General features: G+C 49.1%; 1 protein-coding gene across 1 annotated transcript; it reads left to right on the top strand.

Moving 5' to 3' along the window:
* Positions 1 to 254,248: 254,248 nt before the first annotated feature.
* CAND1 (cullin associated and neddylation dissociated 1) lies at positions 254,249 to 1,023,399 on the top strand. The gene is made up of 15 exons (XM_069629730.1): positions 254,249 to 254,732; positions 330,189 to 330,332; positions 431,570 to 431,724; positions 491,021 to 491,144; positions 557,446 to 557,702; positions 557,857 to 557,962; positions 629,461 to 629,606; positions 710,089 to 710,381; positions 745,886 to 746,027; positions 826,500 to 827,993; positions 879,116 to 879,211; positions 942,973 to 943,142; positions 943,249 to 943,413; positions 943,743 to 943,850; positions 1,022,621 to 1,023,399. Exons 1-15 carry the CDS (start codon positions 254,665 to 254,667, stop codon positions 1,022,843 to 1,022,845), a joined length of 3,693 nt encoding a protein of 1,230 aa, XP_069485831.1. The 5' UTR covers positions 254,249 to 254,664; the 3' UTR covers positions 1,022,846 to 1,023,399.
* Positions 1,023,400 to 1,153,433: the final 130,034 nt, after the last annotated feature.

Here is a 1,153,433-nt window from a genome sequence, read left to right as displayed (position 1 = left end):
ATTCAAGAGGTGAAAAAGAAACAGGAAGAACTCTGTCACTTAGAGCATGGCCAGATCTTCTGAAACTAAAATTTTACGAAAAAGGTGACAAAGCTGACGCACTACTAGCAGCTAGACTCAGAATGCAACGAGCAGAGTGCAGGGTGATAGAGATAACAGATGACAAGCCCGATCAGGGGTCAAGCAAACCCTCCATCCCCAAAGTGTTTGCTAAATTCTATGAATCATTATACACCCCAGAGAAAGACCAAGACTCAAGGGAGATAGATAATTACCTCGCTGGCATCAACCTTCCCAAAGTGGTGGCTATGGACTCAGCCCACCTGGAGTCCCCCCTAATAGAAGAGGAAATACAGAACGCTATTAAAAGATTGTCAGTGGGCAAATCTCCAGGAGAAGACAGATACACAGCCGGCTTCTATAAAACTTTCAGTACCCACCTCACTCCATTCCTGGTCGAACTATTCAATGAATTCCTCGAATCAGGTACAGCTCCTGATTCTTTTGTTCGAGCGCTCATAACGGTCATTCCCAAGGAAGGAAGAAATCCCAAACAATGTGGGTTGTATCACCCTAAATCTCTACTTAATGTGGACGCCAAAATATACACAAGGGTATTAGCAGCTAGACTAGAGACCCACATGCCCCACCTCATCCACTCTAACCAAGTCGGATTCATAATCGGGGGACAAGGGGCAGATACCATGCAGAAGACCCTCCATTTGGTTGCAGCCTCCCAAGCTATGAATAACGACGCTGCCCTACTCTCTGTTGACGCTGAAAAAGCTTTTGACAGAGTGGAATGGGACTTCCTGGCAGCAGTCCTCCGCATAGTAGGAATAGGACCGAAACTCAGAAGGGGAATAAGAGCAGTTTATACAGCACACAAGGCCTCAGTATCTGTTAACGGGGAATACTCAAGATGGTTTGAACTAAAACGCGGCACCCAGCAGGGATGCCCCCTCTCATCCATCCTCTTTGCTCTTTCAGTAGAGCCTCTGGGCCAAAAAATGAGAGAAGACACCCAGGTAGAGGGAATGCGACTAGGGCAGGTGGAATATAAGGTGGCATTGTACGCCGATGACATGCTCCTCCACGTGACAAATCCAAATACATCCCTCCCTAGGGCACTATACCTCCTGGAAGAGTACGGCCACATATCAGGGTTTAAAATTAATAAATCTAAGTCAATACTCTTCCCCCTACAGGGATTTGCAGAAATAAACAATGATATATACTCCCCCCTAGGTCTCACGATAGAACATAGTAAGTTAAAGTACCTAGGTATACAAGTTACAGGAAAATTTGAAGATCTCTGCGAAGCCAATTTCCCAGCACTCCTCCAAAATGTCCATGCGGACCTTGCTCGGTGGGACAAATTGACCATATCCTGGTTAGGACGCCTCAACGCAATAAAAATGACATGTCTCCCGAGGTTTCTATACCCCTTTCAAATGTTCCCCATTAAGATGCCACGACAATTATTTGTAGAAGTCAAGAATGCGATTATAAAGTTCCTATGGAAGGGCAAAAAAGCTAGAATTGCATATAACAACCTGACGCTACCCAAAGATAGAGACGGGGTGGGCCTCCCAGATATTCAAAAATACTATGAAGCGGCCCAATTACGAGTTCTCATTCCTCACCTCCGCAATCAAAAAGAGCCCCAGTGGATCTCGATGGACAACCCCTACATGTCCCCAGCAACGGTCTCTGAGTGGCTATGGGCCCCTAGGAAGAGAGTATTGAGGAGGTCAAAAACACATCCGATGTTTGAAACCATATGGGAAATATGGCGAAATGGCACGGAAATGAAGAACATCACCACATGGCCATCACCACTGAGTCACCTGTGGGCTCCCGGCATTAATGACCAGATTCCCAACGTAGATAGATTTCAATCCTGGTATGAAGCAGGCTTAGAAAGGTTAGGACAGCTCCTGAAAAAAGACTCATTTATCACGCTCCCGGAATTAGAGGGAGCATTGGGAATAGGCGTACTGTCCGCATTCCACTTCCTACAGATCAAAGGGGTCCTGACGAAACCTGAATTGAAAGATAAACTGAGACAGAAACAAAGGGACTGATATCGGTTCTATATAAAACACTGACAGAAGCAGGAAAGGGTACAACAGAGCCCCTCAGACTAAAATGGGAGAGAGACATAGGGGAAAATATCGATCCAAGGACATGGGAAAAGATGTGTCGAGCAGCACCTAGAGCCTCAAACTCATGCCAAAACAAACTACACGCAATCAAACTATTAAACAGATGGCAATATGACCCGCACAGACTCTCCAAAATGTACCAATCATCCAGTCGACTGTTTTGGCGAGGATGTGGATTCTCGGCAGACTACTGGCACATGTGGTGGGGATGCCCTCGAACTGAGGTATATTGGGATGAAGTACTGGGGTGGATCAGGGACCTAGATGGGATTCAGAGGACAGCAGACCCCTATCTCGTATTGTTTGTATTCGAGAAAGTTGAGGACGAGTGGAGGAGGGTTAAAGATCTGGCTGCGCCACTGCTATTAGCCGCAAGGGCTCTGTTAGCTACAAAATGGAAATCCACCATAGTCCCAACAGAGAAAGAATGGGTCAATGTGGTATCCAACATATGTACCATGGAAAAAATATCATCCCTACACTGGAAATCCACACAATGCGACACTCTGTGGGTGGAGTTCCTTAATAAATACATGCCTGGGACAATACACTAACACGTGATGACTAGCCAACTCCATAATCCCACGCTGTAAAAAAGGACCCCCTAATAGGTCACGCAACTCAAGAAGGAGATGTAATATGATAAGCTCCCCAACAAGGTGGTTCTCAAACATGCTATGCAGCCCACCAAACGACATGCAACACAACCCTCATCAGAAGTAAATGGAATCCAGGGGGGAGGGGGGAGGGAGGGAAGGAAGGAGGGAGGGAGGGATGGAGGGAAGGAGGGAGGGAGGGAGGGACAGAGGGAGGGAGGGAGGGAGGGAAAGGGGTAGAAGAATTACAAATGTATATGGTCACTGCAAATGTGTATAAACTAAGGATGGAGAACGTATGTGATTTATGTCAAAATGCAAATCTGGATTGTAATTGTTTGGAATATGTTTGACAAAGATATATGTCTAATTTTCGGTTGATTTCCTGAAAAGTGCTGTGACCTGGTTTGAAACAAAATCTAATAAAAACAAATAAAAAAAAGGTATTTTGAATACCAAACGAAATGAAAGCCAGTTCAAGCATACTTAAAGGCATTTTGAATTCCGAACGAAATGAAAGCAAGGCATTGTGACTACTGAACGAAATGAAAGCAGGATAAAGCATATTTAAGGGCATTTTGAATACCTACTGAAATGAAAGCAATTTGGGGACACTCTTGTAGCTTGAGAGGAGTGAAAGAAAGATTGTGAATCTTACTGAAAGAAGGTTTTTGAACTGCATTGAAACAATGAATTGCATTAACGGAAAACAAGTGCTAGCATAATCAAGAGAGCACCAAGAGTTGTAGGTATGATCTGAGCCAAGTAAGTGCAAAGAACCGTTTATTGGAAGTAAACAAGCATTGGCAATAGCCAAGTGAACATAAGAAGGTGTAACAAGTGTTGGCTAAGCAAGCCACAATACAGTGTCATGAGAGTGTGACACCTGTGACTGAGACTAACCTCAATGTTGAGGAGAAGCAGTGGGCTGAGGTTAAAGGAAAAGCAGTCAAGGAATGGTACCGTTTGCGTGACCTATAACGGGTGGAGTGTGTGGTCCAACAACTGCACCTAAACTAGGTGTCCCTGAATGAAAAAAGCCACTGAAAAGACCTATAAAGAAGCTTGTGTTGTGCAACGACCTTGTTGTGATACTGAAGTCAAGTGTGGTTTATTTTGAAAGCTAGAAGATTTTAACTCTTGGGGAAAGAAACCCCTGTGTTGTTTTTGTTTGAAAGCTGGAAGATTGGAAGTCTTGGGGAAGGGAACCCCTGTACTTGATGAACTACTTTGAACGTGGGGAAGGGGAGCCGATCCCAAGCCAAAGAGCTATAAGAACCTCTCACCTTAGCATAGGACAAGCTAGGCATTATTCCACCCTGTCTTTTAAGTTATAACTTTGTTGAAAAACTTGAACCTGTTGTCTGGATCTAACTCATGATCCCTTTGCAACTCCCTGTTTGTAACATATTTGGAGGATGCGTGAGTCCTGGGTCAGATGTCCCCCCAAACGGTGTAACCTTTGGCATGCCCCATCAGCTTCCCAGCTAATGATACATGAAAGGCTTTGATAGCAACAGGTATAACACCAGCAACATTTATAGACAAGAGATGCTGCCCCGACGGTGCTTTCAAGTATACTATGCTCAATCCCCACCTGGTCTATCACAGCCCTAACTTCACCAAGGGGATTCTAGCTGTGAGGGGTCAGTAATGTGAGACCAACGACTGTGTTTAGTTTTCTCAAGGTCTGACATTTTATTTCAAACAAAATTATAAAAATAAACCCTAACTAAACCTACTCTACCAGGGAATTCCCTACCTAGTCTAGGTCAAAGGGAAAACCTCCTAGCATTCACAAAACTAACCCTCGCACTAAACAACATAAACATTCAAAGCAACATAAAACAACAGAAATAAAAGATTACCAAACAACCAGTGTCTTGGATGACTTCTACTGATCCTGGCCAGATCTTGGTCCCCCAAGAATGTCCCACAGTCAATCTCCTCCTAGGAAAACAAAATTCTTAAAATGTTCCAAAGAAACAAAAGTTCCCACAAATAGAAATGCACTGGTAATAGTTCCTTCTTTGCCTGATGAAAAGATTCCCTTTCCAGGTCCCACAAACAAAACAACAGCACCAATGGGTTTCCTGGACAAACTCCTTTCAGGAACAGATGGACAAAGTTGAAGACAAAGGTACCACTTCTCTTAAACAACAACTCTTCTGCTTAAAACGTCTTCTGCGTATTTTACATACAGTTTGTCGGGATGCTTCTGCTTTGGGTTTGCTCTCTCTCCAGCAACTCCCTTCTGTTAATCATACTGTGCGAGCAGGCTCCCTTGCCCCACACTTGACTTCTGCTTCTGCTACATTTAACTGCTACAGTTCTGAATAGAATGTTGAAAACCACAGTTCTACTTCAACTACTGCAACTTCAAACTTTAGGCAACTTCAACAAGACTTCGACCTCAACAGGCTGGCAAGGCACTCTTCGCTCTGGTATGATAAGAAAGGGTAGCCTCTTTGCCTTTCCTTCTGTCTTGCAGCTACCACAAAATCTGGCTTTAGCTTCCAGACTATTTCTTCTCCACTGGAATAGTCTCAGCTCTACAAAATTTAAATATGGACTTTCAAACAAGTACCCAACTCCCTTCCCCAGCTATATATATATATATATATATGTATATATATATATATATATATATATCCTTTCTCCGGTAGTTACTTCAAAGCTGTAGTGACACTCTTTCATCTTTCAGTCTTGGATAACCTTGTCACCGTATACTAAAGGACTCTGGGTTACCAACATCTACAGCAACTCTACAATGATGGTATGTTGTTCTTACATGAGCTAGATTCACTTTAACAGGGTGTGGTCTGTTGGCTTGGGTAACACTTGTTCTTTGTTCTGCTTCAGCCACTTCTACTTTATTGTTCAGGATGTTGCAAGATGCAAGTCTCTTAATGGAAATGAAATTAGGCACACACAATTTTGTTTTAACCTTGAACTGCCACTTCAAAGGATGCACGTTTGCACCTTTCGGTCAGTGTTACGCTGCCAAGTTATTAGGGTAACACTATTTTGTGTGCGACCTCCTTGAACATCAAATTGTGCTTGTAACATTTTGGGAAAGTCAATTCTGCTTTAATAAGTTTACTGGCAGAGTTCTCCTCCTTAATAGGAGCCAAACGACCACTCTGTAACCAGTTACTTCTAACAATGGGGAAAAGAGATGCTTTTACTATGCGCGAGCACTTCAGTTTGTTAGCATAAGCGCGTGTTACATTTCCCTTGTTAGGAAGACTTCCCACTTCTTCAAACAACATTTACTTGCTTTGATGTATACGCGAGTGTGAATAAAGCTGGCTATAATTACCGGCAAGGTGTTCCTGTTGATTTGGAGTACGGAGCTTCCCTTTACCAACTCCACAATCACAACAACTGAAGGCTGGTTCTGTTTCCCCGCTTGGTTTATTCTACTGCTATTGCTATGGGGACTCTTGAGATCCATACCCCTTTGCTGCACGGGTGTCTCTGATCCGGCCTCATCAAAGGAGAATCTTCCACTCTCCAGCTTCCCTTGGCTTGCTACTGCACACGGGCCCTGGGTGGATGCACAACTTCAGCTTTACATTCACAGCAATGAGGCGCACTGGAAAGACTGCCTGTTCCTAACAGCCTCTTCCAATGCTTCCCCAGCCAAACAGGGGTGTGAGCACAGGACCAACTCAGAGCCTACAGGTAAAATCTTCCCTTCCTCTGCTCCGGTGTCCCTTCTGTGGTCACACTTCCTTGTGAACTGCCAGCCTTGTGCGCTGCTTCTTCTGCTCCTTTTACTACTGCTGTCCTTCCAGCTCATGCTTCTGCTTCTTTCTACTGCTCCTCCCTGCTGCAGCCTTTTATACCCCCCAGATGGGTTAATTGGTTTCAGGTACAGGCCCTTAGAACTAATTGCGTGGCCACAGGCTATTAGGCTTGCCTGCCTGACCTTGGCTCCTGCATACCTCTTCAGCCCTCTTCTTCTTCACAGTCACTGAGGGATTCTGGACATAAAATCCACTTTAGGCAAATTCAATTTCTCTACTTCTTTAAAAGGTTTAAGGGTGGATTTTCCCCCTTGATATTAGTAGAAGAGGAATTATAGGTTTGAACCTTTTGAAAGATAGATGGGGCAGGAAATGCACATGTTCACTGTTCCTGTTGGCATACCCTTGGCATTGTGGAGGATATGGGGATTACGGGTATAATAGGTTAATTCTTTGGGTTCAACACTAGACTGAGTTACTCCTTTAGAATTCTACCTTTTCATCCTTAGTAGGAGGGTGAGATATGTCAAAATGGCAATAAGCCAATTCCTCCTCTTAGTCTGTGGTAACAGTATTCCTCTTCAAGGAAAAATACTGTGTCTCATCCTGTGAAATCTCCCCACCTCCTTTGGCCTGCTCTCACCCCGGTGATCCTGCTGCAGTACACCACCCCCAGGATTGGGATCAGGAAGATGCTGCCCTCTCCTGGCCACATGGGAGGAGACTTTAGGCAGGGTTTTAGTGGTGATCACCAGGATTCTCCAGATAGCCCAATGCCGAAGCTGAGCATTTCTTAACCGTTCAGTCTCGCTCAAAGAAAATGTAGCCTTATAGTCTGTGGAAAAAAAGGGTCGAACCCTCCTGGTACAGCTGGGAAAGACACTGAAGGTCCCTCCAGATCCAGCATGAAAAGCCACCACCAGTGACACTAGGAGAAAACTCTGGATTACTGAAAACCAGGGAGCAGGGGACCACCCCCAGCCTCCCAAGAGCTTTCTGCCAATAGCATAGCAAAACCTGCAACGAAGATAAAGGGGTAACTGCACGAGAGAGTGTAGTGTGATCTATGAAGTGCATGAAGGCCAGCTTGCAGGGGGAGAAGGCCTGCTCTAAGGAAACCCATTAACATGGGACAGCAGGGTATTTCCATGACCAAATGCGAGAAACCTGAGTAGCCAGGGAATAACTGAAAAGGTTCGGGCCCCCATGCCCCCTCTTGATATCGCTGAGTACCAGAGATCTGGGGACCTATGTCTTTTACCTGCCCAGATAAAATACTTAACCATACACTGCATAGACACCAAAGCACGGCTGGGAATTTTAATTGGAAGCGACTGACAAAAATAGAGGTTCATTTTAACAGCAGTGAACCGCACCATCAGAGATATTTCCTGCTTACTCCAACGACAAACCTTGTCAGCAAATTCCCGAGAATACATAGGGAAATTCGCCTGATAAATTCACTGAGAAGAGGTCGGGATGCGTACCCACAATACTCGATAGAAACGGACTCCCATACCACAGAACAGACAGCTTTCGTTGCAGCTACAACCATGCCCGGTACATAAATACCCAATGCAACTGATTTATGGTAATTGATGTAGAATCCTTAGACCTTCTCTTGTAAAAGCAAAAGGAAATATCAAGGCTGAGTACCCCAAAAGGAAATACACCAAACACTGGTTTATAAAGATTCACAGATCTCTATTCTATTACTACGCAGTTACAAAGAAACAAAAACAGATCTGATACAGATAGCTATCTGTCCCTCAGTACATCACAGCGAATACCAGCCCTTTCGGTGTGAGAAGTGAGAGGTACTGGACGTCTAAACAGTTGTGCTTTTCATACATTTTCGATAATAATGTCCAACCCCTCTGCAAGTTAATAATCCATGGTCTAGAGTTCGTGCCGAGTTCACTTATGGCTTGTCCGACAATATGCACATGGATCATCCTCGGTTTACATGCAAACAGGTTACAATGGCAACAGTGTATTCTTGGATTTAACAATAAGCCTTAGCACATGTCCTTTACAATGCAGTTCAATCAGTGTCCACGTTAGATATTTGCTCAACATTGTGGTCGATGTATGTCCGCGAATCAGACTTATTGGTGCAGACAATCCTTAGTCTACAAGTCAGGCATGGGACAAGGTCTCTTTACTCAACCCAAACATTTGGCCAACGGACAGTCTAAACATTAACTTCAGTACAACGTTCAGGAAGGGTCAGTTACAAGCGAGAAACACTGTCCACCATTTTAGAACACAGAGTTACATTGGAATGGAAATCAAAATGGCGGATAGACCTAAAATGGCGGCGAAGTCGATCTAAAATCGGAACTTTGCAACGCGGTTTTCTTCGCAGAGCGACTGGGCTTAGGCCGCTACATACAGGAAAGGAGGCACAATGTAATATCCCGTTTAACAAACCCTCCTTTTGGCCCAAGCCAAGCGCTAAACTACTTCTAGTCACTTTACGAGTAACTCCACGTCCCAATGTTCATACATCCTGAATCACTATCGGAGATATCGATAGTCATAAAATCAGATACTGAGATTGCTTTCAACACAAATTCGTTGGTCGTTTTCTCAGGGGCGCATACCTTGTGTCCTAATGTACCCATGACTTGTGCACAACATCCTCCTAACATCGAACACATGCCAGGAAGACATTGTATACAACAACAGAAAAACAACACAATACCCAAAATGATCAGTAAGATCGAGAGTAGCTTCCATCCCCAAGATCGCAAGAAGTCCCAGAACCAAGCGCTAAGATCCCAGTTTCCCTCGGGAACATGCACTTCTGAACTAAGGACGTGCAGATTTTGTATTGCCCTAAAGATAGTTGGGGAGGAATCTGGCACAAAAACGCAACAAGCGGACCCCACTAATTTGCATACCCCACCACGCTCAGCCAGGATGACGTCTAATGCCATCCGGTTCTGAAGTGCCACTAACCTTATCGCTTTTTGTTCTAAAGTCATGTTATAGAGTATGTCAGTGGTCCGGTTGATGGTCCTCTCCAGTACTCTCACTAGTCTTCTGATATCCTCAGAGTTCAATATTTGCACCCAAAATGGTACAAAGGATTTTGCTACGTCACCCAGAACTTGTGCTGAAGTATCGCCATTCTCATCCCGCCTTGGACGAGACTTTGAGATTTCTACAGTGCTTGCAATGAATACCCCGGGTAGCAGAATCTCTAAATAACAGGTTCCCTGCCAATCCCTAGGTAACCATGGGAAAGCTACATTACCGCAAACAAAGTAGACAGGTTCGCCTACATACAAAGGTCTGTCCTCACTGGTCAAATTCGCAACGTTGTTTGTTTGTTTGTCTATTCACTTTTTATGCGCACCAGACCCGTGAGTAACAGGGCGCACCGATGAGAAGAATGCAAAGCTTACAAGGTTACATAATAAGACAAATATACAAGATCCAGTATACACATACAACTCTGACATAGATACAAAATACACAATAAGAGTACAGTTTAGCAGATATTATGCTAGATATATACAGTACATTAGTATAACCTAGATTAGGAGACACAGGTCATCTAAGCAGTTACACCAGGGCAAGTGTGGGTGGGGAGCGTCAGGTGGTGAGCAACTAAGGGTCAGTGGAGATGATATGCTTGGTTACACTTTTTCTGAAGTGCAGGTAGAGTTGATCAACTCTCAGGTCTTGTGGCAGTAGGTTCCAAATTTTAGCAGCCTTTACTGGGAAGCTGTTTCCACCGATCGTGGTAAGCCTGTATAACCAGGCAGTTAGCGTTGCCAGCTCTGGGTGGTCTGGGAGAGATTTTCCTGTGAAGTTTGTTTGTGAGGTAACTAGGACCAGCATTGTTTAGAGCTTTGTGGGTCAGAGATAGCATCTTTAGCTGTATTTTGTTATCAGTAGATAGCCATTTATGTTGGCGTCTGATGGAGGAGATATGGGTTCTTTTGTTTATGCTGAGTGCTGCTCTCAAGGCGTTGTTTTGTAATATGTGTAGCCTCCGGATAGTAGTTTTATTAGCACCACTGTATAGGGCATTACAGTAGTCGATTCTAGAGAGTATTAAGGCTCTAGCCAGGATCAAGCAACTATCATTGGAGAGGAATGGTTTACCAGCTCTTATCAGCTTGCAGGTGTAGGCCGTTGTAGAGGCCAAGGATTTTACCTGTTTATCAAACGACAAAGTGGAATCAAGGTAGAAACCAAGGGTTTTTACTTCCTTGGAGACTTGGATAATATTCCCGTCGATATTAAATGAGGAAAATGATTGCTCTTGTTTTTTAATGTTAGTATTAGTGCCCAGGATTATAAGCTTATGGCCGTCCATGCCTGGATGATAAGATAAACTCTGTTCACCAGTTCCGTGTCCTTGCTCTGATCCCCAGAAAGCGGGAGGAGGATCTGTGTATCATCTGCATAGTTAGTATTGGCGCAACCCTCAATATTACCCATTGACTGAGTACCATTCCTCTGTATGCAGAAAGAAACTGAATCAGGGCTGCGGTTAACAGTATAAGAAGGTGGCGTGGCATCCCTATTGCCTATAGGGGCCATCTTGAAAGAGATCAAAGATTGAAAAGGACGAGACAGTCTATCAGAAGGCCTAATATAAGCAACATTAGGCTTGCTCCTATTCGTAAAGATTGAGCATCCCAGGGGCGTTAGAACACGTTTCTCAAATTCCTTCAGATTAGTCCCATCGAAGTTCCCCAAGACGCTATCGTTCCATTGGCCAAAGAATAGTGCCCTTAAAGAAGCATAGCATGCAGTAGTCAAAGGTAAAGGATGAATATAGCAGCCCAGCCCCTTATCTACGTGTTGCGGTAAATGCGAGCAGACCAAAAATTAGATTTGTTAAAAATGGCATGTGTGGCATTCATAATAAGTAATAGAGTATTGTTATGGTAACTCTGTCTGTGCTGAGAGTCTCTAGGAGATGGAGTGTGCAGATGCATAAAGGGTGTAGAAGCAGTAGGTACATTTTCAGTGGGTAACAGAATTTCAAGCGGATGTACTTCTTCCAAATACCAAAACCCTAAGGCAATTACTATTGTGAAACCAGTTAACATAATCACAAGGCAACAATACGTGTTCGGGGCCCATGCATTCGATTGTTCATTATTACGGTTGGTCACACAGTCTCTTATCTGTTCCATACAAGTGGGAGCGGTTGCAGGCATTGTTTCTTCAAACGAATACGCCAAAGTCAGTTTGCTGGCGACCTCCAGATCGAGCGTTTTCTTAGTCCTTTCCCAAACCCTAGCCAACAGAATTCCCTTACATGTAAAAGAACGGGCCAAAAAGACAAGCCCTCCAATGATTTTTTCGCTTGATGGCACAGCCGAACCGTGCAGTAAGTCTAATTCCTCGTACGCAGATCGTACCTTGTGACTCCTGGTACTGTGCGATCTGCAAACAATGTGTCGTTACTTCCTGAAGGAAGTGGCAAATTCGAAACAGGATTTAAAATAAGAATCAAAACAGGATTTGACGATGGTGCAAAAGGACCTGTTGGAGAGTGTGGAGATAAAGCGGCTGTTTCCCCAGGCCCCACGGGCTCAGGGAGAGTCTCCGATGCACTCTCGATGTTGTTTGATGCTTTGTGATCGTTGGTTGCAGCACAGGTACGGGAATCTGTGTCTTCTGTATTGTGTGGCAAAGGGAAGGGAATCCTCTTGATGTGGGACGCGTGGATTCAATGTTTCCGCCCCGCCACTCGCACTGCAGTCTGTGTGACCAAGAGAACTTGGTGTGGGCCCCGCCAACGAGGTGCGAGACAGGATGATCTTTCAAATGCCTTGACTAAGACCCAACTGCCTTGCCGTATGCTGTGGCCTGGGCGCTCGTACTTAGTAGGGAGAGCTTCTCGCACCTGTTGGTAAATCAAATACAGATTTTTTGTTAACTGGCCACAGTAATCGGAAAGAAGTACATGCTCAATGTCACGCAATGATCGGGGTTTAGGGAGATTCCAAATGTTAGCTGGCCTACCCATGACCACCTCAAATGGAGAGAGCCCAGTCTTAGTTTGAGCGGTTGTTCTCATAGACAATAACACGATCGGTAAGGTGTCCAGCCATTTCAGTTTGGTGCTGGCGCACGTCTTAGCGAGCTTGTTCTTGATGATGCCGTTGTGTCTTTCTACCAAACTAGCACTCTGAGCGTGTCTAGCCGAATGGAACCGTTTATCGATCTGTAATCCCGCGCATATCTGCAGAATTACAGCAGCGATAAAATGTGGAGCATTGTCCGACCAGATGACTCTTGGCAAACCAAACCTAGGAAAATATTCCTTCAGCATGGTCTTCGCCGTTGTCATGGCTGTGGAATCTTTAACAGGAAAGGCTTCAACCCATTTACTGAAAGCGCAGACAACCACTAGTACTTATTTGTAGTTGTTACAACGCTCCATTTCAATAAAGTCAAAATGTATCACCTCGAAGGGGACGGAAGGTGGACCAAAACTACCCCTAGGAGTCGATGTGCCCTTTCCCACATTATGCTGCAAACCGATCATACAACTCTGGACGAAGCGTTCAGCTACTTTGGAGATTTTGTCATTCACCCAGACATTTTGGTAACTTTTCGTGCACAGATATGGGTGGGACCATGAGCCCTAGCGACCATCATCATAATGTACGCATCTGGCAACAACCATTTCCCTTCTACCTTAGTCATCATCCAATTTTGCCAAACCCTCATCCCATTGCTTAGATTCCGCTAAAGTGGCATCAGCTTGAATATTTTTCATGGATTCGATACCCTCATCCAAAGTACAGACATTTGTGGCTTCCCTTCAATTTCTGCAGAGAGATCAGTGGCAGTCTGTTTGGCTATATGGTCAGCGAAAGCGTTCCCTTTTCCCACATTATCTTTGATCTTCTGATGTGCTGCACATTTCATAATTGCTAACTGAGTGGAGAGTGCGAGCGCTGAGACTAACCGTACTATCAAGGAGCCATACTGGATTTTAGTGCCATGTGAGGTCAAGAAACCTCTTTCTGGCCAAAGTCTGCCGAAGTTGTGAACCACCCCAAAAGCATACTGACTATCAGTATATATATTTACGGTAAGCCCTTCGGAAAGTTCACAAGCTCGAGTCAGTGCTATAATCTCTGCGGCCTGCACAGAGTTTTGCGTGATTCTTTTGGTCTCCACAACCATGCTCAATGTGGTGATTGCATAAGCAGCTGTGGATGTACCATTCGGAAGTTTGAAGCAGGAGCCATCACAAAATAGCTCCCCTTGTGGATTGTTCAAAGGAATGTCTTTCAAATCGATTCTGCCTTTTGTCTCTTGCTCTGTAGTGTAGAGACAGTCATGTGACTCCTCGTCACTGCAAGCAGTACCTTGCGGGAAAGGTAAATGTTCAGCCGGATTGAGAACACAACATCTCTGAATTTTAACGTGCGCTGCAAACAAGATCAATTCGTATCTCGTTAATTGTGCGGAGGTGAGATGTTGCGTTTGTGTTCTGTTTAATAGAACATCTACAGAGTGAGGTACCATCAGGGTTCAAGCATGGCCTAGGACCATTCCCTCACTCTGTTTTACAGACGCAGCAGCAGCAGCGACAGCTCTCAAACATCTTGGCAAATCGCATGCAACAGGATCAAGGGCGGAAGAAAAGTAGCCGCATGGCCTATTCTTCCCTCCATGTTCCTGCATTAATACAGCCAAAGCACATTCATCACGTTCATGCACATACAACACAAAGGCCTTTTCATAATTTGGTGTGCCCAAAACTGGTGCTGAACACAGTGCAGTCTTGAGCAGATCAAACGCTTGCTGGTGTTCCAAGTTCCACGGCAATGGCGAAGAAATGCCCTTCTTCGTCAAAGCCAACATTGGTTTAACCCTTTAAGTGCCAAGGACGAGGTATCTCGTCCTTGGAAGTGCACACGCAGTGCCAAGGACGAGATAGCTCGTCCTTTTTGGCACCTTGTTTTGAGCGATCCCTGCAAAGCAGGGATCGCTCAAAACTGTAATCCAACCCCCGGGCTATGCGAGGGGGAGGTCCCCCCTCACTGCCCGGGGGTTGGATTTCCTTCAGTTTCACGCCGACGTGCGTTACGCACGTCGGCGTGAAACGGAAAGTATTTCCAACGCAGCAGCCATTTTCGGCTGCTGCGTTGGAGAGAGAAGGTGAGTGCCCTTCTTGTTCCGCCTCGATCTCCGGCTGTATTTCAAGCCGGAGATCGAGGCGGGTACCGTTGGAAAGGGGAGATTCTCCCCTTTCCAACGGTACCCATTGTGTGACTTTGCTGCCCGCGGATCGGGCGCAGGGCGCCTCGATCCGCGGGCAGCAACGTCACGGATCAAACGAAGATCCTTTTGTGACGCGTGGGGGAGGGGGGGCTGCTTACTAGGTAAGCGGCCCCCTTCCCCCGTGGCCCCAAAGCATGGGGCCACAGCGCCAGGGACCACTGGGGGCAGATGATCACTGCCCCCGGGGGTGGGGGGAAAAAAAAAAAAAAAAAAAAAAAATCGAGGGAAGGAGGGAGGTGGGAGGGGGTTTTGGGCCCTGGGGCCCACTGGGCCACCAGCGATTGACCTAAAAGTGGTGTCCCTGGAAAGGGGACTTTCTCCCCTTTCCAGGGACACCACTCATATGCCGCATTGCTGGTCACGGATCAGCGCAGAGCGCTGATCCGTGACCAGCAACCCACTGAACCACCATGGATCTGTTTGCGAGTTGGGGGGGAGGGGGGCTGCTTCAGGTAAGCAGCCCTCTCCCCCCCCCCCCGGCCCCCAAAGCATGGGGACACATGAAAATGTACCCTGGGGGCAGATGGCTGGCCATCTGCCCCCAGGGAAATATATATAAAAAAAATAATAATAATCTGAGGGATGGGGGGAGGTGGGAGGGGGTTTGGGGTCCTGGGGCCCACTAGGCCACCAGGGATTGAACAGAAAGTGGTGTCCCTGGAAAGGGGACTTTCTCCCCTTTCCAAGGACACCACATATGAGGCATTGCTGGTCACGGATCGGCGCAGAGCGCTCGATCCGTGACCAGCAACCCACTAGACCACCATGGATCTCTTTGTGAGGTGGGGGGTGGGAAGGGGGCTGCTTCAAGTAAGCAGCCCTCTCCCCCCTCCCGACCCCAAAGCATGGGGGCACGTGTATGTGAACCCTGGGGCAGATGGCTGACCATCTGCCCCAAGGGAATGTAAAATAAAAAACAAAAATGAAATGATGGGAAACAGGGTTGGGGGAAGGGGTGGGGGCCACTAGCCACCATGGATTATTTACTGAATGAAAGGGAGGGGGTGTCCCCCCATAGGGGCGGGTGCCCCCCCAACCAAAGTAGAAAGGGGGCACCCCTTGTAACCCTCCCTGGGGGCAGATATCTGTTCCTAGGGAGGGCCATCTGACCCCAGGGAGGGATGCATGAGGTGGGGCCCCCCCTATCTGCCCCCAGGGAGGGTTGCATGAGGTGGGGCCCTCCATTTGGGGTGGGGGGGGTTGAGGGCCACCCCCCGTTGCGGTACATCATGCGCTGCCAATTTAGGGTGGCCCTCAGCCCCCCCTAAAAAGCAGCCTGTGGTTTTGTAATTTTTTTTTTGTTTACCCAACTTTGCTTGGTGCAGATGGCCACATTAGTGTGGCTATCTGCCCCCAGGGTGCCCAAACCCTACTGCCCCATCTATTGGGGGTCCAGCCCCACCTTTTGGGGTGGCCCTCTCCCCCCTCACCCCAAATGGAGGTGGGGTGTACCTCACGCAGCCGTTTGGAGGAGGCCCAGGGAGGCCTGCATGAGGTGTGTCCCCCAGCCATTGGGGGTGGGGTGGGGGGGGCACCCCAAAAGCTGGGGCAGGACCCCCAATAGATGAGACAGTAAGGTTTGGGCACCCTGGGGGCAGATAGCCACACTAATGGGCCCATCTGCACCAAGCCAAGTTGGGTAAACAAAAAAAAATATACAAAAAAACAGGCTGCTTTTTAGGGGGGGCTGAGGGCCACCCTAAATTGGCAGCGCATGATGTACCGCAACGGGGGGTGGCCCTCAACCCCCCCCCACCCCAAATGGAGGGCCCCACCTCATGCAACCCTCCCTGGGCGCAGATAGGGGGGGCCTCACCTCATGCATCCCTCCCTGGGGTCAGATGCCCCTTCCTAGGAGCAGATATCTGCCCCCAGGGAGGGTTGCATGAGGTGGGGCCCTCCATTTGGGGTGGGGGGGGGTTGAGGGCCACCCCCCGTTGCGGTACATCATGCGCTGCCAATTTAGGGTGGCCCTCAGCCCCCCCTAAAAAGCAGCCTGTGGTTTTGTAATTTTTTTTTTGTTTACCCAACTTTGCTTGGTGCAGATGGCCACATTAGTGTGGCTATCTGCCCCCAGGGTGCCCAAACCCTACTGCCCCATCTATTGGGGGTCCAGCCCCACCTTTTGGGGTGGCCCTCTCCCCCCTCACCCCAAATGGAGGTGGGGTGTACCTCACGCAGCCGTTTGGAGGAGGCCCAGGGAGGCCTGCATGAGGTGTGTCCCCCAGCCATTGGGGGTGGGGTGGGGGGGGGGCACCCCAAAAGGTGGGGCAGGACCCCCAATAGATGGGGCAGTAGGGTTTGGGCACCCTGGGGGCAGATAGCCACACTAATGGGCCCATCTGCACCAAGCCAAGTTGGGTAAACAAAAAAAAATATACAAAATCACAGGCTGCTTTTTAGGGGGGGCTGAGGGCCACCCTGAATTGGCAGCGCATGATGTACCGCAACGGGGGGTGGCCCTCAACCCCCCCCACCCCAAATGGAGGGCCCCACCTCATGCAACCCTCCCTGGGCGCAGATAGGGGGGGCCTCACCTCATGCATCCCTCCCTGGGGTCAGATGCCCCTTCCTAGGAGCAGATATCTGCCCCCAGGGAGGGTTGCATGAGGTGGGGCCCTCCATTTGGGGTGGGGGGGGGTTGAGGGCCACCCCCCGTTGCGGTACATCATGCGCTGCCAATTTAGGGTGGCCCTCAGCCCCCCCTAAAAAGCAGCCTGTGGTTTTGTATATTTTTTTTTGTTTACCCAACTTTGCTTGGTGCAGATGGCCACATTAGTGTGGCTATCTGCCCCCAGGGTGCCCAAACCCTACTGCCCCATCTATTGGGGGTCCTGCCCCACCTTTTGGGGTGGCCCTCTCCCCCCTCACCCCAAATGGAGGTGGGGTGTACCTCACGCAGCCGTTTGGAGGAGGCCCAGGGAGGCCTGCATGAGGTGTGTCCCCCAGCCATTGGGGGTGGGGTGGGGGGGGGCACCCCAAAAGGTGGGGCAGGACCCCCAATAGATGGGGCAGTAGGGTTTGGGCACCCTGGGGGCAGATAGCCACACTAATGGGCCCATCTGCACCAAGCCAAGTTGGGTAAACAAAAAAAAATATACAAAATCACAGGCTGCTTTTTAGGGGGGGCTGAGGGCCACCCTGAATTGGCAGCGCATGATGTACCGCAACGGGGGGTGGCCCTCAACCCCCCCCCACCCCAAATGGAGGGCCCCACCTCATGCAACCCTCCCTGGGCGCAGATAGGGGGGGCCTCACCTCATGCATCCCTCCCTGGGGTCAGATGCCCCTTCCTAGGAGCAGATATCTGCCCCCAGGGAGGGTTGCATGAGGTGGGGCCCTCCATTTGGGGTGGGGGGGGGTTGAGGGCCACCCCCCGTTGCGGTACATCATGCGCTGCCAATTTAGGGTGGCCCTCAGCCCCCCCTAAAAAGCAGCCTGTGGTTTTGTATATTTTTTTTTGTTTACCCAACTTTGCTTGGTGCAGATGGCCACATTAGTGTGGCTATCTGCCCCCAGGGTGCCCAAACCCTACTGCCCCATCTATTGGGGGTCCTGCCCCACCTTTTGGGGTGGCCCTCTCCCCCCTCACCCCAAATGGAGGTGGGGTGTACCTCACGCAGCCGTTTGGAGGAGGCCCAGGGAGGCCTGCATGAGGTGTGTCCCCCAGCCATTTGGGGTGAGGGGGGAGAGGGCCCCCAAAAATGGTGGGTCAGGCCCCCCCAGTGGGTGGGGCAGTAAGGTTTGGGCACCCCGGCGCCAGATTGGCACACCAATGTGACCCTCTGCACCAAGGGGAGTTGGGTTACCAAAGGAAAAAAATGAAAATGGTGGTACGCTTTTTAGGGGGGGCGGTGGGGCACCCCAATGGGTCAGGGAATTTTCTAATGGGATGGGGCGTTGACCCCCCCCCCCACCCGCAATGGAGTGGGTGCCAAGTCATGCAGCCCTTCCTGGGACCAGATATCTGCTCCTAGGAACGGACGCCTCAGCCCAGGGAGGAGTGCAGGACAACCCCCCCCCCTATCTGCCCCCGGGGAGGGCTACATTTTGCTGGTGTGACCATAGGTAACACATGTTCTTTGTTTTGTTTACAGCTTTTTCTACCCGAGCAGCTGCAACGTTATGTGAGTACTGTTTTTTATTATTCTATGGTTAGGGCCCACTGTCAGTGGGGTGGGTGAGACTGGGGCTGGATTGTTGGTGGTGTGGGTGGGAATGGCCCGTCTGGGCAGATCACCTCCAACTGTCCTGGAGTTGCGGCTTGGCTGCATTACAGCTTTTCCCTTCGGGGAGGTATTGGCACACTGCCGAGACTCCTTGGTGGGGAGAAGCTGTAACGCAGGGCAGCCAGGGCTCCAGCAAAGTCGGCGGTAATATCCCTGGCCTTGGGCACCCTTCTCCCATGTGGGTCTTTGCTGGTGGTTCTGGGTATTACATTCTGGGCCGATTTGCGTAAGTCAGACCTCTGTGGATTCCCACGGGTGTCCTCTTTTGGGAAATGCATGGGGTTCCCTGTTTCCCTTGCTGGCTGCGACACCCTAGGCCCAAATCTGTAGGTTGCCCACATGAACAAAATGGGCAGTGGCGAATGGCTTGGGGTTCCCAGTTGGTTACCCTTTTCCTTTTGCGCCCCCGGTAGGTGCACCCACACATGTGAGGTACCGTTTTCATCGGGACACATGTGGGAACGCGGGACGGTAGGCCATGTGTTGTGGGGGGCGCGTTTCGATGGGTGCGGCGAGCGAAATGTGCGGAAAAAGCGTTTTTTTCCCCACATTTCCGAATTTGCAGGGCTGTCTGGGTAAAAAAATCTGGGGCGATGGGCGCAAATCACACCTCTGCGGATTCCCACGGGTGTCCTCTTTTCGAAAATGCATGGGGTTCCCTGTTTTCCTCGGTGGCTTGGACACCCGAGGCCCATATCTGTAAGTTGCGCCGGTCGGCAGAATGGACAACAGACTTGGGGTTACTTGTGTTTTAGGCTTTCCCCTTGGCGGCCAGGTAGGTGCACCCACACATGTGAGGTACCGTTTTCATCGGGACACCTGTGGGAACGCGGGACGGTAGGCCATGTGTTGTGGGGGGCGTGTTTCGATGGGTGCGGCGAGTGAAATGTGCGGAAAAAGCGTTTTTTCCCCCACATTTCCGACTTTGCAGGGCTGTCTGGGTAAAAAAATCTGGGGCGATGGGCGCAAATCACACCTCTGCGGATTCCCACGGGTGTCCTCTTTTCGAAAATGCATGGGGTTCCCTGTTTTCCTCGGTGGCTTGGACACCCGAGGCCCATATCTGTAAGTTGCGCCGGTCGGCAGAATGTCGGAGATTTCCCTCTGACAACAGACTTGGGGTTACTTGTGTTTTAGGCTTTACCCTTGGCGGCCAGGTAGGTGCACCCACACATGTGAGGTACCGTTTTCATCGGGACACCTGTGGGAACGCGGGACGGTAGGCCATGTGTTGTGGGGGGCGCGTTTCGATGGGTGCGGCGAGCGAAATGTGCGGAAAAAGCGTTTTTTTCCCCACATTTCCGACTTTGCAGGGCTGTCTGGGTAAAAAAATCTGGGGCGATGGGCGCAAATCACACCTCTGCGGATTCCCACGGGTGTCCTCTTTTCGAAAATGCATGGGGTTCCCTGTTTTCCTCGGTGGCTTGGACACCCGAGGCCCATATCTGTAAGTTGCGCCGGTCGGCAGAATGGACAACAGACTTGGGGTTACTTGTGTTTTAGGCTTTCCCCTTGGCGGCCAGGTAGGTGCACCCACACATGTGAGGTACCGTTTTCATCGGGACACCTGTGGGAACGCGGGACGGTAGGCCATGTGTTGTGGGGGGCGTGTTTCGATGGGTGCGGCGAGTGAAATGTGCGGAAAAAGCGTTTTTTCCCCCACATTTCCGACTTTGCAGGGCTGTCTGGGTAAAAAAATCTGGGGCGATGGGCGCAAATCACACCTCTGCGGATTCCCACGGGTGTCCTCTTTTCGAAAATGCATCGGGTTCCCTGTTTTCCTCGGTGGCTTGGACACCCGAGGCCCATATCTGTAAGTTGCGCCGGTCGGCAGAATGTCGGAGATTTCCCTCTGACAACAGACTTGGGGTTACTTGTGTTTTAGGCTTTCCCCTTGGCGGCCAGGTAGGTGCACCCACACATGTGAGGTACCGTTTTCATCGGGACACCTGTGGGAACGCGGGACGGTAGGCCATGTGTTGTGGGGGGCGCGTTTCGATGGGTGCGGCGAGCGAAATGTGCGGAAAAAGCGTTTTTTCCCCCACATTTCCGACTTTGCAGGGCTGTCTGGGTAAAAAAATCTGGGGCGATGGGCGCAAATCACACCTCTGCGGATTCCCACGGGTGTCCTCTTTTCGAAAATGCATGGGGTTCCCTGTTTTCCTCGGTGGCTTGGACACCCGAGGCCCATATCTGTAAGTTGCGCCGGTCGGCAGAATGGACAACAGACTTGGGGTTACTTGTGTTTTAGGCTTTCCCCTTGGCGGCCAGGTAGGTGCACCCACACATGTGAGGTACCGTTTTCATCGGGACACCTGTGGGAACGCGGGACGGTAGGCCATGTGTTGTGGGGGGCGTGTTTCGATGGGTGCGGCGAGCGAAATGTGCGGAAAAAGCGTTTTTTTCCCCACATTTCCGACTTTGCAGGGCTGTCTGGGTAAAAAAATCTGGGGCGATGGGCGCAAATCACACCTCTGCGGATTCCCACGGGTGTCCTCTTTTCGAAAATGCATGGGGTTCCCTGTTTTCCTCGCTGGCTTGGACACCCGAGGCCCATATCTGTAAGTTGCGCCGGTCGGCAGAATGTCGGAGATTTCCCTCTGACAACAGACTTGGGGTTACTTGTGTTTTAGGCTTTCCCCTTGGCGGCCAGGTAGGTGCACCCACACATGTGAGGTACCGTTTTCATCGGGACACCTGTGGGAACGCGGGACGGTAGGCCATGTGTTGTGGGGGGCGTGTTTCGATGGGTGCGGCGAGCGAAATGTGCGGAAAAAGCGTCTTTTTCCCCACATTTCCGACTTTGCAGGGCTGTCTGGGTAAAAAAATCTGGGGCGATGGGCGCAAATCACAGCTCTGCGGATTCCCACGGGTGTCCTCTTTTCGAAAATGCATGGGGTTCCCTGTTTTCCTCGGTGGCTTGGACACCCGAGGCCCATATCTGTAAGTTGCGCCGGTCGGCAGAATGGACAACAGACTTGGGGTTACTTGTGTTTTAGGCTTTCCCCTTGGCGGCCAGGTAGGTGCACCCACACATGTGAGGTACCGTTTTCATCGGGACACCTGTGGGAACGCGGGACGGTAGGCCATGTGTTGTGGGGGGCGTGTTTCGATGGGTGCGGCGAGTGAAATGTGCGGAAAAAGCGTTTTTTCCCCCACATTTCCGACTTTGCAGGGCTGTCTGGGTAAAAAAATCTGGGGCGATGGGCGCAAATCACACCTCTGCGGATTCCCACGGGTGTCCTCTTTTCGAAAATGCATGGGGTTCCCTGTTTTCCTCGGTGGCTTGGACACCCGAGGCCCATATCTGTAAGTTGCGCCGGTCGGCAGAATGTCGGAGATTTCCCTCTGACAACAGACTTGGGGTTACTTGTGTTTTAGGCTTTCCCCTTGGCGGCCAGGTAGGTGCACCCACACATGTGAGGTACCGTTTTCATCGGGACACCTGTGGGAACGCGGGACGGTAGGCCATGTGTTGTGGGGGGCGCGTTTAGATGGGTGCGGCGAGCGAAATGTGCGGAAAAAGCGTTTTTTTCCCCACATTTCCGACTTTGCAGGGCTGTCTGGGTAAAAAAATCTGGGGCGATGGGCGCAAATCACACCTCTGCGGATTCCCACGGGTGTCCTCTTTTCGAAAATGCATGGGGTTCCCTGTTTTCCTCGGTGGCTTGGACACCCGAGGCCCATATCTGTAAGTTGCGCCGGTCGGCAGAATGGACAACAGACTTGGGGTTACTTGTGTTTTAGGCTTTCCCCTTGGCGGCCAGGTAGGTGCACCCACACATGTGAGGTACCGTTTTCATCGGGACACCTGTGGGAACGCGGGACGGTAGGCCATGTGTTGTGGGGGGCGTGTTTCGATGGGTGCGGCGAGCGAAATGTGCGGAAAAAGCGTTTTTTTCCCCACATTTCCGACTTTGCAGGGCTGTCTGGGTAAAAAAATCTGGGGCGATGGGCGCAAATCACACCTCTACGGATTCCCACGGGTGTCCTCTTTTCGAAAATGCATGGGGTTCCCTGTTTTCCTCGGTGGCTTGGACACCCGAGGCCCATATCTGTAAGTTGCGCCGGTCGGCAGAATGTCGGAGATTTCCTTCTGACAACAGACTTGGGGTTACTTGTGTTTTAGGCTTTCCCCTTGGCGGCCAGGTAGGTGCACCCACACATGTGAGGTACCGTTTTCATCGGGACACCTGTGGGAACGCGGGACGGTAGGCCATGTGTTGTGGGGGGCGTGTTTCGATGGGTGCGGCGAGCGAAATGTGCGGAAAAAGCGGTTTTTTCCCCACATTTCCGACTTTGCAGGGCTGTCTGGGTAAAAAAATCTGGGGCGATGGGCGCAAATCACACCTCTGCGGATTCCCACGGGTGTCCTCTTTTCGAAAATGCATGGGGTTCCCTGTTTTCCTCGCTGGCTTGGACACCCGAGGCCCATATCTGTAAGTTGCGCCGGTCGGCAAAATGTCGGAGATTTCCCTCTGACAACAGACTTGGGGTTACTTGTGTTTTAGGCTTTCCCCTTGGCGGCCAGGTAGGTGCACCCACACATGTGAGGTACCGTTTTCATCGGGACACCTGTGGGAACGCGGGACAGTAGGCCATGTGTTGTGGGGGGCGTGTTTCGATGGGTGCGGCGAGCGAAATGTGCGGAAAAAGCGTTTTTTTCCCCACATTTCCGACTTTGCAGGGCTGTCTGGGTAAAAAAATCTGGGGCGATGGGCGCAAATCACACCTCTGCGGATTCCCACGGGTGTCCTCTTTTCGAAAATGCATGGGGTTCCCTGTTTTCCTCGGTGGCTTGGACACCCGAGGCCCATATCTGTAAGTTGCGCCGGTCGGCAGAATGGACAACAGACTTGGGGTTACTTGTGTTTTAGGCTTTCCCCTTGGCGGCCAGGTAGGTGCACCCACACATGTGAGGTACCGTTTTCATCGGTACACCTGTGGGAACGCGGGACGGTAGGCCATGTGTTGTGGGGGGCGTGTTTCGATGGGTGCGGCGAGTGAAATGTGCGGAAAAAGCGTTTTTTCCCCCACATTTCCGACTTTGCAGGGCTGTCTGGGTAAAAAAATCTGGGGCGATGGGCGCAAATCACACCTCTGCGGATTCCCACGGGTGTCCTCTTTTCGAAAATGCATGGGGTTCCCTGTTTTCCTCGGTGGCTTGGACACCCGAGGCCCATATCTGTAAGTTGCGCCGGTCGGCAGAATGTCGGAGATTTCCCTCTGACAACAGACTTGGGGTTACTTGTGTTTTAGGCTTTCCCCTTGGCGGCCAGGTAGGTGCACCCACACATGTGAGGTACCGTTTTCATCGGGACACCTGTGGGAACGCGGGACGGTAGGCCATGTGTTGTGGGGGGCGCGTTTCGATGGGTGCGGCGAGCGAAATGTGCGGGAAAAGCGTTTTTTCCCCCACATTTCCGACTTTGCAGGGCTGTCTGGGTAAAAAAATCTGGGGCGATGGGCGCAAATCACACCTCTGCGGATTCCCACGGGTGTCCTCTTTTCGAAAATGCATGGGGTTCCCTGTTTCCCTCGGTGGCTTGGACACCCGAGGCCCATATCTGTAAGTTGCGCCGGTCAGCAGAATGTCGGAGATTTCCCTCTGACAACAGACCTGGGGTTACTTGTGTTTTAGGCTTTCCCCTTGGCGGCCAGGTAGGTGCACCCACACATGTGAGGTACCGTTTTCATCGGGACACCTGTGGGAACGCGGGACGGTAGGCCATGTGTTGTGGGGGGCGCGTTTCGATGGGTGCGGCGAGCGAAATGTGCGGAAAAAGCGTTTTTTTCCCCACATTTCCGACTTTGCAGGGCTGTCTGGGTAAAAAAATCTGGGGCGATGGGCGCAAATCACACCTCTGCGGATTCCCACGGGTGTCCTCTTTTCGAAAATGCATGGGGTTCCCTGTTTTCCTCGGTGGCTTGGACACCCGAGGCCCATATCTGTAAGTTGCGCCGGTCGGCAGAATGGACAACAGACTTGGGGTTACTTGTGTTTTAGGCTTTCCCCTTGGCGGCCAGGTAGGTGCACCCACACATGTGAGGTACCGTTTTCATCGGGACACCTGTGGGAACGCGGGACGGTAGGCCATGTGTTGTGGGGGGCGTGTTTCGATGGGTGCGGCGAGTGAAATGTGCGGAAAAAGCGTTTTTTCCCCCACATTTCCGACTTTGCAGGGCTGTCTGGGTAAAAAAATCTGGGGCGATGGGCGCAAATCACACCTCTGCGGATTCCCACGGGTGTCCTCTTTTCGAAAATGCATGGGGTTCCCTGTTTTCCTCGGTGGCTTGGACACCCGAGGCCCATATCTGTAAGTTGCGCCGGTCGGCAGAATGTCGGAGATTTCCCTCTGACAACAGACTTGGGGTTACTTGTGTTTTAGGCTTTCCCCTTGGCGGCCAGGTAGGTGCACCCACACATGTGGGGTACCGTTTTCATCGGGACACCTGTGGGAACGCGGGACGGTAGGCCATGTGTTGTGGGGGGCGCGTTTGGATGGGTGCGGCGAGCGAAATGTGCGGAAAAAGCGTTTTTTCCCCCACATTTCCGACTTTGCAGGGCTGTCTGGGTAAAAAAATCTGGGGCGATGGGCGCAAATCACACCTCTGCGGATTCCCACGGGTGTCCTCTTTTCGAAAATGCATGGGGTTCCCTGTTTTCCTCGGTGGCTTGGACACCCGAGGCCCATATCTGTAAGTTGCGCCGGTCGGCAGAATGGACAACAGACTTGGGGTTACTTGTGTTTTAGGCTTTCCCCTTGGCGGCCAGGTAGGTGCACCCACACATGTGAGGTACCGTTTTCATCGCGACACCTGTGGGAACGCGGGACGGTAGGCCATGTGTTGTGGGGGGCGTGTTTCGATGGGTGCGGCGAGCGAAATGTGCGGAAAAAGCGTTTTTTTCCCCACATTTCCGACTTTGCAGGGCTGTCTGGGTAAAAAAATCTGGGGCGATGGGCGCAAATCACACCTCTGCGGATTCCCACGGGTGTCCTCTTTTTGAAAATGCATGGGGTTCCCTGTTTTCCTCGCTGGCTTGGACACCCGAGGCCCATATCTGTAAGTTGCGCCGGTCGGCAGAATGTCGGAGATTTCCCTCTGACAACAGACATGGGGTTACTTGTGTTTTAGGCTTTCCCCTTGGCGGCCAGGTAGGTGCACCCACACATGTGAGGTACCGTTTTCATCGGGACACCTGTGGGAACGCGGGACGGTAGGCCATGTGTTGTGGGGGGTGCGTTTCGATGGGTGCGGCGAGCGAAATGTGCGGAAAAAGCGTTTTTTTCCCCACATTTCCGACTTTGCAGGGCTGTCTGGGTAAAAAAATCTGGGGCGATGGGCGCAAATCACACCTCTGCGGATTCCCACGGGTGTCCTCTTTTCGAAAATGCATGGGGTTCCCTGTTTTCCTCGGTGGCTTGGACACCCGAGGCCCATATCTGTAAGTTGCGCCGGTCGGCAGAATGGACAACAGACTTGGGGTTACTTGTGTTTTAGGCTTTCCCCTTGGCGGCCAGGTAGGTGCACCCACACATGTGAGGTACCGTTTTCATCGCGACACCTGTGGGAACGCGGGACGGTAGGCCATGTGTTGTGGGGGGCGTGTTTCGATGGGTGCGGCGAGCGAAATGTGCGGAAAAAGCGTTTTTTTCCCCACATTTCCGACTTTGCAGGGCTGTCTGGGTAAAAAAATCTGGGGCGATGGGCGCAAATCACACCTCTGCGGATTCCCACGGGTGTCCTCTTTTCGAAAATGCATGGGGTTCCCTGTTTTCCTCGGTGGCTTGGACACCCGAGGCCCATATCTGTAAGTTGCGCCGGTCGGCAGAATGTCGGAGATTTCCTTCTGACAACAGACTTGGGGTTACTTGTGTTTTAGGCTTTCCCCTTGGCGGCCAGGTAGGTGCACCCACACATGTGAGGTACCGTTTTCATCGGGACACCTGTGGGAACGCGGGACGGTAGGCCATGTGTTGTGGGGGGCGTGTTTCGATGGGTGCGGCGAGCGAAATGTGCGGAAAAAGCGGTTTTTTCCCCACATTTCCGACTTTGCAGGGCTGTCTGGGTAAAAAAATCTGGGGCGATGGGCGCAAATCACACCTCTGCGGATTCCCACGGGTGTCCTCTTTTCGAAAATGCATGGGGTTCCCTGTTTTCCTCGCTGGCTTGGACACCCGAGGCCCATATCTGTAAGTTGCGCCGGTCGGCAAAATGCCGGAGATTTCCCTCTGACAACAGACTTGGGGTTACTTGTGTTTTAGGCTTTCCCCTTGGCGGCCAGGTAGGTGCACCCACACATGTGAGGTACCGTTTTCATCGGGACACCTGTGGGAACGCGGGACAGTAGGCCATGTGTTGTGGGGGGCGTGTTTCGATGGGTGCGGCGAGCGAAATGTGCGGAAAAAGCGTTTTTTTCCCCACATTTCCGACTTTGCAGGGCTGTCTGGGTAAAAAAATCTGGGGCGATGGGCGCAAATCACACCTCTGCGGATTCCCACGGGTGTCCTCTTTTCGAAAATGCATGGGGTTCCCTGTTTTCCTCGGTGGCTTGGACACCCGAGGCCCATATCTGTAAGTTGCGCCGGTCGGCAGAATGGACAACAGACTTGGGGTTACTTGTGTTTTAGGCTTTCCCCTTGGCGGCCAGGTAGGTGCACCCACACATGTGAGGTACCGTTTTCATCGGTACACCTGTGGGAACGCGGGACGGTAGGCCATGTGTTGTGGGGGGCGTGTTTCGATGGGTGCGGCGAGTGAAATGTGCGGAAAAAGCGTTTTTTCCCCCACATTTCCGACTTTGCAGGGCTGTCTGGGTAAAAAAATCTGGGGCGATGGGCGCAAATCACACCTCTGCGGATTCCCACGGGTGTCCTCTTTTCGAAAATGCATGGGGTTCCCTGTTTTCCTCGGTGGCTTGGACACCCGAGGCCCATATCTGTAAGTTGCGCCGGTCGGCAGAATGTCGGAGATTTCCCTCTGACAACAGACTTAGGGTTACTTGTGTTTTAGGCTTTCCCCTTGGCGGCCAGGTAGGTGCACCCACACATGTGAGGTACCGTTTTCATCGGGACACCTGTGGGAACGCGGGACGGTAGGCCATGTGTTGTGGGGGGCGCGTTTCGATGGGTGCGGCGAGCGAAATGTGCGGGAAAAGCGTTTTTTCCCCCACATTTCCGACTTTGCAGGGCTGTCTGGGTAAAAAAATCTGGGGCGATGGGCGCAAATCACACCTCTGCGGATTCCCACGGGTGTCCTCTTTTCGAAAATGCATGGGGTTCCCTGTTTCCCTCGGTGGCTTGGACACCCGAGGCCCATATCTGTAAGTTGCGCCGGTCGGCAGAATGTCGGAGATTTCCCTCTGACAACAGACTTGGGGTTACTTGTGTTTTAGGCTTTCCCCTTGGCGGCCAGGTAGGTGCACCCACACATGTGAGGTACCGTTTTCATCGGGACACCTGTGGGAACGCGGGACGGTAGGCCATGTGTTGTGGGGGGCGCGTTTCGATGGGTGCGGCGAGCGAAATGTGTGGAAAAAGCGTTTTTTTCCCCACATTTCCGACTTTGCAGGGCTGTCTGGGTAAAAAAATCTGGGGCGATGGGCGCAAATCACACCTCTGCGGATTCCCACGGGTGTCCTCTTTTCGAAAATGCATGGGGTTCCCTGTTTTCCTCGGTGGCTTGGACACCCGAGGCCCATATCTGTAAGTTGCGCCGGTCGGCAGAATGGACAACAGACTTGGGGTTACTTGTGTTTTAGGCTTTCCCCTTGGCGGCCAGGTAGGTGCACCCACACATGTGAGGTACCGTTTTCATCGGGACACCTGTGGGAACGCGGGACGGTAGGCCATGTGTTGTGGGGGGCGTGTTTCGATGGGTGCGGCGAGCGAAATGTGCGGAAAAAGCGTTTTTTTCCCCACATTTCCGACTTTGCAGGGCTGTCTGGGTAAAAAAATCTGGGGCGATGGGCGCAAATCACACCTCTGCGGATTCCCACGGGTGTCCTCTTTTCGAAAATGCATGGGGTTCCCTGTTTTCCTCGGTGGCTTGGACACCCGAGGCCCATATCTGTAAGTTGCGCCGGTCGGCAGAATGTCGGAGATTTCCCTCTGACAACAGACTTGGGGTTACTTGTGTTTTAGGCTTTCCCCTTGGCGGCCAGGTAGGTGCACCCACACATGTGAGGTACCGTTTTCATCGGGACACCTGTGGGAACGCGGGACGGTAGGCCATGTGTTGTGGGGGGCGTGTTTCGATGGGTGCGGCGAGTGAAATGTGCGGAAAAAGCGTTTTTTCCCCCACATTTCCGACTTTGCAGGGCTGTCTGGGTAAAAAAATCTGGGGCGATGGGCGCAAATCACACCTCTGCGGATTCCCACGGGTGTCCTCTTTTCGAAAATGCATGGGGTTCCCTGTTTTCCTCGGTGGCTTGGACACCCGAGGCCCATATCTGTAAGTTGCGCCGGTCGGCAGAATGTCGGAGATTTCCCTCTGACAACAGACTTGGGGTTACTTGTGTTTTAGGCTTTCCCCTTGGCGGCCAGGTAGGTGCACCCACACATGTGAGGTACCGTTTTCATCGGGACACCTGTGGGAACGCGGGACGGTAGGCCATGTGTTGTGGGGGGCGCGTTTCGATGGGTGCGGCGAGCGAAATGTGCGGGAAAAGCGTTTTTTCCCCCACATTTCCGACTTTGCAGGGCTGTCTGGGTAAAAAAATCTGGGGCGATGGGCGCAAATCACACCTCTGCGGATTCCCACGGGTGTCCTCTTTTCGAAAATGCATGGGGTTCCCTGTTTCCCTCGGTGGCTTGGACACCCGAGGCCCATATCTGTAAGTTGCGCCGGTCGGCAGAATGGACAACAGACTTGGGGTTACTTGTGTTTTAGGCTTTCCCCTTGGCGGCCAGGTAGGTGCACCCACACATGTGAGGTACCGTTTTCATCGCGACACCTGTGGGAACGCGGGACGGTAGGCCATGTGTTGTGGGGGGCGTGTTTCGATGGGTGCGGCGAGCGAAATGTGCGGAAAAAGCGGTTTTTTCCCCACATTTCCGACTTTGCAGGGCTGTCTGGGTAAAAAAATCTGGGGCGATGGGCGCAAATCACACCTCTGCGGATTCCCACGGGTGTCCTCTTTTCGAAAATGCATGGGGTTCCCTGTTTTCCTCGCTGGCTTGGACACCCGAGGCCCATATCTGTAAGTTGCGCCGGTCGGCAGAATGTCGGAGATTTCCCTCTGACAACAGACTTGGGGTTACTTGTGTTTTAGGCTTTCCCCTTGGCGGCCAGGTAGGTGCACCCACACATGTGAGGTACCGTTTTCATCGGGACACCTGTGGGAACGCGGGACGGTAGGCCATGTGTTGTGGGGGGCGTGTTTCGATGGGTGCGGCGAGCGAAATGTGCGGAAAAAGCGTCTTTTTCCCCACATTTCCGACTTTGCAGGGCTGTCTGGGTAAAAAAATCTGGGGCGATGGGCGCAAATCACACCTCTGCGGATTCCCACGGGTGTCCTCTTTTCGAAAATGCATGGGGTTCCCTGTTTTCCTCGGTGGCTTGGACACCCGAGGCCCATATCTGTAAGTTGCGCCGGTCGGCAGAATGGACAACAGACTTGGGGTTACTTGTGTTTTAGGCTTTCCCCTTGGCGGCCAGGTAGGTGCACCCACACATGTGAGGTACCGTTTTCATCGGGACACCTGTGGGAACGCGGGACGGTAGGCCATGTGTTGTGGGGGGCGTGTTTCGATGGGTGCGGCGAGTGAAATGTGCGGAAAAAGCGTTTTTTCCCCCACATTTCCGACTTTGCAGAGCTGTCTGGGTAAAAAAATCTGGGGCGATGGGCGCAAATCACACCTCTGCGGATTCCCACGGGTGTCCTCTTTTCGAAAATGCATGGGGTTCCCTGTTTTCCTCGGTGGCTTGGACACCCGAGGCCCATATCTGTAAGTTGCGCCGGTCGGCAGAATGTCGGAGATTTCCCTCTGACAACAGACTTGGGGTTACTTGTGTTTTAGGCTTTCCCCTTGGCGGCCAGGTAGGTGCACCCACACATGTGAGGTACCGTTTTCATCGGGACACCTGTGGGAACGCGGGACGGTAGGCCATGTGTTGTGGGGGGCGCGTTTAGATGGGTGCGGCGAGCGAAATGTGCGGAAAAAACGTTTTTTTCCCCACATTTCCGACTTTGCAGGGCTGTCTGGGTAAAAAAATCTGGGGCGATGGGCGCAAATCACACCTCTGCGGATTCCCACGGGTGTCCTCCTTTCGAAAATGCATGGGGTTCCCTGTTTTCCTCGGTGGCTTGGACACCCGAGGCCCATATCTGTAAGTTGCGCCGGTCGGCAGAATGGACAACAGACTTGGGGTTACTTGTGTTTTAGGCTTTCCCCTTGGCGGCCAGGTAGGTGCACCCACACATGTGAGGTACCGTTTTCATCGGGACACCTGTGGGAACGCGGGACGGTAGGCCATGTGTTGTGGGGGGCGTGTTTCGATGGGTGCGGCGAGCGAAATGTGCGGAAAAAGCGTTTTTTTCCCCACATTTCCGACTTTGCAGGGCTGTCTGGGTAAAAAAATCTGGGGCGATGGGCGCAAATCACACCTCTGCGGATTCCCACGGGTGTCCTCTTTTCGAAAATGCATGGGGTTCCCTGTTTTCCTCGGTGGCTTGGACACCCGAGGCCCATATCTGTAAGTTGCGCCGGTCGGCAGAATGTCGGAGATTTCCTTCTGACAACAGACTTGGGGTTACTTGTGTTTTAGGCTTTCCCCTTGGCGGCCAGGTAGGTGCACCCACACATGTGAGGTACCGTTTTCATCGGGACACCTGTGGGAACGCGGGACGGTAGGCCATGTGTTGTGGGGGGCGTGTTTCGATGGGTGCGGCGAGCGAAATGTGCGGAAAAAGCGGTTTTTTCCCCACATTTCCGACTTTGCAGGGCTGTCTGGGTAAAAAAATCTGGGGCGATGGGCGCAAATCACACCTCTGCGGATTCCCACGGGTGTCCTCTTTTCGAAAATGCATGGGGTTCCCTGTTTTCCTCGCTGGCTTGGACACCCGAGGCCCATATCTGTAAGTTGCGCCGGTCGGCAGAATGTCTGAGATTTCCCTCTGACAACAGACTTGGGGTTACTTGTGTTTTAGGCTTTCCCCTTGGCGGCCAGGTAGGTGCACCCACACATATGAGGTACCGTTTTCATCGGGACACCTGTGGGAACGCGGGACGGTAGGCCATGTGTTGTGGGGGGCGTGTTTCGATGGGTGCGGCGAGCGAAATGTGCGGAAAAAGCGTTTTTTTCCCCACATTTCCGACTTTGCAGGGCTGTCTGGGTAAAAAAATCTGGGGCGATGGGCGCAAATCACACCTCTGCGGATTCCCACGGGTGTCCTCTTTTCAAAAATGCATGGGGTTCCCTGTTTTCCTCGGTGGCTTGGACACCCGAGGCCCATATCTGTAAGTTGCGCCGGTCGGCAGAATGTCGGAGATTTCCCTCTGACAACAGACTTGGGGTTACTTGTGTTTTAGGCTTTCCCCTTGGCGGCCAGGTAGGTGCACCCACACATGTGAGGTACCGTTTTCATCGGGACACCTGTGGGAACGCGGGACGGTAGGCCATGTGTTGTGGGGGGCGCGTTTCGATGGGTGCGGCGAGCGAAATGTGCGGAAAAATTTTTTTTTTCCCCACATTTCCGACTTTGCAGGGCTGTCTGGGTAAAAAAATCTGGGGCGATGGGCGCAAATCACACCTCTGCGGATTCCCACGGGTGTCCTCTTTTCGAAAATGCATGGGGTTCCCTGTTTTCCTCGGTGGCTTGGACACCCGAGGCCCATATCTGTAAGTTGCGCCGGTCGGCAGAATGGACAACAGACTTGGGGTTACTTGTGTTTTAGGCTTTCCCCTTGGCGGCCAGGTAGGTGCACCCACACATGTGAGGTACCGTTTTCATCGGGACACCTGTGGGAACTCGGGACGGTAGGCCATGTGTTGTGGGGGGCGTGTTTCGATGGGTGCGGCGAGCGAAATGTGCAGAAAAAGCGTTTTTTTCCCCACATTTCCGACTTTGCAGGGCTGTCTGGGTAAAAAAATCTGGGGCGATGGGCGCAAATCACACCTCTGCGGATTCCCACGGGTGTCCTCTTTTCGAAAATGCATGGGGTTCCCTGTTTTCCTCGGTGGCTTGGACACCCGAGGCCCATATCTGTAAGTTGCGCCGGTCGGCAGAATGTCGGAGATTTCCCTCTGACAACAGACTTGGGGTTACTTATGTTTTAGGCTTTCCCCTTGGCGGCCAGGTAGGTGCACCCACACATGTGAGGTACCGTTTTCATCGGGACACCTGTGGGAACGCGGGACGGTAGGCCATGTGTTGTGGGGGGCGCGTTTCGATGGGTGCGGCGAGCGAAATGTGCGGAAAAAGCGTTTTTTTCCCCACATTTCCGACTTTGCAGGGCTGTCTGGGTAAAAAAATCTGGGGCGATGGGCGCAAATCACACCTCTGCGGATTCCCACGGGTGTCCTCTTTTCGAAAATGCATGGGGTTCCCTGTTTTCCTCGGTGGCTTGGACACCCGAGGCCCATATCTGTAAGTTGCGCCGGTCGGCAGAATGGACAACAGACTTGGGGTTACTTGTGTTTTAGGCTTTCCCCTTGGCGGCCAGGTAGGTGCACCCACACATGTGAGGCACCGTTTTCATCGGGACACCTGTGGGAACGCGGGACGGTAGGCCATGTGTTGTGGGGGGCGTGTTTCGATGGGTGCGGCGAGCGAAATGTGCGGAAAAAGCGTTATTTTCCCCACATTTCCGACTTTGCAGGGCTGTCTGGGTAAAAAAATCTGGGGCGATGGGTGCAAATCACACCTCTGCGGATTCCCACGGGGGTCCTCTTTTCGAAAATGCATGGGGTTCCCTGTTTTCCTCGGTGGCTTGGACACCCGAGGCCCATATCTGTAAGTTGCGCCGGTCGGCAGAATGTCGGAGATTTCCCTCTGACAACAGACTTGGGGTTACTTGTGTTTTAGGCTTTCCCCTTGGCGGCCAGGTAGGTGCACCCACACATGTGAGGTACCGTTTTCATCGGGACACCTGTGGGAACGCGGGACGGTAGGCCATGTGTTGTGGGGGGCGTGTTTCGATGGGTGCGGCGAGCGAAATGTGCGGAAAAAGCGTTTTTTTCCCCACATTTCCGACTTTGCAGGGCTGTCTGGGTAAAAAAATCTGGGGCGATGGGCGCAAATCACACCTCTGCGGATTCCCACGGGTGTCCTCTTTTCGAAAATGCATGGGGTTCCCTGTTTTCCTCGGTGGCTTGGACACCCGAGGCCCATATCTGTAAGTTGCGCCGGTCGGCAGAATGTCGGAGATTTCCCTCTGACAACAGACTTGGGGTTACTTGTGTTTTAGGCTTTCCCCTTGGCGGCCAGGTAGGTGCACCCACACATGTGAGGTACCGTTTTCATCGGGACACCTGTGGGAACGCGGGACGGTAGGCCATGTGTTGTGGGGGGCGCGTTTCGATGGGTGCGGCGAGCGAAATGTGCGGAAAAAGCGTTTTTTCCCCCACATTTCCGACTTTGCAGGGCTGTCTGGGTAAAAAAATCTGGGGCGATGGGCGCAAATCACACCTCTGCGGATTCCCACGGGTGTCCTCTTTTCGAAAATGCATGGGGTTCCCTGTTTTCCTCGGTGGCTTGGACACCCGAGGCCCATATCTGTAAGTTGCGCCGGTCGGCAGAATGGACAACAGACTTGGGGTTACTTGTGTTTTAGGCTTTCCCCTTGGCGGCCAGTTAGGTGCACCCACACATGTGAGGTACCGTTTTCATCGGGACACCTGTGGGAACGCGGGACGGTAGGCCATGTGTTGTGGGGGGCGTGTTTCGATGGGTGCGGCGAGCGAAATGTGCGGGAAAAGCGTTTTTTTCCCCACATTTCCGACTTTGCAGGGCTGTCTGGGTAAAAAAATCTGGGGCGATGGGCGCAAATCACACCTCTGCGGATTCCCACGGGTGTCCTCTTTTCGAAAATGCATGGGGTTCCCTGTTTTCCTCGGTGGCTTGGACACCCGAGGCCCATATCTGTAAGTTGCGCCGGTCGGCAGAATGTCTGAGATTTCCCTCTGACAACAGACTTGGGGTTACTTGTGTTTTAGGCTTTCCCCTTGGCGGCCAGGTAGGTGCACCCACACATGTGAGGTACCATTTTCATCGGGACACCTGTGGGAACGCGGGACGGTAGGCCATGTGTTGTGGGGGGCGCGTTTCGATGGGTGCGGCGAGCGAAATGTGCGGAAAAAGCGTTTTTTTCCCCACATTTCCGACTTTGCAGGGCTGTCTGGGTAAAAAAATCTGGGGCGATGGGCGCAAATCACACCTCTGCGGATTCCCACGGGTGTCCTCTTTTCGAAAATGCATGGGGTTCCCTGTTTTCCTCGCTGGCTTGGACACCCGAGGCCCATATCTGTAAGTTGCGCCGGTCGGCAGAATGTCTGAGATTTCCCTCTGACAACAGACTTGGGGTTACTTGTGTTTTAGGCTTTCCCCTTGGCGGCCAGGTAGGTGCACCCACACATGTGAGGTACCGTTTTCATCGGGACACCTGTGGGAACGCGGGACGGTAGGCCATGTGTTGTGGGGGGCGTGTTTCGATGGGTGCGGCGAGCGAAATGTGCGGAAAAAGCGTTTTTTTCCCCACATTTCCGACTTTGCAGGGCTGTCTGGGTAAAATAATCTGGGGCGATGGGCGCAAATCACACCTCTGCGGATTCCCACGGGTGTCCTCTTTTCGAAAATGCATGGGGTTCCCTGTTTTCCTCGGTGGCTTGGACACCCGAGGCCCATATCTGTAAGTTGCGCCGGTCGGCAGAATGTCGGAGATTTCCCTCTGACAACAGACTTGGGGTTACTTGTGTTTTAGGCTTTCCCCTTGGCGGCCAGGTAGGTGCACCCACACATGTGAGGTACCGTTTTCATCGGGACACCTGTGGGAACGCGGGACGGTAGGCCATGTGTTGTGGGGGGCGCGTTTCGATGGGTGCGGCGAGCGAAATGTGCGGAAAAAGCGTTTTTTTCCCCACATTTCCGACTTTGCAGGGCTGTCTGGGTAAAAAAATCTGGGGCGATGGGCGCAAATCACACCTCTGCGGATTCCCACGGGTGTCCTCTTTTCGAAAATGCATGGGGTTCCCTGTTTTCCTCGGTGGCTTGGACACCCGAGGCCCATATCTGTAAGTTGCGCCAGTCGGCAGAATGGACAACAGACTTGGGGTTACTTGTGTTTTAGGCTTTCCCCTTGGCGGCCAGGTAGGTGCACCCACACATGTGAGGTACCGTTTTCATCGGGACACCTGTGGGAACTCGGGACGGTAGGCCATGTGTTGTGGGGGGCGTGTTTCGATGGGTGCGGCGAGCGAAATGTGCGGAAAAAGCGTTTTTTTCCCCACATTTCCGACTTTGCAGGGCTGTCTGGGTAAAAAAATCTGGGGCGATGGGCGCAAATCACACCTCTGCGGATTCCCACGGGTGTCCTCTTTTCGAAAATGCATGGGGTTCCCTGTTTTCCTCGGTGGCTTGGACACCCGAGGCCCATATCTGTAAGTTGCGCCGGTCGGCAGAATGTCGGAGATTTCCCTCTGACAACAGACTTGGGGTTACTTGTGTTTTAGGCTTTCCCCTTGGCGGCCAGGTAGGTGCACCCACACATGTGAGGTACCGTTTTCATCGGGACACCTGTGGGAACGCGGGACGGTAGGCCATGTGTTGTGGGGGGCGCGTTTCGATGGGTGCGGCGAGCGAAATGTGCGGAAAAAGCGTTTTTTTCCCCACATTTCCGACTTTGCAGGGCTGTCTGGGTAAAAAAATCTGGGGCGATGGGCGCAAATCACACCTCTGCGGATTCCCACGGGTGTCCTCTTTTCGAAAATGCATGGGGTTCCCTGTTTTCCTCGGTGGCTTGGACACCCGAGGCCCATATCTGTAAGTTGCGCCGGTCGGCAGAATGGACAACAGACTTGGGGTTACTTGTGTTTTAGGCTTTCCCCTTGGCGGCCAGGTAGGTGCACCCACACATGTGAGGTACCGTTTTCATCGGGACACCTGTGGGAACGCGGGACGGTAGGCCATGTGTTGTGGGGGGCGTGTTTCGATGGGTGCGGCGAGCGAAATGTGCGGAAAAAGCGTTTTTTTCCCCACATTTCCGACTTTGCAGGGCTGTCTGGGTAAAAAAATCTGGGGCGATGGGCGCAAATCACACCTCTGCGGATTCCCACGGGTGTCCTCTTTTCGAAAATGCATGGGGTTCCCTGTTTTCCTCGGTGGCTTGGACACCCGAGGCCCATATCTGTAAGTTGCGCCGGTCAGCAGAATGTCTGAGATTTCCCTCTGACAACAGACTTGGGGTTACTTGTGTTTTAGGCTTTCCCCTTGGCGGCCAGGTAGGTGCACCCACACATGTGAGGTACCGTTTTCATCGGGACACCTGTGGGAACGCGGGACGGTAGGCCATGTGTTGTGGGGGGCGCGTTTCGATGGGTGCGGCGAGCGAAATGTGCGGGAAAAGCGTTTTTTCCCCCACATTTCCGACTTTGCAGGGCTGTCTGGGTAAAAAAATCTGGGGCGATGGGCGCAAATCACACCTCTGCGGATTCCCACGGGTGTCCTCTTTTCGAAAATGCATGGGGTTCCCTGTTTCCCTCGGTGGCTTGGACACCCGAGGCCCATATCTGTAAGTTGCGCCGGTCGGCAGAATGTCTGAGATTTCCCTCTGACAACAGACTTGGGGTTACTTGTGTTTTAGGCTTTCCCCTTGGCGGCCAGGTAGGTGCACCCACACATGTGAGGTACCGTTTTCATCGCGACACCTGTGGGAACGCGGGACGGTAGGCCATGTGTTGTGGGGGGCGTGTTTCGATGGGTGCGGCGAGCGAAATGTGCGGAAAAAGCGTTTTTTTCCCCACATTTCCGACTTTGCAGGGCTGTCTGGGTAAAAAAATCTGGGGCGATGGGCGCAAATCACACCTCTGCGGATTCCCACGGGTGTCCTCTTTTCGAAAATGCATGGGGTTCCCTGTTTTCCTCGGTGGCTTGGACACCCGAGGCCCATATCTGTAAGTTGCGCCGGTCGGCAGAATGGACAACAGACTTGGGGTTACTTGTGTTTTAGGCTTTCCCCTTGGCGGCCAGGTAGGTGCACCCACACATGTGAGGTACCGTTTTCATCGGGACACCTGTGGGAACGCGGGACGGTAGGCCATGTGTTGTGGGGGGCGCGTTTCGATGGGTGCGGCGAGCGAAATGTGCGGAAAAAGCGTTTTTTTCCCCACATTTCCGACTTTGCAGGGCTGTCTGGGTAAAAAAATCTGGGGCGATGGGCGCAAATCACACCTCTGCGGATTCCCACGGGTGTCCTCTTTTCGAAAATGCATGGGGTTCCCTGTTTTCCTCGGTGGCTTGGACACCCGAGGCCCATATCTGTAAGTTGCGCCGGTCGGCAGAATGGACAACAGACTTGGGGTTACTTGTGTTTTAGGCTTTCCCCTTGGCGGCCAGGTAGGTGCACCCACACATGTGAGGTACCGTTTTCATCGGGACACCTGTGGGAACTCGGGACGGTAGGCCATGTGTTGTGGGGGGCGTGTTTCGATGGGTGCGGCGAGCGAAATGTGCGGAAAAAGCGTTTTTTTCCCCACATTTCCGACTTTGCAGGGCTGTCTGGGTAAAAAAATCTGGGGCGATGGGCGCAAATCACACCTCTGCGGATTCCCACGGGTGTCCTCTTTTCGAAAATGCATGGGGTTCCCTGTTTTCCTCGGAGGCTTGGACACCCGAGGCCCATATCTGTAAGTTGCGCCGGTCGGCAGAATGTCGGAGATTTCCCTCTGACAACAGACTTGGGGTTACTTGTGTTTTAGGCTTTCCCCTTGGCGGCCAGGTAGGTGCACCCACACATGTGAGGTACCGTTTTCATCGGGACACCTGTGGGAACGCGGGACGGTAGGCCATGTGTTGTGGGGGGCGCGTTTCGATGGGTGCGGCGAGCGAAATGTGCGGAAAAAGCGTTTTTTTCCCCACATTTCCGACTTTGCAGGGCTGTCTGGGTAAAAAAATCTGGGGCGATGGGCGCAAATCACACCTCTGCGGATTCCCACGGGTGTCCTCTTTTCGAAAATGCATGGGGTTCCCTGTTTTCCTCGGTGGCTTGGACACCCGAGGCCCATATCTGTAAGTTGCGCCGGTCGGCAGAATGGACAACAGACTTGGGGTTACTTGTGTTTTAGGCTTTCCCCTTGGCGGCCAGGTAGGTGCACCCACACATGTGAGGTACCGTTTTCATCGGGACACCTGTGGGAACGCGGGACGGTAGGCCATGTGTTGTGGGGGGCGTGTTTCGATGGGTGCGGCGAGCGAAATGTGCGGAAAAAGCGTTATTTTCCCCACATTTCCGACTTTGCAGGGCTGTCTGGGTAAAAAAATCTGGGGCGATGGGTGCAAATCACACCTCTGCGGATTCCCACGGGGGTCCTCTTTTCGAAAATGCATAGGGTTCCCTGTTTTCCTCGGTGGCTTGGACACCCGAGGCCCATATCTGTAAGTTGCGCCGGTCGGCAGAATGTCAGAGATTTCCCTCTGACAACAGACTTGGGGTTACTTGTGTTTTAGGCTTTCCCCTTGGCGGCCAGGTAGGTGCACCCACACATGTGAGGTACCGTTTTCATCGGGACACCTGTGGGAACGCGGGACGGTAGGCCATGTGTTGTGGGGGGCGCGTTTCGATGGGTGCGGCGAGCGAAATGTGCGGAAAAAGCGTTATTTTCCCCACATTTCCGACTTTGCAGGGCTGTCTGGGTAAAAAAATCTGGGGCGATGGGTGCAAATCACACCTCTGCGGATTCCCACGGGGGTCCTCTTTTCGAAAATGCATGGGGTTCCCTGTTTTCCTCGGTGGCTTGGACACCCGAGGCCCATATCTGTAAGTTGCGCCGGTCGGCAGAATGTCGGAGATTTCCTTCTGACAACAGACTTGGGGTTACTTGTGTTTTAGGCTTTCCCCTTGGCGGCCAGGTAGGTGCACCCACACATGTGAGGTACCGTTTTCATCGGGACACCTGTGGGAACGCGGGACGGTAGGCCATGTGTTGTGGGGGGCGTGTTTCGATGGGTGCGGCGAGCGAAATGTGCGGAAAAAGCGTCTTTTTCCCCACATTTCCGACTTTGCAGGGCTGTCTGGGTAAAAAAATCTGGGGCGATGGGCGCAAATCACACCTCTGCGGATTCCCACGGGTGTCCTCTTTTCGAAAATGCATGGGGTTCCCTGTTTTCCTCGGTGGCTTGGACACCCGAGGCCCATATCTGTAAGTTGCGCCGGTCGGCAGAATGGACACAGACTTGGGGTTACTTGTGTTTTAGGCTTTCCCCTTGGCGGCCAGGTAGGTGCACCCACACATGTGAGGTACCGTTTTCATCGGGACACCTGTGGGAACGCGGGACGGTAGGCCATGTGTTGTGGGGGGCGTGTTTCGATGGGTGCGGCGAGTGAAATGTGCGGAAAAAGCGTTTTTTCCCCCACATTTCCGACTTTGCAGGGCTGTCTGGGTAAAAAAATCTGGGGCGATGGGCGCAAATCACACCTCTGCGGATTCCCACGGGTGTCCTCTTTTCGAAAATGCATGGGGTTCCCTGTTTTCCTCGGTGGCTTGGACACCCGAGGCCCATATCTGTAAGTTGCGCCGGTCGGCAGAATGTCGGAGATTTCCCTCTGACAACAGACTTGGGGTTACTTGTGTTTTAGGCTTTCCCCTTGGCGGCCAGGTAGGTGCACCCACACATGTGAGGTACCGTTTTCATCGGGACACCTGTGGGAACGCGGGACGGTAGGCCATGTGTTGTGGGGGGCGCGTTTAGATGGGTGCGGCGAGCGAAATGTGCGGAAAAAGCGTTTTTTTCCCCACATTTCCGACTTTGCAGGGCTGTCTGGGTAAAAAAATCTGGGGCGATGGGCGCAAATCACACCTCTGCGGATTCCCACGGGTGTCCTCTTTTCGAAAATGCATGGGGTTCCCTGTTTTCCTCGGTGGCTTGGACACCCGAGGCCCATATCTGTAAGTTGCGCCGGTCGGCAGAATGGACAACAGACTTGGGGTTACTTGTGTTTTAGGCTTTCCCCTTGGCGGCCAGGTAGGTGCACCCACACATGTGAGGTACCGTTTTCATCGGGACACCTGTGGGAACGCGGGACGGTAGGCCATGTGTTGTGGGGGGCGTGTTTCGATGGGTGCGGCGAGCGAAATGTGCGGAAAAAGCGTTTTTTTCCCCACATTTCCGACTTTGCAGGGCTGTCTGGGTAAAAAAATCTGGGGCGATGGGCGCAAATCACACCTCTGCGGATTCCCACGGGTGTCCTCTTTTCGAAAATGCATGGGGTTCCCTGTTTTCCTCGGTGGCTTGGACACCCGAGGCCCATATCTGTAAGTTGCGCCGGTCGGCAGAATGTCGGAGATTTCCTTCTGACAACAGACTTGGGGTTACTTGTGTTTTAGGCTTTCCCCTTGGCGGCCAGGTAGGTGCACCCACACATGTGAGGTACCGTTTTCATCGGGACACCTGTGGGAACGCGGGACGGTAGGCCATGTGTTGTGGGGGGCGTGTTTCGATGGGTGCGGCGAGCGAAATGTGCGGAAAAAGCGTTTTTTTCCCCACATTTCCGACTTTGCAGGGCTGTCTGGGTAAAAAAATCTGGGGCGATGGGCGCAAATCACACCTCTGCGGATTCCCACGGGTGTCCTCTTTTCGAAAATGCATGGGGTTCCCTGTTTTCCTCGCTGGCTTGGACACCCGAGGCCCATATCTGTAAGTTGCGCCGGTCGGCAGAATGTCTGAGATTTCCCTCTGACAACAGACTTGGGGTTACTTGTGTTTTAGGCTTTCCCCTTGGCGGCCAGGTAGGTGCACCCACACATATGAGGTACCGTTTTCATCGGGACACCTGTGGGAACGCGGGACGGTAGGCCATGTGTTGTGGGGGGCGTGTTTCGATGGGTGCGGCGAGCGAAATGTGCGGAAAAAGCGTTTTTTTCCCCACATTTCCGACTTTGCAGGGCTGTCTGGGTAAAAAAATCTGGGGCGATGGGTGCAAATCACACCTCTGCGGATTCCCACGGGGGTCCTCTTTTCGAAAATGCATGGGGTTCCCTGTTTTCCTCGGTGGCTTGGACACCCGAGGCCCATATCTGTAAGTTGCGCCGGTCGGCAGAATGTCGGAGATTTCCCTCTGACAACAGACTTGGGGTTACTTGTGTTTTAGGCTTTCCCCTTGGCGGCCAGGTAGGTGCACCCACACATGTGAGGTACCGTTTTCATCGGGACACCTGTGGGAACGCGGGACGGTAGGCCATGTGTTGTGGGGGCGTGTTTCGATGGGTGCGGCGAGCGAAATGTGCGGAAAAAGCGTTTTTTTCCCCACATTTCCGACTTTGCAGGGCTGTCTGGGTAAAAAAATCTGGGGCGATGGGCGCAAATCACACCTCTGCGGATTCCCACGGGTGTCCTCTTTTCGAAAATGCATGGGGTTCCCTGTTTTCCTCGGTGGCTTGGACACCCGAGGCCCATATCTGTAAGTTGCGCCGGTCGGCAGAATGTCGGAGATTTCCCTCTGACAACAGACTTGGGGTTACTTGTGTTTTAGGCTTTCCCCTTGGCGGCCAGGTAGGTGCACCCACACATGTGAGGTACCGTTTTCATCGGGACACCTGTGGGAACGCGGGACGGTAGGCCATGTGTTGTGGGGGGCGCGTTTCGATGGGTGCGGCGAGCGAAATGTGCGGAAAAAGCGTTTTTTCCCCCACATTTCCGACTTTGCAGGGCTGTCTGGGTAAAAAAATCTGGGGCGATGGGCGCAAATCATACCTCTGCGGATTCCCACGGGTGTCCTCTTTTCGAAAATGCATGGGGTTCCCTGTTTTCCTCGGTGGCTTGGACACCCGAGGCCCATATCTGTAAGTTGCGCCGGTCGGCAGAATGGACAACAGACTTGGGGTTACTTGTGTTTTAGGCTTTCCCCTTGGCGGCCAGTTAGGTGCACCCACACATGTGAGGTACCGTTTTCATCGGGACACCTGTGGGAACGCGGGACGGTAGGCCATGTGTTGTGGGGGGCGTGTTTCGATGGGTGCGGCGAGCGAAATGTGCGGGAAAAGCGTTTTTTTCCCCACATTTCCGACTTTGCAGGGCTGTCTGGGTAAAAAAATCTGGGGCGATGGGCGCAAATCACACCTCTGCGGATTCCCACGGGTGTCCTCTTTTCGAAAATGCATGGGGTTCCCTGTTTTCCTCGGTGGCTTGGACACCCGAGGCCCATATCTGTAAGTTGCGCCGGTCGGCAGAATGTCTGAGATTTCCCTCTGACAACAGACTTGGGGTTACTTGTGTTTTAGGCTTTCCCCTTGGCGGCCAGGTAGGTGCACCCACACATGTGAGGTACCATTTTCATCGGGACACCTGTGGGAACGCGGGACGGTAGGCCATGTGTTGTGGGGGGCGCGTTTCGATGGGTGCGGCGAGCGAAATGTGCGGAAAAAGCGTTTTTTTCCCCACATTTCCGACTTTGCAGGGCTGTCTGGGTAAAAAAATCTGGGGCGATGGGCGCAAATCACACCTCTGCGGATTCCCACGGGTGTCCTCTTTTCGAAAATGCATGGGGTTCCCTGTTTTCCTCGCTGGCTTGGACACCCGAGGCCCATATCTGTAAGTTGCGCCGGTCGGCAGAATGTCTGAGATTTCCCTCTGACAACAGACTTGGGGTTACTTGTGTTTTAGGCTTTCCCCTTGGCGGCCAGGTAGGTGCACCCACACATGTGAGGTACCGTTTTCATCGGGACACCTGTGGGAACGCGGGACGGTAGGCCATGTGTTGTGGGGGGCGTGTTTCGATGGGTGCGGCGAGCGAAATGTGCGGAAAAAGCGTTTTTTTCCCCACATTTCCGACTTTGCAGGGCTGTCTGGGTAAAATAATCTGGGGCGATGGGCGCAAATCACACCTCTGCGGATTCCCACGGGTGTCCTCTTTTCGAAAATGCATGGGGTTCCCTGTTTTCCTCGGTGGCTTGGACACCCGAGGCCCATATCTGTAAGTTGCGCCGGTCGGCAGAATGTCGGAGATTTCCCTCTGACAACAGACTTGGGGTTACTTGTGTTTTAGGCTTTCCCCTTGGCGGCCAGGTAGGTGCACCCACACATGTGAGGTACCGTTTTCATCGGGACACCTGTGGGAACGCGGGACGGTAGGCCATGTGTTGTGGGGGGCGCGTTTCGATGGGTGCGGCGAGCGAAATGTGCGGAAAAAGCGTTTTTTTCCCCACATTTCCGACTTTGCAGGGCTGTCTGGGTAAAAAAATCTGGGGCGATGGGCGCAAATCACACCTCTGCGGATTCCCACGGGTGTCCTCTTTTCGAAAATGCATGGGGTTCCCTGTTTTCCTCGGTGGCTTGGACACCCGAGGCCCATATCTGTAAGTTGCGCCGGTCGGCAGAATGGACAACAGACTTGGGGTTACTTGTGTTTTAGGCTTTCCCCTTGGCGGCCAGGTAGGTGCACCCACACATGTGAGGTACCGTTTTCATCGGGACACCTGTGGGAACTCGGGACGGTAGGCCATGTGTTGTGGGGGGCGTGTTTCGATGGGTGCGGCGAGCGAAATGTGCGGAAAAAGCGTTTTTTTCCCCACATTTCCGACTTTGCAGGGCTGTCTGGGTAAAAAAATCTGGGGCGATGGGCGCAAATCACACCTCTGCGGATTCCCACGGGTGTCCTCTTTTCGAAAATGCATGGGGTTCCCTGTTTTCCTCGGTGGCTTGGACACCCGAGGCCCATATCTGTAAGTTGCGCCGGTCGGCAGAATGTCGGAGATTTCCCTCTGACAACAGACTTGGGGTTACTTGTGTTTTAGGCTTTCCCCTTGGCGGCCAGGTAGGTGCACCCACACATGTGAGGTACCGTTTTCATCGGGACACCTGTGGGAACGCGGGACGGTAGGCCATGTGTTGTGGGGGGCGCGTTTCGATGGGTGCGGCGAGCGAAATGTGCGGAAAAAGCGTTTTTTTCCCCACATTTCCGACTTTGCAGGGCTGTCTGGGTAAAAAAATCTGGGGCGATGGGCGCAAATCACACCTCTGCGGATTCCCACGGGTGTCCTCTTTTCGAAAATGCATGGGGTTCCCTGTTTTCCTCGGTGGCTTGGACACCCGAGGCCCATATCTGTAAGTTGCGCCGGTCGGCAGAATGGACAACAGACTTGGGGTTACTTGTGTTTTAGGCTTTCCCCTTGGCGGCCAGGTAGGTGCACCCACACATGTGAGGTACCGTTTTCATCGGGACACCTGTGGGAACGCGGGACGGTAGGCCATGTGTTGTGGGGGGCGTGTTTCGATGGGTGCGGCGAGCGAAATGTGCGGAAAAAGCGTTTTTTTCCCCACATTTCCGACTTTGCAGGGCTGTCTGGGTAAAAAAATCTGGGGCGATGGGCGCAAATCACACCTCTGCGGATTCCCACGGGTGTCCTCTTTTCGAAAATGCATGGGGTTCCCTGTTTTCCTCGGTGGCTTGGACACCCGAGGCCCATATCTGTAAGTTGCGCCGGTCGGCAGAATGTCTGAGATTTCCCTCTGACAACAGACTTGGGGTTACTTGTGTTTTAGGCTTTCCCCTTGGCGGCCAGGTAGGTGCACCCACACATGTGAGGTACCGTTTTCATCGGGACACCTGTGGGAACGCGGGACGGTAGGCCATGTGTTGTGGGGGGCGCGTTTCGATGGGTGCGGCGAGCGAAATGTGCGGGAAAAGCGTTTTTTCCCCCACATTTCCGACTTTGCAGGGCTGTCTGGGTAAAAAAATCTGGGGCGATGGGCGCAAATCACACCTCTGCGGATTCCCACGGGTGTCCTCTTTTCGAAAATGCATGGGGTTCCCTGTTTCCCTCGGTGGCTTGGACACCCGAGGCCCATATCTGTAAGTTGCGCCGGTCGGCAGAATGTCTGAGATTTCCCTCTGACAACAGACTTGGGGTTACTTGTGTTTTAGGCTTTCCCCTTGGCGGCCAGGTAGGTGCACCCACACATGTGAGGTACCGTTTTCATCGCGACACCTGTGGGAACGCGGGACGGTAGGCCATGTGTTGTGGGGGGCGTGTTTCGATGGGTGCGGCGAGCGAAATGTGCGGAAAAAGCGTTTTTTTCCCCACATTTCCGACTTTGCAGGGCTGTCTGGGTAAAAAAATCTGGGGCGATGGGCGCAAATCACACCTCTGCGGATTCCCACGGGTGTCCTCTTTTCGAAAATGCATGGGGTTCCCTGTTTTCCTCGCTGGCTTGGACACCCGAGGCCCATATCTGTAAGTTGCGCCGGTCGGCAGAATGGACAACAGACTTGGGGTTACTTGTGTTTTAGGCTTTCCCCTTGGCGGCCAGGTAGGTGCACCCACACATGTGAGGTACCGTTTTCATCGGGACACCTGTGGGAACGCGGGACGGTAGGCCATGTGTTGTGGGGGGCGCGTTTCGATGGGTGCGGCGAGCGAAATGTGCGGAAAAAGCGTTTTTTTCCCCACATTTCCGACTTTGCAGGGCTGTCTGGGTAAAAAAATCTGGGGCGATGGGCGCAAATCACACCTCTGCGGATTCCCACGGGTGTCCTCTTTTCGAAAATGCATGGGGTTCCCTGTTTTCCTCGGTGGCTTGGACACCCGAGGCCCATATCTGTAAGTTGCGCCGGTCGGCAGAATGGACAACAGACTTGGGGTTACTTGTGTTTTAGGCTTTCCCCTTGGCGGCCAGGTAGGTGCACCCACACATGTGAGGTACCGTTTTCATCGGGACACCTGTGGGAACTCGGGACGGTAGGCCATGTGTTGTGGGGGGCGTGTTTCGATGGGTGCGGCGAGCGAAATGTGCGGAAAAAGCGTTTTTTTCCCCACATTTCCGACTTTGCAGGGCTGTCTGGGTAAAAAAATCTGGGGCGATGGGCGCAAATCACACCTCTGCGGATTCCCACGGGTGTCCTCTTTTCGAAAATGCATGGGGTTCCCTGTTTTCCTCGGAGGCTTGGACACCCGAGGCCCATATCTGTAAGTTGCGCCGGTCGGCAGAATGTCGGAGATTTCCCTCTGACAACAGACTTGGGGTTACTTGTGTTTTAGGCTTTCCCCTTGGCGGCCAGGTAGGTGCACCCACACATGTGAGGTACCGTTTTCATCGGGACACCTGTGGGAACGCGGGACGGTAGGCCATGTGTTGTGGGGGGCGCGTTTCGATGGGTGCGGCGAGCGAAATGTGCGGAAAAAGCGTTTTTTTCCCCACATTTCCGACTTTGCAGGGCTGTCTGGGTAAAAAAATCTGGGGCGATGGGCGCAAATCACACCTCTGCGGATTCCCACGGGTGTCCTCTTTTCGAAAATGCATGGGGTTCCCTGTTTTCCTCGGTGGCTTGGACACCCGAGGCCCATATCTGTAAGTTGCGCCGGTCGGCAGAATGGACAACAGACTTGGGGTTACTTGTGTTTTAGGCTTTCCCCTTGGCGGCCAGGTAGGTGCACCCACACATGTGAGGTACCGTTTTCATCGGGACACCTGTGGGAACGCGGGACGGTAGGCCATGTGTTGTGGGGGGCGTGTTTCGATGGGTGCGGCGAGCGAAATGTGCGGAAAAAGCGTTATTTTCCCCACATTTCCGACTTTGCAGGGCTGTCTGGGTAAAAAAATCTGGGGCGATGGGTGCAAATCACACCTCTGCGGATTCCCACGGGGGTCCTCTTTTCGAAAATGCATGGGGTTCCCTGTTTTCCTCGGTGGCTTGGACACCCGAGGCCCATATCTGTAAGTTGCGCCGGTCGGCAGAATGTCAGAGATTTCCCTCTGACAACAGACTTGGGGTTACTTGTGTTTTAGGCTTTCCCCTTGGCGGCCAGGTAGGTGCACCCACACATGTGAGGTACCGTTTTCATCGGGACACCTGTGGGAACGCGGGACGGTAGGCCATGTTTCGATGGGTGCGGCGAGCGAAATGTGCGGAAAAAGCGTTTTTTTCCCCACATTTCCGACTTTGCAGGGCTGTCTGGGTAAAAAAATCTGGGGCGATGGGCGCAAATCACACCTCTGCGGATTCCCACGGGTGTCCTCTTTTCGAAAATGCATGGGGTTCCCTGTTTTCCTCGGTGGCTTGGACACCCGAGGCCCATATCTGTAAGTTGCGCCGGTCGGCAGAATGTCGGAGATTTCCCTCTGACAACAGACTTGGGGTTACTTGTGTTTTAGGCTTTCCCCTTGGCGGCCAGGTAGGTGCACCCACACATGTGAGGTACCGTTTTCATCGGGACACCTGTGGGAACGCGGGACGGTAGGCCATGTGTTGTGGGGGGCGCGTTTCGATGGGTGCGGCGAGCGAAATGTGCGGAAAAAGCGTTTTTTCCCCCACATTTCCGACTTTGCAGGGCTGTCTGGGTAAAAAAATCTGGGGCGATGGGCGCAAATCACACCTCTGCGGATTCCCACGGGTGTCCTCTTTTCGAAAATGCATGGGGTTCCCTGTTTTCCTCGGTGGCTTGGACACCCGAGGCCCATATCTGTAAGTTGCGCCGGTCGGCAGAATGGACAACAGACTTGGGGTTACTTGTGTTTTAGGCTTTCCCCTTGGCGGCCAGGTAGGTGCACCCACACATGTGAGGTACCGTTTTCATCGGGACACCTGTGGGAACGCGGGACGGTAGGCCATGTGTTGTGGGGGGCGTGTTTCGATGGGTGCGGCGAGCGAAATGTGCGGGAAAAGCGTTTTTTTCCCCACATTTCCGACTTTGCAGGGCTGTCTGGGTAAAAAAATCTGGGGCGATGGGCGCAAATCACACCTCTGCGGATTCCCACGGGTGTCCTCTTTTCGAAAATGCATGGGGTTCCCTGTTTTCCTCGGTGGCTTGGACACCCGAGGCCCATATCTGTAAGTTGCGCCGGTCGGCAGAATGTCTGAGATTTCCCTCTGACAACAGACTTGGGGTTACTTGTGTTTTAGGCTTTCCCCTTGGCGGCCAGGTAGGTGCACCCACACATGTGAGGTACCGTTTTCATCGGGACACCTGTGGGAACGCGGGACGGTAGGCCATGTGTTGTGGGGGGCGCGTTTCGATGGGTGCGGCGAGCGAAATGTGCGGAAAAAGCGTTTTTTTCCCCACATTTCCGACTTTGCAGGGCTGTCTGGGTAAAAAAATCTGGGGCGATGGGCGCAAATCACACCTCTGCGGATTCCCACGGGTGTCCTCTTTTCGAAAATGCATGGGGTTCCCTGTTTTCCTCGCTGGCTTGGACACCCGAGGCCCATATCTGTAAGTTGCGCCGGTCGGCAGAATGTCTGAGATTTCCCTCTGACAACAGACTTGGGGTTACTTGTGTTTTAGGCTTTCCCCTTGGCGGCCAGGTAGGTGCACCCACACATGTGAGGTACCGTTTTCATCGGGACACCTGTGGGAACGCGGGACGGTAGGCCATGTGTTGTGGGGGGCGTGTTTCGATGGGTGCGGCGAGCGAAATGTGCGGAAAAAGCGTTTTTTTCCCCACATTTCCGACTTTGCAGGGCTGTCTGGGTAAAATAATCTGGGGCGATGGGCGCAAATCACACCTCTGCGGATTCCCACGGGTGTCCTCTTTTTTCGAAAATGCATGGGGTTCCCTGTTTTCCTCGGTGGCTTGGACACCCGAGGCCCATATCTGTAAGTTGCGCCGGTCGGCAGAATGTCGGAGATTTCCCTCTGACAACAGACTTGGGGTTACTTGTGTTTTAGGCTTTCCCCTTGGCGGCCAGGTAGGTGCACCCACACATGTGAGGTACCGTTTTCATCGGGACACCTGTGGGAACGCGGGACGGTAGGCCATGTGTTGTGGGGGGCGCGTTTCGATGGGTGCGGCGAGCGAAATGTGCGGAAAAAGCGTTTTTTTCCCCACATTTCCGACTTTGCAGGGCTGTCTGGGTAAAAAAATCTGGGGCGATGGGCGCAAATCACACCTCTGCGGATTCCCACGGGTGTCCTCTTTTCGAAAATGCATGGGGTTCCCTGTTTTCCTCGGTGGCTTGGACACCCGAGGCCCATATCTGTAAGTTGCGCCGGTCGGCAGAATGGACAACAGACTTGGGGTTACTTGTGTTTTAGGCTTTCCCCTTGGCGGCCAGGTAGGTGCACCCACACATGTGAGGTACCGTTTTCATCGGGACACCTGTGGGAACTCGGGACGGTAGGCCATGTGTTGTGGGGGGCGTGTTTCGATGGGTGCGGCGAGCGAAATGTGCGGAAAAAGCGTTTTTTTCCCCACATTTCCGACTTTGCAGGGCTGTCTGGGTAAAAAAATCTGGGGCGATGGGCGCAAATCACACCTCTGTGGATTCCCACGGGTGTCCTCTTTTCGAAAATGCATGGGGTTCCCTGTTTTCCTCGGTGGCTTGGACACCCGAGGCCCATATCTGTAAGTTGCGCCGGTCGGCAGAATGTCGGAGATTTCCCTCTGACAACAGACTTGGGGTTACTTGTGTTTTAGGCTTTCCCCTTGGCGGCCAGGTAGGTGCACCCACACATGTGAGGTACCGTTTTCATCGGGACACCTGTGGGAACGCGGGACGGTAGGCCATGTGTTGTGGGGGGCGCGTTTCGATGGGTGCGGCGAGCGAAATGTGCGGAAAAAGCGTTTTTTTCCCCACATTTCCGACTTTGCAGGGCTGTCTGGGTAAAAAAATCTGGGGCGATGGGCGCAAATCACACCTCTGCGGATTCCCACGGGTGTCCTCTTTTCGAAAATGCATGGGGTTCCCTGTTTTCCTCGGTGGCTTGGACACCCGAGGCCCATATCTGTAAGTTGCGCCGGTCGGCAGAATGGACAACAGACTTGGGGTTACTTGTGTTTTAGGCTTTCCCCTTGGCGGCCAGGTAGGTGCACCCACACATGTGAGGTACCGTTTTCATCGGGACACCTGTGGGAACGCGGGACGGTAGGCCATGTGTTGTGGGGGGCGTGTTTCGATGGGTGCGGCGAGCGAAATGTGCGGAAAAAGCGTTTTTTTCCCCACATTTCCGACTTTGCAGGGCTGTCTGGGTAAAAAAATCTGGGGCGATGGGCGCAAATCACACCTCTGCGGATTCCCACGGGTGTCTCTTTTCGAAAATGCATGGGGTTCCCTGTTTTCCTCGGTGGCTTGGACACCCGAGGCCCATATCTGTAAGTTGCGCCGGTCGGCAGAATGTCGGAGATTTCCCTCTGACAACAGACTTGGGGTTACTTGTGTTTTAGGCTTTCCCCTTGGCGGCCAGGTAGGTGCACCCACACATGTGAGGTACCGTTTTCATCGGGACACCTGTGGGAACGCGGGACGGTAGGCCATGTGTTGTGGGGGGCGCGTTTCGATGGGTGCGGCGAGCGAAATGTGCGGAAAAAGCGTTTTTTTCCCCACATTTCCGACTTTGCAGGGCTGTCTGGGTAAAAAAATCTGGGGCGATGGGCGCAAATCACACCTCTGCGGATTCCCACGGGTGTCCTCTTTTCGAAAATGCATGGGGTTCCCTGTTTTCCTCGGTGGCTTGGACACCCGAGGCCCATATCTGTAAGTTGCGCCGGTCGGCAGAATGGACAACAGACTTGGGGTTACTTGTGTTTTAGGCTTTCCCCTTGGCGGCCAGGTAGGTGCACCCACACATGTGAGGTACCGTTTTCATCGGGACACCTGTGGGAACGCGGGACGGTAGGCCATGTGTTGTGGGGGGCGTGTTTCGATGGGTGCGGCGAGCGAAATGTGCGGAAAAAGCGTTTTTTTCCCCACATTTCCGACTTTGCAGGGCTGTCTGGGTAAAAAAATCTGGGGCGATGGGCGCAAATCACACCTCTGCGGATTCCCACGGGTGTCCTCTTTTCGAAAATGCATGGGGTTCCCTGTTTTCCTCGGTGGCTTGGACACCCGAGGCCCATATCTGTAAGTTGCGCCGGTCGGCAGAATGTCTGAGATTTCCCTCTGACAACAGACTTGGGGTTACTTGTGTTTTAGGCTTTCCCCTTGGCGGCCAGGTAGGTGCACCCACACATATGAGGTACCGTTTTCATCGGGACACCTGTGGGAACGCGGGACGGTAGGCCATGTGTTGTGGGGGGCGTGTTTCGATGGGTGCGGCGAGCAAAATGTGCGGAAAAAGCGTTTTTTTCCCCACATTTCCGACTTTGCAGGGCTGTCTGGGTAAAAAAATCTGGGGCGATGGGCGCAAATCACACCTCTGCGGATTCCCACGGGTGTCCTCTTTTCGAAAATGCATGGGGTTCCCTGTTTTCCTCGGTGGCTTGGACACCCGAGGCCCATATCTGTAAGTTGCGCCGGTCGGCAGAATGTCGGAGAGTTCCCTCTGACAACAGACTTGGGGTTACTTGTGTTTTAGGCTTTCCCCTTGGCGGCCAGGTAGGTGCACCCACACATGTGAGGTACCGTTTTCATCGGGACACCTGTGGGAACACGGGACGGTAGGCCATGTGTTGTGGGGGGCGCGTTTCGATGGGTGCGGCGAGCGAAATGTGCGGAAAAAGCGTTTTTTTCCCCACATTTCCGACTTTGCAGGGCTGTCTGGGTAAAAAAATCTGGGGCGATGGGCGCAAATCACACCTCTGCGGATTCCCACGGGTGTCCTCTTTTCGAAAATGCATGGGGTTCCCTGTTTTCCTCGGTGGCTTGGACACCCGAGGCCCATATCTGTAAGTTGCGCCGGTCGGCAGAATGGACAACAGACTTGGGGTTACTTGTGTTTTAGGCTTTCCCCTTGGCGGCCAGGTAGGTGCACCCACACATGTGAGGTACCGTTTTCATCGGGACACCTGTGGGAACGCGGGACGGTAGGCCATGTGTTGTGGGGGGCGTGTTTCGATGGGTGCGGCGAGCGAAATGTGCGGAAAAAGCGTTTTTTTCCCCACATTTCCGACTTTGCAGGGCTGTCTGGGTAAAAAATTCTGGGGCGATGGGCGCAAATCACACCTCTGCGGATTCCCACGGGTGTCCTCTTTTCGAAAATGCATGGGGTTCCCTGTTTTCCTCGGTGGCTTGGACACCCGAGGCCCATATCTGTAAGTTGCGCCGGTCGGCAGAATGTCGGAGATTTCCCTCTGACAACAGACTTGGGGTTACTTGTGTTTTAGGCTTTCCCCTTGGCGGCCAGGTAGGTGCACCCACACATGTGAGGTACCGTTTTCATCGGGACACCTGTGGGAACGCGGGACGGTAGGCCATGTGTTGTGGGGGGCGTGTTTCGATGGGTGCGGCGAGCGAAATGTGCGGAAAAAGCGTTTTTTTCCCCACATTTCCGACTTTGCAGGGCTGTCTGGGTAAAAAAATCTGGGGCGATGGGCGCAAATCACACCTCTGCGGATTCCCACGGGTGTCCTCTTTTCGAAAATGCATGGGGTTCCCTGTTTTCCTCGGTGGCTTGGACACCCGAGGCCCATATCTGTAAGTTGCGCCGGTCGGCAGAATGGACAACAGACTTGGGGTTACTTGTGTTTTAGGCTTTCCCCTTGGCGGCCAGGTAGGTGCACCCACACATGTGAGGTACCGTTTTCATCGGGACACCTGTGGGAACGCGGGACGGTAGGCCATGTGTTGTGGGGGGCGCGTTTCGATGGGTGCGGCGAGCGAAATGTGCGGAAAAAGCGTTTTTTTCCCCACATTTCCGACTTTGCAGGGCTGTCTGGGTAAAAAAATCTGGGGCGATGGGCGCAAATCACACCTCTGCGGATTCCCACGGGTGTCCTCTTTTCGAAAATGCATGGGGTTCCCTGTTTTCCTCGGTGGCTTGGACACCCGAGGCCCATATCTGTAAGTTGCGCCGGTCGGCAGAATGTCGGAGATTTCCCTCTGACAACAGACTTGGGGTTACTTGTGTTTTAGGCTTTCCCCTTGGCGGCCAGGTAGGTGCACCCACACATGTGAGGTACCGTTTTCATCGGGACACCTGTGGGAACGCGGGACGGTAGGCCATGTGTTGTGGGGGGCGTGTTTCGATGGGTGCGGCGAGCGAAATGTGCGGAAAAAGCGTTTTTTTCCCCACATTTCCGACTTTGCAGGGCTGTCTGGGTAAAAAAATCTGGGGCGATGGGCGCAAATCACACCTCTGCGGATTCCCACGGGTGTCCTCTTTTCGAAAATGCATGGGGTTCCCTGTTTTCCTCGGTGGCTTGGACACCCGAGGCCCATATCTGTAAGTTGCGCCGGTCGGCAGAATGGACAACAGACTTGGGGTTACTTGTGTTTTAGGCTTTCCCCTTGGCGGCCAGGTAGGTGCACCCACACATGTGAGGTACCGTTTTCATCGGGACACCTGTGGGAACGCGGGACGGTAGGCCATGTGTTGTGGGGGGCGTGTTTCGATGGGTGCGGCGAGCGAAATGTGCGGAAAAAGCGTTTTTTTCCCCACATTTCCGACTTTGCAGGGCTGTCTGGGTAAAAAAATCTGGGGCGATGGGCGCAAATCACACCTCTGCGGATTCCCACGGGTGTCCTCTTTTCAAAAATGCATGGGGTTCCCTGTTTTCCTCGGTGGCTTGGACACCCGAGGCCCATATCTGTAAGTTGCGCCGGTCGGCAGAATGTCGGAGATTTCCCTCTGACAACAGACTTGGGGTTACTTGTGTTTTAGGCTTTCCCCTTGGCGGCCAGGTAGGTGCACCCACACATGTGAGGTACCGTTTTCATCGGGACACCTGTGGGAACGCGGAACGGTAGGCCATGTGTTGTGGGGGGCGCGTTTCGATGGGTGCGGCGAGCGAAATGTGCGGAAAAAGCGTTTTTTTCCCCACGTTTCCGACTTTGCAGGGCTGTCTGGGTAAAAAAATCTGGGGCGATGGGCGCAAATCACACCTCTGCGGATTCCCACGGGTGTCCTCTTTTCGAAAATGCATGGGGTTCCCTGTTTTCCTCGGTGGCTTGGACACCCGAGGCCCATATCTGTAAGTTGCGCCGGTCGGCAGAATGGACAACAGACTTGGGGTTACTTGTGTTTTAGGCTTTCCCCTTGGCGGCCAGGTAGGTGCACCCACACATGTGAGGTACCGTTTTCATCGGGACACCTGTGGGAACGCGGGACGGTAGGCCATGTGTTGTGGGGGGCGTGTTTCGATGGGTGCGGCGAGCGAAATGTGCGGAAAAAGCGTTTTTTTCCCCACATTTCCGACTTTGCAGGGCTGTCTGGGTAAAAAAATCTGGGGCGATGGGCGCAAATCACACCTGCGGATTCCCACGGGTGTCCTCTTTTCGAAAATGCATGGGGTTCCCTGTTTTCCTCGGTGGCTTGGACACCCGAGGCCCATATCTGTAAGTTGCGCCGGTCGGCAGAATGTCGGAGATTTCCCTCTGACAACAGACTTGGGGTTACTTGTGTTTTAGGCTTTCCCCTTGGCGGCCAGGTAGGTGCACCCACACATGTGAGGTACCGTTTTCATCGGGACACCTGTGGGAACGCGGGACGGTAGGCCATGTGATGTGGGGGGCGCGTTTCGATGGGTGCGGCGAGCGAAATGTGCGGAAAAAGCATTTTTTTCCCCACATTTCCGACTTTGCAGGGCTGTCTGGGTAAAAAAATCTGGGGCGATGGGCGCAAATCACACCTCTGCGGATTCCCACGGGTGTCCTCTTTTCGAAAATGCATGGGGTTCCCTGTTTTCCTCGGTGGCTTGGACACCCGAGGCCCATATCTGTAAGTTGCGCCGGTCGGCAGAATGTCGGAGTTTTCCCTCTGACAACAGACTTGGGGTTACTTGTGTTTTAGGCTTTCCCCTTGGCGGCCAGGTAGGTGCACCCACACATGTGAGGTACCGTTTTCATCGGGACACCTGTGGGAACGCGGGACGGTAGGCCATGTGTTGTGGGGGGCGCGTTTCTATGGGTGCGGCGAGCGAAATGTGCGGAAAAAGCGTTTTTTTCCCCACATTTCCGACTTTGCAGGGCTGTCTGGGTAAAAAAATCTGGGGCGATGGGCGCAAATCACACCTCTGCGGATTCCCACGGGTGTCCTCTTTTCGAAAATGCATGGGGTTCCCTGTTTTCCTCGGTGGCTTGGACACCCGAGGCCCATATCTGTAAGTTGCGCCGGTCGGCAGAATGGACAACAGACTTGGGGTTACTTGTGTTTTAGGCTTTCCCCTTGGCGGCCAGGTAGGTGCACCCACACATGTGAGGTACCGTTTTCATCGGGACACCTGTGGGAACGCGGGACGGTAGGCCATGTGTTGTGGGGGGCGTGTTTCGATGGGTGCGGCGAGCGAAATGTGCGGAAAAAGCGTTTTTTTCCCCACATTTCCGACTTTGCAGGGCTGTCTGGGTAAAAAAATCTGGGGCGATGGGCGCAAATCACACCTCTGCGGATTCCCACGGGTGTCCTCTTTTCGAAAATGCATGGGGTTCCCTGTTTTCCTCGGTGGCTTGGACACCCGAGGCCCATATCTGTAAGTTGCGCCGGTCGGCAGAATGTCTGAGATTTCCCTCTGACAACAGACTTGGGGTTACTTGTGTTTTAGGCTTTCCCCTTGGCGGCCAGGTAGGTGCACCCACACATGTGAGGTACCGTTTTCATCGGGACACCTGTGGGAACGCGGGACGGTAGGCCATGTGTTGTGGGGGGCGTGTTTCGATGGGTGCGGCGAGCGAAATGTGCGGAAAAAGCGTTTTTTTCCCCACATTTCCGACTTTGCAGGGCTGTCTGGGTAAAAAAATCTGGGGCGATGGGCGCAAATCACACCTCTGCGGATTCCCACGGGTGTCCTCTTTTCAAAAATGCATGGGGTTCCCTGTTTTCCTCGGTGGCTTGGACACCCGAGGCCCATATCTGTAAGTTGCGCCGGTCGGCAGAATGTCGGAGATTTCCCTCTGACAACAGACTTGGGGTTACTTGTGTTTTAGGCTTTCCCCTTGGCGGCCAGGTAGGTGCACCCACACATGTGAGGTACCGTTTTCATCGGGACACCTGTGGGAACGCGGGACGGTAGGCCATGTGTTGTGGGGGGCGCGTTTCGATGGGTGCGGCGAGCGAAATGTGCGGAAAAAGCGTTTTTTCCCCCACATTTCCGACTTTGCAGGGCTGTCTGGGTAAAAAAATCTGGGGCGATGGGCGCAAATCACACCTCTGCGGATTCCCACGGGTGTCCTCTTTTCGAAAATGCATGGGGTTCCCTGTTTTCCTCGGTGGCTTGGACACCCGAGGCCCATATCTGTAAGTTACGCCGGTCGGCAGAATGGACAACAGACTTGGGGTTACTTGTGTTTTAGGCTTTCCCCTTGGCGGCCAGGTAGGTGCACCCACACATGTGAGGTACCGTTTTAATCGGGACACCTGTGGGAACGCGGGACGGTAGGCCATGTGTTGTGGGGGGCGTGTTTCGATGGGTGCGGCGAGCGAAATGTGCGGGAAAAGCGTTTTTTTCCCCACATTTCCGACTTTGCAGGGCTGTCTGGGTAAAAAAATCTGGGGCGATGGGCGCAAATCACACCTCTGCGGATTCCCACGGGTGTCCTCTTTTCGAAAATGCATGGGGTTCCCTGTTTTCCTCGGTGGCTTGGACACCCGAGGCCCATATCTGTAAGTTGCGCCGGTCGGCAGAATGTCGGAGATTTCCCTCTGACAACAGACTTGGGGTTACTTGTGTTTTAGGCTTTCCCCTTGGCGGCCAGGTAGGTGCACCCACACATGTGAGGTACCGTTTTCATCGGGACACCTGTGGGAACGCGGGACGGTAGGCCATGTGTTGTGGGGGGCGCGTTTCGATGGGTGCGGCGAGCGAAATGTGCGGAAAAAGCGTTTTTTCCCCCACATTTCCGACTTTGCAGGGCTGTCTGGGTAAAAAAATCTGGGGCGATGGGCGCAAATCACACCTCTGCGGATTCCCACGGGTGTCCTCTTTTCGAAAATGCATGGGGTTCCCTGTTTTCCTCGGTGGCTTGGACACCCGAGGCCCATATCTGTAAGTTGCGCCGGTCGGCAGAATGGACAACAGACTTGGGGTTACTTGTGTTTTAGGCTTTCCCCTTGGCGGCCAGGTAGGTGCACCCACACATGTGAGGTACCGTTTTCATCGGGACACCTGTGGGAACGCGGGACGGTAGGCCATGTGTTGTGGGGGGCGTGTTTCGATGGGTGCGGCGAGCGAAATGTGCGGGAAAAGCGTTTTTTTCCCCACATTTCCGACTTTGCAGGGCTGTCTGGGTAAAAAAATCTGGGGCGATGGGCGCAAATCACACCTCTGCGGATTCCCACGGGTGTCCTCTTTTCGAAAATGCATGGGGTTCCCTGTTTTCCTCGGTGGCTTGGACACCCGAGGCCCATATCTGTAAGTTGCGCCGGTCGGCAGAATGTCGGAGATTTCCCTCTGACAACAGACTTGGGGTTACTTGTGTTTTAGGCTTTCCCCTTGGCGGCCAGGTAGGTGCACCCACACATGTGAGGTACCGTTTTCATCGGGACACCTGTGGGAACGCGGGACGGTAGGCCATGTGTTGTGGGGGGCGCGTTTCGATGGGTGCGGCGAGCGAAATGTGCGGAAAAAGCGTTTTTTTCCCCACATTTCCGACTTTGCAGGGCTGTCTGGGTAAAAAAATCTGGGGCGATGGGCGCAAATCACACCTCTGCGGATTCCCACGGGTGTCCTCTTTTCGAAAATGCATGGGGTTCCCTGTTTTCCTCGGTGGCTTGGACACCCGAGGCCCATATCTGTAAGTTGCGCCGGTCGGCAGAATGTCTGAGTTTTCCCTCTGAAAACAGACTTGGGGTTACTTGTGTTTTAGGCTTTCCCCTTGGCGGCCAGGTAGGTGCACCCACACATGTGAGGTACCGTTTTCATCGGGACACCTGTGGGAACGCGGGACGGTAGGCCATGTGTTGTTGGGGGCGTGTTTTGATGGGTGAGTCGAGCGAAATGTGAGGAAAATGCGTATTTTTTCCCACATTTCGGACTTTGCGGGGGTGTCTGGGTAATAAATTCTGGGGCGATTTGGGCATATTATACCTCTGCGGATTCCCACGGGTGTCCTCTTTCCGGAAATGCATGGGGTTCCCTGTTTTCCTTGGTGGCTTGGACACCCGAGGCCCATATCTGTATGATGTGAGAGTGTGACATTTCCGGTGTGAAAACAGACTTGGGGTTACTTGTGTTTTAGGCTTTCCCCTTGGCGGCCAGGTAGGTGCACCCACACATGTGAGGTACCGTTTTCATCGGGACACCTGTGGGAACGCGTGACGGTAGGCCATGTGTTGTTGGGGGCGTGTTTCGATGGGTGCGTCGAGCGAAATGTGCGGAAAAAGCGTTTTTTTTCCCCACATTTCAGACTTTGCAGGGGTGTCTGGGTAATAAATTCTGGGGCAATTTGGGCATATCATACCTCTGCGGATTCCCACGGGTGTCCTCTTTTCGGAAATGCATGGGGTTCCCTGTTTTCCTCGGTGGCTTGGACACCCGAGGCCCATATCTGTACATTGTGCCGGTCGGCAGAATGTCTGAGTTTTCCCTCTGAAAACAGACTTGGGGTTACTTGTGTTTTAGGCTTTCCCCTTGGCGGCCAGGTAGGTGCACCCACACATGTGAGGTACCGTTTTCATCGGGACACCTGTGGGAACGCGGGACGGTAGGCCATGTGTTGTTGGGGGCGTGTTTCGATGGGTGAGTCGAGCGAAATGTGAGGAAAATGCGTATTTTTTCCCACATTTCGGACTTTGCGGGGGTGTCTGGGTAATAAATTCTGGGGCGATTTGGGCATATCATACCTCTGCGGATTCCCACGGGTGTCCTCTTTTCGGAAATGCATGGGTTTCCCTGTTTTCCTCGGTGGCTTGGACACCCGAGGCCCATATCTGTACATTGTGCCGGTCGGCAGAATGTCTGAGTTTTCCCTCTGAAAACAGACTTGGGGTTACTTGTGTTTTAGGCTTTCCCCTTGGCGGCCAGGTAGGTGCACCCACACATGTGAGGTACCGTTTTCATCGGGACACCTGTGGGAATGCGGGACGGTAGGCCATGTGTTGTGGGGGGTGTGTTTCGATGGGTGAGTCGAGCGAAATGTGAGGAAAATGCGTATTTTTTCCCACATTTCGGACTTTGCGGGGGTGTCTGGGTAATAAATTCTGGGGCGATTTGGGCATATCATACCTCTGCGGATTCCCACGGGTGTCCTCTTTCCGGAAATGCATGGGGTTCCCTGTTTTCCTTGGTGGCTTGGACACCCGAGGCCCATATCTGTATGATGTGAGAGTGTGACATTTCCGGTGTGAAAACAGACTTGGGGTTACTTGTGTTTTAGGCTTTCCCCTTGGCGGCCAGGTAGGTGCACCCACACATGTGAGGTACCGTTTTCATCGGGACACCTGTGGGAACGCGTGACGGTAGGCCATGTGTTGTTGGGGGCATGTTTCGATGGGTGCGTCGAGCGAAATGTGCGGAAAAAGCGTTTTTTTCCCCACATTTCGGACTTTGCAGGGGTGTCTGGGTAATAAATTCTGGGGCAATTTGGGCATATCATACCTCTGCGGATTCCCACGGGTGTCCTCTTTTCGGAAATGCATGGGGTTCCCTGTTTTCCTCGGTGGCTTGGACACCCGAGGCCCATATCTGTACATTGTGCCGGTCGGCAGAATGTCTGAGTTTTCCCTCTGAAAACAGACTTGGGGTTACTTGTGTTTTAGGCTTTCCCCTTGGCGGCCAGGTAGGTGCACCCAGACATGTGAGGTACCGTTTTCATCGGGACACCTGTGGGAACGCGGGACGGTAGGCCATGTGTTGTTGGAGGCGTGTTTCGATGGGTGAGTCGAGCGAAATGTGAGGACAATGCGTATTTTTTCCCACATTTCGGACTTTGCGGGGGTGTCTGGGTAATAAATTCTGGGGCGATTTGGGCATATCATACCTCTGCGGATTCCCACGGGTGTCCTCTTTCCGGAAATGCATGGGGTTCCCTGTTTTCCTTGGTGGCTTGGACACCCGAGGCCCATATCTGTATGATGTGAGAGTGTGACATTTCCGGTGTGAAAACAGACTTGGGATTACTTGTGTTTTAGGCTTTCCCCTTGGCGGCCAGGTAGGTGCACCCACACATGTGAGGTACCGTTTTCATCGGGACACCTGTGGGAACGCGTGACGGTAGGCCATGTGTTGTTGGGGGCGTGTTTCGATGGGTGCGTCGAGCGAAATGTGCGGAAAAAGCGTTTTTTTCCCCACATTTTGGACTTTGCAGGGGTGTCTGGGTAATAAATTCTGGGGCAATTTGGGCATATCATACCTCTGCCGATTCCCACGGGTGTCCTCTTTTCGGAAATGCATGGGGTTCCCTGTTTTCCTCGGTGGCTTGGACACCCGAGGCCCATATCTGTACATTGTGCCGGTCGGCAGAATGTCTGAGTTTTCCCTCTGAAAACAGACTTGGGGTTACTTGTGTTTTAGGCTTTCCCCTTGGCGGCCAGGTAGGTGCACCCACACATGTGAGGTACCGTTTTCATCGGGACACCTGTGGGAACGCGGGACGGTAGGCCATGTGTTGTTGGGTGCGTGTTTCGATGGGTGAGTCGAGCGAAATGTGAGGAAAATGCGTATTTTTTCCCACATTTCGGACTTTGCGGGGGTGTCTGGGTAATAAATTCTGGGGCGATTTGGGCATATCATACCTCTGCGGATTCCCACGGGTGTCCTCTTTCCGGAAATGCATGGGGTTCCCTGTTTTCCTTGGTGGCTTGGACACCCGAGGCCCATATCTGTATGATGTGAGAGTGTGACATTTCCGGTGTGAAAACAGACTTGGGGTTACTTGTGTTTTAGGCTTTCCCCTTGGCGGCCAGGTAGGTGCACCCACACATGTGAGGTACCGTTTTCATCGGGACACCTGTGGGAACGCGTGACGGTAGGCCATGTGTTGTGGGGGGCGTGTTTCGATGGGTGCGTCGAGCGAAATGTGCGGAAAAAGCGTTTTTTTCCCCACATTTCGGACTTTGCAGGGGTGTCTGGGTAATAAATTCTGGGGCAATTTGGGCATATCATACCTCTGCGGATTCCCACGGGTGTCCTCTTTTCGGAAATGCATGGGGTTCCCTGTTTTCCTCGGTGGCTTGGACACCCGAGGCCCATATCTGTACCTTGTGCCGGTCGGCAGAATGTCTGAGTTTTCCCTCTGAAAACAGACTTGGGGTTACTTGTGTTTTAGGCTTTCCCCTTGGCGGCCAGGTAGGTGCACCCACACATGTGAGGTACCGTTTTCATCGGGACACCTGTGGGAACGCGGGACGGTAGGCCATGTGTTGTTGGGGGCGTGTTTCGATGGGTGAGTCGAGCGAAATGTGAGGAAAATGCGTATTTTTTCCCACATTTCGGACTTTGCGGGGGTGTCTGGGTAATAAATTCTGGGGCGATTTGGGCATATCATACCTCTGCGGATTCCCACGGGTGTCCTCTTTCCGGAAATGCATGGGGTTCCCTGTTTTCCTTGGTGGCTTGGACACCCGAGGCCCATATCTGTATGATGTGAGAGTGTGACATTTCCGGTGTGAAAACAGACTTGGGGTTACTTGTGTTTTAGGCTTTCCCCTTGGCGGCCAGGTAGGTGCACCCACACATGTGAGGTACCGTTTTCATCGGGACACCTGTGGGAACGCGTGACGGTAGGCCATGTGTTGTGGGGGGCGTGTTTCGATGGGTGCGTCGAGCGAATTGTGCGGAAAAAGCGTTTTTTTTCCCCACATTTCGGACTTTGCAGGGGTGTCTGGGTAATAAATTCTGGGGCAATTTGGGCATATCATACCTCTGCGGATTCCCACGGGTGTCCTCTTTTCGGAAATGCATGGGGTTCCCTGTTTTCCTCGGTGGCTTGGACACCCGAGGCCCATATCTGTACCTTGTGCCGGTCGGCAGAATGTCTGAGTTTTCCCTCTGAAAACAGACTTGGGGTTACTTGTGTTTTAGGCTTTCCCCTTGGCGGCCAGGTAGGTGCACCCACACATGTGAGGTACCGTTTTCATCGGGACACCTGTGGGAACGCGGGACGGTAGGCCATGTGTTGTTGGGGGCGTGTTTCGATGGGTGAGTCGAGCGAAATGTGAGGAAAATGCGTATTTTTTCCCACATTTCGGACTTTGCGGGGGTGTCTGGGTAATAAATTCTGGGGCGATTTGGGCATATCATACCTCTGCGGATTCCCACGGGTGTCCTCTTTCCGGAAATGCATGGGGTTCCCTGTTTTCCTTGGTGGCTTGGACACCCGAGGCCCATATCTGTATGATGTGAGAGTGTGACATTTCCGGTGTGAAAACAGACTTGGGGTTACTTGTGTTTTAGGCTTTCCCCTTGGCGGCCAGGTAGGTGCACCCACACATGTGAGGTACCGTTTTCATCGGGACACCTGTGGGAACGCGTGACGGTAGGCCATGTGTTGTGGGGGGCGTGTTTCGATGGGTGCGTCGAGCGAAATGTGCGGAAAAAGCATTTTTTTCCCCACATTTCGGACTTTGCAGGGGTGTCTGGGTAATAAATTTTGGGGCAATTTGGGCATATCATACCTCTGCGGATTCCCACGGGTGTCCTCTTTTCGGAAATGCATGGGGTTCCCTGTTTTCCTCGGTGGCTTGGACACCCGAGGCCCATATCTGTACCTTGTGCCGGTCGGCAGAATGTCTGAGTTTTCCCTCTGAAAACAGACTTGGGGTTACTTGTGTTTTAGGCTTTCCCCTTGGCGGCCAGGTAGGTGCACCCACACATGTGAGGTACCGTTTTCATCGGGACACCTGTGGGAACGCGGGACGGTAGGCCATGTGTTGTTGGGGGCGTGTTTCGATGGGTGAGTCGAGCGAAATGTGAGGAAAATGCGTATTTTTTCCCACATTTCGGACTTTGCGGGGGTGTCTGGGTAATAAATTCTGGGGCGATTTGGGCATATCATACCTCTGCGGATTCCCACGGGTGTCCTCTTTCCGGAAATGCATGGGGTTCCCTGTTTTCCTTGGTGGCTTGGACACCCGAGGCCCATATCTGTATGATGTGAGAGTGTGACATTTCCGGTGTGAAAACAGACTTGGGGTTACTTGTGTTTTAGGCTTTCCCCTTGGCGGCCAGGTAGGTGCACCCACACATGTGAGGTACCGTTTTCATCGGGACACCTGTGGGAACGCGGGACGGTAGGCCATGTGTTGTTGGGGGCGTGTTTCGATGGGTGCGTCGAGCGAAATGTACGGAAAAAGCGTTTTTTTCCCCACATTTCCGACTTTGCAGGGGTGTCTGGGTAATAAATTCTGGGGCAATTTGGGCATATCATACCTCTGCGGATTCCCACGGGTGTCCTCTTTTCGGAAATGCATGGGGTTCCCTGTTTTCCTCGGTGGCTTGGACACCCGAGGCCCATATCTGTATGATGGGAGAGTGTGACATTTCCGGTGTGAAAACAGACTTGGGGTTACTTGTGTTTTGGGCTTTCCCCTTGGCGGCCAGGTAGGTGCACCCACACATGTGAGGTACCGTTTTCATCGGGACACCTGTGGGAACGCGGGACGGTAGGCCATGTGTTGTGTTTGTGTGGTTTTCATAACGTTTTGACCCATTTGCTGGAGCCCTTTGTCTCACAACCCTTTCTTTTCCCAAATGTGACCTACATTTAGTCGCTGCTTTAGCCACCATACACTTTTGTAACCTGCACAAGTCACCTACCCTTGAAAAGGTCTGCCTGTGCTCTTTCAAAAAATGTATGGCTGCCGTTCCTCACCACATTGGTTTTCCCAATTTACACATGCTAAGTGCGTCTGGTCAGACCGTGAGCGTAAAACTCCTGTGTACCATGGCTCAGTGTTTGGCTTGTGGTATTGCTTGTTTTGTACAAACACTACAAAAATGGTATGCTCTCCTAACTGCAAGAGTCGGGGGAATGTAGCGGAGCATTGCTTTTCTCAAAATTCATAGAAGCCATTGCCGTACCAAGCCAACCATGTCCAACACATACCTTTTTTTTCAGTCATTTTCCCGCTTTTCCCCCATTCGATGGCAGTTTCCCCTACCTAGTTGTTGCCTGACCTATACAAATCACCCCTTCCTAAACTTGGAATTTTGTCTACTTTTCAGAAATATATGCCTTTCTGTCCTCCAATTTGGCTTTCCTGCCCTTTTCTTCCATTCCGTCCATGCATGTCCAATTGGCAAAAATGGCAAAAATCGCCTACCTCTCACAAAACGGTTGATATCCCCATCAAAATATTTTTTTTCCATTTCCACTCAACCTGTTCCTGAAAGCCAACACATTGGGGAACTCAGCACAGCAAACCATTTGTTCCTAGCTCTTACAAGGAAAAAACCACTGGCTTCTTTGTGCATCATTTTATTGGCATTTTTTGAAAAAACCCAAAATTTTCGCACATTTTCCTTATTTTCTCTCACCCCCCTACAGCAACCTGGGATTCCTGGGTGGCGTTACGACCGCCTACATGTGGGAAGAAAAGGAGCCAAATTTGGCCGAGATATCTCATGTAACAAAAAAGTTACAAGCCATTGAATGGCCACATACCAAAATCACCAAAAAAGGCTCTGGCACTGGGGAGAAATACCCATGGCACTTAAAGGGTTAATCGTTAACGAAAAGTTGGGGATCCACTGCCTACAGTAAGAAGCCATTGCTATCAAGGCTCTGAATTCCTTCTGTGTATTTGGGACAGACATGCTAGAAATGATTTTTATCCGCTCAGGCGTCAACTTTCTTCCCTCCTTTGACAGGAGATAGCCTAAATAGGCAACCTCCTGTCGACAATACTGAAACTTTTTAAGTGAAGCTTTGTGTCCATGTTTAGCTAGATGAATAAGCAACAACACAGTGCCTTCCTTACAGGCACTCTCTGATGTCAGCAGCTAAAAGTAGATCGTCTACATACTGGAGAAGTGTACAAGTGGTGGGCAGCTCGAGTTTATCAAGCTGCTCTTTCAAAGCCCTACTATAGATGCTGGGACTCTCCGTGTAACCTTGCGGCACATGGGTAAAGGTAAACGAGCGTCCCCCTAAGGTGAACGCAAACAGATATCTACTATCATTGTGTATAGGAATACTAAAGAAAGCATTCTTAAGATTCACAACACTAAAGTGAGTAGCAGAAGCCGGAATCATAGTTAATATTGTCGTCACATCAGGTACAATGGGAAATTGTGGAGCAACAATCTTATTGATGGCACGTAAATCAATAATGAAACAAAAAGGGATTGCATTATCACCTTTTCTGTACACGGGCAAAATCGGACTATTGCACAAACTACCTGCTTTTTCCTCAATTACCCCACGATGCACAAAATCGTAGACTATGCACTTCAAAGCCTGCTCACCATCGACCGAAACCTTATACTGGGGAATACGTGGCAACTTTACTCCATGTTTCAAAATAATCTTAACAGGCTCAATTTGCGAAACACCGACATCGTTATCATCTATTGCCCACAAACACTCCGGAACATCACTAAATTCCGGTGGCAAAGGTCTGGTCAAGAAATGAGAGACAGAAAGTTGCTGTGGTGAAATCGTCAAACGCACTCCATCCAAAGAACAATAAATTACCGCATTTAATTCCTTCAACAGATTCAACCCTAACACATTCTCTCCACAATTCGTAGTCAAAAGGAATGGACAGCGGTCCATAAATGGACCCACTGTAATCGGTGCCGTTGAAGAAACCGGACAGACTACTGGTGTACCAGAAAACCCTACAGAAACATTGGTTTGCCCTGCCATTGGAATGTTTGGAACCTGTGAATGGTCAATGGAACACTTCTGTGCTCCTGTATCTATCAAAAATAGATGTTTCCTATTTCCCACTATCATCTCAACGTAGGGACCTTTCTGATTAACGGGAATAGGCGTTGGTTCCAAACCCTGCTTCGGGCAATCCTAGCGAAACAGAATATCGTCAAAAGGAAGTTCTTGAGAGAGGTAAGCAGCAGAAGGATGATCAAAAATGTTTCTATTATCCACACTCGGTGCCTGATTATCCTGCGAAAAAGGTTGCAAATTTTGTGAAAACTGACTTTTACCAGGACTCCCTGTCGCAGGACGGCCTCTGGATCGTCTACCCATGGCACCAAATGCGTTATTCGACCTGTGCTGGAGGATTGGGCATTGTGCACGCCAATGACCCTCTTGTCTGCAATAAGCACACTGGATTATGTTTACAGGATCCAATGGAGTATTTCCCTGTGGAGCATACTGTCCCCTAGTTTAGTTTAGTTTAGTTTATTTATTTGTACCGCGCACCGAACCCTGGGGTAGCTGGGCGCCGGAGACTTAGAAACAGTTACAGCATGGCAAAAATATACAATACAGACTGTGATAAAACAACAACGGTGTAGCAGACCGGGTTACAGGTGGTCAACAGAGGCATGCAGAGAGGAAGTGCATTAAGCAGCGTTTTTGTTGGAAAGCCATGTTTTTGTTTTGGCTCTAAAAGTCCAAAATGAGGGTTCTGCTCTAAGGTATGGTGGCATAGCGTTCCATAGTTTGGCAGCTAGGACCGGGAAGCTGGCGCCACCTGCTTTTTTTAGGGAGAATTTGGGAACGGAAAGGCAATGTGCGTATGGTGTTCTAGTTGGTCTAGTTGAGGTGTGGTTGTGGAACTTGTCTGCCAGGTATTTGGGTGCGTCATTAGAGCGGCATTTATGGACGATGACGAGGGATCTGAGGGTGATTCTGTCTCGTACTGGGAGCCAGTGAGCATCTTGTCTGAAGCTGGAGATGTGGGCGTTTCGTGGGATACTGAAGGCGGCTCTGATGGCATTATTTTGAAGTACCTGTAGTTTGTTCAGGTTGTGTTCTGATGAGCCAAGAAAGAGGGTATTGCAGTAATCAATTTTTGAGAGCACTAACGCTCTGGCTAGTGTAATGCAGCTGGAAGGTGATAGGAAAGGTTTGCAGGCGTTGATGAGCTTATTGGTGTAAGCTGTTGAAGAGGCAGTTGCGTTCACCTGTCTTTTGAGCGAGAGAGTAGAGTCTAGATAAACCCCAAGGGTTTTAATTTCTTTGGCTACTGTGATTAGGTTACCGTCTATGTTGATGGACGCGTAACGGGGGTCTAGTTTGTTTAGTCGATGTTGGGAGCCGACAATGAGGAGCTCAGTTTTCTCGTCGTTGAGGCATAGGCCGTGCTCTGCCATCCAGGCTTGGATCTCTAAATAAAGGTTGTTGATTCTGGTGGAGTCCTCGTCGTAGCACCCTGATAGGGTGATGAGAACCTGGGTATCGTCAGCATAGTTTGTGTATGTGACACCTAGGTTATCTAGGCGGTCAAACAATAGCTTTGTGAAGATATTGTATAGGGTCGGCGAGACGCACGAGCCTTGAGGAACGCCGCAGGTGATGGGGACAGGGAGTGCTGATGCCCCTGGGGAGAAGACCCGGGTGGTTCGGTTGGTTAGGAAGGACTGGATCCAGGCAGTCGCCTGGTTAGAGAAGGCCGCTGAGGTCATCAGATGTTCTGTGAGGATCTGATGGTCGACGAGGTCGAAGGCAGCTGATAGATCTAGCAGTAGGAGAATGGCTAGATTACCCTTGTCCTTTGCCTCGTCCATCTGGATTTTTAGGTCCAGTAGGGCTGACTCTGTTCCATGCCTTGGCCTGAAGCCGGATTGTCTGAGACCCAGGAGGTTGTTGTCTTCCAGGTGCTTCTGTATTTGCAGGTAGGCCACTCTGTCTAGGATCTTTAGGATGTAGGGAACGGTGGTGATTGGCCTGTAATTAGTTGGGTTATTGGGGTCTAGATTAGGTTTTTTTAGAAGTGGCATGACCCAGGCCTCCTTGAGGCTGCTGGGCACTGAGCTTGATTTGAAGGATGCATTGATGAGGGCTGTTATGAAGGGGGCCAGAGTGTTGGCGCCTTCTTGGATGATGGGAGCTGGGCATGAGTCCCCTTGGCATCTAGAGGGCTTGAGGCCCTTAATGATGCTTTCTACTTCTTTAGTGGAAACTGGTGAGAAGGAGAAGGGGGGGCAAGTAGGTGTTTTTGGGGTGGTGGACGGAGGATGGTTTGTTTTTTTGGAAAGGCTGAGCTTTTTCTGTTCGATTTTGGATTGTAACATGGTGATTTTGTCTGCTAGGGCTTTTTGAATCCTCTCACACCAGTCTGCATCTTTCACGCAGGTTTCAGCCAGAGTGGGGGGGGATTCGAGTTCCCTGAGGATATTGAAAAGCTCTTTTGTTTTGGATTTGGCGCTCTCAATTCTGTTATCATATGTCTCTTTTTTGGCCTTAAGGATAGCAGTTTTGTAGGTGGTGGCTGCTATCGAGAGTTGAGTTTTGTTGGAGAGGTTGGGCGTTTTTCTCCAGGTGGCTTCTGCGGCTCGTTTGGAGTTTCGGAGGATTTTTAGCTCTGGTGTGAACCATTTGTTCATATGGGCTGCCGGTTTGGCTTTGGTGAGTTTGAGTGGGGCGATGGTGTCTACTGCTGATTCTAACGTTTTGTTGTAGAGGTCAGCGAGTTTCTCCGCATCTAGGTTGGCGTAGTTTGTAGGGGTACAGATATTGTCTATAAGTGGGCAGAGGTTTTGTAAGGTAATGTTGCGGTTGTTTCTGGTGAGGGTTTGGGGGATGGTAGGGGTTGGAGAGTTTGGTTGTGATTTCCCTTGGATGGAGAAGGAGATGGCGTGGTGGTCAGACCAAGCAGTTTGCTCGTTTTTTGTGATGGTCGTAGAGCAGTTGAGATCCGCTAGCCAGTCCAAGGTCCTGCCTTTGTTGTGGGTAGGGTCTGTGATTCTGAGCTTGAACCCTAGTTGGGAGATGGTGCTTTCCAGGGAGAGTGCATTGGTATCGTTTGGGTCGCCGAGACCGAGGTTGAGGTCACCAAGAAGGATAATTTGAGATCCTGTTTTGGTGTTGGTGGTCAAGAGGTCAGATATCTCTTCCTCAAATGTGGTGATGGGGCCTGGAGGTCTGTAAAGGAGGTGTAATAGTATGGTTTGTGTGGCAGAGAGTTGGAGCTTTGCTGACAGAAGTTCTGCAGATCGGAAGCTGGGCGGAGGGATTAATCTAAGTCCAAGGGATGTTTTAGCGATGAAGGCTACTCCTCCTCCTTTACCTATGTCCCGGTCTTTCCTTAGTATTGAATAACCTTCTGGGATGGCGAGGGATAAGGCTGGGCCTGCTGCTTGGTGCAGCCAGGTTTCCGTGATAGCCAGGAAGTGTAGATTGTTGATAGAGATGAAGTCTGCGATATCTAGCGCATGGGCGACCAGGGAGCGGGCATTGACGAGGGCGCCCTTGATTAGTGGCTGTTCAGATGTGCTCAAGGGGGCTGATTGGGTGATGTTCAAAGTTTGAGCGGAGTTTGCTTGAATGTGTGTGGGATGAAAGGAGTGTTTTTTGGCAAGTGTCTTGGGGGTTATGAACCGAGAGCCGAGTCTCAGGTTTCTGTCTTTCAATGTGCATGGGTTCCAAGGAGTGGGCGGAGCAGCAAATCGGCGGATCCATTCTATAGGACTGAGGGCGTCAGGCTTGTCAATATGTTGGGTCTCCAAAAAACCCATAGTATGTTGGGTTGGGAGTGATTGCGGACGGGGTTTGTGGTGGGTGGTGTTGTTGTGGTGGAGCAGGGCGAGTGTAGCCGTTAAGGTGAGCGTGGCTAAGTAGAAGTTTGCCATGGGTGGTCAGAGTAAGACCCGGGTGTAGTTGGCCGAGGTTGACTAGGTGGTAGTAATAGAGTAGTTTGAGGTGAGGCGGGAGCCGACTGGGTCGGGATAGGCAGGATGGCAGGTAGTAAAGATCAGAGTGGGTACAATGGGCAGGCACGGTGGTCAATGGACTAGGCACAGAGGCTAGCAGATAGGCACATTCAAGGTGAGGCACAGTGGTCAACCGACTAAGGCACGGTGGCTAGCAAGTAGGCACATTCAAGGTGAGGCACAGTGGTCAACAGACTAAGGCACAGTGGCTGGCGAATAGGCACATTCTAAACTGAGGCGCATAGGAAAAGTACATGCTAAATGCATGCACCAAGGCACCATACAGCGGTCTAGATGGTCTGTAGGCGACCAAAAGGCACAATATAGCAGACTAGATGGTCTGTAGGCGACCAAAAGGCACAATATAGCAGACTAGATGGTCTGTAGGCGACCAAGGCACAATATAGCAGACTAGATGGTCTGTAGGCGACCAAAAGGCACAATATAGCAGACTAGATGGTCTGTGGGCGACCAAAAGGCACAATATAGCAGACTAGATGGTCTGTAGGCGACCAAAAGGCACAATATAGCAGACTAGATGGTCTGTAGGCGACCAAGGCACAATATAGCAGACTAGATGGTCTGTAGGCGACCAAAAGGCACAATATAGCAGACTAGATGGTCTGTGGGCGACCAAAAGGCACAATATAGCAGACTAGATGGTCTGTAGGCGACCAAGGCACAATATAGCAGACTAGATGGTCTGTAGGCGACCAAAAGGCACAATATAGCAGACTAAATGGTCTGTAGACGACCAAAAGGCACAATATAGCAGACTAAATGGTCTGTAGACGACCCATGTTGGAGGCTGGGAGCACATTTCAATGGAGTCGGTTACGGTTATAAACATACAGTGGTGTCTCCGGTGCTGGCATGTACTTACAGTACGTTTTCATTGTCCGGGTGGTAGTCTATCGGTTGGAGAGTAGAAAAATTGTGCAGGGGGGGTGGCCACGCCGCGCTTCCATGCGCGTAACAGGCGCAGGAACAGGCCTTAGTATGGCCTTCGTGTGGCCGCCGGCGTCCGCCTGCCGGCGGATGCAGATTTCAAATTAGGGCGGGTTATCGAGGCTCAGCCTCGTTTTCGTGCCGCGTTGCGCCCGGCATATCAGGGTCAGGCAGGGAAGTGGGACAGGGACAGGCAGGCCCCCTGTATGCTGTGGCTGTGATCCGCGATGTGGATGCCGCTTCTGGGAGGGGGGAAAGGGCTCCTGCCCTCTTCCCTTGGCATGGGCGTCAGAGTGGGCTTGTAGGCGCAGGAACAGGCCTTAGTATGGCCTTCGTGTGGCCGCCGGCGGATGCAGATTTCAAATTAGGGCGGGTTATCGAGGCTCAGCCTCGTTTTCGTGCCGCGTTGCGCCCGGCATATCAGGGTCAGGCAGGGAAGTGGGACAGGGACAGGCAGGCCCCCTGTATGCTGTGGCTGTGATCCGCGATGTGGATGCCGCTTCTGGGAGGGGGGAAAGGGCTCCTGCCCTCTTCCCTTGGCATGGGCGTCAGAGTCTGTGGAGTACCCCCTCTAGGGCCTCTAACAATTTGCTGTAATAGAACTTTTGTTTTCAGGTCTCCCTTTCTTTTTTCAATTCTTTCTTTTTCGTTGTTGACACGATTCTCATAATACTGAGCCATATGCAATAATTCAGACTGAGACTTCGCTTGCCAAGTGCTCTCCGAAGACATAATTTGCGACTGGATGTCAGGCAACAATCCGTGCACAAATTTGTCCACAAATAGTCGTTTCCCAGACTCTGTGCTCAAATCTTGTCCACTGAAATCTTAAAATACTTGTTTGAACCGATTGAAGAATTCGGTAGCACTCTCAGACTTCCCTTGGACACAAGCAGTAAATTTGTCCCAAATAATCCTTCTTTCAGGAATTATAGCTTTCAGTTTCGTAACTATTCTATCAGGCAAAGTTAGTATTACCAGCGGCGGTCTCTCGCCATCTGGCCTTTCTCTATCTAATCTAACCATATTATCCCATGTATCTCCTAACCCTGGTACATCGTCTACAGTCCTAATCTGTTTCCACAAATCAACAGATAGGAGCACGGGAAATAACAAATCGATATCGCTCAAGGTAAATACTGATGACTGCAAGACAGACTCTATCTCTTTGTAGAACCCTGTCACATTCTTCCTAATATCGGGAATTGAATTGTTTAATAGTGTTCACTCCCTGTCTCGAGAACGGGACGTGAACAAACTGCGACACATAGGGCCTCATTACACCGAAGGCGGTAATGGTTAACGGCCACCGTTAATGGTAACGGTGACCGTTAACCATTACCGCCTTACTACGAGGTCCCTTAGCGGGTTGGTGCTTTAACGCCTGCTTTTTGCAGGCGTTAAAAACCAACCCGCTAAGGGACCTCGGAGCTAATTACGGCACCGCAAAATTGCGGTGCCGTAATTAGCGCCTTCCCCATTCCCACAGAGCCCTATCGGGCAGAAACGGGAATTGGGAAGGGCAATGGCGGAAGGGGGATTTACCGCCCCACCAACCTTGGAATGGGGCGGTAAATCCCCTTTCCACCAAGGCGTTGCCGGTATTTTACCAGCATGAGCCATGGCGCTAATAGCGCCATGGCTCACCGCCTTCCGTGTAATGAGGCCCATAGTGTGCAGGAATATCTTGGGTAGGTGTACCTGCTGCGACATTAGCGGGAATCTCAACTTTTGGGACAAATGTCGGCGAAACCTCTCTTATAGGCAACTGAGAAGTAGGCAACTCCGAACGCTTACTGAGCAACAGAGCTAAATCGAGCACTAAAGCAGCTGAAGGAGTGTCAAACGAAAAATCACTCTTCTAGATATTCAATAATTCTGCAGGACAACAAATCTTTCTTTTTATGCATTCATCCTGCAGGTATTCTACCATTACCTGTATCACTTTCCTCTGCATTTCTGGCGTATAATGACTACACGTGTCATATAGTTCTACGGGAGTTATCGATATGTCTGAAATCCACCTAATCACATCTTTTGAGCAGATTCGTGTTTCCTCATTTATCGACTTATGACAAGGACTGTACTAACATAGCGTCCAAACTATCACCATCAATATCTTCATTCCGCAACTTTTCCAACTCCCTTCTATACTCAAAAACCCTCTCGATGTGCTCATGTACTTTCTCCGCAGTATCTCTTGAATATGCTAAAATATTCAGATCCCTCAACCCTTGTGGGAGATCTATATCATCTTATCTATTCCACATTATACGTAAATGAACTCCCAATCCTTCAATGAAAACGTTTTTCTCAAGAAAATTGTCAGTTAGAGAGTGAGGCAAAAACATCAGCTAGTTCACCGTTCTCCATACAGTGTCTAGCCAATGCAGTCAATTCATGCTTTCTCTCTGGAGACACAGTATTACGAGTTACAATCGTTGATCCCGCTCCCCGATCAACTACAATCGGTGCGGAACCACTTGGAAGAGGAAGATTAGGCAAATCCTGTGCATTTGGTAACAGAGGTGCTATTACTGGTGCATTAGGCAAACCCATCAAACCCGCAACAGCAGGCAAAGGTGGAGGAGCAGGTGGAGGAACAAAAATAAGAGAAGGAACAACAGCCGGAAGAAGAGGAACATTAAGAGGAGTGATAGGAGGAGCTACGGGAGGAGGAATAACATTAGGAAGAGGTAAAACAGCAGGAATAGGAACATACGGAGGTGGCGCAGTGGCACCAGGCCTTCGTTCATTTAGAAGTTTGTCAATCAGCTCATCAGATACATGAAAGTCTTTAGATGGATCGATTTTCTGGATACCAAGTGAAAAATCCCTATCCATACTCCTAACTGACTCAAACTGTCTATTTTGATCATACAACAACGCTTTTTCGGCGTTGGTCATATGACGGCGCGCATGTTTTTCCCTACTTTTAAGTTGCTGCATAGCTTCTTTCTTCCAATTCTGTAATACATCGAATGCTTCAGGTCTAGCATTTTTCTTTAATAATATAGATTCTAAGTATTCTATGCGAGGAATTTCAAAACTACCATTGATTGGCCACTGAAGTTCGGAAGCATGTCTAGTTTGTCTCTGCCAAATATCATTAAACACTATACTACCAATGCTGTGCTTACAGTACATAGTACACGCCGGTGACCCCTCCATTAGTGCCGGTCAGCCACATTCCAAAGATTGTCTGTCACTGCAGAATAACGCCCTGAAGCAGGCAGACAATTTCTCAGGCATATCAGATTACTGGTGTTACCTGGTCAATAATTGTACTCGCGAGTGCAATGCACCAAAACAAATGATCAGGATAGTTAAGAATCGGGTCACGACTCACCTGATCAAAGGATAAAGGAGGTCCAATCGGATTTCTAAGAACTCAAAGGACCCACGTAGTTGGTGATTTCAGCAAATCTGCTCACCTCGATATATGGACCCTCATCAAGATGCCGTCTCGGACCGCAGGCTCACCGTCCAGGGATCGGGTTATACAGTACTGTCGAGGTATCGCGTCTCATCCAAGAAAGGGGCCCCCTTTTTTTCACCGTCCGATCCCGGTCCGATAGCCGCGTCAACCTTCAACGAGATGGCATCAATCTTGAGGGTCCCTATTTGGGCGCCATCTGTAAAAGCAAAAGGAAATATCGAGGCTGAGTACCCCAAAAAGAAATACTCCAAACACTGGCTTATAAAGATTCACAGATCTTTATTATATTACTACGCAGTTACAAAGAAACAAAAACAGATCTGATACAGATAGCTATCTGTCCCTCAGTACATCACAGCGAATACCAGCCCTTTCGGTGTGAGAAGTGAGAGGTACTAGATATCTAAACAGTTGTGCTTGTTATAAATTTTCGATAATAATGTCCAGCCCCACTGCAAGTTAATAATCCATGGTCTAGAGTTTGTGCCGAGTTCACTTATGGCTTGTCCGACAATATGCACATGGATCATCCTCGGTTTACATGTAAACAGGTTACAATGGCAACAGTGTATTCTTGGATTTAACAATAAGCCTTAGCGCATGTCCTTTACAATGCAGTTCAATCAGTGTCCATGTTAGATATTTGCTCAACATTGTGGTTGATGTATGTCCGCGGATCAGACTTATTGGTGCAGACAATCCTTAGTCTACAAGTCAGGCATGGGACAAGATCTCTTTACTCAACCCAAACATTCGGCCAACAAACAGTCTAAACATTAACTTCAGTACAAGGTTCAGGAAGGCTCAGTTTCACGCGAGAAACACTGTCCACCATTTTAGAACACAGAGTCACATTGGAATGGAAATCAAAATGGCGGATAGACCTAAAATGGCGGCAAAGTCGATCTAAAATCGGAACTTTGCAACGCGTTTTTTTTCGCAGAGCGACTGGGCTTAGGCCAATATATTCAGGAAAGGAGGCACGATACAATATCCCATTTAATACTCTAACCGCCACAGTTTAGACATGACCGTACTAAGAGAAGTCGGGAGGTCTGTCAAGGTAAGCATGACAGCATAAAGGGAGACATTATGTGGGACCCTGCTGACCTCCACCCCTGTATCTCAGGATTTTCTCTGATTCTTTGGGCAAATATCAAAGGAGGCAGTGGACATTCCTGTCTGGTCCCTTGGGTAATGCGAATGGACTAATATGTGAGGAGCCAGGAATGAGGCAGGGCACAAAGGAGACATTTTTGTGGCTATAAACGTTTATTAAAGAAAATGGTGGTTGGAAAAGGCCTCTCTATCCCTAATCTAGGAGGCATTTTCCCCACCTCAACCAGAACTAATTGGTCCATGCTTTGTCAAGATGTCCAACGAAAAAGGTGCATCCTGTGTCCATAATCCTATTCTGTCCCTCACACTCCAAAAACTAACTATAAGGTGTAAAGTGTACTGTCTCTTGATTTCTCAAAGTGCCCAAATTTTCAAATCCAACGCAAAAGTTTAAATCCAATTAGAAGGTTTCCAATGGACACTGTTCACAGTTCCAGGGAATGGCTCAGTTCCCCAGATTCCTTGTACCAATACAATAAGTTAAAACATAATTCAGTTCCTCAGAACACAAGAGGATCACTCTCTCCCCTTGGTGTATTCACAGTTCTCGGGGAAACAGCTCCCTTCCCCAGGTTTTCACTTCACCTTTAATATTCTGCACTGTTTAAAGTGCGGGTTCCAAATTCACAAGTTATATGGTATCTTCCTTGACAAACTTTTCTCACACATTTATAATAGTAATAGTCACAAGGGCATGAACCCTTCTTTGAGATTCTCTTTACATTACAATTTGCACACACGCTTGTCTTCATCTGGTATACTTTTATGCCAGGACTTTATTGTACAGACATTTAACTTCACCTGGTATACTCTTCTGCCAGGACTTTAGTAAACAAACACTTAACTTCACCTGGTATACTCTCCTGCCAGGACTTTATTAAACAAAACCATTTCCGTTTAAGATTAGCTCATCACTGGTTCATGAATCTTTGTTTCATACTGTTTTCTTCATTACACATTTCCTATTCCTCAAAAGGGTCCATTACCCCTTGTCCAAGCGCCTTCAATTTTAGTTTGTTTTACCCATTTGAGGTTGAGATTCAATAACCTGTTCATAATCTGCTTTAAAATTACTTTCACTTCTTTAATGGCCTCCCTTTTGGTCGCTAGCTGCGTTTTCGTGAAGCGCTACACCCTTGTTTGCTTACCCGGTAACCCACTTGTGTTCTTTGGGCTTAAAGGTTGTTTCAGGCCTCCCCTCCCTTCTGTTCCCTTTTCTCTGTGTTAATCCTATGGAGCAGCATACACTTTTAGGCAACCAGGTAACACATTTGTTTTCCCTGGACTTACTGGTTGCTTCCAGCGTTTCTTTGCTTCCGCCTGCTTCAATTTGTTGGTTCTCCGTATGCCCCATTAAGTGCTACATGCTCTCTGCGTACCCCTTCACAGTGTGCAGTTCTTGCTGCTCTCTTTCCTCATGCAGTGAACCACCTGCATCTGGATTTCTCCTTCCCGTGGTCACGTTTGCCTCCATGCCATCTTCTGCAGTTGTTTCCCCTCAGTGTGGTGCTCGGCATCAGTACGGGTTGCAATGAAGCCGGGCATCTGAAGCTCTCTCCTCTCCTCCTGTTCAGCTGTGTCGACCACGCATTTAAACTTTCCAGCCCGATTGTAAATTTCCCAACAACTAGACTGCTGTGTTGTTCGCCCGGTCTTAGTGATCTTCATTGCTCTGTTGTTTTTTCTCGTCTCAGTGGGGAAGGGGCCATTTCTTCAATGACATTGATGAAGTGGATATTGAACTTCATTGGGAGTGTTCATCACTGCTCCCTTTCTCTTCCTCGTCCCAGTTGTAAATATAATATTCTTAGTGGGATGTTGGGGAGTATCCATAGTAAATCTACCAAGAGGCTGGGGACGAGTGTGACATTATGCCATTAAGACATGTGGAGTAGAGAAAACATCCCTGAAAGGGAAAGATTTTGAGGGGGTGAGAAATCAGAAGGTGGTTTGGATCCAGTTCCTGGGGATGGATCAGTGTGGAAGGATCCCCTTGGTGAGGGGTTTTCGGGGGAGTGAGACACGTTATCCCCTTCCCGGTAACAACTTTGCCCCATCCTACCAGGTAGGATATTTAAGAACTCTAGTCACCCCCCTTTTACAACACAAACATCTTCTCACTGACAGCCTGCTACAAGGGAAAACCCAAGCCGTGTACCTGAAATGTCCTAATACGATGGCGAGGTCAGGCAATTATTGACAATCAATCACACCTGACTTCCATTACACTTCCCCACATGGATAAAAGGTGGAGCAAGAGAGCACACTCTGAGCGAGGCAGAGCACATGAGGAAACAGCAGTTTTGAGATGGCAGCTGAGCAAGAGTGGAAAGACGACAAAACTGAAGGGGATCGCAAGCAGGGAAATTCCCTTGACCTTTTCGCCAAGGAACCATTACTTTCCAGAGACCTCGAGAATAGAAAGCGTAGGACCAGGAATACGGGCTGAAGAATCCTGCATTGTGTGTCAGAGATAGCCGTAGCTCTCCTGCATCAGTAATCAAGGTGGGGAGAATCACAAGCCGCTGTGGTACCATCCTTGGCTCCAAGAACAAAGCAGCATCAGTAAAGTAAACAGAGCCGGTGAGTTGGGGAGACCGATACAAGACCGGTCTGTGTTGAAGCCAAGTTTGCAAGCAGCAACCTTTTATGGCAAGCGCTTGAATGAACATTGTCAAAACGTGTGTGATAAGAGACACGAGTGAAGTTAAACTGCTGATGATTGATTGAACTTTATAGCAAGCTACAATACCTTTGACGGAGTGGTCCAGCACTACGTGGGTGCTCAATCGAAGGTCTGTGTAAGGTATCCAGCTGAGAAGTAATACCAATAGATAAATTTGGTCCGAGCCCGGCGGAGGGAGACCAATTGAAAGAGAATTAATAAATGTGAATCAAAGTGGTCCTGCGATGGGTCAAGCAAAATCCTGCATGCAGTCAAAAGCCTTAGAATTTTGATGAAACAGCGAACGTTTCGAAAAGTATGTGACTTTGGTCCGAACCCGGCAGAGGGAGACTAATTGAAGGTTTTGTGTTAAAGTGGGTCTGGGCCCGGCAGAGGGGGGTTCGGGGTGAACAGTAAATCACCCGAGAATTTGTATAAGTGAAAATTCTAAGATGAAAGGAACTTAACTGTTTTGTTGTGTTGCATCAAACCCTCTGAAATAGAAGATTTTGAATGAAAAAGAGACTTTGGCACAGAAAGTCCTGATGTTGAAGTCTTGAACTGCATCCTCGTGCTAAAGAAACCAGGGAGTGTGCTAAGCCTGAGTGTGACGCCTTGCCCCCTGCTGAAAACGTGGGGAAGAGAAGCCAACGACTTGAATATCCTGACATAATATTTCATTAACACTTTTCTTTTGCATGACATTGTTTCCCACACTATTTGTATTTAGCAGTAAGGATTGGCAATAGGTGTATTAGTATAGGCCCTTTTATTTTGAGAAGACACCACTAGGACTGCGTTATTATTATTTGATGGTCATAGCTTGCTCCCATCTTTAGATTGGGTTCAATAAACAGCCTTGAACTGTGATCACTTGTGTCGACCTTACTGTTTGATACCATGCCTTCCTTACATATGGTGGGATATGATTCAATTGACACAAAATGAGAATCCATGCTGATAATCGTTGTACCACCAGAAGGCGAAAATAGAATTGTTGAACTTTTCGATTCCTATTGTGTATCCACTCTTAAAGAGGTTTTGTTTTCCTAGCTTCACTCTCCAACTGGTCAACAAGATTTATTCTTCAAAACTCAACTGTTATTAGATACCCTTCCACTTTCCCACCATAACATCCAACGGTGGGATCGAATAATCTTAAAAGTATGATGCACTCTGTCAAGGCGAGGTCCGTCCCAACGCAGAAGCAGCATGAACTCCTACCTCCCCTTGGTGGTCTTGGTGCCTGGATTAGGTAAACGCAGGCCACCGCGACCCCCACTGGGAAAGAGGGTTAGGGTCCACGGATTGGATGGGTTTGGGGGAAGTAGGGAAACTGGGTTGAGGTTTAGGAAGGGGTTATGGACAGGTAGGGGGTTAAAAGGAAAGGCATGCTCCTTGACTCCGACCTTAGTGAGTCTGCTCTGGTGGTGGTGGTTGCAGAGGTTCTTCAACGTTCACAGTCACACATCTGCGCATTCATTCATGTCTCAAGCATGCTTTACCCCAGATGAGGCACCGCTCTCACTTTAGTGTCTTGCACTGAGTTATGCCCCCTTACAATGGTGTTTCATGCTTGCGCTACCCCAAATGAGGCTCAGCACTCAGTTTAATCGTTGCGCTGAGTTTCGCCTCCTTTGTACGTTAATATTAACAAACCTCTGTATTGCAACAAGAATTCTAGCTTAGTACATCTACATTAACTGTGGTATGCTTACTTAGGCATCTGACTATTCACTACATAGAATACAAAAAGCACTTAGCTATGGCTTCTATTTGAGTTTGTTCCGCCCGCCGGCTCTGCAGTCTGTGGGCCCGTGGGAAATCTGGGCATAATAGCTGACAGAATACTCCTGACAAGAAAGGAGACAATTAGCGTGTGCTTTTCACATATTTCAGTTAACTCACAAGCACCCGCAACTGGCGAGCGTTATTCAGCATGCAGTTTGTTAGTATAACATTCCGATTATTCTTGTAGTCTCCTCTGTACCTGTTCGGCTCTCACAGCTGTCAAGCAGTCAACTGGAGCCTCTAATGAGCGTTAGTTTGTCAGGTAAGTAATTGCAGCATGCTCCGCAACGATAGTTCAAAACAGATCACTTATCTTAGCTGCCGCAGGGCCTGAGATTGTGTTCCGGCAGCGAGGGCGGCCCCGCGTGAGCCTTGACTGGAGCACTGTGGAATGCGTCCTCTCGGCAGCAGAACTGAGCGCAAACAAGCGCTCACGAGCCGCGCATGCGCACGAGTCCTTTCGTGCATGCGCGTTGCTTTGAGCGTTGGCTTGGGCGTCCCCTGGGTCATTTGCAGGCTCCATGTGCCTGATTTCTTCCGGCAATGAACCCAGGCTGCTGGGGCTGTAATCTTGAGGTGTGAAGCTGCTGGGAAACATAGTTTTTCCTGGTTTTTACCTTTGTAAGTCCTTTCTTTCTACACCAGGCACACCTACAGGAGGGGCAGGGACGGCATCTACTTAATGAGCTTCCCCCCATAGTACCAGCAACTACCTTACCCTTGTGTTTCCCCTGGGGACCTAGTCTCGGGTTTACAACACACACAAACATCTTCATTAGATCTAGTGCTTTAAATCTACCTCTTACTGAACCTTTTCTTTTTAATACCAAATCCACTTTGGTCCCCGGCCCATCAGGTTTAGCAGTCGAACCTATCTAGATCTTCCCCTCTGGCGGAATGAGACTCGGAGGAATCAGACAACTTTGAAACCCTATCAGAAGGAGTTGAGATCTGGTTTGTTTCTGATTCAGAAAAAACGACAGAGGGAACCCTTACCCCGCTGTAAAACATGGCTGACCTAACAGCCATCATAGCCCAACTGGTCACCCATCAGATTCAGGTCGAAGCTTGCATTCAAGAGAATTTAACAAAATGTGTTGAGTTACAGGCCAGACCCTTACAACCTCAAGGAATACTACAACCATATAAGAGGGCGAAAACCTACGGAATTTCTTTTTGAATTTCGAGCGATTAGCTGAGCAATTAGGATGGGATGGAAATATAAATTATTTTAATTTAGGACCTCTGCTGAAAGTTGAGCTACAGGCAGCCTACCAGCTACTTAACATTGCCCAGGGGGCTACCTATATATCCATAAAGGAGGGGCTTCTAAACAGGGTAGGGTAAACCTGTAACTTCTATCAGCAAAAATTAATAGCCATTAGACTCAACTCTGGGTAAAACCCCCTTGAATTAGGAGAAGGGATAAAAAATACAGTTGCCCTCTCTATTAACAACAAAATGATGGATGAATTGGTAGAAATGATTACTCTGGAGCAATTCACTCATTCTTTGGCACCCTTTTTGGAAAAGGCAGTACTGCAACTGAATCGACCCACCCGAATCATGGCTATCGCGACTGGCCAAAACCAATGAGACTCAGTCAAACACTTCCACTCGGTACATCAAAGCAAAGAGCGGCAGGATCACAAGCTCACTCACTGCATCCAACCCCAGGTATTTGATAGGGTGGGAGGATCCTCTAAATATAAAGAATGGATACTGACGGAAATAATGGAATTTAAAAGGACTTACCCAAAGGAAAGAGAGGAAAGTAAATGAGAAGAGCCTAAAGGGATCAAACCCTCTCCTCCTATCTGATTTTCTTGTAGAGAAACTGGCCATCTGGCCAGAAACTGTCCTAGAAATCTCATGGAAGAACCCATGGAAATAGGCTGTCCAAGAGGGGAAGAGTGGGAAGAACCGGAAGAAGACCTAGAAACCTTCAGTTTATGTTTATGTCAATCCTCCACCAACTTTACGTGTGAAAAAGCCATGGTAAATGGAAAACAAGTAAAGGCATTAATCGACTCAGGTAGCAAACAGACCGCTTTAAGAGCCGATTTGGTTACAACAACAGACCTCGAAAATCAAACCGTAGTTAGAGTTACATGTGTACACAGGGATAACAAAATATATCCCAAAATACCTGTGTACATTAACATGAGGGGAGAGTCATATTTGGTATCATCAGCCATCATTCCTGGGCTCTTCAAAGAAATCCTTGTCGGAAGGGACTTCCCTGCATTCTCCACTCTCGTGCAGGAGCTTCCAATTCCCCATAGGAAATGTGTACGCCAAGACCATTGGCACTCCAACTGTTATTCCCAAACCTCCCCCGTATGGGAGTGGACGGAGACAAAACCCCTTGAGCCTACCATTTACCAAAAACCTTCCACAAAATATGGAAAGCACCTTATTCTCGAGTCAACCCCTTGATGCCAGTTTATGGGTGTCACGATTCTTGTGCCCAGACCCCCGGCATATCAGGCTGGAGCCAGGTCACGGCCACCTAGTCGGCCCCTAAGGGTCTCTCCATCTCCCCAGACACCTACTTGGACTCAGACTTGGCGCCTTTGGCACCAAGCTCACACACCGTCCTGAGATCCACTTAGTATTGGACTTGCAATGTATTATGGGGCAATGGATGCCCCCATGTAATTCAGTTCCTTGAACTGGATGAGCGGTCTAGTCTTTCGGGTGTGGCTCAGTCCAGGTATACCTAGGATATCTGCAGACTATTTAAACCATACCCGGCCTGAGAAACATGCTTTGCGTTTCTCTGCACCTGCAGCGTGACACTCACCGTGCTCAGATCTCCTGAAGAGGACCGCTTCTTTCTTCAGCACCAGCACACCTGCAAGAATAAGAACTTTGTTGCCAATACTCACCTCGAAGAGCATCCAACTTCTGTCCAGCTCTTCCCAGTCTTGCCGATTCCTACGGCAGAGTCATCTCCTTCTAGGCACGCCACGCCCTACCAAAGGGGAGAAGAATAGAAGAAAAGACGTTAGTAAGCATTATGCAATACTTAGCTCTCTCGAATTTGCAAATAGAGTTTAATCCTTACCTGAACTCCCGTCGATCTGACAACTTCTGCTCTGGAGCATCCCGCCAATCTAAAAAAGGGGAAAAGACACATCAGGTTAGCGCAAAACATTTAAGAGGCGCCGCACATCGCGCTTTCTCACCGCAGCTCATCTCCTCAGCTCGCTTCCATGCTGGGTTACTGCGGCACCTAAAAGGACACGGAAAAGACGAACATTGGTTAGTGCTAAGGAAGCCAATAAGCATCACGCTCCGCATTCCTACTTACTTCAGCAGCGCATCATCATCCTCAAGAACTTCATCACCTAAGGAAAGAAAGGCACAGTATTAAAGGGACTAGAGCCATCAGAACTTTTGTAAGACTCATTCCAATTACCAGTCGGGCTGAAGCCCCAGCAAGCGCCGTCCGCCGGGCCCGTGCCAGTGAAGCAACTAGGCATCCTCCAGCCTGCATCACCCAACGCACCCCTGCATCGAAGGCAGAACGGAGAGCGCCCCACATCAAAAGCAAGGTGAGGAGAGGTCCGGGGGAAGGTTGCGACCCAGGGAAGAAAAGGGGGGCCAGACAAGCAAGACCAATAGGGAATTGACCTCTGATAATACTGTGTTTCAGGACCAGTGCTTGATTGAGCAAGTCCAGGGAAGGGTTTGAAGTGGTCAGAAGTCCGGACCGGCTGAGTGGCGTCCCTGTGGATATCAGGTGAGCGTTACAATGGGATGCATACAGGAGATAAATTGGAACACCCCAACTCTACCAGAGCAAAAGAAAAGAAACCCATGGATTATGCAAGGGGGGGTTGTGGCATTTTATACAGGATTTAAGGCCTCTTAACCACATTGTACAAGCAGAATATCCCTTAGTTGCAAACCCAATGACAATTTTGTGCAGCATTCTGGCGGAAGCTGCCTGTTTCAATGTCATTGATTTGAAGAATGCGTTCTTTACAAGCAACTTTCAAATATGTTATTTCTACAGAACACTTGAATATAACTACAAAAGGGCCACTAATAATGAACTATAAAGTGAATGCCAAGGCCGGCGATCCCAATGTGTATTAAATCTCAAAGTGAAGGGAACTTTGGGAAATGAACTTTAACAAGGTGAACCCAAATGATCTGCCAATTTCAACTTAAACCTTTTGTAATACACTGACAAGCAACATACAGAGTGCCCCAGTGTGGCACAGAACATTAAAGAAATTGGGAAACACCCTCATATGAATACATCACTGAAATTCAATCTTGGGGAAGGGGTCCCTGAGGCTGAGATTGTTTATTTGTCCTGAGGACAGAGCCTCAGGATATTTTGAGTTTTTAACTGTGTTTTGGAACTTGGGGAAGGGAACCACAAGTATTGCTCAAACCTATATTACTCTGGAACCCAAGGCCATCTTAAGATTCTTTATAAGAACTGCTTTATACTTGGGGAAGGAAGCTGAAAGAAAGCTGCAAGCTGAACCAAGCTCGATAGTATAGGGCAAGATAGGCGTTTTCCATCCTGACATTTAAGTTAATAAAAGTGTTTATTTTAAACTTTGAATCTGTTGTCTGTGTCTGACTCAAAGATACCCTCACAGTACATGTACAAATTGATAAAGGTGAATGATTGATGATGTGAAATGTCATAAAAGAACCTGGGCACATACCAACAACCATTGTAAGCACGTGGCCTAAGCGAGAACAGCCTTGCATAAGAGAGGGAACGAACAAGGATGAATTAAGCAGAAAAGGTTAAGGGCCACGTGAAAGGTCACACACATACCTTGATTGCAGAGACGACATCTTCAAAAGGGAGTATGGAGTCACTGGGTCTGGGGTAGCCATGTGGCCAATGGCCCCAGGCAAAAGACCCCTTGGAATAGTACGTGGTATTCGGCACCTTGTGAGTTCCCATCCACCCACCCCCATTGCAAGCGTATGGCCCAAGTAAGAAATTCTTTTGAAAGGGAAAGGGGGTGGATAAGTGGGAAGCAATCACAATAGACCTGGCATCTTGTCAACAGACACACAGATATCTTGATCAGTAGGGATGGAACGAGCGTCTTCAAAGGGGAGTATGGAAACACTGGGTCTGGGGTGGCCATGTGGCCAATGGTCCCAAGGATAAATACCCCTTTGAGTTGCACACGTTATTCGACACCTTGTGCATTCCCATCCCCATTGCAAACGCATGGCCCAAGTGAGAAATTCCATTGATAAGTGAAGGGTTGGATAAGTAGGAAGCGAGCGCAATAGTCCGGCAAATTGTCAAAGGACACACACATATCTTGATTGCAAGGACAGGACGGGCGTCTTCAAAGGGGAGCATGGAGACACTGGATCTGGGGTGGCCAATGGTGCCCGGGAGAAAGACCCCTTTGGTATTCTCCACCTTGTGTGTTCCCATCCACCCATCGAGTAACTAGCCCTAGTGGGAGCTGGTGTGCCACCTATCTAGGGTTAGGGGATAGACAGAGGAGACTAGCCCTCAACTGTTCTGGACCAAAATCTTCATGAAAGTGCAACAACCCAAACAATGGGGTTATTCAATTAGTCCCTCAGATTTATCAAATGGGGACATGCCGGAACAAGGAGCATAGGTGGGGGAGTTTGGGCTTCTTTAATACCCCTTCATCATCTGTTCACTTGTAACACTGTTAGAAACACCAAAGGAAATTTGTCATGAATATCTGAATACTAGTCAGACATTCCAAAACTTAAATGGTCGACCGGTTTCAGTGGGGTCTCAATTGCTTCTATCTCACTTTCCTCAGGACCCAAACACTTGAAAAACATTCTCGTGCCAAGAGTCACAATCGTGTTGCACGAGACTAGACTTCCATCCCATGTCACCCATGGGAGGCCATCCGGTTGTTGGTACTTGCTCGAAGGCAATACGGAGCTGCGCTGAGTGTCACCACAATAGTGTGGTACAATCCTCTTCAGGTAGGCTACAGGGTGTGGGATGTCTTGATCTCTATAATGCTGGTTTTCGGTGCAGTATCATCTTCCTTCTTTCTTGTTTCAGTATCTGAGACGTACGTGGCACATCATCCATTTACTGGAGCTGCACATTAACCGTTTGCTGGGGCTGTACCCAGTAAATAGATGACGTGCCATGTGCGTCTCAGATACTGAAAGAAGAAAGAAAGAAGACAATTTAGAGTACTTGAAAAAAAGAAGTAACATTTGAAAACAGAATAAGAATATGAAATGCAATCCCCCTTTGAATGCAAGTACTGAGTATTTGTTATTGTGACTTTCAGGTGTGTGCCTTGTTGTCTGTTGTTTGGGAATATATGAGAAAAACTTTAAAGTCATTAGTAAAACTAAACACTTGAGATGAAATACACTAACCTGAAATAATTAGAAACTAAACAATTCCAAGTAATTAGTGACACACCTTTTTTATTGAAATGTACATATTTTAATAAAACCGGCATCATTGTGAAAATATCTTTGATGGTTGCGTGATGAATGGAGGGAATTAATTCCTTCTCCCCAAGGGGGAGCCTCCCCCTGTGAGGCTAAGGAGATAAGCCCGCTCCACAACACCTTCCCTAGGGGAAGAGGCAAGTGGGACCTCTTACCGGCAGAGACTCCCCCTTAGGGGAAAAAGACTTTGCGGAACTCCCTTCACCAGTAAACATTATGTCATATATGGGTCTGTCAAACCCTGTCAATAATCAGGACTGGGTTGAAGAAGAAGATAACCAATGCTATTATTCAGAAGAAAGACAAACTGGGCCTCATTATGACTCCGGCGGTAGCCGTGCCAGTAAAAACGGCAGACTGCCGCCGGAGTCATGTTTTTTTTCCGGTGCCTGGCAATGGGGAATCACTGGGGCATTACAGCCCCGGGGGTCCCTGAAGGCAGGCGGTGGAAAAAGAAATTCCCCATTCCCATTCGAGTCCCATTGGACTCCATGGAAATGGGGAGGACGGATGCACCGGCACTGTGTGCAACAGTGCCGGTGCATCCGTCAAGGTCTGCGAGCGGGTGCCTTTCCGCCCACCAGGTCAGACCTGGCGGGCGGAAAGGCACCCGCTCGCAGAACTCGTAGTATGCCGGTCGGGTAACAACGGTGCCGGTATCTTACCAGCACCGTTATAACCGGACCGGCATACTCATAATGAGGCCCATTGTCTCTTTAAGAAAAAGTGACCAATCCACTGAGACGAGTGTATTGAAGAGGAGCACTCGTCAAGTACTAGGCGAAAAGGGAGATGACAAGCGAGAGAGGAAGGCGTCTCCAAGCAGGGGAGGTACCCTGGTAATGTAAACCTGGGAAGAGGCAGGTTTTCAGGTGCAGCAGGATGCAGAACCTGCAAAATCCAAATCTGCTGGGAAGTAGCAGAGAGAAAGCTGAGAAGCCAGCATAACCGAAAGCCTGAGAAGGGAAAAGCCGAGTGGGGCTTGAGAACTGGTGGTGGCGTGACCGCAAGAGAATCGTGGAGGGCAGCCGGCCCATAAAAGAGAGAAGGAGTGACAAATGTGAGAGACGCCGAGGAAGTCCTCTCAATAGTGCAGTGGAGAAACAAACCCGTCGCCGGACCCGTAAGATCACCAAAGACATTTCCTGGTGAGACTAAAGGTAACAGGGGACAGAAGAGGCACGGGTAGATCACAGACGAGTATTGCACAACACAAATAACTCGTCTCAGTACTAATGGAAAAAACCTGAAGCTAAATCTGTTGAATGTGAACTGTGACAGTCTGAGAAAGAGAACCATATTGATCCCTCATGGAGAGGAAAATGGAAATGTGATGTCCTTGTTAAAACCGAACTATTCAAATACAAGAAAAGGAATGACTATCCCAAAAAGGGAGGTGAAGGAGAGTGAGAAAAGCTGAACGTCAACCTTAATGAACTTAAGTGTTTTGAATAAAAGACAGAAAGGCACAGAGATACCCAAAGGTGAGAATAATAAAGTAAATAACTGTGTCCTGGAAAGAAAGGTAAAACCTGTCTCCCAAGCAGAAGAGTGCGACCTAAGAAAGAGTGTGAAGACCATCTGGACCAAGTAAAACCACATCCAAAGTGAAGAATACATATAGTAATGCGAGTAAAGAATTGAATGAACTGATAACAAGAGTTGAAAAGGTGTGTGGGAGCCCCTCTACTGAGAACGAACATGGGTCAAATACACTGTTCTATGATAAAAAGAGTTACCAAGTACTTCTGAAAAAGCACACATTGAGAAGAGTGCTGGAAGTACAGAGCACGAGTCTTTCTCCTGCCCATTTTATTTTGTTTGGAATAGTGATAGGGCCAGAAAGTGTTATTGTTAGTTTTTGGATGGTGTAATGCTTATGCAAGATTCAAGCTAAAATAACATGGCGCTGGTGTGCAGCCATCTTGGACATTCACCTTCCATCACTGTAATAAAGCCTCTGTTCTTCGGGAGCTCAGCGAGCTCAGCAGAGTAGACATGTATCTCGGCAGGGAAGGCAAAACAAGGGGCCTCATTACGACCCTGGCGTTAAGGGTTTAACGGCGCCGTAAAAGGTGTCGGAGCCGTTAAACCCTTAACGCCTGATTACGAGGTCCCTTTGCGGGACCCGACCTTAACGGCTGGTTTTACTAGCCGTTAAAGTAGGGTGCCGCAAAGGGACCTTGGTGCTAAGTACGGTGCCGCAATTTGCGGCACCGTACTTAGCGCCTTCCCCATTCCCATTGAGCCCTATGGGGCAAAAATGGGAATAGGGAAGGGCCCATGGTGAATGGGGAATTACCGCCCCGCCAACCTTGGAATGGAGCGGTAATTCCGCCATTCACCATGGCGGACCCCGGCATGGACCATGGTGCTAATAGCACCATGGTTTAGCGCCGGGGTCATAATGAGGCCCAAGGTCTCATAAATATTGTTGCCTAATGGACTTACTGTAGAGAATAGTTATGGTATTGTTCCACTGAAGGACGAAGTGAAGAGGGAGTCGGTGCGCTATGCAGGTGCAGTGATAAGGGGTCCTGGGAATGAATACGAGGAGAGGGAAGCTGGGTTTTTCCACTTCTGGCTGGTTTTTTCCACTGTTTGCCCCTTCCACTTGTGATCTGCTCTTCAGCCAAGGGCAGCCATAACTCAAAGAGGTGGGGATATGCCCACATAAAAGAGAAGAGGCTTGTACACCAAAAAGTCAGTCAGAACTTGGATCCCCGGGTGATGTAGTCTCGCTGGTTGGGAGGACGCTCCGGTCGAGATCGCGTTATTGCGCGTGATCTCTTTGCCTACCTGCTCTGGGACTAAGCAGTGTCGTAGTGGCCAAGATGAAGGTGTCTTCTGCGGCCGCATTAAAAGTGATGTTGTTTTCTTTCCATGTTCTTGTATTGTATAACTAACTGTATGTTTATTTGGTGTGCTGTGTTCATATATATATATATATATATATATATATATATATATATATATATATATATATATATATATATATATATACATATACCCCTATGTCGAGTAAATAAATGGCCTATAACGAGCCTTTTATAATTTTTACCATAGCTATTCATTGTTATGTGTCTTATATTGCCTGTCTGAGTCCAACACCTTATTGTGCAAGTGGGGCCTGGGACAAGTAAATCTAAGGTATTCCCCTACATGGCCACGCAAAAGCACAACAGTTGGTAGACATATTCTTTTTGGACATTGGAAAAGACGACAGACGAGCACCTTAGTTATTCCTTTAGGTAGAATACCCCATAGCCATAGGGATAGTTAGGATTATACCTTATTATTTACTAAACCTTGTTCAAAAGTGTCCTTAAAGAGCCTGCATCCTTCTTCTGACCTGTCACAGTATGTGCAAATTACAAATTATACTGATCTGGTAGTGGTACTGTTTGTAAAAATCCAGTGTATTGTCCGGAGGGAATTTGTTCACAGATGGCTCGAACGTCACAGGCAGATATGACACATTGAACGTGGAATTCTATACTCAATAGGCCACACGCCTGCACCATGTGTGTAGGAGATAAATAGTTTTGTTGAATGACTTGTTGAATATTTGAATGTAACTTTTTTGGCATATCTTTGAAAAATTAAGGCACAGATAGGAATAAGGAAACATATTTTGTGAGTAAAGGAGCCACAGTCCAATATTTCAGAAATTATGATGTTATAAAAATGCATATGTGCTTTGGAAATAAATCAAGATAGGAAGATCATTTGGTTGTAGCTTGTAATTGACAAAAATAATTTTGTTGACTGAAAATAGCAGATGTAAGCGTTTAACATGATAAACAAACTATACATTTTTCAATATTTCAAAATATATATCTAGCGAGTAAAACCATGATATCACAATGACCTAGAAGAAGAACATAAAATGCTATAGTGTAAAATAGGCACAGATCAAACTGATAAACACAATCCTTATTCATTAATAGGAACACAAGGGAGAACTCTTGCAATAGGTTTGAGCATCTTGTAAGGACCTCATGGTGGCAACAGTAAAGACAAACACGAGTGATCACCGTTCAAGGGTGTCTATTGAACAATGAATGCCGGGTGGAAAAACCTAACTCTAAGATGGGAGCAAGCGTCAACCATAAAATGAAAAATCAAGCAGTCCTAGTGGCGTTGTGTCAGATAAAAGGGCCTATACTAAGAAAAACCTATTGCCAAGTCCTTGCAACTAATTACAGAAAGTGTGTGGGATAGGGCTTTCAATAAAGAAAGAAGTGTTCTCAAATAATAAGTCAGGGTGTGATTGCCAGGGGTCTCCCTACCCAACGTTTTGAGCATGCGACAAGGAGGATCTCCTGAGCACAGCAGACACTCGAGCTTTCCCAGCACCAGTCGACAGTTCTGCACCAGTTACCAGGTTCTTCGATGGTCAAGTCTCTTTTCACAAAGGTCTCTTGCCTTCGAGGGCCTGATGCTTTCAACAAACAAACATAAAGTTCTGTCCTACCAATACTTTGGGTGATGCTTCACCCTTGGGTCCCCCTCTTCTGGGCGCAGACCCCTCACAAATTGTATTCAACAAATCAAAACAGTTCCTTTGTCAGTGAACTTCGGGTGATAACCTTTCACCCATGGATCTCCCTTGGCCGGGCTCGTACCCCAAATGACAAGGGGGACACTTCACTACTGTCATGATCTCTGCTTCCAAAAGGTCAGGGTTTTCCCAACTCCCTTGGAAGCAGATCCATAACCCAGGTTCCGAGTGCCAACCAGTCCCAATGGGGACCTTTTGGACCCAGTCCTGGCGCCAGTGGCACCAGGCTCATAAATATGCCCAGTCCCAGCGCTGGAAGCGCCGGGCTCATAATGCTTGGGTGGACTTACCTGCAGCAGACCATGCTGCTTACTTGCCTGCCAGTTGAGCCTCTGATCCTCTTCTGTTTGGAACTACTTTTCCTGTTGGGTGGGGCTGGAGCCACTCCCTAGATTCAGAACACTGGAACTCTTCTGGAAGGCAGGAACTCTTTTCTTACCAGGAACTCTTTTCTTACTTAGGCGTGGCTGTGGAAGGAGACACCTAAGCACTACAGGAGGCTATTTAAACCACACCCGGTGGATGAATCTTGCTTTGCGTTATTCTGCATCCTCTGCAGCAGAACGCTCATCGTGTCTTCTGCATCTGATCCTGGGCCTAAGGAAAAAGGCTTACCATCCTGAATCCAGTCTTCAGCAACACCTATAAAGACAAGAAAGAACAGGTTAGCATTCCGGCATCTGAAAGGCAAAGGCTTACCTACTCTTCGTGCGCTCCGGAGGTCTTCACACTGCATTCCGGCATCTGAAAGACAAAAGCTTACCAACTCTTTGCACGCTCCGGAGGCCGTCGGCGCTGCATCCCGCATCTGAAAGACAAAACAAGGTGCGTTTAAAGACATTGGGGAACTTTAATACTCACGTGCCATTACTCCTTTCCACATCTAACCCAGTGGGTATCCCGGCACCCTGCAGCCGCTCCGAACTTGTACCTGCAAAATAAAAAGACAGTTAGAGCGCATTGTGAAGCTGGCAACAAGCGCTTACTTACGTGCTTCCAGGCGCTTCTATTCATCACACGGGCTCCATCTTCAAGGCACTTCAGCCCGTCATCCGCCATCGCCGGAACCCTGCAAAACAAGAGACATCATTATTAAAGACTTTAAAGACATTTGAGTTACTCGAAACTTACCGTTCGTGCAGTAAACGACGGACAGCAGTCCTCTGAAGTCAAGAGGCCTGCGCTACCTATCCGGTGAAGAAACTGGTTACAGCACCCTGCCCCGAGGCAGATGGAGAGCTCGGCATTCACTTACCTAAGACATCTTACTCTGCACGTCAGGCATACAGGGCACAGAGGTCCAGCCCAAAGAGCCAACCGGGTGCTGCACATCACCTTTGAAGATACGGTAGTCGCCCAGTCAAGACCGGCGCCTCTGCGAGAATCAGGTGAGCATTACAGAACGCAAAGCCTACCGCAAAACTCTCGCCCAGGCGCTATGGAAACCTCGGATACTGACCACCTAGCCCGGTTACTTGGGGAACTAAGGGCAGAAGTGCATGCAGCTCGTCAGGAAACGAACGCTCTAAGAAGGGAACTTATTATTTCCAAGGAGAGAACAGATGATCTTGCTAGACAATTGCTACAGTCACAAGCCGGACAGACCCCGCTACCCGCATCAGGGGCAAATCTTCCTTCAACATCCTCTATGAATCCAGTGCAGATCAACCTACCTGGGAATGTACCTCTGGCTCCGCCCGAACGATTTTCTGGTGACCCAAAGAGGTTTGCGGTATTTATCAATCAGTGCCGGTTGCACTTCTTATGCCGGCCAGCAGCCTTTCCAACTGATCAAGCTAAAGTAGCTTTTGTACTTTCGTACCTTAGTGGCAATGCGGCAGACTGGTCGATCCCTCTAGTTAATCAAGATGATCCGGTTCTCCATAATTTTCAAGCCTTTCAGCTTAGTATGGAAAAACTGTTCGCAAGACATGCACAGGGGCAGGCCTTGGACAATGAGCTTCTTTCGTTGCGACAGGGTAATCAAGACCTTTTGGCTTATATTGCATCTTTCAATAGACTAATAGTGGAAACTCAATGGCCTGAGGACAAAAGGATTACGCTGTTTTATAGAGGTCTACGTGGAGAGCTCAAAGACGTTTTAGCCCAAGTAGTGAATCCCCCACAAGACTGTTCGGATTATATAGACTTGGTCGTTCAAATAGATCACAGACTGCAGAACAGGAAGGCCGATCGTTCCAAGTTAGATGCTCGAGTATTTTCCAAACCGCCAACTCCTTCCAAAGGAGTAGACTCCGGGCAACCCATGCAAATAGGGGGTCTGAAAGGTCCTCTAACACAAAGGGAGCGGGAAAGGAGAAAACAGTTGCAATTATGCCTATATTGCGGAAATTCAGGGCACTTTCTTCGAGACTGTCCGGTGAAACCTGCCAAGAAGGCAGTAGGAGCTGCAGTTACCACAGTTACAAACTCTGAGCAGGGAAACGACCTCGCCCGACAAGAATAGAGGTCCTCTTGCCGAGCGTGAAAACCAGTTCCGTGACCTCGCATTTCGTGATACCTATGGTCCTCATTAGCCCTGATAATCCGGATCGATTACATGCAATTGAAGCTTACGTCGACAGCGGTGCCATCGGCAATTATGTGGATCATGAAATGGTTTTGAGGATGAATCTAACTCTTTGTCCCAAGGCTGTAAAGGACGTCATTACTACGGTGGATGGTACGGAGATAGCCTCCGGGCCAGTAACGCATACCACTCAAGAGGTGACGCTAGTAAGTCAAGATGGACACCATGAGAAGATCGTGTTCGATGTGATCAAGGCCCCTCAGTTCCAGATTATTCTAGGAATACCTTGGTTAGAGAAACACAATCCTCTGATCGATTGGCGAGCAAGAACGGTCCAGTTTCCAGAATGTGTCTCTACTTGTCACCCTCCACCTGGTGTTGCACTGGCAGCAATTTCTTCAGAGACTCCCCAGTTACCTCCCGAATACCTAGAATACCAAGATGTTTTCCGGAAGGAGCAGGCTAACTCTCTACCTCCTCATAGGTCTTATGACTGCCAGATAGACCTAATACCTGGATCTACTCCTCCTTGTAGTAGAATTTATGCCCTCACCGAGCCTGAGAACCTTCACCTTCGACAATACCTGGATCAATACCTGGCAAATGGGTTTATTCGTCCTTCCAAGTCCCCTGCCTCTTCAGCTTTGTTCTTCGTTCCAAAAAAGGAAGGAGACCTTAGAACTTGTATCGATTATCGCTCCCTGAACCAGATCACCGTTAAGAATAGATATCCGTTACCTTTGATCCCTGAACTCCTGGACCAAGTCAGAAAAGCATGCATATATACAAAGCTGGATCTTAGAGGAGCTTACCACTTGGTACGAGTAAAAGAGGGCGATGAATGGAAGACGGCCTTCCGCACCAAGTATGGGCTATTTGAATATCAGGTCATGCCCTTCGGACTTTGCAATGCCCCGGCCGCCTTTCAATATTTTATGAACGATGTCCTCAGAGAGCTCATAGATGTGTGTGTTGTTGTTTACATCGACGACATTCTCGTTTATTCTTCATCGGAATCTGAACATCAGAAACATGTGAAAATGGTCCTCGAAAGATTGCGTCAACATAAACTTTTCGCTAAGTTGGAAAAATGTGTTTTCAACGTGACTGAAGTTGAATTCTTGGGATTCATATTATCGCCTGGCGGAGTGCGTATGGATTCAAAGAAGGTCGATGCAGTTCTCAAATGGCCATCACCATCTTCCGTAAAAGGTGTGCAAAGCATGTTAGGCTTCGCTAACTTTTACCGCAGGTTTATCCCCGAGTTCTCTCGAATAGTCCAGCCCATCACTGCCTTGTTAAAGAAAAACAAACGTTTTGAATGGTCTACCGAGGCGGAACAAGCTTTCCAGGATTTGAAGACTAAATTTATCTCGGCACCAATCTTAAAACACCCCCGCCCCGAACTCCCCTACATCGTGGAAACTGATGCTTCAAGCCTTGCCATGGGGGCAGTTCTATCACAAAAGGACCCGGTAACCAATCAGTTGCATCCCGTGGCATTTTGGTCCCGCAAATTCTCTCCTCCTGAAGTCAATTACACGATTACTGACAAGGAACTTCTGGCTATCAAGTCTGCCTTTAAGGCTTGGCGGCATTATCTGCTGGGGGCCCGACACACCGTTACTGTGATTACGGATCACCGAAACCTGCAATATTTGAAAACCGCAAAAGCCCAATCCTCTAGACAACTCCGTTGGGCATTATTCTTTGCCGAGTTTGACTTCATAATTACCTATCGACCTGGTACAAAGAACGGTAAAGCCGATGCCCTTTCTCGGATGGGAGTGGAAGAACACTTGATCAACCCTAAACCTGTACCAATCATTCCCGAACAAAGAATTCTGGGTGTAATCGCCACAGAATCCATAGAGGAAGTTAAGGATAAAGCCAGGCAACTTGTAACTCCAGCAGACATACAGAATTGGCATCTGCAGGGAAAGGACTTTGCAGTAAAGGACAACTTATTGTATTTCCAAGAACGATTATACCTACCCAGCACAGATTTACAGAAAAAAATAATCTCTTGTTATCACGACTCTTTAATGGAAGGTCATCCCGGTATAGCCAAGACCTCAGAAAAGATCAAGCGCTACTTCTGGTGGCCGTCTTGGAAAAAAGATATCAGAGACTTTATAATGTCCTGTGGAGTATGCGCCCAAAACAAGAGTCAAAAGGAAAGACCAGCAGGCCTCTTACGCCCTATTGACATCCCACCTCGCCCTTGGCATACGCTTTCTATGGACTTCATCACCGATCTACCTCCATGCTCCGGATACAATACGATTCTAGTAATCGTGGACTTATTCTCCAAGATGGCGCATTTCATTCCGCTCAAAGGCTTGCCAACAGCAGCAACTCTGGCCCGAGAATTTCTCGAAAACATCGTCCGACTGCACGGTTTTCCTTCGGTTCTAATTTCGGATCGAGGTAGTCAATTTATTTCTCATTTTTGGCGAAGTTGCTGTCGGTCGGCTCAAATTGATGTGAGACTATCGACCAGTCACCACCCTCAGACCGACGGACAAACCGAGAGGACCAATCAAACTCTGGAACAGTATTTACGCTGCATGCTGCAACAAACTGAAAAAACTTGGAAAGATATCCTTTGGATAGCCGAGTATGCCTACAATAACGCTGTCCATTCGGGAACTGGGAAAACCCCGTTTTTTCTTTTGTACGGCAGTCACCCTCGAACCTCGGAGTTGGATCCCCTCCAAGATCTTGAAACACCAGCAGTAGACTACCTGCATTCTACAATCACCCAAGCCTTTAAGGAAGCGGTTTCTCACCTTCAAAGGGCTAAAGAACAATACAAGAAAGGAGCAGATCAACATTGGAAGGAAGCCCCTCACTATCAAGTAGGGGATCAAGTCTGGTTATCCACCAAATATCTATCTCTAAAAGGGCCACGCACATTCAACCCAAGATACCTTGGTCCCTATTCCATCACTACCATAGTAAACCCAGTAGCGGTCAAGTTGGACTTGCCCCCGCACATGAAGATACATCCGGTCTTCCACGTCTCTCTATTAAAACCCGTGCAACCTCAAACCCGACTAACCAAATCTCCAAAACCTATCCTAGTTGATGGAGAACTCGAGTTTGAAGTCAAAAGCATTCTGGACTCCAAGATCTCCAAATCTAAACTATTCTACCTAATTGACTGGAAAGGCTACGGCCCCCAAGAGAGATCCTGGGAACCTGCTGAATATGTCCACGCTCCTCGCCTAATCAAAAGATTTCACCGAACATTTCCTGACAAGCCAAAACCCCCGGAGAAGCCCGGTTTGGGAGGGGCCTTGAGGGGGGGTACTGTCATGATCTCTGCTTCCAAAAGGTCAGGGTTTTCCCAACTCCCTTGGAAGCAGATCCATAACCCAGGTTCCGAGTGCCAACCAGTCCCAATGGGGACCTTTTGGACCCAGTCCTGGCGCCAGTGGCACCAGGCTCATAAATATGCCCAGTCCCAGCGCTGGAAGCGCCGGGCTCATAATGCTTGGGTGGACTTACCTGCAGCAGACCATGCTGCTTACTTGCCTGCCAGTTGAGCCTCTGATCCTCTTCTGTTTGGAACTACTTTTCCTGTTGGGTGGGGCTGGAGCCACTCCCTAGATTCAGAACACTGGAACTCTTCTGGAAGGCAGGAACTCTTTTCTTACCAGGAACTCTTTTCTTACTTAGGCGTGGCTGTGGAAGGAGACACATAAGCACTACAGGAGGCTATTTAAACCACACCCGGTGGATGAATCTTGCTTTGCGTTATTCTGCATCCTCTGCAGCAGAACGCTCATCGTGTCTTCTGCATCTGATCCTGGGCCTAAGGAAAAAGGCTTACCATCCTGAATCCAGTCTTCAGCAACACCTATAAAGACAAGAAAGAACAGGTTAGCATTCCGGCATCTGAAAGGCAAAGGCTTACCTACTCTTCGTGCGCTCCGGAGGTCTTCACACTGCATTCCGGCATCTGAAAGACAAAAGCTTACCAACTCTTCGCACGCTCCGGAGGCCGTCGGCGCTGCATCCCGCATCTGAAAGACAAAACAAGGTGCGTTTAAAGACATTGGGGAACTTTAATACTCACGTGCCATTACTCCTTTCCACATCTAACCCAGTGGGTATCCCGGCACCCTGCAGCTGCTCCGAACTTGTACCTGCAAAATAAAAAGACAGTTAGAGCGCATTGTGAAGCTGGCAACAAGCGCTTACTTACGTGCTTCCAGGCGCTTCTATTCATCACACGGGCTCCATCTTCAAGGCACTTCAGCCCGTCATCCGCCATCGCCGGAACCCTGCAAAACAAGAGACATCATTATTAAAGACTTTAAAGACATTTGAGTTACTCGAAACTTACCGTTCGTGCAGTAAACGACGGACAGCAGTCCTCTGAAGTCAAGAGGCCTGCGCTACCTATCCGGTGAAGAAACTGGTTACAGCACCCTGCCCCGAGGCAGATGGAGAGCTCGGCATTCACTTACCTAAGACATCTTACTCTGCACGTCAGGCATACAGGGCACAGAGGTCCAGCCCAAAGAGCCAACCGGGTGCTGCACATCACCTTTGAAGATACGGTAGTCGCCCAGTCAAGACCGGCGCCTCTGCGAGAATCAGGTGAGCGTTACAACTACCCTCTGTCTTCAATATATTTTTTACATTCATGAATCTTAATGTCTTTTTAAACAGTTTTCTGGGCTTCACCCTCAACAGTCGGCTTCCCTCTGCCGGGTTCACTCTCACCAACCTTTACAAACGGTTCAATGCAGGACTTCAGACGTTGTCCCTTCTGGTTAGCAGCCCTCCGCCGGGTTCACTGTTGCCAACCTCTAACAATGCAGTGAGAATTTCTCTTGACTGTGTTCACTCTTGCCAACCCTTGTAACACACTGTTTCATACGCTCATTTCACAAAGCGGGATTCATTTCCCTTAGTTTCTCAATCATCTGCCGAAGACTTTCGACGATACAGAGGATTTTACAAGACCCCTGTTTGACCACTTTGACCTCTTCTCGCCTTTTCCCTAGGCCTTCTGGTTATGGTAGTGTTTGCCGTCGGGTAATCGCCCAGAGTTTTCTGCGTGAGAACCCACGTGGTGCCGGACTTCTCTGCTGTGGGTTTTCCCAATTCTTTCATCACTAGTATCTTTCAACTTCTCAAAAGTTCAAATTAGCCGTTGGCTATTTATCCTTCAACACAGTTCGGTTTCTTATCAATACTCTCCTCGACTCACAGACTGTGATGAACCGCTTGGCTTTCTTCACCTTGGAGTCAAGGTTGGTACCATAGAGACTTGCGTCTCTCCCCGGCTTGGTTATCAGCGGAGGAGGGTCTTGCTGGCTATTGTTCGCAGACTTTTGTATCCTTCTGTGGAGGTTCCTAGAGCCTTGGTTGGAAAGGGCAAGTCGACTATCTCCTTGTCACCCTCTCGCTCTACGCCATCTTTCTCCTCCTCTTGAACTGCCGTGCTGAGTTAGCTCTCACGTCATGCAGTCTGCCTTGCTCTTCCTGTGCTCGTTTGCTCCATCTTTTTATCCCTTTGGGGAAGGGAAAGGGCCATCAGGTGTGTGTATTATTCTGGTCAATCGCCTGACTTTGCCTGACCCTTGTATTGGGACATGTCAGGTAAACGGCTCTGGTGTTAGTCTGTTGTCGTTTGTGTTGTGCGAAATTATTAGTGCGGGAATATCCTACGTGGTAGGATGGGGAAAAGGTGTCAAAAGAAGGGTGATACTGCATCTCACCCGTCGGTGTCCCACTCCCACTCCCCAAGGACCCCCAATCCAGGTGATCCTCCCTCACTGGTCCACCCTCAGGAATGGGATCCAATAGCGGTGCCGTGTCAGGCCACCTGGATGACAGATCCCTGGGGACTAGACAGGGAGAGACCATCAGGTTTCTCACAATCTGCAACATCAGCATTCTCAACACGGAACTTGTAACACAGGCTGCCCTGAAGTCATGCAGCTGGGTAACGTATAGTGGTGTAGGCTCTTCCTCAGCTATGTAGTCCAAGCAGCCAGCGTTTTCTCTGCAACAATAGCTCCCCACCAAAGTTGTCATTACTTCACATCAATGGCACGTACATCAAGTTGAACATCTCCCATGCGACGAGGAACAGGATCCTGTGAGCGATTGTCACCACTTTTACTCGATTCACCATCTTTTCACTCACATTTTCTCTCATGCATTTCATCTTCGGTATACTCTGGCTCGTAAAGGAACAGTTGAATGGATGTTATAATTGTTAACTTTTAAAGGAGGAGAAAATGGGTGAAAAAATATTCAGTAATTTAAATCAAAGAAGGGATTGATGATTTTAAAATTGCATGTTTAAGAGAAGAGGACACAGACATGTTATACAAACCCATAGTGCAAAGACAAGAGGAATAGGCCAAAAGTTTGAAAGTTATCATTGGCCCAAGAAAAAACAACTGCTGTAAATTTACAATTTAAATCTGGATTAGCAATAGACATTTGTCAATTATGCAATAGTTACTGAAAGTGAAAGTGCTTGAGAGAAAAGTAATTAAAGCTAGTGTAAGCACCCTCTTCTGTTCTATTCGTCATAGTTGTTAGGTATTTGAAAAGAGCAAAATAGAGTCGTGGAGGCTCTGAATTAAATAGACGGACACGAAGGTAGGAGAAACTCCAATGTTGTCTGATCAGAAAGGATTTGTTGATATTGATAGAGCAAAAAGGTGTCTTGGAATGTCCATGGAGACACAACAAAAGATTTCGCACAGAGGACGTTAGAGGCAGATGTACACTGGTGTGGTGACAAGAGGCATAAGCTTAAAGTTAGCATCTGCTGATGTCAGCTTGAGGGGCGTGTGTTATGACTTACTGCTGCTGTAGAACTTCAATTTAGGGCGATTGATCAACGGATAAGATTATCTATAACAAGATGGTGGTTTCCGGTTCGCATGACTAAATATTAAGAAATCGAAGGTAAGAGATATTGGAAAAAATAATATGATCGATCGATATATGCTCAAAAATGCATGCCCTGCCCATTGGGCAAACACAATTCCTGAGAGAACTTCTCCTTTAATTAGAGGTGCCTGCCTCTACAGGGAGAGATGCCACTAGATGCGACTAGAAAGGTAGCCTAACAAGAGGGGTTACAAAATATTTAATGTTATGTTAATCAGTTCCTGTCTCCAAGGGTTGGCCATCCTCGTGTGGTTAGGATCCATGACCAGGAGAAGGAACAAACGCTGCACAGAATTTAGAACAGCACTAACAACGCTGCACATTGTCGGTAGTGCTAAAATGAACCGTTAGGGGGCAGTGAAGCTACATATTTGACTAAATATATTTCTTTTCAGAATAAAAAAAACCCATCCAACAACAAGGGACATTATGAAACAGACATATTCATCAGATCACATTAGCTGCACCTTGAGACAGACAGTAACATCACCACTTTGTGGCATTTAATGATAATGGAGATTCTAATGGTTGTTTTGTTCTTGACCTTTCTTGTGTGTGCTGCCTGGCTAAGACTCAGCCTCTGTTATGAATTCATCTTACAAAATGTCCAGTATCATTTGGCATTGGGCACTATCCGCAGTGGGACATATAGTACCTGCTACTGTAGTGTTTGGTAGGCAGCGCTGAAAAGAACAGTTTTTACTATTACCCAACTAATGTCACTCATTTTATCAGAAGGTTGAAAGGATTTTGCTAGGACCTCACTGGGGACCACCCAAAGCATTGAGCTACCAGCGTGGCCTTTAAATAAATCTACATTTTGGTGATGCGCAGTAAGAAATGCGCAGTGATCACATCGATCCCCAGGATTCCTACAGGAAGGAGGCTGCATGTGCTCGGCGGAAGGTGCAAGAGTTGCTCAATATATGAATAGTGCATGTGGGTGATAGTGCATGTGGGTGACAGTGCAAGTGGGAGACAGTGCATGTGGGTGACAGTGCATGTGTGTGACAGTGCGTGTGGGTGACAGTGCATGTGCGTGATAGTGCATGTGGTGATAGTGCATGTGGGTGATAGTGCATGTGGGTGATAGTGCATGTGGGTGATAGTGCATGTGCGTGATAGTGCATGTGGTGATAGTGCATGTGGGTGATAGTGCATGTGCGTGATAGTACATGTGGGTGATAGTGCATGTGGGTGATAGTGCATGTGCATGATAGTGCATGTGGTGATAGTGCACCCGGGTGATAGTGCATGTGGGTGATAGTGCATGTGGGTGATAGTGCATGTGGGTGACAGTGCATGTGCGTGATAGTGCATGTGCGTGATAGTGCATGTGCGTGATTGTGCATGTGGGTGACAGTGCATGTGTGTGATAGTGCATGCGGGTGATAGTGCATGTGGGTCATAGTGCATGTGCGTGATAGTGCATGTGGTGACAGTGCACCCGGGTGATAGTGCATGTGGGTGATAGTGCATGTGCGTGATAGTGCATGTGGTGATAGTGCACCCGGGTGATAGTGCATGTGGGTGATAGTGCATGTGCGTGATAGTGCATGTGGGTGACAGTGCATGTGCGTGATAGTGCATGTGCGTGATAGTGCATGTGCGTGATAGTGCATGTGGGTGACAGTGCATGTGCGTGATAGTGCATGCGGGTGATAGTGCATGTGCGTGATAGTGCATGTGGGTGACAGTGCATGTGTGTGATAGTGCATGTGCGTGATAGTGCATGTGGTGATAGTGCACCCGGGTGATAGCGCATGTGGGTGATAGTGCATGTGGATGATAGTGCATGTGCGTGATAGTGCATGTGGTGATAGCGCACCCGGGTGATAGTGCATGTGGGTGATAGTGCATGTGCGTGATAGTGAATGTGGTGATAGTGCACCCGGGTGATAGTGCATGTGGGTGATAGTGCATGTGGGTGACAGTGCATGTGCGTGATAGTGCATGCGGGTGATAGTGCATGTGCGTGATAGTGCATGCGGGTGATAGTGCATGTGCCTGATAGTGCATGTGGTGATAGTGCACCCGGGTGATAGTGCATGTGGGTGATAGTGCATGTGCGTGATAGTGCATGTGGTGATAGTGCACCCGGGTGATAGCGCATGTGGGTGATAGTGCACCTGGGTGATAGTGTATGTGGGTGATAGTGCATGTTCGTGATAGTGCATGTGGTGATAGTGCACGCGGGTGATAGTGCATGTTGGTGATAGTGCATGTGGGTGATAGTGCATGTGGGTGACAGTGCATGTGCGTGATAGTGCATGCGGTGATAGTGCATGTGTGTGATTGTGCATGTGGGTGACAGTGCATGTGCGTGATAGTGCATGCGGGTGATAGTGTATGTGGGTCATAGTGCATGTGCGTGATAGTGCATGTGGTGATAGTGCACCCGGGTGATAGTGCATGTGGGTGATAGTACATGTGCGTGATAGTGCATGTGGGTGACAGTGCATGTGTGTGATAGTGCATGTGGGTGATAGTGCATGTGCGTGATAGTGCATGTGGGTGACAGTGCATGTGCGTGATAGTGCATGCGGGTGATAGTGCATGTGCGTGATAGTGCATGTGGGTGATAGTGCATGCGGGTGATAGTGCATGTGGGTGATAGTGCATGTGCGTGATAGTGCATGTGGTGATAGTGCACCCGGGTGATAGTGCATGTGGGTGATAGTGCATGTGCGTGATAGTGCATGTGGTGATAGTGCACCCGGGTGATAGTGCATGTGGGTGATAGTGCATGTGCGTGATAGTGAATGTGGTGATAGTGCACCTGGGTGATAGTGCATGTGGGTGATAGTGCATGTGGGTGACAGTGCATGTGCGTTATAGTGCATGCGGGTGATAGTGCATGTGCGTGATAGTGCATGTGGTGACAGTGCATCCGGGTGATAGTGCATTTGGGTGATAGTGCATGTGCGTGATAGTGCATGTGGTGATAGTGCACCCGGGTGATAGTGCATGTGGGTGATAGTGCATGTGCGTGATAGTGCATGTGGGTGACAGTGCATGTGCGTGATAGTGAATGTGGTGATAGTGCACCTGGGTGATAGTGCATGTGGGTGACAGTGCATGTGCGTTATAGTGCATGCGGGTGATAGTGCATGTGCGTGATAGTGCATGTGGGTGACAGTGCATGTGCGTGATAGTGCATGCGGGTGATAGTGCATGTGGATGATAGTGCATGTGCGTGATAGTGCATGTGGTGATAGTGCACCCGGGTAATAGTGCATGTGCGTGATAGTGGATGTGGTGATAGTGCACCCGGGTGATAGTGCATGTGGGTGATAGTGCATGTGCATGATAGTGCATGTGGTGATAGTGCACCCGGGTGATAGTGCATGTGGGTGATAGTGCATGTGGGTGTGCTCACCAAAACATAGCTGTGTCCAGGCGGATTGCTCGTCTTTTCCGGTACTAAATTCCTATAGAAACCAAACAAGTGATGGATGGAAGGTTTTGAATTAATCTGAACCACTGGCACTACTCTGGGCAACCTTCCACTCCGCCGTTCTTTATCATGTCTGCGCCATTGCAGTCAGGAGATGCAATAAGAAGGTTATAGGGCAGGTCCTCGGAAAATCCTAGCAGAGACTTCATCTAGAGGCACAATGGACTTCCTGTAAGAAGCCCACAGGAATACTATGAAGCAATAGGTAACACCCTACGGCATGCATTCAAAATGTACAGAGGACAAGCATTGGCAAAGGCAATCATTCTGGGCTTTTGTGTAGGTGTCCTGTCCTACACGGCCTCCCTATGGCTAGTGGGTGGGAGTTTGCATCTGTCTATATCATTCACAGGCTGGTTCTGCTCCTGCCTTTATGCAATCTGAATTCCAAAAGTACACCCCACACAGATGCTCGCTTCAGTGTTTTTTCTGGTTCTTCTGATGACAAAGTCTGTGCTGCAACGTTATGAAACTCTTTTCCTTCTGATGTTATGTGCATTGAAAGCAATCTACGTTTTAGGAAACAATTAAAAACCCACCTCTTAACAACCTGCTTACTAATTATGATTGTTTGTGACCTGCACGCTGGGGTGTTACTGTTTTTTCAGTGCCAGGAGGCCATCTGGGTGGTGCCTTATAACCCTCACAACATAATATAACATCCTTGGCATGTGGGTGCAGACACAAAGCACACACCTTTTCGAATGCAGTACGTAGATCTAGGAAAGAGAGCCAGAGACAGAAATATAGAGAGTCGGGTGGGAGAAACAGAGAGAAAGTAAGAGAGAGTTGGGTGGGAAAAACAGAGAGAAAGTAAAAGAGAGTCGGGTGGGAGAAACAGAGAGAAAGTAAGAGAGAGGAGGGGAGAGATACAGAGAGAAAAAGGAAGGAAGGAAGGAAGGAAGGAAGGAAGGAAGGAAGGAAGGAAGGAAGGAAGGAAGGAAGGAAGGAAGGAAGGAAGGAAGGAAGGAAGGAAGGAAGGAAGGAAGGAAGGAAGGAAGGAAGGAAGGAAGGAAGGAAGGAAGGAAGGAAGGAAGGAAGGAAGGAAGGAAGGAAGGAAGGAAGGAAGGAAGGAAGGAAGGAAGGAAGGAAGGAAGGAAGGAAGGAAGGAAGGAAGGAAGGAAGGAAGGAAGGAAGGAAGGAAGGAAGGAAGGAAGGAAGGAAGGAAGGAAGGAAGGAAGGAAGGAGATCACGTTTTCTAACAAAAGTTCCAACATAGTTCTTTGTGACACTAACTTGATAAAAACAATTTCCAACACTTCAGATTTGTTCAATGAAGGTTCTTTTTCTTCCACTTGTAATAGTAAGTCTCAAAACAATCTTCTTCGTATCACAAGAACATTTCCTTAATTCATCAGTATTAACATACATTTTCTTTGTCAGGATGATTCTTCAATAACAATTTTAGTTCTGTAGATATAGAGCCCTTCTGTAGCAGTCTTACACAGTTCTTGATTTCGCAATAAAAGGTTTATCAGGATAATCTGTTAACACCAATTCACAGCACTTCATCAATTTCCACCAGGTTTACTTCCATGCCAGGCCTACTACTTCAAAGTTTGCTGTTCGAGTACAATCCCCTGCCCGAACAGTATTTTGCAAACAAGTGCCTCTGTGGTTAAGATCAGCTTACGGCAACTTCACAGTGCTTCTTACTTTACAACATCAGGCTTTAAACAATTATTCAGGGAAGGCAAGATTCACATTGGTGCTCTTTAGTACACTTTTGTGATTTCCAAAACCTCTTTAAGTTATGCTCCCCTCTTTCTGAATAGCGTTTACCAGAAGGGCAGCCTTCTTGCCACTTTTGTTTCCACACTTTTTTATTAACCAAACACTGACAATGATATGGTTTTATTCTGCTTCTTCCTTGGCTTTGGCAATGTGGTTTTATACCAGCTTTTGTTATGTACTTCTTCAAACATGGGCAATAAACTTTACAAACCTTGGGACTTTCATTTGCCCCCTCCCCACTTTGGCAATGTTTGTTGGTATTAACATGCCTTGCTTTTACTTTCTTTTGGCTTGGGTAATGGTTGTTTGCATTAAGTTCTAGAAGTGTTGCCCCATCTTGTTGCTGGGCTTTAAATGAACTGGATATGAGGTTGGAGTTTAGAGGATGAGAGGACCCCTGTGCTAACTGGTGGTTGATTTGTTGCTGTAATATACCCTGCAGCCTAACATATTACACCAAATCTTCAATGCACAATACAATCTAGGAACACCAAACTCAGATCTAGACTGCCCCGACCACCCTACATTCAGCGCAGCCATACTGCCTCTTCACAGCCCATCCCACCTTCGCTACCTAACCCCCCCTCCACCACACCTAGTTCATCACTCAAGGGAGCCCTCATCAATGCCAGATCACTCACGGCTCACGCCCTTGACATCTCAGACCTAATCACTGTCCAAAACCTTGACTTCCTAGACATTATGGAAACTTGGTTACATGATGCCTCTGGCCCTCTTCTCGCCTTATCCATACCGAAAGGCTACGCCATCATTAGAAATGATCAACAATCCAACTTGTCTAAAGGAGGAGGAGTCGCTTTCATACACAGTGACAAGATCACCATGAGAACTATGGCCAATGCCCAATTCAGCTCTGCAGAATCCCTATCAGTGAAACTATCCCTCTCACCCACTAGCACAGCAACACTCCACCTTATATACAGACCTCCAGGTCCATTTGGGTCATTCACTGATGATGTTACAGCTACATTATCCGCCAACACGAAGCCTAACTCCCAGGTACTGCTATTAGGCAACCTCAACCTTGGCCTCTCCGATCCTAAGGACCACATGGCCACCGAAGTGGTAACCACCCTCGCCAACCCAGGTTTCCAGCCGCACAGTCGCGATCCTACCCACAACAAGGGTAGAACGCTCGACTGGTTAGCAGACTTCAACTGCAACACCACTGTCAGCTCCAACACTGCTTGTGCCTGGTCTGACCATCACGTCATTTCCTTCCTCGTGCCAGCCACTAACCCTCAGCCCATACCTACTATAGCCCCTGCTATACCTACCAGAAATAAAAAGGACATTACCAGGGAGAAATTGCTTCCTCTCATCCTCCCCATCTTAAACACTTGTGCCGCACAGCATAAGGACCCCACCGTCTTAGTAGACACTTTCAACAGCACTCTGCTCAAACCCATTGAGATCATAGCTCCGCAAAAAATGTGCAAAGTCAAACAACATTCTCACCTGAACTATTGGTTCACCCCGCAGCTTAACGCCCTGCGCAAAGAAAAGCGTAAGGCCGAAGCACTTTGGAAAAGTCATCCTAGTACTACTAACAAAGCGTCCCTCCTGATCACCTCACTTAATTACAAGGAAGCCATCCTTCAAGCCAAAAAAGAGTCATATAACCTATGCATAACACAAGCAGAATCTAATACAAAAGAATTATTCAAAATTCTCAAAGAACTAGAATCCCCTTCACCTGCCCGACTCATGCATTAAAGATAGCACCTGGTGCAACAATATACAAAATGCACTTCTCAACAAAATAACCACTCTGCAATCTAAAATTAACGCTAAACAAAACTTCCTGCAGACTCCCCTCTTAAGCAAAACCATGCCACCCAAAACTACCACCTTAGACTCTCCTCTACCTTTCAGCTTCACGCCGCTCACCACCTTTGAGGTTGAAAACATCATCTGTAACTTAAAATCCTCCAACTGCCAAGGGGACTCCTGTCCAGCTCCGATCATTAAGGAATCGGCTCACGACCTTGTTCCTTTCATAACAACCTTCATCATCTCCTCATTTCAATCTGGAGTGGTCCCTAACAATTTGAAGGATGCTTGGGTCATACATCTTCTAAAAAAAACAACCTTAGATCCTGAGGTCCCAACTAACTACAGGCCCATCACCACTGTCCCGTTTCTCCAAAAAATCTTAGACAGAGCAGCATACCTAGAGATACAGAACTATCTGGAAACTAACAATCTTCTAGTCACTAGACAATCCGGATTCAGACCTAAGCATGGTACGGAGACAGCCCTATTAGACCTCAAAACCCAAATTGAGGATCTAAAAGACAAAGGCAAACTAGCCCTGCTACTACTATTAGACTTATCCGCTGCCTTCGACCTGGTTAACCACCAAATCCTATGTCATCATCTGAAAACGGCAGCCCACTTCTCTGACAATGGTACCAATTGGATTAAATCATTCCTGGATAACAGACATATGAGAGTATTCTCCCCAACTTCCTCAGCCGACCCTGCGCCAGTCCCCTGCGGGGACCCTCAAGGATCGTGCGTATCCCCTACCCTCTACAATGTTTTCATTAAACCTCTGTTTGATGTGCTTGACTATCTGGGTGTCACCTACACTAATTATCATGATGACACCCAGATACTCATCCCCATTACGGGTGATTACACGGTAGACTCGAAATCTTTAAATGACATCTATCATGTCATCCAAGCCTGGATGGCACAACACGAGCTCTGTCTCAATGACGACAAGACAGAGCTCCTCATCCTAGGTACACAGAAAAGACTCATCAAGTTGAACCGCATGTTCAGCTTCTTCAATATCGACGGAAACTCCATAAAAGTCTCCAAAGATACTAAAACCCTCGGAATCTACCTGGATTCCACTCTCTCCCCCCACAGACAAACGAATGCAGTCGCAGCCACTTCTGCCTACACATTCAAGTTGATCACAGCATGTCGCCCTTTCCTCTCTACTCAAAACTGCATAACCCTTGCCAGTACGTTGGTCATGTCCAAACTTGACTACTGTAATGCACTGTACCTAGGCACCAACCAATGCAACCTTGACAAACTCCAGATCGTACAAAATAACGCCATCAGAGCAGCCCTCAACATTCCCAGATCAGCTCACATCTCGGAAACTAGAAAGAACCTTCACTGGCTGTCAGTCTCCCAAAGGATTTCACTGAAATCTCTGCCCTGACCTACAAATGTATGAATAACCAGGCACCTATCTATCTTTACGGTTTACTCAATATATCCCACCCCGGTCCTCCCTTAGCCAGAGCCTTCTGATCCCCAGATATAAGCTCCAAACAGCCGGAGGGGTTAGATTCCCAGTCTTGGCAGCCAAACTGTGGAACTCTGTGCCTCTCACCATCAGAAACCTGCCGTGCCTGAACTTATTCAAACACAAAGCCAAACCTTGGCTAGTCACCTCAGACTACCATTTGACTCTCTGAAAACCTTATTACTTGATTTCGCCTAACAGGTATTGTGATCTTACGCCACTGCTTAATGTAAATGTTCTTTGTAATGTCATATTGTTATGTCATATGTTATGTCATATTGTTATGTAACCACTGCTTGAAGATATGCGCCCGGTAGCCTCCGGGCCTGGTTTGCGCTATACAAATAAAATAAATACAAATACAAATACAAAATATGGTTTGCATAGGAACCAAAACCAGAGATTCCCAATGAATGTTTGTAGAAGATGTGAGTTGGCAAACCTTGTTTAGTAGCGGCGCTGGCGGCGCTGGTGGTTGGTTTTGACCATTGAATATGACCATTGATTTCTCACTTTGTGGTTGTTGAAAGAACTGAGCCAGTGAAGATTTGTTGTCAATAAACCAGAAGGTCCGGCAGAATGTACTAGGTACATGTGCCTAGCACATTCTTGCACATTCTGCTGGGCCTTCTGGTTTTTTGACAACAAATCTTCACTGGCTCAATTCTTTCAACAACCACAAAGTGAGAAATCAATGGTCATATTCAATGATCAAAACCAACCACCAGCGCCGCCAGCGGCACTACTAAACAAGGTTTGCCAACCCACATCTTTAAATAAACTGGCATGCTTAAAGTCACAGTCATTTGGTTTAACATAACAATGTTTTCTCTGTTTTCTGCCATTTTGGTGTTCAAAATTGCCTTCTGTCTTACTTTCACACATACGTGACTGCTTTCTAATAGGAAAAAACCTGCATCGAGCACGGAAGCGGTCACGGACCGCTCCGGTGTCACAATCACTTGGTGAACTCACTGGGTAGGGCATGCGCGTCTGTTTCCCTCGCTGCTCGCAGGTCCTTCACTTCAGCGGCTCCTCACAATCCGACAATCTGTGGTTTCAATCTGCAGACACCCACGCCACCTGTACACGGAGCTTCCTTTTGATCCGGAGGCTCTCCAGTGCTCGCCTGCCACCAGAGACAGCCTTGTGGGAAGGAAAGCTTTCAAAACTTTCACTTCCCAAAGCCCAGCCTCTGCAATTAAGGCTTCTCAAGGCAAAGACCCTCTCAGGGCTGGCTGCTACTCGTGACTCGACAATGGTTCCGGCATCTTCTTCCTCCCCCAGTCTCTACTTCTGCTACAACATTGAGAGTTCACAACTCCTCCACCTGCGACTACTGCTCTGCCCCTTCTTCTCACTAATGGCCTGCACCTGAGGGAGCCTTTTCAGCCTCCCAGTCTCCCTCATGTGTGGGTCATTTCCATTAACAAGCTGCACTTTGCAATTTTGTTCCTCTTCCACCCTTTTCTTCGTCCCTGTACTTCAGGAATTATGGGACTTGAAGTCCGGAATGAAAAAATCTGTTTTTCTAGCTGGATTTTTGAGCTTGAACTAATTTCTGTTCCCAATAATATTCTCTACAGGAATATCACAAGAATCAATCACCGGTCAAGTGGCACAGCGAGTAGAGCGCCCGCTTTGACACCCGTGCAGAGCCTGTTAACGCAGGTTCGAATCCCGGCGGGGCCAAACTCAGCCTTTCATCCTTCCGAGGTCGATAAATGAGCACCACACACCGTGGGTAATAATAAGCAGCGCTCAGATACCTGAGGGTTTGTAGCGCTATATAAAAACCTAATTATTATTATTATTATTATTATTAAGACTTGATTTCATAGAGAGATAAAGATTTTTAGAGTTTAAGTTGTTATTATTCACAGACTCCTTGTCACGGTACGTTTGGGCGTTAGGGGAGCTTCTAGCTCTATAAGTCTCCATGGGTTTAGAAGGATTTTCATTTCTCTTAATACCTAAGGGTTTATGAATTTTTCACCCATATTAATCTGTTCAACTTTGGGAGAAAAAAGATTTTTGTGACAACAAGCTACTACATACTTTGCCATTGAGGAAGACAAATACTGCGTCTCATCTAACGGAGTGATCGTGTTCCCCTGGGCCCGTTCTCCTCCCAGGTGATCTCCTGCAGAACAACACCCCCAAGGTCAGGATCAGAAAGGGCCTGCCTTTCCCAGGCCACCTGGGAGGAGACTTTAGGCAGGGTCTTTGTGAGGACATTTACCCATCATGGGCATGGCCACTGACTGACTGACTGAAGATATATTCTCAGAAAGGGATAGTTACAACTCAGCATGACACATAACCCCATTTAGGGCCCAACTCGCCAAACATTTGTTTCTTGCAAGTGACAGGTGTGGCAAAACATGTTTACACACATCTGGTACTTGCAAATAAACATGTGCATGGTATTCAGCAAAATGCACATCTGGAAGATGCATGTGTGTAGAGAAATTGCCCAAAAAGGGCAAAATAGGCAAAGTGGACAGAAAGCATGCATATCTGCCAAATCATGCCTTTGAGTAGAGAGTGTGCGAGACAGGCATGGTATCAAGAGGGACACAGACTCAAGTGTTATAGTTTCAAAACCTTTATTTACTATAATGCTGGGGTTGGTGTAATACCTAACTGGCCCTAACTCTAAATGGATGGTTCCCTCAACTGATGTGTCTACAGGCCGTCGATGTCTGAAAGTGCAAAACCATAATCCACCTGTGTCTAAACCTATGCTTGCCCTCACTCTCTGATAAAATGTGGTAGGAAGTCTCTTTAAAGAGAAAATTGTGATTCAAAAAGGAATATATGCCAAGGCTGGTTTCAGGTGGTCTTCTCACCAGGTGTGGCTTGGTCAGTATCATCAAAGTTCAGCACAATCAAAAAGAGGTTGTTCGTTAGCTCATTTCCACAAAGTTCTTGCACTCTGTGTAAACAATTCCCAATGTCTTTATTGCCTGGGGATTCCCCTCCCCAAGCTTCAATCCTTTCAAGTTTCAAACAAAACAAAAATATAACATTGTTTCTTCCAGGCTTCTCTGGGTTCCCTTCCCCAAGCTTATGCCTCCTTGTTTCACCAAATAAGTATTCACCTTTGTTAGGCTGCTTAGGGATCCCTTCCCCAGGCTCAGGCCCTTCAGTTCTAAACACAATTTCAGTTTCAAACTCAAAATCAAATTTGTCAAGATGTGCCTTTCTCTCATTTACAGTCCGTTTCACACACAAGCTTCTCATGGAGTAATAGCAGAGACTTTCGAAAACTCTAGGCTTTTTGCTCCTCCTAAGCGTGGCCACTCTGATCTTTGGCCCCGCTCTGTGTTTCCTGTACTTGCGTTTCTTCTATCCTTTCCTTCTTCAGGTGCTTCCTGCACCCCTTTGTTATCTTACACTTTGCTGTGCACACTTGCACCTTCTTTGTCGTTCTCTCCTCTAGCCTTGCCGTGTCCCTGGCACCTTCCTTTGGTGAATCCTTTGGGTTCACTTTCTCTTCACTGTGCCTCTTGCACATTCACTTCTTTGCCTCTGTACACCCTTGCACCTGTCACTTTCCTTTTCATGCCTCTTGCACACTTGTTTCACTCTACGGTGCTCACTTGCACCTTTCCTTCACTTTCGGGTCACTCGCACCCTTCTTGGTTTACTTTCAAGCCTTTTTGCTTCTTTTCAGCTCTCTTTTGCTCTTCGGTGCCCAGTGGCACCTTTCCTTTACTTTTGGGTCACTCGCGCCCTTCTTATCTACTTTCAGGTCCTTTTCTTCCTTTCAGCTCTCTCAGCACCTTTCTCTCGCTTTCCAATCACTTTCTGTTATCTTTCTTGCTTTCTGCTTCATGCCACTTGCAAATTCTGTCTTCCTTCGTTACTGCTCCAGCTTGCCGCACGCTCCTGATTTTCTCTCGCTTTTAGACTTAAACTCACTGGGTAGTGTTGCGCTAGTGAGCAGTCTTCTCTGGGCACATTGGATCGAGGTCAGGGTCTCACCACCTACCCCTCAAACCCCTTTGGGACCAGCACACATCCCAAGAGAGCGAGCACTTCTCCACACGCAGCCAGCAGGACACGGGCTGCCTCAATCCGGGCACCTGGAGACATGGCTCCCTAACCACGCTGCAGCCCCTCACAAGCACCGGGCCAGAGTCTCGGCATGCCGCTGTTTTGCTTCAAAAGTGCATGAACAGTGTTTCACAGCCCCAGCACACGATATGAAGAAACCTTATACACTGAAGAACAATTATGCACACACACACTCAGTCAAACTGCAAAAAATGGCTCTTTATGGTCTTTTATTCACAATAAACATACATAAATCAACGTCATAAATAAATGAATAATTACAACACATAGGAAGAATGTAAAAAGCCTAAAAATACTTCACAGATAAAGCAACCGCAAAACAAATCCTCATCTCGACAGGCTTGCATTGAAATGCTCCGAAAACAGATGGGCTGAGAGATTTGCATCAACGGACATGGAAGCAGTGCGTCCACTCTTCCCAGAAGCTTTCTGCCTAACAGTTCCTAGGGCCCCTCCTTTTAAGCTTCCCACAAATGTGTGATGACATTTTGCAGAACTTTCTAGCTTTCAAAGTCTCTACCTGTCGGCAGTTCCAACGGGCCCCCGGCCGGAGTGACACGCGGCAACCCCAAAAGGCAAAAGGCTTCCCTTTCTCATAAAAGCGCAAAAACAGCTGCATATCTTTTCTTCGACTTTATAACAGTATCAGGCACCATCTGGCACCTTTATTCAAAACAATCTTTGAAGCATTGCAAAAGCGAGAAAACATGTTTGCCAGTGAAATGCTGGCTGCAAAGAAATAATACAAACCACGTTACGGGTTCACATCAAAATACAGCTTTCACTGAAGCCTAAAGAAAATGTGCAGATTTCACTGAGGCCTGAAGAAAAATGTCCATTGTGGCTTTGGGAGCGCTCAAAATTCACTGCGTACAGACACCTAGGGCCTCATTACAAGTTCTCCGGTCCGGAATGCGGTGATTCTGTGACGACGGTAATACAGTTTCCGCATCCGCATGGTTGCGGAAAGATCGGCCGATTACGGCCTGTTGGTCGCGCGCACCAGACGGACGTGGAAACGGTGTCACCATCGCCACGTAAACACCCACGGAAATGGACATACCGGCCCCATAAGCAGTGTAAAAACCGTGTCCGCCGCCGTCCTCATGGACACGGAAGCGGAAATACCATGACCGCGAAAACCGTAAAGAGAAAGGCAGCCATTATATAAACCACAATCCACTGCCATCCAGAGTCAGCACAGGCTAAATCTCCACACTGAGAAGCTAAAAAGGACCACCAGCATGTCAGCCAGGTTCCCTGCCCAGAGACAGCGCAAACAGTGCTTCAGTGAGGCGGAGCTCACTGTAGTAGTGGACCACATAGTGCAGCATGCCAAAATGCTGTTTAGCGCTGACCAACGGCGTGCAACACAGCAGCGCAAAACAGATGTGTGGGCCAAAGCTGCTCGCAAGTGCACAGCTGTGGGCGTCACTACAAGGAGCGTCAAGGACAACCACAAGAGGTGGGATGACCTCAGACTGAGGGTGCGAAAACTGATTGCAACACACCGGCAGCGCAGCAATGGCACAGCTGGAGGGCCTCCTTCAACATTGAGGCTGCAAACATGGGAGGAGCGCTGCAGCAGTGTCCCCCACCTGGAGGCAATCCATGGAATTGGGGATGCAAAGGCAGGAGTGAGCCCACCTGCAGATGCTGGTAAGTGCCGCATTTCAATGCCATATGAGTACTTGTTGAGGCCAGGAGTGCCCCAAAGGACCCATTAACAACCCCCCACAGCCAGTGCATGAGTGCCCAAAAGGATCCATTAACAACCCCTCCCAGTCAGTGCATGAGTGCCCCAAAGGACCCATTTACAAACCCCCCCAGCCAGTGCATGAGTGCCCCAAAAGACCCAATCATGACCCAGACGATAAGCAACACCCCTACAATACATGGCCGTCAACATTCATATGCCTGTTAATGCAAATGGTCACTGATCAACCTGTCTGATGCATGTGATGCACCCATCAGGTACCACCACACAAATAATAGCATGCCCTCTTTGTCCCCACAGCCATTTCAAGTGATAAAGACAACGCACAACAGGCAAGTCAATCTGCACCTGTACGTGGGCGACCCAGCACCCCTGCCCAAGAGTAAGATGCTAGCTGCTCAGCAACTCTTCCACCAGCTGCATCTGGTACGGATGTACCAGCCAACACCACCATCTCCTCGCTGCCTGCTGCCACACAGGTGCCACGGCCACTCATCATGCCCACACAACCCAGCCCAGAAAACATCTGCACTGCGGAGGAGGCTGCAGGCAGTAACAACAGTGGCCCAGCACTGCAGTCTGATGTAGGGCCACAGGGGGAGGTGCCCAACCTGGATGACTTGTCATCCTTCCAAGACCTCCAGTTCAGTACACCATCACTACACAGTCCGATGAGGTCGCCAACCCCCTCGATGGCTGAACTGAAAGCCTGCATGCAGCGGATGGAGGACCAGCAGGCCACCCTCACCCAGCTAGTAGAAAGGCAGCTGGAGGAGTCCAGGCTGCACAGGGAGAGTTACAGTGCATTTGTGCGTCGGCTCTCCAGGTCAATTGGACGCTTTGCCACCACCATAGGGACCCTGGCACACCATGTGCGGGAGGGCAACAACAACATGTGCAGCATTGCAGAGTCTATGTTGCTTGCCCAGCAAGCATATCTGAGACGTTTGCCACCTATGCCAGCAACAGTGCCATCCACAAGCACCACCTCATCCAGCTCCACCTCTGCCAGCCCACCGGGGCACTCAAGTCGCCTAACAGGGCCCTCAGGCAAGGATGCCCGTGCGCAGAACCGCACATGCAAATGATGCCATATGTGTTTGGCAGGGCAGGACACATACATGGACAAGAAGGGCGTAAGGGGGTGGGTACGTTTCGGTGGTAGGGGAGGTCCATTAGGGGGTTAGTAAATTGGGGCCTGGTTGGGGTTGGGTATGTTGGGGTGGTGGGGGAGGTCCATTAGGGGGTTAGTAAATTGGGGCCTGGTTGGGGGTGGGTACATTTGGGTGGTGGGTGGGCACGGGTGTACAGCTTCCCTACCCTATGCACCGTCTTCCCTGTTGTTATGTTAAAAATATATTATCATTGAGAAAATCATTCATGAGTGTACATCCATCATTTCATTTGCAGTCCATCAATTTATTAACTGGCATCGTCATATCCATGCAATGCTATCAATGTGCAGTCTCTCAAAAGTAAATGCGAATTAGTGTATCCTGTGCTCGTTGTCCATCTTGTGCAACCCACAGGAGGAGGTGGAGCCATCCCATCCCCATACCCATCCCCATCCCCATCTTCATCCTCTGCGACTTGGGGCAGCGGAATGTTCCTGCCAATGCACAGATTGTGCAGCATGGCACAAACGAGCGTAATTTTACCCGTCTTCTCTGGGCTATAGATCTACGATCGGCCAGATCTGCTCAAGCAGCGGAACCAGGCCTTCAGTAGTCCAAATGTCCTCTCAATAATGCCACGTGTGCAGACGTGTGCCCTGTTGTACGCCTCCTCATGCCTGTTCCTTGGCCTCCGTACAGGCGTCATCAGCCATGGCGTTAGTGCATATCCAGCATCACCTACATGGGATGTAGATGTGGGGGACATGTCAGTGTTTGTTTTTTCATGTCTTCATCAGATACAGTGCAATCTTGTGTCATTGATCATTCATCCATATGTTCCAAGCAGTGGTTGGACCGGTGGGTGATTACCATTCCTGCGTCATTGTAGTCGGCGTTGGCATCTGGACATTGACCAACAAATTGATGTGCATATGTAGCTGCCCCTGCGGGAAATAGTGGTTGGTAAGTATGGCATTGTGCAGTGATGTACACACATAGGGGAGTCAATCAATTGACTGTAATGATGTTGTCGATGCAGGATGTCTCATGTGCAGGCATCATGTGCATTGGGGGGGCAGTGGTGCATATTGTGGGTGGATGTATTGAGTGGCTCCAGGTGTATGGGCCAGTGGTAGTATTGGTTGTGTGTCTCATGTGGCAGGGTGTGTACGGGCACACTGTGGCAACCTGTCATGTGTAGCTTTGTGATGTGTGGGTTGTGCTGACTGTTCACTAAATGGGCAGGGGGGTCATGCATGTGCAGTCGTAGCAACCCACTCACATAGGTTATTTCCCTGGATGCACACCCCCCTTCCACAGGGCCTGTGCATTGGCAGTTGTACTCACCCAATAGCCATGTGCTTTGTCCAGCGTAGTGTTCCATGTACCGTGGCAATGTCGAATTCCGCAGTACCATTGAGTCATGTGTTGAGCCCGGGAAATGTGCGCAGCAATGTGTTATCACTTGTGCGGCATCACATACCATCTGTACATTCAGTGAGTGGTACAATTTCCTATTACGGTACACCATCTCGCTAGCATGTGGTACTGTCACCTCTATGCGGGTGCAGTCTACTGCACCTATGCAATTTGGCATGCCTGCAATGGCATGGAAGGCCAACTTGGTGGCAATGATCTGGGCAAGGGTACGGGGTAGGGCGATGTGTTCAGATGCATGGCGCAACAGTGCATCCAGTACCTGTGCCAATATTTTGGAGAAAAAGGGTTGTGATAGCCCGTGCAGCTCACCAACTGTGTGCTGATAAGTTCCTGTGCCAAGAAAATGCAGTACCGACACCACCTTCAGGGGTGGGGTGGCGGTGGTGATGTCAATGTGCCTGCTGATGTTGTCCTCTATCATGGTGGTGATGTACATGATTGTTGGACGGTCCAGCCGGTATAATGTGTAGATCTGTCCTGGGGTCAGGTTCCAGGGTGAGGCCCTGATGCGTGGTATTGCAGGCTGCCTGCGGGGTCGTGCCGGCGGAACAATAGGGTTTGGCATGGGTACTGGGTTTGCTAAGTTCCACCTGGGCCTCCTCCGCCTCCTCCTCCTCTGCACCATTACTGCCATCATGTGCAGTGCTGCCTGTTGGTTCAATAGCCCCAGTCCCAATGCTACAAGAGCTGCTGCCTGCATAGTTCTGTTAGGAGTTGGCCTGGGTGTGGCCCTTTTTTAGGCTCCCAGTGGCCTGCTGGGTCCAGCTGGGCTCATTTGGTGCACCTGTGGCCTGATTCAGATCACCGGGCACTGTTTAACGTCATGTTCACGGTGGCGGCGATACCGCCACCGTGGTCACGGTTTTTGCGCTATTTTCGTGGCGGTGTTTCCATGTCCATGGTACTCGTAATGCTTTCTGTGTTTCGTGTTGCCGGTAACGGGGGGTTTCTGTGCAGGCGAAGTTTATGGGTGCCTTTACTCCGCTGTGGCGGTTTATAGTGGTGGTATTTCCGGGTCCGTAGGTCATAATTTGGCGATCGCGGAAACGGTGTTGGTATGGTTATACCGGCAGCGTTAAGTCCGGACCGGAGAACTTGTAATGAGGCCCCATGTTTTAATTAAAAGCATTACAGCCTCTCTCCACCGGGTCTTCCAGGCCTCCCTCCAGCTCCGTGCTCCTTGGCTTTTTGGCTTCTTTCCGGATACACAGCTCGCTCATTCGATTGTGCAAAACCACACCTTTATACTTAAAACAAGAGTCAAGTGGAGTCAGGTGTGAGAAGTCAGTGTGAAATGCCTGAACCTGCCTGACCCTATGAATGGGACAACCTAATGGTATAGGTGGCAGTCTTCCTTTTGTTTCTCAATATGGTTCGTGGAGGTAATCCTCACTACTCTCAGTTGCCTCTTCTTCTTCATAGTATTTTTCAGAAATGGAGAGGGGGACATGGAATGGGATTGCAAATATCCCATGAAAGCTGACGAAGTGGTTTCTGATGGGAAAAGGGGAGAAGGGTAATACCATGTTGTAATGACACGCTGGACAGCTCTGGTGCCTGAACAAAAATGTAGTCTTCATTGACTTGAAGAGAAAACAAATAACAAAAACTGAGCGTAGTTTGAAATAAAGTCCCTTGACTTGTCCTTCTAGGATTTTTGCAGTCTAGTGCAGTCTGGGTCTGCTGCCCTTCAAGGAATAGGGATGACCTCTGGTCCTAGTCCTTGTAAGCCCAGTGATGTTCAACAGCACTCTCCTCGCAGTCCGACCTGTTCTGAAACAGAGCAGAGAATCTCTCATTAGTCCCTCTTTAGTTTCGGCCTTATATGGGAGATGGATCGGCTTAACCAATCTGGAGCTTCCATGCTTGGAAGTCCTGATAAACCCCCCCAATCCCTGCCCACTCCTTTACGCAACGAAGATGACTATAATGCCTCATGACCCGGCTGCTGCCTGGATTTGCCGTTTCCCTTGACTTTATGGGACACTGTGGGTATGTCTTTCCAAGATGCAGAACACTCCTGACATGTGGATATATGTGCCAGCACAGCCGCGATTACTGATGGCTCCCCTTCCCATATAACCCTTGCGGTATAATATTTACCCTTTGTGGCGTTACTATTTTCCCCATTTGTTAAGGCGTCCACTCCGCTCTCTGTAGGCGGTTCCGTGCCTGCATGGAGGATGTCGGTCCAGAGAGCACTCCGGCCCCACCATTCTCCTTCTTCATCTGCACCGTTTCCCACACCGTTTGTCGGCCTGCTGTCAAACAGGTCATAATGGTGAGGTCACCAGGTTAATCTTTCATTAACCTGTCACCCGGAGTGCTCTGACCCACGCGGTCACACTGGTGTGGTCGCCGCTCACCTTCGGCTGTTTCCCTAACATCGTCAGCCGGGGTGCTCAGACCCACGCTCTCCGCCCCACTCCTGTAGCCCCTACACATGTCTTGCCCTCGGGTATTCTCTTCCCAATCCCTTGTGAACCTCCATCCAGGTGATTCCCCCCTCGCTTGTCCACCCCCAGGGTCAGGATCCAAAACCGATGGCCCTTCCCTGGCCACCTGAATGGAAGATCCCGGGGAGTAGGTGAGAGAACACCATCAAATTTCTCACAAGTGGCTATTTAAAACTGACTTAAATGTGTGTGAAACACCATATCCATAAAATATGAGCAATTCATTTGTTGAAAGCATGCATGAGCAAGTGGGCCAGAAAAGTGAGCAAGTAAAGTTCTATACAAAATTACTTACACATTTTTCTCCAATCAGGACACAAAAACATGACCTCACACTCTCCACACATGAGTGCTGCGAGCCGAGTGACAGCGTTCTGCCACATCATAGTGAGGTCCGCCGTGCCGGCAACAACGCCGTAACCCTCATCACAGCGTGAGCCACAGTACACCACAAGCCAGGCACATGAGCGGGTGAGCGCTTGACGAGATGTGGAAAAAAAAGAATACACCAGCGGAAACAAGCCTCCGATCGCCACAGCCCCCACCGGCAAGAGCAAGCGGCAGATTACAAATAAAAAAAGAAAATTGACTATATCAATAGAAACTACAGTATCAGGGGGCAGGGGCTGTTGCTAGGGATAACGGCCCACCAGCAAACACGCACAGCAGGCTGCATGCCGGATTTTGCACCCTGGGAGGAAGAGGGTCCCGTGGGCAACAGACAGTGCGCACAGTCCAGTGTACACAGAACAGAGAGACTCCCAGCACAACCGACCAGCATCTGCAGCAGCCAGTCGAGGAAGGGGCGGTGGCACCAACAACAGTGAGTACCCGAGTCGTCCTCCAGTCGGTGCAAGTAGTCCCTCTGGCAGAAATACAGCACATTAGGCCCCACCCCGAGAGAACAACCAGGCCAACATGGCCGATGACCTCCTGGCATCACCAGTGAAGGCAGGCACACAGGGACAATCCCCTGAGGGTGCAATGTGGCTGGATTCCCCCCAAGGGGACATTTATTAAACAATTCAACCCCTATGGGCCAGGGGCAGCACTCAGGTAGGAACTATGGCTGCAACAGTTCAAGCTGCACATCAAGTGATGAACAGTCACAGACCCAGAGGACAAAATAACTTTCCTGATGCTTAACTTGGGGGCAGTGGCACTCAAGTTGTTTAACACACTACCTAACATGGGAACAGAATATGACTACGATACTGCTAAAACTGTTTGACCAACAAATTCAAACCACAACTAAATCCTGATTTCGAACGCTTCCAGATGAGTCCGGCACACCAATGTCCCAACGAGAAAATTGATGATTTTCACGCCTGACTAAGAGATGGCCATAGGATGCGACTTTCCTGATGAAGAATTTGCGGTGCGCCAACAAGTAATCCATGGACTCTAGTCGAAGTTCTGCAGAGCGTATACTAACCATGGGACGCATGTGCTGTTCTAGGTGTCCTCTTCTTTGTCCCAGTAGAATAAAGGCCAACAATATTTGTTATGGTAATTCCATTATGTGCATAGATATGCCCAAAAATGACTACTGCACATTTGGTAGCAGAGGATGGTTCAAGATCCAGACCCTCAGATGCTCAATGTCTTCCAGCATTAGCAGGAAGACCGCTGAGTTTCCTGCGTGGAGCAGCGCTATAACACATGTGACCTGAGACGGTGGGCAGGTTCTTCTTTGAAGAAATTCTTGTCCGGTCCCCCTCGCTAACCCTCTAACCACTCCTCCCTCTTGGACTGACCACTTTCTTCTCTCCTCTCACCTGTCGATCTCTGTCCCCCAGGCAAAGCCAATCCCATCACTGCCACCCAACTTTTCGGCCATTCGGCCTATGAAGCGTGTGCCAGTGAAGGCTTTCGCCGCTACTTTTTCTCCTCCTCCTTCACCTGCAGCTGACTCACAATCTGACACAGCCCTCTCCAACCTGCATCTTTCAGTCTCTAACACTCTTGATGTCCTTGCCACTTTCATGAGGATCCGTCTGAAGCTCACTTCCAAGTGCAATTCTTGGTATGATTCCGACCCTGCCACCCTTAAACGCAAGTTGAGGGTGGCTGAGAGGAAGTGGAGGGCCTCAGGCTCATCCTCTGACAAACTGGCCTGCTGCCTGCTCCAAAGGCAATATAGACTATCTGTCCTGTCCAAGAAGAGAGCTTACATCCAAGCCTGTGTCTCTGTGGCCTCTAAGAACTAAGCCGAACTCTTCAAAATCTGCAAGGAGCTGGCCAATCCTACTGCAGTCTCCACCTCTCCTGTTCCCTCCCAGGCCCTTTGCACGGCACTGGCTTCTCACTTCACCACTAAAACTCAGGACATCCTGTCCACTCTTGCCTCTTCCTCTCCCTCTACCACTCCCGGCCATCTCTCCTCCTCCTATCCCCTCCATCCCCATGTTCACTCCCAACAATGTTTCTAGACAAGTCCGATCTATGAAAGTCTCATCAAAGAAGGTTCTCACCTGCTCCTCCAGAACCATCAAGGACCACATCGACAACCTCGCTTGGCTGATTTCTGCAATCACTCTTTTGCCACTGAAACCTTCCCTTCCCCCCTAAAGCACTCCCTTGTGCACCCTCTCCTCGAGAAGCCCTCTTCGATCCTTCCTCTCCAGCAAACTACTGCCCAATCTCTATCACTCCTTTCCTGGGCAAACTCTTGGAAAAGCTGGCCATCTCCCAGCTTACTCTCCATACTGAATCTGTTGGATGTCTCCACGGCCACCAGTCTGGCTTTAGAGCAGCCAGAAGCACGGAAACTGCTCTCCTGAACACCAGAGAAGACCTACTCTCTAATCTCGACTCTAACCTTCCTTCTGTACTCATTCTCCTTGATCTATCCTCTGCTTTCGATACGGTAAACCATGCCATCCTGATCGATTGTCTGTGTGACAACCTGGGCATCACGGGTCAGGCCCTAACATGGTTGACCTCCTTTCTCTCCGATCGACCCTCCCAGTTCCAATTTGGATCCATCCTCTCTCCCAGCACTCTCCCGGCTCTTCAACCATTACTTGGCTCCTCTGGCCCACCTCATCTCTACCTTCTGCTCTAAATCTCAGTGTTATATGGATGACACTCAGCTCTCCATCAGGGTCCCCTCAGCCTTCTCTGATCTCTCGCTCATTCCTGACTGTCTATCCATGATTCAGGAATGGTTTGCCTCCAACGATCTCTGCCTTAATGCTAGTAAGACTGAGATCCTTCTCATTGGGACCCCTGCTCCCCGCTTTCCCTCTTACACTCTTGCCGCCCACCCTATGCCCTCCACTCACACCTTTCTGTGAGGCAAAGAACCTTGGTGTCATCCTCGATTCCACTCTCTCCTTCTCTCCTCACATCTCAGACATCCCTAAGACGTCACACTACCAGCTGCACCTCCTCAGAGGTATTCTTCCTTTCCTCTCCTTCCCACAGAAGCTCAATGTCTCCAGAGCTCTGGTTCTCTCTAGGCTGGACCACTGCAACAGCCTCCTTCTAAGTCTGCCTGCCTCTACTCTTCGCCATTTTTAGCTAATCCAGAACAGGATTGCAAGACTTGTCCTTGGCCTCAAGCCCTGGGACTGTATCTCTCCAGCCATGAAATGTCTCCACTGGCTCCTGGTGGCTGCAATGATCAAGTTCAAGACCCTCTGCATTGTCCACAAGGCTTTCTGGGGCTGGGCACCACGCTACATCCAACACTCTCTTCCAAAGCATCTTCCTTCTCGAGCTCTCCGCTCATCCACCTCCAACTCTCTGAGGGTCAGACGCTTCTCCAGGCAGAGAGTGGGGAGTAGATCTCTATCCTCAGCTGGAGCGTTCCTCTGGAACAGCCTCCCTTCCTCTCTCAAACTTGAGCAGGACCACCTAAGGTTCAGGAAGCAACTCAAGACCTTCCTTTTTGCTTCTGCTTTCTCTCTCTCTCTCCCCTGCTGATGTCCTGTCTGCTGCGCTAACTGGTTACCTGGCCACCCACTGATCCTCACGGGCACCAGGCTCCTACATGACCAGTAGCCCCTTGCACTACGTCCGGGCATCCCACCCACTTAGGGACCGTATCTGCAACCCTACAGCCCCCTGCCTCTCTGCACTTACTTGGGCCATCACCCTGGCAGCACTTACCACGCCTTACCACTGCACTCTCACCCCCTTACCTCCCCAGGCACTTCACCTCTTCCCTCCACCTCGCACTTGCACAGTTTGAATGACACAAGGCCTAATAAGATTGTTTGTTTTGTCCTCCCTCTGTCTACCCTTCCTTGTCTTGTCGTGCCTAGAAACACTTGTGTACAGGCGCGTTATAAATGAATTATCATATCATATATCATATCAGTGGTGATAGGCTTAAAAAATATAAGAAAGATAACAATAAAATTTGACAAATTATTAGACCCTCGAAAAGAATGCGATTGGCGACAATCAAACTAAGGAGGGGAGTATTTAAAGAAAAGCAGAATTGAATCAAACCTAGAAGAGAAGTATTTGAGAAAAATAGGATAAAATAAAATCCTTAAAATTATCAAAATAATAACAAGATAAAACGAATTGACAAAAATTATAAATGAAGAGATAAAAATGAATATTGTTGTATAGGTTTGGAGAAATCGGATTTGTAATATACGGGGGCCATTGATGGTCCTGGCCCAAACTGATTGTTGAAGTGTGATTAATTAATTGAATAATAAACTAAAACATTCTATTATGTATTGACAGTCAAAAACGACTTGTCATTATAGGGGACACTCCCCTGTTACATCTATGCAGAACATTATCACAATGCATACCTAAAATAAGAAAGCACCACGCAGAGTGGGTGAAGTGCACAACTAATAAAACACTTATACCATGGCCTCAAAAAGGTTCATTATCAAAGACAGTACTGAGACACATGCCAGCATACTTGCATGCTACATGCACGGGGAAGAAGCTATAGAAAAGGTTAGCTGTTTTAGAATTATGGAAGATGTATCAGAATGAGAGAGAAGATCTGCCAGACAAGGAGTTGAGGCTTAATCAGCATAAAGCGGAGGATGTAACGCCCTCAGCTCCTCTTTCTCCTCCTAAAAATGATAGTAGGGCAGAAGACAACCAGGGAATGTATCCTCTAAAGGAATTAAAAGCAGCAGCCGGGCATGTTAATCCAACGTATGTACCTCCCGCTTATAATAGCGAAGAGAGCATTGAAGAAAGTGGGACTAAGGAACGTAAATATGTGTCCATATGCGACGAACATAAAGAACGTGATGAGAGAAAGGACAGACAGATAGAAATAGAAGAGGTAGCCAGAAGACAAAAAAGAGAGAAAGACAGGGCAAGTGCAATGACAATAGTACATAACGAGTGAATGGGAGGACAGATACTATTGAAGTTAACATTGACATTGGCATTGACGATGTTAAAAAAAGAGAAGAGAGAGAGGAAAGAGAAAAGAAGGAAAAGGAATGCGAAAGGACATACAATGAAGAGAAGGAAAAGAAAGGAAACAAAAGGAAGAATGGAGTAGGTATGAAGAACAGAAAGAAGAGAAGTAGAGAATAGAAGAGAAGAAACAAATACAAGCCCAAGCATTGAAAGAACATAGGTTGCAAAGAAGGCTAGAGGAAGAAGAGAATAGAGAGATGATGAGAAGGGAAGAAGAAATGAGAAAAAGTAGGGGACAAAGAGATGACGAAATAGATCATATTGTTAACAGGAGTATGAAATGCATCGAAGCACCAGAGTGATGGAAGGAAGAGAGAGGATCACAATAGCCCCACAGGGAGCGGAAAGGGATACCGAGAATAAAGACATGGGCCGATGAGCATGAGGCAGAAGGTATAGGGAAAAGGATTGGGGATCTATATAGACAGATGAGAGAGGTGGCTATGCAGCTATGGGGAGCATTCCAGGATCTCTTTTGAAGGAAACAGGAAATAGGACAGATAATGCATTGATGGACGAGCATAGAACACTGTCCCTATGCAGACTAGGGGGGGTCATTCCAAGCTTGGTGCTAAGGGAACAACAATGCCGGTAAAGGAATACCGGCATTGATTACTGCTACGGGCTATTCTGACCAGGCCGTCTGCTATTAGCGGCATCGTAAAGTATGATGCCGTTAATAGCGGTCTGAGTGCGGGCACGCAACCCATCATGCCGGCAAAAGCGACATGCCGTAAACTGGAGTAGATCACAAGTGAAGCGGACATGCAAATAACGGCTTCATGAAGGCAGAAAAAGTGGTTACTGGCATGCCGTAAAAACCGGCATCGCCGACCTACCGTAAAATGCCCTGAGCAGTGTTCACAACTGCCACAGGTGCACACAATCAGCACAGGTGGAGGCAATGGAGTCTGGCCCAGTACAAAAGGAGCACACCCACACACCACACCCCCTCCCACACTGTTAAGTGACTTCAATTCAGCACTCCAACTAAGTCAATGCCTAGTCTGGGATGCCCAAGGGAAGCCCTTATTTATATATTTGTATGACAAGTTCATAGATCTGGATGATAAACCCTTGTATAACTCCCCTCTCTTTGAATCCCCCTGACCTCACTGAGCCAAGAAGTAGGTTTGTTTTGCAAATTAAAAGATTTATTTGAAAAATTAAACAATATATATATATGTCACACTTTTATGAATACATTAATATTTGATAGCACACTTATGAATATAATGTTGATCAACAATGGGTAATTTTACAATTGCACACTCTTTTCAATCAGTGAGGAGTTAGTATAGAAAGGATAAGGTAGCAGAGAATACTTTTATGGTTTCAAGGAAAAGCAATGATGGAAAGAATGCAGCACAGAAATAAACTGATATGGTTTCAACAAGAGATAATATGATCACTTTTCCTTGTGACAATTCACTCCCCCCTATGCAATATAAAGAGATGGAAAAGAGAGCACTCAGTTTTCAGGATTACCATCAAATGCAATACAAATTCCAGTTCCCCCCTAGCAATCTTAGAGCAAACGGTATGCTTTTAAACAGTCAAAAATACTTTTAAATGTGATTTGCAATGAAGTGAAAAATATGCTAAAAATGATTTTAATTCCCTATAGGAGATTCAGGGTAGGCGATAGCTACTTAAGATTGGTTCAGGTCAACACTATCAGTGATTCATGAATAATTATCAGGGTGAAAACAGAGTTCAGCAGTTGCAAGCAAAAGGACAGCTATTTTTGAAAGGTGGAGAATTTGAGTCAAATTGTAATTCGCGGCACTTTTTCTGAGTGCGTTGATCGCGATTACGGAAAAACTATAAGGAGTAGAAAGGTGGGCTTGTTGAGAAGCTTAGATTCGTAGCTTTAAAATGCAAGTTAAATCTCGCTTCTAGGACGTGCGGTTCAAAAGATACGGACGATTTAGTGGAGGTAGATTCTCAGAAATAAAGTAAGATTCAAATGACAAATGACACTTTCACAGGTTTGAAATCACAGAATGGACACACGATTTCTATGCAGTTCTAAATAGGTTGAAATGGATGGGATGAGATTATTTTAGACTAAGAGATTGGTTCTGCACAGTTCTGGCTGGATACTCACACTATAAATTTGAAATAGGCCGTCAAGATCTGGTCAACAGGTTTAGACTGGATTTCTAGAGGGTGGTTCTGAAGTCACAGCTATCTGGGTCAACTCTGCTCGTCTGGATCTCTGGTTCTGGCAAAAGTTCTTGGCACTGCACAGTGGTCTGGTCTGGTCAGGTCTGCGGTTCTGGATATAGCTCTGCTTTCTGGGTCTCTGGTTTTCTGAGTTCTGGTCTCTGGATATTGCCTGAATTTGAAGTCGTCCGTCAAAGTGCTTCGCAAGAAAGTGGAAAGAGCAGTCCCACCTAGGTCTCAGTCGCTCTTTTCATGTCTTTTGAAAGTGGGTGGGAAGGCTAACTTTCTGTGCCCAACCCTCTGAGGATCCTGATAGGCTAGAGGATTCTCTGTCGCCTGACTGGGGAACTGAATTGTGAGTCATCCTGTGTCATCAGGCATCATTTTTATGGCATACAGAAAGAACACTCCCCTTGTCACTTTGCACACAAATCTAGTTTTGATTCCAATGCACATTTATCTATGTACAATTTTTCTAATATTATATGTCCGGTTAACATATTTTCTGTAGCGCCAAACCATCCGATCCCTGTCTTTGTAAGATGTTGTGTTCACTTCTAACAGAATTCTGCCCTTTTCATCCAGAACACAATCTCTAAACTTTTCCAGAATTTACACAAATGTGCGCAAGGAATATGGGCATCAGATGATGAAGTGTCAGATTTTTTTTAACATATAGACATTTGGAGTAATACCCTATTTTCCGCTACTACCCCATAGAACATACCACAGAGTTGACCTTAGTCTCAAATTGTGGGTACATTTCTCATATTAAGAATACCCAAATTGTACATTTCTGTCAGCTTAATACAATAATTTATAAGCAATTTAATAAAACATACATTTGCTCTCAAATCAGTACACCCATTTGTTTGCCCCCGCCCCCGGGAACTTGGCTTGACGCAGAGATCATGTGTCTTGCCTTCCCCAGAGCAACTGTTGACAATCACACCTCAAATCAGCATATCCCATTCAGCTGAAGGCATCCTTTGTCTGGTTTTTCCTGCTAGCAGGGCATCAGTCCAGGGTGCCACTCTGCATTTGGTTAACAGAAACCTGTGATTTCCTGCCTTCTTGTGTGGAGTTTTGAGGTGTGACCGCTTCCCATGGACAGAGGCATCTTGAACCTTTAATTAAATCAGACTGCCTTCTAGTATAGGGCCCGGGAACAGTAGGTGTTAAGAATTCTCATTAACCAGCAAGGCTTTGAAGTCCCAGCTGGCTTAGGTTCCTTTTCAGCTCTTGAAATACCGGTCTCCTGTCAGAGTTTAGATTGCTAGCGCCAGTTAGTGTCAAGCGCCGGTATTGCACCCATTTTTTTGGCAGCTGTCTTGAATTAATGCATTTCCAAAAAGGGGATTTTACTTGATGGCATATGATCCTTGCTAACATTGTATTGATGTGAATTTTGCAGTAGAATAATGTAGAACACCCAACCAGACGTTGGATTTTTTGTTTGGTGGTTTTGTGCCCATGATTTTAGCAATTTTTGACATCAATTAAAACGGATTTTGAGCAGCACCATATTCCTTTGTACTGATTTCGCTCATGGCGCTTCTGGCCCATCACGCTCGCACTGGTGGGTGGCAGGTCAGGCGACCATTTTGGTGTGCGCAAAAACTGCACAGTTTTCCTGGATTCTGGTGCAAATGTGGGCTTTTTGGACATCTTGGATTTTCTAAGCCCACAGCACCAAATGTTGCAGTATAATAACTCGAACGGGGTCAATACACCTGACAAGCGCCCCGCCCGACTGCGCTTTGATTTCGAGTGGAGGGGGAGTCGATGCAAAGGATGTTTTGATCCACGCGAAGAGGGTCATCTGCTTCTTCTCCTCGGTGCTGGATCATCTGGTTCTCCCAACCGGTTCTGACTGGAAGTATTGGGCGGTACCCCAGGCCCCTCGGATCTTTGCTCCCGGTCCCTGGGTCGTCCTCCTTGGTCAGTCTCCATGGTTTATCTCTCCTAGGATGACAAAGCAAAGCGGCAGAAACATATTCGTAGACATTTTCCCACCACTATTAATGGTGGGGCGAGCATATACATTTTATACATTTTATACATTAGGAGACATTTGCATTCAAGAATCATAGAATTTTATAGGCTATATATGGAATATTTTAGGGTTGGTATTACTCTGGAGCGTCCCCCTCTGGGATTGCAGAGGACTCCTCCAGTTGCTGCAGAGTGTGCCTGGGATGGCAACACTTTAGCTGATTTATATGGAACCACTTGTCTTCCCCTTCCACCAAACTGCCTTTGGGGATGCGGATTTTGTAGGCGACTGGTGAGATCTTGTCTACAATTTCAAAAGGTCCCTTCCATGTAGGCAGAAATTTCCGCTGTTTGGCCTGGTTCCTTTGGAAATTGTATAGATAGACCCGGTCTCCCACATTGTATTCTTTCCTAGTAGCCTTTAAATCATAATGAGTCTTCATGCTATCGGCTGATCTTTCTAGGTTTCGCTGAGCATAGGCAAAAGCATGTTGGAGGTGTTTCCTTAAATTTTCAACATACTCATGAGTTACGGAGGCATTGATCAATGTTTGCTCTTGGGTCCTGTAGAGCAAATGCTGGGGAAGCACCATCCTGCGTCCAGTCATCAGCTGAAACGGTGACATTTTAGTTGCAGATGAAGGGGTAGATCTGATGGCCATTAGGACCAGAGGTAATCGGATATCCCAAATTGGCCCAGAATCTGCCACAAACTTTTTTAAGATGCTCACAATGGTTCAGTTGTAACGTTCTACTGCCCCAGGAGAAGCTGGTCGGTAAGCAATGTGTAGCTTCCTTTTAACCCCCAGTATCTCCCACATCTTTGTCATTACTTCGCTGGTGAAATGGCTACCTCTGTCTGACTCAATCCTTTGGGGTAGACCAAAACGGGAAAAGATGTGGTTGATCATCAGAGCAGCTGCTGTTTCTGCCTTGCAGTTTGGGGCCGGGAGACATTCCACCCATTTAGTAAATAAGCATGTCACCGTCAACATGTACTTATTTCCCCTAGACGAGTGAATCACGGGCCCTATGTAGTCGACTTGCAAATCTGACCATGGCAGTGTCATCCCCCTCTTTTGGAGAGGCGCACGGTGTGTGAGGGATGTTGGTTGAAATTGTGCACACACAAGACACCCCTTCAAGTATTGGTCGAGGTCCTGCCCCATGTGTGGCCAGTATGCAACCTCTCTTAAGATCTCAAGTGTTGTATGAAACCCCCTATAACCGGCGGTGGCCGCATCGTGGGCGTGACTTAACATCAGGCTTCAGAATGAGGTAGGAACCACCCACTGATCATGGCCAGCTTGGGATTTCCTTACCAACAAACCGTCTTTGATTCGGAACATTTTTGGACATTTCATCAACACTCTAAGGTCCTCTTTCCCAATGTAATCGGTATCTGTCAGGGGAAAGTTCTCAGGGTCCTCAATGTGTTGGTAAAACTTACCAATTATTGGATCCCCTTTTTGAGCCGTAATCAAATCAGCATCTGGGGTCTCCTTACTCCATTGTGCAGTTGAAAGATCATTGGGATCTAGTGATAGCAGTGACCTGGATTTCCCCCAACAGGGACACAATCTCTATTAGATTCCCTTGGATGGCCCCGGTTTTGGCCAGCTAATCAGCTAATCAGCTAAGTCATTTCCAGTTTTGTCTGGTCCCTCTACTTTGGAATGACCCTTGACCTTTTTCCAGTAGATGGTCATCCCGTTCGAGGTGACCAGATCATCAATATTTTGGATTAACTTCCCATGTTTCAAGGGTTTGTTATTAGCACATAACGTGCCTCTGGTTTTCCATTTAACCAGGTGCTCCACTAACCCGTTCCGTACATAATCCGAATCTGTGATTATGACCAGTTTGTGGAGTTGATGTTGGACAGCAGTGAGGCTAGCTTGATGCACAGCCATCAACTCTGCCACCTGACTACTTCGGGGGCCAATTTTGTACCCAGCGGAGGGTTCTGGGGACTCATTCACCCATGCATTCCCTACGCCGGCCACAAGTTCTTTTTCCCCGTTGTTGTCAACATGGTAAGAGCATCCATCCACATAGACAGTGGGCATTCCCTCACACTTGTCTTCTTCAAAGACTTTATGTGGGAGATTTAAGGTATGCCTCCATGTTGTCCTTGATTTTTAGACTTTCGTCCTCGAGACAGTTTTCTCTGGCACAATCCTGCAAGTCAGCCAGACCTTGCGCGAGGGGACTCTTCTTGTTTTGGCCATATCTGACCTCCACAGGAAAGCCTTGCATTGACAGAATCCAGGAAGTAATTCGGGAATTACTCACATTTCCGGCCCGGATTCTGTCACTTTGGAGATATTGCAGAGGCTGGTGTGGAGTCTCCACTATGATGTGTTCCCCCTGGATAAACGGGCGGTAATTCTTCAATGCCCACACCGTTGCCAGGAGTGCCTTCTCACAATCGTTACAATCGTTGAATTTTTCCTCCACAGAGGATAAAGTTTTGCTCGCATAGGAGATTACTTTATTGACCTTGTCATGCTTTTGATATAATACTGCAGTCAAGCATGTATTAGAGAACCCTGTCTCCAAGAAAAACTCCTTCTTTCTGACAGGGTAAGCTAGGCAGGGTGCTTGTGGGAGGCTTCTTTTGAGCTGTTTTACTGCCTCGGATTGTTCTGGACCCCATTCCCACTTGACCCCCCCCTTCAAGAGATGAATCAGGGGTCTGGTGATCTCTGCGTAGTCCTCAATGAACATTCTGCTGTAATTAGTCAGTCCAAGGAGGCTGCTTAGTTCCCGCAGAGTTGTGGGGTCTTTCAGTTTCTGAAGTGCTTCCACTTTCTTTTCCTGGGGACAGAGACCCTGAGGAGTAATCTCATGCCCCAAGAAATTAACACGGGTTCTACACCACTGTGCTTTCTGAAAGGAAAGTTTTGCTCCGGCGGCCCTCAACTGTGTCAGAACATAACGGATCACCGCTATGTGTTCCTCCACACATGAACTTTTGATGAGGACATCATCTACATAAACCAGGTTACCCCTCGCACCCAGGTCGGCCATGGCCTTATGTAGGAAAATGTTGAATAAATAGCCGGAGTTGAGGTATCCGAAGGGAGTCCGGTCCATGTGTACTGCTGGCCCCCAAAGGTAAAAGCCAGCTTGTATGGGTCCTCCCTACTGACAGGCACGGTCCAGTATCCATTGGTCAGGTCTATTGCAGTGAACATCTGTGACCCCTGGATCTGGGCCAGCCCTTGGTTAATGTAGGGAAGAGGCCATCGGGAAGTATGGACCCGTTTGTTGAGCTCCCTAAGGTCGGCGCAGAGTCTCCACTGGCCGTTTGGCTTCAATATTCCGAGCACCGGATTATTGAAGTTGCTGTGGACTGGACGGATTATTCCCCGGGACTCAAGGTTCTTAATTATTTCAGTAAGGGACTCCATGGATGCGAGAGGCAAGCGATATTGCTTCACAAACACTGGAGTCATGCCAGGGTCCGTGGGAATTGTTGTTGTGTGGATGTCGGTGCGACCACAGTCGCATGAGTCCACCGCAAAGAGATCCTGGAAATCCAAGAAAACTTGTTTCAACTTTTGCTTCTGTTCCAGAGTCACACAGGCATCAGCTAGGTTAACTCTCTCTTCCACCATCTGCCTGAAGCCTGGAAAGACTTCTGGTTTTGCTATCTCCAGTTGGGTGGAGAAGTCCCTGGTCAGGGTGCTGATTTGGATGGGGGGCTTCAGGTGGGAAAGGCAGCCCTCATGGACCTGGAAAATCACCTCATCCCTTCTGAAGTCACAAGTCATATCTTCCTTACAATAAGGGCAGGAAGTGTACACCAGGAAGTTCCCCCCATGCCAGGTAAAGATTCTGTCTGGTGTTGTATTGTCATCACTGTCACTGTCAAAACAGTCCTTGGGGATTGGTCCTAACAGTTCATTTCCTAAATCAATGGAAAAATGTTGGTCATCAACCGCCATTCCAATAATGGTGCCAGCGGCTAGAGTAATACTCTTTAAGTCGCTGTTATCCACCTCTATTGGAATGGTGTCATGTTCTATGTTGACTAATGGTGTCCGGTTTACCCCCAACCCTTGCTGTTGGAGAGAAGCATTTAGATGAATATAAGCATCAGGGTTTTTCAATTTTTGTCCTCTTTTAACTTTCACTTCCAGGGAGAATTGTCGGGTCCTTTCTGGGAGGGTGACTTCCTCTTTAATCTGAATTTCAACTGCATAAGGTAGCAATTGAGCTGACCTAAATGCTTTTTCTGGATCATCAAAGCCCATGGAAATATCTGCTAATTGGGACCAAACTTTGAAGTTTATTAGGTCCAAACTAATGGCAAAGCGATTGAGAATGTCACTGCCTAAGTAAAAGGCGGCAGTGATGTCTCGCACGACCCACCAATTATGGACTATGCTCTTGTTGCCAATGGAGATTTTGAGCATACACCTGCTTGGCAGGGGATGTTTGGAATTGGGTATTTCCAGATCCATTTCCCATTTGTCTATCAGTTTGAATGTGGGAATGGCTGGATCTTTTGGGAGTTGGCGGAACATGGCTTCGCTGATGAAGCTCTTACCGTTGTTCACACACATTCGGGCGAGAACAAAGTCCTTCCCATCATCTAACTGAACAGGGATGAACAACTGCTCTCCAATTTGCTGAATATCAGCCAGGCTCTGAGCTGATTTCACCTCTTTCTGGACTATTGGAGTGGGAATGTCTGATTGTGGATTAGTAAAGAATTTCAGAGTGTTTCCTTCCAGTGTGGAATACCACCTTAAACTGGAAGGAAGGTTGATTTTCAGAAATAGAGAGGACCCCCCGTCACCAGTCTGTTGTCCTACTGCTATTACTGTCACGTCTGGAATTTGGTTGTTCTGGAAGTGAAATTCTACTTGGTCAGATTTTTGTTCAACCATGTGGCATGTGCCGTTTAAACTAACATGGTTGACACTCTGTTTTAATTTTATTGGTCGGCTACTCTGGGTCCAGAGGACCTTGTTTACGCAATCTATTAGGGGTGACAACCTTCTCAGGAGGTCATTCCCTAGTAAACAAGGGGTGCCCTCTAGAGTCACTACTATGATCGGGTGTTTCACCTTATGTCGCCCAATTTTAATGTCCAAATCCGCAGTCCCCTCGACGAGAATTTCCTTCCCGTCAAAGTTCTGAAGTTGTCCAGGAAGAGAGGTGAGAGGAATTCGGTAATTTTCCCCCCTTCCTGCATTTAGTTCATCAAAGGCCTTTTTGGACAGAAGGGTAGCTTGGGATCCAGTGTCCACCAGTGCCAAAATTGTACCCTGCCCCTGCACTTGGACCGGGGCATAGTATCTTCCCTCCTTCTCCTCAAGGGGGCACAGATAATGCACATTTTTGGACAACTGGTGGGCCAATTTTTTAGTTTTAGACATTGCAAGATAAGAGATCTGGGCAGAATTCTGTGGAGAGTCATGGGAATCTGCAAGAAAAATTTGGCAACTGGAAATCAGAGCCGTTGTGGGTTCCCCTGGTTCTGGTTCTGGGCCGACCCCCCCCCCCCTTTTTGGAGGCAGTCACGGGAATGGGTTTGAACCAGGGGATTTTCTTGCTGTTGGTTCTGGGATGAGATGATGGGCGGCGCTAGCTCAGTCCCCACATCTACCCAGTCTGGATTTGGATCCCTTGGGACCCATTTTTCTTTGGGAGGAGTTCCCCCATCTCTGAAGGAGAAGATCCTTTTCCCAGGATCCTCTGAGGATCCCTCTCCCTCAAATTGGAAGATCTATACCTCCTCCACAAAATGGGTCTGTTTGGGTCCTTTGTTTCTCCTACCTCCTCTCTGCTCTTTGGGTGGCAGACTTTCAGGGGTAGGAGATTTTGTTTCCTTTTCCTGGGATTCCAGGGGCTGTTTACAAGTGGGGAAGGAAGCTTCCTCCAAGGCTTTACACCCCCCTTCACCTTGTGCCTCCTCCCTGGGAACCGGTGGGTTATCGGGGTTCTGCCCCCGTCATTGTTCTGGAGCACCAGGCCCAGAGTTTGGGGCATTCTGCACCGGCATGCTCATCTGAGGGTTCTGTTGAGCCCTCAGCATGTGACCCAGATCCCGTGCCATATTTTGGACCTGGCGCTCTAACTGTGAAACCCGCTCAGGCTGATACGGGGTTCGGTTTTCTCCCCTGGGCTGATCCCGGGAAGGGTAGCTATCCCTTCTCTGGTAGTACCCCGGGTTGGGAAGATTTGGGTACCCCTCCACGCTTGGCCTCCCCTCTGCCGGATTAAGTGGTCTGGGCTCAGGGAATTGGGGAAAGAAGGATGGATGATTTTGGGGTTGGAAATTGTGGGAAGTTAGGAGGGGAGTTCCCTGGGTTAGGTGCTCGCCTGGATCCCCCCCCCTTGGGATGGAGGAATCCACACATAACCCAGGATGGGTCGGTTTCCCTTGTAACAGGGACTTACATAATCAGGGGAATGAGGGATCCCATTTGTGGGACTACCTCCTTGACTCCCTGTTTGTGACTGGCCCAAGGGCCTTCTGGGCTTAGAGTTATTCTGCGCAGGCAAGTTTTTAGGCGCCCCCATCTCCAAATCTAAAATGGGGGCAACCTTTACCTCTGCCACCTTAGCAGAAGCAGAGGTGCTGGTTGATTTGGGGCTTTTCTGGGCGTTATTTCTATTTTCTATGGGCTTCTGCACCTCATAGATCCGGGTAGCCTTTTCAATGACCCAGTCTAGTGACCTTTTCTCGTGAAAATCTCTCACTAGCTGGGTCATTATGTATTTGGGTAAGGCATGGAAAACCGTATTTACAAACTCTTTACTGTCCGTGCGCACCCTTTTGGTAGTCTGCGCAAAGACACACTTCAATTCCTGAACAAATTCTTGAGGGGCCTGATCCTCCCCACATTGCAAATTGTAGGCTGCCTTGCGAGCCTCTTGGGGATTCCGGTGAACAGAAAAATGTTTCAAGATGGCCGCCCTACATGTGGACCATCTTGAATGGTTTTGGTCCTCCAGCCCCGCAAAGAAACTGGAGTCATCTGGGGAGAATGTCCATTTTACACACTGAATGCAGCTACTGCTGTCTTTCAAATGGAAAGTCTCCATCATTTGCCCGTAAAGCTCCAAATGTTCCCAAACAGAATACTTGGCGTTCTTGTGATAAGGGGTGATGACACTCCTTATTGCCTTAATCTGTTTTAAGGGGTCCTTAAGCAAGGCCCTTTTTGCCTTATTGGCCTTTTTGGTTTGGGTAACCTTGGTCCATTCATCCTCTGACTTAGAAGCACTGCTCCCAGAGGTGCCCGTCTGATCTTCCAGGTTTTCCCAGATTCTGCAAGCCTGGGAATGGCTGGCGGAATGTCAGGATCTGGTCTCCTGTGTCCTGTGACGTTCAGAGGAGTCTTCGATTCCTCCTTGCTGCCAGGATTTGATGGGTACCCCCCCCCACTGACCTAACTGGGCAGAGGTTTTCAGGATGCCCTTAATGGGCCTACTCTACTGGGGTTCCCCACTAAATTGCACTGTACTTAGGTGCCCATACCCGGATGCCCGCCCATCCATTCCTGGGTGGTACTGGCCTATGAGCCCCATACTTTTGGCTGGATAGTAATCAGCCATCCATGTGGCCCTGTGCTCATGTGTGCCAGGGAACATGGGGGTGGCAGAGTCTAGGGACCGGGAGAGATGAAGGCCTCTGGTACTAGAACTCCTGAGGTTATGCTCAGGTGTTTCCCTTTCCCAGCGAACCTCATCTCTATCAGCCCCTGCTCCCTGTTGCCATGCAAGAGCCTGTGCTTTCAGTTCCTCAGTCAAGGCCTTACTAGACTCTATCAGTCTCTCCTGCATGGCTACCTGTTGCTAGAGCCTATCATTGTCCTGGCAGAGAGCCTCATTCTCTCTCTGTGCTTCCTGGTTAGTCTTGGAGTACTGGGCCAGTCTTTGCCGCAGGAGAGTTACCTCCTGAGTCCCATCCCTACTGGCCTGCTCCTTTCTTGCCAGAGCATCTTCCACCCTCATGGTGTGCTCTAACAAGTTTTGATGCTCTTTTTGGAGGTCACCCAGTCCCTGGAGGGCCAGGTGATTTTCTTCCATTTTTCTTTTTAAGTGACAGACTTTCTGGCCTTAGGTGTCCCTTTCCTGACTAAGAGCCAGCTTTCTGGCGCTCTTCCTCAAATTCTGTCTGGGTATCCAGGTCTTTCAGAATCAGTTTGTTGCTCTCTGCCTTCTCCCTATCTAGGTGGCTTTACAGGGTGACTACCTGCTCTGCGCATGTCCTATTGAAGTCCAGTTGTTGCTCCAGCTTTTTCTGGCTCTGCAGTAGGGAGTCTAAACCTTCTTGGTACTCCTTCTGCAAGGCCAGATATCTGGTATCCTGGTCAGAATTTTCCTGTTGCAGGATACCCATATCCTCTTTGATTTTAATGAGATACTGTCTACTCTCATTTTCTGACTCCTGGCTCCTGTGCAGCCTCTGCTCAGAAGAGACCAGGTCAGATTGGGCCTTCTCTAATGCCATCTGTTGCCTATTTGCCAGATCTTGGCCTTCAGCACATTTGTCCAGTATGGCTCCCATATATAAATATAAATATGCCGCTATCCTGACAATCTTGTCATGCTCATCTTTGGCTTTAGGGGCCATGTATAGTTCACTCAGGGCCACATGTAATGGACCCTGATCTCTTCATATGTCTGACCCTGTTGCAGTGATCTGGGGTGCGATTGCCTGCAACCACACCGTCTGGTCCTGTTCCGACCATTCGCCTCTCACAAATAGCTTATGTAAGAGGTTCTCTCTGGCTATTTTGATATCTACCAAGGTCGTCATTCTGGAAATTGATTTCCTTCCTGACTTACAGAAGTTAGTATTTTATTTTGCAAAACAGACCGTCTCCTTAGAGCGTCCTTCTTTTGAGGGGTGCTTTTACAGTGTAACACAGTGTGGTGATCCAACAGGATTTATGTATCCTGTCAGTTAGCACACTGTATTACGCTGCACAAGTGGTAGATCTAATCCAGACATCCCGGCTCGAGCCCCCACTCTGTTAAGTGACTTCAATTCAGCACTCCAACTAAGTCAATGCCTAGTCTGGGATGCCCAATGGAAGCCCTTATTTATATATTTTTATGACAAGTTCATAGATCTGGATGATAAACCCTTGTATAATGCCCCTCTCTTTGAATCCCCCTGACCTCACTGAGCCAAGAAGTAGGTTTGTTTTGCAAATTAAAAGATTTATTTGAAAAATTAAACAATTTACATATATCACACTTGTATGAATAAATTAATATTTGATAGCACACTTATGAATATAATGTTGATCAACAATGGGTAATGTTACAATTGCACCCTCTTTTCAATCAGTGAGGAGTTAGTATAGAAAGGATAAGGTAGCAGAGAATACTTTTATGGTTTCAAGGAAAAGCAATGATGGAAAGAATGCAGCACAGAAATGAACTGATATGGTTTCAACAAGAGATAATATGATCACTTTTCCTTGTGACAATTCACTCCCCCCATGCAATGTAAAGAGATGGAAAAGAGAGCACACAGTTTTCAGGAATACCATCAAATGCAATACAAATTCCAGGTCCCCCCTAGCAAGCTTAGAGCAACCGGTATGCTTTTAAACAGTCAAAAATACTTTTAAATGTGATTTGCAATGAAGTGAAAAATATGCTAAAAATGATTTTAATTCCCTATAGGAGATTCAGGGTAGGTGATAGCTACTTAAGATTGGTTCAGGTCAACACTATCAGTGATTCATGAATGATTATCAGGTTGAAAACGGAGTTCAGCAGTTGCAAGCAAAAGGACAGCTATTTTTGACAGGTGGAGAATTTGAGTCAATTTGTAATTTGCGGCACTTTTTCCGAGTGCGTCGATCGCGATTACGGAACAACTATAAGGAGTAGAAAGGGTTTGGGCTTGTTGTGAAGCCTACGTTCTTAGCGTTAAAATGAAAGTTAAATCTCGCTTCTAGGACGTGCAGTTCAAACGATACGGATGATTTAGTGGAGGTAGATTCTCAGAAATAAAGTAAGATTCAAATGACAAATGACACTTTCACAGGTTTGAAATCACAGGATGGACACATGATTTCTATGCAGTTCTAAATAGGTTGAAATGGATGGCATGAGATTATTTTAGACTAAGAGATTGGTTCTGCACAGTTCTGGCTGGATACTCACACTATAAATTTGAAATAGGCCATCAAGATCTGGTCAACAGGTTTAGACTGGACTTCTTGCGGGTGGTTCTGAAGTCACAGCTATCTGGGTCAGCTCTGCTCTGCTGGTCTGGATCTCTGGTTCTGGCAAAAGTTCTTAGCATTGCACAGCGGTCTGGTCTGGTCTGGTCTGGTCTGGTCTGCGGTTCTGGATACAGCTCTGCTTTCTGGGTCTCTGGTTTTCTAAGTTCTGGTCTCTGGATATTGCCTGAATTTGAAGTCGTCCGTCAAAGTGCTTTGCAAGAAAGTGGAAAGAGCAGTCCCCACCTAGGTCTCAGTTGCTCTTTTTATGTCTTTTGAAAGTGGGTGGGAAGGCTAACTTTCTATGGCCAACCCTCTGAGGATCCTGATAGGCTAGAGGATTCTCTATCGCCTGACTGGGGAACTGAATTGTGAGTCATCCTGTGTGATCAGGCATCATATTTATGGCATACAGAAAGAACGCTCCCCTTGTCACTTTGCACACAAATCTATTTTTGATTCCAATGCATATTTATCTATGTACAATGTTTCTAATATTATGTGGGTCATTACGACCCAGGCGGTAAGTACGCCAACTTTACCACCATGGTGTAAACTATGTTTACACCATGGTGGATGGCGGATTTACCGCCCCATTCCAAGGTGAGTGGGGCGGTAAATCCCCATTTCCCATTTTACCCTTCCCCATTCCCATTTTTGCCCCATAGGGCATAATGGGAGTGGGGAAGGCGCTAATTACGCCACCATAAATTACGGTGGCGTAATTAGCACCAAGGCGGTTTAGCGCCATGGATTTTAACAGCTGTTAAAAGCAGCCGTTAAAATCGGAATCAGGAGTTAAGGGTTAACGACGGCGTTAACCCTTAACGCCTGAGTTGTAATGAGGCCCCATATGTCCGGTTAACATATTTTCTGCAGCGCCAAACCATCCGATCCCTGTCTTTGTAAGATGCTGTGTTCACTTCTGACAGAATTCTGCCCTTTTCATCCAGAACATAATCTCTAAACTTTTCCAGAATTTACACAAATGTGCGCAAGGAATATGGGCATCAGATGATGAAGTGTCAGATTTTTTGAAACATACAGACATTTGGAGTAATACCCTATTTTCCGCTACTACCCCCCAGAACATTCCACAGAGTTGAGCTTAGTCTCAAATTGTGGGGACATTTCTCATATTAAGAATCCCCAAATTGTACATTTCTGTCAGCTTAATACAATATTTTGTAAGCAATTTAATAAAACATACATTTGCTCTCAATTCAGTACACCCATTTGTTTGCCCCCGTCCCCGGGAACTTGGCTTGACTCAGAGATCATGTGTCTTGCCTTTCCCAGAGCAACTGTTGACAATCACACCTCAAATCAGCATATCCCATTCAGCTGAAGGCATCCTTTGTCTGGTTTTTCCTGCTAGCAGGGCATCAGTCCAGGGTGCCACTCTGCATTTGGTTAACAGAAACCTGTGTTTTCCTGCCTTCTTGTGTGGAGTTCTGAGGTGTGACCTCTTCCCATGGACAGAGGCCTCTTGAACCTTTAATTAAATCAGACTTCCTTCTAGTATAGGGCCCGGGAACAGTAGGTGTTAAGAATTCTCATCAACCAGCAAGGCTTTGAAGTCCCAGCTGGCTTAGGTTCCTTTTCAGCTCCTGAAATACAGGTCTCCTGTCAAAGTTTAGATCGCTAGCGCCGGTTAGTGTCAAGCGCCGGTACTGCACCCATTTTTTTGGCAGCTGTCTTGAATTAATGCATTTCCAAAAAGGGGATTTTACTTGATGGCATATGATCCTTGCTAACATTGTATTTATGTGGATTTTGCAGTAGAATAATGTAGAACACCCAACCAGACGTTGGATTTTTTGTTTGGTGGTTTTGTACCCATGATTTTAGAAATGTTTTACATCAATTAAAACGGATTTTGAACAGCACCATATTCCTTTGCACTGATTTCACTCATGGCGCTCTGGCCCATCATGGTCGCACTGGTGGGTGGCAGGTCAGGCCACCATTTTGGTCTGCGCAAAAACAGCACGGTTTTCCTGGATTCTGGCGCAAATGTGGGCTTTTCGGACATCATGGATTTTCTAAGCCCACAGCACCAAATGTTGCAGTATAATAACTCGAACGGGTCAATACACCTGACAACACCAAGATGATTCCAATAGTAGTAGCATTACTGGAGCTGGAGGACATGCTTGCAATGCCACAACATCAACAACAACAACAGCCGCCACCACAGAGGAGACGCAGGAGGAGAAGGAGGGTGAGACAGGCCCAGCATGCCCAACCAGTGCAGCCACCGTTACCACGCCGGCAGCCCACAATCCCTTGCATCAGAGCCAGTCCTTTCAACCTAACTCCTGAGCAGATCCACACCCTGTACCGTCTGGACCGGGACACCATCACCACCGTAGTGGACCTGATACACGACGGCATAGTGAGCCTCATTGAAATACGCACCGCCATCCCCCCTCTACTGAAGGTGGTGTCTGTGCTCCACTTCCTTGCCACAGGCACCTACCAGCACACAGTGGGGCACATGCATGGCATATAACAACCCTTATTTTCCCGGATACTGAACCAAGTGCTGGATGCCCTCCTCAAGCACACAAGGGACTACATATCCCTACCACGGAATCCCCAGGAGATATTTGATACAAAAGTTGCCTTCCATGCACTGGCAGGCATGCCAAATTGTGTCGGTGCCCTTGACTGCACCCACATGGAGTTGGTGGTCTCGCATGCTATGGAGGTGGTGTACCGCTTCGCAAGCAATACCACTCCATCAATGTGCAGATGGTATGCGACGCGAGCAAATCATCACACATTGTTGTGCCCGATATCCCGGATCAATTCATGACTCTATGATCCTGCGGAACTCCACGCTACCACGCTTCATGGAGCGACATGCTGGATGACGTGCCTGGCTGCTTGGAAAGTTGCATGACTGGCACATGGCATTGAAATGGGGGGAGAGATGCACACACCACCATGCTGCCAATGTTGAGTGACTGCACGATGTGCACATCACCGAACACTCTGCCCCAAAGCATCACAAACGGTACATGACACTCAAATCCCATAGGAATGAAGTAAGGTTGACACCTGTCACTACATGACTAACAGGAAACCACCCCACATCCCACAACACGTGCACCACTCATCAGCGGCCCTCACCCTCCGTAACGGCATCCAGCATCATGCAGTGCATATGCACTATGTTGCTGTCTCAAGCATATCACCACACAGGACAAGCATCCCTGTGAGTGCATCAAACTGAACCTACTAGGGAATCCACTGTCTGGCACAAGGCCAGCACACCCACAGGAGTGCTGCATGTCACCATGGGAATGATCAGCGCTGATTGCCCAATATTGCACAGACTACTGCCAATGCTTCCTCTAAGTAAATCTCACAGAACACAACACCTCAATAATTTGACGCTAACACAGCTGTATGCGTACACGATGCATGTGCAACAAGACGTCAGTGCTCACCATGCATCATCTTGAAGATGCAACCCACACCATTAGTCCATGGCACATGACACATTGAGGGACTGAAAAAGGCGTCAATACATCCAGGGACATGTGCATGTGGCCAACGAAAACCTGCAGGCATGTGTGACTAGTACAGCTGTCCATCATGATTCGCCTGACATTTACCTTTAATTGCCTCTCATGCAGGTGATAGTGGCTATCCCTTGAAGCTGTGGCTCCTCACCCCTGTCCGAAACCCACAGAACAGGCACGAGGAGCACTACAATCATTCCCATACCCGTACCCTTGTGGTCATCAAGCAGACCTTTGACCTGTTGAAGGCACGATTTCGCTGCCTCAGCCGGTCGGGTGGGGCACTCCTCTACAGGCGTGAGAAGGTGGCCAAGATCATCATGGCATGTGTCATGCTGCGCAATATGTGCATCCGCTGGGACGTGCCCCTGCCCCCTAACATTGAACTGCTACCACCTGGTGATGATGAAGGGGAAGAAGAAGATGTGGCTGGACATAATCGCGGTGCCGATGCACAGGAAGGACGTGCTGTGCGTCAGTCAGTGATTGCACAATATTACTGACACACATGGCAGCAGAGGGTGACATGATGGTTGGACAGAGGGCACTGGGTGTGGGGGTACATTTACACTATGCACTGTAAATGAATAAATGACACATGCGCAATGATGAATGTCCACTCAGGTCTTGTTTTTCACACAACCGGTGTATTAAATGTAACTATGTAAATGTAAGTGCAAAATCAACTCCCCCACACACCCTCACCCTTCTCCCCCTCCCCCCACACATCCTCACCCCTTCCCTCTCCCCCTACAACTCCCCCACACAAGTCCCATTGAGTCTCCAAAGCCTACATGAGGCTGCCCTGACAATTAATTGGCACTCCCTGGTCCAGGGGGCGGCATGTCTTCGCGGCGCAGGGTATGTGCCGACCTGCGGATCGGGCTTGTCTGTGTAGAACTGGAGGAAGACGGTGTGGCCGCCTGCTGTGATTGTGTAGCGGGATGCCCTGCCTCCATGGCATCCGCTATGCGGCCTAAGACCTGCCGGAGGGCCGAGACCTCCTCGCAGAGGCGGCTGGTGTTGTCAGCGTATGATTTGGCCATGGAGACAGTGTTGTCTGAGATGGACCTGCCTAGAGAGGCTAAGTCCTGATGCCACTCCTGTCTGGCCAGTCTGTTGTCTTCAACAAACTCCCGCACAAGGGCAGTAAGCAGGTCAGACTGCTGCGGCCCTGCGGGTGCACCTGCGGCGGTAGTCGGCCCCTGGCTGTCCTGCACAGCCTGCTCAGCCTCCCTAATCGTGAAAATTGGACTGAAGTGTCCCTCCGTCTGCTCCTGACCAGACTGCTCTGGGGTGGTAGCGTGCTCTGTATTGAGGGACGATACCTGGGTGGATGCCGGTGGAGTTGGGGTACGGACCACTTCCGAAACATCGTCCTCCATGGGCACCCATATGTCGTCCTGTGTGTCTTCCAAAACCAGGGGTGCCGTGGCTGCCACCTCCCCAGCCAAACTCGACTCCTCGGATTGTGGTGCCTCGCATGAATCATCAGGATGGCAATGGGTGGTGGTGGTGGTGGTGCTTCGCCCTCTATGGGCCTTGGTGGCACCAGTGTAATGGGTACCTGGGGTGGCTTGCCTGTTGGTGCACGGCGCCCCCTGGGTTGTCCCCTCGAGGTGGAAGGGCAGTTGCTGTCATCCTGGGACCTCTTCCGGGGTGTGGACTGTGCAGGGGTTGCGTCCTGCCCATCGCTGTCATGGTCAGTGCCTGTGGGGGTTGAAGAGAGCGACGGCATGAGTGATGTTTTGATAGGCATCATACATACATTAGGACAATTGCTCATCCACACAATTGGGGGTAAAAGGCATTTGTGTTTGGATGAGCACGTTATTTGGTACATGGGTGGTTTATGCAGGCATACGTCAGCGTCACTCATGTTGCCCAAGAGAAGTGCTATCTGACATGGATAGTATTTTGGCCATGCACGCTGTGTGACTCATGACATTTACATCTTTGTGTGGTATGTGTCATGTACGATATTGCCTTGCACCAGGCATCTGCATGTGTCTGTAATGCATCCGCCTACATTGCTGGGAGTGTGTGTGTGGGTGGGACCATGGCTTGACTCTTTGAACTGACATATTGGTTGACTTTCATCAGATTTGGCATTGCAATGTTTACTTTGGACACTCACCTCCATCGCCCGATGTTGTGGCACCACACTCCATCTCGCCAACACCTCTGATCCCCTCCATCCCTATCATGCTGGCGCAGATGTCCTCCCATGGGGTGAGCTTGATCAGGGAACTGGGACCTCCTCATGTTCCCATGGCCTGCCTGCGGTTCACTGAGAGGATGTTTCGTACCCAAGTCGCAGGTCGTCCCAGCGCTTGCGACAGTCTTTGATCGTGCGTGGGGTGTTCCCCACAGCACTGACACTCTGAGCAACAAGCGCCCAGATCTCTTTCTTCTTCAATACTGCCTCTCTCTTCATGTTATTTGAGAACACTATGGCAGCATGCTCCTGCAGTGTGTCTACCAGCATCTGCAGCTCATCCTCTTTGAACCTTTCTTTCCGCTGGCAGGCAGCTCCCTTCTTCAGGGCCTTGGGCATAGTGGTGTTATAGGTGGATCTTTTCCAAAAAACAGCAGAGTCCGAGGGGTCCTGTGTGGTGAGGATGGCAAAGGATTGTGTTTTTAAAGATGGCCGCGGTGCTCCTTCCCGTTCCTGTGCGATGAGGCTACTTCCGGCTCCGCTTATTAGCGGTGACTGTAAATAGCGGTGACCGTTATTAGAGGTCATCGCTATTTACGGTCACCGCTAATGCCGCATTGGACAATGTCGGTAGTGTTATCTGCGATATGCTTGATACCGCTAAGGGCATTTTGGGTGCTTTTAACGGCATGGCGCTAATGACCTTACCGACATGGCATAAAGCTTGTGCCCGCAAAGTCGTAATAGTCCTCTATGAGCGGACTGGTGACTGCACGGACACACTATTTGCGCCATGCCAGTAAGGAGCGTTACTTACCTCCAAACTAGGAATGAGGGCCTAGATCTTGATGATAAGGAAAGAGATGACAGCCATACCAGTTGAGGTATAATGATGTCAGATGTAGAAAGGGAGGAGAAAGAGAAAGCGCAAAGAGAAGATGCACTGCAGCTTTTCGATAGACTCAAACATAGAAGAGGGGGGAAATGGTCAGATTTAGAAGCCCCTAAAGAAAAAACGCCAGAGCCAACACCATATTCTGAACGACCACCAGTATGGTTGCGCAGTACAGGGGATATGTCCCCACCTTATGTAAGCAGGTTAAGGTTGCTGGCAGGAAGAAGACCAACAGGCAAAACTAGCCCCACATGGAAGACGTGAAGTGTAGGGGGATACGATTTTGGGCCAGGGTTTACACAATTTCCGTTATTATAGAAAGAGGGAGGACAACCACAATATATTCCATGGCCACAAATGGACAAGGAACATTTAAAATGTAAATTACCTAGTTTGACTGCGGGTGCTGGAAAATGGATTTATGAGTTAGAGAGAATGACAGCAGGAATGACGTTAGCAGTGGTCCACATAAAAGGCCTACTGGCAGCCATCCTAGAGGAGAGAGTTAATGATATTTGGAGACGAGCAGGGTATGCGAGTGTAACAGCACAGAACATGACACATGATGGAGCGCCATTTAATAATTGCCGGGGCAGATATATGGAGAGCGCTTAGAGTACAATATCCCGACACATCAGACATGGATGCGATTATGACTAGGAAAATGGGAGAGGACAAGGATCCTGTTGCCTTTATTCAAGAGATTCAAGAGCGATGGTGCCTCAAGACGAGAGAACCATGGGACAAAACAGTGGTATTATTTTATCATATTTTATGTCAGGGACAGCCCGAGCCAGTGTAACATCAGATGAAAAAACAGGTAGGGATGGAAGTGGAGCCATGGCCAGAAATACAGTTGACGATTATACATCATTGTCGATTGTTACAAGAGAAAAATAAGAAGAAAGCTGAGAATAGAAAGCAGGAGGAAGCAAAATTAGTTCAGAAGAAATTGTCAAAATTTGCCATAGAAGGAGGAGTATTGACGAGTGGTGAAGGTGTGCCCATCCACGAAGCACAGTCAGTACAACAAAGTAATGTAGTGCACCCTATGAATCAGACTGGGTATAACATTTGGCCAAGAGGTACAGGGAATGCACCTAGAGTATGAGGAGGATTTTAAAACCCTCAAGGGGAGGAGGATTTAATGGGAGACAGCCTCAACAATGTTGGAATGGTGGGAGGATGGGACATTTAGCCTGAACATGCAGAGAGGAGGTATTCAACAGAACTGGCAAGTTCCGAGAGACGGCATGGGCTATTCTCCGCAGTACAATACAGAATCACAGGAATAATATTCCCAAGATCACACACAGTATCAGATAAATGCACCCCAAATACAGCGAGCACCCATGCAGACACAACAAGCACGGCAACCTCAGTACACACCAGTGCAACAAGCAAGGGGGCTGCAATGGAAAGCAAACACAGGAGCCCCACAGGCTTCCATATCCAGGATACAGAGTGTGACAGTAGTGGGAGGGAATCCTGTCAGTGGTACAGGGATCAATTGGAAGACCCACAGAGTGACCTGATGTGTTCAGTACTATCTGTGACACCAGACCCACAAGAGGAACCAAACGTCAGGGTGACGATATTATGCAAGACATTTTCGTTCCTTACGGACACGGGAGAGACTCGTTCCTGTGTTCGAGAGGGAAAATACCAAATGTCTGGGATCACCATGAATTCGCAGGGATTCTCTGGGGCCACAAGTTTGGTTCCTTTTACTGACAAATTACCACTTTCTATAGGTGAACATGATGTGTCAATGCCACTACTATACTCTCAGCAGACACCGGTTAACATATTAGGACGTGACTTGATGACAAAACTTAACCTGACGATATCCTTTACTGACAAAGGGATAGTGTGTTCGACTCTAGGAATAAATTACATGAGCGTGAGAGAATTTATACTAGCCTTTACAGGCCAGAAAGCACTACAAGGGGTTCCTTTAGAACCAGAAATATTTTTATATGGAGTGAATATTTTGTTGACATGGCTTCCTGGACTGACAGGGAAAATATTGAGAATACCTGATGAACTTTTGTTTAAATCAGAAATACCTATGGATGATGAGGAAGGACATGTCCTTCCCATAGAGCTAGAGGCAGCAGCAGTAAATCAAGAAAGTGTGTTTGTCCATGGGACATATGATGAGGGAAGGGCATAGAGAACGGTGATAGCCCTTAAGGAAGGATACAGACTGACAGACTTGACAGAGGAAGACTTGTTTCAAGATGAATATTCAGATGATGAATTCATGTTTTTCATAAGTCTCACTTATTGAATGAGAAATGATAATAGAGAAATACCACAGACAATGGCATTACTAAAAAAAGAAACTGTAATTTTTCCCGAAAGATTTAGAGGAGGTGCCAAGCATCTTATGGACCAATGGTCCATATGATGCGGGTCTATTGAATGGAGCAGGAGCAATGAAAATTGAGCTTAAACCAAGAGCAATTCTGCCACACGCAAAAAAGTATCCTATGTCTAGAGAAGCAGATGAAGGTATATTTGAGAACATTTCCACTTTAATAAAGCAGGGAATATTAGTGCCATCAGAGTCTCCATGTAACACGGCTGTGTGCCCAGTGAGGAAATCAAGTGGGGGTCGTGGAGATTTATTCAGGATCTGCGCCCCCTAAACAATATTGTTGACTCTATAAGGAACTCATGGTGGCAACAGTAAAGACAGACAGAAGTGATCACAGTTCAAGGGTGTTTATTAAACTGTAGAAATGGGTGTGAAAAATACCTAATCCAAACCTAAATCTAAGATCAGAGCAAGCTACAACCATCAAATAATGATAAGGTAGTCCTAGTGGCATCTTGTCAAATAAAAAGGGCCTATACAAAAACAAACTACTGCTAATTGTTGCAGCTAAGTTACAAAATAGTGTGGGATAATGTTCACTAGAAAAGAAAAGAAGTGTTCACAAAATGATAAGCCAGGAAGGTATAACTGGGGTCTCCCTTCCCCACGTGTTTAGCAAGGGACAAGGCGGGACTCTCGAGCACAGCACACTCCTGGGCTTCTCCAGCACGATCTTACAGTTCTTTTCCAAAACATCAGGGCCTTCTGTGGCCAAGTCTCTTTTACACAAAGTGTCTTGCCTCAGAGGACCTGATGTGCTATGAACAACAAAACAAAAGTTCCTTTCAGTAATCTTCACATCGGGTGATTTTCCTTCACCCGTGGATGCCCCTCAACTGGGCTCCGATCCTTTTGCAACATTGGCCTCCCTCAGTTGAGTTCACTACGGCCTTTCACTCACAATATTATCACCTGTAGTATTCAAGAGTCTCATTGTCTTTTTAAACAACTGTTCACTGTGGGCATCCCTCAGCCGGGTTCACACTTGCCAGTTTAACACAGTTCACTTAGTTGTAACACCTTGTGGGATTCACTTCCCTTAGCTTTTTTCAGCCCCCAATCAGGCTTTCTCTTAGCCCCAGTCAGGCTTCACACATTTACTGTTCACATGGAGTTTCCCTCAGCTGGGCGCACATGCCTGTTTCACAATGTCAAAACTTTGGTAATGGGTTAAGGACTTTCTATTGTAAAAGGGATTTCGGCTCGACCCTTGTATGACCACCTTAACTCGCTATGCCGGCCTTTCCTACAGCCTCTGTGTACTATGATGTTCACATGAAATGGTCTTTCAGCTGGTCTTTCCCTGGGTTTTAAAAGTTCAGTCGCACACAAGTTCTTTGTTCATATCAGGTTGCCGTTTGCAACCTTCACTCAACATCGTCCGGTTTACTATCGGTTCTCCCTCCGACTCACCGGTTGTGCTGAACTCCTTGTCGTTTCTTGTCTCTAGAGTCAAGGACGGTACCACGGTAGCAAGCGCGTCTCCCTGCCTCGGTTATCAGTGCGGGAGGGTCCCGGTGCACCATTGACATCTGTTATACCACATGTCAGCTGTAGTTCCCAGTCTTATGATTCCTTTCACGGAGGCTTTGCAGGTCTGGGTTGAAAAGGGCACGGGCACTTCCCTCCTTGTTGTCCTTTCCGGTCTCGCCGCCTTTCTTATCCGTTTGAACTGGTGCCCTGGAATAGCCACCTCCTCGTGCATTTGTCCTTGCTCAAAGTGTGCTCTTGTGCTCCGCCTTTTATCCCTGTGGGAAAGGGAAAGGGCGGTCAGGTGTTTGTAGTTATTGTCAATTGCCTGACTCTGCCTGGCCCTTGTGTTGAGACATGTCAGGTAAACGGCTCTGGTGTTAGTTCGTTGTCTTGTACGGTGTGCAAAAGTGTTTGTGTTGGAAAAGGGGGGTAGAGTTTCTAAATATCCTACGTGGTAGGATGGGTAAAAGTTGTCATAAGGAAGGGGGTACTGCGTCTCACCCATCGGTGTCCCACTTCCACTCCCCGAAAACCCCTCGTCCAGGTGATCCTCCCCCACTGGTCCACCCACAGGAACTGGATCCAATAGAGATGGCCGTGTCCTACCCACCTGGATGACAGATCTCCGGGCACTAGTAGGTGAGACACCTTCAGGTTTCTCACAAAGTAGAGTTTCCTTTGGTCCCGAACCCTGCTACAATATTATGTAACATCCCAGCTAAAGCCAAATATTTTACCATCATATATTTAAAGAATGCGTTATTTTCAATTCCTCTTCATGAAGACTTTGCTTTTGTATAGAAACCAGTGTCTGAAACACACAAGACTGCTTCAGGGGTACTGTGAGTCCCCATCAATTTTTAATAGAGTCGTTCAGATGGACTTGGGCAATGTACAACTCGAGAGCATGATAATACAGTATGTGGATGGCATTTTGGTGTGCAGTGAAACGGAGGAAAGGTGTAGTTTGACTAGTGACAATACTAGCTGAAAAAGGATACAATGTAGACAAAGACAAACTACAATATTTTCAGGAAGAGGTCCTGTATATAGGACAGCTCATCCCTCAAGAGGGGAGAAAAGTAACACCCGAGAGAGCAGAGGCCATCATGAAAACTTCAAAACCTGAGACAGTAAGAAAAATGCAAGTTTCTTGGCCTGGGGTTTTGATTACAGTACATACATTGACCACTTTTAAAAGGATTCAAGGAAGTACAGATAGGCAAAAGTAAAATAGTATGGGAAGATGACATGACTGAAGGATTCAAAGAATTAAAAGGTGTGATTTGCATAGCCCCAGTGTTGGGAATAACAGACTATAGTGAAGAGTTTTACTTATTCTTGCATTCAAATGGAGAAGTGATGACAGCAGTACTCACATACAAGGCGTCATTAGAACATGGACACACACCACCAGCTTATTATAGCAGGATTCTAGAACCAGTAATGAAAGGACATTATCCTTGTGAACAAGCTTTAGCAGCTGCTGCTTTCACGATTAAAAAAGCTGCCAGCATTACAATGGGATGCTCAATAACACTATTTGTTGAGCACTCCCTATTTGCCATTTTAGAGAAACCCAAAAGTACCTTGACTACACAAAGAGCGCCTGTGTCAGATCCTCACTCCTCTTGACAGGCGCAGAGGCAGCACAAACTCCTCCCTCCCCATTGGGTCTTGGCACCTGGGAAATGGAAACCGCAGGCCACCGCAACCCTCTGGGGAAAGAGGGTTAGGGTTCGTTGAGTGGATGGGTAGAGGGAGTTCAGGATAACCGGAAAGAGGTTTAGGGAATCACAATGGATGGGCAAGGGGGTTTTAGGGAAACATGCTCCTCGACTCCAGTGCTCTTCTTGCTGTTGGTTGTTGGCAGTGGCTCTGCTCACACACACTCTCTTACAACCATCACTCACTCTGAATTTCTCCTTTGGAGGCCTTTGTATTGGAGCCTCTAACCAATTTACACCTTAGGTTTGGTATTCTTTAGTGCTGCTTTGGTTTTCAAACTGCCTTCTCAAGCATGAACTTCTCCCTCATTTCCTCATGAAGGCAAACCCTCCCAACATCACATCATATCGTGGTAACTCCCCACCAATATGCAGATTACAAGTTCCCCACCTCACCCGTTACAAGAGTAGCAAACAATAACATGCACACAAGGTGCTAAAACACTTAGCTCTGTGTTCTGTGGGAGTTCTAGGTCCTTCGGCCTTTTCGTGTTGATGGGCGTGATATGTCTCACCAATCCGATCAAACAACAAGCTGAAAATAGCAAAACAAAATCAGTGCACGTGCGAGCGAAATTGTCGTTCCTAAGGAACGTTCCCTAAAGGGTTAAAGATTGTTAAAGGTGCGGTTGCTTCACCGCCAAGCTAACTTCAACTCTGGGTTAGTATTCATGCTTTGCATGCAAAATAGTTTAACTCGTCTTTTCGTGCTTCCGAAAATGTCAACACATTAATTCCACAGCGCATAGCGCGTTTCCCTCCGACGGGATAAATCAGCTGTTCTAGGAAAAAGACGTGTACTTAGCTTTTCATGTACGCGGGGCCGGGGGTTGAGCTGGCGGGCGGTGCCCCGTGTAGGCGTGCCTGCAGGAGCTCGAGGTTCACACGTCCTCTCTTGCCGATGGTCAGGATTGCGAGCGGTGCTTTCTGGGCGCGGCTCGCGCATGCGCAGTAGCACGCGTGTGGTCCTTTTCCTCCCAGCAGGCCCGTGAAGCGCACGGCCTGCTGGGCAATGTAGTTTCTGGGCGGTTCTCCTTCCTTGGGCCTTTGTCCTGCAAAATGGAAGGAGAACACGCCTGGACAAGGTGGTTGGACTCCCCAGGGCCCTCTTAACTCCCCCCAGAACCCCCAAAACACTGCCAATTGCCCCAGCCCTGACAGTACTCCCCCTCCCTCCAGCAGGCCCTGGTTTAGTGGGGTGTAACACATGAAATTGGCGGAGAAGCCGAGGACCATGAATATTACATGCGGGCTCCCACGAGCGGTCTTCTGGGCCATACCCCTTCCAGTCCACCAAATACCAAAGAGATCCCTGTCTACGGCGTGAGTCCAGGATATTGTGGACTTCATATTCAGGAATGCCATCTATCAAGACCGGTGGGGGTTTCTTGGATCTTATGGAAGCTGGAGCTGGTTTTAGTAATGAGATGTGAAACACCGGATGTATTTTCATGGATGGGGGTAAGATTAACTTTACTGCCACAGGGCCGACCAGGGCTTTAATGGAAATAGGCCAATGAAACGGGGGATAAATTTGCGGGAGCCCTGTAAATGTAGATTGCGTGTCGAAAGCCACACCCGATCCCCCACCTGGTATTGAGGACTTGGTCTCCTTTTCTTGTCAGCATGGTGTTTGTAAGTTGCTTTAGCGAGATTTAGATTGCGTTGCGCAGCTTGCCAGATGCTCTCCAAATGTTTCTGTCTCTCACTGACTGCAGGAACTTCGGGCATTGGTTCATGTGGTACAGGCTGAAATCGTGGGTGATAGCCGTAGGCACAATAAAATGGGGTGACCTTGGTTGATGCATGTATGGCGTTGTTGTAAGCCAGTTCGGCCAGCCAAATTACTTCTGCCCATTCGTGTTCTTTTCCTTGAGTCAGACAACGCAGATATTGTTCCAAAGTCTGATTTAGTCTCTCGGTTTGACCATCAGTTTCCAGATTGTAACTGGTGGGCAACCGAATTTCGATCCCTGCTGTTTTGCAAAAGGCCTGCCAGAATCGCGAAGTAAATTGAGGTCCTCGATCTGAAACTATCCCATACGGTATACCGTGAAGCCGTACCACGTTTTGTAAAAACAAGTTCGCTAGTGTGCTGGCTGTTGGTGTGCCCTTGCATGGTATGAAATGAGCCATCTTAGTTAAATAGTCCACAACAACCAGAATAGCTGAAAACCCCTGACTTGGTGGTAATTCGACAATTAAGTCCAACGATACCGTGTGCATGGTGCCGGAGGAGTTGGAAGGGGTTGCAACGGACCCGCAGGTTTCCTGTGTTCAGTTTTGTTCCTTAAGCAAGTTTCACATCTTGATATATATTGTTTCACATCTTTTTGTAAACTAGGCCACCAGAAATGGCGCATGATTAGCTCCTTGGTTTTCAGTGTTCCAGGATGACCCACGAAAGGGGAGTCGTGGCACCACCTGATGGCTTGTTGTCGAAGCGGTATAGTAGGTAAGTATAGCGCTGATTTGTAAAATGGCAACCCCTCCTTGATCGTTTGCTCTTGATCCCTGCTAGCCCATTGCACCAGATCTTGCGCTGACATGGCCTTTCGGATTTTTTCAAATATGGCGTCTACCACCACACTTCCAATTATTCGTGCCAGGTCCACAATTGGTTTGGGTTAGTCTATGGTCTTCGATAGAACCGAATTTGCCTCCAGACACCTAGAGAGTATATCTGCCTTTCGATTTTCCACTCCAGGTTGATATGTGACGACAAAGTCGTATTCTGAGAACTGCATGGCCCACCTGAGTTGTCTCGGACTAAGCGCCCTGGCGGATTTCAAGAATTGCAAATTACGATGGTCGGTATAGATGGTGATAGGATGATGGGCTCCCATGAGGTAATGACGCTGTTAAGATTCAGATTACAGAATTTATTGTGGTTACTGAATATAATTAGAACGATACCAAAAAAAAGGATACTCTGATATAAAGGATACAAGTTGAGTTCCTGTAGAGCTTCTCCCGATTGACTATTCTGAGTGTGAATTTGATGATTGAAACCTTCCAACCAATGCCACTCTCAGACTATAATTAACAAACACAGCCTGAAAGAGTAATTAGTGGAAAGGTCCAGATATTGGATGGATACACCAGTCTGTAGGATAAGAATAATAAGTTTTAATCACTATTCAATTTTAACCTAATTAAATGTATGTGTCAGATTCAGGATATGCACTAACCTGTAGTTGTGTGGACTGGAGGATGAAATTGAGTTCCAGGAAGAATATCCAAAAATAAAAACCAACGAAGGAAAAGGGGAGGTTAGTAAGGAGACTAACCCGAACGGAACGAGGGCCGCACTAGGGACGGGTCGGTGCACACCGGATAGCGTCCATAAAGTTCAGTGCACAGTTCTTGAAAGTAGAAATAATTTGAGGATTTGGATGAGGAGGCAATCCTAGAACATGAATGTCCACAATTGACTGAGACTGGCTGGGACCTTTGGAATGAAACAGGAGACCAGAAGAACAACAGCGCGGATCCAGCTAGCAGAAAGGAAAGGCAGTTCAGGAACCACCAGAAATAGCAGCGCGGGTCCGGCTAGCAAAGGGTAAGCAGATTGGAAGCTGCTTAGTAGAACCAGGCTCCGGAACGAAGATCCAAGAAACAACGATCAGAAGCGCCGAATAGCGGGAGACTTCCGTTTAAATAAGAGTCAGCTGACGTAAAATGCGTGAGTAGCGCGTTGACGTCCAGTCATGTGATACTCACGCATACTTATCGAGTGGACTGATAATGTGTGCAGCGTGTTTGACAAAGAAGTTCGCCATGTTTAGCGGAAATGAAGGCGTTTACCAGGAATCTTTCCCCAGAGTCGCCACCGAGTATAAAATGGTCTGGCTGATCTCTGGGCTGTAGATGTAGGGTGCTGAACTCGGACGTGAGAGGGCCTAGCAGGCATGACAGTGCCATCCCCCAAAGGGCGCGCCACACCCCTGGAATCGTGGAACCGGCGCAGCAGAGCGGGTGCATGGATATTAGCGAGAGGTTCCCAAGAGCGGTCCTCCGGGCCGTAGCCCTTCCAATCGATGAGGTAATGTGGAACCCCTGCACGTATTCTCATATCCAATATGGCCTGTACTTCATACTCCTCGGAACCCTTTACAGAGAGAGCCACAGGCCGAACAGGCAGCCGAGTTCCGGCCACGAACGGTTTCACTAAGGATACATGAAACACAGGATGTACTCTCCAATGCGAGGGTAGCTTCAAACGTATAGCCACCGGATTCAACACCTTGTTGATCTCATAAGGTCCAACAAAACGTGGCAGCAGCTTTCTTTTCCCCGCCATTCTCAGGTTCTTGGTGGATAACCACACCGACATACCCACTTTGTAAGGTGGAGACGGACGTCTGTTTTGATCTGCGTATTGTTTGGAACGTGCCAGTGCTTTCTCCACATTCTTTTTAATAGAAGAATGCAAGGATGACAATTCCTTCAATTTATCGTCAGTCCTAGGAACAAGGCCGGAAGACTCTAGGTCCGCTGGAATGGACCTTGGATGCTGTTCGTATAAGGCGTAGAATGGAGAAGTCCCTGTTGAAGAATGTACCGAATTATTGTATGCGAATTCGGCTGCGGGCAGTACTTCCAGCCAGGTAGACTGGTACTGTAAGGTCAAACACCGTAGGAATTGTTCCATTGTACCATTAACCCGTTCCGTCTGTCCGTCTGTCTTAGGGTGGTAGGAACTAGACATGCGTTCATCCATTAGGAGAGCTGTTGATAATGCTTTCCAGAAACGAGACGCAAACTGTGACCCTCTATCGGTGATGACCACTGAGGGTAAACCAAAAAACCGGAACACATGTTTCAAAAACAGATCAGCTAGACAAGCCGCAGAAGGAATACCCTGACAAGGCAAAAACAAGGCCATTTTCGTAAAATAGTCCACCACGACCCATATCGTGTCGAACCCTTGGATAGGAGGCAATTCCACCACGAAATCCATGGATATCATAAACCAGGGTTTATGGGGTACTGGCAAAGGATGTAAGAGCCCCATTGGTTTCTGGAGCGATCCCTTACTTTGGATACAAATAGAGCAAGTATTGACGTAGTCTATCACATTTTTGGACATGTCCGGCCACCAGGCCCACCTCCGGATTAATTCCAGTGTTTTCTTCTGACCAGGATGGGCCGCGACTAATGAATCATGACCCCAGTTTAATGCCTTGGCACGGGTGTTTTCTGTTGGTAGATACAAGAGACCATTATAGTATGGGAGACCACCACGAATATCTAGATTCAGACGTTGTACATCTTGATGATGCTGAGATACCCAATCTATAATTTCTTGTTTCAAAGATGGTTGAACAAGGCAACTGCAAATCACTTTATCAGCCAATAAAGTCGGTTTGCTTGAATCCTCGGTAACAACCGTATGGAGCCGGGATAAAGCATCGGCTTTGGTGTGTTCTCTGGCAGGACGATATGAGATCCGAAAATCAAACTGTGCAAAGAATGAATGCCATCGGGCCTGCCGTGCAGTCAAACACTTCATCGTTTTAATGGCTTGAAGGTTCCTGTGGTCTGAATAAACACAAACCGGATATTTGGCCCCGAGTAGATGATGCCGCCATGTCAGAAAGGCATCTTTGATGGCCAAAAGTTCTTTCTCCGTGACTGTATAGTTTCTTTCATAAGGGGCCAATTTTCGGGAGAAGAAAGCCACAGGATGTTCTGCTCCAGTGGATTTGCAGACCTGGGAAAGAATAGCACCAATTGCCATGTTGGAGGCATCCGCCTCCACTATAAAAGGCAAACCAGGGTCTGGATGCTGTAGAACCGGTGCAGTGGTGAAGGATTCTTTTAGCAGATCGAAAGCCTTTTGAGCCTCTGTCGTCCAGAGAAACTCAACCTTGGAACTTGTTAAGGCAGTGAGAGGTGCTACAGTCTTAGAGAAGTCATGTATAAACCGCCTATAAAAATTCGCAAAACCAAGAAATGACTGTAAGGTTTTGACAGAGGCGGGTACAGGCCAGTCTAGAATGGCCTTGACTTTGGACTGGCTCATTCTAACTCCCTGACTGGTGATATCGTAACCCAGGAACTCGACCTCAGAAGTGTGGAAAATGCATTTTTCAGTTTTTACAAATAGATGGTTTTCTCTCAATCTTTGGAGAACCTTGATGACATGTGTAATGTGATCCTGGATGGAGGGTGAATATATCAGTATGTCGTCAAGATAAATAACTACAAACTGATCGATGTAATCACTGAAAATATCATTCATTAAGTATTGGAAGGTTGCGGGGGCGTTGCACAGGCCAAACGGCATAACGAGGTATTCGAAAAGACCGTACCGGGTCTTAAAGGCGGTCTTCCATTCGTCGCCTTGTCGAATACGCACAAGATTGTATGCTCCCCGCAAATCCAGCTTGGTAAAGATGACAGAAGCACCCAGTTGGTCCAGAAGGACGTTGATTAGAGGCAATGGGTACTGGTTCTTAATAGTTATGGCATTGAGGGCCCTATAATCAATGCAAGGCCTGAGGTCCCCTCCTTTTTTGGGAAGGAAGAACAAAGGAGATGCCGCCGGGGATTGAGAAGGGCGAATAAAACCATTGGCGAGAGCATTGTCAATGTATTCTTTCAGGACTGCATCTTCCTTTGGAGTAAGTGAATAAACACGTCCAGTTGGTATCTTGGCACCCTCCATTAAGTCAATGGGACAGTCGTATTGTCGATGTGGTGGCAATACCTCCGCTTTACCCTTATCAAAAACATCGGAATACGCATTGTATTCAGAAGGCACTAGGACGGTGTTAGAGCGGAGTGCCCCAATACTGGGAGAATTGTCAAGGAAATCCCAACACAGGAGTGAACACCACATTCGACTCCAAAAAACAGTTTTTATTGCAATAGGCCGATGGATATTGAATGTGACCGGTTACCCAATCAAAATGAGGGTTATGCAATCTGAGCCACGATAAACCCAAAATCAATGGGTACTGAGGAGCAGCTATCACGTCGAAGACCAGGTATTCAGTGTGACCATCAGGCAGAGTTACCTTAATAGGAATGGTTTCTTCCGTTACCAAACCAGAGGACAAAGCTGACCCATCAACTGTATTGACAGCTTCGGGTACTGCTTTAGTAACAATAGGAATACCTGATTGTGCAGCGAACGTGTTGTCTATGTACATGTTAGAAGCACCGGAGTCCAACATTGCTTTTGAACAAACGATGGTTCCGTTGAATTCCAAAGAAACTGCTATCTCTATGGAGGAGGCGACATATAAAGCGGAGTCCTGTTTGGTACTCGGCAAAGGAACCCCTGCTATTGCCGAGCTTTGGTGTTTCCCGCTTTTTTGTATGGTTTTTTAGGGCAAGAGGCCAATAGATGCTCAGCGGAACCGCAATACATACATAAGTTGTTCTTACGGCGATTCTCGCGTTCCGCGGATGACAAACGTCCACGTATAACGCCAATCTGCATGGGTTCAGGTTCACTAGGAATAGTTTGAGACACACCAGGGTGACCAGAAGTTGACGTAAAGGATTTTTTCTCCCCTTTTCTTGCAGATCGTCGTGCATCGATCTGGAGGACTAAATCCAAAAACTCTGAATAGCCAGCAGGAACCACAGGAACTGTTGACAAAGCGTCTTTTAGTTCTTCTGTTAGTCCTTTGTAACACACTGCCGTTTTCTTGTCTTCAGGCCATTGGGTCTCTGCCGCAAGTTGATTGAAGCGAGCAAGATAGGTCAAGAGTGTCTGGTTACCCTGTTGTAAATTTAAAAGCTCCAAATCTGTCGCCTGGTTAGCATAGCGCATATCGAACACCTTACTCATGGCAGATAGTAGTGCGTCACAGTCATAAAGTAAAGGACTGTTTGACTCTAATAACGGATTGGCCCAGGCTGCAGCAGAACCGCCTAAATGAGACAGCACAAAAGCCGCTTTAGTAGTCAAATCCGGAAAGGAGCTGGGTCTACAGAGAAAGTGCAGACGACATTGGTTTATGAAGGTACGATAGCATTTAGGATCCCCCATAAACCTCTCGGGCGGAGCCAAGGGAAACTGTGTAGGCATCAAGACCTGTAACTCCCTGGAGGGAGGAGGAAAGCCCGAACCGGAAGCCACTGGTTCTCCACCTGTCGCTCCTTGTGGTGCAGATCGTATGGCGTCCTGCATAACGTCCATACGATGATGGAGGGTATCCTGAGCAGATATCATCTCATGTCTTAGATCAGCTATGAGTTGTGTGAGGACTTGTAAGGGATCGGTACCCTCCATCTTTTAAGGCTTCTGATTCTGTTAAGATTCAGATTACAGAATTTATTGTGGTTACTGAATATAATTAGAACGACACCAAAAAAAAGGATACTCTGATATAAAGGATACAAGTTGAGTTCCTGTAGAGCTTCTCCCGATTGACTATTCTGAGTGTGAATTTGATGATTGAAACCTTCCAACCAATGCCACTCTCAGACTATAATTAACAAACACAGCTTGAAAGAGTAATTAGTGGAAAGGTCCAGATATTGGATGGATACACCAGTCTGTAGGATAAGAATAATAAGTTTTAATCACTATTCAATTTTAACCTAATTAAATGTATGTGTCAGATTCAGGATATGCACTAACCTGTAGTTGTGTGGACTGGAGGATGAAATTGAGTTCCAGGAAGAATATCCAAAAATAAAAACCAACGAAGGAAAAGGGGAGGTTAGTAAGGAGACTAACCCGAACGGAACAAGGGCCGCACTAGGGACGGGTCGGTGCACACCGGATAGCGTCCATAAAGTTCAGTGCACAGTTCTTGAAAGTAGAAATAATTTGAGGATTTGGATGAGGAGGCAATCCTAGAACATGAATGTCCACAATTGACTGAGACTGGCTGGGACCTTTGGAATGAAACAGGAGACCAGAAGAACAACAGCGCAGATCCAGCTAGCAGAAAGGAAAGGCAGTTCAGGAACCACCAGAAATAGCAGCGCGGGTCCGGCTAGCAAAGGGTAAGCAGATTGGAAGCTGCTTAGTAGAACCAGGCTCCGGAACGAAGATCCAAGAAACAACGATCAGAAGCGCCGAATAGCGGGAGACTTCCGTTTAAATAAGAGTCAGCTGACGTAAAATGCGTGAGTAGCGCGTTGACGTCCAGTCATGTGATACTCACGCATACTTATCGAGTGGACTGATAATGTGTGCAGCGTGTTTGACAAAGAAGTTCGCCATGTTTAGCGGAAATGAAGGCGTTTACCAGGAATCTTTCCCCAGAGTCGCCACCGAGTATAAAATGGTCTGGCTGATCTCTGGGCTGTAGATGTAGGGTGCTGAACTCGGACGTGAGAGGGCCTAGCAGGCATGACAGACGCCACTCGTCGAAGGCCACTTTAATAGCCAACAGTTCCTTGTCTGCAATAACATAATTTTGTTCTGCCGGCAGCAATGTTCGTGAGTAGTAAGCGACTGGATGTAATTGCCCATTGTTATCACGCTGCGACAGAATAGCACCCACCGCATAACTAGATGCATTGGTTTCAACGATGTAAGGCTTAGAAGGGTCTGGATGCTGCAGCACTGGTGCTGTCACAAACGCTTCTTTCAAAGTTCGACAACTAGCCTCAGCCTTTCCGGTCCACTGAAAAGGAACTCCTTTTCTTAGTAGTTGTGTAATGGGTTGGACCTTCTTGGCAAAACCGTCAATAAACCGGCGGTAGAAATTGGCAAATCCCAACACTGTTTGAACATCCTTCACTGAACTCGGAGAGGGCCAGTTGGCAATGGCCTGCACTTTCTTTTGATCCATTGTGATGCCTTGAGGTGACAAGATAAATCCTAAGAACTCAACTGTGGTTTGATGAAATTGACACTTCTCAAGTTTGGCATACAACTTATGTTCCCGCAACCTCTGTAAAACAGCCTTCACATGGCCCTGATGTTCTGCAGCATTGCGAGAATAGATTAAGATGTCATCGATGTATACGATGGCAAAGACATCTAGGTAACCACGTAACACCTCATCTAAAAAGTGCTGGAATGCTGCTGGGGCATTACACAGCCCGAAGGGCATGACCTGATATTCGTACAGGCCAAACTTGGTCCGAAAGGCCGTTTTCCATTCGTCGCCCTCTCTGACGCATACCAGATGATACGCGTCTCGCAGATCTAACTTCGTGTATACGGTGGATCCTCGTACTTGGTCCAACAACACAGGGATTAAGGGCAACGGGTAACGGTTTTTGATGGTAATGCGATTGATCGCTCTATAATTGATACACATCCTCAGGTCTCCCGTTTTTTTTGGTATGAAAAACAAAGGGGAGGATACTGGGGATGTAGAATGTCGTATGAAGCCGTTTGCCAAGTTGGTTTCAATGTATTCCTTCAGGTGTTCATTCTCGGCTTCAGTGAGTGCGTATATTCTGCTACAAGGTAGCACAGCGCCCGCTTCTAAGTCTGTGCAACAGTCAAAAGGCCTGTGTTGTGGTAAGGTCTCGGCGGCCACCTTACTCAAGACATCCCGATACTCCTCATACTCTTCAGGTAGAACCACATCTGTACTGCCTCCTATGAAGTGGGGACAACACTTCCCCACGCTACACTTAGCCTGGCAATACATTGAAGAGAACTGTAGCGTACCTGCGGCCCAATCCACGGCTGGGTTGTGGAGTCTTAGCCAAGTTAGGCCCAAAATGAATCCAAATTGTGGTGCAGTAATCACGTCAAACTCGATAATTTCTTGATTTCCCTTCCCACACTCTAGTTGCATGGGCTGCGTATGCTGGGTGATCGGGCCTGAAACCAACAGTGATCCATCCACTGACTTCACTTGTTCTGGCTGTTCTTTAGTCACCAACGAAAGTCCTAGTTTTTTCGCTACTTGATCGTCTACGAAGTTACCAGTGGCCCCGGAGTCGACCATAAGTGACACTGGTATGCGCCTCCCTTGTACTTCCAGATGACCAGCCAGCATAATGTGAGCTGACGGAGTGTGTTGTACATTTGCTAGCATCTTTGGGGTATCTTCAGATCCGCTCGCCCTCACCCCCCTCATGGACGAGCTGGCGCGTTTCCCAACAGGGTTCCTTTGGTGGGTGGTTTATTGGTGCATTCTCGGACGAAGTGGCCCGATTTTCCGCAATAGAGACATAATTTTTCTCTCCTTCTTCTCTCTTTCTCTTCTTTAGTCAAGGGGCCTCGTATGGTTCCAATCTGCATCGGTTCCTCGGTTCCCTTTTCAGATAACTTGGTGTTTTTCTGTTGATCCAGCCGAACCATAGGCTTATTGTCCCATTTACAACGGTCTTGGCGACGTTCACTTTGTCTCTGATCTAATCGTAGTGCCAGATCAATCATGGTAGAACAGTCTTCTGGTTGGGGGTCTACTTGCGCTACTAAATCTTTCAGCTCCTCCCTTAGACCCTGATAGAATAGGGCCATTCTCTTTTCCTGGGGCCAATCGGTTTCTACTGCCAATCGGTTAAAGGCTGTGACAAACAAACCAAGTCTCTGCTTCCTTGCCTCAGCGTCAACAATTCTCGATCTTTAATCAATGTTGCAGCCCTGCGGTTAAATATTTTACCGAATTCATCCAAGAAAGTATCCCAGTTGTACAATAAGGCATCGTCCTTGCGAACCAGTGGTGTAGCCCAAGAAGCTGCATCCCCCGTGAGATAGGATATTACGAATGCTGTGCGAGCTTGTGCTGTCCTGAAAACTCCTGGCTTGGTCAAGAAATGCAACTGACACTGCATGATAAACTGGTTAAAATTCTGTGGGTCCCCATGGTATCTTTCGGGGGCAGCAAGAGGCAAAGATGGTTCAGTGGCTACCTGCACTTGCACTGGCGTTGGCGGGGGTTGTCTGGGCAAGGGCGTTGCTTTGGCCCGAGTCTGGATAGTCAGGGTATGGACTTGACCTGCTAAATTCTGATAATCCTGCCTGGTTGCTGCCAATTCAGCCTTCAGGTCCTGGAGAAGGGCTACAACGTCTGCCATAATTGTGCTGCCTAGGCGCCGAAAGAATACGTGGGCTCGCAATTCTGTCAGATCCTCACTCCTCTTGACAGGCGCAGAGGCAGCACAAACACCTCCCTCCCCATTGGGTCTTGGCACCTGGGAAATGGAAACCGCAGGCCACCGCAACCCTCTGGGGAAAGAGGGTTAGGGTTTGTTGAGTGGATGGGTAGAGGGAGTTCAGGATAACCGGAAAGAGGTTTAGGGAATCACAATGGATGGGCAAGGGGGTTTTAGGGAAACATGCTCCTCGACTCCAGTGCTCTTCTTGCTGTTGGTTGTTGGCAGTGGCTCTGCTCACACACACTCTCTTACAACCATCACTCACTCTGAATTTCTCCTTTGGAGGCCTTTGTATTGGAGCCTCTAACCAATTTACACCTTAGGTTTGGTATTCTTTAGTGCTGCTTTGGTTTTCAAACTGCCTTCTCAAGCATGAACTTCTCCCTCATTTCCTCATGAAGGCAAACCCTCCCAACATCACATCATATCGTGGTAACTCCTCACCAATATGCAGATTACAAGTTCCCCACCTCACCCTGTACAAGAGTAGCAAACAATAACATGCACACGAGGTGCTAAAACACTTAGCTCTGTGTTCTGTGGGAGTTCTAGGTCCTTCGGCCTTTTCGTGTTGATGGGCGTGATATGTCTCACCAATCCGATCAAACAACAAGCTGAAAATAGCAAAACAAAATCAGTGCACGTGCGAGCGAAATTGTCGTTCCTAAGGAACGTTCCCTAAAGGGTTAAAGATTGTTAAAGGTGCGGTTGCTTCACCGCCAAGCTAACTCCAACTCTGGGTTAGTATTCATGCTTTGCATGCAAAATAGTTTAACTCGTCTTTTCGTGCTTCCGAAAATGTCAACACATTAATTCCACAGCGCGTAGCGCTATTCCCTCCGACGGGATAAATCAGCTGTTCTAGGAAAAAGACGTGTACTTAACTTTTCACGTACGCGGGGCCGGGGGTTGAGCTGGCGGGCGGTGCCCCGCGTAGGCGTGCCTGCAGGAGCTCGAGGTTCACACGTCCTCTCTTGCCGATGGTCAGGATTGCGAGCGGTGCTTTCTGGGCGCGGCTCGCGCATGCGCAGTAGCGCGCGTGTGGTCCTTTTCCTCCCAGCAGGCCCGTGAAGCGCACGGCCTGCTGGGCAATGTAGTTTCTGGGCGGTTCTCCTTCCTTGGGCCTTTGTCCTGCAAAATGGAAGGAGAACACGCCTGGACAAGGTGGTTGGACTCCCCAGGGCCCTCTTAACTCCCCCCAGAACCCCCAAAACACTGCCAATTGCCCCAGCCCTGACAGCCTGGATAAGTAGCGATTATTTCGAATCCAGCAGTCACAATTGTTAGATGTTGAATAGTGAATCCTGCAACATTCATAGCACAACCAGTAGGAAAGGAGGACAATGTACATGATTGCACAACATATACTGAGTTTTATGATGATGTTACCCATGTCAGAGTAAATGCTCTCGGAGGGGGAGAGGTTCTCTTTATTGACGGTTCTTCAAAAATGGACTGAACGACTGATGAAAGTCATACTGGAATGGCAGTAGTGAAGTTAAAAAAGAATGGTGAATTTGAAGTAGTGACGAGTGCGAAATTGCCTTCACATTGTTCAGCATAGGGTGCAAAATTAGTGCCGCTCATCACCGTGCTTCAGAGATTTTAAGATGATGACGTGATGGTGTATTCTGACTCCGCCTACATGACGACAACGCAGCGTTTCACATCGGAAAAGGACGGTTATCCTCTGCGCTGACTGCACTACAGTGCAATATGCGTCTCTATTGGGTAAGTACTAAAGCTCCCATTAGCTATCGCTGTGGTGAAATGCTCCACCAATACTAGAGGGGCAGATCTAATTTCTTGCGGAAATGTAGCGCAGACTTAGAGGCAAAAAGAGCAGCTAACTTTCCAAATATTTCTAATTTCAAATTAGAAGATGTTGAGCAAGGATCAGAGCGATGCATGCTGATGCAGGAAGGATTTAATATGTTATCCGTTGTACAGTTAATTGAGCTGCAAGGTCGAGCCGCACAGGAAGAGCAGGACCTATGGAAAAGACAGGGGTGTTTGTTATCGCCCACTCAGGCTTTATGGAGACAGGACAGCACTGAAAAGCCAGTTATGCCTCTAGGATTATTAACGGTGGCACTGGAGCAGCTTCACTACCCTGTGCACAACACCAGAGAAAGTCTTGCTGCAACAATCACAGAAGACTGGATCACACCAAATGTATTAGAACATGCGGCACAGTTTATTGTCAATTGCATTGTGTGCCAGAAATGTACAGCAGGGCACACCTTGCGAAAAGTGACAGGAGGAATCCTTAGGCCCAATGGTGTGTTCCAGCATCTGCATATAGATTATGTGGATATGTTACATGTATGTAACAGATATAGGTACATGCTGTTAGAAGTATGTCCCTTTTCCAAATGAATCAAGGAAGGTCCATGCACGCACCCCGATTCCACATTCGCCAACAAGTTCCTTGTGCGTGAGATCTTTCCTAGATGGGGGTGTGCAAAGTCCCGCAGTCTGACAATGGCCTGCATTTTGTAAATGAGGTGTTTGAGCAGATAGTTCTTCTATTAGGAATAAAACATACATTTTCCTCAGGCTATCACCCACAGGCGAATGGTGTCTGTCAGAGGTGAAATGGGCTACTAAAAGAAAGGATAGCCAAGATGACAATGTCCCTAAAGAAGGGATGGCTACATTGCTTTATTTGCCCTCAGAAATCAACCTGTCCCAGATCACCAGCTAACTCTTCATGAGTTGGTGATTGGACGCCACATGGGAGTACCTCTTGCTCCTCCCACTTGAGTAAAAACTGATGCCCACAGTGTAGCAAAAACATTAGGTGATGAGAAGCATGATTATTTAACAAGTATGAAAGAGAGAGAAGATTCAACCTGGGAATCCTCCCGTCCCCTGCACACTATCAAACGTTGGCAAAAACCAATTACTCAAATGTTTTGGAAACAGTATCTAAATAATGTTAAACAAATGTAAAGAAAAATTACATAACACAGAGATTTTTAGAAAAATATAAATTTCTGTATATTTTTGGATTTGTAGGTACAGAATGTATAGGAAGTATACAGAAAGAAGCAAACAAACAAAATAGTCTGTTTTCTGTGGCAACGCATTTCGAGGAAGTAATCCTCTTCTTCCAAGGCCTGTGCAGAATGTTAAAAGGAATTGAACAGGAAGATACAATTAGCTAGTTGTTGAAACTATATAATAAAGTCTCAATACAGTACAATTATCTAAAGGATTCATTTTAAAGTGCATCTATTGAGGTAATTATAAATGAAAGATAATCCAAGTGGCGCTGTTGATGCTGCTATTCCAGATAACCTTAATTAGAGATAAAGTCCCATGATGACAATTTAAGAGAAGAGTACTCAAAAGTCGAGTACACCAAAAGTACAGATGACGTATTCTGAGGTTAATCTACGTTGGAGAACGCTGTGTCTTCAGTTGTACAGTAAGCAGAACACGATGTCAAAGGCTGCAGAAAGAGAGTCTGTGTGAAGGATAGGTAGTTTTAAGAGGGTCCCTGCAAGGGAAACATAAATGCGGGTCCACCTACCTTCTGTATTGAGCGCGCGAGGACAAATGCCGACTCCGACTGAATAGTGATGTCGTCTGTTACCACGGTAACACCGAACGCCTTTTTGGGTAGTATTTATAGGAGTCATGTAGAGTAAAGAAAAGTGACTAACTTAAGATGGCAACACAGTATCGGCCGTCTTGGAGAGAGTACATACGGTGGCCAATACAATGTGTTGGACACCGGAAAGGTAGAATACAGTTAGGAAAAGAGAATGAACAGGATAAAAGGATCAAGGAGCGCCAGTAAGTTAAATAGGCAGCACGATAATGCGAAAAAATTATTTTAAAAGAGATTTTAAGTTGACATATAAGAAAATTTGCAGAAATAGGAACCATAATCAATGGATGAAAAAAATGTATACGTAACAAGTAACACAAAAGTAAGACGGTCAATAGGGTCAACTGACTAAAAAGAGACATGAGGGATAAAAAGGATGAAAAAATGTAGAAAGCCGGTTCCTATGTAGCAAGAGAAACAGACTTGTTGAGCATGTGAAAGAGTGGATTGTGGCATGGGTTACACCAACATGACTCAGATGAATGGAGTAAATCAATGGATTCATATGCACCAACCAATGGTGTTATTTCATAGACAGAAATAAGTGACAAATTGTATAGCAAAGTACAACATAGTCAAATACATACGTGACCAGAGAGATAAAACAATGTTTACAGTACAATGTAATAATAACCTATACATTTCCTCTTGCAATCAATAGTGAATGTCAAGGAACATCACATATTAGATATCTTAGCACAGTGTCAAATCAGGATGCATCAATGCAATGGATTGCAAGCTCAGCACACGTGTAGAAGACATAGAAGGAATTAAACTTAGAGACTACTCCACCTGCATGACAGCAGGTGTTATTTATATGATCAAGTGCCCTCGTGGGAAAGTGTATGTTGGACAGACCATGAGAGCTTCAACAGTCAGATGGGCCGATCATAAATCAAACATACGCTGCAATAACCAACGCTCACTAGTTGCTAGGCACTTCACTACCTATAAACATACAATTGCAGAGCTGAAATTTCAGATTCTCGAGGTTCTCAAACGTCCCCTTAGAGGTGGAGACTACCAGTCCCTCTTTCTACAGAGAGAACTGTATTGCATTCACATGTTGGACACAGTCCAACCTAGAGGTCTTCACGAAGAGTGTTCTTTAAATTGTTATCTATGAAGTCTTATCTCCCTATTGTTCATCTTGTGTGTTGACTCTTTCCCTGTGTAATTTGGCGTTCCTTCTATGTCTTCTACACGTGTGCTGAGCTTGCAATCCATTGCATTGATGCATCCTGATTTGACACTGTGCTAAGATATCTAATATGTGATGTTCCTTGACATTCACTATTGATTGCAAGAGGAAATGTATAGGTTATTATTACATTGTACTGTAAACATTGTTTTATCTCTCTGGTCACGTATGTATTTGACTATGTTGTACTTTGCTATACAATTTGTCACTTATTTCTGTCTATGAAATAACACCATTGGTTGGTGCATATGAATCCATTGATTTACTCCATTCATGTGAGTCATGTTGGTGTAACCCATGCCACAATCCACTCTTTCACGTGCTCAACAAGTCTGTTTCTCTTGCTACATAGGAACCGGCTTTCTACATTTTTTCATCCTTTTTATCCCTCATGTCTCTTTTTAGTCAGTTGACCCTATTGACCGTCTTACTTTTGTGTTACTTGTTACGTATACATTTTTTTCATCCATTGATTATGGTTCCTATTTCTGCAAATTTTCTTATATGTCAACTTAAAATCTCTTTTAAAATAATTTTTTCGCATTATCGTGCTGTCTATTTAACTTACTGGCGCTCCTTGATCCTTTTATCCTGTTCATTCTCTTTTCCTAACTGTATTCTACCTTTCCGGTGTCCAACACATTGTATTGGCCACCATATTTACTCTCTCCAAGACGGCCGATACTGTGTTGCCGTCTTTAGTTAGTCCCTTTTCTTTAATCTACATGACTCCTATAAATACTTACCCAAAATGGCGTTGTGCGTTACTGTTGTAACGGACGACATCGCTATTCAGTCGGAGTCAGCATTTGCCCTTGCACGCTCAATACAGAAGGTAGGTGGACCCGCATTTATGTTTCCCTTGCAGGGATCCTCTTAAAACTACCTATCCTTAACACAGACTCTCTTTCTGCAGCCTTTGACAGCGTGTTCTGCTTACAGTACAACTGAAGACACAGCGGTCTCCAACGTAGATTAACCTCACAATAAGTCATCTGTAATTTTGGTGCACTCGACTTCTGAGTACTCTTCTATAACCACTATAGGTAGGTGCATTTCTCTATTTTCCATCTGTACTTTCAATTAGCAATTAGTCTACCGCTTAGATTGTACTTATTTTCACCTCCTTCTCTTTACTTGTAGTTGGTTTGAGATTTTCGACACAGCTGCTGCCGCAGGCTTGTGGGCTTTGCAATGTTTTGCCTGAACTGTAAAGCTATTCAGATTCATATCCATGTGACTGCTTCCGACTTGAATATCTATAGGTGAGAATTCTATAGATTCTATTTTTTCCAAACTTATTTATAGTTATTTACCTTGTTATCACCATTATATGGTATTGAGCGAGCACTGTGTTACTCAGAACCATCACACCTCCCATTTATAAGACTCCTGTTTGAGGTTTGACAGTTTTTCTACAGCCTAAGCTTTTTTTACAACCTTCTATTTTTGTGACGTTTTGCAGAAATACCCACACACAAAGTGAGTCCGTTCCCGGAATTTGCTTTGGATTTGTATTCCACGCCCGCTTGGATGCGTGGTCAGATCACTTCAAGAGTATCCGTACTCGTAGCACGGGATCTTTGCCTGATGACTCAGATTCTTCAGTACTTCAATTTATATTAGGTAACTCTCTTTCTATTATCCCCCCTTTCTTTCTTATCTTGGGCAGTGGGTTTATCCAACTTGACGTCTACATGTTGGACTCATCTCTCAACAGTTACGCTAACCTATATGCTCCATCGAACTGTAACTAATGTTAGTTTAACAACTACTTTCGTTTTTTTTCAAGTTTTTTACCTGTACTGTCATCTAGAAACAAGCACATATCTGGTGTTAACCGCAAATTGTATTGTTAACATGTATTCATGATATGTTAAATTGTCATCATAGGACTTTATCGCTAAATAAGGTTATCTGGAATAGCAGCATCAACAGCGCCACTTGGATTATCTTTCATTTATAATTACCTCAATAGATGCACTTTAAAATGAATCCTTTAGATAATTGTACTGTATTGAGACTTTATTAATTGTATCTTTCTGTTCAATTCCTTTTAACAGTCTGCACAGGCCTTGGAAGAAGAGGATTACTTCCTCGAAATGCGTTGCCGCAGAAAACAGACTATTTTGTTTGTTTGCTTCTTTCTGTATACTTCCTATACATTCTGTACCTACAAATCCAAAAATATACAGAAATGTATATTTTTCTAAAAATCTCTGTGTTATGTAATTTTTCTTTACATTTGTTTGACATTATTTAGATACTGTTTACAAAACATTTGAGTAATTGGTTTTTGCCAACATTTGATAGTGTGCAGGAGACGGGAGGATTCCCAGATTGAATCTTCTCTCTCTTCCTGTTTGGTGCAGGAGTCTTGTGCCAGGACCTCAGTTCCTCCCCTGCACCTAAAATTGATTAATTAATTTCCATATTAAAAATCTTACTTATCTTCTAACATCTCATTTTAGAGGTGTGCACCACTGTCTCTGTTTTTTATTTAACAAGTATGTCCAAGACTTTGTCCGCCTCCAATCAGAACTATACAGGAAGGTTTTAACATAAATTGTATTATAAATTGTACTAAACAGGATTTAAAAAAACTCCTTAAGTCTTTTCGGATTGCCATTGAACGTTCCGGTTATCAATGGCATGGGAGGATTTTCAGACTGGCAGGGGTAGCTGCAACCATTTAGCAAAGCGTAGCGTTTTCATTCTTCAAGTGTTGGACTTCCTGGGTGAGATCTTGAAGGGCCGCCAATATCTGTTGTATTTGATCCATAGTGAGGGAGTGCTTTAGGTGTCACTTGCTATTAGGAATCAGTGTGTTAGGACACCTGAACAAGCAGCGATGACTCCTCCACTATTTCGCCCGATATTAGCAGCAATTAGACTAAGCCCACAAAGTCTCCTATGAGCTCTATGGGGACAGGGCAACCAGGGGTGCTCTGTGGGGCATGCCCAAAGGGAAAAACCCTTGTCCACGAGAATGGAGAGATGATGATGCATCTCTTGCTACAATGTGCTTTCGCTTGCGTGTCGCGACAACCCAACAAGCACTTCAAATGGTAATGTCCTTTTCATTTATCCACATAAGCTGGTCTCCCTTTTCACTCAGCGGCCGCCGCTGAAACAATTTATCAAGATCTTCAGTTCAGTCAAGCCTTTTGGCTCAGCGTGGCCAGCCTCCTTTCAAGTCCTCACGCTGCACATAAAGGAGGTACCGCAATGACCTTCTGCAGTGATAAGGAGTTGTCCCTTGGGGTTTCTGCAGTGACTTTCCTCTCGCAGCTGGTAGGACCAGGGCCTTTCATTCGTCTCCTGGTCCTGTCTGCTCTGCTTCCATAGTCATGTCGCTTTTCTTGGGATTTCCTGCCCTTCCGTTCTGCTGGTCTTGCTTGCTTCGGTTGCCCTTCTTGCCTTGCTCTCCGGGTGCTCTCATGCTCTGCCTTTTATCCCAGTGGGGAAAGGTGACAGGATTCAGGTGCAAGTCACTAAGGTTAAATGCCTGACTCTGCCTGACCCTGATGTTGTGACATGTCAAACAGACTGGTTGTGTGTGAGTCTGTCTTTCCCTGTAGTGCTTGGTCTGTGCAGCAGAGTGTGTGTAGGAAAGGGAGTGGGGGGGATAGAATTGCTAGATAGTACATGGAATTAGGGTGTTCTACAGGAAAATGGGAACAGGTATACCACGTCTCTGCCCCAGGTGCCCCACTCCCACTCCCCGGGGACCCGTCATCTAGATGATCCTCCCACACTGTTCCACCCCCGGGGTCTGGATCCAATAGTGATGGCCGTTCCCCCGGACACCTGGATGACATATCCCAAGGGACTAGTCTGCGAAACACCCTTTGGTTTCTCACAGCATCCTTTGTGTGAGGGGTCAGAAATGAAATCCGGACACAAAGTTGTCGTGTTTTGGTCAAAGATATTTTCTAAACAATAATGGGTTGGGAAAATGCCTCTCTGACCCTATTCTAAAGAGGAATTTCCCTGCCTAAAACCAAAAATAAGGATCTGTCTGTGTCATGATGTCAATAACTGAAAGGCCGTCCTTGTGTACAAAACATTCTATCCTGACCCTCACACTACAAACATAACATAAAAATGTGTACGGAAATATCTTCAACTTGATATTGGCAAAAAGTAAGAATAGCTCCAACGAAAATGATCTCCAAGGTGGAAGCCCTTGGATCTAGAGGGTTGAACCCTTCCCTGGGATTCTTAAGTAGAATGGCAATTATCTCTTTTTCTTACAGCTGCTTTGTATCTCTCCTTGGTTCACAAGGTTCCTGTTTACAGAACAATTTCTGTAACAGTCTTTCTTTAACACAAATGTAGCCTTGGTTTGGAAAACAATGGGCCTCATTACAACCTGCCAGTCCGGGACCGTGCAAAATCCGTGACAGCGGTAAAAACGTTTCCTTGTCCGCAAGGTTGCAGAAAAACCGTCCGATTACACGCTGTCGGTCACGCGCACCACACGGACTCGGAAACGTTGTTACCGCCGTCACGGAAAACCCCACAGAAATGGAAATAACGCAGCCACAAGTGGCGCAAAAACCGTGTCCGCCTCCGCCGCCACGGACACGGAACCGGAAATATCATGATCGCCAAAACAGGAAACAGAGAGGCGGCCATCATATAAAAGCACAATCCATTGCCATCCAGAGCCAGCACATGCACAATCCTAACTCTGAGAAGCCAAAAGGGACCACCAGCATGTCTGCCAGGATTCCTGCTCAGAGGCAGCGCAAACAGCGCTTAAGCGAGGCGGAGCTAACCGTCTTGGTGGAGCACATTGTGGACAATGCGGAGATGCTGTTCAGCGCCGACCAACGGCGTGCCACACAGCAGCGGAGGAAGGAGGTGTGGGCCGAAGCTGCACGCAAGTGCACCGCTGTGGGCGTGACAGCGAGGAGCGTGAAGGACTGCCACAAGCGGTGGGACGACCAGAGGCTGAGGGTACGCAACCTCATTTCCACGCACCGCCATTGCAGCAGTGGGACAGGCGGAGGACCCCCTTCCCCACTGAGGCTGCAAGCATGGGAGGAGCGTTGCAGCAGCGTCCTCCACCTAGAGGGAATCCATGGGATCAGGGAGGCTGAGGCAGGAGTGAGCCCACCTGCAGATGCTGGTAAGTGCCCAAACATGAATGCCACATGAAAATATGCAGTTGTGAGTACTGGGCCAAATGACCCATTAACAACCCCCCCCAGGCATTGCATGTGTGGGCCAAAGGACCCATTAACAACCCCCCCCAGGCATTGCATGTGTGGGCCAAAGGACCCATTAACAACCCCCCCCCCCAGGCAGTGCATGTGTGGGCCAAAGGACCCATTAACAACCCCCCCACCCCAGGCAGTGCATGTGTGGGCCAAAGGACCCATTAACAACCCCCCCCAGGCAGTGCATGTGTGGGCCAAAGGACCCATTAACAACCCCCCCCCCAGGCAGTGCATGTGTGGGCCAAAGGACCCATCATGATCCGTATGGCAACCAATATCACAGAATGCATACACCAGCAATCAGATGCATGTGACTAACACTATTCAATGTACAATCTTAATGACGCATGTGATGCACCCATCTGCCACCACAACAACACTAATTGCATGCCCTTTGTGTTCCCACAGCCGTTTCAAGTGACAGTGATACTGAACAACAGGCCAGCCAATCTGCACCGGCAAGTACACAAGCCACCGCCACCACACAGGAGGATGCTGCCGGCAGTTCTGCACCTCTGGCCACATTACCAGACACTACAGATGTGCGGCCCACCACCACCACCGACATCCCCACCGTCTCCACACTGCCTGAGTCTAGACAGGTGCCACAGGAACCTATCATGGCCACCCAACACAACACCGAAGGCAGCAGAACTGCAGAGGGGGCGGCCTGCAGTGATAACAGTGCCCCGCAAGAGCTCTCGGAAACGGGGCCACAGGGGGAGATGCCCACATTGGAAGACCTGGGCTCCTTCCATGAGCTGGAGTTCAGCCCCACATCACTGGGGAGTCCCATGAGGTCGCCCACCCCATCCATAGCCGAACTGAATGCCCGCATGCAGTGGATGGAGGACCAGCAGGCTACCCTCACCCAGCTGGTGGAGAGGCAGCTAGAGGAATCCAGGCTGCAGAGGGAGAGCTACAGCGCCTCAGTGGGTCGCCTGTCGAGGTCCATCGGACGCTTTGCGAGCACTATAGTGACCCTTGCACGCCATGTGCGGGAGGGCAACAACCACACCTCCAGGCTTGTAGAGGCCATGTTGGTTGGCCAACAGGCAAATCTGGCACGGATGCCCTCAATCCCAGATTCTGCGCAATCAAACACAACCACACCATCCAGCTCCACTACTGCCAGTCCAAGGAGGCGCTCGAGTAGGCTAACGGGTCCCTCGGGCAAGGTTGCACAGGCACAGAAGCGCCCTTTGAAGTGATGGCATGTGTGTGGGGCAGTGCAGGACACATGTGGACTACAAGAGTGTGGGTGGGGGTGGGCACGTTTGGGTGGTGGGGTAGGTAGTTTTGGGGGTTTGAACAATGGGGCCTGGGTGGGGGTGGGTATGTTTGGGTGGTGGGGTAGGTAGTTTTGGGGGTTTGAACAATGGGGCCTGGGTGGGGGTGGGCACGTTTGGGTGGTGGGTGGCCCCGGGTGTACAGCTTCCCTAACCAATGCACCTCCTTCCCTGTTGTTATTACATCAATACATCACCATTTCGAATCAAGACATACATGTGTGGACATTGATCATTTATTTTGCAGTGCAACTATTAATTCATTGTCGTCACCATGTTCGTGCATTTCTGTGAATGTGCTGTGACTCAAAAGTAAATGCGAATCAGGGCATCCCGTGCTCTCTGGCCATCATGTGGACCCCCAGGGGGAGGTGGTGCCAACCCATCCCCATCCCCATCCCCATCTCCATCCCCATCCCCATCTTCCTCTTCTGCGTCTGGTGGCATTGGGATGTTCCTGCGCAGGCATATATTGTGCAGCATGGCACATACGAGCGTGATTTTACCCGTCTTCACTGGGCTATACAGCAGTGATCCGCCAGATCTGCTCAGACAGCGAAAACGGGCCTTCAGCAGTCCAAATGTCCTCTCAATCATTCCACGTGTGCAGATATGTGCCCTATTGTATGCCTCTTCATGCCTGTTCCTTGGTCTCCGTACAGGAGTCATCATCCATGGCGTGAGTGCCTATCCCGCATCACCTACATGGGATGTAGATGGGGGAACATGTCAGTGTTTGTGGCATCATGTCCTTATCTGCTGCTGTGCATTCTTGTATCATCATTCATTCATGCATATGTACCATGCAGTGTATGGAGGTATGTTTTGGGCATCACGATGTATGTCGCTAACTGGATATGGGCCTACACATTAACTTGCATGTTTACTGTGCCCTGCGGGTGACATTTGATTGTGTGCATGTCACGGTGCAGTGCTGTCCACACATGGCAGAGTGACTCCACTGTACGGAAGTAGTAAATACACGTCGTCTCATTTACACGCCTCTCGTGCCTTTTGAGGCAGTGTTTCAATTGAGGGTGGGTGTCTGCAGTGGCACAAGGTTCATGGGACAGTGACAGGATTGGCTGTGCCAGCGTGTGCACAGGCACATTGTGATGCCCTGTCATGTCTTCCTTCATGATGTTTGGCATCCGCTGTGTATTTGGTAGATGGAAGGGGGGTGATGCATGTGGAGTCACAGCGGCACACTCACAATGCTCATTGGCCTGGACACACACACACCACTTCGACAGGGTTGTAGCATCGTCAGCTGTACTCACCCAATAGCCATGTGCTTTGTCCGGCATAGCGTTCCATGTACCGTGGCAACGTGGAATTCCGCAGTACCATTGAGTCATGTGATGAGCCTGGGAAACATGCGCAGCAGTGTGTAATCAGTTGCATGGCATCACAAACCATCTGGACATTCAAAGAGTGATACTGTTTCCTATTGCGGAACACCGCCTCAATTGCACGTGGTACTGTCAGCTCAACGTGGGTGCAGTCAACTGCGCCTATGCAATTTGGCATGCCTGCTATGGCATGGAAGGCCAACTTGGTGGCAATGATCTCGGGGAGGGTGCGGGGTAGGGCTATGTGTTCCGACACATGGCGCAACAGGGCATCCAGTACCTGTACCAGGATTTTTGAGAAACAGGGTTGTGATATGCCGTGCAGCTCACCAACCATGTGTTGATAGGTGCCAGTGCCAAGGAAATGCAGTACTGAGACTACCTTCAAGAGGGGGGGGTGGCGGTGGGGGTGTCAATTTGGCTGCTGATGTTGTCCTCAATCATGGCGGTGATGTGCAGGATTGTTGCACGGTCCAGCCGGTATAGTGTGTGGATCTGTCCTGGGGTGAGGTTCCAGGGTGAGGCCCTGATGCGTGGTATTGCTGGCTGGCGGCGGGGTCGGGCTGGCTGGGCAATGGGGTTTGCCATAGCTGCAGGGTTGGCTGGTTGCCGCCTGCGCCTCCTCCGCCTACGCCTCCTCCTCTGCGCCATTACTGCCACCATGTGCAGTGCTGCTTGTTGGTTGAGTAGGCCCAGTCCCAGTGCTACTAGACCTGCTGCCTGCATGGTTCTGTGTTGTGTTGGGCTGGGTGTGGCCCTTTTGTAGGCTCTCAGTGGCCTGCTAGGTCCAGCTGGGCTGATTTGGTGCACCTGTGCCCTGATTCAGTTCAGCAGGCAGTGTATAACGCCATGTTCACGGTGGCGCCGGTTCCGCCACCGTGATCACGGTATTTACGCCATTTTTTTGCCGGTATTTCCGTGTCCGCGCTAGTTGTGATGCTCACGGTGTTTCGTGTTGACGGTCACGGATGGGTTTCCGTGCAGACGGACTTAACGGGACCCCTATTTCCGCGGTGGCGGTTGAGGGTGGTGCTATTACCGGGGCCGCGGGTCATGATTGGGCGGACATGGAAATGGTGCCGGTATGATTTTACCGGCAGTGTTAATTCCGGACCGGAGTACTTGTAATGAGGCCCAATGTCTTTCTTTAGAATTTCTGGAAGCTTTGCAAATGGCCTGGTATACTCCCCTACCAGGACTCTATATGCAATGTCAACTGCCTGGTGTACTCTCCTGCCAGGACTCGTTATGCAATGCCAACTGCCTGGTGCACTCTCCTGCCAGGACTTCTCACGTGTTTCAATTTACCTGGTGCTTTGCTTTGCTAAACCTTTTTGTGCATTCCAATTTGCCTGGTGTCTTGCTTTGCCAGGGCTTCGCATGCATTTCACAGTTTCTCTGTATCACCAATACTGTATGTATTGCTCTTGGCTTGGTATACAGGTTTGCATTAAGGTTGGTTCAAGATTTGCGCCACACTTGCATTTCATGCATCCATAGATCATTGGGGATTGTACTTTGCTTTTTCTGCATTCAAACAATCTTCTTGTAGTTTTAACAATAGTATCACATTCCAATTGCTGATGGTGCGGTCGCAGGAATTCCCCGGGGTCCCCACTGGCTTTGGGTAGAATCACTGGTTTTCTCCAATGTCTCCAGTCCAGTTTGTGCTTCTGTGACGTGTTGCTTTCACCCGCTTTCCACACTGGAGTGTGTAGACGTCCTTCCGGCTTCCTTCACGGCTCCATGGTCACACACCTGCTTCCCTTCAGGTCCCAAAATGGAGAACGGCACCTTCTCAAGCTACCGAGCGCCCAGGACCTCTCTCGATGCTCCCAGCGTCTTCACAGCACTTCTGTCTCCGACACAGCATTTCTTCCTCTGACTTGGTGGCCTTCTCTGCTCCGCCACACTGGTACATCATCTTTGCGTTCGTGAACTTCTGGAAAGGAGCCAACATCTTCTCCGGCACTGCCTCACTCAGAAGTGGGCAGGCCATGTTGAAAGGTCCCACGCACAGGTGATTTGGAAGAACAACTATACTGTATTTGTGCTTCGAGCTCTTGTTACCTGGTTCAAACTCCTTGATACTCCTGGTCTTAGTACTTGGGAGATTCTGGAAGTCGAAGTCCATAGGTGTCATTAGACACATGGGCCCTCATTACGACCCTGGCGGAAAGTGACTGACCGGACCGCCACAGCGTAAATAGCGTTTCCGCCATTGCACGATGGAGCAAAGTGCGGCCCATTCCGACCCATCGGGCACGAGCACCACGGCATGGCGGAAGTGCAAAGTCCGCGATGGCGGAAAATGACCCCAAAACGGCCCACACCGCCGCCGTACGGCGCCCTAGGTGCAATACCGCCACCCATCATAGCGGACACTGCAGTGAGCGCCAACCGGAAAGTACGGTGACCGTAAATATACGGAAACGGAAGTAAAAACATGGGCCCGGAACGGGAAACAACACGCCGTACACCTATAAAACCACAAAATACACACAACCACTAAAAACACCACCCTGAGACACATCCCAACCCGTCATCCACCCTAGTGAAACCAAGAAAAATGGGAAAAGTAGCGAAGAAAGCGTGCGACCGCAAGCGGCAGGTCCACTTCTCCCGTGAGGAACTCACCGTGCTAACAGAGACCCTCCAGGAGAATGCTGCCGCCGTCTTCTCCACGCAAATGACCAGGACGGCACTTGCGAACAAGAAGGCCATATGGGCCCTGGTGGCACAGCGGGTAAGTGCGGTGGGGACCGCACCCCGCAACCCACAGCAATGCAGGAAGCGGTGGGACGACCTGCGGATACGCGTCCGTAGCATACTTTCTGCCAACCGCAACATTGCCACAGCCACCGGGGGAGGATCGGAATCACCCATCAAGTTGACCCCCTGGGAAGAAATCTGTGCCTCCACCATTGGAATGGAGAGCATAGAGGGAGTCGGAGGGATGGAGAAAGGAGTGCAGACATCCGGAGAATCAGGTAGGTGGCCCAAATAAAACCATGCCAAATCCACAATGTCCAATCATGTGATCCACATGTGTCCACATAGCGCAACAGCAACACATGGCCAGGAGAACGTCCACACACATTGGCCTGATAGCGCACTTTAAAACCACAATAAATACATAAATAAGTAAAAACCCCAAAAACACCCACTACACGTGCAGCAGGCACACCCTAACTGCAGGCTGCCAAACAACTGCACCCTCACTCCACACACAAATGAAAGCACCTCCAAGGCCCCGACCCAAATCACCCTCAGGTACCACCCCAATGCATGTGATACATTGCCATTCCAATTCCCACAGACCCATTAATAACGCTCGCCCTCCTTTACTCCACCACAGGGTCCGATCCAAACGACGAGCTCCAGGACACCCCTACCAGCACACCTGCAAAGAGGGCCAAGACCGACGGCCAAAGACCCTCCACCTCAGCTGCACGCATCAAGACACGGCAGCAGCACATATCAAGTGGCAGCACACAGGAGGGAACATCAACAGGCACCCCAGCAGCCAGCATGCCCACAACAGCACCACCACAGGTCCCCCCAATGGATGCCACAGAAGGTACTGCCTCTGGTGGCAGCAGCACCATAGGTGACACCCCATTAATGGCAGCATGCTCCGACACAGAAGACGGGGATGTCGAAGTCAGATCCATCCATGACCTGTCCCAATCCCCCTGTCTGTTCCATCCCGTACACCATGAGGATACCACGCAGGGGCACCCACAAGACGACGACTGGCCATCCCCCACAAGCCCTGTGGCAGGGCAACATGAGGCGAACAGCCCCTCTGTGACACCACCGCAAATGGCCATGGCACAGCACAGGCAACAGTCCCTCGACCAGTTAATCGTGCAACAGCAGCAACTGGCCACGCTCCTCAAGGACCATGCCGATGGATGTGGGGGCACTAAGGCAGACATAGAAACATCAACTGAGACACTTAGGGCACAAATGGAGAGTAGCACCGAGAGCCTGAGAGTCCAAATGGAGAGTAGCACCGAGAGCCTGAGAGTCCAAATGGAGAGAAGCACCGAGAGCCTCAGGGGGGAACTGCATGCGACGTCCAAAGACGTATGTGCCGAACTTGCCGCAGTGCGCCGTGTGCTCACTGAGCTCTCACAAACCCTTAGGGACATGCATGGACGTGAGCAGGCAGAGACATCATCCGTTGCAAGTTCCGTCCAGGGCAGCCCCCAACGTAGATCTGGGAGGAACCTGCGCTCCACAGGCAGGGGTGCCCCTGATACCCGCAGAGGGGGCTTGCAATAGCGACTGCCCACTGACAATGAGCATCTTTGGACACTGGTGTTCGGGGGGGAGGTAGGAGGGTGGAGGGGGTGTGTTGGGCTCACTTGGGTGGCGGGTCGATAGGGTGTTCAACATGATATCACATATGCCATAAACAATGCACGATCAACCAATGAGATGTGTGGACAATGATCTTTGTGTACTAGGCCATCATAGGCGTACAGTCCATATTGTGCATGTACCAGACACACACAGTGCCACGAGTCCCGTGTCCATGTATCAGCCACCAGGCGTGAGTGCTAGAAGCATGCATCTATGAGATGCTGACGAATTTCACGGCCCTCCTGTGCCTCGCAGACTCCTTGAGGTGCTGCCACATCCCCACCCTCATCATGACCATCTTCAGGTGCTTGCAGTTCTGCGTCAGGGGGCATGGGCACATTTCTACGTACGCACATGTTGTGTAGCATGACACATGCCATCACCATCTTTGCAACCTTCTCATGGCGGTACAGGAGTGCCCCGCCAGACCTGCTGAGGCACCGGAAACGGGTCTTCAGTAGGCCGAATGCCTGTTCAATGACTACACGGGTACGTGAGTGGGCATGGTTGTAGTCCTCCTCATGCTGGTCCCGTGGGTTCCGGACTGGTGTGAGGAGCCATCTCTTTAGTGGATATCCGGCATCACCTGTATGTGGACGATAAACGAATTATGTGGAATGCCATTGCTACGTACGCACCCCCCCCCCTTCCTGCCAGGTCATTGCTGCATCACATACCCCACATCATCATGCATGAAATGAGACTCACCGAGTAGCCAGGATCTGTTCCCTGCGTGTCGCTCCATGTAGCGTGGTATTGTTGAGTTCCTCAAGACCATAGAATCATGGGTTGATCCAGGGAATCGGGCACAAAAATGTGTAATGATCCTGTTGGAGTCACACACCATTTGTACATTCAGAGAATGAAATTGTTTTCGGTTGCGGTACTGGGCCTCCATGGCATGTGGGACGACCAATTCCACATGGGTGCAGTCGATGGCACCAATGCAACCCGGTATGCCGCCAAGTGCATGGAATCCCACTTTTGTGTTGGTAATTTCCTGCTCCGAGCGTGGTGGAGAGATGTAGTCGTCTGCGTGCTGCAGGAGGGCATCGAGCACTTGCAATAGTGTCCGTGAGAACAGTGGCTGAGAAATGCCATGCAACTGTCCGACTGTGTGCTGGTAGGTGTAACGCTCACCTGATTCTCGCAGAGGCGCCGGTCTTGACTGGGCGACTACCGTATCTTCAAAGGTGATGTGCAGCACCCGGTTGGCTCTTTGGGCTGGACCTCTGTGCCCTGTATGCCTGACGTGCAGAGTAAGATGTCTGCAGATAGAAAATACGGGGTTAATGAACTGGGGTTATTGGGGTGTCCCTATCTCTTTCCCCTTCTCCTCTCCTGTAGACCCCCACAGGTTAACGCTCTCACCTTAGGTAAGTGAATGCCGAGCTCTCCATCTGCCTCGGGGCAGGGTGCTGTAACCAGTTTCTTCACTGGATAGGTAGCGCAGGCCTCTTGACTTCAGAGGACTGCTGTCCGTCGTTTACTGCACGAACGGTAAGTTTCGAGTAACTCAAATGTCTTTAAAGTCTTTAATAATGATGTCTCTTGTTTTGCAGGGTTCCGGCGATGGCGGATGACGGGCTGAAGTGAGTTGAAGATGGAGCCCGTGTGATGGATAGAAGCGCCTGGAAGCACGTAAGTAAGCGCTTGTTGCCAGCTTCACGATGCGCTCTAACTGTCTTTTTATTTTGCAGGTACAAGCTCGGAGCGGCTGCAGGGTGCCGGGATACCCACTGGGTTAGATGTGGAAAGGAGTAATGGCACGTGAGTATTAAAGTTCCCCAATGTCTTTAAACGCACCTTGTTTTGTCTTTCAGATGCGGGATGCAGCGCCGACGGCCTCCGGAGCGTGCGAAGAGTTGGTAAGCTTTTGTCTTTCAGATGCCGGAATGCAGTGTGAAGACCTCCGGAGCGCACGAAGATTAGGTAAGCCTTTGCCTTTCAGATGCCGGAATGCTAACCTGTTCTTTCTTGTCTTTATAGGTGTTGCTGAAGACTGGATTCAGGATAGTAAGCCTTTTTCCGTAGGCCCAGGACCGGATGCAGAAGACACGATGAGCGTTCTGCTGCAGAGGGTGCAGAATAACGCAAAGCAAGATTCATCCACCGGGTGTGGTTTAAATAGCCTCCTGTAGTGCTTAGGTGTCTCCTTCCACAGCCACGCCTAAGTAAGAAAAGAGTTCCTGGTAAGAAAAGAGTTCCTGCCTTCCAGAAGAGTTCCAGTGTTCTGAATCTAGGGAGTGGCTCCAGCCCCACCCAACAGGAAAAGTAGTTCCAAACAGAAGAGGATCAGAGGCTCAACTGGCAGGCAAGTAAGCAGCATGGTCTGCTGCAGGTAAGTCCACCCAAGCATTATGAGCCAGGCGCTTCCAGCGCTGGGACTGGGCATATTTATGAGCCTGGTGCCACTGGCGCCAGGACTGGGTCCAAAAGGTCCCAATTGGGACTGGTTGGCACTCGGAACCTGGGTTATGGATCTGCTTCCAAGGGAGTTGGGAAAACCCTGACCTTTTGGAAGCAGAGATCATGACAGTACCCCCCCTCAAGGCCCCTCCCAAACCGGGCTTCTCCGGGGGTTTTGGCTTGTCAGGAAATGTTCGGTGAAATCTTTTGATTAGGCGAGGAGCGTGGACATATTCAGCAGGTTCCCAGGATCTCTCTTGGGGGCCATAGCCTTTCCAGTCAATTAGGTAGAATAGTTTAGATTTGGAGATCTTGGAGTCCAGAATGCTTTTGACTTCAAACTCGAGTTCTCCATCAACTAGGATAGGTTTTGGAGATTTGGTTAGTCGGGTTTGAGGTTGCACGGGTTTTAATAGAGAGACGTGGAAGACCGGATGTATCTTCATGTGCGGGGGCAAGTCCAACTTGACCGCTACTGGGTTTACTATGGTAGTGATGGAATAGGGACCAAGGTATCTTGGGTTGAATGTGCGTGGCCCTTTTAGAGATAGATATTTGGTGGATAACCAGACTTGATCCCCTACTTGATAGTGAGGGGCTTCCTTCCGATGTTGATCTGCTCCTTTCTTGTATTGTTCTTTAGCCCTTTGAAGGTGAGAAACAGCTTCCTTAAAGGCTTGGGTGATTGTAGAATGCAGGTAGTCTACTGCTGGTGTTTCAAGATCTTGGAGGGGATCCAACTCCGAGGTTCGAGGGTGACTGCCGTACAAAAGAAAAAACGGGGTTTTCCCAGTTCCCGAATGGACAGAGTTATTGTAGGCATACTCGGCTATCCAAAGGATATCTTTCCAAGTTTTTTCAGTTTGTTGCAGCATGCAGTGTAAATACTGTTCCAGAGTTTGATTGGTCCTCTCGGTTTGTCCGTCGGTCTGAGGGTGGTGACTGGTCGATAGTCTCACATCAATTTGAGCCGACCGACAGCAACTTCGCCAAAAATGAGAAATAAATTGACTACCTCGATCCGAAATTAGAACCGAAGGAAAACCGTGCAGTCGGACGATGTTTTCGAGAAATTCTCGGGCCAGAGTTGCTGCTGTTGGCAAGCCTTTGAGCGGAATGAAATGCGCCATCTTGGAGAATAAGTCCACGATTACTAGAATCGTATTGTATCCGGAGCATGGAGGTAGATCGGTGATGAAGTCCATAGAAAGCGTATGCCAAGGGCGAGGTGGGATGTCAATAGGGCGTAAGAGGCCTGCTGGTCTTTCCTTTTGACTCTTGTTTTGGGCGCATACTCCACAGGACATTATAAAGTCTCTGATATCTTTTTTCCAAGACGGCCACCAGAAGTAGCGCTTGATCTTTTCTGAGGTCTTGGCTATACCGGGATGACCTTCCATTAAAGAGTCGTGATAACAAGAGATTACTTTTTTCTGTAAATCTGTGCTGGGTAGGTATAATCGTTCTTGGAAATACAATAAGTTGTCCTTTACTGCAAAGTCCTTTCCCTGCAGATGCCAATTCTGTATGTCTGCTGGAGTTACAAGTTGCCTGGCTTTATCCTTAACTTCCTCTATGGATTCTGTGGCGATTACACCCAGAATTCTTTGTTCGGGAATGATTGGTACAGGTTTAGGGTTGATCAAGTGTTCTTCCACTCCCATCCGAGAAAGGGCATCGGCTTTACCGTTCTTTGTACCAGGTCGATAGGTAATTATGAAGTCAAACTCGGCAAAGAATAATGCCCAACGGAGTTGTCTAGAGGATTGGGCTTTTGCGGTTTTCAAATATTGCAGGTTTCGGTGATCCGTAATCACAGTAACGGTGTGTTGGGCCCCCAGCAGATAATGCCGCCAAGCCTTAAAGGCAGACTTGATAGCCAGAAGTTCCTTGTCAGTAATCGTGTAATTGAATTCAGGAGGCGAGAATTTGCGGGACCAAAATGCCACGGGATGCAACTGATTGGTTACCGGGTCCTTTTGTGATAGAACTGCCCCCATGGCAAGGCTTGAAGCATCAGTTTCCACGATGTAGGGGAGTTCGGGGCGAGGGTGTTTTAAGATTGGTGCAGAGATAAATTTAGTCTTCAAATCCTGGAAAGCTTGTTCCGCCTCGGTAGACCATTCAAAACGTTTGTTTTTCTTTAACAAGGCAGTGATGGGCTGGACTATTCGAGAGAACTCGGGGATAAACCTGCGGTAAAAGTTAGCGAAGCCTAACATGCTTTGCACACCTTTTACGGAGGATGGTGATGGCCATTTGAGAACTGCATCGACCTTCTTTGAATCCATACGCACTCCGCCAGGTGATAATATGAATCCCAAGAATTCAACTTCAGTCACGTTGAAAACACATTTTTCCAACTTAGCGAAAAGTTTGTGTTGACGCAATCTTTCGAGGACCATTTTCACGTGTTTCCGATGTTCAGATTCTGATGAAGAATAAACAAGAATGTCGTCGATGTAAACAACAACACACACATCTATGAGCTCTCTGAGGACATCGTTCATAAAATATTGAAAGGCGGCCGGGGCATTGCAAAGTCCGAAGGGCATGACCTGATATTCAAATAGCCCATACTTGGTGCGGAAGGCCGTCTTCCATTCATCGCCCTCTTTTACTCGTACCAAGTGGTAAGCTCCTCTAAGATCCAGCTTTGTATATATGCATGCTTTTCTGACTTGGTCCAGGAGTTCAGGGATCAAAGGTAACGGATATCTATTCTTAACGGTGATCTGGTTCAGGGAGCGATAATCGATACAAGTTCTAAGGTCTCCTTCCTTTTTTGGAACGAAGAACAAAGCTGAAGAGGCAGGGGACTTGGAAGGACGAATAAACCCATTTGCCAGGTATTGATCCAGGTATTGTCGAAGGTGAAGGTTCTCAGGCTCGGTGAGGGCATAAATTCTACTACAAGGAGGAGTAGATCCAGGTATCAGGTCTATCTGGCAGTCATAAGACCTATGAGGAGGTAGAGAGTTAGCCTGCTCCTTCCGGAAAACATCTTGGTATTCTAGGTATTCGGGAGGTAACTGGGGAGTCTCTGAAGAAATTGCTGCCAGTGCAACACCAGGTGGAGGGTGACAAGTAGAGACACATTCTGGAAACTGGACCGTTCTTGCTCGCCAATCGATCAGAGGATTGTGTTTCTCTAACCAAGGTATTCCTAGAATAATCTGGAACTGAGGGGCCTTGATCACATCGAACACGATCTTCTCATGGTGTCCATCTTGACTTACTAGCGTCACCTCTTGAGTGGTATGCGTTACTGGCCCAGAGGCTATCTCCGTACCATCCACCGTAGTAATGACGTCCTTTACAGCCTTGGGACAAAGAGTTAGATTCATCCTCAAAACCATTTCATGATCCACATAATTGCCGATGGCACCGCTGTCGACGTAAGCTTCAATTGCATGTAATCGATCCGGATTATCAGGGCTAATGAGGACCATAGGTATCACGAAATGCGAGGTCACGGAACTGGTTTTCACGCTCGGCAAGAGGACCTCTATTCTTGTCGGGCGAGGTCGTTTCCCTGCTCAGAGTTTGTAACTGTGGTAACTGCAGCTCCTACTGCCTTCTTGGCAGGTTTCACCGGACAGTCTCGAAGAAAGTGCCCTGAGTTTCCGCAATATAGGCATAATTGCAACTGTTTTCTCCTTTCTCGCTCCCTTTGTGTTAGAGGACCTTTCAGACCCCCTATTTGCATGGGTTCCCCGGAGTCTACTCCTTTGGAAGGAGTTGGCGGTTTGGAAAATACTCGAGCATCAAACTTGGAACGATCGGCCTTCATGTTCTGCAGTCTGTGATCTATTTGAACGACCAAGTTTATATAATCCAAACAGTCTTGTGGGGGATTCACTACTTGGGCTAAAACGTCTTTGAGCTCTCCACGTAGACCTCTATAAAACAGCGTAATCCTTTTGTCCTCAGGCCATTGAGTTTCCACTATTAGTCTATTGAAAGATGCAATATAAGCCAAAAGGTCTTGATTACCCTGTCGCAACGAAAGAAGCTCATTGTCCAAGGCCTGCCCCTGTGCATGTCTTGCGAACAGTTTTTCCATACTAAGCTGAAAGGCTTGAAAATCATGGAGAACCGGATCATCTTGATTAACTAGAGGGATCGACCAGTCTGCCGCATTGCCACTAAGGTACGAAAGTACAAAAGCTACTTTAGCTTGATCAGTTGGAAAGGCTGCTGGCCGGCATAAGAAGTGCAACCGGCACTGATTGATAAATATCGCAAACCTCTTTGGGTCACCAGAAAATCGTTCGGGCGGAGCCAGAGGTACATCCCCAGGTAGGTTGATCTGCACTGGATTCATAGAGGATGTTGAAGGAAGATTTGCCCCTGATGCGGGTAGCGGGGTCTGTCCGGCTTGTGACTGTAGCAATTGTCTAGCAAGATCATCTGTCCTCTCCTTGGAAATAATTAGTTCCCTTCTTAGAGCGTTCGTTTCCTGACGAGCTGCATGCACTTCTGCCCTTAGTTCCCCAAGTAACCGGGCTAGGTGGTCAGTATCCGAGGTTTCCATAGCGCCTGGGCGAGAGTTTTGCGGTAGGCTTTGCGTTCTGTAACGCTCACCTGATTCTCGCAGAGGCGCCGGTCTTGACTGGGCGACTACCGTATCTTCAAAGGTGATGTGCAGCACCCGGTTGGCTCTTTGGGCTGGACCTCTGTGCCCTGTATGCCTGACGTGCAGAGTAAGATGTCTGCAGATAGAAAATACGGGGTTAATGAACTGGGGTTATTGGGGTGTCCCTATCTCTTTCCCCTTCTCCTCTCCTGTAGACCCCCACAGGTTAACGCTCTCACCTTAGGTAAGTGAATGCCGAGCTCTCCATCTGCCTCGGGGCAGGGTGCTGTAACCAGTTTCTTCACTGGATAGGTAGCGCAGGCCTCTTGACTTCAGAGGACTGCTGTCCGTCGTTTACTGCACGAACGGTAAGTTTCGAGTAACTCAAATGTCTTTAAAGTCTTTAATAATGATGTCTCTTGTTTTGCAGGGTTCCGGCGATGGCGGATGACGGGCTGAAGTGAGTTGAAGATGGAGCCCGTGTGATGGATAGAAGCGCCTGGAAGCACGTAAGTAAGCGCTTGTTGCCAGCTTCACGATGCGCTCTAACTGTCTTTTTATTTTGCAGGTACAAGCTCGGAGCGGCTGCAGGGTGCCGGGATACCCACTGGGTTAGATGTGGAAAGGAGTAATGGCACGTGAGTATTAAAGTTCCCCAATGTCTTTAAACGCACCTTGTTTTGTCTTTCAGATGCGGGATGCAGCGCCGACGGCCTCCGGAGCGTGCGAAGAGTTGGTAAGCTTTTGTCTTTCAGATGCCGGAATGCAGTGTGAAGACCTCCGGAGCGCACGAAGATTAGGTAAGCCTTTGCCTTTCAGATGCCGGAATGCTAACCTGTTCTTTCTTGTCTTTATAGGTGTTGCTGAAGACTGGATTCAGGATAGTAAGCCTTTTTCCTTAGGCCCAGGACCGGATGCAGAAGACACGATGAGCGTTCTGCTGCAGAGGGTGCAGAATAACGCAAAGCAAGATTCATCCACCGGGTGTGGTTTAAATAGCCTCCTGTAGTGCTTAGTGTCTCCTTCCACAGCCACGCCTAAGTAAGAAAAGAGTTCCTGGTAAGAAAAGAGTTCCTGCCTTCCAGAAGAGTTCCAGTGTTCTGAATCTAGGGAGTGGCTCCAGCCCCACCCAACAGGAAAAGTAGTTCCAAACAGAAGAGGATCAGAGGCTCAACTGGCAGGCAAGTAAGCAGCATGGTCTGCTGCAGGTAAGTCCACCCAAGCATTATGAGCCCGGCGCTTCCAGCGCTGGGACTGGGCATATTTATGAGCCTGGTGCCACTGGCGCCAGGACTGGGTCCAAAAGGTCCCAATTGGGACTGGTTGGCACTCGGAACCTGGGTTATGGATCTGCTTCCAAGGGAGTTGGGAAAACCCTGACCTTTTGGAAGCAGAGATCATGACAGTAGGTGCCTGTGGCCAGGAAGTGGAGTACAGACACCACCTTCAGTAGGGGTGGGATGGCGGTTGGGCTATCTATCATGCTGACAAGGTCAGCCTGTGTCATGTCCACAATGGCGGCTATGGTGTCCCGGTCCAAACGGTAGAGGGTGTGGATCTGCTCATCAGTGAGGTTGAACGGATGTGCTCGGAGGCGTGGGATTGCGGGCAGCCTGCGTGGTGGTAGTGGCTGTGCTGGCAGCCCTTGCTGGCCCTGCCTTGCCCTCCTCCTCCTCCTGCGTCTCCTCCGTGCGGCCGGTTGTAGTTGGTGTTCGTCTTCTTCTTGGAGTTGGAGTACTTGCAGTGCTATCAGGTCCCCCAGGGCCAACATCGCGAGTCCTGCCGGTAGCATTTCGGAGTGGGTGTGGTTGTGGGAGGAGACTGGGTGTGCAATTTATGTGTTTCCAGGCTGTATGGCCTCCACCTGTGGTGATTCATTCCACCTGTGCAAGCTGCTCTCCCCTTTGGGCGAGCACGTCCCGCACACAACGCTGCAATTCGAGGAATGGCATCTTGCTATTACAATCATGTATTAGTACCCGATGGCCGTGTGACATTGGTTGATATGTTCATTCGGCTATGGTCCCATTGTTTCACATGCATTCTTTGCAGTCGCGAACAGACTTGTGAAGGGTCAGTGGAACGTAGTACTCGAGTAACGGTGGACCCTCATGCATCACTGTACCGAGGTTCACCGACGGGCGGGGCGTGCCATTTGTGAGTGAAGGCAGTTGCCATTTTCACACACAGCCGCACTAGATGGATTAATTTGTGATTTCAAGCGGCCACAGATGCCTTTTCGACGTGATGTTGCAAATGAGGAATTCGAAGGGCGGCGCTTTCGGTCTTCAGCTAGCGGCGAGGAGATGCCCACAGGTCTGACTGCAAATATAACGTTCTATTGTTCAGTGTCCTTGGGACAGGGGCCATGGCGAGGATGCAATGATTGATATGAATAGTTTGGGATGCGCAATAGCGAAGTGGATGATGAGGCCGGACGTTCCCAAATACATGTTACTTCACAACACTGGAATTACGGGCTGGGGCACAGTGGATTTTGCAGGCTGCATAACGCACAGACTCAATGGAATTCTCACATGTTATGTGAGTATGGAAACAGGCGTTATCATTACGGGATGAGGGTATGATGAATGGATGCATGGACAGATGATTTGATACGGTGTTTGCCATGTACAGGGCTTCTTGGAATCTGTCCGCCTCCCCTGCGCTATGTGATGCAGGGCTGCCATAGTGGGACCATCGTCTATCTGGCCTTGTTGAGCCCTCCCTGTCTCGACGCGCCTTCAGACACTTGTGTCCATGCACGTTACCAATCCCATCTGATGGATTCTGTTTTCACAGACGCATGCACAGGTACACTCGTTTGTGATGGTGTTTTCACCTCGATATGGATAGTTATGAGTCGCAAGTGGTTTTGGGGTGGTGATGATCCTTTGGAGTGGGCTAGCATGCATATGGCTGTGGATTTAGTGTGATCATTGAAGTGAGTTGTTCGAATGTAGTTCTGATGGCCATTCTATTCTTTTTCTTTTCTTTTGGTTGACAGGTATCTCCTCCCCTTTTGCCACTGCCATCTGTATGCCACTCCTGCAGATGGGTTTTACTCGCGACACCTGCTGCTTCGTGTTAATCAGTGGAGCAGCATTACGATCTTATGGGACGATCGCCAATGGGCCACATGCCCTTACGCAGTACTAGTGGCTCGGAGCAACATTTCGGCCTTTCAGCTGGACTAGTGCCTCCCTATTGGGACGGCCCTGCGGTTCTAGGCGCTTCCATGTTGCCTTTTCGTACGGGAATGTAGCCCCTGTGTACCATGAAGGAACAGGGCGTCACACAAGAAGTAGCTGGTCATTTATTGCGGATGCAGCCCACAATGGTGAAATGTGTTTTTGAGTTCATGGCCTAATGGCTGTATGGGCTTGGTGAATTTGTTGTGCATTAAATTTCTATTCTGATATGGGCCGTGTAGCGTTCTTCTTTGCAAGTGATGTGGCATATTCCTATTTGGGGGGCGATGTATTGTGAGGAGATCTGCATTGGGTTCCAGCTTCGGAGTATAGTTGCGTGGTACTGTGCTGGGCGCGTTTGCCTACGAAACCCAGTGAGGTCAGGGGTGAGGGCTGCCAATATGACTGTTTGAATGATGTCATGCTCAGGGTCGGGGGATTAGGTTTTGTGTAACAGATGCCGGTCAGCCAGGTGGATTGGTGGAATGATGTGATTATCGGAATATTGCTGGTCACAGGTGCCTGTGTTTGCGTGCGTTTCTTGGTGGGAGACTGAGGTCATGTCCATTGGTATGGCTTCTGTATTCGTGCCATCTGTGCCCTGCAGCTCCCATTGGCCCCTCTTGTGATTCTTTTGTTCGTTGGCATGCATGGGTGACTTGTACATTTCACTGGTTGCATTGTAACTTCGTTGCACCTACGGGGAGTTGTACTATGTGGCCAGGGAGCGGTGTACAGGCACTCAGTGGGGCCGTTTACGGTTGATTCGCGATGCCGTACTTCTCACCATGGCGGAATGGTACTTTCCGCCGTGCTTGATGGCGTTAAGTACATGTCCGCTAGGGTCGGAATTCGCGTACCCTTGCGCCATGGTGCTAATTACGGTTTGGCATGGCGCGCGCGTGCGTACTTGGTGCAGTTAGCGTTGGCGTTCACTACGGTGTCGCTAATGGCATCGTACTTTACGGTGACGGGTCATAATCGCACCGAGCGCTATTCGATGGCGGTATTGCATTTCCGCCATCGTTTTTCGATTTCCGCCAGGGTCGTAATGAGGCCCATGGTATTTAAATAGTTCTTCTCCTTGATTTTACATAAAGGTATCTGAGAAGCAAAAGGTGATGTGTTGGAGCTGTGTGTGTTTATGTTATGGTGTTTGACCGGGAAAATATGAATAAAAGGTTTCTTTGCTTCTTCTACAAGGGGGAACAAGCAGCTGACAAGAGGCCATTAGGGTTTTGGGTATTAGAGGGTCTTCCATGTGGGAAAGGGGGAGATACCACGTCTCATCCAATGAAGTCATGCCATCTACCCGGCAGTTGTCTCCGCCCATGTGATCCCATGTGATCCTCCTTCATAGAGCTGCCCCTATGGTCAGCATCAGGTAGGATCAGGATCAGGTAGCGGTTGCTGTCCCCTGACCAGATGAGAGGTGGTCATCGCCAGGGAATCCGTGATGACTCCATTGGATCCATCACAATTGGCAGTCCTTGCCACCAGCAGTCTAAACCCAGAGTGCTCCTCCTCCCCCGACCATGTGTGTAGCAGCAGGTGCCCCCCTTTGCTGAGCTACGATACGGCAGGTCTTGCATGCCACCAGCCATCCCACTGCAGCATGCCCAGTGTGGCGCAGACCCAAAGGAACAGGCAAGGAGAGAACTGGAAGGGCGGCGGAAGTCCTTTCCCTGAATGTTGTAGCAGTGCCAGGGCTCTGTGCACTGACACAGAGGGGGATGTGAAGAGACATTCCCGAGAGTCTGCGAGGTGTTAGCACAGCTCAGCTTCTTGGTGACCCTCACAAAATCTCACTTGCAAACAGCTCAGAATGCTGAACTTCACCACGGCCTCATTCATGACAATGTAGGGATATTGTTTCTTCCTTATGCCAGAATGGACCAAATCAGGTGGCATATAAGCAGCCTGTTGGGTCGGCAACAATCCACAGCCATGGAGTGGCTGAAAGCGCAGGGACTGATAGCAGCATCCATTTCTTTTGTGCCTGGGGCGAGATATCATGTGAAGCAAGGGATGAATCACAAACTGAGACAGTGGGTTGCAGCTGAAGCCGGCTGATTATGAGGTCATGATAACCTGGATGGACAAAGTTGGGGATCAGTTCAATGGTGGAAGACTCTCAACACCATAGACAAGGGGATTCCCTGGAATCCACCAGATTCTGTCATAATGACAACAGATGGCAGTAAGTTAAATTGGGGAGCAACTATGGGATCTTGCCAGGGCTCAGGTTGGTGGTCTCCACGAGGAAGCAGCCTGTCTGAATTGCTGAGACCTACCAACAGTTTTTCAGACCATGATGAGCTTTGCTCCTCACCTGCTGGGCGAACTAGTCAGGGTTTGAAAAGACAACATGGTGGCAAAAGCTTACCTTAACAGACAAAGGGAGACAAGAGTCAAGACACTAATGAAGTTGGAGCAGGACCTATTTGAGTGGTGTGAGCAACCAAAGGGTGTCTCACCTACTAGTCCACAGAGATCTCTCTCTCAGGTGGCCAAGGCACGGCTATCGCCTTTGGATCCAGCTCCTGGGAGTGGATCATTGCGGGAGGATCACCTGGGTGAGGGATCTTCAGGGAGTGGGGGTGAGACAACTGATGGTGAGACGCGGTATTCCCCCCTTTCTCGTACCCATGACACATCCTATTTTATAGGATCCTCCAACATCCCAACTTCCTCACCCCCTTTTCTAACACTGCTACACTCACACTGGGCCAGAGGAACTGAGAGTAAAGAGGCTACCCTTACATATCTCATTGGACATGACGGCTAATCGGTCAGGCAAAGTCAGGCACTTGATTTTAATTACATACATCTGATACCCATTAGCTCACCCCACACGGATAAAAGGTAGGACATAGAGACACACTGGGCCTCATTCCGAGTAGGGCGGTAAGGGTTAACTGTCACTGGTAACGAGACCGGTGCTGTTAAACCCTTACCCCCTACTACGAGTTCCCTTTGCGAGTCCTTCCTTAACGCCTGCTTGCAGCAGGCGTTAAGGAAGGACCCGCAAAGGGACTTTAGTGCTAATAACGGTACCGTAATTTACAGTACCGTAATTTACGGTACCGTTATTAGCGCCTTCTCCATTCCCATTGAGCCCTATGGGGACTCAAATGGGAATGGAGAAGGGCCCTGGTAAATGGGGAATTACCGGTCCCTCCAACCTTGGAATGGACTGGTAATTACTCCATTCACCAGGGCGGAATCGGAATGAGTTTGGAGGCAGGCATGCAGCAAATAGCGGCGTGGGGACATCCAAACTCGGAATGAGGCCCACTGTGAGCAAGTTGGAACACGATAGGAAGCAGATCTTCTAGGGTGAAGGTGAACCTACTGGAGCAGAGCGACTGACAGAGGGACGACAGCAAAGGGTAGAGGGCAAAGGGCAGAGAAACCCAGGACATGCCTCCAAAGAGCCGTGAAAGATATGGGAAGAAGGCTAAATCCCAGACAAGAAGACTGCATTGCGTTTCGGTTGACTCTGCAAGCTGCAGACTAGCGAACACCATGACTCAGATGGTCTTTGTGCAAGCTCGCTGAAATGCCTGTCGGTCTTCGATCCCCTTGCTAAATTCTTTCAACGCGTGAATGCCACGTGAACTCGTAGCCCTGCGGCCCCCGACCTCAAAAGGAGCACAAAGATCTCACGCTGAGAGGCTGTAATAAACGGTTTCTGTGCACATCCAGACATCGCCTTCCCCATAAAATGGACACCTAATCTACTACACCGGGCCCTAGCTATCGACTTGACAGTGCCACTGTATTTATTCCTGGGTACACCAGCCGCTCAAGAGTGTGAGACACTCGCCCTACATAAGGACTCCCGTGTTCTGGAGATAATACCACACATTCTCCACATCCGTGTCAGTAGTACAGTGGTCACTAGTTTCACCCGCCCTGAGGAAGGCTTGACATGGATGCCACAACCACCGGCACGCCGAAACGTGCTAACCAGTTCTACACAAGAGCATTGCGGAATAGTCCGGATATTTCAGGTACACCTAGGCAGATACACGGCATGACTATTCATTAATCATGTGTAATAAAACTCTCCAAGGTAGCATTCTAAATACCCTGGAGCAGTCCAACAGGGTTTTTCAGTCTACCTCACAACAGTTCACACTATTGTCAAATTGTTCTTTTGTTTTCTGTTTTTGTTGTTTCTGAATACTGTGTTACTTTGATTACATGTATTGTCCTAGAACATTGGTTTTAGGCTTTTTTATGTGTTGAAAATAAGAAAATAAGGAAGAGACAAAAAGAAGAAATGTATTATTCATTTCTGTATTAAACAATCTCTAATTACACTCTCTGTGACCTCTGTGCACATAATGATCTGCTAAAAATAAGTATGAAAGGTGACAACATATTGCGTTGTTAGGAGTGTGGGCTTTCTCTTTTGTTCAAGATTGGATTTTGCCCCCATTCCACGCTTGCCCATAGGGGCATCCCTATGTTTTGTAATATTGTGTTTCAAGGACGCCAGCGACCCTCCCGGGTGAACGACAGAGTTGGGGAGGCGAGGCCAAGCGTGTGTTATTAACCTTTCACTCGTGAATTAAAACAGAAAAGATAAGAAAGGAATGCACACAGCCGCTGAGTTGGCAAGTGGCATGAAAGGCCAGTGTGTGTTAAGGAAATATTGAAGTTGAAACAGCATATCTCACAATTGAAGGCTGCACGCTTGTGGATGAGACACGAAGAAAGGTAGACCTGTGACGAACTTTAAATTACCAATAACTGTGAAGCAAGTGATACAGAGTAGCGCAGTGGTCCGGTGAAAGGAAGTAGCCCACTTGAAAGTCTCAGTGAAAGGTGAAATGTTTTGTTATAAAGCGACAAAGTGAATGAACTCTAAAATGCGTAATGATAAAGATTGACCCCGGCAGAAAGGGGATGGGAAAAGGTGAATGTTGAACTTTTGTGCTTGTGATACTGAACTACCAAAACACACTGGGGCAAATAACACAAGTGTCTGAGCTGATGGGAAAGTCGAAGAGGTCCTGCAGAGGTCTATAGTAAAAGCCTTGCACATTCGAAAGTCTTCAACATCAGTGAAAGGTCCGAGCCCGACTGAAGGAGACAAAGTGTGATAAATTAGGGGAGGGGAACCCCTAAAAAGAAAGTGAACTCGGACTTTTCACTGATGTTGAAGACTTTCGAATGTGCAAGGCTTTTACTATAGACCTCTGCAGGACCTCTTCGACTTTCCCATCAGCTCAGACACTTGTGTTATTTGCCCCAGTGTGTTTTGGTAGTTCAGTATCACAAGCTTGAGGAAGGGAACCCCTGCAAGCGCTGTGATTGAGAGGTCCAAGACCGGCTCAGGGAGACCTCTGTGAACTGTTAAAGCTTTGAGAGGTCCGGCCCGACAGAGGGAGACCCACGTGAACTTTTTGTTGAACTGTGAAAGAACTTTTTAAGCTGGAATAAATGACTTTAAATTGGAAGGCCAAGTGGGCCTCAAGCCACATTTTGAACTGCTTTTGTTTTGAGAACCTGAGCCAGAGTGTGTCATCCTGTTTATGGAGAACGCCTTACTCCTTGCTGTCCAGTGTGGGAAGGAGAGCTGACTCAGCCACATTGATTCTTTATGTTATAAAGCTGATTTTCCATTGCATACATGTTCCCCTTTACATACTGTTTGTATAAGAGATAGGGCAGGCATTAGGTTTTGTTAGTATAGGCCATCTTTGATTTGACAGAGACTGGGGCTCATTACAATAATGCTGGTCCGGACACAACAGTGCTGGTAAGCTTACCGGCACGTTGTTTCTGGACCGGCATATTACAGGTCTGCCTGCCAGAACCGCCGTGCCCGGCAGGTCTGACCCTCCCGGACACAGCGGCCATGGTAGCCAGACCGTCACGGAAGCACCGGCACTGTGAATAATCGTGCCAGTGCTTCTGTGTCCCCAATTCCCATAGAGACCTATTGGACTCTGTGGGAATGGGGATTTACAATTTACCGGCGCCTGACTTTCCGGACCGCCGGGGTTGTAATCCTCCAGTGTTACTGGGAAGTCAGGCGATGGTAAATCATTATGTGTCTGGTGGCAACCTGCCGGTAGCACCGGCACGGCTACCGCCGGGCCCGTAATGAGGCCCACTGACTAGGACTGTGTTCTCTTTATTATTTGATGGTAGACACTACTCTCATCATATCTATAGGGCAAAGTAGGAGTTTTTCCAAATCCCAAAAATTGAATAAAGGTTTTGAAATTGTATCTCTTTTGTCAGTGCAGTGTTTGGATACCATGCCTCCCTTACAGTGGGTAGAAAGAAACATCCTTTCCTTGACAGTGGTCCATATCCAGGGAGTCCTGAACACAGTTACAGATGGGCTATGCAGGACATTTCCCTGGTTTCCAGAGCTGGCACTATCCACAGAAGCATTCACGTTGATATGTGTCAAATTTGGGGTGCCTCAGATCAACTTATTTGAAAGTAGGGGCAATGCTGTTGTTCCTTTGAACTTTAACCAGTTTCCAGATCGTCCGGCTTGAGGTTTGGTGTCACGATCTGACCCTGGCGGGTATGGGATCGCTAGAGGGCACACTAAAGTCCCATCACTTCTCTCACAGAACGTGAAGCTGCAGTCTAGTCTCCCATCATGGCTGCCGCCATTGCTTATATCATTCATCCAGGGATTCAGGATGGCGCGTTGCAACCCTCTGCTAGGGTAGGTTAACGCTAGTGTGTGTTTAACTGCTAACTGTTATCCCTCCTGTCCTCTCTGTCTTCTATGAACCCTGGGTTCATTCGCGCTCCCTGTCTTTGCTTTCCTGGCTCCTCCGCATCACGCGCTGCACCCTCCTCTTATTTACTGTGCTGTTTCAGGTAACCGGCTCGCTTCGGTTTTTCCTCTTGAATTGCAGACTTCTCTTAGTCTGTTCCGTGTGCATCCCCGGACTCCTGCTGATTTGCCTTACCTTCATTACCTTCAATTCCGTACTTGAGTATCAACATATCTCAAACGCATGCTGTGATCTGTAGTGCTATTTCTGTTTAATGCTACGTTACCTCAGTGCTTCAAAGAATATCAGACCTCCCCACAAGGACTGCCGCACAGCTACAACAACCTTTTTCCTGGTCTGGGGTGGGCTCCCCAGAGTCCCCGCTGCCGGGCAGGTTGCCTATTAGGCAAAGTGGCCTCTGGGTAAGCCTGTCCTTACCTCTACAAGAAGAAAGGAAAGAAAAGAAAGCAGGACGTTGCCAGTGCCTGGAGAGGAAAGAAGAAGGAAAGAAGAAGGACACATCATCCAAAGAACCCTAAGAAGACCTCTCAGAGACCTCATGTGAGGAGTGGACTAGTGATAGGGATATTGATCTTGGTAATCAACCTGCTGATTGTGAGAGATTGCAACGCCTGGAAACCATGGCAAGCTTAGAGCAATACCAGGAACTTGTTAACGCCATCCAAGGCCTCACAGTAGTGGTACAAACCTTGAGAGCAGATAATACAGCATTAAGACAACACGTACACCAGAGGGATGAACACAGAGGAGACCTGCCTCCATTATCCTTACCTTGTGGCAAATATGACGGCAATCCTCGGAAATTAAAAGAGTTTTTGGACGCATGTGTAATATCCTACACCTTTCGTCCTAAGGCATATGAGTCGGGCCGGGCAAAGGTGGGCTTCCTCATTTCCAATCTAGTGGGTAATGCGTTAGCATGGGCAACCCCGCTAGTGACTAATTCAGACCCGTCCCTCAACAATTATGGCACCTTTGTTCATTTTCGGAACAGATTTGAGAGACCAGAAATATTGTATTCCACATATTAGAGCATTCTTGACATCCGACAAGGGACGTCGGATGTGCAAACTGACATATCTTGTTTCCAAAAGGTAGCCACAGAAGCAGGCTGACCCAACACTGCACAACAAATGCTATTTCGGCGGGGCCTACAAGAGGACATAAAGGACGAACTGGCTAGAGTGGCCCGACCTATGTCTTTCCAGGAACTCATATCCTTGTCCGTACAGATAGAGTTCTGACTGATGGAGTGAAGAGCTGAAACAAGGAATCCTATGTCCAGTATGTAACTCACCGATAGCTGAACAGGCCGGGGCGTTGCTCGACCTCGAATCCGCAGATAAGAGGAAGCTGCACCGGAATATAGTTCAACCCAAGCTGTGTGTCTCCAAACAAGGATACACTCAGAACCGGGTCTCCTCAACTTGAGGAGCTCTTTTAGGCAATATACCACTTTGCTGTGGATGTAACAGACAGAGTGATGGATTACTCAAAAGAGCGGAGATACCACACCGCTATAACAGGGCTGTAAGGGAAAAAAGGAACACGTTAATCAACTCGGACACAAGGGTAATGAATTTATCCTGTTCTAGAGATATCTACCTTAAAGCCCAAGGATGGAGTATAAAGATGTTCTTAAGACAGCCACCAACTAAGGAAAGTAGAACAGAGACAGCAATTACCCAAATATCCCTTAATAGATACAAAACAATAATCGGAGCTATCCGTAGAAGCTTACCCTAGGGGGAGTAGGATGGTTTCAGGGTAAGAAAAACAACGACAGGAGAAAACAACAAATAGGGTGGTTAGTACAGGAAACTACCACGGACGGCAATGGCACGCAACTAGAGCCGGGATGGTACACTAACCCGGGTAGCGTCCAAGTGCACCCGGATCCAGTGGAGAGAACAAACACACAGTTCCACACAGTAGAAGTCTCTTAGAAAGGTCAAGGTCCTCTTGAGTCAAGGAGAAAGTTCCAGGAAGTGGGAAGGACACAACACTGTTTTAATCCCCCTCAGACAGGAGCAGGATGTCTAAAAAATATGAAACAGGGACTGGACTAAGCTCACCTGATTATGGTCTTGTATTTCAGGCAGGAACTCCCTGCCTGATGCAACTTCACCCAGCACTAGCGATGTCAAAGTAACGTGCTGTAAATTGCGAGTGCGAGCACACCAGTAGAACTTGCGGCTGAAGAACAGCAGCGGAAGATTTGCAGCGGAAGATGGATCCACAGGAACTGTAACCGAGGGATCCAGGGAATGCTGCAGAGGAAGGGAGAAGTCACAGGTTCCGATTCGCCAAATCCAAGGGAGAGACGGGTAGCAAAGTCGAATGGAATTCCGAGGGTCGATACACAAAGGTAGAGGATTCAGATGAAAAGCAGGTAAGTAAACGCTAATTAGAAGCAGCGTTCATCTCCTGCGAGTAGCGTTATATCTGTGTTGCCGGTGGGCGGACCCTAACGTGCCACGATCAGCTGACCTGACACGTGACACGGTACGAAGCCGCGCATCGTGTCTCCAGCGTCTCCAAGGCAACCTCCAGCGTTGGAAACACGAAAGCGTGTTCCGCCGGCCGCAATCCAAACGGGCACTTCGGATGCCGGACCGGCATGTTACACAGTACACCTTTAACTCCTAGCCTACCCTCACTACCTGAGAAGACACGTTCAGAAGAACCAATGCAAATTGGAACGGCTAGAGGACCACCTACCGCCACAGAACAAAAGAGGCGTAAAGACCTCAGACTTTGTATGTACTGTGGTTCAGATGCACATCTTCCACGAAATGGCCCTGAGGTTCCCCCCAAGAGACAGCGAAATTACAGACCCCGACCCTGATTAGGGACAAGGAAGGGGTAACCACAGCTAGTCCCTGTGATGTTGCACAACCTTACATTCCCGACATCTCCTGCCATCTCATGGTTTTCAAGGTGTCACTAGACTGGGAAGGTGGAACCCCAGTGGACTGTTTGGCGATGCTCGATTGCGGAACAGCGGGAAATTTTGTTGACGACCAGTGGGCCAGAGACCATCAAATAACAGAACGCTTGAATGCCATCCTGGAAAAATGCATAAGATGTTTCTGTAATCAAGAAGAAAATTACTGCTATGGTCTTCTTCCCATGGCAGAGTTTTCATATAATTACACTAAACACTTTGCCATTGGGATGAGTCCTTTTTGTTGTACTTATGGATATGACCCAAGACACATCCCTTTGTCTGATCCTCTTTCCGCTAAGATGCCCACAGTAGATCTACTCTTGGATACACTGAGACAGCTGCACAAGAAAGCACAATACAATCTACAGGTAAGCCTTCTGGGCTATAAGAAATGGGCGGATCAAAGGAGAAGATCAAACCCAGCATGCAACACCAGAATGAAGGTATGGTTATCCATATCCACCAAATTCTTTCCCAGGTGGGTCCATCCCGGGAAATTCTCACCCCGCTATATTGGTCCGTTTAAGATCGAGGCAAAAATCAATCCCATTGCATTTCGACTATCACTTCCTTATTGACTGCGGAGAATCCAACCATACCTCACTACTCAAAGCCTATCTACCGGATCCTCATACCAGGCGAATCAAGAAGATATGAAACACTCCAGAAGACACTTCAAAAGAATATGAGAGGTCCAGCTTACTTGATTCGTGATACAGGAATGGGGTGTTACAGTATTTAGTGCTATCGAAAAGATATCCGATGTCTGAAAGGTCTTGGGAACCTGTTTGAAATGTAATGGCCCCCAGACTCATTCGTCAGTTTCATAGGCTGCATCCTGGTAAGCCAGGATGGGCGCCTTTGAGAAGGGGTCATACTGTCACGATCCGACCCTGGCGGGTATGGGATCACTGGAGGGCACACTAAAGTTCCATCATGTCTGTCACGTAACGTGAAGCAACGGTCTAGTCTCCCATCATGGCCGCTGCCATTGCTTATATCATTCAGCCAGGGATTCAGGCCGGTGCGTTGAAACCCTCTGCTAGGGTTGGTTGACGCTAGTGTGTGTTTAACTGCTAACTGTTATCCCTCCTGTCCTCTCTGCCTTCTACGAACCTCCGGTTCATTCCTGCTCCCTGCTTTTGCTTTCCTGGCTCCTCCGCAGCCCGTGCCACACCCACCTCTTATTTACTTTGCTGTTTTAGGTAACGGGCTCGCTCCGGTTTTTCCTCTTGCATTGCAGACTTCTCGTAGTCTGTTCCGTGTGCTTCCCCGGACTCCTGCTGATTTGCCTTACCTTCATTACCTTCAATTCCGTACTTGTCCCTCATATGGAGTATCAGCATATCTCAAATGCATGCTGGGATCTGTAATGCTATTTCTGTTTAATGCTACGTTACCTCAGTGCTTCAAAGAATATCAGACCTCCCTGCAAGGACTGCCACACAGCTACAACAACCGCAGTAGGCTTCACCAGTGTTTTTTAGCCTAAGCTTTTCCCTGGTCTGGGGCGGGCTCACCGGAGTCCTCGCTGCCGGGCAGGTTGCCTATTAGGCAAAGTGGCCTCCGGGGGAGCCCGCCTTTACCTCTACAAGAAGAGAGGAAGGAAAGGAAAGCAGGACGTTGCCAGTGCCTGGAGAGGAAAGAAGAACGACACATCATCCGAAGAACCCTCTGGGCTAGTGATAAGAATATTGATCTTGGTAATCAACCTGCTGATTGTGAGATTGGGAGGCACTGCAAACCCCCTGATTGATGGGTGTCCTTTATGCTTCCCCCACCTATGTCCTCTTATCCTGAGAGCTCTCCACAAGATACCACAGGAACAAGCAGAGGTGATCATAGTAGTCCCCTCCTTTTGGTTGAGGAGGATAGGTTTTCTCTATTTTGAGGGCTTGCAGTGACTCCCCAGCATCCCATCCCAGGACAGGAGTCATATTGGTTGAAGACCTTTAGGCATGTTGTATTGCTTATGCTGCCTGACATGACAACCCCAATTCCAGGAGTCACTGAAACTAGCGCCTCCTGGAATTATAACTGTCATCTCAGGCGGCATAAGCAATACAGGATTCCTAAAGGCATTCTGCCAATAGAGCATATTTCCATCACTGGGCCTTGATTCAGTAGTGGTGAGGGGGTTACAACCATTGTAGTGTGAGTCCCCTAAAATCCTGTTTTTTTCTTTTGGACGGATTCCATAAAGGTCTTGTTGTGACAGTTCCTAAAGTACAATGGGCTTCCTTGAGGGCTTTCTGCAAACCTTGCAGTGGTTTGTCAGTTCAGGAGGTATTTTACCATAAAATGGTCAAGTGGTTTCTCCCTTTGAATCCTCCTAGTTGGAAGGTTATCTCACCTTGGGACTTGCCCCTTGTTCTTACACCTTGTTAAAGGTCTCTTATGAACCCTTCTAGTGAGCTATGTTTTAGGCATCGTCCTCCAAGACTCTGTTCTAGCTGCCCACTGCATTGATTAGGAGAATTGGGGAATTGGGGCACTGTGTTATTGTGCCCCCTACCTCAAGGTTCTACAAGAAGCCTTTGTTCTCAGACCAGGCCCTACTTTCCTGTATTATTCTTTCCACCTAGACCAGTGAGTTATCCTCCCAGGGTGTTCTTCTCCTCTGGCCAATTGAAGGACCATAGCAGGAGCAAAGGGTGGCTCTCCTGGATGTTAAGAGGTTCTAGTTTATTTTGAGGGGAATCAACCTTCCAGAGAATGTAGAAATCCTATTGTTTCTTTTGATGGGAACAGAAAGGGTACCAAACCAGCTATTCCCACTCTAAGCAGATGGATTTGGCTTGTAATTAGCATAGCCTATGCAGAAACAGGGCTTCCCCCTCAACTTGTGCAAGGCAGATCAACGGGACGTGTGGGTGCTTCTTAGGCAGTGGCTACTGGGTCCTGTTGCATGGCATGCATTGAGCAGCAATGTGGGCCACCCCAGTGCTTCATTTGCAAAACAAATAAGTGGCAGGGCCCAAATATTTGTTTGCATGCCTACTACTCATTGGGGTTGGCCGCTCCCCACCCACTCCACATATGGCTGCTTCCACAGTGTCAACCTTTTTTGGAGTTAAAGCTTCAGCTCCCTCCACCTTATTGAGAGTGATCAATGCACTGACTATGGCAGGTGTACGATTTACAGATTCCAATCAACATAACGTAAAATAACACAACATACTAGTTGGGTCTTGAAATAAGATAAATGTTTAAATGCTTCTTTAACCACATCACCATTACCATTTTGCTCGGATTCTGAAGGTGGCAAGTGGAACATGTAGACCATCTATTCGCAGAAATAAAGAGCATATATGCTTCCCCCTTATGGTACATTGATGGGCAAAAGCAAGCAAAATCCTTACTCAACTGATATATTAAATATTGCAGCATGATCTTCTTGCATATATCGGCACTCATGACAAGTACTACTCTTCAGCAGTATCCTTTCCCTGGCCTTGCCCATATTTTCATACTTTTTACATTTTTTTATTTTATTTGGTTAGTTCAAACTCTTGAACCTTTCAAATTTAAATTGTTAAAACATATATCACATAAAACAACATACACCAAATCAGATGAATCTTTACAAAGGAGAAGACTAAAAGAAATCGATCACTATCATGACAAAACCATATCGAATATATACAATTACAACAACATATGTGCACTACAATTTCGGTCACTTTAAAAAGAAAAAAAAATAATAATTTCTAAATATATCTTAGTTGGGCTGCTTACTTAATCACTTTCAGTTTTGAATAACACGTTGAGAAATTGAATAGTGGCAATTCGTACAGATAAATTGGTATTGGAAAATAGCCATTGCCAAGCTTGAGTCTGATTCATAGAGAGTAGTGAAGCTGTAACTCTACCAACGTGTTTTTTCCGCATATCAGCTAAATTCAGACATTCAGACAATGTTGCAGGGTTTATTTCTTCAAGTGTGTTCTACACCATCTACAGAAGCTCTGGTCCTCTGGTATAAGGTTCCTTCTTGCCAATACTTCCCTAGTATGCCATAGGTTAAATCTGAAGCGTAGATATTGATTACGCATTTGCGGGGAAGGATATTTCTGCAAATAATTGGCCATTGTTCCTAATTTTTTGTGGCCAAATAAAGTAATATCAAAATCTTTCACTCAACAACATTCATCAATTGTGGCGATCAAGTCCATTTGAAATAACCTGATCTTTTCTCTGAGGGGATTGTGTAATAACATATCTAGTGGAACGTTAGAATCTGCAAGATTATTTAATGGATTTTAAATCCATCTGATGGAAAATGTGTCATTTGTTGTAGCTAATTGACGAGCTAGCATTCCTACTACATTTGTTGAAGCAAGATTTAACAAACATTTCCTAAGTAACGCACATCTTTTCCATTGATCTTGTGAGTGCAAGGATGTTAAGCCCAATTCAAACCGAAGCATGGCTTTCGACGTGCACATGGGGAGACACAGAATTTTTTTCCAGAATTTAGATTCAAGTGCATCCCAAAATTTGCGTTGTTTGGGTAATGACGTTTCCACACCATACGTAAGTATGGGAATCACTTTCTGCTTAAAAAATAGAATGTCTGAGTAGGAAAATTTTGCAAATTTGTGCATTAATAACTTCGCCTGGGCAATTAGTGGGTGACGTTTCTGTTGAATTTTGATCTCATTATCGTTATTCCTTAATGAGTTGGTAATTGATACACCAAAATACTTGTACATTTTAACCTTTTCAAGCTTTTCAATTCCTAAATTCCTAAATTGAAAAGGTTGGGCATTTGGCTTTGATTTAGACTTGCAAACCAAGACTTGTGTTTTAGATGTATTAATGACCAAATTATTCTTTGATGCGTAAGCATTTAGCGTATTCAACATATTCTGTAGACCACTAGGTGTTTGAGAAAGAAGAATTAAATCATCTGCATACAGAAGATACTTAATTGGATGAGTACCTAATTTGGGGGCGTCACAGATCGTTTGTAGGAATGCAAGACTAATGTCTAGGATAAACAAGTTGAATATAGTGGAGGCCAAAATGCATCCTTGCATTAAACCTCTTTGAGTTCGAATGTAAGAGTATAGTATTCCATTCAAAGTTAATCTCACTTGCATGTAAGTGTTAGTATGTAACAACCCGAGCAATGCTAAGAGTGTGGGAGGACAGTTATAGTTCTTTAACTTTTGGTAGAGCAGTAGACGATCAATAGAGTCAAAAGCGACTCTAAAGTTGACAAAAACAAGGTAGAGGGGTTGACCAAGTTTAGCATACTTCGCTTTGATTATATTAAGAATCATAATGTTAGGAGTTGTACCCACTCCAGTTACAAAGCCCGCTTGAAGGGGGTCCAACAGACGCATATTCAAGGCCCAACGATTAAGCTTTTTTAAAAGAAGGCGCAAGAAGATTTTACCCGGCGCATCTAATAGCGCTATAGGACGATAGCTATTAGGAGCTTGGCGGTTCTTCTTTTTATATATCGGAACTGTTATGGAGTGTTTCTAAGACTGAGGAATGGATTGTGATTCTTTCACTAAAGAGAAAATATTAAAGAGAATCTGGGCCGATACAATGGGATTCTGTTTGAACATCTGGTTAGACAAACCATCCGGACCACACGCTCTCGACCGACTTATAGATTTTATACATAGTTGAATGTCAAGAAGGTCAAATTCCAAATATATTTTTTTAGGTAAATTGATCGTGTCCAGACTCACATTATTTATTGGATGAGCGTAAAGGTTGGAAATGTGAGCTATCCAATCAGTTTCCATAACACTGTTTGCTTGAATGAGTTCTTGCGGTCCTTGGGCGGTGCTATTAATGATGGCCCACGTTCTTGCTGAATTTTTAGATTGTATTAATCTTAGCATGTTCTGGGCATCTTTATGATATAAACTTGCACGTCTGGCCCTCAACCAATTTTTGTATCGGGTCTTAATCTTAATCAAGATGGGTCCTCTTATTTCAATGGGTAATTTCAAGGCATCTCTTTTCTCTGTTCTAAAAATGGTCTTTCTGATTTTCATTTCGCTATTGTAAGAGTGCAGTGAGGGTTTCGAGTGTAAAGGATCCCTCCAATTATCGGCTAGGAAATATGGTATCATTGCATAGTATGAAACCTCTGAGGGCACACCTTGTTTCATTGAACATAAACAATTCAGTAGGTAGTCATGGAATTTGTGCAAATGTTTATCCGAACATCATAGCCTAGTGCTTCTGTCATTCGTAGTTAGATTCGTTAGAAAGTCTGCCCTGTCAACCTGCCTGATAACTGTATTGGATAACCATTTGGCAGTCAGTTGTTCATGGTCACTGAAACGAGATTGGACAATACAGAAGTCAACAATATACGGAAAGAGAGAAGCACTCACATAAATGTAATCAATCAAAGCCGTGGAGTTACCCAGCCTCCACGTCGGTTGGGCGGGCAAGTCAGAGGAACAAGAGCCATTGAGCATCAGCAGATTATGAAGTTTAACAAATTGGTTCGAAGCTCTCAATCTCGGGGTGCTCTTTAGGGTTATAACACCCATGCAATTCAAATTAAGATCACCTCCCATAAAGATGTGTATTATTGATTTGTCTTGGGAGATCATTAACATTAAGTCATTAAGATCATCAATCAATCGCGTTTCTGCAATGCCCACCGGGTTCCAATACAAATTAATGAGTGCATATGCATACAATGGAGTTGTAACTTTGACCATTTGTATGAACCCATTTGCATTTGGCCACTGTTCCGTGACCATGCCTGGGGTGATTTTGATGGCAATGAGAAGACCTGAAGTTGGACGTCCATTTGCAGATTTGGAGGCGGCATTCATACAAACATCATAACCATCTACAATTGGGGAAACTTGCAACCACGTTTCTTGGAGCATTATTAGATCATACTTCACAAGATCTCTAAAACTGTCAATCAAATGCTTGAAACCTCTCGTATTCCAACTAATTATAGCAAGCGTATTGGATGATGAAATGTGTCCTAGCTGCTTCTGTGGATAAGTACTAGAGCAAAAACAGTTAGTTGTTTTCAACTGTGAGAGTGTTTTGTCTGTAGCAAAAGCTTTAGGGGCTTTAGTACTTGCAGAAGTTTGTTTTGATCTTGGTTGCGGATCTTGAGCATCCTCCGTGGTGATGACAAAACCAAGGTTGTGAAGTGATTCTTTTGCTAACCAGATTGTATTTTGTACCACTCTGGAGTTTATCCAGAGTTTAACGGCTGTAGCAAGGTTGTTTTTAGGGAACTCAACGAGGGCAATGTCAGTAGACATTATACCTCTAATTGAGGAACATCAGAGAAGATAGCTAGGACAGTGGGTCTATTGATTACATATTGCGGCAATGGAGCCGGGCGACAAGATAGGATCAAAGAGTAGGAGGGTGGACACTTCAGGACTGTGGGGAATAATTTTCCTTGAGGATCATTAGGCCTTTTGGTGTCAAAATTCGTTGGTACCTTTAATTCTTGAGGGTTCAAGAGTCCTGCAAGTGCTGTTTGCAACATATGATTCACTTGCGTCAAACTCAACAAGGAAGGTTGAGCATCTTTAGGCTCTTGCTGGCAAGGAGAGTCTGTCACACGAGACTCAGGATCAACTTGATGCTTAGGTAATTTGCACGAGGGCAATTTCAATGAAGGTTCATTCTTTTGGGAGATGGGGTTTGCCGAGGGGAGTCCATTGCTATACTGCTGTTGAACATTAGAGCCAGCAGAATTGCAGCAAGTGTGGGTTTTTAGTGTCTTAGAAGCGTCATGAGGCAGGCCAGTAGAAGAGTTTTTAACAGGCAAGTGGTCAGACATGTAAGCGTCTACCGCTTCCCGAATTTCTCTTCGTTGCTGTGCTTGATAGTCGGGACACTGACACTTAATATTTTCTTGTGAGGCTAAATTTTGTTGTTTGTTGGCAGCATCCACTAGACTATCCAAAGGGGCATAGGGAATGATCACTCTATCCACCACCGGAGTGTGAAGGTTGCCTGCCTTTTTAACCTTATCAAGCTTTTGATGCTTTTTAGAGATGGCTTTAGAAAGTAGAATGGAATTCTTCGCTGTATTCGGCATTGGAAGTGCTTTAAAGAATTGTTCAGATTTCGAACCACTATTTTTCGGGCGAGACTTCTGATTATTTGAATGCTTAGTGATGTTAGATGGATCTGTTGTTACAGCTTTAGTTTTCGTAAAGATAGTGTAGGCAGATGTTTTATTGTTAGCTGGTTTTGTTGAGTCTTGCTGAGAGTTAGATACCACATAGATTGACTCCGAATGGGGATTGTGGGGGCCCCCTGTGTGGGGGTCTACCGGCTCTGTTTGTATATCAATACAATTTGTTTTGAGGCACGCTTCATGAATTGGGCCATGAATAAGGGGGGCCATGCATTGGTTTTGCACATTTAAGGAGAGGTCAGGAGTTGTTTGAGAACACAGGCACACAAACCTTGGACCACAATCTACCATTTTAAAAGAAGAGCAAATTTCTTTTTGTAAAAGAGCAGACGTCTCTGATTGCCACCAAAGAATTTGTTCTATTTGTAAGTGCTGTGTGGTCATTTTACCCTCTAATGATTCGAACAGTTTGGTCATTGTTTGTAAGGCCAAGTTCATGGTAGTAAATGTGACCTCCAGTACTTTGGAGATTGAATCTGACTGATAAGGCTTATATACCTCCCTCACATCATTTACAATTCATGTAGTAGGGGCTCTATAAGAGTCTATTGAACTGATGGAAGAGTGACTAGCATCTAAGAACAAAACGGGAAACTTAGATAAATTGTGTTGTGAATTATCTTCACCATAACTTGAAGTTGGTGCATCTATATCAATAATGACCTGTTCATCCTCAGCCTGAGGCTCCATCGGGGCTGATGCTATGTCAACAGGCAAAACTCAGGGACATTGTTCAGGATCATACTGTCAGTTGGAGAAGGCTGATGAACAGATGATGGAGAATCCACCAGAACAGCTGTGGGGCTGATCATTTCGGGAGTTCTTACTGGCGAGTCCATAGTCGGAGCTGTTTTCTGGAATGATGCTGTGGTCGAATCAAGATTAGCAGTCTCTAGCTCACGATGGGAGTCCGGCGCTGAGTTAAAGTCCTTACAGAATGTACAGATATCCGCATGCACCTCCATTTTCGATATAGACTTTTTTGTTTTGGGAGGCGGGCGGTTTATGGGTGTAGAGCTTGTTACATTTAAAATGCGTTTTTGTCCAATACGAGCTGGAGAACATGAGTTCATAAGGTTGCTCTTCACTTTTATTGCAGAAGGCATACCTGTTTTGAGTGTGGGAAGAGAACGCTGCATTGCTGTAAAGGGCCACTTGCGGGCACCTAATAGCACACAACACCGTCAAAAGGTAATGGATATTTTGGCTACCAACTAAGACTTGCGCACTAGCAGGGGGGCGCCGAAGTGACAAATCACGCTCTCGCGTTCGGTGAAGACGCAAAGAGGCACTCAGCAGGCACTCCGCTTGGTGCACGCAGGTGCCAGTATTTATGTTCTCTTTGAAAAGGGGACGTGGCTTAACAGCGGCACGCTAACACAGCTTGTTTTCACGGCTAACAAAGGAAAAGAAAGTTGTAACATGTATTTATAATAGGTTCATATGTTACCATCCACAAGTAGCGTGTGAGGAATATCTACTGAGCTGTAATAGTCCATTGAAGCACAAAGCAGGAGCAAGTTCAAACGAACACACATGGGCAGCCGGGTAGGCTATGAGACACTCAGCAGGCACTCCGCTTGTGCATGCGCACTGGTGCGCGTGGGTGCCAGTATTTACGTTCTCTTTGAAAAGCGGGCGTGGCTTAACAGCAGCACGCTAACACAGCTTGTTTTCACAGCTAAAAAAGGAAAAGAAAGTTGTAACATGTATTTATAATAGGTTCATATGTTACCATCCACAAGTAGTGTGTGAGGAATATCTACCGAGCTGTAGTAGTCCACTGAAGCACAAAGCAGGAGCAAGTCCAAAGGAACACACACGGGCAGCCGGGGAGGCAAAGAGGCACTCAGCAGGCTCTCCGCTTGGTGCGCGCGCGCTGGTGCGCGCACGTGCCAGTATTTACGTTCTCTTTGGAAAGGGGGCGTGGCTTAACAGTGGCACGCTAACACAGCTTGTTTTCATGGCAAGCTGTAATAGTCCACTCAAGCACAAAGCAGGAGCAAGTCCAAAGTAACACACATGGGCAGCCGGGGAGGCAAAGAGGCACTCAGCAAGCACTCGGCTTGGTGCGTGCGTATATTTCCATACTGCTGTATGATAACTGTCCTGTTGTTGTCCACCCCTCCTGCTCTGGCAGTGCTACTCTTATAACAGAAATGAAACTGCATGAGCACTGTAAGGAAGACATGGCATCAAGGTAAGACAGACACAAGTGATCACAGTTCAAGGGTGTTTATTAAACTGTAAAATGGGTGAGATAAACACCTAATCTAAACCTAAATCTAAGATGGGAGCAAGCTATGACCATCAAATAATAATAATACAGTCCCAGTGGAGTCTAGTCAAATAAAAAGGGCCTATGCAAAAAATAACTATTGCCAATCCTTACCGCTATGCAAAAAAAAAAAAAAAATTGTCAAATTTATAAGTCAGGATGTTATGGCCGGCGTCTGCCATCCCCATGTTTTAGCACGGGACAGGTGGGACTCTCAAGCGCAGCACACTCCTGGGCTATTCCAGCAAATGTTTACAGTTCCTTTTCTCAGTATCAGGGCCTTCTGTGTCCAAATCCCTTCTCATGCAAAGTCTCTTGCTTCAGAGTGCCTGGAATGCTGAAACAACAAAACAAAAGTTCCTTCTGTTAACCTTTATGTCGGGTGATTACCCTTCTCCCTTGGAACCACCTCAGCCGGTCTGCGATCCTTCTCTGAGTCATCAGCCTCCCTCAGTTGGGCTAAGACCAACCAGAGCACTTGCCACTCTAAACAGAGACTTCCAAAGCGTGATTTTGTATCACTGGGTCACTCTGTTAGCCTACGGCAAGCGCAGGCTTCATACCATCACAGTTTGTACGGTGTTCTTCTCAGCCGGGCATAAACACCTGTTTCAGAATATCAAAAGTTCTGCAATGTGTCAAGGACTTTCGATTGTACAAAGGATTTGGCTTGACCCTTGTATGACCACCTTAACACCTTATATTGGCCTTCCCTATGACCATTTGGTAGTTGTAGTTTTCTTTAGATAAGTCACAATGTTCAACACAGTTTCTTTGCGTTTTGACTGAGCTCCCACATGGCGCTGCACCACTCTCTCTCTGGTACCAAGTTTGTTCACAAAAGACATCTGCCTCTTAATCTTCTTGATGTTGCCACTGCAACATGGAGTCTAACACAGTCCGGCCCGCCATCAGGTTCTTCCGGCTCACCGGCTGTGCTGAAGTCGTTGCCGGTTCCTCTGCTGCTGGAGTCAAGGGCTGTACCATGATGGCAACCATGTCTCCCCGCCCTGGCTATCAGTGCGGGAGGTTGCCATGTACAGCTGACATCCCCTGCACCATTTGCCAGCTACGATTCCCGGTCTTATCTTTCTTTCATCTGAGGCGGTGCAGGTGTGCATTGAAAAGGGCAAGGGCAACTCCCTCCTTGACATCCTTTTAGGTCTCACCACCTTTCTCCACCATTTGAACTGCTGTCCTGGAATGGCTGCTTTTCGTGCGTTCGGCCTTTCTCGGAGTGTGCTCCTACTGGGCAGGATGGGGAAAAGGTGTCATAAGGAAGGGGATACCGCGTCTGAACCTTCGGTGTCCCACTTCCACTTCCCAAAGACCCCCCATCCAGGTGATCCTCCCACACTGGTCCACCCCCAGGAACTGGATCCAATAGTGATAGCCGTGTCCTGGCCACCTGGATGACAGATCACCGGGGACTAGCGGATGAGACACCTTTATGTTTCTCACAGCGACCAGCATTGTCACCTTCCAACTAATATATACATGAAAAGGGATAACTAGCACTGCCTATCAGCCTGGTGCATCAGGTTTGTGAATAGCAATGAGCCAGAACAGGTTAGAAACCCAGTGCACACGGTTGTTGCTTGTGGGACTATGACTGACAGTTGAAATAATAAAGTTGCCAAAATGCCATGTCATCATCAAACTGAGTTTGAGACCATAAGTGCCAGGGCTCAGAAATAAGTGCCAGGGATGAGTCCTGACAAACACCCCCACAAATTAAAAGCTGGGCCACCCCAAAAACATTAATTGAGCATGTAAGGTCACGGTGCGGGGGGAACCTATGTGAGATGTTCTGTGTTGAACAGAGTGAATCTGGGTTCTTAAGGTGTATATTAGGTGGTAGGTCAGAGATAGGACCAGTACAACTGGACATTGTTCAAACTTTCTCTGTTTTATTAAAATAAATGAAAAACACTCACATAGCCCTATTGCTATGGTGGAAGTTCCTAGTCTTTATAAATAACAAAAGGGTACTTGTCAGGACGTCGTACACAGCTCAACTTTGTCCTCTTTCCAAATGTATGAAATCTTTCTAACTGCGCCTAACACTAATAGAGGAGAAACAAAACTTAGCCCAGAGAAGTGGTCTTACTACCCCCTTGCGTGGCTTATGCTGGGTGGTGCATGACCTTCTCGCAACCATGGGCCTCATTATGAGGACGGTGGTAACCCGCCGGTGCTACTGGCGGGTTGGTGCCATCCTCGTAACACCGAATCTGTCGCCTAACTTCCTGGTGCCACCGGTACATTACAAGTTCCGGCAGTGCGGGACGTCAGGAGGCGGATTTGGTAAGTCCCCAATTCTGTGGAATCCCCTAGGACTCCAGTTCAGACCTGCCATGCATAACGGTCCCCGCCCGCAGAGTCGGAGTGTGGCGTTCCGGAAAGGGTACCAGTACGTTGCTACCGGCACCCTTATTTCCAGACTGCCACACTCATAATGAGGCCCAATGTCTCTGTATATGTATATGTTTGTCTTGAATTCCTGGCCTTCTCGAAAAGTTCAAAACAACAAGTTACATGGGTTTCAACAAAAACAAAAAGGGCAAACTCTGCTGCCCATCCACCAAGTTTTGGTTATCAGTAAAAGTTCATTGCTTAAATGGACAAACTGGATTTTTAAGTCTTTGGCCTCATTAATAAGTATGCCGGTCTGGAATTAGTGTGCCAGTAATTCCATTTACCAGAGCGTTTCCTGACCAGCAAACTCCAGGTTTGCTGGTGGGGAGCCTGATTTTCCTTCATCCAAGAGTTGGAAGTATGTTAGGCACCCCACCAACAAGAAAGAGCCGGGATTACCGGCACCAATATTACTGCCTAAAGGAGCATACAGTAGAACTAAGACTGTAGATTTCCTCTCACTTAGAAGTCATCCGATTTGACCTGATAAAGGCTGCTCATTATCCCATAATATTGGGTCCTCCTTGGCTCAGGCAACATAATCCCTTCATAAACTGGACGGGTGGCACTTTTTTCTTGGGATCCGAATATTGCCTTTCCCATTGTCTGGGTTAAGGGGCTATTGGTTTTCACACTCATTTGGACACCAAGGAAGAAAAGACCATCTCGTCTCTGCAGCTTTTACACCCGAGTATCATAACTATCAACAGGTGTTTTCTAATGAGGAATTTAAGGAACTGCCTCCTCATAGAGTTGAGGATTATGCCATCGATCTTCTGCCCGATTCTCTTTTACCTTTCAGAATGATGTATAGATTGTCGGAACCTGAAAAGATGTTTTGAAACAATATCTACAGACAAACCTTTACAAAAGATTAATTGCAGAATCTTAATCCTCTGCAGGAGCCTCAATGTTCTTCATTTCTAAGAAGGACACCAAGGAGTTATGACCCTCCATCGACTACCGCAGACTGAACAAGATCACTCTATAGGACAAATATCCACTTCCCTTGATACCTGACATCTTAGAGGCTATTCGGGTTGCTTCTGTCTTTACTAAACTGGACCTAAGCGGTGCATACCACCTGCTCAGGATTCGTAGTGGTAACAAGTGGAAGACTGCCTTTCGTACCCCATTCGGCCACTACGAATACCGCATGATGCCCTTTGGTCTGGTTAATGTCCCCATGGTCTTCCAATAATTCATGGACCACCTTTTTCGGATCTCATTCTGCACTAAGTAGTTGTTCATCTGGACGACATCCTGATCTTCTCCAAGAATCATCAAGAACATCAAGCCCACATTACTGAAGTCCTTTCACTTCTCTTACGGAACTATCTCTATGCCAAATTAGAGAAGGCCCAATTCCATCAGACTTCTGTGAGTGACTTATTGGGGGTTTATTCTCTCCTCGGGGGCTATGGGTCCAAAGAAAGTACAAGCTATAATGGACTGGAAGGAATCACGTTCTGTGAAAGACATTCAAAGATTTCTATGTTTTTCAAATTTTTATCGTAAGTTCATACCTAACTTCTCTAAAAGGATTCTTCCGTTTACCACCTTCCTCAAAAAAGGGGTGCCTTTTCACTGGGGCGATGCTGCCACAGAGGCTTTCCAAGAAATGAAAGAACATTTTATTCAGGCTCCTATTTTGTGACTGCCGGATCAAACCCTACCATTCATCTTAGAAACGGATGCCTCAAATTCTGCAATAGGAGCCGTCCTGAAACAAACATTTGAAGATGATTGTGAACACCCCATTACCTTCATGTAAAAAATCTTGTCCATTTCAGAACAAAACTGTACTGTTCTCGAAAAGGAACTTTTGGCAATCTAACAGGCCTGTATTGAGTGGTGTCACCTTCTCTTGGGAGCAAGATATCAGGTCACAGTCATAACTGAAAACCGTATCTTGAAGGTCCTTCAAAAACAAGAGTGTCAGAATAGCCGACAGTCCCGATGGGCTTACTTCTTTTCATAATACAACCTTCTTTTCATCTTTTTACCAGGTGTGGACATTCAGATGGCAGATGCTTTGTCAAGTATACATCTCGAAAATGAAAGAGGAATTCAGAAGGAGAGATTACTGCCTAAAGCATCGTTTCTGTTCATGATTTCCACATTTCTACAGAGGATCTGTTGAGCAACAGAAAATCTTGAACTCACAGGTCAGGAATTCAAAAGGAGAAACAACCTTTGTGCTGATCAAGGATTGTTGTTTCATGGGCAACAGCTCTATGTACACACCTCTCCTTTGCAATATGAAGTCTTGCTGATGTGCCATGACGCCGGAACTGCCAGTCATCGAGGAGTCTGCGTCACCTTGGAGAATGTCAACCATAATTTCTGGTGGACTGGTGTTCAACAAGATGTCCGAGAGTATGTGGCGGCATGTAACATCTCCGAGTCACGGCACCAGCTAATGATCGTATATCTTGCGTTAAAAGACCCTGCATCATTCATTGACTTTCTAACTAAAAACTTTTTGCACCAAATATAGGAAACGCATGATGCGAAGAACTCATTAGTAAAACCGCACATGCACTTACAATTTATCTTCCACTCTTCGAACCAAAATTGAAGCATCATTCCTTTTGAGGTGTTGGATTTGACTTTTTCTAAAGATGTTAATTGCTTATATCATTTGTTCACAACTTGTTTCACAATGTGTTGTCTAATTTTTGAATGTTAATAACCAGTCAGAATGACTTAATATTTTGTATTGTTTGCATTCACATGTCTTAGCTTGTCACTTTATACAGCAGTAAAGACCTTCTACTTATTGTTTGCAACGCTTTACCTACTTTCAATAATCTATTTGTTTAACATTTTTTTATTATTTCTTTAGTAATTTAGACATAACGTCTTGAATGTGTGGCTATATGTACCTAGCGGCTGATTCATTTAGTGATTGCTAGAATTATGCAACCCATATCCTTTTCTCTTTAAGCAATTTAAGAGAACAGGCCATACAATTGAATTGACCTGTTCCTCCTATATTTTTGTGGTTACCACAAATCAGTAAAGGTACATCTCTTGTTTCATGGCATGTAACATCTGTCAGCAAAGTAAGAATCCCCGGAGGCTTCCAATGGGGAGTTGGTACAGCCAGCCTTACCTGTGGGTCCCTGGCAACATATCAGTACTGACATTATGGTCAATCTACCCTTCACTAGCAAACACACCACTGTAATGGTAACTGCAGACTCTTTCACCAAATTGGCCCATTTTACAGCACTACCTCAAGTCCCCTTGGCTCAACACATGGCTAACGTCTTTCTCCAAATCATTTTTCAGCTGCATGGTTTGCCTACCACCATCTTGTCAGACCAAAGGCCTCAGTACACCTCCAATTTCTGGAAACACCTCTGCAAGTTCCTATGAGTCCAAAGGGCTTTGACCTAAGGATACCACCCACAGTGTAAGGGACAGACCGAAAGGTTGAACCAATCATTGGAACAATATCTGCGCTGTTTCATCTCTGCTGCCCAGGACAATTGGGCTGAATTACTTCCATATGCAGAATTTGCTTAGAACAATTCTGTACATACTGCTATTGGTATCAGCCCTTTCTTATGTTCATATGGATTCCATCCTGTATACATGCCTTCAGTTTCTCCCTCAGGTTCTAAAGTACCATCTGTCGAAGAACATGTTGATAAGATTCAAAAGGCCCAGACACTGGCTTGACAGGCCTTGCAAAAACCGGGGCTGTCAGTAAACATCATGCAGATCGCTGACGTCTGACAGCTCTGGAAATGAAAGTAGGGGATTTGGTCTGGCTCTCCTCTCCGTACTTTCCCGCCATTTGGTGCTATCCAAATTGTTGCCACGTTACTTTGGTCCCTTCAAAATTCTACAGCTGGTGGGTAAGGTAGCTTTCAGGATTTGGCTACCCCCTTCTTGGTCTAGAATACATGTCGTGTTTCACGTGTTGCAATTGAAGCCACATGTCTCAGATCATTTTGGCAGACAGGACGTAAGACCCCCGGCTCCTCTTGACACCATCTCTGAACCCGAGTATGAAGTCAAGGAACTATGTGACTCACAATATCGCAGAGGACAATTGCAATACCTCATTGCCTGGGAGGGGTATGGATCTTCTGATCGTACCTGCAAACAAGCTTCAGTGGTTCACGCCCCTCTTCTCCTGCACCGGTTTCATAGCTTCCACCCTTGGAAACCAGGACATCTACCCCCTCAGAGGGGGCATAGTGTCAGGAATTCCTCCTCATCTTGGTCTGAGGGGGTAGATGTCCTGTCCTGGGGGTGGCACGCAGACACCAACACGGAATATATGCTTCCAAAAGATGCGCTCACTGAACGTTGTGCAGAGAACCGCTAATAGCGCTCTAGTGGTTTCCAAGATGGACGCTCTGTGTGCCGTGCTGACAGGGGTGGAGAACGCCGGCTTGGCTTCATATACTCAGTAGAAAGGTGGGTTCCTTGCATTGCTTCGCTTTCCGTAGCCTTGACGCTCCAAGGTTTGCTTGCTTCTCGCTTGCATCCTGTCTCCTGCCTTGCATCCTAGTCCTGCCTTGCCCCCTCCTTTTTTGTTCCATGCTCTTGCTCCTGGCGCTGCCTGTTCTGGACTTACCTTCCGCTGCATTGCTGCTCCTTCGCTCTGCTCATCCTCACGCTCCAATCATTTGGATCCCTCTTCCTCTTCGCTTCTATTTGCTTACCAGCCAGTCATCATCTATTTCAGTCCATCCTTCACCCGCTGGAGACCATTGCCTGTAGAACTGCCATCTCCCACTGTGGACACAGGGTTTTCCCTCATTAGGGTTTTTCCCTTTAGGTGCACATTACTTGCAGTATTTTACTGGGGTTTTGGACCCCTTTGAAGCATTGACCCACTATCATAAATGTCAGGCTCCCGAGACCCTCAAGCGATCTACTTTGCTCAGCCCAGTCTTGGGTTTCCTACTATCCTCACATAGAAAGTGAAAGGTAACTCCCATTTGATAGTTGGTGTTTCGGAGTTGGTTTGTCCGGGGGTTTCCCATATACTTTACCCCATTGATGGAAAGAGGGTTTGGAGTGGCGGGTTTCTCATCAAGGGAAAAGGAGGTGGAATTACCCTTGTGAGAACCATAGTCGCATGACTGTTGTTCTGACCCTTCTGGTAAAGTATGAGATCTTAAGGGATGTTGGTCCTCACTCTGATGGGGTCCCCAACACGTTTCATTTGGTCTGAATCACACTCCTGACACCAGATGTAAGGAATCCATAGTATCAACAGTAAGATGAAAGACTCAGTGAACACAGTTCAAGGGTGTTTATTTACTTAAAAAGGGTTTGAAAAACACCTATCTACAGATGGGCGCAAGCTGCGTCCATCAAATAATAATAATGCACTCCTAGTGGTGTCCTATCACAATCAAAGGGCCTATACTAATAAACCTATTGCCAATCTTTACCTCTAAATACGAATAGTGTGGGGGATAGTGTTTATGACAAAAGAAAGAAGTGTTCAAAAATGATATGTCAGGATGTGCAGGTTGTTGGCCTCCCTTCCCCACGTTTTCAGTATGGTACAAGGTGGTTCACTCGAGCGTAGCACAGTATCTGGCTTCTTTTAGCACAAGGATGCAGTTAGATCATTAGCATCAGGACCTTCTGAACGCAAGTGTCTTTGCTTTTCAAAGTCTCTTCATTCAGAGGGCCTGATGCAACTAAAAATAAGACCAGTTCTTTTCCTCTTTGTTTGGATTTTCACAAGTATTCACTATTCACTCGGATCCCCTTCAGTCAGGCTCAGATCCCTTTTCCACAATGTTCGCAGGATACTCTTTTCGGGTGACTCACGGTCCACCCCGGATGCCCTCAGCCAGGCTCAGATCCCTTTTTAACACAATTAGTCTCCCTCAGCAGGGCTTGGACCAATTTCAATCGTGCATCAACTATCAAAGACTTTCGAATGTGCACAGGTTTTGGCTTGATCCGTTGCAGGACCACTTCGATTCATATTAAATGCAAGGCCTTTTGGTATTTGAAGTTTTCATAAAGCAAAGTTCACATTCAATGTCGCAAGCACTCCAAACCACAAACCGGACTTTCGCTGCTTCAATTAACTCACTGGCTGGGTTTAGGAGTCTCCCTTTATTGAGTCTGTTTGATGTTGGAGTTAAAGGCTGTTACCTTTTATCGTCTCAGCGCCTCCCCAACTCTGCCGTTCATCCGGGAGGGCCCGCAGGTAACCTTATAGCATTGTTTGCCATCTTTCTCCTTCTCTGCTGGGCTGGCTTGCATAGCACCCTTAGCTACTATGCGGTAGCAGTCTTTCGACAAAGGGCTTTCGATCTCCAGGCTCCTGGATTCAGCCCCCTGGTCTCTCACTCTCCTTCGCCTCCTTTGCCTCTGCCCTGGAAGTACAGCTTTCTCTCGTGCTCTGCCTCGCTCTTGACTCCGCAGTGTCTCCCTAAGTTGGGCTCAGACTCCTCAGGGGTCTCCCTCAGTCTGGCCCAGACTCCTCAGGGGTCTCCCTCAGTCAGACTCAGATTCCTCTTTCACGGTTTTCAAAATAAATATTTTTGGACTTCGAGTCCAATGCACTTCTGCACATTTTGCTCACATTTCCTCAGCTCCCCAAATCGGCAATTGCACAGTTTGGGGGCATTAGGAGCAAAAGGGGGATCTTCTGATTGAGTGTCAGCACCCTATTACCTACCCCTCAAAGGCCTGGATTCTCTGGTTTGGCCCAGGGGAGGAGTTGTGATGTGGATGCCACCAGGTGACCCCAGCTGCCCTGGTTTGGCCTTCTGGAGGCACAGCTTCTATTCCACACTGCAGCCTGCACTTTGCTTCCCAGTCCGGTGTCCAAGCAGTTTTTCCTCCTCCAGGCCTTCTCTTGCAACAATGGTCTCCCTCCGATGTCTCGCCACCCTCCAGCATCCCCAGATTGCTCAAAATGCGGTGTCTGGTTGCTGCTTTTATATTCACAGCTGGAGTTGATTGGAGTCAGGTGTGAGTAGTTGTCTCTCCCTGCCTGACCTCATTTTCGGGACAACATGGAGACTGCCCATAGGAATCCATTGCCCATGGATTCCTATGGGTAATCCTCATGACTCCATCTGCCTCTTCTTCGTCCTAGTCCTTGGGTATTTCAATAGGGGAATGGGATTATGGGAATTGTGGTGGTCGTCAAAAAAGGGATAAAAATGTTGTAGATTTTTGTCAGGAAAAGGGGTTTGAATGTAGGGTTGTTGAAAAGTGGGTTTCGAGGAAAGAGGGGTAAAACTCATGTTGGAATTTAGGGATGGTCTTTGTTTTCCCTGATGGTTTCACCTTTTCCTTACAGAAAGGAGGAGGAAACTCCCAGGCCGGTCGAGAATTGCTAGGAGTTTGCAGACTCAGAACTCATGGAAGGCCTAACTCCTTCCCTTTCCCAAAAGGAACGCAGGCCCAGACAGAGTTCAACTGTGGTTTATTACAGCCAAAACCAACAGGGATCAGTACACGGAAGAGGGTATCCAGGCACATCTCAGTGAGCTCTGGCTCGCAGGTCAGTTTTGTATTGCAGTTGCATCACCGTGACATCAAAACTTGGGCCCATCTCGAGAAAACCTATCTCACCTTGTGATTGGGTGTTGAGTGGCAGTCCACCTATTGCGGACTTTATAGTTGTTAGTTGATTGGCTCTCTCGTGTCAGATGGCCGACCTGGTGTGTCCCCAATTACCTAATATTCTACAATGTTGCAGTGTGAGGGTCTTGTCATTGGTCCTTGCCCATTGCTACCCATCCCACGGGTGCTAAACTGTGATTGGCTAGAGCTGTTGCCCCCAGGCCTACGACCCAAGTCAGTTCTCAGCGTACCTATTCAAGGTAGTAATAACAACTATGGGCCTCATTACAAGTCCAGCAGTAGCACTGGTGGTAAAACCGGCAGGCTACCACCGGACCTGCAAGTTTTTCCAGCACCTGGCTTGCCAGTAACACGTTATAAACAAGGAACCAAAAGAGGTACCTACGCTGGTGACAGTCCTGATTTCTGTCAGTTATTTTAGTTGAATCTCCATATTAGTATAAGGTATATGCTTTCAAAGAAAGTCACAGAAACAAAAACCAAAGAATAAAGTCCTCAGAGTACAAACAATACATTTATTTTACAAAAAACATTTTGTTATTTAAGTTGCTTCTTACATGAATTAAGAAAAAGTATCAAAAGAAGAAAAAGACATAAAACATCACATTCATCATATATACATAAGTAAATTAAGAGTGGTACATTCATCAAATAACAATGTGGGTAGTTTTCAATAACTTAGTTTGATGAAAATATCCTCTCAGGAGACATGTTGTTCCTGTGAACTAGGTATTACCAGGGTGTATAAATAATTACCCTGGTAGGTAGAAACAAAATCATTCAATCAACTTGGTTTATATGGTTGTCTGCCATATGGTTATCTGCCAACGTGTAGGAGAGATCAAAAGCTTGTTCCCGAAGAACTTCCAAACAAGAAGGGAACAAAATACATAGATAACACGTTTCGGCATGCCAAAACAGGCATCAGTAGTTGGGGCCTTCCTCAGGGCAGTAATTATGTAGTATGGTAGTTTCTCCCTAAAGGGGGCAGAGAAGAGCGGGACATGGTTGATACAAACAGTACTCTAAAGGACACATTCAGTGGGATATCAAAGTCTTTAAGCTACCGTCACACAGACACGGATCACTCACCCTGTTTGAGCAGGGGGAATCCGTGAAGCTACTATCTCAATGTATTATTGCCAGTAACAGCAGGGGATTCTAACCCCGCTGGGCCCGGAAGTCAGGCACCGGGAAAATGGTATTCCCCATTGCCATTTGAGTCCCATAGGACTCAATGGGAATGGGGATGATGGAAGCATCGGCAGCGTTAATAACAGTGCTGGTGCTTCCAAAAATGTCAGCGTGCAGGTGCCGTTCAGCCCGCCAAGTCTGACGGGACGGCACCCGCACGCAGACCCGCAGTGTGCCTGTCGGATATCAACGGTGCCAGTAGGCTTAATGGCACTGTTGTTAACGGACCGGCACACTCGTAATGAGGCCCATATGTGTCTACATTGTAACATATGTAAGCCACCAGACACTATGAGCGCACCCATTCTCATCATAGAACACTCTGCTTCTTCTGTAACAACATTTTGCAAGCCATTGTCTGGATTCCTGAGACTTCTCGTCTTTCCCAGCTGCTAGTTTCAGTTTACTATCAGCCTGCCAGATCACGTGTTCAGAGGCTGTGTTTCTGAGCTTTGCATTAGTCTGATTTTATGAAGAATAATTCGTATTCTCTGGGCTGGTGTTACTGCAGGTCAGGGAATGGAATGTCATTCGCAGCAAGGTGGCCTTGGCCGCAGGTCCTGTCCCACATGGTCGCTCTTGTTTTTGCATTAAAGTCAGCTCTGCTCAGCCTTTACTAATATAGCTGTGGCCTGCTGTAATTTTCCTAAAATCGAGGTAAGGCATCTACTTATTTGTGTTACTCTATCATATCCATAGGTTAAGTGTTTATGGCTCTGCCAGGTGCCTCAAGTCCTCCTGCTGCTCTATAGGGCTAGTTGCAGATAAGCATCTGGAAGCTTGCAACGGATGTCTTGCTTCTTTCCGATTTCTGCATTGCTGCGGTCAAGATAATGACAAAATAATAAAGCAAATGGCAGTATGTGCATGTGTCGGTCCTCTAACTTGTAGAACTGACACGTGTTCTTTGTGTTTTTGGGTACGTGTTTTTGTGTCCCAATGTACGGATGGCACGTGTACTTCATGTCTAACACTGCTATGTCATGGTGTCTTTAACAACATGTGAGTACGTCTTCTTGGCGCTTTGGTCGAGACCTTCAATTGAGGTGTCCTTAATGGCATCCAGAGGCTCTTCATTTTCTCCGGGCAAGGGTTGTACTGCTCCTGGGTTCTAGGGTTAACGGAGTGGGTACCTTTCAGCATACTTGTCACTCACGGGGACACTGGGGACTGATGAAGAATGGTGAGTGTGATTGTGGTTCTTGAGATTCTTCTTCCAGTTCATATGTCTGACGGAAGGGGAAAGAGTGGTAGATTATACCCATTCCTCTTAAGTCCCCCCTCTGGTCGACTTGTCTACCACATCAAGAAAGAACCACTTGTCTTCCCTTGGACACCATATCTCCGTTACTCCTCCGAGATGTCCATAATAGTTTACGTGATCATCGAAGGATCAGTACATGTAAGCACATGTTCCTTCGGTGTTGCACCAAACCCACTTCCCTTCATACTTCCTTGTGTCGTGGGGATTGTCCACCTTTGACCCTGCCAGAAACAGGTCACTCATCGTTATTTTCTCCTGGACTCTGTCTCTTTCCTTGATAATATAATCCATTGCTCTTCCTAAATTCACATTCTTCAGGATCTGTATCCCTATTGTTTCTTCCACTGTCTTCTTGCATCTCCCGATGCAGATCTTGATCCCACACAGGGATGTTGCCCCTAGTGCCAGGGCTCCAACGATCACCTTCAGTCTATCTGCCAGCCATGATGACAGCCAGGACCACAGATATGCTAGCCAGCTCTTTTCCTTCCCTGTTCCACGTGCTTCATCCTCCATCTTCGCATGCATTTGTGATAAGTGTGCAACTGCATCTTAGGGAGTCTGTTATCTTTATTGTTAGCGGGTATGAACGTGCAGCAAGAATTCACTATTTTTGTGCAAACTCCTCCTTCCATTGCTGTGAGGAGGTCCGAAACATACCTATTCTAGAGTGGCACCAACGTTATTGCTTGGAGCTCTTCTTTTATGGCGTTGAATCCATTTACTGTTGAATTTATAGTTACCATCGACTCCCAACGGGTTATTTGTAACCATTGGGCATCTGTGTATGTCTGTACTCTGGGTATCAGAGACATCAAGAACATGTGTGTTCTACTGAATAGTCTCACCAACCTCCTCATCGCCATTATGCTGGTAACACAGGGCTGGTGTCTTCAGGGGAATTATTGGCATCGGTCCAGCTTCATTCTCTACCCATGTCACAAACTTTGCACGCCTGTCCCATTCCTTCAGGCACATGTCATTCTCCTCTTGCACTTGCTCACTGATGCTTTGGCTAAGGTTAGTGCCCTGCTTCCCACCACTCCATCTTCCCAGCCATCATTAGTGTACACACATCCATATATCAATATTTGTGGTATTTCCCATCATCCAGGTTCTCCTCCTGTCTCCTTTACTCTTGTCCATGGGCATGGCAATTCCTTCACTGTGATAGTCTTTGTTTCTCCTTTCTCTGGCCACTCGGTTATGCACTGTAGCCCCGCATCAAGCTGCCACTAATTGCTCATCATGGCTAATGTCTTGATGTAATTGTCTTCATAGGAAAGCTTCCTTTGGACATCCATCGCAATGTTGCGATTTTCCCTTGGAATCTTCCTCGTGTTTGGAACATTGCGAGATACATCAGGCATTGTGCTTTTGCTGCAGGTATTTCCATTGCAATGAACATTCTAGTTGCACTCATAGCGTAGGGGATTAAGGAGCAGACATAACAGCTCTCTCCAGTGGTGTCCATACCCACTTTGGGCATGTGCTTGTGCCACATGTTGTTGGATACTCATGTTGTGTCTATGAGATACATGTTCACTCCCTTCATGTTGTATCAACACTGCACTTACCTCTCCTTACCTTGTTAGCAGTGTCTCCTCTTCCATCTGACATGGTAGTTCCTCCTGCTCGGGTTGGGGTAATGTTAGTAGAGGGTACAGTGGTAGTGCTCACCATTACAGACAACTGCCAAATAATAACCCTCATTATACCACTGGTAATCAATCGACACACCAATATGATTATAGTTTTTATTATCTAAGCCATAACCACTTACGCTGCTGGGTCCTGGCAGCTACTGAGATGGTAAAGTTGCCCACCTGAAAGTCACGAGAAAGGTGTTATTGTTTTAGTATTTGTCAGTACCCTTAAACTCTGCAAACTAAATAATCACTAAGGGCGAAAATACAAATCTGCTCTCAGGCCTTTCTTACTGAGGGGTCTCTCAATGCGGGTAGAACAGGGAATGCACTGTTTTCAAGTTGGGGGAAGGCTTGGACTAGGTACTCAATGCAAATGAGGAAGTATACTACAGGAGATCATGCTCTAAAGAGTCTGGGTCTTCTGACAGAGTGTACGAACTGGTTGGAAAATGCTTCAGGCGGTCAATGGGAAGTAGCATTAGGATAACCCTCTAAACAGTTCTCACAACAGTCGCATCAACCTGCATGTGCGAGGAAAGAGAGAACAAAATAGTGTTTCAGCTGTCGGGTGCACAAACATTTTAGTTACTACTTTACAACCTGCATGTGCGTAGGAAAGAGTAAGTTACATAAATGTGTTTCTGCTGTCGAAGCGCACAAGTACTCCAGTTGCTACTTCCGCTGCTTGGGAGCGTCGGGCCATGGGATGGCCAGGCCTCCCTAAATCAGTTGCTTCTGCACGCACTTGTAGTCCATCAAGATCTATTGCGTTGGCCCTGTCGATCTCCGTTGCTGCACTGCTAGGTGAGGCGACCGCTTTGTAGGGCGTGATGTCCCGGAAGTGGTTCCAAATGCCTTTCCCTTCAAGTTGAACAGCTCCCTCAGTAACAACCTCAATCCTGTGAGCCCCATGAACCTAGGCGCATTCCGGTGCCTCGTAAGGTTTTTGAGGAGAACTAAGTCTCCTACTTGCACTGAATGTTTTGTTGCAGTCTCTGAGTCTGTAGCATCAAGGTTCAGTTGTTTGTTGTCTTCAGGCCTGCCCTGTGTCCTCTGTATCTGGTGAGAGATAAAGGATGCCCTAGAAACCAGTGAAGTGACATATTCATTCATCTCTTGACCGAGTACCTCTGCACTACTCTCACAATCCTTCAATGCCCTAGTGGGAGAAGCCAGGGGTAGATGCATGCACCGTCCCGTCACTACCTGGTTGGGCTTTAAATGGTGGTCAGACCCTGGCTTGTTGCGCAATTCAAACAATGCCAGTGGCAAACAGTAAAGCCAGTTATTTTTGGTGCTCTGTTGAGTTTTGGCAATGCACTCCTTCAGGAGGCCATTGAGGCGTTTGCACACCTCATTTGCTTGTGGGTGGTACACACCAGTAAATTTGTGTTTAATTCCTAACATGGTTGTGATATGCTGAAACAATTAATTGGCGAAGTGAGGGCTGTTGTCAGACAGCAGGACCTCACACACGCCCCATCGTGGCAAAACTTCCTGGACCAGGAATTTTGCGGCCCTGGGGCATCAGCATGTAAACAGGGCTCAGCCTCTATCCACCTTGAGAATGGGCAGACAACCACTATTATGTAGCGGTACCCCTGACACACTTGGATCATGTCCACATAATCTACATGGAGATACATGAATGGGCCTTCGGGTCTAGGTATGGCTCCTCTCACAACTCTCAGGGTGTGTCTAGCTGTGAACTGCTGGCAGGTCAGGCAGCTACTAATAAAATTGGCCACATGCTCATTCAAATTTGGGCAAAACCATGTTTCTCCAATACGAGAAGCAATTACCGCTTTCCCTGTATGTGTTGGATAATGCAATTCTGCCAGTGTGGTTTTCAGTAGCATTAAGGGCATGACCACTTTCCCAGAGTTATCATGTCTCCATAAAGCATCTGTTGGAGACATAGAACACCTTCTTTTCACCAAGAGTTCCCTCTATTCCGGCGGTGCAGTTCCCTGTAATTCCATAATCTGAGTTTCTGGTAGGCAGTTGTACCCTTCCCTCATTACCATGTTCCTTAGTCCTCCCAGAATATTGGGTCTTTCCTTCAATTCCCATAGGTCCCCAAAATATGCTGTGTATTTTGCCTCATAGTCTGCTGCTTCATGTCCCCTTGAGATAGCATCTTCTCCCTTTGTGTGTGCCTGGCCCTTCACGAGGGCCGACTCCTCTGGGTATGCAATCACCTTGATCAATTTGCCGAACAGTAGTGCATGCTGTACTGGGGTCCATCTGCTCTCCTGTACCCTCTCCTGAGCCAGCGTGCCAATCCTGAATGTACTGAAGTTGTGATGTGCGTGCTATTAGAGTATATGGTCACTCTTTTGCTCACATTGTGTTCTGGTGCCAATATGTGAGCCACTAGTTCTGCTGCTTGTGCTGAGTAATGAGATGGTAACTGTGCACTCACAACCACCTCACTTGTTCAGTCCTCCTTCAGTCTCACTACAGCGGTCCCTGTCCTTCTGATCCCGTCAGTCAATATACAGCACGTCTCCCCCCTCAAGTGCAACTTCCTCCACCTTGTGTGTCTCACTGAACTGCTCTATGTTCCTTGTGCAGTCGTGTAAATCGTCTCCTCGTTGGTAGACATCTGCCAAAAATAATGCTGGGTTTACAATCTTGCACCTTACTATCCTCAGTCCTACCCTGGATAGTATAACCTTGTACCCTAAGGCTCTCTGGGTAGTCAATTTGCTCTTTGGCTTGTGCGGTATTGAAAACAGGGCGTGCTCCACATAAAGAGTGGTGGTGCACCCCACTGTCACTGCTGATGACCGTTCCACAGCAAAGGCTGCAACTGCCAAGGATTGTTCGCACGGATAATGTGCTCTCATCACTGGGTCAAGCTGTCCACTGTATTAAGCGATTGCCTTATGGCCCAAGCTCATTTTCTGAGTCAGTACTGCCTTCATCACTACACCGTTGGTGTGGGAAAACAGGAAAAATGAATTCATATACTGTGGGGTACCTAACACGGGAGCACTGCATATGGCCAATTCTAGTTCCTTAAAGGCGTCAGGCATCTCTGCAGTCCAGTTTAATGTCTTTGTCCCCCTCTGGGCCTCCTTCAGTGCAGTCAAGCGAGGCCTGGTATATGTACTGTAGTCAAAGACCCACGCCCCACAATAGTTGCACAACCCCAGAAACTGCTGGATTTCCCTCACGGTTGTGGGCTGTTGTATGTCGAATATTGTCTGTGCTTTCTGTGTGGCGATGTGACTACCGTCCTTAGATATTATCTGTCCAATGTACAACACCTCCTTTTGACAGTATTGGAGCTTGGTCTTGTCCACCTTCTACCCTTTGTCTGCTAACACTGTTAACATGTGTACTGAGTCTGCCCTGCCCTGATCTTCGGTCTCACTGCAAATCAGGATGTCATCTACATACTCTAGCACTGTGCTCTCTGTCTCAATGTTGCCTAGATCCCTCTGGATCACTCTGTTAAAAATAGATGGTGACAGTGCAGTAACCTTGTGGCAAACGAGTGTGTTTCCACTTCTGGTTGTTGTACATAAAACGGGTTAAGTCTTGTGAGTCTGGGTGTGGTGGTACTGAAAAGAATGCATTCTTTAGATCAACAACTCTGAAGCAGGTGGCTTCCGATGGGATGCCACACAATATTGTCGCTGGGTTTGCTGCTACTGGATACTCTGCTTCTACAATGTGGTTAAGAGGATGTAAATCCTGAATAAAATTCCATGAACCCCTGTTGGCTTGGCTCATGGGGTACACTCCGGTGTTGCATGGGGATTCTGATGGTACTAGGATGCCTCTCTCAATGAGGGCATTGATTGTCTCATAGATACCCTCATCTGCCTCTTTGGTCAAGGGATACTGCTTTACTCGTGGCAATATTGCTCCTGGTTTTAACTTGATCTTCACCCCTCCAATGCTCTTTATACACCCCACATCATAGGGACTTGTGGTCCATAGGCTGACGGATACTTTAGCCATGTCTTCCTCCCAGAATGAGGGCAGTGCCTCCAGCACCCTTGCCATTCTCTGTGGCACCTCTTTGTAATGGATCTGTAACCAGAAGGTCAAACTAATTTCAAACACCCTTTCCAGTCTCTCCTCCATTAACAGTTCCTCATCTGTTACTGTTGTCAACCTGCACCCTTCTGCTACTGCAATTATTTCTCTCCATGCCATCCCTGTGACATCTGTTGCATGCACTGCAATCCAGTCCTCCCTAGCCAGCACTGCTTGAATCTCAATGGACACTATTGTTCCCTCTGGCTCATCCAATGGTGTCTCTGGCCTGAATAGGCATTCACTGGGCAACCGCCACACTTTGCCTGCTTATGATGTCACGTTGTAATATGTACACATTTGTCTGTCGAGAACAAAGTAAGGGTAGTGACAAGTCTTGATCACCCCGAGCCCCAGAGAATCCTTGAGTGTTCATGGCATCATCTGACAATGCAAATGTCCCTTGCTAAATGCATGTCTTCGTCGCCCCAGTGTCAAGAAAGGAAAAGGTTTTGTCACTTATCACCACCCCTTTGCAAGGTTCCTCCACAGGATTGGGTGTGATTGACAAGATGGGACACACCAAGTTCATCTGTGAGCTGCCCTATTGTGGATACAATGATAATCTGTTCCCTGTGAAATGATTGTTTCCCACCATGGTGACCCCTCTCAGTCTTCTCACTGGCACTGTCGCCACTGTGTCCCAGGGCTCTTTTGTGTCACTGTCCTGTATGTGTGCTGGTTGTTGCATACTCCCACTGATTTGAGATGCTTGTAGGTACTGTGGCACTGGTGCTGCCATTTGTGGTGCTTGTGTGTGCACCTGTGGTGATGGCGGTGCTGGGTTTGTGCTTGTGGCGCCTGCTGATATGAGGCCTGTATATGTCCTTGCTGCTGTTGGCTCTGAGCATAATAATCTCCCTGTTCCCCTGTGTACTGTTGTTGTCCCTCATCCCCCCAATTCTGCTGGACACCGTCAAATCGACATGTTCCTGAAATGTGCCCTAGCTGCCCGCAGGTCCAACACTGTGATGGTTCCCTACCCTGTCCCTAGAAGCCCCCCAAAAGATTCCCTGCATGTTATGGTCCCTGTTGTCCATATTCCCGAAACCCCTCTTGGTTGTGATGCATTTGTGTGTCATGATCACTACCAAAATGCCTGATAATGCACCTCGACGGTGTATTAAGGGGAGCCAGGTCCCCAGTTTAGCAGCTAAATGGTTACTAGCCTGGCGTTCCTGGAGTGTACATAAGTTTGGTCATTTGGCAGCATTTCCTTAATGGGCTTCCCGTGACTTCCTGGTGCCCTAATATGGCCGCCCAGCAGGCTGCCGCATACGCATGGTGTTGTTCTATGCATCAAGCGTGGCTGCCTTTAGAAGCCACGCCCGTGAAATAGCCTGCGCTTCGATTAGTGTCTGCTATTTCCAGTGCAGCGTTTACCGCGGTTCTCCGCCCCTGAATTCAAGTTCCAAGAACATTATTACAGAGTCTTCGTTTTCGTTAAAGAATCATCGGAGGGAATCCCTTTTGAGTTCCGTTGGACATTTGCATTAGTAGAAGATTTTCCCCTCTCAGTTACTTATCCATTTTCCTGCTGGTCCCGTAGAAATCCGGAGCTTCCGAACACTCAAGTTCCCGCTGAAAACTTCTGCAGTGCAGATGCTCATTTTACGTCAACCTACAGGAAAGCAGGAAGAAGGTATGAAGAGTTAGTCTTACGCAAAGTCAAAGAAAGTAAAACAAAAGTTAATGTTGCTACGATCCTTGAGTCAGTTCAAAGACTCATCCTGAACTCTATATTCGGTGCAGCACCACAGTTCTTACTATTCAATTAAGCAGTATAATTCACAGTGCGGCCACGTACCCAAGTTAAGCACATGGGGTTGCTTTTTTCTCTACGCTATTGTTATTTTTGTGCAGTACTAGTATACCCACTCCCGCAAACCTACGCAGTTTGGTTAATCATTCAATTTGACACGCTCCACATGTCCAGACACATTTGGTTCATTCTTTTCTACAACCATACATTACTTACCTAAAGACTGTTGTTTCCCTTCATACTCTTGCTCATGCCAGGAATGTTACTTGTTAGACCTGCAAAGCAATAGAGAGAGAAGCCAACGTTAGGAAATACAAGAACAACAATATCATAACATTTCCGCAAAAGCGCAGTAACCCTTGAACCATTACATGCGGGACCACGTATTAATACCCACTTGACACTCATTGCTGGGGTTGTTCTCCCCATTGAACTTACAACAGTACAGGAACAATCTTCAGGACAGGTGCCCCTGTCAACCTGCAGGATGAAGAGCTCATTTAATCTAAACTACAGGTGAGCCTACTAGCATCTCACATAGATGTTCTAGAGAACAGTATGTATCCATTAAGAGTGAGAGAAGGATATGTGGAATCTGAAGCTGATTAGGAAAAATAACCAGTGTCTCCCTTTTACAGTACCTTATCTGCTTGCATCAGAAAGAAATAACCCTGGGGAACACAAAGTGGAAGAATATGAGGAGCGCTCATGCAGAGATCAGGTAAGTGTTAGATTGTGGTCTGAAGCCGCTCCCCCTTTGCATACCTCCCCTTCTCCTCAGAACCCATGCTGAAACCTGCCCGCCCCATGTATCCTCCTCCCATGGGTGGTGCATATTGCAGTGGTTGTTGATACTGCTGCAGCGGTGCTGGTGCCTGTGGTGTGCGGCTGGTTATTACCGCCCCCTCCATTACATACTTTGATAACATTTTTTGTACTAGTTTAGCCTCATCCTCCCTTCTCTCTTCCTCCTTTTACTTCATATTCTTCTACCAGAGCCTACAATGGAGCACTATTTTGAGATGTATTTCTGTCCATCCCTTTGCTTCCATCCCCACCAACTTCTTCAAACTCTTTTGTACCAGCTCTGGGAGCCCCTGCACTAAGATGGCTATCGTTTTATCCCACGACTCTCGAGTATCAAGGCGCCAAAGCTTGAATCTCTTGAATATATTGAACAGGGTCTTCGTTGTCACGCATTTTGTGTGACATAATTGCCCCAATGTCTGACGTATCTGGGTACTGTGTTTGTAATGCTTGCCATACTGCTGCCCTACAATTTGCAAATGGCGATCCATCATGCGCTGTATTCTGTATGGTCACCCGTGGGAACCCTGCCATCTTCCATATGTCATCAGCTGCGGAATCCAGAATCGACACTAATAATCCCTTTACGTCACCCACTGCCAACCTGTTCATTGCTATCAGCTTTTCCATCTCAGAAATCCACTTCCCCGCTCCCGCCCTCAACGAAGGTAATCTACACTTAACATTTTCCTTGTCTGTGTGTTTCTAGGGCATATACTGAGGCCTTGTCCCTCCCCTCTCTAATAGGGGCATCTGTGAGTACGATGCTCTCTCTTCGGGCGTCCTCCGATACTGTCTGATTTGAATAGGCCCTCTCTCGTCCTCAATGTTAGTGCACATGTCCACCAGTTCTAGTGTGGGTACTAGTTTGTTCTCATTGTGGGCACTGGACAATCGTCCTCTAGAGTGGGCCAGTGCTGTCTCATCTCTCCTGCGTCCCGGGAGGGCCCTGAGCCTATTGAGGTACGCGTTATATGTAGTGCACCTGTCGATTGCTTGCTGTGCTTGTTCTTCTAGATCAACTACTCCTTCTCCCTGTCTGTGCGGCCAACACTCCCATGTTGCTCCCTCCCCTGTCCTGGTGAGGTGGAGCCTGTTCTGTTCCCCGCTCTCGTCACATCTGTGTCTGTTATCATCATCAGGCTGCATGTCCATGTTACTACAAAAGTCATTGGAGAAATTAAGTTTCCTGGACTTCGAGTCAGTGTTAGTGTTTAAAGTAAGGTAAATGTCCACCAGGTATATTTGATGCCTCCTACTTCCTACCGAGCTCTGCCCCTGTATATACGTGCTGTCTGGCTCCGGTTGCCTCTCCTCCTCCCGTCTCATCCTCTCCCATTCCAATTGCTCACTGACTGCACTTATTGATCGCTCATTCTCTTCCTTTCGTGCTCTTTTCCTTGCCAGTTTGTCCAACTGCAACCTCCTCTGTTCTCCTTCTGCTAACTTATGTTTTTCTTGCTCTGCTATCTCCCTCCTCCTTTCTGCCCTTTCTAGTTCCCTTTCCCTTTCCTCCCTCATCTCTCTCTACCATCTTCCTCTCATTCAGTTCCCTCTCTATCCTTTCCTCTCGCTCCCTTTCCATACGTTCCTTCTCCTCCCGTCTCTACTCCCTGTCTTCCCATTCTAGTTTCTCCTCTCTTCTCCTGTCCCTATCTTCGCGCTGCAATCTAATTTCCTGATCCTTTTCCCTTTTCTCCTCCTCCTCTATTTGTTCTGCCCAGTCAAGTGTTCCTTGCTCTCCTTCTAAACTCTTGATCACCCTAGTCACCCCTCTGCTCCCCCGTTGTCTTCCTTTAAGCTTCAAAAGCACCTGTGCTGCTATCCATTCCTCAGTACCTATGTTCTCAAATTCTGCCTTTGCGCCTTTGCAGCTCCTCCTCATTCAATCCCATGCTGCTAACAGGTTGTTCTGTACCCTTCGGTTTGTCCTCTTTAGTATATGGTGGTGACTTGTATGTCGAATTTGAATACCCCTTTGCTGCCCTAAACTCTCTTATTGGGTACATTGACCCCTGTTCATCATCTGTGTCATCTGACACTACGCTTGGAGGAGCGGGGGGGGAGTGCGGAGGGTTTTGCCCCTTCCTCCTTCACCTCATGTTGGTTCAGCAACCACATACGCCTCACCATTTCCCCATCTCCCTCCTGGAACATGCGCCATAATTCAAATATTGCCATGCGTTTGGTCAATTTCTTCCCCTTGTAACTGCCCTGTATGTGTGAGAGTAGCGATTGCTGCACATCCCTGGAGAAAATACCACACAGGCGGCCATGGTTTCATTAACTTCCCTTCCGTATTTTTTGACCACTCTATACTATACTTAACGATTTTCTCCTTGTAAGGAGGCAATGGGCCTCATTACAAGTTTGGCGGTAGCCTTACCGGTAAAACCGGCAGGCTGCCGCCAAACTTGCAATATTTTCCAGCACCCGCGAATGGGCAATTACCTGGTCATTACGGCCCAGCTGGACCCAGTATTTGCCCATTCACGGGCGCCGGAATTAATTCATCCCCATTCCCATTGAGCCCAATAGGGCTCAATGGGAATGGGGATGACGTTAGAACTGGCACTATGCAGAATGATGCTGGTGCTAATGTCAGTGTCTGTGGATGGGTGCTGGTCCACCCGCCAGGTCAGACATGGCGGGCAGGAAGGAACCCGCCTGCAGAACTTGTAGTTTGCCGGTCCGGGGACAACGGTAGCCGCAAGCTTTCCGGAGCGTACGGTACGACAGCCTTGTACCGTAGTTCCCGGACTGGCAAACTTGTAATGACCCCCAATGTCTTACACAAGTGCTTAAGGGGGGGTACACCCCCACTAGTTCCCTGATACATGTTGTGGCAACTTTTTACCTGACCTCAAATTGAGGCTTTCGATAATCCGCTGTTCAGGGGAATAAAAGTCACAATGCAATGATAACACTCAATTTCCGCCGCACAGTCCCTTCTTCACAATCTTTGCCTTCTCCGGCACACCACCACAATCCTACGCATGCACCTCGCGTGCACCGCCACTGGTTCACCTCGTCTCTCAAGCCAAAATTCTCAACACTAGCTCCTCACCGTCACAACCCTCCGCCCTATATACCAACCTGAGGGTGACGTCACCAAACTAAAGTCACAATGGAAATTAATAGACAAATGCGCACACAAAAACAATAACCAGTTGCTCCCAATCCCATACAAAACCCCACAGCTGTCTTCCTGACTTTCCCGGGAAGAGTACACCTCTATTCTCTAGTGATCAAACTGCACCCATTGCGTTGCCTAACAGGTGAAACGCCTATCTCCTGGTGACTTGACCAGTCAACTCACCTTCCGCAATCTAGGATAGCTCCAGCTAACCCTCACGGGAATACCATCATCTATGATCCTAGTTAAAACGCCCAATTCACAGGAATACCTTTATTCATAAACTCTCATCATCCAAGCCCTCTAAGACCGAATGTGACCTAAACATAGACAAGGATACTTCTACCTCCGCTCCATTCCCTACTCGCAACTACCATACCGGACAATACTAGGACATACTGCTAAACAATATTGATACCCACTGCTACAGCCCACAATACTCAGTGCCCTCCCTCATCCCACAATTGCGGTTAGTCTGGACCGATACTTACGTTCCATGCGTCACTGGCGCTGCTCGGCTGCCGGATCCCCTGTTAGGCAAGATTATATGTAGTAACCCTGTGGGAGGCTACATCAGCCTTGTCCTCTTGGCAATAGGTAACCCAACCTTTGGTACAGGTCTGTACTACACAAGTTGGCAGAGTGACTGAGCAGCCAGACTTATCTCAAGAGGGGTCAATGTGAGCTGTAGAGGTGTAACATAGAGATTCACAGTGCCAGGTATTCAAATAACACTTATACTCAAGGTTTATTATTGAAATAATAATTTATTAATTTAACATTCCGTTTTTAAAATAAGCCTTCTTTATAAAGGGCAATATGCAACAAGAAAATGCACTTGAAAAATACACTCTTTCAGTTTCAGTTAAGTAAGCAGATACTGTTTTGGGATGTCACACACACACTTCCTACACCCTGAGGTGACTTCAATAGCTAGGGTGTTGTGGACATTAATATATCACTGTGACACTTAAATGCACTGCTGAGGTTGTGGAAAAAGGAAAAGGTTAGGGAAGGAAAAAAAGGTTAATAAGTTTCTCTGAACAGGTAAGCACTTTCCAATCTCCCAATGAAGTATAGGTTAACCCTCTCCCAGCTATACATGTAACATATGTATGACTTTTTGAGGGACAGATAAACACAAAGGCAGAGGGTCAGAAGAGTCTACAGGGAGCCAGGAGTCAGGACAGCCAATGTCAATTGAGCAAAGTCTAGGTGAGCTGAGGCACTTCTTGAAGATAGCACAAAAGTCTTGCACAATGGTATTGTTACGCTCACCTGATATCCCTGGGGGCGTCTCGAAGGCTCTGAGATCTGGAACCCTGGATGCATAGTTGTCCAGTGCTGAATAATGAATCTTAGTTATTTGTAGGGTGAGCTATCGTCCTGCGTTTCTTGTGCAGGGGCGGTTGACATTTGTTGGCGAGCTGCCCGAGTTGCTTCACTGGTGCAGTTCGCCTTCCTTGGGCCCATGCCTTCTGTGACCCCGAATCTGCTGGTAGGCAGGTAGGTTTGTTAATTTTAAGTCGTTGTTCTGTTTATGGTGGGAATTTGTTAATGTCTTTATCTCCTTCTTTTCAGGTGCGAAGGAACTGATGCTGGCGTGCCGGATGGAGAGGCACATCTTCTAGGTAAGAGAAAGCGTGAAGCGCAGCGCCTTTATTGTCTTTTAAAGCTAACCTGTGTTTTCTTCTTCTTCCACTCACAGGCCGCTGTGGTGCTGCCAGTGGATGAGAGCGCGATGAAAAACGGGCCCCGGGAATCCGTTAAGGTAAGTACAGCACTGTGCGGTTATTTAATATTGAAAGCGAACATGAATATGTCTCTTTTCCTTTGCAGATGTTGCTGTGGTGATCCGGATGGAAGCATGGCGTAGCGCGATGGAATTCAGGTAAGACTGATGGAATTCGATGTTTTGGAAGCACACGTTCTAATATTGTTTTTCCCTTTCTCGTTATTGCAGGTCCCAATGTTCGAACAGCAGCTGGGGTAGCGGTTCGCCGGAAGTCCTTAAGCTAGTACTCACAGGTGAGTGATGTTTCTTCTTCTCTCGGTTTCCACAGATTGCAGCCCAGTTGAGATGCTGAGTGCTGGATGGTGTTTTCTCAGCTAAGACTCAATAATCTTGTTCTTGCAGGATTACAGGAAGATGCTGAAGACGAGGAACTGGACACGGTGAGCGTCACGCTGCGGGTTGCAGAATGAATCGAAGCTTGTTCTGCAGTCAGGGTGTGGATTATATAGCCCAGGTAAAGTAGTACCAGGGAAAGTAGTTCCAGGCCTGTCACACCCAAAACACTAGACCGCATGGCTTGGTTTTTAGAACTAGACTGTGTGGGTGCTTCCATGTCGGAATTAAAGGCCCATGTACATAAATGGGACCTAGTTTGAATAGCCCTTCCTTCCTACATATGAGCCTGGTGCCAAAGGCGCCAGGACTGGCTCCAAGAGCCCTTTTGCAGTGGTTTTAAGGGATGCAGGGTTCTGGTGGGAGCCTGCTTGTGGCACAACTTGTGCCCCCTCACAGTGGTCATAACAGCACTCCCCCTCAAGGCCGCTCTCATGGTATCCTTCCTGTCCGGTCCGGGTTTGGTGGGGTTATCCAGGTGAAACCTCTTAATCAGGCGTGGTGCGTGAATATGTTCACTTGGTTCCCAAATTCTGTCTTGAAGCCCGTACCCTTTCCAGTCCACTAAATAGTATAGCTTAGATCTGGTACGTTTCAAATCAAGGATGTTTTAAACTTCAAATTCAGGTTCTCAATCAACTAGCACAGGTTTTGGTGGTGTTAAGACTCGAGTTCCTGGTTGTACAGGTTTTACAAGTGACACATGGAACACCGGATGAATTTGCATGCTTGGTGGTAAGGCTAACTTGACGGCCACCGGATTTATCACTGATTCGATGGTATAAGGTCCTAGATATCTTGGACGAAAGGTCTGGGTACCTTTTAAGGGCACACCTTTTGATGCCAACCAGACTTCGTCTCCAACTTGGTAATCGGGAGCTTTCTTTCGATGCTGGTCTGAGAATTTTTTGCGTCTGTCTTTGGCTTGCAGTAAATGTTCATTTGCCCTTTTGAAGGCTTGGGTTATGCTTGTGTGTAGAGTCTTTACCGCTGGCATTTCCAAGGTCGTGGGGGAGTCTAGTTCAGAGTTACGTGGATGTCTTCCGAATATAATGTAGAACAGGCTTTGTCCCGTGCTGGTGTGTATGGAGTTATTGTATGCATATTCCGCTATCCATAATAAGTCTTTCCAATTCTCTTCCACTTGATGCAGCATGCAACGTAGATACTGTTCTAATGTCTGGTTTGTTCTTTCTGTTTGTCCATCCGTTTGGGGGTGATGGCTAGTGGATAATTGAACATTGATTTGTGCCATGGTACAACATTTCCTCCAGAAGTTGGATACAAATTGGCTTCAACGATCTGAGATTAGGAGTGAGGGGAACCCATGCAGTTTTATAATCTGTTCAAGAAAGGCTTTTGCCAGACCGGTAGCGTTAGGAAGTCCTTTGAATGGAATGAAATGTGCCATTTTAGCAAACAGGTCTACAACCACCAGAATGGTATTAAAACCTTGACAGGGAGGGAAGTCCGTAATAGAATCAAGAGAAAGAGTATGCCAGGGAGCCGGTGGAATATCCAGTGGTTGTAGGAGGCCAGCTGGTTTCTGTTTTTGTTATTTATTCTGTGCACATATCCCACAGGATAGAACAAATCTAGCAATGTCCTTACGCCAGGTTGGCCACCAATAATTCTGTTTAACCTTGGCTAGAGTCTTAGCAATTCCGGGATGGCCTTCGATCAGGGAATCATGATAACCAAACATGACCAATTCTTGCAGATCTTTACTTGGTACATATAGTCGTTCCCTGAAGTAGGGTAATCCATCCACAACCATGTGATGTTCATTTTGGGAATTCCATTTCTGCAAGATCTCGGGGTTCATTAAGGTTCAAATCTTATCTTGAAGTTCACTCAGAGTCAATGTGGTGGTGAGTCCCTGTAGTTTATCACTTGGGATGATGGCAAAAAGGTCCAGGGTATTGTCCGTTTTCTCTTCAACACCCATTTGATGCAAGGCATCGGCCTTCCCATTCCGAACTCACGGTCGGTATGTTATTACGTAATCGTATTCTGCGAAGAATAAAGCCCACCGCAACTGTCATGACGATTGGGCTTTTGCTGACTTTAGGTATTGAAGGTTTCAGTGATCTGTGATTACTGTGATGGTATGTCTGGCATCTAATAGATACTGCCGCCAGGCTTTGAAGGCTGATTTTATTGCCAACAATTCTTTGTCTGTAATTGCATAGTTAAGATCTGGTGGTGAGAATTTACGTGACCAAAAGGCCACGGGTGTAATTGGCCTGTCCCTTTGAGAGAGAACTGCTTCCATAGCTACGCTGGAAGCATCAGTTTCCACTAAATAGGGGAGATCAGGGCGAGGATGTCCTAAAATTGGCACAGAGGTGAATCTTTTCTTGAGTCCTTGAAAGGCCTGTTCCGCCTCTTCAGTCCATTGGAATTTTTTTGTTGTTTTTTCTCAGTAACGATGTGATTGGGTGGACTATCCGTGAGAAATCTGGAATCAATCGGCGATAAAAATTTGCAAAGCCGAGCATGCTTTGGGTTCCTTTAAGTGAAGAAGGTGACGGCCAATTAAGGATGGCATCTACTTTGTGTAAATCCATCTTGACTCCCTTTGGCAAGAGAACAAAACCGAGGAACTCAACTTTGGTGACATGGAAGGAGCATTTCTCGAGTTTAGCGTACAGTTTGTGCTGGAGTTTTGCAAGGACTGAGCGAACATGTTCCACATGATCTCTTTCAGAGGGGGAATACACCAGGATGTCGTTAATATAGACCAGAGCACAGACATCGAATAATTCCCGTAATACATCATTCATAAAGTATTGGAACGCTGTGGGAGTGTTGCAACCCCGAAAGGCATTATTCGTACAGGCCATATTTGGTGCGAAACGTAGTTTTCCATTCATCCCCTTTTTTTAACTTGTATGAGATGGTATGCTCCTCTGAGGTCTAGTTTGGCCTAGATTCGGACATCCTTTACTTGGTCCAACAGTTCACGGGATAAGGTGCAAAGGGTAAAGTTTTTTTACTGTGATTTGATTAAGTGCGCGGTAATCGATGCAAGTCCTCAACTCTCCTTCCTTCTTGGGTACGAAGAATAGGGGAGAGGCTGCCGGTGACTTTGACGGGTGGATAAACCCATTAGCCAGGTATTGATCCAGATAGGACTTCAAGTGGAGATTTTCGGTTTCCGTAAGTGCATAAATTCGACCACAAAGAACCTGCGCGCCAGGTATCAGGTCGATCTGACAGTCATAGGGCTTATGTGGCAGTAATGTATTAGCCTATTCCTTCTGAAAAACATCTTGATAATCCTGATATTCTTTTGGTAAGGTGTCCATTGGTTCCACGATCCCTGATGCTATTCATTAAACAGATTTCAGGTTTGGCTGTGGTACAGATTTCGGGTAGCAAGCGTGGGCGCATTTGTCGGAAAAGGTCAGTCTCTTTGCATGCCAGTCTATGTGGGGATTGTGAGTTACTAACCATGGAAGCCCTAAGATCAACCGGAACTGAGGAGCTTTGATGAGGTCAAACATGATTGCTTCTTGATGTCCATCTTGACACAGTACAGTTAATTTTGTTGTGCATTGGGTTACTGGTCCAAAGCAATTTCTGTACCGTCAACAGTAGTTACCTTTTCAGTTGTTGGTTTTTTGCATAAGGGAAGTCCCATTTCTGTTGCCAGATCTCGATCTATGTAATTACCAACTGCTCCACTGTCTATATATGCCTCTATGGCATGCATCCGTGAGGGTCGTTGGTGATTGATCAAGGTTACTGGTAGGGCAAAATGTGAGGTCTGTGACTCATCTTTTTCGCTTGACAAGAGGACCTCTACGCTTGCCGGGCCTGGTAGTTTTCCGATTCCTTTCCATCATCTTCTTTCTCTGTAGTGCCTACCACCTTCCTTGGAGGTTTTACTGGGCAGTCTTTGGGGTAGTGACCTGATTTACAGCAGTATAAGCATAACTGTATCTGTCTCCTCAAGTCTCTTTCACCCTTGGTTAAAGGGGGTCGTACTCCTCCAAACTGCATGGGTTCTGTGGTATTTTCTGATGGACGTTGAACATTATCTTTTGAACGTACGTACATGGCACGATTTTCGAGTCTACTTCGGTCTGTTCTTCGATCCTGTAATCTGTGGTCCAACTGAACTACCAGGTTGATAAACTATTCACAATCTTTAGGTGGGTCTACCATTTGAGCAAGGACATCCTTCAGATCTCCTCGTAGGCCCCCGATGAAACAACGTGGTTCTTTTATCTTCTGGCCACCCCATTTCTACAACCAGTCTATTAAAGGTGGCAATATAAGTCAGCAAATCTTGATTCCCTTGGCGGAGGGACAGGAGTTCGTTATCAAGAGCTTGTCCATGCAAGTTTTGAGCAAATACCTTTTCCATCTCCTGTTGAAAACCCCTGAAGTTCTCCAGTAATGGGTCATCCCGGCTCACTAAAGGTACCGACCAGTCTGCGGCACTTCCACTGAAATATGATAACACAAAGGCCACCCTCGCCTGGTCGTTTGGGAAAACCCCAGGACTACAAAGACAATGGAGGCGGCACTGGTTCATGAATGTTGCGTACCTTCTGGGGTCTCCATTAAACCATTCTGGTGGTGCCAGGGGTACTGCTCTCGGCAACATTATCTGTACTGGATTGACTGATGATGGTGTAGCGACGGATGGGGCGAATCCGGGCAATGGAGCCTGCCCCGCCTGTGTTTGTAGTAGCTGTTTGCTTAATTCATCAGTACGGTCTTTTTTGACTATTAACTCTCGTCTTAAGGCATTGGTTTCCTGCCGGGCTGCGTGTACCTCGGCCCATGATTGTCGCAAAAGCTGAGCTAACTGATCAGTTTCAGATGTCTCCATGATACCCAGGTGGATAAGGTTTAAAGGCTTTAAGTTCTGTTACGCTCACCTGATATCCCCGGGGGCGTCTGGAAGGGTCTGAGATCTGGAACCCTGGATGCATAGTTGCCCAGTGCTGAATAGTGAATCTTAGTTATTTGTAGGGTGAGCTATCCGACCTGCGTTTCTTGTGCAGGGGCGCTTGACATTTGTTGGCGAGCTGCCCGAGTTGCTTCACTGGTGCAGTTCACCTTCCTTGGGCCCAGGCCTGATGTGACCCCAAATCTGCTTAATTGTAAGTCTTTGTTTTGTTTATGGTAGGAATTCATTAATGCCTTTATCTCCTACTTTTCAGGTGCGAAGGTCCTGATGGTGGCGTGCCGGATGGAGAGGCACGTTTTCTAGGTAAGAGAAAGCGCGAAGCGCAGCGCCTTTATTGTCTTTTAAAGCTAACCTGTGTTTTCTTCTTCTTCTCCTCACAGTCCGCTGTGGTGTTGCCAGTGGATGAGAGCGCAATGAAAAACAGTCCCCCCGGAATCCGTTAAGGTAAGTACAGCGCTGTGCTGTTGTTTAATATTGAAAGCGAACCTGAATATGTCTCTTTTCCTTTGCAGATGTGGCTGTGGTGCTCCGGATGGAAGCGTGGCGTAGCGATGGAATTCAGGTAAGACTGATGGAATTCGATGTTTTGGAAGCACACGTTCTAATATTGTTTTTCCCTTTCTCGTTATTGCAGGTCGCAATGTTCGAACAGCAGCTGTGGTAGCGGTTCGCCAGAAGTCCTTAAGCTAGTACTCACAGGTGAGTGATGTTTCTTCTTCTCTCAGTTTCCACAGATTGCAGCACAGTTGAGATGCTGAGTGCTGGATGGTGTTTTCTCAGGTAAGACAGAATAAGTTTGTTCTTGTTCTTGCAGGATTACAGGAAGATGCTGAAGACGAGGAGCTGGACATGGTGAGTGTCACGCTACGGGTTGCAGAATAACTCGAAGCGTGTTCTGCAGTCAAGGTGTGGTTTATACAGCCCAGGTAAAGTAGTACCAGGGAAAGTAGTTCTAGGCCTGACACACCCAAAACACTAGACAGCATGGCTTGGTTCTTAGAACTAGAATGTGTGGGTGCTTCCATGTTGGATTTAAAGGCCCATGTACATAAATTGGACCTAGTTTGAACAGCCCTTCCTTTCTACATATGAGCCTGGTGCCAAAGGTGCCAGGACTGGCTCCCGGAGCCCTATTGCAGTGGTTTTAATGCCCTCAGGGTTCTGGTGAGGGCCTGCTTGTGGCACAACTTGTGCCCCCTCACAGTGGTCATGACAATTATAGAGAGGGTTTGTTGAAAAAGAATCACTGTTGGGCCACAAGCTGGGAGGCTCGTGAAAAGCAAAGATGCAAGCAACTCTGCAAAGGGCAGCTATTGCAGGTCTCTAATGAGAGCAAGCAAGCTACACACAACAAGAGGTAAGTACCCATAGTTAGACAATACCTTAGGCCTGAAGAAGGGTCCAGCTGCCTTCTGTTTCTGTTGTAGGCCTGGAGATCCTGTTGTTCCTGGGCCTCAGTTGTGGGGACAAGAGGGAGGACGTCTAGGAACGCCTGCACTATGGTTTGAAGATCGGCAGCAGCAATGGACTTACTCCGGATCAGTGGCACTTCATGGTTTCAGCTACCGGTCAATATCTCCACTGCGGTTCTTGGACACCTTATGGGCTCCCCTTGCTTCTGGGGTCCAGCACTCTGTTGAGCTGGCTCTGGCTTCGGTCATCCTGCTTCAAGGGAGTCCTGTGGATCCTCTTGGAGCTTGGGTCCGGCTTAAAGATGATGCACTCGTTCCTGGTATTCCTGTCCCCTGGCACTCAGTTCCAGCAGCAGCGAAGAAGTATGCAGCCAGCAGGGAGAAGGGTTCCAGTTAAGTTCGTCTTGGGGTCAGTTGGTCGTCCATTCCGGGCTTCTCTAGTCAATTTCGAAATTTGACTTTCCGGTTTCTTTCTTTGGTTCCTTCGTCCAGTGATCGACTCTGCCTTCCTTACAAAAGACCTTGCCTTTTATGCAGGTTTCTCCCATTCAATCGCAGCCTAGCTGTCACTCACACAGCAGGGTGGCTGTCCTCCAAGGACAGCCAGCTGGCCAATCACCTTTGGGTGCATTCCGATAACCAAGGAGACTAAGCACAGGGAGTTTCGGGAACCTGCCTTGCTTCGTGCCCTGCCAGAGACGCTGGAGCCAGAGGCGGTCTTCACCAGTGAATCCCGCCAAAGACAAAACAAACAAAGGGACCAAACCTGGTTTGGCCCGCAGAGTAAAACCCAAGAAAGACCGCACAAGCAAGAAATGGCTAAAAAAGAAAACCAGGGCCATTTTGACAAAATGGGCACCCAGGGGTGCAATACTGCAGGTGTGGATTCAGCCTGCGGTAAACACACACAATGGTAGGAAAAATAACCCACTACCACCAGCCATTAATTGTAGTGAGGGTAACATAAAAATATGACATGAGAAAGTAGACAAAGGGGCTACTAAGTAACCCCCCAGCACTCCATATAAGATGGTGTGTGCTGTGTCTACGAAGAGAAAAAGGTAAGTAAAGTCAATTACACTTTACTACTCTTGGGAGCAGTAGTTTATCCAAGAGAAGGTATGTAAACCTTAAGAGAAATCCAAAGGACTTGTCTGTGACACTGCACTGAGGGTGCTGTGTGTCATGCCTATGGAGTTTGTCAGGCTCCAAAAAACAAATGAAACATAGAGTCCAAATCAGATAGAAATACTTGAGAGAGTGAGACAAACGTCTCACTCATTCCAGGATAAAAATTAATTAAAAGTTCTTAAGTCCAGTAAAAGAGCTTGGGGTCTCTTAGGTAGAGGTGAATTAGCACAGAATTGAGAATTCACCCTAACACCCTCCGTCAAAGCGCTCACCTCCCCGTCGTGTACTGTAGATGCTCGGCGAGAAGCATTGAACATTGAATTGAAACCAAACCAATGGCAACATATATACATGAGAATAGCGAAAGCTTCCAAATCAGCTAGCAACACTCAAACCCTTTTCTTTGTTTAACACAGTGCACTTTGGGCTCCTGAAAAATTACATAAGGCCAACAATAGTGACAATCCACACTGCTGGTGATGCAAAGATACACAGCTGTTGGGTACAATAGAGCATATGCTTTTCTCATGTCCTCATTTATCTATATTTTGGGAAAATATAGCTAAAAATATCTTAAATATTCTTCATATTGGCTATAACCATTCTCTGAAAGACCTGTGCATCAATACTATAGCTACCCACGGTAAAGAAAGAATCTTAAATGCTAAACAATTATCGACTAGATACTCTTCTAGCAGCAGCCATTCAATGTATCACTGCGATCTGGAACAATAAAGACCCGCCAACTCATCGTGCTTGGTGGAATTCTATATGCTTGTCTCACAGATTGGAAAAAGATATATTTGGAGATACCATTGAGACTCTGAAGTTCTCAGAAGTCTGGAATCCTCTGGAGAAGTTCTTATCCATATTCTTCATCAACTCCACTTCTTATAGCAAATTCCTAGAAGTTTGCAAACCTCTGTAATGATATCCTAGTAAAAGTTCTAGCTAGAGACGTCCTGACAGTTCCATTGAGCACAATATTTTCTAGAGCTTGGGCTATCCCTTAACCACTCCTGGCTGCGCTCCCCTCCGTGCCCCCCTGTGCTGATCCAAAAGTGATGACCGTGTCCTGGCCAACTGGACAACAGATCTCCGGGGACTAGCGGGTGAGACACCTTCAGGTTTCCTACACCTGCCATGGATTAGGATATACGTGTGATGATCGAGAGATGCCACCAATGCCTGCACAGTAACAAAGGGTTGAAGACCAGACAGGCACCACTGGTATCCACAGAAGTCCTGGAAGGACTATGGCACAAACTGAGTTTGAACTTTATTGGTGCTCTGGAAGCAATGCCACCGGAACATCGATATGGGGTGGTAATGATTGACTATCTATCGAAGTGGGTGTAAGCCGAATTTGTTACAGACAGCGACTGTGATTTAAGTGCTAACATCCATGTTGCAGGGGGAAGGGTTACTCTAGGAAATTATTACAGACATTGGAGTCCAGTTGGTCACCCAGGAAATGGAGAGCTTTATGAAAAGCAACAACATGAGCCAGATTAAAGCAGCGTTGTATCACCACCAAGCAAATGGACTTGTGGAAAGGACCAACAGGTTTATCAAAGGGGCAATTCAACTGGCCACAGGCTCGGACATGCACCCATTCAGGACAGTTAAGGAGGCCATTACCGCTGAGTGCCTGGGCCTCCCAATGGCATCACCAATGTATCACCATTCCACATGCTAAGGGGAAGAAGAGCAGCGTCCATGTTGGTACCTCAATGGTTGTCATGTGTAAGGGAGGATGATGAGGTAGACATAGAGGATATAGTATGGAGAATAAGGAACAGCAAGAATCAGGTGAAGAAATGGAGTGACCGATGAAGAGCAACCCAAAGCCAAAAAGTCAGGGAAGGAGCAAATGTCAAAATCTGGCTGCCACACAAGGTTCAAGTGATAGGTTCTAAGGTCAGTCGACCGATCAAGGTAGTGCAAAGAGGAGTCAACCACATCTGCACCCAAGATGGTTGCAAATGGACTCACATGGAAAGAATGGCCATGTTCAAGAGAGGGTCAAGCAGAGACACAAGGTTGTCAAGAGAGGAGCCACAGGATAGTGCAAGGCCAGAAACCTGTGCATGGGAAGAGCTCAAGCAGGCTGCCCCAAGTGAAGCTGGCTGGAACTCACATCTTGTGCCCCACTTCGAGAGCGAGATAAATCAAGAGCAGCTCAGCCAAAGCCACAAAGAGGCTAGCATGCTGCCAGACGAGGGAGACATTTAGGCTCCGGAAAGATCGGAGAACAGTGAAGTATAATGACTTTGTAGTGTCATTTCGACATGTTATCGGAGAACAGTGAAGTATAATGACTTTGTAGTGTCATTTCGACATGTTCAGCAAAGGGAGGTATGTACAGTGTACTTGTGAGACTTGGAGTGCCGAGTTCTCGCTTGACGCTCGCAGTGAGAAACACAGGCAAGACAGGTAGGGGAATCTCCTGTGCGGGCACCGAGGAGGAAGGACCTACTGGCGCTCCTATGCTGGCAATGTAAGAGAGAGAACAATCTATCCCCATCATAAGATCTGCTGTTCCCAAAGACAGTATAGACTTGATAGCAGTGAGTGAACTGCTCTGTGTGTATAGTTCAGATTTTCCACACATTTGTTACAGAAAGTCATAATTCTATTAAAGACACAGAGGCGAAGGATTATGCTTAACTCTTCATCTTTACTGTCAGCAGCAAAGAAAACAACATGTACAATAGCATACAAAGCCAAGAAAAAACTACAATAACCATGAGGTTTTTCGGATTTTGTAGTCCATCCCTATAGGCCCTTAAACTGACCACGTGATCCCAACAACCAATAAACAAATAACAGTCCTCTCAAAACCCTTGTCCTTCCTTTATTCTCCCTCTTTCTTTGATCCTGCGAGGGTGTGTTCAGTACATCTTCAACTTTATCCATGTCTTGCATCAAACTCCGGTTTGTTTGTTATCCGTCGCTCCTCCTACAAAATAAATCAGGTAAAAGGTGACTATAGACTAAAATTAAGGGTGGGCAAACGTATGCATCAGAACATTACTACCGTCTCATCAAGCAATATTATCAATCATGAAATATTTTATCATAAACAGTACATATGTAAACACAACATGATGCATATCAATTAAATCTCATACGATTGGTAGGGTGGGATAATCCTTCGCCTCCGTGTCTTTAATAGAATTATGACTTTCTGTAACGAATGTGTGGAAAATCTGAATTCTATGTCAAGACTAGAGGCTCGGATTATGCTTGTTCAAAGCTTACTTACCACCAACGATGACACACTTTCCATGGGTTTAAAATAGAAAGTTTTAAATGTCGACTCATTCGACCAATCTGCAGCTCTCATAATAACTTCTATCCTAGCTCCTATGTTATAAGCTTTAGTCGCCATCGCTCCTCTAGCTGAATGGGCGCCATATCTCTCAACATCTATGCCCGCTTGAACCATCACCCATCTAAGCCATCTAGCGATAGTGGCCGGTACCACTGCTTTATAGGGTTTGCAAATCGCTATCAACAATTGCGACACACCTGGAGGTCTAAAATCCCTCGTCATATCCTCGTAAACTTCTATTCTATACACTTTGACTGGACACAATTTTGGTTGATCCGGAAAAGATTCATAGGAAATAGATCTCAAACCTGTTTTGGTCCTTTTCGTTATAAGAAAAGTCACTCCATTCGGAGATATACTCTTCCTGTCAATCTCCAACACTCTCACATCAGAAGATCTCTTAAATGCCAACAGACATAAAAGCATAGATAATTTGCCGGAAATCGCTTTCCGGGATAAGTCTTGATTATCTGGCCAAGATAAAAACAGTTTCAAAACTTTATCTACATCCCACAACTGGTTATATTTAACACTAGTTGGTCTCAACATCTTTATTCCTCTTAACAATCTACAAATCAACGGGTGTTCTCCAATCGCTCTACCCTCTACTCTAGGGTGTCCCGCAGATATCGCTGACCTGGCTGTATTGATCGTTCTGTAAGCCTTGCCCTGCACAGCCATCTGAGCTAAAAAATTGGTGTCATGTACCACATCTGCTCTATCGGGATGAATATCCCTTTCCATACACCAGCTATACCATTTATCCCATGCTGATCTATAAGCTTTGTGAGTCCCTGGGGCCCATGATTCATTATTGATGTTTTCAGCTTCATTCGATAAACCTGGCATAGCCCAAGATCTCCTGAAATCGCCCAAGCCACTAACTTGAGTCCTCCTGACCTCACCAGTGGATGACTGCCCCCTCTGGGATCTCGAATGATAAATTCTGTGTCTGGTAGAAGTACTGGGTTGTGGTATGCCAGTTCTAACAAACTGGGAAACCACACCTGTCCCTTCCAGTCTGGCGTGATTAGAATTATGGATGCTTTTTGATGTCTCACCTGTGCCAACGTCCTCGCTATCATTGAAAAGGGAGGGAACGCATAATTTCTCTGATGTTCCCAGGGTTGTAGGAAGGCGTCTGTCGCTTCCGCTTCCGGATCCGGCCTCCAGCTGAAGAACCGAGGAAGCTGTCTGTTCAACCTCGAAGCAAACAGATCGATCTGACAAGGACCCCACTGTGTCATAATTTCTTGGAACACCACCTCGTCCAGCTTCCAATCGCTGGCATCTCTGAGGTATCTCGAGTTCCAATCGGCCACCTCGTTCATCTGTCCCGGCAGATACTCCGCCGTCACCGAATCTCTCCTCTCTAGACAGAGTTCCCAAAATTCTTTTGCCAATTCCGCCAATAACTTGGACCTCGTCCCCCCCAGTCTGTTGATGTCCCTGACTGCGGATACATTGTCCATCTTCAGTAGGACGCAACAATGTGCTTTCTCCTGAGTCCAGCATCTCACTGCAAAGGACCCTGCCAACAACTCCAGGCAGTTTATGTGGAGTCGCGTCTCCTGGTCCGACCACCTGCCACCTGTGGACACGTTCCCACATCGGGCTCCCCAGCCCCATCTGCTGGCGTCGGACTCGATAATGAGGTCCGGGGATGAACCAAATATAGCTCTCCCGTTCCATGCATCCATATGAAGGAGCCACCATTCTAGCTCCTCTCTCACATCCTGTGAAATATTCACTCTTGATTCGTAAGAAACGCCCCTCCTGAGGTGAGATATCTTCAACCTCTGGAGTGCCCTGTAATGCAGAGGCCCTGGGAAAATCGCTTGAATTGATGCCGCTAGTCGGCCCACCAATCTCGCTATGTCCCTCAACGACATCTCGCCTCTCGCTAGAGTATGTCTCAGTTGTTACTTGATGTCGTTCACCTTGACAATAGGTAAACTGAGAGTTCCCTGTAACGAATCCACAATGAAACCCAGAAATTCTATTGACTGTACAGGGATTATATTGGACTTTTCCCAATTTATTCGGAAACCCAGATTCTCTAACACCTCTATAGTTATCTGAATCTGTTCTATCAACAATCCCTTCTCTTGACACATCAGGCAAATGTCGTCTAGATAGATAATCAGTCTTATCCCCTGAGCTCTGAGATGAGACACCACGGGTTTCAGCATCTTTGTGAAACACCACGGTGCTGATGCCAGGCCGAAGGGTAGACATCGAAATTCCCAAATCGTTCCTTCCCAGACGAACCTTAGAAATTTGCAGTGCTCTTCTGCGATGGGAATGGTCAGGTAAGCATCTTTCAAATCTATTCTGGCCAACCAATCTCCCTGAATAAGAGTATCTCTCAACAGATGTATCCCTTCCATCTTGAAATGTCTGTATACCACATAACCGTTTAGGCCTCTCAGATTTATGATTGGTCTTGTCTTGTGTCTTCCTTTTACTATGAACATATTGCTTATGTAACCTCCTACCTGAACCGTCGCGGGTCGAATAGCCCGTTTGATTCGTAAAGCCTGTAACTCTTTTTCCAGTAAGGCCTTGTCTTCGCTGTTCATTTCTAAACCTCTTGGCGGTTCCCTCTGATAAGGAGTTTCTATAAAATCTATATAAAAACCTTGAACAGTCTGAATCACCCAGGGATCCCCTGAAATGTCTAACCAATTTTTCAAAAATTGAGCAGTCCTCCCCCCTACCTCTAGGGTCACCGTACTTGTACAAGGCAATCTCACCTGTGTTATTTTGCTGACGCTCCCCTCGCCAGATTCTGCCTCTTCCTCTACTCCTCGATGGGAAAAAAGGTGTTTGTCTGCGCTCTTCTTGATCGCGCCAATTTGTTCTATCTTGAAAGGATCGGTTGAAATGGTACCGCCAGCCGAGCGACCCCTACCTCTGCTGGCCCGTCCAAAAACCTGTCTCCCAAAAACTCTCTTCAACGATGCTTGCGCCTTATCCAAGGCTGCATAGGAGTTCACAAATCTGGTGAGCTCCTTGATGAAGGAGTCTCCAAATAGCTTTCCTTTAGCTGACAAAGCTGAGTCAGAAGATGCTAACTCACTCAATTTTGGGTCGATCTTGACCAACAAAGATCTCCTCCTTTCGGTGGTTATGGCATGATTTGCATTACCCAACATGCATATCGCTCTTTGGGCCCAACCTATGAGGATTGTCGGGTCTATCGGTTCCCCTTTTATTTTCGCGTCCTCACCCATCTGGAGGATCTTAGTGAGGGGTCCTGTCACATCAAGCATCTTATCCTGACAGGATCGCCAGGATCTATCAAGCCCTTTCCTCACATCTTTTGTGAATTTACCCATAAAGGTAATTATTTTTTTGTCAATCACTGGCGTATCAGCTGCCCCTTCAGGGAGGAGTGGTCTTGGGCATTCTGCCCTCATTTTGCTTCTAGCCTCTTTGGCTAGCGGCGGCCTCAGGCGTTTCTTTAAATATGACGCAATTCTTTTGGGGGGTTCCCATTCTGACGATCTGGGATGAATCAGTGCCTCCGGATCGAAATCCTCATCATCCGCACCGCCCCCCTCAGTCTCCTCATTTTTCCTTTTCTTTATCGCCTCATGGCTTTCTTCACCTGAAGAGGATATCGATAGCACTTCCTCCTCTTCAGGGTACTCCTCCTCCCACTCTTTCTCACTCTCATCTGAGGTATGAGATGATTCTCGTCCCCTGCTAGGCACCGCTTTACCTTTTCTTTTCCTCTTTCCACCTTTCTCTGGTGGAGTGCCCGGGGGGGTGTGGGCTTTCTCCGCCCTACGGGCTGCTTTACTGCCCCCTTTGGATTTCATTCGAGCTTTCAAACTCTTGACCTCCTCCCGGCCCTGAGAAAAACAGAGCCAATCCTCCATCAGCGCTCTCTGCTGAGGATCATGTCCCAATGAAGCCCCCAGGGCTTTGTGTAGGACGTCTGTCATGGCCATGTGGCTCCTCTTTTGGCTAACACTAGCCTTCCCTTCATCACTGGAGGAACTCATTAGTCTCAGGCCCCGGGGAAAGCAAATAGTAATAATAATGTTATATTTGTATACCAGGGATTATCACTCTCTCAGTACAGAGAGTAAAAATATGTCCAAAAGAAAATATAAATTTAATTCCCTGGTTCTGAGTATATAATATATATACAGGTATGTTATATCCAATAACAGGTTTTACCTGGGACTGTGCCCGTATGACTGCGGTATTACCGATTGCCTGCAGGGGCGCTGTAGTGTTCCTGACACACAGGCCGCTACGCTACGTTCTCATGAACGGTGCGTAATGATATTGAATCCAATTGTGATTCGAAAAAGAATTGAATGAGCAAATCACCGACACTAACTCCTCTCAATATAACTCGGCACGGAAGAAGTGAGCGCCGGAACTACGCGGTCCCGTCGCGCTCCTTCTTCCGTACCGCAGTGCCCTCTCTGACGGGTTTGCGAAGTTGCGGTCGCTGGTGCCCCAGCCCCGTCGCGCCCGCAACTTCAGTAAACCGTGAATGTAGCGGATATGCTCCGCCTGCAGGCACGATAATTACCAACGTATAGTTTAAATACACTCTCAGTACACACACACGTTTTCATATGTAATAAGAAAAAAGGGTACTTAATTCGGTGGCGAGCAGCAAAGAAAGAGGGAGAATAAAGGAAGGACAAGGGTTTTGAGAGGACTGTTATTTGTTTATTGGTTGTTGGGAACATGTGGTCAGTTTAAGGGCCTATAGGGATGGACTACAAAATCCGAAAAACCTCATGGTTATTGTAGTTTTTTCTTGGCTTTTGTATGCTATTGTACATGTTGTTTTCTTTGCTGCTGACAGTAAAGATGAAGAGTTAAGCATAATCCGAGCCTCCGGTCTTGACATAGAATTGCTGTGCTGTGCAGCCAGTCAATAAAAGCAGCCATCTAACCATGTTTTCCTCCTTATCACATTGAATTAAGGCACTATATAAATAAACACATCATTATCATTACACAACACCGCACTATGTAAAAGAGCCTCTCTCTGTTTAAGTGATTATCATTAATGGGTTCTTTTTTTCTATGCATTTCATACTATATTCGCTCCTCCTGTGTACCTGCAGCCTTCCTTACATACTTTCTTACTTTGACATATAGTCTCCTTCTGTGAGGGCCTTGGCATTAGATATGTAATGTCTACTGGAATCTCAGTTGAAAATACAATCAAACTTTATGAAGTAAAACATCCAAAATAATTTGTAAGACACCCATGCAGCAAAAGGCTAACGCTATTTGAGAAAGGGGCTTTCTGATGTCTGCGGTTTAGTCCTTTTTCTATTTCATCGACTAGCCAATTGGAAACAGCAATTGTATTTGTCCCTTTTCTATGTCCGCGAAAATTGACACGCGAGTAGGGCCTCAACAAACTGAAAGGCTCCGCGACCCAATCAAAATTGAATGTTCTTCTGGCGGTGAGATGGTATAGCCAATTGTAAGCGCCGTCGCTTCCAACAACCGCAGAGGGAGCGTGCGCGCGCACGTTACGTGAACTTTGACCCATTTCGTCGGAGCGTTGTGCGCGAGCCCCTCCCTCTGCTGCTCCTGGGCTCGTTTTTTTTTTCTTGTCTGAACTGTTTGAAGGATCCGGGAACCGACGAAAACTGTGGCGGGGGTGAAAGTACTGTTCTGCCCACTGCGAGCCCCCTTGCCTCCCTCCCCTCCGGGTGAGAGGCAGGGCCAAAGCTACTCTGACAGCACGGGGAGGGCGGGCTGGCCTAGCTGCCAGAAGCCCCCAGGGCCCTGCCTCCAACAGCGGGCCGCTCGCGCACAGGGGGCCCGGGCTGAGACAGTCATTGGAACACGGGATCTGGGCAAGGTGGACAACAATTGGCAGATTTCATTAGACCAAGCAGGACAACATTAAGCCACCGAGGAATCTGCAGCCACCTGTGTGTGTCCCCACCCCCGGCAGCAACATGGCAAGCGCCTCGTACCACATCTCCAACCTCCTGGAGAAGATGACATCCAGCGACAAGGACTTCAGGTGAGGGCATCTCCTATATGGACATGTGGAACACTTCCTGCAGTGTTACCAACCTATCCCACAGTTTCTAGCCCTTTTCCAGGAGCACACTTGACGATGGGCAGGGCGGAGAGCCCACCCACACCTTGCTGTCACACATCAAGAAAGGGACACGCCCCCCTTAAACACACACTGAGCCCACTCCGTCCGTGACAGTCTAGAAATGCTATAGTTTTGCAGTGATCTACTTTGGAAAGTTGTGACAGCCTGATATACACTGTCATCCGCTGTCATTAACGCTCATCCTCCCGACCCCTAACAGCACTGGACAGTGAGTGACATCATTGAATTGTCCCTGTGACAGGGAACCCCCCTCCTCTCCGCCATGCACCTGGGCCTTGAAGGGGCAAAATGTAGGCACACTCACGAACCTATCTGTTCCCCATTATAATTATCCACCTTTCCTCACATTGTATTCGCTAGTGCACTGGACGGGCTGTGTGTGGGATTGTCAGGGCGGGCCCAGGCGAGGGAGTGGCCATGCTTGCTTTGGAAAGTTGCCCTCTGGCAGGTTGTCGTACGGTATCCTCGGCACTTGTACAATATTCACACAGGGCAATTAACGCTAGAAAGCATCTTGCTTGCTTTGCATTATGCCAGTGTTCATTTAGTGTTGACTCAGTAGTGTTGCTATTTTTTATTTCATTTCAGGGGAAAGCAAGTAGAATTCCAAGCCAGTCGCATGGCAGATTCATATACGGTGCACACAGTGCTCGTTTCTCCTACGATAGGCCTTTTTAGAATTTTTAGTTTACTGATTTAAAGCTGCTAAAATGATGCCCCAAACGACCACTGCGCCGTGTATTGATAGTCTTATTGTCGGCGTGTTCTATTCCTTGAAGAAGTGCACTAACTACACGTAGGCAGAGATGTCGCCATACTGGATTACAATTCTTGGCACAAATTATTTGTTGTGGATTGAGTACATTATATCAGACCGACAGGACCTTACCCTTACAGCGCAGTTGCAGTCTACTATGTGCTTGAGAGGTTAGTGCTGTGGAGTATGTTTAGCTCGCAATGGGATGTAGAAGCTGATGAAAGAATTCGAGGAACACATAGACAGCATTTTAATGGAATCGTTCGTTTATAAACTTGTCTACAGTAAAACTTAAAATTTGGCATTTCCATTCTCTCTGCGTAACGCAGAGTGTCCGTTCAGATCGACACATTTTCATAAAATGAAATTGCATGTTCCTTTGTCCAGTTTTGGAATGGTAAACCTTATCATATTTGACGGTATTATACACCTCCCTTCATTCCATTCCGAATCCTCCCTTTCTTCCAAGGACGAAAAACAATCGAACCTTATACTATGTAGGATGCGTGGCTTTACACAGCTCACAAGCAAAATTCAAATGTAGTGACCTTCACTCCCATGGGAGCGAATAGCCCTGCAGACCAACATGGCATTTGAAATATATTTTTGAAAAACAAACTTTGCTGGCATCCACCAATGCCGTGCGAAATTTCTAGTGATTAACTTTTTTTAATGAAAACAGTTTACTTCCGAATGCCTTATTTTTAGAGTCCCTCTGTTGAACTGCTCACTCTCTCAGCGCCCTGCACAGCCAGCCCCCACCACCTGTCAGCTCAGCCAGTCTCCTGTTCTCACGGCAATGCAGCTAATCATTTTTGCGAGTCTCAGACCCTGACAAACTGCTCGTACGTGAATGTCAGAGCAAGCCCTGCTCTAACCTTAGTGCACAATCCGTCTCTGCTCACTGACTCATGCCATCTCCAACCCCCCCTCCTGCCAGGCCGCGTCCCCTGAACCCATGACCCCTGTTCCCTTTGAACGCATCAGGTCCCCAGACCCTACCCCCGCACCATCTCCAATATACCTAATCGGGATCGGTCATATATTTTGGTAACACTGACGCCTGTCCCCACTGCCTTTGAAATCGTAAGATTTTGAAAGCCTCAAATCAGATCGGCCCCTCTGACAAGGCATCCGATAGAAATGACCCCTAACACATGCCCCATAAAATTATATAGGTCAGAATGCACCTATTTCTCACCAACAACCCCCTTTCATGTGTTTTGCTTACAGTCAGTAGTTCTTGCCAAGTTTCTTATCTAGCCTAGGTCTCATTCCTTTGTGGGATGTGTATTTATTCAGCTATTTGGACACGTGCTTGGTAAGGCAACTGCAGAACCCCAAAGTTGCTTTCATGCTGATATCCATCGGACCCTCCCCCGATCAGTGAAGGACCCACAAGAGCTTGATGAAAGCGGGAAGTGTGAAAGCACAGCGGTACACTGTATGGCATCCTGCAAAAGGCACTTCTTGCAAAAAGAATTGACAAAGAGGATACATTTCAAAAGACAATTTGGATGCTTTATTTGGACACTTTATATAAACATTGTTGAACAAATAAATAGCTGCTATCATTTGAACCGGGAAGTGAACTGTTCCACGAGGTCTGCTTTCGGTGGACAGGGCACGTTTGCAATGTTTTGTGTCAATGTATGTGTCCTAAGAACAAAATTGATTCCATGAGTATGTATGTACGAACACAGTCGAAGTGAGACCTTTCACAAAATCGAATTCCATTCCCTGGTACATTGGCTTCACCACCTATTTTTTTGCTTCTTTTTGTAAAGGCCTTTGTGTAACGAAGCATCCGTTTCCTGCAGTCCTCGATTGTTCTCTCCCTGCATTCCCGTTGTGCGCTAATACCGCTAGTAATGTTCGATATTGCATCCCGTCTGTCGAAATGCAATCTCTTGGGCCTATGCGTTAAGCACATAATGTGGAACACCTCCAAATCTCCTGTATCACAGAATTCTTTGAGTCCCTTCAGATTTCTTGATAGAGTTTTATCCAACACGATCTTCTCAAGAGCTTTGTGTGGAGGTGAAGATGGGACCAACCGCTTCTTCTTGCATTCCTGCTCCTCCGATAAAGGTCCATGTGCGCATTGGTGAAAATGTAGGTTTTCTGTCCAAGAGTGAACATTGGAACAGTAGTGCATTAATGAGTGCCATTTTTCTAGTAGAATTTCCACAGACCCACCACAGTTTTGGAGCTCCACCAAAGATGGTTGCTCAAAGACTGGGACCACTGTAAAATATTTTCAGAACCTTTTTTATTTTTTTACCAGCAGCTGTGAATTTTTTGATTGATTTGGCAAAGTGCCTTACATCAAATTGAAGGTGAATGTTTGGAAGCTGCTCTTGCATGGCCTTGGCTATTGAAACATGTCTGTAGGTGGCTATGAGGACTATTTGCACTCCCCTCGATGGGAGATCTTCCAGGGATTTTATAAAACCATGTTTCTCCATGGTAACTGAGGATTTACATTTGGACACCTGCGCGACCCACAAACTCAAAATTTATTTTGTTTCCATGCCCTGAAAGGGGTATGGGCAGTACTTTGCTGAAAATCCAGGGCTGTCGCTCTATCCATCGCCATCTAGCCTGAACCGTTTGTCAGAGAATGTTCTTTCAATTGACATATGTTCAATTTTCCAAGCTTCACTAATAGCAGGGAATAAATATTCTCGTGGATATTTGTAGTACTGCGTTTTAGAAAGGAACCGAGTCCCACAAATTGACAGACACTGGACAATTTACTAAAAGTAGAGCCAATGAAAAGTAAAGCTGCTGCACACAGTAGACTTCCAGCTGTCACTTTGCCCAGCATCGGTTGAGCGGACCATGAAAACGTAGCATGGAGCTGGCCACAGGTGGCTTGGATTTTCAGGTTGGTGCCTTGTGATACACGAGTCACATTCACCAATGTTTGCCAGCATACACCCCCACTGGATGGACACATTTCAGCATCAGTATAATCTCTACCAGGCAGCTGTGGAATACAATGTATTTGTGCTCCTTTATTAGACTATCGTCCTGCATGAATGTGGTTTGTGACTCAACTGTGGTGGACATATTGGCCAAACAGGACACACTGAAGTCGAGATCCTTGGTAAGTTCCTCTTTTATTTCAGCTTGTGTCATGTGAACACAAATTGGAGAAACAATCAATGTCGTTATTGGGTGGCCCTTTTTTTGTGGGTGTAGATTGGGTGAAGTGGTCACTGAGTAATTCAAAAGTATCTTCCTTCTATTCAGTTTCTTATTTATCTTGTTGAGTTCACACATTGTATCAATGGTCTAAAAACACTTTGCTTGCTTCGCCGGTCACATTTAATTCATTTTCTGGCCATTGGGCATAATCATCTCGAGTCTTCCCATTGACTGGACTATGCCGCGCCTCAAATAATAGTTGCTCCATGGTGAAATCTGTTTGGCAAGCGCCATCTTTGGTTTCATTTGTTGTCTGTGTCTTCATACTTCGTTTTCTTCTGGGACTCTAGGATATGGGTTGTAAAAACATGTTCAATGTAAATCCATCATACAGTATATAGTACTTTAGATTTTTAAAAAAGAATGTTATGAAGACAACACCAGCCCAAAGCATTTTTCGTAAACAATTTTGTTAGTTACCCTTGTTTTCTTGATTTTCTGTGAAACCGTGTTCTTCACTGTAACGACCGCACCAGTAAGCTGGTCCGCCACCTCTGATCCATGTGTCTCCTCTTCTAATTCCCAACCTTGTATACATCCCTTGAATAGAATATTCATTAAAAAAGTCAATCGTATTTGAAATCAAATTCTTTCATCGCTCTCATCACTTACATACATACGCTCATAAACCGTGTACGTCATTTAGTCAAAATATACATTTCGAATTTCACCTGATTGATGGCTAGTGTACTCGAACAGAGATCACCGTGCAAAACTACTGAGTGTAATGTTGCACCCAAGCATTTTGCATTGTATTCGGCATTGGGGTAAGAAATTGTAACATTAGAACTGAAATGGTAAAAGTTTGAAAAAATACATGTTTGTAATAATGTCACTGTCTAATATCAGATGTAGGATTTACTTTTTCATTCAAGGAAACTGTCAATACGCGTACCTCATGCTCTGGACCAGCTCCAAGGGATGATGCAATTGTAGTTGAAGTACCAGCATCCCCCTGTAACACAGTGCTTGTTTTAGTATGGATGAACAGAGACAATCGGATGCAGACAATGGTACATATAAATAGAAACCCATAAATGAAACATCTTGTAAACAAGCGACAGGATTAAGGAAGAGAGGACTGTAGGCTTCCCCACCTGTCTGACACTGGCCTGGTTGTGGAACCAGCACACTTTTCTACAGATCACTGCAGGTTGTCTGTACATACGAGAAACACCCAGTGTTTTTCAAATACAATTACACTTTATTTGTGTGGTTTAAAAATAGCATAACGTAGCTATTGACAAAAAAACAACCTTTTTGCTTGCCCGTAATGACCGGGGTTGTTCAGTGTTTTAAGGCATATTAATCAACCTCATACATTGGTTCTTTACAATCACAAATTTAAGGTGAGGGTTAGTAAAGATAGTGACTTAAAATGTGGTCCGGTTGACCTCACATCTGTCTATTCGACACAAAAATGGTGTTTCTGGCACTCAGTTGCTAGTTGGAATACTGGTGCCGTCTTCAGGACGAATCTAGTGGACTTGAGACTGTCACTTGATGTACTGCTGTGTTAGGGCATCTAAAGGCAAGTAAAATTAAAAATAAGAGGCTGGGTGTGTCTCAACAGGGGAAAAGGTCCTGTATCCTGTATTTGGTGTGCTGGACAATCTCCTACCTGGGCCGTAGTTGTTCTGTGTGACAGGTGAGCGCAGAATCTGGTTAGGGTTCTTTGCTTGGAGCGCCTTCTGTGCGCTTGATTTAGTAGAATCCTGAGTATCTAGGATGTAGTATCGGCTCAGTGGCTGTAAAACAAAATACCAAATATTTAGTGAGAAAATCGCGTGGTGGCGCTTATGTCACTTACATCAAAAAGCCTGTGGGGCTGTGATGGTGACTAGTGAAAACTGCATGCCGTTTTTTGGATGGTATAGCATGTGTGTGCTCGGTGCATAATACAGGTACAAATCAAAAAGGGGGGAAAGGTAGATAACCTCTGTTTTTCTGTGCTCACCGTGGGGGACCTGTATAGACTGGGGCAGGTGCTCCCTATATGAGTGAACTGGTTATTATTTAGTGCGAGTGGTAAACCGCTCTCAAAGGCATCGTTTCCTTACCTCCGCGTTCCGTGACTACAGCTTGCTGGGAGGTCGGCGGTGTCTGTAGTCACGCGCAGGCGTGAGGACTATTTAAGTTTGTGTCACTCGCTCATGCGCGCCCGGGGATTGAACGCTTATGCGCGGGTGATAAGCGTGCTGTCTTCTTACTCCACTGGGGGAGTAGTGTATCTATTCAGTGCCCAGCTATTGTGTATGAGCTGGGCTGCTACGCTAATGTGAGTCAGTGCCTGCTAAGGATGCTGGCAAGATATTTGGCATGTCGTGTCCGCGCTGTGTGCGAAGTGAACACTTGCTACGTGCTCCTTCTCATTTGATATAGACACAGACTTCACCTCATAGTGCTGCATGGTATTATTACATTCAATTTCGAAAGCTACCATCCACAAGCTCTCAAAGAAAATCTCACGTTTGGACAGTTCCTGAGGATAAGAAGAAACTGTTCCTCTCTACCCGAATACGACCTGCATGGAAAAGATCTAGAAAACCGCTTAAAAACAAGGGGATACCCTGCGGCCATCATCAGGAAAGCACGAAAAACAGCAAGAAACAGAACAGACTGCTTGACTAAATTTCTGTTCTAGTTTTCTTAGCTCTAAATCTCTGTCACCACCTTTTGCTCCAAACGGACACTTTTGCACCCACAACGCCACGTTTTGCCTTCAAAAGAAGCAAAAACATCGAAGACCCACAGAAAAATCTACACCCAGTGCTCAAACCACTCTCTGGCATCTCCCACCCGTGGTCGGACACTATTGCTGCGGTAAATGCTCTGTATGCCACCTCACACAAGACCAGAAAGAGAGATTCCTGAATGGCACCATATGGAAGCACAAAACCTTCTCCAATTGCCTGACCAAATGGAGCGTGTATTTAATCACATGCCCGTGCAACCTATATTATATGGGTAAAAGCAAGCGTGAAAAATGACAAAGAATTTGTGACCACAGGTCCTGCCTGGAAAAACAAAATAGAGGACAAACCTATGGTGGCCCACTTTGTGAAACACCAACACAAACGCACAGAGCTAAGATGGTGTGTACTCAAAACTATTGAGGCAAAAGCAAGAGGGGGTGACAGATTTAGAGCTAAGAAAACTAGAACAGAAATGGATACACCGTCTAGATACGGTGCAAAATGGGTTAAACGTGTCCATAGAGTGGAACCTGTTTTTCTGAAAGACTTGTGCACGATTTTTTTTTTCTTTTCTAAATGCTTTTGAAATATTGATGGTGCATCATGATGTTCCCATACACATTTGTAAAGTGCCGTATGGTTTAACCAAAAATGATAATACCTGCCAGGCATCACAGATTGACCAAAACTGTAATTATTGGTACAATAACTATATTGCATCTCTGTGGAAATACGTGAACATGTTTATAACATGACAAAAATGTAATAATACCATGCAGCACTATGAGGTGAAGTCTGTGTGTATATCAAATGAGAAGGAGCGCGTAGCAAGTGTTCACTTCGCATACAGCGTGGACACAACATGCCAAATATCTTGCCAGCATCCTTAGCAGGCACTGGCTCACATTAGCGTAGCAGCCCAGCTCATACACAATAGCTGGACACTGAATAGATACACTACTCCCCCAGTGGAGTAAGACAGCACGCTTATCACCCGTGCATGCGCGTTCAATCCCCGGGCGCGCATGAGCGAGTGACGCAAACTTAAATAGTCCTCACGCATGCGCGTGACTACAGACACCGCCGACCTCCCAGCGAGCTGTAGTCACGGAACGCGAAGGTAAGGAAACTAAGCCTTTTGAGAGCGTTTACCGCTCGCACTGAATAATAGCCAGTTCACTCCCATAGGGAGCACCTGCCCCAGTCTATACAGGTCCCCCACGGTGAGCACATAAAAACTGAGGTTATCTACCTTTCCCCCCTTTTTGATTTGTACTCGAATTATGCACCGAGCACACGCATGCTATGCCATCCAAAAAACGGCAAGCAGTTTTCACTAGCCACCATCACAGCCCCACATGCGTTTTGATGTATGTGACATATAACCGCCACCACGCGCTTTTCTCACTAAATATTTGGTATTTTGTTTTACAGCCACTGAGCTGATTACTGCATCCTAGATACTAGCGCATAGAAGGCGCTCCAAGCAAAGAACCCTAACCAGATTCTGCGCTCACCTGTCACACAGAACAGCTACAGCCCAGGTAGGAGATTGTCCAGCACATCAAATACAGGACCTTTTCCCCTGTTGAGACGCACCCAGCCTCTTACTTGCCTTTAGATGCCCTAACACAGCAGTACATCAAGTGACAGTCTCAAGCCCACTAGATTCGTCCTGAAGACGGCACCAGTATTCCAACTAGCAACTGAGTTCCAGAAACACCATTTTTGTGTCGACTAGACAGATGTGAGGTCAACCGGACCACGTTCTAAGTCACCATCTTTACTAACCCTCACCTTAAATTAGTGATTGTAAAGAACCAATGTATGAGGTTGATTAATATGCCTTAAACACTGAACAACCCCGGTCATTACGGGCAAGCAAAAAGGTTTTTTGTTGTTTTTTTGTCAATAGCTATGTTATGCTATTTTTAAACCACACAAATAAGTGTAATTGTATTTCAAAAACACTGGGTGTTTCTCGTATGTACAGACAACCTGCAGTGATCTGTAAAAAAGTGTGCTGGTTCCACAACCAGGCCAGTGTCAGACAGATGGGGAAGCCTACGGTCCTCTCTTCCTTAATTTGTCAAACCCCTCATGATTTAGGCCCCCTAATCAAAAAGAGGGACACATTACCCCCCGATATTACAAACAAGCGACAGGATACGTAAACTATTTCATATTCTCTAAAATTCCATGCACAATAAATTTCTGTAATCGAAAAGTGAAATAAAAATACGTGATGGGCGCTCAAAGTTGTTGTTGACTCCGGGGAAATAAATGGATGCAGAATCTTGCTCCTTCATTTTCAGTGCATTGTCATGAATAGGTCATGGGGAAATTAGATTTGCATTAGATATTTGGGAAGATCCAACTCTCAAGAATATGAACTTCAGCAAGTCTGTATAGCTCACCATTGGTATACTGGATGTGTCGGGGATGTCACTAAAGATAGTCTGTGCTTCAGTCAATATGCTCACCTAAAATAATTGACATGTGAAGCAACCGATTACGAAAAGATAATGCTTATTCCGAAGTGCACTACAGCATAGTTTTCTGTGTTCATAAATAATTTTCTATGATGCTCCTAAAACCAGGGAGAGATGACCAGCAAAATGGGGTATAGTTATAAAGCAATCTGGTAAATATTCAAAGTTTAGTAAGAAACATTTACACCGAAAGCACCAATGTTCAAATCCCAGCCTGGGATAAGTGTTCTGACTACTCAATCTTGTAAAATGACTAACACTGCATCCTAATCCTGCCTGTAACCAACATCACCAACCTTACCTATGCACCTTTGTATATTATGTAACTGTACATTTCTGTAATTATGTAACTTTGCATGTATGTAACCTTTACTCAAGACCAAGCGCCTAGCTACCCCTGGTTTCAGCGCGCAATATAAGCAAATAAACTAAACCAATCCGTCCATGTAGTTACCTGTTCAGTACCCCAAGGCCTACAGCTAATTTGTGAACCGTCGCTCACCCGGGGCAGCGTGTGCAAGAATAGAGTTGGAATTGCATTTGGAAGCAATTTACGAGACGTTTTGAGTCGATGCTTCTTTGTGTACTGCGATTGGTCGTACATATTCAGGGTAAAGTGCAGGCTGCAGAAGTGGAATTGATCGCCCCTTAAGTCCCCCAAGACATCCTGGGCTCTACTTTCAAGCCCGTCCGGCGCAAATCCACCATATCTGACCCATTCTCTTATTAGATCCATGTTCCTTGGGAATATATGCATTATTGTGGCCTTAGGTTTGGTATTGGTCTTAGAACGGCAACTGGTAAACCATACAGGCAGGCATTGTTGAAAAATCTGTAAAGAAAAAGTGCATATCGTAAAAAAATGATTATGCGTGTGAAAGATGGAATTACATCAGGATAACTTTCATACACAATTGATGTGACGCAAATCGTAACATGTTACTCGTCCATTGAATGTACTTTCATGCATCAAAAGGAAACCTGCTTATAGACACGGTTCGCGAAGGATGCAATTCTATCCCAATTGACAGTGATGACAATTGTATATTGCGAACAGAACAAATTAAACACAAGTCAACGGTAATGGCAATGAGATGAATGAACATTACACTACTGGGAACATTCGTTCAAAATAGATAGAAATTTAGAGAACAAGAACACATGATTAGGTGACCTGCCCTTTCCTTGATCAACAAACAGTTAGATTCAGCAAGCAGGGTAGTGTGTAGCAGGAGAACAGGTAGCGCAATCACAAGTTGACTTCCAGTGCTCGGAGATGTTCATAGGTAGCACGATGACGAGCTGACTTTCAGTGGTCACAGATGTTGTCATGATAAATATCAAGGGGTTTATAAAGAATTAGAAAAGTGGGTGTGTATGTGAATGAGTGACGTGTTTATGGCATGGTCTTATGTGGATAGCAGGGGCACGGCCTGCTTCAGGGGATCCATGTGTACAATGTCCGCTGTGCAGAAGAGAAAGGTGATGGCTGGAAGGTTTTGAATTAATCATAACCATGGGCAAAGCTCTGTGCAACCCTCCAGACCATCGTTTTTCAGCCTGCCTAGCCATTACAGAAGGGGGAAAAACCATATGCAACAGGCTTGGTCCTACCCCAAAAGGGTCAGTCCAGCCCAAACTGCTAGGTCACATCCCTTCTGCACGAACCACAAGCATCCCCAGACATGTTTCAGCCTTGTTGGGCGTCATTAGTGAGTAGTAGCTTGGGTCTCTAGGCACGGCAGACTCGGGGACCCACGTCTGTGCAGAAGATACCTTTGAAGTGTACATGGTGTTTGGCACCTTGGCCGTTCCCATCCTGCCAGCCCCCTCGGGAGGGCACGGCCACATGTGAGAACTGCCATTGATAGGGTGGGGGGGTGGACTGCGGGGGGTGGACAGCCAAGAGGCATGCAGGAAAGGGCCGGAACACTGCTGAATGGAGACACTTATGTGGATTGCAGGGTCGCGGTCTGCTTCAGGGGAGCATGCCTGGAGACACTGGGTCGGCCATATAAACAATGGTCCCTGCGCGTGAGATACCTTTGAAGTGTACATGGTGTTTGGCACCTTGGCCGTTCCCTTCCGTGCCAGCTCCCTTGGCAGCGCACATCCACTGGTGTGAACTGCCGTTGATAATGGAGGGGGGGGGAATGTATGGTAATGAGGCGTGCAGACAAGGCCCGGAACACTGCTGAAGGGAGAGACACGCTTATGTGGATTGCAGGGGCACGGTCTGCTTCAGGGGAGCCTGCTTGGAGACACTGGTTCTGTGGAGGCCATGTGAACAATGGCCCCTGCGCGTAAGCTAAATTTGAAGTGTACATGGTGTTTCACACCTAGGCCATTCCCACCCAGTCAGCCCTGCCAGGACAAGTGAGTGTGTCCTTGATTTCACTGAAAAATGGAAACAACCATTCATAAAAGTTCAGTTGTATTTTATTTTGTTGCTGATGTTGATGGCACAAATGTAGTACACATGATATACTTTGGGTTGCAGCACAGTGTTAAAATCCCCTGTACTGACTGCTGTATGTGTCTTTAATGGCACCAACGACACAGGCCTGTATTACTTGTTGAATGCAGTGTCTAAGCCTCCCATGAAGCCTCCCATGAAGCCCCCATGTAAACGCACGATAGGCCACAAGCCTTTACCACCTGTGGAAGAGAAAGATACAAACTGTATTTAAATGAACAAGATAAGTGTATCAAACCAAAGTTGAAAAAGCAGTCTTGTATCCTATGGCATTGTTGCCAGTACAAATGTTACTTCACAGATCAATATACTTGGGCTTTAAAGTGTAGACACATTACAAAAGTGAACAACGATGCATTCCATTTCATTTTGGACCATTTGGGATTGTTTCTTGGTTGTACGTGAAAGACACATAAGATAACCACTATGATTTCCCCAAATCGCTAGTGATGTGTAGAATTGCAAGTCTACATTCATTTGGCAGTGATAGATCAAAGTTACGACAATATAGGAGACAAACATGAAATGTTAGTGGCCTAAGTGACATCACATCTAGAGTACACTTACTCGTTACTTGGATTGCGAGGGCAAACGGTTGCGCCTAGTTCGTGCATAAGCACCATCATAATCCTCAACACGGACCATGTGAGGCAGCCTGCCCTGAAGTCATGCAGCTCGGTAACGCATTGCTACCGTGTCTTGTCTTCCGATATGTAGGACAAGCATCCAGAGTTTTCTCGGCAGCAGCAGTTCTCCTCCTCGGTTTGCATGACCTTGCACCGATTGCAGGTACACCAGGTGGAGACGTCTTCCATGCGACTAGGCTTAGGCTCTTGAACTGGCGATTCGTCCTCCCAACTGTCTGAAGCCCCATTGTTTCCGCATCTTTGTCTTTGGAATAATTCCGCCTCGGAATACTCCGGCTCGTACTGGTAGGGCTGTATTGTTGCCATTACGCGATTTTAAATTAATATAAATTAATATATAGTAATGCTAGTACTAGTATCTGTTTGCACGGGCTACGAGCAACGAAGATGGCTAAACAGAAATGAGCCACAGGATACACAAAAAGACAGTGAAACAATTGGAAAAGCAAATCTGATGTCTGATGAGAAGCTGTCTGTTTACTTATTGAGGAAAGAGGCGTCCTTCCATTTCCACTTCATTAGCTGGAGCGCAGAGAACGTTGACGCGTGCATTGGCGTTGTGAAATGGGCCGTACGCGTCTAGTGATGTGAGCCTCAGGGGCGGGGAATATGATTTAGTGCCGCTAGGACAGTTCACCTTAGGGCGATGCGGCAATGGATAAGATTAGCACAAGATGGCTGCGCCCTGCTGCCTGATTTCGCATGTGTAAAAGTGAGGAACTACGATAAGGTGCATAGGAAATGTTTGTACGATCGATCAGCGTATGCTTAAACACATGCCCGAACGCATGGGGCAATAATATTTTTGAGCGCACTATTCCTTTAACTTGTGAAACAGACCTGACCAGTTGTATTAAGTGCTCTAGATAAGATTTTGAAGTGGGCATATTTTACTACCCATTTTTTTTAAAGTTGGGAATAAAATTATTTTTAGGGATTAAAAAAGTGTCATTCCCAATTGCAGTATTTATAGGTGCATAAAAACAGTTTTAACTGGAAAAAAGTGTTTTTAAAAATTCTTTATTTGCAGCTAGTTATTTGCTCATTAAAAGATACATGGGGTCGTCTTTGTATCCAGGCAATGATAATCGTAGTTTCTTCCTGTGGAATACCTTACACGCAAAGACTTGATCAAGCGACATTCGAACCTGCTAGAGCAGGTGGCTCAAGCTTCCCAGTCAGTCGTGGCAGCGAAGCAATGGAACTCCCTGCCACTCATACCCGGATCAGAAGACTCCTACTGGGCTTTCCGCAAAGCCCTCAAAGCATGGCTCTTCAATGAACCCTCCTTGATCCATGCATGCGACCCCATCCTGACCTATGTAGCCTCATGCGTGTATTCCTATGACTAACTTATTTACTTCTATGACTGTATGTGACACTGTAACTAGGTTTACTACCTATTGTGCCTAAGGGCCTCTTGTGACCGTTGACCCCAGCGGCTTGATGCCTGATGGCTTGTGCGTGCTATACAAATGAAAACATAAATGAACAGTTATTCAAACGTGCATGGAGCGGTGCAGGTGAATGTGAATGCATGGCACAAGGTTCGATGTGTGTGCTTCCTATTTCTTCATGGCAGTATTTTGACTCCCCATTTGTATTTTTTGGTAGTATTTGCTTTTTTTTATGAAGGGTAAAAGGTGTCTCGCACCCATTTCTGTAGGGCGGGTTGTAGCTAACTTCTCCTGGAAAGGGCTGCAATGTTCTCTTCAGTCACACGCTGGTCCAGTGTCTGCTTTGCATGTGAGAGTTGCTAGATTCTGATTAATTGCCGGCCAGAAAGATGTCCAGGTCTCTAATTTGCGGCAAAAACTAAGTGGCAAGTGTTGACAACTGGCCCAAAATACACTTGTAAGTTCTTAACTTTAATTGGCAGACATTTTACTTTTTGAAACCTCAAAATGCAGGAGAATATTAGTGCTTACTTGCTCTGTTGTTCTTTCCCAACTTTTTCAGTTGGTGTTTTAGGTTCAATCTGGTGGTAATCCGGTTTCAGACACTGACGGCAGGCTCGGACTGACCAATAGGGCAATAACGAGAGGTGGGCACATCTGGCAAGTGAACGCTTCTTTTTATTGTTCTATGGGCTTATTTTCCGTCTGTCCCTCCCATCTATAATCTGTCATTTTATATAATTTTAATGAAAGTACATAGCATTGATGGGTTTGGAAACAGACTCTTCACAATTCTTTTAGAAACAGTAAGTGTGCATGTTAACTACCGGCTACTATAACATAAAGCAGGGTTACATATGTCAAGATGCAAGCTATGAGCTAGCCAGAAGTCACTCGCCACCTCGATTCTACACATATACACAGCACACCATGTCTTACTTGCCTAGAGTCAATTATCACTAGCCAATGGCTAATGCTGAGTCCACATTTTGAGCCCTGGGTGAGCTTTGTTGACTGTTATGCAATACAGTGAGAAAATTGGTAGTACAGTTATTGCATGTGTGACATGAGTCTGGTGATGAAGGACTGTGTACACAGAATAGCAAAGTGGGATAGTTTACACTTTGTTTGCCAACACTTAGCTGGTTTCTATGTGCTTTGAACTTAGCTATTTGCCCAGAATGATGATAATTTGGTTAGGTGGGTAAATCTGGGTGGTGTTGATTGCGCACTGTCCATGTTCTTCCCTCTTAAAGGGGCAGCCCCCTATTACGCCACAGCACCCCCCTTACTTATCATAGGAGTTCACATCCTACATTTGTTCAATAAAACATGGGGGTTTGCGGATGACTTTCTGAGGATGACCAGTTGCCCCTTTTGGTTTCTTCCTCAGGTGGTTGCGATGGGGGATCTTCAGGTGGTGTAATTCTGGGTTCTTTTTCTTCCTCAACCTGTTTCTTCCTCCTGGTTTTCTTGAAACATCTTGCGAAAGAAAGATGCATTCAGAGTTATTTCTCAATCATCCCCAATAGCTGTAATCATTGGTCCTTTGTCCGCTGCGACCACCAGTGGTTCTGGTTTGTATCTGGTGTCTGTCTTCCTGCGTTGTTTCTGTTGAACTAGTACATTCTCACCCACTGGTATTTGATGTTCTTCGGCTTTTCTCTTGCGATCAGTCCATTCTTTGACTTTCCTTCTTTTCTCGCCCTCCCTTTTACCTAATCTCCATCAAGAGGGGTGTAGTCTTCCAGTTGAGGTAGCCTAGTTCTGTTTGTATTGTATCATCAGTTCAATGGGGGTATACCCAGTCGCCTCATGTGGGGTATTCCGGTAGCTTCTCAACATTTGGGAAATGGCTTGTGGCATGGACATGACATCTGTGGCTGCCTTCTGGTGTGTTCGCTTTATTGTGGCCATGAAGAGTTCCACCATGCCATTGGCCTGTGGCCATAAAGGTGTAATCTTTTGATGATGGAAACCCAGATGTGCTGCAAATCTCTTAAACTCTTGTCCCTGGAAAGGTGGGCCATTATCGGTTTTAACTACGTTGGAAATACCCTATTCACTGAACAGTTCATCTATCACTGGTAGTATATGATGAAATGCTGTAGACGTGACATGTTTAACCATAGGAAATCGGGAATATTCATCTATCGTTTCTAGCAGGTGACCTCCTTCCTCCAGTGGCCCATACGTCCATAGCCACTCTCTGCCAGGGCCCATCGGGACTATTTGGAGCAGGCATGGGGCTTGTTTGATGCAGTCACCTGACGCGCCACACAGTATTTCAGGGTGTCTTCTACTATCATGTCCATCTGTGGAAACCACACTTGATTCCTCAGGATTTTCTTTGTATTTGTAATTCCTCTATGTCCTTCATGTGCTATCATAACGAGAGCCTTCCTCAGGCTCTTTGGGACCACCAGTTGATTGCCTCTGATTAGTATCAGTTGTGGCCAGTTTTCTGTGTACCCTTGCTAATCTGTCTCTCCTGTCCACTTCCCCGTTTTGAAATTGTTCTTTGGCCAGGTGTCGCCAGTTGGCATTGGTGATTTGAATAGCCGCTTGGATGGTGAAGTCAGCCTTGCTCCTTTCAGCAAATGGTTATCTCGTTCTGGCTGGGGGATGGGCATTAAGAGATTAAGATAAAGGCATTTCTCTGCCTCCAGTTGCATCGCATTTTCAGGTGTCCCATCAGGATGTTGTGAGAGAGAGTCTGCAGGATTCGCCTCTCTTCCCCTCGCCCTCCAGGTTTGTGATTTATGGATTAGTTGTATTCTTGAAGGCAGATACCCCACCACTCTATGCAAGGAGGCATCTTAATTCTGGGGGGTCCCAAATAAAGACAATAGAGCTTAGTGGTAACGAGGACGAATGCTCTTCCAATAACAAAGTGATGAAATATTTCGCATGCCCAGACCGCAGCAAGGCTCTCACGTTCTGCCTGTGAATATGCATGCTCAACAACAGATAGAGCTCGGCTAGCATACGCTACAATGTGCCTTTCAGACTTTCCTCTTGGATCCGTTTGGGCTAGGAGGGCTCCAAGCCCCACTGGACTGGCGTCCACTGTGACTTCAGTGTCCCAGTCGGGGTCTAAGTATGCAAGTTGGCCAGATCACTCTTGAACGCATCAAAGGCTATTTGACAGTTTGTATCCCATGTGAGTCTTTCTTGAGGAGTTGTCTGAGTGGGTTAGTGAGCGTCGCATAGTTTGGCAGTTATCGGGCACAGTAACCTGCCATTCCTAGGAAGGACCGTAGTTCTGACACATCTTGCAGGGCCTTCAAACCTACAATGGCCTTGACTTTTTCAGGATCCACTCTTATCCCTTTATCCGAAAATTTGTGTCCAAACAAACACAAACTACGCTTATTGGTAGTACTCTTCGGGCCATTGAGTGAGACCACTATTTTGCAGGATAGTGCAGACTTGGCCCAGTGCCTCATCATGTTCCTGGGTAATACCAAATATCAAGATGTCATCACTATAATTGAAAGCATTCGTGACTGGTGCGATGAGTCGTCGGATTGTCTCCTGAAATATTTTCGCCGCTGAGGATATGCCGAAGTTAAGACGTTTATAGCAGAAAAGACCCTCATGTGTAGTGAACGTGGTGATGGGTCTGGACATGGGGTCAAACACCAGTTGATATCCTTGGTTTAAATCCAACTTTGAGAATCTGGTTGCTTGATTCAGTCAATTATGTCCTCAATGTCGGGTCCGAGATGCCTTTCCCTTTGAATCGCTGTGTTGGGGATCTGCATAACGACCACCAAAGGAGATGCCCACAGGGTGGGTCCATCCACTCGTTCTATGTCGTCATTTTCGAGTAATAGTTTTAGCTCATGGTACATTCTGGCTTGTAAATGAAACCCTATCCGCTGAGCATGTTGCGGAACAGGGCGTACGTTGGGATCAATCTGTAGTTGTACAAATTTCCCAAACATGATCATAAGGGACTTAACCAAAATGCTTGTCTGGCTTTTCTATGGAACAGTTTTGGAAATGCCTCTTTCAGTTCATCAATGTCTATCTTTCTCTTTGACGGGGCTAGCAGAGCGTGAGTTTGAGGTGGAAGTCCTTGTATTGTTTCAGATTTGTCATAATGAATATCGATCAGTCGCAGGTCAGTGGCAGTTTTGCAGCTAAGGAGGCATCTTCCGGCTGCAGGGCTGTTTGACATGTATCGTGACAGGAGTGCGTTGCCCTCTATGAATTGGGTCACAACAGAATTGTCCTTTAGATTGCAAAGGCCAGGCTGCACCCCACTGGTAGATCTGGGCTTGTGATGTTTGTAGAGGGTACGTGCTGGCTATGGTACCATAGATTTTCTCATTCATTACATTTACAGTGGCTCCTGTATCTGAGAAACTGGGTATGCTGTCCTCCTATAGGCACCGTCACTCTTGGAGCAGCACTGTTATCGGAAGTGTCATAGATGTGTCTGACATACTCTACTGTATCTATCATACTCGTAGTATTGTTCTGTATTTGAGTGTTCATCAAATGGAGGATTTTCATAGGGGTTTTCCATGGGTATCTACCTTCTTTGTCCTTGATCCTCTCCTTGGTATGGTTGTAAATTGGAATCATGTTCTGATAACTCCAGATGTCTCAATTTGCATGTTTTCTACAGCCTTGATGAATCCTGGCTGTGCCTGGTACAGTGTTGTATTCCTAGCAAGGTTGGGTCTCATGATGTTTCTCTCTTGGTATGGTCTCGCATTCAATGGCCTAGGAATATCATATATTTTATTGAGTAACATCTGTTGACTGTGTCTGTATGCCGGTAATGATGGAGCTTTTCTCTGCACCTGATCTGGAAGCAGCTCTCTTGGCCGCATTGCATGCCCATTTGACTAAGATCTGGGAAATTCGAATCCACATCGATAACATTGTCTGTCAGCCGTGTTTCTGCGATTGCCACTCCATGAGTCCTGACGTGCTGGTGTGCTTGAGTATCGCCATTGCCCTTGCATGTTGCGTCCCATTGCAGCTATGGTGTGCACTTTCTTTGGATTTTCAATGTTGGCTGCTTGTGTATCAACTCTCATATATCCTTGCTAGTTCTAGGACTTCCTTCAGAGGGAGGGGTTTCTTTAGGAATACTGATTATATGCACCCTTCAATCACGCTTAGTCTAATTGCTTCATCATCATTGAAGCTTACAAATTCACATTATTTACTTTTCCTCTGTAAACGTAAAACAAATTGAGCAATGGTTTCATGAGGTGCCTGTGTGCATTTGTTAAATATATATCGCTCATAGTTCCAGTTAGGAAGGACTACCAGGTCTTTCATTGATGGCAGTAGTTAAGAGCTGATACGTTTACCGTCTTGAATCGGAATGGCTTTAATGACACTTTTTACCTCTTTCCCCACTAAGTTTGTGAATATGTCCAGCTTGTTTGGGGCATCTTGGTTCCCTATTCCTCTCAATAATTGTTCAAATTCTTCCATCCATTCTTGCCATTGCAGCCCTTGATCATCTTGTGGTTCAAGGGTCAATCGGTTAGGGCGTTGTAGATAATTAACTGGGTTTGTTGAACATGTCCCCGCCGCATTTTGAATTGGCACCGCACCTGCACCATCAAGAGACATGGTTGCCTATGTCTCTGTTGTGATGGGGTTATCCCTCTTTTGGGTTCCTTATAAGCGGGTGTGTTTTGCTGCCAATTTATAGGCGAGGCAAGTTTTATAAATGCAGGCAGGTGCACTTCAGTTTAGAGCTAGTGTACTAGTATTTCCCGTTTATACTCATGTTTGTCTCCCACCTTTGAGGTGTACAGTAATTATAAGTTTATGCACTTTCACATCTGTTTCTCATGCACCCAATTTTACATTTTTCCGTGTCACTTTCTGTTGTAATCATTATTTTTAGTATAACCTAGTCATCGCTTTCTAGTGAGATTGCGTGTTGTTCACGTGTGGGGATATGCGTTGTATGTCCTTGGTGCATTGTTGCAGCTCCCCCCCCCCCCCACCCTGCGCTGTCAAACGGATTAGTGCGAGCGTTGTTGTTGCGCGCAGCTTTGATAACATGGGAGCACGCAGCACTTCTTACCGCGTAACTGAAGCTATCGGGTTTTCACCCTCACGTGGCATACTCGCACTTCCCCCACATGCTACCTTCTTTAACCTGCAGCTCGAAGGGGCCGTCAGCTGTTGATTACCCTGGCAGCTTCTTCTCACTGTTCTTCTCTTGTGCGTCACCCGCAGTCTTCATTACTGTTCTTCACAGTGCTCACCTTGACCTCCTCCACAGGTCACTTTTTTCCAGCGATTCCAACGTCGGTCACTTCTACAGGCCGTTCTTTTCTGACCCTCTATGTGGCCACCTCCTCTGGCTACAATTGCTCCGCTGGCCTAGTCTGTCATCCGGAACACTCGTGTGTTGCTCATGGGCGGGCCTCTTATTTAATTAATTTGTTTGTCTCCTCATCAAGACAGCAGGCATGTGCACTAAACTCGTCGCCAGTTGTGGTGTGTGTGTGTGTGTGTGTGTGTGTGTGTGTTTGTGTGGTTGTGTGTGTAAACTTGCAGAGACGTTCTCTCAAATGTTGCTTCTTTATTTTTCCCCTGGCTAACTGTCGACCGTTTTCCAAACCCCGCCCATTCCGTCTCCCACCCTCCAGTCGCCTTGCGCACTGTCCCGGTTCTTCCCTCTTAAAGGGGCCGCACCCTGTTAAACCACAACACTTGTCTCGTTAGAGGTCCCATTTCAGTTTTCCGATAGCTCTTACTGCCAAGATATGACTGGTTTATCACACATTTTGAGAGATAACGTAGCAGTAAGTCTGCTGCCGTTATGTCCCCTATAGCTTTGCAAAATACACTGATTGAATCTCTCTTGGTCAGCCTTGTCAAAGATAAGAGTTGAATTGGACCACCCCTACAGATATCGTAGTTTCAAGTGGGAAAGACAGTGGCCGGAGTCACTAAGTGTACATTTGACCCAATCAAGACTCCTTTACAAAGGTGCAAAAAATAAGATGTGATGGATTTAACTACTTCTGTGTCTGTTGTAGAATCTAATACCCTAGGAGTATTACAAAAAATAAATTGGTGATCTTTTAACTAATCCTATAGGAAAACATCAGATTGTGTGTTGTGGATGGGAGAATTCCGTAATTCTAGCCAAAATTCATATTCCCAGTGAGACATAAGAACCAAATCTGAGACTGGAGGCTACAGAGGGGGCACTAATAAGAGGAGATGAGATGGTTCTTTTACACCTCAAATAGCAAAAGATATGACCCTAAATTATAGAATGTAGGCGTTCTCGGGAAAGGAAGGATATTCCGCTTCAGTAGGAAGAAGGGGGCGGGGACTGAAAATTTAACAATTTGGGCCCTACAGACAATCAATCATGTAAGTGAGAATTAGGTGACAGGACACTTATTAACCCAGGCTCTCTTGGAAAGCCCCCTCAAAAGCTCTAGGAAAAGCTAGATAAACGTAGATTAGCAAGGATCGCAGAGTCTAGGAGAGTTACTCCGAGATCCAATAAAGAAACTGACTTGGATTAATATCTTACCCTGCAACTGAAGAGGGAAATAATTTACTTTTTATTATTTTCTCAATTGTAAAATATTCATGTTACACCTTCATTTGTTTATATTCTCCATATTTTGACCCTATTAAGGCAGTATATTTTGTTCATGAAGATATTGCTGTTTACCAAATGAGTTCCGCCAAGTCAACCAACATGTGTTTTCGAACCCCACCAGGCTCTTTTTGAAGACTGAATAGAGGGGATATAGTTGCTCTCGTGAGTTTTAATAGACTGCAGAGAGCAGCTTCAATGATCCTAGCATATTCCGGGCACATCCTTGTGGTATCGGAAACTTGTTAATTTACTAATTGTCAAACCTATTGTATTACTCACAAATTGGATGCTACACTTCTAATGTAATGCTTTTATTTACAAAGCGAGGGAGTGTCCTCATCAATAGATGGTAGCATCTTTGGGACTATTCCATCGAGGCATGCCCTGCCTTCAATGGCTCTCCTGGCATTGCTTTAATCCTTTGCAGGTCTAAGGTTTTGCCACTCTCCAGACATAGCTCGATCCCAATTGCTAGTCACTATAGCTGAACACTCACACCTAACTCAAGCATGTTGAATGAAAATTGTGGTGGAATTATCTGCTATGTGCAGATGACTTGTGCTAGGCTTGCTTTTCCAGAATTGCATGTGCTGTGCCAGGGGCGTATGTGAAGCTGGGAAGGAAGGATAAGGTATGGTAAGTACAACCCACATGCATTTGCCTTTGTCTGATTTCCATAGCACATGCCTTACAGGTTGATAATTGCATCATTGTCTGTGTATTTAAGAAGGTCTAGTATCGCTTACATGGTACTCGAATTTGCTGGCAATTATGAGGATGTTTGAAACTTATTTGATAATTACTGCAAGCAACGTTTTGTTTGCAGTAAATGGCCATTAAGTTTTGCAGTGCATGGCTGTCAGAGAGAGTGAAAAGAGTTAACAGGACACCAGCTATCGTAAAGAAATAAATAACACTAGGTTAGGACAGCTACTCTAGACCCTCCCTCTTCCAGACAGTAGAAGCCGGGCGTACATTTTGCACTAGCCTTTGGCTAGTGTTTCATTAGTAAATCCAGAAGGCCTGGAGGTAGTAGGACAAGGGGGCGAGGAACCACAAGCCGATGTAAACAGAAAACCAATGCGGGAACTCCCTGGTGGCACAAGGTCGAAAACTGGGTATAGACGGGGAACAGGAGTGCAACAAAACACTACGTTTCAGGGGGGGGCTAACTGGCGATTGGCAGGGCCACTTCGGAAACTGGGCGAGGCAGACCAAAAGGCTTTGCCCCTTTTGTTCTACCCCCAAGGGTTGTCTGGCGGGGAGCCCATATATGCCACTTCCCCACCCGTCCCTCTCCTACTAACCACACCACTTCCCAACCTCTAGCCCACAGAATCCTCTCCTCCTGCGTCCAGCATTACACATAAGCGCACACATACACACACAAAATGACACATTCACTCATTTAAACATTCCATTGATCATACACTCGCTCATTTACATGCACACCCAGCCTCTATACACACTCATTCACACCTACATTACATACATAACTGGCTAACATGCAACACACTTTAACACGTCTAGTTTCTGAAAAGGCTTCCCTCGCCTCTCTGCTTAACAAAAAGCAAGTGCTCACATTAGCCCCCTCCCCATGGATGTGAAAAGCACGTAACGTTGTTATGTTGGCTTGCATCCGTGGGGAGGGGGGACTAATGTGTGCACTTTATTTTTTTTTTTTAAGGCAGTGCGGCGATGGAAGCTCTTCCCGGATCCAGCAGCTTAATAGTGTTGCTGCGTTTGTGCAAATACATGTTACTGCACGAACACAGTAACACTTTAAAGTCGCCAGTTTTTAAGAAGGGCTCTCTCCCCTACCCGACTAAAAAGCCCCCCCTCCCCAGCTCACATTTGTGGGGGGGGGGGGTGGGTGGAGGTGATACTTAAGCCCGGGCAGCTCAATGGCGTTGCACGCCTGATGGGGAAATATTTCCAAAGTGGCAAAGTCACAGAGAACTACAGAGGTACAGAATCTCGTGTCCAGCTGGTCTGAAAGAGAACACTTTGCACAAGGAGAACATACAAAGATCGTCCATACTGGCAGTGACGGTCTGATGCACAGACGCGCCAGATTAAAGCAGAGGCCATGCAGCAGTAGTCCATTAGGCAGTCAGGGTTTGATACACAGGTAAACGGATATTAAGCCAGAGAGCAGGACAGGGAAACTCGGGTACAGGACTGCAACTTGCTGCAAGCATTGATTGCTCCCAGAGCAGACTCCGTGGTTTTCTGACACCACGTCCTGTATCATGACAAATGCATCCCATTATTACCCCAGTGGAAATGTTTTTTGTTCCTTATTAGATCTTCAAGCAGGGATATTTATCGGAAAATTGTAATGCCCTTTTGAATTAACAGTGTAGCCACGCCACTGACATTCGTGAAAGCTGAGTGCACTCTATCAACGATGTGGCTATGTAACATCCATGTGCGATTAGGCAAACGGTGCTGTGAATACTTACTTCCCATCCATACAGCACACTGACAAGATGTACACTTCACTGCGTTTCTTCATTTATTTGTACTCTGGTTATGGGGGCAGAAATTTGTGCAGGTGAAAAAGAAACGCCATTTCTACTAATTGCCAGTAGTCCTCCCTTATTTTATATTCTACTTTCCAACAAACTTCTTTTTTTTAACCTTATTTTTCTGAGTGTCACGCCACACAAGACAAATGTAAATTGTTTTGTATAGCGCCCTTTTGGCATTTTTGATGGGCGCTCTGCGCATGGTTCTGTATGAAAAAAGGGGCATCGGTGTGATAGTGGGAGATGCAGATGAGAATTCTGCAGTGTTAATAGGTGCAAGTCGAAAGTAATTTGCTCTCGTGTGTTATCTGTTTTCTTTGGCTTTTGCAGAGACATGGGGCTATATTATTCATAGGGGAGAGCCTACGATCTGGCTTGCCCTCTGCTTACCCGTGCCACCTGAACATGGGAACATTTCTCTTTTGGGAAGTTGGGGGTACATTAATAATCGCCTACAGAAGAAAGTAATGTAAACATTTTTGTGTGTGTATGTATGTGTATATATATATATATATATATATATATATATATATATATATATATATATATATATATAATTTTTGGTGGTAATTTGTTTTACTTGTCCGAACGTGTTAAAGCTGCCCAGCTTCAGTAACCGTGGACTGGGGTATGGAGCCTCGGGTTTGGTTTCCTATGTGTTGTGACTGAAAGTGTGAGGTGGAATTTGAGGGATGCTCCCGATTGGCAGTTCAAGCTTGTCGCTGCTGATAGATTGCAGTAAGGTAGGCTGTGAGGTGATGGGTGCACCGTCTTCCTAAACTCTGGTATTGGTTTCCGTGCACAATCTCTTTGTGAATTGCCTAGATTTAGGTGCATTTGCATGTTGTGCACGGGGTACCGTGGTACAGGCTGTGTTCCACCTGAGCCTGAGTACCAGTGCTATGTCTTAGAAAAGTGGCATTTTTTGCAGAGTTATGTAAATTGGTTACGTAATTTGGGTAACCGAGGTTACCTAAAGTTAATGTCCATGACAGCTGGAAGGGACTGCTCAAACCAAGTGGATATAGGTGCAGAAGATAAATGTTCAATTTTACAGGGGGTGAGATGTGCTCAATGTCATTGCTCACGTATGTGTTTATAAGCGTGCAACTTCACAGAGAAGTTTGTTTTAAAGAACTGCTGCACGCATAGGTTTAGGGGCTGAACGTATCCAACTGTAACTTGCGCGGCTCTCGAGTGGAGGGATGTTAGTTACTGCACAGATTGTCTTTGTTTAACATGCAAAGGTTCTAGCCTTACATAGCTATGCCATTTTAATTAGGGATTGGTGTGGGGGCATAAACCATTAGTCTTCCTCCTTTATAATTTCCCAGTCAGATTGATGGAATGAGAAGGGGCTGCTGTGTCCAAGCAAGAGTAATTAAAATGTGGTTTAGCAAATAATACCTTGATGCAGAATCCAATATTATGGTTCAAATCTTCTCTATTCCCCCCCACTATCAGAAAAATTGTTCAAGTTTAATCTCCAATACTATTCCAATCCCACATTGCAACTATTTCGATATCTTAGCAATGTTCATTGAGTATTATTTTTATTGCATTAAAATTGTACAACAATCTTTTAGCAATTTATTACAAAATTAGTGCACAAAAATAATAAAATCATATAAAATACTCATTTAAAATGCGAAATTTAAACAAACAAATCAGTCAAATTCATCTAACCGGGCCTGTCTCTTAAGGGATTTCATCTTACCCTAGCATGGTTGTCTACACTGCCCGTTAAGTTATTTGTATAGGTATTTGTGTTTGTCGCTTGTGTCATGCTTGTCTGTTGATTTGCTACCTGTATGATTTATGTTATGCGCCCTGATGCCTGTGGGCTTTCGGCGCTTTATAAGCATTTAAATAAATCAAGAAATTGAACAAGTGCAATTACATTTTTATTTCGGTATCCCCGTTTTAGAAAATTCCACCAAACTGAGGGATCCGAAATGGTGAAATCTGAGAAAAGAGATCTAAAGTACTTAGTACGAGGCTCTCTTAGGCCCGGGCAATCCGTCACAATGTGAACTAGGGTTTTGATCTTGGTCGTATCACTACAAAACCGACAATGGTTTTCTTTAGACAAACCCCTAGGGGGAAATGATCTTATAAATTGGAAGGCTTCAGGCATATCTTCCAGGAAGAAGTTTGAGAGTCGGGCCTTTGGGGACCTTTGTTTCACCCCTCTCAAGTTAATTTCTTTACAGAAACCTGGCTTGGCTTAATCTGACTCTCAGTGAGGTTTCGGAATGCATGGCCTTAATGGGATCCAAAATTACCATAGGGCAGTTCTTCCTCATTTCTGACCAGAGCAGACTTCTGTTTACCTGGTCTAAAGCCTGGACCAAGACCATGAAGACCATATAGATCTTTAATTTTCCGTCTCTGAGATTTTATTCAAGATTTGCAGCAGAAGGATATTAACAGCAGTGCACAATCTCTTCACAAAACTAGTTTGAAAATGATCATAACTGTCAATGGACCGACACCAGGCATGAAAATGGTCCAAAAGAATCGTGTCATACAGTTTACTGATGACATCGTGGAGAGCGATAGGGTGATAGTTCTTCAGGTCGCTCCGATCACCTTTTTTATGTATCGGCACCACTATCGCACGCCTCCATGAACTGGGCACTTGATGATATATAGAGATTTGCTTGAACAAGATAGCTATAAAAATAGCCCAGTCTTCTGGGTACTCCTTAAGCATCGAGTTCGTTAGTCCATCAGGGCCCGGTGCTCGAGAGGTCTTTAACTTCTTAATTCGATCAGCAATCTCGTTGGTATTGGTGTTCATAACCCATAAGCCAGTGTTCTTAGGATAGTCCTCAACTGCCCCTACACCCATGATAGCAGTATAAAGTCTTTCGTAATGATCCAACCAGATCTCCTCACTTATAGGGTTGGATTTATCCACCCTTTGAAGAAGAATCATCTGTTTTAATCACAGTCCAAAATTCCCGTGGATCTTTGTCGGCTAAGGCTTTCAGCATGGTCTCAGCATCCATCCGACATCGCTGGTATTTTGATGTGTGAAGCCAGTTATTGTAGCAGAGTTTGGCCGTCCTGGCTCTGCTAAGGTCCTTGGGAAGTCTAGATTTCTTGGCAACTCGTAACAGCTTGCGGACCAGTCTTCTCTTGGCCACGAAGACTGGGTTGAAAACATGTTTGCAATTCTTAGCCGAAAAACACTTGCTTTTGGGATGGTTACTAAACTCCTTCAACAATGGGAAGTATACAACCGTAGATTCAATTTTCTCAAAAGTAGAAGTCAAAACTCTGATTTTATTGGATGACAGTCTAAGGCGTAATCCCTTGTTACATGAGTCAACCATTATAGGCGTGTACACCTGAGCCGCGTAACCAGATACTCTCCACTCCAACTGGAGGAGGTGATGATCGCTCTGGAGTGTTTTAATCACACAAAAGCTGTTCACTAAAGAGAAAATTGGCAGACCCATAAATGTAGTCCTGGATAGAAGTAGCACCCATGTTCTCCCATGTCGACTGGGCAGGAAAATCTCCCAAGATATTTCCATTAAGAAGTTGCATGGCTCTGGAGTCCATGAGTCAGTTCCACATGTCACTTCTCACATGCCGTGGGTCGTCATAATTCCATGTTTGCTCCTGTCTGGATTGAACTAGATCAGGAATGTTGAGGTCACCACAGATGATGTTATAGGTCGACTGCCGGGTGATAAATGCGTCCTCCAAATGTGTAGTGACCTGGGCTATGAACGATTCATTTGAAATAAACGCTGGGTACCAATATACATTTATGATTGAAATTATGCTGGATTTTTCACTACCAATCATGGAAGGGTCACAGTCCCATCTGATCACAGCCTCTTGAATAAGAAGGTTCGAGGAAACTGACTTCAGGCTCCCAATTTCACTGCTGTTAGGAGGCCCACCGATGGACGTCCAAGACTTCCTTTCACAGCTGGGACGATGGGCAACTCGAAACCATCCAAAATTGGCAACTTCCTCAACCACGTCTCCTGTAAACTTATCGGATCGTACTCGCTGAGATTGATTTCTCTAGGTCTGGACAATTGAACAAACCCCCTGGTATTCCAGGAGGCTAGTTTCAAGCAGGCGGGTTGAACTGAGGAATAAACTGCGTGGAGTTCCCGTTGTTGATTCAGCATTTCACGGCTGGGTTGCTAAAATGAAGATTGAGGTACCAAGTATTTGCCAACCACGACCAATCTGATGTGGGAAGGTTGGGTCTTTTCGCAGGTCCTTTAGGGGTAACATTGCCCACTTCACGCTTAGAAGATTTTGCCTGAAAGGTCACATTTATTCAGTTTGGGGGCCTGAGGGAACCCTTATAATGGTGAATGCTTAAGTCCAGGAAGCCCTTTATCTCCCCAAGATTGGATTGGGTCATTATAAGTTAAAACTTTAGAGGCTGGGGCACGATGTGATTGTTGTAGAGAAATCGCATCCGCCCCTTTAGGATGTAACAAATCATACCCCAACAATAGCGAACTTTTTTTTATTTTGAATCCAGCAGCATATTTTTAACTACTGGTGACGAGATGTGAAGAAACACTGAGTTGAAACGTTTATCGTCCTTTAATTCAATAAGTTGGAAATCAGATGAGCGTAACTGGCGCAGGTTCGGAATAGAGTGGAATAATTCTAGAACCACTCGCCGGTTTAATCAGATTGTGGCTGTGATCCAATACCCTCTCCAGTTTCAAAGAGCGGGTCAGGTGTTTAACCTGTTTTGATTTTACTAGTGTATAATCTAGGTACTTCCCTTTTGTTGTTCTCATTAACCGGCCTGCTTGGACGTTCATCATATTGGCCGCTTTCAGACTTTTTTTTTATACAGCCTTCCTCTGGTTGAGCAGCTTGTTTTTATGTCCAAATGGGTCCTAAGTATCTTTCTGAAGTCTTTTCAGAGTGCCGTTTCTGCCAAAGAAACTTTAATATCACTAAATCTCTCACAATATGGCGTAATCTACTGATCCTAATGCAGCTCTGAGACCTTTAGCTAGAATTTCATATAGCACAATAATGCAGTCTTGTGGCTCTGTCTAGGTGGATACCATTGATGGTTTCTGTTCTGGTTACTAGCGTACTTGGAGATCTGTTTCTGTTTAGTTATCCAAGATGTACTTTGTCTAATGATGAATTCATTTGCCTGTCTTAAGATTCACCTCTTTGTTTTTGCTTTGTCACCCCGAGTGGGAAGGGTATGCCTAGACGTGGGTCCCGTGCCTGCCGGGCCTAGAGACCCAAGCTACTCCTCACTGATGAGGCCCAACACGGCCGAAACATGTTTGGGGATGCTTGTGGTCTTGTGCAGAACGGATGTGACCTAGCAGTTCGGGCTGGACTGCCCCTTTCGAGGTGGGACCAATCCTGATTTGCATATGGTCTTTCTCCTTCTGTAATGGCTTGGCAGTCGAACGATGGTCTGGAGGGCTGCCCAGAGCAATGCCAGAGGTTAAGAATCATTCTAAACTTTCCAGCCATCACCGCTTTGTTTTTGCTTAAGATTCAGAACATTCTGTTGGATCCCATTTGCCTGGTTGGTAGCTGTGGCAAGACCAATTTGATACTGTGCCTTCACAGTCCTATGATCGCTAGTTTGCCACTTAGCCACTAATGGATAATCACTTTTGTCCTGTTGCACGATAGTTAATTCTGTGATCCAATGATGGCTATTTGTGTATACAAATATTTAATGCAAGGTGGGTACAAAGTTATTAAAAACGACCAGTCAACATGACCATCCCTTGATTGTTCAATAGGTAAAACCATGCCCTCCTTTAATATCGGTTTCAGTCTCAAACTAGCAGTGGGAATGCTGAAGGAGTTATACATTTTCCTTTTGCAGCTAATAAAGTGTCAATACGTATTTTATGAATTTTCTTTTTTTTTATTGGCATTTAGTGAAAAACAGGGAGCTGATTAGCAAACAATGTGGGGCAACATACCCCATCACTTTCCAAGCCTTCAAGAGCTCCTTAGGTAAACAACCCCCTATGCCACCCCCCTTCCCTCTAAACAGGCTGTCACGGGACAGACGGATCAGGAAGCTCGTAACTCTTAACATCGTGGGGCCATAGGCAGGCTCGTTAGTCTCGGGTGGTCTCCGACTTACTCTGGGTACAATTTCAGAGTTTAAATCCAGTATCTGAGGCCGGGTCCGTGTGTCTATCGTTACCTTGTTTGGGGATCCCGTTGTACAAAAGACATTGAGAAATTGGGACCATTCAGATTCCACAGGAGTAGTAGTCCTTGAATTGCGGCCATGATTTTTTCCCTGAGATGTACATCTTTTGCAGATCCTACCCATTCCCTCAGCGTGGGGAGATGCATTCTTTTCCAATGTCTGGCCCGGCATGCCCTCGCCGTTAAGAGAAGGAAGTGTGCCACGGATGGGAGCTTTGTCCATTGTTCCTCCTTCCTCTAGTTCAAAAAGCACTAATATGGGATCCAGAGTGTAGGACCCCCTCCTACCCTCCTGCATCTCTAATTCATCCCAGCACCTCTGTCCAGTACACTTGCACCTTACAGCTTGACCACCTCACATGTCAATAGTTGGCTCTTTGCCCACACCCATGCCAGCAGCTGGGGTCAACCGCCGGGTACATTTTGCCAAGGGACACCGGATCACACTGCCATCTATGTAACTGTTTTACGGCATGCATCTTATATTGGCAGGCGAACGAGCCCAGAGTCGATCATTCATGTCCCTGCCCAGGTCCCTCCCCCATTTTACTTTGAGGCTTCCAGTCGCCACCCCCCCTCGATTTCAAGTAGGGCCCTCTAAAGTTTCTGGGTCTCTCCGAATCAGGGGTTTCAACTTTGCAGACATGAATATCCCCTTTAATCTGAGGTAGAGAAGAGGTGCTGATGTACCGATGCCAAGCGCCTCCTTGAGGTCTTGGATGCCTATGAATTCGTCGCCCCGTATCAGCTGGCCTATCCTGGTGAGCCCTGCCTCAAACCAGGTCTGGTATTGCCCCACCTCGGGGATTGCATCTCTAACTGGTGGTGCCCAGATATGGCTCATCGGTGAGGGCCAGGTGGTAATTCGACCCATTCTACTCCCTCCCGCTAAGGCCTCCCACATGGTCCTCAGGGGGTGTTCTCTAATTTGCCTCGCAAGCTTGTTAATGGGGCCCCAGAGCCATTCACCAACCGCGACTGGGCGCAGGTGGTAATTTTCAAGGTAGACCCATTGCTTATCCTTGTCCTCTCTCAGATGGGCAGTTGGGGCCCGGAGTTGCGCTGCCCTGTGATATGCTTGTAAATCTGGGAGGCCCACTCCACTCTTCACCTTCGGGAGTGAGAGTATTTCGTAACCTATCCTAGGTTTTCTGTCCTGCCATATGAATCTCAGAATGCAACGCTTTGCTTCTTTTAAGTGTTCTTTCGGGGCCCCTGTGGGGAGCATTTGGAAGAGGGAGTACTCTAGGGAGTAAGTTAATTTTTATCGCGTTGAGTCTCCCCATCCACGATATCTGTCCTTTACCCCATTTCTCCATTTCCCTAAACAATCTGTCAAACCGTGGGGGGATAGTTGGCCTGGCCTATGTCTCTATCCGGTCTTACTATGTTTACGCCCAGGTGTTTTATCCCCTCCGTTTGAATGTGAAGTCCCAGGGGTTTCAGTTCTTCCAAGTTCCTGGCTGGATCCGGGTCGAAGGGGAAGATCACTGATTTACCCACGCTCGCCTTAAAGCCTGAGAAGCGACCAAACTTGCCTATTACCTGGAGGGCTGCCGGGACTGACTGGGCCGGATGTTGCAGGTGCAGCATAATATCTGCGTAAAGGCCAAAAGGTTCTCTTCCCCCACCTAAATACCCCTCACCTCCGCCGTCTGAGTTCTTCCGCCAGAATTTCCATGGTCCTGGCAAAGCGGAGCAGAGACAGTGGGCAACCCCATCTTGTCCCCTGATGAAGATGGAAACTACGGGAGAGACGCCCATTAACCGTGACCCTTGCTGTGAAGTTTTGTAGAGGGCGCGGATAGCCTGCCGGATCCCCTCACCCAGGCCAAATTTTCCCAATACCCTATGCAGAAAGCCCCAGTCCACCTGTTCAAAGGCTTTTTATGCGTCTCGGGCCACCAGAACCGGATTACCCCCGCTAGATACTGCCTCATGTATCAGATGTAGTGTCTTTCTCATTGTATCTGCCCCTTGCCTCCCTTTTTATAAACCCAACCTGAACCGAATGGATAAGCCTTGGCATCAGGTCTTCCAGCCTTGTGGCAATTATCCTGGTGAACAGCTTGGCATCAACATTCGGGAGAGAGATGGGTCTATAAGATCGGCAGTCTGACGGGTCCTTTCCTTCCTTGGCGATGGCGGTAATCAATACCTTACCAAATGAGGGGGCTCTCCCTGTCTCCATAATATGGATGAACCGCTCCGCCAGGAAACCTGCCAACAGTCCGGAGAAGGCCTTATAGAAGCCGTAGTAATCTGGGAGTCTAACACGCTTCGCCACCCTTTAGTGCTGGCAGGGTTACCTTTTCCAGGTAGGATTCCATCCCTTCTCCGTCTGGTTCTCCCTCTTCCCCGTACAGGGTTTCATAATAGTCTGCAAATTCTCCTGCTACTGCCTCTGGTTTTGACTACCCCCACCTCCTTCCCATCGACCCACCTCTCAGCACATAGGCCGTGGAGCCTGGCCGCCAGCATTGCATCCGCCTTGTTCCCCTTCTCATAATATCGTTGTCTCAAGTACTGGAGGCCTGAGCCTACCTTCCTCATCTCTATCTCTCTTGGCTCGTGTCGTTTGCTTCTAGCTGTCTGTGTCCCTTTTCCTTTTTTCCTCTCCCTTTTCCTCAGCCCTCTCCAGGTGTCGCATTTCCCCCCCTCAACTTCTGGGCCGTAAAGGTCCTGATTGTTTTCTTTGCCGCCCCTTCCCTTATCGGTGTGCCCCCGCCAGGTTGTTTTAGCTGCATCCCACACCATCCCTCTCTCCACCTCTCCCTGAGGGAGAGGTGAAAAAATGAACTGCACTGAGGGAAAAGTATTCCTTAATGGCCTCTCCCATCTCCTCCTTAAAGACTGCATCTTTCAAAAGCAAGTCGTTGCATCGCCAGAGGGACTCCCTAGATTTAAGCCCTGACATTGTGATGTCTGCCCCTACTAGGTCGTGGTCTGACCAGCTGACTGGGCGAATCTCAGATTTGTGCACTCTCGCGGTCTGGTGATATTCCATGAAGAGGTAATCTATTTTGGTGTTAGAACCATGAGCTGCCGATTGGAATGTGTATCCCTGCGTTGTTGGGTGGGTGTCCCTCCAGATGCCACCAACCCTTGATCCCACATGAGGTCGGCAAAATCCTGGTTTGCCTGCCCCTCTCTAGCGCAGTGGAGATTGGGCTCCCCACTCTGGTCCATTCCCCTGTCGGCCCACATATTGAAGTCCTCCCCCCCCGCCCTCCCCTGCCCAACACAAGGGGCCCTCCACCTTATCCAGGATCTCCCTCAGTGCCTCTTTCAAGAATTGTATCTGGCCTGTGTTGGGACAGTAGAGAGACGCCAGGGTCACTCAGAGAGCCTACGTTTTCTATGCACCAAGATTCTGACTCCGTCCCTGCCCCCCCCTTTTTTTAGCGAGGCCAGATGCCCTGAATGACTGGCCTACGTGGGGGCCCGAATCAGTTTCTCCTCCCCCGCCACCAGCCTGGTTTCCTGGACGAAAAGGATGTCTAGGTTCGCATTTCTCATCTCTTTTCTCAACAGGGAGCGTTTCGTGGGTGAATCGTCGCCCTTCACATTCAGAGTCCCCACCCAAGAATTTCGGCCCGGCCCTCCTTTTCAGGAGTAGTCATCAAGTAGCACCCGATTGCTCCCATCACCTCCTGCCTTAGCATGCCCCTTCATATGCTGCCTTGTTCCTGGTCCTTGAAAAGTCCTGTTCCAGTTTCCCATTCCACCAAGCCCCCCTCCGTAACCCTCCCCCGCCCTTTCGAGACGCCTGCCAAATGGCAGGCCACTGCGGGTCGTGAAGTGGTGGTGATCCTCAGTTGTCCTTGTTGTTCCCACCCCCCCCCCCCCCCGGCAGGGCTCTAGCGTTGCATGTCAAAACTGGGAGAAACTGCATGTTGGCACAACGGTCTCTCTTACTCCGTTCTTCCTTCCCGTGTCTGGGTATTCGGTTTCTTGAACTTCCTCTTCCCCTTTATCTTTTTGATGGCCCAGGGGCCTTCCGGTGCTCTGGAAGAGTCGGGGGGGGGGGGGGGGGGGGAGGAGAGAAGGGGGTCAGGTTGACTCCTTCTCCGTCTTCTGGAGGGGCCCCCTCACCTTTGAGGACCTGGAGCACCTGAAGGGCTTCCTTTCCGCTCGTCACCCTGTAGTCCACTCCATTTCTCGTGAAGGGGTATAACCACCTATACCTGATCTCCTGTCCGGTGAGCCACTGGGTGAGGGGAAGACAGTCCCTGCGACGGGTGAGTGTCCGGGTCGAGAGGTCTTGGTAAACCCTGATTGTGTCCCCCTCAAAGTTAAAGCTCTGCAGTCTCTTCGCCTTCTCTAGCACCTCCATCTTTTCTCTATAACACAGGAAACTCACCACTATGGATCTTGGGCCTCCTCCTGCACCACCCACGCCTCTATGGGCCCTCTCCAGCTGGACCTGGCGGGGGCACACCGATAAGGGAAGGGGCGGCAAAGAAAACGATCTTTGCCCCCCCTCCAAGGTGAACAATTGGTTATACAGCCCTTGGACCTTCCTTCCCACCTCTACTGCTGTTTCCCCTTTCTGCTGTTACCCCAAGGATACGGAGGTTGTTAGGATGTTCTCTATTTTAAAGATCATCCATCTTTAACACCATGTCCTCCTCTCTCATTTCAAGATCAGTCAATCTCGTCTTGTACGTCATATCGAGGAGGTCTGTTTGGAGGTGGTTATTTTCCATTCCTTCCATTTTCTCTTCGAGCGTGTCCACTCTTCCCCTGAGGTCGCAGATTGACGCTTGTATATCAGTCCTGATTGCTTTGATTTCTTGGAGAATATCCTTGAGGTCTTCCCTTGTAAGTGCAGGGGTTGAGGGGCCTTCTCCTGTCGCCATATTAACTGTGCGTGTCTGGTGACTCGGTGTGGCTTCCTGAATTGTTGTAATGTTAGGAGTGCCTGCGTGGGTTTGCGGCGTGCCGAGGGGGCCGTGGGCCGCTGCGCCAGGTTCGCTATGTAAGATTCTCCCTTTGCCCTGAAATCGGTTCCAAGATGTGCTGCCTTCAATCTGGAGTCCACTCTCCCCCTACGTAACGCTTTTCTAGTGCAGGGATATCAGATGGGTCCAGTCAAAGTCTTCGAGGGGGGCCTATCCCCAATGAACCTGGGCACTCCTGGAGTAAATATTTGAGCCCAGTACCCCTGTAGAGTGGTCTCACTGACTCCTGGGTATGGGGGGACTCCCCCTGTCGTTCCCCTGACAGGCCTTCCCTGCTGTCCAGATGTAACTAAGCCTCCAGGGGGGGCACGTGCAGCACCCACACGAGGGGGCGATGTCTTTTGGGGCTGTATTAGGTGAGTACTATAGTCTTTTGGCCATGTGTGAATCCGTGCCCTCCTTTGCCTCCCAGCACGGCGCCCCAGACTCCTCTCGTCAGGTCGGGCCTCCCTCGTTTGGTCCAAACGCCAGTCGGGGAGGCGACAGAGCCCAAGTGCCCCCCTCTCCATACCTGCTCCCGCCGATGGTGGGGCTCCTACGCCTGTGGTTTGGGTCCCACCGGTGTTGGATTCACCGGTCTAGTCTTCTGGGGTGGGCACGCCCAGGCCGAGACAGGTTTTCATGGACTCCGCGGCCGGCCCCATCGGGGTGACTGCTGGTCGAGAGTAGCTTTCCATACTGATTTGGCAACCCTGGTAAGCCACCCATATGCAGCACAATGATACACAAGGTACATTCCGCCCCTGCATGTGTCATGATACCCCTCGCACCCTCCCAAAAGGGATGCAGTTTAACGCAGGACCACAGCATATGTACTAGGTCCGCTGGGGTCTAGTCTGCCTCTCGGGCAATTAGCGGGTTTGGTATTGTCATACTGGTGTATACGTTCAAGAGAGATATATGCCCTATGTAGGGTCTTAATTTGGATTTGCTGCAGCCTAGAGCTGAAAGCACCAGTGTGTATAGTGCCACATATTACCGCCCACTGTTAGTCTGTAAGGGGTACCCCTGAGTTGTCTTCCCATTTACTTTTTACATTTCAGAGGTTCCCGGAGTGAGTCGGTCTAAATAGCTTATATATTGCTGAAACCGCTCCCTTGCACTCGGAGGAACTTCTGATGTATTGTAGCAATGGGGACGTGTGTGGGATCTCCGGGACCACTCTCTGAACGCCGTCTTCATTCTAAAGTATTGCAGTGTGCATTGAAAACTGCTTCCCATTTTATCTGCAAACACTCCCTGAGAGACAAGCTCCCCATTCGGGTACATATCGTCCAACCAGGTGATGCCCGCCCTCCGCCAGCCCTGTATAATGGACTCATCGCAGGTCGGTACCAGGGTTTCTATATTCCATAGTGAAATGCTAGGGTCAAATGGGCGGTCTGCCCCCAACCTTGTCAGCGCTCTCCTCCAGGCATGCACCGTGCAGGCCACTGGGTCAAATCTGCATTTGCCTGCGACTCTGCCGGATATCAGTACTCCCTGGAGGGAGGATGGGTACACAGAGCTCCGTTCTATGAGCACATGCGGAGTAGCCTGCGCTTCCGGGCATCCAAAACTTTGCAAAAGAGAACTGGCCCACCAGGAAGTACACTTCTACATCCGGAGCGCATATCCCTCCCTTCTCCCAAGGCTGGGCTAGTGCTTCCCAACGAATACATGGGTTTTTGGGGTACCAAACTAGCTTAGTCAGTAGGGAACGCACTTCTGTAAAATAGCCCACCCCCGGCCATACCGGAATGTTCTGAAACATTTAGAGGAGTTTGGCAATTACTATCATTTTAGCTACCGCGATTCTGCCCATGAGTGTAAGAGGGAGTCTGCACCATCTAGCTACACTAGCCTTTAAGAAAATACTTATTGTGATTATCCTCAAGTCGGGACTGGGCGTCTCTACTGACCTTCACCCCCAAAATACGTGACTGCGGGCTGCTCCCAGCCGTAACCCTCTGTGTTTGGAGGACATAAATTAGCCTCGTTCAGGGGGAATAGAGAGTGCTTGGCCCTGTTTATTCAGAGTCCGGAGGCATCCCCGAAGTCCGTGACTTCTGTGTTAGTGGGGTGCTTTCAGGGTTCTTAATATAAAAAATTGCGTTGTCCGTGTACAACCAAATTAATTCCCTGGACATCCACTCCCGCCCCCGCACCCTCCTCCGCTCTCCCGCCATCGCCAGGCCTCTGACTGTGATACCTCCGCAGGTGGACTGCCAGCAATTCAATTGCCATGAGAAAAAGTAATAGCGAGGGTGGGCACCCTTGTCTGGTTCCACGCCCTAGTCTGAAGAGGACGACTGCGTACCGCCAAGGCCTATCTGGGCGCACAAGCCGGCATACAGAAGCAGCACTGCATTAAGGAAGTACACCGGGACCCCCTAACTGGGATAATACCTTCACTAAGTAGTTCCATTCCACAGAATCGAGCACTTTTTCAATGTCTGGTAGTGCCACCACTCACTGCCTGTGCTTTAGGATCTATCTGAGCTAATATTGCAAACAGTCGCCGAAGGTTCAGAGAGGTCGACCTCCCTGGGATAAACCCAGATTGGTCCTAATGGATAATATGTGCAACACATGGGAGCAATCGGTCCGCTGGTACTTTGGCAAATATTTTTGTATCTAGTTTCAACAGGGATATTGGGCGATATGAGGAGCATTCCCGGGAGTCTTTCCTATACTTAAGAATTAGCGTTATCACTGCCTCGTGTATCGTGTGGGGGAGTGTGCCACCATCATCCCCCTCCTCCCATACCCCCAACATATGATGAGCTACCTCGGGGCTCTACTCCTTATAAAACTCAGCAGTTATTCCATCCGTGCCCGGCACCTTGGAGGAGGGGAGGGCACATATCGCACGGAGGATCTCGTCGACCGTGACAGGAACTGCTAGGGCTTCTATAGCTTCAATACCAATCTATGGGAGAGCCGCTGCATTAATGTACTCCTCGAGCTCAGTTTTTGGCAGTGTGCCACTCGAGGCATAGTTTCATAATGTTTCCAGAGTACGTCTGCAATCGCACTCTGCCTCGCAGCGACCTCCCCCTCTATTGTTCTCACTGCCGTTATCTTCCTATAGCCCCATTCATGCCTAACAATTGCCGCCAAGTGTCTACCCTCCTCCCCATATCTGCGGCCCATTGCTGATTGGGCAAGATATTTCACGTCCTGCTCAGCTAGCTTGTTGAAGCGTTACAGTTCCTCCCTCAGTTTAGCGAGTGATCCTGTTGTGCTCTCCCGGTCTACCTCCCCCTCCCACCTTTTAATTTCAAGCTTGGTTTCGTTCAGTTGTCTGCGGATCCGTTTTAACACTCCATTTCTGTTGACATACATCCACCCCAAAGCACCACCTTATATGCCTCCCACAATGTTCCCATCCCAGATACCATGCAAAATTCTCATGAAAGTAGTATCTCGCGCTCCTGAACACTGTCTGACATTGACGCCGGTTTGAACCTCCAGTGGGACGGGGTGCTGCCAGGGCCAGGTGGATGGACCACAGCACCAGGGAATGGTCTGAGAGTTCTTGGGAGCAGCACAGTGTCCTCTGTGCGATGCACAAAACTGGGGCATGCCAGGATATAATCTAGCCAGGCTGAAGTGTTGTGAGCTGTGGAGTGGTGTGAAAGCTCTCCACCCCCCCCCCCTTCCAGATTTAACAGCCTCCAGATATCCCCAAGTTTCAGTGCATCCATGGTGCCCAGTACCGCTTCCGCTGCCCTGGAGCATCTCTCCCCCCCCCCCCCCCCCCCTGTTCTGTCTCTTCGCGGGTCTAGTGTTACGTACCAATATTGTGTGGGCGGGAGATCTCAATGTAAGTATTTTTGGCAATGCCCTAGAATGTTGCTGAAGAATTTAGGGTCATCCACGTTTGGCCCATATGTGTTAACCAATGTGAGCATCGTGGTCCCCCCACGCATCCTGAGACAACGTACCTCTCTCTGGGGTCTGGAGTATGTGGTGAAGTATTTGCAATTTCCCCAGCTTCTGGCGACCCCTTCATTCCCCTTCCCCTTGAGGTGGGCTACTTACTAACATAACTATCTTTGCCCCATGGTGCTCACAGTAATGCACCACCTTACGGGCCTTGCACAGTTAAGCCCACGTACATTACAACTGATTACCAGAACTTGGATGTGGACTCAAGACAAAGGCTATTCCACCCTGCCTGCTTGGCCGTCTGGAAATCTAGCTTTTGGCCACTTTCGAGAGATGTGAACCTTTTGAAAGTAACTTAAACATGCCACCAGAGCAACTGTACCCTCAACCCGCTTTCATAACCCAACAACCCCTTCCCCCACACACACTGCCCACCACCAACCTGCAATGACTGGATCCTCCCAACTTAAACCTTGCACCAACCAATGTACCATGGGCTGGACACCGCCTCCCAAGTGACCTCCACCTCCTTGAACCTCAAGGGGGAGGACTTGAACCATATCTTACTGTCTTTTGTAGCCGGGCTGACTCATTACATTTCTAGCACAGGCTTATCAAGACCCATCGGGACATCTACACTTGCAGCTTTTGTTTAATCAACTACCAGTATAAACACATCATAAAGCTTTGTGTGCACCACCCCCTGCCAGTGCTCTGTTACAACTGCATACATTGTGGGGTCTGGTGAGTCATTTCGGCGGGGTTTCAATGAACTCATGTACAGCCTCTGGGACAGTGAAGAAGTAGGATCTCCCATTATGGTGGACCCTCAGTTTGGAGGGGTATTGCATGGAGTATTGTATGGCTCGGACCCGCAGCGCCCTCTTCGCGGCCAAAAAGGACATGCATGCTTTCTGGACAGCCAGGGTGAAGTCTGGGTAAAAGGACACTTCAGCATTCTCATTTGAAGTCTACAAGTTCTCTCGCTCTTCCCAGTATGGCATCTCGTTCCCAGTAATTCCGAACCTTCGCGATCACTGGGCGTGGGTTTTGTCCTGGTCTCGGGGCAACCTGTGATACCCGATGCACCCTCTCCACCAGGACCTGGGAGGACAACGATGGTCCCTGCAGAACGTCTCTTATGAAAGTCTCCATGAATACCTCCATGTTTTGTTGCAGGATTGATTCCGGGATCCCCACCACTCCGATATTATTCCTTCTCAACCGCGCCTCCAAGACTTCATTCTTGTCCCTGATAGTCTTCACCTCCCTATGCAATTCCTGTATCGCCTGTGTTGTTTCATTGCTGGTGTCCTCAATCGCACCAATCCTAGTCTCTACCTCGGAGGTCCTGCTACTTTCGTTGTTGTGTTCTTGCATTCTATCAACCTTTTATGCCTTTCCGTCAAGTTTTGTGTTGATGGCGGCAAAGCCAGAGCACATTTCTGCCAGCACCAGGCTCGGCTCCGATGCCAGGGCATCTCAGTCGCCATAGATGAGGATGCAGTGTCCAGCATTGTGGGTGCTTCTAGAGGGAACGCCAGTTTATCACTTTCCTTACTAAGCCTTTTTTTTTTTGGGTATATGGTAAACGGGACTGCCGCTTATTACCCTTCGCCATATAGCTTCCGGGGGTCTCCTCTCTCTTGTCCCTTAGCACAGTTATGTGCCTCGGGCGGTGTAATTTGGTTGCCGCCAGGTTCATGCTAGCCCCTAATCTGCTAGTGCAGGCTTCTTACTTAGCCGATCTTCGGGGTGGTGTGCGTGGAAAGATGCCGCCCTGGGCTCAGTCTCCCAGTACTAGTCTTGTTGCAGCTCCAGACGGCGTCTGTTGTGTGCATCGGGGAAGCTTGTTCTCCACCTGTTGTGGCTCCCTGCTCTGGTTCACTCCCCTGTTTCCCAGTTGTCACTGCCTTAAACCTCTATAGGTCTGTAATCCGCCGGGGCTACTCAGGGTAGTATACTCTGGGTTCTCCTGGGGCACCCCCAGCCTGTGTCAAGGTTTGGAGCCCCTACTGTGGTTCCTCCACCAGCCTCCTTGGGGTGCCCCGCTTTACCTGGGTCCACAATACCGCCTGTGCTGTCTCGGTCTGGGCGGGTGCTCATATCCTTGCAGTCTACCGGGGTTATGTCGGCAGTGCAGTCCGTAGAGCCTGCCCTCAACCCGTAGGGGCCAGGGACCACCCCACTGTGTGCTACCACAGAGCCAGGAAAGATGTCCTTTACAGTGGGCCGGATTCCTCTGGGTCCTGGCTTTCATGCAATCATTGGTATTGCTGACCCCATTCAGCCCTGTGTAATAGCGGGATGCTATGCCCCTATGTAACTGTCTACAGCTAACAACCGCTTCCCAGAAGGTCGACGAGGGGGGCTGTGGCCACCACAGTGATTCTTCCCAGCAGCTGCATGTTGTATATGCAGATTCCACCAGTTCCAAACCCCCCACCGTTGGGGACCCATGGACGTCCAATGGCAACCCTGGGGAAAGGGACGGCAGGATGGTTGCAGGCGGTTGATACGGCTGGGGAGCAGCGGCGGGGGGGGGACTTGTTCTCTATGGCAGCCCTGTCATGGTGCCGGGGGATGGGTCAGGCGGAGCCGAGCGCGGGCTGCTTGCGGAACCTCCCTCCTGCGTCGGCAACGTTGTCCGGGGCCGGGCCAGCTCTTTCTCCCTCTCTTCCGCCCCAGCTCCGCTTACACCAGCCTGGATGCCCGTCCTCTTCTCCGCAGCAGGAGACAGTGACCGGTCTCGTCGCGCCCTCCAGCGGGAGCCTGGTTCCACCACCACACCTCACTCTGCCAGTACGTTACTCCCACGGTGGGTGGCCCCCCGTCGGACCAGACGCAGGCCACGGGAAGCCGGGGCACGGACTGTACCTTACACCCCGTAGGTGGGGCCCTGCCGCTCTGGATTGGTCCACCACGGCTCCACTATCGGCGGGTGATCCGGACAGCCCACGGATCCCGGATCGCGCACAGGCACTTGTGTGCAAAATGCACTGAGCCACGCGTCCCTGCCTCCCACGGCAGTGACGCCTTATTAAGCAGCCACACTTCTGAGGTGCCTCGGAACACCAAACCCGGTCTGCTGTCTTCCAAGCAGGTCAGATGGACTTTACCAGCTTCTGGGCTCTCGTAGGCACCGATGGGGGGTCATAAATTCTGCCTCCCCTTGTCCGAGGTTCTGATGGAGCTTACAGATACACGGCCATTTTGGCAGTGGGCTCTCCAGCACCCCCAATGCACTCAGTTGTGGCACTATGGACCACATAGCAAACTTAAACTGTCCTGCAATTGGGAAAACATGCAACATTTGTGAAGGAACTGGCCACATTGTGAAAGCATGTAGAAACCAGTATTGCAAACTGAGTACCGTCAGTGAGAGGAAGGAAGTGGCACTAATAGATGATTAACATAGTCTAGATTGGGTGGATAGAGATTTACCACCCAGTGAGAATGTACATAGGAGGTATGTACTCCTGCTCTGGGATCCAGACTAGGATTCCAAAGGGTGGTGCCAGTATAGAGAGGTCCACATGTCAAGCAGACCTTTCTGGGGTGAAGATGCAATTAATGGCTAACTCTGGCACTTTACACCCCCATAATTCCACATGAAACAAACAAAGGCCAACAAACGGGTTGTCAAGAATCTCAGTCCAGTCACTAAAGCGCCCTGTGCATATTCTGGGCATCAGTTGTGAATAATTGCCTGGTTTGCGAAAAACTCCAGTTCAAAGTTGGGGAAATGATGGGAAAGTTGAATGTGGTGGACAAGAGACTAACCAAACCTGAGTTGGAGACATCCAGCAGAATTTGGTATGGAGTTGAAACCTGGAGCTTTTGAGCAAGTACTAGCCATTGACTGTGATATGAAGCAACAGGAATTGGTGGAAGTTTCCCAGGTATTCCCAGGAAAGGTAGGTGCCTTGAAGCCAGGATTTATGCGAGGGGTCGAGAGCGATGAATGGGTCGACCCGGTGTTCGTCATGAAGCCGAACAATTAGATTGGACTATGTGTAGACTTGAGAGGAGTGAATAACATTGCGATTGACATGCAGCCGTTGACAAATATTTCAGAGATTATGGTATTGAGCGCAAACTTCGCTTTGAGAAGCAACAGAGCGCTTTATGGATACATAAGTGAGCGCTTAACGGGAGGCGCTTTTCAGAGATAATAAAACAGATTTCCAGCAGGGGGTGGGATACAGCGGGGCATAGGGGAGGGGTACACTACAGATACATAAGTGAGCGCTTAACGGGAGGCGCTTTTCAGAGATAATAAAACAGATTTCCAGCAGGGGGTGGGATACAGAGGGGCATAGGGGAGGGGTACAGCTGTACTGGGCGCAACTGGTGGCGCGAGGGGTGAGCATGGCCTAGGTGTTAAGGAGGAGAGACTCCTTGAAGAGGTTGGTCCTGAGATGATGGAAGACTTTGGGGAATACTGTTTTCAACCATTGATCTACATAGTGCGTGTCATCCGCTCGAGTTTACTGAGGTAAGCAGGCACTTAACTATTTTTATTGAAACTTGTGGTCTTCTCCAGTTCAATGGGATGCCTTTTGGTTTGGCATCGCCGACCTCTGAATTTCAGAAACTCGTAGGGAGAATGTTCCAAGGTCTACAGAATGTCATGTACTTTGAGGGTGACATTTTGATATACACTAAGGATGAAGATGCAACATAAGTTAACTCGAGTTTGTTTTGGAAACATTGAAAAATTGTGGCTTGACTTTGTTTTGGAAACATTGAAAAATTGTGGCATGACAGTGAAGTTGTCAAAGTGTAAATTGTATCAGGAGAAAGTTGTGTATCTTGGCCACATGTCTAGAGAAGGTATAAGGTCCAAATAATCTTTGGTCAAGAGTATAATTTCTGCTCCAGAACTGGAAGACAAGTTAGAATCGTTGCCTTTTTTTAGGTCTGTGTGAGTATTCTATGAATTTCATGAGGAGTTTTGCCTCGATGGTAGAGAGCGCTTATCAGAGTTAATAAAGAAAGGGGGTACAAGTATGAGTGGACAGAGGCAGCAGGAAGCTTTTGAAAAGGCAAAAGAATGCATAAGGGTACCTGAATTAAATCCATTTGACACAAGGAGGGACACTATAGTTTGGTATTTATTAAGCGACGCCAGACCCGAAGGAATCAGGGTGCAGACAGTCGTGCAGCTTGGTACATAGGTTACATCAGTTTACAAAAGTATCACAAAAGCATCTAATCTAGGAAATATGCATTATATGTACATACAGTAGGTAATGGTAAATAAATGCAGACATTCTATATATAGCAATATATACAATTATTCACAGGTATGGTCAGATTCTACAGGTTTATTTATCCTCATTCTCTAAGAGCTAAATGATTAGATTTTGCCTGAATTTAGTAAAGGTTTGGTTCATTCTGAGTGTGGTAGGTAGCGAGTTCCACTGTTGAGCTGCTTTGACTGGGAAGCTGGTACCCCCAATAGTGCATAGTTTAAAGCGAGGCACCTGAAGGCAGTTGCAATTGACTAATCTCGTGGGTCTAGTAGATGATTTTCTAGAGAATCTTTCTATTAGATATCGTGGTGATTTATTGCTAAGGCATTTATGGATGAGGGATGCTGTTTTTAGTCTGATTTTTCTCATGTGTGGATAGCCACTTGTACTTCCTCCTAGTGTCAGAAATATGTTCTTTCCTAGAGATACTGAGTGCGGCTCTAAGGGCGTTACTTTTGAGTATCTGTATTTTGTTAATGTATTTGTTTGCTCCAATGTATAGGGCGTTGCAATAATCTAGTTTGGAAATAATAAGGGCTTTGGCTAGGATCATACAACTGTTGGATGAGAGTAATTGTTTGCCGGCTCTAATTAATTTGCATGTGTATGCTATAGAGGAGGCTAGAGTGTTCACCTGTTTAGTGAATGTTAGGGTTGAATCGAAGTAAAAACCTAAAGATTTTACTTCCTTGGCAACCTTAATAAGATTCCCATCGATGATGAACGATGAGTATTCCTTGCCGAGTCTAGTGAGAAGAGATGCAGATCCCAGGATGAGAAGTTTTGTTTTGTCATCGTTCAGACAGAGGCCATGCGTGGCCATGTCATGCCTGAACGATGATGTTTATTCTATTCACCAATGCTAAATCCAAGCTATAGTACCCAGTAAGTGGTAGGAGAATCTGGATATCTTCTCAATAATTGGTGTAGGTGATACCCAGATGGTCCAAATCATCAAACAGGGGCTTGGTGAAAATATTATACAAGGTTGGAGAGACACAAGAACCCTGGGGCACCCTGCAGGTGATGGGGATAGGGTCCGCAGCTGCAGATGGCGAGAAAACCTGCATGGTTCGGTCACTGAGGAAAGATTGTATCCACGCTATTGCCTCACTGGAGAAATGGGCAGCTGAGTCCAAGTGGCTACATAAGACGTTAATGATCCACTAAATTAAATCGAAAGCCGCCGACAGGTCAAGGAGGAGTAATGCTAGTTTACCATTGTCTTTTAATTTGTCCATTTGGGCTTTAAGATCAATGAGTGCTGTTTCTGTGCCATGTAATGGCCGGAAACCAGATTGACGGGAGCCTAATAGTTGGATAAGTTCTAGGACGTTCTGGATTTGGATATATGCAGCCTTGCCTAGGACTTTCAATAGGAATGGCACGGTAGTGATGGGCCTGTAGTTTGTCGGAATGGAGGGGTCTAACGTTTGCTTCTTAAGGAGTGGGAGTAGCCAGGATTCCTTAAGGTTGCTAGGTATCGTGCTAGATGTAAAAGAGCACAATAAGCTTGGTAATGAAGGGTGCCAGATCCCTAGCAGCGTCCTTGGTAAGTTGTGCTGGCCCTTGATCGCCCTTATAATTAGATGATTTGAGACCCAGTATAACTTTCTCAACCTCTATAATTGAGACTTTGGACAAGTGAAATTGGGTGGCATGTTTGATTTTAGGCAGTATCGTTTTGGTAGATAGTATCGAAGAAGTTAGCGACACTTTCTTTAGTGATATTTTATTTTGAAGGTTAAATACTTTGTTGGCTAGCGCATGCTGGATATCAGCGCACCATGCCTTGTCTTTGACACCGTTTTCTTGGGATATGATGGGAGTTTCTAATTCTTTTAAAATCGTGAAGAGCTCCTTCATAGTAGAGTTTGCTTGCGTAATTCTGTTGTAAGTTTCTTGTTTAGCCAAGAGGATGTCCTTCTTGTACTGGGGTGAGATATTGATTAGCTTTGATTTGTTTTCTGTGGTAGGGTGAAGTTTCCAGGCAATTTCGCATTTCCTTTTGTCTAGTCTTAAGATTTTTAAGTGAGGAGTAAACCAGTTGTTCAGGTGGCTTTTAGGTTTTCTGTTTCTGAGTTTTTTGAGGGGCGATAGCATCAAGAGTTTTGTTCATGATTTTGTTATATTCGTCCACTAGGAGGTTAGGATCCATGTTGTCAGGTAAAGAGTTGAGGGTAGGCAAAATACAAGGTAGTAGTTTGTCTGTTGTGATGTTTTTCATATTTCTAGTAAGTGTTGGAGGGGCCAAAGATGGCCGTTGGGTCTTTTAGTTACTATTGTAAAAGAGATCAGGTGGTGGTCCGTCCAGATTTGGGGTGGGATGGAGGTAATGGAGACATTACAGTTGTGATCTGCAACCCAATCGAGAGTTCTCCCTTTGTTGTGGGTTGGTTCACTCTCTGGGTGAAATGGAGTTCTGTCAGAATGTTGGAAGCTGCAGTGGCGTGTTGGTCGTTGGTGTTGTTAAAGCCTATGTTGAGGTCTCCTAACATTAAGGTTTGGGATGTGCCCTTTAGGTTTTCCGATAGAATTGTGGAAAGATCTTCAGTGAATGTACTGATAGGGCCAAGGGGTCAGTATATAAGGTGAATATTCAATGTTCTCGAGTTGGGTGTGGGCATTTTAATTGACACAACTTCACATGATTTGATATTAGGCGAGAGTGATATTCTCATAGAAAGATTAGTTTTGGCAATGATAGTCCGCCACCTCGAGCTTTACATCTCTCAGCTCTGAGCTTTACATCTCTCAGCTCTGAGGATGGTTTGGTACGGCTAGGGTTAGTGCGGGGCCTTCTGCCTCATGAAGCCAAGATTCAACTAAACGGTTTACTGTGAACATGTTTAAATGGCAAATGGTAATCAAAAGAAATCAAATTCGAATAGCAAGTGGGTACAATGTGCAGGTTCAACTAAGAACACATCCAAATATCATGTGAGAGCACAGAGCAGGTTCAGCTAACACAGGCCATTGTGAGCACGTTTAAATGTCCGGGAGTGTTATGCAATGTACTGTCTAATGTGACTAATACTGGTACTAAGCAGTGGGATGTGATATTTGTAATGACATGGTAGTTATATGAGACACATTGGAGTGACGGGTTACTTGGTATGACGATATCGTCAAATCAAATAGAATTACAAAAACAGACTTGTTTGCAATTTAGCGAGTTCGGAGTTGTGGCGTACACGTTTAGGTTGTGATGGGTGAGCTACACGTGGCATCCATTATGGGGTTGCATGATGTTGTGACATATTGTTCATGAGTCAATAGAAGAGTGGATCAGGACTGTAGTTGCCGTGCAGGTGAACGATAGTCTCGTTTGATGCTAGCAGTAAGGGTGCAGTAGTGCACAGATGGACCACAAGTGGAGGGAGATAATGGTGAGCTTTGTGTCTAGAACATTGTCACAGGCTGAGAGAAATTACTCTGTAATAGAGAAAGAAGCATTAGCTTGTTCCTGGGGTGATGAACATTTCTGGCAATTTCTTTGTGCTACTTCCTTTTTGTTGACAGATCACACGCTCTTAGTGAAAATAGTTAACAGCGGTGGGAATGAGAAAGCATCTCCCAGGTTGTTGAGGCTGTTATTGAGACTCCAGGTTTTGAGATGGAACACTTTCTGTTGCCAGCCTTACTATACCCATACCCTCAATGCCTACCACATTAACCTTTCAGACCCCGCTACCCCCTTGCTCTTCTCCTGCTGTACTCTAAGCAGCGAACTGCTGGCTGGTGGTCCTGGTCCTTGTTTGCTCCTGTCTTTCTGGTGGTGGGTCCCTTGAACGGTAATCTGCAGAGATGAGCACAAAGTTTTGGATTTTTCTTCTAAAATGTGCTTATGCCCATGCTAGGGTGCACAGACGTTGCGTGAAAGGGGGAATTTCTAAGGGGGCAGAGGGGAGAAGCACGACTAATCTGTTCAAGCCTCAGAAAATCTGTATTCCACCAGCCATCGTATTCTAATGATGTATTGGGCCAAGCTGCATCCATTTGGCTCAAATGGTGGAACAAGCTCCCGGGGGTCGGCTTTGTGTCTTATGGTCATTTTGAAATTCAAAAAAACATTTTTTTGCATTTTTTTTGCCCAGTCTCACACCAAACTGTCGAGCCATTTTTCGACAGATGGATCATAAACGCAGATGTGGCCCGGCCTCAAGTTTGCAAATGTGAAAGGACTTGTCACCAATATATTATTTTGTAGCGAGAACTACTCAAAAAGACTATGGTTTACACTTTATATTTCCAGGAACTAGACACCATCTGCCATGTTTGAGCAGGTTTCCCTACGCCCACTGTCTCCTATTTTCATTATCCATTTCTGCCCACTCCTCCTTGCCCATCGGCTCTGAACTAAGTAATTACTGCTCAGCATATTACCCAACCCCAGAATATTCCCGTTTTGACAGTCCCATTACACTCCCATAAATCCTTTGAGCCAATGGCTACGGTGGACCTCAAGTACGTGTCCTGGAAAGTGTCCTTTCTTGTCGCCGTTACGTCAGCGAGGAGAGTGAGTGAGTGAGCTCCAGGCATTGTCGGTGGAGCATCCTTTCTTGGTCTTTCACAAGGACAAGGTAGTCCTTCGGACAAACCCGGCTTTCCTACCAAAGGTAGTGACCGAATTCCATCTGAATCAGTCGATCTCCCTTTCTGGTCTTTTTTCCGAACCCTGCCTCGGAGGCTGAAAGGGTTCTACACTGTCTTGACGTCCGAAGAGCTCTTAAGTTCTACCTGGACAGGACTTCCGAGCTACAGAGTTCTCAACTATTTGTGACCTTCGGTAACCCTCAGGGCAGGCCGGCGTCTAAGCCATCTATTTCCAAATGGATTGCCACCTGTATCATGGAGTCTTTCACTGTCCAAAAGCTGAAACCTCCTAAAGGCATCCATGCACACCTGGTGCGGGGCAAGGCAGCCGCGGTTGCTTTTCAGAAATGTGTTCCCTTGGAGTCCATCGCTAAAGCAGCTACTTGGGCCTCCCCATCTGCTTTCTGTAAGCATTACTGCCTCGATATGAGCTCTAGAGCTGACACTCGGTTTGGTCAGGCTGTGCTAAAGAACCTGTTTCAGTAAGGGGTATTTCCATCCACCCATAGTTCCTGTAAGGAGTGCTTGGGAATCTCCCACAAGTATGGAGGAAAGGGGACGGGACGTAGGAGTATTACCAGGTTACTCACCGTAGTGACCACCGTACTCCTAGTCCATAGTCCCCTTTCCTCCATACGCCCACCCGTCGTCCCCTCTAATAAGGTTCCTATGTTATTGCTAATGGGTCTTGGACCCTGCGATAGAAAAGGACTGATGGGCGATGTGCGGGGCAGAGTCAAGGTGGGCTGGGTTACGGCCACGTGACGGGCCCCGCGCAGGAAAGAGAGGGACGGACACATTTTTGAAAAAAAAATGTGGATGCTTTTTACAAAGTGCTCTGGTCCCGTCCCACAGGACGGAGAGATGTCCCACAAGTATGGAGGACAGGGGACTATGGACTAGGAGTAAGGTGGTCACTACGGTGAGTAACCTGGTAATTTTAAGTGCTTAATCACGATCAGTCACTCCATGGCCTATACAGGGCGAACTACCAATCCCTGCTGACATGCATCAAGCAACAACTACAAGGGAGGATAGCTCCGTGTCAACGTGCTCGCCTTGGAAGCAAGACGACACGAAGCAACACCGGTTCGATCCCCGGGTCCGTGCTTAGAAACCTCTGGGTATTTAAGCGTGTTATAAATATGCAACTAAGACAACAACAAAAAAAATCTAACAGCGCCTAGATGCCCCCGGGCTGTGTGAGCGCTTTAAAAATGGAAATAAATAAAAAGTGGCGCCCCCTCTGTGTCCTGGCTCGGCCGGATGAATGCTCTTAAGATGATCCTCCCTAGGCTTTTATATGTATTTCAAGCACTGCCAATTACAGTCCAGATATACATACATGGTGGAACGCTTTTTAGGGGGGCTGTGGGGCACCCCAAAGGGTCTGGGAATTTTCTAATGGGATGGGGCGTTGACCCCCCGCCCCCCACCCGCAATGGAGTGGGTGCCATGTCATGTGGCCCTCCCTGGGACCAGATATCTGCTCCTAGGAAAGGACGTCCGAGTCCAGGGAGGAATGCATGACAGCCCCCCGCCCTTATCTGCCCCTGGGGAGGGCTACTGAGATGGGCCGCCCCTCCAATTTGACCATGTGTGGATTCCCATGGGTATCCTCTTTTGGGAAAAGCATGGGGTTCCTGTTGTCCTTGCTGGCTTCGACACCCTAGGCCCAAATCTGTACGTTGACCACATGAACTAAATGGTCAGTGGCGAAAGGCTTGGGGTTACCAGTGGGTTACCCTTTTCCTTTTGCGCCCCCGGTAGGTGCACTCTCACATGTGAGGTACCGTTTTCATCGGGACACATGTGGGGACGCGGGAAGGTAGGCCATGTGGTGTTGGCGGTGTGTTTCGGTGGGTGGCCAGAGCGAAATGTCTGAGAATTGTCTTCATTTCCAGCCAATTTCAGAGACATTTCCCTGTGTCCACTCACCGAAACACGTCGCCAACAACCGATGCCATACCTTCTCGCGTTTCCACAGGTGTCCCGACGAAAAAGGTACCTCACGTGTGGGTGCACCTAGTCTGGGCGCAAAAGGAAAAGGGTAACCCTCTGGTGACCCCAAGCCTTTCGCCACAGCACAATTTGTTCATGTGGGCAACCTATAGATTTGGGCTTAGGGTGTCGAAGCCAGCAAGGAAAACAGGGAACCCCATGCATTTCCCAAAAGAGGACACCTGTGGGAAGCACGGAGGTCTGACTTGCGCAAAGCGGCCCAGAATTTATTACTCAGAACCCCAGAAAAAGTGAACATTGTGTTTTTTCCCCCGCCAAATATCGCACTATGTCGGGGATTGTGGCTAATAAAAACTGGGGCAATTTGCGCAAGGCAGACCTCTGTGGATTCCCACGGGTGTCCTCTTTTGGGAAATGCATGGGGTTCCTTGTTTTCCTTGGTGGCTTGGACACCGGAGGCCCATATCTGTATGTTGCGCTTGTCTGGAGAAAGTGTCAAATTCAGGTGTGGAAACAGACTTGGGGTTGCCTGTGTTTTATGCTTTAGGCTTTCCCCTTGGCGCCCAAGTAGGTGCACCCACACATGTGAGGTACCATTTTCATCGGGACACCTGTGGGAACGCAGGAAGGTATAACATATGTTGTGTTTGTGTGGTTTTCATAACGTTTTGCCCATTTGCTGGTGCCCTTCGTCACACAACCCTTTAATTTCCCAAGGTCTGCCTGTGCTCTTTCAAAAAAGGGGTGCTTGCCGTTCCTCACCACATTGGGTTTTCCCCGATTTACATCATGCTACGTGCGTCTGTTCAGGCCGTGAGCATAAAACTCATGTGTACCATGGCTCAGTGTTTGGCTTGTGGTATTGCTTGTTTTGTAAAACAATAAAAAAAAGTGTGCTCTCGTAACTGCAAGAGTCTGGAATGTAGCGGAGCATTGCTTTTCTCAAAATTCATAGAAGCCATTGCCGTACCAAGCCAACCATGTCCAACACATACCTTTTTTTTTCGGTCATTTTCCCGCTTTTCCCCCAATCTATGGCATTTTCCCCTACCTAGTTGTTGCCTGACCTATGCAAATCACCCCTTCCTAAACTTGGAATTTTGTCTACTTTTCAGAAATATATGCCTTTGTCCTCCAATTCGGCTTTCCTACCCTTTTCTTCCATTCCGTCCATGCATGTCCAATTTGCAAAAATGGCCAAAATCGCCTACCACATCAAAATATTTTTTTTTCGTTTCCACTCAACCTGTTCTTGAAAGCCAGGAAATTGGGGAATTCAGCACCGCAAACCATTTGTTCCTAGCTCTTACAAGGAAAAAAACCACAGGCGGCTTTGTACATCATTTTATTGGCATTTCTCGAAAAAACCCAACATTTTCCCCCTTTTTGGATATTTTCTCTCACCCCCCCCTTCCTGGGTGGCGTTATGACCGCCTACATGTGGGGGGAAAAAAAGGGGACGAGATTTCTCATGTAACAAAGTTACAAGCCAGTGAATGGCCACATACCGAAATCGCCAAAAAAGGCCCTTGCACTGGGGGAAATACCCACGGCACTTAAAGGGTTCACATTGTATTTTCTTTGTGTGGTACAATGTGTATTACTGGTCCAAACATATCCATGAAGATGCAAGGGTGAAAGCAGGGGCGCAACATTCTACATGTGTGTATTTTATTTCCTATTTTTTGTTTGGAGTATTTGTACTCACTATTTTATTTTTTGGGAGCAGTAGCCAATTTCTAGGAAGTAAACCACCTATCTTTCGGGCTGATGATAATGCAGAGAATTCTTTTGAGGTCAGTATGGAATGTTGTGTTGGAATACCTTTATGGCAGCTGAGTGTAGATTTTGGAGGAGACCTATGTGCTGGTAGGGTGTGGATGGGCTTGTGGTTGTTTCACTATATATCTTCTATCAATATCAGTAACTGTTGTAACTATGGACAGTAAAGGTTACCTTTAACGCATTCCTTTTGGATCCCACGTCCACTGTCCTTTGCTGGACCCTGGTTACTTCATCCTTGCGATAAACTGGACTACCAAACACTTATGAGGTGCACCAGTTGTTTTTGAGTACAAACCAGTCTTAAGCCACTTGATGGGAGTATCTTTGATGTGCAGTACATTGCAGAGGGTAAAACTATTGTTATTATGGTATTTATTGAGCGCGGACCTAGCTTCAAGAAGCAACAGAGGAAGACAACAGTATAGATGCATAACGGAGCTCTTTTACTCATATACAGCATGGGTCGGATACAGAGAGGCACCAACTATAGACGCAAACTGTTAATTTAGCCTGATTTAGCCTGAAGTTTGAGGGGTTTAAGGAGAAGGCTACAGCTAAAGAAGTTCACAATTACTGTTTGCTTGACATGGTACGTCCACTTGTAAATAAAGAAGATTGATTGAATGAACGCAAGCAAAGAGGCCAAATGGATCTGCGAGGGTCTCTGGATCATGGAAAGCAGTAGAGGATATTCCAGAACAGACACAATTTTCTTAGTATTAGCTGACACCCAGTGTGGCACTAGGGTAGTTCCTTCACTCGGGTTGAAGAAAACATGTGGACTTTGCACACAATGGTGACCTAGAAAGGATCACAACCAAGTGGACATTAAGGGAAAAGGTGATGGTGGTTGTACATAGATTTAGATAAGTAGAATAGATGGTATATTATAAGAGCCCTGGAGGAGAAAGTGAAGGGGTGCTTTTCAGTGGACATCAAGGGCTCATTTAGAGTGTTCAGGGTGGACACTCTATATGTTTTCATCATTGGTCGCATATCCACGTGGGTTGTGTGGGAGTGCATGAGCACAGTTAACATCAAACGTATCAGCAAAGTCTTTGGTAAGGGTAGTCCTGATGCTGGTTACGGATAACTGGTTGTAGTTGGCTCACTGCAAACACGTTTTTTAATTATCTGGTATTGCCTACCACATGACCGCCTTTAATCATACATCCTCAAATGGCATAGGGGCATGGGCGTAATTTTAGGTTTCAGCAGCGTTACTCCACTGCATAGGGGAATGCCTGCTTTATTATTGCAATGTCCGACTTGCAGTTGAGTAGCCTTGATCGGAGAATGGTACTAAGTGATGGAGTTTGTTTACAGATCCATGTCACATGTAGAAACTGGTCAACTATTCTGTCTCGTCAGAGGGAAGGAACAAAATTCTAAACTTAGACTGGGGTTGATGTGAGAAAGAAGTGTGTCCATCAATATGCAAGTGTTGGAGGGGACCTGGAATGAACTTCCATAGGAATGATGGTACACGTTTCCTACTTAAATGTGGAAGATTTGTTCTGTATAAAGCACCCAAAGTATAGTGCCAAAGAAGCTCCGTGTTTGATCCCTTGTAAGAACATTTCGGTGGCATGGCAAGGAACTGTAGTAATATTTGGAAAATAAATGCTAAGAAGTGGTGAAGAGTGAAGGTCAGTAAGGTGTTAGTTGTTTTTTTTTAAATCTAGCCAGGCCTTCAAGGCCTGGAGTTGGACCACCCTTCTCGCTCCAATTTAGGAAGCAAACCCAGTGAGATATTGGGAAAATCATTTTTCTAGAGCTATGTGTCAGCCACCTGCTGAAGAAAAGATCAGTAAGGTTTAAGGATTTTGCTAATCTCCCAGTAATAACCCTTTCAAAGCTGGATGTTACTAGCAAGGCATAGTCAATCGCCCCTCAATTGTTCACAAATGCACAACACACAATTTCTTACTGGCTAATTATCAGTTGCCATTGGATAGTGGTGAATGCACATTTTGAGCCCCAAATACCCTTGATTTTGTTTTTTTGTTTTGTTTCCCTCACCATTGTCTGTCTTCCCATTTTATGTTACTTTTCAGAGATGTTGTCCTACGTCTATTTGGACCACCACTGGTTCACATTTGTAAATGAGCTGTTTATATTAGCTGTGAGCTATGAGTGTTCCATTTTCCAGGGTTCCAAAAAAAACTTTAGGCTTCACCAGTTGGGTTAGTCTACAGACATGGCGATGAAGCGCCCACACACACCTTTCACTGTCTTATGTAGGCCTCTTTCTTCAATTACAACAGGCCTCCATTTGCACCAGCCTTTGGCGAGTGATCTTTAACCCCATTGTGTGTAAGAAATGGTGTGCTGTGACTGTGTCCAGGTGGTTAATTGAGGGGGTGAACTACTTCTTATGCCTGGCAAGTAGCTTGCAATTTGTAATTTTTACCCCTGATTACAAAATCTTCACTGAGAAGCAAGACCGAAGGGATTCTCCCTTACGGCTGTCTGGATTTTCAGTCAAACCTCTGAATGTGGGATTTGCAGCCGCTTTCTTGGGTTGGTCACCTTTTCAGGATACCAACCTGTGCCTTCATGAAGAAATCCCTATACTCTGCGACTTGGTAGGCTTGTGTTGGGGGTCAGGATAGACATACTATAGACCTCCTTTTGTCTTTAGCAGTTTAATGATTGAGATGGTAATGGTACCAGTCTGGCCTAAATTAGATAAATGTGCTCCCATCTGATAGATGACCTCCCTACAGAGATACCATCGGAGTTCCTTGCTGTGGTATCTGGTGCATTTCTCCTGTTTTGTGGTTATCATGGGGATTTAGCATGCTCTGCTGACTCTCGGAGCACTCGAAGGGCCCAGACCTTGCCATTTTTTGCAGTCCAACTTTTAGGTGAGCTTGAAGCTAGCTCCTGGTTAGCTTGGCTAGCTTGACACAAACAGCTACCAGGAGCTACTTTTGGCTCCCCAACAGATGCCAAACAAACACACCTGTGAATTTAAGTCTATGCATTTGGGATAATCTATAAATAAACATGAGGACACTTTGAATGGGTTGGGTTCAGATGAGTCGCCTTGTAAAAAAAAAGAAAATCAAGAAATCTCGATTGAGAAGTCGTTTAAGTCATTCTTAATCTTCCAGGAAGTCGAAGAAAGACGTCCTAGATCTCCTTCTTATTCAAGTGACTCCTCACACGAGAGAATAACCTGTCCAACTAAATCCAACTCTCCAGCAAAATGGCAAGGGTTTTGGAGGGCGATGATGAAAGTCTTCGAGAGAAGCCCCTAAATATCGGAAGAAAGACCATGTCCCGGTTGCTCTGTATAAAGATGACAAGGGAAAACTAATGCTAAACCCTGTGCACCCTTGAGTCCGGGACGCAAGCTTGACTAACATAGAGAGCCTTCAAAGCCTCAAAAGAGTGAAAAGGTTTTGTCGAAGACATCTTGGACTAAACCTATTGGTTACATCGACACCCTCAATGTCGGAACCTTCAACACCCATATCAAAGCCATCAACGTTTCGAAGTCTTTGGCCTAGAGGCCTATTCCGAAGAATTTATTTGAGCCATTGAAGGCATCACAAGAGAAAAGCCCCTACCACAATCTATCTCTTCAATCTCTGAAGAACATGAACCATCTGATGATGAGCCGACACCGTTGGTCTTCAGTATGGCACTCCAAAAGATGAGTCTAGACTTCAAGATCCTTATGACAAACTACAAACATCCAGTGGATTGGATACATCTCCTGAGATGGAATTTGGAAAACCAGATCATGCTGACAGCTCTATAGACAGTTGATGAGTAAGGTAGTAGAATATTTGGGATGGGGTATACCTGCTCCTCCTGCTCAACAGGATGACTTGACAGACATATTGGGCCACAGAGGGATCCCGTTTTGCCCTTCCATATTGCTTTGCAAAATTGGGTTACAACAAATTGGGAAACCCCAGTTTCTATTTCTGGGTTAGTAACAACTTTCCAAGGTAATATAGACCGTCAATCAGTGTCCCAGATCACTTGACCAAGCACCAGTTTTTGTGGAAGTGGCTGCTTGGATCCCCAATCTGCTTACCCTATCATTCCTACAGACCGGGATGATGAACGGGTGGACTCTTGGGCACGGATAGTTTTTACTGCCGGTAGCACATCCTTGAAATCAGCAAATGCTACTTGTGCCTTATCTATATTTTCGTTCATCCTGTGGGATTGCTCAGCAATGGCGGCTGACCACATCCCCGAAGGGGCTGAGAGGCTGCTTCCCGGCTATCAGGATGGTAAGGAGGCAATGTGTGAGTGCCTCCAGTCAGGTCTGGATACTGCAGATAGTATTAGCAGATCCATGGTGACGAGCACCGTACTACGCATATTTGCGTGGCTGAGAGTCTGGATTTGCACCGGATGTGCAATCTAGATGACTGCATATGCCTTTTGACGGCTCGAGATTGTTTGGTCGCAAGGCTGATGAAAGGCTACAGACCTCCAAATCAGCAGCTAAATCTTAGCGCCGCTATTACACAGCTTCAACATTCCTACTCTGGTACGTCCTCTTGGAGGGGTAAGTCCTTTCTTTTCTACTCCTCAATTGGTAGAGGGAGAGGACAAACCAGTCATAGAGGACAAAGAAGATTCCCTCGTGGTGAATCCTTCATGAAAAGTTAGATTTGCTTTAGGTTTCTTATTAGTCTGGGGTGATCCTATCGGATGTTCCTACCAGACAATGCAATTTGTAACCACCTTTTAAAAAGGCCAAGATGAGCTAGAGTCTGTTGGGGAAACACTTGCCTTCCGAGAGAGAAAGGGTGAACAAGGCTTTGGAAATATGTTATGGAGAACACGACCCACGGTCCTCAAAGGAAGGGGGAATGGTTACCTGGTTACCTTTCCTGTGCAAATATCGGGAAAGAAGAGGTTACTATGTGAGGTTGAGCCTTAGTAGGTGATCTGGGCAGGGGTAAGGTTGAGATAGTTTCACCACTTTCTACTGGTAAAAAGATGGTGGAAACTGGTATGCTGAGGTTGTTCGGTTTGATGTATCTAAGCTGGTTAGACGTGGTGACTGTTAACCTGTTCTGAGACACTTTGTGATGTACTGTACCTGTATCTGGGAGGATGGGGGGTGAGTGTAGAGGGAGGTTATGGCATTGGTACAATATTTAATAATTGTGGGAGTTCATTTGATTTTGTTAAACCACAATTTGAAAAATGATAAAGAACCATTAAAAAAGCCAAGATTCAAGCTGAACATCTGATCAAATCGTGTGTGTGGTGTCCAGCTTTCCAGAAGTCCCCCTACAGTAGCTGAGGAACGAGAGGGTGAGCAGGAGAGGGCAGTATTGAAGTGGCGGCTGCAGCAGAGCCTTATTTACCAGGAAAACCTGTTTTTAATTAATCTGTCGTATTGCCAATCGCTACGATGTTGGCGTCAAAGTACAGCATAGAAGCAGGCTCCGCTCAATCAAATAGTCTGAAATCTGACTGCGACAGTGACTTGGAAAATCAGACACTACTGCCTCAGGTTCTTGAGGTGAGGCCCCCCACCACCTTGCGACTGTTAGATCAAGGAGACTGTAAGTGCTTACAAAGCTTTAAATTATAATAATGATAATGTGTTATTTATATAGCGCCTTAATTCAAAGCGCTTTACAGAGAACATATTTGCATACAATATCACCCAACCGAAATTGGTACCCATTTATCGACCTCGGAAGGATGAAAGGCTGAATTTGCCGTTGCCGGGATTTGAACCTGTGACCTTCAGATCACGCCACTCCATGCCCTCTGTCAGTGTGTGCAATGTGCAGGTTACCACTGAAGGCGAGCGTCCCCTGATAGCACGATCTCCCCGCAATGAGAGACAATAATGGACTCTCCCACGATGGGAATAAGGCTAAGACAAAGTGCGGGTGAGCTTAATGGGAGTTTATCTAAGTCGAAAATAGGGCATGCAAAGGACTCTGCAAACTCAGAGAGTGCTCTCTGACATTAGCAAAGACAGGCGTATATAATTTACAAAATGCGTCACAAGAACCTACACACTATAGGGGGCAGATGTTCGTGGGGATTGGGTGGCGATGACTAGCTATAGGTGCAGCTGTGATGTGTTACGCCGTGGTTGGTGGACGTCACTGGTTGCCAACGTGGGCCGGGCAGGTCAGCTAGGCTCATCCGGGCGGTGCTGTTGTGCCAGGCGTGGCCAGTGTCATTGATGAACGTCTTCCTTGGCTTTCTGCCCTAAGGCCACGCACACCGCATTCATTAAATACTGCAATATTATCTTCCCCTGTAAATCCTACAATAGGTTATTCTACAGGTTAATGCAACACAGGAGGAATGCACCTAGAGGGGGGTCCTTTGGTGATATATCAATACATGGTTACAGTCATCCTGTTGGCCGGGTATCATAGGTCACGAGGTTGGGTCTCAGGGCAAGGGGTGAGCTGTCCAAGTTTTCGTGTCTCGTTGGAAGTCATTATGAATGGGGTCCTACAGTGTTGCTATAATATTGGGTGTCCTAATTTTACAGGTGCCATTAACCTGGGGTGAGTTGGTGGGTCAAGGAGCCTAAGAAAGGGCACCTTTTGGCCTGTGTTTATGGCCGGGGTTTACTGCTGGGTTGTAAATAATTCAGGTGGCTTGTTGCGGCAATGGGAGCTGCGGGGGAACGTGAATGCTTGAAGTGGCTCCAGCCGAATTGGGGGAGGTGAGGCAGAGCAGCCCGGGCCTCTTTCATCTGGCAGGCTTCACTGGGGAGGGAGGGGAAGTGGCCTTGGTTATGCCCACAATGGTATTGTCCTTGTGTGTTTGCAGGTTATACAAAAAGACATAATAATTAATATACTGTACAATACTCATTGAGCTTTTTCTTCACAGCTTACATGTCTACATTGTTAGTGCCTTTAAATGGCCATTTCAAATGTTACCTATACCAATGTTGCTTTTACATGAGCTCCCAATGCGGTTGCACTTGTTTCCCGTCGCGCTCTAGCAGCATTAGTTCAGTTATGGCATAGGGCCTTGGAGTACATTCTTCTGGGAGAAACATATAACATAAAACCCGGGACACTTCTACCATTTGCGCATAGCTACGGGGATATGGGTATTTCAACCAGAATGCCACATGAACACACATTCTGCCATCTTCATGGAGTTTACATATTATATCAAAAAGGTCATGGAGAGAAGAGTTTCATCACAGGCAGTTTGCATATTAGTATTTGGGGTCTCTACTTTTGTCGGGGGACCATTTTACAGTTCTTTTCCACCCCGGCCCTGCTGGCCGGGTCATACTGAGGACAGTGATACACTGCGGAAGGTGAATGTTAGTGTTTGTTTCTAACACTAGCTCATGTCCGTCTGTTCGTGGGAACGGGCTCTCAGCGGATCTGCCAGGGAGCTGCGGCCGCAGGGACAAGTGAGAACTCTCCAAGGGTGGGGGCCGCGCTGCGGCGCACAGGGGCTCATGTCATTCTGGTTTCACAAAATGGTTTCCAGGGCCTAGCTTAATACAGTACGTTTGGTCAATGTTCAGCCAGTGGCCCACCCGCCACCTGGGCCCTGGTGGCAGGGGGGACCCCCGACGAGCCATGGACCCCACAAGGGGGGGGGGAAGCTGCAGGGGAGGGGGGAGGTTTCTTGGACCTATCCTCCCATACACCACACCCGATGGAGTAACAGCGCTGCTAGGGTTTCCGACATTGGCTACGATCATTGGCCTGCATCCTGTGAGTTTGTTGCTAAGCGACATGGTGTAGTACAGGAACTGCAGGAATTAATGAACCACGTTGAGCAGTCATATGCTCAGCTACGGGGTGGGGAGAGGGACACTAGAAAATGGGGGTATTGACCCACCAAGTAACAGGCTACCAGAAAACAAAAAAATTACACCTTGGCGAATCCGACTACAATAGGTAATGGTTTAGTGTGGTTTATGTAAATTAAAAGAAAAATGCATATCTTACCCTATCACTATGGGGGGGGCGGGGAGGTTCCCTGCCTTCTAAAACAAAAACTAAGGGTGCGCTTGTTGAAGGCCAAACCGAGCCCAAATCCTAGTTGACGAACTGGCCCTACTCCTTTTTTTTGAAAATCTAAAAGGGAAAAGGAGGCTTGCACAATGGCCTCGGAATGGGATTCTTGGCCGAACTCTTAGATGACCTGTTCCTGTTATCAAAGTCTCTTTGGAATATATTGACACAGTTTGGTCGTCTTTTAGAGTTGGTTGAAATGACATATCTTCTGTGTTGCTTTCTCTTCCTCCTTTAGAAAATAATCTGTATCCCTTTTCAACTTTTTAATCACAGGGGAAATCCCTCCAGGAACACTTTAAGCTCACTCCTCTGTATCCTCTCCTTTGTGATACTGGGCCTGTCTAAAGTGCTTTGGCAGGGCATTGCAACTCAGGCCAATTAATAAATGTAGGGCTCCTGCCTGCTGGTGTTTCCGGTTCCTGTTACCTAGTTGGCTTACATATCCTAGTTGAGGGTTCATACTAGTTTCCTTTGGTTCCATGTGGTATGTATGTCCGTCTTGATTTTCAGTTCCTCCTATGACTTTTCTGTCCTTCACATAAAACACACATATACCTTTCACTCCCTCTCATCTAGGGCGTGTGCCCATTTGGTTCCCTAGGCCTCGTACTGCTGGCGGTTTACTCAGCCTTGATATATAGTGTTTGTATCTTTCACTCTGGTTTACATGGGTAGTTTGCTTGTTTTCCGTTTTTTCTGACTCTAGTACCTTTGCTGGTTTTGTTAAATTTGGGACCCACTGATTATAGCCCTCAGTGGCTTCCTCACTTTGATAGCTTTCGCTTTCCAGTTGATACTTGTCTTTCTCCAGCATGGGGTCTGGCATGGATTCCCATGCTCATGAATATTCCCCGTCAGGCTGGGAATCCTCGGTAAAGAAAAAATCCTTATCGGTTACGTTTCTGATCTGTCTTTCGTAGTAGTAACCAATCACTGATCTCTGCGTCATACTGACCACAGCCAATGACTGCCCTCTACCTGAGCCCCGCCTCTGGCAGCCTCTTCAGATTTTTACCGCACGTTCAAGTGTTGGGAGTCCTCGTGCTTAGCTCTCGAGCTTTTACTGCGTGTTTCGCATGTTTTCAGGTGAATTTTCACTTTTTTTCGGTTAATCGAGCCTCAAGCTCCACCGTTTCTACTCCCGTTAACGGCTACCCGTTGCGGGATTTTCCTACGCCCCTCAAGGGTGAAGATTTCGTCGAATCAACTTCTTGGAGGATTCCAGAAGATTTGCGGCCTACTTCGAGATGGCCCAGGATGCGGGCTGCAGAATGTGTTTAAGGAAGACGAACATTCGCGATGCCTCTACTGTCTTCATGGGGACAAGACTCATGTAGAGAAGGACTGCCAGTTCTGCAAGAACTTGTCGGAGCGGACCATGAGGGACCGTCGATCCCGTCTCGCCAGCTGGTTGGAGAAGGGCTCAACGGGTGAGAAGAAGAAAGGGTTCGAGCGGGCTTCTAAGTCCTGTGCGGGCGCCCAACACCAGGCCAAGCGCCGCGATTCCGCTGGCTCCGGGAGCGCCGAAAGGTCGGGGTCTTCGGTCACCAGGCAGGGCGCACCGTCAACCACGAGCCAGCGCTCCGGTTCGGGGGAAGAGGAAGTCCGAGACCCCGGGTAAGCTTCGGGAGAAGCCCCGTCCGATCTCGGAAGAGGGGGAGCGAGGCGTCGCCCCTCCCCCGAAGGAGAAGGCCCGGGACGCACCTAAGATGGTGAAGGCCCCTACCCAGCAGGCTAAGGCCTCTATCGAGGCGATCACGGCGACTCTGGCCAAGCCGGCAGAGACCCCGCCAGCGGAGACTGCCTCCGGGACTAGTTTCCCTGCCGCCAAGGAGGGAATCCTCTTTTCAGCCCATCGTCGTGGCCGCCATGATGGAAGAAGCGAGGGGGGGCACGGTAGCCTCCTCGAGCTCGGAGTCAGCCTCGGAGGAGGAACTGACCGAGGCCGTGAGGAACCTCGAAGTCCCATTCGAGAAGGTTTGATCCCGTAAGGAAGATCCTCGGGAGATAACCGAGGAAGACGACGATGGCCAGGAAGAGCAGCCTTCCCTTCCGGCGCGGCCGGAACCTAGGCATCAGGATGGCTCGGTGGCCATTTTGTCTGCGATCCAGTCCTTATGCTCTGAGATAAGGACGAGATTCCCACGGCCCAGGCCGGAGGACCCGCAGCCTGGCCCATCTGGAAGTCCTCAGAACAAACGACGGAGGACCCAACCCTCTCCTCCGCTCGCCCCCGTAAGGCCTACAGTTCCCTCCTCATCCTCCCACGAGTCGGGAGATGACGGTGCGTTGGGCTCGACGACGGGTTCTGAGGGCGACGGAACGGGTCTCCCGTCGCACGGGCCTCGCCGCCCGACGAGATTGGCTCATTCCACGCCATGATCGCCAGGGCGTCCGAATTGTTCCAGCTCTGCCCGGAGGAGCAGAAAAAGGAAGGTTTCCTCTATCAGCGCCGGGAGGCCCAAGAGGAAGACTGTCATCGCGGTGCCTCTAATCGATGACATCTGGGAGGAGGGCCTGTCGGTTCTCAAAAACCCCTCCACGGCACCAGCTAAACAGGACCGGTACGAGAAGAAGTACCGGGTCCCCGAAACCGCTCCCCTGTGCCTCAGGGCCCAGCCAACGCCAGACTCGGTCTTCGCGGCGGCGAAGAAGAAAGCGGCGGGGTCAGGAGCCTCGAAGTCAAATTCCCAGCCGGACAGCGAGGGAAAGAAGTTAGACGCCATGGGGCGGCGGGTCATTTCGTCGGCGGCGACGAAGATCAAAGCGGCCAACGCCCTGGCGATCGTGGCCCGTTACGACAGGGAGCTCTGGTTTAAGCTGACCCCCAAATTGGGCTTCCTGCCGGACGACAAGAGGTCCGAGGCCCTGGAAATACTGCAAGAGGGCGAGGTGGCGTCGGACCACGCCATAACGGTGGCAACCGATATTGCCGATACCGGGTTCTGCCAGCTGGGCAACGGTGTTTGCCTACGACGACGGGGTTGGCTCCGGGCGACCGACTTCCGTCAGGACGTCCAGACCAGGGTGTTGGACATGCCGTTCGACGGCAGCAACTTGTTCGGGAAGGCGGTGGACGAATCCCTCCAAGCCATAAAAACGGACACGGAGACGGCCCGCGCCCCAGGAGCCCTTCAACAGCGACAGCCCTTTCGGAGCTCTGGAGGCACAGGATCCAAAGGATCCAGCGGTGGCTCGTCCTACCGCCAGGCGGCACGCTCCTTGTCTCAGGAGGCCTACAGGGGTCGCGGCAAGCAGGGAGCGCCTCGCCGCCGTCGGCAAGGTGGCCAGGACGGCAAGGCCACCACCTCCAAGCAGGACTGAACCAGCCGTGGTCTCGGGCCCCCACCGAAGCACCCCGGTGGGAGGCCGGCTGACGAATTTCGTCGGCGTGTGGAAGTCCATCTCCACCGACCGTTGGGTGCTGGATACCATGGCAAGAGGACACTCTATCGAATTCCTGTAGAAGTGCCCTCACGTTCCACCTGTGTCCAAGAAGGAAAATCAGGTCCCGCAACTGCTGTTGGAAGTACGGGCGATGCTCAGGAAAGGCGCCATCGAGCTTGTCCCGAAGAGGCTCCGGGGTGTACTCAAGGTACTTCCTCGTCAGGAAGAAGACGGGCGGCTGGCGCCCCATCCTGGACCTTTGTCGTTTGAACAAATACATCAGATCACGAAAGTTCAGGATGGTCACCCTCCAGCACGTACTGGGACAGCTGGAGGAAGGCGACTTTCTATCGTTGTTGGACCTGGAGGATGCATACTTCCACGTTCCCATCCTCAAAAGTCACCGAAGGTTCCTCAGGTTCGTCGTCCAGGGACGCCGCTACCAATTCAGAGCACTACCGTTCGGATTGAAGTCGGCCCCCAGGGTCTTTACCAAGTGCCTATCACCAGTGGCGGCGTGGCTGCGCCTGCAGGGGATTCACGTCTACCCCTACCTGGACGACTGGCTCATCCGCTCAAGGACGAGGGAACTCGCCGTCGAACACACTGCGAGGACCGTCCAGCTACTCACAGACCTGGGATGCGCCATAAACTACCCAAAGTCCCACCTGGTGCCGTCGCAGGTGGCCCTGTTTCTGGGAGCGAAGCTCGATACAGTGAGGCGCCTAGCGGCCCCGTCGGAAGAACGGACGAAGACCATTCTAGGCACATTCTAGGCAAAGTGCAGCGCCTGCTAGCCACGGACGTGGCCAGGGTGAGGTCCATCAAGTCACTCCTGGGGATGATGTCCTCCTGCATCTACCTGGTGCGCCTCTGCAGACTACGGATGCGCCCTCTTCAAGAATTTCTCGACGCCCGTTGGATGCAGGCGACGGGCACCTTCGAAGACAGGGTCCCCCTCAACGAGGTGTTCCGGCGGGCGATTCAGTGGTGGGGGGTTCGAGCGCACCTCACGGCGGGCAAGGACTTTCAGACGCCGGCGTACCAGGAGACGGTGACGACGGACACCTCCCTGGAAGGTTGGGGCGCCCACACCGGAGATCTCCACGCAAGAGGCCTCTGGCTCCCGGAGGAGAGGCTCCTGCACATCAACATCCTGGAACTCCGAGCCGTGTTCTGGGCTCTCAAATCGTTCCTCCCGTCGCTCAAGGGCAAGGTGGTGCGGATCTTCACGGACAACACCACAACAATGTTTTACATAAGGAAGCAGGGAGGCACCAGATCCCCAACCCTATCCAAGGAGGCACAGGATCTGTGGCACTGGGCGATCACCCAGGGGATGTTCCTGGTTCCCTTCCACCTGGCAGGAGAAAGCAACACCATTGCCGACTCGCTCAGCAGGGAGCTGCGCGCGTGTCACGAGTGGGAACTGCGCCAGGATCGGGTGGATCAACTCTTCCGACGATGGGGCAAACCCCAAATCGACCTGTTCGCAACAGCGACGAACTCTAAGTGCAAGAGGTTCGCCAGCAGGTTTCCCCAGCCGAGAAGCATGGGCGATGCGTTCTCGTTCCCCTGGGACAGCCTATACCTGTATGCGTTCCCTCCGTTTCCATTGCTGCTTCGACTCATCAGCCAGCTCAAGAGGTCCCGGTGCAGGATGATCCTCGTCGCACTGGCGTGGCCGAGGCAGATCTGGTTACCGGACCTTCTGGACTTGTCAACGTCCCCTCCCATCAAGCTGTCGGCAGACGCGGATCTTCTCTCCAGAGAAGGAGGCGCCATCTTCCACCACGACCCGGTGTCGCTGAACCTGCAGGCTTGGCTCCTGCAGCGCTAGAGTTTGGAGGCTACGATATACCGGCCGATTGCAGAGAGGTTCTTGCAAAGGCCAGGGCGTCCTCGACTCTCAAATGCTACGGTCATAAGTGGAAGAGGTTCTCTATCTGGTGCCGAGCACAGAAGATCAACCCCCTACGGATTACGGCCCCTCAAGTGCTGCCGTACCTGCTATCGCTGGCAAAGGCTGGGCTAGCCCATGCCTCCATTAAGATTCATCTGGCGGCGATCTCCAGATATACCAGAACCACAGGACGGACGTCCCTATGGTCCCATCGACTGGTAAAAGAGTTCATGAAAGGACTGTTCCGGTCGTTCCCGCCGGTGAAGGCCCCGACCCCGGCGTGGGAACTTAACGTGGTGCTGACCAGGCTCATGGGGGGGCCCCCCATTCGAGCCGATGCACTCCGCACTGATGAAGCTTGTGTCGTGGAAGACTGCATTCCTGGTGGCCATTACCTCTGCACGACGAGTGGGAGAGATCCAGGCCCTATCCTGCAAAGCACCGTACTTGACTTTCCATGCCTCGAGGGTGGTGCTTAGGACACACCCCCTCCTTTATGCCCAAGGTGCCGTCGGACTTCCATCTTAACGAGCCCTTGGTGTTACCTGTTTTCTTCCTGTCTCCTTCGTCGCCGGCCGAGAGGACTTTGAACTCGCTGGATGTGGCTAGAGCGCTGAAGTTCTACGTGGACCGCACGAAGAGTTTCCGGAGGACATTCGTGAACTTTGGACCTGTGAATCAAAGGAAGGCTCTCTCGAAGTCTTCTATTTCCAGATGGCTCTCCGGCTGCATCATGCACTGCCACCGGTTGGCTAGCCCATTCGACCAGAGCGATCGCTGCTACTACGGCGTTCTTATCTGGTGTGCCCCTGCTGGACATCTGCAGGGCTGCTACGTGGAGGTCGACGCACACCTTCACGAGATTCTACTGCGTCGATCGGGATTCCAGGGAGGAGTCCAGGGTCGGCCAAGCAGTGCTGCGCAACCTGTTTGCTTAAGGTGAGCCTGGTGATGTGCCGCGATTCTCTACCCGGGGTGACATCCAGCTCTTTCGGATACATTTCTCCTTCAAGTTGAGTTACAGGAGTCAAGGTCAGGCTTAGTAGATTGTGGTCACTAGCAAACATCGGCTCCACTATCGAATTGTTTACTGCTGACAACCTATTCCTAGAGGTACAAATGTAATCGAGGATTTGTCCTCCCATTCCTTACTTTCCTTGTGATTTTGCGTGGTATATCCCCACAAGTAGTGCCATTTAAGATCATCAACTCTCTTGGGGCTGAGGTCTTCTTCCAAATTAATCGCCTTCTTTTGGCAGGTGTTATTAGGTAATCTATCGGTACATTTTCAATTTTTGTCTAAGCAAATGCAATTTAGGTCGCCACACAAGATGAACCAAGGATCTCTGAATTTAGCTCTGTACTGGTCAATGAAATCTGGCACCTGATCTGGGAAGTTTTGACTGACCATACTTGCTGGATTCCAATAAAGATTCATAAGGACTGATGTTTTCTCGTGCTTGGTAGAGTCTATACTTATCTTTCCCACCAAGGTTTGAATTAGTGGGTTAGGCAATAGTTCTTCCACTAATATAAATTGCAAAGTGTCATTAGACCAGAGATGGGCCTACCTTTCAATCTTTTGATAGCTGGGTTCAGGTAGACTGAGTATCCATCTGTAATAGGTGGTTTCATCAGCCATGTCTCCTGAAGGCATATTATATTGTGGTCCTTGATTTTAGTATCGCCTCTACCAAACAAGTCGGAAAAAACCCTAGTATTCCAACTTGCCACTGTGAGGGGTTTGGCCTGAACAGATTGGTGGCACTATGCCATTAAAACATTTTCTGCTACAAGTCCCATCAACCACTTCCCATTTTCTTCCTTTCCTTTATTCACAAATCTTTGATCATCCTTCCGATAATTGGGTGTGCTTTGTTCATCCCTCGCGATGTTCGAGCGCAGTATACTCCTTGTTGGGGGTCCTCTGTCATTGTAGTTTCCTTTCCTCGTAGTATGGTAGTATTGATTCCCTCTCAATTCAGGTGATGGAATTTTAGAATTTCTTGTTACAGTTCTTTGTTCGATCAAATCGAACCCCAAGGGTCTTGGACGACTCGCTTCCTCTTTAAGAAGTTGAGTGATCAACTGTGTAGATCACTCTATCCGTTTTCTGTTTGTCAAGAAATTCCACTATTTCCAAATCATCTGACGTCAAAAGTCTTAGACTTGGAACATGGTGGAATAATCGGATCACATTAGCTATATTTAAGATCAAACCGTCATCTGTTGATTTATTCTATCTAACAATAACCCATCCTGAGGGTTGATATCTTTTAGAGGACCGTGATCGATTACTTTGCTCCTGGTGCTCTTTTGTATGTCGGTCAGCTTTATCATTCCTTCCCCAACTTGTTGTTCTTCTTGATCGTGGTAATTTCAGCAGAGAGATTAGATAAGTTTCTTCTTTCTCTAAGGAGGATTTTCACTTGATTTTGTACAAGATCAGGGGCGATTCGTCCTTGGTAGGGGTTCTTGAATCCCTTCAGTTATTTTTTTCTATGGATTTCCTTGGATTCGTTTTAGACATATCATCTTACAAGGCCTTACTTGGGTTTCCCAATCTTCTCCTATTTTGATGTACCTCTGGTGTTGCATCTTGTTCACTTTCGGATTCCAATTCTGTTTCAAGAAGTGCTGGGGTTGGCACAGTTTTAGTTCCCCAAAGCGGTTTAATTTGTCCCTTCGGCTGCAGTAGTATCTCATCCTCCTGCCAGCTTACACAAGAATTTTTCAGTTTGGCTGGAGAGTGCTACTTTTCCTGTTTGGTTCTCCCTGTTGCTCATTGCTTTAAGCCTGTTCGAACCTACTGGCATTTTGTCCCATTCAGGCTTTTGATTTAGTTCTGGATGCCCTTCAGAATGGTCTTTATTTGGGTCCTTATTGTACAAGCCAGATGCCGGTTTGGCATTTTTGCCATCTGAATTATGGTCTGAAATTGAATATGTTGATGGGTGCATCAAATCAATAGATGTACTTTCATCATGGTCATCCTCCAGCTCTACAGTCTTGTGCTGTTGGTACGTGACGCTTTTTTGTTTTTGTGACATCAACTTTTTCTGGCTGAAGTTGGTCCTTGCCCACGACTCTGGATGAAATTTCCTTTCTTGGTACAGTCATGTTTTTGATCAATGTACGAGTTGCATTTACTTGCTGTTTTTGGGCGGGTCTCAAGGACTTGGTTTTCTGCAATAAATGGATCTTCTCCACCTGGGACCTTTCTTGTACTTCCCTGTCTTTTTGGTTGCTTTTATCTTTAACAGTTTCTTTGGTCGTAATATTGAACATAATTGTTGTGAACGCTTGACACCATTTTCTTCTACCACCGCTTGCTCATTATCTATTTGGGACTCGCCAGGTTCTAGGATCATGCTTTCGTTTGACGCTTCATTCCCCTTAAGGGGGCCTTGGTCCTTTTTAGGCCCTTTTTTTTGGGCTGTGCCCCTCATTTCTCTGGCTTCTTTTGTCGTGGGTTAGCTGCAGAGGCCACCACAATATTTCCGACACTACTAGTTTGAGTACAGTTCACTTTATCAAAGACCGGATCTGGAGTTCTGACTACCTGTTCAAAGCTGTCCATCGCACTAGGTTGAATTCCCACCAGTAGCAACCTGGTAGGTGCCACAATGCTGGGGGGGGGGGGGGGATGCAGGTCAGGCTGGTCAAAGTCTAGACGCACGCCTATTTTGCTTTTCCTTAATGACTGTCCATGTTATTCTGAATTCCGGTGAGACAACCCTCCACGAACACCATCCTGGAATGTAGCATTGGCAACATAATAGTTGTCTCTTAGCCGGCTCCCCATCTGCTCATACAACTTCATAAACGGGGCCATTATAGATGTTAACGTTGCAATTGTTGAAAAAGCTGTGGCCCCCTGATTGTCCGCCAGAGCTTGGTTCTGGGGTTTGTCCCTTCGTCAAGGTTTGTTTTAGTCGAGGCTGAGTGATTAGTCACTCCGCTTGCCTCTCCAACTGCTAGTTCTTTGTGGGAGTCCGTGCTTCCTCTTTTATAACTTCCCCTTAGATTTCCCCAATTTGATGGTGAGGGTGGATCAATGGACACCCTCACCACCTGGAGCGCTTGACGATTTTACTTATGAATTTGAATAGTTGGGTCTTTTGCTGTAATCCTCCAACAACCCAATGTCGGACTCTGCAATGTTCCTTGTACCTAAGCTTCCCCCCTTTCTCAACCAAGGTGGCAGTTTCTAATAGCAGTTGATCTGAAATTTCATTTAGTCTGTTGCCTTTCTTTGTGTTTTTCTTGCATAGCGTTGTGGCGTCCTGATATGAAAAGCAATTACTCTCAAAATGTTCACTCCTAGTTAGCCCCCTTGGTTGCCAAACAGTCTGTTCTGTTGGTTGTCCAAAGTCTATTGGTTTTGAAGGGATAATGACCCAGTCATGGCCGACCTCTTATGCCCTCCGAGATTCTATGCAGGCTGTCCCGGACCCTATCACCCCCTCTACTGCCACCAACATGCTTCTTTCTGTAGTTCATTTGTCTGTGGGGGCATTGTCACTCGTGCCAATGCGCTATCTGATGCCACTAAAGGGTCATTGGATAATGTCATACCACAGTCTGGAATAACGTTAGATCCAGCTGAGGGCGCTTCCGTGGAAAAATGATCCTCGTTATTCAGCGGACTGGATTCCTTAATCGGTTCAACCAAGAAACCCCTTGGGGAAGGACCTATGGGCTGCAGGGACGGCTACCCCACCCTCTCAGTGCTGTTAGTCATTACACCTTCCCCACTGTGTGCGTTCATGTCAGTTTTTAACAATGTATTCAACTTCTACTGGCAGCATAATCTGGGCGGTAGAATCCTCCGCCTGGATACTATCCATGAAAGCCACAGTACTAGCACCAATCACAACTTTCACAGAAAGCGGGTAGATATCGTTTGTGAGCACCTCCTCTTTCACCTCCACTATTGTCCGCAATGAAATTACTTCAATGCTGTTTTCTTGGTTCGGCGGCAGACAAAAAATGCTGTCGGTTTCAGCGTTGCGACTTGGGTGGTGATGCTGGTGGTTTTCTCTGGATTTCCCCAGTACGTATGCAGATCTCTTCTCACTAAGCTGAACAATGTCCTTAAAATCCTGATTGTCGCGCTACCATGCCCAACAGTCATTTGGCTTAGGACCAATCCATCGAAGTTATTACGCTGAGTTGACACCCAAACACTCAGCCGCGCTCGGTTTGTGGCGAGTTTTAAAGGTTCTGCTCCTCTTCCTCACATAGTTGGCAGGGTAGACAGACTGCTGCTGCAATGCTCTGTCAAGCCAAAGCATAAGAAGCGGGGTTGCTGCACAATAGTAAGCCAAAACACAAACACTTGGCCAAACACTGACATGGTGACTTTTAACTTGACCCTCCCGTTCCCTGCTATCCAGAGAAGTGAGATTGCATAAAGTCATAAGCAGGAATTTTAACAGGGTGAATTGTCTTGACCTGGAGCACTGTCTTGTGGAGTTAATTAACTCCACTTCGGATGATCCACCACAATCTTTAGTAATAGAATATGAAAGGGCCTTGACTAAAGGCCTAGATAAGGTGGCGCCTTTACAAAAGTAAGTTTATTAGAGAGAATGCCAATAATCAGAAATGGTTTTCCTCAGCCTTGTATCACTGGAAAAAGGAAAGCAGAAAACTTGGCAAAAGGACCAGTCACAGGAAAATAAGAGGCATGGAAGACCTTGGTAAAGTAATATAGCGAAATCTCATCAGCCAAAAAGTGCTTCTTTGACTCCCAGATAACACACTAAAAATGACTCTAGGAAGCTTTTTGCAATTCTTTGAGACTTGGAAAAACCAAAAGTCACTCTCCACCAGTTTACTCCTACAGACGAGTACTGCAAAGAGTGCTGAAAGCTTTTGCTGATAAGATCAGTGCAGACCATGTTCAAATTAAGAAAAATCGGAATAATCCTGAGCATGAGCCCCCCAACCCCTTTAAAGGGAGGGAAGGAGGAGACAAAATATGAATGCAATCACACCTTCACATTCCAAGTGATTTCTAAAAAAAAAAAAAAAACCTTTGGTTAGACTTTAAGTAAAATGAAGCCTACGATTTGTGAAGGTGAGATTTTCCCTTCTAAAATCTTGGAAAATTTGGTTCGCTTTACTAATGCAACATTCAGGGAGAATAATATCCCGGATTCCTTAGACTTAGCAGTGACCCCCCCCCCTTCCTTACTAAAAAATGCAGGGCTTGATCACAAGGTCTACACTAATTATAGACCGATTTACGAACGCGTTATTGAGGTCGAAAAAGTGGCTACACTTCAACTACAGGACTACCTAAGAAAAAATCGGAAGTATACCACCCTAGACAGTCTGGGTTCAGCAGTCCGAGTTCAGGTCTCATCATGGCACAGCAAGCTCCCTGCTAGACTTGCAGACTGAGATGTTTAAAATCATGGACAACATTAAGGCTGGGCTGCTGATATTGGATCTTTCAGCAGCCTTTGACCTTGTTGACCACAAAAGGCTCATTGATTGCCTCAAGAATATTGATGGCTGTTCCAGTGAGGCAACCTCTTGGATTACATTCTTTTTTCCGTAACAGAATTTCGAAAACCGTATGGGGTGAAGCCCGCTCCAAATCGAAGAGACTTGGTTATGGTGTGCCACTAGGCGCATACCTCTGCCAGTCTTTTTAATATCTACTGCCGCCCCCTATGTGATCTCCTAGCTAAATTAGGAGTAAGATTTTCTAATTGTTCTGATGATATGCAGCTGATCATAGATATCAGTGGAGACTGAACAAGACTTAAAGATCTCCTCACTGATCTATGGATCAATTCAAAGCTGGATGGCTACTAATGGCATGTGCCTGAACATTGCCAAAACAGTTATTCATTTTTGGTTACTCACAAGCACGCTGCAAACAGGATGAGAAGTATTCTCATAATTCAAAATCTTCATGTTGGCACTGTTACCAATGTTAAGACCTTCAGAGTCGTCTTTGAAACTTCCCTCAACGCAGACGCGCGAGTGCACAATATCGCGAACAAGTCACAATATCATCTGAGATTACTTAGATTGGTGAAGCCGTTTGTCTCATACACTAACTGCACTAATAGTTTGTGCTTGGATTATGCCAATAATAGACTTTGGCAGTGCACTATTGGCTGGTGCACGTGAAGGCAGTATACAAAAACAAAAATTTTTGGAAAATGACACGCTGCGGATCATAAATATCCGTAGGAATATCCTTGGGCAGGAACACCTTTCGATGCACCATAAACGCCTGTACTGGCTTTCGGTGGAGGCGAGGATCTGTTTCAAGGTTTGTACAGTGGTGCATAAATGTCTCTATGGTGATGCATCGAAATACCTGAAGGACTCATCCATGGAATAACTAGATCTGGTAACTTCATACATCTGGTTGGCCTGAAGAGCAAACTGGTGAAAGGCCTTGGTAGGTCTTTTCAATCACAGGCAGCACGATTCTGGAATAGCCTTCCCAAAGAGTTGTGCGCTGATAGAAATCCCTCGACGTTCAGGAAACCACTGAAAACGGCGCTCTTTGAATGACTCCTCGACCTGATTTCCTCCTCCCCACCCGTCCCCCAGCTGAACTGACCTCATCTTCCACTTTAGCAACCTGATGCTCCCATTATAAATAAGCAAATATAAATAAAATAACGGGTACTCTTATTCCCCCCCCACTCATTTCCATTTTTACAGCAGCAGGGATCGAAATTGGGATTTGTTGACCAGGAGCAAAAAGCAGCTCCTGCGTATCTGCCATGGCTAGTTAGGCAGGAGCTACCACTGGGGGTACTAGGAGCTAGTACAGACTTTGCTGCAAATCTAATTTTGCGCAAGACGCAAACTTCTTTTTTTGTCTTGTCCATTTTTATTATGGCTATGCTCTAGATGCCCCTTACTTGTTCTTCATCATCCTTCATATAATCCCCCAACATACATAGTTAATATAATATTGCACATCTAAGTTTGTGTGTCACCAATTGCCCCAGGAGTCGAATGTACTGGTAGCTGTTGGTTTCAAGCTAACCAGGACCCCCTTAGCTAGAAGCATGAGCTAAATGGCTCCCAGCTCCTGCTAATTTCGAACCCTGCTGCAGTTCAGACTCGCCCACCAAAATATCTATTACCTTGTAGTAGCATTATCAATTTGGTTTCTATTGTTAATACCTCTGAAATGTGTAACAATCCCTTACTCTAATCTCCTGTGCTTTTCACAGGGCAATTTGGTATTCTAGGGTTCCTACTTGATGCTGATGTAACACTTTGATCATTTAAAACTCCTTGCCACTGGGCTAACTGTGTACTTGTTCTAGCCCTCGTTATTTCTATGCCCTTCTTGACCCACGCTTTTTTAACCATGGGGCATTCTTGTTTACTCGTGCGTTACTGAGTAAGACAGATTCTTCCTATCGGGGCACCTGGTCCCTGCTTCCCTCCTGCACTCTGGCCTCCTCCTATGGGCTCTCCTCCTCCTCCTTCCTCTGAAGCCAAAAACCTTGGGGCTATCTTTGACTCCTCTCTTTCATCCCTCGTATTCTGGACCTTGGCAAGAAGGCCCATTTTCAACTTCACCTCCTTAGCGGCGTTCTCCCTTTCCACACTTCTCCAGGAAGATAAATGGCTCCAGAGCTCTAGTCCTCTCCAGGCTGGGTCCTCTCTGGTCCTCTCCTCTCCTCGTTTCCTTTCTCCCTCCTGTGCTAACCATCCCCCCGGCGCTGTGATTGGCGGCCTAGTCCCTCAGGAGTCCTATAGGTTCCTGGCTTTCTGCCCATCGGCATCCCTTCCCCCGCACTGGCCTCTGGGCCCACATCTCCCTGTCGGGTGGTTTGCCACAGGCCTGCACTTACTGGTTGGGTGGTGGACCTCCCCTTCGGAGCAAGGAGTTATGATTTGTTGTAAACAAACTGAAGAATAGCGAGAGATCTCTCCTCAGATGGCTCCCTCCTTCTGGAACAGTCTCCCTCTCTTGCTCCACCTTGAACCGAATCTCCTCATGTTCGGCAAGCAACTCAAGGCTTTTCTCCTCTCCTCTCCTCCTCCTACTTTCCTTTCTCCCTCCTGTGCTAACCATCCCCACAGTTGCTGTGATTGGCGGCCTAGTCCCTCAGGAGTACTATAGGGTCCCGCCTTTCTGCCCATCGGCATCCCTTCCCCCGCACTGGCCTCTGGGCCCACACTTCCCTGTCGGGTGGGTTGTCACAGGCATGCGCTTACTGGTTGGGTGGTGAACCTCCCCTCCCCTTCGCTTTGGATGTCACAGCTTTTGCACTTACCTGTTGCCTCGGCCAGGCACTTTTGGCACCGCTTCAACCCCGAGAGAACCCTCCAGCACTTACCCTCTGCCTCTCCCTTTCTCTCTTCTCTGCACTTGCACGTTGCGAATGTCACAAGGCCTAGTAGGACCGCTGTTCATTGTTTTTGTTTATCTTGTTCCCTTGCTCCCTCCCTTTTGCCTTGTAGCACTTTGAAACACTGTCTTATTGTATTAGCGATTTATAAATTACAAATAAAATAAGACTTCCATAATCAGTGATTTTTGAAGATATTGGTTTACCATTATCACTTAGTAAAACGACTTTCATTGTTTGTCTTTTAGGTTCATGGCAACAAATGACTTGATGACCGAGCTCCAGAAAGATTCCATCAAGTTGGATGATGACAGTGAGCGTAAGGTAGTGAAGATGATTTTGAAACTGTTGGAAGACAAGAATGGCGAGGTGCAAAACCTGGCAGTAAAGTGGTAGGTTTAATTTATGGATCAGTATCTGTAAGACTCGAGGAAATTATGAAATGTCGTCTTTTCATATTGTGTGAAGCCTTTGGTTGCATTTATCCCACAAATGTGTTGGAAAAGTGTCAAATCCTGGAATTTGGATGTGGGGGCAGAGAGGGAGTGGCACACTGTGATAATCTTACAGAAGGAAGAGCACCTAATTAGTGTGCAATTGTGGCTCTGACAATGCTAGGCTGATCCGCTAGCTGATGGGTTAATTATTATCTACAAGCTGAATGGAATGATTGACAGTCCTATTGGCCAGTCAGAGGCTGTATTTCAATTCCGGGTGCATTCTTCTAACAATAGTTTTTCTTTTGCCGGCTTGTTGTTGCTATGAGACGGAAGCAGAGGAGTTTCAAAACGACGGTTATGAGTGGGCTTACTACTCCACAGGGAGAGAGGTGGAGAAAAAATACAAAATAAGAAAACAAAGTTGCGCTTACATTGGAGTTACTGTTCGGAGAGAAGCGATCGCTGTAATCGTTGCTTAGTCAATGAAAACTGACATTTCCTTATTCCAAAGAGCCGCATTGCCAGTTTCGCCGGAGGGAGAGACGCGCTCGATACAGCGTCTCCCCGTGAGGAGGTGTGACGATCAGCTGTTTGTGCGAGGAGAAGGAAGACCCGCCCGTCGCTACGTTGCGGAAGCCAAGACAAATGTAAGTCAGGTAGAGAGTGAGAGAGCGGCGCAGTCAAGGAGACGCTGCTATCAGCTGTGTTGTCAAAAGAGTGGTGAAAAAACCATTGACGCCTTGAAGCTCATAAAGAAGGAAAAAAGCAAGTAAGAGAAGGTACGTGGATGTCAGAGGGCAGTCCTATGAGTGCTGACTTAAAGAATTGTGACAAAACAGACAATCTTTATTACAAACTATATAATGACAAATGGGTATCCTGAAGAGTTGAAGGCAGTGAAAATTCATTGGGAACGTTAGTTTCATATGAACTGTAAAAGAGGGCAAGAGGCTGCCTAGTAATATAATAACCAACTGCACTTTAAAGACTGTGTAAACAAGTAATAATAAGTATAAGAAAAGACACGAAGGAAGAGAAAACCAAAACCTGTTGATAGATTGAGGGAATAGACATTTGGAGCATGGAGTTATGATTTGTTGTAAACAAACTGAAGAAAAGCAAGTTACAGTGAAGAACATAGACTTAAACAGGTGGAGAACAAGAGACTAAATTAGCAAATCTGAAATAGTTGGTCTACAGACAGAGGAAACATAAAGGAGAGAATAAATGAACACTGAGAGACGCAGTATAGACTTACCTGAGTTTGAACCAAGTTATTCATGTGAATACAAGTTCCAGACCAAGCAGCTTGAAGAGAAGAAACCGTAACCTTTTTTTCTAAGAGAAAAAGAGAAAGAAAATAGCATAAAAAATGAAAGTTGTTTCTGAAACAATAACACCTACTTTCAGTCTCAGTGTACTTATTCCTTATCGTACAGTTGGTGGTTTGCAAAGTAGCCATACATATTTTATGGTGGCAAAAGAAAGGACAGCTATGGCACTTGGCAAAGACCACTTCATTTGATCTGTGATTGCACGCAGGTTGTAATGGTAGATGCAAATAAGTATTCCTGCATTTGTCCCTTTACCTTGATACTATTTTGATATCATTCCATGAGCCATCTGTGCAGCAAAACAATACAAAAATGGCCAATTCTATGTGTTGAAACTCCTTGTGCAGCTTCCCCTCTTTGAACAACCGCCTGTGTTTTGAGTCCCTTTTGGCTTGATAACTCCTGTACACCTCAGCGCTATCCTTTCTTGCTTTGAAATCCAGGCTCAGCAGACGGAAAGAGCTCATGAAGAGTCCTTCAGATTTCACTTTTTATTTGCCTTCCGTAAAGGGCATGCAAGTACAATCTGTTGGCATTTTTTGTTCTAGAAGGAATTGCCAGTCAACATCTCATTTGCTGTCTCAAGTCTGGGAGGGGCTCTCTGAGCCTAGGGATCTGTCCTCTCACACATTCTGTTGGAAGTTAACCCGAAGACCCATCAAGGCATATTTCTTTTTGATGCGGTGCCCTTGGGGCTTAATTTGGGAGAACATCTGTGGTTCAGAACTTGCACAGATGTCTGTAACCATTTCCTGGCTTTGCTCTTATTGTTTTGATAGAAAGGAACAACCAGAAGGGCCTTGGTGGCAGAGCTAATTGGGCAGGCATCCACAGGAAATCACCCGAATCACAGCTCACTGTCCTTACTTGGCCCTGCAAAGTTTTATTTTTATTTTGTTCCTCATTTATTAACTTTTTTCAGAGTTCCGTGGTGTTAGTACTACATTAGTCCATTTGAATCTTACACATCTATAAAGGATCCCGTTCCCCTTCAATAGTTATTGGCTTTATTGATTGCAGTCAGAGGACCAGATCAGTATTTTTTCTAGCAGAAAATCGTCCCTCAATTTGACTGTCTGATAAGCATTGCACACAAGGATATGTGGGTGCACCCTTCCAGGCGCTGACCCCAGCCCTGCCATTGTAGTGTTTTTCACCACATCGTACTGATCAGAGCCTCCAGCTTTAGCGCACGGTTGCACCTTGGGCTTTTTCTCTCGTTAATTTGTTTCCTCCTGCTCCCCAGCCGCAGAGCACTCTGCTTCTACTGCTTAATACAGGTTTTTCTTTCTTACGTGCACTGCAACGGATAAATCCCAGCCGAAGACCTGCACTTGTTTTGACTCTAGTGTGTAGGGCCTTTCCTCATTTCTTTCACCTCAACATTTGTAAGACGTCATTACAATGAGTTTCCAGGATCTTGGGAAAGTGGAAGGAGAACTTGATGCCAGTGTCCTTTAGTTGGTTGAGTGGGGATACTGTGTACCGTCTACTGTTTCTGAAGTGACGTCCACCATCCTCCTGACAACCGGAAAGGGCACTCCAGGAAGAGCTGCAAGGGAGCATTAGAGGAGGTGCCATCTGAGGAAAAGGGCTTGTTCCAATATTCCTGATATTTCCTGGTTCTCAAGAAGGGTGGGGGGGGGGGCAGGGCTCGTCCCATTCCATACCCCAGGGACGTATAGTTCCTGAGGAAATACAAATTCAGTGTGGTGATGCTGAAGGAGTTTCTGCAGACTCTGCAGTTCCAAGACTGGCTGGTGTCAAAAGCACAGGTGGTTCCTGAGGTTTGCATTGGGGATGCACATTATCAGTTTAAGGTGCTCCCTTATGGCGTTACCTCCGCACCCAGGGTGTCTACCAAACTGCTGGCAGTAGTAGTAGCCCATCTCAGGAGAGTTGGCGTCTGTGTTCCCATACTTGGACAATTGGCTGATCCGGGCTTGGTCGCTGGAAAATGTTTCGAGGTACTTCATAGACACTTGTTCACTGCTGTGCACGCCTTTGGTTTCTCCCTGAACTTAGAGAGAATTCTTAGATCTCGCCAGCGCAGTGTCTCCGGTTTATTGGAGTGGTCTTGGACAACCCAGGAAGGCTTTTCCTCCTGAGGGGAGAGTCGCCAATGTGGCAACAATGGCCCGGCTCTTCCAGAATTCCAGCAGTCTCTTGGCATCGGCTTTCATGCACCTGTTGTGCCTCATGGCATCCTATCTTTTCCTGGTCCTGCAGGCAAGACTCAGGATGAGTTCCTTGCAGTGACTTCTCAGGAGACAGTGGTCACTTTATTTCGGCCGGATGTCCTCTGGGTTTCGAGGTCTGTGGTTAACAGTCTGGTCTGCTGGAGGGGCAGGACAAACATGTTGGCAGGAGAACATTTCAGGGCTGCCTTGGCCGGAGGCACAGGTGGTCACAGTCCCCTTGATGAAGCCTAGAGCTGACGGCGTTTGTGCCTTGTCCTGGTTCTGACGTTTGATTATGCACAACCTCATCAAGCTGGGAGGCATGAAATCACTGCACCTTTGCAGGGAGGCCATGCAGCTATAGTTCTGGATGCTGGAGAACAACCTCTCAGCCTCTGCAGCTCATCTGGCAGGGTTCGACAAGGGTCTGGTGTCGCTCTGAGCAGGTAGAGCTCGGTCTCATGTGGGAGCTATGCCAGAGGTCCTTGCAAAGATCTTCAACCGGTGGGGCATACCGACATTAGACCTGTTTGCGATGAAAGACACAATGAAATGCAAGCAGTTCTGTTTGAGGGAATGTCTCACCTCCCAGAGGGGCATTGGGGGACTAATTTCTGGTGGAGTGGGTCTCTGTGATGCAGTCGCACTGCTACCAGTTATCCTTTGGGATTCTCAGGAAGTTGTGGAGATTCAGGGCTCACCTGATCCTCCTAGCTGGGCTAAGAGGTATGTGGTACTCACATTGGCTGGAACTGGCCGTATGCCCGCCTCATAGGCTTCCTCTGAGGCCGGACATCTTGTCGCAATCGGGAGGTAATGTTTCACCCAGACTCAACGTGCATGCTTGGCTCTTGAGAGGCTGAGGTGCGGGGACTGGGACCTCAACGAGGTGAGGTGTTGGCTGCATGCAGACCGTCCACTAGTTTCCTGTACATGTGCAGGTGGAGAAAGTTTGTTACTGGTGCAAGAAGAAACCGGTGGACCTAATGTCGTGCCCCACCCCTTAAGTGATGGAGGTTTTGTTGGCCATAGCCAAATCAAGCCTACAAGTTGGCACGGTAAAGGGGTATCTGCTGGCCCTTTCCTGGTTTTAAAAGGACGCTAGAACAAGCTTCATTTTTTTACCGTTCCAGTGGTGGCCTCTTTCATTCTTTTCCCTCCTTTGCCTTTCGTGGTCCCCGATTGGGATTTGAACATGGGTCTCACCTTCCTAATAGTGGCTCTCTTTGAGCTTTTGCAATCTGCTTCCATCAGACTCTTCACATTCAAGACTGCTTTTTTGGTGGCAATCCCCGTCTGCAAGATAGATCGGTGTATTGTAGGCCCTCTTGTAAGCCCCATTTACTCAAGTTTTTCAAGTAGAAGGTATCCCAGAAAATGTGCCCTCAATTTTTACCGAAGGTGTTGCACAATTCGACTTGAGCCAGAGAATAGATCTCCCAGTTTTTAAACCTTCGCACGCCTGTTTGAGGATGAGGAGCAGCTCCACAGGTTGGACCCCAAGAGGTCACTGCGTGTTTACCTGGCCAGAACAGACTTTCAGGAAGGATGATCAAGTGTTCATTGCGTTCTCGCAATGCAGGTTGGCGATAACTGTTAGCAAACAGATTACCTCTCGTTGGATAGTGCTGTGCATCTGACTGCTTCCAGAATGCAGGTGAGAAAATACCGGCAGGGCTTGGGGCCCACGGCCTCCTCGGCCTTCCATAGGTCAGTGCCTGCTAGGGACATTTGTCATGTGGCAACGTGGTCCTCTTTGCACACGTTTGCCAAGCATTACAGTTTCGACATTGCCCGAGGAGCCGATGCTTGCTTTGGTAGGGCGGTCCTCCAGAGTTACTTGATGTGAATGCAAACCCTCCACCTGCATGATCATTGCTCTGGGAGGCTGTCAAGATGAAGAACTGTGGGAGAAGGCAATTAATTGGAGGAATAACTTAACAGTAATGTTCTTTCTATGGATTGTTCTCGCATAGATTCCTCCTTGCATACCCAGCCTAAACTGCTTGGAAGTTCATGGGTCTCAATTGCAGTCTCGATAACATGAGGCATGAGGGAGAGATTGCTACATGGGTGCACTGACAAGTGTTTCCCAAGTTGTCCAGATTCTGCTGGTTTGTATTTTTTTTTTTTTAAAGAGGTTAGCAAACCGCAGGTTGTTCACTATTGTATTTTCTTTTGATTTCCCTTCATCTTAATGTATGTTCCCTTTGGCAAGCTGAGCCCGGGCGGGGGAAAAGGTGGGGAACGGAGGTAAGGGGGGCAGAGTGCTTTCTTTTAATACTACAATCGACAGCCTGTCATTTGTCAGCTGAATACGAGTTAGTCGCAGAGGACTGTTCAGCAGCAATATGGCCCCTTTCAAACAATTTTCAGAGCCGCTGACGCTGGGTGAAGATCTGTCAAGATGAGGAATTTGTGGGAGAAAAATCCATAGAAAACATTACTGGTAAGTAATTTCTGTATGCTATCGGTACCATTACCAGCCAACCTGTTTTATTGTATTGGTGCTTGAGCAGAGATTGCCTCCTTCTTGAGTCTGTTTTGAAATATCAGAGAATATAATATTGCTCTTTTTCCATACATGTGTACACATTTGTGTATGTATATGTACATTTTAAAAGTGATGGTGGAAAAAATCTGAGTCGCTGTCACTGCTCTGGGCAACCTTCCACGCCACCGACTTTTAGCCTGTGCGCCATTGCAAAAGGGGTTCTGCCATATGCAAATCAGCCAAGTACTGCCACCAATGTGAGCGGCCCAGCATGAACTGCTAGTCCAGGTCGCCCTCTGCACGGAACCACAAGCATCCCCAGACCTGTTTCAGCCTAGTTGGACATCACCAGTTAGGTGAAGCTTGGTTTCATATGGCCGAAACATGTCTGGGGATGATTGTGTTCTAGTGCAGAAAGGATGTGACCAAGCAGCTGGACTGCCACTTTTGGGGGTGGGCCAAGCTTGAGTTGAATATGGAATTCCCTCTTTTGTAATGGCTTGGCAGGCAAACGATGGTCTGGGGTGTGGCCCAGAGCAATTCCAGAGGTTAAGATTAATTCTAAACCTTCCAGCCATCACCTTTTTTTTGTTTTGTTTTGGCTGTGTACATTTGAACTCTAACTGCCAAATATAAGTTGCCCAAACTTTTCATATAAAAACTGAGGTCGACAAAACCGCTTATTACCACTGTGGTGTTACGCCTACTATACTTCCAGTAACCTTCAATGCTCCAGTTTGATGCTAAGGCCCTTCATTGACTCCAAGTGAGGAGAAGGGAATGTTTGTTTCCCTCACAACCCAGTTCCCTTGTTCAAACTATTCCTGTAGTGCAGGAGCAGACTTTCAAAACACTTATTTTTGTAAGATAGTTTGCCACCTTAACTACACCAAACTGAATACCAAGCCCTCCGCCACACCCAAGCCTCCAGGACCTATACGCTCTATGAACCCTAACCTTACAGCCCGTAACAATAGACTAGGCACTAGGCTCCCCCTTACAACTAGTAGGCCTTCTGCCAAATTCAACACCAAAACCAATAAGAAACACAAGGCACCCAGCAAGCCCAAACTACTCCGATTGAAAGGAGCCTTACTTAATGTCGGATCCCTTGCTGCCCACCCTACAGAAATCGCCGACATAATTCTAACTAATGATCTTGACTTAACTGAAACCTGGTTACATGAAGCCTCAGGACCATACTTATCGCTAACTATTACTGACAAATATTCTATCCTCAGAGCTAACTGACCCAATGCTAGGGGAGAAGGAGTAGCAATCATCTCTAAATCATCATTAGACTTCAGATCAGTCGCCTCCTTATCACTCAAATCCTGCGAGCTACTCAGACAAGCTGCAAACCTCCCCCAAAAGCACAATCTCATTTCACCTTATATATAGACCCCCAAACCCCCCAGGAGTCTTTGAAGAAGACATCACCTCGCTCATTGCTGAAAATTCCAAGCCACTAGCACAAATTATCATCCTCAGACTTCAACCTTGGTTACAACGACCCCAATGACGGCCCAGCTTCATCCTTAGCCAACGCCCTAACTGAGCATGGCTTTGCACAACTCAGTGTTCTACCCACCCACCAGAAGGGCAGAATTATCGACTGGGTAGCGACTCAACTGCAACACCACCTATAAGGACCCCCAACCTCTCGCATGGACAGACCACTCTCTCATCCCTCTTGAAATTAGCATAAATCATGTTGTACCCAAAAAGTGCCCCATGGCACCAGCCTGTCCGACCATAAATAAATGTAACATTACTGCTAAGGCCCTATTACCCCTGGTCCTACCCACCTTCAACGCACTACCTGCCAATGCTGATCTAAACCTACTGATTGACACTTTCAACGACTCCATGGCCAATGCCATTGATACCATTGCCCCACTGAAATTGCGCAAAGGTAAACCAAGAGCTCATCTGAACTCCTGGTACACCCCTGAACTTAAACTACTCAGAAAAAAGAAAGCGAAGGTAGAACTCCTATGGAAAACCAATCCATCAGCTGAAAATAGATTGAATCTTATGAATATATCCTCATTATATAAAAGGGAGATAATTCGCACTAAAAAAGATGCCTACAACGTTAGGATAGATCAGGCAGAGTCCTGCACCAAAGAACTATTTAAAATTCTAAAGGAACTAGAAAATCTCAATCCACCTATAGGCACCTGCACGAAAGACAAACCCTGGTGCACCAGCATCCAGAACGCCCTTATCAACAAAATCACAGGACTCTAAACTAAAATTGAGGACAAACGTCAACAACTCTCCAGCAACAAGTCTACCAGCCCTAGCTCACCAACGCCCATCGAAGCCAAGGCTGGCTTCGCATGTAAGAAGGTAACTACCTTAGAAATTCAAAAAATCATCACCTCCTTAAAACCCTCCAATTGCAAAGGGGACCGCTGTCCCACCCAGATCATAAAAGATGCAGCCAGAGATCTATCACCCTTCATCACCAAACGAATTAACCTGTCCTTCGCTAATAACTCAGTCCCCAGCAACCTAAAACAATCCTGGGTTCTCCCACTCTTAAAAAAACAATCACTAGACCCAGCCATACCCACCAATTACAGACCCATCACCACAGTCCCATTCCTGTTAAAAATCTTGGACAGTGTCGCTTACCTCCAAATTCAGGTGCATCTGGAATACAACCAACTGCTAGGAATACGTCAATCTGGCTTCAGACATGAACATGGATCAGAAACTGCCCTTGTTGACCTCAAAAGTCAGATTGATAAAATCAGAGACAAAGGTAATGCCGCAATCCTACTCCTTTTTAGACCTCTCAGCTGCCTACAATTTGGTCAATCACAAAATCCTCTGCAGCCACCTATCCACCGCAGCTCACTTCTCCTCCTCTGCCATCACATGGATACAATCCTTTTTGGCGAACAGAACTATGAGGCTTTTCTCTACAATAGCTGCAGCAGACGCCATCCCTATCTCATGCGGAGTCCCACAAGGCTCTTGTGTCTCCCCTACTTTGTATAACATATTTACAAAACCACTTACTCTACACGTCCCGTCCCCTTTCCTCCATACTTATGGGACATCTCTCCGTCCTGTGGGACGGGACCGGAGAACTTTGTAAAAAGCATCCAAAAATGTTGCAAAAATGTGTCCTTCCTCTTTCTTGCGCGGGGCCCGGCATGTGGCCATAACCCTGCCCACCTTGGCTCCGCCCCGCACATCGCCTATCAGTCCTTTCCTCCGCTTGTTCGGGACTGGATGCACTTGCATCTGCGGAAGATTTTCTTCCTTTTTTCCTCTCTGGCTCTCGCTAGCGATCATGTCTGTCGTTCAAACTAGACTTTCCAGATTGTTCATCGTGCCACCGACGCTTCGCAGGGGCGGATCCCCATGCTTTGTTTGGAGTGTTTGGGTCCGGATCACCGTTGGGACTCCTGTTTTTACTGTGATTCCCTTTCGATCCGGGCTCTTCAGCGTCGGTTGGAGCGGTGGGAGGAGGTGTTCCAACGAACTCCTCCTTCGCATTTTCAAGCGTTCATCGACGAAAAGAGATGCCCAGTAAGTTATTTACTTTTCAGAGCCCCCCAGCCGGGAGACACCTTTCCGGGTTCCTCCCGGGCTGGGAGGGGTGTTGATCGCTCTGTCACCGGGGTTTGCCCTGAGGTGCCCGTTGGGCCTAATAATTATACCAGAGTTTTCTCCGAGGGTCTCTGTAAGGGGCCTGTGGATACCGGAGTACACTCCGAGGCCCCTCCTGTGGGGCCTGCTTGTAGACCCAGTTCTACTGAGTTGTGTGGTACCGGAGCTTGCTCTAAGGCCCCTCTGTCGGCTTCCCTCAAAAATAAGACCGGGGTTCGCCCCAAGGCCTCGGCAGGGCTTGGTGTTACCGAACAGATGCTCGAGGCCTGTGCTAGTAAGGCTGTTACCGGACCTTGGTCCGAGGTCCCTCGTACAGAGGCTAAAGCACCAACATTTCTGGGAGGGCTGGCAAGGCCTCATCAGGGAAGGTGGTTTCTCACCGTTCCCGCTCTTGTGATGACACTAGATCTGTTGAGGGTGCAAAGAAGGAAAGTTCTACTTTTACCGGCAGTGCCGCGGTCCTTCCTGGGAAGGCTAATTTAGAGATTGGTATGTCGCAGACACATTCCAGGCCACATAGTACCGGCTCAGCCGAGGTTCCTTATGTTAAGGCTAAAGTTAAGACCCCTGATCCATCGACTGGGACCCCTGCCTCACTTCCTCACGTGTCGCAGTTCCCCTAGGTGATAAAATGGTGTCCGTTCCCGCCACGACCACGGCGGCCATTTTGGGTGCTACCCCTACAACTACGCCATGGGTGAACATAGAGTTCCTTGTGCGCATCCTTTTCGGCCAGTTTGACTGGAACGCTCGGATGCCTCTTCCGCACAATGTTTCGTTGCCCGCGGGGTCGGCACCTTTGATTTATGTGGCCACGTCGGTGGATGGACCGGTGTGGCACCCTTCCCCGTTACGTCCCTGGAATTATCCTCCTCATGAGAGGCCTCCTCTGGTTCCAAAACAGTCCTCGGAGGACGCCTTTTTTGGCAAATTTCAGACGCTCATGCGTACCGACCCCATGAGGGAATATTTCGAAGGGCTTTTTAGGGAGATATATCCTCCCGCGCCTCCAGCTCCACCTGTTCCTCCGGTGGTTCCCACGGCGCCTCCCTTGCCTACGGTGCCTTCCCCCGTGGACAAGGCAGCGCCCGACATGGCTCAGCAGGATCCTGACCTGTCGGAGGACGCGCAGGGTGATCAGGACAACGAGGACCTGCCCCGCTCTATTAGAGCTTTTCATGACCGGGTACTGGACATGATGTGCTTCTTGGATATTCTGGTGCCCGAGGCACCCGCTCCGCAGGAGGGCGTGCTTTTTGGGGCATTCACCCTGTCTCCTTTCGAGTGTACTGGCGTGTTCTTGCAGAAGGCCGTTCTGGCCGAGGTCTGCAGGGTCTGGGAAAAGTCACTCTCTGGACTTTTCGTCCATAAGAAAATTGACGCCCGATATAGGCTGCATTCTAAGGAAGAGGTGGCCCTGTCGTCTTGTCTGCCCCCCTCCTCCACAGTGGTGGCTGCGGCTACGTTACAGTCCAGGCCTGCAGAATCCTCTTCCACGACGGCTACTCAGGTTCTGGGAAAGGAGGATAAGCTCCTTGACTTATTTGGAAGGAAGATTTTCGCCAACTCTGCCTTGCAGCTCCAGCAGGCCAATGCTGAACTGGTGTTGGTGGGGGCTAATATGCGGATGTGGAAAGGTCTGTCGGAGTTTGAGGAGTTCATCCCGGTTGAGAAACTGGAAGACTTTAAAGCGGGATTATCCGACGTAAGGGGTCTTGGCCCAGGATCTCCTGGAGGCTGCTGCTCATCACGTAGACACCTCGGCTCGGGGCCTTATGCTGGGGGTTGATGCCTCACGGCAGGCGTGGCTGCATGCCACCAAATTCTCAAAGGAAGTGCAGGACAAGGTGTTGGACATTCCGTTTGATGGTAAGGAGCTCTTTCATTCTACAACAGATGTAGAGCTGACCAAGACGAAGGATAGCACTCAGACAGCTAAGTCCTTGTTGGCCATTGTTAAAACCCCTTTTAAAACCCAGCGACCATTGTCGCAAAGTCGACCCTCCTCTGGCTTTAGGGGATTCCTAGACCGGAAATCTGGCAGTGGATTCCCCTTTGGGGAATAACCGCCAGAGGCAACAACGGACTTGATTTTTCTCCCGCTCCTCAGCCTCCTTCTCATGTTCAGGTGGCAATACCACCGAAAAACCTACAAAATGAGGGTTCTCCACGCTCACACGAGACCCCGGTGGGAGGACGCATTGCGTCTCATTGGGAGGCGTGGCAGACCATCACCGAAGACTGATGGGTCTTGTCAGTTGCTTGGGCGGGCTTCCGCTTACCCCTACCACACCCTTCAACCCTCCTTTTCAGCTGTCGGTCTCGCCCTCTCTCAAAGCCGAGGTTCAGATACTTCTGGACCTCAGAGCTATATAACCCCTTCCCCTAGGGGAGCGAGGGGAGGGCTTCTACTCCCGGCTGTTTATGGTGCCCAAACCCAACCAGGCTGGCCTGCGCACCATCCTAGACCTTTTCCAGTTCAATCTTTTCCTACCCCAAGAGAAATTCAAGATGATCACGCCCAGCCAGATACGGTCCTCCTTGCAGATGGGCGATTGGCTCAGCGTGGTGGATCTTCAGGATGCGTACATGCATATTCTGATTTGGAATCCACACAGGAGATATCTTCGTTTCTCTTTGGGAGAGGAGCACTTCCAGTTTCGAGTGCTTCCTTTTGGCCTCAGCTCTGCGTCGCGTGTCTTCACGACAATGTCGGTGATTGCGGCCTATCTTCGTCTGCAGGGTATCCATGTGTATCCATATTTGGACTGGCTCTTGCGCAGTCCTTGCCCGTTGAAAGCAGCGTGCAATCTTCAGTCTCTCCTTCAACTCCATTTCCATCCTGGGCTGTCGGTGAACTGGCGGAAATCTTCCATGACGGTCTCACAGGACTTGATTTCCTGGGTTTTCGCTGGAACACGATCGACTGCAGAGTGTAACTGACCGGGGACAGAATGGCAGATCTATTAGCCACGTGTCAGATGTTCGCGCAGTCGGAGAGCATGTCAGCCTGGTGGTTTCAGAGGCTTCTGGGCCTCATGGCCTCGTGCGTGTTGGCTCTTCCTCGTCTCAAGATGAGGCGGACTCAGATGGCTCTTTGGAGTTTTTCCCGTCAGGCTGTGGACCCGGATTCCAAGCTGATGATGATTCCGGCTTCCATGAGAGTGGACCTGGAATGGTGGTCATCTCTCAGCAACCTGTCGTTTGGTGCAGGGTTCCAGGACTCTGCTCCTACGGCGACGATCACGACGGAGTCCTCCCTCCTGGGGTGGGGTGCAACATTAGATCCTCTTCAGGTCTCGAATCTCTGGTCGCCTCAGGACAAGCTCCTCCACATAAATCATTTAGAGCTTCTGATGATCTTACTAACGCTCAGGGCATTCAGACCGATCATAGCCAAGAAGGTGGTCTGCATACGCACGGACAATGTGGTGTCGATGTATTACATTAACAAGCAAGGGGGAACCAATTACCCCCCCCCCCCCCCACCCATCCAGATTTGGGAGTGGGCTGTGCTTCATGGTGTTTGGCTGCTTGCAGTGCACATCCCGGGCCAGCTGAATGTCACAGCGGATTCCCTCAGCCGGCGGACAGTGGTCAGCTACGCGTGGGAGTTGAAGGCAGAGGTCCTCTCATGGATTTTCTTGCGTTGGGGCACACCGGAAGTGGACCTCTTTGCTACGGCAGTAAACGAGAAGCTTCCTAAGTATGCATCCAGAGGGGGGCTGGGAGCTTCCTCTCTTGGGGATGCTCTCGAGATTCCATGGCACAACATGAGAGCTTACTCCTTCCCGCCTCTGCCTCTAGTTCACCGAGCAATTTGGAAGCTGGAGAACTCAGTGAATTGTTTGCTTCTACTCATAGCCCCGTGGTGGCCGGCGAGGTTTAGGTTCTCAGAACTTCAATACCTGTCATCCTCCGATCGGGGGTCACTGGTAACCTGATCTTCTTCATCAGGGGGAACAGCAGATGTGGCACCCCTCCCCACAATCGCTCAGCTTGGCGGCATGGTGACTGAGTTCAAGTCTTTAGAACATCTTAACTTGTCGGCGGATAACATGCGTATTATTCAGGCAGCCAGAAAACCCTCAACTAGGTCCCAGTACAGAAGCAAATGGCTCAGGTTCTGTCATTGGTGTTTAAACAAGCAGTTGGACCCAAGGGGGGGGCTACAATTGACACGGTTTTGTCCTTTGTATCCTTCTTAGCAGAGTCGGGTGTCCATGTTCTGTCATGCAGAACTTACCTTTCAGTGGTTTCCGTGTATCTTTCTACGGACCAAAGCTCTTACTCTCTGAGTAACCCAGTGCTTAAGAGACATTTTGCAGGCTTGACACGCCTCTATCGTCCAATTTGTAGTCCGCACCCGTCGTGGGATCTAAATGTAGTCCTGACGGCATTGTCATAAGCCTTTCGAGCCAATGGCCACGGTGGACCTCAAGTACCTGTCCTGGAAAGTGTCCTTTTTGGTCGCCGTTACGTCGGCAAGGCGGGTGAGTGAGCTCCAGGCCTTGTCGGTGGAGCATCCCTTTTTGGTCTTTCACAAGGATAAGGTAGTCCTATGGACAAATCCTGCTTTCTTGCCGAAGGTGGTATCTGAATTCCATCTGAATCAGTCGATCTTCCCGACGGTCTTTTTTCCGAACACTACCTCGGAGGCAGAAAGGGTTCTGCATTGTCTCGATGCCAGAAGGGCTCTTAAGTTCTGTCTGGACAGAACATCCGAGTTTAGGAATTCTTCTCAACTGTTTGTGACCTTTGGTAACCCTCAGGGTAAGCAGACATCTAAGGCGACTATTTCTAGGTGGATAGCCGCCTGCATTACGGAGTCTTTCACCGTCCAAGGGCTGTAGCCTCCTAAGGGTATTCATGCACACCTGGTGCGGGGCAAGCGAGCCGCTGCTGCTTTTCAGAAATATGTCCCCTGGGAGTCCATAGCTAGGGCAGCTACTTGGGCCTCCCAATCTGCTTTTTTGTAAGCATTATTGCCTTGACATGAGCTCAAGAGCTGATGCTCAATTTGGTCAGGCTGTGCTGAAAAACCTGTTTCAGTAAGGAGTATTTCCATCCAACTGTAGTTCCTGTAAGGAGTGCTTGGGAATCTCCCATAAGTATGGAGGAAAGGGGACGGGATGTAGGAGAATAACCAGGTTACTCACCGTAGTGACCACCTTACTCCTAGTCCATAGTCCCCTTTCCTCCATATGCCCGCCTGCTGTCCCCTCTAATAAGGTTCCTCTGTTATTGCTAATAAGTCTTAGACTTGGCGATAGAAAAGGACTGATGGGCGATGTGCGGGGCGGAGCCAAGGTGGGCGGGGTACGGCCGCATGCCGGGCCCCGCGCAAGTAGGAGAGGAAGGACACATTTTTGCAAAAGTTTTGGATGCTTTTTACAAATTGCTCTGGCCCCGTCCCACAGGACGGAGAGATGCCCCATAAGTATGGAGGAAAGGGGACTATGGACTAGGAGTAAGGTGGTCACTATGGTGAGTAACCTGGTTAATTCGACAAACCGGACCGTCTGGGTGTCACCTACACCAACTATGCAGACGACACCCAGATACTCCTCACCATCTCAGGCAACTACAATGCGGACGTCACCCGGATTAATTAAATCTTCTCCACCATTCAGGCATGGATGGCTTACACGGCCTATGCCTGAATGATGAGAAGACGGAGCTTCTTGTCGGCTCCCGCAGTAACTTGTCAAAACGTTGCCCTAAATACAATAACATTATCATCGATGGTCACACCATCCCCATTGATAAAAGTGTGAAAACCCTTGGCTTTTACCTTGATGCCAACACCAACCTCTCCAAACAAACCAACATGACCGCCTCAGCCTCTGCCTACACTGGCAAGCTGATTAGGGCCAGCAGACCCTTCCTATCCTCTAATAGCTGCCTCACACTCGCCAGAGCCTTCATACAGTCCAAATTGGACTATTGCAAAAGCCTGTACCTAGTTGCTAACCAATCTATAATTAACAAACTTAAGGTACTCCAAAATAATGCACTACGTGCAGCACTCAACATCCCCAGGCAAGAGCACATCTCCACTGCTAGGAAATCATGCAAATGGCTCTCCATACAACAAAAAAGTGACTTGAAAACCATCTGTCTCACACACAAGGCCTAAAACCACCTAGCCCCACTGTATCTCACTAATAAATTTACCATGAAACCCACCACCAGAACTACCAGATCCTCCAATACCTTATGCCTGACAGTGCCTAGATTTACCTTAAAAAGAGCGGGAGGTGCCAGCTTCACAGTGCTTGCATCCCAACCCTGGAACACCCTACCACTCAACATTAAAACTATTGAGTCCTTTCAGATTTTCAGGAAAAGTTATTGGTTGGCTACTGAACAAAAAGTAGCACTTACCTCCTTTTTCAAATATCTGTGAACACTGCCATTTGCTTAACTATGCTTGTAAATTGTGCAAATTGTTGTATAATGAAAATGTATATATCACACTATGAAACCGTTTCCTTAATCGCCCTTCTACCTCTGGGTCTGGAGCGCTATATAAATAAAACAAACAAACCCTGAGTAATTATGGACATTTCATGCATAGAAATACCTAGTGATTGCTTCCAATGAATGTGTGAATTCCAGTCACATCTAGCAGTCCTTATTACTTGCAACAAATATTCCTCCCTGATCATGTAATAGTGCATTAAGTGTTGGATAAGACTGTCCTTGAACACTGTCACACTCCTTCATATTTTCGGAAATACTACATTTCTGCATGGTTGCTAGTGGGTCTGTAATCGCAGCTCTTGATACATTTTTTAAAAAAAAATTCTTAACTTATGAAGAATTTCTGCACATGGATGCTTCCTGAACACTTCGATGTAGACGGCATAGAGAGCAAAAAGTGTGCTTTTGTATTTCTTAAGCACATTGGGCCTCATTACGACCCTGGCGGTAAGGGGTTTACGCCAGCGTTAGCTGCGCCGACCCCTTACCGCCAATTACGAGGTCCCCTAGCGCCATGGTGCTTTTAACACCTGCTTTTAGCAGGTGTTAAAATCCATGGCGCTAAGGGACCATGGAGTTAATTACGCCACCGTAATTTACGGTGGCGTAATTAACGCCTTCCCCACTCCCATTATGCCCTATGGGGCAAAAATGAGAATGGGGAAGGGTAAATGGGGATTGGGGACTTACCGCCCCGCCAAGGTCGGAATGGGGCGGTAAGTCCGCCAACCACCATGGCGTAAACGTAGTTTACGCCATGGTGGTAAAGTCACGGCCCAGGCGGTAACTTACCGCCTGGGTCGTAATGAGGCCCATTGAATAATTGTATTTGATTTATTCATTGCAACACCTCTGCCATAAGGTCCTTGGATTCCCCCTCAGCCGGGTTCCTCTTGCACAATTAGTCTGTCAGCCGGGCTCAAACCAATTCCAGTTCAACTCACTTAACAAAGATTTTTGAATGTGCACAGGGTTTAGCTTGACCCATTGCAGGACCAGTTCAATTTCACAATTGCTTAATTGCATCAAGGTTTCTCAGTTGGATACCTAACAGACCTTCGAGTGAGCACCCATGTGGTGCCGGACCACTCTGTATACGGTATCTATCTAGGCTTCAAAATTTCAGTCACTCTTCTGCTGTTCTCCATACAATGTTGCAGCTGGCAACCTTGGTTCTAACACAGACCGGTCTAGTATTGGCCTGCCCGACTCGCTGGCAGTGCTGACTTTACTGGCGCTGCTTTGTTGTAGGAGCCAAGTACGGAACCACAGCGGCAAGGTGGAACATGAGGAGCAGATCTTCTGGGGCAAAGGCGAACCCATTGGAGCAGAACGACTGATCGAGGGACGAAAGCAAAAGGTAGGGAAATCAGTGAGATCCCTGCAGTAGTGTAGTAGGAGGAGGTTGTTGCCTCTGAGCAGCCGTGAAGGATACGCGGAGAAGGCCAAATCCCAGACAAGAAGACTGCATTGTGTTTCAAGGGTGCCAGCAACCCTCCCGGGTGAACGACCGAGTTGTGTAGGTGAGGCCAAGCCTTTGGTATTAACCTTGACTCGTGAATCAAAACCCCAAGGAATGCACACCGCCGGTGAGTTGGTGAAAGTCCTGAAAGACTGGTGTTTTTTAAGGAAACATTGAAGCTGCAGCAGTGCATCTTACAATTTGAAGGTTGCGCACATGCAGATGAGACGCAAGGGAGGGGGAAGCAAACCAGTAGTGACCTTTTAGTTACTGTTAACTTTGAAGCCAGTGATAGAGTAGCAGAGTGGTCCGGCAAAAGGAAGTAGCCCATTCGAAGGTCTCTGTCAAATGTGTGCTATCTTGTCATAAAGCGGCAAAGTGAACAAACTCTGAAATGCGCAATGGTCAAGATTAACCCCGGCAAAAGGGAAGTTAAAAGGTGAATACTTTAAGAGAGATTTCTTAAACTTGTGTGCTTATGGAATGGAACTACCAAGACCAAGAGACATTGGGGCAAATAACTAAAAGTAGAGCTGAAGTGAAAGTCAAAGTGGTCCTGCTGGGGTCTATAGTAAAAGCCCTGCACATGTAAATAAAGCTAGGGGGGGAAAGGAACCCCTACAAGTGCTGTGATTGTGAGGTCCGAGTCTGGCTGTGGGAGACCCCTCTGAACTTTTTGTTGAACTGTGACTTTGGTGAACTGGAATAAGTGACTTTAACGTGGAATGCTAAGCGGGCCTCGCCGCACGTTTTGTACTGCCTTGTTTTGGGAAGCTGAGCCAGTGTGTCCTGTTTACAGGGCCGCCTTACTCTGTGCTGTCCAGGAGAGCTGACTCAGCCATCTTGATCCTTTGTTATAACACTGATTTACCTTTTGAATACATATTTCCCCATTACACAATTGCTGTATAAGAGATAGGGTAGGCATAAGGTGTTAGTATAGGCCATTTTGGTTTAACAAAGACTGACCAGGACTGTTTTCTTTATTATTTGATGGTAGAGACTACTCCCATCCTAGCTCTAGGGCAAAGCAGGAGTTTGTCTAACCCCCGAAAATTGAATAAAGGTTTTGAAACTTGTACCTCTTTTGTCAGTGCCATAGTTCGATAGAATGGCCCCCTTACAGTTGGGAAAGGGAGTTAAAGGACTAGAGTACTCCCTTCGGTTTACCCAAGTGATATTCATCCTTGCAGTCCCTCGTCTCAGTGCATCACTTCAAATGTAACCAGTCACTGTCAATACTGGTTAGCTCTTTACTCTACATGAATGAACTAGTTGGATTGGCCTCGCAATTAAACAGATCAGTCCTATCCGGGCAGATGGGAGGGGAATATAATTCCTGACAAGGGGTTGAAGGACTTTCAATGGGGTTACATCATGTCTTCTGAAGATGATCTTCCATAGTCCCATAAGGGGCTACCCTTCCCAGGTCATCCTGCCACTCTGTACCACCTCAGGGGCATTTTTATACTGTGGATGCACCTCCCTGACCCACTGGGAAAGGACTCTCCCTACAGGAGAAGGGACGACATGCTTAGATTTGTCATAGTAAGGAATGATATGATATGGCATTTGTAACGCGCCTATACACAAGTGTTTCAAGGCGCGACGAGGCAGGGAGGGGGGAACAAGGGGAAGACAGACAACGATCCTACTAGGCCAGGTGTCATTCAGACCGCGCAAGTGCAGGGGTAGGGGGAATGGAAAAAGTGCAAGAGGAAGGGGGGGGGGGAAGTGCAGTACAAATAAGTAGAATAGAAATAAAATAATAAATAGGGCCAGCTGGTGGCATGTGCAAGGTAAGTGCAGACAAGTGCTGGGGGAAGGAATTGACTGAACCATATTCAAGTTGATGCCCACCAATCTGCTCTGCGGTAAAAGGGGCCCCCTTCAGCGAAGAGCTGGGGGGGACACTACCAAGGCCGCCTCAAATGAGGATCTGCGGGCCCAGTGGTAGAGATGAAGGGCTTAAAATTACCTCTTGTGACAGTAGTTAATGGCCTTCCAATTCCAGCTGTCTCTTGCCAACTAGAGCTGAGGAGTGTCAGATCCCCAGTGACCCTGCAATACCAGGACAGCAAACTCTTGGAAGTACTGTGGCACCCCATTTGGCCTTTGTTAGGGTAGCCTCAGGGGAGCGGATCCTTTGTGTTAGCTATTACCAGGAGAACCTTTGCTAAAGGGCCAGTTTTAAGCCCCATTTTATTTTTTTTCCAAGGCTTTTAGAATGCATCTTCAGTCACGCCAGCGAAAAATGTAGCCCCGGATCACATCCTCTGCAAGACATAAATTAGTTTTCAAAAATTGATTAGCAGAGTTTGCTAGTTAAAACCTTCTTGATTAGCAAACAAACTAGTCACCAGAGGTTATATCTACCTAAGACATAAAATGAACAACAATAAATCAGTCTTGTGTACCGCTGAAGTAAGATGATAGTGAGAGGAGTCAGGCCTTGCAAATTCCTTAAAATTTGTCTAGACCTGCAGGTCGAGTAACGTAGTCTACCTTCTCGACCTAATAGACATGCACGCGACCCATGGCAACGGATGACAAAACATTTAAATGAGCTTTCTGTTAAATGGTGCATGTCACCACACACACTGTGTTTGGCACACCGCTGCCACCCAGAGGCCAGCTATGCACAGTGAAACATTTGTGACATTTACTGTAAAGTAAATGTTAAAGGTTTAAAACATCCCCTGCAAATGGTACTCGCCCTTGATCAAATCTACTCGACTATGCACTCCCGAATGAGTGTCTGTAAAATTTAAAAGGTTAGCTGTATGAAGGACACAAAGATATGATAAAAAGGCACTGAAAACAGTTTGTCCAGCTCACTCCTGCAGGTGCTAATGTATAATGTAGTCCTAACTTTAGAAAAAAGTGAGTTCGGAAGGCTAACTACGGTGTATGCAAGTGCAGTAGGTCTGTCTTTTTTTTGTTTTGTTTTTTTTTGTGAAACATTTTTTTTTTTTAACTTGATGGAGCCATTGATTACTACTTTGTATAAACATCTAGTTAGCTTTATGTATTCATTATGTGAGAGGATTGAAAGTAAGCAGTGTGGGTGGCGTAGCAGGCAGAGAACTGGGCAAACTAGTGGGAATATTGTAGTTGGAGCCATCTCACTTTCAGGGTAACTGATCTACAGCAATAGGGTGATGAGAGAGAATGTCAAGGAGTATGAGATCAGCTCATGAGTTGAGCACCAGTTCCACAGATGTGAGCAACTAGGTTTCCCATCAAAAGCATGTGTGATCATGTACATTTTCAAAAGTGTTTACTTGTCAATTTGATGCATCTTCCCCAACAAAATGAAATCTAGTTTGACACTGAGATGAGATACACTAACCTAACCTCACAGCATGGAGATGATGCAGTGTTTATACTGTAATTATGCATTTTTAGGAATGGAATTGCATGACTGTTAAAAAAAAATAAAAATAAAGAAATATAGTGCATACTGGCATTTGCCGGACAGGATATAGTTAGCTTAATGATATGATGCCAATTACTTCTGGTTTGCAATGATATGAAAAAAAATTCTTGCCTAGCACTCCCACACAATCACTTTGGTACTTAAGTGGATGAGATGATTACTGCTGCACGCTCTCTCTCCATTAGCCCCTTTTGATCTTGCAGTGAACAAGAGAAAAGAGGGTGAAGAGAGCCTCGGTGGGCAAGAGGGATTGCAGGGCGAGCTCTGCTTTCGTTGAACAGTGTCACTTAAATAGCTAGCTTTGCTACACAGGTCAATTTGATTAGCAAACCTACAGAATTGCATTGCAAATTGCTATGCGACATTGCCTGTTTTATGCCTTGCTCTAGATTGCCTGAAATTTCATGCAAGATGTCCCGTGTGCTAGGACTACAGGCGCCTCTCCCAGCACAGCCATGCCTGTAAAAAGGCTACCAGTGTGGGTTGCCCTAAAAACAAGTTTGCTCACCTTTGGCTACTTATAGATCGATTCTTGCAAGGGTGAAGGCTCAACTGAACCAGACACCTCTCCAGCGCTGGAGTCTTCTGAGGAGCATCTACCGAGAACTGCATAGCATTTCAAACAGGAACCCTATGTTTGATCCTCCCCAAGGCACGCCAAACACAGTGAGTGTGGTTCAGTAACGGAAGTTATTGGTACAGAAGGAATTAGAGGAAAATCCCTTTTACCCCACCATAGGTGAAGGGGATGTGATGCATAAAAATCTGGCAGCAAAGAATGGAAATAAGGGGGGGGGGAAGGAAAAAAACTTGCTGTGACGCACCCGTGTCCCCTCTTGACGGTGAGAAGAAAACTGAAGGCCTTCAGGAAAAATGACTGACAATTATGTTTCTCCAGCATGGGGTCTGGCATGGATTCACATGCTCATGAATATTCCCCCTCGTCAGGCTGGGAATCCTCGGTAAAGAAAAAAACAGTATCCTTTTCGTTTCTGATCTGTCTTTCGTAGTAATAACCAATCACTGGTCTCTGCGTCACACTGACCACAGCCAATGACTGCCCTCTACCTAAGCCCCGCCTCTGGCAGCCATCTTCAGATTTTTACCGCACGTTCATGTGTTGAGATCCTCGTGCTATTGCTCTGGAGCGTTAGTGCTATTTTTTTCACGTTTTTTCTCAAAAACTTTGTTTTTTTTCGGTCAAAAGAGCCTCCAGCTCCACCGACTCTCCATCCGATCAACGGGGACCCGTGTCGGATTCGTCTGCGCCCCTCAAGGGTGAAGATTTCGTCGACTTACGCTTTTGGAGGACTCCAGAAGTTTTCTTAGGCCCGTCCCGGACATGGCCCAGGAGAAGGGAAGCTCGACGCCCGGAAAGCTGTTCAGGGTCTGCCCTGGATGCCAGCTGCAGAACGTCTTTAAGGAGGACGAACACTCCTTTTGTCTTTACTGCTTACATGAGGACAAGACGCACGTGGAGAAGGACTGTGCGTTTTGCGGCAACATGTCGGAGCGGACCATGAAGGACCGCCATCAACGTCTCGCCAACTGGCTGGAAGGGAAGAGCCCGTCCGGCGAGAAGAAGAGGAAGAAATCCGAGCGGTCTTCTAAGACCTTTGAGGACGCCCCGGCGACGGGGGTCCAACACAAGGCCAAGCACCGCGAGTCCGCTGGCACCAGGAGCGCCGAACGGTCGGGCTCTACGGGCGCCAGGCAGGGCGCACCCTCCCCGGTACGATCAACCACGAGCCAACGCTCTGGGTCGGGTAAGAGGAAGGCCGAGCACCCGGCGAAGCTCCTGGAGAGGCCCCGGTCGAGCTCGAAGGCCCCATCGGAGGGGGAGCGAGGCAGTGTTCCCCCCCCCCCCCTCAAGGATAAGGCGGTGAGCGCACCTAAGGTGGTGAAGGCCTTAATCCATCCGGCCAAGGCCTGTATCGAGACTGTCGCGGCGGCCCTGGCTCAGACTGTGGAGGCTACGCCAGTGGTGGCGACCTCGGGGCTCAGTCTCCCTGCCACCTCGGAGGGAGTCCTCTTTTATGCCCATCGATAGGACCCCGATGAAATCTCCGGCGGAGAAGAAAAAGGGGGGGGCAGGGTGTCGTCGTAGACTCGGCTTCAACCTCGGAGGAAGAGCTGATCGAGGTCTTAAGCCACGGCCTCGGCGTGGAAGAAGACCGGCCCGTCGGGATGGATCCCGACGCGGGTGACGACATCGCCGAGGGCGCCCCTGATCGCCCGTCGGATTCCCCTCTGCCAGCGCCGCAAGACAACTCGGCGGCCATTTTGTTGGCTATACAGTCCTTATGCACGGAGATAAGGACGAGACTACCGTTGCCAGCGGAGGAACCACTCCCGTCGGGGGACCCAGAACCGGAACCTTCTGGCGTTCCTCCTCCCAAGAAGAGAAGGATTCACCCTCCACCTCCTTTTCAGCCGTCGTGCCCCGTCCAGCCCTCCTCCCCGTCCACGACTCGAGGGGATGATACGGGGACTGACACGGCCGCGACGGGTACGGACGACGAGGTCTACGACGAGGATCTTCCGTCCTCACCTCCCACCAGGGCTTCTCCGCCCGACGAGATTGGATCGTTCCACTCCATGATCGCCAGGGCGTCCGATCTTTTCCAACTCTGCCCTGAGGAGAAGAAAAAGGAAGGATTCCTTTATCAACGGCGCGAGGCCAAGAGGAAGACGGTCCTCGCGGTGCCTCTACTGGACGACATTTGGGATGAGGGCCTCGCCCTCCTCAAGAACCCTTCCACGACGCCAGCGAGAAGAGACCGGTACGAAAAGAAGTACCGGGTCCCGGACGCGGCCCCCCTGTGCCTCTGGGCGCAGCCTACCCCGGACTCGTCTCTGCGGCGGCCAGGAAGAAAGCGGGGGGGGGGGTGCAGCCTCCACATCGACTTCCCCGCCGGACGGCAAGGGAAAGAAGTTGGACTCTATGGGACGCAGGGTCATCTCGTCTGCAGCGATGACGATTAAGGCGGCCAACGCCTTGGCTATCGTTGCCCGCTACGACAGGGAGCTATGGTACAAACTGGCTCCTCTGCTGGACTTCCTACCGGACGACAAGAGGGCGGATGCCCTGGAGATCCTACAGGAAGGTGAGGTGGCGTCGGACCACGCCATCACTATTGCGACGGACATCGCCGATACGGGATTTCGCCAGTTGGGCAACGGCGTGTGCCTTAGGCGGCGTGGATGGCTCAAGGCTACAGACTTCCGTCAAGACGTACAGACCAGAGTCCTGGACATGCCGTTCGATGGGAACAACCTGTTCTGGAAAACAGTGGACGACTCCCTTCAGGCCATTAAAGCGGACACGGAGACGGCCCGGGCCCTTGGGGTTCTGCAACAACGACGGCCGCCCTTTCGGAGCAGTGAGGCAAGGGCGCCTCCAAAGGTTCCGGCGGCGGTTTCTCCACCTATCGTCAAGCGGCCCGCTCGTCGTCTCAGGAGGCCTATAGGGGACGAGGCAAGTCGGGCGGACCCCGCCGTCGTCGCCAAGGAGGTCAAGGCGGCAAAGCCTCGTCGAAACAGGATTGAACCGGCCGTGGGGTCGGGCCCCCACCGAAGCACCCCGGTGGGAGGCCGGCTGGCGAGCTTCGTCAGCGTGTGGGAGTCCATCTCCACCGACGGTTGGGTGTTGGACGCCTTAGCCCGGGGTCACGCGCTCGAGTTTCAAAGAAGGTGCCCGCGCGTCCCCCTCGTGGCCAGGAAAGAGCTTCACGTCCCGCAGCTTCTCCTGGAGGTAAAGGCGATGCTCAGGAAGGGCGCCATCGAACTCGTCCCAAAGAGGCTTCGGGGCTCCGGAGTTTACTCGAGATACTTCCTTGTGAAGAAGAAGACGGGAGGATGGCGCCCCATCCTAGACCTGCGACGTCTGAACAAGTTCATCAAGGCTCAGAAGTTCTGGATGGTCACCCTCCAGCACGTCCTGGGTCAGCTGGAGGAAGGAGACTTCCTGTCGTCGTTGGATTTGGAGGATGCCTACTTCCATATTCCCATCCTAAGGGGGCACCGAAAATTTCTCAGGTTTGTGGTCCAAGGGCGTCACTACCAGTTCAAAGCCCTCCCCTTCGGACTACGGTCGGCACCCAGGGTTTTCACCAAGTGCCTTGCACCGGTGGCGGCGCAGCTGCGCCGAGAGGGGATCCACGTCTACCCCTACCTGGACGACTGGCTCATCCGAGCCAAGACGAGGGAGCTCGCCGTGGACCACACGGCAAGGACCGTCCAGCTTCTCACGGACCTGGGATTCTCCGTGAACTACTCCAAATCCCACCTGGTACCCGCGCAAGACGCACTGTTTCTGGGAGCGAGGCTCGACAGTGTCCCTTCTGGCCTCCCCGTCGGAGGAGAGGACCAGGGCCATCCTGGGCAAGGTACAACGGATGTTGGTGGCCGACGCGGCCAAGGTGAGGTCCATCAAGTCCCCCCTCGGAATGATGTCTTCCTGCATCTACCTCATTCCCCTGTGCAGGCTCCGGATGCGCCCATTGCAGGAGTTCCTGGACGCGCGCTGGATCCAAACGAAGGGCAGCTTCGAGGAAAGGATCACACTCGACGAGAGTTTCCGACGAGCGATCCGGTGGTGGGGCACCCGCGCGCATCTGACGGCGGGCATGGACTTCCAGACCCCAGCCCACCAGGAGACAGTGACCACGGATGCCTCCCTGGAAGGGTGGGGAGCGCACACCGAAAATCTGCACGCAAGAGGCCTTTGGCTCCCGACGAAGAAATCACTACATATCAACGTCCTGGAGCTCCGTGCAGTGTTTTGGGCCCTCAGGTCCTTCCTTCCGTCCATCAAGGGCAAGGTGGTGAGGATCTTCACTGACAACACCACCACCATGTTTTACATCAATGCCACAGGTCCAAGGAGGCGCAGGACCTGTGGCATTGGGCCGTCGCCCAAAGGATATTTCTGGTGCCGTTTCATCTGGCAGGGATAAAAAACACCATCGCCGACTCACTCAGAAGGGAGCTGCGCTCGTGCCACGAGTGGGAACTACGGCAGGATCTAGTGGATCGCCTCTTCCGACGGTGGGGCACACCCCAGATCGACCTGTTAGCGACGGCGACGAACTCCAAGTGCCGGAGCTTCGCCAGCAGGTTTCCCCAGGCGAGGAGCATGGGCGATGCTTTCTCGTTCCCCTGGGAGGGCCTGTTCCTTTACGCGTTCCCTCCATTGCCACTGCTGATCCGGCTCATCAACCAGCTCAAGAGGTCACGGTGCAGGATGATCCTCGTCGCACCTGCCTGGCCGAGGCAGATATGGTTCCCGGACCTTCTGGACTTGTCAGCGTCCCCGTCAATCAAGCTGCTGGTGGACGCAGATCTACTCTCCAGGGAAGGAGGCGCCATCCTCCACCACGACCCGAAATCGCTGAACTTGCAGGCCTGGCTCCTGCAGCGCTAGAGTTTGGAGGATACGACATACCGGCCGACTGCAGAGAGGTTCTTGCAAAGGCCAGGGCGTCCTCGACTCTGAAATGCTACGGACACAAATGGAAGAGGTTCTCTGTCTGGTGCCACGCACAGAAGATTAACCCTCTACGGATTACGGCTCCCCAAGTACTGCCGTACCTGCTGACGCTGGCCAAAGCTGGACTGGCACACGCGTCCATCAAGATTCATCTTGCTGCGATCTCCCGATACACCAGAACCACGGGGCGGACGTCCTTGTGGTCTCATCGTCTGGTGAAAGAGTTCATGAAGGGACTGTTCAGATCGTTCCCGCCGGTGAAGGTTCCGGCCCCGGCGTGGGAGCTCAACGTGGTGCTGACCAAGCTCATGGGACCTCCGTTCGAGCCTCTGCACTCGGCCCCATTGAAGTTTCTGTCGTGGAAAACAGCGTTTCTTGTGGCCATCACCTCCGCACGACGAGTGGGAGAGATCCAGGCCCTTTCCTGCAAGGCCCGGTACTTGACTTTTCACGACACGAGGGTAGTGCTCAGGACGCACCCCTCCTTCATGCCCAAGGTGCCGTCGGACTTCCACCTCAAAGAACCCTTGGTGTTGCCTGTGTTCTTCCCGTCGCCTTCGTCGCCGGCTGAGAGGACTTTGCACTCGCTGGATGTGGCTAGAGCGCTAAAGTTCTACGTGGACCGCACGAAGTGTTTTCGGAAGACGTCACAACTCTTTGTGAATTTTGGACCTGTCAATCAGGGGAAGGCACTCTCGAAGGCTTCCATTTCCAGATGGCTCTCCGGCTGTATCATGTACTGTCATCAATTGGCAAACCGACCGCTGCCTGGCCGTCCGAGAGCCCATTCCACCAGAGCGATCGCAGCTACCACGGCGTTCCTTTCTGGTGTGCCCCTGCTCGACATATGCAGAGCTGCTACGTGGAGGTCGACGCACACCTTCACGAAAATTCTACTGCGTCGATCGGGATTCCAGGGAGGAGTCCAGGGTCGGCCAAGCAGTGCTGCGCAACCTGTTCGCCTGAGGTGAGCCTGGTGAGGAGGTAAGATGCTTAATGTTGAGTTTGATGTAATGCTTAATGTTGAGCCTTTGCCACCTCCCGTGGTTGTGCATGTGTGTACTGCTATGTATTCTTTATTCATGAGCATGTGAATCCATGCCAGACCCCATGCTGGAGAAGGAACAAGTTACTTACCTCTAACTGTTGTTCTCCAGCATGGGTCTGGCATGGATTCACATGCGAACCCTCCCGCCTACCCCTCTGCGGCTCTTCACTTGGTCATACTGCCACTTCACGTGCTTCCAAATCTGAAGATGGCTGCCAGAGGCGGGGCTTAGGTAGAGAGCAGTCATTGGCTGTTGTCAGTATGACGCAGAGATCAGTGATTGGTTATTACTACGAAAGACAGATCAGAAACGAAACTGATACTGGTTTTTTCTTTACCGAGGATTCCCAGCCTGACGACGGGGAATATTCATGAGCATGTGAATCCATGCCAGACCCATGCTGGAGAACAACAGTTACAGGTAAGTAACTTGTTCCTTTTGTGCTGCAAAAAAAAGCCCTGGTCTGATTTTTCCCTTAAGTGCATGCCCCAAAAATACGGAGGAAACAGATCTGGAGGTATTTGTATTCATACTCTTCAGACAGTTTAAATTGAGTTGGCCAGTAAGAACAACATTGGCAAGAATAGCCACCCGATGCGGTTAGGAGGAATGTATGTCGATGAGAATCTTCAACATTGAGCAGCAGCAATGATAGGCAGGTGATTAGCAGTAATGATAATCGGTGTAGAGGTGTGGCCAACCTTAGAATTTATGTGGAGGTCAGAGTATGAGCCAAGCCAGCCACCCCCAGGCACAAGACCCATACATTAACCCCAATATTGCAAGATGGGGCAACAACATAATGTGTTCTTTACACCTCGTCTAGCACTTTTTAGCAAAGTGATTCAGCCTTCATGTGAGACCAGTCTATTAGGAATAGACTTGCCAGGCTTTGCACATAAATTGAGGATAATGTGATATGATAGGTAATTTATAACGTGCTTAATACCCAGAGTTTCGAAGCGCAGGCCCACATCCCGCTCAGTAATGAAGGTGTAGGCCACTGATTGGTCGAGATTGCCCACAGAAATGCTGGCTCTGGACTGCATGAGAGTAGTTGGCTAGATGTACAGTAGTGACTGGCAGGGCAACAAAAGAGTTGGAAAAGGGCAGCTAGATCATCCCTCTGTTGTTCCCACTGTGAACCCCCCTCTATCCCCTCCCCATCTGAGACGCTGCAGATAAATAACTGAGCCTGGGGTTTCAGTGGACAATGTTTGGATGGTTTACTCAACCCCTTGCTCAGGGAGTTTTGTAACCCATGTATCCTAAGGGTCTAGCTTGCCTTCCAAAAGATGCTCTTTAAATTGGTAATACTGGCAGAGCAGCCAGTCATCATGAAAGGGAGATGAGGTAAGGCTGGCGTATATTTACAGTTAGGTTTCCACTACACACCAATAGAGTACACGCGGTATACTGAAAATATGTAAACTTAATAAAGGGTTGACCATATAGATCAGTAAGTGCTGGCGCTGTAGAGCAGTATATATCAAAGAACAGTATAGTAGGCCGAACCAGACCCTTCCCACTACTAAGCTAAATATAACTTGTAGCTCGTTATGCTCATTACACTAGTAATTGTGGGTGATGGGGAATATGAAAGGATCCTTAGACTTGAGCAACACACATTACTGAGTCATATTAAAAATCCATTCGTTTTGCACATGGATAGTCACTAATTTTACCCAACCGCTAGTTCATTGTAAGGTCTATTTTACACTTTTAATCCGTAATCCGCAAAGGGTGTAGTGGGAAAGAACGGGTTACAATTCACAACAGGACCCAGAGGGCCAAAAAGATTCAGATTGGGTTCAGGCCTCTGATCAGACCTATTGGTCTCATGGATGTTCAGAATGTTTTCTGATTCATATGATTGTGGGCATACCCATCTTCACTATACAACCATACCTATGGACCCTAATCTGTATCATTTGAAAGACAATACTGGTAACCTCTAGGGTACATCTAATCACTCGCAGTGATTATCAACAACTCCTGGGCCAAAGGAGGCCCCCAAGAAAGGGAATTAATCGGATGACCCATCGAAGGAAAGATGGCGATGAGCCGAGCCTCCGTCTGAAAAAGGAAAGCTCTATTCTGATCCTCGATATTGATAAGCTAACATTGGTCCTCTTTGTGTGGCTGAAGTGGTGTTGGAAAACAAAGTAAGTAGATATATTTTTCAAGAAGAAATGATCCCTGAACCTTAGTCCTTGTGGATATGTCTGTTCCTGGCAGGACAACAGTAAGGAACTTTGTACCTAAAAGATACATTCTAATGGACTCCTTCCTTGACTTCTTCCTCATCTATAATTGCTATGCCAGCGTTGGCTGCCCTTTGGAAACTTCTGCCAGGGGGTGCAGCATGGCTCTGCGTTGTTTCTGCCCAACAACTTTGTTACCCGCGCTGGACAGGACAATGATGTAAGTCTATAGCCCTGTGAACCCCGTTCTTTTTTCCCCAAACACTCTGCTCGCTACTAGGAACACTGCTCTTAGTTTATTCGTTTTGACAGAAATTGTCTAATATGTCTTCTTTGGTGTTCACACCCTGCGTGGATTGCATGTGCCAAATGTCTGTCTGACCCACTCTGCATATGCCTTTACGGTCATGGTGAAGGCGGCAAAGGGCAGGACTCTGCATCATGACAGTCGATACACCCGAAGGCCCTTTGAGGACCTGAAGTGAAACTGTTCACCTTTCTCCACAAGGAGAGCAGGGGGTAAGTGGACATGTTCGAGGTCGCCAGGTGCAGAGTGCAGCACAAAGGAGCAGTCCCCTGCCTGGAAGGACAAAAAGGAAAAAAAGCACTGCTAGAGGTCGCGATTTTTCTGGCGGTTCTTCACAGCATATCATTCTCTTCAAAGAAGAGGAACCACCACTCCAATGCCAGGAGGAAAACGCCCCACAGGTACCTTTTCCAACTTTGTCCTCTTCACCGGAGGAATGGAAGGCTTTCTGATTCAAGATGCTTGACATCTTTGCCAAGGCCCCGGCAGGTCCGACTGCTCTAGATTCAGCCGAGCCAGTGGATCCCACCATGCTTGGAGGAGCCATAAGGGAGACTGCAGTGCAATGCATCAAGATTGAGAGGAAGGGGTGTACCGTTTAGGCGTCGGTACCTTGCATACAGTCCCGGACCAATGATGCCAGAGTTGCTAAATACTTTCTCCTGCTCCCAAGAGGGGCCTATATTTTATTTGGAGGACATTTATGATGAGGGTGAAGATGTGCCTTTCGGACTGGAACCCTTCCACCCGATGGCGAGGAGACTGCCAAGAGGACTTTATGGGAAACATTTAGTACCTAGCAGTGAACTACCAGGCGGGGAGTGACTTGGACACCACGCCAGAGTCCAACATGCCTGCTGTCCCCCCCTTGGAAGCCACAGGCAGCTTTTTAGTACTTGGGCTAACAATGTAATGGACAATGTAGTCTATTCGCAACATGTGAATCCATGAAAGATCCAATGCTGGAGAAGGGATTGGTTTCTTACCTGTAACTCCATTTCTCCAGTGTTGGTATATTTCATGGATTCACATGCGACCTCCGGCCTCCCCCCTTAAGGCAAATATCTACGTGAGGGTTTTTTCCTCCATTTTTTTGGTGAGGTTAATATCTGAAGGGAAACGGCGGGCGCGGGCTATTTATACTAGACGTCCTACTGGTGCAGCCAAATCACTCATAAAGACATCGATGGGTCACTCGGTGTCAGCTGTTTTCCATTGGAAAACAGCTATATATTAAAGTTACTGAGGTTTCCCAGCCTGACAATGGGAAATATTCACAGCTTGTGAATCCATGAAAGATACCAACGCTGAGAAATGGAGTTACAGGTAAACTACTCCCTTCCCTAACTGTCCATTTTGGCAATCTTGGAAACTATTCCCAGCCCTCACTGACTTTCTTTCGGGAGCGCCTTCGCTTACATCTTGGTGCTTGTTCTGGCAGCAAACGCACTCGCTGTGTGTAGCTCGGGTGCGTAGGCTCCTTTCCTTCCTGTGCTCTTGCTTCTCTCCAGTGGTTGCGCTTGTGCTCCAGATAAGATTTTGAGGTGGGAGTATTTTACTCCCTATTTTTAAACTTTGCGAGTAAATGTGATTTCGAGAGTAAACCTGACTTTTCTCCTTGTATGTGAAAGCCAGCCGACGCGTGCATAAACTGTATTGAAAATATTACCATGCGACAGCTTTCTGCATTGACTGAATACTCCTTTTATAATTTCTCTATGGTCTTGCCCTTCGTTCTTTCCAGTATATATTTAATTGTTGAAAACACAAAAACCTAGTCATTTACATAGTGTTTGGATGTTCAGTGAAAGTCCTAATTTCCTGGAACTATTACTACCTAATGGCATGCCAATGTTATGATAAAACAGTGCAGAGAGGCAAGGACTCCATGCTAAATTCTATATCCAATCTCCATGGTCAAATGGTGATTTATATATCGCTTTTGGCAAAGCGCTGTACATAAAACATATTTCGGATGCTTGTTAATCTGCTTAGAATCTCATGCTGTACATATGGTCCGACATCCAGTGGTAACCAAGGAGTATTGCATCTTGTCTTTCGGGGACCGAAAGGGGACGTCGGCATAGGCGTGTCTGTAATATAGACGTGTATCTAGGCGTGTATCCCTATGGTGACGTGTAGTGTACCCAAAATCCCTGACGCGCCGAGCTCCCTCAGATTGTTTTTTTCCTACCAGATAACTGGTCGCCCTTAGCGGAGCTCTTAATGGAGACATTGTTTATCTAAATTTCCCCGTTTCATTTCTTCGCCCAAAGAACATCTTTGACGAAGACTTTGGGGGAATCGCCTGCGGCTGTGGTTTTCGGCGCCTAAGATTAGGCGGCCAGATTTTGAACGTGGTCGGGCCCCCTGGCCGACCTATACAGTAGGGAGAGTGGGGTTGGGGTGGCCATATTGTTAAAGTATGACTTTCCTCCTTTCCCCTCTATTCCCTTCTGGTCTGGTCATCCCTTCTGGTCTGGTCATCCTTCCCTTTAGCTATGGAAAGGACTCCTTTTAGATTCTGCCCTAAGTGTACGGCGTGCAAGCACCTTCAGCCTAAAACCCTTAGGGAGCGCTGTGTAAAGCGGTGGGCTGCATACGGGATGTCATGCATGGAATCCCCTTCCCCCACCACCACACTCGCTGAAAGTGACGGGGGGTACTTCGGATGGCCAAACATCCGTTACGGATGTTATAGACTTTGAGGCGGACGCTTCTAGGTCCGACACACCCGTCCTTGACCCCTTAAGGCTTGGCTCCGGTCTTGCTACAGGGACAACAGCCGGCGACAGGGGCGTACAAGCGCATCACACCAAGCACACAACCCCAACGCTGGTTTCAGCGTCTTCCAAAACTACACGCATCGAAGCGTGGGAGCCCGATGCTTTGACGGCCTCTAAGGCCACGGTAGACCCGAAAACTACAGCTAGGCCTATACCCGGAAAACCTGCTGCTAGGCCCTCTAGTGCTGTAGAAGGTACTACACCTGCCGACAAGTCATCGGAGCCTTTGTCTCACGACGCTACGGCGTCTATCGTAAGTAGCATCGATAGAATCACGGCGGCGGTGGGTCTTACACCGGTTCCGCCTAAAGTGATGGGACAGGCCGCAGAGAAAAATTTCGACGGATCGGGATCCCGATTTGGAGGATGCTTACGAGGAAGGCCGAGGGCCTCTCTCCGACAACCTAAGGGACTCCTTTCAATGCCGCAGACCGGAGAACGTCATTTCTCCTCGTCAAGGCCAGTTTGAGTCCTCTAAATGGACTACAGAAAAATTTGAGGGTTGTATGGATCGGCTGGAGCAGATCAGTTTTTCTGATCATCCTCCCCCGAAAAGGGCTCGGGTAGACCCTAAACTTCAGATTCAGGAAGAGCAGTTTCATGTTTTCCAACAGGAAGATGTGGTCCACATTAACACTTATAGAGACATTTATGATGAAGAAGAAGCTTCCTTTCTTTTTTTTCATAACATTTTATTGATCTTACAGGATATTGTTACATGCAACAATGCAATATATTTCAATTTAAACATTAATTAGTGCCTTTGTAGTCTAATGTGAGTTGGAGGGTGGAGGAAATGGTGGGTGGTTTCTGGATGTGGCGATTCGGTGGAAATGTTCTGGGTACATGTTCCCTCTGTTCCGGTGTGTTCGGGGTTTGGTCGAAGATTAGTAGAGGGCTGCATTGGAGCCATCTACTAAGTGGAGGTCTCCTGGTGAGGGTTGGGTATTTGGCCGCATAGTCCAAGAATGGGTCCCATATATTCATGGTTCTGTTTAGGAAGTCCGAGCGGATTGCTGTGATTTTTTTCTGCTACTGCAATCTCCCAGCATTTGGCCCACCATAGGGCGATCGAGGGGCCATTTTTGTCTTTCCATAATCGAGCCATAGCGATCTTTGTGGCTAATAGCAGGTGGTTGCATAGTCGGGAAATATGACCTGAGATTGGGAATGCTCCATCGCCGGTTTCGCCCAGGAGGACAATTCCTGGGTCCCAAGGGATAGCGAGGCCAGAGATTTCTTTAATGTGTTTCAGCACTTCTTTCCAGTATATTTCTGCCTTTGGGCTGCTCCATACTAGGTGATAATCTGGGGGTTTGGCACCCTCGCCAGCATGTGGCGGGAAAGTCCGGGTTGGCTTTATGGATTTGGGTGGGGGTGATGTAATATCTGTAGCACAGTTTATAGCCTCCTTCCTTGTTTGTGACGCATTGTGAGATTTTATGTAGTCTGGACCAGATTTGCTCCCAGCTTTCTGCTGCTATTTCCTGGCCAATATCCTTTTCCCATTCCGTCATATATTTTTCTTTCTTTGCTGGGTCCGATCTGTCTAGGAGCCGGTATATGATGGATATTTTCGTTTTGTTGGTCGGGGATGTTAACGTGAGCTCCAGGGCTGTTGGTTCTCTCGAGCATTTGTCCCGGGTCCTTCTGTGTGACATCCAGTGTCTAATTTGTGAGTATCGGAATCTTTCCCGTTCCCCCACTCCAAATTTTGATTTGCATCTCTCGAAGGTGATGGGTAAGCCGCCTTCAAGGAAATCGCTAGTTTTTGCCAGACCCCCTGCTATCCAGGCGTGAAAGTCTCGAGGTGGGTTTCCAGGGGTAAATTCCGGGTTGTTCCAGATGGGTGACATGGGTCCCAGGGAGCTGCGAAGTCCCCATTTCCGCGCTGCGGATTTACAGCATTGGGTTGTGATGATCGTGGCAGATAGTGGCCCGGAGTTTGCTTGAGGTTTTAGTAGTGGTAGGTGTGGGAGGTCATGTAGGGGGACCGGGCACTAGGATTGTTCGATTTGAAGCCATAGCGGGGGGTCTACTTCCTGCACCCAAGCGAATGCGTGCGATAGTTGAGCTGCTAGCGAGTATCTGGCTAGGTCAGGGACACCCATTCCTCCTATTGGTTTGCCTTTCATCATGATTCGTTTGTTGATCCTGGGCCTCTTCCCTCCCCAGACAAATTCCATTAGTTTCTTCTGTAGTGCACGTATGGCTGGGGGTGGAATTTGAAGTGGCAGGGATGCGCATTGGTATAACCATCTGGGGATTAGGTTCATTTTCACAGCTGAGATTCGTCCGAACCATGAGATTTCTTGTTTCCATCTTTTGAGATCATTTTGAAGGGTACTGAGTAATTGTGGGATGTTCTTTGAGTATAGTCGCATTGGGTTTCCAGTGATCTGGACTCCGAGGTATTCTATGGCGTCTTTGGCCCAGGGAATTGGTGCGAGGGCGGCCTCGTCCAGGTGGGTTAGATTGATGGGTAGTGCTGAGGATTTGGTTAAGTTGACTTTAAATCCTGACATGGTGCGAAACTCCTCAATCTCTTTCCATAGTGTCCCCGGGGAGGCCGCAAGGTCTGTAATGGTTAACAGCACGTCGTCGGCACAGAGTGCGATTTTATACTCCTTGGATTTCCCGCTTGGATTCCTTTTATGGCTTCATTTCGTCTGATTTTGGCGGCAAAAGGCTCCATGGATAGAGCAAAGATCAGGGGTGAGAGCGGGCAGCCTTGTCTAGTGCCTCTTGTGATACGGATGTGTTCGGACCTTGTGCCATTAACTCGGAGTTGTGTAGTGGGGATTTGATAATTAGCCATGACCCATGATGTGAAGTTGGGGCCGGAGCCGAAGCATTGGAGGACCTTGTGGATGTATCCCCAGTCCACCCGATCAAAGGCTTTGCGGGCGTCTAATGAGATTACCGCCATTTTTGTTTTAGATTTGTGAGCGCCTTCAATTAGGTTTAGTACTCGCCGAATGTTGTCATGTGTCCCTCTGCCAGGGATAAATCCTGTTTGGTCCCGGTCGATTAGGCTTGGAAGAGTTGGGCCCAGTCTTCTGGCTAGTACTTTGGCAAAGATCTTCCCATCATTGTTTAAAAGTGATATGGGCCGGTAGGATTCTGGGAGTTCAGGGTCTTTTTCGGGTTTATGAAGCAGGATTGTGATTGATTCGGCCATGAATTTAGTGACTGCTTTCGTGGATAGGAAGGAGTTGAATAATGCGGATAGTTGTGGGGCCAGAACTCTGGCAAATCTTTTATAGAAGGCTGCGGTTAGGCCATCTGGGCCTGGGGCGGAGGGTTTGAGAGCTTTGATGGCTTCAATAATTTATTCTACTTCAATGGGAGCCTCCAGATGTTCCAGATGTGTGGGGTTGCGGGGCGGAGGTGCGCTCAGGTATTCTGGTAGATCTTCTAGTATTAGCGGGTCACTGGACATTATAGATGTGTGGTATCTCAGGAGTTCGTTTATTTTCTCCGATTGGGAGAAGAGCAGTTTTCCATTGCCTCCTCGTAGTTTAAGTATGTTCCGATTACGGAGTGCCCTCAGATTTTGTACTAATATCCTGTTTGCTTTGTTTCCTTTGGCGTAGTAAAATTGCTTTGTGTACGCCAGGGATTTGGCTGTCCGGTCGGCACAGTGCATTTCCAGAGCTGTTTTCGCCTTTCTCGGGGCCCGCTCGGTTTTCCTTGAGTATTGAGTTTTTAGCTGTGATTCGTGGAGGGATACTTCTTTTTCTAGTTTGGAGGAGGCTATGTTTGAGATCCTTCGCTGTTCAGCTCCGGCCCCTATGAGGCACCCCTAACCACCGCTTTCATTGCGTCCCAGATTGTACTGATGGGGGATGTTTGTGTGGTGTTCTCTTCAAAGTAATTTATCAGTGAGTCCTCCACTTTGGCTCTTATGCTAATATCTAGAAGGAGTGAGTCGTTCAGTTTCCAGTACCTTTGAGGGGGGTATTTCTGGCCTGAGATGGCTACGTTTACGGAAATCGGGGAGTAGTCGGAGATCATGTGTGTGTGGATTTCCGTGCCATTGACACAAGGGTAGAGGATGCCAGGGATTAAGATTAGGTCAATTCTTGAGTATCCCTTATGAACGTTGGAGAAATGTGTGTAGTCTCTTGAGGTGCCATTTTGTATTCTCCATGCATCTACTGTTTGTTTCTCTGAACAACTTGAGTAATGCCAGGGCCTGCGTGTAATCGTTATTCGTGGCGGGAAGAGTTTTGTCTATCAGAGGGTTAGGGATGGCGTTGAAATTTCCGCCAATGAATAGGTGGCCTTCCCGGAATGATAGGATCTTTGGTAAGATGTCGTTTAGGAACTTGCATTGGGAAGTATTGGGACTGTAGATTGAGACAAACGTGATGGGAAGTTCTTCGAAGATGCCTTTGAGTAGCAAATAACGGCCCTCCAGGTCTCCCCTTATTGCGATGTTGCGTAATGGGATTTTGTCGCTGAGAAGGATTGCCACCCCCCTTTTCTTTGAACCAGGGGTGGCGAAGGACGACTGTATCTCTTGAATTTTATGCGGAGTTCATCCTCTGCGAGGAGATGCGTTTCTTGCAATAGGACGATGTCTCCGGCCAGTTGGCCCAGGCGGTGTTCTACCGATTTGCGTTTTCTTGGGGAGTTCATCCCCTGTGTATTCCAGGAGAGGAATCTTAACTCACTTGTATTAGCCATCTCTGGCAGCGTGGCGTTGAGGCTGTCTTGTGGGATTTATCCCTGGATTGATCTGTGGGCTTTGGATAAGGCTTGATGTGTGTGATGAATTGTGGGCTTGTTTTCGTATGTTGCATGTTGTGTTGCAGAGTCCTTGGATGACTCTAGGGACAGTGAATAATCGTGATGAATGGTACAGTCCTGTAAGGTTCATTCTTCTTTCTGTATCTTTACTCCTTTCCCAACGTTGAACTGGTAGAGGGAACGTCTACCTACTGCCACTGGGGAACTTGTGGCACCAATGCGCTCTGTGTGGCCAACTGGGCCGCCGAGACGAACCGTGTGGAAGCTCACCGGAGGACACGCCTCTGTATGGGTGCATGTGAGTTGCTTGTGTTAGCTCCAGAGGGGCCTCATTTGTTCTTGGGTGAACGCTGCATGGGGGGGGGTCCACCGCCTCCTGGACCGGGAATCTGCTGTCGCATGCTCAGCCACTATCGCCGTCTTTTTTCGGGGGGCCCCGGAGTCTGCGTCGTCTGCTGGGCTTGGACCATGACCCTCCAGGGGAATCGTCCCGGCGGGGAGGAACTGGTACTTCGGGTTCGTCGCTGGGGACGGTATTGCTTGTGCCCATGATTTTTTCCGCTTCTCTCAACGACTGTATTTGCCTCTGTGCTCCATCCCATTTAAATTTCACTGAGGTGGGAAAACCCCAGTGGTATGGGATTTTCTTCTCTTGTAGCCAGGTTGTCAAGGGCCGCATGGCTTTCCGTTTCAAGAGTGTTGCGCTCGCTAGATCTTGGTAGAGTGAGATCATGGACCCTCGGAAGGTGATCTGTCTCATTTGCCTTGCTTCTCGCATAATGTCCTCCTTTATCTGAAAAAAGTGTATTCTGGCCAAAACATCTGGGGAAGTGTGGAAGTCTTCTTGAAGTGGTTCTGTGCACTCGGTCCAATTCTAGTGGGGAGTTGTCTGGGAGGGTGATGATAAATCGAAAGAGGCCCGATATGTAAGCTTTCAGGTCTGATTCCGGGATAGTGGTTGGGATCCCTCGGACTCTGATGTTGTTCTTCCTTGATCGGTTTTCCAAATCCTCCTGTTTTGCGTCAAGGATGTTGCATCTAGCTTCGAGGGCGGCTATCCTGTCCTTGCTATGTTCCTCTTCGAATCTTTGGTCACAGACTTCGGATTCAATTTCGGCAGTCCGATGTTCCACTTCCCCCATTCTTTTGTCCAGCGTGTTTATTTTCTTTGTGATTTCCTCAGAGCTTTTTTGGATTTCCCTGGTTAGGGCCGCTAGTAAGTCTTGCAGATCAGCTTTAGTTGCAGCTTGTGGCGGAGTGGAATCTGCTTCTGCAGCTGGTGGGCCACTATTTTTGTTAGTATCCCCGGCGGTTCGGCTTTCTTGGCTCTTTCAACAGCCGCGGATGTCATGAGGGTGCCAATGTCCGATTGTTTGGGTGTCTTCGCGCTTTTAGACATTGTTGTGGAAGATTGGGAAGAGTGGCAGCTCTTCGGTGTGGGTAAGACAGTGGGAGCTGTGTGATTTCCGGGAAGTTCTGGGGCTGGGACTCTGAGTCTAGAGGCGGGAGTCGCCCGAGTCAAGAGGGATCAGTCTAAGGATTTTTGGGGAGGGGTGTCCTGGAAGCGCGAGGAAGCCGAAGTTGGGGCAGTAGCTGCGCCTGTGTCCAGGATAGATCAGGAGGGGTCTGCCGATGTGGGGCTCGAGGGGCTGGGACGGCGAGTCTGTGGGGCCTCTCCCTGCCACACCCCTGGAGCAAGTAGGCCACACTCCCGCTCCCTCCCCCCGACTCATCACCTCCCGACCCCTATGTTGGGGGGTCGCTGTGCAGCTGTAGAGGATCCGGGCACTTCCTGTAACCCGGGGTAGCTTGGATAAGTAGTGGGGGTAGCAACCCCTGCAGGTCTGTGGAGAGGTGGGTCAGGAAGGGGGGAGCCAGAAGATATATGGTGGTAGCAGGCCGATGAGGGGAGGGGGCGAGGAGCACCGGAGTTGGGGTGCAAAATCGGGTCTCAGCTTGATATGATGGGCGTGCTGGCCCGGGCGGCTGGGGGGAGGAGGATCCAGGCGAGCTTTGGTGATGATGTGAAGTGGGCAGGAGGGCCCTGCTGCAGTGGCGTGTGAAAATGGCCGCCGGGCCAAGAGGCGCAAAAACTGTGGGGTCTGCAGTGTGGGTCCTAGGCCCCCGGGTGTCGTTCCGGGACGGGCGGGCTGCGGCGCGTTGAACCAGCTGCCCTTTCGCCCGCACAGTGCCCCGTGTGTAAAGAGGGAGGCCCGCGGGTCGGAGCCTCGGGGGATGCTATGTAGTCTTTTAAGGAAGTTCGGGGAGTGCAGGCTTGATGGACGGCTGGCTTCAGGTGTTGGGGAGCGACCTCTGGCCCCCCGAGGAGGGCCACAAGCAGGCGGCCGTGCTGGGTATGCGGCTTGCAGCGACGCTTGACTCCGGATTTGGGGGGGGGGGGGGGACCAGTTGTTGCGTCCCGGCAGGCGGGTGAGGGGGGGAGAGGCGGCTGCTCCTCTGCCCGATGTGAGGATCCGATGCGGGCGTGGATGGAGAGCACTACCGTCGGGATGCCGCTGGCCTACGCTGGGTCGTTAGCGTTCGCTGGGGCTGCCGGGAGGTTGGAGGATTTATGCTGTGGGACGTATGTAGGCTGTGGCCCGGGAGGGCACCAAGGGCTGAGCAGTGTTGGCAACTTCGCCCCGTGGGGGGTACCGCTGCTTAGGGCAATGCTGGCTGGGGAGGCAGGATGCAGGGTCCGGAGGCAGCGGGTCTCAGCCGCGGGAGGCGAGCAGGAAACACTAGTTCGTCATGTGCGGTTGCCGATCGGAAGGGCTTCTGCGTCCGCACTGCCCCCTCCTGGGCTACATCCGACGCTCGTAGCTGCGGCGGCCATTCCTCCGCCGAGTGGGCCCCGAGGCGGTTGAAAGGATTTCTGCCGTCGTTTCAGGTTGAGGCCGGGACCCACTCGGTCGATGGGTCCTGGGGGGGTTCCCCTCGCCTGTAGATTGAATTATAGGTGAAAACGGAGGGGAAAAACGGACATAATCTGCAAGGGCGCATTGGGCCGGACGGGAGCTCTAAGGGAAGCATTCCTGTCGAGTCGGCTCCAGGCCACGCCCCCAGCTTCCTTGCTACAAAACTGAGGAAGAACAACAAGATAATACAGACAACTGGGAGGAAACCCAGCAGGAAGGTCAGGACCCATGGACACAGCAAGATCAGGACTCTGATGTTTTGTGCCTAAACTCTCCTCCATCCACCCCAGCTTACCAGGCCTCTCCTGTGGATGACCAAATGGCATTCAACATTATGTTGAAAAAAAGCAGCTGAATAATTTAAAATTTCCACTCAAGAGGCGGTACTTGAGCAGGATTTTGTGGAGGATATCATTAAGGAGAAACCTCCAGCAAGTCAATCTATCCCCCTCCTTAACTCTGTTAAAAGGGTAGCCCCCTCTTTGGTGACATCAGCCCAGACACGGGCTGTGAACCCGTGGGTCGAAAAATGTTGTCCTTCCCCCTCCGACCCTCTATACATTAAGGGTCATGCCAACCCAGATTCACTAGTAGTGATGACCACTCGTAAGAGGGCAGGAGTACCCCTTGCCACGGGAGAATCACCGCCGTATGCCCTTGGCAAACGTGTCACGTCAGCGGCTGCATACGCTATACGGGTTGCTAATAATACAACTCTTTTAGCAAGGTATGCTGATGCTCAATGGAACTTGATCCAGGAAGGCCTGCAAGAGGTCCCCGAACCTGCCAAGTCAAAGCTTCTCTCCATTGTGATGGAAGGAAGACAAGTTAATCAGAATGTGGTCAAGAACACCCTGGACACTGCGTAAACTGCAGGCAGGTTGCTTACTCAACGGACCCTTCTGAAAAGACACGCTTGGTTGCGTACATCAGGATTGAAACCTGAGACTCAGGCCTCCCTCATTAATAAACCCATCGAGGAGACCAACCTCTTCGGGAAAGCGGTAGACAAGGCCTTGGAAACAGCCAAGAAGGAGCATGAGATTCTAAAGTCCTTGCAACAAATTACACAGAAACCCTCCTCCCAGAGGGGTAATAATTTTCGGCGGTCCTTTCGAGGGCAAGCCCATCCTGGGCAGAACAACTACGGCACGGGTAACTTCAACACGAATACAACATCTGGAAGCCCCACGTACTAACCTTTAAGGGGTCAGAAACGAGCCAAAGTGTAGAGGCCGAGGCCCCAATCCCAGAGGAACCACAACCTCTGGTCAGAAATGACCACCAAGTCCAGGTCCCCTCTCATGTCACCCTGGTCGGGGGGGGGGGCGTTTAACATCTTTCCTCATGGCATGGGAGGGGATAACTTCTACCAGTGGGTCTTAAAGATGGTCGCCCACGGTTACTGCATGGAATTCGCCCGACCTCCACAGTTCAGACCACCGCGCCTTTCACCGGATCATCTGGAAATCCTGACCCAAGAGGCTGATCATAGAAGCTGTCCCTATTCTTAAGGTAAACAAGGGTATTTATTCAGTGTACTTCCTTGTACCCAAAAAGGATCTCACCATGCACCCTGTTCTAGACCTGCGCCCAGCGAATAAGTTTATAAAACCCCAGAGGTTTTGAATGGTAACACTGCAGGAGGTGATCCCATTGCTGAAACAAGGGGAGAAAGATGCATACTTTCATATTTCAATGTTGCCAGGGCACAGGAAATATCTAAAAGTCATGATCCAGGACAGGCATTACCAATTCAAGGTACTCCCCTTTAGCAGCGCCTCGGCGCCAAGGGTGTTTACCAAAGTCCTAGCAGTGGCAGCAGCACACCTGCGCAGACTATCGGTCCCAGTTAACCCTTACCTCGACGACTGGCTCATCACGGGTGACTCGTTCGACGCTTGTTTTTCGAACACCCAAACATTAGATCTCCTCTTCAGCCTAGGTTTCTCAATCAACGAAAGGAAATCCAGTATAGTCCCCAGCCAAATAAGATAATTTCTGGGAGCTCTAATTCGGACGGAAGACGGTCTCGTCTTCCCCTCCAACGAGAGGGTTCAGAAAATGCTTTCTGAAATCCCTCAATAATAGCCAGTCGGGAGGTGACGGTACGCAAAGCCATGCGTTTGCTAGGGATGATGTCGTCATGCATATACTTGGTTCCCCACGCGCGGCTGCGCATGCATCCCATGCAAGAGTGGCTCAACAGCCAGTGATGTCAGGCCAGTGGACAATGGGAAGATCTGGTAGTTCTCGTTCTCTCTCTCTGCATTGGTGGTCAAGAGAAAACCTCTTGAAGGGGAAGACCTTCACCACCCCTGCAGTGGAAGCCACTCTCACGACAGACGCATCTCTCACAGGGTGAGGAGCTCATCTGCTTCAACGGGCAGCGCACAGTTTGGTCCCCTCAAGTAGCATCCAACCATATAAACTTACTGGAGCTATTAGCGGTGTTCAAAGCATTGAAAGCCTTTCAGATGCAACTGCAAGTGAAAACAGTGCTGATCCTGACAGACAGCACTACAGCAATGTATTACCTGAACAAACAGGGGTGGGGGGGGGCGCTCGCTCTACAGGGCTATCCAAGCTGTCCCAAAACATTTGGATATGGGCTCTCAAACACAAGATGTTTTTGTTGTCCCAACATGTTCCAGGGGAACTCAATCTTCTGGCAGATGTACTCGGCAGGGATTTTCCTCTGCCAGACGAATACGAATGGCGGCGACACAAAGACATTGTATCCAACGTCTTTGCAGAATGGGGCTTCCAAGAGATCGACTTGTTCGCAACTCAGGAGAACGCCCACTGCCAAGACTACACCTCCAGATCCCCTTGGAAAGGATCTGTGGATAACGGTCTCTGGAGAACATGGTCGGGGGAAATTTGTCTAAGCTTCCCCTCCTCCCCCCGCGACTCCCCTTCTCAACAAGATAGTGCACAAGATGCACCAGGAACCAGTTGCCACGATATTGGTGGCCCACATATGGGCCCGCCAACCCTGGTTCGCTCACCTGATGGAAATGTCCCTCTGCCCACCAGTCAAGCTGCCCTGCCCGTACAACATGTTGTCTCAGGACAGGGGGGAGACCCTATACCCATGCCCACAAACCCTGAATTTAGCAGCTTGGCTCCTGAGATCATAGAGTTTGGACATCTGCAACTCCCTCAGAGGTGCATGGACATACTCTGGGAAACGAGAAAACTGAATACACGTTATTGCTATGCCAGCAAATGGAAATGTTTTGTCACCTGGTGCAATTCCAAGGGCGTCAATCCCATTGATTGCTCACCCTCACACATTGTGTTGTATCTAACACATCTGTTGGACACTGGGTTAGTCTTCAATTCAAAGGTTCATCTGCCTGCTCTGTCAGCCTACACCACTTCACAACAAAAGGTGGTGTGGTGGAAAATACCGGTGATTAAAGCCTTTATGGAAGGGGTAAAGAGGATTTATCCTCCCATTTCTCACCTAGCCCCTGGATGGGATCTGAATGTGGTTTTAACCAGGCTCATGGGAGCTCCCTTAGAGCCTATGCATAAAGCAAGTCTGAAAGACCTGACTTATAAAACAGCCTTCCTAGTGGCTATCACTTCTATCAGAAGGGTTAGCGGACTACAGGCTTTTTCTGTTCTAGATCCCTTTGTGACAGTCCACAAAGATAAGGTAGGTCTGTGCACACATCCCAGATTAGCGCCTAAATTCATCTGGAAGTTCCATGTGAACCAATCAATCGAACTACCCACTTTCTTCCAGAACCCTATTAACATGGCCGAAAGAAGCCTACACACACTGGATGTGCACAGGGCAGTCATGTCCTACCTGGAAAGAACTAAACCACTAAGGAAGACTAAACAGTTCTTCGTTTCAGTGGCAGCTGGTAGAGAAGGGGACCCTGTCTCTAAATCGGCTATCTCAAGGTGGATTGTCAAATGCATCACACTGTTTCTCTCTTGCTAAGAGAGAACTGCCCTTCAAGCCTAGAGCACATTCTACTCGCGGCACTGGGGCATCCATAGCATTCATTGCAAATGTTCCCCTCAAGTCCATTTGCAAAGCGGCAACCTGGAGTTCTGTACACACCTTTACAAAACACTATTGCCTAGACACTCATTCTAGGTCTGATTCTCAGGTGGGACAAGCAGTACTAGGAAATCTTTTCACTATTGTTTCTTCTTACAACCCACCGCCAACTCCCGGTACTGCTCGCTAGTCTATGCACAGCATGTGATTCTAAGCAGATTAACAAGCTTCAGAAGACATGCATTACTCAACATAATAGCATTTCTGATGATCGTATCTGCTTAGATTCACATGTGTCCTCCCTACCGCCCCGCTCAGGGTAAAAAGAACATGGACATCTTACTACTTTCTCTTTACGTACTCACTCACAATAGCCTTGGGCTCCCTCATGGCAGAAGAAATGCAATCGGAGGGACCTCGGTGCGTGAGGGATTTTGAGTACACTACACGTCACGATAGGGATAGTGTTATGGACACGCCTATGCTGACGTCCCCTTTCGGTCCCCGAAAGACGAGATGCAATACTCCGCGGTTACCACTGGATGTCGGACCATATGCACAGCATGTGAATCTAAGCAGATACAATCATCAGAAATGCTATTACAGTGAGTAATGCATTACTCTTACGTCCCGTCCCATTTCCTCCATACTTATGGGACATTCCTCCGTCCTGTGGGACGGGACAGGAGCACTTTGTAAAAAACATCCAAAAATTTTGAAAAAATGTCCTTCCTCTCTTTCTTGCGTGGGGCCTGGCACGCGGCCCCAACCCCGCCCATCTCGGCTCCACACCGCCCATCAGTCCTCCTCTCCGCTCTTTCGGGACTGGACGTACTTGCATCCCCGGAAGATTTTCTTCGCTTTTTTCCTCTCTGGCTCTAGCTAGTGATCGTGTACTAGTCTGTCTGTCTTTCAAACTAGACTTTCCAGATTGTTCATCGTGACACCGACGCTTTGCGAGGGCAGATCCCCATCCTCTTTGTCTTGAGTGTTTGGGTCCAGATCACCGTTGGGGACTCCTGTTTTTACTGTGAATCCCTTTCGATCTGGGCACTTCAACATCGGTTGCAGCTGGGGGATGAGGTGTTTCAACTGACTCCTCCTTTGCATTTTCCGGCGTTTATCGACGACAAGAAGAAATGCCCAGTGAGTTCTTTCCTTTTCAGAGCACCCCGGCCGGAAGACACTTTCCCGGGTTCTTCCTGAGCCGGGAGGAGCGTTGATCGCTCTATCACCGGGGGTTGCCCCGAGGTGCCTTCTGGGCCTAATAATTGTACCAGAGTTTTTTTTCCAAAGGTCTCCGTAAGGGGCCTGTGGATACCGGAGTACACTACGAGGCCCCTCCTGTGGGGGCTGCTTGTAGACCCAGTTCTACTGAGTCGTGGGGTACCGGAACTTGCTCTGAGGCCTCTTTATCGGCTTCCCTCAAAAATAAAACCGGGCTACGCCCCGAGGCCTTGGCTGGGCTTGGTGTTACCGAACATATGTTCGAGGACCACGATTGTAAGGCTGTTACCGGACCTGGGTCCGAGGTCCCTCGTACAGAGGCTAAGGTTACCGACAATTCTGAGAGGCCTGGCAAGGCCTTATCAGCGAAAGTAGTTTCTCACCTTTCCCGCACTTGTGGCGACGCCGGAACTGTTGAGGGGTCAAAGAAGGAAAGTTCTTCCTTTACCGGCAGCGCCGAGGTCCTTCCTTGGAAGGCTGATTTGGCTATTGGTATGTCGGAGAAACATTCCATGCCTCATAGTACCGGCTCTGCTGAGGTTCCTTATGTTAAGGCTAAAGTTAAGACTCCTGATCCATCGACGGGGACCCCTACCTCACTTCCTCACGTGCCGCAGTTCCCCTCAGGTGATGACAAAATGGCGGCCGTTCCCACCACGACCAGAGGCCATTTCGGGTGCTAACCCTACAACTACGCCCTCGGCCTAGGGTGTAGGGCTTGGTTCTGTGGGTGAACATAGGATTCCTTGTGCGCATCCTTTTCGCCCAGTTTACTACTGGAACGCTCGGATGCCCCTTCTGCAGAATGTTTCATTGCCTGCGGGGTCGGCACCTTTAATTTTTGTCGATACATCGGGAGATGGGCGTGTGTGTCAAGCCTCCCCGTTGCATCCCTGGAATTGTCTTCCTCATGAGAGGCCTCCTCCGGTACCAAAACGGTCCCCGGAGGATGCCTTCTTCGGCAAATTTCAGACGCTCATGCGTACCGACCCCATGAGGGAATATTTCAAAGGGCTTTTTAGGGCGATATGTCCACTCGTGCCTCTGGCTCCACCCGCTCCTCCGGTGGCTCTGCCGGCGCCGCCCTTGCCTACAGTGCCTTCCCCGACCCTCCCGCCATTGCTCCCATTGTCCCCTGTGGACAAGGCAGTGCTCGAAACGGTTCAGCAGGATCCTGACTTGTCGGATGAGGCGTAGGGAGATCAGGACAACAAGGACCTGCCCCGCTCTATTAGAGCTTATCATGACTGGGTACTGGACATGATGTGCTTTTTAGATGTTCCGGTGCCCGAGGCACCTGCTCCGCAGGAGGGCGTGCTTTCTGGGGCATTGACTATGTCTCCTTTGTAGCATACCGGCCTGTTCTTGCAGAAGTACGTTCCGGCCGGGGTCTTCAGGGTCTGGGAAAAGCCACACTATGGACTTTTTGTCAATAAGAAAATAGATGCGCGATACAGGCTGCATTCTTCGGAAGAGGTGGCCCTGTCTTGTCTGCCCCACTCCTCCACAGTGGTGGCTGCGGCTACTTTACAGTCCAGGCTTGCAGCATCCTCTTCTACGACGGCTACTCAGGTTCTGGGGAAGGAGGACAAGCTCCTTGACTCCCTTGGGAGGAAGATTTTCGCTAACTCGGCCTTGCAGCTCCGGCAGGCCAATGCCAAAGTAGTGTTAGTGGGGGCGAATATGAAGGAAAGGTCTGTCGGAGTTTGAGGAGTTCATTCCAGTCGAGAAGCTGGAAGACTTTAAGGCGGGATTACCCAATGCCAGGGTCTTGGCCGAGGATCTCCTGGAGGCTGCAGCTCACCATGTAGACACTTCGGCCCGGGGGCCTTATGTCGGGTTTGATACCTCCCGACAGGCGTGGCTGCATGCCACCAAATTTTCAAAGGAAGTGCAGGACAAGGTGTTAGACCTTCCTTTTGACGGTAAGGAGCTGTTCCACTCTGCAACGGATGTGGAGCTGACCAAGACGAAGGACAGCACCCAGACGGCTAAGTCCTTGTCGGTCCTGGTTAAAACTCCATTTAAGACCCATAGGCCGTTATCGCACAGTCGGCCCTTCTCTGGTTTCAGGTTCTTCCTAGACCGGAAATCTCGTAGAGTGGATACCCCTTCAGGTAATAACGGCCAGAGGCAGCAACAGACTCGGTTTTCTCCCGCTCCTCAACCTCCTCATGTTCAGGTGGCTATACCACTGAAAAGCCTACAAAATGAGGGTTCTCTGCGCTCGGACTAGACCCTGGTGGGAGGACTCATTGGGAGGCGTGGCAGACAATCACCGAAGACACGTGGGTCTCGTCAGTCACTCGGGTGGGCTTCCGCTTACCTTTACCCCCTACCCCAATCTTCAACCCTCCTTTCCAACAGTCGGGGTGGTCCTCCCTAAAAGCGAGATTCAGAAACTGCTGGATCTCAGAGCTGTGGAACCCGTTCCCCTATGGGAACGAGGGTAGGGCTTCTATTCCCAGCTGTTTACAGTGCCCAAACCCAACCAGGCTGGCCTGTGCACCATTCTAGACCTTTCCCATTTCAATCTTTTCCTACCCCAAGAAAAATTCATGATGATCACGCCTGGCCAGATACGGTTCTCCTTGCAGATGGGCGATTGGCTCAGCGTGGTGGACCTTCAGGATGCGTACATGCATATTCTGATCTGAAATCCACACGGGAGGTATCTCCGTTTCTCTGTGGGAGGGGAGCACTTCTAGCTTCGAGTGCTTCCTTTTGGCCTCAGCTCGGCGCCGCATGTCTTCACGAAGATGTCGGTGATCGCGGCCTATCTTCGTCTGCAGGGTATCCATGTGTATCCGTATTTGGACGACTGGCTTTTGCGCAGCCCTTGCCTGTTGAAAGCAGCGTGCAATCTTCAGTCTCTCCTTCAGCTCCTGTTCCATCTTGAGCTGTCGGTGAACTGGCAGGAATCTTCCATGACGGTCTCGCAGGACTTGATTTTCCTGGTTTTTCGCTGGATCACGATCGACTGCAGAGTGTACCTGACCGGGGACAGAATGGCGGATCTGTTGGCCACGTGTCAGATGTTTGCGCAGTCGGAGAGCATGTCGGCCTGGTGGTTCCAGAGGCGGCTTAGCCTCATGGCCTCGTGTGTTGTGGCTCTTTCTCTTGGTCGTCTCAAGATGAGGTGGACTCGGATGGCTCTTCGGAGTTCTTGGCGTCAAGTTGTGGATCCAGACTGCAAGTTGATTTTGATTCCGGCTTCCATGAAAACAGACCTGGAGTGGTGGTAGTCTCTCAGCAACCTGTCGGTGGGTGCGGGGTTTCAGGACCCAGCTCCTATGGTGCCGGTCACGATGGACTCCTCCATTCTGGAGTGGGGTGCGACGTTGGACCACCTTCAGGTCTCGGATATTTGGTCGCATCAGGACAAGCTCCTCCACATAAATCATCTGGAGTTTCTGGCGTTCTTCCTAGCGCTCAAGGCGTTCAGACCGATCATTGCCAACAAAGTGGTCCGTATTCGCACACGGACAATGTGGTGTTGATGTATTACATCAACAAGCAAGGGGGAACCAAATCTCCCCCCCACTCCTCTGGCCCCCCCTCATGGACCTGTCCATCCAGATTTGGGAGTGGGCTGTTCTTCATGGTACCTTGCTGCTTGCAGTACACATCCCGGGCCAACTGAATGTCACGGCAGATGCCCTCAGCCAGGGGACAATGGTCAGCTACGAGTGGGAAGGCGGAGGTCCTCTCATGGATTTTCCTGCATTGGGGCACAACGGAAGTGGGCCTCTTCGCTACGACGGCAAACAAGAAGCTCCCTCTGTATGCCTCCAGAAGCGGGCTGGGAGCCTCTTTTCTGGGGGATGCTCTCGAGATTCCATGGCACAACATAAGGGTTTATGCTTTCCCGCCTCTGCCTCTAGTTCACCGGACAATTTGCAAATTGAAGGACTCTGTGAACTGTTCTCTTCTACTCATAGCCCCATGGCGGCCGACCATGTTTTGGTTCTCAGAACTTAACACCTTTCGGTGTATCCGCCGATCAGGTTACTGGTGATCCCCCGATCTTCACCAGGGGGAACAGCAGCTGTGGCACCCCTCCCCACAATCGCTCAGCTTGGCAGCATGGTGCCTGAGTGCAAGTCTTTAGAACATCTTAATTTGTCTGCGGATAACATGCGTATTATCCAGGCAGCCAGAAAACCTTTGACTAGGTCCCGGTACAGAAGCAAATGGCTCAGGTTCTGCCATTGGTGTTTAAGTAAGCAGTTGGACCCAAGGGGGGCTACAATTGACTTGGTACTGTCCTTTGTATCCTTCTTCGCAGAATCGGGCAGCCACTTTCTGTCATGCAGAACTTATCTTTCAGCGGTTTCCGCTTACCTTTCTACGGACCAATGCTCTTACTCTGTGTAACCCAGTGGTTAAGAGGCATTTTGAAGGCTTGACGCGCCTTTATCCTCCGATTTGTAGCCCACAACCGACGTGGGATCTAAATGTGGTCCCGACTGCGCTGTGCCATAAACCTTTCGAACCGATGGCCACAGTGGACTTCAAGCACCTGTCATGGAAGGTGTCTTTTTTTGGTTGCCGTTACTTCCGCAAGGCAGGTGAGTGAGCTCCAGGCTTTGTCGGTGGAGCATCCCTTCTTGGTCTTTCACAAGAATAGGTGGTCCTATGGACAAATCCTGCTTTCCTGCCAAAGGTGGTGTCTGAGTTCCATCTGAACCAGTCGATTTCCCTGCCAGTCTTTTTTCCGAACCCTTCCTCAGATGCAGAAAGGGTTCTGCATTGTCTCTGTTAGAAGGGCTCTTAAGTTCTATCTGGACAGAACATCTGAGCTTAGGAGTTCTTCTCAACTGTTTGTGACCTTTGGTAACCCGCAAGGTAAGCAGGCGTCTAAGGCAACTATTTCTTGGTGGATCGCCGCCTGCATTACGGAGTCCAACACCATCCAAGGGCTGAAGCTGCACACCTGGTGCGGGCCAAGGCAGCCGTGGTTGCCTTTCAGAAAATGTCCCCTGGGAGACCATTGCGAAGGCAGCTTCTTGTGCCTCCCCATCTGCTTTTTGTAAGCATTATTGTCTCGACATGAGCTCAAGATCTGATGCTCAGTTTGGTCAGGCTGTGCTGAAGAACCTTTTTCAGTAAGGGGTTTTTCCATCCACCCATAGTTCCTGTAAGGAGTGCTTGGGAATCTCCCATAAGTATGGAGGTAGGTGGACGGGACGTAGGAGTATTACCAGGTTACTCACCATAGTGACCACCTTACTCCTAGTCTATAGTCACCTTTCCTCCATACGCCCGCCCGCTGTCCCCTCTAATAAGGTTCCTCTGTTATTGCTAAGAGGTCTTGGACCAGGTGATAGAAAAGGACTGATGGGCGAAAGAGAGGAAGGACCCATTTTTGCAAAATTTTTGGATGCTTTTTACAAAGTGCGCCGGTCCCGTCCCACAGGACGGAGGAATGCCCCATAAGTATGGAGGAAAGGGGACTATGGACTATGGACTAGGGGTAAGGTGGTCACTACGGTGAGTAACCTGGTTAGTCTTATCACAATGATCACCAAACCGAAGTTGGCACTCCTTTATCGACCTCCAAAAGGATGAAAGGCTGAGTTGGTCTTGTCAGTATTGGAACCTACAGATTACGCACAGATCGGAGCAACGAGCGCTTAACCGGCTGAGCTATCTTATTGGCTAACATACTTCAGAGGTCGGTAAACTTTATCGACTGACGTATAATCGGTGCCTAGATGTCAGAAACATGCATGAAGCGCTTGTGAGGAAAGTGTCTCACCCACTAGTCCCCAGGGATCTGTCATCCAGGTGGCTGGGACACAGCCATTGCTTTTGGATCCAGTTCATGGTTGTTGGGGAGAATTCTCATACTATGGCTAATTTCCCTTACCTATACAGTCCCCCAGGGTTTGTTTCTTTTTACCTGCTAAGAGTGAGACTTTTTCCCACTCTTAGGCGTTTCTGCTATGTGTGTTCTAGGCTATTTGTGTGTTTCTCCAGCATGGGGTCTGGCATGGAGTCACATGCTCATGAATATTCACCGTCGTCAGGCCGGGAATCCTCTGTAAAGAAAAAATCAGTATCAGTATCAGTTTTGTTTCTGGTCTGTCTTTCTTAGTAGTAACCAATCACTGATCTTTGGGTCATACTGCCCCCAGCCAATGACTGCCCTCTCCCTAAGCCCCGCCTCTGGCAGCCATTCTCAGATTTTTACCGCACGCTCAAGTGTTGGGAGTCCTCGTGTTTAGCTCTCGTTTTTTACTGCGTTTTCACGCTTTTTAGGAGAATTTCTCTTTTTTCGGTTTAATCGAGCCTCAAGCTCCACCGTTTCTACTTCCGATAACGGATACCCGTTTCGGAATTCTTCTACGCCCCTCAAGGGTGAAGTTTTCGTCGAGTTTGGAGGATTCGGGAAGATCTGCGGCCACCCTCTACAGACATGGCCCAGGACAAGGGAAGCTCGACGCCCGGATCCAAGCTGTTCAGGAACTGCCCTGGATGTGGATTATCTAACGTTTTCAAGGAGGACGAGCATTCATGAGGAAAAGACGCACATGGAGAAAGACTGTGCGCTCTGCAAGAACCTTTCGGAACGGACCAAGCAAGATCGTCGTTCCCGCCTCGCCGCCTGGCTGGAGAAAGGCACAGCAGGTGAAAAGGCGAAGAAGTTGTCTGAGCGGGCTTCTAAGTCCTGTGAGGGCGCTCCGGCGACGGGGGCCCAACAGAAGGCCAAGCACCGCGAGTCCGCAGGCACCGGGAGCGCCGAAAGGTCGGGTTCTTCGGTTGCCAAGCAGGGCGCTACTTCCCTGGCACGTTCGGCCACGAGCCAGCGCTCTGGTTCGGGGAAGAGGAAGTCCGAGAACCCGCTGGAGCGGACCCGGTCGATCTCGAAGGATGAGCGAGGCGCTGACCCTCCCCACAAGGCGAAGGCCCAGGACGCACCTAAGGTGGTAAGGGCTTTGATTCACCCGGCTAAGGCCTCTACCGAGGTGGTCACTGCGACCCTGGCGGAGCCGGCTGGGACTAGGCCAGTGGAAACGGCCTCTGGGCCCAGAGTATCCCTGCCACCGCGGAGGGAATCCCCTTTCCAGCCCATCGCTAAGACCCCCGTGAAGCTCCCGGCTGAAAAAGACGGGGGCGGTGGCCATTACAGACTCGGAATCAGCCTCTAAGGAGGAACTGGTGGAAACCGATAAGGGCCTCAACGAAAGGTCCATAGGTCTCAACAAGAGGTTCATAAGCCTCAACGAGAGGTTCGAGAAGGTTCGATCCCAAGGGACGGTTCCCGCTGACGTGATAGAAGATAGCGATGATGACGACGACGAACAGGGCCCAGTGGAGCGGCCATCCCGTCCGTCACAGCCATTGCACGAGCCCCAGGATAGCTCGGCGGCCATTTTGTTGGCAATCCAATCCTTATGTACCGAGATAAGGACGAGATTACCATGCACCCCGGAGGAGCCAGAACCAGGCCTGTCGGGAAGCCCTCCGAACAAGCGGAGGAGAGTCCATCCCGCTGCGCCCTTCGTGCCTGCGAGACCGGTGGACCCCTCACCCCCCTCTCCGGAACCTAGAGAGGATACGGCAACGGATACAGCGACGGACGATGACGGCAGCGATGACACGCCGGACATCCCGTCAGCCGACCCCCCCCCCCCCGCGGGTCGTCAGCAGCCGAAGAGGTTGGCTCTTTCCACGCCATAACAGGGCATCCAAGCTTTTCAAGCTCTACCCTGAAGAACAGAAAAAGGAGGGGTTTCTGTACCAATGACGAGAGTCCAAGAGAAAGACGGTCCTCGCGGTGCCTTTACTCGACAACATCTGGGAAGAGGAGTTTGCTGTCCTCCAGAACCTTTCCACGACACCCGCCAAGAGGGACAGGTACGAGAAGAAGTACCGAGTCCCCAATGCTGCCCCCTTGTGCCTCAGGGCCCAGCCCTCGCCGGACTCGGTCGTCTCGGCAGCGGCTAAGAAGGAGGCAGCGGGCTTGGCGGCTTCAACTTCCACTTCCCCGCCGGACAGCGAGGGCAAGAAGTTGGACTCTAAGGGACGACGAGTCATCTCGGCGGCGACAACGATTAAGGCGGACAATGCCATAGTGATCGTAGCCCACTACGACAGGGAGCTCTGGTTGAAGATAGCTCCCCTGCTAGACTTCCTGCCTGATGACAAAAGGGCGGAGGCCCTAGAAATTCTGCAGGAAGGCAAGGTGGCGTTGGATCACGCCATAACGGTGGCAACGGACATGGCCGATACCGGATTTCGCCAACTGGGCAACGGCGTTTGCCTCGGACGACGAGGAGACTTTCGCCAGGACGTCCAGACCAGTGTGTTGGACATGCCGTTCGACAGCAACAACCTTTTTGGTAAAGCGGTGGACGAGTCTCTGCAGGCCATCAAGACCTCCAAAGGATCCAGCGTTGGCTCCTCCACTTACCGCCAGGCGGCCTGCTCCTCTTCCCAGGAGGCCTACAGAGGTCACGGCAAGCAAGGGGGACCCCGCCGCCGTCACCAAGGAGGCCAAGGCGGCAAGGCCGCCTCCAAGCAAGACTGACCCAGCCGGGTTGTCGGGCCCCCACTGAAGCACTCTGGTGGGAGTCCATCTCCATCGATAGTTGGGTGCTGGACATCCTGGCCAACGGGCACTCGCTGGAATTCCAAAAGAAGTGCCCTCGCATTCCTCCCGTGGCCAGGAAAGAGAATCGCATCCCTCAACTGCTGTTGGAGGTAAAGGCGATGCTCAAAGGTGCCATCGAGCTCGTCCCCAGGAGGCTTCGGATTGTACTCGAGGTACTTCCTCCTCCGAAAGAAGACAGGCGGTTAGTGCCCCATCCCGGACCTGCGTCGATTAAACAAATACATCAAGGCGCAGAAATTCAGGATGGTCGCCCTCCCGCACGTGCTGAGACAGCTGGAGGAAGGAGACTTCCTATCTGGAGGATGCCTACTTCAACATCCCCATTCTAAAAAGGCACCGGAAGTTCCTCAGGTTCGTGGTTCAGTGACGCCACTACCAGTTCAGAGCCCTACCGTTCGGATTTAAGTCGGCACCCAGGGTTTTCACCAAGTGCCTGGCACCAGTGGCGGCGCGGCTGCGCCTGCAGGGGATCCACGTCTAACCCTACCTGGACGACTGGCTAATCCGGGCAAGGACAAGGGAACTCGCCGTCCAACATACGGCGAGGACCGTCCGGTTACTCACGGAGCTGGGTTTCGCCATCAAGTACCCCAAATCCCACCTAGTTCCTTCGCAAGTAGCACTGTTTCTGGGAGCGAAGCTCGATACAGTGGGACAATTGGCCTCGCCTTCAGAGGAGAGGACCAAAACCATCCTGGGCAAGATGCGCCACCTGTTAGCCACGGATGTGGCCAGGGTGAGGTCCATCAAGTCCCTTCTCGGGATGATGTCCTCATGCATCTACCTTGTACCCCTTTGCAGACTTCAGATGCGTCCTCTACAGGAGTTCCTCGACGTACGCTGGTTTCAGGCGAGGGGCTGCTTCGAGGACAGGATCCCTCTCGACGACGAGTTCCGTCGGGCGATCCTATGGTGAGGCACCCGGGCTCACCTCACTACAGGCACAGACTTTCAAACCCCGGCGTTTCAGGAGACGGTGATGACGGACCCCTCTCTGGAGGGTGGGGGGGGGGCCCACACCGGAGATCTCCACGCAACAGGTCTGCGGCTCTCAGAGTAGAGGTCTCTCCACATCAACATCCTGGAGCTCTGAGCATTGTTCTGGGCGCTCAAGTCGTTCCTTCCGTCTCTCGGACAAGGTGTTGAGGATCTTCACCGACAACACCACCACAATGTTCTTCATAAGGAAGCAGAGGGGGGGGGGGGGCACCAGATCCCCAGCCCTATCCAAGGAGGCCCAGGATCTGTGCCATTGGCCGTCGCCCAGGGGATGTTTCTGGTTCCCTTCCACTTGGCAGGAATAAAAAACACCATTGCCGACTCACTCAGCAGGGAGCTGCGCTCGTGCCACGAATGGGAACTACGCCAGGATCAGGTGGATCGGCTCTTTCAACGATGGGGCAATCCCCAGATTTACCTTTTCGCGACAGCGACGAACTCCAAGTGCCAGAGGTCCGCCAGCAGGTTCCCACAGCCGAGGAGCATGGGCGATGCTTTCTCGTTCCCTTGGGATGGCCTGTTTCTATACGTGTTCCCTCCGTTGCCGTTGCTGCTCCACCTCATCAACCAGCTCAAGAAGTCCAGGTGCAGGATGATCCTCGTCGCACCGGTGTGGCCGAGGCAGATCTGGTTCCCAGACCTTCTGGACTTGTCAACGTCCCCACCAGTCAAGCTGCCGGCGGACGTGGATCTTCTCTCCAGAGAAGGAGGCGCCATTCTCCATCGCGACCCACAGTCGCTGAACTTGCAGGCCTGGCTCCTGCGGCACTAGAGTTTGGAGGGTACGATATACCGGCTGATTGCAGAGAGGTTCTTGCAAAGACCAGGGCGTCCTCAACTCTCAAGTGTTACGGTCATAAATGGAAGAGGTTCTCTGTCTGGTGCCGTGCACAGAAGATTAACCCTCTGCGGATTACGGCCCCTCAAGTACTGCCGTACCTACTGTCGCTGGCCAAAGCTGGACTGGCTCACGCCTTCATCAAAATACATCTGGCTGCCATCTCCCAATATACCAGGACTACGGGACGGTGTCCTTGTGGTCCCACCGCCTGGTGAAGGACTTTATGAAGGGACTATTCCGATCGTTCACGCCGGTGAAGGCTCCTGCCCCGGTGTGGGAGCTTCATGTGGTGCTGACCAGGCTCATGGGGGCCCCATTCGAGCCTATGCATTCGGCGCCTTTGAATTTCCTGTCATGGAAGACAGCATTCCTCGTGGCCATCACCTCCGCACGACGAGTGGGAGCGATCCAGGCCCTATCTTGCAAGCCTCCATACTTGACTTTTCATGACACGAGGGTGGTGCTGAGGACACATCCATCCTTTATGCCCAAGGTGCCGTTGGACTCCACCTCCAGGACCCCTTGGTGTTACCAGTTTTCTTCCCGTCGCCTTCGACGCCGGCCGAGAGGACTTTGCACTCGCTGGATGTAGCTAGAGCGCTGAAGTTCTACGTGGACCGCACAAAGAGTTTTCGGAAGACGTCACAGCTGTTTGTGAACTTTGGTTCTGTGAATCGAGGGAAGGCTCTCTCGAAGACTTCCATTTCCAGATGGCTCTCCGGCTGCATCATGCACTGTCACCGGTTGGCTAACCGACCGCTGCCCGGCCGTCCGAGAGCCCATTCGACCAGAGCGATCGCTGCTTCCACGGCGTTCCTGTCTGGTGTGCCCTTGCTGGACATCTGCAGGGCTGCTACGTGGAGGTCGACGCACACTTTCACAAGATTCTACTGCGTTGATCGGGACTCCAGGGAGGAGTCCAGGGTCGGCCAAGCAGTGCTGCGCAACCTGTTCGCCTAAGGGCAGCCTGGTTAGGAGGTAAGAATTGCTTAATGTTGAGTTTTGGATTAATGCTTAATGTTAAGCCTTTGCCACCTCCCGTTGTTGTGCATGTGTGTACTGCTATGTACTCTTTTATTCATGAGCATGTAAATCCATGCCAGACCCCATGCTGGAGAAGGAACAAGTTACTTACCTGTAACTGTAGTTCTCCAGCATGGGTCTGGCATGGATTCACATGCGAACCCTCCCGCCTACCCCTTTGCGGCTCTTCACTTGGTCATACTGCCACTTTGCGTGCTACCAAATCTGAGGGTGGCTGCCAGAGGCGGGGCTTAGGGAGAGAGCAGTCATTGGCTGGGGGCAGTATGACCCAGAGATCTGTGATTGGTTACTACTAAGAAAGACAGATCAGAAACAAAATTGGTACTGATGTTTTTCTTTACCGAGGACTCCCGGCCTGACGACAGGGAATATTCATGAGCATGTGAATCCATGCCAGACCAATGCTGGAGAACAACAGTTACAGGTAAGTAACTTGTTCCTTAATGCCTATGGTATTTTCTCTCCCCCATAGGAACCATCTTTATTCACATGTGTTTCACAGCACCCTCAGTGCAGTGACACAGGGGTGTCATAGCGACCCCCAAACATAGAATCCATACCCTGGGACTGACTGTCTCCCAGGGCATGTAAATCCCCATTGACTTTACTAGTCAATTTTTATGAACTTAACCAGTACAACTCATCTTACTATGGAGGTACTGGAAGGGGTTCATAGTGTTTCCCCTATGTTCATTTTCGAGGGGGGTACCTTAAAGTCCCTCTCTCTAAAGTTTCTGGCTGGTGGCAGTGGTTACTACCAAAAATATTCGACCGCAAATATTTCTCTATGGGATTTTCCCATTGTTCGAGGCTACCACTTTTTCTGACAGCCTCTAACATACCGCTGGTGCATTTTAATATTAACTTTGCTCTGGTAGGTTTTATTTGCCAGACCTTTAATATAACTTCTTTCTCGTGTCTTTCTCTACGATCCTAACCCAGGTCGGGGATTCTTTGTTCGTCCGTTTGGCAAGCTTCTGCCCAGAAGCCCTCCTTCCGGCGCCACGGAGTCTGGGGTGGGTCCATTGTGTGGCAGGGGAATAGGACCCCAGGACAGGGTTACCTCAACAACCCATGTCGCACTCTATCCTGATAGGCTGGAGTGTCTCCCTCCAAGATGACCACTCCACTGTGTGAGTGATAGCTAGGCTGTATGAATTGGCATCTTTTTGCATAAAAGCAGGGTCCTGAGGACTGGAAGAGCAGGACGTCGCCACTGGAACTACGGAACCGAAGAGGAGAGAAGCCAAAGACACCTGCAACGACTGCCAGCACCAGTGAAGCCCTGCTGCAGCTTCTCACCACTTTACTCCTTACGAGATCTTCATCTGAAAGAGCCTTCTTCCCTTGATCTGGTAGGGCCAACCAGTTTGCCAATAGCCTTCCCGAACCTGCTGTGGTCGAATCGGCAGTGCCCCGCACTTGGAGACCGGATAGCCAAGCAGCTATCGACCCGGACCGCGATTAAAAGGAGCGTACCTTTTAAACTTAGTTTGGCAGCATCGCGGCTGGTTTCATCAATGGGTAGTGCAGTACCTCGAACCTTCCTCCACAACGAGAGCCTCTCTTCCTCTGCTGGATCACCCGAACTGCAGAAACTACCAGGAGCCACCGCAGGAGCCACTTCTTCATTTTTAAGGTACATTGTTCTGCCAGGCCGCCCTTTCTTCGCGGTAGTGCTAAAGGTGTTTTAAATCCTTTACCTACCTGTTGGGTTGGCCGCCCCTCTCTCTTAACATTGTCTTTCGCTTTCTGCATCCACCTTTTCAACATCGTTAACCAAAGCCTTGACTGCAGCTACAAGAACATTTTGCTCCTTGGCCCTTTCCCTGTCCCACTAACTCTGGCACAGGCCTACTGACTCTGGTCACATTTGTTAGACCTGCTTTCTCGAGATTAATTCTCCATTCAAGCTGTGTGGTGCAACCCTTTCTTATAACTACCCTTTCCTTCCCACTGCATAATCATTGTGAAAAGCCATTTTGCTCAGTTTTCATTTGAAGTATTGCCTATACTGATGCACTGTCATGCTGAACTGGTTCACAACTGATGGGAAGTATTGCTAGGGTGTATAAGAACCTATTTCTAGATAACTTGTGTTTTCCCTCCCTTGTGAGAAATTGTTAGAGGATCCCTTGTGCGTAGTCACTGTGCCTTTTTGCTCAGGTTTCACTGTGTTTCACTTGGTCTTCAATTTATATAGGGAGTGTGTACATTTTTCTATTGACTTAATTTAACTTGCTTGATACTTGATACATGTGTTTTCTTAGAAGTGTATAAAATAAATATATATCTACTTTTTAACTACAAAGCTTTGGTCAGTGTTTCCTTGTGCCATAGTACAGTAGGCCTATTGTGTAAGCCCTGAATACTGCTCATCTCCCTCTTGAGATACGTCTGACTGCTCAGCCACAACTACCAACTAAATCTTTGTGGTACAGGCTGATGCCAAAGAGGATTTATTGCACTCACCTGTTGTCCTAATCTGGTGTAGTGCTCCCTAAGGGAACTGCACTGGATTCTGCCTAACACTGGTGGTGGGCCAGTGCGTAAGAATCACCTGGATGAGGGGGTCTTCTGGGAGTAGCAGTGGGATGCTGGATTGTGAGACGCGGTATCCCCTTCCCTGTTACACCTTTACCCCATCCTACCAGGTAGGAGATTTAGGAACTCGTTCCCCCACACCCCTTTACAACACAAGCACTTTCTCACAGACAGCCTGCTATGAGAGAAAACATAGTAACACCCGAGCCGTATACCTGATTTGTCCCAATACAATGGTCAGGCTATTTCTGGCCATAACACATTGTATGAAACACGTTTGTTAACTAACATGAGTAAAGTTAAACTACAGATGAGTGATTGAACTTTGAAACCAAAATACGATACCATTTGACAGTGGTTCGGCACCACGTGGGTGCTCAATCGAAGGTCTCTGTAAGGTATCCAGCTGAGTTGACAAGAGTGGCGAAGGATTGTGAATCGAAGTGGTCCTGCGACCGGTCAAGCAAAATCCAGCGCACAATCGCAAACATCTTCGATGTTGATACAGTAAAGAAAGAAAAAAGTAGATAAAAGTTGGTCTGAGCCCGAAGGAGGGGGATTCACTGACGAACAAGACCAAATTATTTATCTTATTCATTTGCACCACAGCCCGTAGGCATCGAGGTGCCGTTAGAGAATAGCAGATCGTTTGCAAAATTTTGGGTACGGATTATACAAGTAACATGGGAACAAGAGAGGGGTGGGATAGGATAAGGCGTACACATGGTTTTAGTTCCGGAACATGTAGGGAGAGGGTTCTGCTCTGAGAGAAGTTGGCAGGGAGTTCCAATGTCTGTCTGCAATAAAAAGGAAGCTGGACCCACCCGCTCTGGCTTGTTTTATTTTGGGCAGCACGAGATGATGGGAGTAGGGTGTTCTGGTGGGTCTGGATGAGCTTGCCTTAGTTACCTTGTTGGAGAGATAAGGGGGGGTGGGTCTGTGTTGGCAATGCACTTGTTGTGATGGCTAGTGATGGGTTCTCAGCTGGGGAGCCAGTGGGCTTTACGCCTTGCTGCGCTTATATGGTCCCTTTTGGGAGTGCTGAGGGCATCACAGAGTGCATTATTTTGGATGATTTGTAGTTTTGTTTTTTGAGAAGGTGCCAGCGGAGAGGACATTGCAGTAGTCCAGTTTTGACCCATTGATGGCTCTGGCAATAGTGAGGCAGTTCTCTGTGGACAGGGAGGTTTTTGCTGCATTGAGTAGTTTAGTTGAGTAGGCAGCAGAGGATGCAATGTCGCTAACCTGTTGGGACATTGAGAGGGTGGCGTCTAGGTGGACTCCGAAGATTTTGACTGATGATACAGGAATATATATGTTGTCTATGGTGAATGTGGTGGCCCAACCAGAAGGATTTCTGTTTTCTCCTTCAAGGCATTGCCGGTAGTCAGCCATCTAGGCCTGAATGGTGGAGTAGAGTAGGCTGTATGAGGTTTTTGGTGTCGAAGTCTTAGTTACCGGTCAGGGGGAGTAGTTCTTGTGTCATCGGTATAGTTGATGTAGGCTATGCTGATTTAGTATAGTATGGGTATAGTATGGTCGTTTAGTGACCACTGTGATCCTGTGTTGTGCCTTATGGTCGATTAGTGACCACTGTGATCCTGTGTTGTGCCTTCTTGGTCGATTAGTGACCACTGTGATCCTGTGTTGTGCCTTACGGTCGTTCAGTGACTACTGTGACATAGTGTTGTGACCTATGGTCGCACCTGACCACTCACAAGCCCTCCTAGGACTTTTCTTGCTGTTAGCCTAACCAGTATTTCACTGCTGACCACCATATCTAGCCCAATTAGCGTAAATAAGGCGAGCCAAGCCTCACCTCACCCCACCCCCCTATATCCCTAGCCATGCTAAGTTGGATATTGTGCATCATGTTCCCTTTCTGCCTTGTCCGAGCGGACACCCCGTGCACTGGCTCTCACTTCCTCGCCCTCAGCATTGGGCTCACCAAACTAGCTTGCCCAAGACACCATCCCATCCCCTGTCCTACCCCCTTCCTCTCTACCACACCTCCCTTCCCATCCTCCTCCATTCTCATATCCAGTCTCAAGGACACCCATGAATCCAGCAAGGAACACCACCCTGCATCAACCATCACTGAAGGTCCACATGTACACCACAACCCCTTAAGCAATCACAAAACACACCCTATCCTAGGATATGACAGAACATCCCGTTTAAGAGTTCGCACAAGGCTCCCACACCACAACCCCACTACCAAGACCCAGCCTCCCAGATCACCTAAACCCATGGTACACAAAACTAACGACAAACACCCCCAGCCTAAAGCAACCAGAACTACCCCACTAAGTGGCCCACCAACTATAAATACTCCCACTAAGGAACCCAACCCTCCCATTAGTTTCAAAAATGCACTCATCAATGCCCGCTCCCTCGGAGCCCACGCCATTGATATTCACAACCTCATTATCGAACTTGACCTTGACATGCTAGTAATCACAGAAACCTGGTTACGTCAAGCATCAGGCCCTCTGCTAGCTCTGGCTATTCCGCCAGACTACACCATTCTCAGATCTGATAGAACCACCACTCCAGGAGGCGGTGTAGCCATCATTGCTAAAAACACTATTAAACTTAGATCAAGCTCCATTGAAATAATATCAGGGTACGAATTACTACTCGCCAAACTCTCATTGAATGAAAACACCACAATCAACATAGTGGTCATCTATAGAACCCCTAGCACAAACAGCCACCCAGAAACAGACATCCCTCTATTACTGACGCCCCTCATCAAACCCAAAACGAAATGTATCATCATTGGTGATTTGAATTTAGGTTTCAATGATAACCAAGACCCCAAAGCAACCGCCCTCATCCTGGCACTAAATGACATGAATTTCCACCAACACATCAATGTCCCCACCCACACCAAGGGCAGAACCCTCGATTGGATCCTCACCCTCAACACCAACACCACCTTAGGCCCGATCACCGCACTGAATTGGACAGACCATTACTGCATAGAATTTACTATCACCAACGACGATCCCTGCACTCCCAAGAACGTAGCTATGGACTTCATCGAAAGCAGAAACTCTAAAAAGCTCACAGCTGAGAACCTCGACCCCACCTTGAACAAACTGCTAGACACCCACTCAATCCCCAGCAATGACCCCACAATTATCGCTGAGCACTACCACAAATGCCTCTCCACAGCGATTAACACCATAGCACCTGTAAACTCCAAACTAAGGAGCCTCAACAAAAAATCCAACTTCTGGTTCAACGAGGAATTAATCGTCTTTAGAAGGAAAAAACGCTCTCTCGAGCATGCCTATAATAAACATCCCTCCCCGGACTCAGCTAAAGCATTCAAAGACGCTAATACCCGCTATAAATCAGCTATCATTTCACACAAAGCCAACGCCTACAATGCTCGCATCAACAATGCAGCATCCGACTCCAAAGAGCTTTTCACTATTCTTAGAGAACTTGAAAATCCACTTCCTACCGACACACCCATAAACACAAGCAAAGAATGGTGTACCACCATACAAGATGCTCTTGCCTCCAAAATCTGTTACAAAACAAAATCAACTCCAAAAAATCACTCCTAGCTACAAAAAACCCCTGCCTCCCTAATCACTGTATCCCTTCCAGCGACAACTCCAACCCCCCCTTCCAATTCACACCAGTCGCCCACAATCTCGTGCTCGACACTATCTCCAAACTAAAAGCATCCAACTTAGGTTTCAATGATAACCAAGACCCCAAAGCAACCGCCCTCATCCTGGCACTAAATGACATGAATTTCCACCAACACATCAATGTCCCCACCCACACCAAGGGCAGAACCCTCGATTGGATCCTCACCCTCAACACCAACATCAGCTTAGGCCCGATCACCGCACTGAATTGGACAGACCATTACTGCATAGAAAGGAGATACTGTCCCAGCCAAACTAGTCAAAGCCTGCGCACCTACGCTGACCCCCCTCATTACGAAATTTGTCAATGCCTCATTCAAGTCCAATACAGTTCCGACTTGCATTAAAGAAGCCTGGGTCACACCACTTCTTAAAAAACCAAATCTAGACCCCACCATTCCAACTAATTATCGCCCCATAACTACGGTCCCATTCTTACTCAAAATCATCGACAAACTAGCCTATAACCAAATTCAAACCCATCTAGAATCAAACCAGCTCCTCGGCACCAGACAATCAGGCTTCAGGCCTAACCACAGATCTGAAACAGCTCTCCTGGACCTTAAAATCCAGATGGATGCCATTAGAGACTCAGGGAAACTTTGCATTCTCCTGCTTTTGGACCTCTCAGCCGCGTTCGATTTGGTGGACCACGACAAACTTTGCAACTCACTTGCCCGTGAATTTAACTTCTCTGGGGCAGCTATTGCCTGGGTGAAATCATTCTTAACCGACCGCACCTCCAGAGTGTCCATAGGCAAAGAAGCAGCCAACCCCATCCCAGTCCCCATAGGAGTGCCCCAAGGCTCTTGCCTTTCTCCTACGCTGTATAACGCATACACCAAGCTCCTGTTCTCAGCACTTGACAACATGGGTGTCACATACACAAACTTTGCGGATGACACCCAGATCCTTATTCCCCTTACAGGCAACTATGACCAGGACACCTTAACAATCAACAAAATTTACGCCATCATACAAAACTGGACGGCATTAAACAGCCTATGTCTCAACGATGAGAAGACGGAAGTCCTCATCGTAGGAGCTCCAGCCAAATTAGCTACCCTGCAGCCAGAATATTCAACCATCAACATCGACGGCACCAATATTCCAGTGTCTAAACAAGTAAAAACACTGGGCGTGTACCTCGATGCCAGCCTAACCATGACTAAACAGATCAATGCACTTTCCTCTTCCACGGCCAACACTTCTAAATTAATTGCACTCAGCCGACAATTTCTGACCCCAGCAAACTGCCTCACCCTGGCCAGAGCACTGGTACTATCGAAATTGGACTACTGTAATGTTTTACTACTGGGCACCTCCAACACTAACCTAGCTAAAATGCAACTTTTGCAAAACAAAGTCCTGAGGGCAGCGCTAGGCATAAAAAAATCAGATCACATCTCCAAGACCAGGAAAGATGTACACTGGCTCCCCATCAAAGCCCGCATCATTTTCAAAACACTATGCATCACCTACAAATGCATTACAAAAAAAGGACCTATCTATCTCAATAACACCCTGCACCCTAAAACTAACATAAGACTACTGAGATCCAACGACAAACTCCTCCTGGACGCCCCCCGATTCAAAACCACAAGAGCAGGGGGCAGCAGCTTCACCACCTTAGCCCCCAAACACTGGAACTCCCTTCCTATCATCATCAAAAAAGCATCCTCCTTCACGATCTTTAAAAAACAGCTTAAAACCTGGTTATTCAACCAATATTAGCACCCAAGGATAGGACACCTTCCTCCGGATACTGTTGTAAATACTTAGGCCACTGTTTAGTGTTGTTAATATATTGTAACCTATATCATGCAATGTAACCAATGTAATGTTTGAACATGACTATTTTCTAAGCTGTCTTATAACCTCGCCGTGACCCCTGAGGGTCTGGGCGTGTAACAAATAAATAAAATAAAATAAAATAAAAATAAAATACATGTTGAACAGTGGTCTGGTGAAGATATTGTAAAGTGTGGCCGAAATGCACAAACCCTCTGGGACTCTGCAGTGGATGGTGGCGGGGGTGGCTCAGGCCTGTTCTGAAAAAAGGCTCTCATTGTTCTTCCTTATAGGAATGAGGCAATTCAGGCTGTGGCTTTCGGTCAGAAATGGGCAGAGGCAGTGAGGACATCAGTGTTGTGGTCCACTATGTCGAAGGCAGCTGACAAGTCTAGGAGGAGTAGTAATGGCGGCTTCCCCACGTCCCGGATAGCGTCGTCTTATCTATCTATGGGATTGTGTCCTCCGACGTATTCCTCATCTTAGATATCTCCTTCCAGCTCTGCTGGCCTCGGAAATTTTTTTCTCTAGAGGGCGCTGCGCGTCGACGTCCTCCGAGTCGATGTTCCTCGACAGCCGCCGTATCGACGTCATCCTGCCTATAAAGGCCGCGCGCAGCGTCCGTTGCTCAGTTCCGTTTTTCCGCGCCTACTCAGTGCCTCGGAATACCGTTGCTCAGTTCTTGTCAGATTAATCCTATTTACCTCGAGTTATTCGATCCGTACTCGATGGCTTCCTCGTCGGAACCGACAACTCCTCGATCCGGCTTCAAAAAATGCCGAGATTGTGGGAAAAAGATGTCGCTGACTGACCCTCAGAGTTTGTCTGTGGTGTTTGGGAGCTGAACACCATTGTTCGGAGTGCGAGGACTGTATGTCCATGACAGCTAAGGCCCTGAGGGAGCGTAGGGGGAAGCTGGAGAAAAGTAAGACTTTTAAAGCTTCTTCTTCGTCGACGAAGTCGAGACACCTCCTCGTCACCATTCGCGCTCCAGGTCTCGGAGTGGGTCTCATCACTCCTCGAGATCGAAGCACTCGAAGAGAAGACGTCGAAGATCCCCTTCTCCGTCTTCCTCTTCCTCTGTTTCGCCAAAAAGAATCCCTTGCCCCACGAAACATAGTTCCCGGGCTGAATGGGAGGAATTCCGCAAAAATATGATGAGCGTCTTCGAGAAAGCGGCCTCGACCCCCTCGAAGACTGCCAAGAGCGATGCTCTGGTCGAAAGACCCGGCGAAGGAAACCTCTCGAGCGCGTCTCGAACCCTCGAGTAGGACTATGACCTCCAAACCTTCCTCGAAGGTTCCGTCGACGAGGGTTCCGTCGACGCCAAAGTAGATGTCTTCGACGCCGCTGTCGAAGGGACCTTCGACACACGGGTCTGTCGACTCGACGCCAGCTTCGACACCGGCGTCGACGCCAAGAAAAGTCACGGTTACGACACACCCAGTGACTCTCCCCAGGTCCTCGACGTCGATGGCTTCGAGATTGTCGAGTAGAATTCCAATTCTGTCGAGGTCTTCGAGGCCTCCGCCTTTGTTTTCGACGCCACGCTCGAAGCCTTCGACGACATCGACGTTTTCGAGGCCGATAATGACAAGTTCGGCACCCTCTGCCTTGGAAATGGGATTTACTCCCTTTATGAGTTCAGAACAATTGAGAACTATGTCCTCAATTTTGGAAGAGGGTGAATTGTCTGAACAGGAAGACACATTTGAGTTGCAGGGACCTGTAATCCCAATTAGAGAGGAATTTTCCTCTGAAGAACGCAGGTTAAAGGATCTTCATGATTCCTTACATGAGGCAAGTGGGTTAGACACTTCCCCTGAGGTGGAGTTTGCTAGGCCAGACCCGGGGGAGCATGCTGAAACCCCCTATAGAGCCTTAATGGCCAGAATCACAGAGTTCATGGGGTGGTCTGCACCTTCACAATCTTTCCAACAAGATGACCTCACAGATATTCTTGACAACGGCCCACAGGAGGATCTTGTGCTGCCTTTTCATAAAGCTCTTCAGAGGAATATCAGGACAAACTGGGAAACCCCAGATGTCGTACCAGCAGTAAATAAAAAAAACTGTCTACAAAGTACAGGGTATCTTCTACAGACCCGGAGTTTTTGTCTAAACACCCATCCCCAGAGAGTCTGGTGGTACAGGCAGCATCCTCTACCGATGTCAAGACGGCTTATCCTACCGTCCCACAGGACAGGGACGATAAAAAATATGATGCTGTGGCAAAGAAAGTCTTTTCAGCATGTAGCATGGCGTTAAAATCTGTGAATGCTACTCGCACCCTTGCTAGGTTCAGCCATACACTTTGGGAGTGTGCTTCTACAGCGGCTGACTGCATCCCGGAGGGAGAAGAAAGGGATGCGTTCCTGAATATTATACAGGACGGTAAAGACGCTATGTGCGAATCCCTCCAGACGGGCATTGATTCAGCTGACAGTATCAGCAGAGCAATGGCGGCAAGTACATCAACCAGGAGATTTGCTTGGTTGAGAGTCTGGTTTTGCCCCAGATGTGCAAGCCAGGCTCTTGAACATGCCATTCGATGGCTCTTCTTTGTTTGGGAAAAAGGCGGATGACAGTTTAGAGAAACTTCAAAAGCAGCAGCAAAATCCCTAGGAGCTGCAATCCGTCGGACTCCTTTTCGTCCCACAGGAACCTCTGCGAGGGGCAAGTCCTTTCGCTTCTACTCCGCATTCGGAAGAGGTAGAGGACATCCGGCTCAAAGGGGACAAAGAAGAACTACCCGAGGTGGACGGGGTAGATATTCAAAAGCCGCAGCAAGTGCCTCTTTACCATCGGCATCTGCATCAGCCGCTCCAAAGCCACTCTGAGGACTTCCCTCACAGGACACCTGTAGGAGGCAGGTTGACTCAACATCTGGCGGTATGGCAGGCTATCACGTCAGATGCTTGGGCGTTGGAAACAGTTGCCCAAGGTTACTGCCTGCCTTTCCTACGTATACCTCAGAGTCATCCACCGGGGATCAGCTCTCAGAAAGCTCCAGATCCGCTCCTCTTGCAGGAAATTTTGGACCTGCTAGAGAAAGGTGCCATAGAACCGGTACCTGTAGCGGAGAGGAACAAGGGCTGGTACTCCCCTTACTTTCTCATTCCAAAGAAAGACGGAGGACTGAGACCCATCTTGGACTTGCGAAAATTGAACAAATTCCTCAGAAAAGACAAATTCAAGATGGTCACTCTTTCTCAGATCCTCCAGGCCCTTCAGTTCCAGGACTGGTTGGTATCTCTGGACCTTCAGGACGCTTATTTCCATGTGCCTATCCATCTCAAACACAGGAAATACCTGAGGTTCGCAATTGGCAACTCTCACTATCAATTTCGAGTGCTGCCATTTGGGCTGACCTCCGCCCCGAGGGACTTCACCAAGTTAATGTCGGTAGTGGCTGCAAGTCTAAGGAGGGGAGGGATTCACGTCTACCCCTACCTGGACGATTGGTTGATCAGGGCTGTTTCTTCGGAACAAGCTCAGATCCAGCTAAATCACGTGTGCCACTTCCTTCACAGACTGGGCTTCTCCCTCAATTTAAAGAAGTCACAAATTATACCATCGCAGAGACTCCAGTTCATAGGAGCGATCCTGGACACTTCCCTGGGAAAAGCCTCGCCACCAGAGGGGAGGGCTCAAGATATTCTACAGATGGTTAACAAGTTCCAACATGCCCAACGTCTCCCAGCCTTCGACTTTTTGAGGTTGCTAGGCCTTATGGCATCCTGCATTTTCCTAGTGCCAGAGGCTCGCCTGAGAATGAGATCCCTCCAGTGGGCACTGAGGACTCAGTGGTCACAATTCTCAGGGAGAATGACAGATCTTCTTCAGGTTCCCGGCAGGGTGGCTCGAGACCTTCAGTGGTGGGCCTGTCAAGAGAACATTCTGAAAGGAGAACAGTTTTGGCAACCCTGGCCGGAGATAATTCACTCACGGGGTGGGTAGCCCACGCCAACGACTTGACCATCAGCGGTCGTTGGTCTCCATCGGAGTCCAGACTACATATCAACCTGTTAGAGCTGAGAGCCATCAGACTTGCGCTGAAGGCGTTCCTGCCAGCTGTACAAGGGAAGAAAATCCTGATAATGACGGACAACACGGTGGCCATGCATTACCTCAACAAAAGAGGAGGCGTAGGATCACTACCCCTGTGCAGAGAGGCGATGCAGCTCTGGTTTTGGGCAATCCAAGAAGGAATCTCTCTATCGGCAGTTCACCTAGCCGGAGAGAAGAACTTGAGAGCGGACGCTCTGAGCAGGCAGAACACAGTCTCCCACGAGTGGGAGCTAGCTCAGGAAGTCCTTCAAGAGATCTTCGCCCTTTGGGGAACCCCTCAGGTAGATCTGTTCGCCACCAGCCTAAACAGGAAATGTGACCTTTTCTGCTCAAGGGAGTTTCCCCCGAGAGGAGCTCTGGGAAACGCGTTCATAGTGGACTGGGAGTTTCCGCTTCTGTACGCGTTCCCACCGGTCCCTGTCATTCCTCAAATGATCAGGAGGTTGAGAAGATTCCGGCGAACTATGATCCTAATTGCCCCGGATTGGGCCAGGAGAACGTGGTACCCGGACCTTCTAGACTTGTCCATCTGCCCTCTAATTCGACTTCCACTCAGAGAGAACATACTCTCACAGAAGGGAGGTCAGGTTCTCCATCCAGACATCAAAACCCTCAACCTTCACGCTTGGCTTCTGAAAGGCTGAGGTACAAGGATTGGGACCTCCCTGATGATGTTATGGAGGTGCTGCTTTCGGCAAGGAGGCCAGCAACAAAGTCTTTATACCGCTGCCGTTGGAACAGATTTTGCAGCTGGTGCAGAGAACAGAATATCGACCCTTTTTCATGTGGTACACCAATGGTTTTGTCCTTCCTACTATATTTGGCAAATTCAGGCCTTCAAGTTGGCACCATTAAGGGCTATCTCGCAGCGCTATCCATCTTTAAGCGTACTGCGGAAGAACCATCCTTTTTCAAATTACCCTTGGTAATACAGTTTCTATAGGGGTTAACCAATGTTTATCCCCCAAGACCATTCCAAGTTCCCCTATGGGATTTAAACTTAGTACTAACTTTCCTGATGGGCACACCTTTCAAACCTCTCCATTCTTGTTCGTTAAGATTCCTTACCTTTAAAACTGTTTTATTAATAGCACTTACATCTGCTAGAAGGGTGAGCGAATTACAAGCTCTTTCTTGTAAACCCCCTCACACAATATTTCACAAAGACAAAGTTGTCCTGGAAGTGAAGCCTAATTTCCTCCCAAAGGTGGTTTCTGAATTCCATATCACTCAAAAGATTACCCTACCATCTTTCTATCCTCCTCCTCACCCGGGGAAAGAGGAAGAGGGGTTACACAGGCTAGACCCTAGGAGGGCTTTAAGTTTTTACATCAGTAGACTAGCCAGGATAAGACAGGCAGACCAGCTGTTTGTAGGTTATCTATCTGTGCCGATTCCGCACCATAGCCGGGTCGAAACCTGTATTGTAATCCTTGGATATTAGTTTCAAGGAAGTGTTGCGCCTGTTGATAAACTGCCTTTTCTAGAATTTTTAATAAGAAGGAGACAGTTATGATAGGCCTGTAGTTGTTGGGTGCCGTGGGGTTCATAGAAGGTTTTTAGGGGTGCCCTTGCCCATGCTTCCTTAAGTTGTGAGGGGATGAGTCCTGAGGTAAAAAGCTTTATGAAGGCGGTCGAGCGTTGGAACTTAGGAAGGCTCTCAGTTGAGGGCGACAATCCATTCTACAGTGCGGCCTTTGTGAGTGGGGTTGGCGACACATTCTGAGAATCCAAGGGTTTCTAAGTCCCTGGTAAATTTATTGGTTTGTAGGTCTGCTGGATACCTAGGTTGAAGTCCCCTAGCAGTGTAATTGTTGAGGATATCTTAATGTTGTCCTCAAGGAGGTGGAGGATGTTATCATGGAAACTTGGTGGGACCTGGTGGACGGCAGACTGTGGTGTGATGGTGCGGGATGTGGAGAGCTTGAGTGAAATGATGTTGCTGTTGTTTTGTGCAAGGTATTGAGTTGCCGGACGGGCAGGGACTCTTTGTCTATGAAGGCCACTCCTCCCACTCTAGTATTTGGGCGGTCCTGTTGGTAGATGGTGTAGCGTGGGAGGGCTAGGGATAAAGTGGGTCCAGAGGCTTTGTGGAGCCATGTCTCTGAGATGGCAAGGGCATCTAGGTTGTGGGCTGTAAACAGGTCATGGATATCGAGAGCGTGCACTGGAAGGGAGCAAGCGTTAACAAGGGCACAGTTAAGGTGTGCTAGGGGCTTTGGGGGCGTCTTGGGAGTGAGTGCGGTGGTGCTGTTCACTTGTGTGCCCAGGAGAAGTGGCATGGGTATCAGCGGAGAGCGGTGGGGTGGGCTTGGGCATTTCAGCTGTAGTATGCAGAGTAATAGAGTTTACATTGGTGTGCATTTCTGCTTTGGCATGCAAGATATGCACATTGACATTGGTAAGCATTTCAATATTGTGCAATACATTGCTAAGGGGTCTGAGCTTGGAGTGTATCCAGGGTTCGAGCGAGGGAGACCGAATTGTGAACATTGTGGAAAAAGGGGTCTGAGCCCGAAAGGGGGGGGGATCCATGGTCCAAGCCCGAACAAGGGAGACTAAACTGTGAATATTGTGAGTATTTGTAGATGTGAAATCCCGAGAAAAAAGAAACTTTGATGTTTGTCGTATTATCAGGCCCTCTGAAAAAGTGACTTTGAATGGCAAAGGGACTTTAGCACAGAAGGCCATGATGTTAAAGTTTTGAAACGCACCCTCGTGCTAGAGAAGCCTAGAGGCTGTGCTAAGCTGGAGCGTGCCGCATTGTCACGTGCTGAAAACGTAGGAAAGGGAAGCCAACGGCTTGAATATCCTGATATATCATTTCTTGAACACTTCTTTTGCATAACCTTGTTTCCCACACTATTCCTATTTAGAGGTAAGCATTGGCAATAGGTTTATTAGTATAGGCCCTTTTATTTTGACAAGACACCACTAGTACTGCGTTATTTGATGGTCGTAGCTTGCTCCAATCTTTAGATTTAGGGTTAGATGGGCGTTTTTCAAACCCAATTGAAGTTCAATAAACACCATCGATCTGTGGTCACTTGTCTGTCTTACTGTTGATACCATGCCATCCTTACATGCTACACAATGTTAAATACCTATCTGGATTATCACAGAGACAGGTTTTGCAGAGCTTCTATTTCAATTACAAATGTAACTTTCATTTGTTTGTTTTTGAACAGCGCCGGCACTTCCTGGAGAGTCAGGTTTTGGATGTTTTACTTGTAGTCTTGACATTTTGAGAGGCTAGAACACCTGTGATTGGTGTAAGGACAATCGCTCACCCTTGAGCAAAGACTCTGCTGCCACGGACCATTTATAGTAATGCACTCCATTCATTGCAAGGTTGAATGGATGTAAACTCAACCGTTCTTACTCATTATTTTACACCGTTTTTATAATTGGAGTGTAAATTATACGTGTAAAAATGATCGGCCTCTGTATGATTATGCACACAGCACACAAACTCTGAAAAATACAATTGTGCAATACTGGTTTGCTTTCACTGGAAAAAAAGCATAACTTTTTACAAAAGATTAATTCTCAATTTCAGCTTAGTTTTCCAACTTATTAATTGTACAATCCCAAACTGCTAGGAAAATATGCACAGTGCTTCAGTTTGCTCCATGAGCATCAACACAGCAGAAGCTGAATGGAAAGAAACCATTCTTTTCTCAGTGTTTCTTTTTTGAAAGGTTTCAGAGAAATAAATTCTGTTTCAGGCTTTTCTCCATGGCTTTCAATTACATCCATATAGATTAAAAATCAAAAGAAGCGTTCTGCTTTCTGTCAAATAACCCAACCTTTGTACTGCCCTCTGCTCTAAACCTGTATGTAAATGTACACAGGAAAATAATACAGCTGTCGTATTTACAAGATTTTCATGTGTAAAAATGCCTGGTATGAACCTTATCTGGAGGCCTGCTGAAGTCTTCCCATCTCCGTCCTTCTCCTGACCGTAGCCTCTTGCTCGGTCAGAAAACCTGGCTCTCAGCCTCCAGGTTGTGGGCTTCACTTCCTCTGTCACTGCTGGCGCCATGGCTTGATGTTGCTCTGCCCCTCTAGGACATCAGATCTACAGAGGCTTGCATCTGCGTAGCAGTTACTCCCTCCGTAGGCGTCTCTCCCCATTCGAAGTTTGCTCGGCTCTTATGCACGTGATAATCGACAGAATGAAGTCTGTGTTCTTTGACTAGGGATTTTAGACGATCTTCAGTATTACCTGGAGCCAAGAGTGAAAGAAGATTCTTTGTTGGTTATGCTCATAATGGAAGATGCTAAAGTTTTTCAAACACCCCATATAAGCAGAAAAAGGATGTTAAGGACTAGGGAATTCTTTATCTGAATGGGAGCGCTTGTCCCAAGAGGGGAGTCACTCCCAGTGAGTTCCCACTTGCCCAGACCTCTAGGGACGGTCTTGCTTGGCAGGCTCCCCTCCCTAGCCTCACAGGGAAGGCTCCCCTCTGGGGCGAAGGGACCAATTGTACAGATCGGTCTCATAATATAAAAATAGATAATCTTGTTGCATCTTCAAATTCTCTTCCCAGGATCCCTCACCAGACTAGGGCCTGAAAAATGCTCTCAACACTTGTCATGCTGTGGGGAGCTTGTTGGTTTTTTTTTTTGAATAGTGAAACTGACGCAGTGGCAAACTTGAGGCCCGCTCACAATTTTTTTTTTATGTTTGGCAGGTGGATTTGGCTGCTAGTTGAGTTAGTCAAAGATGGTGAGTCGCAGATGTCTCCTAGACTGTGGGCTACCAGAAGTCCAAATACTAGTTTTGTTGAGCTCTGAGAAAGGATGGCGGCTCAAACATAATTTGAGTGTGGAGGATGAGCAGGTGGGCCTCCTTCTCCTACCACTCGAATCCACACAGAAATCCCACCTGTTGGCCATAGCTGAGCATGTACACTGACCAACAGACCACAGGTACACCGAAGTAGATGAAATAGATGGGCGATGAGTCGATAGGAAGTAGAGGTGAAATTGAATAGGCTGTAGTTAGCCACTTTGGGACCACAAAATCTGGGTTCCAATCCAGTGTTCCCCAATTGACAATTGTTTGATCTTATGAAGATCGCTGTATCAGCACTTTTGTTGTTGGGAGACAAAAATGGGACTGCTCGGAAACAAAATAAATACCAAGCACTTGATGAAAACCATAGAGACTGGTTAAGAGAGAAGGTGTTACGGCAAAGGCCTTAAATGCAGGCTTTTGATCACTGATACGGATGATGGATGTACCTCTTCCTCACTGCCAAAACATGGTGGTCATAATGAAACCAATTGACCAGCATAATGGAAAAGGGCAAAAAAGAGGTAAGGTGCTTATTGGTAAACTTGCTGACTTCAGAACCAAATGAGTGTTCTAATGCTGGCTTCACATTTAAGCAAAACCTATTTGATTTGGAGCAAATTGCTTTATCGGTTTCTTTTTCCTCCATTACATTTCTTTTTATTCTTTAACCATCTGTTTTATATTTTGCACAAACCGCATGAAACATACACGGCATACTTTTAACATTTCGAGCACTAGGTCAAACCCCCCGGGTACCCCGACACCCCCTTTCCGTAATTAGATTGGTTTGGGATCTGGTCCATAGTCTTTCACCACAGTCTGCTGTGTAAGCCGTCGTGGCTTGGTGTACAGTCCCAATCTTTGTTTTTTTAATCCGTCAGTCAACTTCAACCTACACTCTTCCCACCCCCCCCCCCCTCCCCCAACCCTTAACTATTCGGGATTGGACTCTTGGTTGACGGTGAAGCAATCATGATAATGATAATATGTGGGTGTGCTCACAACGTATATGACCTGATGGTTATTGGTTTTGTGCTGTAGGCGTGCAGGATTTACTAGAAGTCTAAGCGAGTCTGGAGCTTTTCGTCATTTGGGCAAAGCTGCTGTAAGTGTGATGTCCGTGTCCCACGTGCGTAGAAGGCACTATGTGAGGGGGTCAAACAGAACCCAGAATTAACGTGTCTGTTCTGCGTTGGCCGGGTACAGTCTTTTAAAGCTCTTCTCTCCGGAGAGAATGTTTTGGCGAGCATCGCAGACCATTGTGGTTCGGTGGGTGGCGCAGCTGCTTTCCAGTTCACAATTAGTAGTTTGTCGGTGGCAAACACAGCTGTATTCATGATTCTGCAGGCCATTGGGTCTGTATGCCAGTCCCTATAGTTGGCCCTGAAGAGCATATCTCCCGGGGCCAGTGTTCCATCTGCCTCTGGGAAGTGAATGATCTGCCTGTGTACCAATTGCCAGTATTGTTTTATTTTTGGACATAACCATAATGTGTCCCATGGTGCCTAGCTCTGCACACCCGCGCCAACAGAGAGGAGAAGGTGTCTATCCCATTTTGTGCATGCTGGTCAGGGTATAATGGAGTCTCTGGATAATCTTATACCGAATCTGTTTTTTATATTCAGTGAGGTCCTTGGAACGGCTGAAAGTATTGGTAGATGACTCCTGTCTCGATCATGGTATAAAGGTTGAGTGACCAAGACGCTGCGAGGGTGCAGTTCCTCCCAACGTTGTTTGGGATAGTCATAAGAGTCGAAAGTGCAGAGGCGTGGGTGAGTTCCTATCTGCCACTGAAGTTCCAATTCATATGAAGCTGCAGGGGGCTTGTCTGGAGGTTTTAGTGGTGTATCGTGTTATCTCGGCACAAACTGATCTGTACTGAAGCCAGTGCCCCGTTTTCAGGTCTAGTATTCTGCGACCTTCCTGAAATGTGAGTAGTTTAGAGCCGTCTCATAGGTCCAGTATTTTAATCTGTGACCAGACGGTGTCTTGTTGTGGGAGGAGTTCAATATTATGGACGAGTGAAAGGAGGGTCCCGACCGGCATCCATGTGGGTGCTGTCCTTGTATCGAGAGTTTGTGCCATTGGGTTATTGCCAAGCCCATGACGGGGTGTGTCTTTAGTTGACATGATAGCTTCACTGGGGGTGGTGGGTGGCGAGGATGTCTAGTGGTGGTAACGCAGCCACCAATGCCAATTCTTTCACCCTCGATCTGGAGCAGACTTCTGGGTTCAGCCAACCTTTTGGCCCAACAGATGTGTAGCGGCGTGGTAGTAGCTCCTCCATGATAGTAGAGCGAGGCCGCCATCCAGTTTGAAGGCCTTGAGGATAGGTGAGCAAATTTTTTACCCTACCAGATACATTTTGAGAAGGCGACATCTAATTCTTTGTACATCCCCGGGCTAAGGCCACACGGTAGCATCATAGCCAGGTAGATCAGTTTGGGCATTGAATTCATTTTGATGGCGTTTATTCTTCCCGTCAGGGATGGAGGTAAGATTTCCCATTTCATGAGGTCAGAGCGCATACGCTCAACCGTATGCGGGTAGTTGAGGACCCGAAGGTCCCCTATGCATGCGCTTATTTTGACCCCCAGATATTTGATATGTTGCGTTTGCAGTCGGAATGGAGCCACGCCCCCTGGGTCCCTGGGATGTCCGGTCTCAGCAGTAGTATCTCTGATTTGGTCCAATTCACCTGGTATCCCGCCATGGGCCCATATTGTTGTAAGAGATGTCTCACTCTAGGGAGGAGGGGTTATTGCCTATGTATAGGAAGAGGTTGTCTGCATATAGGGAGACCCGGTGCTCCACTTCTCTCCAGAGACCTTGGCAAAGCTGGTCAGTCCGCATTTTTACTGCTACCAGTTCGATGGATAGGGTGTAGATGAGGGGCGATAGCGGGCACCCCTGGTGCGTGCCCGAGTGAAGGGCGAATGGTGCCAACGTAAGGCCGTTCATGGTAGCTGTCACTACCGGGTCTGTTTTATAGCAAGTGGAACAGGCTAATCGGAGAAGAGGGGGCGGGGGGCCGTATTCAGCGAGAGCCAGCAACATGAAGTCCCAATGCACTTCATTAAAAGCCTTCTCTGCGTCGATTGTGAGGATCGAATCCTCTTGGATTGCTTACCCAGCAATGATGTGCAGTAGCCAGTGTACATTGTCCCCTGAGTGCCGCTTGCGTAGGAAGCCTGTCTGGTTGTCATGTACCAAGTGTGGCAGGATTAACTCTTGCGCTATACATTTCACGAAGACCTTAGCGTCGGAATTTATAAGTGAAATGGGTTGGAATGAACCACATTCATCTATGGGTCTACCTTTTTATGGAACACCACTATATTGGTGACCATCATGGATTTTGGCAGCCGGCCTCTGCTGGTAGCCTCTGCGAACACCTTGTGGAGTTTGGGGGCGATGTCCTCGGCCATATGCTTGTAAATATCAATCGAGATCCCATCAGGTCCTGACGCCTTGCCTGAGTTTAAGGCATGAATCGCCAGTCCGATGTCAGCAATTGTTATAGGGGCATCAAGCGCCTCATACTGGGCTGGGTTTATTTTGGGTAGTTGGATTCAGTCCAGGAATCCTTGCATCGCCTGTGATGACTCCGTCTCTGGTGTTGTGTATAGGTTGGCATAGTATTCCGCAAATCATGCGTTCATGCAGGCGTACCCTACCACCCGGTTCCCCTCCATGTCCTGGATGGTGGCAATTGTTATGGTCACCTGTCGTTGCTTCAAAGTGAGCACAATGAGCTGCAAGGGCCTGTTCTTTTCAAAGTAATATTTTTGGGACCAGCTCAAGAAGGATTTCTGGACTCTTGTAGTCGTTATGTCTTTGATATCTGCCCTTCTCCAGCATGGGGTCTGGCATGGATTCACATGCTCATGAATATTCCCCGTCGTCAGGCTGGGAATCCTCGGTAAAGAAAAAACCAGTATCAGTTTCGTTTCTGATCTGTCTTTCGTAGTAATAACCAATCACTGGTCTCTGCGTCATACTGACCACAGCCAATGACTGCCCTCTACCTAAGCCCCGCCTCTGGCAGCCATCTTCAGATTTTTACCGCACGTTCATGTGTTGGGATCCTCGTGCTATTGCGCTAGAGCGTTAGTGCTCTTTTTTCACGTTTTTTCTCAAAAACTTTGTTTTTTTTCGGTCAAAAGAGCCTCAAGCTCCACCGACTCTCCATCCGATCAACGGGGACCCGTGTCGGATTCGTCTGCGCCCCTCAAGGGTGAAGATTTCGTCGACTTACGCTTTTGGAGGACTCCAGAAGTTTTCTTAGGCCCGTCCCGGACATGGCCCAGGAGAAGGGAAGCTCGACGCCCGGAAAGCTGTTCAGGGTCTGCCCTGGATGCCAGCTGCAGAACGTCTTTAAGGAGGACGAACACTCCTTTTGTCTTTACTGCTTACATGAGGACAAGACGCACGTGGAGAAGGACTGTGCGTTTTGCGGCAACATGTCGGAGCGGACCATGAAGGACCGCCATCAACGTCTCGCCAACTGGCTGGAAGGGAAGAGCCCGTCCGGCGAGAAGAAGAGGAAGAAATCCGAGCGGTCTTCTAAGATCTTTGAGGACGCCCCGGCGACGGGGGTCCAACACAAGGCCAAGCACCGCGAGTCCGCTGGCACCGGGAGCGCCGAACGGTCGGGCTCTACGGGCGCCAGGCAGGGCGCACCCTCCCCGGTACCATGAACCACGAGCCAACGCTCTGGGTCGGGTAAGAGGAAGGCCGAGCACCCGGCGAAGCTCCTGGAGAGGCCCCGGTCGAGCTCGAAGGCCCCATCGGAGGGGGAGCGAGGCAGTGCCCCCCCCCCCCTCAAGGATAAGGCGGTGCGCGCACCTAGGGTGGTGAAGGCCTTAATCCATCCGGCCAAGGCCTGTATCGAGACTGTCGCGGCGACCCTGGCTCAGACTGTGGAGGCTGCGCCAGTGGTGGTGACCTCGGGGCCCAGAGTCTCCCTGCCACCTCGGAGGGAGTCCTCCTTTATGCCCATCGATAGGACCCCCGTGAAACCTCCGGCGGAGAAGAAAAAGGGGGGGGCAGGATGTTGTCGTAGACTCGGCTTCAACCTCGGAGGAAGAGCTGATCGAAGTCTTAAGCCACGGCCTCGGCGTGGAAGAAGACCGACCCGTCGGGATGGATCCCGACGCAGGTGACGACGACATCGTCGAGGGGGCCGACGGGGCCCCTGATCGCCCGTCGGATTCCCCTCTGCCAGCGCCGCAAGACAACTCGGCGGCCATTTTCACCCTCCACCTCCTTTTCAGCCGTCGCGCCCCGTCCAGCCCTCCTCCCCGTCCACGACTCGAGGGGATGATATGGGGACTGACACGGCCGCGACGGGTACGGACGACGAGGTCTACGACGAGGATCTTCCGTCGTCACCTCCCACCAGGGCTTCTCCGCCCGACGAGATTGGATCGTTCCACTCCATGATCGCCAGGGCATCCGAACTTTTCCAACTCTGCCATGAGGAGAAGAAAAAGGAAGGATTCCTTTATCAACGGCGCGAGGCCAAGAGGAAGACGGTCCTCGCGGTGCCTCTACTGGACGACATTTGGGATGAGGGCCTCACCCTCCTCAAGAACCCTTCCACGACGCCAGCTAGAAGAGACTGGTACGAAAAGAAGTACCGGGTCCCGGACGCGGCCCCCCTGTGCCTCCGGGCGCAGCCTACCCCGGACTCCGTCGTCTCCCCGGCGGCCAGGAAAAAAGCGGGGGGGGGTGCAGCCTCCACATCGACTTCCCCGCCGGACAGCGAGGGAAAGAAATTGGACTCTATGGGACGCAGGGTCATCTCGTCTGCAGCGACGACTATTAAGGCGGCTAACGCCTTGGCTATCGTGGCCCGCTACGACAGGGAGCTATGGTACAAACTGGCTCCCCTGCTGGACTTCCTACCGGACGACAAGAGGGCGGATGCCCTAGAGATCCTACAGGAAGGTGAGGTGGCGTCGGACCACGCCATCACTATTGCGACGGACTTCGCCGATACGGGATTCCGCCAGTTGGGCAACGGCGTGTGCCTTAGGCGGCGTGGATGGCTCAAGGCTACAGACTTCCGTCAAGACGTACAGACCAGAGTCCTGGACATGCCGTTCGATGGGAACAACCTGTTTGGGAAAACAGTGGACGATTCCCTTCAGGCCATTAAAGCGGACACGGAGACGGCCCGGGCCCTTGGGGTTCTGCAACAACGACGGCCGCCCTTTCGGAGAAGCGGAGGCAAGGGCGCCTCCAAAGGTTCCGGCGGCGGGTTCTCCACCTACCGTCAAGCGGCCCGCTCGTCGTCTCAGGAGGCCTATAGGGGACGAGGCAAGTCGGGCGGACCCCGCCGTCGTCGCCAAGGAGGTCAAGGCGGCAAAGCCTCGTCGAAACAGGATTGAACCGGCCGTGGGGTCGGGCCCCCACCGAAGCACCCCGGTGGGAGGCCGGCTGGCGAGCTTCGTCAGCGTGTGGGAGTCCATCTCCACCGACCGTTGGGTGCTGGACGCCTTAGCCCGGGGCCACGCGCTCGAGTTTCAAAGAAGGTGCCCGCGCGTCCCCCCGTGGCCAGGAAAGAGCTTCACGTCCCGCAGCTTCTCCTGGAGGTAAAGGCGATGCTCAGGAAGGGCGCCATTGAACTCGTCCCAAAGAGGCTTCGGGGCTCCGGAGTTTACTCGAGATACTTCCTCGTGAAGAAGAAGACGGGAGGATGGCGCCCCATCCTAGACCTGCGACGTCTGAACAAGTTCATCAAGGCTCAGAAGTTCCGGATGGTCACCCTCCAGCACGTCCTGTGTCAGCTGGAGGAAGGGGACTTCCTGTCGTCGTTGGATTTGGAGGATGCCTACTTCCATATTCCCATCCTAAGGGGGCACCGAAAATTTCTCAGGTTCGTGGTCCAAGGGCGTCGCTACCAGTTCAAAGCCCTCCCCTTCGGACTACGGTCGGCACCCAGGGTTTTCGCCAAGTGCCTTGCACCGGTGGCGGCGCAGCTGCGCCGAGAGGGTATCCACGTCTACCCCTACCTGGACGACTGGCTCATCCGAGCCTAGACGAAGGAGCTCGCCGTGGACCACACGGCAAGGACCGTCCAGCTTCTCACGGACCTGGGATTCTCCGTGAACTACGCCAAATCCCCCCTGGTACCCGCGCAAGACGCACTGTTTCTGGGAGCGAGGCTCGACAGTGTCCCTTCTGGCCTCCCCGTCGGAGGAGAGGACCAGGGCCATCCTGGGCAAGGTACAACGGATGTTGGTGGCCGACGCGGCCAAGGTGAGGTCCATCAAGTCCCTCCTCGGAATGATGTCTTCCTGCATTTACCTCATTCCCCTGTGCAGGCTCCGGATGCGCCCGTTGCAGGAGTTCCTGGACGCGCGCTGGATCCAAACGACGGGCAGCTTCGAGGAAAGGATCACACTCGACGAGAGTTTCCGACGAGCGATCCGGTGGTGGGGCACCCGCGCGCATCTGACGGCGGGCATGGACTTCCAGACCCCAGCCCACCAGGAGACCGTGACCACGGATGCCTCCCTGGAAGGGTGGGGAGCGCACACCGAAAATCTGCACGCAAGAGGCCTTTGGCTCCCGACGGAGAAATCACTACAGATCAACGTCCTGGAGCTCCGTGCAGTGTTCTGGGCCCTCAGGTCCTTCCTTCCGTCCCTCAAGGGCAAGGTGGTGAGGATCTTCACCGACAACACCACCACCATGTTTTACATCAGGAAACAGGGCGGAACCAGGTCCCCAGCACTGTCCAAGGAGGCACAGGACCTGTGGCATTGGGCCGTCGCCCAAAGGATATTTCTGGTGCCGTTTCATCTGGCAGGGATAAAAAACACCATCGCCGACTCACTCAGCAGGGAGCTGCGCTCGTGCCACGAGTGGGAACTAGGGCAGGATCTAGTGGATCGCCTCTTCCGACGGTGGGGCACACCCCAGATCGACCTGTTCGCGACGGCGACGAACTCCAAGTGCCGGAGGTTCGCCAGCAGGTTTCCCCAGGCGAGGAGCATGGGCGATGCTTTCTCGTGCCCCTGGGAGGGCCTGTTCCTTTACGCGTTCCCTCCATTGCCACTGCTGATCCGGCTCATCAACCAGCTCAAGAGGTCACGGTGCAGGATGATCCTCGTCGCACCTGCGTGGCCGAGGCAGATATGGTTCCCGGACCTTCTGGACTTGTCAGCGTCCCCGTCAATCAGGCTGCCGGGGGACGCGGACCTACTCTCCAGGGAAGGAGGCGCCATCCTCCACCACGACCCGAAGTCGCTGAACTTGCAGGCCTGGCTCCTGCAGCGCTAGAGTTTGGAGGATACGACATACCGGCCGACTGCAGAGAGGTTCTTGCAAGGGCCAGGGCGTCCTCGACTCTGAAATGCTACGGACACAAATGGAAGAGGTTCTCTGTCTGGTGCCACGCACAGAAGATTAACCCTCTACGGATTACGGCTCCCCAAGTACTGTCGTACCTGCTGAAGCTGGCCAAAGCTGGACTGGCACACGCGTCCATCAAGATTCATCTTGCTGCGATCTCCCGATACACCAGAACCACGGGGCGGACGTCCTTGTGGTCTCATCGTCTGGTGAAAGAGTTCATGAAGGGACTGTTCAGATCGTTCCCGCCGGTGAAGGCTCCGGCCCCGGCGTGGGAGCTCAACGTGGTGCTGACCAAGCTCATGGGACCTCCGTTCGAGCCTCTGCACTCGGCCCCGTTGAAGTTTCTGTCGTGGAAAACAGCGTTGCTTGTGGCCATCACCTCTGCACGACGAGTGGGAGAGATCCAGGCCCTTTCCTGCAAGGCCCCGTACTTGACTTTTCACGACACGAGGGTAGTGCTCAGGACGCACCCCTCCTTCATGCCCAAGGTGCCGTCGGACTTCCACCTCAACGAACCCTTGGTGTTGCCTGTGTTCTTCCCGTCGCCTTCGTCGCCGGCTGAGAGGACTTTGCACTCGCTGGATGTGGCTAGAGTGCTAAAGTTCTACGTGGACCGCACAAAGTGTTTTCGGAAGACGTCACAACTCTTTGTGAATTTTGGACCTGTCAATCAGGGGAAGGCACTCTCGAAGGCTTCCATTTCCAGATGGCTCTCCGGCTGTATCATGTACTGTCATCGGTTGGCAAACCGACCGCTGCCCGGCCGTCCGAGAGCCCATTCCACCAGAGCGATCACAGCTACCACGGCGTTCCTTTCTGGTGTGCCCCTGCTGGACATATGCAGGGCTGCTACGTGGAGGTCGACGCACACCTTCACGAAATTCTACTGCGTCGATCGGGATTCCAGGGAGGAGTCCAGGGTCGGCCAAGCAGTGCTGCGCAACCTGTTCGCCTGAGGTGAGCCTGGTGAGGAGGTAAGATGCTTAATGTTGAGTTTGATGTAATGCTTAATGTTGAGCCTTTGCCACCTCCCGTGGTTGTGCATGTGTGTACTGCTATGTATTCTTTATTCATGAGCATGTGAATCCATGCCAGACCCCATGCTGGAGAAGGAACAAGTTACTTACCTGTAACTGTTGTTCTCCAGCATGGGTCTGGCATGGATTCACATGCGAACCCTCCCGCCTACCCCTCTGCGGCTCTTCACTTGGTCATACTGCCACTTCACGTGCTTCCAAATCTGAAGATGGCTGCCAGAGGCGGGGCTTAGGTAGAGGGCAGTCATTGGCTGTGGTCAGTATGACGCAGAGACCAGTGATTGGTTATTACTACGAAAGACAGATCAGAAACGAAACTGATACTGGTTTTTTCTTTACCGAGGATTCCCAGCCTGACGACTGGGAATATTCATGAGCATGTGAATCCATGCCAGACCCATGCTGGAGAACAACAGTTACAGGTAAGTAACTTGTTCCTTATCTCACGCAGCTGTGATTGTAACGTTTCAGTAGGCCCCTTAGATCGAGTGTAAGTTGATTTTCCTTGTTGCGCCACTGTTTGAGCTTGTGCGCCCATCTGGAGATGCATTGGCCTCTGACAAAGGCCTTAAAAGCATCCCAACATGTGAATGAATTGTAGGAGGGGATGTTTGTTTCCCTGAACACTGCCATACCCCCCACTCCCCCGATGTTCTCTGAAAAGTCTGTGTATGCTAGTCAGCCAGTAGTCTATCCTCGAATGGCTCTGATGTGTCTGCGAATAGAATGTGTAGTCTCTGTGGGCCCCATGTGTATACCTCCAAGCGCCTCTGTCCTAGGTCCTTCAGGAGCGATGGGAGTGTGGTTGGCTTTTTCAATCATCCCAGGCCCAAGCAGCTCATACCCTGTCTATCTAGGACAGGGTCCAGTGTGACATTGAAGGAACCCCCCCCCCCAATCAGTGTAAGTCCCAGAAGGGGTGCACAGGCTGCGAACATGTGAGTGAAAAAGGCTGGGGGTGTCTGTCGTCGGGGCATATATGTTAATGAGTGTGATTGAATGTTGGTATAATAGGCCCCTCACCATTATGTATCTCCCTTCTCTGTCGGACATGGTGTTCTGAATTGCGAAGGGGGTCCTCCTGTGGATCAAAATGGACACTCCCCATTTCCCCCGGTAGGGGGCATGAGCCGCTGCGCCCACCCATCCCCTCTCTAGCTTCTTCGATTCCACGTCATTGTGGTGGATTTCTTGAAGAAACCGATCTCCATGAAGGTTCCTCATGTGATTCAAGACTCGCCTTTTTATAGGGTGGCCCAACCCCTGTACATTTAAAGTTATCAGTGTGATCTTAGCCATCAGTGTGCAGGGAGGGGCTTGTCACTGTCGCCCCTATGATGGGGGTTGTTGGGGAGGATTTTCAAAATGTGCTAATTCCTCTCTACCTTAGAGACCCCCAGCTCTTCTGCTGGACTTTGAACTTTTGAAATCTGTTTGTTTTCTGTGTTTAGACAACTACATAGGCATCCTCTTTTCATGTGTGTTACACAGCACCCTCAGTGCAGTGACACAGGGATGTCTTTTAGACTTCCCAAAGGTTTAAATACCTTCTCTGGGGTAAACTATTGTTTCCCTGAGAATGTAAGGTTAAATTGACTGTACTAGTCTTTTTAAATTCCTAGACCTAGCCCATACTATCATCCTATAAAGTGCTGGAGGGGTTACCTAGTATCGCCTGTGTCTAGTATCTCATGTAGCAGTCAAATGTTAGCCTTTTCTATCGAAATGGCTGGTGGCAGTGGTTTTAAAACGAACTACCATGATTTTTCCCGACCGTGAACACCAGTAGTTAAAAATCAATGAGCCATGTTTTTCAAGATGGTGCCTTAAGCCCCTTTGTTTAAACAGGCCCCGGACGTCTTTTTTCGCCATTTCTTTTTGGAAAGGTCCTTCTGGTGTTTGTCTCTGCGTGCCAAACCAGGTTTGGTCCCTTTGTTTCCATGCCTTTGGTGGGCTTCAGGACTGAAGACCGCCTCTGGCGTCTGAGTGTCTGGGGTGGGCAGGAAGTGAGGGAGGTGACCAAACTCCCTGTGCTTAGTTTCCTGGGAGACCCAAATGCACTCTGGCGTGTTTGGCTGGCTGACTGTCCGGCAAGGACAACAACCATGCTGGGTGAGTGACAGCTAGGCTGGAATAAAAGGGAGAAAACTGTATAAAGGCGAGTCTCTTAGACTGGAAAGCAGAGTCATCCACTGGAATGAAAGAACCGAAGACGAACTGGAAGAGGACGGCTGATGCAACTCCTGAACCATTGGTTTGCCCAGTGAAGCCCTGCTGGAGGTCCGAATTGCAAAGTTCATCTCGACAGAGAGGCCCCTTCTAGAACTACTTCTTCCTTTGAGTTGGTGGGACCAATCAACTCGTAAGCCACCTGGATACCATTCTCAAAGCTGGTTAGGGTTAACCAGGGGGAGAGACACCGGCTTGTGTGCTTGAAGAGCTACTCTAACTGAAGTGACTCCATTTTGTTTGCGTTTTCCAACAATTCAGTGCAGTGCAGGAGTCCCCTGACAACGTCCCTCTTGTTCCCACGACTGAGGCTCAGGAACAGTGAGATCTTCAGGAACCAACAACTTCAGCTGCATTTGTTTCTTCATACTAAGGTACTGTGCCAACCCGATTGAGAGAACGCCACTCTTGCGGTGAAAGTTCGTGAAACTTTCTCAACTTGCAGGCCTAATCAGCTTGCGACCCAACAAATTATTCTTTTTCGCCTAAACGATTTCTGAGAACTTTTGCAAAGACTTACCGATTGATGCCAGAACTGCTTTCCTATCCAGAACACTAGCCCATTGACTTTGGCCTAGCCCAATTGACTTGAATTGATCTCTTCCGGTGAACTGAAACTATTTGCACTGTCTAATAAGTATATATGATCTATTCTACTTACCTTATGCCTTTTTGCTCACTTTTAGGTAACTTTACTGCCATTTGGCTCTTATTCCAGGGGAGCTCATTGTATCAAAATCTTTGAAGTGTATTGGTATATAATATTAAGTTGCCTCCTTCTAGTGAAATGTTTTCTAAATGGTAATGCATTGATAAGCGTGTTACCAAGAACCATGAGTATAAGTGTTTACTTGAACCACTGTGATTGAAATTCCTCTATGTAATGACTTGTACTGCTCACATTCACTCTTGAGATAAGCCTGGCTGCTCGGCTCGCTACCAAAAACAGTTTGGTACAGACTTATACCAAATGTTTGGCTTGCACCTGTAGTCCTAATTGTGGTGGTCCCACAGGGTACTGCATGGAATTCTGCCTAACGGGGTCAGCGTCTACATCAGGTTCCCGTGGGGTGATATAGCAAAGTGGCTCAACCTGACCACCTAGTTTCCCCAATCCGTCCATCCAATCCCGAAGTAATAACTACCCTTTTAACCTTAACCAGAACTGTCGGGAGCAATATCTCCCTTGCAACATTGGATGTGGGGATCCCACCCCCAATACTAGGCAACGTAGCACATGCATGGTGTCCCTGAGCGTGGATCCCGATGGCCGCACTAGTTCCCCTGCTTAACAGGAAGCCCTCAAAGGAGGGCTTAGGATCATATGGATCGTATGGGGTGCCTGACTTTGGTGGTATTGACGGTAGCGTCTGTGTAGATTGAAGGCCGGGCCATGTGGTGCATTCCGGACTTAGTTGGCGGCAGCGTTAGTTATTAGGTTCGTCTAAACAGTTAGTGGGGGCTCGAACGCCTGAAGGTCTCCTCGGCCACACGGGCCCAGTGCCAATCAGATACGTTAATCCCCCCTCCTGCAGAAGTATCTGCAGATGGCGTCTGCCCTGTGTTAGCATCCAGGGCACCAGATGTGTTCTCGAAGTCATCGCAGTGGCAAGGAGTGGCCCTCTAACACTGGGCCTTGCTGGTCTTACTTGAGAGCAGTGTGTGGTGCGTCTTGGGCATTGTGGCCCCCTTTCGTCCCTGGTCTGGCCCCCTGAGGCCTCTCCCGGGTCTTTGTCTTCTTCCCCCTGTTCCGTAGCATGCGGTAGTCGGATGACGACGTCGCCTGTGATGGTGTCCGCTGGTCAGCCTTCTGTGGAAAGTTTGTTACTGTTTTGTCATTGCAGGTCTCACCATGCATCCTCCGTGTCTTTGAAGGAATGCCATTGGCAATCTATTTGGATACACCATACCGCTGGGAATTTTATGTAGTGTCTAAAATGTTGGCCCCTAAGTGCCTCGAAGAGGGGATTGAAACCTTTCCGGTGTTGAGACCTCTGCAGAATAATTGAACAGCCTGATGAGGCCCTCTATCCCCCCCCCCCCCCCCCCCAACTCCCACCTGCCGATGTTCATCTGGCCGACAGCTCTGTACGCTTTTAAGATCGCCATCTTATGCTGAAAGTTCAATAGTCTGAGCCTAATCGGTCTTGTTCGCTCCCCGGCTGCCGGTTTAGGGATCAGTGCCCGGTAAATCCTTTTGATTGTGTAATCCCGGGGGTTCTCTATGTGGAGCACGTCCTGCAGAAAATTGTACATAAAGGATTTTAGGTCTGGACCCTCTGCATTCTCCGGGAGGCTAATCTGGAGATTGTTGTGACCTGTTTTTCTGGTGTTCTAGCTTGGCGCCGAGGCGCTGGACCTCTGATAACTCAGTCTAGTTCCGTCGCCATCGATTCCCGATTGTCCTCAAGCGAGCTGATGCATTGCTCGTTGTCCGTCGATCTCTCCGCCTTGGCGTGCAGACTTGTCTGGACATATTGAAGGTCCCACTGTATATCTTGGACCGTAGTGTTGGTCTCTTGTGTGCGCTGACCAGTGATATTAATTTCTGCTAAAATGGCATGGAGTTGTGTTGGGATATCCATTGTCACCTTGCGTCTTGTGGAGCGTCTCGGGGTAGGGTCAGTTGCATCTGGGTTGCCTGTCGATCTTATTGGCTCGACAGGGATCCCTTTGAACTATCCTTCCGGGTGTCCCCTTCCGTCACCAAGTCCGTCGGTTGTGTGTGTGTGTGTGTGTGTGTGTGTGTGTGTCCCAATTCCACTGCTGGTGTAGGTCAGGTGTATTCGTTGACCCAGATGTGACTGAGCGATGCCCTCCACCTTCTTCTTTTGGCCGGGCCATCCATGCTCAACCCACTGGAATCCCTCGGATCAGGGGTAGGAGGTGTGTACGAAGTAGCAAGTTTATCCTTAGCAAATTGCAGGACCGGTTGTCGTATTGGTATAGGGTGCCTGGACATATCGCTGGCACGACAGGGTTCCCTTTTGGTTTTGGTCCTCGGGACAACCTCCTACTCCACTGCTGCGTGAGCTCTGTGCTTGGCCCTGTTCTATAGTAAGTGGGCCTTGGGTCCCGTGTAGGGCAGGAGTCGCGACCCCCGGGCCTTAGGTTTGTGGGGCTCTCGCACTCAAGCAGAAGCCTTTCAAGTGAAGCCAAACCCCGGGGGGGTGGGCACAGGGGGGGTGTGTGTGTCGTTTCCGCCCTGGGAGCCGAGCGGCCGCACTCGGCGTTCTTATTGCAGGCAGGTCTGCCCATCCAGTGCCGTCAGTTCCTCAGAGGGCTGTCTCCCTATGGACCACCAGCAAAGACCACACATGGGGGGGTATTGCACAGAGTTCTAGGCAGACCTATTGGCTGACATGGAAGCAGTTGGGCCAGGGTTCCCGCCGGCATGGGTCACACGGCAGCCAGACGTACCACGGTGCACGGGCGCTCCGGGATGGAGGACGTGCTTTAAGTTTCTTCGTCTGCTTCGGGTCCCACGTAGGAAAGGAGGGGCAGTCAGTTGCGTTGCTCCCCCGTCCGCTCTGTGTATGTGGATGGGAGGGTCCTCCTGAAGTTCTCTAACGTGTACGTTCAAAGGTCAGAGGCCCATGTCATACGCTCCCTTGGCTGGCATCGGGGCATCGTTGAAAGCGGTTGAAACTTCCAGGGCTTGTGTCAAGCGTTCCTATGGAGTCATTTTCTGCATTCTTTTTCTGGGGACTGGAAGGGGAGAATTTTGTAATCCATTGGCCGACTCATACGGAGCCATCTTCACTCTGGCTCTCAAGCACCCATCCTCTGTTACATTTCAAAGCCTAGAAACAAATGGAACTGTAGTGTGCAGCTTGGTATTGCACCAAAATGTTTACCAAAGACACGTGGTTTTGTGGAAGAGGAAGGCCTGAACTAAGAGCAATGCCATCATTTTGGACTTCACCAAAATGATGGCATTGCTCTTAGTTCAGGCCTTCCTCTTCACTACACCATTGTTGTTAACTGTAACTATTGTGGGACTGGTTTGGAAACTGAGAAATGTAACCAATCTGATTACTGATGAATTTAATCACTAAGCCTGGAGCCTTTGGAAGTGTTCCCGGAACAACCAGTGGACCAACCTGCTCTGTTTTGGGCTACTGTGCTAGAGGAATCACTGTTCCTTGTCTTGGCCCAGAACTTTGGGGGTCTTCAGCTAGTCTATCAAGTCGCCTTCCTGCAAAGTTTCAGCATCCCAGCATAGACGGGTCTTGTTCAGGAATGCTTCCTTTGTTCGCGATTGGCGAGATGCCTGGTGTCGCCTGTTTGCGGTGACTGTTGCTGGAATCTGCCTTCCCCAGTCTGATAAGAGTCCTGCATCGGTGCCTGCTGCATTTCTTCACTGGAAAGGGTTGCACGCTGCTCCTGGGAAACTTACTTGCACTGCAGCTCCTGGGCATCTTTTACTGGATCAAACAGTGGGAAAACCTACCCCCAGCAAGCCCCATTCAAACTACTAAGTCCTTTGGGGAAATGGGAGTAAGGGCGGTCACTAGTCTCAATACATACGGTGCCCCCATCTCCTTCCTTATAAAGTTTGTGAAGAAGTTTGATTTATTATTCCATTCCATTGGCTTTTAAACTTCTGAAAAAGCACTTCTAGAAGTTAGGAAATAACATTTACTCACCTTTAAATCCCTTTGAACAACTTCTGGAACATTCTTCACACCCACTGCAACATGTCCTTACTTGGTACTTTGAATTTTTGGGCACAAGGCCCTACTCAACTTGGGGTTGGACTTCTAAAGTTAGGGCCTCTGTTCTTGTGGACTGTTAATTTTTTAATTGTTTTTATTGTTGCATTGTTAGTTTACATAAAACCTTATACAACATTTCATACACAATGTACATATACAATTCATTTTATAAAACATATATAATGTAGAATAAATTCCTCAAAATCACAAACATTGTAAAAAGATCATAAAATATCTATCCCAGCCCTGAATTAATAATGTATTTTTTAATCCCCTTATTTTCCATTATCTTGCCAGTCCTGTCATAAATCACCAAAGTATCAACTGAAAAGGATACAGAAACCAAAAAAGGATACAATTTGGTAGGGCTTTTCCGGATCCTATCTTCACACGACTTGATTGAAGGCAGGTCAAATTAGACCTTCCAAATGATACAACTCTCTGACTGAATAAAACGGGCAGAGAGATGGATCACTGGAAAGGGCGTGGGAATTGTACAGGAAGTATGCCTAAAATAGTTAAGTATCATAAGACACTGTCCTAAATTAAATACTAAGAAACACAGAATTGGGATTAATTCAGACACTGACCTTAAGGCTAAACTGAAGAATTCCAGGACAATATCTTGAAGAGTCCCAAGAGTTGAACAAACGACAAAGGAAGGGAAGATTAGTAAGGGAGACTTATCCCGAACGGCACAAGGCTCTCGCTAGATACCGGGTTGGTGCACCACAGGGTAGCGTCCAATGTACTGTGCACATTCACCTTCCAATAGTTCATGAAATACTTCCTTTCCCACAAAGAACAAAATAAGAATCTCACCTGTTGACTGTCACAGGTACCAAAAGTTCGAAGTAGTTCAGAAAAACACGTGCAGGATTGCACGCGACAGCATACACGCAGCCAAGCCAGCCGCACCTGTAGACAGCGTTTCTGCGTGAAGAATTAGACACGCGAACAGGATTCACGCAGCCCTGGACAGCCGCGCTAGCAGACAGCGTCCGCGTGGAAATTTGGCACGCGAACTGGATTCACGCAGCTCAGGACAGCCGCGCTAGCAGACAGCGTCCGCGTGGAAATTTGGCACGCGAACTGGATTCACGCAGCTCAGGACAGCCGCGCTTGCAGACAGCGTCCGCGTGGAGATTTGGCACGCAAACAGGATTCATGCAGCTCAGGACAGCCGTGCTTGCAGACAGCGCCCGCGTGGAGATTTGGCACGCGAACAGGATTCACGCAGCTCAGAACAGCCGCGCTTGCAGATAGCGCCCGCGTGGAGATTTGGCACGCGAACAGGATACACACAAGCCAGGAATTAGCGTGTGGAGGAAAACAAGCTCAAATTAGGCCAAAGAAGTTTGCTGAAAGGAATGCGAGAACGCAGGTCCGGGGTTCAGCTACAAACGCCAACATTGACTTAATCAGAAGCAGCGAATGGCGTTTCCACGCTGCTTATGTACGCACTGCCGTGATACACGTGAAAATTAACGACGTGAAAAATGCAGACGTCGTTTTCCGGGCAATGTATCGAACAACCTCCATTTTGAGTAAAAAGGTCTACTGGTTCTGTGGGCTTAACTCATCTTGTATGGAGAAGTTGTTCCTGGTCCAGGGGTATGTCCGGCAGGCATGACAGTCCTATTTTTCTTCTGTAGAAGCCTTACTTATAGAATTCCTTTTTTCCAATTCCTCTATTATATTTTGGAGTAATAGATTTAATGCCAGAATTAAAGAAATGTTTACACCCCACATACGACTCCAAAACAAATGGATGGACATTTCAAGATCCCTATTAAATCTATCTTTAAGATAGAGCGCTCGTTTAGACTCAAAGTGGGTACAGGATAGGACAAGGTGTTTGAGAGTTTCTAACATGTCAGGTTCTCCACAGAAGCGACATGTGAAACTAGTTTGAGCTTGCCTAGGCATCTCTTCATGTCCCCAGTGACCCATCCTTTCTAAAGTCGGCACCTGATTGAGTCTAAAGCGCATAAAAGTTAGTCTTGCCCTGTAACAAGGGAATCTTTGTATATAAAGCGGAATACATTCTCTTACATGTCTAGAGTTAGCATACTCCTTATAAGAGGAGTAAGACTCTATACCATTTACAGTGTCCACCCAATCTGCCTTAAATAAAAGTCTCTTAACTAATCCTGGTGGTTGTACCAGGTCTTCTAAAGAAAGACCTAGAGTATCTAATGGAAGATTCATTTTTATCACAGAATCCTCTAATAGATTTTACTGACCTGGATTTAGCGACCTTATTTAACAACACATATAAGGTGTTTGCTGGTGGATCATTCATCTTTCTAAACAAAGATAACTGTCTCCACAGGTATCTGGCTTTAGGTGAAATAAGACATAACTCATGGCGAATAATGGCATTGGGGACTGCCATGGATAGGCCCAGTACTTCTTTCCACATTTTCCCCTGAACCACATTCAGGTATGAGCTCATATCGTGGGTACATATGTCCAGACTGTACAAAAGAATTGGCTCAGCTTTTGCAAGATAATAACGTCTGATCGGAAGGAGTGAAAATTTACATACCATAACTTTCAGAAATTTCATTTGAATTTTTAGTTTTGAAGCTTTTTCTGCTAGGCTCAATTTCCACATCTTAAGGCTAGATTTGTTAGTAAAGTTATAGCCTAGATATGTTATAGCTTGGACATGTTCCACCCCATCGTCCAAGTAAATGATTTGACAGTTCTTTTCTTAGTGACCACAATCGTTCGGGATTTGGATGCATTGGGTGAGAGGTTGTTCATCATTGCATACTGAAAAAAAATATCCATCTTTCTACGAAGGCCACGTGGAGTACGGTCAAATAAAATAAAATCATCAGCAAAGGCCATCCATTCAATATCCAAACTCCCCAACCTAGCTGGCGCAATGGAGGGACCCCTGCCACATGTCCTCCACATTGCTAACGTATAGGTTGAAGAGCGTGGGTGCAAGTGAGCAGCCCTGCTTGATCCCAACCTTAGTGTCAATAGCATCAGATAACAAACATTCCTTGGTCAACCGAACCCTGACCGAGGTATTCCTATGCAACAGAGCCAAGAGTTGGACAATCTTTCGCGGAATTTTCATTGCTAACATTTTAGTCCACAATCTTGCTCTGATTACCCCGTCGAAGGCATTGGAAAGATCTAAGGATGCCATAAAGAGAGGTCTCCCGTGTTGGACTGATGGACTGTATCTCTTAAGTGGGCCAATATATAACCATTCAGATCGGTTCCCAGCCCCTCTCTAAAACCAACCTGAAATTTACTAAAACAGACATTCCTCCTAATCACTTTATTAAGGTCCCTTAAAAGAAGAATACCGAAAACCTTACTCGAAGCATCTAAAAGAGCTATGGGTCTATAGTTCTGGGGGTTGAGGACATCACCTTTTTTAAATATTGGAACAATAATGCTTTGAGCCCAAGATTTAGGGATGATATGATTTTTAAAAATATCAAATATGGGTTTGAGCATCTCAGCCCACATTTCAGGGGCCGCCTTTATGACAAAAGGAGGGATACCATCGGGGCCCGGCGCTCTAGATGGTTTAAGTTTATTGATGGCCCACATAATATCCTCAAAATCCCACCCACAATCACCCACCACTGGAGGACCTAAATCCATATCCTGTTCCCTAGAGAAGGCAAAAGGCAATGCAAAGTTTTCCTTATAATAGGCTCACCACGCCATAGCTTGGATAGGACAATCAAGTCTATCTTTTGCTGGTGTGAGTGCATTGTTGACATTAGCCCAAAATTTAACGTCTCTGCCCTTGCAGAGATTATACATCATCAATTGATGCACTTCTGATATTGATCCATTCTCAGGGACTTAATCAGATTTTTGTGTTTCATGATAATTTTTTTTCTTCCTAAACTGAAATTCAGACCAGGAGATGGGTAGTTTCTTTAAAGTTTTTAAATCCCTATATTTGATACATTTGGATTCTTGGATTTTGGAGTCACCTACCTTCCCCCTAGATTTCATCACCTCCCTATTATCTGTTATGCTAATTTTATAAACGCATCACATTATAATATTATTCTAATAAGTTCCCCCCAATAGGATGCCCACTTCCCTATTAATTCCATATGATAATTGGGTTAGGTTCTCCAAAACCAAGGTATTGAATTTCATAATTGTTTTCTTATTCCAAACAATCCTTCTCCCATTATTTGCCACCTTTAGACCCAAAAACATAGTATTAGTGTGATTGCAAAGATTCAGAATTGATGAAGAAAAACATATAGGAATATGATCACCTAGCTCTATCATTATCGGTGTCAATTTTCCACATGCTTGCTTCCAGCTATTAGATACATAGAAAAAATAAATTCTAGAACTGTTGCTTCCTCTTTTCCAGGTATATTTGGGTAAATTCCAATCCGTGTCATGATCTAAAAGCCCCAAATCCCAATGATCAAGGAACTTATCCCACCATATACCTCTCTTAATACTCGGATGAAGCAATTTAGGGATCACCCCTCTTTCATTTAGCATAGAGCCCTCAGCACAGGCCGAATTAAAATCACCTCCCAAGATAATGCGATTTCCGAACCCCTTCTCAAACCAACCACCCAAAATTTCTCCAAGAGAACCTTCCACTGTATCGATGGTCACTTTTAGCGGATTCCAATATAGATTCAACAGGAGGATCGGATCTACATTATTCTTTGACGTTAGGACAATACCCAGAAGCCAATCACTCCTAAAAATAACATTACCCTGAAACCCCAAGTTACGATCAACAGCAGTAATTAAACCGCCACTAGGTCGACCAGCTGGCCCTCTAGATGCTAAAGAGAATGTATGGAATCCCTCTATATACATATCAGACAACTTCATGGTTTCTTGAAAAAAATAAATACGGGGACAGGTGTAAATTTCACCTTTAGTCAGTAATGTGTTTAAGTGTAGTCCCCCACATGAATTCTAGGAAATAAACTTGATATTAAATCTATTAGGAACACCCCTTACTTTGTGTAAGGGTCCCTAAAGTTTTGAGCATTGGTTGCAACCATGACCAATCTTGTCCACTATTAAGAAGAATAGAAATTAAAGCCATCCCTGGATCTACATTTCCTACTTTATTATCCAATTGTGTAATTTGTTGCATTTTAGTATTAATCGGTTCCTTGTATTGAAGAAAATTACCGGCCTCTTTGTCGTCTGATAATGTAGTTGGATCATATCCCAAATAATTAAGATTATTTTCTTGTGCACGCATATCTGCCACCATCACCGAATGAAAATAACTTAACATACGATGATTATGATGTTTGAGTAAGGAGATGGCATCTATATAATCAGTTGTTATAGCCCGCAATAAAGAAATTATTTGGAACAAATTTAAAAGATGTGTTCTATTTAAACTAGTCTGAGAGTCAGTTTTGTTATTATTGATCCAACCCATAATCTTCCCTGTGTGGATCTTTAAAAGGGGCTGACCCAAACTAGATTGCATCTTTGTGTTATCAACAGATGTTTTAGCCAAAGCATTTCCTTGGAAATCATGGATTTTAAGCAACGGAGTATCTAGGGGACTTTCCCCCCCATATTAGTCGAACAACCACACCCACTCTCGACCATAGCAAGTGCCACATTAAGGGGGGGGCTATTGGAATATACTATTGGCATTATAACCTGGGACGCCGGGGGAATTTTAATTTGTTGCGTGCCTACTGATGTTCTGGCATGTTTGGTGCTGGTTATTTTACCAAAAGCTGTCATCTTGGTTTGTTTAGTTTGGGGGCGGTCGTGTCCAATTTTCAGATTACTCTCATCCATGTTCAGGTTTGTATTTATTTTCTCCCCCAGCTAAAGAGTCTTTGTTGGAAACCTCCCTCCGCACCTTACCTTCTCTATTCGGGACATTCACTACCCCACTATCTTCCCATTCTTCTTGAGCTATAAAATTCCTAATTGCTTTAAGATTAGAATTTCCGCCTTTAATTTTTGTATTGGGCATATTTTTAGTTTTTTTGAGCAGCCTAGCTTGTTTTTTTGTTTTTTTTTTAGGTCTATTCACTGGTGATTGTGGTACCTCATTAATATCATAGTCCGAATTGTTAACAAGATCTATTTCATCTGAGTTAATCATTCCATCCATTTCTAATACTGGGTCTACTAATTTTTTCTCTATATGCTTAGTCTTTTGTTTACATTTTTTCCCCTTTTTAGGTGGAGTAAGTTGGATAATTATCGCTTCTTCACTACTAATGTTCACGGCTTCCCTCACCTTAGATGATTCACTCCCCTGCTCCTGGGCACTAGAGTTTTCCAAAAACTGTTCTAGAGCAAGTCACCAAGTATCTCTTACCATAACGTCCACAAGGACTGAAGTGCTATCTGGACAGCTCAATTCATTTCCACCTTTATTTTCATTGGATTTTTTATTTGCTTGGTCATGGAGGTCTAAGTCCACGATCCCTTTATCTAAAGAGGTAGGGTGATCCCCGGAAAGCATAATTTCCAACAGTGGTGATTTTAGCATCCATAGTAGTTAATCTAATATCTTGTTCCTCTTTATATTTATCGTATATATTCTGTTCTTTATTATGATCATTATGGGATTTACCCTCCACTAGGCCCTCTAAAAATGCCAAACGAGTGACTCATTGGTTAAAAGCTGCTTGTTGGCCTACCATAGAGCCATTGAGCATCTCTTGGGACTCACCTATAGTTTTCAAAGCCAGATTTAAGCTAATATGGAGGTTAGATAGAAGGGGTAGGAGGTAATCTCCTCTCTTCCCCACCTGAACAGGGTATTTTGTGTTTATTCTTAACACCAGAATGACTTTCCAATATTGTTTGGTGAGGTTCCGTGGAACTATCCACTGTTTTAGGACATGGGTACCGTTCCTTATCTGTTTGAGTGTAAGTTGTCTTCCTATGTATAGGCATTGTAGAAGTCTCTAATGCCCTTCTAGTGGGGATTAATTGCTTACCCTCTTGTTGTTTCGCCATCATAGTAGTGCCTCTAGTAATACAACTCGGAGCCCCCTCAGATAGGCTCCTCACATTTTTACCCTTGGATAGAAATCTCCCTGTCTGTATCTCCAGATCGATAATTTATTTGAGTAAATCGCCTGTAGCATCCGCCATAAGTAAAAAGGAATCATCCAAATTCCCCCCATTAGGTAAATTAAGATTATGATTAGAATGGATAGGTGTCCCATTAAATTGTTCTCCCCAATTGGCATGCTTGGACTGGGTTGGGCTAATAGCACCTTGCATCTTATTCTGATCATCCCTCCCAAAAATAAACACTGCTGGCGAGATATGAGTGGAATGCCTAGTGCCAAATGGGTATTTATCCTTTTTATTTCCCATTGTGTTCAATTTGGTTAAATCCAAGCTGTTAAGATCCCCAGCTTGCATTTTTCCACTTAAAAAATTCTTCTGGAGTGGATGCATGATAACAAACCACCCTTTAAGTACCAAATAGACGTTGCTGCAGGCATTCTTCATCCGTAAGTTCCTGTCTAGAATCCAACATATCCCTATGGACCCCAGTGGCCTCTATCTAATATATCTACATTTCTCCCAGTGGGAGCTTGCACTTCCACAACTCCAAAATTGGTGATGGATGGTCCCCCCAAACTCCCTTCGGGTGTGTGCTTGGATCCTCCATCCCTAACCTCAACATATACATTAGAGGCAGTCTTATTTTCCATATGGTCTATATTAACAAGCGCCTCACACTGTGTTGGGGAGACCAATTGAACTTCTACTATCTTATTCTCTAGACTCTCCACAGTTTCGAACCCGCTTCTAAGTGCTGGCATATTTAAATATTTTCAATTGTACCAAAAAACACTCCCTTCAGATAAAAAGTAAGAGGAGAGTACAACTCGCAGCCTCTGAGGATAGAGTAGCAAAATAAAAGGAGAGGAATAAGAAAGGGCTGGGAAAGAAGCACAATGTAATTAAAATCTATGTAACGTGTAACAATTTTCAAAGTAACTAACGTAAATTTAAAAAAAGTTATATTGAGTCTACAGTGCCTTGGGAACGCCCGATGGCTTGAGGAGCAGCCTTAGTCCGTCTCTCCTGCCCAATGTCCAACTAAGTATTGGAGGTGGCCAACACACGATTCCATGCAAGTTAAAAGCTCAAGTAACAGAAAATGTAGGGCTATAGTTGGGCTCAAAGAGAACTTCTCCACAGTCACCCAGTGTCCTACTAAATTCTCTAATATACCATACAAATAACACAATGGTAGTGAATCAAACTTGCAGAAGTAGTATAGTAGTATAGGATCACCTCCAGCGCCACCGAGAGCCAAACAGCAGACAAACAGTACTGTAAATGCTGCGCCCTTGTCCCCGCTGCAGGCTTAACGCCGCAAGGGCGGCTGGTCCGCTGTTAAATGAGGAAATGGGGTCACGTGATCCGTCACGTGGCCTCCGCAGGTACCGCCTCCTCCAGGAAGCGATACACAGCAAGAGCAACCGCAGCTCGCAGTGCTGTGATTAAGAAATGCACGTGGCAACAAACGTTCGCCTCCCAAAAGTGCACCTTCAAAGGACTGCTAAACTTGTGGACTGTTAATACATTTTCTGCTTTCGAGTAATTTGGGAGGCTTCGGTTTATCTTGCTGCATTCACGCTGCATAATTTACATCATTGGCTCATGTTAGATCAGGATGATTCCTCGAAATGGGCTTCTATTGAAAAAATCTCTCTCCCACCCCACTTGACATTTTATTCTATATGGAAATAAGGATACTAAGTAACTCTTGCACAGTTTATAAAGCATGCCATTATGGTATGGAAGAAGTCGGAGGAGAGATGTTTTTGCTTGGTGCTGATTCCTGTTCATGGAAGAACCTGGCTTTGTAAATGGATAATCAGACTCTCGCTTGGGTTTCTTTGCAGAGGGTGGGTATATGGAAAATAGGATAAGTCTATGATGGACAGTCTGTGCTTGGTTTTGAGTTCTTGAGTTTTAAGTGCAAGCTGCGTTTGTCTGAGGCTCATCGCTACCTATCTTTGAGGAATCATTTTGAGGTCCTAATCTCACCCCTTGATGCTCTATTGCATGACTTGCCTGTGATTTTACATCTAGCCAAACCATGCTGTTCTCTGCTTCCCTGCTATAGAAGCTTCCAACTCTGTGAGCTAAACTTCACCTTCCTCTTCGCATGGGAGGATTTTCTGGTATTTTCATTTACAATGTAAACTTTGTGATGTTGGAACTGCAAAAGGCAAGTGGGTAGCACTGTTCATATGTTTTAGCTGCGTAGGAAAGTGAGGCTATTTGAGAAGGGATGTTATTCAGTGTACGGCTCTTGTGCTGGGTCTTTGCTTCCCCTGCACACCTTTTGGTATGTGTGTTGGGTCTGTTCCCGGCTGACCGAAACTTGCCTGCTGGTAAACTCTTCTGGATTTATTGAGCCCTTATGGTGGCTAAAAAGCATATTTTGATGAATTGGAAGTGTGACGTTAAACCCACTACTTCCTTTCAGGTATATGGTGAACTGTATGCATTGCATTAAGTAACTGTATGTTTTTATATTTGGAGCATTGTGATATTACCTGCTGGATTCATTTTTAGGCCTACAATAAATTGAGTATGTTTTGTATTTGCCTGTCTAAGTATAATCCTTGTGTATTTCACTGTGTGGACTCATTGTGAAACCCTGACCCCACTCAACTCTCCCGAGACTTGGCCTTGACCACTCTCTATGCTTACCTTGATTGGGTTTGGTTCAACTCCCAGAGTCTCATGTTCACTATAAATAGGGTGGCCCCCTAAAATCTGTCCTCCAGGCCACATTTTAGAAATCCATCTGAACAGATATTAGAAAAATGGTCATGATGAACGGAAAGGGATTCCGTTTTTTATGAATTGTGCTTTCCTGTGAAGGCAGGTTTCTAAATTCTCCTGTTTAATAACATGCTCCAGTCTCTAGCATTTCCTTGATAATGCAAAGGATTCTAATTCCATTGATGGCGCTTTTCTTAATTTTCCAAACTTGAGAGAATTCTTGCCCCCATGTGCTTCAGTTTTCCTATCTGGCACCAGTTTGATGTGCTATTATCTCATCAGTAAGATTGGCAAGGAGAGGTAGCAGAGATGCGCAGAGCTGTACAGAATACCTGCATCTTAATCCCTGCTTCCATACTTGACCCAAACGATGTAGAAATCCTCCATCTCCAGGTGCTTTATTTCTTTTATATCATATCCTTCTTTTTTCTTGGCATGTAAAATCAGTTTCATAGTGCCCCGAAAGAGCAACAGTAACTCTTCATATTTTAAATTCTTTTGCTGGAGGGAGTCAACGGTCTCTGTTCCGATCATGGAGCAGGGTTGGACATATTCACAATGAACAGTTCTTAAAACAGATTTTAGCTTCGTTGCCTGTTATTTGTTTGATTAAACTTAAGCAATGTGATTTTGCTCTCTCCGGTCTGTATTATTAGACTCCCCCAACAATTATGAAATGTGAAATGTCTCACAATACTTGTTGGGTCTTGGTCTATGCACCTGCTCCTCCCTCACCATTTCAGAAAAAAGCATAACAAATGGGAATGATGTGACTTATGCACGGCTACGTGATGACTGAAAACAATGTACTTGTCTTTATATTATTTACTGAAGGTTTGCTTTATTTTTAAAAAGTGTTTCACTCTACTTTTTACCTTTTCCAGTCTTGGTCCGTTGGTAAGTAAGGTAAAGGAGTACCAAGTGGAGACTATCGTGGATACCCTTTGTACGAATATGCTCTCTGATAAGGAACAGCTTCGAGATATTTCGAGCATCGGACTTAAAACTGTGATTGGAGAACTCCCACCAGCTTCCAGTGGTATGAAATATTATTGCTTTGGTGCATTATCATTTCAACTTGTGGTTATGTAAATTAGATGTACATTCATTTAAACACTGGCTTAGCTTTTCACAGCTGTTTCTCTTGCATCCAGATGCTTCCCCACCTACCCTCCCGAGTGGGATGTCTATAACCAGATTAAAATGACTTTAGTATTTCATCAGGCAGAATACAAATATGGCCTAGAAAAAATCAGCAGGTGTCTAAGCACATATTTGTCAGAACTGCTGACTATCAAGATGGTACTATGCATGTTCCAAGAGCATCCTCCAAACAAGAGCGTCATTCTCAACATAGAATACTACAGCTATGTTTTGCATAATTTTACGTAAATTGTGCAGAAGACAAGACCTCTCTTCTCACCCAGCAAAATTGGCACTGGTGGATAAGCTGAAACATGTTCATTCAGACACAGCATGGGCCAGGAATACACAGTTGCCTCGCAGACCGCTTAAGCAGAGCGTAGTTTCAAGAACACAAATGGAAACTCATCATAAACCTACTCAAACACATGTTTCACAGGTTGGGGGTCATTCTTTAATAGACCCATTTGTGAAAAAGGAAAATGCAAACCCTGCCTCTCCAGGTACCCACAATGAGGTCCTTGGCAATGGTCCATTATTTTTCTCACAAGTGCGGAAATGGTTTTCTTTTGTGCGTGCATTATTTCTCCTGTCCACAATGTAAGCATGCATAGTTGGTGAGCTCTCATCTCTTATGGCATTCTGGAAGGGAATTTCCCACTCGTTAACACTGCATACTCCTACGTCGCATCCCCATTCCGCCATACTTGTGGGACATTCCATCCATCGGGACAGGACCCAAGCCCTTTTTTTTTTTTGTCCTTTTATTTTAATGCAGTGCCAACGCACGGGACTGCAGTCCCGCCTTCCTGAGCTCCTCCCCGCATATCGCCCTTCAGTCCTTTTCACTGCGCGGTCGGGGTCAGATGCACTTGTATCTTAGGGAATTTGTTTCTTTCTCCAGCATGGGGTCTGGCATGGATTCACATGCTCATGAATATTCCCCGTCAGGCTGGGAATCCTCGGTAAAGAAAAATCAGTTTCAGTTTCGTTTCTGATCTGTCTTTCGTAGTAGTAACCAATCACTGATCTCTACGTCATACTGACCACAGCCAATGACTGCCATCTCCCTAAGCCCCGCCTCTGGCAGCCATCTTCAGATTTTTACCGCACGTTCAAGTGTTGGGATCCTCGTGCTATTGCTCTCGAGCTTTAGTGCGTTTTCGCGCTTTTTCATAGGAAAATTCTCTTTTTTAGATCAAAAGAGCCTCAAGCTCCACTGTTTCTTTATCTGATCAACGGGGACCCGTGTCGGATTCTTCTACGCCCCTCAAGGGTGAAGATTTTGTCGAGCCACGCTTTTGGAGGACTCCAGAATTTTATCAGGCCCATATCGGACATGGCCCAGGAGAAGGGAAGCTCGACGCCCGGAAAGCTTTTCAGGGTCTGCCATGGATGCCAGCTTCAGAATGTCTTTAAGGAGGACGAACACTCCCTTTGCCTCTACTGCCTGCATGAGGACAAGACGTACGTGGAGAAGGACTGTGCGTTTTGCAGCAATATGTCAGAGCGGACCATGAAGGACCGCCATCTGCGTCTCGCCAACTGGCTGGAAGGGAAGAGCCCGTCAGGCGACAAAAAGAAGTCAGAGCAGTCTGCTAAGACCTTTGAGGGCGCCCCGGCGACGGGGGCCCAACAGAAGGCCAAGCACCGCGAGTCCACTGGCACCGGGAGCGCTGAACGGTCGGGCTCTACGGTTGCCAAGCAGGGCGCATCCTCCCCGGCGCCATCAACCACAAGCCAACGTTCTGGCTCGGGTAAGAGGAAGGCCGAGCACCCGGCGAAGCTCCTGGAGAGACCCCATCGGAGGGGGAGCGAGGCGGTGACCCTCCCCCCAAGGAGAAGGCGTTGAGCGCACCTAAGGTGGTGAAAGCCTTGATCCACCCTGTCAAGGCTTCTATCGAGACAGTCGCGGCGGCCCTGGCTCAGCCTGTGGAGGCTACACCAGTGGAGGCGACCTCGGGACCCAGAGTCTCCCTGCTACCGCGGAGGGAGTCCTCTTTCAAGCCCATCGACAGGACCCCCGTGAAACCTCCGACGGAGAAGAAAAAGGGGGGCAGGAGGTCGTCGTGGATTCGGCCTCAACCTCTGAAGAGGAGCTGATCGAAGTCTTAAGCCACGGCATTGGCGTGGAAGACCACCAGCCCGTCGGGAGGGACCCCAACGTAGGAGACGACGAGAACGTCGAGGGTGCCGACGAGGCTCCTGACCGCCCGTCGGAATCCCCTCAGCCAGTGCCGCAAGACAACTCGGCGGCCATTTTGTTGACTATGCAGTCCTTATGCTCGGAGATGAGGACGAGATTGCCGTTACCACCAACGGAGGAACCGCTCCCGACGGGGGACCCGGAGCCAGGCCCTTCTGGGAGCCCTCCTCCTAAGAGAAGGATTCATCCTCCACCTCCTTTTCAACCATTGCGCCCTGCTCAGCCCTCCTTCCCGGCCATGACCCGTGGGGATGATAGGGGGACGGACGCGACGGGTACAGACGACGAGGATCTTACGTCACCTCCTCCCCGGGCTTCCCCGCCCGACGAGATTGGATCGTTTCATGCCATGATCGCCAGGGCATCCGAGCTTTTCCAGCTCTGCCCGGAAGAAAAGAAGGAAGGTTTCCTTTATCAACGGCGCGAGACCAAGAGGAAGACGGTCCTCGCTGTACCTCTACTGGACGATATCTGGGATGAGGGTCTCGCCCTCCTCAAGAACCCATCCACAACGCCTGCGAGAAGGGATCGGTACGAGAAAAAGTACCGGGTCCCGGACGCGGCCCCCTTGTGCCTTCGGGCACAGCCGACCCTGGACTCGGTCGTCTCCGCGGCGGCCAGGAAGAAAGCGGGGGGGGCTTCGGCCTCTACGGCAACCTTCCCCCCGGACGGCGAGGGAAATTAATTGGACACGATGGGACGCAGAGTCATCTCATCGGCAGCGACTATGATTAAGGCTGCCAACGGCTTGGCTATCGTAGCCCGCTACGACAGGGAGTTGTGGTACAAGATCGCCCCCCTACTGGACTTCCTACTGGACGACAAGAGGGCTGAGGCCCTAGAGATCTTGCAGGAAGGAGAAGTGGCGTCGGACCACGCCATTACGATAGCGACGGACATCGCTGACACTGGATTTCGCCAGTTGGGCAACGGCGTGTGCCTTAGACGGCGTGGATGGCTCAAGGCAACGGACTTCCGGCAGGATGTGCAGACCAGAGTTTTGGACATGCCGTTCGACGGGAGCAACCTGTTTGGGAAAACAGTGGACGATTCCCTACAAGCCATCAAGACGGACACGGAGACTGCCCGGGCTCTTGGTGTTCTCCAGCAACGATGGCCGCCCTTTCGGAGCACCAGAGGCAAGCAGGGTGCATCCAAAGATTCCGGCGGCGGATATTCCACCTACCGTCAAGCGGCCCGTTCGTCGTCACAGGAAGCCTACAGGGGATAAGGCAAGTCGGGCGGACCCCGCCGTCGTCGCCAGGGAGGACAAGGCGGTAAAGCCTCGTCGAAGCAGGACTGAACCGGCCGTGGGGTCGGGCCCCCACCGAAGCATCCCGGTGGGAGGCCGGCTGGCGAACTTCGTCAGCGTGTGGGAGTCCATCTCCACCGACCGTTGGGTGCTGGACGCCCTGGCCCAGGGTCACGCGCTCGAGTTTCCTAAAGAAGAGCCCGCGCGTCCCCCCTGTGGTCAGGAAGGAACATCACGTCCCTCAACTTCTCTTGGAGGTAGAGGCAATGCTCAAGAAAGGCGCCATCGAGCTCGTCCCAAAGAGGCTTCGGGGCTCCGGAGTTTACTCAAGATACTTCCTCGTAAAGAAGACAGGAGGATGGCGTCCTATCCTGGACCTGCGACGATTGAACAAATTCATCAAGGCACAGAAGTTCGCCCTCCTCCAGCAGGTCCTGGGTCAGCTGGAGGAGGGCGATTTCCTGTTGTCGTTGGATTTGGAGGATGCTTACTTCCATATCCCCATCCTCGAGGGACACCGAAAGTTTCTCAGATTCGTGGTCCAAGGGCGTCACTACCAGTTCAGAGCCCTTCCCTTCGGATTGAGGTCGGCACCCAGGGTGTTCACCAAGTGCCTCACACCGGTGGCGGCGCGGCTGCGCCTGGAGGGGATCCACGTCTACCCCTACCTGGACAACTGGCTCATCCGAGCAAAGACAAGGGAGCTCGCCGCAGAACACACGGCGGGGACCGTCCAACTACTCACGGACCTGGGGTTCTCCATAATCTACGCCAAGTCCCACCTGGTTCCCGCGCAAGACGCACTGTTTCTGGGAGCGAAACTCGACACAGTGGCGCTAAGGTGCAGCAGATGCTGGTTGCGGACGCGGCCAGGGTGAGGTCCATCAAATCCCTACTCAGAATGATGTCTTCTTGCATTTATCTCATCCGCCTGTGCAGACTTCGGATGCGCCCGTTACAGGAGTTCCTGGACGCTCGCTGGATCCAGACGACGGGCAGCTTCGAGGACAGGATCACACTCGACGAGAGCTTCCGACGAGCGATCCGGTGGTGGGGCACCTGCGCGCATCTGACGGCGGGCATGGACTTCCAGACCCCGGGCCACCAGAAGACAGTGACCACGGATGCCTCCCTGGAAGGGTGGGGAGCGCACACCGAAAGTCTGCACCCGAGAGGCCTTTGGCTTCCGACGAAGTCCCTCCATATCAACGTCCTGGAGCTCCATGCAGTGTTTTGGGCCCTCAGGTCCTTTCTTCCGTCCCTCAAGGGCAAGGTGGTGAGGATCTTCACCGACAACACCACCACCATGTTCTACATCAGGAAGCAGGGCGGTACCAGATCCCCAGCCCTGTCCAAGGAGGCGCAGGATCTGTGGCATTGGGCCGTCGCCCAAGGGATGTTTCTGGTGCCGTTTCATCTGGCAGGAATAAAAAACACCATCGCCGACTCGCTCAGCAGGGAGCTGCGCTCGTGCCACGAGTGGGAACTACGACAGGATCTAGTGGACCGCCTCTTCCGACGGTGGGGCACACCCCAGATCGGTCTGTTCGCGACGGCGACGAACTCCAAGTGCCGGAGGTTCGCCAGCAGGTTTCCCCAGCCGAGGAGCATGGGCGATGCTTTCTTGTTCCCCTGGGAGGGCCTGTTCCTATACGCGTTCCCTCCATTGCCGTTGCTGATCCGGCTCATCAACCAGCTCAAGAGGTCACGGTGCAGGATGATCCTCGTCGCACCTGCGTGGCCGAGGCAGATATGGTTCCCGGACCTTCTGGACTTGTCAGCGTCCCCGTCAATCAAGCTGCCAGTGGACGCGGATCTTCTCTCCAGGGAAGGAGGCGCCATCCTTCATCACGACCCGAAGTCGCTGAACTTGCAGGCCTGGCTCCTGCAGCGTTAGAGTTTGGAGGTTACGACATACCAGCCGACTGCAGAGAGGTTCTTGCAAAGGCCAGGGCGTCCTCAACTCTTAAATGCTACGGACACAAATGGAAGAGGTTCTGTCTGGTGCCACGCACAGAAGATTAACCCTCTACGGATTACGGCTCCTCAAGTACTGCCGTACCTACTGTCGCTGGCCAAGGCTGGACTGGCGCACGCTTCCATCAAGATTCATCTTGCTGCGATCTCCCGATACACCAGAACCACGGGACGGACGTCTTTGTGGTCTCATCGTCTGGTGAAAGAATTCATGAAGGGACTGTTGAGATCGTTCCCGCCGGTGAAGGCTCCGGCCCCGGCGTGGGAGCTCAACGTGGTGCTGACCAAGCTCATGGGGCCTCCGTTCGAGCCTCTGCACTCACCTCCGTTGAAGTTCTTGTCATGGAAAACAGCGTTTCTTGTGGCCATCACCTCCGCACGACGGGTGGGAGAGATCCAGTCCCTTTCCTGCAAGCCCCCGTACTTGACTTTTCACGACACAAGGGTAGTGCTCAGGACGCACCCCTCCTTCATGCCCAAGGTGCCGTCGGACTTCCACCTCAACGAACCCTTGGTGTTGCCTGTTTTCTTCCCGTCGCCTTCGTCGCCGGCTGAAAGGACTTTGCACTCGCTGGATGTGGCTAGAGCGCTGAAGTTCTACGTGGACCGCACAAAGAGTTTCCGGAAGACGTCAAAACTTTTTGTGAACTTTGGACCTGTCAATCAGGGGAAGGCTCTCTCAAAGGCTTCAATTTCCAGATGGCTCTCCGGCTGTATCATGTACTGTCATCGGTTGGCAAACCGACCTCTGCCCGGCCGTCCGAGAGCCCATTCCACCAGAGCGATCGCAGCTACCACATCGTTCCTATATGGTGTGCCCCTGCTGGACATCTGCAGGGCTGCTACGTGGAGGTCGACACACACCTTCACGGAATTCTACTGCGTCGACCGGGATTCCAGGGAGGAGTCCAGGGTCGGCCAAGCAGTGCTGCGCAACCTGTTCGCCTAAAGGTGAGCCTGGTGAGAAGGTAAGGGATGCTTAATGTTGAGTTGTTGTATTGCTTAATGTTGAGCCTGTTGCCACCTCCCGTGGTTGTGCATGTGTGTACTATGTATTCTTTTATTCATGAGCATGTGAATCCATGCCAGACCCCATGCTGGAGAAGGAACAAATTACTTACCTGTAGCTGTTGTTCTCCAGCATGGGTCTGGCATGGATTCACATGCGAACCCTCCCGCCTACCCCTCTGCGGCTCTTCACTTGGTCATACTGCCACTTCACATGCTACCAAATCTGAAGATGGCTGCTAGAGGCGGGGCTTAGGGAGATGGCAGTCATTGGCTGTGGTCAGTATGACGCAGAGATCAGTGATTGGTTACTACTACGAAAGACAGATCAGAAACGAAACTGATACTGATTTTTCTTTACCGAGGATTCCCAGCCTGACGACGGGGAATATTCATGAGCATGTGAATCCATGCCAGACCCATGCTGGAGAACAACAGCTACAGGTAAGTAACTTGATCCTTTTGTTCCCTTGTCCTTCATATTACTGCTCTGATTCCAGTCTTTTCTTCCGTCTATGCCGGAGTGTCTGGGTTTTGTGTCCTGTTCTTCGTGCAAATGTTTTGCAAGGGTGGATCCCCATTCGGTCTGCAGTACTTGGGCCTGGAACACCGGTGGGACTCTTGCTTCTACTGCGACTCCCTCTCCATCCGTGCACTCCAGCGTCGGCTTGTCGGGTGGGAGGAGGTGTTCCAGCGGATTCCTCTGCATTTACAACAGTTCATTGAAGGAAAAAAAGGAAGCACCCAGTAAGTTCCTTCCTTTTTTAGTAGACCCCGAGTAGGGGGCTCCTTCCTGGGGTCTTCATGTTCCGCAAGGGGCCCAAGTGGCTGTTGTACCAGGGCTCTCTGATGTGTCCCAAAAGGGATATAACCTGCACTCTGGAGTTTCCTCTGGAGGTTCCCTGTAAAAGGGGCTGTCCGGACCGTATCTTCATCCAAGGTTTCCCATCTGGGGGCTAAAGTTAAGCCCAGCATTTCTGGAACTGTTTTCAGCGGGGTAGTTCCCGAGGTTTCCCAATCTGGAAAGAAGTGTACCAAGATTTATCTCTAGTTTTCCAATAAAGCGACTAAATGTGCTGGGGTTACCTCCGACTAAGGGGCTATATCTAAAACTGGCAAGTTCGAGGGGGGCCCCCTACGAGGGCTCTGGCTATGGTTGGGTGACCCTAAGCCTTCCCACACACAAACCAGTGGTCGAACCGATCCTGCTGAGGGGCAAAGAAGGTGGGCCAACACGCTAAGTCTTGAAGTACTGGCTCTGCCAACGTTCCCTCATTGAGGGCTTATTCTTCAGCAGACTGTAAGGGGTTGCAAAAGCGCTCTAGACCTGCTAGCACCAGCTCTGCTGAGGTTCCCTGTCACAAGGCTAAAATGGAACACAAGTCCTCCGGTGGTGACAACAGCCTCACTGACACACCTTTGACGCAGTTCTCCTCGGGCAATAACAAAATGGCGGTCCAACCCCCGCAGTCTGCGGCAGCCATTTTCACTACCTCTCACCAACATTCTCAACAGCTGGTAAAATGGGGCCTGTTTATGGGGCTCAGCAGCCTTTTCCACATAATGTGCATAATCAGAATCCCTTCCACCTTCTGATGGATTGGCTTGCTCGTTTTTCCCACTACCACAGTCTCGCTCCCTCCTACGCCCGCTTCCTCGTCTACATTGATCCAGCTGATGGAGGGCCGTCCTGGCAACCAGCCTCTTGGCAATCCTAGGGGTATGCCCCTTCACTCCGGTGACTAAGCCTTCTTCTGAGGATGTTTTTTTTTTTTTTTTTGGCAAGTTACAGACCCTTATGCGCTCTGACCCAATCAAAGCATACTTTAAGGGTCTATTCAAAGAAATGTATTCTAAGCATTACGAGCCACCACCTGCTCCGGCTACTCCTCTGTAGATTCCGGTAGTTCCACCTCCTCTTCCTGTGGCCCCCACTAGCCCCTTCCACTACCACCGCTGCCTCCACTTTCACCTGTGTTTAAGACTCCCATAGTGCAGTCAAGTCTGCCATGGGGTCTGTGGTGCGGATCAAGATTCTGGTCCTGCTGCACTAGATGAAGATCAAGCGGCCCAGGATAGCGACGAATTGCCCCGCTCTATCAGAGCCTTTCATGATCGGGTAGTGGATATGATGGCGTTGCTAGATATTCCACTACCCGAGTCTCCGGCTCCACAGCAAAGTGTACTTTCTGGAGTCTTTACTCTGTTGACACAGGAGCGCACAGGCGTTTTCCTTCAAAAGGATGTCCTGGCTGAAGCTGCAAGGTCTTGGAAAAACCACATTCCGGGCAGCACGTTCACCGAAAGGTGACACTGGCTACATGCATCCGAAGACATACCCTGGACTGCATGTCTGCTCCCCCCATTGGTGGCGGCAGCAGCTACACTCCAGTTTAAGCTGTCCTCTACATCTTCCAGTCCAGCGTTTCCAAGGAGGACAAGCTTCTTGATGCTATTAGGCAAATACCGAGGTCATCCTGGCTGCTGTTAACCTCCAGCTGTGAAAGGAGCTTGGCAAGTTTCAGGAATGTATTCCTCCCGGCGGCCTCAACGATTTTAAGGGCAGCTTATCAGATGCCCAAGTTCTGGCTCAGTACCTGCTGAAGGCTGCGGTCCATCATGGCGACACTTCCGCTCTGGGCCTTATGGTTTGAGTAGACCTCGCCCGCCAAGCGTGGCTGCATGCTAAAAAGTTCTCAAAGGAGGTTCAGGATAAAGTACTTTATATTCTGTTCGGAGGTTAGGAGCTAGTCTCATCTTCTACTGATGAGGAACTCTCCAAAACAAAGGCAAACACGCAAACGGCTCAATCTTTGTCAGTCCTTGCCAAAACCCCAGCTAAAGCAGCTTACGCTCAGAGGTCTAGGGTCTTGAACAAGGTCTTCCTCTGGTTTTCAGATGGTTCCTGGACCGCCGTGCACACCAGGCAGGACTTCTGCTGCTGAGCCTCGCCGGAAGCAGCAAAGGCAAGATGGCGGGTTTGTCTCTCGGTCAACAGCCTCCTCTTCCTCAACTAGGGGCCGATAAACCATCTAAATTGTTTTCCATCGGTCTCACAAGACTCCATTGGCAGGACGTATATCGGCTCATCTGGAGACGTGCCAGATCATCAGAGACCACCAATGAGTTTTCTGTCGCCCGGGCGAGCTTCCGTTTGCTCCTCCCTTCTAACCCACCCTCTCACCCTCCTCTTCAGAAGACTGGGCGGTCCTCCCTCAGAGCCGAGGTACAGAAACCTCTAGACCTCAGAGCAGTGGAGCCTGTATCCTTGTGCGAGCAAGGGGAGGGCTATAACTCCTGTCTGTGTAGTGTCCAAATCCAAACAGGCAGGCCTGCGCACTATCCTCAACCTCTCCAATTTCAATCTCTTTACCCCAAGAGAAATTCACGCCCAGCCAGATGTCCCCTCTCCGGAAGGTCGATTGGCTGTGTGGTAGAATCGTCAGGATGCCTACATGCCTATCCTGATCTGGAGCTGCATCGGAAATACCCATTGTTCTCCGTGGGAACGGAACACTTTCATTATCAAGTGCTACTGTTTGGGCGCCGCTTGGTGCCGCGTGTCTTCACGAAGATGATGGTCATTGCAGCATTCCTCTGACTGCAGGGAGTTCATGTATATCCGTATTTGTATTGGCTACTGTGCAGTCCTTGCCCAGAAGCCGCAATGGCCAATCTTCAGTCACTCCTCCAGCTCCTGTTACATCTCGGGTTGTCGGTGAACTGGCAGACATCGTCTGACGGTTGCTCAAAACCTGATCTTGCTAGGTTTCCGTTAAGATACTGTGATTACAGAGTGTTCCTGGTGGATGACAGGATTGCAGACCTGTCGACTACTATCCATCTTTTCCTGCAGTCCTCCCACCTGTCGGCCGGGTATTTCTAGAGACTCCTGGGCATTATGGCCTCTTGCGTGTTAGCTCTACCTCTTCCACCACTAAAAATGAGGTGTACTGAGCTTGCTCTTCAGAGCTGCTGCTCTCAGGCTACGGATCCGGGCTCCACAATGATTCCAGTTCCGTTCTCGATGACGGTGGATCCTCAGTGGTGGTCTCCTGCCAGCAACCTATCGGTGGGAACCTCCTTGCAGGAGCCCTGCCCACAAGTAACGGTTACTACAGACTCATCCCTTCTAGGGTGGGTGGGCGACACTGCGGCACCTTGAGGTGTACGATTTGTGGACGCCCGAAGACAGACGGTCATATCAATTACCTAGAACTTCTAGCAGTTTGTCTGGCGCTCAAGGCTTTTCAGCCCTCTATTATCAACAGTGTGGTTCCAATTCACACTGACAATTCCGTAGCTATATTCTACATCAACGGGGCACCAGGTCTCCTCCTCTGGTGGATCTAGCTATCCAAATTTGTAATTGGGCGATCCAGCACAATGTCTGGCAATGCTCATTCCGGGTCACATCAATGTTGTGTCCGACTCCCTCTGCCGCCAACCTGCAGCGAGTTATGAGTGGGAGATGAACAAGATCTTCCAGCAATGGGGTGCTGCAACGGTGGAACGCTTTGCAACCTCAACAAACAGGAAACTTGCTTCCAGGAACGGTCTCGGAGTGTCTTCCTGGGGGATGCTCTTGAGATACCTTGGGACAACATGAAAGCTTACGCCTTCGCTCCTTAGCCACTGATTCATCGGTTGCTCTGGAAACTCGGGAGTGCTTCCAACTGCATTCTCCTTCATAACTCCCTGGTGGCCAGCCAAGTTGTGGTTTTTGAACTGCAGCACCTGTTGGTGTTCAACCCGATAAGGTTTCCGCAGATGCCCGACCTTCACCAGAGCAATCACCAGTTGTGGCACCCCTCACCACAATCCTTCAGCTTGGTGGCCTAATACCAGAGTTCTGATCCTTAGTACAGGTCAACCCTTCAGAGGATAACATGCACATAATTTAGGCGGCACGTAAGCCTTCTACAAGGGCTCAATACAAGATCAAATGGCTTTGTTTTTGTCCTTGGTGTCTAGCTAAACAGCTTGATCCCTGACAGACTTCTATTGACTGTCTTTTTATATCAGACCTTGCAGCCTATGACATCTGTCTTATGCAGGACTTACCTATCGGCCATTGCAGCTTATCTGTCTACAGACATTTGCTCTTTTTCACTGGCAACCCCAGTCATCAGACATTTTGCAGGTAGTCTTTATCTTTTTCCACCGGTTAGTCGTCCTCCAAAATGGGAGCTGAATGCAGTCCTCACCGCCTTGAACCTATGGCCACTACCGAGCTCAAGTAGCTTTCTTGGAAAGTGGTGTGCTTGATTGACAGTGAGCTTCTAGCTCTCTGTCAAACATCCGTTCCTAACTTTCCACAAGGATAAGGTTGTGCTTCACACTCATCCTTCTTTCCTTCCCAAATTTGTCTCTGAATTCCACTAAAACCAGTCATTCTGATGCTTGTTAATCTGCTTAGAAGCAAATGCTGTGCATGAGGCACGACATCCAGTGGTAACCGCAGAGTATTGTCTTTCGGGGACCGAAAGGGGACGTCAGCATAGGCGTGTCTGTAACACCATCCCTATTGTGATGCGTAGTGTACCCAAAATCCCTCATGCGCCGAGATCCCTCAGATTGTTTTTTTCCGCCCAGATAGAGACCTGGTTTATCTTTATACCGATTTTGTTGGTTATTTCCCCATAAGTCACTTTGACGACGATTCAAGCAACTTCGGCGAAGACTGCGGGAAGTTACAACGGCAGTGGATTTCGGCGCCTAAGATCCGGCGGCTGAGCCATCCACGTGGCCGGGCCCTCTGGCCGGCCTACACAGTAGGAAGAGTGGGGTCGGGGTAGCCATATCTTTCGTTGTCTCCTCTTCCCCCTCTTTGCTCTCTAGATCTGGTCATCTTTGTCTTTACCTTTCGCTATGGAAAGGACACCATTTAGATTCTGCTCTAAGTGTAGGGTCGGGTACCCGTGGAAAGACTAGCACAGAACGTGTAATTCTTGTCTATTCCTAGATCACGATGAGAAGCGGTGTGCGGCCTGTAAGCTCCTTCGGCCTAAGAACCTTAAGGAGCGCTGTGTAAAGCAGTGGACTTCGTACGGTATGTCGTGGGCTGAACCCTCTTCCCCCACCGACACAACCGCTGAGAGTGACTGGGGCACTGATGATGACCAGACATCCGTGTTGGATGTCATCGACCTTGAGGCGGACGCTTCTAGGTCCGCCACGCCCGACCCCTCTAGGCCTGATGTAAGTCTTGCTTCGGGGATAACACCCGCCGACAAGGGCGTACAGAAACCACACACTAAGCACACAACCCCATCACAGATTTCAACAGTCCCGTCGAAAAAGGTGAAAGGGGCAACAGGACCGCTGAAAATGTCGACGGAATCCTCTGATCTGGTAGATCAGCAGCCTTCCCCGCATCAGCATCTTGCGAATGGGCACTCCGAAAATAAGGGCGCTACCTCTAAATCTGGTTTACACCCCGAATCGCGATCATCCGACGCTCCCTATTTAACATGTTTTTATTGGTCTTTGTATGAATACAACCATGCATTTCAATATTTAACTTTATATTCGTGTCATGCTTTTGCACCAGTGTATTTAATAACAAACAAACAACAACTTCCTACACGTGCCGTACATTTTACTTGTAATGTCAGTTGGGGCGAGCGCCTCAATGTCTGGGGATTAACATTTCCTTTCACGCTTTGGGTCCCAAGGATGGACATTATCAGCTGGGTGCGATAGTGACTGCCCGGCCAAGAAGTGAGTGTCTCTTGCCTTGATTGGCACGTTCAGGGGGGTTTGTCGTTGGATGGGTGGAACATGTACCAGACCAGCGCCTTCCATCCTACACATCATTGCTGTCTGTCTCCAATCTGTTAGTCCCTTCCATCGACTCTGCCTCTGCCCACCGTTCAAATTCCCTGTTCCATTTTGCGTATTGTGGCCCCCCCCAGCAGTTTTCCAGGACATGGCGATGGTTCTCTTGGCCAATATGCAAGCAATATCCATAAAACTTACCACGTGTTTGTATTTGCTGATTCTGGGGGAGGCACCAAGCAGGCATTCCTTCGGTGACCACTCATACCTTGCTACTCCAGCCTCCCTGCTGGCTTGCTCTATGCCTGCACAAAAACCTCTCACACGCACCCAAAACATGTGTATTAGATCCGCTTCCCCGCCCCACAGCATGGGCATTGTGAACTTGCATCCTTGTTAAACGTGGCTATCCTGTGCAGGGTCATATATGTGCGATACAGCACGTTCAGTTGTATTAGTTTGAAGCAATGGTTCCTCGATACTGCTTTGGGGAAGCTCTGTATTCTCTCCCATTCCTTCTCTGTTATATCCGTGCCCAGATATGTCTCCCATTGCTCTTTCAATACTATGCCTTGGGGGTTGGTTGCATCTATTAGCATGCTATACAGCCTGGATATCGGCCGCCAGCCATTGTTAAGATTATACATCGGGTTCAGTAGTGGGTCTGTCAGTGGTTCCTCTGGCCAACCCTCCCACTTTTCCCTGGCCATCTTCCAGACTCTTTGGTATCAGAGAAACTGCCCACCCGACACCTCCCCTTTTTCTTGCATTGAGTCAAACTCCTTGAAGACGCTGTCTACATATACATCAACCCATGTGTATATTCCCTGTCCCTCCCATCTTCTCACCACCGCCATGTCTGTGCTATCTCTGCATGTGTCTGCCGCTATCGGCACCTCCAGTGAGTAGGGGTTTACAAGTTTCAGCAAGGCTTGTGCTCTCCTCCATACCTTCCTTCCCAATATCACCACCGGCGGGGTGTGCCAGGCCTCCCCGTTACCCACAGTATCTTTTTAGCTTAATGGGAGCCACTAAATGTTGTAATAGTTCAGTTTCTGACGTGGACTTGTCTGCCAGCCATTTAATTACGTGACTGAGTTGGGCTGCCAGGTAGTACCTTTCAAGGTTTGGCAATTTCACCCGTATACGAAGTATAGCGTTGCTAGCGAGAGTTTGCAAGAATTCTCAGAGCAGCACTTTCAATGATCGGAAAAAGGACGTCTTAACATAGCAGTGCACATTGTTGAAGTAGTACAGGAATCTCGGTAGGATAATCGTTTTGGTGATGACTACCCTACCCAACAGTGATAGCGGCAGCTTAGACCAGAATTTCATGGAAATACAAATACAAAAATACAAATGCAAACCCTTCGCCGTGTTATGTTCATGCATCTGTTCTGGTGTATGTCTTATGTTTACCCCTAGGTACTTGAACGAGTCCAACTCCCAATTGAGTCCCACCCCTGGTAGTTCACCAACACTCCTCCCCTCAGCTCTGCTATCGGGAATATACAAGATTAGTTTCTGCTGAAACTGATTCTGGACACTTCAGCATAATTATCAAGTATGTCTAAGATCACTGGGACAGTTAGATGCGGATATATCACGTATAGCAACACGTCATCCGCGTAGAGGGATAGCAAGTGTCCCACTCCTCCAACCCAGATGCCAGCATCTAGGTACTGTTTCCTGAGGTATATTGCTATTGGCTTAAGGCCAAGCACATATAGCATTGGCGACAGCGGACAGCCCTGTCTGGTCCCTCTCTTTATGTCCAAGATTGTTGACACCAACCTCCCAGTTTTTACCCTAGTATTCGTACCCATTGGATAAATCCTTCATCGAATCCGAATTCTTTTAATGTCGCCACCGGCCACTCCCAATGTAGTCGAACGCCTTTGTTGCATCTAGGGAAAGTATAGCATATTCTTTTTGGGATCCCGCTGTTTGCGCAAGGATGTGTTGCAGTCTGCGTAGGTTCAACGCAGTGCTGCGTCCCGGGATAAAGCCGTTCTGGTCACTGTGGATTAGGCCCACCATTACCCTACTCGGGTGCTTAGCTAGTATTGTGGTCTGGATCTTGACATCGTAATTCAGCATCGCTAGTGGGCGGTAAGAGTTGCATTCGTCCATTGGTTTCCCCGGTTTGGGTATTGGTATGACTAGGGTTTCCCTCATGGACTCCGGTAACACCCCTTTAGTGTATGCCTCTCTGAAAACCTCAAGCACACCGGAGTCAGAACTGCCTTGTATGTTTGAGAACTCCGGAGGGAGTCCGTTGCTTCCTGTTTTACTCGAGGCAAGTGACCATATTGCCTCTGTAATATCCTCCCCTGTTATCTCCGCCGCCAAGGTTTCCTGTTGTGACAAGCTTATTTTGGGAAGACCTATTTCATCTAGTGTGTATAATGAGAATGATGTGTTATTTATATAGCACCTGTCACGACCCTCTCCCAAAACCCTCTCTGGCAAACCCATTGGCCAGGTGTAGTCCGGACTCGGGCCCCTAGAGCCTGGCATCCTCTTCAAAAGCCCTCATGGGGCCAGTCCTGGCGCCTATGGCGCCAGGCTCATACACCATGAAAAACGATGTGCTTGGGAACTACTTTATTGTATTGTCAGCCAACATGGAGGCATCCACATAGCTTGGTTTCTAAGAACCAAGCTATGCGGTCTAGTGTTTTGGGTGTGGCAGCCTAGGGACTACTTTACCTGGACTATTTTGTTGGGGCTATTTAAACCACACCCGAGCAAGACAACATACTTCGCCGTTACTTTGCAGCTTGCAACGTGACGCTTGGTGTCCAGTTATTTCCTCGAACCTCGGAGAAGCAGAACGTGCAAGGAGACAAAAGTAACGTCATTAGCAGCAGCATCTTACCTGCAGTCTTCATCTTTAAACACTCGCAGCTACTGAGATCAGCTTCCTCGAATCGGCATGCTTCCCGGACAGAACGACCTGAAAGAGGAAGATGGAGGCAACATTAAAGAAAGCAGTAGAGACATTTACAAATTACGAACTTCTCAAAAGGCTTACCTGGCTGGTCGCCTCTCGGATGGCACCACTCCGGACATTCCACCCGCGCTGAAGAACACTGCGACCTACACGGAAGGCAAACACAGGTTAGCAAAGGCAAGACTTTGCAGCGCTGCGCATAGCGCTTACTTACCGCATCATGGCGCTCTTAATGCGCCATCATTTAGCAGCGGGGCTCAACCAAGCCAGTTTGCCGCGCTGAAGCTCTGCATACCTAAGGGAGAAAAAGACATTTTAAACAAAGATAGGCATGCAGGATAGCAACAAAACTAAAGAACAGCAATAAGACCTACCTGTACAATATCAAACAGCCGGCGTCGGTGAAGTAACCGGACCGCACTCGCCCATGAAAGACAACGCGCCCCTGCAAAGAAGGCAGGACGGAGAGCATGCCTAATTCTACCACAAGGTGAGGAGAGGGCGCCAGAGGGACTGAAATCATACGGGGATGGAGGGAAGATACTCGCCCCAGTCGGTCAGTCTTGAACACAGTCCTCTATTTTCAGGCAGAACCTTCCCCGCAGACCACATCAGGGCAAAGCTGAGAAGCATACCAGCTAGTAACCCGGCTGGGTGGCGTCCCTGTGGATACCAAGTGAGTGTAACAGCACCTTAACCCCAAGCGCTTTACAGAGCACATATTTGCATACAATACCACCCAACCGAAATTGGTACTCATTTATCGACCTCTGAAGGATGAAAGGCTGAGTTGGCCTTGCTGGTATTCAGACCTACAGATCACGCTCAGATCGCAGCAGTGAGAGCTCCACCTGCTGAGCTATCTTACCGGCCTAAGTAAGTCAGTATGTCAATGTGTGTCACATGGTGGTCGTGGCTGTAAAGGTCGGAATAAAAGTCCCGAAATGTGTCGTTAATCTCCTGTTGTGACTTGTGTATTGTGCCTGTTGTATCTTTGACCTCCGTGGTCTGACGTTGTGGATGTTCCCTTCTACACAGCCAGTAGTCTGCCTGGTCTGTCGCCCTCCTGCGTGTGCTTTGGCGGTTTTCACTGAGTAGTCAAACTCATGCTTCCTGGCAGTTCTCCTGCAGCTGTGCTAGCTCTAGCTCCTCCTCCCGTGTCCCCTGAGTGTTGGACTCTGTCTTTTTATCTCGTCTTCCAGTTTCTCCAGTTCCAATCTTTGTTTTCCGTATGCCCCCCTGCTCCTGCAATGGCCTCCCCCCTCACCACCACTTTCAGTGCCTCCCAAACTGTGCCCCATCTTTCAACGCTACCTACGTTTCTCTCTACATATTTCTCTAGTTTGCCTCGCAGCTCTTCCGTGAAAACCTGGTCCGTTAGGGCATCTGGTGCCATGCGCCACAGTGGTATGGGTGGTCTAGGGCCTCGTGTTTTCCAGGTCATCAGCAGTGGCGAGTGGTCGGACACTGACCTACCCAAGTACTGTGCCGATTCTATTTGTTAGATCGTTTTTAGCCACAAAAAGTCAATTCTGGTGTGTGGGGTGTGTGGCGAGAAGTATGAATAACCCTCATCTGTAGGATGCAGTTCCCTCCACACATCCGCCAGGTCCAGAGCATCTACCAGTGAGTCTAGTGCCCCCGTTGCTGCCTCATTTCTGGTTGCTGTCGATTTAGACCTGTCCAGCTCCCAATCCCTCACACAATTAAGGTCTCCTCCCCATATTAAAAAAACATTCTCGACATTGGGCTAGCTTGGCACCCACTGCGTCTAGGTGTGGGATCCCATGATTGTTGAAATACCAATTTATTATACAAACTTCCAGCTGCTCAACGCATCCCTTTATTATCGGTTACCGGCCCTCTGGATCTGCCTCCCAACTCAGTAGTTTGAAGGGAACTGCTGGATTTTTCCAGATGAGTACCCGTTGGACATATTTTGAGTAGGGAGCACCATAGCATTGCCCATCCCAGTTTGCCGTTAGTGCAGCCATAGTTTGTTGTGTCAGGTGGGTCTCCTGCAACAGCGCAATGGCCACCTTTTTCCTGTTGATAAAGGATTTCACCCGATTCCTATGCATATATTCCATGTCAATACCTTAATTTCCATGGCCATTGCAATATGTGAATCCCCCCCGCCCCCACCCATCCAGCCCCTCTGTTACCAGATTCACAGTTGAAGCCTGCCCAAGTGCTCCATACCCCAGGTAGCCCCCGCCCCCTTCCAATCACACAAATACATACGCATACTCCTTGGCACATACCTCACCTCGTGTTTGATTCAAAACATTACAAACTCCGAACCAAACCAAAACTAGGAAGCTGCGTCCAACAGCCACGTTCCAACCGTGACGCTGAGCGCCCCCGCATCTGCTTGACCCATCCGGGCCAAGGCCTGCGGGCTGTCCTGCGTCAGCAACTGGCCAATGCCGAACAATTCGTAGGGTGTATCTGTACGCTCTGATCGAGGTTCCTACCTCGCTTCTACAGTATGACAGAACAAAGTACTTCAGTGTTTCGAATCGCTCACCCGCAGGCCCTTCCGTTGGCGTTTTCATCCCTCACCCCATTCCCCTTCTGGGCCGGCCACTCCTCATGTCACTGCCTCTTTTCCTTCATCCAAGATATGTTCCAACCACATTTTGGTCACCGCCGGCGTTTCCAAGAAAACAGACTGTCCTTTATAAAGTACTTTAAGCCTGGACGGGTACATCAACATGTACTTGAGGTTCAGTTTCCTAAGTTTTAACATAATTGGTACAAATGAATTCCTTGCCCGTTTCACTGCAGGTGTATAGTCCGGATATATGGCTACGTTGGCGTTATCCCGACGGATCCCACCCTTCCCTGTAAAATTTCAAGATAGTCTCTCTGTCGCAAAAGTTTTTAGTATTTTTGCTATCATGGGGTGAGGGTGTGAGCCCAGCGGCTGTCTTTTCTGCAAGGATCTGTGAGCCCTCTCTACTACAAACCCCTGTGATAGTACTCCTGTCCCAATTTCCTGCAGTATCAGGTTTTCAACATAATCCGTTGGGTTGGATCCTTCCATCCCTTCCGGGCCTCCCAGCAGGTGTATGTTGTGCCGGGCTCGCCCTTCTGCGTCCTCTGCCTGGGCCTCTAGTGTCGCATTTCTCCTTTCTAGCTCAGTCAGCCTCTTCCCCAGGTCTTTGGTTTCTGCCGTCACTTTTAGCTCTGTTTCAGCTGTCGTGACTCTCTGTAAGATTGCGGACATCCTGCCTCATCAACTGCACATCAGATTTGACCTCTATTTTCGTATCTATGAAGGATCTTAGGGATGCAATTGCTTCCAGTACTTTATCCTCTTTAGTGGGGGTCTCCTTGTCTGGTTGCGCAATTTGTGCCTCTGAGGCAGTTTGTGGTTGCGCTTTATGCTTGACAGTGTTGAAGGAATCCATTATTGTTGGGTCCTTCTAGATTTTCGTTGAGGGCATGTCTTCAATAGCACCTGGCTATTAGTGAGTGCAGTCCATTTGGTGAACGCACTACTGGTTTTGTATTGATGTCCCTCTCATGGGGGTGGGGGGTGGGTCCCTCTGATCTGTCCAGCGATTTACCACCAGGCTTCTTATTTGTGTGTCTTTGGACCTATATTTCCTTGCTCCAACCGCAGTTTATTGTGGCTTGGCCCCTCTGTGTGGAGTCACAGCGTATCTCTGTTGGCGTTGTTTGTGCCTGCCTCAACTCTGTGTTTGTGCTGCGTTGATTACCACGGGGTGGTGGGTCGTAGTTTCCCTTTCTTAGGCCCAAGCAGCGTCTTTTTTTTTTATTTGTGCCCAACACTCCACCTGTCTGAACTATGCCCTTGAGGTGGTGTCCCAGTTGCAGTGTATGACTGGCGCTGTGTCTGTCCCTCACCTCTGTGGTCTGCTGTTCTTGTCGTGTTGCCCCAGCCCCCCTGCTTGATCTTGGGCCTGACCTGCTATTCGCTGCTTTCCCGCGGGTCGTGCCAGGATTGTCGCTTTACTGATGTTGTGACCCGGCCTCGCGTCCCCGGGCCCAGTTCAATGCAGTTGGTAGGGAGCCTTCACTGCAGCCCCACTGTTTCGTATTCCTTTGCCACTAGATACCACGGCTTACCTTCCGCCAGTTTCAGAGCCTTCTTCGGGACCTTGCTGTGACAGTCGTGTGGTTTCAGTCCGGTGGCTTCGCTTCCCTGCTTGAGTTGGTCTACGTGCTCCCCTGGTAGACCCTTTCCTCGAGCCGCGCATCCACCGGGCGCCCGTTGCCCGAGCTGATGTGCCGCTGCCGACACCTTTTCGCTTACGTGGACTTTCAGCTTGGTGGGACTGCTCGCTGATCTGTGCCGCTGCTTTCACCTTCCAGTCTTCTGGTTACCCAGTGTGCAATTCCGAGTCTGCACGTCCGCCCTCCCGCGTTGCCGCCGTTGCTCCGTCTCCTGTGTCTGATCCGCCTCAATATTCGCGGCGTTCAGACAGCCGCAATGCTGGGCTTGGTGTGCTGGGCTTCTTTGCTGCCTTGTTCCGTCCTGTGTGCGGAACCTTGCCTCCAGCAACCGCCGGTCTGCTGTGTTGGGTCACCCAGCGTTCTCTCGCGTCTCCGCCTGCCCCAGTCGCCTTTCCTAATAACCGCCGGGACGTGGCGGCATCCACCATATTGGTTGCTCAGGGGCCCCACTTCGCCGTCGTCTCTCTCAGCAGCCGTCTTCCGATTTTTCAGTTACGTTTCGCCCAGAGGTCAGGGAATCTGTTGCAGTGCCCACAGGTATGAGAGTATCTGCTCAGGTCGTCTTTTTTTTAGTGAGTTTTGTAGGATCTTAAAAGGATCTCGGCAGGAGCTCTGATCGAATGCAGCCTCACACCATGAACTCAGGCCACGCCCCCCAACGGTCCCCCCTAAAGCCCTGGTAGGCCCGAAACCTACTCCTAGGCCTCCTAGCTTTTCCACAGGCAAGAAATCTACCGCTAGGCCCTCTGACGCCGCAGTCGGCGGTAAATCTACCACTGACCCGTTGACTCACGCCGATTCGGCAGAGATTGTGGACAGTATTGCGAGGATTACTTCAGCGTTTGGGCTGACGCTTAAGACACCATCGAAACGCATGGAGCGTGCCATGGTCAGGTCTAAAGACACACCATGGCGCACCAGTACTCGCAAAACCTATGAGGTCAGTCAGGAGTCTCTGTCCAACACCCTTTGCGACAAATTTCGACGCTAACGAGAGGAAAACGTTTTTCCTCCTTTTGCCCCTTCTGGTTCATCTAAGTGGACCAGGGAAAAATTTGAAGGATGCATGACCGTCTAGAAAGGATTGTCTCGCGTTCAGAGCATCCTTCCCCTAAGAGATCTTGTGAAGACCTTCCTTTGGTGTCAGCTTCACTTTTCCAGGAAAATCTTGACTCTCAACCTTCGGCTTCTGTCCACCATGAAGATGTGGTCCAGATGGACACTTACCAAGACATCTATGACTAGGAAGAAGACACTCCTTCCTGCAAGACTACCCTGATGACCAGGCGGATGCCATGGACAACTGGGAGGAAACCCAGCAAGTGGAGACAGAGCCATGGACGCTCCCTACGCAAGATCAGGACACTGATGTCCTATGCCTGGATTCCCCTCCCACCACTCTGGCACGCCAGGCCTCGTCTGTAGATGATCAAATGGCTTTCAACGCCATCTTAAGGAAGGCAGCAGAGCACTTTCAGATCACCACCCAGGAGATGGTACCCGAGCAAGATTTTGTGGAGGACATTCTCAGAGAGACCCCCCTCAAGCCAAGCCATTCCTCTACTTAACTCTGTTAAACAAAAGTTTGCCCCCTCCCTGGTGCCAGCTCAGACCTGGGCAGTGAATCAAAGACTGAAGAAACTATTTCGGCCATCTCCTACGGACCCTCCGTATATTAAAGGCCACGCCACCCCCAACACCTTGCGCATGCGCCCCATGCAAGAGTGGCAGTGGTGTCAGGCCAGCGGACAATGGGAAGATCTGGTAGTTGACTCGCCAGCCGTCATTCTCGCTGCAGTGGTGGTCAAGGGAAAACCTCTTGAAGGGGAAGTCCACCCCCACAGTGGAAGCCACTCTCACGACCGACTCATCTCTCACGGGGTGGAGGGGGCTCACCTGCTTCAGCAGACAGCGCATGGAGTTTGGTCCCCACAAGTAGCATACAATCATATAAATCTGCTAGCACTATTCGCAGTGTTCAAGGCACTAAAAGACTTTCAGACACAGCTACAAGGGAAGAAAGTCTGGTCCTGACAGACAGCACCACAGCCATGTACTACCTAAACGATCAAGGGGGCACACTCTCCAGGGCTATCGAAGCTCTCTGAAAACATTTCGATGTGGGCTCTCAAACACAAGATGTTTCTGTTGTCCCAACACGTTCCAGGGTAACTCAATCTTCTGGCAGAGGTGCTCAGCAGAGATTTCCCACTGCCCGTAGAATACGAATGGCGTCTGCACGAAGACATAGTCTCCAACGTCTTTGCTGAATGGGGCTCTTCAGAGATCCTCCTATTCACAACTCAGGAGAACGCCCAATGCCAAGACTACGCCGCCAGGTACCCCAGAACCGCTCCAAGGGGAATGGACTCTGGATAACCTGGTCGGGGAAATGTATCTATGCCTTTCACCCCCCCTTTAACCCCCCCTACCCTCTCCCCACCCAACTGTCCTACTCGGCAAGATGCACCAGGAGCCAGTCACCATGATATTGGTAGCCCCCATGTGGGCCCGCCAACCCTGGTTCGCTCATCTAATGGAAATGTCCCTCCCCTCACCAGTAAAACTACCCTGCCCGTACAACATGTTGTCTCAGGACAGGGAGGGAAACCCTACACCCATGCCCACAAACTCTGAACCTAGCAGCCTGAGTTTGCTGAACAGAAAGTGTCATGGTGGAAAATACTGGTTATTAAGGCCCTTTATGGAAGGGGTCAAGAGAATCCATCCCCCATTTCTCACCCAGCTCCTGGATGGGATCTAAATGTGGTTTTAACCAGACTCCTGGGGATCTCCCTTTGCGCCAATGCATAAAGCAAGTCCGACCCCTCCTGCCCGGCCAACTATCGCCCTATCTCCATCACTCCCTTCCTGGGCAAGCTCCTGGAGAAACTGGCCATCTCCCAGCTTAACCTCCATGCTGAATCTGTTGGTAGTCTTCATGACCATCAATCTGGCTTCAGAGCTGCCAGAAGCACGGAAACTGCTCTCCTGAACATCCGTGAAGACCTGCTCTTGAACCTCGATTCCAACACTCCGTGTGTTCTCATTCTGCTCGATCTCTCCTCTGCCTTTGACACTGTCAACCATGCCATCCTGCTCAACCGTCTCCGGGAAAACCTGGGTATCACTGGTCAGGCTCTGGCGTGGCTGACCTCTTTCCTTTCAAATCGACCCTCCCAGGTCCATCTGGGGTCCTTCCTCTCCGACATCTTTTTCTCCACCTGTGGTGTCCCCCAGGGATCTAATCTCTCTCCCTGGCTGTTCAACCAGTATCTGGCACTCCTTGCCCACCGCATCGCCGCTCTCTGCCCTAATTTCCAGTGCTATGCGGACGATACCCAGCTCATTTTCAGGCTACCCTCAGCCTCCCCCTCTCCTTCCCTCATCTCTGACTGTCTGTCTGCTATCCAAGAATGGTGTGCCGCCAATGACCTCTGCCTTAATGCCAGTAAGACTGAGATTCTACTCATCGGTACTCCCACTCCCTCCTTCCCTGCAGCTCTCTGGCCTGCCTCCCTTGGCCCCCTCCCTGCTCCTACCTGCAAGGCAAAAAACCTTGGGGTCATCTTCGACTCCACACTCTCCTTCTCTCCTCATATTTCTGACGTCGCCAAGAGGTCACACTACCAGCTGCACCTCCTCAGAGGTATTCTTCCCTTCCTCTCCTTCCCCCAGAAGCTCACTGTCTCCCGAGCCCTGGTTCTCTCGAAGCTGGACTACTGTAACAGCCTCTATCTTAATCTGCCTGCCTCCACTCTCCGCCCTCTGCAACTCATCCAGAACAGAACTGCGAGACTTGTCCTTGGCCTCAAGCCCAGGGACCGTATCTCTCCAGGACTGAAATCTCTACACTGGCTCCCAGTGGCTGCGAGGATAAAGTTCAAAACCCTCTGCATTGTCCACAAGGCCTTCTGGGGCCTGGGTCCTAAATACCTTCAACTCTCTCTTCCCAAACATCTTCCTTCCCGAGCCCTTCGCTCATCCGCCTCCAACTCCCTCAGGGTTAGCCGCTTCTCGAAGCAACGAGCTGGGGGTAGATCTCTCTCCGCGGCAGGGGCCTCCCTCTGGAACAGCCTTCCTGCCTCCCTGAAACTTGAGGAGAACCATCTCCGGTTCCGGAAGCACCTCAAAACCTTCCTCTTTGCTTCTGCTTTCTCTCTCCCTCTCCCCTGCTGAACAGCTAATTAATTCTTCACTGAAACTGCACTGATCCTGCAACTGGACCACTCTAAACGGCCTCGGTCCTGGGCCCAGCCACTCTCCACTTGCACTGATGCCCTGGAACCCCTCTGCACTGCGGGACTGTCTCTGTATCCCTACAGCCCCCCCCCCCCTTCCCCAGCACTTGTTCTGCACTTATCTTGCACTTGCCACCAGCTGGCCCTATTTATTTATTACTTTACGCCACTTACCTTGCACTGCACTTCCCCCCTCCCCTTCCACTTTTCCCCCTCCCCCACCCCTGCACTTGCTCGATCTGAATGACACCTGGCCTAGTAGGATCGTTGTCTGTCTCCCCTTGTTCCTCCCCTCCCTGCCTCGTCGCGCCTTGAAACACCTGTGTATAGGCGCGTTACAAATACCATATCATATCATATCATATATCAATAGCCACTAAGAAGGTCGCATTGCAATTAAAGTCTATCACTTCTATTAGAAGGGTTAGCGAACTACAGGCCCTTTCTGTTCTAAACCCTTTTGTTACAGTCCTCAGGGATGAGGTAGTTCTGCGCACTCATCCCAGATTTGCGCCTAAATTCATCTCGAAGTTCCATGTGAACTAATCGATCGAAATACCCACTTTCTTCCAGAATCCCACTAACATGGCCGAAAGAAGCCTACACACACTTGATCTGTGCAGGGCGGTCATGTTCTACCTGGAAAGAACAAAACCACTGTGGAATACAAACCAATTTTTCGTTTCAGTGGCAGCTGGCAGAGAAGGGGATCCTGTCTCTAAATCGGCCATCTCAAGGTGGATTGTCAAATGTATCACACTGTGTTTCTCTCTTGCTAAGAGAGAACTGCCCTTCAAGCCTAGAGCACACTCTACTCGGGGCACTGGGGCTTCCATAACATTTATTGCAAATTCTCCCCTAGAGTCCATTTGCAAAGCGGCAACCTGGAGTTCTGTACACACCTTTACAAAACACTATTGCCTAGACACTCATTCTAGATCCGACTCTCAGTTGGGACAAGCGGTTTTAAGACATCTTTTCTCTACTGTTCCTTCTCACAACTCACCTCCAACTCCGGGTACTGCTCGCTAGTCTATGCATAGCATGTGATTCTAAGCAGATTAACAAGCATCAGAAGACATGCATTACTCACTGTAATAGCATTTCTGATGATTGTATCTGCTTAGATTCACATGCACTCTCCCAGCCTCCCTGCTCGGGGTGGAAGGAACATGGGCGTCTTACTACTTTCTCCGTTCATGTACTCACTCACAATAGCCTTGGGCTCACTCATGGCAGAAAAAATACAATCTGAGGGACCTCTGTGCGTGAGGGATTTTGCGTACACTACACATCACGATAGGGATAGTGTTACAGACACGCCTATGCCGACGTCCGCTTTCGGTCTCCGAAAGACAAGATGCAATACTCTGCGTTTACCACTGGATATCGGACCATATGCACAGCATGTGAATCTAAGCGGATACAATCATCAGAAATGCTATTACTCCCGCTGTTCCCTCTAAGTATCCTCTATTTTGCTAAATGGTCCTGGACCTCGCGATGGAAAGGACTGAAGGGCGATGCACAGGGCAGAGCTCGGGTCACGTGCGGTGGCCCCACGTAGCAGTAAGAGGCCAAAGTTAATTTTGTTATGTTTAAAAAGTGCTCCTGCCTCGAAAGACGCAATGTCCGCCAAGTATGGCGGAAAGGGGACTATGGACTAGGAGTAAGGTAGTCAGTACAGTGAGTAACTTTGTCATTACGCGTCGTAATCTCTGCAGTTGAGTCAGCCCACCCCCCACCACCCCCCCAGACTACTGAAGGCCTCTGAGCTTTCCCTCCACCCCTGATTGGGTAACAAACTCATCTAGAGCAACCTTCCAGGGCAGTCCCTTGCCCAAGGAGCCCTGCGGCGAAGGACCCAAGGCAAAGGACTGCTCAAACAGAAATGGCATCAGACAGTGTTGGCCCGTGTCGCCTGCAGCTGTCAACCATTAGCGACTGATAAGGTAGGTGGAGTCTGGACCAGCAGCAATCCCTGCTCCCCATTAGATTGGTTTACCGATCTAACTAGCCTATTAAACTGTTGATTGTTACTGTCTAGATAGACTGCATCCCTTAGCCGTAACTTCAAGCACTTCCTATTTGTGCCAGATAGCCCCATTTCACATTTTAGCCTGATTGTGCCAAATAACCTGTGCCAGGGGTACCTGTTGTGAGACGAAGTGTCCTTCCACTACCCCGTAACCTCGGGTAGAGGTGTTTTTATTAACTGCCTACCTCTCTGTCAACTGGGTTTAGACATTCTGCTTGCCATTCTGTGATACCCAGGCCTTTCTCACACTACACAGGACATTTTAGGAGTTTCTAATCTAGTGCCTGCCATACTGAGAAACCTAGCCCCTCCCCCCCCTTCCTCATGAAACGTCAAGCGAGGTGTACTTATTTACTGCCTGCCATTTGTGTTATTTAGCCCTTTCCCCCACTCTCTATTATTGAGTGCCTGCCTTCCTGCCAAAGCTAGGATCCCTTCCATTTACTGCCTGCGATATGTGAAACCTAGACCTCTCTCACACTATCAATGATCCCACATTTTGGGATACCTAGGCCTTTCAGCCACTATCCAAGAAAGTCAATTGCAGTTGTTTCTAATCTAGTGCCTGCCATTTTGTGACACCTAGGCCGTTGCACCACTTGCTGGGAAAGTCAGGTCTAGGTGTCCTGATTTAGTGCCTGCCATTCTGTGATAACTACTCTTTCCACCTAGGAAACCTCAAGCGAGGTGCTTCTCTCATTTACTGCCTGCCATCTCTGTTACTTAAGCCTCTCTCCCACTATCTATTACTGACTGCCTGACTCCCTGCCAAAACTGTGTTCATATGACTTTACTGCCCGTGAGCTGTGAAACCTAGATCTCTCACACTATCAAAGATCCCAGTTTCCTAAGGGTATCTTGTCACAGTAAACCACTCAGCGAAACATAGCTTTCCCACACATCTAGGAAACTCAATCTAGGTGGATATCACGACAGAGTACCATCCTTCAAACCTAGTCCTCTACGGTCACCAAGACCGCCTAGCAATCAACAAACCTAGTAACTATAAACGGATATCTACCCAAGTGAACCAGGAACCCTCTTACCCCACCAATCAGTGCAAGCCCCTCTTGGGCTTAGTACACCGCCTAGACGGCTCACTCCAGATAGTTACACCGGAAAGCAACATAATAATCTGATGGACACCATCTAAGGGTCCCCAGCGACGGCAACATAAGAGGATAAAATGGAACACCAACCAAACGCAAGGCCAAGCAAGCGTGCTACTGCCCCTGTGAACACAATGCCTACTACCAAAGAGACAAAATGACCCGACAAAAAACTGGACGCTGCCAAGGAGAATCGGAACAAAGACCAATCCAGCAGATCCACACCCTCGACCGCTGCAAATAGAAGTCGCCACAACCACAGACCACACCCCAGCAAACAATACAACCAACAGGACAACCATCACAAAAGAAAAATCACTATACCTTCCTCCATACCTCTCTACAAGCACAGGGCCACAAACACTTCACGCAGCTGACATGCCCATACAAGCTAAGAACCATCTGGAGTCCCAAAATAAAAGGGAGGGCCGAAGGAAAAAAAGGTATGATGCCAACACCTTTACTCCATATATCACAAGGGCAATGCCAACACCTGAATCAAAACAAGAAAAATGATCAAGCTGAAGAATACAGCAAGCCAGTTATCAATGTAACAGACCTACTCAAGATGAAGCAACCTCCATCGAACCCCAACCAATCGGGCATAAGACGGAATCACCCAGACGGAATACCAAAATGTAAAAAAAGAGATCAATAAACCTAAGCACACCAAAATACACTACACTGCTACCTTATCAACACTGGGTCTATGGTCAAACATGCCATCGAAATCTACTAATGCTTATATGACCGGTATAGACATCCTATTCGTAACTGAAACATGGCTAGATGACCACTACAAAAGCATACTCCACAGTTGCCTTCCTGAAACCTTCAAGTGCGCCCAAGCAAACAGGAAAAACAAGAGGCAGGGGACTGGCAATAGCCCACAAGGAGTACTTGGAAATTAAACTGGAAGACCCTCTGAACATTAAACTGCAAATCTAATCCTTCTCCTATCAACAAACCCCAAAACAAACCTCAAATTCATACTGGTATACAGATCACCGACCAACGATGCAACCTTGGTAGACGCCTTCACGGAAGCAATTCCCATCCTAGCCATCGTGCAGGATCACCTGATTATCCTCGGTGACTTCAACATCTGGTTCGATGAAGAAACCACAACCACACACACATTATTAGCCAAACAACTGTAAAAAATGAAATTACATCAACTACTTAAAGGAGCAACCCACACGGCAAGACATACACTAGACTCAATCTTCGCCAACACAAATCTCATCACAGCACCACCAATTCAGACCCTCTGGAGTGACCACCTCATCATCCCTTTCGTGATCACACTGGTCACACCAATGATCAAGCAACAGGACAATCTACCAACTGTCATGGAAAGAAACTGTACGACCATCAAAAATTGCAACCTAACTACTGGAAGTCAGCAAACCACAAGCATCAACTATGGATGAAGCTGACCTAGATAAACAGAACTACTTCACAACTGGATTGCGACAACAATGGATGAGATCACCAAAGAAAAACCTTTTACCCCATCACGCAAAAGAGCAACCGGAAAATCGTTTACCCCACTACTCTCCGCCATGAAAAGGAAAAACAGAAAACTTGAACTAGATGGAGGATTAAAAACGACTGTGCCAATAAATTCCAATTCCAGCAACAAATCTGCTCATACAAAAAAGGAAATCCATAAAGCCAAAAGGAAATACCGAATCATCAAAGCTCCAAACACCCAAACGAAACTGTTTAAAATCATAAACTAAATAACTCCCTCACCACCAGCTGCAACAATGCTGATACCATTGAAGAGACTATGCAGCAACCGCACAGACCACTTCAAAAACAAAATCACCATCCAACAAATCATACAAAGCAGACCATGCAACCCCAGTATGCAACCCACCCACCTGTATGAGGAACGCTCAAACAAGCTCCCAAGCTTGCCCCAAATATCAGATGAGACGTTCATCAAACTGGTAAACGAAAGCAACAAAACTGGCTCCTCCACTGATCCATACCCCTCTGACATATATATACAAATCAATCCTCACACAAGGAACACCCATGGTTTACTACAGAAACCTCTTCAACCACTCCATCTCAACAGAGAAAGTGCCACAATCCTTCAAATCCGCGTACATCAAGCCGCTCCTCAAGGACACAGCAGGAAAGGCGGAGGACCTCTCCAATTGCAGACCTATCTCCAACATCTCGTACCCAGCGAAACTTCTCAAAACATGCATCTATAGAATAAAACGAGAATTCATCGAAGAACACCACCTATTGGACCAGACACCAGTAGGTTTCAGACCAATGAGAGGAACAAACAACACTTCTCTCAATCTGGGATGATCTAAAGATGAATTAAAAGCACTGCTCTGATACTTCTCTCCGCAGCATTCTACAGTTAACCACGACATCATTATCGGGAGATTGGAAGAAATAGTAATCGCCGACCTAGCCTTACTATGTACTAAATCCTTCTTAACAGAACAGAAACCATATGGATCAAACCTAATGCAAGAGAATCACTCTGGAGTACCAGAAGGATCATCCATCTCTCCGTTATTATTCAACATTTACCTGGCTCAACTAAACAAGATCATTAAAAGACACTGCCTCACATGCTACAACTAAGCTGACGACACGCAAATAATCTACAAAATACAAGACACACAAGAGGAAAACGCAACACTAGAGAGCTGCCTTCGTGAAATCTACAGCTTGATGAACTTGAACTACCTAAAATTCAACCCATGCAAAACAGAAGTAATGATCTCTAAAAACTGAGGAAAAACTGAGGAAAAACTGAAAAAAATCTCTACATCCCTTGGCCAACGGAACTTGCACAGCGCCAGCCCCATCGACAATGGTAAAAAACCTGGGAGTCTTGATAGATAACAAACTTACTCTAGAGCCACAAATAAACACTGTTATAAATAAATGCTTTTTCCTCCTACGAGCAGTAAAAAGGATCCAACTGTTCCTCTCGTCCACCCATAAAAAGCTCACCATCATCGCTCTCATGTGCAGAGTAGACTACGCCAACAGCCTATATCTAGGAATGCCAGAGCGACTTAACTCCAACGCCTACAAAATGCGGCGGCCAGACTCCTGCTCAAAATACCTCGAAGATACTCCAGCTCTGAAAACACTACACTGGCTACCAATAAAACAGTGATTTAAAGTTGAAATAAATCTACATAATGCACAGAGCACTCCACGGCCATGGAGCAGAGTTTCTAAGAGAAAATAAACCTTTACCTCCCAATAAGACCACTCTGATCTAGCAGCGACATCCGTTTGAAACCAACCGCATACAACAAAAGAACATTCAGAGGATCTACATTCGCTCACCTTGCACCAAAAACCTGGAATGAGCTGCCAAAAAAACATGCGTAACACGAGAGATCACCTTCTATTTAGGAAACTACTCAAAACCTGGCTCTTCTCCCCTTAACTAGAAGGAACGCTTATGCGGGCACATATGCAGCGGAAAACAATATTCTGAGAGGGAACCAATCCTCCTGATCTCCCGAAGCTAGCTTCCATAAACGGAGGGGGGAGGGAGAATTAATTTACGGCACATCACTGTACCAAAATGAAACCTAGGTAAGTCATGATCACACTAAGGAATGAATATGGAGAGATCGGAAGCGAAGGGTAAGGATGACATGTCAACACACCTCGTCAACAGAGCAAACATAGGCAGCTAAGGATCACCGACAGGGAAGTGGGTAGGAAGGGAGCGGATGAATGTAAAATATATTGCATCAATACCAGAGCTGGGGACAATGTGCTTCAACCTGGTACACAAACCTCTGAAATAGGTCAGATGGAAACTTGCCACCTGATCACACAGAACAACTAGACTTAACAAACTGCAATACTAATTCCATAGGACAATCCGAGCATAGCATGAGACAAAAACCCACTAACCCCAAAACTCAACTTTCCCCATACATCTCTCACACACAAACCCACACAACCAATTCTCCACACAGCAAACGGCACATACTTCACCACACTTCAACAAACACATAACTCGCCAATGGCATATGAGGACCCACATCGATCCGATAATCACATCCAAGCTCGGCGCATGCTGAAAACCAAACTGGTGCTGCCAACAGGACACAACGTTCTCACTTTCCTACTCCACCTTCACCCTGCTAATCGCCGACCCCCTCCTTTTATGCTTGCAGATCCGTCCGAGCGTCTGGGGAGCAATTCCGTTGGTGACGATGCGCAGTACAAATACCCTTTAACATTAGCATGATTGTATGTCATATTCTATATAAAAGTACAAAGGTATATCTTTTTGACTGTTTTGTGTGCTCAAAGATCTTTGTACTCTACTACAGCCCTTCATTCTCCTAAGATGAGACTGGCTGCTCAGCCATAGCTACCAAACCGTTTGCGTAGTTCAGGCCTATACTAAGAGTTTGAGCCCTGCACACTAAAACAAGTCTCCTATGGTCCTACCATAGGTGACTTGAGTAAGACTTGAAACAACGTTCTACTCCAGTGGCCTGCTTTTTGTACTTCCTCCTACCACTCCCTTTAATGGGTAAAGTGAAGCAGAAACTTTGTAGAAGCGTAAGCTGGCAGATGATATGATTCTTAATGTTAGAAATTGAATAACGAGAGGTTGCATGGGGGTAAGCCATGCTATGGTAGTACAAACGCTCGGGCGCGACTCCACGTCGCAAACCAAAGAGGGCGATGCTGATCAAAGGCCTACCTTGGGGGCGGAATCATTGGCTGTAACCTTAGAATAGGAGGTAGGCAGCTTCTAAAGGAGGTCCTCAGTTGGGTAGGTGGAGTGTCAGCAAGTCAGTGGAGCAGTGAAGGCAATGGAGCATTAGATTTTGGATCTAAAACGAACAATTTCTCTTTCCTCTATTGGTAAGGAAACACCCCTATACCACAGCACCGAACTTGGTGGGTGTTTTTCGTGGGCGGCACCACGAACTGGGAGCCGACCAAGATTGAAAAGTGACAGTTCTCCAGCATGGGAACTGGCATGGATTCACATGCTCATGAATATTACCTGTTGTCAGGCTGGGGATCCTCGCTAAAAGAAGTTTCACTTTAACTGTATTTCTCCTCTAAACCAATCGCTGTCATCTGGGTCATACTGCCCCCATCCAATGACCAAACTCCCCGTTAGCTCCACCCCTTGTCGCCATCTTCAGATTTTTACTGCACGCTTCAGTGTCTGGAGTCCTCCAGTTGCTCTCCTTGCTAATTTCGTGTTTTTTGCATTTCTATCCAGCATTTAGAATTTTGACTGATTTTTGCTTAATTATCTTTGACGGACAGACGCGGGCAGTGGGAACCCGCTACTTTCGAAAATCTTCATCCACCGTCAGATCGTCATTGAAGTTGAAATGGCCCGGCCTTGAACCTACTTTGCACCTTTTCAGCCATGAGTGAAGCCTCTTCAAAGTCCACATGAAGTGTGGATTAAGAAACGTTTTCGTGGAAGATCGGCATCCTAAATGTTTAAATTTCCTGCATCCGGACCACGATGAGGAGGGATGCGAGGTGTGCCGTGGTTTCTCGAAGAAAACCAAAAAAGACTGCTACAGCAGACTGTCAGCATGGCTCAATTTGAGCAATGCCACCGACTCTGCCCTGGGGCAGAGTCAAGCCTTGTGTACGACCAGCCGGACCCGAGAAGCTAACTCCCTCTGGGAAGAGATCGGGAACCTTTGAGGACTCCCGGCTTGCGGGGGGTCCAAGAGCAGGCCAAGCTCCATGACGCTAGTGCCGCTCCCGAGTAGGGCAAATGGCGATCGCCATCACCATCGGCCTCCACAGTGAGTCTACCAATGAAAGAGTCTTCAAAGAGGAAGTCCCCAAACCGAGCAAAACTATGTGTCCGCGGATAAGTCATCGGACAAGTCTGCAGATGACTTGTCGAAGCGGACTAAGACCTTGCAACATGCCAGGTCAACGGAGTAGACGACGGCACAGTCGAAAAAAGCACCCATAAACTCATTGTCGACAAATTCCAGGGCTACCGCTAAGAGAGCGCTGAAGGAGAGTGGGTCCGCGAAGGAGGTGGCGGCCACTCCATGGGTGTCCTTATCCTGAGGTGAGATACGTCTGCGGAAGCAGTGACTAAAGCGGCAGCTACTCCGGGGTCAGTAAAGGACCCGATGACCGCACAGACCCAGCATCCTCCTAAGGAGGAGAGAGAGGGACTGTCCCTCCGGTGGAACTCTGCTGGTACTTGTGACTCCCTCTAGGGGACAAGGACTCCCATTTCCCCCCACAGCCCACTTTTCATTTCAAAGTTTATTTTCCTTGCCATTCCAACCTTTTTGATGCTATTTTACTTTCTTGTCTGTCTCTCCTGCCCCCCCCAGCCCTCTTCCAGTCCTTCCTCCACCCCATTTGGAGCCAGATAGGTCCGTGGACCTCACCGCATGATCGGCAGTGCTTGATGTCAAGAGTCTTGCCTAAGGGCTACAAGGCAAAGGGCATCTCCACTCTTTGCAGCCCCCATTCCCTGTTCACCCCGGTTCGCCCATGGATTCCTAACGTAGCAATCTACAGCTGCATTGCAGGTAAGGTCTAATGGTCGGTGAGCACATCAATTACTGTGCTTTGGTAAAACCGTGCCACTCCAACATTCCTACCACCCGCCTATAACTGTTCATATGCACTGCACTCTTTAGTTTGCCATTATATTGTGCTTAGTAGAATTGTGTTCGTCATTGCATGTTTCACACTCAGAAAATTGTGTAGGTCCAAGCATGTATTGTGCTTGGAAGAACTGCGTAGGTTATTGATCAGATTGCGTCAGAAATATGTAGGTTAGCACATATATCCGACTCAGAATAAATGTGTAGATTATCCATTATTTTCACCTTGAAGCATTGTGTAGGTTAGCCCATGTACTGCGCATAGAAAATTGTGTAGGTCTTGGCATGTATCACACTTGCCAGAATTGTGTAGGGTAGAGAGATTTGCATGAAAATCACATTGCTTAAAACGTGGCGGAATACTGCGAAGTCGAAATCTTTGCATTACAAAAATGTCGAATGCATTTATTTTCCCATTGTCCCCGCTTTTCATGTAATGTAAGCAGGGGGACACCCGGCAACAACCAATCCATAATGCCGAACTAGGGGAGCAGGGGACACCCCTGCTCCGCTTGTTTTGGCATTATGGGATTCAAAGTTTACTACCATGCCGAATGCGCACAAACCGGTCTGGAGAATGTAGAAGTGCATTTCAATTTAGGGCAAGCTCATATTTGACTTATAAATCGGTCGAATTTCTTTTTTTCTTTAGCATAGCCTGTCTTGGCTTACATTTGAGGCATTGCATTTTTGTGCCACTCTGCTGTTTTGCACATTAATAATTTAGGTCTCCGTGCACTCTTCTGTTAAGAGAAGCACTTAAGATAAATGACTGTCCTTCACAATTGTAGTGCTCGCTTTTTACATCTACCTGCAATGTACATGTTAAGAACTGTAGATCATTACACTTCATTTCAGGGACTGATCTCAGATCACTTTAACGTGTATCCTATTGCTGAGGTTTTGGCGCACATGGGCTTGCAACGCATCATCCACCACACTGCTTTCACAAATAGGGCGATTGACACTTGCGTGTGGCTAGTGGCCTACAACTTGACATTTTGCACCCTGGTGTAGATTATCCATTATTTTTCACCTAGAAGAAATGTGTAGGTTAGCCCATGTATTGCTCATAGAAAATTGTGTAGGTTAGCGCATGTATCACACTTGGAAGAATTGTGTAGGTCATCCAATATAGTAAACTTAGAAAAATGTTTGAAGTTTAGCCCATGTTGCACACAGTAGAACGGAGTAGAATCTCGCTGCTGATCTATGCAACCACTCCTTTGCTGCTGGTTCTTTTCAATCTTCCCTCAAGCACTCCCTTGTGCATCCCCTCCTTAGAAAATCCTCTGCTGACCCTTCCTGCCCACCCAACTACCGCCCCATTTCAATCACCCCCTTCCTGGGGAAACTGCTCGAGAAGCTGGCCCTCCCCCAACTCGACTCTCATACTGAACTTGTTGGCAGCCTCCACGACCACCAGTCTGGATTCCGAGCAACCAGATGCACAGAAACTGCTCTTCTGAACACCTGTTAAGTATTGCTCGCATCTCTTGACTCCACTTCCCTGGTGTCCTCATCCTCCTTGATCTTCTGCATTTGACACAGTGAACCATTCCATCCTCATAAAAAGGCTCCATGACACCCTTAGCATCTCGGAGCGGGCACTGGACTGGCTTACCTCCTTCCTAACTGACTTTTCCTCAAACAGTTCTGGGCCCTTTCTCCTCACTTCTTCCTCCGCCACCTGTGGCATCCCCCAGGCCTCCATTCTTTCGCCCTGGTTCTTTAACATATACCTTTCTCTGCTGGCACAACTCATTTCCTCCTTCTCCCTCAACTTCTAGTGCTACGCTCACGATGCACAACTTTTCTTCAAACTTCCCACTGTCACCCTTGCACCCTCCTCCATCCACGCCTGGTGCACTGCCAATGACCTCTGCCTCAATGCCAGCAAAACAGAGATTCTCCCTATTGGGTCCCCTGCACCATACTTCTTCTCCAGCATGGGGTCTGGCATGGATTCACATGCTCATGAATATTCCCCGTCGTTAGGCCGGAAATCCTCGGTATAGAAAAAAAAATCAGTATCGTTTCTGATCTGTCTTAGTAGTAACCAATCACTGGTCTCTGGGTCATACTGCCCCCAGCCAATGACTGCCCTCTCCCTAAGCCCCACCTCTGGCAGCCATCCTCAGATTTTTACCGCACGTTCAAGTGTTGGGAGTCCTCGTGCTGTAGCACTCGAGCTTTTGCTGCGTTTTCGCGCTTTTTCGGGAGATTTTTCTCATTTTTCGATTTAATAGAGCCTCAAGCTCCACCGTTTCTACATCCGATCAACGGGGATCCGTTTCAGAGTTTTCTACGCCCCTCAAGGGTGAAGATTTCGTCGAGTTGCGCTTTTGGAGGATTCCAGAAGTTCCGAGGCCTACCCCGGACATGGTCCACGAGAAAAGAAGCTCGACGCCCGGGAAGCTCTTCAGGACCTGCCCTGGATGCCAGCTCCAGAATGTTTTCAAGGAGGACGAGCATTCGTTATGCCTCTACTGTCTCCATAAGGATAAGATGCACACGGAGAAGGACTGTGCGTTTTGTGGGAACATGTTGGAGCGGACCATGAAGGATCGCCACCTCCGTCTCGCCAACTGGCTGGAAGGGAAGAGCCCGTCAGGCGAGAAGAAAAAGAAGTTTGAGCGGTCTTCTAAGTCCTGTGAGGGTGCCCCAGCGACGGGGGCCCAACAAAAGGCCAAGCACCGCGAGTCCGCAGGCACCGGGAGCGGCGAACGGTCGGGCTCCTTGGCTGCCAGGCAGGGCGGATCCTCCCCAGCGCCATCAACCACGAGCCAACGCTCTGGCTCGGGTAAGAGGAAGTCCGAGAACCCGGCGAAGCTTCTGGAGAGGCCCCGGTCGATCTCGAAGATTCTGGCAGAGGGGGAGCGAGGCTCGGACCCTCCCCCCCCACCCCCCCAAAGTGAAGGCCCCAGGCGTACAGTAGATGACGATTGCCTTAATTCACCCTGCTAAGACCTCGATTGAGGATGTTGCAGCGGCCCTGGCTCAGCCTGTGGAGGCTATGCCAGTGGAGGCGACCTCAGGACCCAGGGTCTCCCTGCCACTGCGGAGGGAGTAGTCTTTCAGTCCCATTGAGAAGACCCCCACGAAGTCCTTGTTGGAAAAGGTGGGGGAGGGGCAGGTGGCCATCGTGGATACAGACACAACCTCTGAAGAAGAGCTCATCGAAGTCGTGGAAGAGGCCCAGCCCATCGGGAGGGATCCCGACTAGGGCGACGACGAGAGCGACGGTGTCGCCGAAGAGGTTCCTCAAGAACCCTCACGCCCGTCGTTTCCAGTGCCGCAGGATACTTCGGCGGCCATTTTGTCAGCGATTCAGTCCTTATGCTCGGAGATGAGGACAAGGTTGCCCCTCCCTCCGACGGAGGTACCTGAGCCAGACCCGACGGGGGAACCGGAGCCGGGACCTTCGGAAAGTCCACCGCATAAGAAGAGGACGACGCATCCTACGCCACCTCTCACACCTGCTCTGCCTTCGCCCCAGTCTACTACCCACGGGGATGATACAGGCACGGACACGGCTACGAAAGGTACAGATGACGACGGAGGCGACGACGGGACGTGTCCCCTGTCGTCCCCTGCTCGGGCATCCCCACCCGGGCATCCCCGCCCGACGAGATTGGATCCTTTCATGCCATGATTTCCAGGGCATCCGAGCTCTTCCAGCTCTGCCCAGAAGAGAAGAAGGAAGGGTTCCTTTACCAACAGCGTGAGGCTAAAAGGAAGACGGTCCTCGCCGTAGCACTTCTTGATGACATCTGGGATGAGGGGCTCGCCCTCCTCAAGAACCCTGCCACGGCGCCGGTGAAGAGGGACCGTTACGAGAAGAAGTACCGGGTCCCCGACTGTGATCCCTTGTGCCTTCGGGCGCAACCTACCCCGGATTTGGTCGTCGCGGCGGCGGCAAAGAAGAAAGCTGGGGGGGCATCGGCCTCGACATCAACTTCCCCGCCGGACAGAGGGCAGGAAGCTGGACACGATGAGACGGGTCATCTCATCCGCAGCGACGACTATCAAGGCGGCCAACGCCCTGGCTATCGTAGCCTGCTACGACAGGGAGTTGTGGTTCAAAATCGCCCCTGTTGGGCTTCCTTCCGGACGCCAAAAGGGCTGAGGCCCTTGAAATCCTACAGGAAGGTGAGATTGCTTCGGACCACGCCATCATGGTGGCAACGGACATCGCCGACACCGGTTTCCGTCAGTTGGGCAACGGCGTTTGCCTGAGACGACGAGGATGGCTCAAGGTGACAGATTTCCGCCAGGACGTAAAAACCAAGGTTTTGGACATGCTCATCGAAGGGAACGACCTGTTTGGGAAGGCGGTTGATGAGTCCCTTCAGGCCATCAAGACGGACATGGAGACTGCCCGGGCACTGGGAGTGCTCCAACAACGACGGCCGTCCTTTCGGAGCTCCGGAGGCAGACAAGATGCCTCCAAGGGATCCGGCAGTGGCTCCTCCATGTACCGCCAAGTGGCAAGATCTTCGTCCCAGGAAGCCTACAGGGGACGCGGCAAGTCAGGTGGTGCCTGTCGTCGTCGACAGGGAGGTCAAGGAGGCATGGCAGCCTCCAAACAAGATTGAACCGACCGTGGGGTCGGGTCCCCGCCGAAGCACCCCGGTGGGAGGCAGGCTGCCGAGGTTCATCAGCGTGTGGGAGTCCATCTCCACCGACCGTTGGGTGCTAGATGCCCTGGCCCAAGGGCACACCCTCGAGTTTCAGAAGAAGTGCCCTCGCGTTCCACCCGTGGCCAGGAAGGAAAATCACGTCCCTCAACTGCTATTGGAAGAAAGGGCGATGCTCATGAGAGGTGCCATCGAGCTCGTCCCAAAGAGGCTTCAGGGCACCGGAGTTTACTCAAGGTACTTCCTCGTAAAAAAGAAGACCGGAGAATGGCGCCCCATCCTGGACCTGGGACGACTGAACAAGTACATCAAGGTACAGAAGTTCCGGATGGTCACCCTCCAGCACGTGCTGGGACAGCTGGAGGAGGGCGATTTCCTGTCGTCGTCGGACTTGGAGGATGCGTACTTCCACATCCCCATTCTAAAAAGACACTGAAAGTTTCTCAGGTTCGTGGTCAGCCAGATTCTCGTTTTCGGAACTTCATCTGTCTGTTCTTTTCCCGATCAGATTGCCCCTGATACCCGACCTTCTTCACAGCAATCACCAGCTGTGGCACCCCTCTCCTCAATTGTTCAGCTTGGCAGCCTTGTGCCTGAGTTCAGATCTTTAGTGCAGTTCAATCTGTCTGAAGACAATTTCTGATGCTTCTTAAAATACTTGGAATCACATGCTGTGCATATGGGCCGACATCCAGTGGTAACCGCAGAGTATTGCATGTTCTCTTTCGGGGACCGAAAGGGGACATCGGCATAGGCGTCTGTAACACTATCGCTATCTTGACGTGTAGTGTACCCAAAATCCCTCACGTGCCCAGGTCCCTCAGATTGTTTTTGTCCACCCAGATAACTGGTCGCCCTATAGCGGAGCTCTTCATAAGAGACATTGTTTATCTTTATACCGACTTTGTCGGTTGTTTCCCATAAGTCACTTCAACGACGATTCAAGCAACTTCAGCGAAGACTGCAGGAAGTTTGGTACAGTGGTGGATTTCAGCGCTTAAGATCTGGCAGCTGAGCTATCCACGTGGCCAGGCCCTCTGGCCGGCCTACACAGTAGGGAGAGTGGGGTCGGGGTAGCCATATCTTTCGTTAATCTTACTTAAGTCTCGCTTTGGGGACAACACTCAGCGACAAGGGCATACAGAAACCACGCACTAAGCACACAACCCCATCACCGATTTTCGACGGTTCTGTTGAAAAAGGTGAAAGTGCCAACAGGACCTCTGATAATTTCGACAGAATCCTCTGATCTGGTAGATCAGCAGCCTTCCCCCACATCCGCGTCTTGTGGCTGGGCACTCCAAAGTTAAGGGTGCTACCTCTAAATCTGGTATGGACACCGAAGCGCTGTCATCCGATGCTCTGGCGCCCCCTAAAGCCCCAGTAGGCCCAAAACCTACTCCTAGGCCGCCTCAGGCGAAAAATCTACTGGTAGGCGGTAAATATACCACTGACTGACTCACGCCGATTCGGCAGAGATCGGGGAAAGTCTTGTGAGGATTACTTCGGCGGTTGGGCTGAGGACTAAAAAACCGCCGAAAGGCATGGAGCGTGCCGCGGACAAGTCTAAAGACACGCCATGGCACCCCAGTACTCTCACCTTTGGGGACAAATTTCGACGCCAACGAGAGAAAGGTGGCGTTTTTCCACCTTTCGACCCTGCTGGTCAAAAGGTGGAAATTTCATCTAAGTGGACCAGGGAAAAGTTTGAAGGGTGCCTGGACCGCCTAGAAAGGATAGTCTTGCGTTCAGAGCATCGTTCCCCTAAGAGAGCTTGTGAAGACCCTCTTTTGGTGTCCGCTTCATGTTTCCCTTAAAATCTTAACTCTCAAGACCCTTTGGCTTCTGTCCACCATGAAGATGTGGTCCAGATGGACACTTACCAAGACTTCTATAATGAGGAAGAAGACCCTTCCTTCCTACAAGACTACCCTGATGAGCAGGCGGATGCCATGGGCAACTGGGAGGAGACCCAGCAGTGGAGACAGAGCCATGGGCGCTCCCTATGCAAGATCAGGATACTGATGTCCTATGCATAGATTCTTCTCCTTTCACTTACCTGTGGACGATCAAATGGCTTTCAATGCCATCTTGAAGGCAGCAGAGCACTTTTAGATCACCACCCAGGAGGGGGTACTGAACCAGTTTTTGTGGAGGACATTCTCAAAGAGAAACCCCCCCTTCCCCCCAAGCCAAGCCATTCTTCTCCTGAACTCTTTTAAAAGAAAGTTGGCCCCCCTCCCTGGTCACACCAGCACAGACCCGGGCAGGGAATCCAAGAGTGGAAAAACATTTTCAGCCATCTCCTACTGACCCTCAATATATTAAAGGCCACGCCACCACAGACTCCTTGGTTGTCACTACCACCCGGAAACAGGCATGGGTACCCCTTGCTACTCGGGATGCTCCTCCGGATAAGGAATCTAAAAGGTTGTACGCCTTAGGTAACTACACGCATAGCAAATGCCACTATGTTGCTTGCCAGTTATGCAGACGCACAATGGAACCTTGTTCAATAAGGTCTCCAGGAGGTTCCTTACCCCGCTAGGTCCAGACTACTCACCATTGTGGCCGAGGGCAGGCAAGTAAATCAAAATATAATTAAAAGCACTCTGGACACTGCAGAGACAGCAGGCAGGTCCCTGGCCTAGGGTACACTACTCAAGCGGCACGCTTGGCTCCGCAACTCTGGGTTCAAGCCTGAAACACAGGCTGCTTTTATTAACAAACCCATAGAAGAGACCAATCTCTTGGGTGAAGTGCTCAACGATGCTCTGGAGACGGCCATGAAAGAGCACAAGACTCTTAAGCCCTTACAATAAACACAGAACCCCCCCAAAGCCCCCCCCCGAGGGGAGGCAGATCTTGTCGGCTTGTCGGTCCTTTTCTAGGCCAATCCCGTTCAGGTCAAAATAACTACAATACGGGAAACTGGAACTCTGGACAAGCATCTGAAAGCCCTGCCAAATACCCACCTAGGGGTCAACGACGCGGCAGAGGCCCCAACCCCAGAGGAGCCGCAGCCTCTGGTTAGAAATGACCAACGGATCCAGGTCCCCTCCCATGTCACCCCAGTCGAGGGACGCTTAACATCTTTCCTTGCGGCATGGGAGGGGATAACTCCAGACCAGTGGGTCATAAAGACGGTCGCCCACGGGTACTGCGTGGAATCCGCCCGACGACAACAGTTCAGACCGCAATGTTCACAACGCCTCATGCCAGACCATCTGCAGATTCAAGAGGTGGAAGCGCTTCTGGGAAAAGGACGCCATAGAAGCCGTCCCTATTCTTCAGGTGAACAAGGGTATTTATTCAGTGTACTTCCTTGTACCCAAAAAGGACCTCACCATGCGCCCTGTTCTAGACTTGCACCCATCGAACAAATTTATAAAACCTCAAAAGTTTTGTATGGTAACGCTACAGGAAGTGATCCCACTGTAGAAACAGGGGGTCCACATGGCAACACTGGACATGAAAGATGCTTCTGATGCTTGTTAATCTGCTTAGAATCACATGCTGTGCATATGGTCCGACATCCAGTGGTAACCGCAGAGTATTGCATCTTGTCTTTCGGGGACCGAAATGGGAGGTTGGCATAGGTGTGTCTGTAACACTATCCCTATCGTGACGTGTGTAGTACCCAAAATCCCTCAAGCACTGAGGTCCCTCAGATTGTTTTTTCCGCCCAGATAACTGGTCGCCCTATAGCGGAGCTCTTACTAGAGACATTGTTTATCTTTACCGAATTGTCGCTTTATTCCCCGTTAAGTCACTTCGCCCAACAAGAATATCTTCGACGAAGACTACAGGGGAATCGTCTACGGCTGTGGTGTTTGGCGCCTCAGATCCGGTGGCCGGATTTTCCACGTGGTCGGGCCCTCTGGCCGACCTATACAGTAGGAAGATTGGGGTCGGGTGGCCATATTGTTTCTTTCCTCCTTTTCCCCTCTTTTCCCTTTCGGTCTGGTCATCCTTCCCTTTTGCTATGGAAAGGACTCCTTTTAGATTCTGCCCTAATTGTAGGGTCAGATATCCTTGGAAGGACGAACACAGGACGTGTAACGCCTGTCTCCCCCTAGAGCATGATGAGAAGCGGTGTGCAGCGTGCAAACTCCTTTGGCCTAAGACCCTTAAGGAGCGCTGTGTAAATCAGTGGGCCGCGTACGGTATGTGACACGTGGAGCCCCCGACCGCCATGCCAGCTGAAAGCGACGGGGGTACTTCGGATGACCAAACGTCCAACGTGGATGTTCTAGACCTTGAGGCGGACTCTTCTAGGTCCGCTACGCCCGACCCTTCCAGGCTCGACTCTGGTCTTGCTACTGGGACCACACCCGGCGATGGGGGCATACAAGCACATCGCACCAAGCACACAACCCCTATGCCAATTTCGACGCCTTTGTCAAAAAAGGCGAAAGCGCCAGCAGGACCGCCGAAAACTTTGCCGTTTCCTTTGGATCGCTCGGATCCAAAGCCTTCCCTGCATCCACAGCAGCGTATTGTGGCTGGGAAATCAAAACAAACCAAGGGCGCTACTCCTAAATCCACACGCTTCGAAGTTCGGGAACCCAACGCTTCGACGATTTCCAAGGCCTCAGTAGGCCTGAAAACTACAGCTAGGCCTCTACCCAGAAAACCGACCACTAGGCCTCCCCGTGCCACGGACAATTTTTCTACTGCCGAAAAATCATCGGAGACTGTGTGCCCCGATGATTCAGCGACTATGCAGAGAAGCATCGGAAGAATTGCAGCGGCGGTGGGCCTTACTCCGGTTCCGCCTTAAGTTATGGGCCAAGCCGCGGAAAAGATTTCGACGGATTTGATCCTTGATTCTGATGAGACTTACGCAGATAGTCAAGAGCCCCTCTCTGCCACCTTGAGAGGTTCCTCGCGTCGCCACAGTGCAGAAAACGCTGTTTTGTCGTGTGTAGGCCCGTTTGGGTCCTCTAAGTGGACCACGGAAAGATTCGAGGGTTATATGGATCGGCTGGAACAGTTTATTGGTTCCTCTGGTCATCCTCCCCCGAAAAGGGCTCTGGTAGACCATAACCCCCAAATTCAAGAAGTTTAGTCTCATGATTTTCAACAAGACGTGGTCCTTATGGATATACATAGACATCTATAATGAAGAAGCTTATTTTCTCAAACTATGAGCAAGATCAACAGGATACGACGGAAAACTGGGAGGAAACCCAGCAGGAAGGTCAAGACCTTTTGGACACAGCAAGATCAGGACACTGATATTTTGTGCCTAGACTCTCCTCCGTCCACCCCGGCTCGACAGGCCTCACCTGTGGATGACCAACTGGCTTTTAACTCCATGTTAAAAAAGCAGCTGAATACTTCAAAATTTCCACTCAAGAGGCGGTACCTGAGCAGGATTTCGTGGAGGATATTATCCATGAAAAACCTCTGGCGAGTCAATCCATCCCCCTCCTTAACTCTTAAGAGATGGGTAGCTCCCTCATTGGGGTCACCTGCTCAGACACGGGCTGTGAACCCGAGAGTCAAACTTATTTTGGCCTTCTCCTACCGACCCTCTGTATATCAAAGGCCCCGCCATCCCAGACTCACTGGTAGTTACTACCACTCAAAAGAGGGCAGGGGGGTACCCCTTGCCACGGGTGAATCACCACCGGACAAGTCTGAAAAGTTGTATGCCCTGGGCAAACGTGTCACGTCAGCAGCTGCATACACCATTTGGGTTGTTAATACTACGTTATTAGCAAGTTATGCTGATGACCAATGGAATTTACTCCAAGAAGGCCTCCAGGAGGTTCCTGAACTTGCCAGAACAAAGCTTCTCGCCATTGTTTTGGAGGGAAGACTGGTTAACCAGAATGTGGTGAAGAACACCATGGACACTGCAGAAACAGCAGGCAGGTCTCTTGCACAAGGTACTCTTCTGAAAAGACACGCATGGCTGTGCACATCGGGCTTCAGACCTGAAACTCCGGCCTCCCTCATTAATAAACCCATTGAGGAAACTAACCTCTTCAGGAAAGCAGTGGATGAAGCGTTGGAGACAGCCAAGGAGCATGAGACTATAAGGTCCTTGCACCAAATTACACAAACCCTCCTCCCAGAGGGGTAATAATTCTCGGCGGTCCTTTTGAGGACAATCCCGTGCTGGTCAAAACAACTACGGCACGGGTAACTTCAACGCAAATCAAACATCTGGAAGCCCCACTTACTAGCCCCCAACGGGTCAAAAACGCAGCAAAGGTAGAGGCCCTAATTCCAGAGGAGCCACAGCCTCTGGTCAGAAATGACCACCAAGTCCAGGTCCTAACTCTTAAAGACGGTCGGCCACGGTTATTGCGTGAAATGCACCCGACCTCCACAGTTCAGACCGCTGCACTCATGGCGCCTTTCACCGGACCATCTGGAGATTCTGGAGATCCAAGAGGTGGAAGCACTGCTGGGAAAGGACGCCATAGAAGCTGTCCCTATTCAGGTAAACAAGGTTATCTATTCCGTGTACTTCCTTGTACCCAAAAAGGATCTCACCATGTGTCCTGTTCTAGATCTGTGCCCAGCGAACACATTTATTAAGCCCCAGAGATTTTGCATGGTAACACTGCAGGAGGTGATCCCATTGCTGAAACAAGGGGACCTCATGGCACCATTGGACATGAAAGATGCATACTTTCATATTTCAATGTTGCCAGCGCACAGAAAATACCAAAGGTTCATTATCCAGGACAAACACTACCAATTCAAGGTACTCCCCTTCGGCATCGTTTCGGCGCCAAGGGTGTTTACCAAAGTCCTGGCAGTGGCAGCAGCACACCTGCGCAGACTATCGGTCCCAGTTTACCCTTATCTCGACGAATGGCTCATCACGGGGGACTCGTTCGACGCTTGTTTTTCAAACCCAAAAAACAGTAGCTCTCCTCTTCAGCCTGGGTTTTTCAATCAACGAAAAGAAATCCAGCTTAGTCCTCAGCCAAGTAAAACAATTTCTGGGAGCGCTAATTCGGACGGAAGACGGCCTTGTCTTCCCCTCCACCGAAAGGGTTCAGAACGTGCTCGCTCAGATTCCTCGATATGTAGCCAGTCGGGAGGTGACGGTACGCAAGGCCATGCGTTTGCTAGGGATGATGGCGTCATGTATATACTTGGTTCCCCACGCGCGGCTGCGCATACGTCCCATGCAGGAGTGGCTCAACAGCCAGAGGTGTCAGGCCAGCGGACAATGGGAAGATCTGTTAGTTGTCACGCCAGCCCTCAGTCTCTCTCTGCAGTGGTGGTCAAGAGAAGACCTTCACCACCCCTGCAGTGGAAGCCACTCTCATGACAGACGCATCTCTCATGGAGTGGGGAGCTCACCTGCGTCAGCAGACAGCACACGGATGTGGTCCCCTAAAGTAGCATCCAACCATATAAACTTACTGGAGCTATTAGTGGTGTTCAAAGCATTGAAAGCCTTCTAGGTGCAACGGCAAGGGAAGACAGTACTGATCCGAACCGACAGCACTACAGCAATGTATTACCTGAACAAACAAGGGGGCACTCGCTCTCCAGGGCTATCCAAGCTGTCCCAAAACATTTGGCTATGGGCTCTCAAACACAAGATGTTTTTGTTGTCCCAACATGTTCCAGGGGAACTCGGTCTTCTGGCAGACGTACTCGGCAGATATTTTCCTCTGCCAGAAGAATACGAATGTCGACTGCACAAAGACATTGTGTCCAATGTCTTCGTAGAATGGGGTTTCCCAGGGATCGGCCTGTTTGCTACTCAGGAGAATGCCCAATGCCAAGACTACGCCTCCAGGTACCCCCAGAACCGATCCAGGGGGCAAGGTCTCTGGATAACTTGGTTGGGGAAATTGGTCTACGCTTCAACCCCCCCCCCCACCCCTCCCTTTCTCAACAAGATAGTGCACAAGATGCACCAGGAACCAGTTACCAAGATACTGGTGGCCCCCATATGGGCCCGCCAACCCTGGTTCGCTCACCTGATGGAAATGTCCCTCTCCCCACCAGTCAAGCTGCCCTGCCCGTACAACATGTTGTCTCCGGACAGGGGGGAGACCCTACACCCATGCCCACAAACTCTGAACTTGGCAGCCTGGCTCCTGAGATCAGTTTGGACACCTGCAACTCCCTCAGATGCATGGACATACTCGAGGAAGCGAGAAAGCCTAATACACGTTATTGCTATGCCAGTAAATGGAAACGTTTTGTCATCTGGTGCAATTCCAAGGGCGTCAATCCCATCGATTACTCACTCTCACACATTGTGTTTTATCTAACCCACCTGTTGGACTCTGGGTTAGTCTTCAATTCCCTAAAGGTTCATCTGGCTGCGCCGTCAGTCTACACCACATCACAACAAAAAGTATTGTGGTGGAAAATACCAGTAATTAAAGCCTTTATGGAAGGGGTTAAGAGGATTTATCCTCTCATCTGTCACCCAGCCACTGGATGGGATCTGAATGTGGTTTTGACCAGGCTCATGGGAGCTCCCTTCGAGCCTATGCATAAAGCAAGTCTGAAAGACCTTACTTATAAAACAGCCTTCCTAGTGGCTATCACTTCTATCAGAAGGGTTAGCGAACTACAGGCTCTTTCTGTTCTAGATCCCTTTGTGACAGTCCACAAAGATAAGGTAGTTCTGCGCACACATCCCAGATTTGCGCCTAAATTCATCTGGAAGTTCCATGTGAACCAATCAATCGAACTACCCACTTTCTTCCACAACCCTACTAACATGGCAGAAAGAAGCCTACACACACTGGATGTGCGCAGGGCAGTCATGTTTTACCTGGAAAGAACTAAACCACTAAGGAAGACTAAACAATTCTTCGTTTCAGTGACAGCTGGTAGAGAAGGGGATCCTATCTCTAAATCGGCCATCTCAAGGTGGATTGTCCAATGCATCACACTGTTACACTCTTGCGAAGAGAGAACTGCCCTTCAAACCTAGAGCACATTGTACTCGAGGCACTGGGGCATCCATAGCATTCATTGCAAATGTTCCTCTTGAGTCCATTTGCAAAGCGCCAACCTGGAGTTCTGTACACACCTTTACAAAACACTATTGCCCAGACACTCATTCTAGGTCTGATTCTCAGGTGGGACAAGCAGTACTAAGACATCTTGTCTCTACTGTTCCTTCTCTCAACCCACCTCCAACCTCGGGTGCTGTTCGCTAATCTATGCACAGCATGTGATTCTAAGCAGATTAACAAGCATCAGAAGACATGCATTACTCACCATAATAGCATTTCTGAAGATTTTTCTGCTTATTTTCACATGCGCCCTCTCTGGAAGGAACATAGACGTCTTACTACTTTCTCTCTTCATGTACTCGCTCACAATAGCCTGGGGCTCCTTCATAGAAGAACAAATACAATCGGAGGGACCTCAGCACGTGAGGGATTTTGGGTACACTACACGTCACGATAGGGTTAGTGTCATTGACACACCTATGCCGACGTCCCCTTTCGGTCCTCGAAAAACGAGATGCAATACTCTGCGGTTACCACTGGATGTTGGACCATATGCACAGCATGTGAATCGAAGCAGATACAATCCTAAGAAATTCTATTACGGCGAGTAATGCATGTCATGCGCATGACCCATGCAGCCAGGAAACCTTCTACGAGGGCCCAATATATGAGCAAATGGCTCAATTTTTGTCACTGGTAGTTAGCTAAACAGCTCGATCACGGTAGATACCGTGCTATCCTTTGTCATGGCAGCTTCGGGCCTCCATGTTCTGTCTTGCAAGACATATTTATCCGCCATTGTAGCCTGCTTGTTGACGGGCGGCTGTTCCTTTTCATTGACTAATTCAGTCATCAAAAGACTGCGGGGCTGCAGCTCTTCACTCCAGTGCATTCCTCGCATGCCAAGTGGGATTTAATTGTGGACCTTACCGCTTTATGCCATAAGCCGTTTATAAGGCAAGTAAGTGAACTCGCAGCGCTTTCTGTGGAACATCTGTTCCTCACCTCCACAAGGATAAGGTTGTGCTTCACACTCATCCTTCCTTCATAAGGTGCTTACTTATTTTCATTTGAACCAATCTATCTCCTTACCAGTCTTCCTGAAACCGGCATCTGAAGCCTAGAGAGTTCTACACAACTTGGACGTCAGACAGCCCCTTGATAGAACGAGTTGGGAGCTCCTCGCAACTCTTCGTTACGTTCGGTGACCCGGAGGAGAAACCAGCTTCGAAAGCATCAATTTCCCGCTGGATTGCCCCGTGTATTTCAGGAGCCTATAAGATCCAAGGACTTCAGCCACCGAGGGGCATCCATGCACATCTAGTCCGTGGCAAAGCGGCTGCTGTTGTCTTTTATGATTGATAAGATTGTTTCTTTATAATGAGCTTAATAACCACCGGTTTCTAAGCGCGGACCCGAGGATCAAACCAGTGTTACTCCATGTCATCTGGCTTCCAAAGCGAGCACGTTGCCCCTGAGCTACCCCCCCCCCCCTCCCCTGAGACAAAAGTATGTTCCTTGGGAGTCCATCACCAGGGCGGCTACGTGGGCCTCCCCATCAACTCCCCATCGGCTTTCTGAAAGCATTATTGCTTAGACCTGATCTCCAGGGTTGATCCCCAATTTGGCCAGGCTGTCCTCAAAAACTTGTTTCAGTGAAGGGATTTTCCATCCACCATTATTACCTTTGGGTGTGCTTGGGAATATTCCATAAGTATGGAGGAAAGGGGACGTGATGTAGGATTATAACAGTTACTCACCATAGTGGTTATCTTACTCCTAGCCCATAGTCCCCTTTCCTCCATACACACTCCCCCTCCCCCCCGTCGTCCCCTCTAATAGGTATCCCCTATTATTGCTTTAAATGGTCACAGACCTGGCAATAGGAAAGGACTGAAGGGCGATATGCGGGCGGAGCTCAGGAGGGCTGGGTTATGGCCATGTGCTGTGCCCCCACATAAAAATAAAATGACAAATTACATTTTTTATGCTTTTTGACAAAATTGCTCCGGTCCCGTCCCAAAGGACGGAATGTCCCACAAGTATGGAGGAAAGGAAGCTATGGACTAGGAGTAAAAAAGTCACTACACTGAATAACTAACTTTGTTAGTTCGTTCCTACGGTCGTCTAGTCAACTTAGACAACCTCAACGACTGCTTTGTGGGTTTCCTGCTGCCAACGACATCTGCAACTGCTTGGCGACTGACCGCGTGGCCTCGGCCCTCCAGGCCTTGCCCTTACAGAAGGGCGAGTGGGGCCCTGGGTTTTCTTCTTCTCTCTCAGGATGTATTTCCTTCACCCCTCTTTCTCTTCTTGGTCTGACTGCCGCTAACCTCTGCTATGGGAGAGGACTCCTTTTAAATGCTGCCCATCATGCAACAGCAAATTTCCCTGGAAAGACACCCATTGCCGATGTAATCAGTGTCTTCCTTGTGACCACGACGAGCGCTCGTACAAGGTCTGCAAACTCTTTTGACCGAAGACATTGAAAGTCAGGTGGACGGCCAACCCTATGCAGGCCAAAAATCATTCCCCCCAGCCAGCGCCGTCGTTTCAGACGCCGAGGAATCGGACAGCCATGGCTCCGAATCAGAAGCCATCAACCTCTCAGCTGAGCCTAGGTGCTCCCAGGTGCCCATCCCCAACCCCGACCGACAGGCCACCAGCACTGTTGTGGGGAAAACACACCCCGGCGACAAAGGCACCCATGAACCACGTGTTCAAGCACACAACCTCTAAGACCTCTTCGACTGAGTCGTCATGGACCTCAGGGCCGCTAACCATTTTGACGCCCTCCACGCAACCGCACTTGTTGCATGTGACTGGGCATAATGCTCTTTCTGGAGTGGGCATTCCCCCTAAAAATAAACTACAAATAAAACTCATCGACCCACTATATAAGGGCACGCTAGCTCAGAAGGACCAATATAATATACCCTTGAAGAGACCTAGGGAAATGGACTCTTGCACCATCCCCTCTAAATTGCAGAAACTCCATATCTCTGCACAGGGGCACCAAGAAGACATCTTCGATGTCCAAGTTGACCTGATCCAAGAGGATTCTTATGAAGGGTTTGACCTCTTTGATCAAGACCCAGCCGATCAGGACCCACACTGGGATCAGGGGGATGACCAGGAATCTTGGCATACACTGACTCATACTGCTGACCCAGAAGTTATCTGTCTAGATCGCCCTACTACTCCTATGCAAAGAGATTTGTCACTTGTTGACGGACAGATGCTGTTCAACTCTCAGCCAACCATTTTAAAATGGCAACGCACAAAGCCTCTCCAGACTCAGACTTCGTGGGGGACATCCTCAAGTAAAAGGGCTCTGGTTAGCCAAGCAATCCTTCTACTAAATTCTATAAAAAGGCGGCTGGCCCCTTCTTTACTGTCCCCGTCTCTTACAAGGGCAGTCAACCCCAGGGTGGAGAAATTATTTTGCCCAGCACCCTTCGATTCCCCCCCCCCCACTCGAAAGAGGGTAGAGGGGGGGATAACCCTTTACTCAGAATCCCCTCTGGACAAAGACTGCAAGAAGCTTTAAGCCCTGGGTAAGCGGGTCACTGCCTCTGCGGCATACTCCACAAGGATTGCAAATAACACCATGCTCCTGTGCTGCCCAGTGGTGCCTAGTGCAGGATGGTCTTCAGGATTTTCCAGCCCACCCGATCACGCCTGCTGGCGGTAATGTCTGAAGGCAGACAAGTAACCCAAAATATGCTGAAGAACACACTAGACTTGGCCGAAATTGCTGTACGCACCCTCGCCCAGGGAACCCTACTAAAAAGGAATGCCTGGTTAAAAAAAAAACGTAGGGTTCAATCCCGAAACTTGGGCCTCTAATTAACAAGCCAGTGAAGGATTCCAAACGTTTTGGTAAAACGGTTGATGGTGCCCTAGAGACGACAAAGAAAGAACACAAGTCACTTAGCCAGATCATGGCTAAACCCTTTCACCAGTGTGGAGGTTCTCGTGCATGCCGGTCCTTTCGTGGCCAGTCCTTCTCCCGCTCGCCCCAAGGGCAATACGGCTCATGAGGTACCCTCTGGTCAAGGCTCCTCTGGTACCAGCAAAGACGCTCTCGTAGGGGCAAAGGTAGAGGCAGAAACTCTAATCCTAGAGGCTCCCTGACCTCCACCTCAGTGATTCTCCAGTACAGGTCCCCTCCCACACTTCCCTAGTCGGGGGTTGCTTGTCTTCATCCATCCATGTCTGGGTGGGGATCACTTCAGATCAGTGGGTACTGAAGACGCTGCCTACGGGTATTGTAGCGCTTTTATCCGACCACCTCCCTACAACCTACCAAGAAGCAGACGCCTGTCGCCAGAACATCTGCATCTTGCTGGAAGTTCAGGTCCTGCTGGAAAAGGGCGCCATCAAATCTTTCCCCCTTCTCCAGGTAAACATGGGTATTTTTTTCAGTGTACTTCCTTGTACTCAAAAATGATCTCAACATGCGCCCTGTTTTAGACATGCGGCCTCAACATTTCAGGATGACAACACTTAAGAAAGTAATCCCACTGCTGCAGCAGGGGATTACATGGCCACATTGGACATGAAAGATGCATACTTTCATATTTCAATGTTGCCAGCGCACAGAATTGTACCTCAGGTGTGTGATGGAGGACACCCACTATCAGTTAAAGGTTCTCCCCTTTGCCATTGCCTCAGCCCCAAGAGTATTCACAAAGGTACTGGTGGTAGTAGCGCCTCACCTGCGCAGGCGGTCCATCCTAGTCTATCCTTACCCCATTGACTTGCTCATAACAGTGGATTTGTACGGAACATGCCAGTCAAACACCCAGAAGAAGGTAGATCGCCTCTTCAACCTAGGATTCTCCATCAACGAGAAATAATCAAGTCAAAACCCCAGCCATGTCAAACAGTTTCTGGGGGCTCTAAGTCGGATCAAAGGCTGACTAGTGTTTCCCTCCGAGATGGTTCAGAAGATGCTGTTCCAGATCCCTCACTATGTAGCCAGTCACTAGGTGACCGTACGCCAAGCCATGCGACTGATGGGGGTGATGGCTTCCTGCATCTACCTAGTTCCTCACTCGTTTGTGCATGCGCCCCACGCAAGAATGGCTCTCGAGCCAATGGTGTCAGACCAGCATCCAGTGGGATGATCTAGTGGTTGTCTTGGCTTCCCTTGTTCAGTCTCTGCACTGGTGGTCAAGGGAAAATTTTCTGCAGGGGAAAACATTCAACACCACTGCAGTAGAAGCCACTCTCGCCACATATGGATCTCTGATGGGGTGGGGCTCACCTCCTTCAACAGACGGTGCATGGTGTGAGGTCTCCCGAAGTAGCGACCAATCACATCAACCTCTTGGAACTGCTAGCTGTGTTCAAGAACCTGAAGGCCTTCCAGACACACCTTCAGGGGAAAACGGTTCTAGTCCTCTCAGACAGTACTACGGCCATGCACTACTTAGACAAAAAATGGGGCATTCACTCTCTAGGGCTGTCCAAACTGTCCCAAAACATTTGGAAGTGGGCACTCAAACACATGTTCCTTCTCTCACAACCTGTTCCAGGGGAACTCAATCGTCTGGCAGACGTACTCAGCAGAGACTTCCCCCTACCCGTAGAGCACGAGTGGCGGCTACAAGAGAACATTTTACTTCACAGACAATGACTTATTTGCCACTCTGGATAACGCCCAATTACGGCTCCAGGTACCGACCGAACTTCTCCAATGGGCACGGTCTCTGGATAACATGGTCCGGGAGATTGGTCTACACCCCCACTTCCCCTTCTCAACAGAATAGTGCACAATATGCACCAAGAGCCCAAGAACCAGTCACATTGACCCTGGTGGCCCCTATGTGGGCCTGCCAGCCTTGGTTCTCCCATCCCATTGCTATGTCAGTCTCCCCTCCCAGGAAGCTGCCGTACCCGTACAACATGCTGTCTCAAGATCAGGGGGAGACTACATCCATGCCCTCAAACACTCAATTTAGCAGCCCCTCTCTTGAAGTCAGAGTTGGGCACCTTCAGCTCTCTCAGAGATACATGGACATACTCTGAGAGGCACAGATACCTACCACCAGACCCTGCAACTCCTGCAAGCGCTTTATCTGGTGTAATGCCAAAGGGCATCAATCCTATTGATAGCTCACCTAAAGATATCGTCCTTTACCTAACTTGCCTGTTTGATTCAGGACTGGTTTTCAATTCTCTGAAAGTCCACTTAGCCGCGCTTTTGGTGTCCACCACATCCCAGAGCAAGGTTTCATGATGGAAAATTCCTGTAATTAAATCCTTTATGGAAGGGTTAAAGAGACTTCACCCCCCATCTCCTACCCAGCTCCCGGATGGCTCCTGAACATTGTTCTTACCAGTTTAAACTCCCTTTGAACCATTGCACAAGGCTAGCCTTAAAGCCCTCACCTACGAGACCGCCTTCCTGGTGGCGATTACCTCTATAAGGAGAGTAATTGAACTGCAGGCCCTTTCAGATTCAGGTCCCAATCGTCACGATTCACAAAGACAAGGTAGTTTTGCACACACACCCACCTTTTGTGCCCAAATGTATGCCAAAGTTCCATGTAAACCAGTCCATAGAACTACCCACCTTTCTCAGAAACCCCACTAACGTGGCCGAAAGAAGCCTCCACACACTGTATGTAAGGAGAGCAGTTTACTATCAGGAAAAGATAAAGCCACTAAGAAAAACAAACCAGTTCTTCGTTTCATTGGTAGCTGGTAGAGAAGGGGACCCTGTCTCTAAATCCGCTATTTCCAAGTGGATCATAAACTGCACCACACTGTCTCTTGCCAAGAGAGATGTCCCCTTCACGCCTAGAGCACACTAGACTCGGGGCACATGGTCTACCATAGCATTAATTGCAAATGTTCCTCTAGATTCCATTTGCAAAACGGCAACCTGGAGTTCTGTACACACCTTTTCACAACACTACTGCCGGATACACACTCTAGGTTTGATTCTCAGGTGGGACAAGCAGTGCTAAGACGTCTTTGCTACTGGTTCGTTCACACATCCCACCACCACCTCTGGGTACTGCTCTCTAGTCTATGCACAGCATGCAATTCTAAGCAGATCCACAAGCATCAGAAGACATGCATTACTCAACGTAATAGCATTTCTGATGATTGGATCTGCTTGGATTCACATGCACCCACCCTTCCTCCCCTCGTGGAGTAGAAGGAACATAGACTTCTGTACTCGCTCACTCACTATAAGGCTCCCTCACAGCAGAAAAAATACAACCAGAGGGACTGCGACGCCTGAGGGATTTTGGGTAGACTACACGTCACGTTAGGGATAGTGTTAGTCACACCCATGTCGACGTCTCTTTCGATCTTCAAAAGAAAGCTGCAATACTCTGCGATTACCACTAGATGTTGGACTATATGCACAGCATGTGAATCTAAGCAGATACAATCAAAAGAAATGCTATTACAGTGAGTAATGCATGTACTTTTAGTCTCTTTATTGAGCGCAGACCTAGCTTTAAGAAGCAACAGATTGCTTTAGAGGTATACACCAATACAGATACACAACAGAGCATATTTCCGGTGGGTCTTGGATTCTTTTTGGAATTGTAGAATCATGGGGGTGAGTCTAATGTAGAAAGGGAAGAGGCTCCATAGTCTTGGGGAGTAGGCAAAGAAGGCTTGTTTTCTGGTCCTTTCCTTTTTGCAGCAACAGATTTCAACTTGCATGTCTCCTTGCTTCTGGTGGCGCACTGTCTGCTGGAGATGCTGAGGTTCTCCACAAGCTCTCTGGGTGACTTGAGGGCGACTGCCTTATAGACTATTTATTTGTGCTGTGAGAGCCAGTGAAGGTCAGACAGGGAGGGGTGATGTGGTTGGATCTGCATAGCCCCTTGATGAGATATGCGACCGCGTGTAGGGCACAAGGGAGGTTGACAGGAGGCCTTTGAGGAGTGCATTGCCCCCATCCAGGTGGGATAGGACCAGTGCTTGAATGTTGGATTTAAAGCTGTCCGGAGGCCAGAAGGGCTTCACTTTTCACAGGAGTGAGAGCTGATACCAAACTGTTTTCTTAACTGTGTGTCTTGAAAAAAAGATGTTTGTCGATGTGGAACCAGAGGGACTTTGCGCGGGAGGTATGCTTGGATGTTAACCCATTTTTAGAGCCTTCAGAATTGTCCCTGTACTGCTCGGTGGACTGACAAGCTCTTTCGTAGGCTACCTCGCCAGAAGCGTCGACTTTCTGCATTGGATTTTGTAACTTTAGTGGTCGCCAGCTTGTGCCACAAGTCATCTCTCCCTGATTACCAGCTTCCTATCTTCAAGGGAACCTGTGCTAGAGCAGCTTCTCTGACCGTGACTTAATTGACGCCCATTGACTGCAAATGGGGGTTGTGCCAGGAACTCTCCTTCCCCATCCTGTGAAGTATCCTGAAGAGGTATGCATTGTTGGATTCTTCATTTCTTCACCGGCAGGAATTGTATCTTGGGGTGGCACCTGACCGGATAACTCCTCGAACCCGCAACCACTGGGCACCTCAACAGAACAAAGGGCGGAAGATGGAGCCCCCAGCGAACTCCAGACAATCTATATAGACATCTGGAAGAATCTGAGTCAGGTGGTGCAAGTAAGCATCAGTGTCCCTGTTCCCTTGTCCTCCACAGGATAACATTGGGAACACGTCCGTTTCTCTCCTCTCCACTCACTGTTGATGATCTAACTTGGATTGGGTATTCTGTCCTTGTGCTAGCTCTGGGTCTGGAAGAAAGGGTGGAACTTAAATTATTCTTTAAATTAGTGAAATTAATCACCACCACCAGCCCATTGCCTCCTTTTGAAAGAGCTTCTACCTGTGAGAAACAGGTGTTGGGCCCTGTGCCCTTAGGGCACAAAACCCCATTTATCTTAGTGTTTGGACTTTTAGAGTTAGGTTGTTGTACTTGTGACTGGTTTCCATCATTGTATTGCATCTACAGTACTTGCCTTCATTGCTTGACTGTTATTTGATGTCTAATAAGTGAACCAACTGGAGACTTGTATATATTTGTATTCTAGATTTTTTTGTGATGGAACTACCTGCTAGATTACTTTTTCAGTGTGTTCTCGAGGGCTAAAATAAAGAAGTGTGTTTCTATAACGGACTTTCTGAATTGAATTACTGTGTGCTATTCTGCGTGGATTTATTGAGGGCCCCTTACCTCACTCTCTCCTTGGACGAAGCCTTGATTGCTCATCCACGTAGCTTGATTGGGTTTTGGATAACCTCTCAGAGACCCTGTCCATCATAACCAAAGTGGCCGCCTAAAATCTGTCCACTATGCTATATTCTAGAAATCCATCTTAGCAGCCAGCAAGGCAAAAGAATGTAGGCAGGAGGCAGAACGAGGCAAAAAAGGAGCCAGACTATACTCTGGGAGCGTTGAGACGCTCTGAGCCTCGCCTGCCCAGTTTAAATGGGTTTAAATTGAGGCTTTATGTTCCTGTGCCGGTTGCCATGGCAGCATGGGGACTCATTTCATAATGTGCATGCTTCGAGCCAGGAAACCTGTCCTCGGCATGCAGTCTCTCCAAGATGGCTGAGTCAGCAACATCCGTCAAGCGCCTTGCCATCCAGTCTCTGCACAAGGTGGTCAGCCAAGGTAGTCAGTGACCTACAAGGCACAGAAAGGTTAGCAAGCTTCCATAACCTAGAGTAATGCATGTCTACCTAGTGTGGGCCTAGGCGGTTTCTGTGGTATATCATAAACTAATTCCTATGGAAGACTACTTCAAGTTGGCCACATAAGCCGCCACTCATGCTTTCTGTCATCCGAATGCCGTAGTTGAAAGTTTTAGAGTGGATTTATATTTTGTTCAGGCAGGACTCTGGTTAAAACTGTCAAAGAACATTTTCCTTTCACCCATGGTTACAAGATGTTTAGTAATCTCACATAATTGAGGAAAGCGGGACATGGCAGTCGGCAAGTGACTAGTGCGCACCTAGTCAGGCACCACTCCCACCGTCCCTGATGAGTGGAGGGCTGTGATTTTCCCAAAGGACTGGTGGTTGGTGGTTTGCATCAGAGAATGTGCAAGGGATGTCCTTTGCTTCCTTTATGCCAAAGTCTTATTATTTTTTTTCTTCTTTTCTTACATTTTTGCTGCTCCACATCCAGCTCCATCCCCTTCCTTGGGAACAAACCCAGAAGTATGGGGACAGTGGACTGAGAGTGCGACTATTAACTAATTGGGATTCAAAGTCACAAATCTACCTCTCGATGCTACGCATTTTGCTGGACCAATTCACTCAGTGCTATTGCAAATAAAAAATTAACCCCGAAGGTGGGGCTTAAGGCTTCCACTGTTTTTCCTAGGGCATATGTCTGAAAATGAGGTGGAAAGGTTGCACATAGTGCTGTTGTTTTATTTTAACTGTTTTAACGTTGCTCTGAGGATCCTTAGCCTGACGGATGTGGAATGTTCAAAGCATCTGAATCTAAGAAAAAAACAACGGTTGAAATATTAAAAGTAAAACATCTTGCACGCTGCTGATTTTAGATTGTATTTATGCACAAGTTCATGATGCGCAGTTGTTTCCCTTTGATCACTTGGTTCATTCAGCGGTCCTTTCCTGCTTGGACTCCAGTTTATTTTGCCTTCAATGTTTCAGCGGCTTTCTCACCTTACCAGAAAGTGGTTTCCTTTTTAAAGTAAAAAAAAGAAACATTATAATGCTTTTTTATGTGCTTGTTATCAGTAACTTGATTTCTGGCCACTATTATAAGTAATGTACATTAGTCAACTAGCTGTTTCAACCTTTTAAAAATGGTGGTTTAAACATTTAGCCATTAAGTTTGTCGTCTGTACCTCTATCTGCAGAGGAATCCAATGGTGGGGTGAATATACATTTTTCCTGCATGAGTTAGTAGTGGTAAGTAAAGAAACCAAACATGGTGCACTTCTATCTGAATTGAATAATCCAGTCTCTGGGGATGGTCTTATACCTTGTTTGGTAGAGCTTTCATGCCCACAGTAAAAATGTCTTGGTTTTTCACACCATTCCATGCAACTTTAAATTACAAGTGCAAATGGTAGGAAGATGTTGCCTTTTGGAACATGTTATGCGTTTGGTATCACATCCCACCTTAATTTAGTGATCCCCTTGTTTTGATTTGGGTGCATACTTTACTTGGGCATTTTAGGCATTGGTGATTCATATGTTGCTTTTTCCTTTATAGGATCTGCGTTGGCTGCAAATGTTTGCAAAAAGATCACAGGGCGCCTTACAAGTGCAATCGCTAAGCAAGAAGATGTATCTGTACAGCTGGAGGCTCTTGATATTATGGCTGATATGTTGTGCAGGTAATCTGAACTGAGAACTCTCTTCTTTTAATGGGCTATACTTTTAATCCCAGCTATAACTCCGCCTTTTTGTTTATGCTCCCTCAAACATGAAAGGAGCACTTGAGACGGACAATTCTCTGCTGCTGTAGATTGAGGCTAAGCTAATAAAAGAACTTTGACATTTATGGGAAGTAGTTCGATATAACTTTCTATTTATTTTCAAGATCCTGTGGAACAAGTTTACATGTGGCAGTTTTGTTGCTGGCCTTTTGATGTGCCCATTTTGTTTAAAATGCACCCTTTATTCACCTCCATACCTGCCATGGTTGTTGTCCTGTGTTGCAAGATTAAGAGTTTTTAACGAACTTGAAACACTAGAATGGACCAGTTACATTGAATGTCCCTACTATAATGTAGGGAAAGAATCTCATGCTAAGAGACCTACTTGATATGTATGATTATGTGGACCTCATATAATTGATTTGTATGACATTGTTAGTGCCCCCCCCCTGTTGTCCTTGTGCTTCTCCAACCCCACTCTGCAAATCAAAAAGCACTTTGCTTAAGAAAAGGATTAAAGTGCGGCCAGCTTGTGGCAAGTGCAGGGGTGAGTGCAGACATCAAGTGTCAAGAGCTGGTAGGGGACTGTAGGGATACAGAAACGGCCCCCAAGTGCAGGTGTTGCCCGGCAGGCAGTGCAGGTGTGCAATTGGCAGGGCGGCGGACCTGGGCCCGAGATTAGAACGTAGTCAGGTGTTGGGGAGAATTCTCAGAAATGTTCTAATTCCCTTCTACCTTGGTGACCCCCAGCACTTTTGCTGGACTTTAGGACTTTTAATTTTTAACCTGGAGAGAGCGACCTTTTTCCCCACTCTCTCATGCATTTTTGTTTAATTTGAACTCTGTGTTTCTTTTGGTTTTGGAGTCTGACAAACTCCATAGGCATCATCTTTTTGCATTGTGACACACAGCACCTTTAGTGCAGTGGCACAGGGAAGTCTTTCTGATTTTCCCCAAGGTTTAAATACCTTCTCTTGGATAACTACTGTTTACAAGATCAGTGAAGCGAGATTGACTTTACTTACATTTGTAACTTTCTATACCCAGCACAAACTACCTTACAATAGGGTACTGGAGGGGTTACTTAGTATCTATTCCCTTTGTCTAGTTTCTCATGTAACATTTGTATGTTACCCTTTCTACAATTAATGGCTGGTGTCAGTGGTTTACTTTTTTACTACCATTGTGTGTTTTTACTGTGGGCTGCGTTCGCAGCTGCAGTAAAGCATCCATGGGTGCCCATGTCAAAATGTGCCTGGTCGTCTTTTTTCACTATTTCTTGTTGTAAAGGTCCTTCTTGAGATTTACTCTACGCGCCACACCAGGTTTGGGCCCTTTGTTCGTTGTCTTTGGCGGGATTCACTGGTGAAGCCCGCTTCTGAGGGAGGTGCCGAAACTCCCTGTACTTAATCCCCTTGTTTACAGGAATGCACTCAAAGGTGACTGGCCGGTTGGCTGTCCTTGGAGGAAAAGGCAATGTCTTTTGCTTGGAAGGCAGAGTCAACCACTGGACGAAGGAATCTGAAGAAAAACTTGGAAGAGACTCCTGGATCGTTGGTTTGCCCGCTAACGCCCTGCTGCAGTGCTGACGCTCCAAATTCACCTCGACTTGAGAAGGCTGCAAAGGACGACTTCTCCCCTTGGGTTGGTGGGACCAGTCGACCCCAAGACAAGCTCATCTGGACATCCTCTCAGAGCTGGCTCTACTTCCATTGCTGTTGCAGGAACCGATTGCCAGGGAGCGGAACACCAGAATCGAGTGAGTGTCTTTAAGTTGGAACCGAGCCACAGGAAGATCCTCCGTACTCCCTTGAAGCAGGGCTGACCAAGCCTGAGCCACCTCAAGAGTGCTGGACCCCAGATGCAAAGAAAGTCCAGAGTGGTAGCCGAGAACCGCAGTGGCGAGATTTGTGAGAGTTGCGGGTAGCTGAAACTGCAAGTGCACCGGAATTGAAGTTTGCCCAGGATCTGCAGACCTACACAGGAACAGAAGCCGGCTGGAACCAATTTCTTCAAACCAAAAGTACTGTAAAACTAAGGGGACTTACCTCTTGTTGTGCAGCCTTGCTAGTTCCCAGTGAAGACTTGACTTGGTTGCTTTTGCAGAGTTGCTTGCAGCTTTGCCTCTTGCTTGTGACCCTAGAGGGATTTCATTTTCTACAAAGACTTCTAAAACATTGTGCAAGACTTTTTATCCACCTGCAAGAAGTGCTTCAGCCCACCTAGACTTTTGTTCAATTAACATTGGCAGTCTTGGCTCCCTGAGAGACTCTTCTTACCTCTGACTTTGTGCTTTATATTTCCCCCAGGAAAGGGTTAATCTACTTTGCATTGGAGGGTTCAAAAAGTAATTACCTGCTTAGGAATATTTGTTAACCTTTTGTTTTATTTCCCAAAACCTTTTCTTTGACACCTAACTCAGTATTGCTCTAAATGTACCAGTGATATATCAATGTCCACAGTGTCGAGTTATTTAAGTCACCGGAGAGTGTAGGAAGTGTCTGTGTGCCATCTCCAATGAGGCTCTACTGATTGATACTGAGAGTGTGTATTTTGAAATGTATTTTTGTCACATATATTGTTCCCTTCAAAAGAAGGCTTATTCAACTGACTATTAAACTAATAAATAATTGTTTAATCAAGAAACCTTGAATCTTAGAGTTTATTTGGTCAACTGTCACTGTGAATCTATGTGATAACCCTACAGCTCACATTGACCCCTCTTGGGATGAGCCTGGCTGTTCAGCCACACTACCAACCTGTGTAGTACAGACTTATACCAAAGGTTGGGGTTCCGATTGCCATGAGGACAAGGTTGGTGTGGTCTCCCAAAGGGTCCTGATACAATCTTGCTACAAGGTCTTGAGGTGCTTCCGGAACCATAGATGGGTCTCATGTTTCGGGGAGGCAGAGAAGCTGCCGAAGAAAGAGATCCACCACCAACATGTTGCTTGGAGAAGTGACTGACCCTGAGGGAGTTGGAGGCGGATGAGCAAAGAGCTCGAGAAGGAGGATATTTAGGAAGAGAGTTGAAGGTATTGAGGCCCCAGGCCCAGAAGGCCTTGTGGCCAATGCAGAGGGTTTTGAACTTGATCCTTGCAGCCACTGGGAGCTAGTGCAGAGATTTCAGTCCTGAAGAGAGATGATCCCTGGGCTTGAGCCCAAGGGCAAGTCTCAAAGGGCGGAGAGTTGAAGCAGGCAGATTTAGGAAGAGGCTGTTGCAGTAGTCCAGCCTAGAGAGACCCAGAGCTCTGGAGACGGTGAGCTTCTGGGGTAAGGAGAGGAAACGAAGAACACCTCTGAGGAGGTGCAGCTGGTAGTGTGACTTCTTAGAGATGTCAGAGATGTGAAGAGAGGAGTGTGTGGAGTCGAAGATGACCCTGAGGTTTTTAGCCGCACAGGTGGAAGCAGGAAGAGGGCCAAGAGAGGCTTGCCAGAGAGTGACAGGAAAGTAGGGAGCAGGTGTGCCGATGAGGAGAATCTGTCTTAGTGGCATTAAGGCAGAGATGATGGGCGGTACACCACTGCTGGATAGAAGACAGTCCTAGATGAGAGGAGAAGAGGTGGCGGTTCCTGCTTTCACTGGTTACTGGTGTCTTGTTTCCCATCAACCTCCCAGAGTTGACTAAGAATGTCGAACATCCCTTTTTGTAGTTTGCTTTGGATTATTTAGAAGTCTTCCGAACTGTATTTAACTTCATGTTCATCAGATTGAATGCTTATTTGATTTGCCTGTCTTCATTCATTGATTGAAAGGTTGTTGGAGCTCTGTGCATCTCTATCTCTATATATGTATCTATTTCTCTCTCGCTCATATATTTCTTTTTTTTTAAACTCTTTTTATTAGTGGTCCGGAAACACAAACACAGTAACAGCAGCATCGTACAAATTAAAATCAACATGATACGGAAATAGAGAGAGGTAGCAGTACATATAACCTGAATCCACCAGGGGCATCGAGTCTAAACATCACTCATCATCAGGGATCATATCACAAAGAAACATTCTGAGGGGTCCCCAAATGTCCTTGCGCCTGCTCACAGAAGGGCGTGTGAGGACAAACTGTTCTTCAGCCTTGTTCACATAGACCAGCTCCTGGAAGAACTGTTTCACAGTGGGTGGTGCTGGATTTTTCCATTGTTGCAGAATACATTTTTTGGCCACTGCACATGTGACATTAAACAGTCTTCTGATCTTTTCGGAGCACTTTCCTATATCCCCAAATAAGTATTTCTGTGGAATCAACACCGGGGGAATTTGTGTAATTTCATAAAGTACATCTGCCACCTCCCTCCCGAACCCAGTCACCACCGGGCAGCTCCAATACATGTGGAACGAGCCCGCATAATCTGTTTTGCATTTGGGGGTCTCGCTCATATATGTGACGTCTACTTGTACCCATGAGCCCTCACGTGTCGAGGTTCCTCCAATTGTTTTTTTCCACCATTCTAGACGGACACGTATAGCGGAGTTCCTCTTTCGCCATATAGCCATTATTCATTTATCAATTACTGATGGAATTTCTTTCTGTCCTTTCTATCACTGCACGGCGAGACATCAACGCCGGTGAAGACAACGAAAGACAACCGTCGGAAGACTTCCGAGACTGACCCTTCGGCCTTGGAAGGCCGCCCCGGGCTTCGACCCTCACAGTAGGGGCAGGTGGGCAAAACACCCTTTAAATTTTGGCCCAAGTGCAAGCACAAATTCCCGTGGGTCGATAAACATTTAGTCTAACTTGTCTCAATAGAGACCACATCGAGGCAACTTGTCGAGCGTGTAGGCTCTTCAAGCCCAAGACCTTGAAGGACTGATCCACCAAATGCTGGGCCCACTATGGCAGGCAACTTGAGGCCATGGACGTAGAAGGTGCTTTCAGTGATGGCAGCAACGCTGCCATTTCGGATGGCGACAGGGCAGCCTCTGCTACCCACACGCAGGCCCCTGACCCCGGAAGACAGGCCGGCGGCCCTGTGATGGGGACTACACCCTGCGGCGGAAGCACTAAAATTTCACCCACCACTAAGCACATACCCCTAAGTTGAGACTCGACAGGAAAAGGTCAGCTGAATCTCTGTCCTCTGGGAACTCTCGGTCGAGATCGCCGCAAGACAGGGCCCAACCGTCGAAAGTTGGCACGGGTGTCGCGCGCAAAACTTCCGTCGACAGCCGATCGTTCGTTGATGGGGCCGTGGCTCAGCCCACGCCTGAGACTCGATGCTCTGCGTCTAGCCTGGCATTAGGCCCCAAATAACACATCTCAGGGGGGCAGGAAAGAGGGAGGGAATCCAAAAAGAAGTCATAAAAGATCCCATATAGCCATAAGACCCCTCATGGGGATAAGACGCCTCGACACTGGGCCCACCCCTCATAAGGACACACCTGTAGTGACTAAGCCCAAGAAATATGGTTTGATTGCCCCTACAGATGAGGGTTTAGGGCTCCCTTCACAACCTGTAATCATCCCAAGTTTAGCGCAATGATCTTCAGAAGACCTAGACAGGGTCATGAATGATCTTCAGAAGACCTAGACAGGGTCATGAACAGGATGTCCTTCATGGCCTACTTCTATGAAAAGAACGTGCCTTGTGCACTACCCCTACTACTGCACCCTCTGGGGTCACAAGCCCCTACCCAACAACCCCCTTCTAAGAGGTCTGGCATAGAGTGCGTAGCACAGGCATAGAGCCTATGACCCAGATTCTGAGCACGCCAACCTCACCATTTTAGAGGCAGAGCCTACTTATGATGAGGCAGCAGACCCTTACTATGGGGATGACGAAAACCCTGATGAGGACCCCGAGACTATCATGTATTCTATAGACTCTCCTGTTGATCAGGAATCCCCAGTCATTGACTCGCCTATAGATATCCAACCCCTTCTCAATGAGGTGTTATTCCGAGCGGCAGAGCACTTTCAAATAGACACGCAGGAGGTACAACTGGATAAGGATTTTGTGTAAGAAATCCTTGGGGATAAGAAGGCTGTCACGCAGTTTATACCTCTCCTCAAGTCTATCCAACGTAAAATACAACTGTCTCTTGAGACCCTTAATCTCACACAGGCTGTAAACCCCCGTATTGAAAAACTATTGAAACCCGCACCTTCGGATCCACTGTACATCAGAGGGCAGCTTGAGCGCGATTTGTTTGTTGTAACGACAACTACTAGGAAAAGGGCAGGCACGCCCCTAGCTTCTTATGAGGCACTGCCCGACAAAGAAAGCAAGAGACTTTACTCCATGAGCAGAAAGGTTCCCTCCTCTGCAGCATACCAAACCAGAATTGCAAACCATTCAACTCTTTTGGCCAGTTACAACTGCCACAAATGGGACAAAGTCTCGGCCCTGCTGTCTTCAGCACCGTAGCTGCTAAAATCTCAGCTAGCTCAGCTGGCCTCAGAAGTGTTAGGGAGAATTCTCATTCTATGGCTAATTTCCCTTACCTATAGAGTCCCCCAGCAGCTTTGCTGGATTTGAAGGGTTTGTTTTATTTTACCTGCTAAGAGTGAGACTCTTTTTTTTTTTAAATTTATTAATTTTCTTTTTTTTTTTTAGATGTATTTATTCCCCCCCCCCCCCCCACCCGCACCCCCTCATCTCTTAGGCACTTTTGCTATGTGTCCCCTAGGCTATTTTCGTGTTTAATGCCTATGGGGATCTTTCTCAACCCCATAGGAACCATCTTTATTCACATGTGTTACACCGCACCCTCAGTGCAGTGACACAGGGGTGTCGTAGCGACCCCCAAACATAGACTCCATACCCTGGGACTGACCACTGTCTCCCAGGGCATGTAAAGTCCCCATTGACTTTACTAGTCAAATCCTATGACCTAAACCACTACAACTCATCTTATTATGGAGGTACTGGACGGGGTTAATAGTTTTTCCCCAATGTTCATTTTCGAGAGGGTACCTTACAGTCCCTCTCAAGTTTCTGGCTGGTGTCAGTGGTTACTACCATAAATATTCAACCGCAAAGATTTCCCTATGGGATTTTCCCATTGTTCAAGGCTACCACTTTTTCTGACAGCCTCTAACATACCGCCGGTGCATTTTAATATTAACTTTGCTCCGGTAGGTTTTATTTGCCAGAACTTTAATGTAACTTCTTTCTCGCGTCTTTCTCTGAACTCCTAACCCAGGTCGGGGATCCTTTGTTAGTCCGTTTGGCGGTCTTCCACCAAGAAGCCCTCCTTTCGGCTGGCGCCACTGAGTCTGGGGTGGGTCATTGTGTGGGAGGGGGTGTAGGACCCCTGGACAGGGTTGCCTCAGCAACCCATGTCGCACTCTATCCTGATAGGCTGGAGGGTCTCCCACCAAGATGACCACTCCACTGTGTGTGACAGCTAGGCTGTATGAATGTGGATCTTTTTGCATAAAAGCAGGGTCCCGAGGACTGGAAGAGCAAGACGTTGCCACTGGAACTACGGAACCGAAGGGGAGAGAAGCCACGGACCTCTTCAGCACCTGCACCACCGGTGAAGCCCTGCTGCAGCGTCTCGCCACTTTTCTTCCACACGACGAGAGATCTTCTTCGCAAGAGCCTTCTTCCCTTGAGCTGGTGGGGCCAACCAATCTCTTCCTCGGACCTGCCTTGGTCGAATCGCCAGTGCCCAGCACTTGGAGGCCGGATGGCCAGGCAGCCATCCACCCGTACCACGATTTAAAGGAGAGTGCCTTTTATTCGTCAGGCAGCACCGTGGCTGGTTTCATCCCTGGGTAGTGCAGTAACTCGAACCTTCCTCCACGACGAAAGCCTCTCTTCCTCTGCTGGATCACCCGAACTGCTGGAACTACCAGGAACAACCGCCACCGCAGGAGCCACTTCATTTTAAGGTACATTGTTCCGCCAGGCTGCCCTTTCTAAATCCTTTACCTACCTGTTGTGTTGGCCGCCCCTCTCTTAACATTGTCTTTCGCCCTTTCGTTAACCAAAGACTTGACTGCAGCTACGAGAACATTTTGCTCCTGGGCCTTTGCCCTTTACCACTGACTCTGGCACAGGCCTACTGACTCTGGCACAGGCCTACTGACTCTGGCTACATTTGTTATATCTGCCTTCTCGAGATTGATTCGCCATACGAACTGTGTGGTGCAACCCTTTCTTAGAACTACTTTTTCGAGGGGATTGGGTCCTCTGATGTATTCCATATCTATGACATATAATCACCACAGCTGTGCTGCTTTGGAAAATCTTCGGCGTCCTGCGTCAATGACGTTGATACGCCACCCTCAAGGACCTCCTCCGACGTCACTGGATGTTATAAGTAGGACGCACGACGCCCGTAGCCTCAGTTCCGTTTTTTCCGCGAACGTGTTCGCTTTGGAGATCTCGGCGCGCCTCGACTCTTTGGAGTTTGTTCTTTCTCGGTTCTTCGAACATGTTCGTATTGTGAAGTATACTCTTCGTGAAGATGTCTACCTCGTCTTCCACCCTGCATCCGGGCTTTAAGAAGTGCGGGGACTGTGGGTCCAAGATGTCGGTGACGGACTCGCACAACGCCTGCGTCTGGTACCTCGGGGAGGCCCATGACACGAATGACTGGCGACTGCCAGTCGCTCACGTCCAAAGCCTTGAGGGAGCGCAAGAAGTTGTTGTCGGTAGGTAAGGTGTCCAAGCCATGGAAGTCGAGGTCTGCGGGGCTTTCGACGGACGATTCGAGGGGCGACTCTCTGCATCGTCGTCCAAGTCCAGTGGGTTTCGGTCCCGGAGTCGGTCACGCCACTCCTCTGCCTCTTCGAGGCACTCCTGGAAGCGCCGTCATCGGTCGCCTTGCCCGTCCTTATCGCACCAAGCATGCGACGCCGGAGGAATGGCCTTCCTTCGGGAAGAAAATGTTAGCAATTCTCAAATCGCAGGGCACTGGATCGTCTGCGCCTCAGAGTGGGGTCGGTCGTGATCAGTCGAGACACCGCTCGCACGCCTTCGGGCTCGGGTGGTCAGCACAATTCGCGGGAGAGGTCCCGCTCAGACAAGGGGAATCGTTCTCGTCATGCCCATTCCAGGTCCCAGTCCTCGACGCGCTCGAGACCGTGTGCACCTGTGGAGTCTTTGAGGAAGACGTTGACGCCGGTGGCGCCGAGGTCGTCGACGGACTCTTTTGAAGCCCCGCCTCCGAAGTCGTCGTCGACGCCATCATCGCCCAGGCAGTCGAGGGACACGCTATGGGCTCCGGCCTAGAGGCCTGTGTTGACGCCGTCTATGTTGTCGGCACCGCGTTCGGCGTCGACGCCGATTCACTCGACGCCTTTCGAGGCTGTTTCGACGGGGGTACCCCGGGGCTCGGTGGAACCCCCTAGAAAGGCTCTGGCCAAGGTCGAGCATGGCTTTGTTCCACAGTGTGCCTTCTTACCGCCATCTTGAGTTTATTTCAGAGGTGGATGAGGGCTCTGATGATGGCATGGCTCCTGATACGGTGCCAGACGAGATTCTCTCGGGCCATAGCCAAATTGAGGACCTGAGGCAGTCCCTGCACGATGCCAGTGGGCTGGACACCTCTCCGGAGGTGGAGTTTTGTAGGCCTGAGCCTGGCACGCATGCCGACTCCTCGTACCGGCGCCTTATGTCTAGGGTCAGTCACCGAGTACTTGGGATGGTCTTCTCCCCCAGGGGATTTTCTTCAGTATGACCATACGGATATCCTCGACCAAGGTCCACCAACTGACCCGGTACTGCCGTTCCATATGGCTCTACAGAGGAGGGTGGCGGCGGCTTGGACTGCTCCGGAAAGTCTCCCGGCAGTAGGCAAGTCTTTGCCGCGAAAATACCACCCAGCCAGTAGCGACCCCTGCTACCTGAACAAGCACCCCACTCCGGAGAGTTTGGTGGTGCAGGCGGCTACGGCCCCAGCAAAGTAGGCGTCCTATCCTACCATCCCTCCTGATAGGGATGACAAGCGGTTTGACGGCTGGGCGAAGAAAGTGTTTTCTTCAGGGGGTATGGCGCTTCAGGCGGCCAACTCCGTATGTGCCTTGTCACGTTTCACGCACACTCTGTGGAACTGTTTCCTTAGCGGCTGAACATATTCCTGAAGGGGACGAACGGGATGGTTTCCTTGCCATGGATCAGGATGGCAAGGATGCCATGTGTGAGACCGTTCAGTCGGGTTTGGACATGGCAGATTGCGTCAGCCGGTCCATGGTGGCGAGCACCGTAATACACAGGTTTGCGTGGTTGCAGAAGTCTGGGTTTGCTCATGATGTGCAGGCCCGGCTCGTTGTCATGCCCTTTGTCGGGGAACCTCTTTTTGGCAGCAAGGCTGACGAGAGCCTTGAGAGGTTGCAGACCTCAAAGCTGCAGCAAAGTCGTTGGGAGCTGCAGTTCACCAACCTCCGCCTTTTTGTTATTACTCATCCTTTGGTAAAGCGAGAGGAGCTGCCAGTCAAAGGGGCCAACGTAGGAGTGCCAGAGCTGGAAAACGAGGTACTCGAGGTGCCAAGGCCGCTCGGGCTGTTGCCTCTTTACCCTCGGGCAATGCCGCTTCAGCTCAGTCATGAAGCCATGTCCCATGGTTTGCCGGTTGGGGGCAGACTGGCGTAGCATCTTGTAGAGTGGAGCGCCATTACTTCAGATGTGTGGGTTCTAGTGATCATAACCCACGGCTACTGTCTTCCTTTCCGGCAGAGGCCTCAAGACATTCCACCGGGGAATCTCTTTGAAGAGTCAGGATCCGCTCCTTGCGCAGGAAATTCAATCCCTGCTGGAGAAAGGCGCCATAGAACTGGTGCCTGTAGCGGAGAGTAACAAGGGATGGTATTCCCCTTGTTTTTTGATTTCCAAGAAAGACTGGGGGGGTTGCGACCCATCATGGACTTGAACAAACTCCTCAGGAAGGACAGGTTCAAGATGGTTACTCTCGTCCTCCAGGCCCTTCAACTTCAGGACTGGTTGGTTTCTCTGGACCTCAAGGACGCTTATTTTGATGTGCCGATAGATCCAAAGCACAAGAAGTACCTGAGGTTTGCGGTTGGCGACTCCCACTTTCAGTTTCGGGTCCTGCTGTTTGGATTGACCTCCGCCCGAGGGTCTTCACCAAGCTCATGGTAGTGGTGGCAGCGCACCTCTGGAAAGGGGGGCGGGATTCATGTCTACCCCTGCCTGGACGATTGGTTGATCGGGGCGCGCTCTCCCGAGTAAATCCTGGATCATCTGTCAGTCACCTGCCACTCCCTCCACCAGCTGGGCTTCTGCCTCAACTTGAAGTCCCATTTGACGTCAACTCAGAGGCTCCAGTACATCAGAGCAGTGCTCGACACGTCCCTGGGGCAGTGTTTTCCTTCCAAGGTGAGGGCTCATCACCTTCAGCAGATGGTGCACAAGTTTCAGCTTGCCCAGAGTCTCCCAGCGTTCGAGTTCTTGAGATTGCTCGGCCTCATGGCATCCTGCATTCTTCTGGTGCCAGAGTCCAGGTTGCGGATGAGATCTTTGCAATGGGCACTCAAGCTCCAGTGGTCTGTCCTCCGGCAGCTTGTCGGTCCGTGCTCAGGAGCCGTCCTCGGTCGCCCAGGACCTTCTGTGGTGCGCCGTCGAAGACAGTCTGATGGGGGCTCCATTTTGGCTACCCTGGCCGTAGGTGACTATCGTGTCGGACGCATCCCTCACGGGATGGGGAGCTCATGCCAACGAGTTGTCAGCGGTCGTTGGTCTCCGTCGGAGTCCAGACTCCATATCAATCTGTTGGAGCTGAGGGCCGTCAGGCTAGCCCTGAAGGCTTTTCTGCTGACTGTGCGAGGGAGGAATGTCCTGATCCTGACGGACAAAACGGTGGCCATGCACTACCTCAACAAAAAGGAGGGGGGGGGGGGGGCAGGGTCACTTTCTCTGTGCAGGGAGGCGATGCAGCTCTGGTTCTGAGCAATCCAGCAGGAAGTTTCGATCTCGGCAGTTAATCTGGTCGGAGACGAAAACGAGACGGACGCTCTGAGCAGGCAGAGCACGATCTCTCACAAGTGGGAGTTGGCTCAGAAGATTCTCCTGGAGATCTTCGCCCTTTGGGGGACCCCTCAAGTGGATCTCTTCGCCTCCAGTGTCAACCGGAAGTGCGAGAGGTTCAGCTTGCGGGAATTACCTCCAAAAGGAGCCTTAGGAGACGCGTTCGTGGTGGAGTGGTCATTCCCACTGCTGTATGAGTTTCCTCCAGTCCCCGTCATGCCGCAAGTACTGCGGAGGTTACGGAGGTTCGGTTCCCGATGATCTTCATTGCTCCAGCGTGGGCCCGGAGGACGTGGTACCCGGACCTTCTCGACTTGTCCATCTGCCCTCTACGTCGTCTTCCCTACCGAGACGATCTGCTCTCACGGGAGGGTGGTCAGGTTCTCCATCCAGAGGTCAGATCCCTCAATCTTCACGCTTGGTTTCTGAAAGGTTGCGGTATAAGGATTGGGACCTCCCTGAAGATGTGATGGAGGTGTTGAAAGTCCCTGTACTGTTGCAGTAAGTTCTGCGACTGGTGCAGGGTTAAGAATGGGATTCCTTTTGCATGTGACATTCCCATGGTTCTGTCTTTTTTGCTTTCTTTGGCCCACAGGGGCTTGCAAATGGGTACTGTTAAAGGTTACCTGGCGGCGCTGTCCATATTTAAGCGCTCGTCTGAAGAGTGTACCTATTTTAAAATTCCTTTAATTTCTCAGTTTCTGAAAGGGCTCACTAATGTGTTCCCTCTGTCACCTTTCCAGGTGCCCGGTTGGGATTTGAGCCTTGTTCTCAAGTTTCTGAGGGGTGCTCCGTTTGAGCCTTTGCATTCATGCCCTTTGAGACTGTTAACTCTTAAAACTGTATTTTTGGTTGCGGTCACTTCCGCTCGCAGAGTGAGTGAGTTACAGGCACTTTCAGTTAAGCCACCCTTCACTGTGTTTCATAAGGACAGGGTTGTCCTTCGAGTTCGTCCTTCCTTTCTTCCGAAGGTGGTGTTGGAATTTCATTTAGGCCAGAAGGTTGTTCTGCCGGCGTTTTATCCTCCTCCACATCCTGGTAAGGAAGAGGAGAGGCTCCATAGGCTTGATCCTAGGAGAGCGTTAAGCCTTTATATTTCACGCATTTCCCGGGTCAGAGTGGACTATCAACTCTTCATTGGTTATGCTGGAAAGCGTTTGGGACAGGCTTTGACGAAACAGACTGTCTCCCTGGATTATTCTGGCCATTTCTGAGTGTTACCACTTGGCGGGTAAGGACCCACTGGTCGGCTTGCGGGCCCATTCTACCATGGGTATGGCTGCCTCTACAGCCCTACAGAGGGGTGTTCCTATTCGTAACATCTGTGATGCTGCCACCTGGGCTTTGGTACATACTTTTGTACGTCACTACTCCCTCGATTCCATCCGTGGGCAGGATGTGGCCTTTGGCAAGGCGGTCCTTTACTCTGCAATTTGATTGGGCATTCTAAATTTCTGTTTTCTAAATTCTTTTCCCACCCCCCTGCATTGGTACTGCTTTGGGAGTCTGTCATAGATATGGAATACGTTGCAGGACCCAATCCCCTCGAAGAACAAGTTACTTACCTGGTAACGATCTTTCAATGGGATGGTCTGACGTATTCCATATCGCTCCCTCCCTGCCTTCCCGGATACAGAATTTCTTATGCGATTGCAGCTTAATTTTCCGCAAGGCTTTGTGTGTCAGACTGGCAGAAGACTGGTGCCACACGTTCTAGGAAAAAACTACAACTGATGCTACGGGCGTTGTGCGTCCTACTTATAACATCCAGTGACGTCGGCCGTCTGATGAGGTCCTCGAGGGCGGCGTATCGACGTCATCGACGCAGGGCGCAGACTCCTAAGATTTTCCGAAGCAGCACAGCTGTGGTGATTGTCATAGATATGGAATACGTTGTCGGACCATCCCGTCGAAAGAACGTTACCACGTAAGAGTAACTTGTTCTTTCTTCCCATTGCTAAAACGTGTGAAATGCCATTTTGCTCAGTTTTCATTTAAGTATATGCTATACTAATGCACTGTCTGATTTAATCTGGTTCACAAACTCATGGGAAGTGTTGCTAGGGTGTGTAAGAAGCTATTTCTATATAACTTGTGCTTCCTCCCCTGGTGAGAAATTGTGGAGTATCTCTTGTGTGTAGTTTACGCTGTGCCGTTTTGCTCTGTTTTCACTCTGGTTCACTTGGTCTATAATTTAACTTGGGAGTGTGTACATTTTTCCTTGACTTCATTTAACTTGCTTGATGACTGTGATAAATGTGTTTTCTTAGAAGTGTATAAAATAAATATATAACTACTTTTTAATACAAAGCTTTGGTCAGTGTTTCCTTGTACCATAGTACAGTAGACCTATTGTGTAAACCCTGAATACTGCTAATCTCCCTCTTGAGATAAGTCTGACTGCTCTGCCACATCTACCAACTAAATCTTTGTGGTACAGACTGATACCAAAGGGGATTTATTGCTCTCACCTGTAGTCCTAATCTTGTGTAGTGCTCCCTAAGGGAACTGCACAGGATTCTGCCTAACAAGAAGGCAGAGCAGTGTCTAGCTGCTTACTTAAGGCCAACCTTGACGCCACGGACAACGTTGGCAGAATAATTGCGGAGGGGACTGTTCTCAAACGGCACGCTTGGCTTCTCCAATCGGGGATTAAACCGGAGACACAAGCCACCCTCATAAACATGCTAGTTGAACCAAATGTGCTTTTTGGCAAAGCTGTAGAGGAAGCTCTTAAAACGGCTAAGGAAGAGTATGACGCTCTTAAATCTTTGGGTCAACTGATTAATAAGCCATCTGGACAAAGGGGAATGGCAATTTTCGCAGCCAAAATTCTCAACGAGAGTCCAGTTACAACCAGGGCCAAAATTCTTCATGGGGAAACAATCTGGGACAGTCCTCCCAAAGCTATCCCAGAGGATCGTGGAGAGTTTGTGGTAGGAGAAACCCCTCGCAAGGTGGCACACCACCTCAGAAGCACTGACATTCCGCTTCAGGTGCCCTCCCATGCCTCTCCAGTAGGAGGGCGCATTTCCAACTTCACCCACACATGGGAGGGAATGACCTCCGACAGATGGGTGCTGTCCACAGTAGCAGACGGATACTGTATAGAGCTCCTTCAGAAACCCCACGACCACCCCCCTCAACAGAAAATCCATTCAAAGGAACACCAGTGGATCGTCCTCGAAGAGATAGCCACACTTCTGCTAAAGGACGCCATCAAAGTCGTCCCGGCCAACCAGGTAAACAAGGAGATTTATTCAACTTACTTCCTTGTGCCAAAGGAAGACCTCACAATGCGCCCACTATTAGATTTGCGCCCTGCAAACAAGTATGTCAAGCAGCAAACATTCAGCATGACTACGCTACAAGAGGTAATTCCTCTGCTAAAAAAGGGGCATTACATGGCAACACTTGATATGAAAAATGCTTATTTTCATATTTCAATGTTACCAGCACACAGAAGATTCTTGCGTTTCTAGATAGCGTACCAGCACTACCAATTCAAAGTGCTGCCCTTCGGAATAGCATCTGCTCCAAGGGTATTCACAAAGGTACTGGTGGTGGTGGCACCTCACCTGTGCTTGGTGGCAATCCTGTTGTACCCTTACCTGAATGACTGGCTCATTCCTGGAGACTACCCCCTAATTTGCAGACAAAACATTCAGAGAACTATCAACCTCCTCTTTCAATTGGGCTTCTCCATCAACAAAAAGAAGTCGAGCCTGGTGCAACGCACCTCCAAACATTTCCTAGGAGATGTTCTAAACACACGAGGGGTTTGGCTTTTTACATCAGAGGAAAGAGTCCAAAATTTACTGCAAATACTGCATTATCTTTTTTTATTTTTTTTACTGTTCACTAGCCTCATTTTTTCTGACTTTTAGCACATTCAACAAAGACATATAAAAGGTAAAAAAACAATATACACAATTCAATCACGTTCGCGAATAATCAATTAAGATACTCAAATTTAAGAGATAGAGAAAATATAAAATTGACCAGGAGCCACCAAAAAAGGTACATAAAAAAGAGAAAAGAAACACATAATACGTTACATAGAATAAATTAGGCGGTATAAAACCTCTTAATCTCCTTTTTTCCCCTCTCTCCATAAATTTGTCAATTTACCAGCAGTTTAAGTTCCTTCAGAATTTTAACCACCTCTGCAGACAGCTCTTATTACCTGATGATAGTCTATACTATAACTCCTCAGTATTTAACCAGCGTACATCATGGACAAACTTACTGAGTCTTTCGACCCTCACGTCCCAAGTGCCGTGACAATTGGATAATAGATGTTTAATTGACTGACATGCTCCATTGTCACACTTATCACAGATGGCGCTAATAGCCCCTTCCTTATCTCTAATGGATAATATCTCAAGAGTAAGCAATAGGTTTAGTTGAAATCCCAAGAAAGATGTTCTCATATATGGGTGAGGTGATTGATTTTTTTTTTTTTAAATAGGCAGGCAAGACCGCCAAGTGTTTTCCTAGCACCGTAAAAGAGGCTGATACCATAGCCTTCTTTATACTGTCTATCGTGCCTATACAATCCCATTGTTTCATAAGTTCCTTGACTTTGGAGGGATTGTGAACAAGGAGATCAATACAACACTCAGACCTAGTCAATATCTCAGCATTTTATCTTGCATTTAACCAGGAACCCATTGTTCGCACTCTGCATCGAGAGGGCCACATCCTCATACAGGGAACTCTTCGGGGATCTACGATTAGTCTATAGAGGGAGATCCACTTCCACTCCATCCATGATCTAAGAGATGAGAGACCTAGTTTGTATCTGAGGCAGACTATTGGGACACAATTAGGGAGACCTAAGGTTCGCTTCCACAATTTGGCCTCTATTACATCCCATGCCAAATCCATAGCTATTGAATTATAATCCAAACTGAACAATATTATAGGAACGACCTTTGCTATATAGAAAATTACAAGCGGCAATACAGAGAGCTTGCAGAATTTGTATTTAATTCTTTTCATTTGTGCTCCCGACTTCATGACTTAAGCCAATAGATAGGAGAAGACTGCTTTTAGTTGGGAAGGATTCAATTGAGGCTCCCAAATGGGTCAATTCAGACACAATCTCTATGGGTAGACGGTCCAAGTTCCAAGTGTAGGACTTAACTGCCTTTCTTGGATGTTTAAATATTAGTATCCTGGACTTTGTTGGGCTAATGGATAGATTATTTTGAGCATAGATCTCCAGTGCGGACAGAAGACGTTGCAGCCCAACCCGAGAATGATCTAGAACTACGTCATCCGCAAAGGCTGACCAGTTAATTTGTATGTTTCCAATAGAGGGTGCTATTAGGCCTGTCTCCTGCAGCCACCTAGATAAATCAGCTATGAAAGAATGAATAGAAGGGGAGCTATCAGACATCCCTGACGCACTCCTCTCTCTTGATAGGGCTTGACAATAATCCAGATCTAGATAGCCTCACATGCATTGAATGATCGTGATGTAGCTCTCTCAAGATCGATAATTGGTTCGGAGGGACCCCCTCAGGCGTCCAATTTCTTCCACAATAAATTCCTGTTAATTGTGTCGAACGCCTGGGAGAGATCAATCTATGCCCCAAAGAGGGGGAGGGCCACCCTTTTGGAAGGAGGTCGCACTTAAGCAGCTAAGAACTAGGCCTTTAAGTGATGTTGATAATCCCTTCCTGAACCCTGTTTGCTGCCTGGGTATTATACCCCTAGATTTGGCCCAGGTCTCCAACTCCCCCAATATTAGGCCGACTAAGATTTTGCTGTGGCTTCTAGGAGGGAGTATGAACGATAGTTTGAGGCTAGTAATCGATCCCCCGTCTTATAAATTGGTATAACAATGGACTGTTTCCACGTTTCTGGCAATTTCTTCTGGGAAATTGTAATCAAAGTCGGTAGGTCCATTTTAAGGATCTAATTACTAAGGCCATTAGGGCCCACCGCTCTGGAGGAGAAGGATTTCCTTATTAACATTTCAAGGTCTGATCTGGTGAAAGTGGGAGACCACCTGGATATAATTTCTCTCAGAGGTTGATGTATCAAGAGATCCATATACCTCCGAGAAGTGATTGATCCAGATCTGTTCTTGTATAATGGAATCCTGTTTCTGATCATGAGTCATCATTCGATCCAACCATTGTCCAGAAATATCTGGAATTTCTCAGGCACAGTGCGTGGAGCATTCTTTCTCCATCTTGATGGCGAACACGATGTATGTGTGATCGGAACCAATTTCTGTAGTTCTTATTAAGAATTCAAACGCCTTCTCTGTAGGATTCAGCATTGCAATGAGTTCTTCTTAACACCGCCCTTTGCTGTCTCAAACTTTTCTTTTGTTCCACAATTTGTGCATTGAAAGTATGCTTATGGACCCTGTGTGGTTTCTGAGGCGGGGCATCTGATGAAGTCAAATTTGAGAGAATGTGGACAAAGCCCCCTGGGTCACAGTATCCTGACAATTGTTGGTCAGAGAGTTGATCTACCATAACATTCAATTTATGATTGAGCTCTAACCCCCCCCCCCCCCGTATCAAATTTCCTTATGTAGTTTCCTGCCTGATTGATGGACAGCTTATGTTCAAAGACAAGAACAACTAAGTCACCTTCAAAGCACAGGGTCGCCTCTAACCTTGCATGATCACTGATGTTTCCCCACCATTTGAAATCTTAAACAACTATGAGATATTTCTGGAGGCAAATAGTCGAGCGTTGAGAAAGATGTTCCCCTGTGCCAAGTCAGTAGATTCGGAATGTCCCCCCAAATGCCGAGGCCGGATGCCAGATAAGGGTGCGCAAAGCTATGCGTTTGCTAGGCATGATGGCATCTATCATTTATCTAGTTCCTCACGCACGCCTGCAACCAATGCAGGAGTGCTTGGTGAAACAGTGGTCTCAGGCAATTGGTAAGTGGGACGATCTAGTGGTCGTTACGCCAAAACTTGTACAAAATCTTCGCTGGTGGACAAAGGAAACCCTTCTATGATCTACAGACAAAGGCGATTGTCACGACGGACGCCTCGCTGCCGGGGTCGGGGGGCGCACTACCTTCACCACACAGCTCAGGGTCTGTGGTCTTGCAAGGCAGCTCAGAACCACATCAATCTGCTAGAGCTTCTGGCAGTATTCAAGGCCCTTCAGGCGTTCAAATCCCACTTAACAAACCAATCAGTGCAAGTCCTGAAAGACAGCAGTACAGCAATGTTTGATATCAAACTGGGGGGGGGGGGGCACATGTTCGCCATATCTGTCCAGGCTTGTGCAACAAATTTGGATATGGGCACTCAAACGGAAGATGTTCCTATTGTCCCAGCAAGTTCCAAGGGAACTCGACTCTCTCGCAGACTTATTGAGAAAAAGATCCCCTACCAGAGCAGTACGAGTGGCAACTACACGCAGAGTTTGTAGAACACCTTCTCTCAATGGGGTTTCCCCACAATAGACTTTTTAGCTACAAACGAAAATGAGCAATACCCAGACTTCGCGACCAGGTTCGCCCAACCAGGCTCCCAGGGGGACGCCCTATGGATGAACTTGTCAGGGAAATGTGCATACGCAACCCATCCCCCCAAACCCGCCAGTCTTCTCATGAGGATGGTGGTGAACAAGATACACAAGGAACGCGTGACGCTCATCTTAGTTGCTCCTTTGTGGGCAAGACAACCCTGGTTCCCACATCTATGCAAGCTGGCGATGTGCGATCCCATCAAACTCCTGTGTCCGTACAATCTGCTCACACAACACGGGGGACTAACAGTGCACCCTCAACCTCACTCAATGAACCTGGCAGCATAGCTCCTGAAGTCATAGATTTTGGGCATCTTAATTTGCCTCAGAGATGTATGTATATTTGGAAGGGGGCAAGAAAGCCGAACACTAGACACTGTTATTTTGACAAGAGGAGATGTGTAGTTTGGTGCCAGTCAAAACTAATTAACCCCATAGAATGTACTCCTGCACACATTCTAACCTATATGCACCACTTGCTAGGCTCAGGGTTATTATTCGACTTTTAAAAAGTCCACCTGGCAGTCTTATCAGCTTATACCACTTCCCACAGTAATGTCTTGTGGTGGAAAGTACCTGTCATTAATGCATTTATGGAGGGAGTGAAAAGGCATTCACAATATTAGAACCTGGTTGGGGGGGGATCTGAAACTCAAATCTTCCCTAGCATTGTATCACAATTAGATTTGAGTCAATTCTATTCAGGTATTACTTTTTTAAGGATTAGATCCACACTGTTGAGTTCCTGTTTTTGTTTTGTCCTTCGAGATTTCGCACATTATATGTTTTCCCAAATAAACATTACATTTTATTTCGTTTTTTGGAATGCAACCCATTAAAAATAGGTGTTGATCTTGTGTCTCTCAGCTGAAAGAATGATCATATAAGTCGAGAGACAAAACTCATGAATTAATTTCACAAGTGATATTTGTTAAAAACGTTATTTGGAGTGTTGGACCAAGGATAGTCAAAGACTACTCCTATTTCTTATGGTTCGGAGATATGTTTTTTAGTGTAAGCTCCGTTCCTAAGATTTTCGAGTACTCGATCCCTTTTGGTGTTGGGATTAAGGTATGGCCTGAATTGGGGATATCTTTGATCCGTAGTTTTGCCAATCATGTTGCATCAAAAGCCGACCAGTTTCAGTGGTATTAAGATAATTGAGACCACTTTCTTCAGGGCTAAAGACCAACACCAGTCTCAAGACTGTAGACCTTTTGTTCCAACTGGGCTTCTCCATCAACGAGAAGAAGTCCAGCTTAGACCCCAGCCAAGTCAAACAATTCCTAGGGGCTCTAATTCGAACAAAGGACGGCCTCGTCTTCCCCTCCAACGCGAGGGTCCAAAACATGCTGTTTCAGATCCCCCGATATGTGGCAGGTCGAGAGGTGACGGTGCGCAAAGCGATGCGTTTGCTAGGTATGATGGCGTTGTGTATTTACTTGGTACCTCACGCGCGCCTGCGCATGCGCCCAATGCAAGAGTGGCTCAACAGCCAGTGGTGTCAGGCCAGCGGACAATGGGACGATCTAGTGGTGGTCTCGCAGGCCTTCGTTCTCTCGCTACGGTGGTGGACAAAGGAAAACCTGATAATATGGAAACCCTTTGCCACACCCGCGGTGGAGGCCACTCTTAACCACGGACGCATCCCTCACAGGATGGGGGCTCACCTATCCCATCAGACTGCTCACGGAGTCTGGACTCCGAACGTAGCCTCCAAACATATAAACCTTCTGGAGCTACTAGCGGTGTTCAAAGCACTAAAAGCCTTCCAGGAACACCTTCAAGGGAAGGCAGTGATGGTCCTTACAGACAGCACCACAGCCATGTACTACATTAACAAGCAGGGGGGAACCCACTCTCCAGGACTGTTCGCGACCATTGTCTACAGGAAGTGTGAACTGTACTGCTCAAGGGAATTTCCCCCGAGAGGAGCTCTAGGAGACACATTCGTAGTGGAGTGGGAGTTGCCTCTTCTGTATGCGTTCCCTCCAGTCCCTGTGATCCCTCAAGTAATCAGGAGGTTAAAGTTCAGGAAGACCATGATCATAATTACTCCGGATTGGGCCAGGAGAACGTGGTACCCGGGCCTTCTCGACATGTCCATCTGCCCTCCAATATGTCTTCCAAAAAGAGAGGATCTTCTCTCGCAAGAGGGAGGTCACGTTCTCCATCCAGAGATCAACATATACTCTACCTTCACGCATGTCTTCTGAGAGGTTGAGATACAAGGATTGGGACCTTCCGGATGAGGTTATGGAGATTTTGCTTTCGGCCAGAAGGCCAGCAACTAAATCTCTGTACCGGTGTCGTTGGAACAAGTTCAGGAACTGGTGCAGGGATAAGAATGTGAACCCTTTTCAATGTAATATTCCAACAGTATTATCTTTTCTGTTACATTTGGCTAATCTGGGGCTCCAGGTTAGCACGATAAAAGGATACTTAGCAGCGCTATCTAGCTTCAAGCGCTCGTCAGAAGAATCTTACTTTAAGATGCCTTTGATAACACAATTTTTAAAAAGGTTTAAACAATGTATTCCCACCAATACTTTTTCAAGTTGCTGTGTGGGATTTAAACTTGGTACTAAAGTTTGACATGTGCACCATTTCAGCCTTTACATTCCTGCCCATTAAGGCTTCTTACTCTGAAAACAATACTTCTAATTGCATTGACATCAGCCCGCAGGGTAAGTGAGTTGCAGGCACTTTCTAGTGGTGGTCCTCACACCACCTTTTATAAAGATAAAGTTGTCCTTACAGTCAAACCTTCTTTCTTGCCAAAAATCGTCTGACTTTCACCTGTCACAGAAAATTATACTACCTACTTTCTACCCTCCTCCTCACACAAGTAAGGAAGAAGAAAGACTACATAGATTAGATCCTAGAAGGGCTCTTGGCTTTTACATTTCAAGATTGTCAAAAATACATCAGTGTGACCAACTGTTTTTAGGATACACTGGCTGTAAATCAGGACTAGCTGTAACCAAACAAACATTATCAAGATGGATAATCTTAGCCATAACTGAGTGTTATAGGCTAGCTGGAAAAGATCCCCCTGAGGGTTTAAGAGTTCATTCAACTAGGGGCATGGCAGCTTCAACAGCACTTAAAAGCGGTGTTCCTGTACGAGATATTTGTGCAGCAGCCACATGGTCATCCATGCATACTTTCATAAAACATTATGCTCTGGACTCAACTACCTCTCAAGGAGGTCCATTTGCTAAATCTGTACTCCATTCGGTTCATGACTAAAAAATGTCTGTACTCCCACCTCTAATACAAAACTGCTTTGGGAGTATCCAAGATGAGGAATACGTGGGAGGACACAATCCATTCGAAGAACAAGTTACTTACCAACTGTAACGTTCTTTCGATTGGATGTTCCTCCCACGTAGTCCTCATCGACCCTCCCATCCTACCCCGCTGTACAGTTTGTGCTTTACACTCTAATTTTCTTAAGGCTTGGGTCAAAAGAGGCACGCCTTTAACTATAATACATGGGCTCTGATACACGAAAAAACAGAACTGAGGCCAACGGGCGCGCTCGAGGCATTTATACAACGGATGGCGTCGATACTCGACGGATACCGCCGAGGGACATCGTCGCCTCGAGTGGAGCGCCCTGTGGTGGAGAGAAATTTCCAAAGCAGAGAAGCTGACGGTAAGGATATATCTAAGATGAGGAATACGTGGGAGGAACATCCAATCGAAAGAAAGTTAGTTAGTAAGTAACTTGTTCTTCCAACTAGTGCAGTGTTCCAATTCTGTGCGTCTCCCTGCTGTGTTTCAAGCATAGGTGTTTTTCCCAACTGCTGCTGTATTCCAATTCTAGGATTCCCCTACTGCTGCTTTGTTCAAATTCCAGGAGTTTCCCTTCCACTGGCGCGTTCGGTCACCGTCTTTCCCCATTGCTGCAGACTAGGCATTTTGTTCCATTGATGCTGTGTTCCAATTCTAGGTGTTCCAACCCCCACGCCCCCTCCCCTCATCCCCCCATTACTGCAGTGTCTTGAGTCCAGGTGTTCACACTGCTGTTGTTTTCCAACTATAGGTGTTTCCCCTCTTCTGCTGTGCTCCAAATGTATGCGTTTCCCCACTACAGCTGTGCCTCAAATCTAGTTATTGCCCTGCCGCTGCTGCCTCCAATCTAGGGGTCTGCCCACTGCTCCTGTGTTTCTATTTTAGATGTTGCCCTACTACTGCTGTTCTAATTTGAGTCTCTCTCTCCCCCTGAACCCGATAGTTTGCCACAGAGTCCACACCTCCCTGTCTGCAGCCAACCCAGTGTCGTCCTCAATAGGCTTTGAACGGAACTACGCCTCGTAGCCATCAATAAAGGCAGCGGCCCAAGTTAGCTTCCGTTATAGGTGCTGAACAGTGTTTTACAATAACCACCCTAGACCCCCACCCCTTAAATTAGCCAGAGCAGTTCCGTGCAAGCTACCATTAGCAAGCCACGGAACAGGATGGAGCTGCGCTCTACTAAAACCACCAGAGGACCACACACCTGGACCACCGCAATCCTCCAAGGACACCAAAACAACAGAGCCATAAAGGAAAACCAGTAAACGATCGTACCAAGAGGGCTCACGCCCCAGGTACCACAAAAACTACAAGCAACAACTAACCACAAGCTAAACTACAAACAGTGAAGAACCAATCACAAGGACCAGGAAGCAAACCAATCTAAAGGACTCCTGCTCCAAGAAATTCAACCCGCAACTCAAAACCACTGTGCCTCGCCACAAGAAAGACAAAGAAGCTTGAATGGGAAGCAGAAAGAAGGAAACTGTAGCTGCACAGGATGGTACACATCAGCAAGATTTCACAATTTTTTAAAAACCTGGCGAAGACTATGCCAAATGGACTACTAACAAAGAACAGAGCAAACACGGATTACATCTCTACCTCTCCACATACGGCTCCTTTGCAAGTGAAAACAGACAATCGGCAACAAACCCAAAGGTAAGAAGTGAAACAAATACAGACCCCATCCGGACGCTGAACCCAGCACTCCAAAAAACGAACCTCCCCAACCCGGAGAACGCCATGTTCAATACACCATCAAGAATCTGGGATAAACCTGAACCCATTACCTTCAACACGCCTTACATCACACTTGGGGATAATTCCAATTTCGAATGGATTGTGGCCGCCAACGTATTCCTCATCTTTGACAGGTTGTCCAGTTTTGACTGCTTCGGAAAAAAATAACTTCGGCAGCGGGTGCCCTGCGTCGATGTCCCTCGAAAGCCTCCTTCGGGTGCGAGGTCATCAGATGTTATAAATAGCACGCACAGTGCCTGTTAGCCTCAGTTCTGCTTTTCCACAAATGGCTTTGCTTTGTGAGAAATTCTGCACGCCTCGTACTTGTGCATACTTATCTTTTTGAAAATGTCTTCTCCCCTTGACGACCTCTCGTTCCGGGTTCAAGAAATGTAAGGGATGCAGATCCAAGATGTCCATTACAGATCCGCATCGAGTCTGTGGTGCCTGGGTGAGGGCCACAAGACTGATACGTGCTCCAAGTGTCGATCCATGATGGGGGGTGGGGGGGAGAGCCTTGCGGGAACGAAAGGGGAAGCTTCAGGTAGGCAAGGTGCCAAAGCCATGTACATCCTGACCGGCTGGGCCTTTGACGAGTCAAGCGGCGACTCTCCTCGGCAGAAGAAGGCCAAGCTTTCAGAGTCTCGTAGTGGTTCCCGCAACTCTTCATCGAAACGCTCGAAGAGAAGGCACCACTGTCGCCTTCCTCGTCTTCGTCAGGCGGTTCCTCTGAGAGGGTGATGTGCCTGTGCAAAAGATAGACGGTGGCAGAGTGGGAAGCTTTCCGGGTGGAGATGCTTAAGATCTTTGAGAAACAAAGAGCCCCGTCCGTGCCTTTTGTGGAAGCCGGCAAAGACCGGTCTGGGCCGGACACTTGCGTGCCCTCGAGTCCCAGTAAATGGTGTGATCCACATTGAGAGCCCTCGAGGCCTCGAGCCAAGGTGTCAAAGGATCACTCGATGTGGAGAGAGGTCAAGGTCACCGGCTCCTTCAAAGACTTCGAAGTCGTTGATTGCGCCCATCGATGCCACCGTTGACGTCAATGCCGAAAACAGTCGACGCCAGCTAGTCCAATTTTGCCGGCTCAGTCCTCGGTGACTGTCGACCCTCCAAGGAAGGCTATGGCTAAATCCAAGTTGACGCCTTTGATTTCAAAGCCTGTGGGATCCATTCCAGAGAATAGCTGTCACTCTTCCTAAAAAGGATTTTTATTAGGAACCTCACTTCCATTTTTGAGGAGGTACAGTGCTAGGATGAGGATGATGCCTCTTTTGGGATCCAGTATGGGATTCTAATGTGCCTGAATGCCTCATTTCAGAGGAGAGTAGGATGCAAGATCTGTGTGACACTTTGCATAAAGCAAGTGGTATTGATAACTCCTGAGCTGGAGTTTGGCAAGCCAGACCCAGGGGAGCATGCCAACTCCTCGTATAAGCACCTTATGTCTAAGGTGGTGGAGTATCCTTGCTGGGCTAGACCTCCAGCGCATTATCAGGATGACCTAACAAACATTTTGGACAGGGGTCCGCCTACAGATCCTGTGCTAGCTTTGCATGTGGCTCTTCAAAAAAAGGGTGGCCAGGAATGGGGAGACCCCTGAAACTAATCCGGCGGTTGACAAGTCTCTTAAAAGAAAATACAGCCCCTCTAGTAGCGACCCTGGCTACCGGTCGCAACACCCCACTCCCGAGAGTCTGGTGATCCAGGCAGCTATAGGTACCTCGAAGCAGGCCGCGTACCCTACCATCCCTCCGAATAGGGATGAAAAGCGCATAGATGGATTGGCTGCAGAAGGTATTTTCGGCGGGAAATATAGTGTAGAAATCAGCCAACTCCACTTTTGCGCTTGCAAAATTTTCGTACACTCTATGGGAGTGCATCTCCATGGCGGAGGACCACATTCCAGAAGGGGATGAGAGGGACGGCTTCCTGGCTATTAAGGACGGCAAGGAAGCCATGTGTGAATCCCTCCAGTCTGGGTTGGATTCTGCAAATGGTATCAGCAGATCCATGGATACGAGCACCGTGATACGGAGGTTTGGGTGGTTGCAAAAGTCTGGTTTTGCACCTGATGTGCAGGCTCGACTTCTCAACATGCCATTTGGCAAGTTGCCTCTGTTTGGCAGCAAGGCTGACGAGAGCCTTGCCAAGTTGCATGCCTCTAAGGCGGCTGCCAAGTCTTTAGGTGCGGCTGTTAGACAGCCTCAGCGTTTTCGTCCTAGCAGACAACCTTTGAGGGGTAGATCTTTTTGCTGCTACTCCTCATTTGGAAGGGCAAGAGGAATGACTAGTCAAAGGGGCCAACAAAAGTTTCCCTCGTGGTGTACGAGGGAGAGAAGCCAAGTCAGCTCCAGCAGCAGCCTCTTTACCATAGGCCTCTGCAACATCTGCTTCAAAACCTGTCTGAGGACTTCAGATAGTTCTCCAGTGGGGGGCAGACTGTCTCAGCAGCTAGTAGAATGGCGGGCCATTACTTCAGATGCTTGGGCTCTGGAAATAATTGCCCACGACTACTGCCTTCCCTTTATAAAGAAGCCTCAGACTAATCCACGTGGGAAACAGAGTATTCCGGATCTGCTCCTTTTGCAGGATATTTTAACCCTGCTAGAGAAAGGTGCTATAGTTCTCCAGCATGGGGTCTGGCATGGATTCACATGCTCATGAATATTCCCCGTCGTCAGGCTGGGAATCCTCGGTAAAGAAAAAACCAGTATCAGTTTCGTTTCTGATCTGTCTTTCGTAGTAATAACCAATCACTGGTCTCTGCGTCATACTGACCACAGCCAATGACTGCCCTCTACCTAAGCACCGCCTCTGGCAGCCATCTTCAGATTTTTACCGCACGTTCATGTGTTGGGATCCTCGTGCTATTGCTCTCGAGCGTTAGTGCTATTTTTTCGCGTTTTTTCACAAAAACTCGATTTCTTTAGGTCAAAAGAGCCTCAAGCTCCACCGATCCTACATCCGATCAACGGGGACCCGTGTCGGATTCGTCTGCGCCCCTCAAGGGTGAAGATTTCGTCGAGATACACTTCGGAGGACTCCAGAAGCTTCTCAGGCCCGGTCTCGGAGATGGCCCAAGAGAAGGGAAGCTCGACGCCCGGAAAGCTGTTCAGGGTTTGCCCTGGATGCCAGCTGCAGAACGTCTTTAAGGAGGACGAACACTCTTTCTGCCTTTACTGCCTTCATGAGGACAAGACGCACGTGGAAAAGGACTGTGCGTTTTGCGGCAACATGTCGGAACGGACCATGAAGGACCGCCATCAACGTCTCGCCAACTGGCTGGAGGGTAAGAGCCCGGCTGGCGAGAAGAAGAAGAAACCCGAGCGGTCTTCTAAGACCTTTGAGGGCGCCCCGGCGACGGGGGCCCAACATAAGGCTAAGCACCGCGAGTCCGCTGGCACCGGGAGCGCCGAACGGTCGGGCTCTACGGGCGCCAGGCAGGGCGCACCCTCCCCGGCACCATCAACCACGAGCCAACGCTCTGGGTCGGGTAAGAGGAAGGCCGAGCACCCGGCGAAACTCCTGGAGAGGCCCCGGTCGAGCTCTAAGGCAGAGGAGGAGCGTGGCAGTGCCCCCTCCCTCAAGGATAAGGCGGTGAGCGCACCTAAGGTGGTGAAGGCCTTGATCCATTCGACCAAGCCCTCTATCGAAACGGTCGCGGCGGCCCTGGCTCAGCCTGTGGAGGCTGCGCCAGTGGTGGCGACATCGGGGCCCAGAATCTCCCTGCCTCCTCGGAGGGAGTCTTCTTTTGTGCCCATCGATAGGACCCCCGTGAAACCCCCCGTGGGGAAGAAGAAGGGGGGGCAGGGCGTCGTCGTAGATTCGGCCTCAACCTCAGAAGAGGAGCTGATCGAGGTCTTAAGCCACGGCCTAGGCGTGGAAGAAGGCCAGCCCGTCGGAATGGACCCCGACGCAGGTGACGACGACGACATCGTCGAGGATACCGACGGGGCCCCTGCTCGCCCGTCGGATTCCCCTCTGCCAGCGCCGCAAGACAACTCGGCGGCCATTTTGTTGGCCATACAGTCCTTATGCTCCGAGATAAGGACGAGACTACCGTTACCGACGGAAGAACCTTTCCCGTCGGGGGACCCAGAACCGGGACCTTCTGGTGTTCCCCCTACCAAGAAAAGAAGGATCCATCCACCACCTCTTTTTCAACCGTCGCGCCCCGTCCAGCCCTCTCCCCCGTCCACCCGAGGGGATGACTCGGGGACTGACTCGGCAGCGACGGGTACGGACGACGAGGCATACGACGAGGATATTCCGTCGTCGCCTCCCGCCAGGGCTTCTCCGCCCGACGAGATCGGATCTTTCCACTCCATGATCTCCAGGGCTTCCGAGCTTTTCCAACTCTGCCCTGAGGAGAAGAAAAAGGAAGGCTTCCTTTATCAGCGGCGCGAGGCCAAGAGGAAGACGGTCCTCGCAGTGCCTCTGTTGGACGACATTTGGGATGAGGGCCTTTCCCTCCTCAAGAACCCTTCCACGACGCCAGCTAGAAGAGACCGGTACGAGAAGAAGTACCGGGTCCCGGACACGGCCCCCCTGTGCCTCCGGGCACAGCCTACCCCGGATTCCGTCGTCTCCGCGGCAGCCAGGAAGAAAGCGGGGGGGGGTGCGGCCTCCACATCGACTTCCCCGCCGGACGGCGAGGGAAAGAAATTGGATGCTATGGGACGTAGAGTCATCTCGTCGGCAGCGGCGACGATTAAAGCGGCCAACGCCTTGGCTATCGTGGCTCGCTACGACAGGGAGCTCTGGTACAAGATAGCTCCCCTGCTGGATTTTCTGCCGGACGACAAGAGGGCGGAGGCCCTGGAGATCCTGCAGGAAGGTGAGGTGGCCTCTGACCACGCCATCACCGTGGCGACGGACATCGCCGACACTGGGTTCCGCCAGCTGGGCAACGGCGTTTGCCTTCGACGTCGTGGATGGCTCAAAGCTACGGATTTCCGGCAAGACGTCCAGACCAGAGTCCTGGACATGCCCTTCGACGGGAACAACCTGTTTGGGAAGACAGTGGACGATTCCCTTCAGGCCATCAAGGCGGATACTGAGACGGCCCAGGCCCTCGGAGTTCTGCAGCAACGTCGGACGCCCTTTCGGAGCAGCGGAGGCAAGGGCGCCTCCAGAGGTTCCGGCGGCGGTTTCGCTTCCTACCGTCAAGCGGCCCGCTCGTCGTCGCAAGAGGCCTACAGAGGACGAGGCAAGTCTAGCGGACCCCGCCGTCGTCGCCCAGGAGGTCAAGGCGGCAAGGCCGCATCCAAGCAGGATTGAACCGGCTGTGGGGTCGGGCCCCCACCGGAGCACCCCGGTGGGAGGCCGGCTGGCGGGCTTCGTCAGCGTGTGGGAGTCCATCTCCACCGACCGTTGGGTTCTGGACGCCCTGGCCCGGGGCCACGCGCTCGAGTTTCAAAGAAGGTGCCCGCGTGTCCCCCCCGTGGCCAGGAAAGAACTTCACGTCCCTCAACTTCTCCTGGAGGTAAAGGCGATGCTCAGAAAGGGCGCCATCGAAATCGTCCCAAAGAGGCTTCGGGGCTCCGGAGTTTACTCGAGATACTTCCTCGTGAAGAAGAAGACGGGAGGATGGCGCCCCATCCTAGACCTCCGACGTCTGAACAAGTTCAACCTGGACGACTGGCTCATCCGCGCCAAGACGAGGGAACTCGCCGTGGTTCACACGGCAAGGACCGTCCAACTCCTCACGGACCTGGGATTCTTCATGAACTACGCCAAATCCCACCTGGTGCCCGCGCAAGTCGCACTGTTTCTCGGAGCGAGGCTCGACACAGTGTCCCTTCTGGCCTCCCCGTCGGAGGAGAGGACCAGGACCATCTTGGGCAAGGTGCAACGGATGTTGGTGGCCGACGCGGCCAAAGTGAGGTCCATCAAGTCCCTCCTCGGGATGATGTCTTCCTGCATTTACCTCATTCCCATGTGCAGGCTCCGGATGCGCCCGTTGCAAGAATTCCTGGATGCGCGCTGGATCCAGACGACGGGCAGCTTCGAGGAAAGGATCAAGCTCGACGAGAACTTCCGACGAGCGATACGGTGGTGGGGCACCCGCGCGCATCTGACGGCGGGCATGGACTTCCAGACCCCAGCCCACCAGGAGACGGTGACTACGGATGCCTCCCTGGAAGGGTGGGGAGCGCACACCGAAAATCTGCACGCAAAGGGACTCTGGCTCCCGACGGAGAAGTCCCTGCATATCAACGTCCTGGAGCTCCGTGCAGTGTTTTGGGCTCTCAGGTCTTTCCTTCCGTCCCTCAAGGGCAAGGTGGTGAGGATCTTCACCGACAACACCACCACCATGTTTTACATCAGGAAACAGGGCGGAACCAGGTCCCCAGCGCTGTCCAAGGAGGCGCAGGACCTGTGGCATTGGGCCGTCGCCCAAAGGATTTTTCTGGTGCCGTTTCATCTGGCAGGGATAAAAAACACCATCGCCGACTCACTCAGCAGGGAGCTGCGCTCGTGCCACGAGTGGGAACTACGGCAGGATCTGGTGGATCGTCTCTTCCGACGGTGGGGCACACCCCAGATCGACTTGTTCGCGACGGCGACGAACACCAAGTGCCGGAGGTTCGCCAGCAGGTTTCCCCAGACGAGGAGCATGGGCGATGCTTTCTCGTTCCCCTGGGAGGGCCTGTTCCTCTACGCGTTCCCTCCCTTGCCTCTGCTAATCCGACTAGTCAACCTGCTCAAGAGGTCACGGTGCAGGATGATCCTCGTCGCACCCTCGTGGCCGAGGCAGATATGGTTCCCGGACCTTCTGGACTTGTCAGCGTCCCCGCCGATCAAACTGCCGGCGGACGCGGATCTACTCTCCAGGGAAGGAGGCGCCATCCTCCACCACGACCCGAAGTCGCTGAACTTGCAGGCCTGGCTCCTGCAGCGCTAGAGTTTGGAGGATACGACATACCGGCCGACTGCAGAGAGATTCTTGCAAAGGCCAGGGCGTCCTCGACTCTTAAATGCTACGGACACAAATGGAAGAGGTTCTCTGTCTGGTGCCACGCACAGAAGGTTAACCCTCTACGGATTACGGCTCCCCAAGTACTGCCGTACCTGCTGACGCTGGCCAAAGCTGGCCTGGCACACGCGTCCATCAAGATTCATCTTGCTGCGATCTCCCGATACACCAGAACCACGGGACGGACGTCCTTGTGGTCTCATCGCCTGGTGAAAGAGTTCATGAAGGGACTGTTCAGATCGTTCCCGCCGGTGAAGGCTCCGGCCCCGGCGTGGGAGCTCAACGTAGTGCTGACCAAGCTCATGGGACCTCCGTTCGAGCCTCTGCACTCGGCTCCGTTGAAGTTTCTATCGTGGAAAACTGCTTTTCTTGTGGCCATCACCTCCGCACGACGAGTGGGAGAGATCCAGGCCCTTTCCTGCAAGGCCCCGTACTTGACTTTCCACGACACGAGGGTAGTGCTCAGGACGCACCCCTCCTTCATGCCCAAGGTACCGTCGGACTTCCATCTCAACAAACCCTTGGTGTTGCCTGTATTCTTTCCGTCGCCTTCGTCGCCGGCTGAGAGGACTTTGCACTCGCTGGATGTAGCTAGAGCGCTGAAGTTCTACGTGGACCGCACGAAGTGTTTTCGGAAGACGTCACAACTCTTTGTGAACTTTGGACCTGTCAATCAGGGGAAGGCTCTCTCGAAGGCTTCCATTTCCAGATGGCTCTCCGGCTGTATCATGTACTGTCATCGGTTGGCAAACCGACCTCTGCCCGGCCGTCCGAGAGCCCATTCCACCAGAGCGATCGCAGCTACCACGGCGTTCCTTTCTGGTGTGCCCCTGCTGGACATATGCAGGGCTGCTACGTGGAGGTCGACGCACACCTTCACGAAATTCTACTGCGTCGATCGGGATTCCAGGGAGGAGTCCAGGGTCGGCCAAGCAGTGCTGCGCAACCTGTTCGCCTGAGGTGAGCCTGGTGAGGAGGTAAGATGCTTAATGTTGAGTTTGATGCTATGCTTAATGTTGAGCCTTTGCCACCTCCCGTGGTTGTGCATGTGTATACTGCTATGTATTCTTTATTCATGAGCATGTGAATCCATGCCAGACCCCATGCTGGAGAAGGAACAAGTTACTTACCTGTAACTGTTGTTCTCCAGCATGGGTCTGGCATGGATTCACATGCGAACCCTCCCGCCTACCCCTCTGCGGCTCTTCACTTGGTCATACTGCCACTTCACGTGCTTCCAAATCTGAAGATGGCTGCCAGAGGCGGTGCTTAGGTAGAGGGCAGTCATTGGCTGTGGTCAGTATGACGCAGAGACCAGTGATTGGTTATTACTACGAAAGACAGATCAGAAACGAAACTGATACTGGTTTTTTCTTTACCGAGGATTCCCAGCCTGACGACGGGGAATATTCATGAGCATGTGAATCCATGCCAGACCCATGCTGGAGAACAACAGTTACAGGTAAGTAACTTGTTCCAACCAGTGCCTGTAGCGGAGGCTCACCATTGGCGGCTCACACTATCAGTATTGAGTCCTGCCATTCGGGTTGACCGCCACCCCGAGGGTATTCACCAAACTGGTGGTGGCCGTGCATCTCGGAGGGTTTGGGGGGGTTCACGTCCCTCCTACCAGGATGATTGGCTGATAAGGGCACATTCTCGCGAACATGCCTTAGATCATCTCAACGTTACCTGCCGCTTTCTTCAGACTGGGCTTCTCACTCAATTTCAAGAAGTCCCATGAGACGCCTTCCCAACAGTTCCAGTACATCGGGTCTGTTTTGGACACTTCCTTGGGAAAGTGCTGGCCAACCAAGGTGAGGGCTCAAGACATTCTCCAGATGGTATCAAAATTCCAGACTTCCAGAAGCTTCCGGCCTTCGAATTCTTCAGGTTGCTCGGTATCAAGGCATCCTGCTTTTTCCTGGTGCCAGAGGCCCGCCTGTGAATGAGATCCCTTCAATGGGCTCTCTGATCGCAATGGTCCCAGTTCTCGGGCCAGTTGTTGCACCGCCTCCAGATTCTGACCATGGTCTCGAACGATCTGTTGTGGTGGGCCTGCGAGAGAAATGTTCTGAAGGGCGAACACTTTTGGCAACCAGAGCCGGAGATCACTGTAGTGACGGACGCCTCACTTAGGGGATGGGGAGCTCACGCGAACGATTTGAATGTTGGCGGTCGTTTATCTCCATCGGAGTCAAAGCTACACATCAACCTTTTGGAGCTGAGGGCAATCCGACTAGCACTGATGGCTTTTCTGCAGTCTGTACGGGGAAAGAATGTCCTGATAATGACTGACAATTCTTTTTTTTAAAATGTTTTATTGGTTAAATGATTTTCAACCTTTAACATGATCACAGATCATATTTACATCAGCCTTTCTATATCCATTAGTATTTCTCTATATCGACCTCTTGTCAGATCATTCTATTTAAAGTCAAATGATTTCCTCGATGGTGGTCTTGCTCAGAAGTGATTGGCAATACAGTGGCCATGCACTACTTCAAGAAAATAGGCATAGGGTCACTACCACTGTGCAGTGGCACAATGCAGCTGTGGTACTGGGCTATTCAAGAAGAAATCTCTATCGGTAGTTCACCTAGCCGGGGAGGAGAACACTGCGGCGGACACTCTGAGCAGGCACAGCACAGTCTCCCACAAGTGAGAACTAGCTCAGGAAGTCCTTCAAGAGATCTTTGCCTTTTGGGGAACCCCTCAAGTGGATCGGTTTGTGACCGGTCTCCACCGGAAGTGCGAACTGTACTGCTCAAGGAAATTTCCTCCGAGAGGAGCTCTAGGGGATGAGTTTGTGGTGGATTAGGAATTCCCACTACTGTCCGTGTTTCCTCCGGTCCCCGTCATTCCTCAAGTAATCAGGAGGTTCGCGAACCGCATGATCGTCATTGCCCCGGATTGGGCCAGGAGAACGCAGTACGCATGTCCATCTGTCCTCCGATACGTCTTCCACAAAGAGAGGATCTTCTCTCGTGAGAGGGGGGGTCGTGTTCTCCATCCAGAGGTCAACACTCTATCAACCTTCACGCTCGGTTTCTGAAAGGTTGAGGTATAAGGATTGGTACCTCCTGGATGACGTGATGAGGTGTTGCTTTCAGCCAGAAGTGCCAGCAACTAAGTCTCTGTACATTTGGAATAAGTTTTACGACTGGTGCAGGGACAAGGTTGATCCTTTTTCAGTGTGCAACACCGGATGTTCTATCTTTTCTTCTTTTATTAGCACACAAAGGTCTTGAGGTTGGAACCCTTAAGGGTTACCTGGCTGAGCTTTCAATTTTTAAGCGCTCATCAGAGGAATGCTCCTATTTTAAGATCCCTCTGGTCACTCAGTTTCTAAAAGGGCTCACAAATGTGTTCCCGCCTTCTACATTTCAGGTTCTGGTGTGGGACCTCAACCTGGTTCTGAAATTCTTGATGCATAGTCCATTTGAACCCCTGCACTCATGTCCATTGATGTTGTTGACCTTTAAAACAATCCTGTTGGTTGCTCTTACATTTGCACGTAGAGTGAGCGATTTGCAAGCACTTTCTTCCAAGCCACCCTTTACTATATTCCACAAGGACAGGGTTGTATTGAGGGTGAACCCTTCCTTCCTGCCTAAAGTTGTTTCCGGCTTTCATCTGAGTTCGACAATTGTGTTACCAGCCTTCTGTCCTCCTCCACATCCTAGTAAGGAAGAGGTTATATCGGTTGGACCTTAGGAGAGAGCGCCAAGCTTTTAGATTGGCAGAAGGTCCAAATTGAGAGTGGACTATCAACTCTTTGTAGAGTGTACAGGGCACAGACTAGGCCAAGCTGTGTCTGAACAGACCATGTCTAGGTGGATCATCCTCACGATGTCTGAATGCTACAGACGGGCAGGCAAGGACCATCCTGACGGCTTGCATGCTCATTCCACCAGAGGCATGGCCAATTCGACAGCCCTGCAGAGCGGTGTCCCTATTACGAACATGTGTGATGCTGCAACGTGGTCTTCAATACACATGTTTCCCCAGCATTGGATCTTTCATGGATTCACATGCTGTGAATATTTCCCCGTCATCAGGATGGGAAGCCTCAAACTTTTAACTTAGTGTTTTCCTATGGAAAATTTCGACACTTCACTGTCCTATTAACGTCCTTTTTGGGCGCTTTAGACCCCACCAATATGTCTCGTATAAATATCCCCGCCCCGCGTCCTCCCTTCAGATTTCAACCGTCTCCAAATTGTTGGGATCACCTTGTGTTTCTCTGTGTTTTTGTATGTGTTTCATATTGGGCCAGGATGTCATCAGTGGCCCAAAAGAGGTCTCTTTTTCGCCCTTGTGCTACTTGTGGCCAGAAGGTGTACAATGGGGATGGCCATGTGGACTATCTCTATCCTCTTCGCTCGGCGGATTCCTGCGACATATGCCAGTGTTTTTCGCAGAAGACCTCGAAAGACCGTAATCAATGTCTCACCTGATGGCTCAATGAGGGCACGTAACTGGCTTCGGAGGTGGGTTTGGCCTGGGGGAGCCAGGCATCTGGTAGAGTGGAGAAGGCCTCGGACCATCACGGAGCGTCATCGTCGCAGCCCCCCCCCCCACGTTAAAAAGCAACAGACTGCGTTGCCCTTGTCGAAGGTGGGGGAGAGGCAGCAAATCTATGTCTCATCAGTCCAATCCGAGTGGTTTGTGGGTTTCCAAGTCTGACTGTCTTGACCAGGCCAAGGAGTCTTGTGGTAGGCCTGAAAAATCATGGGTGTCGGGGGAGTGGCTAGCGCCGACGCATAAGGAGTCCATGTCGAAACATTTGTCGGCCAAAAATCATCACAGGTCTTCGTCCAGCCCAGAGTCTTCCAAGCATTAGTCTGGGTCCTCATTCAAAAAGTCTGGGTCTACGGTGAAAACTGGGACCGGGGAGGCTGTTGCTCCGATGACTAGCTGGTCGACGATTGTTACCTCGTCGGCGGGGTTGGTGCAAGCTGTGGTTTCGTCATCGATGGTGGTGTCTTTGGTGCCATCCACGACGTTGACTGATTGTGGTCCGATACTGTTGTCGTCCAAGATGGAGTCGGAAGGTTTGACGACGGGTGGGGCATGGCAGTCTTCTGCCTTTTGAGTCGGGCCTTCCTGTGACAATTCTGCTGGAGGATCCTGCTGCGTTTTCTGTTTCCTCAGGTATGGAGGAACAGGAGCCACCCTTGAACCCTTCGGCTCTGGGTCTCCAGAATGTGAGGCCGTCTACGTCGGGTGGGGTTGGGACGCCCCTTTACCCCTTGGTTAATCCTCAGTCCCTGCTGTCTTTGCAGGTGTTGTCAACACTCCAGTCTTTGTTGGGGCAACTGGATGCAAGGTTGCCACCGCCCCAAGTCCGGCAGTTACGGTGGTCGACGGGTTGCCTGGTGAGGCGCCTAGAAAGTCTTCTCCGGCACGGTTGCCTTTGCCGTTGCTGGTGGGGTTGAACCGTCCAGTGTCACCCTGAAGATGGGGGGGGGGGAATTGCCTGAGTCGTACCCTGAAAGTGCGCCACGGGAGACACACCACTGCGTCTTCTTCGCCGACGAAGGATGTCGGTTGGAACACGGGCCCTAAGGTGGAGCCGCCACGTAGTCTGGCACAACCATCGCCTCGGAATATTGGGGCGTTACACGCCATGTCAAAGGCGTGTCTGGAGTTTGGATTGGCGCCTGAAGAGGAACTCAAGGAGTGCTTCCTTTTCGACCATATGGGGAAGCAAAGAAAAACGGTCTTCTCAGTGCCGATTCTCGACCACGTTTGGCAGGAGGGCATGCGCACGATGTGCCACCTTTTCTTCTGAGCCAGTGGTGAAGGGCGGCCTAGTAAAGAAATGTAAGGCTCCTGAGTCTACACCTAGATGTCTGCTGTCGCAGCTCATGCCCAAGTCCGTGGTTTCGGTAGCGGCCAGTCGTGAGGTTCGAAGCCAACACAAATGTGTCACTTCTCCCGAAAGTGAGGCCAGGAAGCAGGAAGCCTTTGTGGAAAAAGGTCCTGACGGTGAGGGCTACCACTGTGAGAGCGGCAAATTCGTTGGCGATTATGGCCAGATATGATCATGAAATGTGGCACTGGCTGGCCCCAATTCTGGAACATCTTCCAGAGCAGCATTGTAAGGAAGCAATGCTGTTGGTGCGTGAGGGGGAGGAGGCCTCCAACCACAGCATAAATATTGCAGTAGACCTTGCGGAGTCAGGGTTTAAGCAAATTAATAATGGAGTAGTGCTCCGTCGACAAGCCTGGCTGAAGTGTACGGACATTCGGCCTGAGGTACAATACAAAGTCATCGATCTGCCCTGCAAGGGGCAACACTTGTTCTGTGACAAAATTGATGAAGCCCTGAAGGGCATGAAGGAGTATACATAGATGGCAGTCTTTGGGATCCTTGCAGTGGTCGTTCTTTTTGTTCCATCAAGCTTTTCGTGGGGCGTCGGGGAATGCCCGCTTTGCCGCCAACAGAGATCGCAGTTTCGGACGCTTCGGCTATTCCTCTTAAGGCTATCGGCTATCCGTCCAGTCGGCTCAAAGGATCAGGGACTTTCAGGCTCAGAGAAAGAAAGGTTTGCAGTCCTCGGCTCCTAAGGGACGGCAGTCGAAAGCCCAACAATGACTGCTTTATGCACACTCTGCTTTTGGGCAGGGTGGCTCTCCATGTCGACTAGTGGCAATGGATAACATCGGATAACTGGGTGCTGGGCACTGTGTGCCTCGGCCATTCGTTGGAGTTTTAGTGTTGTCCTGTCCCGATTTCCGCCAGTGCATGGGGGTACAGCCGCATCTTCTCATCTTGCGGCAGGAGGTGGTACTCATGCTAGAAAAAGGGGCAATAGAACCAGTTCCGGTCACGGAGCAGGGACAGGGGGTGTACTCCAGGTACTTCGTCGTGAAAGCCCAACCTGCGAGTGGAGGCCTATTCTGAATCTTCGGGCATTGAACAAGAATCTGCAACGGCTGAAGTTCAAGATGCTCACCCTTCAGGATGTCATCCACTCGGTGCTACCGGGCGGGTTCCTAGCATCCTTACATCTGCAGGATGCGTATTTTCACATGAGGCAAAAGCACCGCAAGTTCCTGCGGTTTGTCGTCGTGAGACGACCACTATCAGTTTCGGGTCCTCCCGTTTGGCCTGAAGTCTTCTCCCAGGATGTTTACAAAGCATCTGGCACCGGTGGTTGCCTTCCTCCGGCAGGAGGGTCATCATGTATACCCTTACCTGGATGATTGGTTGGTGAGGGGTTCGTCTCAGGAACTGGCAAGGGAGTCCCTCCTGGCCAGCATGGGTCTTTTGCAACGGCTGGGATTCGCTGTCAAATTCGACAAATCGTATTTGATGCCGTCCAGAGCACTGGTGTTTCTTGGGGCGTAGTTTCTTACCCAGGACAATCTGGTGAAACCTTCTAGCGACTGAGTGGACAAGTTGCGTCCAAGGCAGGCGAGTGGAGAAGGGGTACGGCAGTCTCGGTCCCAGGGTACATGTCACTGTTGGGGGCCATGGCCAAGTGTATCCCACTTCTACCCAATTGCAGCCTGTTCATGAGGCCGTTGCAAGAGTTCCTCGCAGAGAGGTGGTCTCAGAGTCGAGGATTGTGGTCGGACAAGCTGGTGGTCGACGAGCACTTGGTAGACGCTCTTCGATGGTGGACAAATCTCGTGAAGGGCATGCCCTTATTGGAACCGGAATTCCAATTTACCATTGTGGCAGATGCCTCCCAGGTATGGTTGGGGGGTGAGGGGAGGGCACACCTGGGCCAGTCACAGGTGCCGGGCCTGTGGTCGCAGGACGAGGCAGCGTTACATATCAGTCTGCTCGAGTTGAGGGCAGTGCACTGGGCCCTGAAGTTGTTTCTTCCGTGTATCTGTGGTGAGGGTGTTAACGGACAATACCACCACAATGTTCTATTTAAGGAAACGGGAGGGCACACATTTCAGGGTCCGGTGGAAGGAGGCGCAGGACGTTTGGCATTGGTCTCTAGCTCATGGTATCAGCATTGTCGCTTTTCATCTGCCCGGAGTTCTGAATGTTCAAGCGGATGCGCTCCGTAGGGATGCCTGTCAGCTGCACGAGTGGAGGCTGAAGGAGCAGCAGGTGAGTAATCTCAGCGATTGGGGCGGGAGGGCCCCTTGGGGGGGAAGTGTTCTCGTTCCCGTGGACGGGCCTATTTGCGTATGCCTTACTCTTACATCCCTTCACTTTTCCTCCATACTGCATGGGCATCCCTTCCAAGGAACGGGAGACAACCTTTTTCACCAGAAAAAGCCTTCCACTTTAAATTTAGAGGCGTGCAGGGGTGCGGCCCAAGGAGCATGCGCTGCCCTGACTCCGCCGTCTGGCGCCACACCTAGGTCCCCTTTTCCACATGCACGGGAACAGGCCAAATTCACCAGCGCGCCTGGCTTTGGCCCCGGCCATGTAATTCCTTTTTGTCTTTTTATCATTCAGGTACTCTGTCCTCAGGCGTCACGCTCTTCCCCGGTGCATGCCAACTTCCACAGGGTTCAGCAGGTGTCCATCCTGCAACGGGCTCATCCCAACTTCAGACCCCCACGCCCTCTGCCTTTGTTGCCTTGGCCCAGACAACGGTTGGCAAGCTTGTGCAGCTTGTGGCTCTTTGTCTTCGAAAGCGCTGAAGAACAGACTTGCCAGGTGGAGGGAGCGCTTCCAGAAGTCGCCTCCAGAGGACCTTAAGAACTTTGTGAAACATCGAACCAAGCCCAAGGTAGGGCCGATATTCTTGATCGCACCCCGCAAAGACTCCTTACCAGGGACTCTCCCGCGCAGCTACCGGCCTTCCAGCCGAGGGGTCCTCGAATCCTCCCGGCTGAGGGATCCTTGGATCCTCCCGGTGGTAGTATTGAGGGACAAGAAGGTTCTTGTACCAGATGGTCATCCGAGGGGCTCCGCCCTTGTACCGGCAATATGGCTGAGGGGCCATGCCTTAGTACCGGTAATACGTGCGAGGGAGCGCCTAAATGCAGTATTACCGACCCCCGGGTCGAGGGTGTCACACCTACCAGGCCTAGGCCCGAGGAGCAGGGTAGGCCTCTTGATCCAAACACAAGAGTTTTGGAGGAGGCTGGGCCCAGCAGGCTGAGCAGCACGTTGCAGGCAGCTCGACAAGATTACTGCGGCGCCAGACAGAGGTACCTGTCCGATGCCCTGCCAGGAATCTGGCGAAGAACGAGTGTCAAGGTGGGACTGGCCTCAACCAGTTACATGGCCTATAGCCTACCCCTCTTTTGCGCAAGGCAGCTTCCCACTGTGTCCATATGGGCAGGGTACGCAGCGGCTCCAGTAGGTTCCAGCTACCCCGTCAGCACCCCCAGGCCTGTGAAGAGGGGTTCTTCAAGAGGTTCCTCGGCCTTATGAAGTCACCTCGGATGGGGGTTATCCTCAGACACCATCAGGGAATTCCTTCCTGCAATGCTAATGGCACCGCCAGCGCCCCAGGCCCCGGCTCAGCCGCTGCCTCCGGCTCCCCAGCCGATGCCTAAGGAGGTTCCGTTCCAGCCTCCGCCGCCTCCTCAGACTGTGGTCCCTGTACCCCAGCCTCTGGCGCCCTCTACCCCTCCTCCATAGGATCCTCCTGATCCACAGGATATGGATGAGGAGGAGGATCCAGATATGCCATCCTCAGCCAGGTCCTTCCACGAACGTCTTGCAGGACTGGCGGAGTATCTGGGCCTCTCCCAAGCTGAGCAGCCAGCAGAGGGGGTTCTGGCTGAAGTCCTCACGCGACGCCCCTCTGCCAAAACGGGGATTCCACTGCAAACCGATGTAGTCTCCCTGGCCAAGAAGGGTTGGCTCGAGCCTGGACGCCAAGTACAGGCAGATGGAGGGGGGGGGATACACTCTTGCTTTCACCCCATCAGCTACACTCCTCTGTGATCGCTGCAGAATCACTATACTCCAAGCCTTAGTTGTCCTCAGCCGCCTCCTCTGTGGCGCAGCTAAGCAAGGAGGAGTATATCTTGGCGGCGTACGAGAAGCAGCTCTATTCCAACGCGTCCTTGCATCTTCGTCAGGCCAATGCCGATGCCATGCTGGCTGCCGCCAACCAAAGATTATGGCGGGAAATTGCAGACTTCCTCCTGGAACTCCCTACTCGAGCCAATCCCGCTTTAAGGCGGTGCTGGCCGAGGCCAAGCTGGTGGCACATTACGTCATGGAATCCACCGTGGCCCATATTGACATCTCTGGCTGTGCCACCTGCATCGCCACGGACATGAGGAGGACAGCTTGGCTCCGGGCAACAAAATTCAACCCGGACGTGCAGGAACGCATATTAGATCTACCGCTCGGGGGTGGGGGGGGAGAGAATCAGGGGGCAGTGTGGGGAGGGGACTCTCTTCCACTCCTCCACAGACGAGGAGCTGGACAAAAAGAAAAACAGCTCACAAACAGCCAAGTCTTTAGCCATCCTGACAAAGACCACGCCCAAATCGTACACCCAATCAGAGAAGTGCTCTGACAGGGGTTGTATGTACGGAGGATTCCGTGACTTCCAGGAACAGAGATGCAGGCAGCCGGACCGCTTGCTGACTCCAAATCGGCGCAGGCAACAAAAAGGGTGGGAGGGGGGTCAGTTGGGGCTTTTTCCAGTCACCAACCGTGACGGCCTCCGAGGGATAGAAGGCATGACACGCCCCTTTGGGTCCACGTGGTGCCAGAATTTCACGGACCCCTGTGTCAAGGTGCCCAGGTCCTAGGCGCAGGAGCGACGAGGTACCAACCACCCCCTCAATGGTCTCAGTGCCTGTAAGTCAAAGCTTACACAGGCCTCTTAAACCAGAGCGGGGAAGGAGGGTTAGGATCTCGATGGGTGGATAGGTAGAGGGATTTTAGGGTAACCGGATTGAGGGTTAGGGAGAGATTATGGATGGGAATGGGGATTTTGGGTAAACGATGACTGCACACTTTCCTCCAAACTGGCTGAAGGTTCTGTTTAAACACCTTCACATGTAAAGGTGTTTCCCTTCACATTGCCCTTCAGAACAAACCTGTACGTGCCCCCATGAACATGAAGACTAAACATGTTAGAATAAACATCAAACAATTATTGGCAAGAGCCCATTGCAGTTTCATGAGCACAGTCACATGCACCAGCACACCTAGCTTTTGCTTCAGTCTTTTTAGTCCTGTCCTGCAAAGGCTGTCGAGTCCTGTGCCACGTCCTTGCAATCTGAAGTCCAGGTTCAAATCCGGTTCAAACTAAAAGAAAACAAAGGACAAGCATTAGCGTATGCCTTTTAGCTCTGTCGGTCTCTCACTCCCATTCACTCGTAAAACACACATTCAGCACTTAGTGTACTCCAACATTCTCAAGTTGCTATGGGTGCGCTGCCACGCGTGGTTTGCTATTTCCAGGTTTTTGCGGTTTTGCCCAAACGTGGTCTTTCTGTAGACCAGGGTTTTACGGTTTGCCCAAACACGGTCTTTCTTCAGACCGGGTGCCGTAAGTTGTACTTTTCCACCTCATACGCCTTTCCGGCGTATTCTCCGCAAGGCGAATGTAAATTAAATTATAACACTCTTGTTGACTTTCACACATGCGCCAATATGACTCCCATGAACCCGCCCACTTAGCTTCTATGTGGTGCGCAGGGGCTCTGAAGGGGTCGGGAAATGCCCCCTGCGCTTCCCCTAAGGGTCTCAGGAACTGTTCGAGCCGAGCGGTACTTATCTTTTCTCTGCGAGGGGCCGGATCGCTGCTCCAGAGGCTCTGGGCCCCTCGCGTGTGGATTCCGGGGAGCTGCTGGGCTCCCATCCTCACTCCTCGGCTTCTCGAGCACAAGCCCCGTGCCTTGGGGCTTGCGCATGCGCATTCGTCGCGCGCCACCCCCAGCGCGGCTTCCCATTGGCTCGCGGGCCCGCAAAGCCTGCTGGGAATTGTAGTTCCGGCAGGCTGAACGCTGGATCAGTCTGCAGAAAGGGAACAACGGCCCTTTAAAGTACGGAAACCCTCTGGATCTGGGTTTCTTCATGGTCCCTGGCCCCACAGCCCCAATAGTACTTGGCCTAAGGCCAGTCTTACCCCTGACACCCTGGATCCTCAAAGTAGTATCCACGGGGTACCGTCTCCCTATCCCAGCCTCCACAGGTTGAGACAGTAACTCTTTTGGTGGAGATCTGGTTGCTCATAGAGAGCCAGGCAGTGGAGGAAGTCCCAACCTCCCAGCGAGGCTTGGGCTTTTACTCCAGGATTTTCGCTATTCAGAAGAACCAGGCGGGCCTGAGAGTTGTGCTGGACCTTTACACCCTCAACCTTTCCTTAACGCTGCAGAAATCCAAGATGGTTATGCCAGCTTTTATAGCAGAGACACTGTGCAAGGGAGAATGGATGTGCTCCCTGGATCTGAAGGACTCGTATTTACTTGTCCCGATTTTGCAGTCCCATCGTTCTTTCCTACGGTTCAGGATCATGGGCTATCATTTTCAATACAAGTTCCTTCCTTTTGGCCTCAACTCTGCCCCCAGGGTCTTTACCAGGCTCAGGATTTCGGTGGCGGCCCTCCTTACAGCGCTGGGCCTCCATCTACCCACTCCTCTTCTCTCCTCACATCTGACGTCTCTAAGAAGTCACACTACCAGCTGCACCTCCTCAGAGGTATTCTACCATTCCCGTCCTTCCCCCAGACGCTCACTGTCTCCAGACCTCTGGTTCTCTATAGGCTTGACTATTGCAACAGCCTCTTTCTAAACCTGCCTTCCTCTACTCTCCGCCCTCTGCAACTCATCCAGAACAGGACTGCAAGACTTGTCCTTGGCCTCAAGCCCAGGGATCGTATCGCTCCAGGACTGAAATCTTTGCACTGGCTCCCAGTGGCTGCGAAGATCAAGTTCAAAACCCTCTGCATTGTCCACAAGGCCGCCTGGGGCCTCAATACCTTCAACTCTCTCTTCCTAAATATCTTCCTTCTCGTGCTCTACGCTCATCCGCCTCCAACTCCCTCAGGGTCAGTCGCTTCTCCAAACAACAAGTTGGTGGTATTTCTCCAGCATGGGGTCTGGCATGGATTCACATGCTCATGAATATTCCCCGTCGTCAGGCTGGGAATCCTCGGTAAAGAAAAAATCAGTATAAATTTTGTTTCTGATCTCTCTTTCGTAGTAGTAACCAATCACTGATCTCTGCGTCATACTGACCACAGCCAATGACTGCCCTCTACCTGAGCCCTGCCTCTGGCAGCCATCTTCAGATTTTTTTTTTTATTTTTTTTTTTTATAAAGATTTATTTAACATTTTTCTATTACAACAATGTGAACCCCAGGCCGTTCCCCAACTCCCTCCCCAACTCCCACCCCCCTCCCACCCCGGAAGGTTCTCGTTAGTTCTTCATTTCTGTGCAGGTTTATGTTCTCAATAAGTCCGATATTCTTATATTATGAGGGCACCATTGCTCCATGTAATCTGATTGCAGATATTCAAGTATTTCTCCCCATTCCTTTGTAAAGGTCTTTCGTTCCTTGTAATGTATGTGTTAGCTTCTCCATGGTCAGTTGTGTCCATACTTTCTGGAGCCAAGTGAACATAAGTGGGGGCTCTCGTTTTTTCCAGTTTTGGGCTATTGACGCCCAGGCAGGTATTAGTAGACCCATGAACCCCGCCATTGTGATTTCCTGAATTTCTTAGCTGCCTGATCTTTGAATCCGCATAGCCATACTTTTTCGCCTAGGAATTCGGCATCTTCAGATTTTTACCGCACGTTCAAGTGTTGGGAGTCCTCGTGCTTAGCTCTCGACCTTTTACTGCGTGTTTCGCGTTTTTTCAGGTGAGTTTTCACTTTTTTTCGGTTAACCGAGCCTCAAGCTCCACCGTTTCTACTCCCGTTAACGGCTATCCGTTGCAGGATTTTCCTATGCCCCTCAAGGGTGAAGATTTCGTCGAATCAACTTCTTGGAGGATTCCAGAAGATTCGCGGCCTACTTCGAGATGGCCCAGAATGCGAGTTCGTCGCCCGGACCCAAGCTGTTTCGCAGCTGCCCTGGATGCGGGCTCCAGAATGTGTTTAAGGAAGACGAACATTCGCGATGCCTCTACTGTCTTCATGGGGACAAGACTCATGTAGAGAAGGACTGCCAGTTCTGCAAGAACTTGTCAGAGCGGACCATGAGGGACTCTCTATCCCGTCTCGCCAGCTGGTTGGAGAAGGGCTCAACGAGTGAGAAGAAGAAAGGGTCCGAGCGGGCTTCTAAGTCCTGTGCGGGCGCCCCGGCGACGGGGGCCCAACACCAGGCCAAGCGCTGCGAGTCCGCTGGCTCCGGGAGCGCCGAAAGGTCGGGCTCTTCAGTCGCCAGGCAGGGCGCACCTTCTCCGGCACTGTCAACCACGAGCCAGCACTCCGGTTCGGGGAAGAGGAAGTCCGAGACCCCGGGTAAGTTTCGGGAGAAGCCCCGTCCGATCTCGGAAGAGGGTGAGCGAGGCGTCGCGCCTCCCCCGAAGGAGAAGGCCCGGGACGCAACTAAGGTGGTGAAGGCCCCTACCCAGAAGGCAAAGGCCTCTATCGAGGCGATCGCGGCGACTCTGGCCAAGCCGGCAGAGACCCCGCCAGCGGAGACTGCCTCCGGGACTAGAGTTTTTCGTGCCGCCAAGGAGGGAATCCTCTTTTCAGCCCATCGTCGTGGCCGCCATGATGGAAGAAGCGAGGGGGGGCACGGCAGCCTCCTCGAGCTCGGAGTCAGCCTCAGAGAAGGAACTGACTGAGGCCGTGAGGAACCTCGAAGTCCAATTTGAGAAGGTTCGATCCCGTAAGGAAGATCCTCGGGAGATAACCGAGGAAGACGACGATGGCGAGGAAGAGCAGCCTTCCCTTCTGGCGCAGCCGGAACCTAGGCCTCAGGATGGCTCGGCGGCCATTTTGTCTGCGATCCAGTCCTTATGCTCTTAGATAAGGACGAGATTCCCACGACCCAGGCCGGAGGACCCGCAGCCTGGCCCGTCGGGAAGTCCTCAGAACAAACGACGGAGGACCCAACCCTCTCCTCCGCTCGCCCCCGTAAGGCCTACAGTTCCCTCCTCATCCTCCCACGAGTCGGGAGATGACGGTGCGTTGGACTCGACAACGGGTTCTGAGGGCGACGACGGAACGGGTCTCCCGTCGCACGGGCCTCGCCGCCCGACGAGATTGGCTCATTCCACGCCATGATCGCCAGGGCGTCCGAATTGTTCCAGCTCTGCCCGGAGGAGCAGAAAAAGGAAGGTTTCCTCTATCAGCGCCGGGAGGCCAAGAGGAAGACTGTCATCGCGGTGCCTCTAATCGATGACATCTGGGATGAGGGCCTGTTGGTTCTCAAAAACCCTCCACGGCACCAGCCAAACGGGACCGGTACGAGAAGTACCGGGTCCCCGAAACCGCTTCCCTGTGCCTCAGGGCCCAGCCAAGGCCAGACTCGGTCGTCTCGGCGGCGGTGAAGAAGAAAGCGGCGGGGTCAGGAGCCTCGACGTCGAATTCCCTGCCGGACGGCGAGGGAAAGAAGTTGGATGCCATGGGGCGGCGGCCCATTTCGACGGCGGCGACGACAATCAAAGCGGCCAACGTCCTGGCGATCGTGGCCTGTTACGACAGGGAGCTCTGGTTTAAGCTGGCCCCCATATTGGACTTCCTGCCGGACGACAAGAGGTCCGAGGCCCTGGAAATACTGCAAGAGGGCGAGGTGGCGTCGGACCATGCCATAACGGTGGCAACCGATATTGCCGATACCGGGTTCCGCCAGCTGGGCAACAGTGTTTGCCTACGACGACGGGGTTGGCTCCGGGCGACCGACTTCCGTCAGGACGTCCAGACCAGGGTGTTGGACATGCCGTTCGACGGCAGCAACTTGTTTGGGAAGGCGGTGGACGAATCCCTCCAAGCCATAAAAACGGAGACGGCCCGCGCCCTAGGACACCTTCAGCAACGACGGCCCTTTCGGAGCTCCGGAGGCAGACAGGGTGCCTCCAAGGGATCCAGCGGTGGCTCGTCGTCCTACCGCCAGGCGGCACGCTCCTCGTCTCAGGAGGCCTACAGGGGTCGCGGCAAGCAGGGAGCGCCTCGCCGGCAAGGTGGCCAGGGCGGCAAGGCCACCACCTCGAAGCAGGACTGAACCGGCCGTGGTCTCGGGGCCCCCACCGAAGCACCCTGGTGGGAGGCCGGCTGACGAATTTCGTCGGCGTGTGGAAGTCCATCTCCACCGACCGTTGGGTGCAAGAGGACACTCTATCGAATTCCTGAAGAAGTGCCCTCACGGTCCACCTGTGGCCAGGAAGGAAAATCAGGTCCCGCAACTGCTGTTGGAAGTACGGGCGATGCTCAGGAAAGGCGCCATCGAGCTTGTCCCGAAGAGGCTCCGGGGTGTACTCAAGGTACTTACTCGTCAGGAAGAAGATGGGCGGCTGGCGCCCCATCCTGGTCCTTCGTCGTTTGAACAAATACATCAGATCACAAAAGTTCAGGATGGTCACCCTCCAGCACGCACTGGGACAGCTGGAGGAAGGCGACTTTCTATCGTCGTTGGACCTGGAGAATGCATACTTCCACGTTCCCATCCTCAAAAGTCACCGAAAGTTCCTCAGGTTCGTCGTCCAGGGACGCCACTACCAATTCAGAGCACTGCCGTTCGGATTGAAGTCGGCCCCCAGGGTCTTTACCAAGTGCCTAGCACCAGTGGCGGCGCTGCTGCGCCTGCAGGTGATTCACGTCTACCCCTACCTGGACTGGCTCATCTGCTCAAGGACGAGGGAACTCTCCGTCGAACACACTGCGAGGACCGTCCAGCTACTCACAGACCTGGGATTCGCCATAATCTACCCAAAGTCCCACCTGGTGCCGTCACAGGTGGCCCTGTTTCTGGGAGCGAAGCTCGATACAGTGAGGCGCCTGGCGGCCCCGTCGAAAGAACGGACGAAGACCATTCTAGGCAAAGTGCAGCGCCTGCTAGCCACGGACGTGGCCAGGGTGAGGTCCATCAAGTCCCTCCTGGGGATGATGTCCTCCTGCATCTACCTGGTGCGCCTCTCCAGACTACGGATGCGCCCTCTTCAAGAATTTCTCGACGCCCGTTGGATGCAGGCGACGGGCACCTTCGAAGACAGGGTCCCCCTCAACGGGGTGTTCCGGCGGGCGATTCAGTGGTGGGGCGTTCGAGCGCACCTCACGGCGGGCAAGGACTTTCAGACGCCGCCGTACGAGGAGACGGCGACGACTGACGCCTCCCTGGAAGGTTGGGGCGCCCACACCGGAGATCTCCATGCAAGAGGCCTCTGGCTCCCGGAGGAGAGGCTCCTGCACATCAACGTCCTGGAACTCCGAGCAGTGTTCTGGGCTCTCAAATCGTTCCTCCCGTCGCTCAAGGGCAAGGTGGTGCGGATCTTCACGGACAACACCACAACAATGTTTTACATACGGAAGCAGGGAGGCACCAGATCCCCAGCCCTATCCAAGAAGGCACAGGATCTGTGGCACTGGGCGGTCGCCCAGGGGATGTTCCTGGTTCCCTTCCACCTGGCAGGAGAAAGCAACACCATCGCCGAATCGCTCAGCAGGGAGCTGCGCGAGTGTCGCAAGTGGGAACTGCGCCAGGATCAGGTGGATCAACTCTTCCGACGATGGGGCAAACCCCAAATCGACCTGTTCGCAACAGCGACGAACTCGAAGTGCAAGAGGTTCGCCAGCAGGTTTCCCCAGCCGAGAAGCATGCGCGATGCGTTCTCGTTCCCCTGGGACGGCCTATACATGTATGCGTTCCCTCTGTTTCCGTTGCTGCTTCAACTCATCAGCCAGCTCAAGAGGTCCCGGTGCAGGATGATCCTCGTCGCACCGGCGTGGCCGAGGCAGATCTGGTTCCCGGACCTTCTGGACTTGTCAACGTCCCCTCCCATCAAGCTGTTGGCGGACGCGGACCTTCTCTCCAGAGAAGGAGGCGCCATCTTCCACCACAACCCGGCGTCGCTGAACCTGCAGGCTTGGCTCCTGCAGCGCTAGAGTTTGGAGCTACGATATACCGGCCGATTACAGAGAGGTTCTTGCAAAGGCCAGGGCATCCTCGACTCTCAAATGCTACGGTCATAAGTGGAAGAGGTTCTCTATCTGGTGCCGAGCACAGATCAACCCCCTACGGATTACGGCCCCTCAAGTGCTGCCGTACCTGCTATCGTTGGCAAAGGCTGGGCTAGCCCATGCCTCCATTAAGATTCATCTGGTGTCGATCTCCAGATATACCAGAACCACAGGACGGACGTTCCTGTGGTCCCATCGACTGGTAAAAGAGTTTATGAAAGGACTGTCCGGTCGTTCCCGCCGGTGAAGGCCCAGGCGTGGGAATTTAACGTGGTGCTGACCAGGCTCATGGGGCCCCCATTCGAGCCGATGCACTCCGCACCGATGAAGCTTGTGTCGTGGAAGACTGCATTCCTGTGGAAGACTGCATTCCTGGTGGCCATTACCTCCGCACGACGAGTGGGAGAGATCCAGGCCCTATCCTGCAAAGCACCGTACTTGACTTTCCATCCCTCGAGGGTGGTGCTTAGGACGCACCCCTCCTTTATGCCCAAGGTGCCGTCGGACTTCCATCTTAACCAGCCCTTGGTGTTACCTGTTTTCTTCCCGTCTCCTTCGCCGCCGGCCGAGAGGACTTTGCACTCGCTGGATGTGGCTAGAGCACTGAAGTTCTACGTGGACCGCACAAAGAGTTTCCGGAGGACATCACAGCTGTTCGTGAACTTTGGACCTGTGAATCAAGGGAAGGCTCTCTCGAAGTCTTCGATTTCCAGATGGCTCTCCGGCTGCATCATGCACTGCCACCGGTTGGCTAGCCGACCGCTGCCAGGCCGTCCGAGAGCCCATTCGACCAGAGCGATCGCTGCTACTACGGCGTTCTTATCTGGTGTGCCCCTGCTGGACATCTGCAGGGCTGCTACGTGGAGGTCGACGCACACCTTCATGAGATTCTACTGCGTCGATCGGGATTCCAGGGAGGAGTCCAGGGTCGGCCAAGCAATGCTGTGCAACCTGTTCGCTTAAGGTGAGCCTGGTAAGGAGGTAAGAGATGCTTAATGTTGAGTTTTTTGCCACCCCCCGTGGTTGTGCATGTGTGTACTGCTATTTATTCTTATATTCATGAGCATGTGAATCCATGCCAGACCCCATGCTGGAGAAGGAACAAGTTACTTAGCTGTAACTGTTGTTCTCCATCATGGGTCTGGCATGGATTCACATGCAAACCCTCCCGCCTACCCCTCTGCGGCTCTTCACTTGGTCATACTGCCTCTTCACGTACTACCAAATCTGAAGATGGCTGCCAGAGGCGGGGCTCAGGTAGAGGGCAGTCATTGGCTTTGGTGAGTATGAAGCAGAGATCAGTGATTGGTTACTATTACGAAAAACAGATCAGAAACTAAACTGATACTGATTTTTTCTTTACCGAGGATTCCCAGCCTGACGGGGAATATTCATGAGCATGTGAATCCATGCCAGACCCATGCTGGAGAACAACAGTTACAGGTAAGTAACTTGTTCCATCTCTTTCTTCGGCTGGGGCCACCCTCTGGAACAGCCTGCCTGCCTCCCTGAAACTTGAGGAGAACCATCTCTGGTTCCGGAAGCATCTCAAAACCTTTCTCTTTGCTTCTGCCTTTTCTCCTCCTCTCCCCTGCTGACCACCTGGCTGATTCAGAATCTTCACTGGTTACCTGGCCACCCTCTGATCCTGGGCCCAGGTCCCTCCCCAGTAACGCACACCTGCTCTGCTGGCCTGGCATCCCCTGCACTTAGGGACTGTTTATATATCCCTTCAGTCGCACTACCAGCACTTGACACCCGACGTCTGCACTCGCCTTTGCACTTGCCACCTTCTGGCTGTTACTTTACTTAGTTATTATTCTATTCCCATGTACTGTACTGTGGCGCCCCACCCCCGCACTTTCCCCCATCACAGGCACTTCCGCAATCTGAATGGCACCTGGCTTAGTATGATCGTTGTCTGTCCTTTGTGCCCCCTCCCTTGCCCCATCGCGCCTGAAACACTTGTGTATAGGCGTGTTATAAATGCCATGTATCATATCATGTATATTCCTCAACGACTGGCTTGTCAGGGCTACATCTCCGGAAGTGGTTCACCACTCTTCCCATGCTCTTATGAACACACTGCATGATCTGGGCTTTTCGCTCAACCTCAAGAAGCTGCAGCCCACGCATACTGACATTCTTGGGCCTCATCTGGGACACGTGCTCCGAGATGGTTTGTCCATAGGAGGACAAGATCTCGGCGATCAAGAGGGCCACCACCCACTTTCTCAGCAGAGAGGTGTCCTCTGCATGTTGTTACCAGCATCTCTTGGGTCTCTTGGCGGCGGTCCCATTGGCCATCCCACACATGAGACACAAGATGAGGATTCAGATGCACTTCGCAGCCTCATGGAACCAGGAGCGGGGCTCTCAATCGGAGATGATCAACGTTTCTCCATCTCTCCACCCGGACCTAACTTGGTGGTCCAGGGACTGCAACCTACGGACAGGCAAGTCCTTCCGGCCTCCGACCCCGCATGTCACCTTCACCACCGACTCCTTGCTCTAGGGCTAGGAAGCCACCCTGGACGTGCTTTCGGTCCACAGTCCACTCCTTGCTTAAGGAGGTTTGCCTCTCCGCCCTGGGGCTACATTCAGTTGTAATCGCCTATGCAGTATGGAGGAAAGGGGACTGGACGTAATAAGTTACTCACCGTAGTGCCTAAGTCATTAGTCCCCTTTCCTCCATACGTCCCTCCAACCCCTGCCACCCTAATAATAGTGGTGTCATTAGGCAATGTTAAATCTATTGTCAACACGTCAATGGGAGCGGATGTGTGGCGCCGGAGGGTGGAGTCAGGGCAGCGCATGCTCCCTGGGCTGCACCCCCGCGCGACTCTAAATTTAAAGGGGAAGGATTTTTCTGGTGAAAAAGGTTCTGTCTCCCGTCCTTTGGAAGGGGGGGTCGCCCTTGCAGTATGGAGGAAAGGGGACTGTTAGTCACTACGGTGAGTAACTTATAATTCCCACGTTTCTCCTCATTCGGAGCACCATCCAGTGGATTCGGAAGTACCAGTATCTAGTGATTCTGGTGGCCCTGTTCTGGCCCAGGCAGACGTGGATTTCGGATCTCCTTCATCTGGCGGTGGGAGAGCCTCTTCGGTTGTGGGAAAGCATCTGGATCTGCTGTCTGAGGACGACGGCAGAGTGTGGCATCCGGTGTTTCTCAGCCTGGCGGTGTTGCTCCTGACCACTCCCGAGTTTGGTCATCTGAGAATATCCAGTGTCATCAGATCTTGGAGGCAGCAAGGGTGCCTTCTACGAATGCCTCGTCAATTTCTGTCAATGCTTTAAGGGTCATCCTGAGGTTGAGCCCTTGGCCGATACCCCAGCTCAGTTTCTCCCGTACTTGTTGCACCTGGCGGAAGGCATCCTGGCGTTGTCATCCATGAAGGTGCACTTGGCAGCGATTTCTAGGTTCACGAAAAAGCGCCCTGCTGCTCTGGTTTAGTGATCGCTTGGTGAAATATTTTCTGTAGAGCTTGTTTCGGTCTTTTCCTCTGGTGAAGATGTTTGCGCCGGTGTTGAGCCTTAATATTGTCCTTTCGGCCTTGATGAAACCTCCTTTTGAGCCCATGTCAACTGCTTCTTTGAAGTTCCTCTCATGGACGGTGCCGTTTCTAGTGGCAATTACCTCGGCCAAGCAGGTGTCTGAGTTGCAGGCTCTGGTCAGAAATCCACCTTATTTAAGATTTCTGAAGGACAAGGTTCTGACTACTAACCCACACTTTATGAAATGCTGACAGCACTTTAGGGATAAACTGACCTGCATTGCCCTCGTTCTTTGCTAATGCATCTACGCCAGCGGATAAGGCCCTGCATTCTCTGGACGTTAAGAGGGCCCTAAAGTTTTATCTGCATCGCACACAGGACTTCAGAAAGTCAAAGCAGCGGTTTGTGGCGTTTGGCCCTTCCAACAAGGGCCAGTCCATCTACAAGCAAGGACTTTCCTGTTGCGTTTCCTTTACAATTTCGTTTTCACACGATAGCTTGCAAGCCTTTGCGTGGTGCTGCGAAGGCTCATTTTTCGCGTTCCATGGATTCGTCAGCGGCATTGTGGTCTGGGATACCGCTGGTGGACATTTGCCTGGCAGCCTCCTGGGCAGTGCCACATACCTTCACCAGGCATTACTGTCTGGGACAGCAACATGTGGAAGGGTGCAGGTGGTGCGTGCAGTCTTCCAACGCCTGTTTCAATAAGGTAGACCCCGCAGCTTCGGGGTTTCTTTCTATTTTAATGTCACTTGCTTGGTTTCTTGTCTCATGTATGTGATAAAGGACGGTTTGAAGTTTGCCTATGACACACCTCCATACATTGGTTGTACTGCTATGTAATCTATTCACAGCATGTGAATCCATGAAAGATCCAATGCTGGAGAAGGGAGTAGTTTCTTACCTGTAACTCCATTTCTCCAGCGTTGGTATCTTTCATGGATTCACATGCGCCCACCAGCTGCCCCTGCAGGCTAACCTGGGTTCGGGTTCCCTCTACTTTGCAGGTTAAAATCTGAAGGGAAGCCGCAGGACGGGGCTATTTATACCAGACGTCCTATTGGTGCGGCATAGAACACCCAAAAAAGAGCGTTGATGGGACACTCAAGTGTCGAAGTTTTCCATAGGAAAACGCAAAGTTAAATGTTACTAAGGTTTCTCAGCATGACGACAGGGAAATATTCACTGCATGTGGATCCATGAAAGATACCAACGCTGGAGAAATGGAGTAACAGGTAAAATATTTCCTTACTAAGCATTACTCTCCCGATACATCCCACGCTCAGGATGTTGCTTTGTGTAAGGAAGTCCTTAATTCTGCCCTTTTAAAATTCTGCAGGTCTACGTTCTTGACCTTCCACCCATCTTAGATACTGCTTTAGGAGTCTGTCAATGATGAGGAATATTTTGAGGACACAATCGATTTGAAGAAAAAGTTATTTACCCCTGGTCAAGTTCTTTCGACTCGATGTTCCTCCAACGTATTACTCATCGCCCTACCAGCCTACCCCTCTTTCGAATTTTCCATGCGATTACAGCTTTCGTTCCAACAAGGCTGAGTACTGTCCTGCCTGTGTTTATGGGCACTGCTGCTACACGAGGAGGGGAAAAACAGAATTGAGGCCAACGGCTATTGCATGCTATTTATAACATCCAGTGACGTCACCCTCGACTGAGGCCTTCGAGGGATATCGACTTGACGCCATCGACGCAGGGCTCCCTCTGCCGAAATATTTTTTTCAGAAGCTGGACAACACATGTCAAAGATGATGAATACGTTGGAGGAACATCCAGTCGAAAGAACGCTACCAGGGATAAGTAACTTGTCCTCTGTGAAAATTCCCTTCATCCTTAGAGACCCCCAGCTCTTTTGCTGGACTTTAGGACTTTTTTATTTTAACTGAGACCTTTTTCTCACTCATGTGTTTTGACCGGATTTGGATTGTTACCTCTGTTTTTGGAGTCTGACAAACTCAAAGGGATCTACTTTTGTGCGGTGACACCGCACCTTCAGTACAGTGTCACGGAGAAATCCTTTTTTTCTCGTGGTTTTAAATACCTTTTCTTGTGTGACGTTAATTGACTTGACTGTACCTTTTCTCTTTGTAGGTCCAGCACACACCATCTTATGTGGAGTGCTGGGTGGTTACCTAGTAACCCCTTATCCTACATTCTCATGTAAAACATTTCGAGTGGATTGTGTCCTCCAACGTATTCCTCATCTTAGATGTATTCCATCCAGCTTTGCTACTCTTCGGAATTTTTTTCGGCAGATGGCGCTGTGCGTCGATGTCGTCGAGTCGATGGTCCCTCGAAGGTCTCCGTCGAGGGTGACATCATCGGGTATATAAGTAGCACGCGCGGCGCTCGTTGGCCTCAGTTCCGTTTTTCTGCAGTTTACATTGCTTCGGACATTCGGCGCGCCTCGAGTTCTGTGAGAATATATAATAACGAAATATGTCCTCGTCATCGACGCCGACCCTGAAATCGGGATTCAAAAAGTGCAAATCGTGCGGGTCAAAAATGTCGATCACGGACCAGCATCGAGAGTGTTTGTGGTGCCTCGGAGAAGGCCACGACATGGAGGCCTGTACGAAGTGTCAGGGGATGACTGGGAAGGCCTTGCGAGAGAGGAGAGGAAAGCTACAGGTAGGTTGAAAAACCGATTGAAAAACCTCTAGCGTCGAGTCGAGATCCCGTGAGGAGAATTCTCCTCGACTGAAAAGGCCTCGATTGAGGACCCATAGCGATTTCCATCGCTCGTCTTCGTCAAAAAGATAGAAGAAACAACGCCACAGGTCTCACTCCACCTCGTCCTCAGATGAGTCTCCAAAAAAGATGAAATGCCCCAAGAAACATTCGTCTGCCGAAGAGTGGGGAAGCATTCAGGATCAAAATGATGGAGCTGTTTGAAAAAGCAAAGCCTCGGTCCGTGCCTTCTTTGGAAGCTGGCCGGGAGCGTCATTGCTCCGACACTCATGCGCCCTCGAGCCCGGGTGATCGAAAAAGGAAGGATAGGGAACCTTCCAGGACGCCGACTGAAAAACGCTCAAGTCGAGTCGACCGCTCGAGGTCATCGATGCCGCCCGAGACCCATCATACCTCGAAGGGAAAATCTTCGAAGGTCGCCTCAACACCCTCGAAGCAGACCCTGTCGACGGCGACGCCGAAACCCTCAGCGCCAAAGGCTCCAGCCAAGCCAGGGAAGCCAGAAAAAGAGAAAGATAAGGTTACAAAATCTGTTTTGTCATCGGAGCCAGGTATTAGACCTCTTCCTCCTCCTCTCCCAGAGAAGGTTTTCAAGCCTCTCTCCAGAAAGGAGTTTTTCAAATCCCTGACCTGTTGAGGAACAGGAGAGATCTGATGAGGAGAATGTACCTTTTGGGCTGGAATATGGCACCCTAAATGTCCCAGAATGCTTGATTTCAGAAGAAAGCAGAATGAGGGACTTGGTGGAATCATTACACAATGCAAGTGGCATTGACACATCTCCTGAAAATGACTTTGGCAGACCAGAACCAGGAGAGCATGCCAGTCCATCATACCGTCAATTGATGACAAAGGTAGTAGATTACTTAGGATGGGCTAGACCATCAGCCCAATTCATCCAGGATGATTTAACAGATATATTGGACCATGGTCCCACCGAAGACCCAGCATTACCCTTTCATGTAGCCCTGCAAAATAGGGTGGCCAAGAATTGGGAAACTCCGGATTCTATTCCTCCGGTAAATAAATCCCTCACCTCAAAATACAGCCCGGCCAGTAGTGACCCCGGCTATCTGTCCAAACACCCAACTCCTGAGAGTCTGGTCATACAGGCAGCCACAGCTTCTAACAAACTTGCATACCCGTCTATCCTTCCAGACAGGGACGATAAGCGTGTGGATGGTTGGGCACGAAAGGTATTTTCAGCCAGGAGCATGGCATTAAAATCTGCCAACTCCACATGTGCCTTGGCAACATTTCGTACACTCTTTGGGAGTGCATTGCAATAGCGGCGGAGCACATACCAGAAGGGGAAGAAAGTGAAGGGTTCCTAGCCATCGTTAGAGATGGAAAGGAAGCCATGCGGGAATCCCTTCAATCTGGATTGGACACTGCGGATAGTGTAAGCAGGTCCATGGGCACTAGCACAGTAATACGCAGATTTGCGTGGTTACAGAATTCTGTTTTCGCAACCGACGTACAGAACCGCCTTCTGAACATGCCTTTTGACGGGTCTCACCTTTTTGGCAACAAGGCTGACCAGAGCCTTGAGAGATTGCAGACCTCAAAAGCAGCTGCCAAATCTTTAGGAGCTGCTATTCGGCAACCTCAGCCTTTTCGTGCGCAAGGACAGTCATGGTGGGGACGATCCTATCGTTGCTACACCTCATATGGAAAGGCGAGAGGAATGGCCAGTCAAAGGGGCCAGAAAAAGGCTACTCGTGGTGGATGAGGAAAACATGCTAAACCAGCTGCAGCCTCTCTGCCATCAGCGGCTGCAACATCCGCCACAAAACCGCTTTGAGGACTTGCATCACAAAACACCTGTAGGGGGAAGGCTGTCGCAGCATCTGCAAGAATGGCGAGCCATTACTTCAGATGTTTGGCCTCTAGAAATAATAGCCCAAGGTTACTGCCTTCCTTTTCTAACGCCACCTCAAAGCAATCCACCAGAGAGACACCCGTTGAAGTCTTCAAACCCGCTCCTACAGCAGGAAGTTTTAACCCTGCTGGAGAAAGGTGCTATAGAACCAGTACCTGCAGCGGAGAGTAACAAGGGATGGTACTCCCCGTATTTTTTTGATCCCCAAAAAGGACGGAGGACTGAAACCCATCTTGGACTTAAGAAACTTGAACAAGTTCCTCATAAGGGACAAGTTCAAGATGGTTACCCTTTCTCATATTTATTTTTTTTCATTTTAAAGCGCTCGCACCGCCCGCGGACATAGAGGCGCTGTTACAGCAATTGTTCAGTTTTTTTGTTGCATAACGTCTTAGTTGCGCATTTATAACGCGCTTAAACACCCAGACGTTTCTAAGCGAGGACCCGGGGATCGAACCTGTGTTGCTTCGTGTCGTCTTGCTTCCAAGACGTGCACGTGGCCGTTAAGCTATCCTCCCGGGACGTCCTTCAGGCCCTTCAACTTCAGGACTGGTTGGTGTCATTGGACCTCCAGGATGCTTATTTTCATGTGCCGATTCATCTCAAACACAGAAAATACCGGAGGTTCGTAGTTGGCGACTCACATTATCAGTTTTCAGTCCTGCCATTCGGGTTGACCTCCGCCCGAGGGTCTTCACCAAGTTAATGGTAGTGGTGGCAGCGCACCTCAGGAGAGAGGGGATTCATGTCTACCCCTACCTGGAGTATTGGTTGATCAGAGCGCGTTCTGCCGAGCAAGCACTGGATCATCTGAAAGTCACTTTCCACTTCCTCCACAAACTGGGCTTCTCCCTCAATTTCAAGAAGTCACAGATGACACCTTCCCAACAGCTTCAGTACATAGGAGCTGTATTAGACACGTCCTTGGGGAAAGAACTTGCCTCCCAAGTCGAGGGCTCAAGACATTCTTCAGATGGTTACCAAATTCCAAAATGCCCAAAATCTCCAGGCTTACGACTTTTTAAGGTTGCTCGGCCTCATGGCATCCTGCATCTTTCTGGTGCCAGAGGCACGCTTGAGGATGAGATCCTTCAATGGGCCCTAAAGACTCAGTGGTCCCAGTTCTCGGGTCAAATGACGGATGATCTTCAGATTCCGAACAAGGTCAGACAAGACCTTCTATGGTGGACCTGTACAGAGAACATCCTAAAAGGAGAACCTTTTTGGCAACCATGGCCGGAGATCACAGTAGTGACGGACGCCTCACTCCTGGGGTGGGGAGCTCATGCCAACGATTTGACAATCAACAATCGTTGGTCTCCATCGGAGTCCAAACTACATATCAACCTTTTAGAGCTGAGGGCAATCAGACTAGCGCTGAAGGCCTTCCTGCCATCTGTCAGGGGAAAGAATGTCCTGATAATGACAGACAACACAGTGGCCATGCACTACCTAAACAAAAGGTGTGGGGTCACTACCCCTGTGCAGAGACAATGCAGCTCTTGTATTGGGCGATTCTGGAGGGAATCTCTTTAACGGCAATTCATCTAGCTGGGCAAGAGAATATGACGGCAGATGCTCTGAGCAGGCAGAGCACGGTATCGCACGAATGGGAACTGGCTCAGGAAGTAATTCAAGAGATCTTCGCCCTTTGGGGAACCCTCAAGAAGACCTGTTTGCAACCGGAATCAACCGAAAATGCAAAAGGTTTTGCTCAAGGGAATTTCCGCCGAGAGGAGCTCTGGGGGACGCGTTTGTGGTGGAGTGTAATGTCCCACTATTGTACGCGTTCCCTCCGATTCCCGTCATTCCTCAGGTCATCAGAAGGCTGAGAAGGTTTCGGAGCCGCATGATCCTAATTGCCCCGAATTGGGCCAGGAGAACGTGGTACTCGGATCTTCTAGACATGTCCATCTGACCTCCCGTACGTCTTCCTCAGAGAGAGAACCTTCTCTCTCAAATGGAGGGTCAGGTTCTCCATCCAGAGGTCAAAACGCTCAACCTTCATGCTTGGTATCTGAAAGGCTGAGATACAGGGATTGGAACCTTCCAGATGACGTTATGGAGGTGTTGCTTTCGGCAAGAAGGCCAGCAACAAAGCCTCTATACCGTTGCCGTTGGAAAACGTTTTGCAACTGGTGCAGAGAAAAGAATGTCGATCCTTTTCTATGTTCTATTCCGGAAGTATTATCTTTCCTTCTGACCCTAGCACATAGAGGTCTGAATATCGGAACAATAAAAGGTTACCTTGCAACGCTTTACATTTTCAAGCGCTCATCGGAAGAAGGCTCCTACTTCAAAATTCCTTTGATAATACAATTCTTAAAAGGACTCATGTGTGTCCTCCTCACCCATTTCAAGTACCGATCTGGGATCTAAATTTAGTCCTAAAATTAATGTGTGCTTCTTTTGAGCCTACGCACACGTGTCCATTAAGATTACTAACGTGGAAAACAGCCTTCTTGATTGCTCTAACATCAGCAAGAAGAGTGAGCGAATTGCAGGCACTGTCTTCTGGGCCACCCTATACTGTGTTCCATAAGGACAGAGTTGTGTTGAGGGTAAAACCATCATTTTTACCGAACGTAATATCTGATTTTCATTTAAGTCAGAAAATTGTCTTACCCGCATTCTATCCTCCACCCCATCCTTCGGAGGAGGAGGAGGAGGAGGAAAGATTACACAGGTTGGATCCGAAAAGAGCTTTAAGCTTTTACATATCTAGACTTTCCAGACTTAGTGGACAACCAGTTGTTTATAGGTTACACAGGAAGGAAACTGGGTCAATCGGTGACAAAACAGACAATTTCACGCTGGATTGTGCTTTGCATTTCAGAATGCTACAGACTAGCTCAAAAAAGACCATCCGGAAGGGTTAATGGCACATTCCACCAGAGGCATCGCCTCCTCCACGGCCCTTCAAAGAGGTGTTCCAATAAGATCCATTTGTGAAGCAGCAACTTGGTCTTCGCTACACACTTCTCAAAATGCTATAACCTGGATGCTTCCCAGTCTGGGGAGCTAACTTTTGGAAAAGCAGTACTATACTCAGCCATCTAAGAGTATCGAAAAATCTACCCCCTCCTCCAGAGGAATTGTCCATACTGCTTTGGGAGTCTAAGATGAGGAATACATTGGAGGACACAATCCACTCGAAGAACAAGTTACTTACCAACTGGTAACCTTCTTTCGATTGGATGTTCCTCCAACGTATTCCTCATCGCCCTCCCAGCCTACCCCTCTGTAGATTTTCCGGGTTATTGCCATCTCAAATCTCGCAAGGCTCATACCCGCCTGCCGGCACAATCTACACAGTACAATATCAAAGATAAAAAGGGGGAAAAAACAGAACTGGGGCCAACGGGCGCCGCATGTGCTACTTATACACCCGATGACGTCACCCTCGACGGAGGCCTTCGAGGGACCATCCACTCGACGACATCGACGCACGGCGCCCTCAGCCTAAAAAAATTCCGAAGAGCAGCAAAGCTGGATGGAATACATCTAAGATGAGGAATACGTTGGAGGAACATCCAATCGAAAGAACGTTACCAGTTGGTAAATAACTTGTTCTTTGTTACCCTCACTACTTTAAATGGCTGGTGGCAGTGGTTTTCCTACCATTGTGCTTTTCTAACACGGGCCGAACCCTCAGCTGCAGTATAGCACCGTGACCATTTTGTCTAAATGGCCCTGGTCCCACCTCCCCCACACCATTTTCTGTTTGTGAGGTCTTTCTTGGGTTTTACTATGCGTTGAGCCAGGTTTGAGCCCTTTGTTTGTTTTGCCGTTGGCAGGCTTCAGCCCTGAAGCCTGCCTCTGGCTCCAGTGTCTGGAAGGACAGAGGCATATGTTAGGGAGGATCCCGAAACTCCCCTGTCCTTTGTTTCTAGGAATGCCTGAATGTAACCAGTCCAGTTTGGCTCTATGCCTGTCCTTTCAGGACAACCCACCCTGCTGTGCGATTGACAGCCTTAGGCTTTGCATGAATGGGAGAAACATGCTTAAAAGGCGAGGGTTTTGGGACTAAAGTTAGTAGTCGACCAACGGGAGAAACACCCGATGAAGAAACCGTGAAAGAAGCTTGCTGCATCCTCCTGGACCTTTCAATTGCCCGGTGAAGTCCTGCTGCTGTGCTGAAATTCTTTTTTCAATTTGACAGAGTGGCTCCGGAAGGGACAACTTCTTCCCTTGGGTTAGTGGTACCAACTAACCCCAAGACTAACTCCACTGGATCATCTTCGCCTACTGGCTGTACGTCTTTGCTGCTGCTGGAACCAAGTGCCAGGGTCGAGAAATCCATAGTCGAGTGAAACGTCTGAAATCCAGCCAGAAGCTCCAGGAGTCTCATAAGGACCCTCCAGAAGCAAGACGACCAGAACTCTAGTACCCTCATCAGAGGGCAGGACCCAAGGAGTGAAGGAAGCCCAACCGGTATCTGAGATCCGTGACGGTGATGTTTACCAAACGTTGAAACTGCAAAGTGTCGCTGAACCGAAAAGGGCTTGTAGCTGCTGACCTACCAAGTACCGCAGCAGGAGCCCTCCAGGTGTTCTCTCTTGTCCCCACGACTGAGGCTCAGGGAGCCAGGGTCTGCATCGCTGTAGCATGACAGAATCCAGCTGGACCACTCTTCTTCAAACCAGAGGTACTGTTTAGAATTGTTAAATCAGTGTATTTGAGCTGTGCTTTTTTCAGTTGAGACTTGCAGTGGCTTACCCTTAAGAGTTGATTCCAACTCTGCTTTTCAGCTTGTGACCCTACAAGTGATTTTTCTACCAACTCTCTAACTTTGTGCAAGACTTTATCTAAGAAGTGTCTCAGCTCCATAGACTGTGTTCCAATTGACTTTGGCTCCCTGCAGACTCGAATAGCCAATTGACTTTGATATTGTTTGTCCCTCATAGGTGGTAACTTGTTTTAGAGTGCTACTGCTGGGAAAGGCTTGTCTAAATTTCATTGGAAGATTTAATTGTCCTCACATATACTGAGAACCTGTTTAACCTTTTCTTCCTTAAACCTTTCCTTTCTGCAACCTCATAATCTGCAAAGTATAACTAGTGATATATAAATGCCATTACTGTCCTATCCGTTGACTTGATTGATTCCGAAAAGTATTTTGAAGTATATTTACAGTGTTAAATATCTATCCCTTTTTTAAGAACGCTTATTTAAAAATTGATGGTACATAAATAATTATAACTGAAACCTTGACGGTAAGTGTTACTTGTATTTGTGAATTTCATTGCTACAGCTCTACAGCTGATATTTACCCCTCTTGAGATGGGGCTGGCTGCTTAGTCACACCACCACCTTGTGTAGTACAGACCTACACCTAATGGTGTTACCTAATACCAAGCAGATAAGGATTGTGTGGTCTCACACAGTGGTACTACATCCATGCTTACATAACAATCACCAAAGAATGGAGCAAAGGACAGGCACCATCACAACTTGCCAACTAGAACAAAGCGAATTCAAACAACCGTTCCATCAATCTAATAAGACTACTCGACGAAGAGCTGGACCACTCAATAACTCCTCCCACAAGCAGAACCAGGAGAGAACCGCCAGCAACGGAAACCAGACCTACACCACCCCGACAGACAAAAGACCAACCACCCATCCATAAGTAAAATTATACAAACTACGCTGCAGCCTGCTCAACTTTAGATCCATGGCAAAACATTCAACAGAAATCCACGACCTAAGCGAGAAGACATGGATGTGCTGTTTCTTACAGAAACCCGGTTATCTAACTACAAATGTACCGTGCGCAAAGCCATACTAGACCACTTCAAATTAATACACACCAACAGAAAAAACCAAAGAGGTGTTGGAATCGCAAGGATGCACAATCGAGCTACACCACTCCCCTCAACCGACGTGAAACCATCCTCATCGAGATCTAACTCCACGACTAAGCCAACATACAGTGTTCCTCCTGATCTACCGACCACCGTCCTTCAACCCGAACTTCGCAATGAAGCTAGCACTCAATCGCCATACTATCAACCTACCACGACAACCTAGTCGTACTGGGCGACTTCAACATCTGGTTTGAAAAAGAAAATGAAATCTCAGCTAAATCTCACAGCGCACTCCTGGAAACACTGCACTTCAGGCAAATAGTAAATGGATCCACCCACAGCGCTGGACAGACCTTGGATGCAATCTTCTGCAGAGAAGGACTAAGCGCATTAACATACACCGATTGTATGGAGTGACCACTACCTGAGACCAATCTACATCAAAATCCAAACCTGCTTGCCGGCCAAAAGGACATACTCCACACCACCAAGAAAAGCAAGTGGAAGAGCCTAGACCTGGAGTCCTTAACACATTTTCTAGCATCAAAACAACCCCAGACATAATGGAAAACACACTGCATCTGGATTACCCAGGCTCAAGACTGCCTGGCACCAGCAAAACCTTTCAATGCCACTCCAACAAAACTTGCTGCATAACTGTTCACAGAAGAGCTGCAAGAACTAAAAAAAAAAACAAAAGGAAAAAACATGGAGAGAATAGTACAACCGACTGGACAAAATAAAAAACCAAACGCAATGCGCACTATACAAATCAACAGTACTCGAAGCAATAAAGAAAATGCTACGCTACAGGAATTGAATCTGCAAACAACCCACAGAAAGAACCCTTCAGAATTGTCAGAGAAACCCTACATTCTGCAAGAAACTAGTCATCCCCGACACAAGCATTGTGACTGCATCACCAACCATTTAAGATCAAAAATAGAAAAATCCAACACAAACTGGGCTAATACAACCGTAACCGCTGAACCACAAACAGCAGGCAAAACACTGACTACAGCAAGACTCGCCTGCCTCGAACCAATTACTGACAACATTTTCACACGTATCAAGGAAACCAAACTTTAAGGCTCTCCATCTGCACACCTCCCTTGCGCCCCTCCACCCCCCATGGCATTTTCATAGAATTCCTCAACCACATAACCACAGCGACGCACTTCCGTAACCTAATGAGCCTGTCACTTAAAACAGGAATCCTATCAACTGCCTTCAAATCCACATACATCAAACCACTGATAAAGGAATTGGTGCATAAGATCCAAGCAACTACATGTATACAAGATCCTAATTAAATACACTGAAAAAAACTGAGTACTCGACCGCTCGCAAGTTGGGTTCAGAACAATGAGGAACAGAATTGGCACTCCTATCGATATGGGACGACCTGAAAAAGAAATGCAGACAACGGCACCCAATCTGCCCTGTACTATTGGACATATCTGCGTCATTCGCCACAATTAGCCATGTAACCCTAATAAAGACTGTTGGAATGTGGCATACATGCACAAATCGAACCAAAAATCTACTTACCACCTTGCACCCATAAACGCCCAAAACATCTCCTGCAGAGTTCCACAAGGATCCAGCCTCTCCTCCCTGCTCTTAAACATCTACAACCCACAGACTAACCACCTACCACTACGCAGATGACGCACGATTGATTGTGAAGCTGATCACTACCCAGGAACCAGACTGCCTCAACGGTCTCGGACATCTGCTTCTGGATGACAACGGAACAACTTCAAACTGAACCCGGACAAAACTAAAACAATCTCACCCACAGAAAATAACGCAACCAACCCACCGCTGGACTGGCCGACTGACATGGGAACACAACCAGAGACTTCAACGTGGTAAATAACCTAGAAATACTCATGGACAACCGACCATTGCTGGAACCGCAAATCAACACAATCGCTAAAGTGCTTCAATCTCCTAAGACTATACAGGGGGCTGCTTCCATGCCTCTTCTTTCAACGCAGAACCCTTAAAATCCTATCCCTTATACTAACCAGAATTGACTGTTAGGAAGAATTCTCAGAAATGTGCTAATTCCTCTCTATCTAAGAGGCCCCCAGCACTTGTGCTGGACTGTATGAATTTTTAATGTTTAACCTGGAGAGAGGGAGACCTTTTTCCCCACTCTCGTATTTTTCTGTGATTTAAACTGTTTCATTTGATCTTTGGAGTCTGACAAACTCCATTGTCATCTTTTTGCATTCTGTCACACACCACCTTCAGGGTAGTGACACCGGGAAGTCTTCCAGATTTCCATAATGAATTGGGTACAGCTTCTATTTTGTGGGGTGATTTTCTTTAGGCTTTTGTGCCCATCTTAGTTCTGGTCAGTTGGGTTCTTTATTGTGGAAACGTTCTCTACTAATTTAAACATGTAACTACCTATTCATGAGAAATTGTTATGTGGATGTGGGGGTTGCCTTTATTATTTATATGGTGCTGAATGTATCCCTTATACCTGACTTGCATTGATTTGAAACTCTGCTGAATGTTGCAATTATAAAAGTAGGCAATGACCACCTAGCCACTGTAAATCTTGTGAGCATCAGTGCACCATAGGCTTTCTGGAGTTGTTAAAGGTTCTTCTACTGCGCTCTGGAGTGCCTGAAGTACTATTTTCTGTGTGTTCTAGTGAGTTTTAGTCACAGCTAGTGTGTTGCGCTCTGCACAGTCAGGTTGGGGCATGTTAAGCAAGTGCTAGGCACACCACATAGAAATTGCAGTGAACTGATTTTTGAAATCCCTGAATTGATTAATTTGTATATCCATATGTTTAGATTCCTCAGTTTTAACTGTTATTTTCTTTAAATATTTTTAGACAAGGAGGACTGCTTGTCAATTTTCACCCCTCAATCCTCACCTGCCTATTGCCACAGCTGACCAGCCCAAGACTGGCTGTGAGGAAAAGAACCATCATTGCTCTGGGGCACTTGGTCATGAGCTGTGGCAACATAGTCTTTGTCGACCTCATTGAACATCTATTGACTGAGCTGTCAAAGAATGATTCCATGTCAACAACTCGGACCTATATACAGAGTATAGCAGCGATTAGTCGGCAAGCGGGCCACAGAATAGGTAAGGTGTTATTTCTTGTAATATTTTTAATCACCGTTTCTGGGGCTGAATTCAATGTGAACTCTGATCTGTTGAAGTAGATTATAATCTAAATGTAATTATCTCAAAGATTGACTGATTGTATTTCTCCCTTTCTTTTTATTTCACTTTGCAGGGGAGTACCTCGAGAAAATAATCCCATTGGTTGTTAAATTCTGTAACATAGATGACGATGAGCTAAGGGAATACTGCATTCAGGCCTTTGAGTCATTTGTTAGGAGGTAATTTCCTTTCTATTCATCCCCTCTGTCATTCACTAGCTTTTCTTTCTTTTTAATCAGATATGGCAACCTAATAGATGGTCTCTTAATTATTCTTTATTTTAAACAAATGTCTTGCAATTTAATCGATCTACTGAATTGATAGCACACATTCAAGTTTCTGGCATTGTGTTCAGTAGGATACAGTCAAACAGGTGGTGTATTGTTAGCCACAGGTGGCTACTGTTTGCTGCCCCATTGATTGCTGCCACTGTACCTGCCGCTGTATGATACCCCATTGTTGGAATTGATTATTAGCCAATACATCAGCCACCGTTCCTGGCCACACTGATCATTAGCCGATGTACTATGCTCCACTGATCGGTCTCGCCTCCTTCTCACTCAGCTAGCTCAGACTGGCCTCAATCGCTCACCGAGCACATCCACCTAATATATTACCATTGCATCCTATCAGGCACCTCTTCACTCATATGCCTGCGCTCTCTCTCTCTCTCTCTCTCTCTCTCTCTCTCTCTCTCTCTCTCTCTCTCTCTCTCTCTCTCTCTCTCCCACCCTCTCTCTCTTCCACTCTCTCTTCCATCACCCTCTCTCTCTCTTCCACCACCCTCTCTCTCTGTCTTCCACCCTCTCTCTCTCTGTCTCTCTCTCTCTTCCACCCTCTCTCTCTCGCTCTCTCTTCCACCCTCTCTCTCTTCCACCCTGACGGGACACCACACGCTGCTTTCTTTAATGCTCATTGCATCCATCTCCATGCAGTCTCTAATACCAACCACTAACATAGTGGACATACCACACTCCCACCTTCCCACTCTCCCAGATAGCTATGTCCCCCCCATTCTTCCCTACACACAACCTCCCAGTCAATCTAGAGTCCAGACTTACCAGGCTCAGGTCACACACTGAACCAACCCTGACACACAGCTCCCCTAGCCCCACGACTAAGAGGAACCTTAGGCTAGGCTCACTCACTCCCCATACTATCACAAGCAAAACCCTTCACATACCACAAGTATTAACAGCTGTCACTTCCCAACAAAACACGCCCGTCCCATCCACCAAACTACACCACGAGCGCAACTTATTATTCAAGAACCCAGTCCACCCGCAGTCTGATCTAACCACGCCCAGCATCCACCCCTCTGCCCTCCCTCACACCAATCCCCCAGCGATAAACACCTTTGCGCCTGCCCTCAAATGCGCTCACATAAATGCACGATCGCTCTCCGCCCATTAATGACCTCATCTCCACACACAAGTTAGACTTACTCGCTTTTACAGAGACATGGTTCCACAAAGCATCCGGCCCATCTATCTCCTTAGCCCTCCCACATGGCTACTCCATTCTCCGAGCAGACGGACAAATATCTAAAGGATGGGGGAGTAGCTCTCATCACCAAAAACAGTTTATCAGGCCATGCCACCCCCCATGGGACATCAATACTGACCTCCTCTCAGCTAAATTTTCATTAGCCCCCAACTGCACCATCAATATTCACCTTACGTACAGGCCTCCAGGCTCAGCTCCAGACTTCCATAGGAAGCTCCTTAACATACTCCACAACAACCTAAAAAACTCTACCAAAACTATCCAGCTCAGCGACCTATACTTAGATCTGAGCAACCACAAAGATAAAGCAGCATATGCCCTAGCGAAGGAATTAAAAGACCTTGAATTCAAACAAAAAGTCAACAGCCCATTGCACTGCCAAGGCTGCACCCTAGACTGTGTGGCAGACCATAACTGCTCCACGTCTGTCACCTCCAACGTTGCTTACCCATGGACCGACCACAATTGTATCCAATGCACCATCCCGATCATGCCGACCAGCAATAATCTCACCTATGCTCCTCTAGCTCAGCTTCGAAGCTCCCAAAAACGAACAAAGGACAACCTTCACCCTTTCCTTGAAGTCCCTGAACTTAAGCACCTGTTCCCAAGCACTCTCGTGGTGATTTACTGACGCCCTCACCAGAGCTGTCAACACTTTAGCCCCGATTGAAAGCAAAAAATAAAATCCATGCACACCAATTCATGGTTCACCTACTAACTACAGGCCCTAAGTTCCAGCAAGCGCAACGCCTTAGCGAATTGGCATTCCAAGCCCAATTAGTCCACCAATGCAGAATTCAAAAAGATATCTAACCAGTACAAACACGCCATATTACTAGCCAAATCCAACTCACTTAACTCACGAATCACTAAGGCTAACTCACAATCTCAAGAAATGTTCACCGTTTTCAGAGAACTCAATACACCCTCCACCAGCCCCGAGGAGATCATTAAAGATAAAGCATGCTGCTCCAGCATACAGGCAGCACTGCTCAAAAAAATGTAACTTCCCCAAGAAAAAAATCAAGTACAATTCAAATCCCTACCTAAGCATGGCCAACCTCCCATCTCCACGCGGATTCACTGTTCTCTTTCCGTGATGTCACAGAAACGGAAGTCCACAAACTCCTCCAACACCTCAAGCCATCCACCTACAAAGGTGACATCTGTCCCCCGACCATCATCAAAGAATGTGTGGACTCCTTACCTCCCCTACTCACAGCATTCATTAATGCATCTTTTTCAACAGGCACTTCCACTAAAAATCTAAACAGGCTTCAAACAGTCCAAAACAACGTGCTCAGAGCAGCACTCAGAATCCCTAAGAGACCACATCTCGCAGGCCAGGTGAGATGCACACTGGCTCCCCGTAAGGGAAAAGATCACATTTAAAACCCTCACCTTGATGGACAAGTGTCTTAGCCTCCAAGCCCCTCTCAGAAATCATAGCCAGAGAGACTTCATCCTGCCTTAAAAGAACATGCCATACCAACAAACTATGCATCCCACACATTCTCAGCGCTAGAGCAGGTGGTATCGATTTTCCTCACATTGCACCGAAACTGTGGAACTCTCTTCCTAACACACTCGGAGCGGAGACCTCCCTCCCAGCATTCCAAAAACATAAAAATATAAAAATTCAATAATAGATTGTCTTTGGCTTGTTGACGGACTTGGTGAAATTACGTTTTTGCTTGACCCAGCGAAAAAGTCACTGGTGGCATTCCGAAACCCTGAACCCGCTGAGGGAAATATTCCCCCAGCATCTGCATTCTGTATTTATTGGACATTTGTATGGCGCCTATACACAAGTGTTTCCAGGCACCACCAGAAAAGATGGTGGGGGAGAAGATGGGAACAAAATGGAACAAAAACGGTTATATTGGCCTTGTGACAATCCTACTGTGCAATTGCATGACAAGGTGGTAAGTGCGGGAGGAGGGGTAGAGGGAGAAGTGCAGGAGAATGGTGCCCACATGGGTGGGGGCGGGCAAGTGCTGGGCGGGCCAAGGCAGCAAGTGCCAGGGGAAGAGTGGTGAAGGGAGGTGTCATGATTCCTGCCCCTCATGTCCCCAGCCCTCCCAAGATGTCAGGCTGGAGCAAGGCCACGATCACCTACATGGCCCCCAAGGGCCTCTCCGTCCCTCCAAAGACCCACTTGGAGTCAGACTTGGCGCTTGTGGCACCAGACTCACTCCGATAGGATAACATTGAGGATTGGACTTGTAGTGCATTGATGGGGACAAGATGGATGCCCCCACATATTTCGGTACCCAGAACTGCATGTGCAGTCTAGTCTTTTGGGTGTGGTTCAGCCCAGAGACACCTGGGATACCCAGAGACTATTTAAGCCACGCCCAAGCTGAGAAACATGCTTCATGTTTTCTGCACCTGCAGCGTGACACTCACCGTGTTCGGATCGGTCTCCAGTAGGCCTGCATCTTTCTTCTGCGCTCAGCTCCTGCAAGAGCAAGAACACAGTTAGGAACAGCCTTACCTTGCGGCGCTTCTGCCCATCATTCATCGCTCCTTCTGTTCTGCGGGCATCTTCGGCGGTGTCATTCCCATCCCGGCACGCCACCTCCTAAGGAAAAGGGAAAAGAACAGAAAAAAGGCATTAGTAAGCATTCAGCAAATCTTTGCTTCTTTTTAAAGACTGTACGAGCTTCAAACGCTTGCCTGAATCCCAGCCGCTCTGGAGGAACTCTGTCTCCGGAACTGCTCATTCATCTGCAAGAGGGAAAAGAGACTCCACGTTAGCGTGGAAACATCTAGAGGTGCCGCATGCCACGCTTACTCACCGCATTTCTTCTTCATAACCGGCATCCACGCTGAAAACGTCACGGTACCTAAAAGACACAGAAAAAGAACTCGGTTCAATACAAATACGAAAGGGTCGCATCGTGCATCGCGCTCTCACCTTCAGCGCTACTCTTCTCGGCAGCACGTCGCCATCCCCGGACGCCGGCCATCATCTAAGGAAGGAAAGAACGAAGTTAGAGAACTGTACAAAAGACTCATTATAATTACCTGTCAGACTCTTGCCAGTGAAGTAACTAGGCAGCAACAAGCCCTCATCAATCAACGCGCCCCTGCGCTGAAAGCAGGACGGAGAGCACACTTTCCAAGAAAACAAGGCCCAGTCTCCAGTCGAGTAGACTCCAGGGAAGGGTTCGAGGTCGTAAGAGGTCAGAACAGGCTGAGTGATGTCCCTGTGGATACCAGCTGAGCGTTACAGGAGGATGAGTGCGGTGTACAGGGAGGACCAGGTTGAGCAAGTCCGGGAAAGGGAGAAGAGGGCAAGTGCTGGCAATGGATGCTGGGGGGACCAGTACGGGGGTGGTCTGGCCCCTGTATGACTCTGAAAGGGACCATGCCCCAGTTGCAGTGGGAGATTTAGCACAGGAGTGGAAGAGGGAAGGAAGAGGAGAAAAGGGAAGTCTTGAGAAGTTTCCAGAACTAATATATGTCAAGTTTGCAGCAGGAGGGGAGACCGTTCAGAGGGAAGAACCAGCTGAGGAAAGGGATCTACCTCCCACTCTCTGCTTGGAGAAACGCTTCACCTGTAGAGAGTTGGAGCCAGAGGACCGAAGTACTCAAGCCGTGGAGGTATTTAGTGATGGAGAGCTGCGTGTAGAGGTCCGAAGCCCGAGACAGCCTTTTGGATGATGCACAGGGTCTTGAATTTGATTTGAGCCAGAGAAGAGAATTAAGGGCTGGAGAGATGCTGTCCCTGGGCTTGAAGCCAAAGAATTTTCAGTCATATTCTGGATTAGTTGAAGGGGGCAAAGGGAGGAAAGAGGCAGACTGAGGAAGAGGCTGTTGCCGTAGTCCAGCCTAGAGAGAACCAGGGTTTTGGAGACGTTGAGCTTCTGGGGGAAGATGAGGAAAGATGGAATGCCCCTAAGGAGGTGGAGCTGAAAGTTGGACTTCTCCAGCATGGGGTCTAGCATGGATTCACATGCTCATGAATATTCCCCGTCAGGCTGGGAATCCTCGGTAAAGAAAAAATCAGTATCAGTTTCGTTTCTGATCTCTTTCTTAGTAGTAACCAATCACTGGTCTCTGGGTCATACTGCCCCCAGCCAATGACTGTCCTCCCCCTAAGCCCCGCCCCTGGCAGCCATCCTCTGATTTTTACCGCACGTTCAAGTGTTGGGTGTCCTCGTGCTTTAGCTCTCGAGCTTTTTTCTGCGTTTTGCGATATTCAAGGAGTTTAATCTCATTTTTTCGGTCAATTGAGCCTCAAGCTCCACTGTTTCTACTTCCGATCAACGGGGACCCGTTTCGGATTTTCCTATGCCCCTCAAGGGCAAAGTCTTCGTCGAGTTTCGCTTCTTGGAGGATTCCAGAAGATCTGAGGCCTACCTCGTCATGGCCCAAGACAAGGGAAGCTCGACGCCCGGATCCAAGCTGTTCAGGAACTGCCCTGGATGCGGTTTACACAATGTTTTCAAGGAGGACGAGCATTTGAGATGTCTCTACTGCCTTCACAGAGACAAAACGCACGTGGAGAAGGACTGTACGTTTTGCCAGAACATGTCGGAACGGACCATGAAGGATCGGCGGATCCGCCTCACCAACTGGCTGGAAGGAAAGAGCCCAGCTGGTGAGAAAAAGTCTGAGCGGTCTTCTAAGACCTTTGAGGGTGCTCCGGCGACGGGATTCCCAACAGAAGGCAAAGCACCGCAAGTCCGCGGGCACCAGGAGCGCTGAAGGGTCGGGCTCCTTGGCTGCCAGGCAGGGCGCTCTTTCACCTACGCCATCAACCACGAGCCAACGCTCTGGCTCGGGGAAGAGGAAGTCCGAGAACCCAGGTAAGCTTCTGGAGAAGTCCCGGTCGATCTCGAAGGAGTCTGCCGAGGGGGGAGCGAGGTGGTGACCCACCCCCCAAGGTAAAGGCCTCAAGCGCGCCCAAGGTGGTGAAGGCCTCGATTCACCCGGCTAAGGCCTCTATTGAGGGAGTCGTGGCGGCCCTGGCGAAGCCTATGGTGGCTACGCCAGTGGAGGCGACCTTGGGGCCCAGAGGGAATCCTCTTGCCAACCCATCGACAAAACCCCTGTGAAGACACCGGCGGAAAAATAGGGGGGGCGGTGGCGATTACGGACACGGACTCCGCCTCTGAGGAGGAACTTGTTGAAGTCGTGAAGGGCATCAACGAGAGGTTTGAGGAGGTCCGCTCCCACAGGGAAAACCCCGAGGAGGCGGACGAGGAAAGCGACAGTGGCACCGACGAGACTCCTGTGGAGGAGGAGACGCCGTCACGCCCGTCGCAACCAGTACCCGAGCCTCAGGACAGCTCTGCGGCCATTTTAATGGCAATCCAAACCTTATGCACGGAGATGAGGACGAGATTGCCCCTAACCTCGACGGACGACCCAGCAGAACCGGGCTCGTCGGAGAGCCCCCTCTGGCAAGCGGAGGAGAGTCCATCCCCCCTGCCTTTCCAGCCCTCGCGACCCGTTCAACCTTCATCGCCCTCCCCGGTTCCTAGGGAGGACACGGGAACAGATACGGCCACGACAGGGACGGATGACGATGGTGGTGACGACGGGATGGACTTTCCGTCACCACCCCCTCGGGCTTCCCCCACCCGACGAAATTGGCTCCTTCAACGCCATGATTGCCAGGGCATCCGAGCTTTTCCAGCTCTGCCCCGAAGAGCAAAAGAAGGAAGGCTTCCTCTATCAGCGTCGCGAGGCCAAGAGGACTGTCCTTGCAGTGTCGTTGCTTGACGACATCTGGGACGAGGGACTTGCTGTCCTGAAGAACCCGTCCACGATGCCTGTCAATAGGGACTGGTACGAGAAGTACCGGGTCCCTGATTCCACACCTTTGTGCCTTTAGGGCTCAGCCGACTCTGGATTCGGTCGTCTCGGCGGGGGCGACGGCTTCAACTTCGACCTCCCCGCCGGACGGCGAGGGTAAGAAACTGGACGCCATGGGATGACGTCATCTCGTCTGCGGCGACGACAGTTAAGGCAGCCAACACCCTAGTGATTGTGGCCCGCTACGACGGGGTTATGGTTCAAGATCGCTCCCCTGTTGGACTTCCTCCCGGATGACAAGAGGGCAGAGGCACTGGAGATCCTGCAAGAAGGCGAGGTGGTGTCGGACCACGCCATAACGTTGGCCACGGATCTCGCTTACACTAGTTTCCGCCAGTTGGGCAACAGTGTTTGCCTTCGATGGCGGGGGTGGCTCAAGGCGACTGATTTCCGCCAGGACGTGCAGACCAGAGTTTTGGACATGCGTTTCGACAGGAACAACCTGTTTGGGAAAACAGTGGATGAGTCACTTCAGGCCATCAAGGCTGACACGGAGAGTGCTCGGGCCGTGGGAGTTTTGCAGCAGCGACAACCGCCCTTTTGGAACTCTGGAGGCAAGCAAGGTGCCTCCTAAGGTTTCGGTTGTTGCGCCTCCACCTACTGCCAGGCAGCCGTTCCTCATTGCAAGAGGCCTACTGAGGGCGCGGCAAGTCAGGAGGATCCCGTCGCCAAGGAGGCAAGGTCGCCTCCAAGCAGGACTGAACCGGCCTTAGCGTCGGGCCCCCACCTAAGCACCCCGGTGGGAGGCCGGCTCGCGAGTTTCGTCAGCGTGTGGGAGTCCATCTCCACCGACCGTTGGGTGCTGGATGCCCTGGCCCACGGGCACAAACTCGAATTTCCAAAGATTCCTCCCATGTCCAGGAAGGAAAATCACGTCCCTCAACTGCTGTTGAAAGTAAGGGCGATGCTCAAGAAAGGTGCCATCCAGCTCGTCCAGAAGACACTCCGGGGCGTACTCAAGGTACTTCCTCGTCAGAAAGAAGACAGGCAGTTTGCGCCCCATTCTGGACCTGCGCCGGTTAAATAAATACATCAAGGCCCAGAAGTTCTGGATGGTCAACCTCCAGCACGTGGTGGGACAGCTGGAGGCAGGCCACTTCCTTTCGCCGATGGACTTGTTGATGTGTTTCCTTCCACATCCTAAAAGGACACCGAAAGTTTCTCAGATTCGTAGTTCAAGGACGGCACTACCAATTCAAGGCCCTGCCATTCGGATTGAAGTTGGCGCCCAGGGTATTTACTAAGTGCCTGCCACCAGTGGCAGCGCGGCTGCGCCTGCAGGGGGTACATCTTTACCCTTCCGTGGACGTTTGGCTCATCCGAGCAAGGACAAGGGATCTCGCCGTCGAGCACACAGCGAAGACCGTCCAACTGCTCACAGATCTGGGATTCTCCAACTTCCCAAAATCACACCTGGTTCCGTCGCAGGTTGCATCGTTTCTGGGAGCCAAGCGCGATACAGTGGCGCGACTGGCCTCCCCGTCGGAGGAAAGGACGACGGCCATCATGGGCAAGATGCAGCGTCTGCTGGCCACGGTCGTGGCCAGGGTGAGGTCCAAGTCCCTCCTCAGCATGTTGTCCTCCTGCTTCTACCTGGTGCGCCTATGCAGGCTGCGGATGTGTCCCCTGCAGGAGTTCCTCGGCGTCCGTTGGATGCAAGCGGCGGGAAGCTTTGAAGACAAGATCCTGCTCAATGTGATCTTCCGCCAAGTGGTGTGGCACCCGCGCACAGCTCACGGCGGGCATGGACTTTCAGAGCCCAGCACACCAGGAGACAGTGACGACGGACGCCTCCCTGGAAGGATGGGGAGCACACACTGGAGATCTGCACGCGAGAGGCCTTTGGCTCCCGGAAGAGGGATTGCTCCAGATCAATATCCTGGAGCTCAGAGCAGTGTTCTGGGCCCTCAAGTTGTTTCTCCCGTTCCTCAAGGGCACGGTGGTGAGGATCTTCACCGACAACACCACCACGATGTTCTACATCCGGAAGCAGGGAGGAACCAGCCCAGGATCTGTGGCATTGGGCGGTGGCCCAGAGGATGTTTCTGGTGCCTTTCCACCTAGCAAGGATAAAGAACACATAGCCGACTCGCTGAGCAGGGAACTATGCTCATGCCACGAGTGGGAACTGCGTCAAGACCAAGTGGATCAGCTTTTCCGACAATGGGACAACCCCGGATCGACCTGTTCGCGACGAACTCCAAGTGCAAGAGGTTCTCCAGCAGGTTTCCCCAGCCGAGGAGCATGGCCTATGCTTTCTCGTTCCCCTGGGACGGCCTGTTCCTGTATGCGTTCCCTCCGTTACTACTGCGACTCGTCAACCAACTCAAGAGGTCCCGGTGCAGGATGATCCTCGTCGCACCGGCGTGGCCGAGACCGATCTGGTTCCCGGACCTTCTGGACTTGTCTGCGTCCCCACCAGTCAAACTGCCGACGGACGCAGATCTTCTCTCCAGAGAGGGAAGCGCCATCCTTCATCACGACCCGGGGTCGCTGAACTTGCAGGCCTGGCTCCTGCAGCACTAGTTTGGAGGGTATGATATCCCGGCGGACTGCAGAGAGGTTCTTGCAAAGGCCAGGGCGTCCTCAACTCTCAAGTGCTACGGACACAAGTGGAAGAGGTTCTCTGTCTGGTGCCATGCACAGAAGATTAACCCTCTATGGATTACGGCCCCTCAAGTGCTACTGTACCTACTGTCGCTGGCCAAAGCTGGACTGGCTCATGCTTCCCTCAAGATATTTCTGGCAGCGATTTCCCGATACACCAGAAGTGCGGGACGGTCATCCCTGTGGTCTCCTCACCTGGTGAAGGCATTTATGAAAGGACTGTTCCGATCATTCCCACGGGTGAAGGCTCCAGCCCCGGCGTGGGAGCTCAATGTGGTGCTGACCAGGCTCATGGGGCCACCATTCGAGCCTCTGCATTCGGCACCGTTGAAGTTCCTGTCGTGGAAAACAGCTTTGCTTGTGGCCATCACCTCCGCACAACGGGTGGGAGAGATCCAGGACCTATCCTGCAAGCCTCCATATTTGACTTTCCACGAGCCAATGGTGGTGCTGAGGACGCACCACTCCTTCATGCCCAAGATGCCTTCGGACTTCCACCTAAACGAGCCCTTGGTGTTGCCAGTTTTCTTCCCGTCGCCTTCGTCGCCGGCCGAGAGGACTTTACACTCGCTGGATGTAGCTAGAGCGCTGAAGTTCTACGTGGACCGCACGAAGAGTTTTCGGAAGACTTCACAGCTTTTTCGTGAACTTTGGACCTGTGAACCATGGGAAGGCCCTCACAAAGGCTTCCATTTCCAGATGGCTCTCCGGCTTCATCATGCATTGTCACCGGTTGGCAAACCGACCGTTGCCCGGCCGTCCGAGAGCCCATTCGACCAGAGTGATCGCTGCTACCACAGTGTTCGTCTGGTGTGCCCCTGCTGGATATCTGCAGGGCTGCTACGTGGAGGTCGACGCACACCTTCCCGAGATTCTACTGTCGAGCGGGATTCCAGTGAGGAGTCCAGGGTCGGCCAAGCAGTGCTGCGCAACATGTTCGCCTGAAGGTGGGCCTGGTGAGGCGGTAAGAGTTGCTTAATGTTGAGTTTATGTAATGCTTAATGTTGAGCCTTTTGCCACCTCCCGTGGTTGTGCATGTGCGTACTGCTATGTATTCTTATATTCATGAGCATGTGAATCCATGCCAGACCCCATGCTGGAGAAGGAACAAGTTACTTACCTGTAACTGTTCTCCAGCATGGGTCTGGCATGGATTCACATGCAAACCCTCCCTCCTACCCCTCTGCAGCTCTTCACTTGGTCATACAGCTACTTTACGTGCTACCAAATCTGAGGATGGCTGCTAGGGGCGTTGCTTAGGAAGAGGGCAGCCATTGGCTGGGGGCAGTATGACCCAGAGACCAGCGATTGGTTACTACTAAGAAAGACAGATCAGAAACTAAACTGATACTGATTTTTTCTTTACCGAGGATTCCCAGCCTGACGACGGCGAATATTTATGAGCATGTGAATCCATGCCAGACCCATGCTCGAGAACAACAGTTAGAGGTAAGTAACTTGTTCCTTCTTGGCAAGGTCTGTGATGTGTGGAGAGAGGAGTCCAAAATGATCCCAAGGTTTTTTTTTTTCCTCAAGTGGGTAAGGGGAAAGGACCCAGGGAGTTAGGCCAGAGAGAGAGGGGACAGGGCAACAAGGAGCAGACGTCCCCATGAGAAGGATATCTGTCTTACTGGCATTAAGGCAGAGATCATTGGCAGAGCACCATGCCTGAATAGCAGTGAGGCAGTCTGGTATGAGGGAAGAGGAGGTGGTAGAGGAAGGCAGCTTAAGAGAGCAGTTTGTAGTCTGCATAACATTGGAAATTAGGTCAGACGGTGGAGATCAGAGGGGGCAGGTAGATGTTGAAGAGCCAAGGCAATAGGATGCAGCCTTGAGGGACGGCGCAGGTAGAGTGTGTGAGGTGGAGGGGCGAAAAAAGGTCCCATTTGCATTTGGGAAGGTCTGGTTCAAACGAAGGCGGTCAGCCACGCCAGTGCCCAATCCGTGATGCCAATGGTATCATGGAGATGGTTTGAGGATGGAGTGGTTGTCTGCATCAAAAGCAGAAGAGAGATTGAGGAGGATCAGAAACAGAGGGAGTCCAGGTTAGATATTATGCAGAGCAGTTTCCGAGCCTCTGGCAGCCCTAAAGCCAGGGGTGGTGTTCGTGGAGGCAGCCATTTTGGTGTGGAGGGTCACTTGGGGGATGACCAGCTTCTCCATGATTTTGACCAAGAAAGGGGTGATGGAGATAGTATCCAATGATTTTTAACAAATAGCATAATGACAATGACTTTTTAACAAAAAATTAAAGAGTACAGTTTTTTGTGTTTTCTTTTAAATACATGTGGGTAAGAGTTAAATCTGGTTGGGAGGGTGTTGGGGTGGGTCTTTAAACCTGGGGAAACCCGGGGATAGAGAAAGGGCGATAGTTAGCTGGGCAAGAAGGGTCAGCAGGTAGCTTTTTTTTAAGGAGATGGTGCCCAAGAGTGTTTGAGGGGGTTGATGGAAGGGGCTAGTGTAAATGAGTGGTTGCAGAGGTCAGCCAAAGGTGGAGCGACAGAGGCAATGTTGTCCTTGATTGTTCTGGAGGAGCATCGGAGCACCTATTTAGAAGAGACTTTCATAGAGCAGACCACTCTAGAGACCTCTTTGAATGATGGCTTGTTTCCACGTATTCATCTTTGATATTCGATATCAAGCTTCAACTGATTTCGAATATTTTTACAGCAGAGGGCGCTGTGTGGCGATTGTGGCGACTCAATGTTCCTTAAAGGCCTCACTCTCAAGGATGTCATCGAAGGCAAATATAGCGCGTGCGTCACTCGTTGGCTTCAGTTCTGTTTTTCTGCAAATGCTATTCCTTCGGGAAATACCGTACGCTTCTTCACTTTGTGATGACTTCATTACTTGGAGAAATCGAGAATGTATTCGTCGACACAGACAACCCTCGGGTTCAAAAAGTGTTGCTTCTGTGTTGAAAATGTCATTGACCGATCCTCATCGTATGTTCGTGGTAGATCATAACCTCAGACTACTCAAAGTGCTAGTCGATGACTGGAGAGGCCTTGAAGGAACGAAACCGGAAATTGACGGTTGGTCGAAACCCCAAATCTCCTAGCTCTACCAAAAACCTTTGACCGGGTCAACAGGCGACTCTGCTCGGAGGAAGAAGGTTAAGCGGTTGAGATGGAGTAGTGGCTCCCACCACTCATTATCGAAGACTAAGAAGAGGCACCATAGGTCACCTTCTTCGACTTCGTCAGGTGTTTCCCATGCAAGGGTATCTTGTCCAACTAAAAAATCCACTCAGGCCGAGTGGGAGGCCTTCAGAGCAGAGATGCTCAAGATATTTGAAAAACAAAGCCTCCAAGCCATGCTCCTACCGCGCTTTCGAAAGAAGCCGGGAAGGAAAGGGCTCGACCTATATCCTGCGTGCTTTTGAGCCCGGATCGTAGGCCTGATCCTCATCAGGAGCAGTTGAGGCCTCGATCTGATGACGTAACGCCGAAGGATCCGTCGAGCTGAAAGCACAAGTCGAGGTCGACACCTTCGGCGGTGCTTTCGACCCCAGCCAAACCCTCGACATAGCCAGCTTCACCATAGACGCAGAGCGCCCCACCAAAGCCTAATGCACCAATGAAAAAAGTTTTGACTGCTCCTCCAGCGTCATGAATCCATTGTTTGTAAAAAAAAAACCTTAACCTGAGATGACAGATGTGCCTCTACCAAGAAAATACCATTTTAAGTCCACTACTTCTATATCTGAGAAGAATGAGCCCTCCGATAACGACGCTCCATTTGGCCTCAAATTTGGTACACCAAATATACCAGAAAGTTTTATCTCCGAGTAATCCAGGTTGAGAGACATTTATGACAACCTGCAGAGAGCCAGTGGGGTAGACTGGGGAGCATGCTGCTGCGTCTTACATACAACTCGTGTCCAAGGTAGTGGACTACATGGCGTGGAGTAGGCCTCCATTGCCATTCGAACAGGATGATCTGACCGACCTCCTGGATAAGGGTCCTCAGTCAGATCCTATGTTATCTTTTCACATTGCTCTGCAAAAAAGTGTGTCCAAGGTAGTGGACTACATGTCGTGGAGTAGGCCTCCATTGCCATTCGAACAGGATGATATGACAGACCTCCTGGATAAGGGTCCTCAGTCAGATCCTATGTTATCTTTTCACATTGCTCTGCAAAAAAGCGTGGCAATGAATTGGGAAACACCGAAAACTAATCCGGCTGTAAATAAAAACTTGACAAAGAAGTACCACCCTTCCAGTAGTGACCCTGACTACCTGTCAAAACTCCCCACTCCAGAGAGTCTGGTGGTACAGGCCGCTACTGCAACTTCTAAGCAAATGACTGTTAGGCAGAAACCTGTGCAGTTCCTTTTGGGAACACTGCAAAAGATTTAAGACTACAGGTGTTAGCAGTAAACCCACTTGGTAGCAGTCTGTACCACCCAGATGTACCTCGTAGCTGTGGCTGAGCAGTCAGACTTCCCTCAAGAAAAGTTAGGCAGTATGCAAAGTATACACAATAGGCCCTCAGACACACTAGCACAAGCAAACACTGACCAGAGCTTTGGTATCAAAGTATATAATTTATTTAAAAACAGTTTGAAACACTCCAGCACTCTTATTGTAAAACACTCTAAACACAGTTACTATTATAATATACACAACCCTTATTCCTTATCAGACATGTCTTAGTTAACACCACTTATTTCCAGACAGAGGTGAGCGCTTAACTACAGATGGCACTCCAATAAATTCGTGAAGAAGGGAGGGAAAAAGACAGAATATGTGAAGATACACCACTCTAAGATTTAGGAACACTTAGCAAGGCAGAAGAGCGAAAGTCACTTGTGAGTCAAAGTCCATAGGCTGGGCCCACTCTTAGAGAGAGCAGAGCACAAATGCGCCCAAGATCACACAGTTACACTAGGCTTTGAAAGTCTTGCAGAGAGTTCGAAAAGAGTTTAGAGAGGCTCAGAAAAGTTTAGCCAGGGTGTCCCAGGCTAACCCAGGTTCGAAAGCCGGGGACTAAATCTACCCCGTACAGTCGGTGGCAAGGGAAGCCAGGCGGAACACGGTACCTTAAGTGGGAAGGATCCTCCAGCGGTGGCAGTTGTTCCTGGCAGCGGATGAAAGTCTCGGCGTCGTCCAGAGGAAGAGAAGATCTCGAATTGGAGGAAAGATGAAGGTCGTTGCACTGCCAGGGAAGAAACCAGCCGCAGAGTTTTCCGGTTAAAGGTATTACCCTTTATTTTGCGGTCGTGGTAAAACGTGGTATTCTGGTTGCCGGGGTGCTTGGCATAGGGAAGGCAAAAAGACGGTGAAACTGGTTATCCACACCAGTCAAAGGAAGACTCTCCGGTGGGAGATCTCCTCTGTCGTTGGGAAAAGTGGTGAGACAGTTCAGCGGGGCTCCGCCGGTGGTGTCGTCGTAGCAGGTCTGCTCAGCTTCTCCCTCGTCGGATTCTTAGGTCCTGTGGCGACTTCTGAAGTTCCAGTCCCCAAAGCCCTGCTTTTATGCAGAAAACCCCCATTCACTCAGCCTAGCTGTCACTCAAACATGCTAAGTGGTGAGCTGGCCGGCTCACCACTTGGGCCAATCAGGACGGAGTACGACTTGTGTTGCCTAGGCAACTCAGTCCAGGGTGCCTAAATCCCCCTCCACCCCTCCTAAGTACCCCAGACGGAGTGGCACCACTTTGGAGGGCTTCTGTGGAGAAGCCTGCCAAAAAGTGGAACAAAGGGCTCGACTTGGGTTGGAGTCACAGAAGAGAACACAAACGCCATTTTAGAATCAAGTTTTGGCAAAAATACCAACCGGAGAATTAATAAATAAATAAACAGGCGGATGTTCGAGGCTATCGTAATTAAATAAAGATAGTAGCCTCGAACAATGGGAAAACCAATAGAGAAATATTCGCGATTGAATATAAAAAGTAGTATCCACTGCCACCAGCCAAAACTCGATCAGGGGGGGACGGAGACGTGCCCCCTCGACTAACAGACCCCGGGGCAATTGTATTGCCCCAGCCAGTACGTCCACAATATGATGGTTTGTACTGGTTCTGTTCAGAATTCAAGACTAGTAAAGTCAATGATGACTTTACATGCCCTGGGAGACAGTAGTCAGTCCCAGGGTATGGAGTCTATACTGGGGGTGTCACTATGACACCCTGTGTTACTGCACTGAGGGTGCTGTGTAACACACATCACAAAAACACATGAAGCCCTATGGAGTAAAAGACCCCATAGCCCATTAAACACATCTAGAGTCAAAGGAACACACTCAAATCATGTCCAAGAGTGAGGGTAAAAGTCTCACTCTTGGCAGGAGAAAAAAATAAACCCCAAAAATCCAGCAATGCTGCTGGGGGACTCACTAGGTTAGGAAATTCAGCCTAAAAAGAGAATTCTCCCTAACCGTGGCTTACCCTACCATCCCTCCCAGATAGGGACAGCAAAACAGTAGATGGATGGGCAAGGAAGGCATTTTCTGCAGGGAGTATGGCACTCAAATCAGCCAACTCCTCATGTGCCCTTGCAAAATGTATGTTCACTCTATGGGACTGCATTTCCATGGCGGCAGAGCACATTTCCGAAGGGGGATGGCTTCTTAGCCGTAGTTGGAGACGGCAAAGAAGCCATATGTTGAGTCTCTTCAGTCAGCACTGGATGATTCTGCTGACAGCATCAGCAGAGCCATGGCTACTAGCACAGTTATGCGTGGTTTTAGGAAGTCAGGTTTTTCACAGGATATGCAATCCAGACTTCTCAACATGCCCTTTGACGCATCTCACCTTTTCGGCAACAAGAATGACTGCAGTCTTGAGAAGTTGCAGACCTTGAATGTGGCAGCCAAATCTTTAGGTGACAATATTCACAACCTCTGCCTTTTCGACCTAGTGGACAACCTTGGAGGGCTAGATCTTTTTGCTACTACTCAGTTGGAAGGGCAAGAAGAATGGCAGGTTAAAAAGGCCAAAGAAGATTCCCTTGTGGTGGAAGAGGGAGAGGTGTGAAGCCAGCTCAGGCATGGGCAACTTTACTGTCTGCCACTGTTGGGGAGAATTCTCTGTAAAGGCTAATTTCCCAAACCTAGTGAGTCCCCCAGCAGCTATGCTGGATTTTTGGGGTTTATTTCTTTCTCCTGCTAAGAGTGAGACTCTTTTACTCCCACTCTTAGACATGATTTGAGGTGTTCCTTTGTCTTTCCATGTGTTTTATGGGCTATGGGGTCTTTTACTCATAGGGTTTCATGTGTTTTTGATGTGGGTTACACAGCACCCTCAGTGCCGTAACCCAGGGGTGTCGTAGCGACCCCCAAACATAGACTCCATACCCTGGGACTGACTACTGTCTCCCAGGGCATGTATAGTCACCATTGGCTTTACTAGTCCCAAATTATGAACAGGAACCAGTACAAACCATATTGTGGACGTACTGGTCGGGGCAATTCGATTGCCCCGGGGTCTGTTGTTCGAGGGGGCACGTCTCCGTCCCCCCTGATCGAGTTTTGGCTGGTGGCAGTGGATACTACTTTTTATATTCGACCGCGAATATATCTCTATGGGATTTTCCCATTGTTCGAGGCTACCAACTTTAATTATTTAATTCCTATAGCTTCAGACATACCGCCGGTTTATTTATTTAATATTGATTCACCGGTTGGTGTTTTCTGCCAGAACTCTATTCTAAAATGGCGTTTGTGTTCTCTTCTGTGACTCCAACCCAAGTCGAGCCCTTTGTTCCACTTTTTGGCGGGCTTCTCCACAGAAGCCTCCAAAAGTGGTGCCACTCTGTCTGGGTACCACAGGGGGTGTGGGAGGGGGTTTAGGCACCCTGGACTGAGTTACCTTGGTAACTCAAGTCGCAATTTTGCGTGATTGGCCCAAGTGGTGAGCCGGCCGGCTCACCACTTAGCATGTTTTGATTGACAGCTAGGCTCAGTGAATGGGGGTGTGCTGCATAAAAGCAGGGCTTTGGGGACTGGAACTTCAGAAGTCGCCACAGGACCTGAGAATCCGAGGAGGGAGAAGCTGAGCCGACCTGCAACGACAACACCACCGGTTGAGCCCTGCCGAACCTTCTCACCACTTTTCCCGACGACAGAGGAGATCTCCTCTATTTGTTCTCTGGGTATTTGCGTCACTACTTATTTCCTCAGCTATGAAGAGGACTCAGTTTAGGTTTTGTCCTTCTTGAAAGGCCAAATTCCCTTGGAAGGATGAACACTAAGTGTAATGAGTGTTTGCCCCTTAATCACGATGAGACGGTTTGTGCGGGATGCAAGCTCCAGTGTCCGAAAAACTCTGAAGTAGCGCCGTGTTCAGCGGTTGGCGGCCTACGGAATGTCACAGGCCGAGTCTAGTTCTCCCGCTGCCACAACCGCCGATTGTGACGAGGGGCTGAGTGATGAACAAGCCTCCGATTCGGAGGCGATTGACCTCTCGGCAGAGCATTCTCGCTCAATGTCTGTCCCTCTAGGCAAGACTCTGGTCCTGCAATGGGGACTGTACCCCCCGGCAACAAAGACTAACATGTTTCACACACTAAGAACACAACCCCAGGGACTTCAACGAAACAGTGGAAGCGGTCCATATCGCCAACGGGCACACTAGGCCTGCCCGCCATCGCCTGGATCGGCAGCCCTCCCCGCAACCGCAGGTGCGCCATGCGACTGGGCCCTCTAAATTCAAGGGCGCTTCCCCCAATATTCCAGAATCCGTTGAGACGCATCGGAAGAAAGAGTCCATGTCCGAGAAGGCCCCGGTTCCGCCGAAAGTATACGCGCAACCATAGGTCTGAAATTTGTAACCTTCCGATTCTGAAGTGATTACTGAAAGCATCGCTAGGATCATTTCCGCAGATGGTCAGAAGCAACAGTCCAAGGATTCATCGACACCCAAGGATCCGTCAAAATCCACGGATAGGCCGAAAGATTCATCAGAACCTACGAAAAGGCCCGCAGACGAGCAGGATGATACGTTTCTTCTGTCGGTTCCGGCACTGGAGGGATTTCTTCAACGTGAAAGGAGAAATCTCGTCGTTTGACAACAGAAGATCCGTTACAAGAGCCCTTTTCATCCCTGGACCGCTATGGTTCATCTGTTCGGATCAGGGAAAAGTTTGAAGGATTTATGGACAGGCTAGAGAGGTTTGTAGGACTCTCTGAAAAATCCACACCCCATAGACCTAGAGAGGAGAATCCCGCTCTCCCTGTGGCTAAGCTTCAGATTGATCCTCGCCCTTGGCAGTCACCTACTCCAACACTGGATCCTGGTGCTTGGACTCCCCTACCACCCCCACTCGGCAAGCTTCCCCGGTCGACGACCAAATGGCGTTCAACGCCATATTGAGGAAAGCAGCAGAACATATCTATATTGCTACCCAGGAAGCTGTTCCAGGAGCCGATTTTGTGCAGGACATTTTAAAATAGAAACAACCAGCTAGCCAAGCTATTCCTCTATTAAATTCGACCAACAAGCGGCTGGCCCCTTCTTTGACGCCTGCCCTTACTAGAGCAGTGAATCCTAGGGTAGAAAAACTGTTTCAACCCTCCCCCCTCTACATCAGGGGTCCTGCTACTCCAGATTCACTTGTAGTAACTACAACCAGACAGAGAGCAGGGGTTCCCCTATCAACTGAGGAGGCACCCCCTGACAAGGAGTGTAAGAGGCTTTACGCTCTGGGGAAAAAGGGTCACGGCGGCTGCAGCTTATTCCACTCGCATTGCAAATAATACAACCGTGTTGGCCAGCTATGCTGATGCACAATGGGCCTTGCTACAGGAGGGCCTTCAAGAAGTCCCTGAACCCCTCCGAGCCCGTCTATTTTCCACAGTAGCAGAAGGCAGACAAGTTAACCAAAGTATTCTAAAAATACTTTAGATGCAGATGAGACAGCTGGCTCTGGCTCAGGGTACCCTCCTGAAGAGGCACGCATGATTAAGGAATTCTGGTTTCAAACCAGAAACCCAAGCTTCACTTATTAAGCCAGTGGAAGATGCTAGTTTATTTCCTAAGGCAGTTGATGAAGCCCTCGGAACTGCAAAAAAAGGAGCACGACACCCTTAAGACTCTGGTTCAAATCACCCAGAGACCTTCTCAAAGGAGGGGGAGCGGGAATAGACGTTCCTTTCATGGACAGTTTCCCTCAAAATCAGTACAGTTTGGGAATAATTGGTCCTCTCCCAAAGGAATCAGCAGCTACACCACCCTGCATCCCACAAGAGGCCAACGATGTGGTAAAGGAAGGGGCCAGAACGCTACCCCTCGAGGCTCCCCGGCTTCAGGCCAAAAATGACCCGCAGATCTGGGTCCCCTCCCATGCATCCCCGGTCGGTGGCCGGCTAACATAATTTTTTCAAGCATGGGAGTGAATAACTACAGACCAGTGGGTACACAAGACCGTGGCCCGCGGGTACTGTATAGAATTCTGCCGGACCCCCCCAATTCAGACTGCCACGATCAAGATGCCTGACGCCAGAACATCTGTGCATCCTGCTACAAGAAGTCGAAACCCTGCAGGAAAAGGGCGACATAGAAGTCGTACCTCTTATACAGGTAAACAAGGGTATTTTTTCAGTGTACTTCCTTGTACCCAAAAAAGGATCTCACCATGCGCCCTGTACTAGATTTGCGCCCAGCGAACAAATTTGTCAAACGCCAAAAGTTTTGTATGGTCACTCTGCAGGAAGGAACTCCCCTGCTCACACAGGGGGATTACATGGCAACATTGGACATGAAAGATGCATACGCTCATATTTCAATGTTGCTGGCACACAGAAAATACCTCAGATTCATGATACACAAGCACTATCGGTTCAAGGTACTACCCTTCGCATAGCCTTGGCACCAAGGGTATTTACAAAGGTACTGGCAGTGGCAGCAGCACACCTGCGCAGGCTATCCTTCCCGGTTTACCATTCCCTCGACGACTGGTTCATAAAAGGGGACTCCTACAAGACATGTTTGTCAAATACCCAAAAGACAATAGACTCTTTATTCAGCCTGGGATTCTCCATCAACGAGAAGAAACCCAGCCTAAACCCCAGTTAAGTCCAGCAATTCCTAGGGGCTCTAATTCAAACAAAGGACGGTCTTGTCTTCCCCTCCGAGGGTCCAAAACATGTTTCAAATCCCTCAATATGTAGCCAGTCGAGAGGTGATGGTATGCAAGGATATGCGACTGTTAGGAATGATGGCGTCATGCATTTATTTGGTTCCTCACCCGTGCTTGCACACGCGTCCAATGCAGGAGTGGTTCAATAGCCAGCAGACAATGGGACGATCTAATAGTTGTCTCACCGGCCCTCGTTCTCTCGCTGCAGTGGTGGTTGAGGGAAAACCTCTTAAAGAAAATCCTTCATCACTCCTGCAGTGGATGCCACTCACTATAGACTCATCTCTCACAGGGTGGGGTGCTCACCTACTTCAACACACCGCGCACAGAGTTTGTTCGTCTGGCATTCCGTCCAAACACATCAATCTGTTAGAACTGTTAGCAGTGTTCAAAGCACTGAAAGCCTTTCAGACACAACTGCAAGGGAAGACGGTCCTGATCCCCACAGACAGCACACGGCCATGTACTATCTGAACCAGCAAGGGGGCACTCACTCTCCAGGGCTGTCTAAACTGTCCCAGAACATTTTAAAGTGGGGCCACCTCCTCAAAGTTTAATACACTCTATCAACAAAAAAGTGGTGGGAACTGAGAAATCTTCAGAACTGGTACCTCCCACCATAACTTCGTTTTTGAGCTCACTGGTTCAAGTGTTCGAAAATCTGAAACTAGAAGTGCATCAGCAGTCGGGCACACTTCTGGAAATCACTAAGGAACTAGAAATGAATTAATCCACAATGGTGGCTATTAAAACTGCCCTGAATGATTGTTTTGGAGATCCTTGGGGAACTGCGCCTGGTTTCTTTGGCCCAGACCACCAAATTGGATCTCTCAACGGATCGGTGGGGTGAAGGGGGAGGTGGGGCGTCTTGCAGAGAAACTGGACACCCCTCCCTTGGAGGCTTTTAGGCAGGATTTATTACCAGCGGCGACCATGAATCCAGTAATTGAGTTGGATGACTCTCCACTCTAGCCTCTGTGATGGAAGAGTTTCTCCGATTGGCGCAGGTGGTGGAGCTTGTCCCCCCCACACCCCCCCAGCCATGCGCCTGGCGAAGTGCCTGCACCAACTGTCCACTTGGACTCAGAAGAAACATTGTTGCCCCAAAGAGGTAAATCATAAGCAAAGGGAAAATCAACAAAACAGAAGAAGGTTGGCCAGTGTGTCCGGCCTGAAGTTCCATCTAGTGAAATCTACAAAAAAGGCAAAAAAAAGAAAAACCGCACAACAGATCATAACCGTTTCATCAAAAACTTAAATGGCCCTCTAACCCGGGAGGAGTCCTCAAAGGCCTCTAAAAAGGCTGTAGGCAGAAAGGAAAAAAAGACCCCAGAGCGGGTGGCAAACCCTAAGGTTGCAGTGGGGATACAAACAGACCCAATTATTCAACCGAAAAAGATTGCTCCAATTTATTTTGAAGCCGCCAACTAAATCAAAAACGAAGATTCCTTAAGTGAAACTTGCACCAATTTTCCTGAAAACCAATTCAAGGGATGGTATTAAGATGAGCTGCGTTCTTGGGTCCGTTGGCTTAAAACTGGCTGACACGGAGGCTGATGGCACATTCAATCAAGCATGATGATTTGTTTAGTGCCTCTAGTTGAGCCTGGCACGGCATCTCCTATGCGTCAGCCTTTGGGGGGCTCACTTTTTGACTGCCGCCAAACATCCCTGTGGGGGTCAAAGATACAATCAACAGAGGTTCGGCAAATCTGCAACAAACTTCAATCTCAGGGTCAGGTCTCGGGTTTGAAAATCTATCTGTCCAGGAAAAGTTTTGAAATGAGTGGTAATCCACCTTTTGAATCATGCAATCATTTTGGCAGAAATGAAATATATACCATCATTAAAATACTTTCCTTCATTTGATATCGATAGTGCGTTTTCCTCAGGCTAACTGCGGGCCCCCCACTGTGCTCTCGCCCAAATAACAAGATCATTGGTGCCCCTCAAGCTAACAAAATGTGGGAAATGGTGCCTGAAATAATTTCTCAAGTCTTTCAGAAAATGGGCCTGCCTCAACAGAGACTTTAGTTGGCTCACAGATGAAGCTTCTTTCCTGGAACACTCGGCTATTCTTCCTTCTCAAAAAACATGGAAAAAAAGTCCACCGTTCTAAACTCGGACTTGATCTGTTTCCAGGAAACATGGTTGTCTTTTAATCTGGGCATTGATGGGTTCTCATCCTATCAACAGTTGGCGCAGGGTTCAGGAGGAGGCAGATCTGGGGGGGTGGGAGGTCTACTGATTGCCTGTATGAATTATGTCTTTTGCTCCTCGAAATTGCTTTCTGATAACAAACAAGGCATTTTGATGGTGAGAGTTCAGATGAAGTAGGGGAAAGGGAGTTTTGAACTGGTTGGTGGTTTACTTGTATTGGAACCCCCCTGCCAACGCTTTGAGTATTTACAAGATCTGTCCGATTGCTTAGTCACGTTTTCATCCCTTTTTCCATCTGAAGAACTAATAATTGCTGGAGATATAAACTGTGTGTACGCTCTAAGGATCTGATGTCAGGGAAAACTAAACCTGTTAAGAGTAATGATACTCTTTAGTATAGTTTTATGAGAGATTGGGATCTTGTGATCCTGAATGGTAACGTGGAAGGGGACCTCTTGGTCGCTCCAACTTGGCACAGAGGTATGGCCTTTTCAACAATAGATTATTTCTTCATTTCCAGAGCAACATGAACAGCTCCAGTGAGTTTAGGGTGATTGAAGGGAACAGATGATCGTGACATGTTGGTGGTCTCTCTGGTCTTGGATTTTGCTCATATTACTTGTTAAACTGAAGAGTAATTAGCTGTCAATGCATTGTCAGTCTGCCACTTTTCTCCCCTTTCTTTGGGATTTGAGTCCCAAAGTGCATTTGTTCTCTAAATAGCGTAAGGCTCACAAACATTTGTTTGATGTCCAAATTCTTGAACAGAAAAATCTTCAACGTTTGGAGTGGGCGCGCTTAAAGACGATGGCATTTGATGAGAAAGACTTGGATATACAACTAAGAGCCCTCAATTGTAGGTACAGAAACTGTGTGTACGCTCTCGCATGCATCAATTATTGCATCAAGACAGGGAAAGAATGCTGGGGGCATTGCTTTCCAGAAATTCTAGAAGTTTCTGGGCTTTCGTAGGGTCTTTGAACAATCTATCCCCCTCAAGCCAGGAAACTATTCTACAGGAACAGGTTTGGGTTACACACTTTTCAGAAGTCTATCGTCCGTCTGAATTGGTGCTTCCTAAGCTTTTTCGTGCGAAGACATAGAGCACCGGATAAAGAAATCGGGCTCGAGGGCAGCTGATCAAAATGGTTTAAGTAACTTCATTCTCAAAATGAATCCAACACTTTGGGCCAAGGTCCTCAAGTCCCTTTTCGATAATATTGTACACTCAGGCAAAATACCAGAGTTGTGGAGATCTATTGTAATAACGATCTATAAGAGGGGAGGAGTGGGTCGCCTTGCAGCCTCGATTTATCGCTCCATTTCTCTCTTGGATGCGGACAGTAAAATCTTTGGGGTCTGATCTTAAGTGAAATGGAGGCATGGGCCAAATCTAAGGGCATTATTCCCAGGCAGAAAACGGGGTTCAGAAGAGGATTGTCAACAGTCTTGAACGGACTTGTTCTAAACTGTATTTGTTTACCATCTACTATGAAGGGTGCCCCCCCTTTTGTTTGGGGCGTGAATTGACCTGCCCCAGGCTTTTGACACTGTCAATAGAAACATCTTGTGGAGAAAGTTGAACATATGGGGAGCCCCCTCCAATCTACTGTCCATTCTAATTGAGCTTCATCAAAATTCTTTGATGCGTGTAAGGCTTTCTAGCGCGGGCTCAATGTCGACTCTGATTGGGGTCGAAAGAGGTGTCCAGCAGGGCTGCTTGATTGCACCCTTTCCCTTCATTCTTATGTCAGATCTATGTGAATGGCTTCGAGGTGTAGGACTCATTAGCCCAAAGATTGGTGAAACAAAACCTAACTGGTTGGCTTATGCCGATGATGTAGTGGTTTTAGACAACTATCAGCATTGGCGGATTATGCACGGACTAACAAACTAAAAATGAATCCGGAAAAATCAATGGTGCTGGTGTTTAAACATCCAAATAAGATACCCAAGTCTTATTGTTGGTCTATGGATAATCGCCAAGTTAAACTGGTTACCGAGTTAACCTATTTGGGGGTAGTGATCAGAGCCTTTCCAACAATTAGTCGTCTTCTTCTGATTTTGGATCATAAGGTAATTAGCTTGGGAGCCCAGATGAAAAGGATTTGCTCCAAACTGTACATTTTCCATCCAACCCTTAGTAAGGTTTTAAATAGGAAAAGTGACCCAGTAATCCTTCATGGCTTGGAGTCAAAAAGTCTATCTATGAAACTTGACTGGGATAAACTGGAGGCTAAGATTTGGAAGTGGACCTTTTAAATCTGCCCAATTGTGAACCCATAAGGTGTTTACAATGAGTTGAGCCTGTTCTCTTTGTCTATGATGGAGTAGATGGATTTCGATGTTTAGGTTAATCCTTGTCCCTCCAAAGGGTTCGCTATATGAGGACGTAGCATTACTGATGCAAAAAGTTGACAATACCTTTCTAAATGAGCTTGCTCTTAAGTGTTGTGAAATCCTGGTGTATTCAGATTGCTCTACTGATCTTCTTATCCAGGATGCGGAGAAAGTCATAATGCGTATGAAACAATGGGACTGGATTCAGACGATTAATCAAATGAGAATGGCAAAGCTATCAGCATCCCATACGCGCTTTGATAAACCCAGATCTCGGCTCCCTCATTATCTGAATAAGTTTCATTGAAGCCGACTATCCTATTTTTTCAACAGAAAGTGGTCCCGAGCCTGATCTACGGAGGAGAAAACGCCTTCGGTTGCTCTGATTTATGGAACTCTTTAGAAAACATCTTCTGGTCTCGTGTACTACACCTACCGAGGGGAATAGCAACTGTTTGTATACGGTACGAGCTTGGCTTAATCTCAATACATGCCAGAGTAATGTGGAATCTGCTAAGCCTATACCGTAAAACGATGCTAAAGACTCCGACACCCCAATTCCAAATCATGCATAGACCAGACAGTGCGAAAGAGTATACAATACTCGCAAAGTGGAATCAGCTTTGTCAAGACCTGCTAGGCGAGTACGATATTACCTCTGCCTTGCTAGTGGAAAACCCAGATGCAGCAAAGATGAAGATTTGGCGGTTAGATTGGATCAAGACCTGTGAGCAAAGAACAAAATGTAAGCTAATGCAGGAAGTCCCAGGTGAAGCGAAAGCCTTCAATCAACGCCACTCTTATCTAACCCATCTGCCAAATCAGCATGCCAGAGCCTTGTACATGAGATTCAGATTAAACGCTCTAAATACAAAAGAGCGATTAGGCTCCTGGCCTAAGTATGCAAATATTGATCGAAGGTGTCGTTTCTGTAACTTTGATATGGAATCTCTAAAGCACTTGATCATGTCATGCCCGAGCCTTGGGAAAGAATGAGGACGGCTTTTTTCACCGATTATTCATAATATTAGTTCAAGGAGTCTGGAAAACTGGTGGGAAATGTTCCTTGAAGCCTCCAACCGAACTGTACTGTTCAATTTGATAACCTTCCTCCAGGTCATAAAAACAAGATTGGATTTGAAGGAACCAATTGAAGTGCCTGGAGTCGAATGAGCCCTTGTAGTCAAAACGTCAAGACTCGGGCCACTTGTTTTACTGTGTACAGAACGGCGGCGAGAGAAATGGATTTTAAAAGGATATGTGGTTGATTGGACGTGATTTGTCTGTCAAAAATTTTTTAAAGGTTGAATAAACCGTATAAAAATAAAAAATAAAAAAAAAAGAATACGTTTCCTGATCCAGGGGTGAGAGCTGACGGAAGAAGACTCTCCGGCGGGAGATCTCCACTGTCGTTGGGGAAAAGTGATGAGGCAGTCCAGCAGGGCTCCACCGGTGGTGGTGTCGTGGCAGGTCGGCTCAGCTTCTCCCTCGTCGGATTCTTGGGTCCTGTGGCGACTTCTGAAGTTCCAGTCCCCAAATCCCTGCTTTTATGCAGCAAACCCCCATTCACTCAGCCTAGCTCTCACTCAAACATGCTAAGTGGTGAGCCGGCTGGCTCACCACTTGGGCCAATCAGGATGGAGTGCGACTTGAGTTGCCTAGGAAACTCAGTCCAGGGTGCCTAAATTCCCCTCCACCCCTCCTAAGTACCCCAGACAGAGTGGCACCACTTTGGAGGGCTTCTGTGGAGAAGCCTGCCAAAAAGTGGAACAAATGGCTCGACTTGGGTTGGAGTCACAGAAGAGAACACAAACGCCATTTTAGAATCATGTTTTGGCAAAAAATACCAACCGGAGAATTGGTATTAATTAAATAAACCGGCGGTATGTTCGAGGCTACCGTAAATAATTAAATAAAGATAGTAGCCTAAAACAATGGGAAATCCCATAGGAAAATATTCGCGGTTGAATATAAAAAGTAGTATCCACTGCCACCAGCCAAAACCCGATCAGGGGGGACGGACACGTGCCCCCTCGACTAACAGACCCCGGGGCAATTGAATTGCCCCAGCCAGTACGTCCACAATATGATGGTTTGTACTGGTTCTGTTCAGAATTTAAGACCTAGTAAAGTCAATGGTGACTTTACATGCCCTGGGAGACAGTAGTCAGTCCCAGGGTATGGAGTCTATACTGGGGGGTCACTATGACACCCCTGTGTTACTGCACGGAGGGTGCTGTGTAACACACATCACAAAAACACATGAAGCCCTATGGAGTAAAAGACCCCATAGCCCATTAAACACATCTAGATTCAAAGAAACCCACTCAAATCATGCCCAAGAGCGAGGTTAAAAGAGTCTCACTCTTGGCAGGAGAAAAAAATAAACCCCAAAAATCCAGCAAAGCTGCTGGGGGAACTCACTAGGTTAGGAAATTCAGCCTAAACAGAGAATTCTCCCTAACACTCTCCATGCACATTTCTGGCGCCAGAATTTCGTGGACCCCTGGATCCTCTCCTTGGTATCTACGGGGTACCACCTACCCATTCGAGCCTCTCCTCCCTCTTCTCCCCCCCCCCCCCCCCCCCACAGGTTGGGATAGCAACTCTTTTAGCGGAGATCCGGTCGCTTGTCGAGAGCCAGGCATTAGAGGAAGTCCCAGCCTCCCAGCAAGGCTAGGGCTTTTACTCTAGGATTTTTGCCATTCAGAAAAAGAACCAGGCGGGCCTGAGAGTTGTGCTGGACCTTTCCACCCTCAACCTCTCCCTACCTCTACACAAATTCAAGATGGTTACGTCAGATTTTATAGCGGAGACATTGTGCAAGGGAAACAGGATGTTCTCCCTGGATCTGAAGGATGCCTACCTAAACGTCCCGATTTGGTAGCCCATCGTTCTTTTCTACAATTCAGGATCCTGAGCAACCATTTCCAATACAAGGTGCTTCCCTTTGGCCTCTAAACTCGACCCCCAGGGTCGTTACCAGGGTTATGAATAGGGTGGAGGCCCTGCTGAGGGCCTCCACATCTATACATACCTAGGCGACTGGATCGTCACGGCTACATCTCCGGAATCGGTGCACCACTCTTCCCATGATCTCATGAACACACTGCACGACCTGGGCTTTTTGCTCAATCTAAAGAAGTCGCAGCTGCAGCCTCTGCAGACACTGACCTTCTTGGGACTCATTTGGGACCCGTGCTACGGGAAGGTTTTTCCGTCTGAGACAAGATCACGGCTAGAACGAAGAAAGAAAGCTGGATCACCCATGGACCCATGTCCCCCAGACATCTACAAATAAATCCTTGCGCAAGGAACGCCAGCAGAACACTACAGAAACCTTCTAAATCTATCACTAGCAACAGGGACTGTACCGAGGATCTTCAAATCAGCATATATCAAGCCACTCTTGAAAAACACAAGTGGCGACATAGAATACCTCTCCAACTACAGGCCGATCTCTAACATCCCCTACCCAGCGTAACTTCTAGAAACCTATGTATATAAACCAACCCAAGAACATGTGGAAAAACGCCACCTCTTAGACCAAGCTCAAGTCGGTTTCAGACCCGCAAGAGGAACGGAAACAGCACTACTAGCCATCTGGGACAACCTCAAAACTAACAGACTCAAACACTACCTCAGCTCTTATTCTGTTCGATCTCTCCGCAGCCTTTGACACAGTGAGCCACGACACCCTGACCAAAAGACTAGAAGACATGGGCATAACAGACACAGCCCTACTCTGGACCAAATCATTCCTAAAAGAAAGAACAGAAACCGTATGGATTAAACCATTCAAATCCACTCCACGAGTTAACAACTGGAGTGCCACAATGATCCTCACTATCTCCACTATATTTCAACATCTATCAGACTCCGGTCATCAGAAACTTAAAAAAATACAACATTACATGCTACAAAATCAAATCCACTACAAAATCAAAGACACCAATGCCGATCGTTCAACCCTAATCGACTGCCTAAAAAGTCTTCATTTGGATGAATGCCAACAACCTGAAAATCAACCCGGGAAAGACAAATGATCGTATCCAAAGACCAAGAGAACGAAACCACCATTCCGTGGCCTACGGAAATGGGAAACGCACCAACACCATCGAAGGTAGTAAAAAATCTGGGAGTCCTAATTGACAACACCCTAACCTTAGAACCACAAATAAATGCAACAGTGAAGAAATGTTTTTCCTCCTCCACACGGCAAGAAGAATTCTACCTTTCCTCTCCTTCACGCACAAAACACTCACTTTCGTCGCCCTAGTCATGTCAATAATCGACTATCAAACAGCCTCTACCTCGGAATACCAGAACACCACCTGAAGAAACTGCAACGGATTCAAAATGCAGCAGCAAGACTAGTCCTCAAACTATCCAGAAGAGACCATCACCCCATCCCTAAAACACTACACTGGCTCCCAGTTAAACATCGCATCACCTTCAAAATAATGTGCATAACGCACAGGGCAATCGTGGCCAGGGAGCAGAATTCCTACAAAAGAAAATAACAATGTATAAACCAACAAGACCCCTCCGATCAAGCAACGAAGTCCGCCTGGAAATCAAACCATACCTTAAGAAAAAACTTGGAGGCACCTCCTTCTACCACTTAGCTGCAAAAACTTGGAACAACATCCCAAAAGAAATGAGAAACACCAAAGATCACCTAAAATTCAGGAAATCACTAAACCTGTCTCTTCCACACCAACGCCGGCCTCACAACAAAGGCCCATACTAAGGCCCCTGTTTGCCCCCTGTTAGCACGCTGGAGCGCGCTACTCTGCCCGTGCTCATACCTGCAGTATGATCTCTATGCCAACATCACAACTGAAGGACGGAGGAGTAGGAGATCCTGCAACCCATTGCAGGAGCAGCAGGTTTCAGGATCGTTGGTTACGAGCCCTGCCAGACGCAAGGTAGGCCATATGCCTCCCCTAGTTGTACTCCAGATTCCAGCCACTTGCCTGTTTTTTTCTCTTTCCTAGAGCGCTTGGGCACCCATTTGGGCCCTCTCTAGCATACGGCATCCAGCCTGTTTACCATTGCCACATGTAGAAACAGTACATGCATCTTAACTTCTACATTGTGCCCTATGGTCACTAATAGACCATATTTGACCTGCATTGTGCCCTATGGTTGCTAATAGACCACACTTGATCTGTACTGTGCCCTATGGTCGCTAATAGACCACATTTGACTTGCATTGTGCCCTATGGTCGCCATATTTTACTTGCATTGTGCCCTATGGTCGCTAATAGACCACATTTGACTTGCATTGTGCCCCATGGTCGCTAATGGACCACATTTGACTTGCATTGTGCCCTATGGTCGCTAATAGACCACACCTGCTCTGTACTGTGCCCTATGGTCGCTAATAGACCACACTTGCTCTGTACTGTGCCCCATGGTCGCTAATAGACCACACTTGCTCTGTACTGTGCCCTATGGTCGCTAATTGACCACATTTGATCTGCATTGTGCCCCATGGTCGCTAATAGACCACACTTGCCCTGTACTGCGCCCCATGGTCGTTAATAGACCACACTTGACTTGCATTGTGCCCCATGGTCGCTAATGGACCACATTTGACTTGCATTGTGCCCTATGGTCGCTAATAGACCACACCTGCTCTGTACTGTGCCCTATGGTCGCTAATAGACCACACTTGCCCTGTACTGTGCCCCATGGTCGTTAATAGACCACACTTGACTTGCATTGTGCCCCATGGTCGCTAATGGACCACATTTGACTTGCATTGTGCCCTATGGTCGCTAATAGACCACACTTGCTCTGTACTGTGCCCCATGGTCGCTAATAGACCACACTTGCTCTGTACTGTGCCCCATGGTCGCTAATAGACCACACTTGCTCTGTACTGTGCCCTATGGTCGCTAATTGACCACATTTGATCTGCATTGTGCCCCATGGTCGCTAATAGACCACACTTGCCCTGTACTGTGCCCCATGGTCGTTAATAGACCACACTTGACTTGCATTGTGCCCTTGTGCCTGGCACTGTACCTAGCATGACAGCTGCATCTAGCCTGCCTGTTCTTGGCCTTTTCAAATTGCTACTGAAACTGTACATAGCCTGATAGTTGCATCTAGCCTGCCTAGTCTTAGCCACCTCAATTGCCATCGAAACTACTACTATCTGATTATTATCCAGTCACTTAGCATGTACTCCCTGGGTCTTGCCTACAGGTCACCCTGGCTACCATTGTATATCGCCCTCCTCATCACATTAGGAATACAACCACCTAAAATAAGCACCAAAGTTAACATTCTGAGTCTTCGCACCACGTCCTATTCCATCCATTGCACCTGCCATATCATGCTCAACACACAACAACCCAATACTGGACTTAAAATGACCCACTATCCAGATAGCACCACTCTACAAAGGCCATGCAACACTGTAGACAGAAACCTAAGACTATGTGCTCGCCTGTCCAAATTGCATGAGCTACCAGCCAAGAAAGCTGAACTATCAAAATTCCAAAATAAAATACAGTTACCCTTGAAGGGTATTGCGGAACCTACTAGGAAACAGCCTAAGCCCAACAGACCCAAAATAAACAACTCCAAACAGACAACTAAAGGTAGTCATAACACCACCAGCCCTAACTTAGCTGACCACAAACCATATCTCAAAGGTGCACTTATAAACGCCAGGTCGCTAGTCGCACACGCCACAGAGATCTCAGATATCATTGCCACAGACAACTTAGACTTTTTGGCCATCTCAGAATCCTGGCTACATGATGTGGCTGGCCCAGCCTTATCACTAGCAGTCCCAGACAACTATACAATAATACGTGCGGACATACTTACCTCCCGAGGTGGAGGTTTAGCAATCATAGCTAAAACTAGCCTGGACATGAGGATCATCACTACTACCAATATGCAAACCTGTGAATGCCTCACGGTCAAAATAGCCATCGCCAACTCCCAAACCCTAAACATCCTCATCTACAGACCACAAGGTCCTATCAGAACCTTCTCTGAGGACATCTTGACATCCCTGTCCAATAACCTAAAAAATACATCCCAAACAATAGTGCTAGGAGACTTTAATCTAGGCTATAATGACAATAAGGACACCCAATCGACAGCGATTGCTCTGACCTTGAAAGAGCTGGGATTCTCCCAAAAAGTTGAACTACCCACCCACAACAAAGGTCGCATCCTTGATTGGATAGCAGAACATAATTGCGAAGTAAATATTACGGATTCTGTACCGCAGATCTGGACTGACCACCACCTGCTATTATTCTCGGTGACAACTCACCGGGTCACTGCCCCGTCCTCACTTGCCCCACCTCTGCCAACGAGAAATAAAAAACTAATGACAGTAGAAAATCTGATGCCCGTTCTAATACCTAAATTGAACTCACTACCTGACTGCATGGACCCTAATCTGTTAGTCGAACATTATAATGCAGCCATGTCCTCAGCCCTGGATCACATAGCCCCGCTCAAACTAAGAAATAGCAAACCTAAAAAACACCAATTCTTTGTTCACGCCCCACCTAAAAAATCTTAGGCTGGCCAAAAGAAAACTTGAAACTATTTGGAGACTTTCCCCATCAGTCAAAAATAAACTCAACCTCTCCAAAGCCTCCTCCCAATACAAGAAAGAAATACTATTAGCCAAAAAAGAAACCTACAATACTAGAATATCCAACTCAAAATCTAGTGTCAAAGAACTGTTCAGCATTCTGAAACAATTGGAAACACCCGTTGTACCCCAAGAAAACTGCACCAAGGATAAAAAATGGTGCTCTAGCATACAACTTGCTTTAACAAACAAAGTAGCAAACCTACAAACCAAAATTGCCATCAAGAAGGCATCACTAACACCACACATCCCTCAGAGCTCAGCGCCACCGCCACAGCCCAAGTTGGGAGCCCGATTCTGCTTTTCTAAGGTATCGACCATAGAGGTAGAAAATCTCATCCTGGGACTTAAACCGTCCAACTGCAAAGGCGACCAATGCCCAGCACAACTCATCAAGGATGCTGGGAGAGAACAATCGCCATTTATAACCAAACTAATCAACTCTTCCTTTACCTCAGGTTCAGTACCGATCAACCTAAAAGAGTCCTGAGTACTGCCACTAGTAAAGAAGCAAACCCTTAACCCTGCCATTCCGACTAACTTCAGGCCCATCACGACTGTGCCCTTACTTCTAAAAATGTTAGTGGCTTACTTGCAAATTCAAAGCTTCCTAGAGTCTAACCACTTACTTGGAACCCATCAATCAGTATTCCGCCCGCAACATGGGACCGAGACAGTGTTAATAGACCTTAAGGCCCAAATAGACGATTGCAGAGACAATGGCCAAGTGGCCCTACTTCTCCTCCTGGACCTATCAGCGGCATTCGACTTAGTGGACCACACAGTCCTCTGTAGTGTCCTCGACTCGGCAGCCCACTTTTCAAAAGAGGCCATAATTTGGATCAAGTCATTCCTGAGTAATCGGACCATGAGAGTCTTCGCTCCATCAGCCTCAGCAGATCCAATCCCCATAACATGCGGTGTTCCACAAGGGTCTTGTGTGTCACCCACCCTCTATAATGTCTTCACGAAGCCTCTCTTTGATGAAATGGATCATCTGGGTATCGCCTACACTAACTACGCAGACGATACCCAGATCCTCCTCCCGCTCTCAGGAGACTACGCTAAGGACCTGGCCCTAGTGAACAGGATCTATAGCATCGTTCAGGCATGGATGGCCACACACGGCCTATTCCTGAACAATGATAAAACTGAGCTTATTATCCTGGGCACCACTACCTATATATCCAAACTCAGCCCTGATTACGACAACTTCATTATCGATGGGAACAACATAAAAGTAGCTCATGAAGTAAAAACCTTAGGATTTTACCTAGACGCCACCATGAACTTTACCAAACAAGTTAACTCTCTAGCTTCTGCCACAGCATATACATGCAAACTTATCAGAGCGAGCAAACAATTCCTCTCCACAGATAGTTGCATTAAACTTGCCAGAGCCTTGATACTATCCAAATTAGACTATTGTAATGGACTTTACATTGGAGCTAATAAACAGACCAGCCACAAAATTCAAGTGCTCCAGAACAATGCTTTGAGAGCAGCACTCAAGATTAATAGAAATGAGCATATATCCTCTACAAGAATAGAATACAAATGGCTCGCCACCGTAGACAAAATTCATCTCAAAATCGCTTCCCTCACCCAGAAATGTATCAACAACAAAGCTCCACCTTACCTCATGGATAGATTACGTAAAAGGACTTCTTCCAGACTTACCAGAATAGCCAACGCAAACTGCCTCCAAGTCCCGCGTTTCAAACTTGCCACTATAGGAGGAAATGGCTTCCCGGTCAAGGCTGCGCAGTTATGGAACTCCCTCCCCCATGACGTCAGAGAACCTCAGCCTTTCGCAAAATTAAGACACCACCTGACTAGGTGGCTGAGAGCCAACGACAGATAACTAGTCCACTTGTCACATTGTACATTACTGTATATAACTATATATTACGTGAACAGGAGCATGCTCCTTGCTCCCCTGTCCTTGATCTCTCCCTGTTCATATCTGCTTGCTGTAATATTGCTGATGTCTATGTCTACACTTCCTGCCTTTTCCTGTACTTGCAATTAGCCGAGCATATCTATAACCAAGCTCAGCGCATCTCTGTACCTTCATCTGATTTCTATGTACCTGTAACTAAGTTGAGCATATCCTTGTCTGTTTGCGCCCTGATACTCCAGGGTATGGCGCGCTATACAAATAATAAACTAAACTAAACCACTGATTTAAACTGAAAACCGAAACAGAGAAAAGGACGACTAAACTGGAAAGGACACAGAGCCCCAGAAATAACGGGGAAGCTCCCACGGCACCTGGACGGGTGACACCCGATAGACTGGAACTCAGACGACACGCACGGAGACGGTCAACTAATCCATCCACCCCTTAGTTACCACCAGGTATCAGTGTTGTGGAATTGCTGAGATATTGGCAACTAGCACACAACCTGACTCGTTGGCATTGGCAGTTGCACTGGCCACAGGAGTATGAAGGGAGTACAGGTGGGCTATGAGAGATCCTGATAGACGTGGGGGACCAGAGGAGTAAGTAACCTTGAATGTTGGAGGGACCCAGATCAGGACAGGCATATCAGGGGAGACTACACAAGCCCAGCGCCTCAATTCAGAATAGAGATGCCAACTAACCAACTCCACTAACAATCTCCCCTCTGCATACACCTCTCACATTTCAAACCAAAACCTACAGCACAACAAACCACACAAACCTCACTACATTGCAACAACAAAACAAAAAAGACACACAGACTCGCACAACAGTACACAACGACTACCGGCCGCAAACACCCAACGGACCCACCAGGCTGAGGCCGCCAACAGCACACTGCTCTCCTGCACTTTTTGTGCTTCCTCCCACTAACTCCACCTCCCCTCCTCTTTCAGAGGCGCCAGGGGACCACTCCGGTGGTGATGGTGCGCGGTACAAATGTCCTTTAACATTAACATCAAGAGGGCCACTACTCACTTCCTTAGCAGAGAAGTGACATCGGCCTGGTGGTACCAACACCACCTGGGTCACTTGGCAGCGGTCCTCTTTGCTGTCCCCCACACAAGACTCCAGATGAGGAGGATTCAGCTGCACTTCGCAGCATCATGGAACCAGGAGCAGGGCTCTCAAGCCGAGATAATCAACGTTCCTCCAGCTCTCCACCTGGACCTCACTTGGTGGTCCAAGGACTGCAAACTATGGACGGGCAAGCCGTTTCGGCCTCCCACCCCGCAGGTCACTATCAGCACAGACTCCTCCCTCGAGGGATGGGGGGCCACCCTGGACAGCCACTCTGTCCACGGCACTTGGACCCAGCAAGGACAGGACTACCACATCAATTGGTTGGAGCTGAATGCCATCTTGTTGGCGCTTGGAGCATTCCTTCCGCTTATCGGGTGCAAAGCTGTCCTCATCCGGAGAGACAACTCTACCAGCATGAACTATGTCAACAAGCAGGGAGTGCCCCTGCACTCAAGCCGTTCGAGCCAATGGCATCCGCTGACATCAGGTTGGTCACCATTAAGACGGCCCTACTAGTCCGCCTTGGCTCGCAGAGTCAGTGAAATCCAGGCACTGGTTGCCTCAGAACCAAATTCTACCTTGATAGGACCAAGGTCTTCCGCAGGTCGGACGCCCTATTTGTCACTTTTAGAGGTGCAAGTCCAGGCTATCGGGTTTCCAAGGCCTCCATATCCCGCTGGATCGTCTCTGCCATCAAAGAAGCATACGAGAGTCAGCATAAATCACTCCCAGCCAACATGCACGCCCACGCAGTCATGGCCAAGGCAACGGCCATCGCATTCCAGCGGAATGTCCCTTGGCAAGTCATAAGCAGGGCGGCCAACTGGGCCACCCCTTCAGCTTTCTGCAAGCACTACTGTTTGGATGCCGGCTCTAGATCAGATGTGGATTTCGGACAGGTGGTTTTCTGGAACCTGTTTCCTTAAGGAGGATCTCCTCTCCACCCCGGGGCTACATTCAGTTGTAATCGCCCATGCAGTGTGGAGGAAAGGGGTCGGGATGTGAGAGTAATTATAAGTTACTCACCGTAGTGACTAATGTACTGTCTTTAGTCCCCTTTCCTCCATACGTCCCACCATCCTCCCCCTAATAAAACTATAAAACTGGTGTTATTAGGCAATGTTTAATCTATGGTCAACGCGTCTATGGGGACTGAAGTGTGGCACTGGAGGGTGTTGTCAGGGTATGGAGGAAAGGTGACTAAGAACTAAGATTAAGTTAGTCACTACGGTGAGTAACTTATGATTTCCTCAGTAGATCATGCGGATGTAGGTTCAGAAAGTCAGGCTCCAGCATACAGAGGTCCCTTCAGGGAATGTGGAGGTCGGAAATGGGGCAAGGATTGTGTTCACCATGGGCCATATCAATAGTCATCAGGTGCCAGCGTTGCGATGGGGCACCTGTCCCAGAACAGGTCCTGGTTCACCAGTTACTGTCTGAGCACGATCTGTGGGCACCTGTTCTGGTTTTGGGTTTTAATGCAATTTGTTGTGCTGGCGGCATGATCCCCCGACGTCCTGGTCACACGCCATTATCCAGCTTATATATAAGAAAGGACCACAGGCTTTACGGGCCTCATATAGTGCTATTCCCCCTCCTGGATTCTCTTTTTAAAACATTTGGGTGCGCTATTTTAGCCAGATTGGAGGCATGGGCAGTGGTGTAAGGAACTTATGTTGGCTGCAGTAAAGACAGACGCAAGTGATCACAGTTCAAGGGTGTTTATTAAACTATATAGGAAGTTTGGAATAATCTAAATCTAAGATGGGAGCAAGCTACGGCGATCAATTAATAAGGCAGTCCTAGTGGCGTCTTGTCAAATAAAAAAGGCCTATACTAAGAAAAAAACCTATTGCCAATCCTTACAACTAAATACAAAAAAGTGTGGGATCATTTTTACAAGAAAGAAATAAGTGTTCATAAATAAGTCAGGATGTGGTCTCTCTTCCCCATTTTTTGAGCATGGAAAATGTTGGGATTCTGGAGCAAAGCACACGCTCAAGCTTTTCCAGCACGAGCCAACAGTTCCGCTCAAAGCTATCGGGGCCTTCAGTGGTTGCTTCTTTTCTACAAAGTCTCTTGCCTCCAAGGACCTGATGTATCCAAAACAATAAACAAAAGTTCCTTCCTACTTGTATGAGGGTTGGTGCCTTTTCACCCCCTGGATCCCCCTCTTCTGGGCTCAGACCCCTCTCGAATAGCAGCCTCCTGTCGTCGGCTCTCTCAGTTCAAGATCCCATTGTCACCATTTAGAAGACAAAGTGGTGTTATGCACACATCCATGCTTCTCTCCTAAATTCATCTTTAAATTCCATGTCTATCAGTCTTCCGGTTTTCTTCCAAAATGCTACAAATTTAGCAGAAGGAAGTCTACATATGTTAATGTCGGAGGAGCTGTAATGTACTACCCAAGTAAAACTAAACCACTACGGGAAAGAGACCAGTTCTTTTGTTTCCATAGCCACTAAAAGAGAAGGCGATCCTGTCTTAGCCGGCTATTTCAAAATTGATTGTGAAATAAATCCAGATGTGTTTTTTTTTTTAAGCAAACTTTACCTTTTATGCCCAGAGCGCACACTGCTTGAGGCACACTGGCTACTTTAGCTTTCATTGCAAATCTACCTTTAGATGCCATTTGCTAAGCAGCTACCTATAGTTCTTTTCTCACCTTTACACCGCATTACTGCTTAGATACACATTCTAAGATTGACTCACAGATGGGTCAGGCGGTGTTGAGACATCTTGTTGCCGCTGTGCCTTTTAACATCCTTGTTGGCTAAGATTTTCATATTTGTGATAAATCTGACCTGTCAATCCCATAACTTTTTGCTTGGACATGGGCATTATATTTCCTTGTCCCTAGATCAGCGGGAAATCTTTTTTTCCCCACCCCCTCAACTAGTTCACCTTTTTTTTTATGGGTGACCTTTTTGTCTCTCCATGGCGTATGGTTGGAGTTAGTTTTCTATAATTTTGGGGCTTAGGCTGGGTTGCCCCTTTGGCCTTCCCAGTTAATGTCTCTGTAAAGTACTTGGGTGAACTACTTTTCCCAATGGGTAAAGAGGGATTTTCACCCCCCCCCTTTACATTTTATATAGTGAGCCAGAACAAACCCACCTTATGTGGAGTGCTGAGGGAATACAATGTATCCCCTTGCTAACTTACCTGTAGCATTGTTGCTACAATTGCAAGTTTACTTGAATGGCTGGTGGCAGTGGTTTTACCATAGTGACTTTGTAGTCTTATTACTCGCAGGCTGTTAAATCAGCCTCAGTAATGCACAGAAGGGCCACTATTCAGCTAGAATGGCGGGGATCCTCCTTTTTCATCAGTAAGTATCCTTGTTGTTTAAGGTCTTCACCTGCCATTTTAGGCTGGAACGATCTCGATGGAAGTTTCGTTTTCGGCGCTAATCCTTTGTATTGTTCACCCAGGCTCCAGTGTCTGAGAAGGCAGGAAGCGAGGGAGCAGTCCAAAACTTTGCAGCCCTATGTCTTTCACCTTGCCTGAAAGGCACCAACTCCCAGTGGGGAGGTCTGGCTGTCCTGCCAGACCACTCCTTTCTGTAAACTGCAGGGAGAGATTGCAGAAGTTGTGCTGTAGTTTCTGATAAATACTTTGAACCTGGAGGCTTTATTTATTTTTACATGTATATATCGCACAAGGCAGCCGCTAGGCATTGCAGCACTGTTACTTGTAGTTACTTAGTTACAGGAACAGTACATTACATTATGCATTCAGGTGAAACAGTACATTACATCATGCATTTAAGCAGGTGTAGGTTAGGGTAGCTGAGGTGTGGCGTGGTTATGTGAAAAGTAGTGTTTTGGCAGCTTTTCTGAAAGCTAGTGTGAGTTTTCACCTTGAAGTTTGGGTGGCAAGGTGTTCCATTGCGTAGCTGCTAGGTATGGGAAGCTGGTGCTAACAGCTCAAGCTCTCTTAAATTTGGGCACTGTGAGCATGTTCGTATAAGGCGTTCTAGTAGGTCTGGTTGTGGAGTTGGGGTGGACTCTTTCCGAGAGGTAGGTGGGAGCGGTTTAGTGAATACATTTGTGTGTCAGTGCAAGGGCTTTGAAGATGACTCTCTTTGCTAGGAAGCCAGTGGGCTTCTTTCCTTGCAGCTGTGATGTGCTGTCTTTTAGGGTTGCCTAGGGCTGCGCGTAGGGCATTATTTTGAATGACCTGCAGTTTAGCCAGGATTTTTGTGGAGGTTCCTAAGAAGAGGGCATTGCAATAGTCCAATTGTGAGCCATTAATGGGTCGTGCGATGGTAATGGAGTTTTCTTTGGATAGGAATGGTCTGGCTGCCGTCATAAGTTTGGCGTGGTAAGCCGCCGCAGAAGCGATGGCATTGACATGTCTGGTCATCGATTAGAGTCAAGGTAGACTCGCAGAGTTTTTACTGCACTGTCAACTGCGAATCTGATATTGTCAATGCTGAAGAGGCTGAATTTAGGGTCGAGGTTCCTGAGTGTTTCGTTGGTGCCGACTAGGAGTATTGTTTTGTCAGAGTTCGGGCATAGTCCATTTACTGCTACCCAAGCTTGGATTGTGTTGTAAATGTCATTTAGGGTCATGGAGTTGGTGTAATAATCTCCTGTTAGGGTAAGGAGGCTCTGGATATCGTCGGTCTAATTGGTATACGAGATACCCAGTGCGTCTAGAATGAGGAAGAGGGGGTGCGTAAAAATATTGTAGAGGGTGGGCGAGATGCAGGACCTTTGGTACACCGCACAGAATGATGGTGGGCAAGGCCGAGGCAGAATCCGAGAAGACTTGCATGGTTCTTCCTTGCAGGAAGGATGATATCCATGCAGTGGCGTCTGATAAGAATTTGGCTGTGGCGCTGCTGACAAGTCGATCACTGGAGCTGAAACCGAAGAGGGAGATGAAGAAAAAACGGCTGTAGTGATTTCCAGCTACCGGAGAACCTGCTGTGTAACTGGAGCTTGATGTATCCCTTCCTTCCAATCGACCCGGGGGTCCCGAATGCGAGGACTCCTACCTAGAGGCTGGTGAGATGCACTAGTCTCAACAAGACCTGCATCTGGGCAGGGTGCGCAATATAAATCTACAAAATGTGCCATCGCCAATGTGCTGCGACCTTGGTGGGCTACAAAACACCTCGAGCCTGAGTGCGGTGCATGGTCTTTGGAATTCTAAATCATCTGAAACCTTGGACTCCTGCTCGATCTCCAGAGACACGATTTGAATCCCTGAAGTCTCCTCACCAGAGTTCAGCACTTGGTCGGCTATGCCGAAGGGAAGCACCTTGAACTGGTGGTGGTGTTGCATGTCTGTCCAGGCTGTCCCAGAAAATCCGGACGTGGGCACTGTTGCGGAACATGTTCTCAGTCTCTCACAACTCTGCCGAACTCTTTAAGACCTGCAAGGAGCTGGCCAACCCTGCTGCAGTCTCCACCCCTCCTCTTGCCTCCCAGGCTCTTTGCAATGCCCTTGCCTCTCACTTTATTTCTAGAACCCAGTCCATCCTGTACACCCTCTCCTCCTCTCCCTCACCTCTTCCCTCTCCTTCTTGGCTTGCTGACCCTCCCTCAGCTACCCCCCAACCTCTTTCTCCTCCTTGTCTCTTTTCTCCCCTCAGTGAGGTCTCTAGACAAGTCCGATCTATGAAAGCCTCATCAAAACAGTTCCATCCCCGTTCCTCTAAAACCATAAGGACCACATAGATACCCTCGCTTTGGCCCTCACTGATTTCTGCAACCTCTCCTTTGCCTCTGGATCTTTCCCCTCCCCTCTTAAGCACTCCCTTGTGCATCCTCTCCTCAAGAACCCCACAGCTGACACCTATTGTCTGGCTAACTATCGCCCAATCTCCATTACTCCCTTTTTGGGTAAGCTCTTGGAAAAGCTGGCCATCTCTCAGTTTAAGCTTCATTCCGACTCTGTATGCGAGTTGGCTCTCTCCACGACAACCAATCTGGTTTCAGAGCTGCCAGAAGCACGGAAACTGCTCTTCTGAACATCCGTGAAGACCTGCTCTCCAATCTTGAGTCTTAACATTCCCTCTATCCTCATCCTACTTGATCTCTCCTGCTTGCGACATCGTCAACCACACCACTCTGCTCAGTCGTCTCCGTGACAACCTGGGTATCGCTGATCATTGCTGTGCTGATGACGCCCAACTCATTTTCAGGCTTCCTTCAGCCACCTCATCTCCTTCCCTCATCTGATTGCCTAACCGCCATTCAAAATTGGTGTGCTGCCAATGATCTCTCTAAATGCTGATAAGACTGAGATCCTCCTCATTGGTACACCTTTTCCATCCTTTCCCCTCTCTCTGGCCTGCCTCCCCTGACCCCCCTCCTACCCCTACCTGTGAGGCTAAGAATCTCAGGATCATTTTTTGATTCCACACTTTCCTTCTCTGCACACATCCAACGTCTCTAATAAGTAAAACATCTTACTGCACCTCCTCAGAGGTACTCTGCCTTTCCTCTCCTTCCCTCAGAAGCTCACTGTCTCCCAAACTCTGGTTCTCTCTAAGTTGGACTAATGTGACAGCCTCTTTCTAGATCTTCTTGCCTCCACTCTCCGCCCATTACAACTAACCCAGAACAGGACTGCAAGACTTTCCCTTGCCCTCAAGCCCTGGGATTGTATCTCTCCAGCTCTGAATTCCCTCCATTGGCTTCCTATGGGTGCAAGCATTAAATTTAAAACCCTCTGCATTGTCCACAAGGCTTTCTGGGGCCTGGGTCCAAAATATATTCAAATATGCCTCTGTAAATGCCTCCCTTCTCAAGCCCTACGCTCCTCTACCTCGCTCAGGGTCATTCCTTTTTTAAAGAAACCAGCTGGGGGTCGTTCACTTTCTTCGGCTGGGGCCTCCCTTTGGAACAGCCTCCCGGCCATCTTAAAACTTCCATCTCCGGTTTCAGGAGCTCCTCAAAACCTTCCTCTTCGCTTCTGCCTTTGCCCCTCTTCTCCCATGCTGATCTTTTTTCTCTCTCGGCATTGTGCATCTGGCCACCCTCTCTTTCGAGCACAGGTACCTGTTCACCCTGCCACCTTCCTACACTGCCTCCGGGCCACCTTTGCACTGGGGCCTGTATCTGTAACCATACAGACCCTCTCCCATTTTTCTTCTGCACTTATCAGATACACCCTATCTGAATAATCTTGCACTTGCCCCTTGCTGGCTTCACTTTCACTGTTCATCGCCTTTATGTATGTATTTATTTTTCTGATGTTTGTTAATCTGCTTAGAATCACATGCTGTGCATAGGTCCGACATCCAGTGGTCACTGCGGAGTATTGCATTTTGTTTTTCGTAGTCAAAAGGACGTCGACAAGGCGTGTCTGAAATACTATCCCTATAGTGACGTGCGTTGTGCCCACAATCCCTCACGCGTCGAGGTCCCTCAGATTGTTTTTTTCCGCCCAGCTACTGGTCGCCTTTATGCGGAGCTCCTCGAGAGACATTGCAGATTCCATCCCCTCAACCTTTGGTCGTTTTCCTATTTAATATATAACCTATCGATCCCTCCCTCGACGCAGTTGTGAAGCTGTCTCCGCCGAGCAAGATCTTCGACGGAGGGGACGAGCGGAGGAGATCCTTCGGCGTTGCCGAACACGTGGCCTGGCCTCGCAGGCCAAATACAGTAGGGAGAGTGGGGTCGTGGGACATCTCTGGTTCTTTTCTTAGAATGCCTTTCCTTTTCCCCTTCCTTTCCCTTGGGGTCGTTATCACGATTTATTGCCTCGGCTATGGAGAGGACACCCTTTAGGTTTTGCCCGCTTTGCAAGGGTAAGTTTACTTGGAAAGACAAGCATTCACGGTGTAACCGCTGCTTGCCCCTCGATCACAAAGAGGAGGGTTGCACGGCTTGTCGGCTCCTTAAGCCAAAGACTCTAAAAGACCGTAGGGTCAAGAGGTGGGCGGCCTACGCTATGTCGAAGGCCGATTCTTCACCCGCCGCTGCTACCACAGACAGTGACGAGGAACGTGATAACACGACCTCCACTACGGAAGTCGTAGACCCCTCTAAAGAGCGCTCGCGCTCTTCGTCGTCTGTCCCCGGCCCCGACGGGCTCGGCTCACGCCCTGCCTATGGGGATGAACACCCCGGCGACACTGACGCACATGATACCACACATAAGCACACAACCCATGGCTCTTCTTCGTCGAAGACGAAGAAAGCATCAGCGCCCAAGGAGACGCAGGTTCCACCGGCGGCCTCCTCGGACCGTTCAGGTTCGAAGCCCCTCTCGCAACCGCAGCCGCGACCAGCGACTGGGCTTTCGGCAAATAAGGGCGCCGCCCCCAAACCATCGACCGGAGTGCACCAGCAGAGAGCGCACGCCGCCGTAGAACGATTGACACCCGTAACGTCAAAACCACAGCCCTCCGCTGACAAACGAGTCGCAGAGAGCTTGGCGAGGATCGTTGTAGCCGACGCCCAGAAGCGTACGCCGAAGGACACGTCGAGCGCTACGAAAAGGTCGAAAGACACGCCGAAAAAGCCCGAAGAAAGACAGGGACTACCCCCTTCAGTCGGGGGGACCCCCAGTACACCGGAAGGCTTTTCGGAAGGCGACGGGACACTTTCCTCGACATTATGGGAGAGGTCGAGCTGTTTTCAGCTGGATGACACTAATTTTCCCCCGCTAAACCGCTCAGGGGTACCCCATGAAACCATGGAAAGGCTCCATCTCTACATGGAGAGAATGGAGAGGTTTATGAAGACCCAGAACCCTCCTACTCCCAAGAGAACGAGAGGGGCCTCAGGAGGACCCCAGGGCCAAATATCCGAGACTATTCAATCCCCAGCAGGACACAGCCTCAGATTTCCATAATGTGTATGGCCTCACTGGTGAGGAACAATACTTGGAGGAGGAGGATGAATTTGTGGACGTTGAAGAGGGACAGAACCAGGAGGAAGATCTGGAAGACAGCCCAGACATGGTAGGAGAAGGCTTCGGAGAAAATCCAGAAGAAGGACCTTCTCATCCCTGGCAATCCCCATCAGTATATTCGGACACTGATGTCCTGCACCTAAATCCTCCTGACAATTCACCTGTTAGAAACACGTCTCCCATTGACGATCAGCCCACATTCAATGCCCTGTTGGCAGGGCAGCAGCACATTTCGAACTGGACACTGGGAAGATCTCTCCTGAAATGGACTTTGTGGAAAGAGTAATTAAGGAGAAACCCCCGGTCAGCCAGACCATTCCCCTCCTCGCTTCAGTGAAGAGAAGAATCATCCCTTCGCTATCCACACCCGCACTCATCAGGGGAGTTAATCCAAGAATTGAAAAACTTTTCACTCCTTCACCCTCAGACCCGCTCTACATTAGGGGACATTCCATACCGGACTCCCTAGTTGTATCTAATACTAGAAAGAGGGCAGGGGTACCACTTTCCACCAGTGAGGCACCCCCTGACAAGGAGGGCAAGAGGCTATATGCCCTTGCAAAAAGAGTTACTTCCTCGGCTGCCTTCTCAGCAAGAATTGCCAACAACAATTCCTTGCTTGCGAGCTACGCAGACGCGCAGTGGGCCAAACTGCGCAAAGACGCAGAGGAAGCACCGGAGCCTTTACGTACACGCCTACTGTCGACTATTGGCGAAGGAACACAAGTGAACCAGAGCATTGTAAAAAACTCTCTGGACGCGGCAGAAACAGCAGGACGTTCCCTGGTACAAGGAATACTCCTAAAGCGCCATGTATGGCTGCGCAACTCAGGCTTTAAACCGGAGACACAGGCGTCTTTAATAAATAAACCTGTCGAGGACGCCAACCTCTTCGGAAAAGCGGTAGATGAAGCCCTAGAGATGGCCAAAAAAGAGTTCGACACTATCAAGACTCTTGACCAGATCTCTAAGCCCACTACCAGACGCGGCTATGGCAACAAGCGCTTTTTTCGTGGCCAACGGCAACAACAACAAGGTCACCATCAGCAATACCCTGCCACCAATTACCAAGCCAATAGTGGGCAGTACAGCCAAAGAGGCCAACGCCGGGGCAAAGGGAGAGGTCGGGGATCCACCCCCAGAGGCTCCCAAGCCCCCAACAACTCCAAGTGACGCGAAGATTCGCGTCCCCTCCCATGCAACACCGGTCGGGGGCCGGATAACATCCTTTCTTCCTGCATGGGAGGAGATAACGTCAGACCGTTGGGTACTTTCCACCGTAGCCCACGGATACTGTATCGAATTCAACAGTTCCCCATCCTACAGACCCCCGAGGGGACGGCAGTTGACGCCGGAACATCTTGCCATCCTTCTTCAAGAAGTACAACAACTGCTGGAAAAAGGAGCCATAGAGGTCGTGCCTCTATCTCAGGTAACGGAAGGTATTTATTCAGTGTACTTCCTTGTACCCAAAAAGGATCTAACCATGCGCCCTGTATTAGATCTGCGCCCAGCGAACAAGTTTATCAAACCCCAAAAGTTTCGTATGGTGACCTTACAGGAGGTGATCCCGCTGCTTTCACAGGGAGATTACATGACAACATTGGACATGAAAGATGCATACTTTCATATTTCAATGTTGCCAGCGCACAGAAAATACCTAAGGTTCATGATAGAGGGCAAACACTACCAGTTCAAGGTGCTACCCTTCGGTATAGCTTCAGCACCAAGGGTATTCACAAAGGTACTGGCAGTGGCTGCGGCCCACCTGCGCAGGTTGTCCATCCCAGTTTACCCTTACCTCGACGACTGGCTCATAACAGGGGACTCCTACGAAACATGTTTCTCCAATACCCAAAAGACGGTAGACCTTTTGTTCCAACTGGGCTTCTCCATCAACGAAAAGAAGTCCAGTCTAGACCCCAGTCAAATCAAACAATTTCTAGGGGCTCTAATTCTAACAAGGGACGGCCTCGTCTTCCCCTCCAAAGAGAGGGTCCAAAACATGCTGTTTCAGATCCCCCAATATGTGACCGGTCGAGAGGTGACGGTACGCAAAGCAATGCGCTTGCTAGGCATGATGTGTTGTGTATTTATTTGGTACCTCACGCGCGCCTGCGCATGCACCCTATGCAAGAGTGGCTCAACAGCCAGTGGTGTCAGGCCAGCAGACTATGGGACGATCTAGTGGTGGTCTCGCAGGCCTTGGTTCTCTCGCTACGGTGGTGGACAAAGGAAAACCTGGAAAGAGGGAAACCCTTTGCCACACCCGCGGCGGAAGCCACTCTAACCACAGACGCATCCCTCACAGGATGGGGTGCTCACCTATCCCATCAGACTGCTCACGGAGTGTGGACTCCGAACGTAGCATCCAAACACATCAATCTACTGGAGCTACTAGCGGTATTCAAGGCGCTAAAAGCCTTCCAAGAACACCTACAAGGCAAGACAGTAATGGTCCTTACGGACAGCACTACAGCCATGTACTACATCAATAAGCAGGGGGGCACCCACTCTCCAGGCTTGTCCAAACTAGCCCAGAATATATGGAAGTAGCCCAGAATATATGGAAGTGGGCTCTCAAACAGGACATGTTCCTACTATCACTACATGTACCCGGGGAACTCAATCTGCTGGCAGACAGACTCAGCAGAGATTTCCCCCTGCCCGAAGAGTACGAATGGCGTCTGCACGAAGACATCGTCTTCGACGTCTTCACACAATGGGGATTCCCAGAAATAGACCTGTTTGCAACCCTGGAGAACTCTCAATGCCTAAGTTACGCCTCCAGGTACCCCCAGAACCAATCCAAGGGGAACGGTCTATCGATGCAATGGTCAGGGAAATTTGTTTACGCTTTTCCCCCGACTCCCCTTCTCAACAAGGTGGTGCACAAGATGCACCAGGAACAAGTGACCATGATACTGGTGGCCCCAATGTGGGCCCGACAGCCATGGTTCGCTCACTTGATGGAGATGTCTCTATCTCCCCCAGTAAAACTCCCCTGCCCGTACAACATGCTATCTCAGAACAAGGGCAGGACTCTGCACCCATGCCCCCAGAACATGAACTTAGCAGCCTGGCTCCTGAGGTCATAGAGTTCGGACATCTACAACTCCCGCAAAGATGCATGGACATCCTCAGGGAAGCCAGAAAACCGAACACTCGCCACTGCTATTCTAGCAAGTGGAAGAGATTTGTCATCTGGTGCAGGAGTAAAAGCATCAACCCTATTGACTGCTCTCCCACACATGTGGTACTATACCTGACCCATCTCTTGGATTCAGGCCTAGTGTTTAACTCCATTAAAGTCCACCTAGCGGCACTTTCTGCATACACCACCTCCCAACTCAAAGTGTCGTGGTGGAGGATCCCAGTTATAAAGGCATTCATGGAGGGAGTAAAAAGAATACACCCCCCGATAGCTGACCCTGCTCCCGGATGGGACCTTAATGTGGTACTTACCAGACTCATGGGCTCTCCATTCGAACCCATGCACAAAGCATCCCTTAAACATCTTACTCTTAAGACTGCTTTTTTAATAGCTATCACCTCCATCAGGAGAGTAAGTGAACTTCAGGCTCTTTCTATTCTAGACCCCTTTGTTACAGTTCACAAAGATAAAGTGGTTCTACGCACTCACCCTAGGTTTGCTCCGAAATTTATTTCTAAATTCCACGTAAACCAGGAAGAGAAGGAGATGCGGTTTCAAAATCCACTATTTCTAGATGGATTGTTCAATGCATCACTCTCTGCTATACTCTTGCTAAGAGAGAACTACCCTTTAAGCCAAGAGCACACTCTACTCGAGGCACGGGGGCATCCATAGCATTCATTGCAAATGTTCCCCTTGAGTCCATCTGCAAAGCGGCTACCTGGAGTTCTGTGCACACCTTTACAAAACACTACTGTCTAGATACACACTCTAGATCTGACGCCCAGGTGGGACAGGCAGTATTACGACACCTTTTCTCTACTGTTCCTTCTCATAACCCACCGCCAACTCCGGGTACTGCTCGCTAGTCTATGCACAGCATGTGATTCTAAGCAGATTAACAAACATCAGAAGAGAATGCATTACTTACCGTAAAAGCATTTCTGATGGTTGTATCTGCTTAGATTCACATGCGCCCACCCTTCCTCCCCGCTCGGATGGAAGGAACATAGACTTCCTTTATATATCTCTCTCTCTTTCTGTACTCACTCACGTCTAGAAGGCTCCCTCAGGGCAGAAAAAATACAAACAGAGGGACCTCGACGCGTGAGGGATTGTGGGTACAACGCACGTCACTATAGGGATAGTGTTTCAGACACGCCTAGTCGACGTCCCCTTTTCGACTACGAAAAACAAAATGCAATACTCCGCAGTGACCACTGGATGTCGGACCTATGCACAGCATGTGAATCTAAGCAGATACAACCATCAGAAATGCTTTTACGGTAAGTAATGCATTCTCATATATATATATATATATATATATATATATATATATATATATTTCTGAGGCTTGTGGAATCTGCTTAGATCACATGCTGTGCATAGGCCGACATCTAGTGGAAGCTGCGGAGTATTAGTTTGTTTTTCGAAACTTGAAAATGGGCGTCGACACAGGGCGTGCCAGTAATACTATCCCTAGTGTGACGTCCACTGTACCCAAGATCCCTCACGCGTCTAGGATCCTCAGATTGTTTTTTCCGCCATACTGGTCGGAAGCATTTTGCGGAGTCCCCTGGCCTTAGCCATACTTTTGCTAAAATATTAATTTATTTACATCCTTCCCCATCCCAACGTCGAACTTCGACACTCGACGCCGGCTGGAGAAAAAATCGACCGTCGGCTGCTGCACGACGGATTTGGGCCTCGGAAGGCCTCTGGCCTCGCCCCGGGCCTTGGAAGGCCTCTGGCCTTGGCCCTGCAAGTAGGGAGAGTGGGGGGTTGTACATACTCTACACTCTTGGTATATAGGTACACCTTATACATTTCCTACACTTAACAGCCCGCTGCCTCAAGGTGCGTATGAAGGGTACCCCTTTTCAATTCTGCCCCAAGTGCAATGGCAAATACCCTTGGGTCGACAGGCACGCCACGTGCAATCTCTGCTTGCCGAGGGACCACCCCGAAGCGAACTGCAGAGCGTGTAGTAGGTTTAAACCTAAGACACTTAAGGACCGTTCGACGAAGCGTTGGGCCCACCACGCCAGGCATGTGGCCATGGCAGCGGAGGGCGCCTTCAGCGACGGCAGCGACGCCGTACTTTCGGACGGCGAGGGCATTACGGCGTCGAAAGACAGCCGAGCGCAAGTCCCGGACCTCGGAAGGTCGTCCGGCAGGGCGGCTATGGGGAAGACCCCCGGCGACACAAGCGCTTCACACACCACACACACCACACACACCACACACACCACACACACACTAAACACACGAAGTCCAACCGAGACTCGACGACGTCGAGTTCTCGGAAAGAGGCACAAACAGAACGGTCCGATTCGGTGTCCTCTGGGCGCTCTCGATCGAGATCGCCGCATAACTCCAGGCAATCATCCACTCTTGCCAAGAGTACCTCGCTCCCTAGGCTAACAGAAGTTCGATCGTTGGAAGACGAAGACGACTTCCACCCCCAGGCCGCGCTCCAGGAGTCGGAGCCCGCAGTCAAAATCAGCGAGGCCCCACGCTCGTAGGACAGGGACCCTACCCCCGATCCTCGACGCCAGGCGTCGAAAACCTCCGGAGCCATAAAAGGACAAGGAAAACATTTTGCCACTCACGGGGAGGGGGGAAAACAGCAGAAGAAGCAGCCTTTGCACTCTTCCACACCTGTGAAACACACCACTCCCCCTAAACAGACAGACAAAACCAGGTCTGCTGATATGTCTAAAACCAGCAAAGCTACTCAAGATAAATCCCCGAGACTTGCTGAGAGAGTCATTCCCAGTTCCAAAAAATGGTCGCGTGAAGACATAGATAGGGTCATGTCAAGGATGTCTTCTTTTGCTGATTTTTACGATAAAAATCCAAAACATTTCCTTGCGTATGATCCACAAGGGGCGACACCCTCAGGCTCTAATGATCCTATCCCCCGAGTAAGAAACCCCGGTTTGAAACACTGATGAGGTCTACAGACCCCTTCGAGGTACAACCATACTCAAGACCATACTCACTGTATCAAGGAGAGGCTTCCTTTGGTGAGGACCAAGAATTTGGCATGGTTGAAGAGCAAACCGGGACGGGCTACTATGGGGATGATGAGGACCAAGAAGAGGAAGACCCTGAAACCTACAGAGTAGATTCCCCGGTAGAAAACGAAGCCCCGGTTACCGACTCCCCTGTCGATAACCAACCCCTCCTAAATGAGGTTCTCGCACGTGCAGCAGAACATTTCCATATTGACACCCACGGTGTCCAGGAGGAGAGGGACTTCGCAGAGGAGTTAGTGGGAGAAAGGAGGCCTGTTGCCCAGACCATCCCTATCCTTAAGTCCATTCAGCGAAGAATAGACCCGTCCCTGGTGAACCCGAACCTCACCAGAGCAGTCAATCCCAGGGTTGAAAAACTTTTCAGGGCAGCCCAGTCTGACCCTCTCTATTTAAGAGGACATCTGAAGCCAGACTCCCTAGTTGTCACTAGCACTCGTAAAAGGGCTGGAACACCTTTGTCATCGTCCGAAGCTCCTCCCGACAAGGAGAGCAAAAGACTATATGGTTTCGGCAGGAAAGTAGCCTCAACGTCCGCCTATCATGCAAGGATTGAAAACTCCACCAACCCGTTGGCCAGCTACAACTGCCATCAGTGGGAAGAAGTCGTGGCACTCATAGCCTCTGCTCCTGAACCCTTAAAGGGCCAGTTAGCTCGGATTTCCGCAGAGGGTAGAGCCGTGTCTGGTTGCATTTTGAAAGCAACCTTTGACGCCGCGGACAACGCAGGCAGATTGATAGCAGAAGGCACTGTTATCAAGAGACATGCGTGGTTACGGCAGTCTGGTTTTAAGGCAGAAACCCAGGCATCATTGTTGGACAAACCGGTGGAAGCCGATCTGTTTGGTAAGGCGGTCGAAGACGCTCTGAAGAATGCCAAGGACGAATACGAAACACTCAAGTCCCTTGGCCAGTTAACCAATAAACCCCCTAACCAGAGAGGGAATAGTAATTTTCGTCGCCCACACGGCCAAAATTCCCAGAGAGAATCTAACTATTCCCAGGGGCAGGGTACACAGTGGAACAACAGCCAACAGTCTACCCAGGGTTACGGCAGGGGTAATGGGAGAGGTCGTGGTAAAGGCAGAGGCAGCCCCAGCAAGGGAGGCGGCACGCCTCCACCAAAGCAGTGACGCTCAGTTTAGTGTCCCTTCTCACGCAACCCCAGTAGGGGGACGCATTTCCAACTTCCCCCAGGCTTGGGAAGGGATCACATCAGACAGATGGGTGCTGTCAACAGTATCCACAGGGTACTGTATAGAATTACTGCAGCGTCCCCGGAACCATCCTCCACGACAGAGAGTACACTCTTTAGAACATCAGAAGATTCTCCTCGAGGAGATCGCCATTCTGCTAGAAAAGGACGCGATAGAACTCGTCCCGGGACACCAGGTAAACAAGGGTATTTATTCAACGTACTTCCTTGTGCCAAAGAAAGATTTGACAATGCGCCCAGTATTGGACTTGCGACCTGCCAACAAGTATGTCAAGCCCCAAAAATTTTGCATGACTACGCTACAAGAGGTAATCCCCCTCCTAAAAAAGGGGGATTACATGGCAACCTTGGATATGAAAGATGCCTATTTTCATATTTCCATGTTCCCAGCGCACAGAAGGTACTTGGGCTTCAAGGTGGACAGTCGACATTACCAATTCAAGGTACTGCCCTTCGGGATAGCTTCGGCACCAAGGGTATTCACCAAGGTACTGGCGGTGGCGGCTGCACACCTACGCAGGTAGGCAATCCCGGTGTACCCTTATCTGGACGACTGGCTCATAACGGGGGAAACCCCAGTAATTTGCAGGACAAACATTCAAAGGACTATCGACCTCCTCCACGAATTAGTCTTCTCAATCAACGAGAAAAAGTCAAGCCTGATGCCAAGCACCTCCAAACAGTTCCTAGGAGCAATCCTAGATACTCAGGAGGGGTTGACATTTCCTTCAGAGGAAAGAATTCGGAATATACTACTGCAAAATCCGCAATATCAGTCCGGTCACAAAATAACGGTACGCAAAGCAATGCGTTTGCTGGGCATGATGGCGTCATGTATTTACCTGGTCCCCCACGCGCGCCTGCGCATGCGTCCCATGCAGGAATGGTTGGCGAAACAGTGGTCTCAGGCAAGTGGTCAGTGGGACGATCTAGTGGTCGTTTCGCCAACACTAGTACAAAGCCTTCACTGGTGGACAAGAGAGAATCTCGCACAGGGGAAACCCTTTTACGATCCCGAAGTACAGGCAGTAGTCACTACCGATGCATGTCTGATGGGGTGGGGAGCTCACCATCTCCGCCACACAGCTCAGGGTCTCTGGTCTCCCTCAGTGGCCAAGAACCACATCAACCTGCTAGAGGTTCTGGCAGTATTCAGAGCGCTTCAAGCGTTCGAGCCCCACCTACTAAACCTGTCAGTGCAAATCCGGACGGACAGCACACCAGCCATGTTCTACCTGAACAAGCAAGGAGGGACTCGTTCGCCAAATCTGTCCAAGCTTGCCCAGAAAATCTGGATATGGGCACTCAGATGGAACATCTTCCTGTCATCACATGTTCCAGGGGAGCTCAATTCCCTAGCGGATGCTCTGAGCAGAGACTCCCTCACAGAGGAACACGAATGGGTTCTACACAGAGAGGTCGTAGAAGATATCTTCTCTCAGTGGGGTTTCCCCACTATAGACTTATTCGCCACAAGCGAAAACAGACAATGTCCAGGATTTGCATACAGGTTCCCCCAACCAGACTCCCAGGGGAACGCCCTGTGGATGAACTGGTCAGGGATGTTTGCGTACGCTTTTCCACCAACTCCTCATCAGGAAAGTGGTGAATAAGATGAACAGGGAGTCGATGACGCTCGTCCTAGTTGCTTGCATGTGGGCAAGACAACCGTGGTTCCCACACCTACGCAGGATGGTGGTGTGCGAGCCCATCAAACTTCCAGCCTGGTACAACTTACTGTCCCAGCACCAAGGTCAAACAGTGCACCAGCAACCCAACTCAATGAACCTGGCAGCATGGCTCCTGAGGTCATAGAGTTTGGACATTTCAATTTACTACAGAGGTGTATGGACATCCTAAAGGAATCTAGCAAACCAAACACAAGGCACTGTTACTTTGACAAGTGGAAGAGGTTTGTTATCTGGTGCCAGAGTAGACAAATCAACCCTGTTGATTGACTCCTTCCACTATTGTTACATACATGCTCCACCTGCTAGATGCAGGATTGATTTTTAACTCGCTGAAAGTACACCTGGCAGCCCTGTCGGCATACACCACTTCCCATAGCAAGGTCTCGTGGTGGAAAGTACCAGTAGTTAAAGCCTTCATGGAAGGAGTAAAGGGACTTCACCCTCCTATTTCAAACCCACCACCAGGGTGGGACCTTAATGTGGTGCTAGCCAAGCTCATGGGACCCCCTTTCGAGCCCATGCATAAAAGCAGTCTCAAACACCTGACTTATAAAACGGCCTTCTTAGTAGCTATTACTTCTATAAGAAGGGTCAGTGAAATTCAGGCTGTCAGTGCAGGATCCCTTCTTTACTGTCCATAAAGACAAACTGGTTTTACGCACACACCCTAGGTTCTCACCTAAGTGTATATCAAAATTCCATGTAAACCAGTCCATCGAGCTTCAGGCTTTCTTCCAGGACCCTCAAAGCTCGGCTGAGGTGAAATTACACACCCTAGATGTGCGTAGGGCGGTCCTCTACTATGTAAATAAAACCAGACCGCTAAGAAAAACAGATCAACTGTTTGTCTCCGTAGCTACAGGCAGAGAGGGGGATCGCGTCTCTAAAGGTGCCATCTCGAAGTGGTTTATTAACTGTATACAGCTGTGTTACTCACTCTCTGAAAGAACTCTGCCTTTCACGCCAAGAGCCCACTCTACTAGAGGCATTGGGGCCACTCTGGCTTTCATTGCAAATGTACCCCTTGACACCATTTGCAAAGCAGCTACTTGGAGCTCTATTCACACTTTTACTCAGCATTACTGCATTGACACCCATTCCAAGGCAGATACACAAGTGGGACAAGCGGTTCTAAGACACTTATTTGCTCATGCGCCTTCTCACATCCAACCTCCTTCAGGTACTGCTTGCTAATCTATGCACAGCATGTGATCTAAGCAGATTCCACAAGCCTCGGAAGGGATACATTACTCACCTTAATCGTATTTGATGCTTGTATCTGCTTAGATTCACATGCAACCCACCCTTCCTCCCCTCTGAGAGAAGGCGCATGATTGCTTGTAGTCTTACCTTTCTATCTAGCTTGGATTATCTGTACTCCCGCTACTCCTCATGCTACCTCATGTCAGAAAAAATACAATCTGAGGATCCTAGACGCGTGAGGGATCTTGGGTACAGTGGACGTCACGCTAGGGATAGTATTACTGGCACGCCCTGTGTCGACGCCCATTTTCGAGTTTCGAAAAACAAACTAATACTCCGCAGCTTTCACTAGATGTCGGCCTATGCACAGCATGTGAATCTAAGCAGATACAAGCATCAGAAATACGATTACGGTGATAGGCCGACATCTAGTGGAAGCTGCGGAGTATTAGTTTGTTTTTCGAAACTCGAAAATGGGTGTCGACACAGGGCATGTCAGTAATACTATCCCTAGTGTGACGTCCACTGTACCCATGATCCCTCACGCGTGTAGGACCCTCAGATTGTTTTTTCCGCCATACTGGTCGGAAGCATTGCACGGAGTTCCCTGCCTTTCAGCTATATTTTGCTAAATATAATATTAATTTCTCCGTTCTTCCACTCCCACGTCGAGACATCAAGTACCCTTGGGTTGACAAACATGCCACCTGTAACCTCTGCTTGCCGAGGGACCACCCTGAGGCGAACTGCAGAGCTTGTAGCTGGTTCAAGGCGAAAACACTAAAGGACCGCTCGACCAAACGTTGTGCCCACCACGCCAGGCAACTCGAGGCCATGGAAGCGGATAGCGCCTTCAGTGATGGCAGCGACACCGTACACTCGGATGGCGAGGGCAAAGAGGTGTTGAAAGACACCCAAGCGCAAGTCCCCGACCTTGGAAGATTGTCCGGCAGGGCAGTTATGGGGAACACACCCGGCGACATGAGTGCTACCCACACCACTTCTACAACGAAACACTTGAAGTCAAACCGAGACTCGACACGCGTCTCGAGTTCTCGGAAAGAGGCACGAAGAGAGCGTTCCACCGAATCTGTTCCCTGGGCGTTCCAGGTCAAGATCGCCGCACAACATTAGGCAACCGTCCACAGTTGCCAAGAGTGCCTCACTCACCAAGTTATGGAGGTACGATCGTCAGAAGACGAATCCGACCTCCAGCCCCAGGCTGCATACCAGAGGTTGGCTCCAGCAGACAGTTCCGCGGCTGCTTCTGAGCCCCAACGTTCTCACTCGAAAGAAAGAGACACAACCCCCGAATCTTGCTTGACGCCAGGCGTCGAAAAGCTCTGAGAAGGTGAAAACATCAGGGAAACACTTTTCTACTCATGGGGAAGGGGGTAGAAGAAACCATCTCACTCTTCTTCTGCACCACAGACACTTAAGGACAGTTCAAAATATTCAGATAAACATAGATCCAAGACCCCTATCCAGGCCCCTAGGGCCATACAAGGAATAGAAGGGGAACCTTCTCAGGAAATGGTCATTCCCAGCTCCAAAAAATGGACCAGTGAAGATATAGACAGGGTAATGTCTAGTATGTTCTCCCTAGCTGACTTCTACTCCAAGAACACAGAGCATTTCCTCACCTATACCCCGGACGGGGTTACTCCTTCGGGATCCAGGGACCCTCAGCCCCCTACTAAGAAACCTCAGGTTGAGACTCCAACTCAGGGACTGATTTCAGACCCTTTTTACATACAGCCTTACACACAGTATGGTGAGGATCCACAACAGTACGATGAGGATCCAGACTTGGTAATGTTGGATGACCAAACTGGGGTGGACTGTTATGGGGATGACGAGGGCCAAGAGGCGGAGGAAGATGACGTTGTAGAGGTCTACAGGATAGACTCTCCTGTTTGCAAAGAACCTCAGGTTACCGACTCTCCAGTAGACAACCAGCCCCTCCTAAATGAGGTCTTGGCTAGAGCGACAGAGCACTTCAGCATAGACACTCGGGGCACAGGAGGAGAGGGACTTTGCAGAAGAACTAGTGGGAGAGAAGAGACCCATTGCCCAAGCCATTCCAATTCTCAAGTCCATCCAATGGAGAATTGATCCTTCCCTTCTCACTCCTAACCTCACCAGGGCCGTAAACCCCAGAATCGAGAAATTGTTCAGGGCCCCCCAGTCGGACCCGCTTTACATAAGGGGTCAACTGAAGCCCGACTCCTTGGTAATTACTAACACCAGAAAGAGGGCGGGGGACACCTCTTATCATCATCTGACGCCCCCCAGACAAGGAGAGCAAGATAATCTACGGGTTGGGAAGGAAGGTAGCCTCCACTTCCGCTTACCAGGCAAGGATTGCCAACACCACCACTCTGCTGGCAAGTTACAATTGGCACCAGTGGGAGCAGGTAGCTGCCCTCTTTGACTCCGCATGGAAACCACTAAAGGGTCAGTTGGCCCAGGTCGCGTCGGATGGGAGAGCTGTGTCCGGTTGCATCCTTAAGGCAACCTTTGATGCCGCAGATAACGTGGGCAGGCTCATAGTAGAGGGCACTGTCATTAAGAGGCATCCTTGGTTAAGACAGTCAGGGTTTAAACCCGAGACGCAAGCATCCCTAATAGACATGCCGGTGGAACCGAATCTCCCGTTTGGCAAAGCGGTTGAGGACGCATTAAAAACTGCCAGAGACGAGTATGATACTCTGAAATCCCTGGGACAGTTGACGAACAAGCCCCCTAATCAAAGAGGGAATGGTAATTTTCGTCGCCCACAAGGCCAGAATTCCCAAAGGGGCTCCCATTATACATAGGGACAGGGTACATCATGGGTTAACAACCAACAGACTACCCAGAGTTACGGCAGAGGAAACAAAAGAATCCGGGGTAGAGGCAGCCCCAGCAGAGTCAGGGTCCCGTCTCACGCTTCCCCAGTAGGGGGATGCATTTCCAACTTCACCCAAGCTTGGGAAGGGATCACATCAGACAGATGGGTGCTGCCCACAGTGTCCGCAGGATACTGCATAGAATTACTCGAGCGTCCCCGAAACCACCCTCCACGTCAAAAGATACATTCCGTGGACCACCTGAAGATCCTCCGCGAGGAGATCGTCAATCTTCTAGCAAAGGACGCGATCAAACTCGTCCCGGGCAACCAGGTAAACAAGGGTATTTATTCAACATACTTCCTTGTGCCAACATTTTTTTTACGATGCGCCCAGTATTAGACTTAAGTCCTACAAACAGGTATGTCGAGCCCCAAAAATTTTGCATGACTACTCCAAGAGGTAATCGCCCTCCTAAAAAAGGGGATTACATGGCAACATTAGACATGAAAGATGCCTATTTTCATATTTCCATGTTCCCAGCGCACAGAAGATTCTTGCGCTTCAAGGTGGACAGTCAGCACTACCAGTTCAAGGTCCTGCTCTTCGGTATAGCCTCAGCTTCAAGGGTATTCACCAAGGTACTGGCTGAGGCGGCGGCACACCTACGCAGGAAGTCAATCCCAGTGTACCCTTACCTGGACAACTGGCTCATCACGGGGGAGACCCCAGTAATTTGCAGATCAAACATTCTAAGAACGATCGACCTCCTCTTCGAATTCGGTTTCTCCATAAACGAGAAAAAATCAAGCCTGGTGCCAAGCACCTCTAAACAGTTCCTAGGAGCTGTCCTAAACACTCAAGAGGGGTTGGCCTTTCCATCAGAGGAAATAATTCGGAATCTACTACTGCAAATTCCTTTACATCAACCCGGTCGTCAGATAAGGGTGAGCAAAGCGATGCGTTTGCTAGGCCTGATGGCGTCATGTATTTACCTGGTTCCCCATGCTCGCCTGCGCATTCGACCCATACAAGAATGGTTGGCGAATCAGTGGTCTCGGGCAAGTGGTCAGTGGGACGATCTAGTGGTCGTTTCTCCAACACTTGTACAAAGTCTTCACTGGTGGACAAGAGAACCTGTCAAAGGGGAAACCCTTTTACGATCCAGAGGTACAGGCTGTAGGCACAAGACGCACCCCTGTCAGGGTGGGGAGCACACCTCCATCACCACACAGCTCAGGGTCTCTGGTCTCACACAGTGGCCAAGAATCATATCAATCTGCTAGAGCTTCTGGCAGTATTCAGAGCACTTCAAGCGTTCGAGCCCCACCTGTTGAACCTGTCGGTGCAGATCTTGACAGACCACACAACAGCAATGTTTTACCTAAGCAAACAGGGAGGGACTCGTTCGCCAAATCTGTCAGCTTGCCCAGAAAATTTGGAAATGGCCACTCAGACAGAACTTTTACCTGTCATCTCCACATGTTCCAAGGGATCTCAATTCGCTAGCGGACGCTTCGAGCAGAGATCCCCTCCCATAAGAACAAGAATGGTGTCTACACAGAGAAGTCGTAGAAGACCTCTTCTCACAGTGTGGTTTCCCCACTATAGACCTATTCGCCACAAGCAAAAACACGCAATTCCCAGGATTCGCATCCAGGTTCCCCCAGCCAGACTCCAAGGGGAACGCCCTGTGGATGAACTGGTCAGGGATGTTTGCCTATGCTTTTCCACCAACCCCTCTCATGAGGAAGGTGGTCAACAAGATGCACAGGGAATCAATGACACTCATCCTAGTTGCTCCCCTGTGGGCGAGGCAACCGTGGTTCCCACACTTAAGCAGACTAGCGGTATGAGAGCCCATCAGGCTCCCGTGCTGGTACAACTCTCTGTCCCTGCACCAAAGTCAAACGGTGCATCCTCAACCCATCTCAATGATCTTGGCAGCATGGCTCCTGAAGTCAGAGTTTGGACATCTCAACTTACCACAGAGATGCATGGACATCCTAAAAGAATCTAGGAAGCCAAACACGAGGCACTGTTACTTTGACAAATGGAACAGGTTCGTTATCTGGTGCCAGGATAAACAAATCAACCCGGTTGATTACACTCCTTCCAACATTGTCACCTATATGCTCCACTTGCTGGATGCAGGGTTGGTATTTAATTCACTCAAGGTACACCTGGCGGCGCTGTCAGCCTACACCACCTCCCATAACAAGGTTTCGTGGTGGAAAGTATCAGTGGTTAAAGCCTTCATGGAAGGGGTTAAGAGACTCCACCCTCCAATTTCAAACCCACCACCTGGATGGGACCTTAATGTGGTGCTTGCTAAGCTCATGGGGCCACCCTTTGAACCCATGCATAAAGCCAGTCTCAAACACGTGACCTATAAAACTGCCTTCTTAGTAGCTATTAGATCCATAAGAAGGGTCAGTGAAATTCAGGCTCTGTCAGTGCAGAATCCTTTCTTTACTGTTCATAAGGATAAACTGGTTCTACGAACACACCCTAGGTTATCACCTAAGTTAATTTCTGAATTCCACATTAACCAGTTCATTAAGCTTCCGGCTTTCTTCCAAGGACCCAAAAGCTCTGCTGAGGTGAAACTACACTCTAGATGTGCGAAGAGCGGTCCTCTACTATGTAGACAAGACAAGGCCGCTAAGAAAAACAGACCAACTGTTTGTCTCCGTAGCTACAGGCAGAGAAGGAGATTGCGTCTCTAAAGGAGCCATCTCCAAGTGGATAGTCAACTGTATCCAGCTATGTTACTGCCTTTCTGAAAGAACTATGCCTTTTACGCCAAGAGCCCACTCTACTAGGGGCACTGGGGCCACTCTGGCTTTCGTTGCATTTGTACCCCTTGATACCATTTGCAAAGCAGCTACATGGAGCTCTATTCACACTTTTACTCGGCACTACTGCATTGACATGCATTCCAAGACAGATACTCAAGTGGGACAAGCGGTTCTAAGACATTTATTTGCTCATGACCCTTCTCACATCCCACCTCCTTCTAACACTGCTCGCTAATCTATGCACAGCATGTGATCGAAGCAGATTCCACAAGCCCCAGAAGGGATACATTACTCACCGTAATCGTATTTCTGATGCTTGTATCTGCTTAGATTCACATGCGCCCGCCCTTCCTTCCCCTCTGAGAGAAGGCGCATGGATGCTTGTAGGCTTATCTTTCTATCTGCTTGGATAATCTGTACTCGCGCTACTCCTCATGCTACATCATGGCAGAAAAAAAATACAATCTGAGGATCCTACACGCGCGAGGGATCATGGGTACAGTGGACGTCACACTAGGGGATAGTATGTCAAGCCCTGTGTCGATGCCCATTTTCGAGTTTCGAAAAACAAACTGCAATACTCTGCAGCTTCCACTAGATGTCGGCCTATGCACGGCATGTGAATCTAAGCAGATACAAGCATCAGAAATACGATTACGGTGAGTAATGTATCCCATATTCGATCTCAGTTTCACTGTGTCCACGCACAGCGCCCTCTGCCAAAGAATTTGTAACTTTTTCTTCTAAGGCAAGGGGACTACATGGCAGCATTGGATATAAAAGATTCATACTTTCATATTTCAATGTTCCCACCGCACAGAAAATAGCTGCGCTTCCAAATCATGGGAGAGCACTACTAATTCAAAGTGCTTCCCTTCGGCATAGCATCAGCTCCAAGGATATTCACAAAGGTACTATCAGTAATGGTGGTGCACTTAACACAGCAAATCAGTCAAAGTGTACCCTTATCTGGACAACTGGCTGAATCTCCTCAAATTTATAAACACAAAGAACAATCAACCTTCTGTTCCAATTGGGATTCTCCATCAACGAGAAAAAAATCAAGTCTTGTTCCCAGCCAAAACAATTCCTGGGAGCAATCATAAAATACAAGGGAGGGGCTAGTCTTCTCCTCAAACAAGAGTTCAGAACACACTGTTGCTAACATCTCACTAGCTTGCTGGTTGCCAAATAACCGTACGCAAGGCAACTCACCTGGTCGGGGTGATGGCCTAATGACTCTACGTAGTTCCACAAGCACGGCTGCGCATGCACCCAATGCAGGAGTGGTTGGCAAAACAATGGTCTCAGGCAAGTGGTCAGTGGGATGATCGAGTCGTTTCGCTAGCCCTGATACAGGCTCTTTGCTGGTGGTCCAGGGACAACCTGTTAAAAGGAAACCCCTTTCGCAATCCACCAGTTAAAGCGATCCTAACTACAGGCGTGTCACTCTCCGGCTGGGGGGTGCCCACTACCTTCACCACACAGCTCACGGCCTGTGGATACACACTGCGTCCCAAAAACCACATCAACCTCCTAGAACTTCGGCTGATTTTCAAGGCTCTGCAAGATTTTCAGCAGTATCTACTAGGTCAGACAGTGCAAGTCCACGCAGACTGCACCGCTGCCATGTTTTAACCAGAGACGCGCACACTCCAAGTTTGTCCAGGCTATACCAACAAATTTGAAGGTGGGCACTCAAACGGAACCTGTTCCTAGTCGCTCAACACGTCCCAGGGGAACTCGATGCTCTAGCAGACACTCTGAGCAGAAATACTCTACCCGAGGAGCACGAGTGGCAACTCAACTGATATTCTAGACTAAATCCTCTCCCTTTGGGGTTATCAACCTTTAGACTTGTTCGCCATAAGCCTAAACACACAATGCCCAGACTGTGTCCAGGTTTCCCCAACTGGAGTCCAAGGGGAATGCCCTGTGGATGAGCTGGTCGGGCAAATTTGCCTACGCACTCCCAACACCAGACACTTCAACAGTGGAAACGTGTAGTATGTTCCCAATCACAAACCTTAAATCCAATTCATTGTTCACCATCCAACATTCTACACTACATGCTTTATGTACCACAATCTGGCCTAACTACATCAAGGTACACCTAGCTGCTCTGTCCGTGTACACCACTTTGCAGAACAAGTTGTCTTGGTGGAAAGTTCCTGTTATCAAAGCTTTCGTGTAGGGAGTAAAGAGACTATACCCTCCCGTTTCTAACCCTCTACTAGGTTGGGACCTTTAATGTTTTATTCTCAAAGCTCACGCACAAAGTCGGCCTCAGACACTTAACCTACAAGACCCCTTTTCTGGTAGACATCACTTCAATAAGATGAGTACTCTTATGTTCCGTCCCCTTTCCTCCATACTGTACGGGTGTCCCTTCCAAGGAATGGGAGACAGAACCTTTTTCACCAGAAAAAACCTTCTTCCCCTTTAAATGTAGAGGCGTGTGGGGGTGCGGCCCAGGGAGCATGCGCTGCCCTGCCTCCGCCCTCCGGTGCCACACCTCAGTCCGCTTTTCCGCGGCGACGGGAACAGGCTGAATTCATCAGCCCTCCTGGGTTTGGCTTCGGCCATGTAATTCCACGCGCAGATGCTACTTTGTTGTCCTTTTCTTGTCTTATCTATCATTCAGGTACTCAGTCCTGAGGCGTCACGCTCCTCCCTGGCGCATGTCGTCTTCTACAGGGTTCAGCAGGTGGCCATCCTGCAATGGGCTTTTCCCAACCTCAGACCCCCACGCCCTCTGCCTACGTTGCCTTGGTCCAGACCACGGTTGGCAATCATGTTCGGCGTGTGGCTCGCTGTCCTCAAAGGCGCTGAAGAACAGACTAGCCATGTGTAGGGAGCTCTTCCAGAGGTCGCCTCCACAGGATCTCAAGAACTTTGTGCAGCATCGAACCAGGCAGCGCACCCCGCAAGGGAGACTTTCCCAGGGACTTTCCTGCGCGGGAGGTACGGGCCAGGTCCTTCTACCGGCACGTGCACCGAGGCTGCTTCAGCTACCAGCCTTCGGGTCGAGGGATCCTCAGATCCTCCCAGGCACAGTGTCGAGGGACCAGAAGGTTCTTTTACCGGGTCTACGCCCTCGTACCAGCACCATGGCCGAGGGGCTGCACCCTAACACCAGCAATACATCTGAGGGGCTACGCCCTAATACGGCAATACGTCCCTGGGGGTGCCTAAATGCAGCTCTACCGGCCCCCGGGTCGAGAGTGTCGCACCTACCGGGCCTAGGCTCGAGGAGCAGGGTAGGCCTTGTGATCCACACCAAAGAGTCTTGGACGAGGCCAGGCCCAGCGGGCCGAGTACCACGTCGCAGGCACGTGACAGGCAGCTCGACAAAATGGAGGCACCTGTCCAACGCCATTCCAGGAATTCGGCAAAGAACAAGTGTCAAGGTGGGACTGGCCTCAATCAGGTACGTGGCCTACAGTCTACCCTTCATTTGTGCAGGGCAGCTTTCCTTTTCGTCCATATGGACAGGGTATGCAGCGGCCCCAGCATCCCCCCGCTACCCTGTCGGGTGCTCTTCGAGAAGTTCCTTGGCCTCATGAGGTCTCCTCAGATGGGGGTTATCAAGGACACAGTCAGGGAAGTCCTCCCCACCATGCTACAGGCACCACAGACTCCCATCGGGCCCCCTGACCCCAGTGCAGCCGCCTCCTCTGGCTCCACAGCCAACTCCACAACCTCCTACTCAGCCTCCGGCTGCCATCACTGTACCCCAGCCTCTGGCGCCATCTACTCCTCCTCCACAGGATCCTCCAGGCCCACGGGATATGGGCGAGGAGGAGGACCAGGACATGCCATCCTCAGCCAGGGCCTTCCACAAATGTCTTGCTGGCCTGGCGAAGTACCTGGGCGTCCCCCGACCCGAGGTAGAGCATCCGGCAGAGGGGGTTCTGGCAGAAGTCCCCACGCGACGCCCCTCTGCCTACACAGGGATTCCACTGAAAACCGATGTATTCTCTCTGGCCAAGAAGGGTTGGCTTAAGGCCCCACTCGGTCCAGCCGGTCAATTGACGCCTGGACGCCAAATACAGGCAGATGGAATGGGATATACGCTTGTTCTCAACCCATCCTTAGCCACACTCCTCTGTGATCGCTGCGGCATCACAATACTCCAAGCCTCAGTCGTTCTCAGCCTCCTCCTCTGCGGCGCTGCTAGGCAGGGAGAAGATCTTGGAGACGTACGGCAAGAAGATCTATTCCAACGCCTCCTTGCACCTCACCTTCGTCAGGGCAACGCAGATGCCATGATGGCTGCCGCCAATCAAAGGTTATGGGAGGAAATTGCGCACTTCCTTCTGGAACTCCCCTCACAGTGCCACTCGCGCTTCAAGGCGGGGCTAGCTGTCATGATTCCTGCCCCTCCTGTCCCTCCATGATGTCAGGCTGGAGCCATGCCACGATCACTTACATGGCCCTCAAGGGCCTCTCCATCCCTCCAAAGACCCACTTGGAGTCAGACTTGGCGCTTGTGGCACCAGACTCACTCACACCCATAGGATAACATTGGGAATTGGACTTGTAGTGCATTGATGGGGACAAGATGGATGCCCCCACATATTTCAGTTTCCAGAACTGCATATCTTTTGGGTGTGGTTCAGCCCAGAGCCACCTGGGATACCCAGAGACTATTTAAGCCACACCCAGGCGGAGAAACATGCTTTGCGTTTTCTGCACCTGCAGCGTGACTCATCATGTTTGGATCGGTCTCCAGTAGGCCTGCATCTTTCTTCTGCGCTCAGCTCCTGCAAGAACACAGTTAGGAACAGCCTTACCTTGCGGCGCTTCTGCCCATCAGTCATCGCTCCTTCTGTTTTGCGGGCGTCTTCGGTGGTGTCATTCCCATCCTGGCACGCAGCTTCCTAGGAAAAGGGAAAAGAACAGAAAAAAGGCATTAGTAAGCATTCTGCAAATCTTCGCTTATTTTTAAATACTGTACGAGCTTCAAACGCTTACCTGAATCCCAACCGCTCTGCGGGAACTCGGTCTCCGGAACTTCTCATCCATCTGCAAGAGGGAAAAGACACTCCAGGTTAGCGTGGAAACATCTAGAGGCGCTGCATACCGCGCTTACCCGCCGCATTTGTTCTTCATAACTGGCATCCACGCTGAAAACATTGCGGCACCTAAAAGACACAGAAGAAGGGCTCAGTTCAATGCAAATACGAAAGGGGTGCATCGCGCATTGCGCTCTCACTCACCTTCAGCGCTACTCATCTCAGCAGCACGCCGCCATCCCCGGACGCCGGCCATCATCTAAGGAAGGAAGGAAAGGAACGAAGTTAGAGAACTGTTCAAAAGACTCATTATACTTACCTGTTGACTCTTGCCAGTGAAGTAACTAGGCAGCAACGGGCCCGCATCAATCAACGTGCCCCTGCGCTGAAGGCAAGATGGAGAGCACACTATCCAAGAAAACCGGTGAGCTGTGGATCAAAGGGAATTGTTGGACCCCGGGGAAGAAGGGGTTCAAGCACACAGACAGTAGGGAGTTATTCTACCAATCCTGTGTTTCAGGCCCAGTCTCCAGTTGAATAGCCTCCAGGGAAGGGTTTGAGGTCGTAAGAGGTCAGAACAGGCTGAGTGACGTCCCCGTGGATACCAGGTAAGCGTTACACTAGCTGAAGCCAAGCTCGTGGCCCAGGACCTCATGGAATCCACAGTGGCTCATATCGATACCTCAGCTGTGCCATCTGCATTGCCACGGACATGAGAACAGCCTGGCTCCGGGTAATTAAATTCAACCCAGATGTCCAGGAGCGTATTCTAGATCTACCGCTCGAGAGGGGTGGGGGCCCTCTTCCACTCATCTATGGACAAAGCGGAACAGCTCACAAACGGCAAAGTCTTTTTCCATTCTTACGAAGACCACCCCCAAATTGTACTCCCAATCTCAGCAGCACTGGGAAAAGGGTTGTACATATGGAGGCTTCAGCGGCTTCCAGGAACGCAGATCCAGGTAGCTGGACCACGCGCCGTCTCGGAACCAGCGCAAACAAAAAAAGGGGGTGGAGGGTAAGGGCTTTTTCCAGTCCCCCTCCTCAGCGTCTGCCTACAAGGGAAAGAAGGCATGAAACGCCCCTTTGGGTCCACATGTCTCCAATGGGGGAGTGGGAGTATGCTTGCTCTCCATGCATATTTCTGGCACCAGAATTTCACTGACCCCTGGTTCCTCTCCGTAGTATCCACGGGGTACTGCCTTCCTGTCACAGCCTCTCCTCCCTCCTCCCCTCCACAGGTTGGGAAAGCAACTCTTTTGGCGGAGATCCGGTCGCTCGTAGGGAGCCAGGCAGTTGAGGAAGTTCCAGCCTTGCAGCAAGGATTTGGCAATCGCTCCAGGATTTTTGCCATTCAGAGGATCCCGGCGGGCCTGAGAGTTGTGCTGGACCTTTCCACCCTCAACCTGCAAAAATTCAAGATGGTTATGCCAGCTTTTAGATCGGAGACATTGGACAGGGGAGACTGGATGTGCTCCCTGGACCTGAAGGACGTATACCTACACGTCCCGATATGGCAGCCCCATTGTTCCTTCCTACGGTTCAGGATCATGGGCTACCATTTTCAATACAAAGTCCTTCCATTTGGCCTGAACTTGGCCCCCAGGGTCTTTACCAGACTCATGAACTCTGTGGTGGCCCTCCTCAGAGCGCATGGCCTCCACATCTACCCATACCTTGACGACTGCCTTGTCACAGCTACATCTCTGGAAGCGGTTCGCAACTCTTCCCATGCCCTTATGAACACACTACACGATCTGGGCTTCTCGCTCAACCTCATGAAGTCACAGCTGCAGCCTATGCAGACTGACCTTCCTGGGACTCATTTGGGACACTTGCACTGAGGGGGGTCATCCCGTCGGAGGACAAAATCTCGGCCATCAAGAGGGCCACCGCCCACTTCCTCAGCCGAGGATTGACTTCGGCATGGTGGTACCAACATCTCCTGGGTCTACTGGCGGCGGTCCTGTTTGCCGTGCCGCACACGAGACGTAATGATGAGGATTCAACTGCACTTTGCGGCTTCATGGAATCAGGAGCGGGGCTCGCAATCAGAGATCACCATTCCTCCATCCCTCCACATGGACCTAACTTGGTGGTCCATGGACTGCAACCTGCAGACGGGCAAAGCCTTTCTGCCGCTCTCTCTGCAGGCCACCATCACCACAGATTCCTCGCTCGAGGGCTGGGGAGCCACCCTGGGCGATCTCCCGGTCCACGGCACCTGGACTCGACAGGAGCAGCAATACCACATCAATCGGTTGGGGCTGCTAGCCATCTGGCCAGCGCTCAGAGCATTCCTAACTCTTAAGTGCAAGGCTGTCCTCATTCAGACAGACCACGTGACCAGCATGTACTAAATCAACAAGCAAGGAGGCACCAGAGCCCCTCCTCTGTGCAGACTGGCGATCAGCATGTGGGTATGGGCCCTGGAAAACATGTACCTCTCGGCAGTCCACCTCCCGGGGGAATCCAACCTGGAAGTGGACAGGGTCAGCAGGTTGGGAGCAGACAGTTACGAGTGGCAGCTAAACTTCCTCGTTCAGGAGATCTTCAACATGTGGGGTCACCCTCAAGTGGATCTCGTCGCCACCAGGCAAAACAAGAAGTGTCCCCAGTTTGCATCCTGACAAGGTCAGGGCTCTGTGGGCGATGCATTTCACCTCCAGTGGACCGACATGAAAGCCTACACCTTTCCGCCCACTTCTCTGATCCACAGGGTAATTTGCAAAAATCAAGGAGTCTCACCGTCTCCTCATCGTTCTGATAGCTCCATGGTGGCCACTGGGCAGACTCCAAGGGAATTGACCCGCTGGCCTGCAATTTGGACGACGTGCTTTCCTTTTCAGCGCACCTCGCCCATTCGGGCGTACAGGTGGACACCTGCCGCACATACCTTGCAGCCATTGGGGCTTACAGGAACTCGGAGGAGGGCATTTTTTCCTCCTCCAACCCTATCGTCAAAAACATCTGATGGGTCTTGCTCAGCTCTACCCGCCTGTGTAGAGACTGCACCCGGTGTGGGACCTCAAACCATTTGAGCCAATGGCGTCCGTGGACATCAGGATGGTCACCATCAAGATGGCCTTACTAGTCGGCCTTACCTCGGCTCGTATAGTCAGTGAGATCCAGGCGCTGGTCGCCTCGGAACCATATACCACCTTTCAGAAGGACAAGGTAGTCCTGCGGACGCACCCGGCTTTTCTGCGCAAGGTTGTCTGCCTGCTTTCCACATTAACGTAGAAATAGTCCTTCCTACGTTATTTCCCGATCCTAAGGATGAAGCACAAAGGGTGCTGCACTGCCTGGATGTCGGGCGTGCACTGAAATTGTAGTTGGACAGGACCAAGGGCTTCTGCATGTCGGATGCCCTGTTTGTCACTTTTGGAGGCTCAAGACCAGGCTATCCGGCTTCTAAGTCCTCCATATCCCGCTGGATGGTCTCTGCCATCAAAGAAGCATACAAGGGCCAGCACAAGCCACTTCAGGCCAACATGCATGCCCACGCAGTCATGGCCAAGGCAACAGCCATCGCATTCCAACGGCATGTCCCTTGGCAAGTCCTAAGCAGGGCGGCCACTTGGGTCTCTTCCCTCGGCTTTTTGCAAGCATTACTGTTTGGATGCTGGCTCTAGATCTGATGCGGCTTTCGGACAGGAGGTTCTCAGGAACCTATTTGCTTAAGGAGGGTCTCCTCTCCACCCTGGGGATCCATTCAGTTGTAATTGCTCATACAGTATGGAGGAAAGGGGACGGGACGTAAGAGTAATCAGAAGTTACTCATCGTAATGACTAACGTACTCTTAGTCCATAGTCCCCTTTCCTCCATACCTCCCACCAACCTCCCCCCTAATAATACTGGTGTCATTAGGCAATGTTTAATCTATTGTCGACGCGTCAATGGGGACTGAGATGTGGCGGCAGAGGGCAGAGTTAGGGCAGCGCATGCTCCCTGGGCCGCGCCCCGTGCGCCTCTAAATTTAAAGGGGAAGGTTTTTTCTGGTGAAAAAGGTTCAGTCTCCCGTCCCTTGGAAGGGACGCCCCATACAGTATGAAGGAAAGGGGACTATGGACTAAAAGTACATTAGTCACTACAGTGAGTAACTTATAATTTCCATAGGACTGTTTAAAACCAATTTCCCAAATATTTTAAAAGCAAATTTAAAACTGGTATTGATCTATAACATGCTGAGTGCCCCCGTAGCTTCTTTTTTAAAGACCAGGCAAATGACTGTGCAGTTTTCCATGATTTAGGTCATAGATTTGTAGTTATTACGTTGAATACATTAATCAAAGGTTTGTAGTACTGCCCTGGTGATGTGTGTCTTCATAGAGACAATACACTTAACCTTGAAGTATGAGGAAAAAAGTTCCCAGCTGTTTTGGACCTCGATAGCCTGAGGAGGATCTCATTCTTCAGAGAGGGGCAGGGCCTCTGTATATTTGAGAACAAATCTATCCAATACTTCATACTGGCGCGTTTGGGATCCACTGCAATGATTTCCCAAAATGTATTTGAGTCTCATTTTTAGCTGTTTAAAGATCATCCTTTCCTATTATTATAAGCTTTTGTTTTCTCTGTGGGGTTAAAATCATACAATCTTGCCTCTGGTTTGGAACTTGCATCTACTTAAAGATTTAAGTTATAATAAGAGGTTGACATGCTTTTTTGCAATCAGTGTCTAGCTATGAATGGTGATGTACTTTACAATTACTAGGTTGAACCTTTGTTACACAAGGTTTTATTTCAGGCAGCACAGAGGTAAATCCGAACACTAGATGGTCAGGTTTGTCAAGTTCATCAAGACCAATAATAAAACAAAAGTTAGAGAGCTGCTAATACATTTGTGCTTAGGACTTTTTCCCAGTGGATATTTGGCCGGTCTTCAAATGTGGTATCAGCTTAGTTGGCCATCTCTACAGAGGAGTTTGAGCTTTGTGATTGGAAATCCATTTTTAATATTGAAGCCAAGTGGTCACTGTTCAACCTGGGTGTAAATATAATGTAAATGCCAATCCCTAGAGGTTACCAAGAAAAATAAATTCTACAGCAGCTTATATGACCAGAAAATGTTGGTTTTGCTGAAATGTCACTGGGGACCTTCCAGTTGTGGCTCTTGGACACTTCAAACATAATCTTATCTGAAAACTGGCAGCTAGAAATTCAGTCATCGCCAGCTATTGGAAGGGGGGATGTTTCTTGCTATATCTTTTATGGGATCAAAAATCCCTTCTGTAGGGGATTTTGCAATTTTAGAATGAAACCCCCTTCCCCTATGAGGTATACAGTGTTGGCAGGATCATTTGCTACAGATATTCCACATAATAGTGAGGAAAGTGTGTTTGCTTTGGTTTAATGACAGATTTTAGCAGTTGGTAATAATCAATCTCATTGCTGGATGCACTACCCCTACGGCACCTAGATAATTGACATCGCAAAATATCAACTGACCGGCGAACACACATGCAATGACCCCAAAAGCAATGACTCGTAGGCAAACAAATGATGCATATGAACTGTTGGATAGTAAAAGAAAACGTGCAAATGGAGCTAAGATGCAATGTACTCATTCAAGCACAATTGCAATGATTTATTACAGTATCCAGTTCACGTTAAAAGTCTACATTTACTAACTTTTTTCCAAATGATCTTCACACGTGACATGCCTTTTTTAATTGAATATTTTCAGGTGTCCAAAGGAGGTTTATCCCCATGTTTCTACTATTATCAATATTTGCCTCAAGTATTTAACGTATGATCCAAATTACAATTATGATGATGAAGATGATGATGAAAATGCCATGGATGCTGATGGAGTGGATGATGATGATCAAGGTACATTTATCCATTGAATGCTACTGATTGTTGGAATAATCTTAGCTTTCTTAGATGCGCTGAAATATAACGCACACCTTGTTTCTTGATTGTTTCTGTTCTTATCTAGTTTAAGGTTGATTGGATATAGTATTATTTTTAAATGCTCCAGATTTGCAACTTGTTGGGAATGTTTTGATATTTAGTCCAAAGGAACGGAGACGGGCCCACCCAGTTGGGCAATGATGTTTGCCACAAGTTTGCGTCAACTATCCTAGGGGTAGAGTCGGCTGAGCAGTCTCGGACAGTGTTTAAAATTGCTGGGAGCTACCAGCTTGGTAGAGCCTTTCTTGGTTGATACCAGCAGCTACCAGAACCTACTTTTGGCTCCCAAGACCAACTTGTGACGCACACACCTACATATCGAATATTCATCTTGGGTGTCTGGTTCCGTATGAAAGGTGTACTAAGAAACCTACAGAAGATATTTAAAGCATGATGGTCGCATGTACTGGATACAAAGTATAGGTCACATCTCATGTGGAAGTTCTTACGACACAATACGTATTGGCTCCTCATTGTGCAGCAGCATTCAGAAAAAGTGAGGTGCCATCACCGAAAGAGGTGACACCAGCGATTTTAAATAAATGCTGTCGAACTATACATTCTCAGAAGAGAATGATGCAGTAACAGATGTGGTGAACAAGTTGTGGATGTATAAGCAAAGAGGAGTCACAAAATGAGGGAGCAAGACAAAGATGAATCAATAAAGTCTGCAGCAGAGCAATACAAAGAGGGGTTTAAGGCATCTACAGTTTTGGGTGCTAATGGAGCACTTCTCTGTGGCTATTGTGACGCATGCATCTCCCAATTGGATTTGTTCAATCCCTGCATCTTTTTTAAATCTTCTTGTGCATGTATTTTTTTTAAGTACTCCAATAACGTAAGCAAAACAAGAGGTGATGGCTGAAAGGTTTGGCATTAATCCTAACCTCTGGCATTGCTCTGGGCAAGCCTCCAGACCATTGTTCTTCGCCTGGCAAGCCATTGCTAAAGGGAAAAGTCTATCTGCAAATCATGCTTGGACCCACCTCAAAAGGAGACCACAAGCGTCCCCAAACATGTTTCAGCCTTGTTGGGCATCATCATTGAGGAATAGCTTGAGTCCAGACAATCTGACCGTTCCGAGTTGGCACCGGCGAAAACAACCGAAGTGGGGGGAGCAAGTGCTTCTTTCAGTCCCCCTCCGCACCAGCCTCAGAGGGAAAGAAAGCATGACGTGCCCCTTCGGACCCACGGGTCTCTGGTGGGGGTCAGGCTTGTCCCTACTTCAGTCTTGGCGTTAGGTTTGCTGACCCTTTGATCGTATCCGTAGTATCCACAGGGTAGCATCTACCGATTCCTCCCTCTCCTCTACTCCCACAGATTGGGACAACAACTCTGTTGGTGGAAATGTGTTGGCTCGTAGAGAGCCAGGCAGTGTAGGAAGTCCCATCCTCCCAGCAAGACTTGGGCTTCTATTCCAGGATTATCGCCATATAAAAAAAGAACCAGGCTGGCATGAGAGTTCTGTTGGACCACTCCACCCTCACCCTCGCCCTCCCTCTTCAAAAATTCAAGATGGTTATGCCAGCACTCATTACGGAGACACTGTGCAGGGTAGACTGGATGTGCTCCCTGGATCTGAAAGACACGTATCTACATGTCCCAATTTGACTGCCTCGGTCCTTTCTACGGTTCAGGATCATGGGCTTCCTTTTTCAATACAAGGTTCTACCCTTTGTCCTCAACGCAGTCCCCAGGGTATCTACCAGACTTATGAATGCAGTGACTGCCCACCCCTGGGCCACCATGTCTACCCGTATCTGGATGACTGGCTCGTCAGGGCGAGATCCCCAGAGGAGGTTCACCACACTTCCTCCGCTCTGATCATTACACTCCATGAACTGGTATTTTCTCTCAACCTCAAGAAGTCCCAGCTGCAGCCTACACAGAGCCTGGCCTGTCTGGGCCTCATATGGGACACAAGCTCAGTTTTTCCCTTGGAGGACAAGATCATGGCCATCAAGAGGGCGATTGGTCACTTTCTCAACAGAGAGGTGACCTCAGCCTGGTGGTACCAGCATCTGTTGGGTATCATGGCAGCAATCCTACTGGCGGTAACCCACACGAGCATCAAGATGAGATTACAGCTGCACTTTGCAGCCTCATGGAATAGGGAGCACCACAAGTCACCATCACCACAGATTCCTCCCTGGAAAGTGGGGGCGCTACCCTGGAAAACAGCGTCCATGGAGTCTGGTCTCTTGAGGAGCAGGAGGCCCATATCAACTGGTTGGAGCTGACGGCTATCTGGCTCGCTCTAAAGGCTTTCCTGCTGCTTGTGTCAAGGTGGTCCTCATTTAAACGGAAAAGTCCACCAGTATGTATTACATCAACAAGCTGGGTGGCACCAGGACCTCTCCGCTTTGCTATCTAGCAGTCCGCATGTGCGACTGGAGAACATCCGTTTGACTGCAAGCCACCTCCTGGTGGAGTCCTAGCTGGAGGTGGACAGGCTCTGCAGAGGGAGTGGACAATTACGAATGGCAGTTGAACATTCAGGTCCTGCTGGGAATCTTCAGCAGATGGGGGCATTCTCAGGTGGACCTCTTTGCCACATGGTCCAATCGGAAATGCCCACAGTTCGCGTCTTGGCAGGGACAGGGTCCTGGCTCGCTGGTCGATGTGTCCAGATACAGTGGAACAGCATGACAAAAAAAGCCTTTCCTCCCACTGTCCAGGTCCACAGGATGATCTGCAAGATGAGAGAATGGTGGCCCGCGAGACCGTGGTTATCATAGCTGTTCAGCCTCTGCCACTCTGTCGAATCACTCGTCATTGTGCCCGGCTCACCTTCTCTCGCAGCAGGAGGGCAGGATCATCCACCCCGCTCCGCAGAAGTTGGCTCTCACAGCGTGATTCCTGAGCCGGTCACACTTAAGCGTCTGAGCCTGTCACAGGCTAACCCAGACATCATTCAGGGCGCAGGGAACCAGGCTACTAGGAGCCAGTACAAAAGTAAATGGACTAGGATCTGTCACTGGGCGGTCTCTAAAGACATCGACCCCCTTGCTTGCACGTTGGACGACATGCTATCAATCTATGCACACCTCATGGACTCGGGGGTTCAAATACACATGCCACACCAACCTAGCAGCCATAGGAGCCTACTCTGAAGAGGTGGTCTTCTCTTCCTCCAACCCAGTGGTTAAGCGACGACTGGTGGGCCTCACCAGACTCTACCCACCCATAAAGAACCCACACCCTGTGTGAGACCTCAACGTAGTTTTGGGCACCCTGGCGCACAAATCGTTCGAGCCAGTGATGTCATCGAAAGTCAGGCTGGTCACCATTAAGACTGCTCTGCTAGTGGGCCTCACTTCGGCTCGCAGGGTCAGCGAGTTCCAGGCACTGGTGGCGTCTGAACCCTCTAGTACCTTTCACAAGGATAAGGTGGTCCTCAACACACCCCGCGTTCCTTCCCAAGGTAGCCACCTCTTTCCATCTAAACGAGGAGATAGTCTTGCCAACGTTATTCGCCGACCCTGAGGACGAGGGTCAGAGGGTCTTGCGCTCTATATCAGACACTCTGAAATTCTATCTGGACAGGTCCCCGTTTGTCACCTTCGGAGGTGGAAGGGATTGGGGGGGGGGTGGGCACGGCCCAGTTATTAGGCGTCCAAGGCCTCTATAGCAAGGTGGATGGTTTCGGCCATCAAGGAGGCCTATAAGGGGCAGCACAAGCCACTTCCAGCTAACATGCACGCCCATTAATTCCACCGGCATGTCCCGTGGCAATTCATCAGCAGGGCGGCCACTTGAGCCACCCCATCGGCTTTCTGTAAGCACTACTGTTTGGACGCCACCTCTAAGTCAGACGCGGCTTTTGGACAGGCAGTTCTAAGGAATCTATTTCTGATGCTTGTTAATCTGCTTAGAATCGCATGCTGTGCATATGGTCAGACATCCAGTGTTAACCGCAGAGTATTGCATCTTGTCTTTCGGGGACCTAAAGGGGACGTCGGCATAGGCGTGTCTGTAACACTATCCCTATCGTGACGTGTGTAGTACCCAAAATCCCTCACACGCTGAGGTCCCTCAAATTGTTTTTTTTCCACCCAGATAACTGGTCGCCCTATTACTAGAGACATTGTTTATCTTTACCGAATTGTTGGTTTATTCCCCGTTGAGTCATTTCGCCAATAAGAACATCTTCGAAGACTACGGGGGAAATCGTCTACGGCTGTGGATTTCGGCCCCTAAGTTCCGGCGACCGGATTGTCCACGTGGTCGGGCCCTCTGGCCGACCTATACAGTAGGCAGAGTGGGGTCGGGGTGCCCATATTGTTTTAGTATCTTTCCTCCTTCCCCTCCTTTCCTTTTTGGTCTGGTCATCCTTCCCTTTTGCTATGGAAAGAACTCCCTTTAGATTCAGATATCCTTGGAAGGACGAGCACAGGACGTGTAACGCCTGTCTCCCCCTAGAGCACGAGAAGCGTGCAAACTCCTTCGGCCTAAGACCCTTAAAGAGCGCTGTGTGAAGCGGTGGGCCACATATGGGTTGTCACGCGTGGAGCTTCCCTCCCCCACCGCCAGACCAGCCGAAAGTGACAGGGGTACTTCGGATGACCAAACGTCCAAAGCAGATGTTAGACCTTGAGGCGGACACTTCTAGGTCCGCCACGCCCGTCCCCGACCCTTCGAGGCTCGACTCTGGTCTTGCTACAGGGACCACACCCGGCGACAGTGGCGTACAATTGTACCTCAACACTAAGCACACAACCCCTACGCCAGTTCCGATGGTGGCGTCGGAAAAGGTGAAAGCGCTAACGGGGCCGCCGAAATCTTCACCAGTTCCCACTGATCCAAGGCTTTCCCCCGGGTTTGCAGCAGCGCATGACTGGGCAAACTAAGAAGACTAAGAGCGCTACCCCTTATCTTAGACAGGTCGAAAGTAGGGAGCCCGACGTTTCGACGGGTCACAAGGCCTCTAGGTCCAAAAGATACGGCTAGGTCTCTTTTTCTTTGTCTCTTGACGATTCAGCGACTATTCAAAGTAGCATCGGAAGGATCGCGGCAGCAGTAGGTCTTGTCCCGACCCCGCCAAAGATTATGGCTCACGCCGCGGGAAAGGTTGTGTCGGATTGTGTTCCCGATTCCGATGGGACTTGCGTAGATGGTCAAGAGACTCTCTCCGACACCCTTGGATGTTCCCGTTGACGCCAAAGGGCGGAGTACGTCACTTCTCCTTGTGCCGGCCCGTTCAGGTCTTCTAAATGGACTACAGAAAAGTTTGAAGGTTGTATGGATCAGCTGGAGCGGATCATCGCCTCTTCAGATCATCCGCCCCCGAAAAGAGCACGGGTAGACCCTAACTCTCAGGTTCAAGTAGACCAGTCTCAGGTTTCCCCAACAAGAAGACTTGGTCCTTATGGCTACTTGGAGAGTGAGCTATAGCGAGTAAGAGGAAGCGTCCTTTCTCAAACTATGAGGAGGATCAACAAGACACGGTAGACAACTGGGAGGAGACCCAGCAGTAAGGTGAAAACCCTTGGACACAACAAGGTCCTGGATTCTCTTCCTCCACTCCGGCTCGCCAGGCCACCCCTGTGGACGACTAATGGGTTTCAACTCCATGTTGAAAAAAGCGGCAGAATTCTTCAAAATTGTCACTCAAGAGGCGGTACCGGAGCAGGATTTTGTGGAGAATATTAAAGAAAAACCTCCAGCGAGTCAATCCATTCCCCTCCTTAACTCTGTCCGGAGACGGGTAGGTCCATCTTTGGTCACACCTGCTCGGACACGGGCGGTGAACCCAAGAGTCGAAAAACTATTTCGGCCTTCCCCTTCCGACCCTCTATATATCAAGGGGAATGCCATCCCAGACTCACTGGTAGTGACTACCACTCGAATGAGGGCAGGGTTACCCCTTGCCACGGTAGAATCACCACCAGACAAGGAGTCTAAAAGGTTGTATGCCCTGGGCAAACGTGTCATGTCAGCAGCTGATTACACCAGAATAATACTACGCTATTAGCAAGCTATGCTGATGCCCAATGGAACTTGCTCCAAGAAGGCCTCCAGGAGGTTCCTGAACCAGCCAAAACAAAGCTTCTCGCCATTGTTTCAGAGGGAGAACTGGTTAATCAAAATGTGGTGAAGAACACCCTGGACACTGCATAAACAGCAGGCAGGTCTCTTGCACAAGCCAAGGTACTCTTCTAAAAAGACACGCATGGCTGCGCACGTCGGGCTTCAGGCCTGAGACCCAGGCCTCTCTCATTAACAAACCCATTCAAGAGACAAACCTTTTCGGGAACGCAGTTGATGAAGCGTTGGAGACAGCCAAGAAAAAGCACGAGACTATTAGGTCTTTGCACCAGATTACACAGAAACCCTCCTCCCAGAGGGGTAATAATTCTCGGCTGTCCTTTCGAGGACAAGCCCGTGCTAGTCAGTACAACTACGACACGGGTAACTTCAACACAAATCAAGCATCCGGAAGCCCTACCTACTGCCCCCCAAGGGGCCAGAAACGCGGCAAAGGTAGAGGCAGAGGCCCCAATCCCAGAGGAGCCTCAGCCGCGGGTCAGAAATGACCACCAAGTCCAGGTCCCCTCCCATGTCTCCCCGGTCGGGGGCGATTAACATTTTACCTCAGGGCATGGGAGGGGATTACTTCAGACCAGTGGGCCTTAAAGATTGTCGCCCACGGTTATTGCGTGGAATTCGCCCGACCTCCACAGTTCAGACTGCCGCGATCACGACGGCTTTCACCGGATCATCTACAAATCCTGATCCAAGAGGTGGAAGCTCTGCTGGGAAAGGACGCTATAGAAGCCGTCCCGATTCTTCAGGTAAACGAGGGTATCTATTCAGTGTACTTCCTTGTACCCAAAAAGGATCTCACCATGCGTCCTGTTCTAGACCTGCGCCCAGCGAACAAGTTCATAAAGCCCCAGAAGTTTTGCATGGTAACGCTACAGGAGGTGATCCCATTGCTGAAATGGGGGGACTTCATGGCAACATTGGATATGAAAGATGCATACTTCCATATTTCAATGTTGCCAGCGCACAGAAAATACCTAAGGTTTATGATTCAGGACAAACACTACCAGTTCAAAGTACTCCCCTTCGGCATCGCCACAGCGCCAAGGGTGTTTACCAAAGTTCTGGCAGTGGCAGCAGCACACTTGCGCAGACTATCAGTCCCAGTTTACCCTTACCTCGACGACTGGCTCATTACGGGGGACTCGTTCGACGCTTGTTTTTCGAACACCCAAAAAACAGATCTCCTCTTCAGCCTGAGTTTTTCAATCAACGAAAAAGAAATCCAGCCTAGTCCCCAGCCAAGTAAAACAGTTTCTGGGAGTGCTAGTTCGGACGAAAGACGGCCTTGTCTTCACCTCCAGCGAAAGGGTTCAGAACATGCTCTCTCAGGTTCCTCAATGTGTAGCCAGTCGGAGGTGACGGTACGCAAAGCCATGCGTTTGCTAGGGATGATGGCGTCGTGCATATACTTGGTTCCCCACGCGCGGCGGCGCATGCGTCCCATGCAAGAGTGGCTCAACAGCCAGTGTTGTCAGGCCAGCGGACATTGGGAAGATCTGTTGTCTCGCCAGCCCTCGTTCACTCTCTGCAGTGGTGGTCAAGAGAAAACCTCTTGAAGGGGAAGACCTTCACCACCCCTGCAGTGGAAGCCACTCTTACGACCGGTGCATCTCTCACGGGGTGGGGGTGCTCACCTGTTACAGCAGACAGGACACAGAGTGTGGTCCCCTCAATATGGTTGCGTCCAACCATATAAACTTACTGGAGCTACTAGTGGTGTTCAAAGCATTGAAAGCCTTTCAGAAACAACTGCAGGGGAAGACGGTGCTGATCCTAACCGACAGCACTACAGCAATGTATTACCTGAACAAGTAGGGGGCACTCACTCTCCAGGGCTATCCAAGCTGTCCCAGAACATTTGGATATGGGCTTTCAGACACAAGATATTTTTGTTGTCCCAACATGTTCCAGGGGAACTCAATCTTCTGGCAGACGTACTCAGCAGAGAATTTCCCCTGCCAGAAGAATAAGAATGGCGGCTGCATGAAGACATTGTGTCCAGCGTCTTCGCAGAATAGAGTTTCCCAGAGATCGGCCTGCTCGCTACTCAGGAGAACGCCCAATGCCAAGACTACGCCTCCAGGTACCCCCATAACCGATCCAAGGCGAACGGTCTCTGGATAACCTGGTTGGGGAAATTTGTCTACACTTCCGACTCCCCTTCTCAACAAGAGAGTGCACAAGATGCCCCAGGAACCAGTTACCATGATACTGGTGGCACCCATGTGGGCCCGCCAACCCTGGTTCGCTCACCTGATGGAGATGACCCTCTCCCCACCAGTCAAGCTGCCCTGCCCGTACAACATGTCTCAGGAGAGGGGAGAGACCCTCCACCCATGCCCACAAACTCTGAACTTAGCAGCCAGGCTCCTGAGATCACAGTTTGGACACCTGCAACTCCCTCAGTGATGCATGGACCTACTCGGGGAAGCGAGAAAGCCTAATACACGTTATTGCAATGCCAGCAAATGGAAACGGTTTGTCATCTGGTGCCATTCCAAGGGCGTCAATCTCATCGATTGCTCACCCTCACACATTGTGTTGTATCTAACCCATCTGTTGGACACAGGGTTAGTTTCAATTCCCTAAAGGTCCATCTAGCTGCGCTGTCAGCCTACACCACATCACAGCAAAAAGTATTGTGGTGGAAGTAATTAAAGCCTTTATGGAAGGGGTTAAGAGGATTTACCCTCCCATCTCTCATTCTTCCCCTGGGTGGGATCTGAATGTGGTTTTGACCAGGCTCATGGGAGCTCCCTTTGAGCCTATGCATAAAGCAAGTCTTAAAGTTCTGACTGGTCAGACAGCCTTCCTAGTGGCTATCACTTCTATCAGAAGGGTTAGCGAACTACAGGCTCTTTCTATGTTAGACCCCTTTGTTACAGTCCACAAAGATAAGGTAGTTCTGCGCACACACCCCAGGTTTGCGCCGAAATTTATTTTAAAGTTCCATGTGAACCAGTCAATCGAACTACCCACGTTCTTCCAGAAACCTACTAGCTTGTCGGAAAGAAGCCTTCACACACTAGACGTGCGCAGGGCAGTCATGTTTTACATGGAAAGAACTAAACCATTGAGGAAGACTAAACAATTCTTTGTTTCAGTGGCAGCTGGTAGAGAAGGGGATCCGGTCTCTAAATCGGCAATCTCAAGGTGGATTGTCAAATGCATCACACTGTTACACTCTTGCAAAGAGAGAACTGCCCTTCAAGCCTATTCAAGCCTAGAGCACACTACTCGAGGCACTGGGGCATCCATAGCATTCATTGCAAATATTCCCCTAGAGTCGATTTGCAAAGCGGCAACCTGGAGTTCTGTACACACCTTTACAAAACACTATTGCCTAGACACTCATTCCAGGTCTGATTCTCAGGTGGGACAAGCAGTGCTAAGACATCTTTTCTCTACTGTTCCTTCTCACAAACCACCTCCAACTCGCTAGTCTATGCACAGCATGTGATTCTAAGCAGATTAACAAGCATCAGAAGACATGCATTAATTAACGTAAAAGCATTTCTGATGATCGGATCTGCTTAGATTCACATGCGCCCTCCCTGCCTCCCCGCTCGGGGTGGAAGGAACAGACGTCTTACTACTTTCTCTCTTTATGTACTCACTCACTATAGCCTTGGGCTCCCTCATGCCAGAAAAAATACAATCGAGGGACCTCGGCGCGTGAGGGATTTTGGGTACTACACACGTCACGATAGGGATAGTGTTACAGACGCGCCTATGCCGACGTCCCTTTTCGGTCCCCGAAAGACGAGATGCAATATTCCGCGGTTACCACTGGATGTCGTTCTATATGCACAGCATGTGAATCTAATCAGATACAATCATCAGAAATGTTTTTATGGTAAGTAATGCACGTCATCCTAAGGAGGGTCACCTCTCCCCGTTGGGCCTACATTCAGTTGTAATCGCCCATACAGTATGGATAAAAGGGGACTGGACATAAGAGTAATTGTTTCTCACGGTAGTGACTAACATACTTAGTCCATAGTCTCCTTAACTCCATACATCCCACCATCCCCTCCCCTAATACTGGTGTTATTAGGCAATGTTTTCTTTGATAAATCATTTTTTATTGTTTTATGTAGTAATCATAGAAACAGACAAAACGGAGCATGCATTTCCATTAATAAACAAAAGACATTCCATTGGCGTCAATCACAGTAGTCCACCCAGAGACATCTCCATATTTTGCTCAAGTTCTCCCGGCATGTACCAGGAATTACTATGTCTCTCTCTCTTCCCACTTTCCCCATATTTTAGAAGCCTTAGCGGGGCATACCCTTGCATTGTAAATCCTGCGCTCCACCATGGCACATGTGTCCATATCCGTCACCCATTGGTCCAGTGTCAGGGAGTCTGGGGCTCCCCATTTTTGAGCGATGTTCCGTTTTAACAGCCCCATTGCCGTGTTTAGAAACAATTTTTCCATTTAGTAGCATCACTTTCATCGGGTATACTTGGTAGCAACATTCCCGGGTCTAGCGGTATGGTGCTGGCCAAGACTCCGGATAGCTCATTGCAACATGCCGTTCATACGTTTTGTATCCGGGGGCACCCCCGGAGGATATGTATGAAGGTCACCGCACCCCCACCGGAGACCGTTCGGGTTTGAGGTCCGTTTCCAGCCACATAAGCTTGTTCTAGGATAGTAAATTCGGTGCAGGATTTTCAATTGTACCAGGCGGAGCCTGGAAGAGATGCCAATCTCTCGAGGGTGCATTAGCACCTGTATCCAGTCCTCTGGGTCTATCCTTCACACATCAGATTCCCATTTATTTTTTTTAACAATTTGTTTTATTGACAACATACATATAAGGCTGAACGAAACGGGCCGTTCCATCAGTAAGACACAAAAAATTAGAGAAACAGGTTGTCAGTTTTTCCAATATTAACTCCCTTCCCACCACCCTCCTACCTCCCACCCTAACCCAATGTCAACATACCAAGTTTTGAGAGTTCACAAACAATAATAGCTCTGGGGAGAACGGTTGCTTGCCAAGTACCAATTAGACGAATCACTTGACACAGTGGGTTCAGCTTGTGAATTAAACAGAAGGATACAATCACAGTCTCAAGGAAGAATGAAGATAGGCATCTCGTGGAGGCAACCTAAAATACAATCTACAGGCGCATAGAAATACAATCCTCGTGGAGAAGAACTGCAGTCCATTCTTGCACAAAGTCCGTCATGGTGTCGTTGGTTATTGCGGTAAGCTTTTCATATATGAAGATCGACCTGAGTTTGCAGAGCCATTCCTCTTTGGACGGGGCCAGTACGCTTTTCCACTTTTGGGCGAGCGCTAGCCTCCCCGCTCTCAACATGGCCCCAATGACCTTAGGGAATGCATTCAGTTCTGTCTCGGGTGCGGGGGTGCCCAGGAGGATTTCCAATGGCAGTAAGGTCGGGCAGAACCCCTCGATTTCCTTGATCCAGCTAAGTAGTACCGACCAGTAGACCTGAATGACTGGGCATTCCCACCACAAGTGAAACCATGTGCCCCGTTGAAGACACCCTCTGGGGCAAAAGGGGGACACATCCCTAAACATTTTGGACAGGGTGGCCGGGGGGCGGTGCCATGAATGGAGAATTTTGAAGTTATGTTTCATAGCAGTCGTATACAGATAACCCGTGAAAATGCATTTGAAAATCGCCCTCCACGTATAATCATCCAGAGGCATGCCCAGCCTGGTTTCCCAGATCCCCTTGAAAGGTTGTCTACCCTCTAGGTCCGCTGTAGTCAAGACACCATAGAACCTAGATAGGGAGCGCCTCCGCGTTGTGCTTTTGGTCAGGATATCCTCGAAAGGGGTGAGGGGGCATTTGAGACGATCGGCCCAGCGAGGGTGGGTCAAGATCCCCTTCAAGCGTAGGTATTCGAAGACTGAGGGAGGGTTATCCGCCAATGCTTCGGTCAGTTTATCATATTCTATAAAACCCTCCTCACGATACAATTGTGAGATTCTCTCCAGGCCCATGTCTGACCAAGATTGGGTGTCTCGGAATCCCTTGGAACCCAGATCAATAGGGTGGCCCCAAAGCGAAGTCAGGGGGGAGGGCCAAGAGGATAGTCGTTTGTTAGCAGTGTTAGGCTTCCAAACCGCCCAGAGGGCCGCCAGGGTGGGATGAGTTCTGAGATGTGGGGGGAGAACCCTAGTGGGGGCCCACAAAAGGTCTCTAACTTTTCTAGGGTGGGCATGAATGTCCTCAATATATGTCCAGTATGTTCCCATGTCATCCCTCATATGTTCCAACATTACTCGGAGCTGGGCTGCTTTATAGTAAAGCCTGAAGTCCGGGAGACCGAATCCACCCTCTGACTTTGGTAGGGTCAAAGTGGAAGTCTTGATTCTCGTCCTTTTGCCATTCCAGATAAATTGGAGGACCCGGGATTGGAGAACCTCAAAAAAGGCCTCGGGTATCACCACAGGGAATGCCGCAAAGAGATAGAGGAGGCGGGGCAACATATTCATCTTCACCGTAACCATGCGCCCCAGCCAAGAGGGTGTAAGGGGAGCCCATCGTTGAAGGTCGCTACTAACCTGAGCCAAGATCCCCGGGAAGTTGCAGTGGTATAGTTGGGAGAGGTCTCTGGGGATGGTGGTGCCCAGGTATCTGGTGGATTCCCGCTCTATTCTTACCCCCAGTATTTCGGTGCTGCCCTCAATCTCATATTCCCCTGGACCCATGGGCATCACGCTAGATTTGGACGTATTTATCTTCAGTCCCGAGAAGGAGCCGAAGTAGTGTATGAGATCAAATAATCGTGGTAGGGAGACCCGGAGGTTGGTTAGGTAGCCCAGGATATCATCTGCGAACAAGGATAGTTTAAAGTCGCAGTCGCCACACCGTATCCCCGTGATCTCTTGGTCTGTCCTGACTGCTATAGCCAGGGGTTCCATCGCCAGGGCATATAAAAGGGGAGAGCGGGGACATCCCTGTCGGGTGCCCCTGGAAAGGGAGAACTGCTGAGGTACCTCCGTTGACCAATACTCTCGCTGAAGGGCCGTTGTAAAGTGCTGCGATCCACCCGCAGAAGTTGTCTCCCAACCCCATCTTGCGGAGAACTCTGCCCATGTAGGGCCACTCGACACGGTCGAAAGCCTTTTCTGAGTCTAGCGAAAGAAGGTAGCCTTCCGCCTCCTGTCTTGAAGCTTCATGCATGAGATCGAGGGTTTTCCTAATGTTGTCTGATCCCTGGCGCCCTGTAACAAAACCCACCTGATCGCCATGTACTAGGGAGGGAAGGAGTTCCGCTAATCTATTTGCTAGTAGTTTAGCTAGAATTTTAACATCGGTGTTGAGAAGGGAGATGGGGCGATATGATTGGCATTGGGCGGGATCTTTTCCTTCCTTAGGGAGCACTACAATCAAAGCCGACATCCTCGTGGGTGGGAGGGAGCCCTGATTCAGCGCGGCATTGAACATCTTAGCCATGAATGGGGCAAGCGTGGACCTATGTTTTATAAAACTTGACTGTGTAGCCATCGTCCCCCGGGGCTGTTCCGCTTTTCAGCGAGGATATGGTATCTATTTCTTGTGGGGTTATGGGCAGCTCCAATAACTTAGCTTTGTCGGGGTGGAGGCCCGGTATTGGGAGGGAGTCGAGAAAGCGGTCAACCTCGTTCCCATCACCTACGTATTCCGAGCTATACAGCCTTTCATAATATCGCCTGAATTGTTCCGCGATTTTACTATCCCGCACTGTCGAGTCCCCCTCCGGGGTGCGGATGGAATTAACCCTTCTGCTGTTTCTGAACTCACGGAGCCTCCAAGCCAGTATCCTATCCGCCTTTTCCCCCTTTTCCATATATTTCTGTTTTAAGAAAGAGAGTTTCTTCTCCGTCTGTCCAACAAGGAGGTCTGCTAATTTGGTTCGTAACCTCTGCAATTCCTCCCATTTCCCAGGCAACATCTGAGTTTTTAATTTCCCCCCTGGTTGTATTGCCTCTATCTTCTCCCTTAGTGATTTCTCCTCCTGGGCTCTTTCCCTCTTTTTCCCCGACCCTATCCCTATGAGGGTACCTCTGATAGTAGCTTTGAATGCCTCCCCTACTCCCATGGCCCCCACCTCACCGTTATCATTGAGGGAAAAGTAGTCCTCGATGGCCACCAGAAGGGCTTGGCGGACCTCTTTGTCCTGCAGAAGAAGGTCTTTACACCTCCACCGGGATCCTACTGCTGGGGCAAGGGGGAGGCCCAATCTAATCTTTACCATGTCGTGGTCAGTTCAAGGGACAATCTCCACTCCCGAGTCAGTGACCTCATTCTGAAGCGAGGTCTCAACCAAAATGTAGTCAATACGAGAGAAAGCTGCGTGGGGCCTTGAGTAAAAAGTACAGTCGGGATTCCGACCCTGCTTGCAGGTGCTTGCGTCGCTCAGGCCCAGTTCCCTGTTTACTTCGCGAAAGGCCATAGCAAGTCTCTTGTGGAGGCGCATGTTCAGGCAGGGTTTAGCAGACTTCCTATCCCTCTCGGAGCATAGAACCATATTAAAATCTCCCCCAACCAATAGGGTACCCTCCGAGAATGATATTATTGCTTCTTTCATTCCAACCCAGAAGGTATCTTGTGCTTCATTCGGAGCATAGATACCCACCAGTGTAAACAGCCGACCCCGTACCTCCCCCATAACCATGAGAAATCGTCCATCTGGATCTGATTTCAAGGCTTTAAGCACAAAATGGGCCCCGGGGGATACCACCAAGGCTACTCCTCGCTTCTTTGCCTGAGAAGATGCCGTGAATACCTGATCAATAGTTTTGGCCCTGAGCTTTGGTTCCTTGCCCCGAATCCAGTGAGTTTCCTGTACAAATAAGAAGTGAAGCCGGAGCCTCGCAAATTCCCGCAACAACAGCGATCTCTTTGTAGGCGAGTTGAGCCCCAGCACATTTAGCGATCCCACTGTCAAGTATTGGAGCGAATCAACCATTAATACAATGATAAAAGCTCGTAGCTCCCCTCAACCAACAGCAACAGTTCCTGCTCCCACAGTGCTTGTCTACCCCATTTGAGGCTCGTGAAAGCCCTGGGGGTGCGTAGTAGACCCCAAAACTTGGCATTCCATAACTATAACCCCAACATCCCAACCCCCTTGCTCCCCCCCCCCCCTCCTCCCCCCTGATCGCCTGGCAGGTCGTTGGTGTCATCCTATCGCCAACCAGGCCACCATTGTCTCCCCCTCCAGGCTCAATAACTCTAGATTAACAACAACTCGAGCCCCCCCCTCCACCCCCAAGGTCGTCCTTGGGTATAAACAAATGTTTCCCCCATCCACTCACGAAGTCGATTGCAGGCTTTTTCAAAAATCACCACGGTCCCTTTCATGTGTCCGGGAGCCCCGGGAATGCCGGGGCCAGTCTCCTGAATTTCCTTCGGCCTCGAACCCTGCGTCTTTCCCTTGGGGCCCTGGTCCCTTTTGGGCCTGTCGGAGCTCGCTCACCCTCCTGGTCGCCCAGCTCCATATTCGGACCGGTCAACAGTTCGCTTGACACTCTCTGGATGTCATCCTCAGTCACTAGGGCATATTTGTAGCCTTCAAGCTCGAAAGAGAGTGAGAAGGGGTATCCCCACCTGTACCGGACCCCCTTGGACTGGAGCATTTTTGACAGCGGAGCGCATAGTCGGCGTCTTGCCAGTGTGAAAGCCGACAGATCCTAGTAGATTGAGATCCGGGCCCCTTCCCACTCCACTGGGCCTGTCTTACGAGCCAGTTCGAGAATCTTACTTTTCTCGGTAAAATAGTGAAAGCGAACAAGAATGGACCTGGGGCCTCTGGAGGAAGCGCCCGCTCTGTGGGCCCTGTCGATAGTGGGCACATTCGTGTTGGCCCCTTCGAACAGCAGACCAACCACTGCGCCGACGGCTTTATAAATGGCCGCTTGCGTTTCACCTTCATGCTCCGGGAAACCTAGAAAGCGCAAGTTGCACCGACGTTCCCTGTTTTCTAAGTCATCCAACTTTAAGGAGCATTTCTCTTCCCTCCTTTCAAGCTCCGTCAGGCGCATATCGAATTGGGTCTCGAAGATGTCGTTGGAGGCAGTGTTATTCTCGAGCGCAAGAACTCTAACGTCTATTTTGTCAACTTTCTTGTCCAGGGTGTCCAGTCGCAGCGCTATATCTGCCCTGAAGCCTCTGATTTCCTCCAGGAGGGCCGCCATGCCCCTGGTGACAGTGCTGGTGTCCGCCGCTTCCTGGTGTCTGTGCCGCCATTTCAGGACGTACTTGGGGGGCCCGGGGACGGGCGGCGAAATCTCTGTAGTGCCTCCTTCCAGCTCATAAGCCCCCCCCCCGGACATCTTTGACACGAGGGGCCTACCTCCAGAAAGCGTGTGCTCAGGGGGGCCTCCCCGCCGGCTTTCTCCAGGCACCGGGGGACCTGGCGGCACCGCTCGGGGCCCTCCCCGGATGTTGCAGGGGGCTTACGTCTGCCCCAGGGGAAGCGGGTCCAGCTACATCCAGGGTGCGCCCTGCCACCACTACCTCCCTCCAGGGAGAAGGGGGAAGGCGCCAGCCAGCGTCGCTCGGCCTAGTCACAGGCCGTTCTCTAGCCCGGGCTTCGTGTAGTTTCTTGTGGAGCCGCGGTGCCGAAGGGGGGAGGGGTCCCTCTCCCTCCAAACTTCAACGGGTCGCGGTTTCGCAGCGGCTCCACTGCGGAATCTCAAATTTCGAGGTGATGTGCCCACCAACATTGGCAAGGTGGGGGTATGGTTTGCTCCTCACTCCGGGGATGTTGGAGAGGGGGCTCAAGACCCTCAAACGGTGCCCATCGGAGGAGACGAGCTGAGATGTGTCAGCACATCTCTGCGCCCCCTGGTGGATCCCAGATTCCCATTTGGCTTTCAGGTTTGTTAATTCAGGAGTGGCGAAGGAGGACATAACATTGTACAGAATGGAGGTGCATCTGGTGGGGGATGTGTGTTGGAAGCATGTTGCGTTCTATTGGTGTGCATTCAGGGACAGTAGTACCAGCTGGTATGTGCGTTCTCAGGGCATGAACCAGTTGGATATAGTGGTATCGTTCAGTGCTCGGGATTGGGAATTGCATTTGTAGGGCCTCAAAGGAGGCTATTTTCCCATCTGCAAGGATATCCCCTATTTTCGTAATCCCGGCCCCAACCCACCTAGGCCATGGTTCAAGTTTTCCTGTCTGTCAGGTTGTTATGCCAGAGGATTTGTGCAGCAGTTATTTTGTTTTTCCTTCCTACGAAAACCTGTGCCTGCCTCCAGATTGTAATGTCTGTTGTAGTTGTCTACGGTAAGAGGTTGATGTAGCAAATGTATCTGTTCTTCAGCATGGGGTCTGGCATGGATTCGCGTGCTCATGAATATTCCCCGTCAGGCTGGGAATCCTCGGTAAAGAAAAAATCAGTATCAGTATCATTTCTGATCTGTCTTTCTTAGTACTAACCAATCACTGGTCTCTGGGTCATACTGCCCCCAGCCAATGACTACTCTTTCTAAGCCCCTCCCCTGGCAGCCATCCTCAGATTTTTACCGCACGTTCAAGTGTTGGGAGTCCTCGTGCTATAGCTCTCGAGCTTTTGCTGCGTTTTGCGTTTTTTCAAAGAGTTTTCTCATTTTTTCGGTCAATCGAGCCTCAAGCTCCACCGTTTCTACTTCCTATCAACGGGGACCCATTTCGGAATTTTTCGTCGAGTTACGCTTCTTGGAGGGTTCAAGAAGATCTGAGGCCTACCTCGTGTACATGGCCCAGGACAAGGGAAGCTCGGCGCCCGGATCCAAGCTGTTCAGGAACTGCCCTCGATGCTGATTACAGAATGTTTTCAAGGAGGATGAGCATTCGAGATGTCTACTGCCTTCACAAAGACAAAATGCATGTGGAGAAGGACTGTGCGTTTTGCAAGAACTTGTCGGAACGGACTATGAGGGATCGTCGGATCCTTTTCGCCAGCTGGCTGGAGAAGGGCCCAGCAGGTGAGAAGTCCGAGCGGTCTTAAGTTCTGTGAGGGCGCCCCGGCGATGGGGGCCCAACAGAAGGCAAAGCACCGCAAGTCTGCAGGCACCGGGAGCGCCGAAGGGTCGGCTCCTCGGCTGCCAGGCAGGGCGCACTTTCACCGACGCCATCACCCACAAGCCAACGCTCTGGCTCGGGGAAGAGAAAATCCAAGAACCCGGGTAAGCTTCTGGAGAGGCCCCGGTTGTCTCGAAGGAATCAGCCGAGGGGGAGCGAGGCGTTGACCCCCCCCCCTCAAGGTGAAGGCCTCAAGCGCGCCTAAGGTGCTGAAGGCCTTGATTCACCCGGCTAAGGCCTCTATCGAGGGAGTCGCGGCGGCCCTGGTGAAGCCTGTGGAGGCTACCCCAGTAGAGACCACCTCAGGGCCCAGAGTTTTCTTCCCTCCGCGGAGGGAATCCTCTTTTCAGCCAATCGATTAGACCCCTGTGAAGACCCCGGTGGAAAAAGCGGGGGGTGGTGGCCGTTACAGACACGGATACAGCCTCTGAGGAGGAGCTGGCTGAAGTCTTGAAGAGCCTCAACAAGAGGTTCGAGGAGGTCCGGTCCCACAGGAGGAATCCCGAGGAGGCGGACGTAGAGCGCGACGGTGGCGCTGACGAGGCTCCCGTGGAGGAGCAGCAACCATCTCACCCGTTGCAACCAGTGCCTGAGCCTCAGGACAACTCGGTGGCCATTTTGATGGCAATCCAAACCTTATGCACGGAGATGAGGACGAGGTTGTCTCTACCCCCAACGGATGACCCAGCAGAACCGGGCCATCGGAAAGCCCTCCAAACAAGCGGAGGTTCAACCACCCCCCCCCCTGCCTTTCCAGCCCTTGCGGCCCACTCAGCCTTCATCTCCTTCCCCTGATCCTAGGGATGACACGGGAACAGATACGGCAACGACGGGGACGGATGACGACGGGGATGGACCTTCCATCACCACCCCTTCGGGCCTCCCCGCCCGACGAAATTGGCTCCTTCCACGCCATGATTGCCACGGCATCGGAGCTTTTCCAGCAATGCCCCGAAGAACAGAAGAAGGAAGGCTTCCTCTATCAACGGCGCAAGGCCAAGAGGAAGACAGTCCTCGCGGTGCCGTTGATTGATGATATCTAGGACGAGGGACTTGCTCTCCTGAAGAACCCGTCCACGACGCCTGCCAAAAGCGATCGGTATGAGAAGTACTGGGTCCCCGATTTCGCCCCTTTGTGCTTGAGAGCACAGCCGACCCCAGATTCGGTCGTCTCAGCGGCAGCCAAGAAGAAAGCGACGGGGGCGACGGCTTCATCTTCAACCCCCCCACCTGACGGCGAGGGAAAGAAACTGGACGCCATGGGACGAGTCCTCTTGTTGGCGGCGACGACAATTAAGGCAGCCAACGCCCTAGCGATTGTAGCCTGCTACTACAGGGAGTTGTGGTACAAGATCGTCCCCCCCCCCCCTGCTGCACTTCCTACCGGATGAAAAGAGGGGGGAGGCCCTGGAGATCCTGCAGGAAGGTGAGGTGGCGTCGGACCACGCCATAACGGTGGCCACGGACATCGCTGACTCTGGTTTCCGCCAGTTGGGCAACAGTGTTTGCCTCTGACGGCGGGGATGGCTCAAGGAAACAGATTTCCGCCAGGACGTACAAACCAGAGTTTTGGACATGCCCTTTGACGGGAACCACCTGTTCGGAAAGACAGTGGATGAGTCACTTCAGGCCATCAAGACCGACACGGAGACGGCTCAGGCCTTGGGAGTTTTGCAGCAACGATGGCCGCTCTTTCGGAACTCCGGATGCAGACAGGGTGCCTCCAAAGGATCCGGCGCCGGCTCCTCGACGTACCGCCAGGCGGCCCGCTCCTCGTCGCAGGAGGCATACAGGGGACGCGGCAAGTCAGGAGGATCTTGTCATCGCCAAGGACGACAAGGTGGCAAGGCCGCTGCCAAGCAGGACTGACCCGGGAGTAGCGTCGGGCCCCAACCTGAATACCCCGGTGGGAGGCAGGCTGGCGAAGGTTGTCGGCGTGTGGGAGTCCATCTCCACCGCCGTTGGGTGCTAGATGCCCTGGCCCACGGGCGCACTATTTAATTTCTAAAGAAGTGCCCCCGCATTCCTCCCGTGGCCAGGAAGGAAAATCACGTCCCTCAACTGCTGTTAGAAGTAAGGGCGATACTCAAGGGTGCCATCGAGCTTTTCCCGAAGAGGCTCCGGAGTATACTCAAGATACTTCCTCGTCAGAAAGAAGACAGGCGGCTGGCGCCCCATCCTGGACCTGCGTCGGTTAAACAAATACATCAAGGCCCAAAAGTTCAGGATGGTCACCCTTCAGCACGTGCTGGGACAGCTGGAGGAAGGCGACTTCCTATTGTCGCTGGACTTGGGGGATGATTACTTTCACATCCCCATTCTGAAAGGACACCAAAAGTTTCTCAGATTCGTAGTCCAAGGACGGCACTACCAATTCAATCTGAATGGCAGGGGCTTGAAGTCGGCGCCCAGGGTATTTACCAAGTGCCTAGCACCAGTGGCGGCGTGGCTGTGCCTGCAGGGGGATCCACGTTTACCCCTACCTGGACGATTGGCTCATCCGTGCAAGGACAAGAGAACTTGCCGTCGAACACCCAGTGAAGACCGTCCAACTACTCACGGATCTGGGATTCTCCATCAAGTACTCGAAATCCTGCCTGGTTCCGTCGCAGGTTGCACTGTTTCTGGGAGCCAAGCTCGATATAGTGGCACGACTGGCTTCTCAGTCGGAGGAGAAGACGAAGGCCATCTTGGGCAAGGTGCAGCGCCTGCTGGCCACTGACGTGGCCTGGGTGAGATCCATCAAATCCCTGCTCGGAATGATGTCCTCATGCATCTACCTGGATCGCCTGTGCAGGCTACGGATGCGTCCTCTACAAGAGTTCCTCGACGCCTGTTGGATGCAAGCGACGGGCAGCTTCGAAGACAGGATCCCGCTCAACGAGGCTTAATTGCCAAGTGATTCGGTGGTGGGGCACCCGCGCGCATCTCACGGCGGGTACGTACTTCAGACCCCGGCACATCAGGAGACTGGAGGGGTGGGGAGCACACACCGGAGATCTCCACGTAAGAGGCCTTTGGCTCCTGGAGGAGAGGTCACTCCACATCAACATTCTGGAGCTCCGGGCCGTGTTCTAGGCCCTCAAGTCGTTCCTTCCGTCCCTCAAGGGCAAGGTGGTGAGGGTCTTCACCGACAACAACACCATAATGTTCTACATCCGGAAGCAGGGAGGCACCAGATCCCCAGCCCTATCCAAGGAGGCCCAGGATCTGTGGCACTGGGCCATCGCCCAGGGGATGTTTCTGGTGCCATTTCATCTGGCAGGAATAAAGAACACCATTGGCGACTCAATCAGCAGGGAGCTGCGCTCGTGCCACGAGTGGGAGTTGCGTCAGAATGAAGCGGATCGACTCTTCCAACAATGGGGGAAAACCCCAGATCAACCTGTTTGCGATGGCGACGAACTCCAAGTGCCAGAGGTTTGCCAGCAGGTTTTCCCAGCCGAGGAGCATGGGCGATGCTTTCTCGTTCCCCCCGGGACAATCTGTTCCTGTTCCCCAACCCCCCCCCTGTTGCTGCTGTGACTCGTCAACCAACTCAAGAGGTCCCGGTGCAGGATGATCCTTGTCGCACCGGCGTGGCTGAGGCAGATCTGGTTCCCGGACCTTCTGGACTTGTCAGCATCCCCCCCCCCCAGTCAGACTGTCGACGGACACGGATCTTCTCTCCAGAGAAGGCGGCGCCATCCTCCATCACAACCCGGGATCGCTGAACTTGCAGGCATGGCTCCTGCAGCACTAGAGTTTGGAGGTTACGATATCCCTGCGGACTGCAAGGCGGTGCTTGCAAAGGCCAGGGCGTCCTCAACTCAAGTGCTATGGACACAAATGGAAGAGGTTCTCTGTCTGGTGCCGCGCACAGAAGATTAAGCCCTTACGAATTACGGCCCCAAGAGTGCTGCCATACCTGCGATCGCTGGCCAAGGCCTGGCTTGCTCATGCCTCCATCAAGATACATCCAGCGGCGATTTCCCGCTCCACCAGAACTCCTGGGCGATCATCTCTGTGGTCCCATCGCCTGGTGAAGGAGTTGATGAAAGGACTGTTCCGTTCATTCCCGCCAGTGAAGGCTCCGGCCCCGGCGGGGGAGCTCAACGTGGCGCTTAGCAGGCTCATGGGGCAACCATTCGAGCCGCTGCATTCGGCCCATTTGAAGTACTTCTCGTGGAAGACATCATTCCTTGTGGCCATCACCTCTGCACGAGTGGGAGCAATCCAGGCCCTCTCCTGTAAACCTCCATACCCGACATTCCACGAGACTAGGGTAGTCCTGAGGACGCACCCCTCCTTCATGCCCAAGGTGCCGTCGGACTTCCATCTCAACGAGCCCTTGGTTTTACCTGTTTTCTTCCCGTCGCCTTCGTTGCCGGCCGAGAGGACTTTGCACTCGCTGGATGTGGCTAGAGTGCTGAAGTTCTATGTGGACCGCACGAAGACCCTTTGGAAGACATCACAGTTGTTTGTGAACTTTGGACCTGTGAACCAAGGGAAGGCCCTCTCAAAAGCTTCCATTTCCAGATGGCTCTCAGGCTGCATCATGCACTGTCACCGGTAGGCAAACCGACCTTTGCCTGGCCGTCCGAGAGCCCATTCGACCAGAGCGATTGCTGCTACCACGGCGTTCTTGTCGGTTGTACCTCTGTTGGACATCTGCAGGGCTGCTACGTGGAGTTCGACGCACACCTTCACGAGATTCTACTGCGTCGACCAGGATTCCAGGGAGGAGTCCAGAGTCGGCCAGACAGTGCTGCGCAACCTGTTCGCCTGAAGGTGGGCCTGGTGAGAAGGTAAGAGTTGCTTTGTGTTGAGTTGATGAAATGCTTAATGTTGAGCCTTGCCTCCTCCCGTGGTTGTGCATGTGTGTACTGCTATGTATTCTTATACTGATGAGCATGTGAATGCATGCCAGACCCCATGCTGGAGAAGGAACAAGTTACTTACCTGTAACTGTTGTTCTCCAGCATGGGGTCTGGCATGGATTCACATGCTCATGAATATTCCCCGTCGTCAGGCTGGGAACCTCGGTAAAGAAAAAATCAGTATCAGTTTCGTTTCTCATCTGTCTTTCTTAGTAGTAACCAATCACTGATCTCTGGGTCATACTGCCCCCAGCCAATGACTGCCCTCTCCCTAAGCCCCTCCCCTGGCCTTCCTCAGATTTTTACCGCACATTCAAGTGTTGGGAGTCCTCGTGCTTTAGCTTTCGAGCTTTTATTGCGTTTTCGCGCTTTTTCAGGAGAATGTTCTCATTTTTTGGTTTTATTGAGCCTCAAGCTCCACCGTTTCTACTTCCGATAACAGGGACCCGTTTCAGAATTCTTCTACGCCCCTCAAGGGTGAAGTGTTCGTCCAGTTACGCTTCTTGGAGGATTCCAGAAGATCTGTGGCCTCCCTCAACGGACATGGGCCAGGACAAGGGAAGCTAGACGCCCGGATCGAAGCTGTTCAGGAGATGCCCAGGATGCGGATTGCAAAATGTTTTCAAGGAGGACGAGCATTCGAGATGTCTACTGCCTTCATGAGGACAAGACGTACGTGGAGAAGGACTGTGTGTTCTGCAAGAACCTGTCGGAACGGACCAAGCAAGATAGTCGTTCTCGCCTCGCCGCCTGGCTGGAGAAGGGCACAGCAGGTGAGAAGGCGAATAAAAAGTCTGAGCGGTCTTCTATGTCCTGTGAGGGCGCCCCGGCGACGGGGGCCCAACAGAAGACCAAGCACCGCGAGTCCGCGGGCACCGGGAGCACCGAAAGGTCGGGCTCCTCGGCTGCCAGGCAGGGTGCGACTTCCCCGGCACGATCATCCACGAGCCAGCGCTCTGGTTGGGGGAAGAGGAAGTCCGAGAACCCGAGTAAGCTTCTGGCGAGGCCCCGGTCGATCTCGAAGGGAGCCGAGGGGGAGCGAGGCGATGACCCTCCCCCCAAAGCGAAGGCCCGGGATGCACCTAAGGTGGTGAGGGCCTTGATCCAACCGGCAAAGGCCTCTATCGAGGTAGTCACAGCGGCCCTGGCGAAGCCGGCGGAGGCTACGCCAGTGGAGACGGCCTCGGGGCCCAGAGTTTCCCTGCCACCACGGAGGGAATCCTCTTTCCAGACCATCGTTAAGACCCCTGTGAAGACCCCGGTGGAAAAAGAGGTGGGGGGGCAGTGGCCATTACAGACTGGGATTCAGCCTCTGAGGAGGATCCGGTGGATACCGTGAAAGGCCTCAACGAGAGGTTCGTAGGCCTCAATGAGAGGTTCGATTCCAGGAGAAGGTTCCCGCTGATGTGATCGAAGATAGCGACGACGAGGGCCCAGTGGAGCAGCCATCCCGTCCGTCGCAGCCATTACCCGAGCCCCAGGATAGCTCGGCAGCCATTTTGTTGGCGATCCAATCCTTATGTACTGCGATAAGGACGAGGTTACCACGGACCCCGACGGAGGATTCAGAACCAGGACCGTCGGGAAGCCCCCCGAACAAGCGGAGGAGTGTCCACCCCGCGCCGCCCTTCGTTACCACAAGGCCTGTGGACCCCTCATACCCCTCGCCGGACCCTCGGGAGGATATGGCGACGGATACAGCAACTGGGACGGACGACGATGGCGGCGGTAATGCAACGGACATCCCGTCATCACCCCCCCTCGGGCCTCTCCGTCCGACGAAATTGGCTCTTTACATGCCATGATAGCCAGGGCATCCGAGCTATTCCAGCTCTGCCCTGAGGACCAGAAAAAGGAAAGTTTTCTTTACCAACGACGAGAAGCCAAGAGAAAGACGGTCCTCGCGGTGCCGGTGCTCGACGACATCTGGGACGAGGGGCTGGCTATCCTGAAGAACCCTTCCACAACACCCGCCAAAAGGGACAGGTACGAGAAGTACCGGGTCCCCGATGCCGCCCCCTTGTGCCTCAGGGCCCAGCCCACGCCAGACTCTGTCGTCTCGGCAGCGGCCAAGAAGAAAGCAGCGGGTGCGGCGGCTTCCACTTCCCCGCCGGACAGCGAGGGCAAGAAGTTGGACTCCATGGGACGACGAGTCATCTCGTCGGTGGCGACGACGATTAAGGCGGCCAATGCCTTAGCGATTGTGGCCCGTTACAACAGGGAGCTTTGGTTCAAGATAGCTCCTATGCCAGACTTCCTACCGGACGACAAGAGGGCGGAGGCCCTACAGAGTCTGCAGGAAGGCGAGGTGGCGTCGGATCACGCCATAACGCTGGCAACGGACATTGCCGATACCGGATTTTGCCAACTGGACAACAGGGTTTGCCTCGGAAGACGAGGATGGCTCAAGGCGACGGACTTTCGCCAGGACGTCCAGACCAGAGTGTTGGACATGCCGTTCGACGGCAACAACCTCTTTGGAAAGACAGTGAATAAGTCCCTACAGGCCATCAAGACAGACACGGAAATAGCCCGAGCCCTATGAGTCCTTCAGCAACGGCGGCCCTTTTGGAGCTCCGGAGGCAGACTGGGAGCCTTCAAGGGATCCAGCAGTGGCTATTCTACTTACCGCCAGGAGGCCTGCTCCTCGTCCCAGGAGGCCTACAGAGGCCGCGGCAAGCAAAGAGGCCAAGGCAGCAAGGCCTCTTCCAAGCAGGACTGAACCGACCCTAGCGTCCGAAGCACCCTGGTGAGAGGCTGGCTGATGAAGTTCGTCAGCGTGTGGGAGTCCATCTCCACCGACCGTTGGGTGCTGGACACCGTGGCCTGCGGACACTCGCTAGAATTTCAAAAGAAGTGTCCTTGCATTCCTCCCGTGGCCAGGAAGGAGAATCACGTCCCTCAACTGCTGTTTGGAGGTAAGGGCGATGCTCAAGAAAGGTGCCATCAAGCTCGTCCCCAAGAGGCTCCGGAGTATACTCAAGGTACTTCCTCGTCAGAAAGAAGACAGGAGGTTGGCGTCCCATCCTGGACCTGCGTCGGTTGAACAAGCACATCAAGGCACAGAAATTCAGGATGGTCACCCTCCAGCATGTGCTGGGACAGCTGGAGGAGGGCGACCTTCCTATTGTCACTGGACCTGGAGAATGCGTACTTCCACATCCCCATTCTAAAAGGACACAAAGTTCCTCAGATTCGTAGTCCAGGGGCGTCGCTACCAATTCAGAGCCCTGCCGTTCGGATTAAAGTCGGCACCCAGGGTTGCGCCTGCAAGGGATCCACGTCTACCCCTACCTGGATGACTGGCTAATCTGTGCAAGGTCAAGAGAACTCGCCGTCGAACGCACAGCGAGGACCGTCCGCCTGCTCACGGAGCTGGTATTCGCCATCAACTACCCCAAATCCCATCTGGTCCCGTCGCAGGTGGCACTGTTTCTGGGAGCGAAGCTCGATACAGTGAAGCGATTGGCATCTCTGTCGGAAGAAAGGACGAAGGCCATTTTGGGCAGGTGCAGCACCTGTTAGGCACAAATGTGGCCAGAGTGAGGTCCATCAAGTCCCTCCTCGGGATGATGTCCTCATGCATCTACCTTGTGCCCCTTTGCAGACTTCCGATGCGTCCGCTACAGGAGTTCCTCGACGCCCGCTGGATTCAAGCGGCGGGCAGCTTCGAAGACAGGATCCCGCTCGACGAGGAGTTCAGTTGGGCGATCCTATGGTGGGTTGCCCGTGCGCACCTCACGGCAGGCATGGACTTTCAGACCCCGGCGTATCAGGAGACAGTAACGACTGACGCCTCCCTGGAGGGATGGGGGGGGCCCACACCAGAGATCTCCACCCAAGATGCCTCTGGCTCCCGGAAGAGAGGTCTCTCCACATCAACATCCTGGAGCTACGAGCCGTGTTCTGGGCGCTCAAATCGTTCCTTCCGTCCCTCAAGGACAAAGTGGTGAGGATCTTCACAGACAACACCACCACAATGTTCTACATCTTCAAGCAGGGAGGCACCAGATCCCCAGCCCTTTCCAAGTAGGCCCAGGATCTGTGGCACTGGGCCGTCGCCCAGGGGATGTTTCTGGTTCCCTTCCACTTGGCAGGAATAAAAAACACCATCGCCGACTCACTCGGCAGGGAGCTGCGCTCGTGCCACGAGTGGGAACTACGCCAGGACCAGGTGGATCGATTCTGTCAAAGATGGGGCAAACCCCAGATCGACCTGTTCGCGACGGCGACGAACTCCAAGTGCCAGAGGTTCGCCAGCAGGTTCGCACAGCCGAGGAGCATGGGCGATGCTTTCTCGTTCCCTTGGGACGGCCTGTTCCTTTACGCGTTCTCGCCGTTGCCGTTGCTCCTCCGTCTCATCAACCAGCTCAAGAGGTCCAGGTGCAGGATGATCCTCGTCGCACCGGCGTGGCCGAGACAGATCTGTTTTCCGGACCTTCTGGACTTGTCAGCGTCCCCACATATCAAGCTGGCGACGGACGCGTATCTTCTCTCCAGAGAAGGAGGCGCCATTCTTCATCACGACCCGGAGTCGCTGAACTTGCAGGCTTGGCTCCTGCAGCACTAGAGTTTGGAGGATACAATGTCCCGGCTGACTGCAGAGAGGTTCTTGCAAAAGCCAGGGCGTCCTCAACTCTCAAGTGCTATGGAAATAAGTGGAAGAGGTTCTCTGTCTGGTGCCGTGCACAGAAGATTAACCCAGTGCGGATTACAGCCCCTCAAGTGTTGCCGTACCTACTGTCGCTGGCCAAAGCTGGACTGGCTCACGCCTCCATCAAGACGCATCTGGCGGCCATCTCCCGATACACCAGAACTACAGGACGGGCGTCCTTGTGGTCTCATCGCCTGGTGAAGGAATTTATGAAGGGACTATTCCGATCGTTCCCGCCGGTGAAGGCCCCCGCCCCGGCGTGGGAGCTCAACGTGGTGCTGACCAGGCTCATGGGGGGGGGGGGCCCCCATTCGAGCCTATGCATTTGGCGCCATTGAAGTTCCTGTCGTGGAAGACAGCATTTCTCGTGGCCAGCACCTCCGCACGACGAGTGGGAGAGATCCAGGCCCTATCTTGCAAGCCTCCATACTTAACTTTTCACGACACGAGGGTGGTGCTGAGGACGCACACCTCCTTTATGCCCAAGGTGCCGTCGGACTTCCACCTCAACGAGCCCTTGGCGTTGCCAGTTTTCTTTCCGTCGCCTTCGTCTCCGGCCGAGAGGACTTTGCACTCGCTGGATGTGGCTAGAGCGCTGAAGTTCTATGTGGACCGCACGAAGAGTTTTCGGAAGACATCACAGCTGTTTGTGAACTTTGGACCTGTGAATCAAGGGAAGGCTTTCTAGAAGGCTTCCATTTCCAGATGGCTCTCCGGCTGCATCATGCACTGTCACCGGTTTGGCAAACCGACCGCTGCCCGGCTGTCCGAGAGCCCATTCGACCAGAGCGATCGCTGCTACCACGGCGTTCCTGTCTGGTGTGCCCCTGCTGGACATCTGCAGGGCTGCTACTTGGAGGTCGACACACACCTTCACAAGATTCTACTGCTTCGATCGGGACCCCAAGGAGGAGTCCAGGGTCGACCAAGCAGTGCTGCGCAACCTGTTCGCTTAAGGTGAGCCTGGTGAGGAGGTAAGAGATGCTTAATGTTGAGTTGTTGTATTGCTTACTGTTGAGCCTGTTGCCACCTCCTGTGGTTGTGCATGTGTATACTGCTATGCATTCTTATATTCATGAGCATGTGAATCCATGCCAGACCCCATGCTGGAGAAGGAACAAGTTACTTACCTGTAACTGTTGGTCTCCAGCATGGGTCTTGCATGGATTCACATGCGAACCCTCCCTCCTTCCCCTCTGCGGCTCTTCACTTGGTCATACTGCCACTTTACGTGCTACCAAATCTGAGGATGGCTGCCGGGGGAGTGGTTTAGGGAGAGGGCGGTCATTGTCTGGGGGCAGTATGACCCAGAGATCAGTGATTGATTACTTCTAAGAAAGACATATCGGAAACGAAACTGATACTGATTTTTTCTTTACCGAGGATTCCCAGCCTGACGACGGGGAATATTCATGAGCATGTGAATCCATGCCAGACCCATGCTGGAGAACAAAAGTTACGTAACTTTTTCTTTCTCCAGCATGGGTCTGGCATGGATTCATATGCGAACCCTCCCTCCTGCCCCCCTGTGGCTCTTCTCTTGGTCCTACTGCCACTTTACGTGCTAGCAAATCTGAAGATGGCTTCCAGAGGGGCTTAGGTAGAGGGCAGCCATTGGCTGGGGGCAGTATGACCCAGAGACCAGTGATTGGTTATTAGGAGAAAGACAGTTCAGAAACTAAACTGAAACTAATTTTTTCTTTACCGAGGATTGAATCCATGAACATGTGAATCCATGCCAGACCCATGCTGGAGAACAACAGTTACAGGTAAGTAACTTGTTCCATCCTCCCCCCTAATAATACTGGTGTCATTAGGCAATGTTAAATATTGTTGACGCGTCAATGGGGACTGAGTGGTGCTGGTGGGTGGAGTGAAGGGAGCGTGTGCTCCCAGGTCCGCGCCCCCGCGTGCATCTATGTTTAACCTCTTTAGTGCCAAGGACGAGGTATCTCATCCTTGGAAGTGCATGTGCAGTGCCAAGGACGAGATAGCTCGTCCTTTTCGGCACGTTGTTTTAAGCGATCCCTGCAAAGCAGGGATCACTCTAAAAAGTAATCCAACCCCCGGGCTATGTGAGGGGGAGGTCCCCCCCTCACTGCCAGGGGGCTGGATTACCTTCAGTTTCATTTCGTCGTGCGTAACGCACGTCGGCGTGAAATTGAAAGTAAATCCACCGCAGCAGCCATTTTCGGCTGCTGCGGTGGAGAGAGAAGGTAAGGGCCCTTCTTTGTCAGCCTCGATCTCCGGCTGTATTTCAAGCCGGAGATCGAGGCGGGTATCGCTGGAAAGGGGAGATTGTCCCCTTTCCAGCGATACCCATTGTGTGGCATTGCTGCCCGCGGATCGGGCGCTGGGCGCGTGATCCGTGGGCAGCAATGTCACCGGATCAACGCAGATCTGTTTGTGACGTGGGGGGAGGGAGGGGCTGCTTACTAGGTAAGCGGCCCCCTTCCCCCTGTGGCCCCAAAGCATGGGGCCACAGCGCCAGAGACCCCTGGGGGCAGATAATCACTGCCCCAGGAGTGAAAATAAAAAAATAAAAAATAAAAATAAAAATTTGAGCGGAGGTGGGAGGGGGTTTGGGGCCCTGGTGACTTTCTCCCCTTTCCAAGGACACCACATATGAGGCATTGCTGGTCACGGATCGGCGCAGAGTGCTCGATCCGCGACCAGCAACCCACTAGACCACCATGGATCCGTTTGTGAGGTGGGGGAGGGAGGGAGCTGCTTCAAGTAAGCAGCCCTCTTCCCCCCTCCCGGCCCCAAAGCATGGGGGCACATGCATGTGAACCCTGGGGCAGATGGCTGACCATCTGCCCCAAGGGAATGTTAAAAAAATTGAAATGATGGGAGAAAGGAGGTGGGGGAAGGGGTGGAGGGGCCACTAGCCACCATGGATTTTTTACTGAATGAAAGGGGGGATGCCCCCCAACCGAAGTAGAAAGGGGGCACCCCTTGTAACCCTCCCTGGGGACAGATATCTGCTCCTAGGAAGGGGCATCTGACCCCAGGGAGGGATGCATGAAGGAGGGTTGCATGAGGTGGGGCCCTCCATTTGGGGTGGGGGGTTGAGGGCCACCCCCCGTTGCAGTACATCATTCGCTGCCAATTTAGGGTGGCCCTCAGCCCCCCTAAAAAGCAGCCTGTGAATTTTTTTTTTTTTTGTTTACCCAACTTAGCTTGGTGCAGATGGCCACATTAGTGGGGCAATCTGCCCCCAGGGTGCCCAAACCCTACTGCCCCATCTATTGGGGGGGGCCTGTCCCACCATTTGTGGAGGCCCTCCCCCCCCGCCCAAACCCCAAATGGCTGGGGGGGGGAACCTCATGCTGCCCTCCCTGAGCCTCCTAGGAAGGGCTGCATGATGTCCCCTCTCCCCCCGCCGTTCGGTGTGGGTGAGGAGAGGGCCGCCACAAATGGTGGGACAGGACCCCCAATAGATGGGGCAGTAGGGTTTGGGCACCCTGGGGGCAGATTGCCACACTAACGTGGCCATCTGCACCAAGCGAAGTTGGGTAAACAAAAAATGGAAAATGGTGGAACGCTTTTTAGGGGGGGCTGTGGGGCACCCCAAAGGGTCTGGGAAGTTTCTAATGGGATGGGGCATTGACCCCCCCCCCCCTCCAACGGCAATGGAGTGGGTGCCATGTCATGCAGCCCTCCCTGGGACCAGATATCTGCTCCTAGGAACGGACGCCTGAGCCCAGGCAGGAGTGCAGGACAGCCCCGTCCATTATCTGCCCCTGGGAAGGCTACATGAGATGGGCCGCCCCCGCCATGTGTGGGTCCCCAGGGGTGTCCTCTTTTGGAAAATGCATGGGGTTCCCTGTTTTCCTTGCTGGGTTCGACACCCTAGGCCCAAATCTGTAGGTTGCCCACATGAACAAAATGGGCAGTGGCGAACGGCTTGGGGTGACCAGTGGGTTACCCTTTTCCTTTTGCGCCCCGGTAGGTGCACCCACACATGTGAGGTACCGTTTTCATCGGGACACCTGTGGGAACGCGGGACGGTAGGCCATGTGCTGTTGGCGGTGTTTCGGTGAGTGGCCAGAGGGAAATGTCTGAGAATTGTCTGTATTTCCAGCCAATTTCAGCGACATTTCCCTGTGTCCACTCACCAAAACACGTCGCCACCAACAGATGTCATACCTTCTCGCGTTCCCACAGGTGTCCCGACGAAAGATACCTCACATGTGTGGGTGCACCTACCGGGGGCGCAAAAGGAAAAGGGTAACCCACTGGTAATCCCAAGCCTTTCGGCACAGCACAATTTGTTTGTGGGCAACCTACAGATTTGGGCCTAGGGTGTCGAAGCCAGCAAGGAAAACGGGGAACCCCATGCATTTCCCAAAAGAGGACACCCGTGGGAATGCGCAGAGGTCTGACCTGCGCGAAGCGGCCCAGAATTTATTACCCAGAACCCCAGACAAAGTGAACATTGTGTTTTTTCCCCACCAAATATCCCACTTTGTCGGGGATTGTGGCTAATAAAAACTGGGGCAATTTGCGCAAGGCGGACCTCTGTGGATTCCCAGGGGTGTCCTCTTTTGGAAAATGCATGGGGTTTCCTGTTTTCCTTGCTGGCTTCGACGCCCTAGGCCCAAATCTGTAGGTTGCTCACATGAACACAATGGGCAGTGGGTTACCCTTTTCCTTTTGCGCCCCCGGTAGGTGCACCCACACATGTGAGGTACCGTTTTCATCGGGACACCTGTGGGAACTTGGTACGGTTAGCCATTTGTTGTTGGGGGCGAGTTTCGATGGGTGCGTCGAGCGAAATGTGCGGAAAAAGCGTTTTTCCCCACATTTCGGACTTTGCGGGGCTGTCTGGGTAATAAATTCTGGGGCTATGTGCGCAAATCATACCTCTGCGGATTCCCACGGGTGTCCTCTTTTCGGAAATGGACACCCGAGGCCCATATCTGTATGTTGCGCCGGTCGGCAGAATGTCTGAGATTTCGTTCTGAAAACAGACTTGGGGTTACTTGTGTTTTAGGCTTTCCCCTTGGCGGCCAGGTAGGTGCACCCACACATGTGAGGTACCGTTTTCATCGGGACACCTGTAGGAACGCAGGACGGTAGGCCATGTGTTGTGTTTGTGTGGGTTTCGTAACGTTTTGACCCATTTGCTGGTGCCCTTTGTCTCACAACCCTTTCTTTCCCAAATGTGACCTACATTTAGTCGCTGCTTTAGCCACCTTACACTTTTGTAACCTGCACAAGTCACCTACCCTTGAAAAGGTCTGCCTGTGCTCTTTCAAAAAATGTATGCTTGCCGTTCCTCACCACATTGGTTTTCCCGATTTACACATGCTAAGTGCGTCTGGTCAGGCCGTGAGCGTAAAACTCCTGTGTACCATGGCTCAGTGTTTGGCTTGTGGTATTGCTTGTTTTGTAAAACACTACAAAAAATGTATGCTCTCCTAACTGCAAGAGTCGGGGGAATGTAGCGGAGCATTGCTTTTCTCAAAATTCATAGAAGCCATTGCCGTACCAAGCCAACCATGTCCAACGCATACCTTTTTTTTCAGTCATTTTCCCGCTTTTCCCCCATTCGATGGCAGTTTCCCCTACCTAGTTGTTGCCAGACCTATGCAAATCACCCCTTCCTAAACTTGGAAGTTTGTCTACTTTTCAGAAATATATGCCTTTCTGTCCTCCAATTAGGCTTTCCTGCCCTTTTCTTCCATTTCGTCCATGCATGTCCAATTGGCAAAAATTGCCAAAATCGCATACCTCTCACAAAATGGTTGATAACCACATCAAAATCATTTTTTTCCATTTCCACTCAACCTGTTCCTGAAAGCCAGGAAATTGGGGAACTCAGCACAGCAAACCATTTGTTCCTAGCTCTTACAAGGAAAAAACCACAGGCTTCTTTGTACATCATTTTATTGGCATTTTTCGAAAAAACCCAAAATATGTCGCCCTTTTTGCTTATCCCCCCCCCCCCCCCCCCCCCCCCCAACCCCCTACAGCAACCTGGGATTCCTGGGTGGCGTTACGGCTGCCTACATGTGGGGAAAAAGGAGCCAAATATGGCCGAGATATCTCATGTAACAACAAAGTTACAAGCCATTGAATGGCCACATACCAAAATCACCAAAAAAGGCCCTGGCACTGGGGAGAAATACCCATGGCACTTAAAGGGTTAAAGGGGAAGGTTTTTTTGTGGTGAAAAAGGTTGCGTCTCCCGTCCCTAGCAAGGGACACCCATGCAGTATGGAGGAAAGGGGACTATGGACTACGAGTACGTTAGTCACTACAGTGAGTAACTATTCATTTATGATCGTAGTCTGTGTGCCACCAACCTGATACATGCTTTGAGGGGATTGTAGGATTTGTCTTGATGTAAACCTTTATTTTTAATTAGAAGGTGCTCATTCATCAAGAAATTGTGTTTCAAAGCGTCCTCAAGAAATTGTCAAAATGCCCTTCAGATCGCGATTGCAGATCACTTTCCAGTTAAAGACTTATGCTCAGCCAAAAAAATGAGAAGTCGAAGGTCATGGAAATAACTGAGGCTGTTTTGCGAGGGAACCACTGAAACATGGGGTTTCAATTTTAACTTTTTTGTGAAATTAGCAGTTATTTTATTACAACCACTTCCATTAATGGTTCTATTAGGAATGGGTGAGGTGCCATCAGTGGAGAATAATTCCTAATTTACCTGATACACACACTGAGAGATGGGATTAGGCATAAGAAGACCACATAATATGGATTGATGTACATGGAGTGTTATCCAGATCGTTCATGGTGCTTTTGTGCGTCTTGTGTTCTGTTGGCCGTATTCCTCAGGTTGCATAGGGGAGACAACAGAACAGATATTTGAATCAAGCCAATGAACGCAGCTGTGCACTGAAGTTCAGACCCAGAGTTTTCTTATGGTTTCCACTCATTCACACAGCACTGTGGAGAATGAAAGACTCTGCCTTCTCATTCAGATGGTCCTGAGCTGTGGAAACACCAACCCAAAGCTTGCTGCACTCTGTCCTATGGAGCCTCCTGCAGTTAACTGTACTAGCCACACTTGTCTACATGTCCCTCCACACTGGGAAACTGCTTTTAGTCTCTTCGTTGTTTAACTGACTTCTGCTTGGGAACAAACCCACACCAAACTTCAGATGTCCTCAGTCGTCGGTAGCCACCTGCAGTCAACCAGACTTGCTGCACTTGTGGGAATGTATGTTTACAGTGTTGAATTAGTATTACTTGTGCTTTTTCATTGCTTAGTATTTTGAGGCCTGATAGTGTCTTTATACTTGCTGACTGATTTGAGTGCCCTGTCTTATTGTACCACTACATAACCCCCACTTCTGATGCTTGTCAATCTGCTTAGAATCACATGCTGTGCATATGGTCCGACATCCATTGTTAACCGCAGAGTATTGCATCTTCCCTTTCGAGGATCGAAAGGGGACGTCGGCATAGGCGTGTCTGTAACACTATCCCTGACGTGTAGTGTACCCAAAATCCCTCCCGCTTCGAGGTCCCTCAGATTGTGGAGCTCTTACATAGAGATACCGCGATTGTCATATCGACTTTGGTCGTTATTCCCGTTAAGCCACTTTGACAGTTGAAAACCTGTGCAACGCTGAAGACTGCTGCAGACTTTGGACGCTTTTGATCCGGATGGTGCTGCAGTCCACGTGGCCGTGCCTTCTGGCCGGTCTATACAGTAGGGAGAAAGGGGTTGGGGTGGACTTATTCTTTCGCAAATATGCCTTTCCTCCTTCACCCCCCCCTTTTCCCTGGGTTTTGTCAGCGCTGTACCTGTCTTTCGCTATGGAAAAGACGCCATTTTGATTTTGCCCCACGTGTACTGCCAAATATCTGTGGAAAGACTAGCACCTTCGGTGCAACAATGGTCTTCCCCTCGACCACAACGAAGCGGCTTCTAGACTCCTGCTCCCCCAAGACACTTAAGGAGCACGGTCTGAAGTGGTGGGCGGCCTACGGCATGTCGCAGTCCAAAATGTCACCCCCCCCTCGCTCCTCCCCCAGTCGCAACCGCCAAAAGTGATGGGGGGGACTAGCGATGACCAGGCCTCTGTTTCGGACGCCATTGACCTAACGGCAGACAGTTCTCGGTCTGCGGCGCCCGACCCAGTCAGGCACAACGCAATTCGTGATATGGAGAAAAAGCCCAGCGTCAGGGGTGCACACGATCTAAACACTAAGCACACAACCCATGGTTCTGCTTTGGCGGTACTGTCGAAGCGTACTAAAGCGCCAACGGACCTGTCCAACCTCGACAGGATACCCTGATCTGTATGATCAGCAGCCTTCCCCGCAACTGCAGCCTGCGACTGGGCAATCCAAAGTAAAGAGCGCTAACTCTAAAAAACACGCGGCCGTGGGGACGCTCCAGGAGGATGCGCAGACGCTGCTTAAGGCCCAGTGGCGCCGGAATATGCTGCTCAGCCTCCGGTTCAACCGGTAGATCACCCAGATTTCCCGAACATTGGCGAGAGCATCGCTAGGATTGCCTCGGCGGTTAGACTGAAGAAATGGTCAAAAGAGGCGGCGAAACAGAAGGAGCAGCCTAGATATGCGCCGAAGGATGCGCCACAGCACCCAGTACCCCGCAAAAGACTGTTGACATTCCTGTGCCTTTATCTGGCACGTTGGGTGACAAATATCGACGTCACAGGGGGGAAGATGAACCCTTTCCTCCCTTGGACCCCTCTAGTTCATCCCAATGGACCAGGGAGACATTTGAGGGGTGTATGGACAGATTAGAGAAATGTCTTATTTTGAAAAGTTTGCTCACAAGAGACCTCGGGAAGACCTTCCTTTTACACCTGTTTCCAAGTTTCAAAGGACCTTGGAGGATCAGCATGAGGAATGTACCCATGACCTCACGGATGATTACGTCCTCATAGACTCCTATGTGTAGGCTGACTATACTCCCTTTGGGGATGATGATGTGGATGACCAGGTACCTGACCAGGCAGATCCTATGGACAATTGGGAGGATAGCCACCAGGTTGATGCTTAACCTTGGGCGTGCCCTACTCCCACCACAGACAGCGATGCCCTGTGCATGGATTCCCCCCCTCAACTCCACTGCGCCAGGCCTCCTGTGTGGATGATCAAATGGCGTTTAACGCCATCTTGAAAAGAAGGCTGACCATTTTCAGACCGCTACACAAGAGGCCTTGCCAGATTCTGATTTTGTGGAGGACATCCTCCAGGGAAAACCTCAAGCCAGTCAGGCCACTCCTTTGTTGAACTCTGAGGAGATTAGCACCTTCTTTGTTGATACCAGCTCAAACCAGGGCGGTGAACCCTAGGGTGGAGAAGTTATCTCGTCCTTCTCCGACAGACCCTGCCTACATCAAGGACTATGCCACTCCCGATTCCTTTTCGTCTACAGGAGAGGCACCACCTGATAGAGTCCAAGATACTATATGCACTGGGGAAAAGGATCAACTGCTGCTGCCTTCTCCACAAAACTAGCCAATAACACCACACTATTTGCCAGCTATGCAGACGTCCAGTGGAGCCTGCTGCAAGAACACCTTAAGGAGGTACCTGAACCTATGCGGATCAAGTTGCTCGCCATCGTATCCGAAGCAAGCAAGTCTACCAGAATGTGCTCCAGAACATTCTGGACGCTTCTGAGACAGCGGGAAGGACCTTGGCACAAGGTACCTTGCTCAAAAGGCATGCATGGCTCAGGAACTCAGAATTCAAGTCAGAGACCCAGGCAGCCCCGATAAGTACACCCGTTGAGGAGACCAACCTGTTTGGCAAAGCAGTGGACGACGCACTGGAAACAGCCAAAAACAGCCAAGAGACACTCAAGTCCCTTCAACAGATTACCCAGAAACACTCTCCTCAGAGATGGAGTGGCTCCTGCCGGTCCTTTCTTGGGCAATCCCAGCTTCCCCAAAACCAGTATGGTTCAGGGAATGATTAGAGTTCAGGACAAGGGTCTAAGACCTCCACCACCTATCCACCCAGAGGACAGAGGCGTGGAAAGGGTAGAGGCTGAGGTTCCACACCCCAGAGGCGCACCAGCCTCTGGTCAGAAATTACCTGCAGAGCCAGGTCCCCTCCCACGACACCCCTGGTCGGGAGACGTATAACATCAGTCCTCACTGCATGGGAGGGGATAACAGACCAGTGGGTCCTCAAGACGGTTGCCCATGGGTACTGCATGGAATTTTGCTGACCACCTCAATTCAGACCGCCAAAAGCAAGACGCCTGACTCCAGACCACCTGCGGATCCTACTGCAAGAGGACCTTAGAAGCCGTCCCTATTCTAAAGGTAAAAAAGGGTATTAATTCAGTGAACTTTCTTGTACCCAAAAAGGATCTCACCATGCACTCTGTGCTAGACTTGCACCCAGCGAACACGTTTGTCAAACCACAGTTTTGTATGGTCACTCTACAGGAAGTAACCCCACTGTTGAAACAAGGGGATTACATGGCATCATTGGACATGAAAGATGCATACTTTCTTATTTCAACGATGCCAGCGCACAGGAAATACCTAACGTTCATGATAAAGGACAAGCGCTATCGGTTCAAAGTACTCCCCTTCAGCATTGCCTCAGCGTCAAGGGTGTTTACGAAGGTACTGGCAGTAGCAGCAGCACACCTGCACAGGCTATCCGTCCTGGTGTACCCTTACGTCGATGACTGGCTCATAACAGTGGAGTCCTACGAAACATGCCTATTGAACACTCAGAAGACAATAGACCTCTTATTCAGTCTGGGATTCTCCATCAACGAGAAGAAATCCAGCTTAGACCCCAGTCAAGTCAAACAGTTTCTAGGGGCTCTAATTCGGATGAATGACAGCCTTGTTTCCCCTCCAATGAGAGGGTTCAAAACATGCTGTTTCAGATCCCTCAGTATGTAGCTAGTCGGCAAGTGACGGTACGCAAGGCTAGGCGACTGCTAGGAATTATGGCGTCCTGTATTTACTTAGTTCCTCACATGCGTCTGCGCATGTGCCCCATGCAAGAGTGGCTCAACAATCAGTGGTGTCAGGCCAGCAGACAATGGGAAGAACTGGTAGTTGTCTTGCCAGCCCCCGTTCTCTCTACAGTGGTGGTCGAGGGAAAACCTCTTGAAGGGGAAATCCTTCACCACCCGCACAGTAGAAGCCACTCTCGACAAACACAACTCACAGGGTGGGGGGGGGGGATCACCTGCTTCAGCAGACGACGCTTTGCGTGAGGTCCCCACACGTAGTGTCCAACCACATAAATCTGTTGGAGCTATTAGCTGTAATCAAAGCACTGGAAGCCTTTCAGACAGTTACAGGGCAAGACAGTCCTGATCTTGACAGACAGCACCACAGCCATGTACTTCCTGAATAAACAAGGGGCACACACTGTCCAGGGCTATCCAATCTGTCCTAAAACATTTGGATATGCGCTATCAAACACAAGATGTTCCTGTTGTCCCAACACGTTCCAGGGGAACTCAATCTTCTCATGGACATGCTCAGCAGAGACTTCCCATTGCCCGTAGAGTAGAAATGGTGGCTACACAAAGACATTGTCTCCAACGTCTTCGCGCTATGGGGCTTCCCAGAGATCGACTAGTTCGCAACTCTGGAGAGCGCTCAATGCCAAGATTACGCCCCCCAGGCACCTATAGAACCGCTCCAAGGAGAACGGTCTCTGGATAGCATGGTCAGGGAAGTTTGTTTGCTCAACCTGACTCCCTTGTTCAACAGGATAGTGCATAAGATACACCAGGAACCAGCCACCATGATATTGGTGGCCCCCCATGTGGGCCCTCCAACCCTGGTGCTCTCATTTAATGGAAATGTCCCTCTCTCCGCCTATGAAACTACCCTGCCTGGACAACATGTTATCTGAGGACAGGGGAGAAACACTTCACCAATGCCCGCAAACTCTGAACTTGGTGGCCTGGCTCCTGTGGTCATAGAGTTCGGACACCTTCAACTTCCTCGGAGATGCATGGACATACTCGGGGAAGTGAGAAATCCCAACACCCGATATTGCTATTCCAGTAAATGGAAATGCTTTATCTAGTGCAATGCCAAAGGATCAACCCCATTGACTGCTCTCATACTTGCATTGTATTGTACCTGACTCACTTAATAGACTCAGGTCTGGTTTTTAATTCCCTGAAGGTTCATTTAGCTGCTCTCTCAGCCTACACTGCATCACAACGAAAGAGGTGTAGTGGAAAATACCAGTTATCAAGGCTTTCATGGAATGGGTTAAGAGGAAAAACAGAGGTGATGGCTGGAAGGTTTAGAATGAATCTTAACTTCTGACATTGCTCTCGGCAATCCTCCAGACCATTGTTCCACACCTGCCAAGCCATTACAGAAGGGAAAAGACCATATGCAAAACAGGCTTGGCCCCACCCCAAAAGGGGCAGTGAAGCCCAAACTGCTAGCTCTCATCCCTTCTGCATGAGACTACAAGCATCCCCCAACATGTTTCAGCCTTGCTGCACCTCACTGAGGAGGCCCAACCAGGCCGAAACATGTCTGGGGTTGCTTGCGATTCCGTGCAAAGGGGACCTGGCCTAGCGGTTTGGGCTGGGCTGCTTCCATTGGTGGCAGTACCTGACTGATTTGCATATGGCTGGACCCATTTTGCAATGGCGCAGACCGGCTAAAAAACGGTGGTGTGGAAGGTTGCCCAGAGCAATGCCAGTGGTTCAGATTCATTCAAATATGAAGCAAAACCTGTTAATCGCTAACAGGAGACCCACTGGCACAGTCTTAGGGGATATAAATCCCGTAGTAACTCTTACAAAGGTGTTCTGGGACAAGAAATCCTCATGACTAGTATTACACAAATTCAATATCTGGTGGGTCATAATTATGGGTGTAGAAGTAATTATGGGTACATTACTAATTACAGGGGGTGGGGGCTCGGTCCCGAACAAAATCGGTCAGGCGCCCCTAACCCTGTCTGATTTCAAGATGCACAATTTGTTACCGGTTGCCCGCGTTTCATCGGGCACCAGACACACCTTGTTGCATATCCTATATATATATATATAGCCTGATGTCGTCCTGACATATATCAGACTGATTGTTGCAAGAATTTACAGATTCAATAATACAGTGCAGTAATTGTTAAAGCAAAACCACGTTCTGCAAGGGCTCATGAACCTATTGGGATTCAATAAAACATATTAGAATACAAACAAAACACATTGTAACAAGACGTATTGAAACACAAAAACAGATTGGGATTCAAAGAACCTTTTACCATTTTTGCGAGACGTGTTAAGGGATAGAGACTTAACCCTGTCACCAAAATGCTAAACCACAGCACAAGTATATCCTAAAGACCACAGACAGTGGTGTAAGGACCATATTGGTAAGAGAGCATCAACTACAACGATATTGATACTTCTTCATAAAGTGCTAGTGCATATTTTTATAACAGGTTCGTATTCAAAGTTGTTTGAAAAAAGAGGTGACTCAAACAAAACACATGAGGTCGCATTCACAATTCATCCCTCTTGGGTATATACAATCAAGTAGGTCGATCCACAGTACTTCTCTTTGTAGATGCTTCCTGTTAAAATCTCCACCCCTACTCCCCAATGTGACCTGTTCTAAAATAACACATTTGAGTTGTGCAATTGTGTGACCGGCCTCAAGAAAATGCATTGCCACAGGTGATTTCTGGTCCTTATGTTGAATGTGTGCTCTGTCCATCGAGTCTTTGCCTTCCTCGTGGTCATGCCAACATAATAACCACAGGGACGTTTCAGTGCATAGATCACGTTTTTAGAGTCGCATGTAGATGAATGCCTTAGTGTGATAGGTTTCCCAGAATGTGGATGCATGATTGTGTTGCCCGTGATTATATTGCCAGAATACTGACAGTTGAAACATGGTTGTGTTCCTTTAAAAGGACCAACTGTATGCACTTCTGCTTTAATTAAGCTGTTCAGTAGAGACTTGTTTTTACAATAGGCAAATGTTAGTGGCTCCCTGAATAGAGTCTTTAGTGTTGGGTCCATCTAGCATGGGCCAGTTTTTTCTAATGATCCCTTTGATCTTGTGGCTCTGTGTAGAGTGTGTTGTAACATACACAAGTGCTTCTCCTTGTTTAGGTGGTTTGGGGAGTGAGGAGAGTATCTCTTTCGATGGTATCAACTTTAGATGCAATACCTGAAATAAGAGCGGGGCTGTATCCCTGTTTCTTAAATTTCAACTTAAGGGTGTTTGATTGTTTCCTATATTCTTCATTCTCCGAGATGTTTCTTCTATAACGAAGAAATTGACTTAACGGTACACTTTGGATGTTCCGTTTAGGATGGAAGCTTGTGGTCATCAGAAGGCTGTCGCGAAACGTAGTCGTGGTATAAACTTTGGTTTCCAAAGAATTGTTCTTGCTGTAGATCTCAACGTCAAGAAAGTGTGTTTGTTTTGCTTGAACAAGTTGTAAATTTAATGCGAGGATGCATGTTGTTCATCATGTGAAAAAAATCAGTGAGCTCATCGCTTGGGCCAGACCAGATCCCGAAAATGTCGTCGATGTAACGGACATAGAGTAGGAGGTGTTGTGCCCATCTCGGTGTACTGAGGACATGTTCATATTCCAAGTAATACATGATCTATGCACTGAAATGTCCCTATGCTTGTTATGTTGGCATGACCACGAGGAAGGCAAAGACTCGATGGACAGAGCACAAATCCAACATAAGGACCAAAAATAGTAACCACCTGTGGCAATGCATTTTCTTGAGGCACGTCACACAATTGCACAACTCAAATGTGTTATTTTAGAACAGGTCACATTGGGGAGTAGGGGTGGAGATTTTAACAGGAAGCTTCTACAAAGAGAAGTACTGTGGATCGACCTACTTGATTGTATATACCCAAGAGGGATGAATTGTGAATCCGACCTCATGTGTTTTGTTTGAGTCACCTCTGTTTTTTCAAACAACTTTGAATATGAACCTGTTATACAAATATGCAGAAGCACTTTATGAACAAAGTATCAATATCCTTGTAGTTGATGCTCTCTTACCAATATGGTCCTTACACCACTGTCTGTGGTCTTTAGGATATACTTGTGCTGTGGATTAGCATTTTGGTGACAGGGTTAAGTCTCTATCCCTTAACACGTCTCGCAAAAATGGTAAAAGGTTCTTTGAATCCCAATATGTTTCTTTGTGTTTCAATGTCTTGTTACAATGTGTTTTGTTTGAATTCTAATGTGTTATTGAATTCCAATATGTTCATGAGTCCTTGCAGGACGTGGTTTCGCTTTAACAATTACTGTACTGTATTATTGAATCTGTAAAGTCTTGCAACAATCAGTCTGATATGTCAGGAGGACATCAGGCTATATAATAATAATAATAATATAATATATATATATTTCTGATGTTTGTTAATCTGCTTAGAATCACATGCTGTGCATAGGTCCGACATCCAGTGGTCACTGCGGAGTATTGCATTTTGTTTTTCGTAGTCGAAAAGGGGACGTCGACTAGGCGTGTCTGAAACACTATCCCTATAGTGACGTGCGTTGTACCCACAATCCCTCACGCGTCGAGGTCCCTCAGATTGTTTTTTTCCGCCCAGCTTCTGGTCGCCTTCACGCGGAGCTCCTCGAGAGACATTGCAACCCTCGACCTTTGGTCGTTTCTTCTACGAAGATTAATACAGCACTCCCTCGACGCAGTGTAGCTGTTCTCCGCCGAGCAAAATCGTCGACGGAGGGTCGAGCGGAGGAAATCTTCGGCGCTGCCGAACACGTGGCCTGGCCTCGCTGGCCACATACAGTAGGGAGAGTGGGGTCGTGGGACATCTCTGGGTCTTTCTGAGAATGCCTTTCCCTTTCCCCTTCCTTTCCCTGGGGGTGTTTATCGCGATTTATAGCCTCTGCTATGGAGAGGACACCATTTAGGTTTTGCCCACTTTGTAAAGGCAAATTCACTTGGAAGGACAAGCACTCACGGTGTAACCGCTGCTTGCCCCTCGATCACAAAGAGGAAGGGTGCGCGGCTTGTCGGCTTCTGAAGCCTAAAACTCTAAAAGACCGTAGGGTTAAAAGGTGGGCGGCCTACGCGATGTCGAAGGCCGAAGGTTCACCCGCCGCTGCTACCACCGACAGTGACGAGGAACGCGATGACACGACCTCCGCCACGGAAGTCGAAACCCCCACTAAGGAGCGCTTACGCGCTTCGTCGTCTGTCCCCGGCCCCGATGGGCTCGGCTCACGCCCTGCTTATGGGGATGAACACCCCGGCGACACTGACGCACACAAAGATTCACATAAAGATAAGCACACAACCCATGGCTCTTCTTCGTCTAAGTCGAAGAGAGCTTCGGCGCCCAAGGAGACGCAGGTTCCACCGGCGGCCTCCTCGGACCGTTCGGGTTCGAAGCCCCTCTCGCAACCGCAGCCGCGACCTGCGACTGGGCTTTCGGCAAACAAGGGCGCCACCACCAAACCATCGGCCGGTGCGCATCAACAGAAGGCGCAGACCGCCGTACAGCGCTCGATACCCATAGCGTCGAAAACTCAAGCTTCCGCCGACAAGAATGTCGCCGATAGCTTAGCCAGGATCGTTGTAGCCGACGCCCAAAAGCGTACGCCGAAGATTTCGTCGAGCGTTACGCATAGATCAAAGGATACGCCGAAAACACCCGAAGGAAAGCAGGGACTACCCCCTTCAAACAGGGAGTCTCCCGACACACCTGAGGGTTTTGAGGAGGGCGACGGGACACTTTCCTCGACGCTTTGGGAGAGGTCGAGCCATTTCGAGGTAGACAACTCGAGTTTTCCCCCGCTAGACCGCTCTGGGGTACCCCATGAAACTATGGAGAGACTCCACCTCTGTATGGAGAGGATGGAAAAGTTTATGAGTACCCAAGCCCCTCTAACTCTCAGAAGAACTAGAGAAGGGCCGCAAGACGACCCCAGAGCCAAAAAACCGAGGCTGGTCGATCCCCTGCTGGACACAGCCTCAGACTTCCAAGATGTATATGACCTCACTGGGGAGGAACAATACTTCGAGGAAGAAGATGATTTCATGGACAACGAAGGAGAGAACCAGGAGGAATGTCTAGAAGACAGAACAGACATTATGGAAGAAGGCTTCGGGATTAGCCCAGGAGAACCTTCGCACCCCTGGCAATCACCATCAGTGTGTTCCGACACTGATGCCCTAAATCTAACTCCTCCAGATAATTCTCCAGTTAGGAACGCGTCTCCAATTGACGATCAGCCTACTTTCAATGCACTGTTGCGCAGAGCAGCAGCGCATTTCGAACTGGACACGGGAGAACTCTCTCCAGAATTAGACTTTGTAGAAAGAGTCATTAAAGAAAAACCCCCGGTCAGCCAGACCATTCCACTCCTCGCCTCAGTTAGAAGGAGGATCACCCCGTCGCTGTCCACTCCCGCATTGATCAGAGGGGTCAATCCACGGATTGAGAAACTTTTCGCTCCTTCACCCTCAGACCCGCTCTACATTAGGGGACATTCCATACCGGACTCCCTAGTTGTATCTAATACTAGAAAGAGGGCAGGGGTACCACTTTCCACCAGTGAGGCACCCCCTGACAAGGAGGGCAAGAGGCTATATGCCCTTGCAAAAAGAGTTACTTCCTCGGCTGCCTTCTCAGCAAGAATTGCCAACAACAATTCCTTGCTTGCGAGCTACGCAGACGCGCAGTGGGCCAAACTGCGCAAAGACGCAGAGGAAGCACCGGAGCCTTTACGTACACGCCTACTGTCGACTATTGGCGAAGGAACACAAGTGAACCAGAGCATTGTAAAAAACTCTCTGGACGCGGCAGAAACAGCAGGACGTTCCCTGGTACAAGGAATACTCCTAAAGCGCCATGTATGGCTGCGCAACTCAGGCTTTAAACCGGAGACACAGGCGTCTTTAATAAATAAACCTGTCGAGGACGCCAACCTCTTCGGAAAAGCGGTAGATGAAGCCCTAGAGATGGCCAAAAAAGAGTTCGACACTATCAAGACTCTTGACCAGATCTCTAAGCCCACTACCAGACGCGGCTATGGCAACAAGCGCTTTTTTCGTGGCCAACGGCAACAACAACAAGGTCACCATCAGCAATACCCTGCCACCAATTACCAAGCCAATAGTGGGCAGTACAGCCAAAGAGGCCAACGCCGGGGCAAAGGGAGAGGTCGGGGATCCACCCCCAGAGGCTCCCAAGCCCCCAACAACTCCAAGTGACGCGAAGATTCGCGTCCCCTCCCATGCAACACCGGTCGGGGGCCGGATAACATCCTTTCTTCCTGCATGGGAGGAGATAACGTCAGACCGTTGGGTACTTTCCACCGTAGCCCACGGATACTGTATCGAATTCAACAGTTCCCCATCCTACAGACCCCCGAGGGGACGGCGGTTGACGCCGGAACATCTTGCCATCCTTCTTCAAGAAGTACAACAACTGCTGGAAAAAGGAGCCATAGAGGTCGTGCCTCTATCTCAGGTAACGGAAGGTATTTATTCAGTGTACTTCCTTGTACCCAAAAAGGATCTAACCATGCGCCCTGTATTAGATCTGCGCCCAGCGAACAAGTTTATCAAACCCCAAATGTTTCGTATGGTGACCTTACAGGAGGTGATCCCGCTGCTTTCACAGGGAGATTACATGACAACATTGGACATGAAAGATGCATACTTTCATATTTCAATGTTGCCAGCGCACAGAAAATACCTAAGGTTCATGATAGAGGGCAAACACTACCAGTTCAAGGTGCTACCCTTCGGTATAGCTTCAGCACCAAGGGTATTCACAAAGGGACTGGCAGTGGCTGCGGCCCACCTGCGCAGGTTGTCCATCCCAGTTTACCCTTACCTCGACGACTGGCTCATAACAGGGGACTCCTACGAAACATGTTTCTCCAATACCCAAAAGACGGTAGACCTTTTGTTCCAACTGGGCTTCTCCATCAACGAAAAGAAGTCCAGTCTAGACCCCAGTCAAATCAAACAATTTCTAGGGGCTCTAATTCTAACAAGGGACGGCCTCGTCTTCCCCTCCAAAGAGAGGGTCCAAAACATGCTGTTTCAGATCCCCCAATATGTGACCGGCCGAGAGGTGACGGTACGCAAAGCAATGCGCTTGCTAGGAATGATGGCGTCGTGTATTTATTTGGTACCTACACGCGCGCCTGCGCATGCGCCCTATGCAAGAGTGGCTCAACAGCCAGTGGTGTCAGGCCAGCGGACAATGGGACGATCTAGTGGTGGTCTCGCAGGCCTTGGTTCTCTCGCTACAGTGGTGGACAAAGGGGAACATGGAAAAAGGAAAACCCTTTGCCACACCCGCGGCGGAAGCCACTCTAACCACAGACGCATCCCTCACAGGATGGGGTGCTCACCTATCCCATCAGACTGCTCACGGAGTGTGGACTCCGAACGTAGCATCCAAACACATCAATCTACTGGAGCTACTAGCGGTATTCAAGGCGCTAAAAGCCTTCCAAGAACACCTACAAGGCAAGACAGTAATGGTCCTTACGGACAGCACTACAGCCATGTACTACATCAACAAGCAGGGGGGCACCCACTCTCCAGGCTTGTCCAAACTAGCCCAGAATATATGGAAGTGGGCTCTCAAACAGGACATGTTCCTACTATCACTACATGTACCCGGGGAACTCAATCTGCTGGCAGACAGACTCAGCAGAGATTTCCCCCTGCCCGAAGAGTACGAATGGCGTCTGCACGAAGACATCGTCTTCGACGTCTTCACACAATGGGGATTCCCAGAAATAGACCTGTTCGCAACCCTGGAGAACTCTCAATGCCTAAGTTACGCCTCCAGGTACCCCCAGAACCAATCCAAGGGGAACGGTCTATCGATGCAATGGTCAGGGAAATTTGTTTACGCTTTTCCCCCGACTCCCCTTCTCAACAAGGTGGTGCACAAGATGCACCAGGAACAAGTGACCATGATACTGGTGGCCCCAATGTGGGCCCGACAGCCATGGTTCGCTCACTTGATGGAGATGTCTCTATCTCCCCCAGTAAAACTCCCCTGCCCGTACAACATGCTATCTCAGAACAAGGGCAGGACTCTGCACCCATGCCCCCAGAACATGAACTTAGCAGCCTGGCTCCTGAGGTCATAGAGTTCGGACATCTACAACTCCCGCAAAGATGCATGGACATCCTCAGGGAAGCCAGAAAACCGAACACTCGCCACTGCTATTCTAGCAAGTGGAAGAGATTTGTCATCTGGTGCAGGAGTAAAAGCATCAACCCTATTGACTGCTCTCCCACACATGTGGTACTATACCTGACCCATCTCTTGGATTCAGGCCTAGTGTTTAACTCCATTAAAGTCCACCTAGCGGCACTTTCTGCATACACCACCTCCCAACTCAAAGTGTCGTGGTGGAGGATCCCAGTTATAAAGGCATTCATGGAGGGAGTAAAAAGAATACACCCCCCGATAGCTGACCCTGCTCCCGGATGGGACCTTAATGTGGTACTTACCAGACTCATGGGCTCTCCATTCGAACCCATGCACAAAGCATCCCTTAAACATCTTACTCTTAAGACTGCTTTTTTAATAGCTATCACCTCCATCAGGAGAGTAAGTGAACTTCGGGCTCTTTCTATTCTAGACCCCTTTGTTACAGTTCACAAAGATAAAGTGGTTCTACGCACTCACCCTAGGTTTGCTCCGAAATTTATTTCTAAATTCCACGTAAACCAGTCTATAGAACTACCAACGTTCTTTCAAAATCCTTCCAATTTGGGAGAAAGGACTCTGCACACACTTGATGTACGCAGGGCGGTCATGTTCTACATGGAAAGAACCAGACCACTGAGGAAGACTAATCAGTTCTTCGTCTCGGTGGCAGCAGGAAGAGAAGGAGATGCGGTTTCAAAATCCACTATTTCTAGATGGATTGTTCAATGCATCACTCTCTGCTATACTCTTGCTAAGAGAGAACTGCCCTTTAGGCCAAGAGCACACTCTACTCGAGGCACGGGGGCATCCATAGCATTCATTGCAAATGTTCCCCTTGAGTCCATCTGCAAAGCGGCTACCTGGAGTTCTGTGCACACCTTTACAAAACACTACTGTCTAGATGCACACTCTAGATCTGACTCCCAGGTGGGACAGGCAGTATTACAACACCTTTTCTCTACTGTTCCTTCTCATAACCCACCGCCAACTCCGGGTACTGCTCGCTAGTCTATGCACAGCATGTGATTCTAAGCAGATTAACAAACACCAGAAGAGAATGCATTACTTACCGTAAAAGCATTTCTGATGGTTGTATCTGCTTAGATTCACATGCGCCCACCCTTCCTCCCCGCTCGGATGGAAGGAACATAGACTTCCTTTATATCTCTCTTTTCTGTACTCACTCACGTCTAGAAGGCTCCCTCAGGGCAGAAAAATACAGAGGGACCTCGACGCGTGAGGGATTGTGGGTACAACGCACGTCACTAATAGGGATAGTGTTTCAGACAAGCCTTGTCGACGTCCCTTTTTCGACTACGAAAAACAAAATGCAATACTCCACAGTGACCACTGGATGTCGGACCTATGCACAGCATGTGAATCTAAGCAGATACAACCATCAGAAATGCTTTTACGGTAAGTAATGCATTCTCATATAGGGTATGCACCAAGGTGTCTCTGGTGCCCGATGAACCGCGGGAAACAGGTAACACATTTTGCATCTTGAAATCGGACTGGGTTAGGAGCCCCGACCGACTTTGTTTGGGAGCGAGCCCCACCCCCTGTCATCAGTTATGCACCCTTTTAATAAATATCTGATATGTTAGGATGACATCAGGCTATACATATAGGACATGCACTAAGGCTTCTCTGGTGCCCGATGATATGCGGGCAACGGGTAACACACTTTGCATCTTGAGATCAGACAGGGTTAGGGGTGCCCGACCGACTTTGTTCGGGAGCGAACCCCACCCCCTGTAATTAGCAATGTACCCATATTTACTTCTACACACACAATTATGACCCACCAGATACTCGGGTGGTTGCACACTCTTCAATCCGCAAAGCCATACCTTAGTGAGACGTTGCTTTTTGCAACGTAATCCCACACCAAGATGGCTGCCTAGTGGCACACCGCGCATGCGTGGGCGTCACCCGGCAAACGTGAAGTACACAAATTGCACAGCGTTCGCGGGACGGCTTCATTGCTGCAGGCGAGCGGTGGTGGCAACAGACAGGTGAGGGCTGCTACTTTCTCATGATTAGATCCCTCGAGTAGGGATGCTGTATGTACCCAATACTTTTTATAACTGGCCCCCCAGTGGAATGTGGTGCACACGTTAAATTAGCATTCAACTTTTATTATGGAGCACAAGCTCGTTAACATCATGCAAACTCACTTTCATGGGGTGCTGTGGATACAGGCATACCTTAGCGAATTTGTCCAGATTATTATTACACTATCTAATACATCATATTTTACTTGCATGCATTAGGCGGAACGACCACGTTCGCTCCTTTCTTCACCCTGCAGTTGCGTGCTTTGCAGTCTCACTTAACCCGATACGGGAAACCAACCCTCCATCTTAATTCAGACCAGAGATTTGGGACTAGGACCTCTTGGATTTAAACATATGCAATGGCTAAGACTCCAAGGTCAGTAATGTTTTGCAATACACGTCCAGCAGTACATTAAGACATATATTAGCAATGGAGTATTAAAAGACCCTTTAATATTTATTTTCAGATTTCATATGAGTGACAACATTGAAAACGGAATCGAATTTCATCAAGAATAGGCACCTGGCCCTGAAGACGGATTATATCTGGAACGTGTCTGCACATACATAAAGGAGCCTATTAGTCAGACTATAGACTTTGAATGTTCACAGAAATGTGATTACACCCTTGTGTGACAACACAACCATGTACCTTACCACTGCATTTTAAGTGGGCTATGTACTAAGTTTTGAATTGTAAAACTGTGATGTCAATGGTGTATTAGAATTGACGTTCTTTATTTACTATTGTGTTATGTATACTAAAAAATGAAAACTGAAACCAGTGGAGTCTGTTTTTTGGCAATAGATACCTTCACACATACAGTTGAAATTTATTGCTGGAAATTAAATGATTAGTCAACAAACATATTGAATTTGTGTAATACTAGTCATGAGGATTTCTTGTCCCAGAACACCTTTGTAAGAGTTACTACAGGATTTATATCCCTATAAGTGTGCGCTAGTGGGTCTCCTGTTAGCGATTGACAGGTTTTGCTTCATATTTGTTCTCCATTAGTCTTGGGTGGCCCTTAGACTGTCTGACCCATACTCACCTGAAATAATTCAATGTATGAACCCATAGTTAAGGATTAAATTGGTGCATCTTGCACTACTAGTAATGACTACAATTTAACTTGTTGCGCCCCCTATCCCCCCTTATTCACTCTCAGATTCATTATAAACCTTCCACCCATCACTTTTGTGGTCACAGGGGTTAAGAGGATTCATCCCCCCCATTTCAAATCCAGCTCCCGGATGAGACCTAAATGTGGTATTGACTAGACTCATTGTGTCTCCCTTCCAACCTATGCATAAGGCAAGTCTCAAAGACCTTACCAATAAGACATCCTTCCTAGTGGCTATCAGAGCTCCTAATCATTGCTTCCCCACACCGCCTCAAACACCTAGACCCCTCCTTTGCTGCTGTTGGTTGAGGGCCACCAACTTTCGTCAGGATGTACAGTCGAGGGTATTGGACATGACTTTCGACGGGGACAAGTTATTTGGTAAGGCCGTGGACGAGTGTCTTCAGGCTATCAAGGCAGACACGGAGAAGGCTCGTTCCTTGGGCACGCTACAACACGACACCTGTTTCTTTCGGACTTCTGGCAGAAAATCCCAGGGATCTTCCAAGGGCTTCAGTGGAGGTTCTTCATACCGTCAGCCGTCCCGTTCTTGGGGCCCAGGAGGCCTACAGGGGCTGCAACAAGTCTGGAGGAAGCCACAGCCGTCGCCAAGGTAGCGCCCCCGCGGCCAAGCAGGATTGAATCTGCTGTGGTGTCTGGCCCCCACCCGCGCTCCCCGATGGGAGGCCGGCTGGCTGTGGAAGACCATCTCCACCGACGGTTGGGTGCTGGATGCTCTCGCACACAGACACACTCTAATGTTCCATCGGAAGTGTCCAAGTATCCCGCCTGTGGCCAGGCAGGAAACAAACATCCCTCAGCTTCTGCTGGAGGTGCGGGCCATGGTAAGGAAAGGTCCGATAGAGCCCGCCCCAAAGAGGCTCCAGAGTCTCTCGTTAGTTCCTCGTCAAAAAGAAGACTGGTGGTTGGAGGCATATCCTGGACCTTCGACGTCTGAACAAGTCCATAAGGTCTCAGAAGTTCCAGATGGTGGCACTTCAGCACGTACTGGGACAGCTGGAAGAAGGGAATTTCCTGTCGTTGTTGGACTTGGAGGATGCCCATTTCCACATCCCCATTCACGGAGGCCATTGCAAGTTCCTGTGCTTCATGTTAGAAGGGCAGCATTACCAGTTCAAGGCCCTTCCCTTCGGATTGAAGTCGGCGCCAAGGGTCTTCACCAAGTGCCTGGTGCCGGTGGCAGCACAGCTGCGTCTGTGGGTTCCACGTGTACCCTTACCTGGACGACTGGCTCCTACGGGCGGGATCAAGGGACAGGGCTGTCAAACGCACAGCAAAGACAGTCCAACTCCTGACAGATCTGGGTTTCTCGATAAACTATGCAAAGTCCTGCCTGACTCCAGGACGCTGTTTCTGGGAGCCCAGCTCAACAGTCGTGCCTGGCGGCTCCGTCGGAGGAGAGGATAGCGGCCACTGTAGGCAAGGTACAGCAGCTGCTGGCACTGAAGATCGCAAGGGTGAGGTCCATAAAGTCCCTGCTCGGCATGATGTCGTCATGCATATACCTCATTCGTCTGTGCCGGCTACGGATGCATTCACCGCTCGACACCCGTTGGATTCAAGTGTCGGGAAGCTTCGAGGACAAGATCACTCTCGACGAGAGTTTCCGTCGAGCGATACGGTGGTTGGGAGTGCGTGCACATCTGTCTGCAGGTGTGGATTTCCAGACCCCACTTCATGACAGACGCCTCCCTGGAAGGATGGGGAGCGCACACCAGAAGTCTTCATGCTAGCGGCCTGTGGCTACTGGAGAAGACAATGCACATCGTGTTGGAGCTGCATGCAGTGTTTTGGGCCCTCCAGTCCTTCCTTCCGTCCCTCAAGGGCAAGGTGGTACAGGTCTTCACGGACAACACCACCACAATGTTCTACATCAGGAAGCAAGGGGGCACAATGTCCCCGGCACTCTCCAAAGAGGCACAGGACTTATGGCACTGGGCCGTTGACCAGGGGATATTTCTCATCCCGTTTCATCTGGCAGGAGTGAAGAACACAGTCGCCGACTTTCTCAGCAGGGAGCTACGCTCTTGCCATGAATGGGGGCTTCGGCAGTGCCAAGTGGATCTCCTGTTCTGACGATGGGGCAATCCCCAGATCGATCTGTTTGCGACAGCAACGACCACCAAGTGCCGGAGGTTCGCCAGCAGGTTTCCCCAGCCGGGGAGTATGGGGTGCGCATTCTCATTCCCCTGGGACGGTCTGTTTGTGTGCGTTCCCTTGTTACCATTGCTTCTTACTAGTCAATCAACTAGACGGTCCTGGTGCAGGATGATCCTAGTCGCACAAGTGTGGCCAAGACGGATATGGTACCCGGACCTTCTGGACATGTCAGTGTCCCCTCCAGTCAAGCTTCCAGCGGTCGCACACAGAAGGAGCGTTTCTGCACCATGACCCAGGATCGCTGAACTTGAAGGCCTGGCTCCTGCGGTGCCAGAGTTTGGGGGCAACGATCTCCCGGCGGACTGCAAGGAGGTGCTTGCCAAGCCAGAGCTTTGGCTACACTGAAATGCTATGGACATAAATGGAAGAGGTTCGTCTACTGGTGCCGTGCAGAGAAGATCGACCTTCTGTGGGTTATGGCCCCTCAGGTGCTGCTGTATTTGCTGTCGCTGGCGAAAGCAGGACTGGCATATGCGTCCATCAAAGTACATCTGGCAGCTATCTCCCGATACACCAGACCTAGGAGATGGTCATCGTTATTGTCACACTGTCTGGTAAAGGAGTTAGTCAAAGGACTGTTCCGTTTGTTCCCGCCGGTGAAGGCCCCGGCGTGGGAACTCAGGTTCTGACTAGGCTCATGGGTCCTCCATTCGAACCTATCCATTCTGCACCGTTGAAGTTTTTATCGTGGTAGACAGTGTTCCTCGTGGCCATCACCTCTGCACGAGTGGGAGAGATTTAGGCTCTGTCCTGTAAGCCACCTTACTTGAGGGTAAGACTTCAGGAGATATTTAGTTACGCATTTATTGGTATTGCCAAGACCCGGAGGTGTCGTCGTTGAATAGGTTGTAGTACATTTATACAATACATTGTGACAAACAGGTAGTTAGACATGCTTTTATCAGGCGGTTTATACATACAGGAGAGTAAGCAGTCTGCTCAGGCATTTGTTATTTACTTATTTGTAGTGCTCTGGAGCCCGTGCTCTGGAGCCCGCAGGCATCAGTGCGCAGAAAGAGGACATGAAAGTGTCAGGAAGCTACAATTAATTTACTTAAGCAAATAAGACGGTCTTAAGTCACTTCCTAAAGGTGGTCAGATTGCTCTCAGTACACAGATCCTTCTGGAGCGTATTCCATATCGGAGCTGCTTGCGTCGCAAAGGATCTGGCCATACCTCTCACTCTTTAGCTATAATGGACAGTCAGCCCTTATAGCAATGGTGGGCCCAGTGGTTTGCTCGTGTTTGGATACACTAATGAGGTCTTTCAAGTATCCAGGAGCATGTCCATACAGGCATTTATGTACAATAGTGCAAACTTTGTAGCAAATTCTAGCCTCAACAATGAGCAAATGTAAGTTTCTTCTGTGTATTGGTATGGGGTTGTGCCTCAGTACATTTTTCATGAAACAAACAATCATTTTGTACAATCTGAAGTTTCCCCAAACTACCTTTGCTGGCACCAGCTAACACGCTACAATAATCAATCATAGGCATGATTAAAGCACATGCTAGTGTAGTACAATTGGCTTCCGAAACATTTCCAGTCGGAGTCATCTCAAATAATATTGTGTTTTGCACATGAGCATTTGAGCTCAAAGATGCTTCAAGAACTACCCCTAAGGCTTCAACTTTAGCAATTGAAGTTATACAATGGTTATCAATAAGAAATCCAGACTATTTGCTGTCTAGTTTTAGACGCGCATGTGTTCCAAAAATCAAAAGCTGTCTTCGCAGCATTCAAGCACTTGCCATTTTTTTGGCATCCAGTTTTCAATGGATGTGTAAATCAAAGATTCTCTGGCATCGCTTTCGTAATTGCCACTTAACTCAATGACGAGCTGAGTATTATCTGCATAGTTTGAGAAAGGCACTCCCAGTTTAGTCAGACGGTCGCATAATGTACGACAATACATGTTAAAAATGGCCGGTGATAAGCTTGCACCTTGCAGCACTCCCTATCCCAAACGCTGTGGTTTAGAACAAGTTTCTCCCCAAACTACTTTAGATATTCTATTTTGAAGAAAGGTTCTAAACCAAATGTCCGCATCGTTAGAACAATTGCCTATGTCCTTCAGTCTATCCAAGAGCCTATCATGGACCACAAGGTCAAAGGCTGCAGAAAGATCATATAATGTCAGCAGTCCTTCATTGCTATTTTCCATGACTTTCAGCATTTCGGTTTGTAGGTCCAGTACTGCACTTTCAGTGCCATGAAAAGACCTAAAGCCTGATTGCTTAGGATGGTAGACTTCAGTCCTTTCCAAATGCTCTTGAAATTGAATCGTAGCCATCTCATCCACAATTCTCATCAAGAAAGGCACATTTGTAATGGGTTTTGGACAAGTTTTTTTTTTTTTGTGTGTGGTGTCACTGATATATTTTTCAGAGTCCCGAATTAGGTTATCTTCAAATGATGCATTGATAAAACGACTAAAAAAAGGGAGAATAAAGTTAAATATTGGCTAGTATAATTTTAGACGGGAGAACCTCACTGTCACATGTAGTTGGTCTAAGTTTGGGAACTTTGCCGAAAGTTTCCTTGGCGACAGCCTGAAAGGTGGAGTATCGCCTTATTAGAATCCGGTTTCCTGGGTGGCGTTCTTATATTCATTGTGAGTCATATTGGCTTCAATTTTGTGCATGGGCTGCGATATCTGAAAATGCTTTCTGTACAGCTTCACAGTCCGCCTCTGTAGGTGTGAACTGGTGAAGCATTACCATAGGTTTTTCCAATTCTCTAAGAATCTCAATGGTTTTGTTAGGGAGAATTCTCAGGAATTAGCTAATTCCTCTCTACCTTAGAGACCCCAGTACTTTTGCTGGACTCTGGGACTCTCATTTTTAGCCTGGAGAGAGAGAGACCTTTTTCCCACTCTCTCGTATTTTTCTGTGATTTGAACTCCGTTTCTTTTGGTTTTGAGTGTGACAAATGCCGTAGGCATCTTTTTACATTGTGTTAGTGCAGAGACACAGGGAGGTCTCTTTAGATTTTCCAAAAGTTTAGATATCTTACTCGTGGATGAACTAAAGTTTCCAAGAGCAGCAAAGTGAAATTGACTTTAATTAAATTGCAACTTTCTAGACCCAGCACACTCCATCTTACAATAGGGCGCTGGAGGGATTACTTAGTATCCCCTTTGTCTAGCTTCTCATGTAACATTTTTTATGTTAGCCTTTACACAATTAATGGCTGGTGGCAGTGGTTACTTTTTACTACTGTGTGTTTTTACCGCGGGCTGCGTTTGCAGCCACAGTAAAGCACCCATGGGTGCCATTTTTTGTCAAAATGGTCCCGGTCTTCTTTTTTCGCAGTTTCTTGTTGTTTTGGTCCTTCTTGAGATTTACTCTGCGTGCCAAACCAGGTTGGTCCCTTTGTTCGTTTTTGTCTTTGGCGAGCTTCAGGAGTGTCTGGGGGGGGGCGGAAGTGAAGGAGGTGCCCAAATACTCCCTGTGCTTTGTCTCCTAGGAGACAGGAACACGCTCCAAGGTAATTGGCCAGATGACTGTCCGGCAAGAACAGCCACCCTGGTGGGTGACAGAGCTAGGCTGGAATGAATGGGAGCGAGCTGCATAAAAGGCAAGGCTTTTTGGCTTGGAAGGCGACCACTGGACGAAGGAATCCGAAGAAGAGCTTGAAGAGGACGCCTACTCCTGGACTGTTGGTTTGCCCGGTGAAGCCCTGCTGCTGTGCTGAAACTCCGAACTCGTATTGACAGAGAAGCCCTGCAAAGGCGACTTCTCCCCTTTTGTTGGTGGGACCAGTCAACTCCTAAGTAAGCCACCTGGCTATCTTCTCGGAGCTGGTTGAATTTCCATTGCAGTCGCTGCTGGGAACTAATAACCAGGGAGAGGAACACCTGTTTGTGTGCGTTGCTTTTAAGTTGGCCAAGAGCTCCAGGAAGATCCTCCAGACTCCCAGTATGCAGGACTGACAGAGCCTGAGCCCCCTCAACAGAGTGCAGGACTCCAAAAGCAAAGAAATCCCATCTCGACAGCCAGGAACCGCAGTGGTGCTGTTTGCGATAGATGCGAGGAGCTGAAACACCAAAGTGCCACTTGTTTGAAGTTTGCCGGTTGCTGTCGGTGACCGTCCAGTTATGGTGCAGCTGTCCCCAGAAGTCATCCCTCTTGTCCCCACGACTGAGGCCCAGAAACACCAGGCTCTGCAGAGCTGCACAGGAACGGAGTGTCACGACCCTCAGCCCTGATCTCTACTTGCAAGCCCATTGGCCAGGTGGAATCAGATTTCGGATCGCAAATAAGGCCTGTCATCCGCTTCACAGGACGTCTTGGGGCCAGTCCTGGCGCCTGTGGCGCAAGCTCATAAACTGGGAAGGACATCTGCTTAAGGAACTACTTAATTTAGGCTTTCAGCCAACATGGAAGCCTCCACATAGCTTGATTCCTAGAACCAAGCTATGCGGTATAGTGTTTTGGGTGTGGTGGCCTCGGGACTACTTTACCTGGACTACTTTGCAGAGGCTATTTAAACCACACCCGAACAAGACAACACGCTTCGCGTTACTTTGCTACTAGCCACGTGACGCTCACCGTGTCCAGCTTCTCACAAGCCTGGCAAGATCCGGACCTGCAGAAAAAACAAAACATAGTTAGCAGCAGAATCTTACCTGCAATCGCCATCCTTCACTGCTCGCAGCTCCTGGGCAGCTCCGTTTGGAGCATTTTCCGCCCGGATCGAAGGACCTGAGAAAGGAATACCGACGACATTAAAGAAAATAGTAGAGACATTTCAACCACAAATCACTTAGAGACTTACCTGGCTGTTTTTTTTTTTTTTTGACCGGTATAGCTCCGGAACTCCACCCGCACTGGGAGCACACCGTGACCTACGAAAGAGAAAACCGAGGTCAGTGAAGACCAGACATTGCTGCGCTGCACTAAGCGCCTACTTACCGCATCATAGCGCTATTGTGCGCCATCATTTACCGGCAAAAACAAGCCTACCCAGTTCGCCAAGCGGACCCTCCGTGCACCTAAGGGAGAATAAAAAGAGACCTTATCGAACAGAGAAAAGGCATGCAAGAATAACGCCATAAATCGCAATAAGACCTACCTGAAAGACATTACTTGGGCCGCTGTCAGTGAAGTAACTGGAGGGCATGCACCCACGAAAGACAACCCGCCCCTGCCCAGAAAGCAGGACGGAGAGCCCACTAACTTCGATAACAAGGTGAGAAGAGAACCCGGAGGGGCTGAAATCACAAGGGAGGTGGGTGAAAGCTTACCTTGGTCGTCCAATCCTAAACATAGTCTTCATTTCCAGGTGGAATTCCACCGAGAACCGCACCACGGAATCATTGAGAAGGGCATCAGCGACCAACTGGCTGGGTGGCGTCCCCGTGGATACCAGGTGAGCGTAACACGGAGGTAATCTGCTGCATTTGGCTTCAACCTAAAGGTACTGTTAAATCTGAAAGAACTTGCCTCTCATTGTAGAGTTGCTTGTAGCTTCTACTTCATAAGTGTCCTGGCTTGTGGCCCTACATTTGATTCTTCTTTCGTCACCAAAGACTTCTAAAAAACTTTGTGCAAAGACTTTTACTCACCTTCAAAAAGTGCTTCAGCCACATAGACTTTCACCCATTGACATTGGCTTAGCCTGGTTCACTGAATGACTCGTCTATCCTCTGTTATGGTGTTGCACCTATGCTTCCAGGAAGGGGTTAACCTGCTCTGCATTTGGGGGGTCCAAAAGTATTTGCCTGCTTAAAAGAATCTTTGATCTCGTTTGTTTTGATAACCTTTCTTACTCTTACGTCCCGTCCCCTTTCCTGCATACTGTAAGGGCATCCCTTCCAAAGGACGGAAGACCAACCTTTTTCAGCAGAAAAAAACCTTCTTCCCCTTTAGATTTAGAGGCGCGTGGGGGCGTAGCCCAGGGAGCATGTGCTGCCCTGACTCCGCCCTCTGGTGCCACACCCCAGTCCCCTTTTCTGCATCGACTGGAACGGGCTGAATTCATCAGCGCTCCTGGGTTTGGCTTCGCCCATGTAATACCACACGCGGATACTTATTCTTTGTCTTTTCTATCATTCAGGAACTTAGTCCTCAGGCGTCACGCTCCACCCTGGCGCATGTCGACTTCTACAGGGTTTAGCTGGTGTCCATCCTGCAATGTGCTCTTCCCATCCTCAAACTCCAACGCCCACTGCCTACGCTGCCGTGGCCCAGACCACAGTTGACAGTCCTGTCCGGCATGTGACTCGCTGTCCTCTAAGGCGCTGAAGAGTCTAGCCAGGTGGAGGGAGCTCTTCCAGAAGTCGCCTCCAGAGGATCTCAAGTGCTCAAGCATCGTCCAAGGTAGGGCCGATATTTTCCATTGCACCCCGCAAGGGAGACTCCTTTCCAGGGACTCGCCTGCGCGGGAGGGACCGGCCAGTTCCTTCCACCGGCACGTCCACCAAGGCTGCTACAGCTACCGGCATTTGAGTAGAGGGGTCCTCGGATCCTCCCGGACAGTGTCGAGGGACCATAAGGTTCTTTTCCCGGACCTACACCTGAGGGGCTACGCCCTTTTAACGGCGCAATGGCCGAGGGGATACGACCTAATACCGGCAATACGTCTGTGGGGTGGCCTAAACGCAGCTCTACCGACCCCCGGCTCGAGGGTGTCGCACCTAACGGCCCGAGGAGCAGAGTAGGACGAGGCCGGACCGAGTGGGCTGGGCAACATGTTGCAGGCACGTGCCAGGCAGCTCGAGAAAATGGCCGCCGCGCCTGACCGACACACCCATCCGACGCCATTCCACGAATTCGGCGAAGAACAAGTGTCAAGGTGGGACTGGTCACAACCAGGTACGTGGCCTACTGTCTACCCTTCATATGCACAGTGCAACCTTCCCATGCGTCCATACAGACTGGGTAGGCTGCGGCTCCAGCAGTCCCCCGCTACCCCGTCTGTACCCCCTGCCACCTCTCCGGCCAGTGAGGAGGTGCCCTTTGACAAATTGCTCAGCCTCATGAGGTCTCCTCAGATGGGGGTTATCATCAAGGACGCAGACTGGCAAGTCCTCCCCGCCATGCTAGCGGCACCACAGACTCCTCCATCGGGCTCCCTGACCCAGGATCAGCTGCCTCCTCTGGCTCCACAGCCAACTCTGCAACCTCCGCTGCCTCCGGCTGCGGTCTCTGTACCCCAACCTCAGGGGCCATCTACTCCTCCTCCACAAGATCCTCCGGATCCCCAGGACACGGGCGAAGAGGAGGATCAGAACAAGCCATCCTCAGCCAGGGCCTTCCATAAACGTCTTGCTGGCCTAGTGGAGTACTTAGGCCTCCCTCAGCCTGAGGTCGAACAGCCGGCAAAGGGGGTTCTGGGTGAAGTCCTCACAAGACGCCCCTCTGCCAGCACAGGGATTCCACTGCAAACAGATTTCTTCCTGGCCAAGAAGGGTTGGCTCAAGCCCCACTCAGTCCAGCCGGTCAGCCGACGCCTGTACGCCAAGTACAGGCAGATGGAGGGGGGACACTCTTGCTCTCGACCCATCCTCAGCCACACTCCTTGGTGATCGCTGCGGCATCACTTTACTCCAAGCCTGTCTGCCGCCTCCTCCTCTGCGGTGCTGCTAGGCAAGGAGGAGAAAATCTTGGAGGCTTACGGCAAGATCTACTCCAACGCCTCCTTGCACCTGCGTCAGGCCAATGCAGATGCCATGCTGGCTGCCGCCAACCAACGGTTATGGGGGAAATTGCGGACCTCCTCACGGAACTCCCCTCCCAATGCCAATTACGCTTTAAGGCGGGGCTAGCGGAGGCCAAGCTCGTGGGCATGACGTCATGGAATCCACAGTGGCGCATATCGATACCTCGGGCCGTGCCATCTGCATTGCCACAGACATGAGGCGCACAGCCTGGCTCTGGGCGACGAAATTCAAACCGGACGTCCAGGAGCGCATTCTAGATCTACCGTTCGAGGGGAGGGGGAGGGGGACCTCTTCCACTCCTCTTCCACTCCTCTACGGATGAAGAGCTGGAAAAAAGAACAGCTCACAAACGGCAAAGTCCTTGTCCATCCTTACCCATCCTTACCAAGACCAAGCCCAAATCTTACACCCAATCTCAGCAGCGCTCAAAGAAGGGTCGTACATATGGTGGGTTCTGAGCCTTCCAGGAACGCCGATCCAGGCAGCCGGGCCGCTCGCCGTCTCAGAACCGGCGCAAACAACAAAAAAGGGGGGTGGGGGTGAGGGCTTTTTCCAGTTGCCCTCCACAGCCTCAGCCTTTGAGGGAAAGAAGGCTTGACGAGCCCCTTCGGGTCCACGTGTCTCATGTGGGGGGCAGGCCTGCTCTCCATGCACATTTCTGGTACCAGAATTTTGCGGACCCCTGGATCCTCTCCATAGTATCCACAGGGTACCGCCTTCCTATCCCAGCCTCTCATCCCTCCTCCCCTCCACTCCCACAGGTTGTGATAGCAACTCATTTGCCGGTGATCCGGTCACTCGTAGAAAGCCAGGCAGTGGAGGAAGTTCAAGCCCCCCAGCGAGGCTTTGGCTTCTACGCCAAGATTTTCGCCATTCAGAAGGATGATGAGGTGGGCCTGAGTTGTGCTGGACCTTTCCACCCTCAACCTCTCCCTACCCCTGCAAAAATTCAAGATGGTTACGCCAGCTTTTATAGCGGAGACATTGATCAAGGGAGACTGCATGTGCTCCCTGGACCTGAAGGACGCGTACCTACATGTCCCGATTTGGCATCCCAATCGTTCCGTCGTACGGTTCAGGATCATGGCTACCTTCACCAGACTCATGAATGCTGTAGTGGCCCTCTTCAGAGCGCAGGGCCTCCACATCTACCCATACCTCGATGACTGGCTGGTCAGAGCTACTTCTCCGGAAGCGGTTCACCACTCTTCCCAGGCCCTTATGAACACACCGCACGACCTGGGCTTTTCGCTCACCCTCAAGAAGTCACTGCTGCCCCCTGACATTTCCTGGGACTCATTTGGGACCTGTGCTCCGAGGGTTTTCCCTTCGGAGGACAAGATCTCGGCCATCAAGAGGGCCACCGCCCACTTCCTCAGCAGAGATGTGACCTCAGCATGGTGGTACCAACATTGCCTGGGTCTACTAGCGGCGGTTCTACTAGCCGTGCCGCACACGAGACTAAGGATGAGCAGGATTCATTTGCACTTCGCAGCCTCATGGAATCAGGATCGGGGCTCTCAATCCAAGATGATCAACTTTCCTCCACCGGGACCTATCTTGGTGGTCCATGGACTGCAACCTACGGATGGGCAAGCCCTTTTGGCCGCCCTCTCCGCAGGCCACCATCACCACAGACTCCTCGCTCGAGGGCTGGGGAGCCACCATGGACAATCTGTCCACAGCACCTGGACTCGGCAGGAGCAGGAATACCACATCAATTGGCTGGAGCTGAACACCATCTGGCTAGCGCTCAGAGCATTCCTACCACTTCTCTCAGGGGCAAGGTTGTCCTCAACCAGACAGACAACCCGACCAGCATGTACTATGTCAACAAGCAGGGAGGCACCAGATCCCCCTCCTCTGTGCAGACCGGCGATCAACATGTGGGAGTGGGCCCTGGAAAACATCTACCTCAGGGCAGTCCATCTCCCTGGCGAATCCAACCTGGAAACGGACCGGCTGAGCAGGCTGGGAGCGGACAATTACGAGTGGCAGCTAAACTACCTCGTTATTCAGGAGATCTTCAACAGGTGGGGTCACCCCCACGTGGATCTCTTTGCCACTTGTCACAACAAGAAGTGTCCCCATTTCGCATCCTGGCAAGGTCATGGCCCCAGCTCTCTGGCCGACGCATTTCACCTCCAGTGCACTGGCATGAAGGCCTACGCCTTTCCGCCTACTCCTGATCCACAGGGTAATTTGCAAGATCAAGGAGTCTCGCCGACTCATCCTGATAGCTCCATGGTGGCCGGCAGGCCATGGTTTTCAGAGCTACTCAGCCTCTCGGAGGTGCCCCCGATACACCTCCTGACGGGCCTTCTGGCGTAGCAGGGGGAGCAGAATCATCCACCCTGCGCCAGGGAAATTGGACCTCACAGCGTGGTACCTTAGCCTCTCACAGGCCAATCTGGAGATCATGCAGGGCTCCAGGAGCAAACCCACCAGGGCCCAGTACAAAAGCAAATGGACCAGATTCTGCCTCCGGGCAGACTCCAAGGGAATTGACCCATTGGCTTGCACCTTGGACGACGTGCTCTCCTTTTCGGCGACCATCCTTTCCTTCCCACTACTGGACGGCATGTGGGATGACAGACTGACCCTTCTGAAGAACCCTGCTAAAGCTCCAGCGAAAAGGGATCTGCTGGAGAAAAAGTAACAGGTGCCGGACTCTGCACCCAAGAGCTTGCAGGCTCAACCTTCGCCGGACTCTGGTTTCGGCCGCCGCCAGGAAGAAGTAATCGGGCTCGGCGTGTTCTGCTGCTGTTTCTTCCTCCTCCCCTCCGGACGCTGAGGGAAAGAAGTTGGATTCGATGGGGACGAAGGTGGTCCACTCGGCGGTGACGACTATCAAGGAGGACAACAGCCTCGTGATCGTGGCCAGGTACGACCGATGGTTGTGGTTTAAGATGGCTGCGCTCCTGAACTTACTTCCTGAGGACAAGCTGGCAGAAGCTTTGGAGATTCTCCAAGAAGATAAGGTGGCCTCGGACCACACCGTCTCTGTGGCCCTGGACATCGCGGACACAGGATTCTGACAGATGGGGAATGGAGTCTGTCTCCGTCGTCATGGTTGGCTCAAGGACGCAATATTTAGGCTGGAGGTCCAGGCAAGGGTTTTGGACATGCCCTTTGACAGGGACAACCTATTCGGGAAGGCCGTGGATGAGTCTCTCCAGTCCAAGTTGGAGACGGCGACTGCCCTAGGCACCCTACATCAACGGTCCTCAGTTCGTTCCTCTGGAGTGAAGTCTTTAAGTTCTTCGAAGGGTTTCGGCGGGGGCCGCCAACCGTCCCGTTCCTCGCCCCAGGGAGCCGAAAGGTGTCGATCCAAGGCTTTCAGAGGTGGACTTCACTGTCGTCTGGGACCGCAAGACAGCCAGTCTACTTCCAAACAGGACTGAACCGGCCGGGATGTAGGGGGGCCCCCCACCGTGCACCCCAATGGGAGGTCGGCTGGCGAACTTCGTTGGCGTGTGGGAGACCATCTCCACCAACAAATAAGTTCTGGGCGCTCTCGCCCACGGACATACTCATCGAAAGTGCCTGGGTATCCCTCTGGTGTTCGTATAGGATAACCACATACCTCAGCTGCTGCGGGATGTTCGGGCTATGTTACAAAAAGGGGCAATCAAGATTGTTGCACGGCGGCTCTGGGGCTCCTGAGTATACTCAAGGTACTTACTCATCAGAAAGAACACCGGGGGCTGGAGGCACATCCTCGATCTACGACGGCTGAAAAAATACATAGTCCCAGAAGTTCTGGAGTCGCTCTACAGCACATGCTAGGCCAACTGGAAGAGGGGGAACTTTGTTTGATCTGGAAGACCTGTACTTCCACATCCCCATTCACAAAGGACACCGAAAGGTTCTATGCTTAGTCGTTCTGGGAAGACATTACCAATTCAAGGCACTGCCCTTAGGACTGAAGTCGGTGCCCAGGTTCTTCACCAAGTGCTTGGTGGCGCATCTGCGCCACATTTACCCCCCATCAGGACGAGTGGCTCATCCGGGCTAGCTGAAAGACATTGCTGTAGATCACATGACATGGACTGTCCAGCTGCTAAAGGACCTGGGGTTCTCGGTAAACTATACAAAATCCTACTGGACTCCATCGCAGGATGCGCTATTCCTGGGAGCCAGGTTCAACACGGTTTCATGCCTGGCGCCACCGGCGGAGGACAGGATATCGGCCATCTTGGCTTGGTGCGACTGCTGTGGACACTGAAGATCGCCACGGTGAGGACCATCAAGTCGCTGCTCGGCATGTCATGCATATACCTGGTTCGGCTCTGCTGGTTGCGGATGCGGCCCCTGCAGGAGTTCCTCGATGCCCGTTGGGTCCAAGTATCCGGAGGCTTCCTCCACTACTGACCTATTTTCTGTTGGACATGGCTGGGCTAGCCCACGCCTCATCAAGATTCATCTGGCGGCTAGCTCCCGCTACACCAGATCTCCGGGGCAATCCTTGTTGTGGTCACAGCGTCTGGTTATGGAATTCAACTAGGGACTGTTCCGTTCATTCCCGCTGGTGAAGCCTCCGGCCACGGCAAGGGAACTCAATGTGGTGCTCTCTAGGCTCATGGGAGTGCCGTTTGAGCCTATGCATTCTGTTCCACTCAAGTTCCTGAAATGGAAGACAGCTTTTCTTGTGGCCATTACCTCTTTACGACGAGTGGGTGAGATCCAGGCCCTGTCCTGTAAGACACCTTACTTGATTTTCCGCGAGATGAAGGTGGTGCTGCAGACTCACCCCTCCTTCATGCCCAAGGCGCCGTCTGACTTTGTTGCCTGGTCTTCTGGGAGTGATCGCTGCCACGACTATGTTCCTGTCTGGTGTGCCCCTGCTGGACATCTGCAGGGCTACTACGTGGAGGTAGACTCACACCTTCACAGAATTCTACTGCTTCAACAAGGATTCCTGGGAGGAGTCAGTCGGCCAAGCAGTGCTGCGCAACCTGTTCGCTTGAAGATGAGGAGGTAAGAGAAATTGCTTCTGTTGAGCCTTGCCAACACCCATGGTTTGCATGTGTGTACTGCTGTGTATTCTTTATTCATGAGCATGTAAATCCATGCCAGACCCCATGCAGGAGAAGGAGCAGGTCTGGCATGGATTCACTTGCAAACCCTCCCTCCTGCCCCTCTGCAGCTCTTCTCTTGGTCTTACTGCCACTTTACATGCTACCATATCTGAAGATGGCTGCCAGAGGGGATTAGGTAGAGGAGAGTCATTTGCTGGGGCAGTATCACCCAGAACTCAGTGATTGTTTTTTAGGAGAAAGACAGTTCAGAAATTAAACTGAAACAGATTTTTCTTCTACCGAGGATTCCCAGCCTGACAACTGGGAATATTCATGAGCATGTGAATCCATGCCAGACCCATGCTGGAGAACAGATACAGGTAAGTAACTTGTTCATTACAGTGACGAGCATATTTGAATGGCTGGTGGCTGTGAAAGTGTTATTTTTACTCGCAGGCTGTACCCAAGCTGTGGTAATGCACAGAAGGGTCACCATTGACCCAAAAAGGTGCCTGTTTTTTTTTATTTGCCATTTCTTGGTTGCTTGTCCTTTCTTGGTCCTTTTTCTGCCGTGCTGGGTGGGTGATGTCCTAGTGGGCCTTTTGTCTTTCGCTGGAATCCTTTGAGAAGCCTGCCAATGCTCCAGAGTGTCTGTGATGACATGAAGCAGGGTAGGATCCCGAAACTCTGCTGGTCTGTCTTCTGGCATGCCTGCCTAGAACCAGTTCTAACTGTGAGGCTGGCTGTCCGTTGAATGTCGCATGAGTGCTGATTGGCTGGGTCCCTGGATAAAAGGCTCGATTCCTGGTACACAGACCAAGTCAACCACTGGAACCAAATCTGAAGGGGAAGAACTCTGCAGCTACTACCAGTGGCCGGAGATGCTTGCAGAGTGACCGCTGCTGTGCTGGCCCTTTCGGCCATGTGACAAAGGATCTCCGAAGAAATGGACTCCTTCCCTTGGGCTTGTGGGCACAATCCCCCTTTAGACGACCTGCTACCCTCCCAGGCGGCAAGCCACCAATAACCTGGGACCTGCGACTATCCTGCAGTGCATAGTTTTCTGGAGATTGAATCCTCCTGAAACTTTGGTGGGGGACTTTGACGAATGCAATCTTGCCTCTGCAGGTCCGGAATGAGTCTACCAGCGTGCAGGACCAAGCAAGCGGCTTGAATCGACTGGGTAGTAACCATTCATCTGGTGTCTTGAGGAGGGTGCCAAAAAACAACTGCGAGAAGCCACAACTAATCCTTTTCTGGTAGCCTTTCCACTAGACTGCTGCAAAATCCCTTCCTGTGTCTTTCGTCAAAGGCCAAGAATTTGGTGACCAGGTCATGCTGCTGCTACTGCATCGGGAAGGCGTCCGCCTGCATCATCATATTCACTACTGAGGTACTGTGATGCTCAAGCTAAAACATACCTACAGTTGTTTTGCTACTCCTGTGTTGGGGTGGTGATTCGTATTTGGGAGTTTGTCCTTATACGTTCGCCCAGGTATAACACTTGTGCGTATTCAGGGATAGCCTGACCGCTTCCCCGAACCCATTTACCCACAACAACTGTTACTTACTTGCTACAGAAGAATTCCACAGGAACTCTTGACTTTCTACAGGTTGTGCCTTGCCTTTTTGACCTCCAATCTGACTTAATAACTAGATGGGGCTGGATTACTAAAGCAAATGGGCTCTGTAAAAGGATTGCAAAGTAACTTACCTTGTGTTGGTGTTTTATCATTTTATTTCACTGAAACAAATGATTACAAGCATTGTAAAGTCTTTTACAGTGCAGTTGTATGTACCAGAGGTATTGCATTTGTTTACTGCTTATGACTAGTACTCCACTTTCTGAAGAATTTTCTTTGTGTGTATATGTATGTATGTATAAATATATATTTCGAAGGGATTGTGTCCTCCGACGCATTCCTCATCTTAGATATCTCCTTCCAGCTCTGCTGGCCTCGGAAAATTTTTTCTCTAGAGGGCGCTGCGCGTCGACGTCCTCCGAGTCGATGTCCCTCGACAGCCGCCGTGTCGACGTCATCCTGCCTATAAAGGCCGCGCGCAGCGTCCGTTGCCCAGTTCCGTTTTTCCGCGCTTACTCAGTGCCTCGGAATACTCAGTTCTTGTCAGATTAATCCTATTTACCTCGAGTTATTAGATCCGTACTCGATGGCTTCCTCGTCGGAACCGACAACTCCTCGATCCGGCTTCAAAAAATGCCGAGATTGTGGAAAAAAGATGTCACTGACTGACCCTCAGAGTTTGTCTGTGGTGTTTGGGAGCTGAACACCATTGTTCGGAATACGAGGACTGTATGTCCATGACAGCTAAGGCCCTGAAGGAGCGTAGGGGGAAGCTGGAGAAAGGTAAGACTTTTAAAGCTTCTTCTTCGTCGACGAAGTGGAGAGACTCGTCTCCTCGTCACCATTCGCGCTCCAGGTCTCGGAGTGGGTCCCATCACTCCTCGAGATCGAAGCACTCGAAGAGGAGACGTCGAAGATCCCCTTCTCCATCTTCTTCCTCTGTTTCGCAAAAAAGAATCCCTTGCCCCACGAAACATAGTTCCCAGGCTGAATGGGAGGAATTCCGCAAAAATCTGATGAGCGTCTTCGAGAAAGCGGCCTCGACCCCCTCGAAGACTGCCGAGAGCGATGCTCTGGTCGAAAGACCCGAAGGTCAAAAACGCCGCGAGTCGCAGTACCCGGCGAAGAAAACCTCTCGAGCGCGTCTCGAACCCTCGAGTAGGACTATGACCTCCATACCTTCCTCGACGGTTCCGTCGACGCTGTCGACGAGGGTTCCGTCGATGTCTTCGACGCCGTTGTCGAAGGGACCTTCGACACACGAGTCTATCGACTCGACGCCAGCGTCGACACCGGTTTCGACGCCAAGAAAAGTCACGGTTACGACACACCCAGTGTCTATCCCCAGGTCCTCGACGTCGATGGCTTCGAGATCGTCGAGTAGAATCCCAATTCTGTCGGTCTTCGAGGCCTCCGCCTTTGTTTTCGACGCCACGCTCGAAGCCTTCGGCGTCGACGACATCGACGTTTTCGAGGCCGATTATGACAAGTTCGGCACCCTCAGCCTTGGAAATGGGGTTTACACCCTTTATGAGTTTAGAACAATTGAGGACTATGTCCTCCATATTGGAAGAGGGTGAATTGTCTGAACAGAAAGACACATTTGAGCTGCAGGGACCTGTCACCCCAATTAGAGAGGAATTTTCCTCTGAAGAACGCAGGTTAAAGGATCTTCATGATTCCTTACATGAGGCAAGTGGGTTAGACACCTCCCCTGGGGTGGAGTTTGCCAGACCAGACCCGGGGGAACATGCTGAAACCCCCTATAGAGCCTTAATGGCCAGGATCACAGAGTTTATGGGGTGGTCTGCACCTTCACAATCTTTCCAACAAGATGACCTCACGGATATTCTTGACAAAGGCCCACAGGAGGATCCTGTGGTGCCTTTTCATAAAGCTCTTCAGAGGAAGATCATGACAAACTGGGAAACCCCAGATGTCGTACCAGCAGTAAATAAAAAACTGTCTACAAAGTACAGGGTATCCTCTACAGACCCAGAGTTTTTGTCTAAACACCCATCCCCAGAAAGTCTGGTGGTACAGGCAGCATCCTCTACCAATGTCAAGACGGCTTATCCTACCGTCCCACAGGACAGGGATGATAAAAAATATGATGCTATGGCAAAGAAAGTCTTTTCAGCATGTAGCATGGCGTTAAAATCTGTGAATGCTACTTGCACCCTTGCTAGGTTCAGCCATACACTTTGGGAGTGTGCTTCTACAGCGGCTGACTGCATCCCGGAGGGAGAAGAAAGGGATGCGTTCCTGAATATTATACAGGACGGTAAAGACGCTATGTGCGAATCCCTCCAGACGGGCATTGATTCAGCTGACAGTATCAGCAGAGCAATGGCGGCAAGTACATCAACCAGGAGATTCGCTTTGTTGAGAGTCTGGTTTTGCCCCAGATGTGCAAGCCAGGCTCTTGAACATGCCATTCGATGGCTCTTCTTTGTTCGGGAAAAAGGCGGATGACAGTTTAGAGAAACTGCAAACTTCAAAAGCAGCAGCAAAATCCCTAGGAGCTGCAATCCGTCAGACTCCTTTTCGTCCCACAGGAACCTCTGCGAGGGGCAAGTCCTTTCGCTTCTACTCCTCATTCGGAAGAGGTAGAGGACGACCGGCTCAAAGGGGTCAAAGAAGAACTACCCGAGGTGGACGGGGTAGATATTCAAAAGCCGCAGCAACAGCAGGTGCCTCTTTACCATCGGCATCTGCATTAGCCGCCCCAAAACCACTCTGAGGACTTCCCTCACAGGACACCTGTAGGAGGCAGGTTGACTCAACATCTGGCGGTATGGCAGGCTATCACGTCAGATGCGTGGGCATTGGAAACAGTTGCCCAAGGTTACTGCCTGCCTTTCCTACGTATACCTCAGTCATCCACCGGGGATCAGCTCTCAGAAAGCTCCAGATCCGCTCCTCTTGAAGGAAATTGTGGACCTGCTAGAGAAAGGTGCCATAGAACCGGTACCTGTAGCGGAGAGGAACAAGGGCTGGTACTCCCCTTACTTCCTCATTCCAAAGAAAGACGGAGGACTGAGACCCATCTTGGACTTGCGAGAATTGAACAAATTCCTCAGGAAAGACAAATTCAAGATGGTCACTCTTTCTCAGATCCTCCAGGCCCTTCAGTTCCAGGACTGGTTGGCATCTCTGGACCTTCAGGACGCTTATTTCCATGTGCCTATCCATCTCAAACACAGGAAATACCTGAGGTTCGCAATTGGCAACTCTCACTATCAATTTCGAGTGCTGCCATTTGGGCTGACCTCCGCCCCGAGGGTCTTCACCAAGTTAATGTCGGTAGTGGCGGCAAGTCTAAGGAGGGAAGGGATTCACGTCTACCCCTACCTGGACGATTGGTTGATCAGGGCTGTTGCTTCGGAACAAGCTCAGATCCAGCTAAATCACGTGTGCCACTTACTTCACAAACTGGGCTTCTCCCTCAATTTAAAGAAGTCACAAATGATACCATCGCAGAGACTCCAGTTCATAGGAGTGATCCTGGACACTTCCCTGGGAAAAGCCTCGCCACCAGAGGTGAGGGCTCAAGATATTCTACAGATGGTTACCAAGTTCCAACATGCCCAACGTCTCCCAGCCTTCGACTTTTTGAGGTTGCTAGGCCTCATGGCATCCTGCATTTTCCTAGTGCCAGAGGCTCGCCTGAGAATGAGATCCCTCCAGTGGGCACTGAGGACTCAGTGGTCACAATTCTCAGGGAGAATGACAGATCTTCTTCGGGTTCCCGACAGAGTAGCTCGAGACCTTCAGTGGTCTGCCTGTCAGGAGAACATTCTGAAAGGAGAACAGTTTTGGCAACCCTGGCCGGAGATAACAGTAGTCACGGATGCCTCACTCACGGGGTGGGGAGCCCACGCCAACGACTTGACCATCAGCGGTCGTTGGTCTCCATCGGAGTCCAGACTACATATCAACCTGTTAGAGCTGAGAGCCATCAGCCTTGCGCTGAAGGCGTTCCTGCCAGCTGTACAAGGGAGGACCGTCCTAACAACACGGACAACACGGTGGCCATGCATTACCTCAACAAAAGAGGAGGCCTAGGATCCACTACCCCTGTGCAGAGAGGCGATGCAGCTCTGGTTTTGGGCAATCCAAGAAGGAATCTCTCTATCGGCAGTTCACCTAGCCGGAGAGAAGAACTTGACAGCGGACGCTCTGAGCAGGCAGAGCACAGTCTCCCACGAGTGGGAGCTAGCTCAGGAAGTCCTTCAAGAGATCTTCGCCCTTTGGGGAACCCCTCAGGTAGATCTGTTCGCCACCAGCCTAAACAGGAAATGCGACCTGTTCTGCTCAAGGGAATTTCCCCCGAGAGGAGCTCTGGGAGACGCGTTCATAGTGGACTGGGAGTTTCCGCTTCTGTACGCGTTCCCACCGGTCCCTGTCATTCCTCAAATGATCAAGAGGTTGAGAAGATTCCGGAGAACCATGATCCTAATTGCCCCGGATTGGGCCAGGAGAACGTGGTACCCGGACCTTCTAGACTTGTCCATCTGCCCTCCAATTCGACTTCCACTCAGAGAGAACCTACTCTCACAGAAGGGAGGTCAGGTTCTCCATCCAGACATCAAAACCCTCAACCTTCACGCTTGGCTTCTGAAAGGCTGAGGTACAAGGATTGGGACCTCCCTGATGATGTTATGGAGGTGTTGCTTTCGGCAAGGAGGCCAGCAACAAAGTCTTTATACCGCTGCCGTTGGAACAGATTTTGCAGCTGGTGTAGAGAACAGAATATCGACCCTTTTTCATGTGGTACACCAATTGTTTTGTCCTTCCTTCTATATTTGGCGAATTCAGGCCTTCAAGTTGGCACCATTAAGGGCTATCTCGCAGCGCTATCCATCTTTAAGCGCACTGCGGAAGAACCATCCTATTTCAAATTACCCTTGGTAATACAGTTTCTAAAGGGGTTAACCAATGTTTATCCCCCAAGACCATTCCAAGTTCCCCTATGGGATTTAAACTTTGTACTAACTTTCCTGATGGGCACACCTTTCGAACCACTCCATTCTTGTTCGTTAAGATTCCTTACCCTTAAAACTGTTTTATTAATAGCACTTACATCTGCTAGAAGGGTGAGCGAATTACAAGCTCTTTCTGGTAAACCCCCTCACACAATATTTCACAAAGACAAAGTTGTCCTGCAAGTGAAGCCTAACTTCCTACCATCTTTCTATCCTCCTCTTCACCCGGGGAAAGAGGAAGGGAGGTTACACAGGCTACACCCTAGAAGGGCTTTAAGTTTTTACATCAGTAGACTAGCCAGGATAAGACAGGCAGACCAGCTGTTTGTAGGTTACGCAGGTCACAAGCTGGGGTTACCAATAACTAAGCAGACCATTTCCAGATGGATCATTCTAGCCATTCTGGAATGTTAAAAACTGGCAGGGAAAGAGCCCCCTCAAAACCTTGGGGCTCATTCGACCAGAGGTATTGCAGCTTCATCGGCCCTCAAAAGAGGCGTGCCGGTTAAAGACATCTGTGCGGCCGCTACATGGTCGTCTGTCCATACCTTTACACGTTTTTACAATTTGGATTCCTCCTCCAGTCAAGAGACTAGGTTTGGAAGGGCTGTACTGCATTCTATTCATCAATAGAAGACAGCATGAAGTCAGTACTCCCTTCTCCAATAATAGAATACTGCTATGGGAGCCTATCTAAGATGAGGAATACGTCGGAGGACACAATCCCTTCGAAGAACAAGTTACTTCTTACCTTGTAACGTTCTTTCGACGGGATGTTCCTCCGACGTATTCCTCATCGGCCCTCCCATCCATCCCCGCAGTCCTACTTCCCGTGTTGTTGCAGCTTACGCTCCTTCAGGGTGATTAGTCTAGTCCAGAAAGTATTATTGTGGGCTACAAAACGGAACTGAGCAACGGACGCTGCGCGCGGCCTTTATAGGCAGGATGACGTCGATACGGCGGCTGTCGAGGGACATCGACTCGGAGGACGTCGACGCGCAGCGCCCTCTAGAGAAAAATGTTTCCGAGGCCAGCAGAGCTGGAAGGAGATATCTAAGATGAGGAATACGTCGGAGGAACATCCCGTAGAAAGAACGTTACAAGGTAAGAAGTAACTTGTTCTTCTGAGGCTTGTGGAATCTGCTTAGATCACATGCTGTGCATAGGCTGACATCTAGTGGAAGCTGGTGAATATTAGTTTGTTTTTTGAAACTCAAAGGGGCGTCGAACCAGGGCGTGCCAGTAATATTATCCCTAGTGTGACGTCCCCTGTACCCATGATCCCTCACACGTGTAGGACCCTCAGATTGTTTTTTTCCACCATACTAGTTGGACGCATGTTGCAAAGTTCCCTCAGCTTTAGCTGTTTATACTTATAATTACATTTTAAAAAAACGTCCCTGTTCAATTCCACCCTATGCCGAACATCAGTGCCGGTGAAGATCGAGGAAACCAGCCGTCGAGGACTGCCACAATGGACTTCGGGCCTTGGAAGGCCTCTGGCCTCGGCCCTGTACAGTAGGGAGAGTGAGGGGTATTCATACAGGCTGCTTTCCACCTTTTTTTCCTACATAACACCAGCCCGCTACCATTTTAAAACATATGGAGAGTACTCCATTTAAGTTCTGCCCAAAGTGTAACAGGGCTTTTCCCTGGGTAGACGAGCACAATACTTTGTCTCCCACAAGACCATCGCGAGGCTACCTGTCGAGCTTGCAAGCTCTTCAAGATGAAAAACCCTTAAAGATCGCTCAACTTAACGCTGGGCCCACTACACCAGGCAGCTAGAGGCCATGGAAGTGGAGGGGACGTTCAGCGATGGCAGCAATGCCGCCGAATCAGACGGCGAGGGCAGAGGGGTGACTTCGGACACCCAAGCGCAGGCCCCCGACACCGAAGGACTGACCGGCGGCAACGTTGTGGGGACAAAACCCGGCGGCAAAAGCGCTACACTTACTACCTCCACTAAGCACATCAGCCCTGGCCGTGACTCGACACGCGTGTCGAGTGATCGGCAACGGAAGACCCCAAGAGAGTGGTCCAACGAATCTGTGTCCTCTGGGCCTTCCCGTTCGTCTTTGCCTTATAACAAAGGCCAACCGTCTTCGGTTGACAAAGGTGTTGCACTATCCATAGTCCCCGATTCTGCCCTCCATCCTACACAGCCAAGACGCATAGCATCTAGACCCGAAATTCGACATCCTTCCTCGAATACCAAATCCGAATCTCGACGCGAGGCGTCAAATCCCTCGAAGGCCCCTAAAAACACTGGGAAACGCTCCTCTAGTCATGGCAAGGGGGATAAACAACAGTCATCTTCAGAATACCATGTTCATAAGCAGAAGCATAAAGACCCTAAAGCTATAGGGAAGTCCATGGTATTGGATCCTACCACTAAAGTTAAACTCGTTCCTCCCACTGCTCATGATATGGGCACTGACGAGGAACCAGAACATGTTGTGATTCCTAGCTCTAAAGAATGGAACTCAGCTGACATTGATAGGGTAATGAGAAGGATGTCATTCATGGCTGACTTCTATGAAAAGGTCCCTCATTATTTTCATAGTTACTCCCAACACACCTGCTACCGCTGCCCCTTCGGGGGTCTAAGCGATACCTAGCTCCTCTCGGCCCCCTGCTAAGAAACTCTGCTCTGACACTCCAACTCAGGGCTTGGTCACACTCATTTAGGGTTGAACACTACCACCCTGATTCATATTGTTATGAAACAGAACCATAATTGGTGGATGACCAGACAGGGGTCTCTTATTATGGGCCAGGAGGAGGAAGATGAGGCTGAAGCCTACAATCTTGACTCCCCAATTTCTAAAGACCCCCTCCCCCTCCGGTACATGACTCACCTGTTGATAATCAACCTCTCCTCAATGAGGTACTAGCTAAGGCAGCTGCCCATTTTCATATCGACACACAAGGGGTCCAAGAAGACATGGATTTCGCTGAAGAAATCCTAGGAGACAAGAGAGCCATTACTCAGGCTATCCCTCTGTTAAAATCCATTCGGCGTAGGATTGATCCCTCGCTGGTAACCCCTAATCTCACTCGAGCGGTTAACCCGCGAGTCGAGAAATTGTTCTGGGCTGCACCCTCCGATCCCCTGTACATTAGGGGTCAATTAAAACTGGATTCTCTGGTAGTAAAAACCACCAGAAAAGGGGGAGGTACACCGCTTGCTTCTTCGGAAGCACCTCCTGATAAGGAGAGTAAAATACTGTACGCTTTGGGTAGAAAGGTTGTCAACAGTGCCACCCTTTTGGCAAGCTACAATTGCCATCAGTGGGAAGAGGTATCCGCTTCGGTATGCTCCGCAACCAAACCCTTTAAGAGCCAGATGGATCAACTAGCAGCAGATGGAAGATCTGTATCCGGCTGCATGCTAAAGACATACTTTGATGCAGAAGATAATGCTGGAAGGTTAATCGCTGAAGGCACTGTGATTAAGCGTCATTTTTGGCTGAGGCAGTCAGAGTTCAAACCTGAAACCCAAGCAACCCTTATAGATATGCCCGTGGAGCCGAACGTTCTATTTGGCAAGGCAGTGGAAGAAGCTTTAAAGACGGCAAAGGATGAGTACGAGACCTTAAAATCTCTTGGACAACTCGCCAATAAACCCTCTGGACAGAGGAGAAGAAACATATTTCACTGCTTTTAGGGCCAAGGTTCCCAAAGGGGTTCAAACCATTACCAGAATCGGGGAACCTCATGGGGTAACAATCAGTCCCAATCCCCACAGGGCTTCCCCAGAGGCAGCGCAGGGGCCGCGCTAGGGGTTGAGGCATACTAGTGTAACCTTATCTGGACGACTGGCTCATTACAGGGGAGTCCCTCCTAATTTGCAGACTAAACATCCAAAGAACAATAGACCTCTTCCAATTAGGCTTCTCAATCAACGAGAAAAAGTCAAGCCTGGTGCCAAACACATCAAAACAATTCTTAGGAGCTGCCCTACATACCCAAGAGGGGTTGGCCTTTCCATCAGAGGAAAGAATTTGAAATGTTTTGCTGCAAATTCCTCAATAGCAGTCCGGTCGCCAAATAAGGGTGCGCAAAGCTATGCGTTTGCAAGGCATGATGGCATCTTGCATTTACCTGGTTCCCCACGCGCACCTGCGCATGCGACCCATGCAGGAATGGTTGGCGAAACAGTGGTCTCAAGCAAGTGGTCAGTGGGACGATCTAGTGGTTGTTTCGCCAACACTAGTACAGAGTCTTCGCTGGTTGACAAGAGAAAATCTAACGAAGGGGAAACCCTTCTACGATCCAGAGATACAGGCTGTCGTCACAACAGACCCCTCTCTGGCAGGGTGGGGAGCTCACGACCTTCACAAGACAGCTCAGGGTCTCTGGTCTCACACAGTCTCTCAGAACCACATCAATCTGCTAGAACTTCTGGTAGTCTTCAGAGCACTTCAGGCATTCAATCCCCTCCTATCCAGCCAGTCAGTGCAGATCCTAACAGATAGCACGACTGCAATGTTTTACTTAAACAAGGGGGCACTTGTTCTCCCAATCTGTCCAAACTTGCCAAGAAAGTTTGGAAAGGGACACTCAAACAGAAGATTTACCTGTCATTCCAACATGTTCTTGGGGAACTCAACTCGGTAGCAGATGCTCTGAGCAGAGATCCCCTCCCAGAGGAAAACGAATGGCGACTACACGAAGGTCGTAGGAGACTTCTTCTATCAGTGGGGTTTCCCCACTATAGACCCATTTGCCACAAGCGAAAACGGGCCATGCCCAGACTTCGCATCCAGGTTCCCCCAACCATGCTCCAAGGGGAACGGCTATGGATGAATTGGTCAGGGATATTTGCCTATGCTTTTCCACCAACCCCGCTGATGAGAAAGGTGGTGAAAAGGATCCACAGGGAACCGATGACGCTCATCCTGGTTGCTCCTATGTGGGCAAGACAACCATGGTTTCCACACCTATGCAAGCTTGTGGTGTGCAACCCTCCCCCATTAAACCCCTGTGCCAGTACAACCTACTCTCCCAGCACGCGGGGCTAACGGTGCATCCTCAACCCAACTCGATGAACTTGGCAGCATGGCTACTGAAGTCCTAGAGTTCGGACATCTCAATTTACCTCAAAGGTGTATGGATATTTTGACAGTCAAGAAAACCAAACACAAGGCACTGTTAGTATGATAAATGGAAACGATTTGTAATTTGGTGTCAGAATAAGCAAATCAACCCTGTTCATTGTACTCCTTATAGTGTTGTCACCTGTATGCTCCACCTACTGGATGCAGGGCTAGTGTTTAACTCACTTAAAGTACACCTGGCAGCTTTATCAGCCTACACAACTTCCAATAACAAGGTGTCATGGTGGAAGGTGCCAGTTGTCAAAGCATTTATGGAAGTGGTAAACCGACTCCACCCTCCAATTTCTAACCCACCACTAGGTTGGGACCTTAATGTGGTACTTGCTAAGCTCATGGGACCTCCCTTTGAGCCCATGCACAAATCTAGTCTCAAACACCTGACTTATAAAACTGCCTTCTTAGTATCCATCATGTCCATAAGAAGGGTCAGTGAAATTCAAGCTCTGTCAGTGCAGGATCCTTTCTTTACTATTCACAAGGGCAAACTGGTTTTACACACTCACCCCAAGTTCATTTCCAAATTCCATGTTAACCAGTCTATTGAGCTACCGGACTTCCAAGAACCGAAGAGCTCTGCTGAGGTGAAACTCCACACACTAGATGTGAGAAGGGAGCGGTCCTCTACTATGCAGACAAGACCAGACCGCTAAGAAAGACAAATCAGCGGTTTGTCTCCATAGCTCCAGGCAGAGAGGGAGATCGCGTCTCTGAGTGCCATCTCTAGGTGGATAGTCGGATGTATCCAACTGTGCTATTCCCTTTCCGATAAGACACTGCCTTTCACGCCAAGGGCCCACTCTACAAGAGGTACTGGAGCCACTCTGGCTTTCATTGCAAATGTACCCCTTGACAGCATTTGCAAAGCAGCTACATGGAGCTCTATTCACACCTTTACTCAGCACTACTGCATTGGCACTCATTCCAAGACAGATACTCAAGTGGGACAAGTGGTTCAAAGACATTTGCTCGCCCATGACCCTTCTAACATCCCACCTCCTAGCACTGCTCGCTAATCTATACACAGCATGTGATCTAAGCAGATTCCACAAGCCTCAGAAGGGATACATTACTCACCATAATCGTATTTCTGATGCTTGTATCTGCTTAGATTCACATGCTCCCTCCCTTCCTCCCCTCTGAGAGAAGGTGCATGGATGCTTGTAGTCTTATCTATCTTATCTGCTTGGATATTCTGTACTCGCGCTACTCCTCATGTCAGAATAATACAATCTGAGGGTCCTACACATATGAGGGATCATGGGTACCGGCAATGTCACACTAGGGATGGTATTACTGGCATGCCCTGGTTTGACGCCCCTTTTCGAGTTTCAAAAAACAAACTAATACTCTGCAGATTCCACTAGATGTCGGCCTATGCACAGCATGTGAATCGAGCAGATTCAAGCATCAGAAATACGATTACGGTGAGTAATGTATCCCATGTGTATATATATATATATTTGTTAGATGCCTATACAACAAAATGGGGTTTCCAAGCGCCAAAAGGCAAAAGTGGGAGGGAGCAATGGGAGTAAATCACAGCTGCAAAGACAGTAAACATACAATCATGGTCCTACTAGGCCTTGTGACATTCGGATCGTGCAGTGAAGAGAAGTGCAGGAATGGAGGGGAGGGGGCCAGCAGAAGGTATGGGTAAGTGCTGGTGGAAGCCCGGGAGAGAAGTGCCAAAGTGGGAGGCCAATGGCTAAGTGATGGGGCGGAGGAAACCAGAGTGTGGGATGCACAGCTACCAGGCGTGGCCCCCAAGGGAAGTGCTGAAGTGGGGGGGGGCAGACGGGGGAGGGGGAGGGATGATGTTGACTAGGTTGAGGACCTGGTACCCTTGATGTCCATAAAGGACCAGGACGCCAGTCTCGGTGGAAGCGGGATGATTAGCAGGGAAGGGAAAGAGTTGGAGAAAAGCGGGGTTTTTAAAAATGTACGGAACTTAAGGTTCACCTCAAGATTGAGAGGGGCAGGGAGGTTGTTCCAAAGAGGGTCACCAGCTGAAGAAACCAGCCGCCCATTCTCTGTTTGGAGAAGCGTTTAACAAGCAGAGTTGGAGTTAGAGTAGCGGAGGGCTCTAACAGGGTATTATTTAGGGAGAGAAAGTTTGAGATAGTTGTCCACGCCCCAGAAAGCCTTGTGGATGATGCAGAGGTTCTTGAATTGTTTATGGCATCCACCGGGAGCTAGTGGAGAGATTTTAGCGGTGGAGAGAAATGGTGCCTGGGCTTGAAGCCAAGGATTAGTCTTGCAGCCCTAGTCTGGATTAGCTGAAGGGGACTTAGAGAGCAAAAGAAGTTAAGGCTATTGCAGTAGTTCATCCTAGAGCAGACCAGTGCTCAGCAGACATTGAACTTCTGGGGCAACCGAAGAAAGGGAGAGTGTCTCTAAGGAGGTGAAGCTGGAAGTGGGCCTTCTTGGCAATGTCCAAGATGTGAGGGATGAAAGAGAGGAGTCGAAGATGACCCCAAGGTTTTTGGCTTCTCAGGTTGGTAAGGGTAGGGGGCAGCCTGAGGGTCGGAGGGAAAGGGTGCAGGTATCCCAATAAGGATTTGTCTTACTGGCATTGAGACAGATAGTTAGCAGACAAACCGTTATTTTTATATTACTAGCAGAATGTATGTGTTTCTTTGGACAATATCGATGCTATAGGGTCTTTGGGTCATCCTACCTCCCTCTCTCCCTTCTAAGATTAGCCTGGCTGCCATAACTACCCTTACCGTGCGTGGTACAGGCATATACTAAGAGTTCTGTATTGCCAAGGGGACCGTTTTATAAAAATCCTAGTGGTAGTGGACTTTATTAACACAATTCATACAGTGGTTTTGAAGGGTTTTACCAGTGTCTTCCTTGTGTTTTGTTGCAGGTAGTGATGATGAATATAGTGACGATGATGACATGAGCTGGAAAGTTAGACGAGCAGCTGCCAAGTGCCTGGATGCTGTTGTCAGCACCCGGCATGAAATGCTGCCGGAATTCTACAAGACTGTCTCTCCTGCTTTAATTGCCAGATTTAAAGAACGGGAGGAGAATGTGAAAGCTGATGTTTTCCATGCGTACCTTTCCCTTTTGAAGCAGACTCGGCCAGTACAGAGCTGGTTGTGTGACCCTGATGCAATGGAGCAAGGAGAGACTCCATTGACCATGCTTCAAAGTCAGGTCAGTTTTATAATTATCTATTACATTTCTTAAATTTTATGGGTAAAATAAAGGCTCCTGCTTCTTTGTTGGTGAAGTGTGCAGAACTACGAGTCTTAGGGAAAATAGTTCTTTTTAGTTCCTCCAAATAATTATTTGCACATCTAGTTTAATTGCATATCCTAGCACTCTAGGGTACTTAAAGGTGACTGAGTAACTTTTATTTGCTTTACAAAGGGATTAGGCTTGAATGCACCAACAGTGGCAAGTTCGAAAATGTTACAGAAAACAGAAACCTAATGATCTTTAAAATATTGGCCCTCTGCCCTTCCCGCTCTACCTTAAGGACGTGGCCACCACCCAGGTGGTTCAAATGGTCACTCAGTCTCAGGGTTTTCGTGTCCAGCGTACTTCTTTTTTCACCTCTCTTTTTGGTTGGTCATGGGGAATTCTCAAGCTTGTGTTTCAGTCCTCCAGGACTCCCTTTCAGGTCACACCACCTGTTAGTCAGAATCCTGTGCAGTTCCCTTAGGTAGCACTACAGAAAATTAAGACTACAGGTATGAGCAATAAATCCCCTTTGGTATCAGTCTGTACCACAAAGATTTAGTTGGTAGCTGTGGCTAAGCAGTCAGACTTACCTCAAGAGGGAGATGAGCAGTATTCAGGGTTTACACAATAGGGCTACAGAACTATGGCACAAGGAAACGCTGACCCAAGCTTTGTATTAAAAAGAACATATATATTTATTTTACACACTTCTAGTTCAACACATTAATTACAGTTAATAAAGCAGGTTAAAATCAGTCAAGAAGAGTATACACTACACCCTAGTTAAATTGTAGACAAGTTTGAGCAAGAGTGAAAACTGAGCAAAACGGCAAAGTGAAAACCAAACACAAATGGCACTCTAGCAATTTCTCACAAGGGAGGGAAAGCACAAGTTATACAGGAATATCTTCTTACACACCCTAGCAACACTTCCCATAGGTTTGTGAGCAAGTATAGGCACGGCGGTACCCTAGCATAGAGAATACTCAAATGAAAACAGAGCAAAATGGCACTTCACAAGTTTTAAAAGTTGTAAAGAAAAGGTGGTTATAAGAATTAGGTGCATCAACACAGTTCTAGTTGAGAAGCAATCTAAAAAAGGCAAATCTCAAGAAGGCAGTTCTAACAAATTCAGCCAGAATCAATAGGCCTGTGCCAGAGTCAGTGGTACAGGGCATAAGGGCCCGGGAGCTAAATGTTCTTGTAGCTGCAGTCAAGTCTTTGGTTACCGATTCGAAAAGATGGATGCAGAAGGTGAAAGACAATGTTAGAGGATGGGGCGGCCAACCCAACAGGTAGGTAAAGGATTTAAAACACCTTTAGCACTACCACGCGAAAAGGGTGGCCTGGCGGAACAATGTACCTTAAATGAAGAAGAGGCTCCTGCGGTGGCGGTTGTTCCTGGTAGTTCCTGCGGTTCGGGGTATCCCGCAGAGGAAGAGAAGCTCTAGTCGTGGAGGAAGGTTCGAGTTACTGCCCTACCCGGGGATGAAGCCAGCCGCGGTGCTGCCCAATGAATCAAAGGTATGCTCGCTTAAATCGCGGTCCGGGTGGACGGGTGCCTGGCTATCCGGTCTCCGAGTACGGGGTACTGGCCATTCGACCAGGACAGGTCCAGGAAGGCGATTGGCAAACTGGTTGGCCCCACCAGCTCAAGGGAAGAAGGCTCTTGCAGATGAAGATCTTCTCTCGTCGTGTGGCGAGAAGTGGTGAGATGCTGCAGCAGGGCTTCACCAGTGGTTCAGTCGTTGCAGAGGTCTTTGGCTTCTCTCCTCTTCGGCTTCTTGGTTCCAGTGGTGACGTCTTGCTCTTCCAGTCCTCAGGACCCTGCTTTTATGCAAAAAAATCCCCATTCATACAGCCTAGCTGTCACTCACACAGTGGAGTGGTCATCTTGGCTGGAGACCCTCCAACCTATCAGGGAAGAGTGTGACCTGGGTTGCTGAGACAACTCTGTCCAGGGGTCTTACTCCCCCTCCCACACAATGGATCCACCCCGGACTCAGTGGCGCCGAAAGGAGGGCTTCTTGGCAGAAGCCCGCCAAAGGGACGAACAAAAGACCCCCGACCTGGGTTAGGAGTTTAGAGGAAGACACGAGAAATAATTTATATTAAAGTTCTGGCAAATAAAACCTACCAGAGTAAAGTTAATAATAAAATAAACCGGCGGTATGTTAGAGGCTGTCAGTAAAAGTGGTAGCCTTGAAAAATGGGAAAATCCCATAGGGAAATATTTGCGGTCGAATATTTTTGGTAGTAACCACTGCCACCAGCCAGAAACCTTTGAGAGAGGGACTTTAGGGTACCCACTCGAAAATTAACATAGGGCGAAAAACTATTAACCCCTTCCAGTACCTTCATAGTAAGATGGGTTGTACTGGTTTAGTTCATATGATTTGATTGTAGTCAACGGGGACTTTACATGCCCTGGGAGACAGTAGTCAGTCCCAGGGTATGGAGTCTGTTTGGGGGTCACTACGACACCCCTGTGTCACTGCACGGAGGGTGCTGTGTAACACGTGAATAAAGATGGTTCTCCAGCATGGGGTCTGGCATGGATTCACATGCTCATGAATATTCCCCGTCGTCAGGCTGGGAATCCTCGGTAAAGAAAAAATCAGTATCAGTTTCGTTTCTGATCTGTCTTTCGTAGTAGTAACCAATCACTGATCTCTGCGTCATACTGACCACAGCCAATGACTGCCCTCTACCTAAGCCCCGCCTCTGGAAGCCATCTTCAGATTTTTACCGCACGTTCAAGTGTTGGGAGTCCTCGTGCTTAGCTCTCGAGCTTTTACTGCGTGTTTCGCGCTTTTTCAGGTGAATTTTCACATTTTTTCGGTTAATCGAGCCTCAAGCTCCACCGTTTCTACTCCCGTTAACGGCTACCCGTTGCGGGATTTTCCTACGCCCCTCAAGGGTGAAGATTTCGTCGAATCAACTTCTTGGAGGATTCCAGAAGATTCGCGGCCTACTTCGAGATGGCCCAGGATGCGAGTTCGTCACCCGGTCCCAAGCTGTTTCGCAGCTGCCCTGGATGCGGGCTGCAGAATGTGTTTAAGGAAGACGAACATTCGCGATGCCTCTACTGTCTTCATGGGGACAAGACTCATGTAGAGAAGGACTGCCAGTTCTGCAAGAACTTGTCGGAGCGGACCATGAGGGACCGTCGATCCCGTCTCGCAAGCTGGTTGGAGAAGGGCTCGACGGGTGAGAAGAAGAAAGGGTCCGAGCGGGCTTCTAAGTCCTGTGCGGGCGCCCCGGCGACGGAGGCCCAACACCAGGCCAAGCGCCGCGAGTCCGCTGGCTCCGGGAGCGCCGAAAGGTCGGGCTCTTCGGTCGCCAAGCAGGGCGCACCTTCCCCGGCACCGTCAACCACGAGCCAACGCTCCGGTTCGGTGAAGAGGAAGTCCGAGACCCCGGCTAAGCTTCGGGAGAAGCCCCGTCCGATCTCGGAAGAGGGGGAGCGAGGCTTCGCCCCTCCCCGAAGGAGAGGGCCCGGGACACACCTAAGGTGGTCAAGGCCCCTACCCAGCAGGCGAAGGCCTCTATCGAGGCTATCGCGGCGACTCTGGCCAAGCCGGCAGAGACACCGCCAGCAGAGACCGCCTCCGAGACTAGAGTTTCCCAGCCGCCAAGGAGGGGAATCCTCTTTTCAGCCCATCGTCGTGGCCGTCATGATGGAAGAAGCGAGGGGGTGCACGGTGCCCTCCTCGAGCTCGGAGTCAGCCTCGGAGGAGGAACTGACCGAGGCCGTGAGGAACCTCGAAGTCCAATTCGAGAAGGTTCGATCCCGTCAGGAAGATCCTCGGGAAATAACCGAGGAAGACGACGATGGTGAGGAAGAGTGGCCTTCCCTTCCGGCGCAGCCGGATCCTAGGCCTCAGGATGGCTCGGCGGCCATTTTGTCGGCCATCCAGTCCTTATGCTCTGAGATAAGGACAAGATTCCCACGGCCCAGGTCGGAGGACCCGCAACCTGGCCCGTCGGGAAGTCCTCAGAACAAACGACGGAGGACCCAACCCTCTCCTCCGCTCGCCCCCTTAAGGCCTACAGTTCCCTCCTCATCCTCCCACGAGTCGGGAGATGACGGTGCGTTGGGCTTGACGACTGGTTCTGAGGGCGACGACGACGGAACGGGTCTCCCGTCGCACGGGCCTCGCCGCCCGACGAGATTGGCTCATTCCACGCCATGATCGCCAGGGCGTCCGAATTGTTCCAGCTCTGCCCGGAGGAGCAGAGAAAGGAAGGTTTCCTCGATCAGCGCCGGGAGGCCAAGAGGAAGACGGTCATCGCGGTGCCCCTAATCGATGACATCTGGGAGGAGGGCCTGTCGGTTCTCAAGAACCCCTCCACGGCACCAGCCAAACGGGACCGGTACGAGAAGAAGTACCGGGTCCCCGAAACCGACCCCTGTGCCTCAGGGCCCAGCCAACGCCAGACTCGGTCGTCTCGGCGGCGAAGAAGAAAGCGGCGGGGTCAGGAGCCTCGACGTCTAATTCCCTGCCGGACGGCGAGGGAAAGAAGTTGGACGCCATGGGGCGGCGGGTCATTTTGTCGGCGGCGACGACGATCAAAGCGGCCAACGCCCTGGCGATCGTGGCCCGTTACGACAGGGAGTTCTGGTTTAAGCTGGGCCCCATATTGGACTTCCTGCCGGACAAGAGGTCCGAGGCTCTGGAAATACTGCAAGAGGGCAAGGTGGCGTCAGACCACGCCATAACGGTGGCAACCGATATTGCCGATACCGGGTTCCGCCAGCTGGGCAACGGTGTTTGCCTACGACGACGGGGTTGGCTCCGGGCGACCGACTTCCGTCAGGACGTCCAGACCAGGGTGTTTGGACATGCCGTTCGATGGCAGCAACTTGTTCGGGAAGGCGGTGGACGAATCCCTCCAAGCCATAAAAACGGAGACGGCCCGCGCCCTAGGAGCCCTTCAGCAACGACGGCCCTTTCGGAGCTCCGGAGTCAGACAGGGTGCCTCCAAGGGATCCGGCAGTGGCTCGTCGTCCTACCGCCAGGCGGCACGCTCCTCGTCTCAGGAGGCCTACAGGGGTCGCGGCAAGCAGGGAGCGCCTCGCTGCCGTCGGCAGGGTGACCAGGGCGGCAAGGCCACCACCTCCAAGCAGGACTGAGCCGGCCGTGGTCTCGGGCCCCCACCGAAGCACCCCGGTGGGAGGCCGGCTGACGAACTTCTTCGGCGTGTGGAAGTCCATCTCCACCAACCGTTGGGTGCTGGATATCCTGGCAAGAGGACACTCTATCGAATTCCTGAAGAAGTGCCCTCACGTTCCACCTGTGGCCAGGAAGGAAAATCACGTCCCGCAACTGCTGTTGGAAGTACGGGCGATGCTCAGGAAAAGGCGCCATCGAGCTTGTCCCGAAGAGGCTCCGGGGTATACTCAAGGTACTTCCTCGTCAGGAAGAAGACGGGCAGCTGGCGCCCCATCCTGGACCTTCGTCGTTTGAACAAATACTTCAGATCACAAAAGTTCAGGATTGTTACCCTCCAGCACGTACTGGGACAGCTGGAGGAAGGCGACTTTCTGTCGTCGTTGGACCTGGAGGATGCATACTTCCACGTTCCCATCCTCAAAAATCACCAACAGTTCCTCCAGGTTCGTCGTCCAGGGACGCCACTACCAATTCAGAGCACTGCCGTTCGGATTGAAGTCGGCCCCCAGGGTCTTTACCAAGTGCCTAGCACCAGTGGCGGTGCGGCTGCGCCTGCAGGGGATTCACGTCTACCCCTACCTGGACGACTGGCTCATCCGCTCAAGGACGAGGAAACTCGCCGTCGAACACACTGCGAGGACCGTCCAACTACTCACAGACCTGGGATTCGCCATAAACTACCCAAAGTCCCACCTGGTGCCGTCGCAGGTGGCCCTGTTTCTGGGAGCGAAGCTCGATACAGTGAGGCGCCTGGCGGCCCCATCGGAAGACCAAACGAAAACCATTCTAGGCAAAGTGCAGCGCCTGCTTGCCACGGACGTGACCAGGGTGAGGTCCATCAAGTCCCTCCTGGGAATGATGTCCTGTTGCATCTACCTGGTGCGCCTCTGCAGACTACGGATGTGCCCTCTTCAAGAATTTCTCGACGCCCGTTGGATGCAGGCGACGGGCACCTTCGAAGACGGGGTCCCCCTCTACGAGGTGTTCCGGCGGGCGATTCAGTGGTGGGGCGTTCGAGCGCACCTCACGGCGGGCAAGGACTTTCAGACGCCGGCGTACCAGGAGACGGTGACGACGGACGCCTCCCTGGAAGGTTGGGGCGCCCACACCGGAGATCTCCACGCAAGAGGCCTCTGGCTCCCGGAGGAGAGGCTCCTGCACATCAACGTCCTGGAACTCCGAGCCGTGTTCTGGGCTCTCAAATCGTTCCTCCCGTCCAAGGGCAAGGTGGTGCGGATCTTCACGGACAACACCACGACAATGTTTTACATACGGAAGCAGGGAGGCACCAGATTCCCAGCCCTAGCCAAGGAGGCACAGGATCTGTGGCACTGGGCGGTCGTCCAGGGGATGTTCCTGGTTCCCTTCCACCTGGCAGGAGAAAGCAACACCATCGCCGACTCGCTCAGCAGGGAGCTGCGCGCGTGTCACAAGTGGGAACTGCCCAGGATCAGATGGATCTACTCTTCCGACAATGGGGCAAACCCCAAATCGACCTGTTCGCAACAGCGACGAACTCGAAGTGCAAGAGGTTCGCCAGCAGGTTTCCCCAGCCGAGAAGCATGGGCGATGCGTTCTCGTTCCCCTGGGACGGCCTATACCTGTATGCGTTCCCTCCGTTGCCGTTGCTGCTTCGACTCATCAGCCAGCTAAAGAGGTCCCGGTGCAGGATGATCCTCGTCGCACTGGCGTGGCCGAGGCAGATCTGGTTCCCGGACCTTCTGGACTTGTCAACGTCCCCTCCCATCAAGCTGTCAGCGAACGCGGACCTTTTCTCCAGAGAAGGAGGCGCCATCTTCCACCACGACCCGGCGTCGCTGAACCTGCAGGCCTGGCTCCTGCAGCGCTAGAGTTTGGAGGCTACGATATCCCGGCCGATTGCAGAGAGGTTCTTGCAAAGGCCAGGGTGTCCTCGACTCTCAAATGCTATGGTCATAAGTGGAAGAGGTTCCCTATCTGGTGCCGAGCACAGAAGATGAACCCCCTACGGATTACGGCCCCTCAAGTGCTGCCGTACCTGCTATCGCTGGCAAAGGCTGGGCTAGCCCATGCCTCCATTAAGATTCATCTGGCGGCGATCTCCAGATATACCAGAACCACAGGATGGACGTCCCTGTGGTCCCATCGACTGGTAAGAGTTTATGAAAGGACTGTTCCGGTTGTTCCCGCCGGTGAAGGCCCCGGCGTGGGAACTTAACGTGGTGCTGACCAGGCTCATGGGACCCCCATTCGAGCCGATGCACTCCGCACCTATGAAGTTTGTGTCGTGGAAGACTGCTTTCCTGGTGGCCATTACCTCCGCACGACGAGTGGGAGAGATCCAGGCCCTATCCTGCAAAGCACCGTACTTGACTTTCCATGCCTCGAGGGTGGTGCTTAGGACGCACCCCTCCTTTATGCCCAAGGTGCCGTCGGACTTCCATCTTAACGAGCCCTTGGTGTTACCTGTTTTCTTCCCGTCTCCTTCGTCGCCGGCCGAGAGGACTTTGCACTCACTGGATGTGGCTAGAGCGCTGAAGTTCTACGTGGACCGCACGAAGAGTTTCCGGAGCACATCACAGCTGTTCGTGAACTTTGGACCTGTGAATCAAGGGAAGGCTCTCTCGAAGTCTTCTATTTCCAGAATCCATGCCAGACCCCATGCTGGAGAAGGAACAAGTTACTTACCTGTAACTGTTGTTCTCCAGTATGGGTCTGGCATGGATTCACATGCGAACCCTCCCGCCTACCCTTCTGCGGCTCTTCACTTGGTCATACTGCCACTTCACGTGCTACCAAATCTGAAGATGGCTGCCAGAGGCGGGGCTTAGGTAGAGGGCAGTCATTGGCTGTGGTCAGTATGACGCAGAGATCAGTGATTGGTTACTACTACGAAAGACAGATCGGAAACGAAACTGATACTGATTTTTTCTTTACCGAGGATTCCCAGCCTGACGACGGGGAATATTCATGAGCATGTGAATCCATGCCAGACCCATGCTGGAGAACAACAGTTACAGGTAAGTAACTTGTTCCTTCCTATGGGGTTGAGAAAGATCCCATAGGCATTAAACACAAAAATAGCCTAGAACACACATAGCAAAAATGCCTAAGAGTTGGGGGGGGGGGGAGAGTCTCACTCTTAGCAGGAAAAAAGAAACAAACCCTTCAAATCCAGCAAAGCTGCTGGGGGACTCTATAGGTAAGGAAAATTAGCCATAAAATGAGACTTCTCCCTAACACTCCTCGTTGGTACCCTCTTTCCTACCTGGGCCTTTTTAGTCTTCTCTACCTCTACCTCTTCCTATTCCTACTCGTAACTTTCTCTTTCCTCCAGTATTCTCCCTTCTTGGTTCTATCCTGAGGGCTCTCCGATCTCTATGCCTTGATTTTCTTTCTCTGCCTCTCCTCTACTATTAAAAAGATTTTGGTTTTTGCAACTTTCTTTCAATTGACCTAAATGGAGCCCCAGCTGTTTGCCTTTATTGACTTTTTGTGTTAATTTGTCTCTTTGCTTTTCTTGCTCGATTCACCTATTTTGGGGGCTTTGTTCAGCCCATGTAGTACCAGTGCAGATGGACTCTGTCCCCACTGCGAGATTTCTGTATGGGTTTACTGTAGCACATGCCAGTGATTTGTTGCAGGGGCACCATGTATCCCATTTCATTTTCTGTAGTAAAGTTTTTACCTTTCTCCAGCATGGGGTCTGGCATGGATTCATATGCTCATGAATATTCTCAGTCAAGCCGGGAATCCTCAGTAAAAGAAAGTTTCACTTTCACTTTAAAAAACTGTCTCCTCTAAACCAATCATTGAGCTATGGGTCATACTGCCCCCAGCCAATGACTGCCCTTTCCCGAAGCCCTTCCTCTGGCAGCCATCTTCAGATCTTTACAGCATGTTCAAGTGTTTGGAGTCCTGGAGTTTTGCTCCGTGAGCTATTCTAAGTTTTTTGCGTGTTTTCGAGAAAGTCCTGTATTTGTCAAACAGCCTGTGCGCTCTTTCTCTGCATCAGCCGACAAGCGGGCTCCGTTTCAGTGAATTTCACGCCCTTAAAAAGCAAGGAGCGTCTTGTGGTGTTCCAAGGTTCCAGAAGGCCATCTGGCCTACTCCCTACTCTGGACCATGACAGAAGAGGAGAAATAGGGAATCTCCCTTTTCAAGCTCTGTTCCAGCTGTTGAATGTGTTTGTCGAGGACAAACACCTCCAGTGCCTCTTTCTACACCCGGACCCCCGAGAAGATCATCACGAGATCTGCCTTAGATTCAACAAGAGAACCATGAAAGATCAGCACATTAGACTGGGGGTGTGGCTCAGTTCCAAACCCTCTACCCCGTGCCCGAAGCAGGGGCATGCCTCACCCAAAACCAACCGGTCCGAAGAGCGGACTTCTAAGTCCTTTGAGGGAGCCCCATTCGTGGGCAGGGCACGTTATCCTCACCATCTGTCTCCATCTCCAGGCATCGATCCAGCTCCTCCTCAGATTGTCTGCCAACCTGGCTAAGCTGAGGAAGAAGCCTAAGGTAAAGGAAAAGTCGATCGACCTGCCAAAAAAAAAGGCCCAGGCAGCGCAGGAAAAATCGACGACCGAGATGGTAGCGGCCACTCTCTCGAAAGCCAAAGAGGATGACCCGGTCAAGGTATGGTATGATATGATAGTTTATTTATATAGCGCCCTTACACAATGTGTTTCAAAGCGCTTCAAGGCACGGGAGGGAACAAATGAAAATACAATGACATTCTTACAGGCCATGAACAGTAAGGATGTGAGATTAACTATCGTACTCGTCCTAAGGACATTTCAGATAGTGCAAGAGCTAAGACATAGATCAGGAAGGTAGGGGGAGAGTGGGAAGGAAATGGAAACAGACCAGCGACTACCGTACTAGGCCTGACGACATTTCTGGTAGAGCCGGAGAAAAACAAAAGGTGAGGGAGAGGGGTGCAGAAAGGGAGGGGAGGAACAAAACAAACAACTATCATACTATGCGTGATGAGATTTCAGATAGTGCGGGTGGGGTGGGGTGGGGAGGAAATGAACAGTAATGGGAGGGTGGAGGAAAGGGACGAGGTTGCTATCGTACTAGGTCCAGGGACAATTCTGATAGAGTAAGTGCAAAGAAGAAAGTAAGGGGAGGAGATGGGAAAAGGGAGAATGGAAAGCAGGAGAGAACAGAGAGTAAGCAATCAGAAAGAGTGGAGAAGCAAGAGTGGAGAACGCATATAATTGCAGAAGTCAGTAGTAACACATAATGTTGCAAGCCAGTATACAAGATGAAGATGGGAACAACATGATTCAGAGCCACCATGAGTACAAGATGCAAAGGAAGTCCAGCATGAGAGTTGAGAAAGAGTGATGCACTGTGAATGAATGAAGTCCATGAGTCAAATCCAGCATTGGCCACAAGACCGTGATGGTGAAACCAGAATGTATCAGAACAGACTCCTGCAGAATTAGGCTGGAGGATGTTGAGGGGGAGCAGGGTAGAAGAATCGAGCAAAACAGGCAACACCTGTGTTCGAGAAGGGGGGGCACAAGGGAACATCACACGGGGACCAGAGGGGGTGGGGATGGCCTGTGGGGACGGCCTGTGGGGACAGAGGGGTTAACACATGTTGGTACATACTTACCTGCTGTCTGAGCAGGGGGTCAGCCCAGGTCCAAACAGGAATTGCCCTTTTCTGTGCCTGCCCTTTTCTGTGCCTGCCCTTTTCTGTGCCTGCCCTTTTCTGTGCCTGCCCTTTTCTGCACCTGCCCTTTTCTGCGCGCCCGATCAAGGGCGAGAAACACCCTTGATCTAATAGTTAAGAGCAGGAAGGAAAAGGCAGAGCTAAGAAGATGGGTGGTGCTTAGACCAGGTGACCTAGATCCACTTGCACCTGCTCCCCATCTGCAAAGGAAAAGAGGCTGCAGGGCTCCTTAAGTAGGGATACAGAGCGGCAAGCAGGAAGGCACCAGGTGGGCGGGGCTTGCTAACTGGTGAAAAAGAGCGGCAAACAGGAAGGCACCAGGTGGGTGGGGCTTAGGCCAGGTGACCTAGATCCACTTGCACATGCTCCCCATCTAGCTCAAGGTTGCCCTGGCGGGGCTCAGTGTCCCTGCCCCCGAGGCGGAAGGCCTCCACCGGGCCCATGGAGAGGACACCGGGAAAGAGGATGCCGGAGCTAAGCCCAAATCAGACTCCTCAGGATGCAAAAATGAGGGGTGGGGGAGAGGGGGCTAGTCCTCCGGTCGAGTTGCGCTCCAAGGAACTGATGTTTCGTCCTCAGATGAGGACCACTGGGAGTCCATATACATGATCCTTGAGGACGTGGGGGACGATGCCGAGGACTAGGGCGGAAACGAGATGATGGAAATGCCAGTGGAGCAGAGCCTAGTAAGCCTGCCGAACTGACTCCAAGAGATTGATCTCTGGACATACTCTCGAACCTGCACACGATGTTGGATATTCAGAAGAGGAGGATGCCCCGGTTCAATCTCTGGCCAAAAAGAGGAAGCGCCACCCAGCACCACCTCATCAACCCCAGCCCATGTATCCCCCAAGGGACCAGGACACGGGAACGGACACAGCGACAACGGACAACAGCATTGTCACTGTGGGCTGCTTGCCGCAGCTGTGGGTGTCCCCTCCGGACGAGGTAGGGTTGTTTCATGCCATGGCGTCCGAGCACTTCCAGCTGACACACGAAGAGACCAAAAAGGAAGGTTTCCTCTACCAGAGGCAAAGCGTAAGACCATCATGGCCGTACCCCTCCTGGACGACATTTGGGATGAGGGCATGGGCCTGATGAACAACCCGGCCACAGCCAAGCAGGATAGGCTAGTGAAAAGATACTGGGTGCTGGAGTCCGCACCCAGGTGCCTACGATCGCAACAGTCGTCATACTCTGTGGTATCGGCGGCTGTTAGGAAAAGTTCTAACTCCTCGTCGTCCTTCTCTGGAGGTGGACCGCGCCGACGTCAGCCCCAAGGCGGGATGCAGGTGCCGAATCAGGACTGAACCAGCCTGGAAGTCGGGCCCCTGACTGCATCCTAATGAGCGGGCGGCTGGTGAGTTTCATCGGCGAGTGGAAAATCTCCATGGACAGATGGGTGCTGGACGCTCTTGCCCATGGACATACCCTGGAGTTTCAGCAAAAATGTCTGCGGATCCCTTCGGTGGCTCTGCAGGAACAGCACATCCCTCAGCTCCTACAGGAGTTACATGCCATACTACGAAAGGGGGGGGATAGAGCCAGTTCCAAGAAGACTCTCTGGGGCTCCGGAGTCTACTCCAGATACTTCTTGGTAAAGAAAACCACCGCGGGCTGGAGGCCCATCCTAAACCTGCGGCATCTCAAAAAATAGCTTCAGTCCCAGAAGTTCAGGATAGTCCTGTTGCTGCACGTCCTCGGCCAACTGGAGGAAGGAGACTTCTTGACGTTGCTGGATCTGGAGGACGTGTACCTGCACGTCCCCATCCACAGGAACCATCAGAATTTCCTACGCTTTGTGGTGCAAGGAAGACATTACCAATTCAAGGCCCTCCCTTTCAGCCTAAAATCGCCGCCCAGTGTGTTTACGAAGTGCCTGGCACCATTGGCGGCCCATCTACGTCTAGAGATGATACGCGTGTTCCTGTTCCTCGACGCCTGGCTCATCCGGTCCAGGGAAGTTGCCGTCAGACAAACGGAAAGGACCGCCCAGCTGCTGACGAATCTGGGATTCTCCATGGATTATCCAAAGTCCTGCTTGATTCCATCGCAGAATGCACTGTTCCTGGGAGCCAGGCTCAACACCGTCTCCTTCCTGGCATCGTCCTCGGGAGAGGGTGGAGGCCATTCTGGGAAAGTTGCAATGGCTGTCACTGAAGACCACCACGGTGTGGACCATCAAGTTGCTGCTCGGCATGGTGTTGTCGTACATCTACCTCATCCGGCTCTGCAGGCTACAGATGCAACCTCTTCCGAAGATCCTGTACGCTCGCTGGATACAAGTGTCCAGACGCTTCAGACAAGATCCCTCTTGACAAGGAGTTCCGACAAGCGAGATGGTGGTGGGGTTTCCATTCCAAAGTCTCCCGAGGCACAGGGTTTCAGAACCCCCCTCCCCACCCCAATACCAAGAGACGTTCACTAAGGATGCTTCACAGGAAGGCTGGGTAGCCCACACCAGGCGTCTGCACGCCAGAGGCCAGTGGCTTTGAGAAGAGAAGGATCTCCACTGTGGGATGTATTGACCCAACTCAGCTGTACTTCCCTACGTCACCAAGCTGCATTTCAGCAGAAACACAATGGCTGGGCTGGCTCTAGTAAGCACCATTGCCTCAAAACTGCGTTTTGCACTGGCAAAAAGATGGCTGCATGCACCATCTTGCCAAGCACATATTGTGCAGGATGGAACAAAGGGGCACACTGAGGAAGCCTGCCAGTGTTCTTACATTTGCAAACGAAAAAAAAAGGGGAATATGTCACCTCTAAAATGATGCTGCTCAGATGCTATTTTTTCCTGTTTTCACCAAACCACTTTTATCAAAAAGACCCCGTTACGCTCAGGCATTTTCACATTGTGCTCCATCAGAAAAGAACATTATTGCTGAATGACAGGCTGTGTCAGCCAAACCTGAGAAAATTAACAAACTCTTTCCTTCAGCTACACAGGAAACGCTTAAATTGTGCTACAAAATGTCAAAAATCACTACTTGAAAAGAAAATTAGAGCTTTCTGTGCACCTGTCAATTCTAGGAGCCCTTTGCCTTGTATAGACTGTTGTGTACAAGAAACTAACTATGGCTTCAAAACAATGTGGGAATCTAGATAGAAAAACCAGATTTGCAAGAAAAATGCAACTTTCAGTCACCTCATGTTAAATGTACTCTTGCAAAATAAAGAAAAATATCTGTTTTTAAAAGGGCATGGTGGCTAAGGCCCTGCCCATATCTAGCAATGTGAAGGGGATTGTGATGTGAAAATACAGGTATGAGATGGTTCTATTCAGCAGGTGTTCTTCCAATTCAGAGCAAAAATAAATACAATTGAATCAAACTGCAATGGCTGCCTTGTGGGAAGTCAGCCCAAAAATAGGTTTCTGCAGTGGCTACATGGGGGGGGGGGGGGAGAACCAGCAAACGGGTCTGATGAGAGAATGCTAGCAACATAAGGACCTCCTTAACACAGAAGTGATAATTGCTAGGTTGGACAGACTGTTGTCTGTGCTCCAGCCTCATACAATAGAATTCTAGGACACTAAAGTGCAAAGTGAAAATTCCCACCTCCTTGTGATTTCTACCAGAAGCTTCAAAGGAAATCTGACAACTTGGGCTCAGGGGGTAGCCTTGGAAAGGCATGCCCATACATGTAGAACAATACTGACATTTGTTTCCAAAGACTATTTATTAATAAAAATGTCAGACTTTTATCTCTGCAGCAGGACTTTGCAAAAATGTGAAAGTCAGTTTAAATGTGATTTTGTGGTTTATAATTTGCTCTAGATAAAATATGTAATCTGCCCATGTGATTTGTTAAAATGCCACAAATGTATAAATTAGGTTATGACTGATTTCGGGCAAAAAGGACTTTGGGATGGCTTTTTACCTTATAAAATGCAACCTCATAAACTGGGACTCCTCCCCGAGGAGGCAACCAACATTGATTGTCCTAGCCGCTTCTTGGAGGTTGGCCTAGCTCAGTTCTGCCCACCAATAATTCTGTGATGTCACCATGCTCTATATAAAGAGTACCTGACAGAACTACAGACACTCTTGAAGTTCCTGTGCTGCGTTCCTGATCTGCTCCATTCATCTTGCTGATTCCAACTACAAGGCCAAACCAGTGCTGACCCTTCTCCAGAGCCCACTGCAAAACCCAAGCATAGCTGATTACTATTCCCAGCAAGTCCATTGGTCCAGAATCAACCCACTAATCTCCCATTAAAAAGGGGAAAGCTGTGATAACTTTTGCATCCTGAAATCAGACAGGCTTGCTGTCCAGTAACTGTTGCCCACAGACTGTATCCAGCGGTACCTGTGCCATCCAGTGACCCGTATTGCCCAGCTGTTCGCTACCCGGTGACCAGACCTTGCCCAGCTGACTTTTCCATGCGCACCACCATGTGGTGACCAGACCCCGTTGACTGTCCAAAAAATCCCAAAACCAAAAAGTGGACTGCAAGCATCATCCCCACCCCATAGAAACACATAGCCTATCTTGTCTTGCCTTTGTCCTTATCCCAATCTCTGAGTGGTCCTATTTATACCCTGGTAACTTGTTGAACCTGTTAAACATGAAGGACAGGATACAAGGATAATTCTACGTGCTAGCACTTTTCAATTTTGGCTGGTGTATATTATAAGCCCTTAGTTATATTTGGAGTAATCAAACCAATTTCTGTATATTTTATTGTTGGGGTTGAGCACTGGGGCGACGGGGTTGACCTCGCGAATCAACCTTGGTGCTTACTGTGTTCCTCTTTAACAACATAGCCTAGATAATTTAGTGTAAGTAACATTTTCCTTTCTTTCAAAACTGATTTTCTCACTTTTAACTGATCTTTTCCTAAAAACGAACCTCACTCTTACCTTCCAAATCTCTCTCAATTTACCAGCTAGAGACCTATTTTCACCTCTATATTGTCCCAGTGATGTATAATCACACTCCATATCAGAGTTTCACCCGTTTTTCCAAGAAACCGTTTTTGACATTTTAAACGGAAATTGGGTACATTTCAAATTTTTCAACGTGTCATTTGGCTGCAGCTGTGTTAACTTTCCACTAATTTTCGGATTGTATGCTCCTTGTTGATCCATTGCTTTTTATTGTTAAGTGTCTATGCATTCTTGCCTCAGGGAGAAATCCTATTTACTTCTTGGTTTTAACCGCATATTAATCATTTATTTGCCATTTCCGAGTGTTATTTTAGGCCTTTGCTACGGGTTTAAAGTCTGTTTTTGCCTCTGTTTTTGCCTCTTATTCTATGAGGGTAGTTTGGATTTTTATTCTGACTACCAGCTGCTTCTTTCTATCCACTCAGAATTCGATTATTTGTGGGTTGAAGGAACATTGCAGGGGGAAATCTTAACTTGGGTTATCCAAAAAGTGCTCCTATTCAGTGTGTTTTGTATATGTTCTAGGAGAAGTTTAAACAAGTGCATTGCTTCCATTTTCATTGTAAGTATCACTCCATTGGCGATTGCTGCCTCATATTAAAAATGGTATGATTTCTTTTGAATTTTAATAATAAATATTGTATTTTCACCAACCGGCCTGGTTCATGGTCAATTGTGACCCGGGGTATTTGAAAAAGGTGGTGTGATACGAGTTGTGTACCATCTCAAATTGAATTTGCATAAAATAAAGAGAAGGGCAGATCAATTGAGCGCTACATCCTAGGCTGAGACCAAGGTGGGTGTCGCCTGATTGAAATCCTTAACACCACATCAATGTCCTGCAGTTGCAGGCAGTGTTCTGGACCCTCAAGTCATTCCTTCCGTCCCTGAAGGGAAAAGTTGTTAATGTTAAAGATATTTGTATCGCGCACCGTCGCCCACCAAGTTGGTCCTTAGGCGGATCTGTAAGAAGAGGGGGCGGGGGGGGGTTAGCTTAGTCTGGTGAAGAGGCAGCAGGAGAGTGAGAGTAGTGATGTGCTGTGCTTCAGTTCAGTTTCCACCGTGCACTGAGCTTTTGTGTAGTATTGTATCAGTGCGATACCTTGTGTGCTGTTGATGTAGTTTATGTGGTGTTTGGTGTTGCGGCGTTGTGAAGTGTGTGCGGTTTTCTGGGCGAGAAATGGTTGTGTGGGTTATCGGATGAATTATGGATGCAGAGATTTGAAGTTGGGTTAGTGGGTGGTGTCCTGCTTCTAGCTGATCTTGTGCTATTTAAGTAGCATTCCTGTGGGTATGCTTAGAAGCTAGTTAAGTTTCTTGGCCAACTAACCGTTAGGTTAGATGTCACCAGGCGTTCCTGGTTGTGTTGTATGGATCTTAGATTGGTGGGATATGTCTCCCCGGCAAACTCCCCCCCCCCCCCCCCCCCCCCAAACCACCCCGTTCAGGTGTTGGTGCTGTGGATTGGCCGCCCCCTATTCCCCGCTGTCTGTATTGACGGTGGTCTGCATGGGCTTGGGCGTGATTAGGGGCCAGGGTGCTATTGATGTATCGTCCTTGGTCTAACTAAGTATTCGGTCATTGGTGTCATGCTGTTATGGCTAACTTCAGTTTGTAGTTTGATACGTTGTAGAATGTCTTCCTTAGGTTCTGTTTGTAGTTGATAGATTGTTGGGATCCGGGATCAGCGTCTTCACTCATCATTCTTACTAGGTATGTGTGCCCCTTTGGGCGTTCTTCAAATTATGCAGTGAAGAGCCACGAGTTCAGCAGTTTCCTGAATAGTAGGTGGTTTCTTGTTTTGCATATATTTTTTGGTAAGTCGTTCCACATTTTTGGTGAGAGAAAGAGGATCCCCTGAGTTTTCTCTTGTTGTAGGGTTTTGGTTCCAGGCAAATGTTGCTTGATCGGAGCATTCTTGTTGTGTAATTTACTCAGGAATTCTGTGCCTTGGTTCTGGATTACTCTGTGGTGGTGCTCATTGATTTGAATTTGATTAGTTGTTTTATTGGTAGCCAATGTAGTGTTTTTAGCGCAGGAGTGATGTGTTCTCTTCAGGGAAGTTTGAGGAGCAGTCTGGCGGCCACATTTTGTATGTGTTGTAGTTTTTTTTTTTTAGAATTCGTTCAGGCATTCTCGGGTATTGACGTATTCGAGGAGATTGTGTGCTCCGACGTATTCCACATCTATGACGGGTAATGTCCACTGCTGTGCTGCTTTCGGAACATTTTTGACAGAGGGCGTCCTGCGTCAATCCGTTGTCCCTCGAGGGTCGACGTCACCGGATGTTATATATAGGACGCACGGCGCCCGTAGCCTCAGTTCTGTTTTTTCTGCAAACGTGTTTGCTTCGGAATCTCAGCGCGCTCGTTTCTTCGCTTCGAAAGCGGTGTCTTCATCTTCTTCTGCTACCCCGAAGTCGGTCTTTAAAAAATGTCGGGACTGTGGTTCGAAGATGTCCATCACGGACCCATACAATATCTGCCTCTGGTGCCTCGGTGAAAGCCACGCTACCGACTACTGCAAGGATTTCCAGTCCCTGATGTCATAAGGCCTTGCGGGAACGTAAGAAGAAAATGAAGGTAGGTAGGGTGTCTAAGCCCCATAAATTGAAGTCCGCTGGGCTTTTGACCAAAGACTCGAGCGACGACTCTCCGCGTCGGTGAAAATCCAGGGGGTCTCGGTCTAGTGGTTCCCGCCATTCCTCTGCCTCGTCGAGTCATTCTAGGAAGCGCTGTCACCGGTCGCCTTCCCCGTCCTCGGAGGAGGAGGACTCCGCCAGACGGTTGACTTGTTCCAGCAAGACTTTGTTGCCGGCCGAATGGGCTTCATTCCGCCGGCAGATGTTAGCGATTTTCGAGTCCCAAGGCACAGTTCTGTCCGCGCCTTTGAGAAGCCGGCAACGTACGGCTCGGTCCACCACTCGCACGCCTTCAGGCTCGGGCGGTTGGCGCGGTCATTGGGAGCCATCAAGGTCCAGTTCGGACAAGGGAGATCGCCATAGCTGTGCCAAATCCAGGTCCAGGTCCTTGGCACCATTGAGACCGTCGGAACCTGTGAAGCCTTCGAAGAAGGCGTCGAGGCCACCGGTGCCATGTCCGTCAAGGGGCTCTCTCAAGGCTCCGCCCTCAAAGAAGTTGTCAACGCCGTCGGCACCTCGGTCGACGCGGATTCCTTCGTCACCGTTTGTGGAGGATTTGCAGGAGGTGCCCCAGAGGGCTGTGGAACCTCCAAGGAAGGCTCTCAGTAAGTCTGTGAGGCCTGTTTTTGAGCCCTATTCTGTTCCTCCTACTAGATTGGAGTTTTTCCAACCTTTGCAAGATATTTCAGAGGAACTGTCTGATGAGGAGATGGTTGTGCCTCCTGATGTCCCTGATCTTTTATCTGGGCATAGTCAGATGGAGGAACTCAGTCACTCATTGCATGACGCTAGTGGCCTTGACACCTCTCCGGAGGTGGAGTTTGGCCGACCCGATGCCTGCGGCGCATGCAGATTCCTCCTATCGGCGTCTCATGTTAAGGGTGACAGAATACTTGGAGTGGTCTGCTCCACTTGTTGATTCTACTCAGGATGATTTGACAGACATCCTGGATCAAGGTCCACCAACTGACCCGGTATCGCCGTTTCACATGGCTTTGCAAAGGAGGATGGCGGCGGCTTGGACTGCTCCGGAGAGTCTACCGGCAGTTAGTAAGTCGCTGCCGAAAAAATACTGCCCATCCAATAGTGACCCCTACTACTTATCGACGCACCCTACTCCAGAGAGTTTGGTGGTGCAGGCGGCTACGGCCTCCTCAAAGCAGGCTGCGTGCCCTACCATCCCTCCTGATGGGGACAATAAGCGCTTTGATGGTTGGGCAAAGAAGGTATTTTCGGCTGGTGGTATGGCATTGAAGTCCTACTCCACTTGTGCCTTAGTGAGATTCAGACACACACTGTGGAACTGTGCGTCTTTGGCGGCTGAACCTATTCCCGAAGGGGAGGAACGGGATGGTTTTCTAGCCCTCGTGCAAGACGGCAAGGATGCCATGTGTGAGGCCGTTCAGTCGGGCTTGGACACGGCAGACTTTGTCAGCCGGACCATGGCTGCGAGCACCATGATACGCAGCTTTGTGTGTTTGCGGAGGTCGGGTTTGCTCCTGACGTGCAATCCAGTCTTCTGAACATGCCTTTTGATGGTGTTCATCTGTTTGGCAGCAAGGCTGACGAGAGCCTTGAGAGGTTGCAGACCTCCAAAGCTGCAGTGAAGTCTTTGAGCACTGCAGTTCGTCAACCTCCACCTTTTCGTCCTAGGGGACAGCAATGGAGGGGAGGTTCTTTTCGGTACTACTCTTCCTTTGGTAGATCGAGAGGAGCTGCCAGTCAAAGGGGCCACCGTAGGAGTACCAGGGGTGGAATGCAAGGTACTTGGGGTGCCAAAGCAACTTGGGCAGTTGCTTCTTTACCCTCAGGCACTGCCGTAGCCACGTCCCTCAGTCATGAGGCTGTGTCCCATGGTCTGCCGGTTGGAGGCAGACTTGCGCTGCATCTTGGAGAATGGCGGGCCATTACGTCAGATGTGTGGGTTCTGGGGATCATAGCTCACGGCCACTGTCTTCCCTTCCGGCAGAGGTCTCACGACAATCCACCGGGGAGGCTCTTTGAAGCTTCCGGATCCGCTCCTTGCGCAGCAAATCCTATCCCTGCTGGAGAAAGGTGCCATAGAACTTGTGCCTGTAGCGGAGAGGAACAAGGGATGGTATTCCCCTTATTTTTTGATCCCGTAAAAAGACTGGGGATTGAGACCCATCATGGACTTGCATGGTTTGAACAAGCTCCTCAGGAAGGACAAGTTCAAGATGGTTGCTCTTCCTCAAGTCCTCCAGGCACTTCAGCTTCAGGATTGGTTGGTGTCTCTAGACCTCAAGGTTGCTTACTTTCATGAGCTGATTCATCCTAAGCACAGGAAGTACCTGAGGTTCGCGGTTGGCGACTCGCATTTTCAGGTCCTGCCGTTAGGATTGACCTCCGCCCGAGGGTCATCACCAAGCTAATGGTGGTGGTGGCAGCGTATCTTAGGAAAGGGGGATTCACGTCTACCCCTACCTGGACGATTGGTTGATGAGGGTGCGCTTTCCCGAGCAAGCCCTGGATAATCCGTCCGTCACCTGCCACTCCCTTCACAAGCTGAGCTTCTGCCTTAATCTAAAGAAGTCACATTTGACACCTACCCAGCGGCTCCAATACATCAGAGTAGTGCTCGACACATCCATGGGGCAGTGTTCGCCTCCCCAGGTGAGGGCTCATCACATTCTGCAGATGGACAAGTTTCAACGTGCCCAGAGTCTCCTGGCGTTCGAATTCTTGAGGTTGCTCAGCCTCGTGGCATCCTGCATTTTCCTGGTGCCAGAGGCCAGGCTGCGAATGAGATCCCTGCAGTGGGCTCTCAAGATGCAGTGGTCGCAGTTCTCTGGCAGTATGTCGGATCCCGTTCAGATTCTGACCTCGGTTGCCCAGGATCTTCTACGGTGGGCCGACGTAGGCAATCTGATGAAGGGACCACCATTTTGGCAACCATGGCTGGAGGTGACGGACGCATCCCTCACAGGTTGGGGCGCTCATGCCAATGAGTTGCCAGCCAGCAGACGTTGGTCTCCGGAGTCAAGACTCCACATCAATCTGTTGGAGCTGTGGGCCGTCAGGCTAGCCCTGAAGGCTTTTCTGCCGTCTGTGTAGGGGACGAATGTCCCGATTAGGACAGTGGCCATGCACTACCTCAACAAAAAAGGAGTAGTGGGGGGCAGGGTCACTCCCGTTGTGCAAGGAGGCGATGCAGCTCTGGTTCAGGGCCATCCAGCAGGAAGTTTTGATCTTGGCAGTTCATCTGGCCGAAAACGCGGTGGCGGATGCTCTGAGCAGGCAGAGCAGTCTCATGAGTGGGAGCTGGCTCAGGAAGTTCTTTTGGAGATCTTCGCCCTTTGGGGAACCCCACAAGTGGATCTCTTCGCCACCAGTGTCAACCGGAAGGGTGAAAGATTCTGCTCACAGGAATTTCCCCCAAGAGGAGCCTTAGGGGACGCGTTCGTAGTGGAGTCGTCCTTCCCACTGCTGTACATGTTTCCTTCAGTCCCCGTCATTCTGCAAGTGTTGTGGAGGTTACGGAGGTTCGGTTCCCTAATGATCCTCATTGCTCCGGCTTGGGCCAGGAGAGCGTGGTACGTGGACCTTCTAGACATGTCGATCTGCCCTCCATACCGTCTTTCCTACCGAGACGATCTGCTCTCACGGGAGGGGGGTCGGGTTCTCCATCCAGAGGTCAAGTCTCTCAAACTTCATGCTTGGTATCTAAAAGGTTGAGGTATAAGGATTGGGACCTCCCCGAAGACGCGATGAAGGCGTTGCTTTCGGCCAGAAGGCCCGCAACGAAATCCCGTTGCCGTTGAAGAAAGTTCGGTGACTGGTGCAGGGTACAGAATGTGGATCCTTTTCATTGTTCCATTCCTTTGGTTTTGTCTTTTTTGCTTTCTTTAGCCCACAAGGGCCTGCAAGTGGGTACCATTAAGGGTTACCTGGCGACGCTGTCCATATTTAAGCCCTCGTCTGAGAATGTTCTTATTTTAAGATCCCTTTGATTTCTCAGTTTCTAAAAAGGCTAACTAATGTGTTTCCACCTTTGCCTTTCTTGGTGCCGGGATGGGATTTGTTTTTATAGTCCTAATGGGAGCTCTGTTTGAGCCCTTGCATTCTTGTCAGTTGAGACTGTTGTCCTTTTAAATCTGTGTTTTTAGTTGCATTTACTTCAGCATGCAGAGTGAGTTGCAGGCACTTGCTGCCAAGCCACCCTTTACGGTTTCCTTAAGGACAGTGTTAGGCAGAATCCTGTGCAGTTCCCTTAGGGAGCACTACAGAAGATTAAGACTACAGGGGAGAGCAATAAATCTCCTTTGGTATCAGTATGTACCACAAAGATTTAGTTAGTAGCTGTGGCTGAGCAGTCAGACTTATTTCAAGAGGGAGATGAGCAGTATTTAGGGTTTACACAATAGGCCTTCAGTACTATGGAACAAGGAAACCCTGACCAAAGCTTTCTAGTAAAACAGAATATATACATTTATTTTATACACTTCTAGTTACACATCTATCCCAGTTCTTAAGCAAGTTAAATTCGGTCAAAGAAACTATACACAACTCCCTAGTTAAATTGTAGACAAGTTTGAGCAAGAGTGAAAACAGAGCAAAACGGCACAGTGAAAACCAAACACAAATGGCACTGTAGCAATTTCTCACAAGGGAGGGAAAGCACAAGTTATACAGAAATATCTTCTTACACACCCTAGCAACACTTCCCATAGGTCTGTGAACCAGTTTAAGCAAGGCAGTACATCAGTATAGAAAATACTTAAATGAAAACTGAGCAAAATTGCTCTTCGCAAGGTTTAAACGTGGGGAGGAAAGGGTGGTTATAAGAAGTAGGTGCACCAGCACAGTTCTAGTTAAGAAGCACACTAGAGAAGGCAATTCTAACATTTAGCCAGAGTCAGTAGGCCTGTACCAGAGTCAGTGGTACAGGGCAAGGGCCCAGGAGCAAAATGTTCTTGTAGCTGCAGTCAAGTCTTTGGTTAACGATTTTGAAAAGGTGGATGCAGAAGGTGAAAGACAATGTTGAGAGAGGGGCGGCCAACCCATTAGGTAGGTAAAGGATTTAAAACACCTTTAGCTCTACCACAAAGAAAGGGCGGCCTGGCCGGAACAATGTACCTTTAAAATGAAGAAGTGGCTCCTGCGGTTGTTCCTGGTAGTTTCTGCAGTTCGGGGGGGGGGGGATCCAGCAGAGGAAGAGAGGCTCTTGCCGTGGAGGAAGGTTCGAGTTACTGCACTACCCAGGGATGAAACTAGCCGCGGTGCTGCCCGACGAATAAAAGGTACGCTTGTTTAAATAGCGGTTCGGGGGGGGACTGGTGTCTGGCTATCCAGCCTCCGAGTACAGGTTACTGGCGATTCGACCAAGGCAGGTCCAGGAATGCGATTCGCAAACTGGTTGGCCCCACCAGCTCAAGGGAAGAAGCCTCTTTCGGATGAAGATCTTTTCTCGTTGTGTGGAGAAAAAGTGGTGAGACGCTGCAGCAGGGCTTCACCAGTGGTTCAGTCGTTGCAGATGTCTTTGGCTTCTCTCCTCTTCGGCTTCTGGATGAAGCCAGCAGCAGCAAAAGCAACTGTGAATATAAGGTGCGCTCCTTTAAAACGGGAGAGGCTCTTCAGGTGGCTATCCGGACCACTACAGCTGTGTGCAGAGATTTCGACCAAGAGGATTATCTGCCTGTGGACGGTGAGCTGGTTGATCCCACCATGCTCAAGGGAAGAAGACTCTGGACTGGATCTTCTCTTGTTGTTGAAGGGTAGTTAGCTCAGGACTGCAGCAGGGCTTCACCGGGACTCGGAGTTGCAGCAGCCGTCTTCTTCTCCGCTTCTCTTCGGTTCTTTGCAGTTCTAGTGGCGACTGACTTCCAGCTCAAGAGTACTGCCTTTTATGCCAAAATCCCCCATTCACACAGCCTGGCTGTCAATCACTCAGCAGGGGGGGTTGTCCGGCCCGGACAACCACCTTAGCCAATCAAGACAAAGTGCGACTTGGGTCTCCAAGGATACCCTGTGCAGGGGGTGACTACACACCTCCCTCACATTCAGCCCACCTAGACACCCAGGCTGGACGGGCGATGTGGAATATGTTGGAGGAACTTCCAATCGAAAGAATGTTACCAGTTGGTAAGTAACTTGTACTTTTCACCATTTCAGTGTAGTGTTCCGTTTTAGGACTAAATGTACTTGGCCACCAGTCTACTGCCCTCTCCTGAGTGAAGCCATGACCATAGCTGTTTGTTAGGGAGATTTATCATTGTGCTTTATCCCTTCTCCTAGTGAGACACCCAGCACTTTTTTCTGGACCTTTCTTTCAATCCTGAATGAGTGGGGCCTTTTTCCACTCATTCATTCTCGTGAGCTCTGCCATTGGAAATCTATTATTTGTATTCTACCTGTTCTATGGCGTCTGTCTGTTACATAGCTCAAAGGCATCTGTGTTTTTACTACTGCAGCGCACAGCTCCTTATGGGCAGTGTTGCTAGGGACCTTGGGGTCCTCTTTTAAGATTATTTTTCTATATCCTCAAGTAACTACAGTTCTTAAGGAGATACCTAGTATCTCTCCCAGAGCTCTATAGTCTTACCGCTTGTCACACACCACCTTCAGTAGAGTGTGAAAGAGGTACTTAGTATCCTTCTTTTCTCTGCTCATGTGTCTTTTTACTAACATAGACAGTCACCTAGTTATGGCTGGTGGCAGTGGACGTTTTCTACCAACTATTGTGTATACTTGACGTCCCGTCCCCGTTCCTCCATACTTTTGGGACATTCCGTCCATCTGGACAGGAAACAGAGCACTTTGCAGCATCAATTTTTTTCTGTCCTTTTGTTTTTACACCAGGCCACTGCATGTGACTGTAGCCCCACCTTCCTGAGTTCCACTCCACGAATCACCCTTCAGTCCTTTTCTCCACGCGGGGCCAGACGCACTTACATTGTAGGGACATTTTTTGTTTTTTGTTCCCTTGTCCTTCTTCCTGCTCCGGTTCCATGGTAGTCTTCCTCCGTCTATGCCAGAGCGTCTGGGATTCGTGTCTTTCTTCGTGCGAACGTAGTTTTGCTAGGGCGGTAACCATTCTCTCTGTCTGGAGTGCTTGGCCCGAAGCATCGGTGGGACTATTGCTTCTACCGCGACTCTCTCTCGGTCCGGGCACTTCAGCATAGGCTTGTCAGGTGGGAGGATGTGTTCCAACAGATTCCTCCAACATTTACAGCAGTTCGACGAGAATAGGAGGCATCCGTTAAGTTCTTTCCTTTGTAGGGCACCCCGGCCAACGCACTTCTTCCGGGGTCTTCTTTTTCCGGGAGAGGCCCAAGTGACTGGTACCACGGTTTTTGTTTGAGGTGTCCCGAAAGGGATTTAACCTGGATTCTGGGGTTTTCTCCAAGGCCCACTGCAAGGGGCAGTCAGGACCAGATATTCATCCAAGGTTCCCCATCTGTGGGCTAAGACTAAGCCCAACCTTTCTGGGGCTACTTTGACCAGGGTTATTCCCAAGGTTTCCAAGTCTGGAACTAAACGTACCAAGCCTAGTCTCGAGGTTTCTTATACAGTGACTAAAGGTACCAGAGTTATTCCTGGGGTTCCCCAATTAGGGTCCATAATTAAAACTGGCAAGATGAACTTATGAGTCATCTCCGGAAGTCCTAGGAGCTTCCAGAGCTGCGAAACCCCAATACCAGGTGACCACCTGCCCATTTCGAGTGCATTGTCGTGGAAAGGCTGAATCCATCCAAATCTTTGCTGAAACCGTAAGGACACTCCAGAGATCTGATCCAACTTGCCCAGACCACCTCACCTGCTTCAATAACTTTAGACACTGGGAGAAATCAGCAGGAACTCTTCATTATTCACTGTTTGTCAAGACTTCAAGCCTTCTCCGAACTGCTTTTAGCTAGAGTTGCGTTTTTGGACTTGCCAGGCAATGAAACAGTCTCTAGAACCTTGAACTAAGCTCATGTTGCACTAACCACTTATTTTCCTCCATTTAAGTCACTTTCCTATAGGTTTATGGAGAGTAAATGCATTACCGTATAACCTGTTGAAAACCACATGAGAGTGCAATTACCGATAATATGATAACCTTGTCTTTTCCCTAACGTTGCTACAAATTTTACCGCGAAGAAACACAAGTGAAAGTGCCCTTTGAAGTGTGTTTTCTAGTATTTCTAAGTGTTCTACCGTAAATGTCTGAAGTCTTTTAAAGTGATTCTGGTGTAAATATAATGTATTTTATGAAAAATAGAAGTGTAAGTGCTTCTTTGTTGTCCCCGTCTAGCTAAGATTCAGAGTACTTGGCTACAGCTCACATCTTCCTCTTAAGATAAGCCTGACTGATCTGCCACACTACCAAGGTCCTCAGCTACTACAGATTGATAGTAAGAGTTGGGGAACTACAAACCACTGGGATAGCTTACTAAAGTCTTACTGCCAGTAGAACTTTAGGAAAACTCCCCTAACAATCTTTTGTGGTTACCTTTAGGATAGATGGTATCACACCACTGAGCAGAGTGCTGTGGAAAAAACTCAACTGGGTCCACACTACTTAACTTGGTGTGTGGCTCATGTTAGGAAGGGGTTCTCTTTAAGCAACTTTTCCTCCATATTCTATGGACCCCCAAACCTTTTGCTTTTACACCCTGCCCTGACGTTTTACAGTGAAGTCTTCAGCTTCACTCCACTGGCCTGTTCCCCATTTATTATGGGGAAAGGAACCAATCCTTCAGACTGTCTACTGGGAAATGGTTTCCCTTTTGTCTTTTGACTTTACCTGTTTGGCTAAAATGTTCATATTGCACAAAGCATCTTTCGATGCAGTGCAATGGGGATACTTTTGTATCACCGTAGACCCACATTCAAAGGAGTTTTGGTTACTTTTAAATGTGCCTGAAGACAAGCTGCTGGCAGCAGTTAAATATTTACAATTTTTGCTATATTTTTAGTTGGCCTTTGCATGTTTACTACGTTTGGCTGCTAACTGTGGCTAGTGTCCTAACATGTCCATGTCACAAGGTTTTTTGCTTGTTGCTTGGCCATTTTGTTCTTTGGCCTTGTTCCTGCCTTCTCAGGTCAGGAATTTCCTTAATGTCATGCATTTGTCTGGGAAAGCGGTGCTTTTGCAGGCTAGTGCAGGCCACATGTTTTGGAAGCCAGGAAGTTGGTTGGGATTGGCTGGTCCAATCCACATACGGTTTTCGGTGTGTCTAGAGTGTATGCATGAGTTTGCCCCACAGTTGTGCCTTGTTGGACCACTGTTTGAACATAAGTGTTAGAAAATATTTCTCGAGAAGCAACTTTTTCTCCATAGTCCATGGACGCCCAAACCTTTTGCATTTGTTTCTGTATCCTAGCCTGACTTTTGACAGTGGAGCACAGCCTTTAGCTGTACTCTACTGGGCCTTCGCTCATTGTTATGGGGAAACTGACAAGTCCTTGAGGCTTTTAGTACTGAGAAACTGTTTCTCTTAGTCTGTCGAATTTGTTGCAACTTGTTAATTTGTATCAATGCGCAAAGTACCTTACAGTACCACGCAATGGGGTATCTGAGGAATTTGAACATCCAGAGGTTGGGCGTGCGCGCGCCTGGGAATTTTTTTAAATGTTTAACTAAATGGAATGATGGTAGACCAACTTCAGGAAAATGTGTAGAGCTAATCCACACATTTCCGTCTGCTCACACCACAACAAAAGCTTAGACCTGTGTACTCAAGGCGGACAGCGTCTACAGGCACTGTCCGCTTCTGCCGAGGAGTTCACAATGTCCCCTCCAGGAAGGGAGAGGACCAACCTTTCCCATGCCATGATCAGCTCGACTGACAAACGCTCCATAAATCTACCCTACTCTGTTCGGCCCTGCAGCTGGTGGCAGCAATTATACCAACAGGGGCATCTTAAAACAGGCCCACACAGGGCTTGGCTGCAGAGGATAACAAAGAGGCAGGAAACTCAACAACCTTTCATATGCAACTGTTAATCTGAAGCCTGCTCCCGCCTTTCAGTATCTATTGCATTGAACTGTCTGGGTCTGTTTATAGTAGGCCACCCCTCCAAGGTACAAGAATGTGGTTTGCAGGTGCCAGAGAGAGTGTTCTCACCGCATCTTCAATGGAAACCTGCTGCTTTTAAACGCTACCAACTGAGACGACCGGTAACCAGAGAGACTCTTTGAGCACAACAGTGAGGAAGGTGGGTGTGACTTAATAGCACAAGGGAGTGAGCCCAGAACTTTCTGTTGAGAGAAGGGATCAGCCGTATTGGTTCTGGGGCCCACCTTGTTCCTGTTTTCACCCCTTTACCTTTCCTGTTACAAAAAAACTTTGGTTATGAATTCATGCATACAGGAGATTGTTGATAGGCACCTTAGGATTGGTTCATTAAGGTAGGCTTAGCCTACACCAATCATTGTGGCACACTCAGCATTAAAAGAGGGCCGAGACCCTCTTTTGGCAGATCTGAAGACTTCACAAGAAGTAAGAAAGAAGAAAACCTTCGACCCTGGCTGAAGGTACACTCTGCCTTACATCTTTTGCCAGTGAAGGACAGCCAGGATATCCAAAGAGCGAAGCAAGATCTCTCCCATAAATTTCTCCCAGGGAACAGAGAGTGAAACAGAACTCCGTTGACCAACCAGCCGCTCCAGAGTTGGTACTCGGCCAGCGCACAGCATTCCTGCAGCAAGCTTCCTGTATTTGGTGTGCCAGGTCTCTGAACTTGAAACCAAGAACAAGGCAGCTGTCTGCAACGCACTCAACAGCTGTGGGCCGTCCGCCTTAAAGGACATGCGCCCATTGAAGAAGCTGGGAGAAGTGCCAGTGCTTCAGAACCGCCGATCAGCACTGAGGACAATTCCTGGCCCTGTGCCGCTGTGTAGGCGCCTGCCTGCAGCTGTTCGTCCAGTTTCGCTTGCCGACCCTTCTGGCCTCCTGATACCTGCAGTTGACTCCCATCCTGAACTCTTTCACAGAAACCTGCAAAGCGCCCTGAAGCTGATTCAACCCTGTGGGAGCACCAAGAACACCTGTAGCACAAGGTACATTGTGGTTCTGCCCAACTGGTCCTTCTCAGAAGGTAACTAGAGACATTTTAAGATCCTTTTCCACATTTGTGCTGAAGCCAAGAAACCTTAAACTGTTCTGGTTATTAACCAGATCGACTACACTCCAGTCAGTATCCAGAGTGCATCCCTTTTCCTTCTTTGAAACTATCTGTCCTCTGCATTTTTTTAGAGGGTGGGTTATTTATTTTTATTTATTTATAACACGCCGAAGCTCGCGAGCATCAGGGCGTGACAGACACAAGGACAATGAGATGAACAGGACTACACAGGAAAAGGAGAAAAGAAAATAAGAGAAGAGCAGAAAGACTATAGCCCAATGCAGGAGTGGAGGCTAGGTGGTTATTTAAAGAGTGTGGTGTTCAACTGCTTCCTGAAAGATTGGATGTTGCATTCCAATCTAATATTTCCAGGCAATTTATTCCAGTGAGAGATTGCAGTCCGTAGTGTACTAGAACGGTCTGTTCTGATTATAATAATATGTCTATTTAATTACAATCTTGACCCGATACTCCTTTTATTATTGGGTAGTAATTGTATTTTCTCTGTGTTGCAACTAATCAAAGATCCACAACCTTTCGGAGATGAGCCTGCCGTTCCGTCCAAGTTACCAAATTATCCTTTGCTTCTTTTTCCAATCTGTTCGGATCCCTTCTGGTGTATTAGAGGTGTGGGGCGAATTGGTTTAGAAACCGATATGCACCCCTGGACCACTTGTACCCCAGAAGTTGATTTGTCAGATGGTCATTGTAGTTTATGGCCCTATACACCCTCTACGAAACGTTTGGTGATTTCACAATGTGCCTTGGAACAGACTGATGGCAGCAGTAGCTTTGTCTTGTATTTTTGTTTTTAAAATTTTTGCTGAGGCATACTGCGTTTGGCTCATGATTGTGGCGATTGTTTATATGGCCGTGCCACAAGGTCTTTTGTCTGTTCCTTTTGCTATTTTGTCCCTTGGCTTTCTCCATGCCCTTCGAGGGCCGGGATTTCCTTATTTTGGCATGCAGTTTCCTACGAAAGCTCCTTCTTTCGCAGTTCCCTGCATGTCGTATGTGTGAGCACCCAGCAAGTGGGCACTATTGGTGCCATGGCGTCTGGTGTGTACGAGAACCCCCAGTGGTCCCTGATTAGACCACTGCTGGTGTGCATGCATGGAGCAGATCGTCCGTTGGTGGGTCGGGTGTGAGCATTCGTCTGACTGTGGATATGAGGTGGGGTCCAGCATTCATTCCAGCAGATCAGCAACAGGTCAGAACCGCCCTGCAGACGCAACCAAGTATCCTAAAGAGCAGAACCAAGGCCAATCTTGACACACTGAAGAGGGCTGGCCCCCGAATCCTGCTGTTGTCCCAGTCGAGCCCTGCTTTGAGCTTGATCTTAGAAGACCTGTGAAGGTGCTTTGAACCCTTGGAGTAGTGGGATCAATCACTCTCAACGTCTCCTGGTAACCCTGCAAGTGGGCCTGTTCGTAAGTGTCCCTGGGCTATCCAATGGTCTGTCCAGCTTAATCTTTGGTTGCTGTGCAGGAGCGTTTCAGTTTTGTGTTTAGACCCAAGACCTTTGTGAATCCCAGCTTGTCCAACAAAGCACCCTTCTGATGAATTTCATCGTCATGGCAGGCCGCGTCATACCGCAAGGGTTTGGTTCCCCTGTGTTACTGTGCGACAGTGACGATCGCTAAAGTGGTTTTCCCACGCTCCCAGACCTGCTGCATCAGTGTTTTTGTCATCCGAATGAAGGTAAAGCTCCTGTCCCAAATCAGATCTGCACCTGCACCACTTGTGCATCTGAAAGCCAAACCGAGGACGGGAACTCTAACCTGTGACGACCCACTCTAGACCTGCCAAGTCTGGACCAGAACGGAGCAAAGGGCGGCGAGTAGTGAAGTTACTTACTGGTGGACCTTTGTTCATCCAAATACATTTAGGCATTGAAGGTAAATTCTGGCCTTCTCTTTGGCTTGGGGTAGTATCCGCTTCCTAAAGCCCTCCAAAGGTCAGGTACAGTTTTGTTCATCGTAGCAGATCCTCTCCTCACTTTTGGATCCCGTTTCACTCCTTCAGAATTCTTCCCCTAACTTTTTTCTGCACCCTAAATTGTACTTTGAACTTTACGCATGACCGGGTGCTTTTATGCGTGCATTGAGCGCAAGGCTCAATCTTAAGGCAGACTTGTAAAGTTAGGATTGTCATCTCTGAAGACAGTCCCTTGGCAGGAATTGGTGGAGTTACTAACCTTCTTGCACTGACTACAGTGAGTGTATATATATTATATAGTGTGTTGCTTGTGTGGTGTTTTACTATTGCATTTCATGGTTCATTTGTGTTATTGGGCCAATATTAAATAGTATATTCTCCTATACTACTGTCTAATTGTTATTCTTGGTGTTTCACTGTGTGCGCTCATTGGCGACACCTGTTCACCCTCACTCCTCCAGATATCTAGCCTTCACTTGAATTGATTCTGCTATCGTCCCAGAAGTGGCCCCGGTTCATCTAACAAGGGTGGCCTCCTAAACATCTGTCCACCAGGCTAGAGATTTGAAATCCATTCTAACAATAGGTGTGGGGCAGATCTTTCTATTGGAGAGCTGCATTTCTGTGCTCAAATCAATTTAGGATAAGAGGAGCCAGGTATCCTGTGTAGCTGTGCAGACAATGGAAGACCTGAGGATGAATCCTGAAGAGACCCGACTACCAACGCTTGCTGCTGTCCCAGTGAAGCCCTGTCTGGCTACTGATCTCCGAAGACCCTTTGCTTCGACCCTTTAGATTAGTGCGACCAACAAGTCTCGACGTCTTCTCAGCTGCCTGCAGTCTGGAGTCTTCAGAAACTTCATTGGGCTACCTGGTGGGTTGACCAACTTCATTGTGGCTTACCACGCCTGAACCATCACCATTAACAGAAGTCGCCTTTGTGGGAACTTTCAGTGTCCCAGCAACGAAGGGTCCTGGACGGGCTTTCTTTAACCTCCACTACGGACACACCTGCTGTCGCCAGGCAAGGTGGCAATCTCTGGAACCAGACATCCCCTGTCTTGTAGTGTGGCCTGAAGAGTGCTGCATTCGTCCACTGAAAAGGGTTGCACTCAGCTTCTGGACCTGACCGGAAACTTTGCTTCCCCCGGCAGCTCCTGGGCATCTGCTTTTGGAACAAACGGTGGGAAAACCGACTTCCAGCAATTTCTTCCCCCATCCGACCTGGTGAAAAATCGGAGTACGGGTCGTGAGTAGTCTCCATACTTACCAGTGCCCCTATCTCCTCCATTATACAAGTTTGTCAAGAACTTCGATTTATTTTATATTACTTTGCTTTGGAACACTTGTTGCAAATGCCCTCCAAGATACAAAAACTACTTTACTTATCAGTAAACCTCTTTTGTAAACCTTCTGGACCTAATCTTCACATCCTAGGAACATTTCCCTAACTTTGTCCAATCTTAAAGTAATTGTGAACTTTTGGGCACTAGGCCCCATTCAACTTAGGGTTGGACTTTACACGTTTGGGTCTCTATTCCTGTGGACTGTTGGTGCAATTAACTACTTCCCTTCCAGTTATTGAAGGCGAGGGCGGCTGAACTGTATACTGTTCTCAAACTGTGACACTATATATGTTTTCACCAATTACTTTTTAAATTTGGCATTTTTGATCGGCGCAAACAACAGTGACAAAAAATACACGTTTAAAATGCAATTGTGGAAAAAGCCAGTGACGAAAACACTTGGAGCCATGCGTTTTATATTAGAAGCATTGTGTGATAACATTACCTGCTTGATTTATTTTCCTAGTGTTTTTTGGCCTATAATATAGTATTTTTATACTTACGAAGTATAATCCTTGTCTGCTGACTGTGGACCCCTGACGCCACTCACCTCTCCCGAGACTTGGCCACTTTCCGTGCTACCTTGATTAGTTTTGCTGAACTCCAGTTGTTTGCCCTGTTTACTATAACGAGGGTGGCCTCCTAAACCCTGTGCACCGGACTAGAAAATAGAAATCTGTCTAAACAGCCCTTTAAAGTACTCATGTGATTTTTCTATCCATTTCAATGTAAAATCACTGTTTTTGTGCTTTCTTTACCTTTTTAATGTGAATGGTGTTTTGTATGAATGTACCTTTTGGTAGCACTGGTTTTAGGGGTGAACAAGGCCTTTCCTGGGTCAGTGCTGCTATACTGGTTTTTAAATATGTCCAGTGATTTTTCAAGTCTTATTGGTTGATAAATCACTGTCGTTCACCCCTAGTGGGCCACAGTAGACAATATTTTAAGTGAGCGTACTTTTCTGTTTCTACTGGCTTTGGGACTGGGGTGGATCTCTTGTAGACACTATACTGGCCTTGACCAAATTCTTCACGCACACTACTAATTTGAACCGAGGTATTGTAATGTAATTAATTTATTAAAGACTCTAGAGTATGTTTGTGTAGTACAATTAGCCCTTTGAGCCACGTCATGCATGCCACCCTGTCACCCATTAGCCATCACTGGAAGTTCATCTCTTGTTCAAAGCCACATGAACGAAGCATTGTAAATATGCAAATTAGCCCAAATGCAAGCCTTTGGCTCCAGACAATTCTTACTGGGCAGTGCTATGTTATACATGGATTCTTCAACTCACAACACATTTCAGGGTAAATTGTGTATTTGTTGTGCTCATGTGGGAATATTTGTACCATAATACCAATCCCCTCACTACCTAATAGTTAAGATAAACTGGTAAAGGGAGAGCCATTCGTAAGTGTTGGACTAACTTGATGTACACCCTGCGCAAACACTGCTGGATTGGTCTTCATAAACCATTCACCAGAGGGATTCTGAAAATCCTCCCTAATAGACATGAGCCAGGCCAAAGAGAATGGAAGATGTGGAAGGCATATGAAGAGGTGCCAACAGTAGGGACGTTCACTGTGACCAGTAATATAGCCTTATAGACTGTGCGAGGGGTCATTAGCGCGGGATAATGACATGGCAACAAGTTTAAGTTGGGGAATGGTCATTAGCTCAAGCGATGAGGACCCCTCCTGATGTCTGTAAGGCTATTAGCACATGGCGGTAGTAGCAATACATGTTCTGAAGTTTCGAGGTGAAGTAAAACAATAGTGCTTTAAGTGAGTAAATGGACAAACTGAGTAAATTTGTTTTATTAAATAACATGACTTCGTCCATAAGTTACACATTTTAACAGCAACTTGCTTGAACTGGAATAGGTTTAAACGTGAGCATGCATTGGGTGTCCTCTAAAAGTAACTGGTTTCAGTAAAAAAAAGTTACATCAGTTTCCCTGTTTGCTTCTGACGACAATATTCAGAACACAGTATACCAATAGTTATTGACTGTACTCTAAACCTGCTGATTGGCTGGTGTGCTAATATGCGCTTATTGGGTGCATATTTAGCTGTGTTGCTCTCTTGTGGGACTCCTAGTACAGGCAGTGAAGTCTGAAACTGATTTTCAAGACGGGAGAAGGCTGTTTTCTTTTTAAATCCTTACTTGAATGTCAGTGGTCTGGGATGGAGGAAATGGTCTTGGGTGGCATGCTTTCGGTGCTGAACTGGATGTGAGGAGTCTGGGGTCCTTGTGGTGGAGAGATCCCATTGTATGAGAGAGTAGTACAACAGGAAGGTTGTTCAGCCTGTAAGGAATTGCTTTGAAGGAGAGGAAATGGCTCTGTTAAACACAACTATTAGAAATAAATACTGCAATAGGTATTTTTTCTACGGCAGCTTTTTTAAGCTGCAACTGCAGTCACTGGAAACTGGCTATATGTAAAGCGTTGCTGTAAGGAGCAAGGGTGGTTCCTTACATTAGCAAACGTGGTAAATTGTAAACCCTGTTATCTAAATTAAATATTGGTATTCAATCCGTTTGTATTAGCAAGTTCATTCAGTGTACAACTTTGTAAATGCATTAGATGTTCCAAGCCGACTAGAAGTATACAGTCAACTATTAACTATAATTGAAACAAAACTGGTTATATGGAGTATATTTATCATTTAAAGCAGTTGTACTTTGACAACATATTTCATTAAGAATAGTTAACTTAATATATTTTTACAGGTCCCGAACATTGTGAAGGCCCTGCACAAGCAAATGAAAGAGAAGAGTGTGAAGACACGTCAGTGCTGTTTTAACATGCTAACCGAGCTGGTAAATGTATTACCGGGTGCTCTAACGCTACACGTTCCAGTGCTAATACCAGGTATGTTACGTATAGAACTGTAACCTGGCATTCTGTAGTTCGCTTCTGCCACTTTGACTGCCTCGTTTACCTATGATGCTATTGGAAAAGGGTGAATTGGTTGGGGTTTAAGTGGGATATTGGGCGAGGCACATGTGAATCCTGTGGTCGGGCATGCATGCATGCACCACCACAGAAGTACCAGAATCTTAGCTGCTGGCATCAGACTACTTGGTTTGTGGCAGCAGCATTAGGAGAAGTATTAGGAAATTAGGAAAGATTTTTGTTTTGTACGTTTCCCTCCATAGATTTCTATTGGACATCCTCCTTTTTGCTTGTTTTGAGCCATGTCCTGCATTTTTGCAATCAAGTGTAAAGCCTTCTGCTTTTTATTAGGGATTCATTGAGAATGTGCCTTGCACCGGGAAGCAGCAGAGCGCTTTACAGTCATATGGTGGAAGAACAATGCTAGGGAGCAGAGCAACAAGGGAGTGGGGTATCTAACCTGGGAGGGAATTGTCGGCAATGGATCTAAAAGTTAACCAGGGGAGAAAACCATTTGGATCAGATCACCAGGTCTCTGGGGTTCCATGTGATGTCCCCGCAAAAATGTTGCCATGAAAAAATATTGGCCGGAAAATTGCCTTTTTTTGCTGAGACATTATTGCATGGATCATTCGGAGGACACCCCAAAACCTTTTTATTTTTCCAAGGGTAGTCGTGGGACACCCCTGCTCCCACTGGCCCTGTGTGTGTGTCTGTATATATATATATGTATGTATATATCCTATATAATGTTGCCACAAACTTTTCCCAGGGACGACATGTACAGCGACCATATTTCTGATGGTTGTGTAATCTGCTTAGATCACATGCTATGCATAGGCTGACATCTAGTGGAAGCTGCAGAGTATTACAGTTGTTGTTTTAAAAACAAGAAAAAGGACGTCGAAATAGGGTGTGCCAGTAATACTATCCATAGTGCGACACCCCCTGTACCCATGATCCCTCATGTGTGTAGGTCCCTCAGATTGTTTTTTTCTGCCATCATGAGCGGTTGCATATAAGCGGAGTGCAATTTCGGTTTACGCCATTGAACTTATAAAGTATTTAAGATTACTATTTGTTTCTGTCCTTTACCGACGCCGTGGTCGAATCTCCCAGACCCTGTACTCGGAGGCCGGATAGCCAGGCACCAGTCCACCCGTACCGCAGTTTAAAGGAGCATACCTTTTATTCGTCGGGTAGCACCGCGGCGGGTTTCTTCCCTGGGTAGTCCAGTAACTCGAACCTTCCTCCACGACGAGAGCCTCTCTTCTCTGCTGGATCCCCTTGCCCCCCTGAACTGCAGGAACTACCAGGGACAACCGCCACCGCAGGAGCCACTTCTTCATTTTAAAGGTACATTGTTCCCCCAGGCCGCCCTTTCTCCGCGGTAGCACTAAAGGTGTTTTAAATCCTTTACCTACCTGTTGGGTTGGCCGCCCCTCTCTCAATATTATCTTTCGCTTTCTGCATCCTTTTTCAAAATCGTTAACCAAAGACTTGACTGCAGCTACAAGAACATTTTGCTCCTGCGCCCTTGCCCTGTACCACTGACTCTGGTACAGGCCTACTGACTCTGGCTACATTGTTAGATCTGCCTTCTTTAGATTGATTCTCATCTAAAACTGTGTGGTGCACCTATTTCTTACAACTGCCCTTTCCTTCCCTTTTCTAAACCTTGTGAAATGCCATTTTGCTCAGTTTTCATTTAAGTATTGCATATACTGATGCACTGTCTTGCTTAAACTGGTTCACAAACCTATGGGAAGTGTTGCTAGGGTGTGTAAGAAGGTATTTCTGAATAACTTGTGTCCCCCCCACCCCCTCCCCCTTGTGAGAAATTGCTAGAGGATCCCTTCTGTGTAGTTTTCACTGTGCCGTTTTGCTCAGTTGTCACTCTGGGTCACTTGGTCTACAATTTAACTTGGGAGTGTGTATATTTTTCCTTGACTTGACTTAACTTGCTTGATGACTGTGATACATGTCTTTTATTAGAAGTGTATAAAATAAATATATATCTACTTTTTAATACAAAGCTTTGGTCAGCGTTTCCTTGTCCCATAGTACCGTATGCCTGATGTGTAAACCCTGAATACTGCTCATCTCCCTCTTGAGAGAAGTCTGACTGCTCAGCCACAGCTACCAACTAAATCTTTGTGGTACAGACTGATGCCAAAGGGGATTTATTGCTCTCACCTGTAGTCCTAATCTTGTATAGTGCTCCCTAAGGGAACTGCACAGGATTCTGCCTAACAATAGTCACCCGCAGCGAGTCGACGGCAAAGAGCAAATCCCTAACTCTAAAAAATCTTCTTACAAGAGCAAAGATCATAAGGACTAACACAAATCCAGTTCCCCTCATAGGGACAGGAACCCAGGGGATAAAAGTGACAAGTCTAGAGAACCGCCCTCTACCCCACAGGAACCTAATAGTATTCCTGAACAAGACATATACGAACCTGATCCTACACATCAGCCTGATCGTATCTATTTGGAGGAGGAGGAGGAGGAGTTATATAGTGGGTTACCTACCCCCTCTACTCCTACACCTGCCTCTACCTATCCGGGGATTAACCCAGTTCAGCTACTTGGTCTGCCCAAAAGATAGTTATGAAGCGCGTTACTTTTCTTGCAAATGTTTTCAAAGAGCACCCCCAGACTCTCCAGTCTGGCAAACACGCCTCCCACTACCGAGGCGTCAAGCTCGAAGACAACACCTGTGCCAACTTGCTCAAATTTGTCTGCTCGGCCTAGTTTCTCTACTCAGTCGTCAGGGAAAAGATCACATCCCCCCCATTGGTACTGTATGGTGAACCAGTCCACAAGACACCTCGCATCTCCTCTGACCTTTACGACCTGGATGCAGGAGATGATGAATACATAGACGAGGATACCCCTTATTATGAGAACATCGACATCATCGATGCAGGGGGGGATCAGGATGACACTGAGTCAGTAGTTTTTGCCATGGACTCTCCAGTCCCGCAGGACCCTACCTTACCCGAGTCCCCAGTGGACAACCAGCCCCTATTCAACGACATACTTCTCAGGGCTGCTGAACACTTGATTGAAACGCAGGAAATCCAACAAGATAAGGATTTTGCAGAAAACATCTTGGGGGATAAGAAACCAGATACTCAGTTCATACCCTTACTCAAGTCAGTACAGAGCAGGATTCAACCATCTCTAGAGATGCCTAATCAGACCAGGGCGGTAAACCACAGAATCGAAAAACTTTTCCGAACAGTGCCTTCTGACCCTTTGTATATAAAGGGCCACCTTAAACCAGACTCTCTGGTAGTCACCACTACCTGCAAGAGAGCGTGTACCCCCTTGGCCTCCTCCAGACAAGGAGAGTAAGAAATGCTATGCTATGGGAAGGGAAATGGCGTCTTCGGCTAATAATTCCACCTTACTAGCAAGCTACGATTGCACTAAGTGGGATGAGGTTACGGCCCTTGAAGAATCAATGCCAGAACCACTTAAGTCCAAGCTCTCCCTTGTGGCTGCCGAAGGCAGAGCAACAGCTGGCGTCCTGCTAAAGAACAACTTCGACTCAGCGGATAACGCTGGACGCGTTATTGCTGAGGCCACAATCCTGAAACGTCACGCCTGAGTTAGACAGTTGGGATTCAAACTAGAAACACAGGCTACCCTACTCAACATGCCTGTTGAGCCAAATGTTTTGTTTGGAAAGGCAGTTGAGGACGCTCTAAAATCTGCCAAGGAGGATTGCGACACACTTAAATCCCTTGGACAACTAACAAACCAGAGGGGTGGCAATAATTTTCGGCGTTTTCGTGGCCAAAACGCACAAAGAGGCACTGGATACAGTCAGAGCCATGGTTCCTCGTGAACAATAGCCAACAGGCATCCCAGGGTTACCCCAGGGATTGCGGAAAAGGGAGAGGCTCCCCCACCCGAGGTGGAGGAACACCCTCCAAACATTGACGCCCCGCTACAGGGCCCCTCCCATGCCTCCCCAGTCGGGGGACGAATATTACATTTCACCCACGCATGGGAGGGGATACCATCAGGCAAGTTGGTGTTGTCGACGGTGACAGGAGGTTACTGCATAGAACTCCAAGGAATACCATCAAACCTCCCCCCACGCCAGAAGAAACCATGACAGGAAGAACTCATCCTGGTAGAGGAGGTCAAGGCCCTACTCCTCAGACTCCTTCGAGGTCGTGCCATACAACGAGGTAAACAAGGGTATTTATTCAACGTACTTCCTTGTTCCAGAAAAAGATCTAACCATGCTCCCTGCAAACAAGTTTATCAAACCTCACAAATTTCACATTACCACACTACAAGAAGTAATCCGTCTGTTAAAATGGGGGGATTACAATGCAACATTGGACATGAAAGATGCCTATTTTCATATTTCAATGTTCCCAGCGCAGACCAGCACTACCAGTTCTAGTTGCTGCCCTTCGGGATAGCCTCGGCTCCAGGGGTGTTCACCAAAGTACTGGCGGTGGTGGCAGCGCACCTACGCAAGGAGTTAATCCCAGTGTACCCTTACCTGGACGGCTCGCTGATCACAGGAGAAACCTACCAACTTTGCAAGCTAAACACGCAAAGAACAATAGACCTTCTGTTCCATTTGGGCTTCTCAATAAAAGAGAAAGTCAAGTCTAGTACCAAACAGTTCTTCGGAGCTGTATTAGATACAAAGACAGGCTTAGCCTTCCCATCCATGGATAGAGTAAAGAACATGCTTTGGCAAATACCCAAGTATGAAGACGCTATGCGGATAAGCGTACGCAAAGCAATGAGTCTGCTAGGTATGATGACATTGTGCATTTACCTGGTCCCCCATGCGCGCCTGCACCAATGCAGGAATGGTTGGCGAAACAATGGTCTCAGTCAAGTGGTCAGTTGGACGATCTAGTGATTATTTCGCCTACACTGGTTCAGAAATTAAGCTGGTGGTCAAGGGAAAATATGATCAAGGGGAAACCCTTCCACAAACGGGAAGTGCAAGTGGTTGTCGCAACAGACGCATCCGTTTCTGGGTGGGGGTCCCACTACCTTCAGCACACGGCTTGTGGTCACAAGTGACTGCACAGAAACACATCAATCTTCTGGAGCTATTGGCAGTTTTCAAGCCACTACAAGCCTTCGAAAACCACCTGACAAACCAGTCGGTACAAATCCTAAAGACAGCACCACCGCAATGTTCTATGTCAACAAGCAGGGAGGTACTCGCTCTCCAAATCTGTCCAAACTGGTTCAGAAAATACGGAAGTCGGCACTTGGATGAGGAATGTCCCTGTCCTCCCAACATGTCCCAGGGGTACTGAACATTCTAGCGGACTCGGTCAGCAGAGATCCTCTGACGGAAGCACACGAGTGGCAACTACACACGGACGTGATGGACCACATCTTCTCTCTCTGGGGCTACCCTTCTTTAGACATGTTCGCTTCAAGAGAAAACAAAGTATGCACAACCAGACAAATTTGCTTACGCTTTTCCCCCCAGACTCCATTAATCACTAGAATAGTGAACAAACTACACAAGGATCAGGTGACACTCGTCCTAGTTGCTCCTATGTGGGTGAGACAACCGTGGTATCCACATCTGCGCAAACTGGCGATGTGCGATTCCCATCAAGCTCCCGAACCAGGTCAACCTGTTGACTCAGCACGGGGGGCACGACGATACACCCACAACCTCACTCTTTGAACCTAGTAGCATGGCTCCTGAAGTCCTAGAGTTTGGGCACCTTAATCTTCCACAACGGTGTGTGGATATCCTGAAAGAAGCACAACAACCAAACACCAGACACTGTTATTTCAACAAGTGGAAGAGATTCGTCATTTGGTGCCAATCTAAGCAGATCAACCCCATTGAATGTACTCCATCACACATTCTAACCTATATGCTCAACTTGTTAGATTTCAGTTTGGTCTTTAATTCTTTAAAAGTCCACCAAGCAGCTTTATCAGCCTATACCACCTCTCAAAGTAAAGTCTCATGGTGGAAAGTGCCAGTCATTAAGGCATTCATGGAGGGAGTGAAGAGACTACATCCTCCAATCCCCCGCCTGGCTGGGACCGAAATGTGGTACTAGCAAAACTCATGGACCCCTCTTCGAGCCTTTTCATCAAACTACCCTTAGACACGGTGTCCGGTCATTTTTTTGAAAAGTTATTTTCCAAACACCATTTTGTCAAAACATTTGCCTAATTTTTTGTTGAATGTTTTTTATTTAGTTTTTTTGTGTGGTTTCGTAAGTAAGTGTTAAAAAAATGTGGGTTTGGGGGGGAACCCCCCATTAAAAAATAAAAACATTTGAATAAAAAAATTGCGGCAAAATTGTGTCGAGAAAATGGCATTCGAAAATATGCCATTCAAAAAAGTCACTATAAACCTTAGACACATTACCTACAAAACTGCCTTCTTAGTGGCTATTACTTCCATAAAAAGAGTCGGCGAACTGCAAGCCTTGTCAGTGCAGGACCCTTTTTTGTCATCCATAAAGACAAATTGGTTTTACAGACTCAACCTAGGTTCTCCCCTAAAGTCTTTTCCAAGTTCCACGTAAACCAGTCAATTGAGCTTCCGGCTTTCTTTAAAAAACCAACTAGCTCAGCTGAGGTCAAACTGCACACACTAGATGTAAGGAGGGCGGTTCTCTACTATGTAGACAAAACCAAACCGCTTAGGAAGACTGATCAACTGTTCGTCTCTATGGCTACAGGCAGACAAGGAGAAAGTGTTTCCAAAAGAGCCATCTCCAAATGGCTAGTCAAATGTATACAATTATGCTATTCATTATCAGACAAAACACTGCCTTATATACACCAAGAGCCCACTCCACACGGGGTACAGGGGCTACGCTAGCCTTTATTTCAAATGTCCCCTTAGACAGCATTTGTAAAGCAGCTACATGGATCTCAGTTCACACCTTCACTCAGCACTTCTGCATTGACACACATTCAAAGACAGATAAACAGGTGAGACAAGCAGTTATAAAACATCTATTTGTCGCTACTCCTTCTCACAACCCAACAGCTTCTCCATAACACTGCTTGCTAATCTATGCATAGCATGTGATATAAGCATATTACACAAGCAGAAGGAATACATTACTCACCGTAATCGTATTTCTGGTGCTTGTATCTGCTTATATTCACATGTACCCACCCTTCCTCCCCTGAGAGAAGGTGCATAGATGTTATGAACTTTCTATATATCTGCTTGGGAACTCTGTACTCGCGCTACTCCTCATGCTACCTCATGTCAGAAAAAATACAATCTGAGGGACCTACACGCGTGAGGGATCATGGGTACAGGGGACGTCGCACTAGGGATAGTATTACTGGCACGCCCTATTTTCACGTCCTTTTTCGAGTTTCGAAAAAAAACGAATACTCTGCAGCTTCCACTAGATGTCGGCCTATGCATAGCATGTGAATCTAAGATACAAGCACCAGAAATACGATTACGGTGAGTAATGTATTCCATATAGGGACATTATTACCTGATAAAGTCTCGGGTATGGTGGGAAAAGGAGGGTCTGTGGAGCTAGGTGTTAGGGTGGAGCCGTTCCCTGAACAGGAGAGTCTTAAACTCCTTCCTGAATTGTAGAAGCTATTGTGATAGGCTGTGAGGTAGCTGGATACTTCAGGGTGATAGCCTTGTAGATAATGTATGATTTGAAGATGATAGACTTGCAGCATGTGTGCCAGTGTAGTTCGGTGAGGCTTGCTGTGATGTGGTCGAATTTGCGGAGTCCTTTACGTCTTGCTGCAGCATGCAGGCCACATCTCAGTAAAGCCAGGGTAGTCGCCAGAAGCCTTACAAAATGGCATTGCCACTATCCAGGTGAGGGAAAGCAGATTTGAAGTTATTTTCTGGGATAAAAAACTTTATTTTCCTCAGGAGAGAAAGTTGATACCAAGCAGAATGTCTGTCTTGCCATGTACAGTTTGAAGGAGAGTTGTCTGTTGACGTTGAACCCAAGGGACTCAGCGCAGATGGCCAGCTGGGGTGTTAATCCCTCGAGCTGCATAGCAGAGAGCCTGATTTGGATGTCTGGCTATTCGGTGTTGGTGGAATTCAGAGCTGGTGGGGTTGAACTTCAGGTAAGTACTAGTCATCCACGACTGGATCAATGAGAGGCAGGCCTTGAGCCTGTGGGGGTCTTCCTTGTATGGTATTGTAATGAAGGTGCTGAACCAGTGCCATGTAGGCGGGTGGACGTACAACCTGTGGGTTTAAGCAAGGGGAGATAGGTTACCGTACAAGAGGGGGTGGGTAAAAAAAAACACAACACAACCGAAATGCAGTCATAGTCTGAGAAGAGACCACATGGGAAACTGCGGAAATGAGGATGTCTAATCTATATTAACAGCCTAAGGGGCCCACATATAATTAGCACTCGACAAAAATGGCCTATCCTAACTCGAAAACGCGTAACAGGGAAAATCCCCATCTTCTGGAAATCCAGCTCCAAGCACATGATCAGCCACCTGCGGGTCAGAGGGACCTGGGTGCTGTGGGGGGCGGGGCAGAGCTAACGCAGCACAACACTAGCAGACTGCAACTCCATGTGGTGATGTCAGCGCAGGGCAGCCGGCCAATCCAGCGGGCACTTGCGGATGGAGGAGAGGTGGACCTGAACCAGTGATCCGTTCACAGAGCTACGAATGTCAATCGGCAGGTGCTTATGTGAACAAATGCTGAGCAGAGTGGTGCTCCTGGAAGAACCAACCAATTAAGCGGTACATTTTGTATCCCTGGGAGGTGGCCAGCCTTCAGAGTATCATCCACAAACCTTGCGAAGGCCAGTATTGAGAAGGTACTGTGAGACTGTCTCCCTTCCCACCAGGAGCAGGGTGTCTTGGGTCTCATTCGCAATGGTGCTGACCAATGGCAGAATAATAAAGCCCCAGCAGTCGGCACAAATGTAAGACTGCGAAGTACAAATTGCTCATGTCACATTTCACTAATATACACACAGCACAAAGGATATGACATAATAGAGCCAAGGACTGACCTGGGAATGCTAGAAAATATGTACTTCTAACCAGAACTTAAATTTCTGATGCTTGTTAATCTGCTTAGAATCACATGCTGTGCATATGGTCCGACACCCAGTGGTAACCGCAGAGTATTGCATCTTGTCTTTTGGGGACCGAAGGGGGACGTCGGCATAGGCGTGTCTGTAACACTATCCCTATCGTGACATGTGTATTACCCAAAATCCCTCATGCGCCGAGGTCCCTCAGATTGTTTTTTTTCTGCCCAGGTACTGGTCGCCCTTAGCGGAGCTCTTACTAGAGACATTGTTTATCTTCACCGAATTGTCGGTTTATTCCCCGTTAAGTCACTTTGCCCAATAAGAACATCTTCGACGAAGACTGCGGGAATCGTCTACGGCTGTGGGTTTTGGCGCCTAAGATCCGGCGACCGGATTTCCATGTGGTCGGGCCCTCTGGCTGACCTATACAGTAGGGAGAGTGGGTTCTGGGTGGCCATATTGTTATGTCTTTCCTCCTCTCCACTGTTTTCCCTTTTGGTCTGGTCATCCTTCCCTTTTGCAATGGAAAGGACTCAGTTTAGATTCTGCCCTGTGTGTAGGGTCAGATATCCTTGGAAGGACGAGAACAGGGCGTGCAACGCCTGTCTCCCCCTAGAGCACGACGAAAAGCGTTGTTTGGCGTGTAAACTCCTTAAGCATAAAACCCTTAAGGATCGCTGTGTAAAGCGGTGGGCCGCGTACGGCATGTCACGCGTGGAGCCTCCCTCCCCTACAGCGACACCAGCCGAAAGTGACGGGGGGGGTACTTCGGGTGACCAAACGTCCAATGCGGATGTTATAGACCTTGAGGTGGACACTTCAAGGTCCGCCACACCCGTCCCCGACCCTTCCAGGCTCGACTCTCGTCTTGCTACAGGGAACACACCCGGCGACAGGGGCGTACAATCGCATCGCACTAAACACACAAACCCCTACGCCGTCTTCGACACCTTCGTCGAAAAAGGCGAAAGCGCCAACGGGCCCGCCGGAAACTTAGACTGTTCCCTCGGATCGTTCAGATCTAAAGCCTTCCCCGCATCCGCAGCAGCGTATGACTGGGCAAATGAAACCTAATAAGGGCGCTACTCCCCAAACGACACGTGCCGAAGTTTCGGAACCAGAAACTTCGACGATTTCCAAGGCCTCTATAGGCCCGAAAACTACGACTAGGCCTCTACCCAGAAAACCGCCCACTGGGCCTTCTGGTGCCGCGCACGGTGTTTCTGCTACCGACACATTATCAGAGGCTTTGTCTCACGATGATTCGGTTACTATCCGAAAAGCATCGGTAGGATCGCAGCGGCGGTGGGCCTTATTCCGGTTCCGCCAAAAGTTAAGGGCCAATCCGCTGAAACTTACGAGGATAGCCAAGAGCCCCTCTCAGACACCCTGAGAAGCTCCTCTCGATGCCATAGGGCGGAGAACGTTGTTTCTCTGCACCTAGGTCCTTTTGGGTCCTCTAAATGGACTACGGAGAAATTCGAGGTGTGTATGGATCGGCTGGAGCACTTTATCAGGGCTTCTGATCAGCCTCTGCCGAAAAAGGCTCAGGTAGACCCTAACCTTTAAACACAAGATGTTCAGCCTCAGGTTTTCCATCAGGAAGACGTGGTCCAGATGGACACATATAGGGACATCTATACTGAAGAAGAGGAGTCCTCCTTTCTCAAATTATGACGATCAACAGGCAACAGACAACTGGGAGGAAACCCAGCAGGAAGGGCAGGATCCTTGATCACATCAAGATAAGGACTCTATTTTGTGCGTCGATTCTCCTCCGTCCACCCCGGCTTGCCAGGCCTCCCCTGTGGATGACCAAATGGCTTTCAACTCCATGTCGAAAAAAGCAGCAGAATTCTTCAAAATTGCCACTGAAGAGGCTTTGCCTGAGCAGGATTTGGTGGAGGACATTATTAAAGAAAATCCTCCTCCAAGTCAATCCATTCCCCTCCTTAACATCTTTAGTCACACCTGCCCAGACAAGGGCCGTGAACCCGAGAGTCAGTTATTTCGGCCCTCTCCCACCGACCCGCTGTATATTAATGGGCATGCCATCCCAGACTCACTGGTAATGACAACCACTCGTAAGAGGGCAGGGGTACCCTTGCCACGGGAGAGTCACCTCCGGACAAGCAGTCCAAGAAATTGTATGCCTTAGGCAAACGTGTCACGTCAGCAGCTGCTTTTACCATTCGGGTTGCTAACACTAGGCTATTAGCAAGCTATGCTGATGCCCAATGGAACTTGCTCCAAGAAGGCCTCCAAGAGGTTCCTGAGCCGCGCCAGAACAAAGCTTCTCCCCATTGTTTCGGAGGGAAAACTGGTTAATCAGAATGTGGTGAAGAACACCCTGGACACTGCAGAGACCGCAGGCAGGTCTCTTGCACAAGATACTCTTCTAAAAAGACACGCATGGCTGCACACGTCGGGCTTCAGGCCTGAGACCCAGGCCTCTTTTATTAACAAACCCATTGAAGAGACTAACCTCTTCGGGAAAGCGGTAGATGAAGGGTTGGAGACTGCCAAGAAGGAACACAAGACTATTAGGTCTTTGCACCAGATTACACAGAAACCCTCCTCCCAGAGGGGCAATAATTCTCGGCGGTCCTTTCGAGGACAAGCCTGTGCCGGTCAGAACTACTACGGCACGGGTAACTTCAACACAAATCAATCTTCCGGAAACCCTACCTACTAACCCCCAAGGGGTCAGAAACGCAGCAAAGGTAGAGGCAGAGGCCCAAATCCCAGAGGAGCCTCAGCCTCGGGTCAGAAATGACCACCAAGTTCAGGTCCCCTCCCATGTCACCCCGGTCGGGGGGCAATTAAAATCTTTCCTCAAGGCATGGGAGGAGATAACTTCAGACCAGAGGGTCTTAAAGACGGTCGCCCACGGTTATTGCGTGGAATTCGCCCGACCTCCACAGTTCAGACCGCCGCAATCACGACGCCTTTCACCGGACCATCTGCAAATCCTGATCAAAGAGGTGGAAGCTCTGCTGGGAAAGGACGCTGTAGAAGCCGTCCCGATTCTTCAGGTAAACGAGGGTATCTATTCAGTGTACTTCCTTGTACCCAAAAAGGATCTCACCATGCATCCTGTTCTAGACCTGCATCCAGCGAACAAGTTCATAAAGCCCCAGAAGTTTTGCATGGTAACACTACAGGAGGTGATCCCATTGCTGGAACGGGGGGGACTTCATGGCAACATTGGGTATGAAAGATGCATACTTTCATATTTCAATGTTGCCAGTGCACAGAAAATACCTAAGGTTCATGATTCAGGACGAACACTACCAGTTCAAAGTACTCCCCTTAAACATTGCCTCAGCGCCAAGGGTGTTTACCAAAGTCCTGGCAGTGGCAGCAGCACACCTGCGCAGACTATCAGTCCCAGTGTACCCTTACCTCGAAGACTGGCTCATCATGGGGGACTTGTTTGACGCTTGTTTTTTGAACACCCAAAAAACAGTAGATCTCCTAGCCTGGGGTTTTCAATCAACGAAAAGAAATCCAGCTTAGTCCCCAGCCAAGTAAAACAATTTCTGGGAGCGCTAATTCGGATGGAAGCCGGCCTTGTCTTCCCCTCCAGCGAGAGGGTTCAGAACGTGCTCTCTTGGGTTCCTCAATATGTAGCCAGTTGGGAGGTGACAGTATGCAAAGCCATGCGATTGCTAGGGATGATGGCGTCATGCACATACTTGGTTCCCCACGCGCGGCTGCGCATGCGTCCCATGCAAGAGTGGCTCAACAGACAGTGGTGTCAGGCCAGCGGACAATGGGAAGATCTGTTGGTTGTCTCGCCAGCCCTTGTTCTCTCTCTGCAGTGGTGGTCAAGCAAGAGAAAACCTCTTCAAGGGGAAGACCTTCACCACCCCTGCAGTGGAAGCCGCTCTCACGACAGACACGTCCCTCACGGGGTGGGGGGCTCACCTGCTATAGCAGACGGCACATGGGAGTGTGGTCCCCTCAGGCAGCGTCCAATCACATCAACTTACTGGAGCTACTGGCGGTGTTCAAAGCATTGAAAGTCTTTCAGAGACAACTGCAAGGGAAGACAGTGCTGATCCTAACCGACAGCACTACAGCAATGTATTACTCTCCAGGTCTATCCAAGCTGTCCCAGAACATTTGGAAATGGGCTCTCAAACACAAAATGTTTGTTGTCCTAACATGCTCCAGGGGAACTCGATCTTCTGGCAGACGTACTCGGCAGAGATTTTCTTCTGCCAGAAGAATACGAATGGCGGCTGCACGAAGACATTGTGTCCAACGTCTTCGCAAAAGGGGGTTTCCCAGAGATCGACCTGTTCGCTACTCAGGAGAACGCCCAATGCCAAGACTATGCCTCCAGGTACCCCCCAGAACACTTGGTCGGGGAAATTTGTCTACGCTTCCCTCCCCCCCGGACTCCCCTTCACAACAAGATAGTGCACAAGATGCACCAGGAACCAGTTAGCATGATACTGGTGACCCCCATGTGGGCCCGCCAACCCTGGTTTGCTCACCTGATGGAGATGTCCCTCTTCCCACCAGTCAAACTGCCCTGCCGGTACAACATGTCTCAGGCCAGAGGGGGGACCCTCCACCCATGCTCACAAAATCTGAACTTAGCAGCCTGGCTCCTGAGATCATAGAGGTTGGACACCTGCAACTCCCTCAGAGATGCATGGACATACTCAGGGAAGCGAGAAAGCCTAATACACGTTATTGCTAGGCCAGCAAATGGAAACGGTTTGCCATCTGGTGCAATTCCAAGGGCGTCCATCCCATCGATTGCTCACCCTCACACATTGTGTTGTATCTAACACATCTGTTGGACACTGGGTTAGTCTTCAATTCCCTAAAGGTTCATCTGGCTGCGTTGTCAGCCTACACCACATCACAGCAAAAAGTATTGTGGTGGAAGATACCAGTAATTAAAGCCTTTATGGAAGGGTTTAAGAGGATTTATCCTCCCATCTCTCATCCAGCCCCTGGGTGGGATCTGAATGTGGTTTTGACCAGGCTAATGGGAGCTCTCTTTGAGCCTATGCAAAAAGCAAGTCTGAAAGACCTGACTTATAAGACAGCCTTCCTAGTGGCTTTCACTTCTATCAGAAGGGTTAGCGAACTACATGCTCTTTCTGTTTTAGACCCCTTTGTTACAGTCCACAAAGATGAGCTAGTTCTGGGCACACATCCCAGGTTTGCGCCAACATTTATTTCAAAGTTCCATGTGAACCAGTCAATCGAACTACCCACGTTCTTCCAGAAACCTAGTAACCTGGCCGAAAGAAGTCTTCAAACACTAGACGTGCGCAGGGCAGTCATGTTTTACATGGAAAGAACTAAACCACTGAGGAAGACTAAACAGTTCTTTGTTTCAGTGGCAGCTGGTAGAGAAGGGGATCCTGTCTCTATTCGGCAATCTCAAGGTGGATTGTCAAATGCATCATGCTATGTTTCTCTCTTGCAAAGAGAGAACTGCCCTTCAAGCTTAGAGCACACTACTCGAGGCACTGGGGCATCGATAGCATTCATTGCAAATGTTCCCCTAGAGTCCATTCGCAAAGCGGCAACCTGGAGTTCTGTACACACCTTTACAAAACACTATTGCCTAGACACTCATTCTAGGTCTGATTCTCAGGTGGGACAAGCAGTACTAAGACATCTTTTCTCTACTATTGCTTCTCACAACCCACCTCCAACTCCGGGTACTGCTCGCTAGTCTATGCACAGCATGTGCTTCTAAGCAGATTAACAAGCATCAGAAGGCATGCATTACTTACCGTAAAAGCATTTCTGATGATTGCATCTGCTTAGATTCACATGCGCTCTCCCCGCCTCCCCGCTCGGGGTGGAAGTAACAGACGTCTTACTACTTTCTCTTTATGTACTCACTCACTATAGCCTTGGGCTCCCTCATGGCAGAAAAAATACAATCGGAGGGACCTCGGCGTGTGAGGGATTTCGGGTACTACACACGTCACGATAGGGATAGTGTTACGGACGCGCCTATGCCGACGTCCCCTTTCGGTCCCCGAAAGACGAGATGCAATACTCCGCGGTTACCACTGGATGTCGGACCATATGCACAGCATGTGAATCTAAGCAGATACAATCATCAGAAATGCTTTTACGATAAGTAATGCATGTCTTTTGGTCCATTGTACTCCTATAAAGCTAATATTAGCTGTGCGCCCTCTTGTCAGCTCTCATCAACCAGTGGCTGTTCACTGTCTTGCTTGATTTGTGCTTACCCTGCTGTAATAAACAGTGTTGCTTCTTGCTTGGTCTGTGCTCCTTTTTTACTACAATTTTTATATGGTGTGATCAAAGGACACCTGTTTACATTTTTGGAGGCTCCAGCGAGATCCTCCGTTGTCCTGGATAGCGGAGGGCATACAAGCCACCCTCCCTAGGGGGCGTGTGTCCAGCGACCACAGACCTGATTACTGTGCGTCGAGGAGGACCTGCAGATGCCGAGTTCAGCAAGATTTGCCAGGTCTCGAGCGATGCCCGCACCCAGACGGAGGGGGCGCTTGTACTGGAGGCTCGGTCCCAGGGGGACTCGTATAACTGTGCAAGAACATGCTGTATGGTGATGGCATGCCCACAGCGGGGGAGGGATAGATACGTTCTTACTTATTCCCGGCACATGTTGATTTACACAGGGTTCTGCGGGTGGCCATCCTGCAACTGGCTCTAACTTCAGACCCCCACGGCCTACGTTGCCTTGGCCCAGACCACGGTTGGCAAACTTGTACAGTGTGCGTCGCCCTGTCATCGAGGTCTCTGAAGAACAGACTAGTCAGGTGGCAGAAGTCTCCTCCAGAGGGACCTGATGGACTTTGTGAAACTTTGATCCAGTCCCAAGGTAGGGCCTCTATTTTCCACTGCACCCCACAAGGGCCACTCCTTCCCAAGGACTCGCCCACACGGGAGGGACTGCTCAGGTTCTTGTACCAGCATGTGCACCGAGGCTGCTCCAGCTCCCGGCCTACAGGCTGAGGGATCCTCGGATCCTCCCAGTGACAGTGTTGAGGCACCGGAAGGTTCTTGTACCTGTTCTTCACCCGAGGAGCTCTGCCGTAGTACCAGCATTATGTCAGAGGGGCCACGCCCCAGTACCGGCAATACGCCAGAGAGGGTGCCTAAACGCAGCTCTACCTGCCCCCGGGCTGAGGGTGTCACCTACTGGGTCTAGGCCCGAGGAGCAGGGTAGGCCTCGCGATCCACTCAGTAGTCCTGGAGGGTGCTGGGCCCAGGGAGTCGAGCAACACAATACAGGCACGTGGCCGCCATGCCAGATATCGGCACCTGTCCGATGCCATTCCAGGAGTTCGGCGAGGAAAGAGTGTCAAGGTGGGACTGGCCTAAACCAGGTACGCGGCCTACAGCCTATACTTCATTTGCGCAGGGCAGGTTCCCGCTACGTCCATATGGGCAGGGTATGCAGCGGCCCCAGCAGCCTCCAGCTACTCAGTCTATATCACCCCTCCAGCCTGTGAAGACCGGTTCCTCTGGCTTATGAAATCGCCTCGAATGGGGGTTATCCTCAGGGATGCCATCAGGGACGTGCTGCCTCCAATGATTCCAGCACCACAGGCTCCTCCACCGGCACCCCCAGCCCCGGTGCAGCCTTCGCTTCCGGCCCCCCAGCCAACCTCAGGGTGTTCTGTACCAGCCTCCTCCACAGCCTCTGACTCCGGTCCCCGCACCTCAACCTCCGGCTCCCACTACTACTCCTCCTCCTATGCAGGAACCTCCTGACCCCCAGAACACGGACTAGGATGATGACCCTGACACGCCCTTGTCAGCCAAGGCCTTCCACAAACGTCTTGCAGGGCTGGCGGAGTACCTGAGCCTTCCTCAGCCCGAGGTCAAGCAACCAGCGGAGGGGGTCCTCGCGCTTTGCCCCTCCACTAAAACGGGAATTCCACTAAAAACCGATGTAGTCACCCTGCCCAAGAAGGGTTGGCTCAAGCCCCACTCTGCCCAGCCAGTTATTCGACGACTGGACGCCAAATACTGCAGATGGAGGGGGATTCACTCTTGCTATCGGCCCATCCTCAGCCACACTCCTCGGTGATCGCTGCGGCATCACTATACTCCAAGCCTCAGTCGTCCTCAGCCTTATCCTCTGCGTTGCTGCTAGGCAAGGAGAAGATCTTGGAGGCGTACGGGAAGACATTTTATTCCCGCGCGTCCTTGCTTCTTTGTCAACCCAATGCCGATGCCATGTTGACTGCCGCTAACCACAGGTTATAGCGGGAGATTGCGGACTACCTCCCAGAACTCCCTACGCAGAGCCAATCGCGTTTTAAGGTGGGACTGGCTGAGGCCAAGCTGGTGGTGCAGGACCTCATGGAGTCCACTGTGACCCATATAGACCCCTCTGGCCGTGCCATCTCTATCGCCAGGGACATGAGGACAGCCTGGCTCCGTGCAACTAAATTCAACCCGGATGTCCAAGTACGCATATTAGACCTGCCGTTCGAGGGGGTGGATCTCTTCCACTCCACCACGGACGAGGAGCTGGACAAAAAGAAAAACGGCTCACAAACAGCCAAGTCTTTATCTTAACAAAGACAACGGCCACATCAGACACCCAATCACAGCATCGCTCCAACAAGGGGCATACATACGCAGGGTTCCATGGCTTCCAAGAACGGAGGTCCAGACAGCCGGACTGCTCGCCGACTCCGCATCGGCACAGGCAACAAAAAGTGCGGGGTAGGGAGTAAGAGGTTTTTCCAGTCCCCCTCCTCCGCAACAGCCTCTGAGGGAAAGAAGGCATGACACGCCCCTCCGGGTCCACGTGTCTCCAGTGGAGGGCGGGGGGTAGGCTTGCTCTTCATGCACATTTCTGGCCTCAGGATTTTGCGGACCCCTGGATCTTCTCTGTAGTATCCACGGGGTACCACCTTCCCAGCCTCTCCTTCCCTCCCCTCCACTCCCTCAGGTTGGGACAGCAACTCTTCCGGCAGAGGTCTGTTTGCTCATAGAGGGAGCCATGGAGAGGCTTGGGCTTTTACTCCAAGATTTTCGCCATTCAGAAAAAGAACCAGGCAGGCCTGAGAGTTGTGCTGGACCTTTCCACCCTCAACCTCTTCTTCCCTCTACAAAAATTCAAGATGGTTAGGCCAGCTTTTATAGCGGAGACATTGTGCAAGGGAGACTGGATGTGCTCCCTGGATCTGAAGGACGCGTACCTACACGTCCCGATATGGCAACCCCAACGTTCTTTCCTACAGTTCAGGATCATGGGCTACCATTTCAAATACAAGGGCCTTCCTTTTGGCCTCAACTTGGCCTCCAGGGTCTTTACCAGACTCATGAATACGGTAGCTGCCTTCCTCGGGGCTCAGGGCCTCCACATCTATCCACACCTCGGCGATTGGCTCGTCTGGGCTACATCTCCGGAAGCGTTTCACCACTCTACCCATGCTCTTATCAACACACTGCACGATCTGGGCTTTTCGCTCAATCTCAAAGTAGTAGCTGCAGCCCACGCAGACGCTGACATTCTTGGGCCTCATCAAGAACACGTGCTCTGAGAAAGTGTTTCCGTCAGAGGACAAGATCAAAGCCATCAAGAGGGCCACCACTCACTTCCTCAGCAGAGAAATTACCTTGTCCTCGTGGTAGCAGCATCTCCTGGGTCTCTTGGCAGTGGTCCTATTTGCCGTCCCCCAAGCGATACTCAGGATGAGGAGGATTAAGCTGCACTTTGCGTCATCATGGTTCCCGGAGCGGGGCTCTCAATCCGAGATGATCAAAGTTCCCCCACATCTCTGGGCTCGGACCTCAGATGGTGGTCCAGGGTCTGCAACCTGCGGACGGGCAGGCCCTTCTGGCCTCCCACCCCGCAGGTCCCCATCATCAGACTCCTCGCTTGAGGGCTGGGGAGCCACTCTGGACGATCTCTCGGACCCGACAGGATCAGGAATACCACCTCAATTGGTTGGAGCTGAACGCCATCTGGCTAGCGCTCGGAGCATTCCTTACACTTTCCTTCAGAGACATTCCTTCTCAGGGGCAAGGTTGTCCTCCTCCAGACATACAACTCGACCAGCATGTACTATGTCAACCAGCAGGGAGGTACCAGATCCCCTCCACTGTGCAGACTGGCAATCGGCATGTGGGAGTGGGCCCTGGAAAACGACATCTACCTCACGGCAGTCCACCTTCCGGGGGAATCCAACATGGACCTGGACGTGGACAGGTTCAGCAGGTTGGGAGCGGACAATTACAAGTGGCAGCTAACCGACCTCGTTATTCAGGAGATCTTCAACAGATGGGGTCTCCCCAGGTAGATCTCTTTGCCACCTGGTACAACAAGAAGTGCCCCCAGTTTGCCTCCTGGGCGACGCATTTCAGATTCAATGGAACGGCATGACAGCGTACGCCTTCGCCCGCTCCGCTGATTCACAGTGCGATTTGCAAGATAAAGGAGTCTCGCCAGCTCAAAATCATTCTAATAGCTCCATGGTTGCCAGCCAGGCCATGGTTCTCTGAGCTGCTCAGCCTCTCGGAGATGCCACTGAATCACCTTCCGACAGGCCCAGCACATCTTCTGGCGCAGCAAGGGGGCACAGTCATCCAACCCGCGCCACAGCAACTAGCCCTCACATCTTGGTTCCTGAGCCGGTAACGCTAAGGCACCTCTGCCTCTCCCAGGTTAATCTGGAAATCATACAGGGCTCAAGGAAAGGAGCAAGGCCACCAGGGCCCAGTAAAAAAGTAAATGGATCAGGTTCTGCCACTAGGCATACGCCAAGGAAATCGACCCCCTGGCATGTACTTTGGATGACGTGCTCTCCTTGGCGCACCTCGCCCACTTTGGCATGCAGGTTGACACTTGCTGCACTTACCTCGCAGCCATCCGGGCTTACAGGAACTCTGAGGAGAGGGGGGGTCTTCTCCTCCAATCCGATTGTCAAGAATCATTTGACGGGACTCGCAAGGCTCTACCCGCCCATCAAGAGGCCAAACCCTGTGTGGGACCTGAACATTGTCTTGGGCGCCCTGGCGCACAAACAGTTTGATCCAGTGGCGTCCGCGGATATCAGGCTGGTCACCATTAAGATGGCCTTACTAGTCGGCCTCACCTCGGCTTGCAGAGTCAGCAAAATCCAGGTGCTGGTTGCCTCAAACATATACAACCTTTCACAGGGATAAGGTTGTACTGCGGACACACCCTGTATTTCTGCCTAAGGTGCTGTCTTCTTTACATTTGAGCGAGGAAATCGTCCTTCCAGAGTTCTGCACTGGCTGGATGTCAGGCATGCCCTGAAATTCTACCTGAACAGGACCAATGGCTTCCGCAAGTCAGACGCCACGTTTGTCACTTTTGGAGGTGCAAGACCAGGCTACCAACCCTTCAAGGCCTTCATATCCCACTAGATGGTCTCGGCCATCAAAGAAGCATACGAGGGCCAGCACAAGCCACTTCCGGCAAACATGCATGCCCACACAGTCGGGGCTGAGGCAACGGCCATCTGATTCCAGCACCATGTCCCTTGACAAGTCATAAGTAGTGCGGCCACTTGGGCTACTCCTTCGGCTTTCTGCAAGCATTACTGTTTGGAAGCCGGCTCAAGATCTGAGGCGGCTTTTGGACAGGCTGGTCTCAGGAACTTAATTTGCTTAAGGAGGGTCTCCTCTCCACCCTCTGGCTACATTCAGTTGCAATCTTCCTTTGGCTTCACATGAACCTGTGTCTCTGCGCCCTGATGCCTGCGGGCTACCGACGCATTATAAATAAACAAATAACTATGGACGGGGACGTAAGTGTATGTTACTCACCATAGTGACTAACATACTGTTAGTCCATAGTCCCCTTTCCCTCCATACGTCCCACCATCCTCCCCCCCCTAATACTGGTGTCATTAGGCAATCTTAAATTTATTGTTGACACGTCTATGGGGACTGAGGTGTGGCGGCAGAGTCAGGGCACCAGGGCCGCACCCCTGCACGGCTCTAAATTTAAAAGGGATGGTTTTTTTCTGGTGAAAAAGGTTCTGTCTCCCGTTCCTTGGAAGGGATGCCATGCAGTGTATAGGAAAGGGGACTATGGACTAAGAGTACGTAAGTCACTACGATGAGTAATTTATAATTTGATGCTGTCTCGGACGCAGCCTCAAGGAGGGAGGACGATTGTCCGAAGTATTAGTAAGAAAATAGTGCGTAGTGCGTTCCAGCCAACAGGGGTTGGGCACAGGTGTGTATTTGTCTGCATTATGCAGAGGTGGTTTGTAGCGGACCCAGTTAAATGGGAGTTGTGCTTAGTACAGGTGATTGTATCATTGCGTCATTGGGGTGAGAATTGGGCTGTTGGCTTTATTGTATTTCTTGATCTAAAGAGGGGCACAAGTGTGGTAATTGGTGTTGGATCGACGATACAAGACTCATGGTGGCAGTGCCTGTATCAGAAGGTATCTCTTTGTAAAATTGCACGCTTGGTATAGTAGCGGTGATTGTGTGAAGGTGGTGCGGCGAATGCACAATAACTATTTGTTCTAAAATAAAGCATGGTGAGCCTGTGGATGGGGTGGTTGGATACTAACACTGAGTGATTGGGCCTGTGGAGAGGGCCAGAGTGACGAGTGGTGTGCCTGGACTGGCCTGTGGAGGGAGGGAAGCAGGGAGGGAAGAAGGGAGATAGATAGATAATGTCTTATTTAGTTAGCCCCCAGGACCATATGTGTCAAATTGCCCCAATATCATGAGAAATAGTTAAAATAAAATGTTCAATTGGCCCAGGAGACTGCAGGTCAGCGCTTTTATGCATGACCTTGGGTATGTACTTTTGACCGCAAAATAATAGAAAATACATTCGCATATCTCAACGAAATACAAGGGCTCTAAGCTGAAGAGTAGACAGAACATATGGCATCTAGATGAGGAAACAAAAGGGGAAAACATGAAAAAAGATGAAGGCAGAGACTGTGGTAGGAAGCGGATCAAGTGGACTGCCTTGCCTTCGGTCTCTACCCATCATTACAATCCGCTGCAGGGTGCACACATCCCCAGCGAGAAATACCAGGAAGGGACGGGGTAAGTCATAGCGTAAAAGGACAAAAACACGCACACTCAACCGCAGGGAAGGGAAAAGCTAAAAATGGGGCAAACTCATGAGACTGCACCGGGAGGAAGAACAGGTCCAAAAACACACGTACTGCCTCTGCTACCGAGAGGGAGGGGGTACTCGCATTGTGTGCCATGGCAGACAATGGACAGGGACCATCTAATGTGCACCCTGCCTTCCCTTGTTGCAGGGGCCAGTAAATGGATACAGGTGCTCGAGAAAGACAGTGGTGACATTAGGGATTGGAGACATGAAAAGCTTATTCTCAGCAGTAATAGGAGAGCAGAACCAGGCAGTGTATAAAGGAGTGAAATTGAGCACAAATGCTTATGACATGCTCCTTTTATTTACCAAGCACACGTTTGCGAGGTTCTGAGGTATGTATCCCGACCGGTATGACTTTGGGACAGTGATAAAACGACGATGACCCAGCAGAGTACATAAAACGGGTTCAAGATTTATAGACGCAGAGGTCTTGGAATGAATGTATTCCCCTTTTCTATCATATACTGATAAAGGGATTACTGATGAAAGTACAGGGATCATTGAATAAGATTATGGGCTTCAAAGCTAAGGGGTGCAGGCAAAGATAGTGGATTATTGCAAACGAAAACAAAGTGTGACAGGCGGCAGAAAATGCTGCTAAATGAGAGCATAAGCTTGTGCAAAATAAATTTGCTAAATATACAATATATGGGGCGATGCTGGTACAAGACTCCACCGCAGTGGCACCCGCCCCACAGGGAGGATTTTCCGCAAGGTACATGACACAGCAAGGGAACTACATGCAGCCGCAGTACGTGCCATAATGGGGAACACCACCACCGTATTATCTGCAGGGGATTCTTTTAGATGGAGAGAGGGTACCCACAGCGAGGGTGAAGGGGATAGAGGACCAGTGTTAGGCAGAAACCTGTGCAGTTCCCTTAGGGACCACTGCAAAAAGTTTAGGACTAGAGGAGTAAGCAGTAAACCCAATTGGTAGCAGTCCGCACCACCCAGATTTACCTGGTAGCTGTGGCGGAGCCGTCCGACTTCTCTCAAGAAGTTGGGCAGTATATAGAGTATACACAATAGGGCTAAAAACACAGTAGAACAAGCAAACACTGACCAGAGCTTTGGTATAAAAGTATATCATTATTTATTTAAAAACACACTCATGAATATACACTGGCACTAATATATCAAGCAAGTTCAAACAGTTACTATAAGTATATACACCTGCCTACTTAATTATTCGACAAGTCTAGGTTAAGACACCACTTATTTAGCAAAACGGAGGTGAGCGCGTAACTGTAGATGGCACTCCAATAATTTGTTTAAAAAGGGAGAGAAAAGGCAGAGTAGGAAAATAACATAGTACCAACACTTTTAAGAACCCACAGCAAGTCCAGAAAGGCAGGGTCTACTGTAGAGCCAAAAGTTCATAGGCTAGGCCCACTCTTGGAGAGAGCAAGGCGGAATGTGCCCAAGATCACACAGTGGAAATGCACTCAAAGCCTTTGCAGAAAAGTCAGAGGTTGGATCAGTTCGAAAGGCAAAGTTAGCAGGTCTGAGGTCAACCCAGTTAGAAAGTCAAGGATTTACGGGACACCTTGGACAATCTGTTGCAAGGGAGACCAGGCGGGACACAGTACCTGAAATGGTGAGAAAGCTCCAGCAGTGGCAGTTGTTCCTGGCAGCGGGTGCAGGTCGTGGCTTCGACCAGAGGAAGAGATTATCTCGACGAGGAAGAAAGCTGGAGGTCGTTGCACTGCCAGGGAAGAAACCAGCCGCGGAGTTCCCGATTAAAAGGTACGATCCTTTTATTTGCAGTAGTGGTGAAGCGTGGCAATACGGCCGCCGGGGTGCTGGGCACGGGCGATTCGACCACGAGACATCCAGGAAGGCGAAAAAGGTGAACTGGTTAGTCCCACCAGCTCAAAGGGAAGAAGTCTCTCCTGGAAGAAGATCTCCTCTGTTGTCGGAAGTAGTGAGTTCGTACAGCAGGGCTCCACCGGTGGTGTCGTCGTTGTAGATGGCTCAGCTTCTCCCCTCTTCGGATTCTTTAGGTCATGTGGCGACTTCTGAAGTTCCATTCTCCAAAGCCCTGCTTTTATGCAGAAAACCCCCATTCATCAGCCTAGCTGTCACTCAAACATGCTGGCGGCTCACCACTGGGCCCATCACACAAGAGTGCAACTTGAGTTGCCAAGGCAACTCAGTCCAGGGTGCCTAATCCCCCTCCCACACATCCTGTAGACCCCAGACAGAGTGGCACCATTTGGAGGGCTTCTGTGGAGAAGCCCGCCAAAAAGTGGAACTAAGGGCTCGACTTGGGTTAGAGTTTCAGAGGCGAACACAAACGCCATTTTAAAACCGAGTCCTGGCAAAAAGACCCAACCGGGGAATAAATATTAAATAAATAACCCAGCGGTATCTTTAACATTGCACCAAAAAGTGGTGCATTTAAAATCAATGGGAAAATCCCATAGGAAATATTCCGGGGGAATATTTCGCGTGGTATCCACTGCCACCAGCCAGAAACTTGACAAGGGGGGGGGACGGGACTAGACAGTGCCCCCTTGGAAAACAGACCCAGGGGTAATCGAATTACCCCAACCAGTACTTTCACAATATGATGGTTTGTACTGGTTATGTTCACAATTTGAGACTAGTAAAGCCAATGGTGACTTTACATGCCCTGGGAGACAGTAGTCAGTCCCAGGGTATGGAGTCTGTTTGGGGGTCACTATGACACCCCTGTGTTACTGCACTGAGGGTGCTGTGTAACACACATACCAAAAACATATGAAGCCCTATGGAGTAAAAGACCCCATAGGCCATAAAACACATTCACAGTCAAAGGACATTCTCAAATCATGCCTAAGAGTGGGAGAAAAAGAGTCTCACTCTTAGCAGGAGAAACAAACCCCAAAAATCCAGCAAAGCTGCTGGTGGACTCACTAGGTTTGGGAAATTAGCCTTAACAGAGAATTCTCCCTAACAACCAGGGTACAGGGTCCTTGGACCATGTTACATATGCCAGAATATTGGCCACCTGGCATGTACCTGCCCTTTCAAGCAACAGGTGTGGGCAATCGAGGCAGCTCAAGGGGTTTCGGTACAACACAACCACAGTGGCAGAAGGTCCAGCTTCTCCCAGCACAAACACAGCCAGCCCAAATACCCCCACAGCAGAGTGGGATGCCGAGGCTGGGGGGAACCACAGGAGGAGATGTAGCGCTCCCGACAATGACACAACCACCACCAGCAGTAACTGTCAAACTGTCACTACACAGGGTCAGCGTTGTGGGGGAACCCTGTCCCTTTTCTACCAGACAACTCACAGCAATAGGGGTGCCCACAGAAAGCCAGAGTGTGTGCAGTCCTAGCAGTAACCAACGACCCTGAGTAATCCAAGCTGGCAGTGAAAATAGGACCAAGAGTTCTCCTTTCTCATCGACACAGGAGCTACCAAATCCTGCATCTGGGAGGGGGGAATTCCTACTATCAAACCAAGTCATGGATATGCAGGGCTTCTCTGGGGAGGTGGTCTGTGTTCCAGTTACAGAAGGTTTACCTCCAACGATGGGGACGCATCATCTTGTGGTGCCCCTACTGTACTCCAGATACCCCTATCAATATACTATGGAGAGACTTGCTCAAAGTTAAATGCAACAATCTGATTCACAGAGAAAGGGAAGGTGTGCACCACGCCACCAGGCGTATATTACGCATGCGTAGCAACACTCCTTTTGGCAGCTCATGCTCCCAAGCACATTGAGAGGACAGCCTTTGTACCCAAGCATATTCCTATATGGGGTATTCTGCTTGGATGGGTCCCAGGGATGCAGGTGAAGGTATTCCGACTGGCTTCAGAATTTCTGTTCAGACCCCAATGCCAGAAAATGACATAAAAGGGACCACACTTGTGCTGCAACTACAATAGGTGGTAGTGCACAAAGACATGGTGATACTGCGTGGGACAGATAATGACCCAACACTGACCATTACTAGAGTAACAGACACACAATTGTTCACCGATAAGGACGAGATGGAAGAGATGGTGTTTCAGATACAAATACCTTGCCCAGTGCAAGTAAAAGAGAAATTGGTACCAATACTAAGACAGCTAGAAGAAATAGGAAACGACTCACAGAAGATCTCAAGAAGGTGCCAGAAATATTAGACCCAGAAGCCCCACAATGTAGTAGTGCTGAAAGGAGTGGGGGCCGTAAAAATAAAGTTGAGGGAGGGGCCACTTCTACCCTGGGCAAATCAATACCCATTATCCAGAGAAGGCGATGAGGGAATTTACTCCACTCTACACGCACTATGGAAACACGGCATCATCCAGCCCTCCACATCACCGTGCAACACAGCAATATACCTGATAAAGAAATCGAAGTGTGGGTCATGGCGTTTCATCCAGTTTTTACGCCCCTATAACAATGTGGTTGACAGTTTTTCTGTGGTTACAAACCCTGCCACGATATTGTGTAACATCCCAGCAAAGGCGGAGTACTTAGTCATCAACTTGAAGAGCGCCGTCTTCTCCATCCCATTACATCTTGATTCACGATATTTGACTGCATTTACATATTGCGGGACCAGATTTGACCACTCTACTGCGCCAGGGGTATTGAGTCACCCAGCATTTTCAACAAATTAATCCAGATGGATTTAAGTAATGTGCATGTGCCAAGCACTGCGATACAGTATGTTAATGACTTATTGATATGTTTTGAGCAGACTCAATGCACCTCTTCACTTTGATAGCAGATATGAGATACAAGGTGGACAAAGCAAAGGAACAGTATTGCCAGGAAGAGGTGTACCTCGGACAGATATCCTTTGAGGGGCGCAGGATAACACCGGTGCAGGCAATGCACTCCAACACACACCCGCACCCAATGAAATAAAGGGTTGTGCAACTATTGGCGGGCATGGGTGTTCTAATACTCCATATACACATAGACTATTACAGGACCTGAAAGAAGCACAAATAAAGAGACGCAGGAACTAAAATGGATAGTGGATGTGACATGAGAGCCTCACAGAGCTAAAATATGCATTGGTTCATGCACCAGTGCTAGCCACCCCAACTACAAAGAGAAATTATATTTGTTTTCACACTTGGATGCCTCCGTGATGACGTCAGTCATCGCACAAAAGAGGCCCCAGGGACACAAGCCAGTAGCCTTTTACAATGACAACTTAGATCTTTTAATGCAAGAACACTTCTCCTGCGAGCAAGCACTTGCTGCTGCGTTTGCAATAGCAAAGGTGGCAACAATTACCATGGTGCGCCTCGTAGTACTCGACGCAGAGCATGCACCATTTGCCACCCTCGTGAACTCCAAAAGCACACAAACACACAGAGGGCATCCGACTACGAGGTAATACTGACAAACCCAGCCATTGAGGTTGTGAGGTGCTGAGTAGTCAACCCAGCTACCTTCATAGCAGAGCCCATAGATGAAGGGGACTGTATACATTATTGCGTGCTGTACATGGACATACTAGAAGGGAACATACAAGTAAAAGAAGAGATAGTAGGAGCAGATATGGTTTACATTCACAGGTTGTACAGTAAATACCCAGAGACGGGAAGGAGACATACCGGAGCAGCAAGTAGTCTGCACTATAAATGGGGAACATAACTTCCAACTGCGATTACCCTCTCTATTCGGCACAAGTGGCAGAATTGGTGGCAATGATCAGTGCATTGCGCATGATGGAAGGTCACGCAGCAAAATAAAATTTCGATTCAGCGTAGGTTACCTCGACATTACTTTTGGGATTAGCATGATGGGAGAGGAGCGGGTCCAGAACAAGTGACTGGTTCCCAGTACAACATGCAGAATTGTTCAAATAGCTAATTGAGGCCCTAAAAGTATCAGAAGAGGTGGCAATTATACAATGTGGCACCCACCCAGATAGACCAGATCAAATATCATTGGGAATCGAAATGGCAGCCAAAAGCAGCAGCCTGTTTACCTGAAAGGGAGGGGTAAGAAGGTACCCAGGGACGTGAAAGAGCACCACTCATGGCGATCGAAAGGGAGGTGGGAGGAGGGGGAAGAGAGAGGAGAGCTTCAATTCAATAGCCAACATCCTAATAATTGAGCCGCAGGGGGAAACGTTTGGATACAGCATGGATGATCCTTGTCTCCAACCAATCTGAGTTGGAGGCAGAATAGCATTGGGAAACCTGTGATGCGCCAGAATTTGTGTGGTATTAGAACAGCTGCACTACCCTACTCATTCATTCAAAGAAAGTATTGCAGCAGAAATAAATGAGGGGTGGTATGTACCTAACTTGCATGAGAGTGGCAGAGTTTGTGGGGAATTATGTGAAATTCTAACATTTTGTGTGGCCATAAACTGAAAACGGTGGCGGGAACAATACCACGGCTGGTAGGGCCCTTCCGGCACTTCCAGATCGACTACGTTGTCATGCAAGAAAGGTGTGCCTCTTCTCGGTACATGATCATCACTGCCTGTTCCTTCTCATGTTTGCTCGAGGTCGGTCCCAGTGCAATCAACGATGCATAAAGCGCAGCAAAATTCTTGGCGAGGGACATGTTCCAAGATGCGGTATCTGTGAAGAAATTAGGTTGGACAGTGGCCAGCACTTTGCCAACAAGCTTTTTGAGTAATTTGCATGCTTCATGGGAATAAAACACAAACTTTGCACAGTGTACTGGCTGCAAGCGAACGGGATTGTCGAACAAATTAACAGTTTACAAAAAGAACGCTTGGCGGAGCTAACCTCTACGCTATGCAAAAACATGTTTACCTCCCCCTTGCCCTTTTCGCCCTGCGTAACTCGCCCAGTGCGGATCACCATTTGACTCTGTATGAAATTGTAACTGGTCATAGAATGCATGCGGCTGTCCCTCCCTGTTCAATTTAAGATGCTAACCCTAGCTTAGAAATCCTTGGAGATTAAATGAAAACGTATTACTGAACTCGCAGGTTCGACAACCTACATGTCGGACAAATCCCATTGAAAACCAGCAGAGTGGCCATCAGGGGAGGGAAGTTCCAGAAGCACAGCCCTTTTACCCGGGTGACAAGGTACTAGTCCACAACGAAGTTGGGAACCTGAAGATGAGGTTTAACGGCCCCTATGAAGTGGGGTATGCCATACCGGCACTGAAGATCAAAGCAGGGCATGGATCCATTTGTCCAACGTTTGCAAAGACCACAGCACAACTGATCTACCAAGGGTCACCTAATGGGAAGTATTTGTGAAATATCTTGGACATTTTGTACTTTCCTTAGATGGTACACATGGCAAATGAACAAGAAGATGGACAAGAGAATACTAGGGAAAATAGGGGAAAGAGAAGAGTTACTGTAAGCACAATGGGGATTGTGGGGTGAGGTAGCACAAACGGCACCAGTTATATGTGCTGCCATCCCACACCTGGAATGGACACCAAAACAATTTCTGCCACAAGAAGTGACCGTAAATGAAGGGGAATGTCTAATGCATCTGCCTCTATGTAAAACAAGGGGCCTATTCCAGGGACATGAGGTAGATGTAAAATGGATTGATGAAGGGGAAGAATGTACAAGATAACTTCATACAACTAGAAAGCATGCATTTACAACAACTAGAAAGCATCCTGGGATGTAAAATGCAAGCATATGATATTAGAATATAAAAAAGGAGGACCCCAGAAAAGGAAACAGTTGCCAGTTACCCACAAGAGAAAACAGTAGAAAACGATGACGGGGCATGATATACCATGGTGCCACCATGGTGTATCACAACGAAAAGTGGGAAAGAGGGATGATTCAATGTCGTGCAGAAGGTTTGGTGGCGTTCAAAGGAAGGGTGGTGAAGAGGGTAAATGCAGAATGTGTGAATGTTTGGAGTGAAAATATACACATTGACTTGGATTGATGTAAAACCCCACCCGTACAGCACACACTGTATAATTTGTTTCAGAGCAAACGGAACAGTGGCCCTGCGGAGGAACACAGGCTGTGAGAAGGCGAAGAGTGTCGCAAAGTTGGAGAGACGGACCGTTGCAGTAATGGTGGGCCTGTGGAACAAAGGTTTATGCCCAGCTGCTGCCAGATTGGAGTGGAATGTGCGCACTGGTGACCCTACACATCCCTGCATTAGTGGTGCCTTGTGCAGATTTGGCACCTTTTGGTACTGAGTTGGTGCAAAAAAGAAAGAAGGAAGATACTGGGCCTTGTGAGAACCAAAAATGGCAGCCCAAGTTAACCAGAATTAAGAGGGCCAGCAATTACATCTCTGCAGAATCGACCCAAAGTCTTAATGCGATCCTGTTAGGAAAGATTTCCCTTGGGTGCAATTTTCTCTCCATTTGTGAACCCCCACCCAACTTTTTGCTTTTGTTTGGAGTGCCTAACCTGACTTTTTGCAGTGAAGCACAGCCTTCAGCTGCACTCCTCCTGAGCTTTTGCTCATTTGTTATGGGGAAACTGACACATCCTTCAGGCTGTCAGTACTGGAAAACTGTTCCCCCTTAGTCTTCGACTTTGTTGCCATTTCTTGGTAACTTTTTATCGATGTGCCAAGTACCTTTACAGCACCGCGCAGAGGGGTCCTTTTGCTTTATGGCCCTAGACACCCTCTAAGTATTTTTACTTCATTTTTATGGACCATACCGCGTTTTGGCCAAAGACTGTGGCCAGTGTCGGAAATGGCTGTCACAAAGTCTTTTGTTTTGTCCTTTGGCCATTTTGTCACTTTGCCTTCCCCCAGGTCGAGAGACACGGGTATTCCTTATGAGGGCATGCAGCCTCCAGCAAAAACCTGCAACTTCTGTGGCCTCCTGCATGTCACGTGTGCTAGTGCCCAGGAAGAGTGTTGACTGTCTGGTCCATATCCACACCACAGGTGACAGTATGTCTGGTAGCCATGAATGATTGGAACCACTGTGGGCCACGATTGGCCCACGTCTGGTATACATGCAAGAGAACAGATCTTCCATTGGCTAGCTGAGATTTGAGCGTGAACCGAATCTTTACTAAGAGAATGGGCTCTGCATCCATTCCAGGTCGATCTACTGAGGTTCACACCGAAACTCATAAGGAGCCGCTCGAGGAACTGCTGGTGACGTTTTTGGAAAGTTTGGCACCCTGACCCCGCTATTGTCCTGTTTGAACCCCTGTTTCTTTTCGAGCCAAGGCGGCCTGCAAGGTCGCTTTGCTCATTTGCAGTGGAAACTACCCTTGGCTTCTCCTACTTACCCTTGCAAAGAGCCTCTTCGGAAGTGTTCCTGTGCCATCTAGTAAACTGACCAGCTCGAACCCAGGGTATCGCACAGGAACGCAGCTGTCCTGAGTTGAGACTTGAGACTCGGAATCACTAGCTTGTGGTCCTCTCCCGCCAAAACCTGTTGTCCTAGCTCCTCTGGGTCGCTATTTACGGGAGTGCACCATGCCGTAAGCATTTGCGGTCCTTGCGTCGCCCCGCTGTTGTGACCATTGCTGAAAGTGCCTGCCGTTCTTGCCTACGACGAGCCGCACCGGAACAAACCACCTTCTTTCAAGGGCTGATAAAAAGCAAACATCCCGTCATGGACTATCGTCCCGTACCGCAGCTGCTGACAGCTGGAGCATCCTGATACTGCAGTGTTAACACCAACAGGCAAAGTTGGCTAGACTGCCAAAGTTTGGTCTGGACCGTGTCGAGGGTCGGTGAGTACTTTCGTTACTTAGCAGTGGCCCCCTGGCACATCCATTGACCTTTACGCACAAGTGTTATTTTGAACTCCGTAAGTTGCTCTATCTGCAAGGATAAGACCCTCTTCTAGGACTAGGAACTTATTCATCGCCTCAAGCCCCTTCCTGAGCAGCTAAAGTCCCCTGAAGAGAACCCACTTTTTTGTTTGCGCATGACTGCTCCTTTTTTAACGCTTAACTGTACTTTGAGCGCTAGGCTCCTCTCTTCGTGGGGCTGGACTACATAAGTTAGATGGACTGCCTAAACTGATATCGGTGTTGATTTAACCCCTTTACTGTTACCGGCCGTGGTTATTTTCTCCCCCATTTGGCTAACCGCTTTATTGTATATATGTTATATGAGCATGTGTGATATTATTTCTTTACAATTTGATTTGATTTATAAAGCGCAAAAAACCAGGCCCAGGGGCAACCGGGCACATGCTCTTAAACATGTTACAAAAAGCTGTAGTTCCAGAAGTTACAAAAATATACAGCATATATACATGTACCGAAGGCTACCATTAACAGCGTATAATACAGGGACAGAGCAGAGAGAAAATGTATATTCAGTCCTGTACCCCACATGGAGTCTGGACTGTGTCAAGGTCTCATGAGTCTTGGGAGAGCAGCCATGTTTTAGCATTGTTCTTGAAGGAGTGGAATGATGGTTCAATTCTGATAGGTGTGGGCAAGGTGTTCCAGAGTTTGGAGGCCAGGACGGGGAAGCTCACCCCACCAGCTTTTTGGAGTTTGCATCTAGGCACGATGAGGCTGTGAGTTTGGGCTGCTCTGGTAGGTCGCGTGGAGGTGTGGCGTGAGAACCGAGCGGACAGGTAAGGTGGGGCGTTGTTGCTCAGACATTTGTGAGTCAAAACTAGGGTTTTTAGGGCAATTCTCTGTTTTACTGGGAGCCAGCCTAAGTCCGATCTGACGGAAGAGATATGAAAGCGTCTCGGGATGTTTAAGGCTGCCCTTAAGGCATTATTTTGTATAGTTTGCAATTTATTATGGTTAGACTGACTGGTCCCTAGGTAGAGAGCACTACAGTAGTCGATTTTGGCCATAACACGAGTTCTGGCGAGTGTGATACAGTTGGTGGAGTTTAGGAAGGGTCTACAGGCAGTGATAAGTTTGCAGGTATAGGCCGAAGCTGACCTAACTGCATTTATTTGTCTGTTCAGAGAAAGCGAGGAGTCCAGATAGACCCCTAGCGTCTTAGTATCTTTGGAGACTTTAATGTCATTGCCGTCAATAATGAACTTCTAGGTTTGGTCTAGTTTGTTGAGCCGATGATTTCATCCTAAAAGTAAGAGCTCAGTCTTATCATCGTTAAGGCAAAGTTCGTGCTGTGCCATCCAGGCCTGGATGACCGAGTAAACATCGTTAAGGGCTTTGGTGTCAGCTGTGTAGCCTCCTGTGATAGGGATGAGTATCTGGGTGTCGTCTGCGTAGTTGGTGTAGGAGATACCCAGATAGTCAAGCACATCGAAGAGAGGCTTGGTGAATACGTTATATAACGTAGGGGATACACACGAGCCTTGAGGAACGCCACAGTGAATAGGGGAGGGATCCGCTGATGCCAGCGGTGAGAAGACCCTCATGGATCTATTGCTCAGGAATGAGTGGATCCAGGCATTGGCAGAGTCGGAGAAGTGGGCTGCGGATTTGAGATGCTGGCAGAGTATTTGGTGGTTGACCAGATCAAAAGCTGCGGAGAGATCGAGGAGGAGAATAGCTAGCTTCCCATTGTCCTTCAGTGACTCCATCTGAGTTTTCAAGTCGATCAGAGCTGACTCCGTGCCAGTTTAGGGCGGAACCCCGATTGTCTTAAGCCCAGGAGATTGTTTAGTTCGAGGTAATCCTGAATCTGCAGGTAGGCTGCACGGTCCAGGATCTTGAGCAGGAATGGGACTGTAGTGATAGGTCTGAAGTTAGTTAGGATATTAGGGTCAAGGGAGGGTTTTTTGAGGAGTGGGATAACCCATGCATCCTTTAGGTTGTCGGGGACAATGCCCGTCTTGAAAGAAGCATTTATGAATGCTGTAATGAACGGGGCTAGCTCATGAGATGCTTCCTTGATAATAGTTGCTGGGCAGGGGTCGCCTTGGCAATTGGAAGGTTTTAAATTGTTTGATGTTTTCTACTTCGAGAGTAGTGAGTGGGGAGAAGTAGAAAGGTTTATGCGGATAGGTTAAATGTGTATTAAGTGTAGGTGTGGTTGGTGGCTGGTCAAGCTGTAGGGATTTCTGTTTGTCCCTGATTTTAGATTGGAGGGTAGCAATTTTACCCAAGAGTGCTGACTGAATATTGGTGCACCAAGTGTTGTCATTGGAGCAAGAGTCAGGGGGGGCTGCAGGTGTCTCGAGTTCCTTAAGGATATTAAAGAGTTCCTTAGTATTGGACTGGGCTGACATAATGCGGTTATTATAAGAATCTTTTTTTGCCTGGAGTACAGCTTCTTTATAGTTAAGGGTGGCTATCAGAAGACTGTCCTTGTGGGCGTCGGAGTGGTGACTTCTCCAGCGTGACTCTGCTGTGCGTTTATCTTTGCGTAACACTCTAAGCTGGGGAGTAAACCACGAGTTAAGGTGTGCTCGTTGTTTGGGTTTCCTCAGTTTGAGAGGGGCGATAGTTGATGGCTGCAAGCAGTGACTGGTTATACATGTCGGCTAGGTTGGTGGGGTCTGAGCAAGTGTCTGTGGTTTAATTGTGTTTTGATTAGAAGGCCTATAATAAATGTATTTTTGAGTAATCTGTGGAGTTTTACCGTGTGCTCATTGTGGGCTTCCGATCATTCACCCCTCTTGAGACTTAGTCTTGACCACCTGCCAAGCTAGCGTAGATTGGTCAGGTTTGTCCAGAAGGTTCCCCTGTTCCACTAAACTAGGGTGGTGGTCTAAACTTCTGCCCACCAGAGCAGAGTTTATAAATCCATCTGAACAGATCCCACCAAATTTCTCTCATTTTCAACTCTTTCTCACATCCCTCCTGCTGCCCTGGGAGTAAACTGCCACTAACGCAAAATGGATTCAGATAACAAGGTCTTGAGTTGCTTCAATTGGCCAATGCAACACAGAAGGGGCAAAATGCCCTCCTAGGGGAAACTCTGAGCTTTGGGCCTAATAAGTGTCCAAAACAGGTTTATTTGGTACTTAATGACAGCAATGGAAGGAGGCGTGTGCCAAAAGATCGGCAGCACCTGTTACATTGCCACACCCGCAAATGATACAACAAACTGGACACTTTAAGGCTGTCGATATGAACAATACACGAGAAGATGAAGGAAACACTGGACATTATGTCAAACACCTGGTTGGAGAACCTATTTATGTGGGTGCAAACTGGCTAGCACCAATGTTCAGAATAACTGCTCCCCCGACCCCCTTCTCATTGTGGTGCTCGGCGCAGTCTGCATCGGCCGGTGTGTAGTCTACTTGTGCAATTGCCAGAAAAAAAGAACTGGCAAGAAATGACTGCTAATAAAGTAGAACTACAAAACGTGTTGGGTGAGGGACCCCCAGGTGTGAATGAAAGTGAGTATAAAATGGAAACGCAGCATGATTTTAAAGGAATACGAAGTGCTGTGGCATGCATGCTCACCCAATGGAGAGAAAATATTGGGTTTTGGGAAGTACATGGTGGGAAATGAAGAAGCAGGCATAAACTGGGTCACACGGGTGTGCACGCAAGGGGAAAGTTAAGGAGCTGAATGGTAAAAAAAAAAATCGATCAAAGGGGTAATGTAAGTGCTGAACCAGCGGCATTTAGGTGGACGGACCTACAACCTGCTTGAATAAGGGGAGATGGGGCCCCTACAAGATGGTGGGGGAAAAACACAGGGCAACAAAAATAGTCCTAATATGAGACCAGACCACATGGGGAACTGCATAAGTGAGTAAGTCTAACCTATATTAACAGCCCAACTGGCCTACTTATAATTGGCACTCGACAAAGATGGCCTATCCTAACTAGAACACACACAACAGGGGAAAGCTCCATGTTTGGGAAATCTGTCTCCAAGCACATGATCAGCCTCCCGCAGATCAGATGGGTGGGTGGGGGGGGGCAGAGCTCACAATGCATCACTACGAGACTGAGCCAGCTGCAACTCCACAGGCTGATGTCCACACAGGGAAACCTGCCAATCCAGCAGGCACTTGGGGGGGATGAAGGAAAGTTGGACCGGAGCCAGTGATTCGTTCATAGGGCTACACATGTCAGTCAGCAGGTGGTTGTTGTTGTAAAGTGCTTATCTTTGAATACATGAGCTGTGAGAATGTTTGAGTCCTGTTGTAGAATGTTATCCTGGGAGTGTGTGGGAAGGTTCCAGTTCGGGTCAGTTGGAGCTGGGCCTACCTGGGTGATGGGACTCAGTGATGTTCTGTATTGTAAGATCTTTATGTAACCAAGAATAAACTTTAAGTGTTTGACCTACAAAGAGTAAGAAGCTACTTTTCTACAATGGTGATGTGGAAAACTGAAACCAAGAGTAAGTGTGCTGAATGTAAAGAAGAAACAGTCTGCTGAGGGGGGAGCAGCAGGACGAGAAGAGGAACCACTGTCCCCCAAAGAAACAAAGTAAATCCCCTTGCCAAGGTAACAAAGATGAGAAAGAAATACCCAAAGGAAGGATAGTAATCACCCAGTGCGATATGCAAGTCAAGGAAAAACCCAGCTTAGCAAATGCAGATCCCCATTAGTTGGTGTCCTGTGCAGAACCCAAGAAAAATGCCAGCATAGGAAGGAACAGAAATAAATGGGGGAGTGATAATAAATGTACCCTGCACAACATGTTAACTGAGAAAACATAAAAATGTGCGTTTGAAAAGTGCAAGAGACATTAAAAGGAAACAAGTTGAGTGTCAAGAGCCCAAGAAGAAACAAGTTAAAGCTGGGCTCAGAAGAATGTTGCGAGAGAACTGTAAGAATAACACTGTGGTGGTGAGGGGGGTAAAGTTAAGCCCCAAAGGTGAATTGATGCCGCTAGAACGAAGCAAGCCCCAAAGTTGAGAAGTATAAGCAGGAGCAAAACGCAGGGGGAAGTGTAGTCAAAGAAGGCCCCAGTGCTTGCCCTGGGCACCAGTGAAGAGGAGGCACTCCAAAGAAGTATCAAAGGTGTTGCTGAACAAAGCAGTTTCCCCAGCGCAGGCTCTAAAGAGCACTAGTGCATATGAAGGGGAGTAAAGCCCAGTGCAGTGGCTGCAGCATCATGTGTTGAAGCAGGAAGAAAAGATAGCCCAGCACATATGGCCCCATAAAGGCATTGGGCGTTGTTCTTGGACAGCTCCTTGGTATGGTACCAGCCAGTGCATTTAATGGAGCTATGCCTGGCAAAGAGATCCCGAGGCGGTGTTTCAGGGTATGCTGGGAGTTGTATGGCAGCCACAAGGGGCTAGCGGCACAGCGTCGGGAGCATAGAGAAATTGTTTGGGAACAGAAGCAATTTCTTTGCGAGACGTGATATAAAGCAGTGAAGTGCTGTTCACATTAAGGAGCATAATTCTGAAGAAGAAAATGTAGTTATCGGGTGAAATTTATAATTTCTTTATTGGCATTTGCATAAAAAAGATCAACAAACAACCAAACCATAAACCCCCTATCCGCCCTCCCACCCACATGACACGAGATATTCCACAAGCCCAAAGTCAGACCCAAGTGTATATGAATAAACCTCACAGCAGTATAAACACACTTCTTCCGAAACCTCCCTCCCCAACAGCTGTTCCCACTCTCCACGCGGAGATGATGCAGATAGCGATATACTCTCTATCCCTGCTGCATAATGCCGCCTGACCAGCCCTCGATCCAAGTCTCCCTTGATCACACTATCTAACAACTGTGCCACCGGTGGCTGCCCGGGAAAGGTCGGGAAAAGCTGCTTCAGCGCCACCCGAAGCCTGTAGTATGTAAAGACCTCTAACGCGGACAAAACGCCCTTCGCAGCTGCTCTACGATAAGGAATGTGCAATTCGGGAACAAATCTGCAAACTTAACCAGACCCAGCCTTAAGTAACATAACTTGCCTCGCTAGTCAAAGGTATGCCAGGGATAAATATGACCGGGCGCTCCGGCGAATAAAGTATACTATTCACAGGCGCACGCTCCAGCCGAGACAAGGCCCTACACGTTAACTCCACCATGTTGCGTGTCACCCCCGAACGCATCAGAGACGTCAGAATAACCGACCGGAGCAAAGCCGGAGACGCAATGGACCGCTCTATCTCCACGTGCCTATGCTCTGCCGTCATTCCATACCAATACCATAAGTAACTGGCCTGAGCCACCCAGTAATATAATTCAAATTCGGGCAACGCAAGGCCCCCACGGTGGACAGGCACAGTGAGCGTGCCCCACGCCACCCGTGCCTTCTTGCCGGCCCAGAGAAAGCGAATCACTGCTGACCTGAGGGCAAGGAAGTAGCTCTTAGGCACCGATACAGGGACATTAAGAGAAACATACAAAATTCGGGGAAGAATGGCCATCTTGACCACAGAAACCCTCCCATACAGATTGAGCGGAAGGGAAGCCCACCTTTGCATCGCCTCCTTATACTGCTGAAGCATCACCTCATAGTTACTACGGAAAACCAGCTCCCTAGATCGAGCCAACGTTACACCCAAATACCGTGTACTGAGCAGGTCCCACTGAAACCCCCACTCATCTTGAAAACGCACCTGCCCGTCCGTCAAGGGAAAGATCACCGATTTACCTGGGTTCACCTTCAGCCCAGAGAGCTCTCCGAATTGCTGAACATCTAACATAACCGGATTCAAATTGACCTCAGGGCGGCGCAGGAACAAGACCATATCATCTGTGTACAGCGAAATAAACACTCTGTGTAAATAACTGGATCCCGCGATGGAGATGGAGCTCCCTCACCCTCTCATCCCAAGGCTCTATGGCCAAAGCAAACAGAGGAGACAAAGGGCACCCCTGACGCGTCCCCCTTTCAAGCGGAATCCGTGCAGTAACCTGCCCGTTGATACTCACCCATGCCACCGGTTTTTCGTATAGAAGGGACACCATAGCCAGGAAGGTGCCCCCGAGACCGGATCTGCGCAGAACTGTAAACAAAAAGGGCCATTCAATAGAATCAAAGGCCTTGGTGGCATCCAATAAGACTGCCACAGCCGGGTCCTCACTCGGGAGGGCGGCCATCAACCCAAACATCTGCCTTAAACCAAACGACGTTGAGCGCCCCGGTATAAAGCCCGCCTGATCTGCCCTCACCAACGTGGACATCAGCAGCAACAAACGAGACGCCAAGACCTTGGCCAAGATTTTATTATCCAAATTTATCAAGGAGATCGGGCGATAAGAGGAACAATCCCCCTCAGGCTTCCCCGGCTTTAAGCACCACCACCAAGGCCTCTCAAGGACTCCGGCAATTGACCTGTGAGTACCGCCTCCTGGTATACCCGCAGTAAATAGGGAGCTAATTTGTCCACAAAACACTTATAAAACTCAGAGGTGAACCCATCCGGACCCGGGGACTTCCTATTAGGCAATGACTGTATACCCTCCCGCACCTCCTCCAGCGACACCGGCCTGCCCAGCCACTCCCTCTGCTCCTCCGAACACCAGTACAGACCAACCTAGTTGAGAAACGCATCAATATCCGCCTGCGAAGCGCGGGACTGAGAAGCATACAGGCGGGCATAAAACGTGTGAAACTCATTAAGGATTGCCTCATCATCAAAGTGATTAACCCCATCTTCATCCGTGATATCCGCCACCCTGCCTCCCGGGGCATGCATCCGCGTGGCCTTAGCTAACAGCCTGCCTGGCGCTTGACCCTCACCATATTTCCGAGGGGCCGACCTATCCCATAAATACTGCACCTCCTGTTGGGCCTTGGAAGGGACAGGGGCAGCCTCCTGCAGCGCACGCATCTCCTCCTCCTTCCTCTCCAAATCCCTACGGATCTTTTTCAATATGCCGGCTTCCTTGGAGATACATCCCCCCCCGTATCACACATTTAAAGCCCTCCCACAGAGTCCCCACAGAGGACACCGATCCCTCGTTCACTGCAAAGTAGTCGTCAATTGCCTTCCCCAATTCCTCCCAGAAAACCACATCCTGAAGCTCAGTCCCTTTAAACATCCACGGTAGTCTTCCCCCCCCCAATCCGCCCCCTCAACCGAACATCCAGGGAAACCGGGGCATAATCAGAGAGAGTGCGAGACAGGGTCCAAACCCCGGACACCTGCCCCAGAAGTGCCTCAGACACCAGAAAATAATCCAGTCGTGCAGCTGAGTTGTGTGGTGCAGAATGAGTGTACTGGCACACCCGGGGTTACGCACCCTCCAAACATCCGCCAGTCCCCAGACCTGCTGCATACCCTGGATTTTAACCGAACACCGGCTGTGAGAGTGAGAATGGTGCCCAGTGCAATCTAGAGTGGGGTCAAGCACCGGCCCATAGTACCTCCCCCGTGGGTATATCCGCCAATTGCTGCTCAATCCACTGTAGTGAGTCAATCGTGTCCTGGTTAGAACCATAATAACTAATGAACGTATACAACCTCCCTTGCACAAGCCCCTGGAGAATAAGCGCCCGTCCCTCCTGCTCCTTCAATACCTTGAGCAGTCGAAATCCCACCGACTTATGCACCAAAATTGCCACCCCCCAGGAGTATGAGGAATACGACGAGAAATATCTGTGGCACCCCCAGAATTTACCAAACTTCGCCTCTGAGTCCACCGTCAGGTGAGTTTCCTGAAGAAAGGCCACCTCCACCCGATGACGTCGCAAATATTGTAAAACCTTACAGCATTTCGGCAGATCGTTAAGGCCCCGCACATTCCAGGATAAAAGCTTAAGTGACTCCATCACCAAGCAACCAAGAACTCATACTAACAACCACCGACCTCTAGCAGCATTGTGTATCCCGTGCCATGACCCCCTTAACCAACAGCCAAATCCCCGCTCAACCCCCCACCCCTACCGACAACTCCCCAACTTGTCGGTGCCACCCCTGCACCCTACCCCCCAAACACCCAACCAACTCCTTCCCTTAACGTGCCCGAGACCCCAATTTTCAGGCAACCCAAACATAGGCAACCAGCTTTCGCGCTAAGGGGATCTACCAGCCCGGCACCCCACCGTTATTCCACCAACTCTTTCCACAGAAAACAGTCCCGAAGATCATGTCAGCGACAATATAGCAAGTCTGACAGTTCCCTCCCCCCAAACCAGCCCAATATAGCGCCTCACTGGGAAGGCTCCTCCGGTAACATATCCAGAAAGGAGGCCGCTTCTCCCGGAGACTGAAAGAACAGCGCCTTGCCCTTATGCTCCACACGGAGCTTCGCCGGGAACAACATAGCATACTTAATGTTTCTGGCTCTCAGCCGCTTCTTCACGTGAAAAAAGGTTTTCCGAACAGCCTGCACGTTATCTGAAAAATCCAGAAAGAACCTAATGACATCCCCCTTATAGGACACAGTGCCCTTCTCCCGTGCCTTCCGAAGAATAGTATCCCTGTCCCGGTAGTTCAGGAGGTGAGCTATCAAAGGTCTCGGTGTAGCTCCCGGGACTGGCCTCCTGCCACTCGGTATCCTATGAGCTCTCTCCACCCCACACACCGGAGAGAAGCTCTCCGAGCCCTGCGCTTCTCTCAAAATGTCCTCCACCAGGCTCTCCATATCCCTTCGGTCCACCGACTCCGCCAATCCAACAATCCTCACGTTGTGCCTCCTCGACCGCGATTCAAAGTCCTCCTGCTTCTCCCGTAGCTCCTTCAGGACCCTCTGCACCTCCACCATTGCTCCAGACACCGAGTTCGTAGCATCCTCCACCCCGGAAATCCGTTCCTCCGCCTCATCCAGCCTCTCCCCATGCTGATCTCTCCTGACCTGCATATGATCTACCTTGCAGGTCAGGGTGTCCAATTTCCCATCCAGAGACTGAATCCCGGACTGCAGCTGCCGATACATGGTTTTGATGTACCGAAGAGCTGAAGAGGGATCCGTCCCCGCCGGCAGGGCGCCCTGCTCCAAAGAATCCACCATCGCTCCTCCGAGCTTAGCCTGAGCTGACGCCTCAAAGCGTAGCTTGGCTTGATGCTTCCCACTCTTTCCCGATTTTGACATGGCAAGCAGAGAGGGACAGGAGAGATGCCAAGGGACCCACAAACAAGAGTGCCCCGGAGCAAAGTAGCCCCTCCTCACACCGACGGGCCCCTCACAGAGCTACCACTATGCTGGCTGGACCTCCCCGCCACCAGGCCTCCAAACAAAAAAAGAGGCAGGCCAGGCGCCAAGCAGTTAATGCGCCACCAACTGATATGTTGCCACCCGCGGGCAGCAGGCACAGTCCAAGCACACAAGTATACCAGGGGCCACAGGAGAACCAGGCCACCTCGCACGTACACAGGACCTCCAAGCACAGAGAGGCACCCAGGCCCGCACTCAGCTCCCCAAGCCACTGAGACAGCCTACTCCTCAACTTTGCCCAGTGTTATCCACGGGTCCCTGGAGCTCCCACCGCAGGATCAGTCCTCCTCGGCATCCGTGCCTCCCAGCCGCAGGGAGGGACCCCCAGGGAGCACGGCCACCTCTCAAGCGACGTCTCCCCCCACGCTTCCACCGCAGGGATCTCGGCCGCCGTGCACTTCAGCAGCGCGCGCCTCTGCGCCACCGCCGCGGCCCGGGGAGTCCGCTCTCCCCGCAGCGTCGCTCCAGCAACCTCTTTCCAGGCCACCCGCACCGATGCCGCCACTCCTCGCCGCGGTGCCCCTCCAAGTGCCCGGATGCCCCTCCGTAGGGCCCCAGAGCCGCACCGTCACACGGCGGTCACCCGCTCGCCCAGTCCAGGGCTCAGCCAATGGCCTTCCACGCGGCAACAGTACTCCTCTCCGCCTTCATGCCACGCCGAAGCTGCGGGCACCGATGCAAGCTGGCTCCCTCTCCCACGGGTCGAATCGGAGCCTGCAGGGGCCAAGCAGGTACCGGCGCTGACTCGCCGTAGCAAGCAGTGGATAAACCTCACGAGTCCTCAGGATTTCGTGTCGGGGGTGCCGAGGAGCTTCACGGACCTTCGGCCATGCTGGTCGGGCTCTCGAGCGCCCCCCCTATCGGGTGAAATTACGTCTGCAGTATCCTCTTTATTTTAAATTCGTTTTTACAATGTATGACCTGGTTTATGAGATCACTGTTCTGGTTAGAATTGTCATGCATGTAAGGTATGTGTGCTAGAGCGGCATGTTGAATTAGTTGGCTGAATTGATGATTAACGTATGCTGCAATAAAGTTTATAACTTTTTGAGGATTTGCAGGCATCTATGGACTTTTATGGACCTTTTAGAAATACAGTCATTGTGTTAAGTGTGTTTAAGTGAAGAGCATGAAGTATGCCAGGAGTGGCGAAATGAAAGAGCCTGTGTGTTTTAGTGATTATGATTTTGAGGCTTTGCAGGTATCTGTAGATTACTAATGGACATTTATGTACTTTATAGAAATGAGTTATTGTCTTGCTAACCATTGTATGTGCGTGATGTATGCCTGCTAAGGCAAGATGTTTGAGCCAGTGTAAGTGGGCTAGAGGCAATTCTTTTTGAGGCATTGCAGTGCAATAAAACAGACTTTTAGCACTAGAACATGACTTTTCACCATGCATGTTTTTGTTTGGTCCCAGCAAAACCAAACTGTAATAATTTGAGCGTGTAGATCATTCTCAGTAAGGAAGGAAGTATAGCGCTAAGGGATCTGAAATGTACCAAGGATGACAGAGATCATAGTGATTTATGTCAGCAAATGTGCAAAAGTTGTGTACCCTCGAATGTTTAAGTTGAGGTTGTGCCTAATATATTTTAAATAAAGGGAGGTCGTGCCTCCCACATTGAGAATCTGGGTGTCAGATTAAATTAGGGATGTGAAGTAGGGGTCATGCCCAAAGATGTTATACGAGGTCATGACTCAGCGATGGTTAAGGGGGTGAGGTCACGCCTGCGCTCAGATATATATGTGGTAGTAGTACGTTTCCCAATATATTTAGTAAGAAGTCACGCCTCTACAAGGTGGTAATGGATAGGTCGCGACAAGGACCATTTATAAGAAGAGGGAGGATTCCCTGAAAGTTGTCATGGGGAGGTAATGCCTACAGCCATGTATCCTAGGTGGGATAGTGATTTACATAGAGGTGAAGTGAAGGGTCACGCCTCCATTGGATGATGGTTGGGCCATGCCTGAGCCATCAGTGTTTTGAAGTTGCGAGTGGGGTCAATCCCATGATGTTTTTAGGGTAGCACACCCTCTTATGAAGGTGCAAGTTTCTGGGTGAATGTGCGTTGTGTTTTTGTGAAAAAAGGAGATATGTTGTAAAGTAGATTTGTTTATGGGTGTGTGTCTGAAGTAAGAGAGGGAGATATGTTGTAAAGTGCTTATCTGTGAATGCGTGAGCTGTGAGAATGTTTGAGTCCTGTTGTAGAATGTTTTCATGTGAGTGTGTGTGAAGGTTTCAGCTCAGGTCAGTTGGAGCTGGGCCTACCTGGGTGATGGTAACTAGTGGTGTTCTCTATTGTAAGATATTTATGTAACTAAGAATAAACCTTAAGTGTTTGACCTACAAAGAGTAAGAAGCTACCTTTTTACAGTTATATGAAAGGAAGCTGAGCTTATTGGCGCTCCTGGAGGAACCAATCAAGTGGTACGTTTTGTGTCACTGGGAGGTGGCCAGCCTACAGAGTATCAACCACAAACATTGCAAAGGCCAATATTCAGAAGGTACTGTGTGACTGTCTCCCTTCCCACCAGGAGATGGGTGTCTTGTGTCTTCTTCCCAACCATGCTGACCAATTGAAGACTAATAAAGTCACAGGGGTCAGCACAAATGTTATATTGCTTATTACAAATCTTTCCGGGGAGGGGCGAGATATGGTCTAGCACCACACGGGAGGAATGTTTTGGAATTTTGTTGATCTAATTGCTCACGCACAGCACAAAGGATAAGACCTAATACAGCCAATGACCGTCTTGGGAACGCTAGTAAATATGCACATTCTAACCTTAACCGTTTCAAATGCTTGGACTATTGTACTTATCCTATAAGACTAATGTTCACTGTACGCCCTCTTGTCCGCTCTCATCAAACCGCGCCTGTCCACTGTCCTGCTTGATTTGTGCTCACCCAGCTGCAATAAACAGTATTTCGAATGGATTGTGTCCTCCCACGTATTACTTATCTTGTGATAATTCGTTATCGCCAGCTTCGCTGCTTCGGAATTTTTTTTTCGGTAGAGGGCGTTGTGCTCGAGGTCGTGGGGTCGATTGTCCCTCGACGGTCTCTGTTCCGTGTCGACGTCACAGTTGGTATAAGTAGCTCGAGCCGCGCCCGTTGGCTTCAGTTCCGTTTTTCCGATAGCTTCGCTCTCGTGAATGGCACGCTTCGAGATTTTCTGTCAGAAAATGTTTTCATCAACCGCTTCTACACCCAAAACTGGGTTTAAGAAGTGTATCAACTGCGGGTCGAAGATGTCTATCACCGATCCTCACCGTATCGGTCTTTGGTGTCTGGGTTCGGATCATCGTACCGGCGACTGTGGCTCCTGTCAGTCGATGACGGAGCAGGCCCTCCGTGAGATCCCGATCTCGTAGTAGATCAAGACGATCTTCTTCGTCTTCTAAAAAACTAAAAAGGAGACATAGATCTCCTTCGTCATCCGATACATCGACTGAATTGGTTCGATGTCCAACAAGATCGGATTCCCCTACAAAATGGAAAAATTTTCAAGAAAAATGATGCAGGTCTTTGAGAATGCGGCCTCGACCCCCTCAAAGAAACCTCAGAAAAGCCAGACTCTGGTCGCTCCACAGGATGACACAGGGAAGTCGGGAACTGCGGCGGTAAAACCCAGTAGTACCCATAAAACGCGAGTCGACAAATCGGAGAGATCCTCGAGGATCGAGTGTTTCTCCGATCCCCCATAAAAGGCAGAAGTTGTCGAAATAGAGTGCAACTTCGTCTACCCCATCGGCGCTGACAACTTCGACATCGAAGCCTATACTATGTTCGACGCCCTTATCGAAGACTTCATTGTGTGTCGAAGGTACCTTCGACCTCTTCGAAGAAAACACTTATTCCTTCGATAAAAAATCAGGAGGAAGAGAGAAGGTTTACACCTTTACACAAGTCAGATTTTTTTTTTAGGTCCATGTCTTCAATTTTTAAAGAATCTGGCTCGGAGGATGAAGATGTCACTCCCTTTGGAGTAAAATATGGCACTGGACAAGTTCCAGAGGAACTTATAAACCCTGAAACTAAAATGAGAGACCTATGCGAAACTCTACATTCTGCTAGTGGTGTTGACACATCACCTGAATTAGTTTGCTGCACCTGATCCTGCAGAACATGCAGACTCAGGGTACAGGGGTTTGATGAACAGGTTGATAGAATATATGGGTTGGGGAAGAGCCTCACCTACTTTTTTGCAAGATGATATGACGGACATAATATTCAGAGGACCCCAGAAAGATCCAGTTCTCCCTTTCCATAGGGCTCTTCAAAGGACAGTTGAAAGGAACTGGGAAAAACCTGGTAACATTGCTGCAGTAGACAGCAATCTTCCAAAGAAGTACAGAACTTCTACTTCTGATCCAGAATATCTGAATAGACACCCTACACCAGAAAGTCTGGTTATTCAGGCTGCTACTACTTCGAGACAGACAGCATACCCAACCATACCTCCAGATAGGGAGGATAAGAAGGTTGATGCTTGGGCTCGTAAAGTTTTTACTTCAGGTAGCATGGCCTTGAAATCAACCAATGTCACCTGTAGCCTGGCCAGGTTCACACATACCCTGTGGGAATGCATTTCAGCGGCGGCTGAACATATTCCGGAAGGCGAGGAAAGAGAAGGCTTCCTGAATATAGTCAAAGACTGGAAGAAGGCAATGGGGGAATGTCTCCAGTCTGGGCTGGATACTACTGATAGTATTAGCAGATCCATGGCATCAAGCACAGTGCTACACAGATTTGCATGGTTGAGAAAGTCGGGGTTTGCACCAGATGTGCAGACCAGACTTCTCAATATGCCCTTTGATGGGGTGAGGCTGTTTGGTAGTAAGGCTGATGAGAGCCTAGAAAAACTACAGACCTCAAAAGCGGCAGCTAAATCCCTTAGTGCCTCCATGCGACAGCCTCAGAAACCCTATTTGGGCTCATTTTCCTGGAGGGGTCGTCCTTTTCGATATTCCTCTTTTATTGGTAGAGGAAGAGGAAAGGCTTTTCAAAGGGGCAGAAGGAATGTCACTCGTGGTGGACGAGAAAAGACTACAAATCCATCTTCAGGAACAGCATCTATGCCCTCAGCCACTCCTGCAGCCACCTCCAAATCACTCTGTGGCCTTATCATAGAAAACACCAGTGGGAGGCAGAATCTCTCAGCATCTGAAAGAAAGGCGAGGCATTACTTCAGATGCTTGGGCACTGGAAACAGTAGTTCAAGGTGACTGCCTTCCCTTCCTAAAAAGACCTCACGATCATCCACCGGAGCCAGCTCTACCAAAATTCCAGACCCGCTCCTTTTGCAGGAAATTTTAACCCTGCTAGAGAAAGATGCAATAGAACATGTACCCATAGCGGAGAGGAACAAAGGTTGGTACTCTCCTTATTTTCTCATCCCAAAGGAGGACTGAGACCCATCTTGGACTTAAGAAAATAGAACAAGTTCCTCAGGAATGACAAGTTCAAGATGGTAACCCTTTCTCAGATCCTTAAGGCTCTCCAACTCCAAGACTGGTTGGTATCATTGGACCTTCAGGATGCTTATTTTCATGTGCCAATCCATCCCAAGCACAGAAAATACCTGAGGTTTGCAGTTGGTGGTTCCCACTATCAGTTTCGAGTTCTGCCTTTCGGGCTGACCTCCGCTCCGAGGGTTTTCACCAAGCTGATGGCGGTAGTGGCAGCGAGTCTCGGGAGAGGGGGGGGATTCACGTCTACCCCTACCTGGACGACTGCTGATCAGATCACGTTCTCCAGAACAAGCTCAGTAACATCTGTCGATCACCTGCCACTTCCTCCACAACCTGGGCTTCTCCCTCAATTTCAAGAAGTCCCACATGATACCATCCCAACAACTCCAGTTTATCGGAGCAGTCATGGACACTTCCTCGGGCAAAGCCTCGCCGCCCGAGGTAAGAGCTCTCCACATCCAGCAGATGGTAACAAAATTCCAGGAAGCCCAGCATCTGCCGGCCTTCGATTTTCTGAGGTTACTCGGCCCCATGGCATCCTGCATTTTTCTGGTGCCAGAGGCCAGAATGAGATCCCTCCAATGGGCCCTCAGAACTCAGTGGTCCCAATTCTCGGGGAGTTTGTCGGATCTTATGCAAGTCCCGAGCGCAGTTGCTCAGGATCTATTATGGTGGCCTTGCAACGACAACATCCTCAAGGGAGAATCTTTTTGGCAACCATGGCCGGAGATAACCGTTGTAATGGACGCCTCACTCACGGGGTGGGGAGCTCACACCAGCTATCTGACAATCAGCGGACGTTGGTCTCCTTAGGAGTCCAAACTACACATCAACCTATTGGAGCTGAGGGCAGTCAGACTGACGCTAAAGGCCTTCCTGCTCTCTTTACAGGGAAAGAATGTCCTGATAATGACGGACAACACAGTAGCCATGTACTACCTCAACAAAAGAGGAGGCGTAGGATCACTACCTCTGTGCAGAGATGCAATGCAGCTCTGGTTCTGGGCAATACGAGAAGGAATCTCTCTATCGGCAGTTCACCAAGCCGGAGAGCAGAACACTGCGGCAGACGCTCTCAGCAGGCAGAGCAGTCTCCCATGAGTGGGAGTTAGCTCAGGAAGTTCTTCTGGAGCTCTTTACCCTTTGGGGAACCCCTCAAGTGGATCTGTTCGCAACCACGGTAAACCGGAAGTGCGATCAGTATTGCTCAAGGGAATTTCCCCCAAGAGGAGCTCTAGGAGACGCGTTCGTGATGGACTGGGATTTCCCCCTGCTGTACGCGTTTCCTCCAGTCCCTGTGATTCCTCAAGTAATCAGGAGGTTGAGAAAGTTCAGGAAAACCATGATCCTAATTGCCCTGGACTGGGCCAGGAGGACGTGGCACCCGGACCTTCTGGACATCTCCATCTGCCCTCCAATACATCTCCACAAAGAGAGGATCTTCTCTCGCAAGAGGAAGGTCGGGTTCTCCATCCAGAGTTGAAGACACTCAACCTACATGCATGGTTTCTGAGAGGTTGAGCTACAAGGATTGGGATCTACCAGATGACGTAATGGAGATTTTGCTTTCGGCCAGAAGGCCAGCAACAAAATCCTTGTACCGGTGTCGTTGGAACAAGTTCAGTAACTGGTGCAAAGATAGGGATGTGCACCCTTTTCAATGTGGCACCCCAATGGTGCTTTCTTTCCTGTTACATCTAGCCAATCTGGAGCTCCAGATCAGAACAATCAAAGGATATCTTGCTGCGCTGTCCATTTTTAAGCGCTCATCGGAAGAGATTTCTTACTTTAAAATTCCATAAATCATTCAGTTCCTGAAAGGATTTACCAATGTATATCCACCAATACCGTTTCATGTTCCAACTTGGGATTTAAACTTAGTTCTTAAATTCCTAACTTGTATACCTTTTGAGCCTCTGCACTCCTGTCCATTGAGGCTTTTAACACTAAAAACTGTCCTTGTGGCATTAACATCAGCCCGCAGGGTTAGTGAACTACAGGCTCTCTCATGTAAATCTCCATATACCATCTTTTACAAGGACAGGGTAGTTCTTAAGTTTAAACCATCTTTCTTACGAAAGTAGTTTCCGACACATTTGTCACAGAAAATTATTTTACCAACATTCTATCCTCCTCCTCATTTGGGAAAAGAAGAGTAGAGCTTGCATAGACTGGACCCCAAGCGGGCCCTCAGTTTTTACATTTCAAGAATGACAAAATTACGTCAAGATGACCAACTCTTTGTGGGTTACACAGGTCGTAAATTGGGGTTAGCGGTGACAAAACAAACAATATCCCGCTGGATCATTCTGGCTATATTGGAATGCTACAGATTAGCAGGAAAAGACCCACCGGATGGGCTACGTGCTCACTCCGCTATGGGAATGGCTACTTCTGCGGCTTTGAAGAGGGGAGTTCCTGCAAAAGACATTTGCTCGGCTGCAACATGGGCATCAATGCATACCTTTATCAAGCATTACTGCTTAGATGCCGCCTCCTTCAATTAGGGGTTATTTGCCAGGGTGGTACTTCACTCCGTCCATGAAAACAAAAACTAGCACTCCCACCTCCAAATTGATCACTGCTATGGGAGTCTATCACAAGATGAGGAATACGTGGGAGGACACAATCCATTGGAAGAACAAGTTACTTAACAACTGTAACGTTCTTTCGACTGGATGTTCCTCCCACGTATTCCTCATCGACCCTCCCAGCCTACCCCGCAGTACAGTTTTCTTACTTTCCTCTCACGATGGGCCTCAGTCACAGCATACACCTGGATGTTCCACGAGTATTTCCTCGAAAAACAGAACTCAAGCCAACGGGCGCGACTCGAGCTACTTATACCAAGTGACGTCAGAACGGAGCCCGCCGAGAGACAATCTACGCCACGACCTCGAGCATAGTGCCCTCTACCGAAAAAAAAATTCTGAAGCAGCGAAGCTGGCGATAACGAATTATCCCAAGATGAGGAATACGTGAGAGGAACATCCAGTCGAAAGAACGTTAGTTGGTAAGTAACTTGTTCTTCTTCTTGCTCTGCGTGCTCCTTCTTGACTACCATTTTTATATGGCATGATTAGAGGACCCATGTGTTCATCTTGAGGTAGAGCTGCCCATCATCTGCATATTAGTGGATGTTGCGTGGATTGATGAGTTTCAAGCATTTCATGTAAAGATTGAAGATCATAGAGGATGGATCCTTGCGGGGCTCCACAGGTGATGGGTAGAGTTGATCTGGTGGGATCCATTTGTGCAAACTGGTGATTAGCAAGGTATGATTTAAACCAGCCGAGTACTATCTCAGATACCATGCAGCGAGGTAGATTGTCGGCACATGTCCAGTGGTCTACTGTTTCAAATGCTGTTGAGAAGTTAAGATGGATTTCTAAACTCTTGCCTCGTGGACAGAGTTTAGGAGGCCACCCTAGTTATAGTGAACAGGGGAACATTTGGAATTTAGCCAAACCAATCAAGGTGGTGTTAAGGATTTCTGAACTCTGTCCAGGAGGGGCAGAGGTTCAGAAGGCCAACCTAGTTTCTTGGAACAGGGTAACCTCTGGACAAGCCAGACCAATCAGGGTAGCTATGACAGGCAGTAAAGACTAAGTCTCAGGAGGGGTGAGGGTGACTGAAGGACCTCAATGAGCACACAGAGCAAGGACACTTACAAATTACTCCAGACAGGTGTTATATTAAAAATAGACACATTTATTACAAGGCGTTTGTAACGGACCATAGCAAAGAATCACAGTAACACGAAGTAAACCAATGCATCACACTCAATACAATCTATATACAAGACCAGAGGGGGGTCTAAAGGGATGACTGCATGAAATATGTTGACAACCTAGAGGGGAAGGAAACGGGCAGTGCAGTTAGTCTGTAGGCCCAATTCAACATCAGTTATTCACCTAAGAGGCAGTCCAAGCCCTAAGAAGGGGAGCCTTGTGCTCAATAGTACATGTAATGCAAATGCATGTGGTTGTTCCAATGGGCAAAACAGGGTCTCTTCAGGGGTCTCTAGCAGCTCGGGAAGGTGGATAAAGCGATGAAGTATAAGTTCCCACTATTCAAGAAGGACCTCCACTTGAAGGCAGAGGCATTTCAAGAGTTTGGGATGGAGTCGCTATTTCGCAATAGCACTGGACAGGAGAGGGGCCCCCAGAGGTCACTTGTATGTAAAGATGGGCTCTGGTGCTAGAAGCCACTGATTGGGGTAAAGATTATTCACCGGTCCCTGAGGCCAGGAGACCCAAACTTTGGCAGGTTAGTCCAATTCGGTTGCAGGTTCGAATGCGGCAAAAAGGACGTCTCGGCACCTTTTAGTTCCGGAGATCCAGCAAGGTTTCCCAAACGGGACAGTGGCGATTTCTCGGCTCCGGGTGGATGAATTGGCCCAGTTTCACTGCAGCAGGCTTCAGGGGCAAGAGGGTCACTAATGCAGCGGACTTGCAAAGGACGTTGCTGCAGCAGAGCAACACAGTAACCGCGTTTACTCCGGTCTGGGCGCACTCGTCTCACTTCAGACCTGGGAATGCCAAGTGTACGAAATTCGGTGCGAGGGTGCCCCAGACACAGATCTACCAGTATACCAAGTTTCGATGGCCTCCTCGAAACGATGGCAGAGACAGAGCAAAGGTCCCGTGTAAGCTGGTCAGCCCACTGGTTGGCCCAGGGATACTTCAGAGAAAGCTTACTTGCAGGTTTTGGTGAAGGTGCCGAGAATAGTTGGTCCCACTATTCCAATGGGTCGAAGCGTCTTCACAGACCTTCTAGGAGGACCAGATGCGGAGGGTTCCCACGGGACGACAGCGGGCTCAGGGTGCCAAACCTTCCAGCGGGTCACCAGCGGCTCCTCGACTCAGCTTCGTAGTTGCAGGATACTTGGATCCTATTCTTTTGTTCAGTGAGAACTCAGAAGATCGACCTGGTAGTGGTGTTTCCAGCCGCCTCTTATCCAAATTTCCCTTTGCGCCAAAACGGAGATGACCCAATGGGAGATCTGCACAAACCCACTCCATACGTGGACCAATTACAGACCACGGTGGTCTCAGGCATTCAGGACACTCCAGTCTCTCTGGCACCCAGGATGTGTATTGGGACCAGACATCCCAACCCACATCCTGGAGGCACACACACAAGGCATGCAGAAGCCCGCAAAAGCATTGGAATTCGCGGGAAAGTGCATGACCAAATAAGGACTGGCCCAGGTCGACTTGACCTGGGGAAGGTGAAGGGGCAATATAGCCAAAGGACAGGACAAAACCTCGTGGCATGGCCATTTTGGAGCCAGGCCAAATATTCGTGGCAAATGCGGTTAACACGGTGAACATGGCAGGAAAGCGTTACAAATATTGCGAAACGATAGCTGCCACCATCTGCACAGTTCATAAAAAGTATCTAAGGCCTTTGGAAATGACTATAGACCCAAGTGTGCTGTATGGTAAGATAAATTGCACACTTGTTACATGTTCTCATGTTGCACAAAATTTGCAACATGAGAAAAGGGCTAAGGGAAACAAAGTCTCCCAGTACTGACTGTTTTAAGGGCATGTCAGTTTCCCCATAAAAAGTGAGCGAAAGCTCAGAGTACAGCTGAAGGCTGTGCTTCTCTGGCAAAGTCAGTCAGTGGTGTCTAAACAGCAGCAACAAGTTTGGGGGTTGACACATGGAGGGAAAATTACATACACATGTGAAATCTTTCCTAACACTCGCCCCTCCCAGACTAAGGACAGGGCGAACTAATCCACCCCTGGATGAGTTTCTTGTTCAGGTTGGTTAATTATTCTGGACAACCCATCAGCATTGCTATGTTGGACACCTGGCCTATGCTCCATAGTGAAGTCAAAGCCTTGCAGACTTATGGACCACCTAAGCAACTTTGGATTCTCTCCCTTCATGTTCATTAGCCACTTTAAGGGCTTATGGTCAGTTTGCACAGTAAGTGCAAAAGTGAAGTGGGTCCCATAGAGGTAGGGCCTCAGCTTCCTTAGGGCCCACACAACAGAGAAACATTCTTTCTCTACTTTAGACCATCTGAGCTGTCTGTCCTTAAGCTGGCGACTAATGAAGCCAATAGGGTGTTCCTTATCTTTCTCATCTACTTGGGATAGTACAGCTCCTATTCCAGTGTCAGAGGCATCTGTCTGCACAATAAACGGTCTTTGGTAATCAGGGGCCCTGAGAACAGGGGCCTGGCACAAGGAGTCTCTTAAGCCATTGAAGGCCTTATCACACTCTTCAGACCAAGTTACCTTCTTGGGTTTCTTTGGAGTAGTGAGAGCAGTCAGAGGGGCAGCTATGGTACCTTAGTCTGCCATGAAATTTCGGTAGTACCCAGTGAGTCCCAAAAAAGGCTCTCACTTGGGTCTGGGTAGTGGGGGTAGGCCAGTCTTTTACTGCTTGTACTTTACTGGGTAGAGGCTGAATCCTCCCTCCACCTACTTCATGTCCAAGGTAGACCACTGATCCTTGTCCAATCTGGCACTTACTGGCCTTTATGGTCAAGTGGGCCTTCTGAAGAGCCTGTAACACAATCCTAAGGTGTTTCACATGGTCTTCCCAGGTGGCACTGAAAACTGCTTTATCATCCAGATATGCAACACAGAATTCATTCAACACATGATTCACAAGCCTCTGGAAAGTGGCAGGAGCATTCGTCAACCCAAAAGGCATTACCCTAAACTGATAAAGACCCTCTGGTGTTGAGAAAGCTGTCTTCTCCTTGGCATGCTCTGCAAGGGCTATTTGCCAATTGCCTGCAGTGAGGATGAAACGTGCTGAGGTACTTGGACGCACCCAAAGTATCCGCCAGCTCATCTGTTCTAGGCAAGGGGTGTGCATCTGTCCACACAGAACCTCAGTTCTGAAATACCTGCTTTTGGAACCAACACCACTGGGCTTGACCAAGGACTACTGAAGGGTTCAATCACCCTAAGATCCAACATCTAGTTGACCTCTGTCTTAATGTAAGGCCTTACTTTGTCTGACATTCTGTATCCCTACTTTTGGTAGTTACACTGTCTCCTGTGTCAATGTTATATTTGCACCAAGGTGTCAAACCAGGGGACTGTGAGAATAAGGGGGAAAATTGCCTAAGCAAACTTTTCACCTCAGCCTGTTGATAAGAAGTCAGGCGAGGGGCCACGTGGATACCTTCAATGGAGCTGTCTGAAGGACTACTTTGGAACAGGTCAGGAAGAGGTTCAGACTCCAACATCTGAAGCCAACAGCAGGGCATACGATTTCAACTCTTTGGATGAAAGCCTTCAGTCTATTTACATGGAACACTTTTGGAGCCTGACCAGCCCTTCCAAGGTCCACTAAATAGTTGACCTCACCCGGTGACTCCACCACTGTGTAAGGACCTGACCATTTGTCCTGTAAAGCTCTTGGCCTTATAGGATTTGTGATCAGGACTTGCTGACCAGGTGTGAAATTGATGAGGGAAGCCTTCTGGTCATATCAATTTTTCACCAGAGCTTGCCCTGCCTTCTTTTTTTTTTTTAATTGAGTTTTAATCAAAAACATTTTTTTGATTTTTACAAGGGTCTTTTTCTCAGGTCAAAACCATGCATTTTTTTCTGAAGTTCCATTGTCTAGTCCTTTTGGCCGCTGGTCAACTCTTCCGCTGACATGTTGATGTCGATGTTTGGTCTGATCTAAGATCCATCTTTAAGTGTTTCAATATCCCCCCCTCTGGGGTTTTTGTTGGATCTGCTCCCTCTGTCGGTAAGTGGGTGATCATTTTGAAGGCTAATTCTATTAATTTCACCGTTGTTAATACCCATCTTGTTCTCTCCTGAGATTAACCTGTTCCACACTGTCTCTTCATCTAGCGTTTCTGCCCCCTTGTAAACAGGATTGAAGATATAACAGGCAGCCGACTTTATCACCCAAATTACAACACTGGTAGGTGCAGCCTCTAATCTAAAATGGCTGGCGCCACTGATGTCTTCTATTATAGACATGGCTGCAAAACAAAAACAATCTTAATAATGCTGATTTAAGGTTTTTTTCATGGAACTGTTGTGGTATGAAAAACCTCGGCGACTGGCTTAAGATTTGTGTGTATCCAGTCACCTAGTGTTTTATTTATACTGGAGACTGTTTGAATTCCTTCTTCATTGATGGATACGAAACGCTCAGCGTACCTGCTAGTCATGGTTTTGCTGGTCGTCCCTCGGGTGGTGTGGCAATTATGATTAGCAACATCATCAACCATAATTCAAAAATTCTTTATTCAGCGGATAATCTATTGGCGATCGAATTCTCTGCATGTGATTACCCTGATTACATATACCTATTAATATGTGTTTATTAGAATCCAGCTGATTCCCCAATAGAAACATTTCTTGACACGTTTGATGTGATTTTATTAGCAGCAATGGAGCAAAACCCCAATTATTCGATATTGATTGGTGGTGACTTCAATTCTATTTGTTACTAGTTTGGGGCTTCCTAATAGACAGGATTGTATCTCCAAGCACAAAACCCCTTTAATTCTAAGAGGAAAAAAAACTGATACAATACTTTAGAGATTGGAACATTGTCCTGGTAGACTTTGAACCTGGATCATATAGTGGTACCTGGAAGCGAGGTGGAGCGTCTTCCTATCTTGACTATTTTTTCATTTCAGAAAGATTAATGGGGCGCGCGAATAAGATAACAATAAATGACACCCCTTAAAGCGATCACGCGCCCATCAGTATGGTACTGAAATTAGTATTCTCTACTCTTGAAACGAATCCAATCTTAAAATTGATTAATATCAAGCGAGCGCAACATTCTTTAGGATGGCACTCCACCTTGTGTAGACGTTTGAATTTTCTGGTTCACCAGGACCTATGGAGAGTTCCCAAAGGAGGTGATATTAATCGGAATGCAAATTTACGTGAGGCATGGAACACCTGGTTATACAAAAACATCTTCACTCCATTTCTATTAGAGAAGGGCTACGTGCTTCTCAACATCCTCATGTGTTCAATGCTCAAATTGCCTCCTTAAAACGTGACAAAAACCTTTGTTTGAGAAAATTGCGAAAATTGACTTTGAATACTGACTGTTACTCACTATGTAAAAAGAAAATCTGCTCAAAATATAACAACAAGATCAAATGCCTAAAATATAGAAGTAAGTTACATGAGAACCAAGCAATTGTTAAAGCAATAGTTGCCATCGATACTCGTAGATTATGGTCAATCATTAACGATAAAGTTCTTCGGTTCCATCAGAATCTTGGAAATCCTTTATGACGGAAAAATGTAAACTACCATCCCACTTCCGAAACATTAGTAACATCATTAATGAACAATGCTCTGATGACGTGTCATTTACCATGGTTGATATACTGGACACTTAACACGCTAAAATTGTCTAAAGCACCTGGTTCAGACGAATGCCTTTGTGCATTCTGGAGGATGATCCGATTTTCTGGGCTCCAATTCTTTATACCAAATTCACTAATATATTGGTCTCAAATTGTATTCCTAAATCATGGCGAAACGCAATAATTATTCTTATCTACAAGAAAGGTAATCCAAACGACCCTGCAAACTTCCGGCCAATAGCCCTTATGGATGCCTCGGCGTTTGCCATTTGTCTATTAAAGAGGATACAAGCTTATATCGATAAGAATGGTATTTATTCAAAGTTTCAATCTGGGTTCAGAAAGAATATCGGAACATCCCTCAATGCTATTATACTCTCTCACTTAAACGCAAACTCTAAATCACCTGGGTCTGGACCTATATATATTGCGTCATTAGATTTAACCAGTGCATTTGATTGTGTTATTCGATAAGTGTTGTGGGTAAAAATGATCAACCTAGGCTTTCCACATAGACTTGTACAACTGCTTGCAATGCTGCACAGGAACACCTGCTTTCAAATTAGAACAAACAAGGAAGGTGCTCTCTCAACCCTCATATCTTCGGAAATGGGGGTAAAACAGGGTTGCAACCTTGCAGCAACCCTGTTTAACTTGTATCTTTCTGACATCGACAAACTATGGGTGTGTAATGGTATGTTTCCAGTAAAATTAGGTAATATGAAATTAGACTGGCTCTGTTTTGCCGACATATTATTTGATAGGACTCCCTCAGGTCTGCAGCTAAAATTGAACATCTTTCACGAATACGCTGCAGATCACAATCTTGTGGATAACCCCAATAAATCGCAGATTATCATCTTTCATTATAGGAAAAAAATAGTCGTATTTTTGGACAATCGCCGATGGAAGACTAGAAATGACGCACTCTATTAGATACTTAGGATATCCATTGGAGAGCAGTTAATCACTTAAATCATGGAAAGAGTTTCTAGCTACGAAAACTCGCTCTCTTATCCATGATGAAGGTCATCTATGGTAAATTTTGTATGTATTTGGTGCTGCCTTTGTTGGACTTCTATTTACTAAAAGTTTAACCCATTATTCTCTTCAGCTTAGACATTTGTTTAACAAATATTGATCAGTATTTCAACCTAATTTTAGGGACTCTATGGAAAAAAAACTTGGGGTTATCTCTTGAAATACCAAACTCGATTATTTGTCACGAATTGGGTCTATCTTCGTTAGCGTCGAAATGGAGATGGCGGCAATTAACGAGATATAATAAAATGCTGTCGCCACCCAGCAATTCACTATATGTAGATCTAAATGTTGTATTAATGAATGGTGATGTGCAATCATTGGAAATGTTTAAAAATTGAATGAACTTGCTTTTGGACAATATTGAAGTAACTTGTGGTGATTTAATAACTGGTTTGGCTAGAAACAAACGCAAACTATATGATTAGGACTGGAGGATGATAATTGAAAAATATCTGAACTACTCTATGTACACGGAGTGTGCTAGTAGACTTAGAAAGAGGGGTACGCGTTCCTTATATCTTACTAGATGTCCCCATTATAAGGTGAGAAAGATCTATCTAAGATTTAGACTCAATCAAATTTCCACCTTGGAGCGCATATCGAAATGGACCTGTGTGAAAGGATCGATCTTGGACGCAAACTGTCGCTTCTGTCTTTCCATTAGGCAGATTGAAACTATAAAACATCTCGTGGTCTATTGTCCTTACTATGAGGAAAATAGACGCACGCTTCTGGGGGGAATAGCATCCAGGCCTAACTTATTTATCATGGACTGTTTTCTGGGATCGGAGCATGCAGGGCGACAGTATGCGTTTGATCTTGGCACTATCTAGGCTACTATTCAAAATTGATGATGAATTGAAAGTTATGAATTTGACATTAGGAATAACTTCCAATCTAGAAGTTTAATAGAATACTTTGTACTGGAGGAAACGTCATTTCTGATGTTTGTTAATCTGCTTAGAATCACATGCTGTGCATAGGTCCGACATCCAGTGGTCACTGCGGAGTATTGCATTTTGTTTTTCGTAGTCGAAAAAGGGACGTCGACAAGGCGTGTCTGAAACACTATCCCTATAGTGACTTGCGTTGTACCCACAATCCCTCACGCGTCGAGGTCCCTCAGATTGTTTTTTTCCGCCCAGCTTCTGGTCGCCTTCACGCGGAGCTCCTCGAGAGACATTGCAACTCCTAGACCTTTGGTCGTTTTCTCATTAATATTAAATAATCCCTCCCTCGACGCAGTTGTGAAGCTGTTCTCCGCCGAGCAAGATCTTCGACGGAGGGTCGAGCGGAGGAAATCCTTCGGCGTTGCCGAACACGTGGCCTGGCCTCGCAGGCCATATACAGTAGGGAGAGTGGGGTCGTGGGACATCTCTGGGTCTTTTCTGAGAATGCCTTTCCCTTTCCCCTTCCTTTCCCTTGGGGTGGTTATCGCGATTTATTGCCTCGGCTATGGAGAGGACACCCTTTAGGTTTTGCCCGCTTTGCAAAGGCAAATTTACTTGGAAGGACAAGCATTCACGGTGTAACCGCTGCTTGCCCCTCGATCACAAGGAGGAGGGTTGCGCGGCTTGTCGGCTTCTTAAGCCTAAAACTCTAAAAGACCGTAGGGTTAAAAGGTGGGCGGCCTACGCGATGTCGAAGGCCGAAGGTTCACCCGCCGCTGCTACCACCGACAGTGACGAGGAACGCGATAACACGACCTCCGCTGCGGAAGTCGAAAACCCCTCGAAGGAGCGCTCGCGCGCTTCGTCGTCTGTCCCCGGCCCCGACGGGCTCGGCTCACGCCCTGCTTATGGGGATGAACACCCCGGCGACACTGACGCACATAAAAACTCACTTAAGCACACAACCCACGGCTCTTCTTCGTCTAAGACGAAAAGAGCTTCGGCGCCCAAGGAGACGCAGGTTCCACCGGCGGCCTCCTCGGACCGTTCGGGTTCGAAGCCCCTCTCGCAACCGCAGCCGCGACCAGCGACTGGGCTTTCGGCAAATAAGGGCGCCGCCCCCAAACCATCGGCCGGCGCGCATCAACAAAAGGCGCAGACCGCCGTAGAACGATCGACACCCGTAGCGTCGAAAACGCAAGCTTCCGCCGACAAACGAGTCGCCGAGAGCTTGGCGAGGATCGCTGTAGCCGACGCCCAGAAGCGTACGCCGAAGGACACGTCGAGCGCTACGCACAAGTCGAAAGACATGATGAAAAAGCCCGAAGGAAGGCAGGGACTACCCCCTTCAGTCGGGGGGTCACCCAGCACACCTGAAGGTTTTTGGGAGGGCGACGGGACACTTTCCTCGACGCTTTGGGAGAGGTCGAGCCGTTTCCAGCTAGATGACTCTATTTTTCCCCCGCCAGACCGCTCTGGGGTACCCCATGAAACCATGGAAAGACTCCACCTCTGTATGGAGAGGATGGAAAGGTTTATTAATACCCAGACCTCTCAAACTCCCAAGAGGACTAGAGAAGGGCCTCAGGAGGACCCCAGGGCCAAAAATCCGAGGGTAGTCGATCCCCAGCAGGACACAGCCTCAGACTTCCATAGGGTATACGACCTCACTGGGGAGGAACAATACTTGGAGGAAGAGGATGATTTCATGGACGATGAAGGACAGAACCAGGAGGAATGTCTGGAAGACAGGCCAGACATTATAGAGGAAGGCTTCGGAGAAAATCCAGAAGGAAGGACCTTCGCACCCCTGGCAATCCCCATCAGTATATTTCGACACTGATGTCCTAAACCTAAATCCTCCTGACAATTCACCGGTTAGGAACACGTCTCCAATTGACGATCAGCCCACTTTCAATGCCCTGTTGCGCAGAGCAGCAGCACATTTCGAACTGGACACTGGGGAGCTCTCTCCAGAATTAGACTTTGTGGAAAGAGTAATTAAAGAGAAACCCCCGGTCAGCCAGACCATTCCCCTCCTAGCTTCAGTGAAGAGAAGAATCATCCCTTTGCTGGCACTCCCGCATTGATCAGAGGGGTCAATCCGAGAATTGAAAAACTTTTCACTCCGTCACCCTCAGACCCGCTCTACATTAGGGGACATTCCATTCCGGATTCCCTAGTAGTATCTAATACTAGAAAGAGGGCAGGGGTACCACTTTCCACCAGTGAGGCACCCCCTGACAAGGAGGGCAAAAGGCTATATGCCCTTGCAAAGAGAGTAACTTCCTCGGCTGCCTTCTCAGCAAGAATTGCGAACAACAATTCTTTGCTTGCTAGCTACGCAGACGCGCAGTGGGCCAAACTGCGCAAGGACGCCGAGGAAGCACCGGAGCCTTTACGTACACGCCTACTTTCAACTATTGGCGAAGGAACCCAGGTGAACCAGAGCATTGTAAAAAACTCTCTGGACGCGGCAGAAACAGCTGGACGTTCCCTGGTACAGGGGATACTCCTAAAACGCCATGTATGGCTGCGCAACTCAGGGTTTAAACCGGAGACACAGGCGTCTTTAATAAATAAACCTGTGGAAGACTCTAACCTCTTCGGAAAAGCGGTGGATGAAGCTCTAGAGATGGCTAAAAAAGAGTTCGATACTATCAAGACTCTTGACCAAATCTCTAAGCCCACTACCAGACGCGGCTATGGCAACAAACGCTTTTTTCGTGGCCAACGCCAACAACAACAACAAAGTCAACATCAACAATACCCTGCCACCAATTACCAGACCAATAGTGGGCAGTACAGCCAAAGAGGCCAACGCCGGAGTAAAGGGAGAGGTAGGGGATCCACCCCCAGAGGCTCCCAAGCCCCCAACAACTCCAAGTGACGCGAAGATTCACGTCCACTCCCATGCAACACCGGTCGGGGGCCGGATAACATCCTTTCTTCCTGCATGGGAGGAGATAACGTCAGACCGTTGGGTACTTTCCACCGTAGCCCACGGATACTGTATCGAATTCAACAGTTCCCCATCCTACAGACCCCCGAGGGGACGTCGCATGACACCGGAACATCTTGCCATCCTTCTCCAAGAAGTACAACAACTGCTGGAAAAAGGAGCCATAGAGGTCGTGCCTCTATCTCAGGTAACGGAAGGTATTTATTCAGTGTACTTCCTTGTACCCAAAAAGGATCTAACCATGCGCCCTGTATTAGATCTGCGCCCAGCGAACAAGTTTATCAAACCCCAAAAGTTTCGTATGGTAACCTTACAGGAAGTGATCCCACTGCTTTCTCAGGGAGATTACATGACAACATTGGACATGAAAGATGCATACTTTCATATTTTAATGTTGCCAGCGCACAGAAAATACCTCAGGTTCATGATAGAGGGCAAACACTACCAGTTCAAAGTGCTACCCTTCGGCATAGCATCGGCACCAAGGGTATTCACGAAAGTGCTGGCAGTGGCAGCGGCCCACCTGCGCAGGTTGTCCATCCCAGTTTACCCTTACCTCGACGACTGGCTCATAACAGGGGATTCTTACGAAACATGCTTCTCCAATACCCAAAAGACGGTAGACCTTTTGTTCCAGTTGGGCTTCTCCATCAACGAAAAGAAGTCCAGTTTAGACCCCAGTCAAATCAAGCAATTCCTAGGGGCTCTAATTCAAACAAAGGACGGCCTCGTCTTCCCCTCCAAAGAGAGGGTCCAAAACATGCTGTTTCAGATCCCTCAATATGTGACCGGTCGAGAGGTGACGGTACGCAAAGCAATGCGCTTGCTCAGAATGATGGCGTCGTGTATTTATTTGGTACCTCACGCGCGCCTGTGCATGCGCCCAATGCAAGAGTGGCTCAACAGCCAGTGGTGTCAGGCCAGCGGACTATGGGAGGATCTAGTGGTGGTCTCGCAGGCCTTGGTTCTCTCGCTACGGTGGTGGACAAAGGAAAACATGGGAAAAGGAAAACCCTTTGCCACACCCGCGGCGGAAGCCACTCTAACCACAGACGCATCCCTCACAGGATGGGGGGCGCACCTATCCCATCAGACTGCTCACGGAGTGTGGACTCCGAACGTAGCATCCAAACACATAAATCTACTGGAGCTACTAGCTGTGTTCAAGGCGCTAAAAGCCTTCCAGGAACACCTACAAGGCAAGACAGTAATGGTCCTTACAGACAGCACTACAGCCATGTACTAAATCAACAAGCAGGGGGGCACCCACTCTCCAGGCCTGTCCAAACTGGCCCAGAATATATGGAAGTGGGCTCTCAAACAGGACATGTTCCTACTGTCACTACATGTACCCGGGGAACTCAATCTGCTGGCAGACAGACTCAGCAGAGATTTCCCCCTGCCCGAAGAGTACGAATGGCGCCTGCACGAAGACATCGTCTTCGACGTGTTCACACAATGGGGATTCCCAGAGATAGACCTGTTCGCATCCCTGGAGAACTCACAATGCCTAAATTACGCCTCCAGGTACCCCCAGAACCAATCCAAGGGGAACGGTCTGTCGATGCAATGGTCAGGGAAATTTGTTTACGCTTTTCCCCCCCGACTCCCCTTCTCAACAGAGTGGTGCACAAGATGCACCAGGAACAAGTGACCATGATACTAGTGGCCCCAATGTGGGCCCGACAACCATGGTTCGCCCACTTGATGGAGATGTCTCTATCTCCCCCAGTAAAACTCCCCTGCCCGTACAACATGCTGTCTCAGGACTAGGGCAGGACTCTGCATCCATGCCCCCAGAACATGAACTTAGCAGCTTGGCTCCTGAAATCATAGAGTTCGGACATCTACAACTCCCGCAAAGATGCATGGACATCCTCAGGGAAGCCAGAAAACCTAACACTCGCCACTGCTATTCTAGCAAGTGGAAAAGATTTGTCATCTGGTGCAGGAGTAAAAGCATCAACCCTATTGACTGCTCTCCCACACATGTTGTCCTATACCTGACCCACCTACTGGATTCAGGTATAGTGTTTAACTCCATTAAAGTCCACCTAGCGGCACTTTCTGCATACACCACTTCCCGACTCAAAGTGTCGTGGTGGAGGATACCTGTTATAAAGGCCTTCATGGAGGGAGTAAAGAGAATACACCCCCCGATAGCTGACCCAGCTCCCGGATGGGACCTTAATGTGGTACTTAACAGACTCATGGGCTCTCCATTTGAACCCATGCACAAAGCATCTCTTAAACACCTCACTCTTAAGACTGCTTTTTTAATAGCTATCACCACCATCAGGAGAGTAAGTGAACTTCAGGCTCTTTCTATTCTAGACCCCTTCGTTACAGTTCAGAGATAAGGTGGTTCTACGCACTCACCCTAGGTTTGCTCCGAAATTTATTTCTAAATTCCACGTAAACCAATCTATAGAACTACCAACGTTCTTTCAAAATCCTTCCAACTTGGGAGAAAGGACTCTGCACACACTAGATGTACGCAGAGCGGTCATGTTCTACATGGAAAGAACCAGATCACTGAGGAAGACTAATCAGTTCTTCGTCACGGTGGCAGCAGGAAGAGAAGGAGATGCGGTTTCAAAATCCACTATGTCTAGATGGATTGGTCAATGCATCACTCTCTGCTATACTCTTGCTAAGAGAGAACTGCCCTTTAGGCCAAGAGCACACTCCTCGAGGCACGGGGGCATCCATAGCATTCATTGCAAATGTTCCCCTTGAGTCCATCTGCAAAGCGGCTACCTGGAGTTCTGTGCACACCTTTACAAAACACTACTGTCTAGATGCACACTCTAGATCTGACTCCCAGGTGGGACAGGCAGTATTACAACACCTTTTCTCTACTGTTCCTTCTCATAACCCACCTCCAACTCCGGGTACTGCTCGCTAGTCTATGCACAGCATGTGATTCTAAGCAGATTAACAAACATCAGAAGAGAATGCATTACTTACCGTAAAAGCATTTCTGATGGTTGGATCTGCTTAGATTCACATGCGCCCACCCTTCCTCCCCGCTCGGATGGAAGGAACATAGACTTCCTTTATATCTCTCTTTTCTGTACTCACTCACGTCTAGAAGGCTCCCTCAGGGCAGAAAAATACAAACAGAGGGACCTTGACGCGTGAGGGATTGTGGGTACAACGCACGTCACTATAGGGATAGTGTTTCAGACACGCCTTGTCGACGTCCCTTTTTCGACTACGAAAAACAAAATGCAATACTCCGCAGTGACCACTGGATGTCGGACCTATGCACAGCATGTGAATCTAAGCAGATACAACCATCAGAAATGCTTTTACGGTAAGTAATGCATTCTCATATCTGCTGCTCGGTTTAGACCCCATTAATGAATGAAATAGTAAAGGTGCTTGTTTACTGTTTACATATGTACTAAGCGTGAGATTGATTGTTTCATTCTGATATTGAATCCACGTAAAAGGGTTGTATTGAAAAGATTCACACGTTCTCTGAGAAATCTAAGTGGATAGCTTATGTTATGATGTAAAGCGTAATATGGAACATTTCTTATGTATGGAATGTGCGAAGTGTAAAATTATGCTTGTAACGTGAAAATTGCATAAACTTGAATGTTTATTTTGCTTTTTTTCTTTTAAAATTTTTCATGAAGTAATTTTAAATGATGATTTGGTTGTAAGAGTTTATAACTTGATGTAAACTATATACAATTTTTTATAAAAAAAGAAGGGAAAAAAAGATCTATATCTCTGTTGGTGTGTTTTAGGACATCTTAACACTAGATGTTTCAGTGTTTCCACTTGGTCTTTGTCTTTACATAGGCGACAGCTGTTGTCTGTCGTCGGGGCCCGAATTGCCAGAATTTCATGCGTCGTCAGCAAGTTTAGTCTGGCTTTCAAGAATGTTCCTCGCATGTTTTTGTTTGGGAATTTCATGCAGTAGTTCAAGGGTTTTTTGACTTTATTGAAAGTCGATGGGAGATGAAGCAGTAGTTTATTTGCGCTGGCTGTGTCTATCGTCGTGATCCTGTCCATAAGTTCCATTTTTCTTTTTACTCTTGTTTGGGTTGGTTTTCAGATCTTCTTCCGAGCACGATATTTCTTTCGGGGTTTCTTGGAGGCTAGAACCCACTTATTGAGTGCCTTACACATGCCGCTCTTGAGCTCCTCCGCGATGATGGAATAAATTGGCAGGATGTCTGCCATCATAATCTTCCTGTATAGTCTCATCTTACTCTGCACTACTAGAGATAACAGAGACTAGGCCCAGTTCTCATCTATTCGCTGGCATGGATGTCGACTTTGGTAGGCCTAGAACTGATTTCCAAACATGTCCTTCCAGCTTCTGCCATATCGTGCTCCGTATCTTAAGTGATGTTTCCATGCCATAGATGATAAATGGTACGACTTTAGCTTTATAGAAATTAATCGCCGGAAGGAGGGAGAATTTCCCAAATGTTTTGTCTACTAGACTGGTTTGTGCTGTCAGTCTTTTCACCTTATCCCATAGCTGATCTTGCATCGCCTTGTCTATGGACGAGCTATAAATGGGCACCCCTAGGTATTTAAATTGGTCGATGACTTCAAGTTTGGTTCCCTCAAGAAACCATTTGGGATAATGTCTTCGTTGTTTTTTTTCCAGGACCAATATTTTAGTTTTCGCTATGTTTATTTCAAAATTATTTTCTTTCGTGTATCTTGCCAGATTTGCTAATTTCCTTTGTAGACCAATTTGGGTTTGGTCAATAATTGCGTTGTCTGCATAAAGAAGTCGCAGAATGGGCACCTTCCCGATTTGTGGTGGAAATGCTCTCATTTTTTCCTCGTCATTTTTATAGTCCCTGAGGAAAGCGATGAAGAGAGCTGGAGCTAAGGGACAACCTTGTTTTGACTCCTCGCTTGACTGCAATCTCCTCAGACAGGACTCCCTGTTTGCTCAGTTTCACCCTGATCTTGGTGTCGGCATGGAGGGCTTTTATGGGACCCAAAATTGACACAGGACATTTCCAGGTGTGTAGTTTAGACCACAGTTTCATTCGTTCTATTTTATTGAAGGCTTTCGATAAGTCTACAAATGCGAGAGACACTCTGGGTGCAACTTCTCTAACTTTGGCCTTTAAGATGTTTATCATAAAGATGTTTATTGCCATACCTCAGTTTTTTTGGAAACCTGTTTGGAAGATGTCTGTGCAGGGCGCATTTTTTGCCGCGGTTCTGAAGAGGTCCAACAGCTGCGTAGCGAAGATTTTTCCCACAATGTCCAAAAGCGTTATGGGCCTGTAGCTTTCTGGATCTTCTCTTCCGCCTTTTTTGTAAAGTGGAACAATTTGTCAGGAATCAGGTTGAGTCTGGCCGGAATTACAAAGGACAAATGCCGTTCCCATCACATAAACAACAGAGACATGCTAGAATGCGCCGGTTGCACCATACCCCACTGTTACGGCTTTATTTTCCCCACCACACCGCAAAACAAAGGTCAACGTCCTGTCGCACCGAATATCGGAAGGCTTACCCTCCGGCTTGGTCGCGTTGGCGGTTGCCATGGCGATTTTGGGCAAGCACGCCGAATCCGTACATCAGACGCACGCTAGGTCATGTGACTCCGGCCTGATAAAACTATGCCGTCTGAGTTGTTTGTTGCTTCTGAATTTGCTGAAGTACGCTACGTATCCTGGATATTGTAACCTGTTATCTCGCTTTTCCTGGTGTTCCTTGCCAAGTTCCTAGCCCATCTGTGTTTGGTGTTTTGACTCCACGTCCTCCCTTGAGCGCTCTCTCCCCGTTCCTTACCTACCTGTTCCTCTCTTGTTCTGCCTTAGTCCTTCCCCTGGCTGACCTCCCGGAACTGTCTTTTGCTTTCCCTTGGTCTCACGTTCTATCATTGGAAAGATCCCCTGTTGCCGACCCGGACGACTCCTGGACTGCCTTTGCTTCACGCTCTGTCCTCGGAAAGACCCTGTGTTGCCGACTCAGACTTCTTTGGATTGCCTTCCTGGATCCACGCTCTTGTAAGTGTCCCGAAAAGACCGCTGGTGCTCTTCTCCTCGCCCTAAAACGAAATAGAGACTGCAGGAGTATTCATGTAGGGTGAAGGGGGGAGCGTCCTCGTGCCGTTGGGTGTTCCCTACTGGACTTCCTGCCCCCAGGCGTCCGCGTGCCGGCGGGAACAGTCCTAGTCACCTCTGCACCTGGTGGTCTTGCAGGGAGCACTTGCATCTTTTTGGAAGATCATTACTCCTATGGTAAGAGTGTCTGTCCTTACTCCTAAATTCATGTTTGTGCATTCCTTCTGGGTTTTCTGTAAGTACTAAGACCTCTTGTTGGTTTGTTGTAACAGAATCTCTGCAGTATTTCTTGGTGTTGATTGATTGTAAAACAAGGGGTTACCTGGAAGACGTCTCCTTTCAAGAAGAGGTTCTTCGGCATCGCGTCTGGGTCCATTCTTCCAAGTAATTGATCCCTGGTGCTGGTTTGTTTTATCCAGACACAGGGTTACATTTCAGGGTAGAATTCATCGTCTACACCACGTGGGCAACTTGGATCGGCTACCCTGACACAATTATGGTCTTTAGCCACGTTTCAAGAACCATTTTTGTTTGACTGCAGTGGCTGAAGATTTTACTGATGACCCCTGCCCATGCTTTCGGCGACTGTTTCAAATCCAGGTTGGTCAGGCAATCCGGTCCAGGGGCTCTCGCTGTTTTCAGTTTGTTGATAGCAGTTTCAATGTCAACTGCATTTGATAAGTCAACCCATGTTGTCATAGTATCTACTTCTTCTTCCGACTGTTTGTTTTTAGGGAGATCAAATTGGGCCGCTAAGTATGTTTCCATTTTTCCTCTGAGACCCCATTCATGATTTCTGTAGCTCTTATCGAGTTTGTTGATTTAATTAATGCCCAGAAGTCAGATGATTCTTTCGTGCTTAGACTTCTCAACATTTTTTCGGCGTCTTGTTGGTACAAGAGTAGTCTTAGGTTTTAACCACCGGTTGTAAGCCTTTGTTTGAGATCGCCATTTGTCCCAGGCGTCTTGTGTGTTCGTTTTTTTTTTTGTTGCATTTCTCTTCCATTTCCGGACTACTTTCCTTTTTTCAACCAATTTGTCATAGACATGTTTCGTGCTCTCCTTCTTATTTGAATGGCCTACAGCTGGTCTTTTGTATGGGATTAATAGCAGTAAATAGTTTGGTCGCACTGGGAGACCTTGTGTGTCAATAGGGTCAGGAAGGTCATATTTCGCTGTTAACATTAGAACATCGTCTTCCGAAAGGCGTACCCTTGATTGCTGGTTGTTTAGCTCGACGTTGAACTTGTATAACTGTTTATGTGGATGTTTGCTTTGATATGTGCAGATCAGGTGGTTGTGGCCACTATGGATTTTTCTTTGGACTTTGTTCTCAAGGATCTTAGGAAGTAGGCTACTAGTCACGTAAATATAATCCAAGGTGGCTTTAGAAATCAGATTTTCCCATGTCGGAATATTTGTTTCGGGAACAATGTTGCGATGTTGTGCAGGTTCCTTGGTTTGGCAACCGCCCACCAGGCCTTTCCTCGTTTGGCTGTAGGTCCTTGTGACACACAATCCATTTTGTTCTCATTTGGTTCGATGCAGTTTGCATTCAGGTCTCCGCACACAATGAGGTCAATATTATTGTACTCTGCGTAGATCCAGTCTATTGTTTCCCCCATTTTAGTACAATAGGCTTTAGTTGTCATGCGTTGGGGGTTCCAATATGTATTTATTATGACCAGTTGGTTAGTATGCTCCCTCTCCGGCGCGGCAGTTTGATTGTCCATGATGTTAGAATGACCCGCATCTCGTACGTTTCCTTTAGCCTTCAACTTTTGACTAGCCAGACCCATTAGGAGTACCATCCTTTTTCTGAGCCCTAGCACATAGTCTGCTATGTTGGTAGTTATGGGGGGAGTGGGCATCTCCATCCCTCACTGACTATGGCTAAGGGTCCCCTTACAGGGTGACCAAACAGAAGTTCAAAGGGGCTGAAGCAAACACCCTCTTGTGGTACCTCTCTGTAGGCAGACAGTAAGCATGGTAACAGAAGATCCCATTTTCTTCTTTGGGTTTCTTCCAGAGCCCCAATCAAGCTCTTCAAGGTCCTGTTAAACCGTTCAACTAGGCCATTGGTCTGTGGGTGATATGCAGAGGAAAGCTTATAGGTGAACCCACGTTCCTTCCACATGGCCTGCATATACTTGGACATAAAGTTGTTGCCTCCGTCAGACACAACTTCTTTAGGGAAGCCAACCTTAGTAAATATGCCAAGCAAAGTTTTTCCAACTGATTTGGCAGTCAGTTTTCAATGGGATGGCCTCAGGATACCGGGTGGCATGGTCTCCCAGCACCAGGATAAACCTATTGCCTGAGAATGTCTGAGGGTCAAGGGGACCAACAATGTCGATCCCTACCCTCTCAAATGGTACCCCCACAACTGGGAGTGGTACCAATGGAGGATGGATTGTTGAGACACTCTTACCAGATAACTGGCAGGAGGCACAACTCCTGCATCGACCTTCTACTTGCACCCCCATCTTGGGCCAGTAGAAGTGCATGGATAAACTTTGCTTGGTTCTCTTGATTCCAAGGTGACCAGCAAGGGACACCTCATGCCTCAACTGCAGGAGGAAAAGGTCTTACAGCAAGGGGAACCACCAACCTCCTATGGTCGCCTTCTGTAGGCTCACTATACAGGAGCCCACCTTCCCAATAAATCCTGTGCTTCCCAAGAGTTTCAATCTCAAGCTGGGAGCAGCCCTGTCTCCTTAGGCCTTCCAGAGATGGGCACTCACGTTGGCCCTTACTAAATTATTTCAGGTATTGCCACCTCCTCCTCAGGTCCTGGTGATTGACCAGCTACCTCCACCTCAGTGGTTGGTGAGTTAGGGGGAATATTTTCTTTCCCTCTTTTGGATTTTGACTCCTTTAGCCTTGGGTTTCCACTTTGGCTCGGCCATGGCATAGCTACCCTGATGGTCTAGCTTTTCCAGAGGTTACCCTGTTCTAAGAAACTAGGTTGGCCTTCTGAACCTCTGCCCCCTCCTGGACAGAGTTCAGAAATCCTTAACAGGTAGCATGATGAGTGGCCAAGGCTAAGTCTCAGGAGAGGTTCGGAAGAGGTATTCTTATACTTGCTGTCTCACTGGAATTACTGGTGTTGCTCTTTGTGAACTCATTGTAGCCCTACACCACTCTGACATGCTTCCTGAGACTAAGCCTGGACTGCTTGCTCTGCTACTTCACCTTGATTGGGTTTTGGCTAACTTCTGTTTTCCGTGTTGAACAGAACATGGTGCTGGTTCCCTCTCAAAATTCTTCCACCAGGGCCGATTTTGGAAATCCATCTTAATAGTTGGCATCTTAGGAGGAGTAGATCCAAGATCGAATCAATTAAACGATGGAGCTAGAAAACTTGGTGAGCCGCTGTTTGTGTCGTCCTTTGGAGCTAAAGGTGAGTGCAGTGGAATTGCTACTTGTGATATTTAATGCTATGCTTGTAAGCAGAGGGGGGCTCATGTGTATGAGTTAGACTGTGCTAGCAATGTAAGGTTGTAGGATATGGAGAGGGATGTCATTTGGGGTTAAGCAGGAAATTGGGATTGAGAAATGTCCAAAGAGTTTCAATACTGACTGAACCATTTAAGTTCCAGTCTGTTATAGCTTGGCAATTGTATCTACCTGTTCATCTGGAACCAGTTACCCTTCCATGGTCTAATTTGAGGAGGACAAGGGTGACTAAATTGACTGAGTCCACCTGTGATCCTTTATTGGGTTATAGTGCTCACACTTGTGACATGTTGAGAGGAACTGTAGATGGTCTGGTCTATATGGTCATGGTTTGTTCTGTTTGTTCTATTCACGGGACACAAAGTTGCAAATGACGCATTGTGGAAGGTATTCTTTATTTATATAGTGCCTATACACAGGCAAGGGTTTCAAAGCGTCCAAGGAGTGTGGGCACACAGGGTAAAAACAGTCGCTCAGAGCCCTTGAAATTCTTAGAGGATAATATTCTGCACAGGCAGAGTAAGTGTGTAAAAAATAAATTTAACAGAATGGGATATAGCAAATAGGCTTGATGGTGACTTTACAATTTTAACAGTCCAATTAGTGGTGAATACTACAGAGAAACAGTCAGACTATCTTCAAGCGTGGTGCGTAAGGATCGAGTAAGTGCACAGAGAGTCACAGGGAGGGGAGGATCAAGTGCACCCTGTCAGTTGAGATTGGGGTAAGTGCACAGAGAGCCACTTTCTTGGCTTAATTTCTCAGTGCATTGAGTGTGGGTGGGCTGTAGGGCCCTGAGGCAAGTGCGAAAGAGGACTGGCAGAGTACCAGTGAGACTCTGAGATACTCCAGGCGACCATTCAGCATGATGTAAGGGATAGGAGGGAGAGAGGGAAAGACAAGAGAGCTGGGTTAGCAGGGTAAATGGAGAGAGGTGGAAGAGAAGAGGAACATCTTGAGGAGTTTCCAGAATTTCAGGAGATCCGGCTCAAGAAGTAGGGCGGCAGGGAGGCTATTCCAGAGGGAGGCACCTGCTGAGGATGCGGATCTCCCTCCAAATCTCTGATTGACGAACCAGCTCACTCGCAGAAGGTTGGAGGTATGAGCGGAGGGCTCGTGAGGGACAGTATTTGGGTAAGCGGCGTTGCAAGTATGTGCGTTCCAGGCCCGAGCAAGCCTTGTGAACAATGCAAAGGGTCTTGAGTGTGATCCTTGCAGCCACGGGGAGCCAGTGGAGGGATTTCAGCGCCAGAGATGCGGTCCCTGGGCTTGAGGCCAAGAATAAGTCTCACAGGTCTGTTCTGCATGAGTTGCAGGGGCCGCAGTTCGGTAGAAGGGAGGTTGAGAAAGAGGCTGTTGCAATAGTCCAGCCTGGAGAGAAACAGGACTCTGGAGACAGTGAGACTCTTGGGGGGGGAGTGAGAAGGGGCAGATGAGCCTCTGAGGAGGTTTAGCTGATAGTTGGACTTTTTAGAGATGTCTGAAATGTGAGAGGAGCGAGTGGAATCAGAATTTGACCCTAAGATTTCTTCCTTCGCAGGTGGGTGCAGGTGCAACGCCAAGGGAGGCTGGTCAGAGTGAAAGTTGGAAGGCGGGAGCAGGGGTCCCAATGCGAACGATCTGCCTAAGGGGCGTTGAGGCAGAGGTCGTTTGCAGTACACCATGACTGAGTGGCGGACAGACAGCCAGATATGAGAGAGGAGGAGACGGCTGAGGGTAGCCTGAAAGATAGTTGTCATCCGCGTAGCACTGGACGTTAGAGGTGAAGATGGCAATCACCCATGACCATTGTATTGACTAACATGTACTAAAGTTCTTACTGAGTTATTTAAAATTAAAGGAATTTCTGAACTGAGGAAGGGGTGAAACATGCAGGGAACAAGTCTAGATTGGCTATCTGGGAGAATAAGGAATCGCACAAGGTTAACACCTCAAAAGTAAAGTGATTTAATAATTCAGATACCAGCATTGAGATTATTTCAATTTGACCATCCGCTTACTCATCACAGCAAGCTACTCTAGACCAGATCAATGTAGCAGACCTATTATGTTTGAGAGGTCTCTTTAAAAACCCAAAGTCCTTTCCTTTTTTAGGGTGCAAGCAATCTAGGTGATGTTTGGTTAGAAACTAATTTGGGCTTGAGTTGCCAGTTTATTAACTTAAGCACCTCCTTCCCTGGCTAAGAGAGAATTGATCCGATGTGAAGTTTAAGACGGGGAACTACTTGCATCTCAATTAGGCTTTAGCATCTGCTTAATCTAGCACCATAGGGGCAGCAAGTAAGCTTACTTGTTTTTTTTATCATTAAGAGATTTTGTTTTTTTATGGTGATATGAATGCCTATATGTTTAGCAACTGATTAAATCTAGACAGGAACTTTGATTCAATGCTAATATGCCCACTAGCTTTTTTTAAAAACCCTTTGTTCAAAACAATTCATAATTTATTCCAATACCTAATTGTGGAAGTTGGCCTTCTCCAGCATGGGGTCTGGCATGGATTCACATGCTCATGAATATTCCCCGTCGTCAGGCTGGGAATCCTCGGTAAAGAAAAAACCAGTATCAGTTTCGTTTCTGATCTGTCTTTCGTAGTAATAACCAATCACTGGTCTCTGCGTCATACTGACCACAGCCAATGACTGCCCTCTACCTAAGCACCGCCTCTGGCAGCCATCTTCAGATTTTTACCGCACGTTCATGTGTTGGGATCCTCGTGCTTTTGCTCTCGAGCGTTAGTGCTATTTTTTCACGTTTTTTCTCAAAAACTTCGTTTTTTTCGGTCAAAAGAGCCTCAAGCTCCACCGACTTTCCATCCGATCAACGGGGACCCGTTTCGGATTCGTCTGCCCCCCTCAAGGGTGAAGATTTCGTCGAGCTACGCTTTTGGAGGACTCCAGAAGTTTCTCAGGCCCAGGAGAAGGGAGGCTCGACGCCCGGAAAGCTGTTCAGGGTCTGCCCTGGATGCCAGCTGCAGAACGTCTTCAAGGAGGACGAACACTCTTTTTGTCTTTACTGCCTACATGAGGACAAGACGCACGTGGAGAAGGACTGTGCGTTTTGCGGCAACATGTCGGAGCGGACCATGAAGGACCGCCATCAACGTCTCGCCAACTGGCTAGAAGGGAAGAGCCCGTCCGGCGAGAAGAAGAGGAAGAAATCCGAGCGGTCTTCTAAGACCTTTGAGGACGCCCCGGCGACGGGGGTCCAACATAAGGCCAAGCACCGCGAGTCCGCTGGCACCGGGAGCGCCGAACGGTCGGGCTCTACGGGCGCCAGGCAGGGCGCACCCTCCCCGGCACCATCAACCACGAGCCAACGCTCTGGGTCGGGTAAGAGGAAGGCCGAGCACCCGGCGAAGCTCCTGGAGAGGCCCCGGTCGAGCTCGAAGGCGGAGGGGGAGCGAGGCAGTGTCCCCCCCCCTCAAGGATAAGGCGGTGAGCGCACCTAAGGTGGTGAAGGCCTTAATCCATCCGGCCAAGCCCTCTATCGAAACTGTCGCGGCGGCCCTGGCTCAGCCTGTGGAGGCTACACCAGTGGTGGCGACCTCGGGGCTCAGAGTCTCCCTGCCACCTCGGAGGGAGTCCTCTTTTGTGCCCATCGATAGGACCCCCGTGAAATCCCCCGTGGGGAAGAAAAAGGGGGGGGCAGGGCGTCGTCGTAGATTCGGCCCCAACCTCGGAGGAGGAGCTGGTCGAGGTCTTAAGCCACGGCTTCGGCGTGGAAGAAGACCGGCCCGTCGGGATGGATCCCGACGCAGGTGACGACATCGTCGAGGGTACCGACGGGGCCCCTGATCGCCCGTCGGATTCCCCTCTGCCAGCGCCGCGAGACAACTCGGCGGCCATTTTGTTGGCTATACAGTTCTTATGCTCTGAGATAAGGACGAGACTACTGTTGCCGACGGAACCTCTCCCGTCGGGGGACCCAGAACCGGGACCTTCTGGTGTTCCCCCTACCAAGAAAAGAAGGATCCACCCTCCACCTCCTTTTCAGCCGTCGCGCCCCTCCCAGTCCTCCTCCTCCCCGTCCACCCGAGGGGATGATACGGGGACTGACACGGCAGCGACGGGTACGGACGACGAGGTATACGACGAGGATTTACCGTCGTCGCCTCCCACCAGGGCTTCTCCGCCCGACGAGATTGGATCGTTCCACTCAATGATCGCCAGGGCATCCGAGCTTTTCCAACTCTGCCCTGAGGAGAAGAAGGAGGAAGGTTTCCTTTATCAGCGGCGCGAGGCCAAGAGGAAGACGGTCCTCGCGGTGCCTCTATTGGACGACATTTGGGATGAGGGCCTCACCCTCCTCAAGAACCCGTCCACGACGCCAGCTAGAAGAGACCGGTACGAGAAAAAGTACCGGGTCCCGGACACGGCCCCCCTGTGCCTCCGGGCGCAGCCTACCCCGGACTCCGTCGTCTCCGCGGCGGCCAGGAAGAAAGCAGGGGGGGGGTGCGGCCTCCACTTCGACTTCCCCACCGGACGGCGAGGGAAAGAAATTGGACGCTATGGGACGCAGAGTCATCTCGTCTGCAGCGACGACGATTAAAGCTGCCAACGCCTTGGCTATCGTGGCCCGATACGACAGGGAGCTCTGGTACAAACTGGCTCCCCTGCTGGACTTCTTGCCGGACGACAAGAGGGCGGAGGCCCTGGAGCTCCTGCAGGAAGGTGAGGTGGCTTCGGACCACGCCATTACCGTTGCGACGGACATCGCCGACACTGGGTTCCGCCAGTTAGGCAACGGCGTTTGCCTTAGGCGGCGTGGATGGCTCAAGGCTACGGACTTCCGTCAAGACGTTCAGACCAGAGTCCTGGACATGCCCTTCGATGGGAACAACCTGTTTGGGAAAACGGTGGACGATTCCCTTCAGGCTATTAAAGCGGACACCGAGACGGCCCGGGCCCTTGGGGTTCTGCAACAACGACGGCCGCCCTTTCGGAGCAGCGGAGGCAAGGGCGCCTCCAAAGGTTCCGGCGGCGGTTTCTCCTCCTACCGTCAAGCGGCCCGCTCGTCATCTCAGGAGGCCTACAGAGGACGAGGCAAGCCTGGCGGACCCCGCCGTCGTCGCCAAGGACAAGGCGCTAAAGCCTCGTCGAAGCAGGATTGAACCGGCCGGGGGTCGGGCCCCCACCGAAGCACCCCGGTGGGAGGCCGGCTGGCGAGCTTCGTCAGCGTGTGGGAGTCCATCTCCACCGACCGTTGGGTGCTGGACGCCTTGGCCCGGGGGCACGCGCTCGAGTTTCAAGGAAAGTGTCCGCGCGTCCCTCCCGTGGCCAGGAAAGAACTTCACGTCCCTCAACTCCTCCTGGAGGTGAAAGCGATGCTCAAGAAGGGCGCCATCGAACTCGTCCCAAAGAGGCTGCGGGGCTCCGGAGTCTACTCGAGATACTTCCTCGTGAAGAAGAAGAAGACGGGGGGATGGCGCCCCATCCTGGACCTGCGACGTCTGAACAAGTTCATCAAGGCGCAAAAGTTCCGGATGGTCACCCTCCAGCACGTCCTGGGTCAGCTGGAGGAAGGAGACTTCCTGTCGTCGTTGGATTTGGAGGATGCCTACTTCCATATTCCCATCTTGAAGGGGCACCGAAAATTCCTCAGGTTTGTGGTCCAAGGGCGGCATTACCAGTTCAAAGCCCTCCCCTTCGGTCTACGGTCGGCACCCAGGGTGTTCACCAAGTGCCTCGCACCGGTGGCGGCTCAGCTGCGCCGCGAAGGGATCCACGTCTATCCCTACCTGGACGACTGGCTCATCCGAGCCAAGACAAGGGAGCTCGCCGTGGTCCACACGGCAAGGACCGTCCAACTTCTCACGGACCTGGGATTCTCCGTGAACTACGCCAAATCCCACCTGGTACCCGCGCAAGACACTCTGTTTCTGGGAGCGAGGCTCAACACAGTGTCCCTTCGGGCCTCCCCGTCGGAGGAGAGGACCTGGACCATCCTGGGCAAGGTACAGCGGATGTTGGTGGCCGACGCGGCCAAGGTGAGGTCCATCAAGTCCCTCCTCGGAATGATGTCTTCCTGCATCTACCTCATTCCCATGTGCAGGCTCCGGATGCGCCCGTTGCAGGAGTTCCTGGACGCGCGCTGGATCCAAACGACGGGCAACTTCGAGGAAAGGATCACACTCGACGAGAGTTTCCGACGAGCGATCCGGTGGTGGGGCACCCGCGCGCATCTGACGGCGGGCATGGCCTTCCAGACCCCAGCCCACCAGGAGACAGTGACCACGGATGCCTCCCTGGAAGGGTGGGGAGCGCACACCGAAAATCTGCACGCAAGGGGCCTTTGGCTCCCGACGGAAAAATCCTTACATATCAACGTCCTGGAGCTCCGTGCAGTGTTTTGGGCCCTCACGTCTTTCCTTCCGTCCCTCAAGGGCAAGGTGGTGAGGATCTTCACCGACAACACCACCACCATGTTTTACATCAGAAAACAGGGCGGAACCAGGTCCCCAGCACTGTCCAAGGAGGCGCAGGACCTGTGGCATTGGGCAGTCGCCCAAGGGATGTTTCTGGTGCCGTTTCATCTGGCAGGGATAAAAAACACCACCGCTGACTCACTCAGCAGGGAGCTGCGCTCGTGCCACGAGTGGGAACTACGGCAGGATCTGGTGGATCGCCTCTTCCGACGGTGGGGCACACCCCAGATCGACCTGTTCGCGATGGCGACGAACTCCAAGTGCCGGAGGTTCGCCAGCAGGTTCCCCCAGGCGAGGAGCATGGGCGATGCTTTCTCGTTCCCCTGGGAGGGCCTGTTCCTCTACGCGTTCCCTCCTTTGCCACTGCTAATCCGGCTCGTCAACCAGCTCAAGAGGTCACGGTGCAGGATGATCCTCGTCGCACCTGCGTGGCCGAAGCAGATATGGTTCCCGGACCTTCTGGACTTGTCAGCGTCCCCGCCAATCAAGCTGCCGGTGGACGCGGATCTGCTCTCCAGGGAAGGAGGCGCCATCCTCCACCACGATCCGAAATCGCTGAACTTGCAGGCCTGGCTCCTGCAGCGCTAGAGTTTGGAGGATACGACATACCGGCCGACTGCAGAGAGGTTTTTGCAAAGGCCAGGGCGTCCTCGACTCTTAAATGCTACGGACACAAATGGAAGAGGTTCTCTGTCTGGTGCCACGCACAGAAGATTAACCCTCTACGGATTACGGCTCCCCAAGTTCTGCCGTACCTGCTGACGCTGGCCAAAGCTGGACTGGCACACGCGTCCATCAAGATTCATCTTGCTGCGATCTCCCGATACACCAGAACCACGGGACGGACGTCCTTGTGGTCTCATCGTCTGGTGAAAGAGTTCATGAAGGGACTGTTCAGATCGTTCCCGCCGGTGAAGGCTCCGGCCCCGGCGTGGGAGCTCAACGTGGTGCTGACCAAGCTCATGGGACCTCCGTTCGAGCCTCTGCACTCGGCCCCATTGAAGTTTCTGTCGTGGAAAACAGCGTTTCTTGTGGCCATCACCTCCGCACGACGGGTGGGAGAGATCCAGGCCCTTTCCTGCAAGGCCCCGTACTTGACTTTTCACGACACGAGGGTAGTGCTCAGGACGCACCCCTCCTTCATGCCCAAGGTACCGTCGGACTTCCATCTCAACGAACCCTTGGTGTTGCCTGTGTTCTTCCCGTCGCCTTTGTCGCCGGCTGAGAGGACTTTGCACTCGCTGGATGTGGCTAGAGCGCTGAAGTTCTACGTGGACCGCACAAAGTGTTTTCGGAAGACGTCACAACTCTTTGTGAACTTTGGACCTGTCAATCAGGGGAAGGCTCTCTCGAAGGCTTCCATTTCCAGATGGCTCTCCGGCTGTATCATGTACTGTCATCGGTTGGCAAACCGACCGCTGCCCGGCCGTCCGAGAGCCCATTCCACCAGAGCGATCGCAGCTACCACGGCGTTCCTTTCTGGTGTGCCCCTGCTGGACATATGCAGGGCTGCTACGTGGAGGTCGACGCACACCTTCACGAAGTTCTACTGCGTCGATCGGGATTCCAGGGAGGAGTCCAGGGTCGGCCAAGCAGTGCTGCGCAACCTGTTCGCCTGAGGTGAGCCTGGTGAGGAGGTAAGATGCTTAATGTTGAGTTTGATGTAATGCTTAATGTTGAGCCTTTGCCACCTCCCTTGGTTGTGCATGTGTGTACTGCTATGTATTCTTTATTCATGAGCATGTGAATCCATGCCAGACCCCATGCTGGAGAAGGAACAAGTTACTTACCTGTAACTGTTGTTCTCCAGCATGGGTCTGGCATGGATTCACATGCGAACCCTCCCGCCTACCCCTCTGCGGCTCTTCACTTGGTCATACTGCCACTTCACGTGCTTCCAAATCTGAAGATGGCTGCCAGAGGCGGTGCTTAGGTAGAGGGCAGTCATTGGCTGTGGTCAGTATGACACAGAGACCAGTGATTGGTTATTACTACGAAAGACAGATCAGAAACGAAACTGATACTGGTTTTTTCTTTACCGAGGATTCCCAGCCTGACGACGGGGAATATTCATGAGCATGTGAATCCATGCCAGACCCATGCTGGAGAACAACAGTTACAGGTAAGTAACTTGTTCCTTCCCTTGCTTTTAGCCTGTTCGTGTTGGTCAGCCATATCTTGCATTTAGCCTAGATGTGTAAGCTATTATGCATTCATCTTGCGCTTAGATTGCCTGTGAAACCTATCTCTGTCTGATCATCTACGTAGATGTCACCCAGGAAGTAGACATTGTTCTTTGTACAGCTAACCCTTTTCTCCTTCCATATACCTCACCTTCGCAACTTAGCGGAAGGCACAGGCTCACTTCCACACACCCTGCACTCACATATAACACAAACACTACTGCACATCACCTCTGCCATAAAAAAGAAGCTACTTTTAATGACAAAAATTCGAACTGTAGCTTCCCACAGAACGCCATCTCCTAAACACAATCCCCCCTTAGTCCATGGTATACCACTGCTGCACCCATACACCCTCCATTTCGACATGGGTGACTAGCAGGGTCTTGCTCACCCTCGCACAACTTTTATTGGCTGAAATGCACACACGCATAATAGCACCTCTGACATTTCTCTACTCCGATTCCCTCCGAGGGCGTTCAACCAAAAGCACGTTTGGACCATGATTATGGTGAAAGGCGCTATAACAAATGACTGAATGAATTACATAATTGTGTTTCTAATTTTATGCTGCTTTCCCATTTGTTCCAGGTATCATATTCTCCTTAAATGACAAGTCCAGCTCATCCAATCTGAAGATTGATGCCTTGTCGTGTTTGTACGTGATCCTGTGTAATCATTCACCCCATGTCTTCCATCCTCATGTTCAAGCATTGGTTCCCCCTGTTGTGGCCTGTGTTGGAGACCCATTTTACAAGATCACATCTGAGGCCCTGCTGGTCACGCAGCAACTTGTGAAGGTTATTCGTCCTTTAGACCAATCTTATGTCTTTGACTCCACCCCATACATCAAAGACCTTTTCACTTGTACAATCAAACGACTTAAGGCTGCTGACATTGATCAAGAAGTGAAAGAACGGGCCATCTCCTGCATGGGGCAGATAATTTGCAGCCTAGGTGACAATTTGGGAAGTGATTTGCCTAGTACTCTACAGATCTTCTTGGAGAGACTTAAGAATGAGATCACCCGGTTAACTACAGTGAAAGCACTGACATTGATAGCTGGCTCTCCGCTAAAGATTGATCTCCGGCCAATCCTTGGGGAAGCAGTTCCTATCCTTGCCTCTTTCCTGCGGAAGAACCAACGTGCTTTAAAACTGGGTACACTGTCTGCTCTGGACATATTAATTCAAAACTATAGTGACTGCCTGACTGCCTCAATGATTGATGCAGTGCTGGATGAGCTTCCACCTCTCATTAGTGAAAGTGACATGCACGTCTCCCAGATGGCCATCAGCTTCCTCACAACGTTAGCAACAGTATATCCATCTTCCCTTTCGAAGATTAGTGGGTCCATCCTAACTGAACTCATTGGGCTTGTGAGATCACCCCTGCTCCAAGGAGGAGCCCTTAGTGCTATGCTTGAGTTTTTCCAGGCACTCGTTATCACTGGAACTGCTAACTTGGGATATATGGATTTATTACGAATGCTGACTGGTCCAGTTTATGCGCAAACCACATCCCTTGCCCACAAGCAGTCCTATTATTCCATTGCTAAATGTGTAGCAGCACTTACCCGAGCATGTCCAAAAGAAGGACCGGCTGTTGTTGGTCAGTTCATTCAAGATGTAAAGAACTCAAGGTCCACTGATTCAATCCGTCTTCTGGCATTGCTTTCTCTAGGAGAAGTTGGACATCATATTGACCTAAGTGGGCAGATTGAGCTCAAGGTGGTCATTCTAGATGCCTTTTCGTCTTCAAGTGAAGAAGTGAAGTCTGCAGCATCCTATGCACTGGGCAGTATCAGTGTTGGCAACCTTCCAGAATATCTACCTTTTGTTTTACAAGAAATAACCAGTCAGCCGAAGAGGCAGTATCTTTTACTCCATTCCTTAAAGGAAATCATTGGTTCTGCATCAGTAGTCGGCCTCAAGCCGTATGTTGAGAATATTTGGACTTTGCTACTTAAACACTGTGAGTGTGCAGAAGAGGGAACCAGGAATGTTGTTGCAGAGTGCTTGGGAAAACTTACTTTAATAGATCCAGAGACTCTCCTGCCACGACTCAAAGGATACTTGGCTTCTGGTGAGTATTCAACCACTTGCTGTTTTGTGATTTACTTCTTTGCAACAATGCTTTACTTTCAGATAATTCGTCTACTTTTCCAGATTGTTAAAGGTGTTCTTGTATCGGTCTACCACAGTTATGGAGTCTCAATTGCTTGTAGTAACAATTTTCTATTTACTAGTTAAATGCAGAACAAAATGCTACTGTTATTGTTGCTCTTAGTCCTTTCTAGACCTCATTTAAAAACGATTGTAATTGCCTGCTTCTGAGGAAAGTTTTGAAAAGCCATTCTTGTTAGAGTGCAGTCTCTTTAAGTGTCCAGTTAAAGCGGTGAAGTACCCACTGATTCTATGTGTAGATGGGTGTGTTAAGATATACACTACCAAAATAGATCCTATTGTAAGGAAGAATGTTCATCAGATGGTCATATGATCAAGTATTATTTTTTATTTTTAATCGCGCTCCTGACGAAATTAATCGTGTCTTGGTACAGTTGTATCGCATGGTAGCAAATCAGCTATCTATGAGTGTTATCAGTTCAGTAATTTTGCATAAAAGTGCCTAAACATCGGTGTTACACTTAACAGAAAAGATAAGTCTTCACAGCCTTTTCGGAAAGAAATGAGTTTTATGTTCTCGAATAGCTCTTGGGAGGCTGTTCCAAACACTGTGCATTGCGCTTCCTTAAATGAAAAGTTGGCTCAATGTATTTTTTCATCCATGTTTTATTTGTGTTAATTCGGGGGGGCTGTTAGGAAGGTCACACAGTAAAATTAAAGCTTTGGGTACCTGAATGATGCTGGCCTATCGGGTTTTATCGATTTTACTGATTGGCCTAGGAGTAGTGTCAGGTTGGAACATTTTCTGAAGTGTTATTTCCTTGGGTACCCTGGATGCTCTCCGAGATAATGGATCGATAAGCTTGGTTATTAAGATTGTTATTACTTTATATGATGGTCTGTAGCCACTTGATACTTGGCTAATAGACTAACCATAATGGTGAAAGTCAAAGGTTTTATTGAGCAGTGTTTTCTGGAATATGCACACTTCTGACATGGCAGCAGTCTGGGAACCATTTAAAGCAACCCTTAATGGATGGCAGAGGGCAATCTGTTGTGGCTGTGAAATAGCACACAGAATGAATCCATATAAGCAAATCTCAACATTTGTTTGAGTTAAATGGAAATGTAGATGGAGTTCATTGCCTAGTGATATCAAGGCAATGAAGTTGAGCACCTCCTTTGGTACAAGTTTGAGTTCTTCCACCCAGAAAGTGTATGGAGACATAGGCTGGTGCCTGCTACTTACTTTATTTTCTAACACAGCACTTAGCCTTTTTTACAGCATTGTAGCAGTTTACCCATGTAGATGGGCAAAATGACTATCAAACCGTTGTTAAAGCTCTACACCTGTGTCATTTTATTTAGTTTTTTTTGGGACATGGAATAGCAAAAATAGCTGTTTGGCTTAATGTGTCTCTTTGCACTTTGCAAAGGCACTTCTTTGGAAGTTGAATTTATTTTAAACTGGATAAGTGTATCCTAGACACTTCAGTCCCCGTTTGTGTGAGCCTGAGAGAAGGGAGTTTGGGGGGTGGGGGGAGGGGGCAACAAGACTTTTGAAAGTTGCATGGCTGTGAATTGGTGGGTTGAGCTAACTCCCAGCCCCTGTATGTATAACTAGTGTAGCCCCCCCAGGCCAATTCACAGATTTTGTATCCTGAAAGGTTTTCTGTAATCTGCTGGAGAGGTTGGATGTCCCTTAGAATCATTGAGGCCAATTTGGCTGCTATACCCTTTATCCTCCCGATAGTGAACTCCTGCTACTCTGTCCTGTTTAGTCTTGCTTAAAGTGCTTCCTCTCCTTCCATTCAGTAATCCCTGCTGGAACATGCCTGCCTGGATCCTTCTGGTGTTATCTCAAGCTTTCTGGACCTATTGTACTGAAGCTATGGAACAAGAGACGACCCAATATCCGACAGAGACCATGTCTTTTATAAAAATGACAGTGTGTCATGGGAAATCAAATAGCCCTGTAGCAATTAGCCCTAATATTTGTAAAACCTCTAAAACCTGTAAATATACATTTTATTTAAAAACGGATTAAAACCTTTACACAGAGACAATACATGTGTACAAGGCAACGATACTACTCTAAAATGTATCAGGTACCACTTTAATATGATTTAGTGCAATTCAGACAAAGTGTATCACGTAATACATTACACATAGCACCGTTCAATACAATGAAAACCATGTCGGATTCAAACTAGTTATTGACATTTCTTGGATCCTTTGGATGCTTGTACATTCCGTGAGCGTATGTTGTGAACCCACTGTATATTCCCTCATTCCCTATATGTTTCAATCCCTTCTATGATTGCATGGATTTTCTTCGGGGGCTAGCGTACATTGTGGTGGTGCAAGGTACCTAGGGACAGCCTTGTCAATTTTGCAAACCGTCATGTCAATTTTGCAAACCTTTCAGTACTTCTAAATAGTACTGGCTTTTCTGGAAATGAATAAATCATATCAATGCCATGGCCTCGTTGTGTTGGGGGGGGGGGGGGGCATGTCCCTCTCAATTAGTCGATGTTGCATTACAGCAACCGGAAGGTAAATGTGACCAGAGTTTTTCTTATCAATAAGGTGAAAACCATGAGAAACAGCCTCTTGAAACCACCACCGGCAGAATGATTGCAAGAAGATTATTGTATATATTGTAGTCAAGCACCTGTAGTGGAAGACCATGCTGCCTAGCTGGAAACAGTGGCATGTTGCTCCTCTACAACACTCTTAGTGGTATCTCCTGGCTGAGACCTCTGTGGTTGCTTTGCTTCTTGGGACCATGCTGTTGGCTGTCCTAAGCCCTTTGTGTCCACAAAAGTCACCAGTGACCTGGCCTGCCTTAAAGGGGCACCCCTGTGCTTCCTCGCTACTAGTTCTGTTATTGTATCTTCCATTTCACTAGCCACTTGAGGGATGTCCCCAAGAATTCCCCAGGCCAGTTTCCTGCAATCTAATTTTTAGGATGCATTGTTTAGGGTGTTGAATGCTGCTGAGCTGTCAAGGAGTTAGCAGGCAATGATGATGTTGGCGTCAATGCTCATCTTTTGTTTTTTGCCTTTTTTTTTTTCTTTTTTGGAGTGCTGAACCACCATTATTTGGCCTTTAATATGTTCACATACTTTAGAATCCCATCTATTAGACTGGGAAACTCCAGAAATCCTTTTTAATAGCACACTGCATTAATGGGCTCCTGCTCCTTCAGATTTCATTTACTGCCAGCCTTTGGCACACGCAGTGCTGTCAACGCACATTCTAAAACCTACAGTTCTCCAGCATTGTGTCTTTCATAGATTTACATTCTTCAATTATTCACAGTATGACTAGGAATCCCTGGTGTGTGTGTGTGTGTGTGTGTACATTATGTCAGAGGTGTGTATATTATATCAGACATACAGCAATGACATTGCTCATAAAGCCAAAAAAGGCTTCAGTTTGTAGCCTATCCACTTCATTTTGGTTCTTCTGCTCCCCAACAATGAGGTTTTAGGGCTTTTGCTCCATCCCAGGTGGCCGCCTTCAGATTCTTCATTGCAGTGGAAGTGACTAGGAAATCTGTCAAGTGCTCAGATCTTTTCTTAAAAACAATTTTTAGGAATAGTTTTTAAACAATTTTCAGTTTGTTAGATCCAGACCACCTCTGCCATTTAGTGTTGGCAGGTATCCAGGAACAATTAATAGTTGACTGTTAACACTGTCCTCTGCTCCTTGATGCCATGGCTCAGGTAACCCTGGAAGTCTCTGCAAAGATAGAAATCCCTCTTCAAGATTGCACTGGATGTGGCAAACATGTTCCTGAGACCCTCATCGGGAATGATCTCATTGCCTGCACCCACATCACATGGAGATATGTGAGATGTCAAACCTTTACTCTGAAGACTGTTCAGGACAGGCACAGAAAGCTTCTGCTTTATGTAGGGGTAGTAAGAGGCATTCTTCAGATGAGGAATCGACAATAGCCCCAGCTTTCCTACGCAGTACCCCTCAGAAGCATGTTCCAGTAAAGAGGGGAGCTTCCTCATTGGAGAGGGATATGAAACCACGCATTAAGACATGGAATCTAGTTGAGGACCCAGAGGGGTTCTTGCGTCAAAAAAATAAATGACCAAAATCGGTAGATGTCCACTACTTGTTGACAGAATCGCGTCAGTCGACAAATAAAACTGACTGGGGTCTTGATGGCTAAATTATCATCCACGACAGGTAGGTCATCCACACAAGATTCATCGACTGGCAGGTTGTCTACAACTGGGGAAACACCAGTGCAGTTGGCACATAGTGTCAACCGACTGGTCCCCCAGAGGGTTTTCTTTGACGGCTAATCCAACAAAAAAAATACTCTTACATGGCGAATCATCTTGCGCATTGAACGTAATTGGCAGCTTGACAGTGACGGGGAAAACCGTAATCAACCGGGAAACCACTGACGGGGAAAATGCTGTCTACAGAGTATATCTTGATGAGAATAAGTTCATCAATGTCCCATCCATTGACTGAATGGCATAGCTTGTCGCCGGACGACTGCTTGTCCATGACGAGGGAAAAAAGCTGCCAGATATCCTGTAAGAGGAGTTTTCAGATGTAGAGGGGCGTCCTCTAGTACCTATGGCAGTACCAGAGTGCCCCCCCCCCCAAAATAAAACACCCCCACAGCAACCACACAATGGGCTGTTTGGTGATGCTGATTATCCATTTCAACTTGTGCTTATGCAATCGCTCCAAAATATTGTGAGTTCTAGTGGAGGTGCACACATAGTTAACTAAGAATTCCAAAGGGCGACAGTCCTCCAATGATGGCCAGAAACCCACAGCAGCGCCACCAGTTCAATGGCAAAGGAGGCTTGCACCTCCTGCATCAACAAGGGCACTCTGCATTATATTGGACCTCACAGAAGACCTTTCCATGGGAGGACCCATTGGCGGACCATGTCATGTTTCTGGGATAACTGAGCACCAGCGGAGGGATACATCCCTCAGGATTCCCCACAAGAAGATCTTGATGTATGGGATGACTCCTCACAAAACAAAAGAAAGTGACTGCCAGGGGGGGAGGGGGGTTGTCTTCTCCGCCTAATATTGCATCTTTCTGCCTAATATTGCATCTTTCCACACAAGTGTAATCAAGGCTGCACAGATGTACGACCTCCAGGTGTCAACCAAGGAGAAGTGGTGCTGTATGAGCACAAGGATAAAAATCGCCGAACAACCAAGGCTATACCCATCGTAGACACCATGTGGGAAATTGGTGGGGCTATGCTTAAAAACCCCATTGTCCTCACTGGCTACCCGGCCAGAGAAGAAATGCAAAGCCCCAGCGGTCAATGCACCAGAGATGGGTTTGAGGCATCCTCAGGAGGCAGGCTTGAATGAAAGCAACCATTTTCCACCCAGAAGTTCATGTGCAGATATTGGACATGCTGTTTGATGATCAACAGCTGGTTGGAAAGAAAATTGATGACCACCTGAATGAAATTAAAACAGACACGGCCAGAGCAATTAGCTCGCTAAAGGACCGGCATACCAGACTGTTGTTTTTTCCTTTCAGGGAAGTGCAGAGATGTTCCCCCACCTCATTTAGCCCAGGTTAGACCACACACCGGTCAACATCCGTGTATTCTCCATCAAGATACCGGCAGTCATCTACGAAATACAGTGCATACAGAGGCAGAAGGTGACATCTAAGCAGGCTGTACACGGCAACAAAAAAGAACTTGCGCACAGCACCCCTGTGGGAGAAATGCTCAGCCGACACTTGCATCATTGCCAGAAAATGAGGCCAGACAAATAGGTGCAGCACATGGTGGCCAGAGGCCACACACTAGTTAACATCTCCACCAGAAAGAACAAATGTCCAAAGAACACATGAAAATTCTTGTGGCATAGCCATATTGGGACACTAGCCACCTTTAATAGCCAATCATGGTAAACACTATGTTCATACTAAAAATATAGCAAAAAGAGTAAAAATATTTCTAATGCTTGTGAATCAGCTTAGTCGCATGATGTGCATATAGTGAGACGGTAATTACGGAGTATTGCATCTTTTTTTCAAAGACCGAAAAGGGACATCGACCTGGCTGTATTTGTAACAATATTCCTACTGTGATATGTGTACCCTTGAGCCCTCGGGCGTCGGACGCCAGGTTGTGTTTTTTGTTTTATTTATTTATTTATTTATTTTTTAAACTATGCTGGTCGGTAGCTTTATTGTGGAGCTTGTTATAACGAGATTTACTGCTATATTTATGACGTCTTCGACACACCCTTTCGCCGATTTAACTAGACAGCTATTTCCCGTTAACGGTCTTAAAAATGTCCGGCTGAATTCCTGGCGGCTATCAGCGGTCTTCACCATCATGCTTAAGCCTTTCACAGTACGGAGAGTGGGTGCTTTTCTTCTTGTCATTGCTCTTTAGAGAATGCCTTTTCTGTTTTTTCCCTCTTCTTTCCCATGTCTGTCTGCTATTTTTCTACTTAACAGAGAGGCCTCCATTTAAATTTTGCTCTTGGAGGGGGGGACACTCATAGGGAGTACAATAACAGCTTACCTTGTGACCACGACGAGTGGCGCTTCAAGGCCTGTCTTGCCTTTAAGAAAGGTGCACAAATGCGTGGGCAGCCTTTGCCGTGCAGGCAGAGCCCCATTCATCCACCGGCACTGTTGCATCGGACGAGGACCCCTTCAGCAGCAACGGCTCCAGTTTGGAGGCCAAAAACATTGTTCCGGAGTCTGCCGGCTCCTGCGTGCCTGACGCCAGCCCCATTAGCCATGCCGAACGCAGTGCTACGGGGAGACCACCCACTGGCGACAGGGTCTCACACCACTAAGGCTAAGCACCCAAACCCACGGCATCCCTCGACGGTACCATCGAAGAAGCCATCGGCACCTGCAGGCCAGTTAATCTTCGGCAGAACCTGACAAACCCTCTGCTTCTCGACTATCTATGCTGTTGTTTGGTGCATTGTTCCCATTCTTCCACTGCTCAGGGTGCTCCCCACCCCCTAACCTTATGGTGCTTCTTTCAGAAATGTCGAAAGACACGTCGCAAAACGGTTCTAAATAAAACGCTCCCTAATTTAAGGGAAGTTATCGGAAGCACTTCCTCAGTCAGATTCACGTGGTTCTGGCCCCCAGACACCCCCTGTTTTGGCTCAAGACTATGTCCAGACCTCTTCTCCGTTGTCACAGTTCCTACAGGGTCCTGTTCAAGAAGAACTAGCTTTCACACTCCCTGAAGCTTCCTCTACAGGCTCCTGGACTAGGGCAAGGGTTTGAGGAATGTATGGAGAAGGTCTGAGTTAATTGATTTCTCAGACATGTTTGATAAAAGTACTCCTAAGAGGACTAGCTCCTTTGGGGATGGCCGTAGGCACTACAAGACTCCTAGACTTCAGTCCCCTGTTTTCCACCCTACCTCTCCTGTGCTTAAGATGATTGACCCCGTTGGGGATATTTTTCAGGATGATCAGTGCCATCAGGATGAAGAATGAATCCATGTCACAGACCATACTTCTACGTCCTGTCCCCGTTCCTCCATACTGTATGGTCTTCCCTCGCTAGGGACGAGAGACGTAACGTTTTTTACCAGAAAAATAATCTTCCCCTTTAAATTTAGATGCGCGTGATGGCAAGGACTTGGGAGCATGCGCTCCCCCTGGCTCCGCCCACCGCTGCCACTCGTCAGTCCTCTTTTCCGCATCGACTGGAACAGACCGCTTTCACCAGTGCTCCTGGGTTAGGCCTCCGACCTTGTAATTCCACGCGCTCTTCCCCGGAGAAGTATTCTTGTTTTCTTTGTCTTTTCCAACATTAGGTACTGGTCTGTCCTCTGGTGCCACGCTCCTTCCCGGTGAATGTCGAGGATGGCAGGCTTCAGCAGGTGTCCAACCTAAAGGGTCCTTTCCCAACATCTGACCCCCACGCCCTCTGCCTCCGGTGCCTTGACCCAGACCACGGCTGGGACGGATGTACTGCATGCAATGCTCTGACCCTACACGCGCTCGAGAATCGACTTGCGAGGTGGCAGGAGCTCTTTGGAAGATTGCCTCCAAAAGACCTCAAAGCATTTGTGAAGCGGAAGACCAGGCCCAAGGTAGGTCCCCCTGTTATCCTCCGCACCCCATAAAGGCACCGCCTTCCCAAGAGAACGGCCAAGCAAGAGGGACCACTCTCGTCTTAAAACCAGCAAGAACACTGTGGCTGCTCCAGCTACTGGCCACCAGGAAGAGGGGATAACAAGATCCTAGCGGTACTACTGCTGAGGGGTCGCAAGGCTCTGTTACCGGGCCCCAACCTGATGGGGGGGAGGGGTACGCCCTTACACTGGGCCCATGTCTGAGGGGCATAGGCGAGGGCACTCCATCTACCAAGCCCCGACCTGAGCTGCAGGGAAGGCCACAGCCACCACCACCGCTCAGCGTATTGGTGGAAGCCGATCCAAGATCAGCAAGTTCCACGACGCAGACACGTGGCACAGAGCAAAACAAAATGCCCACTGGACCATCACACTGATGACATCACCACAAATGGGTCAGTCCTTCTGAGGCTTCAGAGGCTTCCAGGAGAGACAGACCAGACAACTGGACAGATTCCCTATCCAGCACAGGCACAAACAGCACAAGGCAGCTAACAAGGCATTTTCCAGTCCCCCTCCACAGCCTCAGCCCCAGCCTCAGAGGGGAAGAAATTGCGACAGGCCCATCCGGATCCGCTAGTCTCCAGTGGGGGACAGGCTTGCCCTTCACATACACTGCTGACGGACAAAGTTCTCGGATCCTTGGATCCTCTCAGTAGTATCCATGGGCTTACGGGTCCCCATTCCTCCTTCTCCACCTTCCTCCCCTCCGCTCCTGCAGATTGGTACAGCAACTCTGTTGGCGGAAATACGCTTGCGAGTAGAGTGCCAGGCAGTGGAGGAAGTCCCAGCCTCCCAGCGGAGCATAGTGGTTCCCCATACACAAAAAGAACCAGGCTGGCCTGAGAGTTGTTAGACCTTTCCACCTTGAACCTTTCCCTTCCCCTCCAAAAGTTTAAGATGGCTACCTCAGCATTCATAGCGGAGATGTTGTGTGTGAGACTGGATGTGCTCCCTGGATCTGAAGGATGCCTACCAACAAGTCCCTATCTGGGAACCCTATTGGTCCTTCCTGAGATTCAGGATCATAGGTTTTCACTTTCAATACAGGGTTCTAACCTTTGGACGCAATTCGGCACCCAGGGTCTTTACAAGGCTAATGAATGCAGTGGCAGCCCTACTCGGGGCACAAGGCCATCACTTATCCATATCTAGATGACTGGCTAGTCAGGGCGAGATCTCCGGAGGCGGTCAGCATACGGCTTCTGCCCACATGGATACACTATTCGACCTGGGATTTTCTATCAATCTCAAAAAGTCACAGTTGGTGCCTGTTAGGCAGAATCCTTTGCAGTGGCCTTAGGGACCACTACACACAATTAAGACCACAGATGGCAATAAATGTTTTACCTTTAGTACAAGCCTGTACTACTATGTCAGAGTGGTAGCAGTGGCGGAGCAGCCAGGCTTATCTCGAGTATATGAGCAGGAGCAGAGATTACACAAAGGGACCACAATTACTGTGACTCAAGCAAACACTGACTCAAGGTTTCAGGTAAAAAATATAAGTACATTTATTTTTAAACCATTCGTTATCAACACAACACTTCTATTAAACTCAAATAAAAACCACACGTTAAATATACTACAACTAACAAATTCACTTTGTACAGTAAGTCTGAAGGTAAGTACCCTGTGTTGAATGAACCTGTGTTACGAACAAAACACGTTACCATGAATACGATTGCGATCACTTTTTGACAGTTCGGTCTACTAAATAAACTCGTATCCGTGACATGAAATGCTACCGGGGCAAAAACACACTTCGCACCCGAGATAACCAGAGGGAGTTGGAGGCAAAAATCACAGGCAATGTTTTGGTTAGACAAGCAGAATCAAGAAACACTCAGACAGGAGTTCAAAAGTCAAAGGTCCAGAGTCAGGGTCGAAAGACACCGGAGCCTGTTGTCGAAGATCACACAGACAGTTCACGATTCAACGTAGCCAAAAGTACTTCGATATTGTCAATTTTCGGAAGCAAAAGTTATAAGAAGGAGGGAAGACCAGGGCAAGCCTTGGAAATGAATAAAAGGGATTCACCCAGTGTCCTCAAGTAGAACACGGTACCTTGTTCCAATGGTGCAGCTGCTGCCCTGGCAGTTGTTCCTGTTGGTTTCCCGCAGACCCACGATTCCTGGAGCTTCGTTGTGGAGGAGGACGTCTGAAGGGGGTCCGCACCACACAGGGATGAAGCCGGCAGCAGCGACGAGGAATAAAAGGTGCACTCCTTAAAAACAGGAGAGGCTCTTCAGGTAGCTATCCGGACCACTACAGCAGCCTCCAGCGATTTCGACCAAGGAAGAGGATCCTCTGGCTGTGGAAGATGAGCTGGTTATCCCCACCAAGCTCAAGGAAAGAAGACTCCGGATTGGATCTTCTCTGAGTCGTTGAAGGGAAGATAGCTCAGGACTGCAGCAGGGCTTCACCGGGACGGGGTAGTTGCAGCAGCCGTCGTTTTCTCCGCTTTTCTTCGGTTCCTTGTAGTTCCAGTAGTGACTTTCTGACTTCTAGCTCAAGAGACCTGCCTTTTATGCGGAAAACCCCCATTCACACAGCCTGGCTGTTAATCACCCAGCAGGGGGGTTGTCCAGCCCGGACAACCACCCTGGGCAATCATGACAAAGTGCGACTTCGGGTTCCTAGGATACCCTGTGCAGGGGGTGACTACACCCCTCCCTCACATTCAGCCCACCTAGACACCCAGACTCCTTGAGGGCTTCTGAGCAGAAGCCCGCCAAAAAACAGTGAACAAAGAAGGCGAACATAGTTTGCCGCGCAAAGTAAAACACAAGAAGGACTTTAACAAAAAGAAATGGCGAAATAAACCCAACCGGAGCCAAAAGAAAGACTATTTGGCCAAGCGGGTTTATGTTCGAGACTAATACAATAGTCAAGAACAGTACCGCGTTTATCTAATATAATCGCAATAGAAAAGTTAGGGTAGATGCCACTGCCACCAGCCAAGTCTAAATGTTAAGAGCGAAACCATGCTCTAGGAGGTACAGATAAAAAGGAGTACGAATTGACCCTTTCCAGTACTCCATGGAAGATGGGGTGTACTGGATCTGTGGTAATTGACTAAAGTTAATGGTAACTTTACCCTTTTCTGGGGGACGGTAGTCGCCTCAGAAATAGAGTCAAGGGAAGTCTCAAAGACAACCCTGTGTCTCGGCACTGAAGGTGCTGTGTGACGCACAAAAAGAAGAGGGCTACTGAAGTGGTGTACCTCAGAGTCCACAATCACAAAAACAGGTGGAAACACATAGCAAAATGCAGGTACGAGTGGGGGAAAAGCTCTCTTACCAAGTGGAAAAAAAATAAACTCCAGAAGTCCAGCAAAGCTGCTGGGGGACTCACTAGGTGAAGGAAATTGGCCATAGATGAGAATTCTCCCTAACCATGCCCACGCAGAGTCTCACCTTCCTGGGTCTCATCTGGGACACAAGTTCCGAGTGGATCTTCCCCTCACAGGATAAGATCACAGCCATCAAGAGGGCCACTGGGCATTTTCTCAGTAGAGCAGTGACCTCTGCATGGTGGTACCAACACATCCTGGGCATCATGGTGGTATGTCTCCTTGCAGTGCCACATAAGAGGCTCAAAATGAGGCGCTTGTCGTTGCACTTCGCAGCCGCCGGGAGTCAGGTTCACAGGCGGAGCTGGTCAGCATCCCACATAATCTCCACCAGGACCTAGTCTGGTGGAGCAGAGACGGCAACCTGCAGATAGGTAGGCCCTTCCGTCAACCAGCACCTCAGGTCACCATCACCACAGATTCTTCGCTAGAGGGCGGGGGGGGGGGCTACCTTGGGCAGCCACCACGTCCACAGGGTTTGGTCCCATCAGGAGCAGGCGGCTCACATCAACTGGCTAGAGTTGATGGCTATCTGGCTCGCTCTCAAAGCCTTCCTCCCGATCAGCGGCAAGGCGATCCTCATTCAGACGGACAGCTCCACCAGCATGTATTACATCAACAAGCAGGGGGGCACCAGGTCTCCTCCCCTCAGCACTCTAGCAGTCAACATTTGGGAGTGGGCTCTGGTAAACAACATGGACCTGGCAGCCATACACCTCACAGGGGAATCCAACTTGAAGGCGGACAGGCTCAGCAGGCTGGGTGCCGACAACTACGAATGGCAGTTGAACTAAAAGGTCCTTCAGAGGATCTTCGACAAGCGGGGTCATCCTCGGGTGGATCTCTTTGCCACCTTGTACAACAGGTGCCCCCACTTCGTTTCCTGGCAGGGACAGGGCAGGGGCTCTCTGGGAGACAAGATGCATATCCAGTGGAACGACATGGAGCGCGTAGGCCTTCCCTCCGACCCTGCCAGATCTGCAAGATCTGTATCATCGAGATAGCTCTGTGGTGGCCAGCAAGACCATGGTGCTCGGAACTACTTATCCTGTCGGATAAGGCCCCAGTGCACCTTCCGCTGGGCCCAGCACACCTACTGTCGCAGCAGGGAGGAACGGTCATCCACCGTATCCCAGAAGTTAGACCTTGCCGCCTGGTCCTAAACAGGTCACTCTGAGGCATTTGCAGCTGTTGAAAGCTAACCTAGACATCATACAGGAGGCTAGGAGCGATGCTACCAGGAGCCAGTACAAAAGCAAGTGGACTAGGTTTTGTCACTGGGCGGAGTCAAAGGACGTTGATCAGTTGACCTGCAGGTTGGACAACGTGCTAGCCTTCTCTGCGCACCTCGCACACTCTGGTGCGGGTAGACCCATGCTGCACCTATCCCACGGCTATTGGAGCCTACAGGAACTCTGAGGAGGTATTTTCATCCCTTTTCCTCCGTACTGCATGGGTGTCCCTTCCAAGGGACCGGAGACGGAACCTTTTTTCACCCTTTAAATTTAGAGGCGCCCTGACGTCCCCCTCCAGCACCACACCCCAGTCCCCTTTTCCACGTCGACCGGAACGGGCCAAATTCACCAGCGCTCCTGGGTTTGGCTTTGGTCATGTAATTCCATGCACGGATACTTCTTCTTTTTTGTCTTTTTATCATTCGGGTACTCGGTCCTCAGGTGTCATGCTCCTCCCCGGCGCATGTGGACTTCCACAGGGTTCAGCAGGTGTCCATCCTGCGATGGGCTCTTCCCGACTTCAGACCCCCACGGCCTCTGCCTACGTTGCCTTGGACCAGACCATGGTTGGCAAGCTTGTAAAGCGTGCATCGCCCTGTCATTGATGTCTCTGAAGAACAAACTAGCCAGGTGGAGGGTGCTCTTCCAGAATTCGCCTCCAGAGGACCTCAAGGACTTTGTGAAACATTGATCCAGGCCCAAGTTAGGGCCTTTACTTTCCATCGCACCCCGCAAGGGAGACTCCTTCCCAAGGACTCGCCTGTGCGGGAGGGACCGTTCAGGTCCTCGTACCAGCACATGCAATGAGGCTGCTTCAACTACCGGCCTACAGGCCGAGGGATCGTCTGATCCTCCCAGTGCGTGTTGAGGGTTCCGGAAGGTTCTTGTACCAGGTCCTCAACTGAGGGTCTCTGCCCTTGTACCGGCATTATGTCCGAGGGGCCACGCCTAGTACCAGCAATTTGTCCGAGGGGGCATCTAAACGCAACTCTACCGGCCCCCGGTCCGAGGGTGTCACTCCTACTGAGTCTAGGCCCGAGGAACAGGGGAGCTCTTGCGGTCCATACGCAAGAGTCCTGGAGGAGGCTGGGCCCAGCGAGCCGAGCAACACGACGCAGCCACGTGGCAGGCAGCTTGACAAAATGGCCTCCATGCCAGACATCCGCACGCATCTGATGCCATTCCAGGATTTCGGCAAGGAACGAGTGTCGAAGTGGGACTGGCCTCAACCAGGTATGTGGCCTACAGCCAATCCTTCATTTTCGCAAGGGCAGGTTCCTGCTGCGTCCGTATGGGCAGGGTTTGAAGCGGCTCCAGCATCCTCCCGCTACCTCGTCTATATCCCTACCACTCTTCCGGCCTGTGAAGAAGTACCCTTGGATGGGGGTTATCCTCGGGGATGCCATCAGGGACGTGCTCCCTCCATTGCTTCCAGCATCTCGGGCTCCTCCACCGGTGCCCCAGCCCTGGCGCAGCCACTGCTTCCGGCCCCCCAGCCGATTCCTCAGGCGGTTCTGCACCAGCCTCCTCCACAGCCTCCGGCTCTGGTCCCGTTACCCCAGCCGCCGGCTCACGCTACTCCCCCACTGACGGAGGATCCTCTTGACCCACAGGACACAGATGAGGAGGAGGACCCTGACACGTCCTCGTCAGCCAAGGCCTTCCACAAACTGCTTGCAGGGCTGTCGGAGTACCTGGGCCTGCCTCAAACGAGGTCGAGCAACCGGCAGAGGGGGGTCCTTGCTGAAGTCCTCACGCAACGCCCCTTTGCCAAAACGGGAATTCCACTGCAGACCGATGTAGTCTCCCTGGCCAAAAAGGGTTGGTCAAGCCACACTCTGCCCAGCCGGTCAATCGACGCCTGGATGCCAAGTACAGGCAGATATAGGGGGGATCAACTCTTGCTTTCGCCCATCCTCAGCCACACTCCTCGGTGATCGCTGCGGCATCACTATACTCCAAGCCTCAGTCGTCCTCAGCCTCTTCTGCGGCGCTGCTAGGCAAGGATGAGAGAAGAGCTTGGAGGCGTACGGGAAGAAGCTGTATTCCAACGCATCCTTGCATCTTAATCAGGCCAACGCTGATGCTATGCTGTCTGCCGCTAACCAGAGGTTATAGCAGGAAATTGCAGACTTCCTCCCGGAACTCCCTACGCAGAGCCAATCACGTTTCAAGGTGGGACTGGCTGAGGCCAAGCTGGTGGGCCAGGACCTCATGGAGTCCACTGTGGCCCATATTGACACCTCTGGCCCTACCATCTGTATCGCCACGGACATGAGAAGGACAGCCTTGCTTCATGCAACGAAATTCAACCCGTATGTCCAGGAACGCATATTAGACCTGCCGTTCGAGAGGGGGGGGGTCTCTTCCACTCCACCATGGACAAGGAGCTGGACAAAAAGAAAAACAGCTCACAAACGGCCAAGTCTTTATCCATCTTGACAAAGACCACGCCCAAATCGTACTCCCATTCACAACAGCGCTCTGACAAGGGGCATACGTACGGAGGATTCGCCGGCTTCCAGGAACGGAGATCCAGGCAGCCGAACCGCTGGCCGACTCCAAATCGGTGCAAGCAATAAAAGTGGGTGGAAGGAGTAAGGGCTTTTTCCAGTCCCCCATCCTCCGCAACAGCCTCTGAGGGAAAGAAGGCATTACACGTCCCTCCGGGTCCACGTGTCTCCAGTGGGGACAGGCGTGCTCTCCATGCACATTTCTGGCGCCAGAATTTTGCGGACCCCTGGTTCCTTTCCATAGTATCCACGGGTTACCCCCTACCCATCCCAGCCTCTCCTCCCTCAAGTTGGGACAGCAACTCTTCTGGCAGAGATCTGGTCGCTCGTAGAGAGCCATGCCGTGGAAGAAGTCCCAGCCTCCAAGCGAGGCTTGGGTCTTAACTCTAGGATTTTCACCATTCAGAAAAAGATCCAGGCGGGCCTGAGAGTTGTGATGGACCTTTCCACCCTCAACCTCTCCAAAAATTCAAGATGGTTACGCCAGCTTTTATAGCAGAGACATTGTGCAAGGGAGACGGATGTGTTCCCTGGATCTGAAGGACGCACACCTACATGTTCCGATTTGGCTGCCCCACATTGTGCAAGGGAGACGGATGTGTTCCCTGGATCTGAAGGACGCACACCTACACGTTCCGATTTGGCTGCCCCATCGTTCGCGGCTGCCCCATCGTTCGCGGCTGCCCCGTCGTTCGCGGCTGCCCCGTCGTTCGCGGCTGCCCCGTCGTTCGCGGCTGCCCCGTCGTTCGCGGCTGCCCCGTCGTTCGCGGCTGCCCCGTCGTTCGCGGCTGCCCCGTCGTTCGCGGCTGCCCCGTCGTTCGCGGCTGCCCCGTCGTTCGCGGCTGCCCCGTCGTTCGCGGCTGCCCCGTCGTTCGCGGCTGCCCCGTCGTTCGCGGCTGCCCCGTCGTTCGCGGCTGCCCCGTCGTTCGCGGCTGCCCCATCGTTCGCGGCTGCCCCATCGTTCGCGGCTGCCCCATCGTTCGCGGCTGCCCCATCGTTCGCGGCTGCCCCATCGTTCGCGGCTGCCCCATCGTTCGCGGCTGCCCCATCGTTCGCGGCTGCCCCATCGTTCGCGGCTGCCCCATCGTTCGCGGCTGCCCCATCGTTCGCGGCTGCCCCATCGTTCGCGGCTGCCCCATCGTTCGCGGCTGCCCCATCGTTCGCGGCTGCCCCATCGTTCGCGGCTGCCCCATCGTTCGCGGCTGCCCCATCGTTCGCGGCTGCCCCATCGTTCGCGGCTGCCCCATCGTTCGCGGCTGCCCCATCGTTCGCGGCTGCCCCATCGTTCGCGGCTGCCCCATCGTTCGCGGCTGCCGTTCAGGATCATGGGCTACCATTTCCAATACAAGGCTGTTCCTTTTTGGCCTCAGCTTGGCCCCAGGGTCTTTACCAGACTCATGAATACCGTGGCTGCCCTCCTCAGAGTGCAGGGCCGCCACATCTACCCATACCTCGACGACTGGCTCGTCAGTTACATCTCAGGAAGCAGTTCACCACTCTTCCCATGCCCTTATGAACACACTGCAAGATTTGGGCTTTTCGCTCACTCTCAAGAAGTCTCGGCGGCAGCCCACACAGACTGACATTCTTGGGCCTCATCTGGGACACGTGCTCTGAGAAGGAGTTTCTGTTGGAGGACAAGATCTCAGCCATCAGGAGGGCCACCACTCACTTCCTAAGCAGGAAGGTGACCTCGGCCTGGTGGTACCAACATCTCCTGGGTCTCTTGGCGGCGGTCCTATTAGCCATTCCACACACGAGACTGAGGATGAGGCTGTACTTTGCGGCTTCATGGAACCAGGTGCGGGGCTCTCACTATGAGATGATCAACGTTCCTCCATCTCCGCCCGGACCTCACATGGTGGTCCAGGGACTGCAATCTACGGACGGGCAAGCCCTTCTGGCCTCCCACCCCCCAGGTCCCCATCACCACGGACTCCTCGCTCGAGGGCTGGGGACCCACCCTGCACGACCTCTGGCGAGCGCACCTGGACTAGTCAGGAGCAGGAATACCACATCAATTGCTTGCAGCTGAACGCCTTCTGGCTAGCGCTCAGAGCATTCCTTCCACTTCTCAGGGGCAAGGTTGTCCTCATCCGGGCAGAAAACTCGACCAGCATGTACTATGTCAATAAGCAGGGAGGCACCAGATCCCCTCCACTGTGCAGACTGGCAATCAGCATGTGATGTGGGAGTGGGCCCTGGAAAATGACATCTACCTCACGGCAGTCCACCTTCCGGGGGAATCCAACCTGGAGGTGGACAGGCTCAGCAGATTGGGAGCAGACAATTATGAGTGACAGCTGAACTACCTTGTTGTTCAGGAGTTCTTCAACAGATGGGGTCTTCCCGAGGTGGATCTCTTTGCCACCAGGCACAACAAGAAGTGTCCCCAGTTCGCATCCTGGCAAGGTCAGGGCCCCGGCTCTCTGGCCGACACTTTTCACCACCAGTGGACTGGCATGAAGGCCTACGCCTTTCTGCCCACTCCTCTGATCCACAGGGTAATTTGCAAGATCAATTCGCTGACTCCTTCTCATCCTGATAGCTCCATGGTGGCCGGCCAGACCATGGGTTTCAGAGCTACTCAGCCTCTCAGACGTGCCCTGGATACACCCCCGCCCAGCACATCTTCTGGCGCAGCAGGGGGTGGCAGAATCATCCAACCTGCGCCAGGGAAATTAGCCCTCAAAGCATGTTACCTGAGCAGGTAGCACTTCGGCACCTTAGCCTCTCACAGGCCAATCTGGAGATTATACAGGGCTCCAGGAGCAAAGCCACCAGGGCCCAGTACAAAAGCAAATGGACCAGATTCTGCTTCTGGGCAGACTCCGAGGGAGTTGACCCCTTGGCTTGCACCTTGGACGACGTGCTCTCCTTTTCGGCTCACCTCGCTCATTCAGGCGTGCAGGTGGATACCTGCCGCACATACCTTGCAGCCATTGGGGCTTACAGGAACTCTGTGGAGGGCATTTTCTCCTCCTCCAACCCTGTCGTCAAACATCTGCCGGGTCTCGCTAGGCTCTACCCGCGTGTCAAGAGACTGCACCCGGTGTGGGACCTCAACATAGTCTTGGGCGCACTGGCACACAAACCATTCGAGCCAATGGTGTCCGTGGACATCAGGATGGTCACCATCAAGACAGCCTTACTAGACGGCCTTACCTCGGCTCGTAGAGTCGGCGAGATCCAGGCGCTGGATGCCTCGGTACCATATACCACTTTTTACAAGGACAAGGTAGTCATGCGGACGCACCTGGCTTTTCTGCCCAAGGTTCTGTCTGCTTTCCACCTTAACGAATAGTCCTTCCTACGTTCTTTCCCGATACGAAGGATGAAGCACAAAGGGTGCTGCACTGCCTGGATCTCAGGCGTGCGCTGAAATTCTACTTGGACAGGACCAAGGGCTTCAGCAAGTCGGACGCCCGGTTTGTCACTTTTGGAGGCCCAAGACCAGGCTATCAGGCATCTAAGGCCTCATATCCCGCTGGATGGTCTCTGCCATCAAAGAATCGTATCAGGGCCAGCACAAGCCACTTCCGGCCAACATGCATGCCCACACAGTCAGAGCCAAGGCAACGGCCATCACATTCCAACGCCATGTCCCTTGGCCAGTCATAAGCAGGGCGGCCACTTGGGCCTTTCCCTCAACTTTTTGCAAGCATTACTGTTTGCCCACTCTAGATCTGATGCGGCTTTCGGGCAGGCGGTTCTCAGGAACCGATTTGCTTAAGAAGGGTCTCCCCTCCACCCTGGGGCTACATTCAGTTGTAATCGCCCATACACTATGGAGGAAAGGGAACAGGACGTAAGAGTAATTATAAGTTACTCACCATAGTGACTAACGTACTCCATAGTCCCCTTTCCTCCATACATCCCACCAACCTCCCCCTCCTAATAATACTTGTGTCATTAGGCAATGTTTAATCTATTGTCGACGCGTCAATGGGACTGAGGTGTGGCACCGGAGGCGGAGTCAGGGCATCGCATGCTCCCTGGGCTGCGCCCCCACGTGCCTTTTAATTTAAAGGGGAAGAAGGTTTTTTTCTGGTGAAAAAGGTTCCGTCTCCTGTCCCTTGGAAGGGACGTCCATACAGTATGGAGGAAAGGGGACTATGGACTTTGTTAGTCACTACAGTGAGGAACTTATATTTCAATGTTGCCAGCACACAGAAAAATACCTCCAGTTCAATTCAATGTGCTCCCTTTTGCCATATCTTTGGCATATCCCCAACAAGAGTGTTCATCAAAATACTTGCAGTGGCAGCTTCACACCTGGGCAGACAGTCTATTCCAGTGTCACATTTTCTCGATGACTGACTAATAACAAAGGCACCTCAAAGATGTCATCAAAACACCCAAGAGACAATAAACCTGCTTTTCAGTCTAGGCTTCTCAATCAACGAGAAGAAATAAGTCTTGTTTCAAGTCAAACAAAGTAGGTCCTTGAGGCCCATATTCAGACGAAAGATGCTTTAGTCTTCCCCCTCCAACGAGAGCGTTGTACTGTATTATTCGTTTTATGCTTAATCCATTCCCCTAGTGAGACCCCCAACACTTTTTGCTGGACTTCTGGACCTTTTTCTCGTTTTCCTGAATGAGGGGAGCCTTTAACCCCTATTCGTACTTTTCTGCTCTAATCATGAGATCTCCGTTTTATGTTTTATTTTATGGAGTCTTGCTTTCCTCCTTACCTTTTTAAAGGAATCTGTGTCTGTGCAGTGTTGCTGAGAGCCTTTTGGGTTCTCCTTTTTATATTTTTATTTTCCTTAAAACCTACTGTTCCTAAGGATAGGGAGATGCTGGCTTTCCCATTTGAGAGATCAGCACATACCACCTTATGTGGAGTGCTGAGGGGATACCTGGTATCACCCTTCTCTGCTCCTGTAACCTTGTGGTTACAGTAACAACCCTACAGGTATGGCTGTGAACGTGTTCTACTGACATTTTTGCAATTTTCCACCACAGGCTGTATTCACCGCTGCGGTTATGCACAAGAGTCACCCATGTTATAATTATAAAATGTTCCAACATTATGGTTTTTTGCTATTTCTTGTGGTTCTTTGTTAGCCCTTCTGCCATCCTGGGAGGGGGACGTCTTGGTGTTTTGTTTTCGGCGGGAACCCTTTGTGTAGCCTGCCGAGGCTCCAGTGTGTCAGCGAGGATAGAAAGCATGGGAGAATCCTGAAACTGCACCATCCTTTGTCTGCTGTTTGAATAGAACTAATGGAATTAATGGGAAATGTCGATAAAAGGTGAGGTCCCTGAGGCAGGAGGCAAGTCGGCCACTGGAACATAAGATCCGAAGCAGGAGATGACCAGAGAGGCCGGCAGACCCTTCCAGTAAGGACGCCTTCCCTTTAGCTGGTGGGACCAACTAGCCATAAGACGACCTGCAGAACAAACCATTCCCCGGCGTGCTTCGACCTTCCAGGGTTGCAAACTGCCAATACCAGGGAACCTCCAACCAAATTGCAGTGCATAGTCTTCCGTGAACGAATCCTCCCAGAACCTTGAGCTCCAGTTGGACCCCCAGAGACAAGATCCCCCTCCTCAAAGTCCCCTCACGAGAGTAGAGTGCAGGACTGCACAATTGAGGCAGATTGACCAGGGTGCTAACCATTCACTGTTTGTCGCTTGTAAAAAAGCGACAAAACTGCATATCGATGTGGGAGTCTGAAGAATTCCTTGCAAAGGGTCCTTTCCTGCTGACGCAGCCACATCCTTTCGAGTCCCTCCTTTTGTCACCACGACCAAGGAACAGGAGACCGGATCCACCGCTGCTGCAGAGGCAAGAATCCAGCTGCATCTTCTTTAATACTCCTAAGGTACTATGGGGCTCAAGGTAGTACTTGCCTCATGCCAAATTTCTCACTCCTGTTACTGAAGTGGTATATCCAGTGTTTGGGTGTTTACCCATACCCATTGCCCAGGCCTAAAGCTTGTGCACCTATATGGAGTACTTTACAAATGCCCCTGATAACTTTTTTAATTCCACTAAAGCATCCTACTTGCAAGTAATTGAAGTATCACTTTGTATTTTCTGCTGCTGCACATGACTTTACACCCCCTCCTTAACCGACTCTGAACTAGTTGGGGGAAGGACTGCTAAAGTATTGGAATCATGGAAAGTATTACAAAGTAGTATACTGCTTCTGATAGTCCTGAATAACATATTCCGAGTGACTTCACAAAGTGAGTTGATTTATCATTTAACTGTGTCCATGACTGGTGCATTAGACTACTGTTGGTTTACTGCTCTGAAAAAGTATTGCTGAAGTTTTCTATTTTTGTTGGTTAGTCTAAATAGTATTTACTCACCTTAATATAACGTTGCCTTGTGTATATAAAATAAATGTATATTTTACTATAACTACAAGTGTTTGATAGTTTCTGTGTATTTACTGAGTTCAGTGTACTGTCCTGCAGCTCACATCCTCCTCGCAAGATAAGCCTGGCTGCTCTGCCATTATACTAAACCTTTGGGTAGTACAGACTTATACGAAGAGTTAGGTCCTGTATACCAAGGGATAGTGAAGTCTCACCTGCTGGTTGGAGTTGGTACAACATTTCTTACTACATATTCCACATTATGTAGCCGGCCGTCAGAGTACGGTATTGAATGCCACGCGCATCCTCTGGAATATGGCTTCCTTCATTTACATTGTACCTCACGCCCGACTGCGCCTGCGTACAATGCAAGAGTGGCTAGCGAACCAATTGTTGCAGGCAGACAGTCAGTGGGACGATCTAGTGGTGATTGCACAGAACCTAGTTCACACCCTGCAGTGGTGGACAAAGTAGAACCTGCAAGGAAAATCATTCACCACTCCTGCAGTAGAGTCCACTTTTACCACAGACTCATCACTGCCAGGGTGGGAAACCTATCTCAATCACACTGATCACTGCATGTGGTAACAATCACTAACAAAGAAGCATATCAACCTTCTAGAATTGTTAGCAGTGTACAAAGCGCTTCAAGCCTTTCAACGCTTTCAGTGGAAAACAGTCCTAATCCCAACGGTTAGCACAAAAGCCATGTTTTCCATAAACAAGATGGGGGGGGGGGGACACATTCTCCAAACTAGCACAGAACATATGGAATTGGGCATTGAAACGCAACATGTTCCTTCTGTCCCAACAGGTTCCAGGGGAATACCTCTGACTAGCCGATGTCCTAAGCAGAGACTTGCAACTTCTATCAGAACATGAATGTCAGTTACACAAAGACATTATAGAAGACCTCTTCTCAGACTGGGGACAACCAGACCTAGATCTATCCTTCAACGGTGGTAACCAGCTTCACTTCGCTACTCTGATTGTTCGCTCTGCTGTCAAACACGCCGATGATAGCTGTTTCCTTCTTGAAGACTTTGACATTGATGTCTTCGCTCTTACCGAGACATGGTTCAATGCTAGCTCGGTCACTCTCCTTCCTAAGGGCTGCAAATTCCCCAAACCCAACTGACCTGGAGTTGCCCTGATCTTCCTGGAGTGGGTCCCAGCTCCCATCATTTCTACTCCTCTTTTGAATGCCTCATCTGTAGTCTTGGTGTCTTGCCTACTGTCTCCCTCACCCTCGTCACTATCTTCTCTCTCGCCTCCTTGTTGACTTCAGCATCTACCTCGACTCCCTTGAATTATCCACCTCTCAGTTCAGTGTCCTCTGTGACTCCCTCTTCTTCCTTCTGGCCAGACTCACTCTGCTGTTCACACTCTGGACGCCCTATCTAACCGGGTTACCACACCCCTCTCCTGGTCTGACCACTCTCCCACCTGGGGCCCCTTGGCCCTTTATCTGAGCCACTGGCATCCGACCAATGAAGCAAATGTCTCGCTGCTTATGCCTAAACCTTCATTCCCCCCCCCCCCAACTTCTGACTCTCCCTCTGTCCTTGCTAACTTGCACCTCTCCATCTGTAACACCCTTGCCCCTGTCATGAGTATCCGCCTAAAACCTGCCTCCAAGAGCCCCCCACACACACACACACACCCCCCTCCCACACCCTCCCCTCCTTCCTTCCCAGGATCTCTGCACCGCTTTGGCCTCCCATTTCACATAAAAAGCCTTTCTAAAAAAAAAGAAAACTCTGCCTTTCACACCCAGAGCGCACAGTACACGTGGCATAGAAGCTACTTTGGCTTTTAATGCGAAAGTCCCTTTAGATGTAATTTGCAAGGCAGCTACTTGGAGTTTTATACATACCTTTACCCAACATTACTGTCTGGATACACATTCCAAACAATATTCACAGGTGGGACAATCAGTCTTAAAACATCTATTTGCTACTGTACCTTAATGCAATCCCTCTGCCTTCTACAAGTACTTCTTGCTAGTCTATGGAAAGCACGTGATTCTAATCCGATCCACAAGCCTCAGAAGAATACATTGCTTACCGTAATCATATTTTGAAGGGATTGTGTCCTCCGACTTATTCCTCATCTTAGATATCTCCTTCCAGCTCCGCTGGCCTCGGAAAATGTTTTCTCTCTAGAGGGCGCTGCGCGTCGACGTCCTCCGAGTCGATGTCCCTCGACAGCCGCCGTATCGACGTCATCCTGCCTATAAAGGCCGCGCGCAGCGTCCTTTGCTCAGTTCCGTTTTTCCGCGCTTACTCAGTGCCTCGGAATACCGTTGATCAGTTCTTGTCAGATTAATCCATATTTACCTCGAGTTATTCGATCCGTACTCGATGGCTTCCTCGTCGGAACCGACAACTCCTCGATCCGGCTTCAAAAAATGCCGAGATTGTGGGAAAAAGATGTCGCTGACTGACCCTCAGAGTTTGTCTGTGGTGTTTGGGAGCTGAACACCATTGTTCGGAATGCGAGGACTGTATGTCCATGACAGCTAAGGCCCTGAAGGAGAGTAGGGGGAAGCTGGAGAAAGGTAAGACTTTTAAAGCTTCTTCGTCGACGAAGTCGAGACACTCGTCTCCTCGTCACCATTCGCGCTCCAGGTCTCGGAGTGGGTCCCATCACTCCTCGAGATCGAAGCACTCGAAGAGGAGACGTCGAAGATCCCCTTCTCCGTCTTCCTCTTCCTCTGTTTCGCCAAAAAGAATCCCTTGCCCCACGAAACATAGTTCCCGGGCTGAATGGGAGGAATTCCGCAAAAATATGAGCGTCTTCGAGAAAGCGGCCTTGACCCTCTCGAAGACTGCCGAGAGCGATGCTCTGGTCGAAAGACCCGAAGGTCAAAAACGCCGCGAGTCGCAGTACCCGGCGAAGGAAACCTCTCGAGCGCGTCTCGAACCCTCGAGTAGGACTATGACCTCCAAACCTCCTTCGAAGGTTCCGTTGACGCCGTTGACGAGGGTTCCGTCGGCGCCGAGGTCGGCGTCTTCGACGCCGTTGTCAAAGGGACCTTCGACACACGGGTCTGTCGACTCGACGCCAGCTTCGACACCAACCTTCGAAGGTTAAAGGATCTTCATGATTCCTTACATGAGGCAAGTGGGTTAGACACTTCCCCTGAGGTGGAGTTTGCTAGGCCAGACCCGGGGGAGCATGCTGAAACCCCCTATAGAGCCTTAATGGCCAGGATCACAGAGTTCATGTGGTGGTCTGCACCTTCACAATCTTTCCAACAAGATGACCTCACGGATATTCTTGACAAAGGCCCACAGGAGGATCCTGTGGTGCCTTTTTATAAAGCTCTTCAGAGGAAGATCATGACAAACTGGGAAACCCCAGATGTCGTACCAGCAGTAAATAAAAAGCTGTCTACAAAGTACAGGGTATCTTCTACAGACCCGGAGTTTTTGTCTAAACACCCATCCCCAGAAAGTCTGGTGGTACAGGCAGCATCCTCTACCGATGTCAAGACGGCTTATCCTACCGTTCCACAGGACAGGGACGATAAAAAATATGATGCTATGGCAAAGAAAGTCTTTTCAGCATGTAGCATGGCGTTAAAATCTGTTAATGCTACCTGCACCCTTGCTTGGTTCAGCCATACACTTTGGGAGTGTGCTTCTACAGCGGCTGACTGCATCCCGGAGGGAGAAGAAAGGGATGCGTTCCTGAATATTATACAGGACGGTAAAGACGCTATGTGCGAATCCCTCCAGACGGGCATTGATTCGGCTGACAGTATCAGCAGAGCAATGGCGGCAAGTACATCAACCAGGAGATTCGCTTGGTTGAGAGTCTGGTTTTGCCCCAGATGTGCAAGCCAGGCTCTTGAACATGCCATTCGATGGCTCTTCTTTGTTCGGGAAAAAGGTGGATGACAGTTTAGAGAAACTGCAAACTTCAAAAGCAGCAGCTAAATCCCTAGGAGCTGCAATCCGTCAGACTCCTTTTCGTCCCACAGGAACCTCTGCGAGGGGCAAGTCCTTTCGCTTCTACTCCACATTCGGAAGAGGTAGAGGACGTCCGGTTCAAAGGGGACAAAGAAGAACTACCCGAGGTGGACGGGGTAGATATTCAAAAGCCGCAGCAACAGCAGGTGCCTCTTTACCATCGGCATCTGCATCAGCCGCCCCAAAACCACTCTGAGGACTTCCCTCACAGGACACCTGTAGGAGGCAGGTTGACTCAACATCTGGCGGTATGGCAGGCTATCATGTCAGATGCTTGGGCATTGGAAACAGTTGCCCAAGGTTACTGCCTGCCTTTCCTACGTATACCTCAGTCATCCACCGGGGATCAGCTCTCAGAAAGCTCCAGATCCGCTCCTCTTGCAGGAAATTTTGGACTTGCTAGAGAAAGGTGCCATAGAACCGGTACCTGTAGCGGAGAAGAACAAGGGCTGGTACTCCCCTTACTTTCTCATTCCAAAGAAAGACGGAGGACTGAGACCCATCTTGGACTTGCGTGAATTGAACAAATTCCTCAGAAAAGACAAATTCAAGATGGTCACTCTTTCTCAGATCCTCCAGGCCCTTCAGTTCCAGGACTGGTTGGTATCTCTGGACTTTCAGGACGCTTATTTCCATGTGCCTATCCATCTCAAACACAGGAAATACCTGAGGTTCGCAATTGGCAACTCTCACTATCAATTTCGAGTGCTCCCATTTGGGCTGACCTCCGCCCCGAGGGTCTTCACCAAGTTAATGTCGGTAGTGGCTGCAAGTCTAAGGAGGGAAGGGATTCATGTCTACCCCTACCTGGACAATTGGTTGATCAGGGCTGTTTCTTCGGAACAAGCTCAGATCCAGCTAAATCACGTGTGCCACTTCCTTCACAGACTGGGCTTCTCCCTCAATTTAAAGAAGTCACAAATGATACCATCGCAGAGACTCCCGTTCATAGGAGCGATCCTGGACACTTCCCTGGGAAAAGCCTCGCCACCAGAGGTGAGGGCTCAAGATATTCTACAGATGGTTACCAAGTTCCAACATGCCCAACGTCTCCCAGCCTTCGACTTTTTGAGGTTGCTAGGCCTCATGGCATCCTGCATTTTCCTAGTGCCAGAGGCTCGCCTGAGAATGAGATCCCTCCAGTGGGCACTGAGGACTCAGTGGACTCAGTGGTCACAATTATCAGGGAGAATGACAGATCTTCTTCAGGTTCCCGGCAGGGTGGCTCGAGACCTTCAGTGGTGGGCCTGTCAGGAGAACTTTCTGAAAGAACAGTTTTGGCAACCCCGGCCGGAGATAACCGTAGTCACGGATGCCTCACTCACGGGGTGGGGAGCCCACGCCAACGACTTGACCATCAGCGGTCGTTGGTCTCCATCGGAGTCTAGACTACATATCAACCTGTTAGAGCTGAGAGCCATCAGCCTTGCGCTGAAGGCGTTCCTGCCAGCTGTACAAGGGAAGAACGTCCTGATAATGACGGACAACACGGTCGCCATGCATTACCTCAACAAAAGAGGAGGCGTAGGATCACTACCCCTGTGCAGAGAGGCGATGCAGCTCTGGTTTTGGGCAATCCAAGAAGGAATCTCTCTATCGGCAGTTCACCTAGCCGGAGAGAAGAACTTGACAGCGGACGCTCTGAGCAGGCAGAGCACAGTCTCCCACGAGTGGGAACTAGCTGAGGAAGTCCTTCAAGAGATCTTCGCCCTTTGGGGAACGCCTCAGGTAGATCTGTTCGCCACCAGCCTAAACAGGAAATGCGACCTGTTCTGCTCAAGGGAATTTCCCCCGAGAGGAGCTCTGGGAGACGCGTTCATAGTGGACTGGGAGTTTCCGCCACCGGTCCCTGTCATTCCTCAAATGATCAGGAGGTTGAGAAGATTCCGGAGAACCATGATCCTAATTGCCCCGGATTGGGCTTGGAGAACGTGGTACCCAGACCTTCTAGACTTGTCCATCTGCCCTCCAATTCGACTTCCACTCAGAGAGAACCTACTCTCACAGAAGGGAGGTCAGGTTCTCCATCCAGACATCAAAACCCTCAACCTTCACGCTTGGCTTCTGGATTGGGACCTCCCTGATGATGTTATGGAGGTGTTGCTTTCGGCAAGGAGGCCAGCAACAAAGTCTTTATACCGCTGCCGTTGGAACAGATTTTGCAGCTGGTGTAGAGAACAGAATATCGACCCTTTTTCATGTGGTACACCAATGGTTTTGTCCTTCCTACTATATTTGGCAAATTCAGGCCTTCAAGTTGGCACCATTAAGGGCTATCTCGCAGCGCTATCCATCTTTAAGCGCACTGCGGAAGAACCATCCTTTTTCAAATTACCCTTGGTTATACAGTTTCTAAAGGGGTTAACCAATGTTTATCCCCCAAGACCATTCCAAGTTCCCCTATGGGATTTAAACTTAGTACTAACTTTCCTGATGGGCACACCTTTCGAACCGCTCCATTCTTGTTTGTTAAGATTCCTTACCCTTAAAACTGTTTTATTAATAGCACTTACATCTGCTAGAAAGGTGAGCGAATTACAAGCTCTTTCTTGTAAACCCCCGCACACAATATTTCACAAAGACAAAGTTGTCCTGGAAGTGAAGCCTAATTTCCTCCCAAAGGTGGTTTCTGAATTCCATATCACTCAGAAGATTACCCTACCATCTTTCTATCCTCCTCCTCACCCGGGGAAAGAGGAAGAGAGGTTACACAGGCTAGACCCTAGGAGGGCTTTAAGTTTTTACATCAGTAGACTAGCCAGGATAAGACAGGCAGACCAGCTGTTTGTAGGTTACGCAGGTCACAAGCTGGGGTTACCAATAACTAAGCAGACCATTTCCAGATGGATCATTCTAGCCATTCTGGAATGTTATAAACTGGCAGGGAAAGAGCCCCCTCAAAACCTTAGGGCTCATTCGACCAGAGGTATTGCAGCTTCATCGGCCCTCAAAAGAGGCGTGCCGGTTAAAGACATATGTGCGGCCGCTACATGGTCGTCTGTCCATACCTTTACACGTTTTTACAATTTGGATTCCTCCTCCAGTCAAGAGACTAGGTTTGGAAGGGCTGTACTGCATTCTATTCATCAATAGAAGACCGCGTGAAGTCAGTACTCCCTCCTCCAATAATAGAATACTGCTATGGGAGCCTATCTAAGATGAGGAATACGTCGGAGGACACAATCCCTTCGAAGAACAAGTTACTTCTTACCTTGTAACGTTCTTTCGACGGGATGTTCCTCCAACGTATTCCTCATCGACCCTCCCATCCATCCCCGCAGTTCTACTTCCCTTGTTGTTGCAGCTTACGCTCCTTCAGGGTGATTAGTTTAGTCCAGAAAGTATTATTGTGGGCTACAAAACGGAACTGAGCAACGGACGCTGCGCGCGGCCTTTATAGGCAGGATGACGTCGATACGGCGGCTGTCGAGGGACATCGACTCGGAGGATGTCGACGCGCAGCGCCCTCTAGGGAGAAAAAATTTTCCGAGGCCAGCAGAGCTGGAAGGAGATATCTAAGATGAGGAATACGTCGGAGGAACATCCCTTCGAAAGAACGTTACAAGGTAAGAAGTAACTTGTTCTTCTGATGCCTGTATCTGCTTAGATCCACATGAGCCCACCATTCCTCCCCTCTTGGAGTTGAAGGTACATAACCATCAAACGTTTTGCACTTGCTCTTTTGCTCACACAAACTTCATGCTCCCTCATGTCGGAAACAGAACAATCTGAGAGACTGTGTGAAGGACCATGGGTACACCGGATGTCGCACTAGGGATAGAAAGGGTATGTCGACTGGATGTGTCTAATACTAATTTCATAGTCCAGTAATGCAATACTCTGCATGCACCACTAGATGGCCCATGCAAAGCATGTGAATCTAAGCAGATACAAGCATCAGAAATATAAATACAAGTAATGTATACCATAAATATATTACTCGTAGCCCTCCGGCGCCTCACCTCAGTCCCTTTTTCCGCACAGACTGTCTTGGACCTGGCAACTAGGCACACAGACTTCTTAACTTTCCCTTTGCTACCCGTTGTTTTATTTTTCAATCTCTTATTCACCTACTATTGGTGCCTTGCCTCCACCGGCGCATGTCGGCTGCAGGAGGGGAGGATTTATGAAATGTGCATCGTGCAAACGCTTGTTCCCAGCCTTGGACCCCCATGCGCTCTGTCTTGAGTGCCTGGGGCCCGACCACCGCTGGGAGGCATGCGCAACTTGCAGGGCTCTCGGCCACCACCCGTTGAAGAATCGGTTGTCACATTGGAGGGAGATATTCCACGCTTCTCCTCCAGGTCATCTTAAAGAGTTTGTCTCCAGCACCCCACGTCAAGACAAGCTAGGCCCTTTTGTTAGTGCAGCTCCTCATCGTGGAGATGCCTTCCCAGGGGTTTCCACAGGCAAGGGTACCTTAGATTCTGGTAGACCTGGGGCCGCTAAGGCGAACGGCTCTAAGCAGAGGGGCTCTTCCGGACGATGCGTTGGCAGACACCAGGCCATCAAGGCTACCGGCTCCCAAGCCGAGGGGCTCAGGAGATCTACTTGGTGGTCCACAGGGGGGCGATCAAGTTAGTCGTCCTCGTCGGCCCCAGTGTACGAAGGATCATTGTGTTCTACCTCCAGGAATCAGTCATTGGCACGATCCAGTATGACTACCAGCTCTGTTGCTGAGGCGCACGGCCTACCGGAGCCACCTCCAGGGTCGTGATTCATCTACCCATCGCAGCCTTATGACCACACTCTTCAGGTGCCTCGATGCCATCAGGAACGGAGGCCCAGCGCTGCTGAGAGCCGGCCCTCCTCGATCTAGCAGCTTGCTTCTTCGAGCGCTTCCTCTTCCACATGTGTTCGCCGCAGATGACTGGCTCCTCAAGGATATAGTCAAGCAGGTGATCCCGCAGGTTGTGCCTCCTAGGACTCCACCTCTGGGCCCTCTGCCGGTTCTTCCAACTCTGCTGGTGCCGTTGCTGGTTCCTCCTCCGGTCCAGGCCCTACCGGTTATCCAGACCCCTCCCCTGCATGTTCCACCAACGCCTCACCCCTCAGCCATTGGATCTATCTTTGGGTCCGGATCGGGGGCGTACCCCTCCGGCACTTGTGTCCCAGGGCCCGGACTCTCCTCCATCTGGGGAAAAAGGACACCCAGGACTAGGAACCCTCGGCATCTGTAAAGGGCTTTCGTGGCTGCCTTCGGGGCCTTGCAGATTTCAAGGGAATCCCCCGAGCCAGGGTGCCCCTCAGGGGTTGGGAGTGCTAGCTGAGGGTTTGGGCAAGCACACCACAAGCTATTCAGACATTCCCCTCCAGAAGGTTCTATGAACACCTGTACGAATCCGAAATGACGCAAAGTAGAGACAAAATGGATAACTACCTGTCATGATCTCTGCTTCCAAAAGGTCAGGGTTTTCCCAACTCCCTTGGAAGCAGATCCATAACCCAGGTTCCGAGTGCCAACCAGTCCCAATTGGGACCTTTTGGACCCAGTCCTGGCGCCAGTGGCAGCAGGCTCATAAACATGCCCAGTCCCAGCGCTGGAAGCGCCGGGCTCATAATGCTTGGGTGGACTTACCTGCAGCAGACCATGCTGCTTACTTGCCTGCCAGTTGAGCCTCTGATCCTCTTCTGTTCGGAACTACTTTTCCTGTTGGGTGGGGCAGGAGCCACTCCCTAGGTTCAGAACACTGGAACTCTTCTGGAAAGCAGGAACTCTTTTCTTACGTAGGCGTGGCTGTGGAAGGAGACACCTAAGCACTACAGGAGGCTATTTAAACCACACCCGATGGATGAATCTTGCTTTGCGTTATTCTGCATCCTCTGAAGCAGAAAGCTCATCGTGTCTTCTGCATCTGTTCCTGGGCCTAAGGAAAAAGGCTTACCATCCTGAATCCAGTCTTCAGCAACACCTATAAAGACAAGAAAAAACAGGTTAGCATTACGGTCTTCAGTGACAGCGCTTCACTTACCTGGTCCATCGGCTGTCACCAACGCCTCGCGCTGCATTCCGGCATCTGAAAGACAAAGGCTTACCTACTCTTCGTGCGCTCCGGAGGTCTTCGCACTGCATTCCGGCATCTGAAAGACAAAAGCTTACCAACTCTTTGCACGCTCCGGAGGCCTTCGGCGCTGCATCCCGCATCTGAAAGACAAAACAAGGTGCGTTTAAAGACATTGGGGAACTTTAATACTCACGTGCCATTGCTCCTTTCCACATCTAACCCAGTGGGTATTCCGGCACCCTGCAGCCGCTCCGAACTTTTACCTGCAAAATAAAAAGACAGTTAGAGCGCATTGTGAAGCAGGCAACAAGCGCTTACTTACGTGCTTCCAGGCGCTTCTATTCATCAGACGGGCTCCATCTTCAACTCACTTCAGCCCGTCATCCGCCATCGCCGGAACCCTGCAAAACAAGAGACATCATTACTAAAGACTTTTAAAGACATTAGAATTACTCGAAACTTACCGTTCGTGCAGTAAACGACGGACAGCAGTCCTCTGAAGTCAAGAGGCCTGCTCCCCTTATCCAGTGAAGAAACTGGTTACAGCACCCTGCCCCGAGGCAGATGGAGAGCAGGGCGTTCACTTACCTAAGGTGAGAGCGTTAACCTTTGGGGTTCTACAGGAGAAGAGACAGGGAAGAAGAGAGACATTCAATAACCCAGTTCATTAATCCCATATTGTCTATCTGCAGACATCTTACCCTTCGAGTCAGACATACAGTGCACAGAGGTCCAGCCCGAAGAGCCAGCCGTGTGTTACACATCACCTTTGAAGATACGGTATACGCCCAGTCAAGACCGGCGCCTCTACGGGAATCAGGTGAGCGTTACACTACCTGGCGGTTGTAGAGATGCCTAAACTCACAAGTGTGGAGGCGGATGAGGTGGACGCTCCAATCATGGCTGAGGAGTTTGAAAATGCAGTGAAAAGGCTACCTCTGAGAAAGGCTACTGGAAATGATGGCTACACAGCAGGCTTTTATAAAACTTTCCTGTCCCCCCTCCTTCCCTTCTTGGTCGAATTATTTAATGATTTCTTGGAGACAGGTATAGCACCGGACTCCTTCTCAGAGGCATTGATCTCAGTAAAACCGAAAGAAAGAAGAGACCCCAAACATTGTGGATCATGCCACCTAATATCTCTACTTAATATTGATGCAAAGATCTACACGAGAATCCTAGCAGCCCGATTGGAGACATATATGCCACGGCTCATACACTCGGAGCAGGTGGGATTTATCCTGGGGAGGCAGGGGGTCAGACACCTTGCGCAAGACCTTGCACTTGATGAATCAAAGCCAATGGCAGGAGAGCACGCTCTTCTGTCAGTTGATGCAGAAAAAGCTTTCGACAGTCAATTGGGGAAGCGGTCTTGTCCAAGGTCCGACTGGGGGTGAGATTCAGAAGAGGGATGTAAGCGGTATATACATCTCCCAAGACCGCAGTATCTGTTAACTCCGAAATACTCGATGGTTCACTCTGGGCAGGGGAACCAGGCAGGATTGTCCTCTGTCCGCGATATTGTTCGCCTCGTCGCTGGAACCTCTTGCACAGGAAATCGTAGCTGATCGGCAGTTTGGGGGGATATCAATCCAAGGAAAAGAATTTGTTAGCACTATATGCTGATGACCTACTAATGCATATCACAAATCCACTTGCATCTATACCTAGAGCAATACAATTGATGGAACGTTATGGCTTGCTCTCTGGGTTCAAAATTATCAAGAGCAAGTCCATCCTTTTCCTTTTGAATTAACCCACACAGTGTGACAAAGAGCGATATGCCGTCCTGGGCCTAACTATTGGGGGCATCACCTTGCGATACTTACGGATAAATCTGGTATAGCATCTAGATGCTATGAGGCCAACTTCCCCCACCTTCTTGAGAAATTCCAGTCCGATCTGACCAAATGGCAGACACTAACATTCGAAGGGATTGTGTCCTCCGACGTATTCCTCATCTTAGATATCTCCTTCCAGCTCTGCTGGCCTTGGAAAAATTTTTCACTAGAGGGCGCTGCGCGTCGACGTCCTCCGAGTCGATGTCCCTCGACAGCCGCCGTATAGACGTCATCCTGCCTATAAAGGCCACGCGCAGCGTCCGTTGCTCAGTTCCGTTTTTCCGCGCTTACTCAGTGCCTCGGAATACCGTTGCTCAGTTCTTAGTCAGATTAATCCTATTTACCTCGAGTTATTCGATCCGTACTCGATGGCTTCCTCGTCGGAACCGACAACTCCTCGATCCGGCTTCAAGAAATGTCGAGATTGTGGGAAAAAGATGTCGTTGACCGATCCTCACAGAGTTTGTCTGTGGTGTTTGGGAGCTGAACACCATTGTTTGGAATACGAGGACTGTATGTCCATGACAGCTAAGGCCCTGAAGGAGCGTAGGGGGAAGCTGGAGAAAGGTAAGACTTTTAAAGCTTCTTCTTCATCGACGAAGTCGAGACATTCGTCTCCTCGTCACCATTCGCGCTCCAGGTCTCGGAGTGGGTCTCATCACTCCTCGAGATCGAAGCACTCGAAGAGGAGACGTCGAAGATCCCCTTCTCCGTCTTCCTCTTCCTCTGTTTCGCCAAAAAGAATCCCTTGCCCCACGAAACATAGTTCCCGGGCTGAATGGGAGGAATTCCGAAAAAATATGATGAGCGTCTTCGAGAAAGCGGCCTCGACCCCCTCGAAGACTGCCGAGAGCGATGCTCTGGTCGAATGAACCGAAGGTCAAAAACGCCGCGAGTCGCAGTACCCGGCGAAGGAAACCTCTCGAGCGCGTCTCGAACCCTCGAGTAGGACTATGACCTCCAAACCTTCCTCGAAGGTTCCGTCGACGCCGTCGACGACGGTTCCGTCGAGGTCGATGTCTTCGACGCCGTTGTCGAAGGGACCTTCGACACACGGGTCTGTCGACTCGACGCCAGCTTCGACACCGTCGTCGACGCCAAGAAAAGTCACGGTTACGACACATCCAGTGACTATCCCCAGGTCCTCGACGTCGTTGGCTTCGAGATTGTCGAGTAGAATTCCGATTCTGTCGGTCTTCGAGGCCTCAGCCTTTGTTTTCGACGCCACGCTCGAAGCCTTTGACGTCAGCGTCGACGACATCGACGTTTTCGAGGCCGATAATGACAAGTTCGGCACCCTCTGCCTTGGAAATGGGATTTACTCCCTTTATGGTTTGATCAAAGAGAGGGGATCTAACGCGAGCCAATGCCTCTTTTAGTGCTGTTTGGGCTAGAAAGAAATGAGGTGTACATGAGGGTGACGGGGCTGAGCGTCCCCCTGCTCCTAGCGGCTAGAGCATGCATAGCATTAAAATGGAAAGCGGCTGGTGCCCCAAGGAGGAAAGAGTGGGAGACTGTTGCCGCCAACATCTGTGTGATGGAGAAGATAACTGCGGCTTTGCAAAGGAGATCCACACAATATGAGATACTATGGAAAGACTTCATTGATAAGTATGCTCCCAGGACTTGAGTCAAAATATGAAGTGGATCCCCAGCAGTGAACTGTTTGCGGAGGGCACCCATGGACTTGGTTGCTTGCTGTTTATTAACCTATGTAATGTATAATACACATCTGAATAAAGGTGTGAGTTAGAGAAGAGAGATCTACTGAGAGAAATATTGTGATCAAAACACTGCTGCAGAGGGCGGGGGAAGGGAAGGAGGGAAAGTGGTTGAGATATGGTTCGAGAGTTCATGAGAAGGAAATGTTTGCAGGCTTTAATTTAATTGTTTGACAATCATTTGTTCAATTGTACCTGTATAATGTTATACATGCTATATTGAAAACTTAATAAAAGCAAATTAAGAAAAGTCATACAGCTTGAATGATACATCTGAGGAAAATTGCAGTCATAGTCACATTGGCAAACTCCAAGCCTGCTCTTGATTGGTCATGGTTTACAAATGTGCTAAATCAGCCGATCACATGAAACTATAGTGGCTTGTGGTTAGAGTACCACAGTCACTAGCGTCTCGTTATGTAACACTCACGGCTTTAAGCATTTATTCTGTTCCAAATGGAGTACACTAGCTTTAAAAAAAAAAAAGTGAGATCTTTATGTTCCAGGAGGTTTGGTTATGAGACAAACCAATTCGTGCTGGGTATGAAATTTGTTCCAGCCAGCCGTGAAGGGACCTAAATGGAGACCCTATAGTTGTTTTGCATCTTCAGTTAAAAGCAAGGCTTTTCTGACATGCTTAATGCAACCATCCCCCTCACTTTTTTCCGAGCATCAACATCTCGTGGCTACACTCGATCTTTTAATAAAATGTCTCATCCTCAATTCCAAAAACAAAGAGGTGATGGCTGGAAGGTTTAGACTGAATCTTAACCACTGGCATTGCTCGGGGCAACCCTCCAGACCATCGTTCTTCGCCTGCCAAGCCATTACAGAAGGGGAAAGACCATATGCAAATCAGGCGTGGCCCCACCCCAAAAGGGGCAGTCCAGCCCGAACTGCTAGGTCACATCCCTTCTGCACGAGACCACAAGCATCCCCAAACATGTTTCACCCTTGTTGGGGCTCATCAGTGAGGAGTAGCTTGGGTCTCTAGGCCCAGCAGGCACGGGACCCACGTCTGGTCATACCCGTCCCACTCGGGGTGACAAAGCAAAAACAAAGAGGTGATGGCTGGAAGGTTTAGACTGAATCTTAACCACTGGCATTGCCCGGGGCAACCCTCCAAACCATCGTTCTTCGCCTGCCAAGCCATTACAGAAGGGGAAAGACCATATGCAAATCAGGCTTGGCCCCACCCCAAAAGGGGCAGTCCAGCCCGAACTGCTAGGTCACATCCCTTCTGCATGAGACCACAAGCATCCCCAAACATGTTTCACCCTTGTTGGGGCTCATCAGTGAGGAGTAGCTTGGGTCTCTAGGCCCAGCAGGCACGGGACCCACGTCTGGGCATACCCGTCCCACTCGGGATGACAAAGCAAAAACAAAGAGGTGATGGCTGGAAGGTTTAGACTGAATCTTAACCACTGGCATTGCTCGGGGCAACCCTCCAGACCATCGTTCTTCGCCTGCCAAGCCATTACAGAAGGGGAAAGACCATATGCAAATCAGGCTTGGCCCCACCCCAAAAGGGGCTGTCCAGCCCGAACTGCTAGGTGACATCCCTTCTGCACGAGACCACAAGCATCCCCAAATATGTTTCACCCTTGTTGGGGCTCATCAGTGAGGAGTAGCTTGGGTCTCTAGGCCCAGCAGGCACGGGACCCACGTCTGGGCATACCCGTCCCACTCGGGGTGACAAAGCAAAAACAAAGAGGTGATGGCTGGAAGGTTTAGACTGAATCTTGACCACTGGCATTGCTCGGGGCAACCCTTCAGACCATCGTTCTTCGCCTGCCAAGCCATTACAGAAGGGGAAATTCCTACTAGAAACTTTAATAAATTCATATGAGAACTACTTAGATGGTCTTAAAACCATTGTAGCGAATTGGCATGTAGCTTCTGGAAACATCTTATAGTTGGTGATTTTAATTGTACATGCATTGATAACTTTGGTGTTAATCAGAATGTAAATGGGAACTTTTCTCTAAAAACATGCAACAGTGCCAATAACTTGACATCTCATCTAAATGGCGCCTTAAAAAAACAAACGGTAAAATGACAGGAGACATATCCCGGCTAAGAACACCTGGTAACGTGTTGACTCGCGGTCCAATATTGACTGTTTAAGCTTTTCTATTTCTAAAGGCAAAGCTGTTATAAGTAGTAAATGCTCCATTGAGCGACCATGCTGCCTTACAATCGACGTTAGAACGATATATTAAGCTTGCAAAGCCAGGGGAAAAATGTACACCTATAACAAATTATGGTTTAAACAGACTGAAATGGGATTTTAAAAAGTGGACAGTTTTAACAAATAACTTTGAGATAAGCACTACTACGAAGAATATAGGATAGTTAAAATGTATTTACATCAGTCAAGATGCTCTCGGAATTCTTAATTGATTTTGTAGCTTATGTGGCGGATGAGAATGTATGGTAGCCCAGCTCTACCTCCTCGTAAACACTCTTATGGTGCACTTGTTCAGAAAGAGCTGTGAATCAACATAGATCTATTAAATGCTAATGTTAGCCCTCATAAGTGAATTATGATAGTCAAATTAAAACAAGCTTACAAAATGACGTTTTACATATTGTCTTTTCAGTCAAAGGGAATTGGCAGTGATGTTGAAAATCTTGGCATCTAGGCAAGGCCAGCACTTCTGGAAACTAACATGGACATTGTTAGGCAGAAACCTGTGCAGCTCCCTTAGGGACCACTGCAAAAGATTTAGGACTACAGGTGGTTAGCAGTAAACCCCATTGGTAGAAGTCTGTACCACCCAGATTTACCTGGTAGCTGTGGCTGAGCAGTCAGACTTCTCAAGATGAGTTAGGCAGTATATAGAGTATACACAATAGGTACAGAGATACAGTAGCACAAGCAAACACCACCAGAGCTTTGGTGTAAAAGTATATAATTATTTAAAGACACACTTGAAAATTACACTAGCACAAAAAGAGGTAAGTAATTTCAACACAGTCACTATTATATATATACAACCCCGATTACTTATTAGACACGTCTTAATGAGAAACACCACTTATTTTCAGACAGAGGTGAGCGCTTAACATGAGATGGCACTCTAATAAGTTATAGAAAAAGGGAGGGAAAAGGCAAAGTTATGAAAGCACACAAATGTCAATACTTTTCTAAGAACCACAGTGAGGCAGGTTAGGCAAAGTCTACTGGAGAGCAAGGAAGTTCAAATGCCAGGCCCACTCTTAGAGGGAGCAAGCGAAATGTGTCCAGGATCCCACAGTGGGGTTATGCCCAAGGAGTCTTTGTAGATAGTTCATAAAAGAATGAGATCAAGTCAGGAAAAGTTAGTTAACAGGCCCCAGGCTAACCCAGGTTAGAAAGTCGAGGATTTACTGTCACCCCGAACGATCTGTCGCAAGGGAAGCCAGGCGGGACACAGTACCTGTAAATGGGAAGAACGCTCCAGCGGGGGCATTTGTTCCTGGCAGCGGGTGCAATTCGGTGTTTCGTCCAGAGGAAGAGGTCTCGACATGGCGGAAAGATGAAAGTCGTTGCACTGCCAGGAAAGAAACCATCTGCGGAGTTTCCCGGTTACAAGGTACTATAGTTGTCTTCGTGGTAGTGGTAAACCGTGGTATTCCGGTTGCCGGGGTGCTTGGCACGGGCAAGGCGGCCACGAGAAGGTCCAGGGAGGCGAAAAGACGGGAAAACTGGTTATCCCCACCAGTCAAAGGAAGAAGACTCTCCGGGCTAGAGATCTCCTCTGTCGTCGGGAAAAGTGGTGAGACGGTTCAGCAGGGCTCCACCGGTGGTGTCGTCGTTGCAGGTCGGCTCGGCTTCTCCCTCCTCGGATTCTTTAGGTCCTGTGGCGACTTCTGAAGTTCCAGTCCCAAAAGCCCTGCTTTTATGCAGAAAACCCCCATTCATTCAGCCTACCTGTCACTCAAACATGCTAAGTGGTGAGCCGGGCGGCTCACCACTTGGGCCAATCACACCAGAGTGCGACTTGAGTTGCTGAGGCAACTCAGTCCAGGGTGCCTAAACCCCCCCTCCCACACCCTCTGTGGTACCCAGACAGAGTGGCACCACTTTTGGAGGCTTCTGTGGAGAAGCCTGCCAAAAAGTGGAACAAAGGGCTCGACTTGGGTTGGAGTCACAGAAGCGAACACAAACGCCATTTAGGAACCAAGTTTCGGCAAAAAACACCAACCGGTGAATTTATATTAATTTAATAAACCGACGGTATGTTCGAGGCTATTTTAAAAAAGTGGTCGCCTCGAACAATGGAAAAATCCCATAGGAATATATTCACGGTTGAATATAAAAAGTAGTATACACTGCCACCAGCCAAAACTCGGTCGGGGGGGACTGGACAGTGCCCCCTCGAACAACAGACCCCGGGGCAATCGAATTGCCCGACCAGTACGTCCACAATATGATGGTTTGTACTGGTTCTGTTCACAATTTAAGACTAGTAAAGGCAGTGGTGACTTTACATGCCCTGGGAGACAGTAGTCAGTTCCAGGGTATGGAGTCTGTTTGGGCATCTCTACGACACCCCCGGGTTACTGCACGGAGGGTGCTGTGTAACCCACATACCAAAAACACATGAAGCCCTATGGGGTAAAGGACAACATAGCCCATAGAACACTTACAAAGTCAAAGGAACACCTCACATCATGTCTGAGTGGGAGAAAAAGAGTCTCACTCTTAGCAGGAGAAAAAAATAAACCCCAAAAATCCAGAAAAGCTGCTGGGGGACTCAGTAGGTTTGGGAAATTAGCCTTTACAGATAATTCTCCCTAACAGACATGCTTCAACCATAGTCTCATTAATCCGATCCAAAGTGGAGGCCCAACTATTAGCCACGTATAAAAAAAAAAAATCACATCTGAGAATAATAATTGCGTGTGTCATTCAGCTGTGAAGTGGCAATTGGAGACTCCAGAGGAAGATCACGGTTTTATCACCAAATTAAAAATCCCTTGGCCCAGGTGCCAAATGGAGTTTCCAACCGTACCCTAAAAGGCTGTGGACCCATATTTGGAAGACCTTCTTCTCTAGAATAATCCATAAACTATCTTTGCCTACTTTATGTAAAACCTATTTTATGGTTCCGATCTACAAATAAGGTGACAAATGAGAACCTAACTATTGCCTTATAGGCCTTCTTGATATTGTAAGCAAAATATTGTCTGTCTGTCCTTAAACAACTCACGATGTGGACACAGAAGTTGGGTATTGAGAACAGACACCAATCTGGATTCCGAAAGGGCATAGGATCGGCTTTAAATGGATGTATATGAACGTTATTACAGACTTCTGCATATGCCACAAACACAAATCAACCTGTTTACATTACTTTTTTAGATCTCTCAAATGCTTTTGACAATCGGTTCCGGACAAGCTATTGGACAAATTGACTGATTTGGATTCCCAGAGTATTTAACATCTTGAAACATATACATCTGCATGCTAAATTCATATTAGGCTAAACTTGCATGGTTTAATGTCGGAATTGAATGAGACATACAGAGGCCATAGACGGGGGGCTGTCTTGGCCCTGCCTTTATTCAACCTTTACATGTCTGATGTGTAATAGACCATTATACCATTTCTAAATCTGATGTGTAAAGGGTTTTCTAAATCAAGCCAACGCGTTCCCTCCAAGTTTAGCGTCAACAACTATACAACTTTGAAGATTGGGTGACTATGTGACATGGAAAGTAATGTCCAAAGACTAAGTAATGATCTATAATCCTTCAAGAAACAAGATGAAAACAAAACCTTTTATGTGGTTTACCAATAAAATTGATTTGGAAACTGTTAATGATTGAAAATATCCATGCTTCTGATGCTTGTTAATCTGCTTAGAATCACATGCGTTGTGCATATGGTCCGACATCCAGTATTGCATCTTGTCTTTCGGGGACAGAAAGGGGACGTCGGCATAGGCGTGTCTGTAACACTATCCCTATCGTGACGTGTAGTACCCAAACTCCCTCACGCTCCGAGGTCCCTCAGATTGTTTTTTTCTGCCCAGATAAGTGGTCGCCCTATAGCGGAGCTCTTACTAGAGACATTGTTTATCTTTACCGAATTGTCAGTTTATTCCCCATTAAGTCACTTCGTCAATAAGAACATCTTCGATGAAGACTACGGGGGAATAGTCTACGGCTGTGGATTTCGGCGCCTAAGATCCGGCGGCCGGATTTTCCACCTGGTCGGGCCCTCTGGCCGACCTATACAGTAGGGAGAGTGGCGTCAGGGTGGCCATATTGTTTAGTATGTCTTTCCTTCTTCCCCTCTTTCCCTTTCGGTCTGGTCATCCTTCCCTTGTGCTATGGAAAGGACTCCTTTTAGATTCTGCCCTAAGTGTAGGGTCAGATATCCTAGGAAGGAACGAACACAGGATGTGTAACGCCCATCTCCCCCTAGAGCACAACGAGAAGCGGCGTGCAAACTTCTTCGGCCCAAGACCCTTAAGGAGCGCTGTGTATAGCAGTGGGCCGCGTACAGTATGTCACGCGTGGAGCCCCTCTCCCCCACTGCCTTGCCAGCTGAAAGTGACGGGGTACTTCGGATGACCAAACGTCCAATGCGGATGTTATAGACCTTGAGGCGGACACTTCTAAGTCCGCCACGCCCGTCCCCGACCCTTCCAGGCTCGACTCTGGTCTTGCTACAGGGACTACAGCCGGCGACGGGCGTACAAGCGCATCGCACTAAGCATACAACCCCTACGCCAATTTTGAATCGCCTTTGTTGAAAAAGGCAGAAGCGCAAACTGGGCCGCCGAAAACTTCGCCGGTACCCTCGGATCGTTCAGATCCAAAGCCTGCTCCAGTATGAGGTCTGGCATGGATTCACATGCTCATGAATATTCCCCATCGTCAGTATGGGAATCCTCGGTAAAGAAAAAATCAGTATTAGTTTCGTTTCTGATCTGTCTTTCTTAGTAGAAACCAATCACTGGTCACTGGGTCATACTGCCCCCAGCCAATGACTGCCCTCTCCCCAAGCCCGCCCCTGGCAGCCATCCACAGATTTTTACTGCACGTTCAAGTATTGGAGTCCTCGTACTATAGCTTTCGAGCTTTTACTGCGTTTTGCGTTTTTTCAAGGAGTTTTAACTAATTTGTTCGGTCAATCGAGCCTCAAGCTCCACTATTTCTACTTCCGATCAACGGGGACCCGTTTCGGACTTTTCTACGCCCCTCAAGGGCAAAGTTTTCGTCGAGACGCTTCTTGGAGTATTCCAAAAAAATTTCTGAGGCCTACCTCGTAGACATGGCCCAGGAAAAGGGAAGCTCGGCACCCGGATCCAAGCTGTTTAGGAACTGCCCTGGATGCGGATTACAGAATGTGCTCGAGGACTGTCATGATGCCTACCCCAACGGTACAAGGCCCTCAGCTCCGGGAGCAGGCATCCAGACATTTGTTAAAACCTCAGCAGCTCCGGCTAGGGGCTGTCTGGGTTCAGTCCTGGCGCCTTAGGCGGCAGGCTCATAGACTTTACTTACCTGATGCAGACCATACTGCAAAAGAGTCCAAGCCCTACATGAGGCCTGGATGGGACTATTTTGTTACAGGGACTATTTTGTACTCGGGCATGGCTTAAGGGAACTTCTTACCTGGAGCTACTTTGGAGGCTATTTAAACCACACCCGAACAGCAGCACATGCTTCGCGTTATTCTGCATCCAGCACCGTGACGCCCACTGTGCCTGCAGCCAGCATCCAGTCTTCTGCCACGCCCGCATGCCTGCAGCCAGCATCCAGTCTTCTGCCACGCCCGCCTCGAATCCGGAGCTCCTAGAATAAGGAAGAAGAAAAGGACAAGGTTAGAAAACAAACTTATTTCAAATTCCTCACCTAATTCCGGAACCATTTCATCTCCGGACCTGGAAAGTACATCAGTCCTGCACGCGTCGCTTCGCCAGCTCCAGCACGGCGCCATACTCACCAGTTCTCACAGCATCTTTCGATCCGGCACTGTCCATTTCTTCGCCGTAATCCGGCACCTAGGGGACACAAGAAAAAACAAGGTGAGCCAAGGGAATCAACAAATACAACCTCTTACCACCATAGACTTACCACCGGCGGTATTATTCCATAACACTCCACATTTTCATATGCTGCATCTGTAAAGAGGGAGAAAAACAACACGTTAACGCATGCAATAGTTACCGGACAGCGTTGGTAACACAGACTCTTACCTGAACACCAGCAGCAGCTACGAGACCTTCTTCTCAGGAACTCAGTTGCAACTTAAGGAAGTGGACAAGAGTGAATATCGGGCACATTGAACTCTTTGAACTTGATACTTACCAATCCCGCCAGGAACTTCAGAGTCCATACTTACCGAACTCTCCCAACGCCTTCAAACCAGTGAAGTAACTGGTATCTACATGCCCCTGCAAGACACGGAGGATGGAGAGCTCATCTTTTACGAACATAACGTGAGGTTACTAAGGGGATATCGGAGGTGATTAGTGGGGGAGAGTGAGAACAGTTGGGAGGCCATCACTAAAACCCACAGGTGGTTATTCCCCATCTCCACTTGCAGGAAAATACTTCTTCGGATCCAGCAGACAAGACTAGGCGGGCTAGTCCAGACAGTCATCTCTGCACTACGCATCACGTTGAAGGAGACCGCAGCTGTCTGGGTCCGATCGACACCCCTGTGGGGTCCAGGTGAGCGTAACAAGGACGAGCATTCTAGATGCCTCTACTGCCTTCATGAAGACAAGACTCACGTGGAGTCCATAGACTGCAGGGGGAAGGGTAATCTGATCTTCTCTCTTGCCTTCCTGGTCACGGATGCCTGGCGGCAGTCTCAGACGCCCAATCCTCTAGGGTGAGTACAGGGCAAATTGCAAAGCAGCCTCTTCTAAACTTTGTTTGGTGATCTGACTGGGGCCTGGAGACTGTAGGAGCTTGCCCCTTTGATCGAGGCTTTGCTCTTCACTCTCATACCGTCACACTCACCTTTTGAGCGAATATCTGGACTTGTGGATCATTTTGACGCCCATTCACAAGTGCTTTGAGACCTGAACTTTGGCTCACTACAGTAGGCTGGTAGGAAGCTGTCCCTGACTCTACCTTCAAAAGGTTTAATCACCTCCTTTTTTCTTCCTAAACAGAACATAACAAAGCCTACTCCTCCTAAAATTATATCAAGGGATCAAGACTTGGCAGGCTGCATTACTCCTTCCCAACGCGTCAACTTTTCTGTGCCTGCTTCCTCTATGGAGGGCAACGAGGATTCAAGTTACCTGGACTCGCCTCTAGACATGAGACAACTGTATGGGCCGGACTTTGATTCATCCCTCATCTATTGGCTGTAGGTCTATAACCATCCTAAAGGAGAATCCAGACCTTCCTTTTGTAAGCCAGACCGATAACTATCCTATGTGGCCTCACTCTCTGGTGGAAATCAACCAGGTTCTGTGTGTCTTGGTGTCTCTATTTGAGAGACTTCAAAAGGAAACTAAATCTAACTCTGTGGCATTGAAATCTCGGTTTAAATTCGACAACCTAAAACTACCTGCAATAACGAAAGAAATCTTGTTCTCACAAGGCCTAAATCATTCCAGCAAGTGCCTTAAATCAAAATGGTCTCCAGCTCGTATGGGGCTAACTGGACTATGCGACATCCAACTTCAAGTCTCCATAACGGATGACCTGCGACGAAGCGCGCTCTCTGAAAGTATCGTATTGGAGGGTTGCACCACCTGCCTGGAGAAGACTGGATCTGCAGCCCAGCAGGGGCCAAAAGCTCAGTGTCCTCAATCCACCATTGAACCCGCTTCAAAGCCACCCTCTGTCCATCCTGACCGGGCCTCTTGTAATAAGGAGCGAGAGGATGGTCTGCGAGTTTGGGGGGGTCCACCCAGGAAACATTTGCTCTACCACGAGGGAAGGTGGTCAGGAAAGGTCTGGGCATTCAGAAGCAAAAATCTGAAAAATATGCACCAGTGAAACTAAACACGGGGCTTTTTTCTATGGTCCCCCTTTCCCCAACTGGATCCTGGTGACACGAACGCCTCTACGGCCACCTCCTTGGCTGGGAAACAGGCGGGATGTGACTGCATCACATCTTGAACTCCCCTCCTTCAAACTTGGATCAGGCACCAGTGGAGGCCCTGAGTGGGGCAAGGCCTGCTGGAGAACAGCAGGAAATATTGGACACTCAAGTCCGTTCTATCCATTGGAACAAATCATGTACATTTCTTCACTTCCCCTTGGAAAGTGATACTCAGTTGCCTGCTTCCCATGGGGGAATACCTCCCCAAAGGTTATTACTACCACTGAGGGCTGCTGCTTACGGATGGGGGGGGGTCGGGGTGCTGCCCGGGTGGCCACATCGGTCTTAGTACATGATCAGATACGGTCACGAGAAAGGTTAATGTTGCGAAGGAAAAGGCCTTGGGCAATGGCATTGTATTTTAGTCGGTAATCCCTAAAAATGTCTGTGAGCCTTAACCGCACAAATATCATGCGTTTGCTGTCTGAGGTCTCAAGCCCGGAAAGTATATCCTCATTTGACATTAACAGGGTTCACTTTAGCAAGATCTATGGTTTATTTTAATTTCAAGCTCGTTGTAGATCTCGTCTTGCATGAAAGGGAGTCAATTAGAAAAGTGTTCTGCAATATCGAAAGCACATTGAATCTCCAGTCAGGGGATAGCACCCTAACTAGCCTGCCCCGATCAACAGCTTAAATTTGACATCCAGATATAAAAAAACAGAATGAAGGCATCTGAAGCCTCTGATGATTGATCATGGTTAGTCAGATCATTGTCCAATTAACAAACTAGCAAAAACTCTACTGGAACTAGTGGTGGTCTCTTCTCTCTCCTTTCCTGGAATACACAGGGCCATTCACGGCTGTTTGACAATCCAGTGTTAGGGCAGGAGTTTAAATCTTACTGGGTTGTTTGCTTGCAGGAAACTTGGCTGTGCACTATTCCAGTGACGGATGGATTTATAATAACTGGGCAGGTTGCAAGGCGGGGGGGAGAGAGAGAGAGAGAAAGAGAGAGAGAAAGAGAGAGAGAGAGAGAGAGAGAGAGAGAGAGTCCTTTCGGTGGTGTACTAACAATGGTAAAATCCATAGATCAATTGAGTTATACAGACAGATGGGGCACACACTGGCATTCTCTTTACCCATGTGGAAGTACTTGGGGCATATTGTCTTCAATTATTGATTATCTACTGGCATGAGAGCTCTCCGTATTCCTAGACAGTTTGGCGAGTTGCATTACTGATTGGTATTGTGTGAATGATGGCAGGCAGGTTTTGCTTGCTGGAGATCTCAACTCGGAATGTGTGATCCAAGCTGCACAAGGAGGAGCTGCACAAGGAGGCCTTTCTAGGTCCGATGAACTTGGAAGGCCAAAATAATCTAGGGGCTCCCAATGGTTGTATAATTCGGGTTGACTGGGTCTACGTCCCCTCAATGGGGGAATCCGGGGGATATCCCTCAGAATCGTACTTGGACCAACGGGTCCTCCCATTCAACCATAGACTATATCTTTACCACTGATTGACTCTACGAGTGCTGCAAGTCTGACTATTAAGCCAAACTTGTTCAGTGATCAAGCCAGGCTCTCTGCTCTATTCACCATGGACAGACTGGAAACACAAGTAGGCCTCGAAGGTCTGGCCAGTCTGGCTATTAATCTTTCAGGCACCCGTGTTGTCTGGAACCAGCGATTGGCTGATCCAGTAAACACATTGGATAACACATTGGATGAGGTTTTGGAACGCACGGCGGCAAATTGGAAACTGTGTGTTTAATATTAATAACTTTGAGGACTTTAGGAGGTCTACTTCGAGGACAACAAAGTCAAAGGGGCAGAGGCAAGCCTCCACGATCAAAGCAATATCTGCATGTCTACAACAAATAAGTAGCAGACATGAAGAAATCAGTGAAACGAGTGCTCAGAATATTGAAGTACAGAGATGATTTATCGCCCAGCTTGTCGTATAACTTGTCAGCGTTATCGAATTATCGAAACTGGCAAAGAAATAATCGCAGTAAGTGAAGCCAGGCGGATGCCGAGTCCATGCTATCCTCCCTAAGCAATAGGAACTCTGCGACTTCTTTCTTGAGAATGCTAAACTCCATTGATCTTTCTGGCTCGATTAACCAGGTGAATGTCCTCTCGGAGAATGTCTGGTATGCACATTTTCTAGCACTCTATGCGCAACCCAAGCAGTCTGTCATATTTTCCCTTCTGGAAACAACTGACAGAATGAACTTATCCGCATTCGATCAGAAAAGATTTTGGAGGTCCTTAAGAGGATCAGTCCCTTGCGTGCTCCTGGCCGTAATGGGCTTTCCAACTTTGCGTTTAAGGACAATCCTTCTAACTGGGCCACTGTTCAAAGCATCCTATTTAAGGACGTGGTAACCCATGATGGTTTCCCTGCCTCCTGGTTCAGGGCCTATTATTGTCCCCATCTTTAAGCAAGGCTTAAAAACCAATCTGCTTAACTACCGACCATTTGCCCTCCTTGATGTGGACAGCAAGGTGTTCTGTGTCATACTGCTGGCGATTTGGCCGTAATCGCCACAGCCCCAACCCCCACTTGGAGGATTGGGCTGTGGTGGGTGGAAGGCGAACTAAATGGCAAACAGGCTTTCAGTGGAATCTTGGTACTAGCCTCAATGGTGCTTTCATAAAACTAGTCCAGAACCTGGCGTGGGATGGTCAACATAAAGCACTATACATAGCTTCGATAGATCTAAGTACTGCTTTTGACGCAGTAGATCGCCAATTCCTGTTGGCTAAATTGCATCAGTGGAGAGTGCCTACTGGTCTTTTAACACTCTTGATTGTGGCATGCACGCCCAGTCAGAAATCCAGGTGAGATTGAGCTGCAAGGGGGCTCAGTCTCGTCCTATTCCGACGAGTCGGGTGGGGGGGAGGCGCGGAAGGGGGATCAGACAGGGATGCGTGTTTGCTCCCTGTCTGTTCAACCTATATTTATCGGATATCGGCGAACATCTGAAATCTGCTGTCCTTGCTTCGCCTGCAGTTGATCAGTGTAGACCTTTCTGGCTATTACATGTCGACGATTTTCTCCTGTTCGATCTTACACCAGTGGGCCACCAAAGGCTCTTGAACAGCTTCAGTCTACACTCAAGCCCACTCCCTATCTATTAATCCTGCTAAATCCAAGATCTTACAATGGTCTAAAGGCATCACAAGAGCAAAGTTTAAGTGGTTTGTTTATTAATTTGATAATGCGCACCAAGCTCTTGGGCAGCTAGGCGCAGCAGTACAAGAATTCTCAAAGCTTAGTTACAGTGCCTGTCACAGTTTAGTACATACATGTAATTACAGTGTGAAGTACAATAAATGAAACAGTACAGTCATTTGAATACAATGTGAAAACAATGAGTAAGGTGCAGTAGACATTTGCCATGCGTGCAGCATGGAGAGGTATACCGGATAAAGGGTCAGACTAGCATGGCGTAGGTTAGTGAGGGCCTATGGTTACAGCTATGAGCGAACAGGTGAGTCGGTCACAGTAGTGCTGTCAAGTGCAATGGTTGTCAGAGGTGTAGAGGTTATGGGTTGTTGGAGCGAAGCCATTTGAGAGCATTGATTCTGAGACTAGCGTAATGTAAGGGGCGTCTGAGGTCTATAGGGAGTGTGTTCCATGCTTGACCAGCTTTAACTGGGAATCTCGTTCCTCCAGCCGTGGTGAGTTTAAATCTAGGGATTTCGAGCAAGAAAGTATTGGCGGATCTCAGTGGTCGGGGGGTGGATTTCCTGTTGATTTTTTCCGATAGGTAAGGAGGTACTAGAGTGTTGAGACATTTAGAAGTGAGTTAACTTAATTTTTCAGGGTAAGAGAGGAGTCCGGGTAGAATCCTAGAGTTTTTACCTCTGACATAACCTTAATGACATTGTTGTCAATGTTGAAAGATATGTAGTCTGGGGTTAGTTTTTTTAAGTTAGAGTCGGATCCGAGGAGAAGAATCTCGGTTTTATCGTTGTTCAGGCAGAGGGCGTGAGTCGCCATCCATGCCTGAGTGAGGCATTGCATAATTAGTGTAGGTGACACCCAGTCTGTCCAACTTGTCAAATAGTGGCTTGGTGAAAATGCTGTACATAGTGGGTGAAACGCAGGATCCCTGTCGCACTCCACATGTTATTTAGATAGGTACGTTGGCACAGAACCATTAATGAGTCATCTCACTGGTTTACCTCGGGTTCTTAATCCAGGCCACACTGGGCCAGACTAAACAAAGCCTGGGTGAGAGAACGGACCACTCAATTAGCAAATCAATTGGTACGAGTAGATGGTCATTATGGAAGCTACATTGCTACCGGCCTTAGAATATTATGAGGGCAACGTGGTTCCTAAAAGAACATACGGGATGGAAATATATTCACTATCCCTAATGGATAGCCTGCCCCATCTTGAAGCTTTGGCTTGGCGCAATGTGTTGGGTTTGCCCAGCGCAGTTCCCATCGAAACCATTCATTATGAACTGGAGATGATCTCTGTCCGCCCATGTAGAATTGAGGCGGCTGGCATTAGTGAGGAAAATATGATGCCTATAGGGGGCTCTCTTTTTGACTATCTAAAATAAATTCTGGTAGTTTATTTTTTTTGATTATCGCAGCCTGGCCCTGGGGTATCTGGGCGCTTAACGTGGTTACAAGGTTACAGGCAGTATATGAATATTTTCATAGTTATTAGAGGCATTGTATGACATTTACAGGGTTAATATAGTACACAGTATATACAGGCAATATATGAACATTTTCACGGTTATTGCAGTCATTGTGACCATTTAAAAGGTTAATGTAGTATATACAATCAGTTAAGTTATATAGAATCAGGCATACGCAATCATTTTATATAGCTACATAGTAGGCAGGAAAAGCTCCTGGCTTAATGAGTTATTTAATCTTTGCACTTTCGATTCTTATTAAAATTCAGAGCTCATCGGAGGAACTGTTCTTATCCAGAGCGGGTGAAGAAAAATGTATTTGAGCTTTACTGGATTGTTAAGATGGAAAAGGTACATAGCTACTCTCTCTCTCACATTTAAAATACCATCATAAGAAAGTGGGAGTCTTAGCACCATTCCTGTCAGTATATCTGGCTAGATGGGCTTGCTGTGCTTTTGGGGGTTTTCGTTGGAATCTCCTCTTAACCAAAGAAATCATGTGTAGAGGAGGTCTGATTGTTGGGGACGGGGCTGGGGGTGTAGGTATTGTAGGAACGTGGAAGCTCAGGAAACTCTAAATATTTATTTAATGCTGGAAGTGACTGTTTTGAGATCAAAGCTCTTACGAAGGTTTGTGCAATTCGCAACCGTTGGTGACCCTGAATTGATTTGGTCCAGACTTGTCTATCATTTGTCTGCAGTAAAGGTGGCTAATGATGCATGCGTTTACCTATGCAGTAAAGGTGGCTATGATGCATGCATTTATCTATATGTTGGGAGGCTAGGGGATTATGGATCTAGTAGTGCTTGATGTGTTTACTGTCGTCTTTTTTGGGTGTTTGCTTCTTGCTTTTTATTTTGCTGTTCATTTTTTTTGTAGGTTTTAAATTGTTCTGATCAATTGTCTGTTCATATTTTTAATTCTTGTCAAGATTGTTAAAGGTTGACGTAACCATAAAACAATTGTAAAAAAATGTTTAAATCGCCTTCCACTGACTGTTTTTTGGTCGCTAAAAGCCAAACCTCGTTTCCATAGCATTCTAACCCACCACCTATCTCCACTACTGTTATTTTCTGTTATTTGCCTTCTATCATGCTCTTTGTACTCTTGCAGTTATCTTAAAAATGAAATACATGTAGGTGTAGTCTCATATGGTTATTCTCCTTTTGTGCATGCTGCGATCCCATTTTTATATTCACAATTGGACATATTTTTTAATTTCTATTTGTTTTAAAATTCTAATACTGTAATTGTTCATAATGCATCTGTTTTGTTTAAATAGGGTCCTCTTATGCCCGGAGCTCTGTGGTTACGGCTGTGAAATTCACCATTTCAGATCACCCGCAACCTATAGATCCTTTGTTAAAGAACTGCATAGGTAAGTTTCTTTCAGCATACTTGGTGTTTATTTTTTATTTGACTCTTGCATAGCTTGGCAAAGTGAAAACTTGTTTTCTATTTCGCAAAACAGCAATGGATCAGATACATGCCTGTCATTCAAATCTTATTCTCCTGTACACTAGTCTTGATAACTTGCCCCCATGAGACTTTGCTTGGCTCTACTGGTAATGTAAAATCATCCATCTTAACACCTGAATTTAGTTAATTGCTTTCTTGAAGACCATGCATAAGTCACCCACTACATAACCCATCTCCCATCCTGCCGCCAGCTCATCCCACCGCATCAGCATTAAATGACCAGGCTCAAATAGGCGCATGGCCACCTACCACTGGTACTCCACCCTCTGTACTACACACCCATTCCTACTTAGTACCCAGGCCCACCCCCGTCCTTCCTTCCTAAATTCACCATTTCCTGCATGTTGAGTGAACGGGAGCCAGGGGCCTACAGTGTGCCCATGTGCTCCCTCCATGCCCTTAAGCACTTTCACAACCCTCATAGCACTTGCCTCACAAGCCAATGACTCCTTTAACCCTCATGCCCCAAACTCGCTACCCAAAGACTTTGGAAAATACAGGCTAGAACAGGTGTAGCAAAAATAGCGCTGTCAGATCTTACCTGCCCTATAATGTGTGATTCCAGGAGGTTAAGGCTCTCTACCCGAACCATCCCCTTCCCTGCCATCCTAATTTTGCCCAGCTTGCCTTCAGCAAGCGTGAACCCACCCCCACTGCAGTTGAGCAGGAAACCTCACTCAATGGCCCTATCTTGTCCATCCCTCCTGCAACCAACCTATCTTCCACCTCCTTCCTCCCTCTTGTTGATCAGGACGTCTCACTTAAGTGCGCTTTAATCAATGTACGCTTCCTCGGAACACATGCCTTCTAAATTCATGACCTCCTACAACACTATTTTGACCTACTTGCTACCACATAATCTTGGCTCCACAGCACTTTGGCCCACTGCTCTCACTTGCCATTCCTCCCAACTACACAATTTTCAGAGCTGACCGCATTTGCCCTCATTGTGAAATCCTTCCATCGCATCAGAAGTATCCCTACTCCATACATCCAGGGTATGCGCCTCAAACTCTCAATCAAACTGCAACATTCTCCTACTTTATCGCCAGCCTAACTCCCTTGGCTCACCAGATTCCAACATCCCTCCTCCTTATTACACCCCTCATTAAACCAGCTACTAAATGTATAATAGGAGACTTCGACTTGGGCTTTAATAACCCTTCTAATCCAAAAGCATCCCTGCTAACCCAAGCACTCCAGGACATTAAATTCTCCCAATTTGTTTCCACACAGTACACACCAAAGGACGCATGCTTGATTGGATCCTTAACACTAACACTGACGTTAACATCTCTGCCATCAACCCAGTACCTTTGTCTGATCATTTAATTAAATTCAACCTTTTTTTCATGACAAACACCACCCCCCCCCCTCCTCCAGCACCTCTGTTCAACCCTATCTTGATCAGATACACCAGGAAACTCACGCATGAGGTACTCGGCCTACACTCCTTACGATACTCATCTCTGCCAGGGAGAAAAAGTCCTGATAACCTGACAGATCATTACCACCAAAGCCTTCTCCTCACCATAAACCTTCATGCCCCTCTAAAATCTAAAACGCCCAAGCCACACAAGCCTACTAACATCTGGTTCTCAGACTAGCTTGCCGTTCTGCAGAAACAAGAGCACTAAATCACCCCTGTAGGAAGCACATCACCCCTGTAAATTGCTTTAACCCCTTCAACTCTACTAAGCTATATAAGAAAGCGATTTTCTCCAGCATGGGGTCTGGCATGGATTCAGATGCTCATGAATATTCCCCGTCGTCAGGCTGGGAATCCTCGGTAAAGAAAAAATCAGTATCATTTTCGTTTCTGATCTGTCTTTCTTAGTAACCAATCACTGATCTCTGGGTCATACTGCCCCCAGCCAATGACTGCCCTCTCCCTAAGCCCCGCCTCTGTCAGCCATCCTCAGATTTTTACCGCATGTTCAAGTGTTAGGAGTCCTCGTGCTTTAGCTCTCAAGTTTTTGCTGCGTTTTTCGCGCTTTTTCTGGAGATTTTCTCATTTTTTCGGTTTAATCGAGCCTCAAACTCCACCGTTTCTACTTCCGATAACGTGGTCCCGTTTCGGAATTCTTGTTTTCGTCGAGGTTACGCTTCTTGGAGGATTCAGGAAGATCTGCGGCCTACCTCAACGGACATGGCCCAGGACAAGGGAAGCTCGACGCCCGGATCCAAGCTGTTCAGGTGCTGCCCTGTATGCGGATTACAGAATGTTTTCAAGGAGGACGAGCATTCGCGATGGCTTTACTGCCTTCATGAGGACAAGACGCACGTGGAGAAGAACTGTGCGTTCTGCAAGAACCTTTTGGAATGGACCAAGCAAGATCGTCGTTCCCGCCTTGCCGCCTGGCTGGAGAAGGGCACAGCAGGTGAGAAGGCGAAGAAAAAGTCTGAGCGGGCTTTTAAGTGCTGTGAGGGTGCCCCAGCGACGGGGGCCCAACAGAAGGCCAAGTACCGCGAGTCCGCGGGCACCGGCAGCGCCGAAAGGTCAGGCTCTTCGGCTGCCAGGCAGGGCGTGACTTCCCCGGCATGTTCAACCACGAGCCAGCGCTCTGGTTCGGGGAAGAGGAAGTCCGAGAACCCGGGTAAGCTGCTGGAGCGGCCCCGGTCGATCTCGAAGGGACCCGAGGGGGGAGCGAGGCGCTGACCCTCCCCCCAAGGCGAAGGCCCAGAACGCACCTAAGGTGGTGAGGGCTTTGATCCAGCCGGCAAAGGCCTCTATCGAAGTGGTTGCTGCGGCCCTGGCAAAGCCGGCTGAGACTACGCCAGTGGAGACGGCCTCTGGGCCCAGAGTATCCCTGCCACCGCTGAGGGAATCCTCTTTCCAGCCCATTGTTAAGACCCCCGTGAAGACCCCGGCGGAAAAAGAGGGGGGGGGGGCGGTGGCCATTACAGACTCGGAATCAGCCTCTGAGGAGGATCTGGTGGTAACCGTGAAGGGCCTCAACGAGAGGTTCGAGAAAGTTCGATCCCAGGGGAAGGATCCTGCTGAGGAGATCGAAGATAGCGAGGATGGCGACGATGACGACGAAGGCCCGGTGGAGCAACCATCCCTCCCGTTGCAGCCATTGCCAGAGCCTCAGGATAGCTCGGCGGCCATTTTGTTGGCAATCAAATCCTTATGTACTGAGATAAGGACGAGGTTACCACGGACCCCGACGGAGCATCCTGAGCCCGGACCGTCGGGAAGCCCCCCGAACAAGCAGAGGAGAGTCCATCCCGCTCTGCCCTTCGTGCCCACAAGGCCTGTGGACCCCTCATCCCCCTTGCCTGACCCTCAGGATGATATGGCGACGGATACAGGGACGGGGACGGACGACAAGGGTGGCGATGATACGACGGGTCATTCCTTCATCGCCTCCCCCTCAGGCCTCACCGCCCGACGAAATTGGCTCCTTTCACGCCATGATAGCCAGGGTGTCCGAGCTCTTCCAACTCTGCCTGGAGGAACAGAAGAAGGAAGGCTTTCTTTATCAATGACGGGAGGCCAAGAGAAAGACGGTCCTGGCAGTGCCGTTGCTCGACATCTGGGATGAAGGGCTGGCTGTCCTCAAGAACCCATCTATGACGCCGCCAAGAGGGACAGGTATGAGAAGTAGTACCGGGTCCCTGACGCCGCCCCCTTGTGCCTCAGGGCCCAGCCTATGCCGGACTCGGTCGTCTCGGCAGCGGCCAAGAAGAAGGCAGCGGGTGCGGTAGCATCAACTTCCACTTCTCCGCCGGACAGCGAGGGAAAGAGGTTGGACTCCATGGGACGACACGTCATTTCGTCGGCGGCGACGATGATTAAGGCGGCCAATGCCTTAGCTCTCATGGCCCGTTACGACAGGGTTCAAGTTAGCTCCCCTGCTGGACTTCCTGCCGGACGACAAGAGAGCGGAAGCCCTACAGATTTTTCAGGAAGGCGAGGTGGCGTCGGATCACGCCATAACGGTGGCAACGGACATTGCCGATATCGGATTTCGCCATATGGGCAACAGGATTTGCCGACGACGAGGGTGGCTCAAGGCGACGGACTTCTGCCAGGACTTTCAGACCAGAGTGTTACGGCAGCAGCCTTTTTGGGAAGACGGTGGATGAGTCGCTCCAGGCCATCAAGACTGACTCGGAGACGGCCCGGGCCCTAGGGGTGCTTCAACAACGACGGCCCTTTCGGAACTCCGGAGGCAGACATGGTGCCTCCAAGGGATCCAGGGGTGGCTCTTCTCCATACCGCCAGGCGGCCCGCTCCTCGTCCCAGGAGGCCTACAGAGGTCGCAGCAAGCAAGGAGGATCCCGCCGTCGTCATCAAGGAGGCCAAGGCGGCAAGGCCTCCTCCAAGCAGGACAGAACCGGCCGTAGCGTCGGGCCCCCACCGAAGCACCCCGGTGGGAGGCCGGCTGAAGAAGTTCATCAGCGTGTGGAAGTCCATCTCCACCGACAGTTAGGTGCTGGACACCCTGGCCAACGGGCACTCGCTGGAATTCCAAAAGAAGTGTCCTTGCATTCCTCCCATGGCCAGGAAGGAGAATCACGTCCCTCAACTGCTGTTGGAGGTAAGGGCGATGCTCAAGAAAGGTGCCATCGAGCTCGTCCCTAGGAGGCTCCGGAGTGTACTCAAGGTACTTCCTCGTCAAAAAGAAGACCGGCGGTTGGCGCCCCATCCTGGACCTGCGTCGGTTAAACAAGTACATCAAGGCACAGAAATAATTCAGGATGGTCACCCTCCAGCACGTGGGTCAGCTGGAGGAGGACGACTTCCTATCGTCATTGGACCTGGAGGATGCTTACTTCCACATCTCCATTCTAAAAGGACACAAAGTTTCTCAGGTTCGTGGTTCAGGGACGCCACTACCAATTCAGAGCCCTGCCGTTCGGATTAAAGTCGGCACCCAGGGTATTCACCAAGTGCCTGGCACCAGTGGCGGCTCGGCTGCGCCTGCAGGGGATCCACGTCTACCCCTACCTGGACGACTGGCTAATCTGTGCAAGGACAAGAGAACTCGCCGTTGAACACACAGCGAGGACCGTCCGGCTGCTCACGGAACTGGGATTCGCCATCAACTACCCCAAATCCCTTCTGGTTCCGTCGCAAGTAGCACCGTTTCTGGGAGCGAAGCTCAATACAGTGGGGCAATTGGCCACCCCGTCGGAGGAGAGGGCGAAGGCCATTTTGGGCAAGATGCACCGCCTGCTTGCCACGGACGTGGCCAGGGTGAGGTCCATCAAGTCCCTCCTCGGGATGATGTCCTCATGCATCTACCTTGTACCCCTTTGCAGACTTCGGATACGTCCGCTAAAGAAGTTTCTCGACGCCCGCTGGTTTCAGGTGACGGGCCGCTTCGAAGACAGGATCCCTCTCGACGAGGAGTTCCGTCGGGCGATCCTATGATGGGGTACCAGTGCACACCTCACGGCAGGCACGGACTTTCAGACCCCGGCATTTCAGGAGATGGTGACGACGGACGCCTCCCTGGAGGGTTGGGTGGCCCACACCGGAGATCTCCACACAAGAGGCCTTTGACTCCCGGAGGAGAGGTCTCTCCACATCAACATTCTGGAGCTTCGAGCAGTGTTCTGGGCTCTCAAGTTGTTCCTTCCATCCCTAAAGACAAAGTGGTGAGGATCTTCACCGACAACACCACCACGATGTTCTACATACGGAAGCAGGCAGGCACCAGATCCCCAGCCCTATCCAAGGAGGCCCATGATCTGTGGCACTGGGCCGTCGCCCAGGGGATGTTTCTGGTTCCTTCCACTTGGCAGGAATAAAAAACACCATCGCCGACTCACTCAGCAGGGAGATGCGCTCGTGCCACGATTGGGAACTACGTCAGTACCAGGTAAATCAGCTCTTTCGACGATGGGGCAAACCCCGGATCGACCTTTTCACGACGTCGACGAACTCTAAGTGCCAGAGGTTCGCCAGCAGGTTCCCGCAGCCGAGGAGCATGGGCGATGCTTTCTCGTTCCCTTGGGACGGCCTGTTTCTATACGTGTTCCCTCCGTTGCCGTTGCTGCTCCGTCTCATCAACCAGCTCAATAAGTCCAGGTGCAGAATGATCCTCGGCGCACCAGCGTGGCCGAGGCAGATCTGGTTCCCGGACCTTCTGGACTTGTCAACGTCCCCACCAGTCAAGCTGCCGGGGGACGCAGATCTTCTCTCCAGAGAAGGAGGCGCCATTCTTCATCACAACCCGGAGTCGCTGAACTTGCAGGCCTGGCTCCTGCAGCACTAGAGTTTGGAGGGTACAATATCCCGGCTGACTGCAGAGAGGTTCTTGCAAAAGCCAGGGTGTCCTCAACTCTCAAGTGCTACGGACATAAGTGGAAGAGATTCTCTGTCTGGTGCTGTGCACAGAAGATTAACCCTCTGCGGATTACGGTCCCTCAAGGACTGCCGTACCTACTGTCGCTGGCCAAAGCTGGACTGGCTCACGCCTCCATCAAAATACATCTGGCTGCCATCTCCCGATATACCAGGACTACGGGACGGGCGTCCTTGTAGTCGCATCGCCTGTTGAAGGCATTTATGAAGGGACTATTCCGATCGTTCCCGCTGGTGAAGGCTCCAGCCCCGGCGTGGGAGCTTAATGTGGTGCTGACCAGGCTCATGGGGGCCCCATTCGAGCCTATGCATTTGGCGCCTTTGAAGTTCCTGTCGTGGAAGACAGCGTTCCTCGTGGCCATCACCTCTGCATGGCGAGTGAGAGAGATCCAGGCCCTATCTTGCAAGCCTACATGCTTGACTTTTCACAACATGAGGGTGGTGCTGAGGACGCACCCCTCCTTCATGCCCAAGGTGCCGTTGGAGTTACCAGTTTTCTTCCCGTCGCCTTCGATGCCGGCCGAGAGGACTTTGCACTCGCTGGATGTAGCTAGAGCGCTGAAGTTCTACGTGGACCGCACGAAGAGTTTTCGGAAGACGTCACAGCTGTTTGTGAACTTTGGGACTGTGAATCAAGGGAAGGCTCTATCGAAGACTTCCGTTTCCAGATGGCTCTCCGGCTGCATCGTGCACTGTCACCGGTTGGCAAACCGACCGCTGCCCGGCCGTCCGAGAGCCCATTCGACCAGAGCGATCGCTGCTACCACGGTATTCCTGTCTGGTGTGCCCCTGCTGGACATCTGCAGGGTTGCTACGTGGAGGTCGACGCACACCTTCACAAGATTCTACTGCGTCGATCGGGACTCCAGGGAGGAGTCCAGGGTCGGCCAAGCAGTGCTGCGCAACCTGTTCGCTTAAGGTGAGCCTGGTGAGGAGGTAAGAGATGTTTAATGTTGAGTTGTATTGCTTAATGTTGAGCCTGTTGCCACCTCCCGTGGTTGTGCATGTGTGTACTGCTATGTATTATTTTATTCATGAGCATGTGAATCCATGCCAGACCCCAAGCTGGAGAAGGAACAAGTTACTTACCTCCAACTGTTGTTCTCCAGCATGGGTCTGGCATGGATTCACATGCGAACCCTCCCGCCTACCCCTCTGCAGCTCTTCACTTGGTCATACTGCCACTTTACGTGCTACCAAATCTGAGGATGGCTGCCAGAGGCGGGGCTTAGGGAGAGGGCAGTCATTGGCTGGGGGCAGTATGACCCAGAGATCAGTGATTGGTTACTACTAAGAAAGACAGATCAGAAACGAAACTGATACTGATTTTTTCTTTACTGAGGATTCCCAGCCTGACGACGGGAAATATTCATGAGCATGTGAATCTATGCCAGACCTATGCTGGAGAACAACAGTTACAGGTAAGTAACTTGTTCCTTGTCCCACAAAGCCAACTCCTATGATGCCAGAATCGCTAATTTGAACTCCAATGCCAAAGAGCTTTTTGAAGGGATTGGTTCCTCTGACGTATTCCACATCTATGACAGGTATGACTGCTTCAGAAAAAATTTCGGCGTCGATGACATCGTCACGCTGTCCTCCAGGACCTCCGTCAAGCCGACGTCACTGGATGTAGGACACACGATGCCCGTAGCCTCCGGTCCGTTTTTTTCCACTAACGTGTTCGCTTCGCTCGGTTCTTCTGAATTATTCTGTCGGTTCTTCGAACTTGTTTGTTTGTGAAGATATGTCTTTGTCGTCTTCTACCCCGCGGCTGGGTTTCAAGAAGTGTCGGGACTGCGGTTCCAAGATGTCGCTGACCGGACCTGCACGATGCCTGCCTCTGGTGCCTCGGTGAGGACCACGCCATGGTTGATTGTGACGATTGCCAGTCGTTGACATCGAAGGCCTTGCAGGAGCGGAAGAAGCTTTCTGTCGGTAGGGTGTCCAAGCCCCGAAAGTCGAAACCCGCTGGGCTTTCGACCAACGATTCAATAGGCGACTCTCTGCGTCGTCGGCGTAAGTCCAGGGAGTCTCGGTCCCGGAGTAGTTCCCGCCATTCTCCAGCATTGGATCTTTCATGGATTCACATGCTTAGAATATTCCCCGTCGGCAGACTGGGAACCCTCGGTACGCTTGTAAAGCCGTTTCCCATAGGAAAATGTTCAACACTTTTGTGTCCTATCCATGTCGTTTTGGGCCCGCGCACGCATGCCCCACTAGGACGTAGCGGTATAAATGCCCCACCCCGCGGCTCCCTTCAGATTTCAACCGTCTCCAAAGTAGTGGGAGCACCTCGTGTAGTCTATTTTGTCTAGGTTGTGCTGTTGGAGTTTCTCCTGATGTCAGGGAAAGCGCTGTTCCGCCCGTGCGCTACGTGCGGGTTAAAGGTGTACAAAGGGGACGGACATATGGATTGCAAATATTGTCTACACCCTCATCATTCGGCAGAGAAGTGTGACATATGTAAGGGCTTCTCGCAGAAGACTCTTAAAGATCGAAGTCGAAGACTTGTGGCATGTTTAAACGATGGAGCGGGGGCATACCCGCATTCGGAGGTGGGCTCGACGCGCAGCGTGGCCTCAGTGTCAAAATCTTCAGGGGCCCCGCGCCGCTCTAAATCGTCAGAATCCCCGGTGAAGAAATTACGACCGGCGGAGAAGGAATCATCGAGAAGCCATTCTAAGGAGTCTTCGTCGAAGAAAGCCTCGTCATCCTCATCTTCGACGAAGAAAGACAGAAAAGAAAAATCTAAATCCTTCTCGGGCGATCATCATAGATCGATCTCGATTCGAGATGCAGAGAAGCGTAGGTTGAGTTTGGAAAAGGCGGGAACGCCTCAGGGACCTGCTCGACCACCACCGTCGTCGATGGCAGGGCAGTCGTCGACCACTTCTCTGCCACTGACACAATTGGCCTCAACCGTTCTTGGACCGCAGACCGTAACGACGACGTCGACTGGGCCAGCTGCAGCTTTCGTCGACGGTGACCCAGTTTTGCCAGTGACACTACTGCAGCAAGAGGCTTTGTCGGTGTCCTCGGGAGATGAGGATGTGAGAGTAGCTGGCCCTGCAGAACTCGTGTTACTAGGGATTACCAGGCCTCTCTCCGGGAGCATTCCGGGGTCTACCCCTCTTCTCAATCCGCAGTCACTCTTGTCGCTGGAGGTCTTATCCACGTTGCAAACGTTGCTGAAGACACTGGACGAGAGACTACCTCAAGCAACTCCGGCTAGATCGGCAATCGACGACCCGGGCCCGTCTCGTCGGCCACCTCCGTCAACCCCCACGGCATTGCCAGCGGGTGGAGACACCTCGGCTCCACGCCGCGAGGAAGGAGAGCTGATGGATTCGGACAGTAGAGCCTTATCGGATGTCTCGCTTTCCCCCTCCAGGGATCCAACCTGGAAGTCCGAAGCAGAATTAGAAACCCCGAGAAGCCCGGTTCAGCCGTCTCCCTCGGACAACATTGGGTCATTTCACACCATGATGGCCAAGGCTTGTACAGAATTCGGGCTGGCCCAGGAAGAGGAGAAAAAGGACTGTTTTCTTTTCGAGCACATGAGAAAGAGGAGAAGGTCAATGTTTTCAATACCCATCCTGGATCATGTGTGGCAGGAGGGGTTACAGACCATGCGCCACCCTTTCTCGGAACCGGCGATAAAAGGTCGTCTGGAGTAAAAATGTAAGGCTCCAGAGGCTGCTACCCCCAAGTGTCTCTCCTCCCAACCAACTCCTGACTCAATGGTGTCGGTGGCGAGAAAGGCAAGGGCCCAGCACAAGTGCACGACCCCCCCCCCCCGGAAAGTGATGCCAGAAGACAGGATGCTTTCGGCAAAAAAGTGCTGTCGGTAGGTGCTACCACAGTGAAAGCGGCCAATTCTTTGGCCATAGTAGAAAGATACGACAGGGAGATGTGGCACCGACTAGCTCCTATGCTGGAGCATCTTCCGGAAAAAATCGTAAGGCGGCGATGTTACTGGTCAGGGAAAGTGAAGAGGCCTCCAATCCTGCCATTAACATTGCGGTGGACCTCGCAGAATCAGTTTAAGCAGGTGAATAACGGTATGGCTCTCCGAACGCAGGCACGGCTGAAATGCCCCAACTTCCGACCAGAGGTGCAATTCAAGGTGCTGGATATGCCTTTTGAGGGAGACCTTCTGTTCGGCGAGAAGGTGGACGAGGCCTTGAAGGGTATGAAAGAGGACTCGGACAAGGCGCGTTCCTTGGGGGCCCTCAAAAAAGGTCGAAGTTTCCGGTCTTTTCGTCCCTTCAGGGGAGCCTCGGGAAATTCCAGACAGAGAGACAGATCCTTCAGTAGGCCAGTATACCCCTCCCAGGGATACAGACGTGCTTCTCAAGCAGCAAAACTACGCCGGGACTACCAGGCCCCCAAGAAGAGAACAGGTTACTAGTCGACGAAGGATAAGCAGACCAAGGACCAGCAATGACGGGCATCGGAACGTTCTGGGAGGCAGGGTATCGTGCTACATCAACGAATGGGAGCAAATAACGGATCGATGGGTGTTGGACATTGTAAGATACGGACATTCCCTGCAATTCAAAAACAAACCTCCGCACATTCCACCGGCTTTTGTAGCTCAACCCCATCTGAGTGTGTTGCAGCAGGAAGTAGCACTTAAGCTGCAAAAAGGTGCTATAGAATTGGTTCCGTCGTCACAGAGGGGTCAAGGGGTTTATTCCCGATACTGTGTGGTGAAAAAACCAACGGAATGTGGCGTCCCATTCTAGACCTGCGCGATCTAAATAAAACGTTGAAAAGCCTAATATTCGAAATGCTCACGCTCCAAGAAGTGATCCGGTCAGTTCAAGAAGGGGACTTTCTGGTGTCTCTGGACCTGCAGGACGCATACTTCCACATACCGATGTGTCAGCGACACAAAAAGTTCCTAAGGTTTGTGGTAGGGCGGACTCACTACCAGTTCACAGTACTTCCTTTTGGGCTGAAATCCTCTCCCAGAACGTTCACAAAATGTTTGGCCCCGGTGGCGGCCTGGCTGAGAAGGCAAGGCCATCATGTATACCCGTATCTCGACGACTGGTCGGTGAGGGGGTCCTCCCCTATGTCGACTCACACAAGTTTGCAGGCCACCATGCACCTCTTACAACGGCTGGGGTTTGCGGTAAACTTCGAGAAATCCTCGTTGACGCCGTCGAGAAGCTTGGTGTTACTGGGCGCACAGTTCGAGACCCAGTCGGGGTTAATGAAGCCATCCCTCGACAGAATCACCAAACTCAATCGATTGGCAGGTCAGCTGAAAATCAATACCAGACTGTCAGTGAGAAAACATATGTCAATTCTGGGCGCTATGGCGTCCTGCATTCCTCTGGTGGGCAACTGTCGCCTGTTCATGAGGCCGGATCAAGAGTTTCTGGCGGACAGGTGAACGCAGGCCCAAGGGCTCTGGTCGGACAAACTGACAGACGACGAGCTCCTACTAGCTCTTCAGTGGTGGCGGAGCTTCCAGAATCTATCCAGAGGGGTACCCCTACAGGAGCCGGAGTTTCGGCTAACCATAGTGACGGACGCGTCCCTGGCAGGCTGGGGAGCACACATGGGCACTCTACAAACGCAAGGTCGTTGGTCTCGGAGGGAATCTCTCCTGCACATCAACGTTCTGGAACTGAGAGCAGTGCACTGGGCCCTGAAGTCGTTCCTGCCGCACATCAGAGGGTCCATAGTGAGAATATTGACAGACAACACGACGGCGATGTTTTACTTGAAGCAAGGGGGCACGCGATCCAGAACCCTTTCCACCGAGGCTCAGAAGGTGTGGCATTGGGCTCTGAAATACAATATATCCATCGTAGCTCATCATCTTCCGGGCGTACGGAACGAGCAAGCGGACTCACTCAGCAGAAATATGGACCAAATTCACGAATGGGAGATAGGCAGCGTGCAATTGTCGAAGGTCTTCGAGAAATGGGGACGGCCTCCGCTGGATCTCTCCGCTACGAAGAGGAACAAGAAGTGCGAAATGTATGCCAGCAGGTGGCCACAGGAAGGCTCTCTGGGGGAAGCGTTCTCCTTCCCGTGGACGGACAAGTTCCTCGACACCTTCCCTCCGTTCCCTCTAATACGGAGAACTCTGCAGTGGATACGCAGGTACAGGTGTCGGGTCATCCTAGTGGCGCCGCGTTGGCCGAGGCAGCTGTGGATTTCCGACCTGCTGCACCTGTCAGTGGATCAACCAAGAACGTTCCGGAAGGTTCCCAATCTCCTGTCCCGGGACGAGGGAACAGTGTGGCATCACAATCTAGACAGTCTCAATCTGACAGCTTGGCTCCTGACTTTTCGGAATTTGGTACCTTGAGCATTTTGTCGGACTGTCGGAGGATCCTGCAAGCAGCGCGAGCTCCTTCCACCAACAAGTCGTACAAGTGTAAGTGGAGAAGGTTCTGTACGTGGTGTCAAGGACAGACGGGAGTGCAACCTCTAAGGGTCACTCCGGAACAGCTTCTGCCGTATCTGCTACGACTAGCGAAGAGCGGATTATCTTTTTCATCAATAAAAGTACACCTGGTGGCCATCTCTAGGCTCACGAGGAGTCGTCTCCCTTGTTTAGTGACAGGTTGGTGAAACACTTCATGAGGGGTTTGTTCCAGACGTTCCCTCCGGTTAAACGTTTTCCACCAACGTGGAGCCTTAATATGGTGCTAGCAGGGTTAATTAAACCACCCTTTGAACCAATGGCCACATCGTAGATGAAGTTCTTGTCATGGAAAGTGGCCTTTCTAATAGCTATAACATCAGGTAGGCGGATCTCGGAGTTGCAATTGTTGGTCATAGACCCTTCGTACCTAAGGTTTTTTAAGGACAAAGTGGTTCTGTCAACGAATCCTTGTTTCATTCCAAAAGTTCCTACGGCTTATCATAAGCACTCATCCATTGTCCTGCCAACCTTTTTCGCGACCCTCATCGGCTGCGGAAAAAGTCCTACATACCTTGGATATCAAGAGAGCTCTAAAATTTTACCTTCATCGGACTCGGCAACTTAGATCTACGTTCTAACAACTCTTCATTGCGTATGGTCCTTCGGCGAAAGGAAAAGCAATTTCAAAGCAGGGACTGGCCCGACGGGTCTCGTCGACGATTGCCTTCTGTCATTCAAAAGCGGGAAAACCGCTACAAGGACATCCGAGAGCTCATTCCACAAGGGCAACTTCGTCGTCGACAGTGTTGTGGTCAGGAATCCCGCTGACAGACATTTGCCAGGCGGCGGCATGGTCAGTGCCTCACACATTTACCCGCCACTACTGCCTCGAGCAGCATCGTGCGGACGAATTGCAAATGGGAAGAGCGGTCTTACGCCATCTGTTTCAATAAGGTAAGCCCTTTTCAAGAAGGGTCTGTGCTTATTTTGACATATGTATATATGAATGTATATAAGGATGTGTGTATGTGTGTGTATATGTGTATATGTATATGTGTGTATATATATGTATATATATATATATATAATATGTATTGATCTGTGCATGTACTGTTGCGCATTTTAAATTGGCATCCTACGTAAGTGTGGTTCACTATACATATGCTTAGAAGGGTGCCGGATTACATTCACACCTCCTTTTTCAGGATCACTGCTGTGCATTCTATTCTAAGCATGTGAATCCATGAAAGATCCAATGCTGGAGAAGGGAATAGTTTTTTACCTCTAACTCCATTTCTCCAGCATTGGTATCTTTCATGGATTCACATGCGCCCGCCGGCCTCCCCGGAATGCAATCGTCTTGTATATCTAGGTTTCACCCCATCCTGCTTTGGAGCGGTCGAAATCTGAAGGGAGCCACGGGGCGGGGCATTTATACCGCTACGTCTTAGTGGGGCATGCGTGGGCCCAAAACGACGTAGATAGGACACAAAAGTGTCAAACGTTTTCCTATAGGAAACAGCTTTACAAGCGTACCGAGGGTTCCCAGTCTGTCGACGGGGAATATTCTAAGCATGTGAATCCATAAAAGATACCAATGCTGAAGGCATTCGAGGAAGCACCGGTCGCCTTCCCTGTGCGCGTCCGAGGACTCCGCCTCTCGGCGGATTGCTTGTCCCAACAAGCACTCTTCTCCTGCGGAATGGGATGCATCTCGTACGGAGATGATGGCGATTTTTCAATCGCAGGGCTCCGTTCCGTCCGCGCCTTCGAAAGAAGCCGGCAGGGAACGTGCTATGGCCACCACTCGCACGCCTTCGGGCTCGGGCGGTCGGCGCGATCATCGGGAGCCTTTTGTGGAGGCTTTACCAGAGGTACCCCGTGTGTCGGTGGAAACTCAGAGAAAGGCCCTGAAGAAGTCAGCAAGGCCTGTATTTGAGCCTTTTTCTGTGCCCTCTTCCGGGGATTTGTTCCAGCCTCTGGATTACATTTCTGAGGTGGAGGAAGGGTCTGGGGAAGGTTTGGTACCTGATGAGGTTCCTGATGACCTGTTATCTGGTCATAGCCAGTTGGAAGACCTGCGTCAGTCTTTGCACGACGCCAGTGGTCTTGATACCTCCCCAGAGGTTGAGTTTGGCAGGCCTGAGCCTGGTACGCATGCTGACTCTTCGTACAGGGCCTCATGTTGAGGGTGACGGAGCACTTGGGCTGGTCTGCGCCACCAGTAGATTTTCTGCAGAATGACCTGACCGATATCTTGGACCAAGGTCCACCAACTGACCCGGTACTGCCATTCCATATGGCCTTGCAAAGAAGGGTGGCGGCTTTCACTGCTCCGGAGAGTCTCCCGGCAGTGGGTAAGTAGTTGCCGAAAAAGTACCGCCCAGCCAGTGGTGACCCCGGCTACTTGTCCTTGCACCCTACTCCGGAGAGTTTGATGGTGCAGGCGTATACGGCCCCAGCAAAACAGGCGTCGTACCCTACCGTCCCTCCTTATACGGACGACAAGTGTTTTGATGGTTGGGCGAAGAAAGTCTCTTCTTCAGGGTGTATGGCTTTGAAAGCAGCAGACTGTGTGTGTGCCTTAGCACGTTTCACTCACACTCTGTGGAATTGTGCTTCGTTAGCGGCTGAACATATTCCCAAAGGGGAGGAACGGGATGGCTTTCTTGCCCTTGTACAGGATGGCAAGGATGCCATGTGTGAATCAGTTCAGTCGGGTCTGGACGTGGCAGACTGTTTCAGCCGGTCCATGGCGGCGAGCACCGTGATGCGCAGATTTGCGTGGTTGCGGAAGTCGGGGTTTGCTCCTGATGTACAAGCCCGACTTCTCAACATGCCCTTTGATGGTGAACATCTTTTTGGCAGCAAGGCTGACGAGAGCCTTGAGAGGTTGTAGACCTCGTAGGCTGCAGCGAAGTCGTTGAGCTCTGCAGTCCACCAATCTCCGCCTTTTCGTCCTAGGGGACAGCAATGGAGGTGAGGTTCCTTTCGATACTACTCTACCTTTGGTAGATCGAGGGGAGCTGCAAGTCAAAGGGGCCAACGTAGGAGTACCAGAGGTGGAAAACAGGGTACTCGAGGTGCCAAGGCCGTTCGAGCAGTTGCCTCTTTGCCCGCAGCCACTGCCGCAGCCACTTCCGCTCAGTCACAAGGCCATGTCCGATGGTTCGCCGGTTGGGGGAAGGTACAACCCACGCACAAAGTACCAGAGGTTCGAGGGTTAGCGGTTCTCATTATCAGTTTTGAATTCTGCCATTCAGGCGGACCTCTGCCTGAGGGTTTTCACCAAATTGACAGCATTGCTAGCAGCGAGTCACGTCTACCCCTACCTAGATGATTGGTTTATCAGGGCACGTTTACCAGAACAAGCCTGAGAACATCTCAGCGTAACCTTCCACACTCTTCACAGACTGGGCTTCTTCCTCAATTACAAGTAGTCCCACATGCTACCATCTCAAAAACTACAATTTATTGGAGCAGTCCTAGATGCTTCTTCTGGGAAAGCCTCACCACCCGAGGTGAGAGCTCAACATAATCTGCAGGTGGTCACCAAATTTCAGAGTACCCAGCATCTTCCGGCCTCTGATTTCTTTTTTTTTTTTTTGCGGTTGCTCGGTCTCATGGCATCCTGCATTTTTGTGGTGCCAGAGGCACACCTCAGAATGAGATCCCTCCAATGGGCTCTCTGGAGTCAATGGTCCCAATTCTCAGGCAGAATGTCAAACCACCTGAAGATTCCGAGCAGAGGTTCTCCGGACCTTCTGTGGTGGGCTTCCAAGGGCAACCTTCTACAGAGAGAATCTTTTTGGCAGCCATGGCCGGAGATAACTGTAGTGACGGACGCTTCACTCACTGGGTGGGGAACCCACGCCAACTACCTGACAAACGGTGGTCGTTGGTCTCCATCGGAGTCCAAACTACACATCAACCTTTTGGAGCAGATGGCAATCAGACTAGCACTGATGGCCTCCCTGCCCTCTGTGCGGAAAAAGAACGTCTTGATGACGGACAACACAGTGGCCATGTACTACGTCAACAAGAGAGGTGGGGTAGGGTCACTACCACTGTGCAGAGAAGCAGTGCAGCTCTGGGTGTGGGCAATTCAAGAAGGAATCTCTCTATCAGCAGTTCGCCTAGCCAGAGAGGAAAACAGTGGCAGACTTTCAGAACAGGCAGAGCACGATCTCCCACGTGAGGAAAATAGCTCAGGAACTCCTTCAAGAGATCTTCACCCTTTGGGGAACTCCTCAAGTGGATCTGTTTGTGACCGGTGTCAGCCGGAAGTGCAAACTGTCCTGCTCAGGAAATTTCCTCCACGAGGAGCTCTAGGGGACTCGTCGGTAGTGAATTTCCACTCATTCACATGTTTCCGCCAATCCGCAGTCATTCCTCACGTAATACGGAGTTTAAGATGGTTCGGGAAAGCCATGATCCTCATTGCACCAGATTGGGCCGGGACAACGTGGTACCCTGACCTTCTGGAAATGGCCATCTACCCTCTAATTCGTCTTCCCCAAAGAGAGAACCTTGCTCGCTAGAAGATCACATTCTTCACCCAAAGATCAACCTTCACGCCTGTTATCTGAAAGGGTGAGATATAAGGATGTGGACCTTCCGGAAGACTTAACGGAAGTGTTGCCAATAACTAAATCCCTGTTCCGCTGCCGTTGGAATAGATTTCAGAACTGCTGCAGTCAAAAGAAAGTAGATCCTTTCTCATGTAAACTTCCCCAGGTTTTGTCTTTCCTACTTCACTTGACCCATTCTGGGCTGCAAGTAGCCACGGTGAAGGGCTATTTAGTGGCCCTTTCAATTTTCAAAAGATCTCCGGATAACGGATCATATTTCAAAGTACCGATTGTGACACAATTTCTGAAAGTCTTGCCAAATTTGTTCCTGCCTAGTCCCTTCATCGTGCCATGGTGGGATCTAAACCTGGTATTAAGAGGTCTTATTGGAGCCCTTACATTTGTGCCCTCTAAGGATGCTCACCATAAAAACTGCTTTTTCTTATTGGCTATCACATCTTCAGGCTCTATCTTCCAAACAACCTTTCACAACCTTCTCCAATGATGAGGTGGTTTTGAAAGTGAAATCATCTTTCTTTGCCGATGGTTGTCCGAGATTCATTTGGCAAAACTTTATTGCACTGCCATCTTTTTATCCTCCTCCTCCTCCTCATCCATCTAAGGAGAAAGAGAGATGTCATTGTTTAGACCCAAAGAGGGTTCTAAGTTTCTATATCACAAGGACTGCACATATTTGCCAAGATAATCAGCTTTTTGTTGGTTATGGGGGTCATAAGTTAGGGTTAGCTGTCGCAAAACCATCAATCTCTAGATGGTTTGTGATGTGCATAACTGAGTGTTACTCATTGGCTGGCAAGGATTCACCTGAAGGTCTAAGAATGCAGTCAACTAGAGGTGTGGCTGCTTCATCGGCTCTTGAAAGAGCTGTACCAGTGAGGAACATTTGCAGAGCTGCAACATGGAAGTCCCTGCATACGTTTAGTAGATTCTACTGTGTAGATTATTTTTTAGGAGAGGAAGCCATTAACAAGTAAAGTAAATTCTCGGCACCCTCTGCCAAACTCAAACTGCTTTTGGAATATATCAAAGATGAGGAATATGTGGGAGGACACAATTCATTCGAAGAACAAGTTACTTAACCCTAGTAGCGTTCTTTCGACTGGATGTTCCTCCCACATATTAATCACCTCCCATCCATCCCCTCTTGCCTAGAATTTCCGTGTCTTCCACCTTCCTTTCTCGCAACGTCAACACGATCTCCTCCTGGAACACAGCATGCTACTTAAGGAGGGGGAAAAAACTAAGAACTGAGGTAACGGTCCGTGCACGTACCAATATATAATCAGCAACAATGTCACGAAGGACGCTGCTGAGGCAGTCGAGGACCAAGATTCAACGCTCAACCTTTTGAACATTTTTTCCAAAGCAAGCTACAAGCAGACTTGAATATATCAAAGATGAGGAATACATGGAAGGAACATCCAGTCGAAAGAACGTTACCAGGGGTAAGTAACTTGTTCTCCTCCCCCAGTGTCGGCAACACACACTCTCCCTGCCACCTGGGGAGCCTTCACAAAGATCTCTTTATGGGGACATACAGTCCACACAAGTTAACCAAGACATTTGGGTGGATATTCACGACCCTGGCCAAGAGGGTGGGGACACCTGCTTTCACGACTGGCACAACCCAGACCTAGTCTTTGTTGACCTTGTTGACCCCTCCGTGGTTGAGGGTAGTCACTCTTCTCCCATGGCAGTCCAACCTCTCTACAAGGAGCTGCTAAAAAAGGCTGCTCACTATTTTGGCATTAACACAGAGGAACACAGGCCCGCAGGGACCGACTTCGTTGAAGATATTCTCAATGAGAAAAAGCCTGTTAGCCAGGCTATTACACTCCTAGAGTCCATGTAGAAAGGGTCTCTTTCAAGTCTACCCCCTCCCTTACTATGGCGGTTAACCCCGGTGTGGAAAAATCTTTCAGGCCCTCTCCTTCATAGCCCCTCTACATTAGGGGTCACGTTAAGCCAGATTCTTTGGTGGTGACCACTACCAGAAAGAGAGCTGGTGTTCCACTCTCAGTCTCCGGAGCACCTCCCACCAAGCAGTGCAAGAGACTTTATACGCTAGGCCAGCGTATCACAACCTCTGCTGCTTACCTCACCAGAATAGCAAAGACCACCTTGCTTGCCAGCTACAGCAGCACCCAGTGGGATGAGGTCTCACAGCACGACTTGTCCTTGGCCTCAAGCCCAGGGATCGTATTTCTCCAGGACTGAAATCTCTACACTGGCTCCCAGTAGCTGCGAGGATTACGTTCAAAACCCTCTGTATTGTCCACAAGGCATTCTGGGGCCTGGGCCTCAAATACCTTCAACTCTCTCTTCCTAAATATCTTTCTTCTCGAGCTCTTTGCTCATCTGCCTCCAACTCCCTCAGGGTCAGTTGCTTCTCCAAGCAACGAGTTGGTGGGAGATCTTTCTTCGGCTGGGGCCCTCCCTCTTGAACAGCCTCCCTGCCTCCCTGAAACTTTAGGAGAATCCTCTCCGGTTCCGGAAGCACCTCAAAACCTTTCTTTGCTACTGCTTTTTCTCCTCCTCTCCCCTGCTGAATTCCTGGCTTAAACTGAAACTGCATTGGTTACCTGGCCACCCGCTGATCTTGGGCCGAGGTCCCCACCCCTGCCAGCTGCACTCCTGCACTGCCTTTCGGGCAACCCCTGCACTTGGACTGTCTTATGTATCCTTTCAGTCCCACTTCCAGCACTTGACACCTGATGTCCGCACTTACCCATGCCCGTGCCACCAGCTGGCAGCACTTTTTACCTACTGTTATTTATTCTTATCCCATGAGCTGCACTGTCCCCTCCCCCGCACTTCTCCCTTCCCATGCACTTGCGTGATCTGAATGACACCTGGCCTAGTAGGATCGTTCTTTGTCTTCCCTCTGTTCACCCCCTTCCTTGCCTCGTCGCGCCTTGAAACACTTGTGTATAGGCGCGTTATAAATGCCTTATCATATCATATCTGGACTCAATCCCTGAACCAGCACGCTTCCACCTTAAAATCATCACCTAGGGTAAACGGGTCTCCGAAAACATCCTGAAAAATGGCTTGGATTCAGCAGACACCTCCGGAAGGGTCATTGCAGTTGGTACTCTTCTGAAAAGACTTTCCTAGCTTAGAGACTCAGGATTGAAGCCAGAGACACAGGCGGCCTTGATTAACAAGCCCATCGAGGAGGTTCTCCTCTTTGGCAAAGCCTTTGACGACCAGCTGGCGGCAGCACAATAGGAGCATGAAACAATCGAGACCGTTGGTCAAATTTCCAACAAGCCCTTAGTTCAGAGGGAAGCGTTCAACACTTGCAGCAAGGCTCTGGAAAACGAGGCCAAGCCGGAGCAATCATGTCTGGTGCCTCCTTTTAAAGCCCACATGTTCAGACCAGTCCCAGCAGCGTGCGTTTCGCTGCGGAAAAGGACAAGGCAGCTGCAGTCTCTCTAGGAGCGCAGCAGCCTTGCCTTCAAATGACAAATCAATCCACGTTCCCGCCCATGTGTCCCCAGTTGGGGGTCGCATAACACTCTTCGCCCAGCAATGAGATGGAATAACATCAGACAGCTGGCTCCTTGATACAGTGGCCAAATGATACTCGATGGTGTTCCTCGGAACCTCGCCACCATCCACCGCGTGCAGGACGAATGTCCCCCGAAAACCTCCACATCCTCAAGGAGGAGATCCAAATCCTACTACAGAAAGGAGCCAGGTGCCCTTCATGGAACAAAATCAAGTTTTTTATTCAATATGCTACCTTGTTCAAAAGAAAGATCCAACAATGATCACATTGGCTGGGCCTATGCCCTACAAACACATGCCAAACCCCAAAAAATCAGGATGACCACGCTACAGTAAGTCATTCCACTATTAAAAATAGGGGATTACATGGCAAAATTGGACATGAAAGATGCTTACTTTCATATTTCAATGTCACCAGCGCATATAAAATAATCTGACTCAAATTGCGAAGCGAGCGCTACCAATTCAAGGTGCTACCATCCGGTATTGCATCAGCCCCCAGGGTATTTATTCACAAAGATCCTAGCAGTGGTGGCCTCCCACTTGCGAAGGCAGTCAATTGCAGTGTACCCTTACTTAGACGACTGACAAATTACCAAGAACTCTCGGCCGAGGTGCCTTAAGAACATGCAGCAAACAATCAATCTGCTGTTTCAATTGCGCTTCTCCATGATCCAAAAGAAGTGCACTAATAAAAACTGACGTCTGTCTACTCTACCCCTCCGAAGAGAGGGTCTAAAACATGCTGTCTTAAACACCTCTGTACGTAGCCAGTCAGGTGATTGTACTAAAGGCGCTGCGCCTGTTGGGAATGATGGCTTCCTGCATCTACCTAGTGCCTCACACCAGGCTGCGCATGCATCCAATGCAAAAGTGACTAGCGAAACAGTGGTTGCAAGCAAGATGAACGCACAATGCCAAGATTACGCATCCAGGTTTCCCCAGAAAGGATCCAAGGGGAATGCACTTCTGAGGAACTGGTCAGGGAAATTTGCATACGTCCAGCAACCATAACCCCCCCTCCTCTCCAACACCTCGTCTCAACAAAATAGTCCACAGGCTACATCGGGAACAAGTAACACTGGTCCTAGTAGCTCCAATTGTAGCCTGCCCAACCTGGTTCTCACACCTACAAATGTTGTCCCTGTATCCTACCATAAAACTACCTTGCACGACAACCAGTTGACCCAGGATCAGGGAACAACGCTGCACCCATGCCCTCAGAAACTGAATTTAGCATCTTGGCTCCTGAGGTCAGAGAATTTGCTCACCTTAACCGAGACCAAAGATGCATGGAAATGCTCAAGGAGGCACGCAAGACTAACACATGACCCTGCTATTTTAACAAATGGAAACACTGTGTTGCTGATGCTTGTATCTGCTTGGATTCACTTGCGGCCGCCCTTCCTCCCCTCTTGGAGTAGAAGGTGCTTGGGAAAGAAGCATAGATCTTTCACACATCATGGTCTCTACCTACACTTTACGCTTACAACTTTATCCCTTTTGTCAGAAACAAATAATCTGGGTGTGTGAGGTTGAGCAGCAACCAAGATGGCTGCTTGAGCTTGGAGCTCCAGTCAAATAGAATCCTATAATCAAATAAACCCTGTCAAGTAATATCGTTCCGGCATCTGAACTCCACGTAAGGTATAATATCCCTGGAACCAGTGGCTTCATGATCTACCAGAACCCCACAATGGAGACCAGGCGACGCGGCACATTGGGCTGCCCTGGTGCTGGGAGGTGCTGAGCCCGGCTAGCGCTTCCAGCAATCCTGTGACGGTGGTCGTTCGGGTTGAAGGCAGTAACCTGCTGCAACACCGTCGCCTTGGCTGATAGGCTGGGTGAGAGGCTGAGCTCTACATGTAACATTTCCGCTGACTGCTCTCCGCTGGACTACTGCCACTTATCCGGCTGAGTGGCCCGCGCGTCCAGGCCAGCGGAGCAAACTAAGAGGGGGGCCGAGCCGCGGGAGAACTCGCGAGCATCCCCGACAAGGGGCGCAGGCATCGGGATTCCCGTAGATGAGTACCTCCGTCACGTGAGGGGTGTCACAACCCCGTTTTTAAATACTGATTGCCTCCTCTCGCCCATGTGGCGAGTCTGCTCGGGCCAACACATATCCTGGCCACCGCCTGCAGCAACATCACTTGGGTCCCCGGGAGAGGCCCTGGAGGCCTCCCATGCAGATCTGTTGCCGCTGGTTTGCTCGAACGAGTCCGGACATCTGCCTGACAGTGCCCGGTTGGACGGGGTTGACCGCTGCTACCCCGACTTGGTTCCAGGATAATCAAAGATGAAATGAACTCAACCCGCTTCTGGCACCTACCTGCACGTTGTGCTGCAACGGTTTCCGTGTGGATGGGGCCCGCACTACGAATTGCCAAACCCCTTTCCAATTCTTCAGTTTCCCAAGTTGGGAGTCTTTCCCGTGGCTGGTGTTCTTCTCGGCCATGCTGCACCACCCTCGGTGAGCACGGTTTACCGACGCCGGCACTGGAGTTAGCACGCCGGCGAGCCAGGTCAGCTCACTTTTGATAGTTACCCGTGTGTTGTGCTGGGTCGGGCCCAGCTTTGCTGAGGTCCGCATTACGATCCACCGGAGCCCACATCAAATCACTGGGGAGTCGTGCGAGGTGCCTGCCCTGTGGCTCTGGTTCCCCCAGGCACACGGTGCCATCTCCATTGTGCATCGGAGGCCGGCGCTAGCTCTGGAGTTGGCTCACTGGTGTGCCGATAGACCTCTGTGGCTCACCAACACATCTGCATTTTCAACTGGGTTTGGGCAGCGGCCCACGTAATACCAGTCTCCATAATTAATTATTTCAACTGGAATAAGCGAAGATTGGCCTAATCATTGCGGGTGCTCTGGGGTCTGGTTCCATGGGGGGCGGGTGCTCCTGCGACCACCTCTGCAAAGCTGCTCTCTCTCGCCTGACTCCGCCAAATCCTGCACTACTCTAAGGAACCGTGAAAAAGGGGGATGGAGGGAAGAAAAAGGGTCTGATGGACTCATTTACCAACACCCCTTCCAAGACCACAGGGGCAACGGATCTGGCGGCTGATAATGAAACTGCTTCAACTTCTGGTGATGCCCGCGAGGACCATTTACTCGTGGCCATGTAGAGCGCTTTGTCTGCGAATATGAAGCTGAATGATAATCGTATCCACTATTGTCTCCTTAAAATCTAAATTGGAGAAAGAAAGCACCTGTATAAACTAGATAGAAGCTACGATTGGCGACAGAGGACAAGGTGGACAGGCATGATCGCGACATCTCTTAACTGAAGCAAGAGGTCTGCAAAATCTGTAACAAGTGTGAGGACCTGGAGTCGCGCTCGCGACGCAACTCTATCCGCATAAGAGGAATTCCCAAGGCGTCTTGCAGGGGCCCCATGGAAACATTTGTTGAAGATCTACTGAAAAATGTATTTGATCACACAAAGTTCTCCCCACAATTCTTGGTTGAGCGCGCACATTGAGTCCTGGCTCCCGTCCCTAAACCTGTGGCTCCTCCATGCACCACACTTGCACGATTGAGCAACTACAGAGACCTGGATTTAATACTATGATTAGCACGGTGGACTCTAGACACAAACCACTTGCCCAGGGTAATGCTGCCTTCCACTGGCTTCTTATGGCTTCAATGTATAAATATCAAAACAAGCGACAGCACTGAGCTATTACCGAGGTGATGACCAAATCGAAATAAGGATACTCGCACGCCTGGTTTCTGCACAATGATTTTTATGCTCAACCTGCCGATTGGTGTCCTCTACACGTCCCGCGTCCAGCCAAACAGTAGAACTGCACCCTTTACGCGGCAGTGCTTAATTCCCAGGGTATACTCAATAATCGTTTTGCATCCAGCTGGGGCAACAAACAAGGCTATACCGATTACGTGTCTCAGAACAAGGGAGTTATGACACTGATACACCGGTCATTACCCTTCCAGGAAAACAAGCGTTGCATATACCCTCTTGGTCGATATGTGATAACATGGGGCAAGCTTTCAGGTGTAACTATAACGCTAGTCGGTACGTATGGTCCTAACCTAGATGACTCTGAGTACTATCGACAAATAGCAGAAATTCTAGCCATTGGGCCTCACTCCTTGATTGTGTGGGGAGAGGACTTCAACACAATCCTTGACTGCACAGTTGACCGTTGTAGTGATACTCAACAGGACTTGCCAAACGGAGGCCATATGATATTGCAAATTATGCAACAAACAGAACTAGTGGACGCATTGAGGGTCCGCAACCCGAGCTCTCGGGAATACACCTGTTACTCATCGGTGCATGATGCGCATTCCAGGATTGATTATTGGTTGGTTCTGGTGACACTAATGGCCCGTATACAAGACTGCAAGATATACCCTAGAACTATTTACGACCACTCACCGGTTGTCCTAACAGTAGTATGGGATGGCCCTAATGCCCCCTACCTGCCATGGAGAATGCCCCCTTTGTGCCTTCTAGACTTGCTGTTTCTCACGACACTGCAGGAGGAATGAGGAATCGGTTTCCCATTACTCTGTCTGGGAGGCATTCAAGGTGTGGCTGAGGGGCGAGGAGACACGTAGGGAATTGGGCCGGGTGGAGACGGACCTTACAGCTCGATCCTGAATACGACACGTCCTACAACAGGGCGCTACTGGGCCTCATTAAGGGTAACCTGCTAAGGTTTCCATTACTTGCTGACAAAGAAGTACGACTGAATCAGCCCGTCTAGGCAAAGCAATACAGGGAAACCGGTGGGGTAGTCCGCTTCCTGTCAAGCGCTATCCGGTCCGAAAGAGGGCCACAACACATCACCGGTATTTTGGGCTAATCTGGTAGCATATTAACCACACAGGATGAAATCAATAGCAAGTTCTATCAATACTATAAAACCCTGTACACCAATTGCGATATGTGCACCGACACTGAGTTGACTAGTTACCTAAACGATATTCCCCTTCCATCCCCATCATATGAAGCTCAACTTGAACTTCATCGCCCAATCACACTAGAAGAATTAGCTGAAACCATAATGGCACTCTCGTCGGGGCAGACTCCCTGCCCCGATGGTATTGGAATGAAACTGTACAAGGAGCTCTGTCAATTCCTGGCGCACAAATTCCTAAAGGTCTATGAAGAGACCGTTCAGACTGGCGGGCTGAGCCCCCCCCCCCCCCCCCCCCTCGCTTTCCGAAGTCGTCATTACTGTGATGTTGAAGCCGAACAGACCAGCTTCGGATAGGGCCTCATATAGACCATTATCTTTAATCAACACTGATACTAAAATATTTGCCAAAATCCTGTCCACCCTTCTCCTCCCCTTCATGCCAACACTGATTCACCCAGACCAATCCGGATTCCTCCTGGGACGGTCAACTGCATTCAACCTGCGTAGACTCTTCTGCATCATAGCTCAAATAGATCCCAGGGCCAAGGCCGTGGCTGCCTCACTTGACGCAGAGAAGGTACTCCAGAGTATGCAACTGGGGAATCGATTCATTAAATTCATAAGCATGCTTTACACAAATCCAACAGCTAGAGTGTCCACTAATAGTGCGTTGTCTCTCCCCTTTCGATTAGGTTGTGGCATGAGACAGGGCTTCCCATTGTCTCCACTTCTGATGATTGAGCCCCTGGCCCGTACAATACGACATACACAGCCAAGGGGGTCTCCATATAGCGGGCCTGCCGCAAATCATATCCCTTTATACCGACGACACACTGTTGTATATCCGAAATCCTGAACTAAACATGGCTCCGTTACTAGAGGAGATCCGAAAATGTACAACATATTCAGGCTACTGAATTCCCATTGACCGATGAGATGAATATCCCGACCAACTTGATGGCTCCTGCATAAAATTAAATATCTGGGTCTACTAGTCTCTCAATCACACCGCTCTTTACTTGCAGATAACCACGAAACCTGTCTGGACTCTCTGGCTGTGAAGCTACAACTCTGGGCTAGATTCCCTAGATCGTTCTACGGCAGACTCTAAATGCTTAAAATGATCATAGTACCAAAGCTGTTCTATTACTTCTGCAAAATACTGGTATGGCCATGACGCGCCTTCTTCGACAAGTTGCACTCCATAGTAATCAAATACACATGGGGAACGGGAACTCCATGGATGAAATGGGAGGGACTGACCGAGCCATTTGAAAGGGGGGGGGGGCCTGATGCCGTCCGACTTTGAGCTTTACTACATTGTGTCACAGGCACAGTATACGGGATACTGGTACACTTCACACGATACCCCACTACATTTAGACTATGAAACATATAGTGCCCTGCCCTCTGATCTAAAATAAATCATCCTCGCTGGCCAACACCTTGACTCATGCTCGTTCGACCCGCTCCGAACGGTCAATGCTAGGTCGAGACTCAAGAGATTGTGGGTGGAGACGCCGTACTGCGGGTTGGTTCCATTGTGGAGAAATCTAAGGCTCCCTCTGACTTATGATAAAGATAATCAAAACATGTGGGACGCTGGAGGAAAGATGTCGCTGCACGACCTCTTGCCTGATGGCACATTTGTCACACTCAAAGATTTCAAGGCCAAACTGGGAAATGACCCAATTAAATCACTTCCGTACTTTAGAATGCATGCAGCATTCCGACATCGATGGTCCTCCTTTCCTCAAGAACCAATCACCTGCAGAGTGGTAGAAATGATTGTGACTAGTAGAGACCCCAGAATGTATCCAGACTGTATAAAAAGTGCCAGGTCAATCAACCAACAATAGAGCCAAGGGGAAATGGGAAAGAGACCTAGTTATAATAATACAAGGGCTGCGCTGGTGCCGATTGACAAAAGATCTCCCTGAATGTCTGCTTTAGCCTAATACAATTCAAGATATTGAATCAATTGAACTACACGCCCATACACATTGCTAGATTTGCTTCAGCGACTAATGGCGAGTGCGCAAAATGCAACATGTAAGTCACAGATTCTCTCCATATGTGTTTGAGTTGCCCACCTATCTCCCAGTTCTGGCAGCCGGTAGCCAATGTCTTGTGATATTACAGAAATACCCCCTACATTGTCACCTCTAAATACCTGCTGGGGGATATTGGGAAGGTCCCTGTAAAAATCCAGACTTTTCAATTTGGGTTGGCTAATAGCTAAAAAATGCGTTTGAGGGGATTGTGTCCTCCGACATATTCCATGACAGTAATCACCCCACTGCTGCCTTGGAATTTTTTTTTGGCGTCGATACGCTGTCCTCGAGGGCCTCCGTCGAGGGTCGACGTAACCGTATGTTATATCTAGGATGCATGGCGCCTGTAGCCTCAGTTCCGTTTTTTCTGCCAACGTGTTCGCCTCGGAATCTCGGCGCGCTCGATTCTTCTACTTCGTTTGATGATAAAGTTTGAGAATATGTCTTCGTCTTCTTCTACCCCGAAGTCGGCTTCAAAAAGTGTTGGGACTGCGGTGCCAAAATGTCCATCACGGACCCGCACAAAGTCTGCCTCTGGTGCCTGGGTGAAAGCCACGCCACCGACCACTGCGATGACTGCCAGTTCCTGACATCGAAGGCCTTGCGGGAGCGAAAGAAGTTGTTAATGGTAGGTAGGGTTCCTAAACCCCAGAAGTCGAAATCTGCTGGACTTTTGACCGACTGTTCGAGGGGCGACTCTCCGTGTCGGCGTAAGTCCAGGGGGTCTTGGTCGCGGAGTAGGTCCCGCCATTCCTCTGCCTCTTCTAGGCACTCTAGGAGGCGCAGTCACCGGTCGCCTTCCCTATCCTCGTCAGAGGACTGCGCAAGACGGTGGGTGGCTTGTCCCAACAAGCGTTCATCACCAACGGAATGGGACGCATTCCGCAAGGAGATGATGGTGATTTTTGAATCGCAGTGCACTGTTCCGTCTGTGCCTTCGAGAGAAGCCGGCAAGGAACGCCCTAGAGCCACCACTCGCACGACTTCGGGCTCGGGCAGTCGGCGCGATCATCGGGATCAGTCGTGGTCCCGATCGGACAAGATTGATAGCCGTGCCAGGCCAGGTCCCGGTCGTCGAGACCGTCTGAGCCTGTGAGGCCTTCTAAGAAGGCATTGTCGGCGCCATGTCCGTCGGGGAACTCTCTCTCGAGGCTCAGGCTCTGAGGAAGTCGTCTGCGCCGAGGCCGTCGATGGACACTCTCGGGGCTCCTGCCTCGAAGCCATGTCGAAGTCGTCGGCGCCTCGGTCGACGTTGACGCCAATTCCATCGGCGCCCTTGATGCCTTTTTGAGGAGAATTTACTGGACGTGCCCCGGAGGGAGGTGGAAACTCTAAGGAAGGCCCTCTGCAAGTCAGTGAGGCCTGTCTTTGAGCCCTTCTCTGGTCATCCCCCCCAGGCTTGATTTATTCCAGCCTTTGGACTACATTTCAGAGGTGGAAGAAGGGTCGGATGAAGAGCGGCTTGTGCCTCCTGAGGTTCCTGATGACCTGTTGTCTGGACTCAGCCAAATGGAAGACCTACATCAGTCTTTACATGACGCCAGTGGTCTGGACACCTCTCCAGAGGTTGAGTTTGGTAGGCCTGAGCCTGGCACACATGCTGAGTCCTCGTACAGGCATCTCATGTTGAGGGTGACTGAGTACTTGGGGTGGTCTTCTCCACCTGTGGATTTTCTGCAGGATTTCCCAACCGATCTATTGGAGCAAGGTCCGCCCACTGACCCGGTGCTGCCATTTCATATGGCCTTACAAAGAAGGGTGGCGGCGGCGGCTTGGACTGCCCCGGAGAGTCTCCCGGCAGTGGGTAAGTCGCTTCTGAAAAAATACTGTGCAGCCAGTGGTGACCCCTGCTACTTGTCTACGTACCCCACTCTGGAGATTTTGGTGGTGCAGGTGGTTACGGCCCAGCGAAGCAGGCGGCGTACCCTACCATCCCTCCTTATAGAGACGACAAGCGCTTTGATGGCTGGGCGAAGAAAGTATTTTCATCTGGGGGTATGGCTTTAAAGGCAGCCAACTCAGTTTGTGCCTAAGAAAGATTCACTCACACTCTGTGGAATTGTGTATCTTTGGCGGCTGGACATATTTCCGAAGGGGTGGAACGGGATGGCTTCCTAGCCCTTGTACAGGATGGCAAGGATGCCATGTGTGAATCCGTTCAGTCAGGTCTGGACGTGGCAGACTGTGTCAGTCGGTCCATGGCGGCGAGCACCGTGATGCACAGATTTGCGTGGTTGCGGAAGTCAGGGTTTGCTCCTGATGTGCAATCCCAGCTTCTCAACATGCCTTTTGATGGTGTCCATCTTTTTGGCAGCAAGGCTGACGAGAGCTTTGAGAGGTTGCAGACCTCCAAAACTGCAGCGAAGTTGTTGAGCGCTGCAGTACATCAACCTCCGCCTTTTTGTCCTAGGGGACAGCAATGGAGGGGAGGTTGCTTTCGATACTACTCTTCCTTTGGTAGATCGAGGGGAGCTGCCAGTCAAAGGGGCCAAGTTACGAGTACCAGAGGTGGAAAACAAGGCACTTGAAGTGCCAAAGCCGCTCGGTCAGTTGCCTCCTTGTCCTCAGGCACTGCCGCAGCCGCTTCTGCTCAGTCATGAGGCCATGGCCCATGGTTCGCCGGTTGGGGGAAGGTTGGTGCAGCATCTTGTAGAATGGCGGGCATCACCGACTGGCTCTTTGCCAAAAGGAACACTGTTACGATTGACGCAAAACAGATGCAAAACCCCTGTCAGTTACCACGTCCACCACTACACCATCGACAGGCTGGTCAGCGACATGAGCTGTTTCGATGCAGGCACTCCTGTCCACAACAGCCTCGTTCACGACGATGAGGGGGGGGGGGCCTTGTTGACAATCCAGCCGACTATGATGGGGAAAACCTCATTGACTAATACTAGTGGCACACAGACAAAGATTGTCACCCAGCGTGCATGGCATATTGCTGACGACAATATGACAGTCGACTGGAACAACCTTGACGACAATTAGAAAAAGAAAATGTCTGAGAAAGAGGTTACAACAACCTTGTTGACAATGGTAAAAAGCAAGATCACCATTGGCGACATAAAAAAGGCAATAAGCCACCCATCTACAAAACCGAACGGACTATAAAATAACCACAGAAATAGTCTAAAAAGCAGCCACCAGTAACATCTCCAGGCTTCAAATCTTCTGGCAGGCTGAAGAAAAGCAGGGATACCGCTCCCGAGGAGCCCATAGTGATACAAATTGCTCTAACATCATTACAGCGTATCAAGACTGGCAAGGACCATCATTCTGTCAGGGAGCAACAACTTGTTAAGGAACAACATGCAGTCAGCGTGAAACCCCCAACCATCAGTATGGAATCACTTTCCATTTCGCCAATCTCGTCCGTGCCACTGGAACAAATCCTTGAGCACCTCATAAACTGAGTTTGAGCAGGGTTATTCGCCCAAATTCTCAGAGGATGCTTAGTCAGACCCCATTCCTACGTCTCCACGAAGAAAGCCAATAACACTCATCAGTGCTTCCTGCACCATGTTTGCTGACTCTGCCAGCCCTCTACTACCCATCCTGCCAACCCTTCCACAGCCACTCGATATTAGCCCGCATGCGTTTCTGGCCCTTCAGGTCTTAACCTCACTGCAGTCGCTAGTGGAACTAGATAAGACTACCTTAATGCAGGAGCAAGGAGGTCAGGATACTTCGTACAAGGATCTTTAAGGTCCCTCAGGGAGTCGCCCGATTCCCTATCTGGGGAAGGAAAAGAAATCGCAAGGAGAAGAATTGGGACACAGGAGTGCAAAGTCTTCTAGAAGTAGATTTCCTTGCAGGGACTCGCCTCTCAGACCATTGGTCCCTCGGTACAGGGCTGCATCAAGGAGCCTATTAAGAGCACCTTGAGGTTCCCCAGGAGTTTCACAGCAGAGACCAGCCGATTCTCTGTATCACGAACAAGAACTACAAACGGACACAGATGAAGGCAATCCACATACTGATTCTACAACCACCCAAACCTCGCCCGGGATGACTGGGATGAAGGTGATGCATTGATGGACCCATTACCAGAGCAAGCTAGCAAACAGTCCCCTCCTGATGAAGTAGGCACATTCCATAACATTATGGCAAAGGCGATTGAAGAATTTGGTCTGGTAGCATCAGAGCAGATAAAGTTTTTCTTTTTTATCTAATGCACAAGCAACGGAAGACGTTACGTCAAAGCCTATACTAGACCACGTTGGGAAGAGCGCTTGCTGCTCATGAAGAAACAGTTGACTGAACCAGCGCTAAAAGGAAGACTAGAAAATAAATGTAAAGCACTTGACGTGTCCTCTAAGTGCCTTTATATCTCAGCCCACTCCCGAGTCCGTAGTGTCGGTAGCTGCGGGGCGAAAGTCCAACACCCAGGGTTCGAACTGCGCCGTAGCTCTGGACAATGACAGCAGGAAAAGTGATGCTTTTGGGAAAAGAATCCTAGCTACAGGGGCCTCCATGGTCAAGGCAGCAAATTCCCTGCCAATCATGAATTATGATTGAGAAATGTTGACTAGAATGGCACCACTGTTGGAATATCTCCCGGACAACAAATGCAAAGAAGCTATTGCCATATTGTGCGAGGGAGAATAGGCATCAAATCATGCTATAAACATTGCTGTAGACCTGGCAGAAACTGGGCTTATGCAGACCGGCAATGGAGTGGTTTTACAAAGGCAGGCCTGGCACTGACTTCTGACCGGAGGTACAGGCAAAGGTTGTAGACGTGCCTTTTGAGGGCGATCAGCTTTTTGACCTAAAAATTAATGATGCCCTATAGGCAATCAATTAAAACGGACACGGCGGTGGCCAAGAGAACCGCGCAGGTGGTGGCAGCCTGAGTTCGGAGCTCCCTACATGCCGGGCCGTTTAGGGAACAGAGCCTCCCTTACATGACCCCGCCTCTGTGGAAAACGGATTGGAGAAGCATTGAGGGGAACACCCAAGGACTCCCCAGGCACAATCCGAGCGCCAGGGCCCCCTGCAAAGGGAACACCGGGATGCGTGCGAAGTGCAGTGAGGAGAGGAGGAGCCTCCCTCCATGGGGCCGGGAGCACACATAGCCGATACGCCAGGCCGTGGTGGCTGCTGGGATGAGAGGCACTCCCACGTTGGATGATAGTGCAGTGTTGGGTGCCCCCCACCCCGCCGCCGCCTACCCTTCGCGACTGCTCCGAAGAGAGTATAAGCTGCGTCTGAGTGACGACGTCCCGGTGTTGGACGGGACAGACGTGTGAGCACTGAATGGCGGAGGGGCACCGTTGGAGTGCCGGTCAAGGGTTATTACACTTCCCTGCTTCTGCAGGAACATTACACAGCGGCACATTGCATGTTTCTTTACTGAGGATGACGTGGTAAAGAGAAGGAGATATATATATAGAAACCAGTGTCTCAGTGACGGTTAGGCTCTGGTCCTACTAGAGACACAGGTCATTATGTTTAGGATCTGTGAAGGCTGCTCCCTTCTCAAAGACCCAGGAGGAGAGGTCAGGAATGGAGGGTGTAACCATCCGGGTTCGACTTTTGGAGCCAGAGGGAGGTGACGGCGCCCTTCTCAGGGGTGTGTGCCCACCTCTCCAGGGAGACTGGGAGCTGGGAGACTGAGGGTGGTGCCTCAGTCACGGCAGCCAATTGCACGTGATCGGGTCCTCCGGGACATGGAAGCACACCGAACTGGGGGCGCCCTCACTGGTACCGCCTCCTCTAAGCACAGGGGTAAGGAGGGTGTGCTTTATATATTGGAGAAGCAGTGCCTGCTTTCAGGGCCACCACCAAGCGGATCCCCCTCGGACGTGGACCCATGGAGAAGGAGCCTAATAGTGGCCGTTGAGGAACAGTAGCCACTGAATACTTCCCTGGAAGGCGAGGCAGTGCCGGCCCTCAGGGCAGTGGACGTTGGCTAACTGTTAGTGGCATGGACTCCACCGCCACTCTGAAGTTGTAGAGGAATCACAGTCGGTCCGGGAAGGTGAGGGCCCCTGATCTCGGGGCGTGTGCCCCCCACCCGGTCATTGGACAGAGGTGATATCCCCTGACTTGAAGGGAGAAGCCATGAGGAGAGCATCAACCATTGGTGCCCATTGGCCACGAAGGGGGACAACCCACAGAAGACCCGTTGGGGGCATCAGGTAGAGGCGCATGGAGGCAAGGCTGAAGTTGGCCGCCTATAAGTATTCATCAAGTGGTCCGGGAGTTCGTGACATAGAACAGCCTAACATGGCCACCGCACCAGAGGAATCCGCAGCAGCGAAGAAGGGCATCACCGCACTAATGGAGGAAATGAGGAACATGAGGGCGGACATTGGGAGCAGGGTGCATAGTCACCCAACAAATAGACAAAATGGAGGAGAGACTCGAAGTCGAGCACAATCGATCCTCTCAACACCCTAGAGACACGAATGGACATGCGGATTACGGAAATGGAGAGGCGCGAGGAGGAGGTCACGATACAGATGGGATGACCTGGAAAGTCGTGAGAGGCGGAACAATCTTAGATTTTTTGGTATCCCACATCAAGAGGGGGAGACGGAACTCGACCTGAAGAGAGCATTACATGAGGTCACAAAATTGGTCTTAGAGGACGACACCATTGACTAAGCCAAGACTCCCACAACATAGAATGCTTATTCGTCACACACTCCGTTCACGCAGGTCCCACCCACAGGCGTACCCACAACATACGGTCATTGAGAAGGCTCCAGCCAGTCTGATCGGCACTTCCCCACACTACCATAAATGGAACTTCCACCCCACAGCCAGTCAGGGGGAAGGGACGGAGGCAGGGCTTCCCGGGACTTCGGGAAGATCAAGGTAATGGGTGATGGAAGGCAAGAGGCCATGGGGGCCATTTTGTCTCCAGCAAGAATCTACTGATTCCAATGACTGGGCCTGGGCATCCCAAAATGGAAGACGCTGAGGGGACCAGTCATTTCAGCATGGAGCTGCCACCAGCCCGTACCCTGCTCTCTGGGGTCACACACAGGTCCCCAAAAACATACAATAGGGGCACCGGGTTGCACCCCTACCCATGGGTGCCATAAGGGTATCCCATGGGTCTGTTCAAAACAGAAGAGAGCCGCACCGCCAGGAGTCCCACATGAACTCCGCGGAAAACACGACAGAACACACAATAAAAAGCAGTAAAGGACAAGGATACGGAGGCCCTGTCCCTCCGATGTATTTCCAGCATCACAGGTACCCTCTCGGCCTTATCGTTCCTTCACTTGAAAGGGGTGCTCACAAGGGGGGGGGGGGGAAATGGAGGGACAAGATTCAGAGGGACCTTAGTCCTTTTGAAAAGCTCTTAGGTAAAATAACGGAAATAAAGGGCCTGATTTCAGTGAAGTATAGAGAACTGGTGAGTGCAGTGAAGGGGTCCACGGAAAGCTTGAGATGATGGGAAAAGGATATTGAGAGGGAAATGGACCGAGTATTGTGGCTATGATTGTGTAGAGGAGCCTCTCAGACATTGATTTCCAGCCAATACAAACGGCATGCCATCAAGCTCCTCCATATGTGGCAATATGACCCTGTCAGGCTCTCAGATGTTCCAGACCGCTAGCCCCAGGGTGCTGGCGTCTATGTGGTGAAAGAGCCGACTATTGGCACATGTGGTGGGGATGCCCGCAAGTGGAAATGTTTTGGGATGAAGTGTTGGGTTGGGTCAAGGAACTTGACGGTGTGCACTGATCCAAAATGCCATTTTTGATCCTGTTTGGTTTGGAGGAAACCGAGGGGGAACTGGGCAAGTTGAGGTGGGTGGCAGCGCCCCTGCGTGCCTTCCTGCTGATGAAATGGAAGAGTACCTGGACCCTGGGTAAGAGGGACTGGGTCAATGTGGCGCTGAATATTCGTACCATGTAAAGGATCACTGCGGCACTTCATGGGAGGGCATCAACCCACGAGAACGTGGGGGGAATTCATGAACAAATATCTGAATAATTAAAGTAATGTGATGTTGAGGGTATGGACGGAGGCATTGAGGCAGGTGCCGTGCTAACAAGGGGCAACAGGGAGGAGCTGCCCCTCAGGAGACTCACCATTAAGTGGACTACAGACCAAGGACTTGGAAAAGGTGTGTGAGGCGGCTACAGACATGTATGTAACTTGTTACTTTATTTCTATCCAGCTCAAGACAACCGAGGATGTATGATTGAGGTTTCCTTAGTTCAATAGAAGACACTGTTACTAGGGGGATTGGGGTGAGAACAGGGTGGGGGGGGGTTGCCTTGTTGTTGCGTTTGCAAAAGTGTTTCTTCACTGTGAAAACCTGAAATAAAAATAAAATAAAAAAACGGACACATCAAGGTCTTAGACCTCCCTTCAGGCAAGGTGCATTTTTCGGTCCTTTAGTGGGGCTTCAGGGTGCTTAACAGCTTCGGGCGGTGTGGGGGGGGGACAGATTTTACCAGAGTGTGGATCCTATTCACAGAAATTTTCCCAGGGGTACAGAAAATCATACCCCCGACAAACAAAAGGTTTACAAAACGGCACCAAGGAGGCGTCAAGGCCAACCTCCCAAAAATGGATACAGCAGAGCCTGACATGCTAAGTTGTCAGGCCCTCCAAGAATTCACGTTACAGATCAACAACCAGTAGGAGGCAATCTACGGTTCCACAGACACCAATGGAAACCAATTGCTCTGAAACACTTGTGTACGAGCGCAATATAAATAATCATATCAAATTAATACTGACAAATTAGACATAAATGTTTCAAAAAGCTCACATTTTGGTGTTCAGCAGAAAACCAATTCCAGTCCCACCAAGGGCACAAAAACGACACTTGAGCGGCCTGCAAAATGAGATGGAGAAAATGCTCATCAAGCAGAACATGGAAAAAAACCAGCGAGGCAAGGAAACGTACTCTTGTTTCTTTGGCGTGCGAAAACCAGACACATCCTGGAGACTAATCTTAGCCCTGAATGAACTGAAGTCAATAAAAAAAACAATAAATTCATAATAGTCACCCTGTCAGACATAATAAAGGCAGTAATGGGAGGAGATGTTTTCACATCACCAGATCTCTGATGCATATTTCTGCATCCCGGTTCACAAGGCTCACAGGCGGTTCTATGGTTTTTCATGGGAAGCCACAATACTCCTGTCCTGTCCCCTTTGTGTCCGCAGTCGCAGCCCTCCCCGGACTCGTTGGTCTTGGCAGCTGCGAGGAAGAAGTCCTCAAATCTATAATCTTCAGCCTCCGTTCCCCCCAGACAGCGAGGGGAAGAAGTTGGATGCCACGGGTAGAAAGGTGATCTACTCGACAACTGTCAAGGCAGTGAATGCTCTCGCGATCCTGGCCAGGTACGACAGGGAGCTGTGGTGGAAGATGGCCCCACTGCTGGAATTTCTCCCTGATGACAAACTGGACGAGGTGCTGGAAATTCTCCAGGAGGGCGAGGTGGTATCGGACCATGCCATCACCGTGGCCCTGGACATCACGGACACAGGGTTCTGACAGATGGGAACAGTGTCTATTTCCGTTGTCGTGGCTAGTTGAGAGTCACCAATTTTTGACAGGAAGTTCAGATGAGGGCCCAGGACATGCCTTTCAACAGACGATCTCTTTGGGAAGGCCATTGGCGAGTCGATGCAGGCTATCAAGACCGACACAGCGATGGCCCGGGTCCTAGGCACGCTTCAGCAGCATCAGCCGCCTTCTCGTGCCTCAGGAGGCAAATATGGAAGATCGAAGGGTTTCGGTGGGGATCCTCCTTGTACTGCCAACGCTCCAGTACCACGACCCAGGGCATACAGGGGTCATTCCAAGGCGTTTAGAGGTGGCCACCGTCGTCGTCGCTCCCAAGGCGGCACGCAGGCCCCGAAGCAGGATTGAACCGCCCAGGACGTCGTGACCCCACCCATGCACCCCGGTAGGATGCCAGCTGGCGGCCTTTGTCAGCGAGTGGGAAAAGATCTCCACCGACTGATGGGTGCTGGCCGCTCTAGCCCACGGACACTCTCTAGAGTTCCAGCAGAAGTGTTGGCGGATACCACCGGTGGTCCAGCAGGAGCAGCACATCCCTCAGCTCCTGCAGGCCATGCGGGCCATGCTAAGAAAATAGGCGATGGAACTGGTTCCAAAGCGACTCCGGGGCTCCGGAGTCTACTCCAGATCCTTCTTCGTAAAAAAGACTGGGGGCTGGAGGTCCATTCTCAACCTACGTCGTCGAAACAAGTTCAAGTCCCAAAAATTCAGGATGGTCACGTTGCAACACGTGCTCTGCCAACTAGAGGAAGGGGACTTGCTGACGCCGCTGGATCTAGAGGACGCTTACTTCCAGTCCCCATTCACGAGAATCATAGGAAGTTCCTGCGCTTCATCGTGGAAGGCGAGCACTACCAATTCAAGGCCCTCCCCCTTTGGACTGAAGTCTGTGCCCAGGGTGTTTACGACATGCCTGGCACTAGGGGCCAAGTCAATGGAGGTTGCGGTCAAACACACAGACAGGACTGTCCTGCTGCTGACGGATCTGGGATTCTCAGTGAACTATCCAATGTCCTGCTTGATTCCATCGCAGAACATGCTGTTCCCGGGGTCCAAGCTCAACACGGTCTCCTGCCTGGCGGCCCCCTCAGATGAAAGAATAGCGGGCATTTTGGGCAAGGTGCAACGGCTGTTGGCACTGAAGATTGCCACGGTACGGACCATGAAGTCAATGCTCGGCATGATGTTGTGTATCTACCTGATCAGGCTCTGTAGGTTGCTGATGCGGCACCTTCAGGAATTCCTGGACGCTCAGTGGGTCCAGGTGTCTGGAAGCTTCGCAGACAGGATTGTGCTCGACAAGCAGTTCCGTCGAGCGATAAGGTTGGTGGGGCGTGCGCTTCAACATCGCCGGGGGCATGGATTTCCAGTGTCCCCAATACCAGGAGACGGTCACCACTGACGCTTACTTGGAGGACTGGGGAGCCCACACCGGACGTCTCCACGCCAGAAGCCTGTGGCCACCGTAGGAGAGGGATCTCCACATCAATGTCCTGGGACTGCAAGCAGTGTTCTGGGCCCTCAAGTCATTCCTCCTGTCCCGCAAGGGCAAGGTGGTGAGGGGGTCTTCACGGACAATACCACAAGAATGTTCTACATAAGAAAGAAGGGGGGCACCAGATCTCCAGCACTCTCCAGAGTGGTGCAGGACTTTTGGCACTGGCCCTTGGCTCAGGGGATGTTTCTGATTCCTTTTCACCTGGCGGGAGTCAAGAACACAATCGCTGACTCCCTCAGCAGGGAGCTGCGCTCTTGACACGAGTGGGAGCTTCAGCAGCATCAAGTGGACAGCCTCTTCCTCAGGTGGGGCAGACCCCAGATCCATCTTTTTGCGACATTGACAAACTCCAAATGCCAGAGATTCGCCAGCAGGTTCCACCAGCCGGGGAGCATGGAGTACGTGTTCTCCTTCCCATGGGAAGGCCTGTTCCTAAACGTGTTCCTGCCGTTGCCGCTCCCAAGTTTTAGCTCTCTCGGACGAAATTCTTCAGAAGGTCCAAGACACTGTGACTTTTGGGGGCTCCTGCCCGGCTTTCAGGCGTCCAAGGCTTCCGTTGCCCATTGGATTGTCAAGGCCATTTCAAAGGAACATAACCTGCATTGCCTGTGGCAAACAAAACAGTAAAACAAACAGCATCAATGTGTATTTGTAACCTTTGAGACTAGTTGTGAATCTTAATGATGAAAGTCAGACTTTTCTAAATTTTAAAGCACGCCTCACCACAGAGATCTTTTAAAAGTAGTAGTAGGATTTTCATCTTGGCAGGCGAGTATACCAGGAAGGGACTATTAGTGTTCAGTAAAGTACTACATTGCGGTGGAATGTTGTGGTGGAACACTAATGTGTTGTAATGAACTGTGGTAAAACCATCCTGACAAAACATTGTTTATGAAGAAGCAAAGTGAAAGTAATTCTTCAAAGAATAGAGTTTATATTGCATACTGACTAGAAGTATGAAGACAGACTTTTTTGGTGTATTATTAAAGAGCTTGTATAAACTTTGGACAATTGTTTGGAATATCGATAAATCATGTTTAGCAATAACTCAATCCAAGTGCTAAGTGAAAGACCAGAACATGGCTATCAAAAAGAACTTTCTTGATCGGAACTTTGAGTTGGAAAATCATGCATTTATTCGGGGGGGGAAAGTGCTCTATTCTCATTTCTGACACCCCCCTCAAACTACCTATAAAAAAATGCATTTCTTAACCTTGTGCCTAACCCATTGTTTATATAACAGAGTTGGCCTTTCCTCCTTCTGAAGTAAGTTTCAACACTAGTGTTTCCAGAACCCTGGGGTCTAGCAATACTGCACTAGTGTTGGTCTCTAACTTCAACAAGAAACTGCAATGGGGATCCTCTTTTTCAGTTCTAGGCACACACAACCCTAATAAACCTCTCCGCCTGGAGAAAAGCCACCTGACTTTCAAGAAACCGCTCAAGACCTGGCTTTTTAACCAGCCACTTTGACAGAAGTGAAATAGCAACCAACTAAAAACTGTGCGCCAGAAACATTTGTGCTAGTTTACGACCGGAATTTTTCCAAACTCGTGGCACTACCATTTATGGGAAACCAAGCTGACTCATCGAACTTCTCCTGCATGGCACTGGTTCGCACCTTTTAACCTCTGTGAAATCTACCACCAAGAGCAAGGAAGTGTCAACACCCTCACCCCGCCCCCTTCCTTCTCGCAACTAACTCCTCACTACTACAATCGGCCATCCTTACACCTCCCACACTCCTTCAGACCTCCTAGGTCTAGTATACTTAGAAGATGGACAGGGTCTGAATCCTTTATCAGCAACCATGCTCTTAATTTTTGCACTCCAAATAAGGCTAACCTGCCCAGTTGATATCCACCACAAACAGAAATGTTCATTTCGACACACAGGTAACGGTACTTCCGACCTGCATCCCTCAAGATCAAAGGTTTCTGCATCTGCCTTCCCGCTATCCGACTAACCCACTCTGCCCTCCTTTCTTGCAGAGCTATGTGCAGCAAGGGAAACATTTTTGGCAGAAGAACGCAATATGACACTTAACATTACATATTTCATTGAAGTCTTTTTACGAAACAATCTAAGGTTTTTGCAGTTCCAGAGTCCGCACAGATGCAATTGGGAGCCTTCTCTGCAGTCTTGTCAGACCAGCAAGACCGATTTGGCATTAGTCTCCAACCAGATGTCTTACGCAAGGCCAAAAAAATGTAGTCCTGTTCCAACCCAACCATCTAGGCCAACACACGACACGGAGCTCCGGTCTAAGGACCACACTAACTCTCCTGACTAATGGGGAAACCCATGTGGAAACCGTGATCTTGAACACTGTTGAACGGTACAGCAATGAAAATATAGCCATGAGAACATATAACAAATAATTACACTATTGCTTAAATAATAGCAAAGCATGGAAGTTGCACAGTGGATGAAAAGGGGCTGTTACCACAACTATATATTACAAGTGGCCTTATCCAGAAACAGAATGCTAATTAACTAGGCACTAACACTTTTGTGATTGTTTGGAAAGCTTTCTCTTTTTGGCAACTTTCCTCCATATTCTATGGACCCCAAAATCTTTTTGCTTTATTTTTTTTTATTTTTTTTTTTAACTTTTCCTGATGTTTACAAAGAAGTGAAGCCTTACAGTTTCACTTCCTTTACGTTTTGCTCATTTTGTCATGGGGAAACTGATCCGTCCTTCAGAATGTCAGTACTGGGAATCGGTTTCCCTTTTGTCTTTTACTTTGTTCCTGTTTTGGTAACTTTTCTAACTGTGCACACAGCACCTTACAATGCAGTGCATGGAGATACATTTGGATCACCATTGACTTTTACACTGGGAATTTTTGGTTACTCTGATATGTGCCTAAAGACAAGCTGGTGGTAGCAACACATTTTTTTTACAAGTAAATGGCCATGCCATGTTTTCTGCTTGTTCTTTGGCATATTGTTTCTTGGCCTTCTTCCTGCCTTCTCAAGTCAGGAAATCCCTAATATGGCCATGCATTTGCCAGGGAACGATTCGGTTTTCACGGGATGGTGCATGCCATTTGTGTGTGGACCCAGGAAGTGGATCGGACTGCCTGGGCCCAATCCACAGCGTGCCTCAATGTCTGGTGTGCATGCATGAGTGAAACCCACAGTGGTCCCTGATAGTACTGCTGGCTGAGTGGTGAAGATCCTTACCATTGGTGGGCTGGTTTTTGCCATGAGCCAGGATTTTTGATAAGAGGACTCCTGCAATTATTGCAGTAGATCAGCATTGGAGCCAAGTATCCTGTGTAGCCATGCAGCTGACTGAAGACCTTGGATGACTCCTGAAGAGACCTTTCCTGCAATTACCCTGGTGAAGCCCTGCTGGACTACATGGTCTGAGAAGACTGCCTGCGGTGCTTTGGCCCTTGGGCTGGTGGGACCAACCAGTCTCAACACCTTCTCGTGCTCCTGTAGTCCTGAGCCGTTTATTATCTCTGGACCACCGTGTTGACTGGTGAATTGGTCTACTGTGAGTGACAGAAGCGTTGCTTCTTCCACGTTTTCATCCAGAACTACGGTGGTTATCAGCTCATGCAACTTACTTGCCTTCATGCCAATTTTCAGGTTCTCAGCATAAAGGCATGTGGCATTTGAAGGAGTTCTCTGATCGTGAATGGAGAGAAGCCTGCTGTTGTCCGTGTGCAGTGGCTGTTGCTGGAACCAGCTTTCTTCTGTCTGGTAGTGTCCTGAAGAGGCCTGCATCCGTGCCTGCTGCTATCGGAAAGGGTTGCTCTCAGCTTCTGGACCTAACCAGAATCCACCTTGCACCCGCAGCTCCTGGCCCTCTTCTACTGGATCCAATGGCAGGAACACCTACTTCCAGCGACTCCCAGTCGACCTGTCTAGACACATGGGAAAATCAGGGTCAAGGCGGTGAGTAGATAAAGCATATTACTTACCTGTAATATTCTTGTGGTCTTCTGAAAAATCTTTCACCACCACAAGAACCTTTCCCAAGTGTGTCCCCCTCTCCTGAGAAGCTTTTGAGGCTTTTGTGCATAGGTACTGGACTTCTAATGTTAGGGTGTTCTTGTGAACTGGTTTTGCTTGCTTGTCTTCCTTTCAGGTGTATTTCTACAAACCTGTGGTGACTGTATATATGTTTGAGAGCTGAGTGTTGTGTGATACTTGCTTGATTAATTTTTCTAGTGTATTTTGGGCCTATAATAGAGCATTTCTGTACTTAACGGTCTAATTAGATTATTTAGTGCTTCACTGTGTGGACTCATTGTGGCCCCCCTGACCACACGCATTCACTACTCAGACTAAGCTTTGATCATGCTCCACGCTTAGCTTGAGTTCCACTGCTCACTAGAACTAGGGTGACCTGAAATCTGTGGTGCAGGTCAGGTTTTAGAAATCCATTTTAACAGTGATGTACTAGAACTCTTTATCAGAGTTAAGACAAGCAAAGTCACTATTTAATAAATATACGGCTTATGTTTACAGATTGTGATCTATATGACCCAATATACTTTTTAAACTAAAATGTTTCTGTAAAATAAATGTAACACATGAATTCCTACTAACTACATAACATTTGTGTAAGGAAGGTGCAATTGTCAACCAAGAAATGATAAGTCTGTGATATGAGTCAATCCGATAAGTGTCTTAATTTCTTGGAACTTTTGTGACACCAACAGTTTTAACTTGCTGTAGCCCAGGAAGCTCAGGCATATCTTCTCTGACACACGTATATTCTAAGTTTAGACTTCTTTTGGATGAAAATTGCTCACCCTGCTGCCCAGTCTGGTATAGTGGCAACAACTCTGGCCCATGACAAAAGCTCTTCCTCGTCCTTTCTAGCTTCTCATCACATCTGGATGTGCTCAACAAAAAGGTCTACAGCAATTGCTCTCTTCACCTGGGCCAATCCAACAGACGCTAGCCTCACATCTTGCAATCTCCGCCTTCGAGTGATTTTGTCACATTCTGCTCTGATCTTTCTGATGTTGAAAGCAATCCATTCCATCCAGGCATTGCAGATGCCAATACCGTGGCTGCGGACATGCTTGATTCTTCTGTGGGGCTTGTAGACACTGTAGACATTGCTGCAAGAGATGCATCTTGACTGTCTTTCATGCCTGGCTAAAGAGTATAAAGCTGATCACGAGAAGGGATTGTGGGGGGGGGGGGTAGGCCTGAGCCTTACCCTTTTGATTGTATGAAGCTTGTTAATTCTGTAACTGATAAGGAAACTAAAGGAAAAACAAAACACTAATCGCAAGTTGTACTCCGCCATCGCCTCCATGGCTAGCAATCAACCTTCTGCCACATTTTATCCACTGAATAGAGCTCAGGGCTACTCCTCTTTGAGGATTCAAGTGTAGCTTAAGAAGAGAAGGGATACGCTAGACCTCTCCATCCTCTTCACAGCCTAACATGAAGCCAAGTACTATCAAGGGATTCACCCACCCCTGACACTGGCAAGCTGAACAGCTGACATGCCACAGCCCATGTAGCACCCCAGTAGGAGGCCGCTGTTCATGGAAGCCTAGAAGCCAATCAAGTTGGACCCTTGGATTCATTTAATAGTGTGCAGGCTTCCCATTTTCCCCACAGCTATCCCTCTACTTATGACTAGCCCTCTCCCTAAAGTTCTCCAACTCCCACATACCTATCTGCTTCTCTTCCCCATCCCTTGCCCCCAAGCAGCTTTTATCGAATCACATTTCGGAGATCATCCAGCTTCTACTGCTAGGGGCAGTGGTGGAGGTTCCTTGGTGAGAGGCTTGTCGTCTTCAATGAGCTTTTTGGTTGTTTTAAGAAAGACAACACAGGACTTAGCACATTCTTTGATCTCTTGAACTTGTATCGTTCCAAAGGAAGATTCAAGGTGGTGACTGCCTTCATCTAGTCAACCAGATTATGCCTTCACAAACTTGAAGAGGCTGTATTGTGGGACGGGGGGCAACTCTGGGTCATGCCCAGATGCATGATCTCTGTTCACTGATGTTAGGTTTTCTTTGCAAAAGTCACTGTTTGTGGCAAGACTTTGGAAAGCCCACCTTAGATGAACAGGGTTTACACCTCTTAGAATCAACCTGACCCACCCAAGGGATTGGTAGAGTGGTGTACAACCATGCTTTGTTTAAGGAGGGAGGAGGGCTGTAGTTGGATACAAAGACTTAAAGGCATACCTTGGTTCTAGAAAACAGAGGTTATGGAAAAATAGACATTATATACACTAAGGCACAGTACTAAGTACCAGAAAACCTATAAACAGTATAAGAACCCTTTCAATACTCTTAGAATGGCAAACCAGAGGTGGTGTTCCATTACAATAACCTTTTCAGTAACAGATCCCTTAGTAAACCAACTGGAAACCTATAAGCAAACTTTTCTAAACTCTTAAACCCAGTCCTGTCTCAACAGTCCAACCCTATCTAGTTTGTGTCTCTCAAAGGTTGGATGGGCCACTGGGACACCAGTAGCCGCAGGTTCACTGGGCAAAGGCAGGAAGGAGCAAAATAGTGTTCTATATACTAGTATGCCAATGGATTCCCTAACGTTGCAGGTAAGTAAAGTAGTTAATTACAGGTTGCCTTAAGGAGGTTAGGATGACCCCCTGAAAGGGTGCCCAATGCACCATTGTCGTAGGGCAGGCAGTTTCACCCCTAGAGTACAATGGGTTGTCGACCTCGATGTTACTCTATGGGAACCTCAGGGGAAGCAAAATACAAGCATCTGCAGCCCCCAGAGTCACAAGATAGCAGAAAGAGCCCCCAAGGTAGGTTATACCGGAAGTGAACAGTGCCTTGGATTGGAGGGGTTGCTGTGGGACGGTTTCAGCAGTGAGGTGACAAAAGACCCGGTCTTCTGTTCTTCGGCTTTGGTGATGGGGAGACAGTGCCCTCGGTAGCTCAGGCGACAGCACTTGAGCGGAGGGATGGCCAGCATTAGTTCTTCACAGTTCTGGCTTGTTGGTGCCTTTTGCAGGCTCCGAAGGCAGACAGGTGTCACGGCGGTCAACTCTCTGGTGAGGGCCTGTTCTGGATATGGCTCGAGTTGTTGCAGGCTTAAAAGAATGCCCACAAAGTTCAGGCGAAACCATGCTTCTGGAGACGATGCACCGTGTTGCAGCACAGGACCTCAGTTATTGGGAGTTTGCAGGCCCTGGGGGGCGAGGGTTGCAGCTCTTCTGGGGATTTCGCAAATTGTAGTTGGTCTCAAGACCAGTTAGGCCCACCAGTCTATGGCTGCAGATGCTTGTAGGCTTCAGATCTTCCATGCCAATTGGAGTGGGGCGGTCGGGTCAGCAGCGGCGACTGAACAGGTTATGGTGGTCTTTGTAAGATCTGGCAACATCTTTCTTAGTTATCCTCTTTGGATACTTCTGTTCCAGTGGGCGACTCTTGGTTTCTGCTCCAGGACTTCAGGATGTATCCAGGAACTCCGGCTGAGTCCACCAATCCTGTCCCACGCACCATTCAGACTTGGAGATGGCTGTCCAATGGGCAGAGCGAGAGGCAGGGGAGTTTCTGTTGACTTCACCCTCTTCCCGTCCTGCCAGTCACTCAAAGACCCTTTGCAGGCTTTTCAAGAGAAGACCGGTGAAGATAAAGGGACAGGAGGACCCTCTCACACCTAGCACGGTGGAAGAAGGGATCAGACAGGACAAGCCATCTTGTTCTTGCCTTAAAAAAGTTGTCCTCAATTTTCTGTCAGAGCTTCCCTATGTACCTTCATTGGAGCTGCGACTACAGCCTCCAGTGAATGTGGAAAGAGTACACTCCCACCACTCTGAATAGATGGGCTTGTCACAGTAACGAAACGTTACTGGAGAGGCGAGAAAAGGTATACACTGTATCCCCTCAGCACCCCCACATAAGATGGTGTGTGCTGATCTTGCAAAAGTAAAACACAGATAGGAATAAGAGCATCACCCTGCCCTGGGAACTGCAAGAGTTAGCCAGGAAAAATAAAGAAAACACGAACAAGAAGCTTTAGGGGCTTTGTGTTGCTTCAATAAAAAGTAGATGCCTAAAGGTTGGTGGAAAGCATAGCTCAAAGTTAAATCTCAAAAAGGGACCCACTCACCCAGGAGAATTGGCAAAACCCAGGTGTCCAGCAAGAAAATGCTGGTGTACTCACAAGGAGTGAATAACCTTGCCCCAACCCTGTGCTCCATATCAATATCCTGGAAATCTGGTCCAATACTCCTACATCCATACTCTTTTCTCCATACTGATGGGTTTTTGTGCAAGGAGGACTTAGTCTGCATAACTGCTGACTTGTTCATATCACCTTAATGGACGTCCCGGAGGAATATAGACCTTGTGGCATGTTTGAGGTTGTGGGGGTTTCCAATCTAACCTTCATACCTGCCTTTTGAGAGGTTGGGAGTATCATCTTGGATGCTGTTCTTGATATTTGCTGTCTCCCAGCTACTAAAGCTTTTTATGACTCTCGAAATGTACCAGTTGCCCAAGACTAGTTGTAGCCTACAATGGTTGTTTCCGATTTCTTGTTGTCTTCGCCCAGTAATCGCTTGATATAAGCCCAGTTCAAGTTTATTTGCCTGATATTTGATTTCAAGCTCTGAGCACAGGGGCCACACTGCTTACTGCTGTGCAGTTTTTTTAATTGATTACATGTTTTGGTGTGTATCTGACCATAGATTGTTCTGTCTTTGGAGTTGTGCTCTTCGCCTCTTTTGAGCTGAAGAAAGATGAACGGGCATACGACGGCTGATGTTTTCTTGTGAAAGGGATATATGCTCTCTGCTTTCTGCTGTTTAACAAAGAGGTGGTGACTTTACATATGAGGTCTTCTTTCCTCTCGAAGATGGTTTAATTTCTCAGAAGGGTAATCGTCTTGTGGTTTTCCCTTCTCAATGGCTGAGGATATGTTTCATCACTTTGATCCTAAAAGGGCGGTTAGCTTGTCTCGATTCTAGCAATACTGAATAGGCAGCTATTATGGTTTGCTTGGTAGCTGCAATTCTTCTGGACCGCAGGGTACTATTTCCAGCTGGATTGCGATGTGCATTAAGATCTGCTGTTGGCGAACAAAAAAATTCCCCCATTACATTTGAGCACATTCGACCCTGGCTCAGGCTGTTCATTTTACTATGCACAGGGGTAGGCTATTTCTGACCATCTGCCAGGTGGCTACCTGGCAGTCTCTGTATACATTTTTTAAGTGTTCATACTTGGATTGTTTGTCTGGGAGTGGGCTAGTTTTGGCCATTCTATCTAGCAGTGTATGCTGTCCTGAGAATTGGTTCCTGGCACACACTTTGCTCACAGTCTTTGTAAGATGAGTAATCTGTAGGAGGAAGTCATCCATTTGAAGATCGAATATCTTGTACTCTGAGATCCCCATAAACTCCATAGTCTGAGTTTGCTCAGAAGCACTTTAAGACAAGATGGCAGCACCCGTGAGATGGATGGGGTGCAGATTTATTACTCCAACACCAATCAATAAGGACAACTCAATGGTTTGGCAAAGGGAGTCAGTTTAATGACAAGTACAAAAAACGGGGAGTTATGGATAGCAGCAGGGATGCGATCTTCCTTCTGGCTTCAACTCCAATGAACTTCATACAAGTTGTAACATTTATACTCAAAACTCGTCATCATTGACGTGTAACACTCAAAAGTTGACATGCAATTCTATTTGTTAGGAAAAGGTAATTTTACTATAGGTACTATATCCGTATATGGTAACGGAGTGAGGGGATTGGGTAAACACTATCAGGCGGGCATCTAAGCCTTTCCTTCAGAAATGACTACTGCAGACGTCATTAAAAGTATGACATCCTATTGGTTCTACTAACTATAGGACCGTAGATGATTTGGTCCATTGTGATTGGGTTGGCACCAACCCCATGCATACTTTTTTACTTTGCTTAGCAGCACGCAGAATGGTCGGCCAGTTGCGAGGTGGCCCTTAGTTACCCGGCCGTCACCCAGTCCTTGCTACAATCGATCATAACTTTAGTAGCCATGTGTCAATTAGTTCTGTGCAGTTGGCCTCGAAACTGCATCTTCTGTCTGGAAAAGGTTCTGATATAAGGTTCTGATATCTTCATCTGGCCGTGCGTGGGTGTGAACCCTCGCTTTTTCTTGCTCGGCTGGTCACGTGATTCAGATACCGTGAATTTGCCTCTTTTCCATCAATTTGTGTATTTGAATTTCGTTTCACCCGCCACCTGCCTTCGCCTTCTTATCTCGACCTTTCAGACGCAGAATATTCTGTTCTTAGTTTCAATCCGATGTAGCTACTGTTCGTTTCTTCTATTGGTATGACCTTGGCTCTCCTGGCACGAGTTGCCTCTGCGGAGTTTTGTTTAAGCCGTATCTTCTCGTTTTTGCTAACTATGAAGCTTTCTCGTGTGGCCTTTAGTAACCTGGGTTGATTCCGCTTCTTGTGCAAAGTGGAAATAAACTTATAATAAGTGCTTTGTTTGAGGCAGATTATGTATAGTGACACTTGCCGCACTATTCTTCTACTAAGCACAGCAAGCCGCACTGTTTTCTTAGCTTTCTTGCGGTTCCAAGCATATTTACAGGTGTAAACTGGTCGAATATCTGCATCTTGCTTACAGCTTAAACTGCTTGCATTTTGACATTGTCCTTTCACTTTAGGTTCACAATATACTTGTTCATGGCATTTCGTCTCTTTGCATCATTCTCTGGTTGTCATTTCTTCTAGCTGTGAGTCAGTTCCAGCCCTCGTGACATCACCATTCGTCTTCTATTAAGGCCTTTTTGGTTTCTTCAGGGACTGTACTTAGGCGATCTTCATTTCGTTTAATTTGTCGATGGGGTTTTCTTAATGGATACCTTACTGACCATGCTTTTCTGGGTATCGGTACTTCAATAGGTGCTGTTCTTCTAATAGGCACTGGGCAGAGTCCTACTGCAGCTCTCTGCTGGTTTATTTGCTCGTCATACGTCCCATATAACTTGGTGTGAACGTTTCTGGTACTTCAAAATGGACGATTGGAGTGCAGGTTTTATTTGGGACCTCCCCTACAATCTTACCTTTGATAATGCTATTTCCAGTTTCTACCGCAGCCCTGTCGCCCTCCCACCTTCCCCTCAAATTGCTTACCTGTGGCACTTGTTGGCAATCTGTGTGATTTACAGTTTCTCAGTTTTATCAGTTTATTGGAGCTTCATTACAGAGTGGGGAATTGGATGCAACTGAGTTATTTAAATTGTAAGGGGTAACCATCTGCACAGGCTGCGCTTGTTACCTGTTGTATGCTCACTGGGTGTGATAAGTTTGAACAGAGTGGATGAGGAGTGTTCACAAAAAGACACAACTGATTTATGGTGCAATTGATTAATGAATCAAAGAGCCCAGCTTTAATTCCTCAAGTCAATACTAGGACATTTTGATTTAAAGTGCCCCAAAAACAAGGCCTTCAGCACTTGAGAAACTGCCTGCCACTGAGCACGTCTAATTCACAAGCCGATTACGGCCATATATCCGGAATCAGCACACCCAACACGAACCAGTGTACTGCATTATTGCCACACCAATGGCATTTCTGCCGAGCAATATATCACGACCTGTTTAGAAGTAAAGTACACTGAACTGACCAGTAACATGCTTTTGGAACCGTCCGTTGCTCCATTTTTTCTACAGTTTGACAGAGAACAATTACAATAAGGTTTCTAAATTGAACACAGTTCAGGATTTAGCATCAGCACTATAGCCCAATGCACTATATGTATCTATATGCCCTGATGACGACCTCATAGGTTGAAACACGTGTTGGCATTTTTTCGCATTTCCTGACGCCATTTTCTGCATTTCTTGACATCTGAGGCATTTTCTGCATTTTTTGGCATTTGTTTGGCATTTTCTGTACTTTTGGCATTATATGAATGTACTTTGTTTTGGACACTGCCCGGCAGGACACTGCCCGGCACTTATCTGTTTGTAGTATTAAGCTTCTTACATGAAATGTGTACCCATGTGTACCAAGAATGTATCATTTGTTTTTGGGGCACTTTAAATCAAAATGTCCTAGTATTGACTTGAGGAATTAAAGCTGGGCTCTTTGATTCATTAATCAATTGCACCATAAATCAGTTGTGTCTTTTTGTGAACACTCCTCATCCACTCTGTTCAAACTTATCACACCCAGTGAGCATACAACAGGTAACAAGCGCAGCCTGTGCAGATGGTTACCCCTTACAATTTGTTTTAGTCCAGGTGATAGTGGGAGATCACCTTACCATCCACACGACAGCAGCTTTACCAATATCTGATCTGATCATCCATTTAGACTTCCAGGTGTGCGCACTCCTGAATAGGGCCCTACCCCCACAATCCCTTTGTTTTCAACTGAGTTATTTGTCACTCCCTATGTATCAACTACATCACCTTCGGATCCAATAGTGTTCATGATGAACTGACCAGATGGTTTGAGTCGCACATGGTGCCCTTTTTGTGGCTGTGAATATTGTCTGGATCCAGTCAGTCTGAAGCCTTTTCAAAAATGAGGAATTTGAGTAGTGGAAGACTAGATTGATCAGAATTAACCTTGAACATTAACCTTGAACAAGGATAAGTATTAATCTTCCAAGCTGCTCGGCTCAGCTTCCAAAACCCTCCAAAAGCAACTTTTAATTCTGTGGCTCTAACCTTGAGACCGCCCAACCCCCAAGCATCCTATGTTTCTGTACTGGATAGAGACTGTCTTTGGGCTCCCACTGAAAGCATCCCAGACAATTGAGCTGGGAGAATAGCACATGGTACTTCTACCAACTCCAGCCTCGTGATCTAGTCTGTTCCGTTCACACTTGAATGGTTGAAGATGGCACATTTTCGTGCTTGTTAATGGCATTTGATTTTGAACTGGTAATCCTTTTTCTGGTCTTCACTGAATAGCAAGTCTGGAGGGACGTCTGCCTCTTGCAATCGCCCTTTGAGTGAAAGGGGGGCTTTTGTGATTCAAAACATGTTTCAAAGCTTGTAATAACGGGGGAGCAAAGGTTCCTGCAGTCCTTTCCTAGTGAAAATAAGGATTACAGCTATCTCTTCCAGCTGCTAATTTAAACCACCAGGTGCCTAAAAAGATGCACAATATTCTCCAGCATGGGAAGACATGGCATGGATTCACATGCTCATGAATATTCCCCGTCGTCAGGCTGGGAATCCTCGGTAAAGAAAGAATCCGTATCAGTTTCGTTTCTGATCTGTCTCTCAGCAGTAACCAATCACTGGTCTCTGGGTCATACTGCCCCAGCCAATGACTGCCCTCTCCCTAAGCCCGCCTCTGGCAGCCATCTTCAGATTTTTACCGCACGCTCAAGTGTTGGGAGCCTCGTGTTTAGCTCTCGAGCTTTTGCTGCGTTTTCGTGCTTTTTCAAAGAGAATTTCTAATTTTTCGGTCAAATAGAGCCTCAAGCGCCACCATCTCTACATCCGATTAACGGGTATCCGTGTCGGATATTTTTCTACGCCCCTCAAGGGTGAAGATTTCGTCGAGTTACGCTTCTTGGGGGATTCCAGATGTTTATGTGGCCTACCCGGATATGGCCCAGGAGAAAGGAAGCTCGACGCCCGGAAAGCTGTTCAGGGTTTGCCCTGGATGCCAGCTACAGAATGTTTTAGAGCACGAGCATTCAAAATGTCTCTACTGCCTTCATGATGACAAAACGCACGTGGAGAAGAACTGTGCGTTTTGCAGGAACATGTCGGAACGGACCATCAGGGACCGACACCTTCGTCTCTCCAACTGGGTGGAAGGGAGGAGTCCGTCAGGTGAGAAGTAGTAGTAGTACGAGCGGTCTTCTAAGTCCTGTGAGGGCACCACGGCGACGGGGGCCCAACAGAAGGCAAAGCACCGCGAGTCTGCGGGCACCGGGAGCTCCGAACGGTCGGCTCTTTGGCTGCCAGGCAGGGCGCGCCTTCCCCGGCACCATCAACCACGAGCCAACGGTCTATTTCGCGGAAGAGGAAATCCGAGAACCTTGTTGAGCCTCTGGAGAGGCCCCGGTCGATCTCGAAGGATTCGACCGAGGGGGAGCGAGGCGGTGACTCTCCCCCAAGGTGAAGGCCTCAAGCGCGCCTAAGGCGGTGAAGGCCTTGATTCACCCGGCCAAGGTCTCTATCGAGGGAGTCGCGGCAGCCCTAGCGCTGCCTGTGGAGGCTACACCAGTGGGGGCGACCTCAGGGCCCAGAGTCTCCCTGCCTCCGCGGTGGGAAGCCTCTTTCAGACCCATCGTAAAGACGCCCATGAAGACCCTGGTGGAAAAAGAGGGGGGGGCGGTGGCCTTTGTGGACACGGACACAACATCCGAGGAGGATCTGGCAGAAGTCCTAGAGGGCCTCGACGAGGGCGTCTAAGAGGCCCATCCCCACGGGAGGGATCCCGACGAGGGTGACGACGGCACCGGCGAGGGTCCTAGTCACCCGTTGCTTCCAGAGCCGCAGGATAACCCGGCGGCCATTTTGTTGGCAATACAATCCTTATGTTCGGATATAAGGACAAGATTGCCCTTACCACCGACAGAGGACCCAGTACCAGGCCCGACGGAGGAACCAGAGCCGGTCCTGGCGGGAAGCCCAACCGAACAAGAGAAGACGGATCCACCCAGCCCCGCCTTCTCAGCCCTCGCGGCCTGCTCGGCCTTTACCCACGTCCCCCGTCCCTGGGGATGACACGGGAACAGACACGGCCACGACGGGTACCGACGACGACAGCGGTGACGACGGAACGGAGCTCCCATCACCAGCCCGGGCCTCCCCGTCCGATGAGATCGGATCTTTCCATGCAATGATCGCCAGGGCATCCAAGCTTTTTCAGCTCTACCCCGAAGAGAAGAGGTTTCCTTTACCAACTGCGCGAGGCCAAGAGGAAGTCAGTCCTCGCCGTGCCTCTGCTGGATGACATCTGGGACAAGGGTGTTACCCTTCTCAAGAACCTGTCTACGACGCCTGCCAAGAAGGATCGGTACGAGAAGAAGTACCTGGTCCCCGACGCGGCCCCTTTGTGCCTTAGGGCACAACCTACCCCGGACTCGGTCGTCTCGGCGGCGGCCAAGAAGAAAGCGGGGGGGGGGGGGGGGTGTGTGTGTATCAGTCTCGACAGTCAACCTCCCCACCGGACGGCAAAGGGAAGAAGCTGGACGCAATGGGACGAGTTATCTCGTCGGCGGCAACAACGATTAAGGCGGCCAAAGCCCTCGCGATCGTGGCCCACTACAACAGGGAGTTATGCTACAAGATCGCCCCCCTGTTGGACTTCCTACCGGATGACAAGAAGGCCGAGGCCCTGGAGATCTTGCAAGAAGGCGAAGTGGCGTCGGACCACGCCATTACGGTGGCAACGGACATTGCCGACACTGGTTTCCGCCAGATAGGCAACAGCGTTTGCCTTGGACGACGAGGTTGGCTCAAGGCAACGGATTTCCGCCAGGATGTACAAGCCAAGTTGTTTGGACATGCCGTTCGACGGGAACAATCTATTTGGGAAAACGGTGGATGAGTCCCGCCAAGCCATCAAGGCGGACACAGAGACTGCTAGGGCCCTAGACGTTCTCCGGCAACAGAAGCCGTCCTTTCGGAGCGCCGGAGGCAAGCAGGGTGCCTCCAAGGGATTCGGCAGTGGCTCCTCTACTTACTGCCAAGCGGCCCGCTCCTCGTTGCAGGAAGCCTATAGAGGACGAGGCCGCCGTTGTCACCAGGGAGGCCAAGGTGTCCTCCAAACAAGATTGAACCGACAGCGGGGTCGGGCCCCCACCGAAGCACCCCGGTAGGAGGCCTGCTGGCGAAGTTCGTCAGCGTGTGGGAGTCCATCTACACCGACCGTTTGGTGCTAGACGCCGTAGCCCAGGGGCACGCCCTCAAATTTCTAAAAAAAGTGCCCCCACATTCCACCTGTGGTCAGGAAGGAAAATCACGTCCCTCAACTCCTTTTGGAGGTGAGGGCGTTGCTCAGAAAAGGCTCTGGAGTATACTCAAGGTACTTCCTCGTAAAAAAGAAGACAGGAGGATGGCGCACCCATCCTGGACCTGCGACGGCTGAACAAGTACATCAAGGCACAGAAGTTCCGGATGGTCACCCTCCAGCACGTGCTGGTACAACTGGAGGAGGGCGATTTCCTGTCGTCATTGGCTTTGGAGGGAAGCGTACTTCCACATCCCCAGTCTGAAAGGTCACCGAAAGTTCCTCAGTTTCGTGGTCCAAGGACGGCACTACCAGTTCAAGGCCCCCCCGTTTAGATTGAAGTCGGCATCCAGGGTGTTCACCAAGTGCCTCACACCGGTGGCAGCACGGTTGCGCCTGCAGGGGATCCACGTTTACCCCTACCTGGATGACTGGCTCATCCGAGCAGGGACAAGGAGGGTGCTTGCCGTGGATCACACAGCAAAGACCGTCCAGCTGCTCTCGGACCTGGGATTCTCCATCAACTTTCCCAAATCCCACCTGGTCCCGTTGCAAGTCACACTGTTTCTGGGAGCAAAGCTCGACACAGTGGCGCGCCTGGCCTCACCGTCGGAAGAAAGAACGAAGGCCATCCTGGGCCAGGTGCAGCGTCTGCTGGCCATGGACGTGGCCAGAGTGAGGTCCATCAAGTCCCTCCTCGGGATAATGTCCTCCTGCATATATCTTGTGCGCCTGTGCAGGCTTCGGATGCGCACTCTGCAAGAGTTCCTCGACTCCCGCTGGATCCAAGTGACGGGCAGCTTCGAGGACGGGATTCCGCTCGACGAGACCTTCCGACGAGCGATCCGGTTGTGGGGCACCCGCGCTCATCTGACGGCGGGCACAGACTTTCAGACCCCATCCCACCAGATAACGGTGACGACTGATGCCTCCCTGGAAGGGTGGGGAGCACACACCGGAGATCTTCACGCAAGAGGCCTGTGGCTCCCGGAGGAGAAGATGCTCCACATCAACATCCTGGAGCTCTTTGCAATGTTCTGGGCCCTCAGGTCCTTTCTCCCGTCCCTCAAGGGCAAGGTGGTGAGAATTTTCACCGACCACACCACCACGATGTTCTACATCCGGAAGCAGGGCGGAACCAGATCCCGAGCCCTCTCCAAGGAAGCCCAGGATCTGTGGCATTGGGCCATCGCCCAAGGGATTTTTTTGGTGCCCTTTCATCTGGCAGGGATAAAAAACACCATCGCCGACTCACTCAGCAGGGAGCTGCGCTCGTGCCACGAGTGGGAACTACGTCAGGATTAAGTGGATCGACTCTTCCGACGATGGGGAAAACCCCAGATCAACCTGTTCGTGATGGCGACCAACTCAAAGTGCCAGAGGTTCGCCAGCAGGTTTCCCCAGCCGAGGAGCATGGGCGATGCTTTCTCGTTCCCGTGGGAAGGCCTGTTCCTTTATGCGTTCCCTCTGTTGCCGTGGCTGCTCCGACTCATCAACCAGCTCAAGAGGTCCCGGTGCAGGATGATCCTGGTTGCAGCGGCGTGGCCGAGGCAGATCTGGTTACCGGACCTTCTGGACTTGTCGGCGTCCCCACCAGTCAAGTTGCCGACAGACGCGGATCTTCTCTCCAGAGAAGGAGGCGCCATACTTGATCACGACCCGGAGTCGCTGAACTTGCAGGCCTGGCTCCTACAGCGCTAGAGTTTGGAGGGTACGACATCCCGGCTGACTGCAGAGAGGTCCTTGCAAAAGCCAGGGCGTCCTCAACTCTGAAGTGCTACGGACATAAGTGGAAGAGGTTCTCTGTCTGGTGCTGTGCACAGAAGATTAACCCTCTTCGGATTACGGCCCCTCAAGTGCCGCCGTACCTATTGTCGCTGGCTAAGGCTGGACTAGCTCACGCCTCCAAGATACATCTGGCTGTGATCTCCCGATACACCAGAACCACAGGACGGGTGTCCTTGTGGTCCCATCGCCTAGTGAAGGAATCTATGAAGGGACTGTTCCGATTGTTCCCGCTGGTGAAGGCCCCTGCCCCGGCGTGGGAGCTCAACGTGGTGCTGACCAGGCTCATGGGGGCGCCATTCGAGCCCCTGCATTCGGCACCGTTGAAATTCCTGTCTTGGAAGACTGCGTTTCTTGTGGCCATCACCTCCACACAGCGAGTGGGAGAGATCCAGGCCCTATCCTGCAAGCCTCCATACTTGACTTTTCACGACACAAGGGTGGTGCTGAGGACGCACCCCTCGTTTATGCCCAATGTGCCGTCGGACTTCCACCTCAACGAGCCCTTGGTGTTACCTGTTTTCTTCCCGTCGCCTTCGTCTCCGGCCGAGAAGACTTTGCACTCGCTGGATGTAGCTAGAGCGCTGAAGTTCTACGTGGACCGCACAAAGAGTTTTCGGAAGACATCACAGCTTTTTGTGAACTTTGGACCTGTGAACCAAGCGAAGGCTCTCTCGAAGGCTTCCATTTCCAGATGGCTCTCCGGCTGCATCACGCACTGCCATCGGCTGGCAAACCGACCGTTGCCTGGCCGTCCGAGAGCCCATTCGACCAGAGCTATCGCTGCTACCACAGCGTTCTTGTCTGGTGTGCCCTTGCTGGACATCTGCAGGTCTGCTACGTGGAGGTCGATGCACACCTTCACGAGATTCTACTGTGTCGACCGGGATTCCAGGGAGGAGTCCAGGGTCGGCCAAGCGGTGCTGCTCAACCAGTTTGCCTAAGGTGAGCCTGGTGAGGAGCTAAGAACTGCTTAATGTTGAGTTTTGATGTAATGCTTAATGTTGAGCCCTTTTTTTCCACCTCCCGTTGGTTGTGCATGTGTGTACTGCTATGTATTCTTATATTCATGAGCATGTGAATCCATGCCAGACCCCATGCTCTAGAAGGAACAAGTTACTTAACTGTAACTGTTGTTCTCCAGCATGGGTCTGGCACGGATTCACATGCGAACTCTCCCTCCTGCCCCTCTACGGCTCTTCACTTGGTCATACTGCCACTTTGCGTGCTACCAAATCTGAAGATGGCTGCCAGAGGCGGGGCTTAGGCAGAGGGCAGTCATTGGCTGGGGCAGTATGACCCAGAGACCAGTGATTGGTTATTACTGAGAAAGACAGATCAGAAACAAAACTGATACTGATTTTTTCTTAACCGAGGATTCCCAGCCTGATGGGGAATATTCATGAGCATGTGAATCCATGCCAGACCCATGCTGGAGAACAACAGTTACAGTTAAGTAACTTGTTCCTTCCGGTTAGTTCTGTTCGGTCTAGTAGTCGATGCACGCTTTTGGAAACTGTACCTCTTGCATCCTTTTTAACTACAAACTGTTATTTGGCTCATGTTATAACATGTTTGTCCTGTTCGTGTGTACGGTCTTAATTGCCCCACGATTTTGAAACTTTGATCTCGTTCAACAATTTCCCTCAGCTTGGATGGGTTATGTGGCCAATTAGTGAAGTAGGTGTAAGTAACTTGTTCTCCAACATGGGGTCTTACATGGATTAATATTCTATGAATATTCCCCATCTTCCGGCTGGGAGTCCTTGGTAAAATAAAGCTAAAAACAACATTGTCGCTTGTATAGCCTATTGCTGTTCTACTTCCCCATCCAATGACATTTGTCCTCCAACTCCACCCCTGATGGCCATCTTCTCAGCTATTTACTGCATGTTTTCGCGTTGGGAGTTCTTGAGTTTCGCTCCTTGACTTTCTTCAGTATTTTTGCCTAAATTTGATATTTTGCCATGGTTTTCTTCATACCGCATCACCGTTGACTTATCGGTAGCAGGTTTCCGATCCTGCCTTCTGTCGGATTGGTACGTTGTCTGAGGCCACCCACATTGGACCTAGTGCACGTGCCATGTCTGAGGCAGAGAAGAAAAGCCTCTTCAAGGCCTGTTCCAGATGCGGTCAGAAGAGCGTAGTTAAAGATGGCCACGAAAAATGTATCTATTGCCTGCACCCAGACCATAATGTGAATGGATGCCCCATCTACCAATTTTTCTCCACAAAGACGTGACAGGATCGCCATCATAGGTTGTTGACATGGCTGAAGGAAGGGAAGGCCTCCAACTGTGCGTCTTGCACGCAGTCATGCCTCTACCGAAGCTGGGCGGCCCAAAGAACATACTCCCTCTAGCCAAGAGGTTGAGATTCTTTGAGGATGCTTCCAAGGGGAATGTACCTAAAAAGGGGAAGTAGTCACACGCTCTGACTTCCTCGTTGAGCACCACAGCGTCTGTATAAATCGACGGCCACAAAGGGGACCCCGTCTTTAGATGGCCATAAATAATTTGCTCCTTCACAGTCGACCACCGCCACCCGTTGACTAAGCACAGTTTGTCGTTTGCAGCTTCGTCAACTATCCTGACCTAACGTCCTTGTCGACTACCCCAAGACGGTTGTCTAAAGCATTGTCGACAAAGACTCCATCAACGACACCACCACCAGGCTAGCGGTACCAATTTTTGCCCTGTCAACAGACTCGTTGATGACTACAGTCGCCGTCTCTATGGTTACGATGGCTATCTCAAGGGTAGCATTACCTCCAAGGCCTATGCCAGTACAGGCTGGGGTCTCTGGTCTCGGCACTACCTGTGGTCGGCACCTTCCTGAGAAGTTCCAGCAGGGATAGTGGTAACACAAGTGCTCCTTTCTACCAAAGCATGCACGGTTCCCTCCGATGCCTGCCACATCCCCTGGGAGCCCCCCACCCCCAAACACCCCCCCCCCCCCCCGACCCCCTGGGTTGTGTCTACAGCGCCTGTCTTCACACCTTCCATCCTGTGGGATGATGAAGAGGAGATTTCCGAAGACATTGACACACCACCCTGTGGAGGGTGGTGTTGTCCCTACTCCCACAGCCGGCTCTGGAGCCACTTCAACCTGCTCACCCTATGAGTCCCTGGCCTCCTGCACCAATCTTGACAACTCAGGCTCCGAGATTTCAGGCCGCAAGGGATGTATTTTTGGACATTTCATCAACTCTCCACACTCTGGTCACAGATTCAGCAGCGCCTACCACCTGTGGCCCCGGATGTCCAGTGGTTCCGGGCCCAGCCCCTATGACCAGTCCACGAAGAACGTCTCTGCTCCATCTGGCTCCACCTCTTCCCGTGACCCTGCAACCATCTTGCGTTCCACGGGCCCCTTTTTTGTAGAGGAGAGGGACCCAACAGGAACGGAAACTAATACTAATACCAGACCATATACAGATGGTACCCATACAGATGAGTTTGATGACTACATCCTGGGAGACAATATAGGAACTCTCCTCTGGACTAAGTGGAATCATTCCAAGTGATGATTGCCCGGGTGGCCAAGCTTTTCAACCTGGTTCCGGAGTAAAAGGAAGGAATGATTCCTTTTCCAGCATGGAGTCCTCCAGAAAGCCTGTGGTCTTAGTCCCGCTTTTAGATGACATCTGGGAGGAGGGCTGGTGGTGATGGAGAAACCCTTTCCCACACCACCTAATAAGGAGAGGCCCTTAAATGCCACAGGACTCAGTAGTGCCTGCTGCTGCGAGCAGAGGTCATCTAAACCATCATCCTCTTGCTCAATGCTGCCTGACCAGGAGGGAGGGAAGGAAGCTGGGCACGGCTGGAAAGTGCATAACTATCTCTGCTGTGTCTACAGTCAAGACTGCCAATGCCTTAGCCATCCTGGCACGCTACGACAAAACTCTGATACAAGTTGGGACCCATTCTCGATTTCCTGCCCGAGGACAAGAAAGCGGCAGCCATGGCCATCTTTCATGAGTGAACGGGAGCTGGCATCTGACCATACAATGAAGGGCGCCCTGTATATTCCCAACTCCGGCTTCCTGCAGATGGGCAACAGAGTTGCCCTTGGCCTCAAGGTTGGTTCACAACCACAAACTTCAGGCATGACATCCAAGCTAAGGTGACTGACCTAACGTTCGACTGGGATAACCTATTCGGCAAGCCAGTGGACAAATCTCTTCTTGCCATCAAAAGGGACACAGCATGCTCTCTGGGCAAGCGTCAACAAAGGAAGCAGGCCTTTTGCTCCCAGAAAGGGAAGGTTTCCCAAACTTCCACTGTGCTCAACCCAGCGTATAAAGGCTGTTCCCGGGCCTATACAGGAGGTTCACAACGTAGTCGTCAACAAGCCACCATGACTCTGACGGATGCCTGACCAGGTTCAGGTCCGGACCTCCCACTTCAACATTGCAGTGGGGGGGCCAGCTGTCATAGTTTGTCGACAAGTGGCGCAACATCTACACAAAATGGGTTTTTAGCGTTAGAGCAGAGGCACTCTTTAGAGTTCCTGGACAAGTGCCTTAGCATTCCTCCAGTGACGAGGCAAGAGCAGCACGGGGCCCAACTCATCAAGGAAGTTCAGGCCATGCTGTGAAGAAAGGGGCCATAGAACATGTCCCTCTGTGCCTCCGGGGTTACAGAGTACTCTCCACATACTTTGTTTCGCAAGAAGTCGGGTGGGTGGAGGCCCATCCTAGACATGCGGCATCTCAGCAAATTCCTAAAGTCCCAGAAATTCAGGATGGTCACGTTCTAGCATGTGCTTATCCACCTGGAAGAGAGATTTCCTGGCGACAATGGATCTGGAAGATGTATATTTCCACATCCCCATTCACCCAAAACATCGTACGTTCCTACGGTTCCTCGTCCAAGGAAGACATTAGCAATTCAAGGTGCTTCCCTTTGGCCTGAAATCAGCCCTAAGGGAGTTCAAAAAAATAAACTAGCACCTGTGGCAGTGTCCCATTTTTTGGAAGGGAGTGCAAGTCTACCCTTAACTGGACGATTGGCTGGTCCGGTCTTGTTCTCACACCCAGACGGTGCAACATACAGTGGAGATGGTCCAAACTCTAACCTCTCTGAGATTGTACATAAACTATCCCAAATCCTGCGTGGTGCACTCCCAAGATGCACTGTTCCAGAAGGCCTGTCTCAACAGTCTTGTGCTTGGGGACCCCAGCATAGGAAAGGATGCGTACCATCCTAGGAAAGGCCCAAAGACTATCCGCCAAAGTGGCAACAGACCAGTCCTAGTGCCTGCTGGGGATGTCTTCCTGCATCCATATGGTCCCTCATTGCAGGTTGCACCCAAGACCGCTTCCGGTGTTCCTGGACTCCAGGTGGAAGCAGATAACTGGCTCATGGAACAGGATAGTCCATAATCAAGTATTCTGGAAAGCCCTGAAGTGGTGTTCCATTTGCATTCACATCTCGCAGGGGGCTCCCATTAGAACACGGTACATCAAGGAACTGTTCCTACTGATGCCTCTCTGGAGGGTTGGGGCGCCCACATGGGCCACCTATACGCCAGGGGGGGCAATGGCTCCCAGAAGAGGAGACATTGCATGTCAACGTCCTGGAACTGCAGGCAATTTTCTAGGCTCAATAATTTCAAGCCTCAACTCTTGGGAAAAGTAGTCAGGATCTTCATGAACAACAAGACTACCATGTATTATTACATCATGAAGCAAGGTGGAACAAGATTTCCCGCCCTCTCCCGGGAAGCACAGAACCTATGGCGCTGCGCCATTGCTCAGTGGATGTTTATAGTCCTGTTTTGATTAACAGGCATTCAGAACACCATGAGCTGCGGTCCTGCCATGAGTAGGAGCTCCTGCAAGCTCAGGTGTCTCTTCAGCAAATGGTGCCAGCCTCAGACCAACCAGTTTGCGCCAACGAACAGCACCAAGTACCTGCGTTTGCCAGCAGGTTCCCTCAAACAGGTCTAAGGGACACTTTCTTGATCCAATGGAAAGGCATATTCCTGAATGCATTCCCACGAATACCACTGCTGCTAGATGTGACCAACACATTCAAACTATCCCGATGCAAGATGAGACTCATTGCACCGGCGTGGCCCAGGCAGATCTGGTACCCCGATCTTCTTCACCCATCAGTGGCTCTGGCATTCAGACTGCCTCGTCTCCCGGACCTTCTCTCCAAAAAAGGATGATCTATTCTAGACCACGACCCAGCGTCTGAGCCTGGCTCTTGCAGCCCTAGAGTTTGGACAGTACTCGCTGCCCTTGGAATGCATGAACATACTAGCTAAGGCAAGGGCTCAATCTACACTTGCCTGTTACAAGCACAAGTGGATGCGCTTTGCAGTGTGGTGCCTGTCAAAGGTTTATCCATGGCGCATTACAGCGCTGCAATTTCTTCCATACTTCCTCTCGCTTGCCGAGGCTAGCCTCGCCCATGCATCAATCATGGTACAACTGGCCACCATCTCCCAGTAAACTTAGGCTCTGAAGGCATGCTCTCCCTGGTGAGTCTGTTCCAGGGGTAAGTGTATTGCTTCTGTTGAGCCTTGCCACCTCCTGTGGTTGTGTACGTCTACTGCTGTGTAAACTTATTCATAGCATGTGAATCCATCAAAGATCCCATGCTCGAGAAGGAACACTTATGTAACTCTAGTTCTCCAGCATGGGTCTTATATGGATACACATAAGAACCCTCCCTCCTTCCCCTTTATGGCTCTTCTTGGTTCCTATTGCCACTTAAAGTGCACAACCAAACCTGAAGATTGACCACCAGGGGTGGAGTTAAAGAGGACGAAAGTCATTGGGTGGGGGCAGTATGATCCAAGTTACAGCAATAGGCAACACAAGTGACAGTGCAGTTTTTAGCTTCAAGCTAAACTGCTTTATTTTTCAGAGGACCTGCCTCACGACTGGGAATATTCATTGCATGTGAATCCATGTAAGACCCATGCTGGGGAACAAGAGTTACAGGTAAGTAACTTGTTCCTTCTGTTGCAATTGACTTATGATAGTAATTTGTGTGTACTGTTGAATATGGATGTGGTTCTCGATATCCATTAGATGTGTTTTACAATGGGGATAGTTTAACATATGGAAGGATTTCGTTTTTGTCAGCCAGTGTCCCTTTTAGTCTTCATGGTCTTTAAAGTAAGTGTATCCCTGTTTTAAACAAAATAAAATGAGGCTGCTCTTAACAGTTTGTAATCACGTAATTTCCATTTCAGGTGATTTTCTAAAGACTTTGGAAGACCCTGACTTGAATGTAAGAAGAGTAGCTCTAGTGACATTTAATTCTGCTGCACACAACAAACCATCGTTAATTAGGGACCTCTTGGATGTTGTGCTTCCACATCTCTACAATGAAACTAAGGTCCGAAAGGAACTTATCCGAGAGGTGGGTAAAAGGTTTTCTACTTAAAAGTACAGCTTTCTGTTGAATTATTTTATTTATTGTCTCCCTGATGTTCAATGTTCTTCTTTGTTATAAATCTCTGTAACAGGTGGAAATGGGACCATTTAAACACACGGTCGATGATGGCCTGGACATTCGAAAGGCTGCTTTTGAGTGCATGTACACGCTGCTTGATAGTTGCCTTGATAGGCTAGACATCTTTGAATTTTTAAATCATGTGGAAGATGGTTTAAAGGATCATTACGATATAAAGGTAAAACAAGCTCTTGTATATTGCACCTTGAACTATTTAACCCCTTAAGTGCCTTAAATGCCAAGGACGAGTATGCTCAGCCTTTTTGCATAGACTGCATAATAGCCTGGCACTTTTACAATGCTTAAGCAATGACACTGAAAATAGTCCTGCTTTACAGAATACATCTGCAAAACATTTTCCTAATGTTTAGAATGCTTGTTTAATACTCCCCCTTAATATTAGTTCACCGAATAATTCTGCCTTTACCATATAGTGATATTTTTGAGTTGCGTTCACATGAAGACATTTCTGGCTGCATTCACAATTTGTTCCATTATTTTCCACAGATGCTGACATTCTTGATGTTGGTACGACTGTCGACCCTTTGCCCAAGTGCGGTATTGCAGAGGTTGGATAGACTTGTTGAACCCTTACGTGCAACATGCACAACAAAGGTACTTTGTTCTGGTTGTTGGTGAAAAGTATTGAACAAGTGTAGATGATGCTGCACTTGTTTAATGATATTCATTTAGGTTTGTTTAAAGTATTTGTTTGACTGAAAACATTATTGTAAGCATCAGTAACATGGTTTGAAATGTCTAATCTGTATGTAGCAAAGATGTTCATTGCCCCTTGGTCACCCTTTGTGTCACATTCCTTATCCATGAGGGTGATCACATCTTGGAGTCGAGCAGTTAAGAATTTTGCACAGCCCTCTCGTAAGTGTCAAACCATCTAACCTAAAGGTAGAAATTATGTTACTCACCGTAGTGACTAACATACTTAGTCCCCTTTCCTCCATACTGCATGGGCGTCCCTTCCAAGGGATTGGAGACAGAACCTTTTTCACCAGAAAAAACCTTGTTCCCTTTTAAATTTACAGGTGCCGGACATGGGAGCATGCACTGCATTCACACCGCCCTTCCAGCGCCTACCCTCAGTCCCCATTGACGCGTCGACAAAAGATTAACTGTCATGCTGCCTACCTCCAAGGAGCCAGGTCTGACCCAGCAACCCCAGAGGCAGGCATCATTCCCCCCAGGGAAGTGCCAGCGGGCCCAAGCTGGGGCCCTTTGGACACAGTCCTGGCGCCTTAGGCGCCAGGCTCATGTTGGACCCTTGTCCTGGCGCCTTAGGCGCCAGGCTCATAAAGCTAGAGATGTGTTCAAGTGTTTTAATGTGCACTTACCTGATGCAGACCATGCTGCTACATCCAGGCCCTCTTGAGGCCTGAATGGAACTACTTTACCTGTGGGACTTCTTTCCACCTGGGTGTGGTTGGGGAAGGATACATACCTGGAACTTCTTCCAAAGCTATTTAAACCACGCCCGATCAGCAACTCACGCTTCGCGTTGTTCTGCTCCTCGCAGCTGGACACTCACCGTGTCAGCTCCTGCATCTGGACTTCAGCCACGCCTGTCAGCATCCTGGGTCACCTGCTAAGAGAGAATTGGAGAGAAAGAAGACCTTACCTGCTAAAGCTGCATCACGGAGACATCACACCGACGATCCTGAAAGGGAAGACCTCATTTTTAAAAGCATTTCGCTTCGATCGCTGCAGCGCTGCATTTCACTCACCTTTCCTGGGCACCTCCATCTTCAGCGATCATCCGGATCCGCAGCCACTTCCCTGAGCCTAGAGAGAAAAAGACAAGAACACAAGGTGAGAGAAGGAAGGGAATAGGAAAAGCTCAGTTTCCTTCTAAGACTTACCTGTTGGGTCATTCCCATTTCATTTCGGGTCCTGGCATTCCGGACCCCGGCCCCTATGGGGAAAAAAGACAAAGACATTGAATGAGCGAATGCAAAGACATTACCCGAACGCTCATCCAGAACTTACCTGTCATTTACTGGAACTGCACGTTTCACTTCGGGTCGGCGCCATATCTCCGGCATTCCGAACCCCGGCCCCTAATGGGAAAAAGACATAAGCGTTAGCGCTTGCTGCAATAAGACAATGAACATTATTATTAAGCTTGAACTTTTGAACTTGCTACAGAACTCTTACAGCGCCTTACCTGAATAGTCAAGCTTATTTGAACTCCCATCAAACCTCAATCCAGTGAAGTAACTGGGTTTCAACGCGCCCCTGCATCAGAAGCAGGATGGAGAACTCATCCTTCCAGACCCTAAGGTGAGACTTCACGGGGACTCGTGGAAGGGTATCGTGGAGGGTTGGAAGGGAGTGGGAGGCTTGAGCATTATTCCGTCAGTAGGTAATACTCCCTTTTCACGCACAGGGGAATATTCCTGCAAGCCAGAGAAGCCAAAGTAGAGGGGCCCTACCTGTCCATCCCCAGAGTCCTGCGCTTCACCATTGAAGAAGCATCAGCACTCGAAGCCAGACCTGCGCCTCCGTGGGAATCAGGTGAGCGTGACATTAACATTGCCTAATGACACTAGTATTAGGGGGGGAGGATGGTGGGGCGTATTGAGGAAAGGGGACTAAGGACTAAGAGTATGTTAGTCACTGCGGTAAATAACTTCTAATTACTCTTACGTCCCATCTCCTTTCCTCTATACTGCATGGGCGATTACAGCTGAATGTAGCCCCAGGGTGGAGAAGAAAACCTCCTTAAGCAAATAGATTCCTGAGGAACCGCCTGTCCGAAAGCCGCATCAGATCTAGAGCCAGCATCCACACAGTAATGCTTGCAGAAAGCCGAGGGCAGTGGCCCATGTTGCCACCCTGCTTATGACATGCCAAGGGACATGGAGCTGGAATGCGATGGCCGTTGCCTTGGCCCTGACTGCGTGGGCGTGCATGTTTGCCAGAAGAGGCTTGTGCTGCCCCTCGTATTCTTCTTTGATGGCCGAGACCATCCAGTGGGATATGGAGGCCTTGGAGGCCCGATAGCCTGGTCTTGCACCTCCACAAGTGACAAATAGGGCTTCAGACTTGTGGAAGCCCTTGGTTCTGTCAAGGTAGAATTTCAGGGCACTCCTGACATCCAGGCAGTGCTGAACTCGCTGTACGTTGGCCTTGGGATCAGCGGCGACCAGCGCCTGGATTTCACTGACTCTGCGAGCCGAGGTGAGGCCAACTAGTAAGGCCATCTTAATGGTGACCAGCCTGATGTCCACGGATGCCATTGGCTCCAATGGTTTGTCCACCAGGGCACCTAAGACTGTGTTCAGATCCCACACCGGGTGTGGCCTCTTGATCAGCGGGTAGAGCCTTACAAGTCCCGTCAAATGTTTCTTGACAATCGGATTGGAGGGGAAGACCCCCTCCTCCGAGTTCCTGTAAGCCCCGATGGCTGCGAGGTAAGTGCGGCAGGTGTCCACCTGCATGCCTGAGTGGGTGAGGTGCGCCGAGGAGGAGAGCACGTCGTCCAAAGTACATGCCAGGGGGTCGATTTCCTTGGAGTCTGCTCAGTGGCAGAACATGGTAGGACGGGTGCTGATATCTGGCGCAGCGGCCATCTTGTCGAGCTGCCTTCCACGTGCCTGCATCGTGTTGCATGGCTCGCTGGGCTCAGCCTCATCCAGGACTCATGAGGCCTACCCTGCTCCTCAGGCCAAGACCTAGTAGGGCTTACACCCTTGGCAGGTAGAGCTGCGTTTAGGCGTCCCCTCTGACATATTGCTGGTGCTAGGGCGTGGCCCCTCGGGTGAAGACCCGGTAATAGAACCTTCCATTACCTTCTGGTCCCTCAATACTGTCACCCGGAGGATCCACTGATCCCTCGAGCTGTAGGCCGGTAGAATAGGTAGCCTCAGTGCACGTGCTGGCGTGGTTCGACCCAGGGATACCTAGTGGACCGGAAAGGGTATGGCCCGCAAGACAGAACATGGGAACCTTACGAAAACATCCATGCACCTTGCTTGCTCAAAAGGTTCCATCAAAACCATCCAACCAAACCAGGGCCAGACAGGAGAACTACCATGAGAGGGGACTTAGGGGGAAGTGTTGTCATGATCACTGCCCCTAGACCACTGGGACATCATGCTGGAGGCAGGTCACGATCCCCCACATGGACCTTAAGGGCTTCTCCATCTTACCGGAGACCCACTTGGAGTCAGACCTGGCGTCTGTGGCGCCAGGCCCACTTAAGGCCCACATAACTTTGAGGACAACTTGGCATTGGACTTGTAATGCATTGTGGGCAAGATGGATCCCCACACATAACCCAGTTCCATAAACTGAGTGTGCGGTCTAGCCTTTTGGGTGTGGTTCGACCCTGGGATACCTGGAAGCTATTTAAACCACGCCCGGGCAGAGAAACGCGCTTTGAAATTTTTCTGCACCCGCAGCGTGACACTCGCCGTGTTTGGATCAGTCTCCTGAAGGCCTTCACCTTGCGTCCGCATCCCGCGCACCTGCAAGAATAGCATTAATATTCTTAACTTGAGGAGTATCCTGCTTCCATCCATCGCTCCTCCAGTCCAGTGGGCAGCTTTATGGCGGTATCACCTCCATCTCGACCCGCCGCATCCTGGGAAAAGATAAACAAAAGGAAAGACATTAGTAAGCATTCTTCATATCCCAGCTCACCCGAAAACTGCAAGAAGAGTCAAACGCTTACCTGAACTCGAGCTGCTCAGGGACATCCCGTAGACCTACAAAGGGAAAAGACAGTACAGGTTAGCCGGAAAGCATAAGAAGGTGCTGCACATCGCGCTTACTCACCACACCTTATTCTCTCAGCCAGCAGCCACGCTGGGACATTGCAGCGCCTGTAAAGGACACACAGAGAGACATTGGTCAATACAAGAAAGAGTGAACAGCGCCGCGCATAAAGCTTTCACTCACCGCTTAGTACTCTGCTTCCATAAGCAGCACAACGCCATCTCCGACCCCTTCAACACCTAAGGGAGAAGAGACAAGTTATAAAGGGGACAAGAGACAAGAAAGGAACAGTTCATTGAGAATCATCCAACCTACGGTCGGGTTACAACAAGCCCAGTCAGTTGGGCCCGCGCCAATGACGCAACAAGGCTGCACAGAGCCCACATCAATCGACGCGCCCGTGCACCGAAGGGCAGGATGGAGAGCACGTCGCACAAGAAAACAAGGTGAGGAGAGGACATCGGGGAAGGTTTGGTCCCCAAAGGAAGAGGGGGTCAAGCAACCAGAGGCAATAGTTAAAACTCCGGAATCCTGTGTTTCAGGCCCAGTCTCCAGTCAAACAGATTCCAGGGAAGGGTTTGAGGTCGTAGGAGGTCCAAGCAGGCTGAGTGGCGTCCCCGTGAGCCTTACACAGTGACAGGTATTCCAATAACACTTATGCTCAAGGTTTCTTGATTAAAATAATTATTAATTTAACAGTTTCAAAATAAACCTTTAGAAGGGGCAATATGCAAAAATAAAATCTACTTAAATACACTCCTTTGGTTCACTTAAGTAGATGCCCTTTTTGCGATCTCCTACATACACTTCCTACACCCTGAGGTAACTTCAATCGCTAGGACACTGTGGGCATGGTCTCATGACCCTTGCCCCTCACTAGCAAATCAGCCTTCCAGTTATGGCCAGGTCAAAGGCCTTAAAACCTCCTCCAAGACTCTCTTCGAGTCAATCCTGGCGCCTTTGGCGCCAGGCTCATAACCACCATGAAGGCCAACATTAGAATGGGTCTATTTACTTGGGACTATTTAACTTGGGGGGGGGGGGGGGGGGGGAGAGAGGGGGTGGTTCAGCCAACATGGATGCACACACATAGCTCAGTTACAAAGAACTGAGCTATGCGGTCTCGTCTTTTGGGTGTGGCAGGCCTGGGACTATTTTACCGGTACTTCTTTACCTGAGACTATTTAAACCACACCCAAACAGCAGAACATGCTTTGCGTTATTCTGCTATGGGCAGCGTAACGCTCACTGTGTCCAGTTCTTGCATGCCAGCTTACCTGAAACCAAGGACCTGCAGAGAGAGAGAGAGAGAGAGAGAACACTACGAAACTTACCTGGAACAGTATCCTGTCTTCAATCCATCGCTGACTTCAGTTCCACTCACCTGAAGGTACGAACTCCATCATCCGGCACCGCATGCATCCTGGAATACCATAACCTGGAAAGAGGAGAAAGAAAGACCGCATTAGTAAGCGTTTACCCGCGTTTCCTCCCGAATGAAGAAAGCCACACAATTCTTAACTGGGTAGACCTCTCCTGGCCAGTATCATTGCTGGAACATTACGGCGCTCAGTGAGGAACATCGCAACCTGCAAGGAGAGAAAAGACACAGGTTAGTAACTCATGTATGACTTTTTGAGGAACAGAACACCACAAAGTCAGCGGGTAAGAAGAGTCTGCAGTGAACCAGGACCGCCAATGTCAATTGAGCAAAGTTTAGGGGAACTGAGGCACTTCTTGAAGATAGAACAAAAGTCTTGCACAATGTTTGAGTTTTTGTAGTAAAAGAATCGTTGTTGAGCCTCAAGCTGGGAGGCTTGTGAAAAGCAAAGATGCAAGCAACTCTGCAAAGGGCAGCCAGTGCAAGTCTCCAGTGAGAGCTAGCAAGCTACACACAACCAGAGGTAAGTACCTCTAGTTACAAGGTACCTTGAGTCTGAAGAAAAGGTTCCAGCTGGCTTCTGTTCCTGTTGTAGTCCTGCAGATCCTGTTGTTCCTAGGCCTCAGTCGTGGGGACAAGAGGGAGGATGTCTGGGGACTCCTGCACTAGGGTTTGAAAGTCAGCAGCAGCAATGGGCACACTACAGATCAGCAGCACTTTGAGGCTTCAGTTGCACGCAAATAGCACCACTGCAGTTCTTGGATACCTTGTGGGTTCTCCTTGCTTCTGGGGTCCAGCACTCGGTTGAGATGACTCAGGCTTTGATAGTCCTGCTTCAAGGGACTCCTTAGGGTTTTCCTAGAGCTCGGGTGCGGCTTAAAAACAATGCACTCGATTCTGGTGTTCCTGTACCCCGGCACCCTGTTCCAGCAGCAGCAAAGAAGTACAGCCGGCAGGGAGAGGGGTTCCAGTCATGTTCGTCTTGGGGTCAGTTGTTCCCACCAACCCAAGGGGAGAAGTCGTCCTTTCCGGGCTTCTCTAGTTGATTTGAAAATTTGGAGCTTCAGCACTGCAGCAGGGCTTCACCGGGCAAACCAACGGCCCAGGAGGATGCAGCAAGCTTCTTTTCCAGTTTCTTCTTCGGTTCCTTCGTCCAGTGCTTACCTCTGCCTTCCTTGCAAAAGACCTCGCCCTTTATGCAAGTTTCTCCCATTCATTCGCAGCCTATCTGTCACTCAACAGCAGGGTGGCTGTCCTCGAAGGACCCACACCCTCAATCTAAGAACTTGGCAGCTTGGCTCCTGAAGTCATAGAATTTTGCCATCTAAAACTACCTCGAAGGTGTATGGAAATCCTCAAGGAGGCACGAAATCCAAACACCAGACACTTATTTTAACAAATGCAAACGATTTGTAATATGATGCCAGTTGAAAAATGAAAACTCAATTGAATGTACTCCATTGCACATTCTTCATTACACTTAGAAACACTTGTGTACGAGCGCGATAGAAATAAAATAATCAATCAATCATGCTCCACTTACTAGACTCCAGGCTAGTATTTAAATCTATCAAGGTTCACCTAACGGCTCTATCGCATACACCACCTCCCAAAGACAGTTGTTCTGGTGGAAAGTACCTGTCATTAAGGCATTCATGGAGGGAGTACAAAGACTTTACCCTCCCATTTCAAACCCGCCTGAAGGATGGGACCTAAATGTGGTACTTGCAAGCTCATGGAACCACCACTTTGAGCCTATACAGAAATCCAGCCTTCTCCAGCATGGGGTCTGGCATGGATTCACATGCTCATGAATATTCCCCGTCAGGCCGGGGATCCTCGGTATAGAAAAAAATCAGTATCAGTTTCGTTTCTGATGTGTCTTTCTTAGTAGTAGCCAATCACTGGTCTCTGGGTCATACTACCCCTAGCCAATGACTGCCCTCTCCCTAAGCCCCACCTCTGGCAGCTATCCTCAGATTTTTACCGCACGTTCAAGTGTTGGGAGTCCTCGTGCTGTAGCTCTCGAGCTTTTGCTGCGTTTTTGCGCTTTTTAAGGATTTTTTTCTCATTTTGTGGTTAAATAGAGCCTCAAGCTCCACCGTTTCTACATCTGATCAACGGGGATCCGTTTCGGAGTTTTCTACGCCCCTCAAGGGTGAAGTTTTTGTCGAGTTAGGCTTTTAGAGGATTCCAGAAGTTCCGATGCCTACCCCGGACATGGCCCAGGAGAAAGGAAGCTCGACGTCCGGGAAGCTGTTCAGGACCTGCCCTGGATGCCAGCTTCAGAATGTTTTCAAGGAGGACGAGCATTCGTTATGCCTCTGTCTCCATGAGGACAAGACGCACACGGAGAAGGACTATGCATTTTGTGGGAACATGTGGGAGCGGACCATGAAGGATCGCCACCTCCGTCTCGCCAACTGGCTGGAAGGGAAGAGCCCGTCAGGCGAGAAGAAGAAAAAGAAGTCCGAGCGGTCTTCTAAGTCTGTGAGGGCGCCCCGGCGACGGGGGCCCAACAAAATGCTAAGCACCGCGAGTCCGCGGGCACCGGGAGCGCCGAACGGTCGGGCTCCTTGGCTGCCAGGCAGGGCGCATCCTCCTCGGCGCCATCAACCACAAGCCAACGCTCTGGCTCGGGTAAGAGGAAGCCTGAGAACCCGGTGAAGCTTCTGGAGAGGCCCCGGTCGATCTCGAAGATTCCGGCAGAGGGTGAGCGAGTCTCGGACCCTCCCCCCAAGGTGAAGGCCCTAGGCGTCCAGAAGGTGACGATGGCCTTAATTCACCCTGCTAAGACCTTGATTGAGGATGTCGCCGCGGCCCTGGCTCAGCCCGTGGAGGCTACACCAGTGGAGGCGCCCTCAGGAACCAGAGTCTCCCTGCCATCGCGGAGGGAGTCGTCTTTCAGGCCCATTGAGAAGACCCCCACGAAGTCCTCGTTGGAAAAGGTGGGGGAGGGGCTGGTGGCCATCGTGGATACGGACACGACCTCTGAAGAAGAGCTCATTGAAGTCGTAGAAGAGGCCCAGCCCATCGGGAGGGATCCCGATGAGGGCGACGACGAGAGTGACGATGTTGCCGACAAGGCTTCTCGAGCCCTCGCGCCCGTCGTTTCCGGCGCCGCAGGACACTTTGGCGGCCATTTTGTCAGCGATTCAGTCCTTCTGCTCAGAGATAAGGAGAAGGTTGCCCCTTCCCCTGACGGAGGTACCTGAACCAGACCCGACGGGGGAACCGGAGCCAGGACCTTCGGAAAGTCCACCGCATAAGGGGAGGACGACGCATCCTACGCCACCTCTCCCACCTCTGCGGCCTGCTCTGCCTTCCCCCCGGTCTACTACCCACGGGGATGATACAGGCACGGACACGGCTACGACGGGTACAGATGACGACGGAGGCGACGACGGGACGTTTCCTCCGTCGGCCCTGCTCGGGCGTCCCCACCCAACGAGATTGGATCCTTTCATGCATGATTTCCAGGGCATCCCAGCCTTTCCAGCTCTGCCCAGAAGAGAAGAAGAAAGAAGGGTTCCTTTACCAACGGCGCAAGGCTAAAAGGAAGACGGTCCTCGCCGTACAGCTTCTTGATGACATCTGGGATGAGGGGCTCGCCCTCCTCAAGAACCCTGCCACGGCAAAGAGGGACCGGTACGAGAAGAAGTACCGGGTCCCCGACGCTGCCCCCTTGTGCCTTTGGGCACAACCTACCCCGGATTCGATCGTCTCGGCGGCGGCAAAGAAGAAAGCTGGGGGGGGGCATCGGCCTTGACAACTTCCCCGCCAGACGGCGAGGGCAGGAATTTGGACACGATGGGACAACGGATCATCTCATCCGCAGCGACGACTATCAAGGCGGCCAACGCCCTGGCTATCGTAGCCCGCTACGACAGGGAGTTGTGGTTCAAAATCGCCCCTCTGTTGGACTTCCTTCTGGATGCCAAAAGGGCTGAGGCCCTTGAAATCCTACAGGAGGGTGAGATTGCTTCGGACCACGCCATCACGGTAGCAACGGACATCGCCGACACCGGTTTCCGTCAGTTGGGCAACGGCGTTTGCTTGAGACTACGAGGATGGCTCAAGGCCACGGATTTCCACCAGGACGTACAAGCCAAGGTTTTGGACATGCCCTTCGACAGGAACAACCTGTTTGGGAATGCGGTTGATGAGTCCCTTCAGGCCATCAAGACAGACACAGAGACTGCCCGGGCACTGGCAGTGCTCCAACGACGACGGCCGTCCTTTTGGAGCTCCGGAGGCAGACAAGGTGCCTCCAAGGGATCCGGCAGTGGCTCCTCCACGTACCGCCAAGCGGCAAGATCTTCGTCCCAGGAAGCCTACAGGGGATGCGGTAAGCCAGGTGGTGCCCGTCGTCGTCGACGGGGAGGTCAAGGAGGCAAGGCGGCCTCCAAACAAGATTGAACCGACCGTGGGGTCGGGCCCCCGCCGAAGCACCCCGGAGGGAGGCCGGCTGGCGAGGTTCGTCAGCGTGTGGGAGTCCATCTCCACCGACCGTTGGGTGCTGGACGCCCTGGCCCAAGGGCACGCCCTCAAGTTTCAGAAGAAGTGCCCTCGTGTTCCACCCGTAGCCAGGAAGGAAAATCACGTCCCTCAATTACTGTTGGAAGTAAGGGCGATGCTCAAGAAGGGTTCCATCGAGCTCGTCCCAAAGAGGCTTCGGGGCTCCGGAGTTAACTCAAGGTACTTCCTCGTAAAAAAGAAGACTGGAGGATGGCGCCCCATCCTGGACCTACGACGACTGAACAAGTACATCAAGGCACAGAAGTTCCGTATGGTCACCCTCCAGCACGTGCTGGGACAGCTGGAGGAGGGCGATTTCCTGTCGTCGTTGGACTTGGAGGATGCGTACTTCCACATCCCCATTCTAAAAAGACACCGAAAGTTCCTCAGGTTCGTGGTCCAAGGGCGGCACTACCAGTTCAAGGCCCTCCCGTTCGGATTGAAGTCAGCACTCAGGGTGTTCACCAAGTGCCTCGCACCGGTGGCGGCACGGCTGCGCCTACAGGGGATCCACGTCTACCCCTACCTGGACGACTGGCTCATCCGGGCAAGGATGAGGGAGCTCGCCGTGGAGCACACTGCGAAGACCGTCCAGCTGCTCACGGACCTGGGATTCTCCATCAACTTTCCAAAATCCCACCTGGTTCCGTCGCAAGTCGCCCTGTTTCTGGGAGCCAAGCTCGACACAGTGGCGCGGCTGGCCTCGCCGTCGGAGGAAAGGACCAGGACCATTCTGGTTCTGCAGTGTCTGCTGGCCATGGACATGGCCAGGGTAAGATCTATCAAGTCCCTCCTCGGGATGATGTCCTCCTGCATTTATCTGGTGCGCCTTTGCAGGCTTCGGATGCGCCCCTTACAAGAGTTCCTTGATGTCATGGGCGCTACTCCCGAGGGGCCAGGACTGGCCCAGCGCCCTCAGAAGCAGACCCGTCTTCCACTACTCCGGACCCAGCAGACCCCTACAGGGGCCCTTTGGACTGTGTCCTGGCGTCTTTGGCGCCAGGCTCATGAAGGGTTTCGGCGCCGGGCTCATATTGATAAACAGTGTAATAATGCTTGGGTGGACTTACCTGAGGCAGACCATGCTGCATATTTACCCAGAACAATCCAGTCTGGTTGAAGTCCCCAGCCATCAGGGCTGGGAGGAACTATTCCCTCCATTCAGGAACTCTTTTCTTACCTGGGTGGAACCGGTGGAAGAACACACACTGGAAGCACTTCTCTGCTATTTAAACCACGCCCGATGGAAAACACGTGCTTCGCGTTATTCTGCAGCAGCAGCAGGACGCTCACCGAGTCGGCTCCTGCATTCCAGGTCGAGTCATCTTCAGCTTCCGCGCAGCAACCTGTGGATGAAGAAAGACACAGAACAATACTTACCAGATCCCGGAATCCAGTCACAGGCAAAACCTGCAAAGAATAAACATAAGGTTAGAAAAGTGCAACTCGCTCGCAGCCGCGCCCGCTTACCTGATCCATCCGTGCTTGCAACGGAGCTAACCGCGGCCTTCTCTTCGGCAGCTTCTCTGCACCTGAAAGGCAAAGGACATAATTAAAAAGGGGTTCAGGTGAGGGCAGTCGCATTCATCTTAACTTACCAGTTTTTGCACGCGCTGAAGCGGCCGCATCAACCGCAGCATCCCGGCACCTGAAAACTAGAAAAAGGACATTATTAGAGGTGCCATTAAAAGCGGCCAACGAACATTATACTTACGTGCATCGGCAACGGAAAACTACGCCCACAGCATCCCGAGGCCTGAAACAAAGGAAAAGGGACATTATTGAGGTGCCCATCTTTTAAAGCCTAAAGACTACAGTATACTTACAGGCATCTGCTCGTGCAGTAACGGCGGCATCGCTCTTTGGCATCCCAGCACCAGTGCCACAACTAAGGCCGCAAAAGACTTGAGCCTCAACACTGAACTCATCCAGTGACGTAACTGGAATCCACGCACTCCTGCACCAGACGCAGGATGGAGAGCTCAGCATTTATACGCCTAAGGTGAGAGCTCGCCGAGACAAGTAGAAAGCTAGGCTGTGGGAGAAACTGGCGATTGGTGGGAGAAGGAATCCCATCAAACAGTGATTAACCCTTTTTCTTCCACCTGCAGAAAACTTACCCTGCAAGTCAGACATCCGATAAGAGGAAGCCCAGTCCTGAGAGTCGTCCGAGCTCTAAGCTTCTCAATTGAAGAAACGATAGCAGCCCAGCCGGGATCAGCGCCTCTGTGGGAATCAGGTGAGCGTTACATTTGACGCCCGCTGGGTCCAGTCGACGGGCAGCTTCGAGGACAGAATCCCTCTCAACGAGACGTTCCGTCGGGCGATCCGGTGGTGGGGTACCCGCTCCCATCTGTCGGCGGGCACGGACTTTCAGATCCCAGCTCACCCGGTGACGACGGACGCCTCCATGGAAGGTTGGGGAGCTCACTCCGGATATCTTCACGCGAGAGGCCTTTGGCTCCCGGAGAAGAAGTCACTCCACATCAACATTTTGGAGCTCCGCGCAGTGTTCTGGGCCCTCAGGTCCTTTCTCCTGTCACTCAAGGGCAAGGTGGTGAGGATCTTCACCGACAACACCACCACGATGTTCTACATCCGGAAGCAGGGCAGAACCAGGACCCCGGCCCTATCCAAGGAAGCCCAGGATCTGTGGCATTGGGCCGTCGCCCAACGGATGTTTCTGGTGCCTCTTCATCTGGCAGGAAAAAAAAACACGATCGCTGACTCACTCAGCAGGGAGCTGCGCTTGTGCCATGAGTGGGAACTACGCCAGGATCAAGTGGATCTACTCTTCGGACGATGGGGCGAACCCCAAATCGATCTCTTCGCGACGGTGACGAATTCCAAGTGCCGGAGGTTCGCTAGCAGGTTCCCCCCAGCCGAGGAGCATGGGCGATGCTTCTGGGACGCCCTATTTCTTTATGCATTCCCTCCGCTGCCGTTGCTGCTCCGGCTCATCAACCAGCTCAAGAGGTCCCGGTGCAGGATGATCCTCGTCGCACCGGCGTGGCTGAGGCAGATCTGGTTCCCGGACCTTCTGGACTTGTCAACGTCCCCGCCAGTCAGAGAAGGAGGCGCCATTCTCCATCACGACCCACAGTCGCTGAACTTGCAGGCCTGGCTCCTGCATCACTAGAGTTTGGAGGGTATGACATCCCGGCCGACTGCAGAGAGGTTCTTGCAAAGGCCAGGGCATCCTCAACTCAAGTGCTACGGACATAAATGGAAGAGCTTCTCTGTCTGGTGCTGTGCACAGAAGATTCACCCTCTGCGGATTACGGCCCCTCAAGTACTGCCGTACCTACTCTCGATGGCCAAAGCTGGACTGGCTCACGCCTCCATCGAAATACATCTGGCTGCAATCTCCCGATATACCAGGACTGTGGTCTCATCGCCTGGTGAAAGAATTCATGAAGGGACTATTCCGATCATTTCCGCCGGTGAAGGCTCCTGCCCCGGCGTGGGAGCTTAATGTGGTGCTGGCCAGGCTCATGGGGGCCCCATTCAAGCCTATGCATTCGGTGCCTCTGAAGTTCCTGTCATGGAAGACAGCTTTCCTCATGGCCATCACCTCTGCACGAAGAGTGGGAGAGATCCAGGCCATATCTTGCAAGCCTCCATACTTGACTTTTCATGACACAAGTGTGGTGCTGAGGACGCACCCCTCCTTTATGCCCAAGGTGCCGTCGAACTTCCACCTCAACGAGCCCTTGGTGTTGCCAGTTTTCTTCGTCGCCGGCCGAGAGAACTTTGCACTCGCTGGATGTAGCTAGAGCGCTGAAGTTCTACGTGGACCGCACGAAGAGTTTTCGGAAGACGTCACAGCTGTTTGTGAACTTTGGGACTGTGAATCAAGGGAAGGCTCTCTCGAAGACTTCCATTTCTAGATGACTCTCCGGCTGCATCATGCACAGTCACCGGTTGGCAAACCGACCGCTGCCCGGCCGTCCAAGAGTCTATTCGACCAGAGCGATCGCTGCTACCACGGCGTTCCTGTCTGGTGTGCCCCTGCTAGACATCTGCAGGGCTGCGACGTGGAGGTCGACGCACACCTTCACAAGATTCTACTGCGTCGATCGGGACTCCAGGGAGGAGTCCAGGGTCGGCCAAGCAGTGCTGTGCAACCTGTTCGCTTAAGGTGAGCCTGGTGAGGAGGTAAGAGATGCTTCATTTTGAGTTGTTGTATTGCTTAATGTTGAGCCTGATGCCACCTCCCGTGGTAGTTTGTGTGTATGCTATGTATTCTCTTATTCATGAGCATGTGAATCCATGCCAGACCCCATGCTGGAGAAGGAACAAGTTACTTACCTGTAACTGTTCTCCAGCATGGGTCTGGCATGGATTCACATGCGAATCCTCCCGCCTACCCCTCTGCGGCTCTTCACTTGGTCATACTGCCACTTTACGTGCTACCAAATCTGAGGATGGCTGCCAGAGGCGAGGCTTAGGGAGAGGGCAGTCATTGGCTGGGGGCAGCATGACCCAGAGACCAGTGATTGGTTACTACTAAGAAAGACAGATCAGAAACGAAACCAATACTGATTTTTTTTCTATGCCGAGGATTCCCGGCCTGACGACGGGGGAATATTCATGAGCATGTGAATCCATGCCAGACCCATGCTGGAGAACAACAGTTACAGGTAAGTAAGTTCCTTAAACATCTTGCATATAAAACAGCTTTTCTGGTGGCCATCACCTCCATAAGAAGTGAACTATAAGCTTTGTCAGCGCAAGATCCTTTCTTTGTTATCCATAAAGACAAGTTGGTCCTAAGAACACACCCTAGGTTTTCACCAAAGTTCATATCTAAGTTCCATGTCAACCAGACCAGTGAACTACCAGCTTTCTTTCAAAGCCATTCAGCTGAGAAACTCCATACACTAGAGGTAATGAGGACGGTCATTTACTATGTGAACAAAACAAGACCGCTATGAAAAACGGACGAACTGTTTGTCTCCATGGCTCCCGGCAGGGAAGGAAATCACATTTAAAAAAACACCATCTCCAGATGGATAGTGAAGTGCATAGGACTCTGCTACTCTCTGTCAAACAAAACTCTGCATTTCACACCAAGAGCTCACTCTACCAGGGGTACAGGAGCTACTTTGGCCTTTATTGCAAATGTCCCACTGGATGACATTTGCAAAGCAGCTACATGGAGCTTTATACCTTTACTCAGCACTACTGCATTGACACACATTCTAAAGCAGATTCACAGGTGGGACAAGCAGTACTAAAACATCTACTTGCCGCTGTACCTTCTCACAACCACCACCTTCTCCAGACACAGCTTGCTCATCTATGCATAGCATGTGATCTAAGCAGATCCAGAAGCCTCAGAAGGGATACATTACTCACCGTAATCGTATTTCTCCAGCATGGGGTCTGGCATGGATTCACATGCTCATGAATATTCCCCGTCATCAGGCCGGGAATCCTCGGTAAAAGAAAAAAGTTTCACTTTCACTTACAAACTGTATTTCGCCTCTAAGCCAATCACTGAGCTCTGGGTCATACTGCCCCCAGCCAATGACTGCCCTCTCCCTAAGCCACTCCTCTGGCAACCATCTTCAGATTTTTACTGCAAGTTCAAGTGTTGAGAGTTCTCGTGTTTTGTTCCGAGAGCTATTCTGCATTTCTGCACTTTTTCCGATTTTAAAAAACTTCAATTTTTGTCAAATTGGGCCTGTGCTCTTTCGCTCCTTCGGCCGACAAGCGGGGATCCATTTGTCTGTGAATTTCAATGCCCTTCAAGGGCAAGAATCGTCGAAGATTTCATCCAAGAGTCCTGAAGGCCATTGGGCCTACTCCGCACACCGGACCATGTTGGAGGAGAAGAGAGGGAAGCTCCCTTTTCAAGCTCTGCTCCAGGTGCGGACTGCAGAATATTTGTGGAGGACAAACCTCCACTGCCTCTGTCTCCATCTGGATCGCAGGGAAGCAGATTGCCAAATCTGCTTCTGATTCTCTAGGCGAACCGTGGAGGATCGTCGCTGTAGGCTGGCGGCGTGGCTTAGCATCAAGGCCTCCGCCCGTGCGGCAAACAGGGGCATGCCTCACCCAGGACCGGTGAGGCCGAGCAGCGGGCTTCTAAGTCCTTTGAGGGCACTCCATCCGCGGGTGCCCCAGATGAGGCCAAGCACTGCAAGTCCGTTTCGACCGGGGTCGCCGCAACAGGCAGGGTACGCTCATCTTCACCATCTGCTAACCCAGCGAAGCTGTAGGAAAAGATGGAGAAGGCGCAGGAAAAGGTGTCTGACCTTCCCCAGAAGGACCAGGCGGCCCAGGTGATGACGATCGAGTTGCTGGCGGCCGCCCTCTCGAAGGCCTTAAGGCCCTGACCCGGTCAAGGTAGGCCTGCCAGTTCCCATAGTAACTCTGCCCCTGAAGCGGGAGGCCTCGGCCAAGCCGGTGGAAAAGACACCAGAGAAGAGGATACCACCCTGAAGCCGACTCCTCAGGATGCAAAAAAGGAGGTTGAGGAGGCCCCAACGTACTCCAGGGCACAGATATTTCTACCTTGGATGAGGAGGACCAGGTGTCCGTTCACACAATCCAGGAGGACGTGGGGAACGACTAACGAAGGAGACGCAGGGGAGATGACTGCGGAAGTACCAACGGCGGCAGCGTGGGCCCAGTAGGCCTAACGCCCAACCCCTCTGAGGGATATATCGCTGGATATCCTTTCGACACTGCACACCCTGGTGTCGGATTCAAAAAAGGATGCCAACGACACCACCGGTCCCAGTGGCCCCAGACCAGTCTCGGGTGAAAAAAAAGAAGCTGCATCAATCTCCACACGTACCCTCTCTTCCTAGGGACAAGGGGAAGGACACATTGACGTCGGACACGGATGTCGGCTTTGCAAAGTGGTGAGGTCTTCACGGACAACACCACAATGTTGTACATCAGGAAGTGGGGGGCACAAGATCCCCAGTGCTCTTCAGAGGCACAGGCTTTGTGGCACTGGGCCGTCGCCCAAGAGATGTTCCTCATACCCCTTTCACCTGGCGGGAGTGAAGAACACCATCTTCGACTTCGTCAGCAGGGAACTGCGCTCCTGCCACGAGTGGGAACTTCGATAGGACCAAGTGGACTGCCTCTTCTGCTAGTGGGGCAGACCCCAGATCGACCGGTTTGCAATAGCGACAAACTTCATATGCCAGAAGTTTGCCAGCAGGTTCCACCAGCCGAGGAGCATGGGGGACGCATTCTCTTTCCCGTGGGAAGGTCTGTTCCTATACACGTTCCCTCCGTTGCCTCTCCTGCTGCGAGTCAACATCCAACTCAAACGGTTCTGATGCAGGATGATCCTAGTTGCTCCGTCGTGGCCGGGGCTGATTTGGTACCTGGACCTTCTCAGCCTGTCAATGTCCCTTCACAAGTTTACGAAAGACGTATCGACTATCCGTGAACTTTGGTCCTGTGAACCATGGGAAGGCCTTGTCCAAGGCTTCGAACTCTAGGTCTCTCTGGCTGTATCACACTCATCGGTTGGCAAACTGACCACTGCCCGGCCCTCCGAGCCCATTCCACAAGAGCGATCGCTGCAACGAAGGCGTTCCTGTCTGGTGTGACCCTGCTGGACATCTGCAGGGCTGCTACGTCTAGGTCTTCACACACCTTCACGAGATTCTACTTTGTCGATAGGGATTCAAGGGAGGAGTCCAGGGTCGACCAAGCAGTGCTACGCAACCTGTTTGCTTGAATGTGAGCCTGTTCTGGAAGGAAGAGTTATTGCTTCTGTTGAGCCTTGCCACCGCCTGTGGTTGTGTAATATTGTACTGCTATGTATTTATTCAGGAACATGTTAATTCATGCCAGACCCCATGTCGGTGAAGCAACAATTACTTACCTGTAACTATTGTTCTCCAGCATGGGTCTTGTAATATAAAGAAACTCTCCAGGCTGCTTTAGATTGCTTCTTAATGAGTTTACTTCCAGTTCTTAAGTTACAAGTTACATGACACTGAGACATCAGGTATAAGACAATAGATCACCGGCACCCATCACCCAGGGAGGGAGGGAGGGACCAACTGAACTGTTACAGAACACTCAACACAGCATTCTCACACTCATACATCAACATTCCACTTGACACTTGCATGACATCACTAAGCACATGACCAGCTTCAGCAGACTCAGACAAGCACATCATAACAGGTCTGTCATGGATTCACATGCAAATCTTCCCACCGTCCCTTCTGCAGCTCTTCTTGGTCATACTGCCACTTTACGTGCTTACCAAATCTGAAGATGGCTGCCAGAGGGGCTTTGGGAGAGGGCAGTCATTGGCTGGGGACAGTATGACCCAGAGCTCAGTGATTAGTTTAGAGGAGAAATAGTTTGTAAGTGAAAGTGAAACAGTTTTTTCTTTTACTGAGGATTCCCGGCCTGGCGACAGGGAATATTCTTGAGCATGTGAATCCATGCCAGACCCATGCTGGATAAGTGTGTGTGTGTGTGTATATATATATATATGTGTGTATGTATGTATGTATGTATGTATGTATGTGTATATATATATTTCTGAGGCTTGTGGAATCTGCTTAGATCACATGCTGTGCATAGGCCGACATCTAGTGGAAGCTGCGGAGTATTACAGTTTGTTTTTCGAAAGTCGAAAATGGGCGTCGACACAGGCGTGCCAGTAATACTATCCCTAGTGTGACGTCCACTGTACCCAAGATCCCTCACGCGTGTAGGATCCTCAGATTGTTTTTTTCCGCCATACTGGTCGGAAGCATCTTGCGGAGTTCCCTGGCCTTAGCCATACTTTTGCTGTTATTATAATTATAATTCTTATTCATTCCCTTCCCCACCCCAACGTCGACCCTCAACCTCGACGACGGCTAGAGAAGTCATCGACCGTCGACTGCTCGACGGATCTGGGCCTCGGAAGGCCGCTGGCCTCGGCCCGGGCCTAGTAGGCCGCTGGCCTCGGCCCGGGCCTAGTAGGCCGCTGGCCTCGGCCCTTACAAGTAGGGAGAGTGGGGGGTGGTACATACTCTTCACTCTTGATATATAGTTACATTTTATATATTCCTACACTTAGCAGCCCGCTGCCTTAAGGTGCGTATGGAGGGTACCCCTTTTCAATTCTGCCCCAAGTGCAATCGCAAATACCCTTGGGTCGACAGGCACGCCACGTGCAATCTCTGCTTGCCGAGGGATCACCCCGAAGCGAACTGCAGAGCGTGTAGTAGGTTTAAACCTAAGACACTTAAGGACCGTTCGACAAAGCGTTGGGCCCACCACGCCAGGCAGGCGGCCATGGCAGCGGAGGGCGCCTTCAGCGATGGCAGCGACGCCGTACTTTCGGACGGCGAGGGCATTATGGCGTCGAGAGACAGCCGGCGAGCGCAGGTCCCCGACCTCGGAAGGTCGTCCGGCAGGGCGGCTATGGGGAAGACCCCCGGCGACGCAAGCGCTACACACCTAACACACACTAAACACACTAAGACCAACCGGACCTCGACGACGTCGACTTCCCGGAAAGAGGCACAAAAAGAACGGTCCGACTCGGTGTCCTCTGGGCGCTCTCGATCGAGATCACCTCACGACGCAAGGCAATCATCCACTCTTGCCAAGAGTGCCTCGCTACACACATTAACGGAAGTTCGATCGTCGGGAGACGAAGACGACTTCCACCCCCAGGCCGCGCTCCAAGATACCGAGACCGCGGTTAACACCAGTGAGGCCCCACGCCCGGAGCACACAGATACCTCTCCAGACCCTCGGCGCCCGGCGTCGAAAATCTCTGGGGCCTCCAAGGGACAGGGAAAACATTTTTCCACGCACGGGGAGGGGGGGAAACAGCGGAAAGCACAGCCTTCCACCCCTGTAAAGCCATCCTCTCACCCTAGGCAGACAATTAAACACAAGTCTACCCTTGAAAAGTCCCATAAATCATCTCCTGCTAAAGTAATACCCTGTTCCAGGGAATGGTCCAGTGAAGACATAGACAGGGTTATGTCTAGAATGTCTTCCTTGGCTGATTTTTATGATAAGAACCCAGAACACTTTCTTTCATATAACCCTCAAGGGGCCACACCCTCGGGCTCCTCCGATCCTATCCCGCTAAGTAAAAAGCCCCGGGTCGAAAGACCTGAACCCTTCGAGGTTCAGCCTTACTCCACTCCATATTCTACTCCACTCCCCAGTTACCAGGGACAAGTTTTCCCTGAAGAGGACCAGGAGTTTGAAATTATGGAAGAACAAACCGGGACAGATTACTATGCAGAGGATGAGGACCTGGAGGAGGGAGAAGATGAACAGGAAATTTACAGAGTAGATTCCCCAGTACAAGGCGAAGCCCCAGTTACTGACTCTCCAGTTGATAACCAGCCCCTCCTCAACGAGGTTCTCGCTCGAGCAGCGGAACACTTCCACATCGACACCCACGGTGTACAGGAGGAAAGGGACTTCGCGGAGGAGTTTGTAGGAGAGAGAAGACCGGTCGCTCAGACCATCCCTATCCTCAAATCCATCCAACGAAGAATAGATCCTTCCCTGGTGAATCCTAACCTCACCAGAGCTGTCAACCCCAGAATTGAAAAGATTTTCCGGGCAGCCCAGTCTGACCCTCTGTATATAAGGGGACATCTTAAACCAGATTCCCTAGTGGTTACCAACACTAGAAAAAGGGCTGGCACGCCCTTATCTTCATCAGAAGCTCCTCCCGACAAGGAGAGCAAAAAACTTTACGGGTTTGGCAGGAAGGTAGCCTCAACGTCCGCCTACCAAGCAAGGATTGCTAATTCCACCACCCTGTTGGCTAGTTACAATTGCCATCAATGGGAAGAAGTCGCGGCGCTCATTGCCTCTGCTCCAGAACCGTTAAAGGGCCAGCTGGCTCGGATCTCGGCAGAGGGGAGAGCCGTGTCTGGTTGCATTTTAAAAGCAACTTTCGACGCCGCCGACAACGCAGGGAGATTGATAGCAGAAGGTACTGTTATCAAGAGACATGCGTGGTTACGGCAGTCGGGATTCAAGACAGAAACCCAGGCTTCTTTAATAGACAAGCCAGTGGAACCCGACCTATTGTTTGGGAAAGCGGTCGAAGACGCACTTAAAAACGCCAAAGATGAATATGAGACTCTCAAATCCCTTGGCCAGCTTACCAACAAACCCCCTAACCAGAGGGGGAACAATAATTTTCGTCGCCCACGCGGCCAAAATTCACAAAGAGGCAACTATGCCCAGGGACAAGGTACACAATGGAATAACAACCAGCAGTCTACCCAGAGTTACGGCAGGGGTAACAAGAGAGGTCGTGGAAGAGGCAGAGGCAGCCCCAACAAGGGAGGTGGCACGCCTCCACCAAAACAGTGACGCTCAGTTCAAGGTCCCTTGCCACGCAACCCCAGTAGGGGGACGCATTTCCACCTTCACCCAGGCTTGGGAAGGGATCACCTCAGACAGATGGGTGCTGTCGACAGTATCCGCAGGATATTGTATAGAACTACTGCAGCGTCCCCGGAATCATCCTCCACGACAAAGAGTGCACTCCCTAGAGCATCAAAGGATCCTTCTCGAGGAGATCGCCACTCTGCTAGAAAAGGACGCGATAGAACTCGTCCCAGGACACCAGGTAAACAAGGGTATCTATTCGACTTACTTCCTTGTGCCAAAGAAAGATTTGACAATGCGCCCAGTATTGGACTTACGGCCTGCCAACAAGTATGTCAAGCCCCAAAAGTTCCGTATGACCACGCTACAAGAGGTAATCCCCCTCCTAAAAAAGGGGGATTACATGGCAACCTTGGATATGAAAGATGCTTCAGCGCACAGAAAGTACTTGCGCTTCAAGGTGGACAGTCGCCACTACCAATTCAAGGTACTGCCCTTCGGGATAGCTTCAGCACCAAGGGTATTCACCAAGGTACTGGCGGTGGCGGCTGCACACCTACGCAGGGAAGCAATCCCGGTGTACCCTTATCTGGACGACTGGCTCATAACGGGGGAAACCCCAGGAATTTGCAGGTCAAACATTCAGAGGACTATCGACCTCCTCCACGAATTAGGCTTCTCCATCAACGAGAAAAAGTCAAGTCTGGTGCCAAGCACCTCAAAACAGTTTCTAGGAGCTATCCTAGATACTCAGAAAGGATTGACCTTCCCTTCGGAAGAGAGAATTCGGAATATACTTCTGCAAATTCCGCATTATCAGTCAGGTCAACAGATGACAGTACGCAAGGCTATGCGGTTACTGGGCATGATGGCGTCATGCATTTACCTGGTCCCCCACGCGCGTCTGCGCATGCGTCCCATGCAGGAATGGTTGGCGAAACAGTGGTCTCAGGCAAGTGGTCATTGGGACGATCTAGTGGTCGTTTCGCCAACACTCGTACAGAGCCTACACTGGTGGACAAGAGAGAATCTCGCAAAGGGGAAACCCTTTTACGATCCCAAAGTACAAGCAGTGGTGACTACAGATGCATGCCTGACTGGGTGGGGAGCTCACCATCTCCACCACACAGCTCAGGGTCTCTGGTCTCACTCAGTAGCCAAGAACCACATCAATCTGCTAGAGCTTCTGGCAGTATTCCGAGCGCTAAGGGCGTTCGAGCCCCATCTACTGAACTTGTCGGTGCAGATCAGGACGGACAGCACGACAGCCATGTTCTATCTGAACAAGCAAGGGGGGACTCGTTCGCCAAATCTGTCCAAGCTTGCCCAGAAAATATGGATATGGGCACTCAGACGGAACATCTTCCTGTCATCGCAACATGTTCCAGGGGAGCTCAATTCCCTAGCGGATGCTCTAAGCAGAGACTCCCTCCCAGAAGAACACGAATGGGTCCTTCACAGAGACGTAGTAGAAGATCTCTTCTCTCAGTGGGGTTTCCCCACTATAGACCTATTCGCCACAAGCGAAAACAAACAATGCCCAGGATTTGCATCCAGGTTCCCCCAGCCGGACTCCCAAGGGAATGCCCTGTGGATGAACTGGTCAGGGATGTTTGCGTACGCTTTTCCACCAACTCCTCTCATCAGGAAGGTGGTGTACAAGATGAACAAGGAATCGATGACGCTCATCCTAGTTGCTCCCATGTGGGCGAGACAACCATGGTTTCCACACCTACGCAGAATGGCGGTGTGCGAACCCATCAGACTCCCAGCCTGGTACAACCTACTGTCCCAGCAACAGGGTCAAACAGTGCATCAGGAACCCAACTCTATGAACCTAGCAGCATGGCTCCTGAAGTCATAGAGTTTGGACATCTCAAATTACCACAGAGGTGTATGGACATTCTAAAGGAGTCCAGGAAACCAAATACAAGGCACTGTTACTTTGATAAGTGGAAAAGATTCGTTGTCTGGTGCCAGAATAAACAAATCAACCCGGTTGATTGCACTCCTTCCAACGTTGTGACATACATGCTCCACCTGCTGGATGCAGGGTTGGTTTTTAACTCGCTGAAAGTACACCTGGCAGCCCTCTCGGCTTACACCACATCCCATAACAAGGTCTCGTGGTGGAAAGTACCAGTGGTTAAAGCCTTCATGGAAGGAGTAAAGAGACTTCACCCTCCTATTTCGAACCCACCGCCAGGATGGGACCTCAACGTGGTGCTAGCTAAGCTCATGGGACCCCCATTCGAACCCATGCATAAAAGTAGTCTCAAACACCTGACTTATAAAACGGCCTTCTTAGTAGCCATTACCTCCATAAGAAGGGTCAGTGAAATTCAGGCTCTGTCAGTGCAGGATCCTTTCTTTACTATCCACAAGGACAAACTGGTTTTACGCACACACCCTAGGTTCTCACCTAAATTCATATCCAAGTTCCATGTAAACCAGTCCATCGAGCTTCCGGCTTTCTTCCAGAACCCGCGAAGCTCGGCTGAGGTGAAACTACACACCCTAGATGTGCGTAGGGCGGTCCTATACTATGTAAATAAAACCAGACCGCTAAGAAAAACAGATCAACTGTTTGTCTCCGTAGCTACAGGCAGAGAGGGGGATCGCGTCTCTAAGGGCGCTATCTCGAAGTGGATTATCAACTGTATACAGCTGTGTTACTCTCTTTCTAAAAAGACTCTGCCTTTTACGCCAAGGGCCCACTCTACTAGAGGCATTGGTGCCACTCTGGCTTTCATTGCAAATGTTCCCCTCGACACCATTTGCAAAGCGGCTACTTGGAGCTCTATTCACACTTTTACTCAGCATTACTGCATTGACACTCATTCCAAGACAGATACACAAGTGGGACAAGCGGTTCTAAGACACCTGTTTGCTCATGACCCTTCTCACATCCCACCTCCTTCTTCTGGTACTGCTTGCTAATCTATGCACAGCATGTGATCTAAGCAGATTCCACAAGCCTCAGAAGGGATACATTACTCACCGTAATCGTATTTCTGATGCTTGTATCTGCTTAGATTCACATGCGACCCACCCTTCCTCCCCTCCGAGAGAAGGCGCATGATTGCTTGTAGTCTTACCTTTCTGTCTATCTGCTTGGATTATCTGTACTCACGCTACTCCTCATGCTTCCTCATGTCAGAAAAAATACAATCTGAGGATCCTACACGCGTGAGGGATCTTGGGTACAGTGGACGTCACACTAGGGATAGTATTACTGGCACGCCTGTGTCGACGCCCATTTTCGACTTTCGAAAAACAAACTGTAATACTCCGCAGCTTCCACTAGATGTCGGCCTATGCACAGCATGTGAATCTAAGCAGATACAAGCATCAGAAATACGATTACGGTGAGTAATGTATCCTATCTATATATATATATATATATATATATATATATATATATATATATTTCTGAGGCTTGTGGAATCTGCTTAGATCACATGCTATGCATAGGCCGACATCGAGTGGAAGCTGCCGAGTATTAGTTTGTTTTTCGAAACTCGAAAATGGGCGTCGACACAGGGCGTGCCAGTAATACTAGCCCTAATGTGACGTCCACTGTACCCATGATCCCTCACGCGTGTAGGACTCTCAGATTGTTTTTTTCCGCCATACTGTCGGAAGCATTTCACGGAGTTCGCTGGCCTTAGCCATACTTTTGCAAAATATCGTTATATTTTCCCCATTCTCCACCCCAACGTCGAGTCACCGAACTTCCACACTCGACGCCGGCCCAGAGAAGAAATCGACCGTCGACAGCTGCACGACGGATTTGGGCCTCAGAAGGCCTCTGGCCTCGGCCCTGCAAGTAGGGAGAGTGGTGGGTGGACATACTCTACACTCTTTTGGTATATAGGTACATTCATATATATTCCTACACTTGGCAGCCTGCTGCCACAAGGTGTGTATGGAGGGTACCCCTTTCCAATTCTGCCCCAAGTGCAACTGCAAGTGCCCTTGGGTTGACAGACACGCCACGTGCAATCTCTGCTTGCCGAGGGACCACCCCGAGGCGAACTGCAGAGTGTGTAGTAGGTTTAAACCGAAAACACTTAAGGACCGCTCGATCAAGCGTTGGGCCCACCACGCCAGGCATCAGGAGGCCATGGCAGCGGAGGGTGCCTTCAGCGATGGCAGCGGCGCCGTGCTTTCGGACGGCGAGGGCAACGTGGCCTCAAGAGACAGCTGAGCGCAAGTCCCCGACCTCGGAAGATCGCTCGGCAGGGCGGCTATGGGGAAGACCCCCGGAGACACAAGCGCTACCCACAGCACTTCCACAAAGCACATGAAGTCCAACCGAGACTCGACGCGCACGTAGAGTTCTCGGAAAGAGGCACATAGAGAACGGTCCCAATCAGTGTCCTCTGGGCGTTCTCGATCTAGATCGCCGCATGACTCCAGGCAATCATCCACTGTTGCCAAGGGTGCCTCGCTCCCCAAGGTAACGGAAGTTCGATCGTCGGAAGACGAAGCCGACTTCCATCCCCAGACCGCACTCCAGGAGTCAGCGCCCGCAGACCGCGTAACGGCGGCTCCCGAGTCCCTACCTCCATGTTCTAAAGATAGGGACGCTACCCCCGAACCTCGACGCCAGGCATCGGAGGGCTCCGTAGGGGCGAAAAGGCAGGGAAAACACTCTTCCGCCCACGGGGAGGGGGAAAAACAACAAAGGAAGCAGTCTCAGCCTCCTTACACACCTCTAAAACTTTCCAAGTCCCAGTCTTCTGTTATTCCAAGGACCCCTGCTAAAACCAGTAAGTCTAGTCAGGATAAGGCGGAGAAAGTCCCAGAAAGGGTCATTCCCAGTTCGAGAGAATGGTCTAATGATGACATAGACAGGATTATGTCAAGGATGTCATCTTTGGCAGATTTTTACGCAAAAAACCCTGAACACTTTCTCTCCTATACTCCCGACGGGTCAGCACCCTCAGGCTGCAAGGATCCAATGCCTCCAAGGATCCAATGCCTCCAAGTAAGAAGTCCCGGTTTGAAGCCCCAACACGGTCTTCGGACCCCTTCTATATACAGCCCTACTCTCAATATCAAGGGGATACATCCTTTTGTGAGGACCCATATTTGGGCATGTTGGAAGAGCAAACTGGTACGGGCTACTATGGGGATGATGAGGACCAAGAAGAGGAAGAGGAAGACCCTGAGACCTACAGAGTAGATTCCCCGGTAGAGAAAGAACCCCCGATTACCGACTCCCCTGTTGACAATCAACCTCTCCTGAATGAGGTTCTGTCCCGAGCGGCAGAACACTTCCACATTGACACCCAGGGTGCTCGGGAAGAGAGAGACTTCGCTGAGGAGTTAGTAGGAGAAAGGAGACCTGATGTGCAGGCCATCCCTATCCTTAAGTCTATTCAGAGAAGAATAGACCCTTCACTCGTAAATCCCAACCTCACCAGGGCAGTGAACCCAAGGATTGAGAAACTTTTCAGGGCAGCCCAATCAGACCCACTATACGTAAGGGGGCCTCTGAAGCCGGACTCCCTGGTAGTTACAAACACCCGTAACAGGGCGGGAACACCCTTGTCATCGTCCGAAGCTCCTCCCGACAAGGAGAGCAAGAAACTATATGGGTTGGGTAGGAAGGTAGCCTCCACTTCCGCCTACCAGGCAAGGATTGCCAACTCCACCACCCTGTTGGCCAGTTACAACTGCCACCAGTGGGAAGAAGTCGCAGCACTCATAGACTCCGCCCAGAACCCTTAATGAGCCAATTGGCACGAGTTTCCGCGGAGGGAAGAGCTGTGTCCGGTTGCATTTTAAAAGCAACCTTTGATGCCGCGGATAACGCCGGCAGATTGATAGCAGAAGGGACTGTTATCAAGAGACACGCTTGGTTACGGCAGTCTGGATTCAAGGCTGAAACCAAGCATCATTGTTAGATAAACCGGTTTAGCCGGATCTGTTTGGTAAGGCGGTCGAGGACGCGCTGAGAAATGCCAAGGATGAGTATGAGGCACTCAAATCCCTAGGCCTACTAACCAATAAACCCCCTAATCAAAGAGGGAATGGCAATTTTCGCGCCCACGCGGACAAAATTCCTAGAGAGGATGTAACTATTCCCAGGGGCAGAGTACACCATGGAACAATAACAACCAGCAGTCTACCCAGGGTTATGGCTGGGGTAATAAGAGGTTGTGGTAAAGGTAGAGGCAGCTCCAGCAGAGGCGGTGGCACGCCTCCACCAAAACAGTGACGCTCCGTTCAGGGTCCCTTCTCATGCAACCCCAGTAGGGGGACGCATTTCGAACTTCACCCAAGCTTGGGAAGGGATCACATCAGACAGATTGGTGCTGTCCACAGTATCTACAGGGTACTGCATAGAACTGTTAGAGCGTCCACAGAACCATCCTCCATGACAAAAAATACATTCTTTGGACCACCAGAAGATCCTCCTCGAGGAGATCGTCAATCTGCTAGCAAAGGACGCGATAGAACTCATCCCGGGATACCAGGTAAACAAGGGTATTTATTCAACTTACTTCCTTGTGCCAAAAAAAGATTTGACAATGCGCCCAGTATTGGACTTACGGCCTGCAAACAAGTATGTCGAGCTCCAAAAATTTTGCATGACTACTCTCCAAGAGGTAATCCCCCTCCTAAAAAAGGGGGATTACATGGCAACATTGGACATGAAAGATGCCTATTTCCATGTTCCCAGCGCACAGCAAGTACTTGAGCTTCAGGGTGGACAGTCGGCACTACCAGTTCAAGGTACTGCCCTTCGGGATAGCTTCGGCTCCAAGGGTATTCACCAAGGTAATGGCGGTGGCGGCAGCACACCTACGCCGGGAGGCAATCCCGGTGTACCCCTTACCTGGACGACTGGCTCCTCACGGGGGAGACCCCAGTAATTTGCAGAACAAACATTCAAAGGACGATCGACCTCCTCTTCGAATTGGGTTTCTCAATAAACGAGAAGTCAAGTCTGGTGCCAAGCACCTCCAAACAATTCCTAGGAGCTATCCTAGACACCCAAGAGGGGTTGACCTTTCCATCCGAGGAAAGAATTTGGAATATACTACTGCAAATTCCGCATTATCAGGCCGGTCGCCAGATAACTGTACGCAAAGCAATGCGTTTGCTGGGCATGATGGCGTCATGTATTTACCTGGTTCCCCCACGCGCGCCTGCGCATGTGTCCCATACAGGAATGGTTGGCGAAACAGTGGTCTCGGGCAAGTGGTCAGTGGGACGATCTAGTGGTCGTTTCGCCAACACTTGTACAAAGCCTTCACTGGTGGACAAGAGAAAATCTGTCCAAGGGGAAACCCTTTTACGATCCCGAGATACAGGCGGTAGTCACAACCGATGCATGCCTGACAGGGTGGGGCGCTCACTATCTCCACCACACAGCTCAGGGTCTCTGGTCTCACTCAGTGGCCAGGAATCAGATCAACCTACTAGAGCATCTGGCGGTATTCAGAGCGCTTCAAGCCCTACCTGCAGAATCTGTCGGTGCAGATCCGGACGGACAGCACTACATCCATGTTCTACCTTAACAAGCAAGGGGGGGACTGGTTCCCCAAATCTGTCCAAGCTTGCCCAGAAAATTTGGATATGGGCACTCAGACGGAACATCTTCCTGGCATCTCAACATGTTCCAGGGGACCTCAATTCTCTGGCGGATGCTTTGAGCAGAGACTCCCTTCCTGAGGAACACGAATGGTGTCTACACAGAGAAATCGTAGAAGATGTCTTCTCTCAGTGGGGTTCCCCCACTATAGACCTATTCGCCACAAGCGAATACGGACAATGCCCAGGATTTGCATCCCGGTTCCCCCAACCAGACTCCCAGGGGAACGCTCTGTGGATGAACTGGCTTTTCCACCAACTCCCCTCATCAGGAAGGTGGTCAACAAGATGAACAGAGAATCGATGACGCTCGTCCTAGTTGCTCCCATGTGGGCCAGACAACCGTGGTTCCCACACCTACGCAGAATAGCAGTGTGCAAACCCATCGGGCTCCCAGGCTGGTACAACCTACTGTCCCAGCACCAAGGGCACAAGGTGCATCCTCCACCCAACTCATTGAACCTAGCAGCATCTCAATTTACCACAGAGATGTATGGACATCCTAAAAGAATCTAGGAAGCCATACACGAGGCACTGCTACTTTGACAAATGGAAAAGATTTGTTATCTGGTGCCAAAATAAGAAAATCAACCCGGTTGATTGCACTCCTTCAACTATTGTCACATACATGCTCCACCTGCTGGATGCAGGACTGGTTTTTAACTCACTAAGGGTACACCTGGCAGCTCTGTCAGCATACACCAACTCCCATAACACTGTGTTGTGGTGGAAAGTACCAGTAGTTAAAGCCTTCATGGAAGGAGTAAAGAGACTTCACCCTCCTATTTCAAACCCACCACCAGCATGGGACCTTAATGTGGTGCTATCTAAGCTCATGTGCCCACCTTTCGAGCCCATGCATAAAAGCAGTCTCAAACACCTGACGGCCTTCTTAGTAGCTATTACATCTATAAGAAGGGTCAGTGAAATTCAGGCTCTGTCAGTGCAAGATCCTTTCTTTACAGTTCATAAAGATAAACTGGTTTTACGCACACACCCTAGGTTCTCACCTACGTTTATTTCTAAATTCCACGTGAATCAGTCCATCGAGCTTCCGGCTTTCTTCCAAGACCCACAGAGCTTGGCTGAGGCGAAACTACACACCCTAGATCTGCGCAGGGCGGTCCTCTACTATGTAAACAAGACCAGACCGCTAAGGAAAACGGAACAACTGTTTGTCTCCGTAGCTACAGGCAGAGAGGGGGATCGCGTCTCTAAAGGTGCCATCTCTAAGTGGATTAACTGTATCCAGCTGTGTTACTCCCTTTCTGAAAAGACTCTGCCTTTCACGCCAAGAGCCCACTCTACAAGAGGCATTGGGGCCACTCTGGCTTTCATTGCAAATGTACCCCTTGACACCATTTGCAAAGCAGCTACTTGGAGCTCTATTCACACTTTTACTCAGCACTACTGCATTGACACCCATTCCAAGACAGATACCCAAGTGGGTCAAGCGGTTCTAAGACATTTATTTGTTCATGACCCTTGCTCGCTAATCTATGCACAGCATGTGATCTAAGCAGATTCCACAAGCCTCAGAAGGGATACATTACTCACCGTAATCGTATTTCTGATGCTTGTATCTGCTTAGATTCACATGCAACCCACCCTTCCTCCCCTCTGAGAGAAGGCGCATGGATGCTTGTAGTCTTACCCTTCTATCTGCTTGGATTAACTGTACTTGCGCTTCTCCTCATGTCAGAAAAAATGCAATCTGAGGGTCCTACACGCGTGGGGGATCATGGGTACAGTGGACGTCACACTAGGGATAGTATTACTGGCATGTCCTGGGTCGACGCCCATTTTCGAGTTTCGAAAAATAAACTGTAATACTCTGCAGCTTCCACTAGATGTCGGCCTATGCACAGCATGTGAATCTAAGCAGATACAAGCATCAGAAATACGATTACGGTGAGTAATGTATTATATATATATATATCAACATTGCTTTGCTGCTAATGTATCTGACAAACACTATTAACTCAGCCCAACATTACACAAGCAGTTGTCCTAAACACAAGGTCAGTCAGCTTTAAACAGAATGAAAGGATCATGGCATTACATGAGTTCTGTTTAGAACATCATGTGTTTCTATTTGATAAAAAATTGTTTGGGCTAAAATGTGGAACAGCTATGGGCTCGTGCATAACCCCCAGTTATGCAAATCTTTACATTCGGTGGTGGGAACAAACTATGGCCATGTCTGAAAACAATGACAAACATGTGAATCAGATAGTGTGCTGGTACAGATATATTGACCTGTTCCTAGTGTGGAATGGGGGTCAAGAATCTCTATTAGAGTACATCAACATATTAAATGCTAACAATATGACTTTGAGACTAACCTGTTAGTAGTAAGGAACAACTAATATTCCTAGACTTAGAATTGTTCATTAGAGGGACTAAAATTGAGAGCAGGCTTTCTAGGAAATCCGTTTCATCCAATTCCATACTACATGGTAAAAGCCATCACCCCAATAAGCTGAATTTGGAAGATCAGACAGAGAATCAGTTGTCTTGCGAAATTTGTGGTGTACGCAATTAATTGTCAATGTAATTTGATATATATATAGGCTCTACTATTTGTCAATTGAAATTAAGAATTTTGCAACATTGCAGAGCAATCCTTGACAAGGATAACAATTTCCCTCTAGCTGTACATTTCTCTGAATAGCATGCAAGTGATGCCAGTGTGATATGTTTTGCATTAGTGCATGTTCCCATACATAGTGGGAATAGAGCACACACATTTGAGTCTAGAATCATTATCACTTTCATTATGCTGTTGAGGAACTAGCAATCCATTTAATGGGAGATTGAAAATTAAGTTGATATGCCTCGAATGTGATTAATGTAAAATGAGCACCCAGAGCAGAGTGGAAAGATGATTGTGCAAAGGTGTAGGTGGAGACACCTGTGAATAATGTAATGTGAAGTAATCATAATAAGTGTTGGGCAGAATCCTGTGCAGTGCCCTTAGGGACCACTACACACAATTAAGACTACAAGTGGTAATACAAGTTCACCTTTGGTACAAGCCTGTACTACTATATTAAAGTGGTAGCTGTAGCGGAGCAGCCAGGCCTATCTCGGAGTATATGAGCAGTAGCAGAGATTACACAAAGGGACCACAATTACTGTGACTCAAGGAAACACTGACTCAAGGTTTCAGGTAAAAAATATAAGTACATTTATTTTTAAACCATTTGTTATAAACACAACACTTCTATTAATTCAAAACCACACGTAAAATACACTACAACCAACCAATTTACTTGGTACAGTATAACTCAAGGTAAGTTTTAATGGACCGCTGTTGTGAAACAAAAGACGTTACCGGGAATACATATGCAATCACCTTTTGACAGTAATGACAGTTCGGTCTTACTAAAGATACGCGTATCCGCAGCAAGAAATGTTACCGGGGCAAGAAATGTTACCGGGGCAAAAGCACACTTAGCACCTGAGTTAACCAGAGTGAGTTGGGGTCTAAAATCGTAGGCAATACTTTTGTCAGGGCAGACAGAATCAGAGAACACTAGTTGAGAGGAATTCAAGAGTCAATAGGCCGCAGCCACTGTCAAGTGGAACCTGGTTCCTGTTGTCGAGGATCACACAGTCTGACAGTTCAAGATTCAATGTTGCCAGGAGTATGTAGATATTGTCAACAGAGGAAGCAAAAGTTATAAGAAGGAGGGAAGACAAGGGCAAGCCTTGGAGGAGGAGAAAAGGGATTCACCCTAGCTCCTCGAATCACAACACAGTACCTTATTCAAGGAAGAAGCTGGTGCCACGGCAGTTGTTCCTGGTAGTTTCCTGCAGACCCACGGTTCCTGGAGCTTCGGCAAGGACGACGTCTGGAGAGGTCTGCACTACGCAGGGATGAAGCCAGCAGCAGCGACTGTGAATAAAAGGTGCGCTCCTTAAAAACAGGAGAGGCTCTTCAGGTGGCTATCCGGACCACTACAGCATTGTGCAGTGATTTTGACCAAGAAGGGGATCCTCTGGCTGTGGAAGATGAGCTGATTGACCCCAACAGGCTCAAGAGAAGAGGGCTCTGGACTGGATCTTCTCTGGTCGTCTAAGGGTAGATAGCTCAGGACTGCAGCAGGGCTTCACTGGGACGGGATAGTTGCAGGGGCCATCTTCTCTGCTTCTCTTCGGTTCCTTGGAGTTCCAGTGGCGACTCTGACTTCCAACCCAAGAGTCCTGCCTTTTATGCGTAAATCCCCCATTCACACAGCCTGGCTGTCAATCGCGCAGCAGGGGGGTTGTCCAGCCCGGACATCCACCTCAGCCAATCATGGCAAAGTGCGACTTGGGATTCCTAGTAAACCATTTGCAGGGGGTGACTACACCACTCCCTCTTATTCAGCCCACCTAGACACCCAGGTGCCTAGAGGAGGGCTTCTTTGCAGAAGCCTGCCAAAAGACTGTGAACAAAGAAGGCAACCCTGGTTTGCCGCTCAAAGTAAAACACAAGGAGTTTAACAAAAAGAAATGGTCAAACCCGGCCGGAGCCAAAAGAAAAAGTATTTGGTCAAGCGGGTTTATGTTGGAGGCTAATATAATAGCCTAAAACAATACCGCGTTTATATAGTATAACCGTGGTAGAAAAGTTAGCGTAGATACCACTGCCACCAGCCAAGTCTAAATGTTAAGAGCAAAAGAAGGCTCTAGGAGGTACAGATAAAAAGGGCTAAGAAGTAACCCTTTCCAATACTCCATATAAGATGGGGCGTACTGGATCTGTGGTTAAATTACTATGTAAAGTTAATGGCAACTTTACCCTTTTCTGAGGGACAGTAGTCAGCCCCAGAAATGGAGTCGGTGGAAAGTCTAAAAGACAACCATGTATCACTGCACTGAAGGTGCTGTGTAACACATAAAAGAGGGCTACTGAAGTGGTGTACTCCAGAACCCACAATCACAAAAGCAGATGAAATGCACATGGCAAAACATGGGTAAGAGTGGGGGAAAAGCTCACTCTTGCCAAGTAAAAAAAAAATAACTCCAGAAATCCAGCAAAGCTGCTGAGGGACTCACTAGGTAAGGGAAATTAGCCATTGAATGAGAATTATCCCTAACAATAAGGTACTAGTGTATGGTTACAACTGTGATTGATCAATATGTGATCTTACCGTATATACAAATTGATTGTCGAGATATTATATAAATTGACATATTTAAAGCCTGAGATTTGTTGCTATCGGTACCAGTTAGAAAATATAGTCCCTAAAAGTATCCTCGCAAGAGGAATATGCGGATTCTCAGGTATTTTATGAACATGTGTGTTCTGTTTAATCCTTTCTCTTTTTTGAGATTTAATATTTGGCACTACTGTGAATATGGCAATTTGTGATCTAGATGGATGTGCCCATGCAACTGGTGGATCGATAGCCCACTTGGGCTCCATTGAGGCTCTATACACCAGCCGTCACACATCAGCCACATTTTATATATAAGTGGTGATAGTTACTGTAATGATAATTTATCAGAAAACCTAAAGCCCACCTCCAAAAGCATCCTCTTAGGTGACCTTAACCTAGGTTACAATGATAAAGATAAGCCAGCAAAATCTCTCACACTAGCCCTAAAAGAACTAGGCTTTCACCAAAAGATAACTACGCCCACACACAACAAAGGCCGCACCCTTGACTGGGTAGCAGACCACAACTGCCACATCGACCTTAGCTCTATCACCCCAACCCATCTGGTCTGACCACCACATCATCCACTTCTTCATCCCAGCCGCATCCAAGACCAACAAGCCTAACCCAATCCCCACTGCCCGTGCTAGATGCGCAAAAGATCTTACCAAAGATAAGATTATTCCACACCTTAGCGCACTCGCAACGGACCTCAATTCCTCCGACCCGTCAGTGCTAGCAGAAATCTATAAGAACACATAAGCACTGCCATAAACAATATTGTCCCATTACAGGATAAAAAGCCAAAACAGTGAAACACGCAAACACCTGGTTCTCATCTGAACTCCAAGAACTCCGCACTAAAAAAAGGAAAGCACTGAATACCTGACAGAAAACACCCTCCCCAACTACCCTATCTTCCTACAAAAATATAACCTCTCAATACAAGAAAGCCATAATCATAGCTAAATCTGCCTCCTCCTACGACGACAGGATTGCTAACGCAAGCTCCGAATCCAAATAACTCTTTGCCATATTCAAAGAGCTCTCTACACCAGTTACCAAGTCACAGGACATAGTCAAAGACCAAACATGGTGCAACTCCATACAATCTGCACTATTCAACAAAATCGAACTCCTACAAATTAAAATCAAGGAGCACCACAAAAACCTGTCGCAGTATCCCGATCCCACCTTCACATCTGACCACCAGCACCACCCCAGCCCAGTGCCCCTCCCAGTCAAAGCCCCCATAAACCCTTTCAAATTCAGGGAAGTAACAGAACAGAAAATCATTGAGACAATGAACAAGATCAAACCTTCCAACTGCAAAGGAGACCCCTGTCCAGCCAGCCTTATTAAAGATTGCACTGAAACACTTGCCCCCTTTCTCAAATCCTTCATCAACGCTTCCTTCAACGCCAACACAGTCCCAGATAGTTTAAAAGAAGCTTGGGTACGCCCACTTCTAAAAAAATAAAATAAAAAAAACACGCCCCACCCAGAAATTGCCAATAACTACAGGCCCATCACTACCGTGCCTTTCTTGCTCAAGATCCTGGATAAAGTTGCCTACACGCGAATCCAGGAATACCTTGAAACTAACAATATCGTATGCAAAAGACAGTCAGGCTTCCGACCAGGTCACGGGACGGAATCGGCTCTACTCGACCTAAAAATACAACTTGGGGACATCATGGACAAAAGCACACCGGCACTCCTCCTCCTACTTTATCTATCCGCCGCCTTCGACCTTGTCAACCATGATATTCTAGGCATGATATTCTAGGCATGCACTTAAAAAATGAAGCTCACTTCTCACCAGAAGCTATCTTGTGGGTAGCCTCTTTTCTAGATGGAGGTCTTCTCAGACACTGCTTCAGCCACCTCCACCATCATCCACTGCGGCATCCCCCAGGGCTCCTGCACCGCCCAGACTCTTTACAACATATTCACCCTTCCACTTTTCAATGACCTCAACTGTCGCAATATAGCGTACACTAATTACGCCGACGACACACAGGTACTACTCCCACTAACTGGGATCTATGAGGAAAAAACTGAGATCCTCATAGTCGGGACTAGCGAAACTCTCAACCAACTTCCCCCTCAATACAAATCCTTTAACATCGATAACTCCATCATCACAGTCTCCAAGACTGTCAAAACCCTAGGTGTTCACCTAGATGCCTCACTATCCATGTCCCGCCAAGTCAACATCATAGCCTTCGCCTCAGCACTCACCACCAAGGTGATCAACGCAGTCAAGCCCTTCCTCTCCACTAAAAACTGCCTATCCATTGCCAGGGCCACAATAGGTACCAAACTGGACTACTGTAACACCCTTCTTCTAGGCACCTCCACCAACAACTTAAAAAAACTTCAAATCACGCAAAACAACACGCTCCACGGTGCGCTGACCATTCCCAAAAGGGAACACATCTCGGAAGCAAGAAAAAACACCCATTGGCTACCAGTAAATGATATGGCATAAGGAACGCAAACTCTTCAAAGCCATGGCTATAACGCACAGATGCATTACTTCAGATGCCCCCCCCCCCTCTCTGAATGAATTTCCCTCAGCACCTCAAACAGACCTACCAGAGCACACCGTGCCAACCTGATGTATGTTCCTACATTCAAAAGAACTAGAGCAGGGGGTTCCAGCTTCCAACACCTCGCACCCAAAAATTGGAGTGCACTGCCCACCTCACTTGGGAATGAAAAATCATACACAACCTTTCGAAAAAAAACCTCCTATTCCGTTAAAGTCACGGAATAAATATGCACAGTTATGCTTGCGCTGTAACCCTAGCAAGCTCTACCACTGCTATTTACTGCTACATCTTATGCTATGTTCACTCTCAAGTCTGCTGTAACAGCGCCACAATGCCTCAGGGCAGTTCTGCACGCTTTATAAATGCAGATAAAAAAATAAAAATAAAAACAAATGCACAGTCACTTTATAATTACATAAATTCTGGCAATTAGATTGCTCGGTTATGCACATAGTCACTTTATTAATACAGAAATGCAGGCAATGTATACTAGACGCAAGGTGATTGATAGCCCAATTGAGCTCAATCGAGACTATATACACCAGCCGTCACTCATATCAGCAACTTTTATATGCAAGTGGTGATGGGTAGTTATTGTGATAAAAGTTATTGAGGCAGGTTGCTTATTTGTACATAGCGACTTTTTAAACATACAAATTCTGCCAATTAGATTGCCAGCACTTTTGGGTACGATTGTCTCCCACGTTGCATTAGACATCATTCTTTGTAAAAAGTAAGCGATACGGGTGACATAAGTAAAATGTATAGTGTACTAATTGAGACTTGACCATTACGATTGCTGCCGCTGGACTCCTGGCTTTATAGGTTAGCAGTGCTCAATTTGCGGCCGTGCAGGGTTGACTGCAATGGTAAGACAATTTAATTGAGGGTATAAAACCCAGCAGGCCGACTAACCGTATAATTGAGAAATCAAGATGGGATCAATAATATGTAAACCATGAGTTTTTTACATGTGTATTTTGTGTTGGAAGGCCAGGGCATACTAGATAAAGATGGCTGCCCTAGTTTTGCCGCATTTAGTGGTGTTTCAGAAAGAGAAACGTGACCGGAGAAAACGAGTATCCTGTGATAAGGTAGAAATAAAAGCCCGTTTGCTTGAGGCTGTAAAGAGTAGCCTGAGGAAGTCCCAGGGCAGGGATGGAGTGCATGGTACAACAGCTGTTGTAGCACTGAGCAACCGGTTCGTAAGTCCGTGCCGACTAATGTTTTTACTTGATGGAATTCTATCAACAATAAAAGTTGTTTTAGCACGAAAATTATGGGATTAAGTGCTTGTGTAATTTTGGCCCGAGTTAATAGTGTTTGTCAGATACATTAGGCATACATTAACAGCACAGCAATGTTGGAATTTGATAAGTTTTTTTTTTACCTTAACCGGGACGTGAGTATCTGCTGGAGAAGACTGGAGCGCCGCTATTAGGGAAAGTTTTTGACACACACACACACACACACACACACACACACACACACACACACACACACACACACACACACACACACACACACACACACACACACACACACACACACACACACACACACACACACACACACACACACACACACACACACACACACACACACACACACACACACACACACACACACACACACACACACACACACACACACACACACACACACACACACCCCTTAGCATATCAATTCTTTAACCAACATTTAAGGTGTCATTTAACATTTCTGATACATGACCCTCACCTTTTATGCAGGAAAACGGTTGGGATGGATTCACCAGCATTCAAGCCTTCATGCAAATCTGGGGGCTGGCTTGTCCAAAAGTACAGCCAGCCTCCCAGTTAGAACTGGATCCAGACCGACACACTGCAGGACAAAGACTAGGAGAGTTTCGGTCACCTCCCCAACTTCCTGTCCTTTCAGACACATAGAGATCTTTGGCGGGCTTTCGCAAGGAGGCCTGCCAAAATACAAGACCTTGCAGGACCTCCCCTACCTGAGTAGGGAGAAAAGGCTCAAGAAAAAGGACAAGTCATCAAGAGTTAAAAAAATAAAGTACAGCCACAATTTTAGGTTAGTGGTGACCCATGTGACCCTTACGGCAGCTGCGACAGCAGCCTGCATGTGAGATTCACAATAATTGGTAGAACACTGCCACCAGCCACTCAGAGGAACTTGTTAATGTAACTAGAAAGTTACAGGAGTGGTGGAAAAAGGGATACAGTATTGTGTCCGCTCAGCATACCCCATAAGGTGGGGTGTGCTGATTCCGCAAAATGTCAGGTAGGATAAAAGTATCCTTCCGTCCTTGCTAATTGCTGTTATCTCAAGGAAAATAAAAAGGACAGCTCGAGGAGCTCCCAGCAACACTGCACATAAAGGGCTTTGTGCTGAAATAATAAATTGCAGAAGCCTAAAAAGTTGGAGGAAAGCAGAACGCGAAAAAGATGCCACCAGAATGGTTGAAAAAGGTTCCCAGAGGTACAGTTAAAAAAAAAAAACTGAGTGTGAAAAAAGGTTCCCACTCACTCAAGAGCACCTTTTTTAGATTACTGCTTGCTCCCTGTTTTGTTTTTTTCAATCTTTCTTAACTTCCCTTTGGTTCCTCGCCTCCCAGCAGCAGGATTCATGAGATGTGCCTCAAGCGACTGCTCGTTCCTGGCCTTGGACCGTCATGCATTTGTGTTGGGGCCCTACCACTGCTTGTGACGCATGTTCGGCATGCGGCGCTCTCGGTCACAGGGCATTAAAGAATCCGTTGTCGTGGTGGAGGGAAATCTTCCACACTTCTCCTCCCCACCTTAAGGACTTTGTCGCCAATACCTCTTGTCATGACAAGGTTGGCCTTCTGTTCAGCACGACTCCTTCCCCGGGGTTCCTCGAATTCAGCTTCTGGCAGGTCCGAGGCATCTAAGGCTACCGGCTCCCAATCCCATTGGCCCTGGGGGCTCTTCGGGGAACTCCAGGGACAGACCTGAAGCCGTCCTGGCTCCCAAGCTGAGCTGCTCAAAGGCCCTACCAGGCTGTTCTCCGGAGGCCGATCAAGTTCGTCCTCTTCGTCTACCCCAGGGGTTAAGTAATCGAGAATTGAGTGCCTTCTCCAAGAGTCTGTCCTCGGCACGATCCAACACAGCTACTGGCACAGATGCTGTGGACGTCTAACCTAGCGGAGCTCACTCCGAGGTTGTGAGTCGGGGCGTTAAGACTATTCGGTCAGTGCCTTTCAGTCATCTCGAAGGTCCACGCCTCTGCTTTGGGTGCAAGATCCAAGCTGGATCCTTCAGAGTCTGAGTCCTCTCTTGGCTCAGGGGCTCTGCGCCTTCCCACCCAGGGCGCTGTGCAAGACTTTAAAATGGCAGAGAGGCAAGTGGCGAAGCCTGCCCGGTCAGTGGCCATCTTGTATCCAGCTCCAAACCCGCCAGTGCTTTCGTCCATCAAATGGTCTTTGCAAGATGATCCCGGCCCCTTCCCTCTGGAAGTTGCGGCGGATCCTCCGGTGCAGACTTCTGGTCTCCCTCAAGGGTACATCTACTCATCACAGCATTTACGGTTACACAACCATGCGCTCAGCACTTTGACCAGGAGCAGAGTCTCTTCTTGGAGCGCTTCCTCATGCGTTCCCCCTCAGATGAAGGGACTCTTGAAGGACATTGGGACATTGTGAAGGTTATCCCGCAGGTGGTGCTGCCCCAGCCTCTCCTTTTGATTACTCTTCCCGTTCCTCCAGCGCTGCCGGTTCCAGTGCCGGTCCCTTCACTGGTCCAGGCCCTACCGTTTCTTCTGACCCCTCCACCTCCTCTTGTGCAACCAACACCTCCCCCTCAACAGCTTTTGGACCGGTCTGCAGCTCCTGACCTAGGGGGGGACCCCACTGGCACCTGTGTTCCAGGGCCTGGATGCCCCTCAGCCTGTGAAAAGGGGGTGCTGGGACGACAAGGACGCCCAGGTCGATGAACCCTCATCCGTCAAGGCCTTTCATGACTGCCTTCAGAGCCTGATTGAGTTCTTGGGGTTCCCTCTGCCAGAGGAAGCCCCCCACGAGTTGGGAGTGCTAGCAGAGGTCTTCGGAAGCACACCGCGATCCGGTCTGGCATCCCTCTCCAGAAGGATGTTGTGCCAACACCCAGATGAACAAGAAGTTGGACAGCAGGTTTTGGCTGACGGACGGGGAGCCGATCCTCCTTGCCTCCCACCTGCATTATTCATTGGTGCTGCGGCCTCTTTGTATTCTAAACCATCATCTTTGTCCTCTTCTTCCACTGGAGCCACCTCCAGTGTCCTCTCCAAGGAGGACAAACTCCTTGAATCTTTGGGACTGTTATTCAATCTCAGGACTGCGTCTGTGGCAAGCCAACACAGACGCCCTCTTGGCTGTGGCTAACCAGAAGCTCTGGCGGGAGCTCTGGGAATTTGTCTGACCTCCCTTCGGACCAGCAAATGCCCTTCATGGCAGGGCTGGGAGATGCCCTCAGGACCTCGTGATTCTTCGGGCTCCCACGTTGACACAGCCAGCAGAGGGCTGTGCCTTGGAGTTGAAATTAGAAGAACAGCGTGCATGCAAGCCACTAGCTTTTCATCTGACGTGAAGGAACAGATCCTGGTTCTGCCTTTCGAGGGCGTGGACCTTTTTCATTCGTCAACTGATGACTAGTTGACAAAGCAGAACCTCCACTCAAACCGCCAAGTCCTTGGCCATCCTGACAAAACCTTGCCCGAAATTCTTCCCTCTGTCTCGGGGCCGGACCAAGTTCAAGCCCTGCGCCTTCTCCGGCTTCAAGGGGTTCTAAATGCCTGAGAGGTCACCCAGCGACAACAGGAGGGAAGCAGCAGAGAACGCTGTGCAGGTTTTTTCGCTCCCCCCGCCTCTGATGCCAAGAAGCAGTGGGGCTGTTTGGCTCTGTTCCAGGGCACCTGGAAGCATCTTTTCAGCAACCTGTGGATCCTATCCATAGTCTGAACGAGGTTCAGTCTTCCTCATACTTTGCTTCTACCATCCTCTCCTCCTCTTCATCCGATCGAGTCCCCGGCCCATTTTTTTTTTTTTTTTTTTTTACAAAGGGCCTTTCGCTTTTGGAGATGCAGGCGATAGAACTGGGTCTTCTTTTAGACAGGGGCTCTCGTTACTATTCCAGGATTTTTGCAGTGCCCAACAACAACAACAACCAGGATGGCCTGAAGGTTGTCCTGGGCCTGTCATTTCTAATTGTGTCTTTACTGCTGGAACACCTTGATAATTACTCCCGCGCTCATAGCAGAGTCTCTTTGTGCAGGAGACTTCATGTGTTCCCTGGACATACCTTCATGTACCCATCTACCAACCGCATCAGAAGTTTCTGCGGTTCACGATTGTCGTACCACTTACTCTTACATCCCGTCTCCTTTCCTCCATACTGTATGGGCGTCCCTTCCAAGGGATGGGAGCCGGAAACTTTCACCAGAAAAAAACCTTCTTTCCCTTTAAATGTAGAGGCCCGCGGGTGCGCGGTCCAGGGAGCATGCGCTGCCCTGACTCTGCCCTCCGGCGCCACACCCCTGCCCCCTTTTCCGCATCAACGGGAATGGGCCGAATTCACCAGCACTCCTGGGGTTGGCTTCGGCCATGTAATTCCACGCGTGGATACTTCTTCTTTGTCTTTTTGGTCTTTTCTATCATTCAGGTACTCGGTCCTCAGGCGTCAGGCTCCTCCCCGGCGCATGTTCACTTCTACAGGGTTCAGCAGGTGTCCATCCTGCAACAGGCTCTTCCCAACTTCAGACCCCGACGCCCTCTGCCTATGTTGCCTTGGCCAAGACCACGGTTGGCAATCGTGTTCGGCATGTGACATGCTGTCCATGAAGGCGCTGAAGAACAGACTAGCCAGGTGGTGGGAGCTCTTCCAGAGGTCGCCTCCTGAGGATCTCATGAACTTTGTAAAGCATCGAACCAGGCTCACGGTAGCGCCGTTATTCTCCATCGCACCCCGCAAGGGAGACTCCTTTCCAGGGACACTCCCGCGCAGGAGGGACCGGTCAGGTCCTTCTACCGGCACGTGCACCGAGGCTGCTTCAGCTACCGGCTTTCGGGTCGAGGGATCCCGGATCCTCCCGGGCGCAGTGTTGAGGAACCAGAAGGTTCTTTTACCAGGTCTACACCAGAGGGGCTACGCCTTAATACCGGCAACACGTCCGAGGGGCTACGCCCTAATACCGGCAACACGTCCGAGGGGCTATGCCCTAATACTGGCAATACGTCTGAGGGGCCGCCTAAACGCAGCTCTACCGACCCCCGGGTCGAGGGTCACACCTACCGGGCCTAGGCCTAAGGAGCAGGGTAGGCCTGTGATCCACACGCAAGAGTCTTGGATGAGGCCAAGCCCAGCGGGCTGAGCACCACGTAGCAGGCAGCTTGACAAAATGGCCGCCACGCCAGAACGAAGCACCCGTCCGACGTCATTCCAGGAATTAGGCGAAGAACGAGTGTCAAGGTGGGACTGGCCTCAACCAGGTACGTGGCTTACAGGCTACCCCTCAGTTGCGCGTGGCGGCTTTCCTTGGTGTCCATATGAACAGGGTACGCAGTTGTTCCAGCAGCACCCCCTGCCACCTCTTTGGCCAGTGAGGAGGTGCTCTTCGAGATGTTCCTCGGCCTCATGAAGTCCCCTCAGATGGAGGTTATCATCAAAGACGCCATGAGGGAAGTAATTCCCGCCATGCTAGTGGGCCCACAGTGCAGCCGCCTCCTCGCTCCAGAGCCAGCTCTGCAACCTCTGTCACCTCCTCAGCCTCCGGCTGCGGTCACTGTCCCCCTGCCTCATGCGCCAACTACTCCTTTCCTCCATAAGATCCTCCAGATATGCAGGATACGGATGAGGAGGAGGATCCGGACACGCCATCCTAAGCCACGGCCTTCCACAAACATCTTGCTGGTTTGGTGGAGTACTTAGGCCTCCCCAAGCTGAGGTCGAGCAGCCAGCAGAGGGGGTTCTGGGGTGAAGTCCTCATGCAACGCCCCTCTGGCAAATCGGGGATTCCTATGCAGACCGGTGTAGTCTCCCTGGCCAAGAAGGGCTGGCTCAAATCCCACTCGGCCCAGCCCGTCAATCGACACCTGGAACCCAAGTACAGGCAGGTGGAAGGGGATACACTCTTGCTTTTGGGGCATCCTCAGCCACACTTCGATGATCGGGGAGAAGATCTTGGAGGCATATGGCAAGAAACTATTCCAGCGCCTCTTTACATCTACGTCAGGCCAACGCCGATGCCATGCTGGCTGCCGCCAACCAGAGATTATGGCTGGAAATTGCGGACTTCCTCCTGGAACTCTCCACCCAGAGCCAATCACGCTTTAAGACGGGGCTAGCTGAAGCCAAGCTGGTGGCGCATGACCTCATGGAATCCACAGTGGCTCATATCGATACCTCAGGCCGTGCCTCAGGCCGTGCCCTCTGTATTGCCATGGACATAAGAACAACAGCCTGGCTCCGGACAATAAAATTCAACCCGGATGTCCAGGAGCGCATTCTAGATTACCGTTCGAGGAGGGACCCTCTTCCACTCCTCTACGGACGAGGAGCTGGACAAAAAGAAAAACAGCTCACAAATGGCAGTCTTTACCCATCCTTATAATGACCACGGCCAAATCGTACACCCGGTCTCAGCAGCGCTCGGAAAGGGGTTGTACATATGGAGGGTTTCGCTGCTTCGAGGAATGCAGATCCAGGCAACCGGACTGCTCACCGTCTCAGAGCCGGCGCAAGCAACAAAAGGGGCGTGGGTAAGAGTTTTTTCCAGTCCCCCTCAGCGACAGTCTCTGAGGGAAAGAAAGCATGACACGCCCCTTTTGGGTCCACGTGCCTCCGGTGGGGGGCAGGCTTGTCCTCCATGCACATTTCTGGTGCCAGAAATTCGCTGACCCCTGGATCCTCTGCGTGGTATCCACAGGTACCACCTTCCTATCCCAGCCTCTCCTCCCTCCTACCCTTCCACAGGTTGGGACAGCAACTCTTTTGGCAGAGATCTGGTCGCTCGTAGAGAGCCAGGCAGTGGAGGAAGTCCCAGCCTCCCAGCGAGGCTTTGGCTTTTACTCCAGGATTTTCGCCATTCAGAAGAAGAACCAGGCGGGCCTGAGAGTTGTGCTGGACCTTTCCACCATCAACCTCTCCTAACCCCTGCAAAAATTCAAGATGGTTACGCCAGCTTTTATAGCGGAGACATTGGACAGGGGAGACTGGATGTGCTCCCTGGATCTGAAGGATGCGTATATACACGTCCTGATTTGGCAGCCCCATCGTTCTTTGCTACGGTTCAGGATCATGGGCTACCATTTTCAATACAAGGTCCTTCCTTTTGGGCTCAACTCGGCCCCCAGGCTCTTTACCAGACTCAGGAATGCCATGGCGGCCCTCCTGAGAGCACAGGGTCTCCACATCTACCCATACCTCGACGGCTGGCTCGTCGGGGCTACTTCTCTGGAAGCGGTTCACCACTCTTCCCATGCCCTTATGAACACACTACACGATATGGGCTTCTCGCTCAATCTCAAGAAGTCTCAGCTGCAGCACACAGACTGACCTTTCTGGTCCTCATCTGGGGCACGTGCTCCGAGAAGGTCTTCCCGTCGGAGGACAAAATCTTGGCCATCAAGAGGGCTACCGCCCACTTCCTCAGCAGAGTGGTGACCTCGGCATGGTGGTACCAACATCTCCTGGGTTTACTGTCAGCGGTCCTATTAGCCGTTCCGCACATAAGACTAAGGATGAGGAGGATTCAGCTGCACTTCGCGGCCTCATGGATCAAGGAGGGGCTCTCAATCCGAGATGATCAACGTCCCTCCGTCTTTCCAACTGGACCTAACATGGTGGTCCAGGGACTGCAACCTACGGACGGGCGAGTGCTTTCGGCCACCCTCCCAGCAGGCCACCATCACCACAGACTCCTCGCTCGAGTGCTGGGGAGCTACCCTGGACGGCCTCTCAGTCTACGGCACCTAGACTCGACAGGAGGAGGAATACCACATCAATTGGTTGGAGCTGAACGCCATGTGGCTAGCGCTCAGAGCATTCCTACCGCTTCTCCGGGGCAAGTTTGTCCTCATCCAGACAAACAACTCAACCAGCATGTACTACGTCAACAAGCAGGGAGGCACCAGATCCCCTCTGTGCAGACTGGTGATCAGCATGTGGGAGTGGGCCCTAGAAAATGACATTTACCTCACGGCAGTCCACGTCCCAAGGGAATCCAACTTGGAAGCGGACAGGCTCAGCAGGCTGGGAGCGGACAATTACAAGTGGCAGCTAAACTACCTCGGTCTTCAGGAGATCTTCAACAGGTGAGGTCACCCCCATGTGGATCTCTATGCCTCCCGGCACAACAGGAAGTGTCCCCAGTTCGCATCCTGGCAAGGTCAGGGCTCCGGCTCTCTGGGCAAGGCATTTCACCTCGAGTGGACCGGCATGAAAGCCTACACCTTTCCGTCCACTCCTCTGATCCACGGGGTAATTTGCAAAATCAAGGAGTCTCGCCGACTCCTTATTATTCTGATAGCTACATGGTGGCCGGCCAGGCCATGGTTTAAGGAGCTTCTCAGCCTCTCAGAGGTGCCCCCGATTCACCTCCCGACGGGCCCAGCACATCTTCTGGTGCAGCAGGGGCGCAGAGTCATTCACCCTGCCCCAGGGAAACTAGCCCTCAGTGTGGTACCTGAGCAGGCAACGCTTCGCATCTTAGCCTCTCACAGGCCAATCTGGAGATCATACAGGGCGCCAGGAGCAAAGCCACCTGGGCCCAGTACAAAAGCAAATGGACCAGATTCTGCCACTGGGCAAACTCCAACGGTATCGACCCCTTGGCGTGCACTTTGGACGACGTGTTCTCCTTTTCAGCGCATCTCGCTCATTCAGGCGTGCAGGTGGACACCTGCCGCACTTACCTTGCAGCCAGTGTGGCTTACAGGAACTCGGAGAAGAGCAATTTCTCCTCCACCAACCCTATAGTCAAGAAACATCTGACGGGCCTCGCTAGGCTCTACCCGCCCGTGGGACCTTAACATAGTCTTGGGCGCCCTGGCACACAAACTATTCGAGCCAATGTCGTCCGTGGACATCGGGCTGGTCACCATGAAGACGGCCTTACTAGTCGGTCTTACCTCGGCTCGCAGAGTCAGCGAGATCCAGGCGCTGTCCGCCTCTGAACCATATACCACCTTTCACAAGGACAAGGTAGTCATGCGGACGCACCCGGCATTTCTGCCCAAGGTTCAGTTGTGTTCCACTTGAATAAGGAAATGGTCCTTCCAATGTTTTTTCCCCGATCCCAAGGATGAAGCACAGTGCTGCACTGCCTGGATGTCAGGCGTGCCCTAAAATTCTACTTTGCCAGGATCAAGGGCTTCCGCAAGTCGGGCACCCCGTTTGTCACTTTAAGAGGCTCAATATCAGGCTCAGGCCTCGAAGGCTTCCATATCCCGGTGGATGGTCTTTGCCATCAGAGACGCGTACAAGGGCCAGCACGAGCCACTTCCGGCCAACATGCATGCCCACGCAATCGGGGCCAAGGCAACGGCCATCGCATTCCGGCGCCATGTCCCTTGGCAAGTCATAAGCAGGGCGGCCACCTCGGCCTCACCCTCGGCTTTCTGTAAGCATTACCGTTTGGATGCCGGCACTAGATCGGATGTGGCCTTCGGACAGGCGGTTCTCAGGAACCTATTTGCTTAAGGGGGGTCTCCTCTACACCCTGGGGCTACATTCAGTTGTAATCGCCCTTACATTATGGAGGAAAGGGGACGGGACGTAAGAGTAATTAGAAGTTACTCACCATAGTGACTAACATACTCTTAGTCCATAGTCCCCTTTCCAACATACATCCCCCCAACCTCCCCCCTAATAAAACTGGTGTTATTAGGCAATGTTAAATCTATTGTCGACGCGTCAATAGGGACTGAGGTGTGGCGCCGGAGGGCGGAGTCAGGGCAGCGCATGGTCCCTGGGCCGCACCCCTCCATGCCTCTAAATTTAAAGGGGGAGAAGGTTCAGTCTCCGTCCCTTGCAAAGGGCCACCCATATAGTATGGAGGAACGGGGACTAAGAGTACGTTAGTCGGTACGGTGAGTAACTTATAATTTCAGTACACGGTGCTGCCCTTTGGCCTGAACTCAGCCCCTCTTGTCTTCACAAAGTTGATGAACGTAGTGGTGTGCCTTCTCTGCTTGGAGGGCCATCTTCTGTAACTGTTATAATGTAAAGCGCTTTGCGTTAAAGTGCTATATAAACATAATAAATACAAATACCCTTATTTGAACGACTGGTTGGTGAGGGCGGGGTCACTTGAAGGGGTGGTGCACTCCTGCCAGAGATTGGCGGATATGCTTTAAGAGGAAATCAGTTGTACCCATCTCAGGAATTGGTCTTCCTAGGACTGTTACAACACTACAGCTGGTGTTCCTTACACCAGAGCGGCTCCTGGACCTCTGCAAAGAAGTGGGGCACTTTCTGGCCAAATTGACCACCTGGGTATGGTGGTTCCAGCACATTCTGGGCCTGATGGCCCCCTGCGTGCTCACTGTTCAGCACGCTTGCCTCAAGATGAGGCGCCTCCCGCTCCACCTGACTGCCAATTGGATCAGGGGGATGCGGTCTCAGTCGGACAGGCTCCCAATACCACTGATACCATTCTTTGCTGGTAGATGAATGGCCATGTTTCAGTAGGAGCCCTCTTGACTCGACCACAGCTTTCCATGGTGGTGACCTCTTTCGGGCTGGGGAGGCTACTCTGGAGGACTACACGTTTTATGGTGCATGGTTCAGGATGGAAACCCTCCTGCATATTAATGTGCGCGAGTTCAGGGCAGTGGAGCAGGCCCTCAAGGCGTTTTTGCCCCTCATCTGGGCCAGGTAATTTCTGGTCAGGACTTAAAATTCTACAATGTTTTACCTAAACAAGCAGGATAGCACCTGTCTTTCCCCCCCCCCCTCTCCCCTCCTCCCTCTGTTCTGTATGGAGGTGGTATAATCTGGGAATGGGCCCTGACCGAGGGAGTTTGGATTTCAGCAGGCCACCTGGGGTACAACTCCTACGAGTGGGAGTTGCACACCTACTCCTTGCTGCCCTCCTGTTCCAGCGTTGGGTATTTGCAGACCTGGATTTGGTTGCATCCTCTCTGAATTACAAGTGCACCCTGTTTGCTTCATGGGCAGAACAGGGTCAGGGGGTCTCTGGGAGATGCCTTCCAGACCTGTTGGCACGGCCGTCAGTGTTATGCATTCCCTCCCACCCCTCTGCCCCAACGGACCTTCTGAATGTTTCAGAGTACGGTGGGTTGCAGCCTTATCCTGATTTCCCCCCACTGACCTTCGAGAGCCTGGTTTTCCAATCTGCTGCAGTTGTGCTCTCATGTTCTCCGTCCACCTTCCAATCTCCAGCAGGGGATTCCTGATGCGGGGGGGGGGGTGGATAATCAGGACCTGGCCAAGCTGCCGCTGGCAGCCTCGTTCCTGACCAGTTGAGGCATCAACATGCTCAATTTTCGATTGACAACTGGGATATCATTCAGCAGCCCAGGAGGCCCTCGACTCGTTCACAGTAAATGGACTAGGTTCTGCCATTGGGCTCTTGACCAGGGTCTGGTCACCTATCCTCTGGATGACGTACGGACCTTTTCAGCACACCTGGCTCGCGCTGGAGTTCAGGGGGATACATGCCACGCGTTTTTGGTACGCTCCAGAGCATGTGTTTTCGGCAGTCAACCTGGTGGTTAAAGCCCACCGTAAATGGTTATCTAGGCTTTTTCCGCCAGTGCATAGGCTGCATCAGGTCTGGGACCTCAATGTGGTTCTGCCAGCTTTGCAGCACAAGCCTTCTGAGCCGATGGCCTCTGTGGACATCCGCTTGGTGACTAGACTGTTTTACTGGTGGCTCTCACTTCTGTGCCTAGTGTTAGTAAGCTGCAGGCGTTGTCCTCGTGCAAGCCACATTTCACAACAAGGTCTTCTTGCGCACCAACCCAAATGTCTTGCCTAAGGTGGTCTCTCCGTTTCATCTGAATCAGGAGATCTGCCTGCCGGTATTCTTCCCGAACCTGCAGTCTGTTACGCTCACCTGGTATCCACAGGGACGCCACCCAGCCGGGTTACTCGCTGGTATGCTTCAGCTTTGTCCTGATGTGGTCTGCGGGGAAGGTTCTGCCTGAAAATACAGGAGGACTGTGTTCAAGACTGACCGACTGGGTTAAGTATCCTCCCTCCACCCCTGTATGTTTTCAGTCCCTCTGGCGCCCTCTCCTCACCTTGTGGTAGAATTAGGCATGCTCTCCGTCCTGCCTTCTTTGCAGGAGCACGTTGTCTTTCATGGGCGAGTGCGGTCCAGTTACTTCACTGACGCCGGCCTGTTTGATATTGTTCAGGTAGGTCTTATTGCTGTTCTTTAGTTTTGTTGCTATCCTGCATGCCTTTCTTTGTTTAAAATGTCTTTTTTCTCCCTTAGGTATGCAGAGCTTCAGCGCGGCGAACTGGCTAGGTTGAGCCCCGCTGGTAAATGATGGTGCATTAAGAGCGCTATGGTGCGGTAAGTAAGCGCTATGCGCAGCGCTGCAAAGTTTGCCTTTGCTAACCTGTGTTTTCCTTCCTTGTAGGTCGCAGTGTTCTTCAGCGCGAGTGGAATGTCCGAAGTGGTGCCAGCCGAGAGGCGACCAGCCGGGTAAGCCTTTTGAGCAGTTCGTAATTTGTAAATGTCTCTACTGCTTTCTTTAATGTTGCCTCTATCTTCCACTTTCAGGTCGTTCTGTCCGGGAGGCGTGCAGATTCGAGGAAGCTGTTCTCAGTAGCTGCGAGTGTTTAAAGATGAAGACTGCAGGTAAGATGCTGCTGCTAATGATATTCCTTTTGTCTCCTTGCAGGTTCTGCTTTTTCAAGGGAATAGCTGGACACGGTGAGCGTCACGTTGCAAGCTGCAAAGTAACACGAAGCATGTTGTCTTGCTCTGGTGTGGTTTAAATAGCCCCAACAAAATAGTCAAGGTAAAGTAGTCCCTAGGCTGCCACACCCAAAACACTAGACCGCATAGCTTGGTTCTCATGAACCAAGCTATGTGGATGCTTCCATGTTGGCTGACAATACAATAAAGTAGTTCCCAAGCACATTGTTTTTAATAGTGTATGAGCCTGGCGCCATAGGCGCCAGGACTGGCTCCATAAGGGCTTTTGAAGAGGATGCCAGGCTCTAGAGGCCCCAGTCCTGACTCCACCTGGCCAATGGGTTTGCCAGAGGGGGTTTTGGGCGAGGGTCGTGACAGCCTGAGGCAGAGAGGGCCCTGCATTCCTTGGACCGCAAAGGGTCCTCGTTTTATTTCTCTGACGAAATCCTTCAGGAGGTCTGATGCATTGTTTGTGACTTGTGGGCTCCCTTCCCCCGGCTTCCAAAGCCTGTTGGATGGTCCAGGCCATTTCGGAGGCGTACACGATAATTGGCAGACCTGTTCCTGAGGGGATTCATGCCCATGCGGTCAGAGCCTAGGCCACGGCCGTCGCGTTTAAAAGAAGTGCTTCTTGGGATGTCATCAGCAAGGCGGCTACTCGGGCCACTCCGTCAGCCTTCTGTAAGCACTGCTCACTGGACATCAGCTCCAGGCGAGATGCTGAGTTTGGTACGGTGGTTCTGAAGAAGCTTTTTGCTTAATCCTAGATATGAAGCAGGTTATCACAGCGCCATCCTATGTTCATCTGTAAGGATGTAGGATAGGGGATGGCATGTATGAGTAATTAGTTACTCAGCGTAGTGACTAGAGTACTCCTAGTCCCCTTTCCTCCATACGCATTCCCATGCCAGTATGCCAATGGCTAATATGAATCTGAATAGGCATAGCCAGGTATCTAAGCATCCGATGTGTTCAAAGGGGACTGATGTGAGGTGCTGGAGAGCAGGGCCTCAGCGGGGCGTTACCACGCCCGAGGCCGTGCCCGATACTAAATTTTAAATGGAAGCTCAATTTTTCACTGCCAAAGGTTCTGGTACCATCCCCATGTTGGGGGAATGCCCCGCAAGGTTTGTGGAAAGGACTACGAGTACACTAGTCATTATGGTAAGTAACTTTAATTACTGTATCGTTGACACCTGTCTGCACTTAGCCTACATCACAAAGTAATGCTTCATGGTGGAAAGTACCTGTTAAGGCATTCATGGTGGGTGTTAAACAATTATTCCCTCCGGTTTCTAATCCAACTCCCGGTTGGGACTTGAATATTGTAATTACAAGGCTCATAGGTACCCCCTTCAAGGCAATGCACAAATCCAGTTTAAAACATCTCACTTATAAGACTGCTTTACTTGGTACTATCACATCTATAAGAAGGGTTGGTGAGCTACAAGCACTTTCTGTGCAAGATCCTTTTGGCATTATTCACAAAGTCAAGGTTGTACTATGCACACCGTTTTTCTACTAAATTAATCTCCAGAATTACATGTAAATCAGTCCATAGAACTTCCTGCGTTCTTCCTAGTCCTCAATAATGCATCCATTGGAAAAAAACGCATACATACTCTAGATGTCAGAAGGGCTGTCATGTATTACCTACAAAAGTCAAAACTGATTTTAAAAAAGACCCTTTTTTGTATCTTTAGCCGCAGGGAGGGCGGGTGATGCTCTCTAAATCGGCTATTTCTAAATGGATTGTTGGGTGCATCCAACTTTGCTATTCTCTTGCCAAGAGAACATTACCCTTCAATCCCAGAGCACACAACTATTGGCACAGGGGCAACTTTAACTTTTATAGCAAATGTGCCCTTAGGCACCATTTAGATAGCTGCCACTTAGAGTTACGTTCATATCTTCACACAACATTACTGTTTAGATACACATTCTAAAGGTGACACACAAGTGGGTCAGGCAGTGTTAAAACATCTTTGCCGATCTACCTTCAAATAAAACACCTCCTTCTCCAGGTACTGCTTGCTTATTTTTGCAAAGCATGATTCTAAGCAGATCCACAAGCCGCAGAAGGCATACATTACTTACCATAATTGTATTTTTTATGCTTGTATCTGACAGAGCATCATGCGTCCACCCTTCCTTCCCCTCTTAGAGTTGCAGATTCTTGGGTAAATGTTTCACACCTCATCTCAATTTACCGGTTTCTCCACACAAACACTTTGTGCTCCCTCTATTTAGAAACAAATAATCTGAGGGACCCTGATGAGTGAGGGATCATAGGTACAGTAGACGTCCCACTAGGGATAGTATTACAAACACTCCCAGTCAACTGCCCTTTTCGAACTTCGAAAACATGTTCAATACTTTGCGCCTACCACTAGATATCAGCCTAGGCAAAACACGTGAATTTAAGCAGATTCAAGCATCATAAATACAATTACGGTAAGTAATGTATGACATATATGTAATTGTGGGTTAAGGAGTAACAAGGGGTTGGGGAGGAGTTAAGGGGTACGGGTGGTAGTGAAGGGGAAGTGGTGGTAGGGGAGAACCCTCTCAATGTTGTAAAATCACGAAGTAATTTCTTCATTGACATTTACTTCAAAGTAATACTTTTCGGTAAATTTACATGGAACCCTGTTGAAGGCTAGTCACCTTGACTGGCAACATAAATAGCTTTTTGCGAGTGTTTTGTGTTTGCAACTCCTACTCTTTGTCCTGAGCCCCGCAGCACTACTGCTGGACTTACTTTGAAGGTGAGTGGGACTTATCTCACTCAACACCTGTAATTACTTTTTATTTGGAGACACTGGCCCCTTTCTTTAAAGGGATAGTCCAGTAAAAAAATTTATTTTAAAAATAGATAGGCAACATTAAAAAAATACTAGCACTTTTTTTTTTAAAACTTCCTATGTAAAGTTTTGAGCTATTGAAGCTCAAAATTCGCAAAAGCAAGCACATGGGCGCATCCATTTTGTGAAATGGATGCCCGCCTGTGCTGGCTTTTGCGGCACTAATGAAGGAAAAGCCAGCCAGCTGCAGTAAACAAAAGCTACCGCTGGGTGGCTTTTCAGAGGAGCCTGAGAAACTCGGAAAGAATAACCGCAGCGTTTTCAAACACAACCACGTTGTGTTTCTGCCTGCTGCCAGGGGAGCACCGGAGACCCATAGTGAAAGCCAAGGCAGGCAGAAACACAACGTGGTTGTGTTTCTGCCTAAATCTGCTTTTCCATTTGGGGCTCTCGGGCTCCCCACGGGGGGCCCGAGAGCCCCAAATGGGAAGGCAGATTTAGGCAGAAACACTGCAGCATTTAGCATTTCCCATTTGGGGCTCTCGGGCCCCCCGTGGGAAGCCCGAGAGCCCCAAATGGTAAATCAGCTGTAGGCAGAAACACTGTGGCATGCAAACACAACCGCGTTTGATAGCCACAGCAGGCAGAAACACAACGCGGTTGTGTTTGAAAACGCTGCGGTTTTTCTTTCCGAGTTTCTCAGGCTCCTCCGAGCCGGAGGAGCCTGAGAAACTCGGAAAGAAAAACCGCAGCGTTTTCAAACACAACGTTGTATTTATGGTTGCGGTCGCTTCAAAAGCGACCGCAAACATAAATACAACGTTTTTAAAGCTGCGGTTTTATTTCTAAGTTTTCCGGGCTCCTCCAGCCCGGAAAACTTAGAAAAAAAAACGCAGCTAGTGCTTATTTATATTTTTAAATAAATAGCACTTACCGAGATTCAGCTGCAGCTTTCCTGCTCTGGTCTCCGGTCCCCGTCCTCCGCGTACTGCACCAATGAAGGAAAAGCCACCCAGCGGTAGCTTTTGTTTACTACAGCTGGCTGGCTTTTCCTTTTAGTGCCGCAAAAGCCAGCACAGGGGGGCATCCATTTCACAAAATGGATGCGCCCATGTGCTTGCTTTTGCGAATTTTGAGCTTGAATAGCTCCAAATTTTACATAGGAAGTTTTTTTTAAAAAAAAAGTGCTAGTATTTTTTTAATGTTGCCTATCTATTTTTAAAATACATTTTTTTACTGGACTATCCCTTTAATGCTACAGTGAGGTGTTACCTCCCCTTTGTTTTGGCATCCATGCTTTTCCTAAAGCAGTGGACCCCCCCCCCCTAGCTTATTCTGTGTTCTACCCTGTTAAAATGGGGCCCCTTTTGAAACTTCCATTTGGGTGCACTGGGTAGCCCCAAGCTCTACTAGTGCAAGAGCAGTCGCCTTCTTTTTAAAATGTTTCTACACCTCTTGCCCCCCCCCACTCCCCTGGCCCTCCAAAACCCATCTTACATGGATTGTCCCAAGTAGCAATTTTGCCACTTTCCAGGCATCTTTTGAACAGACTAATGGCAGTGATGTGTTTTACCCTTTCACGGGTGCATTGCCTCATCTTGAACTTTTAGCTGTGATAATGCGTCCAAGAGAACCATATACTCAAAAAGGCGCCCCAAGGTGGCCTGTCTTTTGGTGGCTGTCCTGCTAGGTGGAGGAGAGCGCCCATTGTCATGCAACTTTGCTTGCTTCTCCAGCATTGGAGCTTTCAGAGATTTATATGCAGTGAATATTCGCTCTTGTCAGACTGAGAATCCTCGGTAACATAGAGCAGTGTAATCTTAAACTGAAAAACTTCAGTCACTTTTGTGCTCTAGTATAGTCACTTTGGATCATACTAACACAGCTCTCTTAGCTCCACCCCTATTGGCCATCTTTATATTTATTTTACTGCACATTCGTGTTGGGAGTCCTCAAATATCTCTACATCCGTTACCTTTGGAAACTGCTATATTTCATATCGTTTTTCAACTTTAATAACATCCTTCGAATGCACACCTACACCCTTAACAGTGTAGACGGTTCTTTGGTGAGCGGTCCTTCATCAAGCGATTCTTCGCCGCCTAGGGTTCCCACTCTCTGGCATCATCCAACATTTTGGGCCACTCCTACTGCAGACCAAGAGAAAGTCTTTTCAAGGTATGTGGCTGTTGTGGATTAAAGAACGTTTTCATAGAAGGTCTTCATCAGTATTGCTTATGTTGCTTGCATCCACACCACGTAATGCAGGATTGTGGTATTTGCCAATCCCTTTCAAACAAAACACTCTGGGATTGTCACTGAAGTTTAGTTGCATGGCTAGAGGACACTTGTGGGGCCTCTGACTCTGCTTCCTTATGTAGTCATGCTTCACTTACCATCTTGAGTAAGAGTTCATGGTCGCATGATGAGCCTTCCATTGACAGAAAGAACGAACAAGGATTCATCCATGGATAGGCCTCGTACGCCGGCAAGGTCATCGGAGAAAGTACCCGGGGTCAGTCAACCCTCAATGGCTAGGGACGCAGGGGTAGCACCGTCTTTGCTCCCATTGTCCTCTTCACCTTTGTCTTTGGTACCAACATTTCTCCCGCCATAGACTAAGGCAAAATCTCACCGTCGATGACCAAACTTGTCTCATTGTCCACCACAACCAAGACATCCACTTAGTCGACGACACACTCCTCCTCAGCAACAAGGACCCAGTCGACGGCAAAACCAAAGACACGTTAACAGGTTTTACACCATCAACGATCCTGTCGGCTATACAACCCCAGACCACGTCAACCACAGCTAAGACACTGTCCATTCCGACACCAGTTGCAAAGGAAGCACCAGGGGCAGTACAGGATCCCATACCAGTTTCCTCAAAGGATGAGAAAGAGAGAGGTGTCATGTGACCTCCCAGCTCCCGTCCCCGCAAGTTGATGCAATTCTCACACAGCACAAGTCTGCTGATCCTCATCGAGCACAAGAATGGCCAGGAGAACGCTACAAGCATAAGGCCCCACTACAGGCACCTGACAAGCATGTGGCTCTGTCTTCAAAGGTGGTACAGTTACACCCAGGATGTTCCCACCACCATACTCTTCAGCCAAGATTGTAGGCTGTTTCCCACACCTGCTCCTATACATTTGTTACCTCGACCTGATCCCAGTGGTATCCCAGCCCCTCCTCGCCCATCTAGTGGAGAACAGCACTGACACCTAGTCCGAACATGATCCACAAGACGATGTGGCCTCTGTTCATACAACTGGAACGGATGAGTAAGATTACTTTATCCCTCAACAGCGAACAAGACGGCATTCCATCCAGGGATTCTCCCCTGGATGAAATCGATACATTTCACTCGCTCATGGGCAGGGCGGCAAACATTGTTTTAGCCTTACACCTTAGAGCCGAAGAAAGATAGTTGGCTGTACCAATGGCTAGAACATCATAATAAAGCCATTATGGCCATCCCCCGCCTGGAAGATAACTGGGTTTACAGCCTAGTCACCATGGCACACCCTGCCACGACACAAGCAAAAAGGGTAGATTTGACAAGAAGTTCAGGGTCCCAGACTCTGCTCATGTCTACCTACTCTTGATTCTGTTGTATCTATGGCGGCACACATGAGGGTCAGCTAGTCAGTCTTGCTCGTGCCCCGTCCCTCCAGACGCGGAAGGTAATCGTTTGGGTGCATTTGGCAAACGGGTGATAATGAGTGCAGCCACAATCAAGGCGGCTAATGCCATGCCCATCCTTGCTCGCTACGATCGTGAGTTATGGCATGAGCTGGGTCCTTTGCTAAAGTTTCTCCAAATGTCAGGTGGCTATTGACCTTTCCATGAAGGAAAGGCAGCGTCAGATCATGCCATTGGTGTCAGTTGACATTGCCGACACAGGTTTTCCTCCGCTTGGTAATGAACCTGTGCTAAGATAGCAGGACTGGCTTCAAGCAACCAACTTTCTTCCGGAAGTGCAGGCCAAGGTTGTGCCCTTTGGTGGAGTATACATTTTTGGGGAAAAAGGTTGATGACTCTACTCTCCATCAAAACTGGACATGTAGCATGCATGTTCTCGAGGCACTTTACAACAGCGATGCCAGTCCTTTTTGAATGGGAAAACCTGGTTTGGCAAGACGTCGCAGGACTATTGTCCTTCACACAATCCTCCTCATAAGACCCCAGCGTACCAGCCGACAGATCGGTACATGGAGAGATCCCAATTGTATAGTGGCACACCCATGCTGCTGTGGCTCCTCCCAGCCCATGGACCAGTCAGCTAAGCAAACCTGACTCGTCAACACCTCCCTCCCACTTCAGCACCCCAGTGGGAGGAAGGCTATCAAAGTTCGTCGACAAATGGACAAAAATCACATCCAACAAATGGGTGCTATCCCTAGCCCAGCAAGGTGATTTGCTCCAATTTGTCACAATACCTCCAGATATTCCTTCTGTGAACAGGCCGGAAAAGCTTCACCGTCTGCGGTATGCAAGGTTGCAGTGTAAAAAGTCCTGACTGCACAGCTGGCATCAGGAGTCTACTCTCCTTCCTGGTAAGGAAAAAGTCACTAAACAAAATCAGGGGGTTGGAGACCCATCTAGGGATCTAAGGGTGCTTGAGTTCCTCAAGGCACAAGCTTTTAGTATGGTGACACTGCAACAAGTCCTCTCTGTTGCAGCAAGGAGGTTTTCTCACGTCCCTTGATCTGGAGGAAGCATATTTTCACATTCCTATTTGACACACTGCCGCTACCTACGTTTGTGGTGACAGGCGTTCATTATCAATTCAAGGCTCTACATTTCGGCCTATGATCAGCCCCAAGGGTTTTCACAAAATGCCTTGCTCTGGTAGTGGCACATCTGCACTTAGCAGGGATACGCGTATACCCATATCTCGACGACTGGTTAGTGCAAGCCTAGTCTTACAACATGGCAGAGAGGAACACAGCATCCACGATTCACTGTCTAGACTCCCTCAGGTTTTCAATACATTTACTGTAATCTTGTATTGTGCCAGCACAGCAAGTGCCGTACCTGGGTGCAGATCGACACACTATCCTGCACAGCGGGACCATCACGAGAGCGGGTGACTACTCCCCTCAACAAGATATGCCAGCTCAGCAGGTTGCCGAACACATGTCTGCAGCTCCAAAGCATGGTGTCGTCTTACATTCCACTGATCAACCACTGCAGGCTGCACATGTGCCCCCTGCAAGTGTATCTACACAGTCGATGGGTGCAAATTTCCAGATCCAGGGAGGATTACATTATACTTAACCCCAGTTCAGATGCAATCTTCAGTGGTAGTCAGTCGAAACCCACCTGGTGCAGGACGCACCATTTCAGCTGCCCACTCCTCAATTCACAGTAACTACCAATGCTTTTCTGGGGGACTGGGGATCTCACTTACAGGATCTCCATGCCAGGGGCTTCTGGACACAGGAGGCAACATTTCAGCACTTTAACCTCCTGGATCTACAGAAAAGGGCAGTTTTCTGGTCCCTCAAGTCGTTCCTCCCGTGGCATACCGGGAAAGTGGTGTGGACCTATACTGACACCGCCACCACAATGTTTTATATCCTCAAGCAGGGAGGAACGAGATCCCCACCGCTGTCCGCAGAGGCGCTGTCCCTGTGGCACTGGGCGTTGCAACACTGCATGTTTCTGAGGCCGTTCCACCTTCTGGTTATTCAAAACACCATAGAGGATTCTCTGAGCCTGGAACTCAGCTTTTGCCACCAGTAGGAGCTACACCGCGATCAACTCCACCAGGTGTTCTGGTACTGGGGCAACCCAGAGATAGACCTCTTTGCAGCGCGCTACAACAAGAGAGGCACACCTTTCGCCAGCCGGTTTCCACATGCCGCCAGTCCTATAAGACGCATTTGGGATATTGTTTGGGGGAAAGTTCCTCTTTTTGTATCCTCCTCTAATCCCCCTTGTTGTGAGTGATCAACAATTGCAGAAAACTTTATTAGTGGCCCCTTCGTGGCTGAAACAGTTACTCGGGCCTGCTGGACCTCTCCTCGGCGACAATCCAGCTGTGCCCACATCCAGCACTTACATCCAGGAGCTGTGCTCCATCACGATCCGGCCTCACTCAATCCGGACGGCCTTGCTGCTGTGTTCTTGGAGTTTGGTACATTGTCGCTTCATCTACTTTGGCATGCTATCAGAGCAAATGGGGGCATTTTCAGGTTTGGTGCAGTACAAAACTCCAACCCACGGCCGTCCAGCCTCAGATTTTATTCCTTACTGTCTCTGGCGCAAGCAGGACTGGCACATCCCTCCATCGAAGTACACTTGGCTGCCCTCTCCAGGTATACCCGCTCAGCTTTAGCGACTTCCCTCTGGTCTCACCGGTTGGTAAAAGGATTTGAGGCCTTTTTAGGGCATTCCCGCCTGTAAAACAACTAGCCCCAACTTTTAGGAACTCAACATTGTCCTATCAAGGCTAATGGGGTTACCCTTCGAGCTCTTGCACAGCACATCTCTCCTGGAAGACCGTATTTTTAGTGACTGTAACATCAGCCTGGAGAGTGGATGAAATTCATTTTTTCTTTTCCGGTCAAGGCACCTTACCTGATGTTTCACAGATCTAAAGTCATCCTGCGCACAAGCCCTATGTTTATGCCTATGGTGCAGTCTGCATTTCACTTCAATGAGCCAGAGATTCTTCCAGTATTCTTCGTCTCTCCTACCTCACTGGCAGAACTTTCTTTACATTCTTTGATGTGGTTCGGGCCCTGAATTGTTAAGTCACTCATACAAAGTCCTTCCAGCAAACCTCCCATTGTTTTACATTTGCGTCTTCTGGTGCTGGGAAGGCTTTATTGAGGCCTTCCATTTCCAGTTGAATGGCTGCATGCATCACTTTCTGCCACCGATAAGCTGGCAGGCATCTCCCAGGCAGATCCTAAGCACACACCACCAAGTCGGTGGCAGCCACTACTGCTTTCCTTTCCGAGATTCCACTGCGGGACATTTGCAGGGCATCCACATGGAGGTCGATTCATACATTTACCAGGTTCTAATTGTTGGACAGGGATTCTGCTGCAGAGTCCAGTGTTGGCCAGTCTTTTCTTCATAATCTGTGTGAGGTTTGTAGGTCTCCGGTGTTAAGTTACTGCTAGGAGCTTGCCGCTGCTGTTTTTTTAATACTGCCTGATAATCTGTTCATATGCGACCCTCCCACCTCGCGTGCACTTGCCAAAATCTGAAGATGGCTTATGGGGTGGAGCTAATGGAACTGTTCCAATTGGATATGGGCAGTATGACCCAAAGTGACAATACTAGAGTACAAAAGTGACTGATGTTTTTCTGTTTAAGTTTAAACTGCTCTTGTTACCAAGGATTCCCATCCTGACTGAATAGTCACAGCATGTTAATCTATATAAGATGCCAATGCTGGAGAACAGGCGTTAGTTAAGGAAATGTATCCGTGTCTTGCTTAATCCCCTCTCCTACTGAGACCCCCAGCACTTTTTGTTGGACTTCTGGACCTTTTTTTGTTCTCCTGAATGAGGGGAGCCTTTTTCCCCTCATTTATTGTTTCTTGCTCTGATCATGGGGATCCTGTTCATTGTGTTTTACTTTATTTTATGGAGTCATGCTTTCCTTCATACCTTTTTAAAGACCTCTGTGTTTCACTTTTGCAGCACACTATGTGCAGTGTTGATGGAAACCCTTTTGGCTCTCCTTTTAATATTCTTTTATTTAGTTTAGGAACGACTGTTCTCAAGGTTGAAAGGATCAATTGTATCCTTACCTTTTCCTTTTGAGAGATGAGCCCACCTTACCCTATGTGGAGTGCTGACTAGTTACCTATTATCCCCTTTCTCTCAGATCCTGTAACGCCATCTGCTACAGTAACAACCCTACAGTTATAGATGGTGGCAGTGGACGTGTTCTACCGACAAATGTGTTAGTTTTGCTCACAGACTGACTTCACAGCTGCGGCTACATACGCTGTTGGTTCCAACATGGTGGCTTCTTTCTTCTTTTGTCTTCTCCTTTGGCTGTTCTTTCTTGGTAATTCTACCATCCTGGGAAGGGGCGGTCCCGATTGGAGTTTGTTCTTTGGCGGGAACCCTTTGTGTAGCCTGCCAAGGCTCCCAGTGTGCCTGCAAAGACAGGAAGCCTGGGAGGATCCTGAAACTCGGCGATCCTTTGTCTTTTGGTGTACCTGAAAGGAACCAGTTCCACGGGGGCCGCGGGCGGTCTGGCTGGCTGTCCTGACTAGACAGCCAACTGCCCCTTTCTATTAACTGCAGGGAGAGTTTTCAGAGGATGAATGTACAATCCTAAATAAAAGGTAAGGAACCTGAGGCAGAAGGCTAGTAGACCAATGGAACAGAAGATTAGAAGAATACGACCAGAGACGCCTGCAGCCCCTTCCAGTAACCGCAAAGAGACCATTGCTGTACTGACCCTGTTTTGGAATCAACAGAGGAGCTCCGAAGAGGACGGCTTCTTCCCTTTGGCTGGTGGGACCAACTACCCATAAGATGACCTGCAGAACGAGCCATCCCTGACGTACAATGACCTATCTGGACTGAAAACAGCCAATTTGGGCGGACCGCACCCTAATTCCCATCCCCTTGAACGAATCCTCCCAGAATTTGATGAGCTCCAGTTGGACCTCCAGAGACAGGATCCCCTCCTCAAACTCCCCTCACCAGAGTGCATGACTGAAGAATCGAGGGGGGAAGGACCGGGTGGTAAACTTTGTGAAAAGGCACCAAAGCCGGAGACCGACAGAGTACGAAGAATTCAGTGCAGAGTCCTTTCTCTTAACTGCTGCTGCAACATCCCTTCCAGAATCCTTCCTTTCGTCGCCACAACCAAGGAACAGGAGACCGGGTCCACCACTAATGCACTGTGAAAGAATCCAGTTGCATCTTCATCACTCATCAGGTAATGTGGGACTCTGGGTAGTACTTGCCTCAAGCCATTTTGTCGTTCCTGTTTTACTGGAGTGCTGATTCAGTTGTGTGGGTGTTCACCCATACCGTTTGCCAAGGCCTAATGCTTTTGCGCCTATAGGGAGTACCTTTCCATGGTCCCTGATAACTTTCAAACCAACAAGAGTTCTACTTATAATCTGAGTATCCATTAGAACTTTACCTTGTCTGCTGCTGTCTTACCTGCATTCCCCTCCAAACTGACTCTGAAGAACTCACAACTAGTTAAAGATGGACTGCTAGAGCCCTGTGACTATTGACAAGTATAAGCCTACGAAAAGTATTGAACTGCTATTGCTGGTGCTGAATAATCCTTTTTACTCGGACATCCAATCCCACTTCATCATCCTTGTGGCCACCTCACCTCAGCCCCATTATCCACACGGACAGTGTCCGACCTGGCAGCTAGGCGCGGAGACTTTTTAACTTTCCGCTTGCTTCCCGTTCTTAGATGTTTTTTTCCTCTTCTTCACCTCCCTTGTATGCCTCCCCTCCCTCGACGCATGTCAGCTGCAGGAGGCTTCAAGAGATGTGTAGCCAGCGATCGCTCTTTGCCGGCCTTGCACCCCATGCGCTCTGTCTTGAGTGCCTGGGGCCCGACGATCGCTGGGACGCATGCGTGGCTTGCAGCACACTGTCACCGGCCTTGAAGAATCGTCTTTCTCACTGGAGGGTGATATTCCACCCTTCTCCAGGTCATTTTAGAGTTTGTTTCCAGGACACCATGTCAAGACAAGGTAGACGCTTTGTTTAGAACTGATCCTCAGTGCGGAGACTCCTTCTCTGGGATTTCCACAGGAAAGGGTATCTTGGATTCTGGTTCTGGCAGACCCGTGGCCGGCAAGGCTACCGGCTCCCAAGCGGCGTGTCTCAGGAGCTGCTCTGGGCAGGCCACGGAGGGTCGATCAAGTTCGTCCTCTTCAGTCCCAGGGGTGGAGGGTGCGCGCAAGGGATCGTCGTGTTCTACTTCCAAGAGTCAGTCCTTAGCACGATCCAACGCGACTACCAACTCTGTAGCTGAGGACACCCAGCCTACCAGTCACCTGAGGTCGCTTCGCAGGGCAATTCGACTACCGGCCTGCAAGCCGAGGGCTCTGAGCCTCCCGGAGCCATCTCTCAGGTCGCTTCTGATTCAGGTTCCAGGGCCATGGAGTGCCCTTCCATGGCTGAGCCAGAATGTGCCACGGGGCCTTCGTGCTCTTCCGCTCAGGGTGTGGCGCTAGGCTCCAAAATGGCAGACCAGCACGTGGCAGAGCCTGCTAGGCCGGTGGCCATCTTGGATTCAGGTCTACCTGGTCCTTCGCCCACAGTGGCCCATGTAAGAAGGTTCCAGTACCCTTCCCTTAGCTGACTTTAGGGTGCAGGTGAGGGGTCTCTGCAGGGTTACATCTACCCCTCGCAGCCTTACCGTTACACGCCCCAGGTGCTTTGATCGGGATAGGAGGCCCAGTGCTGCGGAGGACTGTGCCCCTCGTGCTCCGGTGGCTTGCTAAGACCGCTTCTTCGAGCGATTCTTCTTTCTCATGCGCCTTCTGCAGAGGATGGGTCTCCTCAAGGGTAGTGATTCCACAGGTCGTGCCGACCAGGCCTCTGGGCCCTCCTTGGTTCCTCTGTCGCTTCCAGTACTGTTGCCTGTTAATCCCCTGGTTCAGGCCATGCTGGTGCTTCAGAACAGTCCTTCTCCTCCTCCTGTACCCCGCAGCAACCAATGAATCCACAGCTACCTTCGGGTGTGGATCGGGGGGGGGGGGGGTGCCTTCGACTTCGGTGTCTCAGGACCCTGACTCCCCTCCATCTGGAAAGGGTGGCAGGCTGGGACGACTACGCCCAGGATGAACAGCCTCCGGCCTCAGTAAGGTGGCCTTGCTAAGTTCTTTGACGGGGTGGGGGTCGCTCAACCTGAGAAGGCCTCCCACGAACGAGTCTGGCGTGCTAGCAGAAGTTTTGGCCAGGCGTGCCACGAGCCGCTCTGGCATTCTGCTCCAGAAGGATGTCCTGCAGGTGGCAAGAAAGGTCTTGGAGAAGCCCAGGGCCAACACCCAGATGAACAAGAAATTGGAGAGTAAGTTCAGGCTGTTGGATGGGGTGCCAGTCCTCCTGTCTCCCACCCCAACCACACTCTTCAGTAGTGGCGGCGGCGGCCTCCTTGTATTCTAAACCATCATCTTGGTCATCCTCTGCAGGTGCCGCCTCCAGTTGTCTTTCCAAAGAAGACAAAGCACTTGAGTCTTTTGGCAAGCAATGCTACCTGAATTCTGGGCAACATTTGCGGCACGCCAACGCCCTCCTAGCTGCGATGAACCAGAAGCTGTAGCAGGAGATCAGGGAGTTCCTGCCCGGCCTCCCTCTGCATAGGCAAGCCTCTTTTAAAGCCAGCCTGGTGGATGCCCGGGCAGTTGCACAGCCAGTTATCCAGACAAGGGTATAATCAATGCCCCCCGCGTCCCCCCGGGCAGAGGAGACCCGCCTCCACATTCATCAACTTCGTGAAGACGCAAGGGGCCAAGTTCAGGCTGAAAGGCAGCACCTTGTACTGGAAGTGGTACGACAAACGTGATTCTCAGAAACCTCTGATGAGGCTGGTAGATGGGTACATGAAGGTACACATCCTTGGTCTAGGGAACACATCCAGTCCCCTGTGCATAGACTCAGCTATGTGGGCGGGAGTAATCATCTTGAAGCGTTCTAGCGGTAAAAATAGATTGGGAAATGACAGGTCCAGGACTAGCCTCAGGCCAGCCTTTTTTTTCTTGGGTACCGCAGAAATGCAGGAGTAGTAACCGGAGCCCCTTTCTGACGGAGGCAATGGCTCCACCGCTTGCATATGCAAAAGAGAGGATCTGCCGTAAAAGGGCTGGGGAACTTAACTAGAGCAGAGGAAGGTAGAGGGAAATGAAGAGGAAGCCTGAAGCCCATGGAGACTATAGAGGTTTCTGCGAATCACGTTTGTCATTCCTCGTCCAGTACAAGGTACTGCCTTTCGGCCCCTTGTGTCTTCACGAATTTGATGAATGTGGTAGCGTGTCTCCTCTGCCTGGGGGGGCATCGCTTATACCGTTGTTTGGATAACTGGATGGTGAGGACCAGTTAGCTTGAGGTGGCAGTGCACTCCTGCCAAAGACTGGCAGATCTTCTTCACCAGCTGAAGTTCCCCCTCAACCGGGTGAAGTCGCAGTTGACTCCCTCCCAGGATCTAATGTTCCTTGGAGTGCCATGGGACAAGGCCATTCAGCAGGTGTTCCCCATGCCCGAGAGGCTTCTCTCCTTCCTCAAGGCGATTGGGCACTTTCTGGCCAACTTGTCCACCTCTGCTTTCTTTTTTTTAAAAATCTTTTTATTATTTTATGAAGATGCAAATAAACAAAACATGAAACAATGCAATTAAAAATCATATAGGGCAAGAGCAGTACAAAGAAACCATGCAGTAAGTGAAGAAAGGTGCAATGTGTGGGCTTCCACTTTGTGTAACCCAGCTGTGTTTAATAGGTGTCTTGAAGCCGTGAGAGACTTCTCACTATGATCCATGTCATTTTTTGATGGGTCGTGTCTGGGGCCCAAGTGCACTACGTACTGCAAGCTGTTTGGACCTAATCTTGTGTAGGTATATCAGCCATAGGTTTCAACCACGGAGTTTGAATCACCCTTTTATTACTTACTACTTAAGTGCTTTATTCGGATAGACCATTAAAAAACACACATCACAATACGATACACACAAAAATTAAACATAAAAGCAGCCAAGTACAAAAAGAATGGTTAGTGGTTGCCCGTAAAAAGCTGTAAAATACATAACCTTCATAAAATTCAAGGAATCCCTAAGATCCTGTATCACTCATAGGATGCTTTCCGATAGGGAAAGGCTTCAAGGGGAAGAGTGTACTCACAGCCTCAGTTGTTAAACATAGCTTGACAATCATAAAGCACACAAGTGGATCGACATTTTGCAGCCCTTATTAATAGAGCTCCCACTACTCAACAATCTCAAGTGCACATACTTAGCTATGAAATACACCAACCTCCAGTACATCGAGAAAAAATAAAAGTACATTGCCTCAGAAGTAGTTTTTATATGCACCAGTAACAGGAGTGGTTGTAGATATCTTTTCCGCAACTGCAATAGAACCAGGCATATTAAAGTAAAATGCACCAGGGATTTGACAGCTAAATTACAGAGCAGACAAACCCCAGAATTAAGGTGAGCCCAAGAACGAGTATAGTTTGCAACAGGCAAAAAGCCAAGTCTAAAACGTATGAAGAGATCCTTTGTACGGGGGTAAGGGTGTTCATATAGACATTACAACAATTACCCAGCAGGTTGATGCAGCAAATGTCCGGCCCATTCTTTAGTGCAATTGCCAAGGACTACAACTTTTCTTTAGAAGCAGCCATGGCCAGTGATTTCACAGCAAGTTTCATGGATGCGCAACACTCCAATGGGGAAAATCACATTTGGCTAGCATTCCACCTCAACAACATGGATTTAACATGCCGCACACACCCACAGTTTACAGCCCCATTTAATTTCAGAAATTCCACTACTGTCTCCCTATAAGGCAACAGATCAGGAGATGCCCACAACCGGAGCCAGTATAGAGCAGGTTTTAAGGATATTTAATCGGCCACAGGCCAGGCTTGCAAGTTCAAAAGAATCAGATAGGGGGCATTCTTTTGTAACAGCAATACATTCTTAAAAACATGTTCAGTCACAGACAGCCCCTTGGTGACAGCATACCCCCAAACCTCTGTACCATACATTGCGGCAGGTAGAGCCTGGCTCCTGAACATTTTTATAGCCCGAGAAATCGCCCCACTTCCCCGACTCTGAAAGGACATTCCACCCCCATATTTAGATAAGGTGACCCTAGCTTTTACCGTTTGGTCTGTCCAGATCGTTAAACTTTATCCCTAGATAATCAAATTGTTTGACCTGTTCTAGAACTTGGCCATTAACCAAAACGCTCAATTTTTGTGACTTAGTAAACAGTGGTTTAATTCCCATTACCTTTGCTTTGAGACATTAACCGCCAGGCCAAGGGTATCACAGTTCTTCACAAATATATCCAATTATGCTGCAAGGCCCTTTAGGGTGGTAGCAAGGATTGCAGCATCATCGGCGAAGAATAAGCATGGCTATCGCGTTGTGCCAAATCTAGGGGGGTCCGTTGCTCAGTTTCCCACCCACTTTTCTTCTGCACTTATAAGATACACCCTATCTGACTAACCTAGCACCTTTGCCTCTTACAGGCTGCACTACCACCGCTAACACTCTATTTAATTATTTATTTACTTACTATTTATTTTGTTTAGCTCCTATGCTCTGCACTTCCCCCTTTTTCCCTTCCCCATGCACTTGCGCGTTCTCAATGTCACTGGACCTAGTAAGATTGCTGTTTTTGTTTCTCCCCTGTTTCCCCTCGCTTCGCCTGGTCGCCTGTGTACGAGCGCGATATAAATAAAATATATCATATACCTAGTTCTAATGCATCAACAATTCCTTTGATAAATAAAAAACCCGTCTTAACAGTAAATGCATTTGTATGTTCACCTTCCGTCCCATACCTGACTGTTGCGGTGAAATTTGCATGAAGAAGCTTAATAGCATCCAGTAGGGGCTGGAGGACATTCCTCTTCTCCAAAACATGCTACAATATGCCCCTTGAAACTGAATCAAACACCATCTTTAAGTCAATAAAGATGCCATATACAGTTTGGTATATTACTAGGAGCAGGAACAGTAATAAACAATGATCCACTGTCCCTCTGCCTGCTCTAAACCCTGCCTGTGCATTAGAGATGACTTCTGTCTCGTCTGCCCACTTTTGAAGTTTAATTTGAAGAACCTTTCCAAATGTTTTACCCACGCTGTCCACTAGGGAGATCGGGCGGTAGTTCTCAGGACGCTCTTTGCCTCCCTTTTTATAGATTAGGACAATTGTAGCCTCAGACCAGGGGGTGGGGGGTACCAAATCGGACCTGGTAGCTGCATTAAAGATTTGCGTCAACATCTGGTTCCAAACTGCCAGCGCATCATGGAAAAAGTCAATTGGGGATCAGGTCCTGCCCCGGGGCCTTACCCAATCTCTGGGAGAGTAATGCTTCCTCAAACTCCAGGATAACCAACGCCCCCTCTGGCTGATCACACTGGCACCATCCCTCCCGGGACTCCTCCCCCTCCCTATCGGAGTCTATTTCAGTGAAATGGGCTTCCCATTCATTCCCCGAAATAACACAATCCAGGTCCCGTCCACTGCTGAGCCCTAGAGGGGATTGCAATTTCCTAAATGTCACCATATCCCTGGCCACCATAGCTGCAGTCGGGGCCTCCCATGACACCAAAGCGTCTATCCAGTGCTTTGTAGCCAGAAGCTGTTTATATTTCAATCTCAAATCCCTTAGAACACATTTATCGTGCAAACCTGGGGTTTTGGCAAAGCACACTATGTCCTTCTTAGCTTGAGAGAACTCTGCGTCATACCACGGATTATTCCAGAACAAGTGTTTCTTAATCTTACCCCGCAGAACGGTTAATAAGGGCTTTAGGATGTTGCTCATCCTTACAAATTCTGCAACCACCAGCCCTTCTGAGGTACTCCTGTCGGCAATAACATGTTCGCCCCAATCGCTGCATTCAGTTTCTGCTTCGAACCTCTCACCACCCAGGTTTCCCATTTCACAGACTTTGAGTGGCCCTTCCCCATAATGGGACAAGAAGGCATAGCAAGGACCCCCCCCCCCCCCCCCCCCCTCCAGACCCACCCAACTCAATTTTACAAGAAAGTGAAAGAGGCCTATGGTCACTATCACACACAGGTCAGTTATGACCAATTCATGTACCCTAGCCCAATTACTTGCTGTAATAAAAAAGTAATCCTATTTGGGACTGGCCCTGGGGTCCCCTAAAAGTGGATTGTGCTGGGAGATCACAGGAAGTCTACCGTTACAAGCTCTTAATTGCAAATTTGCAATAATACAAGCTGTCTCCACCGCAACCTTGTGCACTCTCCTAATGGGGCTAGTCCTAAAGGGAGGGATAGACCAGGCAGAGTCCTGGTCCTCCCAGGTATCTTCCAACATGGTTAGTGGTTCCATCTGGAGAAATCTCCAGCGAACAATAAAAATTGGCTCGCCATGATGGATGGGTGGTCAGACCCACACAATTCCTGCAGGGTCAACACTGAGTCCAGGTTAGCACCCACGTTGGGTCTATTGTATAACTTAGCCAGCAAGAACATGATGCCCAATGAGGTGGATACCCAGAAGACCTGTAAATCAGTGTTCCCTGTAGCGATCATTACAAACTCACACGCCAGATTAATATCTATCAAAATAACTAATCCCCTCCCCCCCGCCCCAGTGGTTTCCCCTTGAGGCCCCTAGTAGCAGGGACCATGTATGACACATACCCCTGTGGAGCAATCGGGTCAAGGGTCCAGGTTTCCTGGAATAGGATTAACTGGTGGGTTCCCACAAACTCACTCCAAGCTAAATCCACTATATGGTGCTTAAGTCCTCAGATGTTCCAGGAGAAGATCTTTAATTTCCCAGTGGCAACCCCCTTAGCTGGGCCAAACCATCAATCCACCAGATCCAACGATGAGGGTGAGTCTTCCCCAACAACCTCCTTTATTTACCATCGTAGTTCCTCACTCCCATTGCTGGAACCAGAAGAACACTGGGATTTGGAAAGTTTGATGGGGAAGAGCATAGAGCTGGTTCTGATAAAATAATTGTTCAACGGACTAGAATCCTTACCCCCATAGAGGGGTCAGTCCGCAGGTCTATAATTGGAATACCCTCCACCATGCACCACGAAGTCAGTTGGAGCTTGATGTAGTCCAATTTCGGATGTTCCAGGGGGCCACAAGTACAATGAACCAAGTCAGATCTAATTACTGAAAAACACCCCCACACTCCCCTAAACCAATGGCAAATGTAATTTTTCAGCCCCTCCACGTCCTCAAAGGCTCCCTTTACCAGACGTGGAACTTGGTCAGGAAGAGTAACGTGGGGCGGGGGTCTCTAAATCCCATACCCACCTCCGCCGGAAAGCGGACCATGGACACCCCTTGTGGCTCTCGGGGGCTGTAGGTTCGAGCCAGTCAAAGGGTTGTCGTTCCCAGTCACTCCCTCCTATTCGCTCACCCTGAGCGGGGCAACCTTTCTAAAACCAGAGCCATGATGTTGGGTTTTGGGTTCATGCACCTGGGAATGCCAGGTAGATCTCTGCCCTCCCAAGCTAAGATTGTCTACAGTCCTGCTCCCTTGGGCAATCGTCTCAGTGCCTGCATCATGACCCTTTCCTCATCACTGCTGATTTACTATTGGATCGCTTTTCTAGCCAGTAATGGAAGAAATAAGACATGTTAAAGTGAAGGTCGGGTCACCCTAGTGCAGAGGTCTTCAAACGGTCGGGCGCGCCCCCCGAGGGGTGCACAGTCGCATCCCGGGGGGCGTGCGAGTGCCCAGCAGGAAATGTAAAAAATATATATATTTCTGAGGCTTGTGGAATCTGCTTAGATCACATGCTGTGCATAGGCCGACATCTAGTGGAAGCTGCAGAGTATTAGGTTTTTTTTTTTTCGAAACTCGAAAATGGGCGTCGACACAGGGCGTGCCAGTAATACTATCCCTAGTGTGACGTCCACTGTACCCAAGATCCCTCACGCGTCTAGGATCCTCAGATTGTTTTTTTCCGCCATACTGGTCGGAAGCATTTTGCGGAGTCCCCTGGCCTTAGCCATACTTTTGCTAAAAATTTAAAATAATCTGTTGACATCCTTCCCCACCCCAACGTCGAACTTCGACACTCGACGCCGGCTGGAGAAGAAATCGACCGTCGGCTGCTGCACGACGGATTTGGGCCTCGGAAGGCCTCTGGCCTCGGCCCGGGCCTTGGAAGGGCGCTGGCCTTGGCCCTGCAAGTAGGGAGAGTGGGGGGTTGTACATACTCTACACTCTTGGTATATAGGTACACCTTATACATTTCCTACACTTAACAGCCCGCTGCCTCAAGGTGCGTATGAAGGGTACCCCTTTACAATTCTGCCCCAAGTGCAATCGCAAATACCCTTGGGTCGACAGGCACGCCACGTGCAATCTCTGCTTGCCGCGGGACCACCCCGAAGCGAACTGCAGAGCGTGTAGTAGGTTTAAACCTAAGACACTTAAGGACCGTTCGACGAAGCGTTGGGCCCACCACGACAGGCAGGCAGCCATGGCAGCGGAGGGCGCCTTTAGCGACGGCAGCGACACCGTACTTTCGGACGACGAGGGCATTACGGCGTCGAAAGACAGCCGAGTGCAGGTCCCCGACCTTGGAAGGTCGTCCGGCAGGAAGGCTATGGGGAAGACCCCCGGCGACACAAGCGCTTCACATACTACACACACTAAACACACTAAGTCCAACCGAGACTCGACGACGTCGAGTTCTCGGAAAGAGGCACAAACAGAACGGTCCGATTCGGTGTCCTCTGGGCGCTCTCGATCAAGATCGCCGCATGACTCCAGGCAATCATCCACTCTTGCCAAGAGTGCCTCGCTCCCTAGGCTAACAGAAGTTCGATCGTCGGAAGACGAAGACGACTTCCACCCCCAGGCCGCGCTCCAGGAGGCGGAGCCTGCAGTCAAAATCAGCGAGGCCCCACGCTCGAAGGACAGGGACACCACCCCCGATCCTCGACACCAGGCGTCGAAAACCTCCGGAGCCACTAAAGGGCAGGGAAAACATTTTTCCACTCACTGGGAGGGGGGAAGGGGGAACAGCAGAAGAAACAACCTTTGCACTCTTCCACACCTGTGAAACACACCACTCCCCCTAAACAGACAGACAAAACCAGGTCTGCTGATATGTCTAAAACCAGCAAAGCTACTCAAGATAAATCCCATAGACTTGCTGAGAGAGTCATTCCCAGTTCCAAAAAATGGTCCAGTGAAGACATAGATAGGGTCATGTCAAGAATGTCTGTCTTCTTTGGCTGATTTTTATGATAAAAAGCCAGAACATTTCCTCTCGTATGATCCACAAGGGGCGACACCCTCAGGCTCTAATGATCCTATCCCCCCGAGTAAAAAGCCCCGATTTGAAACACCGATGAGGTCCGACCCCTTCGAGGTACTACCATACTCAAGACCATACTCAAGACCATACTCACTGTATCAAGGAGAGGCTTCCTTTGGTGAGGACCAAGAATTTGGCATGGTAGAAGAGCAAACCGGGACAGGCTACTATGGGGATGATGAGGACCAGGAAGAGGAGGACCCGGAAACATACAGAGTAGATTCCCCGGTAGAGAACGAAGCCCCGGTTACCGACTCCCCGGTCGATAACCAACCCCTCCTAAACGAGGTTCTCGCACACGCAGCAGAACATTTCCACATTGACACCCACGGTGTCCAGGAGGAGAGGGACTACGCAGAAAAGTTAGTGGGAGAAAGGAGGCCTGTTGCCCAGACTATCCCTATCCTTAAGTCCATTCAGCGGAGAATAGATCCGTCCCTGGTGAACCCGAACCTCACCAGAGCAGTCAATCCCAGGGTTGAAAAACTTTTCAGGGCGGCCCAGTCTGACCCTCTCTATATAAGAGGACATCTGAAGCCAGACTCCCTAGTTGTCACCAACACTCGTAAGAGGGCTGGAACACCCTTGTCATCGTCCGAAGCTCCTCCCGACAAGGAGAGCAAAAAACTATACGGTTTCGGCAGGAAAGTAGCCTCAACGTCCACCTATCAATCAAGGATTGCAAACTCCACCACCCTGTTGGCCAGCTACAACTGCCATCAGTGGGAAGAAGTGGCGGCACTCATACCCTCTGCTCCTGAACCTTTAAAGGGCCAGTTAGCTCGGATTTCCGCAGAGGGTAGAGCTGTGTCTGGTTGCATTTTGAAAGCAACCTTCGACGCCGCGGACAACGCAGGCAGATTGATAGCGGAAGGCACTGTTATCAAAAGACATGCGTGGTTACGGCAGTCTGGTTTTAAGGCAGAAACCCAGGCATCAATGTTGGACAAACCGGTGGAAACCGATCTGTTTGGTAAGGCGGTCGAAGACGCACTGAAGAATGCCAAGGACGAATACGAAACACTCAAGTCCCTTGGCCAGTTAACCAATAAACCCCCTAACCAGAGAGGGAATAGTAATTTTCGTCTCCCACGCGGCCAAAATTCCCAGAGGGGATCTAACTATTCCCAGGGGCAGGGTACACAGTGGAACAACAACCAACAGTCTACCCAGGGTTACGGCAGGGGTAATAGGAGAGGTCGTGGTAAAGGCAGAGGCAGCCCCAACAAGGGAGGCGGCACGCCTCCACCAAAGCAGTGACGCTCAGTTCAGGGTCCCTTCTCACGCAACCCCAGTAGGGGGACACATTTCCAACTTCACCCAGGCTTGGTAAGGGATCACATCAGACAGATGGGTGCTGTCAACAGTATCCACAGGATATTGTATAGAATTACTGCAGCGTCCCCAGAACTATCCTCCACGACAGAGTACACTCTTTAGAACATCAAAAGATTCTCTTCGAGGAGATCGCCATTCTGCTAGAAAAGGACGCGATAGAACTCGTCCCAGGACACCGAGGTAAACAAGGGTATTTATTCAACTTACTTCCTTGTGCCAAAGAAAGATTTGACAATGCGCCCAGTATTGGACTTGCGGCCTGCCAACAAGTATGTCAAGCCCCAAATATTTCATATGACCACGCTACAAGAGGTAATCCCCCTCCTAAAAAAGGGGGATTACATGGCAACCTTAGATATGAAAGATGCTTATTTTCATATTTCCATGTTCCCAGCGCACAAAGTATTTGCGCTTCAAGGTGGACAGTCAACACTACCAATTCAAGGTACTGCCCTTCGGGATAGCTTCAGCACCAAGGGTATTCACCAAGGTACTGGCGGTGGCAGCTGCACACCTACGCAGGGAGGCAATCCTAGTGTACCCTTATCTGGACGACTGGCTCATAACGGGGGAAGCCCCAGGAATTTGCAGGACAAACATTCAAAGGACTATCGACCTTCTCCACGAGTTAGGCCTCTCAATCAACGAGAAAAAGTCAAGCCTAGTGCCAAGCACTTCAAAACAATTCCTAGGAGCAATCCTAGATACCCAAGAGGGGTTGACCTTTCCTTCAGAAGAAAGAATTCGGAATATACTACTGCAAATTCCGCAATATCAGTCCGGTCACAAAATAACGGTACGCAAAGCAATGCGTTTACTGGGCATGATGGCGTCATGTATTTACCTGGTCCCCCACGCGCGCCTGCGCATGCGTCCCATGCAGGAATGGTTGGCGAAACAGTGGTCTCAGGCAAGTAGTCAGTGGGATGATCTAGTGGTCGTTTCGCCAACACTGGTACAAAGCCTTCACTGGTGGACAAGAGAGAATCTCGCACAGGAGAAACCCTTTTACGATCCCGAAGTACAGGCAGTAGTCACTACAGATGCATGCCTGACGGGGTGGGGAGCTCACCATCTCCACCACACAGCTCAGGGTCTCTGGTCTCACTCAGTGGCCAAGAACCACATCAACCTGCTAGAGCTTCTGGCAGTATTCAGAGCGCTTCAGGCGTTCGAGCCCCACCTACTAAACCTGTCAGTGCAAATCCGGACGGACAGCACAACAGCCATGTTCTACCTGAACAAGCAAGGAGGGACTCGCTCGCCAAATCTGTCCAAGCTTGCCCAGAAAATCTGGTTATGGGCACTCAGACGGAACATCTTCCTGTCATCACAACATGTTCCAGCGGAGCTCAATTTCCTAGCGGATGCTCTGAGCAGAGACTCCCTCCCAGAGGAACACGAATGGGTTCTACACAGAAAGGTCGTAGAAAATATCTTCTCTCAGTGGGGTTTCCCCACTATAGACTTATTCGCCACAAGCGAAAACAGACAATGCCCAGGATTTGCATCCAGGTTCCCCCAACCAGACTCCCAGGGGAACGCCCTGTGGATGAACTGGTCAGGGATGTTTGCGTACGCTTTTTCCACCAACTCCTCATCAAGAAAGTGGTGAACAAGATGAACAGAGAGTCGATGACGCTCGTCCTAGTTGCTCCCATGTGGGCAAGACAACGTGGTTCCCACACCTACGCAGGATGGCGGTGTGCGAGCCCATAAAACTTACAGCCTGGTACAACCTACTGTCCCAGCACCAAGGTCAAACAGTGCACGAGCAACCCAACTCAATGAACCTGGCAGCATGGCTCCTGAGGTCATAGAGTTTGGACATCTCAATTTGCCACAGAGGTGTATGGACATCCTAAAGGAATCTAGGGAACCAAACACAAGGCACTGTTACTTTGACAAGTGGAAGAGGTTCGTTATCTGGTGCCAGAGTAGATCAATCAACCCGGCTGATTGCACTCCTTCCACTATTGTTACATACATGCTCCACCTGCTAGATGCAGGATTGGTTTTTAACTCACTGAAAGTACACCTGGCAGCCCTGTCGGCTTACACCACTTCCCATAGCAAGGTTTCGTGGTGGAAAGTACCAGTAGTTAAAGCCTTCATGGAAGGAGTAAAGAGACTTCACCCTCCTATTTCAAACCCACCACCAGGGTGGGACCTTAATGTGGTGCTAGCCAAGCTCATGGGCCCCCCTTTCGAACCCATGCATAAAAGCAGTCTCAAACACCTGACTTATAAAACGGCCTTCTTAGTAGCTATTACTTCTATAAGAAGGGTCAGTGAAATTCAGGCTCTGTCGGTGCAGGATCCCTTCTTTACTGTCCATAAAGACAAACTGGTTTTACGCACACACCCTAGGTTCTCACATAAATTTATATCAAAATTCCATGTAAACCAGTCCATCGAGCTTCAGGCTTTCTTCCAGGACCCGCAAAGCTCGGCTGAGGTGAGACTACACACCCTAGATGTGCGTAGGGCGGTCCTCTACTATATAAATAAAACCAGACCGCTAAGAAAAACAGATCACCTGTTTGTCTCCGTAGCTACAGGCAGAGAGGGGGATTGCGTCTCTAAAGGTGCCATCTGGAAGTGGATTATTAACTGTATCCAGCTGTGTTACTCACTCTCTGAAAGAACTCTGCTTTTCATGCCAAGAGCCCACTCTACTAGAGGCATTGGGGCCACTCTGGCTTTCATTGCAAATGTACCCCTTGACACCATTTGCAAAGCAGCTACTTGGCGCTCTATTCACACTTTTACTCAGCACTACTGCATTGACACCCATTCCAAGGCAGATACACAAGTGGGACAAGCGGTTCTAAGACACTTATTTGCTCATGACCCTTCTCACATCCCACCTCCTTCAGGTACTGCTCGCTAATCTATGCACAGCATGTTATCTAAGCAGATTCCACAAGCCTCAGAAGGGATACATTACTCACCGTAATCGTATTTCTGATGCTTATATCTGCTTAGATTCACATCCGACCCATCCTTCCTCCCCTCAGAGAAGGCGCATGATCGCTTGTAGTCTTACTTTCTGTCTATCTGCTTGGATTATCTGTACTCAAGCTACTCCTCATGCTACCTCATGTCAGAAAAAATACAATCCGAGGATCCTAGACACGTGATGGATCTTGGGTACAGTGGACGTCACACTAGAGATAGTATTACTGGCACGCCCTGTGTCGACGCCCATTTTCGAGTTTCAAAAAACAAACTGTAATACTCCGGAGCTTCCACTAGATGTCGGCCTATGCACAGCATGTGAATCTAAGCAGATACAAGCATCAGAAATACGATTACGGTGAGTAATGTATCCCATATACATATTTCTTGTTCAAATGTAAACAGATTGAGATATTTCAAGTATATTTATTCAGCAACAGTGGTCAATACTACTAGCTGCATAGTGAAGTAACTCCTCAAACTGGCCCACATTGGCCAAAAAAGTGGCCCATTTTGACAGGCCTACACTATAGGCCAGTCCAAGCCTGCTGGCTCATCCATAATGTGTGAGGGGGCGTCCACCGACTGGCCCCCTCGCCCATTATGGAGGAGCTGAGGAGCCAACCCAGTGAAACACTGAGCACTCCCTCAGCTGCTTTTTTCAGCTGAGGGGGTGCTCTTGGGCTGGCTGAACTGTCAAAGGGAAATACTGTTTGACTTTGATAGTTCAGTTCCCCAGCCGCACATTATCACTGAGCCATGCAACTCTGGGGGCGTTTTGCTTCGCCAGCCTTGCATAGCTCATTGGAAATGCTGGCTGGGGCACTGCATGTATGTAAGTATGAGGGGGTGCTCCTGCGCCTCCTCGCACATACGGGCAGAGCAACCTGGAGCCGGGCATTTTAGCAACCACGTGTAGGCCCCTGCAGAAGGTACGTTATGGTGATTTATTTTTTATTTAAATGTGTATGGATGCGTGTATGCTTGTGTTATGGGACTTTGGTGGGAGCAGGATGGACGGGAGCACTGGGATAGTGGTGAGAGCAGGTTGGGGAGAGCCTAGGGTCCACTGGGAGTAGGGTGCGGTGACGGTATACAAAAGGACATAGCCATTTCTACATACTGTCCATCTGGCACTTTTGGGGGGGCCCAGCCTGCCCAAATTTTGCTCAGGGTGGTCCCAGGCCAAAAAAGTTTGAAGACCACTGCCCTAGTGTGAACCTACGCCCGTCCTCTCCCCACCCCCTCCCAAAGCTATTCTGACAGCTAAGATTTGGAAATGTGCATTTGTAGTTATGGTGGGAAGGGCAGATAACCTTTTCCAGTGCAGCTTCCTTCCTACTCGGGTCTTGGAAGTAATTTGCTTACTGTCAACCTGCTAGTTAAAAAATTGAATCTGACTCTAACTTTGCAATTGCCACCATTTCTTGACCCCTGGATGTTTGAAGGCTATTTTAGTCTTGTTCCTGCTTTTACGCATTTCATCTGCACGGTTTCTCTTCAAGCTGGCTTTTGATGGCTAACCCAAACAACATGGACTTTTTTGATTCAGTGGTTCCTGTAAGGATTCCGTTTATGTATGTAACTTTAAACATGCTTGTTCTCTCACACTGTGACTGTTTATGTATTTTACCCTGCTCCCTCCACCGACAGTGAAAAGTATTCCTTGGATTGAAAGACAGAGCGAGTAGTGGGGCAGGACGGTGTGGGCCATGCATGCATGTGTCAGAGCTTTGAAATGTGCATTTTGAGTCACACGAGTGCGGTTCGCTTAAATATTGAGGTCATTTTATTGTGCAGGAAACAGAGACTGGGCAGTGGGGACTAGGAGTACAACAGTCGCCATGCACAAGGTTTTTGTTAAATCCACTCCATTGCTGATGCTTTATCTTGAGCAAATTAGACTAATATCAAACTCCTTGGTAGTAATGCCTGCATCCAATCTAATCTTGGTAGCTCTTGTTTTCTATGGTGCAGGTTAGATACAAAGATAAGCCCATCTCCCAACCCACCATGTTTCAGTCGTGCAAATCCTATTTATGAAAATTGATTTCTTTTATAATTACAGGTAAAGGCAAATTCTGTGAAACAAGAATTTGAGAAGCAGGATGAACTGAAGCGATCTGCTATGAGGGCAGTGGCTGCGCTACTAACCATTCCCGAGGCTGAGAAGAGTCCCCTCATGAGTGAATTCCAGTCACAAATTAGCTCAAACCCAGAACTGGCAGCTATATTTGAAAGCATCCAGAAAGATTCCTCATCCGCTACCCTGGAGTCAATGGACACAACCTAAATGTTGCATCTAAACAGGGACCATACAATTAAATCAAATCGCATAATGCACTGAAATGACAGATTGAGTGAAAATGAGGAAAGCGCGCAAATGAGATGTCTATGCTTGACAACGTTCCCCTTTATGTACCTTTACAGAGACAGTTTGGCTTTGTTCCATTGTTGCTTTCATAGCATTTATTCAGTAATTGTTTCCTTAAACTAAAGGTTGCAAGCCACTTCAGTTGCAGTGGACGGGACCAGTTTAAACCTGGAAACACGTGTTTGAATCGCACGATGTATGGACACGAATTCCAACATCCATTCGCCCACCGAGGTTGAGGATTAAGCATGTTCAGTTTTGTGGCCATGAACTTTCTTTTATACAACAGTTTCTCTTCCTTGCTGTTCATCCAAACGGGAGTTGTTTTGTATAGCTTCAAATTCTTCTCCATGTGAGCTACATAAATGGATTCTAGCTGGCAGGTCCATCCACCCTGTGTAAGATGTATTATATTGCAGAGGTTTGGATTGAGATGGAAAAATAGACATAAATAAATGTCATTTTTAAAGGTGTGGGGTTAGCAAATTTATCAGTGTGTGCTCTTTATTTGCATGAGCAAGTTTACAAATATATTGACAGCAAAACAGCATGTGCAGGTCATTCGTAGTAGAGCTCTTAAGAGTAAGTGCAAATATGTTTTTTTCCAGGTACATTGGTGATTCATTGCTCCGGGAACGGGCAGAGCTTTAATTCGTTTCTACTCTTAAGTACCGTTCTAGTTAACGATCATTTTTCTCTCACCTGTTTGGCACCTTTAGTGATTTATATAAGTTTAAGTTTGTGAAAAGCTGTGTTTTTAATACTATTTTCACAGTTCAGAAAGTTTGGAAAGGATTACTTTTCAGCCCACATGTTTGTCATGGAGATATATTTTTGCCAGGTCTTCTGCCCTTTTTACGCAGTCTGCTACTTTAGATATAGTTAAGTTAAAAAATATACGGTGTTCTGATTTATTCCATTTGAAATACATTTTTAAAAAAAATTGTTTCACTGAATCTCAAGGATGTGGGCTGAATTTAAAGATTGTATTTAAGAGGTCAACTAAAAGAGCTGTATTTAACGTGGTCATTTTTTTTTTTTTTAAACTAAAGCAATAGCACTTTTTCGCGTGCTTGTTTTATTGGTAGCATTGCTTATGCACCTCTTTTCTCTTTTTAGCACAAACATTGTAACCTGGCACACATTCTCCCACTAAACTCGTCTGTGAATGTAGTTCTGGTAATGAGAAAAAAACATAATTTCATGGTGCTGAATATTACATTGAGGTTACGTGGGGATATTTGATGTGCTTTCGCAAAACCTGATCTGCAAGGCAGAATTCAGCGTTCAAGGGGAGAAAGGATATATACATTGTAGTCCTAATAGGACCCAGCATGAAATTATCTAGCCTTGGTTAAGGTAATGCTGTATAACTGTCATTAAATTGTAATAGGACTTTTTTATAATGAAATCTGTATCCATTTGCTCCTTAATGTACATTTCCACAGAAACTATTCTGTGGGTATATTTTAAGCATTTTGGATACTCTGTTACACAATAAATTGGAACACCAAAGCCTCTACAGCTGTATTTTAAGATTTAATGTAATGACTTCTTGCGAGTATGAGTGCATAACCTTTTTCAAACTGGCCTGATAGAAGGGTCTAAGCTGGAGGGGTGTAGATTCTAAGTTTCCTTTTAACATTTAGCCTTTGTTAGGTTAGATGAAATGTAGTTTTCACCCAGTACTCTGGCAGTGAATACTCTAGTACTTTTCCCAGCAAGCTTGTAATCCATAAAATAGTGAGCCACCAATATTGCAACCTCATTAGCCCCCAATCGACTCCTTGGATGAATCTACTATTACCTATTTTTTAAAATGTATTTATATGTTTATATTGCGCCAAAAGCATGCAGGCATCAAGGCGTGACAAACGCGACAAAAAAAACATCAACTACAATGGAAAATACATTCCAATAATCCCATATACACATAAAAGACAGGAAGAGGAAAATAATTCAGTAAAAAAATCGAACAAGTAACGCCCTACTATTGGACAAAATCTATTACCCATTTCAGGTCGGATGGTGCTTTGTAGAGATCAACACAGATGGCCAAATAGGACGGTAAGCTACTTCTACCACACCCGACCTAAATACAGTCCTTATCCTTCTGGGTGCAGCATTGGTCAATTTTAATTCTTTTGATAACCTTGAGGTCAGACATTCTTAACGCCCGGTCCGGTCTTCTGGCTCAGCCATGCAAGCACCTTGTTCCTTAAAGCATCTCTTGGTTCAAAATCCACTACGGACTCCAGATTAGTGATGATAAAGTTCCTATGGTCCATTACGGCAGGGGGATATGCATCCTTACCAACTTTTTGAGAACCATGCTTCTGCCTTCAACATTTCAGGGCTTCGCTTGATCTGTATTTCCAGCTGCAGAGGCCTGACCACCAGTTCCTGTAGTACCCTCTTGGTATCATCGGGCTCTGCATACACATCCTATTTAGGTCCTTTTTGGGGGGATTATTTTTCTATTACTCCTACGTCCTGTCCCCTTACCTCCATATTAGTGAGATGTCTTCTGGAACGGAACTAGACTACAGCGTGAAGCAAAATAATGCACGATAAATGCACAGAAACTCTCTTGCACATGCTCCTTGCCCTTACTGGCAGTCTTTTTCTCTGTGCAGGTATGATATGATAGTTTATTTATATAGCGCCTATACACAATGTGTTTCTAAGCGCTTCAAGGCAAGGGAGGGAACAAGGGAAAATACAATGACATTCTTACAGGCCATGAACAGTAAGGATGATAACGTTTTTTTTTCTTCTGAACACCTGCAAATGCATATTTTGTATTCTCCCAGGGAAACATTTTGCTTTGGGCTGCTTGGCAAAATGCCAAAATAAAAATAAATAGGTTTCAGGCGTCCTGCAGCAGGGATTTTTTCTGTGGTTGACCCACATATTCTGTTTGGGAGTGCTTGGGCACAGATCAAGCCTGGAGCCTCTGTTTTGTGATGTGTTCAATGAAACAGTGCCTCAGAAGGTGGGAAGGTTTTTTTAGAATCATTCCTCCACATATCAGGCAAATAGTGTTATTTCCATGGGCAAGCCGGCTGGGTGACATGATTCCTGTATGCTTCTTGCCAGGGAGGGAGGCTTCGGTGGGGAAGTGATCCTTAGATTCCTGTCACTCTTAAAAGGCAGTGATCCCCAGGTCATGTTCAGAGGTACTCTCTGTGCTTTAAACTTTGGACTGAGGAGAGCATTCTATAACTTGCACAAGGGTTGAGTTATGCTTCAAGTACACATGGGTGTTAAATGGGCTTGTCTTGCATTTCTGATTCCCTCCTCCCCCCCCCAATTCCTTCAGGATTTTGTCATTTTCTTCAGTCTTTGCTGAGGAGCCAAGTAGGAGCCAGGTCCCTGTAGGCAATCGGTGCCGTTCTCTTCTCAGGACAAGGAGGGTGGCTTTCAATGTGGTGTTATCCACCACTCAAAGCATCAGCAGGGGAGCATTTGCAGAAATGGACGTGAACCAAAGAAAAAGGAATCAAAATAAATTTGTTTTAGGGCCCCAGAACCTGCCTACCTCCAGCAGATGCACACCAAGACTTAAACCTGATCCGAGTTCAGCCAGAGGGCTAGTCCTTCTCAAGAGGAATATGCACTATTGATATTTTTTTACCTTACTAACCGCACCCCAGTTGAGTTTTCTCATGTGTATTGAAAGTTAATACTGCAAGTTCTCTTGGGTGCCTTCCTACACTAAGTCTCCCACTGATGCCTCTTCTGCCATCTCTGTCTTCCAGTCCATCCTCTCCCCTTCTATTGACTGGTGCTACTAGAGGTATAGCCGGGTTCTTCACACAGGCCTAGAGACCCGATTTCCATCCCAAAACTGATGGACCCAGCTCATGACCAAGACAAAGGGGATAATGTCCTCTCATTGTCGGTCCAGATACTTCCATGAGAGGTTTCTGTCCAACGTCTGTGGCACTAGAAGTCCAGGTAGCCCCTCCAATAGGGTTAACGTTTTGGCTGTGGTGTTGTCCTCTAGAAAGGATAAATTGGCTATCTTATTACAGCTATGTGTCCTCAAAGAGGCTTTGAAGATCTGAGACACCCAACAGTGCTGGCCACGAATAAGCCCCTAAACGAAAGTCAGATTGGTGACAGATGAAAAACCGTTTGGCCTCTCCTAATCCCTTACCTCTTTCTCAGTTGTCTTGCTAGTTGGCCCAGGGCATACTGCCTTTGTTTTCCCCTTCAGATCAAGCATGTCTGATGCCCTCTAATTAAGAGTCCCTGGCTAACTGGGATTGGAAAGGTGTAATATCTCCCTATATGTCCTCCAGGCAATTTGATTGTGATCATGGGTGCTTGTAATGTGCATATATGGAGAGGATGGAGCATTTTTGCTAATGATTGGCTGGCTGACAAAAAGGACCAGTTTGTGGCTGACCTCTCAAGGGCTTGGCTGCAATGTGCTAGAGATGGCCGCTAGTCGTGTAGACATAGCAGACAATGGCATGTGGGTTTAGTGTGTGACCTGGCTCAAGGCGTGAAACGTATACAAGAAGACTAAGATAATGTACAGAGCCTTCCTTTCGAATGCAATTCATCTTTTTCATCCATCTACGAATGAAGAATTAACAAATGATCAAGCAAACGGAACTGCCAAGCCTTTGGCCAGAGCATAAACTTTATCCCAGAAAGGAGACCGAAGAAGACAAAATCGAGGATTCAAAGGGTTCAAAGCAAGGGCCCAATTCAGTGAAAAGCATAGGGCTCTGCCTAGCGGAGACAGTTGGTGTTTGCAACCCCTCTTGCCCCCCTTCCATTACCACTTCTGGCAAGCCACAAAAATGAAGTGTTTCGCAGTGTTTATTTCCCCTTTTTTAAATTTATTTGTAGACCTGGATGAGAATAATGCATGACCAGTGGATTCTCTCAGTACTTGGGGCAGGCTTCCTGTTCCTCCCCTTCCCAACATCATTCATTGCATCTATATGTTGAAATCTTAGAAAATAAGTTCTGGTCAAAGGTTTCGGTGGTGTAGTGTTCTATTCTCCAGTTTATTTTGCAATTCAAAGAAAGACTCTGGGAGGAGGGCCCACCACACTCTAGGCCACATGCCTTTCACAACTTCTGTCATTCAGCCTCAGCACCACCTTGTGGCCACCTCTCTTGTCTCGCTCCCAGGCAGACAGGACCAGAACCTTGAGGCTTGCTTCTCGCACTTTTATACCTTCAATGCCTCTGACCCTCCCACCAAGTAACCTGCACCGCCTAACCCACCTCCAAACATGCACTACCACCTGTCACTCATTGCTTGCAGAACCACCTCCAAGCCCTTCAGACAATGCACCTGCCTCCAGCCAACCTCTCTCCTGCGCTCTAATCCATGCATGTTCGATCAACCATGCCACTGATGTTAGAGGTCTCATCACTAACAACCTGGATTTCTCCAGCATGGGGTCTGACATGGATTCACATGCTCACGTCTGGCTGGGAAACCTCTGTAAAAAAAAAAGTTTAATTTTCACTTTAAAACTGTATTTCTCTTCTAAACCAATCCCTGTACTCTGGGTCATATTGCCCCCATCCAATGACAGTCCTCTACCTACGCTCCACCCCTGGTGGCTATCTTCAGGTTTTTATAGCACGCTTCAGTGTTGGGAGTCCTGAAGTTGCTCTCCGAGCTAATTTTGTTTTTCATAAATCTTTCGCAAAATAGTTAGAATTTGACAGATTTTTGCTTCATCGTCTTAGATGAAGGATAGAGACCGGCAGCGGGGCTCCGCTAGTGGCGAAGATCTTCATCCACCGTCGGATCATCAAAGTTTCGAGAAGGCCTGTCCTTTGGCCTAATTCGCCCCTGTTCAGCATGACTGAGGAGAAGGAAGGTTGCAGCCTCTTCTAAGCACGAAGTGTGGTTTAAGAAGCGTCTTCATGGAAGATCGACACCATAAATTCTTAAACTGCCTGCATCCGAACCACAATGAAGAGGGAAGTGAGGTGTGCTGTGGTTTCTCGAAGAAAACCAAAAAACACTGATACAGCACACTGTCGGCGTGGCTCAAGTCAAGCAAGGCCTCTGACACAGCCTCTGGGCAGGGTGAAGCCTCATCCAGGACCGGCCGTTCCGAGGAGCGTTCTCCCTCCAGGAGGTGGTCGAGATTTTGAGGACGCTCCACCTTTTCCAAGAGAAGGCCAAGTTCTGCGATGCTAGCTCTGCTGGATTCTCTGCTGGTGCAGGTCCCGATTCGTAAAATGTCCGGGAGGACTCATCGAAGCCAGCTAAGGCTTCGCACCAGGGCAAGTCAGCAGTTGACAATGGCACCGTTGATGAAGGCAACCTCAAGCACTTCATCGTCTAAGTCAACGATGTCCACAGTGGCTCTGATGGAGGGTGGGTCCAGGAAAGAAGTGGTGGCTGCTCCACATGTCTTTGCCTCCAAGGTGAGCTATGGCTGTGGAAGCAGCGGCGAAGAAACAACGACGAGGAAAAGACCTGGCAGCCGCTCCAACTCGACAACCTCCTGAGGGAGAGGGAAATGGTCCCACCTGTGTAGTCTCCCAGGTATGCGGACTGTCAGGCTACTGATGATGGATCTGAGCAGATCTAGGCCAGTACAACGAAGACAATGATCTGCTCGATGGGTGCTGCTCAGATCACTGGGGTGGGGGTGGCCTGGGGGAGGACCTCAGTCCCCTTTGCTGAAGAGACTCATCAGCTCGGATTCCACTTGGCTGGCTCTGTTTACCCCTAGACCTAAGGAGGTGTCTTTGGACATTCTATCAACCCTACGCACACTGGTCACCGAAATCCAGCAAAGGGTGTCGCCATCGGGGCCTGAACCTCCACTATAGGTTCCAGAACCTCTGAGGGTAAACTCTCCCCTGTGGAAGATTAAATCCACAGGGGTTGGAGGGGGGCGTGCTAGCCCTCGGCATCATCCGTCCCCTCTGCCACCTCATCACGAAAAGATTCCTACCAGATCAGCACGGCTATTGGTATCGACGAGGATGATGATTTCATTGCAGCAGACGGGGAGACTCCACATGCGGATGAGCCCCATAGGCTGCCCCAGCTGTTTCAGCTAGTTCCTGAGGAGCCAAAGGAGGGTTTCCTTTATCAACTACACGAGTTGAGTAGAAAACTATCATGGCCATTCCCTTCCTGTACGACATCTGGAAGGAGGGCCTAGACCTAATGAAAAATCCAAGTAAGGCCTGACCAAGCGGGACAGATTGGAAAAGTGCAGGGTGCCTGATTAGGCTCCAAGGTGCCGAAGGTCTCAGCCCTAGCCGGATTCGGTGGTCTTGGCCGCAGCTAGGAAATGCTTGGCCAACTATTCATCAGCAGCCATGGTACTTCTGGAGGGGAAGAAGCTGGATGCGATGGGCAAGAGGATCACGACAGCCTCTACCATTAAGACCGCAAACGCCCTAGCCGTTTTGTCCCGTTATGGCCGGGAACTCTGCAACAAGCTGGGCCCTATCCTGGACTTCCTGCCCAAAGACTAAAGTCGAGGCACTGGAATATTTTCGGGAAGGAGAAGTGGTCTCGGATCACGCCATCACGGTGACGGTAGACCTCGCAGACACAGGTTTTCACCAGCTGGGGAAACAAAGTGTCTCTGACCCGTCAAGGTTGGTTGAAGGCTACAAACTTCTGCCAGGACATTAAGACAAAGATGCTGGCTATGCCGTTGGAACAGGAAAACCTCTTCAGAAAGGTGGTCGAGGAGTCTTTGCAGGCGATAGACTGACACAGAGATGGCACGATCCCTAGGAACTTTGCAACAGCGACAATCCTCATCCTTTCGCTCCTCCAGAGGAAATCCAGGAAGATCTTCAAAGGGCTATTGTACCCCCTACAGGCAGCCCTCGCGCTCTTCCAGTCAAGAACCATACAGGGGGTTCTCTCAAGGCAGCAGAGGTCAGCAGCGCTGCCGTCCGCAAGGCAGAACACCTCCCCCACCCAAGCAGACCTGAAGCGGCCGTGGCTGTGGGCCCCCACTTACACCCCTGTAGGAGGCCGGCTGGCGAAGTTCATCAGCATGTGGGGACAGATCACCACAGACAAATGGGTGCTGGACGCTCTGGGACATGGGCACACCTCGGAGTTCCAACGCAGGTGTCCTCGGATCCCTCTGATCTGCAGTAGGTGCAGTCCCTGTTACGGAAAGCGGCGATAGAGCCTGTCCCCCACTGACTCCGGGGCTCTGGAGTATATTCCAGATACTTTCTAGTACCAAAGAAGACAGGGGGTTGGAGGTCAGTTCTGCATCTATGTTGTCTCAAGTATTTACTGATGTTTTTGGACAGGGAGGATGCCTACTTCCACATCCCCATTTACAAAAAGCACAGCAAGTTCCTGCAATTCGTAGTTCAGGGTTAGCGCTACCATTTCAATGCTCTGGCTTTCGGCCAGATGTATGGCCCGAATGTTTTTATGAAGTGCCTGTCCGAGGTGGCAGCAAATCTTCATCTACAAGGCATCCATGTATACCCCTACCTAGACGACTGGCTGGTGCGTGCCTGCTCACTGTCCCTGGCAAGCGAGCACATGCCAAAAACTGTATGTATGCTGACAGAGCTGGGGTTCTCCATAAACTATTCAAAGTCTTGCTTGAAGCCATCACAAGATGCTCTATTCCTAGTCGCATGGCTCAACACAGTGACATGCTTGGCATCTCCCTCAGAGGAGAGGGTATACAAGGCAAGGTCCAGCGCTTGTCGTGGGCCCAGGCAGCAATAGTGTGGTCCTTCATGTCACTTCTGGGCATGTTTTCCTCCTGCATCAACCTTGCTCTGCAGACTGAGCATAAGACCTCTCCCTGAGTTCCTCAATGCGAGGTGGATGCAATTATCGGGCAACTTTATGGTAAAGGTCTCTCTCAACAAAGAGTTCTGTCGGGCGATACGGTGGTGGGGTGTTGGGCAACATATGATCCAGGGAGCTCCATTTCAGGTTCCTCCTTACCAGAAGACTGTCACCATGGACGCCTCTCTAGAGGGATGTGGAGCCCACACTGGACAGTTGCACGCCGGAAGCCTCTGGCAACCAGAGGAAAAGGACCTACACATCAATGTTCTGGAACTTCGGACCGTATTCTGTGCCCTCAAGTCTCTTCTGCCTTCGTTGAAGGACAAGTTGGTGAGAATGTTCAGACAACACCACAGCCAGGTTCTACATCCGGAAACAGAGGGGTTGGGGGACCCCTGGTTTCTGGCACCCTCCAAAGAGGCCCAGGACTTGTGGCAGTGGGCCATTCGTCAAAACATGTTCCTTGTTCTGTTTCACGTGGCGGGAGTCAAGAACACTGTCGCGAACCCGCTCAGCAGGGAACTGCGTTCTTGCCACGAGTGGAAGCTTTGCCAGGACCAGGTGGATCTGCTGTTTGACAAATGGGGACGACCCCAGATCGATCTCTTTGTGATGGCGACGAACACCAAGTGTCAAAGTTTTGCCAGCAGGTTCCCGCAACCAAAGAGCATGGGGGACGTGTTCTCGTTTCTGTGGGAGGGACGGTTTCTGTACGCGTTTCCTCCCCTACGACGTGTGATCAACACACTCTGACAGTGCCACTGCTGGATGATACTAGTCACCCCAGTGTGGCTGAGACAAATCTGGTATCCGGACCTGCTGCGTCTGCCAGTGGCAACGTCCTTCAGGCTATCGCTCTCCCCGGACCTTCTTGTGATAGAGGGGGGAGCAATTCTGCATCATGACCCAGTCTCTGAACCTGAGGGCATGGCTCCTACAGCCTTAGAGTTTGGGGGTTATGCTCTACCCAAAACATGTAAGGACATCCTGGCGAGGGCCTTGTCAACATTGAAATGCTACGGGCATAAATGAACGCTTCTCAGTGTGGTGCAGGACTCAGAAGATTACTCTGCTGCGGGTCACAGCCCCTCAACTGTTGCCATACTTGCTTTCCTTGGCCAAAGCGGGGCCGGCTCATGCCTCTATCAAGGTGCATCTTGCAGCCATATCCAGGTACACTAGGTGTTAAGGGAATCCTTCACTGTGGTCTCAGACTCGTCAAGGAATTCCTCAAGGGACTTTTCAGGACGTTTCCTCTAGTAAAGGCGCTTCCACCAGTGTGGGAGCTCAATGTGGTGCTAACTAAGTTCATGGCAGTGGCCTTGGAACCCATGCATCAGGTCCCGCTTAAGTTTTGCTCGTGGAAGACAGCTTTCCTTGTGGCTATCTCCTCACCCAGAAAGGTTGGGGAGTTTCAGGCCCTGTCCTGCAAGCAGCCTTACTTGTCCTTCCACGCTTCGAGGGTGGTACTGCGTACACACCCCACTTTGATGCCAACGGTGCCTACAGATTTCCACCTCAACAAGCCTTTGGTGTTGCCAGTTTTCTTCCAGAATCCGTTGTCACCGGCAGAACGAGCTTTGCATTCGCTGGACGTTGCTCGTGCCTTGAAAGTTCTACATGGCGTGCATGGAGAATTTTCAGAAGACTTCTCAGTCCATCAACTTTAGTCTGTAAATCAGGGAAGGCTTTATTGAAGGCTTCCAACTCTAGGTTGCTATCGGGCTGCATCATGCACTGTCATTGTCTGGCTAGCAGGCCGCTGCCATGTTGGCGAGAGCCCATTCCACCAGAGCATCGCAGCAACAACAGCAATTCTCTGTGGTGTACCCCTGCTCGACATCTGCAGGGCTGCTACGTGGAGGTCCACACACACCTTCACAAGATTCTTCTGTGTCGACAGGGATTACAGGAAGGAGTTCCAAGTTGGCCAAGCGGTGCTAAATTACCTCTTTGTTTGAGGCGAGTCTGTTCCAGAGGTGAGTTTCTTGCTTCGGTTGAGCTTTGCCACCCCCAGTGGTTGTGTATACTGCTGTATTATTATTAATCATGAGCTTGTGAATCCATGCCAGACCCCATGCTGGAGAAGGTTTAAGTTACTTAACTGTAACAATACCACAGCTACACACTATATCTGCGTATAGGCAAAATCTTCATTGGCTTCCTATTCAGGAGCGGATCAACCTTAAAGCATGCTCATTGATCCACAGGTGTGTCCACGGCAAAGCCCCCATTTATTTGAAATCCCTACTATCTCATTACCTTTCATCTAGACCTTTGCATTCCTCCAACCACTTGTTGATCTCCTGCCCGGCTCACAAGCGGGCTAAAGGGCTTGGAAGATCATTTGCTGTAAAGGCCGCAAAACTGTGGAACTCGCTTCCTCTGGCTTTAAGAAGCGTTTTGGGGCTGTATAGATTTAGAAAGATGTTAAACATTTTGTTTACCTAAAATCTCCTCTAAATGTTGCTAGTTGCCCGCTGTCTCTGCTTGTCCTGTTTTATACATTCATCGACTTGTTTGTTTCATACGCCCCGATGCTCACAAGTTTTCGGCGCTATATAAGTTAGAAAAATGTGTTCTCCAGCATGGATTCATACACGAACCCTTCCTCCTTCCCCTCTGTGGCTCGTCTTGGTTTACACTGCCACTTTACGTAGTTACCATATCTGAAGATGGCCACCAGGGGTGGAGCTTAGGAAGAGGACTCATTGGATGGGGCATTATGACCCGGAGTACAGTGATTGACTTTAAAACTGCATTTCTCCTCTAAACCAAACAGTTTTTCTTTTACTGAGGATTCCCAGCCTGACGACGGGAAAATTCATGAGCATGTGAATCCATGCCAAACCCATGCTGGAGAACAACAGTTACACGTAAGTAACTTAAATCATCTTAGCCTTTACTGAACTTGGCTACACCCTGCAGCGGGCCCGGCTCTCACCATAGCTATCCCTGCAAACTACACCATCCTCCATTGTGATTGCCCTTCATATAAAGATGGGGGAGTCGCCCTCATCCACAAAGACACCATAACCTTTAAGACCCTCCCATGCATTGCCCTGCCCACTTGTGACCTACTCAGCACTAGGTTCTCTATTTCACCCACCTCCACCTTAACCATCCATGTTATTTATCAACCCCCTCGGCCCGCCAAATACTTTGAGGAAGATCTTTCCTCACTTCTCAGCACTAGCATCAAACCTACATCCAAAGTCCTATTCCTCAGTGACCTGAACTTGGGACTGATGGACCTGGCTGATAAGGACGCCCTCTCGCTGGCTTACTCCCTAACCTCTTTTAGATTTACACAGTGCATCTCCTGGCCAACCCACAGACTTGGAAGATCCCTAGATTGGTTTGCTGACATAAAACTGCAATACAGAGAACATGGTCTCCCCTAATCTCTGGTCTAATCACCACACCATCAGAGTGGTCACCACCCCGGCCCACTCCCCAACATCCCCCCTTCACCACCTGCACTCACGAGAAGCTCCCCCCAATCTCTCTAAAGAATGCCTTCTACCTATCCTCGCCACTGACCTTACTCTCGCTCAAACCGCCTTACCCACTGACCCATCTATCTTGGTGAACACATCCTTTCTATCAGCTGTTGATGCCAGTGCCCCACTTGAAGCTTGTATAGCTAAAGCGATCATGCACCTAAACTCCTGGTGTACTCCTGATCTCCAGGACATGAGCCAAAAATCATACCCTTGAAAAACAGTTCGCACAAATCACCATCTGCATCCAACAAAACCACTTCCTTAAACTTTCTAAGTATAACAAAAAAGCTATCCTCACTGCTAAAGCATCAGCACTCTCGGAATATAATCCTTAAAGGTCAATCACAATCCTGCAAACTCTTCTTCATTCTACAAGAGCTTGAAACCCCAAGCGTTCCAACCTCTTAACTGCAAAAATATCCAGGGCACACTTACCAACAAACGTCTCCCTTCAGGAAAAAAGCAATCTGTCATCCTGACCAAAGCAAACGTAATAGACACCACCAGGCCATGCCACTCCCACTAACTACCAACCTATCACCACTGTCCCTTCCCTTCTAATTATTGCGGACTGCGTCGCCTATACTCAAATTCAATTCTACCTGGAACTTCACAACATCCTCTGCCCAAGACGCCTTTCGCCTTGGTCAGCACTACTGGACCTCAAAAACTAAGTAGATATCCGTGACACAAATAACCTAGCCCCCCCACCCCCGCTGGACCTCTCAGCTGACTTTGACTTTGTCGATCACCAGACTCTCTGCCACCACAACAGTTAACTTTGCTCCGCCGGATGTCAAGTGCATCTCCTCCTTCCTTGCATACAGAACTGCTCGTGTCTATGCAGGAAATGCCCATCCAACTCCTGTCCCTCAAGGTTTGTCTCACCCCAGCCTTATACAATGTCCACACAAAACCTCTGTTTGACCACTTCGACTCCCTTGGCATATTCACAAAAGGATAACCAAATCCTCTTCCCCCCGGCAACCACTAACAAGACTCCATCAACATCTGACATCACCGAAGCGTGGATGGCCTCTCACCATTTCTGTTTGAACGATGACGAGACAAAACTCCTGATTGTCGACCCCCAGTTGCACCTGGCCAGACTGGACCCAGCCTTCTGTGGTTTTACTATTGCCGCCTGCACCGTACTGGTTTCCGGCTACTTGAAAATGCATGGAGTCTACTTGGACTCAAGCCTTAGCATGGCCTGGCTTGTCAATTCCATTGCATCTTCAGCAGCCTATACCACTGAACTCTTCACACGACCGCATGGCAAGAGCCACAATCAGTTCTGATCTCAACTACTCTCTCCCTCCTAGCCTACCACTTAACATAACCTTTGCAAGCTCCAGACTATCTAGAACAATGCCATCCTGGCCGCAATGGACTTAGCATGATCCCGTATCTGCTCTGAGAAGAGCAGTTCACTGGCTTCTAGTTAAAGAACGCATGAACTTTAAAATCCTATTGATCATTCACTGCTTCCTATCTAACACAGCACCCCCCACCCCACCTATTGCAATTCTCCAGCATGGGGTCTGGCATGGATTCACATGCTCATGAATATTCCCTGTCGTCAGGCTGGGAACCCTCGGTAAAGAAAAAATCAGTATCGGTTTCATTTCTGATCCATCTTTCTTAGTAGTAACCAATCACTGATCTCTGGGTCATACTGCCCCCAGCCAATGACTGCCCTCTCCCTAAGCCCCGCCTCTGGCAGCCATCCTCAGATTTTTACCGCACGCTCAAGTGTTGAGAGTCCTTGTGCTTTGGGTCTCGAGTTTTTGCTGTGTTTTTGCACTTTTTCAGGAGATTTTCTCTTTTTTTTTGGTTTAATCGAGCCTCAAGCTCCACGGTTTCTACTTCCGATAATGGGGACCCGTTTCGGAATTCTTCTACACCCCTCAAGGGTGAGGTTTTCGTCGAGTTTACACTTCTTGGAGGATTCCGGAAGATCTGCGGCCTACCTCAACGGACATGGCCCAGGACAAGGGAAGCTCAACGCCCGGATCCAAGCTGTATAGGTGCTGCCCTGGATGCAGATTGCAGAACGTTTTCAAGGAGCACTCGCGTTGTCTCTACTGTCTTCATGAGGACAAGACGCATGTGGAGAAGGACTGTGAGTTCTGCAAGAACCTTTCGGAACGGTCCAAACAAGATAGTTGTTCCCGCCTCGCCGCCTGGCTGGAGAAGGGCACAGCAGGTGAGAAGGCAAAGAAAAAGTCTGAGCGGGCTTCGAAGTCCTGTGAGGGCGCCCCGGCGACAGGGGCCCAACAGAAGGCCAAGCACCACGAGACCGGGAGCGCCGAAAGGTCGGGCTCTTCGGCTGCAGGCAGGGCGCTACTTCCCCGGCATGTTCGACCACGAGCCAGCGCTCTGGTTCGGGGAAGAGGAAGTCCGAGAACCTGGGTAAGCCGCTGGAACGGACCCTGTCGATCTCGAAGGGGGAGCGAAGCGCTGACCTCCTCCCCCCCCCCCCCCATGGCGAAGGCCCAGGATGCACCTAAGGTGGTGAGGGCTTTGATCCATCCGGCAAAGTCCTCTGTTGAAATGGTCGCTGCGACCCTGGCGAAGCCGGCTGAGACTACGCCAGTGGAAACAACCTCTGGGCCCAGAGTATCACTGCCACCGCAGAGGGAGTCCTCTTTCCAGCCCATCGTTAAGACCCCCGTGAAGCCCCGGCGGAAAAAGAGAGGGGGGGGCGGTGGCCATTACAGACTTGGAATCGGCCTCTGAGGAGGAGCTGGTGGAAGTCGAGAAGGGCCTCAACGAGAGGTTCGAGAAGGTTCGATCCCAGGGGACGGTCCCCGCTGACGTGAGCGAAGATAGTGACGATGGTGATGTAGAGGGCCCAGTGGAACGGCCATCCCGTCCGTCGCAGCCATTACCCGAGCCCCTGGATAGCTTGGCGGCCATTTTGTTGGCAATCCAATCCTTATGTACCGAGATAAGGACGAGATTACCACGGACCCCGACGGAGGATCCAGAACCGGGCCCGTCGGGAAGCCCTCCGAACAAGCGGAGGAGAGCCCAGCCCGCTCCACCCTTCGTGCCTGCGAGACCTGTGGACCCCTCGTCCTCGCCGGACCCTAGAGAGGATACGGCAACGGACACAGCGACGGGGATGGACGATGACGGCGGCGATGACACAGCGGACATCCTGTCATCACCCCTCCCCCCCGCAGGCTTCCCCAGCTGATGAAATTGGCTCTTTCCACGCCATGATAACCAGGGCATCTGAGCTCTTCCAGCTCTGCCCTGAAGAACAAAAAAAGGAAGGGTTTCTGTACCAATGACGAGAGGCCAAGAGGAAGATGGCCCTTGCGGTGCCTTTGCTCGACGACATCTGGAACGAGGGGCTTGCTGTCCTCAAGAACCCTTCCATGGCACCCGCCAAGAGGGACAGGTACGAGAAGTTGTACCGAGTCCCCGATGCTGCCCCCTTGTGCCTCAAGGCCCAGTCCACTCCGGACTCTGTCGTCTCGGCACTGGCTAAGAAGGCGGCAGCGGGGGCTTCAACTTCCACTTCCCCGCCGGACAACGAGGGCAAGAAGTTGGACTCCATGGGACGACGAGTCATCTCGTCGGCGGCAACGACGATTAAGGCGGCCAATTCCTTAACGATCGTGGCCCGCTACAACAGGGAGCTCTGGTTCAAGATAGCTCCCCTGCTAGACTTCCTACCTGACAAGAGGACGGAGGCCCTAGAAATTCTGCAGGAAGGCGAGGTGGCGTCGGATCACGCCATAACGGTGGCAACGGACATTGCAATACCGGATTTCGCCAACTGGGCAACGGTATTTGCCTCCTCCGATGAGGATGGCTCAAGGCGACAGACTTTCGCCAGGACGTCCAGACCAGAGTGTTGGACATGCCGTTAGACGGCAACAACCTCTTTGCTAAGGCGGTGGACGAGTCTCTACAGGCCATCAAGACCGACTCGGAGACGGCTCGGGCTTTAGGGGTGCTTCGACAGCGACGGCCCTTTCTGAGCTCCGGAGGCAGACAGGGTGGCTCCACCACTTACCACCAGGCGGCCCGCTCCTCTTCCCAGGAGGACTACAGAGGTCGCGGCAAGCAAGGGGGATCCCGCCGTCGTCACCAAGGCCGCCTCCAAGCAAGACTGACCCGGCTGTGTTGTCGGGCCCCCACCGAAGCACCCCGGTGGGAGGCCGGCTGACGAAGTTCGTCAGCGTGTGGGAGTCCATCTCCACCGACCATTGGGTGTTCGACACCCTGGCCAACGGGTACTCGCTGGAATTCCAAAATAAGTGCCCTCGCATTCCTCCCGTGGCCAGGAAGGAAAATCACATCCCTCAACTGCTGTTGGCGGTAAGGGCGATGCTCAAGAAAGGTGCCATCGAGCTCGTCCCCAGAAGGCTCTGGGGCTCCGGAGTGTACTCAAGGTACTTCTTCTTCAGGAAGAAGACAGGCGATTGGCGCCCCATCCTGGACCTGTGTCGCTTAAACAAGTACATCAAGGCGCAGAAATTCAGGATGGTCACCCTCCAGCATGTGCTGGGACAGCTGGAGGAAGGCAACTTCCTGTCGTCTTTGGACCTGGAGGATGCTTACTTCCACATGCCTATTCTAAAAAGGCACAGGAAGTTCCTCAGGTTCATGGTTCAGGGACGCCACTACCAATTCAGAGCCCTACCGTTCAGATTAAAGTCGGCAACCAGGGTTTTCACCAAGTGCCTGGCACCAGTGGCGGCGCGGCTGCGCCTGCAGGGGGGATCCACGTTTACCCCTACCTGGACAACTGGCTAATCCGGGCAAGGACAAGGGAACTCTCCGTTGAAAACACGGCGAGGATCGTCCGGTTGCTTACAGAGCTGGGGTTCGCCATCAACTACCCAAAATTCCACCTGGTTCCATCGCAGATAGCACTGTTTCTGGGAGCGAAGCTCGATACAGTGGGGCAATTGGCCTCCCCTTCAGAGGAGAGGACCAAGACCATCCTGGGCAAGGTGCGGCGCCTGCTAGCCACGGACGTGGCCAGGGTGAGGTCCATCAAGTCCCTCCTCGGGATGATGTCTCGGGATGATGTCCTCATGCATCTATCTTTTACCCCTTTGCAGACTTCGGATGCGTCCGCTACAGTAGTTCCTCGACGCCCGCTGGTTTCAGGCGACGGGCTGTTTCAAGGTCAGGATCCCTCTGGACGAGGAGTTCCTTCGGGCGATCTTATGGTGGGGAATCTGTGCTCACCTCACGACAGGCACGGAATTTCAAATCCCGGCGTTTCAGGAGACGGTGACAACGGACGCCTCTCTGGAGGGTTGGGGGGCCCACACCAGAGACCTCCACGCAAGAGGCCTTTGGCTCCCGGAGGAGAGGGCTCTCCACATCAACATTCTGGAGCTCTGAGCAGTGTTCTGGGCTCTCAAGTCGTTCCTTCCGTCCCTCAAGGGCAAAGTGGTGAGGATCTTCACCGACAACACCACCAGGATGTTCTATATATGGAAGCAAGGAGGCACTAGATCCCCAGCCCTATCCAAGGAGGCCCAGGATCTGTGGCACTGGGCCTTCACCCAGGGGATGTTTCTGGTTCCCTTCCACCTGGCAGGAATAAAAACACCATCGCTGACTCACTCAGCAGGGAGCTGCGCTTGTGCCACGAGTGGGAACTGCGCCAGGATCGAGTGGATCGACTCTTCCAACGATGGGGCAAACCCCAGATCGACCTGTTTGCGACGTGGACGAACTCCAAGTGCCAGAGATTCGCCAGCAGGTTCCCACAGCCGAGGAGCATGGGCGATGCTGTCTCGTTCCCTTGGGATGGCCTGTTTCTATACGCGTTCCCTCCATTGCCGTTGCTGCTCCGCCTCATCAACCAGCTCAAGAAGTCCAGGTGCAGGATGATCCTCGTCGCACCGGCGTGACTGAGGCAGATCTGGTTCCCGGACCTTCTGGACTTGTCAACGTCCCCGCCAGTCAGGCTGCCGGTGGACGCGGATCTTCTCTCCAGAGAAGGAGGCGCCATTCTCCATCACGACCCACAGTCGCTGAACTTGCAGGCCTGGCTCCTGCAGCACTGGAGTTTGAAGGGTACGATATCCCAGCTGATTGCAGAGAGGTTCTTGCAAAGGCCAGGGCGTCCTCAACTCAAGTGTTACGGTCATAAATGGGAGAGGTTCTCTGTCTGGTGCCGTGCACAGAAGATTAACCCTCTGCGGATTACGGCCCCTCAAGTTCTGCCGTACCTACTGTCGCTGGCCAAAGCTGGACCTGCTCACGCCTCCATAAAAATACATCTGGCTGCCGTCTCCCGATACACCAGGACTACGGGACGCGCGTCCTTGTGGTCTCATCGCCTGGTGAAGGAATTTATGAAGGGACTATTCCGATCATTCCCGCCGGTGAAGGCTCCTGCCCCGGCGTGGGAGCTTAATGTGGTGCTGACCAGGCTCATGGGAGCCCCATTCGAGCCTATGCATTCGCGCCTTTGTAGTTCCTGTCATGGAAGACAGCGTTCCTCGTGTCCATCACCTCTGCACGACGAGTGGGAGAGATTCAGGCCCTATCTTGCAAGCCTCCATACTTGACTTTTCATGACACAAGGGTGGTGCTGAGGACTCACCCCTCCTTCATGCCCAAAGGTGCCGTCGGACTTCCACCTCAACGAGCCCTTGGTGTTTTTCAGCCCGTCGCCTTCAACGCCGGCCGAGAGGACTTTGCACTCTGCAACTGTTTGTGAACTTTGGGTCTGCGAATCAAGGGAAGGCTCTCTCGAAGACTTCCATTTCGAGATGGCTCTCCGGCTGCATCATGCATTGTCACCGGTTGGCAAACCAACCGCTTCCCGGCCGTCTGAGAGCCCATTCAACCAGAGCGATCGCTGCTACCACAGCATTCCTGTCTGATGTGCCCCTGCTGGACATCTGCAGGGCTGCTACGTGGAGGTCGACGCACACCTTCACAAGATTCTACTACGTCGATCGGGACTCCAGGGAGGAGTCCAGGGTCGGACAAGCAGTGCTGCGCAACCTGTTCGCTTAAGGTGAGTCTGGTGAGGAGGTAAGAGATGCTTAATGTTGAGTTGTTGTATTGCTTAATGTTGAGCCTGTTGCCACCTCCCATGGTTGTGCATGTGTATACTGATATGTATTCTTTTATTCATGAGCATGTGAATCCATGCCAGACCCCATGCTGGAGAAGGAGCAAGTTACTTACCTGTAACTGTTGTTCTCCAGCATGGGTCTGGCATGGATTCACATGCGAACCCTCCCACCTACCACTCTGCGGCTCTTCACTTGGTCATACTGCCACTTGGCGTGATACTAAATCTAAGGATGGTTGCCAGAGGCGGGGCTTAGGGAGAGGGCGGTCATTGGCTGGGAGCAGTATGACCCAGAGATCAGTGATTGGTTATTACTAAGAAAGACAGATCAGAAACTAAACTGATACTGATTTTTTTTCTTTACCAAGGACTCCCGGCCTGATGAGGGGGGAATATTCATGAGCATGTGAATCCATGCCAGACCCATGCTGGAGAACAACAGTTACAGGTAAGTAACTTGTTCCATACTGAACATGAACACCTCCAGACCTACAAGATCCATCCACAAACTATGCACTGCGCTTCAAACTCGCAAGAGCTGGTGGTTCCAGCTTCCCAGTTATCGCCTCCTGCCTCTGGAACAACCCCCCGTTCCAATTGCCATGTGAACCCTCCTGGCTTTGAATTACTACTAAGATTTAACTGTGCAACTATGATGTTCGAAACCCTCTATTTTCCTCCCCCTGCTCTCCCCTCCTACCCCCCTTTGCAACCAGCGCCTCGATGCCTGTGGGTTCTTGTGTGCTTTACAAATGCAAAAATACATTCTTGAGATTTTCTGCAAGTCTCCAGTCATTGCAATTTAGGGCCCCTTGCCTTTGCCCTCAGTTTGGTTCCATATGTCCTCAATGAAGTGATGCTCTCAGTGATGGCAAAACTCAAGGTTGGGATATTCACATAATGCCCTACCTGGATAATTGACTGATTTAAGGATTGTTCTCCTGAAGCAGTTCCTGATCTCTTCAAAATGGGGTCTAGTCTTTTCGCTGGGCCTATCAATAAACATAAAAAAAACTCAATTGATTGACGGAGAAGCTTCTGTATGTGGATTTACAGACTTGGGAAGAGTCTTCCCTAGCATCAGAGGATTCAAGATTTACAGGGCGTTTGTGTGTTGACCCTTTCTTCAAAAGTGCAAGCATATGTTTGTTCATCCCATTGGAAGTAGGATTTGCATCCTCAGACGTAATGCTTCTGGTGTTGGCAAGATCAAGCATGGCTGGATCCCCTGAATCTTTTGGTTTGGGTTCCTTTCACTTTACAGTACCCAATAAACACCAAAACTACAGACCTGTATCATAACTTGTGATGCTCTCCAGATCATGGTGCTTGTTTGCTTTGGAGCTGAAAGTATATTTTTCTTCATTTTTTATTATTTTTTTTTAATTTCTTTTTACAACTTCTGGCCGTTCATTGAGGGGAGGGGAGCATGAGAATGGTACTGCCATGTTTTACCTGAAGAAGTGTGCGGATGGGCCTCTAATCACCTTAACCCAAAGTAGGCCAACCCAGGGACGTCATTTGGGTATTGCCAGGGGTAGCAGTTGCTCACCCTAGACCTGTCCTTGCAACTCCTGGGCCACTGGACAAATGGACAGTGGCAAGAGCAGATATCTGTGTTGCACCTGACAAAAAAGGGTTGTAAGTGCAGCTAAATGTGCCGTAGCTTTTTTCACATGGAATCTGGATCTCGTTAGCTAGAGAAATAACAGGGATGCAGGAAAAACCATAAAGCCGCCATCCCCAACAGGTTGGCAGTCCATTAGTGAAGAATGCTGGAATGGTTGGGTTCAGAGGTGCTGCTGTCTGTGCAGCTCGTACCCAGTACTCTAGCAACCAGAAGGGTATATGGTCTAGGTCTAGTGAGCTGCAAATGGTTAATAGCAGCCTGCAGTACTCGGTGACAGCACAGCATGAACGGAAATCTCATCAGTGTTTCTCGTGGTCTTCTTTGCACATCCAGTGCGCTACTGGGCCTGTGATGGGAGGGGTGTCCCCCAGTGGCTTCTGCCACCAATCCTGCTTGGGCGTTGTGTGACCTGACCCAGTTCTGCCAGACCTACATCACAGGCACACTGTAGAAAGACACAGAATGAGATAATTAATTTACATGAAGTTGCAATCCACCTTTGAAGTAAATCATTTGTTGCTTCCTCAAACAAACAAAAATATATTTGGAAGGATGGCTCAGGGGCAGTGCACTTGGTTTGCGAACAAGAGGATGCAATGCAATATGAGTTCAGTTCCTGTTCCAGTGCTTAGAAGCTGGAGGAGGCTGGCATTAACCAACATCTAAAGAACCGAATAATATAATAGAATTGGCCTTGTCGATGGTTGATTTCATGGAGCTCCTGCTGTTTAAGTTTTAAAATAAAAAAGAACCTGCAATTACTGTGACCTACAACACATCCTTCCCCTCCATCTCCCACCTAACAGAAAAAACGGGTTACTTACCAAATACGCAGAACAAAAGGTGATGGCTGGAATGTTTCAAATCATTCATAACCACTGGCACAGCTCTGGGTTTGAGGTGTGTGCTTGGCGCTCAATGCTATTGAGGCTAGTACTGGAGATTTAGGATGTTCTACTAGTGACTTACAGATGTTGGGTGAGTGTTTGAGATGTAAGGGGCCTCATTACGAGGTTGTAGGCAAGGCTACCTCCAAACTCTCATTCGGATCCGGCACCCACGAATGGGCAATTACTGGGCTATTCCGGCCCAGCTGGACCCAGTAATTGCCCTTTCGCGGGTGCCGGGCCCGGTACAGCCCCATGAGCCACATAGGGCTCACATGGGAATGGGGAGGGTGGTAGCACCGGTACCTTCTGCCACCAATCCTGCTTGGGCGTTGTGTGACCTGACCCAGTTCTGCCAGACCTACATCACAGGCACACTGTAGAAAGACACAGAATGAGATAATTAATTTACATGAAGTTGCAATCCACCTTTGAAGTAAATCATTTGTTGCTTCCTCAAACAAACAAAAATATATTTGGAAGGATGGCTCAGGGGCAGTGCACTTGGTTTGCGAACAAGAGGATGCAATGCAATATGAGTTCAGTTCCTGTTCCAGTGCTTAGAAGCTGGAGGAGGCTGGCATTAACCAACATCTAAAGAACCGAATAATATAATAGAATTGGCCTTGTCGATGGTTGATTTCATGGAGCTCCTGCTGTTTAAGTTTTAAAATAAAAAAGAACCTGCAATTACTGTGACCTACAACACATCCTTCCCCTCCATCTCCCACCTAACAGAAAAAACGGGTTACTTACCAAATACGCAGAACAAAAGGTGATGGCTGGAATGTTTCAAATCATTCATAACCACTGGCACAGCTCTGGGTTTGAGGTGTGTGCTTGGCGCTCAATGCTATTGAGGCTAGTACTGGAGATTTAGGATGTTCTACTAGTGACTTACAGATGTTGGGTGAGTGTTTGAGATGTAAGGGGCCTCATTACGAGGTTGTAGGCAAGGCTACCTCCAAACTCTCATTCGGATCCGGCACCCACGAATGGGCAATTACTGGGCTATTCCGGCCCAGCTGGACCCAGTAATTGCCCTTTCGCGGGTGCCGGGCCCGGTACAGCCCCATGAGCCACATAGGGCTCACATGGGAATGGGGAGGGTGGTAGCACCGGTACCGTTAATAACGGTACTGGTGCTATCTTCATTTTCTGCTTGCGGGTGCCAGTACGGCCACCAGGTCAGACCTGGTGGCAGCAAGGGCGTCCACGAGCAGAACTCCTAGTATGGCAGTACGGTAGCAACGGTGCCGGTAGCGATACCGGGGCCGTTGTTTCTTTACCGCCATACTTGTAATGAGGCCCAATGTGTTGTAAGAGTGTTCAAATGCATTTAATGCAGATATAAGATGTTTGAGAAGGGTAATTGATACTCACTGTTGGGGTGTTGAAGGAGGGTACTGGAAACTTAAGTTGCTAGTTTGCTTGAGGTTATTGGTGTTGGAGAATGCTGGAGACTGAAGTAGCTGGAGGGTGGCACTATGTAAACATGAAGGTGTTGCAGCAAGGCATTGCCGGTGTATCGTGTTGGAGGGTGAGAGTGGGTGCGAGACATTTAAAGCTGTTGGCGTAGAGCCCTTAGTGACTTACAGTGGATTATTTATCACGCACTGTAGGCATGGATTGTACAATTGTGGGGTGCCTGTGATGAAAATGTTTAAGGGATATTCTGGCTCTGGGTGACTTGTGGGAGTCGGCTGCTGTGCAATGGTTTAAAGTGCACTATTGACAAGAAAATCTCTGCACGTATTGTCAAAGTGAAAAAGCATGAAGTGGTACAGCCTCTGATTGTCTTCTGGTTGGACTTGAGTTGCCCAGTTGCTGTTTCAAGTCTGTGGCCAGACACTTGGCAGGCACTGGGATGTCTCTGCTTTGAGGTTTAGGCCTATTCAAGATGCTGTCTGTTTACAGTTTAGTACGACTGATGTACAATAGTCCAGGTTTTTCTGTAGTATGTCTGCTTACATTCACAGTAATTTGTGAATATGTGCCTGTACACACTGATATTAACCCTACATATGTTATGTTATTTTGCATTTATATAGCGCCTTATGTACCATTGGTATGGTCTGAAGGCGCTGGTAGGTTGAACGCTCTCGGGAACCGGAGTTCAAGTCAGTAGATAGAGTAGAGGGAGACAAAGGTGCATGTGAACACCAGGTATGTGTGCAGCTGGTGTGGCATTCGTGTAATAGCTGCTTCTTAGCGGTAGGTGTGGTGGTTGAGAGATCAGGAGTATGTGTTTGATCTGGCCGGTTTTTATCCAGACCGATTCTAGCTGCGTTATGCCTGAGGAGAACGCCTGGCTGGAGGGTGTGTAACCAGCAGTGTTTAGTTAGAGTGATGGGAAGTATGAGGCAGGTGTTGGTATGAGAACAGCTATACTGAATGGTGTCATAGTATCGCTGTGTTCTAGTTGAGTGGTGGTGTAAAGAAGAGAGTAAGCGTGGAGATGTGATATGGTGGTTTACATTAACACTTCTAAATTCAGCCAGGGCACGCTATTAGGCACATTTCTAAATTCAACCAAGGCACGCTAATATGATGATCTATTGTATGAAATGTATATCATATTAGTGATATCCTAACCATATTTACTCTTGCGTCCCGTCCCCTTTCCTCCATACTGTATGGGCATCCCTTGCGAGGGACGGGAGACCACCTTTTTCACCAGACAAAAACGTCTTCCCCTTTAAATTTAGAGGTGCACGGCGGGGCAGTCCTGGGAGCCTCTTTTCCGCGTCAACGAAAATGGGCCGAATTCACTAGCGCTCCTGGGTTTGGCTTCGGCCATGTAATTCCACACGTGGATACTTATTCTCCTCTTTCTTTTTGTCCTAGCTTATCCAGAGGATCTGTAGGACTTTGTCAATCATCGATCCAGGCCCAAGGTAGGGACACTCTTTTCCAGCGCACCCCGCAAGGGAGACCCCTTCCACGGACACGCCGGCGCGGGAGGAACCACTCAGGTTCTCATACCAACACGAGCACCGAGGCTAAGTCAGCTACCGGCCGCAAGGCCGAGGGGTCAGTGGATCCTCCCTCACTGTCACAGTGCTGAGGGACCGGAAGGTTCTTTAACCAGGTCTTCACCCGAGGGGCTACGCCCTAGTACCGGACAGAGGTCTGAGGGGGTACCTGTACGCACCCCGCAGGGGCGACTCCTCCCTCAGGAGGTGCAAGAGCAGGAGGTACATTTCCGGTCCTAATTCCAGTGCAGGTACTGAGGCTGCTACAGTTACCGGCTGTCTGGCGGAGGGGTTGCCAGATCCTACCGTACACTGCGCTGAGGAGCCAAAAGGCTCTGTTACCGGGCCTATGCCTGAGGGGCTACGCCCTAGTACCGGACAGAGGTCCGAGGGGGCGCCTGTACGCACCACTTACCCCGCAAAGGTGACTCCTTCCCCAGGAAGCGTAAGAGCGGGAGGGACCTTCAAGTCCTCGTACCAGTGTAGATACCGAGGCCGCTACAGCTCCCGGCCGTCAGGCTGAGGGGTCACCAGATCCTACCGGACACTGCTGAGGGGCTGCAAGGTTCTATTACCGGGTCTTCACCCGAGGGGCTACACCCTAGTACCGGACAGATGTCGGAGGGGTTGCCTGTGTACACCATGTAACCCGCAAAAGCAACTCCTTCACCAGGAAGTGCAGGAGCGGGAGGGACCATTTAGGTTTTGGTACTAGGGAAGGTACCAGGGCTACTACAGCTACCAGCCGTCAGGCAGAGGGCCCGCAAGGTTCCATTACTGGGCCTATGCCCTGATACCGGAGAGTTGTCAGAGGAGGTGCCTGTACGCACCATGACCCCACAAAGGCAACTCCTTCCCAAGGAAGCATAGGAACGGAAGGTACCTTTCAGGTCCTCGTACCAGTGCGGATACCGAGGCTGCTACAGCTACCGGCCGTCAGGCTGAGGGGTCACCAGATCCTACCGGACACTGTGCTGAGGGGGCGTGAGGTTCTGTTACCGGGTCTTGGCCCGAAGGGCTATGCCCTAGTACCGGACAGAAGTCTGAGGGGGCGCCTGTAGACACCACTCCACGTAAGCCTCTCCCTCCCTGGGAAACATTGGAGCGGGAGGGGCCTTTCAGGTCCTGGTACCAGGGCTGGTACCAAAGCGGCTACAGCTAGTCAGGCCTAGGGGTTGGGTGATCCTAACAGGCAATTACCGGGTCTACACCCGAGGGGCAACGCCCTAGTACCAGACAGATATCCGAGGGGGCGCCTGCACGCGCCACGCTGTCCACAAAGTTGTCTCCGTCCAGGAGGCACAAGCACAGGAGGGACCCTCCAGGTTCTTGTACCAGTACAGGTACCAAGGCTGCTACTACAGATACCAGCCAAGGGGTCGCTAGATTCTACTGGTGACTGAGCGGAGAGGCCGCAAGGTTCTATTACCGGGATTAGCCCCGATGGACTAGTGTTAGGCAGAATCCTGTGCAGTGCCCTTGGGGACCACTAAACACAATTAAGACTACAAGTGGTAGTACAATTTCACCTTTGGTACAAGCCTGTACTACACAGAAAAAGTGGTAGCAATGGCTGAGCAGCCAGACTTATCTCAAGAGCAAATGAGCAGTAGTAGAGATTACACAAAGGACTGCAATTACTGTGACTCAAGCAAACACTGACTCAAACTTTCTGGTTAAAAAAAGTAGTACTACATTTATTTTTAAACCATCTGTTCACAAAACACTTCTCTTCTATTAAATTAAAACCGCACTCCAAATATACTACACACAACCAATTCGCCTTGTGCAGATCAATTCAAGGTAAGTACATTGGGATTTGACAGACTGGTGTTGTGGAGCAAAGAAGTTACCGTGGGTTAATACGCGATCACTTTTTGACAGTAATGACAGTTCAGTCTTAAGAAAAGCATACCCGCGAGAAGAAATGTTACCGAAGTCAAACACACTTAGCACATGAATTAACACAAGAGAATAGAGGATAAAAATCATATGCAATACTTTTGTCAAGGCAAATAGAATCAGAGGATACTTTCTAAAATGTAGATAAGTCAATAGGCCTGCGCCACTGTCAAATGGAACAGGGGTCCTGTTGTCGAGGATCACAAGGTTAGAACAGTTCACAATTCGATATTGTCAAAAGGGAAGCAAAAGTGATAAGAGGGAAGGAAGAGAAGGACAAGCCTTTGGTGAGGAAAAAGGTTCACCCCAATTCCTCGAAGTTGGACACAGTACCTTATTTGTTTGAAGAAAAGCAGGTGCTACGGCAGTTCTTGGTAGTCCCTGCAGACTCACGGTTCCTGGAGCTTCAGTTGTGGGGACAAGGACGTCTGGAGCGATCTGCACTACCCAGGGATGTGGCCAGCAGTAGTGAAGCAACTGTGACTAAAAGTGTGCTCCTTTAAAACAGGAGAGGCTCCTCAGATGGCTATCCGGACCACTACAGCTGTGTGCAGCGATTTCGACCAGGAAGAGGATCCTCTGGCTGTTGAAGGTGAGCTGGTTGATCCCACCAGGCTCAAGGGAAGAAGACTCCGGACTTGATCTTCTCTGTTGTTGAAGGGTAGATAGCTCAGGACTGCAGCAGGGCTTCACCGGGCCTCGGGAGTAGCAGCAGCCGTCTTCTCCGCTTCTCTTCGGTTCTTGCAGTTCCAGTGGCGACTCTGACTTCTAGCCCAAGAGTCCTGTCTTTTATGCCAAAATCCCCCATTCACACAGCGTGGCTGTCAATCACTCAGCACGGGGGGTGACTAAACCCCTCCCTCACATTCAGCCCACCCAGATGCCAAAGGAGGGCTTCTGGACAGAAGCCCGCCAAAGGTCGGCGAACAAAAAGGCAAACCTGGTTTGGCACGAAAAGTAAAACACATGAAGGACTTTAACAAAAAGAAATGGTGATTAAACCTGACCGGAGCCAAAATAAAAAGTATTTGGTCAAGCGGATTTAGGTTCAAGGCTAATGCAATAGCCTAAAACATTACCATGTTTATATAATATAATCGCGGTAGAAAAGTTAGGGTAGGTACCACTGCCACCAGCTAAGTCTTAAGGTTAAGGGAGCGAAACAAAGCTCCAAGAGGTGCAGACAAAAATGGGTAGGAATTAACCCTTTCCAATACTCCATGTAAGATGGTGTGTACTGGGTCTGCAGTTTAAAGTGACTATATAAAGTTAAGGTCCCAACGCGGCAAGCACCCTGACACAGGCACGCATTATGCCGCCCGGAGGAAGTATGTCCCTGAGCACCTCCTTGAGGGTGATCCCCATCTGAGGAGACCTCCTGAGGGTTATCACGTATACTTTTTAAAAGCAGTTAAAACCCTATACAAAAGAAATCCAATCTTCTCCGTTTCCTACGTTCTCATTGATCACTTTCAATTATCTACCATCAGCTCATATTTGTCGGTTGTGACATCACATAGTTACACATTTGAACATAAACATGATTCATTACAAGTTCCAGCTGACCTGGGACCTTCTAGCCCAGACGTGATTGCACATGGACAGACATTTCAAACAATATGGGGAGGGAGAGAGTAAATACATTTCCTTTGAACTGGTGATAGATATCTCATCCATCCAGACTTGCTGGCGGCCTTTTTTCATTATAAGCTAAAGAGTAACAATTCAACACGCATGGCCTCTAGGCACAACCTGAGAAAATAATTGAAGCCTATAAAGTATCGGGCAACTCTGCCCCCAGGCTTCTCTTTGACCCAGGTTTATTACTCTGCTGCAAACAGATTGCTGGATTCACCTGAACAAGTAACAAGCTCCAATGCACTTAAAAATATTGCATCTCTTTTCTGCGGTACTGCCAAGTCATAAAAACCACAGGCCTGCCTGGGGCTGCCCATCCGATAATGTCAGGGGCTAATCATTGCCTTTTGCTCAGCCTCCAACTCTGAAAAAAAAAACAGTTTTCCCAGTCACACAGAGTTCACCTTTCAAAGCCTTGTCTGCAGGGTCTGACCAAACTATGAAAAGCACACAGCATACAGATATGTACATTGTCAACAAACTGTCCAAAACATATGTCCCTTGAGACCTCATTGTATTTGTCGGTGCTTGCAGGTTTTAAAACTACTGGGTCCTTTTCACAGTGGTTGCTTCATGACCAATGCCCTTTCTCGCATGCGCATTATGAAGCTCCTTGTTGCTCAGCTTTTAGTCACTTAGTGGCACACCATACTCAGATTGTATTTATATTTCATTGGTGATTTTGACATGTATCTTGCTGCGTGTGTGCAAATCTAAATGTGTTAACTTAAAAACAAAGTAACACTAAATGTAACCTATCCGATTCTCATTACACTAGGTACATGTATAATCACAACATCGTGCCAACTTCACTACTCCCCTAGTCATCAATATAGCATGCTCATCGTGAACCCCTCTTTATCATTGGGACCTTTCCTGACTACCCCAATATTCCCCCCTTTAGTTAATACTTTAACTAATAAACCAAGTTCTTGTTCTTAAAACTTCTTGGGGGTGAAAAATCCTACAATCATCTCACATTGGTCCCAATATGGGCATACTGCTTCAAACCCAACTCGTCTCGCCACCATTTTCAGCAATCTACCTGCTGCTCCATACAATCATCCCAATTTGGTGGAGGACACAAGACAGATTCCGTCTGAGTAGCCGTGTGATATGAAATGGTAGTGGTTCTAGTGTTGGACAGGGTCAGTCATCATGGCAGCTGCTTTCAGTACCTAGGCAGGACAGCATCGGAAGAAATTTTGACAAGAGCAAAAGATAACGAGGAAAATGACAAAAATTGCTATTAAAATCTTGACATATGGGCCCATCCAGGACATCAACTAAGAAAGAGTCCAACCAAGGGTCATTTGTTATTCTTGCCTCGTTCTCCATAACAAACGATATTGCCCAGAAATTTCCATCAGAGCTTTTAAAGGTGCTTTCGGGAGATTGTTCAACCGGTTGGTCTCTCATGATATACAGGGGACGCAACGGGCACAGGGGACAAGGGGCTCAGATGTGGCTTTGAGCATCGGGCGGGCAAGGATTAAATGTTCCTCAGGAATAACAAATACAGGCAGATGTAACATGGTGAAACTGCACACACCTTGTCATTCTGGAGGTAATTGTATGTATACTGTCCACAAGTCAAAAATACATAGAAGCGCAGCTGCACCTCCAGCCAGAACTGCAAAGCGTGCGGTGCTGTTTACATTTGTGCCAACAGGCACCATGCCATTTCCCTTAAAACAGAAAAATTGGTAATTGTCTTAACAGGTTTTTATGACCCCTTGAGCCATGTCAGATACTGTAAATATTTCTGCAACACATTTTCACATTTAGTTTACACATTCCACCCCTTCTTCTGAGAATCCCCTCATCCCTCCAGGTCTGCAACTCTTCACCCCTTGCTCCCATAGGGCCCCTTTTAAACTCAACTAGACCCTGCATTCACTTAAAATGTTTCTCCCCTTTACAATCTGTAGCTGAACATTCTTCAACAGGTAAAATAGATACTGTGACTGCCCTTGGATCCTGCACAAAGCTAGGTGCACTAGACTGTGCCGCTGCTAGCTCTTTCATCTGTGATAACACCCTAGGAACACCAGAAGCATGGGAATGAGTGAGCAGATGTAGCAAAATCCTACAAATCTCTCTCCTGATATGGCTATATCATACATTATGGGCCGGTCAAGTGGCACAGCGAGTAGAGCGCTCGCTTTGACATCTGTGCAGAGCCTGTTAATGCAGATTCGAATCCCGGCGGGGCCAAACTCGGCCTTTCATCCTTCCGAGGTCGATAAATGAGCACCACACACCATGGGTAATAATAAGCCGCGCTCAGATACCTGAGGGTTCGTAGCGCTATATAAATGCCAAATTATTATTATCCACTGCAAAACCATGTGCATCTACTATCTGTTCTACATTTACATTGTCCTTATTGCCCAGGAAATCGGCGTCAACATTCCTTTGTGACCTCAATAGTAAGTCATAAAATTCTATAATACTAGATACATTTAAACCATTCACATCCATACTGTGCCATCTATGAACATGACAAGAGAAACGAGACACATATAGACAATCCTTTGAATATACATTGTAAATCCAAAATGTTTTCTTGAAAAATAACAATTTACTGGGTTGGATTCACTACTCCCCCCCCCCCCTTTTCTACTGGAATGAACTGCAAATCCTTAGGGCATACTTAACTTTGAGCCTTCTCCTGTGCTGGTGGAGAGGCACCGGTATCCCTTCGTGCGTTGCTGATGTAGGCCCAGCTCTTGCTGCCCTCCACCTTCAAAGCAGTCAGAGTTGTGAAAATCACACAGTGCGGCCCATGGAAACGCAGCTCATTCCAGCGTTGCACAAAGGAGCAGATGAAAATCAGGTCCGCAGGGAGTAGTGGTTGCTTGTGCAGATCGTCTGATTCTTTGCTGCTAACTCCTGTAGGCTGTTGGTGGAAATATGCAACCTATGAAGATATAATTTGGACACTTTTGGTTAAGGCCCTAGGGTACTCCCTAAACTCCTCCCCCAGGACCTCTGCTGATTTATGTGCATCTGATTATGTGCGTGCAGGTGAGAGCGCTGTGTGTAACCTACGCCCAGTCACAATCTCATGGGGGGCAATGTGGTACTTTTTCCGTGGCTGATTCCTCAAATAAAACAAAACCAGTGTCAAACAATACAACCAATTTGTATGTAAATTACCACACATTTTGGATAAACTAACCTTAAGAACCTCATTTGAGATGCACTATGAGCCCGTTGGCCTGTGGGTGGTACACAGAACACAACCTGTGCTTGATCCCCAAGAGCGAAGTGATTTCTAAGAACAAGGAATTAAAGAAGTGGGTTCCATTGTCGTACTTCAGGATCTAACAAATTCCCCACTGGAAATGCTTCGGTCACCCAAAAACATTGCTGAAGACTTAGCATTAGGGTGTATGCAGGGACCAACCTCAAGCCATCGGAAAAATGGGCAAACAACAACTATGAGGTAACAATAATTATTACGTTTTACAATCATGTCAAAGAAATCAATATGGAGTTCTGAAATGGCCCAGAGGGCCTCAGCAAAACTCCCCTTATTTCCAGGATTGAATTCCCAACAAACTATGTAGTTCCCTACAAATCTAGCTTTGGTATGTACCATTCCTCCTGGAGCTCTGCTGCAGTTTGTCGCAGAGAAGTGTGCAGCGGGTAAGGTAGTTGCTCTAGAGATGCAAGAAGCCATTCTACAGGCATTACTACCTTCCCCATAAGCTCCTTTCTCCTCAGCAAATCCGTGGGCAAGAGGGCACATCCTCTCTTTGCCCAAAGCTCCTATTCCTCTTTAGGTGCTTTTCCCTGCATTTTTATAATTTGAAGCAAAGGGACTGCATTGTACAGAGCTGGCAATTGTACCTGCTGGGACACAGTTCCCATTTATTTTATTATCTGGGAATGGCAAATATGCAGCTTCTTTCGCCACCCTGTCTGGCATCATTTCTAAGTGCTATTGAGTTGGTACGATTATTATGCATAGCACACTTATCCCCTAGTTTCTGTGGCCAATGTTAGCTCTGATTAATCTGGACAGCATGCTGGACAAGTGGTCCCGTCAGATCTCCTAACCCCCCCCCTTCTCTGCCACCTTGACAAGCCTGAAGGTACAGTGAAGGTTACATACATAGTCAAAATAAATAGTGACTGCCTTACCCTTACTCGTTTCTAGCGCCTCGAAGTGCCACTACTTCCGTCGCTTGTGCGGAGTAATGGTAAGGCAACAGTTTCTTCAGTCTGACCTGGTAGTTCCCACCCACAAGGCCCTCAAGGGCTGCACCCATATGCCTCTCGCCAGTGTACTGATAAGTCAAGGACCCATCAACAAAAAGTACCTCGCCTCCCTCCAAAACATCCTCCTTAACACTCAGCCTCTTCTCCCTCATGTGTTGCACAATCATGGACAATCTCATCAGTTTTTACTGGATTGGCTGCAAATTTTGCAGTATTGACTAGGTGACACCATACAGGATGTATGGATGCATTTGATACAATCACCTCATACCTTGAAACTCTTTGGGTCATCAAAGTGCTACGCTCATCTGGTATCCACGGGGACGCCACCCAGCCCTGGTTGGATGATTTGCACTCTCGAACCCTCTCCCGGTCCCTTGATAAGGCCTCTTGTTAAAGATGGGTCTGCAATATAGGAGAGCTGGATTCAATACCAGATTGTCTTTGTTTTCCCACTTCCCTTGGCCACAACTCCTTCCTCCCCCTTGGGCCTTCTCCTCACCTTAATATTGTAAGAGGTGGATTCACCGTCCTGCTCCTCATGGCAGGGGCGCGTAGATGGTGGGGGGCGAGCAGCGACCAAGTTACTTCACTGGTGCAAGCCTCCCTGTGAGAATCCAGCCCTGCTGCGACTCCATAGGTTTGCTGCTTTACAGTCTTTATATGCAGTTCTTATGTTCCTCTTATTTGGAATAATGTCTTGCTTCTTTCCTTTTAGGTATGGAAAGGTATTTTGGTGTTGTCATGCAGTTTGAAGATGAGCATGGGTCGGTAGACGAAAGCGCAGTGTGCGCAATGCTGTCTGGTGAGTAATGCGCGATGTGCGGCGCTGTTTCACCTTTTATATTGCTAACCGGTGTCTTTTCTCTCCTTGCAGGTTGCGATGTTTCAGCAATGACACTGACCAGGAGAGGACTACCCAGGTAAGAATTGTGTGGCTTTCTTCATTCATGATTAAACGCTTACTAATGCTGTCTTTCTTTCTCCTCTTTCCAGGTTATGGTATTCCAGGATGCATGCGGTGCCGGATGATGGAGTTCGTACCTTCAGGTGAGTGGAACTGAAGTTGGCAATGGATTGAAGACAGGATACTGTTCCAGGTAAGTTTTGGAGTGTTCTTTCTCTCTCTGCAGGTCCTTGGTTTCAGGTAAGATAGCATCAAAGAACTGGACACGGTGAGCGTTACGCTACCCACAGCAGAATAACGCAAAGCATGTTCTGTTTGGGTGTGGTTTAAATAGTCTCAGGTAAAGTAGTCCAGGTAAAGTAGTCCCAGGCCTGCCACACCCAAAAGACTACACCGCATAGCTCACTTCCTTGTAACTGAGCTATGTGTGTGCCTCCATGTTGGCTGACCCCGGCTCGTCCCAAGTAAATAGTCCCATTCTAATGTTGGTCTTCAATGAGCCTTGCGCCAAAGGTGCCAGGAATGACTCCAAGAGAGTCTTGGATGTGGTTTTAAGGCCTTTGACCTGGCCCTAACTGGAAGGCTGACTTGCCAGTGAGGGCCAGGGGCAAGGGTCATGACACAAAGTCGACTTGGATTTTTCAACATCGCAAAGACTGCATGCGCCACATACAAAGTCACCGGCCAACCCATAGTAATGGTTGAAGACTTTTGAATTGCAAAAACTGCTTCCGCTAAAGCTTGCTCACAAGGGAACTGTCCCTGCATCACTAGGCCTAGGAGTCTGGTATAGTATGCTAAAGGTTTATGACCTAGCGATGTTTGCTGGGCCAGGACTGCTGTCATTACTTGCCGATTCGAATGAAAAAATAGATAAAACATTTTTGTAATTCGAGGATGCCAAGAACGAAGCATTACTGATCGCGGCTTTGAGTTTCCAAAAGCAAATCCCCATCTCCTCAGACCATTCTATCAGACCTTTTGCGCTCCCTTAATCCATGATCTACAATCGTCTCAAAAACTGCTGCATTTGTTTTCATTGTGACTAGCTGGGGCATATTCTGAACTGTGGAGGCTCTCAGGCATTACCTTCCTTCCTGTGGGCAACCTCACTTGCCACAAATATACTAAATCTGTCTGGCAGTTTTGCAATTTTTCTTTGTCCATTTTGTACCCCTTCTGTGCAAGCAGGGTGAGGAGCGTTCTTGAATCTCCTCTACACTGCTTCTCTGAAGTTCTACAAACTAGTATTACTGTACTGGACACATGCAAATTCCCCAAATCCATTTGACCACCCTGTTGTAAACACTCAAAGATTTACTGTACCTCTGGGGCAAACTTGTGTGCTCGAACCACGATGCGTAAGCGCTGTGAAGGAATAGAGAATCAGAGTGCAAGGGGACCTAGAGAAATGCATTCAATAACCGTGAAGTGGGTCGACCCAGTAGGGATATTTGAGACTGGTAGCAGGATTTGGTACCAGTGGGAACTCCGTCTCAACAATATTATTCATAGGGTGCAAATCCTGGACAAACCTCCAACTGGACCCCTTCGCTTTCTTCACAGGTTAGATGGCCATGTCACATGGGGCCGTGCTTCAACAATGTCATAATGGTCTCATAAATCCCCTTGTCTGCATGCCTAGACATGGGGTGCGGCTTTACCTGTAGTAGTATCACACCAGGTTTCAACTTGATCTGTACTGCTCAAACACTCTAACAGCCCCACATCATGAGAATTGCTGGTCCATAAATGATCTAGCACTTTCTCCATGTCCTCCCAGTATGGCAGTGTGTTTCTAATGATGAGCATGGTCTGTGGTACTTTCCTTTGATCTATTGGTATCTGACGAGGCACCCCAATCTCAAAAACCATCTCTCCTGTGCCTTTGGTGTATTTGAACAGTTGCTCCTCAGACATGTCCCTTACGATAAGGCCCTATCAATGCACAGTACTGTATGCGCCACTCTCTGCCTTCCTCATTGCCTGAGAGAACCACCCCGTTCTTCTTGATAACAACTCATGAATATGGGGTGCCAGGCTGGGGCAAGAGGGATCAGGGCCTAGCAGGCTAGGCACATACACTCTTAAACCCATGACATCCTTCTCAAGCATCCATATAATCATGCCTCCTTGTTTCATGTCTGTTGGGGTTCAGGGTTTAACCACTTCCTGTTCATTTTCTGTGGCCCTTGAGGAAATATACTGAACTACCTGTGCAGTCTAGTCGTTGGGCTTGGCTGGCTATATAAGCCACGCCCCAACACTTTTCAGTGCTTCGTGTTGTTTTCTGTAAGCCTAGCAAGCAACACGCTCCTGTCTTTGGGAAATATTCCAACACACGTGCGCGCAGTCTCTGCTCCAGTCAGCGGACCAGCTTCAGTCATTGGATCATCTCCAGTCAACAGACCAGCTTCAGTCATTGGGCCATCGCCAGTCTTCAGATCGTATCTCCGGATCCCTGCACAACGCTGAGCAGCTCCTGTGAATAGAGAAGACCAAGTCAAGTAGCGCTTGTGTATTTGCAGACTCCAATGTCAGTCCAACGCAGCGCATACTCACCTGAACTGTAAACAGCCAGATTGCGCTTGCTGCTTCTTCTCACGAACTTGGTTCACCTGTAATTAGAATTGCTCCACGCAGCGCCCCGCATCCTTGAACATTGAGCGAAAGCCTGAAAGAAACTCACCTGAATAGCAAGAACAAAGTTATGGCAGAAAAAGTCACGAGTCCACAGCGCTTATACAGTGATTAAGAAAATAAACATCAAGGCTGCGGGTATCTGGGCGGTGTGGGTGTACTGCCAATACACATCCACAGGAATAGTTGAAGAAAAACAAAGATGTTCCCAGTCTCACTGCGCCAAGAAATTATAATTAGTTGTTTGTGCAAATAAAAGCCTTTATTGTTTGTGCGAAGAGAAGCCTGACACGTGTTTCAAGCTGTGTACAGCTTTTCATAAGAGGCTTAAATTGCATAGTACATCATTTCCATACAAATTGGGGAAAGTTAAAAATAAAACATACACATGATTGTTTTGTGCAAAGAATTGTTACATAAAGAACATAGGCACAAGTTGTGAGCAAGCAGTCCAGGGCGCGATGCAACCACAAACAATGTAACACATGTACATCACATGTAGGAAGAGTAAAAAAGTAGAAATTAAGTTACCACAAATTAACCAATTTCATTCGTAGTAGTTCGTTGACAGACAAACAAAAAAAGAAGAATAAGGAACATGATTTTAGAAACAAAAGTTGGCCATAGTAGCGCAATCAAGTTCCACTTAGTAAGCTAAGTCTTAAATCAAAGACTGTAATGTATTCCAAAAAGAAGTACCTTAGGTTGCAGCAATAAGAACTCCACATTTAGAGTAGGACAATGCCAGATACAGTTCTGTAGGCAGATAGATTAAGTAATTACTGGAAAGCCAATTGCAGAAAAATATTACGTAAGTTACCAAAACAAACCGTAATGCTGTCAATAAAATCAATAAAAACATACCTCAAAATGCCTCGCAGTTGCGGAAAACTAATTTAGCCAAAGAAACCAGGAAAAGAAAATAAATCTCAAATTAGTATTAAAAAAACACCAAAGTACCCATTAGATTAACTCCAATTAACTCGTGATTCAAAAGGACTGTGGACAATTCCTGACTGGTTAACCAAAAAAGCCAATTAAAAGTTAAAACTACAACATGGGGAGAGCAAAATAAACAGACCTACCTCAATGACCGCTTGTTTCAGTCTACTCGTGTTACCATTGCACAATGCACGAAAGAAAGGTAGGACTAAATATACTGGAATGCAGCATAGCACAATGCATGGCCTTCCAAGTAAGACGAACAGAAAGGGGCAAAAAGGATCGCCATGTTGGGTGAACTAAACACCTTTAGAAAAGCCTAACTTTGTGAAACCGGTCCATAAACCCAAATTAGCCAAAAAATAAAAAGGAGAATTTAGCAAACAATTATTACTCATGTTTTGCTGATGAAATTTATTTTTTGTTTAAATGTATTCATAGGTCTGTGCAGCCCCAAGTCATTGCGTTCTGTTCAACCCTTGCCTGCTGCGATTGTGCAGAGCCTGGGGCATATGGCATGGTCGGGGATTGCATTTGCTGAGCTCCTAAGTTACAATACTTTGCCCTGCTCCTGCAGTCGTGTGCCACGTTTCCCATCCTTCTGCATGACCAACACTGAACCCCATACAATCCTCCATAGTAATTTCCCACTGGCCTGTTAAACCGGGGCCCCATTCCTCCAAACCTGCCAAAGGACCCACCTGTTTGTGAAAATCCTCCCCTACGAAAACCCTCTTGTTTGCATTTGACCGGAAGCCCAACCAACCAACCTTGTCATACGCGATTCACTATATCCCTGGAGCTGGTAATCACTGCTCCTTCCATACAGATTTTCGCTAGCTGCTTCTTTGCACGCTTGGCCGCTGCCTTTTGTGCCTGCGCTATACTCTCCTTTTCCTTCTTGTGCCTCCTTTTACAGAAATGTGCGATATGTGTCTTTACGACCAACTCTTGGCCTTCATCCCTACTACTTTGTCTAGATTGTGCTGAACTGCTTTAGGGCGTCCCTTTTTCAGCGTGTGGTAGAAAATTGCCACATTCTTATCCCATGCTTCTCACGTCTCGGCCCTCCACATCTCCTGAATTAACTGGATCTGTGAAGCAGGATTGTCTTCGAACTTCATTGTCTTGGCCAAAATATAATTAATATCTGGAGTATTGGGGCACATGACCCACATGCCCCCCCATACCTGTGCCCTGTAATTATTGAATGTTGTTCCAACGTGGGTGTTTCCATCCAGCTGAACTCCCGGATGCCCCGCTCACCTCCAAAGCTCTTCTGATCGTTTCACTATTCGAGCTGTGAATACACTTTTCATGTCCCCTATGGCCAAGAGGACACTGTCAGTATGTTCATCTAATGCATAAATCCAATTCTCCCACTCTGCAGTGAGCGAAGGAAGTGTCTTCATCAAATTATTCTGTTTCATGTATGACCTCTGGACATAATACATTCTTACCTGATCCTAATGGAGCAATGGAAATTGAGTTAAACCTGCTTTTACAGGGGCTTGCCCATCTCCTACTACTTACGAAGGCCATGTGAATACCACAGCATATCCTAAGACCCTATGGTGCACTCCCTGTCGCTGCTACACCCTGCTCAATATTGGACTCCCATTCACCTTTGTCTGCTACTCCTGTTATCACCTCCTCTGATACTTCTATAGGCACTGATGCATACTCAGCACTACCATAGGGTGCGGTTTCCCATTCTCCCTGCTCGTTTCATGTACCCATAGAAAAACTTTGTCCTCCAGGTCCACGTTGACCTCCTTGATAATAGACGTATCCAATCTAACAGGAGCGCGTCCATGCCTCCACCTTCCTTTCTCGACGTCCTTTCCCGGTCTATTTACTTCTTCCCACTCTTTGCTTCGAATGGATTAGGTCCACCAATGTATTCCTCATCTTTGACATGTTAATGTCCAGTTTCAGCTGCTTCGAAAAACTTTTTCGGCAGAGGGCACCCTACGGCAATGGTATCGAGTCGATGTCCCTCGAAGGCCTACATCGAGGGTGACGTCATCTGAGAACATATAAGGCACGCGCGGTGCCCATTGGTTTCAGTTCTGTTTTTCCGCGACAGCATTTGCTTCGGCTACGAAAAATTGCTGTGCCTCGTTTGTGACGATTCATTCTTTGAGAATTCTTTGATAGGTCTTCATCTTTGACACCAACAACACTGAAGACCGGCTTTAAAAAATACTGGGACTGCGGGTCGAAGATGTCCCTTAACGACCCGCACCGTGTCTGCTTGTGGTGCCTTGAGGAGGACCACAACACGGCCAGTTGTTCCAAGTACCAGTCCATGACAGGAAAGGCCTTGAGGGAGCGGCAGGGGAAACTCCAGGTAGGAAGAATACCCTGAGCCCTGACCCGCTAAGCCTTTGACCAACGAGTCGAGAGGAGACTCTCCTCGGAGGAAGAAGGCGAAGTGCTTGAAGTCTAAGAGTGGCTACCACCACTCTTCGTCATTGGCAAAAAAGCCAAAGCTAAGGCACTGGAGGTTGCCCTTGTCGACGTCTTCGTCCGACAGCTCACCTGAAAAGGGTTGCATGTCCCATAAATAAATCTACCCCAGCGGAATGGGAGGCTTTCTGGAAGGAAATATTAAAAATCTTTGAAAAAGATCATGCTCCTACTGAGCCTTCAAAGCAAGCCGGTAAGGATAGGTCTTGCTCAAAATCCTGCACGCCCTCAAGCCCGAGAAAACAGCCTGACAAACATCGGGAGGCCTCGAGACCTTCATCTGATGAAAAGCGCAAAGAGAATTTAGAGGTGAAGGTCCTCGACACCATCAAGACCTTAAACGCCATCAAAATTGTTGATGCCAGCTGTGTCTTCGCCTGCCTGGTTTTCGGCGATGGTGTCTTCGACACCCGTCAGGCTCTCGATGTCAAACTTTGAAAACAGCTATGCCACATACGCTAGTTGTTCCGTCAAATCCAAGTGCTACTCCTCTATCGGTGCCAATAAAACCTTCAACGCCATCGAACCCTGAACTTACTGTACCTGAAAAAATGTATGCTCCTGTACCCAGAAAGGAGTTTTTCAAATCCCTCTTCAATCTATGAAGATGAGGAACGCTCTGATGAGGAAGATGCTCGCTTTTGGTTATAATTTAGGACACCCAATGTTTCAGTGTGTCTGATATCAGAGGAGTCCAGGATTAAAGATCTATATGACAATTTACAGTCTGCTGGTGGAGTTGAAACGCACTGGAGTTTGGTAGGCCTGAGCCTGGCAAACATGCCGACCCTCCCTACAGACAACTCATGTTCAGAGTTGTAGGGTACCTAGGATGGAGCAGACCACCACTCCCTTATGAACAGTATGATCTAACCGATATTTTGGATAAGGGTCCTCAAACTGACCCTATTTTGCCCTTCAATATGGCATTACAAAAAAGGGTGGAAACTCGATGTAGATAGAACCCGGACTCATGTTAAAGTGCAGGCGGATTCATAGCGCTCGCCAAAATATACAAGGTTGTGACAGATTCAGGTGAGTGCTCGAACAGCGTTTTATGCTCTACCTTCTTTTCCTTAAAAAGTCAATAATGGGGATTAAAGTGAATATGCCTAATCAATGGCACACACTCGTTTAACGTTATAAAGAAAGACTCGAGTATTTTGGCATACTAAACCTCGATTACTAATATAACCTACGAGTGTTCAGCCATATCTAATAGGGAGAGGCTTGTCATTATCTAAGAATATCTAAGAAATAAAATCCTGATATATAATTAGGACTATGCCATTGTGCTGGTACATATTATGACCTAACCATCTCATCCAAAACTACCTAACATACCTACCGGACCGAACTGTCTAGTGCTACAGTTACCGTCACTGACAGATAGAAATCCCTTGAGACCTTGCCTTGAAAAACAGAGGTAAGAAATATCGGAAGAAAAACTATAACATGTTGATAAATATCCTCTTCTCGACATAGTTAGAAGAGATATTTGTATTCCATACCTTTATTCTACATGTTCGAAACAGAACTAATAATAAAATAATGCCCTAAACCAACTCAGTTATCAGCACAGTCTGATTCATCGTTGTTAGGTTGGAAAGTCATTCCTAATGGTCCCTTCTATTTTTCCAAATTGATTATAGGAACTTGGGGAAGATTTACTCGCCCTAGAAAAAAACGCCCAATAAATAAGGCTATGTTTTCCACCACTGAAGGACCAACTACACTTGGAAATTCAGGTAATTAACATAACCATGAATTTTCCCTGACACCTTAAGTGTCCTAAGAATATTAGCAAAATTGCTGATTCTTTCCTATCTCTTGGTCTTTGTCAACAGCTGCTTCCCTGACAGCAAACTAAACTTCAATAAAACAAGATTTTTTATTACTCTAATATTGTTACCAACTACGCCTAAAGAAAGTCCTGCCATCCTCTTGAGGACTGAAACATGTCGAGTTCACAGCCTGGGAATTATTCTAGACTGTTATGAAAAATATTTAGAGATCGTGATTGATCGAAAACCCTGACTTAATAGGATTTCTCCCTATAGGCAGATCTATCTACTAATGAATGTAAAAAACGTCTTTAAAGAAACATTGATTGTGTTTTTTGTCATTATTGTTGATCGTTTTCTTAGAGTATTGTTATGAATGTATTTAATATGACAATTGTTTCAATTTTTATGAGGTATTCAGTAGATATTAAAAATAAATATATATTTTGTGAAGAAAGTATGAAATCTTCTTGATAGAAAGTAACTGTTGACAATCACTGTTGTCCTATCTTCCCTTGTATTTAGAATTCTCTTAATCCCGAAATCAAGGTAGGATTCCATTCTGCACAAAGAATGGTCTTGGGATCTCCTCCTAATGTTTAGTATGGAAATTCCAGAGACCAATCCGGCAGTTAATAAGAATTTGACAAGAAAATACTGCCCCTCCAGTAGTGACCCCAACTAACTGTCGAAACACCCCACTCCGGGGAGTCTGGTGGTGCAGGCGGCTACAGCGACTTCAAAACAAGCGCTGTACCCTACCAACCCTCCTGATAGGGATGACAAGTGTGTAGATGGATGGCCGAGAAAGGTATTTTCAGCAGGTAGCATGGCACTGAAATCTGCCAACTCCGCCTGTGCCCTTGCAAAATTTTCTTATTCTCTGTGGGATTGCATAGCTATGGGGGCAGAGCATATCCTGAGGGGGAAGAAGGGGATGGCTTCTTGGCTATTGTTAAGGACGACAAAGAAGCTAATTGTGAAGCCCTTCAGTAAGGATTGGATACAGCACCGTAATGCGCAAATGTGTGTTTGAGGAAGTCTGGTTTTGCACCAAATGTGCAGTCTAGGCTTCTCAACATGCCTTTTGACGGGTCTCCTCTTTTTGGCAGCAAGGCTGAGGAGAGCCCTCAGAAATTGCAGACCTCGAAGGCGGCGGCCAAATCTTTAGGCGTCGCTATTAGGCAACCTCAGCCTTTTCGTCCTAGGGACCAACCTTGGAGGGGTAGAATTTTTTGCTAATACTCTGTTGGAAGGGCGACCGGAATAGCCAAGGGGCCAAAGGTTTTCTCGTGGTGGTGGATGAGGTAGAGGTGCCAAGCCAGCTCCAGCAGGAGCCTTCTTGCCATCGGCTTCTGCAGCAGCCGCCACAAAACCACGCTGAGGTCTTGACTCGCAGTACAACAGGTGGGGGGTGCAGACTGTCTCAGCATTTGCAAGAATGGCGAGACAATACTTAGGATGCTTGGCCTCTGCTAACAGTAGCCCACGTTTACTGCCTTCCTTTCATAAGAAGACCTCGTAACAATCCACTGGGGAGCCACTCTTTTATGGTTCCGAATCTGCTCCTTGTGCAGGAGGTTTTAACCCTGCTGGAGAAAGGTGCCATAGAACTGGTACCTGTAGCAGAGAGGAACAAAAGATGGTACTACCCATATTTTTGGATCCCCAAAAAGGACGGAGGACTGAGACTCATCTTGAGATACTTGAACAAGTTCTTCAGGAAGGACAAGTTCAAGATGGTCGCACTTTCTCAGATCCTTCAGGCCCTCCAACTTCAGGATTGGTTGGTGTCATTGGACCAGCAGGATGCTTATTTTCATGTGCCTATCCATCTCAAGCACAGAAAATACCTGAGGTTCAAAATTGGCGGTTCTCACCATCAGTTTCTGATGGTGGCAGCAAATCTCAGGAGATGGGAGGATTCAAGTCTACCCCTACCTAGACGATTGGTTGATCAGGGCATGTTCTCCCGAACAAGCCCTGGATCATCTAAAAGTCACCTGCTTCTCCCTCAACTACAAGACGTCCCAAATAACACCTTCGCAACAGCTCCAGTACATCGGAGCAGTTTTAGACACATCATTGGGAAAGAGTTTGCTACCCAAGGTGAGGACTCAAGACATTCTTCAGATGGTTACCAAATTTCAGATTGCCCAGGATCTTCCGGCCTTCAATTTCTTGAGGTTGCTCTGCCTCATGGCATCCTGCATTTTTCTGGTGCCAGAAACCCATCTGAGAATGAGATCCCTCCAGTGGGCTCTAAGAACACAGTATCCCAATTCTCAGGAAAGATGTGAGACTGACTTCAGATTCCAGACAGGGTCTCACAGGATCTTCTGTGGTGTGCCTGCAAGGAAACCATTCTGAGGGGAGAACCATTTTGGCAACCATGGCCGGAGAGTACAGTGACGGATGCCTCACTCACGGGGTGGGGAGCCCATGCCAACGATCTGACAGTCAGCGGTCGTTGGTCTCCATCAGAGTCCAAACTACAAATCAGTCCTTTGGAGCTCAGGGCAATCAGACTAGCGCTGAAGGCCTACTTGCCCTCTGTCTGAGGAAAGAATGTCCTGATAATGATGTACAACGCGGTGGCCATGTATTGCCTCAACAAGAAAGGAGGTGTAGGGTCAATACCACTTTGCAGAGCGACAATGCAGCTCTGGTACTGGGCAATTTAAGAATTAATCTCTCTAGCGGCAGTTCACCTAGCCGGAGAGGAGAACACGGTAGCAGACGCTCTGAGCAGGCAGTGCCCAGTCTTCCACGAGTGGGAACTAACTCAGTCCTTCAAGAGATCTTCCCCCTTTGGGGAACCCCTCAAGTAGATCTGTTTGTGACCGGGACCAACCGGAAGTGTGAAAGATATTGCTCCAGGGAATTTCCCACTCCTGTATGCGTTTCCTCCAGTCCCTGTCATTCCTCATGTGTCGGGAGGTTGAGAAAGTTCAGGAAGCGCATGATCCTAATTGCCCCGAATTGGGCCAGGAGGACATGGTACCTGGACCTTCTAGACATGTCCATCTGTCCTCCGATGCGTCTTCGACAAAGAGAGGATCTTCTCTTGCGAGAGGAGGGTCAGGTTCTCCATCTAGAGGTCAACATTCTCAAGCTGTAGATTCTTTTGTGTGTAAAACACCAGACGTATTGTCCTACCTTCTATCCTTCTCCAATTCGGGACTCCAGATTGGTATTATTAAAGGCTACCTGGTGGCGCTGTGCATTTTTAAGCGCTCGTTGGAGGAATGCTCTTATTTCAAAATCCTACTAGTAACGCAATTCCTGAAAGGACTCACTAATGTGTATCCTCCATATCCTTTCCAGGTTCCGGTTTGGGACCTAAATCTGGTCTTAAGGTGTCTAATATGTGCACCCTTTGGACCCCTGCACACGTGTCCTCTAAGGTTGTTAACCTTTAAAACCATTTTATTGGTTGCTCTCACATCAGCCCGCAGAGTGAGCGAGTTGTAGGCACTGTCAATAAAGCCACTCTTTACAGTCTTCTACAAGGACAAAGTTGTCTGGAAGGTCAAACCTTCATTTTTACCAAAAATCGTTTCAGATTTTCACTTGAACCAGAAAATGGTCCTTCCCTCCTCCTTCCTGCCTCCTCATCCTAGTAAGGAGGAATAAAGACTTCATAGGTTGGATCCTAGAAGAGCTCTAATCTTTTACATTTCGGGAACATCCAAATTACAGTTTGATGATTAACTAGTCCTAGGGTATACAGGACACAAACTGGGTCAAGCTTTTACCAAGCAACCCTTATCTAGGTGGCTAATTTTGGCCATTTCTGAGTGCTACAGGCTGGCAGGGACAGACCCTCCCGAAGGTTTGTGAGCTCATTCCACCAGTGGCATGGCCACATCTACAGTACTTCAAAGGGGAGTTTCTATAAGGAATATGTGTGATGCTGCAACGTGGTCATCTATACACACGTTTACCAAGTGTTATTCTCTGGATGCTTCCCATTCCCAAGATCTTGCTTTTGGCAAGGCAGTGATTTGTTCTGCCTTTCAAAATGTTTCATATATATGAATTATACTCCCTCTTCCATATACTCTTCTGTCCCGTCCCTTTTCCTCCATACTGACGGGAGACGGAACCTTTTTCACCAGAAAAATCTTCTTCCCCTTTAAATTTAGAGGTGCGGCCCTGGGAGCATGCGCTCGCCTGACTCTGCCCACCGGTGCCACTCCTCAGTCCCCTTTTCCGCATTGCTGGGAACGGGCCGATTTCACCAGCGCTCTTGGCTTTGGCTTCGGCCATGTAATACCACGTGCTCTTCCCTGGATATTCTATCTTTGTCTTTTTTCTTTTAGATACTTGGTCCTCTGATGCCACGCTCCTCCCCAGCGCTTGTCTACTTCAGCAGGTATCCAGCCTGCGAGAAGCTGTTCCCTACGTCCAACCCCCACGCCCCTTTGCCTCTGTTGCCTTGGCCCCAACCACCGCTGGGAAGGTTGTTCCGCGTGTGGTGCCCTGACACCATGGGTACTGAAGAACAGGCTAGCTAGGTGGAGGGAGCTTGTGGGATGATTCAACCCACTTTATGTTCTGCCATGCAGCATCACTGTGTTCTGAGGGTGCCAAAAACATCAAAATGGCCGCAAAACCCTTGTGCGCGCCAAAACCTCTGAAAATCGAGCTTTGCAACGCACAAAAAGATGGCTGCCCAATCTGCCATGCATGTCAGTTGTGGAACAGAGATCTCACTCCTGAAACATGTCACTGGGCTCCACAACATGTGAAGATGGATTACAGAAGGAAAAGCAGTGCTTTGCTGAAGGAAACCCCAAAATCTTGCTTTAAATCACTTTTTCTTTGTTGCTGAAACTGCAGAATGTCGGTACCAAACATCCAGAATTCTTGCTGGGTGCTACAATTCACTTAGTATAAGAAACCATTGTGAACTTACAATGTCCTGAAAAGCTAAGCATCAAGTGATTTCCACAGCAAAAGTGGCTGTGGAATCTGTCAAAATCTGGGTGCAGTACCCTCGGCCACCTGAATGACAGCTGTCGAGGGCATGCAGGATTAAAACTTTAAACATGTATAAACTAAAATCAAATGTTTGCAAGATAAGAGGCCTGTTATTGAGGGTAACCCATCTTGTAATTGTTTTGATTCTATGGTTTGAAATCTTGAGTATTTAGCTGTGATTTGATCACAGATGTTTGTTGTATGCTAAGGGAATAATGCAACAGAATTAACATTACATTTAGGCCTGGCTAAAGCAACCAAACTGGAATAACAGCTTTCCTCACAGAGGCAAGGCCTCTCCCTCCAGCTCCTTCCATCAGGAAATCGCACCTAAGTGATAATTATAGGGTGTGTGAAGAGCATGGGCTGCACTGGGGAAGGAAACCATGAACAACTGCCAAGCAGGAAAGGCCAGGTGTGAGGACCGTCGTGAAGTGGCCTTTGCCAAGAGAACAGGGAGGAGACGGCTCCTGAACTGAAGGGAGACAAAAGGGGGCAGAGACAAACAAGCATCTGTGGCTAAACATTCATAAAGAACAGTTTGTTTAAATACACATAACTTGCCACTGAAAATTGTCAAAAACACAAAAATAACAGAATTGTAAACCTAATTTTTGGCTGCACATTTCAAGTGGTGGCCTAATTTTTGGCTGCACATTTCAAGTGGTGGCAAGATCGTGTGACATATTGTGGAAGGAAACGGCAGAAAATGTGATTTTACACCAAATGTATTTCTGCTAGAAGTATGAAACTACACATGTATGCCCATATTATACGCGCACTCTTGTAGAAATTTGCTGATAAATGGGACATTGTGTTCCTGATGAAAAGGGTGAAATTCTGGGAAAAGCGGACACAAGATCTTACAGCTACAGGGGTTGGAGGAGTAGCTACTGTACCAAATATGTAATCTGTAAATCTGGTTGTTATAGAGGTTGCATATGTGTAAATATGTATTCTGTCAAAAGTAGGTTTTGTGTTCAAGAGGCTAAGGGTGGACTCTAAGCCTCATAAACCCACACCATAAAGGTGACACCTTGTTTTCTCCTCCTATCAAGGCAGAGAGGAGATTCTGACCAATCCTTGTCAAAGGGGCGAGCTTAGGCTAAACCAGCACACACACACCCTTTAGCATAGCATAAATCGAGACAGCAGAGAGCAAAAAAAGACAGACGGATTCACCTACTATCCGAATGCTGGCGGAGCACCCTATTGCAGAACTTTCCATCTTCCTTGCTCCAAACTCCAGAAACTTGGCAAAGCAGAACACATTGCATAGCTGAACCACTGTCAGCTAGGCCCCAATTTCCAGTACAAGAACCAACCCCATAAACCTAAGGGAAACTAAAATACAGCCGGGCTGTACTGCTTGCCTGCTGAAATAATTATCATCAGAACCAAAAAGGGCAGATCCAATCCAGTCCGGCGCCGTGCGGTGTCCAGAGCGCCTTGACGCTGCCAAATCTGATGTGCCCAGCAGGCTGTCCTGACCAGAATCCACGACCAGAAACCTGGCGGTTCCGTTTGAAACATATCTAGTGAGTATCTATAGATAGAACTGTGTCACTAGCATATGTACCTTGCTTAGTCCAATCCCTATCTTAAATCCATCCTATCTTGTCTTCAGAACCAATATTGTTAGAAATATTTTTGAATTGCCTGAACACTCTATCCTATCCCTCGTATCTTCCTCCTTCGCTAGTGTTGCTAAAACTATCTTTGTGCTGATCTTTTCTCATCTGAAGAAGGCGAGTCCTGGGCAGGCAGTCGCCCTCACCAAGTGACTGGTTCTTGGGATTCGTTTCAGTCCTAGTCATCCTATCGTGTTAGAAATCCCATTTGTCACTTTAAACGCGTTTTCCCGTTTTCCCATCCTTGCACCTATCTTGAAAGACGACCTCCACTAAAACGTCCATAACTTCCTCAGTTATTGTGCTAGAAACAAAATTTCAACTTCTGCTTGTAGCTAACACCCACAGCTTCTAAAACCGCATTCCAAATCCATACAGTTCTCCCGTTATCGCGATTATTGCACAGTGAAAAGTTTGCCGCGAATTTCGTTTTAGGGAAATTCTTACACGTGTAAAACAGCTTAAGATTGCTCCTGACCTTCATTTTAAGATTTCAAATGGTTTCTTGATATTACATCATTGCTAGTGTTTGTGTGCAACTATCCAAAACGGCTCCCATAAGAATTGTAACAATTTTAGCAATTTAAACCATATTTAGGGTTTTTGCCCAATCCATTCTCAAAGATAACTTAAAAGCCATTCAGACAGCTTGACAGTCGATTCTGTTGTCTCTTGTGTCTGCTGGGGGAAAGTGGGATTGTATTTTGTTTGAATTCTGCCATTCCTGAATACCTGCTCTCTCCTCCTATCACTTTACATTGCCTATTGGGTAGTGAAGGGTTCTGCAGGGGAAACCTTTAACCACAGTGCAATCTGATCTACACACACAGGTATTATTTCTGTGCTGAATTGTTTTGCTCACTATTACTCTTTTTGTATTAAAGCGATTATTCTGTGTTCCATCACCCCATTGTTGATTGTGTACCCATTAAAACATAGTGTGATTAAATTGTGAATACATAAATATTTTAACTTTGCAAACCAGCCTGATTCCTGGTTCAGTGTGACTGGGGGGGTTCCAGGAGAGGGGCGTGATATGAGTGGTACATTGTTCAGAATAAAAGAACTTTTAGACAACAATAAATGAGGATTTCAGTTGTGCATTACACGCAAGGCATTTACTTGGGTGTGTGCCGGATTTAACTCGCTTACAGCTTGGGGGCTCATCACGAGATCCTGAATTAGACATACCACTTGTGACAGTCTAACACAGCGTGCCAACTGACTGGGTACATACACCTTGTTGGGCTACCACACTGTGCTGCAGTGTAAAAACTCCCTTCAATAGAAATACTCAAAGGAGTTGGGCCTGCTTTGCAAAGGTAAAAGTAACCCTGAGATAAGTCAGAAGAAAATTAATATTTCCTGAATGGCGACCCCAGTGGAAATTAATATGGCAAAAGAACACGTACTGCACAAATTGTTTGTCTGGGGTGAATGGATTGAGCAGGATGAGAATGTTTGGCTTCAGGAAATCAAACAACAAGCCACTGCCACAGAATTAGATATATGGCAGGACCAGGGTCCATTACACCAGGCACTTAGTGAACTATATATGGCCCCAAGGGTAAAAGAAGAGTAATGTAAAATTGCCAAAATAGCGGCGTACCACAAAATAGTGGTTTTCCTGTGGAGTAATACAGGAAAAATATGCCAAAAACCTAGACCTGGCAAAAATGCAAGTACAATCCCTAGAGAAGATCCAAACTGATCTGGACTCTGCAGAGCAAAGGCTACAAAAGAGCCAAGAATCAGAGAGTGAAACCAGACAGTACCTGAAAAGAAGATCTGGATCTCCTGCAGCAAGAGAGGGTAGAGCAAGACACCAAACTACTGACACTGCAAAAAGAGTGCCAAGAAAGGTTGAATTCTCTACTACAGAGCCAACAAAAACTGGAACAGTAATCAAATTATAATAGGGCCTGTGCAGGGCAGATAATCGCCCAGGAAAATCAGATTGATGAGATAAAGGAGGAAAATAATAAATTAATTGTAAAGGAGCTACACACTCAGATTGTTATGAGGAGCTGTCATGATTCCTGCCCCTCATGTCCCCACCCCTCCAAGATGTCAGGCTGGAGCCAGGCCACGATCACCTACATATGGCCCTCAAGGGCCTCTCCATCCCTCCAAAGACTCACTTGGAGTCAGACTTGGCGCTTGTGGCACCGAACTCACTCACTCCCATAGGATAACATTGGGGATTGGACTTGTAGTGCATTGATGAGGACAAGATGGATGCCCCCACATATTTCGGTTCCCAGAACTGCATGTGCAGTCTAGTCTTTTGGGTGTGGTTCAGCCCAGAGACACCTGGGATACCCAGAGACTATTTAAGCCATGCCCAGGCTGAGAAACATGCTTTGTGTTTTCTGCACCTGCAGCGTGACACTCGCCGTGTTCGGATCGGTCTCCCGTAGGCCTGCATCTTTCTTCTGCGCTCAGCTCTTGCAAGAACAAGAACACCGTTAGGAACAGCCTTACCTTGCGGCGCTTCTGCCCATTATTCATTGCTTCTTATGTTCTGCGAGCATCTTCGGCAGTGTTATTCCCATCCCGTCACGCTGCTTCCCAAGGAAAAGGGAAAAGAACAGAGAAAAGGCATTAGTAAGCATTCAGCAAATCTTTTCTTATTTTTAAAGACTGTACGAGCTTCAAACGCTTACCTGAATCCCAGCCGCGTTGGGGGAACTCTGTCTCCGGAACTTCTCATCCATCTGCAAGAGGGAAAAGACACTCCAGGTTAGCATGGAAACATCTAGAGGTGCCGCATACCGGGCTTACTCTCCACATTTCTTCTTCATAACCGGCATCCACGCTGAAAACGTTGCGGCACCTAAAAGACACAGAAAAAGAACTCAGTTCAATACAAATACGAAAGGGTCGCATCGCGCTCTCACTCACCTTCAGCACTACTCATCTCAGCAGCACGTTGCCATCCCGGAAGCCGGCCATCATCTAAGGTAGGAAAGGAACAAAGTTAGAGAACTGTCCAAAAGACTCATTATACTTACCTGTCGGACTCTTGCCAGTGAAGTAACTAGGCAGCAACGAGCCCGCATCCATCAACGCGCCCCTGCGCTGAAAGCAGGACGGAGAGCACACTTTCCACGAAAACAAGGCCCAGTCTCCAGTAGAGTAGACCCCAGGGAAGGGTTCATGGTCGTAAGAGGTCAGAACAGGCTGAGTGACGTCCCCGTGGATACCAGGTGAGCATTACAGAAGCGCCAGAAATTGTCATTGGAAAACAAAGGGACGACCTGGTTGCACAGAGGGGTACTCTAATTCAGGAAAGGGACGCCTTAGGCCAGGAAGTCAGCCATTTAAAAACCAAGGTGGAAGAAAATCACCTGGCCCTTCAGGGACTGGGTGAACTCAAAATGGACTATGAAAAGCTGTTAGAACACACCAGGAGGGTGGAAGATTCTCTGGCAAAGAATGACCAGGCCAGTAAGGACAGAACTTGGGAGGTGAGCCTTCTGCAGCAAAAGTTGGCCTAATACTCCCAAATCAGACAGGAAGCACAGAGAGACAATGAGGCTCTCTGTGAGAAAAACGACAGGCTCCATAAACAAATAGCCATGCAGGAACACCTAATAGTGACCAGTAAGGCCTTAATAGAAGAACAAAAGGGTCCGATTCTTGCATGCCATCAGGGAGTAGGGGCTGAGAGAGAAGAGGTCAGATGGGAAACCCCTGAGCATAACCCAGGAACCCTGGCACCAGAGTCTTTCATCCTTTCAATTCCATGTACTCTGCCACCCCCATGTCCACTGGCTCACATGAGCCAAGGGCCACAGGGATGGTACACTTCAAACCAATGGGGGATATGGGGCTAATAGGTCAGTGCCTCCCAGAAATGGATGGGCGGGCATCTATGTACAGGTTCCCAAGTACTAGGGACATCTTCTCTGATCAGGGAGACTCCAGTGAGGGAAGAATCAGAGAAATGGATCCTCAGAAATATAACTCATCAAGAGATCAGGCAGTGAAATGTGGTGGGGAATTCCATGAGATTAGGCCCACCAAGAGCATACTAAAAACCTCTTCCCAGCGAGGACAGTGGGGTGGGGGAGTACTCAACCAATTCGGGGGGTAAGGAAGAGTCAGAAGACTCTTCTGAGCGCCACAGGTCCCTAGAGACTAGGCCCCCACATTCTGCCTGCCATTCCCAAGCTCGCAGAATCCGGGAGAGCCTAGAAGACCAGACAGCCACCTCTGGTTGCAGTGCCTCAGAGGATGAGTGGACCAGTGTGACCAGAACGAAAAAGGGCAACAAAGTTAAGAGGACTTTACTCAACGATCCCCTGAAACAAAGAAAGGCTATTAAGAGCGTCATCACGCCCTACCATAAAAATGCAAAATATTTGGTTTGGGAGCACCTTCAATTATTTGAACAGATGATGGAGACTTTCCATCTGAAGGACAGCAAAAGCTGCATTCAGTATGTGAAGTGGACGTTTTCTCCCGAGTACTCCAGCTTCTTTGCGGGGCTGGAGGATCAGAACCATTCCAGATGGTCCACCTATAGGGCCGCCATCCTGAAACATTTTTCCATTCATAGGAATCCTCAAGAGGCTCGTAATGCAGCCTAAAACTTACAATGTGAGGAAGATCAGGCCCCACAAGAATTTGTTCAGGAATTAAAACGCGATTTTGCGCAGACCACTAGAAGGGTGCGCACTGCAGTAAGGAATTTGTGAACACCTTCTTTCATTCTCTCCCGATTGTATATTATGACCCAGCTAGTGAGGGACTTTCATGAGAAAAGATCACTAGACTGGGTCATTGAACAAGCCACACGCATCTATGAAGTAAAGAAGCCGTTGGAAAATAAAAATATGAGCAAGAGCCCCAAAACAACCAACACCACTGCTGCTGCTAAGGTGGCGGAGGTGAAGGTTGCCCTCATTTTAGATCTGGAGATGGGGGGCGGCTAAGAACATGCCTACGCAGAATCTACCCAACTCAAGACCCAGAAGGCCCTCGGGCCAATCCCAAACAGGGAGCCACGAGGTAACCCCACAAATGGGACCCATAACTCCCCTGACTACATCAGCCCACGCTACAAGGGAAATCGACCCATCCTAGGCTATGTATGGACTCCTCCAGCCCATGGGGGGAGGGGTCCAACCAGACAGCAGGAAACCCAGGAAACTTCTCTCCTCATTTTTCCCAGGAGGGCATTAATTCCCCAAATGCCAGACCAAATTTCTTTCCCAGGTACCCGCCAAACTTCAACCCCCAAAACAACCCTTCTTTCTTTCCTCATTTTCCTGAGCCCAGACAGCCCAATCCAGGAGAGGAGAGGCCAAGGGTGGAGGGGTACCCAAACTTTCCTAACCAGGGGTATTGTGCGAGAAGGGATTGTTAGCCTTCCTGGGATCAACTCAGGGTAGATCTGAGGACCCAGTACCAGCCAGAGCGGGTGTCCCAACTAGAGCGCCAGGTCCAGAGCATGGCACAGGATCTGGTTCACATGCTGAGGGCTCAACAGAACCCTGAGATGAGCATGGCAGCTCAGAATTTCTCAAATCCAGGGTCTGGTGCTCCAGAACAATGACGGGGGAAGAACCCTGACAAACCACTGGTTCCCCGGGAGGAGGCACACGGGGGAAGGGTGGTGTAAAGCCTTGGAGGAAGCTTCCTTCCCCACTTGTGAAAAGCCCCTGGAAACCCAGGAACCAGAACCAAAATCTCCTGCCCCCGAAAGTCTGCAACCCAAAGAGCAGAGGGCGGGTAGGAGAAATAAAGAGCCTAAAAAGGCCCATTTTGTGGAGGAGGTGCAAATCTTCCAGTTTGAAGGAGAGGAGTCCTCAGAGGATTCTGGGAAAAGGATATTCTCCTTCAGGGATGGGGGAACTCCTCCCAAAGAAAAGTGGGTCCCAAAGGATCCAAATCCAGACTGGGTAGATGTGGGGACAGAGTTAAAACCGCCCATCATCAGTACCCAGAATGGCCAGCATGAAAATTCCCTGGTTCAAACCCATCCTGGTGACTGCCACCAAAAAGGGGGCGGGAGCAGCCCAGAATCAGAACCAGGGGAACCCAAAACTTCCCCCATATCTAGCTGTCACCTTCTTCTTACAGGTTCCCAAGATCCCAAACAAAACCCAGCCCAAATCACCTCTGTCAGTATCGTGGGTCCACATCAACCAGCTGAAGGGTTGCCATCCCAGGTATACTTTGCGGCAAATAGAGGGGCCAGCCGGAAACCCAGAGGGGGACATTCCGGATCCCTAGAAAAATTCCAACTGCTAAAACCATTCCACCTGTCAAAATCATTAGGAATTACAGGCGGGAATATTGTAAATTGTATTCAATTTATGCATCTACCCCACTACATGAATAGTGGTGGGGAAATGTCCATAACCATGCTCTGTTCTGTCTCGTAGCACTGAAACCAAGGATTCCAAGTACCAAGGAGGACCACTCGGGGACCGGGAGGAAAGACCCAAGGGGCCCAGAGTATCGCTCTATATTCCCATCCAGAACCGGCGAAGAGAGCATGTCGATCCAGCACTGATGGGAGAAGCAGACGACTTTCTCCACCTGGACCAAAGAAAGAAAGAACATCCCAATCTCCCGACTTCCCCTTGACGGGCAGTCAACCTCAAATCTTGAGGGGGGGGGGCTTTGTGGGATGATTCAACCCACTTGTTGTTCTCCCATGCAGCATCACTGTGTTCTGAGGGTGCCAAAAACATCAAAATGGCCGCAAAACCTTTGTGCGCGGCAAAACCTCTGAAAATCATGCTTTGCAACGCACAAAAAGATGGCTGCCCAATCTGCCATGCATGTTGTCAGTGGTGGAACAGAAATCTCACTCCTAAAACATGTCTCCGGGCTCCACAACATGTGAAGATGGAGTACAGAAGGAAAAGCCGTGCTTTGCTGAAGGAAACCCCAAAAGCTTGCTTTAAATCACTTTTTCTTTGTTGCTGAAACTGCAGAATGTCAGTACCAAACACCCTCAAACATCCAGAATTCTTGCTGGGTGCTACAATTCACTTAGTATAAGAAACCATTGTGAACTTCAATGTCCTGAAAAGCTAAAAGCATCAAGTGATTTCCACAGCAAAAGTGGCTGTGGAATCTGTCAAAATCTGGGTGCAGTACCCTCGGCCGCCTGAATGACAGCTGTCAGGGGCCTGCAGGATTAAAACTTTAAGCATGTATAAACTAAAATCAAATGTTTGCAAGCTAAGAGGCATGTTATTGAGAGTAACCCATCTTGTAATGGTTTTGATTCCATGGTTTGAAATCTTAAAGTATTTAGCTGTGATTTGATCCCACAAGTTTGTTGTATGCTAAGGGAAAAATGCAACAGAATTAACATTAAATTTAAGCCTGGCTAAAGCAACCAAACTCGAATAACAGCTTTCCTCACAGAGGCAAGGCCTCTCCCTCCAGCTCCTTCCATCAGGAAATCACACCTAAGTGATAATTATAGGGTATGGGAAGAGCCTGGGCTGCACTGGGGAAGGAAACCATGAACAACTGCCAAGCAAGAAAGGCCAGGTATGAGGACTGTCATAAAATGGCCTCTGCCAAGAGAACAGGGAGGAGACTGCTCATGAACTGAAGGGAGACAAAAGGAGGTGGAGACAAACCACCATCTGTGGCTAAACATTCACAAAGAACAGTTTGTTTAAATACATATAGCTTGCCACTGAAAATTGTAAAAAAACACAAAAATAACAGAATTGTAGATCTAGTTTTTGGCTGTACATTTCAAGAGGTGGCAAGATTGTGTGACATATTGTGGAAGGAAACGGCAAAAAATGTGATTTTACACCAAATGTATTTCTGCTAGAAGGATGAAACTTTACACATGTATGCCCATATTATACACGCACACTTGTAGACATTTGCTGATAAATGGGACATTGTGTTCCTGATGAAAAGGGCGAAATTCTGGGAAAAGCGGACACAAGATGTTACAGCTACGGGGGTTGGAGGAGTAGCTGCTGTACAAAATATGTAATCTGTATATGTGGTTGTTATAGAGGTTGCATACGTGTAAACATGTATTGGGTCAAAAGTAGATTTTGTGTTCAAGAGGCTAGGGGTGGACTCTAAGCCTCATAAACCCACACCATAAAGGTGACACCTTGTTTTCTTCTCCTATCAAGGCAGACAGGAGATTCTGACCAATCCTTGTCAATGGGGTGAGCTTAGGCTAAACCAGCTTACACACACTCTTTAGCATAAATAGAGACCGCAGAGATCAGAAAAAGACAGACCGATTCACCCACTATCCGAATGCTGGCGGAGCACCCTGTTGCAGAACTTTCCATCTTCCTTGCTCCAGACCTTTCCATCTTCCTTGCTCCAGACTCCAGAAACTTGGCAAAGCAGAACTCATTGCATAGCTGAACCACGTTCAGCTAGGCCCCAATTTCCAGAACCAACCCCATAAACCTAAGGGGAACTAAAATGCAGCTGGGCTGCGCTGTACTGCTTGCCTGATGAAATAATTATCAGAACCAAAAAGGGCAGATCCAATCCAGCCAGGTACATTGCAGATCAGATCCAGTCTGGTGCCGGGCGGTGTCCGGAGCACCTTGACGCCGCCAAATCCGATGTGCCCAGCAGTCTGTCATGACTAGAATCCATTACCAGAATCCCTGACCAGAATCCTGGCGGTTCCGTTTGAAACATATCTAGTGCGCATCTATAGATAGAACTGTGTCACAAGCATATATGTACCTTGCTTAGTCCAATCCCTATCTTAAATCCACCCTATCTTATCTTCAGAACATATATTGTTAGAAATATTTTTGAATTGCCTGAACTCTCTATCCTATCCCGCCTATTTTCCTCCTTCGCTAGTGTTACTAAAACTATCTTTGCGCTGATCTTTTCTCATCTGAAGAAGGTGAGTCCGGGGCAGGCAGTTTCCCTGATCAAGTAGCTGGTTCTTGTGGGGATTCGTTTTATTCATAGTCATCCTATCATGTTAGAAATCCCATTTGTCACTTTAAAAGCGCATTCCTGTTTTCCCATTCTTGCACCTATCTTGATAAACAACCTCCACTAAAACATCCATAACTTCCTCGGTTTTTGTGCTAGAAACGAAATTCCAACTTCTGCTTGTAGCTAACATCCATAGCTTTAAATCGCAACCAAATCAATACAGTTCTCCCATTATCCAGATTATCGCACAGTGAAAAGTTTCCCGCAAATTTTGTTTTAGGGAAATTCTTACACGTGTAAAACAGCTTATGATTGCTGCCGACCTTCATTTTAAGATTTCAAATTGTTCCTTGATATTACATCATTGCTAGTGTTTGTGTGCAACTAGCCAAAGCAGCTCCCATAAGAATTGTAACAATTTCAGCAATTTAAACCATATTTAGGGTTTTTGCCCAATCCATTCTCAAAGATAACTTAAAAGCCATTCAGACAGCTTGACAGCCGATTCTGTTTTTTCTTGTGGTTGCCGGGGGAAAGTGAGATTGTATTTTGTTTGAATTCTGCCATTCCTGAATACCTGATCTCTACTCCTATCGCTTTACATTGCCCATTGGGGGGTTGAGGGTGTGCAGGGGGAACCTTTAACCACAGTGCAATCTGTTCTACACACACACAAAAGTATTATTTCTGTGCTGAATTGTTTTGCTCACTATTACTCCTTTTGTATTAAAGCGATTATTCTGTCTTACATCACCCCATTGGTGATTGTGTACCCATTAAAACAGTGTGATTAAATTGTGAATACATAAATAAATATTTTAACTTTGCAAACCATCCTGGTTCAGTGTGACTAGAGGGGTTCCAGGAGAGGGGCGTGATATGAGTGGTACATCGTTCAGAATAAAATAACTTTTAGACAAAAATAAATAAGGATTTCAGTTGTGCATTACACGCTAGGCATTGGGTTGGGTGTGTGCCGGATTGAAATCACTTACAAGCTCTTCCAGAAGTCACCACTGGAGGACCTGAAGGACTTCGTCACACATCGCTCGAGGCCAAAGCCAAGGCCTCTATTCACGTAAGGGTGACTCATTTCCGAGCAAGCGCCCGACTCGGAGAAACCTATCGTGTTCTAGCACCAGCACTCATACCGAGGCTAGTCCAGCTACCGGCCTCCCGCCCGAGGGGTCTCTGGATCCTTCTGATACCAATGCGGAGAGACCGCAAGGTTCTTCTACCAGGGTAACTCTAGAGGGGCAACTCCCTAATACTGGCAGCATGTACGAGGGGGCGCCTTTACGCAGCACTACTGGCAACTCTGCCGAAGGCAATACGCCTTCCAGGCCCCTGCCTGAGGAGCGGTATAGGCCTTATGTTCCAACACCAGGCATCTTGAAAGGGGCTGGTTCCAACAAACCAGGCACCACGTCTTTGGCACGTGGCACGCAGCTCACCAAAATTGCCACCGCGCCAGACAAGATGGCCTCTCGTCCAATACTTCCTCTAGCAGAACGGGTGGAGGAACGAGTCATAAGGTGGGACTGGTGTCAACCAGGTACTTGGCCTACTGTTTATCCATCAGCAGCGCAGGGCAGGTTTCCCCCTGCACCCCAGACGGAGTGTGCCCCAGGCCCCAGCAGCCTCCGGCCACTCCAATATCCCCTGCCACACCTTCAGCCAGGCAGGTTCTTCGAAAGGTTCCTATCGCTGATGAGAACCCCTCAGATGGGGGCCATCCTCCGGGATGCTATTAGGGACATGCTCCCTCCGTTCACCCCACCGGCACCCATAGTCATTCCTCCAATGGCTCTGGTGCCACAGGCTCCAGCACTTCCTGTGCTTGCCCTACCGGCTCCTCAGATTCCGGCCCCCTTGCCTCCAGCAGTGCAGGTGGTTCCACACCAGCCTCCGGCTCCGGTCTCGACACCTCAGCCCATGGCGCCCAGTACCCCTCTGCCAGTTCTCGACCCTCCAAGCACTCAGGTGGACACAGACAAGGAGGAGGACCCTGACATGCCATCTTCAGCGAAGGCCTTCCACGAACGCCTTGCAACCTTGGCAGAATACCTGGGCCTTCCTCAGCCCGAGGTCGAACAGCCCGAGGAGGGGGTCTTGGCAGAAGTCCTCACCCTAATGCCCCCCTCCAAGACAGGGATCCCGATGCAGAAGGACGTGGTTGCCTTGGCCAAAAAAGGGTGGCTCAAGCTGCACTTGGCCTAGCATGTCAACCGGCGCCTCGACGCCAAGTACAAGCAGGTAGAGTGGGATACACTCTTGCTTTCGGCTCATCCTCAGCCGCACTCCTCAGTGATCGCTGCAGCATCACTCTATTTTAAGCCTGTCGTCCTTGGCCACCTTGTCCTCGGCGCTGCTAGGCAAGGAGGAGAAGATCTTGGAGGCGTAAGGGAAAAAGCTGTACTTCGCCTCCCTGCACCTGCGTCAAGCCAATGCTGATGCCGGCAGCTGGTCACCAAAGGCTCTGGTGGGAAATTGCAGACTTCCTCCCGGAACTTATGCCCCAAAGCCAGGCTCTGTTCAAAGCAGGATTAGGAGAAGCCAGGCTGGCAGCGTCCGACATCATGGAGTCCTCAGTGGCCCATATCGATACCTCTTGCCGGGCCATCTGCATCACCACAGACCTGAGATGGATGGCCTGGTTCTGGGCTACGAAGTTCATCCCGGGCGTCCCGGAATGCTTATTGGACCTTCCATTCGAGGGCAGCGACCTCTTCCGCTCCTCCACGGAAGAAGAATTGGATGCAAAGAACAGCTCACAGACCGCTAAGTCTCTATTCTTATGAAGGCCACGCACAAGGCGTATACCCAGTCCAATCAACGCTCCGACAAGGGGCGGGTGTCTGGATGGCTCAGAGGCTTCCAAGAGCTGAGGTCCAGACAACCGGACTGTTCCCCCGAGTCGGCATTGGAGGAAACAACAAAGGGGGAGATCTGGTAAGGGTTTTTTCCAACACCCCTCCTCTGCAACAGCCTTGGAGGGAAAAAAGCCATGACATGCCCCTCTGGGTCCATGTGTCTGCGGTGGGGGGAAGGCTTGCCTCTCACATGCAATTTTGTCGCCGAAGGTTTTTGGACCCCTAGATCCTATCTCCAGTTTCCACGGGGTACCGCCTACCGCTCCCTTCCTCTCCTCCCTCCACCCCTCCTCTCACAGATTGGGACAGCAACTCTGTTGGCAGAGATCCGGTCACTTGTTGAGAGCCAGGCTGTGGAAGAAGTCCCAGCCTCCCAGAGAGGATTGGGCTTCTATTCCAGGATTTTCGCCATACAAAAGAAGAGCCAGGCTGGCCTTAGAGTTGTGTTGGACCTTTCTACCCTCAACTTCTCCTTTCGGCTACAAAATTTCAAGATGGTTACGCCAGCTCTCATTGCGGTGACACTGAGCAGGGGAGACTGGATGTGCTCCCTGGATCTGAAGGACGCATATCTACATGTCCTCATTTGGCAGCTGCATCAGTCCTTTCTGCGCTTCAGGATCATGGGCTGCCATTTCCAATACAAGGTGCTACCCTTCGGCCTCAAATTGATGAACGCGGTGGCGGCTCTCCTCCACATCTACCCATACCTGGATGACTAGCTCGTCCGGGCCTCCTCTCTGGAGGCGGCTCTCCACACCTCCTCCGTGCTTATGAACACACTCCACGACCTAGGGTTTACTATCAATCTCAAGAGGTTTCAGCTAAATCCCACGCAGAAGCTGGCCTTCCTGGGCCTCATCTGGATTTTCCCTTCTGAGGACAAGATCACAGCCATCAGGAGAGCCACTACTCACTTCCTCTCCAGGACTGTGACCTTGGCCTGGTGGTACCAACACCTATTGGGCATTATGGTGGCGGTCCTTTTAGCCGTACCTCACACAAGACTCGGGATGAGGAGACTGCAGCTGCACTTCGCAGCCTCATGAAATCAGGAGAGAGGCTCTCGATCAGAGCCAGTGGACATTCCCATGTCTCTTCACACGGACCTCACCAGGTGGTCTGCGGACTTCAACCTACAGCGGGGCAAGCCATTCCGGCAGCCTCTCCCTCATGTCACTGTCACAACAGACTCTTGCCTGGAGGGCTGTGGAGCTACTCTGGACAACCACAGCGTCCATGGAGTCTGGACCCGGCAGGAACAGGAGTCTCACATCAACTGGCTAGAGTTGAAGGCTATATGGCTGGCCCTCAAAGCCTTCCTCCCTCTCATAGGGGGCAAGACAGTACTGATGCAGACGGACCACTCCACCAGCATGTTCTATGTCAACAAGCAGGGGGGTACCAAGTCCCCTCCACTAAGCCACCTTGCGGTCAGCATGTGGGAATTGGCTCTGGAGAATGACATCTACTTCACAGCCCTCCACTTCCGAGGGGAATCTAATCTGGAGGCGGACAGGCTCAGCACACTAGGGGCAGAAAATTACGAATGGCAATTGAACAACATGGTTCTGGAAGAGATCTCCCTCAGGTGGGCGCACCCCCAAGTGGATCTGTTTGCCTCCCAAGACGACAAGAAATGCCAGCAGTTTGCTTCCTGGCAGGGACAGGGCCCGGGGTGATCTGCAAGATAAAGTAGTCTCGGCACCTCCACATCATTCTGATAGCCCCATGGTGGCCGACGAGACCATGGTTCTCAGAGTTGCTCAGCCTATCGGACAGACCTCCCATTCACCTACTGCTGGGTCCAGCTCTGCTCCTGACCCAGCAGGTGGGCAGGGTGCTCCACCCTGCCCCCCCACAAACTAGCCCTCGCAGCGTGGTTCCTGAGAAGGTCACTCTGAAGCACTTGAAGCTATTGCAGGCTAACCTGGAGATCATCCAGGGTTCCAGAAGCAACGCTACCAGGAGCCAATATAAGAGCTGCTGGTCTAGATTGTCATTGGGCCAACTCTAAGGAGATCAACCCCCATGCCCCCTTAGTGCTCATTGTATGACATGCTCTCCTTCGTGGCACACCTCGTCCCCACTCCGGTGTGCAGGTCCACACATGCTGCAATTATCTGGCAGCCATAGGTGCCTACAGGAATTCGGAGGACGTTTTTTATTCCTCCTCTAACCCGATGGTCATGCGACATCTGGCGGGCCTCACAGACTCTACCTGCCTATAAAGAAGCCACGCCCTGTGTGGAACCTCAATGTAGTGTTGGGCACCTTGGCGCCCAAACCATTTGAGCCAATGGCGTCCCCGAACATCTGGCAGGCCACCCTAAAAACAGTTCTGCTTGTGGGTCTTACCTCCGCTCGCAGAGTCAGTGAAATCCAGGCTCTTGTGGCATCAAAGCCCTACACCACTTTTCACAAGGATAAGGTGGTCCTCCGGACACATCCTGCGTTCCTACCCAAGATAACATCCTCCTTCCACCTAGACAAGGAGATAGTCTTACCTACCTTCTTTGCTGACTCCAAGGATGAGCCTCAGAGGGTTTTTGCATTTTCTGGATGTCAGATGCGCTCTGAAGTACTACCTGGACAGGACCATGGAAGTACTACCTGGAACAGTCGGATGCCCTATTTGTCATCTTTGGTGGTTCAAGGCCAGGTTATCAGCCTTCCAAGGTCTCCATTGCAAGGTGGATGGTTGTGGCAATTTAGGAGGCCTAAAAGAGGGGCAGCACAGGCCACTTCTGGCTAATCTGCATGCCCATGCGGTCAGAGCCAAAGCCATGGCTATTGCATTCCAACGGCTTGTACCGTGGCAAGGCATCAGCAGGGCGGCCACCTGGGCCACCCCCTTGGCTTTTTGTAAGCACTACTGTCTGGATGCCACATCGAGATCAGACATGGCATTTGGGCAGGCAGTTCTAAGAAACCTGTTTGCTTAGGAAGGGTCTCCTCTCCACCCTAGGGCTACATTCAGTTGTAATCGCCCATACAGTATGGAGGAAAGGGGACGGGACGTAAGAGTAATTAATAGTTTCTCACCATAGTGACTAACGTACTCTTGGTCCATAGTCCCCTTTTCTCCATAAATCCCACCATCCTCCCCCCTAATAATACTGGTGTCATTAGGCAACGTTGTATATTGTTGATGCGTCAATGGGGACTGAGGAGTGGCCCCTCTAAATGTAAAGGGGGGAAAAAGATGTTTCTGGTGAAAAAGGTTCAGTCTTCCGTCCCTCGCAAGAGACGCCCATACAGTATGGAGGAAAGGGGACTATGGACTAAGAGTACGTTAGTCAGTACGGTAAGTAACTATTAATATCTAATACTGCTTTGGATGTTTAACCACTTCTCTAACTTCGAACCCTTGTGGCTTGCAACTATAAAAATTTGCAGGCTTTCCAAAAAACCCTCCTAGGTCCCTTCAGTAGTCCATGAATTGAGCATTTTACCCTTAGTTTCTTGCAACCGTTCCCGATGTTACGTGGAGTCTCCATACTACATACAATCAAAACAAGTTCACAAAAAATAACACTGAAGCTGAATGTGCGACAAACTTTCCACACAAGGAACCCCCCTCCCCCTTTCCTGGATTTAGTCTTCCCGCCACAATAACTCACCTTGCTCTCTTTCACCGCAATCACTTTGCTTAGCTATTTACTTTAATTATACTTCTCACTCTTAGACAAAACAGCATCTTTATCCAAAAACACATGCTGGCCCATATATCTGAGATATTGCCTTCACTCGAGCATAGAAGGAGCGCAATGTTTTCCACTACAACATTGCTGCTCTTGCTCAGCATTACTAGTACAGTATTCTCAACTAGAATACTGTCTTTTCCTGACTACAGGAAGATTCCCTTCACTACTTCGACTAACCAAGAAAAGTGAGGCCAGGGCTCTGTCTGCACAGTCAATACACAAGGAAGGGTGACATGGGTATACTTCAGAAAGGTATCTATGGGTGGACTTAACATAAGATGCCAACTCACTCCTAGGTGAGGGCTCCAGCCAACCGGACAATCAAACTGAAGGGTATCCGGATAAACCTCACAATGGATGTGCTGATGGGGATACCACCTCATACCCCTAAAATATCAAACTAGGTAAAACTTGCCAAACACACACACCACTCCCCCACTCTTTTCCACAGGAAAAATCCTCTTCCCCTTCAAATTTAGATGCGTGTGGGGATGCATCCCTGGGAGCATGCGTTTCCCTAACTCCGCCCACCTGCGCCAGTCCTCGTTTCTGCATTGATGGGAATGGACCGCTTTCACCAGCGCTCCTGGGTTAGACCTCCGGCCTTGTAATTCCATGCACTTTTCCCCGGAGAAGTATTCTTGTCTTCTTTTGTCCTTTTCAATATTAGGTACTGCTCTGTCCTCTGTTGACACACTCCTGCTGGTGCATGATGGAAGCAGGCTTCGGCAGGTGTCCAGCCTGCGAGGGTCAGTTCCCAACATCTGACCCCCATGCCCTCTGGTGCCTTGACCCAGACCACGGCTGGGACGGCTGTACCGCGTGCGTGCTCAAGAATCGACTAGCCAGGTGGCGGGAGCTCTTTGGAAGATTGGCTCCAGAAGACCTGAAAGAATTTTTGAAGCAGAAGATCAGGCCCAAGGTAGGTGCCCTGTTCTCCTCTGCACCTGGCAAAGGCAATTCCTTCCCAAGGAAGCCCCCAAGCGGGAGTGAGCTCTCGGTTCCTAAGGCCAGCAAGAACACTGAGGCTGCTCCAGCTACCGGCCACAAGGCCGAGGGGTCGCAAGATCCTACCAGTACTTCCACTGAGTGGCCACAAGGCTCTATTACCGTGTCCCAACCCGAGGGGCTATGCCCTAACACCAGACCCATGTCTGCCAGGGTTACCTGTACGCAGCACTACCGGCACCACAGCCGAGGGCACTTCGCCTTCAAGGTCTTCACCTAAGGTGCAGGGAAGACCACCACCGCTCAGCGCACTGGTGGAAGCCGGTCCCAGCTCAACAAATTTCACGACACAGGCACGTGGCATGGAGAAAAAAAAAGGGCCACTGGACCAGACAAAATGGCGGCTAACCCGATGTCTTTTCCCCCTTCAGAGACCAGGCAGGGGAACAAGTGTCCAAGTGGGATTGGTCTACCCCTTTCACTTTGTCCATATCCTATCAATCCACTTTGCAGGGCAGATCTACTTCGCCCTATGCAGAGAGACATGGCACGCCCAGGACACAGCCACCTCAGAACCCAACCCCAATACCTATACCATCAGGCACCCCTCTGGCCTGTGAAGACTGGTTTTTAGAGAAGTTCCTTGCACTGATTAGATCACCACAGATGGGTACCATCCTCAGGGACGTGATCAGGGACATGCTCAGTCCTGTACAGCTGCAAGCACCCATGGCCACACCACCCCTGGGTCCCCTGTCAAGCCTCCAAGGCTTCCATAGCCAGGTGGATGGTTATGGCCATCAAGGAGGCGCATGGGGGGCAGCACAAGTTATTGCCAGCAAACATGCATGCCCACAGCATCAGAGCTAAGGCTATGGCGGTAGCTTTCCAAAGGCACGTTCCGTGGCAGGTTATCAGCAAGGCAGCTACATGGGCTACACCTTCGGCCTTCTACAAGCACTACTGCTTGGAAGCCAGTGCCAGGTCCGACGCGGCATTTGGTCAGGCAGTGTTAAGGAACTTGTTTTCTTAAGAGTGGCAACTCTCCACCATGGGGCTACATTTAGTTATAATAGCCCATACATTATGGAGGAAAGGGGAAGGGACGTAGGAGTAATTATAAGTTACTCGCCGTAGTGACTAACCTACTCCTAGTCCATAATCCCCTTTCCTCCATATGTCCCACACCCTCCCCCTTAATAAAACCGGTATCATTAGGCAATGTTAATATTTTTGACGCGTCAAAGGAGAATGAGGAGTGGTGCCGGTGGGTGGAGTCAGGCGAGCGCATGCTCCCAGGGCCGCGCCCCCATGTGCATCTAAATATAAAGGCGAAGATGATTTTTCTGGTGAAAAAGATTGTTTCCCGTCCCTAGCGAGAGATGCCCATACAGTATGGAGGAAAGGGGACTATGGACTAGGAGTACGTTAGTCACTACAATGAGTAATTTATCATGTTTGCATTAGTTAAAACACTCCACATATTTTATTACAAAACATCCACCACACATGATTGGTCAACCTATACCTATCTCTAATTCTGTCTTTCAAGCTAAAGGGAGATCTTCCACGCTTCTCCGCCAGGTCATCTTAAAGAGTTTGTTTCCAGGACCCCACGTCAAACAAGTTAGGCCCTTTGTTTTGTACAGGTCCTCAGCATGGAGACTCCTTCCCATCCTTCCCAGGGGTTTCACACAGGAAAGGGTGCCTTAGATTCTGGATCCTGTTTTCCATATTCTTAATATTTCAAATCCTATTCTAGAATTCGACATGCAATTAACCCTAGTAATCAACCTGTCACAAGTTTACAGACTAGTTTTTCCACTACATAGTGATCCAAATCCCCATTTCAAAGTGCATCTCAGGGCGCCCATGAGCCACCACCTATCCATGGTGTTAGCTATTCTTTTTGCTCATCATACAGGAGGCTGTTGACTCAATCTCAATATAAGAGACAGTGGGCTAGGTTTTGCCAGAGGGATATGTATTTCCAAATGGGCTTGCGATAAGTGGCTGGCACCATCACCTGCTATATTCTGGTTGTGGCAGACCAAGGCCGTTAAGGCTAATGGCTACCAGGCCGAGGGGCCCAGGGCCTCTTACGGGTGTTCCGTCGACATACCCGAGGCCGGCAAGGCTACAAGGGGCTCAGGAGCTCTTCCGGGTGGTTCACAGAGCGGCAATCAAGTCTGTTGTCCTTTCCGGCCCCAGGGGGCAAAAGATTGTTGTGTTCTACCTTCAAGAGTCAATCTTTGGCACGATCCAATGCAACTACCAGCTCTGTAGCTGAGGTCACCCAGCCTACCGGAGTCGTCTCTAAGGTCACTGTGCAGGGCGATTAGACTACCGGCCTGCAGGCCAAGGGGTCTGGGCCTAACGCAGCCATTTGGGAGGTTGACGCTTCTGAATCGGGTTCCAGGCCAAGGAGGTGCCCTTCTATGTCTGAGCCAGCCTGGGCCTTTGCACCTTTCTGCTCAGCGCGTGGCACAGGGCCCCAAAATGGCAGATAAGCACGTGGCAGAGCCTGCTACGCCGATGGCCATCTTGGATTTGGATTCGGGTCTCCATGGTCCTTCACCCACGGAGTGGACCATGCAAGAAGGTTCCAGTCCCCTTCCATCCGGAAGCAGCGGCAGACTTTACGGTACAGGCGGGTGGTCTCCACAGGGTTACATCTACACCTTGCAGCCTAACGGCTACACACCCCAGGCGCTTTGAACAGGAAAGGAGGACCAGTGCTGCTGTGGGGCCTTTGGGTGCTTCCTTCTTCTCATGTGCTCCCTGCAGCTCCTCAAGGGTATCATCAAGTAAGTGATCCCACAGGTCGTGCTGACCAGGCCTCCTCCGTTTCCTCTGGCGCTTCCAGCACTGTTGCCTGTTCCTCCCCCGGTACAGGCCCTGTCAGTGCGTCAGAGCCCTCCTCCTCCTCATATACCACCAACGCCTCCCCCGCAGCAGCCAATAGATCCACAGCTATGTTTGGGTCTGGATCAGGGAGGGACCCCTCTGGTTCTGGTGTCTCAGGGCCAGAACACCCCTCAGTCTGGAAAAGGGGGTGTAGGGAACTGCCACCCAGGGCAAAGAGCCTTGGGACTCCGTAAAGGCATTTCATGGCAGTCCTCATGGCCTTGGAGAGATCTTGGGCGTCCCTCAGCCTGAGGAGGCCTCCCCAGGAGTCGTAGGTGCTAGCAGAGGGTTAGGCCAGGCATGCCCTGAACCCTCGGGCATTCTGCTCCAGAAGGATGTCCTGCAGGTGGCGAGATAGGTCTGGGAGAAGCCCAGGGCCAATGCCCAGATGAACAACAAACTGGACAGCTGGTTCAGGCTTTTGGATTTGGAGCCAGTCCTCCTGGCCTCCCACCCCCAGCCACACTTTCTGTAGTGGTGGCGACCTCCCTGTATTCTAAATCATTAGCTTCGTCCTCCCCTGCAGGGGCTGCCTCCAGTTGTCTTTCCAAAGAAGACAAACCCCTTGAGTCTTTTGGCAAGCAGTGCTTCCTCAACTCTGGTCTGCATTTGCGGCAGGCCAACGCCCTCCTAAAAGCAGTGAACTAGAAGCTGTAGCGGGAGATCGGGGAGTTCTTGTCCGACATCCCTCCTGGATAGGAAAGACTTTTAAAGCTGGCCTGGCGGATACCCAGCTGGAGCTGTTGCGCAGGACCTCATGGAGTCTTTGGTCTCCCACATTGATACAGCCAGCAGGGGGCAGTGCCTGGGGGTCAAGATGAAACGGTCGGTGTGGATGCATGCCATTAAAATCTCCTCTGATGTGCAAGAGAGGATCCTGGATTTTCCTTTTGAGGGATTGGATCTTTTTCATTTGTCCACAGATGACGAGCTGATGAAAAAGACGACCTCTACGCAGACCTCCAAATCTCTGGCCATCCTGACTAAGCCAGGGCAGACGTCCTTCTCTGTCCCAGGGCAGGACCGACTTCAAACCCTACGCTTTCACCGGCCTCAAGGGGTTTCGAGACCGTGGTGCACAGAGACCTGACTGGTCCCCCAGCGGCCACGGGAGGTAACAGCAGATGATTTTGTGTGGGATTTTCTGCTCCCCCTCCTCTGCTCCTGCTTCAGATGCCAAAAAGTAATGATGTAACAGTCAGGGAGCAAAGCTCGCTTGTAGGGGGCCGGCTGGCTCTCTTTCGGGCGTGCTAGAACCATTATTTCAAGAGTCCTGGGATCCTGTCTATAGTCTCCACAGGCTACAGCCTTCCTCTTCCTTTCCCACTACCTTCCTCTCCGCCTCTGCTTCAGATGGGGACCCAGCCCTTTTACTGGAGATCCTCTCTTTTTGAGATGCAGGCATTGGAGCTGGTTCCTCAGTCAGACAGGGGCTCCGGCTACTGCTCCAGGATTTTTGTGGTACCCAAGAACAACCAGGCTGGCTTGAGGGTAGTCCTGAACCTTTCATTTCTCACTATATCTTTACAGCTAAAATGCTTCAACATGATTACTCCCGTGCACATAGCGGAGTCTCTATGCGCTGCGATGACTGGATGTTTTCCCTAGACCTTAAGGCTGCGTACCTTTATGTCCCCATCTACCAGCCACATCGGAAGGTTCTGCGATTCCTGATTGTCGTACCACTTCCAGTACTAGGTGCTTCCTTTCGGCCTGAACTCGGGCCCCTCGTTGCTTCACAAAGTTGATGAATGCAGTGGCAGGTCCTCTCTGCCTTGAGGGCCATCACTTATACCCTTATCAGGATGACTGGCTGGTGAGGAACCAGTTTGCCCGAGGATGTGTGCACTCCTGCCAAAGACTGGCGGATGTTCTTCACCAGCTGAAGTTCTCCCTCAACCGCAGGAAGTTGTAGTTGACTCCCTCCCAGGATCTCGGTTTCCTTGGAGTGCGATGGGACACAGCCGTTCACCAGGTGTTCCCCACGCCTGAGAGGCTCTTCCTCTTCTGCAAGGCTATTGGGCACTTTCTGGCAAACTTGACCACCCTGGCATGGTGGTTCCCGCACGTTCTGGAACAAATGGCGTCTTGCTTGCTCATGATTCATCACGCCTGCCCAAGATGTGGTGTCTTCAATTCCATCTGGCGGCCAATTGGGACCAGGAATCAGGCTCACAATTGGACGGGCTCTCAATTCCTGTGTCCCTCCTCCCGGATCTGCCCTGGTGTCTGATAGACAATCCTTGTGGTGATGACGAATTCTTCACTTTTGGGCTGGGGTGCTACTCGATTCATGGTGCATGATCTAGTGCGGAAGCCCTCCTGAATATCAATCTGCTTGAGCTCAGGGCAGTTGGCCTGGCACCCAAGCCCATTTTGCCCCTCATCAGGGACAAGGTGGTTCTGGTCAGGACAGACAACTCCACAACAATGTGTTACCTGAACAAGCTTGGTGGCACCCGTTCCCCTCTACCCCTCATCCCCATCCTGTGCATGGAGGCGGTGTCAACCTGGGAGTGGGCTATGGATTTCCTAGATTCATCTCCTGGTGGACAGCAATGTGGAAGCGAACCAACAGAGCTGTTTGGGGTTCACCACCTACAAGTGGGATTTACACATGAACTCCTTGTTGCCCCTCCTTCCAGCGCTGGGGGTTTCCGGATCTGGACCCATTTGCATCTCCTCTGAATTCCAAGTGTCCCCAGGTTTACTTTGTGGGCAGGGCTGCAGGTGTTATGCATGTCCTCCTCCTCCATTGCTCCAGCAGACATTCCGCAAATTCCAGGCGTTGGTGGGCTGCAGCCTCATCCTGATTGCACCCTACTGGCCTTCGAGGGGTTGGTTCTCCGATCTGCTGTAGTTGTGCTCCCAAGGGCCTGTCCATCTTCTGATCCCCAACAGGCACTTCCTGACGCAGCAGGGCGAGGCAGTGGAGCACTCAGACCCAGCCAGGTCAGCCCTAGTGGTCTGGTTCCTGACCAGCTGAGACTACAGCATGCTCAATTTTTGGATGATATCTGGGACATCATACAGGAGTATCACAATGGTGCCCAATCTATGGACACTCCCGTCCCCCGCACACCATTAGGCTGAAAACGCAACTCACAATTGTTCTATTTGATAATTTATCATTTCTCAAAAAGATAACTTTCAAAAAGACATATATTCCAAAAAAGAATTTCTTTATTTTTCAAAGGTCAGTCAGTTGCACTATGCGTTTTGGGGACCTATTCTCCTTCTTCAGGAGCTGAACTGTGGATATAAACCTAAAAGGATGGAATGTCTAACATCCAGTTTTCCATATTCTTAATATTTCAAATCCTATTCTAGAATTTGACATGCAATTAACCCTAGTAATCAACCTGTCACAAGTTTACAGACTAGTTTTTCCACTACATAGTGATCCAAATCCCCATTTCAAAGTGCATCTCAGGGCGTCCATGAGCCACCACCTATCCATGGTGTTAGCTATTCTTTTTGCTCATCATACAGGAGGCTGTCGACTCAATCTCAGTATAAGAGTTAGTGGGCTAGGTTTTGCCACAGGGATAAGTATTTCCAAATGGGCTTGCGATAAGTGGCTGGATACCATCACCTGCTCGCTGGACGATGTACTGGCGTTCTCTGAACATCTGGCTCATTTGGGCGTTCAGGTCGATACCTGCCGTCCGTTGGGACCTACAAGAATTCCCCAGAGCTTGTTTTTTCAGCAGCCAACCCGGTGATTAAGACCCGCCTTAAGGGGTTGTCCAGGCTTTTTCCTATGGTGCATAGACCGCATCCAGTCAAGGGACCTCAGTGTGGTTCTTGTGGTCTTGTAGTGCAAGCCCTTTGAGCTGATGGCCTCTGTGGACATCTGGCTGGTGACACTAAAGACAGTACTATTGGTGGTGCTCACTTTTGCACGCAGGGTCAGCGAGCTGCAGGCGTTGTCATGCGTGTCCTTTACATTTCATAACGATAAGGTCATCTTGCGCACTTATCCAAATTATATGCCCAAGGTGGTCCCTCCATTCCAATTGAATCAGGAAATCTGCCTGCTGGTGTTTTTCCCGAACCTGCAGTCGGAGGTTGAGAGGGCTTTACATTCCTTGGACTTCAAGAGAGTCCTCGGGTTCTCTCTCTCTCGGACAAAAACCCTTTGAGGAAGTCTGAGTCATTGTTCATCACTTTCAGGGGCACTTCTCCCAGGCATCCAAAGCTTCTATCGCCCGTTGGATGGCCCAGACCATTTCGGAGGCATACACGGCCATGGGCAAATCAGTTCCTGAGGATTGATGTCCATACGGTCAGAGCGAAAGCCACGGTCATCTCGTTTCAGAGACCTGCTTCTTGGGATGTCATCAGCAAGGCGGCTACTTGGGCCACTCTGTTGGCCTTCTGTAAGCACTATTCCGTGGATACCAGCCCCAAGCACGATGCAGAGTTCAGTCAGGTAGTTCTGAAGAATCTTTTGGCTTCGTCCTAGGTATGAGGCAGTTGTCACAGCTCCACCTTATAGTCTTGTTCGGTGGAATCACCCACACGGATGGACGAAATGGGACGGGACGTTTGAGGAATTAAAGTTACTCACCATAGTGAAAAGAGTACTCGCAGTCCCCTTCCTACATACGTCCCACCCACCTTCACTCGCTTGTATGGCCGGGGATAATATATTCAGTGTAGCCAGGTATTTAAGTGTGTGATGAGGACTGAGGTGAGGTGCTGGTGGGCGTGACCCCACTGGTGTTTCCACGACTGGGGCCGCGCCCACACACGCTATACTAAATTTAATAGGGAAGCTCCATTTTTCTTTGCCAAAGGTTCTGATACCGTCCCCATGTTGCAGGTCGCCCACAAGGATGGAGGAAAGGGAACTATGAGTACTTTAGTGACTAAAGTGAGTAACTTTAATTTAGTGTTTGCCTCTGTTTCTTGGGCACCCTGCCTAGGCTTTGCCCCCCTTATTCTGCTTGTTCCCTGCCCCCTCGGTGCCCATTCCATATCCTTTCCCAACCCGGACATGAAATGTCACTGCGCTTACGTTAGTGTAGTAAGCACCCGCACTGCAAGGTATGTGAAATGAATAACTGCATTGATGTCGGCATGCTAAACATGTCGCCTCTTGTGACATTGGTCCACCTCCAGGAGTCGCCAAAGGTAATACCCAAGTAATCATAGCCATCTGCATTTTTCTCCTTTACAGTTCATAATGGTCCATCTTTGGTCCTTTCTCTAACTTTCAAAGTGTGTGTACTTCTAGATTTCGGTGGGTTTTTGGCAACCATAGACGGTCCTAATCATGGTTTATGGAAAAAGCAAGGTTTTTAGAGCTTTACGGGAGGCCATGTAGTCTTGGTTGTGTCGAATGAGAGGAGGGAGTGAGTTGCACAGAGTTGGAGCCAAGGCTGAATAGGCTGAATAGGCGGACCCTCAATCCTGGTTGAATTGGAGGCTGGAATCACTAGTAAGAGGGCAGTGCTTGACCTTAGGGCGCGTGATGGGTTGTAGGGTGGAATCTGCTCTTGTAGGTATGCTGAGCCGGTCTTCTGCACCGCTTGGTGGGTAATGCATATGCTTTTGAAAGTGGTCCTTTCGTCCAACAGGGTGTGGAGAGTGGGGGAGTTGTGATCCCTGTGTCCAAGAGCAAAGAGGATTCTGGCAGCAGTGTTTTGGGCATTTTGGAGTTTAAGTTGATATGCCGGTGCACCCAGATATAAGGAGTTAGATATAAGGAGTTGGCATAGTCCAGGGTTTTGGACTATTTCAGAGGTAGGAGGGGGGATTCCAAGGGAGGGGGGCATGGGAGTGGTTGCGGGAGAAGGGCAGTACTGCCGCACACCACAATCTCAGTTTTATCTGGGTTCAGAAGAAGGTGGTTTCTTGTAATCCATTGGTCAATATGTCAGGCAAGCTTCAATGTCAGGTCATGGCTGAAGCTTGTTTTGGGAGCTCACAGGATAATTTGGGTATTGTCAGTGTAGTAGTAGCAGGTGAGGTTGTGCGTGCGGATGATCCCTGGTAGAGTAGTCAGATAGAGACTGAAAAGGAGAGCAGAGAGGCAGGTGCCTTGTGGTGCTCTAGTGTACACGGTGCGAGCGGTTGAGAGAAAAGGGGAGAGAGAAGTGATTTGTTTCCTGTTGTTGAGGAATGAGGTAATCCATTTGAGTGCCGAGCCTCGGATTCCTAGGGAGGAGAATCGGTCAAGGAGGATAGAGCTGTGTCAAAGGCTGCTGACAAATCTAGGAGAACCAGTGCTGCACAACCCTTCGAGTCTGCTGAGTCCTTGAGATCATCCAAGATCGAGGTCAGAGTGGTTTATGTTCCATGGTGTGTCATAAAGCCTGATGGAGCGGGGTCGAGTAGGTTGTTGAATTCTACGAAATCGTGGAGTTGTGAGTGCGCAGCGAGGTCAATGAGTTTTGCCAAGAATCGGGTGTTGAAAATCGGCCTGTAATTCTTAGGCTCAAGGGGGTTGAGAGATGCCTTTTTCAGAAGTGGTTTGATATGTGCTATTTTAAAGGCCTCGGGAAAGATGCCAGAGGCGAGGGAGTCATTAAGTATGGACCTTGCTTGTCCTCCTGAACATGTGGAGGAGAACCTTTGTTGCAGAAGTGAGGCCGGACAGGGGCCAAGGGGGGGGATCCGGCGGGTCTTCCGCCATATAGTAAGTCAAGGAACTTATTTCTCGAGATGGGGTTGAAAGATGGCTTCCCGCTTAGGGTGGACAGAGCAGTAGAGTCAGGAGGAGCAGGTGTGGGGCAGGGGATGAGGGTAGCAAGGTTCATATTAAGGATTGCCATCCTGTCTAGTGAGTGTTGTAGAAATGCAGGGAGAGTGAGTCGTGGAGCATTTGCATGTGTGGGGTCTGGGCAGTGGTGCACAAGGGTTTCATGAATTCAGAGATGATGCTGGTGGAGCTCTTTGATGCTGCTGCGATAGTTCAGGATTGGTTTATTGGAATAGGCCTTTTTCGCCTTTCGGATCAAAGATTTGTAATTACGGTGGTGGCGGGTGAACATAGATCTGCTGAGAGGGGTTTTATATGTTCGTTATTTGCGCTTATGAGTTATTTTGGCTTTTGAAGGTCTTAAGGTGGGGCATGCACAATTTGGGGACGGTCCTTTGTGAGAGGCTCGGGGGGCATGAGGGGGTGAGAGGAAGTAGTGATTTTCTAAGCCAGGAGTCAAAGGATTCGATGGTTAATGGTCTGAGGTCAGTGGTGCTAGGAGACTGAGTAGCAGGGCTTCAGTTTGGTCAGTGAGTACCTGACCTTGTTCCAGCATTTGTGATCATGTGTGTGGGCAGGGTGTGCCTTGGGTGGAGGGGGTGGTGTGTTCACAGAGAAAGGGATGGCAGAGTGGTCTGTCCAGATGAGCGGTTTGGGAGTAGATACAGAGACGAGGTCAAAGGAGCTGAAGATTGCATCAAGGGTGTGACCTCCAGGGTGGGTTGGACCTGCAGTTTGTTAGTGGTTGAGTGCCTCTAGACTGTTGACCAGGGGTTGGGTCATGGAGTTGTTGGGCACATCAAACCAGAGATTGAAGTCCACCCAGTAGTGTGTGTTGGGTGGTTTACCCAATGTAACTCCCGTGGTGGCAATCGTGAACTGATGCTCCGACAAGAAGCATGATTTATAGGCGAAAGCAGAAATGTGGAACTAGGTTTAAACAGTGAACATGAGCTTAATTTACATTTTCATGTATTTTTGTAAATATCACTTATCTGCTCATACACATGATGTTCCCCACACCATCCACAGGCCAAATAATGCTGCAACATTCCGGAATAACCTGTGCTAGACAGCGATAATCCTTCCAATACAGGACTGAACCACTCGAGGATAAACCAGCATGCCGTAGATACTCAGTGTACACCTGCTGTCTAGCCTCAACATGGGGTCTTAGACAACCGCCCTTCACCAACACACTGTTTTCCACCACAGACATGCACCTCCATCAACCGTGCTCACCTCACAATATACCCACTCAAGCATTACCTTTGAGTAGGGATGGGCTCCGGGCATGATCAGCAGCCTAGATGACCCTTGACACCTTTGAATTGACACAGGGTATCTACCCGCAGCATCCAAGCCCACATCTTATTGGAATGGACAACTCCCAAATGGCCCCTGGACCAGTCCAACAAGACCACAGTTGGACCCATAAATGGTTTTCGTGCTTCTGTAATTGACGGAGGACTACCCCTTAAGCCAAGGAATTCTAACTGATAAACTCACTCTATGTTTACCTAGCCTCTACGACTAGCATTTATAAACTAACCTAATTCAAGGTTTGTTATTTCCATGGAAACCGATAGCGGTACAACATTCGAAGCTCTCCTCCTGCCCGGTCTCAGCCAATCACATCAGTGGTCACAATAGGCAGCAGGCTACAAGCAACCAATGGCAGCGCCCATACTACTTCAGTCGGACTAATTTGCTGATGGGATTGGAACGATCACCGACTACGGCAGACGCAGACTACATAGGCTAACGGCCTCCTTGGGTAAGAACCTAGCTGAGGTACTAGACCAACTTTAACCCCTTAGAGCTGAACACTCTCTCGCCCCACACCACCTCCCGGCACCTGCACATAGTGTATCACCCGGGGCATCTTTCATGGCCACCTATTAACCCCACGCCGCCACCACGGCTAGCACCCTGACCTGACCAGACCTGACCCACCACCATGGGCCCGTGGCGATCTCATACCACATGCAGCGGTTGTGACCGTAAAGACATGCATACAATCGCGTACACGGGCATGTTATGACAACTGATCCGATGCAGCATGGCCTGTCCCTCGTTTGCAATCCGGTTGGGCAGAACGTGGGAATCAACACTTTCTTCTCATTGCACTAATGAGGGACCGCCCAAGTTATTCAACGAGCCCTCACGCACAATGAAGGGCTATGAGCACATGGGCTACACTCCAAGCAAGTGGCACCATAGCCACCAAACCCGGGCTGCGTGCCTGCACCCATTATAGACAATCGACGTTCACCTCTCTTAAAGCGCAGGATGCGCACAGCCCTCACTCACATGTGGAGTTACTGCATCACAGTTAGACACTGCTTGTGCTTACAATACTGTTTGCAAGCGCATCTATAAAGGATAATGTCAAGCTCAGCTTTGCTCCACAGATCACTAATCAGTGTTACCTTATAAGAAATGTCTATAGGCTACAAGCCTTACCTATCGGGCCATTAAGAAACACAACTTTGGTAAGCTTAATTCTGGCGTAACACACATGTTCCAATTTACATCAGTATTATGAATTAAACTCTGACACTAATTCAATTTGCTGTTCTTTTTTTCTCCTTTGGTGCACCTTCATACCTACCAATTCATGGTATTTCCTTAACATGATGCAAATATTAACAATGATACACAATTGTGAATGTACATGTTTATTTGTTCAAACTAAATTTCTTGCTCATGTAAACTTTGTCTCACCAAATTCGTCTCATAAATATGGGCATGCCACCACACTTAATGTGCACAAAACACAACCACCTTTGCAAAACCTCACCTTTTATGCACAAATTGGGCTTTCTTGGACTTGTCACCCAATGAATGACTCAACCTGACACCAATTACCAATCTGCTCAAATGTGCTACGAATTAAAAATACTACAACCTTGATAGAGACCCTTGTGGGGTCGAAACACGGGTTGCCACCTGGAGCAACAATAAAGACCCAATGATAGAAACGTAGCGCAAGAAGTGCTCTTTATTGTGACACAGCATTCTCAAGTATCTAAGACTACTCATAAACCTGAGGCAGTGCCGAGTTCATTAGATTCCCACAATGGTTTTCTGTATTAAGAGGGTGTACTGGCCAATCAGAGGATGAGGCCGGGGAGGCAGGAGGGAACAGGAAGCAAGAGGATGGAATAAAAAACCACGCACGGATCGCTAAAACAAAATAAAAACTTAAAATTGTTGCAATTAGGAAATAGACTATGGGTGCACTGGCTTACCTCTGAAATCACGAGGCAGGGGTCGCGCCGGTGCTGGCAAGGCTTAACTCCGACCTTTGCTGGCAAAAGTGTGCCCAGGCCTGCTGTAGGGGGACTAGTTCCCCGTTGCAAACTGCAAAGGCCTTTGAGACCAATCACAGTGCTGGAGGGTGGGCTGGTGGTGGGAGGGAGCGGGGAAACAAGGAAGCGGCCTGGGTTGGGAGCGGGTGGGGGTCTGTAGCGGCCAAGAGCGCGTTTATATTTAAAAACCTTCACAGAACATGAATTTGACAACAGGTATAGAATGGAATGTTTTAGCCCAGTTTCACAGTCATTCATTCTCCCAAAAGGTTTGGAGTCTGCATCCGATTAAAGAAATTGGATGGTAACATTAGGGTCACCATGTTTAATATTTGTGTAGATTGGAACTAAAATGACATTTTTTCAATTAAACTGGACTTTAGAATGAGAGAGAACAGTGTTAACCATTCTAAACAAAGAGTTGTGATCTGAGAGCACCTTTGAATGAAAATAACTCCTGGCTTTTAGATTCTTTAATAAATTAGAAACAAAATTATCATAAAAAAGATAAGACTTGGTTTAAAACTAGGGATGTTATTAATTGCCAAATTGCTAAATTAGCCCTGGCTGTATACAAGAAGGGCATTTTATTGGCAAAGGCACCGTTCCCCACAATAAAGAATGTAACAATCCCTGAATGTGTCTCACGGAGGCTACCTCCATTTTGTATTTTAGCAAATGAGTTTAATCTCTTTTTTTGTATATACAATAAAGTTAATTCTATTCGCCAGAATTTTTACCCACTGTAGAGGAGGTCCCAGATATGGCCTGCACTTCAGCCACCCATTTTGAAATACCAGGAACGTACACACCAAGATATGTGACGTATGATGAGCAAATAAACCAGATGGGAGCCGCACTAGGGCTCTGTCCAGTGCCCATCAGAAGAGCAACACCTTTTGAAGTACCAATAACCAGACAACCATGGGCAGCAAGGTATCCATTGAGACAACCATACCAGCAATTGCCACAAAATGAAGAGTGTTTAAACATTGTCCCAGGAGAAACTCAAAGGGCCTTAATGGAAGACAAATGATGACGTTACAAGTGTCCGGACAGACATACAGATGAAGAATGACAACCAATAGATGTCACACAAAGACACAAAGCCATGAATAAGGATATCGCAGACATAGAAGAAGAGACGATGTCGGAATATAAAGAAACGTAATTATAATATAGGATGAAAATATGCAGCTGGCTAACAACTGTACATAGGCTGGGAATGCAAGAAGCTAAGGAAACAGTCCTGCTTGCTATGCTTAATAGAAGGATAGAGCAGCAAAGGCCAACTATATATCTACCTCAACGAAGCACACTATATGAGTGCGAGTCCACTTTATACAATAGATGAATTAAACCCAGGTTGCTAGGGGTCAAACAGGCCAGGATTCATATACTAGCACAAAGCCAGAAAGTAACTTCAAAGAAGCGAAACTTAAGAGCAGAGCAGCCTGCCCCGTGGAGGTCGAGATAGGAGGCCCATGCAAGTGGCAGCCAAGAACGAGAATTAAATGCACAAATGGAAGGAAAATGAGGCCGATTCTCGGTGTGCTAACACATGACCAGCCGAGCGCGAAGAGGTACCAACGTCTGATGTCACCCAAAAGGCAGGAGATACCATAACTTTTCCTGACAAGAAGCTACCGTTTCGAAGCTATCCTCAGCCAACTAATTGACACCTAGCCCTAAAGTGATGATTGATGGAAGGGAGGCAGGGTGAATCTTGGGGCATACTGCATCTGGGTGACCATTCTGCATGCTGCTAATTAAAGTGGAGATCAATGCTCAGGGTTATAGCCAGCCCAATCACAGTGGGCCAAATAATCTAAGGTCCTATAGATAGTAGAACCAATAAGATGATGTACTTTTAGTGACGTTTGCATGAGAAATGTAGAGGGAAGGGCATAGACGCCCACCCGATAAGAGTTATCCAATCCTCACACTCTGTTACCATATGCAGATATACAGATATAGCACCTATATGTAAGTTACCTTTTCCAACCAATTGAATTGCATGACAAACTTTTGAGTGTTGCACGTCAATGATGAAAACGTTTTTACTATAACTATTGCTGCTGAATGAAGTTTGTTGGAAGTTGAAGCAAGACGGGCGATTGCATCACTGTTGATTTCCATGTTTCCCTGTTTTTGTACTTGTCATTAAACGGACTTCCCTTTTCCAAACCATTGAGTTGTCCTTATTGATTGGTGTTCCAGTAAGAGAATTCCCCACCCACATCCACCTCAAGGTGCAGCTATCTTGTCTTAAAGTACTCGAGGGTGAGCTCTGATCCTATGGGCCCGTCAGAGGTCACTCCGCCCTCTTGTACACTCGGTAGCAGAGGATGGTTTTGACCATCAATTACTGATTTTGATTATTGACTAAAATAAGACACCTATTGACTGTCGACACAAAGTAACTCTAGGTCTTCGGCAATATCACGAGTCCTTCGCCATTTGGCTGAGTAGACTTACTCAGCTTCCCGTGGACAATGGTAGTATAAATTGATCCAAAACTGCAGTGGGCCTGAAGGGTCCCGTTTTAAAAACATAACCCTTCCCATTCCTACGGGCAGTGGATCAGGCGAAAGACTGAAGGAGACAGTAACAGAGGCGGTGATCCCGAGGGTCCAGAGAGGAACGATGCGAACGGTGAGTGAAACAAAAAAATGAATGTTTTGTCAAAGTTCATAGGCTTTAGAACAAGTAGGGGAAAAGGTAATGGAGGGAGGTGGAAAAAACAAAATAATCAGAAGTAGAGAAGACTGTATATATATAAGGGGATAATGACTTGAGAATAATTAAATAAAGAGAGAGGATACCGGGATACACACCCGAGAAGAGAGAGGATACCGGGATAGACACCCGAGAAGAGAGAGTATACCAGGGCGGACACCTGAGAAAGATGGAGGATATGCCTTGTTCCTGCGCTTTAATATAGCGGTTAGAAGAAACGTGACCTCAGAGCCCCATATACTAGGGGACGACTAGGCTACCACCACGTTTAAAGACGTCGTGAACAGGGTTCGTTTAAACTCCATGTCGGGGTACAAATTAGAGGCAGAAATATTTGTGTCCAGCTGGTGTCTGTCTAATCTGTCATATGTGTCTGTTGTGTGGCACATGTAAGGAATTGTGTTGTTAGTTCAGAACTGATTAGCATTTTACGCGATTCTATATTCGAGAGTGAATCGCACACAAATGTATGTTTTTGAGTAAATTAGTGATATAAAATTTTGGCGGAAAAATATTGGTTTGAAGCTTGCGGTGTTTGGTGCTCGCTCATATTTTTGGCAGTGTTAAAGTTGCATGAAAGCATTGAAAAGTGTTGTATAAGAGGAAAATATAACAGATATAAGCATGGAAGACATTACACCATTAGCACACTTATGCAAGCAACTGCCGAAACATGCACCCAAGCTTAAGAAATATAGCACCAAGTGGGTTAAGGGTACCGCCCACAAGATGTTTATGCCATGGCCACAAAATGGGTCCTTATCTAAAGCCGTCTTACAGCATATGACGACTTACTTGCATGCCGCATATACAGGCAAGAAGCTAGAGAAATAGCTTGCTGTTCTAGAACTTTGGAAAATGTTCGAACAGTCGAAGGAGGAAGAGCCACCTGCAGGCTGGATATTAAATGTATGCATGGAGGGGGGTGAGACGCCTACCGCGCCACCTGCCCCGCCTGAAACAGAAACTGAGGGAAGTGAGCCTGAGGGACTCTACCCATTAAGGGAGCTTAAAGCTGCTACAGGGTGAGCAACCCCGCATATGAGTCACCTACATACAGTAGTGACAAAAATCGAGGGAAGGATCAGGACAAGAATCTTACCTCCGCAGTCCCGAGGGACAAGAAGAGATGCAATGATGAAAGGAAGGATCAGGCACAGACAAGTGCATCTCTCGATAAGGAGAGAGAGGGAAAGAAATGGAAAGGAAGTGTAGACAGAACAGATGAGATAGCATTTGCAAAAGACGAATGGATGGGAGGACAAATACTATTGAAACTCGATGGAAAAGGAAGTGATGAAGTGAGACCTAAAGAGAGGTTAGATGAGGCACAGAGAAAGGAGAAAAAGAAGGAGTCAAGGACGAAAGGATAAGAAGGAAAGATAGGCTGAGGCGAAAACATTTATATCGCGAAGAGCAAAAAAAGCAGCTCAGTCGCAAACAGAGAACATCCTATGAGTACGACAGACAGAAACAGCTAAGGCTGGAAGAAGAGCAAAGGGTACGTGAAAAAATGATAAGGAGACGAAGGGATAAGGAAGTTTGAAGTGCAGATGAACGTAGAAATGAAAGGAGGAGGGAAGAAGATAAGGTCAGAGAAGAGGCGAGGAAACGCAAAGAATTCGATGATGATATTAAACGTAAGCGTAGACAGAGGGCAAGCAATCTCGAATATTTGGAGAGGGAAGTTAAAAAACCTGATCCAGTTGTAGACTGGGAAGACTTTGAAGAATTCTTTCCTGCGTACGACTCATACCAGGCACGTCTAGGGCAAATATTGAAGATGACTTTGACACCAGAAGCATCAGGGAAACGATTGATAACATATATGATGAAATGGGGCTAGAACAAATATCCCAAGGAGAGGGGGAAGATGAGTGCTTGGAAAGCACTCAGCTATATGACACAGAGGATGTCACCTGAAGTAGCGGGAGCAGGAAGCTGTCCCTGGACAGATTAGAGATCAGTGGAAATGATGATGACACAAGGAGTTGCGTGAATTGGGAGCAACCAATGTCCGACTCCGAAGAGGAGGAATGCGAGACAAATGAAGAAGGGAGACAGCACAAAAAGTGGCTCCCAAGGGACAAAGGGGTACGATGGTCAGACGCTAGCGAGTCTGCATCAGGACATTAGAGCCTGCCGCACAGTCTGAACGGCATGAAGGAACACCCCATGGTCAGAGGGGGGTGTCAGCACCCGCCTATGTAGACAGATTGAGGACACTGCCAGGCAGACAGCGATGTGGGAATATTACCCCTGCGCTAGACAGAAGATCTATGAGAAAAGAGAAAGAAGGCTGCGTTCTCCAATTCCCGCTACTAGAAAAGGGGGGAGCAAGACCGCAATATATTCCATGGCCACCCATGGATCGATAAAACATGAAAAACAAGCTTCCAATGCTGACATCAGGAGCCGGGAAGTGGATACATGAGCTAGAAAAAATGACAGGGGAGTCACGCTCGCATTAGGGGACATTAAAGGTCTCCTGATCGCCATACTTTGTGAGAGAGCAGACGATGTGTGGACCCGGGCAGGGTACCCTGGTGTAACGACAATTAACACTGCACACGAAGGAGCACCATTTAACAATTGCAGAGCAGCAGTATGGAAAGCGCTACGAGTGCTTTATCAAGACACTTCCGATATGGGAGCTATAATGACTCCAAAAAATGAAGGCGTCAGAAGATCTGTTAATTTATATCCAGAATTTCCAAAACACGTGGATACTCGAAACACATGAATCTTGGACGAAATCTATGCCAGTGTTTTACCACATATTGTGCCAAGGGTTGCCAGAACCAGTGCAGAAACAGCTCAAGAAGTTGGTAGGAGTTGAGGCTAAACCTTGGGCTGAAATACAGTTGATGATCGCACATTACTGTAGATTGTTGAAAGAAAGAAATCGAAAAATGGAGGCAAATTGAAAGGGTGAGGAAGCGAAGCTGGTGCAAAAGAAATTATCAAAGTATGCTCTTGAAGGAGCCATGCTAACTAACCCAGCTGAACAGAACATGCAGAAGGTGGCTAATCCACAGCAGAACAACCAGGGTAACGTAGGACTGTACCCGAGGGGAAGAGGATTTAGAGGAAGAGGATGGCAAAGTAATCAAGGAGGCTTCCAAAAAAGGTGCAAATGGGCAACATAGATATGTCAAATGGACAAATAATCTGACCACCGCCAGTATGTTGGCTGTGTGGAATGACAGGGCATTTGGTGCGCACATGCAGAAGACAAGGTGCATGGCAGAACAGCCAAGGAATGGGAGCAGGCACAGCGAATCCACCTGCGATCCCACAACAGGGTGGTGCACAGAATCACACGGTGCAGCAGCAAGCACCAGGCGATCAGCAAGGTGCGCTACAAGGGGTTCAACCACCGAACATGGGGAATCCGCCACTAGGACAATCCCAACTGGCACCACAGCAACCTTGTCAGGGCACAAACTCCGGAAGTGGAGGCAACCCTGGGAATGGAGAAAATCCGCAAGTGTACAGTGGGCCGAAGTTATATATGAACTAGGAGAGCTCACTGCGAACCCCAATGTGTTCTATCCTATCAGTGACACCAGACCCTCATAGGGAACCTAGGGTGAATGTCAGTATAGTGGGTAAAGAATATTCCTTCCTAGTTGACACGGGTGCGACACGCTCGTGCATACGTGAAGGTAAGTTTTCCTTGTCCGGCGAGGCCATAGATACTCAGAGTTTTACAGGAGCTCACAGTCGAGTTCCCTTTACGGACGCACTCCCAGTTTCTGTAGGAACGTGCAAAATGATTGTACCTTTGTTATATTCACGTCAGATCCCAGTAAACATTTTGGGTCGGGACTTAATGACAAAATTGAACATGATGATCTCGTTCACGGAGGAGGGCATAGTATGCTCCACTCCAGGAATGCATTATTCAAACGTGTGCAAAATGATTAGAGCATATTCAGGACACATAGCCATGAGAGCTATACTGCTGGAATCGGAAGTTTTTGCATATGGCATGCGAGTGCTTATGGCAGGATTGCCAGGTCTTGCAGACAGGGCTATGAGAATCCCTGATGAGTTTTTATTCAGACCAAGAACACCTATGCATGAAGAGGAGGGACACGTATTTCCCTTGATGATACATGCTGCAGCAGTACGAGGGAAAGTAGCATTGGTCGAAGGCTACGATGATGAAGGTAGACAATGGTGCGCGATTATCGCCATTGAAGAAGGGTATCGAGTGACTGACGTCACCGATGACGATCTGTTTGAAGAGCAACCAGACTCAGAAGAGACAAGGGTGGAAGTGAGTCTCGTATTTTGGGTAAAAATGATCAAAAGAGAAGTGTCTCGGAGAATTATGTTGGCGCTAATACGTCCGGAATACTTTGATGACGGCATGGCCCAGTTGCCTGTCTCAGTATGGACTACAGGACCCTATGACGTAGGCCTCCTGAAGGGAGTGGGAGAAGTGAAAATTAAACTGCAACCTGGAGCAATTTTACAGAGAGCCTGACAATATCCCATGTCCAGAGAGGTGGAGGCAGGGGTCGCAAAGACAATTTCCGCCATGATGGACCAGGGCATCTTGGTGACATCAGAGTCACCATGTAATATGGTGATTTATCCTGTCAAGAAATCCAAGGGAGGGTCTTGGCGTTTAATCCAGGATTTGAGATCATTAAACGATATTGTTGAAGCCGCGTTCCCTTTAGTCTCTAACCCATCTACAATTTTATGTAATATTCCCGTCAATGTGAAATATTTCACAGTGATTGACTTGAAAAATGCTTTTTTCTCAATCCTGTTGCACCGTGACTCACAAGATCTGACGTCATTCACGTTCAGACAAATGCGTCTGAAAAGAAAGCACAAGGCTGCCACAGGGATACTGTGAGTCTCTGTCCATTTTCAACAGAGTCCTGCAGATGGACTTAAGCAATATTGCATTAGAAAGTGTCGTCTTGCAGTATGTGGATGACATTCTAATCTGCAGCATCACAGAAGAGCAATGCAGGCTCGATTCTGTCCAGCTACTGACTATACTGGCTGAGAAAGGCTATAAGGTTGACAAAGAAAAGTTACAATATTGTCAACAGGAAGTGCTGTACATAGGCCAGCTGATCTCTCATGAAGGAAAGAAGGTGACCCCAGAAAGGGCTGACGCAACATTGAACACGGCTAAGCCACACACAATAAAGCAAATGCAGAGCGTTCTAGGCCTGTGCAACTACGTTTGGGCATGGGTTTTCGATTACAGCTCATATACTAAGCCTTTGCTTCAGGCTCTAAAGAAGGCCCAGGTGATAAAGGAAAAGATTGAATGGACTGAGGCGATGGAAAAGGGGTTTCCAGAACTCAAGAGAGAGATTTGTACGGCTCCAGTTCTCGGGATTCCTAATTATGCGAGTAATTCTACCTGTTCTCACACACAGATGGCAGTGTTCGCCATAGAGAAGGCGATGACCATTGTAATACGCCGAGCACTCATTATTTGCCATTTTAGAGAAACCAAAGGGCACATTGACATATCAGCGAGCTTCTGCTTATGAAGTGATCATATCAAATCCATCGATCAAAATAATCCGATGTAAAATAGTGAACCCAGCTACATTCATAGCAGAGCCAGTCATTGAAGGGGAGCCGATACATGACTCTGCAAACTATGAAGAATTCTATGATGAAATCCCCAGGGTAAAGGAAAATGCCCTGGCGGGAGGGGAGATCGTTTTTATTGGCGGTTCTTCAAGAATCGATCAAGAAGACGGACAAACATATACAGGTGTTGCTGTAATGAAACACATAGCAAATGGAGAATTTCCAATACTCGTCAGTGCACGAATACCATCTCATTATTCAGCACAGGCTGCAGAATTATTGGCGTTGATACTCGCCATTGAGAATCGCGCAGACCAGGAAGTAACGGTGTACAGTGACTCCGCCTATGTGACGTCCACAGTGCACGCAGGGCTGGAGCGCTTGAAAAGGAGGGGCTACCTCCGAGCAGACGGCACGCCAGTGCAGCACGAAGCCTTATTGGACAGGCTGATTAAGGCACTACAGCTCCCAGTGGGCATAGCAGTCGTGAAATGCGCCGCCCACACAAAAGGGACAGATTTTGTGTCACGCGGAAATCATGCAGCAGACACGGAAGCCAAGTGTATGGCATCCAAAAGTGAGACGGTTGTGGAAGTGGAAGTGGCGTGCACCCATGAGAGAATCATGGTAGCACGAACCGCACCAGAAGCCTATAGTGATACTGGGCAGACACAACTAATGGAGCTTCAAGGGGAGGCACCACAGGACGAGAAGAACCTGTGGAAACGTCAAGGGTGTTCTTTAAACCCCTCTGACAGACTGTGGTGGCAAGACAGCACTGGTAAACCAGTAATGCCTGTAGCCCTACTAAAAATAGCGTTGGAACAATTGCACTACCCAATGCACCTAACAAAAGAGAATCTAGCAGCAACGCTCGCGGAAGACTGGTTCATACCGAATTTAGCTGAGCATGTTGCATTTTTTATGGTGAACTGCATAATCTGCCAGCAATTCACTGCTGGGCACACATTAAAAGTAATGAGAGGAGTCATCCCCCGGCCAAATGGGCCTTTTCAGCACTTACATATCGACTATGTCGACATGATTCAAGTGTGTAATGGGTACAGATACTTAATTGTTGTGATGTGTCCATTTTCTAGATGGATAGAAGCAGGTACATGTACAGACCCAGACTTTAACTGTGTGGCCAAATTCTTAGTGAGGGAAGTGTTCCCTAGGTGGGGGGTGTGTGAAGTGATGAGGTCAGATAATGGGGCTCATTTTGTAAATACAGTCTTTGAACAGATTAGCTTGTTGCTTGGTATAAAGCACAAGTTCTCGTTGGCGTTTCATCCAGAAGGTAATGGGGTTTGTGAGAGGCTCAACGGCTTGTTATAGGAAAGGATAGCCAACTTGAAGCTTACTCTAAAGAGGGGATGGTTGCACTGCCTTCCATTGGCATTGTATGTTCTTCGGAACCAACCCGGCTCTGACCATCATTTTACGCCACACGAGATAGCCACAGGAAGAAGGATGAGGACCCCTCTTACCCCTAGAGACAGAATTAGATGTGATGCCCAGTCAACCCGAGAGGTCCTGGGATCCGAAATGCAAAAATACCTGAACTGCATGACTGTAATTTCAGACCAACTGCAACGATGACAAAAAGGGTGCAGCGCACCACAAAACACAGCGGGAGACACTGCAACAGACCCAGTTCAAGGTCTACGTGTTCCACTTGTCTTTCCTGGAGATGTGGTGCTGGTGAAAAACCATATGAAGAATAGGTGGGACGAGCCAAGATTCAATGGTCCCTTCATCGTAGAGGGCTGCACTCCATCACTGTGAAGCTACAGGGCAGGAGAGCATGGATTTTTCTAAATGACATTAAGCCCTATATCGGAGAAAGCCCTCTAGCTGCACCCCACCGCAAAGAAGCTACAGACAACGGGGAAGAACCACAGCACGTGCAGACGGGATCCATGACTAGGAAGAAGGATGCATGAGCAGTAAAAGCAAGACAAAGAATCCTTGTGCGAATAGTGGCTTAACTTGGACATTCGAAAAGGGGCAAAGACATAAAAAACAGACACTCTGTGCATCCTAGTTGCAGGGTGATGAAGATGATTGTGCATATAAGCCACAGCACGGTTGTTGACATGAACTTTTGAACCAAATCACACCTAAGCCTTGTTAAGGAAAAGACTATAACAAACGTTGATCAGGGACTTTACATTAAAAACAAAATACAGAATCCTGAATCATCCAGTACCAAGACTTTGTTCGACAGCACTTATGGTGTGCCCCCAGTAGAGACATCACAAAGGACGTTCTTAACTACTTCCATTTAGTATTGGTATCAAATCCGTCGCTGGTAGGGAGGGTCACCAGTGTCAGACTTTATACAAGATCCTGCCAACAAGAAAGTAATCTGGCAACTGCTTACTGTCATCACGGAATCCTTCATTGCACTGGCAGAGTACAGCAAAAAAAACACAAATGCTTCCACCACAGGCAATTCTAGATGAACTCATCTATACACTTTCTTTCACATAATCGAGGAGCACCCATCTATTGTTGGAAGAACAAACAACACCCTGACCTTTATTCGAGATCCAGCAAACACTGAACATTTGAGCCAGCTGTTAAACAAAATTAGTATACTAGTTGCACTCCACGCGTCAGGGCAGTGCAAACATTGTTCACGTCAAGGAAAGCACTTATAATCCTAAACCCAGCAAGACAGGACAAATGTCCCTGTCATCCGAAGACAGCAGACTGGCGCATAATGTCCTTTTTCGTGTAGTAATTGACTTCCCAGAGATGGTGGGGAGACCTATCGAGGTTGAAGTCCTCACCTTCATCATATATCCAGCTAATATCGCACACATGGGAATGCTCCTCCATGGCATAATGTTACAAGTGGAGCTTTCTAATTTTCAGAGGGAGTATCTAAGGAGGTTCTAGAACTTTCCACCGAGGGACAGATCGAGGGAACAATGTCAAGAGCCCAAATTGTTATATTTGTTATTTTTTTCTATTTCATCTTACTGACTTGCATCTAACACAGCCGCAGAATTGAACCAGATTAAAGGAGTGAACCGAGAACTCATACATTTTGAACCTGCACAGTAAAAATGACTCATCATAGCGTAGTCTAATCTATTTTTCCATAGTTTAGCAAGGGAACTGCATCCTGTATCAAGAGACAATCATCACCCGCAAGAGTGGGGACATTTGTGAAGCACTTGACACTTTATGATGCAAACTGTGTTAGAACAAAATTGAATTGGGGAGAACAATATCACTGACATTAATAAATGATCGAGATGGGGGCCTAGAACAGTAACCTGGTCCTCCCACAAGCAGAGGGGCAACCCCGCTTCTCTGGAAGAAAATGATGCCACCTTCCTTACCGAACTATTATGTGCCTATGCATTGAGATTATCATTATTTTCCTGTCATTAACGATCAGAACTGCATTTTTTATTGGTGCATGAAGCGTTCCAATTTCAGTGCACCCACCTGATGATGTACGCATGAAACCCACAAAAGCACCGAGACCCTATATAGTTATTCCAGTCCCAAGAAAATCTGATGGTAAGGTAAATGAACTTGAAATGAACGTGATTGATAACGGTATGCACACAATTGAGGTAATGAATGAACAGGAAAGCCGGAGACTGGGTCGGCACGAAAGGCATAAAGACAAAGCACTGACACCCACACGCACACACTCACTGAATGCACGTGAACCAGGCCTAGTGTCAATGACCACAGAACCTCAAACGAAAGCAACAGAGAAGACGAGACTGCCTACCAGACACCCAGTCCCAGAAAATGATGAGAGAAACCGAGAAGAATTAAGAGAAAGGCCAACAAAAGCAGTCGTATTAGAAGCCCTTAAAACGACAGAAGCGACTGCTGAAAAACTCTCTGCAAGGACACAAATGTTAATAGATCTAATATTACCGAACATAGCCAGAGTAAGAAAACTACAAGAGGAACTGAAGAACAGAACAACAGAGAATGTATAGACAAGCACACAAGTCCCAACACTAGGGACAGGTACCAGGCCTACGATACAGCCATACACTGGGCCAGCAACAGGCTGGTGGCTGATAAAGGCACTTATGGAGGGCAGAAGAAAAGGAGAGAACTGCAAAACCTCCATCCACACCATCAATACAGATAAAGAGACATGCACCGTGGACCAGAATGCCCGAGAGTCCTCCAGCAAGAAAAAGCCATACAGACGCTTTTAAGGATGTAGTTACAGCAAACTACAGGAAGACACTGAGAATCAAGAGAATCCTACATGAAGATAACAATGAACTAAACGACTACCTGGACAGCACAGCACAGCACATCTAGGGAACAACATTTGGTACCAGCACATGAAAGAATTTGGAAGACGAACGTCAGAAGGAGAATGCTTTGTTTGTGCACTCCTACCGTACAGCATGGGGAAATCCAAGATCTTCATGGCTGTGGAAATAGAAGTCCCGACAGCCCATTGCCTGTCACACGTAGCAATGTGCAACACCAGAGGCCAGTTCATGGGGAGGGATGCCTCATTGATATGGGCAACTGAAGCAGATTACCCTGACGAAGATGATTATGTTCAGGACATTAAGACGAGAAATAGAGCTCATACTAGGAATCACGTGATCAGGTATGAGAAGCCTGAAGTTAAAGGAACAGGAGTAAGATGTGAAATAAACCCGAGACTGAATGTCCAAGGAAAAACTCCAGAAGAGGCTCAAATTTGGAAGAACAGAGGCCAAATGCAGATCTGTGGAACAGTGCTCTCACCAGATGGATGGGAAGAAGGAATAGTGATCTGCAGAGCATGGATGGTCCTTGGAGCTTGCAAGGAAACAATAGAAAACTCACAGAGTTTGTGCAAACCTCTATGGCCGATACTTACAAAGTTACTGACATAGGTCGAAGACAGAGGAGGACACCTGCAGATAGTGCCACTGGAAAGCCCAAACTTGTGCTTCAGGAACAATGGCACAAGGAAGATGGGAGAAAATCAGAATTGGGGACACATTTTTGAAGCTCCAGGAATGACTCACGGAACTGCAGTAATTATGGATCATTATTGGGCGTGTGGATCGAAAGCATACATAAGACTGCCAATAAACTGGGGAGGCATATGCACAATAGTGAACGTCCACGTTCCAGCACTAGTGATCCTGAAAAGGGACCTGAATATTGTCAATTTCCGAAAGCAGATGCTCACCCGAGGAAAAGGAGGTCTGTGAAACAGGTATCCCGAATGAAGAGAGAGAATTACTTCTCCGCCAAGTCGGAAGAAGCATTCCATGCAATCCCATATGAACACACCTCATCGGTGTTCACAAAAATCCTCATGCCACGATTCCAGGTTGGAGAAAATACTAAATGGTTGCAGATAACCATATGGGAGTTACTGCAAACCATCAACACGACAATAAAAGAATTCAATGCGATCAAGGAAGAGTTAAGAGCCATTCGACTGATGACTATCCAGAACAGATATGTACTTGACATGATCACAGCAATGGATGGAGGTGTTTGTGCAAAAATCGGAGTATCATGTTGCACATTTACACCTTCACATGACGAAGAAAATTGAACTTTAACAGAAGCTATAGGTATGCTGACAAACCTGCAGAACCAGATGATCGAAGAAACTGACGAGGTTGATGAGGACAGCTGGTTTGGATCACTATTCTCATGGGTCCAAAATGGATGGCAGACATATTCAAGTTTCTGGGAGCCCTGCAATTGATGATACTATTAGGATTTTGTGTTATCAAGATAATAATCTCGCAATGCCAGAAGACTGCGAAGAAAGCCATAGGGATGAAGATCATGATCGATGTCAAACCAGGATGAAAGCCCCGAGACCTGTCAAATGATGAAATAAGAGACTTTGTGAAGGCCAGTGAATATGTGCCAGAAGGAACAAAGTTCCTGTACCCCAGGAAACGTAGAAACTATGATGGAAAATGGATCTATTGTAGCCCAAATGGACAATGTCAGCTAATGACCTGGAACAAAGACGAACATGTAAAAACAGGAAGTTTGAAAGGAGTGACAAAAATATGGACTACAAAAAGACACTCCTTCACGCCATCATGTACACACCCAGAAGACGAAGATATGGATACAGAAGAACCAAGCAAGACGAATCCAAAGGAGGAAGCAGAAGTGGTTGATAAACCGACCAGAGGGGGGAGTGTAGAGGAGGTCCCAGATATGGCCTGCACTCCAGCCATCCATTTTGAAATACCAGGAACATACACACCAAGATATGTGACGTATGATGAGCAAATAAACTAGCAGAGAGCCGCACTGGGGCTCTGTCCAGTGCCCATCAGAAGAGCAACACCTTTTGAAGTACCAATAACCAGACAACCATGGGCAGCAAGGTATCCATTGAGACAACCATACCAGCAATTGCCACAAAATGAAGAGTGTTTAAACATTGTCCCAGGAGAAACTCAAAGAGCCTTAATGGAAGACGAATGATGATGTCGCAAGTGCCCGGACAGACGTACAGATGAAGAATGACAACCATTAGACGTCACACAAAGATGAAACGCCATGCATAAGGATATCGCAGACAAAGAAGACGATGTCGGAATATAAAGAAACGTAACTATAATACAGGATGAAAATATGCAGCTGGCTAACGCCTGTACATAGGCTTGGAACGCAAGAAGCTAAGGAAACGGTGCTGCTTGCTATGCTTAACGAAGGATAGAGCGGCAAGCGCCAACTATATATCTACCTCAACGAAGCACACTATATGAGTGCGAGTCCACTTTATACAATAGCAGAATTAAACCCAGGTTGCTAGGGGTCAAACAAACCAGGATTCATATACTAGCACGAAGCCAGACAGTAACTTCGGAGAAGCGAAACTTAAGAGCAGAGCAGCCTGCCCTGTGAAGGTCGAGATAAGGAGGCCCATGCAGGTGGCAGCCAAGAATGAGAATTAAATGCACAAATGGAAGGAAAACGAGGCAGGTTCACGGTGTACTAACACGTGACCAGCCGAGCACGAAGAGGTACCAACGTCTGATGTCGCCCAAAAGGCAGGAGATACCAAAACCTTTCCTGACAAGAAGCTACAGTTTCGATGCCATCCTCAGCCAACTAATTGACACATAGCCCTAAAGTGATGATTGATGGAAGAGAGGCAGGGTGAATCTTGGGGCATACTGCATCTGGGTGACCATTCTGCATCTGGGTGACCATTCTGCATGCTGCTAATTAAAGTGGAGATTTATGCTCAGGGTTATAGCCAGCCCAATCACAGTGGGCCAAATAATCTAAGGTCCTATAGATAGTACAACAAATAAGATGTCGTACTTTTAGTGACGTTTGCATGAGAAATGTAGAGGGAAGGGCGTAGACGCCCACCGGATTAGAGTTATACAATCCTCGCACTCTGTTACCATATAAAGATATAGCACCTATACTTAAGTTACCTTTTCCAATCAATTGAATTGCATGACAAACTTTTGAGTGTTAACACGTCAATGATGACGACGTTTTTACTATAACTATTGCACCTGAATGAAGTTTGTTGGAAGTTGAAGCGAGACGCGCGATCGCATCACTGTTGATTTTGATGTTTCCCTGTTTTTTGTACTTGTCATTAAACAGACTTCCCTTTGCCAAACCATTGAGTTGTCCTCATTGATTGGTGTTGGAGTAAGAGAATCCCGCACCCCCATCCACCTCAAGGTGCATCTATCTCGTCTTAAAGTACTCGAGGGTGAGCTCTGATCCTATGGGCCTGTCAGAGGTCACTCCACCCTCTTGTACACCATAAACATTTAATTTACACAGGGTACGAAATTTGGGGGAGCTGGAAGCTATTTAGCTCCTACTTGTAGACTAGAAGAGCCTGGTTACCTCGACACCAACAGCTAACAGTCACTCTGAACTCCCCAGGTCAACGGATGCCGAACAAACACACCTACGTGAATTTAACTCTGTTATTTATTTGGGACAATCTATAAATAAACATTAGGACACATTTATATGAAATTTAATTCCTGATGGGTCATAAATAAGGGACAAAATTATAAGTTTGCATCTTATGTGGAAATTATTTGCAGAACGCTATGCACTAGCTCCTGGTTCTCCAGTGGTAGCGCCTGGTCGCTGGTTAGTGCTGGATATCCAGGAGCTGGTTTTAGTTCCTGCTTAGCCAATCTCAATGTCAGTCCCTGCGTCACCAGGCCACTTATCCTCCTCCCTCTACTAGCTCATATGGCTTGGGTATAATACCCAAATTAGGTTCTATGTGATTGCATCAACTATGTTTACATCGTCGCCCCTTACTTTGACTCTTCTTGATTGTCTTTTTTGTTTTGTTTTTTCTTTAATGGGGAGGGGTAGGTCACCAATACCCTCGTGCCTCCTTACACGCCTCTAACACCCCTAAACCTGCACATGTATAAAGCAAAACATGAATTACCAAGAAAAGTTGAAGTAGAAAACAACCAAGTAAATGTGGTCAATGGAATCCCTCAGAAATGGTCTTGCAGATCCAAAGACGTGTCCTTAATGTTTCCTGCAACATCATGTGACATATGATTTAAATACACCACTGGTCTATCTGGAAGCAAGATCTGCTGTGGTCTAAGATTCAAGATGGCGGAAGCCATGCAACAACGCACCATGCAGGGACAACAATGCTATACCCGATGATAATCATGCAAGCACCGTAGGGCAGACTTGGTTGTATACCAATGTTCTCTCAAAAGTAAAAAAAAACATTTTGAGTTCCTTTTTTAGGGCCGCCCTATTTAGGCCCATTATTTCAGTGTATAGTAAGTGACTTAAACGCGTCCCTGAGTTAATATAGATTTTCAACACATTTGTTATAGAATGTCATGATTCTTTTTAATTACATTTTTTTATAAGATTTTCAAAACCCAAAGGCCCATTTTTGCCTTTTGCTGAATTTCATTCTGCTATTTATAGTCTCCCAGTTAAGATAGGGGGGAATAATGTCACAATTGTACTATTTGTCCATACCATAGTTCTATAAGGATTTATATGTTTGTGTGAATACCTTGCTACAGTATAAGTACTTTTCCTTTATTGGAACATTTCCTCTCTGAGGTTATTTTTCTGGTGTCAATAACTTTTTAAAAAGTCCAATGCTCTTTTCTCTTGCACACTTTCTTCTAAAGTGGGTGAAAAGGACGTGCTGTCCACCTCCAAAGCCCTAACCTCCGTCACCCTTGTACAGGAAATTAAAAACAATAATTTAGTCAGTTTCGCCCTAAGCACTTTCCCAGATAGTTGTTCCGGCCATGACTCGAACATTCAGAATACCCCGCTCACCACGGGCGTAGGAGACACATAAAATCTGGGGGGCACAGGGGACATCTTGGGGACTTTGCTTTATTTATTTATTCATTGTGTTTTAGTCAAAGAACTGGACTTTTCACAAAATTAGAATTAAAATAGCAGTACGTATTAAATTACAAATATCACTGTATAAAACAAGAGACAAGAAGAAAAGAAAACAGAAGAAAATTAAAGGATGCAGCAGCAAAGAACATGTCTTTGTATGTTGCATTTCTGGATTTTTCATCTGACTATGAGCTCATGGTAAGAGAGAGGAAATAACAATTACTTCCAGTGGGCCACCGCTAGGACGCCAGCTCGTTAAGAGGCAGATCACCTGTAAGTGGACTCCTGCCAAATAAAGGAGTTGCAGCATTTTCTACCAACTGCAAGTTGCTACTTTTTTTGTGTGGGGCAAGGAGACGTGTGTGTCTCTTGGAATGGAAGGATGGGGGTTTCAAAGAAATAGGAAATCTTGTTTGTACCTCTGAGTAAGCCATGTTATGGGAGTAGAGGGACCAGGTGTGTGATGTTGCTGCTTTGACTGTCCTGTGGGGCGGGGGGTACAGCAAACAAGGAGGATGAGTGATCGCAAGCCCATCCCCTTATAAGCACTCCCCAGGTCCGCAGCCGGATGTGTCAGACCCGGGGGATGCCCAGTAGGTGGGGTGTATGTGGACCCAGGGGGGTGGCCAGAGGGTTTAGCCCCCTTTAGCATCCCTGTGAGCGCCGGGCCAGCCTCTCACGATGAGTCTGGTCCTTCTTATTCCATCTCATGCTGGCTTCAGAGCCTAGCCTTTCTTTGCCTTTGTTATTCTGAATGCAGAGCTGGACTCTGTTCCTTTCTCGTTTAACATTTGCTGCAAAGCCTGATCTATTTGGTTATCTCATATGTTACTAGGACGGCAGAGCATAAGTCCTCTGCCCTGTTACATTATTCAAAGAGCCCTCCTGGCCTTTCTTTGCCTCTCCCTTGTCTCACTGCTTGCTTGCTTAATACATACTTCCTTGCTTGAACACTCAACATATTCTCCCTAACACAGCAATGACAGCTGCAGTCTGTCTTAACTTCTATTTGTTCCGTGTCTTGAATTGGCCTCTTATTTCCGCTTTTCTGTCTGCAGAGGAAAGGCGTTTGCCAGTCACTGCCATGATGGTTCTACCTGGCCATAAGAGGGCAACAGCTAGCCAATATTGGAAGAACATGGGCATATTATGCCAGAGGCTGGCAACTGCCTTCCTAATGTCTACACAAGAGTCACAACTCCTGCCTTTGTTTCTAACAGTAATTCAGTGGATGAAGAAACGCGAGAACCCGCATATCGCTTATAAATGAAGGGGATGATGTCACACTTGGTTAAGACATTTTGATCACGCCAGGAGCTAATTTCCAGCTGCAATTAAACAATTACCTTTTAGACGTCTGGCTTTAAATAACGTTAGTATCACATGGAAATCACAGAGGTTGCTCAACAGGGTTCCTGGAGCACGAGGGGTACCCTATTCGTGGGCATGGATGATTGGAGGGCATTCTTGCCCCGATTTGGAACCTGGCCCCTACAGCCATGATGGGGGGAGGGTCCTATTACTTTTGGTTCTATGTACCCTTTGAGGTTGGGCAGACATTGCCTCCTGCTTTAGCCCACTAACAGCTCTGCTTTGCAACTTTATCACACATACCTGTCTGGTGGCATGTAACTGAATGGTACTAATGGTATCAGCCTCAGAAGTCTGGAATCCTTTGCCACATCAACTAGGGTACAGGCTTGCCACCTGAGACTTACTCATGTCTGAGTCTGCATCTGTCGCCCTGTGGGGAAGACACACACAAAGAGCAGGGCACAGTGCACTTGTGGGTTTTTTACACTTCTTCCTCGGGGTGGCACAATTCACTCCGCAGAGAAAGTGGCACATGCTGGGCAACATTCTCCCACGTTCCCACTTTGACAATGTCACCCAAAGAGCGAAATTGGCGATTTGAAATACCTTTGTCGACTTATTATTGCGCAATCCATACTGATGGGTTTAAGCCCCTGCTTAACGCGAGATGGCAATTAAGGGCTTTTGCCAACACACTCAAGAAGCACAGGACACCCTCTTACCAGCGACATGCCATGCTCACTCATTCTGATCACGAATTGCCATTTATCTGGGTCATGTTCAATGTATTTGTTTATTTATTAAATGTGTAGCATCACGCAAAACCCCTAAGTATCAAGGCGCAAAGTAAACTGCATGGAGTGGACCATTTCCATTGGCGCATGTTTTTACTTTTCCGCCACAAAATGGAAGATTTTAGCTTAAAAGGCAGGTGAAATCACATTGCTTTTCCACTTTGGAAGAGTGTAAATACCTTGTGCAATTAGCGATTGCTGGCGGAATTGATAATGGCTTCCTCTGGACCGCTTTTAACAGGTTTTATTTCCAAGCAGATCCCAGAGGAATCCCTTTCCTTATTTCCAGCATGAGAATCCATTCTGGCAGTAAGGCCACATTTGTCTGGTGAAGCGGGAAATACAGGGGTCCTGGTGTGTCCACTCGGCTCCCGAACTCCACAGAGAAAATGCAAGAAAATCTGGCCAATTAGAAAAAGCAACAGTAGTAGTGTTTTCCACCCCTTTTTCTGAACCAATTGACCTGGAAAATGCTGAGTTGCATCAGAAGCTGAATGCATTCACTCTGCCTATTATCCCACCGGAAGATTAAGCCAGGTGCTGAACACAGGTGTTACATATTCCTGTGCACAATCTGCATTTGGAGCATTAATTAACTGAGCTACCTTACAAATCATATCTCCTCTGGGGCTTTACCGTCTTAACCCCTTAACTGCCATGGGTATTTCCCCCAAGTGCCAAGGCCTTTTTTGATGATTTCGGTATGTCGCCATTATATCCTTTGTAACTTCTTTGTTACATGAGATATCTCGGCCAAAGTTGGCCCCTTTTTCCCACATGTAGGTGGTCGTAATGCCACCCAGAAATCCTAGTTTGCTGCAGGGGGTTGAGAGAAAATGACCGAAAAGGAGAACATTTGGGGTTTTTCAGAAAATGCCAATAAAATGTTGTACAAAGAAGCCTGTGGTGTTTTCCTTGTAAGAGCTAGGAACAGAATTTGCTGTGCTGGATTTGCCATTTTCCAGGCTTTCAAGAACAGATTGAGTGGAAACCAAAATAACATATTTTGATATGCTAATCAGCCGTTTTGTGAGAGGTAGGCGATTTTGGCATTTTTTGTCCAATAGGACATGCTTGGACGGAATGGAAGAAAAGGGTAGGAAAGATGAATGGGAAGCCAGAAAGGCATACATTGCTGAAAAGTAGACTATATTCCAAGTTTAGGAAGGGGTGATTTGCGCAGGTCAGGCAACAACTATGTAGGGAAAGATTCCATAGTTTGGAGGGAAATTCGGGAAAATTACAGAAAAAGAACCACAATTTCCGCACATTTCACTCTGGTCACCAACCGAAACATGCAGCCAACAACACATGGCCTACCTTCCCGTGTTCCCACAGCTTTCCCGATGAAAACGGTCCCTCACATGTGTGGGTGCATCTACCTGGGTGCAAAGGGAAAAGCTTAAGACACTGGTAACCCCAAGTCTTTTTGCACAGTAGATTTTCAGGAATTTTGCTTATGTGGACAACCTACAGATTTGGGCCCAGGGTGTCGAAGCCACGAAGGAAAACAGGGAACCCTATGCATTTCCGAAAAGAAGACACCCGGGGGAATCCACAGAGGTCTGACTTGCGCGAATCGCCCCATAATTAATGACCCACAATCCATGACAAAGTCTGAAATTTGGTGGAAAAAACACAATTTTCACTTTGTCTGGGATTGTGGGTAATACATTCTGGGGTGATTCGCGCAAGTCAGACCTCTGTGGATTCCCACGGGTGTCTTATTTTTGGAAAAGCACGGGGTTCCCCGTTTTCCTTTGTGGCTTCGACACCCTAGGCCCAAATCTGTAGGTTGTCCACATGAGCAAAATTCCTGCAGGTCTAGAAACCAAGCTTGATCCCTCTAATCGGGTGTCACTAGAATCACTGTCGCTCCCTGTCTTCTGACCTGCGCCACAGTGCGTGCTATTATGGCAACCGGCGGGAATGCATATTGTGTCACTGCTCTCCAGACCTGGAGAATGGCATCCGTTGATACTGCTTCTGGGTCTGGTCTCCAGCTGCAATACCTGGAGAGCTTCCTGTTCAACCTCGAAGCAAACAGGTCTGACGCATGATCTTCTGGAAAACGGACTCCTCCAGCTACCAATCGCTGGAGTCCCTGAAGTGTCTCGAGTTCCAGTCCGCAATCTGGTTCTGATCTCCCGGCAGATGCTCCGCTGTTACGCTGACTCCTCTCTGGAGACATAGATGCCAAAGGTCTTTGGATATCTCTGCCAGCAATCTGGATCTCATCCCTCCCATTCGGTTTATGTACCTGACTGCTGAGACGTTGTCCATCTTGAGCAAGATGGCGCATCTCGCCCCTTCTCAAGTCCAGCAGCCGACTGCAAAGGATCCTTCTAACAGCTAGAGACAATTGATATGGAGGGCTAGTTCCTCATTTGACCATCTTCCCCCGGTTGACTGGTCGCTGCGCCTGGATCCCCAGCCCGGCGGCTGGCGTCCGACTCTATTACGAGGTCTGAGGAGGAGCCAAATATGGCCCTGCCATTCCAAGCCTCCATGTGGTGACACAACCACTCTAGCTCTTTTCTCGCTTCCTGAGAGATGGGTGCCCTCAGTTCGTAGGATAATCCCTTCCTGATATGTTCTATTTTCAACTGCTGCAACACCCTGTAATGCAGAGGGCCTGGAAAAATTGCTTGAACCGAGGATGACAGTCGGCCTACCAGTCTGGCTATCTCTCTCATGGAAATCATTTCCCTTGTCATCATGTTCTTTATCTCTCTCTTGATATAGTTCACCTTCTCTAGGGGCAGACTGAGGGTGCCCTGCACTGTTTCTATAACGAAACCCAAGAACTCCATTGGCTGGGTTGGGGCTAATTCCCATTTCTCCCAGTTGATCAGAAAGCCTAGTCGCTGCAACAATTCTGTCGCTGTCTTGACCGGTTCCACTGTCATTTCCCTATCCTGGCAGATTGTGCATATATCGTCCAGATATATAATTAATATGATTCCTTGTTACCTGAGGTGCCCCACCAAGGGCTTCATCAGCTTGGTAAAGCACCAAGGGGCTGAGGCTAACCCGAAAGGTAAACTTGTAAATTCCCATCTCTGCCCCTTCCAGAGGAACTGTAACAGCCTCCTCTGACTCTGATGAATAGGTACCGTCAGGTAAGCATCCCTGAGGACTATCCTCGCTAGCCAGTCCCCTTTCTGAAGGTGAATTCCTTTCATATTGAAGTGTCAGTGCACCAAGAATTAATTGAGTGCTCTGAGGTTGATCACTGACCTGACCTTGCGCCTGCCCTTCACTTGGAACATGATGCTTACGAATCCCTTTTGCTTTCCGCTGGCCGGGCTGATGGCCTTTTTTAGCTTTAGCTGTTCTACCTCTCTTTCTAGTAGTACCTCGTCTTCTCTGTTGAACCTTATCTGATTGGGCGGGAATTCTTGTATTGGTTCCTGCGTGTGCAGTGCTACTCTCCCTCCCACCGGAGGTATCCCTGCTTTTAACGCTCCTGCCAGCGCTCCCTTTTTTCTCACCTGTGCCATTTTGCGGCTGCTGCCTGCCGCTGCCTCTCCCTCTTGCCCTGGAAGGGAAGTAGGGGTTGGCCCGTCGGTCTTCCTGCTCTATCCAGTGTGTTCTATGACCGGAGGACCTGTGATATGGAGACCGGCTAGCCAAGGCCCTTGCCTCTACCAGCCTTATCAAAAAACTTCCTCCCAAAAATCTTCTTGAGGGAGGCCTGTGCCTTGTCCATTGAGGCATAGGTTCTGGCATATCTTTGATGAATGTCTCATCGAATAGTTTGCCCTTGGCCGCTGCTGCCATTTCTGTTGGCACCAGTTCCCACAACTTTGAATCTATTTTCGTTAAAATAGATCCTCTCTCCGTGGCTATGGATCTATTCGCATTTCCCAGAAGAGATATTGCCCTCTGGGCCCAGCCAGAGAGTATCACTAGGTCGATAGCCTCCTTTTGCTTAGCCTCTTCTGCCAGCTGCCATATTCTCGTGATTGGGTCGACCACGTCCAGTAATTTGTCCTGGCACGACCTCCATGAACGATCTATGCCTTTCTTGACGTCCTTGGCATACCTTCCCATGAAGGTCAGCAACCTTTTGTCAATTTCGGGTGTCTCTGCCACACCGTCTGGGACTCTGGGTCTGGGGTATTCTGTCCTCCTCTTGCTCCTAGCCTCTTTGCTCAGTGGGGCTCTGAGTCGCTTTTCTAAGTAGGCCGTCATGTTTTCTGGGGGTCCCATTCCGATGAACTAGGGTGTACTAAGGCATCTGGGTCGAAATTGTTGCCCTTAGGCTCCTCATTCGCAGGTTTGCTTCTCTTGCCCCTAGGCTCTCGCCCATCGCTCAAGGAGGATATTTGTGATTCTAGCGAGCTCTGCACATCACTCTTCGCTGCTCATGCAGTCCTCCTCCAAAGTGTAGAGCTATACTGGTCGTATCTGGCTCTTGACCTTGCCTTTCTTTTGCCACCTTTGTTCTTCCTTGGTAAACCCGGGTGGGTCTGGGTGCTACGAACCCTATGGGTTTTCTTTTTTCTTCCCCCTTTGCTCCTGCGCGCCTTCTTCAGTTCTGCCATGCCCTGAGAGAAAGACACAAGGTCTTCCATGATGCCCCTCTCTTCACGCATGGGGCCCCTGCTGGCACTCAGGACTTTTTGCACTGCCTGACTCATTCTTATGCCACTCACATGTGTGCCTTCCGAGTCTTCCTGAGAGTATCTGCTCATGTTCGAGCCTGTGCCTTGTACAATGTCCTTATGCAGTTTGCCTGGGATGCCTCTGTCAATTTCTCTTTTCCTTTGTAGCTAGGCAGGTCTAATTTCAGCTTTGACAGTGTTGCTTGGGACTGTGCCGTCAGTATGCAGAGCCTCACCTTCTCTTTGGGGTAATTACTTGTTCTCAGGCAGTTTCAATGCCCCTTTTTGCAGTTTCTCCTGGTACTGTGCCTGTCTGTTTACCCCTGTACCTTGTTTCAGAAGATCCTGTGGTGCGCTTCTGAACTCACTAAGTGGCCTGCTGTAACTTTGTCCCCCCTGTATACAGAGGAGTGTAGAAGTGTTACACGAGCCCTCCGCTCGCTTATATAAAGATTTTTTTGTATTCCGCGCACCGCTATATAACAACTGCTCCCTAAACCCGGAACTGTGCCCACGGACGTTTCGCAATGGCGCCGGATCCTCCTAGGTCCTGTCGTGCTTGGCGCGAACCTCTGTGCGGAACTGCCTCCTACCGAGGCTCAGAAGGCCAGAGCATTCGTCCTGTCACGTCCTGCATGCGGATAAGCTCCACCAATAGGATCCGCGCTGCGCGCCCGACATCGCACTGCAGGTTTTACTTACTTTCATTCGCTATCACCATACACAATCACAATTACGCCTTATATAAAGAATTTATAAAGTTCACTTAGCTCAGCTGCTCGAGCAGAGGAGATAAGGAAGTTGATGGTGTTTATTGTGGACTGTGGAAACGTGATTGGACTAGAGGGATCACGTGGAGGAATAAACCTATGAAGCACAAACTACAAATTCACACATGTTCTCTTGGTTAATGTAGTTCATTGTCAGTTTGTTGTTCAAGGAGTTTTATTGTTGGCTGCTCGAGAAGTAAAGGGTAGAACTGAGCATAATCAGAGCATCCGAATCTTGACATAGAATTGTTGTTAGATGGTTTCCATATTTAAACAAGTATTTCAAGGGTACAACAGTCATGAAGATGGCAAACGTTAACTTATTTCTCGTTAGCACCCTGGGCGAGAGCGCTGGCCAATGAGGCAGCTCTGAACACGTGCTGTGTTCTCTGGTATAAGCCTGGGCTCCAAAGTCCCCCACTGCTGTGTGCCCCTTGCCCAGTGCTTCCTTTGAACCCGCCTCCCCCATACCCCTTTCAGCACTGTCGAGTAACACATCTGGGTGTTAAAGGTGAACTAAAAAGAAACTCGCCTTTCCTTGGTTGTCAAAGCCGCCATGGCAACATGTCTTCAGTGTTGATTATACCTTCCCTGACACGGCTCAGAAGACTGAGAAAAGGTAAGTGTTACTTTTATTTATTTTTTAACTTCGCCTTTAGCACCCGGGTGCTAAACTCCTGTAGAAAAATAAAACAGAAAATGGGAAACACATCTTTCTGCAGTCTTACAGCAGAGCACTGTCTGCACTAGGAGTCCATAATCGACACTGAAAATTGACTCCTGTTCCAGACACAGCTTTAGAAGACCAAAGAGAGTTCACTTGTATTTATTTTTGTACAGGCATTGGCACCGGTATCTGGGAACTTGTGGGTGCTGACCCGAGGTGGCGGGCCATTACAAATTGGTTTGCCACGCTGCCTCTGGTCCTTTCGCCTTAATATGAATGTTCACCCCTGCTGTGGACATAACATGTCTCATAACATGTATTCCCCCCCCCATACAAAACCCTTCAATTTGTGGTCAGCAAAAGAAACATACTGCACCCCCTGCAATGATGTCTGAAAGGATCCTCAGGGTGGAGAGGATTTTGTTTGTAATGCCAAGAATATGGAGGTTGTCCATGAGAATCCTGGACAGTGCTCTTATGTGGAAATGTGTGTTCCCATGATGGCACCTCTTAATTGTAGTTGAGATGTGTTTTCCTCCAGCCATCCCGGACCGCATGATATGATGCTGGCACTGTCTCGGCTGGCCGATGTCGCTGATTGCAAAACTTGGTGGGCACTTTGCAGAGGCTTGTGTTGGACACTTCTCTGGGACAGTTTTGTGAGTTCTGCCATAACACAGGCCTCCTGCCTCGTCAATGTTGCTGCCTCGTCAATGTTGCTGTTGATGAAAGCCTGCTGCGTCAAGGTTTTGCGATGAGGTGCACCTTACCTTTGATGATTTTAGAGGCATGCTTTTCTCTATGGTCCTCTTAGTTGGCAAGGACTGAAAAAACGGCCACCTCACTCGAATGCCTTTTTTAAAAATTTAAAGCATGCCTATCCTGTGGAGGCTTCAGTTCCCGAGAACAGGTCATACTGTTTATTACCTGGATCATATCCCTTATCAAGTCCAGGCTTTTCTCTAGAATTTGATCCTGAATGTTATTGTCTCCAAGATAGGTAATTTCCCCATTTAATTAATGTATGGATACTACCAGCCTAAGGATTTGGAGGTTAACTGTTCATTTCTTTGATCGCTCATCTAATGGGATCTCTCAACTTTTTATGGTCCAAGCACTTATTACCGGAATGTGAAGTCGTAGATGTAGAAATCAAAAATTCTGACCATGGACTTTCTATATCATTTCCCAGATTGTGACACTAATCTTTGAATGGGTCCCCCTGTGCTGCAACTGTGGTCCTGGTGAAACCATGGTTGGGTTTTGAAGGAGTTGAGCAGCCAAGGTGTTAATCAACAAATTGTGCAACATTCCATCAAGCCTTTGCTTGAACACCTCCAGATCTAAATCTGAGATGGATTCCTTAGTGATGACTGATCCTTCCATCAGGATATGGGCACGAAACCTAATGAATAAGCAGACTTGATCAATAGGTTGATCAGAACCGACCCCAATTGCATTTCTTTGGCGCCATCTCTCTTCCAATGGTTCGTTCATCCGGGCACCTGCTCAGTGTATGAAATCAGACCCCAAGGGTTGCAAATAATCTCTAAATTTGTGAAAGCCACATCATAGACCCCATAGCTACATTAGTTTCTGGATTCAGATTAGAGGTTGTGGCGATCGTAGTGGACTTGCTACGCCTCAGGACTTGGTGTAAGAAAGGCTGATAAAGGTCAGCACTAGAGGCAGCCCTACCTTTCATTGCTGAAGCTGATGGAACAACAAACATGGCCTGTGGTCCTCTGTTTCCTCGATCTAGCATAAGGCCATCCCTTTGTCAGCCTCTTTCCCTCCGAATTGTTCATGCCATTTCCAGTATTTCCAAGTAACAGGAATATTTACAACAGAGGTGTAAAGCCATAGGGAAGCATGAGTGTTGAGGTCCCAACACACAGATGTGCTGAACGAAGTCAACAGAAGGTCTGTGAATCTTTGACAATGAAGCGGTAACCCTCTTATGTCATAACATGTCTGGCAGTATAGCCGTTGACCTATAAAATGTGTTAAAGTAAATATATAACGGATGCAATAAAGACATTAAAATACAATAAGGTCAGTCATTCAACAAAATATGTCAAAAACTGCATCATTGATAAACTGTATAGGAATCTGTGTGTTGCATTGTATAGTTCAGGAGGCTTTGGTCTTGCCTGCATAGGTAGAGTGAAATAGCAAGGATCAGAATTTGAGGGAGGAGCCTGTCCCATTGGAAAATGGACCGATGACACGAACAAGAAGCACCATGTGAAAATCAGTGCAGCGCCTCCGCACTCAGCCACAGTGCCCTTCCACTGTAGGGTTCACTCTGGGCTGGTCTAACGCCCGTCACCAGCTATGTACCTTTTAAAAGAAGGCCATGATATCTCAAACCTTTTCCCTTATGCTGATGGAAAGTCAAGAGGTGACCCCAATTTATTAATAAAATGAAATAAAGACACAAGAGAATGGGAAGCCCAAGCTGCGCCCCGTCAAATGGGACAATGTGGCAGTTTTAGAACTCAGCGTATAGGGGGCGTGGCTTAGCGCCGATGAAATCGGTCATCTAGTTGCTCTGCTTCGGTGAAGCCCTTTTATACATAATTTCCCTCCCAAAGTACCTTAATCTTGCATGCTTCCTGCCACGTTCAGCCTTATCAAGTCGCCAGAAGTTTGTGGGTTCCTTGAGGAGAGTTCCTGCTGCCTATGTTCTCATACATGGATCCTCTAGAGGGCCGGATCTGAAGCCACGTCATCTTGCAGTTCCAGCAGCCGATGCGTCCTGTCAGCTGGTCGCCTCGCGTGGAAACTGCTGTTTCATGTACAACAAAGGTCTTTTTTCCTCTTTTTTCTTTTTTTCTTCATTTTGACCCCCAATATCAATGTTGAACTATTTTGGATACTTATTGCATTTTTTTGTAATTGTTGTCGTATTTACCTCATACTGACGAATTTTCTGCTCAACAATGTTTCTTTTTCCTCTTTCACCTCATTCTAAGTAATTATATCATTGCTGAACCACCTAATATAAAACCTTAAACATTTTCACCCAGTTTTGAACATATTTGCTGCATGTTGATGACTTGCATCACTAATATTTGTTTCTAAAGGAAAATATCAAATCTATATCATTCATTTTTCTTGCCTTACATCCCGCCTCATATTGTTTGTGCTCCTGCCTTATGGTTTCATCCTTGAACTAAAATATCCTAATACATGGAGGATATCAGTGACTACTATAGCGAGGTGCTTTGCGTGTTCCACTCTATTTTACCAATTCAGTGAGGCGAAAAGTGGAGGGTATAAGTAACGAAAAACTAAAGTTATTGAGAAGAAAATATTTGAGTCCTATCAAACTATATTGTTCCTTCATCCCCATATATTTACATTATGGCTACCAAACAGGGACAAACAAAAGAAGCTAGTGTGTCGTCTCCTACTACTCTAAAGAGACAGAAGAGTGAATCTCCGATACCCAGAGAAGATATTTTAGATCCTGTTATGCAGACCATTTTTTATCAGAAATGAGGGCTCCTTAACCCTTCATGGAGGATACAAACGGTAAATTGCAGCACCTAGACAACAATTGGTCTGTTTTTGAATCTCACATGAATGAAGTTGAAAGGCGAGTTAGTGACACAGAAGATATCTCAAAAAAAGGTCACTAACTTAGAAATTCAAGTTGCCTCCTTACAACAACAGGCTGAGAACCTCGAAAACAGGAATAAGAGAAATAACCTGCCCATTGTGGGCCTTTCTGAAGGAATTGAAACAGATAATCCTATTGCCTTCCTATATATGTTTCTCCCTCAAATTCTCAGCCTTCTGGCTTTTGCGCAGATCAGCATTCAGAGAGCACATCAAATTGATCCCAGAAACTCTCCATCAAGTTATAGCCGTCCACCCAGAACTCTTACACTAGCCCTCCTAGACTTCACTCATATTACCCTCATTATGCAAAAAGTTAAACAAATCAAGCAGCTAACATGGGAAGGAAACAAAGTCTTCATTACACAAGTTGTCTCCAAGATGACGGCAGCGAGAAGAAAAGAACATCTTGCATTTCGACCTGCCCTTTGGCAATTAAATGCTAGATATGTCATCATTCACCCTGCTACGTTGAAAGTTACCTTAAATGGACACTCCTCAACCTTCCAAAATTCGGTGGATCTAAGACAATACATTCAATCTCACAAAAGGAATGATATGGACACTTCTAACCCCATCACCTGAATGAATTCTATGACTTTGTACGTTCTTCATTTTGAACTTTAACCTTCTTCACCGGAGAAGAGTTTGGTGGGCCTTTATTTCTTCGTCTCTCCTCCCCCATCGCATCTTTTTTATGGACATGGATTGGTGAACCTGGTTCTTGTTAGCCACCGTTCTTTTGATTTTTTCCGAATATAGCTCTCACTTACCGATTTTCATGTCTTCATTGTTTGCCTTCCCCTCCTCCTTATGTTTCATTCCCTTTATGTTGTCATTTGTCCTGCTGGTTACTTTGTTTTTTTTACATGCCTATAAGATTTACTGTTTTAAAGAAATTGTTTCATTTGTTTCTCTGTTTCATGTCATTATATAAAAATCCTTTTTCCTGATAAATGCCTCTCAATATTGTATCTTGGAATGTTAAAGGATTACATAATCCTGTTAAGAGACAAAAAGTACTTTCACACCTAAATAGACCAAAGCCCTCAATAGCCTGCATACAGGAATCACATCTCTCTGATGATGAAGCAGCGAAACTTAAACGACACTGGGTGGGTCAGGTTTTTTCTAGTGCTGCAAATGGAGAAAAAAAATTGTGTCATCACACTCATTAATAAAAACCGCAAATCCAAAGTATTATCTATGGAATCTGACCAGTCAGGGAGATGAGTTATTCTTACTTAAGATATTAGTAGATTCTACAACATATACAATTCTTAATATATATGGACCAACATCTGGAGATCCCTCCTTTTGGAAACAACTTACAAATCATGTGCTTCTTTGTAACCCCCAAAATTTGATTGCATGTGGAGACTTTAACCAGGTCATAAACCCTTTTCTGGACAGGAAATCCGATGTGCAGTATACCAACACCACATCGCACACACAATTTATTAACTTCATATCAGAAACAGGCCTTAGTGATGCTTGGTGTATCCTACACCCAACTGACTCAGAATTGATTCTACACCCCACACCTCCTTTTCATGGCTTGACTATATTTGTATCCCCCATTTGATGGTTAGCCTCCTACTTGATGCCCAGATAGAATCCATCACAATCTCTGATTATGCCCCAGTACACATTCAAATTGCTACCCCAGTTCTTGCAATTCTAACAGGTGGAGATTTAATACAGTCTATTAAATGATGAATCATTTACGCATTTTATCAGACAACAGCATAACTACTTTTTCGATGAAAATAAGAATCAAGATACCTCCATTACCAATAATTGGGACTGTTATAAAGCTGTTCTTAGATGTCACATCATTTCTTTGGTGGCCAACAAAAAGAAAACACTTACATTCGAATCTGAATCCATTCTCAGATGACTCAAACCGCTAGAAATTCAATTTGCCCACACTAACTCTTCCTCCTTCCTAAATGACATTCTCAATCTAAGATTTAATTATAACAAAATTATTACACAATATTCATTTACGAATCTGCTTAAATATAAAGCTAAAATATACCAGTTCTCCAATAAACCTAGTAAATCGTTGGCCTCTTACCATAAACTTAGAAGGAGAAAACCAAAATTGTTGTTATTAAAGACAATTTAGGGATTAGGAAATTTTCAGATAAGGAAATTGTCCAAGCCTTTAAGAAATTCTATTAAATTCTATACACCTCCGAAGCCCCATCTAATAATCCTGCTGTTCATGACTTCCTACATAATATTCCTCCGTAACTACTATTCTCAGACCAATCTTTCATCACTTAATGCTCTGATTACTCCCCTTGAAATACATTTGGCTATTAAGAATCTTAAAAAAGGTAAAGCCCCAAGACTGGATCGCTTCCTCATTGATTTTGTTGCCCATATTTCCAATCTATTAGTCCCTAAACTTAGCAAACTCTATTCTCATTTGATTTCAAATGATATGGCTCAAGGTTCTTTTCTAGAAGCTATGCTAATAGTTTTTCCAAAACCTAATAAAGATCCCGAACTCCCACACAACTACAATCCAATTTACCTTATTAATACAGACTGTAAAATGTATGCCAAGATTTTAGCCAACAGACTCCTCCCCTTTCTACCCAATCTTCTTAAGCACGACCAAGTCGGATATGTTAAAGGTAGAGTATCCTCCTCCCATATCAGACTTTTTCTAGACATTATTTTACACAAATCAAATGATCCCTATGTCACGATTACCCTAGATGCAGAAAAAGCTTTTGATAGAGTCGAATGGGATTTTATGTTTGAAGCGCTTAAGTGGCAGAGTTTTGGAACCCCTTTTCTTTCTATGATTAAGGTCCTATACTCTAACCCTAAGACTGCAGTCTTTGTGAATGGTCAATTGTCCCCCTTCTTCCCTTTAATTAGAGGAACACGTTGGAGCTGCCCATTATCTCTGATTCTTTTTATTCTAGCGTTCAAACCATTTCCAGAAGCTATAAGACAAGATGATAATACTTCGGGAATTCCATTTGGTCATCTACATATAAAACTGTGGCGTATGCCGATGATGTTCTCTTACTCTTAAAAAACCCTCAGAAAAGTGCCCAATATTTACTAAATACAATATCTAGATTTTTGGAAGCATCAGGCTACAAACTTAATATCGATAAATCGGAAATCCTCCCACTTAACTTACATTGCACTACTCATCACACTAGTATTTTAGGTATGAAATGGTGTCCCCAAGGATTGAAATAGGCATATAGGAAAAATAGGATTAGGTAGCCACATCTCTGCCTCTAATAATAGTATTCGTAAACATAATTCAGAAAGCCTATTAGCCAGAGTTAAAGAGCTAGTATCCTCTTGTTCCCACCTTTATCTCCCCTGGTGGAGCCATCTGGAATCTATCAAGATGATGATCTCCCCTATAATACTCTATCTTCTCTATATGTTGCCTATCCCACTTGCTCCTTTCTTTTTCAAATCAATAGATTCCGATCTTACTAAATTCCTATGGGGAAAAAGGAAACACAGAATCTTGCTTAGTAAACTTAAAATAATTCTGCTCTCAAGGTGGTGTTGGTTTTCCAGATTTCCAAAAATATAATTTAGCTTTTATTATCAAGCAAACACAGTGGTGGTTTTCTCAGGACGATTCATTCCGGGAGCCTATGTGGGTTTGCCTGGAAAGAGCTATGGCTTTCCCGATATCCCCTGTTGACCTTTACCTTCTAAAAGGGAAAAACAAATTCACTAAATACATGTTCCCAGATATAGCCAAGCAATCCTTACACATTTCTCCTTTCATTTGATATAATCCTCTGATTAATATCAAAGATAAATCTATTTTTTGGAAGCCATAGAACTTTTTATGCAAGGTATTCCCATTACATTTGACAACTTTTCTGCCCAGTTCCATATGCCTACTTCCTCCCTAAAGCAATATCTTGCCATTAATGCTGCAATAGTAGAACATTTTGAAATACTGATATATAGCTCCAATATTCCTAATGCGCAGAGATTACTTCATCTGTTGAGCTCTAATACTACAGCCTCTATCCACTATAACATCCTACTTGCAACTCTGCATACCGCAACGATTGACTGTCTTCACAAGGACTGGAGAGGAGATTACTTACTGTTGGATCAGCCATTTTGCTGGCCCCCTCAATGGCAGCACATCTCTAAAATCACAGCTTCTGCCTGCCTTAATCAAACCTTATTTTCTTTTCATCACAGCGATTTTATTACCCCTGTATCCCTCTTCAAATGTGGTCTATCACCTAATGATAACTGTTGGAGGTTCTTTCAATCATATGCTCATAGAATGTCAATTTGTCAAGCCATTTTGGAGCTGTGTGTGGAACACCATCAAATGAATTTGTAACCTTCATTCGATTTCTACTGTGAGTTTCTTATCCTAGGAAGCTCCATGTTACATAATAATCCCATCAACAAACATGCTCAATATCTGTTTGATTTATGCTTAATGGTGGCAATTCAAAATATCACAACCAACTGGAAAAACCTAAGTCATATTCACTACAAATGTTGGTGGAACTCTATTTGCAATATTCACAGATTAGAAAGCTGTAATGCTTCTACCCATGACTTACTAAATAAGTATCAGTTGAAATGGAAATCTTTTCACAGTAACCTGCAAGTTATTCTGTATTACTGTCTGTTATGTTCGTATCCACACCTATATTCCTCTCCTCTTGTATATGTCTTGTCCTGTTGTTGTCTTGTCTTGCTGCCTGTAATGTCATCCCCCATTATATTTGAAAGTTCATAATGCTGTTTGGTACAATATGTTGTAAGGATACTTGGCTCACATTGGCATTAATCTTATGTCATATCTCTTGTTACTGGTCTTTAAATTTTTCCACTATTCATGACATATGTTGATTTGTATCATTTGCCTTGTATACCTAATTTATTCCAATAAAAATCTTTAAACTGAAAAAACAAAAGAACACAGCGTATAAATGGGGGTCGTCTCCAAGCTTCCGAACTTCTTGCAATTAACATGCGCAAGTCTTTTTCAAGCAGTAGATTGTCCATGCAGGCAAGAATGAAAATACTCTTTTTAAAAGAAAAATGTTATGTAAGTTGGAAGGGTTTTGTAGAGTTCCCTTCTGCCAATGATGGCCTTGCTGCATGTAGCTCTGCAAATAAAGACAGGTCTGTCAGTGCCGTAGGGGGAGAGTTCCTCCAGATGAATCGACGAAAGTCCTATTGGCCGGTGACATCCTTGGCCTTTGTGCAAAAAAGGGTAACTTCAAGGGAGGTGTTAGCAGAAGGTGAAAAAAGAGGCTGTTTTAAGTTCAATCACACTAGCGTCATCAGCTCCAAGTTTCTAGCCTCACCTTTTGTTTAGCCATCCTGAGGCTTTACACTTCACAAGATGCATTTCTTTTGTTTATACTGTTTGGAAACGTTAGATAGAGGCATCAAACTCCTCATTAACAATGATATGGTGATTATCTATGGGCCCCAAGACCTCTATTGGGGACTTCAAGCAACTCATTAAGAGGTTTGCTGGAGTTGTTCTCTTTGTGCAAGCAGCCATTCAAACCTTTATTTACATTGGGAGACCTTTGATTGACTGCAGGCTCTAATCCACTTGACTGGACGCACCTGTTGCAGTATTTTAACACAGCATGGTCAGGCTTTAAAGAACATATACTGCTTTTTATTTGGAGTAAATAGTTATTAAGTCACCGGTTGATGAGGCAATTGTACGAACGTCAGCTAATAGAACCTCTATAAAACCACTCGAAATGCCCTTTCTGTCAACAGTGGCAGTGTAACCACTGATGCCAAACCTGGAATTGGTGAGCTGATGCCACTGGCGAAGGTGGAGAAAGAGATTTTAAATGCAATCCTTTCCTTCCTGCTCTAGGCTAAGGAAGGTTTTTTAAAACAAAGATCTGAATTCATATTGCATTCTAAAGAATCTGTGTGGTGGTATTGTAACTGCAATGAGAAAGGAATGCTGAGGTCTGCTCCAGAATAAGCAGACTGGGTCACTAAGGTGCATTTAGTGGCAGTAGAACCTTTTTATTGTACAGTGTCAGTGTCATTGGGACTCATTACAATAGTGGCAGCAACGGTATGAACGGTGCCGGTAAGGCACCGGCACCGTTCATACCGGGCCGCCACATTACGAGTTCTGCTCGCGGGTTCCTGACAGCCCGCTAGGTCTTACCTGGCGAGCTGTGCGGCATCCGCGAGCAGAACTCGTGAGTGCACCGGCACTGTTATCAACATTGCCGGTGCAACCATGCTCCCGACCCCTATTGTGCTCTATGGTGCAGAATGGGGATCGGAAGCCCGGCATTACCGCCTCCCGCGAATGGGCAATTACCGGCCCCTTCATCTCGTAATGAGCTGTTTATTGCCCAATCGCGGGAGGCAGTGCCGGTAGTGAGCATGGCAGTAGACATGCCTGCCATACAGGCACGGCTACCACCATGCTCGTAATGAGGCCATTGTCTTGGTAGATCAAAGGTTCAACAACTGAATAGGCACCATTTGCCGCGTATGCCGCCATGGCCATCTCCTTGGTGGAGTTGCTGTGCACGTTATAGCTGCTAGTTGGTATTGGGTAAACCAAGAACGGTTGGCTCAGAAGAGAGCTAGAGTAGCAGAACATGTTATGCTACTTTGCATTTATATAGCGCCTCATGTACCATTGGTATGGTCTCAAGGCGCTGGTAGGTTGAACGCCCTCGGGAACCGAAGTTCAAGTCAGTAGAGAGAGTAGACAGAGTCAAAGGTGCGTGTGAGCACCGGATATGTGTGCAGCTGTTGTGGCATTTGTGTAATAGCTGCTTCATAGCGGTAGGTGTGGTGGTTGAGAGATCAAGAGTATGTGTTCGTTCTGGCAGGTTTTATCCAGACCGGTTCTGGCGCGTTAAGCCTGAGGAGAACACCTGGCTGGAGGGTGTGAAACCAGCAGTGTTTAGTTAGAGTGATGTGGAGTGTGAGGCAGATGTTGGTATGAGAACAGCTATACAGAATGGTGTCATAGTATCTGTGTTCGAGTTGAATGGTGGTGTAAAGAAGAGAGTAAGCGTGGTGATGTGATATGCTCTTTCAAATGTTCCATGCACTCTAAACCATTCCATGTATGTCGCGCCATTCCATGCACTCCAGTCCGTTCCATGCACTCCAGTCCGTTCGATGCACTCTGATCTTTTCCGTGTGTTCTAAGTTATTTTATGCACCCCCTCCACATATATCATCCGAACCTTCCACATACGTCCCCATTTCCATCCACATACTTCACCTGTTCCGTTCGCTCTTGCGCGTCCGTCCGCTCATACACAGTCGTCCGCTCTTACACAGTCGTCCGCTCTGTGCACTCATCCACTCCGCGCACCCATCCGCTCCATGCACCCATCCGCTCCACGCACCCATCCGCTCCACGCACTCGTCCTTTCCACGCACTCATCTGCTTTATGCACTCATCTGCTCTACACAGTCCATCGCTCTATACACTCGTCCGCTCTATGCATTCATCTGCTCTAGGCACCCTTCCGCTCTACGCACCCATCCGCTCTGCGCACCCATCCGCTCTGCGCACCCATCCGCTCTGCGCACCCAACCGCTCTACGCACTCAACCGCTCCGTGCACTCATCCGCTCCACGCACTCATCCGCTCCACGCACTCATTCGCTCCATGCACTCATCGCTCCTCGCACTCATCCGCTCCACGCACTCGTCCGCTCCACGCACTCGTCCGCTCCACGCACTCATCCGCTCTACACGCTCATCTGCTCTACACACCCATCCGCTCTACACACCCATCCGCTCTACACACTCATCTGCTCAACGCATTCATCCGCTCAGCGTGCTCATCCGTTCCACGCGTTTCATCCATTCTACCGATTTCATCCGCTCCACTCACTTCGTTCATTCATCATGCATTATCGGTTCAGGCCATATCACTTGGCATACGTACTGGATCCGTTCCGTGCTCTCTTTCTGTTTCTTACAATACCTTCCTCTCATGTACTTGATTTTTCTATTCTGTACTTTCCATTTATGCCATGCCCTCATACATTCCATGCAATATGTCCGTGTACTCATCCGTCTCCTGTGTTCATCTTTCCATTCTCTTCGCTTTATTCATTTTGTCCATTTTGAACATTGCAATTATTACATCCATTTCATTAATTTAGACCGCATTACTGTTTTCGTACGATTTATTCTTTTTATCCACTTCACTGCTTTGATCTACTTTACTCATTCTATTCTGTTTCTCCTTTTAGTTTACATTAGCGGTTAGTAGTTGTCGATTTCTCACTTGGATCTGGATGTTGTATTGTTATTTGTCTTATTGTTATTCAAGATCTAGTAGATTGTTGAGTTGGTGCCATTGAGATGTTGATATTCAGTTTGAGTTAGTTTGAGTACGGGATTGGTTTTAATGGAAGAGCCAATTTTCAGTAATTTGCGGAAAGACATTAGATCTTCAGTTAGGCGGATGTGGGGTGGAAGTGCGTTCCACAGCGTGGGTCCAAGCACTGCGAGAGGTAAGCACTCTGTCTGGTTTTACAGTACCTCAACAAGTGAAGAAAACGATGCAGCTAGTGACCTCTGTTAATGGCAGTTCCTGCAGATCTCGCTGTTCCTGGGCCTCAGTCGTTGGGAAAAGAGGGAGGATGTCAGGGGACTCCTGCACTGCACTGGAACTAGTCAAAAAGCTGGAAACTGGCAAATCTTCATTTCTGGTAGCTGTATTCAAGCACACAAGCTGGTTTCCCTCTCCCTGGTTATTCAGTTTCCTGCAGCACTCTGAGGAAAATACAACCAGCTCAGAGAATGGTATCCAGATGGATTAGTGTCGAGTTGATTGGTCCCACCAACTCAAAAGGGAGAAGTCGTCCTTGCAGGGCTTCTCTGTCGAGAGGAACTTAGCGATTCGGACGGGCAGCAGGGCTTCACCAGGCACACCAACGGTCCAGGAGTTGCAGCAGGCGTCCTCTTCAAGCTCTTCTTCGGGTCCTTCGTCCAGTGGTCGACTCTGCCTTCCAAGCCAAAAGACTCGTCTTTAATTCAGTTCTCTCCCATTGATTCCAGCCTAGCTGCCACCCTCCCAGCAGGGTGGCTGTCCTTGCCGGACAGTCAGCCAGCCAATCACTACAGAGTGCATTTGGGTCTCCTAGGAGACTAAGCAGAGGGAGTTTCGGGCACCTCTCTCACTTCATTGCCTACCCCAGACACTCTGGAGCCAGAGGCGGGTTTCTCTCAGAAACCCCGCCAAAGGCGAAATTAACAAAGAGATCAAACCTGGTTTGGCACGCAGAGAAACTCTCGAGAAGGAATTTTCTACACAGACCTGGTGAAAAAATAAGACCGGGCACCATTTTAGCAAAGATGGCTGGAATCCATTTTGAAAAAGATGGCTGCCGCTAATGGTCGCAGTAAATGCAAACCAAGGTAGTTCAAAACGAAACCACTACCACCAGCCAGTTAAATGAGGAGAGGGTAACATTAAAAATGTTACATGGACATTTAGACACAGGGGATACTAAGTAACCCCTCCAGCACTCTATTGTAAGATAGGGTGTGCTGGGTCTAGCAAGTACAATGCCAAGTAAAGTCAATTTCACTTTACTGATCTGGGAAACAGTAATTCCCAGAGAAGGTATTTAAACCTTGGGAAATCTGGAAGACTTACCTGTGGCACTACACTGAAGGTGCTTTGTGACACAATTGTAAGAGATCATGCCTATGGAGTTGGTTAGACTCCATACCCAAAAAGAAACAGTGTATAAAATCACTTTAAAACACATGAGAGAGTGGGAAAAAGGCACTCACTCTCTCCAGGTCAAAAAATCAAGTCCTCAAAATCCAGCAAAGTTGCTGGGGGTTTCTAAGGTGGAGGGAATTAGCACATTTTTGAGAATTCTCCCCAACATGTGCCATCCTAAAATAAGTTAACAAGTTATTGCTTCCCTTAGTCTGTGAAATGAAAAGCAACTGTAATTGAATATTACACAAAAAAGGCCCTACTAACCTGGTATAATCGTGTTATCCAAAACTTAGCTAAAGGTTGATACTGTTCCTAGAATCTGTGTTTCACTAGATCAGAAAAGTATATTGTCCAGTTTAATTACTATGTGATTTCTTGCAGAGCGTCACAGTACAACTGCTAGGGTCTACTACCCTGTATTACTGTAAGTAATACAAAAGTAACTATTGGTTTGGACTTCCCTGGAACTATTGTTAAGTCTTCCAAATTAGGTTATATGCTTTGTTCTGTGTACCTGCAAGCATAGTGTTGTGTTTTTGTAATTGTGGTTATAAGTAATGTGATAGTACCTATTGTCCCTAAAATGTATCTGGGCCTACTTGTTTTTAAATAAACCATTTATTTTTTACAATAGTGTGTCAGTGTGGAGTCTTGTACTGTCTCAGTTGTATGACTTTGATGAACTCAATGGTAGGGCTTCAGAAGAACTGTCCTAACCCATCCTTACATGCCAAACAGTGAATAGACAACAGCAAAGGGACCGCAGACACTGCACTGTCCTCCAAAGGTGAAATCCTGCCATCCATCGCGGCATCAGAAATATCAAAATCAAATTGGTATAAATAACAGAACCAGAGTGCAATGCTGTACAGCCTTAATGAAGCTTGGGTGCAGCAAGATTAAGGTAGAGTGGAAGAGTATGGCTTGCTTGATTGGGTTGCCTCTGCTCCCCTTCCCCACCCCACCCATGGTGCCCGATTCGGTGGTAGGATGCCAGCGGCCACTGGTACCTCCTTAACCCTCAATCTTCCTGGGGGGGAGGGGTGGCAGAGATGGAGGAAACTACAAGTGTTAATGTTAATGTTAAAGGACATTTGTACCGCGCACTATCACCACTGGAGTGGTCCCCTGGCGCTCCGGCGGCTCTGAAAGAGGAGGGGAGGTTGAGTTAGTGGGAGGAAGCAGGAAAAGTGCAAGAGAGCAGTGATGTGCTGTTGGCGGCCTCAGCCCGGTGGGTCCATTGGCTGGGCCTGTGGTGTTTGCGGCCGGTAGTCGTTGTGTACTGTTGTGCAAGGCTATGTGTGTTTTTGTTTTGTTGATGCAATGTAGTGAAGTTTGTGCAGTTTGTTGTGCTGTAGGTTTTGGTTGTGTTTGGTTTGGAGTTTGAGAGGTGTATGCAGAAAGGGGAATTGTTAGTAGGGTTGGTTAGTTTGCATCTCTATCCTGAGTTGAGGCGCTTGGCTTGAGTAGTCTCCCCTGATGCGGCTCTGTCCTGATCTGGGTCCGATCGGCATATACGGTTCCTTACTCCTCTGGCCCCCACCTCTAACATGCTCTCTTAAAGCTCCCCTTATCCTCCCTTCATACTCCTGTGGCCAGTGCACCTGCCAATGTCAACCTCTCAGGTACTGTGGTGATTGCCAATATTTCGACAATTCCACATCAACGGGCGGGCAAAAGTGTTGGTGGGATTGTCTCGGTTGTTGACTCAGTTTCTGTGCTTGCCGCCCGTGTTCCAGTCTATCCAGTGTCAGGTGCCGTAGGGTTGCCCTCTTGGGTCGGGGATGTTCGTGTCCTTTCCGGTTTAGTCATCCTTTTTCCGTTTTTTTTGGTTTCCAGATTTAGTCTGTGGTGTTGAAGAGCCATATTTTTAGTGAATTTTAGGTGATCTTCAGCGTTTGTTATTTCTTTTGGGATGTTGTTCCAGGTTTTTGCGGCTAAGTGGTAGAAGGAGGGGCCTCCAAGTTTTTTCTTAAGGTATGGTTTGAGTTCCAAGCGGATTTCGTTGCTTGATCGGAGGTGGCACAACTGAACAACATGCTCATCCGCCCATCTGTCAGCCTGCTTCATAGACGTGACTCTCAAGGTTGGCCACATGGAAACGTGCTAGCTTTAGCAGTGTACCAGCCAAACTAGCGGCTCAAGCACACATCTGGCTTGATGGGAGAGGCTGCTTCGAGCACCCAGAGGGGTAGTGTATATCGAAGACCAACTCCTTGCGAAGTTTTAGATTGCTGGTTGTAGCAGTTAATTGAACAACCACGTCTTGAGCTGTTTACTTAGTCTTGTGGTTGTTTTGCACCGGCAGTAGTAGGTTCCAGAGGTTAGTTGCCAGTAGGGAGAGGGACAATCCTCCCTGCCTTTCCTGCTCAATCTGCAAACTTGTATTGCTGTTCCTTAAAGTCCATAATGCTGTGTAGTGCTGGAACTTGCTTGCGAAGGAGAATGGGCCATTTCTATGACCTGCACAGTGGGCATATTATTTTTTGATGGGGGTGCCAGTGGCTACTGTGTAGCACTGTGTAATGTGTTGATGTTTTTCGTTCTAGGAAATATCCTGGCAGCTTTCAGCAAATTCTGACACTTGCTCCCGCCTGTGGTTCAAGTGTGAGACTGCTGTCCATTGTGATTCCATGGTTCCTTGCTGTTGATGGTACTAGACATTGACCCGTCTCGTCAGGCCAATGGATTGAGGTGGTGGTAGATGCAGCAAATTTAAGATAGATCAATTAAGGTGGAGTGCTACATGTACATTCAGCTCATATATAATCAAAGTTCAATTGAGGCACTTAATACACTTTAGGTTGAGTATAGTTTAGTGCAATACTGTTACAAGAGGTTAAGTTAGGTGAGTGTTCTTACAAACCTATAAATATTATAGGGGAAGAGCAGCAGCATTCTGTAACTAAAATTAAGAAGTCCAACCCTAACCTACAAACAAGCGTTCAGCAGAGTTTGAAGGAAGCCAGGTTTGGTTGCTTTGTGGGGGAACCTTAAGTTACAGAAAGTTCTCCCAATGGGCTCATTGCGGTAGTCCGTTGCTATAGGTAGTGACACTTTTGGTAGTATAGAAATATGTTCGTAGTTTTCCTGTAAAGGAAAGGTCAGCTTGCCTTCTGGACGTTTAGGGGAATTCCAGACAGGATACATATATCCACATTTCACCACCGAACTGGTATGCATATTGGCATGTTGAACCCCGATCAGGACGTGCAATTTATTTATTTAGATTTGTAAAGTGCACTGCAGCCCACGGGCATCGAGGCGCTAAGAGGAGCTTAAGGAGGCTTGATTCTGGGTTACATGAAAGCCACTCAAGTAGGATTCTTATACATGGTAAAGGTTACTACAAACATAAGAGAGAACTGCGTGGTTACAAGGCTGCATGGTTACAGACGCAGCGGTTAGACGAAGCAGATTACAACAACATATTCAAACAAAGAGCAAGGTTTTGATCGCCTTACGGAAGGCTGCATGAGAGTCAATGCTCCTGATGTGTGGCGGTAAGGCGTTCCAATTTTGCGTGACCTGGGTAGGTAAGCTACTTCCACCGGCACGCGTTTTATGAGTTTTAGGGATGGTGATCAGGTTTGTGTAGGGTGTTCTAGCTGGCCTGGATGAGAGGGGTTTGGTGATCTTCTGGGCCAAGTAAGGGGGTGAGGGGGCAAGATGGTGGAGGCACTTATGGGTAAGGGCTAACGTCTTGAACATGATTCTCTGCTTAATTGGAAGCCGGTGGACCTGCCTCCTAAATCCTGAGATGTGGTCTCTGTGTGAAACGAAACGAGGTAAGTCTGGGCTGTTGGGGGGAAGGGGTAAGCAGATTACTTTTACTGTTGTGGGTGCAGAAGTTGCTTTTTGACAGTTTTGATAGCTGGTTCTGGTCTGTCTGCAAAGTCCAAGAACTGAGGTCCACCAGGCTGAACTTGGGCTGAAAATAGCAGAGGAGCATTGGAATGCTGCAGTTGGGGTGATCAGCTGGTGCGGGTGATGTTAGGGTAGGCCTTCCTTCCTGCTGTGATGTAAGGGAAGGCGGTGCTAGGATAGGTCTTCCTTCCTGCTTGTATGAGGTGTGCTCGCACTTATGTCATCTGTGAAATGTATGCTTGGAATGGTGAGTGTGGAATGTTTGTGGTTGAGTGGGTTCCAGCCTAGGCAGTTGGAAGATGTAAGCCTGGGTGGTGGGAGCCAGTGGGCTCTTGTCCTGATTCCTCTTAATCTCCTTATAACTGATGACATTTGATTGTAACTGAAGATAATATTAAAAGCAGCTGCGAAGAGTACCTGACAGCGTACCCAGTGTATCCTTTTATATCTTAATGACTGAGAGGCAGTCATGATAGGTGTGCATTCATGACGATGAAGATCAAAGAGCTCTCCCTTCAACATGGCTCCTCTCTTGGAAAGTGTCAAAACAAGGTGTTGCTGCCACTAACCTGTCTGAGCTTCAGAGGATGACCATAAAGTAAGAAGAAGGTGGGAGGGGGGGGGGCTGGTTGCTCCATACTACTTTTTATAAGGGGTGTGTCTGGAATGTACCGAGTTGAGCTTCTATGTTACTTTATCCAATATATCATAGTCTCCCCATCATACTGTAGTGGTCTAACTGCACCTCGCCTTGTCTGAAAAATGACATATTGTGACCCTGGCAGTTTGCTGCCAAACGTTGTTAGTCTGTGGTAAGGGAGGAGGTGATGGGAAAGGGAAACTAGACCATAAAATGACCAAAAACAGAGAAAAAAACTATTGGGGTGAGTGGGAGGGGAAATGGTTGTCGAAGAAGGGATGCGTGTTTATCTTATTTTTTTATTGTTTTTATTTATTTAGCTCATCTGCATGCAAGCACACTGTTAGCCATATAACACAACAATACATTACATTATAATAAAAAAAATAGAATACACATAAAAAGCAGTTTTTCCATAGAAGTACAACCATGTACTTTTAAAAAGTGCACAAGATTTCATTTCACTAATAACTTCAAATCCAGGGGGCAAACACCTTCTATTAATATAGATAAACATTATAACCTAAGTTTAATTAAAAACATTCTGTATAAATGTTCCCACCGCTATGGTCAAAGAACAATACTGCCCACTGAATAGCATAGCCCACTAGGTTCCTTGAGTTAATGTAGTGCATTGGTTCAAATCATTTCCAAAAACCAAGGCTCTTTTAGCAGGTAAAGATTTTTTTATAAAGCAGTCTGTGTTTTAAGGTTTCCAGTGCACCACTATTTTTAAAGAGCCGACAGCCTCTCTCATCCATATCCCACTCTCGAGCCTAACATCTTATGCGTGGGGAGCAAATTCAGTCTCATTCTTAAAATAACTCATCGGGAGGTGATCCAGAATCTTTAACAGGTATGGTGCCAGATGATTAAAAGCAATGTGTTCACAAAATTCTCAAACATTCTTCTAGTGTGACTATCCATGCACTCCTCCAGAATTTCTTTTTTAACATCTTCTGGGTGTCCAATCAAAGCATCAACCTGGGAATCTAAAATCTGTTAGTATCTGTATGATATGAGATGATCAGTTATTTATAGCGCGCTTAATACCCAGAGGTTTCTAAGCGCGGACCCGAGGATCGAACCTGTGGTGCTCCGTAACGTCTTGCTTCCAAGGCGAGCACCTTGCCCCTGAGCTATCCTTTCGAAAGGCAATCATTTCTCCACGCAAGTATAAAACAATCTCCATTCGTGGACAGAACCTGCCCCAGGATCGCTAAAAGGGAGGAGTTGTCAGCTCTAAGGCATTTTCAAAGGAAAGGTAACTTTTTTCCAATTAGCCCTGGCTTTCAGAGAGACTAACCCCAATTCATGTTATGTTAAAAGATATTTATACCGCACACTGTCACCACCGGGAATGCTCCCCTGGCGCGATGGTGTAAGTGAAAAGCAAGAGAGTAGGGTAAACTAGTAGGACTGAGCGGGGGAAAGAGCAAGAGAGCTGTGATGTGCTGTTCGTGGCTTCAGTTCGGTGTACACCGTTCGTTGAGCTTAATGTGTGTTTTGGTTGGTAGCATTCATGTGCTGGTGTATGAGGCTATGTGTGGTTTGTTGCGATGTAGGGAAATGCATGAAGTTTTTTGGGCTTCAGAGGTATGGTTGTGTGTAGTTCAGAGTTTGAGGTGCGTTCGCAGAGGGGTGGGTTTTTTTATTAGTAGGGTTGGTTAGTCGCATCATTATCTAGATAGGACGTGTGCTGATATCCATAATTCCATCTAGATGTGATGCAGGCTAATCTTCTCAGTTCTGAGTACAATAAGGTATCGCCACTAACCAACACAGGTAAAAATATTATTCTTCTGCATACACCTCTCAAACTCTCTACAGCACGACAAACCGCACTCACTTCACTACACTGCAACAACGAAACAAACCACACATAGCCTCCCACAACAGCACATGACGGCTACCGACTGAAAATTCCCACCTACTCTCAGCGAATAGTGTAAACCGAACTGAAGCTGCCAACAGCACATCACAGCTCTCTGCCCTTTTCTCCCGCTCAGTCCTACTAACTTACACCCCCCAGCCCCACGCTCCTGCTTTACAGATTCACCAGAGTGCCAAGGGACCACTCGGCTGGGTATAGTGCACAGTATAAAAACCTTTAACATAACATATTGTTAGCTATTAATTCCAAGTTTAACATTAGTCAATATTTTGATGGGGTTGGATTTATGATTCGACTGGCCAATTTTACCAGATTAAGAATACTGTACATAAATGGTCCATGCTGCAGAGTTTGCCTATATGTATGTATTATTACATTGCTGTATTAACAACAACACTTCAATATAATGTTTCTTTTTTTCATACATGGAGTAGTTGATGAGCGGTCTCCCGATCACCCTTGATATGTTGCTTGTACCAGTCTAAACAGAACCCCTGTAGGGGCTTTTCATCAGAATTGATATCATTTGTGATGTCATCAGTGATGCCATCAATGATGTCATTTGTGATGTCATCTCTGATGTCCTGGGTGTTAGTCTTAGCAGTGCCTGGCAGTGGCGCGAGTTATTTTTGCAAAGCTTACCATAACTGGCGAATTCCTTGGTTTTTTTATTTATTTTACTTGTAACCACATCATCCCTTTAACAAAGATTTTCACTGAATTTCATAGGTTATTATTGGTGCAACTTAACCATAATATCCCTTTAATAACGTTTTTTCAGTGATTTTCATAGGTTTTCATTAGTGAAAATGTCTCATGTTACATCACTGTACATAAATTATTAATAATTCCTCTTTTAACATATATGAAAGAACTATAAAACTCCTTTAACATATGTTTGCAAGTCATACTGATGTGTGTTGTTATCAGCAGCACATGATGAGGATGCAAGTCAGTCTCGGCCATGAACCCAGCCCCACCAAACCACCCCCGTTATCCACTGCACCTACCCTGCATCCTAGTTCAGTTTCCGCTATACCCTCCTAATGTGACCAATGGCCAGTGCTCACGGCTTGCAGCTACGGCCAGCTCCACAATTCATGAGGCCTGAGCTTCGCCCATGCCACATGCCCCAATGAACAAATCAGAGTATATCAATTGTCCTTGCTGAGGGCCAGGCCCACTGCCCAGGCGCCAAAGTTATATCACTAGTTTTTGTACTTACATTTTGACACTTTCGAAAAAGTTTTAAAAAAGGACAGATTTGCAAAAGCATGCTTTCAGGTCCTTGCTCATGTGCTGCATGAACGTTTTCTGCAATTCCCTCCAGACCTTCAGGCTGTAGCTGCAAGCAGAGTCTGTTTCCCATTCAAACCTAGAGCTTCGGCCATGCCACATGCCCCAACAAGCAAATCAGAGTAGGCATTTCTCCTTGGCAAGTGCCAGGCCCACTGCCCATGAATCAAAGTTATATCACTAGTTTTTGTACTTACATTTTGACACTTTGGAAAAAATAAAGCACAGGACAGATTTGTAAAACCATTTCAGGTCCTTACTGATGCTCCTTGCGCACGTTTTTTCCTGCAATGCCGTCCAGCACTTCGGGCTGTTGTCACAAGCAATATTTTTTTCCCCATTCATACCTATCCTGATTTTAAAAAACTTGACCACATAGTCCATGGTGGCCATGCCCACTTTGTAACTCCATTACCGGTCCCTCATGGCCATTACGACAGGCTATACCTCAGTCACAAAAGGTATATCACCATTTTTTATGACACTTTTCAAAAAATAAACCATGGGCACATTTGCGAAACCATGCTTGTGGGCCCTTGCCAATGCTCCTCACACATGTTTGCTGCCAATCCATCCATGTTTTATTTTTTGCAAAAGTGTCAAAATGTACGTACAAAAAATAGACATATAACTCACAAAATGTACGTACAAAAAATAGACATATAACTCAACCCCCACTTCACAAAATGCTTTCAAATTTTGCACAAACATTCAAGGTGGGGTCTTTTTGCAATCTTTTGTGCGGATTTGTCAAATTACATCATAGTTATAAGCCATCTAAATTTGTTGAACCCCCCTCCAATTTTGACCCCTCTTGCAAAATCCCACCAAACTTTGCAACAAGATTTAAAGTTGGGTCTAAAATCTGTTTGCAAACTTGTACATAAATTTGTCGAATGGCACCCAATTTATAAGCCCTTCAAATATTATGGATCCCCACCTCTTATTTTGCCCCCTCTTGGTAAAACAGCAGCAAGCTTTGCAGTAGCATTCGAAGTTGGGTCTAAAATAATATTGCAAAATTTCATGCAGTTTTATTGAATGGCGCCAAACATATAAGCCATCCAAAAACTGCTTTTCACTGACCCTATAATGCAGAAATATGCATGGATGTCCACAAACTTTTGTCACGTTCATAAACATCCCATCAATGTCCCCGAACATCACCTCCCCAGAGATTGTTTCATTAGTAGTTTGACAAGTGTAATGTGTTTTTGAATGTTTTTACTGTGATGTTTGCGGACTACGAGCGCAGTTCACGAATCCAACATGGGGTCTGTTTCAAAAGTTTCCAAAGTTTTGACACACCTCACATTTTTAATTGACCAATCCACGGGCGCGTACAATATCTGCGAACGTAACGCAACCCTCTGATTGACCCAGAGGCATCCTTGGACATTGGATCAGGAAGTTAGTCCGCAGACCAGATGCAGATATCACAAATTTTCTTTTACCTACTTTTTGGCCATTTTAAAAATATCGACTGGATGGATTTACACCAAATTTCCGGACCAGGCCGTTGTTCCTCGAGCAGGTTTGATGCAAATGTATTGCCTAGACTCGCTGGTCATAACTCCACTTACCTATACCCAATATCTACCTAAACAGATGCCACTTCAACAGTGGCCAGGAACTAGAAAAAGCTTGCTTTGTCATGAACAGAATTTGATAAGTTATTCCAAATCTTGGATCCTAAGATCTAAAGTCATATCTCCTCTGGCTTGACCGAGCACGTTAGGTATGACTAGTCTGTGATCCTCCATTGGCCAAAGGTTCTGTCCTAGAATATACTGTGTGATGCCAGCCTAGAGGTCGGCAGGAACTGCCCCACCAATGCATTTGAAAAGGTTGCAAAGAATTTTAAGCTGAGTTCTCTACACTGCTGGAGGCCACAGACTGTTCCTGTTTACATAAGGTTTGCAAGTGTAGGCTGTGAGACTACACTTGCCAGTTGTTTAGACAAGTAGCTAAGAGGAGATCCTTGGCACGAATAGACAGAAAATGAAATAGCCATTGACAAAAAATGACATTTCCCATGACACCTCGAGTCAGCAGTAGTTCATATGTCTAGCTGACACGAACACCGCAAACGAGATAAAAAACAGGACAACGTGATGAAAATTAAGCATGGGGCATTTAAGTGTTGGAATTGCACCAAGTAGCTAAGAGGAGATCCTTGGCACTAGCAGATAAAAAACAAAATAGCCAGTGCCAAATACTACATTTCCCATGACACCTAGAGCCAGCAGTAGTTCATAAATCTAAATGTTAAAGGTATTTGTACCGTGCACCTTCACCAACGGAGTTGGTCCCCAGGCGCTCTGGCGGATCTGCAAACGAGAAGGTGGGATGGGTTAGTAGGTGATGCGGGAGTAGGATAGTGAGAGGAGTGGTGTTCTGTTGGCAGCTTCAACTCGGTATACACCGGGTGCTGAGCTTTGGTGCAAGTATTGGATCGATCTTAGTCCTCTTGTGCTGTTGGTGCGGCTTATGTGTTGTTGCAGTGTTGTGAAGTGCATGCGGGTTGTGCGAGAGATGGTTGTGTGAGATTTTTGAGTGAGTTAAGTCTGCAGAAATGCTGAGCTTTTTGTTAGTGGGTTATATGAAGATTAACATGCTAACATTCAGAGCTCTGTCCGAGGGTGGTGTTCGCCAATCCTCCCAGTCTCATCAGGTTGGGCAAAGGGGTTACGCGTGGCAGGGTTTTAGGTTTGTGTGAAGCGCTCCCTGTGCTGTTCTAACGTGCTCTGTAAGTGTTCTAATTGCTCCTCGCCGTTCTATTCTAGCGAGCCCTGTAGGAGTTCTAATGCTGATGGATTGATTAGTGTGGGTTGGGTGTCTATTCTCCTCCTTGGGTGCTAGAGCTGGTGTTGTGGTCTCCTCTCACAGACTTTCTATCTAAATGTGTCTGCTGGGGGTTTTAGGTTATGGTACGGCCGGGAGGCAGTGGATGAGTCGTTTAGGGGTTTTCGTCTCGGTCTGAGTGTGTGATCAGGCTATGGTGATCTCCCTTTGTGGCTATTTGCCATAATATCTTATGGTCTGGTGTGGGGTCCGTTCTTTGGGTTCTGTGTATGTCCATTTTGGGAGCGACCGAGGTTGGTGTTATTTTCATCGTTGTTTAACGGGGTGGGCATTCTAGTGCGCCGCTGTTGTATTTACGCTGTGAAGAGCCATGATTTGAGGAGTTTCCTGAATGCTAAGTGATTTGTTGTGTTCCATATATTCGTAGGTAGTTCATTCAAGGTTTTCGGTGCCTGGTGAGAGAAAGAAGATCCTCAGAGTTTTCTTCTGTTATAGGGTTTTGGTTCCAGGCGGATGTCGGTGCTTGATCTCAGTGTTGTCTAGCTGACACGAACACCGCAAACGAGGCAAAAAACAGGACATTGTGATGAAAATTAAGCATGGGGGCTTTTAAGTGTTGGAATTGCACCAAGTAGCTAAGAGGAGATCCTTGGCACTAACAGATAAAAAACAAAATAGCCAGTGCCAAAAACTACATTTCCCATGACACCTAGAGCTATCAGTAGTTCATAAGTCTAGCTGACACGAACACCGCAACTGAGGCAAAAAACAGGACAACGTGATGTAGAAGTCAAACTTTTAGAAGTAGTAATCAGAGGCATTAATTGAGAGAACAAATGACCTAGATTCATAGCGATACAAAACACGGAATGACCCGCGATCACGTGACCGCTGTATATATAAATAGCAGCTTTTCCAAAATGGTGGCCGCACCAGAGACAGCAGAGCAGTGCCTGTGGAACTTGAACGCTAGGTAAGAGTAACAGAAGTTAAATATAGCGGGACTGGTCACAGGCTATAAGAATAGTGGATAAACATAGAACTGGCGTTATAATTATATGCAGAATCCGGGCATACACATCATAAAAACAATGTGGTTCTCCCCTGTCTCTAGTCACGCACACGGGCGGTGAGAGGAAAAGATCTGGAGAATAGGAAATTACAGACCCTGGAAGATACAGGTACCCACCATGTAAGCAGTGGTGAGACAAAAAGGATATTCCTATATAAAAAATAAATACAAAACAAATATATGAATGTTTTACAGATACCTGAATTACATGTTTGGGAAAAACACACATAAGATCATCTGTACAAAAGAGAAGACAGGTGAGAAATCCTCCCTGATAGGCAACCATATGTGGTATTAATTCACATACACTAGATTCAAACAAACAAACACCCCCCCTTTTTCTCTTTCTCTTCCCCTTTAGGGCACGTGACCAGAATGCCACGGCCTACAGAAAATTGGGGAAAAGGATCCACAACCTATAAATGTGGCCACACAGGACAAGAATTGTCACCATTCTTCTTGTTGTTTTTCTGCTCTGCTGTTCTGTTATTAATAATTGAGACCAGTAACGCTAAAATCTGTATATGTCCTGAAGAAAGCCGGAAGTAATGAGATACCGCTGAAACCGGTAGACAACAGATCCAGGAGTGATGACCTAGATCCTGTGTTCGATACAAACGGAAGTGGTAGACACGGCACAGACATAGTATGTCACGACCCTCGCCCAAACCCCCCCCTCTGGCAAACCTATTGGCCAGGTGGAGTCAGGACTCGGGCCTCTAGAGCCTGGCTTCCTCTTCAAAAGCCCTTATGGGGCCAGACCTGGCGCCTATGGCGCCAGGCTCATACACCATAAAAAACAATGTGCTTGGGAACTACTTTATTGTATTGTCAGCCAACATGGAGGCATCCACATAGCTTGATTCCTAAGAACCAAGCTATGTGGTCTATTGTTTTGGGTGTGGTAGCCTAGGGACTACTTTACCTGGACTATTTTGTTGGGGCTATTTAAACCACACCCGAGCAAGACAACACGCTTTGCGTTACTTTGCAGCTTGCAACAAGACGCTCACCGTATCCAGCTATTCCCTCGAACCTCGGAGAAGCAGAACCTGCAAGGAGACAAAAGGAACATCATTAGCAGCAGCATCTTACCTGCAGTCTTCATCTTTAGCCACTCGCAGTTACTGAGAACAGCTTCCTCGAATCTGCACGACTCCCAGACAGAACGACCTGAAAGAGGAAGATAGAGGCAACATTAAAGAAAACAGTAGAGACATTTACAAATTACGAACTGCTCAAAAGGCTTACCTGGCTGGTCGCCTCTCGGCTGGCACCACTCCGGACATTCCTCTCGCGCTGAAGAACACTGCAACCTACAAGGAAGGAAAACACAGGTTAGCAAAGGCAAGACTTCGCAGCGCTTACTTACCGCATCATAGCGCTCTTAATGCGCCATCATTTAACAGCGGGGCTCAACCAAGCCAGTTCGCCGCGCTGAAACTCTGCATACCTAAGGGAGAAAAAAAGACACATTTTAAACCAAGAAAAGCATGCAGGATAGCAACAAAACTAAAGAACAGCAATAAGACCTACCTGAACAATATCAAACGGGCCGGCGTCAGTGAAGTAACTGGACCGCAATCGCCCATGTAAGCCCTCAGGCGAAAGGGCAAGGTGATTTCTGTTTGGCTGTGGCGAGTGGACCTGCAGAGGAGCTAGGAGAAGGACAAACTGCCTGTATTCTACCTGTAATCTATCTGTGATTACCTCAAGGTGGGTGTGCTTTTAAGGATTACCAGCTGACTGACTACAAAAGGCCGCCTTGAACGCCCTTGCGGCGTAAGCCCTCAGGTGAAAGGGCGAGGTGATTTCTGTTTGGCTGTGGCGAGTGGACCTGCAGAGGAGCTAGGAGAAGGACAAACTGCCTGTATTCTACCTGTAATCTATCTGTGATTACCTCAAGGTGGGTGTGCTTTTAAGGATTACCAGCTGACTGACTACAAAAGGCCGCCTTGAACGCCCTTGCGGCGTAAGCCCTCAGGTGAAAGGGCGAGGTGATTTCTGTTTGGCTGTGGCGAGTGGACCTTCAGAGGAGCTAGGAGAAGGCCAACTGCCTGTATTCTACCTGTAATCTATCTGTGATTACCTCAAGGTGCGTGTGCCTTTAAGGATTACCAGCTGACTGACTACAAAAGGCCACCTTGAATGCCCTTGCGGCGTAAGCCCTCAGGCGAAAGGGAGAGGTGATTTCTGTTTGGCTGTGGCGAGTGGCTGGCGCGAGGTGAGGTGAAGCATATCCACTGAAATCATAAACTCAAACAGAGTCCACAATGATCACCAGTCATACAGTACTCCTGTCCCCACGGACTCGAGCGCAAACAAAGCGCTGTGCCAGGAATGAGGACGTTATGGTA

The sequence above is a fragment of the Ambystoma mexicanum genome, chromosome 12 (genome assembly GCF_040938575.1).
Source record: "Ambystoma mexicanum isolate Mex_15411 chromosome 12, UKY_AmexF1_1, whole genome shotgun sequence".
In the NCBI taxonomy this organism is placed as follows: domain Eukaryota; kingdom Metazoa; phylum Chordata; class Amphibia; order Caudata; family Ambystomatidae; genus Ambystoma; species Ambystoma mexicanum.
This window is presented reverse-complemented; position numbering and strand designations above follow the sequence as displayed.

Bases quoted from the DNA above. Each gene is read 5' to 3' on its own strand.
- CAND1 (XM_069629730.1), top strand. From the start codon at position 254,665: ATGGCAAGCGCCTCGTACCACATCTCCAACCTCCTGGAGAAGATGACA. The intron at 629,607-710,088 runs GTACATTTATCC...GTTTTGTTGCAG, and splicing joins AGTGGATGATGATGATCAAG to GTAGTGATGATGAATATAGT. The intron at 943,414-943,742 runs GTAAAACAAGCT...TATTTTCCACAG, and splicing joins AGGATCATTACGATATAAAG to ATGCTGACATTCTTGATGTT.